At 44.9% G+C, this 1,153,433-nt stretch overlaps 2 protein-coding genes and 1 long non-coding RNA gene across 6 annotated transcripts; all 3 read left to right on the forward strand.

Annotated features, from left to right (window-relative positions):
• Nucleotides 1-10,544: 10,544 nt before the first annotated feature.
• On the forward strand, nt 10,545-109,452 carry CPS1 (carbamoyl-phosphate synthase 1). The gene is made up of 38 exons (XM_073646611.1): nt 10,545-10,781; nt 15,403-15,512; nt 21,170-21,314; nt 21,592-21,681; nt 25,088-25,144; nt 26,600-26,692; nt 31,419-31,508; nt 33,995-34,123; nt 34,221-34,327; nt 35,431-35,572; nt 35,651-35,728; nt 35,834-35,932; nt 36,186-36,281; nt 38,279-38,468; nt 43,067-43,224; nt 44,719-44,847; nt 45,401-45,545; nt 46,666-46,876; nt 46,967-47,165; nt 47,397-47,573; nt 47,690-47,808; nt 55,920-56,061; nt 63,489-63,554; nt 63,993-64,056; nt 72,518-72,699; nt 74,505-74,699; nt 74,822-74,889; nt 74,977-75,052; nt 83,144-83,221; nt 84,886-84,993; nt 88,980-89,069; nt 95,846-96,016; nt 96,090-96,164; nt 98,970-99,068; nt 100,841-100,900; nt 102,643-102,752; nt 103,352-103,481; nt 107,810-109,452. The coding sequence occupies exons 1-38, from the start codon at nt 10,671-10,673 to the stop codon at nt 107,906-107,908; spliced, it is 4,488 nt and encodes a 1,495-aa protein (XP_073502712.1). The 5' UTR covers nt 10,545-10,670; the 3' UTR covers nt 107,909-109,452.
• Nucleotides 109,453-274,744: 165,292 nt separating this feature from the next.
• Nucleotides 274,745-949,228, forward strand: LOC141161593 (uncharacterized). Of its 4 annotated transcripts, XM_073646616.1 has the most exons (14): nt 274,745-274,895; nt 318,305-318,326; nt 321,598-321,666; nt 323,999-324,129; nt 326,630-326,732; nt 625,152-625,267; nt 632,906-632,984; nt 833,840-833,983; nt 852,509-852,551; nt 860,241-860,305; nt 867,150-867,260; nt 869,187-869,274; nt 872,000-872,081; nt 948,787-949,228. In XM_073646616.1, the coding sequence occupies exons 1-14, from the start codon at nt 274,831-274,833 to the stop codon at nt 948,905-948,907; spliced, it is 1,239 nt and encodes a 412-aa protein (XP_073502717.1). In that variant the 5' UTR covers nt 274,745-274,830; the 3' UTR covers nt 948,908-949,228. The 4 variants fall into 4 exon arrangements, with proteins under 4 accessions (XP_073502717.1, XP_073502716.1, XP_073502713.1 ...); XM_073646612.1 differs by lacking the exons at nt 274,745-274,895; nt 318,305-318,326; nt 321,598-321,666; nt 323,999-324,129; nt 326,630-326,732 and adding exons at nt 347,423-348,264; nt 348,725-349,688 and having other exon boundaries at nt 948,787-949,217; XM_073646613.1 differs by lacking the exons at nt 274,745-274,895; nt 318,305-318,326; nt 321,598-321,666; ... (1 more) ...; nt 326,630-326,732; nt 948,787-949,228 and adding exons at nt 347,423-349,688; nt 932,755-932,899.
• Nucleotides 349,695-353,091, forward strand: LOC141161594 (uncharacterized). The gene is made up of 2 exons (XR_012250655.1): nt 349,695-352,533; nt 352,994-353,091. It is a non-coding gene; the product is annotated as an uncharacterized lncRNA (long non-coding RNA).
• Nucleotides 949,229-1,153,433: the final 204,205 nt, after the last annotated feature.

Here is a 1,153,433-nt window from a genome sequence, read left to right on the forward strand (position 1 = left end):
GAAACCAGATCAATCTACACAAGCATCGCCCACGTCTGGGACGGCGCCAGCGCGAGATTTTAAACAGAATGAAGATACGAACATTAGAGGCACTTGAGGGGCCGTGGCAGAGATGAAGACCCTACCCACATTCCCACCCCGATGCACGAGCAGCTTATTGCACCCAAACTTCTAATAATGATTAAAGAATAACTAGGCTGAGGATTTCTACAGTGAAGTATCTATTAAATCAGTAGAACAGTGCCTTTATGCCCATACTTTTAGTTTATCATGCCTGATCCTGATGACTGTATCTCTTTAAATAGAGATAAAGGCCACTAGGGTATTCTGGCTCAATACAACATCTGAATTGGCTAGAGCCAAAGTACAGCCGTAACAGACTAATACAGGTCCTATTATATCTCTCTAATGGCTCTGATTTCATATGGAGACTTTTTTTTATACTCTCACACTCCAGTAGACTACATATCATGAAGCTTGTCTAGTTTCCCATTTAGGACATTGATTCTAGAGAAAAATAACTCGTAATACAATAATACAGTTCCAGATAAAGGACTATACACAGGCACAGTTCCTACGAGTTCTTAGCTCTGCCAAGTGTATGAGGCTTTGTAATTGAGTTTTTAGTTTACCTGTGATGGATCCTCTTGAAGAAGTTTTCTCCCTTGAGCTGCCTTGTAAACAAGTGACGCAATAGTGCAGAGGATGAGGACACCGTGGTAACTTAACCAACAAATATTTATTTGATTAACACAAGAATAAGTGGTGACTACGGCACAATATAAAGAGCAAAGCAGACAGTGGAAGGACCGTGAGTTATTGTACAATAGCATACAGCTATTCTTCTATACAGAATATCAACACAATTCTAATCACACACTATTGTTCTCTTGTAGAAATAAACAAAATATTGTCATCAGTCATGTCTTGGTCCTAATACCTTAAGCTGAGGTATGTCTCCGTCACAATCAGGCCCATTACCACCACCTCTGTTTCACTCTCTAGGCAATACAAGCCATAATACAGGCCCTAATGGATGCCTATGATACCATGCCGTTAGGCTGCAAGTGCGTTATCGATAAACCACTTTGCACACTCTTTATGCTTGCCGCATTTGTCATATGGAGCCTAGCTCTGGTCACCTGTGTACTGTATGTCTACACTGGAAGTCAGCGCTAATGCGAACGTCCCTCTTCAACAGTCTCATCGTCTCTCTCTGCTCTGGCTCTGATCCCTCTGCTCTGGCCTTTCATCTTCGGTTCTGGCTACCCAGCTCTGGTCACTCGCCCCAATTCTGGTTACTCAATTCTTCACTTGTATCTGAACCCTCGACTCCTCACTTGGATCTGGTCACTTGATTTGGCGGCCATAAGCGAAAATCGCGGCACCATGTCTCCACCCTGCTACAGGTTCAGGCCCCAACTCCTCCCCTTCTCTGCCCTCCTGGGCATTTTATAATTATTGACTGCGCTACAGCTGTCACCTGACCTGGTGTCTCCTCCAATTTCTTTCCCTCAGGAATCAGGCGCTTTGTTATGCAGTTCCTGCTGATGCAATCCTTTCCACTTTTTCTTGTTCTACAATCCTTGGCCATACATTAACTGTGGAAATCTTCCCTTTGTCCATTTTCTTACAGCCTGCTGGTTATAAATGTTCAGAATGAATGTTTGTGACTAGCTCACCATTTTAATCTGTAAAAACTAGGAGTTTTCAAATAGATTTTTTGATGTATTAAAAAGTAAAATTAAAGGGTTCCATTGGAAGGGTCACTGTATTTCCATGCAGGTAATGACGTACCTCCTAAGAACATACAACAGAGGCAACCAATTGATTACTGAGGGATTGCAGGTAATGTAACTAAACAGATATTTTCCATCTAATTTTTGAGCAAAATAAATTCCCATTGGCACCCTATGTCTTTGCATTTCTTGTACAATTAAGTAACAAATATATATAATATTAGAGTTAATATATTGAAGGGGGTGAATTTTCAAATATGTATTTTTTAATTCTGTATTAGTTCTGTTACGTGCTTTGTCCTTCTAGTTGAAATGTACTCGTAGCTCTGTCATGTGAGGTGATGAGCCTCATGATCAGCAACCTTACCCAGGATTGCAAAATTCTTTAACTTTTTTTAATCCCTTTCATGAAGCTTTACTATGGACTGCATCCAAATCGACACCCATTATCCCCCCCACACTCCCTCTGCAATCTACACACCCTCCATATAAACCAGTAGCAAACCAGAGTTTGAGATTACAACATGTGTTTGTCACGGCTCTGTATACACATTTCTAGAGAATTTACAAACTATAGCAATTCATGCAAAAGCCCAGACTGCTGTTTAAATAACTTCTTCTTTTTCTTTTCACTTCACATTAATGCAGGCAGTTTAAACAATATGTTCCCAAATACTCTCATGTGATATATGTTTGTCCTCAGTTCACTTGTAATATAGGAAAGGAAATATTAACTGCAAAGGCCAATGCCCTCAGCGCGAAATGTGTGTAACATATCGTAAAAGAAGCAAAGCCAGGTTGACAGAACAGCTTATCATATATGCATTTTTTTAATTTTATATATTTTTTTTAGCTAAATCTGGAAGTAGATCCTACCTGGGAAACCTATCACATTTTACCCAAAGGGCCATCGCTGATAGCGGCGTGTGTATTTGTTAGTGCTGTAATCACAAGTAGCAATACTGTACTTGATTCTTTCCTTATGGATTAATCACCTATTCATGAAATAATTGCATTATTCCATTACAAACCGCAGCTGACAACTTCACTTCATGCTGAAAAATAGGAGTAGCACCACCCCCCCTTTAACCTTCTACATTTATCTTGTACTCTGCACCTTTGGTCATGTGTTTTCTTATGAAAGTTTTCCAAAATGTGCCTCTGCTTACCCCATCATGTTCACTTTCACCAATATGTGACGATTAAATTGAATATCAAACTGTCTAGTGTTTTAGACTCTTAAATATTCTGGTTTAATGTCTTAATCTCTTATGTCCACTAGTTTGGTGTCACATTTATTTCTGAATATAAACTACCTACAATGGACAATATATACACGTGGAACAGTTTAGTGCATCTCCAACATTGCATGCGATGAAAGAAGACCAATGTTAAAAAGCTTTTTTGTATTAAATTGTCCTCAAATAACTGAAACCAGAAATTCATATTGTAATTTATAAGTTCTTAAAGGGGTTTTACAGAGATTGCAATTTATCCCCTATCCAATGAATAAGGAATCATTTACTGATTGCTGGGTATTCCACCTATGGAACTCCCCTCACCCAGAGATAGGGTCTCTGTAGAGCCTCATATGATTAAAGCAGAGCATGTGCGCCGCAGCCATTTCCAGCAGTCCCATAGACAATGAGTGGAATGGAGTATAGTGCTCGGCTATTTCCAGCTGTCCCATAGACAATGCATAGCATGGAGGTGTGCATTACTGTCCTCTGCTCCATTCAGACAGAGCTCTGCAAAGCCTCATTCTCCTCCCAGTAGTTGGAACTCCACTGATCAATAAGTTATCTAATATCCTATGGATGGGGATAACATTTTAATTTTCAATCTTGCTAAATCCCTCTTATTTTATTCTAGCTGCTACTCTGAATATATATTTTTTTTCTATTTTTAAAATCCGCCATATGGTTCCAGAGATTTAAGGCCTTTTAATTTTACTACTAATTTCTTTGGTTTTACTAGAGGGCCTGGCAAACAGGATTTTTTGGGGGTGTGTCATAGACTGCTGGACATTATCATATGCATTAGGTAAAAAGGCCCATATCTCTGGAACCGTTTAGCGGATTTTGAAAAGGCAAAAAATTAAATATTCAGGGGAGCAGTGGGAATGAAATGAAAACTAAAACTGTCCACTTTAGACCTAGTGAGTAGTGACAGGTCCTCTTTTAAATCTCATCAAATCTATTGTATACATAGTTCTGTTGCAAGCATTGCATGTGTGGCGCCCCTGAGGGTTCAGTCGCCACAGGGGTACTGCACCTCAGAACGAGGTGTGGTATCTCCTCTCCCAGGTAAGGATGGAGTACTACACAGGACCCCAACCACACACTCAACACTACACCACTCCAGTTCTGAAGGGGGCCTAAAGCGCCATAGTGCTGCCCCGGGCCTGAATGGAGGAGTTGGGGGGAACCAAAGTTAGGGGGAACCACGTAGTGAGTGAGGGCGGAGGAAGCATTTACCTAAGCACTTTACTAGGATTCTATATAACTGGAGGCCATTTTTAATAACAGGGTCTTTGGTCGTGGGTCTTTGGGACGGCAAGTCAGCACAAGGCTGCAGCCGGCTGAGGGTCCACGGTCCCCGGTCTCAGGCCTCAAGACGGGGAGCGGGGCAGAGTTATAACCGGCTCTGTCCCTGGTCAGGGTCCAAGCAAGAAGGCCCAGGAGGGGAGCAGAGGAGATAGGCTCCACAGGCGAAAGGATCTCAGGGGGTGCGGACGGAGCGGAGTCGCCTCCTGCATACCTTATTCTGGCCCAGCCAGAGAGACCCTGCCGCAAGAGGGGGTACCGGTCCCTGATTATCTGACTTTGCACTTTACGTCTCTGTCGGAAAAGTCCGGAGGCTTATGTGGATCCCAGGGGGATACTGACGGAGCGGAGTCGCCACCTGTATGCCCTAATCTGAGTTTATCCAGAGGGACCCGGCCTTACACCACGTTCTCACCACAAGTCCCCAACAAGGGCATCCAGTCGGTCCGGGAACTACACGTTACCCACAAGGGACATCGCAGTACCTGTACGGGACTCAGTGGGGGACACAAGGCGGGAGAAGTTGAACAAGAGAGGAACACACTAGAGCGGGGTCCTGACAAGTGCTCCTGAACTAGCTGGAGAGTGCTGAACCCCACCCTGGCAGCCGCAGCTCGCCGTGTAACAGCAGAGAGAAGCTCTGAGCTGATTAAACACCAAAGTGAGAAAAGACTTGGATGACTTCAACTACCGCCTCTGTCTGTTCTTTCCTCCGCGGCTCTGCACCCGCCAATGCTCTACTCTACACCCTCTCTACTCTGCCCTGAGGTCCCGCTCCACCTGTGGGGAGTCGTACCAACTAAGCTGCCTAAACACCGGCCTCAGAGGACTGTTGCAGCGCTGGTGATCCTCACCAGACACCACGGGTGGAGTCACGAACATTCCCCTATCCCATATAACTTCCCCCCTTTCTTTTAAGAGTGACCCCAGGGTACGGGCCCGGGAGCCGGCCACCGCGACATCCCCCAAGATCAGGCAACAACAAGGCCTGGGCGCCGAGTCGTCCCCATCCCCCTGGGCGCGTCACGTGTTTTACACCATACTGTACTTTACTGATATGTGGGATTCAGCTTACATCTACTACTGTTTCAACTGTTACAACCCACTGCTATGACTTATCTTATGATTAGGTAATATTTTCTCAATTTTTGTCTGTAAGTCATCAGATCATGTGCAAGTGCTTCTCACTAAATTAGAATATCATCAAAAAGTTAATTTATTTCAGTTCTTCATTACAAAAAGTGAAACTCATATATTATATAAAGCCATTATAAACAGAATGATCTATTTCAAGTGTTTATTTCTGATAATGTTGATGATTATGGCTTATGGCCAATGAAAATACAAAAGTTATTATATCAGTAAATTAGAATACTTTATAACAACAGCTTGAAAAATGTTTTTAAAATCCGAAATGGTGGCCTACTGAAATGTATGTTCAGTAAATGCACTTGGTCGGGGCTCCTTTTGCATCAATTACTGCATCAATGTGGAAATGTGGCATGGAGGTGATCAGCCTGTGGCACTGCTGAGGTGTTATGGAAGCCCAGGTTGCTTTGATAGCTGCCTTCAGCTCGTCTGCATTGTTGGGTCTGGTGTCTCTCATCTTCCTCTTGACAATACCCCATAGATTCTCTATAATAGGTTCTCTATGGGGTTAAGATCAGGTGAGTTTGCTGCCTATCAAGCACAGTGATACTGTTGTTTGTAAACCAGGTATTGGTACTTTTGGCAGTGTGGACAAGTGCCAAGTCCTGCTGGAGAATGAAATTTCCATCTCCAGAAAGCTGGTCAGCTGAGGGAAGCATGAAGTGCTCTAAAATTTCCTGGTAGACGGTTGCGCTGACTTTGGTCTTGATAAAACACAGTGGACCTATGCCAGCAGATGACATGGCTCCCCAAACCATCACTGATTGTGGAAACTTCACACTAGACCTCAAGCAGCTTGGATTGTGGCCTCTCCACTCTTCCTCAAGACTCTGGGACCTTGATTTCCAAATGAAAATTGGAACTCTGGGACCTTGTGGAGTGTCAATTACTGCCTTCTGGACATCTGTCAAGTCAGCAGTCTTCCCCATGATTGTGGAGCCTATTGAAACTGACTAAGGGACCTTTTTAAACGCTTAGGAAGCCTTTGCAGGTGTTTTTTATTAATTATTTAAATTTACTGAGACAATGACGTTTGTGTTTTCATTGGCTGTAAGCCATAATCATCAACATTAACAGAAATAAACATTTGAAATAGATCACTCTGTTTGTAATGACTCTATGTAATATATGAGTTTCACTTTTTGTATTGAAGAACTGAAATAAATTAAATTTTTGATGATATTCTAATTTTGTGAGATGCACCTGTATATCCTTCAAGCGAATAAGCGTAAGGGTGGGTAGATAAAATATAATTACTTCTGCAGTATAGAAAACTAGGAAAATTTCAAAGATCCACTACTTACAGAGAAAAATAAGTTGGGTAAGACATGATTGGATGTGATGGTGCTTTTATCTTTCAAGGGTTTTCCCATGAAAGACATTTCTGATTTGACAGTACATAGCTCATACACACTATATGGACAAAAGTATTGAGACATATCTCTAAATTCATGTTTTTCTTTCAGTCCCATTGCCATTGGTGTATAACGTCCAGCTCCTTGCCATGCCATCTGCCTTTACTAAGATTTGTGAAAGAATGGCTCATTCTAAAGAGCTCAGTGAATATGATTGTGGTTCTGTAATAGGAGTAACTGGTGTAAAAAGTCAGTTCATGAAATTTCTTCCCTCTAAATATGATACCATCAACTGTGAAAAGTGGAAGCTTTTAGCAACTAAACTACAGCAACTCAGGCTCAAAGTAGCAGATCAACTAAAGTTACCGAGTGCTGAGAGGAGCAGAGGGCCTAAAAGTCGCCAGTGCTCTACTGATTCCATAACTGGGGAGTCCAAACCTCCTCTTGCATTAACATCAGCACAGAAAAACTAACAGTGGCAGCTTCATGGCATAAGTTTCCATTAAAGAGCAACTCCATGCAAGTCTTACATCACCAAGCACAATGACAACTGTCAGATGGAATGGTGTAAAGCACATTTCGTTTTGACAACCTTTAATCTACTGTTTCATTATACTAGAATTATTTAATTTAGGCTAATATCTAATGTAAAAAATATGTATTTACACTTTCTTAATGTATTCAACAAGAAGTTAACACATTTTTGAAAACCTTTACTACAGAGTAAAGGTAATAGGTAATACCAAGTAATAATAGGGCCCCACACTAACGCTAATTCAACACTACACTAAATACATGAATTTTCCACTATTGTTAAACATGTAAAATGTGAAGTTTTTGGCTCATATTTTGATCAAAGTGTGGGACCCCATCTGTCAGCAACAAGGCAATTTATTTTAAATGCAATCATTTATTAAAATGCACCTCTCTTTCTGCCTAGCCTCAGATGAACTGGGGAATGGTTTTGGAGCAAATGGTTGAAACTCATACAAAAATTTATATTAGGATCAACTTCACCATGACCACTTTCAGCAACAAGCTCAGAACATAAAAAGTTTATAAATATTTTGGTCTCCATACTGGTAGAGGGAGAGTGTATTATACACATTGATGTCTCAGTACATGAATAAGGCACAGTGATGTAACAATATAATAATCTTGGGATAATGCTCACATTATTGTTAGAAAAATAACACAAAATAAATGATCACCATGTAAATGCCGCTTCTCTCACAACTTCTACAGCCTGTCCAGTATAGTTCAGAACTGTGCTACCAGACCACACTGTAGACCTTCAGGACAACTTTTGTTATCTACTGACTCACAAGGATCCTTCCAACCCCTGTACAAGACCCAACTACAGTATTCCCTAGGTATGAGAACGCCACCCTAACCCTATTACTTGTTCTCTCACCGGATTTAATATGTCTGAGCACCAGCAGACTTTACAGAGCTAACTGCTCATACAATGCACCTCTGCTGACCCTGCTTCTGCAGGAGCCCATACTATTCACCTGAAGAACAATCCCTTCCAAGGCTAAACTCTATCAGCCTCGAGTCAATGATAAGCCAATTTATTAGCTCACCACCTTCCACTCAGTGAGACACACTCCAGGAGCCGCTTGGCTCTTTTGCTTACCACTCCAACATACGCTGACTTGCAGCAGACCCCCTCTCCTCAGCTACAAACCCTATTTAATGCTGCATATAATGTGTGCTGGTTTCTCAAAACTGGGCATGAAAGAATATTTCTCAAAGATGAGGCACATATGTCCAAGCAATAAATTTTAACTTTTTTGGTAGAACATTTTAATAAGAATGTAAGCCAACATCTGAGCTGTGTACACAGATTTGGAATGGAGACGTGTTGTGTCCAAATGGGTTTAAAGAGAACCTTTCAACTATCTGGGACTGCCATTGTTATTTAAAAAGAGTGGGTATCCACAGACTGGTGATTTTACTATATATAAGTTAGTGTCAAAAGAAAATGGGTGTCCTTAATGCCCCCCAACTTTCTACCAAAGTTGTGTCTAAACTTCCAGGTTGTGGGATCCAGGTATGCAGGGTTGATCTCACACCCCTCTTCGGCCACTCTTACATTGAAAGAGCAAGATCATGCCCTAGTGCTGTTGCATATTTTACATCATTAGCACAATCACCGTTTGGTAACAACTTAAAGGGCACCTGATAGCTAATACATTCTGCCCTATCCACAAGCAGCATTTATCAGATCCTGGCTGTATGATTTCTGACATGTATGAAACACTGCTGCATTTCAGAGAAGAGCATACTTTAGAAGCCAGCAGGAACCAAACTAAACAGGAACTAGTCTGTCAGGTGCCCTTTAAAGGGGTTATCTGGCCTCAGGCTACAAGTCTGCAGCCACTCTATGTGACTGTAGACTTGTGAGTCCTAACATGGCGCGCACCACACTGCGAGGATTCTCTGGTGCCGGGAGCAAGCTGTCATGTGACTGCAAGTATGCAATTTGCATACTTTGGGCCACATTCTGACTAGACAAGGACTAGCAAGGCCGCTCAATGCTAGTGCATTGAGTGAGACCAGACACGTCTAGTAGCCACATGATGGCAAGTATCCAAATCACCAGAGAATCCTCCCAGCGTGCAGTATTCGCAATGTGAGGATTCAGAAGTCTGCAGTCATATAGAGTAACTGCAGACTTGAAGCCTAAGGCCGGACAACCCCTGTAAGTATGATGTGATGATCTTGCTCTTTCAATGCGAGAGGGGCAACAGAGGGTAATGGGATCCCACTCTGCATGCTTGGATCCCACAACCCGAAAGTTCAGTCACGAATTTGGAAGAAAGTTGGTCCCTTTAGGGTGATATTAGGAGCACTTTTAAGTGCTTTTGACACTAGTAAATTCACCAGTCTGAAGCTGCCAACTCTTTTATTACTAAAAAGAGCAGCCTCAGACTGGTGATAGGTAGTCTTTAAGCACTCATGCTATACAGACCCCATATTAGAGCTCTGTATAAATGTTCAGAATTCAGAGTTCTATTAATCCATAAGTGATGAACAGGTTGGGGGAGAAAGCGGTGGTCATCCCGCAGCGTTTTCAGCACTTATTTGAATGGGTTAGAATGAAGAAGATGGTTTTTCCAGTTGGTGAGTGCCGCTTTATCCTTATACTTGTTGGATTAATATTAAGTGCTGAAGCATCTGTCTATAGCAAAGCACCATCGTTACTGAATAATACAGTGTTACATGTAAGCAAGCAAGTGGCTATATCAGAAGCTTGGATAGGGCCAAGCGACCACACTGTGGAAATTTTCAGACCTGTCATACTCAATATTGCTTGATGATTATTATGATAATTTCCTACCACCATTTTCAACCATCTAATACCTGATAATCACACTTTTACCCAGACCGGTCAACCAAGTCTTGTGACCTAAACATTTTACATTCCGGACACGAGGCCACCTTTAACATCATGCACTGTTAGCTTAAGTTTATTTGACTTTCATGTTACAAGGGCTCTTTTAGGACAGTGCAATAGCTGTTTTTGTGTTTTCTATTGATTCCTAGCACCAGCAGAGTATAGCACTGCTGATAAAAGGAAAGCGGACTTCTCATAACGTAACCTGTGTTTGAACATCACTCCAAGAGACAATGTTTAATCAGTGTTGCAACGTCGTCACACAGACATCTAAAAATCAAGGTATATCCCCAGTGTAAAAGGGGGAGGTGGACACCAAGAGGTGGAGCTTGGCTCCAATTTATTAAATGCCAACATCGGAGCAAATATCAGCAAATGTGACCCTGGCTGAAGCCTCTTTCCTACAAGCCACTCTGCTGCCTAAACATCTACCCCTACTTGCTCTGGGAAGGCCGATCCGCTCTACGAGGCCCTAAAGATGACTCGGATTTTGTCTGTTTTTAAGGCTGCTCGGGCAGGATTTCTCAATGCAACTGCCCAGAGTCACTGCGGCTTTGCAAAGCCTGGTCTCCGATTCATGAGTGTTAAGGTATTGATATATTATGGTACTAGAATGAGTTTCTAGATATATTGTGTTTAATATCATTCAGATATTATAGCGAAGTAGAAGCTTTAAACTTCATACTGTGAGATGTCATTTTGTATAACGGACACTGTATTGTTAAAATTCACTGATAATCACGAATTACTGATATTGGGTAAACTAGTAGCCTAACCACTGTAGATATGTCAAATTTACAAGTTTGAGCAGGTGTCTTAGGCTGTAATGTTCAATATCTCCTGATCCATCATTCATTGATGCCCCAGTTTTTCCAGTATGAGAAGCAAGATCTTTAGCCTTCCTCAAGTCTATATTTACTAACCTCTTAGCTCAATTCTTAGGCATTTCATTCTGAAAGTTCTGTAGCCTTAATATGTTAATATCAGAGTGTGTCAGTCAAAAATGGCTAGAACTTTTTGGTGATTTTGTAAATGTGATGGGAAAGAAAATGTCCTAACTTTATTATTTCTTGGGCTATCAAAAATGTTTGTGGTGGGTTTCTTTTTTCATAATATGTGTTTTATATATTTTTTTTTTTTCAATTACATTTTTTTTATTAGTAATACATAGTTCAGCAAAGTGTACGTATGCAAAATACACAAAAATAAAATACTGGAATGAATTCCATTTTTAATATCTTTATATATAATATGCACTCAAATTACAGGAAAAATATGGTGACAAATTGTTTTTGTGTGAACGGTATTTTTTGTGTAGTTTTCTTATTACTTTTAATTTTGTATATCTTTTTGTAACCTAATTTCATTTCCATGAAGTCATAAAACATCTCCTTGGGTAACTTTACAGTATCTAACAAGTAGGCATCTGACTTGCTGTTACTGGATGGTAGGAGAATACATTTTTAGGCTAAGTTCCCATAAGGACTATCCAGTGTGTATTTGATGCTGCATATTTTTACTGAGCAAAAAAACAGCACATTGGATGGGATTTATAGATATCTCATGCCCACTGTGCTATTTTTTGGCGCTTCACAAACTGACCTGTGGTGTGATTTTGAAATGTGCAACGTCAATTTTTCTTGCAGTAAATATGCATTTTCTTTGCAGATTTTCCCCAAAGCCTTGAATGAGATGAGGAAAATCTGAAGATAAAAACTGCATATATACATTTTTATTGCATTAGTGCACAGAAATGCAAATAAAATGCATGTCATCCATGCATAACTTTATATATAACGTTTTATCAAAGTTAAATAACAAGTATCAAAAACCAAGCAGTTTTATTTAAAATATGACTTACTAAAAAACTACAGCTGAAAAAAAACACATGTAAAAAATGCATTAAAAGCGCAATGAAAAAACACCACTACCTGTTGAGCTAAGAGGTGCAGAAATGCTGCAGAAAATCTGTAGCATCAAAAACACGCTAAATTAAAACTAAATAAATAAAAAACTAAATAAAAACTGTGGAACTTTGCCTGAAGCCGCGCCATCCATTTACAATAGCATTACATTAAATTCTATAGCCAAGTGCTATACATTTAAAAGCAGAATATTCATCCTCAACTATAAGTGTAAAGCCCCTTTAATGCTTATTACATTTATAACTTGCTAGTAGAATTTTGTTGAAGCATTTTTTTGAGAAATATGTTCTTAAAGTTTTATGCTCAAGTGCATCGGGGCGGGCACTTAACTCCTCAGCTCTGATGTACTTCGCCGCCCACTCGTCATTGATTGACAGGTCACTCTTCCCTCAAAGACCTGTCTTCCCTGTGCAGATGCCATAATTTCCAGGGTTAATTTCATCAGAAGGGATGGCAGTGATGCAGTAAGCTCCTCAAGACATTGTGAGATCAGTGTACTGGCTCCCATGATGCCATTAGGAGCTCACTGGACTGGTGCCGCCCTTTCTGATGAAACAAACCCGGGCAATGGTGGCACAAGGAAGACAGGTCACCGAGGGCAGTGAAGTACAACAGAGCTGAGGAGTGAAGTCCCCGCCCCGATGCACTTGAGCTTAAAACTTCAAGAACAGATTTCTCGAAAGTGCCTCAACAAAATTCTGCTAGAAAATTACTAATGTAATTAGCATTAAAGGGGCTTTATGCTCATACCTGTAGTTAGGGGTCGAATATAATACTGATAGGTCCTCTTTAATGTTGTACACATAAGCTAGAAGAAGTACAGTATTAAACATTATTTTATGTAAGGACAAAGAGTAAAAATGTGATACAGAGAAATATACAATAATACAGTAGTTATAGTTTAGGTTGGTTCAACTTGTTAAATCTGTGCAGTTTTCTAATATATGGCATGCTATAATCTTGTGAACGGTGGCTGATTTCGGAGATAAATTTGGTTACAACAGCAAAATTTATTGCAAAATCCACCTGTAGTACATATCTGATTTTTGTCCCGCCACGTTTGTGTTTAAGTCTGTGGTACCATATATAGTCTATAGTAAACTGTACATTTCCAAATACATGGGCTGCCATCAGGACAGATTAGATGGTCCTGCCCTCAAAGCCCTGGCCGAATAAGGCACCTTCTGAGAATCCCACCACCATCTCATACGTCTGAAAATTCCCCGAATAGAAGATCTTTCATCACCAAGTCCCTTCTGTTGAGGTCAAAGTGAGATCAGATGCATTTTCATAAATTTGCTTGACACAGCATTCCTGCAGAAAAGAGGGCCAAGGTCAAAGCAGGACAGGGCGTACTGATCAAAGTAGGGAAAAGGTGAACTTATACAGGTCAAAATTTTCCATTGTGCTGACGATACATCATGAAATATATTCATAGATAAATTTATTTTGTGAATAGACTAATGTTATACAATTTATTTATTTTTGCTGCTCACGGCACATGACATTTCGTTCATATTCTGAATATGCTTCTTTTTTTTTTACTATTTATACATACTAAACAATTGAGAATTCTTTACATAACTATCACTGAGTCTCTCTAATTAGAAAACTGGTCAAGCAAATCTAAGCCAATAATATTTATTTATTTTATTTTACTCACTTATCTAGTGCCATTAATTCCACAGCGCTTTACAGACATTACGGGCACTGTCCCCATTGGGGCTCACAATCTACATTCCCTATCAGTAAGTCTTTGGAATATGAGACATACTCAATATTTCAAGAGAAGTTATATTAGTATTATTGGTTCTAATTTTTTTTTATTAAAGGAGAAACATTTGTAAAAGGATTTTCTTTCAGCACAAGTCATCCTGCACAAATGTGTCCATATTGTCAGAGGCATAGCCAGAAAAGCCAGGGATCCCATAGTAATCTTTTGAATGCCCCAACCCTATTCCCCACTTATCACTGACGGGCACTCTCGTTATGCTGCTCTCTGACACGCAGCATGTCACCACTGGATCCTCCTTCTGTGCTTCCTGCTCTGACAACCTCCCTCTGCTCATCACTACGAGCCATCCTGCACTGCTACCTGGCCTGCGGTGCTGGGCTTGTAGCACTATGCTCTCAAATTGGTATCCAATCATGAGCAACATATGTATAGAATTCACATATTCTGTGTTTTCTTTAAGGGAATCTGTCTGCAGATTTTTGCTATGTAATCTGAGAGTATCATGATATAGGGCCAGAGACCCTGATTCCAGTGATATGCCACTTGCTGGTCTGTATGCTGTCATTTTGATACAATCCCTGTTTTCTCTGATGCACATCTAGCTGTGCTCAGAATGCTGAGCCCAGTATAACCCCGCCCACACCATTTATTGGCAGCATTCTGTGCACACTATAAATTGACAGTAATTTGCCAATTAGTGGCGGGAGTGGGATTACACAGAGCAGAAGGACTAGGAGGCATGAGACACCCAATGCTCTAGTGATAATTTCTTGCTGATAAAACACTGGTTTATTGAAACAGCAACACAGCTTAGTAAGTGATATTTTGCTGGAATCAGGCTCTCAGCCCCTACATCACTCTGCTCTCATATTACATAGGAAAAATCTGCGGCCAGATTCCCTGTAAGGCACAAAGGTTTTCTCTCACACTCAAAAGACATACTGGTAGGATGATGGCCCTAATGTGTGTTTACCTGTGGTATGCAAATTACACTTTGGGTCTCATTGGGAACACATGACAATCATCCATAATATATTAGTATTGTGGCATATTCAATCAGATGCCATGTTATGCTAAGCGCACATTGGTCTCTGCAGTTAGGCTACAGTATAGTGGTAGCTTTCCCGACAATTACTGTAACAATCCCATAGGCACCATTCTCCAAACTGAAGCCAAAAGTGTTTTCTTTCAGCCTCCAGCTGGCAGATAGGCATCTGCATACCGCTTGCTTTACTGTATCGGTTTCTGTAAAAAAAATTGTATACCATGCGGTATATGGTTTTTTTTTTGCAAAGGATCCCTTTGGTGGATGGATGCCTAGACATCCATCCTGACTATGGCCACTGGGCACAAATGCTATGTATGTGGAACCTAAGGTGCCAAAGGGAATACATGTGCCACTATGCAGGGTTCAAGCACATAACCCTAAGGATCATTGTACCTCTATATGATATATGTAATTATATTGAAAGCGTCAGTGCATACAAATATAAAGCAAATACAATAGCAATACCTACATATAATACAGAGATATAATTCTTTTAATTTAGGCACACACTGCTAATTTAGTGCTGGAAGATGGGACAAAAATCAAAGGATACTCATTTGGACACCCTGCATCAGTAGCCGGAGAAGTCATCTTTAACACTGGACTGGGCGGGTAAGTTGGATTTTTAAATGAAACTCGTTTGTATTTCTTAATCAATCACATTATAATGTAGATTTTGCTAAAGTATGATTAAAGAGGTTGTCTGGTGATAACAAGTTATGACCTATCCACAGGATGGGTGGGGGCCCGACTGCGGTAACCTGCGCCATTCATCAGAATGGAGAACTTTTATCCCCAATGGAACGGAGTGACCTGTTCGACTGCCATGCCATTCATTCCCTATGAAGCTGTTGAGCGCAGTCCACGGCTTTTTCCGGCAACCCCATAGAGTATGAATGGAGTGGCCGCCAGGTATCCATTTCATAATGGGGATAATATTGTCCTATTGGGGGTAAAAATTATCCGTTCTGAGTGGGTCTCAGCAGTCAGACCTCCACATATCAATAAGTTATCACCAGTCCTTTGAATAGGTGATAATTTGTTTTCACTGGACAACGCCTTTAAAGGGAATCTGTCACCCCCTGGGACTTATCTGACCTCTAATATGCAGTACCTGGATTTGGCTGCTGCAACTGCACATCACAGGGCACTGTGACATGCAGGGGAGGGAGGAAACATTATAATTACCACAGGAGGTGGGGATTTTTTCCAGTCCCCAGGACAGAACACATCAGAAACTTGATTGAATAAAAACTAATTTCACAGCAATAAGACCTCTAATATGAGGCATACAGGTAGGTATAGATTTACATTGCTATCACCTGTATGCCCATGTTAGAGGTCTGATAACTCCAAAGAGGTGAAAAATTCCCTTTAAGCATAGCATTTTAGAATGATTTTAAGGGGTTTATAACATTTTTTATAATACCCACTTTTAGATGCATATGATTAAAAAATCATATACTCACTTTGTGGACTTACCATGGCTATTATACCGCTAGCTATGTGGTCTTCGATTAGTCTTTGTTTACATGACTACAGCTATGATTTGGCATGTTTTTCATGTGGACAGCACAACCAATCTCTGGTCACAACATGTCAGGCATGACACTCTCCGCAAGGAGAAACGTTACCCTGTAGACCCCAGTCAGAGGTCTCTCATACAGCCAAATCAAGTCTCATGCTTTGCACTGAAGAGGGGCAACACTACAAATTTAATTTCTGGATTGGCTTTTATCCCAAATCATGTGGCAAGGCTTGTTAAAGGGTCAGTATTGACTTTTAAGATTGCTACTTCCAATAGGTGGCGCTAAGGTTAAAGTCCTATTCCTCTCTGAAGAGGCAATTTGCATGGTCAGAACATTGACATGCCATCCACGCTGATATAGCTTCTATGCTCGATAACATGTACAGTGCTGGCCAAAAGTATTGGCACCCCTGCAATTCTGTCAGATAATACTCAGTTTCTTCTTGAAAATTAGTGCAATCACAAATTCTTTGGTATTATTCTCTTCATTTAATTTGTCTTCTATGAAAAAAACACAAAAAGAATTGTCCTAAAGCCAAATTGGATATAATTCCACACCAATCCTAAAAAAGGGGGTGGACAAAAGTATTGGCACCCTTTGAAAAATCATGTGATGCTTCTCTAATTCGTGTAATTAACAGCACCTGTAACTTGCCTGTGGCACCTAACAGGTGCTGGCAATAACTAAATCACACTTGCAGCCAGTTAACATGGATTAAAGTTGACTCAACCTCTGTCCTGTGTCCTTGTGTGTACAACATTGAGCATGGAGAAAAGAAAGAAGACCAAAGAACTGTCTGAGGACTTGAGAAAGCAAATTGTGAGGAAGCATGAGCAATCTCAAGGCTACAAGTCCATCTCCAAAGATCTGAATGTTCCTGTGCCTTCGGTGCGCAGTGTCATCAAGAAGTTTAAAGCCCATGGGACTGTGGCTAACCTCCCTAGATGTGGACGGAAAAGAAAAATTGACGAGAGATTTCAACGCAAGATTGTGCGGATGGTGGATAAAGAACCTCGACTAACATCCAAACAAGTTCAAGCTGCCCTGCAGTCCGAGGGTACAACAGTGTCAACCCGTACTATCCGTCGACGTCTGAATGAAAAGGGACTGTATGGTAGGATACCCAGGAAGACCCCACTTCTTACCCCGAGACATAAAAAAGCCAGGCTGGAGTTTGCCAAAACTTACCTGAGAAAGCCTAAAACGCTTTGGAAGAATGTTCTCTGGTCAGATGAGACAAAAGTAGAGTTTTTTGAGAAAAAGCATCAACATAGAGTGTACAGGAAAAAAAAAGAGGCATTCAAAGTAAAGAACACGGTCCCTACAGTCAAACATGGCGGAGGTTCCCTGATGTTTTGGGGTTGCTTTGCTGCCTCTGGCACTGGACTGCTTGACCGTGTGCATGGCATTATGAAGTCTGAAGACTACCAACAAATTTTGCAGCATAATGTAGGGCCCAGTGTGAGAAAGCTGTGTCTCCCTCAGAGGTCATGGGTCTTCCAGCAGGACAATGACCCAAAACACACTTCCAAAAGCACTATAAAATGGTTTTAGAGAAAGCACTGGAGACTTTTAAGGTGGCCAGCAATGAGTCCAGACCTGAATCCCATAGAACACCTGTGGAGAGATCTCAAAATGGCAGTTTGGAGAAGGCACCCTTCAAATATCAGGGACCTGGAGCAGTTTGCCAAAGAAGAATGGTCTACAATTCCAGCAGAGCATTGTAAGAAATTCATTGATGGTTACCGGAAGCGGTTGTTCACAGTTATTTTGGCTAAAGGTTGTGCAACCAAGTATTAGGCTGAGGGTGCCAATACTTTTGTCTGGCCAATTTTTGGAGTTTTGTGTGAAATGATGAATGATTTGATTTTTGCTTCATTCTCTTTTGTGTTTTTTCCTTGCAAGCAAATTAAATGAAGATAATAATACCAAAGAATTTGTGATTGCAATCATTTTCAGGAAGAAACTGAGTATTATCTGACAGAATTGCAGGGGTGCCAATACTTTTGGCCAGCACTGTAGAATAAGATACATCATAGCTGTGGCTGGTGGAGGACCAAGGAACTATGTTGCATATAAAATACTGGTAATTTTTCCCATTCCTTTTCCCCCTCTAATTATTTTCTCTTTTCTACTTTAAATATTTAATTACACACAGATTGTCAGACATTGCACATACAGTTTCAACCGAGTCAATGTTACTCTGCCAAACAGGAAATTTCACCAGTGACATTGACAGATTGTAACCATAATCACAAAATGATTAGCTCCATCAGACGCAAAAATGATCTGACCTGTTAGAAATGTTTCAGCTATGATTAGATCAGATATCTCCAATGTGAGAGAGAGTACACCTTTATATAACCATGATAAGAACAATTGCTATCTATAAAAATGTTCCTATTCTAGTGAAATATCCCTGTGCGTCAATAGGCAGCTCAGGCTATATTAATAGGAAAGCCTGTTTTGCTAGAGTTTAAAAAGAATATTAAATACAGTAGGTTCTCCCGGAATATATATAAAAAAAACAATAAAATAAATGCATATATAATTGTATTCCTAAATACCTTTCATTAACAAATATGCTTGTTTTGTCTAGGGAGCTAATTACTATAACATTTAAATAGATGGAATATTGTTCCATTGCCAGAAACCTGTCCTAGAATGTTAACAGGACAGGTGCCTGTGAGCATGTGCAGTAGGAAGCACCGCCACTCTCTTCTTGTATAGGAGGATGTGCTCCCCGTGAATATTCTGATCTAATACTGAGATATGAGGTGTGCTGAGGTAATAAGAGGCTGCTCACACTGCTATCCACCATCTCATAATGATATAATAATGGAGATAGCAGAAGTGCTAGGGTAAGAAGAGGCTGCTCACACTGCAGTCCACCATGTCTATCTAATACTGGAGATACCAGGAGTGCTGAGGTAAGAAGAGGATACTCACACTGCTATCCACCATGTCATTCTGATTTAATAATGGAGATGCCAGAAGTGCTAGTGCACAAATCCACAGACACCTTCCTATTAACATCCTAGGACAGGTTTCTGTCAGTGTTACAAGACAGTGCGTATTGTAATGCTATACTGAGCACCGCCCTAGACAATATGAGTGTCATTTGCTAATTAAAGGTATGTAGGTATTTATTTATGATAATATTTCCTTTAGTTATTTTTTCTATCCCTTTAAAGGGAATATGTCACCACTTTGGAGATATCAGACCTCTACTATGGCCATACAGGGTATAGAAAAGTAAATCTATTAGTGTTGAGAGAGTATGTTCTGTTCCGAGTATCCTCGGGCCGAGCTCCGAGTATTTATAGCTGCTCGGTGATGAGGTTAAATCGCTCCCGTGTGCATGATTTGTGACTGTTTGACAGCTTTATTACATGTGAGGAATGTGTAAGAAATAGACATTCCTTCCATGTAATAAAACTGTCAAACAGTTGCAAATCATGCACACGGGAGCGATTCAAGTATATCACCGAGCAGCTATAAATACTCGGAGCTCGGCCCGAGCATACTCGGCGAAAGGGTTAACAGAACATACTTGTTCAACACTAAAATCTATACATACCTGTATGGCCCATAGTAGAGGTTTGATTGCAGAGAAAGGCGCTTTAATCAATTCTATTTTGTACAGGCTTGGCGTCCGGGGGACGCCAAGCAATCCCCACCTATATGCTTAATTATCATATTCCCCCCCTCCCCTGTGATGTGCACTGTGCTCCTTGACTTCCCGGGCATGCGCAAAGCAGCGCTCACCTAGAGCGTGCTTTGCTTCATCCCGGCCCCGTCTGCCTGTGCTCTGCACCGCAGGGTTCTATTGCCCAGGCGCCGGGAAGTGACAGTGACTCCCCAGCGCCTGCGCAATAGAAACCTGCAGCGCAGTGCACGGAGAGACAGGGCCGGGATGAAGCAAAGCGCGCTCTAGGTGAGCGGCCCTCTGCGCATGCCCGGGAAGTCAAGGTGCACAGTGCACGTCACAGGGTCTGTCACAGGGTCCTGTGACGTGCAGGGGAGGGGGGAATATGATAATTAAGCATGCAGGCGGAGATTTGGGGGAATAATAAGCACATAGGCGGGGATTGCTTAACGTTCCCTGGATGCCAAGCCTGTAGAAAATAGAATTGATTAAAGTGCTTTTCTCTACAATCAAACCTCTACTATGGGCCATACAGGTATGTATAGATTTACTTTTCTATACCCTGTATGGCCATAGTAGAGGTCTGATATCTCCCAGTGGGTGACACATTCCCTTTAACAATATCAATCTTGTTTAATTAAGGAGCAACTTTTACACTATCATAATATTTACCAACAGTATAAATGTATCACAGCTCACATTCATTTCTATCACATAAGTTTATGTAGGTTGTTTTTTTTTTACCACTAACTGAACTTTTATATTTATAACACCCCCTCATGTTGTAGTTTTGGTAGCCGCAAGCAATATGATACTACAGAGTTGTATGGGATTCAATAAATATTTTTTTTCAGAAACAGCACCTCCTTTAACTGTAGGCTGTATCTGGTATTGTAGCTCAGTCCAACTCACTTTTCATACAAGTTCCAAACCAATAAAATACTTACATAATAAAATGATATTATGGACTAATGTATGCATGTACTGTATGTATGCCTGAATGTGACATTTAAAATACTTTATTTCAGTTTACATAAATGGGGAGGTTGAAATAAGGGTACTCACAATATTATCTTGTCTTGTACCTGTAGATATGTAGAAGCTTTGACAGACCCAAGCTACCGCGGACAAATTCTCACCCTAACTAATCCGATCATAGGAAATGGCGGAGCACCGGACACTAAAGCAGTGGATTCCTATGGGCTTATGAAATACATTGAGTCAGAGAACATTCAGGTGAGTGCAGTTATCACAGTTATCTCTGCTTTACCTTTCTCCCTAATTGACTTTACTTACTTGAACTTACTCTATGTCTTTGCATTGGCACTGTGCCTAGACTAACACTATTATGTCACTCGCTCTGTTGCTGTCTCGTTCTGTCTGAAGATCACTCATCGGCTGCATGTCTCCTGCTCACGTGACATATAATGTAGCATTTACAGATATTGCATTCAGTCCTATTGAGATCATAGTTACTTTATGGACAATAAATGATTATGTCTTTGTCTTGTAGGTGTCTGGATTACTGGTCTTGGACTACAGTAATGAATACAGCCACTGGGGGGCAGTCAAGTCACTCTCAGAGTGGCTACAGGAAGAGAAGGTTTGTAGCCAATACATTCTTTTTTATATCAGGATTAGCTATAGGACTAAACAAAATGTGCTGTGAAAAGAAGCTGATGGCTGTCTACAGAGCAAATCTACTGTGGATTCTACCATAGCAGACAGGAAACACCAGGACTTGTCATGGATCAACAATAATGATTGCGATCAGCATAGGGTTCACTTAATCACAGGATGTCTAGATATTGTGACTGTAAGGCTATGTTCACACATGTTGAGTTTTTTTCAGAGCTTTTTGCTGCAGATTTTGACACAAATTTCAGCTGCGTTTTGCAGTACCAGCAAAGTCTATGAGAAACCAGAATTCTCTGTTCACACATCTTGTTTTTTTTGTTCACTATTTTGTGCCTTGGTTGGGTTTTTGGAGAATAGAGCATGTCACTTCTTTCAGCGGTTTTTAACCCATAGGAAGTAATGGATGGTGAAAAAATTGCTGAAAAAACGCACCAAAATTTGCATCAGTGTTTTTGATGGCAAAATAGTATGGGGTTCTTTTTTTTCACAGAACTTTATGTACATGCATAAATAGACACAGAAGGACCGTGAAAAAAAACGCACAAAAAACGCAGCAAAACCTGCGTTTTTGATGCCGCTGATTTCCTGCCAGAGATTGGGTTTTGCTGCAGATTTGTGACTCTGAAAAACCCAGCATGTGTGAACATAGCCTAATACAGATACAAAAACACAGTTAAAGAAGATGTCCACTACTTTGACAACTACTTGTCATACCCCACACTTGGCCCTAATAAAATAAAAAAGCTTATACTCACCTTCCGTGCCGGCGCCGTTCCCGCAGCACTCGCTTTCCCCGGGGCTCCTGGCAATTGTTGTGACACGTGACTCCGGCACCCAATCAGTGCTGGCATCAATGTCTCCGCCTCCTGTCAAATTGGAGAGGAAGTCATAGAGCAGCGGAGTTCCTCGATTTGTCCGGAGGCGGAGGCAGTGACACCAGCACTGATTGGGCGCCAGCGTCACATGTCACAACAGCACAAGAGCCCCGGGACTGCGAGTGCTGATACTGCTGGAATGGCGCATGGGAGGCAAGCATAAGCCTCGGGGCCAAACATTTAGTTCAAGAAGGGGTTGTGTAAGTAGTGGACAACCCCTTTAAGGCTCATTCAGTCGTCAATGACTTTTCACGTATGCAAAAAAAAATTTCAACAGTATTGTGAATCTGAGTTTCATCAGTGTTTGGTCACTGTGTCAGGTTTTACCATCTGTGTTTCATCAGTGATTTTTTTGCATTAAAAAAAAAAAAAAGCTACAAAGCTTCTCCTACCAGCACATGGATGACAATGTGTGCTATTAGTGATTTTTCACAAACCCATAGACTTGTACAGATAATTTTGATCCATGACTCAGATTAAAAACACACGTCTCCATGATTTTATTTGCAGACACACGGTCTGTATAAAGACAAAAAACACAGACATGTGAACAGCACCACGGATTATAATGTTTATGTCTCCTATCTGTGAAAAACACTGTAAAAAAAAGAAAAAAAAGAGAGTTCAGTGTGCCCCCATGGGTAGAATTGTATGGGATATAAGGATTAGGCTAGGGTCCCACGACCGTGTTTTCTCTCATTTGCAAAAATCGGTCTATTATGAAAATCATACTCTGATCAGACTCTGAGTGTGATCATACTGTGATTCGATATTCTCGGATGAGAAAATGGAAAAAAAAATGTCTCAATCTTCTCCATTCTATCAATCCATGAAAACTGGACTGCACTCAGATGTCATCCAAGCGCAGTCTGATTTTTTCCACGGACTCATTGACATGCATGGCTGAGTGCGATCCAAATATAATATGGAAATCGTGCATCCAAATATCATATGGAAATCCTCTGACAGACTCCATCCAAGGAAAAAAATCAGACATGTGCATGGCCCCATAAAATATCATTGGTCCGAGTGCGATTCGATGTTTTCTCAGATCACACTTGGATTGAAAATACATCTTCTGCACGAGCCCTTAGTCAAATAAATAAAAACTGCTCACCTCGTGAGCTATGCAAACAAGCAGATCAATGTGAGACTTCTGCTACTCCTTACAGAACACCAGATGGGTCCATATCGATATGTCAATCAGAAAAAAATGTAGTCCATGGCGCTATCCGTATAGGTAGAGGTAAAAGCTCTAGATTTATTTAATGCAATTAAAACCAAAATTAGATTGGTAGTAAAATTATAAAATGAATGAATGCGTTTTCAATCTAGTACTTGGATCTTCTTCTGGTTCAACCAAGTACTGGATCAAAAATACTTTCATTTTTGTATTTTACTACCACTTTTATTTTGGTTTTAACTTTTTTTAAATAAATCAAGTAGTTTTACATCTTTTCCATGGACAGCGCCAAAACAGATGTATGAATGAGACCTTAGATTTATCAGACACATATACATTATATATATATATATATATATATATATGTATGTATATATATATATATATATATATATATATATATATATATATATATATATATATATATATATACATACACAGTGGGTACGGAAAGTATTCAGACCCTTTTAAAATTTTCGCTCTTTGTTTCATTGCAGCCATTTGGTAAATTCTAAAAAGTTCATTTTTTTTTCTCATTAAAGTACACTCTGCACCCCATCTTGACTGAAAAAAAACAGAAATGTGGAAATTTTTGCAAATGTATTAAAAAAGAAAACTATATATATAATGTGCTTTATATGCCAAAGCCAGTGAGCAAATGAGAGGTAGTCAGTGAAGTCAACTGTACAATATCGCCATCTAGTGGACATCCTTTACTAAGCAGCATAATTTGTAATAATATATACAATAGTCATACAGTATATACTATACTTGTATAGACCAGATGTTTATTTGAAATTGTATGACATTAAAGCCATATTTACAGAATAAATACGTTTTTAATTACCGTATAACATTAGAAAGAATAATGTGTCTAATTAAGCAATAAAAAAAAAATATTAATAAGATTCCCCTATGAATTGTAAAATGTTAAAGTGCTGCAGAATATGTTGCCAATATATAATAAAGATTATTAATGTTATTAATAATCATTATTAATGTTATTATTATTAACAATTATTAAAATAATTGTAATAATAATATTATTGTTATTATTATTATCGCTGAAAACAGCCCTGGGTTGCTCTTTGCTGTTTCTGTAATACATAGCCCTTTTGGGAAAACAGCTCAATTAATATATGCACATTTTAGGTGTTCAGAGGAGGAAAGGTGGATAGAAAGACCTGATTTTATAAATAGGAAGCTGCTTTGTGATTACTATGGATCTATGGATCTGACATACTAGGAACATGGGGATGACCATATGCTCTAGAATATGATATGACGTATCGTATCTTCTCTACCCTACTTAGGTTCCTGCACTGTGTGGAATTGATACCAGAATGTTAGCAAAAAAGATTCGGGATAAGGTAAGGATAAAAGAATGTCTGCTTGGAATAGATCAGTTGATCACACGTCACGCTGTTAAAGTCCCCAGTGATCAATTATTATGTGATTGGGGAATGGATATTGAATATTTTGCTAAAGGTGAGGGGGGTGCTATATAGCATTATATGGTACTAATTAATTTCAATGGATCGATCATGTATTGCATAGATCTGGTCTGTCCTCCAAAGCAAGACGCTTTTTGTATCCACTCTTAACTAAAGGGGGATCCGGAGGTTATTAATAAGGAACTTGAAAATCGTTCAAAGTAGAAAACCTAATTACTGTTACTTACTGTCTTAGCCACTTTCATAGTACTTTTCATGCACGCTGATAGAAATCGTACTGCTCTCTATATAACTATCAGTATTTTCCATCAGTATTTGTAAGCCAAAGCCAGGAGTGGGTGATAAATACAGAAGTGGTGACGTGTTCCTATTATACTTTTCCTCTGATTGTTCCACTCCTGGTTTTGGCTTATAAATATTGATATAAAATACTGACCAAATTCTGAACATGTGTGAACGTGGCCTAAGTGTTATTGGAGCACAGGTGTATATCAGTCATGGGATGCAGGGGTGACACAAGGCAGCTTGATTTACCATCCCATCTGTGCGGCATAAAAGCCAATAAAACGGACCTATGAACCATTTAGATCAGAGCCTTCACTGAGATAACATTTATGGGACTGATCCGTCTCATCCTGTAAGCAGCTTTATTATGCTGAGGTCAGAGGATGTCTTTAAGAAAAAAGTTTTTGCAGACTTTTCTACAGAAAAAAAAACAACTTTTTAACCAATTCTCTAAATCATGAAAATGATCAAAAATCATTAAAAAATCTTAATTATTATAAGGAAATAACTTTATCTATTACAATTACATCAATTTATTCCTGGGTTAAAGCATGTGGACACCTGCGCATGGATTAATTTTTGCAATGGGCTTCATTAAAATTTTTTTGCACCTTTTGGCTTTTAGGGCTGTTTGCTAGCCTGTATATTGCTGGCTGCAGAATGAGATGAACTAAGGATCTGTCAGTGAGCTCATTCTTATGCAGAGTTTATAACTCTTTTATCTGTGTTTTACTGAGCTCCTCTCAGCTGAAAATATCAAAAGAAAGCTGAAATGTGATCATCAATAAGCTGAGAGAAGCTCAGGAAAAAGTAGATAAAAGAGTTGCCAACTCTGTGAGAACAAGCTCACTGATGGACTCTTAGTTAACTCATTCTTCAGCCAGCAATTAACAGTACAACATAGAAGTTATAGAAGGCAAATGGTGCAAAATTTTTAATGACACTCAAAATGATTTGTAGCCCAAAATACATGCATTTACGTAAATAAAAAATGTATCTGAAGTTGTCCATATCCCTTAATCTGAGCTATTCATTGAGGCACCATAGGATACCTGAATAATGACCATTTTTTTTTTTTCAATCCAGGGCACTGTATTAGGTAGAATCGAATTTGAGGGAAAACCAGTGGAGTTTGCTGACCCCAACAAAAGAAACCTTATTGCAGAAGTATCAACTAAGGTGAGAAAATATAACATCTGTTCTTTCAGAATCTTCTGGGGCCACTAATAAAATCGGACAGATGCAATATCACCAACAAAAAGTTTATATGGTTGTGCTGAATATTCATGTATCTTACTTTAGAGCAACTAGTATACATTCACAATGAGATATGCCAAATGTCAAACTCTTCTTTCTACACTTGGGCTACTTTCACATTGTGTTCTGTCTCCCGTTCAGTGGTCCCGTCAGGGCTTACTTCTGAACTTCCCGCAAAATAGGATTCGGACATGAGCGCGGACGGGGCCATAGACTATAATGGTGCTGGCAGAGCGAATGTGCGCTCTGTCGTGTTTCATTTTTGGGCATATATGCCTACTATGTCTAAGTGTCTGCCTCCAATAGGCAAACAAGCTCGAATATGATGACCCAGTTGATGCATACGTCTGAATCGGCAGGAGACTATCTGCCTGGATTCTCACAGATCATCAGATCTGTGCTTTTTCAGTAGTGCTCCAGAAAAGTGGCAGTTTGCATGCCTTTTTCCTGTAGTCAGGCAGTTTTACAATGAGTGGGAGAGGTGCTACAATTTTTTTGCTTAGAATAACTCTTTAAATAAAACCAATGTTAAAGATGTTGTCCGGTCCAAACCGATAAGTCTGCAGTCACTCTGTGTGACCGCAGACTTATGAAACCCCAGCATGCGGGGATACGCCGATTTCAGAACCACGAACAGAGGGTATGTATGCCTTATACATACTCCTGGGCAGTGGGCGTGGCCAACTACAGGGCCCGACCTCACTCCATACAAGTGCTAGCTGTATTATTCTTGCACAAACTGAACAGAACTCAGTGTGAACACAGTCTAAAGTTTATGGCCAGCTTTAGGCCAAGGCTACACGGCGATATTTGTAATGCAACAGCAATTCTCAAAATGTCACACGACAAGAACATCTGTGCAACTTGTCTATGACTTGCTGTCTTGTGACTATTTTAGAGCTGTAATTTTACTGTAAAGTGAAACAAACGAGTTACAATAAGTTGCATGTCGCTTGCGATTAATTGCATGTCACTTGCGATTAATTGCATGTCACTTGTGACTTGCATTGAAGCCTATGGCAAGTGAGCAGCTTGTGACTTGCATTGAAGCCTATGGCAAGTGAGCAGCTTGTGACTTGCATTGAAGCCTATGGCAAGTGAGCAGCTTGTGACTTGCATTGAAGCCTATGGCAAGTGAGCAGCTTGTGACTTGCATTGAAGCCAATGGCAAGTGAGCCGCTTACGACTGGTGACAGAAAGTCCAACTCATTTGAAAACATTTGCGACCCTGTGTTGCAGTCGTAGGTTGCAATTCAACATTATTATCTAAAATTATTAGATGTAATGTCGCAGTGCTGCACTGCGATTTAAGCATTGCATGTCAAATGTCGCCATTTAGACTTAAAGAAACTCTGTTTCCTTGACCCCCCCCCAAACTAAATTAGTAAATAGATTAAAAGACACTGATCTTGAATCTGTCTTGTTCCTGTTTCTATCCACTTACGTTCCCCCTCTGTGCCCTGTAAACAGGTCGTACATTACATGTAGTGCATAGAGAGGACTCCTGTGCATGCACATATTAGAGAGGAGTCCTAGGTTTGATCATTATCCTTCAGTGGGGAATAGAAATAAGAGCTCATTCAGACTCTTTTTTTCGGAAGAGACTCGCCCATAGGTGCATTAAACAAACAGATGCCATACTGAAAACATACACATGACATCCATTTTTAAGGATGCATTATTTGCAAAAAATAAATAGGAAAGTGAATAGGGTCTTTTATTATATTTTAATCGGTGATGTAAAAAATGGATGTCATATGGATGTCATAAATTCACATACAAGTGACATACAGAGATGAAAAATGGACCTACAGAAGGGATGAAAAATCATAAAAAAAAAAGAAAAACAAAATGTATAATTTCTCGTATGCTCACCTTAATCCAGTCTAAGTAGTCATATGACAGATTTGGAATTACCATTTTTTAGCCTATTAAAAAATTTCATTATGAGATTGTATTCAAATTTATCAAGTGATAAAACTTCTCAAGGATACAGGAATTTCTAAATGTCTGAATCTTTAAGATTGCCTTTTCTTTAAAGCTGCATTCACACGATGCAGAGATGGTTTGTTACTCTTGCTGTGACTGAGACAAAAAAAGAATCATTATGTCATGATTTTTGAAAATCGTGGAAAAGTGTTGTGGTTTAATCACGATTGCTGCAAAAAAAAAAAAAGCATAGTGGCCGCAACAGCAACAGCCTAAGGGATCGTGCAGGCAAGTCCATTTTCAGTCTGAGTGCGATCTGACAAAACATCAGATCACACTCGGACGGACCAATGTTAGTCTATGGGGCTGTGAACAAGTCCAACTTTTTCCTCGGACTGAGCCGATATTTGATCCGATATCAGGTCACACTCGGCAAGGGAAGTCAATGAGTGGATGTTGGACGACATCTGCGTGTAGTGAGATTTCCACTGACTGACAGGATGAAGAAGATGGAGAAATATTTTTCTCCATCTTATCCTTATCCGAGAGAATCAGATCAGACTATGATCACACTGTGATCAATCTCTGATCAGAGTGTGATTAGCATATTTGACCCAATTCTATGAGAGAGCATACGCTGGTGTGACCCTGACCTTAGAGTATACTATTCATAGAGTTTCAAGTCAAGAAATGAATAGTTAATGGTTAACTCGTTGTTCATATAAGTCATCATAAAAAGACACCAAAAATCCAATTAAATGTATGATCCTATAATATATTCCCCAATAATGCTGCTAATGCTTGTATTTACTTGTGTTGGGTTTTCTTGAAGGCTGTCCATCCAATTATCTCTATGTTACGATCCCCCTAATAAAAGTGCCAGGTCATGTAATTTAATGGTCTATTAGGGAGTTTAGCTGTCAGAATAAGTTAAGAATCTGACATCTTTCCAGATGATCTGGACACAACAGGAGGAATATTTCATAACTCCAATTTGAAGACTTTAAAAGCCATCTCGTAAAATAAAGTTGACAATAATGAAATTTACCTTTGGCAATAATTAGTGAACACAGTAATCTGTCTGCTTCAGTGATAAACAGCCGCTTAATATGAACCAGCATGAGGTACATTTCTTTTCAGCTAGAGCCAAAAATTGATTTCTTAACATCTGCTTCTGCCTCCTTCATTAACACTGTTCACACCAATAAAATAGTCTGAGAATGTCTTCGGAGATGAGCGCTGATGTAGGAGCTTATTAGATTTTACCTGTGGATGTTCTATGTAGAAGAGGTCCCCAACCTGTTTTAGCTGGAGAGCCATATTCAAATGGATTAAGTGATGTTGAGATATTAGATATTGAAGACAAAACATTCTTAAAAGATCTTGTTAAACACTTAACTGAAATGGAATACACATTTCTATCAGTAGCCAATCATTATTAAGAGCAAATGAGAAAATCAAACAGAAAATCTCTGCTGCGCTGAAGTCCAATTCTACACTGTTGGCTATAATGCTATAATGCTCTGTGCATATTATACAGGGTTCTTTTTTAGTTATACAGCACCATTAATTCCACAGTGCCTTTCAGGCAGCATTATCATTGGGGCTCATAATCTAAATTCTGTATCTGTATGTCTTCAGAATGTGGGAGGAAACCAGAGAACCTGGAGAAATCTCACTAAGCCGCAGTGCTCCCCTGCAAAGTATAGTTTCTGTTTTGGAGAATTGCATACTAATTTAAAAGAGTTCTCCAAGAATGTAATAAAATGACCCCATCACATAATTCAAACGGCAGCCCATCCTTGTCACATGTCAGGAAAAACAGATCTCCCAAGACCAGTGTCTCTACTGACAGAAGCTGTATCGTAAGCACACATACTGGTGAGGAGATGGAGAAGTGCTTGACAGGAGAAGAAATATATGTTCTCATGACTGAATGAGCAGAAAGGATTTTTTTTCATGCTCAGTCAGTCACGAAGAGTTAGTTGAGACACAGGTCTCAGAAGATGTGTTTCTTAAGACTGCAGCCTGTCCTGATACATGACTAGGACAGATTTTCGTTTGAATAATGTGATAGGGGTAATTTTATTACATTCTTTGAGAACCTATTTCAGAAGTAGCCTCTTAGAGTATGTGTTCCACCCCTAATAACTGACAACTAAAGGTTTTAGCAAGGTTTGATCAAGTGATGATCAGAAGGTCTGCAAAATTTTGGGGTTTTACATTACATTTTATTACCAGTTAGGAACACTAGTAATAGAGGACAATTGAATTATTTTCCATCAGAGAAGATGTCAAGAACCCGTTCTGTGAAAAGACCATGGCATTGCGAATCGACCAACTTGTGCACCGAATTCATCCTACCGACGTACAGTAAAGTTTTGGAAAAGTAGACTTACATGTGTCAATAAAGTATTTTTTTTAACTATGTAATTGAGACATTTTAATTAAGAAAACTAGTCACTCATCCCTCCTAGTTAAAGAGAATACTTTATATTCATGATAGAAACTCACACCTGGTCTGTGCAGATTAACCTTTAAGACAATTTAAAGACTACAGTGGAAGAGACTGATGTACTCCCAGTATTTATGTGAAGTAGATGCACCTGTCAGCTTTGTGATAGATTATAAGTGTGTACAGCAATCTGGAGAAAAAAAACTAAACAACATATGAGAAGGGGATCTCTGTACAAAATAATTTTCTTGCAATTCATTTCAGGAGGTGAAAGTATATGGCAAAGGAAATCCTGTTAAAATTGTAGCAGTGGATTGTGGAGTAAAACATAACATCATCCGTCAGCTGGTAAAGGTAAGACACAAGAAAATTGACATCGAACACTATAAAAAGTAGCAAGATCTTTGCGGAACATTTGCCTTTTTCACACCAGTTTAAAGCAGCTTCACCAAAATGGGTGGAGCTGCATAGGAGAAGGGACATTGCGTGGCTACGTCCGCTTGGCAAATTCAGCAAAAGTGCCAGTGTTTCTTATGCCAGAAATGTTACTCCAGTCCCTGTCTGGAGTAGTCTTTCTGGTGGAGCACATGTAAGTGCATGCCTATGAGAATATGCACCAGATACATTAAATTTGCCTCTTAATGAATTTGGCGCATCGTACTCCAGTAAGCCCGTCATTAAGACTGTCATGCTCAACGCAGGTCTTAATGAATTAGTCCCCAAGTTCGTACCGTGCTGAGTGGAACAGTTTCAATGACGACCTGTACATATTATAAAAGTATACTAATTTGTGGTTACTTTCCGCTATTAGGGCGCAGTCAGACAGCCGTATAAATTGGATTGAGATCGAAACGCAATGCCAGGACTTTCCAGCGGCTCTCTCGACCCAAGCGTGACAACTTCATGTATTTATATACAGCTGTCACGCTCGGGTTGGGAGAGCCGCTGACCAGACCATGCATTGTGTGACACCCCAGGGGTCTGGTTGCCACAGTGATAGAGATATTACGTCTGAGAGCAGGTGGGAGGTCCTTTGGTCAGGGATCCTGTGCATGCCACACCTCCTGCCCAGTCTTGGGAGGGGAAGGACTTCCCCTATATAAACCTGGGGCTGAGGCAGGGTAGGGAGTTCTGAGAGGAGAAGACAGGGAGCAGAGCTGCTCTATGGGCTCTGCTCCACAGGCAGGCCCTGTCCAGGGGCCTGAGCCTGGAGTCAAGGAGACTAGAGACAAGAAACAGCAGAAGCAATACTACTACGAGTCAGGGGCTGACAGCTGCAGAGCTCGCCCTGACTGAGAAGCTTTCTTACCGGACCCGGCGTCCGAGGCTGTGGGGACTAACTCTTACCCAGCAGCAGAAGCCGACCGGCAGGGGATTTCAGGTCCTCAGGCCCAGAAACCCGAAGGCACGGTCACACGCGTGGGACCAGCACCGCCATCGTGGAGCGGAAGCCATTAGAAGGCCCCGAGTCACCGGCCATACGGGTGAGCACCACACGGTACACTCAGGGACGTGGGCTACTTATATCCGCTTCTAGCAAGGTAGCCAGAAGAGTACAGTCAGTTTGGGAGGCCTACAACTCCGCCTGGCCAGGGGAGATCCCATCTGCTCAAGGACTGACCAGGCCCCGTTCACTAGCAAGTACTCCGGGAGGGTCTATCGTTGTTACCAGTAAAGACCCTGAATTACACCGCACCGTCTCTGAGTGGTTCCTGCTACCCCCATCATCCACATCTGCTGCCCTGAGGCCATACCCCTCCCGTTGGGGGTTATACCATCTACGCTGCACCATCCATCCACCGGCCTCAGCGGACTGTCCTGCAGCGGCAGCTCCATAGCTGCATTCAACGGGTGGCGTAGTCGTCCTACATCTACCGCTGTTACATCGCCGCTCAGTTTGACTCCCTGGGCACGGACCGGGTCACCGCCACGAGACTACAACCCTCAAGAGATCCGGCTCCGGGTAAGCTCCCGCGTGCGCAACGCAGCGCGACACAGGCCCAGGGGCGCGTCACATTGCATTTAGATTTTGGTCCGATTTATATGACTGACTGCATCCTTCGGTTTAATTGTGTAGTAAAATAACAATAATATATGTAAAGGGAACCTGTTATCTACAAAATGCTATTTACCTGCTGATATAGTGCTAATCTGCCGGTAAATAGCGGTTAAATCATGCTTGCCATGCTTACTGGAAGCACAGCTACAGGGAGAAAATGAAGTAATATTCTCCCTGTAGCCGCTTGCTTCAATTGCAAGGGGCTGTAACAGTCACTGCTTAATATACAGTGAATGTGTTGTAATCATTCCCCCTTCTCCTTGACTGACAGCTCGCTCAGCATATATATACTACAGAGCAGGATGACAGTGAAGGTTTTAAGAAGAGATCACAGTGCACTCACTGTGTAGTGAGCGGTGATTGTTATTTCTCTCTGCACCGCCCCAATGACTGAAAGTAAGTGGCTGCAGGGAGAATATTACTTCATTTTCTCTCTATAGCCACACTTTCAGTAAGGCAGCTTTACATAATTTAAACGCTATTTACCTATAGATAACCACTATATGTGAAGATAAATAGCATTTTCGTATCTGACAGGTTCTCTTTAAAGATATAATTGTTTTCTTGTCATACAAGAAAACCTAATAGTGGAAATTAACCACAGGAGTTTCCATAGAGGACAGCAGACCTTACAGCAAAATACCCAATTTTTGTAGCTGACAAGTCTATATTTAGAAAAATGCTTTGTGGCTCCAAAAAATATTGTTGTAGTCCACATCATAGAAATAAAAAATCTGAACCTAAAAGCAATGTAAATTTTAATTTTATTATCTGACCTCAGAGAGGAGCTGAGGTAAACCTGGTACCTTGGAATCATGACTTCACAAAAATGGAATATGACGGTCTCTTACTTACAAGTGGACCTGGAAACCCAGAATTGGCCCAGCCTCTGATACAAAATCTGAGGAAGGTTAGTGAATATTTTGCAAAGTTCAAAAACCCTCAATAAACTAATTTACCATATAACATATGTTTAATAGATAGTCAATTGTCTTCTGTTTGTCTAGGTCTTCAATAGTGACCGCACTGAACCAGTGTTTGGTATCTGTATGGGAAATGAGATTGCCGCATTGGCCGCTGGTGCCAAGACTTACAGGTTGCCAATGGCTAACAGGTAGGAAGTTTGTTAAAAATGGGATGAAAATTTACAGATTGAGGGATAAATAGTAATATTCACCAAAACAAAAATGGTTCCTCCGTGTTACAAAGAAGTTATACCAAACATATGAATAATAATAAAGAATGCATACAATATACGAGAATCTGCCCTTTTCTTATTGTAGAAATAGCGAAACTCTTATTGTAGCTGTGAATCATTAACATCTCTATTACTGTAACTCACTATCACTTCTCTTTCTACTAATTATCTATGAATAGCATCCTCCATAAGCTGAACCTCTCTTCTGGCTCGTAGACTATTCTTGAGCTGCACCAGTTCTCTGAAATGCGCTACCCCAGACAGGTCACTTGCCAACATCCACACTTTTAACATGCCCTAAAAACATATCTCTGCTTTATCACATTCAGTTATTAATTTTTCAAAATTTACATTCCCCAATACAACCCCCCTTCAACATTATTCCTTAAAGTCTGATTCTTCACCCGACAGTAACCTAGATACTCCATGTGCTGAAATGCTCTTTATATCTGTGCCTATACACAGATACTAACTTACGACTGGCTTAATGGACAGTACCACTTTGTATGTTTAAGATAACTGAAGCATCGTACAAAATAAGCACATCTTGGCCCCTATTTATTAAGACCTGCGTTTTGTACATCAGTCTTAATGAAGGCAATGCTGGAACAAGATCTGCTCAATTTATTAAGAGGTGTGCACCTCTTAAAGAGTTTGGCAAATCTCACAACAGCCAGGCGGTTTCGGCCACATGGCATCTTACCCCAACTCCAGCCACTTATCTAAAATTTGGCGTACTCGAGTGGTGTAAAAATGCCAAAAGCCTTAAAATGTCAAGGAGCTTTAAGCCAAAATTCTGGCAAAAACTCTTTGATGGATTGGGCCCTTTAACTTCTTTTTCACCCTCACCTCTTCATAGATTGTAAGCTTTTCTGAGTATCAATACTGTTTGAATTATTTCATCACATGTATTCACTAAAATGTAATGCCCTGTGGAGTATGTCGGCACTATACATAAATAAAAAATAATATTTTTTATTATATACTAACTTTATATGGACTCTATCTGTACTTTTCAGAGGACAGAACCAGCCAGTTGTGAACACAATGAATGGACAGGCATTCATCACTGCTCAGAATCATGCTTATGGGGTAGACAGCAAATCTCTACCTGCCGGCTGGAAACCACTCTTTGTGAACATAAATGACCAGAGCAATGAAGTGAGCAATGTTTAAAAGCCTATAATGTTTATTAGTAGGAATTTGGTAAGGATTTTAGACTCATCTCTCATGTTACAGGGCATCATGCATGAGACCAAGCCGATCTTTACTGCCCAATTCCACCCTGAAGCCAATCCTGGACCTGTTGACACAGAGGTATAGTTATTGAAAAATGAAGAATGACCTGAACTTGGATGTTAGTTATTACATGTAATGTACAATAGACATGTATGCTCATCACTTTCTCTCTCATGTTTCCAGTTCCTGTTCGATGTCTTCCTGTCAATGATAAAGAAGGGTAAAGGCACCACCCTGGCATCTGTAATGCCCAAACCTGCTCTACAGTCTAAAAGAATTGAGGTAGAAAAAAAAGGCATCTCTTTAAAATATCACTGCCAGAAATAATACGTTTTAGTAAAATCATTACATGCCTGAGTTATCTTCAATTTTCATTTCTTGCTATTTAAACTTTTATGAATTGGGCATCATTACAAGAAATCATATTTCAATCTATTCTGAATTAAAGGCTTCTTAATTAACTGCAGTGTCTCGGTGTGAGCATTAAAGCACTTTTTAACGTCATGCTGTTTATTTTTCATTTTCTGACTTGTAGGTATCTAAAGTCCTCATCTTGGGTTCTGGAGGTCTGTCTATTGGACAAGCAGGAGAATTTGATTATTCTGGATCTCAGGCTGTCAAAGCAATGAAAGTAAGTGAAGTACTTTAGTTTCCATCATGTACAGCAAAGTAACAAAGCTTGTGTTCAGATGGGTAACTATAGTGGGTGTAGGGGCTGCAGTTGCACCCAAGACTTAGAGATTATGGGGCAAAAGGACCTTTTGACCCATATGAGAAAACCAATACTATTTACACTACATAAAATTTTTTGATATTTTCCACTGGGGCCCACAAACTTCAAGTTAGGCCACTTCTTGTGTTTAATTTCTATGTAAGTTTTTCTACTTATTTCACTTTAAAATGGATCTTTCACCACATTTTACAATAAAAAGGCATATATTATTAGACCTCTTAGACCTGGTGTACTTACTATGTAAATGCATGACAGAATGGCTGTTTAATCCTTTTTAAAATGATAAAGTTAATCTCTGCTCACCTAGCCTGATTGACAGCTCCTCAATGCTTCTCCTCCTTGCTGCTGCTCAGATCTCACACTGCTCAGTACAAGCTGCAGCTGTCAGTCCGGCTGCATGGACAGGGATTAAATACACTTGGATTTTTGAGCTCTCTTACACTTTAGATACATTCATTAAATGTTCATTTCAATTTGAGGATTATAAAACCATTCTCAAGTGTAGTTCTGCTTTGAACGGAATCTGTCAGCAGGATTTCACCCCTCAAACTATTTATATGTAAATGTAGTCCTTTCAAAGACAATTCCAGTAATATCTTTACATGGCTAGTTCATTTCTCCGCTACTGAGAAATCAGCATTGTATATCTGAGGCCTCTGTCACTCCAGCTCTATTCTGCGTCCAGCACCACCTCCTCCTGTTTGACTGATGGCTCCTTTGCCTGAAGTCACACAGGATAGAAGCTATCAGTCAAACAGTAGGGGGTGATGCTGGGCATGGAATAGAGCTGGAGTGACAGAGGCCTCAGATCCACCATAGACCTTCAGCCTAATCTGTATATCAATTTAAACACTGATTTCTCTTTAATAAAGGAACGGACTGGCCATGTAAAGGTTTTGCTGAAATTGTCTTTGAAAGAGCTATTGTGTATATAAATAGTTTGGTATGTGAAATGTTGATGACTTATCTCTTTAAGACCGAAATGTTCCACTATATTCTTAAAATGGTACTGATTTGCATGGTATCATTTCCATCACGAATTCCAAAAATAAAATGATGGCACCATGCTAGTCATTTCTACCTCCTTTGTCAACAGTTTTAATGACTCTGCTGTATAGAACAGAAATATCCATTAAAGCACCACTCCACTGTTTTCTTTTCACCCCTTGAGTGGTGCTTTAAGTGTAAGCCCCCTGCCCCCGGTCATATACTCACCCTTGGGCGTCTTCCCCGGTTTTCAGCACCGCTCCAGTCCCACGGCACCATCTTGTGAGTGCAGCTTCTGACTGCCAGAAGTCAGAAGCTTCTCTCACAAGCTTTCAATACAAGTCTGTGAGAGCCAGAATGAGGCCAGAACGAGACTCTCATAGACTTGTACTGAAAAGTGACCTCCACGCAGCACCATGAAACACTGGAGCTGCCGGCAGGTCACTTTTCACAGGAGATGGATGGAAGCGGCGGCGTAAGGTGAGTATATGACAGGAGGCAGAGGACTTATATTAAAGCACCACTCCAGGGGTGCAATAAAAAAAACGCTGGAGTGGTGCTTTAAGTATAGAGCTATTTATTCCAACTTGCATAAAGCTGGTTCAAACCTCATTAATGCATGATCTGGAAACCATGGATAATGATGTCAACAGGCCTAGGTCAGCTTTATACACTTGCAGTAAATAGATTTGTACAGATTTCATGTCACATATTATTAGAATCCAGGTACCATGTTGTTAACTATTTTCCTCCACACTTTTGAAAATAATTTATCTTGTTGACCCATGCTGTTCATAGAGAAATCTAGCCCCCTTAATGTGAAATCTAGGCCATACCTGCTGTTTTAGGTTATGATTGTTCTATGAAGTTAAATTACTTCTAATATTGACATCCTATATGATCTATAGGAAGAAAGTGTGAAAACAGTCCTCATGAACCCCAACATCGCCTCTGTCCAGACTAATGAGGTGGGCATCAAGCAGGCTGACACCGTCTATTTCTTACCCATCACACCACAATTTGTCACAGAAGTTATTAAAGCAGAGCGACCAGATGGCATCATTCTAGGCATGGGTGGACAAACTGCACTGAACTGCGGTGAGTAGACTTTGTTAAGATTTATTAGGCTTGTTTGTGAGAAATATATACAGTACTGTGCAAAAGTTTTTGGCAGATGTGTATAAAATGTTGCAAAAGTATTAAAAGTTTATTTTTATTAACAAAATGCAAAGTAAACAAAAGAGAAATCTAAAGTGAATCCATATTTGGTGTGTCCACCTTTTGTCCTTAAAACAGCATCAATTCATCTAGTAGTTAGTGCTTAATTAGTACGAAGTTTTAAAAGAACTTTGCAGGGAAGTTGTTCCAAACATCATGGAAAACTAATGTGGATGTAGAATTATGCAAATCTTGTCTCTTCATGTAATCCCAGACAGACTTGATGATGTTGAGATCAAGACATTATGGGGGAGCCTGCCAGCATTAAAAGGAAACCTGGCCAGCTATGCCGAGGTTATGCTATCCTTCTCTGATGGAATCTTCTGCAATGTGACTGCCATTGTAGGCAATTCATGTGAAATAAATTGCTAAATGTTTAGATTTGCTAGGTTCAGCAAATTCCTAAAAATTCAACATGAATTTGATTCACATTAAATTGAATCGCTCATCTCTAATAAACACATATATATACAGTGAAGGAAATAATTATTTGATCCCTTGCTGTTTTTGTAAGTTTGCCCACTGACAAAGACATGAACAGTCTATAATTTTACTGGTAGGTTCATTTTAACATTGAGAGATAGAACATCCAAAATAGAATCAAGAATATCACATTGTATAAATTAGATAAATGTATTAGCATTTTGCTGTGAGAAATAAGTATTTGATCCCTCTGGCAAACAACACTTAATACTTGGTGGCAAAATCCTTGTTGGTAAGCACAGCAGTCAGATGTTTTTGTAGTTGATGATGAGGTTTGTGCACATGTCAGGAGGAATTATGGTCCACTCCTCTTTGCAGATCATCTCTAAATCATTCAGATTTTGAGGCTGTCGCTTGGAATCTTGAAGCTTCAACTCCCTCCATAAGTTTTCTATGGGATTAAGGTCTGGAGACTGGCTAGGCCACTCCATGACCTTAATGTGCTTCTTTTTCAGCCACTCCTTTGTTGCCTTGGCCATATATTTTGGGTCATTGTCTTGCTGGAAGACCTAGGCAAGACCCATTTTTAATGTCCTGGCGGAGGGAAGGAGGTTGTCACTCAGGATTTTACGGTACATGGCTCCTTCCATTCTCCCATTGATGCGGTGAAGTAGTCCTGTGCCCTTAGCAGAGAACCACTCCCAAAACATAATGTTTCCACCTCCATGCTTGACAGTGGGGACAGTGTTCTTTGGGTCATAGGCAGCATTTCTCTTCCTCCAAACACTGTGAGTTGAATTAATGCCAAAGAGGTATATTTTTGTCTCATCTGACCACAGCACCTTCTCCCAATAACTCACTGAATTATCCAGGTGTTCATTGGCAAACTTCAGACGGGCCGGCACATGTGCCTTCTTGAGCAGGGGGACCTTGCGGGCACTGCAGGATTTTAAACCTTTATGGCGTAATGTGTTACCAATGGTTTTCTTGGTGACTGTGGTCCCAGCTGTCTGGAGGTCATTAACAAGTTCCCCCCATGTAGTTTAAGGCTGATCACTCACCTTCCTCATGATCAAGGATACCCCACGAGGTGAGATTTTGCATGGTGCCCCAGATCGATTGACAGTCATTTTGTATTTCTTCCATTTTCTTACTATTGCACCAACAGTTGTCTCCTTCTCACCCAGAGTCTTACTTATGGTTTTGTAGCCCATTCCAGCTTTGTGCAGGTGTATGATCTTGTCCCTGACATCCACAGAAAGCTCTTTGGTCTTGCCCATGTTGTAGAGGTGAGAGTCTGACTGATTAATTGAGTCTGTGGACTGGGGTCTTTTATACAGTCATGGCCAAAAGTATTGAGAATGAGACAAATAGTAATTTTTCCAAAGTTTACTGCTTCATTTTTTGTAATGGCAATTTGCATATACTCCTGAATGTCAATGAGTGATCAGCTTAACAGCAATTACTGTACTTGCAAAGTCAATATTTGCCCAGAAAATGAACTTTAACCCCCAAAACACATTTCAACATCATTGCAGTCCTGCCTTAAAAGGAGCAGCTAACATCGTTTTAGTGATTGATCCATTAACACAGGTGTGGGTGTTGATGAGGACAGGGCTGGCGATCAATCAGTCATGATTAAGAATGACATCACTGGACACTTTAAAAGGAGGCTTGTTCTTGGTATCATTGTTTCTCTTCAGTTAACCATGGTTATCTCTAAAGAAACACGTGCAGCCATCATTGCACTGCACAAAAATGGCCTAACAGGGAAGAGTATCACAGCTACAAAGATTGCACCTCAGTCAACAATCTATCGCATCATCAAGAACTTCAAGGAGAGAGCTTCCATTGTTGTCAAAAAGGCTCCAGGGCGCCCAAGCGCCAGGACCGTATCTTAAAACTGTTTCAGCTGCGGGATCGGACTACCAGCAGTGCCAAGCTTGCTCAGGAATGGCAGCAGGCTGGTGTGAGTGCTTCTGCACGCACTGTGAGGCGGAGACTCTTTGAGCAAGGGCTGGTTTCAAGGAGGGCAGCAAAGAAGCCACTTCTCTCCAGAAAAAGCATCAGGGACCGACTGATATTCTGCAAAAGGTACAGGGAGTGGACTGCTGAGGACTGGGGCAAAGTCATTTTCTCTGATGAATCCCCTTTTCGATTGTTTAGGACATCTGGAAAACAGCTTATTCGGAGAAGAAGAGGTGAGCGCTACCACAAGTCTTGTCTCATGCCAACTGTAAAGCATCCTGAAACCATTCATGTGTGGGGTTGCTTCTCAGCCAAGGGAATCGGCTCACTCACAGTCTTGCTTAAAATCACAGCCATGAATAAAGAATGGTACCAGAATTTCCTCCAAGAGCAACTTCTCCCTACCGTCCCAGAGCAGTTTGGCGCCCAAAAATGCCTTTTCCAGCATGACGGAGCACCTTGCCATAAAGCAAAGGTGATAACAAAATGGCTCAAGGAACAAAGCATAGAGATTTTGGGTCCATGGCCTGGAAACTCCCCAGATCTTAATCCCATTGAGAACTTGTGGTCAATCATCAAGAGATGGGTGGACAGACAAAAACCAACAAATTCTGGCAAAATGCAAGCATTGATTATGCAAGAATGGACTGCTATCAGTCAGGATTTGGTCCAAAAGTTGATTGAGAGCATGCCAGGGAGAATTACAGAGGTCTTGAAGAAGAAGGGGCAACACTGCAAATATTGACTTGCTGCATTAACTCATTCTAACTGTCAATATAACCTATTGGTACTCATAATATGATTGCAATTATATTTCTGTATGTGATATAAACATCAGACAAACACTAATAAAAACCAGAGGCCAGCAGATCATGTGAAAATATAATTTTGGTGTCATTCTCAAAACTTTTGGCCATGACTGTACAGTTGACTATGTAAGACAGCTGTCTTTAATGCAGGTAACAAGTTGATTAGGAGCGTCTAACTGGTCTGTAGGAGCCAGAACTCATAATGGTTTGTAGGGGATCAAATACTTATTTCTCAATGCAAAATGCAAATAAATTTATCTAATTTATACAATGTGATTTTCTTGATATTTTTTTGGATATTCTATCTCTCAATGTTAAAATTAACCTAGCCTTAAAATTATAGACTGTTCATGTCTTTGTCAGTCGGCAAACTTACAAAAACAGCAAGGGATCAAATAATTATTTCCTTCACTGTATATGGATATATATATGTATGTACAGTATGTATTTATATATACAGTATATATATATATATATATATATCCATATCTACATCTATCGATCGATCTATAGATTTACTATGGATCATTCATGCCGCTTCTGCTTTAAATTTCTGAGGCATGTTACTTGGTTACCTAAGCAAAAAAAAAAATTCTACTAACTCCGCTGCAATTGTCAATTTTTTATTTTTCGTAATTAGTTACGCATGTCTTAACTTTTTTTTCAGAATTTTACAGTTATTTGTCCCGCATTTACTAGAAGTTTTTTGCTCTTTAAAAAAAAAAAATCTTATTCACATCATGCCCATCAAGGCAACACGAGTGCAAAAAAAACCCCTATGATTAAGAGCCGTAACACTCGAAATACGCTCTTAAGTTAACGCGTACCTATTTTAATTTGTTCTAATAAAAGGAATTAATTTTAATGAAGTGCTGGATCTTTAAAGATTTCACTTGGTTTATCTTCGAATCAGCAGGAATTCTGGAGCTCCCATTACTCAAGGACATGGATTTACCATTTTAGATGCGGAACACAGTAGCTTGTTTTCCACATTTAAAAAAAAAAAAAAAAACTGCCAAACTGTGATTTCTTATATCGCAATGAGTCATGAGTCATGATAGTGCAACACATACAACACATGATGGCCATGGAATGGTTTTCCCTGGTGCATAGCCAGGGACCACTTTACAAATATAGAAGGCAATTGTACTTGATTTATAAGTTAGTATTTAATAACTCAGGTATATTTTTACTGTACTTACATTATTTTCACACACAACTACAACCCAGAAGAACATAACTGAACACAAATCTTATACTATTTTGCTTTTATACCAGGCGTGGAACTCTTCAAACGTGGCGTGCTTAAGGAGTATGGCGTTAAAGTATTGGGGACTTCGGTGGAATCCATCATGTTTACAGAAGACAGGCAGCTTTTCTCTGACAAACTCAATGAGATTAAAGAACCCATCGCCCCAAGTTTTGCCGTTGAATCGGTAAGATTATTTTAGTTTTTTAGGGAGTATAACCAAGTTGAACAAAAGTAAAAGAAAATATCTAAATAGTTTCCAAATTCTGTTCTGCAGACTTATCGATTGAGACTGGACAACCCCTTTAACAAACCACTGCCTCCAGAGGTTGTTTCACCAACTAGCACCAGACTTTTTAGCTTGATTGATAGTTCATTGTCTAATTTATTTGCCTGAGGTCACACAAACAGTGAGCTATCAATCAAGTTAAAGAGGCTGGTGCTAGAGGAGGAAACAACCTGGGGCCACAGAAGATTGTTAAGTGCTCTGTCACACCTAGAGCACTTAATACCTAAGTTGTATATAAATAAAAATGCTAATTACTCAAGATTGCAGCAACAGATAAAAAATATAAAGTTGTCCATATATTTACATTTCAAAGACCTGGATGCTCATAAGTGCAGTTTGGAGGGGGTGATCTTGCTGACAAATTCCCTTTACTACTAGCTATATAAAGCGTTCTACATTAAACTCCCTCTAGAACTTCCTTTTATCACTTATCTCTATGGCTGTTTGAAGGAATGTATGACATTTGGAGCAGTGTATTTAATTAGCACATCGATAAAATCTGCAATATCTTCATTATCTCTCATTTAAAAAAAAAATACAGATTGAATATTATTTCTTATTTGTACTCACCTAAAGCTCAGTTTTATTTTTAGACATATTGTTTTGGTGGTTAACTTAAAATTAAATTATGCTTTAGAATCAGGGTTACCCAACTAATTTTTTCCTTTTTTTTCTGGACAATTTTTTCCAAAAATCATCATTGTTGAAAGTCAACATTGGTTACTGACAAATTGGAAAAACATGATTAATCATGTAGATTGTGATATAAATGATGAATGTCTTTTTGTAAGGATACTCACATCAACACGTTTTACCACTAAAATGATCATTATGGTTTAATATTTTGTATAAATTCTTCCAAATGTCAAAAATAAATATTATTTTTATTTTACAGACGCTAAAAATAAAAATGTACTTCTTTTGATTGAATTTACAGATGGTTGACAAATCTGATTAGGCTACACACTCTCGTATTTATGCATCACCAGCCATATTTATAGGTTATATTTTGGGACAGAGCCAATCAATCAGCCAAGAAAATCTGCTTTCCAAGATATCATTGACCCCCATGGAAAACAGATGTCTGTCTGCCTTCAGTAATGTAGAGAAACAGGCTGCCTTATTGAGCTGGCAGTCTAGATGCATGGTGTCTTACCGGAGAGCCGTATTTCCTGGCCAATCAATTCCCGATTACTCCCTGAAAATACAAAGAGGAATAGACTGTAACAGCAGCTACCGAACAGTAAAAATAGGAGAAATATTCATATGGAGACATATGGTGATTATATAGGATTTACATAGCCATATTGCATCATTCTTTTTATTCTATGCATTTGCTAAATGTTAGCAATGTAAAAGAAAAAATAACAAAAAATACATTTGTGCTTTTAGTTGAAAGATGCCCTGGAAGCAGCTGATAAAATTGGCTATCCTGTCATGATTCGATCTGCCTATGCTTTGGGTGGTCTAGGGTCAGGTCTTTGTCCTGATAAGGAAACACTCACAGACTTGGGAACAAAGGTAAGAGAGTGGGCTCTTCACGGTAGATGAAATTAACTGGAAAGTGTTCCATTAAATTCTCTGAAAGCTACAGAATATCCTGAGTACTGTGTGTACTGACTTAATGGACCAATGCATTGGTGCAGAGTGCAGATACTCAATGACGAAGCATAGCGGAAAGAAAAGAACGGAATAGAATAGGATAAAGCATTTTTTTGGATGACACAATAAAACATTCTGAAAAAAAAGTTGAAAAGAATTCTAAAGAGAAGTTTAGCAACACAAAAAATAGAATTTATTGTGATTATCAGTCAGATGATGTTCCTTCCATTCAGATGAGTTAGCTGAACATCATAGCAAATATGATTGATGCTAAGAGCGCAGGGCATTTTAAGTCAAGAACAAATAGATTGATTTATTTTGGGACATTGATAATCATTTTTGCAGATTTTTTTTTTTAGCTATAAAGGTCTGTTAGATGGGCAAAAAGATAATTGTACATATTTGATTAAGTTTTTTTTAGCATTATAATTTATTGTATCCTTACATATTACTATTTATTTTTCCTTTCAAGGCTTTGGCGATGACCAATCAAATTTTGGTAGAACGTTCAGTTGTGGGTTGGAAAGAGATTGAGTATGAGGTGGTGAGAGACGCAGGAGATAATTGCGTCACCGTCTGCAACATGGAAAATGTGGATGCTATGGGAGTCCACACAGGTAACGGCTTTGTTTTATGATATTGGAAAAGTGGCTTATTGATATACAAATATATTTTTGATATGACTTGAAGGGATAATCTCATTACAGAAAGTGGTGGTGAGTGCACATTGCTGGGATATATCATCACTTTCTGATCAGCGGGATCCAATGGAAGCGCAGCCCTAATCACTTGAATATAGCTGAGTGGCAGGTTCCTACTCAGCGGCTCCTTCCTCTTCCCACCTCTTCTCTTTTTCATAGACTTCAATAGGCAACTGTAATCTAATCTCTGACTGATCTGGCAGTCCATTTTGTTTTGAGCAAGAGAGAATTTAGCTGCACTTCTGAGTAAATAATCAGTGTAGGAGGCATTACGTACTGAATTGCCTATATTACAGCATATTGCCAAGCCTCCTTATTCATGACAACCAAAAATTTCCAGCTCACTTGGATTAAAATTTGTTCACTATATTTATTTTGACAGTTTTAGAATTCCAGGTACATTAAAACATGACAAAAAAGCATAAATCGATGCATTTCGGGCACAATGTTGTCCTTAGTCATGGTGTATGGACAGACTAAAGACAGCGTCACTTCCGAAATGCATTGGTTTATGTCTTGATGCCATGTTTTAATGTACCTGGTATTTCAAGATAGTCAAAATAAATATAGTCAACAAGTTTTAATCCTTATCAGCATGAGATCTTCATTTGGAATGATTGCACTTTAAGCCAAGCAGGGGCCCTTTATCTGTGCGGTGATTAACAATAGCTATCTAGCAGTGGTGGACACAGATAGAAGAGGGCCCCTGTGCAAGAACCGTACATAGGCCCTTTACAGTCCAATAGCTTATCATAATGCACAATTCCTCCTGCTTTGGAGGTGGATTTGGGTCTTGTTGCCCATCCGCCCCTGTGCAGCTGCACAAATTTCACCAGTGATATGTCCGTCCCTGCTATGTAGGGTGAGCTGATGGACTCCGTGTACATGGTGTCCTCGTTGCTTCTGAAGTTTAGTTCCATTCTCTCATCGATATTCAAATCGTGCAACATGAATAATGTTCCTGCAAGTTTCAGGAAGTGTCAGACTTTGATAAATCATATATCACTCACATACTTTTATTTTTTTTGTCAAACAGGGGACTCAATTGTTGTTGCTCCTTGTCAGACTCTTTCCAATGAAGAGTGTCAGATGTTGAGGGCCGTTTCTATCAAAGTTGTGCGCCACTTGGGCATTGTTGGTGAATGCAATATCCAGTTTGCTTTACATCCAACTTCACTGGAGTATGTCATCATTGAAGTCAATGCCCGACTTTCCCGTAGTTCTGCTTTAGCTTCTAAAGCCACCGGGTAAGATTTTTTCTAAAATCAATAAATATAAACATAAGTAGGACAATTATCTCTCAAATTATGAGGATGCTGAAAGCCTTATCTGTATAGGTACCCACTGGCCTTCATTGCTGCCAAAATTGCATTGGGTATACCCCTGCCAGAAATTAGGAATGTTGTCTCTGGAAAAACCACAGCTTGCTTTGAGCCCAGTCTGGATTACATGGTGACTAAGATTCCCCGCTTTGATTTGGATCGGTTTCATGGTGCCTCAGGATTGATTGGCAGCTCTATGAAGAGTGTAGGAGAGGTTAGTCAACTATATGTAATATGATTACTATTATATATCCATATATTCTCAAATACATGATCTATACTTCTATCTGTCAAATTCTAAAAGGGATAAAATTATTAGTAAACCAACATCATTCATGGTTAAATTATCCAAGACCAAATATGTTGTGTCCGTTTAAGTAATAAAAACATCCATTGACTTTCTCTCTCGTATATCATCTTCACATCTCATGTTGTCTCTTTTTAGGTCATGGCTATTGGTCGCACATTTGAAGAAAGTTTCCAAAAGGCACTACGAATGTGTCATCCATCGGTAGATGGCTTCACCTCAAATCTTCCAATGAACAAAGCATGGCCAGCAGATGTCAACCTAAGAAAAGAGATGGCAGAGCCCACCAGCACCCGTATGTACAGCATGGCCAAGGTAATTAGAGAGGGACATAACTGAGGGAGCTATGTGCTAATAACAAGAGATAGTAGGATGGTAGGACATTTATATGAACATGGGTTATTGAAACACTGACATATGATTTCTACTAGGCACTGGAATCAGGAATTCCTATAGATGAAATCTACAAACTTACGGCCATTGACAAGTGGTTCTTGTACAAGATGCAAGGTATTCTGAACATGGAGAAGACCTTGAAAAGCAGCAAGAGGTAAAAACAATGCAGTTTGTAACAGCATAGTTATCACAAAAGGGGAAATATTATAAGTTATGTATAAGAGAATGTCCCTATTTGTGTTTTCTCAACATTTACCATATGGTTTTCAGAAAGAATAAGGTTGAAAAATATAACATTAACATGGCTCATGCATATTAATGGAAGTAAAATACTATTTTCTGTCTATCCTCCCAGTCTATATAAAAAAGTGATGTTTATTAAGCTCAAATGGGTGCAAGTGCTAAGCAATAATTCATGGTTTCAATCATGGTTGCTAATGTTTACTACCAAGTATTACATGAATGATCAGTATCCCACAAAGTGCTTTCGATAATACCACAGGACAGAAGAATAGCTGGGCATACTTTCACTTTGGAAAAAATTCAATGCTGACCGTGATTTGTGAGTGGTCAATGAAAGATCTTTAACAGTGCCCCAACTATCATGCCCTTAATAATTTTGGGTTTATCTTACATGTTGAAGGGACCTTTTGAGATACAGCTCCAAGGCCCAGATGCAGCTGCAACTCCTGCGCCCTCAATAAATATGCCACTGCTAACAGTTCTTCCAGTTTCTCATTGAACCAGTAAGCAGCAAGGCCACATGCCCACCCTGTTCCTCTTTAGCTGTCCATAATGGGTTTATAGTGCACCATGGGAAAAATATAAAATGATGGCAGAAAAGAGAATCTGCCAGGAGCTCATTTCCTACAGAGATTCTTGCCACTCCATAGTGTTAAAGGGGTTGTCTGTTTAAAGAAAGTTATCGCCTCTCCATGGGATAAGAGATAACTTGCTGATTGGTTGGGTGTCCAACTGCTGTGACATGCACCAATCAGCAGATTTTTTATCCCCGATGAGGAACTTTTATCTCCATTAAAAGACAGCTTGGCTCTTGATCACCACTCCATTCATTCTCTACTGAGCTGTCAGAAAAAGCCGAGCACGGTAGCCACTTTGGGAATAAATGGATTGACAAGTTGAGCATGAGCACTGATGTTCTATTGTAATGTGGATAAAAGTTACTTCTTCTACCAGTTGGTTTGGATCCTAGTGGTCGGACCCCCACCGAACAACAAGTTAATACCTATCCTACTTGTTTTAATTGGACAATCCCTTTAAAGGGAACCTGTCACATGTAAAAATGCTATTAACCTAGACATATGGGGTTAATCTTCAGGTTAATAGTGTTCTGAACCTGCCCAGCGCTGGCACTTAGACCCCCGCTGCCTGGAGGAAATTAACTTTATTCCTCCTGCTAACGTTCGGGTTTCAGTCATAGGGGCAGCAGCGGTTCAGTCATTGCTCTGAGTATAGAGAGCAGCAGCTGTAACCGCTCCCACAGCACTGATAGACAGCAGCTCAGTATAAGGGCCGACTGTCAGTCAGTGCCGGTGGCGCGGTTACAGCCGCCACTCTCTGTACATTGAGCGGTGATTGAAACTGTGCCAGCGCCGTCCCCATGACTGAAACCCGAGAGGAATAAAGTTCATTTCCTCCTGTCAGCGGGGGTCTAGGTGCTGGCGCCAGGAAGGTCCAGAATGCTATTAACCAGCAGATTAATCCCATAGCGCTTGTTCACGTGACAGGTTCCCTTTAATCTTGCCTCAAAGTCAAGAATAAATAAAGGAACAAGTTAATTTTCAGGTATTTGGTTCATTACAATCAAAGTGTTATAATTTAGTGACAGACAACCATAAATAAAGCCAAATGTGTAGAGACAATTCTATATAAGTTAGTGATAATTAATTAGCTTAATGTGAAGCCAAGTAAGATATTGCATAAAAATGCATATGTTCATATACATCATGCTGGAAACAGATGATAGAGGACTAGACTATGTCACTAAAGGCAAGGCTAGAATATAATAGATGGACGGCAGCCCTCCAACATCCTAATGCTGTTAAAATCCGTTTTTCATGTGCTGGGTACAGTAAGCAGATGCAGGAACAGGTGGCAGGGTCTTTAGAACTGGTGGTAGTAGACAAAACCGCCTCCACTGATTTACTGCAAAAGCACAAATAATTCACTTAACCTCATCAGTGCTTGGCAGTCTGGAAGATTAATACTGGCCAGTAAGATAAAACCAGATAAGTAGGCAGCACAGCCACCGAGCGGCGGAAGTTGTTGAACGCCCAGCATTGTGAGTACCAATTTATTACATTTCAATGCATGAACATAAAAAGCTTTGAAAGTTATTGTGCTATAGACAAATCTAGCGTCTACTTTCCAAAAATCAGATCTAAACAACACGTTAAATAACACATACTCAAGTCCAATAAAGTCATGTTTTTACAGCGAGTGATTACAATTTTTCTACAGGCAATTTCTAGTTATTGTTAACATCTATGTAACATATAAAGCATTCTGCTCATATAGCTGTACGTTACCATGTGCCAATGACTAGGGCAACCGAAATGGGAATACAAACCAATCAAAGTGAGACATCATCTCATGAATTCCTATTTTACTTTGATGCAGTGTCGTGTTGATTTCGCAGAATATGCACGAAAGGTCCGAAGTACAGCATTTTTTATATTTTTTAAATGATTTATTATGGAACACAAAGTTTTGGCACGTCAATCTTTCTCAAGCTGTAGAGAATATACTGCTTGAGATTGGCCTGCGTGCCAAACTGTTGTTGTTATGTGCATTATTTATTCACAATAAAGCCATGAAAATTTCCTGGTGTGCCTTGGACTTCTGTGGTGCATCAAGGTGGTACCCAACCCCAAGATAGTACACTCCTACCTTACCTACTGAACAAGATTCCTATTTGGACCACTGTGAAGCACCCGCCAAAGACCTGGGGAGATAAACAGGATGAACGGTCGTAGTCCGTTTTGGGGCATGTTACTGAACCTGTGCCCATTTTGTAACTGTTCTTGCACCATGTGTGAAACAATGGCACCCTCCATGCAAAGTGCTTGTTATTGAGATAACAGATTGTTAATCCAGACAACAAGGTGCAATGGGGTTTTTGCCTTCTTCTGGATCAACAGATTTAGGCATAGGGATTTTAATAATAACTTTATTAGAATCACAAGAGTAATACAAAATATAAAACTAATTAAAAAATTATAAACGTGTTCATTTTTAATTGTAAAAGAGCAGCAATAATAAAAATGGTAATAGTAATACATTGGTGAGGCTAATCCCAGTTAGTTAATAAGTTAGTGTAGTGTTAGTGTAGGGAGTACAATTGGGGGAGGAATGATAAAATAGATGGACCTAGGTCTTTATTCAACCTATGTTACTATGTTACTATAATGTCCCAATACACATATAGTTTTTCAACAATTAAAGGGTATATATTTGGTTAAGTCTCAGCAGTCTTGGTTAAGTCTTGGTTAAGTACTGCTCTACAGTAAATGAGAAGTCTTTTGTGTTCCAAAATATTTTTTAGTGTCCCAACGTGTTTCGGCACTGGACCGGCACCTTTCTTAGGGAAAAAAAACAAGTAGTAGCTAATAGTTGACATACATATTAAATATTGTAGCTGTCAACAGAAAGCTTTTGTGGCTGACAGCCGTCTCTTTCCGTTCCTTCCTACACGTGCACACTCGGCTCAGCTGAGCATGCATGCGCTTGTATGGGGAAAAGAGATTAAGCCAATGGTGAGAGCAGGATTAGACGTCTCAATTCAAAGTTCTTGATCTGTCTCGCCCCTGGCCTCATCTTTTGGGAGACAGTTGGGAGGCCTCCATATATATCAGATGGTCTGCCTGTCGTTGCGAATCATATGGGGATCCTAACACAATAATTTAACTATTTCTTTAGTTAGGATTACAACCACAATGTAGATTGAAGCAACTTGGTACCAATTTGAATACAAAGTCTAGTTCTGTGAAAAACAAAAAGAAAAGATACCAAACTGCAGCCCTGTAATACAGAATAGTTTCCCAGTAAATTAAGAAATTGCAAATTATACAGTTTTTTTGATAGTCCCCAAGTTACGGATCTTGATACATTGTGGTTGGGCACTATACTCAAACTTCACTGCAGTGTAAGATTGGAGTGACGAGAACATTGCAATTTCGGATACAGGATGATACCCATAACCACTTTCTGTGTAGTGCATTGTCTTTTATTATATAAAGTCAGAAATCCAATACAGCAGCTTGTACATTGTTCTCTCTTTATGTCCTTCTAGCTCTGCATTTTTCTCTTCTTCCTCCATTTAAGGTGATGATAATTTGTTCATAAATCTGAGGGTGTCTTTTAGTGTCCATATAAAAGCAGAGGAATAGATAGCAGTAAATCTGGACGCCTGGCTGTATAATATTCTTAGCGGTTTGCCGACTCACTTTGACCTTTCTCAGTTTACGAGGTCTTGTTGAGCTTCTCTTGTTGCTTTTGCAATGATCATGAGTTCTATCTTGACTGGTCGCTTCAGTTTTCCTTAGACCACAAGGGGGCAGTACAGACTCAGATAACTAAACAAATGAAAAATATGTATTTGAAGAGTGAAATAAAGAGTCGGACTTTATTGTGTATATGGTAATCAATTACATGGTTGACTACAATTATTTAAGAATTTCTCTCCCATATATTCTTCTGTACAGTAGAATTGTCAACAGATTATTTACAGTAAAAAGAATATTTAAAACATAATATCAGTGTCCTTTCTCACTTAGCTGTTTTATTATACTATTCATAAAGGCCATCAATAAACCTTGGAGTTTAAAATCAGAGTATGCTTGAAGGCCTCAGAAGTTGCTAAGCCTAAAAATGTGTAGATAAGTAAGAAATTTCAGTTGTTGAGGCAATACAAGACCAAGAAAGAAACATGATCAAGAAATGAGTTCTGGTGTCACATATAATGATATTTAATAGCTTAAAATCTCTATAGTTTGCAAGAAATAATTCACAAAACAGCGAGTCTGAGAGTAAAATTGCTTTGTTAGTGTGAGTAGTCCTCTTGACAGTCTTATGTAAGTAGGTGCTCCCCATGAGGATTGATAGGAAAGAGAAATTCAACATGCTTGATTATCTGTGCCTGCAAACAATTGTTTGGACGAAATGTATTTTATGTATATGATCAGTTTTGGAATTTGAAAAAAATAACCTTTAATATGTCTCTTGATTTCTACTAATTGGGATCAAAATCTTTATTCAACAGTAGACAGTAAGAGTCTAGAACTTAGATTTAATAAAGTCAATGTTCAGTTACATACAATACTTGGGAAGATGCTGGCGCTGCACTTTTCTTGAGGGTTAATGGAGAGAATAGAAAAAGAAAATGCAGATACAGCTGACCGACATATACTTCTGTATGGATATAACGCTCCCTTTAGATGAGTAGGTTGATCTTTAGCTTTATAAACTGATTGTTTTAAAGAGTAACTAAACTTTTTTTGTTCTTTATTTATCCTTTAGGCAATGCAAATTTATGAATATTTATAATTTACTTCATTACCTTATTTTGCTTCCTTCTCTCCTAAACTCCATGTTTTTTCACATGCCCCGTTCATGCTTCTTCAAAAGCAGCTTTTATCTGCTGCTCAGCCAAGATCTGTACTCTGAATTCTTGTTTTTTGATTACTCAGACAGGGGGTTTCCCCTATTTCACTCTCCAACTTAGTGTTTGTAAACACAATAAGGATCTTTGCTGAGAAGCAGTTGAAAGCAGCTTCTAAAGGCTCTGTGTAACAATACTGAATTAATATAGACAGCTTTGAGTTAATACCTGGGTATCCCTTGTTCAGGCTCCTCATCTATTTACCAGTGCATAGAGTGACTTCAAAGAATTTATTTTTCTTGCCATGGAGGATTCTGGACGCTCATGCCTTAAGTTACATTGACAAACCTTTGATTTTAATGTCAAATATTTAAAGCTTAAAGGGGTTTCTGGCCTTAGGGTACAAGTCTGCATTTACTCTATGTGACTGCAGACTTGTGAATCCTCACATCGTGCTCGCTGTGTGCTGTGAGGATTCTGGAGTGTTGGCTCCGGGAGCGGGCGGTCTTGTGACTGCAAGTATGCGATTGTATCAATCAACACAGTTCTGAATCTCAATACATAGTTCAGAAACAAAGAAGAGGAATGAAAGTAAGCATAAAAAATCGAATATTTAATAATAGAATTGAAAACATATGATAATTAATAAAACGCAGGGAACCATTTAACCCATCCACATATAGACTTCACAAAAAGCACAATTTAAAGAGCTATGGCTCCAGTTGTCAACAGACCTTGAACACCCACTTATCACATACATATTCTCAGTACAGCTTTAACCTTCTGTCAAAATTGAAAGTATTTAAAGTCTAAAAGAAAAGACTTCGATAAAAACACATAGTAAAGGGTCTAAGCCAACCTATGTACCCCGGGGAGGGCAGAAATAAAGTGCATAGTGCAAGAAATGGCCAAGAAAAGCCCACAGGTGCAGGTCAGCTCCCTAACCATAGTAATTCTTTCCTATCAAAGCAGTGGAGTAGTAAAAACGCTGATCTAAATAAAGTGCATAGTGCACATGGACAGAGTTCAAAGGTATTAAGGAAACAGCACAGTGGCAAAGACTGGTGGTTCTTCCTATATGCTGGCAAGTCTATATGCGTGCGGACCCCCCTGCATGCATACAGACTTGCCAGCATATAGTAAGTACAAGTATATAGTAAGTAGTCAGAATGTGACCGCATATATGCAAATCACATATGTGTGATGTGAGGATTCACAAGTCTGCAGTCACATAGAGTGACTTCAGACTTGTACACTGAGGCAGGACAATTCCTTTAATTCTACTCTGCAGTGGTGTTGCAGGGAAGTTAAAGGTTGCTGGCTTTTTCCCTATCAGATTACAGCTGATTGCCAGGTGTACTATAAGAAGGACCCCCCGTGGTTAGGCTACAATTGAAGCTACCTTCTAACCATCAAGGACTGTCCAAACCTTTTTAAATGAAAAACATACTTAGAATATTATTTCCAAAATATTCATCGATTTTCAAGAAAAAAACATGAGCCTCAAAATATGAATCCTTTGTCGATTTTGAGAGATATTTCCATCTCAGACATTTATGGCATTTATGGCATGTCCTTTAGGATATGCTACAAGTGTCATATAGATGCCGGTCAGTCACTCCTCTGGAACCCACCTGAAAATGGGGTTCCACCTTATTTCGTGGGAATTTTTAAGTGAACAAATGTGTGTCTTTCATCATACATTTCTATTGGAGCTTCAAAAATATAAAACTCCAGGATATTATGTTGAAGAATTAAACTTTGAGTTTTTGTCGATCTATCCCAGCCATTTTTCACACCTACTTATATAGACGTATTCTTCACAAAGACTTTCTTCTTTGAAAAATGAACAATTAATAATATTGATCAAATCAGGACCTTTGTTATATGAGGATGATCTCTGATCTAAAGTTTCCCATTGATAAGACAGCCGTTTACATGAGCCATAATTGTGTACTGTAAACCCAGTCTACACACGTTCTGCAATATCAAAGATTGTTTCTCGTACCATGCAGAGAAGTATCTGCATAAGATGTATAATTGATACGTTTCTTAGCATTTAAGGCTGGGCATAAAATGTCTTCAGTGTTTGTTTAAAGCTGAAAAAAAGTCACAGTTGGATGTCGCCAGGCGTACATTGTGCCATGGCCTGTGTACCCTTTTTGGATGATTAGCCATGTCACAAATCCCGGCAATGAAAAGGACAAGGAGGCGTGAGGGACACTGAATTGTGTCTGGGTGATTGGGATGCGTCAAGCATTCGTCCAGTGCCTCCTTCCGTTCCCTCTGCTCCTTCTGACAGGTGAAAACGTACTCATTAAGAGGAATTTTATTCATCCGCCTTTTATCATGTATTATTGAACACGGCATGTGAGGAGTGCAGGAACTTTCAAAGAAGAGCAGGATGAAATCTTAAGCAAACATCAAGCATGCTTGAAATATATGAATAAAAGCTGTCTCGCTTTATAAAACAGTAAAAATACCCCTTATATATAAGATATCAAATTCAATGTAATAATATCAAATATACTTCAGTATCTATAAATAATCCTTCATAATCTAGAGAGTGTTAAGGACATTGTGGGGTGAATTGTGGTTGATCTCATGTAATTTAGTCTAAAGATTTGATTTATCTTTTACTTTAGTGAATCTTTACCAGAAGAGACTTTACGTCGTGCCAAGCAAATTGGGTTCTCTGACCGCTACATTGGGAAGTGTCTAGGGCTGAATGAAGCGCAAACTAGAGAGTTTAGGATAAACAAGAACGTCAAGCCTTGGGTCAAGCAGGTACGTAGACTTTCCGCAACAAACTGTAGTTGTGAAATGGTCAGGGATTGGTCGCTTTAAGTAAATGAGGCAGTTAAAGGGATATTCCAATCTTTTCAATTGGTCATGTCATGTCATGGCAGTCATTGAGACATTTCTGCAATTATCTTCTTGTTTAAATTCTCTTCCATTTTCCCAATGTCTCCCCTTTTCTATTTTATTGTGTACAGCTCGTTGACAAGGGGACCGACCACTTCTCCAAGGCAGCAGGAAAACCCCTCAATAACAAGCTGTAAAAAAAATAAAATAAAAAATGTAAGATATTGGAAAACTACGAGGAATTTGAACAAGAAATACATTTCAGTTCATTTTTAGTGAGGTTGGTCGAGATTTCCGAATAATGACTTCCTCTCTCTAGCTCCATCAACTTCCAAATAATGGCGATTGGGCATACGGAACAGCCCAGGAGCAGTTCTACAGTGCTACCCACTTACCCCTTTATTCCCATAAGCTACTATGGATCAGGGATTTTACAGATCAGGTCAGCAGCACAACAATGCTATAGGCCAGAGCAGTCGCTAAAGGAGGAGTACCTTCCAACAACGCAACCAGGAAGGCAGCTGCCAGGAGAGCGGCAGAAGATCAGAAGAACATTTCTATGCAGTTAATTTCTCTCTTTTCCATTAGGTCTATGACATCACATGATTAAAAACTGACTAGCTGAATCCTTCTAAGCTCTATGAAGAAACAGGAGGTCTCTTTTCCATGAATGAGTCATCACTGCAAAAGTCTCTGGCAGGAGGGAAGAGGAGCAGTTGGGTCAGAAGATGAAGAGGGGAATAATTTCTGCAGGGAAAAGAGACTTTCTGTTTCTACATAAAGCAGAGCAAAAGAGAAGAATTTTATTGGGTAGAAAGGCAAAATGAGCAATTGTAAGTACTCAGTGCTATATAATATGATGATTGCAATATATTAAGAGGATACGAACTTTGGTGGGAGGAGTGCTTCTTTAAAAAAAATGTCTGGCCACCTGGGGACATATTCTCAGGCCTTTCCTCATCTTTTATACTTTACAGTAGGATATGTTGGTTGGGGCAAAGCCATAGTGGGTGCAGGGATTACAGTCACATTCGTGCTCTGGAGACTAGGTTGCCTAAAAATTCCTTTTGTACCATTTGAGAAGAGGAACTTTATTAAAGATCCGATAGTTGGAGGGCTTGTTGAAGATTTTTCATTGTGGCCCACAAGCTTAATTTTACTCCATTGCATAGGTACTAGTGATGAGCGAGCATGTTCGTTACTCGAGATTTACGAGCATGCTCGGCTGTTTTCCGAGTATCTTCAGCGTGCTCGGGTGTTGTATTTTAGTCACTCAGTGCTCATGATTTGCGACTGTTTGACAGCTTTAATACATGTGAGGAATGCCTGTTTCTTAGGCATTCCTCACATGTATTAAAGCTGTCAAATAGTCGCAAATCATGAGCATGGAGTGACTAAAACATAACACCCGAGCACGCTGACGATACTCGGCAAGCACCCGAGCTTGCTCGCCGAAAGGGTTAACAGAATATGCTCGCTCATCACTAATAGGTACATGATAGAGTAAGGTCATGGCATGGCTAAGAGGCCCATGGAGAGGAGGGTATATGCAGATCAACCAGAAGTAACAGTACCAGTAGAGGGGACCAAAAATTGTCAGCTAGTCTAGAAGGAGTTACCTTTTTCCATTTTTGCCCCTTTATATTTGCATTGCGAGAAGATTTGACACTAGTAGTAATGACACTTTGGAAATGTTTAAAATTTACAACAATTGCAACAAAATTGAAGAGATAGTACAGAAAACAGAAGCAAACTATTATTCACCAAAGTGTACTGCATTAATCAATTACACAAACGTATTATGGTTGCATCGAGCATCAAGGGTCCAAAGGCAAGGCCAAGGGTGATGTGCCCTGAAGGACATTGAAGGCGTCACTAAAAACAATAACAAATAGCTTACATTTACAACCCTGTGAAGACAGATTACATTAACACAATATTTACACACTGGAATTGAATAGGAAAAATTGGACGTGGACAAGAATTTCAATGATCTCCATGCCCATATTAAAATGCAAGGGAGGAAGATTTCAGCATGAAACAAGAACCATGGCACCGCAGTCATACTTTGAAGCTACTGGTTGTCACATCAAGAAAAAAAACAGAGATTTCTTATACATTATTTTTTAATCATTCTGAACCTGTCAATACAGCATCTTGACAGTAGTAAAACAGGAGGCTTCAGAAACTCCACAATTACTCTGTAAGAACAGCCCTGTCCTTTATTTTCCTTTATTCTACAAATATTAACATTCCTCCAATATCTACAGGATATGAAATTCAAGGGATCTTTTTTTTTTTTGTAACAATTTATCGATCAAAATCCACCAAAGCCAAAAAAAGAGCAGTTTAAAAATGAGAAAATTCAATCTCTACATTTTTTGAATAGATTTTAGGACATATTACAATGGGGTTTATACACTGGGCTTCCATTGTATCTCAGCTTGTATTTTATGTATCCTCCAGTGGTTTTCCAGACAGTTTGGACTTATTATGTGAATGTTTTGTGAAGAAATGTAATTCAAGGATCATTTATCAGTTGCTGTTGTACAAATGCAATATTTAAAAACTTCATGTACCATCTAAATACAATGACAACACTTCGCTTTAACCCCTTCATGACATATGATGTACATGGTACATCAAATGCCGACTCTCTGCCTTTATTTTGGACTTGCAAGCCAAGCCCACATCTTTGGCGGCAGATGATGGCTGTAATAATCAGCCATCATCTGCCTGTAACAGCTGCAGGTGGATCAGAGCTCCGTTTGTGGCTGTTACCCTGTCAAATGCTGTTGGCATTTACAGCACGCCGGCAGGGGGGAGTGCTGTTCTATGTGCCATGGGTCTGCTGACGACCCCTGCACTTGTTATGAGGATACTCCTGTGAAAGCCAGCCCGTCGCTGGCGTTCATAGGAGACCATGATTTTTGCTAAGCATAGCAATACTATGGTATTGCTTTGTATAACAGAAGCAATCAGATGAACACAGGTTCAAGTGCCCTACTGGGACTAACAAATACAGTAAAAAGATTAAAAAAAAGTTTTAAAAAATGAAAAAAAAATATAAAACTTCAAATAAACCTCCTTTTCCCCCATTAAAATTAAGAAATATTTTTAAAAAAAATAAAGAAATACACAAATTTGGAATCGCTGCATTTGTAAAAGTCTGTTCTATCAAAATCCAAACTAAATTAATTCGAATGGTAAACGGCGCAACGAGAAAAAAAAATCAAAATCCAGAATTGCAGGTTTTTTTGGCCACAAAAAATGTAATAAGAGGAAATCAAAACATAGTATCAACCCCAAAATTATATCATTAAAAACATTGGCTCTGTGCACCAAAACACGCCCTCACATAGTTCCATCCATTGCTGGAAATTTGAAAATGTTACGGCTCCCAGAAAAATGGCGTCACAAGGAAATTTGTTTTTTACAAATTTCAGAATTTTTTTTCACCACATTTCTTTAAAATATATTTTTGAACGTGTTTTGTGATCTATATAGAGGTCATTGTTCAGGAAGGGGGAGGAGGTGTGCTGAGCTGAACAGTGTGATCTTGTTTTATCTAAATTTAGGTGTTATCTGTCATTGTCATCCTACCTGTGATGATAATATGACTACTGGAAAGTGATCTTAACAGCACACAAAATGTCAAACCATTATGCGGCTCAGTGATCAGAGCGAAAACTACAATGTTTTTGGATATTTTTAAACATATAAGATGACGTGGGAAATTAAAATATGAAAATCACCAAACATTCTTAAAAAAATATATTTAGGGCTCTGATCAAATGCCTATGCGGACATTCCATTTTAGGAACAGACAAATGGATTAATTGATCTGTTGCATCAGTTATCATTTAATTATAATTTAATTTATTAAGTTGTTAATTTTATTATCAATTTAGTGGCCATTTTTTAGAATGGAAAAAAGTTCTGCATGCAGAACTTTCTCTTCCATTCTTAAAGGGAACCTGTCACCAGTTTTTTCATGTACCAATACGACTACCTTCTTCGGTGCCTTTGCTACATTCCAGAAAGTTGTATATTATGTCCTGACTCCTCTGTATATCGCCCAACAAAAACTTTTGAAGTGCTTCAGCGAGGTATGCAAATCTGGACAGTCAAGTCCAATGGGCGTCATTTGCAGCGCACAAGTTCCTCCTCCCCCCTGCTAAATGCTGTCCTCCTGCTGTGATTGACATGGATAATGTGTCTTGCATCAACCACATAGCCGAACAAAATCTCGAGTCTGTGCAGGGACATTGGCGGCTCGTGCAGGCGCACTTTGCTCAGCTCTGCTGCCTTCAGAGCCCAAAACCTAACTGCACATGCGCCGGCACACATCGTTCCGGCTCCTGCTTACCGGAGCCATCTCGCCCATATTGTTTTGTTCCCTGCAGCTGGAATTGAGTTTAATTCCGGTGACAGGGAACAAAACAATATGGGCGAAATGGTTCAGGTACGCAGATCTACACTGCTTCATAATAACATTGGTCCGAGTGCAATCCCTTTTTTTTCTCTCATTGCACTAAAGGTAAGAATATGCAGAGTTTTTTTTCCTCCTTGAACGTGATGCTTTTTTGAACTTTGTAAATCTATAAAAGTCTTCCTGCTAGAATCCTCTTCCTGTCTGAGCCAACTGGATCTTTTTAAACCAAAGCACGAATGGAAAATTCTGATTGGTTTAGATGATATTGCTATTAAAATCTTGATATTTTTATATCATCTGACAGATTAACCTGCTTTTTGTCAGGCAATTTCATTTTCCATTTTCATCATTTCTTATTTCACCCACAAAGCAATTTCGACGCTGCTCTTCGAGAGCTCCTATTGAAACTGTGGCGTTCCGCTGAAGTGGCAATTAAACAGTATATAAAAACCTGTAATCACGAAACATCAGGAGCTGACCTGGTTTAAACGTGCAGCATCTGGCTCTAAAAAACTAGCCTCGCAGCCATCTCCCGAGGTGCTAACATTGTTTTATGGGCTAATACTTTATTTTAAGTGCCCCATCATTACCAAAGTAATTCTGCATTCATGGCATGCTCCTCTGTTTTAATGAAGTTACTTGGTATGCGCCGTTGTAGCACGGATGCATTTGTACGCTTGATCCTGTCATTTGCCATGAGGTAATAGAATCCTGGTTTGAGCTAATTAATGCGGCACTCTTTCATTGCTGGATGGTTAGCCACAGACAAGGTTGTGTAGTCTATGATCAATCACAGAGCCTACAGTATATTATATCACTGGAATAGCTGAGCCATGCATATTAATAAACTATAAGATTTATTTTAATGAGACACTATTATCGTCATTATTGTTAATAACTCGTTATTTATATAGCACTAACATATTCTGGCCTTTTTAATCCAGCATTAAAAAAAGTGACTATTCTATAATTGGACTGGATGAACATATAAATTACAGCCTCATATTGTTATATAAACTGCAAAGTGTTTCTATAAAAATCATTGCGAATGTTCTGTGATATTATTGTGTCCTCGACACCATATATCCATGTTGTAAAGGCATTTTATGCCGGCAACATCTCTGCTATTTCTTATTAAATATGCACAATAAAATAGAATTTGTGTTCAATGCTTTTTGTAGATTGTAGACGTGGCACCAAGAGAAGTTTTACAGAAATGTCTCATATAGTTTTGTAGCCATATGGCATTCAGTTGCATTTTTACACAGGCTGATATTCGGGAACACCCATTCACGGATTCTCAGGCCGTCTATAAACTATAGCTCCAATATTCAATTGTCACTTTTCCTCACTGATTCTCTGCCCGTCTATAAACTATAGCCCCGATTCATCAATTGTAACTTTTCCTTTTTTTGTCTTGTGGTATGAAATGACATTTTTTTTTTGCACCAAATTCTTCAAAATGACGAATGAGGTGTATCAGTTTTGCGCAAAGTCAAAAAATGGTCTTTATTTCTTTGTCATTAATTTTTTATGGGAAAAAATTTGCACAAAACTATCTGGCATACATAAAATCACTGCAGGGGCGGAGTGGGGTGGGAGTGGAGTGGAGTGGGGTGATGCATGAGTATATTTGGACCAAATTTTGTGACTTTGTAAAATCTAGCAAATGATGAATTAGGGAATGTGCACACGGTGAGGAGCCGCTGCGGGTTTGACACTGCGTGTTTATGCAGCATCAAATCCGCAGTGGCCAGGTGTTACAGCATAGTAGATGGATTTCTAGAAATCCCATGTTCACTATGTGTCTCTGTGCACCCGCGGAAAATGACATGCGGCGTGTCTTTCCAGACCGCAGCATGTCAATTTCTCTTGCGGGTCCACATGTGGACTTTCCCCATGAATTAACATCTATGAGAAAAGTCTGCAGGAAAAAAAATAAAAAATAAAATGGCGCCGCTCAATTGCATAATAAGCCGAAGCTGTGCTGCTATTCCGCAGTGTTGTGGCCGCTGGCGGCTCCTGACCGTCTGCACATACCCTTAGGATACCGGTATAATTATAGCTGATATCATAAAGACTCTAACATGGGAAGCATGACTAAGACCATAAGGGAATAATTTTATTGAAAAATAGATAAAAACATATAAAAAATAAAGAAAACATATACAAAATGCAGTATAAGGAATCCATACAAGGTTAAGAACCAGACTAAAGGAAAAATTGGCAGGACAGGCCCAAGGAATGGCACAATGCAGATGGGCATGCATGAAAGAATGATGAGTATGTATAAATAAAAAGAAAGTGCAATAGTCAAATGTGGCACCACTGTATATAAAATTGTACATTATTATTTTTACTGGTATCATTCACCTTTGACTATTGCACCTTCTTTTAATTTATACTTCATTCATTTACTCACCATTTCTTCATGCATGCCCATCTGCATTGTGCCATTGGGGCCTCTAATATCCTGCACATTTTTCCCTTTGTCTGGTTCTTGACCTTATATGAATTCCTTGTACTGTATTTTTAGATGTTTTTATCAATAGTTGTTCACTTTTGCATTTATGTACAGTCTTAGCCTCTCATATTAGGGTCTAAATGATGAACTAGGCAAAAATATCTGGAAATCCTAAACTACACCCACAATGATGAGCTAAAAAAACAGATTTCAAAAAAGGTGCAAATGGAAAGATGAATATGGTGCAAACAAAAGTGGCGCATGACACTAAACACTCATCAAATGTAATCAATCGAGCCCAATATTTGTCTTTTTTTTTTTTTAATACTATCATTCTTTGGATGTGGTAGTTGCTTCCATTTTTAACATCATTGTCCCTGTGTAAACCGGAGAATATTAAAGTCTAATCTTTCAGGATTAATTGAAGTTGTATCTTTTTTTATTCTACAGATCGATACATTGGCTGCTGAATACCCTGCAATAACTAACTACCTCTACCTTACCTACAATGGACAGGTACTATGGTGTTCTTATTGTACACCAAGTGAAATAGGCTTAGCTCTTATGATCTGTTCTACAAAAATACTAGTGATGCATATTAGTTCAAAGTTAGTACAAAGATAAACTTTTTTACACTCTCAATTGTAGCCAAATAGGCTAAAGCAAAAATTGCCCCAACCAGTTAGAACAATATTGGCCAATGTTATATATAGTAACCTTCTTCTAGAACTTCTTGATGGAAATATTGATGGAAAATTGTGTAAAAAAAAAAAAATTCTTCACAGAAAACTAATGGTCACATACTTTTACACAATCTTATCTATTAGAAATATGACACAATGATAAGGTTTGATGAGACATTTCCTAAGAGCTGTAGCTAGTACCCTTTAATATGACTTTTTATGATCTATATATCTTTGCTATGGTTAATGCCTTTACTGATTTCTTCCCCAGGAGCATGACATAAAGTTTGATGACCATGGAATGATGGTTCTCGGCTGTGGCCCGTATCATATAGGTACTGTCTGAGTCCCGTCATCCCCTCATGTCTATAATAAAAAGTTAATAAAAAACATAAGTAGATAAATGGGACTGAAAAAGGGACAACAGCAGACACATGTAAGATAACGCTATTATTTACTTAGATCAGGGCTGGGGATCCTTTTATTTGCCAGGGGCCATTTGGATATTTATACCTTCATTTAGGGCCGTAGAAAATTATTGTCTTGATATTTATCCTGCTATATAAACATATAATTAACTCACCCCTAATGGAGCTGCTTCTCTTTCGTGTGGCTGTGCTGTCAGGTGATATTGACGGTGCTGATTGCAACTGATTTTCCAGAATTGCGTTGGTCGGGAGCGTAGTAGACTCTTTGCGATTAATTTTGAAAAGAAGATGCTGGGGGCATATACATTACAGGATGGACTAGGGGAATATACATCATAGGAGGAGCTGGGTGCATATACATTACAGGAGGGGCTGGGTGGCATATACATCACAGGAGGGGCTGGGGGAATATACATCATAGGAGGAGCTGGGTGCATATACATTACAGGAGGGGCTGGGGGAATATACATCATAGGAGGAGCTGGGTGCATATACATTACAGGAGGGGCTGGGGGAATATACATCATAGGAGGAGCTGGGTGCATATACATTACAGGAGGGGCTGGGTGGCATATACATCACAGGAGGGGCTGGGGGAATATACATCATAGGAGGAGCTGGGTGCATATACATTACAGGAGGGGCTGGGTGGCATATACATCACAGGAGGGGCTGGGGCATATATATAACAGGGGTGGCTGGGGCATATATATAACAGGAGGGGCTGGGGCATATATATAACAGGAGGGGCTGGGGGCATACACATAACATGAAGGGCTGGCGGCATACACATCACAGGAAATGCTGGGGCATACACATCACAGGAGGGGCTGGGGGCATAAACATAACAGAAGGGGCTGGGGGTATACAGATGACAGGAAGGGCTGGCGACTTACACATCACAGGAAGGGCTGGCGGCTTACACATCACACGAAGGGCTGGGGGCATACACATCACAGGAGGGGCTGGGTGCATAAACATCACAGGAAGGGCTGGCGGCATACACATCACAGGAAGGGCTGGCGGCTTACACATCACAGGAAGGGCTGGCGGCTTACACATCACAGGAGGGGCTGGGTGCATAAACATCACAGGAAGGGCTGGCGGCATACACATCACAGGAAGGGCTGGCGGCATACACATGACAGGAAGGGCTAGGGCATACACATGACAGGAAGGGCTGGGGGCATACACATGACAGGAAGGGCTGGGGGAATACACATGACAGGAAGGGCTGGAGGCATACGCATCACAGGAGAGGCTGGGCACATATACATCACAGAAGGTGCTGGGGGCATACCCATCACAGGAGGGGCTGTGCGCATACACATGACAGGAGGGGCTGGGGGCATACAAATCACAGGAGGGGTTGGGGCTGGTCCTGGGCCATATACATTACATGAGACGTGTAAATAGAAGGAATTTTAGCACATCCATCTGTTGATAAAAAATATTTCTACTTTATTAGTGGTCCATTAAAATCCAAAGACAGGAAATAGAGCAAGAAACATTTAAAAACGTACGTGTTTCTGGCGGAAAACTGCCCTTACATACTATGACTAAGAGCAGTTTTCCACCAGAAACTAGTAGGTTTTTAAATGTTTCTTGCTCTATTTCCTGTCTTTGGATTTTAATGGACCACTAATAAAGTAGAAATATTTACGGATGGATGTGCTAAAATTCCTTCTACTTACATGTTTGTGCTGTTTCTGCCAGCTGAATATGGCGCCCTCCGTTTGATGAACATACCATGGATTGTATCATTCAATAGCGCTAGTTAGCTTATCTTCCTTTTTTTTTCCAATACATGAGATGCTGGGGCTGTCGATGTGGTCTTCATTGGTGGGACGGGAGTGCAGAACGTGCTGACTACAACCACAACGTACATCCTCATGCTGGCACTGGGCAGCAGGAGGACGTAATCCTTTATTGAATGTGCGGCAACGTTGAGTAGTGAATGCTGCGTGCTCGTGCTGCAAGGAGTAATTAAAGGGCCCGAAGCCCGAGCACTCTTGTCCCCAGGAATCTGCTCAGGGGAATGGACTGGAGGTTCCTTGCCCCTGATTTAGACTTTATTAATTGTATATTCATTACAAAAGCACAAAACTACAAAACTAAAACATTTTAAAAACATAAAAAATAATCACTTTGCATGAACATATCTATGAACACATCTAAAAAAGCAACCATTGTAATATTAGCCCCATTTACTCTGCTCAAACAAGGTCACTGTTATTATGTTTAGCTAAAAGATAATCCCATAAAGAGGTGGATCATAAGGAAAACTTGTGTTGTAAACCAATAAGGTGCCTCAATAGGATGATAAAACTCTAACCAAGTGGTAAAAATAATCACATTAATTGAAGCAAAAAATGCAAAATCTACTTGGAAATGCTTTATATTCCCCATAATAGATGCTTCTAATTAAGGATCTGCTCATGTGCAGTCAAATTCCCCAATGCCTAAGAAAGTCGTGTTGTGCTGCGGTTTTCTGCTCTGGCCAATCGGGATTCTGAGGAGGAGATTTCTGTCTATGACATCGTATGCCCTAATTTGGTATATATGGAAGAGGTTGTCCTCATAGGAAAATTCCTTTCATCTTTTGATGCCTTTGCTTTTTAAAATATGCCACTATAATACCTTAGAACAATTGAATTGAAGGATCGTCTTTAAATGTTTTTTCCTAAAAACATCATTAATCTCCTATCTGCAGTATGGGTAATAATAAATGTATGATCACTGGTGGTCCGACCACAGGCACTGTCAACAACACAAGAACGTAGGTCCCAGACTCCACAGTGTGAATGGCGGCATCTATGGGACTCATGTGATAGACAAGTAATGTGCTATACTGTCTCCATCAGTTCTGTATATGTTAAATGTAGAAGTGAGTCACACATGTGCTTTACTGCTCCATTTACACAAAGGTTTTGGGGCCCTCTCCCATCAAAGAAGCACCAAGATATATTTTTACTAGGAGAACAGCAATACGGCAGCGTATGATTCAATACTGCTAGGAAAGGTGTATATTAAAGGGATTGTCCAGGCTTGGAGTTTAAACCTGCAACTATTCTATGTGACTGCAAACTTGTGAATCCTCACAGAGCTCAGTGTGAGCGCCGTCAGAATTCTCCGGTGTTGGTGCCTGATCCGGGAGCAGGCTGGCGCATGACCACAAGTATGCAATTTGCATATATGTGGTAATATGTCGACTAGATGCCCAATACAAGTGAATTGAGTGAGGCCCAACATGTCTAGTTGGAATGTGACCAGAAGTATGCAAATCGTATATATTTTTGGTCACCTGACTGTCTACTCCCGATGCCTGCACCTGAGAATCATGGCAGCGTGGATTGTGCATTGTGAGGATTCACAAGTCTGCAGTCACATAGTGTGGGTGCAGACTTGAACACCAAGGATGGACAATCCCTTTAAATGTGATATCTATTGATATAGGTATCAAGTTCAGGGCTAGGCGGGTTCAATTCCCATCTCCATTTTGATGAAGTTGGGGTTTCCTGCACAGTTCTGTAATTTATATTGTTTCCTTTTTTCTGTGTTTTTTTTTGTAGCATGTATCAGACGTTGGCTGTATGATTTCAACCAGGTATGTTTTACTTTGAAACACTGTGGCATTTCACAGAAAAACATACTTTAATAGCCACTGGGGATCGAGTCGCATGAAAGAATAATCAGGTTGGTGGGTCTCCGGTGGCATCTCCCTACTTGCTCCCCTTGTGTAACAAGTCTCTGTCTATACAGGTATGTAGGGAGAAACCTGTAACACCAGGGGAGGAGAAGTCGGGGACCCTTCTGTATGACTATTCTCCCATACTGTTCGGTCCCCAGCAGCTTTTAAAGCATATTTCTCTCTGAAACGCTGCAGCGATTTAGAGTTGAACATACCTGGCTGAAAGCATACAGCCTGTGTCTGATACATAATGCCTGATCCACAAGCAACCTGTATCTGTAATGCCGGTGTCTGGATGCAACGCACCGATAACACAAGGCAACGACAGTCAATGATCTATATAATTCTTATTTATATGCAGTAGTAATTTTACAGTGATTTAAAGTAACTCTGAACAATTAGTGATAATAACAAGACAAATCAACAATGAAATGAATAACAATAAGCTTGGAATATCAAATAAAGTCTTTCACTATATAACGTTAATGTTCCCTTAACAAAAATGGTGCGCCGCCCACTCGTAAGTTTTTTCTGCAGCTCTGGCCCTAGTAAGGGGTCACTGGGTTTTCTCGCTAGGCCACAAGTCTCTCTCTTACGTAGTCTATTAAAGCGCGTTGAGCATCCCACGCACCAACCGACCCACTCCCAACCTGTTGTCCTAGTCCCAGCCGACCCTGGTACTTTAGGTTATAATTGGTGCTGTTCTTCCGCAATCACAGTTAAGCCTCTACTGTCGCAGTCTCCTCACTGGTCTTTTCAGCTTGACTGTCAGTGGAAGTCTCTGGGGCTTGAGGCGGAGAGGACTAGGTCTTGGCTCTTGATAGGTGATGTCGGGTCTTGGAGGCTTGATTGGCATAGGGCGCAAATCCTGGTCCTGACCAGCGCAGGTGGAACTTGGAGTCCTCAGAGTTGACTCAGGGCCTTGCCAGGCAGTGACCGGCACCTTGGTGGCGTAGATTTTCCGCTGGTATCGGTGGCATCCCTGGAGCGCATCTGCTCCGCTCTCTTCGGTTTGGCGCTCAGGGCTTTTATATCAAGGAAGTCTCTCATGCGGGACACCTGATCAGGTCCAGCACACAAAGTCGCTCCCCCTCAAATCTTCCAGTACAAATTGGTTCCACTTCATTTCACCTGACCAGCAGATGGCAGTCTATCCTCACTAATGTCACATCGTGCAAGTGCTCTTCAGGGGTATCACTGCTGCTTCTTTCATATCAGCTTTTCATATCAGCTGTCAGGTTCCTTTTAATATGTAGAGATCTCCTTTTATCCTGACTTTACTTGTTGCATAATGTTAGAATATTAAAAAAAAAATACAAAAAAAGCAAAATGGAAAGTAGAATATTACACCACCGGTTCTGTATTACTGCTTCTTGTAAATGTGATCATTAATCATGTTGTTGTTGTGTCTTAATGCAGTAAAATAAAACAGGCTGCGATAGCTCTAGGAAAATGTAAATTACTTTTCTAATTCAAACCTGTAAGTAGAGTAGTTCTGAACCTCTTCCATTTTTAAAATATGGTCCTGGTGTAATGACAGATGGGAGTCCAAGACTGGGTGAGCGCCACATACTAACTACAATTTGGTTTTGCGGCAGATTGGCATAGCTTTCACATTGATTGTTAATGGCTAAATGGTTTTGTGAGTATTTACATGTCAGTTTTCCACATACGACTTACAGTATATCCATGTCGGATGTAACTTGTAGCCATTATAGTCTATGATGCTGGTCACCAAAAAAACTCAACAAAAAATGCAACAAAAACGCACCAAAAAAGCAGCAAAACCTGCTTTTTGTAAGCATCTTCTTTGCTACTAAGAGAGCAGGTTTTACCTAGAGAAAAAGAACTTGGCAAAGAAACAGCGTGTGAACATAGTCTTAACAGAACAAGCTTGACATAAGATGTCGATGCTGAGGGTACTCGCTAAGCTAATCTAAAGTTACTCCCTTTTTTAAAATATAGAAATAGAAATAATGGGCCTGATTTCTGAAAACTAGGAACAATAAAGGGGTTGAAAAACAGAGATCCGTCATTCCAGAGTAAAGTGAATGAGGATAAATTTTATTTAATACATGTCCTCCATCTTTGGTGTGTTAACATGACTTTTCGGTCAGTACGACCTTTATCAAACAAACGTTGTGAATGATAACAATGTTCCATAAGTCAACACTGAGATATGTACATATATATATACATCAAAATACGATATAATTTGAAATGAAGTATACACTCATAGATTGAATCATATCATAAGCAAGAAAACATTCCAAAAAGGTGTACAATGAAATAAACCGTGATCATTGGGCAGGCAATATGTCCATGCCAGAGCTCTCTATTTTTCATTACTATGGAATTGGACTCTATCTGAGCACCTGAAAAGGAAACCTAGGAGTGCCTACTATTCATATAAAGGGGCTGAGTTATTAAGACTTTGGTACGTCAGTTTTGATGCTGAGTGCAATGAAGTAAGATGCACCAACATCATTAGGACGTGTGTCCCTCTTAATGAATTTGTCACATCTCTCAGCTGTAACATGACCGCATCAGCAATGTCTGCCAGTTCACTTTTGTGGCATAAATTATGATGTATTTGTTGTAACAGGGTTGGCCATACCACTTTTCAAAAAGTTGGTGGAACTGGCGTAAAGATTTTTTAGAAACATTTCATATATTTTATTTCTGGCACAAACTGTTTGATGAATCATCCCCATACTTGGAGGAATTTTAAGGACCACTGTGAGCAATCACTTACCCTTCCGTAAATCTGTTACTGCTTTGAGCTGAAAAAATATGGGAAATTATTTCTTTGGAAAGCGGTGGTATAATTAAGCCCTGGGGTCTACAACAACATAGTCATTGATACCTATCAAATTAATAAACTGTATTTTAATTAATGCGATTTTGCATAATAATATATCTAATGCCCTCAATATAGGTTCAAAAGAAATACATTATAATACAAAACATTCTAAGGATTCCAGGAAAAAATAAATGTCATTAACTTTTAATAAGAGAGAGAGCTCTCACACTAGACTAATCTGCGCTAGCGGATAAAAGAGTTTTAACCTTACTGATTCATGAACGGCTTCCCTCCTTGGGTTCTATTTCCCATTTATATAGATAATTGTCTAGGGCTCCTCAACCTTTAATGAGACACATTTCCAGCTCTGGTGAGATACAGTTATGAACAGACATCTGGCTTAAATATACCAACTCTGCATGACCAGGCGGTGGTTGCATTTGGGCAGATTAACCCTTTCAGTTAAGACAAATTGAATTCTTTGTAGTGGAAAATGTACGTATTTTAATACTAACAGTCTATCTAATTAGTATAGCACTAAGTTCTTGGGGCCCTGAATAGAGGCGTAGCTGAGGGGGGGGAGGGTCAGAGAGGGAGTGAAACACTTCTTAGTAGGCCCCCAACCCGGGTAACACATGTTGTAACTACGTTGACACAGTCTAATCATAGTAGGTATAAGGGGCATCTCAGCAGCGGGCAAAGCTGTTACGGAATAAATAGACTATACTCTACAGTGACCGTATAGTGGTAGACACCAGCTCTGCAGACCCTATGCATGATTACAGTTCAGATATATAGTGACTTTACGTTGATGTCCTTTCTGATGAGTACAATGTTTCTGTCTTTTCCATCTTGCCCAGACAGCCTTGACGACTTCTACCCACAAAGTGGTGTTTGCAGAGTTTGCACCACAAGATACATTTCACTTCTCGCATTTCCCCATCCTTATGATACCCCACCTTCTGAGCCTGTTGTTGCTCTGCCACCTGGAAAAGTAATAATGCCCACTTAATAATTTGTAATAATGTCCAATAATACCCAGAGTGCCCCCTTACCAGATAATAACCTACTCCTTTAATGAGTGAAAACGCCCACAGTGCCCCCTTAATGAATAGTAATAATCACCACTTTAATCAATATTAATAATGTCAAGGGTTCCCCCTTATTCCATAATAAGACTGCGCAGAGTACCCTCCTAATTATTTCTCTATTACAAGTAGTAATGCGCCAAAGGAGAATAATAAAATATATATTCTCTTAAAATATATACTGAGCTAACTTTGAGTCTTCGTCCCCGTAGCCGTCTTCTTCTGCATAATCAGCGTCCGGGTGCAGGTGGCATATGTGGTTATGTCTTAGCATCACCTTTGACAAGACACTGACTTTTTGTATAAGTACTCTGTCTTGAGGACCTCAGGCCTAAAGTGGCCTGCAGCTTACAGGACACAGAGTTGGTATCTCAGGATTTAATCATACTGGTGTCCTGTGGACGCCAATAAAGCTGAAAGTGGCCTCATCATAAAAGTGGGCCCAGCGTGATGGCCTCTTTGCCCCCTGGTAGCTACTCCGGAGCACTTTCTATGATTGGGCCCATTATGTAAATGGAAACCAATTCTGATGAAGATCGTAATCTATATCCATTGTAAGAACAAAGTGTGAACATGAATAATGGACGTTGCCTCTTGACCTCTGGTTTGATATCTCCATTCTGTTACTATTATCACCTTACCAACCACTTAAAGTATAGCATCATTACAGGAGTCACTTTGCAGTCTGATAGTAAAATATATAGAATTTTTGAAAATGCTTAAACCTATATATTTTTTTTTATTTGCTGGATTTCTGCATTGACACTCACATCTTCTATTATTTAGGCAGCAGTGTTGAGTTTGATTGGTGTGCAGTTTCCAGTATCCGTACCCTACGCGAGGTTGGAAAGAAGACAGTCGTAGTGAACTGTAACCCTGAGACTGTCAGTACAGATTTTGATGAATGTGACAAACTTTACTTTGAGGAGCTGTCACAGGAAAGAATTTTGGATGTTTTCCAACAAGAAGTGAGTGATCCAACTTCTGTTGTGTTGAAAATGTATGATGTACCCTTAGATTTCCGGTAACTGTAATGTCATTACGAGGTTAGGGTAAAATTATATCTGTAGTTTCTGTTTAGAGCTCAAAGTTTAAAAAAAAATTATATAACACCTTTAATCAGAATAAGGCCACTTTGACATGGCAATAAAGAAAAATGTATCCACTTATACATAACCATATTATTTCATGCATTATCCAAACTTGTCTGACCTACCAGCCTAGAAGTTAAAAACTCATTTGCCACACTATGGATATAAAAACATATGCATACCATCATACTGGACTTGCCATGTTAATTTAATCTATTACCTATTATTACACATATATGAACATATTCATAAGCATGTGTAGCCCATCCATTTATCCTGTGCAACTCGACAAGTGAATAAAAGTTATGCACGGCACACAAAACACCAAAGTTAATCCCTAAGGTTTTTTTCACATACCCAAAATTTAAACATTGTGTTATGGACACCTCTGGGGGCTTTTTCTTTGAATTAAATGTATTTTTGGCTTAAAATAATTTTTCAATATGGATTCATTAAAAAATAGCTTGTTTTGATTTTTGCTACTTCTATGTATCACAGTACATAGCCAGCTGCAGAATATCATTCATAATGAAATATGTCAGATAACTTGTCTGATGGCTCTTTTATGTGGCCATTATCTGTCCTCTGCTGAAAAATCATCTAAATTGATCCAGTATCCAACTCATACCAAACAAAAAGCACTAGAATCAAGCTCAAAATGTTAATACATCTCTGGAATCAAGTTTTTGACATAAATACAACATATGAACCAAGCTCATATACCATAAAAGGTGCACGAGAACCTAGTTCATAACATGAATACAGAACTTAAGCTCAGTACATAAATATAGCGCTAGAACCAAGCTCAGTGCATAAATATAATACCAGGAGCACGCTTATAACATAAAAGGAGTATTAGAACTAAGCATATAGCATGAATACAGTGCTAGAACCAAGCATACAAATAAATGTAGTACCAGAATCAAGCACATAACATTAGAGTGCTTGAACCAAAAACACATCACATAAATATAGTACCAAAACCAATAATAGTACAAATATAGTTAAAGAACCAAGCTCTTAGCATAAATATAGTACAAGAACCAAGCTCATAATATAAATATATTATCAGAACAAAGCTCAGTACATAAATTCAGTATCAGAACAAAGATCATAAAATAAATACAAAACTAGAACCAAGCTCAATACATCTGTACATTCTTAAAAGGGTTGTTCAGTAGTGGACAACCTCTTTAACAATGTAAATAGACTGTGACATACACTTTTATTACAGGTGGCTGACGGCTGTATGGAGTGGTCACAGAAGCGGAGCTCGCTTCATACTCAACATATGTCAACTATGAGTCATAGCTGGCATCTGTGTCTAACATGGAGATCCAATTGCTGCTATTAACCATTTAGATGCCACCAGCTGTCCATCACTAACAGCAGCATTTTAATGTAGAAATAGCAATGGGTTGACCAGCAATCGCAGTATCAAATGATGAGCGGGTGCACAATACCTGGTGAACTCAATCCCAGGTACACATACATATGGATCCAAAAACAAAATTGGAAGTAATGCTCTAAAAGAACGTTTCAAACACTGTACGTCAAATCCAAAATGCAACATTTTGGCTAGACTTTAGCCTTCATCAAGCATTTATATGGTGTGATAGTCGTGCGTATATGTGAAAAACGTTTGAGGTTAGATGACAAATGGTTATCTTCTTTATCTTTAGCAATGTGATGGCTGCATCATCTCAGTAGGAGGGCAGATCCCCAATAATTTGGCAGTGCCTCTATACAAGAATGGAGTGAAGATCATGGGCACCAGCCCACTGCAGATTGATCGGGCTGAAGATCGCTCCATATTCTCTGCTATCCTGGACGAGCTTCAGATTGCCCAAGCACCATGGAAAGCCGTTAATTCTCTGGTAACCACCATACTTGTAATACATTGTACAGATTGGCTACTTATTAAGTTTCATAAGAGCTAAAACTTTTGTGAAATTAATCCCATATTATTCATAATTCAATAATTATTTTACCATAATAGGATGACGCTATGCAGTTTACAAAGACTGTTGGTTATCCATGCTTACTGCGTCCTTCCTATGTGCTCAGGTAACCTTGAAATTCTGAAATATTATTTTACTTTTCTACTATAGTAAAACACTTTCTGTAATATATATATTTCCCTTGCCCTTCTAGTGGTTCAGCAATGAATGTAGTATATGGAGATGAAGAATTGAAGAACTTCCTAGCTGAAGCCACTCGTGTGTCACAGGTAAAATTCCTCTGTCAGTCCTTTACATTTGTCTGCCTGACAGTGATTTCATATGGAGGTTCCCGTCTTTCTGTCTGGGACATCACAGATATTTTCCCCAAGAAGCATTGCTGGAAGATGCTGTGCAAGGGGTGACACATAGACTGCTTATGGCTCTGCCAGGCCTGCATTTATTGAAGAGGAACAAAATAATAAAATTAATGTCTATAATCTTTTCTGAGCCTGTTAATTGGCTATTTTACTTGTTAAATCAGTTGTCGTATCTGGGACATTCGAGTCATATCGACATTATATGTCATAAACGTCCAGTAGAATGATAGAAGCTCAACCTCTCGGAACCACATCTATCTCGAGAACAGATGTGAGTCTCTCCATCCATTTGTATAGGAGCTTTATAAAATGCCAAACATACTTGTTAAGTTAGAAGTAAGATGAATGTTTAATGAAAGTAAATCATATATAATGTTATCTCATATATAGATATATGTATTTACATACAGACATATATACATATAATAAAATCTATATATACATATATAAAAAAATATGTGTGTGTATGTATGTATAAATACACTGCTCAAAAAAATAAAGGGAACACTCAAATAACACATCCTAGATCTGAATGAATGAAATATTCTCATTGAATACTTTGTTCTGTACAAAGTTGAATGTGCTGACAACAAAATCACACAAAAATCATCAATGGAAATCAAATTTATTAACCAATGAAGACCTGGATTTGGAGTCACCTCCAAAATTAAAGTGGAAAAACACACTACATGCTGATCCAATTTTGATGTAATGACCTTAAAACAAGTCAAAATGAGGCTCAGTATTGTGTGTGGCCTCCACATGCCTGTATCACCTCCCTACAATGCCTGGGCCCAGGGCCAACCGCACCAGCATATGGTCTCACAAGGGGTCTGAGGATCTCATCTCAGTACCTAATGGCAGTCAGGCTACCTGTGGCGAGCACATGGAGGGCTGTGCGGCCCTCCAAAGAAATGCCACCCCACACCTTTGCTGACCCACTGCCAAACCGGTCATGCTGAAGGATGTTGCAGGCAGCAGATCGCTCTCCACGGCGTCTCCAGACTCTGTCACGTCTGTCACATGTGCTCAGTGTGAACCTGCTTTCATCTGTGAAGAGCACAGGGCGCCAGTGGCGACTTTGCCAATCCTGGTGTTCTGTGGCAAATGCCAAGCGTCCTGCACGGTGTTGGGCTGTGAGCACAGCCCCCATCTGTGGACGTCGGGCCCTCATATCACCCTCATGGAGTCGGTTTCTAACCATTTGTGCAGACACATGCACATTTGTGGCCTGCTGGAGGTCATTTTGCAGGGCTCTGGCAGTGCTCCTCCTGTTCCTCCTTGCACAAAGGCGGAGGTAATGGTCCTGCTGCTGGGTCGTTGCCCTCCTATGGCCCCCCCACGTCTCCTGGTGTACTGGCCTGTCTCCTGGTAGCGCCTCCAGCCTCTCGACACTATGCTGACAGACACGGCAAACCTTCTTGCCACAGCTCGCATCGATGTGCCATCCTGGATGAGCTGCACTAACTGAACACCTTCTGTGGGTTGTAGAGTTCGTCTCATGCTACCACGAGTGTGAAAGCACAACCAACATTCAAAAGTGACCAAAACATCAGCCAGAAAGCATTGGTACTGAGATGTGGTCTGTGGTCCCCACCTGCTGAAACACTCCTTTATTGAGTGTGTCTTGATAATTGCCAATAATTTCCATCTATTGTCTATTCCATTTTCACAACAGCATGTGAAATTGATTGCTAATCAGTGTTGCTTCCTAAGTGGACAGTTTGATTTCACAGAAGTTTGATTCACTTGGAGTTATATTCTGCTGTTTAAGTGTTCCCTTTATTTTTTTGAGCAGTGTATGTATGTATATATATGTATATGTATATATATATATATATATATATATATATATATATATATATATATATATACAGGGTGGTCCAAAAGTAGGTGGACAGAAAGTGTAATAAGGTTATGAAGGGGGAGATTTATCAAACACTAAATTGCAGCCGCCTGTCTGGATCATCCTCCAATAAACCATGAATTAGACGTGGACGATAAAATTTCCACCCAATAGATTTCAGGATTGGCATGATAGAAGCTCGTGAAATTCCCAATTCCAAAGAGGCTCTTCTGGTGGACTTTTTTGGACTCTGAACAAATGTTTCAGCAACAAGTTGTTTATTATCTTCTGTACAGACTGTTTTGGGTCGACCAGTTTTTGGAACATTAAGGATTGAGCCAGTGGCATTGAATTTGTCACGAATGCTGTAAATGGTTTGTCTCTTTGGGGCTTGAGTACCAAATGTTTCAACCCAATTTGCTCTAACGGTTTCAGCATTTTGAGAATGCTCTGTTAAAATCCATTTTCTTTGATCTGTATTTAAATTATTTGCCATTATGTGTTATCTGAATTATCTGAAAAGAAAACAGATTTGGGGGAGATCTATCTGTGAAAACTAGATCTGTGAAACTGGCTCGGTTGCCCTTAGCAACCAATCAGATTCCACCTTTCATTTTCCAAAGAGTCTGTGAGGAATGAAAACTGGAATCTGATTGGTTGCTAAGGGCAACTGAGCCAGTTTCACTTTACACCATGTTTGAAACTGCTTCCACATATTTTTAAAAAAAATTAAACTCATGAAATAGGCCTGGACAGAAATGATGGTACCCCTGAAAATAATGTGACAAAAGGGACATGTTTAATCAAGTTGTGTCCACTAATTAGCATCACCGGTGTCTACAATCTTGTAATCAGTCAGTAGGCCTGTATATAGGGCTGCAGATACTCACTGTGCTGTTTGGTGACATGGTGTGCACCACACTCAACATGGACCAGAGGAAGCAAAGGAAAGAGTTGCCTCAGGAGATTAGAAAGAAAATTATAGACAAGCATGTTAAAGGTAAAGGTTACAAGACCATCTGCAAGCACCTTGATGTTCCTGTGACTACAGTTGCACATACATATTATTCAGAAATTTAAGATTCATGGGACTGGAGCCAACCTCCCTGGACATGGCCACAGGGGGAAAATTGATGACAAATCAAAGAGAACGATAATATAAATGGTAACAAAAGAGCCCAGGATAACTTCTAAAGAGATTAAAGGTGAACTTCAAGCTGAAGGAACATCATTGTCAGATCGCACCATCCGTCGTTGTTTGATCCAAAGTGGACTTCATGGGAGACGATCAAGGAGAACACCATTGTTGAAAAAAAATCATAAAAAAGCCAGACTGGAATTTGCCAAACCACATGTTGACAAGCCACAAAGTTTCTGGGAGAATGTCCTATGGACAGATGAGACAAAATGGAAGTTTTTGGCAAGGCACATCAGCTCTATGTTCACAGTTGGAAAAATGAAGCATATCAAGAAAAGTACACTGTCCCTACTGTGAAACATGGATAGGCTCTATTATTTTCTGGGGCTGCTTTGCTACTTCTGGCACAGGTTGTCTTCAATCTATTCATGGTACAATGAAATCTCAAGACTATCAAGGGATTCTAGAGAGAAATGTGTTGCCCAGTGTCAGAAAGCTTGGTCTCAGTCGCAACAGGATAATGACCCAAAAAAACAGCTAAAAACACCCAAGAATGGCTAAGAGGAAAACATTGGACTATTCTGAAGTGGCCTTCTATGAGCCCTGACCTAAATCCTATTGAGCATCTTTGGAAAGAGCTGAAACATGCCGTCTGGAAAAGGCAACCTTCAAACACGAGACAACTGGAGCAGTTTGCTCATGAGGAGTGGGCTAAAATACCTGTCAAGAAGTGCAGAAGTCTCATTGACAGTTACAGGAATCGTTTGATTGCAGTGATTGCCTCAAAAGGTTGTTCAACAAAATATTAAGTTAAGAGTACCATCATTTCTGTCCAGGCCTATTTCATGAGTTTAATTTTTTTTTTAAATTCTGTGGAAGCAGGGTTGAAAAGCAATGACTGACTTTCATTTGTTTATTTTCATAGATTTTTAATTTATTATTACTTTTGTCAGATTCAAGTTATTTCTGTGACCATTGTGGGTTTTTCTTTCATTAAAGAGGGGTACCAACAATTTTGACCATGTATGTAAATGTATGTATGTATATATATATATATATATATATATATATATATATATATATATATATATACATACACATACTGTATATATACAGTGGGTACGGAAAGTATTCAGACCCCTTTAAATTTTTCACTCTTTGTTTCATTGCAGCCATTTGGTAGATTCTAAAAAGTATTTTTTTTTCTCATTAAAGTACACTCTGCACCCCATTTTGACTGAAAAAAACAGAAATGTAGAAATGTTTGCAAATTTTTTAAAAAAGAAAAACTGAAATATCACAGTATTCAGACCCTTTGCTCAGACACTCATATTTAAGTCACATGCTGTCCATTTCCTTGTGATCCTCCTTGAGATGGTTCTACTCCTTCATTGGAGTCCCGCTGTGTTTAATTAAACTGATAGGACTTGATTTGGAAAGGCACACACCTGTCTATATAAGACCTCACAGCTCACAGTGCATGTCAGACCAAATGAGAATCATGAGCTCAAAGGAACTGACTAAGGAGCTCAGAGACAGAATTGTGGCAATGCACAGATCTGGCCAAGTTACTAAAGAATTTCTGCAGTACTCAAGGTTCCTAAGAGCACAGGTGCCTCCATAATCCTTAAATGGAGGAAGTTTGAGACAACCAGAAGTCTTCCTACACCTGGCCGTCGTGGGAGAAGAGCCTTGGAGAGAGAGGTAAAGAAGAACTCCAATATCACTGTGACTGAGCTCCAGAGATGCAGTAGGGAGATGGAATAAAGTTCCACAAAGTCAACTATCACTGCAGCCCTCCACCAGTCGGGCCTTTATGGCAGAGTGACCCGACGGAAGCCTCTCCTCAGTGCAAGAGATATGAAAGCCCGCATAGAGTTTGCTCAAAAACACATGAAGGACTCCAAGACTATGAGAAATAAGATTCTCTGGTCTGATGAGATGAAGATAGAACTTTTTGGTGATAATTCTAAGTGGTATGTGTGGAGAAAACCAGGCACTGCTCATCACCTGCCCAATACAATCCCAACAGTGAAACATGGTGGTGGCAGTATCATGCTATGGGGGTGTTTTTCAGCTGCAGGGACAGGACGACTTGTTGCAATTGAAGGAAACATGAAGGCGGCCAAGTACAGAGATATCATGGATGAAAACCTCTTCCAGAGTTCTCTGGACCTCAGACTTGGCCGAAGGTTCACCTTCCAACAAGACAATGACCTTAAGCATGCAGCTAAAAAAACTAATTAGTGGCTTCAGAACAACTCTGTGACCATTCTTGACTGGCCCAGCCAGAGCCCTGACCTAAACCTAATTGAGCATCTCTGGAGAGACCTGAAAATGGCTGTCCATCAACATTCACCATCGAACCTGACGGAACTAGAGAGGATCTGCAAGGAAGAATGGCAGAGGATCCCCAAATCCAGGTGTGAAAAACTTTTTGCATCATTCCCAAGAAGACTCATGGCTGTACTAGCTCAAAAGGGTGCTTCTACTCAATACTGAGCAAAGGGTCTGAATACTTATGACCATGTGATATTTCAGTTTTTCTTTTTTTAATAAATTTGCAAAAATTTCTACATTTCTGTTTTTTACAGTCAAGATGGGGTGCAGAGTGTACTTTAATGAGAAAAAAATGAACTTTGTAGAATTTACCAAATGGCTGCAATGAAACAAAGAGTGAAAAATTTAAAGGGGTCTGAATACTTTACATACCTACTGTATATATATGTATGTGTATACAGTGCCTACAAGTAGTATTCAACCCCGTGCAGATTTAGCTGGTTTGATAAGATGCAAATAAGTTAGAGCCTTCAAACTGCAAACGAGAGTAGGTTTTATGAACAGAAGCATAAATCTTACAAACCAAAAAGTTATGTTGCTCAGTTGAATTTTATTAAATTTTAAACATAAAAGTGTGGGTCAATTATTATACAACCCCTATGTTTAATATTTTGTGGAATAACCCTTGTTTGCAATTACAGCTAATAATCGTCTTTTATAAGACCTGATCAGGCCGGCACAGGTCTGTGGAGTTATCTTGGCCCACTCCTCCATGCAGATCTTCTCCAAGTTATCTAGGTTCTTTGGGTGTCTCATGTGGACTTTATTCTTGAGCTCCTTCCACAAGTTTTCAATTGGGTTAAAGTCAGGAGACTGACTAGGCCACTCCAACACCTTGACTTTTTCCCTCTTGAACCAGGCCTTGGTTTTCTTGGCTGTGTGCTTTGGGTCGTTGTCTTGTTGGAAGATGAAATTACGACCCATCTTAAGATCCTTGATGGAGGAGTGGAGGTTCTTGGCCAAAATCTCCAGGTAGGCCGTGCTATCCATCTTCCCATGGATGCGGACCAGATGGCCAGGCCCCTTGGCAGAGAAACAGCCCCACAGCATGATGCTGCCACCACCATGCTTGACTGTAGGGATGGTATTCTTGGGGTTGTATGCAGTGCCATCCAGTCTCCAAACGTCACGTGTGTGGTTGGCACCAAAGATCTCGATCTTGGTCTCATCAGACCATAGAACCTTGAACCAGTCTGTCTCAGAGTCCTCCAAGTGATCATGAGCAAACTGTAGACGAGCCTTGACATGACGCTTTGAAAGTAAAGGTACCTTACGGGCTCGTCTGGAACGGAGACCATTGCGGTGGAGTACGTTACTTATGGTATTGACTGAAACCAATGTCCCCACTGCCATGAGATCTTACCGGAGCTCCTTCCTTGTTGTCCTTGGGTTAGCCTTGACTCTTCGGACAAGCCTGGCCTCGGCACGGGAGGACACTTTCAAAGGCTGTCCTGGCCGTGGAAGGCTAACAGTAGTTCCATAAGCCTTCCACTTACGGATGATGCTCCCAACAGTGGAGACAGGTAGGCCCAACTCCTTGGAAAGGGTTTTGTACCCCTTGCCAGCCTTGTGACCCTCCACGATCTTGTCTCTGATGGCCTTGGAATGCTCCTTTGTCTTTCCCATGTTGACCATGTCTGAGTGCTGTTCACAAGTTTGGGGAGGGTCTTAAATAGTCAGAAAAGGCTGGCAAAAGAGATCTTTAATCCACACATGTGAAGCTCATTATTCTTGGTGCCTGAACTACTTCTTAATACTTTTGGGGGACCAAACAGAATTCTTGTGGTTTGAGGGGTTGAATTATAAATGACACTCTGAATTAACTTTTAACGTTTTAAAAAAAAAAAAAAAAAAAAAAAAAATTTGCTGCAGCGCATTTCCCACTTCCAGGCTGATCTACAGTACAAATGTCACAATGCCAAGTTAATTCCGCATGTGTCAACCAGCTAAATCTGCAGGGGGTTGAATACTACTTGTAGGCACTGTGTATATATATATAGATATATGAATCTCCAAAGCTGCTTGCTGCCTGCCACTGTATATATGTATGTATATATGTTTGTATATATTTATATATAATATCACATACACACATACTTATTTTTTGTAGAAACGTTTCAATAAAATTACACATAGAAATATTACTAGAAAGTACCTCTTGAAGTACCCACATGCGAACGGTTTGTACTGGTATATCGATGCCTTAAACTCTTATATATAATTCATAGTTAACTGGCAACAAAATGTTCACATCTTGCCAGCTCTTAAGTAATGTACCTTATCTTCATATTACACTTTTTTGGTACGAGTAAGGGGTTTTATGCATTTAAAGAACATCCTGTGAAGTTCTAACTCAGAAGATGAAAGTGTCTTTAAACACTCTCAGGGTGGTTTAGTAGGAAGAAAAGTATTTATGTGGAAGCAGGTTTGATCTGAGAAAGTCTTATAGTGAGTGATGCAAGTTCTCCGCTACTGGAGATTGACAAGATCAACTATCAGAAGATCTGAGAAAGGAGATGGCAGCTTTCCCAAGTAACATCTGGGTACTTTATTTCTCAGCCATATGGGTCTTTAAATAAATTTTTTACACAAGAGTGTTATATTTTCTTATATCACAGATCCAAGCTGCATATATTTTGTGCAAAGACTAAACTTTGTTGGAATATTATCTTTGCAGGCGCACCCAGTGGTGATCACCAAGTTCATTGAAGGAGCACGAGAAGTGGAAATGGATGCTGTTGCAAAAGAAGGCCGTGTAAGTAGTTATGCTAATCTGATAGTTATGTAAAAGCTATTTTTCTGCAAGTCATTAATGGGACAAATAGGAGTTAGATATGCAAGTATCTTCTTCACATAGGAAGATAGTACCTATTGGAAGTAACTATCATAGTCAAGTCAATATCAACCTTCTAAAGAGCCTTGACACATGACTTTGAATCCTTACTTCCTGCTCTTTTCCTCTATCAAGAGGCCATTTGCATATTTAATTTTCCAGAGGAGCATTGCATGGCCTAGAAGTCTTCGTACACCAACTTGGCACTCTCTGCATGGAGAAACTATACCAAATAGGGATTACGACTACTATTAATACATTGGCACAGTTGTCATAAGGGCTTACAATAGTTGCACCTTCCAGTCTCCAGTTATAGTAGGCAGAGCAGCTCAGGGGTCAAACTACCAATTTACTGCAGAGCTTTGTTTGATGGAAAAACTATCAGTTATGACATGTAATAACCATCAGAAAGTGAACTATGTAAAACAGATATCAGATAATTCCTTCCTACTCAGGGCCAGATAATGGCAGATACCCTAGGGCCTTCAGCACATTAAGAACCAAAAAGTCTAAATTGCCAATCATGATGGCCATTTAGTAATCCTCTCCTGCTGGTACATGGTAGAGAGGTGGAGGGACAGCTTTTGAAGTCTAAAGGAATCACTGACATATGAGTCTGCTAACCTCCGATGTTCTTCAGTGGAGATGGCCATGTTCATGTTCAGCCAATGCTTCCACATGGCACGCATCTGCCGTAACGCTTGAAGCAAGGTATGGATCAAAGAAGTAGGATGAGGGCTCTACTAACCTTAATCCAACAGATTATGTCAATGTTAATTGACATCAAACCAGTTCTGACTCTTTATAGACTCCCATATAGAGGATCTGTCAGTTTTCATGACATGTCTATTTTAATAAATAATAATTCTGCAGTTTCTTATCTTAGAATTTTGCTCTATGTTATTCCTCTTAGAAATTTATGAACAAATTGACAACTGGGTGTTACCCATTGGGTAACAATCTGACAATAACAAATCAGTGCTAATAGTGTCAGGCTGTGCAGATACACCTCAATCAAATAGGGGAATGGTAACATCCAGTTGTCAATTTTTAAAAAAATATTCAGTAGTAATTATTAAAGCAGGCATGTCAGGATAGGTTTCATATGTCTTTTTTTATCCCCTCCAATAACTTAAATAATTCAGATATTACCCTAATAATGGTATTTATGTTTGACACCTACAGAATCAACTCGAGAATAATGGAATAGAAAGATGTAGTTCTAATTACTTATGTAATATTTTAAAGGTCTTATGTCCAACCTATATATATAGTTCCTACCATGACTTTTATTAAAAGTTGGAACCAGGAGCATGTTGGAACATCTCCGCTGACTCATGTTAATGTTATTCATGTCGTCCGGAGGAGCTCTGTCATTACAGATCACTAACTGCTGGCCGCGCATTGCTTTCTGTTATCCAAATGGAACTGTTACATTTCTGTTTTGTAATTACAAGGTTTCTTACAGTTGTGAAAGCTTCATTAGGGAATGTAGCTTGAGAGGCTTCCGGATTGCCAGTTGGACAACCGTGCACATGATGAACCAGAAAAGTCAGTTGTAATCTGAATTATTTTCATTTGTGTAGGTCATTTGTAATGCTATTTCAGAGCATGTGGAGGATGCTGGAGTCCACTCAGGAGATGCTACTCTTATGATTCCCACACAGACTATCAGCCAGGGGGCACTTGAAAAGGTAAAGTGGCATTTATTTCCTTGTGATTGAAAGAGAAAATTAAAATCTAATAATTATAAAGCAATCTAAGTCCAACTCCAAATATACTCATTTGTGCATCTGGCAGTGGCCCCATTCCTCATTTATGTAGTTTGGCTTTGCTTATTTCACTATTATTAGGACTCTGACACATTTTTTGAGCCCAAAGTAGAGACTTCAGAATGTGCCCCATTAGACTACAGGTCATATACAATGGCATTGCCACAATGAGTGCTGGTTGCTGATATAGCAAGTGGGTAGCTGCTCGTTTAGTAACGCTTCCATGATTCAAGAGGGTTTTATATGAACAATCATTCGTATATTCATTCATACAAAATTTTTTACATTATTGTTTGCAGCACATCCCTTGTGTACTTGATAGAATGTGCTGCTGACAAACAAAGACCTCTAGGTCAACATAAAAGATGTAATAAATTAATAGAAAATATCGCTGAGCACTTGATTGCTGGACCTGTTTACAATGGGCAATGATGGGGAACGAAGGTTAGCATAGACCATCCTTCCATCAAAATGCCATTTACTCCTTGAATTTCATTGTGAGAGTTTTTGGATGAACAACCATTCATTAAATTCTGTCCTCGCCTTTCACATTTATCCATAGCTTTATTATTTCCAATTTCTCCTTTCTTACAACTGCCCAACCTTCTCAACCCTGCCTGACATATTAGAAGTAAGGCTTAGGGTGTGCTTACATTGAGTCTTTTTGTTGAGTTTTTGGAGCAGAAACTGAGAAGAAACTTTCCACAATCCTCCAAATCTCAAAACTACTCAAAAACGTTGAGTTCCCACTCAGTTTCCGCTCCAACAAATCTGTAAAAAACGCAATGTGAACATACTCTTATAACTCGGATGAGTGCTATCTGGTAAAATAATGTTATACTATGGGGTCGTGCTGATCTGCCAGTGGATCCACAAATCAGAAGACACTTACCTATTAAAGTCTATGTCATCCACATGCAGACTCAAACAATGGAGAAGATGGAGAAATTAAGTTCTCCATCATCTCCACACTTGTGCTCCGATTTTCTCATGTGAGAGAATCAGATCACACTAAGCTGACATTCTGCTCAAGCTCGGATTGGAGTTTGACCAGAGTGTCATTAACATAATCGATCCGATTCTCTTGCAGAGAGAATAGACTCCCTTTAAGGCACACAATCATATATCAGCACAGAATGACTCCTCATACCAAGCACCGGTGCTCGGTCCACATTTAGGGTAGGGTCACATGACCATTTTCTCCACATCCAAGAAAAACGGTCTGATTATTCTGATCACTCTTTGATCAGTATTTGATCAGAGTGGCATCGGATTTTCTCGGTTCTCCACCTTCTCCAGTCAGTCATTCTATGAAAACTCGGATGTCACCGATAGACACTCAGATCAAAATCAGACGTGTCTCCAATTTTTTCTGTGGACCACTTGGTCTGAAGAAAAAAATCGGACATGTGCACAGCCCAATAAAATATCATAGGTATGAGTGCTATCCATGAAAACCACGAATAGTACTCATCCGAGAAAATTCTTGTGCACAAGCCCTAAGTGTGGCCAAACAGTTCAGTGCACCTCCGCACCCACTTGATTTCCATCTATCTCTGCCCACATTTAGCTCCTGGAAAGCCAGGACTGTCAACTAAGGAAGAGATAAGATGAAAAACAAGTAGGTGTGAATGTGCACTGAGCTGTTCAGCCATGACAAGGGTGCACCAAGCCCCCGTGCTTGGTTTGAACAGTCATTTTCTGTTGGCATGCTCTCTTTTAAGAAGAATCTGTCATTATAGCGGTACAGTAATCCGTTCACAAATGTGACTCTGAGGAGGCGAGCTCAGATTTCCCCTTTCTCATAAGTGAATAATGTATAGTACACTGTTATAAAACCAGAAGCATGACCACAATAGCAAACAATAGAGGAAGGGGGCAAAAAATCTACAGGGTTACTGACATAAACCTACACTTTTTAATACTGTAATACCAAATCAAGTAATTTAAAGAAGCAGGTTTAGTAATTTGATCCCGATTACTGAACCTGCATCTTAAAAATAAATGTTAATAACTAAAGTTCATTCAATAGAATATACAGTACATTTATATTTCAATAATATAAAATACACAGCTGAGCAGATTTCCCCTAATGTTAATTTCCAAAGTATTATGGATTCAGTGAGCAATCTCAACACTACAGCTCAATTACTTTCCCTCTTTGATTGATGCTGTTTTGTGCCTACATTTTTACCCCTGTGTTATGGTCAGTAGAAAACTGCAAAATATTACTCTGCTTGTCATGTAACAATCACAGTTTATTTACCTCCCCTAGACACATAGTGATGGCAGAAATAATGACATTTAAATTATATACTGAGGGAGCCAACAGATGTATAGTGACTTTAACAGATGTTCTGGACTTTACCCATGGCAGAGCTACTTGGCACTTGTAAACCAACCTCTTAAAAATGTAAGATGCATAAAATCGTGCCAATATAAATTATAGTTATCATCAGGAAAATGATAACATCTAAACTGTAGTCTGTTTTTTGGAGATTAGGTTCCAAAATACATCAACTATCTTTATACAGTATTTATATTTAGAGTAAGAATTAATAATGTTCACCAACAGCAACATCACATTGTAAGAGTTTTCTAAAGCGCATCCACATTCATAAGTATACAGACTGCTGAGCTTCAATCCCCAGTCCTGCATGTTCAGTGTCTGTACAGAGCGGCTTCTAGTCTTTTTTTGCATCTTAATGGGTTATTGCTAAAAAAGTAAACCATGACCCCAGTGATCCTAAGAATGGGGCTCTGCATCCCCATTCTGAATGAAGTATAGGTGCAAATGCTCAACCTCTGCTTTATACGTTGTCTATGTGACTACTGGAGAAAGCGATCTCACTGTGCCCCTATAGATTGAGGATAATAATTACCCCTTAAACCTTGATACCTGTACAATAATTTTAGAGAGAACCATTTGCAGGAGACTGTACACTTTCCCATGCAAACTGTGCTAACACTGTAAGGCTATGTGCATGCAATATCTTTTTGCATAGTTTTTTGGAGCACAAACTGAGCAAAATCTCCAAGTTTTTGTGGCAGAAAGCTATATGCACACTTAGTTTTTTGAGGAAGGTTTGGAGCAGAAACTAAGCGGAAACTTTCTAAATCCTCCTTAAAAACATTGAATTTATACGGAGTTTCTGCTCCAAAAAGTGAGCAAAATGACTTCATGTGCACATACCCTTAGGTTAAGTTCCCACAATGAGTTTGCAGCATCTTACAGTAGCAGCAAAGTGGATGAGATTTATAGAAATGTAATGGCCACAGTCCCTTTTCTTGTGCTGCATAAACTGAGCTGTGTGTGTTTGAAATCTGCAGCATGTCAATTTCTCTTGCTGGTACGCTGAGTTTTATATGCAGATTTTTCCCATAGAATTGTATTAGATGCAGAAAATCCGCAGATAAAAAACACACATGCAGTTTTAGTATGTTTTCACACCACGTGAAATACACACACGAAAAGATGCATAAAAAATGTGATTAAAACTCTTGCAAAAAAACTGCAATAAAAAAAAAATCTGCAAGTAACCTAGTGCAGAAATACAGAAAATCTGCAGCATCAAAAACTCACCAAACACTCCTCTTGGGAATGGAGCCAATACAGGGACATTAGGGGAGACAGGGTGATGCTAGATCAAACTAGGAGGTCTCTACTTTCTCCCCTTTCCCTAGAGTTTGGGCTCCCTTTCCTCCTTCCCTTTGTGTTGCACTAAGTCTTTCCCATTTACTTTTGGTAATTTATGCAAATATTTTAGCCTATGAAAACCCTTTTTAAATCAAACATCTAGGGCATAGATAGAGCTATCTGGTTGTATCACATCAAATTTGTCTCTCTACATACAGTACTAGAATGTAGAACTTCAGCACATATTGTATAACTTTGCTGTAATTTGCAGGTGAAAATTGCAACCAAGAAAATTGCAAATGCCTTTGCCATTTCTGGACCATTCAATGTGCAGTTCCTTGTGAGAGGAAATGATGTTCTGGTGAGTAAATAAAGTCATGATGACACATTGCATTCTACTGTAGCTGAACTTTTCAGTGATGTGATATACAAGGAGTCAATAAGGGCTGAATATTAAAGTAATAAATAACAAAATACTGGCACTAAATGTACTGAAACATTGTGAACCAAGCCACTTTGATTAATTTGAAAATATTATTATCTCTTTAAAATTAACCACTGGTCCAAATGTAATTAATAATTCAATTCAACTGACTGGATATAGGCAGGATTGTTTGCAGTTAGCCAGGCTTAATCTAATCCTCATATTTAAATGTAACAATTAAACAAATCAAAACAAGAAACCCCACTACAGTGTTTATTGGAGAACGCTATGTGATAATCAAAGGATACAGTCTAGAGAGAAAAAGAAAGATTCAAAGTTGTGAAAAAGGACCTAAGACAATCGTTAAGTCACCCAAGTTTGGGTGCCATCTCCAAATTGCACAAAATCTTGGGAGTGTCCTTTGATGGACCCAAAATTTCAATGTTTTGTTCACCAAGCCACTTAGTTATCGCTTTTGTTTTTTGACGTGGTGCTCCATGGAAAAAGTATTATTTATCATTAACTATCTTCTGAATCTTTGGGATAAGTTGCTCTTGGAGGGTCTTTAGATACCATTCTTTATTCTTGGCACTGTTATTAGCCAAAACTGTGAGTGAACCTTTAGATGAAAAAGCAACCTCACACATGAATGGTCTCAAGATGCATTAATATTGGCATGACACAAGACAGTCTGTCCTTGATATTTTTATGGAGAGCAGTGGTTTCTTTGCTGCCCTTTGTGACACCAGTCCAGCCTTCAGAAATCATTGCCTAACTGTACGTGCAGATTCACTGACACATGTCTGCTGCCATTTCTTAGCAAACTCTGCTCTGGTGTTCAACCGATCCAGTACCTAAATCCTCTTTAGGAGATGGTTCTTACAGTTGGTGGACTATCTTGTGCATCCTGATGTTTTCTTCACAGCAACGGAACTTCTCTCTTTGAAGTTCTTGATGATCTGGTAAACTGTTGATTAAAGGGCAATTTTACAAGCAGTAATGTCCTTGCCTGTAAAGCCCTGTTGAATAAAAGCGATAATGATGGCATGTGTTTAGTTGGAAGTAACCATGGTTAACAGAAGACAATTATTTCAAGCACTATCTCTAGTGTTGAGCGAGTATGTTCTATTAACCCTTTCGCCGAGTATGCTCAGGCCGAGCTCCGAGTATTTATAGCTGCTCGGTGATAAGGTTAAATCGCTCCCGTGTGCATGATTTGCAACTGTTTGACAGCTTTATTACATGTGAGGAATGTCTATTTCTTACACATTCCTCACATGTAATAAAGCTGTCAAACAGTTGCAAATCATGCACACGGGAGCGATTTAACCTTATCACAGAGCAGCTATAAATACTCGGAGTTCGGCCCGAGCATACTCGGACAGAACATACTCACTCAACCCTAACTATCTCCCTTTAAAGGGAATATGTCAGTAGGTTTTTCCTATGTAATCTGAAGACAGCATGAGATAGAGGCTGAAACACAGAATTCAGGATGTGTCACTTGTCAACATGTGTGTGCTGTTTACTAACTGTGAGGGATTTATCACTAAGAGATTAACATAAGCACCTCACTGTCTATGGACTTTGCACACAGAAAATTTTGGTGTGGGTGGGGTTAGCATTCTCAGCTCTGCTTCATTCTAAATCTAAAAACTGATTGTGTCAGAATGGTTGCACCCAGTAAACTAAGTGATACAGCATTGGATTCAGCTTCTATTTGCCTACATCATGCTGATCTCAGATAAGGTAGCAAAAATCTGCTGACTGATTGCCTTTAAAGTAACCAATCTGCTCTTATGATTCAATCAGCATAGCGGAGTGATATCGGATGCTTTATTCTTATTCAAAATTACTCCTAAGCGAGATCACGGAAGTAATTTAAGCAGGTTATTTTGTGGCAGGGATACAATATGTGGATATATCTTTTTTTTTTATTAAGTTTATTTTTATTCCAAGAAATGACTTTGCAATTTTTTTGCAATTCATCTGATCACTGTTCATAACAATCTAGACTTAAATGGGTTGCCCACTACTAGGACAACCCCTTCTTAAACTAAATGTAGGCCCCAATGAAATTATAAAGCCTATACTCACCTCTCTTGCTGACTCTGTTCCAGTGGTGTCGGCTCTTGTGCGGTCCCGGGTCTGTGATGTTGTGGAATGACACGTTATGCCCGGCACCCAATCAGCGATGTCATCACTGTCCCCGCGTTCGAACAAACTGAGCATGAAGAGGAAGTCCGGGATCAGCTGCAGCCCTGGCTTCTTCTTCATGTTCGGTTAGTGCGAAGGCGGGGATAGTGATGCCAGTGCTGATTGGGCGCCGAGCATCACGTGTCATTCTACCGCATCAAAGTCCCAAGGCCGAGAGTGCCGACACCACTAGAAGAGAACCGGCACGGGAGGTGAGTATACGCTTTATTATTTTATCAGGGCCCAACATTTAGTTTAAAAAGGGGCTGTCCTAGTAGTGGACAACCCCTTTAATGCAAATTGCCACTATAAAAACTGAAGCAACAAACTCTGTGCAAACCAAAGTTTGTGTCAGTCTCAAAAATGTTGGTCACAACTATATACACAGGATAGATGATTACTTGCTGATCGATGGAGGTCCAACAACTAGGACCCCCTTTTCCCAAGAATGGGATGAAGCTGTAATTAAAAAGCATACTCCTGCTCTATTTATTGTCTATGACCTTACTGTATGTGGCTCACGACTCTCTGAGTCAAATGTGTCTCTCAAGGTTAAAAAAAGGTTGGAAACCACTAATCTATAAGAAGACACACTTTTCTGCAGTTTTATGGATTAATAGAGAATTATTATTTAGCAGCTGAGAGAGGAAAATAGCTTTCAATCAAATTGTTGTGTCTGTGAAAAAAATCGCATCCTCTTTTCAGGATGGTTCAGTTAATGCAGAGATTGACTAGTCTTCACTTGTATTCAGACACAAATTATTAAGAATAATTACAATGCTCATTTTTCAATTGCCATACTTATTTAATAAGGCTGGGTAGCCAAGTAATATTCAAACTCTGAACCATTCAGTAGTGAGTTCTGCAAGTCTTTTGGGATAATCTCAATTTATAAAGCAATCTAGTTCCATGTTGCTTCCTTCTCCTGTGTCTGCAGACAGATGTATGTGGGCTGCCTGCATAATACCAGCTTCTCTGCGCTTCGTCACTACACTATTGATCTGTCAATCACCATTCTGTGAGGAACTTGACAAGGCATTGATAAGTAAAGAGCCCCTATCAGACTGTATAATACAGTAATACCAGGGTGCTGTCACAAAGAGAACGTGTCACCTGTCACTATGTGCGTTGGTGTTAGATACAGATCAGAATCCTATAGGTGCTTGTTTGTTTTCTGCAAAATGTTCTGCTTAAAGTGGCAGTGTATTAAAAACATATGTGTACATACTTACACTCACACACTTACATGATAGGCTTATCATTGGTGGCCTCGCTGCTGACAACTCCTTACATCATCTGTTACTGGAGAAATTTTTCTTAGTGACTTATTTTCCCCTGGGTGACGTTGTGGGTAAAATAAATTCCCATCAGCACACCTCCAGTGGTCCATCTAAATCATAATTGTAAATTAGACACCAGAACTTAAACACAGCGTACTCTAAGAAACTTATATGTTCTACTTAGCGGCTTAATTTATTTGTAAGGACTTAGAAAAGTGTAGTGGAACTCCCTTTACTGGGAGAGCTAATTTGGGGTGAGAGATTCAAAAGATACCCACATCTGCCAGTGTTGGTCCAATTTGGAGTGATGCATCGGGAACAAGAACACACACAACCAGTACTTGTCAGTGTACAAGGCTTGTCCGCTCTCAGATACCAAGACACAAGTTTTTATTACACCCACAGGAAAAAGGGGAATAGCTAAGTACATTACCTAAAAAGGATATGTAATCTTCAAAAACAAAGGCGGTAAATCATGGATTCTGCTAGCTTCTCCCAAGAACTAGCTAAAAAACCCAACTCTCAATGTTACAACAATTTTAAACAAAGCTAACACCATGTCTTTTTGCCTTTATGAACAAGACATATAAAGCTACTATCCAATACAAAGTTATTAAAGCTAGATATGTAGCAATAAATAGTTTAAAAATAATCATAGCAAGCTATAAGTCTTAAAGGGTTATTCTCATTTTGCTAAATAGGCAAAAGTGCAAAGTGCTTGTAAAAATAAGCAACTTTGCAATTTACGTCTAATTAAAATCCTCTCCATTCTCAAGAACAGAGGGATTTTTAATTCTATAGTTTGCTGTTCATTGTCCAGGTTATCAGTGATTTCTGCTGTCTATCAGGAGGTGTTCAGTTTTTGGACGCACTATTCATTAGCTTACAGTATATCCTATTCTTAATAAGAATTTCTTAAAGGAGATTTCTCCTGCAGATTGAAGCTACACGCCAGCGTTTTTTTTCAGCGCTATAGTGGTGCTTCTAAACTTAGCTCCCTGCCCCTGTCTTATACTTAACTGTCATCATCTTTTTTTGGCGCCACTTCGGTACAGTGGCGCCATCTGGTGACCGTAGCTTCTGACTGGCCAGAAGTCAGAAGTTATGTGACAAACTCTGAATGCAAGTCTATGAGAGCCATAACAAGGCTCTCATAGACTTGTATTGAGTTGTGACCTCCGGCTCGCTCCAGAAAACACTGGACCGATCCGGGAAGTCACAAATTGCCAGAGACCAATGGAAGCTGTAGCGGTGTCGATAGAAGGTGAAAACGATGGCAGGTAAGTATGAGACTAAGTGCAGGTATTTTAGATTCAAAGCACCACTCCAACTCTGCATTAAAAAAACGCTGGAGTGGAGCTTTAACAGTTTAGGCTAGCAGCATGGCTGCAACCCTGGCCCGAACTGTATGCTCACAGATGCGGAAACAGGGCTTGGTTACTGAAAACCTCTGCAGATGATCATAGATAACCATTTTCATAGGCAAGGCGCGTGTGGTTTCAAGCTCTTTGCTTTAAAACCTGCAAGCACTGCTCTAAAGCTGACTAGATTGCTGGTCCTTGCCAGATCCTCGGATGCTGCATAGGCAAAGCTGGCTCTATTTGCAGCATCTGACAGTGCACAGTTTGAGCAAGCATTACAACCATGCCGCTGGCCCTGTTTCTCTGCAGGAGACAGACCATTACACAATTCATATATACTGTAGGATGTGCTGTAAGCTAAGGAATAATACTTTTAGCAGGGACTTAAAGGGAGCCTGTCATATCAAAAAACACTATTAACCTTCAGATATGCGGTTAATCTACAGGTTAATAGCATTCTAAAGATGTGCGGCTGCCGCACTGAAAACACGGTTGCTGGGAGGAAGTGAACTTTATTTCTCCCAGCTTTCAGTCCTAGAGGGGGGGTTAGCACTGCTCAGTAATTAATGAGCAGTGGCTGCAACCACAGACTGGCACTGACTGAGAGCTGGCTGTGTACTGATGCACTCCTGAGCTGGCTGTCGGTCAGTGCAGGGGCATGGTTACAGCCACCGCTCACACTGTACTGAGCTGTGACTGAACCCGCACTGGCCATGCTTCTATGACTGAAAGCTGGAGGCTGCCAGGAGGAATAATGTGAATTTCCTCCCGGTAACCGGGCTGTCAGTGCGGCAGCTGCATAGCTTTAAAATGCTATTCACCTACAGATTAACCCCATATCTGCAGGTTAATAGCATTTTGGGGCATCACTGGTTCCCTTTAAGAAGTACATATAAGTGAGAAAAGCAATTCACATTACTGTTATATTAACATAGAGATCAGTGATGATATCAAGATCCCTAATGTGACTAGTGTAGAGACAGTTGAATCCTTATTAGCAGAATTTCACATGGAGCCAGGATGTGTGCATCAACTACAGTACAAAGAACTTCATATTTTGTAAGTATCAATTGACTGACACAACTATATGTATCGGAGGTGTAACAAAAGAAGCCCATTTTCTCTAGGTTATTCTATATATTATTATTTTGTAGTTAGTAGTAGCAGTAGTAATTATTACTAAATCCTATTTCTACAGCTATTTCCAATATGGTGCTTCATCTCTTTTTACCCATGCACCAAAGATACAGATGACCATTTAGTTCTCGACGGTATGTTACTAACATGATGATTCCCTTGACTGCTGTAATGAGGAATGTAAAACATAACAGTCTGTAAATTTAATTGCAATAGAGGCTTTTGTTTCATAAAAGTCACTGCAACATTTTACAGATCGTTCAATTTCAGTTAGTAGCATCCATTAGTGGTCGAGAATAGATAGAAAATTGCAGACTTTAATTCCTACTCCAGCACTAGATGAGGGATAATTTTTATTTTAGGGAATACATTTACTATACAGTGAAATGGAAGCGAAGGGGCACTGAAATTACAGACTCAAAAGGTTGTAGTAGTTTCTGCGAATCAAAAGTATCATTCTGTATGAAATTGGATTGGATAGTCAAAATGACAGCCAGAAGGGTTCTTGTGTATAGACCCCAAGTGATCATATTTTTTCTGTAGAACCAATCATAGACTCATTATCCTCAGGACATATTGACCCACTTGCAGGATACTACAATTTTGCAGGTTAGACGGTTTTCTAAGAACACATTACTTGTAGAAACCTTTAAACCTTTACCAGTACCATAATAAATGTCTACACACTGAGAAACATATTTATTTGATTAGTTAATTTGCATCGTCTCTTTCTGACTAGGTGATTGAATGCAACCTGCGAGCCTCCCGTTCATTCCCATTTGTGTCCAAAACTTTGGGGGTTGACTTTATCGATGTCGCCACTAAAGTCATGATTGGAGAAAATATTGATGAGAGTCCTCTCCCAACATTAGAGAGCCCCATCGTCCCTGCAGATTATGTTGGCATCAAGGTGAGCATCATAGAGGAACATAATAAGGCAATACAATGCCATGTTCATGCTATTAATAACTATCTTTATACAGGCACCAATGTTCTCCTGGCCACGCTTGAGAGGAGCTGATCCAATTCTGCGCTGTGAGATGGCATCTACTGGTGAGGTAAATTTCACATCATAAATAATTTCCATACTGGAAGTTCTGATGACCGCTAATGAACTATTTAGGTATTTGGATCAAAAAATGTATTGATTTGTTATCTCTTCGTGTGATGCTGAGTCACTATTCACTGGCAAGCTGTAAGACAGGGTAGTCAGGAGGTCCGAGGTCAGATATCAGGAGGGCTCGTAGTACAGAGGAGTAAGTCAAAGGCGTGGTCGGGAAACAGTCCGGGGTCAAATGCCAGGAGGGTACGTCAAAACCAGGGGGTACAACTAAGGGATAGTCAGAGGTCAAATCCAGGGTCAGATGCCAGGAGGGTATGTCAAAACCAGAAGTGGGCATCCATAAGAATAGTTATGACAAATCCTACGGTTGGCAACAGGGTCAGAGGAAAGAGACACAGCTAAGCAAACACATCCAGCTAAGCAAAGCTACAACTGACACAGACTACTAGCAGCTAGTCAGCTAAATACCTTGCAAATGATTAAAGATGGGAGACACCTGGGGCAATGCCCACAGACTAAACCAGATAGGACAGCAGGGCGGTCAATCCAAATGCTGACAGCCTGGCACACTCTAGATTCCATAAAGCAGCTGAGCTGTCACTCACATCGTCCCTAGTAGTGTTGAGCAAATTTGTTCGGCATTTCAAATTCGGGTTCGTGTTCGGAATTCCGGCTTGTTCGCGCCAAAAAATCGACTGATTTGCAACGCTGTCATGCAGATAACATCTGAACTCCGAACACGAATTTGAAATGCCGAACAAATTCGCTCAACACTAGGCCACAGTCAGTTATGAAACCGTGACAGTTGGCCTAAAAAATAAAAAAGTAAAAACACCTGTTTTAATCAGGCCATATACATAAGATAGCTGTCAACAGAACATTCAATCGGCAGATACTTACTTCTTCCAATTCCCGCATACATATGAGCTCTAGGATCAGGCGCACATGGATGCGTTTTCAATTTCACTCCTGAAATCAGATTGGTTTTTAAAAATTTCTGATAGGTCCCCTTTAACATAATTAAACCATACCAAATTTGAGGTGAGATCCTATTTGAGTTTTCCTAATTTTACTGCATTTGAAAAAAGACAAACACATAAAAAAGGTTGAAGTACAAAATGAATTTGAGCAAATATAATAATCATTCAGAATAAACGCAAATAACAGTAAAGCACCACAGTTCCATCACATGTAATTCTAGTAAATAACTAGATAAATTCAGATAAGGGGAGCAGTAGATATGGACGAAGTTGGCAAATAAGGGATAAATGATCCCTAAATGGGATGTATAAGAATAAAAGGTATGAAAGTGAAGTTTGATTTGGTTGATAATAGAAGGCAGAGCTAGATGTAGAATAAAAAAGGAACAGCTAAAATTAGTAGATAATTGGCTCTTACATGATAGAAAAACATTTAATATTGTTTCTAGTTAGTCATTAAAGAGAATCTGTCACCAGGTTTTTGCTACCTCATCTGAGAGCAGTATAATGTAGAGACTGAGACCCTGATTCCAGTATTGTATCATTTAGTTTACTGGGTTCAGCAGTTGTGATACAATCAGAATTTTCAGAGCTGAGAAAGCTAACCCCGCCCACACCACAGCTTTCTGTGTACATTGTATAGTGACAGTGAGCTGCTTATCCATACTGGGGGAGTGGATGGACCAGAATGCACATGAGCTGTAGTCGTCTAGTGTTAATCTCCTGATGATAAAACACTCATGATATTGAAACAACAGCACAGAACCTCATAAGGTGCGCATCACTGAAATCAGTGTCTCAGCCCCTACACCATGCTGCTCTCAGATTACATAGCATAAAAGTATTTACACCAATTTTTCAAGTTAACACAGTACTGCAATATTATTTTTTATAATGTGTTATTGAAGATTGTAATAATGTATTAGAATTCATTTAAAGCTCCACTGCAGCATTTTTTTTATATATCACCACAAGAGTAATATCAAGAGTGTATGTTCTCTGTGTGTAGTAGAATACTTAGCAGTTTCCATCTTCTGCTGTTCTTGGCACCACTCCCGTCATCTTCTGCTAGTTGTGTCTAGCTGGATTGCTTCAGCTTTTGCAGGACTTCACTTCTCAATATAATTCTATAATTCCAAAACAATGTTCTCCTAGACTTATATTGAGAGCTTGTGACGGTGCTTTAAGGCTACAAGACTCTATATCCCCTGCTCTTGCACCCCCTTCATAATGCTTCCTGTTCGTGATTCTTTATTGCTATAATGGAATAGCATTGATTAAAATCATCATCCAAATTAATTTTTGTATAGTGTATCTAAACAAATGTTGTGATAAGACTAAACTGGAGCACAGAAAAGGAAGCATTGTTATTGGAATAAATAAGGAGGGGAGTGATTTGAAAACACTTTATTGTGGAAAACACAATCTTGGGATGCGTTACTGTGCATCTTTACAGATAACACATTGTGGTAGACCCATTGTCTACTCAGGTGGTTTACACTAAATCAGCTACTTGTTTGCTGATCTTTAGTCATTTAATAACCTCTTTACACAGGCAGATTGCACTTCAGTTGAGCAATGAATGATCTTTAATACCAGGTTCAGTGCACATAGGCTGCCATTGTTCTCGGCGGCCCAGGTCCTGTTTACACTGGATAATGTGCTGCCGAGAACCATGATCTTTTGTCCAGACCAAAAGATCATTTCACCTGATGAGCAAGCATTTTTCTTGTTCATCGGGTGATTGGCAGTCTGATGATACAATGTTGCCAGCAATCATTCAGGCTTTGTTTAATCTTCATCCCGTGTGCTCTTTTCAGGTGGCTTGCTATGGACAAAACATCTACTCTGCCTTCCTGAAGGCCATGATCTCTACTGGTTTTAAACTGCCCCAAAAGGGAATTCTGATTGGAATCCAGGTCAGTCCCACATAACTTGATATATTTGCTCTGTAGACTGTAACATAACTATATTGTAAGTAAAAACATGTACCAGTTTAGGCACACGGGCTGGAACATTTAAGGATTTGTACTAATGGGTAAAATTTTAAACTGTATAGCTGGCCAGCGATGTGGCCAAAATTATGAAAAATAGTAGAAAGAAATGAACTTCAGCAACTTCATATTAGATTATATATGAAATTTTAACAGTATTTTTTTTATTTTCCTTTAATCCCTTCACAATACAAATAGCACAAAAGATATTCTTGAAAGGGGAATCTGTAGGATATACTCTTTCCATATGCTCTGATAAGGCATCAGAGAGTGGGAGCCCTACTCATCAGTGAGAGACACAGCAAAGAAAGTCTCTTTAGTTGACACAATCTGGGCATGCAGTTAATTTATGGAGTCATCCATTCATTTAAATGGTCTGCCTGTAATAATACAGTTACTCCTTGGTGGTCACTGAAGGGAAAATGTACGGTCATATTTGTTTTTCGTCAGAAATAACAGCTAAACAAGGAAAGATAGACTGCTTTGTAGTGTTTCTGGTAATTTTCGCCTGCCATATGTGATGACAAAGCTCTTGGTGCATGTATAATACATATTCATAGACCTATATTCACCCAGGGCTGTGGATTCGATAAGCCAAACCCCCAACTCCGTACCCCTCAATCTCCCTGACTCCGACTCCCGACTCCAACTCCCTCATAAATGGCTCCTGTTTAAGTGATAAATTTACTGTAGCAAAATGGTAACTTCAGGCTTTTCATCACCGTTATGATACAATAATCAAGCTATTTAGATAGAACATAAAATAAAAAATTTCCTGTTCACTCTAGCAGTCCTGAGATGAGTGCAGGCATTCCTTCCCAGCTTCTTTTTCCGCTAGCCTGTACAGGAGGAGCTTCACTACTGAGCATGTACATAAAGTGCAGCACAGATTCATCTCAACTAAAAGCCGAGATCCTTAGATCAGGAACAGAACAGACATTTATAGGACTTTTCATAACTTTACCAAATTCTTATGAAAACATTTACAGCACATCCTGCATTGTACTACTGTCCCCAATTTATTATATATTTTAGGAGTCGGAGTCAGTCCATTTTATACCGACTACACCAACATGGACATTGACTAAGACTCCAACTCCACAGCACTGTATTCACCTGATGGAGACCAAACGGATGCCCTTTGTGGGCTGGTATATGTCCAAATACTTTTCTTGCTATAGTATCGCAGACGTACCTTGACATTCAGTATAAAAAGGATATTGTACTCTATACATTTTTTGTAGTGTGGGAGACTATGAGTAACAGATGCTGCTGCATTCCTATACTGTGACACTGGAGGAGAAACTGCATAAGGGAATCTTCCCGATGTAAACATATTGCAAAACCTAGTGTGAAAGTTTTCTTCCATAAGTCAGACCTGCAATGATCAGTTGATATATATATGTACTAGGAGCTGTATCTATGAAGTTATTCCTTTAAGAAAAAAAATAGAAACTATATATATATATTATGATTAAGATAAAAGGTAATTTCACTGCAAAATAATGTACCTGTTTTCCAGTAATGAAGCTTGATGATTGCTGTATAATTGTGCTTATAATATAATAATTGGATTGTAATGTTGTAGTATACAAAATTTTTCCATGTCATTTGTGTGCTATATAATCTGTGTATAAAAAGTAGAATAAAACTTATTTTTAGTTTAATTTTTCTTTTCTTTCATTGATGTATTGTAGCATTCATTCCGTCCTCACTTCCTTGGCACTGCCCAGCAACTCAAAGATGAGGGATTCAAGGTAGAAAAACATTTTCCTTTACTTATTATTATCCAAGAAATAATACACCATTATCTATTGAGCAGTGTTCAAAGTGCAGAAAATACTTGTATTTATGTATTTTTTCAGTAAAGCCTATTTTTTTATATTCAAATAAATATTCAAACAAGACAGAGAGAATCATATAGAGATATGTAAAAAAAATCACATGAAACAAAGAATTGTCATTTCAAAGTTTTTTCTATCTTTAATGTCACCCACAATCTATACAATCCAATTAAAAAATAAACTGAAATCTTTTCAGGTGGGAAAAAAAGGAAAAAGTAGCATTGTTGCATAAATATGCACACCCTTAAACTAATACGTTACTGAAGTACCCTTTCAATTTATGACAACATTCAGTCTTTTTAGTAGGAGTCTATCAGCATAGCACAACTAGAATTGGCAACCTTTGCCCACTCTTCCTTGCAGTAGCTTCAAATCTGTCAGATTGCGAGGGCATCACCTGAATACAGCCATTTTTAAGTCACCCACAGATTTTCAATTGGATTCAGATCTGGGCTCTGTCTGAACCATTCTAAAACTTTGATCTTCTTCCGGTGAAGCCATTGTTTTGCTGATTTGGAGATATGCTTAGGGTCATTGTTTGTGCTGAAAGGTGAAATTCCTCTTCATCTTCAGCATTTTATCAAAGGCCTGAAGGCTTTGTTGCAAAATTGACTGATATTTGGAACTGTTTATAATTCCCTCCAACTTGACTAAAGCCCCAGTTACAGATGCTGATAAACAGCCCCAAAGCACAATGCTGCCTCCACCATGCTTCGCGGTGGGTATGGTGCTTTTTTGGTGATGTGCAGTGTTGGATTTGCACCAAACATACCTTTTGGAATTATAGCCAAAAAGTTAAATCTTGGTCTCATCAATCTATAACATGTTTTCCCAAATGGTTTTGGCAGACTTGATGCAGGTCTTGGCAAAATATAGCCAAACTTGGAAGTTTTTCTTTGGAAGAAAAGGTTTCTGTCTTGCCACCCTTCTCTTAGCAGCCTCCCAGAAAAAAAAATATTTTTGTCTTTTCATAAATTATTGAGGGACATCCAGTTCTAGGTAATGTTACTGTTGTGCCAAATTTATGTTACTTCTTGATAACTGCCTTCTCATTGTTCCATGATATATCTATTGCCTTGAAAAAAATTTTACACCTTTCTCCTGACTGACAACTTTCAACAATGAGATCCCTTTGCTGTGCTGTAAGGTGTTTACAGACCATGATTTTGTATATAAAATGCAACTAAGAAAATGTCAGGAAAATCCTGCTAGAACATTTAAACTTTGTATAGGGTTAATCAGAATCACTAAATGATGGCAGCTGTGTACTGACTACTGTGTAACATGTGTTTAAATGTGATTGGCTAATTCTGAACATGACCACATCCATTTGTTATTTTTCTTCCCCCCTCAAAATAATTTCAATTTGTTTATCAATGGATTTGTACAGATTATAGATGACATTAAAAATGGAAAAAGTTCTGAAATGATTCTTCTTGGTATGTTTTTTACATGACAAAAACCTGACATTTTAACAGCGGTTTGTAGACTTTTTAGATCCACTGCAGATAGACAGACATGTATATTATACATGTACAAATAATTATCTCTTCTTTATTGACCTTCTTAACATATTTGCATGCAATACTTGATGTCCTAGATACCAGGCATAGTCTAAACTTTATATTTATTCATTTTCCTCTCCTTTTATACAGCTGTATGCTACTGAGGCCACTGCAGATTGGCTCAATGCAAATGATGTTCCCGCTACAGCTGTTGCTTGGCCTTCCCAAGAGGAACAGTCCAGCTCTCCCTCAATCTCCAAGTATGTTCTATAATCCCAATAATTATAATTTCTATATGAGAATGCATGTTTTGTCACAGTAATTGGCTAATGGGACTGGAACACTATGTACAGTAAAAGTAATATATAATTACTATATTAACACTTCATTGTGGCTGGAATAATATGGTCAATTCTAATGCAATGAAACAGGGAAAAATGAAAACAAGGTAATGTGTTGAGGATGAGACCTGGATAATAAATATTGGCGTTTGAGTCGGCTGTCATGATTGCCTGAACAACAGCAACCTATTATAGTGGGTCCAATCATGTAGTTAATCCACCATCTCTACTATGGAGCGTTACAGTTGTGTTTAAACAAAAGTCTTAAAAACATAACTAAACAAAATAGATTGATAAAATATGTAGCTGCCATGCAGATTTCTTTTATGTCTAATCTATCTTACCTAGATTATTTAGCACTAAATTTACTTATACAATGTATTGGAGTGTTTTAAAATATATTTTAAGGAAAACTTAATTTTGGCTATAAATATAAATAAATAAATGCTGAGTTAGCAATTAGAATTGGGAGACAACATAATTTTCTGCCATAGCTCATAGCACTGATCTTTTTGCAGATTGATCAAGGAAGGCAACATTGACATGGTAATTAACTTGCCAAACAGCAACACAAAGTACGTGCGCGACAACTTCATAATAAGGAGGACTGCAGTGGACAGTGGACTTGCCTTACTCACCAACTTCCAGGTCAGTAACAGTTATCTATTTACACATGTATAAAAGTAGAACTGACCACACACTTAAGCCCCACGTACACACTAGATGGCTGTCAGCTAAATGATGGTTCATCTGATCACTCATTCGACAGCCATCTTGGCCATTCTTCCTTTATACAGAGGAGCCGAGTTCAGCCGAGTGCCCTGTGTTCTTTATGACAGAGCCATTGCTAGAAATGTCTGGCAGCAGCTTATCTCAAGGAAACAATACAATCAACAGTCCAAAATCCTAAATACCAGATTGCTACTTCACCCAATAACACAATGTCTAGCGCTTCCATATACATGAGACTGTCAGCCGAACTCGTCGATATCAGCGGGTTCAGCCAACATTAGTCTTTTGTATATGGGGGACTGCAGAGTAGCTGCTGGCTGAACAAAACTGCATCACTTGCAGTAGATAAAGCAGATTTCAATGTAAACCCAACCCTTTACTCTGACTTGGGCTTTCGCAGTAGAAAGTTTGGAAAAATAATGTGCATGACCATCTTGAAAAAAACAATAGTTGCGAAATAAATTCAGGGATACAGCACTAACATCAGAATTAGAGTGTTAATCCACCTCCACATTTAAAATAAAAAAAACTATCCAGTATGTTCTAAAATAATGAAATAAAATATACTCACCTTTACGATTCACTGCCACTCATCCTACAATGGTACCATGGTCTTCTGTCAGTCTCCGTACTTCCTGATACAGCTGGATGAACAAGTAACTGCTGCAACCAATCACTGGCCTCAGGGGTAGACTTTGTTATGATAATAATGGCAGCTTGTAGGAAGGATTTTCTTGCTGCCTAGAGACACCTTTTACAAGAGTTACAGATGAAGCAGCCATGCTACATGTTATGTTTCATCTGGTGAGGCAGAGTCATGAAGCCCTCAGCTTGGGTGAGCGGTTTTTGTGCAGCAAGAAGAATTGAGGTTGATGCAGTGAAGTGAACAGGTGGAAGCAAGGGAGGCTGTAATGGCTGGACAGCAACTGGAGATGTGGAGAAGTAAACCAGAAGAAAGGAAGCTCAACAAAGAGACCGGTTAAGTGGAGATGAGTAGAGATGAGCGAACCAGGGTGTAAAAGTTCGGTGTTTGTACCGGACAGTTAGTGTATGATGCTAAACGCTGAACATGGACTTCTCTCGGACGTCCGTTGCTATGTTCGGAGTTCTAGGGGAATTCCGAGAGAGAGAGACAGAATTATCTGGCTCAAAAAGTCTGGGTCCTCATTGTTTTCAATAGGTTTCGGGTTCTGTTTCAAGTTTGGGTACAGTTCTGGTACCCGAACTGAACTTTGGAATAAAGTTCAGATCAGGTAACAAAACACAAACTTCCGGGGGTCCACTCATCCCTTGAGATGAGTCAATAGCACAGCCGAGTAGATTTGATGATATGGCAAGGCAAAGTATGTCACAGTGTCCTGAGTGGCACTGATCAATGATGTAGCAGAGATTTGTGATGTAGCATGCATTGAAAAAATTTGCAGAGCCCAGGGACCTGACAGAGTTGAGCAGGTCAGTAGTTTCTATGTGGCAATGTAGAAGAACCCAGTGATCTAACAGAGTTGAATAGTTCAGGTGAATCACAGTAGTGGGTTTGTGAGGAAGCGCACTGTAGGAATAATCAGCAGAGTAAAACAGAAATAAAAGAAACCTGAGTAGTGGTTAGAACGCCTAGGACCTGATTACTTCTGCAACATAAGTCAGCATATAAGATTGGAGAACGTGACTTCAGAGGTGTGTGATGGGTTATTATGGTAACCTGACTTGCAAAGATACAAAGGGAGCTGGCTGGACCAAGAGAAGAGTAGAGACCTGGCACTGGAGCCGGGACAAGTTCTCAACACTACATTACCACTGTAGCTCATGTGGTAGCTCCTATTGTATGCTCTATTTGCATAGGATGACTTTTCCCATTTATTGTGAAAAAGAGGTGCACTGCGGTCGCAGGCGAAAGTCGCTGCTACTACATCAGTCTGTGATGCAGTAGAAATATACAGTATGCATTCTGTATGTATACATTTCCTCATGCTTTTGATTTGCTGTGTAAAGATTAATTCTGATTACAGACTATAGGACATGCCATAAATATCTAGTTGTTGGATCTCACATCTCTTTTCAGTATACTCTATAGGAGTTATGGAAATAGATAAGCCCACTTTCTATAGACTGTAGAGTAGAAATTTTTGGACATGTGTGGTCATAGTCATATTCCATTATTGGTTTGAATACTCCCACTTTTCAGGGAGCCCCAAGTATAAAACTACCTAGGTCATAAAACCTCTCATAACAATTCCACTTTAACACTGTGCTCCAGTTAACATCATAGGTATAACCAGGTTTAATATAGTCCCACAATCTTGCGTGGAATTTCTGTTTTGGTGCATAAAATACTTAAAGGGAATCTATCATGTTGAAAATGGTATCTGATCTGGAGACTGAATAAGATAAAGCAGGAGGAGCTGATCAGATTAATTTACATTTTTGTGGGGAAAGTTTCAGTATAACTTTTATTAATTGAAATCCCTGTTTGTAGGCTTATGAGTCCAGTGGGTGGTCCTGTTCAGTGATTTACAGTCTTCTGTTTATGATTGTGTATGCAGCAATAGCTGTCAATCAATAGTAGGACCGCCCACTGGACTCAAATGTATACAGACACCATGGATTTCAAGGAATAAACTACAATTTATATTGTTTTTTTCCCACAAACCTATATACCATTCTGTTCAGCTTCTCCTTCTCTATACAATGCAGTTCACAGATTGGACTACATGAGTAATGGACGTGGCAGCAACCTAGGGCAAAGTGTGTAATTTCTGCATCCCACCACGCTACAAGAAAATGGGGTCCTGGCTGCTTGTGTGTGCTGTTACCTTGGCGATATACCTCTGCAGACCACAAGCTACCGTTTGAAATAGCAGGCCAGGACCAGATCGATTAGAGATCAATGAGGGAGACTAGAGTCCAAAAATAAACGTTTCTTTACTGAACAACTTAATGAGAAGTATGTACATCAGATAGCAGGCACAACACTTTAAGAATATTTCTTCTGCACAGTCCAGAGGAAGGAACTTTATGGTTACATATGGTGGTACAATGCTTCCATTACATGTTACATCAGTCCAGCAAACCATTATTGGAACCTCCATATTCCCCTGTGAGGACTGCATGGGTCGAAGTGTGTCACTAAGGCCCCTCACAGCTAGTATCAACTCCCAGTTGATTCGTGAGGACATTACTGACTGAGGCATGTTGGTTTGATTCCTCACTACTAGTCTGAGTCCATTTGATGAAGGCCACACGCTCCTTGTGCCATTGCACCTTCACTTTCCCTTAGAGGAACTTGTGACCCAGCCTGGCCATCTTTTCCTCTATGACCCTCAGGCCTGGCTACACTATAGCCTCTTATATAGTATAGATAATCATTTGCTTTAGACCCACTTGCCTGAGATGAGGAATCCTTTCTTCAGCTTAGTCCTTGCTAGGACACCATGTCTGAGTTTGGGAATCTGCTAGCCACTTAGGCCTTGTTTTCTTCAGCACATGCTATCCGATATGTCCTCCCTTTCTTGGCATACAAACACCTGTTTCAATGCAGGTCTGCGAGCAACAAAACTATAGGTCTTTTCACTTCTCAATAGTTTTCCCTATCTCCCTAACAACAGGAAGCTGCATTTCCTTGTGCCCACATAACTCCTCCTATCCTGGGCTGGCCCCAATAGTTATCTCTATCATCAGCTAACCCACAGTTGGCAATGCATAACATAACTATAAGATCTCAATAGGGATGTGGGCAGCTTCTCCACCCATTTACACATGAACAACATGACAAATTCCTTTTAAGGTAGACAAAAGCTTTATGTAGGACCAAATCATTTTTGAACAGCTACTTCTAATTTAAATTAATATACCTTTGCTTCTAGTGTATATGCATGTATATGACTTGTCCATAGCTTGTCTGTTATGTAACAGCATTATAATATGGACAGATATAAAAAGGTAAACCAGTACTTCACATGTCACCCACTCCTCGCTTACATTCAATTTGAACACCTACTTCCTTCATTGCATCAACCATTCATTTCTCACATAATAGAGACTGCGCAAAATGTTCTCTCTCATTCTCGAGTAAATTAACATTTAATCAATATAAGTTACTGTGCCGCTAACAATTCAGAAGCAGCAAATAAATGGGGCCAGGTCATCGGACTAGCACATTCACAATTCTGTCAAGATTACATAACTATGAATTATATTTTTTTCTGTCCTGGTAATTTGTTGAAATAAACTTTAAACATATTTTCTAGGTGGTCAAAATGTTTGCTGAAGCCATGAAATATTCTGGAGACCTGGATGCTAAGAGTCTTTTCCACTACAGACAATTTGGAGGGGCCAAGTCCACATAAGAAGCCTTAACTATTCTGAAACTGCTTTTCTGACCCATAGGACCATCTTACTGAATGAAGTCTTTTTTAGATCACTTGTTTACTTTCAATTGTATTTTACTTTATTACAATAAGGCGAATGTCAATTTGATTTTGTCTTTGTGGTTTTCAACATGTGAAATTTGTAACTCTTAGTATACAGCAGGAATTACAATCACCTCTAAATTTCCTATGCCACCATGAAATATAAAAACATATCTGACACCATCACATGTTACATGCAGTTATAACCTAATTAATCCAACAAAAAACAACCCAAGGAGCAATCAAAATGAAGGATCTACATGATCAGAAGAAACAGAGTCACATGCTGAAAAAATACTATGATCACAAAAAATACCAATACATTAATAATTAAAATTATATCTCTTGATAACCAGAAAGAAATAAACCAGATAACAGATTCCTAATTCAGAGGAAAAAAAACATAAAAATATGAGAGGGGTAATAAATTACATAGATACCAAAGTCAAAACTAAATATTATACACGATTACAATGGGTGCCAGCACCCATCCTGCAACTTTTTTCTATTCTAAAAGAGTGCCTGGAACCAGGGCTATTCCGCTGTCGGATCAACTCACACAGAGCCTCCAGCTGTTAACGATCGGGTGAGCTGATTTTTTTCTCCCCTTCTCCCTTTCCTTGTTTGTCAAGGCAACTTTTAATTAACCACATACAATCCAGTATATTGCTAATTTGTATTTATTAACTTACACCATTTTTATTATCGATTTATTGGTATTTTTTGTGATTAGATTAGTTCAGGATTTTATCACCTAAGTCTGTTTTTTAAGTGACAAAAATTTAATTATTTAACATCTCCGATGTAAAAAAAAATAAATAGGAAAAAAATAGATACAAAACTTCCCCACAAATAAAGACCACATACACATCACCAATACAGTACATGTCAGCTAGTTTGGAACACCATTAATGAGACTGCACGGTATCACGACCACTTTACATACAGTGTTCTCAGTATAAAGCTTCTCATCCTTTGCCTAAAATGAACCAAATCCAATTGTGTATGAGTTTTGGCATTTTGTCCAAAAATCTCAAGTATGAAAGGTGCAAATCTAAATGACATTTATCATTGGTTAAGTCTTGCTGGCCCAAACCTGCCCAATGTAGGACACCATAAGTAAATAATTCTATTAGGCAAGCCCTAGAAATAAAAATAAAGAACTCGACTTATAAAGAATATCTAATTCAGAAGGAGAGAACAAGAAAAGTAAATTCTAAGTAAATCCAAAAATGTGACTAACGCTGTTTGGCTAGAACCAGGGAGTGACACCTAGTCTGGAGTCTGTAATATATAGATCACATACAGTAACAATATAAACCAATGCTTACTCTGACCTGAAAGTATTTGCATTTTGATGTGACCCATTGGATATGTTGTAAACCAACTTTATAAACCTGACTGCTATAAAGAAACAAATGGAAAATGATGGAGGATCCTAATAATGTGATGAAGAAATAAAGCCGAGTCTTTTTCAACAAGTCTCATGTAATTTTTTTTTAAGTGAAGCCTATCTATCTATCTATCTATCTATCTATCTATCTATCTATCTATCTATCTATCTATCTATCTATCTTCCTCAGAATTGTTCAAGAATCTTGATGCTGGATTACTGCAAAAGTTCAGATGTCCAATATCTTTCCAGTAGGGCCCACCATCAGTAATCTACATACTGTAGAAGAGCTGTTAATGAGTAATACATATTGTCCCCTTTAAAGAGAATCTGCCAGAAGGTTTTTGCTATACCATCAGACAGCAGCATGATGTAGGGGCAGAGATCCAGATTCCAATGATGTATCACTTACTGGGCTGCTCACTGAAGTTTTGATAAAATCCCTGTTTTCTCTGCTGCAGATCTAGCAGTTCTCTGATTGTTGAGCCCTGAATAACACTGCCCACAACACTGATTGACAGCTTTCTGTGGACACTGTGCATAGCCAGGAGACTGCCAAACAGTGGTGGGGATGGAGTTATAAAGAGTTTATGAACATGGAGAACTATGTGGCAGCAGGTTTACTAGTCCCCTAGTGATAATCTTCTATTGATAAAACTGATATAGTTTGATAATAAATCTTACATGTTCATTATTTAATACCTCCAAGGCCATGTTCTCATGTTGCCTTTTTGCAGCGGTTTTTTTTCAGCGTTTTTGTAATGCAAATTTTCAGCTGCATTTTACAGTTCCAGTAAAGTCTATGGAATTTCAGAAATCTCATGCACACACCTTGTTTTTTTTTTCCTAACTGTTTTGTCAAAGAGCTGCGTTTTTGCAAAATGCAGCATGTCACTTCTTTCAGCATTTTTGCAGCATTTTTGCAGCTTATTTGACCTATTGAAAGCAATGGGTAGTGCAAAAATGCAGCAAAAAATGCAGCAAAAAATGCAAGTATCAGGTTTTGCTACGTTTTTGGTGCCAAAATCTGAGGAAGTTGAATCAGGCTATTTTTTATGCACTAAACTTTATTAGCATGTGACGCACCCCCTGGGCCATGTTCAAGGGATACCCGGAGCCGGATCTGGATAGGGGTAGTAGTCCTTGTGGCGGTGACCCGGTCCGTGCCCAGGGTGTCAAACTAAGTGTGTGGCAGTCTTTGTAGATGTTGTTTCTGTGTCGACTACGCCACCCGTTGATTTGCGGTCACAAGGCCGCCGCTGCAGAACAGTCCGCTGAGGCCGGTAGTATGGGTGCAGCGATGATGGTATAACCCCCAACGGGAGGGGTATGGCCTCAAGGCAGTTGGTGCGGATGATGGGGGTAGTGATTGTGTAGAAAGGAGAGTCAGAGACGTGAGATGCAGTTTCAGGGTTTTTACTCACTGATGTTGCTTTAGTCACTCTGGCCTTGAGTGACCACCCGAGCCGTGCTGCGTCCACCAGGTGTGGGACTCGGCTAACCCCCAGGCAGTTCCGGAGCGTGGTCCTGAGCTTTCCTCTCACTCTCTTTCTCCTGGCCGTCCCCACCAGGGATCCACCTTTGTCCGGTTCCCTTGGGCCTTCTGATGGCAAAACCTTCTCTGGCTTTCCTGACCCTACTCTCGGTGTACCTTCCTGGTGGATGTGGTGAGGGTCGTGGCAAAACTTGCCCACGACCTCCGGTTCCTGGTTAAGGGTTACTTTTGCCTCCGCCAGCTTGGGATCCGGTGCCCTCTTCTGCCAACCCTTCACCCTTTTTGGTCTGCTTCTGGGATCTTAGGGTTCCCTCTTTTCTGCGTCTCTGGGCCTTTCTTCCTCCTCTCTCTCCACTGCAGGCTTGTCCCTGGAGCTGGGCCCAGCCGGAGCCACAGCTCCCTGTCAGCCCTCTCTGGCTGAACTCTCCCTCAGCTTCTCCTCAGGCTCTCTGACCCTGTTCCTAAGATGGTGCCCACCATATATACTCCCTCTATGTGTGAGCCCAGGTGACCAGCACCCAATGAGCTCCTAGCTTTACCCAGAGTACTCCCCCTATCTGCCCCTACACTACTGGGATGTTCCACCCCCCTCCCACTCCAGCCAGGGACAGACACTGTCGTACTTGCACATTTACTTGGTGGGAGTACCGTAGTTCTGTCCCCCGGAAATGGGATGTATGTAGTGCATGCAGCCTACTGAGCTCAGTCCCACACTCCATCCTTACCCGGGAGTGGAATACCACACCTCTGGGTCGAGGTGCAATACCCCTGTAGCAGCCGAGTCCTCAGGGTGCTACACATGCACAAGAGACAAATGTACAGTAACAAAAATGCCACAAAAACGCAGCAAAAACGTGGTAAAAACTCAGCAACACATGCTTCTTTGATGTTGTTCTTTACTGCCAAGAGAGCAGGTTTTGCATGCGGAAAAAACGCATCAAAAACGCACCATGTGAACATAGCCTTAGAGTTAATTATAAGTAATAGGTATTGCGCTCTCCGCTCACCTTTAAACAAGACGTTTCACAAGTTTGACTTGTTATGACTAACAGCCTGGTTCAGTTGCTCGAAGCACATAAATATTGAGGGTGCTTTTTGTACTATGAATTTTAACTTGACAAATACTTTTTTTTGTCTTTAATCCTGGAAAAATGCCTAAACACCTTGTTGAACCGATCTAAAATGAGTCCGTAACACTGTCCGCTCCAAGCACCATTAACCTATTTTGAGTGAGCTGAAACCCTTTTCTGTCCAATTTTTTTTTATAGAAGAACTTTTGCATGGGGCACCATTAGACATTAAGCACTGGACCTCTAATATTTTAAGATATACCCTGTCTTGTCTTGATGCCCTGGGGACTAATGTTACTCTACACTTCCTAGGACCAACTTGGGTATGGTTATCCATGTTTTGGGACTGTTGTAACTTGGAGAGTTTACATTATATTCAGTTCTCATTTCTGGAAACTTTCAGAAATACAGTATCTTGGGAAGCAGATGACCATGTATCTCCTTGAGGCATAGCTCAGGCTCTTGGACCAATGTACAATTTGTAATTGAATCCTATCTACCTTGTACAATTTATAATACTTGTGTCTTCTTATATGAGCTAGGAACCTTTGGGTTCCTTTAGGCACCAGAGTTTAGCAGCGACTGCTACCTTTTCATCCTTTATTGCTAATCTCCTGGTTCTGTCTCATACTACAATTTCTTTAGTTTGATCTTTCTACTTGTATTCCTACAGCAAAGCTACTTAAAAGCAGATACCAACAGAAATGGTGTCCGATTCATTAACATCCAATGCACAATTGAGTTGTTTTGTTGCATTAGCCTCTTAAGACCTCTGAATGATGATTCTTTTGGGGACACTCACATGTCGGAATTTTTTAAACACCTGGTGAATTCATGATTTCTGTTTACTTCAAAAAAATTTGTTCTACAAGTTTTTCCTTTTTACTCTCATCCAAGTCTGAACCTCAGAAACTTACTGTATTCTGTACATCGTAAAGCTTACTTATTGTATACATTCAGACATTTCTGTAGTGGGTAATCATAGAAGTTTCAGCAAGGCTCCATACGAGAGGCAGAAAATAGTGTTGCTGAAATAATGAGCCGCCCAAAACATGTTATGAGACCCTTTCTGAACACCAAATGAGAGAGGATGAGATCCCTGTTTCGAGCTCCAAGCAGCTGCTGTCGGCCCTTGAACTGCGCAGTAGTCCTCTCTGATAATGGAAGCTGATATTATACCAAGGACAATCCAAGCTCTGAATAAAGCTAATGTTCTCTAATTACACCCCAAAGTGTTATCGCTCGGCAGACTGTGCCAGATACCCACAGCTGCAGGTGCCAGGCTCTAACACAATCAGCCAGATAAAGCTTCCTAATTACACTCGACATTACGTTGCTGCTAATGGGATGCCATTGACTCAGATCACTTGTTCTGTGTTTCCCTGCTTTGTTTCTTGGGTTTATGCTGCTTGCATGTGAGCGTCTCCAGCTCGTATCCTTCTCTCACACAAAGAGATTTAGTTCCGCAAACCTAGTAGGGCATGAAACGCAACTGCAGATAGGCTTAGGCCACCTGGAACCAGTTCACTCCTAAAAAGAAAAGCCTTGTTTCTTAACCTGTACTGAAAAAAAGTGCTTCAAATGTCTAATCAGTTAAATCTAAAATTTACTGTAAGATAAATTGCAATAGTTTATTTTATTCTCATAATCACAGTGGGGTACTAATAGAGTTTATGAAAGTAGAAATCGTAGCCAGGCACCCATGATCCACCACCTAGCAGAATAATAGTGCTCTATGGTCAATTTGCATATGTTAGATGTTAAAAAAATACTTGTTTCAGACCTAGCTATATACTAAGTTAATGATAGGTCATTTAAATCCTATTCAGTGTCATATCAACAAATGCCATCACTATAAATAAAATGGTGGACCCACAGAACGGAGGCACTACATCACTTTTGCTTTAAAATCTACTGGTTACTGTAATATAGTCAATGACATTATAGTAACCCTCGAGCTCAGTTAAAAAAATGGCTTTAGATAACTAATACATAGCAACCATATCTGGTGCTCTGTTTTTGATCCCCATTGCTGCCATTTCCCATTACTGGAGCTGCTTCCTTTGGGATCAAAATGGCCCAATAAAACTAATGTAAGGGAGATGCCTGTAGACTAGAATATTTTGTATGTAAAATCAGCTTTCCTGCTTTTATTCCAGCAACTGATTAGATCTCTAGATAAAATGGTAAAGAGCCCCCCTTTAAATAATCATGATGCAGCGACCTCTACTGTCTATAGTGGTGGTCTCTCTTTCTACATCACATGCCACCTGCAACTGGCCTCTGAATCTGACTAGCATCTTCTAAAAGAATAGTCCATGTCAAAAGCGTTAATACCTAACAAATATGCAAACATGAAATATGAAATTTGAATTGCATTACTGATCTAGAAAATAGAAATAACTGAGAAATCTTGGAGCATAAACTGGCCAATTCATGTGTACCCGGTAGCCACGGTAAGGCGTTTCTTGTTACCAGGAACCTATCTAATGTGAATTCTCTCTGAGAGAAAAAATTCTGCATGTGTATGGGAAGGTAAGATCCTGCTGTAATCAAAACCGCTTGAGGCCTAGGGGTGCAGTGCTCAGCCAGAAAGCCTATGTATACAAATATCAAAAAACTAATCATCACTTCCAAAACAGAAAATAGGTGTGTACAGGTGCCTACTAAGAGTAGACATCTCCATATATAACTAACAAATAAAGTAGCACTCTGCAACTCTAAGTATATGAACATGAAATATAAAATTTGATTTGCATTACTGCTCTAGAAAATAGAAATAACTGAGAAATGTTAGCGCATAAATTGGCCAATTCATGCTTACCCGGTAGCCACGGTAAAGCTTTTTTTGTTACCACGAACCTACCTTATGTGAATCCTCTCTTAAAGACTAAAGTCTGCATGTGTATGGGATGGTAAGATCCTGCTGTAATTAAAACCGCCTGAGGCCTAGGGGCGGAGTGCTCAGCCCGAAAGCCCATGTATACAAATATCAAAAAACTGACCTTCACTTTGATAATTGTGGCCAAAGAGTTCTATTTTAACCGCATCGGTCCACAGGACTTGTCTCCAAAATGCATCAGGCTTGTTTAGATGTTATTTTGCATACTTCTGAATCTGAATTTTATGGTGAGGAAGCAAGAGAGGTTTTCTTCTGATGACTCGTCCATGAAGGCAACATTTATACGGGTGTCTCTGAACAGTAGAACAATGTACCACAACTCCAGAGTCTGCTAAATCTTTCTGAAACTCTTTTGCAGTCACGCAGGGATCCTTATTTGCCTCTCTAGCAATCCTATGAACAGCTCTCACTGAAATTTTGCTTGGTCTTCCAGACCTTATCTTGACCATCACTGTTCCTGTTAACTGCCATTTCTTAATTACATTTCGAACTGAGGAAAGGGCAACTTAAAAACGCTTTGCTATCTTCTTATAGGCTTCTCTTGCTTTGTGGGCCTCCACCATTTTCATTTTCACAGTGCTAGGCAGCTGCTTAGAAGAGCCCTTGGCTGCTGTTTTTTGCCACACGGTTAGAGAAGGCTGGGTTTTTATAAAGCTGGGAAATGTGCATCACTTGACCTTTCCTAACAATGATAGTGAACAAGCCATAACCCTAACAGGCTAATTAAGGTCAGAAGCCTTGGTCAAAGTATCGGAGCACACAAATCTCCAAAGGTCCCAAAACTTTTGCATTGGCCCATTTTTCTTTTTGTAATTTTTAAAATGTAAAAAATGGCAATATATATATACACTGCTCAAAAAAAATAAAGGGAACACTCAAATAACACATCCTAGATCTGAATGAATGAAATATTCTCATTGAATATTTTGTTCTGTACAAAGTTGAATGTGCTGACCACAAAATTACACAAAAATCATCAATGGAAATCAAATTTATTAACCAATGGAGGCCTGGATTTAGAGTCACATCCAAAATTAAAGTGGAAAAACACACTACAGGCTGATCCAACTTTGATGTAATGTCCTTAAAACAAGTCACAATGAGGCTCAGTATTGTGTGTGGCCTCCACGTGCCTGTATGACCTCCCTACAATGCCTGGGCATGCTCCTGATAAGGTTGCGGATGGTCTTCTGTGGGATCTCCTCCCAGACCTGTACTAAAGCATCCGCCAACTCCTGGACAGTCTGTGGTGCAACGTGACGCTGGTGGATGGAGCGAGACATGATGTCCCAGATGTGCTCAATCGGATTCAGGTCTGGAGAACGGGCTGGCCAGTCCATAGCTTCAATGCCTTCATCTTGCAGGAACTGCTGACACACTCCAGCCACATGAGGTCTGGTATTGTCCTGCATTAGGAGGAATCCAGGGCCAACCGCACCAGCACATGGTCTCACAAGGGGTCTGAGGATCTCATCTCGGTACCTAATGGCAGTCAGGCTACCTCTGGTGAGCACATGGAGAGCTGTGCGGCCCTCCAAAGAAATGCCACCCCACACCATTACTGACCCACTGCCAAACCGGTCATGCTGAAGGATGTTGCATGCAGCAGATCGCTCTCCACAGTGTCTCCAGACTCTGTCACATCTGTCACATGTGCTCAGTATAAACCTGCTTTCATCTATGAAGAGCACAGGGCGCCAGTGGCGCCTTTGCCAATCCTGGTGTTCTGTGGGAAATTCCAAACGTCCTTCACGGTGTTGGGCTGTGAGCACAACCCCCATCTGTGGACGTCGGGCCCTCATACCACCCTCGTAGAGTCGGTTTCTAACCGTTTGTGCAGACACATGCACATTTGTGGCCTGCTGGAGGTAATTTTTCTGGGCTCTGGCAGTGCTCCTATTGTTCTTCCTTGCACAAAGGCGGAGGTAGCGGTCCTGCTGCTGGGTTGTTGCCCTCCTACAGCCCCCTCCACGTCTCCTGGTGTACTGGCCTGTCTCCTGGTAGCACCTCCAGCCTCTGGACACTATGCTGACAGACACAGCAAACCTTCTTGCCACAGCTCGCATTGATGTGCCATCCTGGATGAGCTGCCCTAACTGAGCAACTTCTGTGGGTTGTAGAGTCCGTCTCATGCTACCACGAGTGTGAAAGCACAACCAACATTCAAAAGTGACCAAAACATCAGCCAGAAAGCATTGGTACTGAGATGTGGTCTGTGGTCCCCTCCTTTATTGAGGGTATCTTGATAATTGCCAATAATTTCCATCTATTGTCTATTCCATTTGCACAACAGCATGTGAAATTGATTGTCAATCAGTGTTTCTTCCTAAGTGGACAGTTTGATTTCACAGAAGTTTGATATACTTGGAGTTATATTCTGTTGTTTAAGTGTTCCCTTTATTTTTTTGAGCAGTGTATATTTTTGCCTAAAATACAAAGGAAATGTGTAATTGTTATGTTCTGCTACCAAAGCTAAGGAAAGAGAGGAGATCTGTCCCTACTATAGGACTCAGCTGAATCCCTACGATGTAACAGGGAACCTGATCCTGCAATCAGACCTGCTAAAGTCCTAATCTAGTCTGTACGGAGACCTATAGATGTGGGGAGGGAATCCCTACAAGTACTAAGGACTGGGAGGAATATGGGACACCTCCTAACAGAAATAGTAGCAGACAGACGAACAAACAAAATAGATAGAACATAGAGGTCCGTAGACCAAGCAAACTAACAGAGCTGGATACAGAGCACAGGCTAGCTAGAAAGTAGATTTACAATGAAGTCCAGCAAAGCCAGAAGGGCGGAGCAGGATTAAATAGGCCAACAAGGTCATGTGACCAGCAAAGGAAAAAAAAACTAACAGCAAGGTTCTAACAGTAATCTTAAACTTTAGGCCTTTTAGAGATAATTTCATATTCATCTTGCTTAACTGTTGACAATAACAGTAATTTTGACAAGGGGTGCATAAACTTTTACAAGCCATCGCGTGCTGATTACGGGCCCTGATACACAAAGATGGTGGAGCCTATAGAGGAGTCACTCAAGCTGGACTCTCCACTACCCCTCCGGATCCTCTCTACCAGTTCTTGGGGCTCGGTGGCTTGGATGTGGTGCCCCTCGATTGGGGCACTGTCGCTGCCTTCTGAAGAACAGAGCTTGATGGTGGTAGCTCTCGCCTGGGGAGCGGCCACTGTTTGCGGTCGCACGGCCTTCTAAACTTCTGCCACCCTTCGGTCCTCTTCAGGAGAGACTAGGGTGACCGCTACCGCATACCACCCCCTAGGACCATCCTGTTTAACGAACGTCACCAGGTCCCATTGTTGTGGACAACATTGAAAACGTATGGAGCCGGCTTTCACATAGATTGTGTCCCTGGTTTCGACCTTGTGGATGAAGCCATATCCCCAGCTAGGATTGAAAAACTGAATTAGGTTGTGGGTCATCCGGCAGGCAACTGCTCTTCCCCCGCCACATCCCAGTTCATCCGACATCCATTTCTCCCACCACTTCTTCTGGTCAATTACTACTATTCATCTCGCCTCTTCGGGGGTGGGAGTTGGGACCTCCTCCTCAAACATTATTGACAGGGGCTTGGAGGCAGGGAGGGGGCTTTGGTGGACTCATTGGCTGAACCGCGACGCTCGCCTTCAGCTGCTCTTCACTGCTGCTATGCCACAACCACTGAGGCACTTTCGCCTTCACCTGATCCTTGGGTTCCACTTCAGGAAGTTTCAGGGAGATCTTTGCCTTGAGGACCTCCTTAGACCTCCCAGCCGAATCTTCTCCTCCACCTCCACCAACTTACATTTCCCGTCTGGGCCCACCGCTGAGGGTTATGCTGTAATGCTGGCCGTCACACTCTACTGGAATCAGATACTGCTCCATCCTGACATCCTTCTCTTCATTCACTCGCTCCCACAATGTCGCTGACCCGCTCTCCTCCTATAATATGTCTTAAATTGTCCCTACCCCTGAGCTGAGTGTATCAGGTTACCTTAGGCATTACCAATACAGTACCCAAACACCAGCATCAGTACTTATAACACATAATTTTACATTCTACATTATATCATGAAAACACAATACAACTGCATATTAGTATCACACTACAATTGTTGTCTTCGGGGGAAGGGATATGACAGTCCTTGTCACACCCTTAGAGTAGGATACAACACTAATGAAAGACAATCTTCACCTGATGGGGGAGTGTTCAGCCAACTATGGAGGCAGTCACTACCTCCAATTGCATGCTACAAATAAACAAATCTGACCAGTGTTTCCTAATTGATTGAAGCAAATGTGAACAAGTACAAACTGCTCTGGCTACAATATCCTCATACCAAAGAATACACTAGCACACTGGGTATTCAAAGATATGTGCAAATTTTGAATATATGAATTTAAAACTGCATTACTGTTATATAGACTGTATTTATAAAATTGAAGTATGCAGGACAAAATTTGGCCAATAATTGTGTGCCCATCAGCCATGACAAGGCACACTTTTCTATCATGAGACTCTAGCCTTTTTATATCAGACATTTCCCTTCCAGGCCAAAGCCAGCAAATTCAAAGGGAACACGTCTAGTGAGAAAACGTGACTAACTTGCAGATATAGGGTTAATCTGTGGGTTGGTAGTGTTCTAAACGTGCCGGTCTCCTGCACTTTGAGCACTGCTGCCAGGAGGAAATGGGTCACCCCAACCACATATTGCTTGACCCAAAAGCCAAAGTTCAGCTCAACACTTGCTTTTGGGAAATTCCTCCATTGGCCTCCAGCTAATTCAATGGTAATCTCTGGTCCTTGCTGTAACATAGTAACATAACATGGTTTGTAAAGCCGAATAAAGACTTGCGTCCATCAAGTTCGACCTGTTAGTTCTGTAATTGCTAAAGTTGATACAGAGGAGGGCAAAAACCCCAAATGATTTGGCCAATCTTCACCTGAGGAAAAATTCCCTCCCGACTCTGAAACCAGCAGTCAGAATAAATCCCTGTATCAACCTACTATTTTATTTTATTTTTAAGTATATGCTGAAATCTGCCTGGTATCTAGAAATGCATCCAGTCCCCGCTTGAACTGGTGTAGTGAATCCGACATTACCGTCTCCTCACTCAGTGAATTCCATATTCTCACTGCTCTTACCGTAAAGAACCCCTTCCTATGCTGGTGCTGAAACCTTTTCTCTTCCAGTCTTAGTGAATGCCCTCTTGTTACCGTAATATTCCTCCTTTTGAACAAATCCCTGGCAAGGTCTCTATACTGTCCCCTAACATATTTGTACACATTTATTATGTCCCCCCTCAACCTTCTCTTTTCCAGGCTGAATAGTCCTAGTTTTGCCAACCTCTCTGGGTATTGCAGTCCCTCCATTCCCTTTATTAATTTTGTTGCCCTCCTTTGTACCTTTTCAAGCTCATTTATATCCTTTCTATATATTGGGGCCCATAACTGAGCACAGTATTCCAAGTGTGGTCTGACCAGTGCTTTGTACAGTGGAAGAACAATGTTCTCATCCTTTGCAGCTATACCTCTTCTGATACATCCCATTACCCTGTTTGCCCTTACAGCAGCGGCCTGACTTTGGGCACTCCAATTTAGTTTGCTATCAATCAAGATGCCCAAGTCCTTCTCCATCTCTGAATTCCCCAATGATTTCCCATTCAGTGAGTACTGGTGACTTCCATTTTTCCTTCCCATATGTATGACCTTACATTTCTCCTCATTAAACCTCATTTGCCATTTAATGCTCCACATACCCAGCTTATCCAAATCCCTCTGTAGGTCTGCACTGTCCTCTTTTGTATTAATTGTTTTACATAACTTTGTGTCATCTGCAAATATTGATATTTTACTATTTATCCCGTTGACTATGTCGTTAATAAAGATATTAAATAACATTGGGCCTAGTACAGACCCCTGTGGTACCCCACTAGTGACGCTTACCCAATCTGAGTATATTCCATTTATAACCACCCTCTGCCTTCTATCCTTTAGCCAGTTAGCTACCCACTTGCAGACATTTTCCCCCAGCCCCATCATTCTCATTTTGTATACCAACCTATTATGTGGCACGCTATCGAACGCTTTTGGGAAGTCGAGATACACGACATCCACTGGTTCCCCCTGATCTACTCGAGAGCTAACCTCCTCGTAGAAGTCAATCAGGTTTGTTTGGCAGGAGCGATTCCTCATGAATCCATGTTGGTTCGGGATTAAAAGATTGTTAGCATCAAGATGCTCCGTAATTGCCTCTTTAATGAAGCTTTCAAAAATTTTGCCCACAACGGACGTCAGACTCACCGGCCGATAGTTTCCGGCGTCACTTTTCGCTCCCTTTTTGAATATTGGCACTACATTCGCCTGTCGCCAATCAAGTGGCACAGACCCAGTCTCAACAGAGTCCTTAAATATAAGATATAACGGTCTGTCTATCACATTACTTTATTCCCTTAGTACCCGTGGGTGTATGCCATCAGGTCCTGGTGATTTGTTTATTTTAATGTTACTGAGGCGTTTCTGTACCCCAGCTTGGGTTAGATTTGTCATACTTAGTGGAGGATTAAGCTTGTCACTTCTCATTTCTCCTGTTAGTTCAATTTCCTTTGTGAAAGTTGTCGAAAAAAAATTATTTAATAGATTAGCTTTATCCTCATCTTTCTCTATGATTTTGCCTTCCTCACTTTTTATCGGTCCAATATTATCCGATTTAATCCTTTTACTATTTATGTACGTAAAGAACAGTTTGGGATTTGATCTACTTTCCCTAGCAATACGTCTCTCTGTTTCTGCCTTCGCTATTTTTATTTGTTTTTTACAGGTTCTCGTTTTTTCCTTGTAACACATTAGTGCCTCCTTACTGTTTTCCTGTTTTAATCTCTTGAATGCCTCTTTTTTGCTATTTAACGCCCCTTTTACGTTCTTGTTCAAACATATTGGTTTCCTCTTATTTCTGGCCCTTTTATTCCTATACGGTATATACCTCTCGCACTGAGTATTCAGAATTCTTTTGAAGGTTTCCCATTTACTATTCGTATTCCTTTGATTAAGAACTTTGTCCCAGTCAATAATTTGAAGGCTTTCTTTCAGCTGATCAAACTTCGCCCTCCTAAAGTTTAATGTTTTTGTTGTTCCCTTATTGATAACCCTACTGAAGGGCATTTTGAAGTCGATAATATTATGGTCGCTATTACCTAGGTGCCCCCCTATCTGTACCTCAGTTATTCTATCAGGCCTATTAGTCAATATTAAGTCCAACACGGCCTTCCCTCTCGTTGGTTCCTGCACTAGTTGGGAGAGATAATTATCCTTAATATTTGTCAAGAACCTTTTTCCTTTCTGAGATCTACAGGTTTCTGTTTCCCAGTCAATATCCTGGTAGTTGAAATCCCCCATTACAATCACTTCATTATGTTTTGCTACTTTGTCTATTTGTCCTAATAGCAGATTCTCATTCTCCTCTGTTATATTGGGTGGCTTATAGCAGACCCCTAGTAATATTTTATTATTATTTTTTGCCCCCTCTATCTCTACCCACATGGACTCGACCCCCTCTTCTCCCTCTCCTATATCTTCCCTTAGTCTGGGTTTTAGACATGACTTTACATATAAGCAGACTCCTCCGCCTTTCCTCTGTTTCCGGTCCCTTCTAAATAAACTATAATCTACTAAATTTACTGCCCAGTCGTAGCTATCGTCTAGCCAAGTCTCTGTTATACCTACGATGTCATACCTCTCCTCCGATATAAGCGCCCGCAGCTCATCCGCCTTATTGGTCAGGCTTCTTGCGTTGGTCAGCATGCAAGATAAAACTTTGGGGTTATTTAGCATCCTATTCTTCTCTAACGATCTAACTGTACTTTCCCCACCCCCCTCTCCACCCTCATTATATTCACTTCTCCCCTTCCCCCTTGCTTGCCTCACATCCCACCTATTTCCTTGGTTCCCCCCCCCCGTCTCTAGTTTAAAAACTCCTCCAACCTATTAGCCATCTTCTTCCCCAGCACCGCTGCACCCTCCCCATTGAGGTGCAGCCCGTCCCTACGGTAGAGCCTGTAGCCGACCGCGAAGTCGGCCCAGTTCTCCATGAACCCAAACCCTTCTGCCTTGCACCAACTCTTTAGCCACTTATTCACCTCCCTAACCTCCTGTTGGCGCTCCTGTGTGGCTCGCGGGATTGATAGTATTTCTGAGAAAACTACCTTGGAGGTCCTTGCCCTAAGCTTCCTACCTAGGTCCCTGAAATCATTTTTAAGGACCCTCCATCTACCACTCACTTTGTCATTGGTGCCGATGTGGACCATGACCGCTGGGTCTTCGCCAGCCCCACCCAGTAACCTGTCAACCTGATCCGCGATGTGCCGGACTCGAGCGCCAGGGAGGCAGCACACCGTTTGGCGATCCCGGTCTTTGTGACAGATTGCCCTGTCTGTCCCCCTAATAATAGAGTCACCCACTACCAGAACCTGTCTTGCGTGCCCTACACTTCCCCCCTCCCCCTCATTACTGGAGCATACACTCCCCCGGCGGTCAGAGGATCTGTCGTGCTCCAATAATGCCGGTTCTGAACCAGCCTTCCTATACTTCTTCCCTCTATCCCTCCTAACTGTTATCCAGCTCCCTGCCTGTTCACCCTGCACTTCCCCTCTATGCTCCACCCCCAGTATTGACCCATTGAGTGTCGTCTGTCGTCTGTCGTCTGTATCGCCTCTGGCTGAATCACTAGTGGTTGAACATGGCTGTCTGAGTCATTAGGCAAGGGGTGACACCTCTTCCTCCATTTTATTTGACTGTAAATAATTAATAGGCCAATTTGGTGCATGGTCATTCCTCAATTGACCAGTGGGCAGGTGACTTGCAGATTCCCAGGCTGCCCACATCGATAATAGGAATAATAGGAATACTTAGCTAACATAAATGAATTCAAGTCTCCAGGTCCAGATGAATTACATCCTAGGGTACTGAAGGAGATAGCAGAGGAAATTATTCAACAACTCTTCATAATCTTTGAAAATTCTTGGAGAACAGAAGTCCCAGAAGACTGGAGAAGAGCAAATGTTTTTGTTGTCCCCATCTTCAAAAAGGGAAGGAAGGTGGACCCAGGGATCTATAGGCCTGTGAGCCTTACTTCTACACCAGGAAAGATCTTGGGACAAATTATTAAACAACATGTATGCAAGTACCTTTATGAGAGTGAAGTGATTAACCAGAGCCAGCATGAGTTTGTAACTAATAAGTCATGTCAGACTAACTTAATTTCCTTCTATGACAGAATCACTGACTGGGTCAATCAGTGAAATGTAGATATAGTATATCTTGACTTCAACAAAGCATTTGACAAAGTATCTCATGCCACCCTTATTGAAAAAATGACCAACTGTGGAATGGACAAGGCAATTGTTAGGAGGATTCATAAGTGGCTTAGTGATCAGACCCAAAGAGTGGTCATAAATGGTTGCATATCCATTTGAAAGAAAGTCTCAAGTGGGGTACTACAAGGCTCTGTCGTGGGCCCTGTGTTGTTCAACATTTTTATCAATAATTTAGATGAAGGAATTGAGGGAAAACTGATTAAATTTGCTAATGCTAGAGAAGAGAGAGTGAGTATTCAAAAAGACCTAAACAAACTGGCACTGTGGGCAGCAACTACCAGAATGGTTTTTAAAAGGGAGAAATGCAAAGTCCTACACCTGCGCAAGAAAAATGAATAAAGCATATACAGAATGAGAGAAATAGGGCTAAGCAACAGCACATGTGAAAAAGACTCGGGTATACTAATAGATCACAGAATGAACATAAGTCAACAGTGTGATGCAGCAGCAAAAAAGGCAAACACAATTCTGGGTTGCATTATGAGAAGCATACAGTTTAGGTCACGTAAAATAATTATCCCCCTATACTCCTCTTTGGTCAGACCTCATCTGGAATACTGTATCCAGTTCTGGGCACCACATTTTAAAAAAGACATGAAGAAACTGGAGGAAGTTCAGAGAAGAGCACCCAGAATTGTGACTGGTCTGATAACAATGTGTTACACACACGCCACCTAATTTCAGATAGTGGCGAGACAGGTTACATGAATTCTTTGGAATCCTGGGAGAACCGTTACTCAGGGCGACCATAGACCATGTGCTGCAGCTTCTCTCAGGCACACAGGGGTATTGACCCTCAGGCACAGACACGTAGGTTGTTTCACTTGCTGACCAGACACACTTGACAAGAGTCCTCATAAACGGTAGAACAGTAGCATTTAATAAAAAGCCAAACAGCCAGTGCAAGTTAAGTCTTATGAGCAACAGGCTCCAGTGACAAACAGTACAGTTTCCTTAGCAGTACAGCCATTCACAGTCTTCCCAGTAGTACAGAACAGCACAGTTCTAATGCATAAGCACATTAATGAACACAGCATTCTTTACAGCACAGTGAGAAGGAGGAGGGGGAGAGGTTTTTCTGAGGGAGATGATCCCTGTGACACCATTTCTTCCAGTCCTTTCTTTTCTGCCTGACAATACTCTGCACTACTAGTTCAGGAACTCTACCTGACTTGTGCTTAGCTTCACTCCTGACTTCTTTTCACCTGATGGGGGCGCTTCTGTGAGATACAGAACACACACCCCACCTTTGCTCTGCCTCCAGCCAGACAGTAAACAACTTCCCCACAATCCCCCTGGGACTCTGCTAAAAACACTCCCCTTCTCCGGTGACTGTGTTAACCCCTCTAGTTGCCAGATGCTTCTGGAGCGCAACACTTCCTGTCTCATGTGCTTGTGTTACTTCTAAAAGTTGTTGAATGCTTTTAAAGCAACAGCACTACTTCTGCATGTCACACTCTGTAACAGCACTACTTCTGCATGTCACAAATGTCCTATGAGGAATGGTTAGAGGATTTGGAAATGTTTAGCTTGCCAAAGAGAAGACTGAGAGAAGACTTAATAGCTGTCTGCAAATATCTTAAGGGTTTCCACTTTGTAGAGGGATCAGCTTTATTTTCATCTGAACAAAATGTACAATACAAAGTTATATTGTGTTACCGAGTTAGCCAGAAAATTCGATGTAAATACTTTTATGCCCAAAAATGACAAAAGGTATCACTCCGAGAATACTTTTGTCATTTTTGGGCATAAAAGTATTTACATCATTTGAACAAAGAAAGACTAGAACCAATGGGATGAAACTGAATGGGAGAAGATACAGATTAGATATTAGAAAAATATTTTTGTCAGTGAGGGGATTAACGAGTGGAACAGGCTTCCACCAGAGGTGGTGAGTTCTCCTTCAATGGAAGTCTTCAGAGGCTGGACAGACATCTGTCTGAGATGATTTGGTAAATCCTGCATTGAGCAGGGGGTTGGACCAGATGACCCTGTAAGTCTCTTCCAACTCTACCTTTCCTTGATTCTATGATCCTATCTGTGTTGTCTGTTATGCATTGCATTCCCTCCCATTTGCATTCTGGGGCAGGAGGTAAGGAAGCCTGTAGGCTGGGTTTGAGAATGACTCCTCCACTGGATAGCTGGGCATGTTACCTGCAGATGCCCAGGATACCCACAACCATAAAACCTGTGCTCTGCTACTTTCCCTCCTCGTCGCATTCCAGAAAATGTGATAGAAGCAACTGGAGGTACATTTGCACGGATATCAACATGAGGTGGTGGTCTAGAGGGACAGTGAACATTGGGGACCGAAGGACAAGGGACCACCGGTGGTGGTGGTGTAACACGGGTACTTTAGATGCAGTGACACAGAAACACAGAGCAGCCAATACAGGGTTAATAAACAGGGGAAGTTTATAATAACAGGGTCAATCTCCACGCAGGGAGTAACAGGGGAAAATATGGGGGAAAACAAGGGAAGCAGCAGGTAAAAGTCTTTAACTGACAGTTCACAGTTTAACTAGATATAGCAGAGTCGAACTGGTTGTAATCGACAGTTTTTACACTTAGCTGACTCTTTTCCTCCACAAGGCAATTGCCAGCTGAGGCCGGTGTTGATTTCTTCAGGCTTCCCCGCCCAAATAATGCTCCGTCTTCTGGCGGCAGCGGGCGGTCTCCGGTTTTACCCACTGAGCCCCTAGTCCATAACACGGCACCTCACGTGCTCGGCTCAACAGACCCTGCGTCTCTTCTCTAGTCGGCTTGACTCCTCCGGTCCACTGCACTCGGCTCTTACTCCCAGTACTGGAGCCAGGAGCCTGGACCCTCTCACACTGCTCTCCTGAGCGGGACTCTGCTCACGCTTTCCCGCGCAAAAGTCCTCGTCTCTCCCTCTCTCTAGCCACGTCACCAGTTTTCCGGTCACCTGACTCCTGTGTTGGAAGTCTGTCTTCCCCCTGCAACCAGAGGTACGGCCCCAGCAGTTCCAGATCCCTTGTTCTGACAGTACTTACACCCCGGTCTTCCCTCTTACACCCCCGCTCTCCTTTAACTCACCATTCCACGGGCGAGAGTTCCTTCACCAAACGTTCACATTCTTGGACTTCCTGGACGATGTGGTACCATATGAATTGATCTTGTTTGTAACGGTGAGGAGGCACTCCTGCTGTTGTTCGTTCTGACCGGTGTAACTCAGTTTGACCGATTGGGGGTGCAGGGTCACTCGAATTCCCAATCTCCCCCTGCCCGGTGGCTTCAACCGAGGTTGTGCCCTCGCCGCCTGCACTGGGGACTGCAGGTAATCGAGTGCTGGGGCTCGGAGGTAGAACCATCAATTCTTCTTCGTTCACATCGTGGCTTGGGGCAACCGTGACAGGACCCTCTCTAGAAGCAGGTGATTCTTCTCCACCCTCATCATCTTTAGACTGACAGGGCCGTAGCATACTACGATGAACCACTATGGTAGGGGCTCCTTCAGCCCCCTCGGGTTGAACTTCATACACAGGTCCTTCAGCGCCAGTCCTGCGCTTCACTTGGTGCGGGGTCCATTCCCACCGCCTACTCAATTTGCCCCGGGGCCGCATGTCCCGAACCAACACCCGCTCCCCGGGCCTCAGAGCTGTCCCTCGAAGAGGCAATGTCTCATGATGTTTGAGCTCCTGAAACTTTTGTTGTACCAACCATCGGAGGGTCTGCAGTCGATGCCGATGTTCCCGGACCCAGGAAGACATCCCGGGCCGTTGGTAGTCCTCCTCGGGGTCCAGCTCTAACTCGGTAATCTCTCGCCCCTTTCGCCCGAACAGCAAGGTATAAGGAGTGAACCCCGTCGTACTATTCACTCGGTTGTTGTAGACACACACCAGCTCGGCCACAAACTCAGGCCATCGTACCTTCCGATCTTCCTCCAACGTGCAGAGCATTTGGATCAGTGTCCGATTAAAGTGTTCACAGGCCCCATTTCCTTGAGGGTGGTAAGGAGTAGTCCGTGACTAGAGATGACCGTTGTTCTACTCGAACTGTTCGCCAATCTCAAATTCGAGCTGTTTTGGGCGGTGTTCGAGCCGTTCGGCGAACACGAACAATTTGAGAAAAATTCGGCTGTTCGAGGTTATGTTCGATAACTGTTCGTGCACCAAAATCATAACTGGATTTTTTCTCAGTAATGATGAAAATGAATGTTAATACGCAGTTTGAGTGTACAGCGGGGTGGGGGGAGGGGCAGGGGATGGATCTCTGCAGGAACAATGAAGATCTCCATTTTTTTTTCTCTTTCCCGCATTTACAGTGGGGAGGTGCAATCTGTCAGTCTATCAGCAGCGCACACACGGAGCGAAGTGCTTTTTTTCACACAAGCAAGGGCATGTGTCATTGGCAGTGTATGTCACATGTCCTTGCCCTATAAGACCAAGCCATTTTCCCCGTCGCCACCATTTTCTCACTGCTGCAGCTGCGTGTTAGACGGCACCGCTGTTGCTGTGTGCGCTATACCTTGTTAATTTCAAGCCAATTTTCCCACAAATATACAGATAGCTTGGGAGTAGGGAATAGTTGTGATTGCAGTCCTTTTAAGGACTAGGTTACAGCATTTCCTACGACTTTTATCAGGCAGGTCTGTGCTCTTAAATAGATAGGTTGTGGGAGTAAAGACTAATTGTAATTGGAGTCCTTTTCAGGACTAGGTTACATCAGTTCCTATCAGTTTTTGCCAGGCAGGTCTGTGCCAGTGCTGTGCAAGTTTTATTCACAGCATTTGGCTGAATCTAGCAAAGCTAATCCTTTTTGGCCTATTGCAGAGTGTGTTAGTCAGTGGAGTAGCCTATCTGTGTTGCAAGATATACCACCTGTGTATAGAATACCAATTTTTTTACTGCACCTAGTGAAGTAAAATCTTTTGGGCATAGCATCATTCTATTAGTCCATCTATACTGACCTCCATCAGGTTGCAAATTGAATATAATTTTTTTCTGCATCTAGCTCTGAAAAAATATTAGGCTTCTAGCTGTGTGTGGGACTTGTTCTATTAATCCATCTATACAGACCTCCATCAGGTTGCAAACTGAATATATTTTTTTCTGCATCTACCTCTGAAAAAATATTGGGCTTCTAGCTGTGTGTGGGACTTGTTCTATTAATCTATCTATACTGACCTCCATCAGGTTGCAAACTGAATCTAATTTTTTTCTGCATCTAGCTCTGAAAAAATATTTGGCCTTCTAGCAGTGTGTGGGACTTGTTCTATTAGTCCACCTATACTGACCTCCATCAGGTTGCAAACTGAATATATTTTTTTCTGCATCTACCTCTGAAATAATATTGGTCTTCTAGCTGTGTGTGGGACTTGTTGTATTAGTCCATCTATACTGACCTCCATCAGGTTGCAAACTGAATATATTTTTTTCTGCATCTACCTCTGAAAAAATATTGGGCTTCTAGCTGTGTGTGGGTCTTGTTCTATTAATCCATCTATACAGCCCTCCATCAGGTTGCAAACTGAATATAATTTTTTTCTGCATCTAGCTCTGAAAAAATATTTGGCCTTCTAGTAGTGTGTGGGACTTTCTCTGTTAGTCCATCTATACTGACCTCCATCAGGTTGCAAACTGAATATATTTTTTTCTGCATCTACCTCTGAAAAAATATTGGGCTTCTAGCTGTGTGTGGGTCTTGTTCTATTAATCCATCTATACTGACCTCCATCAGGTTGCAAACTGAATATAATTTTTTTCTGCATCTAGCTCTGAAAAAATATTTGGCCTTCTAGTAGTGTGTCGGACTTTCTCTATTAGTCCATCTATACTGACCTCCATCAGGTTGCAAATTAAAAATAATTTTTATCTGCATCTACAGTACCTCTGAAAAAATATTTGGGCTTCTAGCTGTGTGTGGGACTTGTTGTATTAGTCCATCTATACTGACCTCCATCAGGTTGCAAACTGAATATATTTTTTTCTGCATCTACCTCTGAAAAAATATTGGGCTTCTAGCTGTGTGTGGGACTTGTTCTATTAATCCATCTATACAGACCTCCATCAGGTTGCAAACTGAATATATTTTTTTCTGCATCTACCTCTGAAAAAATATTGGGCTTCTAGCTGTGTGTGGGTCTTGTTCTATTAATCCATCTATACTGACCTCCATCAGGTTGCAAACTGAATATAATTTTTTTCTGCATCTAGCTCTGAAAAAATATTTGGCCTTCTAGTAGTGTGTCGGACTTTCTCTATTAGTCCATCTATACTGACCTCCATCAGGTTGCAAATTAAAAATAATTTTTATCTGCATCTACAGTACCTCTGAAAAAATATTGGGCTTCTAGCTGTGTGTGGGACTTGTTGTATTAGTCCATCTATACTGACCTCAATCAGGTTGCAAACTGAATATATTTTTTTCTGCATCTACCTCTGCAAAAATATTGGGCTTCTAGCTGTGTGTGGGACTTGTTGTATTAGTCCATCTATACTGACCTCCATCAGGTTGCAAACTGAATATATTTTTTTCTGCATCTACCTCTGAAAAAATATTTGGCCTTCTAGCAGTGTGTGGGACTTGTTCTATTAGTCCACCTATACTGACCTCCATCAGGTTGCAAATTCAAAATAATTTTTTGTATGCATCTAGCTCTGAAAAAATATTTGGCCTTCTAGCAGTGTGTGGGACTTTCTCTGTTAGTCCATCTATACTGACCTCCATCAGGTTGCAAACTGAATCTAATTTTTTCTGCATCTAGCTCTGAAAAAATATTTGGCCCTCTAGCAGTGTGTCGGACTTTCTCTATTAGTCCATCTATACTGACCTCCATCAGGTTGCAAATTAAAAATAATTTTTATCTGCATCTACAGTACCTCTGAAAAAATATTTTTGCTTCTAGCTGTGTGTGGGACTTGTTGTATTAGTCCATCTATACTGACCTCCATCAGGTTGCAAACTGAATATATTTTTTTCTGCATCTACCTCTGAAAAAATATTGGGCTTCTAGCTGTGTGTGGGACTTGTTGTATTAGTCCATCTATACTGACCTCCATCAGGTTGCAAACTGAATATATTTTTTTCTGCATCTACCTCTGAAAAAATATTGGGCTTCTAGCAGTGTGTGGGACTTGGTCTATTAGTCCATCTATACTGACCTCCATCAGGTTGCAAATTCAAAATAATTTTTTTCTGCATCTAACCCAGCCAATAGTTTTGGCCTAATACCACAGTTTGGCCACTCAGCTCTGCTCGGTTACCATCCATTGTTTTTTTGTGCAAACAACTCCAGAGTTGTGAATTAGTTAACCACCAAAATGAGTGGAAAAAGGCCTGCTGCTGGTGGAAAGGGGAATAGGCGTGTTGGGAAGGGGAAAAAAGGTTGTGTCCGTGGGGTAGGTGTTAAAGCAACAGTAACATCTGCAGAAGAAAGACCATCTTCCAGCCAAACTAAAATGTCTACTTCTTTTAGCGGACAATGTGATAAGATCCCTTTCTTACGGCCACGCCAATCGCTACAAATTCCAGATGAGGCACAAAAACAGCAGGTGCTTCAACGGATATCAAGTGCTCCTTTAAGTGGGCTCTCCTCCACATCAACTTCAACATCACAAATACTCCAGTCCTCAAAGGTGTCACCCAAATCGCACTTGCTTCCTCACAGCTCCCAAATCTCCAGCTGCCCGTCTGAGTATGAGGTAGAACAGATGGTTGAGTCTGCAGAGCTGTTTACTCATACTATAGCCTGGGAATCAGAGGTCGACTCCAGCGCTTCTGTGAATCCAGACGAGGAAATGATCTGCACTGATGCCCAGAATCTTTATGAGTCGGATCCAGGACCAGACGCAGAAGGTTCTGACCATAATGTAGACCCTCATTCCCAAACTGTAACTCCTGTTGGTGGAGACAATGAGGAAGACGATGATAAGACTCAAATACCTGATTGGAGCGACAACTTTAGTTTTTTGTCAGGGCAGGAACAGGTTGGCTCTGAGGACGACGGGTGTGATAACACACAGGGTGATGATGATGAGGTTGGAGATCCCACTTACTGTCAACCCACAGTCAGCCAAGAGATGAGGTCAGCAGAGGAGGTGGAGGAAGATGCTAGTAACGACGAGGTCAGGTTGCGCCTTCCTGGACAGAGACGTAGTACTGGAAGCACGTCAACAACTGCATCCTCAAACACAACTCTGCCTCTCACCACAAGTTGTAGTGGCTCTTCAGGTCGCATGGGTGCTAAGCCTTGCATAGCCTGGGCATTTTTTCAGATCGATAAAGATGACCCAACTCGTGTTATCTGTAACATTTGTCAGCAAAAGCTAAGTAGAGGCCAAAATATACATAGTTTGAGTACTTCATGCATGAACCGGCACATGGACATGAAGCATAAGTTGCAGTGGGAAGCTCAGTGTGCTACAATGCGGCCTAGCCGGCCGGGCCAACCACCGTCTGCCATATCTTGTGCATCCGCGGCCTCTTCATCCTCTGTGACTGGGGGGACAGCAGTCACACCTGTTTTGGGGCGCAGACCTGCCACCTCTTTACCCGCAACAGCCAGCGTGATTGGCAGGTCATCATTTTCTTTGGAGGTGGTAACACCAGCTGGTGTTGAGCGCTGTCCGACATCGATAGCACCACCTTTGGATCAAGGCAACCTAACATGTCCGCCTGCATCTTCCTCACAGACCGGCAGTTTGCCGGGGACACCCTTATCAACTCCGTCTAAGCACAATAGCCAGCCCTCGGTCCCTCAGATGTGGACAAGTAAAAGACCATTTCCTCCTAGCCATGAGAAAGCTAAGAGGTTGAATTTCACCATCTGCAAGCTCTTGGCTACAGAAATGCTGCCTTTCCGCCTGGTGGACACAGAGGATTTTCGAGACCTTATGTCCGTCGCAGTGCCCCAGTACCAGATGCCCAGTCGGCACTACTTCTCAAAGAAAGGTGTGCCTGCGCTCCACCAGCATGTCGCACACAACATCACCGCTTCTTTGAGAAACTCTGTGTGTGACAGGGTGCATTTCACCACAGACACTTGGACGAGTAGGCATGGACAGGGGCGTTACATGTCGCTGACTGGGCACTGGGTAACTATGGTGACAGCAGGACAAGGGGCTGCTGTCCAAGTCTTGCCGTCCCCACGAGTTGTGCGTCAATCCTCTTTATGTCAAAGTTCCTCCACTGCTTCTGCCTCCTCAACCTCCTCTCGGTCTTCCACCTGCACCCAAAGCCTGTCTGGTCATGCCACAAGCTTTCTAACTGCGCAGAAGGGATCCTGCACACCTCCTTACTATGCTGGCAGTAGGGCTCAACGTCATCAGGCGGTTTTTACTTTGAAATGTCTGGGAAATGTGAGTCACACAGCTGAGGAGTTGTGGTCAGCTCTGGAGAACCAATTTCATGAATGGCTGTCTCCACTGGACCTGAAACCAGGGAAGGCCGTGTGCGACAATGCTGCAAACCTGGGTGCGGCCCTTAGCCGGAGCAATGTCACACACGTGCCTTGTATGGCTCACGTGTTGAACCTGGTTGTCCAGCAATTTTTAGCCCACTATCCCAGACTAGATGGCCTTCTGCAGAGGGCACGGTCGCTGTGTGCTCACTTCCGCCGTTCGCATCCCGCAGCTCAGCACTTACATCTCTACAGAAGTCGTTGTGCCTGCCACTTCACCGGCTAAAATGCGATGTGCCTACCCGGTGGAATTCAACTCTGCACATATTGCAGCGACTGTGGCAGCACCGACAAGCCCTGGTGCAATACGTTCTGACGTATAGCCTGGGCCAACGAGATCCAGAGGTGGGGCAAATCACGCTGAAGGAGTGGTCTCAGATCAGGGACCTATGCACCCTTCTGCACAGTTTTGAAATGGCGACGAAGATGTTTAGTGCTGATGATGCCATTATCAGCATGACTATTCCGCTGATTTACATGCTGGAGCACATGTTAAACAGAATTCGGAGTCAGGTGGTGGCACAAGAGGAGGTGGAGGAAGTAGAGGAGGAGGAGTTGTATGCGGAAGGGCTAACATCTGCAAGGTCCAGACGGTCGGCAGCACCAAGGCGGCAGGCATGTGAGGGTGGGGGAGATGGTTTTACCAGGGCGCATGGTAGCAGCCAAACTAGTGAGGAAGGTGCCAGAGCCCAGGAAGAAGTGGAGGACGAACTGATGGAAGACTCATCAGATGAGGGAGACCTTGATCACATTTCTGTTGTGCGAGGTTGGGGGGAGAGGACAGAGGAAGGAAGCATGATTGTTACCTCGCAACCAACACAACAGGGACTTGGTGCTCCTGGATGCGCAACACACATGAGTGCCTTCTTGCTGCACTACCTGCAACATGACCCTCGAATTGTGAGAATTAGAAATAATCCTGACTACTGGGTTGCCACACTGTTAGATCCCCGGTACAAAAGTAAATTTGCCGAAATTATTCCTGCCATAGAAAGGGATGCACGCATGCAGGAGTATCAGCAGAGACTGTTGCAGAATCTTACATGTGCTTTTCCACAAAACACCAGTGGTGCACGTAGTGAATCTCACAGTTCCAACTTGCCAACCGTGGGACCGTCAAGTGTTCAGCACTCAAACCGTAACAGAACCACAGTATCTGCTGGTAACATCAATTTTGCGGAATCATTTCACCACTTTTTTAGCCCATCCTTTGCAAGGCCACAGGAGACAAGAAGTCTGACACATAGTCAACGCCTAGAGACGATGGTACAGGAGTATCTCCAAGTAAACATTGAAGCCACGACTGTGTCACTGGACCCTTGCTCTTTTTGGGCTTCCAATCTGGATAAATGGCCGGACCTAGCCACTTACGCCTTGGAGATCTTGTCATGCCCCGCAGCCAGCGTTCTGTCTGAACGTGTGTTCAGCGCTGCTGGTGGTGTGCTGACAGATAAGCGCACGCGGCTCTCCACTGATAATGTAGACAGACTCACGTTCATAAAGATGAACAAATCATGGATCCGAAACGACTTTTCTACCCCTGTGTCATCCTGGGGAGAGTAAAAGCTTGATGATTGGTTAAAATCACCCTACCAACCGTTTTAAGCTTTCAAATTACTAATCATGTTTATCTGTATCTTGACTGGAAAATAATTTGGGCTTTGTAGCAGTGTGCAGCACTGATCCTATTAGGCCATCTATAATAAGCTCCACCAGATTTAAAATTAAAAATAATTTTTAGCTGCATCTAGCCCGGAAAATAATTTTGGGGCTCCGAGATGCGCAAGACACATAAGTGCCTTCTTGCTGCACTACCTGCAGCATGACCCTCATATTGTCAGAATTCGAAGTAATCATGACTACTGGGTTGCCACACTCTTAGATCCCCCAAACTTTTCGATCAACCTTTTCATTTTAATAAAGACCAAAAAAATGGTCATTTTTGAAATTATAAGCATTAGCAGGTTGTTAGAAACTGAAATCAAACAGTTTTCAACTCAAAACTTTATTCTAGGTGATGTTACATTTTCACATAGGACCCCTTGTTCGAAAGGAGCTTCTGAACTCTCTCGTCCATTGAATTTGTCAGGTTTTGGATGGTTTCTGCTTCAATTGTTTTGCATGAGGACAGAATACCCTCCCAGAGCTGTTGCTTAGATGTGAACTGCCTCCCGCCATCATAGACACTCCTTTTAATGATGCTCCAAAGGTTCTGAATGGGGTAGAGGTCAGGGGAGCATGGGGGTAACACCATAAGTTTGTCCCCTTTTATGCCCATATCAGCCAGAGATGCAGATGTTTTATGTGCAGCATGAGATGGTGCATTATCATGCAGAAAAATGATCTTGCTGTGAAATACACGGTTCTTCTTCTTGAACCATGGCAGGAAGTGCTGTTTGAGAAAATCCACATACATTATGGAGTTCATCTTTAGCGCCTTCAGGGATCCTAAAGGGGCCGACAATCTCTCTCCCCATGATTCCAGCCCAAAACATTACTCCACCTCCTCCTTGTTGGCGCTGTAGCCGTGTTTGCGTGGGGTGTCCATCAACCAGCCATCCTCCACTCCATCCATCTGGACCATCGAGCGCTGCACGGCACTCATCCGTGAACAAAACAGTTTTGAAATCAGTCTTCATGTAATGTTTGGCCCACTGGAGCCGTTTCTGCTTGTGTGAAGTGGATAGAGGAGGTCGACAGGATGGCGTATGCACAGCTGCAAACCTCTGAAGGACCCTGCATCTTGTTGTTCGGGGGACGTTGGAGGCACAAGCAGCTTCAAAAACTTGTCTGCTGCTATGACAAGGCTTTTTTGCCGCTGCTCTTTCAACCTGACGTAATTGCCTGTAGGAAAGAGTCCTCAATTTGCCCTTATCAGCACGCACACGTGTGTACTGTGAATCAGCTACATACTTCTTGATTGCCAAGACACTTCATCCTGATCATCGCACAATGTTGATTGTAGTCATGCCTTGACCTAAACACTCCACAATTTGTTGCTTCTCAGCAGCCGACACATCCTTTTTCTTTCCCATTTTGGCAGAAAATGTAGGCTGCTTAATAATGTGAGAGAGCCTTCTTAAGTAGTCTTGCCTTTCATTGGACACACCTGCCAAACTAATTAGCACAGGTGTCTGCAATTGCTTACAGTGATATAAAGAGCCCTGACACACATCACCATCAATGAGTTTAACTGACAAACAAACAAATTCTTCCCTTATCACTCCTAAACACTTTTTGCATAATAATTTGGAACGCAGTGTACATGTGCTTTTCCACAAAACACCAGTGGTTCACGTAGTGAATCTTACAGTTCTAACTTGCCAACCGTGGTCTGTATGGAATTGTTCAATAAAGGGCCCAAAATTAAGATAACATAGATGGGAGAGGTCTCTATGAATAGGAATTCCTAAGTATTTGATACCCTGTGAGGGCCAGGCAAAGGGAAAGTTGGACTGGATGGAATCCTATATGGATTTGGGGAGGGAGACATCGAGGGCCTCAGACTTCGCTGCATTGATTTTAAAATTTTACCATGTAACAAAGTGATCTATTTCAGCCATAACAGCAGGGATGGATATATGTGATTGAGTGATATATACTAGGACATCATCAGCAAATAGAGAGCACTTGTACTCGGTGCCTCCCACCTCAATCCACCTAATATTGGGGTTATGGCGAATTGATGAGAGCAGGTGCTCCGTCACTAGGATGTATAAGAGAGGGGACAGAGGACATCCCTGCCTTGTCCCATTGGTGATTGTGAAAGGTGATGAAAATGTTCTGACGCACCCCCTGGGCCTTGGGACACCCGGAGCCGGACCCTTTTTGGTGGATGCTGGTGGTTGTAGTCTTCGTGGCGGCGACCCGGTTCCGTGGCTCAGGGCGGTCAAACCAGTGGCGGAACTATTTATGTGGTTTTGATGTTTAAATGTCCGACTACGCCACCCGTGGATTGCGGTCAGAGTGAACCGCCGCTACAGGGCAGACCGCTGTGGCTGGTGTTGTGGGTGCAGCAGAGCGTAGCATAACTCCCCACGGGAGGAGTATAGCCTCAGGGCAGTGTATGCGGAGGATGGGGGTGATGGTGCAGGGCAGCAGCAGTAACGACACGGAGTCAGTGATGCAGTCCAGGGCCTTTACTCACAGTTCTTATTATCCAGACCACGTCTGCAGGTAACGGCTGCCCACGTCGTACTGTGCTCACCAGGTGAGGGGCTCAGACAACTCCCAGATAACTTTGGAGCACTTCACAGGACCCCCTTTGTGTGTCCTTTGTCTGGCCTTTCTTACCAACACTTCTGCCCGGCTGCCTCGGGCCTCCTCTTGGTAAACTTGGCGCCAGTTTCCCTGACCCTATGTGGTGCCTTCCTAGCAGGTGTAGCGAGGGGCTGCGCCACATAAAATGTCAGAGCCTCCGGTTTCTAGCTGAGGGTCGTTTCCTGCCTCCACTAGTTCGGGGACCGGTCTCCCCCTTTGGCCTGACCCCTCCACGCAGGTGGATTCGGGCGTGCGGTGGCGACTCGCCCGTCCGCACCCCTGGGATCCCTTCATTCCTCGTTCTTGGAGCCTTCTCCGCTCCTCTTCATTCCTTCTCCCTCTTCCAGGCCTGGGCCTCTGTTACTAGGCCCGCCTCCGGAGCAGAGCTCATGCAGAGCCCCTGCTCCCTGCCACTTCTGCTCAGACTTCTCTGCACTGAAATAAGATGGTGCCCACCTTTTATACTCCCTTCTCAATGCACCCAGGAACTGCTTCCTCCCTGCTCCTGCACTACAGGGTTCCCCTTCCTCAGTGTTCCCTCCCCCCACTCCAGCCAGGGACAGGGACTGTCGTGCCCATCTCAGGGGCATATAGGTCGCCCTGCCCCACGGCAATGTGGTGTAATGCATGCAGGTGTCGGGTCCTGATCCACACTCCATCCTTACCTAAGAGTGAGATATCACACCTCTGGGTGAGGTGCAATACGTCTGTAGCAACCGAGACCTCAGGGTGCTACAGTTCCATTTATCTTCAGCCTAGGTGACGTATTGCGATACAGGGCCGTGATTTTGGCTATAAAAGGGTCCCCTAGACCCCTACCCCAAGCTTTTTAAGAGAATCATATATGGCGTGCCAGGAGACTCTATGGAATGCTTTCTCAGCATCCAACGAGAGTATCTAATTACAAATTTTTAACTGCATCTAGCCCAGGAAATACTTTGTGCCTAGTAGCAGGGTCTGCTAGTCAGAGGATTATCCCGGCTGTTAAGCAAGCTACACCACCTGTAGTTTAGACACTTAATTTTTTCAAAGGAAATGCTTCGGGACCATGGGATACTTAGTGAAGAGCATCAGGAGGCACCCCAAGGCATAGGGGCTGGGACTGGCAGTAGGATGCCTTGCGGTGGACAGCCGAGCTCGATCCTTATAAAAGCTTTTTAACTGCAGCAGCTTTAGTGGACGCTACTGGAGCTGGAATTACCGCGGCTGCTGGCATGAGACTTGCCCTCCAATAGATCCTTGTAAATGGATTTAAAGTGTATTCATTCAAATTAGAGAGACAATTTAAATTAAAAAGCTTAGAGCTGCCTCCACCACAGGGGGGCTCGCTCGACCCACCAGCGGACAGGCACCAGTATTGGGAGAGGGGGGCTGGCCATCAGGGTTCACCGCGGCTCTGGCACAAACCCGGCGACACGGAGGTGGCACGGGCAGGAGCGGACTGGCCGTGTCGGCTTCTCACTTTTTGGATTTTAGAAGGGCATGACATGCCTATATCTGTGTCTCCCCCTCCTTTTACTCCTCCACCTCTTTTATTTTCGCATGACTATATGTACTTGTCACTTTTCCATGTGTTAGTTATGTCTTCTGAGCAGTTTGTCAGCTTTTGGACACCTTTGAAGGTGTTTTCTATGTGTTTCTATGTGTTTTTGTTTGCCTGCCATTGGTTTTAACGGTGTTCGAAGGTGTTCGACGAACAGTTCGACGAACACTGAACCGAACTCGAACACTACGGGGGTGGCTCAACACTATCCGTGACTTCTCAATCTTGTTCAACTGGTGCAGCTCTTCCATCACCCGGCCTTGGAAGCAGGCGCCTTGATCGGAATGGACGCTCTTTGGTCCGCCGTACACCCGAATGAAGTCTCGGCAGATGGCCTGCGCAGCTGACTCGGTGGTCTGTTCTCTGGTTGGGGTCACTACCACAAACTTTGTGAAGTGGTCTGTCATTACCAGGCAATGTTCATACCCGAGATACGTCGGTCCAACAGTTAAATAGTCTATCATCAGCACCTCCAAGGGGGCAGAAGTCACAATGGTTTGTATGGGGACCTGTTGCTCCGGGGGCTTAACCAACTCACAGCTCCGACATCTTCGACAAGTGTCTTCTATTGTTGCTAACAGTCGGGGATGATACACCAGCCTCTGCAGCCACTGAAATGTCTTCTCTGATCCGAAGTGAGCCCCTCGTTCATGAGCCTCCTTAGCCACTACTCCGACCAACTTCTCTGGGATCACCATTTGCCAGGTGGTCCCGAACTCTCGCAGTAGCTGCACCCGTCAGTGCAGCAGCCCATCTCGCAAACTCAGTCTCTCCCATTGTCCCAGCATTTTCAGTGCTCCCGGGGACAGGGTACTCCTCTCTTCTCGACTGGGGACTTGCCGCAAAGCCACCCATTGACGTAATTGAGCAACTTCTCTGTCAGTCTGTTGAAGTCGGATCCAGTCATCTCTTGGCCGCCCTAGCACTTGTTCTTCCGATGTCTCTCCGATCTTTCCCTGCACCCACGAAACTTCGGAAGCTAGGGGTCTCATCCGCCTTCAAATGTTCATGATCAGGCCGTTCATAAATCACTCTGGAGAGGGCATCGCCGTGAGTATTCTCTGCCTGAGGCCGGTAGGCGATCTTATACCGGTACCTGGCCATGCGGGCCACTCACCACTGCTCCAGGGCCCCCAATTTCACATTCTCCAGGTGGGCCAGCGGGTTGTTATCTGTTCTCACCAGTGCTTTGGACCCGGACAAATACTCTGCAAACTTCTCGGTCATTGCCCAAACCAGAGCCAGCAACTCTAATTTAAAAGAGCTGTAATTATCTGGGTTCCTCTCGGAGTCATGAAGGGAGCGGCTGGCATACGCAATCACGCTCTCTTTCCCCTCCTGTACTTAGGATAACACAGCTCCCAGACCATGTAGGCTTCCATCAGTGTGGAGTATGAATGGTTGAGAGAAATCCGCATAGGCTAGTATTGGGGCCTTGGTCAGGGCCATTTTTAGGGTGCGGAAGGCCTCTTCCTTGCTGCTTCCCCACTGAATCGCCTGATTCTTGGAGCCCGCAGGCACTCCCTTAAGTAGCTCCAGCAATGGGTTGGCTATGCGCGTGAAGTTCTTTACAAATCTTCGGTAGTACCCGGCAAGTCCCAGGAAGGCCCGAACGTCCTTCCCTGTCTTTGGAGTAGGCCACTCCTGTATGGCGGCCACCTTTTCCTGGGTGGGCCTGACTCCTTCACCGGACACAGCATGACTGAGATATTCGATCTGTTTGCGGAACAGGTAGCACTTCTGGGGCTTCACCTTTAGGCCATGACTCTGTAGGTGACTCAGTACTTGCTCCCGTCGCTGGAGGTGCTCCTCGAAGGTGATGGCATAGACAATTATGGTAAATCAGTGTCGCCCCGAAGTTCAAATTGCCCAGGCACCTATCCATCAGATGCTGGAACGTCCCGGGGGCGTTAGTCAGGCCGAAGGGTATCCGATTGAATTCGAACAGTCCCATGGGTAATATGAACGCCGTCTTCGCACGGTCATGTTCAGCCACGGGCACCTGCCAGTACCCACTGGCCAGATCCAAGGAGGAGAAGTATCTTGCCTTCCCCAAGGCCGACAGGGACTCTTCGATTCGGGGTAGTGGGTAAGAGTCCTGTAATGTACAGGCATTCAGCTGTCTATAGTCTACACAGAACCGCAGGGTCCCATCTTTCTTCCGAACCAGGACAATCGGGGCTGGTCACGGACTCTGACTCTCCCGTATGACACCATTCTGTAACATATGGGCTAGCATCTCCTTAACCTCTTTATACATCTGGGGAGGTATGTGCCGTTATATCTCTGCTGCACTGGGGCAGCGCTCCCCGTGGGAATCTCGTGGGTAATGGCTTCAGTGCAACCAAAATCATCCTCATGGCGAGCAAAGACTTCCTGGTACCGCTCCAGTACCTCCTCAACCTGCTGCACCTGTCGAGGTGTAAGTCCCGTCAATTCAGCCCGCATTTGTTCTAGGATTCTTTGTTCCCCCTTCGAACTAGCCCGGTGGGATTCCGGCGGCATGGTGACCGCCAGAGTCCAGGGGTCTCCTCGTACAGTTGGCAGCTGTACCACATCAGGTCACACCAACTTCTCTGGCATTCCCAGAATCTGGGCTATTTCCGCCCTGGGAGGGAGTGTGAGATCATCTTCGCCCAGATTAACACACCGCACTATAACATTGCCACCCTGAACGGTGGCCAGTGTCTGAGCCACCAAGAGTCCGGGGGGTAATTTGTCCATCGATGTTGGTTCTATCTGAACTTCGACCCCTTCAAGAGGTGTGCAGGCCCGTGCAGATAACGTGAGTACAGTTTGTCCGGGCGGTAAGGTGAGTGCCGTAGCTGCTGACACTATTATTTTCCCCAGGATCTTCCCTTCACTCGACGTCTCCTGAGCCTGGGCAGCTCGGATTAGTTGTTGAAAGACCCTCATTTGGGGGGTTCGCGGGTCCCACTGGTCTAGAGGAATCTCCTTTGGCTCACTAATCAGGATTTGCCTGATCTCTTTCAGCACATTCATTCCGAGGGTCACCGGGGTTCCACTTCCGGTTCCCCCTGCGACCAGGACGACTCTTTTTTCCCACATCTTTTCCACACACTCGGATCATCATTCACACCACCCCTGCGACCGGGATGGGTAATTGATTAGCTGCCATGAGTCTAATTACTGGTCCCCATTCAGGCAGCGCTATCTCTGGAAATTGCTGTTGGAAGTAGGCTTCTGTCATCGTAGTCACCTGGGATCCCGTGTCAATCAGGCAGTGAACAGCCCGACCGCTTATTTCGGCCCAGACAGTCGGGCTGGTGGAAACCAGGTCCTTGGGACTTCCTCTTTTTCTTTCCCCTTCTTCAGGCTCCAGGCTGTGTCCCCCAAACACGGAGCCCGCTAGTTTAACGGCTGCCGCGACAGGGGCCGCCCTCGGCTAGCACAGCCTCTGGCGTAATGTCCTGCGCCTCCACACTTCCAGCAGGTCGTGTCTCTGTCTGTGTAGGGCTGCCTCACTCCCCTATAGAACTCTCCTGCAGGGGGGTCCTGAATTCAATTCTTTCCATAACTGGAGCAATCGATCTGGGTATCTCTGGTGTCGGGGCAGGGGTCTTCTTGAGACTAGACCATTCATCCCGCATCTCCTGTATATCCTTTCGCATCTCTCGAGCCCATTCCGGTTCAGCTGCAGGCGGGGTGGGTATCTCATTACTCCGGACCATCCCTGCCAGGGCGGTCACCCCCATCTCCTGCTCTCTCACACGTGCCTCCGCCCCCACTTCTAGAAAAGTCATACATGGGTTGGTGCGCAGGCGCTCCCGCAAGGCCTGCTTCAGCTGCACATCCCTGGGGCCTGCCACAAACTGGTACCTTAAGATTACGTCAGGGGGGCCCATTCTCAAATTCCCCATGTCGTCTTTTCTAGTGATATAGGCATGCAACCTCTGTAAGGCATCAACATACTGCGTCACAGTCTCCCCCTCCTGCTGCACTTGGTTAAACAGCCGTATCCTCAGCTCTCCTACATTGGTGGGATCCCCATGCATCTCCTTCAGTATCTGCACCACTTTTTCTACAGTATCCCGGTCATGGGGAGGGCGGTACATCACGGATTGTCGGGCCTCACCGTCCAGGGCTATTAAGGCTATTTCGGCTTGCATAGCTGGAGTTATTGGATGCATACGTAACATACTCCTAACTCTCTCAATCCAGTCCCACAGCATCATATTGTCCCCGGTGAACTTTGGGAGATTGCTGAGCATGGCCCCCAGCGACAAGCTAGATTTAGGCGCTCCCAGGATGGACTGCTCTGCAGTGTCTGTGTCTAACGACTGCATCCTGCTGACTACGCCAAATGTAACACGGGTACTTTAGATGCAGCGACACAGAAACACAAAGCAGCCAATACAGGGTTAATAAACAGTGGAAGTGTATAATAACTGGGTCAATCTCCACGTAGGGAGTAACTGGGGAAAATATGGGGGAAAATAAGGGAAGCAGCAGGTAAAAGTCTTTAACTGACAGTTCACAGTTTAACTAGATACAGCAGAGTCGAACTGGTTGTAATCGACAGTTTTTACACTTAGCTGACTCTTTTCCTCCACAAGGCAGTTGCCAGCTGATGCCAGTGTTGATTTATTCAGGCTTCCCCGCCCAAATAATGCTCCATCTTCTGGTGGCAGCGGGCGGTATCCGGTTTTACCCACTGAGCCCCTAGTCCATAACATGGCACCTCACGTGCTCGGCTCCACAGACCCTGCGTCTCTTCTCTAGTCAGCTTGACTCCTCCGGTCCACTGCACTCGGCTCTTGCTCCCAGTACTGGAGCCAGGAGCCTGGACCCTCTCACACTGCTCTCCTGAGGGGGACTCTGCTCTCGCTTTCCCGCACAAAAGTCCTCGTCTCTCCCTCTCTCTAGACACGCCACCAGTTTTCTGGTCACCTGACTCCTGTGCTGGAAGTCTGTCTTCCCCCTGCAACCAGAGGTACGGCCCCGGCAGTTCCGGATCCCTTGTTCTGACAGTACTTACACCCCGGTCTTCCCTCTTACACCGGGAAGCTTGTAGTTCTTTCACCATCAACCAGCAGCTTCTTACACTGAGGATGGATGGTGAAAACCTCATCAGCTAAAGCTGCAGCTTGTTCCACTGGCATCCTCTCATGCACCCATACCCTGATCTCAGCAGGGCATGTGGTAGAGAGCTGCTCTTTTAGGATTACTTGTAGGATCTTCTCCAGAGTTAAGGCCCCCTCTCCCTCCAGCCAGCGATGACATGCTTGTTTGATTCTATGGTCATACATTTTAAAAGAACCTTCTCCATTACAGGGTAATGGAAGTAGTGGAACTGAATCCTGTAAGTGCATGGTGTAACCACATAATGTTCCAGGACGGTTTGCTTAATGTCCTCATACTTGTGGTTCTACCAAGGGTCCATGGCTCCATACGCTTTTGCAGCTCCACCTTCTAAGAGTCTAACCAGATGTCTGACTCGCTTCATTTCACTTCCATTAACTGATATTGGTGTTCAAAGTCTTGGAAGAATCCCTCAATGTCCCCTGAAGCCTAATTAAACAGCTTAAAGTCCTTGTGGGACACTCTTGGGGATTCCGTCATGGTGTAAGTTGTGGTGAATGTCTGCCTGGGGCTTCTAGCTGCTTCCACAGTGAACTGCCTTTCATGAGCTCCCCAAATGGCCTACCATTTATCTTCTAGTGGCTTCATCCTCAAGCAATGCCACCTTGTCCTCATCCACACAACCCACTGACTTTTCCGGGTATTTACCTCCAGGTCCCATCTGTCCTCCAATTGCTCTGGGAATCCTTGTCCAGTGCCATCTTGAAGGCTAGTTCATTCCAAAACCTCAATTAGTTGATCCTTGGACAGTCCGCTGTAACTGATCCCTAATTCATGGGCCTTTGCTTGTCCAATTCCTGTATCCTGAGGTTCTGATTCCATTCGTTGCCTGGCTGCTGTTCTTCATTCCCTCTGCTATGAACCCTCTGCTGACAACCAGATTGTGACGGGGTGTGTGGCAGGGACATCAGGCCAGTGAACAATCCAAAAGACCTTTATTGGGACTGGGAGAATATACTGTATTTTTCGGACTATAAGACGCACCTTTTTCCTCCAAAATTTTGGAGGAAAGTGGGGGGTGCATCTTATAGTCCGAATACTATCTCCCTGTATATACTGTGGCTCTGCATGGTAGGAGGTCTGGGGGAGCAGCAGCGGGGGATCAGCGGGGCACAGGAGGCAGCAGCCGACTGCTGCAGCCTGCGCTGTGCCCGCTACTAAAGAAAATGAATATTCCCTGCTCCGGGGAGAGGGCGTGGGGAGCAGGGAATATTCATTTTCCTTAATAGCCGGCACACTGTACCGCAGCGCGGCTCCTGCTGCCGCTCTGCGGTCTGTGTGCCCGCTATTAAGGCTCATGAATATTCCCTACAACCCACTCCCATGTAGTGAATATCCATGGTCTTTAATAGCAGGCACACTGACCGCAGAGCAGCAGCAGGAGCCGTGCTGTGGTACAGTGTGCACGCTCTCACACTGTGTGAGGGTGCATGGCTAGGGACGCCATGCGCGCCCTGCCATGCGCGGCTCACACAGTGAGGGTGTCAGCAGCAGAGCGGGACAGTGCTGGAGGAGAGAGGAGGTGAGTATAATTGTTTATTTTTTTTGTTGGCAGCAGGATGGGGGCTCAAGGGGTGCCAGGCATACCAGGATGTGGGCACAGGGGGTGCCAAGCATACCAGGATGGGTGCTCAAGGGGTGCCATGCATACCAGGATGAGGGCTCAAGGGGTGCCATGCATACCAGGATGGGGGTTCAAGGGGTGCCATGCATAACAGGATGGGGGCTCAAGGGGTGCCATACATACCAGGATGGGGGCTCAAGGGGTGCCATGCATACCAGGATGGGTGCTCAAGGGGTGCCATGCATACCAGGATGGGAGCTCAAGGGGTGCCATACATACTAGGATTGGTGATGAAGGGGTGCCATACATACCAGGATGGGATCAGTGGGGTGCCATGCATACCATGATGGGGTATCAAGGGGTGCCATGCATACCAAGATGGGGGAATCAAGGGGTGCCATGCATACCAGGATGGGGATGAGGGGGGCCATATATACCAGGATGTGTGATCAATGGGTGCCATACATACCAGAATGGGTGATCAAGGGGTGGCATGCATACCAGGATGGGGGATCAAAGGGTGGCATGTGACGCGCCCCCTGTGCCGTGTGTGGGGGAATACCCGGAGTCGGGTCTGTGTGTAATGTCAAGGGTTGTAGTCTCCGTGGCGGTGACCGGGTCCCGTGGCTCAGGGTGGTCAAACCAGTGGCGGATCTGTTTACTTGGTTTTTGATGTTGAAATGTCCGACTATGCCACCCGTGGATTGCGGTCACTGAGAACCGCCGCTGCGGGGCAGACCGCTGAGGCTGATGTTGTGTGCGCAGCAGAGGGTAGTATAACTCCCCACGGGAGGAGTATAGCCTGAGGGCAGCGTGTGTAGATGGTGAGGGTTGTGGTGCATGGGCGCAGCAGAAATGACTCAGAGTCCATGCAGTGCAGTTCAGGGTCTTTACTGTTGGTAATGAAGAGGGCCCTGCCGAGAGTACTGGCTAACATTAGAGGCCTGGTCAGTCTGTGAGCGAACAAGAGTCCCCATGGCCAGGTGAAGGTGTAGGCCTTCCCGTCTGACTGCACTCTTCCTGCTATCCTGCTGTAGTTGTGTAGTAGCCCACGTCCCTGAGTGTACCATGTGGTGCTCACCTGTATGGCTAGTGACTTGGGGCCTTTGGTACCTTCCGCTCCTCGATGGCGGTGCCGGTCCCATGCGTGTGACTGAGCCTCCGGGCTTTCTATGGCCAGATGACCTGAAATCCCCTGCCAGGTGGTTTCTGCTGCTGGATGTGAATATCCTCACAGCCTCGGACTCAGGTGTCCGGTTCTCTGCGTCTTCTGCCAGGATGAGCTCTATCAGCTCCAATCCCTGGCTTTCAGCTCCTGGCTCCTACAGAGCTCCTTGCTGCTCCTCTGTCCCTTCCTCTGGAACTAGACTAGCTAACCCCGCCCCAGATCCAGTTTATAAAGGACAGGTTCCTCCCCTCCCTGGACTGGGGCAGGAGGCATTGCATGCAAATGTGCTCCTGACCAGGAAAACCCATGCTCACTCTCAGACATGGTATTTCTACCACTGTGGCAACCGGACCCCCTAGTAAATTTTAGTACTCCGGGACTAAACACATTTTATAAAAACATACATAACAGGGTATAAGCAATAACACAACAACATATGTACAAGGTGTTCAGTTTTTTTATAGGTCACGGCGCTTCCGTAACCAGGTGTCCATGTCACCCAAGATGTATTTTGAGGGACCCATCCCAAACCCTCCACGTAGGCCCTGGGGTGGCTACAGGGCATCGATGATCCGGCGATGGACCACGTCTTCAGCCACCTCCACAGGTTTTTCTTCTGTGGCCTGGCACAAAAGGGGCACTTAACAAGTGCAACTATTTACAAGGTACAGTCCCGGTTATTCATTGTCCATAACCTGTCAGTCCATAAACCCTGTCAGGTAACTTGAGAAGCATAATTATTATTCATGCAACAAACATAAAACATTTCAACATTTGCAATATATACAGTACAGACCTAAAGTTTGGACACACCTTCTCATTTAAAGATTTTTCTGTATTTTCATGACTTTGAAAATTGTACATTCACACTGAAGGCATCAAAACTATGAATTAACACATGTGGAATTATATACTTAACAAAAAAGTGTTAAACAACAGAAAATATGTCTTACATTGTAGGTTCTTCAAAGTAGCCACCTTTTGCTTTGATGACTGCTTTGCACACTCTTGGCATTCTCTTGATAAGCTTCAAGAGGTAGTCACCGGAAATGGTCTTCCAACAATCTTGAAGGAGTTCCCAGAGATGCTTAGCACTTGTTGGCCATTTTGCCTTCACTCTGCAGTCCATCTCACCCCAAACCATCTCGATTGGGTTCAGGTCTGGTGACTGTGGAGGCCAGGTCATCTGGCGTAGCACCCCATCACTCTCCTTCTGGGTCAAAAAGCCCTTACACAGCCTGGAGGTGTGTTTGGGGTCATTGTCCTGTTGAAAAATAAATGATGGTCCAACTAAACGCAAACCGGATGCAATAGCATGCCGCTGCGAGATGCTGTGGTAGCCATGCTGGTTCACTACGCCTTCAATTTTGAATAAATCCCCAACAGTGTCACCAGCAAAGCACCCCCACACCATCACACCTCCTCCTCCATGCTTCACGGTGGGAACCAGGCATGTAGAGTCCATCCGTTCACCAAAGACACGGTGGTTGGAAACAAAGATCTCAAATTTGGACTCATCAGACCAAAGCACAGATTTCCACTGGTCTGATGCCTATTCCTTGCATTCTTTAGCCCAAACAAGTCTCTTCTACTTGTTGCCTGTCCTTAGCAGTGGTTTCCTAGCAGCTATTTTACCATGAAGGCCTGCTGCACAAAGTCTCCCCTTAACAGTTATTGTAGAGATGTGTCTGCTGCTAGAACTCTGTGTGCCATTGACCTCGTCTCTAATCTGAGCTGCTGTTAACCTGAGGCTGGTGACTCGGATAAACTTATCCTCAGAAGCAGAGGTGACTCTTGGTCTTCCTTTCCTGGGGCAGTCCTCATGTGAGCCAGTTTCTTTGTAGCGCTTTATAGTTTTTGCAACTGCACTTGGGGACACATTCAAAGTTTGCCCAATTTTTCGGACTGACTGACCTTCATTTCTTAAAGTAATGATGGCCACTCGTTTTTCTTTACATAGCTGCTTTTTTCTTGCCATAATACAAATTCTAACAGTCTATTCAGTAGGACAATCAGCTGTGTATCCCCTAGACCTCTGCACAACACAACTGATGGTCCCAACCCCGTTTATAAGGCAAGAAATCCCACTTATTAAACCTGACAGGGTACACCTGTGAAGTGAAAACCATTTCCGGTGACTACCTCTTAAAGCTCATAAAGAGAATGCCAAGAGTGTGCAAAGCAGTCATCAAAGCAAAAGGTGGCTACTTTGAAGAACCTAGAATATAAGACATATTTTCAGTTGTTTCACACTTTTTTGTTAAGTATATAACTCCACATGTGTTAATTCATAGTTTTGATGTCTTCAGTGTGAATGTACAATTTTCAAAGTCATGAAAATACAGAAAAATCTTTAAATGAGAAGGTGTGTCCAAACTTTTGGTCTGTGCTGTAGGTATATATAATTTTTTTCTAGATTTTCCAGCGAGCAGGCTTCTGACCTCTAGTGCTCCTGGTGGCCCTACGTAACACACTATTTGGTGGTGTTCTTTCTGGGTCCCCTGTTTCCACCCCTTGTGTAGTGGGCTCGCTAGTGTCTGCACTACAGGTGTTTGGAGATGTTATGGGTAGGTTGGGCAGCTTTCTGCGTACTCTTTGGCTTACCATGGGCACAGCAGGCTCACTACTAGCAGAGGGTTGATTCTCCTGGGCTGCTGGTATGGAATCTTCTGCCTCCGGGGTCGGTTGCTCTCCCAACACTACTTGCTCTTCTGTAGACCCTTGAGGGGCTGGCTGGAGAAAGGTAAGGACGGGTACCCAATAGCGTTGTTAATTTGTGTCCAGGACCGGGGAAATTTTCCGAGTACTGTACTGACCATTTCTTCCCTTTCATCTGCGAGTTGAGGGCTATCTTGGTCTTCATCAGTACTTTGCAGCTGCTCGGGACACTTCTTCAGGTGGTCTCTGGAGACAGTGGCTGTGGTCTCTCCTCCATCCTTACTGATAACGCATACTTTTGGATTTTCATGGCATGAGGGCAGTACTGTGTACGGTTCTTTCTCCCACTGGTCATCCAACTTATGGAGCTGCTTATTCCTCTTCAAGACCTGCTCTCCAGGTGCCAGGGGAACAGCGGGAGCATGCTGGTTGTAAGTACTCTCTTGCCTTTCTCTTGCTTGAGACAGACTTCTCTCAACACTCTCCTGCACTTTCCGGTACTGCTGCTGCCATTCTGTATCCCAGTCTGCCTCTGGCGAGGTGTCCTCGGGTGTCAGGACTCCCATATCCAGGTCAATAGGCAGCTTACCAGGTCTTCCTCTCATTAGGTAAGCCGGGGTGCAGTTGGTGGAATTTACTGGGATGTGGATATACAAGTCCACCAGATCAGGCAGTTTTTCAGGCCACAGACTGCGTTCTTCCAGGGACAACGTTTTCAGCAAGTCTATCACCACCTGGTTCATCTTCTCGCACAATCCGTTGGTTTGGGGGTGATAGGGCGTTGTCCTTATCTTCTTGCAGCCATACAGGTTGCAGAACTCCTGGAAGACCTCCGCTTCGAAGGCTGGACCTTGGTCAGTCAACACTTGCTCCGGATACCCGTGTGGACGACAGAAGTGCTGCTGGAAGGCTCTAGCTGCTGTCTGAGCTGTTAAGTCCTTGACAGGGACCACCACCAGGAACCGGGAGTAGTGGTCTACGATGGTGAGGGCGTAGACGTACCCAGACTTACTTGGAGCCAGCTTCACATGGTCCAGGGCTACCAGTTCTAGTGGCTGCTTAGTAATGATGGGATGCAGGGGAGTCTTCTGGCTGGCACGGTCTTTTCTTCTCAGGTTGCATGGGCCGCAGTCTCTGCACCATCTCTCAATGGCCCCCCTCATGCCTACCAAGAAGAACCGTTCACGCAACAGGAACTCCAACTTCTTCTATCCAAAGTGCCCTGCTCCATTGTGGTATGCCTCCAGGACCATAGCCGCGTCTCGCCTCGGTACCATTACCTGCCAGGTCAGCTCATGTGTCCGGGAGTTGACAATTCTCCGACACAGCTTCCCCTTGTAGAGAAACAGTTTACTCTTCTCCCTCCACAGCTGTTTGGTCTCTTCCGGAGTGTCTGGGTCAAGGCGGGCATCAGCCTGTGTCAGCATCTCTTTTACCAGGCGGACGGCTGGGTCACTGTCTTGCGTCTCCGCCCAGCTGTAGTGGGGTAAGGGATTGAACGTGGCAGAGTACTTGTCCCTTACACAGTGGGAACACTGGGTAATCCCATGACGGTGGAACGCAGAGAGTTCAATCTCTTCCAGTTCTTCAGGATCTTCCCCTCCGTCCGGCAAGTTTGGCATCCTGGACAGGGCGTCTGCGTTGGCATTTGTGCATCCCGCCCGGTATTTGATGGTAAACTCATAGTTGGACTGCCGGGCCATCCATCTTTGCTCCAGGGCACCAAGTGTTGCAGTGTCCAGGTGTGTCAACGGGTTGTTGTCTGTGTACACAGTGAACTTGGCAGAGGCAAAGTAATGTTTGAAACATTCCGTCACTGCCCACACCACTGCCAGGAACTATAGCTTGAAGGAGCTATAATTCTCAGGGTTTCTCTCTGTGGGCCGTAGTTTTCGGCTGGCGTAAGCAATTACCCGCTCTCTGCCCTGCTGGATCTGGGATAGTACGGCTCCCAGCCCCACATTACTGGCGTCTGTGTGGAGGATGAGAGGCTGGCCGTAATCAGGGTAAGCCAGGACCTCATCTCCCGTGAGGGCCATCTTCAGCTGGCGAAAAGACTCCTCTTCCAGCTTGTCCCACCTGAAGGGCGGCTTCTGATTCTTGGTCTTTGACTGACCCAACAGGAGATCTTGCATAGGGGCTGCCATTTTGGTGAACCTGGAGATGAATCTTCGGTAGTAGCCTACCAACCCGAGGAACTGCCGCACGTCCTTTATGCTGGAGGGTCTTGGCCAGTCCTTAATCACTGTGATCTTATCAGGGTCTGGAGCTATTCCGTCAGCACTCACCACGTGTCCCAGGTACTGTACCTTAAGTTTCAGTAGATGACACTTGGAGGGTTTCACCTTTAGGCCGTAGCCTGCCAGGGCGTCAAACACCTCTGCCAGGTGTTTCAGATGGTCCTCATTAGAGATGAGCGGTGTTCGACTAGAACTGTTCGCCAATCTCAAATTCGAGCTGTTTTGGGCGGTGTTCGAGTTGTTCGACGAACCCGAACGATTTGCAAAAAATTTGGCTGTTCGAGGTTATGTTCGATAACTGTTCGTGCACCAAAAGCGTGTCCTACATGTCTGGCGCTATTTAGAGCACCAATCATGCAGGGATTGTCTGCCACTCACTGTAATGCCACAGCCATGGTGGTTGTGGCATTACAGTGATTGCCCAAATCGATGGGAACAGTGCCAACAGTGAAACATGAAAAGCCGCAATTCAGCAGCGGCATACACCGGTACCCGACAATTTAGAACCGAAAGAATAGAGCTTCACACATAGATTAGATAGATATAAACATGTCAGCCACATATATACGAAGTACAGTGAAAGTGCTGCTTACTGTACTTGTCATTTAGCGTAAAGGATTTATCAAAAAAAATAATAGTGTTTTCATGCACTGTCTCTTTAAAAAAGCCGGCCGGCAATTCAGCAGGGTACCCGACAATTTATAACAGACAGAATAGAGCTTCACACATAGATTAGATAGATAGAAACATGTCAGTCACATATATATGAAGTACAGTGACAGTGTTGATTACTGTACTTGTCATATAGTGTAAAGGATTTATTAAAAAAAATAATAGTGTTTTCATGCACCGTCTCTTTAAAAAAGCCGGCCGGCAATTCAGCATCTGTATCCAACAATTTAGAATAGAAGGAATAGAGAATCACACATAGATTAGATAGATAGAAACATGTCAGTCACATATATATAAAGTACAGTGACAGTGTTGCTTACTGTACTTGTCATTTAGTGTAAAGGATTTATTAAAAAAAATAATAGTGTTTTCATGCACCGTCTCTTTAAGAAAGCCGGCCGGCAATTCAGCATCTGTACCCGACAATTTATAACAGACAGAATAGAGCTTCACACATAGATTAGATAGATAGAAACATGTCAGTCACATATATATGAAGTACAGTGATAGTGTTGGTTACTGTACTTGTCATTTAGTATTAAAATAAAGGATTTATTATTAAAAAAATTGGCGTGGGGTTCCCCTTAATTTTAGGCTCTAGCGGAGGTTAAGCAGACGGCTGGAGCAGATGTTTGAAGCCTGGGAAGGGGGTAATACCCACGGAGCTTCCCAGGCTACTAATATCAGCCCCCAGCTGAATACATAGCCTTTACTAGCTATTAAAATGGGGGACCCCCCCAAAAAAATGACGTGGGGTCCCCCCTAATTTAATAGCTAGCAAAGGCTAGGCAGACAGCTGGGGGCTGATATTAATAGCCCAGGAAGGGAGCCATGAATATTGGCCCCCTCCCAGGCTAGAAACACCAGCCGTCAGCCGCCCCAGAAATGGCGCATTCATAGGATGCGCCAATTCTGGCACTTAGCCTCGCTCTTCCACGCTGCCCTGGTGCGGTGGCAGGGGGTAATAGGGTTGGGGTTGATGTCAGCTTATAATGCCAGCTGACATCAAGCCCAGGTTAGTAATGGAGAGGCGTCTATAAGACACCCCCATTACTAACCCCATAGTCAAAGTTAAAAAAAACACAAACACCCAGAATAAAGTCCTTTAATTGAACTAAAGACACAATCCTTTATTGTTCTAAATTAAACCATACTTACCGTCACGCCCATTCCAGCTGAAGCCAACGATCTCCTGCAATAAAAGAAAAATAATAAAGCAACCTCATCCTTACCTTTCCATGGTTCCCACGACAGCTTCAGCTCTGCTACATCGAGATGACAGGCTGGACCGCAGCAGAACGCTGCCATCCAGCCTGTCATCCCGCAGACACTGAGAAGCGCAGGCATGCTTGCGCTCTGCAGTGTCTGGCTGTGACGGCATCCAGATGAGCCGAGTTCATGTCCAATGAACTCGGCGCACCTCATGCACGTCACTGACAGCGTGGGAGAATTCTCCTGCACTCAGCGCTTCAGCGTGAGAATTCTCCCACGCTGAAGCGCTGAGTGCAGGAGAATTTTCCCACGCTGTCAGTGACATGCATAAGGTGAGCTCATGTCCAATGAACTCAGCTCACCTCCTGCACGTCACTGACAGCGTGGGAGAATTCTCCTGCACTCAGCGCTTCAGTGTGAGAATTCTCCTACGCTGAAGCGCTGAGTGCAGGAGAATTTTCCCACGCTGTCAGTGACGTGCATGAGGTGAGCCGAGTTCATTGGACATTAACTCGGCTCATCTGGATGCCCTCACAGAGAGACACTGTGGAGCGCAAGCAAGCCTGCGCTTCTCAGTGTCTGCGGGATGACAGGCTGGATGGCAGCGTTCTGCTGCGGTCCAGCCTTTCATCTCGATGTAGCAGAGCTGAAGCTGTCATGGGAACCATGGAAAGGTAAGGATGATGTTGCTTTATTATTTTTCTTTTATTTCAGGAGATCGTTGGCTTCAGCTGGAATGGGCGTGATGGTAAGTATGGTTTAATTTAGAACAATAAAGAATTGTGTGTTTATTTCAATTAAAGGACTTTTTTCTGGGTGTTGTGTTTTTTTTAAATACTTTACTAGAAATTCATGGTGGTCATGTCTAATATTGGCGTGACCCCATGAATTTTGGGCTTAGGGCCAGCTGATAATGCCAAGCTGGCCCTAACCCCTTTATTACCCAGTGAGCCACCGCATCAGGGCCCTGGATGAGTTGGGTACAGCGCCAGAAGATGGCGCTTCTATGAACGCGCCATTTTCCGGGGTGGCTGCGGACTGCAATTTGCAGCGGGGGTGGCCCAGAAAGCTTGGGCCTCCCTGCGCTGCGGATTCCAGCCCCCAGCTGCCTAGTTGTACCTGGCTGGACACAAAAACAGGGCGAAGCCCCACGTCAATTTTCTTTAAATTATTTCATGAAATAATTAAGAAAAAAAGGGCTTCCCTATATTGTTGTGTCCGGCCAGGTACAAATAGGCAGCTGGTGGTTGGGGGCAGCCCGTTCCTGCCTGCTGCACCTGACTGGACACAAATATAGTGCGAAGCCCCACGTCAATTTTTTTTTTATTATTTCATGAATTTCATGAAATAATTAAAAAAAATTGAAGTGGGGCTTCGCACTATATTTGTGTCCAGCCAGGTACAGCAGGCAGGAACGGGCTGCCCCCAACCACCAGCTGACTATTTGTACCTGGCCGGACACAACAATATAGGGAAGGCCTTTTTTTCTTAATTATTTCATGAATTTCATGAAATAATTGAAAAAAAAAATACGTGGGGCTTCGCCCTATTTTTGTGTCCAGCCAGGTACAACTAGGCAGCTGGGGGCTGGAATCTGCAGCGCAGGGAGGCCCAAGCTTTCTGGGCCCCCCCCGCTGCAAATTGCAGTCCGCAGCCACCCCGGAAAATGGCGCGTTCATAGAAGCGCCATCTTCTGGCGCTGTACCCAACTCATCCAGGGCCCTGGTGCGGTGGCTCACTGGGTAATAAAGGGGTTAGGGCCAGCTTGGTATTATCAGCTGGCCCCAAGCCCAAAATTCATGGGGTCACACCAGTATTAGACATGACCGCCATGAATTTCTAGTAAAGTATTTAAAAAAAACACAACACCCAGAATAAAGTCCTTTAATTGAAATAAACACACAATTAGTGTTGAGCCACCCCCGTAGTGTTCGAGTTCGGTTCGGTTCGTCGAACACCCGTGTGTTCGCCGAACTGTTCGTCGAACTGTTCGTCGAACACCTTCGAACACCGTTAAAACCAATGGCAGGCAAACAAAAACACATAGAAACACATAGAAAACACCTTCAAAGGTGTCCAAAAGCTGACAAACTGCTCAGAAGACACAACTAACACATGGAAAAGTGACAAGTACATATAGTCATGCGAAAAGAAAAGAGGTGGAGGAGTAAAAGGAGGGGGAGACACAGATATAGGCATGTCATGCCCTTCTAAAATCCAAAAAGTGAGAAGCCGAGACGGCCAGTCCGCTCCTGCCCGTGCCACCTCCGTGTCGCCGGGTTTGTGCCAGAGCCGTGGTGAACCCTGACGGCCAGCCCCCCTCTCCCAATACTGGTGCCTGTCCGCTGGTGGGTCGAGAGAGCCCCCCTGTGGTGGAGGCAGCTCTAAGCTTTTTAATTTAAATTATCCCTCTAATTTGAATGAATACACTTTAAATCCATTTACAAGGATCTATTGGAGGGCAAGTCTCATGCCAGCAGCCGCGTAATTCCAGCTCCAGTAGCGTCCACTAAAGCTGCTGCAGTTAAAAAGCTTTTATAAGGATCGAGCTCGGCTGTCCACCGCAAGGCATCCTAGTGCCAGTCCCAGCCCCTATGCCTTGGGGTGCCTCCTGATGCTCTTCACTAAGTATCCCGTGGTCCCGAAGCATTTCCTTTGAAAAAATTAAGTGTCCAAACTACAGGTGGTGTAGCTTGCTTAACAGCCGGGATAATCCGCTGACTAGCAGACACTGCTACTAGGCACAAAGTATTTCCTGGGCTAGATGCAGTTAAAAATTTGTAAGTAGATACTCTCGTTGGATGCTGAGAAAGCATTCCATAGAGTCTCCTGGCACGCCATATATGATTCTCTTAAAAAGCTTGGGGTAGGGGTCTAGGGGACCCTTTTATAGCCAAAATCACGGCCCTGTATTACAATACGTCACCTAGGCTGAAGATAAATGGAACTGTAGCACCGAGGGCTCGGTTGCTACAGACGTATTGCACCTCACCCAGAGGTGTGATATCTCACTCTCAGATAAGGATGGAGTGTGGATCAGGACCCGACACCTGCATGCATTACACCACATTGCCGTGGGGCAGGGCGACCAATATGCCCCTGAGATGGGCACGACAGTCCCTGTCCCTGGCTGGAGTGGGGGGAGGGAACACTGAGGAAGGGGAACCCTGCAGTGCAGGAGCAGGGAGGAAGCAGTTCCTGGGTGCATTGAGAAGGGAGTATAAAAGGTGGGCACCATCTTAGTTCAGTGCAGAGAAGTCTGAGCAGAAGTGGCAGGGAGCAGGGGCTCTGCATGAGCTCTGCTCCGGAGGCGGGCCTAGTAACAGAGGCCCAGGCCTGCAAGAGGGAGAAGGAGGGAAGAGGAGCGGAGAAGGCTCCAGGAACGAGGAATGAAGGGATCCCAGGGGTGCGGACGGGCGAGTCGCCACCGCACGCCCGAATCCACCTGCGTGGAGGGGTCAGGCCAAAGGGGGAGACCGGTCCCCGAACTAGTGGAGGCAGGAAACGACCCTCAGCTAGAAACCGGAGGCTCTGACATTTTATGTGGCGCAGCCCCTTGCTCCACCCGCTAGGAAGGCACCACATAGGTTCAGGGAAACTGGCGCCAAGTTTACCAAGAGGAGGCCCGAGGCAGCCGGACAGAAGTGTTGGTAAGAAAGGCCAGACAAAGGACACACAAAGGGGGTCCTGTGAAGCGCTCCAAAGTTATCTGGGAGTTGTCTGAGCCCCTCACCTGGTGAGCACAGTACGACGTGGGCAGCCATTACCTGCAGACGTGGTCTGGATAATAAGAACTGTGAGTAAAGGCCCTGAACTGCATCACTGACTCCGTGTCGTTACTGCTGCTGCCCTGCACCATCACCCCCATCCTCCGCATACACTGCCCTGAGGCTATACTCCTCCCGTGGGGAGTTATGCTACGCTCTGCTGCACCCACAACACCAGCCTTAGCGGTCTGCCCTGTAGCGGCGGTTCACTCTGACCGCAATCCACGGGTGGCGTAGTCGGACATTTAAACATCAAAACCACATAAATAGTTCCGCCACTGGTTTGACCGCCCTGAGCCACGGAACCGGATCGCCGCCACGAAGACTACAACCACCAGCATCCACCAAAAAGGGTCCGGCTCCGGGTGTCCCAAGGCCCAGGGGGTGCGTCAGAACATTTTCATCACCTTTCACAATCACCAATGGGACAAGGCAGGGATGTCCTCTGTCCCCTCTCTTATACATCCTAGTGACGGAGCACCTGCTCTCATCAATTCGCCATAACCCCAATATTAGGTGGATTGAGGTGGGAGGCACCGAGTACAAGTGCTCTCTATTTGCTGATGATGTCCTAGTATATATCACTCAATCACATATATCCATCCCTGCTGTTATGGCTGAAATAGATCACTTTGTTACATGGTAAAATTTTAAAATCAATGCAGCGAAGTCTGAGGCCCTCGATGTCTCCCTCCCTAAATCCATATAGGATTCCATCCAGTCCAACTTTCCCTTTGCCTGGCCCTCACAGGGTATCAAATACTTAGGAATTCCTATTCATAGAGACCTCTCCCATCTATGTTATCTTAATTTTGGGCCCTTTATTGAACAATTCCATACAGACCACGGTTGGCAAGTTAGAACTGTAAGATTCACTACGTGAACCACTGGTGTTTTGTGGAAAAGCACATGTACACCGCGTTCCAAATTATTATGCAAAAAGTGTTTAGGAGTGATAAGGGAAGAATTTGTTTGTTTGTCAGTTAAACTCATTGATGGTGATGTGTGTCAGGGCTCTTTATATCACTGTAAGCAATTGCAGACACCTGTGCTAATTAGTTTGGCAGGTGTGTCCAATGAAAGGCAAGACTACTTAAGAAGGCTCTCTCACATTATTAAGCAGCCTACATTTTCTGCCAAAATGGGAAAGAAAAAGGATGTGTCGGCTGCTGAGAAGCAACAAATTGTGGAGTGTTTAGGTCAAGGCATGACTACAATCAACATTGTGCGATGATCAGGATGAAGTGTCTTGGCAATCAAGAAGTATGTAGCTGATTCACAGTACACACGTGTGCGTGCTGATAAGGGCAAATTGAGGACTCTTTCCTACAGGCAATTACGTCAGGTTGAAACAGCAGCGGCAAAAAAGCCTTGTCATAGCAGCAGACAAGTTTTTGAAGCTGCTTGTGCCTCCAACGTCCCCCGAACAACAAGATGCAGGGTCCTTCAGAGGTTTGCAGCTGTGCATATGCCATCCTGTCGACCTCCTCTATCCACTTCACACAAGCAGAAACGGCTCCAGTGGGCCAAACATTACATGAAGACTGATTTCAAAACTGTTTTGTTCACGGATGAGTGCCGTGCAGCGCTCGATGGTCCAGATGAATGGAGTGGAGGATGGCTGGTTGATGGACACCCCACGCAAACACGGCTACAGCGCCAACAAGGAGGAGGTGGAGTAATGTTTTGGGCTGGAATCATGGGGAGAGAGATTGTCGGCCCCTTTAGGATCCCTGAAGGCGCTAAAGATGAACTCCATAATGTATGTGGATTTTCTCAAACAGCACTTCCTGCCATGGTTCAAGAAGAAGAACCGTGTATTTCACAGCAAGATCATTTTTCTGCATGATAATGCACCATCTCATGCTGCACATAAAACATCTGCATCTCTGGCTGATATGGGCATAAAAGGGGACAAACTTATGGTGTGACCCCCATGCTCCCCTGACCTCTACCCCATTCAGAACCTTTGGAGCATCATTAAAAGGAGTGTCTATGATGGCGGGAGGCAGTTCACATCTAAGCAACAGCTCTGGGAGGGTATTCTGTCCTCATGCAAAACAATTGAAGCAGAAACCATCCAAAACCTGACAAATTCAATGGACGAGAGAGTTCAGAAGCTCCTTTCGAACAAGGGGTCCTATGTGAAAATGTAACATCACCTAGAATAAAGTTTTGAGTTGAAAACTGTTTGATTTCAGTTTCTATCAACCTGCTAATGCTTATAATTTCAAAAATGACCATTTTTTTGGTCTTTATTAAAATGAAAAGGTTGATCGAAAAGTTTGGGGGATCTAAGAGTGTGGCAACCCAGTAGTCATGATTACTTCAAATTCTGACAATATGAGGGTCATGCTGCAGGTAGTGCAGCAAGAAGGCACTTATGTGTCTTGCGCATCTCGGAGCCCCAAAATTATTTTCCGGGCTAGATGCAGCTAAAAATTATTTTTAATTTTAAATCTGGTGAAGCTTATTATAGATGGCCTAATAGGATCAGTGCTGCACACTGCTACAAAGCCCAAATTATTTTCCAGTCAAGATACAGATAAACATGATTAGTAATTTGAAAGCTTAAAACGGTTGGTAGGGTGATTTTAACCAATCATCAAGCTTTTACTCTCCCCAGGATGACACAGGGGTAGAAAAGTCGTTTCGGATCCATGATTTGTTCATCTTTATGAACGTGAGTCTGTCTACATTATCAGTGGAGAGCCGCGTGCGCTTATCTGTCAGCACACCACCAGCAGCGCTGAACACACGTTCAGACAGAACGCTGGCTGCGGGGCATGACAAGATCTCCAAGGCGTAAGTGGCTAGGTCCGGCCATTTATCCAGATTGGAAGCCCAAAAAGAGCAAGGGTCCAGTGACACAGTCGTGGCTTCAATGTTTACTTGGAGATACTCCTGTACCATCGTCTCTAGGCGTTGACTATGTGTCAGACTTCTTGTCTCCTGTGGCCTTGCAAAGGATGGGCTAAAAAAGTGGTGAAATGATTCCGCAAAATTGATGTTACCAGCAGATACTGTGGTTCTGTTACGGTTTGAGTGCTGAACACTTGACGGTCCCACGGTTGGCAAGTTGGAACTGTGAGATTCACTACGTGCACCACTGGTATTTTGTGGAAAAGCACATGTAAGATTCTGCAACAGTCTCTGCTGATACTCCTGCATGTGTGCATCGCTTTCTATGGCAGGAATAATTTCTGCAAATTTACTTTTGTACCGGGGATCTAACAGTGTGGCAACCCAGTAGTCAGGATTATTTCTAATTCTCACAATTCGAGGGTCATGTTGCAGGTAGTGCAGCAAGAAGGCACTCATGTGTGTTGCGCATCCAGGAGCACCAAGTCCCTGTTGTGTTGGTGGTGAGGTAACAATCATGCTTCCTTCCTCTGTCCTCTCCCCCCAACCTCGCACAACAGAAATGTGATCAAGGTCTCCCTCATCTGATGAGTCTTCCATCAGTTCGTCCTCCACTTCTTCCTGGGCTCCTGCACCTTCCTCACTAGTTTGGCTGCTACCATGCGCCCTGGTAAAACCATCTCCCCCACCCTCACATGCCTGCCGCCTTGGTGCTGCCGACCGTCTGGACCTTGCAGATGTTAGCCCTTCCGCATACAACTCCTCCTCCTCTACTTCCTCCACCTCCTCTTGTGCCACCACCTGACTCCGAATTCTGTTTAACATGTGCTCCAGCATGTAAATCACCGGAATAGTCATGCTGATAATGGCATCGTCAGCACTAAACATCTTCGTCGCCATTTCAAAACTGTGCAGAAGGGTGCATAGGTTCCTGATCTGAGACCACTCCTCCAGCGTGATTTGCCCCACCTCTGAATCTCGTTGGCCCAGGCTATACGTCAGAACGTATTGCACCAGGGCTTGTCGGTGCTGCCACAGTCGCTGCAACATGTGCAGAGTTGAATTCCACCGGGTAGGCACATCGCATTTTAGCCGGTGAAGTGGCAGGCCCAACGACTTCTGTAGAGATGTAAGTCGCTGAGCTGCGGGATGCGAACGGCGGAAGTGAGCACACAGCGACCGTGCCCTCTGCAGAAGGCCATCTAGTCTGGGATGGTGGGCTAAAAATTGCTGGACAACCAGGTTCAACACGTGAGCCATACAAGGCACGTGTGTGACATTGCCCCGGCGAAGGGCCGCACCCAGGTTTGCAGCATTGTCGCACACGGCCTTCCCTGGTTTCAGGTCCAGTGGAGACAACCATTCATGAAATTGGTTCTCCAGAGCTGACCACAACTCCTCAGCTGTGTGACTCACATTTCCCAGACATTTCAATGTAAAAACCGCCTGATGACGTTGAGCCCTACTGCCAGCATAGTAAGGAGGTGTGCAGGATCCCTTCTGCGCAGTTAGAAAGCTTGTGGCATGACCAGACAGGCTTTGGGTGCAGGTGGAAGACCGAGAGGAGGTTGAGGAGGCAGAAGCAGTGGAGGAACTTTGACATAAAGAGGATTGACGCACAACTCGTGGGGACGGCAAGACTTGGACAGCAGCCCCTTGTCCTGCTGTCACCATAGTTACCCAGTGCCCAGTCAGCGACATGTAACGCCCCTGTCCATGCCTACTCGTCCAAGTGTCTGTGGTGAAATGCACCCTGTCACACACAGAGTTTCTCAAAGAAGCGGTGATGTTGTGTGCGACATGCTGGTGGAGCGCAGGCACACCTTTCTTTGAGAAGTAGTGCCGACTGGGCATCTGGTACTGGGGCACTGCGACGGACATAAGGTCTCGAAAATCCTCTGTGTCCACCAGGCGGAAAGGCAGCATTTCTGTAGCCAAGAGCTTGCAGATGGTGAAATTCAACCTCTTAGCTTTCTCATGGCTAGGAGGAAATGGTCTTTTACTTGTCCACATCTGAGGGACCGAGGGCTGGCTATTGTGCTTAGACGGGGTTGATAAGGGTGTCCCCGGCAAACTGCCGGTCTGTGAGGAAGATGCAGGCGGACATGTTAGGTTGCCTTGATCCAAAGGTGGTGCTATCGATGTCGGACAGCGCTCAACACCAGCTGGTGTTACCACCTCCAAAGAAAATGATGACCTGCCAATCACGCTGGCTGTTGCGGGTAAAGAGGTGGCAGGTCTGCGCCCCAAAACAGGTGTGACTGCTGTCCCCCCAGTCACAGAGGATGAAGAGGCCGCGGATGCACAAGATATGGCAGATGGTGATTGGCCCGGCCGGCTAGGCCGCATTGTAGCACACTGAGCTTCCCACTGCAACTTATGCTTCATGTCCATGTGCCGGTTCATGCATGAAGTACTCAAACTATGTATTTTTTGGCCTCTACTTAGCTTTTGCTGACAAATGTTACAGATAACACGAGTTGGGTCATCTTTATCGATCTGAAAAAATGCACAGGCTATGCAAGGCTTAGCACCCATGCGACCTGAAGAGCCACCACGACTTGTGGTGAGAGGCAGAGTTGTGTTTGAGGATGGAGTTGTTGACGTGCTTCCAGTACTACGTCTCTGTCCAGGAAGGCGCAACCTGACCTCGTCGTCACTAGCATCTTCCTCCACCTCCTCTGCTGACCTCATCTCTTGGCTGACTGTGGGTTGACAGTAAGTGGGATCTCCGACCTCATCATCATCACCCTGTGCGTTATCACACCCGTCGTCCTCAGAGCCAACCTGTTCCTGCCCTGACAAAAAACTAAAGTTGTCGCTCCAATCAGGTATTTGAGTCTTATCATCGTCTTCCTCATTGTCTCCACCAACAGGAGTTACAGTTTGGGAATGAGGGTCTACATTATGGTCAGAACCTTCTGCGTCTGGTCCTGGATCCGACTCATAAAGATTCTGGGCATCAGTGCAGATCATTTCCTCGTCTGGATTCACAGAAGCGCTGGAGTCGACCTCTGATTCCCAGGCTATAGTATGAGTAAACAGCTCTGCAGACTCAACCATCTGTTCTACCTCATACTCAGACGGGCAGCTGGAGATTTGGGAGCTGTGAGGAAGCAAGTGCGATTTGGGTGACACCTTTGAGGACTGGAGTATTTGTGATGTTGAAGTTGATGTGGAGGAGAGCCCACTTAAAGGAGCACTTGATATCCGTTGAAGCACCTGCTGTTTTTGTGTCTCATCTGGAATTTGTAGCGATTGGCGTGGCCGTAAGAAAGGGATCTTATCACATTGTCCGCTAAAAGAAGTAGACATTTTAGTTTGGCTGGAAGATGGTCTTTCTTCTGCACCTACCCCACGGACACAACCTTTTTTCCCCTTCCCAACACGCCTATTCCCCTTTCCACCAGCAGCAGGCCTTTTTCCACTCATTTTGGTGGTTAACTAATTCACAACTCTGGAGTTGTTTGCACAAAAAAACAATGGATGGTAACCGAGCAGAGCTGAGTGGCCAAACTGTGGTATTAGGCCAAAACTATTGGCTGGGCTAGATGCAGAAAAAAATTATTTTTAATTTGCAACCTGATGGAGGTCAGTATAGATGGACTAATAGAACAAGTCCCACACGCTGCTAGAAGCCCAAATATTTTTTCAGAGATAAATGAAGATAAAAATTATTTTTAATTTGCAACCTGATGGAGGTCAGTATAGATGGACTAATAGACCAAGTCCCACACACCGCTAGAAGCCCAAATATTTTTTCAGAGATAAATGAAGAAAAAAATTATTTTTAATTTGCAACCTGATGGAGGTCAGTATAGATGGACTAATAGACCAAGTCCCACACACTGCTAGAAGCCCAAATATTTTTTCAGAGCTAGATGCAGAAAAAAATTATTTTTAATTTGCAACCTGATGGAGGTCAGTATAGATGGACTAATAGACCAAGTCCCACACACTGCTAGAAGCCCAAATATTTTTTCAGAGCTAGATGCAGAAAAAAATTATTTTTAATTTGCAACCTGATGGAGGTCAGTATAGATGGACTAATAGAACAAGTCCCACACGCTGCTAGAAGCCCAAATATTTTTTCAGAGATAAATGAAGAAAAAAATTATTTTTAATTTGCAACCTGATGGAGGTCAGTATAGATGGACTAATAGACCAAGTCCCACACACTGCTAGAAGCCCAAATATTTTTTCAGAGCTAGATGCAGAAAAAAATTATTTTTAATTTGCAACCTGATGAAGGTCAGTATAGATGGACTAATAGACCAAGTCCCACACACTGCTAGAAGCCCAAATATTTTTCAGAGCTACATGCAGAAAAAAATTATTTTTAATTTGCAACCTGATGGAGGTCAGTATAGATGGACTAATAGAACAAGTCCCACACGCTGCTAGAAGCCCAAATATTTTTTCAGAGATAAATGAAGAAAAAAATTATTTTTAATTTGCAACCTGATGGAGGTCAGTATAGATGGACTAATAGACCAAGTCCCATACACTGCTAGAAGCCCAAATATTTTTTCAGAGCTAGATGCAGAAAAAAATTATTTTTAATTTGCAACCTGATGGAGGTCAGTATAGATGGACTAATAGACCAAGTCCCACACGCTGCTAGAAGCCCAAATATTTTTTCAGAGATAAATGAAGAAAAAAATTATTTTTAATTTGCAACCTGATGGAGGTCAGTATAGATGGACTAATAGACCAAGTCCCACACACTGCTAGAAGCCCAAATATTTTTTCAGAGCTAGATGCAGAAAAAAATTATTTTTAATTTGCAACCTGATGGAGGTCAGTATAGATGGACTAATAGAACAAGTCCCACACGCTGCTAGAAGCCCAAATATTTTTTCAGAGATAAATGAAGAAAAAAATTATTTTTAATTTGCAACCTGATGGAGGTCAGTATAGATGGACTAATAGACCAAGTCCCACACACTGCTAGAAGCCCAAATATTTTTTCAGAGCTAGATGCAGAAAAAAATTATTTTTAATTTGCAACCTGATGGAGGTCAGTATAGATGGACTAATAGACCAAGTCCCACAAACTGCTAGAAGCCCAAATATTTTTTCAGAGCTAGATGCAGAAAAAAATTATTTTTAATTTGCAACCTGATGGAGGTCAGTATAGATGGACTAATAGAACAAGTCCCACACGCTGCTAGAAGCCCAAATATTTTTTCAGAGATAAATGAAGAAAAAAATTATTTTTAATTTGCAACCTGATGGAGGTCAGTATAGATGGACTAATAGACCAAGTCCCACACACTGCTAGAAGCCCAAATATTTTTTCAGAGCTAGATGCAGAAAAAAATTATTTTTAATTTGCAACCTGATGGAGGTCAGTATAGATGGACTAATAGAACAAGTCCCACACGCTGCTAGAAGCCCAAATATTTTTTCAGAGATAAATGAAGAAAAAAATTATTTTTAATTTGCAACCTGATGGAGGTCAGTATAGATGGACTAATAGACCAAGTCCCACACACTGCTAGAAGCCCAAATATTTTTTCAGAGCTAGATGCAGAAAAAAATTATTTTTAATTTGCAACCTGATGGAGGTCAGTATAGATGGACTAATAGACCAAGTCCCACACACTGCTAGAAGCCCAAATATTTTTCAGAGCTACATGCAGAAAAAAATTATTTTTAATTTGCAACCTGATGGAGGTCAGTATAGATGGACTAATAGAACAAGTCCCACACGCTGCTAGAAGCCCAAATATTTTTTCAGAGATAAATGAAGAAAAAAATTATTTTTAATTTGCAACCTGATGGAGGTCAGTATAGATGGACTAATAGACCAAGTCCCATACACTGCTAGAAGCCCAAATATTTTTTCAGAGCTAGATGCAGAAAAAAATTATTTTTAATTTGCAACCTGATGGAGGTCAGTATAGATGGACTAATAGACCAAGTCCCACACGCTGCTAGAAGCCCAAATATTTTTTCAGAGATAAATGAAGAAAAAAATTATTTTTAATTTGCAACCTGATGGAGGTCAGTATAGATGGACTAATAGACCAAGTCCCACACACTGCTAGAAGCCCAAATATTTTTTCAGAGCTAGATGCAGAAAAAAATTATTTTTAATTTGCAACCTGATGGAGGTCAGTATAGATGGACTAATAGACCAAGTCCCACACACTACTAGAAGCCCAAATATTTTTTCAGAGCTACATGCAGAAAAAAATTATTTTTAATTTGCAACCTGATGGAGGTCAGTATAGATGGACTAATAGAACAAGTCCCACACGCTGCTAGAAGCCCAAATATTTTTTCAGAGCTAGATGCAGAAATTTTTTTTATTCAGTTTGCAACCTGATGGAGGTCAGTATAGATGGACTAATAGACCAAGTCCCACACACTGCTAGAAGCCCAAATATTTTTTCAGAGCTAGATGCAGAAAAAAATTATTTTTAATTTGCAACCTGATGGAGGTCAGTATAGATGGACTAATAGACCAAGTCCCACACACTGCTAGAAGCCCAAATATTTTTTCAGAGCTACATGCAGAAAAAAATTATTTTTAATTTGCAACCTGATGGAGGTCAGTATAGATGGACTAATAGAACAAGTCCCACACGCTGCTAGAAGCCCAAATATTTTTTCAGAGATAAATTAAGAAAAAAATTATTTTTAATTTGCAACCTGATGGAGGTCAGTATAGATGGACTAATAGACCAAGTCCCACACACTGCTAGAAGCCCAAATATTTTTTCAGAGCTAGATGCAGAAAAAAATTATTTTTAATTTGCAACCTGATGGAGGTCAGTATAGATGGACTAATAGACCAAGTCCCACACACCGCTAGAAGCCCAAATATTTTTTCAGAGCTAGATGCAGAAAAAAATTATATTCAGTTTGCAACCTGATGGAGGTCAGTATAGATGGACTAATAGAATGATGCTATGCCCAAAAGATTTTACTTCACTAGGTGCAGTAAAAAAATTGGTATTCTATACACAGGTGGTATATCTTGCAACACAGATAGGCTACTCCACTGACTAACACACTCTGCAATAGGCCAAAAAGGATTAGCTTTGCTAGATTCAGCCAAATGCTGTGAAAAAAACTTGCACAGCACTGGCACAGACCTGCCTGGCAAAAACTGATAGGAACTGATGTAACCTAGTCCTGAAAAGGACTCCAATTACAATTAGTCTTTACTCCCACAATCTATCTATTTAAGAGCACAGACCTGCCTGATAAAAGTCGTAGGAAATGCTGTAACCTAGTCCTTAAAAGGACTGCAATCACAACTATTCCCTACTCCCAAGCTATCTGTATATTTGTGCGAAAATTGGCTTGAAATTAACAAGGTATAGCGCACACAGCAACAGCGGTGCCGTCTAACACGCAGCTGCAGCAGTGAGAAAATGGTGGCGACGGGGAAAATGGCTTGGTCTTATAGGGCAAGGACATGTGACATACACTGCCAATCACACATGCCCTTGCTTGTGTGAAAAAAAGCACTTCGCTCCGTGTGTGCGCTGCTGATAGGCTGACAGATTGCACCTCCCCACTGCAAATGCGGGAAAGAGAAAAAAAAATGGAGATCTTCATTGTTCCTGCAGAGATCCATCCCCTGCCCCTCCCCCCGCCCCGCTGTACACTCAAACTGCGTATTAACATTAATTTTCATCATTACTGAGAAAAAATCCAGTTATGATTTTGGTGCACGAACAGTTATCGAACATAACCTCGAACAGCCGAATTTTTCTCAAATTGTTCGTGTTCGCCGACCGGCTCGAACACCGCCCAAAACAGCTCGAATTTGAGATTGGCGAACAGTTCGAGTAGAACAACGCTCATCTCTACACACAATTCTTTATTGTTCTAAATTAAACTATACTTACCATCACGCCCATTCCAGCTGAAGCCAACGATCTCCTGCAATAAAAGAAAAATAATAAACCAACCTCATCCTTACCTTTCCATGGTTCCCACGACAGCTTCAGCTCTGCTACATCGAGATGACAGGCTGGACCGCAGCAGAACGCTGCCATCCAGCCTGTCATGCCGCAGACACTGAGAAGAGCAGGCATGCTTGCGCTCCTCAGTGTCTCGCTGTGACGGCATCCAGATGAGCCGAGGTCATGTCCAATGAACTCGGCTCACCTCATGCACGTCACTGACAGCGTGGGAAAATTCTCACGCTGAAGTGCTGAGTGCAGGAGAATTCTCCCACGCTGTCAGTGACGTGCATGAGGTGAGCTCATGTCCAATGAACTCAGCTCACCTCATGCACCTCACTGACAGCATGGGAAAATTCTCCTGCACTCAGCGCTTCAGCGTGAGAATTCTCCTGCACTCAGTGTTTCTAGCCTGGGAGGGGGCCAATATTCATGGCTCCCTTCCTGGGCTATTAATATCAGCCCCCAGCTGTCTGCCTAGCCTTTGCTAGCTATTAAATTAGGGGGGACCCCACGTCATTTTTTTGGGGGGGGTCCCCCATTTTAATAGCTAGTAAAGGCTAGGTATTCAGCTGGGGGCTGATATTAGTAGCCTGGGAAGCTCAGTGGGTATTACCCCCTTCCCAGGCTTCAAACATCTGCCCCAGCTGTCTGCTTAACCTCCGCTAGAGCCTAAAATTAAGGGGAACCCCACGCCAATTTTTTTAATAATAAATCCTTTTATTTAATACTAAATGACAAGTACAGTAACCAACACTATCACTGTACTTCATATATATGTGACTGACATGTTTCTATCTATCTAATCTATGTGTGAAGCTCTATTCTGTCTGTTATAAATTGTCGGGTACAGATGCTGAATTGCCGGCCGGCTTTCTTAAAGAGACGGTGCATGAAAACACTATTATTTTTTTTAATAAATCCTTTACACTAAATGACAAGTACAGTAAGCAACACTGTCACTGTACTTCATATATATGTGACTGACATGTTTCTATCTATCTAATCTATGTGTGATTCTCTATTCCTTCTATTCTAAATTGTCGGGTACCACTGCTGAATTGCCGGCCGGCTTTTTTAAAGAGACGGTGCATGAAAACACTATTATTTTTTTTGATAAATCCTTTACGCTAAATGACAAGTACAGTAAGCAGCACTTTCACTGTACTTCGTATATATGTGGCTAACATGTTTATATCTATCTAATCTATGTGTGAAGCTCTATTCTTTCGGTTCTAAATTGTCGGGTACCGGTGTATGCCGCTGCTGAATTGCCGGCTTTTCATGTTTCACTGTTGGCACTGTTCCCATCGATTTGGGCAATCACTGTAATGCCACAACCACCATGGCTGTGGCATTACAGTGAGTGGCAGACAATCCCTGCATGATTGGTGCTCTAAATAGCACCAGACATGCAGGACACGCTTTTGGTGCACGAACAGTTATCGAACATAACCTCGAACAGCCGAATTTTTTGCAAATCGTTCGGGTTCGTCGAACAACTCGAACACCGCCCAAAACAGCTCGAATTTGAGATTGGCGAACAGTTCTAGTCGAACACCGCTCATCTCTAGTGACACTCTGTTATATGAGAACTCTATTAACCTGCATAATACCCCCATATCTGCAGTTTAATAGCATTTTTTCATGTGACAGGCTCCTTTTAAAGGCAGGTAGGATCCAGCAGTAATTAAACAAATACCTCAGATTAATGAGAGGAGTGCTCAACCAAATAAAAAGGCACTCTCTATCTTCAATTGTATGCTAGAAATTATCAAATCTGACCAGCCTAACAGAATGAAGCATGTGTACAGAGGCGTATCTATAGGGGACTGCATTTTTACGCCCCGTGGACTGGGAGTCGGCCGTTCTTTGAGCCAGCTGTCACCTCAGAGATGCTGCAGTGCGTCGGCTCCCAGTGAACAATTGTACTTGTGTCTTTCAGATGCTAGTACAATTAAAGCTCTGACCCCTGGGTCAGAGCGATGTCAGCAGCATGATCAGGTCATGTGATCATGCTACTGACATCACTCAGCAGAGTGCAAAGAACTTCAGTGGTAAGTGCTCCAGTGGAGCTGAAGACACCACAGATTAAGGGTAATGTGGGGAGATTTAGTGTGGGGAGATTTAGTATGAGGGAGATTTATTCTATGGGAAATTTACTCTGTGAGGGGGGAGATTTAGTGTGGAAGAGATTTACTCTACGGGAGATTTATTCTGTGGGAGATTTACTCCACGGGAGATTTATTCTGTGGGAGATTTACTCCGTGAGAGAGAGATGTTCCTCTGTGGGGGGTAGTTTTACTGTATGGGAGATTTACTCTGTGGGGGGAGATTTTCTCTGTGGGGGGAATATTTAGTGGGTGTACGGGGGGATATTTAGTGGAACGGGGGTTGGGAAGATTTAGTGTAAATGGCGAAGATTTGAGGGCACAAGTTTGGAAGGGACAAATGCAGAGCAGGGAAAATGGTTAGATACAGAATGAGGAGCAAGGGGGGGATGGGAGCATGTATGAGGAAACAGTATCGGGGGGTGGGTGCTGAGCTGACACAATATGGTGAGTTGGGGTATGGGTGCAGACAAAGTATGGTGAGTGGGGGGATGGGTGCGGACACAGTATGAGTAGAGAGGGGAAAAATGTATGCGGACACAGTATGGGAAGTGAGGGCAATGGGATGTGTGCATACAAAGTATGGGCTGAACTTTCAAACTGTCTGCTCTCTTTGTACCTTATTAAGGGAGTCGTGAATCTTGTTTCAATGACCTTACAATATGACTTCAGGCCTTCTAAACTAATAAAGACACAAAACCCAAAAGTTAATTTTGATATATGACTAGACCTGTAAGTAAATTCAGACCACAAACTGGGCCTCCAAATAAATACATATCTCAGAGTAGCCCTCTAAATTAAGATTCTGAAAAAAATTCCAGACACTACATCTTTCGCTGGGCTGTGTCAGCACCCCACCTTCAAGGATTGGCACAGATGGCTTCTTCATTGTTTAAACAGACTCTGTTGCTCTACTGTACAGACAGCCTTTGCCTTGTAATACAGATGTGTCCCCATGACACTGTGTCAGTGCAAAAAATTTATTCTTTATTAGTCCCTTACTGATCAAACATTGATAGCCTTTCCTTAAAATAAGCTATTAATGTTTAGGTCTAAGAAATACATATTTAAATGAAGTAAATATATCTTAAGGAACTCTGCACTTTTGCAAAAGTGTAAAACCCCTGCTTGGAAAGTCAAAGTTTATAGGAGTCATCAAGCTCCATTCACTTCTACCTTGAGAATTGAGCGGGGCTGGTGACTTCACATTTGCATATATCGACCATGTCGAGTGCACAAGTGAAAGATATTGTGCACTTGTCTTATGCATTAGAGTAGGACAGATGCATGTCCGGTGTTGAAGTGAGTGGAACTGGATTTAACCTTTGATTCTCTGGACCAAACAGAAGAAATGGAAAGAGTTACAGACTTTTCAGTGACAAAATGTTATTGTAAAATTTTAATATACAGAAGGATTATTGGAGGTTGAGGTGGCATGGTCAGTGGCATAAGAGGGGTTAAAACAAATCTTTATTTAAAGTATGCAGAACTCTATCACATTGGAACAACTCTACCTTCCTTGGCCTTTTGCCTGTTAGATGTTCTTTGAAGAGGTTTGAGATCCTCTAAATTAAAGCAAGTGCCTATCGATTTGTTTTCCAGGTTTATTTTTACAGCAAACAGCAAAATGCACACTTCTGTTTTTTTCTGCAATCAGGAACTACATTTCAAAAGTTGTAAAAGAGTACTTTTCTATTCTTATTAAAGTCTCCAAGCTAAAACAATATAAAATCTCATTGTCAGCTTTATCCCTTGAAAATCCTTTTCCCCCAGCAACTGATTAACCCTTTTCCAGTGAAGCCTGTTCTCACCTTCCTGACCAGGCCAAATTTTTCAAATGACGTGTTACTTTATGTGGTAATAACACTGGAATGTTTTTACATATCTCAGTGATTTTGAGATTGTTTTTTTCATGACACATTGTACTTTATGTTCATGGTACATTTAAGTCAATATCATGTGCGTTATTTTTCTGAAAATATTGGAAATTTTATGAAAATTTTGGAAAAATCTTAAATTTTAGAAATTTGAAGCTTAATAACCTTAATAGTTGATAAATAACATTTACCATATATCTATTTTATGTTTGCATCGTTTTTAACTGTTTTTAAAAGTTTAGCAGCAATTTTTAATTTTTTCAATGAAATTTACAAAACCTATTTTTTAGGGACCAATTCACTTTTGAAGTGACTTTTAGGGACCTATATTTCAGAAAAACTCCAAACAAGACCCATTTTAAAAAATTGCACCCCTCAATGTATTAAAAACTATATTCCTATAGTTTGTTATGCCTTCAGGTGTTTCATAGGAATCAACACAATGTGGAATAAAATAAAAAATAAAAAATTTTTTTCCCCAAAAAATTACATTTTTCCCTAAATTTTTCATTTTGACATGATAACAGGAGAAAATGGAATACACAATTTGTTGGGCAATTTCACCAGATTATACAGATAACCTATATGTGGTTAGAAGTTATTATTTGGGCACAGCGCAGGGCTCGGAAGGGGTGGAGCACTATTTGATAAAATAGCAAAACCTCCCATATATGACATGACCCCACTTTAGAAAATAAATCTCTCAAGAATTATTATAGGGATGTTGTAAGCATGTTGGACCCAGTGGTGCTTTACAAAAGTTTATAACATTGGGATTCCAAAATAAACATTTTCAGTTTTTTCTATGAAAAGTTGGCTTTAGCCCCCAAATTCTCAATTCTATAAGGGTAACAGGAGAAAATGGATCTAAAAATTTGTTATACAATTTCCTCTGAGTACACTGATACTCCATAAAAGGTTGGCAACTACTGTTTGGGTACACAATAGTGCTCAGAAGGGAAGAAGTGCTATTTGACTTTTGGCTTGCAATTTTGGCTGGCTAAGGACTCCATCTCTCATTTGAAGAGTCCCTGAGGTGCCAATGTGGCACCCCTGAGGGTTCGGTCGCCACAAGGGGGGATAATGCAGCCTGTCAGCAGGTGTAGTGTCTCCTCACCCAGGTAAGGAAGGTGCACTGGTCAGGACCCTAATCTACATTCAACACTACACACTCCTGACCTATGGGAGGCAAGTATGCACCATAGTGCTGCCTCAGCAGGATCACAAGTGAGGGGAACCAAAAGTTAGGGGAACCATGTAGTGGGTGAAGGGTAGAACACAGTTTTAGTTTGCACACATAGTTTCATATATAATAGCCAGCCATCTTGAGCTGAAGGTTCTTGAGTCTTTGTTCTTGGAGTGTAATCTTGACAGCTGGCAGTGGCCATGTGTTGGAGCCTGCAGCATGTTGAAGATGCATGGTCCTCGTGCTCTGACCTTGACACGAGGAGCGGGTATGAGTTAACAGTGTCTCTACCCCGGTCAAGTTCCCTTGCTTAAGAAGGTCGGGAGCTATAGAAACAGCTCCACAAGCAAAAGGATCCCAGGGAGCACGGACGGAGCGGCGTACGCCACCTGTACTCCCCATTCTGGCCCTGCCAGAGGGACTCCTGCTGCAAGAGGGGTACCGGCCCCCGACATCTGACTTTGCCATTTCACGTCTCTGTCAGAGAAGCCCGGTAGGCTACAGTGGATCCTGTCGGGTGACAGGCGGAACGGAATTGCCGCCTTACCCTATATCTGTGCATAGTCCAGAGGGAGACCCAGTCTTTGCACGTACACGGACAGGAGAGGTCAAAATGGACAGTTTAGGAACACTCAGAGGGTCCTGATTGAAGTGCCTGAATATCCTGGGTGCGCTGAGCCCTCGTCTCTGGTGGCCACAGAGCGCCGTGAGGAGCAGGGAGAAGCCTTGCCGCTGCTTACCAAACCGTGAGTAAAGATGTGGAAGACTATCCCTAAGGCCTCCGGACTCTTATTATTACACCGCACCGCACGGCACCAAAACTTCCTCACTACTACTCCCTCCATCCGTACCTCTGCCTTGAGGCCCAGCTCCGCCTGTGGGGAGTTATACCATCGCCTGCTGCGACAACATCCAGCCTCAGAGGACTGCTAGCAGCGCTGTTGGTGCATCACCAGACCCCACAGGTGGCGTAGTCGATAAATACCACTCAACCCTGAAAGCCCTTACATCCTTTTTAATGTGACGGCCCTGGGCACGGGACGGGTCCAGGCCACAGCTGCATCCCCTCAACATCTGACCCGGCTCCGAGTACCCCCATCTTCCCAGGGCAGGGCTGCGAGCGTCACACCAATGCAAAACAGAAAACCAAAACAAGTGACATCATTTTAAAAATTAACCCCTTAAATAATTCATATAGGTTGTGGTGAGCATCTCAAACTCACAAATGCCTCACAGAATACTAATATTTTGGTTTAGCCCTAAATTTTTAATTTTTTCAAGGGAAATAGGAAAAAATTGGACTGCTGAGTGTATATATATAAATAAATAAATAAATATATATATAAATATTGCAATTTCTCCTGAGCACACTGATACCCCACATATCGTTGGAACCTACTTTTATGGCACACAGTAGGGCTCGGAGGAGAAGCGGTGCTATTTGACTTTTGGCTGGAATATATTGCGGATGCCAATAGGTGTCAAAACAGCAAAATACCTTTACAAATTAATCTCAAGGAACTCATCTAAGGGTGCAATGACCATTTTGGAGGCTACAGGTGCTTCACAAAAGTTCATAAGATTGAAACATGAAAAATGAAAATTTCATTTTCTCCACAAATTGTGGATTTACTTCCAAATGTCTTATTTTCATGAGGTGTTCAAACTAAACAGGAAAAAGAGTGGTAATTTCCAGGCGCTGCCACAAGCTGAAGACTAGGGTGTATGTTTTCTGGATCTTTATTCATTCATATATTGCGTTTTGAAATTGGGTCTACTCCATCAGGTATAGTATGTTATACAGAGCTACTTCCCTTATATAGGGGAGGAAAGAAAAAATCTGCACAGCTTAAAACAATAAATAATTAAAACCAACAATTTATACAAGTCACATATGTAAAATTTGCAGCAAATAACCATTTGTTGTATATAAAAGTGAATCATCTCGTGTATATGTATGATGTCTAAAAATTGTATTTAAAAGATAATAAAAAAAAACTATACAAAAAAAATTCCTGGCACTGACCCTGGCTGTTGCAGCAGAAGCTTAGCTCCTGACCATGAGATAAATGTATATCATAATGTGAGAACCTTTTTCCGATCATACTTCCATAGTTAAAGCTGTTTAAAAAGACACATGTTCATCAAGTCAAATCAGGGGATAGGAAATGATAATGTATGATCTACTATGCCAGTCCCCTTGAGGAAGGCATTAGCGCCAAAACGCGCGTCGGGGAATCACACACAGTGCAGGCTCCACGTCTCCCACCCAGGTAATGATGATGAAATGTGATCATGTGTGATACTTTTGGGATATGGCTACTCATAGTACATAGTTGGGCTTCTTTATGTTCTCCCTATGTATTTTGATATAATCTCTTCATCACATGACATTAGGGAAGAAGGTGATTTGTGAGACGAGACACCTGCACCTTGCGTGCCACCTGCTTGCTTTTAAGTATGTCTTAAAGCTTTGTATGTAATTTTGGCACCTGTTTTGTCTCTCCGGACACTCTGTAATAATTTTATAAAGATTTTTTGAATAAAGTTTTTTCATATTTCCTACAATATTGGCCATATTGTTATATCTAACTACATTGTGCAACCCAATACTCTGTTCTAATTCACACCTTTGTATGCCCTAAAAGAGATAATTTTTCCCTCATGATCCTAATTGTTGATCTATTGGATCAAACTTTCAGAAAACAACTTTTTGCAATTACATGAACTGACCTCCATGTTCATGATAAGGTTGTACTAATGCTTTGTAAAGAGGTAGTATTACATCCCTTTTATACCTCTTTCAATGCATGACAATACCCTGCTTACCTAAGAAACTACTGACTGACATAGCATGCTGTTATTTAGTTTGATCTACAAGTACACCCAGATTCTTCTCTACAAGTGACTCTCCTTGTTTTTCTCCCCATAGGACATATGATAAGTCAAATGTTGGGAAGGTGTTAATATCACTTTAAAAACACAAATTCATTCAAAAACTTAACTCCATTATAAGAAGCATTGTATTGGCTGTTTGGACCTAATTCATTAACAAAAGGTATTCGGCTAGTGGGCAACCTATAGTTGGACCAGTTATCAAAATACCAGACACTATTTGTACTAAATAGGAAAATAAAGGGAATAAATGTACATTATCTGTGTAGATTCTAAATTACATATTGATGCAAAAAGCAGGACTATGCAGTGGTTTATTCAGCAAAATGTGTTAACAAATTTGGTTTTGCTACTTGTAGTATATTTATATATATATTGTGTTCAAGCTCTTTAGTTGTCTTTGGTCTGTACCACTGAAATTCCTTTGTATACTTTCTGTCGTTTTCTATTATTTGTATGCAATAGGGATGTAAGGTCCTGACATCAAAGTGCATACTTAGGGGGTTACTCTGCAAAGCAGTATATGAGGTTCTTAGTGGCAGACACACTGTTATGGTTCATCTGCATTTGACATACTGTTATAAAGGCTCTAGAATTTAGTGCTGATACAACAAGGCTTGGAAGCCGTATGGCTCATTAGCATTGTGCTGTACACTCTCTGTGCACTGCCAAACAAGCTTCATTGGGCAAAACCTCTGTACAGCATCCAGTGAAGCATGCCACAAATTCTTTTCTGTCAAATTTCTATGGAATCCCTCAAAAAATCCTTCTGCATAGCTCCCTGAGAAATCAGAGGCATACAAAGGTACAGTGGAGGCTTCATGTAGCTTTACAGCAGCTCTATTACAATCCATCTCCATGTAAAAGTGAAAGTCCTCTAGTAATTTTAAATAAATATGTCCAACTGGTGTCACAGGTGAGTCAGGGTTGATGAACAGTCATACGTTGTCTGGCTGTAGAAGGTCGCTGTGTTTGGCCTTACAAACATCTCCCTGATCCTTTTATATTTCCTCTCTCTTTAGGACCCAACGGTGATCCTCACCTTGCTTAGGGATTATATCTTTCCCTTTAGGACCCTGAGGTATCCTCACCTTTCTGCTGTTAATTAGCACTTCCTTGCTGTGTCCTTAAATACACTCAGATTCTCAGGGAGTTGCTGGTGTTAGTGTGTTATACCTATTCAGGCCTGGGATTCTAGTAGTCGGCTAGAATTACCTTGGAGTTCCTTTGAGGATTGTTGCTGTGCTTTCTCCGTTGTCATCTTGTAGCTTAGTGTATGCCTCTGGTTGTTTCCCCTGTATGTATTTTAGTTTGTAATGGGGCTGATTTAGTGCTCACCCCTCCCGCTCCCTACCTAGTGCCTAGCCTTATGGTCAGCTAGGGCCAGGTTTCCTGCTCTGCGATAGGTGCAGAACCTATTTAGGGTCCAAAGGGGAGTCAGGGGTTGCCCTTAAATCTGTTTAGGGGGTCTCCACTCTACCTTTCCCTAGTTGTAGGGCTCCCTCCCCTTTTCCCGTCGTTATACGCTGGGTTCTCCCCATACCTAGTGTGACAACTGGTCACACATATTAGATGACCATTACATGACAATGCTTTTTTTGCCATCACACAAAAATAATAGTACTCCGACACAATAATATCCTCCACTTGTGCCCCCACAATAATAGTTAAAAATACTCCAGATCCCTCTTTTTCCCATTTATTACTGTAAAATAAAAAATTATAAACCAACAAATTTCTCACCTGTCAGACAAGAAGATAATCCATATCTGTCCCACGAACAACTCCAGCTCTGGAATATCTAGGTGGTTTGTTGAGCAGTGGCATGATGGGATCGCTCAGCACGCCAGCCAAAACACACTGAGACAGGAGCATGAGAATGCTCCTGCAGTGTGTAGCGCTTACATGAGAAAGGTCTCCAGAGTTCATAGCTGATGAACTTCGGTCACCTCACTGATGTCACAACTCGCTGCATGAGAAAGTTCTCCTTTCTTTCAATTAAAGGACTTTATTCTGTCTGTGTACTTTTTACAATAAGACTATGGAGTTACTAATGGGGGCATCTTATAGACACCTCTCCATTACTAACCCATAGACTTGATGTCAGCGGCCATAAAACAGCTGACATCAACCCAAGAAATATTAGACCACTTGCCTCGGCATCAGGACAAGTGGGAAGAGGCGGGCAAAGCGCAAGAATTGACACATCTAATAGATGTACCTTTTCTGGGGCGGCTGTGGGCTGCTATTTTTAGGCTGGGGAAGGCCAATATTCATGGCCCTTTCCCAGTCTGAGAATACCAGCACCCAGCTGTCTGCTTTAGCTTGACTGTTTGACAAAAATGGGGGGAACCCAACGCTGTTTTTTTTTTATTATTTATTTAAATAATTTAAAAAAAAACAGCATGGGACCCCTCTATTTTTGATATCCAGCCAATATAAAGCTGACAGCTGGGGGCTACAGCCCACAGCTGTTAGCTTCACTTGCGCTAGTTAGCAAAAATAGAGGGGATAGCATGTTATTTTTAAAATGTATTAATTTATAGCACAGGCGCCATCTGATGAATCAGCCTCACCTGCTCTCGCTGCAATCAGTGAGATCAAGCATAGAAAGATGAGAGTAATGCTCTCATCAGCCGATACCTGTGACTGGTAGGGAACCGCAGCTCTCTGACCAGCGGTAACGAACTTACCGTCGATCAGAGATGGTGTTTCTCGTGCTGTCACTCAGGTAACAATGTGGGAAACACCCGACGTTCAGGACCCCCATTCATTTGAATGAGGTCTGGGTTCGAGTTCGAGTTTGGGTACTGTTCTGGTACCGGAACCAAACTTTTTTTTTTAGATGTTTGTCCGAAGCTGTTAGATATTTCTATACAAAGGCCCAGGTCTCAGGGGCCAGCAATTCTTTTCTTTGGATCTTAATCCTCATTATTTGCTTAAAAAGAAATCCAGAGAACAATGTTTTTCTGTGCCATTTGCTTGTTTTGGGAGAGGTGCTGCTGCGTCAGGGACAGATTTGCTTGTACTGTATATTAGGTAGTGTAGGGAGAAAAACTGTACATTACACATATCCATCTTAACAAACAGTCCTTCTGAGGACTAATCTATCTGCAGAGATATCAGGCAGGCAGGGTATATAGGCAGGCAGGCAGTGTATATAGGCAGGCAGTGTATATAGCAGACTGCAGTGCATATAGCACAAGAGGCTCCATTCCAATTCTGCCTTCTGGTGCTGTTAGATATTTCAATACAAAGGCCCAGGTCTCAGGGGCCAGGAATACTTTTCTTTGGATCTTAATCCTCATTATTTGCTTAAAAAGCAATCCAGAGAACACCATTTTTTCTTTGCTTGTTGGCGCTGCAGAATACAGCCAGGTCCTTTCCATATTAGAGCGCTAGAAATCCAGCTATTTAAAACTGTGTTTTCTCCGTCACACGGATCACATATACGTTGTCAGAAAATACTGCCATTTCTGGCCTCCATTAAAAATTTCCTTCAGTGTGTCAGTGAAGCAATTCACAGCAGTTTGCTATTCAAACTAGTTACCTACAGGCCAGGTATTTAAAACTGTGTTTTCAACGTCAAATGGATCACATATACGTTGTCAGAAAATACTGCCATTTCTGGCCTCCATTAAAAATTTCATTTAATGTGTCATTGAAGCAATTCACACCAGTTTGCTGTTCAAACTAGTTACCTACAGGCCAGGTATTTAAAACTCTGTTTTCTCTGTCACACGGATCACATATACGTTGTCAGAAAATAATGCCATTTCTGGCCCCCATTAAAAATTTCCTTCAGTGTGTCAGTGAAGCAATTCACACCAGTTTGCTCATTAAACTACTTACCTACAGGCCAGGTATTTAAAACTCTGTTTTCTCTATCACACGGATCACATATAAGTTCGCTCCAAACTCAGTCATTTGTAGTGAGCGTGGAAGATACTGTCCTCCATTTAAAATGGGCAAGGCACGTGGCAAGGGACGGGGAATTGGACGTGATGGTAATGGTGCATGCAGAGGCCGAGGACAAGGCCGTGGGCAAGCCGAAATTGTGCCACAACAAACACAAACATCTTCTCGCCTGACCTTCCTGTCCCAATTTCTAGGGGACTGCAGCACACCACTATTGAACTCAGAGCAGTGTCTAAAGGTAGTTGCTTGGATAGCGGATAATGCTTCCAGTCACTTAGCCACCACAACCACCACCCTGTCTTCCACACGGTCAAGTCTCAGTAGCCGTGAGTCTGGACCGCATATTCCTCACCCTGATTCTCCTTCCTCCCACCATGTCAAGTACCCAGAGACAACTGATGCCACACTTGGACACTCTGAATAGCTGTTCACTTTTCCATTTATAGATTCGGGCCTCCCGCCCAGTCCACTTGAAGCGGGGCAAGAGGAGATAGCGTGTAGCGATGCCCAAATATTTGAGCAGCCACAGTCACACGAAGGCGACAGTGGGAAAGTGTCACAAGAGGTGGACGATGATGAGACACAATTGCCAGAAAGTCAGGAGGAGGACCAGGGTGCGGAAGTGGAAGACGAGGTGGTGGATGATATAGTAACTGACCCAACCTGGCAGGAGGACATGCAGAGTGAGGACAGCAGCACACAGGGGGAGAGAGGCAAAGCACCCCAACAGGCAGGAAGAAGCAGTGTAGTGGCCGTAGACAGAAGGCAGGCAACCGTTCCCCATAACACCAACATGAAGGAAGTTGCCAGCACAACTGGTAGGTCTTCCCGAGTCTGGTTGTTTTTTAAAGACTGCCGATAACCTCAAATAGGCCATTTGCACCACCTGCCAGGCCAGCATGAGCAGGGGTGGCAAAACGACCAGCCTAACCACCAGCAGCATGATCAGGCACATGGCAGCAAAGCACCCGACTTTGTGAGCTGGACCCCAGAGTCCAGGACAATTGTCTGCGGAAGGCACCATTGCTTCTTCCGCTGTTGTGCATGCAAGCCAATCCCCTGTCCATGGTGCATGCGAAGACGTCTCCTGCCCTGCACCTGTTGTTGCACACTCTCAAGTAGCAGCATCAGGAAGCACGTCTATGGCCTTGTCCCAGCGCAGCGTTCAGTTGTCCATACCCCAGTCCTTGGAGCGCAAGCGCAAATATTCAGCCAACGCCCCACAGGCCACACTACTAAATTCTCACATTTCACAACTGCTTGCGCTCGAAATGTTGCCTTTTAGGCTCGTGGAGACGGAAGCATTCCGCAACCTGATGGCGGCGGCCGTCCCTCGGTACTCGGTCCACAGCCGCCACTATTTCTCCCGGTGTGCTGCATTACACAAGCACGTGTCCCAAAGCATTAGCCGTGCTCTCAACAACGCAGTTACCGGTAAAGTCCACCTAACCACAGACACGTGGACAAGTGCTTGTAGGCAGGGGCGGTACATCTCGCTGACAGCGCACTGGGTTAACATAGTGGAAGCCGGGACCCAGTAGGACCTTGGGACGGAATACGTCCTCCCGACGCCAAGGATTGCGGGCCCTAGGTCAATCAGGGTTGCCCCGTGGTTTACAGCTCCTGCACCTCATCCTCCTCAGCCTCCTCCTCCTCTTCAGCCTCCATCTCCGAAATGACCACATCAGTCACAAGCTGGAATCACTGCAGCACAGCCTCGGCCAAGCGGCAACAGGCTGTGCTGAAGCTAATATGCCTAGATGAAAAACCGCACAATGCTGAAGAGTTGTGGACAGATCTGAAAGAGCAGGCAGATCTGTGGCTCACACCGCTGAACCTACAGCCAGGCATGGTCGTGTGTGACAATAGCCGGAACCTGGTGGTGGCTCTGAGGCAAGGCGAGCTCACACACGTATCATGCCTGGCCCATGTGCTTAACCTTGTGGTTCAGCGGTTTCTCAAATCCTACCCGGAGCTGCCGGATCTGCTTGTTAAAGTACGCCGCCTCTGTGCCCATTTTAGAAAGTCAGCTACAGCTTCTGCCGCCCTTGCAGTGTTTCAGCAGCGTTTGCAGCTTCCGACTCACAGACTGGTGTGTGATGTCCCCACACTTTGAAACTCTACACTGCAGATGTTGGGAAGGATTTGTGAGCAGAAGAGGGCAGTTGTTCAGTACCAGCATCAAGAAGGCCATCGGTATTCAGTTCAGACTCCACACATAAGACCTCAGGAGTGGATATGGATGTCAGACATCTGTACCATCCTCCAAAACTTTGAGGACTCCACCAAGATGGTGAGCGGCGATGACGCCATAAATAGCATCACCATTCTGCTTCTCTGTCTTCTGAAACGCTCTCTGCTCACAATCAAAGAGTATGCATTGCAGGCTGAGCACGATGAGATGGAGCAAGGAACCATACAGGGTGATTACACACAGCCAAGCCTCATCTCATCCCAACGTGGATTGGGTGACAATGAGGAAGAGGAGGAGGAGGAGGAAGGACAGGAGCTAGTTTCATGCAGTATAGACAGTACTATCTGCACAGCTGTCAAACCATCTGTTCAGCGTGGATGGCCAGAGGACAGAGAGGAGGAAGAGGAGGAGGAGGAGAGCATGGTCAGTCATCTTCTTGGTGAGGACAAGGAAGTCTTGCCTGTTAGTAGTCTGGCACGCATGGCTGAGTTTATGTTACCCTGCCTTTCCCATGACCCTCGCGTTCTCGAAATTTTGGGTGACAGTCATTACTGGTTGGTGACACTTCTAGACCCACGCTACAAGGAGAACTTTATATCTCTTATTCCTGAGGCGGACAGGTCTACAAAAATGGGGCAGTACCAGAAGGCCCTTGTTGCGGAACTATTAAAAAAATTCCCATCTGAAAACGCTGGCGGCACTGGGCACGCTTCGTTGGACAACCAAGGAGTACAGGCGAGAGAGACACAACTTTAATCCAGCAGAGGCAGGGGAACACTGTCAAAGTTCTGGGAGAGTTTTCTCAGACCCTCCCATCGCACAGGCCCTGAGGCGCGGGGTACTCTCACAAGGAGTGAAAAGTTTGGGAAGATGCTGAGGGAGCACCTTGCCGACCGTACCAACGTCCTCCGTGATTCCTCTGTGTCTTATAATTATTGGGTATCCAAGCTGGATACGTGGAATGAACTTGCTCTCTATGCCTTGGAGGTCCTGGCCTGCCCTACCACCAGCATTTTATCAGAGAGGGTTTTTAGTGTCGCTGGTGGAATTATAACTGATAAGCGCATCCGCCTGTCAACTGAAAATGCTGACAGGCTGACTCTTATAAAAATGAACAAGGGCTAGATAGGGCCAGACCTCTCAACACCACCGAATGATAGCAGCGTAACATAAACTCAAATACAGTGTCTTTTCTTGGGAGGTGTATTCCCATGCACCTTTTCACACCCACACATGGGTATACGCTTCCTGATTTTGTCTATTTACTCTTGTCCTCCTCCTTCTCCTCATCCTCCACCACCATATCACCAGGGTGACCGTGGTCCGTGATGCAACACCCACATAATTTTTTAAAGGGTGTTTATGATGCCCGTGAAAATTTTTTTTTATACAGTATGTTCATGTATACCCCCCAGGGGTAAATGTTTGTCAGCCCATACACTTAGTGCATGGGCATTACAAGTATAGGAGGCCCGCTCCTTTCTAATGGGAACATTTTTTTATAAGACCCTCCTCGACGTCTCTTCCAATGGGCATTGAAGTGCCTCCAAATTTTTGGCAGCCCTTGCATTCACTGCATAGGCCAACACTATGGGAGACTCTCTCCTTTCTAATGGGAATTTGTCGTTACTGTGGCCCTGCTCTGTGTCTTTAAATTCTTAGTGGGGTTTTTCCTAAAATTGGTCAGCCGTTGGACTTACTGCATACCCTATAACTGTATAGCAGACACTCTCCTTTCTAATGGGAACATGTCGTACTTGTTACTGAGGCCCTGCTCCGTGTGTCTTTAAATTCTTAGTGGGGTTTTTCCTAAAATGGGTCAGCCGTTGGATTCACTGCATACCCTATAACTGTATAGCAGACTCTCTCCTTTCTAATGGGAACATGTCGCACCTTGTTACTGTGGCCCTGCTCCGTGTGTCTTTAAATTCTTATTGGGATTTTTCCTAAAATTGGTCAGGCATTGGACTCACTGCATACCCTATAACTGTATAGCAGACCCTCTCCTTTCTAATGGGAGCATGTCGTAGCTTGTTACTGTGGCCCTGCTCTATGTGTCTTTAAATTCTTAGTGGGGTTTTTCCTAAATTTTGGCAGTCCTTGCAGTCACAGCATGGGCATTACCACTAGTGTTGAGCGAGCATACTCGACACTGCTCGGTACTCGCCCGAGCATCTCACTACTCGGGATGTTCGGCGAGCACCGAACATTTTCGGGTTACTCGGACGGGAGGTCGGGTCTCCGCCCTGCATGTTTGGCGCTCTTTACAGAGCCAATGAACATGCAGGGATTGCCAGCCAGTCACTGTAATGCCGCAGCCATGTGGGTTGTGGGCATTACAGTGATTGGCTGGCCCCACAGCGTCACCTCGAGTATTTAAAACCGGGCGCCGCCATCTTGGACACAGTCGCTCCGGATCAGACTGTGTAGGGAGAGTGCTGCTGAGCTAGGGAGAGATTTATATTGCGAAATAGTTAGTGTAGGGTCTCTAAAGCCTGCAAAATCAAACAAACAGTCCTTCTGAGGACTAATATCCATCCCAGATATCAGGCAGGCAGGCTGTATAGGAGACGCAGTGGTTGTACCAACAAACGCTGCATTACAGTCCTGTGTGCTGCTGCTGCTCAAATTGCTAGTCTTAGCCCCAGGTCTCAGGGGCCAGGAAAAATCCTTTTTTTTTCATCAAAATCCTCTTTTACCTTATACACAAGCCTTTACCCTAGAAAGGATGTTCCTCAGCATATTTCACAGGAAAACAGTTTCAGTTTCGTTTTTGAACATTTTATTGTGAGCCCGTAAAAGTGGCTTAATACCTCTGACCACGTTGTTGACAGCAGTGACCTGGGTTCAGAAATGCTTCCTGGGGTGATCCCCATGCTGTCCCCATGTCATTTGAGCACTGTCAGTATCGTTTTGGCCACTTTTTAGGCTTTCTATAGACTGCCACTTGTTAATAATGGGAACAACAAAGCATAGCCGGCTGATGGCTCTCTAACAATAGCTAGGGCCGACTGCTGACCTTTTAAGAATAGGAAGGGCCGTCTGATGTCCCTGTAAAAGTAGGCTTTATGATTTTCAGAGTCCCTCCATCATAAATAAAAAAGGATGTGTCTGATGATGTGTCACACACCACATTGCCAGATAAAGTTGTAAAATGTTAAAATGACATTTCCCGGTGAATGCATTTGTCTTAAAAAATAACATAAAAAAACCAAAACAATAGGATCTTTCTTTAGTATAAAAAACAGTGTCACCAATTTAACCTCAATGCAATCACATTGTTCAGCTCATGCACCTCCTCCTCCATCTCCGAAATGTTCACCTCAGTCACAAGCTGACATCACTGCAGCACTGCCTTGGCCAAGCGGCAACAGGCTGTGCTGAAGATAACATGCTTAATACTTAATTGACAAACCGCCCAGCGCTGCAGAGTTGTTGAAAGTTGTCAGAGGAGGAAGGTGACAGGAGCAGAGGCTCTGCATGAGCTCTGCTCCAGAGGCGGGCCTAGCCTGTGAGGCCCAGGACTGAAGGAGAGAAGAGAGGAGTGGGAGCAGGAAGTCTCCAGGAACCGAAGGGACCCTAGGGGTACGGGCCGTGCAGAAGGCCACCCGTATGCCCGCTGCTACAAGGAGGTAGAGGGGTCAGGCCAGATAAGGGGAACCGGTCCCTCAACTAGCAGAGAAACAGCAAGGCTCAACTAGAAACCGGAGGCTGCAGCATTTCATGTACTGCAGGCCAAAGTCCACACCAGTCTCACTAAGAAGGTAGCCACATAGGACCCAGGGGACGGAACACACGTCGCCCGCCAAGGCCCGAGGATACCAGATAGAAGTGTCACTGGGTGTGAGGTGCAGGGAGAAGGCCAGAGAAAGGACACACAGAAGGGGGTCCTGCTAAGTACTCCGGAGCTATCTGGGGGCGGACTGAGCCCCTCACTGAGTACGCACAGCACGATGGGGGAGATTGCTCTGGTACCTGTAATCTGGACTGCAACAACTGTGAGTAAAGATCTTGAGACTGCATCACATGGACTCTGTGTTCTTTACTGACTCCCTGCACTACAACCACCATCATCCACCTACACTGCCCTGAAGCTACACTCTTCCTGTGGGGAGTTATACCACCCTCGCTGCCAAACCACCAGCTTCAGAGAACTGTTCCACAGCAGCGGCCTCATTAGCCGCACTCCACAGGTGGCGTAGTCGGACATTATATAACCTATATACATCTACTACCCTTGGATTGACCGCCCTGGGTCACGAACTGGGTCACCGCCACGGTGACTACAACCCTCAGCATCTACAGGCCTGGCTCCGGGTACCCCACGGCCTAGGGGGCGCGTCAACTTTGGCGTAGTCGACAGGATATGCAACCAGCCCGTTATCACCGGGTATTGTGCGGTAAAGACTGTTTGACTGTACTGAATGTGGCGCCCGCCCCAGAGGAACGGGCGCCATTATGTGCGAGTCAAAAGACAACATTACCAAACCTCCCATCGTGGGCTGGGTCCCAGAATGGCTCCAAAAGCGGGGCCCGCCCCAAGCATCAGTGATTATGTATGTGGATGTGTCCATCGACATGGGGGGGCTGACCTTGGAAGTGACCGACAGCAGACTGCCCTGGAGAAGCCCCCGAAAGGGGAGGGGAGGCAGGAAAACTGGGAGACAGGGTGTGGTCTGGACCAGTCCAGGCAGGCCGCACCCGGGAAAGGACATGGACCGCAGCAACACCAGAGACCCTGCCAGCGGCATACTGCAGGCAGAAGTGCCTTATACCCTGGAGGAGCTGGTGGCCAAGCTCCCCCGGGAGGATACCGAATTCCTCCGCGCCGGTATGGAAGATCTGGGCCGGAGGATGGAAAGGGCCCAGTGGGACGCCATTGAAGAATGGAAGAGAGAGATGGAGCAGAGGATGGCGGCCCGACAGCCAGCAGCGCTGCCAAGCACCGGCAGCACCCCGACCTCCGAGGACCGAGACCAGCGTCAGGAGGCAGCGTGTGACGTGGGAGAGACCGCAGAAGCAGGTAGAAGGAGTCTCACTGTCCAGGCGCTGCAAGCGCCGACCTGCTCCTGGGCCCCCTGGTGGAACCGCTAACCCCGGGCGCCGCTGGAGCCGCTCCGCTCCTAATGCCTGAACCAGACCCTCCAAACCCAGGCGAAACCGCTGCCGGCCCACCCTACTCACACCAGAGCAGCCCCGTACCTGCGAGCGCATCCCTGGCCCCGGAACCATCACCTCCGGGCACCCGCGACGCCGGCCCGCTCCTAGGCCCTCTCCAAGAGCCGCCCCCTCCGAAACCCGCATGGGTGTACGGGCGTCACCAATGGGACTGGTCCGCGGAAAGAGAGGACCAGCAGCCCTCGCTCTTACCTGCTCCGCAGCCCGCCGCCATCTCCCAGTTGCCGGAAGATGAGGCCCAGTTTGAGTGGGATCACTCTGGGGAGGACCTGATGGGGTTCTCCCAAGAAACAAAGGTAGCTGCAGCCCGCCGCAAAGAGTTCTGCCACCAGCAGCTTGCCCAGTTCGAAAAGGAGCACAGCTTACGGCGCGTGCGGTGGGAGAAGTTAGAGGCCAGGAATATGGAGGAGAAGGCCCGGGCCCGCAAAGACAAGCAAGCAGCTCGTGGTCCCAGAGTCACCGGGACCGTAGTCTAATTTAATCTGAATGCAGGATGGGCGTTCATCCGGGACCCACTGTCCGACACAGATCTCTTTGTAAACAGGAGAGATGTGGAATCCCATTTACAGGAAGGGCACCCAGATCGGGACCTATATCCAGGGGACACCGTGTCCTACACCAGGCACCGAGGCGCCAGGGGCTGGTACGCCCTGAACGTCCACCGGGTGGAGACAACATCCTACGGTGCTGAAGACCCGGCTGGGTCAGCCTGCGGTGGACCAGAGCTTCCACGGAGGGAGCACCCTTACTGAAGTATAGTAAGTGGAACAAAAATTAAAAATTGTGTATAAGTTACCCGTCAGGGTATGCAGGAACACTGCAAGTTTGCCCGGTTTTATGTGTTTATCCAGTTACCCATAAGATTGTAAAAAGACATTAGGGAAAAGGACGATAATCTCCCGAAAAACTTTCCCTTGTAAATAGTTGCGCCTCTTAAGGTGCCCCCTATTGGTTTTATGAGAACTACAACGAGTGACCTCAGAACAAAAACCCGTTGGAGGTGGCCGAAGACGTGGTCCAACACGTGGATTGTCTATGCCCTGCAGCCACCCCAGGGCCTTCGTTGAGGGTTTGGTACGGGTCCCTCATGTTCGTGTTTACAAGTTTGCACTTTATAGAAAGATGGACACCTGGTTGCAAAGTGCACTGTGACCAGTTAACAAAAGATTTACATGAAGAATGTTTACAAGAAAAATGTTTTATATGTGACAGATGTGGTTATAAAAGTGAAAAGAGTTTTATAATGTTTTATGTATGTGAAGAAAGTCTTATAATATTGCTGAAAGAGAAAATGTGCCAGTGATGTTTAAAAAGAAAAAAAATGCCTCCCATAAAGGGAAAAAAATATGTTGAGTTTATAAATTTTCTATGCGAATGCATTCAAAAATTTTGCATGTCCTCTAAAATATTTTGTCTTTTACTCTGTTCCAGCCCGCGGACATGCTGTGTTTTACCAGGGGTGTGTGTGGCGCCCCTGAGGGTTCAGTCGCCACAGAGGTACTGCATCTCACCCAGAGGTGTGGTATTTCACCCTCAGGTAAGGAAGGAGTACAGCTCAGGACCCTAACACCTGCATTCACTGCACTACCTTTCCGGGGGACAGGGCGAGATTGCTCCTACGGGAGAGCACAGTCCCTGGTCCCTGGCTGGAGTGGGTGAAACCACCTAGAGAGGGGGAACAATGCAGTGGGTGTGGATGGAGAACGTAGATCAGGGGAGCACTTCAGTAGCTGTATAAATAGGAAGCCATTTTAGTTCAGTTAAGCCAGTCAGAGGAGGAAGGTAACAGGAGCAGAGGCTCTGCATGAGCTCTGCTCCGGAGGCGGGCCTAGCCTGTGAGGCCCAGGACTGAAGGAGAGAAGAGAGGAGTGGGAGCAGGAAGGCTCCAGGAACCGAAGGGACCCTAGGGGTACGGGCCATGCAGAAGGCCACCCGTATGCCCGCTGCTACCAGGAGGTAGAGGGGTCAGGCCAGATAAGGGGAAACGGTCCCTCAACTAGCAGAGAAACAGCAAGGCTCAACTAGAAACCGGAGGCTGCAGCATTTCATGTACTGCAGGCCAAAGTCCACACCAGTCTCACTAAGAAGGTAGCCACACAGGACCCAGGGGACGAAACACATGTCGCCCGCCAAGGCCCGAGGATACCAGATAGAAGTGTCACTGGGTGTGAGGTGCAGGGAGAAGGCCAGAGAAAGGACACACAGAAGGGGGTCCTGCTAAGTACTCCGGAGCTATCTGGGGGTGGACTGAGCCCCTCACTGAGTACGCACAGCATGATGGGGGAGATTGCTCTGGTACCTGTAATCTGGACTGCAACAACTGTGAGTAAAGATCTTGAGACTGCATCACATGGACTCTGTGTTCTTTACTGACTCCCTGCACTACAACCACCATCATCCACCTACATTGCCCTGAAGCTACACTCTTCCTGTGGGGAGTTATACCACCCTCGCTGCCAAACCACCAGCTTCAGAGGACTGTTCCGCAGCAGCGGCCTCATTAGCCGCACTCCACAGGTGGCGTAGTCGGACATTATATAACCTATATACATCTACTACCCTTGGATTGACTGCCTCAGCATCTACAGGCCCGGCTCCGGGTACCCCACGGCCCAGGGGGCGCTTCACTTATGCATGTTATTTCTCAAAACGCATTACAGATCAGGCCATTGTCCATTCTGTATTCAAGAAATTAAATGCGCAAAGAAAGATGTCTGTGTGTGTCAAAGCATCACCGACAAGTGCGAGTTGATGTTGGATGGGCTGGCATTGCTTCTGCAACAAGCTCAATTACAGGGCTTCCTGGGAGAAATGACACGCAGGGTACATACGGTTTCCGTCTATGCCAGTCCTTTCACCGAGCTAAATACAACTCTCAGCAAAAGAAGTTGTGAACTGGCTCCGTACCGTCCCTGGCCACATCCACCTGTCCACGTGTTTGTGGTTAGGTGGTCCTTTACAGTAAGTGCACTGGGGAGGGCACGGGTAATGTTGTGGAACCCGTGCTTGTGGAAGGCGGAGGCGATACCGGGAAATATAGTGACGGCTGGGGACCGAGTATGGACACCCGGCCGCCGCCGGCATGATGTTGTGAAAAGCTTCCGCCTCCATGAGCCTAAAAGGCCACATTTCAAGTGCAAGTAGCTGTCAAAAATTTGGCAGTATAGTATTGCATCTTGTGGGTGGGTGGGTGGCTGCCTGCATACTTGCGCTTACATTGCAAGGAATGGGGTAGGGACAACTGAACGCTGCAGTGGGACAATGACGTGGACGGTGATTGTTGCAAGTCTGCAATGACAGGTGAATGGCGGGAGGCATCTTCACATGCGCCAAGGATCACTTATGATGGGCACACTTTTAGGCAGTGACCTGGGAGTCAGAGATGCTTCCAGAGGTCTTCCCCATGCTGCTCCCATGTCTTTTCAGCACTGTATGCATGTGTCTGATGATGTGTCACACACCAAATGGCCAGATAAGATTGTAAAATGTTAAAATGACATTTCCTGGTGAATGCATTAGTCTTGGTTGAAAGCAATTCAAAAGTGCAAAAACGCATCAAAAACGCTACGTGTGAACATAGTCCAAGTTGTGGAGGAATATTTTGGTTTTTGGTTATTTATTTTGCCTTATACACAAGTCATTACCCTGGAAAGGATGTTCCTTAACATATTTCCGAGGAAAATCCATTTTGGTTTAGTTTTTGTATGTTTTATTGTGAGTCCGTAAAAGTGGCGTAATACTCTGACCACGTTGCTGACAGCAGTGATCTGAGAGTCAGAGATGCTTCCAGGGGTCTTCCCAATGCTGTTCCCATGTAATTTGAGCACAGTTCCCATCTATTTGGGCAATTTTTAGGCCCTCTGCAGAACGCCGGGGGGAGCCGCCTGAAAAATGCTAGAGTTTCCCAGAGACTTACATTGGGCTCGTTGCTCGGGTCGAACACCCGAGTATTCCAATGTGCTCGACCCGAGCAACGAGTACCCGTGCATTTTAGTGCTCGCTCATCACTAGTGCAGAGGTAAGAAGAGGCCGTTCACTGCTGTCCACCCTGTCTTTACAAATGACAGTATATAGTACCACCTAGGTAAGTGCAGTGGGGCTTACTACTGCACAAGCACTTGTCCTAACATTCTAGGTCATGATTCTGTCAGAGTAATAAGATGATGGCCATTTTAATTTCAAAGTGATTACCTCCCAATACAAAATGATTGTCATTTGCTAATAAAATGTATTTACTATCGCCCTGATGACATTATTGTGGTTTGTTGCTGTTTACATCCTGAATTTCTTGCCTGCTATCCCTCTGTGCCTCTAGACTATAATTCTCAAGAAGCAAGCTTCTTTCTCTGCACACACAGTTTTGCATTCCTAATATTTCTTTTACTTTATCTATGTTGTAGTATGTTCAACACTGACTTTCTCCTGTAGCCAGTAACGTTGACAGTGTTTCACTCAGTGTACTGTAGGATAGCAATGAGTCATATACAGTGGGGAAAAAAAGTATTTATTTAGTCAGCCACCAATTTTGCAAGTTCTCCCACTTAAAAAGATGAGAGAGGTCTGTAATTGACATCATAGGTAGACCTCAACTATGACAGACAAAATGAGAAAACAGATCCTGAAAATCACATTGTCTGATTTGGAAATAATTTTTTTTCAAATTTTGGTGGAAAATAAGTATTTGGTCAATTACAAACAAGCAAGATTTCTGGCTCTCACAGACCTGTAACTTCTTCTTTAAGAGGCTCCTCAGTCCTCCACTCATTACCTGTAGTACTGGCACCTGTTTGAACTTTTTATCAGTATAAAAGACACCAGTCCGCAACCTCAAACAGTCACACTCCAAACTCCCCTATGGTGAAGACCAAAGAGCTGTCGAAGGACACCAGAAACAAAATAGTAGCCCTGCACGAGGCTAGGAAGACTGAATCTGCAATAGGCAAGAAGCTTGGTGTGAAGAAATCAACTGTGGGAGCAATAATTAGAAAATGGAAGACATACAATTCCACTGATAATCTCTCTCGATCTGGGGCTCCACACAAGATCTCACCCCATGGGGTCAAAATGATCTCAAGAACGGTGAGCAAAAATCCCAGAAGCACATGGGGGGACCTAGTGAATGACCTGCAGAGAGCTGGGACCAACGTTACACAGGCTACCATCAGTAACACACTACGCCGCCAGGGACTCAGATCCTACAGTGCCAGACGTGTCCCCCTGCTTAAGCCATTACATGTCCGGGCTCATCGGAAGTTTGCTAGAGAACATTTGGATGATCCAGAAGAGTATTGGGAGAATGTCATATGGTCAGATGAAACCAAAGTAAAACTGTTTGGTAGAAACACAACTCGTCATGTTTGGAGGAGAAAGAATGCTGAGTTGCATCCAAAGAACACCATTCCTACTGTGAAGCATGGGGGTGGCAACATCATGCTTTGGGGCTGTTTCTCTGGCAAGGGACCAGGACGACTGATCCGTGTACATGAAAGAATGAATGGGGCCATGTATCGTGAGATTTTGAGTGCAAACCTCCTTCCATCAGCAAGGGCATTGAGGATGAAACGTGGCTGGGTCTTTCAGCATGACAATGATCCAAAGCACATTGCCAGGCGAATGAAGAAGTGGCTTTGTAAGAAGCATTTAAAGGTCCTGGAGTGGCCTAGCCAGTCTCCAGATCTAAACCCTATAGAAAACCTTTGGAGGGAGTTGAAAGTCCATGTTGCCCAGCAACAGCCCCAAAACATCAACGGCTCCAGAGGAGATCTGATGGAGGAATGGGTCAAAATACCAACAACAGTGTGTGCCTTGTAAAGAATTAAGCGTTTGACCTCTGTCATTGTCAACAAAGGATACATAGCAAAGTACTGAGATGAAGTTTCGTAGGTGACCAAATACTTTTTTTGCACCAAAATTTGAAAAAAAATGTCTTTCTAAATCAGACAATGTGATTTTCAGGATTTGTTTTCTCATTTTGTCTCTCATAGTTGAGGTCTACCTATGATGTCAATTACAGGCCTCTCTAATGTTTTTAAGTGGGATAACTTGCACAATTGGTGGCTGACTAAATACTTTTTTTCCCCACTGTAATGTCTTCATGTATTATAAGGTAATTTGTCATTCTGGAGCACCCAGCACCATACCCTCTGGTAAAAGTCACAAGTTGGTTAGATTTCTTGTACTGTTTGGATTTTCTAATGTCTGTTTCCTCTTCCTACTCTTCTTCCCAGTGTATGTCTCCAATCACTTAACGCTTGCCGAGGGTCACAGGTCAGGCCATTACATCACCATTCAGAGTTAATTGCAAAGATGCTGGCTGATTCGTTCAAAGCACAGACAGGAAATCTTTGTAATCTGTGCTTCAAACTATAGCAAGTAATAAAAAGCTGAAAGTGACATAACCAGGAACAGAGCAGAATTTAAAAAGCTAGTCAATTATGACATTTCTTAATTTCTAATAGGCTTTACCAAGCTTTAGTAATCTTTGTGCCCAGGAAACTCTATTAACTTAAACCTAGACCCCTAAATTCAGACCCAATATAGATAAAGAAAAACTATTTAGACCCTAGACAGCTCTTACTTCTTGTAACCACCCCCCACACAGGAAACCTGTAAATGTACCCAAAGACATGCAAAATAAAAAACATCCGATATCTCAAAATGTTTATGAGGTGATTGTTGCAAAACAATTTTTTATCTGTACAATATTGGTACAATATAAATCATGCAGTCGCAGAGACTCGAACTTAATATACGAGCACGCCGAAGATACTCGTAAAGCACCTGAGCGTGCTCGGCGAAAGGGTTAAAAGACTACGCGCGCTCATCACTACCTGTAACCTTTCATTCTATATTTTCTAAGAAAGACATCCAGGTCTCCAGGTTCTTAATCTGTTCCAGAGCATCTGCCATCACAATTTTGCTTGGGAGAATGCTCCATAATCTCACTTAAAGGGGTTGTCTACTACAACCCCAATTCCAAAAAAGTTGTGACTTTGTAAAATGTAAATGTGGAACCCCAGGGGTCTGGTTACCACAGTAATAGCAATATTACGTCTGAGAGCAGGTGGGAGGTCTCCTGGTCAGGAACCCTAAGCATGCCACACCTCCTGCCCAGTCCTGGGAGGGGAAGAACTTCCCCTATAAAAACTGGGGGCTGAGGCAGGGTTAGAGAAGAAGAGGAGTCCCAGACAGAGACACAGTCTGGTCTGGAGTGGAGCAGATACAGGGAGAGCAAGATCAGGAGCTATGTGGGAGCAGTGATAAAAGGGGTCAGAGACTGGAAGCTGTAGAGCTCGTCCTGACTGAAGAGATCTCACCGGACACGGAGTCCGAGGCTGTGGGGACTGATCCATACCCAGCAGCAGAAACCGACCGGCAGGGGATTTCAGGTCCTCTGGCCAAGAAACCCGAAGGCACGGTCACACGCAAGGGACCAGCACCGCCGTTGTGGAGCGGAGGCTACCAGAAGGCCCCGAGTCACCGGCCATACGGGTGAGCACCACACGGTACACTCAGGGACGTGGGCTATTTCTACCCGCTTCTAGCAAGGTAGCCAGGAAGAGTACAATAGTTGGGGAGGCCTACAACTCCGCCTGGCCAGGGGAGATCCTATCTGCTCACAGACTGACCAGGCCCCGATCGCTAGTCAGTACTCCCGGGAGGGTCTACCTTTGCCACCAGTAAAGACCCTGAACTACACCGCACCGTCTCTGAGTGGTTCCTAGTGCCTGCGTGCAATTCTGCTATCCCCATCATCCACGTCCGCTGCCCTGAGGCCATACCCCTCCCGTTGGGGGTTATACTATCCACGCTGCACAACCGTACCACCGGCCTCAACGGTCTGCCCTGCAGCGGCGGCTTCATAGCCGCAATCAACGGGTGGCGTAGTCAACAATATAACATCTTATTCTAAATTCTGCCACTTGGTTTGACACCCTGGGCACGGACCAGGTCACCGCCACGAGGACTACTACCCCTATCAGATCCGGCTCCGGGTATTCCCCCTGCACAGCAGCAGCAGCACAAGCCCAGGGGGTGCGTCAACTTTGGCGTAGTCGGCAGGATCTCGTGCCCGCAACCACCGGGTACTGCGTGCCTGAAAAAGAGACTTTTTAAACTTACCTGTGGTGAGGATTCCCGCCATCCGACGCCATCTTCTGCCTTCTTCCCGCCATCCGTGGAGTTTTCCCGCCATCCGACGCCATCTTCTGCCTTCTTCCCGCCATCCGTGGAGTTTTCCCGCCATTGGACGCCATCTTGAGGACGCCGCGCGGGAAGAAGAGGGGCGTGGACTCCGAAAGCGCGCGAGAACTGAAGCTCCGCCTCACGTCCGGACGTTGCGTAAGGTCCTGGAAGGAGCCCAGCAGACGCCGACGTCACAGGAGCGCGACGGAAGGTCCTCAACCCTGACGATCCACTGCGGAGCCGCGGCCTACGGAAGAGGATCATCGCAAGGTAGGCCACGGTCCACTAGGGGGGAGGAGGATGTCGGATACAGAGGAGAGCTTCACTGCCACAGCCACCGCCAGCGCCACCGCTGCTGCGGTCATGCCTTTCACTATGCCCTATATCCCGGGGGCAGCCTGGCTACCCCAGTACTCAGGGGAGTCACATACCCTAAATGACTTCAGAGAAAGGCTGGATAGCCTCTTCCAGGTGTACCCCCTCACAGAGGAGCAAAAAGTGAGCATCCTGGTGGCTCAATTAACAGGGGCAGCCCAAAGGGAGGTAAAGTCCTGGCCACTCGGGAGGAGGAGGACTGTCGCAGAGATACTAGCCCGGCTGAAGGACACCTTTGATACCCGTACCTCAGCCGAGATCAAGCTTAGATTCTACGGGTGCAAGCAGCGAGCACATGAGAATATAAGGGACTATGCACTAAACCTACAAGAGGCCCTGAGAGCCATTAAGCAGGCCGACCCTGACGGCGTGGGAAGCGAAGACAAGCTGTTGACTGAACAATTTATAGAGGGTCTACATTGCAATGCCCACCGAACCCAGTTGCGGGCAATGGCCTTACAGGACCCTCATCTGGACTTTGCACAGTTCAAGGACAGAGCCATCCGGGTGCTCCGAGAACCGGCACCAGGTGGCGCTGTGACCCACAGACGCCCTACTACCACTTACCACCAGGGGACGGCGCCCTTGTCGGCAGGGCCTGTGGGAGCTGATGCGCAGGCTTTAAACAATGACCCGGCTACAGACCTGCACCATCAGGTCCAAGAGCTAACTAAAAGCGTTGCTGCGCTAACCCGAACTGTGCAGTCTTTACAGGTTTCTACTCCAGGGAAGATCCAGCTGGCATCCGGACCGGAGGACATCCCGTGGCGCCGACCAAGGAGGACCCCACCGGCCAGAGGAAGACCCAGCGACCGATACAACGAGGACGGACAACCCATCTGCCGCCGCTGCAATCAACCCGGACATATGGCAAGGTACTGTCCTTTAAACTGGTACAACCTGGGGTAGAGGGCCAACCCCTAGGAATAAGATCACCAGGCCCATCGAACTGGCGTGACAAATATGTGGGAGGACGTCCAGTCTTGCCTGTGGTACTGGATGGCATTCCTATGAGTGCCCTACTGGACACCGGGTCACAGGTCACCACCATCCCGTACGTGCTCTTCAAGCAGTACTGGAATGACTCGGATATAACCCGCTACCCTGACGACGACTTGAGTATCATCGCCAGCAATGGTCAGCCCGTGCCACAGATCGGATTTAAAGAGGTGACCATTAAAATCAGTAAAGTCGAACTGGCAGCACAGGGACTGATCATTGTGGACATTGACAAGCGCGAGAGTCACCCAAAGATAACTCTAGGAACTAATGTGATTGAAAATTGTCTTGCAGAGGTGATTCTCATTTTACAGCAGGTTGCCAAGAACGCCAGTTCCGGCCAGCAGCGAGTGCTCCAAAAAGAGATCCGGGCACTGATGCGACGGCAACAGGTGGAACTCTCCGGTGGTGAGATTGGTAGCGTGAGAATGTGTAACCCTTTCCCTATTGCCATGCCCCCGAAAAGTGAAATGATGATTTGGTGCCGGGCAGCTATTGGTCTGAGAGGTAGAGATTACCAGGCAATGGTGGAACCAGTCTACTCAGACAGTAGGCCCACCATTTTGACAGCACGGGGGGTGGTCGATGTACGCCATGGGAGGGTGACCGTTCGCATCATAAATATCGGGGAGAGAGAAGTACACCTGCCCCGGTATGCCACGCTAGCCAAATTGTTCACCATAAACCAGAATTCTGTACAGGCCGTGGAACCCTTGCCTCCATCTCAACCAGAGGAAGGTAACGGCTCTAAGCAACAAATGGAGGACTGGTGTCAGCAACTACATTTGGGTACTGACTCCACTCCCTCACACCAGAAACAGGGAGTCTATCGGGTGGTTCAAGAGTACGAGAGAGTGTTTAGTAAACACCCGTTAGACTTCGGGCGAGTAAAGGGGGTAGAACACCACATCCCCACGGGAGACCATCCTCCCATAAAGGAGAGATATCGACCCGTACCCCCTGCACACTACCAACACGCCAAGGGGATGCTTAGAGACATGAAGGAGGCTGGGGTAATCAGGGATAGCTGTAGCCCCTGGGCAGCTCCACTAGTCTTGGTTAAAAAAAAAGACAACACCATGAGAATGTGTGTAGACTACCGGAAAATCAACCGTATCACACACAAAGATGCGTACCCCTTACCAAGGATAGAGGAGTCTTTGGCTGCTTTAAAATCTGCTAACTTCTTCTCCACTTTGGATCTCACTAGCGGGTACTGGCAGGTTCCTGTAGCAGAGGCGGACCGGGAGAAGACCGTATTCACCACCCCGATGGGACTTAGCGAGTTTACCTGCATGCCGTTCGGACTCTGCAACGCACCAGGAACCTTCCAACGATTGATGGAATGCTGTCTGGGACACCGGAACTTTGAGACGGTCCTGCTGTACCTGGACGATGTTATAGTTTATTCCAAAACCTACGAGGACCACCTGAAACACCTGGCGGAAGTGTTTGAAGCCCTGGCAAAATACGGTCTGAAGGTGAAACCGTCGAAGTGTCACCTGCTAAAACCAAAAGTGCAGTACCTGGGACACGTGGTGAGTGCTGACGGAGTGGCTCTCGACCCTGATAAGATCACCGCGATTAAGCAATGGCCAAGACCCTCTAGCGTAAGGGAAGTACGGCAGTTCCTCGGGTTGGTAGGCTACTACCGAAGATTCATTCCCGGTTTCACCAAAAAGGCAGCTCCTATGCAGGACCTCCTGATAGGCCAGTCCAGGAAGGCCAAGAACCAGAAGCCGCCCTTCAGATGGGAGAAGCTGGAAGAAGAGTCCTTCCGCCAGCTGAAGATGGCCCTCACGGGGGATGAAATCCTGGCATACCCTGATTACAGCCAGCCCTTTATCCTCTACACCGACGCAAGTAACATCGGGCTAGGAGCCGTACTGTCCCAGATCCAGCAGGGGAGAGAACGGGTAATTGCTTCCGCCAGCCGAAAACTGCGACCCACCGAAAGAAACTCTGAGAATTACAGCTCATTCAAGCTAGAGTTCCTGGCAGTGGTGTGGGCAGTCACCGAACGCTTTAAGCACTACCTCGCCTCTTCCCAGTTCACCGTGTACACGGATAACAACCCGTTGACACACCTGGACACTGCAAGACTCGGTGCCCTGGAGCAGAGATGGATGGCCCGCCTGTCCAACTATGAATTCACGATCAAATACCGGGCAGGACGCTCCAATACCAACGCGGATGCCTTGTCCAGAATGCCAAACCTACCGGACGTAGGGGAAGATCCAGAGGAGCTGGAAGAAGTTGAACTCCCCGCGTTCCACCGTCATGGGACTACCCAGTATTCCCACCGTGTAAGGGGTAAGCAATCCGCTACGTTCAACCCCTTACCTCATTACAACTGGGCGGAAATGCAAGACAGTGACCCCGCCGTCCGACTGGTGAAGGAGATGCTGACTCAGCCAGATGCTCGCCTTGACCCAGACGCTCCGGAGGAAACCAAGCCACTGTGGGCTGAGAAGAGTCGACTGTTCCTTTACAAGGGGAAGTTGTGCCGTAGAATGGTTAACTCCCGGACGCATGAACTGATCTGGCAAGTAGTGGTGCCAAGAAGAGACGCGGCTATGGTACTGGAGGCATACCACGACGGAGCTGGGCACTTCGGATGGAAGAAGCTGGAGTTCCTGCTGAGCGGGCGGTTCCACTGGGTAGGCATGAGAGGAACCATCGAGAGGTGGTGCAGAGACTGTGGCCCATGCAACCTAAGAAGGAAGGACCGTGCCAGTCAGAAGACTCCCCTGCAGTCCATCGTCACCAGGCAGCCGTTGGAACTGGTAGCCTTGGATCATGTAAAACTGACCCCCAGCAGAAGTGGCTACGTCTATGCGTTAACCATCGTGGATCACTACTCCCGGTTCTTGGTTGTAGTCCCCGTCAAGGACTTAACGGCTCAAACAGCAGCTAGAGCCTTTCAGCAGCACTTCTGCCGTCCACACGGATACCCAGAGCAGGTGCTGACGGACCAGGGACCTGCCTTTGAAGCGGAAGTCTTCCAGGAGTTCTGAACTCTGTATGGCTGCCGGAAGATAAGAACAACACCCTATCATCCGCAAACCAATGGACTCTGCGAGAAGATGAACCAGGTGGTGATAGACCTTCTGAAAACGTTGCCCCTGGAAGAACGCAGTCTGTGGCCTGAGAAACTGCCTGATCTGGTGGACCTATACAACCACATCCCTGTAGGTTCTACCAACTGTACCCCGGCTTACCTAATGAGAGCAAGACCTGGTAAGCTGCCTGTTGATCTGGATATGGGAGTCCTGACACCCGAGGACACTTCACCAGAAGCAGACTGGGACACAGAGAGGCAGCAGCAGTACCGGAAAGTACAGGAGAGCGTTGAGCGAAGTCTCTGTCAAGCAAGAGAAAGACAGGAGAAGACTTACAACCAGTATGCTCCCGCTGTTCCCCTGGTACCTGGAGAGCAGGTCTTGAAAAGGAAGAGACGGCTCCACAAGTTGGACGACCAGTGGGAGAAGGACCCGTACACCGTACTGCCATCAAGCCATGAAAACCCAAAAATCTGCACAATCAGTAAGGATGGAGGAGAAACCACAGCCATTGTCTCCCGAGATCACCTGAAGAAGTGTCCCGAGCAGCTACGAAACCCTGAAGAAGATCAAGAAAACCCTCGACCCGCAGAGGAAAGGGAAGAAATGGTCAGTACTGTACTCGGAGACTTCCTTCGGTCTTGGACACAAGTAAATGGCGCTGTTGTGGTACCCGTCCTCACCTTCCTCCAGCCAGCATCCCAAGTGCCTACGGAAAAACAGGTAGAGCTGGAAGAGCAGCCGGTCCAGGAGGCAGAAGACCCCACACAAGCAGACCAGGAGAATCGACCCTCTGCTTATAGTGAACCTGCCATGCCCCTAGTGAGCCAAAGAACCCGTAGACAGCTGCCCAGCTTACCTTTGACAGCTCCTACACCCTGTAGCTTAGGACCGGTCAGTAAGCTCCGTAGGTCTACTAGGGCCACTAGAGGCCAGTTGCCAGTACGTTGGAGGATCTAAAGTGTTCAGACTGTTTTATTGGTATTTACCTGTTTACTGTTGCTTGTAAATAATTATGTTTTTCCAGTTATTTTATAGGTGTCTTTTGTGGATTAACCGGAATTCTTTGTATTTATGTTTGGAGCGTAACCCAGGAATGGACTAAGACTGCTAAAGACTCAGGGTAGGACAGACCCCCACCTGGTTACGGCTCCCTGTTCTTTGGTGAAATGGACACCCTTATTGCTTCAAAAACTGCACCCGGTTGCGGACACGCCGTGACCACCCTAACGTGTTTTTCCTTATTGTATTGTTCCTGTTTATACCCTGTTATGTTTTCAAAAATATGTTTAGTCCCGGAGTACTAAATATTACTAGGGGGGAATGTGGAACCCCAGGGGTCTGGTTACCACAGTAATAGCAATATTACGTCTGAGAGCAGGTGGGAGGTCTCCTGGTCAGGAACCCTAAGCATGCCACACCTCCTGCCCAGTCCTGGGAGGGGAAGAACTTCCCCTATAAAAACTGGGGGCTGAGGCAGGGTTAGAGAAGAAGAGGAGTCCCAGACAGAGACACAGTCTGGTCTGGAGTGGAGCAGATACAGGGAGAGCAAGATCAGGAGCTATGTGGGAGCAGTGATAAAAGGGGTCAGAGACTGGAAGCTGTAGAGCTCGTCCTGACTGAAGAGATCTCACCGGACACGGAGTCCGAGGCTGTGGGGACTGATCCATACCCAGCAGCAGAAACCGACCGGCAGGGGATTTCAGGTCCTCTGGCCAAGAAACCCGAAGGCACGGTCACACGCAAGGGACCAGCACCGCCGTTGTGGAGCGGAGGCTACCAGAAGGCCCCGAGTCACCGGCCATACGGGTGAGCACCACACGGTACACTCAGGGACGTGGGCTATTTCTACCCGCTTCTAGCAAGGTAGCCAGGAAGAGTACAATAGTTGGGGAGGCCTACAACTCCGCCTGGCCAGGGGAGATCCTATCTGCTCACAGACTGACCAGGCCCCGATCGCTAGTCAGTACTCCCGGGAGGGTCTACCTTTGCCACCAGTAAAGACCCTGAACTACACCGCACCGTCTCTGAGTGGTTCCTAGTGCCTGCGTGCAATTCTGCTATCCCCATCATCCACGTCCGCTGCCCTGAGGCCATACCCCTCCCGTTGGGGGTTATACTATCCACGCTGCACAACCGTACCACCGGCCTCAGCGGTCTGCCCTGCAGCGGCGGCTTCATAGCCGCAATCAACGGGTGGCGTAGTCAACAATATAACATCTTATTCTAAATTCTGCCACTTGGTTTGACACCCTGGGCACGGACCGGGTCACCGCCACGAGGACTACTACCCCTATCAGATCCGGCTCCGGGTATTCCCCCTGCACAGCAGCAGCAGCACAAGCCCAGGGGGCGCGTCATAAAGATAACAAGAATGCTATGATTTGGAAGTCTCTTATTGTCATATTTATTCTCAACAGAACATCTAACACATCTGAAGTGGAAAGTTAGATATTTTGATATATCAATTGGAAAAAAATTAACTCATTTAGAAATTGAAGGCAGCAACACATATCAAAATGGGTGGGACAGGGCTATGTCTATCATTGTGTAAAATCCCCTCTTCTTTTGACATCTAGGAATTGAGGGGACATATACAGTCATGTTACTTGAAAATTTACCATCCAGCTGATGTCTCCTAGTCCTGACCCATGAAAGACACTCTCATTGACATACTGTATATGAAGCAGTCACACACGTGCCGGGAGAGCCGCGGCCATTTAGACTTCAATCCACAATGTCTCCATGAGCCCTTACTCCTCTTCAAAAGTTGAGGGATAAGCTGATAAATTAGCTAAAAACTATTCATTCGTGACTCCTAAGAACCTTTCAGAAAATAAGCTCCCCGTGATGGGTTAGTAGTGATACTTTAATTGTATGGTATTTTTACAGTAGAAAAAAAAATCAAAATTTCCATAGATTCTAATATTAAACAAATCAAGACATTTTCAATCTCACCATTTTTAATGCCACATTAGTAAATCCGATCGTGCTTCATCTGCTAAGTCTAAACCAGAGGTAATTACTCAGGAAAAACAACTTATTGAAAAGAAAGACAGTAGGAAGGAGGCAGCGAGATAGAGGAGAGGCGGTGCTGCCTGTGTTTCTTATCTGCACAAGAAGACTGGAAGTGTGCTATGCTATCTACGATCATGAGAGAGAAAAATCCTATTAACATTAATTGGAGGATTTTAACTCCTCAAAGAAACCGTAATTGAATTGCATTGTCTTCTAAGTGATTAGGATTAATTGCTTCCGCCGTATCACTTTTCTGTTCATTATCTTCTGTAAGTGGGACAATTTTCTTGTTTCACACAGTTCATCCATCTAATACAAACCCTCCTGCTGGCCGTGAGCCGTCTGGCAAGGCAACAGTAATCGTGTCTGTCCTAGGCCTGCGGGAGACTCACTAGTGGTTCTGCCATTTACTTACTAGGGAATAGGGTCTGCCGTTAGAGGGGCAGGTTTGTTTTTGGAGACATTGTTATTCTAGAATTGTGTGTTTTTTCCTTAACAGCATCACCTTTAAATATGGGGTTACCTAAGAAGATTGAAAAACTGATTATTACATAACTACATTGTGTATACAATAGAGATGAGCAAATCTGCTGAAATTTGAATTTGGCAGATTTGCTTGAATTCGGCAGCAAAATTCATTGACAATCAAAGTGTCCTGGTTGCCAGTAAAAGATCCTTATTATGCTCTGAGGTTCTTTCAGACCCCAGAATATAACAAATGGAGGGGTTAAAAAATTAAATAAATATTATACTCAGCTCATCCTCTCCAATCCCTTCGTCACAGCTCCCCGCACTGTCCTCCTTTGGCCCCCTCTGGACAGGTGAGGAGCGAGGTGACAATAATATATATATATATATATATATATATATATATACAGTATATTTTTTTAACTCCTTTCTGGCTCTAAAAAAAATCCATAAATATGGCGACCTCCTGAATTTGAACAAATTAATATTTTAGGTAAATTCATAACAAATTCGGTGCTTAGAATAGATTAACTCATCTCTAGTAAGCAGGCAAACCTGCGATGCATTACGACTGGAGTTGTGCTCGGTGCACATCAATATAATAAGATTCCCTATAAAATAGAGACCTCGTTGAATGAAGATTCAATACTCTATACTTTGATATCATTGAATGTGTACGTGGCGCAGGACAATATGGACGTTAGTTAAATTGGAAACTTTTCAAGGGCAAAAAAATGGATAACCAACTAGTGATATTGGTCCTTTAGAAATGTTGTAGAGAATTATTTTTTTATTTTTCAGCATTGTTTCTATTTTGAGCTATATAAATAGTAGTCATAGCTTCATATGTCCTCTACAGGTGATGTATATTAGTGATGAGCGAGTGTGCTAGTTTAAACCTTTTAAACGAGCACGCTCGGGTACTCGCCGAGTAGTTTCGGCATGCTCGGCATTTCAGTTTCAGCCGCCGCGGCTGCATGTGACTCGCCCCCGGGGCCGTGGGGCACCCGGAACCGGGCTTCTATGCGATGCTGGGGGTGGTAGTGGCAACCCGATCCCGTGGCTCAGGGTGGTCAGACCAAATTGTGGCAGTCTATTTATCAGTGTTTTGAATGTCCGACTACGCCACCCGTGGATTGCGGTCAGGGATGACCGCCGCTGCAAGGCAGACCGCTGAGGCTGATGTTGGTGTGCAGCATAGGGATAGGATAACTCCCCACGGGAAGAGTGTAGCCTCGGGGCAGTGTAGGTGAATGTTGGGGGTGATAGTGCAGGCCGCAATAGTAAGAGTTCGGAGTCCGCTTCAAACAGTCCAGGCTCTTTATTGCAGATGTTATTACTGACCCAACAGGAGTACCGGTTAGGAGTAGGCCTGGGTATCTGAGAGCATTCGGGCGAGCCCCACTGGTCAGGGTGAGTGTGTAGGCCTACTGTTCTCTGTATGCTCTTTCTGACTATCCCCCTTTTAGTGGTGTAATAGCCCACGTCCCTGAGCTGGCCGTGTACTTTGCCTGTATGGCTTGCGACTCGGGCCTTAGGTACCTTTTGCTTTCTCCTGCTGTACTGGTCCCTCTGTGTGGCGGAGCCTCCAGGCTTCTTAGGCAAAGGGACCTGAAATCCCTCGCGGGTTGGTTCTCTGCTGCTGGGCTTGCAACCCTGACAGCCTCGGACCCCAATGTCCGGTGGTGATTCTCTCAGACAGGACCGGCTCTCGTTGCCTCTGTCCCTGGCTCGCAGTCTCTCCTCTGCCTCACAAACTCCTCAGCTGCTGCTAACCTGTCCCTTCCTCTGAGAACCCTTCTGGACACTTCAGAAGTGGGTTCCGGTCTCTCTAACCCTGCCCCAGTTCCAGCTTTTATAGGGGCAGCCTGCTCCCCCTACTGGCCTGGGACAGGAGGTGCTGCATGCTAATGGTCCATGACCAGGGAACCTCCCTCCTGCTCTCAGACACAGCCTTTAATATTTGTGGCATCCATGCCTGGGGTGACACATTCCCCCCTAGTAAAATTTAGTACTCCGGGACTAAGCCTTTTTGGCCAACATCAAACGGTATAAACAATAACATAACATATATACAAGTACATTTTGTCCTTAAGGTCACGGCGCTTCCGTGACCGGGTGTCCATGTCACCCAACTAGGTGAAGTTTTCCACAATGTGGGGACCTGTCCCTATAAACCCCAAGTTCCTGGCCTTGGGCGTGGCGGCAAGGCAGATCTACCTACTTTGGACCACAAGGAGGCCACGCCGGACAGGTTTTTCTTCTGTGGCCATCTTCACAAGAGGGCACCAAGCGCAGCTATTTACAAGACAGTTCCGTCCATTCAGTGTCCATGACCTGTTAGTCCATTGAACTAGGAAAACTGGAGAAACAGTATTAGTAATCAGCTAATAAACATAAAACATTAACTATATACTTTACATTTAGATTTTCCTGCGAGCTGGTACTTGACCCCTAGTGCACTGGGTTGACCTGCGTAACCCACTGTCTGGTGGTGGTCTAACCTGGCTTTCCCCACTAGCATTTAGGGTACAGCTACTAGCTGGGTTTACAGGCAGGTCAGGCAGCTGTCTGCGGGTCCTTTGGCTTACCGCAGGCATGGCAGGCTCACTGTCAGCAGAGGGTTGACTCTCCTGGGCTGCTGGCAGGGGTTCTTCTGCCTCCGGGGCTGCTTGTTCCTCTTGTTCTTCCTGCCCTCCTGTAGGCTCCTGCTAGGTAGGTTGAAGGAAGTGTAGGACGGGTACCATTATGGCATCGTTTATCCGAGTCCAGGACCGAGGGAACTCTCCGAGAATGGTGCTGACCATCTCCTCCTTGTCCACTGCGGGCTCAAGGTCATCCTGATCTTCATTTGGTCTCTGCAGTTGCTCGGGGCACCGTTTTAGGTGGTCTCGGGAGACAGTGCTAGTGGTTTCTCCTCCATCCTTGGTAATTACACATACCTTCCGGTTGTTGTGGTCGGACTGCAGTACTGTGTACGGGTCTCTCTCCCCCTGGTCATCTAGCTTGTGAAGCTTTCTCTTCTGCTTCAGGACCTGCTCGCCAGGTTCCAGGGGACCAGCAGGGGCGTGTTGGTTGAAAAGCCTCTCTTGCTTTTCTCTCGCTTGAGCCAGACTCTTCTCCACACTCTCCTGTACCTTCTTGTACTGTAGCCGCCGTTCTGTATCCCAGTCCGCATCTGGGGAGGTGTCCTCGGGTGTCAGGACTCCCATCTCCAGGTCCATAGGCAGCTTACCTGGTCTTGCTCGCATCAGGTAAGCCGGGGTGCAGTTGGTAGCATTCACCGGGATATGGTTGTACAAGTCTATCAGGTCTGGCAGCTTCTCCGGCCACAGGCTGCGTTCTTCCAGGGACAACGTCTTGAGGAGATCAATGACGATACTATTCATTTTCTCACACAGCCCGTTGGTTTGCGGGTGGTAAGGCGTTGTCCGAATCTTCCTACAGCCGTAGAGGTTGCAGAACTCCTGGAAGACTTCCGCCTCAAACGCTGGACCTTGATCTGTCAAGACTTGTTCCGGATACCCGTGCGGACGGCAGAAGTGTTGTTGGAAGGCTCTGGCCGCCGTTTGGGCCGTCAAGTCTTTAACCGGGACCACCACCAAGAACCGGGAGTAATGGTCCACAATCGTGAGGGCATAGATGTAGCGGGACCGGCTTGGAGCCAACTTCACATGGTCCAGAGCTACCAGCTCAAGAGGCTGCCTGGTGACGATGGGCCTCAAGGGTGTCTTCTGGCTGGTATGTTCGTTCCTTCTGAGGTGACATGGGCCGCAGTCCCTGCACCACTTCTTGATGGCCCCTCTCATACCGATCCAGTAGAACCGCTCTCTCAGTAGGAACTCCAGTTTCTTCCACCCGAAGTGTCCCGCTCTGTCATGGTAGGCCTCCAGGACCATTGCTGCATCCCGTCTCGGGACCACTACCTGCCAGGTCAGCTCGTGCGTCCAGTGGTTGGCAAGCCTTCTGCACAGCTTACCTTCGTAGAGGAATAGCCTGCTTTTCTCCTTCCATAACTGCTTGGCTTCCTCTGGAGCATCCGGGCCAGGGCTAGCATCTGCCTGGGTTAACATGTCTTTCACCAGGCGAGTTGCAGGGTCACTATCTTGCGTTTCAGCCCAGCTGTGGTGGGGTAAGGGGTTGAATATGACGGTGGTTAGGTCTTTGTCTCTTACCCGGTGAGAATACTGGTTGGCCCCATACCGGTGGAACGCAGGGAGCTCTACTTCCTCCAGCTCTTCCGAATCTTCTTCTCCTTCGGGTAGGTGGGGCATTTTTGATAGGGCGTTTGCATTGGCGTTGGTTCTGCCTGCCCGGTATTTGATTGTGAAGTCATAATTTGATAGCCGAGCCATCCACCGCTGTTCTAGGGCACCTAGTCTTGCATTGTCCAGGTGTGTCAACGGGTTGTTGTCCGTGTACACGGTGAACATTGCGGAGGCCAGGTAATGTTTAAACCGTTCTGTGACGGCCCACACCACTGCCAAGAATTCTAGCTTGAAGGAGCTGTAATTCTCCGGGTTTCTTTCAGTGGGCCTCAGCTTCCGGCTGGCGTACGCGATCACCCTTTCTCTGCCCTGTTGGTTTTGGGACAGTACGGCTCCTAACCCCACACTACTGGCGTCTCTGTGGAGGATAAAAGGCTGGCCATAATCGGGATAGGCCAGGATCTCATCCCCCGTGAGGGCCATCTTCAGCTGGCGGAAGGACTCCTCTTCCGACTTGTCCCACTTGAAGGGTGGCTTTTGACTTCTGGATTTAGACTGACCTATCAGGAGGTCCTGCATTGGAGCTGCCATCTTTGTGAACCCGGGGATGAACCTTCGGTAGTAGCCTACCAACCCGAGGAATTGCCTCACTTCTTTGATGTTAGAGGGGCTTGGCCAGCTCTTGATGGCTGTAACTTTGTCGGGGTCGGGGGCTGCTCCCTCAGCACTCACCACGTGCCCTAGGTACTGTACCTTCGGATTTAACAGGTGACACTTTGAGGGCTTCACTTTCAGGCCATAGCCTGCCAGGGCTTCGAACACCTCGGCCAGGTGCTTTAGATGGTCCTCGTAAGTCTTCGAATAGACAATCACGTCGTCCAGGTAAAGTAGGACCATCTTGAAGTTTCGGTGCCCTAGACAGCATTCCATCAGCCTCTGGAAGGTCCTGGGTGCATTGCAGAGCCCGAATGGCATACAGTTGAATTCACTCAATCCCATCGGGGTGGTGAAGGCGGTCTTCTCCTTGTCAGCCTCTGCCACAGGAACCTGCCAGTACCGGCTAGTAAGATCCAAAGTAGAGAAGAAGTTAGCTCATTTTAGTGCGGCTAAAGATTCCTCTATCCTAGGTAGCGGGTACGCGTCTTTATGGGTGATACGACTGATTTGTCTATAGTCCACGTACATTCTTATGGTACCGTCTTTCTTTTTTACCAGAACCAAGGGGGATGCCCAGGGGCTACAGCTGTCTCTAATGACCCCGGCTTCTTTCATTTCTCTCAGCATGCCCTTTGCGTTCTGATAATGTGCAGGGGGTACAGGTCTGTGTCTCTCTTTTATTGGTGGGTGGCTCCCCGTGGGGATGTGGTGTTCTACCCCTTTCACCCTGCCGAAGTCTAGCGGGTGCTTACTAAAGATTCTCTCGTACTCCTGAACCACCCGGTAGACTCCTTGTTTTTGGTGCGAGGGAGTGGAGTCAGCACCCACTTGGAGTTTCTGGCACCAGTCCTCCTTGTGTTTCTGGGAGCCATTATCCTCCACCGGTGGAGATGGAGGCAAGGGTTCCACGACCCTGAGAGCATTGTGTTCGACAGCAAACAATTTGGCTAATGTAGCGTACCGGGGCAAGTGTACTTCCCTTTCCCCAATGTTTAAGATCCGGACGGGCACCCTTCCATGGCGGACATCAACCACCCCCCGGGCTGTCAAAATGGTGGGCCTGCTGTCTGAGTACACGGGTTCTACCATGGCTTGGTAGTCTCTCCCTCTTAACCCGATTGCAGTCCGACACTAGATCATCATTTCACTTTTGGGAGGCATGGCAATGGGGAACGGGTCGCTCATCCTCACGCTACCGATCTCACCACCAGACAGTTCTACCTGTTGCCGTCTCATCAGGGCTCTTATCTCCTTCTGGAGGACCCTCTGTTGGCTGGAGCTCGCATTCATCGCCACCTGCTGCAAAATTACAATCACTTCTGAAAGACAATTTTCAATCACGTTAGTACCCAAGGTTATTTTAGGGTGACTTTCTCGACGGTTAATGTCCACATTGATCACTCCCTGTGCCGGCAGTTCAACTTCACCAATCTTAATGGTCATCTCTCTGAACCCCACCTGCGGCATGGGCTGGCCATTGCTGGCGATGATGCTCAAGTCACTGTCTGGATAGCGGGTTATGTCAGTGTCACTCCAGTACTGCTTGAAAAGTACATAGGGGATGGTAGTCACTTGGGACCCGGTGTCCAGCAGTGCACTCATGGGGATACCGTCCAGCACTACAGGTAAAACCGGGCGCCCCCCTACGTACTTATCACGCCAATTAGACGGGCCTGGTGACCTTATGCCTGGGGGTTTGCCCTCTGCCCCAGGTCGGACCCATTTAAAGTACAGTACCTGGCTACATGTCTCGGCTGGCTGCATCGGCGGCAAATCGGCTGTCCATCCTCAGTGTAACGATCGGCGGGCCTCCCTCTGAACGACGGGGTCCTCCTCCGTCGACGCCACGGGACATCCTCCGGACTGGAAGCCAGCTTGATTGGTCCTGACGGGTCCATCTGTAACGACTGTACGGTCCTGGTCAATGCAGCAACACTATTTGTTAGTTCTTGGACCTGATGGTGCAGGTTTGCAGGCGGGGATGGGTTTAGGGCCTGCGCATCATCCCCCACAAGGTCTGCAGGGTAGGGCACTGCCTCCTGGTGGTAAGTGATGGCAGGGCACCGGGAAACTACAGCGTCACCTGGTGCGGGTTCTCGGAGCACCCGGATGGCCCTATCTTTGAACTGTGCAAAAGTCAAATCGGGGTTCTGTAGGGCCATGAGGCGCAGCTGGGTTCTGTGGGCGCTGGACAGCAGACCTTCTATGAACTGATCAGTCAACAGTTTATCGGTATCCTGCACGCAGCCAGGGTCAGCTTGCTTAATTGCCCCCAAGGCTTCCTGTAAATTTAGGGCATAGTCTCTAATGCTTTCTTGAGCTCGCTCCTTACATCCATAGAACCGCATTTTGATTTCTGCTGAGGTACGGGTATCAAAGGTACTCCGCAGCCGGGTCAGAATGTCCTTTACAGTCCCTTTCTCCTCATCTGACCATGATTTCACTTCCCGCTGGGCTGCACCGGTTAGCTGCCCCGTCAGAATGCTCACTTTCTGTTCTTCTGTCAGGGTATAAACTTTAAATAAACTGTGCAGTCTTTCCTTAAAGTCAGTTAATGTATGGGATTCCCCTGAGTATTGGGGCAGCCAGGTCGCTCCGGGGATGTAGGGCATGGAGAACGGCATCACCGCTGCTGCAGCCCCGCTGGTGGTAGAGGGGGCCTCCGCTTCCGACGTCTTCCTCCCCCGTAGTTAACCTTGGCCTACCTTTCGTTGATCCTCTTCCGTAGGCTGCGGCTCCGCTGGTGCTGCTCCGGGCGAGGACCTTGCGTCGCGTCCTGGTGACGTCAGCGTCGCTCTCTCTCCTTCCAGGACCTTGCGCAGCGTTGGTGCGTAGGGCGGGGCTTCAGGTCTCACGCGGTTTGGACGTCCACTCCCCTCTTTTTCCCGCGCAGCGTCCCGAAGATAGCGCCCGATGGCGGGAAAACAGCTGAGGATGGCGGGAAACGGCTGAAGATTGCGGGAAACCTCTTTTTAAGGTACGTATACAGTCTTTTTCAGGCACACAATACCTGTTTGTGGCGGGTTGGTCACAATCCTGCCGACTACGCCAAAGCTGACTCGCCCCCTGGGCCGTGGGGCACCCTGAACCGGGCTTCTATGCGATGCTGTGGGTAGTAGTGGCAACCTGATCCCGTGGCTCAGGGTGGTCAGACCAAATTGTGGCAGTCTATTTATCAGTGTTTTGAATGTCCGACTACGCCATCCGTGGATTGCGGTCAGGGATGACCGCCGCTGCAAGGCAGACCGCTGAGGCTGGTGTTGGTGTGCAGCACAGAGGTAGGACAACTCCCCACGGGAAGAGTGTAGCCTCAGGGCAGTGTAGGTGAATGCTGGGGGTGATAGTGCAGGCAGCAATAGTAAGAGTTCGGAGTCCGCTTCAAACAGTCCAGGGTCTTTATTGCAGATGTTATTACTGACCCAACAGGAGTACCGGTTAGGAGTGGGCCTGGGTATCTGAGAGCATTCGGGCGAGCCCCACTGGTCAGGGTGAGTGTGTAGGCGTACCGTTCTCTCTATGCTCTTTCTGACTATCCCCCTTTTCGTGGTGTAATAGCCCACGTCCCTGAGCTGGCCGTGTACTTTGCCTGTATGGCTTGCGACTCGGGCCTTAGGTACCTTTTGCTTTCTCCTGCTGTACTGGTCCCTCTGTGTGGCGGAGCCTCCAGGCTTCTTAGGCCAAGGGATCTGAAATCCCTCGCGGGTTGGTTCTCTGCTGCTGGGCTTGCAACCCTGACAGCCTCGGACCCCAATGTCCGGTGGTGATTCACTCAGCCAGGACCGGCTCTCGTCGCCTCTGTCCCTGACTCGCAGTCTCTCCTCTGCCTCACAAACTCCTCAGCTGCTGCTGACCTGTCCCTTCCTCTGAGAACCCTTCTGGACACTTCAGAAGTGGGTTCCGGTCTCTCTAACCCTGCCCCAGTTCCAGCTTTTATAGGGGCAGCCTGCACCCCCTACTGGCCTGGGACAGGAGGCGCTGCATGCTAATGATCCCTGACCAGGGAACCTCCCTCCTGCTCTCAGACACAGCCTTTAATATTTGTGGCATCCAGGCCTGGGGTGACACACATGTGTCGCGGCTGTTACACAGCTGTGACACATGTAGGGATTGCCTGACAAACAAGGTTAAAAGGTTAAACGAGCATGCTCGCTCATCACTAGTGTATATCTTAAGAAGGATTCACATACAAATGTAGGGTACGCAACAATAAATATTTATAATGGGAAATATTAAATTAAAAAATACAGCTTATACTTTTTAGTGGCATCCAAGTATTGTTGGATTTTGTGAAGAAAAAAATGTCAATCATATATTACAATGCTAAAGGGAGTCCGTCACCCCCAAACTGTAATGGGGCTATGCAGTGTTGTAGGGGACTTAGCCCCTATAGCAACCATACTAGCACTGTACCTGTTACTAGTAGTGTTGAGCCACCCCCGTAGTGTTCGAGTTCGGTTCGGTTCGTCGAACACCCGTGTGTTCGCCGAACAGTTCGTCGAACTGTTCGTTGAACACCTTCGAACACCGTTAAAACCAATGGCAGGCAAACAAAAACACATAGAAACACATAGAAAACACCTTCAAAGGTGTCCAAAAGCTGACAAACTGCTCAGAAGACACAACTAACACATGGAAAAGTGACAAGTACATATAGTCATGCGAAAAGAAAAGAGGTGGAGGAGTAAAAGGAGGGGGAGACACAGATATAGGCATGTCATGCCCTTCTAAAATCCAAAAAGTGAGAAGCCGAGACGGCCAGTCCGCTCCTGCCCGTGCCACCTCCGTGTCGCCGGGTTTGTGCCAGAGCCGCGGTGAACCCTGACGGCCAGCCCCCCTCTCCCAATACTGGTGCCTGTCCGCTGGTGGGTCGAGAGAGCCCCCCTGTGGTGGAGGCAGCTCTAAGCTTTTTAATTTAAATTGTCCCTCTAATTTGAATGAATACACTTTAAATCCATTTACAAGGATCTATTGGAGGGCAAGTCTCATGCCAGCAGCCGCGTAATTCCAGCTCCAGTAGCGTCCACTAAAGCTGCTGCAGTTAAAAAGCTTTTATAAGGATCGAGCTCGGCTGTCCACCGCAAGGCATCCTAGTGCCAGTCCCAGCCCCTATGCCTTGGGGTGCCTCCTGATGCTCTTCACTAAGTATCCCGTGGTCCCGAAGCATTTCCTTTGAAAAAATTAAGTGTCCAAACTACAGGTGGTGTAGCTTGCTTAACAGCTGGGATAATCCGCTGACTAGCAGACACTGCTACTAGGCACAAAGTATTTCCTGGGCTAGATGCAGTTAAAAATTTGTAAGTAGATACTCTCGTTGGATGCTGAGAAAGCATTCCATAGAGTCTCCTGGCACGCCATATATGATTCTCTTAAAAAGCTTGGGGTAGGGGTCTAGGGGACCCTTTTATAGCCAAAATCACGGCCCTGTATCACAATACGTCACCTAGGCTGAAGATAAATGGAACTGTAGCACCGAGGGCTCGGTTGCTACAGACGTATTGCACCTCACCCAGAGGTGTGATATCTCACTCTCAGATAAGGATGGAGTGTGGATCAGGACCCGACACCTGCATGCATTACACCACATTGCTGTGGGGCAGGGCGACCAATATGCCCCTGAGATGGGCACGACAGTCCCTGTCCCTGGCTGGAGTGGGGGGAGGGAACACTGAGGAAGGGGAACCCTGCAGTGCAGGAGCAGGGAGGAAGCAGTTCCTGGGTGCATTGAGAAGGGAGTATGAAAGGTGGGCACCATCTTAGTTCAGTGCAGAGAAGTCTGAGCAGAAGTGGCAGGGAGCAGGGGCTCTGCATGAGCTCTGCTCCGGAGGCGGGCCTAGTAACAGAGGCCCAGGCCTGCAAGAGGGAGAAGGAAGGAAGAGGAGCGGAGAAGGCTCCAGGAACGAGGAATGAAGGGATCCCAGGGGTGCGGACGGGCGAGTCGCCACCGCACGCCCGAATCCACCTGCGTGGAGGGGTCAGGCCAAAGGGGGAGACCAGTCCCCGAACTAGTGGAGGCAGGAAACGACCCTCAGCTAGAAACCGGAGGCTCTGACATTTTATGTGGCGCAGCCCCTTGCTCCACCCGCTAGGAAGGCACCACATAGGGTCAGGGAAACTGGCGCCAAGTTTACCAAGAGGAGGCCCGAGGCAGCCGGACAGAAGTGTTGGTAAGAAAGGCCAGACAAAGGACACACAAAGGGGGTCCTGTGAAGCGCTCCAAAGTTATCTGGGAGTTGTCTGAGCCCCTCACCTGGTGAGCACAGTACGACGTGGGCAGCCGTTACCTGCAGATGTGGTCTGGATAATAAGAACTGTGAGTAAAGGCCCTGAACTGCATCACTGACTCCGTGTCGTTACTGCTGCTGCCCTGCACCATCACCCCCATCCTCCGCATACACTGCCCTGAGGCTATACTCCTGGGGAGTTATGCTACGCTCTGCTGCACCCACAACACCAGCCTTAGCGGTCTGCCCTGTAGCGGCGGTTCACTCTGACCGCAATCCACGGGTGGCGTAGTCGGACATTTAAACATCAAAACCACATAAATAGTTCCGCCACTGGTTTGACCGCCCTGAGCCACGGAACCGGATCGCCGCCACGAAGACTACAACCACCAGCATCCACCAAAAAGGGTCCGGCTCCGGGTGTCCCAAGGCCCAGGGGGTGCGTCAGAACATTTTCATCACCTTTCACAATCACCAATGGGACAAGGCAGGGATGTCCTCTGTCCCCTCTCTTATACATCCTAGTGACGGAGCACCTGCTCTCATCAATTCGCCATAACCCCAATATTAGGTGGATTGAGGTGGGAGGCACCGAGTACAAGTGCTCTCTATTTGCTGATGATGTCCTAGTATATATCACTCAATCACATATATCCATCCCTGCTGTTATGGCTGAAATAGATCACTTTGTTACATGGTAAAATTTTAAAATCAATGCAGCGAAGTCTGAGGCCCTCGATGTCTCCCTCCCTAAATCCATATAGGATTCCATCCAGTCCAACTTTCCCTTTGCCTGGCCCTCACAGGGTATCAAATACTTAGGAATTCCTATTCATAGAGACCTCTCCCATCTATGTTATCTTAATTTTGGGCCCTTTATTGAACAATTCCATACAGACCACGGTTGGCAAGTTAGAACTGTAAGATTCACTACGTGAACCACTGGTGTTTTGTGGAAAAGCACATGTACACCGCGTTCCAAATTATTATGCAAAAAGTGTTTAGGAGTGATAAGGGAAGAATTTGTTTGTTTGTCAGTTAAACTCATTGATGGTGATGTGTGTCAGGTCTCTTTATATCACTGTAAGCAATTGCAGACACCTGTGCTAATTAGTTTGGCAGGTGTGTCCAATAAAGGCAAGACTACTTAAGAAGGCTCTCTCACATTATTAAGCAGCCTACATTTTCTGCCAAAATGGGAAAGAAAAAGGATGTGTCGGCTGCTGAGAAGCAACAAATTGTGGAGTGTTTAGGTCAAGGCATGACTACAATCAACATTGTGCGATGATCAGGATGAAGTGTCTTGGCAATCAAGAAGTATGTAGCTGATTCACAGTACACACGTGTGCGTGCTGATAAGGGCAAATTGAGGACTCTTTCCTACAGGCAATTACGTCAGGTTGAAAGAGCAGCGGCAAAAAAGCCTTGTCATAGCAGCAGACAAGTTTTTGAAGCTGCTTGTGCCTCCAACGTCCCCCGAACAACAAGATGCAGGGTCCTTCAGAGGTTTGCAGCTGTGCATACGCCATCCTGTCGACCTCCTCTATCCACTTCACACAAGCAGAAACGGCTCCAGTGGGCCAAACATTACATGAAGACTGATTTCAAAACTGTTTTGTTCACGGATGAGTGCCGTGCAGCGCTCGATGGTCCAGATGAATGGAGTGGAGGATGGCTGGTTGATGGACACCCCACGCAAACACGGCTACAGCGCCAACAAGGAGGAGGTGGAGTAATGTTTTGGGCTGGAATTATGGGGAGAGAGATTGTCGGCCCCTTTAGGATCCCTGAAGGCGCTAAAGATGAACTCCATAATGTATGTGGATTTTCTCAAACAGCACTTCCTGCCATGGTTCAAGAAGAAGAACCGTGTATTTCACAGCAAGATCATTTTTCTGCATGATAATGCACCATCTCATGCTGCACATAAAACATCTGCATCTCTGGCTGATATGGGCATAAAAGGGGACAAACTTATGGTGTGACCCCCATGCTCCCCTGACCTCTACCCCATTCAGAACCTTTGGAGCATCATTAAAAGGAGTGTCTATGATGGCGGGAGGCAGTTCACATCTAAGCAACAGCTCTGGGAGGGTATTCTGTCCTCATGCAAAACAATTGAAGCAGAAACCATCCAAAACCTGACAAATTCAATGGACGAGAGAGTTCAGAAGCTCCTTTCGAACAAGGGGTCCTATGTGAAAATGTAACATCACCTAGAATAAAGTTTTGAGTTGAAAACTGTTTGATTTCAGTTTCTAACAACCTGCTAATGCTTATAATTTCAAAAATGACCATTTTTTTGGTCTTTATTAAAATGAAAAGGTTGATCGAAAAGTTTGGGGGATCTAAGAGTGTGGCAACCCAGTAGTCATGATTACTTCGAATTCTGATAATATGAGGGTCATGCTGCAGGTAGTGCAGCAAGAAGGCACTTATGTGTCTTGCGCATCTCGGAGCCCCAAAATTATTTTCCGGGCTAGATGCAGCTAAAAATTATTTTTAATTTTAAATCTGGTGAAGCTTATTATAGATGGCCTAATAGGATCAGTGCTGCACACTGCTACAAAGCCCAAATTATTTTCCAGTCAAGATACAGATAAACATGATTAGTAATTTGAAAGCTTAAAACGGTTGGTAGGGTGATTTTAACCAATCATCAAGCTTTTACTCTCCCCAGGATGACACAGGGGTAGAAAAGTCGTTTCGGATCCATGATTTGTTCATCTTTATGAACGTGAGTCTGTCTACATTATCAGTGGAGAGCCGCGTGCGCTTATCTGTCAGCACACCACCAGCAGCGCTGAACACACGTTCAGACAGAACGCTGGCTGCGGGGCATGACAAGATCTCCAAGGCGTAAGTGGCTAGCTCCGGCCATTTATCCAGATTGGAAGCCCAAAAAGAGCAAGGGTCCAGTGACACAGTCGTGGCTTCAATGTTTACTTGGAGATACTCCTGTACCATCGTCTCTAGGCGTTGACTATGTGTCAGACTTCTTGTCTCCTGTGGCCTTGCAAAGGATGGGCTAAAAAAGTGGTGAAATGATTCCGCAAAATTGATGTTACCAGCAGATACTGTGGTTCTGTTACGGTTTGAGTGCTGAACACTTGACGGTCCCACGGTTGGCAAGTTGGAACTGTGAGATTCACTACGTGCACCACTGGTATTTTGTGGAAAAGCACATGTAAGATTCTGCAACAGTCTCTGCTGATACTCCTGCATGCGTGCATCCCTTTCTATGGCAGGAATAATTTCTGCAAATTTACTTTTGTACCGGGGATCTAACAGTGTGGCAACCCAGTAGTCAGGATTATTTCTAATTCTCACAATTCGAGGGTCATGTTGCAGGTAGTGCAGCAAGAAGGCACTCATGTGTGTTGCGCATCCAGGAGCACCAAGTCCCTGTTGTGTTGGTGGCGAGGTAACAATCATGCTTCCTTCCTCTGTCCTCTCCCCCCAACCTCGCACAACAGAAATGTGATCAAGGTCTCCCTCATCTGATGAGTCTTCCATCAGTTCGTCCTCCACTTCTTCCTGGGCTCCTGCACCTTCCTCACTAGTTTGGCTGCTACCATGCGCCCTGGTTAAACCATCTCCCCCACCCTCACATGCCTGCCGCCTTGGTGCTGCCGACCGTCTGGACCTTGCAGATGTTAGCCCTTCCGCATACAACTCCTCCTCCTCTACTTCCTCCACCTCCTCTTGTGCCACCACCTGACTCCGAATTCTGTTTAACATGTGCTCCAGCATGTAAATCACCGGAATAGTCATGCTGATAATGGCATCGTCAGCACTAAACATCTTCGTCGCCATTTCAAAACTGTGCAGAAGGGTGCATAGGTCCCTGATCTGAGACCACTCCTCCAGCGTGATTTGCCCCACCTCTGAATCTCGTTGGCCCAGGCTATACGTCAGAACGTATTGCACCAGGGCTTGTCGGTGCTGCCACAGTCGCTGCAACATGTGCAGAGTTGAATTCCACCGGGTAGGCACATCGCATTTTAGCCGGTGAAGTGGCAGGCCCAACGACTTCTGTAGAGATGTAAGTCGCTGAGCTGCGGGATGCGAACGGCGGAAGTGAGCACACAGCGACCGTGCCCTCTGCAGAAGGCCATCTAGTCTGGGATAGTGGGCTAAAAATTGCTGGACAACCAGGTTCAACACGTGAGCCATACAAGGCACGTGTGTGACATTGCCCCGGCGAAGGGCCGCACCCAGGTTTGCAGCATTGTCGCACACGGCCTTCCCTGGTTTCAGGTCCAGTGGAGACAACCATTCATGAAATTGGTTCTCCAGAGCTGACCACAACTCCTCAGCTGTGTGACTCACATTTCCCAGACATTTCAATGTAAAAACCGCCTGATGACGTTGAGCCCTACTGCCAGCATAGTAAGGAGGTGTGCAGGATCCCTTCTGCGCAGATAGAAAGCTTGTGGCATGACCAGACAGGCTTTGGGTGCAGGTGGAAGACCGAGAGGAGGTTGAGGAGGCAGAAGCAGTGGAGGAAAAATGACATAAAGAGGATTGACGCACAACTCGTGGGGACGGCAAGACTTGGACAGCAGCCCCTTGTCCTGCTGTCACCATAGTTACCCAGTGCCCAGTCAGCGACATGTAACGCCCCTGTCCATGCCTACTCGTCCAAGTGTCTGTGGTGAAATGCACCCTGTCACACACAGAGTTTCTCAAAGAAGCGGTGATGTTGTGTGCGACATGCTGGTGGAGCGCAGGCACACCTTTCTTTGAGAAGTAGTGCCGACTGGGCATCTGGTACTGGGGCACTGCGACGGACATAAGGTCTCGAAAATCCTCTGTGTCCACCAGGCAGAAAGGCAGCATTTCTGTAGCCAAGAGCTTGCAGATGGTGAAATTCAACCTCTTAGCTTTCTCATGGCTAGGAGGAAATGGTCTTTTACTTGTCCACATCTGAGGGACCGAGGGCTGGCTATTGTGCTTAGACGGGGTTGATAAGGGTGTCCCCGGCAAACTGCCGGTCTGTGAGGAAGATGCAGGCGGACATGTTAGGTTGCCTTGATCCAAAGGTGGTGCTATCGATGTCGGACAGCGCTCAAGACCAGCTGGTGTTACCACCTCCAAAGAAAATGATGACCTGCCAATCACGCTGGCTGTTGCGGGTAAAGAGGTGGCAGGTCTGCGCCCCAAAACAGGTGTGACTGCTGTCCCCCCAGTCACAGAGGATGAAGAGGCCGCGGATGCACAAGATATGGCAGACGGTGGTTGGCCCGGCCGGCTAGACCGCATTGTAGCACACTGAGCTTCCCACTGCAACTTATGCTTCATGTCCATGTGCCGGTTCATGCATGAAGTACTCAAACTATGTATTTTTTGGCCTCTACTTAGCTTTTGCTGACAAATGTTACAGATAACACGAGTTGGGTCATCTTTATCGATCTGAAAAAATGCCCAGGCTATGCAAGGCTTAGCACCCATGCGACCTGAAGAGCCACCACGACTTGTGGTGAGAGGCAGAGTTGTGTTTGAGGATGCAGTTGTTGACGTGCTTCCAGTACTACGTCTCTGTCCAGGAAGGCGCAACCTGACCTCGTCGTCACTAGCATCTTCCTCCACCTCCTCTGCTGACCTCATCTCTTGGCTGACTGTGGGTTGACAGTAAGTGGGATCTCCGACCTCATCATCATCACCCTGTGCGTTATCACACCCGTCGTCCTCAGAGCCAACCTGTTCCTGCCCTGACAAAAAACTAAAGTTGTCGCTCCAATCAGGTATTTGAGTCTTATCATCGTCTTCCTCATTGTCTCCACCAACAGGAGTTACAGTTTGGGAATGAGGGTCTACATTATGGTCAGAACCTTCTGCGTCTGGTCCTGGATCCGACTCATAAAGATTCTGGGCATCAGTGCAGATCATTTCCTCGTCTGGATTCACAGAAGCGCTGGAGTCGACCTCTGATTCCCAGGCTATAGTATGAGTAAACAGCTCTGCAGACTCAACCATCTGTTCTACCTCATACTCAGACGGGCAGCTGGAGATTTGGGAGCTGTGAGGAAGCAAGTGCGATTTGGGTGACACCTTTGAGGACTGGAGTATTTGTGATGTTGAAGTTGATGTGGAGGAGAGCCCACTGAAAGGAGCACTTGATATCCGTTGAAGCACCTGCTGTTTTTGTGCCTCATCTGGAATTTGTAGCGATTGGCGTGGCTGTAAGAAAGGGATCTTATCACATTGTCCGCTAAAAGAAGTAGACATTTTAGTTTGGCTGGAAGATGGTCTTTCTTCTGCATCTACCCCACGGACACAACCTTTTTTCCCCTTCCCAACACGCCTATTCCCCTTTCCACCAGCAGCAGGCCTTTTTCCACTGATTTTGGTGGTTAACTAATTCACAACTCTGGAGTTGTTTGCACAAAAAAACAATGGATGGTAACCGAGCAGAGCTGAGTGGCCAAACTGTGGTATTAGGCCAAAACTATTGGCTGGGTTAGATGCAGAAAAAAATTATTTTGAATTTGCAACCTGATGGAGGTCAGTATAGATGCACTAATAGACCAAGTCCCACACACCGCTAGAAGCCCAAATATTTTTTCAGAGCTAGATGCAGAAAATTTTTTTATTCAATTTGCAACCTGATGGAGGTCAGTATAGATGGACTAATAGACCAAGTCCCACACACCGCTAGAAGCCCAAATATTTTTTCAGAGCTAGATGCAGAAATTTTTTTTATTCAATTTGCAACCTGATGGAGGTCAGTATAGATGGACTAATAGACCAAGTCCCACACACTGCTAGAAGCCCAAATATTTTTTCAGAGCTAGATGCAGAAAAAAATTATTTTTAATTTGCAACCTGATGGAGGTCAGTATAGATGGACTAATAGACCAAGTCCCACACACCGCTAGAAGCCCAAATATTTTTTCAGAGCTAGATGCAGAAATTTTTTTTATTCAATTTGCAACCTGATGGAGGTCAGTATAGATGGACTAATAGACCAAGTCCCACACACTGCTAGAAGCCCAAATATTTTTTCAGAGCTAGATGCAGAAAAAAATTATTTTTAATTTGCAACCTGATGGAGGTCAGTATAGATGGACTAATAGACCAAGTCCCACACACCGCTAGAAGCCCAAATATTTTTTCAGAGCTAGATGCAGAAAAAAATTATATTCAATTTGCAACCTGCTGCACGTCAGTATAGAAGGACTAATAGAACAAGTCCCACACACTGCTAGAAGCCCAAATATTTTTTCAGAGCTAAATGAAGAAAAAAATTATTTTTAATTTGCAACCTGATGGAGGTCAGTATAGATGGACTAATAGACCAAGTCCCACACACTGCTAGATGCCCAAATATTTTTTCAGAGCTAGATGCAGAAAAAAATTATTTTTAATTTGCAACCTGATGGAGGTCAGTATAGATGGACTAATAGAACAAGTCCCACACGCTGCTAGAAGCCCAAATATTTTTTCAGAGATAAATGAAGAAAAAAATTATTTTTAATTTGCAACCTGATGGAGGTCAGTATAGATGGACTAATAGACCAAGTCCCACACACTGCTAGAAGCCCAAATATTTTTTCAGAGCTAGATGCAGAAAAAAATTATTTTTAATTTGCAACCTGATGGAGGTCAGTATAGATGGACTAATAGAACAAGTCCCACACGCTGCTAGAAGCCCAAATATTTTTTCAGAGATAAATGAAGAAAAAAATTATTTTTAATTTGCAACCTGATGGAGGTCAGTATAGATGGACTAATAGACCAAGTCCCACACACTGCTAGAAGCCCAAATATTTTTTCAGAGCTAGATGCAGAAAAAAATTATTTTTAATTTGCAACCTGATGGAGGTCAGTATAGATGGACTAATAGACCAAGTCCCACACACTGCTAGAAGCCCAAATATTTTTTCAGAGCTAGATGCAGAAAAAAATTATTTTTAATTTGCAACCTGATGGAGGTCAGTATAGATGGACTAATAGAACAAGTCCCACACGCTGCTAGAAGCCCAAATATTTTTTCAGAGATAAATGAAGAAAAAAATTATTTTTAATTTGCAACCTGATGGAGGTCAGTATAGATGGACTAATAGACCAAGTCCCACACACTGCTAGAAGCCCAAATATTTTTTCAGAGCTAGATGCAGAAAAAAATTATTTTTAATTTGCAACCTGATGGAGGTCAGTATAGATGGACTAATAGACCAAGTCCCACACACCGCTAGAAGCCCAAATATTTTTTCAGAGCTAGATGCAGAAAAAAATTATATTCAGTTTGCAACCTGATGGAGGTCAGTATAGATGGACTAATAGAATGATGCTATGCCCAAAAGATTTTACTTCACTAGGTGCAGTAAAAAAATTGGTATTCTATACACAGGTGGTATATCTTGCAACACAGATAGGCTACTCCACTGACTAACACACTCTGCAATAGGCCAAAAAGGAGTAGCTTTGCTAGATTCAGCCAAATGCTGTGAAAAAAACTTGCACAGCACTGGCACAGACCTGCCTGGCAAAAACTGATAGGAACTGATGTAACCTAGTCCTGAAAAGGACTCCAATTACAATTAGTCTTTACTCCCACAATCTATCTATTTAAGAGCACAGACCTGCCTGATAAAAGTCGTAGGAAATGCTGTAACCTAGTCCTTAAAAGGACTGCAATCACAACTATTCCCTACTCCCAAGCTATCTGTATATTTGTGCGAAAATTGGCTTGAAATTAACAAGGTATAGCGCACACAGCAACAGCGGTGCCGTCTAACACGCAGCTGCAGCAGTGAGAAAATGGTGGCGACGGGGAAAATGGCTTGGTCTTATAGGGCAAGGACATGTGACATACACTGCCAATCACACATGCCCTTGCTTGTGTGAAAAAAAGCACTTCGCTCCGTGTGTGCGCTGCTGATAGGCTGACAGATTGCACCTCCCCACTGCAAATGCGGGAAAGAGAAAAAAAAATGGAGATCTTCATTATTCCTGCAGAGATCCATCCCCTGCCCCTCCCCCCGCCCCGCTGTACACTCAAACTGCGTATTAACATTAATTTTCATCATTACTGAGAAAAAATCCAGTTATGATTTTGGTGCACGAACAGTTATCGAACATAACCTCGAACAGCCGAATTTTTCTCAAATTGTTCGTGTTCGCCGACCGGCTCGAACACCGCCCAAAACAGCTCGAATTTGAGATTGGCGAACAGTTCGAGTAGAACAACGCTCATCTCTAGTTACTAGTACAGTTTTCGAGAAAGTAACTTTAATTTGTATAACAATGAGGGGGCTATGGTACACCCGTGGCATGGCCAAGAATTTGGTGCACCATTAAGCCTCCTCATTTGCATTTTGGGGGCCTTCACCCCGCTTCTGATTTACAGTTATTGCACTGTCTGAATGCTGCTTTCATGTATGTGCATGTGTACTGACATGGCCTGTCTATGACCACACGCACACACAGTGATCAGGAACGTTCTCATCCCTGTCTTCTTTCCACTGATACCGCTCGCTACAATAATAGACCCTAAAGTGTAGCGAGCGGCATCATCAGAAAGGCAACGGGGAGGAGAACGTGCCGGGGCACATGTAGTGCACAGGCGTATGCATACCAGCAGATTCCAGACTGCACTCGCTTTGGGAAGGGAACACTGTCAATCAGAGTGAGTGATTGCCCCCAAAATACAAATGATATAGCAAAATGGTGCATCAAACTCTTGGCCACACCACTGGTGCACCATAACCCCCTAATTTTCATACAACTTAAAAGTTATTTTCTCAAGCATCGTACCAGTAACAGCTACAGCTCTAGTATGGTTTCAATAGGGGCTAACTCCCCTACAACACTATATTGCCCATTTAAAATGCATTATGAGGGTGACGGACCCCCTTTATTCAAAGTGAGTGTTTAGTAATATTTAATTATTGTAATTACTCACAATTGGTGTGATGGGCAATACTTTTTATAAACTAACATTGATTGTATGCAGAATATGTTGAAAAAAAGTTGCAGACATTACTTACTGGTATATTTTAGCACCTGAAAGCAAAGCAACAGAATCTGCCATCAACAATCTCCTGTATTAGCGTTGAGCAGAAATTGGATTGATCAATCTTTTCATAATATTACTCTATTGTGTATTGGCTATTTGCTCATTAAGGAAGCACTCCAGGCAAAAGTGATAAACTGCTTTATGCCTAGTGCAGTGCCTGAGGTGACAATGCGTGACTTTAGGATTCAAAGAAGATCAGAGAATCCCCGTGCCGTGCTCCACCTCTCAGGACCTGTACTAGGTATAACAAAGTTTTGCCTGCAGTGTTCCTTCACCTCTAGTTTATGATTAGAAACGACCATTTTCTGTAAAAATATGCACAATCTGTAGCACATTTAAAACACTGATATATTGATCAGATATTATATTGATTTTTGTCTCTTTAAATACAATGTTTATTTGCAGTTTTGTTTTGCACCTGATAAACTATCACCAATTTTCCCTCCACCTCCTTCTGGGTGTTGTATATGTTAGACCAGATGTTAGATAATCGAAGCTAATTATCCTTACATCTGGTTTTCATGGAGATTGATTTCTTAGCATTTCCACCTCAACCAAATGCCTTTGTTCTTTTTTTTTTTTTCTTTTTGCTGTAGATCTTTTCTTTCCTTGTATTTTGTTCATTTCGCTATCATTCTATGTGAGAAATGTAAATAATCAGTAAATTAAGCCAAGGTTTAAATAAATTGCATATTTTTGGTTCACTAACTGTGCCCTTGGTGTTAAAGGGACTTTGTCAGTTCATCCTATCCAAACCAATTACATGTGTGTGTAGGTTATAGGAACACATGTGAATTTATTCTTTTATTAACAAATAACGTTGCTTTGTTAAAGAGACATCCACTTCAGAAGTAGTATGCAAATTAGACTGGAAATGTTCTGGGAGGGGCAAAGCACTTCCACTTCTTCGGCACCTAGCTCCATTCTCAGTCCTAGGGCAGGTGTACACGACTGTAGATTATGAAAATGACACTCTTATTAAACTCTTATAGAGTTTGATCAGAGTGTCAGCATAGTGCGATCTAATTCTCTAATTACTCCATCTTCTCCATTCTGTGAGGACGCAGAAATTGGACTGCACTCAAATGTCATCCGATTACAGTCTGATGCTTCCCACACACTCTCCGACTTGCATGGCCGAGTGCAATCCAAATATCTGATCAAACTCAGGCATGCAGCGATTCTTTCCTCAGACAATCTCTGAGGAAAAAATCGGACATATGCACGGCCCTATAGACTAACATTGGTCTGGGTGCGATCCGATCTTTTGTTGGATTGCACTCGGACCGAAAATACGCTCGTCTGCACCTGCCCTAATTCTAGCACTTAGCTCCACTCTTACTCTAAGGGCAGGTCAAGATGACGGTGTATTCTTTCATCCCAGAGAATCAGGTCGGTTATGCAAATGACACATTGGTCAAATTGTGATCACAGTTTAATCAGAATGTCAACATGTGCAATCCGATTCTTTCGAATAAGGAGAATATGAAGAAAAAATTTCTCCGTCTTCTCTATTCTATGAGACCACGGAAATTGGAAAGCACTCAGATGTCATCCGAGTGCAGTCTGATGTTTCACATGCACTCATTGACTTGCATGGCCGAGTGCAACACGAATATCGGATCAAAATCGGGCATGCAGCGACTTTACCCTCGGGCAGGTAGAAAATGAAAAATTTCCCAGAAATTAAGTCTATACTGCATGGTCACTCACTGCTTTAGGAACTTCTGCAAATATAAAAATGCTCAATAGCAACAGGATGAGTATTATTATTATGGTGGAAATATATGTCATGCTTTTGATATGCTGTGCAGGTGGTGCCTTTGATCTAGTGGCTTTGATTGCTTGACTTCATCATAACAGTATGTCATGGTCTTTTGGGTAAAAAACTCTTTGCAGTGGTCTATGCTGGCCATGTATGCGACCCAGCGACGTCAAGCTGTGTCCAAGTTTGCTGTCCAAACTAAAATGTAACTAAAATGTCAGTGTGGGAAGAACATTTTTCTTTATCCTACACATGACTTCAGCCACCTCTGTCAAGTAAGTTCAACTAGGTTTTCCACTACTACTTCAACCACAGCACCCACACTAAGTTATTGACATTGCCACCTTTACCACCAGCTCCCACACGTTCATAGGGGTACTGCATTATAAATAGAGGCTTTTTATAAGGGCATTGCAGTCCATAGGGCTACTGTGTACTGTCAAACTTCTCCAAGTTCTAAATTACAGTGTTCCAGAAAATGAAAGAAAATATAAAAAAATACATGGGAGGAAGAGGAAAATCTTACTTGGTCAAATTGGACATAGGATCATTGTTCATATTGCCAGGGTGTTTTGTTAGTCTCTATCTTCCTGTGAATTATAAGGTGACATTACAACATGGCAGATCTCCTTTGGCATTTCTTAGAGCCCTACTCACAAAGCCCCAACCTCCTTGCTCCTCTATGTGCCCCTTTGCTGCTTAATGTATCATTTAGTCTTTATTTAAGAGAACAGTTATTTAGTAGGTAAGTCCATATGTGACATGCAGAAGTGTTGCTGTTGCTTCAAAAGCATCCAGCAACTATTAGCAATAATACAAGCTCGCGAGACAGGAAGTGTTGTGCTCCCGAAGCATCCAGCAACTAGAGGTCTTAACACAGTCACAGGAGACAGGGAGTGTTTTAGCACAGCCCCAGGGGGATTGTGGGGAACTTGCTATTGTAGTCTAGCTGAAGCCAAAGAGAAAAGTAGTGTGTTATCTGGATCTGACAGAAAGCAACTGAACTGGATTCAGATTGGGAGAGAAACTAAACACAGGTCAGATAAACTCCCTGAACTAACAGTGCAGAGTATTATTGGGCAGAAAGATAAGGACTGGAAGGACTTGTGTTACAGGGATCATCTCCCTCATCAAACCCCCCGCCTCCATGAGGGATAAAGAATGCTGTATACTATTAAGTCCTTGTGAATGAAAAGCCTGTGGTTGTGTATGCATAGAAGTGTGCTGCTAAGAGATCTAATCTATGCTGAATTATGCTACTGAAGAGACTGTAATACTGTGCCTTGTGAAGAAACAACTCTATTGTTACTGAAGCCGGTTGCTCAAGAAACTCAGACTGTACTGCAATGAAGATTGTTGCTGTAATATCCCTGAATTACACTGTCCGTGCTTCAGATTAAATTCCACTGTTAAACTGTTAAAAAAGACTCCTGTCAGATGTGTCTGGTCAGCAATTGAATCTATTGTGTGCCTGAGAGAAGCTGCAGCCTATGGTCGCCCTGAGTAACGGTTCCCCCAGGACTCCAAAGAATTCATGAAACCCGTCTCACCCTTTCTGAACCTAGCAGCGTGCGTGTAACATTGGTGGCCCATACAGGGAATCCTGAGTGGGAATTTGCGTGTAGAGGAAAAGTATCTGGAAAAACACAGCAGCACAGCACCTCAATTCAACTCTGCTACACCAGTTAAAGTGGACCAGCCCTAAAGAAAACTCACTAGCAGCAATGGATGTGGAAATACAAATGGACAGTTAGTGAGCTGCTTCTTCAGTTAACCTGTGAAGAATTGAGAACAGTAGCAGTACATATAAAGATGTCAGAAGAACAGATTTCTAAAGCACACAACCGCAGGCAACTGTTAGCTGCCATTAATGCAAAAATGGATGAGCTGGGGGAGAAAGAAGCTGAGGACGTCATGGGGATGTTCCTCCAGGAGCTAGCACGGTTTCTAACCAGGTTGAAGTTGGAGGATGGAGGGGAGGCACTAATTATCAAAAGCGGGAATCTCCGTCCGCAGACAGAACTACAGGAATTGAAAGAAGAACTCAAAGCTCTAACAATAGCCTTACAGGAATCGACCAAAACCTCTGAACGGGTGACAGACTCAGACAGAACTTTTACCCTGCTCGGGTTAGATAAATCGAGAAGACAGTCCTCTCTAACACCACAAATCACCATAAGGAACACATTCAAGATCCTGGGACAGATTGGAGAGTGTGAACAGAAAGGGAAACTGTCTTAAATGAACTTGTTGCACCAGATCGATGCAGGCTTACAGAAAGGCTACCAACCAGATAAGATTGTTGAGGGGGTTGTGAAAGTGATCAGCCCGGGACTGAACCTCCGTAGTATGCTAGAAATGAAGAGTCAATTGACCTTGCAACAGCTGAAGATGATTTTAATAGGGCACTATAAAGAAGAGAGTACTTCAGAATTGTTCCACCGATTCATTAACCTCTCACAGAAAAATAATGAATCACCCCAAAGTTTCTTGTTCAGAGCAATTGATCTGAAGGATAGACCGTTGTTTGCATCCAGAGATGTAGAAGCAGAGGAGAAGTTTGATGCTGGACTAGTCCAGAATAAGTTCTTGAGATCATTGGGAACGGGGTTAATCAGCAAAGAGTTTGAGGTATACACTGACAACAACCTTTTGACCTATGTCCTCACTACAGCCAAACTGAATGCAACGGGTCAGAGATGGGTTGCTGAACTAGCTGACTTCAATTTCAGCATCAAGTACAGGCCAGGAAAATGCAATGCGGATGCTGACAGATTGTCGAGAATGTCACTAGAGCCTGAGGAGTTCATGCAAGAATGCTCAGAGGAAGTCAGTCTGGAAGCAATTGAGAGCACTACCCAAGCAGTGCAAGCTTATCAAGAGGAAGACACACCATTGTGGTGTCCGTTGACGGTGGAAACCACCATAAAAGTGAGAGAACAAGATCAACCCCATGTCCATTCAACAACTACCAAAAAGAAAAATCCATAGAGCACAACGGGAAGATCAGATAATTGGTAGAATACTACTTTATGTGGTCCAAAATCAGTTTCCAAGTAAATAGGAGAGAGATAATGAGTCACAAGCAGTATCTGTTTTAGTTAAAGATTGGACGAAGCTTTACCTCCGTGAAGACGGTATCCTCTATCATAAAGGAGGACAAAACCGGCAGTTGGTACTAACCAGAGTATTCCGTAGGTTGGTCTTCAAAGAACTCCATGAAAACATAGAACACCTGGGAATGGAAAAGACAACACACTTGATTCGTAAACCTTTCTTCTTGCCGAACGTGGAGAGAGATATTGAGAGGTACGTGACCAGGGAGTGTGGGTGTCTAAAAGATAAACATCCCAACACATCAACCCGGGCACCTATGGGCAACATCCAAACTACGTATCCGTTTGAGATGGTTTCAATAGACTTTCTACATCTCGAGACATGCAAGGGTGGTTACAAATACATATTGGTAGTGATGGACCATTTTACTCGATTTGCCCAAGCATATGCTACCACCAATAAAGCTGGTCCAACAGCGGCAGAGAAGATCTTCAATGATTTTGCTTTGAGGTTTGGGTTCCCTACGAGGTTACACCACGACCAAGAAAGATAATTTGAGAACCAGCTCTTTGCCAAGCTAGGAAAGTATTGTAGAATTCAGAGATCCCACACAATGCCCTATCACCCAGAGGGTAATGGACAAGTGAAACGTTTTAACCAGACATTATTGTCGATGTTGCACACTTTAACAGCAGATGAGAAGAAAGACTGGAAGAGTTCTCTGTCAAAAGTAGTACATGCCTATAACTGTACAAAGAGCGATGCAACCTGTTAGTCACCCTTCTTTCTATTGTATGGACGATCGCCAAGACTGCTAATCGACATCATGTTCGATACTCCAGTGTCAGAGACTTACAGAACGTATCCGGAGTACGTTCGGAAATGGAAGGAACAGATGGCAGAGGCATACAACATAGCGTCCAAAGTGGTTATGCAAGGACAGAGCAAGAGTAAGGAGTGCTATGATCGAAAATGCAATGGAGCAGAATTGGCACCGGGAAGCCGGGTGCTAGTCAAGAGCGTGCGTGAGAAAGGCGGTCCAGGAAAACTTTGTTCGTACTGGGAAGACAAGGTGTATGTGGTCGCAAGGAAGAAAGCTGATGACAGCCCAGTGTATGAAATCCGATTGGAAACGGGAGACAAGAAAACCAGAATAGTCCATCGGAATTTACTACTACCCTGTGATTATCTCCCACCATAACAAGACTTCCCAGAAGTAGACCGACGTCATCTGAGATCGACTAAGGGATCACCACAGGCTGAAGCTTTGGAGAAGGATAGTGACCTTGAAAGTTCCGATGAAGAAGAACACACCGTTGTATTTCTCGGACCAGCAAGGAGAGTGATGTACCATCCTCAGGAGAGTGAACTAAGTCCCGAGGCTCCAGAGTTTGTACCAAGGAGTACAGATGAAGTCCAATTCAGATCTGACAATCGAACACCGGTCCCTGAAGAGACCGATCGACACTCAGGAGGAGCGGAATTACCAGACCGTGCGGAAACAGGCGATTCAGGAGAAGTACAGGAACTTATAGAGGCAGCTCCAAGAGCATCTGAGGAAGCACGGGAAGTGCGTCGGGAGAAATTCCTTTGACCGAAGAACCCGTGGTATCAGAGGAACAACCCACCAAGAGTGAGAGAGAGCTGGTGGAAGACGCACAAAAAGCTCCAGCTGAAGAGATGCTGATTGTTTTAATTGTGTTAAGTGTTTATTTCTTATAGGCGTCCTACAAGAAAAAGGTCACAAGAATAGGTTGTTATCAATGTTTATGAACGTTATACCAATTTGACAATTCCAATCTGTATATAAAGTTATTCAACTTTTACCACTGTCTCAGAATTGGTGAGATTGACAAATAAAGAAGAATGTCGAGGACGACATTCAAAAAGGAGGGAAGAATGTGACATGCAGAAGTAGTGCTGTTGCTTCAAAAGCATCCAGCAACTATTAGAAGTAACACAAGCACAGGAAACAGGAAGTATTGTGCTCCACAAACATCCAGAAACTAGAGGGGTTAACACAGTCACAGGAGACAGGGAGTGTTTTAGCAAAGCCCCAGGGGGATTGTGGGGAACTTGTTATTGTAGCTGAAGAGAAAGGTAGTGTGTTATCTGGATCTTACAGAAGGCAACTGAACAGGATTCAGATCAAGAAAGAAACTAAACACAGGTCAGACAAACTCCCTGAACTAACAGTGCAGAGTATTATTGGGCAGGAAGATAAGGACTGGAAGGAATTGTGTCACAGGGATCATCTCCCTCATCAAACCCTCCCCCCCTCCATCTCCATGCAGTATAAAGAATGCTGTGTACTATTAAGTCCTTGTGAAGGAAAAGCCTTGTGGTTGTGTATTCATAGAAGTGTGCTGCTAAGAGATCTAATTTATGCTGAATTATGCTACTGAAGAGACTGTAATACTGTGCCTTGTGAAGAAACTACTGTATTGTTACTGGAGCCGGTTGCTCAAGAAACTCAGACTGTACTGTAATGAAGATTGTTGCTGTAATATCCCTGAATTACACTGTCCGTGCTTCAGATTAAATTCCACTGTTAAACTGTTGAAAAAGACTCTTGTCAGATGTGTCTGATCAGCAATTGAATCTATCGTGTGCTTGAGAGAAGCTGCAGCCTATGGTCGACCTGAGTAACGGTTCCCCCAGGATTCCAACAAATTCATGAAACCCGTCTTGCCTTATCTGAACCTAGCAGCGTGCGTGTAACACATACAATGATTCTCTGCAGTTAGAAAACTACTAATATACCAGGAAACTAATAGGCTTCTTGTCTATAAGTGCTGTCAACAGAATCCTCAGTGTATCCAATGAGATGCAAATACACACACAAATGAGAGCTGACAGGCAGAAACCACAAGCTGGAGTCAGTAAAGATAGTCTAAGGCTATGTGCCCACGTTGCATTTATGAAGCAGAAAATTTCTGCTGCATAAATGCAAGTCCTCTCCCGGAAAAACGCATGCGGAATTCCGCACGCGTTTATCGTGCATTTTTCGCGCGTTTATCACGCGTTTTCCACATGCGGAATTGCCTTGCGTTTTTTATGCATTGGACTAAGGCAATTCCGCTTGCGGAAACGCAAAATTAAATGACATGCTGCGGATTTTTGAACGCGGCATAAACGCTGCGGAAAAATCCGCAGCATGTGCATAGAACTTGCGGAATCCCATTGGGGACCATGGGGTGCGGATATACATGCGTTTTTCAAGCGTTTACGCTGCGGAAATTCCGCAGCATATACGCTTGAAAAATGCTACGTGGACACACAGCCTAAAGCAGCAACTGTTACTCTACAATTTAAGAGGACAGCGCTTCTATATCACTGATGTATCATTGGCTGCCAGAGATGAGCAAGAGCAATGTGATGAGACTCTTACATATCAAAGGGGAAGACTGAATGAAGATGGCAAACAACTAAAATGACACATCTAAGAAAACAGATTACTTTACATAAGGCATACACATAAGCTTCTGCATTATACTTTGCGGAAAAAAATTGCTCCCAAAGGTGTACAAATCCTATAATTAACCTATTAAAATTTATTAAAGAAATTACAGAACTTTCTAGTCTTCTTCTTAGGTTACTTTACACAAGGCATACACACAAGCCTCTACTTTATACAATACTTTAATAGCTAATTCATGTACAGGACAGACCAAAAGTTTGGACACACCTTCTTATTTAAAGATTTTTCTGTATTTTCATGACTTTGAAAATTGTACATTCACATTGAAAGCATCAAAACTATGAATTAACACATGTGGAATTATATATTTAACAAAAAAGTGTGAAACAACTGAAAATATGTCTTATATTCTAGGTTCTTCAAAGTAGCCACCTTTTGCTTTGATGACTGCTTTGCACACTCTTGGCATTCTCTTGATGAGCTTCAAGAGGTAGTCACCGGAAATGGTTTTCACTTCACATGTGTGTCCTGTCAAGTTTAATAAGTGGGATTTCTTGCCTTATAAATGGGGTTGGGACCATCAGTTGTGTTGTGCAGAAGTCAGGGGGATACACAGCTGATAGTCCTACTGAATAGACTGTTAGAATTTGTATTATGGCAAGAAAAAAGCAGCTAAGTAAAGAAAAACGAGTGGCCATCATTACTTTAAGAAATGAAGGTCAGTCAGTCCAAAAAATTGGGCAAACTTTGAAAGTGTCCCCAAGTGCAGTTGCAAAAACCATCAAGCGCTACAAAGAAACTGGCTCACATGAGGACCGCCCGAGGAAAGGAAGACCAAGAGTCACCTTTGCTTCTGAGGATAAGTTTATCTGAGTCACCAGCCTCAGAAATTGCAGGTTAACAGCAGTTCAGATTAGAGACCAGGTCAATGCCACACAGAGTTCTAGCAGCAGACACATCTCTACAACAACTGTTAAGAGGAGACTTTGTGCAGCAGGCCTTCATGGTAAAATAGCTGCTAGGAAACCACTGCTATGGACAGGCAACAAGCAGAAGAAACTTGTTTGGGCTAAAGAACACAAGGAATGGACATTAGACTATTGGAAATCTGTGCTTTGGTCTGATGAGTCCAAATTTGAGATCTTTGGTTCCCACCACTGTGTCTTTGTGTGACGCAGAAAAGATGAACGGATGGACTCTACATGCCTGGTTCCCACCGTGAAGCATGGAGGAGGAGGTGTGATGGTGTGGGGGTGCTTTGCTGGTGACACTGTTGGGGATTTATTCAAAATTGAAGGCATACTGGACCAGCATGGCTACCACAGCATCTTGCAGCGGCATGCTATTCCATCCGGTTTGCGTTTAGTTGGACGATCATTTATTTTTCAACAGGACAATGACCACAAACACACCTCCTGGCTGTGTAAGGGCTATTTGACCAAGAGGGAGAGTGATGGGGTGCTACGCCAGATGACCTGGCCTCCACAGTCACCAGACTTGAAACCAATCGAGATGGTTTGGGGTGAGCTGGACTGCAGAGTGAAGGCAAAAGGGCCAACAAGTGCTAAGCATCTTTGGGAACTCCTTCAAGATTGTTGGAAGACCATTTCCTGTGACTACCTCTTGAAGCTCATCAAGAGAATGCCAAGAGTGTGCAAAGCAGTCATCAAAGCAAAAGGTGGCTACTTTGAAGAACCTAGAATATAAGACATATCTTCAGTTGTTTCACACTTTTTTGTTAAGTATATAATTCCACATGTGTTAATTCATAGTTTTGATGCCTTCAGTGTGAATGTACAATTTTCATAGTCATGAAAATACAGAAAAATCTTTAAATGAGAAGGTGTGTCCAAACTTTTGGTCTATACTGTACTTAAGTAAAAAAAATAAAAATAAAAATTCCCCCTAAAAGTGTCCATATCCTTTAATTTACCTAGTAAGATCATTGCAGAAATTACAGATTTTTCCATTTTTGACTTTGCGCCAAATTCATAATTAGCATAGGCCAATTTATTGAATTTTGCACCAAAAAACAACAACTAATACCAGAGGAAAAAACAAGGAAAAGTGACTTAAAAAACCCCGCAAATGATAAATCGAGGTCAAAATGTGCTGTAAGGCCCATTTGGATGTTTGGAGCTAGACATGTTTGGGGCAGAAATAACAGAATTGTATGTAGTGTAAGCATTTTTTTTTCTTCTTCTCAATGGTATTAAAATTTCATTCATTAAATGCTCCGATTAACTGAGAGATTTTCTGCAAAATTGCAGTCGACAGCAAATAATAATCATAATGCTGCACCAATTGAATGATTACAATACTAACAAATACAAAGCGAATGGCAAAAACTAAATGACTATTAACCTAAAATTAATCTATCCTAAGCTTGTGTGGAAATAAATAAGAATCATAACTCCTGGTTCAAGCTGCTACTATATTCTGTACTATTCACAACCACAGTGACTGATAAAAAGCTTTATGAGAGTTATAGACATTGACAGCTTTAATTGCCGCCTAGTAGCATGGCATTTGTCTAGAGCAATATTTATCAATGTTTTCAAACGAAGTAGCCCTTACCTAAATAAATTCCAACATTTACTACAAGCCAGTGAAAAAAAACATTTTGATACACTTATTAAAGAAATAGGAAGAGGATAATGCCAGAATACTTTAGGGAAATTGCCGAATGGACAAAAACCAAGGAGCTGGAGAACGTGTGCTGCCGAGTGTCAGACTTGCATCTGTCTCCTATTGTTCCTCAATACCTTTGACTTGCTTTAGCTATTTTGTCAGCTGGTGTAAACCCAAGCATCTTAATCATTTATGATTAGTACCCTCTTTAAGTTAGTCGGCATGCAATCTACAAAAAATTCTGTATCTTCCTAAAAACCATCGGCTGCTGTCGATACACCTTATACTAACTTTTCATTCTAATTAGGGATTCTTTTATTAACTTTATTGCAATTGTGGCGCCCCTGGGGGTTCAGTCGCCGCAGAGGTGCTGCAGCTCACCTGAGGTGTGGTGTCTCCCTTCTCTCAGGTAAGGAGGGAGAGCTGCACGGAACCCCAACACCTACATCCAACACTACACTGCTCCAGGCCGGCTGGAAGAGCAACATGCAGAGCGCAGCTGCTGAGCACTGACACTGGCTGGAGTAGGGGGGAACCCAAAGTTAGGGGGAACCAATAGTGGGTGTGGGTGGAGAAAGCAATGATGAAGTAAATATAAAAGGAAGACATCTTAGTTCAGATCAGTTGAGTAAGGAGTGGAGTTTAGCGAGGGCTGTTCAGAGGAACAGTCCGGGAGCAGAGGCTCAGCAGGAGCTCTGCTCCACAAGTTAGGGCCCAGGATAGAGGCCCCAGAGGGGAGCAGGGAGTAGGCTCTGTTCTAAGGGAAGGATCCCAGGGGGTACGGCGCGTGCTGGATGGCACCCGTACGCCCCGCTCCTGCCAGGTGTCAGGAGGGATCGGTTGCTTCATTCTAATCCCCAAGGGGTCAGGTTGGTCCCGGATCCGACGTACAGGAAGGACTTCAGCATACCCGAGCGGGATTGAGAGTGGGCAGCGTAGGGCAGCGGTGAGAAGGACCAAGTGTGAAGACGGTCAAAGTAGGAACACGTGAAAGTGGGGTTCCGCCAGGCATTCCTAAGCTGCTTGAGGAAGGACAGAACCCCTGCCCGGTGAATGCAGCACGACGAGGGAGGCCTTCACCTGTAAAGTGCACTTGTGAATTGCCTAAGAACTGTAAGTAAAACCTTGGACGACTGCATTGAACAGCCTCTGTCTGTTTCTTCACCGGCGCCATTATTCCTCACCACACCACAACGCCCAGCGCCGCCTTCCATCTATTTACACTGCCCTGAGGCCCGCTCCGCCTGTGGGGAGCCGTACCATCACAAGCTGCCATACCATCTTCCTCGGAGGACTGTTGCAGCTCTGGTGATCCTCACCAGACACCACGGGTGGCATCACGAACTCTCTGAACTTTTACCAATAATTGATACCCCTTTGTGCACTGACCGCCCTGGGCCAGCCACCGTGATTCCCCCCCAAAGAGTACCCCGAGGACCCGGGGGCGAGTCACAATGTTTTAACAAATAGGGTTGCAGGATGTATTGACAAAAATCTTTAGCAGAAAGACACCTGGTGTCATTGATGCTTCATTCACACATCTGTATGAAATGTCCATATGCTGCCTGATTTTTTATCTGACGGCACACGGACACATAATGTAGAGTTTCATGGATAAATACATCTGTGAAAGTCACGGATCCAAGTGTGAGATCCCTGAGCATGTCCTATTTTGATCTGATTTTGAAGATCAAAATAAGCCATACTCAATAGGTCTATGGTGCTGTCCCATAAAAAAACGGACAGTATACCAACACTTATCACAGTCATGCTGCATTCACACAGTTGTGCAATGTCTCAGTGTTAAAAAAAAATAAAGTAAAATATAAATCCCTGTAGGTTGTGTGCATACGTTGCAGATTTGGTGCGTTTTTGCCATTCAGATTTACTAGCAAAAGCTGAAGCAAAACCTGATGCCAGCAAAGTGAATGAGAAACCTGAAATGTCATGCGCACGTTGAGCATTTTTGTCTTGCAGATTTGGTGCAGAAAATAATCTGCAGCATGTCAATTCTCCATGCGTTTTTGCCCGCGTTTTTCACACATTGAATGTACTTAAAAACGCAGTAAAAACACAATGTTTTTAAGGCTGCATTTTCCTGCAAAGAGATGCAGAAATTGTGCAGAAATTTCTGCACACAAAATACTCAACGTGTGCACATAACATTAATTTCCAGTTTGGTGTTTAGTTATATTCTCCTATGAAATGCCTGGGAAGGAAGCATTTGTGGGTCTTATCAGCAGTAGTACACCTTTCTAGTGTTTATATCAAGTGCAAGCAGTAGTCAGCGCACTCCAATACGTTACTTACCAAGCCCAGCTCTAGGGCCTGGCCTTGCTTCCTTCTCTTATGTCTGCCTCCCTCTGTACTAATCCATGCCAGTTTTCTTTGGTAACCTGCCAAGCATCTCTGAGATCATCATCCTCGGCATTTTAGGACCAGATCAGGCACCCATGTGTGCCTGAGTACTTAGAAAGCTTTCATTTGTTTGTCAGGAGTTTTCTTCTCTTTCCACGCTAGAGAGCCATTGTAAAGAAATGTATACTGCATATATACAGCAGTCTGCTGCGCTGTCATATACAGTTAAACAAATGGTATGCAGCTGTATACCAGCCAGCCGGCGACAGAAAAATCCCACTTTCAGCCTTAGTCTGATGAAGGGAGCTTTAGGCAATGCTACAATATACATCAGGAGTAGATCCATACTGTAGGCTAAGTGCACATTCGCAGCATGTAATTAGCTAAACTTATTCCCTGTAGCATCGGCGTCTCTGCCCCGTTCTAGGCAGAGATGCCGTCCCTCTCACCTCCCCGCTCCTGGCGCGGCGTCCTCCAGCGCTGCTCTCCCCGCTGCTTCCGGCACGCGCTCCTTCCCCGGCAGTGTGCTTAGGGCGCGCGCGCGCTCCCCCTCTCTCAAAGGGACCGCGCGCGCGCCGTCCTAAGGAGTCCCCGGCCACTTGCCGGAGGACCTCCCATATAAAAGGCACCTCCTCCAAAATGGAGGTGCCCGAGCAATGTTGTAGCACTGTTCACTACTCTGCTTCAGCCCTCAGGTCCCGTTGCCAGTTACCTGCCAGATACCTGCCAGATTCCTGCCAGTCTGCTGTCTAATTCCTGCCTGATATCCTGCTACCTGCCTGCTAGCCTGAGGTCCGACGGTCTGCCTTCCAACTTCTGTCAGTCTGTCTAAGGACCAGCTTGCCCGCTCACCTGGGAGCGCACATCTTCTACCTGCCTGCTTGCCTACCAGGAGGCTCTGCCATCACGTGCTGTGACCACCCGCCTGTCCAGAGATTCCTGCCCGCTCACCTGGGAGCGCTCATCTGCTACCTGTCTGTTGGTCTTCCTGGAGGCTCCGCCGTCACATGCTGTGACCACCCGATTATCCAGAGACTCTCGCCTGCTCACCTGGGAGCTCACGTCTATCATCTGCCGCCACAGGTCGTACCAATCCTTTACCCAGAGACTGCCCCGGTCACTTGCCGTGACCTCCTGCCCGTTCATCCAGAGACTGCCCCGGTCACTTGCCGTGACCTCCTGCCCATTTACCCAGAGACTGTCCCGGTCACTTGCCGTGACCTCCTGCCCGTTTACCCAGAGGCTGCCCCGGTCACTTGCCGTGACCTCCTGCCCGTTCATCCAGAGACTGCTCCGGTCACTTGCCGTGACCTCCTGCCCGTTCATCCAGAGACTGCCCGGTCACTTGCCGTGACCTCCTGTCCGTTCATTCAGAGATTGTCCCAGTCACCTGCTGTGACTGCCTGCCCGTCCACCCTGGTCGCCACCCGCTCCCTTACAAGGACCGCCCCCTTGTATAGTAGCTCAGAGGTTCCGCCTCCCTGACCCGTTACAGTTTGCTCGGGCCATGGAACCCGGTGGCACCCAAGCTCCCTCGCTCTCGGACCTGTGTCATGAACTGTCCCGTCAGAGGTCCCAACAGGAGTCCATCCTGGGTCACCTGCGGAATGTCAATTCTCGCCTGGACACTCTGACTGCTCTGCCTGCAACCACTGCCAGTGCCATGACTCGCAATCCGGCAGCTCCACTGCCCACTAATAACATGGTATCCTACCCCGGACCCCGGCTTTCTGCACCTCCTCGTTTCGGAGGCGACTCCGCCCAGGCTCGGGGCTTCATAAATCAGTGCACCCTGCACTTTGAACTCCTGTCTCACCAGTTTAACTCCGACCTGGCCAAAATTGCCTTCATCATGTCCCATCTCACCGGAGAGGCCCTGGCCTGGCTAAATCCTCTATGGGAGAGAGGAGACCCCCTGGTGTCCGACTTGCCTGCCTTTCTCACGGCTTTCCGGAAAGTCTTCGACGAACCCGGACGGAAGACCTCATCCGCATCATCTCTGCTACGCCTCCGTCAGGGAAGTCTCACGGTGGGCGAACATGCCATACGGTTCCGTACCCTTGCCTCAGAGCTGGCCTGGGATAATGACGCTCTGGTTTCCGTCTTCTGGGAGGGTCTGTCCGGCCGTATTAAAGATGAACTTGCCGGTCGGGACATTCCTACCACTCTCGATGACCTAATAACTCTTGCCACCCGGATTGACCTGCGGTTCCAGGAGCGTGCCAAAGAGGTCACCCGTGAGAGGAGGTTTCCACGTCTAGCTCCTACTTTTCAGAAACCCGTCACTCCCTCCGTCTCTCCTGAGCCTATGCAGGTCGACCAGACCAAGATGGTCGGTTCTCGCCAAGAATCTCGCCGAGCCGAGGGAAGCTGTTTCTATTGTGGCAGTATGAAGCACTTCATCCGTTCCTGCCCGGAAAAGCCGGGAAACGCCATTGTCTAGGACCACTCAGAGAGGTCGTCCTAGACAAAAGTAAGCCCTCTCCGTCTCTGACCTTACCGGTCTCTATTGCTTGGGGAGAAAACCGTCTCTTTGAACTCGCCCATTTGGATTCTGGAGCTGCTGGAAACCTCATCTCCCAGTCTCTGGTAGAGAGATACCATATTCCCACCAAGTCCCTGGCTGAACCATTGTCAGTCGCCTCCGTGGATGGAAGACTTCTCTCGGAGACCATCCTGCTAGTCACTGAACCCATAACCCTGCAGGTGGGAATGCTGCACTCTGAGGAGATCTCATTCCATGTGCTGTCCGGACTTTCTCACTCCCTGTTGCTAGGTCTACCTTGGCTCCAGACACATGAACCCGTATTGAACTGGCGGTCCGGTGAAGTACTCCGATGGGGTCCTGACTGCCATAGGACCTGCCTGGTCCCGGTCCGTCCACTTCGCCCTCAGCCTACTCCAGCTAACTTACCTGGTCTCCCGGCTCCCTACTGGCCCTATGCGGACGTCTTCGGTAAGAAGGAAGCTGAGACGTTGCCACCCCATTGGCCATACGATTGCCCGATCGACCTGGTACCTGGCACCACTCCTCCCCGTGGGCGTATCTACCCGTTGTCTGCAGCCGAGACCCGAGCCATGTCTGAGTACATTGAAGAGAATCTGGCTAGGGGATTTATCCGAAAATCTACCTCCCCGGCTGGAGCCGGATTCTTCTTTGTCAAAAAGAAAGACGGCTCGCTACGTCCCTGTATTGACTACAGAGGACTCAATCTCATCACGGTAAAAAACAAATATCTCCTGCCACTCATCTCCGAATTGTTTGACCGTCTCAAGGGCGCCAGGATCTTCTCCAAGCTGGATCTACGAGGAGCGTATAATCTGGTCCGTATCCGTCAAGGAGACGAGTGGAAGACGGCATTTAATACCCGGGACGGTCACTACGAGTACCTTGTGATGCCCTTCGGTCTCTGTAATGCTCCCGCGGTCTTTCAGGAACTAGTCAACGACATCTTCCGTGACCTCCTGTACTCCTGCGTAGTGGTATACCTGGACGATATCTTGGTCTTCTCTCCGGATCTCCCCACACACCGGAGGGATGTTCGTCAGGTCCTACTTAGGCTTTGGCAGAACCACCTTTACGCCAAATACGAGAAGTGCCTCTTCGATCAGACCTCCCTTCCGTTCTTGGGCTATGTCATCTCCCAAACAGGTCTGCAAATGGATCCCGAGAAGCTCTCTTCCGTTCTAAAATGGCCTCGTCCTGAAGGTTTGAAGGCGATACAGCGATTCCTGGGCTTCGCTAATTATTATCGTCTTTTCATCCCACATTTCTCGTCTCGGACTGCTCCCATATCTGCACTTACCCGTAAGGGGGCTAACCCCAGGACATGGTCGCCTGAAGCCGAGGAGGCCTTCCTTTCCCTAAAGAAAGCCTTCGCCTCTGCTCCCGTCCTGCACCGTCCGGACTGTAATAAACAATTCTACCTGGAGGTGGATGCCTCCTCCTCCGGAGCCGGAGCGGTGCTCACCCAGAAGTCTTCTACCGGGAGAATGGTAACGTGCGGCTTCTTCTCCAAAATCTTCTCCTCGTCGGAGCGCAACTACTCCATTGGAGACCAGGAATTGCTAGCCATCAAATTGGCACTGGGAGAGTGGCGCTATCTGCTTGAAGGGGCTCTCTACCCGGTAATTATCTACACGGATCACAAAAACCTGGCATATCTCCAAAATGCCCAGAGACTCAATCCTCGCCAGGCCCGGTGGTCGTTGTTTTTTGCCCGCTTCGACTTCATTCTTCATTTCCGTCCGGCGGACAAGAATGTCAAAGTTGATGCCTTGTCCCGGTCCTTCCTGTCCTCCGATCAAGAGGAGGAACCTACGCACATCATCGACTCCTCCAAGGTGATGAATGTGGCCCCCTTGGATCTGACTCGTCTTCCACCGGTAAGACGTTCATAACTGTGCCAGATCGGGAGAGGGTTCTTCGCTGGGGACATTCTTCTAAACTAGCTGGCCATGCTGGCCAAAAGAAGACCTTCCAACTTATTACCCGGCATTACTGGTGGATTACCCTGCGTAAGGACGTGGTAGACTTCGTCGCGGCCTGTTCATCCTGTGCCCGTAACAAAGTTCCCCGACATCTACCTGCCGGCCATCTCCTGCCCCTTCCCGTACCTGCTGCTCCTTGGCAACACATCGCTATGGACTTTATCACCGACCTTCCAGTTTCTGCCGGTTGTACTGTCATTTGGGTTGTCGCTGACCGTTTTTCTAAGATGGCCCACTTCATTCCCCTGCCTGGTCTTCCGTCTGCACCCGAGCTGGCTAAAGACTTTATCCGCCACATCTTCCGTCTCCATGGTCTGCCCCTCCACATCGTGTCGGATCGTGGGGTTCAGTTCACCTCTCGCTTCTGGAGAGCCACATGTAAGCTGCTGGACATTACCCTGGATTTCTCCTCCGCTTACCACCCTCAGTCCAATGGTCAAGTGGAGCGGATCAATCAGATCTTGTCCAGCTACCTCCGGCACTTCGTTGATGCTCACCACTCGGACTGGGTGGATCTCCTACCATGGGCCGAGTTCTCTTATAACAACCATGAGAGCGAGTCCTCTTCCAAATCCCCGTTCTTTATAGTCGGTGGCCAACATCCCCGGATTCCACTTCCTGTCTCCGTTTCTGTGGACAACCCTGCTGCGGAGTCTCTTGTCAGTGAATTTTCTACTATTTGGGAGAGCACCAGGTCCGCTCTTCTTCTCTCCTCTGAGCGGATGAAGAGATATGCTGATAAGAGACGTCTGGATCCGCCCCAATTCCGTCCGGGAGACAAGGTTTGGCTCTCATCCAAACATGTGCGGCTCAAAGTACCCTCCTACAAGTTGGGTCCTCGATTCATCGGCCCCTTCGAAGTCCTCAGGCAAATTAACCCTGTGGCCTACAAATTAAAACTCCCGGCCACCCTACGGATCCCCAACTCCTTCCACGTATCTCTCCTCAAACCCGTTGTCTTTAACTTTTTTTCCAAAAATCCAGGTGCCCCTCCTGCTCCGGTTTCCGCTGATGACATCTTTGAGGTAGAGAGTATTCTGGCCTCCAAGAGGGTAAGAGGAAAAACCTTTTTTCTGGTAGATTGGAAGGGGTTTGGTCCTGAGGAGAGAACTTGGGAACCCAGGGAGAACATCAACGCCCCGCTTCTCCTTGAGAAATTTCTTTCTGGCCAAAAAAAGAGGGGGCCTAAAGGAGGGGGTACTGTAGCATCGGCGTCTCTGCCCCGTTCTAGGCAGAGACGCCGTCCCTCTCACCTCCCCGCTCCTGGCGCGGCGTCCTCCAGCGCTGCTCTCCCCGCTGCTTCCGGCACGCGCTCCTTCCCCGGCAGTGTGCTCCCCCTCTCTCAAAGGGACCGCGCGCGCGCCGTCCTAAGGAGTCCCCGGCCACTTGCCGGAGGACCTCCCATATAAAAGGCACCTCCTCCAAAATGGAGGTGCCTGAGCAATGTTGTAGCACTGTTCACTACTCTGCTTCAGCCCTCAGGTCCCGTTGCCAGTTACCTGCCAGATACCTGCCAGATTCCTGCCAGTCTGCTGTCTAATTCCTGCCTGATATCCTGCTACCTGCCTGCTAGCCTGAGGTCCGACGATCTGCCTTCCAACTTCTGTCAGTCTGTCTAAGGACCAGCTTGCCCGCTCACCTGGGAGCGCACATCTTCTACCTGCCTGCTTGCCTACCAGGAGGCTCTGCCGTCACGTGCTGTGACCACCCGCCTGTCCAGAGATTCCTGCCCGCTCACCTGGGAGCGCTCATCTGCTACCTGTCTGTTGGTCTTCCTGGAGGCTCCGCCGTCACATGCTGTGACCACCCGATTATCCAGAGACTCTCGCCTGCTCAACTGGGAGCTCACGTCTATCATCTGCCGCCACAGGTCGTACCAATCCTTTACCCAGAGACTGCCCCGGTCACTTGCCAGGACCTCCTGCCCGTTCATCCAGAGACTGCCCCGGTCACTTGCCGTGACCTCCTGCCCGTTTACCCAGAGACTGTCCCGGTCACTTGCCGTGACCTCCTGCCCGTTTACCCAGAGACTGCCCCGGTCACTTGCCGTGACCTCCTGCCCGTTCATCCAGAGACTGCTCCGGTCACTTGCCGTGACCTCCTGCCCGTTCATCCAGAGACTGCCCCGGTCACTTGCCGTGACCTCCTGTCCGTTCATTCAGAGACTGTCCCAGTCACCTGCTGTGACTGCCTGCCCGTCCACCCTGGTCGCCACCCGCTCCCTTACAAGGACCGCCCCCTTGTATAGTAGCTCAGAGGTTCCGCCTCCCTGACCCGTTACATTCCCTATATATATGATGATTCTAAAGTTGTGGCCAAATAATTCTAAAGCTAAACAGGCCCACAGACATATGGTTGGGACTTGTGGTGGTTGTGTTGTATTAACAGTGGTATAAACTGTGTGCAGAATTAATAGGCAAGTGAGTATTTTGACCATATCATAATTTTTATGCAGATTTTCCAAAGCCATGCTGTATAAACTTGAATGATTATTGGATGATGCAAATCAGGTGATTTGTTTTTTTATTTAATGAGGGAGGGTGAGGCCTAAGGATATAACACCCTTTATTGATGTGTGCTGAATTAATAGGCAGCTTCTTTTCCTCAGGAAAATTGGACCAAAAAAGAGATTTAACTAATTCTGAAAAGTCAGAGATTGTTACAAACTTCACAGAGGGATGCAGCACTCTTGAAATTGCTGATATATTGGGGCTTGATCACAGAAGAAGCAAAAGTTTTGTTGCAAATATTTAACAAGGTCACAAAAAATGTGTTGAGGAAAAAAGATGCACATTAATTGCCAAAGATATGAGAAGAATCAAACTTGAAGCGACCAGGAAGCCATTATCCTCCAGTGCTGTCATATTCCAGACCTGCAACTTCCCTGGAGCACCCAGAAGTACAGGGTGTTCAGTGTTCAGAGACTTGGCTGAGGTGAGGGAGGCTGAAACCCGACCACCACTGAGCAAGGCACAGAAATCTGGCCTTAGTTGTAAATTGATAATTCAAGAAAACATTTTTGTTTACTGCCACTAACATCACAGAAATTATGGTTTTATGGTAAATTATTGTAGAACTGTAACCAGAGCTTTAAAAACAAAATTTAAAGCGTAACTGCCATTATAATTTGTATTTCATAAATCAATGATATACTGTATGTGAAAATAAGAAACTTTGTAATATTATATCTCATCAGAGAAATTGGCTTCTTTCTCCGCCAGGACTGATCAGTCATTCTCAAAATTCTCAATTCCTGGGTAAAATCTGTATTCATTGAAGACAGATTGTTACATTACTGAGATAGAAGATGATGGTTGCTACTGATAAGATTCTATCTTAATTACACTTCCAGAGACAATAGGTCCCTGTACATGAAGGCATTAGCTCTGGAAAATAAAAATATATGAATTTTATTTAATGTTCATCACATAAAATCAATTCAATTAAAAGAACAAGCAAATGGGTATCTCAATTTGTAGCAAATAGGTTTTGCAGGTACAGGGTACTATGTAAATGACTCATATTTTTATCATATAGGTCATATTCCCATGGTACATATATATTAGACTTGTGGTTTCATAAAAAGAGCATAGTGCTGAAGTTAATATTCTACTCTTTATGTGCAGCTTTACCATGTTTGTAAGACTTAAGGTTTTCTCAGATAGACACAGATTGTTTTAAGAAGCCAAAGGCCAAACGACGTTGTCGGGGGTGGTAGCCGAGGTGGTTGCCGGTGTTCACAAACAGAACTGTAAGTTATATATTAAATCTGTTAGATAGTTTTTGTGTCTCTTATGTGCATTTCATGAGTAGCTGTATAAGGAGGATATGTGACCTCTACAGGGAGCTCTTTAAAAGACTGATATGCACTTGCACTTTATTTATCTTGATTAAAACTCCCTTAATCCGTGTCTATCAGAGAAAACATTAAAGGGGTATTCCCATCTCCAAGATCCTATCCTAATATGTAGTAGGTGTAATAATAATAATATTAGCAAATACCTCCAATTAGAAATGTAGTATAGTATTTTTGATTCGCTATGTCTCGTTCCTCATGGACAGGCATTACAGGAACTTAGGTATCCATGGTTACGTCCACTGATAAAGTGAAAGTTAGTTAGCAATCTGTTAGTGGTCGTAACCGTGGATGCCTAAGGTCCAGGAATGCTTACACATGAGGTACGTGGCTTAGCTAATCAAAATTACTATACTACATTTCTAATTGGAGATATTTGCTAATATTATTATTATTACACCTACTACATATTGGGATAGGATCTTGGAGATGGGAATACCCCTTTAAGTCTAACAAACCTGGTAAAGCTGCACATAAAGAGTGGAATATTAACTTCATCACTAAGCACTTTTTAAGAAAGTCTAATATATATGTACCATGGGAATATGAACTATATAATAAAAATGTGAGTCATGTACCTAGTACCCTGTACCTGCAAAACCTGTTTGCTACAAATTGAGATACCCATTTGCTTGTTCTTTTAATTTATTTGATTTTATGCGATCAACATTAATAAAAATTATATATTTTAATTTTCCTAGTGTTAATGCCTTCATGTACAGGGAACTCTTGTCTCTGGAAGTGTGATTAAGATTTATCTGGAGGTGCATTTTCTCTATATCCATGACATAGTGAATTAATTGATAAGATTCTATGTAGACGGAGGGGAAGGAGGATGGAGAAGCTCCGCCTCTAGCTCCTCCCTTCTTCTTCCCCTTCCTTCTACATAGAATCTTATTAGTAGCAACCATCATCTCCTATCTCTAAAATGGGAAAGTCTGTATTCACTGATGACAGATTTTACCAGGAAACTGAGAATTGTGAAAACGAATCATCAGTCCAGGAAGAGAATGAATCAGATTTCTTTGACAGGACATATTACAAAGTTTCTTATTTTCATGTATACTATTGGTTTATGAAACAAAAATTTAAATAAGGGTTTCTCTTTAAAGAAATACTCTATATAAACATATCCTAGGAATGGCTTCCTACAATCTTGTGAAGGATTCCCCAAAGGACAACAACACCAACATTACAACCTCCTACACAAGGGGTGTAATGTAAAATAACTGCAAGATCACTCTGCAGAGGTTTTTTTTGCAGTTTGGAACCATTGATACACACAGGTCTGCATAGGAGCTGTAGACAGTAAATGTCAGGATGTTTTTCTTTTAGAAGCCATAAAAATAAATGGTTGCACAAGCATATATCCAATAAATTCATACCGTGTAAAAGCATAGAAAAATATCTAACTTGATAGGGTTACCCTACTGTTTGAATGAGCGCTAAATTTTCTATAAGACTAATGTCTTTCTTCTTGTTTTAAATCCTATAGATGTGGTTAAAAGTCCCTGCCTATCCCACCTTAACAAGATCTCCATTTGTTCAGCTCTTCCTGTAAATTGAAAAGGTGATATTATAACTTGGTACATATGGGGAAAAATGCTCCTTCAGTATATTAATGTGGACTAAAGGTAATTGCCTAATCACTTCTGTCAGAATCTATTCATATGAGTCGTTATTAATCTATTAGGAGCCAACAGGGCTCTACAGACCTTCACAAAGGAGACTAATTACTTTGACTTCACAAGGAACAGATTCTTGGTGGCACTTAGTATTTACATCTACTTTGCAGTGCCATTCTACACACTGTACTTGTATGTGTGTAGTGTCTTTATTTGTATGTGATATATGTGTACAATATGTAAATTGCCATAGGTACAAATTGGACTCCAGTGCTCAAGTACCAGACAAGATATTTAGAGAACACACATCCCAATAAAAAAAAGCTGCTGCACCTACATATATCTGATCGGATAGAATAGTTGATGAGTCTTTGCACCGTGTATAGGAAACAATATCAAATATCACTCATCATTCACTTACTTGAGAGTTCACATGGCAGCAGTGATTTACACACAGTGCCATCATTGATCGAGAGAAAATGTCTTGAATTGCAGAGAGCTTTATAGAAACCAAATGATGTGAATGAGTCATAAAAATAAATGATTTTTCTCTTAGGATGTGAGAATTACCAAGTCCTTATTTCTCTTCTGTCATTGTCTCTTATCGTTCATGTCTTGCCACCATGTGTCCCACCATACTTCCTGTGCTATCACAAACTTTTCCAACTATTGTTTGAATGTGACACATGGAGAAATCCCTACTTAAGACATTCAAATTATCAAAACAGGAAAAAAACATGTTTAAAAATTGGCTGCGCAGCTGGAAAGAAGTCTCTTGCTGTGGTATTCTTTGAACGTTCTTTATTATCCACTTCCCGTTTCAATGCCGTACTATCATCTTTTTAAAGTGTAAAAAAAACTGTTGTTTTTTTACACTTGATAAAGATGGCAATATGGTATTGAAACGGGAAGTGGATAATAAGGAGTGTTCAAAGAATACCAAAGGACCTGTTAACTAGAGATGAGGGAACCTTTCAATGTTCTGTTCTTTTCAGTTCGGCAAACTTCCCGATGTTCGCCGAATAGTTCGCCGAATGGTTCTACGAACATGCCAAACCCCATTGGATTCAATGGGATGCAAAACCAAACGCATATGCAACACCTTCAAATGGGCCCAAAAGCTGCCAAAACAGCTCAAATTTGGGGTAGACACCAGGAAAAGTGGCATCAATTGACCCACAGAATTTTTTTTATAATGGCACAGCAGCAGTTAGCCATGGGCCATGCATGAGGTATCAGGGTCTAGGCCAGCATTTACATCTTTGAATTTAACTTCAAATTAAGATGAGGTGGGTGAGGGACCTGTGTAGGCCTGCTGTGCTGGGAACCCTGATACCACATACAACAGCTCAAGCTGCTCTTCTGCTCAGCCAAACTAAGATGGCAGAAAAATCAGTTTCACAGAGTACTATTGTTACAAAAATTTAAGGATAGTAACACAGGTACTTAACTAAAAGTAAGTGGAAGCCTGCCCCTCTCGGAGCCCTACTGCTACAGGCAACACACATGAATGAGATCCAACCACAAGTCTTTATATTTCCAAAAATTAGGGGCAGACAACACTAATGTGGCATCAATTTCACCAGAGTAAAAACAGTATAATGGGACTGACAACTCTTCCACTACAGCCAACCTAGCAGGTGGAGACACAATCAGGAGTCTTCAAATTTAAAAAAATTAGGGGCAGACACCACCAAAGTGCCATCAATTTCACCAGAGTAGAAATAGTATAATGGGGACCAACACCTCTTCCACTAAAGCCAACGGAGCAGATGGAGACCCAACCAGGAGTCTCCACATTTAAAAAAATTAGTGCTAACATCTGCAGCAGCAGCAGCAATAGCAGGCACAGAAGTCACGCTAAAGATATCACAGACTGCAATTACACAAGATCAATTCAGCATACAACAAACTACACCATCGCCTAGTGTTATGCACACGCCCAGACTGACTGGCGTGTGTGTGTTTAGTGATCCCACTGGACCATGAACCGGAGAGTGCCTGGAGGGGCGTAACTAAGTATCTACCCGATCCGACCAAGGTCGCACGATGGCATACGACGCCTGTGCACCAGGGAGGAACCGAGCAGAGGGACCAGGTGCGACTCCAGGTCAGACCCCGGACACGGCTGTTGACCCACACCGGGGAATACAGGAACAGGCAGGTTAGAGCACAGGCTGGGTAGGGTCCAGTACAGACTAGGAGACGGGTTCAGAGCCGCAGATGCGGTAATCAAGCAGAGTAAAGCGAAACCGCAGATGCGGTGAACAAGGCAGAGCAGAGCGAAACCGCAAGTGCGGTGGACAGGGCTGAGCAGAGCGAAACCGCAAGTGCGGTGGACAGGGCTAAGCAGAGCGAAACCGCAGATGCGGTGGACAGGGCTGAGCAGAGCGAAACCGCAGATGCGGTGGACAAGGCTGAGCAGAACGAAACCGCAAGTGTGGTGGACAAGGCTGAGCATAGCGGGCAGAAACCGCCAGAGCGGTAAGTAAGGCAGAGCAGAGGGGACAGGGCTCTGTTCACATGGAACAGACTGGAAAGGAAAGGCAGAACCAGATGCACACAAGGTACTTGCAAAGAAGTAGCGAGTGGACTCCAAACTCACAAACAGAAGTACTTCCACAACGAGTAGGAGTTAGGTGCAGGTTCAGACTCTGCAGAAAAAGAGAGGAAACAGACACAGAGGCAAAACAAGTAAGAGGCCAGGAAACAGTTCAGACAAGAACTGTACTGCAACGAAATACAGGAACGAGCCTAGGTAAAGCCAAGTGCTGGTTCAGACACTGCAGCAAAAGAGAGGAAACGGACATATAGACAAAACAAGTAACAGGTTAGGAGACAGTTCTGACAGGAACTGCTACTGCAACAAAATACAGGAACGAGCTTAGGTAAAGCCAAGTGCAGGTTCAGACACTGCAGCAAAAGGGAAGAAACGGACATAGAGACAAAACAAGAAACAGGTTAGGAGACAGTTCAGACAAGGAACTGTTACTGCAACAGAATACAGGAACGAGCCTAGGTATAGCCAAGCGCTGGTTCAGACACTGCAGAAAAAGGGAGGAAATGGACATAGAGACAAAACAAGTAAAAGGTTAGGAGACAGTTCAGACAGGAACTGTTACTGCAGCGAAATACAGGAACGAGCCTGGGTATACGGCCCCCAGAGGCAGAAACGAACAGGCTAGGAGCATGTTCAGACAGGCCTGGAAATACAGCCTCCAGGAAGGCAGACAAGCAGGGAAAAACAGAACAGGACCTGGCACATTCAGAGTCTAGAAGCACACTGAATGTTAAAGTTGCTCAGGCACCAGTTTGTATGTGGAGCTGGTTTAAATATCCAATGACTGACAGAAATAGGCTGAGGACGCATTAGGGGTGTGCCCACAGCAGCTACAAGAAACAGGAAGTGACCGGGCCACCGCCCTAAGCAGCCAGAACAGAGACAGACAGCATGGAAAGAAGCCAGGCTAGCAGACTGGACTGATGATCAAGTTTGCGGTCTTGCATAGTGAGAGATGGTGCACCATGCAAGCCCGCCACCAGGTATGTTACAGTACCCCCCCTTACGCCCCCTCTTCTTTAAGCCTGCAAGAGTGTTCCACAGAGAATTGGGAGACCAATCCTTCTCTTCAAGAGGATTACCTCTTCAGTCCACTAGAGGAAACAAAACTGGTCTCATCATCTTGGTAACTAGGATGCTTCCTCCCATCAAGCCATCCTCAGCAACAGATGAAGTGGGTGAAGTACCAGGAACAGCACACAGGAAAATCTCTGTCCATTTATTATCAGATAACACCCCGGTGGATTCTGGAGACAACTGGAGGTCCTCCGCCTTGTTAGAGGGGTGCGGAGACTTGGGGGTCATTACTGCTTCGAAGTACATTTTGCCAAGCTTACTAGATGAAGTAGGCGCAGTACCAGGTACAGGGTGTAAGAAAGTCTCACTGCAATTGTTACCAGGTAGCACCCCGGGGAATACAGGAAACAACTGGAGGTCCTCCGCCTGGCTGGAGGGGTGCAGGGACTCGGGGGTAACCACTGCTTCGGAGTACACTTGGTCAAACTCACTGGAAGAAGTGGGCGAGGTATCCGATACAGGGTGTAGAAAAGTCTCTCTCCATTCGTTAACAGGCAGCAACCCGGAAGATTCAGGAGGCAACTGGAGGTCCTTCGCCTGGTTGGAGGGGTGCAGAGACTCGGGGGTAACCACTGTTTCAGACTACACTTGGTCAAGCTCACTGGATGAAGTGGGCTAATTATCCGGTACAGGGTGTAGGGAAGTCTCTCTCCATTCCTTAACAGGCAGCACCCTGGAGGATTCAGGAGGCAACTGGAGGTCCTCCGCCTGGTTGGAGGGGTGCAGAGACTCGGGGGTAACCACTGTTTCAGAGTACACTTGGTCAAGCTCACTGGATGAAGTGGGCGAGGTATCCGGTACAGAGTGCAAGAAAGACTCTCTCCATTCATTAACAGGCAGTACCCCGGAGGATTCAGGAGGCAACTGGAGGTCCTCTGCCTGGTTGGAGGGGTACAGAGACTCGGGGGTATCCACTGTTTCAGAGAACACTTGGTCAAGCTCACTGGATGAAGTGGGCGAGGTATCCGGTACAGGGTGTAGGAAAGTCTCTCTCCATTCGTTAACAGGTAGCACCCCGGAGGATTCAGGAGGCAACTGGAGGTCCTCTGCCAGGTTAAAGGGGTGCAGAGACTTGGGAGTATCCTCCGCCTCGATGGACATATCGCCAGATTCATTAAAGATGGAGAGTTCCTGCTTAGGGACCATCTTCAGTCTGGATTCTGGGAGGGCAGCAGTCTCTTCGGGCAGGAGAACTGGTGCGCTACCCACACACATCACCCATCGGGGCTGCTCCGGGACACTGGGAAGGGCAGCTTCAGCAGAGTCCCCAGGATTAGGGTCGTCAAAGACCATAAGAAAGGCCACCAGGAAGGCCTGCAGGTCAAGGACGATAGGATCCCATGCTTCCCATAGGGGGGTGACCCATTTCAAGGCATCACCCGCTATGTAGGATAACATAAATGCCACTTTAGACCAATCGATAGGAAAATAGAGAGGGTAGAACTTGAAATGCAGCATGCATTGCTCCACAAATGCTCGGCTTTGTTTAGGATCCCCATAGTACCGTGGCGGATCCGCAGGAACGAGTGCAGAAAGCTCCATTTGAACTTGTGCGTACATCGCTTGGGCCATAGGTAGAGAAATTTTTTTTTTTTTTCAATTTATTTATTTTTAATGCACGGATTAGCTGGAAACAGATTCAAAATGTCTCAGAGAGCGAAGGGCCGTGGGGTTCAACGGGAACCATGGCCTGAGCAAACTGTTATGCACACACCCGGACTGACTGACGTGTGCGTGTTTAGTGATCCCACTGGACCATGAACCGGAGAGTGCCTGGAGGGGCGTAACTAAGTATCTACTCGATCCGACCAAGGTCACACGACGGCATACGACGCCTGTGCACCAGGGAGGAACCGAGCAGAGGGACCAGGTGCGACTCCAGGTCAGACCCCGGACACGGCTGTTGACCTACACTGGGGAATACAGGAACAGGCAGGTTAGAGCACATGCTGGGTAGGGTCCAGTACAGACTAGGAGACGGGTTCAGAGCCGCAGATGCGGTAATCAAGCAGAGTAAAGCGAAACCGCAGATGCGGTGAACAAGGCAGAGCAGAGCGAAACCGCAGATGCGGTGGACAAGGCTGAGCAGAGCGAAACCGCAGATGCGGTGGACAGGGCAGAGCAGAGCGAAACCGCAGATGCGGTGCACAAGGCAGAGCAGAGCGAAACCGCAGATGCGGTGGACAAGGCAGAGCAGAGCGAAACCGCAGATGCGGTGGACAAGGCAGAGCAGAGCGAAACCACAAGTGCGGTGGACAGGGCTAAGCAGAGCGAAACAGCAGGTCCGGTGGACAAGGCAGAGCAGAGCGAAACCGCAAGTGCGGTGGACAGGGCTGAGCAGAGCGAAACCGCAGATGCGGTGGACAAGGCTGAGCAGAACGAAACCGCAAGTGCGGTGGACAAGGCTGAGCAGAGCGGGCAGAAAACCGCCAGAGCGGTAAGTAAGGCAGAGCAGAGATAAACCGCCAAAGCGGTGAGCAAAGACAGAGCAGAGGGGACAGGGCTCTGTTTAGACGGAACAGACTGGAAAGGAAAGGCAGAACCAGATGCACACAAGGTACTTGCAAAGAAGTAGCGAGTGGACTCCAAACTCACAAACAGAAGTACAGCGACAACGAGTAGGAGTTAGGTGCAGGTTCAGACTCTGCAGAAAAAGAGAGGAAACGGACACAGAGACAAAACAAGTAAGAGGCCAGGAAACAGTTCAGACAAGAACTGTACTGCAACGAAATACAGGAACGAGCCTAGGTAAATCCAAGTGCTGGTTCAGACACTGCAGCAAAAGGGAGGAAACAGACATAGAGACAAAACAAGTAACAGGTTAGGAGACAGTTCAGACAGGAACTGTTACTGCAGCGAAATACAGGAACGAGCCTGGGTATACGGCCCCCAGAGGCAGAAACGAACAGGCTAGGAGCGTGTTCAGACAGGCCTGGAAATACAGCCTCCAGGAAGGCAGACAAGCAGGGAAAAACAGAACAGGACCTGGCACATTCAGAGTCTAGAAGCACACTGAATGTTAAAGTTGCTCAGGCACCAGTTTGTATGTGGAGCTGGTTTAAATATCCAATGACTGACAGCAATAGGCTGAGGACGCATTAGTGGTGTGCCCACAGCAGCTACAAGAAACAGGAAGTGACCGGGCCGCCGCCCTAAGCAGCCAGAACAGAGACAGACAGCATGGAAAGAAGCCAGGCTAGCAGACTGGACTGATCATCAAGTTTGCGGTCTTGCATAGTGAGAGATGGTGCAACATGCAAGCCCGCCACCAGGTATGTTACACCTAGTCTGTACAGTCTGCGATTGGGGTGCAAAAGTCCTTGGAGATCCATGACTTGTTCATCTTGATGAAAGTTAGGCGGTCTACACTTTCAGGGGACAGCCGGCTGCGCTTTTCTGTCAGGACACCACCAGCAGCGCTGAAGACATGTCCTGAGAGAACACTGGCTGTCGAGCATGATAAAACCGAAGGCGTGACAGGCGAGCTCAGGCCTCTCTTCCATTTTTGAAGACTAGTGATGAGCGAGCGTGCTCGTTTAACCCTTTCAATGAGCATGCTCGGATGCTTAACGAGTATCTTCGGCGTGCTTGTTTATTATGTTCCAGTCCCTGCATCTCCATGATTTACAGCTGTAAGACAGCCTAAACACATGTGAGGATGTGCAGGGGAGTGGTGGAATATGGTAATTTAGCACAGAGGTGGCGATTTAGGGGAATAGTAAGCAGATAGGAGGGGTTTGCTTGGCGTCCCCCGGACGCCAAGCCTCTGGAAAACAGACTTTATAAAACCAGATTTCTCTGCAATCAGACCTCTGCTATGGGCCATACAGGTAAGTATAGATTTACTTTTCTATCACCTGTATGGCCATAGTAGAGGTCTGATATCTCCCAGGGGGGTGACAGATTCCCTTTAAATACAGAGGTTTGTTCGGAAAGCCTTGGGGATTCCAAGACTTGTGGAGCAGCCCCATCCCTGCCTGCCCCCACAACCACCAGAGTCATCCAGTGCCCAGTCAGCGAGATGTAACGCCCCTGGCCATGCTTACTCGTCCAGGTGTCTGTGGTGAAATGCACCCTGGCATGCATAGATTTAGTAAGGGAACAGGTGATGTTGGCTGCAACATGCTGCTGTGGCACAGGCACAGCTTTCTTAAAGAAGTTATGATAACTGGGCAACTGGTACTGGGGGACTGTGATGGCCATCAGCTTTCGGAAACCGTCTGTATCCACCAGCATCTCCGTGGCCAATAGATTGGAGATGGTGGAGTTCAACCTCTTAGCCTTGTCATGTGTAGGAGGAAAAAATCTTTTACGTGACCACAACTGTGGGACCAAGGGCTGGCTGCAGTGCTGAGAGAGGGCAGAGTAGGGTGAACACTACAAACTGCTGGACCGTGAGTGAGGTGCAGGCGGAGATGTTACGGTGGATTGATAAAGATGTGGCGTGCTCTGTGAAGCAAAAACAGCAGGCATTTCCACTTCTGTTACAGCTGACGGGCTCTCACTCAGCCTGACTCTAGCGGGTAAACAAGTGGAGGTTCTGCGGTCGGAGACCTGTGGGAACACTTGGCACGGTGATGGAGGAGGAAGAAGCAGCAGATGCGGTTGATGGGGCGGCTGATGATTGGTGAGGCCTGCTGGTCCGCATTTTATCACAGTGAGATTGCCAGAGTAAAGCATGTTAATCGCGCATGTGACTGTTCATGCATGTAGTAGTCAAATTATTGCATTTTTCCCTCGGTTGAGTCTTATTTTGCAAAATTGGCAGATAAGGTGAGTCGACTCATCCTTTGCAGTATCAAAAAAGGCCCAGGCTAGGCAACCCTTGCCGCCCCTATGAGCTGCAGACCCGCAACCACTGCTAAGGATTCAGTGCTCGTCGTGGATGCATCACTCTGTGTCTATGCCGTAGGCCACAATGTAACCTCTTTGTCTTCCTCCTCCTCCACCTCCTCAGATGAGCTACTCAGCTGCATACCTCTGGGTTCACACCAAGTAGTATCTACAACCTCATCATTATCCCCTCTGTTCTCCCATTCCTCACGCAGAAAATCACTCTCCTCTTCTTCCTGCCCTGACAGCACAGTACAGTCTGAGTGCGTCTCAGGTATGATTCTCATCAGGATCAACTCCCCCCACGGTGGTTAACGTCTGGAAACAAGGGTCAGGATTCTGCTTGGACTCTATTTAGTCCTGTCCCGAATCCAACCTAACAAACTTTTGGGCATTGGTGCAGAGGCTTTCTTCCTCTTAAGTCTGTGAATCTTTGGAGCAGGCCTCTGATGCCCATGGCAAACAAAGTGTGAACAACTCTGCAGACTCACTCATCTGTGGTTCCCTACAGTCAGTTTGGCGGTTGGAGAGTTGTGACATGGGGGAAACAAATGTAATTGGGGTGCCAACTCTGAGGACTGTACTGTGTGTGATGTTGAGGTAGAGGAAGAGGAGGAGAGGCCACTTGATACAACGTTTGCCATCCACTTGAGCACATGCTCTTTCTGGCCCTCATATACAATGCGTATCACTGTGCAGTTGCCAAAGTAATTTTTTTTTTTTACTGCGGATGAGGCCTGTATAAAATAGAATATATGCTCCAAACAATTTCAAACTGAGATGTGGCCTGCTGTATCACGTTAGTAAGAGAAGAAATTAGATTTCTTACTGTGGATAAGGCCTGTATAAAATAGAATATATGCTCCAAAAATTTTCAAGCTGAGATCTGCCCTGCTGTATCACTTTAGTAACAGAAGAAATTATTATTATTTTTACTGTGAATGAGGCCTGTATTAAATAGAATATATGCTCCAAGAAATTTCAATCTGAGATGTGACCTGCTGTATCATGTTAGTAACAGACAAAATTTGATTTATTTACTGTGAATGAGCTCTGCATACAGTAGAATATATGCGCCAAAAAATGTTAAGCTGAGATGTGACCTGCTATATGTGTCATGGTAGTAACAGCAAAAATTAGAGTTTCAAAGTTGTACTCATGCATGGAGCACAATAGAAGAAGTGCACAACAGAGTTCTATACTGAAATGTACCCTGCTGTCTCTGTCTGGACTTTATTAATAGCACAAAAAAAAAGATCTGCTGGAAGGTCGATTACACAGCCACACAGGACCTTATCTTTCTAAACTATCTGATTTAGATGCAACCAGGGTCGGACTGGCCTGGCGGGGTGCCAGGGGAATGCCCGGTGGGCCCTTCCTCAGGCAGGGGAGAGAGAGAGGGGAGAAAAAAAAATACCGGTATACAAGTAAACAGTGGCCGCAGGCCCTTTAAATGTTCAGAGGCATGCGCACTTGTCTCAAACGCCGCAATACGCAGACAGTGGAGGGCGGACGGGCTGAGCAGGGGGGCAGGGGATGCACTATCGCACGCACTGCAACGTCACAGCTAGCAGACACGGCCGCAGCCGAGTCTGCTAAAAGTGTTGTCATCAGTGTGCCCTGCACTGCTGCTTCCCGCTCTAGCAGCGCATCAAAAGCATATGGGCCGGACCGGAGACAAAGCAAGGTAAGGTAAAAACACCCCTAATATGTGTGTATGTTTATATGCATTTTTGTGTATATGCCTGCATGTGTATGTTCATCTGTGTATGTGTTTGTGTATATTTTTGTGCATTTGTGTGCATGCATGGGTTTACATGTGCATTTCTGTGTGTACGTGTGTGTCTGTATGTGTACATGTCTGGCTGGGTTTTTGTGTGTGACTGCATGTCTGTCTGTTTGTGTGTACATGTGCATTTCTGTGTATATGTGTCTGCATGCATGTGTGTTTGCTGGTCTGAGTGTGCGTATTTGTGTGGGAGCATTTCCGTGTGCCTGAGTGTGCATTTCAGTGTGTGCACGCATCTGAGCATGCCTATCTGCATGTGTATATATGCGTATCTGCATGTGTGTGCATTTCTGTGGGTTTATCTGAGTGCGTGTACTTGTCTGCGTGTGCATTTCTGTGTGCTTATCTGCATGTGACTGTGCATGACTGTGTGCCACAGAACCCAGTAGGGTGCATGGATGGACTTCTCCACAAGAGGCCCTCATTACATTCACACACCTCCACCCTACCACCTCAGACCAGCAGAGGGAGCCTGCTAGGGATAGATATAGGGAGGGTGGAGCAAGGCAGCTCAGGGAGTTCAGTGAGTTGTGAGAAATGACTTGGAGAGCGTGCTGACGCTGAGAGCAGCAAAGACGCAGCTCGTCTGCTGCTGCCGTAGTGGGGGCCCTGAGTGTGGCCGACGGCAAAGAGGAAAGGAGAGAGGAGTTGAAGGGGGCAGAGGAGCGTACCAGACTCACCCTGACTTATACACCTGAGACCGGGTCCGCGCCTACAGGGTCCTTTACACCTAGTAGGGACCACCGGACACCTGGAGGACTACAAGTCCCAGGTCGATCAACGCTGACTACAGTACCAGGGCTAGGAGTCATGGAGGCCCCAGCGTCCAGGGAGAGTGATCTCCAAGAGAAGGCCCTACCACCAGGTCAGCAGGTGCAAGAGAGAGAGACAGTAATCAAGCCAGGCCTAGCTCCAGGCTTGTCAGAAGCTTAGCAAGTGGAAGCAATGGATCAGGAGGACTCTCCCCGCTCACTGGAGAGAGTCCAGAAGTGCACCCTTCTTACCGAGTACCCTGGACTATACCTGCAACTACACCAGTAAAGGTACCGAAGCGAACCCCCGTGTGAGTGTCTGTCATTTCTCCCTTAACCATCTTGGCCGTCTCTCACCTGTACCACCATCTATTTCTCCCACGCTGCCCTGAGGCCCGCTCCACCTGTGGGGAGCCGTTCCATCACAAGCTGCCCTGCCATCTGCCTCAGAGGACTGCCCCGCAGCGGCAGCTCCCTTTAGCCGCATTCCACAGGTGGCGTCACGAACACTTTACAAATCCCCTATACATAATCCCCTTTTTGGTGACCGCCCTGGGTCACGGACCGGGCCAGCCACCGTGATATCCCCCACCGGCATCCAGAGGCCCGGCTGCCGAGTACCCCACGGCTCTGGGGGCGAGTCTCATGCATGTGTGCTTGTCTGAGTATGCATTTCTGTGTGTGTATTTGTGTGCGTGCTTGTCTAAGTGTGCATTTCTGTGTGTATCTGCGTGCGTATATGTGCGTGTCTGAATGTGTGTGCTTGTCTGCGTGTGTGTATCTGCTTGTGTCTGTACATGACTGTGCGCACACGTGTCTGCACACATGCATGCCTGAGTATGCATTTCTATGTGAATGTCTGTGCATGACTGTGTGCGCACACGTGTTTGCACGCATGCATGTGTGCGTGTCTGAGTGTGCGTGTTTGCATGTGTGTGCATCTGTGTGCGCGTGCCTGCGTGTGTATATGAGCGTGTCTGTGTGTGTGTATATGAGTGTCTGCATGTCTGTGTGTCTACATATGTGTGTGTGTCTTTGTGCTCTTCCGAAGATTTTTTATAATTGGGGAGAGATGGGGAGAAATTTGAGGAGACAGTATGGGAGAATGTGTGAAAAAACAGTGAATGGGTGCAGGAACAGAATGGGGATGGGCGATGTATGAGGGGATAGTATAGAGAGTGGGGGGATGTATGAAGGGACAGTATGGAGAGTGGGGGGATGTATGAGGAGACAGTATGGAGAGTGGGGGGATGTGTGAGGAGACAGTATGGAAATTGAGGGGGATGTGTGAGGAGACAGTATGGAGAGTGAGGGGATGTGTGAGGAGACAGTATGGAGGGAGAAAAGTGTGAGGGGAAACAGAATACTGACTGGGTAGTGTGGGGGTGTATAGAGAGGGGGCAGTGTGTGGGGGACAGTGTGAGGCCACGGAAAGGAGGGAACAGTATGTTGAGGAGGGGAATGTGATGAGAGGGCACAGTATAGAGACTGCGCCCTATAGGGGGAAACAGTGTAAGAGGACAGTACGATGAATCAGTGCAGTATTGAAAAAAAAGGACAGTCTGGAGGCTATGTACCATAAGAGGGGTAGAGTGTGGGGGGTCATATTTTGTGCAGGGAACACTGTGAGGGTTAATAGTTTATTCAGGGGCTCAGCGTAAGGCAGATATTCAGGAGCATTATAATGACTCTGCTATCTCTAAGGGCATTGTGTGGGGATGTGCTGCAGAAGACCGGAGAAGATAGAAGTCTGCAGAGACGGAGCTGTGGGTGTGAAAAGGCATCATGGCGTCTGGACAAGATGGAGACGAAAATAAAGAAAACGACTCTAATTAGTAAGACATCTCGGGTAAGATACTTGAATGTAAATGTTTATTTGTGAGGCTGCCTGCGTCTCATCAGTACTCTGGTTCCTGTATGGTCCACAGTCTGATGATGACAGGAAACTACAACTCTCAGTATCTCCATTGTTAAGGACATAATGGGAGTTGTAGGTTCATGTGATACAAAGGTATATGGGGTTGACCTGACACTACAATTGATGTACTATGTAGTGATGAGTGCAAGTGCTCGTTACTCGAGTTTGTCTAGGGTGCTCGGGTATGCACTGAGTATCGCGGGTGCTCGAGTGACATGTTGGTCAGGCAATCCCCGAAATCTCCGGGCAGATGTAGGCTGTGATATATAGCCGGAGTCATCCTGTAACTGCAGTGATCAGAGCTCGCTGTGATTGTTGCTGTTTTAAGTATTTAAATGCCCTTGTCAATCACTGACAGCGGCATTATATAGGACGATGTCCGGTGCATGCACTCACCTGCTTCCATCAGCCCCCTGTGAAGCAGTTGCGGGTTGCTGATGGGTTACCAGGTGTTGCTGCCATGTTAGTCGTTCAATGACGCCCAGCCTGAGGTTGGGCTCCTTGGACGATGTTACAATCAAGGTGCCGGGACGTTATTGCAGCACGCTTACTTTGTAGTGACTAATGTCTCCCTCCTTGCACAGATCCTATGACCGGAAGTGAGTGGCTGCAGGGAAAATTAAACTTAATTTTCTCCCAGTAACCAACGCTTTTCCATTAAGCCATCTAACTGACCTTTAAAACCTATTTACCTGCGGATTAACCCTATATCTGCAGATAAATAGCGTTTCTCAAGGTAACAAGTTACCCTTAAATGGACTCTGTCAGCAGAGAATGACTGTTCAAACTAAATCCTGCCACTCGGGGCTTTACAGCGCGGCCAATCATTTATATACACCTTCCCACCTGCTTGTTTTCCATCATTTTTCACCCACCCTCCTGACTTGATTGACAGCTCGGGCACAAATCAAGAAGGGCGCAGATGGATGGAAAACAAGCAGGTGGGAAGGTGCATAGAAATGACTGGCTGCCATGAATCACTGAGTGCATGTTCTTAGGTTGAACAGTCATTCTGTGTTGACAGAGGCCCTTTAAAGAGGAGTCCAATACACTTGAAGGATTGAACTCTGACTCATTACATTGTATATAATGGACTCGGCATTACATATTAGTATAATGCCATCACCATCCTCCTCCACTGTGGGACACAAGCTGAGGGCATCACACAGTAGTCTCGCTCTGCTGAAACTACCCTAAGGCCATGGCCCCACTATCAGTATTTGGTCAGTATTTTTTCTCAGGAGTGGGAGCCAAAACCAGGCGTGGGTGATAAATGCAAAATTGGTGACTTGTTTCTATTATACCTTTTCTATGATTGTTCCTCACCTGGTTTCGTCTCCCGCCCCTGAGAAAAAATACTGACCAAATACTGATAGTGGGGCCGTGTTATCCAGGGTATTATCCAGAGATTTTGTTAAAGGGAATCTGTCATCGATTTTATGGTGTTCTAACTAAGGGTAACAATCTAGTGACCGATCCCCCTAGCAAAATGCTGGGTCACTCAGTTGTACCAAAATCCTTTATCGGACGGCTCCAGCACATAATGATGAGTCCTGGATAGTCGTGTGTTCCCGACTTTCTCCATTCCCCACTGCGAATACAGTTAAAAAAACCTGTAAATCAGGGGCTGGGTGTAGAGAAAGCTGGGAGCTCAGGACATCAGGACTCGTCATTTGCTGCTGACAGAAACTTATTTTCCTAATAAAGTATATTGCATATATGTTTAACATCCCTGTCCTTACATTATATTGGGGCTATAGTGTGGGCCCCTAGAGTCAGTTTCCCAGGTGGGCCCTGAGCACCCCAGTCCCACTCTGGAAGCAACCGCCTAGTCAACTATCTAAAAAAAAAAAAAAAAAAAAATTAGATTACCAGCACACCGCTCCTCTGACCTCTCCCCACCCCCTCTCCTCATCAAACACATCCCCCCGTTCATCATACAGTACCACTATCCTAGCCAAAGTGCTAAAAATGCTATAGTGGAAACGCAATTGTGACGCTCGCAGCACACCCTGCGAGATAGGGGTACTCGGAGCCGGGTCAGATGTTGGGGGTTGCAGTCGTGGCCTGGACCCGTTCCGTGCCCAGGGCCGTCACAATAAAAGATGTAATGGGCTTTCAAGGTTTGGTGTTAATCGAGTGGATGTAATGACTACGCCACCTGTGGTGCCTGGTGATTCTCCACCAGCGCTGCGTTCGGTCCTCTGAGGCGGGATGTAGTGGCAGCAGAAAATGGTACTACTCCCCACAGGCAGAGCAAGGCCTCAGGGCAGAGAGAACAGGAGGATGGGAGTTGTAGTGGGAGATGTGGTGTGGTGTAGTGCGGTGCCACGTTGCATTAAGGAACCGGATGCCATAGGGGTAGTCTTCCAAGCTTTACTCACGGTAGAATGCACAGCTGCAAGGCTTCTCCCTGCTCCTCACGGCGCGCTGCGGCCCCCAGGACCGGGGGTCCGACAACCTCCGGGTAGTTCAGGTGCTTTGGTCAGGACCACGCACCAGAGTGTTCCTAGACTCCTTACTAAGTCCTCTCCTGTCCGTATGTGGTACGTGTGGTAAAGTCGAGTCTCCATCTGGTCTATGCACAGAACAAGGGTACGGGTGGCGACTCTGCTCTGTCCGTTACCCGATGGGATCCATTGAGCCTCCGGGCTTCTCCGACTAAGACTTAAAGTGACAGAGTAAGATATCGGGGGCCGGTACCCCTTTTGCAGCAGGAATCCCTCTGACTAAGCCAGAATAGTGAGGACAGGTGGCGTATACCGCTCCGTCTGCATCCCCCTGTGATCCTTTTGCCTGCGGAGCTTGTCTCCTATACTCCCCTCCAGGCCTTCTTGGGTAGGGACCTGACCTGGTAGAGACAGCCGTTAACTCTAGCCCGCTCCTCGCCTCAAGGCCAGAGGATGAGGACCGTGTATCCTCTATCAGCTGCAGGTTCACACAGAAAGCCACGTTCAGTGATGAAGATCACAATCAAAGACCTTAAGGCCAAGATGGCCGTTTATTAAATATGAATTTAGTACGTGTAACCTAAATGTGCATCCTCCACCCTCACCCACTACTAGGTTCCCCCTAACTTTTGGTTCCCTCATCTCCTCTTATCCCGGGAGGGGCAACACCCTGGTGCATATAAGCTCCCCCAAGGTGGGAGAGGTGTAGTGCTGGATGCAGAGGTGGGGTCCTGTAGGCTGCACCATCCTTACCTCGAAGGAGAGATACCACACCTCATTAAAGAGATGTAGTACCCCTGTGGCGACCGAACCCTCAGGGGCGCCACACAATCATTTGCTGGACTTTTACCTAATTTTGCCGCTTTTAAGTAAAAACACTCAGGTGACCGATCACAAATCCGAATGTGCAACGTTCATGCTGAATTTGAAATTGGACAACGTTTTTCGAACATGTTCTCACATCTCTACTTTTAACTTGTAATCCAATAAATATTTTTTATTTTATCTTTTGGATGGATGTGCTGATGAATTAATTTCTTCCTTTTCTCCTATGGCTGTAATCATTGGCAGGTACGGCACCTCCCAGATGGACTCCTAACAGAACTGAAGTGTCTCCAACGTGGTGAGCTCCAAAACGCCCCCTCCCTTTTCCTCATTGTGATCTATCAATTCTTTCAGCGTTTTTGCAGCATTTTTAATCAATCCAAATGAATGAGAAAAAACACATCAAAAATGCACGTAAATGCTGCAAAAATGTGCATATTTTACAGAGTGTTTTCCTTCCAACACTCTAGTATTTGCAGCAGATTTTTCTGTTGCAAATACTGAACATGTGCACATACCCTTATATGTGTTGCCCTGACTGTTTTACCCAAAAATCTTATTATAGTTTGATCCTGCAATGAAGGAACTTTCATCAGTTTTATCATGTTAAACTTTCCACATCATGGAGTGGTGGCTGCTTTTTATTTTTTCATTTCTCATCTCTGCTGCAGATATACAGGGTGGTCCAAAAGTAGGTGGCCAGAAAATAATATCATTTATTTTGATTTATATATAAAATTATATTTTCTAACACAAGCATAACATTGACAATTAAATTTTATTCTGAACAATAATACAAAAGCCCTTAAATTTTATCAACGCAGGTGCTCAAACTGTTTTCCATTACAATTTGCACAGCTTTGAACTCTGCCTCTTTTTTGCACAAGTCTCTTTGGGTATTAATTTCTTGAAATGCATCTCTTATGTAATTTTTCATATCACTGACACTTTTTGGTTTTCGACTATAAACTTTGTCCTTGAGTACTCCCCAAAAGAAAAAATCCATTGGGGTCAAGTCTGGTGAACGTGCCGGCCAATCAAGTGGGCCTCTTCGGCCAATCCATTTATTAGGAAATGTTTCATAAAGAAACTCGCGGACTACTCTTGAATAATGCGGAGGAGCCCCATCTTGTTGGAAATAAAGGTCAATTGAATTAGGCTGTTGCTGTAACTGGGGAACAACTTGATTCATTAGAATTTCCCAGCCAGTTTCATTTTACACCATGTTTGATAAATCTCCCCCTTCATAACCTTATTACACTTTTTGTCCACCTACTTTTGGACCACCTTTTATATTAGCTTGTACAGGTTAGGTAATAATTTATAATTTGTGATAAGCACAACTGGGTGTTACCAGAGATGCTTCTCTGGGGGCATGTATTTCTGTATGAGGTTGACTAATCAGAGGAAGGAGGCATCATGGAGAAAAAATGAACACACCCTGCTCTCAGCCATAGTATCTGCAGCGATCAGGGCTAAGAGCAAACATTGTTCTTCTTTCACCTGCTTGATATTCTCTGCTTAAGATTGGGTAACATCTTGTAGAGAACAAAGTACACTCCCCCAGAGAAGACTCTCTGGTAACACCTAGTTGTGCTTATCATAAAATATAACTTAAACTGAACAAGCAAATATTTCTGCAACAGAGAGAAGAAATTAAAAAGTAAAAGCTACGTTTTACTCAGCTCAGCAGCCACTATTCCATATTGAGGCCAGTTTAACATGATCAAACTGGTGAAAGGTCCTCTTTAAGTGTTATGAATGTATTACCTTTACCTTCTATCTGCTACTATCATGCAAATTGCCAAGAACAGGGTGTAGATGGAAGAAATAAGAAAACACGACTAGAATAAGACAATATAGAATTTGCTTGGTCTTTATTTATGAATAGATCTGCATAGATGCAATATATATAAAAAGTAAGCTATTTTTTAAAGGGATCTGTCACCAGGTTTTTTGATATGTAATCTGAGATCAACATGATGTAGTGGAAGAGAGCCTGTTTCCAGCGATGTGTCACTTAGTGGGCTGTGACACGGGATTATCATTAGGGGATTATCACTACAGGACCAGCTGCCTCATGCCTCGTAGTCCAACTCTGTCCCCAGCACTGATTAGCAGCTTTCTGTCAATATACAGTGTACACAGAAAGCTGCCAATCAATGATGTGGCCGGGGTTATACAGGGCACAGCATTTGAGCTCTGCAAGATTTGGAGCAGAGAAAATGGTGATTCCATTACAATTGCTGCACCCATTAAAGTAAGTGATGCATCATTGGAGTCAGTGTCTCTTTCTCTACTTCAGGTTACATAGCAAAAACTTGCTGATAAATTGCCTTTAATCAAGACAATTTGCAAATCTGTTTCTCAAATTGCTATAAATGGATTATTATAATAATAGTAAATTAATTTGTACTGATGTATTTTCACCTTGATTATAGTCTTTTCCTGTTGACCAGTATCAAAAAGCCTAAGGCTAAGTGCCCACAATGCAGAAATGCTGCAGATTTTTTCCGCATCTCCCTGGCAAGAAAAACGAATGTGGATTTTACATGCGTTTTTCCCGCCAGGTAGAAGCGTTTGTCAAGCGTTTTTGCATGCATTTCTGCATGCGAGTTATCAAGCGCTTTTTCAGCATGGATTTATATAGTGTGACCAAGTTAATAGTTAAAAAAAAGAATAAAAATGGTAAAAAATCAAAAATAAACATTATACTTACCTTCCGATGGCCCCCGGTCTCCTGTACGATGCGTCCGGTCTCTTGTACGGCTCGCGATGGTCTAAAAGGACCTTTCATTATGTCATTTAGTCATGTGACAGGTCACGTGACCGCCGACGTCATGGGGGCCATCGGAAGGTAAGTATAATGTTTATTTTTTATTTTACTTTTTTTTTTTTTTTTACCCGGGTCCAGAGGAGAGTCTCCTCTTTTCCAGACCCGGGTAACATCCGCACATTGAATTGCTTAATATCCGCATGTGCACATGTAGTCATGCAGATATTAAGCGATTCAATGCAAGTCAATGGCGGCAATTATGCTGCGTGTCCGCAAAAATAATGGACATGCTGCGTATTTTTTTGCAATGATAATCCGCATGTGCACAGCACATGCGGATTATCATTGGGGACCATGGGGCACGTATTACCAAGCGTTTTTTAAGCGTTTTTGCTGCGGAAATTCCGCAGCAAAAATGCTTGAAAAATGCATAGTGGGCACACAGCCTAACCCTTTTGCTATGTACGATATAGCAATTGATTTCACTATGCAAACCCTAATGTGCATAAATAAATGCCAATCTCTTATTACTCGGTGAAAGATTTTTTTTTTCTTCATGTACCTCAAACTTTAGTACATGTCCATGTCCTTTCAACTCACAGCTGGAAAGGAAATACTGAGCTTATTCGAAAAGCAACAAAACTAACAAAAGTCAAATAAAAGTTTGACATAAACCCTTTTCTAACCTTTCGTATTCTATTAGGTTCTGCACAGCTAAAGAATTCATTGCGGCCTTGGATGTATTACTCGGTGAAAGATTTTTTTTTTCTTCATGTACCTCAAACTTTAGTACATGTCCATGTCCTTTCAACTCACAGCTGGAAAGGAAATACTGAGCTTATTCGAAAAGCAACAAAACTAACAAAAGTCAAATAAAAGTTTGACATAAACCCTTTTCTAACCTTTCGTATTCTATTAGGTTCTGCACAGCTAAAGAATTCATTGCGGCCTTGGATGTATTAATACACGGAGTGCTGAATGGATTTTTCAAGATCAGATGTTCTCTTACTGCCCACACAGGTGACTTAATAACTAAGACGGTTTGAGCAAATATAACCTCTACCCGGTAAAGTATGCAGTGCAACAATTTTTCCTTTTTAGATAATATGGAGCCGTACTTGTACAGTAAGTAACGAGTAATTAATGCTCTTATACACTTTTTACTTCTGGTTCACATGTTGTCATTTTCACAATATTTGAAAACATCACATAGGATTCTCTGTAATTCTTTTTCTTTCAATAATTCAAGAGGAAATTTTAAAAGACAGACTTTTTGCTGTGTAGGGAAGAAAAGCTACCGAGCAAATTGTGCTTATACTGTAAATTGCACTTACAATCAATTACTAACCACAAATGATCCACAGGGGCACTTACTTGTGTTTTATTTATTGTATACTAGAAATAAACTGCCATTAAAGTTCTTTAGCCTAGTATGATTACAAAGAAAAACAATCTTGTATAGTTTATTTTATTATAGTGGTTAAAAAAATTCAGAATTTTGTAAAAAATAAATAATTTATTATTTTCTAAGACCCATAAGTTTTGTTTTTTTTTGGCAATGGAGCTGTGTGAGGGCTTATTTTTTTATGTAGTAAGCTGGCGTTACTGTTATTACCATTTTGAGATACATATAACATTTTAATCACTTTTATTGCATTTTTGAAGAGAGGTACTGCAACCAAAAAATGGCAATTTTTCTTTACACTGTTCATTGTATGGGTTAATAACTTTTATATATTGAGAGATCAGACTGTTATGGACATGACAATTCCATACATGTTTGTTTATTTATTTTAAAACTGAGAAAAGGAGGCTGATCTGATTTTATATATTTAAAAATATCTATTTTTTTTTCTTCATTTTTTTCTTTATTTTTCAGTTCCCTTAGGGCACTTGAACCTGTGGTACTTTGATTGCTTGTTCTATATACTGCAATACCACTGTATTGCAATATATAGAATAAATGATAGTCTCCTGTGAAGCCCAGATCATAGCCGGTCTTCCCAAGAGTACAGATATCACAGCCATGGAGGCCTCATCAGACCCCTGGCTGCCATGTTAACCAATAGACACTGGTGATCTCTCCATTTAAATGTCACTGTCAGTGATTGACAGCGATATGAAAATGATTAAACAGCAGCGATGAGAGCAAGCTGTGGTCGCTGCTGTTACAGGCAGAGCTGGCCTCTTCTCTGTGTGTAAAGCGGACTCAGCTCCTGTTCTCCCCCCACACATGCGTACCCTAATGTGAACGTACAGATGCATCCATTTTGGCTAAGGGGTTTATAGTTTATTAATAGCAATCTTGCATTTTTTAAGGTTTCTTTGCGTCCTAGTCCTGATATTTTGACATAATATAGTGATGTATTTGAGCACGTATTCACAATTGTTAAATCTTTTTGCAAAGGTGCCTGTCATTGGTAGTGATTGAGTGCAGTTTACAGATCTAGTACTTTTTAGCGCACTGACGGACACAGACAAAAAAAGGCCCCTGTGCAAAAACAATATATGGCCTCATTGCGGTACAATAGCTCATCATAATGCACAATTTCACCTGATTTGCAGGTATAAATGGGCCCCTTTACACCTTGAGCCCCCATACACAGCGGCTGCATAGGTTGCACCAATGGTATGTCCGCCCCTTTGTTAGCATGGTATTATGCATTTTCTGGCTACAGTTTGCAGTCATGCTCAGTATAGCTATTTAGTCTGCAAATGTCTTCTTTTCCGAAGGATAAACCTGGCCAATGTTACAATTATGCAAAATTATGAGAAACAAGATATTTTTTTACAAAAATGATGCTACAATTATTAGCACTTTTCATTTTGTCTTTCCATATGTTACTCCATATAAGACAGCCTTTTAGAGCTCATTTTCACGTATATCTCTTTGGTAGTTTTGTAAATCAGAACAGTTAGTGCTCCTATATAGTATAGTTAATATAATTTCACTACTTTGACATCCACATATGGATTTTATAGGGAGCAAAGATGGAACTTACAAGCTCATGATGTCACTGGTTGATGGAAAAAACAAACAGACCCATGTAGTTAGGAAGATGACCAGAAGAGGGAGGCATTGTACTCATAAGAAGAATAAATCTTTATTGTCCTTCGCTGGTGTTCTGCCGACAGATTCTATTATGTAGTTGTATTTCCTTATGTACTTTCATGAGTGCATCTGATAAATGCATATTAAACTAAGCTACAATTGAATTGAACATGTTACCTGTACACATAGTGCCAAAGGCAGGATCAAATAGGTATGCATACATATGGTACACGCTGTATGTATATAATCTTATCAAACTCTGAGCTTATAATAAGATATATCCAGTTCTATAGATCGCAGCTGGATTTTAACAATATAAATCCATTGTTTCCTTGCAACGTCCTTGTTTCCAGAATACCCAATTGTCTAAATTCCCATCAAATAAATCTGCATTCTTTTCACCGTGCTACTGATTTTCTACTATTTCCTCCTGTACTTTTGGCTTTCTCCAGGCAGTACAGCTTATGCTCTTATAAAAACACACTGAGGGCTCATTCATGTACTTTTCAAGATGTATATTTGGGCTGTTTCTGGAAAATCGATTTGGCAGTGAAGGAGTTAGTGAATGCATGGCATTTTCCTCTCCATTTACATACTCATCAATGTATGGTGATTGAGAGTAGGTGGTGTATCTTAGAGTAGTATATTATAATAAGCCAACAAAAATCTGCACTGAAATTCCATTTGTTTTCTTTCATTTCTTTCTTCAGTGTCTAAATTGTCATCGTAATCGGACTCGCAGTGAGCATTTGTGACTAACGACGTGCAGAAAATGAAAGGGAACGTCTTGTGGGAACATCTGGTGCAGATAATATTCCTTTATGAGCACCTTTCTAATCAATAACTTCAAAAGCCATGGTTCTGTCTTCACTACACAACCAAATGCAAAATACTAGGTACAAATCAGGAGGTGCGTACAATACATCAGGTGTTATACACGGGCTCAAAATATAAGTGCCTACCAACCTGAAAAGAACTGGTAGGCTTTGCATTGATGAATGTGTGTGCCCGGCAGGTTAATGGTGCGGATTGTGCTTGTGATGAGACGGATTAGGTAGAACGTAGCAGTCAGTGCTGGAGTTCATGCAGTGCGTCAGAGTGTATAAAGGCCTCTGTTCCTGCCATTCTGGGTCAGTTGCAGAGGGCATGTGAACAATTTGGAACTTTTGCTGCCTGAATAGTGCGCACCAAAATAAAGTGAAGGACAGGCACACTTGTTAGTTTACTTGGGGGAGGGGGGGGCGTGATTACCTTGTGATTACCTGTCCTGGCATGGAAGACTAAGCAGCCCATTGAGAGATGTTTTTAAGCAAAAGAATCATGACCTCATTGCCTATGTAGTAAATTTGTTGAGTCCATCTTATACAGAGAAGCAAAGAGTGCCATATTCGTGGTCTAGTGGAGGCCCTGAGGCAAGAAGGTGTGAGGATGAGGAATGATAAAAAATTAGTGTATAGGCAACTGACAGAAGCCAGGTCGAGGGACAGGCAGTAATGTAGGAGAGGTAACGGTCCACGAGCGGGAAAGAACAAATGAGTGAGGTCATCATTGACAGAGCTGCTGGGGAATTACAGAGAAGACCCCCTGTACAGTCTGGACCCTGTGCACCGAAATCTAATTAGCGGAAAACTTCAAATGGTGATTAACAAAGAACCACAAAGCAGATTTCTTCACAAAAGGCATCAATGTGATCTGTGCTACAGTGTTATTATTTTGTTTATGTATCTCTTCCATATCTATCTATCATCTATGTATCTATCCATATATCTATCTATCTCTTCCATATCTATCGTAAGAAAAATTGTCAGCACTCCAATTAAAGGTGTAAAAAGGAGGACTACTTTATTACCCCATATGACAATGAAACTTTGCCATGAAACATATGCTAATAAAGAAATCCTCCTTTTTGTACATTTAATTGGAGTGCTGCTTATACTTCGTACTAAATTTAACTGGACCAACAGGGTGTGATCCAAAAGGCCGTGCATCCACTATATATGATTTTGGAGCTGCTTCACTATATTTTTTCTATCTATCTATCTATCTATCTATCTATCTATCTATCTATCTATCTACAGTGGGGAAAAAAAAGTATTTAGTCAGCCACCAATTGTGCAAGTTCTCCCACTTAAAAAGATGAGAGAGGCCTGTAATTGACATCATTGGTAGACCTCAACTATGAGAGATAAAATGAGAAAACAAATCCTGAAAATCACATTGTCTGATTTGGAAAGAATTTTTTTTCAAATTTTGGTGGAAAATAAGTATTTGGTCACCTACAAACAAGCAAGATTTCTGACTCTCACAGACCTGTAACTTCTTCTTTTGGAGGCTCCTCTGTCCTCCACTTATTACCTGTAGTACTGGCACCTGTTTGAACTTGTTATCAGTATAAAAGACACCTGTCCACAACCTCAAACAGTCACACTCCAAACTCCACTATGGTGAAGACCAAAGAGCTGTCGAAGGACACCAGAAACAAAATTGTAGCCCTGCACCAGGCTGGGAAAACTGAATCTGCAATAGGCAGTTGACGTGAAGAAATCAACTGTGGGAGCAATAATTAGAAAATGGAAGACATACAAGACCACTGATAATCTCCCTCGACCTTGGGCTCCACACAAGATCTCACCCCATGGGGTCAAAATGATCTCAAGAACGGTGAGCAAAAATCCCATAATCACATGGGGGGACCTAGTGAATAACTTGCAGAGAGCTGGGACCAACGTTACACAGGCTACCATCAGTAACACACTACGCCGCCAGGGACTCAGATCCTGCAGTGCCAGACGTGTCCCCCTGCTTAAGCCATTACATGTACGGGCCAATCTGAAGTTTTCTAGAGAGCATTTGGATGATCCAGAAGAGTATTGGGAGAATGTCATATGGTCAGATGAAACCAAAGTAGAACTGTTTGGTAGAAACACAACTCATCGTGTTTGGAGGAGATAGAATGCTGAGTTGCATCCAAAGAACACCATACCTACTGTGAAGCATGGGGGTGGCAACATCATGCTTTGGGGCTGTTTCTCTGCCAAGGGACCAGGACGACTGATCCGTGTGCATGAAAGAATAAATGGGGCCATGTATCGTGAGAATTTGTGTGCAAACCTCCTTCTATCAGCAAGGGTATTGAAGATGAAATGTGGCTGGGTCTTTCAGCATGACAATGATCCCAAGCACACCACCAGGGCAACGAAGGAGTGGCTTCGTAAGAAGCATTTCAACGTCCTGGAGTGACCTAGCCAGTCTCCAGATCTAAACCCTATAGAAAACCTTTGGAGGGAGTGGAAAGTCCATGTTGCCCAGCGACAGCACCAAAACATCACTGCTCTAGAGGAGATCTGCATGGAGGAATGGGCCAACATACCAGCAACATTGCGTGCCAACCTTGTGAAGAATTACAGAAAACGTTTCACCTCTGTCATTGCCAACAAAGAATATATAACAAAGTATTGAGATGAACTTTTGTATGTGACCAAATACTTATTTTCCACCAAAATTTGAAAAAATGTTTTTTCCAAATCAGACAATGTGATTTTCAGGATTTGTTTTCTCATTTTGTCTCTCATAGTTGAGGTCTATGATGTCAATTACAGGCCTCTCTCATCTCTTTAAGTGGGAGAACTTGCACAATTGGTGGCTGACTAAATACTTTTTTTCCCCACTCTATCTATCTATCTATCTATCTATCTATCTATCTATCTATCTATCTATCTATCTATCTATCTATCTATCTATCTATCGAAACTGCAGGCACATTCTACCTTTGCCATGTAATTTGATTATAAGTAACATCATAATTTAAATTGCATACAAAATTATGAGAACCCCATATTAAATTGTTATTATTATAAATAAAGTGAAATAAAGTGCAATAAATTAAATATGATAGCAAAATGCACAGGTATAAATTTCAGTTTGTTAAAACATACATCAATGTCTTCATTATGTGGATATAAAATTCCCTAATACAGGCATAATGTTCCATAAAATATTATAAGAACTCAATTATACAGGACAGGTGTAATTAATATTATACAGGTGTAATTATATTATAAAATAATTATTACAATATGGCCTGAGGATGCATTACTGTGCTAAATTCATGCATAATATAGTAGACAGTAGCATTGCGCTGTATGCAGCATTTGTTAGTACATTTACAAGTGCAAGAATCTTTCTTGGAAAATGTAGAAACCTCACATACAAATGTTAATGTTAATGATTAGTACAATGAGTTTTCCCTGGTTGAAGCAGGATTAGAGAGTAAAGCATACAATTAAATCGTGTTCTGCAGCCCTACCCACAGCTCCTAGGAGACATTAGGCAAACACTCGGCTTCTGTAGCTGCTCTATGCAGCAACAGTAGTGAAGTCAGCTCAGTGGGTTTCCTCATTTAGATTTGTCAGTTCTGCAAAACTATGGGCTGCAATGTTCAAGATGAATTTGCACAGCAATCTGGACATTACAGTGTGACTGATCTCAGGTGAGAGATGGTATATCCCCTGCAATTATACAAAATGTAGTGACTCTGGATATCTGTTCTCCTAACCATGTCTCCAGAGAGACAACCCATTAGTAAATATTTTTAAGCATTAACTTTTATTTTCACTATACCCGCTTGATAGATATGCCAAATATGCATATTAAAACGTATTTGACCACCGCTTGCTTTCTTCAAAGTCTAGGCACAGAATCAATGAGTTCTGTCATCTTGACCTGTGGAATGTTGGCTCGCAAAAATTCTACAATCTCTGCACAGAAAGCCGGTTTTCATGAATATGAACTTTATTGCACATTCAAACAAAGCCAAGACATGTTTTATGGGATTTATGTCAATGGACTTACTGGCCCATAGAAGCTTCCAGATGCTTTTTTTTGCCAGTATGCTTTGTTCAGTAGCTTACACTGAGGATTTCAGGTCATCTTCCACTATTCTTAAGTGGCCTTCTAAAGAAAACATCCACTAGATTCCTGTAAAATGGAGCTAGTTGCCACACTGCTAAAAAGTCTTAAAATTGGCAGGCAAAGAAGACATCTGGAAGGTTTCATGGACCAGTTAGTCACCTGACATGAATCCCATAGAACATGCTTGAACATTCACAAAAACCTACTGTACATAGAGAGGTTTTTGAGTTTATGTGCCAAGTGAGTCAATATTCCACAGGTCAAGGTAGCAGAACTGATTTATTCTATGACCAACTTTGTTAAGACTTTAGAGAAAGTAAATGGTGGGACAACTAAGCATTAATATGCATATTTGGCATTTGCATCAAGTGGATTATAAAAGAGAAAATACAAAAATCATTACATCTGTTTATTATGTGTTTTCTCTAGATAATCTATGGTACCTTTGGATTACATTTAGGATAACTGTCCTCCTCTAGTGCCATGTAGTGACTTATGTGTAACGCTAAAGTATGCAGATTAGTAGACACAGACTGTCATAATATAGATGTGCCTTCTGACAATATGACAGGAAAAATGTGTGGGATGTGAATTAGGAAGTGTTTACAAAACATTTATTGTGGGTACGTTTGAGGCGCATGGCAAGAAAATCTCAGCCCAGGTAAATGTGTAGCGGCTGTAAGGGTCTAGGGTACTCGGTAGCCAGGCCGGCAGTCTTCCAGGGAGGTCACGGTGGCAGTGGCCCAGCTCCGTGGCCCTGGCCGAGCAGATGAAGGGAGTATTCGTAGTCTTTATGTGACGCCACCTGTGGTGCCTGGTTAGGGATGACCAGCTCTGCTGTGTGGACCCTGGGGGATACATGGTATAGCAGCTGGGATGAAACACTTCCCACAGGTGAAGTGGGCCCCCAGGTATTGAGAAAGCTTATATGAAGGATGCCGGTGAGGGAAACAGAGTGCAGAGAGCAGGGCGGCAGCAGTGATGATAGTCGTGGTCTTAGCACAGCTGCAGGGAGGCGCAGAAGAAAAAGACAAACACGAGGAATTCAGTCCGGTTACCTTTACTGCAGAGAAAGCTGTGGAGTCCGGGGCAGTGGTCACTAGGTCCAGGAGGGTCCGGTCAACCTGGAAGCAGTCGGAGTCCACCCCATCAGGTGGGTTTGGAGGCCTGCCTGCTGCTCTTCTCCATTGCAGGCCCCGCTGCCTGTGAGCTATCATGCGGTCCCTTTTCTTCACTCCTGCCCTAAGCTCCTTACTAGCAGGCGGTGCAAACCTATAACGGGTACTGCCGTCTTGGGTGCAGCTCCGGGCTCTAGTTATACCGCTGTGCTGCCGGGCCTCTGCTTGTGGCCAAAAAACTTGCAGTCTCCTGTCCCCTAGATTCGGTTGCCGGGATGTGCAATGCCCATACAACCCAGGGCTCTGGCGTCCTCTACACCGCTGCCTGGGGTGAGCTCTTCACTTGCTCTGCTCCCCAGAACTTTCTCCTTCTACCTCTGCTGCTTTCTCCCCCTCTCCCTTCCCTTTCACACTCACTGACTAACTCATCCCCCCAGCTGGAAAAGGCAGCTCCCCAAAATAGGGTGTAGAGCTCCCCCTTCAGGTCAGGGATCAGAACCTGTGTGTGCATGTGGGGTTTACCTGACGTGGGGAGCTCCTCCTGCTTCCAAGCGTAATATCACCTCCGGTGAAGGAGGCAACACTGCTGTGGCAACCGGCCCATGGGGCGCCACATGTGCAACTGTATACCACACAGCTGTATACATAACTGAACAGAAGATAAATCTAAAATAAAATCAATGATTGGTGTGACCACTCTTTGCCTTCAAAACAACATCAATTATTCTAGGTTCACCTGCACACAGTTTTTGAAGGAACTCAGCAGGTAGGTTGGTCCAAACTTCTTGGAGAGCCAACCACAGATCTTCTGTGGATATAGGCTTGCACAAATCCTTCTGTCTCTTCATGTAATTACAGACAGACTTGATGATGTTGAACTCAGGGCTCAATATCATGCTTTACTGTTGATTGCAGTCACTCAATTATTGTACTGCCCTTCAGTCCTCCAGTGAACAAGCTGTTACAGCCAAATAGTTCACGTTTTGACTTATCAGTTCAGAGCACCAGATGCCACTTTTCTGCAGCCTAGCTTCTAGGTTTTCATGAAAAATTGAGTCTATTGGCCTTGTTTCCATATTGAAGCTATGGCTTTTTGGCTAGACTTCTCTGATCAGAAGATGGATGCCACTGGTTGCTGCCAGTTCTGATTACACTGCTGGATATCCTGTGATTTAGAAGGCAAGAAAGCATGATGTGCCTTTTATTTGCTGCACTACATTTTCTTGGCCAATCAGTGCTTCTACGTTCCTCAACTTTGCTCATGTCTTGGTGCTCTAAATGTCGAGAAAGATACTTATCCATAATGCAGTGCCATCAAGGAGGCCTTTGACTTGCTTTAAATTTATTCTGCAGTGTGACAATGACCGTAAACATACAGCAATGTCATTAGGAACTATTTTCAGCTTAAAGGAGAACAAGGAGCTCTGGAAGTGATGATATGGCCCCCACAGAGCCCTGAATTCAACATCATCAAGTCTATCTGTAATTACATGAAGAGACAGAAGGATTTGTGCAAGCCTAAATTCACAGGAAGTCTGTGGTTGGCTCTCCAAGATGTTTGGAACAAACTCCCTGTGTACCTCGAAAAATCTGTACGGCTTTGCTGTTTTGAAGGCAAAGGGTGGTTATACCAAATATTGATTTGATTTAGACTTATCTTTTGTTGATTAACTTTCCATTTTACTAATTAACAAAAAAAAAATATCAATACTTTTACTTTTGAAAGCGTTTGCATAGTTTTTTTCTACATCTGCCTAAAATTTTTACACAGTACTATATATATTGACACATTTCTGCCAATTGTACACTATACCAAAAAAATACTGTTTTGGCCCAAATCAATTCAATCAAATCAAGTCAATATTCTCTGGATTTGTTTGCCATGTAACTCGGGCGTCTATCTTGGCATACATACTTGGTTACATATTACACGTGGTGAACCTAGCCTTAAAAGAACTCCTTTGCTTCTGTTTGTTTAGGTAACTTTAGATAGATTATGTGGTCTTAATGTGAGTGGAAGAGTAGGTATTTCATCTTCTGGCTTGCAGAGACAAACATATTATAATAAAAAAGTTAACTCACAAACTTCTATACTTTTAAACAAACGCTGTTGTAAAATGGCCCACACGTAATATCTATCATTTGAATAAGACAATTTGCATGCATTGAATATGATATTTATTTTTTGGACTGGATTTATAAAATGTGACAAAGGTAGGGAAGGGCAAGGTAAACAAATACAACTTTTAGCCCCTTTAAGAGTTTTTTTCAACACATACTGGAACTTTGATACTGTCCACTGAATTAGATACTGAAGGCGTAAGCTAAATACAAAACTACCGAGTCTCAATGACATCCTAAGCCTAATGATCAAGTGAAATTTCAGTTTTCTTTTTTGCTCCTTTTAGATGGTGGCGCTTGTCCACTGCAGTAAACAAACATGCACAAATGTGACATATGTAACCATCACATATCTATTAATATATATCAAAAACTGCCCCTGTGTTTTAGCATTTACATAATTAATGTAGAACATATCTGATGGTACAGAGAGAGGTATTATACTGGCAGAATAGAAGAACTGAAATTGGTGAAATAGGTGATCAAGATTATTAAAGATTTTGATGTGAAATTTCTTTAGAAGGCCTTTACTATCCGTGCTGAGACCTTTAATCATTAGTCACTTGAGAGATTGAGAAGGGAAGGAAAATAGGGGGAAAAAAAAGTTAAAATAAAGTTTAAAGACTAATTAGTTTTTTTATGTGCTGTATTTCTGAAAAAAAAAATAAATTGCATGCTTTGCAGCACTTAAACGCAATAAAAAAGTACAAAAATATCTGATTTAATGATCCAAAGTCATGGCTAATTTGTATCCGAACAATCATGAAAAGTCTTTTCTAACTATAAGTTCTGTTCTAGAAAACCTGCTCAAAAGCTTTCAAAATATGTGTCTCCCCTAATGCGATATGGTAATATATACATTAAGTATATGTGAAATGTAATAAATGATATGTATGTGGTATATTACTATACATTGCCTGGGGCAGGTGATAAAAATGGATGAACATGACAAATTATTCTCATATTTTCCACATCTGTCATCTAAGTAGAATACTGGTTTGGATGACAACACTTTTTGATGCTATGTATTCTTAAAAAGTGAGTGGGTGTTCATTTTGTCTCCTGTGTTCTCTATAAGATAAAGGCAGCACAGTGGTTAAAGCTATTAAAAAAGTCAATCCTGTAAATTGAAATAATTTCTTTGGCTTACATAGGCTTTTTGACAGGGAAGGTATAATCTGAAGTTCTACAATTATTTTGGGGTCTTCAGCCTACTTCTGCTAGCAAGCATTCATATCAGTGTTCAATCATAACCTAATGTTAATAAAGAGAGTCATGGAGAAGAGTGGCACAAACACTGCATTTGGAGACCAAGTTTACAGAATGGACAGTACTTCAACTAATATTGGTCATTATTCAATGTGAGAATATTGTGGCATTGCACAGTAAGAATATTGTGGCATTGAAGGGCAGCAGAGTCTAGTGATGTGGCTGTCCAGTGGGCGCAGCCTTGCTCAATACAAGTCTATGGAATGAGGCCGCACGCACTAGTCGGGCTCTGCCGGGAGTACGCATAACGCATAAGTACCCGCCAGTCCCGGCTCAGAAATTGGCGAGACCTCACCTAGCACAGTGAGTGCACTTGAAGGATTCATAAGTCTGCAGTCACACAGAGTGACTGCAGACTTATCAATTTAGACTGGACAACCCCTTTGAAGATTAACTAAACCTATGGTAAGTTTTTTTTTAATATTTTACCTATGGTAATTTTTTATAATATTTTGATGTTCTTTTAACTGCAAGAATTTCTGTGGGCGCCCAGATCCAGAGACCCCCAATAATATTTAAAGGGAACCTATCACAATAAAAATGTAGTCCAATCTTCAGGCAGCATGTTATAGAGCAGAGGGAGCGGAGTAGATTGATATATAGTTTTGTGAGAAAAGATTAAGTATAACCTGTGTTTTAATTATTTACTTGTCTCCTTTTTCTGGGATCTTTGGTCCAGTGGGTGGTCCGATCAGTGACTGACAGCTTTCTTTATATAAGTGTACATACAGAGATAGCTGTCAGTCACTGATAGGACCCAAAACCCCCAAAAGCACAGTTTTAACTGATTAAAACACAGGTTATACTGAATCTATTCCCACATAACTATATATCAATCTGCTCAGCTTCCCCTGCTCTATAACATAGTGCCTGCAGTTTGGATAGCACTGTCATGGCGACATGTTCCCTTAAAAAAACATTGAGAAGGGTATCCTGAGACATGAACCCACAGCTCCTGCCTGGCAGCGAACAAAGAGTGGAGTACAGATGCAATAGAAAACATAGGCTCGAATAAGACATCAAAAAATAAAAAAGTACCACGAAATATAAAAAATGTACCAAAGGTTTCATTACATTTTGACCCCTTACTAGTGTTGAGCCACCCCCGTAGTGTTCGGGTTCGGTTCGGTTCGTCGAACACCGGGATGTTCGAGGAACTGTTCGTCGAACTGTTCGTCGAACACCTTAGAACACCGTCGAACACCGTTAAAAGCAATGGCAGGCAAACAAAAACACATAGGAACACATAGAAAACACCTTCAAAGGTGTCCAAAAGCTGACAAACTGCTCAGAAGACGCTTTCTTTAAAAAAGCCGGCCGGCAATTCAGCAGCGGCAAACACCGGTACCCGACAATTTAGACATGAAGGAATAGAGCATCACACATAGATTAGATAGATAGAAACATGTCAGTCACATATATATGAAGTACAGTGACAGTGCTGCTTACTGTACTTGTCATTTAGTGTAAAGGATTTATTAAAAAATATAATAGTGTTTTCGTGCACCGTCTCTTTAAAAAAGCCGGCCGGCAATTCAGCAGCGGTACCCGACAATTTATAACAGACAGAATAGAGCTTCACACATAGATTAGATAGATAGAAACATGTCAGTCACATATATATGAAGTACTGTGACAGTGTTGCTTACTGTACTTGTCATTTACTGCAAAGAATTTATTAAAAAAAATAATAGTGTTTTCATGCACCGTCTCTTTAAAAAAGCCGGCTGGCAATTCAGCATCTGTACCCGACAATTTAGAATAGAAGGAATAGAGAATCACACATAGATTAGATAGATAGAAACATGTCAGCCACATATATACGAAGTACAGTGACAGTGTTGCTTACTGTACTTGTCATTTAGTGTAAAGGATTTATTAAAAAATATAATAGTGTTTTCGTGCACCGTCTCTTTAAAAAAGCCGCCGGCAATTCAGCAGCGGTACCCGACAATTTATAACAGACAGAATAGAGCTTCACACATAGATTAGATAGATAGAAACATGTCAGTCACATATATATGAAGTACTGTGACAGTGTTGATTACTGTACTTGTCATTTACTGCAAAGGATTTATTAAAAAAAATAATAGAGTTTTCATGCACCGTCTCTTTAAAAAAGCCGGCCGGCAATTCAGCATCTGTACCCGACAATTTATAACAGACAGAATAGAGCTTCACACATAGATTAGATAGATAGAAACATGTCAGTCACATATATAATAAGTACAGTGACAGTGTTGGTTACTGTACTTGTCATTTAGTATTAAAATAAAGGATTTATTATTAAAAAAATTTGGCGTGGGGTTCCCCGTAATTTTAGTCTCTAGCGGAGGTTAAGCAGACAGCTGGGGCAGATGTTTGAAGCCTGGGAAGGGGGTAATACCCACGGAGCTTCCCAGGCTACTAATATCAGCCCCGAGCTGAATACCTAGCCTTTACTAGCTATTAAAATGGAGGACCCCCCCAAAAAAAATGACGTGGGGTCCCCCCTAATTTAATAGCTAGCAAAGGCTAGGCAGACAGCTGGGGGCTGATATTAATAGCCCAGGAAGGGAGCCATGAATATTGGCCCCCTCCCAGGCTAGAAACACCAGCCCTCAGGCGCCCCAGAAATGGCGCATCCATAGGATGCGCCAATTCTGGCACTTAGCCTCGCTCTTCCACGCTGCCCTGGTGCGGTGGCAGGGGGTAATAGGGATGGGGTTGATGTCAGCTTATAATGCCAGCTGACATCAAGCCCAGGTTAGTAATGGAGAGGCGTCTATAAGACACCCCCATTACTAACCCCATAGTCAAAGTTAAAAAAAAAACACAAACACCCAGAAAAAAGTCCTTTAATTGAAATAAACACACAATTCTTTATTGTTCTAAATTAAACCATACTTACCATCACGCCCATTCCAGCTGAAGCCAACGATCTCCTGCAATAAAAGAAAAATAATAAAGCAACCTCATCCTTACCTTTCCATGGTTCCCAGGACAGCTCCAGCTCTGCTACATCGAGATGACAGGCTGGACCGCAGCAGAACGCTGCCATGCCGCACACACTGAGAAGCGCAGGCATGCTTGCGCTCCTCAGTGTCTGACTGTGACGGCATCCAGATGAGCCGACAATGAACTCGGCTCACCTCATGTACGTCACTGACAGCGTGGGAAAATTCTCCCGCACTCAGCGCTTCAGCGTGAGAATTTTCCCACGCTGTCAGTGACGTGCATGAGGTCAGCTGAGTTCATTGGACATGACCTCGGCTCATCTGGATGCCGTCACAGCCAGACACTGAGTAGCGCAAGCATGCCTGCGCTTCTCAGTGTCTGCGGGATGACAGGCTGGATGGCAGCGTTCTGCTGCGGTCCAGCCTGTCATCTCGATGTAGCAGAGCTGAAGCTGTCGTGGGAGCCATGGAAAGGTAAGGATGATGTTGCTTTATTATTTTACTTTTATTGCAGGAGATCGTTGGCTTCAGCTGGAATGGGCGTGATGGTAAGTATGGTTTAATTTAGAACAATAAAGAATTGTGTGTTTATTTCAATTAAAGGACTTTTTTCTGGGTGTTTGTGTTTTTTTTAAATACTTTACTAGAAATTCATGGTGGTCATGTCTAATATTGGCGTGACCCCATGAATTTCGGGCTTAGGGCCAGCTGATAATGCCAAGCTGGCCTTAACCCCTTTATTACCCAGTGAGCCACCGCACCAGGGCCCTGGATGAGTTGGGTACAGCGCCAGAAGATGGTGCTTCTATGAACGCGCCATTTTCCGGGGCGGCTGCGGACTGCAATTTGCAGCGGGTGGGGCCCAGAAAGCTTGGGCCTCCCTGCGCTGCAGATTCCAGCCCCCAGCTGCCTAGTTGTACCTGGCTGGACACAAAAATAGGGCGAAGCTCCACATATTTTTTTTTTAAATTCATGAAATTCATGGAATAATTAAGAAAAAAAGGGCTTCCCTATATTGTTGTGTCCGGCTAGGTACAAATAGGCAGCTGGTGGTTGGGAGCAGCCCGTTCCTGCCTGCTGTACCTGACTGGACACAAATATAGGGCGAAGCCCCACATCAATTTTTTTTTCATTATTTCATGAATTTCCTGAAATAATTTAAAAAAAATTGACGTGGGGCTTCGCCCTATATTTGTGTCCAGTCAGGTACAGCAGGCAGGAACGGGCTGCCCCCAACCACCAGCTGCCTATTTGTACCTGGCCAGACACAACAATATAGGGAAGCCCTTTTTTAAAAAAATTATTTCATGAAATAATTTAAAAAAAATTGACGTGGGGCTTCGCACTATATTTGTGTCCAGCCAGGTACAGCAGGCAGGGACGGGCTGCCCCCAACCACCAGCTGCCTATTTGTACCTGGTTGGACACAACAATATAGGGAAGCCCTTTTTTTCTTAATTATTCCATGAATTTCATGAAATAATTTAAAAAAAAAATGCGTGGGGCTTCGCCCTATTTTTGTGCCCAGCCAGGTACAACTAGGCAGCTGGGAGCTGGAATCCGCAGCGCAGGGAGGCCCAAGCTTTCTGGGAACCACCCGCTGCATATTGCAGTCCGCAGCCGCCCCAGAAAATGGCGCGTTCATAGAAGCGCCATCTTCTGGCGCTGTACCCAACTCATCCAGGGCCCTGGTGCGGTGGCTCACTGGGTAATAAAGGGGTTAAGGCCAGCTTGGCATTATCAGCTGGCCCTAAGCCCGAAATTCATGGGGTCACGCCAATATTAGACATGACCACCATGAATTTCTAGTAAAGTATTTAAAAAAACACAACACCCAGAATAAAGTCCTTTAATTGAAATAAACACACAATTCTTTATTGTTCTAAATTAAACCATACTTACCGTCACGCCCATTCCAGCTGAAGCAAATGTCTTCTGCAATAAAAGTAAAATAATAAAGCAACCTCATCCTTACCTTTCCATGGTTCCCACGACAGCTTCAGCTCTGCTACATCGAGATGACAGGCTGGACCGCAGCAGAACGCTGCCATCCAGCCTGTCATCCCGCGGACACTCAGAAGCGCAGGCATGCTTGCGCTCCTCAGTGTCTCGCTGTGACGGCATAAAGATGAGACAAGCTCATGTCCAATGAACTCGGCGCACCTCATGCACGTCACTGACAGCGTGGGAGAATTCTCCTGCACTCAGCACTTCAGCGTGAAAATTCTCCCACGCTGTCAGTGACGTACATGAGGTCAGCTGAGTTCATTGGACATGAATGAGCTCACCTCATGCACGTCACTGAGAGCGTGGGAAAATTCTCACGCTGAAGCGCTGAGTGCAGGAGAATTTTCCCACGCTGTCAGTGACGTGCATGAGGTGAGCTCATTCATGTCCAATGATCTCAGCTCACCTCATGCACGTCACTGACAGCGTGGGAAAATTCTCCTGCACTCAGCGCTACAGCGTGAGAATTCTCCCACGCTGTCAGTGACGTGCATGAGGTGAGCTCATTCATGTCCAATGAACTCAGCTGACCTCATGCACGTCACTGACAGCGTGGGAGAATTCTCACGCTGAAGTGCTGAGTGCAGGAGAATTCTCCCACGCTGTCAGTGACGTGCATGAGGTGCGCCGAGTTCATTGGACATGAACTCGTCTCATCTTTATGCCGTCACAGCCAGACACTGCAGAGTGCAAGCATGCCTGCGCTTCTCAGTGTCTGCGGGATGACAGGCTGGATGGCAGCGTTCTGCTGCGGTCCAGCCTGTTATCTCGATGTAGCAGAGCTGAAGCTGTCGTGGGAACCATGGAAAGGTAAGGATGAGGTTGCTTTATTATTTTTCTTTTATTGCAGGAGATCGTTGGCTTCAGCTGGTATGGGCGTGACGGTAAGTATGGTTTAATTTAGAACAATAAAGGAATGTGTCTTTATTTCAATTAAAGGACTTTATTCTGGGTGTTTGTGTTTTCTTTTAACTTTGACTATGGGGTTAGTAATGGGGGTGTCTTATAGACGCCTCTCCATTACTAACCTGGGCTTGATGTCAGCTGGCATTATAAGCTGACATCAACCCCAACCCTATTACCCCCTGCCACCGCACCAGGGCAGCGTGGAAGAGCGAGGCTAGGTGCCAGAATTGGCGCATCCTATGGATGCGCCATTTCTGGGGCGGCTGACGGCTGGTGTTTCTAGCCTGGGAGGGGGCCAATATTCATGGTTCCCTTCCTGGGCTATTAATATCAGCCCCCAGCTGTCTGCCTAGCCTTTGCTAGCTATTAAATTAGGGGGGACCCCACGTCATTTTTTTTGGGGGGGTCCTCCATTTTAATAGCTAGTAAAGGCTAGGTATTCAGCTCGGGGCTGATATTAGTAGCCTGGGAAGCTCCGTGGGTATTACCCCCTTCCCAGGCTTCAAACATCTGCCCCAGCTGTCTGCTTAACCTCCGCTAGAGACTAAAATTAAGGGGAACCCCACGCCAATTTTTTTTAATAATAAATCCTTTATTTTAATACTAAATGACAAGTACAGTAACCAACACTGTCACTGTACTTCATATATATGTGACTGACATGTTTCTATCTATCTAATCTATGTGTGAAGCTCTATTCTGTCTGTTATAAATTGTCGGGTACAGATGCTGAATTGCCGGCCGGCTTTTTTAAAGAGACGGTGCATGAAAACACTATTATATTTTTTAATAAATCCTTTACACTAAATGACAAGTACAGTAAGCAACACTGTCACTGTACTTCGTATATATGTGGCTGACATGTTTCTATCTATCTAATCTATGTGTGATTCTCTATTCCTTCTATTCTAAATTGTCGGGTACAGATTCTGAATTGCCGGCCGGCTTTTTTAAAGAGACGGTGCATGAGAACACTATTATTTTTTTTAATAAATCCTTTGCAGTAAATGACAAGTACAGTAACCAACACTGTCACTGTACTTCATATATATGTGACTGACATGTTTCTATCTATCTAATTTATGTGTGAAGCTCTATTCTTTATGTTGTAAATTGTCGGGTACAGATGCTGAATTGCCGGCCGGCTTTTTTAAAGAGACGGTGCATGAAAACACTATTATTTTTTTTAATAAATCCTTTACACTAAATGACAAGTACAGTAAGCAACACTGTCACAGTACTTCATATATATGTGACTGACATGTTTCTATCTATCTAATCTATGTGTGAAGCTCTATTCTTTCTGTTGTAAATTGTCGGGTACAGATGCTGAATTGCCGGCCGGCTTTTTTAAAGAGACGGTGCATGAAAACACTATTATTTTTTTTAATAAATCCTTTACACTAAATGACAAGTACAGTAAGCAACACTGTCACAGTACTTCATATATATGTGACTGACATGTTTCTATCTATCTAATCTATGTGTGAAGCTCTATTCTTTCTGTTGTAAGTTGACGGGTACAGATGCTGAATTGCCGGCCGGCTTTTTTAAAGAGACGGTGCATGAAAACACTATTATTTTTTTTAATAAATCCTTTACACTAATTGACAAGTACAGTAAGCAACACTGTCACTGTACTTCATATATATGTGACTGACATGTTTCTATCTATCTAATCTATGTGTGAAGCTCTATTCTTTCTGTTCTAAATTGTCGGGTACCGGTGTATGCCGCTGCTGAATTGCCGGCTTTTCATGTTTCACTGTGAGCACTGTTCCCATCGATTTGGGCAATCACTGTAATGCCACAACCACCATGGCTGTGGCATTACAGTGAGTGGCAGACAATCCCTGCATGATTGGTGCTCTAAATAGCACCAGACATGCAGGACACGCTTTTGGTGCACGAACAGTTATCGAACATAACCTCGAACAGCCGAATTTTTTGCAAATCGTTCGGGTTCGTCGAACAACTCGAACACCGCCCAAAACAGCTCGAATTTGAGATTGGCGAACAGTTCTAGTCGAACACCGCTCATCTCTACCCCTTACCAACATCTGCCATACAAGTCGGGAGCAGGTGTATGGAACAGGCTGATAGGCTGAGCCCGATCCAAACCCGGCATATAATAGCTGTATGTCATAGCCAGGACCTGCGCCTAACAGCTGGTGGAGTACAGTCCGTGACTGTTGACCTGTTAAATGCCGCTCTCGATCTCTGACATCAACAGTTACATTGCGTGGGGGCATGTCATTCTATGCGCTCATCGGTGCCTCTCTTATGCAATTGCAGGGTGCTGATAGGTTACTATTGCAGCTGGGAGACTGCTGAAAGCCTCTGTGCCTACCATCACAAAGCTCCATTAAAATCCAGCCTGTGGCTGGGCTTCAAAGGAGACTGTGATTTTCACCATATGCAGCAATACTGTGGTATTGCTGAATATAGTACATGCGATCGAATAATTAGAGGCTCTATTCCCTTAAGCGGACTAATAAATAAAGTAAAAAAAAGTTTAAAAGAAAAAAGTTTGAATCACCCACCATTTCCACCCATTAAAAGATATAAAAGATTGTGGTATCACCGCATCCAAAATAGTTCAATCTATCAAAATATAAAAATATAAAAATAATTAACCCAATCTGTAAACAGCGTAATCAGAAAAACATTAAAAATGCCAAAATTGCGGGTTTTTGGTCAACAACGCCACAAAAAAATACAGTAAAAAGTAATCAAAGTGTGATATCTTTCCCTAAATATCAATAAGAAAGTCATTTAGCCCGTTAAAAAACAAGCCATCACACAGCCCTTTTGACTGAAAAATAAAAACTTTATGGGTGTAAAATGGCAACATAATAAAAAAAATTGCTTATTTTTTTTTTACTAATTTCTTATTTTTTTCACCAACAAAATAATACAAGAGTTTGACAAGTGTAGTATCGCCGTAATCATACTGATCTGGACATTCATGTTACCAGGCCATATTTACAACACAATGTGTGCCATAAAAAGAATTCCCCAAAAATAATGTCAGAATTACGTGTTTTTCACAACTTCACCGCACTTGGAATATTTTCCAATACACTATGTGGTAAAATGAATGGTCTTATTCGAAAGTACAACTTATTTTGCAAAAAACAAACTCTCGTACGTCTATGTGAACCAAAAAGTAAGAAAGTTATGGCCCTTAGGAAAATGGGGGGGACAAAAACACAACAATTGAAATTGCCATGTCGGGAATGAGTGAAGCATTCTCTACAAGGCTGCCATTGATATTTTCACAGTCACTATATAATATTAGATCTTTCATATAGATCTTCACAGACCATACCGGTGTAACAGGCCAGATTAGCCACCCCACCCAGAGTATACCCAAGGTTAAAGTGGCCTAGGCCAGATTATACCCCGGGTATATTCTGGCCTAGCCAAACTATACCCTGGGGTATAAATTGGCCTAGGCCAGATTATACTCCTCCTGGTCAGAATATACCCCAGCTGCTATAAATCAGATTTTTCAGGCTTTTGAGTACCATTGAGTGATATACTCAATAACAGGGCCCCAGGGAGCGCACGGGACCCCTGGCAGAACACGGGGGGGGCAGAGACAGTGCATGGGGCCCCAGACAGCGCACAGGGGGAAGAGACAGCGTACAGGGGGGGAAGAGACAGCGCGCAGGGCCCCTGTGCACTGTCTCTGCCCCCCTGTACGCTGTCTGGGACCCCCTGTGCGCTGTTTTGAACCCCCTGTGCGCTGTTTTGAACCCCCTGTGCAATGTCTGGGACCCCGTTCTTGAATATATTACTCAATCTTGTGCAATGTCTGGGGCCCCTGTGCGATGTATGATGTCTGGCCCCCCTGTGCGTTGTCTAGGGCCCCTGTGCATTGTCTGGGGCCCCTGTGTGATGTCTGGGGCCCCTATGCACTTTTTGGGATCCCCTCTGCGATGTCTGGGGCCCCGTTCTTGAGTATATCACTCAATCCTGTGTGATGTCTGGGGCCCCTGTGCGATGTCTGGGGCTCCTGTGCGATGTGTGATGTCTGGGGCCCCTGTGTGATGTTTGGGGCCCCTGTGTGATGTCTGGGGCCACTGTGCACTGTTTGGAACCCCGTGTGCGATGTCTGGAGCCCCGTTCTTGAGTATAACACTCAATCCTGTGCGATGTCTAGGGCCCGTGTGTGATATGTGATGTCTGGGGCCCCTGTGTGATGTCTGGGGCCCCTGTGTGATGTCTGGGGCTCCGTTCTTGAGTATATTAAAGATTAAAGTATATTAAAGTATATTAAATATCAGATTTTTCACGTTTATGAGCACCATTGAGTGATATACTCAACAATTACATAATTTTTCAACAATTTATTGTTTAAAACTCTAAACACACAGACTTTTTTTTACTTCAACCAGAAAACCTTGACAATTCATAAAAAACTTGACTCTTCAGGATTTAATAAAAGTCATAACATTCTGAAACTTCAGCTTATAAAGGTACCTTTACATGGGGCAATTATTGGTTCCAGAGAGGCTTTCGGCCGATAATCGTCACATGGCTGGTGACAGGACACTACAATATAAACGTTCAAAGGTAAGCACTGATAACAACATTAAAACGATCATGCTTGTTTTCAAGATAAAGTGCCTGTTCTGTTGTTGACTGCAGATTGAAGCTTGCGGGATTGATCAACCAATCCATAGTGTTACCGACTTTTGTGTGGATGACGATGTCACAACTCAATAGATTTGCTGTGGCTATGATTTCTGCATCAGTTGCCCAGACTCCATCACGAGAGATGCCAGAGGTGTTCACATATTCATTCACATCTTGATTAAAGTAGCCCTGTAGTTTTTTTGACAAGTCAGTTTTCATGTGGTGATGACTTTAGCTCTGAGAAGGGAGTAGTTGTACTCTGTTCCTGTCAGGATATAGCTGATGGCCTGAAAGTAGCAGTTCCCATCACCTTTGGTTTTATATGTGCGCCGTGGTTGTCCAAGATCTCTTGTGCATCCAAAGTACACAACCCTACTAAACGTAAGGTCAAGAGTGGTGGTAAGATACTTCCTTCCTGAACTTGGTAGTGAGTTGAAAGTCTTGCTTTGCTTGTGTTTCTGTGTGGCAGAGTCACTGAGACAGTCATCAGGGGACTGGGGTGGTAGAGAAGTCTCTTCATCCTGGTAAGTCTTAAGGTTGCTGGCATGATAGGTGTTGCTTAGTATCTTGCCACTCTTATTGTTCTTAAGTTTTACTCGTCCCTTGGTTAAGGATTTCACAACTAAGTAGGGTCCAACCCAGCGTGGTTCCATCTTTGAACCCATGCGATGAATATGACATTTATTCTTGATATAAACAATGGTGCCAGCAGTGATTTCTTTGCTGCTGTTGTGTCGGAGATCAAAGGCACACTTTTGGTGTTCCTGAGCAGAATGGATGTTAGTACTAGAGATGAGCGGTGTTCGACTTGAACTGTTCGCCAATCTCAAATTTGAGCTGTTTTGGGCGGTGTTCGAGCTGTTCGGCGAACACGAACGATTTGAAAAAAATTCGGCTGTTCGAGGTTATGTTCGATAACTGTTCGTGCACCAAAATCATAACTGGATTTTTTCTCAGTAATGATGCAAATTAATGTTAATACGCAGTTTGAGTGTATAGCGGGGCGGGGGGAGGGGCAGGGGATGGATCTCTGCAGGAATAATGAAGATCTCCATTTTTTTTTCTCTTTCCCGCATTTACAGTGGGGAGGTGCAATCTGTCAGCCTATCAGCAGCGCACACACGGAGCGAAGTGCTTTTTTGCACACAAGCAAGGGCATGTGTCATTGGCAGTGTACGTCACATGTCTTTGCCCTATAAGACCCAGCCATTTTCCCCGTCGCCACCATTTTCTCACTGCTGCAGCTGCGTGTTAGACGGCACCGCTGTTGCTGTGTGCGCTATACCTTGTTAATTTCAAGCCAATTTTCTCACAAATCTACAGATAGCTTGGGATTAGGGAATAGTTGTGATTGCAGTCCTTTTAAGGACTAGGTTGCAGCATTTCCTATGACTTTTATCAGGCAGGTCTGTGCTCTTAAATAGATAGGTTGGGAGTAAAGACTAATTGTAATTGCAGTCCTTTTCAGGACTAAGTTAGATCAGTTCCTATCAGTTTTTGCCTGGCAGGTCTGTGCCAGTGCTGTGCAAGTTTTTTTCACAGCATTTGGCTAAATCTAGCAAAGCTAATCCTTTTTGGCCTATTGCAGAGTGTGTTCGTCAGTGGAGTAGCCTATCTGTGTTGCAAGCTACACCACCTGTGTATAGAATACCAATTTTTTTACTGCACCTAGTGAAGTAAAACCTTTTGGGCATAGCATCATTCTATTAGTCCATCTATACTGACCTCCATAAGGTTGCAAATTGAATATAACTTTTTCTGCATCGATCTCTGAAAAAATATTTGGGCTTCTAGCTGTGTGTGGGACTTGTTCTATTGTCCATCTATACTGACCTCCATCAGGTTGCAAATTGAATATAATATTTTTCTGCATCTAGCTCTGAAAAAATATTTGGCCTTCTAGCAGTGTGTGAGACTTGTTCTATTAGTCCATCTATACTGACCACCATCAGGTTGCAAATTGAATATAATTTTTTTCTGCATCTACCTCTGAAAAAATATTTGGGCTTCTAACAGTGTGTGGGACTTGTTCTATTAGTCCATCTATACTGACCTCCATCAGGTTGCAAATTGAATATAATATTTTTCTGCATCTAGCTCTGAAAAAATATTTGGCCTTCTAGCAGTGTGTGGGACTTGTTCTATTAGTCCATCTATACTGACCTCCATCAGGTTGCAAATTGAATATAATATTTTTCTGAATCTAGCTCTGAAAAAATATTTGGGCTTCTAGCAGTGTGTGGGACTTGGTCTATTAGTCCATCTATACTGACCTCTATCAGGTTGCAAATTGAATATAATTTTTTTCTGCATCTAGCTCTGAAAAAATATTTGGCCTTCTAGCAGTGTGTGGGACTTGTTTTATTAGTTCATCTATACAGACCTCCATCAGGTTGCAAATTGAATATAATTTTTTTCTGCATCTAGCTCTGAAAAAATATTTGGCCTTCTAGCAGTGTGTGGGACTTGTTCTATTAGTCCATCTATACTGACCTCCATCAGGTTGCAAACTGAATATAATTTTTTTCTGCATCTACCTCTGAAAAAATATTTGGGCTTCTAGCTGTGTGTGGGACTTGTTCTATTAGTCCTTCTATACTGACCTCCATCAGGTTGCAAATTGAATATAATATTTTTCTGCATCTAGCTCTGAAAAAATATTTGGCCTTCTAGCAGTGTGTGGGACTTGTTCTATTAGTCCATCTATACTGACCTCCATCACGTTGCAAATTGAATATAATTTTTTTCTGCATCTAGCTCTGAAAAAATATTTGGGCTTCTAGCTGTGTGTGGGACTTGTTCTATTAGTCCATCTATACTGACCTCCATCAGGTTGCAAATTGAATATAATATTTTTCTGCATCTATCTCTGAAAAAATATTTGGCCTTCTAGCAGTGTGTGGGACTTGTTCTATTAGTCCATCTATACTGACCTCCATCAGGTTGCAAATTGAATATAATATTTTTCGGCATCTAGCTCTGAAAAAATATTTGGCCTTCTAGCAGTGTGTGGGACTTGTTCTATTAGTCCATCTATACCGACCTCCATCAGGTTGCAAATTGAATATAATTTTTTTCTGCATCTAGCTCTGAAAAAATATTTGGCCTTCTAGCTGTGTGTGGGACTTGTTCTATTAGTCCATCTATACTGACCTCCATCAGGTTGCAAACTGAATATAATTTTTTTCTGCATCTACCTCTGAAAAAATATTTGGGCTTCTAGTTGTGTGTGGGACTTGTTCTATTAGTCCATCTATACTGACCTCCATCACGTTGCAAATTGAATATAATTTTTTTCTGCATCTAGCTCTGAAAAATATTTGGGCTTCTAGCTGTGTGTGGGACTTGTTCTATTAGTCCATCTATACTGACCTCCATCAGGTTGCAAATTGAATATAATATTTTTCTGCCTCTAGCTCTGAAAAAATATTTGGCCTTCTAGCAGTGTGTGGGACTTGTTCTATTAGTCCATCTATACTGACCTCCATCAGGTTACAATTTGAATATAATATTTTTCGGCATCTAGCTCTGAAAAAATATTTGGCCTTCTAGCAGTGTGTGGGACTTGTTCTATTAGTCCAACTATACCGACCTCCATCAGGTTGCAAATTGAATATAATTTTTTTCTGCATCTAGCTCTGAAAAAATATTTGGCCTTCTAGCTGTGTGTGGGACTTGTTCTATTAGTCCATCTATACTGACCTCCATCAGGTTGCAAACTGAATATAATTTTTTTCTGCATCTACCTCTGAAAAAATATTTGGGCTTCTAGCTGTGAGTGGGACTTATTCTATTAGTCCATCTATACTGACCTCCATCAGGTTGCAAATTCAAAATAATTTTTTGTCTGCATCTAGCTCTGAAAAAATATTTGGCCTTCTAGCAATGTGTGGGACTTGTTCTATTAGTCCATCTATACTGACCTCCATCAGGTTGCAAATTAAAAATAATTTTTATCTGCATCTAGCTCTGAAAAAATACTTGGCCTTCTAGCAGTGTGTGGGACTTGTTCTATTAGTCCATCTTTACTGACCTCCATCAGGTTGCAAATTAAAAACAATTTTTAACTGCATCTAGCTCTGAAAAAATATTTGGCCTTCTAGCAGTGTGTGGGACTTGTTCTATTAGTCCATCTATACTGACCTCCATCAGGTTGCAAATTAAAAATATTTTTTATCTGCATCTAGCTCTGAAAAAATATTTGGCCTTCTAGCAGTGTGTGGAACTTGTTCTATTAGTCCATCTATACTGACATCCATCAGGTTGCAAATTAAAAATAATTTTTATCTGCATCTAACTCTGAAAAAATATTTGGCATTCTAGCAGTGTGTGGGACTTGTTCTATTAGTCCATCTACACTGACCTCCATCAAGTTACAAATTAAAAATAATTTTTATCTGCATCTAGCTCTGAAAAAATATTTGGCCTTCTAGCAGTGTGTGGGACTTGGTCTATTAGTCCATGTATACTGACCTCCATCAGGTTGCAAATTCAAAATAATTTTTTGTCTGCATCTAGCTCTGAAAAAATATTTGGCCTTCTAGCAGTGTGTGGGACTTGTTCTATTAGTCCATCTATACTGACCTCCATCAGGTTGCAAATTGAATATAATATTTTTCTGCATCTAGCTCTGAATTAATATTTGGCCTTCTAGCAGTGTGTGGGACTTGTTCTATTAGCCCATCTATACTGACCTCCATCAGGTTGCAAATTGAATATAATATTTTTCTGCATCCAGCTCTGAAAAAATATTTGGCCTTCTAGCTGTGTGTGGACTTGGTCTATTGGTCAATGTATACTGACCTCCATCAGGTTGCAAATTCAAAATAATTTTTTGTCTGCATCTAGCTCTGAAAAAATATTTGGCCTTCTAGCAGTGTGTGGGACTTGTTCTATTAGTCCTTCTATACTGACCTCCATCAGGTTGCAAATTGAATATAATATTTTTCTGCATCTAGCTCTGAAAAAATATTTGGCCTTCTAGCAGTGTGTGGAACTTGTTCTATTAGTCCATCTATACTGACCTCCATCAGGTTGCAAATTGAATATAATATTTTTCTGCATCTTGCTCTGAAAAAATATTTGGCCTTCTAGCAGTGTGTGGGACTTGTTCTATTAGTCCATCTATACTGACCTCCATCAGGTTGCAAACTGAATATAATTTTTTTCTGCATCTTCCTCTGGAAAAATATTTGGGCTTCTAGCTGTGTATGGGACTAGTTCTATTAGTCCATCTATACTGACCTCCATCAGGTTGCAAATTCAAAATAATTTTTATCTGCATCTAGCTCTGCAAAAATATTTGGCCTTCTAGCAGTGTGTGGGACTAGTTCTATTAGTCCATCTATACTGACGTCGATCAAGTTACAAATTAAAAATAATTTTTTTCTGCATCTAACTCTGAAAAAATATTTGGCCTTCTAGCTGTGTGTGGACTTGGTCTATTGGTCCATGTATACTGACCTCCATCAGGTTGCAAATTCAAAATAATTTTTTGTCTGCATCTAGCTCTGAAAAAATATTTGGCCTTCTAGCAGTGTGTGGGACTTGTTCTATTAGTCCATCTATACTGACCTCCATCAGGTTGCAAATTGAATATAATATTTTTCTGCATCTAGCTCTGAAAAAATATTTGGCCTTCTAGCAGTGTGTGGGACTTGTTCTATTAGTCCATCTATACTGACCTCCATCAGGTTGCAAATTGAATATAATATTTTTCTGCATCTTGCTCTGAAAAAATATTTGGCCTTCTAGCAGTGTGTGGGACTTGTTCTATTAGTCCATCTATACTGACCTCCATCAGGTTGCAAACTGAATATAATTTTTTTCTGCATCTTCCTCTGGAAAAATATTTGGGCTTCTAGCTGTGTATGGGACTTGTTCTATTAGTCCATCTATACTGACCTCCATCAGGTTGCAAATTAAAAATAATTTTTATCTACATCTAGCTCTGAAAAAATATTTGGCCTTCTAGCAGTGTGTGGGACTTGTTCTATTAGACCATCTTTACTGACCTCCATCAGGTTGCAAATTAAAAATAATTTTTAACTGCATCTAGCTCTGAAAAAATATTTGGCCTTCTAGCAGTGTGTGGGACTTGTTCTATTAGTCCATCTATACTGACCTCCATCAGGTTGCAAATTGAATATAATATTTTTCTGCATCTAGCTCTGAATTAATATTTGGCCTTCTAGCAGTGTGTGGGACTTGTTCTATTAGCCCATTTATACTGACCTCCATCAGGTTGCAAATTGAATATAATATTTTTCTGCATCTAGCTCTGAAAAAATATTTGGCCTTCTAGCAGTGTGTGGGACTTGTTCTATTAGTCCATCTATACTGACCTCCATCAGGTTGCAAACTGAATATAATTTTTTTCTGCATCTTCCTCTGAAAAAATATTTGGGCTTCTAGCTGTGTGTGGGACTTGTTCTATTAGTCCATCTATACTGACCTCCAACAGGTTGCAAATTCAAAATAATTTTTTGTCTGCATCTAGCTCTGAAAAAATATTTGGCCTTCTAGCAGTGTGTTGGACTTGTTCTATTAGTCCATCTATACTGACCTCCATAAGATTTCAAATTCAAAATAATTTTTTGTCTGCATCTAGCTCTGAAAAAATATTTGGCCTTCTAGCAGTGTGTGGGACTAGTTCTATTAGTCCATCTATACTGACCTCCATCAGGTTGCAAATTAAAAATAATTTTTATCTGCATCTAGCTCTGAAAAAATATTTGTCCTTCTAGCAGTGTGTGGGACTTGTTCTATTAGTCCATCTTTACTGACCTCCATCAGGTTGCAAATTAAAAATAATTTTTAACTGCATCTAGCTCTGAAAAAATATTTGGCCTTCTAGCAGTGTGTGGGACTTGTTCTATTAGTCCATCTATACTGACCTCCAACAGGTTGCAAATTAAAAATATTTTTTATCTGCATCTAGCTCTGAAAAAATATTTGGCCTTCTAGCAGTGTGTGGAACTTGTTCTATTAGTCCATCTATACTGACCTCCATCAGGTTGCAAATTCAAAATAATTTTTATCTGCATCTAGCTCTGAAAAAATATTTGGCCTTCTAGCAGTGTGTGGGACTTGTTCTATTAGTCCATCTATACTGACGTCCATCAAGTTACAAATTAAAAATAATTTTTATCTGCATCTAGCTCTGAAAAAATATTTGGCTTTCTAGCTGTGTGTGGGACTTGGTCTATTTGTCCATGTATACTGACCTCCATCAGGTTGCAAATTCAAAATAATTTTTTGTCTGCATCTAGCTCTGAAAAAATATTTGGCCTTCTAGCAGTGTGTGGGACTTGTTCTATTAGTCCATCTATACTGACCTCCATCAGGTTGCAAATTGAATATAATATTTTTCTGCATCTAGCTCTGAAAAAATATTTGGCCTTCTAGCAGTGTGTGGGACTTGTTCTATTAGTCCATCTATACTGACCTCTATCAGGTTGCAAATTGAATATAATATTTTTCTGCATCTTGCTCTGAAAAAATATTTGGCCTTCTAGCAGTGTGTGGGACTTGTTCTATTAGTCCATCTATACCGACCTCCATCAGGTTGCAAACTGAATATAATTTTTTTCTGCATCTTCCTCTGAAAAAATATTTGGGCTTCTAGCTGTGTGTGGGACTTGTTCTATTAGTCCATCTATACTGACCTCCATCAGGTTGCAAATTCAAAATAATTTTTTGTCTGCATCTAGCTCTGAAAAAATATTTGGCCTTCTGGCAGTGTGTGGGACTTGTTCTATTAGTCCATCTATACTGACCTCCATCAGGTTGCAAATTCAAAATAATTTTTTGTCTGCATCTAGCTCTGAAAAAATATTTGGCCTTCTAGTAGTGTGTGGGACTTGTTCTATTAGTCCATCTATACTGACCTCCATCAGGTTGCAAATTAAAAATAATTTTTATCTACATCTAGCTCTGAAAAAATATTTGGCCTTCTAGCAGTGTGTGGGACTTGTTCTATTAGTCCATCTTTACTGACCTCCATCAGGTTGCAAATTAAAAATAATTTTTTAACTGCATCTAGCTCTGAAAAAATATTTGGCCTTGTAGCAGTGTGTGGGACTTTTTCTATTAGTCCATCTATACTGACCTCCATCAGGTTGCAAATTAAAAATATTTTTTATCTGCATCTAGCTCTGAAAAAATATTTGGCCTTCTAGCAGTGTGTGGAACTTGTTCTATTAGTCCATCTATACTGACCTCCATCAGGTTGCAAATTAAAAATAATTTTTATCTGCATCTAGCTCTGAAAAAATATTTGGCCTTCTAGCAGTGTGTGGGACTTGTTCTATTAGTCCATCTATACTGACCTCCATCAAGTTACAAATTAAAAATAATTTTTATCTGCATCTAGCAATGAAAAAATATTTGGCCTTCTAGCAGTGTGTGGGACTTGGTCTATGAGTCCATGTATACTGACCTCCATCAGGTTGCAAATTCAAAATAATTTTTTGTCTGCATCTAGCTCTGAAAAAATATTTGGCCTTCTAGCAGTGTGTGGGACTTGTTCTATTAGTCCATCTATACTGACCTCCATCAGGTTGCAAATTCAAAATAATTTTTTGTCTGCATCTAGCTCTGAAAAAATATTTGGCCTTCTAGCAGTGTGTGGGACTTGTTCTATTAGTCCATCTATACTGACCTCCATCAGGTTGCAAATTAAAAATAATTTTTATCTGCATCTAGCTCTGAAAAAATATTTGGCCTTTTAGCAGTGTGTGGGACTTGTTCTATTAGTCCATCTATACTGACCTCCATCAGGTTGCAAATTCAAAATAATTTTTTGTCCGCATCTAGCTCTGAAAAAATATTTGGCCTTCTAGCAGTGTGTGGGACTTGTTCTATTAGTCCATCTATACTGACCTCCATCAGGTTGCAAATTAAAACAATTTTTTTATCTGCATCTAGCTCTGAAAAAATATTTGGCCTTCTAGCAGTGTGTGGGACTTGTTCTATTAGTCCATCTATACTGACCTCCATCAGGTTGAAAATTGAATATAATATTTTTCTGCATCTAGCTCTGAAAAAATATTTGGCCTTCTAGCAGTGTGTGGGACTTGTTCTATTAGCCCATCTATACTGACCTCCATCAGGTTGCAAATTGAATATAATATTTTTCTGCATCTAGCTCTGAAAAAATATTTGGCCTTCTAGCAGTGTGTGGGACTTGTTCTATTAGTCCATCTATACTGACCTCCATCAGGTTGCAAACTGAATATAATTTTTTTCTGAATCTTCCTCTGAAAAAATATTTGGGCTTCTAGCAGTGTGTGGGACTTGTTCTATTAGTCCATCTATACTGACCTCCAACAGGTTGCAAATTCAAAATAATTTTTTGTCTGCATCTAGCTCTGAAAAAATATTTGGCCTTCTAGCAGTGTGTTGGACTTGTTCTATTAGTCCATCTATACTGACCTCCATAAGATTTCAAATTCAAAATAATTTTTTGTCTGCATCTAGCTCTGAAAAAATATTTGGCCTTCTAGCAGTGTGTGGGACTTGTTCTATTAGTCCATCTATACTGACCTCCATCAGGTTGCAAATTAAAAATAATTTTTATCTGCATCTAGCTCTGAAAAAATATTTGGCCTTCTAGCAGTGTGTGGGACTTGTTCTATTAGTCCATCTTTACTGACCTCCATCAGGTTGCAAATTAAAAATAATTTTTAACTGCATCTAGCTCTGAAAAAATATTTGGCCTTCTAGCAGTGTGTGGGACTTGTTCTATTAGTCCATCTATACTGACCTCCATCAGGTTGCAAATTAAAAATATTTTTTATCTGCATCTAGCTCTGAAAAAATATTTGGCCTTCTAGCAGTGTGTGGAACTTGTTCTATTAGTCCATCTATACTGACCTCCATCAGGTTGCAAATTCAAAATAATTTTTATCTGCATCTAGCTCTGAAAAAATATTTGGCCTTCTAGCAGTGTGTGGGACTTGTTCTATTAGTCCATCTATACTGACGTCCATCAAGTTACAAATTAAAAATAATTTTTATCTGCATCTAGCTCTGAAAAAATATTTGGCCTTCTAGCTGTGTGTGGGACTTGGTCTATTGGTCCATGTATACTGACCTCCATCAGTTTGCAAATTCAAAATAATTTTTTGTCTGCATCTAGCTCTGAAAAAATATTTGGCCTTCTAGCAGTGTGTGGGACTTGTTCTATTAGTCCATCTATACTGACCTCCATCAGGTTGCAAATTGAATATAATATTTTTCTGCATCTAGCTCTGAAAAAATATTTGGCCTTCTAGCAGTGTGTGGGACTTGTTCTATTAGTCCATCTATACTGACCTCCATCAGGTTGCAAATTGAATATAATATTTTTCCGCATCTTGCTCTGAAAAAATATTTGGCCTTCTAGCAGTGTGTGGGACTTGTTCTATTAGTCCATCTATACCGACCTCCATCAGGTTGCAAACTGAATATAATTTTTTTCTGCATCTTCCTCTGAAAAAATATTTGGGCTTCTAGCTGTGTGTGGGACTTGTTCTATTAGTCCATCTATACTGACCTCCATCAGGTTGCAAATTCAAAATAATTTTTTGTCTGCATCTAGCTTTGAAAAAATATTTGGCCTTCTGGCAGTGTGTGGGACTTGTTCTATTAGTCCATCTATACTGACCTCCATCAGGTTGCAAATTCAAAATAATTTTTTGTCTGCATCTAGCTCTGAAAAAATATTTGGCCTTCTAGTAGTGTGTGGGACTTGTTCTATTAGTCCATCTATACTGACCTCCATCAGGTTGCAAATTAAAAATAATTTTTATCTACATCTAGCTCTGAAAAAATATTTGGCCTTCTAGCAGTGTGTGGGACTTGTTCTATTAGTCCATCTTTACTGACCTCCATCAGGTTGCAAATTAAAAATAATTTTTTAACTGCATCTAGCTCTGAAAAAATATTTGGCCATGTAGCAGTGTGTGGGACTTTTTCTATTAGTCCATCTATACTGACCTCCATCAGGTTGCAAATTAAAAATATTTTTTATCTGCATCTAGCTCTGAAAAAATATTTGGCCTTCTAGCAGTGTGTGGAACTTGTTCTATTAGTCCATCTATACTGACCTCCATCAGGTTGCAAATTAAAAATAATTTTTATCTGCATCTAGCTCTGAAAAAATATTTATCCTTCTAGCAGTGTGTGGGACTTGTTCTATTAGTCCATCTATACTGACCTCCATCAAGTTACAAATTAAAAATAATTTTTATCTGCATCTAGCTCTGAAAAAATATTTGGCCTTCTAGCAGTGTGTGGGACTTGGTCTATGAGTCCATGTATACTGACCTCCATCAGGTTGCAAATTCAAAATAATTTTTTGTCTGCATCTAGCTCTGAAAAAATATTTGGCCTTCTAGCAGTGTGTGGGACTTGTTCTATTAGTCCATCTATACTGACCTCCATCAGGTTGCAAATTCAAAATAATTTTTTGTCTGCATCTAGCTCTGAAAAAATATTTGGCCTTCTAGCAGTGTGTGGGACTTGTTCTATTAGTCCATCTATACTGACCTCCATCAGGTTGCAAATTAAAAATAATTTTTATCTGCATCTAGCTCTGAAAAAATATTTGGCCTTCTAGCAGTGTGTGGGACTTGTTCTATTAGTCCATCTATACTGACCTCCATCAGGTTGCAAATTCAAAATAATTTTTATCTGCATCTAGCTCTGAAAAAATATTTATCCTTCTAGCAGTGTGTGGGACTTGTTCTATTAGTCCATCTATACTGACCTCCATCAAGTTACAAATTAAAAATAATTTTTATCTGCATCTAGCTCTGAAAAAATATTTGGCCTTCTAGCAGTGTGTGGGACTTGGTCTATGAGTCCATGTATACTGACCTCCATCAGGTTGCAAATTCAAAATAATTTTTTGTCTGCATCTAGCTCTGAAAAAATATTTGGCCTTCTAGCAGTGTGTGGGACTTGTTCTATTAGTCCATCTATACTGACCTCCATCAGGTTGCAAATTCAAAATAATTTTTTGTCTGCATCTAGCTCTGAAAAAATATTTGGCCTTCTAGCAGTGTGTGGGACTTGTTCTATTAGTCCATCTATACTGACCTCCATCAGGTTGCAAATTAAAAATAATTTTTATCTGCATCTAGCTCTGAAAAAATATTTGGCCTTCTAGCAGTGTGTGGGACTTGTTCTATTAGTCCATCTATACTGACCTCCATCAGGTTGCAAATTCAAAATAATTTTTTGTCCGCATCTAGCTCTGAAAAAATATTTGGCCTTCTAGCAGTGTGTGGGACTTGTTCTATTAGTCCATCTATACTGACCTCCATCAGGTTGCAAATTAAAACAATTTTTTTATCTGCATCTAGCTCTGAAAAAATATTTGGCCTTCTAGCAGTGTGTGGGACTTGTTCTATTAGTCCATCTATACTGACCTCCATCAGGTTGAAAATTGAATATAATATTTTTCTGCATCTAGCTCTGAAAAAATATTTGGCCTTCTAGCAGTGTGTGGGACTTGTTCTATTAGTCCATCTATACTGACCTCCATCAGGTTGCAAATTGAATATAATATTTTTCTGCATCTAGCTCTGAAAAAATATTTGGCCTTCTAGCAGTGTGTGGGACTTGTTCTATTAGTCCATCTATACCGAACTCCATCAGGTTGCAAATTGAATATAATTTTTTTCTGCATCTAGCTCTGAAAAAATATTTGGGCTTCTAGCTGTGTGTGGGACTTGTTCTATTAGTCCATCTATACTGACCTCCATAAGGTTGCAAACTGAATATAATTTTTTTCTGCATCTTCCTCTGAAAAAATATTTGGGCTTCTAGCTGTGTGTGGGACTTGTTCTATTAGTCCATCTATACTGACCTCCATCAGGTTGCAAATTCAAAATAATTTTTTGTCTGCATCTAGCTCTGAAAAAATATTTGGCCTAATAGCAGTGTGTGGGACTTGTTCTATTAGTCCATCTATACTGACCTCCATCAGGTTGCAAATTCAAAATAATTTTTATCTGCATCTAGCTCTGAAAAAATATTTGGCCTTCTAGCAGTTTGTGGGACTTGTTCTATTAGTCCATCTATACTGACCTCCATCAGGTTGCAAATTCAAAATAATTTTTATCTGCATCTAGCTCTGAAAAAATATTTGGCCTTCTAGCAGTGTGTGGGACTTGTTCTATTAGTCCATCTATACTGACCTCCATCAGGTTGCAAATTAAAAATAATTTTTATCTGCATCTAGCTCTGAAAAAATATTTTACCTTCTAGCAGTGTGTGGGACTTGTTCTATTAGTCCATCTATACTGACCTCCATCAAGTTGCAAATTAAAAATAATTTTTATCTGCATCTATCTCTGAAGAAATATTTGGCCTTCAAGCAGTGTGTGGGACTTGGTCTATTAGTCCATCTATACTGACCTCCATCAGGTTGCAAATTCAAAATAATTTTTTGTCTGCATCTAGCTCTGAAAAAATATTTGGCCTTCTAGCAGTGTGTGGAACTTGTGCTATTAGTCCATCTATACTGACCTCCATCAGGTTGCAAATTCAAAATAATTTTTTGTCTGCATCTAGCTCTGAAAAAATATTTGGCCTTCTAGCAGTGTGTGGGACTTGTTCTATTAGTCCATCTATACTGACCTCCATCAGGTTGCAAATTAAATATAATTTTTGTCTGCATCTAGCTCTGAAAAAATATTTGGCCTTCTAGCAGTGTGTGGGACTTGTTCTATTAGTCCTTCTATACTGACCTCCATCAGGTTGCAAATTCAAAATCATTTTTTGTCTGCATCTAGCTCTGAAAAAATATTTGGCCTTCTAGCAGTGTGTGGGACTTGTTCTATTAGTCCATCTATACTGACCTCCATCAGGTTGCACATTAAAAATAATTTTTATCTGCATCTAGCTCTGAAAAAATATTTGGCCTTCTAGCAGTGTGTGGGACTTGTTCTATTAGTCCATCTTTACTGACCTCCATCAGGTTGCAAATTAAAAATAATTTTTATCTGCATCTAGCTCTGAAAAAATATTTGGCCTTCTAGCAGTGTGTGGGACTTGTTCTATTAGTCCATCTATACTGACCTCCATCAGGTTGCAAATTAAAAATAATTTTTATCTGCATCTAGCTCTGAAAAAATATTTGGCCTTTTAGCAGTGTGTTGGACTTGTTCTATTAGTCCATCTATACTGACCTCCATCCATTGAGTTCTTCAATAGATTCAGCAATAAAGGTGCGGTAGCAGCAGTTAAGGGGGAGAAGGCCGGGGAACAACTAGCTAAATTAACAGGGGGTGAAATAGATCATTTCTCGGTCTCCAAAAATGACGTGAGGGACCAGTTTAGTAAGCTGGCCATTGGCAAAGCAGCAGGGCCTGACGGTCTCAGTCCACGTGTCCTCAGAGTGTGTGCAAATGAGTTGTGTACTGTCTTTCAGCATCTCTTTAACCAGAGCTTACAATCAAAGAGAGTACCAGTGCTATGGAAGACTTCCTGCCTGGTGCCGGTTCCCAAGAATACCTTCCCGGCTTCCCCGGGGGACTATAGACCGGTGGCCTTAACATCGCATGCGATGAAGTCCTTGGAGAGAATAGTACTTGCTCACTTGTGTCCGAGGGTGATGGCGCATACTGATGCTCTTCAGTTTGTGTACCGGCAGGGACTGGGGGTGGACGATGCTGTAGCGTCTCTGCTACAAACAGTACATTCCTTTTTGGACAATGATGGAACCACAGTGCGTGCTTTGTTCTTTGATTTCTCTAGTGCGTTCAACACATTACAGCCACTCTTACTGCGTGGAAAGTTGATTAAAATGGCAGTGGATGAGGGACTTGTGAATTGGATAATTGACTACCTGTCGGATAGGCCACAGTTTGTTAGGTGGGGGACGGCTACATCAGATAGTGTACTGAGCAGTGTCGGAGCCCCGCAGGGAACAGTGCTGTCGCCATTCCTCTTTACATTGTACACAGCTGACTTTCAGTATAAATCAGACCGTTGTCACCTCCAGAAGTACTCGGATGACTCTGTGATAGTTGGCGGTATTGGGAAGGACCAGGATGAAGAGGAATATAGAAGGGTGGTTGCGGACTTTGTAGTATGGTGCCAGGCTAACCATCTAGAACTAAATGTTAAGAAAACCAGGGAGTTGGTGATGAGCTATGGAAGGTGCAAGAAGGTATGCCTACCTGTTACCATTGACGGTCAGGATGTGGAGATGGTGGACAGTTTCAAATATTTGGGGGTTTACCTGGATAGCAAGCTAGACTGGAGAAGGTCTACAAGAAGGGGATGAGTAGATTGTACTTCCTAAGGAAGTTAAGGTCGTTTAATGTGTGTGGCAAAATGCTTGAGGTGTTCTACCAATTCATTGTGGCTAGTGCCACCTTTGCGGCAATAATTTGCTAGGGTAACAGTGTGCGTGTTGCTGACGCCAACAAGCTCAACAAACTTATCAAGAAGGCTAGCGCGACGGTGGGCCTACAGCTTGGGACTTTTGAAGAGGTGGTAGAGGATAGGATTAAGAAGAAGTGCAGAGCTATAATGGGCAACAACACACACCCGCTTTATGAACTGTTTGCGAAACAGAAGAGCACATTCAGCAATCGCCTAATACAACTAAGGTGTAAAAAGGAAAAATACAGGAAATCGTTTGTTCCAACAGCTATGGGGGTGTTTAACAAATGTCTGAAAAGCAATGTCTAAAGCATTCCAAATGTTATGTTATCATATGTGTCATGTTCGAGATCTGTGTTCTGCTGCTGTGATACCGCAATTTCCTCCGGGATAAATAAAGTATATCTTATCTTATCTTATCTTATCAGGTTGCAAATTCAAAATAATTTTTATCTGCATCTAGCTCTGAAAAAATATTTGGCCTTCTAGCAGTGTGTGGGACTCATTGTATTAGGCCATCTATACCAAGCTCCACCAGCTTTTAAATTAATAATAATTTTTAGCTGCATCTAGCCCTGAAAATATTTTTTCTTCCCAATAGTGGTAGCAATATAAATATGGGGCGCGCTCCTGGCTTACAAAAATATACGCTTCATAGCAAAAAACACCAGCCTAGCGCACTGCATTAATAAGATGGCATCATCGTCTCTCCCAGTGCTAGGCCTACTACCCAGGCTAGCATTCCTGTGCCTAAAACACAATGTATGGATCCGCGCTAGCCACTATGCTGAGGGGTCTAAAGCTGCTGCTAACGCTTTATAACAATTCAATTGACAGATTTTCACAGAGCTCTTCCACAATGCCCACCCATCGGGCAACAGTTGCCCACCTTCCCTATGGGATCTAGTGGCGAATAGTTGATGCCATTAATCAGAGCGTCAGTTGCCCCGTCAACGTGGCAAGCATACGGTAAGGCATGGGAAGAGTGGACACGACTAGTAGCAGGCAGACGGGTTGACCAATGTGAACAAGCCAGATCACAAGTCACCATAGAATTTCTCCACCAGCTAATGATGAGGGGCATATCAGGGGCGTCAGCGCAGCAGTGTCTGACTGGAGTAGCATTTCACTTCCAACTACTGAATTGGGGCGATGTGACAAAGATTCATCATCAGACAATCCACAAAAGGGTGGAAAAGGGGTCAGCCAAGTCAGGAGTGTAGACGTCCCGTCCCGTGTCACTAAAACTGATTTCTCACATCATATCCCTAACACCATTAACATGACACTCACAATTTGAAGCAACACTACTGTCTACTGCATTTGTGATCACCTTCTTCGGGGCGCTATCCATAAGCGAATTAGTCCCTCAATCCAAAATTACCACCAGTGAGGCTTATTACACCAGGACGTAGTCATAGCCAATAATGCAATACGTCTACGCATACACAAATCGAAAACGGTTCCAGCGGGCAGGGGCACTTGGGTACTTCTACAACCCACAAACGGTACACTGAGTCAGGTATCAATAGTAAAAACATATCTAACCATCAGATCACAAAGTAATTTCTTCCCATCACACATTGATGGAACGCCATTATCAAGATACCAGTTCCAAGCTATATTTAATAAATGCATAACATCGGCAGGGAACCACCCCAAAGATTATAGGACACACTCATTCCGCATAGGCGCGGCCACGGAAGCAGCAAGAGCAGGACTGTCAGAAACGGAAGTTCAGAGGATAGGGAGATGGCGATCCACGTGTTTGGCAAGATACATAAGACCGGACTTGTTATCCTAACGTGGTTTGTTTCTTTTACAGGTGACGCTAAGCCAACAGTGTGGGTGATAGGCCACTCGTATATATATTGGGCAGAAAAAAGGGCGAAAGTCCGCCCAGGCGGGAGGAAATTAGAGTTTCATAACACATATTTCAACTGGAGAGGTATTAGAGGCCTGCTATGGCCACAGGTACTAATGGAGGTAATCATGGTAGGGAGAGAGGCAAGATGTCCAGTCATCTTAGTTATACAGGCCGGGGGAAACAACCTAGGTCATCACAAGAGCGCATAACTAATGGCAATAATGAAACTAGACACTGAGCGCTTCAGAGAATTTTTCACAAAACTAGCTATAGTATGGTCAGAGATTGTGCCGATAGTGGTATGGCAAGGTGCGCGAGACATCACGGCCATCGAACGGACAAGGCGGGTAATAAATATTCGGATGGCAAAATTTAGAAGAGACAGAGGCGGTGTAGTGGTACGACACCAACAACTAGAAGGAGATAAAGCAGGCCTCATACGGCCCGACGGTGTTCACTTAATGGATATTGGACTGGACATATTCCTGTCAGGACTCCAGGACGGAGTGGAACAAGCGTTAAGAGTGATGGGTGGGGGTCAGAGTCCTGCATACGAGTACGCAGGATCCTCCGTGACCTGGAAATAGAAAGGACATGTTGGAGAGTTACACTTGTTGGCCAAGTAGCCGGAGTGGAGACCCAGGGCATGCTGCAACAAGCTGAATTATTTTAGAAATAAAATGCCTTTCTAATGGAATGGGTATAAAGAGTTAATAAACCTGTGACCGATCCTTACCCATCCAGTTGTAAGAGTTACATTATTGTATTGTCAAGGAAAGGGGGGCAGTAGGGGGGCTGAGCGTCTGGGTTTGGATGGGGGTCCCCACAGTCTGCCTAGGCTAGATGCATTTAAAAATTCTTATTAGATACACAGGCGGTGCAGCTTGCTTTGCAGCTGGGCTACTACGCCCAAAGTATTGCCTAGGCTAGATGCAGTTAAAAATTCTACGCTGACTAGCAGACACTGAAGATTTGGAGCAGACCTCTGAGTAAACAGCTCTTCAGACTCAACCATCTGTGTTACCCCAAGCCATAGTGTATGTAGTTTCTTACAGTTAAAAGGGGGGGGGGGGGACCCAACCCACCTGGAATTGACGATGCCAACGTCACGTAAGACACAGCAAGGGGACTCCTAAAAGAGTCTCCATTTTTTCCCAAAATTGTGGCACAGACACCAGTTAAACCTAGAACGCATACCTGGGGCCTCGCAGTCCCGCCCTGTTAATTGTTTTCTATTTTCTGCAAGATTACTTTAGTTAGAATTTTGAAACTCTTGGTATTCTTCATGTAAATAGTTGTTTGTCATTTGAGTTTGAGTTATTCCATGTTATTTGCACACGGGCCTAAAAGGCCCCAGGTATATGAAAGTGTAGATTTTTATGGTCATGCGCTCTAGGGTTTAGTGGCATCAATTGCCCCACAGTTGCTTAAAACGGTTGGTGAGGTGATATTACCAAATCCTCAAGCTTTTAGTCTCCCAAGGATAACACAGGGGTAGAAAAGTCCTTGCGAATCCATGATTTGTTCATCTTTATGAACGTGAGTCTGTCTACATTCTCAGTGGACAGCCGCGTGCGCTTATCTGTCAGCAAACCATCAGCAGCGCTGAACACACGTTCAGAGAGAACACTGGCTGCAGGGCATGACAAGATCTCCAAGGCGTGAGTGGTGAGCTCCGGCCATTTTTCCAGATTGGAATACCAAAATGAGCAAGGGTCCAGTGACACAGTCATGGCTTCGATGTTCACTTGGAGATACTCCTGCACCATCCTCTCTAGGCATTGACTATGTGTCAGACTTCTTGTCTCCTGTGGCCTTGCAAAAAATGGTCTAAAAAAAGTGGTGAAACGATTCCACAAAATTGCTGTTACCAGCAGACCATGTGTTACTGTTACGGTTTGAGTGATGAAGACTCGACAGTCCCATGGTTGGCAAGTTAGAACTGTGAGATTCACTTCGTGCACCACTGGTGTTTTGTGGAAAAGCACATGTAAGATTCTGCAACAGCCTCTGCAGATACTCCTGCATGCGTCAATCCCTTTTTATGGCAGGAATTATTTCGCCAAATTTTTCTTTTGTACCGGGGATCTAAGAGTGTGGCAACCCAGTAGTCGGGATTACTTCGAATTCTGCAATCTGAGGGTCATGTTGCAGGTAGTGCAGCAAGAAGGCACTCATGTGTCTTGCGCATCCAGGAGGACCAAGTCCTTGTTGTGTTGGTAGCGAGGTAAGAATCATGCTTCCTTCCTCTGCCCTCTCCCCACAACCTCGCACAACAGAAATGTGATCAAGGTCTCCCTCATCTGATGAGTCTTCCATGCCCATCGCCAGTTCATCCTCCACTTCTTCCTCGGCTCCTGCACCTTCCTCAACAGTTTGGCTGCTACCATGCGCCCTGGTTAATCCCTCTCCCCCACCCTCCCATGCCTGCCGCCTTGGTGCTGCCAACCGTCTGGACCTTGGAGATGTTATCCCTTCCGCATACGACTCCTCCTCTACTTCCTCCACCTCCTCTTGTCCCACCACCTGACTCTGAATTCTGTTTAGTGTGTGCTCCAGCATGTAAATCACCGGAATAGTCATGCTGATAATGGCATCGTCGACAGCACTAAACATCTTCGTCGCCATTTCAAAACTGTGCAGAAGGGTGTGTGGCGCCCCTGAGGGTTCAGTCGCCACAGAGTTACTGCATCTCACCCAGAGGTGTGGTATCTCACCCTCAGGTAAGGAAGGCGTATGGCTCGGGACCCTAACACCTGCATCCAACACATACTCGGAGTGGGTGTAGGGCGAGATTGCTCCTAAGGGAGAGCACAGTCCCAGGTCCCTAGCTGGTGGGAGGGTCCTATGTAGTGGGTGCTTAGGGGAGCAGCTTAGGGGAGCACATGACAGGGAGAGTATAAATAGGAAGCCATCTTAGAAAGAGCAAGCCAGTCAGAGGAGGAAAAGTGACAGGAGCAGAGGCTCAGCATGAGCTCTGCTTCGGAGGCGGGCCTAGCCTGGGAGGCCCAGGACTGAAGGAGAGAAGAGAGGCGTGGGAGCAGGAAGGCTCCAGGAACCGAAGGGACCCTAGGGCTACGGGCCGTGCAGAAGGCCACCCGTACTCCCGCTGCTACCAGGAGGTAGAGGGGTCAGGCCAGATAAGGGGAACCGGTCCCTCAACTAGAGGAGAAACAGCAAGGCTCAGCTAGAAACCGGAGGCTGCAGCATTTCATGTACTGCAGGCAAAAGTTCACACCAGTCTCACTAAGAAGGTAGCCACATAGGACCCAGGGGACGGAACACAAGTCGCCCGACAAGGCCCGAGGATACCGGATATAAGTGTCACTGGGTGTGAGGTGCAGGGAGAAGGCCAGAGAAAGGACACACAGAAGGGGGTCCTGCTAAGTACTCCGGAGCTATCTGGGGGTGGACTGAGCCCCTCACTGAGTACGCACAGCACGACGGGTGAGATTGCTCTGGTACCTGTAATCTGGACTGCAACAACTGTGAGTAAAGATCTTGGGACTGCATCACACGGACTCTGTGTTCATTACTGACTCCCTGCACTACAACCACCTTCATCCACCCACACTGCCCTGAAGCTACACTCTTCCTGTGGTGAGTAATAATACCATTGCTGCAAAACCACCAGCTTCAGAGGATTGTTCCGCAGCGGTGGCCCCTTTGGCCGCACTCCAGAGGTGGCGTCGTCGGACATTATAAAATCCATATATACAAATTACCGTTGGATTGACCGCCCTGGGTCACGGACCGGGTCACCGCCACAGTGACTACAACCCCCAGCGTCTACCGGCCCGGCTCAGGGTACCCCACGGCCCAGGGGGCACATCAACTTCATAGGTCCCTGATCTGAGACCACTCCTGCAGTGTGATTTGCCCCACCTCTGGATCTCGTTGACCCAGGCTATACGTCAGAACGTATTGCACCAGGGCTTGTCGGTGCTGCCACAGTCGCTGCAACATGTGCAGAGTTGAAATCCACCGTGTCGGCACATCGCATTTCAGCCGGTGAACTGGCAGGCCCAACGACTTCTGTAGAGATGTAAGTCGTTGAGCTGCCGGATGCGAACGGCGGAAGTGAGCACGCAGCGACCGTGCCCTCTGCAGAAGGCCATCTAGTCCGGGATAGTGGGCTAAAAATTTATGGACAACCAGGTTCAACACGTGAGCCATACAAGGCACGTGTGTGACATTGCCCCGGCGAAGGGCCGCACCCAGGTTTGCAGCATTGTCGCACACGGCCTTCCCTGGTTGCAGGTCCAGTGGAGACAACCATTCATGAAACTGGGTCTCCAGAGCTGACCACAAGTTCTCAGCTGTGTGACTCACATTTCCCAGACATTTCAAAGTAAACACTGATGCCGTTGAGCCCTGCTGCCAGCATAGTAAGGAGGTGTGCAGGATTCCTTCTGCGCAGTTAGAAAGAAGGTGGCATTACCAGACAGGCTTTGGGTGCAGGTGGAGGACCGAGAGGAGGTTGAGGAGGCAGAAGCAGTGGAGGAACTTCGAGATAAAGAGGATTGACGCAAAACTCGTGGGGACGGTAAGACTTGGACAGCAGCCCCTTGTCCTGCTGTCACCATAGTTACCCATTGCCCAGTCAGCGACATGTAACGCCCCTGTCCATACCTACTCTTCAAGTGTCTGTGGTGAAATGCACCCTGTCACACACAGAGTTTCTCAAAGAAGCGGTGATGTTGTGTGCGACATGCTGGTGGAGCGCAGGCACACCTTTCTTTGAGAAGTAGTGCCGACTGGGCATTTGGTACTGGGGCACTGCGACGGACATAAGGTCTCGAAAATCCACTGTGTCCTCCAGGCGGAAAGGCAGCATTTCTGTAGCCAACAGCTTGCAGATGGTGAAATTCAACCTCTTAGCTTTCTCATGGCTAGGAGGAAATGGTCTTTTACTTTTCCACATCTGAGGGACCGAGGGCTGGCTGTTGTGTTTTGACGGGGTTGAGTTGGGTGTCCCCAGCAAACTGCCGGTCTGTGAGGAAGATGCAGGCGGACATGTTAGGTTGCCTTGATCCAAAGGTGGTGCTCTCGATGTCAGAGAGCGCTCAACACCAGCAGGTGTTTCCACTTCCCAATGAACTGACGACCTGCCAATCACACTGGCTGTTGCAGGTAAAGAGGTGGCAGGTCTGCGTCCAAAAACATGTGTGACTGCTGTCCCCCCAGTCACAGAGGATGAAGAGGCCGCGGATGCACAAGATGGGGCAGACGGTGGTTGGCCCAGCCTGCTAGGCCGCATTGTAGCACAGTGAGCTTCCCACTGCAACTTATGCTTCATATCCATGTGACGGTACATGCATGAAGTACTCAAAGTATGGATTTTTTGGCCTCTACTTAGCTTTTGGTGACAAATATTACAGATAACACGAGTTGGGTCATCCTTATCGATCTGAATAAATGCCCAGGCTATGCAAGGCTTAGAGCCCATGCGACCTGAAGAGCTACTACGACTTGTGGTCAGAGGCAGAGTTGTGGTTGAGGATGCAGTTGTTGACGTGCTTCCAGTACTCCGTCTCTGTCCAGGAAGGCGCAACCTAACCTCGTCGTCAATAGCATCTGTGACGCCCTGCTGCGCTTGGTATCACAGATCCTACAAGAGTGTATTGATTGAATCCTCCACAAGAGGCCCCCATAAACATTCACACGTCTCCACCTTCCACCTCAGACAAGCAGAGGGAGCCCGTTAGGGATATAAATAGGGAAGGTGGAGCTAGGCAGTTCAGTTCCTCTGAAGAGTTCCTGCAGTAGAGAAGCCTAAGAGAGGTCAGTCTGCAGTGAAGCTCAGTCTAGTCTAGAGAACTCAGTTAATAGTTCAGCAGTGGAGCACGAGGCTCCTGCTAGCTAGATTCAGGGAGCCCAGATAGAGCTTAAGGTGTGCAAGAGCCATAAGATCGGTGAAGCGTGGCAAGCTGCCGTTAGTGTGTATAGCCTAGTGAGGGCACAAGTAGGCCGAAGGCGAGTGGCGAGTTAGTACATAAGGGGCAGAGGAGCTTAACCAGCTCACCCCGAAGCATTTACCTGACACCGGAGCCCAGCTTACCGTGATCTCTATGACCCAGTAAGGCCTAACCGGAATCCCTGGAGAACTACAAGTCCCAGGATCGCTAAGGTGCTGATACGTAACAATGCCAGGAGACGCTTAGGCCCCGCATACTGGGAGCGTGAACTCCAAGAGAAGGCCCTACCACAATGTCAGCCAGCGCAGGACAGAGACAAAGTTAGGCCTAGCTCCAGGCAGGTCAGAAACTTACTACGCAGAGGCAAGAAACAGGAGGCTCTACACCCGCTCATTGGGGAGGATCCTGATATGCACCCTTCACCCTACAGTGCTCCGGGATGTGCCTGAATTTCCTCCAGTAAAAGGTACTGAAGTGACTACCGTGTCCATTCCCGTTCTTGCTCTGACCCAGCTGGGTCTCGCCTGTCCTGCATTCCCCCTGCATACGCTGCCCTGAGACCTAGCTCCACCTGTGGGGAGCTATACCATCGAGCTGCCTTATCACGGGCCTCAGTGGACTGCTGCAGCGCTGGTGCTTCTCACCAGATACCACAGGTGGCATCACGAACTCTTATAAAATTAACAATTATCCACCCTTTTAAAGAGTGACCCCAGGGTACGGGCCAGGGAGCCGACCACCGCGACATCCCCAAGGCCAGGCAAAGGCCCGTGTGACCTCATCGACTGGCTGACTGTGGGTTGACAGTAAGTGGGATCTCCAATCTTGTCATCATCACCCTGTGTGTTATCACACCCGTCGTCCTCAAAGCCAACCTCTTCCTGCCCTGATCGAAAAGTCAAGTTGTCGCTCCAATCAGGTATTTGAGTCTCATCATCATCTTCATCATTGTCTCCACCAACAGGAGTTACAGTTTGGGAACGAGGGTCTACATTATGCTTAGAACCTTCTTCATCTGGTCTTGGATCCGACTTATAAAGATTCTGGGCATCAGTGCAGATCATTTCCTCATCTGGATTAACAGAAGCTCTCGAGCAGACCTCCGTTTCCCAGGCTATAGTATGAGTAAACAGCTCTGCAGACTCAACCATCTGTGTTACCCCATACTCAGACGGGCAGCTTGGAGACTTGGGAGCTGTGAGGAAGCAAGTGCGATTGGGGTGACACCTCTGAGGACTGGAGTATTTGTGATGTTGAAGTTGAGGTGGAGGAGAGCCCACTTGAAGGAGCACTTGATATCCGCTGAAGCACCTGCTGTTTTTGTGCCTCATCTGGAATTTGTAGCGATGGGCGTGTCCGTAACAAAGGGATCGTATCACATTGTCCACGAAAAGAAGTCGACATGTTAGTTTGGCTGGAAGATGGTCTTTCTTCTGCAGATGTTACCCCCCCCCACCGCGGGGGGGCTCGGCCCACCAGCGGACAGGCACCAGTATTGGGAGAGGGGGGCTGGCCGTCAGGGTCCACCGTGGCTCTGGCACAAACCCGGCGACACGGAGGTGGCAAGGGCAGGAACGGACTGGCCGTCGGCTTCTCACTTTTTGGATTTTAGAAGGGCATGACATGCCTATATCTGTGTCTCCCCCTCCTTTTACTCCTCCACCTCTTTTCTTTTCGCATGACTATATGTACTTGTCTCTTTTCCATGAGTTAGTTATGTCTTCTGAGCAGTTTGTCAGCTTTTGGACACCTTTGAAGGTGTTTTCTATGTGTTTCTATGTGTTTTTGTTTGCCTGCCATTGGTTTTAACGGTGTTCGAAGGTGTTCAACGAACAGTGCGACGAACAGTTCGGCGAACAGAAGGGTGTTCGACGAACCGAACCGAACTCGAACACTACGGGGGTGGCTCAACACTAGTTAGTACTTACAGTTGAGTGGATCCTGTTATGAATGGTTGTGAGTGTATTTAGCACATCAGGGTTTGCATCATCTGAAAGAGACATGACATCCACAGTGTCATTTGCTGATGCATTGAGGTCAATAGGAAGCTTAGCCTTTCGTCCATACATGACCTTAAATGGAGTGCACTTGGTTGAGGCATGCATAGATGTGTGATAGGCAAACAAAACACCAGGGATGAACTGGTCCCAGTAGGTTCCTTGGTCATTGACAAGCTTGCTAAGAGATTCTTTGAATGTTCGATTGTCACGTTCCCGCTGGCCATTTGTTTGTGGGTGGTAGGCAGATGAAATGCGATGATCAAGTTCACAAACTCTCTTCCCTAGTCGCTAATCAAAGTGTCCATACAGCCTAAGCGGCAAATAATGGTGTACAAAAATTTTGCTACTGACATGGCACTCTTGTCTGGAACAGCTGTTGCTTCAATCCACTTGGAGAAATGATCAGTGACTGCAACTATATATTTTTGCCGTTTGATGTTTCCTGAAGAGGACCGATCATATCAATCCCAACTAAGCTCCATACTTTTCCAGGCACTGGTATACTGTTGAGTGGTGGAGCTTCTTTGCTGATTTTGGGACTTGTGACAAAACATTTTTGACAGGCTTTGACATGTTGGTGAACATCGTTCTTCATTCCCTTCCAGTAATAATGGTCAGAAATTTTGGCAAATGTTTTATCTCTGCCAAAATGGCCACCAGAAGTTGGGTTGTCGTGACAGGTCTTCAGGATATTTGGCAGTCAGCTTTTAGTGAGAACCTCCTTTTTTTCCATAGTAAATAATCCCTTTCTCTGCTCAATATGGCTAAGATGTTTGTCAAAACTGGGACTTGGCATTTGAACGTTTCTCTGGAGGTATATCGTAGATCCACTGGGGGTACTTTTGTTCTGTTGCAGTGTAGAATCTCAAAAGCTGATCATACAGTTGGTCTTCCATTGTTGTCAAAATTGGAAAACTTATTTTTTTGTTGGAGGCGTTCCAAGTTCACTTTATATACCTTATCAAGATAGAATAGGAACTCACACTGGAGAACTTAAGGTGCATATCATAGAGAGCAGGGAGAAACATACATAACAAGTTACAACACATAACATTAACTATGCACTGATGGAACTGCACCATCTAATGTCAGCTCAATGTAATGCCTCCAACACATGCTGTAAGTCTAGTCCACCCATTCCCATGCACTAGATTTGCTGCTGATTTTCCACAGGGAAAAAATCAGCAGCCAATCTGCATCAAAATCCGCATCCCAATGATGTGGATTTTTTGTGCAGAATCACAGCAGATTTCTCCATGTCACATGGAAGAGGGAAATCTGCTGCAGACCGCATCAAAATCTGTCAAAAGCCGCATGAAATGGTATATGGTTTATGTATGTGCATCTATATATACTGTAGCACTACAGCTGCAAAAACATGCTAATATTCTGCCCTAGAGGAGTATAGACCATGGGTATATTATAGCCTAGGCCAAACTATACCCCAGGGTATAAATTGACCTAGGACAGATTATACTCCTCCGGGCCAGAATATAACCCTGCTGCTGTAAATCAGATTTTTCACTCTTATGAGAACCATTGAGTGATATACTCAAGAAAGGGGCCCCAGACATTGCACAGGGGCCCCAGACATCGCACAGGATTGAGTGATATACTCAAGAACAGGCCCCAGACATCGCACAGGGGGTCCCAGACAGCGCACATGGGGTCCCAGATAGCGCACAGGGGGGCAAAGACAGCGCACAGGGGGGCAGAGAAAGCTCACAGGGGCCCTGCGCGCTGTCTCTCCCCCCCCCCCTTGTGCGCTGTCTCTTCCCCCCCTTGCACGCTGTCTCTGCCCCCCTGTGCGTTGCCTGGGGCCCCTGTGTGCTGCATGGGGCCCCGTTATTAAGTATATCACTCAATGGTTCTCAAAAGTGTGAAAAATCTGATCTACAGCAGCAGGGGTATATTCTGACCCGGAGTGGTACAATCTGGCCAAGGCCAATTTATACCCCGGAGTGTAGTTTGGCCTAAACCAGAATATACCCGGGGTATAATCTGGCCTAGGCCACTTTAACCCCGGGTATATTCAGGGCGGGGGGGGTAATCTGGCCTGTTACACCGGATTACACTTGATTTGTGTCATATGTTATAGGTACTATTTAAACAAAGCGTTATTACAAAGTTTCACATTGTTGCATCATTTTTATCCTTTAAGTTGCTAATTTCAATTGAGGTTTTATTAAGGGCATATCTCAGGGAGTGAAAGGTTGAAATATTCTACTCAGCCATGAGTCTTCTGGGGACCCAAATACACCTATATGACATGGGAAATCACTAGTGTAATAAATGACACATAGTACTTAGGGGTCCTGTTAACAATTTTGTATTGGGGCCAGTAGCTTCAAGCAACCCTTTGGGGTTTATTGGTTAGAATCAGCAAGCACACATGTAACGTGTAGTCTACTAAATGCGAATTACAGATGACACTGGCCATTTCAGATTACTATTTGCACATTTCTGATCACTTGTAACAAAAATTATCCAGTGTAAATGTAGAAAAAGAAAAACGATACATGATATTTTTTTAACCATTTTATCTGTGTTCTTCATGTATCAATGATACTACTGGAACAAACTTTAAATGTTACGATTAATGGCACTTGTAACAAGGTTTACCTTACTGTCACTCACTATAGTGGCACTCACTTGACTTTTCTAAAGAAGTATCAATTTGGATTTGAAAAGTTTTTATGTACAATGGAACATAAATGAAGTACTTCACAGGTTCTAGTGAGCACATTTAAACTTAATGCTGTGGGTCTTCATGAAAATGTAAAGGATTAATAACATTTTTATTCTTTTTCTCTATTTTAGGAGGCTAGCATCTGCACTTGGAGTAAGTATAATAATAATAAGTATGTTAATACGAGTCCATAGCAGTAGCCCACCTTCACCATGCTGGCATCTGAGTTAAAGCGGAAGTCTGTGCCCGTTACTGATCCAGCCACAGGACCAACTTTCTGGACCATCAAGAGTCACCTTCATCTCATCACTCAATAAATCCTTTGAAAATATGACTTCAGATATTTTTTGGCCCAGTCTTGATGTTTTCACTTCTGTATCTTGTTCAGTGGTGGTCTGGTTTCAGCCCTCCTTACCTCGGCCATGTGTCTGAGCACTGAACACCTTGTACTTCTGGACACTCCAGGGAGGTTGCAGTTCTGAAATATGACAGCACTGTAGGATAATGGCTTAATGGTGGCTTCACATTTGATTTTTCTCACATCTTTGGCAGTTAATCTGCAAAAAAATTTTCTCAAAACATTTTTTGTGACTATTTACTACAAAACTTTTGAGGATTCAGTGATCACGTTCCAATAACTTAGCAATTTCAAGAGTGCTGAATCCCTCTGTAAGCCTTTTATCAATTTTTGACTTTTCAGAGTCCGCTAAATCTCTTTTTTGACCCAATTTGCCAAATTTCAAATACACATTACCTGATATGCTTCATCCAATAAGCATTCCAGTTTATATAGCTCAGAGTTAGAAAATCTGCAGAGAAATTATATTTTCAAAATACTCACTTGCCTAATCATTGTGCAATGTTAGTCACACTCAATCATGATTTCTACCACATTACCGGCACTTGATCTGATTCATTTAAGCCATATAAAAGATTCTAATCAACCTAGAGGCATAATTTGGAGACAATATTTGCATTATCCCTTTGTGGATTGTCATTTGGTAAATACCTATCTACCTATCTACTATACCTTTCACTTAGGGTATCTTAAGTGTTGCACTTTCAACAAAGTGGACCCTAAACACTTGCCGTGATGTAAAATAAGAAAGCCAGATAGAACTCATCATAGCCTGATTAAGCTGACTCTCCCCCTGGGCCGTGGGGCACTCGGGACCGGGCTTCAGGGCAATGCTGGGAGTAGTAGTGGCGACCCGGTCCCGTGGCTCAGGGTGGTCAGACCAATGACAGTCTACTATGTGCTTTGCAATGTCCGACTACGCCACCCGTGGATTGCGGCTATTATGAACCGCCACTGCAAGGCAGTCCCCTGAGGCTGATGGAGTGTGCAGCTGAGATCGTATAACTCCCCAGGGGAAGAGTGTAGCCCCAGGGCAGTGTAGTAGATGGTGGGGGTGATGGTGCAGGGAGTCCCAGTACCGTTAGTGCTGGCGAAGTAAGAAGCACAAAGACAACGTGTTGCAGTCCAGGGTCTTTTACTCACAGTTAGTATACTCCAAGCCACTTCGGTACCGGTAGTGACTGCCCAAGCTGTGCCGTGTCCACAAGGCGAGGGGCTCGGTCAACCCCCAGGCAATTCAGGGGTATGGCACAGAACTCCCTTCTATCCTTCCTCTGGCTCGTGCCCCACCAGTGACCAAGCTTTTGTCCAGCTGCCGCGGATCTATGCAGATAAACGTGGGTCCCGTTTCCCGCTATCCTATATGGTGCCTTCCTAGCAAGGTTTAGCAGGGGGTCGCACCAAGTGATGATTACGACCTCCAGTTCTTGGCTGAGGATTATTTGCCTCCACCAACTTGGGATCCGGTACCCTTTTCTTGCCTGACCCGTCACCCGTAATTTCCTGGGTCCTTAGGGTCCCTTCTGCCTTCTTGTTTCTGAGCCCTTCTGTTTCTCTGTCACTTCTTTTCCTTTCCTGTTCCTTCTTCTCCTCCTTCCCTCAGCCTCCTCTCCAGGCCCACTTCTCCTTCTCCTCCCAGGCTCCGGCCTTCACCCTAGGCCTGCCTTTGAGCAGAGCTCTTACAGAGCCTCCACGCCCTGTCTTCTCCTCTCACTGACTAGACTCCTGTCCTAAGATGGTGCCCACCTTTTATACCTCCCCTCTGAATGTGAGCTCAGGTGACCAGCACCCAATGAGCTCCTACCTATGCTCAGAAACCGTCCCCTTCTGCTCCTACATCACTGAGTTTTCCTCCCCCCTCCCCACTCCAGCCAGGGACATGGTCTGTCGTGCCTGCATTACTGTTTAAATGGGAGCACCGTTGAGCTGTCCCCCCGGAAATGGGGTGTGTGTGATGCATGCAGCTAACTGAGCCCTGGTCCATACTCCATCTTTACCCGGGAGTGGAATACCACACCTCTGGCAGAGGTGCAATACCCCTGTAGCGGCCGAACCCTCGGGGCGCTACATAGACAATACAAGCCCCATGGCTCAATGATTGGCTGCAGCATTGATGTCACTGCGACAGCCAAAATACAGAGACCAGAGTAGCGGTGGGGAGCTGGTGCTGGACCCAGGGAGGATGAGAACTCTCTGGTTTTATTTTACATAACTGCATGCAATTGGGGTCCAATTTGCTGAAAGTCGAAACCCCCTTAAATGTGCTCCTACATCTCAGATAACTGTTGACTAAAAGCCATCTCTCCTGACTTCCCCACACACTTGAATGTTTGGCTGAGTGTTCATGTGTTCCTCATAGGGATAGCACCCTAAGAATATGCTGAAATTGCTGGGTTTGGTGAACTTTAACCCAATGTGTATTGGAGCATTTACCGTAGAAAGCCTAAGTTAAAGAAATTTGTGCAGGAAACAGAGTCCTTATAATTCAGCCTTAAAAAGGCTGATGTAGCTTTATTTTAATAAATGAAGATAAAAGATGTTACAGAGCTCGTTCTTTGTAATAAAAACAGTTATTGATTTACTTGAGTCCAAATTATAGTAATCCAGACACCTGTATGCTGCTGCGATTGTTTCACGCATTCTCAATGCAAAGTTGCATTACTTAGTTATGACAAACCAGTAATCTCCTTAATGATCATATAAGATTAAACGAGAAACATATTTTTTTTTAATTCTGCATATGCAACAGTTCTGAAGAACCTAAAAATCTTAAAACATTTCCTTATATCTCATTATAAGATTATCTCCTATTAATGTAGCACAATAATTATGTTCTGTAATATATACTCTTCCGAAGGAGCTGCTAAGTAAATTAACTGTTTCTTCTGGGATATGTGAAATTACTTATTGCTTTCCTAAATCCCTTTTTAATTTAGTTGCAATTTTCTGTTTGTGTTATTACTAAGTAGAAAAATGTGTTAGTTACATCACAAAAAGCCATGCTTTTCTATAAAACTCTACTTGTATCAGGGCAATTAATATAACTATTTTTGTTTGTAACCTTAGTTTCCAAGTAATTCCCTGGAGAGTTGTCTACCTCCTGGATCCCTGCATAAAGGGACTATTAACTCCAAGGTAATATTTATTACTTCAGATTATATACTAGGCACAAAAAATGTGAGAACTGTAAATGAAAAAACACAACAATTTGCTAAAGATGAATGCGATGTGTTTTACTATCCCCTTTACTACAAATACTAGTTTTACTCCATATGCCCACAATTATTCTTCCAGTAGTGATACTATCTTTCCAAAATGGTACAACTGTCTGGTAATGTAGTGATTCGACACACTAGTTCTTTGGAAGTGTGTAAAAGATGTGTGACAACCCTCTAGAACTGTAATGTAGTTATACTAGTTGTCACCTAGCTAAAAATGGACTGATGAAATTAACTTTTATTTCTTGACAGACAAGGATGTAAAACATAAGGAATATACATATTTATCCAGCAATAGAGATGAGAAAACTCGAACTTAAAAGTTTGGGGTTCGTTACCGGACTGTTAGTGTCCAATGCTAAACGCTGAACACGGAGCTCTCCCGGAAGACGGATGTAATGCTCGGAGTTCCGGAGGAAGTCCGGGAGGAGAGAGAGAGAATATTTTCCAGGTCAAAAGTCAGGGTCCCCATTGTTTTCAATGGGGTTCAGGTTCTGGTTCAAGTTAGGATACAGTTCTGGTAACCAAACCAAATTTTGGAATAAAGTTCTGGTCGGGTACCAGAACTCGAACTTCCACTGGTCCGCTTATCATTATCCAGCACATATCCACAGAACTTGGAAACTCCTGTTCTGGGATAGTAAACAGAGACTTGATATCTTTCTCTTTAACCCTAATGGCAACCTGTGCACTCTGAGCTGCACATTTACAATTTGTCACAAACTTATCCGACTCTTTTTCAGAGCCAGCCAGCACTAGTATAGAATTTCTCTGTGCAGCAAGTGCCCCACAGCCAGAATGATTGAAAATGCTAAGGGCTAATTAGGTGGACTGGCTGACCGTCTTATCACAGAAGCTTGGTCAACAGATCAATGAAGGGTTGTATTTGAATGCCTATAGAAACCTCTTACTAATCTCCTGAGCGTACCCTGGATGTCCTCATTGGTTTGACCTTTGGACTACCTGACTCCTATCTGCTTATTTTTTCTGGTGGACCTCCTGGATTCTGACCTAGTTATCCTCAACTATGCATTCGGATTTCAGCAATTTTGTCCCTGTCCCTGACTCTTTAGATTCTAACCAAGCTTGTTAGTTTTATTCTTTCAAGTTACACCACTGATCAGCAGCTAGTCCACCGACAAGACCTAGGGACCCCTGCTGTGAAATCCAGATACCTGTAAAAGAATTAAAGGGTGAAAATCAGTGAGTCCTTTGACGCTGCTAAGTGAGTGTGTAGCATCAAGCCTGACCATAAAAGCCTCCTTGAAGATGATTGTTTTACATACTATTTTTACCATAACCAATTTCACCAATTCCTGGTGCGTGGGGCTTTTTAGTCTTCTTCATCAGTGCAAGATATGGAAACCATAGCTTTATGGAGGTAGGGATTAGGAGGTCCTACTCCTAGATATGTTACAAGATTAAGGGAAACAAAGCTGATTTGTAAGTCTTTACCTACAATTACAGAATAGGAAGTTATTTCCTTTTTGCGAGGATACGTGCTTGACGAAGGCATGTAAAAACTCGGAAATGTTTTATAAGGCACTTGGTGTATTCATGAAACTTATTAAAAAGGGGGGTTATTTTTTAGATAACACTGATAAGCTAGACCCTACATTGTTGAATAATAAAATCCTAGTCACACTTGTTTCCATCATATGCTGTATATCTGCCTGTTTCACGTATACAGTAGTCTTAAAGGGAGTGTCCACTACTTGACAAAGTGCTCCATATAAAATAAAAACAACATATTCCGACCTCCCAGCCTGTTGCCATTCCAGCAATATCGGTGCTTTGGCTCCCTGTGCTCATTTAACATTGTTATCTTATGTGTGGACAGCTGCCAATAAATAACTGCTAATTGTCTGCTTTGCTCACATTTCCCTGAAACAAAATTCGGTAGTCCAAGAGAGGTGTGAGCACTGCAGCCCATTGGCAGACATTGACAGTTTTCAGGAATATTGGCGCTATATCTCCTTGTGCTCATGTGGCATGGTTTTGTCACATGAGTGCTGCAGCATAATAGCAGTCACTGATGGACTGCAGCTTTCACCATTTCGAGTATGAAGGCTGCAGCCAATCAACAGCCTCTGATTGGTTGCCCCTTTAAACAGCATGGTTTTAATAAGTCATAAACATTGCCTATAAAGTAACTTTAAGAGAACTTATTGAACTAAGTTTAGTTTTCAATCAGAACTGAATGAGAAATATTCTGGTTTTTATCTAAATTTAACCTGTACTTCCAACAGGAACTACACAGGCTATTCGATCTTGGTTATTTTACTTCTGCTTTGCATTTCACCTTCAACATGAAAAGCGGCTTGTACAATGTCAAGTCGATCTTAAAATGCCTTGATCTGCTGGATAGAAACGCTCTCAGGTATGTTATACTTGAGACTGAAGACCTTCTCTAACTCCTTGGGTCTTGTCATGCAACAAATCAATTATGCATTTCCCATATTAACATCTATACTTCTCATGTTGGTGCCTGTCAGAAGCACTGTTTTTCAGGAAAAGGTCAGATCTGGTAATTATTATATCCTTCAGATTGTAATGTAATGTTTCCAGGATGTCTATTACACTGTCATCAGAGGAGTCAAATAGCTTTGAAGGCAATATTCAAAACTGTGATTCACAACTGTACTGAGGTGATATATAGATGTAGAAAAGACCTCCTTACATATTAGATTAAAGGGAATCTGTCAGTCGGTTTTTGCTATGCAATCTGAGGACAGCATGATGTAGGATTTAGCAAACTGAATTCACCGATGTGTCACTTATCAGGCTGTGTGATGTTGTTTACTTACAATGAAGGTTTCACCATTAGGACATTATCATTGCTTTGACTAGCTGCCTTGTGTCAAGTCACCTGACCACGCCCCCTCCTGTGATAAGCAGCTCACTGTCAATAGACAATGTACACAGAAAGTTAGAAGGTTCACAGGAACACTGATAATTAGATAATAATTAAGCAAGATCATCATGCTAGTATCATAATCTTAAGCATGTGCTACTATCATGGATATAATTTGTTGAAGAAGCTCCCACTACATGCTGATCAAAAGGAAATTACATAAAGGTAAAGTGATTGTGCAAAAATGTTCATTATGCTTCACTCCTGTTAGACAATGGTGGCAGACTAGCAAAATAGCATAGTGCCCATAAAGTGCATAATAATCATCACTTACCCATAGGTGTAGACGCAAGTGGGGTGTTCCCAGGTGACAACCCTGATGCGCTTTTCGCGTTAGCTTTTTGTAATTATTTACACCAATCATGTATACTGTAAGAATTAGGGGTTTCATTTCCTTAGTGGCTCCCTTGAACTATACTCCTATTTTGGAAATATTCCATATTAGGGGATGCGCATTAATATCATTAAAACCCCATACTTACCTGCTTTGTTCCTCGGGTGACTTTTTATCCTTTTTATATCTACCTGTGTTTTATGTTTATTGTAATTATGTATTAATGTATGAATTTTCATTAATTAATAAAGTCTTATTAAGTGTTAAATATATGAAATGTAGACAGAAAGTTGTGGTGTGGGCAGAATTAGCTTTCTCAGCTCTGCTTCATGATACATCTAAGAACTCTGATTGTGTCACAACTGCTGCACCCAGTAAACTAAGTGATATATCATTGGAATCAGGGTCACATTTCTTACATTATGCTGCTCTCATATGGGGTATCAAAAACCTGGTGACAGATTCCTTTTAAAGTCAGCTGATCATCTCTTCTGTAAGGGTACCTCTAGACTCTACACAATTTCTGATGTCAGGAAAGAGAAGAATTCAGCAGTTTATTTTTAAACATCAAATGCTTTTGCTCTCGGAGTAGATTAGCCAGTGCCAGAGGTGTCACTGGAAGAAAAAAAATAATACCTCACCCCTCACCTGTCCCGCCGTCCCTGCAGCTCGCCATACGTTCACCCGTACCTCTTTTTGCCCTTTCCCTCATTGTATGAATTCTCCTTCATCCTCTTTACTCCATGCCCTGCCTTCTGGCGTAACCATGCCTTTGACGTCACTGGGTGCTGTGCCATCACTCAGGCGACGCTCGAGGTAGCAACATGACTTGCATTGCAACGCCATGCAGTGATATCTGAGGCCTAGTCGAGCCGGAAGCTACGGTCTGGAGCAAAGAAGCAGGAGAGGATGTGTGCGACAAGAAGAAAAGAAGAACAGAGGACTGAACAGCAGGCTGTGGGGCCAGTGTAATGGGTGAGTATCATTATAATATTATATCATTATAATATTACTTTTTTTAACAATTTGTTGGACCACTACAGTTCAGCAAAATGGTGGCAGCAGCTAGCACATTTTTGCTGAATTTTGAAAGGAGCGAATTAAAAAAATCCATATGAAGTTTTGAAAAATTCAAGGTGAATTCAATTCACTAGTATAAACTTGTTCATCTCCAATAAGGAACATTCAGGAACAAGTCTACAGGTGTGCATACAGGGCAAGTAGAAACCAACATCAGAACGTCCTACACCAAGCTGTGACATGAATTTTCAAGGCCTTCTCTTTGGCGTTTTTAAATGTCATAAAAAAGTAGTTGCTTTCAATGGTTATTTAGCGAGTGCAGAATAGTTAAAGTACAATCGGCTAAAGGTCTGAGAGAACTTCAGTGTCACATCACTCCGACCTGAAAAAATGTTTTAGTAGTTCACGGTGCCTGATGCAAAGGGAGAACAGGCTCACATGCTGGCGCTTTGCTAAAGGGCAAATACATCTTCCTTAACAATAAGACAGAGATATTTAGCTGTTTGATATTTTGGACAAATGTAGAGATTTTGTACAAAACAATGGATTGCTACGAACAACTTAAATGTATTCAACAATTGCATTACCTCTAATGTTAATTTTCTCAAATAGTTTTGCTGCTATTCAAGAAGCAAACCTGGCTTTTACTGCATATGAGCATCTTGACCAGAAAGGGGTGAAAGCAGAGACCAATATGCTGCTTAGAGCTATCAAGGTAGGATGAATGTGATAACACAAAAAATATTTTAAAAAAAGAGTACAAATCAACTTTTGAAGTTTCTCTTTCACAGCATGAGGAACTTTTTTATTTAGATGTCAGTGTTTTGGCAGTGTGTGTGTATATGTTTTTTATATTTCAGAATTAAAGTGTTTTTCTTGTAGCATATTACTAGGAAATGCCAAAACTTTATGATAGGTAAGGGGTTTGACTTATGGCACCTCCACTGATCCTTAAAATGAAGACTTGCAGCACTGGTGTAGTTCTGCATCCCCTTCTAAGTTCTGCCCGATGGCTCTGTGCAAAGTAGCCAAAATACAGACAGGCTACAGTTTGGACAGAGATGGTCGGGAAGATGCGTCAATGCCTGGAGGTCACGAACAAGAACAGAATTGTCAGGCAGAAAAGGAGTCTACATACGAGCTGAGATCAAGGAACAGGAATCAGATAAACAGAGCAGAGGTAATAACTCAATCCAGGTGCGGAAATACCATTGGTGCAACCGGTGCAGCCATACAGGGGCCCAGGAGTTAAGGGGGCTCACTTCTACCTCAAAAGAAGGGAGAATTGGACATTATGATGAGCTATTGGACTGTAAAGTGCCCCTATACTGTTCTTACACTCTTCTGTCTGTGTCTGCCCCTGACACAGTCAATCATGAAGCAAAGCTTAGAACTGACAACTAATGTGAAAACCCAGATGATTAAATAGTGTGAGCCTTGTCCCTGTTAATAAGAGGGAGGAACTACCAACAAGTTATGAATTAACCCCAAAGTTCCCAGTCTGGCAGACAACACTAGTCCTTGAATAAACTGAACTACTGTACCTGCAGCTAAGTTATGTTACTGTGATAGAAACAGGAACAGGGGGAATGAACATGAAAGTGGATGCAACAGTAACCCTTCCCTCTTAGGACATCATTATCAGAAAAGGATAGATGAAATTTCCTGATCAGATTGTTGGCATTGATGTTACCAACTGACATCTAAGATTTTTTCTTTGGTCCATAACTCTTCCAATGTATGAGATACTGTAGGAACCCTCTCACAACATGGAAGTCAAGTAATTTTTGCACCTCATGCTCAAGATTGCCTCTAACCAGTATAGGACAGATGGATTGCTAAAGGGATTAATTGGTGAACTGTATTTTTTAAACTAGGATTTATGAAGCACATTAGGTATCCTGAAATTAAGGAGAAGCTTAAAACAAAAGGTTATGGGATTAATATCATCAGTAATTTCATATGGACCAATGAATTTAGCAGAAGGGATCTTGAGCTTTATATTTTTATTTGATAAAAAATGAACCATACCTTGTCCCCAATGTATATTGTTAGCAGAAGAGGTCTGTCTAATTTGTGTTCTTCTAGGATTTCTCAAACTTCAGACCAGATACTTTTCAAGTTGTCTTCAGATTTGCTGTCTTTTGTGGTATCTAATTAAGAAGTCAAAAAAGAACCAAAGCGAGGTTGATACCGAAGGTTACAGAATAATGTAGAGGTTTTAATAGACTCTCAATACTGATTATTTATAGAAAACTTGGCTTCAAGCAGATATGTCTCTGACCATTAGTTTGACTGGGTAGAATAACACTGAAGAAACTGCTTGAGTGTCTGCTAAAAAGTTCAGTCTGATGCTGGTGTCTGGTAGGTATGCAGTTGAAAAGGACAGTTCTATATTGATCCTATTAGAGAATGCCCTCCAGAATCTGGAGATGAAATGAGTTCCTTGGTCAGAAAATATATTTTCTGAAATCCCAAGCAAACGCACAATGTGTTTAATGACCAATTTATTTAAGGTTTGGGAGTCTGGCAACCTAGTCAGAAGAACAAAATGACACTGTTTATTAAAACTGTTCTTTAGAACAGATCAGAGGATGGCATGTCAGCAATGAATTTCATGAGGGATGAGTCCAAGTACAAGTGCTTCTCACTAAATTAGAATATCATCAAAAAGTTAATTTATTTCAGTTCTTCAATACAAAAAGTGAAACTCATATATTATATAGAGTCATTACAAACAGTGATCTATTTAAAGTGTTTAATTATGTTAATGTTGATGATTATGGCTTACAGCCAATGAAAATACAAAAGTCATTATCTCAGTAAATTAGAATAATTAACAAAAAACACCTGCAAAGGCTGCCGATGCATTTAAAAGGGTTCCTTAGTCTGTTTCAGTAGGCTCCACAATCATGGGGAAGACTGCTGATTTGACAGATGTCCAGAAGGCAGTCATTGGCACACTCCACAAGGAGGGTAAGCCACAAAAGGTCATTGCTAAAAAGTGCTGTATTCAAGCATATTAATGGAAAGTTGAGTGGAAGGAAAAAGTATGCTTGAAAATGGTGCACAAGCAACCGGGATAACTGCAGACTTGAAAGGATTAAGAAAAGGCCATTCAAAAATTTGGGGAAGATTCACAAGGAGTGGACTGCTGCTGGAGTCATTGCTTAAAGAGCCACCACACACAGACATATCCAGGACATGGGCTACAAGTGTCGCATTCCTTTTGTCAAGTCATTCATAACCAATAGACAACGCCAGAAGAGTCTTACCTGGGCCAAGGAGAAAAAGACCTGGACTGTTGCTCAGTGGTTCAAGGTGTTGTTTTCAGATGAAAGTAAATTTGCATTTCATTTGGAAATCAAAGTCCCAGAGTCTGGAGGAAGAGTGGAGAGGCCACAATCCAAGCTGCTTGAGGTCTAGTGTGAAGTTTCTACAATCAGTGATGGTTTGGGGAGCCATGTCATCTGCTGGTGTAGGTCCACTGTGTTTTATCAAGATCAAAGTCAGTGCAGCCGTCTACCTGAAAATTGTAGAGCACTTCATGCTTCCCTCTGCCGACAAGCTTTTCAAAGATGGAAATTTCATTCTCCAGCAGGATTTGGCACCTGTCCACACTGCCAAAAGTACCAATACCTGGTTTAAAAACAACAGTATCAGTGTGCTTGATTGGCCAGCAAACTCGCCTGACCTTAACCCCATAGAGAATCTATGGAGTATTGTCAAGAGGAATATGAGAGACACCAGACCCAACAATGCAGACGAGCTGAAGGCTGCTATCAAAGCAGCCTGGGCTTCCATAACACCTCAGCAGTGCCACAGGCTGATCGCCTCCATGCCACGCCGCATTGATGCAGTAATTGATGCAAAAGGAGCCCCGACCAAGTATTGAATGCATTTACTGAACATACATTTCAGTAGGCCAACATTTCGGATTGTAAAAGCATTTTTCAAGCTGTTGTTATAAAGTATTCTAATTTACTGAGATAATGACTTTTGTATTTTCATTGGCTGTAAGCCATAATCATCAACATTACCAGAAATAAACACTTGAAATAGATCAATCTGTTTGTAATGACTGTACATAATATATGAGTTTCACTTTTTGTATTGAAGAACTGAAATAAATTAACTTTTTGATGATATTCTAATTTAGTGAGAAGCATTTGTATATAAGGGTAGGTAAGTACTAAAAAATTCTAGCAGGACAGGTTTGTGGCAATTTAGCTTAGGCACAGACTTCACTTGCAATAACTTACTCCATACAATCTCGAACAATGATAGGTCACTAAAAATTCTTGATTACCAGTCAGATAGTATTATTATTCCACAAGTGACCACTGACTCATAAGATTCTTGGAGGAATTGAAGAAAAACTGGGGCGGGGGGCAAATAATTGTTTCATAGGATTACGATCAGGTGCTAGATCATGGGGTCCACAGGTCTTCTGGATCAAGTCTAGGGACAAAGAAGACATAAGAATACCCTCTGTTAGAATAGGAACTAGTTTGAAATCTTTGGTTTGAGATGTACAAATCTAGGAGATAGAGCATCGTATTTAACGTTCTTAGTGCTGGGTCTAAATGTTACCATACAATCAAACATAGCGAAAATTAAAACCCATCTAACTTGCCCAGAGTTTAGTGTTTTGACTGATTCGCGATACATACATTGGATTTTATGGTCTATTACATCGACTTTATGTTTGCCACTTTTGAGAAAGTGGCACAATTTCTAAAAGGATCACTTAATTGCCAACAATTCATAATTACTGATCATAATTATTTTAGGAAAAAACTTTCATAGAAAGAAGGCACACAGACTGAGTAGAGTGAAAGACAGTGTACCCTATGACCGACACCCTTCCAACTCCAATCTCCGAAGGTATCTAGCTCTACTACAAAAGAATATTCTAGGTCAAGCTGTCCAATACAGAATCAGATGAGATACATTCTTTTAACTCAAAGAAGAAACTGTTTGCCTCAGGTTTCAACACATCAGCCTCTTTTTTTGTTAAATTGGTCAACGGTTTAGCTTTTTTCCAAAAATGTTTGAAAATTTTTAATAATAGCAAACTCAAGAAAGTGCTGTAAATCTTTCAAAGACTTGGATTGAACTCAATCCTTAATAGCTTGAACCATAAAAGGATCAATTCGGAAACCTTTGGCTGACAAAATACATTCCCGGAAGTTTACCTCTTCCTTTGAAATACAGTGCATACATATCAGATATGAGACTTATAATCAGGTGAATAAACCAAGGTGTCATCTAGATAGACAACCACATATTGATCACTTTTATCTCTTATCTTTGAATATGTCAAAATTTTGAAAAATGTCTGGCTTATTACTTAGCCCAAACGCTAAAAACGATAATTGCGCTGAAAATATTGCCATTTCTGGCCTCCATTGAAATTTTGTTGCAGTGTGTCAGCAAACTTATTGACACGAGGTCGGCACTGTTAAAAATATTTACATACAGGCAAGCTATTTAAAACTGTGGTTTGTCCGTCACACGGATCACATGTAATTTTGATGAAAATTCTGCCATTTCTGGCCTCCATTAAAATTTTGTTTCAGTGTGTCAGTGAAGTTATTGACACCAGTTTGCTGTAAAAATAGTTGCCTACAGACCAGCTATTTTAAACTGTGGTTTGTCCGTCACACGGATCACATATAATTGCGCTGAAAATATTGCCATTTCTAGTCTCCATTGAAATTTTGTGGCAGTGTGTCAGTGAACTTATTGACATGAGGTCGGCGCTGTTAAAACTAGTTACCTACAGGCCAGCTATTTAAAACTGTGTTCTTTCCTCACATGGATCACATATAATTGCGCTGAAAATTCTGCCATTTCTGGCCTCCATTAAAATTTTGTTTCAGTATATCAGCGAAATAATTGTTTCATAGGATTATGATCAAGTGCTAGATCATGGGGTCCACAGGTCTTCTGGATCAAGTCTAGGGACAAAGAAGACATAAGAATACCCTCTGTTAGAATAGGAACTAGTTTGAAATCTTTGGTTTGAGATGTACAAATCTATGAGATAGAGCATCGTATTTAACGTTCTTAGTGCTGGGTCTAAATGTTACCATACAATCAAACATAGCAAAAATTAAAACCCATCTAACTTGCCCAGGGTTTAGTGTTTTGGCTGATTCGCGATACATACATTGAAAGTGCTGTAAATCTTTCAAAGACATGGATTGAACTCAATCCTTAATAGCTTGAACCATAAAAGGATCAATTCGGAAACCTTTGGCTGACAAAATACATGCCTGGAAGTTTACCTCTTCCTTTGAAATACAGTGCATACATATCAGATATGAGACTTATAATTAGGTGAATAAACCAAGGTGTCATCTAGATAGACAACCACATATTGATCACTTTTATCTCTTATCTTTGAATATGTCAAAATTTTGAAAAATGTCTGGCTTATTACTTAGCCCAAACGCTAAAAACGATAATTGCGCTGAAAATATTGCCATTTCTGGCCTCCATTGAAATTTGTTGCAGTGTGTCAGCAAACTTATTGACACGAGGTCGGCACTGTTAAAAATATTTACATACAGGCAAGCTATTTAAAACTGTGGTTTGTCCGTCACACAGATAACATATAATTTTGATGAAAATTCTGCCATTTCTGGCCTCCATTAAAATTTTGTTTCAGTGTGTCAGTGAAGTTATTGACACCAGTTTGCTGTAAAAATAGTTACCTACATGCCCGCTATTTTAAACTGTGGTTTGTCCATCACACGGATCACATATAATTGCGCTGAAAATATTGCCATTTCTAGTCTCCATTGAAATTTTGTGGCAGTGTGTCAGTGAACTTATTGACATGAGGTCGGCGCTGTTAAAAATAGTTACCTACAGGCCAGCTATTTAAAACTGTGTTTTTTCCTCACATGGATCACATATAATTGCACTGAAAATTCTGCCATTTCTGGCCTCCATTAAAATTTTGTTTCAGTATATCAGCGAAGTTATTGACACCAGTTTGCTGTTAAAAGTAGTTACCTACAGGCAAGCTATTTAATACTGTGGTTTGTCCGTCACACGGATCACATATAAGTTCGCTCCAAATTCAGCCATTTATAGTGAGCGCGGAAGATATTATCCTCTATTTAAAATGGGCAAGACATCTGGCAAGGGACGGGGAACTGGACGTGATGGTGATGGTGCTTGCATAGGCCGAGGCAGTCGGCAGGCTGAAATTGTGCCACAACAAACACCCACATCTTCTCGCTCGACCTTCCTGTCCCAATTAATAGGGGACCACAGAACACCACTATTGAACACAGAGCAGTGTGAAAAGGTTATTGGTTAGATAGCAGATAATGCTTCCAGTCACTTAGCCACCACCACCACCCTGTCTTCCACATGGTCAAGTCTCAGTAGCCGTGAGTTTGGACCGCATATTCCTCACCCTGATCCTCCTTCCTCCCAACATGACGAGTGCCCGGAGACAACTCATCCCACACTTGGACACTCCAAAGAGCTGTTCATTTTTCCATTTATAGATTCGGGCCTCTCGCCTGGTCCACTTGATGTGGGGCAAGAGGAGATCGCATGTACCGATGCCCAAACATTTGAGCAGTCACGGTCATATGAAGGCGATGGTGGGAAAGAGTCACAAGAGGTGGACGATGATGAGAAACAATTGCCCGAAAGTCAGGAGGAGAAACAGGGTGTGGAAGTGGAAGACGAGGTGGTGGATGATATAGTAACTGACCCAATCTGGCAGGAGGACATGCAGAGCCAGGACAGCAGCACACAGGGGGAGGGAGGCAGAGCACACAAGCAGGCAGGAAGAGGCAGTGTGGTGGTCGCAGACAGAAGGCAGGCAACCGTTCACCGTAACACCAACATGATGGAAGTTGCCAGTACAACTGTTAGGTCTTCCCGAGTCTGGTTGTTTTTTAAAGACTCTGCCGATAACCTTAAAAAGGCCATTTGCACCACCTGCCAGGCCAGCATCAGCAGGGGTAGCAAAACTACCTGCCTGACCACCACCATCAGGATCAGGCACATGGCAGCAAAACACCTGACTTTGTGGGCCGAACCCGAGGGTCCAGGAACAGTGTCTGCGGATGACACCACTGCTTCTTCCCCTGTTGTGCATGCAAGCCAATCCCCTGTCCATAGTGCATGCGAAGATGCCTCCTGACCTGTCGTTGCCTACTCTCAACTAGCACCATCAGCAAGCACGTACTTGTCCCAGTGCAGCGTTCAGTTGTCCATACCCGAGTCCTTGGAAAGCAAGCGCAAATACGCAGCCAACACCCCACAGGCCACACTACTAAATTCCTATATTTCGCGACTGCTTGCGCTCGAAATGTTGCCTTTTAGGCTCGTGGAGACAGAAGCTTTCTGCAACCTGATGGCGGCGGCCGTTCCTTGGTACTCGGTCCCCAACCGCCACTATTTCTCCCGGTGTGCCATCCCCACCTAATCACGGACACGTGGACAAATGCTTGTGGGCAGGGATGGTACATCTCGCTGATGGCACACTGGGTTAACATAGTGGAAGCCGGGACCCAGTTGGACGTTGAGACGGAACACATCCTCCTGACGTCGAGAATTGCGGGCCCTTGGTCAATCAGGGTTTCCTCCGCAGTCTACAGCTCCTGCACCTCATCCTCCTCAGCCTCCCCCTCCTCTTCAGCCTCCACATCATTCACAAGCTGGAAGCACTGCAGCACTGCCTCAGCCAAGCAGCAACAGGCTGTGCTGAAGCTAATATGCTTAGGTGACAAACCGCACAATTCTGAAGAGTTGTGGACAGCTCTGAAAGAGCAGTCAGATCTGTGGCTCACACCGCTGAACCTACAGCCAGGCATGGTCGTGTGTGACAATGGCCGGAACCTGGTGGCGGCTCTGAGGCGAGGCGAGCTCACGCATGTGCCATGCCTGGCCCATGTGCTTAACCTCATGGTTCAACGGTTTCTCAAAACCTACCCGGCGCTGCCAAATCTGATTGTCAAAGTACATTGCCTGTGTGTCCATTTTAGAAAGGCAGCTACAGTTTCCGCCACCCTTGCTGTGCTTCAGCAACATATGCAGTTTCCGGCTCACCGACTTCTGTGTGATCTCCCCATGCATTAGAACTCTACACTGCAGATGTTGGGAAAGATTTGTGAGCAGAAGAGGGCAGTTGTTGACTACCAGCATCAACAAGGCCGTCGGTATTCAGTGTAGACTCCACACATAAGACCTCATGAGTGGACATTGATGTCAGACATCTGTACCATCCTCCAAAACTTTGAGGACTCCACCAAGATGGTGAGCGGTGATGACGCCATAATTAGCGTCACCATCCCGCTTCTCTGTCTTCTGAAACGCACTCTGCTTACAATCAAAGAGGATGCATTGCAGGCGGAGCATGAGCAGATGGAGCAAGGAACCATGCAGGGTGATTACATACAGCGCAGCCTCATCTCATCCCAATGTGGATTGGGTGACAATGAGGAAGAGGAGGAGGAGGAGGAAGAACAGAAGCTAGTTTCATGCGCTATAGATGGTACTACCTGCACAACTGTAATACAGTCCAGTGCTGGCGAACCTATGGCACGCGTGCCAGAGGGGGCACGCAGAGCCCTCCCGGTGGGCACGCTCGCCATCGCCACAGCACTAGCGCTACTTGATCGGGCTTAGCGGGTGAGAACTCTGAGCTCACCAAGTGGCGACGCAAGCCCGCTACTTCAACTAGATGTGCGTTCTCGGACACACATCTAGCTGAAGAGTATTGCAGTGCACGTACTTGCCAGGCCCGTGCGCCACAATACACGCTGCTGGCCAATCAGTCAGCATACAAGTGTCAGTGACGTCATGCTCCCCCGTCGCTAGGACGCTGGAGTCAGCAGCCGGCTACAGGAGAGGACGCTGCGCGGGAGAAGAAAGAAGGTGAGTAGGAGTGTTTAGTATGTTTTTTTTTTTTAATATGCGATGCACAGCGGGGCTAGCAAGCTAGGGGGAGCATATATATATGGACTAGGGGGGAGCATATATACATGGACTGTGGGGAGCGAGCATATATGCATGGACTGGGGGGAGGGAGCATATATACATGGACTGGGGGAGGGAGAATATATACATGGACTGGGGGAGGGAGCATATATACATGGACTGGCGGAGGGAGAATATATATATGGACTTGGGGAGGGAGCATATATACATGGACTCGAGGGAAGGAAATATATACATGGACTGGGGGGAGGGAGCATATATACATGGACTAGGGGGGAGGGAGCATATATATGTAGCGCCCCAAGGGTTCTGCCGCTACAGAGGTATTGCATCTCAACCAGATGTGCGATATCTCACTTCCAGGTAAGGATGGAGTGTGGATCAGGACCCTGACACCTGCATGCATTACACCACATTTCAGGGGGGCAAGGAGACCCATATGCTCCAAGTAGAGCACGACAGTCCCTGTCCCTGGCTGGAGTGGGGGGAGGGAACACCGAGGAAGGGGGGACCCTGTAGTGCATAGGAGGGAGAGGGCAGTTCCTGGGTGCACTTAGAGGGAGGTATAAAATGTGGGAGCCATCTTAGAGAGAGCAGTTGAGTTGAGAGGGGAGTTCAGTCAGAGGAGAAGACAGGGAGCAGAGGCTCAGGCCGAGCCCTGCTCCGCAGGCAGGCCGAAGAGAGCGGCCGGAGCCTGGAGGAAGGAGGAGGAAGGAAGAGGAGCAGAGGAGGCTCCAGGAACAAGGAACGAAGGGACCCCAGGGGTGTGGACTGGCGAGTCGCCACCGCACGCCCGAATCTACCTGTGTAGGGGGGTCAGGTCAAAGGGGGAGACCGGTCCCCGAAACTAGTGGAGGCGGGGAACTACCCTCAGCTAGAAACCGGAGGCTGTGACATTTTATGTGGCGCAGCCCCTCACTACACCCGCTAGGAAGGCACCACATAGGATCAGGGAAACGGCACCAATGTTGACCAGAGAAGGCCTGAGGCAGCCGGACAGAAGCGAGGTCACTGGCGGGGTACGACAGGCCAGAGAAAGGACACACAAAGGGGGTCCTGTGAAATGCTCCAAAGTTATCTGGGAGTAGGCCGAGCCCCTCACCTGGTGAACACAGTGCGACGTGGGACGTTATGACCAGCTGTAGTAATGTGGATAAAGAACTGTGAGTAAATACCCTGGACTGCATTACAGGACTCTGTGTCGTTACTGCTGCTCCCGCGCGCCATCACCCCCAATATCCACACTTGCTGCCCTGAGGCTATACTCCTCCCGTGGAGAGTTATACTATCCTCTGCTGCACTCCCAACACCAGCCTCAGCGGTCTGCCCTGCAGCGGCGGTTCACTTTGATCGCAATCCACGGGTGGCGTAGTCGGACATTTAATCACAAAACCCTATAAATAAGAATGCCATTTGGGTTGACCACCCTGAGCCACGGGACCGGGTCCCCGCCACGCAAGGACTACAACCCCCAACATCCATATCGGGTCTGGTTCCGGGTATCCCCACACACACGCGGCCCAGGGGGCGCGTCATATACATGGACGGGGGGAGCATATATACATGGACTGGGGGGAGTGAGCATATATACATGGACTGGGGGGAGGGAGCATACAGTATATATGACGCGCCCCCTGGGCCTGTGTTGTGTAGCGTTGCGCACGCGGGGAATACCCGGAGCCGGATCTGTCGGGGTTAGTAGTCCTCGTGGCGGTGACCCGGTCCGTGCCCAGGGTGTCAAACTAAGTGGCGGAATTTAGCAGAAGATGTTATAGTGTTCGACTACGCCACCCGTTGAATGCGGTTATGAAGCCGCCGCTGCAGGGCAGACCGCTGAGGCCGGTGGTACAGTTGTGCAGCGTGGGTAGTATAACCCCCAACGGGAGGGGTATGGCCTCAGGGCAGCAGACGTGGATGATGGGGATAGCAGAATTGCACGCAGGCACCAGGAACCACTCAGAGACGGTGCGGTGTAGTTCAGGGTCTTTACTGGTGGCAAAGGTAGACCCTCCCGGGAGTACTGGCTAGCGATCGGGGCCTGGTCAGTCCGTGAGCAGATAGGATCTCCCCTGGCCAGGCGGAGTTGTAGGCCTCCCCAACTAATTGTACTCTTCCTGGCTACCTTGCTAGAAGCGGGTAAAAGTAGCCCATGTCCCTGAGTGTACCGTGTGGTGCTCACCCGTATGGCCGGTGACTCGGGGCCTTCTGGTAGCCTCCGCTCCACGACGGCGGTGCTGGTCCCTTGCGTGTGACCGTGCCTTCGGGTTTCTTGGCCAGAGGACCTGAAATCCCCTGCCGGACGGTTTCTGCTGCTGGGTATGGAACAGTCCCCACAGCCTCGGACTCCGTGTCCGGTGAGATCTCTTCAGTCAGGACGAGCTCTACAGCTTCCAGTCCTGGACCCCTTTTATCACTGCTCCCACAGAGCTCCTGATCTTGCTCTCCCTGCATCTGCTCCACTCCAGACCAGACTGTGTCTCTGTCTGGGACTCCTCTTCTTCTCTTCTTTTAACCCCACCTCAGCCCCAGTTTATATAGGGGAAGTTCTTCCCCTCCCAGGACTGGGCAGGAGGTGTGGCAAGCTTAGGGTTCCTGACCAGGAGACCTCCCACCTGCTCACAGACGTAATATTGCTATTACTGTGGTAACCAGAACCCTGGGGTGCCACATTCCCCCCTAGTAAAATTTAGTACTCCGGGACTAAACATATTTTTGAAAACATAACAGGGTATAAACAGGAACAATACAATAAGGAAAAACACGTTAGGGTGGTCACGGAGTGTCCGCAACCGGGTGCAATTTTTGAAGCAAAAAGGGTGTCCATTTCACCAAAGAACGGGGAGCCGTAACCAGGTAGGGGTCTGTCCTGCCCCGAGTCTTTAACAGCCTATAGTCCGTTCCTGGGTTGCGCTCCAAACATATATACAACAGAGTTCCGGTTAATCCACAAAAGACACCTATAAAATAACTGGAAAAACATAATTATTTACAAGCAACAGTAAACAGGTAAATACCAATAAGACAGTCTGAACACTTTAGATCCTCCAACGTACGGGCAACTGGCCTCTATTGGCCCTAGTAGACCTACGGAGCTTACTGACCGGTCCTGAGCTACAGGGTGTAGGAGCTTTCAAAGGTAAGCTGGGCAGTAGTGTTGAGCCACCCCCGTAGTGTTCGAGTTCGGTTCGGTTCGTCGAACACCCGTGTGTTCGCCGAACTGTTCGTCGAACTGTTCGTCGAACACCTTCGAACACCGTTAAAACCAATGGCAGGCAAACAAAAACACATAGAAACACATAGAAAACACCTTCAAAGGTGTCCAAAAGCTGACAAACTGCTCAGAAGACACAACTAACACATGGAAAAGTGACAAGTACATATAGTCATGCAAAAAGAAAAGAGGTGGAGGAGTAAAAGGAGGGGGAGACACAGATATAGGCATGTCATGCCCTTCTAAAATCCAAAAAGTGAGAAGCCGAGACGGCCAGTCCGCTCCTGCCCGTGCCACCTCCGTGTCGCCGGGTTTGTGCCAGAGCCGCGGTGAACCCTGACGGCCAGCCCCCCTCTCCCAATACTGGTGCCTGTCCGCTGGTGGGTCGAGAGAGCCCCCCTGTGGTGGAGGCAGCTCTAAGCTTTTTAATTTAAATTGTCCCTCTAATTTGAATGAATACACTTTAAATCCATTTACAAGGATCTATTGGAGGGCAAGTCTCATGCCAGCAGCCGCGTAATTCCAGCTCCAGTAGCGTCCACTAAAGCTGCTGCAGTTAAAAAGCTTTTATAAGGATCGAGCTCGGCTGTCCACCGCAAGGCATCCTAGTGCCAGTCCCAGCCCCTATGCCTTGGGGTGCCTCCTGATGCTCTTCACTGAGTATCCCGTGGTCCCGAAGCATTTCCTTTGAAAAAATTAAGTGTCCAAACTACAGGTGGTGTAGCTTGCTTAACAGCCGGGATAATCCGCTGACTAGCAGACACTGCTACTAGGCACAAAGTATTTCCTGGGCTAGATGCAGTTAAAAATTTGTAAGTAGATACTCTCGTTGGATGCTGAGAAAGCATTCCATAGAGTCTCCTGGCACGCCATATATGATTCTCTTAAAAAGCTTGGGGTAGGGGTCTAGGGGACCCTTTTATAGCCAAAATCACGGCCCTGTATCACAATACGTCACCTAGGCTGAAGATAAATGGAACTGTAGCACCGAGGGCTCGGTTGCTACAGACGTATTGCACCTCACCCAGAGGTGTGATATCTCACTCTCAGATAAGGATGGAGTGTGGATCAGGACCCGACACCTGCATGCATTACACCACATTGCCGTGGGGCAGGGCGACCAATATGCCCCTGAGATGGGCACGACAGTCCCTGTCCCTGGCTGGAGTGGGGGGAGGGAACACTGAGGAAGGGGAACCCTGCAGTGCAGGAGCAGGGAGGAAGCAGTTCCTGGGTGCATTGAGAAGGGAGTATAAAAGGTGGGCACCATCTTAGTTCAGTGCAGAGAAGTCTGAGCAGAAGTGGCAGGGAGCAGGGGCTCTGCATGAGCTCTGCTCCGGAGGCGGGCCTAGTAACAGAGGCCCAGGCCTGCAAGAGGGAGAAGGAAGGAAGAGGAGCGGAGAAGGCTCCAAGAACGAGGAATGAAGGGATCCCAGGGGTGCGGACGGGCGAGTCGCCACCGCACGCCCGAATCCACCTGCGTGGAGGGGTCAGGCCAAAGTGGGAGACCGGTCCCCGAACTAGTGGAGGCAGGAAACGACCCTCAGCTAGAAACCGGAGGCTCTGACATTTTATGTGGCGCAGCCCCTTGCTCCACCCGCTAGGAAGGCACCACATAGGGTCAGGGAAACTGGCGCCAAGTTTACCAAGAGGAGGCCCGAGGCAGCCGGACAGAAGTGTTGGTAAGAAAGGCCAGACAAAGGACACACAAAGGGGGTCCTGTGAAGCGCTCCAAAGTTATCTGGGAGTTGTCTGAGCCCCTCACCTGGTGAGCACAGTACGACGTGGGCAGCCGTTACCTGCAGACGTGGTCTGGATAATAAGAACTGTGAGTAAAGGCCCTGAACTGCATCACTGACTCCGTGTCGTTACTGCTGCTGCCCTGCACCATCACCCCCATCCTCCGCATACACTGCCCTGAGGCTATACTCCTCCCGTGGGGAGTTATGCTACGCTCTGCTGCACCCACAACACCAGCCTTAGCGGTCTGCCCTGTAGCGGCGGTTCACTCTGACCGCAATCCACGGGTGGCGTAGTCGGACATTTAAACATCAAAACCACATAAATAGTTCCGCCACTGGTTTGACCGCCCTGAGCCACGGAACCGGATCGCCGCCACGAAGACTACAACCACCAGCATCCACCAAAAAGGGTCCGGCTCCGGGTGTCCCAAGGCCCAGGGGGTGCGTCAGAACATTTTCATCACCTTTCACAATCACCAATGGGACAAGGCAGGGATGTCCTCTGTCCCCTCTCTTATACATCCTAGTGACGGAGCACCTGCTCTCATCAATTCGCCATAACCCCAATATTAGGTGGATTGAGGTGGGAGGCACCGAGTACAAGTGCTCTCTATTTGCTGATGATGTCCTAGTATATATCACTCAATCACATATATCCATCCCTGCTGTTATGGCTGAAATAGATCACTTTGTTACATGGTAAAATTTTAAAATCAATGCAGCGAAGTCTGAGGCCCTCGATGTCTCCCTCCCTAAATCCATATAGGATTCCATCCAGTCCAACTTTCCCTTTGCCTGGCCCTCACAGGGTATCAAATACTTAGGAATTCCTATTCATAGAGACCTCTCCCATCTATGTTATCTTAATTTTGGGCCCTTTATTGAACAATTCCATACAGACCACGGTTGGCAAGTTAGAACTGTAAGATTCACTACGTGAACCACTGGTGTTTTGTGGAAAAGCACATGTACACCGCGTTCCAAATTATTATGCAAAAAGTGTTTAGGAGTGATAAGGGAAGAATTTGTTTGTTTGTCAGTTAAACTCATTGATGGTGATGTGTGTCAGGGCTCTTTATATCACTGTAAGCAATTGCAGACACCTGTGCTAATTAGTTTGGCAGGTGTGTCCAATGAAAGGCAAGACTACTTAAGAAGGCTCTCTCACATTATTAAGCAGCCTACATTTTCTGCCAAAATGGGAAAGAAAAAGGATGTGTTGGCTGCTGAGAAGCAACAAATTGTGGAGTGTTTAGGTCAAGGCATGACTACAATCAACATTGTGCAATGATCAGGATGAAGTGTCTTGGCAATCAAGAAGTATGTAGCTGATTCACAGTACACACGTGTGCGTGCTGATAAGGGCAAATTGAGGACTCTTTCCTACAGGCAATTACGTCAGGTTGAAAGAGCAGCGGCAAAAAAGCCTTGTCATAGCAGCAGACAAGTTTTTGAAGCTGCTTGTGCCTCCAACGTCCCCCGAATAACAAGATGCAGGGTCCTTCAGAGGTTTGCAGCTGTGCATACGCCATCCTGTCGACCTCCTCTATCCACTTCACACAAGCAGAAACGGCTCCAGTGGGCCAAACATTACATGAAGACTGATTTCAAAACTGTTTTGTTCACGGATGAGTGCCGTGCAGCGCTCGATGGTCCAGATGAATGGAGTGGAGGATGGCTGGTTGATGGACACCCCACGCAAACACGGCTACAGCGCCAACAAGGAGGAGGTGGAGTAATGTTTTGGGCTGGAATCATGGGGAGAGAGATTGTCGGCCCCTTTAGGATCCCTGAAGGCGCTAAAGATGAACTCCATAATGTATGTGGATTTTCTCAAACAGCACTTCCTGCCATGGTTCAAGAAGAAGAACCGTGTATTTCACAGCAAGATCATTTTTCTGCATGATAATGCACCATCTCATGCTGCACATAAAACATCTGCATCTCTGGCTGATATGGGCATAAAAGGGGACAAACTTATGGTGTGACCCCCATGCTCCCCTGACCTCTACCCCATTCAGAACCTTTGGAGCATCATTAAAAGGAGTGTCTATGATGGCGGGAGGCAGTTCACATCTAAGCAACAGCTCTGGGAGGGTATTCTGTCCTCATGCAAAACAATTGAAGCAGAAACCATCCAAAACCTGACAAATTCAATGGACGAGAGAGTTCAGAAGCTCCTTTCGAACAAGGGGTCCTATGTGAAAATGTAACATCACCTAGAATAAAGTTTTGAGTTGAAAACTGTTTGATTTCAGTTTCTAACAACCTGCTAATGCTTATAATTTCAAAAATGACCATTTTTTTGGTCTTTATTAAAATGAAAAGGTTGATCGAAAAGTTTGGGGGATCTAAGAGTGTGGCAACCCAGTAGTCATGATTACTTCAAATTCTGACAATATGAGGGTCATGCTGCAGGTAGTGCAGCAAGAAGGCACTTATGTGTCTTGCGCATCTCGGAGCCCCAAAATTATTTTCCGGGCTAGATGCAGCTAAAAATTATTTTTAATTTTAAATCTGGTGAAGCTTTAGTATAGATGGCCTAATAGGATCAGTGCTGCACACTGCTACAAAGCCCAAATTATTTTCCAGTCAAGATACAGATAAACATGATTAGTAATTTGAAAGCTTAAAACGGTTGGTAGGGTGATTTTAACCAATCATCAAGCTTTTACTCTCCCCAGGATGACACAGGGGTAGAAAAGTCGTTTCGGATCCATGATTTGTTCATCTTTATGAACGTGAGTCTGTCTACATTATCAGTGGAGAGCCGCGTGCGCTTATCTGTCAGCACACCACCAGCAGCGCTGAACACACGTTCAGACAGAACGCTGGCTGCGGGGCATGACAAGATCTCCAAGGCGTAAGTGGCTAGCTCCGGCCATTTATCCAGATTGGAAGCCCAAAAAGAGCAAGGGTCCAGTGACACAGTCGTGGCTTCAATGTTTACTTGGAGATACTCCTGTACCATCGTCTCTAGGCGTTGACTATGTGTCAAACTTCTTGTCTCCTGTGGCCTTGCAAAGGATGGGCTAAAAAAGTGGTGAAATGATTCCGCAAAATTGATGTTACCAGCAGATACTGTGGTTCTGTTACGGTTTGAGTGCTGAACACTTGACGGTCCCACGGTTGGCAAGTTGGAACTGTGAGATTCACTACGTGCACCACTGGTATTTTGTGGAAAAGCACATGTAAGATTCTGCAACAGTCTCTGCTGATACTCCTGCATGCGTGCATCCCTTTCTATGGCAGGAATAATTTCTGCAAATTTACTTTTGTACCAGGGATCTAACAGTGTGGCAACCCAGTAGTCAGGATTATTTCTAATTCTCACAATTCGAGGGTCATGTTGCAGGTAGTGCAGCAAGAAGGCACTCATGTGTGTTGCGCATCCAGGAGCACCAAGTCCCTGTTGTGTTGGTGGCGAGGTAACAATCATGCTTCCTTCCTCTGTCCTCTCCCCCCAACCTCGCACAACAGAAATGTGATCAAGGTCTCCCTCATCTGATGAGTCTTCCATCAGTTCGTCCTCCACTTCTTCCTGGGCTCCTGCACCTTCCTCACTAGTTTGGCTGCTACCATGCGCCCTGGTAAAACCATCTCCCCCACCCTCACGTGCCTGCCGCCTTGGTGCTGCCGACCGTCTGGACCTTGCAGATGTTAGCCCTTCCGCATACAACTCCTCCTCCTCTACTTCCTCCACCTCCTCTTGTGCCACCACCTGACTCCGAATTCTGTTTAACATGTGCTCCAGCATGTAAATCACCGGAATAGTCATGCTGATAATGGCATCGTCAGCACTAAACATCTTCGTCGCCATTTCAAAACTGTGCAGAAGGGTGCATAGGTCCCTGATCTGAGACCACTCCTCCAGCGTGATTTGCCCCACCTCTGAATCTCGTTGGCCCAGGCTATACGTCAGAACGTATTGCACCAGGGCTTGTCGGTGCTGCCACAGTCGCTGCAACATGTGCAGAGTTGAATTCCACCGGGTAGGCACATCGCATTTTAGCCGGTGAAGTGGCAGGCCCAACGACTTCTGTAGAGATGTAAGTCGCTGAGCTGCGGGATGCGAACGGCGGAAGTGAGCACACAGCGACTGTGCCCTCTGCAGAAGGCCATCTAGTCTGGGATAGTGGGCTAAAAATTGCTGGACAACCAGGTTCAACACGTGAGCCATACAAGGCACGTGTGTGACATTGCCCCGGCAAAGGGCCGCACCCAGGTTTGCAGCATTGTCGCACACGGCCTTCCCTGGTTTCAGGTCCAGTGGAGACAACCATTCATAAAATTGGTTCTCCAGAGCTGACCACAACTCCTCAGCTGTGTGACTCACATTTCCCAGACATTTCAATGTAAAAACCGCCTGATGACGTTGAGCCCTACTGCCAGCATAGTAAGGAGGTGTGCAGGATCCCTTCTGCGCAGTTAGGAAGCTTGTGGCATGACCAGACAGGCTTTGGGTGCAGGTGGAAGACCGAGAGGAGGTTGAGGAGGCAGAAGCAGTGGAGGAACTTTGACATAAAGAGGATTGACGCACAACTCGTGGGGACGGCAAGACTTGGACAGCAGCCCCTTGTCCTGCTGTCACCATAGTTACCCAGTGCCCAGTCAGCGACATGTAACGCCCCTGTCCATGCCTACTCGTCCAAGTGTCTGTGGTGAAATGCACCCTGTCACACACAGAGTTTCTCAAAGAAGCGGTGATGTTGTGTGCGACATGCTGGTGGAGCGCAGGCACACCTTTCTTTGAGAAGTAGTGCCGACTGGGCATCTGGTACTGGGGCACTGCGACGGACATAAGGTCTCGAAAATCCTCTGTGTCCACCAGGCGGAAAGGCAGCATTTCTGTAGCCAAGAGCTTGCAGATGGTGAAATTCAACCTCTTAGCTTTCTCATGGCTAGGAGGAAATGGTCTTTTACTTGTCCACATCTGAGGGACCGAGGGCTGGCTATTGTGCTTAGACGGGGTTGATAAGGGTGTCCCCGGCAAACTGCCGGTCTGTGAGGAAGATGCAGGCGGACATGTTAGGTTGCCTTGATCCAAAGGTGGTGCTATCGATGTCGGACAGCGCTCAAGACCAGCTGGTGTTACCACCTCCAAAGAAAATGATGACCTGCCAATCACGCTGGCTGTTGCGGGTAAAGAGGTGGCAGGTCTGCGCCCCAAAACAGGTGTGACTGCTGTCCCCCCAGTCACAGAGGATGAAGAGGCCGCGGATGCACAAGATATGGCAGACGGTGGTTGGCCCGGCCGGCTAGGCCGCATTGTAGCACACTGAGCTTCCCACTGCAACTTATGCTTCATGTCCATGTGCCGGTTCATGCATGAAGTACTCAAACTATGTATTTTTTGGCCTCTACTTAGCTTTTGCTGACAAATGTTACAGATAACACGAGTTGGGTCATCTTTATCGATCTGAAAAAATGCCCAGGCTATGCAAGGCTTAGCACCCATGCGACCTGAAGAGCCACCACGACTTGTGGTGAGAGGCAGAGTTGTGTTTGAGGATGCAGTTGTTGACGTGCTTCCAGTACTACGTCTCTGTCCAGAAAGGCGCAACCTGACCTCGTCGTCACTAGCATCTTCCTCCACCTCCTCTGCTGACCTCATCTCTTGGCTGACTGTTGGTTGACAGTAAGTGGGATCTCCGACCTCATCATCATCACCCTGTGCGTTATCACACCCGTCGTCCTCAGAGCCAACCTGTTCCTGCCCTGACAAAAAATTAAAGTTGTCGCTCCAATCAGGTATTTGAGTCTTATCATCGTCTTCCTCATTGTCTCCACCAACAGGAGTTACAGTTTGGGAATGAGGGTCTACATTATGGTCAGAACCTTCTGCGTCTGGTCCTGGATCCGACTCATAAAGATTCTGGGCATCAGTGCAGATCATTTCCTCGTCTGGATTCACAGAAGCGCTGGAGTCGACCTCTGATTCCCAGGCTATAGTATGAGTAAACAGCTCTGCAGACTCAACCATCTGTTCTACCTCATACTCAGACGGGCAGCTGGAGATTTGGGAGCTGTGAGGAAGCAAGTGCGATTTGGGTGACACCTTTGAGGACTGGAGTATTTGTGATGTTGAAGTTGATGTGGAGGAGAGCCCACTTAAAGGAGCACTTGATATCCGTTGAAGCACCTGCTGTTTTTGTGCCTCATCTGGAATTTGTAGCGATTGGCGTGGCCGTAAGAAAGGGATCTTATCACATTGTCCGCTAAAAGAAGTAGACATTTTAGTTTGGCTGGAAGATGGTCTTTCTTCTGCACCTACCCCACGGACACAACCTTTTTTCCCCTTCCCAACACGCCTATTCCCCTTTCCACCAGCAGCAGGCCTTTTTCCACTCATTTTGGTGGTTAACTAATTCACAACTCTGGAGTTGTTTGCACAAAAAAACAATGGATGGTAACCGAGCAGAGCTGAGTGGCCAAACTGTGGTATTAGGCCAAAACTATTGGCTGGGTGAAACTACGCAACATATCCGAGACCGCATTTCACAACACAAGTCTACGATCCGATGCCGACGTACGATGCTTCCTATACCGGCACACTTTTTAGCCATGTCACATGGCATTTCACAGCTAAGGTATCAGGTCATTGACCATATTCCACCACATAGACGGGGAGGCAATCGGATTAAAAAACTCAAGAAACGAGAGCTATACTGGATCCATACCTTACAGACTCTCACCCCTAAGGGATTAAATAGGGAATATGAAGTACAATATGATTAATTGAATTGATCCTTTGCAGTGTCCAATTTTCCTATGGTGATTGTATTTGATTGTTCTATGTGTAATTTGATGCCATTGACTGTTTCCTTCTTTTTTAGGTCCTAAGCTAAAGCACTCTGTCACCTCAGAATCGTATTACATGTACATTTATTGAGGACTCCCTCTTCTGCATATTAGAAATTAAATGAAAAATTATTTTCTCTATTGTGATACAGTATAAGTGCCTTATGACCAGATCATTCCCTTTCAGATAGGTATATTCTGTGGTGAACACTTTTAATACATCATTCCTATTCCTCCCATGTAATTCATTAAGTGTCCACTGTGTGTCCTCAGCGCGACTGTTGCACTGCGCATGACAGGAACTTCCCTGCGTCTCACTACTCTTTCTTCTGCGTTCCAGCACTCACACCGGAAGAGGGCACCACGCACGCCACGCATGAACGGACACACATTACCGACACTACCATACACATGGCATTAATTGCCTCACCGGCTATAAGAAGGATGGGGCTTCATCTCTCTCATACTGCACGGCATGTCACCGCTTCACCTGTCTCATACATTCCCCCATCTACCAGGTATGTCATACACAGAATGTGTTTATGTCGCCCTTCCTGTTATTTAGAATGTACCTATTTCGCTCTATTTGACTAGTATGCCTTCTACCTATAGGCACTATAGAATGCCTGCCTCTCCAGATTCCCTTTCTTTCCTTTTTCCCCCATGGAACATCCTTTGTCTATTAATTGATTTTGATGATACTGGGCTTCTGTGACTACACATTATTCCATGTATACCATGAAGCACAGCCCTTTATTAGAGTATGTCTCTTGTTTTATGCCATTTCTTCATTGTTATTGAAGATAGCCCCCTATATATTATGCATGGTGATCGTATTTCTTATCTGCAATTTTTCTTTATTATGTAAATTTAATTAGACCTTGTGTCATATTACATGCAATATATCCCGACCTGTGTACAGACAATGTTGGTTTAATTCCTGATTTATTAAAACATGCATTTTTCATTTATGCTTAGAAAAGGCCCTGATAAAGACCTTTTAGGTCGAAACGTTGGCCGATCTACTTTCTGTGGGGTTCTACCGATACAATAAAATATAATTTTTTGTGCATCTACATTGGAGTGCCGAAGTTTCTTTGATTTTTGCTAGTAATATATTACTTCAGAGCACCCATTTATTTGACAGTGAAGCGATCCCTTACTTCATTGATCATATTATTTTTTTGGGATTACGCTCCTGTGGCTTTAAATGTCTTCTACGACGTTCGCATTTAACCAAGAGGAAGCAAGCGGGATTCTTGCACGTGTCACGACGCCCGGCACTTTTCTTCATACTCCTATTGAAGAGGTTCGCACGCGGGATTTGGAAAAGGAACTAAGGAGATATACTGCTCTAGATCTGCATAGCATCACTCTTGCAGAATACCATAAATCACAACGGATTCCACGTGGATTAAGGGTAAATCTACGTCCCACTCTGTTTAGTGAGAATTCTGATTATTGTACAAAGTTTGAGGGGATCCTCAATAAATGTTCCATGGACATTATTCTACTGACTATTGATTTTATACAAAAGGAAATAACGGATCTACAGACCAGAATTGCCTCTACAGAGGAACAGTTAAGCCATACAATATCAGCTGAAGAATTCACAACGTTGAAGAATAAAGTAGACAAAACTGTCTCCGAATATCGTAACGAACTTCAACTGAGAAAAAAATCTAAGTTTCTTCGTGACGCTGAGGATTACCTTAATAATCAAGTGTACAGATGGCGTTTTTCCGTACAGGGCAGAAACAGCAGACCATACAGACGAGGATACAACTCTTCACCAGGCCGAAACTCTTCTACCGACAGCGAGAAAGGTACCTATACACCCAATTATTTTTTGGACCAGCGAAGGAATCGTCCACCCAGAATCAGACGAGGCGGGGGAGGCGATCGACAAGGAGACAGCACTCGGATGACAACTCGTTCACAGGTAGGACCAACATCGTGTTTAACATTTCCTCACAGTCCTTAGCACCAGCTGAACTAGATTTATTACAAAAGGGACTCTCTTTTTGCCCTACACCACCTTTTGACACATTTTTATTAGAACAGGAACTTCAACGCTTTTACAGAACTTTGAGATTGAAGGTTCATTTCTCAACAAAGGGAGAACACTTGGACGTTCCTATAGACAGTCATAATGTGGAAATGTTTTCTCTCCGGGGTCTTCAACTACGTATCCCGAGTCATTTTCAACCACCCCGTACTTATCATCATGTCGAGACATATATCGATCTGGTCCAAAAGGACATTAATCGGTGTTTGCAAATGATCAAGAGAGGTGACCTGCATAACAAAAATAATTTGAATCCAGAAGAAAGTATGGCCCTCTCCACATTAAAAAAGAGACAAAACCTCATTATAAAGCCAGCTGACAAAGGGGGCGCCATTGTCATTATGGACCGGACATACTATATATCAGAGATACATACTCAATTAAATGATAGGGAGACATACTTACCAATATCCCAGAACCCTACCTCAGAGGTAGCTAACCTCATTAAAAATTTGGTCACATGTCATTCTCAGATGGGTACTATTGATACCAAATTGTCACAATTCTTGGTTAATAATGATCCTATCATGCCAGTTTTTTACACGTTACCAAAAATACATAAGAATCTACATAAGCCACCAGGAAGACCCATCGTTGCCTCCACTAACTCAATTTTATCCCCCTTGGCAATCACGTTAGAAAAGATCTTGACACCACATATTCATAAGATTGCTTCCTATATCAAGGACACTGCTCATTTCTTGACTAGTATTAAAGATCTGGGAATTATTCCCAATAATAGTATCCTAACAACGATGGACGTCAATAACTTATATACTAGTATTGACCATGAGGAAGGCATTGAGGCCACAAAAAAATTTTTGAGAACCCACACTACATATTCGGTGCAACAGATTGATTTTTGTAAGGATTTATTAACTTTAGTCCTCACTAAAAATTTCTTCATGTTTGAAGACAGATTCTATTTCCAAAAGAGAGGTACAGCGATGGGTTCGAACATGGCGCCCCCTTACGCGAATATATTTATGGATAAATTTGAGAATGATTATGTATACACTCATCCCCTTTTTGATCAATATGTATTATTTTGGAAACGGTTTATTGATGATATATTTTTTATTTGGACAGGCACAGAGAATGACCTAAAAAACTTTTTTTCGGATCTCAATACAAGAGTGACCTCCCTAAAATTTACTATCCTGCAAGACTCACACTCAATACATTTTTTGGATACATGGATTACGCTCACTGACACTGGACATTTAATTAGTGATTTATATATAAAACCGACGGATAAAAACAGTTTACTGCTATACTCCAGTTGTCACCCACGACACGTTAAGAGGGCACTGCCCAAGTCGCAACATAATCGTGTAGATCGTATAGTATCAGATGTTGACACCAAAAAAATTAGACACGAAGAAATGAATGTCAGATTTCGACAGAGAGGGTATCCACCCTATATTCTTAACCAATCCACGCAACCCAACACAAAACGGAAGGAGGAATCACGATTGGTTTTCGTGAGCACTTATCATCCCTTTGGTGGATCAATAATTAAATGTATTAAAAAACATTGGCCCTTGTTAGGTCAATCCTATCCTGAGGTATTGGAGTTTAGTGATTCCCCATTACTGTGTCACAGAAGACCTCGGAATATTCGTGACCATTTGATTAAGGCTGATGTAGGGTCCACACATATAGGACCCATTCAACGAACCTTGGCCACACCACGTAGGGGCACTTTCCCTTGCCTGGGATGCTTACAATGTTCAAATGTCACCAAGGGTGATACTTTCACACACCCTCTCTCTGGCAAACGGTTTCCCATAAAAGAATACTTTTCGTGTGACTCCACCTATGTAGTCTACTTGATTAAATGCCCATGCGGTCTCGGATATGTTGGTGAAACTACGCAACATATCCGAGACCGCATTTCACAACACAAGTCTACGATCCGATGCCGACGTACGATGCTTCCTATACCGGCACACTTTTTAGCCATGTCACATGGCATTTCACAGCTAAGGTATCAGGTCATTGACCATATTCCACCACATAGACGGGGAGGCAATCGGATTAAAAAACTCAAGAAACGAGAGCTATACTGGATCCATACCTTACAGACTCTCACCCCTAAGGGATTAAATAGGGAATATGAAGTACAATATGATTAATTGAATTGATCCTTTGCAGTGTCCAATTTTCCTATGGTGATTGTATTTGATTGTTCTATGTGTAATTTGATGCCATTGACTGTTTCCTTCTTTTTTAGGTCCTAAGCTAAAGCACTCTGTCACCTCAGAATCGTATTACATGTACATTTATTGAGGACTCCCTCTTCTGCATATTAGAAATTAAATGAAAAATTATTTTCTCTATTGTGATACAGTATAAGTGCCTTATGACCAGATCATTCCCTTTCAGATAGGTATATTCTGTGGTGAACACTTTTAATACATCATTCCTATTCCTCCCATGTAATTCATTAAGTGTCCACTGTGTGTCCTCAGCGCGACTGTTGCACTGCGCATGACAGGAACTTCCCTGCGTCTCACTACTCTTTCTTCTGCGTTCCAGCACTCACACCGGAAGAGGGCACCACGCACGCCACGCATGAACGGACACACATTACCGACACTACCATACACATGGCATTAATTGCCTCACCGGCTATAAGAAGGATGGGGCTTCATCTCTCTCATACTGCACGGCATGTCACCGCTTCACCTGTCTCATACATTCCCCCATCTACCAGGTATGTCATACACAGAATGTGTTTATGTCGCCCTTCCTGTTATTTAGAATGTACCTATTTCGCTCTATTTGACTAGTATGCCTTCTACCTATAGGCACTATAGAATGCCTGCCTCTCCAGATTCCCTTTCTTTCCTTTTTCCCCCATGGAACATCCTTTGTCTATTAATTGATTTTGATGATACTGGGCTTCTGTGACTACACATTATTCCATGTATACCATGAAGCACAGCCCTTTATTAGAGTATGTCTCTTGTTTTATGCCATTTCTTCATTGTTATTGAAGATAGCCCCCTATATATTATGCATGGTGATCGTATTTCTTATCTGCAATTTTTCTTTATTATGTAAATTTAATTAGACCTTGTGTCATATTACATGCAATATATCCCGACCTGTGTACAGACAATGTTGGTTTAATTCCTGATTTATTAAAACATGCATTTTTCATTTATGCTTAGAAAAGGCCCTGATAAAGACCTTTTAGGTCGAAACGTTGGCCGATCTACTTTCTGTGGGGTTCTACCGATACAATAAAATATAATTTTTTGTGCATCTACATTGGAGTGCCGAAGTTTCTTTGATTTTTAATAGACCAAGTCCCACACACCGCTAGAAGCCCAAATATTTTTTCAGAGCTAGATGCAGAAATTTTTTTTATTCAATTTGCAACCTGATGGAGGTCAGTATAGATGGACTAATAGACCAAGTCCCACACACTGCTAGAAGCCCAAATATTTTTTCAGAGCTAGATGCAGAAAAAAATTATTTTTAATTTGCAACCTGATGGAGGTCAGTATAGATGGACTAATAGACCAAGTCCCACACACCGCTAGAAGCCCAAATATTTTTTCAGAGCTAGATGCAGAAAAAAATTATATTCAATTTGCAACCTGCTGGAGGTCAGTATAGAAGGACTAATAGAACAAGTCCCACACACTGCTAGAAGCCCAAATATTTTTTCAGAGCTAAATGAAGAAAAAAATTATTTTTAATTTGCAACCTGATGGAGGTCAGTATAGATGGACTAATAGACCAAGTCCCACACACTGCTAGAAGCCCAAATATTTTTTCAGAGCTAGATGCAGAAAAAAATTATTTTTAATTTGCAACCTGATGGAGGTCAGTATAGATGGACTAATAGAACAAGTCCCACACGCTGCTAGAAGCCCAAATATTTTTTCAGAGATAAATGAAGAAAAAAATTATTTTTAATTTGCAACCTGATGGAGGTCAGTATAGATGGACTAATAGACCAAGTCCCACACACTGCTAGAAGCCCAAATATTTTTTCAGAGCTAGATGCAGAAAAAAATTATTTTTAATTTGCAACCTGATGGAGGTCAGTATAGATGGACTAATAGACCAAGTCCCACACACCGCTAGAAGCCCAAATATTTTTTCAGAGCTAGATGCAGAAAATTTTTTTATTCAATTTGCAACCTGATGGAGGTCAGTATAGATGGACTAATAGACCAAGTCCCACACACTGCTAGAAGCCCAAATATTTTTTCAGAGCTAGATGCAGAAAAAAATTATTTTTAATTTGCAACCTGATGGAGGTCAGTATAGATGGACTAATAGACCAAGTCCCACACACTGCTAGAAGCCCAAATATTTTTTCAGAGCTAGATGCAGAAAAAAAATATTTTTAATTTGCAACCTGCTGGACGTCAGTATAGAAGGACTAATAGAACAAGTCCCACACACTGCTAGAAGCCCAAATATTTTTTCAGAGCTAAATGAAGAAAAAAATTATTTTAAATTTGCAACCTGATGGAGGTCAGTATAGATGGACTAATAGACCAAGTCCCACACACTGCTAGAAGCCCAAATATTTTTTCAGAGCTAGATGCAGAAAAAAATTATTTTTAATTTGCAACCTGATGGAGGTCAGTATAGATGGACTAATAGACCAAGTCCCACACACCGCTAGAAGCCCAAATATTTTTTCAGAGCTAGATGCAGAAATTTTTTTTATTCAATTTGCAACCTGATGGAGGTCAGTATAGATGGACTAATAGATCAAGTCCCACACACTGCTAGAAGCCCAAATATTTTTTCAGAGCTAGATGCAGAAAAAAATTATTTTTAATTTGCAACCTGATGGAGGTCAGTATAGATGGACTAATAGAATGATGCTATGCCCAAAAGATTTTACTTCACTAGGTGCAGTAAAAAAATTGGTATTCTATACACAGGTGGTATATCTTGCAACACAGATAGGCTACTCCACTGACTAACACACTCTGCAATAGGCCAAAAAGGATTAGCTTTGCTAGATTCAGCCAAATGCTGTGAAAAAAACTTGCACAGCACTGGCACAGACCTGCCTGGCAAAAACTGATAGGAACTGATGTAACCTAGTCCTGAAAAGGACTCCAATTACAATTAGTCTCTACTCCCACAATCTATTTAAGAGCACAGACCTGCTTGATAAAAGTCGTAGGAAATGCTGTAACCTAGTCCTTAAAAGGACTGCAATCACAACTATTCCCTACTCCCAAGCTATCTGTATATTTGTGCGAAAATTGGCTTGAAATTAACAAGGTATAGCGCACACAGCAACAGCGGTGCCGTCTAACACACAGCTGCAGCAGTGAGAAAATGGTGGCGACGGGGAAAATGGCTTGGTCTTATAGGGCAAGGACATGTGACATACACTGCCAATCACACATGCCCTTGCTTGTGTGAAAAAAAGCACTTCGCTCCGTGTGTGCGCTGCTGATAGGCTGACAGATTGCACCTCCCCACTGCAAATGCGGGAAAGAGAAAAAAAAATGGAGATCTTCATTGTTCCTGCAGAGATCCATCCCCTGCCCCTCCCCCCGCCCCGCTGTACACTCAAACTGCGTATTAACATTAATTTTCATCATTACTGAGAAAAAATCCAGTTATGATTTTGGTGCACGAACAGTTATCGAACATAACCTCGAACAGCCGAATTTTTCTCAAATTGTTCGTGTTCACCGACCGGCTCGAACACCGCCCAAAACAGCTCGAATTTGAGATTGGCGAACAGTTCGAGTAGAACAACGCTCATCTCTACTGGGCAGCTGTCTACGGACTCTTTGGCTCACTAGGGGCACGGCAGGCTCACTATAAGCAGAGGGTCGATTCTCCTGGTCTGCTTGTGTGGGGTCTTCTGCCTCCTGGACCGGCTGCTCTTCCAGCTCTACCTGTTTTTCCGTAGGCACTTGGGATGCTGGCTGGAGGAAGGTGAGGACGGGTACCACAACAGCGCCATTTACCTGTGTCCAAGACCGAGGGAAGTCTCCGAGTACAGTACTGACCATTAGAGATGAGCGTTGTTCTACTCGAACTGTTCGCCAATCTCAAATTCGAGCTGTTTTGGGCGGTGTTCGAGCCGGTCGGCGAACACGAACAATTTGAGAAAAATTCGGCTGTTCGAGGTTATGTTCGATAACTGTTCGTGCACCAAAATCATAACTGGATTTTTTCTCAGTAATGATGAAAATTAATGTTAATACGCAGTTTGAGTGTACAGCGGGGCGGGGGGAGGGGCAGGGGATGGATCTCTGCAGGAACAATGAAGATCTCCATTTTTTTTTCTCTTTCCCGCATTTGCAGTGGGGAGGTGCAATCTGTCAGCCTATCAGCAGCGCACACACGGAGCGAAGTGCTTTTTTTCACACAAGCAAGGGCATGTGTGATTGGCAGTGTATGTCACATGTCCTTGCCCTATAAGACCAAGCCATTTTCCCCGTCGCCACCATTTTCTCACTGCTGCAGCTGCGTGTTAGACGGCACCGCTGTTGCTGTGTGCGCTATACCTTGTTAATTTCAAGCCAATTTTCGCACAAATATACAGATAGCTTGGGAGTAGGGAATAGTTGTGATTGCAGTCCTTTTAAGGACTAGGTTACAGCATTTCCTACGACTTTTATCAGGCAGGTCTGTGCTCTTAAATAGATAGATTGTGGGAGTAAAGACTAATTGTAATTGGAGTCCTTTTCAGGACTAGGTTACATCAGTTCCTATCAGTTTTTGCCAGGCAGGTCTGTGCCAGTGCTGTGCAAGTTTTTTTCACAGCATTTGGCTGAATCTAGCAAAGCTAATCCTTTTTGGCCTATTGCAGAGTGTGTTAGTCAGTGGAGTAGCCTATCTGTGTTGCAAGATATACCACCTGTGTATAGAATACCAATTTTTTTACTGCACCTAGTGAAGTAAAATCTTTTGGGCATAGCATCATTCTATTAGTCCATCTATACTGACCTCCATCAGGTTGCAAACTGAATATAATTTTTTTCTGCATCTAGCTCTGAAAAAATATTTGGGCTTCTAGCAGTGTGTGGGACTTGGTCTATTAGTCCATCTATACTGACCTCCATCAGGTTGCAAATTAAAAATAATTTTTTTCTTCATTTAGCTCTGAAAAAATATTTGGGCTTCTAGCAGTGTGTGGGACTTGTTCTATTAGTCCTTCTATACTGACCTCCAGCAGGTTGCAAATTGAATATAATTTTTTTCTGCATCTAGCTCTGAAAAAATATTTGGGCTTCTAGCGGTGTGTGGGACTTGGTCTATTAGTCCATCTATACTGACCTCCATCAGGTTGCAAATTAAAAATAATTTTTTTCTGCATCTAGCTCTGAAAAAATATTTGGGCTTCTAGCAGTGTGTGGGACTTGGTCTATTAGTCCATCTATACTGACCTCCATCAGGTTGCAAATTAAAAATAATTTTTTTCTTCATTTATCTCTGAAAAAATATTTGGACTTCTAGCAGCGTGTGGGACTTGTTCTATTAGTCCATCTATACTGACCTCCATCAGGTTGCAAATTAAAAATAATTTTTTTCTGCATCTAGCTCTGAAAAAATATTTGGGCTTCTAGCAGTGTGTGGGACTTGGTCTATTAGTCCATCTATACTGACCTCCATCAGGTTGCAAATTAAAAATAATTTTTTTCTGCATCTAGCTCTGAAGAAATATTTGGGCTTCTAGCAGTGTGTGGGACTTGGTCTATTAGTCCATCTATACTGACCTCCATCAGGTTGCAAATTGAATAAAAAAATTTTCTGCATCTAGCTCTGAAAAAATATTTGGGCTTCTAGCGGTGTGTGGGACTTGGTCTATTAGTCCATCTATACTGACCTCCATCAGGTTGCAAATTAAAAATAATTTTTTTCTGCATCTAGCTCTGAAAAAATATTTGGGCTTCTAGCAGTGTGTGGGACTTGGTCTATTAGTCCATCTATACTGACCTCCATCAGGTTGCAAATTTAAAATAATTTTTTTCTTCATTTAGCTCTGAAAAAATATTTGGGCTTCTAGCAGTGTGTGGGACTTGTTCTATTAGTCCTTCTATACTGACGTCCAGCAGGTTGCAAATTGAATATAATTTTTTTCTGCATCTAGCTCTGAAAAAATATTTGGGCTTCTAGCGGTGTGTGGGACTTGGTCTATTAGTCCATCTATACTGACCTCCATCAGGTTGCAAATTAAAAATAATTTTTTTCTGCATCTAGCTCTGAAAAAATATTTGGGCTTCTAGCAGTGTGTGGGACTTGGTCTATTAGTCCATCTATACTGACCTCCATCAGGTTGCAAATTAAAAATAATTTTTTTCTGCATCTAGCTCTGAAAAAATATTTGGGCTTCTAGCAGTGTGTGGGACTTGGTCTATTAGTCTATCTATACTGACCTCCATCAGGTTGCAAATTAAAAATAATTTTTTTCTTCATTTAGCACTGAAAAAATATTTGGGCTTCTAGCAGTGTGTGGGACTTGTTCTATTAGTCCTTCTATACTGACCTCCAGCAGGTTGCAAATTGAATATAATTTTTTTCTGCATCTAGCTCTGAAAAAATATTTGGGCTTCTAGCGGTGTGTGGGACTTGGTCTATTAGTCCATCTATACTGACCTCCATCAGGTTGCAAATTAAAAATAATTTTTTTCTGCATCTAGCTCTGAAAAAATATTTGGGCTTCTAGCTGTGTGTGGGACTTGGTCTATTAGTCCATCTAATCTGACCTCCATCAGGTTGCAAATTAAAAATAATTTTTTTCTGCATCTAGCTCTGAAAAAATATTTGGGCTTCTAGCAGTGTGTGGGACTTGGTCTATTAGTCCATCTATACTGACCTCCATCAGGTTGCAAATTGAATAAAAAAATTTTCTGCATCTAGCTCTGAAAAAATATTTGGGCTTCTAGCGGTGTGTGGGACTTGGTCTATTAGTCCATCTATACTGACCTCCATCAGGTTGCAAATTAAAAATAATTTTTTTCTGCATCTAACCCAGCCAATAGTTTTGGCCTAATACCACAGTTTGGCCACTCAGCTCTGCTCGGTTACCATCCATTGTTTTTTTGTGCAAACAACTCCAGAGTTGTGAATTAGTTAACCACCAAAATGAGTGGAAAAAGGCCTGCTGCTGGTGGAAAGGGGAATAGGCGTGTTGGGAAGGGGAAAAAAGGTTGTGTCCGTGGGGTAGGTGCAGAAGAAAGACCATCTTCCAGCCAAACTAAAATGTCTACTTCTTTTAGCGGACAATGTGATAAGATCCCTTTCTTACGGCCACGCCAATCGCTACAAATTCCAGATGAGGCACAAAAACAGCAGGTGCTTCAACGGATATCAAGTGCTCCTTTAAGTGGGCTCTCCTCCACATCAACTTCAACATCACAAATACTCCAGTCCTCAAAGTTGTCACCCAAATCGCACTTGCTTCCTCACAGCTCCCAAATCTCCAGCTGCCCGTCTGAGTATGAGGTAGAACAGATGGTTGAGTCTGCAGAGCTGTTTACTCATACTATAGCCTGGGAATCAGAGGTCGACTCCAGCGCTTCTGTGAATCCAGACGAGGAAATGATCTGCACTGATGCCAAGAATCTTTATGAGTCGGATCCAGGACCAGACGCAGAAGGTTCTGACCATAATGTAGACCCTCATTCCCAAACTGTAACTCCTGTTGGTGGAGACAATGAGGAAGACGATGATAAGACTCAAATACCTGATTGGAGTGACAACTTTAGTTTTTTGTCAGGGCAGGAACAGGTTGGCACTGAGGACGACGGGTGTGATAACGCACAGGGTGATGATGATGAGGTCGGAGATCCCACTTACTGTCAACCCACAGTCAGCCAAGAGATGAGGTCAGCAGAGGAGGTGGAGGAAGATGCTAGTGACGACGAGGTCAGGTTGCGCCTTCCTGGACAGAGACGTAGTACTGGAAGCACGTCAACAACTGCATCCTCAAACACAACTCTGCCTCTCACCACAAGTCGTGGTGGCTCTTCAGGTCGCATGGGTGCTAAGCCTTGCATAGCCTGGGCATTTTTTCAGATCGATAAAGATGACCCAACTCGTGTTATCTGTAACATTTGTCAGCAAAAGCTAAGTAGAGGCCAAAAAATACATAGTTTGAGTACTTCATGCATGAACCGGCACATGGACATGAAGCATAAGTTGCAGTGGGAAGCTCAGTGTGCTACAATGCGGTCTAATCGGCCGGGCCAACCACCGTCTGCCATATCTTGTGCATCCGCGGCCTCTTCATCCTCTGTGACTGGGGGGACAGCAGTCACACCTGTTTTGGGGCGCAGACCTGCCACCTCTTTACCCACAACAGCCAGCGTGATTGGCAGGTCATCATTTTCTTTGGAGGTGGTAACACCAGCTGGTCTTGAGCGCTGTCCGACATCGATAGCACCACCTTTGGATCAAGGCAACCTAACATGTCCGCCTGCATCTTCCTCACAGACCGGCAGTTTGCCGGGGACACCCTTATCAACCCCGTCTAAGCACAATAGCCAGCCCTCGGTCCCTCAGATGTGGACAAGTAAAAGACCATTTCCTCCTAGCCATGAGAAAGCTAAGAGGTTGAATTTCACCATCTGCAAGCTCTTGGCTACAGAAATGCTGCCTTTCCACCTGGTGGACACAGAGGATTTTCGAGACCTTATGTCCGTCGCAGTGCCCCAGTACCAGATGCCCAGTCGGCACTACTTCTCAAAGAAAGGTGTGCCTGCGCTCCACCAGCATGTCGCACACAACATCACCGCTTCTTTGAGAAACTCTGTGTGTGACAGGGTGCATTTCACCACAGACACTTGGACGAGTAGGCATGGACAGGGGCGTTACATGTCGCTGACTGGGCACTGGGTAACTATGGTGACAGCAGGACAAGGGGCTGCTGTCCAAGTCTTGCCGTCCCCACGAGTTGTGCGTCAATCCTCTTTATGTCATTTTTCCTCCACTGCTTCTGCCTCCTCAACCTCCTCTCGGTCTTCCACCTGCACCCAAAGCCTGTCTGGTCATGCCACAAGCTTTCTAACTGCGCAGAAGGGATCCTGCACACCTCCTTACTATGCTGGCAGTAGGGCTCAACGTCATCAGGCGGTTTTTACATTGAAATGTCTGGGAAATGTGAGTCACACAGCTGAGGAGTTGTGGTCAGCTCTGGAGAACCAATTTCATGAATGGTTGTCTCCACTGGACCTGAAACCAGGGAAGGCCGTGTGCGACAATGCTGCAAACCTGGGTGCGGCCCTTCGCCGGGGCAATGTCACACATGTGCCTTGTATGGCTCACGTGTTGAACCTGGTTGTCCAGCAATTTTTAGCCCACTATCCCAGACTAGATGGCCTTCTGCAGAGGGCACGGTCGCTGTGTGCTCACTTCCGCCGTTTGCATCCCGCAGCTCAGCGACTTACATCTCTACAGAAGTCGTTGGGCCTGCCACTTCACCGGCTAAAATGCGATGTGCCTACCCGGTGGAATTCAACTCTGCACATGTTGCAGCGACTGTGGCAGCACCGACAAGCCCTGGTGCAATACGTTCTGACGTATAGCCTGGGCCAACGAGATTCAGAGGTGGGGCAAATCACGCTGGAGGAGTGGTCTCAGATCAGGGACCTATGCACCCTTCTGCACAGTTTTGAAATGGCGACGAAGATGTTTAGTGCTGACGATGCCATTATCAGCATGACTATTCCGGTGATTTACATGCTGGAGCACATGTTAAACAGAATTCGGAGTCAGGTGGTGGCACAAGAGGAGGTGGAGGAAGTAGAGGAGGAGGAGTTGTATGCGGAAGGGCTAACATCTGCAAGGTCCAGACGGTCGGCAGCACCAGGGCGGCAGGCATGTGAGGGTGGGGGAGATTATTTTACCAGGGCGCATGGTAGCAGCCAAACTAGTGAGGAAGGTGCAGGAGCCCAGGAAGAAGTGGAGGACGAACTGATGGAAGACTCATCAGATGAGGGAGACCTTGATCACATTTCTGTTGTGCGAGGTTGGGGGGAGAGGACAGAGGAAGGAAGCATGATTGTTACCTCGCCACCAACACAACAGGGACTTGGTGCTCCTGGATGCGCAACACACATGAGTGCCTTCTTGCTGCACTACCTGCAACATGACCCTCGAATTGTGAGAATTAGAAATAATCCTGACTACTGGGTTGCCACACTGTTAGATCCCCGGTACAAAAGTAAATTTGCAGAAATTATTCCTGCCATAGAAAGGGATGCACGCATGCAGGAGTATCAGCAGAGACTGTTGCAGAATCTTACATGTGCTTTTCCACAAAATACCAGTGGTGCACGTAGTGAATCTCACAGTTCCAACTTGCCAACCGTGGGACCGTCAAGTGTTCAGCACTCAAACCGTAACAGAACCACAGTATCTGCTGGTAACATCAATTTTGCGGAATCATTTCACCACTTTTTTAGCCCATCCTTTGCAAGGCCACAGGAGACAAGAAGTCTGACACATAGTCAACGCCTAGAGACGATGGTACAGGAGTATCTCCAAGTAAACATTGAAGCCACGACTGTGTCACTGGACCCTTGCTCTTTTTGGGCTTCCAATCTGGATAAATGGCCGGAGCTAGCCACTTACGCCTTGGAGATCTTGTCATGCCCCGCAGCCAGCGTTCTGTCTGAACGTGTGTTCAGCGCTGCTGGTGGTGTGCTGACAGATAAGCGCACGCGGCTCTCCACTGATAATGTAGACAGACTCACGTTCATAAAGATGAACAAATCATGGATCCGAAACGACTTTTCTACCCCTGTGTCATCCTGGGGAGAGTAAAAGCTTGATGATTGGTTAAAATCACCCTACCAACCGTTTTAAGCTTTCAAATTACTAATCATGTTTATCTGTATCTTGACTGGAAAATAATTTGGGCTTTGTAGCAGTGTGCAGCACTGATCCTATTAGGCCATCTATAATAAGCTTCACCAGATTTAAAATTAAAAATAATTTTTAGCTGCATCTAGCCCGGAAAATAATTTTGGGGCTCCGAGATGCGCAAGACACATAAGTGCCTTCTTGCTGCACTACCTGCAGCATGACCCTCATATTGTCAGAATTCGAAGTAATCATGACTACTGGGTTGCCACACTCTTAGATCCCCCAAACTTTTCGATCAACCTTTTCATTTTAATAAAGACCAAAAAAATGGTCATTTTTGAAATTATAAGCATTAGCAGGTTGTTAGAAACTGAAATCAAACAGTTTTCAACTCAAAACTTTATTCTAGGTGATGTTACATTTTCACATAGGACCCCTTGTTCGAAAGGAGCTTCTGAACTCTCTCGTCCATTGAATTTGTCAGGTTTTGGATGGTTTCTGCTTCAATTGTTTTGCATGAGGACAGAATACCCTCCCAGAGCTGTTGCTTAGATGTGAACTGCCTCCCGCCATCATAGACACTCCTTTTAATGATGCTCCAAAGGTTCTGAATGGGGTAGAGGTCAGGGGAGCATGGGGGTCACACCATAAGTTTGTCCCCTTTTATGCCCATATCAGCCAGAGATGCAGATGTTTTATGTGCAGCATGAGATGGTGCATTATCATGCAGAAAAATGATCTTGCTGTGAAATACACGGTTCTTCTTCTTGAACCATGGCAGGAAGTGCTGTTTGAGAAAATCCACATACATTATGGAGTTCATCTTTAGCGCCTTCAGGGATCCTAAAGGGGCCGACAATCTCTCTCCCCATGATTCCAGCCCAAAACATTACTCCACCTCCTCCTTGTTGGCGCTGTAGCCGTGTTTGCGTGGGGTGTCCATCAACCAGCCATCCTCCACTCCATTCATCTGGACCATCGAGCGCTGCACGGCACTCATCCGTGAACAAAACAGTTTTGAAATCAGTCTTCATGTAATGTTTGGCCCACTGGAGCCGTTTCTGCTTGTGTGAAGTGGATAGAGGAGGTCGACAGGATGGCGTATGCACAGCTGCAAACCTCTGAAGGACCCTGCATCTTGTTGTTCGGGGGACGTTGGAGGCACAAGCAGCTTCAAAAACTTGTCTGCTGCTATGACAAGGCTTTTTTGCCGCTGCTCTTTCAACCTGACGTAATTGCCTGTAGGAAAGAGTCCTCAATTTGCCCTTATCAGCACGCACACGTGTGTACTGTGAATCAGCTACATACTTCTTGATTGCCAAGACACTTCATCCTGATCATCGCACAATGTTGATTGTAGTCATGCCTTGACCTAAACACTCCACAATTTGTTGCTTCTCAGCAGCCGACACATCCTTTTTCATTCCCATTTTGGCAGAAAATGTAGGCTGCTTAATAATGTGAGAGAGCCTTCTTAAGTAGTCTTGCCTTTCATTGGACACACCTGCCAAACTAATTAGCACAGGTGTCTGCAATTGCTTACAGTGATATAAAGAGCCCTGACACACATCACCATCAATGAGTTTAACTGACAAACAAACAAATTCTTCCCTTATCACTCCTAAACACTTTTTGCATAATAATTTGGAACGCGGTGTACATGTGCTTTTCCACAAAACACCAGTGGTTCACGTAGTGAATCTTACAGTTCTAACTTGCCAACCGTGGTCTGTATGGAATTGTTCAATAAAGGGCCCAAAATTAAGATAACATAGATGGGAGAGGTCTCTATGAATAGGAATTCCTAAGTATTTGATACCCTGTGAGGGCCAGGCAAAGGGAAAGTTGGACTGGATGGAATCCTATATGGATTTAGGGAGGGAGACATCGAGGGCCTCAGACTTCGCTGCATTGATTTTAAAATTTTACCATGTAACAAAGTGATCTATTTCAGCCATAACAGCAGGGATGGATATATATGATTGAGTGATATATACTAGGACATCATCAGCAAATAGAGAGCACTTGTACTCGGTGCCTCCCACCTCAATCCACCTAATATTGGGGTTATGGCGAATTGATGAGAGCAGGTGCTCCGTCACTAGGATGTATAAGAGAGGGGACAGAGGACATCCCTGCCTTGTCCCATTGGTGATTGTGAAAGGTGATGAAAATGTTCTGACGCACCCCCTGGGCCTTGGGACACCCGGAGCCGGACCCTTTTTGGTGGATGCTGGTGGTTGTAGTCTTCGTGGCGGCGATCCGGTTCCGTGGCTCAGGGCGGTCAAACCAGTGGCGGAACTATTTATGTGGTTTTGATGTTTAAATGTCCGACTACGCCACCCGTGGATTGCGGTCAGAGTGAACCGCCGCTACAGGGCAGACCGCTAAGGCTGGTGTTGTGGGTGCAGCAGAGCGTAGCATAACTCCCCACGGGAGGAGTATAGCCTCAGGGCAGTGTATGCGGAGGATGGGGGTGATGGTGCAGGGCAGCAGCAGTAACGACACGGAGTCAGTGATGCAGTTCAGGGCCTTTACTCACAGTTCTTATTATCCAGACCACGTCTGCAGGTAACGGCTGCCCACGTCGTACTGTGCTCACCAGGTGAGGGGCTCAGACAACTCCCAGATAACTTTGGAGCGCTTCACAGGACCCCCTTTGTGTGTCCTTTGTCTGGCCTTTCTTACCAACACTTCTGTCCGGCTGCCTCGGGCCTCCTCTTGGTAAACTTGGCGCCAGTTTCCCTGACCCTATGTGGTGCCTTCCTAGCGGGTGGAGCAAGGGGCTGCGCCACATAAAATGTCAGAGCCTCCGGTTTCTAGCTGAGGGTCGTTTCCTGCCTCCACTAGTTCGGGGACCGGTCTCCCCCTTTGGCCTGACCCCTCCACGCAGGTGGATTCGGGCGTGCGGTGGCGACTCGCCCGTCCGCACCCCTGGGATCCCTTCATTCCTCGTTCCTGGAGCCTTCTCCGCTCCTCTTCCTTCCTTCTCCCTCTTGCAGGCCTGGGCCTCTGTTACTAGGCCCGCCTCCGGAGCAGAGCTCATGCAGAGCCCCTGCTCCCTGCCACTTCTGCTCAGACTTCTCTGCACTGAACTAAGATGGTGCCCACCTTTTATACTCCCTTCTCAATGCACCCAGGAACTGCTTCCTCCCTGCTCCTGCACTGCAGGGTTCCCCTTCCTCAGTGTTCCCTCCCCCCACTCCAGCCAGGGACAGGGACTGTCGTGCCCATCTCAGGGGCATATTGGTCGCCCTGCCCCACGGCAATGTGGTGTAATGCATGCAGGTGTCGGGTCCTGATCCACACTCCATCCTTATCTGAGAGTGAGATATCACACCTCTGGGTGAGGTGCAATACGTCTGTAGCAACCGAGCCCTCGGTGCTACAGTTCCATTTATCTTCAGCCTAGGTGACGTATTGTGATACAGGGCCGTGATTTTGGCTATAAAAGGGTCCCCTAGACCCCTACCCCAAGCTTTTTAAGAGAATCATATATGGCGTGCCAGGAGACTCTATGGAATGCTTTCTCAGCATCCAACGAGAGTATCTACTTACAAATTTTTAACTGCATCTAGCCCAGGAAATACTTTGTGCCTAGTAGCAGTGTCTGCTAGTCAGCGGATTATCCCGGCTGTTAAGCAAGCTACACCACCTGTAGTTTGGACACTTAATTTTTTCAAAGGAAATGCTTCGGGACCACGGGATACTTAGTGAAGAGCATCAGGAGGCACCCCAAGGCATAGGGGCTGGGACTGGCACTAGGATGCCTTGCGGTGGACAGCCGAGCTCGATCCTTATAAAAGCTTTTTAACTGCAGCAGCTTTAGTGGACGCTACTGGAGCTGGAATTACGCGGCTGCTGGCATGAGACTTGCCCTCCAATAGATCCTTGTAAATGGATTTAAAGTGTATTCATTCAAATTAGAGGGACAATTTAAATTAAAAAGCTTAGAGCTGCCTCCACCACAGGGGGGCTCTCTCGACCCACCAGCGGACAGGCACCAGTATTGGGAGAGGGGGGCTGGCCGTCAGGGTTCACCGCGGCTCTGGCACAAACCCGGCGACACGGAGGTGGCACGGGCAGGAGCGGACTGGCCGTCTCGGCTTCTCACTTTTTGGATTTTAGAAGGGCATGACATGCCTATATCTGTGTCTCCCCCTCCTTTTACTCCTCCACCTCTTTTCTTTTCGCATGACTATATGTACTTGTCACTTTTCCATGTGTTAGTTGTGTCTTCTGAGCAGTTTGTCAGCTTTTGGACACCTTTGAAGGTGTTTTCTATGTGTTTCTATGTGTTTTTGTTTGCCTGCCATTGGTTTTAACGGTGTTCGAAGGTGTTCGACGAACAGTTCGACGAACAGTTCGGCGAACACACGGGTGTTCGACGAACCGAACCGAACTCGAACACTACGGGGGTGGCTCAACACTACTGACCATCTCTTCCCTTTCCTCTGCGGGTCGAGGGTTTTCTTGATCTTCTTCAGGGTTTCGTAGCTGCTCGGGACACTTCTTCAGGTGATCTCGGGAGACAATGGCTGTGGTTTCTCCTCCATCCTTACTGATTGTGCAGATTTTGGGGTTTTCATGGCTTGATGGCAGTACGGTGTACGGGTCCTTCTCCCACTGGTCGTCCAACTTGTGGAGCCGTCTTTTCCTCTTCAAGACCTGCTCTCCAGGTACCAGGGGAACAGCGGGAGCACACTGGTTGTAAGTCTTCTCCTGTCTTTCTCTTGCTTGACGGAGACTTCGCTCAACGCTCTCCTGTACTTTCCGGTACTGCTGCTGCCTCTCTGTGTCCCAGTCTGCTTCTGGTGAAGTGTCCTCGGGTGTCAGGACTCCCATATCCAGATCAACAGGCAGCTTACCAGGTCTTGCTCTCATTAGGTAAGCCGGGGTACAGTTGGTAGAACCTACAGGGATGTGGTTGTATAGGTCCACCAGATCAGGCAGTTTCTCAGGCCACAGACTGCGTTCTTCCAGGGGCAATGTTTTCAGAAAGTCTATCACCACCTGGTTCATCTTCTCGCAAAGTCCATTGGTTTGCGGATGATAGGGTGTTGTTCTTATCTTCCGGCAGCCATACAGAGTGCAGAACTCCTGGATGACTTCCGCTTCAAAGGCAGGTCCTTGGTCCGTCAGCACCTGCTCTGGGTATCCGTGTGGACGACAGAAGTGCTGCTGGAAGGCTCTAGCTGCTGTTTGAGCCGATAAGTCCTTGACGGGGACTACAACCAAGAACCGGGAGTAGTGATCCACGATGGTTAACGCATAGACGTAGCCACTTCTGCTGGGGGTCAGTTTTACATGGTCCAAGGCTACCAGTTCCAACGGCTGCCTGGTGACGATGGACTGCAGGGGAGTCTTCTGGCTGGCACGGTCCTTCCTTCTTAGGTTGCATGGGCCACAGTCTCTGCACCACCTCTCGATGGTCCCTCTCATGCCTACCCAGTGGAACCGCCCGCGCAGCAGGAACTCCAGCTTCTTCCATCCGAAGTGCCCAGCTCCATCGTGGTATGCCTCCAGTACCATAGCCGCGTCTCTTCTTGGCACCACTACTTGCCAGATCAGTTCATGCGTCCGGGAGTTAACCATTCTGCGGCACAACTTCCCCTTGTAAAGAAACAGTCGACTCTTCTCAGCCCACAGTTGCTTGGTCTCCTCCGGAGCGTCTGGGTCAAGGCGGGCATCTGGCCGAGTCAGCATCTCCTTCACTAGTCGGACGGCGGGGTCACTGTCTTGTGTTTCCGCCCAGTTGTAATGAGGTAAGGGGTTGAACGTAGCGGATTGCTTACCCCTTACACGGTGGGAATACTGGGTAGTCCCATGACGGTGAAAAGCGGGGAGTTCAACTTCTTCCAGTTCCTCTGGATCTTCCCCTACGTCCGGTAGGTTTGGCGTTCTGGACAAGGCATCCGCGTTGGTATTGGAGCGTCCTGCCCGGTATTTGATCGTGAACTCATAGTTGGACAGGCGGGCCATCCATCTCTGCTCCAGGGCACCGAGTCTTGCAGTGTCCAGGTGTGTCAACGGGTTGTTATCCGTGTACACGGTGAACCGCGAAGAGGCGAGGTAGTGCTTAAAGTGTTCGGTGACTGCCCACACCACTGCCAGGAACTCTAGCTTGAATGAGCTGTAATTCTCAGGGTTTCTTTCGGTGGGTCGCAGTTTTCGGCTGGCGTAAGCAATTACCCGTTCTCTCCCCTGCTGGATCTGGGACAGTACGGCTCCTAGCCCGATGTTACTTGTAATCAGGGTACGCCAGGATTTCATCCCCCGTGAGGGCCATCTTCAGCTGGCGGAAGGACTCTTCTTCCAGCTTCTTCCATCTGAAGGGCGGCTTCTGGTTCTTGGCCTTCCTGGACTGGCCTATCAGGAGGTCCTGCATAGGAGCTGCCTTTTTGGTGAAACCGGGAATGAATCTTCGGTAGTAGCCTACCAACCCGAGGAACTGCCGCACTTCCTTTACGCTGGAGGGTCTTGGCCATTCCTTAATCGCGGTGATCTTATCAGGGTCGGGAGCCACTCCGTCAGCACTCACCACGTGTCCCAGGTACTGCACTTTTGGTTTTAGCAGGTGACACTTCGACGGTTTCACCTTCAGACCGTAGTTTGCCAGGCTTCGAACACTTCCGCCAGGTGTTTCAGGTGGTCCTCGTAGGTTTTGGAATAAACTATAACATCGTCCAGGTACAGCAGGACCGTCTCAAAGTTCCGGTGTCCCAGACAGCATTCCATCAATCGTTGGAAGGTTCCTGGTGCGTTGCAGAGTCCGAACGGCATGCAGGTAAACTCGCTAAGTCCCATCGGGGTGGTGAATGCGGTCTTCTCCCGGTCCGCCTCTGCGACAGGAACCTGCCAGTACCCGCTAGTGAGATCCAAAGTGGAGAAGAAGTTAGCAGATTTTAAAGCAGCCAAAGACTCCTCTATCCTTGGTAAGGGGTACGCATCTTTGTGTGTGATACGGTTGATTTTCCGGTAATCTACACACATTCTCATGGTGTTGTCTTTCTTTTTAACCAAGACTAGTGGAGCTGCCCAGGGGCTACAGCTATCCCTGATTACCCCAGCCTCCTTCATGTCTCTAAGCATCCCCTTGGCGTGTTGGTAATGTGCAGGGGGTACGGGACGATACCTTTCCTTTATGGGAGGATGATCTCCCGTGGGGATGTGATGTTCCACTCCCTTTACTCGCCCGAAGTCCAGCGGGTGTTTACTGAACACTCTCTCGTATTCCTGGATCACCCGGTAGACTCCCTGCTTTTGGTGAGCAGGTGTGGAGTCAGTACCCAAATGCAGTTGCTGACACCAGTCCTCCATTTGTTGCTTAGAGCCGTTACCTTCCTCTGGATGAGATGGAGGCAAGGGTTCCACGGACTGTACAGAATTTTGGTTGATGGTTTACAATTTGGCTAGCGTAGCATACCGGGGCAGGTACACTTCCCTCTTCCCGATATTTATTATGCGAACGGGCACCCTCCCATGGCGTACATCAACCACCCCCGTGCCGTCAAAATGGTGGGCCTACTATCTGAGTAGACTGGTTCTACCATTGCCTGGTAATCTCTACCTCTCAGACCAATAGCTGCCCGGCACCAAATCATCATTTCACTTTTCGGGGGCATGGCAATAGGGAAAGGGTCACACATTCTCACGCTACCAATCTCACCACCGGAGAGTTCCACCTGTTGCCGTCGCATCAGTGCCCGGATCTCTTTTTGGAGCACTCGCTGCTGGCCGGAGCTGGCATTCTTGGCAACCTGCTGTAAAATGAGAATCACCTCTGCAAGACAATTTTCAATCACATTAGTTCCTAGAGTTATCTTTGGATGACTCTCGCGCTTGTCAATGTCTACAATGATCAGTCCCTGTGCTGCCAGTTCGACTTTACCGATTTTAATGGTCATCTCTTTAAATCCGATCTGTGGCACGGGCTGACCATTGCTGGCGATGATACTCAAGTCGTCGTCTGGGTAGCGGGTTATATCCGAGTCATTCCAGTACTGCTTGAAGAGCGCGTACGGGATGGTGGTGACCTGTGACCCGGTGTCAAGTAGGGCACTCATAGGAATGCCATCCAGTACCACAGGCAAGACTGGACGTCCTCCCACGTATTTATCACGCCAGGTCGATGGGCCTGGTGATCTTATTCCTAGGGGTTGGCCCTCTACCCCAGGTTGTGCCAGTTTAAAGGACAGTACCTTGCCATATGTCCGGGTTGATTGCAGCGGCGGCAGATGGGTTGTCCGTCCTCGTTGAATCGGTCGCTGGGTCTTCCTCTGGCCGGTGGGGTCCTCCTTGGTCGGCGCCACGGGATATCCTCCGGTCCGGATGCCAGCTGGATCTTCCCTGGAGTAGAAACCTGTAAAGACTGCACAGTTCGGGTCAGCGCGGCAACGCTTTTAGTTAGCTCTTGGACCTGACGGTGCAGGTCTGTAGCCGGGTCATTGTTTAAAGCCTGCGCATCAGCTCCCACAGGCCCTGCCGACAAGGGCGCCGTCTCCTGGTGGTAAATGGTAGCACGGCGTTTGTGGGTCACAGCGCCACCTGGTGCCGGTTCTCGGAGCACCCGGATGGCTCTGTCCTTGAACTGTGCAAAGTCCAGATGAGGGTCCTGTAAGGCCATTGCTCGCAACTGGGTTCGGTGGGCATTGCAATGTAGACCCTCTATAAATTGTTCGGTCAACAGCTTGTCTTCGTTCCCTACGCCGTCAGGGTCGGCCTGCTTAATGGCTCTCAGGGCCTCTTGTAGGTTTAGTGCATAGTCCCTTATATTCTCATGTGCTCGCTGCTTGCACCCGTAGAATCTAAGTTTGATCTCGGCTGAGGTACGGGTATCAAAGGTGTCCTTCAGCCGGGCTAGTATCTCTGCGACAGTCCTCCTCCTCCCAAGTGGCCAGGACTTTACCTCCCTTTGGGCTGCCCCTATTAATTGAGCCACCAGGATGCTCACTTTTTGCTCTTCTGTGAGGGGGTACACCTGGAAGAGGCTATCCAGCCTTTCTCTGAAGTCATTTAGGGTATGGGACTCCCCTGAGTACTGGGGTAGCCAGGCTGCCCCCGGGATGTAGGGCATGGTGAAAGGCATGACCGCAGCAGCGGTGGTGCTGGCGGTGGCTGTAGCAGTGAAGCTCTCCTCCGTATCCGACATCCTCCTCCCCCCTAGTGGACCGTGGCCTACCTTGCGATGATCCTCTTCCGTAGGCCGCGGCTCCACAGTGGATCGTCAGGGTTGAGGACCTTCCGTCGCGCTCCTGTGACGTCGGCGTCTGCTGGGCTCCTTCCAGGACCTTACGCAACGTCCGGACGTGAGGCGGGGCTTCAGTTCTCGGGCGCTTTCGGAGTCCACGCCCCTCTTCTTCTCGCGCGGCGTCCTCGAGATGGCGTCCAATGGCGGGAAAACTCCACGGATGGCGGGAAGAAGGCAAAAGATGGCGTCGGATGGCGGGAAAACTCCACGGATGGCGGGAAGAAGGCAAAAGATGGCGTCGGATGGCGGGAATCTTCACCACAGGTAAGTTTAACAGTCTTTTTCAGGCACGCAGTACCCGGTGGTTGCGGGCACGAGATCCTGCCGACTACGCCAAAGTTGGCGCGCCCCCTGGGCCTGTGTTGTGTAGCGTTGCGCACGCGGGGAATACCCGGAGCCGGATCTGTCGGGGTTAGTAGTCCTCGTGGCGGTGACCCGGTCCGTGCCCAGTGTGTCAAACTAAGTGGCGGAATTTAGCAGAAGATGTTATAGTGTTCGACTACGCCACCCGTTGAATGCGGTTATGAAGCCGCCGCTGCAGGGCAGACCGCTGAGGCCGGTGGTACAGTTGTGCAGCGTGGGTAGTATAACCCCCAACGGGAGGGGTATGGCCTCAGGGCAGCAGACGTGGATGATGGGGATAGCAGAATTGCACGCAGGCACCAGGAACCACTCACAGACGGTGCGGTGTAGTTCAGGGTCTTTACTGGTGGCAAAGGTAGACCCTCCCGGGAGTACTGGCCGGCGATCGGGGCCTGGTCAGTCCGTGAGCAGATAGGATCTCCCCCGGCCAGGCGGAGTTGTAGGCCTCCCCAACTAATTGTACTCTTCCTGGCTACCTTGCTAGAAGCGGGTAAAAGTAGCCCACGTCCCTGAGTGTACCGTGTGGTGCTCACCCGTATGGCCGGTGACTCGGGGCCTTCTGGTAGCCTCCGCTCCACGACGGCGGTGCTGGTCCCTTGCGTGTGACCGTGCCTTCGGGTTTCTTGGCCAGAGGACCTGAAATCCCCTGCCGGACGGTTTCTGCTGCTGGGTATGGAACAGTCCCCACAGCCTCGGACTCCGTGTCCGGTGAGATCTCTTCAGTCAGGGCAAGCTCTACAGCTTCCAGTCCTGGACCCCTTTTATCACTGCTCCCACAGAGCTCCTGATCTTGCTCTCCCTGCATCTGCTCCACTCCAGACCAGACTGTGTCTCTGTCTGGGACTCCTCTTCTTCTCTTCTTTTAACCCCACCTCAGCCCCAGTTTATATAGGGGAAGTTCTTCCCCTCCCAGGACTGGGCAGGAGGTGTGGCATGCTTAGGGTTCCTGACCAGGAGACCTCCCACCTGCTCACAGACGTAATATTGCTATTACTGTGGTAACCAGAACCCTGGGGTGCCACATATACATGGACTGGGGGAGGGAGCATATATACATGGACTGGAGGGAGGGAGAATATATACATGGACTGGGGGGAGGGAGCATATATACATGGGCTGGGGGGAGGGAGCATATATACATGGACTGGGGGGAGCATATATACATGGACTGGGGGGAGCAAGCATATATACATGGACTGGGGGGAGGGAGCATACAGTATATACATGGACTGGGGGAGGGAGCATATATACATGGACCGGGGGAGGGGGCATATATACATGGACTGGAGGGAGGGAGAATATATACATGGACTGGGGGAAAGAGAATATATACATGGACTGGGGAAGGGAGCATATATACATGGACTGGGGGGAGGGAGCATATATGAATGAACTGGGGAGGAGGGAGCATATATACGTGGACTGAGGGAGGGAGCATATATACATGGACTGGGGGAGGGAGAATATATACATGGACTGGGGGAGGGAGAATATATACATGGATTGGGGAGCGAATATACTGTATGCATGGACTGGGGAAGGGAGCATATATACATGGACTGGGGGGCATAAATACTTGAACTTGGGGGCATATATACTTCGACTGGGGGGCATATATACTTGGACTGGGGGAGGGGAGCATATATACATGGACTGGGGAGGGAGCATATATACATGGACTGGGGGAAGAAGTATATATACATGGATTGAGAGAGGGCAGCATATATACATGGATTGGGGGGGCATATATACAAGGATTGGGGGAGGGCAGCCTATATACAAGGATGGGGGGAGGGCAGCATATATAAAAGGATGGGAGGGCAGCATATATACAAGGATGGGGGGAGGCCAGTATATATACAAGGATGGGGGGAGGCCAGCATATATACAAGGATGGGGGAGGCCAGCATATATACTAGGATGGGGGAGGGCAGCATATATACAAGGATGGAGGCATATACCAAGATGGGGGTGAGCATACAGTGGGTACGGAAAGTATTCAAACAAATGTTTCACTCTTTGTTTCATTTCCGTCATTTGATAAATTCTAAAAAGTTTATTTTTTTTCTCATGAAGAAAAACTCTGCACCCCATCTTGACTGAATATAAAACAGAAATGTAGAAATTTTTGCAAATTTATTAAAAAAGAAAAACTGAAATATCACATAGTCATAAGTATTCAGACCCTTTGCTCAGTATTGAGTAGAAGCACCATTTTGAGCTAGTACAGCCATGAGTCTTCTTGGGAATGATGCAACAAGTTTTTCACACCTGGATTTGGGGATACTCTGCCATTCTTCCTTGCAGATCGTCTCCAGTTCCATCAGGTTGGATGGTGAACGTTGGTGGACAGCCATTTTCCGGGTCTCTCCAGAGATGCTTAATTGGATTTAGGTCAGGGCTCTGGCTGGGTGAGTCAAGAATAGTAACAGAGTTGTTCTGAAGCCACTCCTTTGTTATTTTAGCTGTGTGCTTAGGGTCATTGTCTTGTTGGAAGGTGAACCTTCGGCCAAGTCTAAGGTCCAGAGCACTCTGGAAGAGGTTTTCATCCAGGATATATCTGTACTTGGCCGCATTCATGTTTCCTTCAATTGCAACCAGTCATCATGTCCCTGCAGCTGAAAAACACCCCCATAGCATGATGCTGCCACCACCATGTTTCACTCTTGGGATTGTATTGGGCAGGTGATGAGCAGTGCCTGGTTTTCTCCACACATACCGCTTAGAATTATCACCAAAAAGTTCTATCTTTGTCTCATCAGACCAGAGAATCTTATTTCTCATAGTCTGGGAGTCCTTCATGTGTTTTTGAGCAAACTCTATGCGGGCTTTCATATGTCTTACACTGAGGAGAGGCTTCCATCTCTGCCATAATGGCCCGACTGGTGGAGGACTGCAGTGATAGTTGACTTTGTGGAACTTTCTCCCATCTCCCTACTGCATCTCTGGAGCTTAGCCACAGTGATCTTGGGGTTCTTCTTTACCTCTCTCACCAAGGCTCTTTTCCCACATTTGCTCAGTTTGGCTGGATGGCCACATCTAGGAAGACTTCTGATGGTACCAAACTTCTTCCATTTAAGGATTATGGTTTGCACTGTGCTCTTAGGAACCTTGAGTAATGAAGAAATTCTTTTGTAACCTTGGCCAGATTTGTGCCTTGCCACAATTTTGTCTCTGAGCTCCTTGGGCAGTTACTTTGAGCTCATGATTGTCATTTGGTCTGACATGCACGGTGAGCTGTGAGGTCTTATATAGACAGGTGTGTGCCTTTCCAAATCAAGTCCTATCAATTTAATTAAACACAGCTGGTCTCCAATGAAGGAGTAGAACCATCTCAAGAAGGATCACAAGGAAATGGAAAGCATGTGGCTTAAATATGAGTGTCTGAGCAAAGGGTCTGAGTACTTATGACCATGTGATATTTCAGTTTTTCTTTTTTAATAAATTTGCAAAAATTTCTACATTTCTGTTTTTTGTCAGTCAAGATGGGGTGCAGAGTGTACTTTAACGAGAAAAAAAAATGAACTTTTCAGAATTTACCAAATGGCTGCAATGAAACAAAGAGTGAAAAATTTAAAGGGGTCTGAATACTTTCCGTACCCACTGTATTCTTTATTTCTGCAGTCTCATACCCCTGCTCCTTTTTGTGGCTGCTCTATACTGCACTCGCCTGCTCATTGTATCAGTTGTTTTTCTAAACTAAAACCTCAATTGCCGTGTTGGCACTTGGCGATAAATAAGTGGGTTTTGGATTGCAGTTTGGGCACTCGGTCTCTAAAAGGTTCCCCATCACTGAGCGTGGTTGGCCTGAGGACAGGGAGGAGAAGTAGGTGGAGGAGGAGGAGAGCATGGTCAGTCGTCCTCTTGGTGAGGACACGGAAGTCTTGCTTGTTAGCAGTCTGGCACGCATGGCTGAGTTTATGTTACGCTGCCTTTCCTGTGACCCTCGCGTTCTGAAAATTTTGGGTGACAGTCATTACTGGTTGGTGACACTTCTAGACCCACGCTTCAAGGAGAACTCTATATCTCTTATTCCTGAGGCGGACAGGTCTACTAAAATGGGGCAGTACCAGAAGGCCCTTGTTGCGGAACAATTAAAAAAATTCCCATCTGAAAACGCTGGCGGCAGAGGTCACAGTTCGTTGGACAACCAAGGAGTACAGGCGAGAGAGACACAACTTCAATCCAGCAGAGGCAGGGGAACACTGTCAAAGTTCTGGGAGAGTTTTTTCAGCCCCTCCCATTGCACAGGCCCTGAGGCGCGGGTTACTCTCACAAGGAGTGCAAAGTTTGGGAAGATGCTGAGGGAGTACCTTGCTGACTGTACCAACGTCCTCCGTGTTTCCTCTGAGCCTTATAATTATTGGGTATCCAAGCTGGACACGTGGAATGAACTGGCTCTCTACGCCTTGGAGGTCCTGGCCTGCGCTGCTGGTTATCAGAGCGGGTTTTTAGTGCCACTGGAGGAATTATAATGGACAAACGCATCCGCCTGTCAACTGAAAATGCTGACAGGCTGACTCTTATAAAATGAACAAGGGCTGGATTCGGCCAGACTTCTCAACACCACCGAATTACAGCAGCGTAACATAAACTCCAATCCAGTGTCTTTTTTTGGGAGGTGTATTCCCATGCACCTTTTCACATCCAAACATGGGTATACGCTTCCTGATATTAGCTATTTTCTCTTGTCCTCCTCCTTCTCCTCATCCTCATCTTCCACCACAATATCACCAGGGTGACCGTGGTTCGTGATGCAACACCCACATACTTTTTGTAAAAGGTGTTTATGATGGCCATAAAAAAATGTTTTATACAGTATGTTCATGTATACCCCCCCAGTGGTAAATGTTTGTCAGCCCATGCACTTAACGCATGGGCAATACAAGTATAGGAGACCCGCTCCTTTCTAATGGGAATATTTTTTTATGAGGCCAATTTTTGGCAGCCGTTGCATTCACTACATAGGCCAACACAATGGGAGATCAACTTCCTAATAATGGGAACATTGTTTTCAGGAGGCCCTCTGACCTCCACATGTCTTCCAAGGGGCATTGGAGTGTCTCCAAATTTTTGGCAACCATTGCATTCACTGCATAGGCAAACACAATGGGAATTTTTTCAGGAGGCCCTCCTCTGCGTCTCTTCCAAGGGGCATTGGAGTAGGTCCAATTTTTTGGCAACCCTTGCATTCACTGCATAGGCCAACACTATGGGAGACCCACTTCCTAATAATGGGAACATTGTTTTCAGGAGGCCGTCCTCTAAGTCTCTTCAAAGGGGTATTGGGGTGCGTCTAAATTTTCAAAGGAGTATTGGGTTGCATCCAAATTTTCGGCAGACCTGCCACTCACTGCATACACAATAAAAGTATAGGAGACCCACTCTTTAGTAATGGGAACAACAAAGCATAGACGGCTGATGGTTCTCTAAGAATAGCGAGGGCCGACTGCTGGCTTTTTAAGAATTGTGAAAGCCGCCTGATGGCCTTATAAAAATAGGCTTTGTGACCTTCAGAGACCCTCCTTCATAAATGAAATAGGATGTATCTGATTATGTCTCACACACCACATGGCCAGATAAGGTTGTAAAATGTTAAAATTACATTTCCCAGTGAATGCATTTGTCACGGTTGAAAGCAATGCAAAAGTGCAAAAACGCATCAAAAACACTATGTGTGAACATAGCCCAAGGTGTGGAGGAGTATCTTTGTTTTTGGTTATTTATTTTGCCTTATATACAAGTCATTACCCTGGAAAGGATGTTCCTTAACATATTTCCCGGGAAAATCCATTTTGGTTTTGTTTTTATATGTTTTATTGTGAGTCCGTAAAAGTGGCATAATACCTCTGACAACGTTGTTGACAGCAGTGACCTGGGAGTCAGAAATGCTACCAGGGGCTTGCTCATGCTATTCCCATGTCATTTGAGCACTTTTCCCATCAATTTTGGCAATTTTTAGGCCCTTTGCACAACGCCGGGGGAAGCCGCCTGAAAAATGCTTGAGTTTCCCCTAGACTTACAATAGGCTCGTTGCTCGGGTCGATCACCCGAGCATTCCAATTTGCTCAACCCAAGCATCGAGCACCCGAGCATTTTAGTGCTCGCCGATCACTAGTGGTAATAAATGGTTGCACATCCAATTGGAAGAGTTTTTCAAGTGGGGTACCACAAGGCTATAACCCCTGGCAAAAATTATGGAATCACCGGACTCGGAGGATGTTCATTCAGTTGTTTAATGTTGTTGAAAAAAAGCAGATCTCAGACATGGCACAAAACTAAAGTCATTTCAAATGGCAACATTATGGCTTTAAGAAACACTAAAAGAAATCAAGATAAAAAATGTGGTACTCAGTAAGGGCAATATTTTTCACACCAAGCAGAGGGAAAAGATTATGGAATCACTCAATTCTGAGGAAAAAATTCTGGAATCATGAAAAACAAACACACAAAAGAACACTCCAATACATCACCAGGATTTTGTTGCACCACCTCTGGCTTTAATAACAGCTTGCAGTCTCTGAGGCATGGACTTAATGAGTGACAAACAGTACTCTTCATCAATCTGGCTCCAACTTTCTCTGATTGCTGTTGCCAGATAAACTTTGCAGGTTGGAGCCTTGCCATGGACCATTTTCTTCAACTTACACCAAAGATTTTCAATTGGATTGAGATCCGGACTATTTGCAGGCCATGACATTAACCTTATGTGTCTTCTTTCCAGGAATGTTTTCACAGTTTTTGCTCTATGGCAGGATGCATTATCATCTTGAAAAATTATGTCATCATCCCCAAACATCCTTTCAATTGATGGGATAAGAAAACTGTCCAAAATATCAATGTAAACTTGGGCATTTATTGAAGATGTAATGACAGCCATCTCCCCAGTGCCTTTACCTGACATGCAGCCCCATATCATCAATGACTGTGGAAATTTGCATGTTCTCTTCATGCAGTCATCTTTATAAATCTCATTGGAACGGCACCAAATAAAAGTTCCAGCATCATCACCTCACCCAATGCAGATTCGCGATTCATCACAGAATATGACTTTAATCCAGTCATCCACAGTCCATGATTGCTTTTCCTTAGCCCATTGTAACCTTGTTTTTTTCTGTTTAGGTGTTAATGATGGCTTTTGTTTAGCTTTTCTGTAGGTAAATCCCATTTCCTTTAGGCAGTTTCTTACAGTTCGGTCACAGACATTGACTCCAGTTTCCTCCCATTCATTCCTCATTTGTTTTGTTGTGCATTTCCTGTTTTGGAGACATATTGCTTTAAGTTTCCAGCCTTGACGCTTTGATGTCTTCCTTGGTCTACCAGTATGTTTGCCTTTAACAACCTTCCCCTGTTGTTTGTCCAGATTTTAGACACAGCTGACTATGAACAACCAACATCTTTTGCAACATTGCGTGATGATTTACCTTCTTTTAAGAGTTTGATAATCCTATCCTTTGTTTCAATTGACATCTCTCATGTTGGAGCCATGATTCATGTCAGTTGACTTGGTGCAACAGCGCTCCAAGGTGTGATCTCTCCTTTTTAGATGCAGACTAACGAGCAGATCTAATTTGATGCAGGTGTTAGTTTTGGAAATGAAAATTTACAGGGTGATTCCAAAATTTTTTCCTCAGAATTGAGTGATTCCATAATTTTTTCCCTCTGCTTGGTCTGAAAAAATTACCCTTACTGAGTACCACATTTTTTATCTTGATTTCTTTTAGTGCTTCTTAAAGCCATAAAGTTGCCATTTGAAATGACTTTAGTTTTGTGCCATGCCTGTGATCTGCTTTTTTTCAACAACATTAAACAACTGAATGAACATCCTCCGAGCCCGATGATTCCATAATTTTTGCCAAGGGTTGTATGTCCTGTCTCCAATGTTGTTCAACATTTTTATAAATGATCTTGATAAGGGAACTGAAGGTAAACTAATCAAATTTGCAGATAATGCAATGCTAGGAAGGATGGCTAACACTAGAGAATATGGAGAAATAATTCAGAAGGATCTAGATAAGCTTGAACAATGGGCAGTGACTATTAGAATGGTATTTAACAGGGAGAAATGCAAGATTCTACATCTGAGCAAGAAAAACAAAAATGACATCTACAGAATGAGAGGAACAGAACTAAGCAACAGCTCGCAAGAAAAAGACTTGAGTACACTAATAGGTCATATCCTTCACATGAGTCAACAGTGTGATGCAGCAGCAAAAAAGGCAAACATAATTCTGGGATGTATTAAGAGAATCATAGAGTGTTGATCACGTGAAGTAGTTATCCCCCTCTACTTCTCCTTGGTCAGACCTGATCTGGAATACTGTGTCCAGTTCTGGGCACCACATTTCAAAAAAGACATTGAAAAACTGGTGCAAGTTCAGAAAAGAGCTACCAGGATGGTGAGCGGACTACAAATTATGTCCTATAAGGAATGGTTAAAGCATCTGGGCATGTTCATGATGCGCCCCTTGGGCCGTGGGGTACTCGGCAGCCGGGCCTATGGATGCTTTTATAGGGGATATCACGGTGGCTGGCCCGGTCCGTGACCAGGGCGGTCAGTAAAAGGGAGATATTTGTATGGGTTTTGGAAAGTTCGTGACGCCACCTGTGGAATGTGGCTAAGGGGTGCCGCCACTGCGGAGCAGTCCTCTGGAGCTGGTGCTACGGCAGCAGGGATGGTGTGGCTCTCCACTGGTAGAGCTAGCTCCAGGGCAGCGTGGGGTGTAATGGATGGTGGTGCAGGGGAGAGATGGCAGGACGGTCCCGGAGGAAAGAGGGACACTCACACGGTGGTAAGCTTCAGTACCTTTACTGGTGATGTTGCAGGCATGGTCCAGGGTACTCCAGATGAAGGGCGCACTTTTGGACTCTCCTGAGTGAGCGGGTATAGGGCCTCCTGATCCGTGGCTTTACTCTCTATGCTTCTGGCCTGCCTGTAACTAGGCCTAGCTTGGTTATTGTCTCTCCTTGCACCTGCTGACCTGGTGGTAGGGCCTTCCCTTTGGAGATCACTCTCCCTGGATGCTGGGGCCTCCGTGACTCCTAGCCCTGGTACTGCAATCAGCATTTGGTGAACCTGGGACCTGCAGTCCTCCAGGGGTTCCTGTGGTTCCTACTGGGTATTAAGGGTCCCTGTAGGCGCGGACCCGGTGTCCGGTATATATATCGGGGTGAGTCTGGTATGCTCCTCTGCCCCCTCGCTACTTCTTCCTTCTCCTCTCGCCTTCGGCCACACTCAGGGCCCTCACTAGGCCTTCACATGTGCTGTAGGCCTTGGCTCGCCTAAGCACAGCAGCCAGCTTGCTGCCTCTTTGCTGCTCTCTGAGCATCAGCACGCTCTCAGACTCTCTCTGTCTGACAACTCACTGAGCACTCTAAGCTCTGACTGAGCTGCCTGGCTCCACCCTCCCTATATATATCCCTAACAGGCTCCCTCTGCTGGTCTGAGGTGGTAGGGTCGAGGTGTGTGAATGTGTGAGGGCCTCTTGTGGAGAAGTCCATCCATGCACCCTTCTGGGTTCTGTGGCACAAGTGCACAGCAGGGCGCCACATCCCCCCCTATTAAAACTCAGTACTCCTGGACTGAAGCATTTTTCTCAAAACAGGTTAAACAATAACATTTCTTCCCTTTATGGGAGGCACTTTTCTTAAACGTTACAGGTAACATTATAATACAATAATTCAGTTACAGCAAGTCCCGTAACCTGGTGTCCATTTCACCGATGAATGAACATGTGTAATATGAGGGACCCGCCTGAAAACCCTCAACGTAGGCCCTGGGCGTGGCTACAGGGCATAGGTGATCCGGGATCGGACCACGTCTTCGGCCACGCCAAACGGGTTTTTGTTCTGTGGTCACTTAAGGGGCACTCCATGGAGTGCAACTATGCACATGACAGTTTTTGGACTGCTCACAGTCCTCAGCCACCGAGTCCTTTATATATATACCCTTACGGGTAGCTAAATAAACACATATATTTCAGTTTATACAATAAACATGATGTAATACCCTACTGGGTAACTATTTATACTGCAGGTATTTTTAACTTACTCTTTATACCTGACAGGGGTCTGGCCTTTTGTGCTACGCAATGACGTACGTAGTACTGGGATGCGTTTAGTGTGGATGTTTGCGCTATTTTCCGCTCTATGTGTTGGTGGACTGCAAGACTGCCTTAACCTCTCTACGGGACTGGCAAGAACACTGGTTACTGGGCCTTCTGGCTCTGCTTCTATCGGCGATCCTTCTTCCGGGGATTCTTCCTGAGCAGGCTCTTCTGGGGCACTTACAGGTCTTACTTGCAGTGGAGGGTCTTCTGGATGTTGGTAGAAGTGTAGCACAGGTATTATTACCGCTCCATCCAGTTGAGGCCAATCTGCCGGGAAATCTCCTAAGTCATTATGGAGTACTTCCTCTTTAGTCTCCTCTGGTACGGTGAGAGGCACTTCCTCCTGGGGCTTCAGCGGACTTGGGCACAACTTCAGATGGTCTCTTGATACCGTTGCAGTTGTTCTTCCTCTGTCTTTGCTAATTAAACAGGTTTTCCTATTGTAGAATCTAGAATTCAACACAGTGTAAGGTTCCCTTTCCCACTGGTCGTCAAGTTAATAGCTTCTTCTTTTTCGCTTCAGCACAACTTCTCCAGGTGTCAAGGGTTCGGCTAGTGCACTTTTGTTGTACTGTGCTTCCTGCTTATTTCTCACCTTACTAAGACTGTCTTCGACACAGGCCTGTACTCTCTTGTACTGCTCCTGTTGAGTCGTATCCCAGTCTTCAGTGGACATATCTGCTTCTGGCTCTACCACTCCAAGCTCCAGGTCCATGGGCAACTTTCTGGGTCTTGATCTCATGAGGTATGCTAGAGTACAATTAGTGGAACTCACAGGTATGTGGTTGTACAGATCTACCAGGTCAGGTAGTTTATCTGGGCACTGGTTTCTTTCTTCGAGAGGTAAGGTCTTCAACAGGTCGATGACTATGTTATTCATCTTTTCACATAACCCATTGGTTTGGGGGTGGTACGGTGTAGTACAGATCTTCTTACACCCATACAGATGGCAAAACTCTTTGAAAAGCTCGGCTTCAAAGGCAGGACCTTGATCCGTCAGCACCTTATCCGGGAATCCATGGGGCCTGCAGAAGTAGGCTTGAAACGTCCTTGCTGCAGTTTCTGCCGTCAGATCCTTGATGGGGGCTACCACCAGGAACCGGGAGTAGTGATCCACCATGGTCAGGGCATACGAGTAGCCTGACCTGCTAGGTGACAGCTTGACGTGGTCCAGAGCGAGGATCTCCAGGGACTGGGTTGTCTTGATGGACTGCAGGGGTGCCTTCTGGCTGCTGTAGTCCTTTCTTCGGAGGCTACAGGGTCCACAATCCCGGCACTACCTCTTTAGGGAACTCCGCATTCCAACCCAATAAAACCGATTCTTCAGGAGGGTTTCCAGCTTCTTCCAGCCAAAGTGCCTGCTTGATGGTAGTAGGCCTCCAATACCATCTGGATGTCTATCCTGGGCACTACGATCTGCCATACCATCTCATGGGTCCTAGGGTTGACTTACCTTCGGCACAGCTTCTCTCTATAGATGAACAGCCGGCTAATAATGGGAACATTGTTTTCATGAGGCCCTTTGACCTCTACATGTCTTCCAAGTGGCGTTGGAGTGCCTCCAAATTTTTAACAACCCTTGCATTCACTGCATAAACAAACACAATGGGAGCCCCACTTCCTAATAATGGGAATTTTTTTTCAGGAGGCCCTCCTCTACGTCTCTTCCAAGGGGCATTGGAGTAGGTCCAATTTTTTGGCAACCCTTGCATTCACTGCATAGGCCAACACTATGGGAGACCCACTTCCTAATAATGGGAACATTGTTTTCAGGAGGCCGTCCTCTAAGTCTCTTCAAAGGGGTATTGGGGTGCGTCTAAATTTTCAAAGGAGTATTGGGTTGCATCCAAATTTTCAGCAGACCTGCCACTCACTGCATACACAATAAAAGGATAGGAGACCCACTCTTTAGTAATGGGAACAACAAAGCATAGCCGGCTGATGGTTCTCTAAGAATAGCGAGGGCCGACTGCTGGCTCTTTAAGAATTGTAAAGGCAGCATGATGGCCTTATAAAAATAGGCTTTGTGACCTTCAGAGTCCCTCCTTTATAAATGAAACAGGATGTATCTGATTATGTCTCACACACCACATGGCCAGATAAGGTTGTAAAATGTTAAAATTACATTTCCCAGTGAATGCATTTGTCACGGTTGAAAGCAATGCAAAAGTGCAAAAACGCATCAAAAACACTATGTGTGAACATAGCCCAAGGTGTGGAGGAGTATCTTTGTTTTTGGTTATTTATTTTGCCTTATATACAAGTCATTACCCTGGAAAGGATGTTCCTTAACATATTTCCCAGGAAAATCAATTTTTGTTTTGTTTTTATATGTTTTATTGTGAGTCCGTAAAAGTGGCATAATACCTCTGATAACGTTGTTGACGACAGTGACCTGGGAGTCAGAAATGCTACCAGGGGTCTTGCCCATGCTGTTCCCATGTCATTTGAGCACTTTTTCCATCAATTTTTAGGCCCTTTGCACAACGCCGGGGGAAGCCGCCTGAAAAATGCTCGAGTTTCCCCTAGACTTACAATAGGCTCGTTGCTCGGGTCGATCACCCGAGCATTCCAATTTGCTCAACCCAAGCATCGAGCACCCGAGCATTTTAGTGCTCGCCGATCACTAGTGGTAATAAATGGTTGCACATCCAATTGGAAAAGTGTTTCAAGTGGGGTACCACATGGCTATAACCCCTGGCAAAAATTATGGAATCACCGGACTCGGAGGATGTTCATTCCGTTGTTTAATGTTGTTGATAAAAAGTAGATCACAGACATGGCACAAAACTAAAGTCATTTCAAATGGCAACTTTACGGCTTTAAGAAACACTAAAAGAAATCAAGATAAAAAATGTGGTACTCAGTAAGGGCAATTTTTTTCTCACCAAGCAGAGGGATAAGATTATGGAATCACTCAATTCTGAGGAAAAAATTCTGGAATCATGAAAAACAAACACACAAAAGAACACTCCAATACATCACTAGTATTTTGTTGCACCACTTCTGGCTTTAATAACCGCATGCAGTCTCTGAGGCATGGACTTAATGAGTGACAAACAGTACTCTTCATCAATCTGGCTCCAACTTTCTCTGATTGCTGTTGCCAGATAAGCTTTGCAGGTTGGAGCCTTGCCATGGACCATTTTCTTCAACTTCCACCAAAGATTTTCAATTGGATTGAGATCCGGACTATTTGCAGGCCATGACATTGACCTTATGTGTCTTCTTTCAAGGAATGTTTTCACAGTTTTTGCTCTACGGCAGGATGCATTATCATCTTGAAAAATGATGTCATCATCCCCAAACATTCTTTCAATTGATGGGATAAGAAAACTGTCCAAAGTATCAATGTAAACTTGGGCATTTATTGAAGATGTAATGACTGCCATCTCCACAGTGCCTTTACCTGACATGCAGCCCCATATCATCAATGACTGTGGAAATTTGCATGTTCTCTTCATGCAGTCATCTTTATAAATCTCATTGGAACGGCACCAAATAAAAGTTCCAGCATCATCACCTCGCCCAATGCAGATTCGCGATTCATCACTGAATATGGCTTTCATCCAGTCATCCACAGTCCATGATTGCTTTTCCTTAGCCCATTGTAACCTTGTTTTTTTCTGTTTAGGTGTTAATGATGGCTTTTGTTTAGCTTTTCTGTAGGTAAATTCCATTTCCTTTAGGCAGTTTCTTACAGTTCGGTCACAGACATTAACTCCAGTTTCCTCCCATTCGTTCCTCATTTGTTTTGTTGTGCATTTCCTGTTTTGGAGACATATTGCTTTAAGTTTCCAGCCTTGACGCTTTGATGTCTTCCTTGGTCTACCAGTATGTTTGCCTTTAACAACCTTCCCATGTTGTTTGTCCAGATTTTAGACACAGCTGACTATGAACAACCAACATCTTTTGCAACATTGCGTGATGATTTACCTTCTTTTAAGAGTTTGACAATCCTATCCTTTGTTTCAATTGACATCTCTCATGTTGGAGCCATGATTCATGTCAGTCCACTTGGTGCAACAGCTCTCCAAGGTGTTATCTCTCCTTTTTAGATGCAGACTAACGAGCAGATCTAACTTGATGCAGGTGTTAGTTTTGGAAATGAACATTTACAGGGTGATTCCATAATTTTTTCCTCAGAATTGAGTGATTCCATAATTTTTTCCCTTTGCTTGGTCTGAAAAAATTACCCTTACTGAGTACCACATTTTTTATCTTGATTTCTTTTAGTGTTTCTTAAAGCCATAAAGTTGCCATTTGAAATGACTTTAGTTTTGTGCCATGTCTGTGATCTGCTTTTTTTCAACAGCATTAAACAACTGAATGAACATCCTCTGAGCCCGTTGATTCCATAATTTTTGCCAAGGGTTGTATGTCCTGGCTCCAATGTTGTTCAACATTTTTATAAATGATCTAGATAAGGGAACTGAAGGTAAACTAATCAAATTTGCAGATAATGCAAAGCTAGGAGGGATGGCTAACACTAGAGAATATGGAGAAATAATTCAGAAGGATCTAGATAAGCTTGAACAATGGGCAGTGACTATTAGAATGGTATTTAACAGGGAGAAATGCAAGATTCTACTTCTGAGCATGAAAAACAAAAATGACATCTACAGAATGAGAGGAATAGAACTAAGCAACAGCTCACAAGAAAAAGACTTGAGTACACTAATAGGTCATATCCTGCACATGAGTCAACAGTGTGATGCAGCAGCAAAAAAGGCAAACATAATTCTGGGATGTATTAAGAGAATCATAGAGTGTTGATCACGTGAAGTAGTTATCCCCCTCTACTTCTCCTTGGTCAGACCTGATCTGGAATACTGTGTCCAGTTCTGGACACCACATTTAATAAAAAACATCTAAAAACTGGTGCAAGTTCAGAAAAGAGCTACCAGGATGGTGAGCGGACTACAAATTATGTCCTATAAGGAATGGTTAAAGCAACTGGGCATGTTCATGACGCGCCCCCTGAGCCGTGGGGTACTCGGCAGCTGGGCCTATGGATGCCGGTATAGGGGATATCACGGTGGCTGGCCCGGTCCGTGACCCAGGGCGGTCAGTAAAAAGGGAGATATTTATAGGGGATTTGGAAAGTTCGTGACGCCACCTGTGGAATGCTGCTAAGGGGTGCCGCCACTGCGGAGCAGTCCTCTGGAGCTGGTGCTACGGCAGCAGGGATGGTGTGGCTCTCCACAGGTAGAGCTAGCTCCAGGGCAGCGTGGGGTGTAATGGATGGTGGTGCAGGGGAGAGATGGCAGGACGGTCCCGGAGGAAAGATGGACACTCACACGGAGGTAAGCTTCAGTACCTTTACTGGTGATGATGCAGGCTCGGTCCAGGGTACTCCGGATGAAGGGCGCACTTTTGGACTCTCCCCATTGAGCGGGTATAGGGCCTCCTGATCCGTGGCTTTACTCTCTAAGCTTCTGGCCTGCCTGTAACTAGGCCTAGCTTGGTTACTGTCTCTCCTTGCACCTGCTGACCTGGTGGTAGGGCCTTCTCTTTGGAGATCACTCTCCCTGTATGCTGGGGCCTCCGTGACTCCTAGCCCTTGTCCTGCAATCAGCATTTGGTGAACCTGGGGTTCCAGTGGTTCCTACTGGGTATTAAGGGTCCCTGTAGGCGCGGTCCCGGTGTCCGGTATATATATCGGGGTGAGCCTGGTATGCTTCTCTGCCCCCTCGCTACTTCTTCCTTCTCCTCTTGCCTTCGGCCACACTCAGGGCCCTCACTAGGCCTTCACATGTGCTGTAGGCCTTGGCTCGCCTAAGCACAGCAGCCAGCTTGCTGCCTCGTCGCTGCTCTCTGAGCGTCAGCACGCTCTCAGACTCTCTCTGTCTGACTACTCACTGAGCACTCTAAACTCTGACTGAGCTGCCTGGCTCCACCCTCCCTATATATATCCCTAACGGGCTCCCTCTGCTGGTCTGAGGTGGTAGGTTGGAGGTGTGTGAATGTGTGAAGGCCTCTTGTGGAGAAGTCCATCCATGCACCCTTCTGGGTTCTGTGGCACCAGTGCACAGCAGGGCTCCACATTCAGCTCGCAAAAAGAAGGCTAAGAGGAGACTTAATAGTTGTCTACAAATATCTGAAGGGATGTCACATTGTAGAGGGATCATCGTTATTCTCATTTGCACATGGAAGAAGATACAGATTAGGTATTAGAAAAAACTTTTTGACAGTGAGGGTGATCAATGAGTAGAACAGGCTGCCACAAGAGGTGGTGAGCAAAGATGAGCGAATGTTTTGATATTCTGGTTAGGCGAATAAGCTCGAACATCAAAAAAATATTTGTGTTCGGGCACCTTATCACGAACCCAAACCTGAACAGGGCCCTGCACATACCTGGTTTCTCGCTCTGTCATCTGCGTGACCGCGCAGGAATCAGAGGCTCTGACTGGCTGTAAGATCATGCTGTCAGGTGTCAGCATGATCCCGCAGCTGTGACAGCGACCCGAGGTAAAAAGCTTACCGTGCATCATAGGCACCAGCTGATGGGACTACTATCCCCATCATCTGTCACCTACTGTCACAGTACACAAGCTGTGCAACCACCACTCATGGGAGAAGTATTCTCTCATCAGCCGGCGCTTGCGCAGTGAAAGTAAAAAAAAAGTTAAAATAAATAAATAATTATTTAAAATAAATAATAAACACATTATACTCACCTACCACTTACCTACATCTTGACCCGATGTTCTCGTTCCCTGTAAATAATAAAAAATAAAACACCATATACTCACCTTACAGCTAATCCCTGAAGCCAATGTCCCCTGTAATAAAGATACAATAATAAACCACCATATTCCTCACCTGTCTGCCGCAGTCCATATACCAAGTGTCCCACATTGATGTCACTGGTAGCAGAGCCACATCCTGAGATGTGACCCTCCTATCAGGCAGCCAGCGATACACTAACAGGAGCGCGCTTACTCCCACAGTGTATCGCGAGAATCTGTCGGCACTGAGGTCACCAGAGTTCAAACAGCTGATGATCAGCTAAGCGCTCCGGGACCTGACATACAGCACCGGTGCTGTGAGAGAATTTTCCCACACAACATTGATGCCGTAAGTGAGGTACTGGAGCTCTCAGCTGATCATCAGCTGATTGAACTCCAGTGACCTCAGCCCCAGCAGCACAGCACTATACACTGACAGGAGTGATTATACTCTTGTCATTGTTAAGAGTGCTGTCTTCTACAGCAGTCACATCAGTGATTGATGTGGCTGCTGTAGAAGTGACCCGGATCGCCTTGGGACACTGGGATTACATCAGGTGAGGGATATTGTTGTTTTTTATTTTTCGTTTCTTACAGGAGACGAGGGATTCGGGGACAGGGCGTTAGGTGAGTATACAGTGTTTTTTATTTTTAAATAAATTATAAAGCCATGTGGCATTTTATTTAAATAAAAGACTTTATTCTGGCTGTGTCTTTACTGAAAAAACATCAAAAACCTTACTATGGGGTTAGTAATGGGGGCGTCTTATAGACACTTCACCATTACTATTAGGATCAATAAACCCAAAAACATAATTGCTGGGGACACGTCAATACCTAAGGGTAATAAAAGTATGCACGTGCCATGCCAGCAACATAACTCCAAAATACATATAGAAACAAGAGACAAGGGGAGCTTTTTGATGAAAGTAGAAAAATATTTTATTAAATATTATAATACACCATAAAAATTCATAGAGGGTCCATAAAAGGATTAACAAACGATGTGTTAGGAAAAGAGCAGACACCCCAAAAGAGAGTAGTCAGCCCTGGGTAAGTGATGCAAAATTAAACAATTGTTTTAATAATAAGGCACGACCAACAGTATGCACCTTTAACACCTGCCCAAATAGAGGCTTTTAGAACAAAAGGGGGGAAGCAGACAATGCTGCTATAATGCCTCCACACTAAGTCAAAGCCAAAGAGATGGAAGGTCACAGGTGAAAAAATGTGGGAATGCAGTGTGCTGAGAAGTGCAATATAAGAAACCATAAATAATACAGCACTTACCCAAGGGCTGAGAACCCCCCCAGTGGGGATGAAAGGGTGCAAGGACACCTACCCAATGCGTGTTTCGCGTGGACAATGCGTTGCTTTCCCTGGAGTTCAAACAGATGATCAGCTGAGAGCTCCAGGACTTCACTTATGGTATCAGTGTTGCATGGGAAAATTCTCACACAGCGCCAGTGCCGTAAGTGAGGTCCTGGAGCGCTCAGCTGATCATCAGCAGTTTGAACTCCGGTGACCTCAGTGCTGGCGCTTCTCGCGATACACTGCGGGAGCGAGCGTACTCCTGTCAGTATATCGCTGGCTGCCTGATAGCACAGCCACTTCCGGAGATGTGACCATCCTAACAGTGACATCGATGTGGGACACTCGGTATGTGGACTGCGGTGGACAGGTGAGGAATATGGTGGCTTATTATTTTATCTTTATTGCAGTGGACATTGGCTTCAGGGATTAGCTGTAAGGTGAGTATATGTTTTTTTTTATTTTTTACAGGGGACGAGAACATCGGGGTCAAGGTGTAGGTAAGTGGTAGGTGAGTATAATGTGTTTATTATTTTTATTAAAATAATTATTTATTTTTTTATTTTCTTGCTTTCACTGCGCAAGCGCCGGCTGAAGAGAGATAACTTCTCGCATCAGCGGCGTTTGCGCAGCTTGTGTACTTTGACAGCAGGCACTGGATGATGGGGATAGTAGTCCCATCAGCCGGTGCCTAAGACCCGCGGTAAGCATTTTACCGTGGGTCACTGTCATAGCTGCGGGATCATGCTGACACCTGACAGCGTGATCCTGCAGCACTGTGACTGGCAGTAGAGATCTTACCACCGGTCACAGCCCCTGTTGAAGCCAGGGATGTTCGTGTTCGGGGCCGACTTTTGCCAATTTTTGCGCAAAAAGCTCGGTAACCCGAACACGAATCTGAATGTGCCATATTTTTTGCCAAATTTGTAATTGGCAATAATTTCCCGAACATATTCGCTCATCTCTAATGGTGAGTTCTCCTTCAATGGAAGTCTTCCAAATCTAATATTCTATGATAATAACAATATCAATGAGGAAGCAAAGCTTATAATGGGCAACCAGTGGTGAAACCCTGGGGCTACATTGTTTATGCAACGCCCATGCTGGCAGAAAAGAGCAATTGAAAAGAATCAGGAATAGAAGGAAAGAATATGAAAGAGGAAACAACAATACCCTCCTTCTTTTGATAGGTGAAATTTCCTGATCAGTTTATCACCATAGCTGACACCCAAGATCTTTCTTCCATCGCTTAGCAGCGTGTGTGTAGTAGTCACAAGACGACATCCGAAGCAAGAACACAGAGAACGAACATGTGAGTGGATGCAACACAACTCCTCTTCTTATGAGAGACCTCTGGAACCCTAGAATTTATACAGGTTTATCTGGCACAGCAATAGAAGCAGAGGGAATGAACATGAAACTGGATACAACACCACAGAAGAGGCTGAAAAATTAATTGTAGAATTACTATTAGTTAATATATGTGTTTTTTATTAAATTGCTTAGACGAGAATTTATTTTATAAAGCAAGAAGTTACGTGAAAAATGCTTAGTTATCATGTGATGTCTGAATTTATTGAGCTACACGGCTTTAAGTAATGGCATGAGTCAAGCATGGATAAGTTTAATGGCTAATGTAGACCTAGTCTGAGGTGTACAGCTGAAGTATTGACGTTAGTAGCTGTTACGCTCACGCCCGGAGTGACTGGTGTGAGCGTGGTTAGTGGTCCCACTGGGCCACGAACCGAGGAATTCCTGGAGGGGGGTGACTAGGGGCCTCGCTAGATCCGACCATGAACACACGGTGGCTTAATCGACTCCGTGGTCTGAGGAGGGACGTGGGAGGTGGCCCACCTGCCACTCCAGGTAAGACCCCAGTCACAGCTGTTGACCCACACCGGGGAATGCAGGAACAGGCTGGCACGGCTGGTATGCAGACAGGTGGGTACTGGCAGGCATGGCTAGTATGCAGACAGGCGGGTACTGGCAGGCACAGCTGGTATGCAGACAGGCGGGTACTGGCAGGCACGGCTGGTATGCAGACAGGCATATACTGGCAGGTAGGAGCGCAGGTGGGATAGGGACCAGTACAGACTGGGATACAGGAACAGAGCCACAGGTGTGGTGGACATTCAGAGCAGAATGGCAGCCGTGGAGGACAAGCAGAGAAGAGCAAAACCACAGGTGCGGTGGACAAGCAGAGCAGAGCAAGACTGCAGGTGCGGTGGACAAGCAGAGAAGAGCAAAACCGCAGGTGCGGTGGACAAGCAGAGCAGAGTGAAACCGCAGGTGCGGTGGACAAGCAGAGCAGAGCGAAACCTCAGGTGCGGTGGACAAGCAGAGCAGAGCGAAACCGCAGGTGCGGTGGACAAGCAGAGCAGAGCGAAACCACAGGTGCAGAGGACAAGCAGAGCAGAGCGAAACCACAGGTGCGGTGGACAAGCAGAGCAGAGCGAAACTGCCGGTGCGGAGGACAAGCAAGGCAAAACAGAGCAGAGCGAAACTGCAGAGCAGAAGGTGCAAGGCAGACAGGACAGGGCTCTGTTCACATGGAACAGACTGGGAAACACAGGAAGATAGTTAGAACACAGGAGGTAGATACGGAGGCTGGGAAACAGGACAAGCAGAACCAGATACACACAAGGTACAATGAAGTAGCGAGTGGACACAAAACTCACAAACAGAAGTACAGAGACAACGAGTTGGAGTTAGGTGCAGGTTCAGACACTGTAGGAAAAGGGAAGGTATGGACATAGAGACAAACAGGTAATGGGCTAGGACACAGTTCAGACAGGAACTGAACCGGGAACAAGATACAGGAATGAGCTTGGGAACTCAGCCCCCCGGGTGGCGGAAACAGACTAGAAGTCACATATATAGGTAACGGGCCTGGGTATACAGCCCCCAGGGTGGCGGAACAGACTAGAAGTCACAGATACAGGTAATAGTCCTGGGTACACAGCCCCGAGGGTGACGGAAACAGACAAGATACAGGACAGGACCTGGCAACTCAGTTGCACAGAACACGCTGAAAGAAAGTGTTGCTCAGGCACCTCCTACTGGGTGGAGGGGGTTTAAGTATCCAGTGACTCACAGCAATAGGCTGGGGACCCATTAGGAGTAGGCACACCGTAACTTTAAGAATCAGGCAGTAACCGCGCCGCCGCCCTAAGCAATCAGACAAGAGACATGCACACAGCAAGTACTGGAGCAAAGTGTGCAGCCTGGACTAATAGGTAAGTTGGCGGTCTTGCATGGTGAGAGATGGTAAGCCATGCCAGCACGCCGCCAGGGATGTTACAGTAGCCTTCTTAGGTCAGTGATAAGGTCAGCAAAAACGCTTTCCATAATTATTAGTGAAAAAAATGCATGCATCTGAATATAGACCATGTTTCTAAATGAAAAACATCTACTGAAGTGTTTCTTTGTGAAAAGTAAATCAATCTCAGTTTATCACACCAGAGTGCTTAAATGGAATGCTTTTCTAGCCAAAGACATGTAGCGTTCATACACACTTAATCACTGCCATGGCAACAGGTTTAAAGGGTAGATGAATACTTTTCCTTGGCCACACAAGAGTGGTTAAACTCAGAAAAATTGAAAAAACAAAGTTTTCTGAGCTACATCCATTTTGTCTGCCAGTGCAAAGACTCTAAAATCACAGTGTAAAAGCAATTTCATTGACGTCAACCATAGCTTTTCTAATGATTCTGCGTCTATGTAATCTTAGATGACTGTCTTTAAATTGCCTTGTCTTCTTAATGTCCAAATAAAAGTTTTGTTTTTGTTTTTTAAGAAACAATTCTGAGCTTGTTATTTGCCTGTGTCTTTTCTTTTTGCCTATGTTCTTTTCACTTGAATGGGAAATTTCTGTAATACCAGACACAGCCCATAGCAGAGGCATTTCAGATAAGAAAAACACGTTTGTAATCCTAAGAAAACATTTTAACCCCTTTTTGATGAGACATACATGTAGTCAATGAAATAAAATAATTTAAAAACATTTAAATACAACTGGAATAGTTACATCATTCTTAACCCATGGGACAAAGTAGTACATCCTATGTTGGGTTAACATGTATAAAGCTGGTTCACAGGCTGAACCTGCACATAAATCAGTAGATAACGGCTGTGTTACACAGCCGAAATTTGCCTGTCATAGCAATGACAGGAGTTAGCAGCGATTGATGCCAATAAATGTTGTGATTGCTGATGCACGTTTGATTAGTTCCCATGTGGATGGGTGTAGCTGAGTCCCACTGATTGCTGCCTGTTCTGAGTTTATGGCACTCCTGACATCTAATTTCAAAGGAAAGTAAGTATGATGTGTCTTTCATCTGCTGCACTAAGTTTCCTTGGCAGACCACTGAGTCTATGGTCTTCAATGTTGCCAATGTCAACAATTTTGGAGTGTCTTCCAAAGAGTTTGAATATCACTTCTTGAATCTCCAAACCACTTTGAAAACTTTGCCTGGTAGAGACCTTGATGATGCAGTATAACTGACTTGTGTGTTATTGCTGTACTTAGTCTTTTCATGGTATATGCATGTGACATGAAACGATCTTCCACATCCTCACCTTAGTAGCAGAATTTGTCTTTTCCTCACCCAGTTTAAAGTCTCCCACACAGCTGTTTTAGTTTTAGTTAATGACTGTGTTTTAAACTATGTATAAAAATAATGATCATATCACCTGTTTGGCAAAATTGGTTACTCATACTTCTTTGAAAGCAAATATTGATTTGATATAGATTTTTCATTCATTCATTCATTCACTTTATTCATTTTGTATTTTGTGAATTGATACAAATAATATATTAACACTTTCTGAAAGCATTCTTACTTTGCAGCCTTTTTTCCACCCTTGCCGAAAACTTTTGCACAGTACTGTATAATACACTGTGTTCCAAATTATTATGCAAATAATATTTTCTCAGATTTTCCCAAATTACCTATATGAATTGCAGTCATTGTAATTTTCCAGTCAAATAACTATTAGAGTACAATTGAAAGGTTTTTGTACAAACTGCCTATGATAACAGTATATTTTTTAAAAAATAAAAAACTCAAACTGCACTCAAAATGCATGTTCCAAATTATTATGCACAGCAGAGTTTTCAACCTTTTCATTTTAATAAAGAACAAAAAAATGGTCATTTTTGCAATTATAAGCATTAGCCGGTTATTACAAACTGAAATCAAACAGTTTTCAACTCAAAACTTTATTCCAGGTGATGTTACATTTGCACATAAGACCGCTTGTTCGAAAGGAGCTTCTGAACTCTCTCGTCCAATGAATTTGTCAGGTTTTGGATGGTTTCTGCTTCAGTTGTTTTGCATGAGGACAGAATACCCTCCCAGAGCTGTTGCTTAGATGTGAACTGCCTCCCGCCATCATAGACACTCCTTTTGATGATGCTCCAGAGGTTCTCAATGGGGTTGAGGTCAGGGGAGCATGGGGGCCACACCATAAGTTTGTCCCCTTTTATGCCCATAGCAACCAGAGATGCAGATGTGTTATGTGCAGCATGAGACGGGGCATCAAACCGCTAGAAGTTTCAAATAGACTTCTGATTTTTTAAATCTAATCTGGCCATTAGTACAACAAAAAGGCTGTTTTCGTCATAGTTTAAACTGAGAGTATCTCAAAAGTTTAGGGAATTTTTCTATGACAAACCAAATATGTCCATTTGTACCAATAAAATTTCGAAATCGGTTCTGTCCATTCAAAACAGTTCACAATTTAATGATATCAAACACATTATTATTAATAAGTACTTACCTGTTTTGTTTGAAGGCCTTTGTCTCTTGCACTTTATTTTTTATATGGACTTTTAATTCAATAAAGATGGACTGATTTCCATTATTTTACCTGAAGCTGGAACCTCCTATTTTTTCCATGAGTATTACCGCGATTGGTCAGAACGTTGTTCCTTGAATACTGGAATTATTCCTTCAGTGGTCAGCTGGCGTTTTCTTCATTTTTTCTGAACAGTATTTATTACCTATATTCAGGATAGGTATTAAATGTAATTGGTGGGGCTTCTACTTGTGGGATCCAAATTGATCCTGAAAACAGGGCTTTCGTGTCTCTCATGTGAATGGAGTGGTAATGTGCACTCTTCACCAATTCTTCATTCACTTCTAAGGGTCTATGAGATTGGTATTGCGGCTGCGTCATCATCGCACCATTTCAACGTGATTTACTTTTTCATCTTCTGACTGGTCAACATTGTCGTTTTGAGTCGAGATATTAACTGAAGCTCTTGGGCCCCTATGCAATATTTGTAATGACTTAAAACTATGTTGTGCCATTTGTCATGCCAAGATATTCTTATGTAGCCAATAGGCTATAGTCTTCTCAAGCAAAAGGACCATCATTTGACTGCAAGCTCTGTACCCCCTACAGCTTGGCCCGTGATTTTCAGTGTTTTACTTTTGGCAAAGCAGTAAATCAAACAACCTTTGAAAAGCAAGAACATGTCACAGCAGCCAGAGTAGGGATAAAACTCATTGGTTTCCCAGGCTCGCTTCCTTCTCTAGCTGTCTGGTTGTATTCTTAATACTGCCTGAAATGCCTGTCACTAAGTTTAACAGCAATCCATGGTCTCTTTCTAACATGTCAAACAAACCACAGAACAATTACAGAGTTTCTACATTTGTTGTCTTTCTCTGGCAGAAGGCAGCACTCCGATCACAGCAGGCCTGCAGCTTTTTTTACAGCTTTCTTTGGAAAAATAAAATATTAATTCGTGAGACATCAAGGGCACCCCCAGAGCAGGGAGCCTTGAAGTTTCCCATGTAAATTTTGCTTGCTGCTTCTTTGAAGAGTAATAGGCTTTTGCTTGTCCACATTCTTTAAAGCAGCATTTTTCTGTTTCTAAGACTCACAAAGATCACCTTTCCTTAAAAATTGATTTTCGCTGTGAAAAATCTAAAAATTGAATAGGGGCTTTGCACAGATTCATCCTGTGTGTATTATGTACACGTGTTATATTTAAAGATTAGAAAGTATAACTAATTTCCATTTAAAATGCATTTAGTTGGGACAAGTCAACATTAATTTATAGTTGGGGAATTAGGGGAAATTATAAAACCTAATTAGCGCCCTAGGGGAAAATAAAAAAGGCCTGATGGACGCTTGTGTGTAATTATTGTACATTTCATTAATTTGTATTGATCATTATATATTCTGTATATGAGAAAGCATAACTGCATTTCAAGTTCTGCTGGTCATAATTGGAAAAAATCCGCAGGCTCACTGTGACATTGCAAACAAAGCCAAACTGTAGTAATGCAATGGCAGAGTTAGTTTTCCTATACCAGATTACTTTATAGTGGCTAGTCTAAAGACTGCACTTATGAGATTGCAAGTCTTAGACATGTAATGCTGGGAAATTTCAGCTCTGAAGCTCGCAAATTACCAATACTGCTCTGAATAATAACCCAGATTCAGAATTAGAACCTGATAAGCAATGCAATTTGATTTCATTTACTAATGGCTTATTGCACAGATAGTGGTGTCCTATTGTTAGGATATGGCATTACTTTCTTGTTGATGGGGATTTTAAGGTACGTTCTCAAATTCTTAAATTGCTTTAACTAGTTAGACAGAATGAAAATAAGCAAGTTTGCAATTTATTTGCTTTTTCTATCTGCTGTCATTTTACTGTAATGAAAGCTTTTGTCTTATAGTGTAGAGTTTGTTTCCATGGAGTCGGGCTTTTAAGCTATGTGCCCATGATGCAGAAATGCTCCAGATTTTTCCTGAGCGTTTCTGCAACTCCCTGGCAGAAAAAACACATGCGGATTTTACATTCGTTTTTTCTGCCAGGGACAAGCGGAAGTGAAGCGTTTTTAGCATTCGATTTTAGCATCACTTGAAAAAGTGCTTTAAAGTTGGTTACACAATATAAATCCATGCAACCGGAATGGATTTATATTGTTTGACCAACATAATGTAAAAAAAAAAGAATTACCACGTAAAATCCATGACCGCTGACATCATGGAAGGTCCTTTTACATTACCGGTAACCGCCACGGAGCCAGCAGCAATGCCGGGAGCAGAGCGGGGGCCATCAGAAGGTGAGTATAAGGTTATTTTTTATTTTAATTATTTTTTACTTACAGGGACTATGGTACCTGGGTCTGAAGGAGAGTCTCCTCTTCTCCAGACCCAGGTACCATCCGCGCATTAATCGCATAAGATTCGCATGACTACATGTATTTATACACTCAGGCCAGAGAGCTAATTAGCCAGAGGGAGGTAGCCGCTGGATCCTAGAGACAGCCAGCCTCTAAGAATATGTCTGTAATGCCAAATGTAGAGATCTCCTGCAACCTATTGCAGTGCGACTATCTGTCACCTGAATGTGTTACAGCAGAAGTTTTGCTGAGCTTTATAACTCTGCTAATACTACAGTTTTACTCTTCACCATATTTTTCACTGAAGGAGTAAGGAAACTTCACTGCTCTTAGCTGCTCAAGATAACTTGAGAATACCCCTTTAACTGGCAAGATGTCCACTCATCCCAATATTGATGGGGCCATAACTCTCCATTAGCACTGCATCTTTTTCAAAGTTATTACTTTTATCATTGTTGCCAGGGTTTACTGTCTGTACAGTGAGCAGCACAACCCTATACTCTTGAATTGAGTTCTGCTGTAGTTTCCTGCTCAGTGGCTGGCCAAGATCAGCTCTATGCATGAAAAACTTTGATAGCAATGCAACACTAAGGCATCACCACAGCTCTTTAATCCAATGATCAGAGGTTGTCCAAATGATCAGTGACTGCATATTTTCAAGATGTGTCGATACAGTCTGTAATTACAATTGTATGATGAAGCTGGAATGGTGCCCAAAAATGGACATTTACTTCTTGCTGGCTACCTGAGATATAATAGTGTTAACTGTGGCCTCATTCATTTGACATCATTGTGATACAACAATTGATACTAGTACTTAATTTTTTAAGCCTTCATCTGTCAGAAGATTGTTTAACATGAGTAGAGATGAGCGTTGTTCTACTCGAACTGTTCGCCAATCTCAAATTCGAGCTGTTTTGGGCGGTGTTCGAGCCGGTCGGCGAACACGAACAATTTGAGAAAAATTCGGCTGTTCGAGGTTATGTTCGATAACTGTTCGTGCACCAAAATCATAACTGGATTTTTTCTCAGTAATGATGAAAATTAATGTTAATACGCAGTTTGAGTGTACAGCGGGGCGGGGGGAGGGGCAGGGGATGGATCTCTGCAGGAACAATGAAGATCTCCATTTTTTTTTCTCTTTCCCGCATTTGCAGTGGGGAGGTGCAATCTGTCAGCCTATCAGCAGCGCACACACGGAGCGAAGTGCTTTTTTTCACACAAGCAAGGGCATGTGTGATTGGCAGTGTATGTCACATGTCCTTGCCCTATAAGACCAAGCCATTTTCCCCGTCGCCACCATTTTCTCACTGCTGCAGCTGCGTGTTAGACGGCACCGCTGTTGCTGTGTGCGCTATACCTTGTTAATTTCAAGCCAATTTTCGCACAAATATACAGATAGCTTGGGAGTAGGGAATAGTTGTGATTGCAGTCCTTTTAAGGACTAGGTTACAGCATTTCCTACGACTTTTATCAGGCAGGTCTGTGCTCTTAAATAGATAGATTGTGGGAGTAAAGACTAATTGTAATTGGAGTCCTTTTCAGGACTAGGTTACAACAGTTCCTATCAGTTTTTGCCAGGCAGGTCTGTGCCAGTGCTGTGCAAGTTTTTTTCACAGCATTTGGCTGAATCTAGCAAAGCTAATCCTTTTTGGCCTATTGCAGAGTGTGTTAGTCAGTGGAGTAGCCTATCTGTGTTGCAAGATATACCACCTGTGTATAGAATACCAATTTTTTTACTGCACCTAGTGAAGTAAAATCTTTTGGGCATAGCATCATTCTATTAGTCCATCTATACTGACCTCCATCAGGTTGCAAACTGAATATAATTTTTTTCTGCATCTAGCTCTGAAAAAATATTTGGGCTTCTAGCAGTGTGTGGGACTTGGTCTATTAGTCCATCTATACTGACCTCCATCAGGTTGCAAATTAAAAATAATTTTTTTCTTCATTTAGCTCTGAAAAAATATTTGGGCTTCTAGCAGTGTGTGGGACTTGTTCTATTAGTCCTTCTATACTGACCTCCAGCAGGTTGCAAATTGAATATAATTTTTTTCTGCATCTAGCTCTGAAAAAATATTTGGGCTTCTAGCGGTGTGTGGGACTTGGTCTATTAGTCCATCTATACTGACCTCCATCAGGTTGCAAATTAAAAATAATTTTTTTCTGCATCTAGCTCTGAAAAAATATTTGGGCTTCTAGCAGTGTGTGGGACTTGGTCTATTAGTCCATCTATACTGACCTCCATCAGGTTGCAAATTAAAAATAATTTTTTTCTTCATTTATCTCTGAAAAAAAATTTGGGCTTCTAGCAGCGTGTGGGACTTGTTCTATTAGTCCATCTATACTGACCTCAATCAGGTTGCAAATTAAAAATAATTTTTTTCTGCATCTAGCTCTGAAAAAATATTTGGGCTTCTAGCAGTGTGTGGGACTTGGTCTATTAGTCCATCTATACTGACCTCCATCAGGTTGCAAATTAAAAATAATTTTTTTCTGCATCTAGCTCTGAAAAAATATTTGGGCTTCTAGCAGTGTGTGGGACTTGGTCTATTAGTCCATCTATACTGACCTCCATCAGGTTGCAAATTAAATAAAAAAAATTTCTGCATCTAGCTCTGAAAAAATATTTGGGCTTCTAGCGGTGTGTGGGACTTGGTCTATTAGTCCATCTATACTGACCTCCATCAGGTTGCAAATTAAAAATAATTTTTTTCTGCATCTAGCTCTGAAAAAATATTTGGGCTTCTAGCAGTGTGTGGGACTTGGTCTATTAGTCCATCTATACTGACCTCCATCAGGTTGCAAATTAAAAATAATTTTTTTCTTCATTTAGCTCTGAAAAAATATTTGGGCTTCTAGCAGTGTGTGGGACTTGTTCTATTAGTCCTTCTATACTGACGTCCAGCAGGTTGCAAATTGAATATAATTTTTTTCTGCATCTAGCTCTGAAAAAATATTTGGGCTTCTAGCGGTGTGTGGGACTTGGTCTATTAGTCCATCTATACTGACCTCCATCAGGTTGCAAATTAAAAATAATTTTTTTCTGCATCTAGCTCTGAAAAAATATTTGGGCTTCTAGCAGTGTGTGGGACTTGGTCTATTAGTCCATCTATACTGACCTCCATCAGGTTGCAAATTGAATAAAAAAATTTTCTGCATCTAGCTCTGAAAAAATATTTGGGCTTCTAGCGGTGTGTGGGACTTGTTCTATTAATCCATCTATACAGACCTCCATCAGGTTGCAAATTAAAAATAATTTTTTTCTGCATCTAACCCAGCCAATAGTTTTGGCCTAATACCACAGTTTGGCCACTCAGCTCTGCTCGGTTACCATCCATTGTTTTTTTGTGCAAACAACTCCAGAGTTGTGAATTAGTTAACCACCAAAATGAGTGGAAAAAGGCCTGCTGCTGGTGGAAAGGGGAATAGGCGTGTTGGGAAGGGGAAAAAAGGTTGTGTCCGTGGGGTAGGTGCAGAAGAAAGACCATCTTCCAGCCAAACTAAAATGTCTACTTCTTTTAGCGGACAATGTGATAAGATCCCTTTCTTACGGCCACGCCAATCGCTACAAATTCCAGATGAGGCACAAAAACAGCAGGTGCTTCAACGGATATCAAGTGCTCCTTTAAGTGGGCTCTCCTCCACATCAACTTCAACATCACAAATACTCCAGTCCTCAAAGGTGTCACCCAAATCGCACTTGCTTCCTCACAGCTCCCAAATCTCCAGCTGCCCGTCTGAGTATGAGGTAGAACAGATGGTTGAGTCTGCAGAGCTGTTTACTCATACTATAGCCTGGGAATCAGAGGTCGACTCCAGCGCTTCTGTGAATCCAGACGAGGAAATGATCTGCACTGATGCCCAGAATCTTTATGAGTCGGATCCAGGACCAGACGCAGAAGGTTCTGACCATAATGTAGACCCTCATTCCCAAACTGTAACTCCTGTTGGTGGAGACAATGAGGAAGACGATGATAAGACTCAAATACCTGATTGGAGCGACAACTTTAGTTTTTTGTCAGGGCAGGAACAGGTTGGCTCTGAGGACGACGGGTGTGATAACGCACAGGGTGATGATGATGAGGTCGGAGATCCCACTTACTGTCAACCCACAGTCAGCCAAGAGATGAGGTCAGCAGAGGAGGTGGAGGAAGATGCTAGTGACGACGAGGTCAGGTTGCGCCTTCCTGGACAGAGACGTAGTACTGGAAGCACGTCAACAACTGCATCCTCAAACACAACTCTGCCTCTCACCACAAGTCGTGGTGGCTCTTCAGGTCGCATGGGTGCTAAGCCTTGCATAGCCTGGGCATTTTTTCAGATCGATAAAGATGACCCAACTCGTGTTATCTGTAACATTTGTCAGCAAAAGCTAAGTAGAGGCCAAAAAATACATAGTTTGAGTACTTCATGCATGAACCGGCACATGGACATGAAGCATAAGTTGCAGTGGGAAGCTCAGTGTGCTACAATGCGGTCTAGCCGGCCGGGCCAACCACCGTCTGCCATATCTTGTGCATCCGCGGCCTCTTCATCCTCTGTGACTGGGGGGACAGCAGTCACACCTGTTTTGGGGCGCAGACCTGCCACCTCTTTACCCGCAACAGCCAGCGTGATTGGCAGGTCATCATTTTCTTTGGAGGTGGTAACACCAGCTGGTCTTGAGCGCTGTCCGACATCGATAGCACCACCTTTGGATCAAGGCAACCTAACATGTCCGCCTGCATCTTCCTCACAGACCGGCAGTTTGCCGGGGACACCCTTATCAACCCCGTCTAAGCACAATAGCCAGCCCTCGGTCCCTCAGATGTGGACAAGTAAAAGACCATTTCCTCCTAGCCATGAGAAAGCTAAGAGGTTGAATTTCACCATCTGCAAGCTCTTGGCTACAGAAATGCTGCCTTTCTGCCTGGTGGACACAGAGGATTTTCGAGACCTTATGTCCGTCGCAGTGCCCCAGTACCAGATGCCCAGTCGGCACTACTTCTCAAAGAAAGGTGTGCCTGCGCTCCACCAGCATGTCGCACACAACATCACCGCTTCTTTGAGAAACTCTGTGTGTGACAGGGTGCATTTCACCACAGACACTTGGACGAGTAGGCATGGACAGGGGCGTTACATGTCGCTGACTGGGCACTGGGTAACTATGGTGACAGCAGGACAAGGGGCTGCTGTCCAAGTCTTGCCGTCCCCACGAGTTGTGCGTCAATCCTCTTTATGTCATTTTTCCTCCACTGCTTCTGCCTCCTCAACCTCCTCTCGGTCTTCCACCTGCACCCAAAGCCTGTCTGGTCATGCCACAAGCTTTCTAACTGCGCAGAAGGGATCCTGCACACCTCCTTACTATGCTGGCAGTAGGGCTCAACGTCATCAGGCGGTTTTTACATTGAAATGTCTGGGAAATGTGAGTCACACAGCTGAGGAGTTGTGGTCAGCTCTGGAGAACCAATTTCATGAATGGTTGTCTCCACTGGACCTGAAACCAGGGAAGGCCGTGTGCGACAATGCTGCAAACCTGGGTGCGGCCCTTCGCCGGGGCAATGTCACACACGTGCCTTGTATGGCTCACGTGTTGAACCTGGTTGTCCAGCAATTTTTAGCCCACTATCCCAGACTAGATGGCCTTCTGCAAAGGGCACGGTCGCTGTGTGCTCACTTCCGCCGTTCGCATCCCGCAGCTCAGCGACTTACATCTCTACAGAAGTCGTTGGGCCTGCCACTTCACCGGCTAAAATGCGATGTGCCTACCCGGTGGAATTCAACTCTGCACATGTTGCAGCGACTGTGGCAGCACCGACAAGCCCTGGTGCAATACGTTCTGACGTATAGCCTGGGCCAACGAGATTCAGAGGTGGGGCAAATCACGCTGGAGGAGTGGTCTCAGATCAGGGACCTATGCACCCTTCTGCACAGTTTTGAAATGGCGACGAAGATGTTTAGTGCTGACGATGCCATTATCAGCATGACTATTCCGGTGATTTACATGCTGGAGCACATGTTAAACAGAATTCGGAGTCAGGTGGTGGCACAAGAGGAGGTGGAGGAAGTAGAGGAGGAGGAGTTGTATGCGGAAGGGCTAACATCTGCAAGGTCCAGACGGTCGGCAGCACCAAGGCGGCAGGCATGTGAGGGTGGGGGAGATGATTTTACCAGGGCGCATGGTAGCAGCCAAACTAGTGAGGAAGGTGCAGGAGCCCAGGAGGAAGTGGAGGACGAACTGATGGAAGACTCATCAGATGAGGGAGACCTTGATCACATTTCTGTTGTGCGAGGTTGGGGGGAGAGGACAGAGGAAGGAAGCATGATTGTTACCTCGCCACCAACACAACAGGGACTTGGTGCTCCTGGATGCGCAACACACATGAGTGCCTTCTTGCTGCACTACCTGCAACATGACCCTCGAATTGTGAGAATTAGAAATAATCCTGACTACTGGGTTGCCACACTGTTAGATCCCCGGTACAAAAGTAAATTTGCAGAAATTATTCCTGCCATAGAAAGGGATGCACGCATGCAGGAGTATCAGCAGAGACTGTTGCAGAATCTTACATGTGCTTTTCCACAAAATACCAGTGGTGCACGTAGTGAATCTCACAGTTCCAACTTGCCAACCGTGGGACCGTCAAGTGTTCAGCACTCAAACCGTAACAGAACCACAGTATCTGCTGGTAACATCAATTTTGCGGAATCATTTCACCACTTTTTTAGCCCATCCTTTGCAAGGCCACAGGAGACAAGAAGTCTGACACATAGTCAACGCCTAGAGACGATGGTACAGGAGTATCTCCAAGTAAACATTGAAGCCACGACTGTGTCACTGGACCCTTGCTCTTTTTGGGCTTCCAATCTGGATAAATGGCCGGAGCTAGCCACTTACGCCTTGGAGATCTTGTCATGCCCCGCAGCCAGCGTTCTGTCTGAACGTGTGTTCAGCGCTGCTGGTGGTGTGCTGACAGATAAGCGCACGCGGCTCTCCACTGATAATGTAGACAGACTCACGTTCATAAAGATGAACAAATCATGGATCCGAAACGACTTTTCTACCCCTGTGTCATCCTGGGGAGAGTAAAAGCTTGATGATTGGTTAAAATCACCCTACCAACCGTTTTAAGCTTTCAAATTACTAATCATGTTTATCTGTATCTTGACTGGAAAATAATTTGGGCTTTGTAGCAGTGTGCAGCACTGATCCTATTAGGCCATCTATAATAAGCTTCACCAGATTTAAAATTAAAAATAATTTTTAGCTGCATCTAGCCCGGAAAATAATTTTGGGGCTCCGAGATGCGCAAGACACATAAGTGCCTTCTTGCTGCACTACCTGCAGCATGACCCTCATATTGTCAGAATTCGAAGTAATCATGACTACTGGGTTGCCACACTCTTAGATCCCCCAAACTTTTCGATCAACCTTTTCATTTTAATAAAGACCAAAAAAATGGTCATTTTTGAAATTATAAGCATTAGCAGGTTGTTAGAAACTGAAATCAAACAGTTTTCAACTCAAAACTTTATTCTAGGTGATGTTACATTTTCACATAGGACCCCTTGTTCGAAAGGAGCTTCTGAACTCTCTCGTCCATTGAATTTGTCAGGTTTTGGATGGTTTCTGCTTCAATTGTTTTGCATGAGGACAGAATACCCTCCCAGAGCTGTTGCTTAGATGTGAACTGCCTCCCGCCATCATAGACACTCCTTTTAATGATGCTCCAAAGGTTCTGAATGGGGTAGAGGTCAGGGGAGCAAGGGGGTCACACCATAAGTTTGTCCCCTTTTATGCCCATATCAGCCAGAGATGCAGATGTTTTATGTGCAGCATGAGATGGTGCATTATCATGCAGAAAAATGATCTTGCTGTGAAATACACGGTTCTTCTTCTTGAACCATGGCAGGAAGTGCTGTTTGAGAAAATCCACATACATTATGGAGTTCATCTTTAGCGCCTTCAGGGATCCTAAAGGGGCCGACAATCTCTCTCCCCATGATTCCAGCCCAAAACATTACTCCACCTCCTCCTTGTTGGCGCTGTAGCCGTGTTTGCGTGGGGTGTCCATCAACCAGCCATCCTCCACTCCATTCATCTGGACCATCGAGCGCTGCACGGCACTCATCCGTGAACAAAACAGTTTTGAAATCAGTCTTCATGTAATGTTTGGCCCACTGGAGCCGTTTCTGCTTGTGTGAAGTGGATAGAGGAGGTCGACAGGATGGCGTATGCACAGCTGCAAACCTCTGAAGGACCCTGCATCTTGTTGTTCGGGGGACGTTGGAGGCACAAGCAGCTTCAAAAACTTGTCTGCTGCTATGACAAGGCTTTTTTGCCGCTGCTCTTTCAACCTGACGTAATTGCCTGTAGGAAAGAGTCCTCAATTTGCCCTTATCAGCACGCACACGTGTGTACTGTGAATCAGCTACATACTTCTTGATTGCCAAGACACTTCATCCTGATCATCGCACAATGTTGATTGTAGTCATGCCTTGACCTAAACACTCCACAATTTGTTGCTTCTCAGCAGCCGACACATCCTTTTTCTTTCCCATTTTGGCAGAAAATGTAGGCTGCTTAATAATGTGAGAGAGCCTTCTTAAGTAGTCTTGCCTTTCATTGGACACACCTGCCAAACTAATTAGCACAGGTGTCTGCAATTGCTTACAGTGATATAAAGAGCCCTGACACACATCACCATCAATGAGTTTAACTGACAAACAAACAAATTCTTCCCTTATCACTCCTAAACACTTTTTGCATAATAATTTGGAACGCGGTGTACATGTGCTTTTCCACAAAACACCAGTGGTTCACGTAGTGAATCTTACAGTTCTAACTTGCCAACCGTGGTCTGTATGGAATTGTTCAATAAAGGGCCAAAAATTAAGATAACATAGATGGGAGAGGTCTCTATGAATAGGAATTCCTAAGTATTTGATACCCTGTGAGGGCCAGGCAAAGGGAAAGTTGGACTGGATGGAATCCTATATGGATTTAGGGAGGGAGACATCGAGGGCCTCAGACTTCGCTGCATTGATTTTAAAATTTTACCATGTAACAAAGTGATCTATTTCAGCCATAACAGCAGGGATGGATATATGTGATTGAGTGATATATACTAGGACATCATCAGCAAATAGAGAGCACTTGTACTCGGTGCCTCCCACCTCAATCCACCTAATATTGGGGTTATGGCGAATTGATGAGAGCAGGTGCTCCGTCACTAGGATGTATAAGAGAGGGGACAGAGGACATCCCTGCCTTGTCCCATTGGTGATTGTGAAAGGTGATGAAAATGTTCTGACGCACCCCCTGGGCCTTGGGACACCCGGAGCCGGACCCTTTTTGGTGGATGCTGGTGGTTGTAGTCTTCGTGGCGGCGATCCGGTTCCGTGGCTCAGGGCGGTCAAACCAGTGGCGGAACTATTTATGTGGTTTTGATGTTTAAATGTCCGACTACGCCACCCGTGGATTGCGGTCAGAGTGAACCGCCGCTACAGGGCAGACCGCTAAGGCTGGTGTTGTGGGTGCAGCAGAGCGTAGCATAACTCCCCACGGGAGGAGTATAGCCTCAGGGCAGTGTATGCGGAGGATGGGGGTGATGGTGCAGGGCAGCAGCAGTAACGACACGGAGTCAGTGATGCAGTTCAGGGCCTTTACTCACAGTTCTTATTATCCAGACCACGTCTGCAGGTAACGGCTGCCCACGTCGTACTGTGCTCACCAGGTGAGGGGCTCAGACAACTCCCAGATAACTTTGGAGCGCTTCACAGGACCCCCTTTGTGTGTCCTTTGTCTGGCCTTTCTTACCAACACTTCTGTCCGGCTGCCTCGGGCCTCCTCTTGGTAAACTTGGCGCCAGTTTCCCTGACCCTATGTGGTGCCTTCCTAGCGGGTGGAGCAAGGGGCTGCGCCACATAAAATGTCAGAGCCTCCGGTTTCTAGCTGAGGGTCGTTTCCTGCCTCCACTAGTTCGGGGACCGGTCTCCCCCTTTGGCCTGACCCCTCCACGCAGGTGGATTCGGGCGTGCGGTGGCGACTCGCCCGTCCGCACCCCTGGGATCCCTTCATTCCTCGTTCCTGGAGCCTTCTCCGCTCCTCTTCCTTCCTTCTCCCTCTTGCAGGCCTGGGCCTCTGTTACTAGGCCCGCCTCCGGAGCAGAGCTCATGCAGAGCCCCTGCTCCCTGCCACTTCTGCTCAGACTTCTCTGCACTGAACTAAGATGGTGCCCACCTTTTATACTCCCTTCTCAATGCACCCAGGAACTGCTTCCTCCCTGCTCCTGCACTGCAGGGTTCCCCTTCCTCAGTGTTCCCTCCCCCCACTCCAGCCAGGGACAGGGACTGTCGTGCCCATCTCAGGGGCATATTGGTCGGCCTGCCCCACGGCAATGTGGTGTAATGCATGCAGGTGTCGGGTCCTGATCCACACTCCATCCTTATCTGAGAGTGAGATATCACACCTCTGGGTGAGGTGCAATACGTCTGTAACAACCGAGCCCTCGGTGCTACAGTTCCATTTATCTTCAGCCTAGGTGACGTATTGTGATACAGGGCCGTGATTTTGGCTATTAAAGGGTCCCCTAGACCCCTACCCCAAGCTTTTTAAGAGAATCATATATGGCGTGCCAGGAGACTCTATGGAATGCTTTCTCAGCATCCAACGAGAGTATCTACTTACAAATTTTTAACTGCATCTAGCCCAGGAAATACTTTGTGCCTAGTAGCAGTGTCTGCTAGTCAGCGGATTATCCCGGCTGTTAAGCAAGCTACACCACCTGTAGTTTGGACACTTAATTTTTTCAAAGGAAATGCTTCGGGACCACGGGATACTTAGTGAAGAGCATCAGGAGGCACCCCAAGGCATAGGGGCTGGGACTGGCACTAGGATGCCTTGCGGTGGACAGCCGAGCTCGATCCTTATAAAAGCTTTTTAACTGCAGCAGCTTTAGTGGACGCTACTGGAGCTGGAATTACGCGGCTGCTGGCATGAGACTTGCCCTCCAATAGATCCTTGTAAATGGATTTAAAGTGTATTCATTCAAATTAGAGGGACAATTTAAATTAAAAAGCTTAGAGCTGCCTCCACCACAGGGGGGCTCTCTCGACCCACCAGCGGACAGGCACCAGTATTGGGAGAGGGGGGCTGGCCGTCAGGGTTCACCGCGGCTCTGGCACAAACCCGGCGACACGGAGGTGGCACGGGCAGGAGCGGACTGGCCGTCTCGGCTTCTCACTTTTTGGATTTTAGAAGGGCATGACATGCCTATATCTGTGTCTCCCCCTCCTTTTACTCCTCCACCTCTTTTCTTTTCGCATGACTATATGTACTTGTCACTTTTCCATGTGTTAGTTGTGTCTTCTGAGCAGTTTGTCAGCTTTTGGACACCTTTGAAGGTGTTTTCTATGTGTTTCTATGTGTTTTTGTTTGCCTGCCATTGGTTTTAACGGTGTTCGAAGGTGTTCGACGAACAGTTCGACGAACAGTTCGGCGAACACACGGGTGTTCGACGAACCGAACCGAACTCGAACACTACGGGGGTGGCTCAACACTAAACATGAGTCATTTTTGAAATGTGCTGGGCTTTTTATGAAGATAACCATAATGAATGTTCCTGTATGGATGTCTGTGGAAGAAATATTCAGCTCCCATTGTTCTTCTGTGTTCTTAATCTACATGTATTATTGTTTTTTTTCCAAGTATAGCAATTAATATGCTTAGAATTTGCAGGAGAACTTATGATTGCAAAGCTTAACTGTTCGGCAGAATATTTCAGTTGGTAACTAAGCATGTGTCTTCAAGCCTTAGCAGAGGAAATATATGAGCACACTGTTCGCTCATTTCAAAATGAAACTTCAAAGACATTGGTAGTTCTCGGGGGACAGTCTCCAATTTTCAGCGTAAACACGCAATCTAGCCTGGATTTCACTTGTCTTATTTGCAAATCTATAGACAGTTAATGAAGATATGAATCTATTAAAGGTTTCATTATTTTTATGAGATGAAAGTCAAAGCAATGGTTTATATCAGAACTGTCCTGCTCCAAATGGTGGGTAATGTTCTGATCTAAACCTAGTGTAAAAAATGACGAAACTTTCCTAGTGTATCTCTCACCAATAAATATCCTCAGTTTTCTGTTTCAGTTACATTTTACTAAAGAATTCTCAGTTTTAACATGGATAACTGCTGTAAAATATCTATAAGGCTGTGTGCCCGCTATGCGTTTTTCAAGCATTTTTGCCAAGGAATTTCCGCAGCGAAAACGCTTAAAAAACGCTTGGTAATACGTGCCCCATGGTCCTCAATGATAATCCGCATGTGGAATTTCCGCTGCCTATAATCATTGTGGAAAAATCCGCAGCATGTCCATTATTTTTGCGGAAACGCGGCGTAATTGCCGCCATTGACTTACATTGAATCGCATAATATCGGCATGACTACATGTGCACATGCGGATATTAAGCGATTCAATGTGCGGATGGTACCCGGGTCTGGAGAAGAAGGGGCTCTCATCCAGACCTGGGTACCATAGTACCTGTAAAAAAAAAGAATTTAAAATAAAAAAAACATTATACTCACCTTTTGATGGCCCTCTGTCTTCTCTCCGGTGCGTCCTGGCTCCCCGATGGCTCGCGATGGTGTAAAAGGACCTTCCATGACGTCATTTAGTCATGTGACAGGTGACGCGACCGCTGACGTCGGCAGTCGCGTGAAATGTCATATGACTGATGTCATGGAAGGCCCTTTTACACCACCGCGAGTGGCCCAAGACACCGGATGCACCGGAGAAGGAGACCGGGGGCCATCGGGAGGTGAGTATAATGGTTTTTCTTTTCTTTTTTACCATTTTTATTCTTTTTTTAACTATTAACTTGGTCACACTATATAAATCCATGCCGGTTGCATGGATTTATATATTGTGACCAAGTTGTCAAGCTCTTTTCCAAGTGATGCTAAAATGGCTTGGAAAAGCGCTTGATAACCCGCATGCGAAAATGCATGCAAAAACGTTTGACAAACACTTCTACCTGGCAGGAAAAACACCAGGGAGATGCAGAAAAAATCAGCAGCAATTCTGCATTGTGGGCACATAGCCTAAAACCTCAGATTATTGAGCAATAAAAGTCCTAATGTTTAGTAGTAAACAATAATGTCCATTGTACAGAAAATTCTCAGATAATTCACCATTATATGCATCTATCAATTTCTAATTTATTTGAAAAAAGTTATATACTAAAGAATACATGCTTTCTAGTGATACCCTCGCTATTCTTAGAGAGCCATCAGCCGGCTATGCTTTGTTATCCCCATTACTAAAGAGTGGGTCTCCTATACTGTTATTGCATAAGCAGTGAGTGGCAGGTCTGCCCAATATTTGGATGCACCCCAATACCCCTTTGAAAAAATGGACGCACCCCAATACCACTTTGAAGAGACTTAGAGGAGGGCCTCCTGAAAACAATGTTCCCATTATTAGGAATTGGGTCTCCCATTGTGCTTGCCTATGCAGTGAATGCAAGGGTTGCCAAAAATTTGGAGGCACTCCAATGCCCCTTGGAAGAGACGTGGAGGTCAGAGGGCCTCCTGAAAACAATATTCCCATTATTAGGAAGTGGTCTCCCATAGTGTTAGCCTATGCAGTGAATGCAAGGGTTGCCAAAAATATGGAGGCACTTCAATGCCCCTTTGAAGAGACGTAGAGGGCCTCATGACAAAATGTTCCAATTATTAGGAAGTGGGTCTCCCATAGTATTGGCCTATGCAGTGAATGCTGGGGCTGCTGACGCGCCCCCAGGGCCGTGGGGTACTCGACAGCCGAGCCTCCGCTTGCCGGGGGATATCACGGTGGCTGGCCCGGTCCGTGGCCCAGGGCGGTTACTCAAAAGGGGGAACATGAACACATGGGGGACTTGGGAAAGCTCGTGACGCCACCTGTGGTGTCTGGTGAGGATCACCAGCACTGCAACAGTCCTCTGAGTCAGATGCTAGGGCAGCCCATGATGGGACGGCTCCCCACAGGTGGAGCAGGCCTCAGGGCAGTGCAGCAGAAGAGAGTGGGTCGCGCTGGGCGCTGTAGTGCAGGGGGAACGACTTTACTTTACTCACAGTTGTCTAGACACTTCACAGGTGCACTTTACAGGTAAAGGCCTCCCTCGTCGCGCTGCATTCACCGGGCAGGGGTTCAGTCCTTCCTCAGGCAATTTGGGAATACCTGGCAGAACCCCACTTTCTCGTGTTCCTACTTTAACCGTCTTTACTCTGGTCCTTCTCCCTCCTGCTCTGCGCTGCCCACTCTCAATCCCGCTCGGGTGCTCTGAAGTCCTTCCAGTACGTCGGAATCGGGACCTACTTGACCCTCCTGGGGGATTAGAATGCCACAGCGATCCCTCTGTCTTCTGACAGATGCGGGGCGTACGGGTGCCGTCCTGCACGCGCCGTACCCCCTGGGATCCCCTCCGTAGAATGAAGCCTACTCCCTGCTCCCCTCCGGGGCCTTCTGACCTGGCCCTAACTGTGGAGCAGATCTCCTAATGAGACTCTGCTCCTGGACTGTTCCTCCGAACAGTCCCGAGCTGTTCTTCTGAACAGCTCCCTAGAGCTGACCACTTAGCTAACCTGCCACCCTAAGATGGCTTCCCTATTTATACTCTTACTAAAGTGCTCCCTCTAACTACTTCCTCCACCCACACCCACTACTGGTTCCCCCCTACCTTTGGGTTCCCCCCACTCCAGCCAGGGTCAGGGCTCAGCAAAAACATACATTGCGTCTTGCCCCTCCAGCCGGCCTGGAGTAGTGTAGTGTTGGATGCAGGTGTGTTGGGGTTCCTTGCAGCACTCCCATCTTACCTGAGAGAAGGGAGACACCACACCTCTAGGTGAGGTGCAGTACCTCTGTGGCGACTGAACCCTCAGGGGCGCCACACTGCCAAAAATTGGGAGGCACACCAATGCACCTTGGAAAAGACGTGGAGGAGGGCCTCAAAAAAAATATTCCCATTAGAAAGGAGCAGGTCTCCTATACTTGTAATGCCCATGTACTAAGTGTATGGGCTGACAAACATTTACCCCTGAGGGGGTATACATGAACATACAGTATAAAAAAAAAAAATTAAGGGCATCATAAACACCCTTTAAAAAAATTATGTGGGTGTTGCATCACAGACCACGGTCACCCTGGTGATATGACGGTGGAGGATGAGGATGAGGAGAAGAAGGAGCACAAGAGCAAATAGCCAAAATCAGGAAGAGTATACCCATGTGTGGGTGTGAAAAGGTGCATAGCAATATACCTCTCAAAAAAAGACAATGGATTTGAGTTTATGTTACGCTGCTATCATTCGGTGGTGTTGAGAAGTCTGGCCCAATCCAGCCCTTGTTCATTTTTATAAGAGTGGCGGATGCACTTATCAGTTATAATTCCACCAGCGGCACTAAAAACCCGCTCTGATAAAACGCTAGTGGCAGGGCAGGCAGAACCTCCAAGGCGTAGAGAGCCAGTTCATTCCATGTGTCCAGCTTGGATACCCAATAATTATAAGGCAAAGAGGAATCATGGAGGACATTGGTACGGTCAGCAAGGTACTCCCCCAGAATCTTACCAAACTTTGCACTCCTTGTGAGAGTACCCCACGATGAGGGGGGCTGAGAAAACTCTCCCAGAACTTTGACAGAGTTCCAATGCCTCTGCTGGATTGGAGTTGTGTCTCTCTCGCCTGTACTCCTTGGATGTCCAACTAACTGTGACCTCTGCTGCCAGCATTTTCAGATGGGAAATTTTTTAATAGTTCCGCAACATGGGCCTTCTAGTACTGCCCCATTTTTGTAGACCTGTCCGCCTCAGGAATAAGAGATATAAAGTTCTCCTTGTAGCGTGGGTCTAGAAGTGTCACCAACCAGTAATGACTGTCACCCAAAATTTTGAGAATGCAAGGGTCACTGGAAAGGCAGCGTAACATAAATTCAGCCATGTGTGCCAGACTGCTAACAGGAAAGACTTCCGTGTCCACACCAAGAGGACGACTGACCATGCTCTCCTCCTCCTCCCTGTCTTCAGGCCATCCACACTGAACAGACGGTATGACAGTTGTGCAGGTAGTACCGTCAATAGCGCATGAAACTAGCTCCTGTTCTTCCTCCTCCTCCTCTTCCGCATTGTCACTCAATCCACGTTGGGATGAGATGAGGCTGGGCTGTGTGTAATCACCCTGTATGGTTCCTTGCTCAATCTCATCGTACTCTGCCTGCAATGCATCCTCTCTGATTGTGAGCAGAGAGCATTTCAGAAGACAGAGAAGCAGGATGGTGACGCTAATTATGGCGTCATCATCGCTCACCATCTTGGTGGAGTCCTCAAAGTTTTGGAGGATGTCTGACATTCATGTCCACTCCTGAGGTCTTATGTGTGAAGTCTGAACTGAATACCGAAGGCTTTGTTGATGCTGATACTCAACAACTGCCCTCTTCTGCTCACAAATCCTTCCCAACATCTGCAATGTAGAGTTCCTGTGGGTGGGGACATCACACACCAATCGGTGAACCAGAAGTTGCAAAGGCTGCTGAAGCACGGCAAGGGCGGCAGAAGCTGTAGCTGACTTTCTAAATGGGCACACAGGCGATGTACTTTGACAAGCAGATCCGGAAGCTCCGGGTAGCTTTTGAAAAAATGCTGAATCACGAGGTTAAGCACATGGGCCAGGCATAGTACATATGTGAGCTCTCCTCGCCTCAGAGCCGCCACCAGGTTCCGGCCATTGTCACACACGACCATGCCTGGCTGTAGGTTCAGCGGTGTCAGCCACAGATCTGCCGGCTCTTTCAGAGCTGTCCACAACTCTTCAGCATTGTGCGGTTTGTCACCTAAGCATATTAGCTTCAGCACAGCCTGTTGCTGCTTGGCCAAGGCAGTGCTACAGTGCTTCCAGCTTGTGACTGATGTGGTCATTTTGGAGATGGAAAACAAAAACAGTAGGAGCGCCAATGGAGAAGAGCCTGAGGTTTGGGGGGGGGGGGAATGAAGGGGGAGATGTTGTGACCACTCACCTGGTCCTGTTGTGCAAAGGAGCCCCGCACAACAAGGGAAAACGCTTCCAGGTGGGAGTCTGTAAGATGATCACAACTTAGCAGGAACTGTTGTAGGGAGCTTCTGTCTGCTTCAGCGGTCACATGACCAGGACCGTGTGACCGAAGTGGGCATTCCACAATGACATCACGGCAGGTCCTGTAGTAGGCTAGTTGTAAACAGAGCAGCTTCCACCGCTCTCCACAAGGGAGATGAGCAATCAAGAAAGAAGGAATTCTGCGGTGTTAGTGAAGCGCTAGAACAACTAGACAGTGGATTAGGTTATAACACACAAACCTTTTATTGTTTAGTACGCTCTCTAACGCCACAACGCGTTTCGATATCTACCTGAGGAAGATAGCGTCTGCTATCGAAACGCATTGTGGCGTTAGAGAGCGTACTAAACAATAAAAGGTTTGTGTGTTATAACCTAATCCACTGTCTAGTTGTTCTAGCGCTTCACTAACACCGCAGAATTCCTTCTTTCTTGATTTTGGAGATGGAGGCGGAGGAGGAGGCTGAGGAGGATGAGTTGCAGGAGCTGTAGACTGTGGGGGCAACCCTGATTGATCTAGGGCCTGCAATCCTTCGCGTTGGGAGGTTGTGTTCCGTCCCATGTTCCGACTGGGTCCTGGCTTCCACTATGTTAACCCAGTGTACCGTCAGCGAGATGTACCGTCCCTGCCCACAAGCACTTGTCCACGTGTACGTGGTTAGGTGGACTTTACCTGTAACTGCATTGTTGAGGGCACGGCTAATGTTGTGGGACACTTGCTTTTGTAATGCGGGGATGGCACATCAGGAGAAATAGTGGTGGCTGGGGACCGAGTATCGAAAGCTTCCGTCTCCACGAGCCTAAAAGGCAACATTTCAAGTGCAAGCAGTCGCGAAATGTGGGAATTTAGTAGTTTGGCCTGTGGGGCATGGGCTGCGTATTTGTGCTTGCATCCCAAGGACTGAGGTATGGACCATTGAACGCTGCGCTGATACAAGGACGTGCTTGCTGATGGTGCTAGTTTAGAGTGTGCAGGGACAGGTGCAGGGCAGGGGGCATCTTCGCATGCACTATGGACAGGGGATTGGCTTGCATGCAAAACAGCGGACGAAGCAGTGGTGTCACCCGCAGACACTGTTCCTGGACCCTGTGGTTCGGCCCACAGTCGGGTGCTTAGCTGCCATATGCCTGATCATGCTGGTAGAGGTCAGGCTGGTAGTTTTGCTACCCCTGCTAATGCTGGCCTGGCAGGTGGTGCAAATGGCCTTTTTGGGGTTTTCGGCAGAGTCTTTAAAAAACAACCAGACTCGGAAAGACCTAACAATTGTACTGCCAACTTCCGTCGCGTTGGTGTTACGGGGAACGGTTACCCGCCTTCTGTCTGCGGCCATCACACTACTTATTCCTGCCTGTTTTGGTGCTCTGCCTCCCTCTACCTGTGTGCTGCTGTCCTCGCTCTGCATGTCCTCCTGCCAGGCTGGGTCAGTTACTATATTATCCACCTCATCTTCCACTTCCGCACCCTGATCCTCCTCCTGACTTTCTGGCAAACGTGTCTCATCATCGTCTACCTCTTGTGACACTTTCCCATCGTCACCTTCGTATGACCGTGGCTGCTCAAATATTTGGGCATCGCTACATGCGATCTCCTCTTGCCCCGCTTCAAGTGGACCAGACAAGAGGCCCAAATCTATAAATGGAAAAGTGAACAGCCTTTCGGAGTGTCCAAGTGTGGGATCAGTTGTCTCTGGGCACTCGGCATGGTGGGAGTAAGGAGTATCAGGGCAAGGAATATGCAGTCCAGACTCACGGCTACTGAGACTTGACCGTGTGGAAGACAGGGTGGTGGTGGTGGTGGCTAAGTGACTGGAAGTATTATCTGCTATCCAACCAATAACCTTTTCACACTGCTCTGTGTTCAATAGTGGTGTTCTGCGGTCCCCTATTAATTGGGACAGGAAGGTCGAACGAGAAGATGTGGGTGTTTGTTGTGACACAATTTCAGCTTACCTCTGCATGCACCATCACCATCACCCTCACGTCCAGTTCCCCGTCCCTTGCCTCGTGCCTTTCCCATTTTAAATGGAGGACAATATCATCCACGCTCACTACAAATGGCTGAATTTGGAGTGAACTTATATGTGATCCATGTGATGGACAAAACACAGTTTTAAATAGTTGGCCTGTAGGTAACTATTTTTAACAGCAAACTGGTGTCAATAACTTCACTGACACACTGAAACAAAATTTTACTGGAGGCCATAAATGGCAATATTTTCAGCGCAATTATATGTGATCCGTGTGATGGACAAACCACAGTTTTAAATAGCTGGCCTGTAGGTAACTATTTTTAACAGCAAACTAGTGTCAATCGCTTCATTGTCACACTGCAACAAAATTTCAATAGAGGCCAGAGATGCCAATATTTTCAGCGCAATTATATGTGATCAGTGTGACGGACAAACCACAGTTTTAAATAGCTGTATTTTTAGTGCTGTAATATGGAAAGGACCTGGCTGTATTCTGCAGTACCAACAAGCAAATGGCACAGATAAACGGTGTTCTCTGGTTTGCCTTTTAAGCAAATAATCAGGATTAAGATAAAAAAAAAATATTCCTGGCCCCTGATACCTGGGCCTATTTTTACAAATATCTGTAAAAGCACTAGCAGCAGACAGGCTACATACCCTGCCTGCCTTCCTAGCTCTGAAATCTCTGATATCTCTGCAGCTGGATTAGTCCTCAGAAGACTGTTAGTTGAGATGGATATGTGTCTCTAATATAGTCTGTATACCTACAGTAACTAGAAACAAGCAAATCTCTCCCTAGCTCAGGAGCACCTCTCCCTACACTGTCTGATCTGGAGTGACTGTGACGAGCATGGCGGCGCCAGGTCTGATATAGAACTGATAACGTTGTGCGGCCAACCAATCACTGTAATGCCACAACCAACATGGCTATGGCATTACAGTGAGTGGCAGACAATCCCTGCATGTTGACTGGTGCTCTAAAGAGTGACAAACATGCAGGGAGGGGACCCGAGCTCTCGGCGAGCGCTGAGCACCTCCAGCAGTGAAATGCTCGGGCAAGCACCGAGCAGCAGCGAGCATGCTCGCTCATCACTAATGCTTTGTTCTTGGTTTTGTACTTTCCCCGCTGATCCCTAATGGGATCATTACACATGCATGTCACTACAACTGAAGCTATTAGCAGCATATATTGACCCTAATATATTGACCCTAATATGTGCAGTGGATCTGTAGTGTCTGATGTATGCATACAAAAATATAGCAGGATAGTACAAAACAGAGCACATAATAGTTTATCTGATTCAAATGCATGTACTTAACCAAGTTATTTAACACCTGTGCTGGAATTACAGGCTCTTATCGGTAGTAAATGCATTACCGTGATCAGAGCTCTGTGACATCATGCTGACAGGTGACAGCATGATGCCATAGCTGTGCCGGCTGATGGTACTACTACCACAACAGCCGGCGCCTCCTGCCATAGGAAACAGCGAGCACAGGCACTGCTGGACAGGAGCAGTAGTCTCCCTTCTGCCGGCGCCTGTGTTGTGCTGAATGTAAATAAAAAAAATTGTTAAAATTAATAAAAAAATATTAAAATAAAAATAAAACACATTATACTCACCTAAACCTTGTCCCCGAAGTTCGCCGCCCCTGCAAAAAATAAAAAATAAAGAAACACCATATACTCACCTTACACCTAATACCCGAAGCCCACGATCACCTGTAATAAAGTTAAAATAATAAACGAACCTCATCCTTACCTTTCCGATGCAGTCTAAATAACGAAGGTCCCACGAAGATCCCATGAACAGAGCAGCCACATTGTATACACTGACTCAGTTTATTCCCGGCAAATGAGGTCTGCGCATGCAAGAGTGGGAAAATACTCACTGCGCAGCCGCTGACTTCAAGCAACTGGCAATACACTGACCTTTGTTATTTGGACTGCGTCGGAAAGGTAAGGTTGAGGTTGGTTTATTATTTTAAATTTATTACAGGTGATCGTGGGCTTCGGGTATTAGGTGTAAGGTGAGTATATGATGTTTTTATTTTTTTATTTTTTGCAGTGGCAGCGAACATCGTGGACAAGGTGTAGGTGAGTATAATGTGTTTTATTTTTATTTTAATATTTTTTTAATAATTTTAACATTTTATTTTTTACATTCAGCACAGCACAGGCGCCGGCTGATGGGAGACTACTGCTCCCATCCAGCTGCGCCTGTGCTCGCTATTTCCTATAGCAGGACGCACCGCCCGATGGAGGCAGTAGTACTATCAGCCGGTGCCTATGACCCGTGGTTAGCTTTTTACCACCGAGTCACTGTCACAGCTGTGGCATTATGTTGACACCTGTCCTCATGATGCCAGAGCGCTCTGATCTCGGTAATGCAATTACCGCCAATCAGAGCCTATGTTTCCTGCCCTGTCATGCAAATGACAGCGCGGGAAACCAGGTAAATTCGGGTCCCCCATTCAAATGAATGGAGGTCCGTGTTTGGGTTCGGGGTTTGGATACTGTTCTGGTATCCAAACCCGAATTTTTAAAAACCTGTTTGGTGTTCGGCTATCACTAGTGGCGAGTTCTATGTGCAGTTATTTTGGGTACAGCAATTATTTTCCATGTTGCCAGCCGTCAGATTTTTGATAGTACCCAGGCTTAAGAGCAGGAAAATAATACGTGGACGTTTTGGCTTAAATACACTGGAAACAACGGCTCTCCGTGAGCAGCCTAATCTGCTCTTGTGGGAAAGGCAACATGCTGGTCAGCAATATTATTAAGGCTCAAGTTGTCTTCCCATCCCTTTTCGTCGTACTCATTGTCAGGCAAAAGGTATTTTTGCCCGAGTTTTTAAAAATGAGAGATGTTTTAAAAAAGGAAAAAAAAACCCCACCCCCTATCTGTTTGTAAGTGAAGACATAGAACTCACTTTTGCTTTTCCCCAAACCAGGAATTTTTATGACCCGCCATAAAACCTCAGTCCAGGGCAAGCGCTAGTACAAACCGGAAAATCCCTCCAAAAAATCCCATTGTTTAATTGTACAAACGTTTTATGCCAATTTTAATCACGCACAGGTCTGACAGAAACATCGGAACCACGTTTTTTGAATGCTTACCTTTTTCCCATTACAATAGTATAACTTGCATAACTGAGGAATAACCGGGAACTGAGATAATGGATTCTGAGCTTCTGAGCATCATAGAGGTTTCATATTTAATATCTACCTTCATGAATATTGGTGACGGTCAAGATGATGTCTCCCTCTTGGATGTGGGACCCCCCCACACCAAGATATGGAATCTGAAGGATCTTTTAGCTCTTCTGCAGCTGGGTGGGCTCGCAAAGCCGAGCCCCCCTTGTAAGGTAAATAAGGGGTGTTCCCCAGAGTTTTGGCTGCTTACTAAAAAGCAAATCGGCCATTTTCAGGTCATTCTTCTCAGGGACGTCGAACGCACGCACATCACGCGGCGTAAGAAGAATCACCTCTAATTTCCGGGGAGCCGTCCCTCCCACAGAATCTGAGACCATCACCTTGTGAAGCAGGTTTTGCTATTACTTATCCCTTTTATTTTAATAACTGTTTATGCATACATGTAAATTGTCTCCTTTATAATATCTTGTATATATTTTGTAAACACTGCCCACCTTTTGGGAGTAAATCATTAATTATTTACCAGTTTCGTTCTTCTTGTCCTATGTCGAGCAAACACGTTCCTCACCCGCTAATTCACGTTACCTACCAGGTACCCGATCCACCTGTTAAGCGATCGGTGGTGGCAGTATACCAGTATTTATGTGATATTGTGGTTTGAGGGTGGCTGGTCGGAGGTATATATACGTTCCTGGAAGGAACTGGTGGTATATATACGTCCTGTCACATCACGTGCCGCAATAGTCGACATAAATTAGAGCAGCTGCACCCGTGCTTATCCTCTGTCAATACCGTGTTTGACCAGCAGGATAAGGGGGCGCCAGAGAGCTGCAAGGTCTGACCCAAGAGTGGGTGTTGTTTTCATGACACTCATATTTCTGGTAGCCAGGCTGCATTCTCAAGTAATACCTGATTTGTACATTCAACTTCATCTATTGCTTGTTGTTCTCAACTACTTCTACTTCTCTGTTTCATCATCCCTTACCCAGTATACCTAATTGTGTGGCCAGGAAATAACCATCCACCTGATCAAGTTGCTGGATGATTATCCAGTTGTGCCTATATTCTTTAGTGGATTCCACTGCCTTTTGAGAAATGGTGGTGCGCATTCAGTCTCACTGCCCCTGATTTCTCGCAAAGAGGGGTGCCTGCTCTATTCTTTCACATACAGGAGAACTTGAACTGCTCTAGACCTCTCATTGAGCCCAAAAGTGCACTCGAAATATGGAATAGCAATTATGGACACCACTATCTGCAACCAGGACATGTGGTGAAGCTTGGGTGTTAGGTCTGGTTCCAATGTCAGGTGGTAATTACTCACAGAGGAAAAGAAGGGAGAGAGAGCTCACCATGCTGTCCATTAACCAGATACATACAGGGGCGATGATGGATGAGTGCCAGTCCTGCTGGTGTAGCACAGCCAGTAAAGTAGTGGGAGTGGAGGAATATGGCACATCCATCCAAATTGTAAAAGAAAAAAATTTATTGAAAAATCATTAAAAACAGAGGGATCCGTTATACCTGGTTAAAACCTGATGCATGTTTTACATAGAAACCACCTTTAATAATAGGTACTTACTCACATTGTCCTTCACCTGCTCAGCATCTTCCTGAATGGACAGGACACCATCCCTAACTGCAGCATCACAAAATTTTTGCATCCACATCCCTACCGCAGTCTTTTTGTTCTTATAAGCTTAAGTGCTGTCAGGTTGGATAACAGCTTGTGAACATGGGCAACAAGAGTCATGTGGTGGGTGAATTTTTCCTCTCCATCAAGCAGCAAATCTCATTCTGGATGGCTCTCCATAATGACTCAGTGGTCCCTGATGGACTGCAGCACTAATTCTCCTCTTGAACGAAACTGTTTCAGATGAGGAAAGAGTGAGAGCTGTAGCCTAATAGTGTCCACTGATGGGCTGCAGCGTTCACATGGCATAAAAATTGCTGGAACATTGTTGGAAAGGCATCGGTCGGGAGGTGAGTATAGAATGCATTTATTTTAAATAGGGCACTGTTGCATTTAAGAAGGGGTTATTCAAGTAGTGGACATACTCTTTACGGTCATTGCACCATGTTAGGTTCGATCAAAACTTTAAGATGAGTATCTAAAAATTTTATTTTTTTCCTAGATGAAGCCTTTTCATAGCATAGTATATTCTGATTAATTAACTAGTAGCAAAGTGTCATCTCTGTGTCAAAACATTAAACTTTTCTTTCGCTCTTCATAGAACAATAGTATTGTAAAGTTGTGGAAACTTCACTGGCTTTTCCATGTGGATAATGTCACCACCATTCATTATTATTGACCAGCGGTGACTTGAACCACCAGTGCATGAATGAATGATTTGGTTTTGATGGCATTTGGTTGGTTTCCTTTTGTTTGAAAACTGTATATGAGCTTCCTAGCAGAGTTAAATTATTATGATAGTTTAACTTCTTAGTTTCTCCTTCACGAAGTGTCATATACTCATGATTGAATGCCCTGGAATTCTCCATAAAGTTAATAGAACGGTTGTCAGTAGAAGAGAATTGCTAAAATACTCAGTTTGTCAGGACATTCATAGTTTTTTCTTGTTTAGAAGGACCTTTTTCTGATCATTCATCTTACTTTGCACTGATCAGTCTTTCAAATTATTACTTGAATTAGTAAGTTACATCAGAAAGACAGTTTGTCTTTGTATTAAAGGGAATCAGTCATCGGGTTTTTGTTATGTAATCTGAGGACAACATGAGGTAGGGGTTAAAACAGAGAATTCAATGATGTGTAACTTATCAAGCTGTGTGCTTTTACAGTGAAGGTTTTATCACTAGGACACAGGGGCGTACATGGGAATCATGGGGCCCCATACCAGAAGTTCTAATTGGGCCCCCCACCCCCTCCCCTCAAAAAAATGTAAATAATTGTCGGGGTCACAGAAAAGCAGAACTCACAACCTTCCAGCCTTTACATAGTAATTTTCCTCCTGCAGACGTCCTAGGTCCCTCTTTCATTGCCCTATAAAGTGTGATGCCAACAAAAGTGTCCCCCAAACACAGTATGATACCCCCATGGTGAATCCCTCCACATGCATAGTATAATGATCCTACTGTACACCACCTCAACTCCCAGGTCAAAGTATGCTGACCCCAACACAGTATCATCCCCCAACTGTGAGCCCTAGAGCTAGAGAGGATGATAGGTAATAAGGGAGGGTGTTATACATAATAAAAGATGAAACTATATAACTAAGGATGGCGCTATACATAATAAGTGAGTACATTATATACTAAGGGAGTATGCTATACATAATAAGTGAGAACACTATGCACTAGGGGACTGTGCTATACATAATAAGACTACATTCCTGCATCTGTGTGCAGTGTCGGTATGCTGCTCTGTTTCACAGATGCATTGAGCATGTCCTATTCTAATCCTCAAAGTGGTATCAGAACAGAACATTCTCTGACCCTCACAAATCTCATTCTCAGATCCGTGATTTTCATAGATGTACGAATGGATCTATAAAACTCTACGAGTAAGTGGACCATCCGATTAAAAAATCTGGCAGCACACGGACATTTCACACAAAATGTGAGAACGCAGCCTAAGGGATTTTACAGATAACATTATCACTCCAAGTCACACAGTGCAGATACAGAATAATATTTACATCCAGTCACTTACCGCTGATGTCTCATCTGATCAGAGTCGGTTTGTGCTGTTTCTTCTCCATCTGGTCAGACCTTCTTGTCCACATCTCCCAGCCACGACTCGTCTTGTCACGATGATCTCCAGCCTAGAAAATAACAAGGTCACATATATTGTATATATACATGTGTCTCCCCCACACTGCGTCCCTGAATACAGATATGTACCCCTCATTAATATACTATTAGCCACTTAGTAATCAAAATAAAGTGATAAGCAGCACTGTGCCCCCCATTAACTATAATCTCCACCGGCCAATAATATAAATTATTCAGTCTCTGTGACTCTCCCCAATTAACTTTAAGGCTATGTGCACACTGAAAATATACAAGCACCCCCATCATTGCTTTCTCCCAGCACCCCAGTCATTGCTCTCTTCCAGCACCCCCGTCATTGCTCTCTCCCTGCACCCCCATCATTGCTCTCTCCCTGCACCCCATCATTGCTCTCTCCCAGCAACCCCGTTATGGCTCTCCCAGCACCCCCATAATTGCTCTCTCCCAGCACCTCCATCATTTTTCTCTCCCAGCACCCCATCATTGCTCTCTCCCAGCACCTCCATCATTTCTTTCTCCCAGCAACCCATCGTTGTTCTCCCCATCCCCACCATCCCTGTCATTGCTCTCCCCAGCCCCATCAGCCCCATCACTGCTCTCCTCAGCCCCATATTTCCTCTCCCCAACCCCGTCAGCCCCACCATTGCTCTCCACAGCCCCATTATTGTTCTCCCCAGCCCCATTATTGCTCTCCCTAGCCCCATCATTGCTCTCCCCAGCCCCATTAACCCCATAAGTGCTCTCCCCAGCCCCATCAGCCCCATTATTGCTTTCCCCCACCTCCCCACCCCAGCGTTTCAGTAAAAATAAAAAAAAACACTTACCTCTCTACCCCTTCCCCCGCAGGCCGCAGCATCCTTGTTGTCTGCAACTTCCTCCCTCACACAGGCCCATGCTGCATGAATACATCATCAAGCAGCGTGTGCCTGTGTGAGGGAGGAAGCGGCGGGCAGGAAGCAGAGGATGAATCTCTGCAGCTCCGCTGCCATTCTCTCCTGTCAGCAGCGGAGCTGCAGTGATTGCTCCCTGCCCGCCGCAAGCAGGGAAAAGCTGAAACGGTGGCGGTATGTCCGCCCCTTGACTGCTACAGGCCCCCCCGGATCACGGGCCCCATAGCAGTCGCGTGGCCTGCTGCCATTGGCGGTACGCCCTTGCTAGGACATTAACACTGCCAGGATTGATGTGCATGTGACTGCTAGGCTGACTCCGCCCCTTACTGTGATAATCAGCTCACTGTCAATAGACTATTTACATAAAGAGCCTGGTGTGGGCAGGGTTAGCTTTCTGAGCTCTGCTGCATTGCTAATTCTAAAAAGTCTGATTGTGTCAGAACCACTGTACCCAGTAAACTAAGTGATACATCGTTGGATTCAGGGTCTCTTTCCCTACATCATGCTTCTCTGAGCAAAAACCTGCTGAGAGGTTCCCCTTAAAGAAGGCTTATTCACTGAAGTGCTGTCCCTGTCTTCTGGAATTTTATATGTTAGACAACTGGTCCAGGTATTGTTGAGGCTTGAACAAGTATTCACAGTTTTGTCTTCCAGTGCTTCTACCTCTACTAGTTTGTTAGTTGTGAAGATCCTTTCCCAACTCTATAGATGTTTTTATAGGATGATGATCCAAGGTTACAACCCCCTACCCAGAAGATAAACTTTACAAATAAACCATTCCTAGAAAAACATGTCACTTCATTTATCAAAACTAAATTCCCTATTGTGCCTTAATTCAAACACCTGAAACAGGTCCACATTATAAGTCAACCCTTTAACACTGACTGAAAGTCCAATATCCTTCCCAACTATTACATCTGTGTTTCGATTTGGCTAATGTCTGTATCTGATTCACAACAGCTATTGACTTCCTCCAGCCCTAAATAAGCAATATTTGGATTTAAGAATCCCAGTGCAAGAAATGGAAAGAAGCAAAGGGTGGAAAAGCAATAGAACAGCAGACACCTCATTAGCGATATTAGAAGACTTTCATGAGGTTTGTTGTAAGACAATCCCTTTAGAATTTACAGATCTGAGGTTCCTGGTGAAAACAAGGCTGGATCAGTAACAAGACTAATATTTTATAGGAGCTGTGTACAAACTTAATCAGCCACGGTGAACTGCTTAGTGCCAGCAGAGTGTATTGACACAGAATACAATCAAGGAGAAATAGAATTGAATATAGCAACACTCCCTGGCTGTTAACAGCTCTCTGCTCTGGTTATATTGCATGATTAGTATTGATCCGTGGGGAATAAGAAAAACAGCCTCTCTTGTTCCCAGATCAAAAGCAAGATGTACACTTTTATCCACTGCCTTCACTCTTTATTAAGACGCCAGTGTTGGTGGTGGATTTAACTGCACAGACTGTGTTTATTTATCGCTCTTGTTTATACTCCCAGTGGGAACACAAAGCAAATCCGCAATCTATATAATGACTGATCCTGGCCACGTCATAAACAGTATTGAATGGGTGTGTTCACTATTTATCTGGCCTGAGAGTTTGTCTATGAGTAGATGTGCTGATCAATGCTCAAATGCAGGTATTGTTCTTCTTCTTTGTGAAAGGTGATTCAAAAAATTTAGACATCACACATGAAAGGTGATAAAGGATAATTTCTATGCTGTCATTAACTAGTCACATAATATCTGTATTTATCATGTTTCGATATTTAAACAGCTGTTTACTTATTTGAACATTTACCTGCTGTCCTATGTAAACCAATAATAATTCAACTGGTACCAGTTTCATCAGTGTTTTGGAACAGCGTGTCATCAGTGTGTCCGTCTTTACCATCAGCGTGTTGTCAGTGGATAAAGAAATAAATAAATTACAAATCTTCTCCTTTACAGTGGGGAAAAATAGTATTTAGTCAGCCACCAATTGTGCAAGTTCTCCCACTTAAAAAGATGAATTCAATATATTTGACCCCAAGGCTGTAGGTCTAGTGGGGGGAGAAACAAAAAACAGGCGCAGATCTAAGTGTAGATGTGTATATATATATATGGGAACAGCAGATCTTGTACCAAGGCTTATCGACCAATTCTGGTCTAATGTGAATAGCTGGTCCCACCGGTATGCATCTTCTATCCGGATTAAACGGATCTCCCAGCTGGAGTCCGTAAGAGTAAAGTTCGGAGAGTGTGTATCCGGCTGATTGAATTCTCCCAGGGTCACAAGGAATGATTATCCAAAAAAGAATTTCCTTCTTCAAAAGATTTATTCAAGTTCATAAATAGATAAAGCTGATATATAAAACAACGCGTTTCGGCTATTAAAATAAAAAATGTATAGCCTTCCTCAGGTCTAATGTAATAGAGTCAATAGTGGTGGTTATATAGTCACTGCAATACCTACCTAATGAAATAATTATCTTAATCATATGTAAATTGGTTTTAGTTGGAACACCCAAATCCCATTCTATACAGACTCAGCTTTCTCAGAGTTAGGATTTTCCAACATTTCCCTCTGATTGTAAAATAAACACATTGTGTAAAATATGTTAATTGTAAAACAGCTAAACTTGTCATAATAAAATTTTAGTAGAGAAGGTATTATACTTTCTCCTTCCCTTTCTTTCCTTTCCCTTTCCCTTTCTTTCCCTTTAAAAGGAGATAATGAATGCATTGGTAGAAAAATCTATTCATAGACCCAAATATAAGAAGAGTTTCATTCGAGAGATATATTAATAAAAGGATCTATTCATAAATCCAGATATAAGGGGAGTTTCATTCACATTAATATGTATGCTAGAGGTAGTAGAATGAAAGGTGAGAAAAAAAAAAAAAAAAACGCAGCAAAAAAAAAGAAAAACGCATCAAAAAATGCATAAAAAAACACATCAAAAAACGCATAAAAAAACAAAAAAAAGATGAGAGGCCTGTAATTGACATCATAGGTAGACCTCAACTATGAGATACAAAATGAGAAATCAAATCCTGAAAATCACATTATCTGATTTGGAAAGAATTTTTTTTCACATTTTGGTGGAAAATAAGTATTTGGTCAATTACAAAAGTTCATCTCAATACTTTGTTTTATATCCTTTGTTGGCAATGACAGAGGTCAAGCGTTTTCTGTAAGTCTTCACAAGGTTGGCACACACTGTTGCTGGTATGTTGGCCCATTCCTCCATGCAGATCTCCTCTAGAGCAGTGATGTTTTGGGGCTGTCGCTGGGCAACACGGACTTTCAACTCCCTTCAAAGGTTTCTATAGAGTTTAGATCTGGAGACTGGCTAGGCCACTCCAGGACCTTGAAATGCTTCTTATGAAGCCACTCCTTTGTTGCCCTGGTGGTGTGCTTGGGATCATTGTCATGCTGAAAGACCCAGCCATGTTTCATCTTGAATGCCCTTACTGATGGAAGGAGGTCTGCACTCAAAATCTCACGATACATGGCCCCATTCATTCTTTCATGTACACGGATCAATCATCCTGGTCCCTTGGCAGAGAAATAGCCCTAAAGCATGATGTTGCCACCACCATGCTTCACAGTAGGTATGGTGCTCTTTGGATGCAACTCAGCATTCTTTCTTCTCCAAACACGACGAGTTGTGTTTCTACCAAATAGTTCTACTTTGGTTTCATCTGACCATATGACATTCTCCCAATACTCTTCTGGATCATCCAAATGTTCTCTAGCAAACTTCAGATGAGCCCGGACATGTAATGGCTTAAGCAGGGGGACAAGTCTGGCACTGCAGGATCTGAGTCCCTGGCGGCGTAGTGTGTTACTGATGGTAGCCTGTGTAACGTTGGTCCCAGCTCTCTGCAGGTCATTCACTAGGTCCCCCTGTGTGGTTCTGGGATTTTTGCTCACCGTTCTTGAGATCATTTTGATCCCACGGGGTGAGATCTTGTGTGGAGCCCCAGATCGAGGGAGATTATCAGTGGGATTGTATGTCTTCCATTTTCTAATTATTGCTCCCACAGTTGATTTCTTCACACCAAGCTTCTTGCCTATTGCAGATTCAGTCTTCCCAGCCTGGTGCAGGGCTACAATTTTGTTTCTGGTGTCCTTTGACAGCTCTTTGGTCTTCACCATAGTTTAGTTTGGAGTGTCACTGTTTGAGGTTGCGGACATGTGTCTTTTATACTGATAACAAGTTCAAACAGGTGCCAGTACTACAGGTAATGAGTGGAGGACAGTGGAGCCTCTTAAAGAAGAAGTTGCAGGTCTGTGAGAGCCAGAAATCTTGCTTTTTTGTAATTGACCAAATACTTATTTTCCACCAAAATTTGAAAAAAAAATCTTTCCAAATCAGACAATGTGATTTTCAGGATTTGTTTTCTCATTTTGTCTCTCATAGTTGGGGTCTACCTATGATGTCAATTACAGGCCTCTCTCATCTTTTTAAGTGGAAGAACTTGCACAATTGGTGGCTGACTAAATACTTTTTTTCCCCACTGTACTTTGAAATGTTAAACACAGACACCACACAGGTGACACATGGATGCTATCAGTGTGCTGTATGTGTTTTTCATGGATTCATAAACTTGTATTGTTCTTTGTCATCCACCATACCAGAAAAAAACAGACATTTTGTTCCCTGTGTTTTGCATGTACACATAGTCCATGTAAAACGGACATGTGAATAGCACCATAGGTTATAATTGGTACGTGTTGTATCTGTGAAAGAAGCATATAGATCGCATGAGTGTCACATGGACATCTAAATAAGGCCTCACATCATGTTGATTTGTTTCAGGTTACAGCCAGCTCTGCTGGTAATTCTATGAAAACTAAAATAATAAATATTAGTGATTAGCGAGCACTAAAACGGGTCAAGCAAATTGGAATGCTCGAGTGCTCGGTCCGAGTAATGAGCCCAATGTAAACATGAGCATTTTTCCGGCGGCTCCCCCCGGTGGTCTGCAGAGGGTCTAAAAATTGCCCAAATCGATGGGAACAGTGCTCAAATGACATGGGAACAGCATGGGAAAGACCTCTGGAAGCATTTCTGACTCCCAGGTCACTGCTGTCAACATTGTTGTCAGCGATATTATGCCACTTTTATGGACTCACAATAAAACATACAAAAACAAAAACAAAATGGAATTTCCTGGGAAATATGTTAAGGAACATCCTTTCCAGGGTAATGACTTGTATATAAGACAAAATAAATAACCAAAAACAAAAACGTTCCTCCACACCTTGGGCTATGTTCACACATAGCATTTTTGATGCGTTTTTGCACTTTTCCATTGCTTTCAACTGTGAAAAATACATTCCCCAGTAAATGTAATTTTAACATTTTACAACCTTATCTGGCCATGTCGTGTGTGAAACATCATCAGACACATCCTGTTTCAGTTATGAAGGAGGGATTGTGAAAGTCACAACACTATTTTTACAGCCTTACTATTCTTAAAGGGCCAGCAGTCGGCTATGCTTTGTTGTTCCCATTATTAAAGAGTGGGTCTCCTATACTGTTATTGTGTATGCAGTGACTGCAAGGGCTGGCAAAAATTTGGAAGCAACCCAATACCCCTTTGAAGAGACATAGAGGAGGGTCTCAGTAAAAAAATGTTCCCATTGTAAAGGAGTAGGTCTGCTATAGTGGTAATGCCAATGCTGTGACTGTAAGGGCTGCCAAAATTTGGGAAAAACCCCACTAACAATTTAAGACACATAAAGCTGGGGCACAGTATCGACATGTTCCCATTAGAAACGAGAGGGTCTGCTATCCAGTTATAGGGTATGCAGCGAGTCCAACGGCTGCCAACATTTAGGAAAAACCCTACTAACAATTTAATGACACATGGAGGTGGGCTACAGTAACGAGTACAACATGTTCACATTAAAAAGGAGTGGGTCTCCCATACTGTTTGCCTATGGAGTGAATGAAACGGCTGCCAATAATATGGAGGAACTCCAGTGTCCCTTGCAAGAGATGTAGAGGTCACAGGGCCTCTTTAAAACAATGTTCCCATTATTAGGAAGTGGTTCTCCCATACTGTTTGCCTATGGAGTGAATGTAACGGCTAACAAAAATTTGGAGGAACTCCAATGCCCCTTGCAAGAGACGTAAATATGGTGATATGGTAGATATGGTGGTGACATGGAGGAGGATATGGTGGATGAGAATGTGGAGGAGAAGGAGGAGGACAAGAGCAAATAGACAAAATCAGGAAGCATATACCTATGTCTGGGTGTGAAGACAGAGGGGCATGGGAATAGAGTTAGACCTCCCCAAAAAACACTGTTTTTGAGTTAATGTTATGCTGCTATCATTCGATGGTGTTGAGAAGTCTGGCCGAATCTAGCCCTTGTTCATTTTTATAAGAGTCAGCTTGTCAGCATTTTCAGTTGACAGGCGGATGCACAAATCGGTTATTATTCCACTGGCGGCACTAAAAACCAGCTCTGACAAAACGCTAGCGGCAAGGCAGGCCAAGACTTCTAAGGCATTGAGAGCCAGTTCATGCCATTTGTCCAGTTTGGATACCCAATAATTATAAGGCACAAAGGAATTGCAGAGGACGTTGGTACGGTCGACAAGGTACTCCCTCACCATCTTCCGAAACTTTTCCCTCCTTGGGAGAGTACCCCGATCCTCAGGACCTGTGCGATGGGAGGGTCTGAGAAAACTATCCCAGAACTTTGACAGTGTTCCAATGCATCTGCTGGATTGTATTTGTGCCTCTCTCGTCTGAACTCCTTGGGTGTCCTACGAACTGTGACCTCTGGCGCCAGCGTTTTCAGATGGGAATTTTTTAAATAATTCCACAACAAGGGCCTTCTGCACCATTTTATTAGGCCTGTCCTGCGTGGGAATAAGAGACAGAAAGTTATCCTTGTAGCGTGGGTCTAGAAGTGTCACCAACCAGTAATGACTGTCACCCAAAATTTGGACATTGCGAGGGTCACGGGAAAGGCAGCCTAACATAAACTCAGCCATGTGTGCCAGACTGCTAACAGGCAAGACTTCCGTATCCTCACCAAGAGGACGACTGATCATGCTCTCCTCCTCCTCCTCCTCCATCTCCCTGTCCTCAGGTCATCCACGCTGAACAGACGGTATGACAGTTGTGCAGGCAGTACCATCTATAGCGCAGGAAACTAGCTCCTGTTCTTCCTCCTCCTTCTCCTCTTCCTCCTTGTTACCCAATCCACGTTGGTATAAGATGAGGCTGGGTTGTGTGTATTCACCCTGTATGGTTCTTTGCTCCATCTCATCATGCTCCTCCTGCAATGCATCCTCTTTAATTGTGAGCAGAGCGCCTTTCAAAAGACAGAGAAGAGCGACAGTGACACTAATTATGGCATCATCGCTGCTCACCATCTTGGTGGAGTCCTCAAAATTTTGTCCACTCCTGAGGTCTTATGTGTGGAGTCTGACCTGAATACCAATGGCCTTGTTGATGCTGGTAGTCAACAACTGCCCTCTTCTGCTCACAAATCCTTCGCAACATCTGCAATGTAGAGTTCCAATGAGTGGGGACATCGCAGATCAGTCGGTGAGCTGGAAGCTGCAAATGCTGCTGAAGCATGGCAAGGGAGGTGGAAGCTGTAACTGACTTTCTAAAATGGGCACAAAGGCGGCGTACTTTGACAAGCAGGTCCATCAGAGGTCCGTAGGTTTTGAGAAACTGCTGAACCACGAGATTAAGCACTATCTTGCGCTATATGCACTGCAGTCTGCCACATACAGTGCCTGCCTGCCTAACTCCTGCTATCACCTTCACCATTGAAAATATGCACCTGGATTAGTCCTCAAAAGAACTGTTAGTTCAGATATATATTTATATATATATATACATATATATATATATATATATATACAGTACTGACCAAAAGTTTGGACACACCTTCTCATTTAAAGATTTTTCTGTATTTTCATGACTATGAAAATTGTACATTCACACTGAAGGCATCAAAACTATTAATTAACACATGTAGAATTATATACTTAACAAAAAAGTGTGAAACAACTGAAAATATGTCTTATATTCTAGGTTCTTTAAAGTAGCCACCTTTTGCTTTGATGACTGCTTTGCACACTCTTGGCATTCTCTTGATGAGCTTCAAGAGGTAGTCACCAGAAATGGTCTTCCAACAATCTTGAAGGAGTTCCCAGATATGCTTAGCACTTGTTGGTCCTTTTGCCTTCACTCTGCGGTCAAGCTCATCCCAAACCATCTCGATTGGGTTCAGGTCTGGTGACTGTGGAGGCCAAGTCATCTGGCGTAGCACCCCATCACTCTCCTTCTTGGTCAAATAGCCCTTACACAGCCTGGAGATGTGTTTGGGGTCATTGTCCTACTGAAAAATAAATGATGGTCCAACTAAACGCAAACCGGATGGAATAGCATGCCGCTGCAAGATGCTGTGGTAGCCATGCTGGTTCAATATGCCTTCAATTTTGAATAAATCCCCAACAGTGTCACCAGCAAAGCACCCCCACACCATCACACCTCCTCCTCCATGCTTCACAGTGGGAAACAGGCATATAGAGTTCATTCGTTCACCTTTTCTGTGTCGCACAAAGACACGGTGGTTGGAATCAAAGATCTCAAATTTGGACTCATCAGACCAAAGCACAGATTTCCACTGGTCTAATGTCCATTCCTTGTGTTCTTTAGCCCAAACAAGTCTCTTCTGCTTGTTGCCTGTCATTAGCAGTGGTTTCCTAGCAGCTATTTTACCATGAAGGCCTGCTGCACTAAGTCTCCTCTTAACAGTTGTTGAAGAGATGTGTCTGCTGCTAGAACTCTGTGTGGCATTGACCTGGTCTCTAATCTGAGCTGCTGTTAACCTGTGATTTCTGAGGCTGGTGACTCGGATAAACTTATCCTCAGAAGCAGAGGTGACTCTTTGTCTTCCTTTCCTGGGGCGGTCCTCATGTGAGCCAGTTTCTTTGTAGCGCTTGATGGTTTTTGCAACTGCACTTGGGGACACTTTCAAAGTTTTCCCAATTTTTCGCACTGACTGACCTTCATTTCTTAAAGTAATGATGGATACTCCTTTTTCTTTACTTAACTGCTTTTTTCTTGCCATAATACAAATTCTAACAGTCTATTCAGTAGGACTATCAGCTGTGTATCCACCAGACTTCTGCACAACACAACTGTTGGTCCCAACCCCATTTATAATGCTAGAAATCACACTTATTAAACCTGACAGGGCACACCTGTGAAGTGAAAACCATTTCCAGTGACTACCTCTTGAAGCTCATCAAGAGAATGCCAAGAGTGTGCAAAGCAGTCATCAAAGAAAAAGGTGGCTACTTTGAAGAACCTAGAATATAAGACATATTTTCAGTTGTTTCACACTTTTTTGTTAAGTATATAATTCCACAAGTGTTAATTCATAGTTTTGATGCCTTCAGTGTGAATGTACAATTTTCATAGTCATGAAAATACAGAAAAATCTATAAATGAGAAGGTGTGTCCAAACTTTTGATCTGTACTGTATATATATATATATATATGTGTTGTGGAATACCTATACTAACTATAAACATGCAAATCTCTCCCTGACTCAGCAGCACCTCTCCCTACTCTGCCTGATTCCGGGGTAAACTGTGACGAGCATAGCGGCGCCAGGTCTTATATAGACCTGATGACGCTGTGCGGCCAGCCAATCACTGTAATGCCACAACCAACATGGCTACGGCATTACAGTGCGTGGCAGGCAATCCCTGCATGTTCATTGGCTCTCTAAAGAGCGCCACACATGGAGGGAGGGGACCCGAGTTCCCGGTCGAGCAACCCGGAAATACTCACTGAGCGCCGAGTTTGTAGAGCACCATGATGCTTGGGCAAGTACCGAGCATTGGCGAGCACATTTGCTCATCATTAATAAATATATATATTACTTATGGGCTGTATAAATGTGTTGTATGTGAAGATCTTAATAAATCTCACAGGACAATTAATTTTACACTAGGGCATTTATTTTGCCAAGCCTCATGCACCGTGTGAAATTTGCCGTTTTGACATCAATTCTGAAAATAATCTGTACCCTTTTGATGTAAGAGGTGTTTCCAAAAACCTGTTCACATGCAACAGAAAATCTATAGATGACATTTTGGCGTTACAGCTGAAAAAAAATCCTCATGCTACTTATATTGTGCATAAACGAGAACATTTAACCTGTTAAATGACAACAGTGCTAATCCGAGCAAGTCTGCTGAATATTTTTAAAAATGGTAATACAGTGCATATTGTATAGTACCTTTATACAGCCATATATACTTGCATGGGATATGTTTGGTCTTTACTCTAATAGGAGGATACTTTAGCTACTTCAGGACCACCTATTGACTTTAAACATCCCCATTGTTTGCATATTTCGTTGCAATGACATTCAAAAACGTCATTGCATTGTAAGTAGTTCCACAGAGATAGTACAGCTGCAGGAGAAGGAAGCCGGCAGACAGATAGAGCTTGAATTTCCATAGAGAAGACAGAGATGGTTTATTACCATTTCTGCTTTCCTGTTCGCTGTATACATAGTTCTGAAGTAGCACTGTGTATACAGATTAGAAAGCTGCTAGCATTTCCTTTTCTGGTCCCAGTGAACATGTGATTGCAAGATGTCGAAAGGGAGCAGCTCTTACAGACCAATATCAGCTCTAGATTGCAACCAAGGCATTGAATTTGCCCTGTAAATGGAGCTAATCTGCCATTGTTAAGGAAAGGAGAACACAATTTAAAATGTATAAAACCCCCCACAATATGCTTGGTCTTGAACATGGGAAAATGGTCTGGTTTTGAACTGTTTAAAATAAAGTTACTCCAACACCTGCACAGTATGTTCTCAGAAGATTATATAGATCTGTTCTCTGTTATAGCAGTGGGGTGAGAATAAATTGCCACTTGGAACTGCAGTAAATGGCTACTGAATATAAAAATAGCAGGAAAGACCCATTACAAAGCCAGAAACAAACTGTGACAAATATATAGTAGGGGAGTACAAATAAAATTCCAGTGATGTTGTATCATTGACAGAAGTCACTCTGACTTAAGATAAATTAGCACAAGATCCAACTCATGTTGGTGTAAAAATCCAGATTTATTCTGAATATTTTCACTAAGGCAACAGTGCGCTACATACCTTCCCAAGTTGTATACTTTCTACAGTTTACTTTCCCAATGATCTACTTAAAACACAGTTGTATGTCAAGCTCATATCACTGTAAGGTCAAAGGTTATTTCGCATTGTTTTGCAGATATAAATACTGTATGTACGTTGGCTGTAACAAATTGAAAGTGGTATCTCACTTTTTGGGAGATCTTCACTTTACACCTCCCATGTTTTACAAAACTACAACATTTTGTGGATTAGCCATGCAGGTAGAAATCGTAGCTTTATTCCATAGATTGCTATAATTTTACTTACTAGCAAGGCAAGAAAAGCCAAATCCAGCTTGGAGCTTGCAAAACTAGGCAGCAGAGTCTAAGGTTAACTTCTTACCAATGTAATGGTATGTCATATGTCGGCTCTATGATTTTGATACGGGCTCTGGAGCTGCATCTTTGCCAGTGGATGATGGCTAAGTATCGGCACTGTCCCCATTGGGACTCACAATTTAAATTCTCTCTCAGTATGTCTTTGGAGTGTGTGGGAAAACCGGAGAACCCAGAGAAAACCCACGCAAACACGGGGAGAACATACAAACTCCTTGCTGATGATGTCCTTGGTTGGATTTGGACCCAGGACCCCAGTGCTGCAAGGCTACAGTGCTAACCACTGAGCCTCCATCTCCATCATTACTGTCACTGGCCCTGTCAGCACATATGCCTGAAACTGTAACGAAGCCACTGAACATAGGGTAAAATGCTATTTGAACATAATCTAAGATCATAAAACAATCTGTATATAAGACTGAGTTGTCCTCTGCTGGTCCATTTTCTCTCACTGAACGTTGTCTTAAATTCAGCACCAAGGAGAGCAGCAATGGGAAATGTGATATTGTGATTAGTCCTTTAGCTTTATTTTAGAAATTGCTGTGAATTCACTTTTGTTTTCTAGTTGCATAGTTACATAGGTTGAAAAAAAAGACTTACAGTGGTGGCCAAAAGTATTGGCACCCCTGAAATTCTGTCAGATAATACTCAGTTTCTTCCTGAAAATGATTGCAATCACAAATTCTTTGGTATTATTATCTTCATTTAATTTGCTTGCAAGGAAAAGACACAAAAGAGAATGAAGCAAAAATCAAATCATTAATCATTTCACACAAAACTGAAAAAATGGGCCAGACAAAAGTATTGGCACCCTCAGCCTAATACTTGGTTGCACAACCTTTAGCCAAAATAACTGCGAACAACCGCTTCCGGTAACCAACAATGAGTTTCTTACAATGCTCTGCTGGAATTGTAGACCATTCTTCGTTGGCAAACTGATCCAGGTCCCTGATATTTGAAGGGTGCCTTCTCCAAACTGCCATTTTGAGATCTCTCCACAGGTGTTCTATGGGATTCAGGTCTGGACTCATTGCTGGCCACCTTAGAAGTCTCCAGTGCTTTCTCTCAAACCATTTTATAGTGCTTTTGGAAGTGTGTTTTGGGTCATTGTCCTGCTGGAAGACCCATGACCTCTGAGGGAGACCCAGCTTTCTCACACTAGGCCCTACATTATGCTGCAAAATTTGTTGGTAGTCTTCAGACTTCATAATGCCATGCACACGGTCAAGCAGTCCAGTGCCAGAGGCAGCAAAGCAACCCCAAAACATCAGGGATCCTCCACCATGTTTGACTGTAGGGACCATGTTCTTTTCTTTGAATGCCTCTTTTTTTTCCTGTACACTCTATGTTGATGCTTTTTCCCAAAAAGCTCTACTTTTGTCTCATCTGACCAGAGAACATTCTTCCAAAATGTTTTAGGCTTTCTCAGGAAAGTTTTGGCAAACTCCAGTCTGGCTTTTTTATGTCTCGGGGTAAGAAGTGGGGTCTTCCTGGGTATCCTACCATAGAGTCCCTTTTCATTCAGACGCCGACAGATAGTACGGGTTGACACTGTTGTACCCTCGGACTGCAGGGCAGCTTGAACTTGTTTGGATGTTAGTCAAGGTTCTTTATCCACCATCCGCACAATCTTGCGTTGAAATCTCTCGTCAATTTTTCTTTCCGTCCACATCTAGGGAGGTTAGCCACAGTGCCATGGGCTTTAAACTTCTTGATGACACTGCGCACGGAAGACACAGGAACATTTAGGTCTTTGGAGATGGACTTGTAGCCTTGAGATTGCTGATGCTTCCTCACAATTTGGTTTCTCAAGTCCTCAGACAGTTCTTTGGTCTTCTTTCTTTTCTCCATGCTCAATGTGGTACACACAAGGACACAGGACAGAGGTTGAGTCAACTTTAATCCATGTTAACTGGTTGCAAGTGTGATTTAGTTATTGCCAACACCTGTTAGGTGCCACAGGTAAGTTACAGGTGCTGTTAATTACACGAAATAGAGAAGCATCACATGATTTTTCAAACAGTGCCAATACTTTTGTCCACCCCCTTTTTTAGGTTTGGTGTGGAATTTTATCCAATTTGGCTTTAGGACAATTCTTTTTGTGTTTTTTCATTGAAGACAAATTAAATGAATATAATAATACCAAAGAATTTGTGATTGCAATCATTTTCAGGAAGAAACTGAGTATTATCTGACAGAATTGCAGGGGTGCCAATACTTTTGGCCACCACTGTAGGTCCATCAAGTTCAACCTTTCTCCACGAATTATACATTCCTTGTCACTAAATTGTCTATATCGCACAATGCCATTTCTGCTGAGGAAATCATCCAGCCCTTTTTATGAAAGCTGTTATAGTGCCTGCTATTACATCTTGTGGTCGGCATTTCACAGTCCGACTACTTTAACCGTAAAGAACCCTTTCCTCTTTAGCTGCCGGAATCACCTTTCTTTCACCTGTAATGAGTGCCCCCTGGTCCTTAGTATGGTCTTTGGGAGGAATAAGTCATGTGCTAGTCCTTAGTACTGACCACACATATATTTATACATGTAAATGAGATCTCCTATGAGACATCTTTTTTCTAAGCTAAACAGACTCAACTTTTTCAAGCTCTCATCATATGGGAGGTCTTCCATCTCTTGTAATTATCTAGTTGCTTGCCTTTGAACTGACTCAACTTCCGAATATCCTTTTTAAAATGTGGAGCCCAAAACTGGATCCCATATTCTACATGTGGCCTCACAAGTGATTTATAGGGGGTAACAATTTGTGCAAGTGTACCTAGAAGAATTGATGCTGTTTTCAGTGATCACACCAAATATAGATTTGATTTCAATTTCTATTTTTTTTTTCCATTTACTTTGAATTTCTGAAAACATTTGTACTTTGTGGAATTTTTCACCCCCACTTAAAACTTTTGCACATGTGCAGCAGATACAGTTTTTACTTGAATGTGCAGTCAATATCACTTCATGGATGATGAGGTCAATAATGTGAAACTTTGTTTACTAGGTATTCTAGGAGATCATAGTAAAATAAACACAAGGGTAATTTATCAAAGTCTGTGCTCCAGTTTTATGATGAACAAAAAAGTCACAAATTGTGATACATATTATTTCTGCTTTAAAATATGTATTTTTTTTTGTTTTATGTTGCTCTCGTCATCTTTGAAAACTTGGTAGTCAAGGTTTACCGGCATATTGGTGCATGGCAAAATTTTGAATTGAAACCTTTTAAAAATTTGAAATAGAAAGTCAAAGTTTTTATTCCTCTAGGGGAAACATTTCGTTAAACAGATGTATTGTATTCAAAAGTTCTGTAAATATGACAAACATCATAAAATACTTTTATAATTTTTGTGCAAATACTGGCAACTCATCCATCAAAAATTCTGCTCAGGAATGATAAATTCCCCCCCATGGTATAGGAAAACAAATTCATATGGAGAGAAAGTAGAGCTTTTATCATTTTTTTCATACTTTTTTCTTTTTTTCTTTAAAGAACAGCAAAATAGCTATGCAGCACCAAGGTCTCAACAGGTGGATGAATCAATAAAAGATGAAAAGTGAATGCACCTTACTGTGTAAAACAGACATCTAACAAACAAGAAAGAACATGTGACTAGTGTTGAGCCACCCCCGTAGTGTTCGAGTTCGGTTCGGTTCGTCGAACACCCGTGTGTTCGCCGAACTGTTCGTCGAACTGTTCGTCGAACACCTTCGAACACCGTTAAAACCAATGGCAGGCAAACAAAAACACATAGAAACACATAGAAAACACCTTCAAAGGTGTCCAAAAGCTGACAAACTGCTCAGAAGACACAACTAACACATGGAAAAGTGACAAGTACATATAGTCATGCGAAAAGAAAAGAGGTGGAGGAGTAAAAGGAGGGGGAGACACAGATATAGGCATGTCATGCCCTTCTAAAATCCAAAAAGTGAGAAGCCGAGACGGCCAGTCCGCTCCTGCCCGTGCCACCTCCGTGTCGCCGGGTTTGTGCCAGAGCCGCGGTGAACCCTGACGGCCAGCCCCCCTCTCCCAATACTGGTGCCTGTCCGCTGGTGGGTCGAGAGAGCCCCCCTGTGGTGGAGGCAGCTCTAAGCTTTTTAATTTAAATTGTCCCTCTAATTTGAATGAATACACTTTAAATCCATTTACAAGGATCTATTGGAGGGCAAGTCTCATGCCAGCAGCCGCGTAATTCCAGCTCCAGTAGCGTCCACTAAAGCTGCTGCAGTTAAAAAGCTTTTATAAGGATCGAGCTCGGCTGTCCACCGCAAGGCATCCTAGTGCCAGTCCCAGCCCCTATGCCTTGGAGTGCCTCCGGATGCTCTTCACTAAGTATCCCGTGGTCCCGAAGAATTTCCTTTGAAAAAATTAAGTGTCCAAACTACAGGTGGTGTAGCTTGCTTAACAGCCGGGATAATCCGCTGACTAGCAGACACTGCTACTAGGCACAAAGTATTTCCTGGGCTAGATGCAGTTAAAAATTTGTAAGTAGATACTCTCGTTGGATGCTGAGAAAGCATTCCATAGAGTCTCCTGGCACGCCATATATGATTCTCTTAAAAAGCTTGGGGTAGGGGTCTAGGGGACCCTTTTATAGCCAAAATCACGGCCCTGTATCACAATACGTCACCTAAGCTGAAGATAAATGGAACTGTAGCACCGAGGGCTCGGTTGCTACAGACGTATTGCACCTCACCCAGAGGTGTGATATCTCACTCTCAGATAAGGATGGAGTGTGGATCAGGACCCGACACCTGCATGCATTACACCACATTGCCGTGGGGCAGGGCGACCAATATGCCCCTGAGATGGGCACGACAGTCCCTGTCCCTGGCTGGAGTGGGGGGAGGGAACACTGAGGAAGGGGAACCCTGCAGTGCAGGAGCAGCGAGGAAGCAGTTCCTGGGTGCATTGAGAAGGGAGTATAAAAGGTGGGCACCATCTTAGTTCAGTTCAGAGAAGTCTGAGCAGAAGTGGCAGGGAGCAGGGGCTCTGCATGAGCTCTGCTCCGGAGGCGGGCCTAGTAACAGAGGCCCAGGCCTGCAAGAGGGAGAAGGAAGGAAGAGGAGCGGAGAAGGCTCCAGGAACGAGGAATGAAGGGATCCCAGGGGTGCGGACGGGCGAGTCGCCACCGCACGCCCGAATCCACCTGCGTGGAGGGGTCAGGCCAAAGGGGGAGACCGGTCCCCGAAACTAGTGGAGGCAGGAAACGACCCTCAGCTAGAAACCGGAGGCTCTGACATTTTATGTGGCGCAGCCCCTTGCTCCACCCGCTAGGAAGGCACCACATAGGGTCAGGGAAACTGGCGCCAAGTTTACCAAGAGGAGGCCCGAGGTAGCCGGACAGAAGTGTTGGTAAGAAAGGCCAGAAAAAGGACACACAAAGGGGGTCCTGTGAAGCGCTCCAAAGTTATCTGGGAGTTGTCTGAGCCCCTCACCTGGTGAGCACAGTACGACGTGGGCAGCCGTTACCTGCAGACGAGGTCTGGATAATAAGAACTGTGAGTAAAGGCCCTGAACTGCATCACTGACTCCGTGTCGTTACTGCTGCTGCCCTGCACCATCACCCCCATCCTCCGCATACACTGCCCTGAGGCTATACTCCTCCCGTGGGGAGTTATGCTACGCTCTGCTGCACCCACAACACCAGCCTTAGCGGTCTGCCCTGTAGCGGCGGTTCACTCTGACCGCAATCCACGGGTGGCGTAGTCGGACATTTAAACATCAAAACCACATAAATAGTTCCGCCACTGGTTTGACCGCCCTGAGCCACGGAACCGGATCGCCGCCACGAAGACTACAACCACCAGCATCCACCAAAAAGGGTCCGGCTCCGGGTGTCCCAAGGCCCAGGGGGTGCGTCAGAACATTTTCATCACCTTTCACAATCACCAATGGGACAAGGCAGGGATGTCCTCTGTCCCCTCTCTTATACATCCTAGTGACGGAGCACCTGCTCTCATCAATTCGCCATAACCCCAATATTAGGTGGATTGAGGTGGGAGGCACCGAGTACAAGTGCTCTCTATTTGCTGATGATGTCCTAGTATATATCACTCAATCACATATATCCATCCCTGCTGTTATGGCTGAAATAGATCACTTTGTTACATGGTAAAATTTTAAAATCAATGCAGCGAAGTCTGAGGCCCTCGATGTCTCCCTCCCTAAATCCATATAGGATTCCATCCAGTCCAACTTTCCCTTTGCCTGGCCCTCACAGGGTATCAAATACTTAGGAATTCCTATTCATAGAGACCTCTCCCATCTATGTTATCTTAATTTTGGGCCCTTTATTGAACAATTCCATACAGACCACGGTTGGCAAGTTAGAACTGTAAGATTCACTACGTGAACCACTGGTGTTTTGTGGAAAAGCACATGTACACCGCGTTCCAAATTATTATGCAAAAGTGTTTAGGAGTGATAAGGGAAGAATTTGTTTGTTTGTCAGTGAAACTCATTGATGGTGATGTGTGTCAGGGCTCTTTATATCACTGTAAGCAATTGCAGACACCTGTGCTAATTAGTTTGGCAGGTGTGTCCAATGAAAGGCAAGACTACTTAAGAAGGCTCTCTCACATTATTAAGCAGCCTACATTTTCTGCCAAAATGGGAAAGAAAAAGGATGTGTCGGCTGCTGAGAAGCAACAAATTGTGGAGTGTTTAGGTCAAGGCATGACTACAATCAACATTGTGCGATGATCAGGATGAAGTGTCTTGGCAATCAAGAAGTATGTAGCTGATTCACAGTACACACGTGTGCGTGCTGATAAGGGCAAATTGAGGACTCTTTCCTACAGGCAATTACGTCAGGTTGAAACAGCAGCGGCAAAAAAGCCTTGTCATAGCAGCAGACAAGTTTTTGAAGCTGCTTGTGCCTCCAACGTCCCCCGAACAACAAGATGCAGGGTCCTTCAGAGGTTTGCAGCTGTGCATATGCCATCCTGTCGACCTCCTCTATCCACTTCACACAAGCAGAAACGGCTCCAGTGGGCCAAACATTACATGAAGACTGATTTCAAAACTGTTTTGTTCACGGATGAGTGCCGTGCAGCGCTCGATGGTCCAGATGAATGGAGTGGAGGATGGCTGGTTGATGGACACCCCACGCAAACACGGCTACAGCGCCAACAAGGAGGAGGTGGAGTAATGTTTTGGGCTGGAATCATGGGGAGAGAGATTGTCGGCCCCTTTAGGATCCCTGAAGGCGCTAAAGATGAACTCCATAATGTATGTGGATTTTCTCAAACAGCACTTCCTGCCATGGTTCAAGAAGAAGAACCGTGTATTTCACAGCAAGATCATTTTTCTGCATGATAATGCACCATCTCATGCTGCACATAAAACATCTGCATCTCTGGCTGATATGGGCATAAAAGGGGACAAACTTATGGTGTGACCCCCATGCTCCCCTGACCTCTACCCCATTCAGAACCTTTGGAGCATCATTAAAAGGAGTGTCTATGATGGCGGGAGGCAGTTCACATCTAAGCAACAGCTCTGGGAGGGTATTCTGTCCTCATGCAAAACAATTGAAGCAGAAACCATCCAAAACCTGACAAATTCAATGGACGAGAGAGTTCAGAAGCTCCTTTCGAACAAGGGGTCCTATGTGAAAATGTAACATCACCTAGAATAAAGTTTTGAGTTGAAAACTGTTTGATTTCAGTTTCTAACAACCTGCTAATGCTTATAATTTCAAAAATGACCATTTTTTTGGTCTTTATTAAAATGAAAAGGTTGATCGAAAAGTTTGGGGGATCTAAGAGTGTGGCAACCCAGTAGTCATGATTACTTCGAATTCTGACAATATGAGGGTCATGCTGCAGGTAGTGCAGCAAGAAGGCACTTATGTGTCTTGCGCATCTCGGAGCCCCAAAATTATTTTCCGGGCTAGATGCAGCTAAAAATTATTTTTAATTTTAAATCTGGTGAAGCTTATTATAGATGGCCTAATAGGATCAGTGCTGCACACTGCTACAAAGCCCAAATTATTTTCCAGTCAAGATACAGATAAACATGATTAGTAATTTGAAAGCTTAAAACGGTTGGTAGGGTGATTTTAACCAATCATCAAGCTTTTACTCTCCCCAGGATGACACAGGGGTAGAAAAGTCGTTTCGGATCCATGATTTGTTCATCTTTATGAACGTGAGTCTGTCTACCTTATCAGTGGAGAGCCGCGTGCGCTTATCTGTCAGCACACCACCAGCAGCGCTGAACACACGTTCAGACAGAACGCTGGCTGCGGGGCATGACAAGATCTCCAAGGCGTAAGTGGCTAGCTCCGGCCATTTATCCAGATTGGAAGCCCAAAAAGAGTAAGGGTCCAGTGACACAGTCGTGGCTTCAATGTTTACTTGGAGATACTCCTGTACCATCGTCTCTAGGCGTTGACTATGTGTCAGACTTCTTGTCTCCTGTGGCCTTGCAAAGGATGGGCTAAAAAAGTGGTGAAATGATTCCGCAAAATTGATGTTACCAGCAGATACTGTGGTTCTGTTACGGTTTGAGTGCTGAACACTTGACGGTCCCACGGTTGGCAAGTTGGAACTGTGAGATTCACTACGTGCACCACTGGTATTTTGTGGAAAAGCACATGTAAGATTCTGCAACAGTCTCTGCTGATACTCCTGCATGCGTGCATCCCTTTCTATGGCAGGAATAATTTCTGCAAATTTACTTTTGTACCGGGGATCTAACAGTGTGGCAACCCAGTAGTCAGGATTATTTCTAATTCTCACAATTCGAGGGTCATGTTGCAGGTAGTGCAGCAAGAAGGCACTCATGTGTGTTGCGCATCCAGGAGCACCAAGTCCCTGTTGTGTTGGTGGCGAGGTAGCAATCATGCTTCCTTCCTCTGTCCTCTCCCCCCAACCTCGCACAACAGAAATGTGATCAAGGTCTCCCTCATCTGATGAGTCTTCCATCAGTTCGTCCTCCACTTCTTCCTGGGCTCCTGCACCTTCCTCACTAGTTTGGCTGCTACCATGCGCCCTGGTAAAATCATCTCCCCCACCCTCACATGCCTGCCGCCTTGGTACTGCCGACCGTCTGGACCTTGCAGATGTTAGCCCTTCCACATACAACTCCTCCTCCTCTACTTCCTCCACCTCCTCTTGTGCCACCACCTGACTCCGAATTCTGTTTAACATGTGCTCCAGCATGTAAATCACCGGAATAGTCATGCTGATAATGGCATCGTCAGCACTAAACATCTTCGTCGCCATTTCAAAACTGTGCAGAAGGGTGCATAGGTCCCTGATCTGAGACCACTCCTCCAGCGTGATTTGCCCCACCTCTGAATCTCGTTGGCCCAGGCTATACGTCAGAACGTATTGCACCAGTGCTTGTCGGTGCTGCCACAGTCGCTGCAACATGTGCAGAGTTGAATTCCACCGGGTAGGCACATCGCATTTTAGCCGGTGAAGTGGCAGGCCCAACGACTTCTGTAGAGATGTAAGTCGCTGAGCTGCGGGATGCGAACGGCGGAAGTGAGCACACAGCGACCGTGCCCTCTGCAGAAGGCCATCTAGTCTGGGATAGTGGGCTAAAAATTGCTGGACAACCAGGTTCAACACGTGAGCCATACAAGGCACGTGTGTGACATTGCCCCGGCGAAGGGCCGCACCCAGGTTTGCAGCATTGTCGCACACGGCCTTCCCTGGTTTCAGGTCCAGTGGAGACAACCATTCATGAAATTGGTTCTCCAGAGCTGACCACAACTCCTCAGCTGTGTGACTCACATTTCCCAGACATTTCAATGTAAAAACCGCCTGATGACGTTGAGCCCTACTGCCAGCATAGTAAGGAGGTGTGCAGGATCCCTTCTGCGCAGTTAGAAAGCTTGTGGCATGACCAGACAGGCTTTGGGTGCAGGTGGAAGACCGAGAGGAGGTTGAGGAGGCAGAAGCAGTGGAGGAAAAATGACATAAAGAGGATTGACGCACAACTCGTGGGGACGGCAAGACTTGGACAGCAGCCCCTTGTCCTGCTGTCACCATAGTTACCCAGTGCCCAGTCAGCGACATGTAACGCCCCTGTCCATGCCTACTCGTCCAAGTGTCTGTGGTGAAATGCACCCTGTCACACACAGAGTTTCTCAAAGAAGCGGTGATGTTGTGTGCGACATGCTGGTGGAGCGCAGGCACACCTTTCTTTGAGAAGTAGTGCCGACTGGGCATCTGGTACTGGGGCACTGCGACGGACATAAGGTCTCGAAAATCCTCTGTGTCCACCAGGCGGAAAGGCAGCATTTCTGTAGCCAAGAGCTTGCAGATGGTGAAATTCAACCTCTTAGCTTTCTCATGGCTAGGAGGAAATGGTCTTTTACTTGTCCACATCTGAGGGACCGAGGGCTGGCTATTGTGCTTAGACGGGGTTGATAAGGGTGTCCCCGGCAAACTGCCGGTCTGTGAGGAAGATGCAGGCGGACATGTTAGGTTGCCTTGATCCAAAGGTGGTGCTATCGATGTCGGACAGCGCTCAAGACCAGCTGGTGTTACCACCTCCAAAGAAAATGATGACCTGCCAATCACGCTGGCTGTTGCGGGTAAAGAGGTGGCAGGTCTGCGCCCCAAAACAGGTGTGACTGCTGTCCCCCCAGTCACAGAGGATGAAGAGGCCGCGGATGCACAAGATATGGCAGACGGTGGTTGGCCCGGCCGGCTAGACCGCATTGTAGCACACTGAGCTTCCCACTGCAACTTATGCTTCATGTCCATGTGCCGGTTCATGCATGAAGTACTCAAACTATGCATTTTTTGGCCTCTACTTAGCTTTTGCTGACAAATGTTACAGATAACACGAGTTGGGTCATCTTTATCGATCTGAAAAAATGCCCAGGCTATGCAAGGCTTAGCACCCATGCGACCTGAAGAGCCACCACGACTTGTGGTGAGAGGCAGAGTTGTGTTTGAGGATGCAGTTGTTGACGTGCTTCCAGTACTACGTCTCTGTCCAGGAAGGCGCAACCTGACCTCGTCGTCACTAGCATCTTCCTCCACCTCCTCTGCTGACCTCATCTCTTGGCTGACTGTGGGTTGACAGTAAGTGGGATCTCCGACCTCATCATCATCACCCTGTGCGTTATCACACCCGTCGTCCTCAGAGCCAACCTGTTCCTGCCCTGACAAAAAACTAAAGTTGTCGCTCCAATCAGGTATTTGAGTCTTATCATCGTCTTCCTCATTGTCTCCACCAACAGGAGTTACAGTTTGGGAATGAGGGTCTACATTATGGTCAGAACCTTCTGCGTCTGGTCCTGGATCCGACTCATAAAGATTCTGGGCATCAGTGCAGATCATTTCCTCGTCTGGATTCACAGAAGCGCTGGAGTCGACCTCTGATTCCCAGGCTATAGTATGAGTAAACAGCTCTGCAGACTCAACCATCTGTTCTACCTCATACTCAGACGGGCAGCTGGAGATTTGGGAGCTGTGAGGAAGCAAGTGCGATTTGGGTGACACCTTTGAGGACTGGAGTATTTGTGATGTTGAAGTTGATGTGGAGGAGAGCCCACTTAAAGGAGCACTTGATATCCGTTGAAGCACCTGCTGTTTTTGTGCCTCATCTGGAATTTGTAGCGATTGGCGTGGCCGTAAGAAAGGGATCTTATCACATTGTCCGCTAAAAGAAGTAGACATTTTAGTTTGGCTGGAAGATGGTCTTTCTTCTGCACCTACCCCACGGACACAACCTTTTTTCCCCTTCCCAACACGCCTATTCCCCTTTCCACCAGCAGCAGGCCTTTTTCCACTCATTTTGGTGGTTAACTAATTCACAACTCTGGAGTTGTTTGCACAAAAAAACAATGGATGGTAACCGAGCAGAGCTGAGTGGCCAAACTGTGGTATTAGGCCAAAACTATTGGCTGGGTTAGATGCAGAAAAAAATTATTTTTAATTTGCAACCTGATGGAGGTCAGTATAGATGGACTAATAGACCAAGTCCCACACACCGCTAGAAGCCCAAATATTTTTTCAGAGCTAGATGCAGAAAATTTTTTTATTCAATTTGCAACCTGATGGAGGTCAGTATAGATGGACTAATAGACCAAGTCCCACACACTGCTAGAAGCCCAAATATTTTTTCAGAGCTAGATGCAGAAAAAAATTATTTTTAATTTGCAACCTGATGGAGGTCAGTATAGATGGACTAATAGACCAAGTCCCACACACTGCTAGAAGCCCAAATATTTTTTCAGAGCTAGATGCAGAAAAAAATTATTTTTAATTTGCAACCTGATGGAGGTCAGTATAGATGGACTAATAGACCAAGTCCCACACACCGCTAGAAGCCCAAATATTTTTTCAGAGCTAGATGCAGAAAAAAATTATATTCAGTTTGCAACCTGATGGAGGTCAGTATAGATGGACTAATAGAATGATGCTATGCCCAAAAGATTTTACTTCACTAGGTGCAGTAAAAAAATTGGTATTCTATACACAGGTGGTATATCTTGCAACACAGATAGGCTACTCCACTGACTAACACACTCTGCAATAGGCCAAAAAGGATTAGCTTTGCTAGATTCAGCCAAATGCTGTGAAAAAAACTTGCACAGCACTGGCACAGACCTGCCTGGCAAAAACTGATAGGAACTGATGTAACCTAGTCCTGAAAAGGACTCCAATTACAATTAGTCTTTACTCCCACAATCTATCTATTTAAGAGCACAGACCTGCCTGATAAAAGTCGTAGGAAATGCTGTAACCTAGTCCTTAAAAGGACTGCAATCACAACTATTCCCTACTCCCAAGCTATCTGTATATTTGTGCGAAAATTGGCTTGAAATTAACAAGGTATAGCGCACACAGCAACAGCGGTGCCGTCTAACACGCAGCTGCAGCAGTGAGAAAATGGTGGCGACGGGGAAAATGGCTTGGTCTTATAGGGCAAGGACATGTGACATACACTGCCAATCACACATGCCCTTGCTTGTGTGAAAAAAAGCACTTCGCTCCGTGTGTGCGCTGCTGATAGGCTGACAGATTGCACCTCCCCACTGCAAATGCGGGAAAGAGAAAAAAAAATGGAGATCTTCATTGTTCCTGCAGAGATCCATCCCCTGCCCCTCCCCCCGCCCCGCTGTACACTCAAACTGCGTATTAACATTAATTTTCATCATTACTGAGAAAAAATCCAGTTATGATTTTGGTGCACGAACAGTTATCGAACATAACCTCGAACAGCCGAATTTTTCTCAAATTGTTCGTGTTCGCCGACCGGCTCGAACACCGCCCAAAACAGCTCGAATTTGAGATTGGCGAACAGTTCGAGTAGAACAACGCTCATCTCTACATGTGACCCCCTAAATATATCTTGAAAAATTATTAAAGTGGAACTCCAGTATGGAAGCAAGAAAATAATACATTATGCAAATATACATTGTAATTAATTCAGTCAATTAGAGCCTGGACACTTCTCTACTTTAACTCCATCAAACCTAATTGAATAGGCAGTTGGAGAAATTGATGACATGTTGTCATTAAATAACAGTACCATACAGTTCATAAATAACTTATTAAATTATATCATATAAATTTGAGCACTTTGAACAAGTTGTTCTATAGGAGAGGTTAATGAATTCAAGGATTGTGACTTAGGCTAGGACAAACTGTTGAAGGGACACCATCATCTGAAAGTAATCTGCTGTTTAAAACAGGTTTTTGAGTTCCTGTTATTTTTTCATAATACAATGTTTAGTAAATAAAACTAGTAATCTTGCAGTGTTCTCCATGATCACTGGGAATTTTTTTAGACTCTTATCCTTTCAGTAAGATTTTACAGTAAGACCCATTGTCAGCAGAGGCAGGCTTACAATGACAGGTGACACCTCTATACACAGCTGATAACAGATGATCCACCAATCACAATAGACAATGTAACAGCTCACCCTGCTCCCTCTTCTGTCACAATGTTATTTGCTTATATTCATCAGATGTCTCATTATAAAAGATAAAACCTTCGACTCTGTTCATTTTGGCAATGCACATTTGTTGTTTCCTGACACAACAGGAAGTCAGAACAGGAAGTAAGAGTCTATAATAGCCCCAGTGGTCAATGTGAAGATTGCAAAATTTCTTTCCATTTATATTTAATACAGATTATGATATATATGTATATATATATATATATATATATATATATATATATATATCATAATATAATATATAAATTGCCAACAATTTCAAAAAGATACCTTTAACATCAAAACCTGATTTAAACAAAATGTTATTTTCTGATGATACCTTTCCTGTTAGAAAGGGTCTAACGACATAACAGCTATTCATGTACGAGTGCTGTTCCAGTGCAGACCAGATGGTAACCCATTCAAATCAATGGACCAATTTACATGCTCTATTTTTCACATGGGCTTTCAATTTCTGCAGAGAAAATCTCGGCATGCACTAATTTGGTCCGATTCTTAGACAAGTCTTACTCATTCAAAATCTATGAGTGAAATATAGAAAGCATTCTGGCACAAAACTGATATGGAAAAATCATGTGCTCTTACTGGTGAAACAGACACTTTTTGCATTGCCAATCTAAATACAGGCTAAATCTGCAGTGGTATACTTAGCAATATTTGCATCATTCTTAGACCCCATACTACTGTATAAATATCCTATAATAATAATTAAGCAAAACTTTCAACATTTCCTATAGATCATTGATTGGAGGTACAGGCTGGGTTGACACCACATTTGACTTTATTGTTGGCCAGATCATTTGAAACATTTTGCCAAATGTATATTCCAGAACATATCATCTCAGAAGGAATACAAGAAACAGATCACAGAAGAAATATAACTTCTTACTCTATTGCACTGCAGTGTTTTGGTCACAAATGGGTTATGTGTACCTTTATATCAAACATTTTTTACCAATTTAAATCCAGATCAATTTCAAGAAACAGTAGATTTCCTAACAAATGCAATTTCAAAAGGTCAGGACCGGTGAAGGCAGCTTCCGCCTGAGCCCCAGAGAATGTACAATATCCAGGACAAATTACAAGTGCTACTCTGCTAGGTTAATTCAGCCAGCCCCATCCTCTAAACATTTACAGAGGATTCACAAGTGAATTGGATTGTCTATAAGGGGGCAACTTAATTTTCTCTTTGCCTGTACATAACTCAGTCACTGGAAAAATAAGACTTAAGATCAACTGTATTAGGTGTCTTATCCCTCTCTGTATGCAATGGTATTTCTGCTTAAGATCTGCAGATACAGAGAACTTAGTGCTAAGGACTTAATAATTCATCCATGTCAAAGGGAATTTTATTAGATTCTTACTCTTTACAATTAGAACTAAGCCAGTTATATTTGAAATTTTGTGTACATCTGCATCAGAGGGTTGATCCATACTGCATACAGTGCGGTTTTACTCGTCAAAACGATGGACAACATTACAGAACTTGATGGACCTACAATAACTTAATAGAGTCTGTTTGGCGCTAGTAGCATCTATTTTGCACTATATTCAACACTATAGTATCAGTTGTAAAATATGTAAATGAAATCTATGTGATCAAAGCCGGCTTGTTCTACAGACTCCGGCACGTGTCTATCACCTGTAGTTGCAGTTGTGACTTCTTCAAAGGACCCCTGGAAGCTGCACGCGTATATCTTCATTTGGACTACCATTTTCTCTTAGACAGGTAGGAGTCACTCTCTTGGTATTTTATGAGTGGTTTGCAGCGCATCTCTTTTCTTTTTATCATCTGTGTGGCATTGACCTGGTCTCTAATTTGAGCTGCTGTTAACCTGCAATTTCTGAGGCTGGTGACTCGGATAAACTTATCCTCAGAAGCAGAGGTGACACTTGGTCTTCCTTTCCTGGGGGGGTCCTCATGTGAGCCATTTTCTTTGTAGCGCTTGATGGTTTTTGCAACTGCACTTGGGGACACTTTTAAAGTTTTCCCAATTTTTCACACTGACTGACCTTCATTTCTTAAAGTAATGATGGCCACTCGTTTTTCTTTACTTAGCTGCTTTTTTCATGCCATAATACAAATTCTAACAGTCTATTCAGTAAGACTATCAGCTGTGTATCCACCAGACTTCTGCACAACACAACTGATGGTCCCAACCCCATTTATAAGGCAAGAAATCCCACTTATTAAACCTGACAGTTCACGGTGTGAAGTGAAAACCATTTCCGGTGACTACCTCTTGAAGCTCATCAAGAGAATGCCAAGAGTGTGCAAAGCAGTCATCAAAGCAAAAGGTGGCTACTTTGAAGAGCCTAGAATATAAGACATACTTTCAGTTGCTTCACACTTTTTTGTTAAGTATATAATTCCACATGTGTTAATTCATAGTTTTGATGACTTCAGTGTGAATGTACAATTTTCATAGTCATGAAAATACAGAAAAATCTTTAAATGAGAAGGTGTGTCCAAACTTTTGGTCTGTACTGTATTTTAAGTAGACACTCCATAGTTATGTCTACTTCTAGGATTGTTGTATAGGTTATGAAGAGCATCATGGTGCCTTGCAGTGCTGAGGTCCTGGGTTCAAATCTCACCAAGGACAATAATTACAAGGGATTTTTATCTTCTCTCAATGTTTGCTTGGGTTTCCTCCTAGTACTCCAATTTCCACCCTCACTCAAAGACATACTGGTAGGCAAATCACAATCACAAAAAATGTGTAAATAGATGGATAAGTAGAGCAGGACATGTGGGCAGACTCTTTTTAGCAGAAATGGTTGTGCAGACATTATATTTATGCAACAGAGCAGTGTATATAGTTAAGCACCTTGGTAAAACAGAGCCAAAAGTGTAGACAGCACCCTGGAACAGCAGAGACATGTAGGCAGACAGTTAACTTAATGCAGATCAGTCAATTCTGCTGACAGCATATCGGTATAGCCGAATCATGCAGACAAACAGGTACCTTGTAGTAACAGATTCGAATGTGTGGTCAACACCTTGAAACAGCAGATTTGAATTGGCAAACAGGTAATTTGGTATAGTAGTACCGAGTGTATGGTCAGAATCTTGGAACAGCAAGTAGAGCTAAGAAAAAACAGAGCTGAAGTTGTGGTAAGGCTAGGCTGAGAGCAGGAACGTGGTAGCAACATGTGCTTACTACCTGAATACTCAGGTGGGGAACAGCTGCTTGTGCCGGCCTTGAAGGACTTTGATTTTAACATGAGAAGTGCGTTAAAGGTTACCATAGTAGCTTGATTCACCCTACAGGAGAGAAAAATGGCCAGTCGAGAAGGAAAATGTGTGAACCTTTGCTGGAGTCAGGAGAGGTGAGAAAAATAAGGTTATTGATATGCAATTCTGAATATGTTTGAATATGTTTATATTATAATGACCATGTTAAAGTGAACAACATTGAGAATTTACTCTAACCATAATAAAAAATAAAATTAGATTCAACATTTAAACAGCTAACAACAGTTAACCTAGTACTTAAATGCTATAGTACTACAATACATTGTAAAAATTTACGATAAAAATATAAAATTTTCCAGCTATGTTTTCTGGAATTCTTGAAATGGTACTATTTCTAGTAGACACAAATTACCATTACATTAGATGATTTCTATTAATGTACGCAAAAATAATGCTACAGTTTCTATTTCTGCATCAAATATAGATGCAATTAGTGCATATATGCCATTTGTTATTATATTCTGTCTTTTATGCTATTAATGGGCTCTATACATTTATCCACTGTCACAATGTTCTTTGTATTCTGCACCGGTGTCCAGAATGTTTATTGTGATGCACAAAGATGCTTTTTATAGCATGTAATTGATATCTTACTCATTAGAATAAACTGTTTTTTTTTTAAATTCTCTGCATCAGGTAGATAGGACTGCGCTGCAATTGACATATTATATTTAAAAAATTGAGCTGTCATTATTATTTTTTATTTTTTATATAAAACCGAGTATCAGTGAGATGTTTTTGATCATGAGCTGTAATCTGCCTCATTCTATCCCTCAGGTAATTGATCTGATCTGCAAATGAATAAATATAAAGCTTAGTGCTAAAAAATATTTACGAGGAATACATTCAAATGACAGGTGAAATAAAGGCAATGGCAATTACTTGTGTAATAATGAGTAAACCTGAAAATATTCTGAGAATTTAGTTATATGAAACTAGAATTTCAGAGAAAAGTTAAAGTGATCTGATATTTCAACTTTTTCCCCATTTGAACACTATTTTGGTCTACTTATAAATACAGATGATCAACTCAATTTGATGTGTCGAATTTTATGAAATACCAAGATCCTGGCAAATTCAAACAATTTGTGATTAGATTTTTGCGAATCACCAAAAAAATGCCTGCAGATGTTTTATATATTGCAGAAGATTGCATGAACTGCAGGCTGACATGACCTTATGTGTGACCACATGGGTTTCCTCCTATATTTCTGCAGTTATCACATCATAATAGAGTCAAGAAGGATGCTCGTAGCCTGTATAAAAACAGTGTCATAGCTCACAGCTCAGCAAAAGAGATAGGGGGATATGGCATTGGACAAATACTCAATATTACTCATATTACTGTCCGGAGTAACTGCAGCAGTGATGAAATGAGTGCAGTAGTCTGCGAATAAGGGCAGGTGCTGACAACCATATTTTCAGTCCAAGTGCGATCCGACAAAACATCAGATTGCAATCGAATGAATGTTAGTCTATGGGGCCATGCTCATGTACTTTGAAAAATCGCTACATGTCCCAGTTTGATCCAATATTCAGAATTGCATTCGGCCTTGCAAGCCAATGAGTGTGTGGAAACCATCGGACTGCACTCGGACGACATCTGAGTGAAGTCGGATTTCCACGGACTGACTCAATGGAGAAGATGGAGACATTTTTGTTCTCCATCTTCTCCTCATATGAGAGACACGGATCACACTACGCTCACACTCTGATCACAGTTTGATCAGAGTGTCATTTTATTTGCATAATCGACCCGATTCTCACGGATAAGATACTTTACAGTCTTCTGCACCGCCCTAATACAGAGATTCAGTTGATGTTGGGTGATTAGATAGATTGATGGTAATTAGATAGAGATGGGGGAGGTGACAGCAGACATGCTATGCTCAGTGTGTATAGCTGGCATCTGTCCTGTTGCATTTGAATTACAATTGCATATTTAATTTCTCCATTCTTAATTAATTAAAAAGCTGAAGCAAGATAGGGCAATAATTCTTACAAAAATACATTTTTGTGAGTGGTGGAATAAGAGTTAGTTTTTTTGTTTGATTTTTAAATACAAAAAATATCTCCAAAACTCAGTCAATTTCTGCGACTGTCTACCTCACAATGTGTGCGTGTCTCAAACTCATTTTTTTATGTGCATCTGTTTCACTAGTCAAATTTAAAATTCGTACATACCATATTAATAGTGACTAGTGTTGAGCGAGCATGCTCGACACTGCTCGGTACTCGCCAGAGCATCTCACTACTCGGGATGTTCGGCGAGCACCGAGCATTTCCGGGTTACTCGGGCGGGAGCTCGGGTCTCCGCCCTGCATGTTTGGCGCTCTTTACAGAGCCAATGAACATGCAGGGATTGCCAGCCAGTCACTGCAATGCTGCAGCCATGTTGTTTGTGGGCATTACAGTGATTGGCTGTCTGCACAGCGTCACCTCGAGTATTTAAAACCGGGCGCCGCCATCTTGGACACATCGCTCCGGATCAGACAGTGTAGAGACAGCGCTGCTGATTTAGGGAGAGATATATCCTGAGAAATAGTTAGTGTAGGGTCTGCAAAGGCTGCCAGATCAAACAAACAGTCCTTCTCAGGACTAATATCCATCCCAGATATCAGGCAGGCAGGCTGTATAGGAGATGCAGTGGTTATACCAGCAAACGCTGCATTACAGTCCTGTGTGCTCCTGTTGCTGAAATTGCTGGACTTAGCTCCAGGTCTCAGGGGCCAGGAAAAATCCTTTTTTTTCATCTAAATCCTCTATTTTTTTTCCTCCTTCACACTGTACAAATAGCCGTCTTATTAACCTTTTGGTGTCGCCCCCCCCCAAAAAAAAAAAAGTGTGTCTCTGATTTTTCAGACACAAATATATCTGTTGAAAATAGTGTGATGTAGGTCAGAGAAATAGAAGTGTGGTTTTGCAGTTCCATGGGCCATTTGTATCTAAAAAAAACTGAGTGTGACGCTCACTGTTCAGCCGCAAATATATATATTTTAAAAAGTCTGGTACACACCAGTAAATTATAACTGTGGTTTTGCTGTTCCACGGTAAAAAATCTCTATTATCCTGTTTTTGGCATTTTTTTCCGTAAAAAAAAAATTATATTGTCTCCCTGATTTTTCAGACACAAATATATCTGTTGAAAATAGTCTGGTGTAGGCCAGAGAGACAGAAGGGTGCTTTTTCTGTTCCACGGTTCAAACCTCTGTATTATCCACTTTTGGGCCATTTGTATCTAAAAAAAACATTTTGAGTGTGTCGCTCACTGTTCAGCCGCAAATATATATATTTTAAAAAGTCTGGTATACACTAGTAAATTATAACTGTGGTTTTGCTGTTCCACGGTAAAAAATCTCTATTATCCTGTTTTTGGCATTTTTTGACGTAAAATAAAAATAATAGTGTCTCCCTGATTTTTCAGACACAAATATATCTGTTGAAAATAGTCTGGTGTAGGCCTGAGAAATACAAGTGTGGTTTAGCAGTTCCACGGGTCAAATCTCTGTATTATCCTGCTTTTGGCATTTTTTGCCATAAAAAATAAATAATAGTTTCTCCTGATTGTTCAGACACAAATATATCTGTTGAAAATAGTCTGGTGTAGGCTCGAGAAATACAAGTGTGGTTTTACAGTTCCATGGTTCAAACCTCTGTATTATCCACTTTTGGGCCATTTGTATCTAAAAAAACAGTTTGAGTGTGTTGCTCACTGTTCAGCCGCAAATATATATATTTATAAAAATCTGGTATACACCAGTAAATTATAACTGTGGTTTTGCTGTTCCATGGTAAAAAATCTCTATTATCCTGCTTTTGGCATTTTTTGCCGTAAAAAATAAATAATAGTGTCTCCTGATTGTTCAGACACAAATATATCTGTTGAAAATAGTCTAGTGTAGGCCCGAGAAATGCAAGTGTGGTTTTGCAGTTCCACGGGTCAAATCTCTGTATTATCCTGCTTTTGGCATTTTTTGCCGTAAAAAATAAATAATATTGTCTCCTGATTGTTCAGACACAAATATATCTGTTGAAAATAGTCTGGTGTAGGACCGAGAAATACAAGTGTGGTATTGCAGTTCCATGGTTCAAACCTCTGTATTATCCACTTTTGGGCCATTTGTATCTAAAAAAACAGTTTGAGTGTGTCGCTTACTGTTCTGCCGCAAATATATATATTTAAAAAAGTCTGGTATACACTAGTAAAATATAACTGTGGTTTTGCTGTTCCACGGTAAAAAATCTCTATTATCCTGCTTTTAGCATTTTTTCCCGTAAAAAATAAATAATAGTGTCTCCTGATTGTTCAGACACAAATATATCTGTTGAAAATAGTCTGGTGTAGGCCCGAGAAATACAAGTGTGGTTTTGCAGTTCCACGGGTCAAATCTCTGTATTATCCTGCTTTTCGCAATTTTTGACGTAAAAAATAAATAATAGTGTCTCCTGATTGTTCAGACACAAATATATCTGTTGAAAATAGTCTGGTGTAGGCCCGAGAAATACAAGTGTGGTTTTGCAGTTCCATGGTTCAAACCTCAGTATTATCCACTTTTGGGCCATTTGTATCTAAAAAAAACAGTTTGAGTGTGTCGCTCACTGTTCAGCCGCAAATAAATATATTTAAAAAAGTCTGGTATACACCAGTAAATTATAACTGTGGTTTTGCTGTTCCACGGTAAGAAATCTCTATTATTCACCTTTTGGTATTTTTTCCGTAAAGAAAAACAGTAATAGTTTCTCCCTGATTGTTCAGATTGTTTAAAAGAGTCGGGTGTAGGCTACAGAAATAGAACTGTGGTTTAACTCTTCTACGGTTCTAATCTACTTTTTCTTACCCTTTTTCCATTGATAGTGCGAGTGTAAGCTATTTTACTTCCTTTACAATGGGCAAGGCGCGTGGCAAGGGACGTGGAAGTGGACGTTCTGGTGATGGTGCGTGCAGAGGACGGGGCCGTGGCCAAGGTGAAAATGTGCCACAACCAACAGCCACATCTTTTCGCTCCCACTTCTCGACCAAATTACTAGGGAAGCACAGAACAACAGCAGTATTGCGAACTGATTAGTGTGAACAGGTTATTAATTGGATAGCAGAAAATACTTCCAGTTACCTGGGCACCACCAACTCCGGCCTGTCTTCCACACGGTCGACTCTTAGTAGCCGTGAGTCTCAACCGCATACTCCTCCTCACCCTGATGCTCCTTCCTCCCACCATGCCGAGTGTCGTCAGACAGCAACTGATCCCACAGTTGGACACTCTGAAGAGCTGTTCACTGGTCCATTTCCAGATTTGTGCCCCTCGCCTGCTCCGCTTTAAGTGGTGGAAGAGGAGATCCCATGTAGCGATGCCCAAATATTTGAATAGCCACGGCCACAGGAAGTCGACGCTGGCAATTTGTCACAAGAGGTGGACGATGACGAGACACAATTGCCAGGAAGTGAGGAGGAGGATCATGGTGCGCAAGTGGAAGAGGAGGAGGTGGTGGATGATCTAGTAACTGACCCAACGTGGAAGGAGGACATGCAGAGAGAGGCCAGCAGCACACAGGGGGAGGGAGGCAGAGTACCCCAATAGGCAGGAAGAAGCAGTGTGGTGGCCGCAGACAGAAGACGGGCAACCGTTCCCCGTAACACCAACACGAGGGACGTTGCCAGTACAACCGGTAGGTCTTCCAGAGTCTGGAATTTTTTTAAAGACCCTGCTGATAGCCCGAAAAAGGCCATTTGTACCACCTGCCATGCCAGCATCAGCAGGGGTGACAAAACTACCAGCCTGACCACCACCAGCATGATCAGGCACATGGCAGCAAAGCACCCGACTTTGTGGGGCGAACCCCAGGGTTCACGACCAGTGTCAGCGGGTGTCACCACTGCTTCTTCCGCTGTTGTGCGTGCAATAGAACCCCCTATTGTGTGTGCAAGGCAATCCCCTGTCCATACTGCATGCAAAGATGCCCCCTCCTCTCAGACTTCACTTGTTATTGCAGTTTCTCAAGAAACAGCATCAACGTCCACGTCCACGTCCCACCGCAGCGTTCAATTGTCCATATCCCAGACCTTTGAACGAAAGCGGAAATTCGCAGCTAACGCCCCACAGGCCACAGTCCTAAATTCACACATTTCACGACTGCTTGCGTTGGAAATGCTGACTTTTAGGCTGATGGAGACGGAATTCTTCCGCAACCTTATGGCGGTGGCCGTCCCTCGGTACTCGGTCCCCAGCCGACACTATTTTGCCCGGTGTGCCATCCCCGCACTACACAAGCACGTGTCCCGAAACATCTGTCATGCCCTCAACAACGCAATTACTGGGAGAGTCCACCTGACAACGGACACGTGGACAATTGCTTGTGGCCAGGGACGGTACATCTCCCTGACGGCACACTGGGTAAACATAGTGGAAGCCGGGACCCAGTCGGACCTTGGGACGGAACACATCCTCCCCACACCGAGGATTGCGGGCCCTATGTCAGTCAGAGTTGCCCCCACAGTGTACAGCTCCTGCGCATCATCCTCCTCCTCCTCCTCATGTTCAGCCTCCATCTCAGATATCACCACATCAGTTACAAGCTGGAAGCACTGCAGTACTGCCTCCGCCAAGCGGCAACAGGCTGTGCTGAAACTCATAAGCTTAGGTGAGAAACCTCACACTGCTTGTGAGTTGTGGACAGCTGTGAAAGAGCAGGAAGATCTGTGGCTGAAACCGCTGAACCTACATCCAGGCATGGTCGTTTGTGACAATGGGCGTAACCTGGTGGCGGCTCTGAGGCGAGGCGAGATCACACACGTACCATGCCTGGCTCATGTGCTTAACCTCGTGGTTCAGCTGTTTCTTAAATCGTACCCCGAGAAGCCAGATCTGCTCGTCAAAGCACGCCGCCTGTCAGCTCATTTTCGCAAGTCGGCTACAGCTTCCGCCGCCCTTGCTGTGTTGCAGCAGCGTTTGCAGCTTCCGTCACACCGACTGGTGTGTGATGTCCCCACGCGCTGGAACTCTACCCTATACATGTTGCAAAGGATTTGTGAGCAGAAGAGAGCAGTTGTGGAGTACCAGCTGCAACAAGGCCGTCGATATTCAGGTCAGACTCCACACATAAGACCTCAGGAGTGGACCTGGATGTCTGACATCTGTACCATCTTGACAAACTTTGAGGAGTCCACCCAGATGGTGAGTGGCGATGACGCCATCATTAGCGTCAGCATTCCACTTGTCTGTCTTTTGCAACGCTCTCTGCAGTGAATTAAAGAGGAGGCATTGCAGCAAGAGTATGATGAGATGGATCAAGAAGCCGTAGTGGTCAATCACACACAGCCCAGCCTCATCTCATCCCAACATGCATTGGGGGACAATGAGGGAGAGGAGGAGGAGGAGGAAGAACAGTAGCTTGTATCATGCGCTGTAGATGGTAGTACCTGTACAACTGTCATACCGTTGGTTCAGCGTGGGTGGCCTGAGGACAGGGGGGAGGAGTAGGAGGAGGAGGAGAGCATGGTCAGTCATCATCTTTGTGAGGACACGGAAGTCTTGCCCGTTACCAGTCTGGCACGCATGGCTGACTTTATGTTACGCTGCCTTAACCGTGACCCTCGCGTTGTCAAAATGTTGAGTGACAGTCATTACTGGTTGGTGACACTTTTAGACCCCCGCTACAAGGAGAACTTTCACTCTCTTATTCCTGAGGTGGAGAGGTCTACAAAAATGGGGCAGTACCAGAAGGCCCTTGCTGCAGAACTGTTAAAAAAGTTCCCATCTGAACATGCTAGTGGCAGAGGTCACAGTTCGTTGACCAACCAAGGCGTACAAGCGAGAGAGAGGCAACTCGAATCCAGCAGCGGTAGGGGAACACTGTCAACGTTCTGGGACAGTTTTCTGAGACCCGCCCAGCTTACAGGCCCTGAGGCGCGGGGTACTCTCACAAGTGGTGGAAAGTTTCAAAAGATGGTGAGGGAGTACCTTGCCGACCGTACCAGCGTCCTCTGTGATTCCTCTGTGCCTTTTAATTATTGGGTATCCAAGCTGGACACTTGGAATGAACTCGCTCTGTACGCCTTGGATGTCCAGGCCTGCCCTGCCGCTAGCTGTTATCGGAGCGTGTTTTTAGTGCCGCTGGGGGAATTATAACTGATAAGCGCACTCGTCTGTCAACTGACAATGCTGACAAGCTGACCCTTATCAAAATGAACAAGGGCTGGATTGGGCCAGAATTCTCATCACCACCAAATGACAGCAGGGTAACATATAGTTAAATCCAGTGTGTTTTTTCGGGAGGTGTATTCACATGCACAGCTTCACACCCACACATGGGTATACGCTTCCTCATTTCGGTTGTTTTATGTTCTTCTGACGTGCCCCCTGGGCCGTGTGTGGGGGAATACCCGGAGCCAGGTCTCTGTGTAATGCCAGGGGTTGTAGTCTCCGTGGCGGCGACCCGGTCCCGTGGCTCAGGGTGGTCAACCCAGTGGCGGATCTGTTTACTTGGTTTTTATGGTTGAAATGTCCGACTACGCCACCCGTGGATTGCGGTCACTGAGAACCGCCGCTTCGGGGCAGACCGCTGAGGCTGATGTTGTGTGCGCAGCAGAGGGTAGTATAACTCCCCACGGGAGGAGTATAGCCTCAGGGCAGCGTATGTAGATGGTGAGGGTTGTGGTGCATGTGCACAGCAGAAATGACTCAGAGTCTGCGCAGTGCAGTTCAGAGTCTTTACTGTTGGTAATGAAGAAGGACCTGCCTGGAGTACTGGCTAATATTAGAGGCCTGGTCAGTCTGTGAGCGAACAAGAGTCCCCCTGGCCAGGTGGAGGTGTAGGCCTTCCCGTCTGACTGCACTCTTCCTGGCTACTCTGCTGTAGTCGTGTAGTAGCCCACATCCCTGAGTGTACCGTGTGGTGCTCACTCGTATGACTGGTGACTTGGGGCCTTTGGTACCTTCCGCTCCACGATGGCGGTGCCGGTCCCTTGCGTGTGACTGAGCCTCCGGGCTTTCTATGGCCAGAGGACCTGAAATCCCCTGCCAGGTGGTTTCTGCTGCTGGATGTGGATATCCTCACAGCCTCGGACTCGGGTGTCCGGTTCTCTGCGTCTTCGGCCAGGACGAGCTCTGCTAGCTCCAGTCCCTGGCCTTCAGCTCCTGTCTCCTACAGAGCTCCTTGCTGCTCCTCTGTCCCTTCCTCTCGACTCTACTCGACTCTACTCTGCTAACCCCGCCCCAGATCCAGTTTATAAAGGGCAGGTTACTCCCCTCCCTGGACTGGGGCAGGAGGCGTTGCATGCAATAGTGCTCCTGACCAGGAAAACCCATGCTCGCTCTCAGACATGGTATTTCTACCACTGTGGCAACCAGACCCCCTGGGGTGCCACATTCCCCCCTGGTAAATTTTAGTACTCCGAGACACATTTTATGAAAACATACATAACAGGGTATAAGCAATAACACATCAACATATGTACAAGGAGTTCAGTCTTTATAGGTAACGGCGCTTCCGTAGCCAGGTGTCCATGTCACCCAAGATGTATTTTGAGGGACCCGTCCCAAATCCTCCACGTAGGCCCTGGGGAAGCTACAGGGCATCAATGATCCGGCGTTAGACCACGTCTTCAGCCACCTCCAGGGGTTTTTGTTCTGTGGTCTGGCACAAAAGGGGCACTTAACAGGTGCAACTATTTACAAGGTACAGTTCCGGTTATTCATTGTCCATAACCTGTCAGTCCATAAACCCTGTCGGGTAACTTGAGAAACATAATTATTATTCATGCAACTAACATAAAACATTTCAACATTTGCAATATACAGGTATATATCATTTTTTTTTCTAGATTCTCCAGCGAGCAGGCTTCTGACCTCTAGTGCTCCTGGTGGACCTACGTAACACACTATCTGGTGGTGTTCTTTCTGGGTCCCCTGTTTCCGCCCCTTGTGTAGTGGGCTCGCTAGTGTCTGCACTACAGGTGTTTGGAGATGTTACGGGTAGGTTAGGCAGCTTTCTGCGTACTCTTTGGCTTACAATGGGCACGGCAGGCTCACTACTAGCAGAGGGTTGATTCTCCTGGGCTGCTGGTATGGAATCTTCTGCCTCCGGGGCAGGTTGCTCTCCCAACACTACTTGCTCTTCTGTAGGCCCTTGAGGGGCTGGCTGGAGAAAGGTAAGGACGAGTACCACAATAGTGTTGTTAATTTGTGTCTAGGACCGGGGAAATTCTCCGAGTACTGTACTGACCATTTCTTCCCTTTCCTCTGCGGGTTGAGGGCTATCTTGGTCTTCATCAGTGCTTTGCAGCTGCTCGGGACACTTCTTCAGGTGGTCTCTGGAGACAGTGGCTGTGGTCTCTCCTCCATCCTTACTGATAATGCATACTTTCGGATTTTCATGGCTTGAGGGCAGTACTGTGTACGGGTCTTTCTCTCACTGGTCATCCAACTTATGGAGCCGCCTCTTCCTCTTCAAGACCTGCTCTCCAGGTGCCAGGGGAACAGCGGGAGCATGCTGGTTGTAAGTCCTCTCTTGCCTTCCTCTTGCTTGAGACAGACTTCTCTTAACACTCTCCTGCACTTTCCAGTACTGCTGCTGCCGTTCTGTATCCCAGTCTGCCTCTGGTGAGGTGTCCTCGGGTGTCAGGACTCCCATATCCAGGTCAATAGGCAGCTTACCAGGTCTTGCTCTCATTAGGTAAGCCAGGGTGCAGTTGGTGGAATTTACTGGGATGTGGTTATACAAGTCCACCAGATCAGGCAGTTTTTCAGGCCACAGACTGCGTTCTTCCAGGGGCAACGTTTTCAGCAAGTCTATCACCACCTGGTTCATCTTCTCGCACAATCCGTTGGTTTGGGGGTGATAGGGCACTGTCCTTTTCTTCTTGCAGCCATACAGGTTGCAGAACTCCTGGAAGACCTCCGTTTTGAAGGCTGGACCTTGGTCAGTCAACACTTGCTCCGGATACCCGTGTGGACGGCAGAAGTGCTGCTGGAAGGCTCTAGCTGCTGTCTGAGCTGTTAAGTACTTGACAGGGACCACCACCAGGAACCGGGAGTAGTGGTCTACGATGGTGATGGCGTAGACGTACCCGGACCTGCTTGGAGCCAGCTTCACATGGTCCAGGGCTACCAGTTCTAGTGGCTGCTTAGTGATGATGGGCTGCAGGGGAGTCTTCTGGCTGGCACGGTCCTTTGTTCTCAGGTTGCACGGGCCGCAGTCTCTGCACCATCTCTCAATGGCCCCTCTCATGCCTATCCAGAAGAACCGTTCACGCAACAGGAACTCCAACTCCTTCCATCCAAAGTGCCCTTCTCCGTTGTGGTATGCCTCCAGGACCATAGCCGCGTCTCGTCTCGGGACCACTACCTACCAGGTCAGCTCATGTGTCCGGTAGTTGACATTTCTCCGGCACAGCTTCCCTTTGTAGAGAAACAGTTTACTCTTCTCCTTTCACAGCTGTTTGGTCTCTTCCGGAGCGTCTGGGTCAAAGCGGGCATCAGCCTGTGTCAGCATCTCTTTTACCAGGCGGACGGCTGGGTCACTGTCTTGCGTCTCCGCCCAGCTGTAGTGGGGTAAGGGATTGAACGTGGCAGAGTGCTTGTCCCTTACACAGTGGGAACACTGGGTAATCCCATGACGGTGGAACGCAGGGAGTTCAATCTCTTCCAGTTCTTCTGGATCTTCCCCTCCATCCGGCAAGTTTGGCATCCTGGACAGGGCGTCTGCATTGGCATTTGTGCGTCCCGCACAGTATTTGATGGTAAACTCATAGTTGGACAGCCTGGCCATCCATCTTTTCTCCAGGGCACCAAGTCTTGCAGTGTCCAGGTGTGTCAACGGGTTGTTGTCCATGTACACAGTGAACTTGGCAGAGGCAAGGTAATGTTTGAAACGTTACGTCACTGCCACATCACTGCCAGGAACTCTAGCTTGAAGGAGCTATAATTCTCAGGGTTTCTCTCTGTGGGCCATAGTTTTCGGCTGGCGTAAGCAATTACCCGCTCTCCGCCCTGCTGGATCTGGAATAGTACGGCTCCCAGCCCCACGTTACTGGCGTCTGTGTGGAGGATGAAAGGCTGGCCGTAATCAGAGTAAGCCAGGATCTCGTCCCCCATGAGGGCCATCTTCAGCTGGCGGAAAGACTCCTCTTCCAGCTTGTCCCACCTGAAGGGCGGCTTCTGATTCTTGTTCTTTGACTGACCTAACAGGAGGTCTTGCATAGGGGCTGCCATTTTGGTGAAACCGGGGATGAATCTTCGGTAGTAGCCTACCAACCCGAGGAACTGCCGCACTTCCTTTATGCTGGAGGGTCTTGGCCAGTCCTTAATCACTGTGATCTTATCAGGGTCTGGAGCTACTCCGTCAGCACTCACCACGTGTCCCAGGTACTGTACCTTTGGTTTCAGTAGATGACACTTGGAGGGTTTCACCTTTAGGCCGTAGCCTGCCAGGGCATCAAACACCTCTGCCTGGTGTTTCAGATGGTCCTCATATGTTTTGGAATACACGATGACATCGTCCAGGTATAGCAGGACCGTCTCGAAATTCCTGTGTCCCAGGCAGCACTCCATCAACCGCTGGAAGGTTCCTGGTGCGTTGCAGAGCCCGAACTGCATACAGTTGAATTCGCTGAGACCCATCGGGGTGGTGAACGCGGTCTTCTCTTTGTCTGCCTCTGCTACAGGAACCTGCCAGTACCCGCTAGTAAGATCCAAAGTGGAGAAGAAGTGAGCAGACTTTAATGCAGCTAAAGATTCCTCTATCCTAGGTAACGGGTAGGCATCTTTGTGTGTGATACGGTTGACCTTTCTGTAATCTACACACATTCTCATGGTGCCATCTTCCTTTTTCACAAGAACTAGTGGAGCTGCCCAGGGGCTACAGCTGTCCCTGATTACCCCAGCCTCTTTCATTTCTCGCAACATTTACTTGGCATTCTGATAGTGTACAGGGGGTACAGGTCGGTATCTTTCCTTTATGGGTGGATGGTCTCCTGTGGGGATGTGGTGTTCTACCCCCTTTATGTGCCCAAAGTCTAGCGGGTGTTTGCTAAAGACTCTTTCGTACTCCTGCACCACCCGGTAGACTCCCTGTTTTTGGTGTGAGGGAGTGGAGTCGGTGCCCACATGCAGCTTCTGACACCAGTCCTCCATTTTGTTCTTGGAGCCGTTACCCTCCTCTGGTTGAGATGGAGGCAAGGGTTCCACGGCCTTTACAGAGTTTTGGTTAACGGTGAACAATTTGGCTAGAGTGGCATACCGGGGCAAGTATACTTCTCTTTCCCCAATGTTTAGAATGCGGACGGGTACCCTCCCATGGCGTACATCGACCACCCCCCGTGCTGTCAAAATGGTTGGCCTACTGTCCGAGTAGACGGGTTCTACCATGGCTTGGTAGTCCCTTCCTCTTAACCCGATTGCAGTCCGGCACCAAATCATCATCTCACTTTTTGGGGGCATGGCGATAGGGAACGGGACACTCATCCTAACACTACCAATCTCACCACCAGACAGTTCTACCTGTTGCCTTTTCATCAGGGCTCTGATCTCTTTTTGTAGGACACGCTGCTGGCTGGAGATGGCGTTCAACGCAACCTGCTGCGATATGACAATTATCTCTGCAAGACAATTTTCAATAACATTAGTACCCAAGGTTATCTTAGAGTGGCTTTCACGACGGTCAATGTCCACAATAATCAGTCCTTGCGCTGGCAGTTCAACTTTACCAATTTTGATGGTCACCTCCTTGAATCCCACCTGCAGTACGGGCTGACCATTGCTGGCGATGATGCTCAAATCGTTATCTGGGTAGCGGGCAATATCTGAGTCATTCCAGTACTGCTTAAAAAGCACATAGGGGATGGTGGTTACCTGTTACCCGGTGTCCAGTAGTGCACTCATAGGAATGCCATCCAGCACCACCGGCAAGACCGGTTGTCCCCCTACGTACTTATCACGCCAGCTCGATGGGCCTGATGGTCTTATGCCAGGGGGTCGGCCCTCTGCCCCAGGTTGGGCCCGTTTAAATGACAGTACCTTGCCATATGTCCTGGTTGGTTGCAGCGGCGGCAGATGGGTTGTCCGTCCTGGTCGTAGCGGTCACTGGGCCTTCCTCTTGGCGATGGGATCCTCCTCTGTCGGCGCCAAGGGACGTCCTCCGGACTGGAAGCCAGCTGGATCTTTCCTGGGGGGGACACCTGTAAAGACTGCACAATTCTGGTTAGCGCGGCAACGATTTTGGTCAGCTCTTGGACCTGATGGTGCAGGTCTGCAGCCGGGGCTTTGTCCAAAGCCTGTGCATCAGCTCTCACAGGCTCTGCAGACAAGGGCGCCGCCTTCTGGTGATAGGTGATAGCAGGGCGCCTGTGGGTTACAGCGCCACCTGGTGCCGGTTCTCGGAGCACCCGGATGGCCCTGTCTTTAAACTGCGCAAAGTCCAAGTCAGGGTTCTGCAAGGCCATTACACGCAACTGGGTTCGGTGGGCGCTGGACTGTAGACCCTCAATGAACTGTTCAGTCAACAGCTTATCCTTATTCCGCACGCTGTCAGGGTCTGCCTGCTTAATGGCTCTCAGGGCCTCCTGCAAATTCAAAGCATAGTCCCGTATACTGTCTTGTGCCCGCTGTTTGCATCCATAAAATTTTAGCTTGATCTCTGCTGAGGTGCGGGTATCAAAAGTGTCCTTTAGACGGGCCAGTATTTCCTTTACAGTCCCCTTTTCCCTGGCTGACCAGGACTTCACTTCTCTTTTGGCTGCTCCGATTAACTAACCTATCAGGATGCTCACTTTTTGTTCCTCAGACAGGGGGTATACTTTGAATAGGCTATTCAGTCTTTCTTTAACCCCTTTACAACCCAAGGTGGTTTGCACGTTAATGACCAGGCCAATTATTACAATTCTGACCACTGTCACTTTATGAGGTAATTACTCTGGAACACTTCAACAGATCCCCCTGATTCTGAGACTGTTTTTTCGTGACAAATTGTACTTCATTATTGTGGTAAAATTTCTTCGATATCACTTGTGTTTATTTGTGAAAAAAATGGAAATTTGGCGAAAATTTTGAAAATTTTGCAATTTTCAAAATTTGAATTTTTATGCCCTTAAATCAGAGAGATATGTCACACAAAATAGTTAATAAATAACATTTCCCACATGTTTACTTAACATCAGCACAATTTTGGAACCAAATTTTTTTTTTGTTATGGAGCTATAAGGGTTAAAAGTTGACCAGCAATTTCTCATTTTTCCAACAAAATTTACAAAACCATTTTTCTAGGGACCACATTACATTTGAAGTCACTTTGAGAGGTCTTTATGACAGAAAATACCCAAAAGTGACACCATTCTAAAAACTGCACCCCTCAAGGTGCTCAAAACCACATTCAAGAACTTTATTAACCCTTCAGGTGCTTCACAGGAATTTTTGGAATGTGGAAGAAAAAAATGAACATTTAACTTTTTCCACAAAAATGGTATTTTAGACCCAGTTTTTTTTTTCGCAGGGGTAACAGGAGAAAATGGACCCCAAAATTTGTTGTGCAATTTCCCCTGGGCACGCAGATACCCTATATGTTGGGAAAACCCACTGTTTGGGTGCACGGCAGGGCCCGGAAGGGAAGGAGCGCCACTTGACTTTTCGATTGTAAAATTTGCTTGAATAATTAGCGGACGCCATGTTGCGTTTGGAGAGCCCCTGATGTGCCTAAACAGTGGAAACCTCCCACAAGTGACCCCATTTTGGAAACTAGACCCCCTTGGGAACTTATCTAGATGGGTGGTGAGCATTTTGAACCCCCAGGTGCTTCACAAATTAATCCGTAAAAATGAAAAAGTATTTTTTTTCCACTTTTACATTTTTACGAATCAATTTGTGAAGCGCCTGGGGGTTCCAAGTGCTCACTATGCATCTAGATAGGTGCCTTGGGGGGTCTAGTTTCCAAAATGGGGTCACTTGTGGGGGAGCTCCAATGTTTGGGCACACAGGGGCTCTCCAAACGCGACATGGTGTCCGCTAACAAATTGAATGGAAAATCGGCTCAAATTGTTAGCGGACACCATGTTGCGTTTGGAGAGCCCCTGTGTGCCAAACATTGGAGCTCCCCCACAAGTGACCCCATTTTGAAAACTAGACTCCCCAAGGCACCTATCTAGATGCATAGTGAGCACTTGGAACCCCCAAGTGCTTCACAAATTGATTTGTAAAAATGAAAAAGTGGAAAAAAAACAACACTTTTTTCTTTTTACAGATTAATTTGTGAAGCACCTGGGGGTTCCAAGTGCTCACTATGCATCTAGATAGGTGCCTTGGGGGGTCTAGTTTCCAAAATGTGGTCACTTGTGGGGGAGCTCCAATGTTTAGGCACACAGGGGCTCTCCAAGCGCGACATGGTGTCCGCTAACAAATTGGAACCATGTTGCGTTTTGAGAGCCCCTGTGTGTCTAAACATTGGAGCTCCCCCACAAGTGACCCCATTTTGGAAACTAGACCCCCCAAGGCACCTATCTCGATGCATAGTGAGCGCTTGGAACCCCCAGGCGCTTCACAAATTGATTCGTAAAAATGAAAAAGTTTTTTTTTTCCACTTTTTCATTTTTACAAATCAATTTGTGAAGCACCTGGGGGTTCCAAGTGCTCACTATGCATCTAGATAGGTGCCTTGGGGGTCTAGTTTCCAAAATGGGGTCACTTGTGGGGGAGCTCCAATATTTAGGCACACAGGGGCTCTCCAAACGCAACATAGTGTCCGCTAACAATTTGAGCCGATTTTCCATTCAATTTGTTAGCGGACACCATGTTGCGTTTGGAGAGCCCCTGTGTGCCTAAACAGTGGAAACCCCCCACAAGTGACCCCATTTTGGAAACTAGACCCCTCAAGGATTTTATCAAGGGGTATAGTGAACATTTTGAACCCAGAGGTACGACACAGAATTTGATAACATTAAGTCATCATATTGAATAAGTTGTCATTAGTCTTGAGCGCAAGTGCTCGCTACTTGAGTTTGCATCCGGTACTAAGGTATGCACCATGTACTGCATGTGCTCGAGTGACATGCTCGAGTCCCTGCCCCGCATGTTTCACGGTTATTAGACACCCCAAAAAAAACATGCGGGGATCGCTCGTGCATGGCAGGCAATCCCCGCAAAGTTTTTTTTGGCCGCGAAGCATATGGGGCGGAGACTCGAGCATGTCACTCAAATACCCACAATACTCAATGCATACCAGAGCACCCGATGCAAACTCAAGTAGCGAGCACTTGCGCTCAACACTAGTCGCCATATCGTCATCTTTTTTTCTTACTTTTAAAAAAATCCCAACCTCATCACAACCCTAACCCCAACCCTAACCCCAACCCCAGCCCTAACCCTAGCCCAACCCTAACCCTAGCACAACCCTGTCACACACTAAAGACGCATTTTTTGTAAAATCTAGTTTTTGCATCGCCATATTTTGAGAGCTATAATTTTTCCATATTTTGGTAGACAGAGTCATGTGATGGCTTGATTTTGCGGGATGAGTTGACGTTTTTATTGGTGCCATTTTCAGGCACGTGACATTTTTTGATCGCTTTCTATTCCGATTTTTGGGAGGCAGAATAAACAAAAACCACCAATTCAGGAATTGTTTTTTTTTTTTTTTTTATTCTGTTCCGCGTGTGGTAAAATTGATAAGGCAGCTTTATTCTTTGGGTCAGTACGTTTACAGCGGTACCACATTTATATAGTTTTTCTATGTTTTGGCGCTTTTAAACAATAAAAGATATTTTATAGAAAAAAATATTTTTTTGCATTGCTTTATTCTGAGAGCTATAACTTTTTGATTTTTCGGATGATGGAGCTGTATGGTGGCTTGTTTTTTGCGGGACAAGATGTTGTTTTCAGCGGTACCATTTTTATTTATATTCGTCTTTTTTATTGCGTGTTATTCCATTTTTTGTTTGGCAGTATGATGATAAAGCATTGTTTATTGCTTCGTTTTTTTGTTTTTTTTTTACCGTGTTCACTGAAGGGGTTAAGTAGTGGGACAGTTTTATAGGTCAGGTCGCTCTGGACGCGGCGATACCAAATATATGTACTTTTATTGTTTGTTTGCTTTTTTTTCATAATAATATTTATTGATGGGTACATTATATTTTTATTTTTGGTGGATTATTTTTTTTATTTTTTTTAATATTTTTACCATTTTTTTTTTTTTTCACTTTCTGACAGTTTTTACACTTTTTTACTTTGTCCCACTGTGGGACTTTCACTTTTTTTATTCTGATCGCCTGCATAGCATAGGGATGGAGCACTATCCGTGTGCCATGCAGGCAGTCAGCGCTGCACAGTGAGAAGATTGTTTGGTCGTGCACTGCGCATGACCAAACAATGTTCCTGCTGCCTGATGACCCGGATTTTGTCATGACGACATCGGGTCATCATGAAAACACCTGGGAAGCCGCGGCAGACAGCGCTGGAGGCCGGAAGAGGAGGTGAGTATTGCGATCACCTCCCCTTGCCACCGCAATGCTGCGATCGACTTCGATCGCAGCATTGCGGGGGTTAATGTGCCGGGAGCGGTGCGGGACTGCTCCCTGCACATAGTACCGGGTGTCAGCTGTGACAATCAGCTGACACCCGGCGGCGATCGCGCCCGCTCAGCCTGTGTGCGCGCGCGATCGCCATGACGTACTAATACGGGTCCAGCTCTTAAAGCCCAGGGCACAGACGCGTATTAGTATGTCATGGGCTGTAAAGGGGTTAAAGTCGCTCAGGGTATGCGACTCCCCTGAGTACCTTGGGTAACCATGCCGCTCCGGGGATATACGGAATCGTGAACGGCATCACTGTGGCAGCAGCCACCCTGGCGGTGGGAGCTCCCTCCATTCCTGGTGTCTTCCTCCCCCCTAGTTACCCGTGGCCTACCTTCCGTTGCTTAGTCTCTGTAGGCCGTGGCTCCGCAGGCGATCATCGGGGTCGAGGACCTTGCGTCGCGCGCTGGTGACGTCGGCGTCCGCTGGGCTCCTTCCAGGACCTTGCGCAGTACGTAAGGCGGGGCTTCAGCTCTCGCGCGCTTTTGGCTTCCACGCCCCTCTTCTTCCCGCGCGGCGTCCCAAAAATGGCGCCCAATGGCGGGAAAATGGCTGCGGATGGCGGGAAAACGGCTGCGGATGGCGGGAAAACAGCTGCGGACGGCGGGAAACTTCACCACGGTAAGTATCACAGTCTTTCTTCAGGCACGCAGTACCCGGTGGTTGTGGGCACGAAATCCTGCCGACTACGCCAAAGTTGACGCGCCCCCTGGGCCGTGTGTGGGGGAATACCCGGAGCCGGGTCTCTGTGTAATGTCAGGGGTTGTAGTCTCCATTGCGGCGAACTGGTCCCGTGGCTCAGGGTGGTCAACCCAGTGGCGGATCTGTTTTCTTGGTTTTTAATCTTGAAATGTCCGACTACGCCACCCGTGCATTGCGGTCACTGAGAACTGCCACTGCGGGGCAGACCGCTGAGGCTGATGTTGTGTGAGCAGCAGAGGGTAGTATAAGTCCCCACGGGAGGAGTATAGCCTCAGGGCAGTGTGTGTAGATGGTGAGGGTTGTGGTGCATGGGCGCAGCAGAAATGAATCAGAGTCCGTGCAGTGCAGTTCAGGGTCTTTACTGTTGGTAATGAAGAAGGCCCTGCCGGGAGTACTGGCTGATATTGGAGGCCTGGTCAGTCTGTGAGCGAACAAGAGTCCCCCTGGCCAGGTGGAGGTGTAGGCCTTCCCGTCTGACTGCACTCTTCCTGGCTACCCTGCTGTAGTCGCGTAGTAGCCCACGTCCCTGAGTGTACCGTGTAGTGCTCACCCGTATGGCTGGTGACTTGGGGCCTTTGGTGCCTTCCGCTCCTCGATGGCAGTGCCGGTCCCTTGCGTGTGACTGAGCCTCCGGGCTTTCTATGGCCAGAGGACCTGAAATCCCCTGCCAGGTGGTTTCAGCTGCTGGATGTGGATATCATCACAGCCTCGGACTCCGGTGTCCGGTTCTCTGCGTCTTCGGCCAGGACGAGCTCTGCTAGCTCCAGTCCCTGGCCTTCAGATCCTGTCTCCTACAGAGCTCCTTGCTGCTCCTCTGTCCCTTCCTCTCGACTCTACTCGACTCTATTCTGCTAACCCCACCCCAGATCCAGTTTATAAAGGGCAGGTTCCTCCCCTCCCTGGACTGGGGCAGGAGGCGTTGCATGCAATAGTGCTCCTGACCAGGAAAACCCATGCTCGCTCTCAGACATGGTATTTCTACCACTGTGGCAACCAGACCCCCTGGGGTGCCACACTGCTCCTTATCCTCAGCCTCCACCACCACTATACCACCAGGGTGACCGTGGTCCGTATTGCCATTATTGAAAGTTCCTCAGTCCTTATTTTTGTGAGCTTTTGCTTGGAAGGCATAAGCAAAGACTGTGGGAGACCCACTCCCCAATAATGGGAATAATATTTTTAAGATGCTGTACTGTATGGCTCTTGTAAGGGGCATTGCAAGTTCCTCCATCCTAATTTTTGGCAGCTTTTGCTTGGAAGGCATAAGCAAATACTATGGGAGACCCACTCCCCAATCATGGGAATAATGTTTGTAATATGCTGTACTGCATGGCTCTTGTAAGGGCCATTGCAAGTTCCTCCATCCTAATTGTTGGCAGCTTTTGCTTGGAAGGCATAAGCAAATACTACGGGAGACCCAATCCCCAATCATGGGAATAATGTATGTAATATGCTGTACTGCATGGCTCTTGTACCTGGCATTGAAAGTTCCTCCGTCCTAATTTTTGGCAGCTTTTGCTTGGAAGGCATTAGCAAATACGATCGGAGACCCACTCCCCAATCATGGGAATAATGTTTGTAATATGCTGTACTGCATGGCTCTTGTAAGGGGCATTGCAAGTTCCTCCATCCTAATTTTTGTCAGCTTTGGCTTGGAAGGCATAAGCAAATACTATGGGAGACCCATTCCCCAATTATGGGAATAATGTTTGTAATATGCTGTACTGCATGGCTCTTGTGAGGGGCATTGCAAGTTCCTCCATCCTAATTTTTATCAGCTTTTTCTTGGAAGGCATAAGCAAATACTATGGGAGACCCACTCCCCAATCATGAAAATGTTTGTAATATGCTGTACTGCATGGCTCTTGTAAGGGGCATTGCAGGTTCCTCCGTCCTAATTTTTGGCAGCTTTTTCTTGGAAGGCATAAGTAAATACTATGGGAGGCCCACTCCCCAATCATGGGAATAATGTTTGTAATATGCTGTGCTGCATGGCTCTTGTAAGGAGCATTGGAAGTTCCTCCATCCTAATTTTTGACAGCTTTTGCTTGGAAGGCATAAGCAAAGACTATGGGAGACACAATCCCCATTAATGGGAATAATGTTTGTAATATGCTGTACTGCATGGCTCTTGTAAGGGGCATTGCAAGTTCCTCTGTCCTAATTTTTGGCAGCTTTTGCTTGGAAGGCATAAGTAAATACTATGGGAGACCCACTCCCCAATCATGGGAATAATGTTTGTAATATGCTGTACTGCATGGCTCTTGTAAGGGGCATTGCAAGATCCTCTGTCCTAATTTTTGGCAGCTTTTGCTTGGAAGGCATAAGCAAAGACTATGTTAGACACACTCCCCAATAATGGGAATAATGTTTGTAATATGCTGTACTGCATGGCTCTTGAAAGGGGCATTGCAAGTTCCTCCGTCCTAATTTTTGGCAGCTTTTGGTTGGAAGGCATAAGCAAATACTATGGGAGACCCACTCCCCAATCATGGGAATAATGTTTGTAATATGCTGTACTGCATGGCTCTTGTAAGGGGCATTGCAAGTTCCTCCATCCTAATTTTTGGCAGCTTTTGGTTGGAAGGCATAAGCAAATACTATGGGAGACCCACTCCCCAATCATGGGAATAATGTTTGTAATATGCTGTACTGCATGGCTCTTTTAAGGGGCATTGCAAGTTCCTCCGTCCTAATTTTTTTGGCAGCTTTTGCTTGGAAGGCATAAGCAAAGACTATGGGAGACACACTCCCCAATAATGGGAATAATGTTTTTAAGATGCTGTACTGTATGGCTCTTGTAAGGGGCATTAAAAGTGTCTTGTTAAGCTACTGGGACCTTCACCACTTTTGCGAGGGGCATTAAAAGCGTCTTGTTAAGCTACTGGGACCTCCACATCTCTTCTAAGGGGCATTAAAAGCATCTTGTTAAGCTACTGGGACCTCCACCACTTTTCTGAGGGGCATTTAAAGCATCTTGTTAAGCTACTGGGACCTCCACGTCTCTTCTGAGGGGCAATAAAAGCGTCTTGTTAAGCTACTGGGACCTCCGCCACTTTTCCGAGGGGCATTAAAAGTGTCTTGTTTAGCTACTGGGACCTCCACGTCTCTTCTGAGGGGCATTAAAAGCGTCTTGTTTTTCTTGGAAGGCATAAGCAAAGACTATGGGAGACACACTCCCCAATAATGGGAATAATGTTTTTAATATGCTGTACTGTATGGCTCTTGTAAGGGGCATTCAAACCGTCTTGATAAGCTACTGTGACCTCCATGTCTCTTCCAAGGGGCATTCAAACCGTCTTGTTAAGCTACTGGGACCTCCACTTCTTTTCCGAGGGGCATTAAAACCGTCTTGTTAAGCTACTGTGACCTCCATTTCTCTTCAAAGGGGCATTCAAAGCGTCTTCTTAAGCCACTCTGATTTCTATAGCTCTTCCAAGGGGCATTGAAATGTTGTTTTTAATTACCTCTAACCTCCACGACTTTAGTCAGCTTTTTCTTTTCAATGAAAAGGCGAAAACTAAGGGAGACCCACTCCCCAATAATGGGTTGAAGGTTTTTAGTACGCTGTAATCCACGTCTGTTTCAAGGGGCAATGCAGTTCCTCATAATTTTTGGAAAGCCTTCCATTCACTGCTTAGGCCAGCAGTGTACAGGAGACCCAGTTGCTATAAATGGAAAAAACGGTTTAGTTAAGGCCCTCTGACCTCCATGTCATTTCCAAGGGGCATTGGAGTGCCTCAAAATTTTTGGCAGGCATTGCACTCACTGTATGCCCTATAACTGTGAAGCCGAACTGCTCATTTTGTTACAGAAACATATCCTACAAGACATATGTGGTTGACTGGCCTGATATTGATGTGAATGGTCCCTGTTCCTCCTGCTCTTTCTCCTTTGCCACTACCTCATCCATCATTTATCACCTGAAGCTTTGTTTTAACTGGAGTCATAGAACTGGGATAGTAGCAGGAAAACATCCAGCAATCCTCGGAGGAGGTAGGATATGCGCCAAAACGCTGACCACCTCAGGCCTAGCCGCTACTACATACATGCGCTTGCATTCCAAGAAAACAAAGCAGATGCTAACTTCTATCATCATCATCATCATGGTCTTCACCTGAGGGCTGGGGACCATGTGATGTATTGCTAATAAAAATATGGATATCTTATAGTCTACATATTGTAACATATTGTTTATATGCTTTGATAAAGTGTGGTCATTAGACCAAGTGTGAAATGTATTGCAAATATGGTTGTCTGAATCCAAGCACTATAATATTGCAATATATTGCAGTATAATATTGATATACTCTGATACTGAGAAACAAGTTCTTTCTCATGAACTGTCCTTGATGCATGCTATCCACAAAGTGTTTTCTAGGTGTCAATACAGTAAGACAATGTTAATTGTTCTATGGTCTATGAAGTTGTGTGTTTCAAAGATTCATTATCCTGATTTGTACACAAGTGACCACTGTGATATTTACTTTGACAAATAGTGTTATTGTAACCAAAATACTGATTCAAATAATGTGTGTACACTTACCATTATGTTCCACGAGAAATACACAGATCTATTGTCTAAAACAATGTTTATAAGTAAACTTCTCGAGATTACAGAACCTGGCCAATTATCGACGAATCATACTTATAAACATTAACCAGCTTTATGCTTCCATTGTCTAAACCTTATAAAAGTCACTGGAATCATGATACAGACAGAAGCTTTCTTGTGTAGACTTCTCAGGGGTTCTCTGTCAATTAGACAGATGATGCTCATAAACTCCTAGATGAAGAGGCCATAAGTTGTACCTGCACTGATGTGTAGTGTTGTATGTACCTGTCCATGCAGTGTTGTGAAAACTTCCAGGGGTTTCTCTATCTTGGTGAAATTGCTTCTCTGATCTTCCAGACGGATGATGTTTAAAAGCTCCTGGGTGATGAAGTGAGTATATATATATATATATATATATATATATATATATATATATATATATATATGTACTTAACCTTTGTATTATAACATTTACAAAAGTGTATGCAATATCATCATATCATACTATTCCTTTAATTATGAATTTTACCTTTTAAATCAACTATTATAAATAAAATTGCGTTATATCGCAAAGGGTTGCCTTCTTTAAAGCAGTATCCGAACCATAGTGTCAAAAACTATTGGCAAAACATTACACCCGCCGCGGGGCGGCTGGGGACCGAGTGTGGACACCCGGCTGCTGGGCGGCTGGGGACTGAGTATGGATACCAGGCCGCCAACGCAGCCATGACGTGGTGGCCAGATTCCGCCTCCACATGCCTAAAAGGCCCAATTTCAAGTGCAAGCAAGCAGTATGTTATTGCAGCCTGGGGGTGGGTGTCAGGCTGCATACTTGTGCTTGCATTGCAAAGAATGGGAGAGGTACAATTGAACACTGCCCTGGGACAAGGACTTGAACGGGGATAGTTGCAAGTCTGCAACGACAGGTGCAGGGTGGGAGGCATCTTCACATGTACCATGAACAGGGGTTTGGCATGCACACACTACAGCGGAATAGGCTGTCCTTCCCACTAAATGCACTGGGGAGGGCACAGGTAATGTTTTGGTATGTGCGCTTAATCTTATGTATAAGGCACACCGGGACAAATAGGGGCGGCTGGGGACTGAGTATGGATACCTCGCTGCCGAAGCAGCCATGAGGTAGTGGCCAGCTTCAGCCTCCTCCAAACTAAAAAGCCCCATTTCAAGTGCAAGCTAGCAGTATGGCATTGCAGCCTATTGGTGGGTGGGTGGCAGGCTGCACACTTACACTTGCATTCCAAGAAAACAAAGCACATGCTAACTTCTATCATCATCATCATGGTCCTCACCTTGGCACTCTCAACTCCCCTGATGGAGAAGCCAGGCCCACCGGAGGAGTCTGGTTCTCTGGTGGGCTCATTCAATGCTGCCCTAAAGCAGGCCGGGCTAAGAAAAGTGTGTGGGGGGATGTTCCAAGGAGAAATAGGGGCGGCTGGGGACCGTTTATGGACACCCGGCTGCCCCCAGGTGGCTGGGGACCGTGTGTGAACACCCAGCCGTGGGGCGGCTGGGGACCGATTATGGCCACCCGGCCACGCCCTGGCGGCTGGGGACCGATTATGGACACCCGGCCACCCCCTGGCGGCTGGGGACCGAGTGCGGACAACCAGCCGCCAGGCGGCTGGGGACTGAGTATGGATACCAGGCCGCCAACGCAGCCATGACGTGGTGGCCAGATTCCGCCTCCACATGCCTAAAAGGCCCAATTTCAAGTGCAAGCAAGTAAGCAGTATGATATTGCAGCCTGGGGGTGGGTGGGTGGCAGGCTGCACACTTACGCTTGCATTCCAAGAAAACAAAGCAGATGCTAACTTCTATCATCATCATCATGCTCCTCACCTTGGCACTCTCATCTCCCCTGATGAAGAAGCCAGGCCCACCGGAGGAGTCTTGTTCTCTGGTGGGCTCGTTCAGTGCTGCCCTAAAGCAGGCCGGGCTAAGAAAAGTGTGTGGGGGGATGTTCCAAGGAGAAATAAGGGCGGCTGGGGACCGTTTATGGACACCCGGCTGCCCCCAGGTGGCTGCGGACCGTGTGTGGACACCCAGCCGTGGGGCGGCTGGGGACAGAGTATGGACACCCGGCCGCTGGGCGGCTGGGGACAGGGTATGGACACCCGGCCGCTGGGCGGCTGGGGACTGAGTATGCATACCAGGCCGCCAACGCAGCCATGACGTGGTGGCCAGATTCCGCCTCCACATACCTAAAAGGCCCAATTTCAAGTGCAAGCAAGCAAGCAGTATGGTATTGCAGCCTGAGGTTGGTGGGTGGGTGGCAGGCTGCATACTTGTGCTTGCATTTTAAGGAATGGGAGAGGTACAATTGAACACTGCCCTGGGACAAACACTGAATGGGGATAGTTGCAAGTCTGCAACGACAGGTGCAGGGTGGGAGGCATCTTCGCATGTACCATGAACAGGGGTTTGGCATGCACACACTACAGCGGAATAGGCAGTCCTTCCCACTAAATGCACTGGGGAGGGCACAGGTAATGTTTTGGTATGCGCGCTTAATCTTATGTATAAGCCACACCGGGACAAATAGGGGTGGCTGAGGACTGAGTATGGATACCTCGCTGCCGAAGCAGCCACGAGGTAGTGGCTAGCTTCGGCCTCCTCCAAACTAAAAGGCCCCATTTCAAGTGCAAGCTAGCAGTATAGCATTGCAGCCTATTGGTGGGTGGGTGGCAGGCTGCACACTTACGCTTGCATTCCAAGAAAACAAAGCAGATGCAAACTTCTATCATCATCATCATGGTCCTCACCTTGGCACTCTCAACTCCCCTGATGGAGAAGCCAGGCCCACCGGAGGAGTTTGGTTCTCTGGTGGGTTCGTCCAATGCTGCCCTAAAGCAGGCCGGGCTAAGAAAAGTGTGTGGGGGGATGTTCCAAGGAGAAATAGGGGCGGCTTGGGACCGTTTATGGACACCCGGCTGCCCCCAGGCGGCTGGGGACCGTGTGTGGACACCCGGCCGCGGGGCAGCTGGGGACCGAGCGTGGACACCCGGCCGCCCCCTGGCGGCTGGGGACTGAGTATGGATACCAGGCCGCCAACGCAGCCATGACGTGGTGGCCAGATTCCACCTCCACATGCCTAAAAGGCCCAATTTCAAGTGCAAGCAAGCAAGCAGTATGGTATTGCAGCCTAGGGGTGGGTGGGTGGCAGGCTGCATACTTGCACTTGAATTGCAAGGAATGGGGAGGTACAATTGAACACTGCCCTGGGACAAGAACTTGCACGGGGATAGTTGCAAGTCTGCATCTTCTGATGCGGCAAGGATGACTTCTGATGGGCACACTTTTAGGCAGTGACCTGGGTGTCAGAGATGCTTCAAGGGGTCTTCCCCATGCTGTTCCCATGTCTTTTCAACACTGTATGCATGTGTCACACAGCACATGGCCAGATAAGGTTGTAAAATGTTAAAATGACATTTCCCGGTGAATGCATTTGTCATGGTTGAAAGCAATACAAAAGTGCAAAAACGCATAAAAAATGCTACTTGTGAACATAGCCCAAGGTGTGGAGGAGTATTTTTTGGGGGGTTATTTATTTTACCTTATACACAAGTCTTTACCCTGGAAAGGAACTTCCTTAACATATTTCACAGGAAAGCAGTTTCAGTTTCGTTTTTGAACATTTTATTGTGAGCCCTTAAAAGTGGCTTAATACCTCTGACCATGTTGTTGACAGCAGTGACCTGGGGGTCAGAAATGCTTCCTGGGGCGATCCCAATGCTGTCCCCATGTCAATTGAGCACTCTCACTATCGTTTTGGACACTTGTTAGGCTTTTAAAAGACTGCCGGGGGTGCCGCCGCAAAATTGCTCGGGTCTCCCATAGACTAACATAGGGCTCGTTGCTCGGGTCGAGCACCCGAGTATCACGGTGAGCTCGTCCCGAGCTTCGAGCACCCGATCATTTTAGTGCTCGCTCAACACTAATAGTGACCTTTTGCAGGTGCTTGCTTTTTGGACTTTTTCTTATCCAACATGTCTTATTTTGTTAGTTTGGGAAAGGACTTGAATTTTGTTGAAAAAATAGAATAAAAAAGTAAGAAATTTGGACATTTAACTATACATATGTTATTTCACAACTGTTTTACTAGTACAATTTGACAACCATACATGTCACATCTATACCTACCTAGCATTTCTTATTAAATTCTTTATGGTAAGGGTTGAATAATTGGGTTGAAAAGATTGTCAATAGTTACAGTGTTGTACAAAATGTGTGGTAAAAGAAAAAATAACAATGGCAATTGATGAGGTGTGTAAAAGATAAAAAAGCATACCCCGGCTAAGAATGTGGGAGCTGCTTGGAGCAGCAGAAGCCTTCGGCAAGAATATTCGTGGGGAAGAAGAAGAGGGCATTATGGAATATATGGCACATCACTAGTGATGAGCAAGCATGCTCGCAACTGCTCGTTACTCGCCCGAGCATTTCACTGCTCGAGATGCTCGGCGAGTACTTCCGGGAATGTTCGGGCGTGAGCTGTATTGTGGAAGCAGAGAAACTTGTCCATCATCAGACGTGATCCGATATTACTGCGGTAATAATCGTGACATTTTTTGGAGCTTGCCAAATATTACACTCCAGTTAAAGTCTGCCAGTTGTGTGTTGTTCAACCTATTCACACTTATTCACTGACCAATACCACATCTATAAGGCCACTGCCTAAAACTGTGGTCATCAGACATGATCTCATAATATTGGGGTAATAATACAGACATTTTGTGGAGCGTGCCAAATATACTCCATTTCAAGTCTGCCAGCTGTGTGTTGTGGAACCTATTCAAACTTGGTCACTGACCAATACCACACTACAAGGCCACTGCCTAAAATCATGGTCATCACACATGATCCCATATTACTGCGGTAATAAAACAGATATTTTGTGGTGCGTGCCAAATATACTCCATTTCAAGTCTGCCAGCTGTGTGTTGTTGAACCTATTCACACTTGGTCGCTGACCAATACCACATTACAAGCCACTGCCTAACACATGATCCCATATTACTGTGGCAATAAAACAGGCATTTTTTGGAGCATGCCAAATGTTATGCTCCATTTAAAATGGGCAAGGCTCTTGGCAAGGGACGGGGAAGTGGATGTGATTGTGATGGTGCATGCAGAGGCCAAGGCCATGAGCAAGATGAAACTGTGCCTGCTGAGGGAGCACAATAAACACCCATATCATGTCAAACTACCTTCCAATTCCAATTAGTGATGAGCGAGAGTACTCGTTTCGGTGTGCTTGGCAGCTAGGTTTGATCCGCTACGGCTGCATGTGTCACGGCTGTTAGACAGCTGTAATACATGCAGGGATTGCCTGTTTGTCAGGGGAACACTGTCCTAGACCTTGGACAGTGTTCCCCTGCTTCTGCTGCATCGTATTTGAGTCTCCCTCGCCTGTACTAATTGGCTGTCCAATGAACTGTGATTCTGCCGCCTGCATTTTCAGATGGGAATTTTTTTAATAATTCGACAACAAGGGCCTTCTGGTACTGCAACATTTTATTAGACCTCTCACAAGGAGGGATAATTTTACGAAGATGCTGAAGGAGTACCTTGCCGACTGTACCAATGTCCTCTATTATTCCTCTGTGCCTTACAATTATTGGGTATCCAAGCTGGACACGTGGCACGAACTGGCTCTCTACGCCTTGGAGTTCCTGGCCTGCCCTGCTGCTAGCGTTTTGTCAGACCAGGTTTTTAGTGCCGCCGGGGGAATTATAACTGATAGGCTCATCCGCCTATCAACTGATAATGCTGACAGGCTGACTCTTATCAAAATAAACAAGGGCTCGATTGGACCAGACTTCTCAACACCACCGAATGATAGCAGCGTAACATAAACTCAAATAATGTATCTTTTTTTGGGAGGTCTATTCCCATGCACCTCTTCGCACCCCGACATGGCTATACGCTTCTTGATTTTGTCCATTTTCTGTTGTCCTCCTCCTTCTCCTCATCCTCATCCTCCGCCACCATGTCACCACCATATCTACCATATCACCATATCTACCATATCACCATATCTACATCTCTTGCAAGGGGCATTGGAGTGCCTCCAAATTTTTGGCAGCCCTTGCATTCACTGCATAGGCAATAACAGTATGGGAGACCCAGTTTCTAATAATGGGAACATTTTTTTCATGAGGCCCTCCTCTACGTCTCTTGCAAGGGGCATTGGAGTGCCTCCAAATTTTTGGCAGCCCTTGCATTCACTGCATAGGCAATAACAGTTTGGGAGACCCACTTCCTAATAATTGGAAAATGTTTTTAATAAAGCCTTCCTCTACGTCTCTTCCAAGTGGCATTGGAACACGTTCAAATTTTTGGCAGCCGTTGCAGTCACTGCATACGCAAGAACAGTATGGGAGACACGCTCCTTTATAATGGGAACATTTTGTTAATGAGGCACACCTCTATGTGTCTTCAAATTGGTATTGGGGTATTTCTCAAATTTAGGCTGTCGATGTACTCACTGCCTACACAATAGCTATATAGTAGAACAGCTCCTTTCTAATGGGAACAAGTTATTACGGAAGCCCACGTCTATGTGTCTTTAAATTGGTATTGGTGTTTTTTCCCAAATTTAGGCAGCTGTTGTACTCAATGCATATGCAATAACTGTATAGCAGAACCGCTCCTTTCTAATGGGAACATGTTGTTACGGATGCCCTCCTCTATGTGTCTTTAAATTGGTATTGTGGTTTTTCCCAAATTTAGGCAGCCCTTGCAGTTACTGCATGGGCATTACCACTATAGGAGACCCACTCCTTTATAATGGGAGCATTTTTTTTACTGAGGCTCTCCTCTACATCTCTTCAAAGGGGTATTGGGGTGTGTCCAAATTTTTGGCAGCCCTTGCAGTCACAGCAAGCGCAATAACAGATTAGGAGACCCACTCCTTTATAATGGGAACAACAAAGCATTAGCAGATGTACATTTTATCTGGAGGACTTCATTGGAGATTGGTGACCTAATTAAGCCACCTTACTCCACATATAGGAAGGAAAGGGGAACATATCTTACATCATGAGATTTAGTCTAATAGTCCAGGTCAAAGCAGTTTTTGCTTGGTGGTGTTTTTCATAACTTTTGAAGATATCAACTTCCTGGCTGCAGGTCAGCTGGCTACTAAAGTCACTGGCACAACTAGGGAGTGCTGAAGCCCTTGATAGTGTTTTCCAGGCACAATGTGTGAATACCTGCGCTGCTGATGAAGATTCCAGGATGTCGATGTGTTCTTAAATAAATTTTATTTGAACGGGTTAACTTAAAAGTCAATGCGTTTCAAAGTCACACAGGATTTCTTCCTCAGGACAAAACCATGATAAACTTTTTATTGAGCCTTCCTACCAAGCAGCTCACCTCTCAGGATTAAACCCCTTAATCAAATCACAGATAGGACAAAATAACAGGCATTTAGTTTTTAGAGCTGTTAAGGATCTGGACCTAGTATGAGCTTCATCCTAGATTGTTGAGTCAGTACTTCGTGTGTCAGGCCTTGAGGGCCATATGTGGCAAAGATGAATGTGAGCCCACTAGGCTCTGGGTTCTGGCTGAAGCTGCTAATGTTGCCATTCCTAGAGTTATGTCACTGCATAAAGTTGTGTAATGGACATGACATATTGAAAGGAATTATCTTGGACAGTTACATTTTTTTTATTATGGGCCTAAGAACTTGCAAGCAGTTAGATGATAACTCACAGCTACTTGTGTCCAGCACTGATATCTGCTGTCTCAGACCTGTCATAAACCACTCCTGCTGATGATTCTGCAGCTTCTGCTGACGTCATATTGACAGAGCAGCTGCTTCTCATCTGCTCTTCTCTGATGATGGGGCTTGACTGCCGATGTAATAATGATTGACAGCCGTCTCCCCCTGCCAGACTGTGGGAAGCCAGCTGTCAATCAGCATGATGTCAGAAGTCACACATCTTTGACAGAGCAGCCTGGAAGGGGAAGAGCTGCTCTGTTGACATGAAGCAGCAAAATCACCATCAGAAGAGGTCCTTGACTGCATCTTGCAGAATAGGCAGCTAATTAGCATAGTAAAAAAATAAACTAGTCCTGATGACCCCTTTAAATAGTATATACAATTAGTCTATAGTTGTCAAGTCCAGTTTTTAAAGAGTTTAGGTTGGTGATATTTCAACAATATAACATTATAATATTTCAGTTCTTTCAAATGTTTAACAATTTATAACCAATCATGGATTGTGGCAAGAATCTCTGTAGCACCTATATAGCTGTGCAGGTTTCAGATCATGTTTCATACATGGTCATAAAATCTACTGTATGTTGGTGAATATTTGATAGGCAACTTTGTGAACTGTGGTCTATCTGTTTACTTCAATTCTCTTAGTTAAGGCTTCAGAAGGGAATTTTCCCTGTAAGACTAATTTTGCTTCAGATAGGAAGCAGCAATCCTAAAAGTAAATATCGACTCATTAACAAGCCTTGCAATATGACTTAGGATAAAAGCCAAACCAGAATTTCAATTTGCAGACACTGTTTGGGGATGTTTCCCCTCATCATTGTAAAGTATGAGATCTAATTTGGCTATGTGAGAGTCTCTGGACTGGCGTTTAAGGGGTAACGTTTCTATTTGTGGACAATGACAAGCCAAACCTGGCATGTCAGAGTAAGGAGACTTATAAGCCATGCATGCTCCTCTGGAAAATGAAATATGCAAATTGTCTCTTCAGAGAGGAAGAGGACTAGCACTCTAGTGCCACCTATTGGAAGCAGAAATCCTAAAAGTCAAGTCCTCTTAGAATCGCTGCTTTCAAAAGGTAGTGATAGAGTTCTAGTCCTCTTCATTTCTGAATAGCAAATTTGCATATTTGATTTCCCATAGGAGCATGCATAGCTTATTAGTCTCCTCGCTCTGACATGCCAGGCTTGGCTTGTCACTCTCCACAAGGAGAAACCTTACCCCTTAGATCCCAGTTCAGAGCCTCTCATCTAGCCAAATCAGATCTCATACTTTGCATTGATGAGAAGAAACAACATGAAACACCATGTCTGCAAATTGAGGATCTGGTTTGGCTTTTATCCTAAGTCATATTGCAAGGCTCATTAAAGAGCTTGAGATTTTTAAATGCATTGAAAAAAACTTATTTGTACAATATGTAGTCTGGAAATACTAAAAGAAGAAACTATTCTTCTGCAATACAAATGTGATTCCAATCATTGTCCTAGTCTTCCTTCATTTAAATCTTATAATCTTACTTGGATTTCCTACACAATTATTCGAATGCCACAAAGTGTCTCCTTCCACCTAATTAAAACAAGTTATTTTTGCTATCCATTCATTCAGGTCTATGTCTGTTGGGGAAAATTAATAGGTTAAATCTGGATCTGCCTTACTCACATATTGTATTATTTCAGCTCCAGCTCTGCCTTTACATTTTCTCTACACAAATTAATATCTTAAATCTTAAATACCCAGATAAATGTAGCCGCCACCATATCAAGACCTCAAAGATCTTTGCAGGTGGAATGTGCTTTTTGTATAAAGCTTAATGTATAAAGGCCATTTTGTACAATGTCGCACACTGTCATTTAGTATTTGTACAAAATTACCACTTCGTAAAAAGGCTTTGTCAGCATAATTGCAATGGAAAAAATATTCACCCCAATAGAAGGCATAATTATTTTCTTTGTAATTAAAATATTCTTTTATTGTAAATGATATGAATGTTCTTCTCATTGCCGTGGGCTTTTTTATGCAAAGCTTATCTATGATTGTCAAGAGGAGACAATGATTTCCATTTTTACACTGCAGTTTGGGTTTCTTTTGTTCTGAGTTTTCTCTTTTACTTCTACTTTTCTCCGGCATCCGGAGAAGGAGGAACCTATTTGGATCATATCTGACAGAGGTGGCTTTATTGTAAAAGACAGCTAAACTAGAGGGAATTTTATTATCATCCAAATGACACTTAAAGACTGGAAAGGTTTTACCCTTCAAAGTCTAGACTGCATTTTCTGCAATAGTTTCTTATTGATGAATTGCTCATCTGATTAAATTTAAGCAAGTAAAACTTTGTGAAGACACCACCCATCTTTATGAGGTTCTATTGTGACATGGCAGATATTTGGTTGGTCTTGACTAAGAAAATCTTCTAGTGATTAAATATTGCAGTTAATTTATTTTCTCCTTGTTAAACAGGCATGCAATGAGTATAGGCCAAATACGCTTCTAAGGTACAAGTCGAACTGCCTCTTTACCAAATAAATATAGTGGGGAAAAAAAGTATTTAGTCAGCCACCAATTGTGCAAGTTCTCCCACTTAAAAAGATGAGAGAGGCATCTAATTGACATCATAGGTAGACCTCAACTATGAGAGACAAAATGAGAAAACAAATCCTGAAAATCACATTGTCTGATTTGGAAAGAAATTGTTTTAAAATTTTGGTGGAAAATAAGTATTTGGTCAATTACAAACAAGCAAGATTTCTGGCTCTCACAGACCTGTAACTTCTTCTTTAAGAGGCTCCTCTGTCCTCCACTCATTACCTGTAGTACTGGCACCTATTTGAACTAGTTATCAGTATAAAAGTCACCTGTCCGCAACCTCAAACAGTCACACTCCAAACTCCACTATGGTGAAGACCAAAGAGATGTTGAAGGACACCAGAAACAATATTGTAGCCCTGCACCAGTCTGGGAAGACTGAATCTGCAATAGGCAAGCAGCTTGGTGTGAAGAAATCAACTGTGGGAGCAATAATTAGAAAATGGAAGGCATACACGACCACTGATAATCTCCCTCGATCTGGGGCTCCACACAAGATCTCACCTCGTGGGGCAAAATTATCTCAAGAACGGTGAGCAAAAATTCCAGAACCACACGGGGAGATTTTGAGTGCAAACCTCCTTCAATCAGCAAGGGCATTGAAGATGAAACGTGGCTGGGTCTTTCAGCATGACAATGATCCCAAGCACACTGCCAGGGCAATAAAGGAGTGGCTTCGTAAGAAGTATTTCAAGGTCCTGGAGTGGCCTAGCCAGTCTCCAGATCTAAACCTTATAGAAAACCTTTGGAGGGAGTTGAAAGTCCATGTTGCCCAGCGACAGCCCCTAAACATCACTGCTCTAGAGGAGATCTGCATGGAGGAATGGGCCAACATACCAGCAACAGTGTGTGCCAAGTGTGTGAAGACTTATAGAAAACGTTTGACCTCTGTCATTGCCAACAATGGATATATAACAAAGTATTGAGATGAACTTTTGCAATTGACCAAATACTTATTTTCCACCAAAATTTGAAAAAAAATTCTTATCAAATCAGACAATGTGATTTTCAGGATTTGTTTTCTCATTTTGTATCTCATAGTTGAGGTCTACCTATGATGTCAATTACAGGCCTCTCTCATCTTTTTAAGTGGGAGAACTTGCACAATTGGTGGCTGACTAAATACTGTTTTCCCCTCTGTAGCAGGCAGTTTAAAATCATGGAACCTCCATTTTGGATTCAGGAGATTATCATTAGTGATGAGCGAACATGCTCGACATTGCTCGGGACTCACCCGAGCATCTCACTGCTTGAGATGCTTGGCGCTCTGCGAGTATTTTCTGGTTGCTCGGGCGGGAGCTCGGGTCCCCTCCCTGCATGTTTGGAGCTCTTTAGAGAACCAATGAACATGCAGAGATTGCCTGCCACACACTGTAATGCTATAGCCATGTTGGTTGTGGCATTACAGTGAGTGGCTGCCCGCACAGCATCATCAGGTGTGTATAAGACCGGGCACCGCCATGCTCATCACAGTCTACCCCGGAATCAAGCAGAGTAGGCAGAGGTGCTGCTGCGTCAGGGAGAGATTTGCTTGTTTACAGTTAGTATAGGTATTCCACAACATATATATATACATCTGAACTAACAGTCCTTCTGAGGACTAATCCAGATGCATATATTCAGTGGTGATAGCAGGAATTAAGCAGGCAGGCAGTGTATGTGGCAGACTGCAATGCATATAGCAAGAGGGCCCATTGAACGTCCTGTTAGTGTAGGTATTCCACAACATATACATATATATATATATACACTGCTCAAAAAAATAAAGGGAACACTCAAATAACACATCCTAGATCTGAATGAATGAAATATTCTCATTGAATACTTTATTCTGTACAAAATTGAATGTGCTGACAACAAAATCACACAAAAATCATCAATGGAAATCAAATTTATTAGCCAATGGAGACCTGGATTTGGAGTCACCCCCAAAATTAAAGTGGAAAAACACACAACAGGCTGATCCAACTTTGATGTAATGTCCTTAAAACCAGTCAAAATGAGACTCAGTATTGTGTGTGGCCTCCACGTGCCTGTATGACCTCCCTACAATGCCTGGGCAAGCTCCTGATGAGGTTGCGGGTGGTCTCCTGTGGGATCTCCTCCCAGACCTGGACTAAAGCATCTGCCTTCTCCTGGACAGTCTGTGGTGCAACGTGACGTTGGTGGATGGAGCAAGACACGATGTCCCAGATGTGCTCAATCGGATTCAGGTCTGGGGAACGGGCGGGCCAGTCCATAGCTTCAATGCCTTCATCTTGCAGGAACTGCTGACACACTCCAGCCATATGAGGTCTGACATTATCCTGCATTAGGAGGAACCCAAGGCCAACCGCACCAGCATATGGTCTCACCAGGGATCTGAGGATCTCATCTCGGTACCTAATGGCAGTCAGGCTACCTCTAGCGAGCACATGGAGGGCTGTGCGGTCCTCCAAAGAAATGCCACCCCACACCATTACTGACCCACTGCCAAACCGATCATGCCGAAGGATGTTGCAGGCAGCAGATCGCTCTCCACGGCGTCTCCAGACTCTGTCACATCTGTCACATGTGCTCAGTGTGATCCTGCTTTCATCTGTGAAGAGCACAGGGCGCCAGTGGCGACGTTGCCAATCTTGGAGTTCTGTGGCAAATGCACATCCCCCATCTGTGGATGTCGGGCCCTCATACCACCCTCATGGAGTCTGTTTCTAACCATTTGTGCAGACACGTGAACATTTGTGGCCTTCTGGAGGTCATTTTGCAGGGCTCTGGCAGTGCTCCTCCTGTTCTTCCTTGCACAAAGGCGGAGGTAGTGGTCCTGCTGCTGGGTTGTTGCCCTCCTACGGCTCCCTTCACATTTCCTGGTTTACTGGCCTGTCTCCTGGTAGCGCCTCCAGCCTCTGGACACTACGCTGAGAGACACAGCAAACCTTTTTGCCACAGCTCGCATCGATGTGCCATCCTGGATGAACTGCACTACCTGAGCAACTTCTGTGGGTTGTAGAGTCCATCTCATGCTACCATGAGTGTGAAAGCACAACCAACATTCAAAAGTGACCAAAACATCAGCCAGAAAGCATTGGTACTGAGATGTGGTCTGTGGTCCCCACCTGCAGAACTACTCCTTTATTGAGTGTGTCTTGATAATTGCCAATAGTTTCCATCTATTGTCTATTCCATTTGCACAACAGCATGTGAAATTGATTGTCAATCAGTGTTGCTTCTTAAGTGGACTGTTTGATTTCACAGAAGTTTGATTCACTTGGAGCTATATTCTGTTGTTTAAGTGTTCCCTTTAATTTTTTGAGCAGTGTATACATATATACACACATCAGAGCTGCGCAGGCAGGCAGTGTATGTGACAGACTGCAGTGTATAATACATCACAAGAGGCTCCATTCCAGTTCTGTCTGCTGCTTCTCTTACAGATAATTCAACAAATAGCCCCAGGCATCAGGGGCCAGGGATAATTATTTTTTTGATCTTATTTCTGATTATTTGGTTAAAAAGCAATCCAGAGAACACCGTTTTTCTCCTCCATTTGCTTGTTTCCACAGAAGAATACAGCCAGATTCTTTCCATATTACAGCGATAAAAATTCAGAAATTTGTAGTGAACGTGGAAAATATTGGCCTCCAATAAAAATTTTGTTGCAGTGTGTCAGTGTGTCAGTGAAGTGAGACAATGTCGCTGTGAAAAATAGTAAACTACAGGCCAGCTATTTAAAACTGTGGTTTTACGTCACAAGTATCACATATAAGTGTGCTCCAACTTCAGGCATTTCATGCCTCCATTTAAATTGTGTTGCAGTGTGTCAGTGAAGTTATTGACACCAGGTCACTGTGAAAAATAGTAACCTACAGGCCAGCTATTTTAAACTGTGGTTTTCCTTCAAACATATCACATATCACTGCGGTTCAAATCCAGCTATTTGTAGTGAACTTGGAAAATATTGTCCTCATTTAAAATGGGCAAGGCGCGTGGCAAGAGACGGGGAAGTGGACGTGATGGTGATGATGGTGCATGCAAAGGACGAGGCCGAGGCCATGGGCAAGGTGAAATTATGCCACAACAAACACCCACATCTTCTCACTCGATATTCCTGTCCCAATTAATAGGGGACCGCAGAAGACCACTATTAAACACAGAGCAGTGTGAAAAGGTTATTAGTTGGATAGTAGATAATGCTTCCAGTCACTTAACCAACACCACCATCACCACCATTCTGTCTTCCACACGGTCAAGTTTCAGTAGCCATGAGTCTGGACTGCATATTCCTCACTTTGATCCTCCTTACTCCCACCATGCCGAGTGCCCAGAGACAACTGATCCCACACGTGGACACTACGAAGAGATGTTTACTTTTCCATTTATGGATTCGGGCCTCTTGCCCTGTCGACTTGAAGCAGGGCAAGAGGAGATTTCATGTAGCGATGCCCAAATATTTGAGCAGTCATGGTCACATGAAGGCGACGGTGGGAAATTGTCACAAGAGGTGGATGACGATGAGACACAATTGCCAGAAAGTCAGGAGGAGGACCAGGGTGCGGAAGTGGAAAATGAGGTGGTGGATGATGAAGTCACTGACCCAACCTGGCAAGGTAACATGCAGAGCGAGGACAGCAGCACACAGGGGGAGGGAGGCGTAGCACCACAACAGGCAAGAACAAGCAGTGTGGTGGCCACAGACAGAAGGCGGGCAACCGTTCCCAGTAACATCAACACGACGGAAGTTGCCAGTACAACTGTTAGGTTTCCCGAGTCTGGTTGTTTATTAATGACTCTGCCGATAACCCCAAAAAGGCCATTTGCACCACCTGCCAGGCCAGCATCAGCAGGGGTAGCAAAACTAGCAGCCTGACCACCACCAGCATGATCGGGCACATGGCAGCAAAGCCCCTGACTAAGTAGGTCGAACCCCAGGGTCCAGGAACAGTATCTGCGGGTGACACCAGTGCTTGTTTCGCTGTTGTTTGTGCACGCCAGTCCCCTGTCCATGGCACATGTCAAGATGCCTCCTGCCCTGCACCTGTCATTGAGCACTCTCAACTAGCACCATCAGCAAGCACGTCCACGTCCTTGTCCCAGCGCATCGTTCAGTTGTCGCTATTGTTAGAACCTTGCTGTTAGGTTTTTTTTCCTTTGCTGGTCACATGACCTTGTTGGCCTATTTAATCCTGCTCCGCCCTTCTGGCTTTGCTGGACTTCATTGTATATCTACTTTCTAGCTAGCCTGTGCTCTGTATCTAGCTCTGTTAGTTTGCTTGGTCTACGGACCTCTATGTTCTATCTATTTTGTTTGTTCGTCTGTCTGCTACTATTTCTGTTAGGAGGTGTCCCATATTCCTCCCAGTCCTTAGTACTTGTAGGGATTCCCTCCCCACATCTATAGGTCTCCGTACAGACTAGATTAGGACTTTAGCAGGTCTGATCGCAGGATCAGGTTCCCTGTTACATCGTAGGGATTCAGCTGAGTCCTATAGTAGGGACAGATCTCCTCTCTTTCCTTAGCTTTGGTAGCAGAACATAACAGTAAGTCCAGCCTGCAAATTCTCTAAGGAAAGATTTTTTTTTTTTTTTTTGTTCCATCATGGTGTCGGTTCAGGATTTGGCTAAACACCTGCAGGGACTCTCTCTGGAAGTGGCCGAGCTCCGTCAGCACGTGAGTAACTGTCCTGGAGCATATTTCTTGGAGCCTAAGGTATGTTTGCCGGATTTATTTTTTGGTGAACATCGAGAATTTTTTTCATTTAAAAATGCTTGCTTATTGTATTTTCGTTTGAGACCCAAGTCCTCTGGGGATGAATCCCAGCGCGTAGGGTTCATAATGTCACTTTTGCGCAAAGAGCCTCAGGAGTGGGCCTTTTCTTTGCAACCTAGTGATACATGCTTCAGATCAGTGGATAGTTTTTTTTCTGCTTTAGGACTATTATATGATGATCCTGACCGTGTGGCATCAGCTGAGACTGAGTTGAGACGTTTAAAACAAGGATCAGGTAATATCGAAAAATATTGTACTCATTTTCGTCGTTGGTCCACTCAAACAGGGTGGAACGATTCTGCTCTGAAAAGTCTATTTCTTGCTGGGCTCAGTGAAAGGGTTAAAGACCTGCTAATTGCTTATCCTACACCTGAGGATTTGCAACAGGCTATGCAATTAGCTATACGGGTGGATAGAAGACTGCGTGCTAGGGTTAATGAGAGCAAATCCTCTGCTATGTCAGTTTCTGGTTATGATAATGTGTGTACTAACAGTGGTGAACCGATGGAGATTGGATCGGTGGCACCTCGCTCTCAAGAAAAAGACCGTCGTTTTTCGGAAGGCTTGTGTTTCTATTGCGGAAAATCTGGTCATTTGATTAAAGGCTGTGAGCTTCGTATGAAGAAAGAAAAAAAAATGGTCAGTCATGCCCGTATTGCCTGTTTAAATTCCAAGGGTATATTTTTAGCTGCTTCCACGATTGCTCAGGAAAAATTAATGGAATTTCGGGTGTTTGTTGATTGCGGGTCTACACTGAATGTAATTGATGGGGGATTCGTGGAAAACTCAATTTAAAACCTGAACCTTTATCATCCCCCATTGCTGTGGTTTCTGTGGATGGCTCCCCTTTGAAGAATATTACTCTCAAGGTCAGTGAATTTCCTCTCACTATTAATGGTGTTCACCATGAGAAATTGGATTTGGTAGTGTTGAATAACTTGCCTTCTCCAGTAATATTGGGTTTGCCCTGGTTAAAATTTCACAATCCTGTACTGGATTGGTCTACCAGTGAAATTAAAGCCTGGAGCCATAAATGTTATGACAAGTGTTGTAACGGGCGTATTGCAGCTTTCTATAGGGGAGAATTGCCAGTTCCTATTCAGGATTTTTGGAGAGTTCTTTCTGAGAAAGAATCGCAGGTTTTGCCTCCCCATAGAGACTATGAGTGTTCTATTGAATTTGTCCCTGGAGCGACTCTTCCTAAAAGTCGTTTATTTAACCTTACTATTCCTGAGAGGAAGGCTTTGGAGGAATACATACAGACAAGTTTGGCCGCCGGTAACATTAGGCCCTCTAAGTCTCCTGTGGCGGTTGGATTTTTTTTTGTAAAAAAAAAGGACGGCGGTTTACGTCCTTGTCTGGATTTTCGTGAGATTAACAAAATTACGGTACGCAATCCTTACCCACTGCCATTGATTCCTGATCTGTTTAACCAGTTATTGGGGGCCAAGTGGTTCTCTAAAATTGACCTTAAGGGGGCATACAATCTGTTGCGCATGAAGGAGGGTGATGAATGGAAGACTGCTTTTAACACTCCTGTGGGTCATTTTGAGAATCTGGTTATGCCTTTTGGTCTTACTAATGCTCCTGCATTTTTTCAGAATCTGATTAATGACATCCTTAGACCTTTGATCGGTAAAAATGTGGTTGTGTATTTGGATGACATTTTGATTTATTCGCCAGATCTGGAGTCTCATTGGCGGAGCGTGCGTGAGGTATTACAGTTATTAATGGACAATTCGCTTTTTGCTAAGCTGGAGAAATGTGAGTTCGCTGTACAGAGAATTAGTTTTTTGGGCTACATTATCTCCAGCAAAGGTTTTGAGATGGATCCGGTTAAGGTTCAGGCTGTGCAGGAATGGCCTAGGCCTATTGGTTTGAAATCGATACAGAGGTTTTTGGGTTTCGCCAATTACTATAGAAAATTCATAAAAAATTTTTCTAGTATTGTCAAACCTCTGACTGATCTCACCAGGAAAGGTGCTGATGCGGTTCAGTGGTCTTCTGAGGCCATTGAAGCTTTTGTGTATCTCAAGGAGAGGTTCACCTCTGCTCCCATCCTTATGCAGCCTGATGTTACTAGGCCGTTTTTGGTTGAGGTTGATGCTTCCTCTGTGGGGGTTGGCGCAGTATTGTCTCAGGATAACGGGGATGGATTACATCCCTGTGCCTTTTTTTCAAAAAAATTTTCGGAGACTGAATTGAATTACGATATTGGTAATCGGGAATTATTGGCTATTAAACTCGCATTTGAACACTGGCGCCACTTCTTGGAAGGTGCGGAATTTCCCGTTCAGGTTCTTACGGATCATAAAAATCTGATATATCTTGATGCTGCCAAGCGCCTGAATGCCCGTCAGGCTAGGTGGGCACTGTTTTTCTCGCGGTTTAATTTCTCCGTTACTTACATCCCTGGTACTAAGAATGTTAAGGCGGATGCCTTGTCTCGCAGTTTTTCTCCCATAGTCGGTGCTGAGAAAGAGGAAAACATTTTACAAGAAGGTGTTGTGATAGCTGCTTTAGACTCCGTTTTGGAAGATGAGATTCTTAAAGCTCAGGAGAATGCCCCATCTAACACTCCTCATGGGAGGTTGTTTGTGCCTGGGACCTTTAGGAGAGATTTGTTTGTTAAGTGTCACGAATCTCGGTTGGCAGGTCATCCCGGAATCTCTGAGACCAAGAGACTGGTGGGTCGCAGTTTTTGGTGGCCTGGATGGCAAAAGGAAGTCATTAAGTGGGTGCGCCAATGTACTATATGTGCTAGATCTAAGTCCTCACATACTCCTGCTGCGGGGTTACTTTGTCCTTTGGAGGTCCCCAGTGCTCCTTGGACACATTTGGCTATGGACTTTATAACTGACCTTCCCCCCTCTGAGGGTTTTACTGTCATCTGGGTGGTCGTGGACCGTTTTAGCAAGATGTGTCACTTGGTTCCCTTCGTCAAACTGCCCTGCGCTAAAACTCTCGCTAAGGCCTTTGTCAAGGAAATTGTCAGACTTCATGGCGTTCCTACTGACATTGTTTCTGATAGGGGTCCTCAGTTCGTGGCTCGTTTTTGGCGTGCCTTTTGTGACAGGTTGGGAATTCATTTGTCGTTTTCGTCCGGATATCATCCTGAATCTAATGGCCAGACAGAAAGGAAAAACCAGGATGTTGAGCAGTTCTTGCGTTGTTTTGTGGCAGACAATCAAGAGGGGTGGTCTGAGTTTCTGCCACTTGCCGAATTTGCTCTGAACAATCATACATCTTCTTCTGCTGGTTGTTCGCCCTTTTTTTGTTGTTCTGGGAGACATCCGTCGTTTGGGTCGTTCTCCAAGTTGGGATCTGCCGTGCCTGAGGAGGAGAATTTTTCCGGTGATTTGGAGAGAGTTTGGACGGATGTGCGTGGTAATCTTCAGGAGGCCAACAGAAAATCTAAAGACTACTTTGATAGGAAACGACAGGAGGTTTTGTTCGCTGTTGGTGACATGGTTTGGTTGTCCTCTAGGAATCTGCGGTTGAGGATTCCTTCTAAGAAATTGGGTCCCAAGTTTGTAGGGCCCTTTAAGGTGCTTCAGGTTGTCAACCAATCTGCTGTTAGGTTGGAGGTTCCTACCTCCTGGAGAATTAATCCGGTCTTTCATGTCTCTCTGTTAAAAAAAGCTGTTGTGTCGGATGGTGACGCCTCTGCCTCTGTTCCTCCGGTGGTGGAGGACGGGGAATATGAAATTTCTCGCATCCTTGACTCTAGACGGTATAGAGGTAGTTTGCAGTATCTTGTGGCCTGGAAAGGTTTCGGACCCGAGGATAACTCTTGGGTGAGGTCAGATGATGTTTCCGCGTCCAGACTTATCAGAGCGTTTCACAGGAGATTTCCTGATAAGCCTGGTCCTAGGGGATCCGGAGGATCCTCTTAGAAGGGGGGGTACTGTTAGAACCTTGCTGTTAGGTTTTTTTTCCTTTGCTGGTCACATGACCTTGTTGGCCTATTTAATCCTGCTCCGCCCTTCTGGCTTTGCTGGACTTCATTGTATATCTACTTTCTAGCTAGCCTGTGCTCTGTATCTAGCTCTGTTAGTTTGCTTGGTCTACGGACCTCTATGTTCTATCTATTTTGTTTGTTCGTCTGTCTGCTACTATTTCTGTTAGGAGGTGTCCCATATTCCTCCCAGTCCTTAGTACTTGTAGGGATTCCCTCCCCACATCTATAGGTCTCCGTACAGACTAGATTAGGACTTTAGCAGGTCTGATCGCAGGATCAGGTTCCCTGTTACATCGTAGGGATTCAGCTGAGTCCTATAGTAGGGACAGATCTCCTCTCTTTCCTTAGCTTTGGTAGCAGAACATAACAGTAAGTCCAGCCTGCAAATTCTCTAAGGAAAGATTTTTTTTTTTTTTTTGTTCCATCATGGTGTCGGTTCAGGATTTGGCTAAACACCTGCAGGGACTCTCTCTGGAAGTGGCCGAGCTCCGTCAGCACGTGAGTAACTGTCCTGGAGCATATTTCTTGAAGCCTAAGGTATGTTTGCCGGATTTATTTTTTGGTGAACATCGAGAATTTTTTTCATTTAAAAATGCTTGCTTATTGTATTTTCGTTTGAGACCCAAGTCCTCTGGGGATGAATCCCAGCGCGTAGGGTTTATAATGTCACTTTTGCGCAAAGAGCCTCAGGAGTGGGCCTTTTCTTTGCAACCTAGTGATACATGCTTCAGATCAGTGGATAGTTTTTTTTCTGCTTTAGGACTATTATATGATGATCCTGACCGTGTGGCATCAGCTGAAACTGAGTTGAGACGTTTAAAACAAGGATCAGGTAATGTCGAAAAATATTGTACTCATTTTCGTCGTTGGTCCACTCAAACAGGGTGGAACGATTCTGCTCTGAAAAGTCTATTTCTTGCTGGGCTCAGTGAAAGGGTTAAAGACCTGCTAATTGCTTATCCTACACCTGAGGATTTGCAACAGGCTATGCAATTAGCTATACGGGTGGATAGAAGACTGCGTGCTAGGGTTAATGAGAGCAAATCCTCTGCTATGTCAGTTTCTGGTTATGATAATGTGTGTACTAACAGTGGTGAACCGATGGAGATTGGATCGGTGGCACCTCGCTCTCAAGAAAAAGACCGTCGTTTTTCGGAAGGCTTGTGTTTCTATTGCGGAAAATCTGGTCATTTGATTAAAGGCTGTGAGCTTCGTATGAAGAAAGAAAAAAAAATGGTCAGTCATGCCCGTATTGCCTGTTTAAATTCCAAGGGTATATTTTTAGCTGCTTCCACGATTGCTCAGGAAAAATTAATGGAATTTCGGGTGTTTGTTGATTGCGGGTCTACACTGAATGTAATTGATGGGGGATTCGTGGAAAAACTCAATTTAAAACCTGAACCTTTATCATCCCCCATTGCTGTGGTTTCTGTGGATGGCTCCCCTTTGAAGAATATTACTCTCAAGGTCAGTGAATTTCCTCTCACTATTAATGGTGTTCACCATGAGAAATTGGATTTGGTAGTGTTGAATAACTTGCCTTCTCCAGTAATATTGGGTTTGCCCTGGTTAAAATTTCACAATCCTGTACTGGATTGGTCTACCAGTGAAATTAAAGCCTGGAGCCATAAATGTTATGACAAGTGTTGTAACGGGCGTATTGCAGCTTTGGATAGGGGAGAATTGCCAGTTCCTATTCAGGATTTTTGGAGAGTTTTTTCTGAGAAAGAATCGCAGGTTTTGCCTCCCCATAGAGACTATGATTGTTCTATTGAATTTGTCCCTGGAGCGACTCTTCCTAAAAGTCGTTTATTTAACCTTACTATTCCTGAGAGGAAGGCTTTGGAGGAATACATACAGACAAGTTTGGCCGCCGGTCACATTAGGCCCTCTAAGTCTCCTGTGGCGGTTGGATTTTTTTTTGTAAAAAAAAAGGACGGCGGTTTACGTCCTTGTCTGGATTTTCGTGAGATTAACAAAATTACGGTACGCAATCCTTACCCACTGCCATTGATTCCTGATATGTTTAACCAGTTATTGGGGGCCAAGTGGTTCTCTAAAATTGACCTTAAGGGGGCATACAATCTGTTGCGCATGAAGGAGGGTGATGAATGGAAGACTGCTTTTAACACTCCTGTGGGTCATTTTGAGAATCTGGTTATGCCTTTTGGTCTTACTAATGCTCCTGCATTTTTTCAGAATCTGATTAATGACATCCTTAGACCTTTGATCGGTAAAAATGTGGTTGTGTATTTGGATGACATTTTGATTTATTCGCCAGATCTGGAGTCTCATTGGCGGAGCGTGCGTGAGGTATTACAGTTATTAATGGACAATTCGCTTTTTGCTAAGCTGGAGAAATGTGAGTTTGCTGTACAGAGAATTAGTTTTTTGGGCTACATTATCTCCAGCAAAGGTTTTGAGATGGATCCGGTTAAGGTTCAGGCTGTGCAGGAATGGCCTAGGCCTATTGGTTTGAAATCGATACAGAGGTTTTTGGGTTTCGCCAATTACTATAGAAAATTCATAAAAAATTTTTCTAGTATTGTCAAACCTCTGACTGATCTCACCAGGAAAGGTGCTGATGCGGTTCAGTGGTCTTCTGAGGCCATTGAAGCTTTTGTGTATCTCAAGGAGAGGTTCACCTCTGCTCCCATCCTTATGCAGCCTGATGTTACTAGGCCGTTTTTGGTTGAGGTTGATGCTTCCTCTGTGGGGGTTGGCGCAGTATTGTCTCAGGATAACGGGGATGGATTACATCCCTGTGCCTTTTTTTCAAAAAAATTTTCGGAGACTGAATTGAATTACGATATTGGTAATCGGGAATTATTGGCTATTAAACTCGCATTTGAACACTGGCGCCACTTCTTGGAAGGTGCGGAATTTCCCGTTCAGGTTCTTACGGATCATAAAAATCTGATATATCTTGATGCTGCCAAGCGCCTGAATGCCCGTCAGGCTAGGTGGGCACTGTTTTTCTCGCGGTTTAATTTCTCCGTTACTTACATCCCTGGTACTAAGAATGTTAAGGCGGATGCCTTGTCTCGCAGTTTTTCTCCCATAGTCGGTGCTGAGAAAGAGGAAAACATTTTACAAGAAGGTGTTGTGATAGCTGCTTTAGACTCCGTTTTGGAAGATGAGATTCTTAAAGCTCAGGAGAATGCCCCATCTAACACTCCTCATGGGAGGTTGTTTGTGCCTGGGACCTTTAGGAGAGATTTGTTTGTTAAGTGTCACGAATCTCGGTTGGCAGGTCATCCCGGAATCTCTGAGACCAAGAGACTGGTGGGTCGCAGTTTTTGGTGGCCTGGATGGCAAAAGGAAGTCATTAAGTGGGTGCGCCAATGTACTATATGTGCTAGATCTAAGTCCTCACATACTCCTGCTGCGGGGTTACTTTGTCCTTTGGAGGTCCCCAGTGCTCCTTGGACACATTTGGCTATGGACTTTATAACTGACCTTCCCCCCTCTGAGGGTTTTACTGTCATCTGGGTGGTCGTGGACCGTTTTAGCAAGATGTGTCACTTGGTTCCCTTCGTCAAACTGCCCTGCGCTAAAACTCTCGCTAAGGCCTTTGTCAAGGAAATTGTCAGACTTCATGGCGTTCCTACTGACATTGTTTCTGATAGGGGTCCTCAGTTCGTGGCTCGTTTTTGGCGTGCCTTTTGTGACAGGTTGGGAATTCATTTGTCGTTTTCGTCCGGATATCATCCTGAATCTAATGGCCAGACAGAAAGGAAAAACCAGGATGTTGAGCAGTTCTTGCGTTGTTTTGTGGCAGACAATCAAGAGGGGTGGTCTGAGTTTCTGCCACTTGCCGAATTTGCTCTGAACAATCATACATCTTCTTCTGCTGGTTGTTCGCCTTTTTTTTGTTGTTCTGGGAGACATCCGTCGTTTGGGTCGTTCTCCAAGTTGGGATCTGCCGTGCCTGAGGAGGAGAATTTTTCCGGTGATTTGGAGAGAGTTTGGACGGATGTGCGTGGTAATCTTCAGGAGGCCAACAGAAAATCTAAAGACTACTTTGATAGGAAACGACAGGAGGTTTTGTTCGCTGTTGGTGACATGGTTTGGTTGTCCTCTAGGAATCTGCGGTTGAGGATTCCTTCTAAGAAATTGGGTCCCAAGTTTGTAGGGCCCTTTAAGGTGCTTCAGGTTGTCAACCAATCTGCTGTTAGGTTGGAGGTTCCTACCTCCTGGAGAATTAATCCGGTCTTTCATGTCTCTCTGTTAAAAAAAGCTGTTGTGTCGGATGGTGACGCCTCTGCCTCTGTTCCTCCGGTGGTGGAGGACGGGGAATATGAAATTTCTCGCATCCTTGACTCTAGACGGTATAGAGGTAGTTTGCAGTATCTTGTGGCCTGGAAAGGTTTCGGACCCGAGGATAACTCTTGGGTGAGGTCAGATGATGTTTCCGCGTCCAGACTTATCAGAGCGTTTCACAGGAGATTTCCTGATAAGCCTGGTCCTAGGGGATCCGGAGGATCCTCTTAGAAGGGGGGGTACTGTTAGAACCTTGCTGTTAGGTTTTTTTTCCTTTGCTGGTCACATGACCTTGTTGGCCTATTTAATCCTGCTCCGCCCTTCTGGCTTTGCTGGACTTCATTGTATATCTACTTTCTAGCTAGCCTGTGCTCTGTATCTAGCTCTGTTAGTTTGCTTGGTCTACGGACCTCTATGTTCTATCTATTTTGTTTGTTCGTCTGTCTGCTACTATTTCTGTTAGGAGGTGTCCCATATTCCTCCCAGTCCTTAGTACTTGTAGGGATTCCCTCCCCACATCTATAGGTCTCCGTACAGACTAGATTAGGACTTTAGCAGGTCTGATCGCAGGATCAGGTTCCCTGTTACATCGTAGGGATTCAGCTGAGTCCTATAGTAGGGACAGATCTCCTCTCTTTCCTTAGCTTTGGTAGCAGAACATAACAGTAAGTCCAGCCTGCAAATTCTCTAAGGAAAGATTTTTTTTTTTGTTCCATCATGGTGTCGGTTCAGGATTTGCCTAAACACCTGCAGGGACTCTCTCTGGAAGTGGCCGAGCTCCGTCAGCACGTGAGTAACTGTCCTGGAGCATATTTCTTGAAGCCTAAGGTATGTTTGCCGGATTTATTTTTTGGTGAACATCGAGAATTTTTTTCATTTAAAAATGCTTGCTTATTGTATTTTCGTTTGAGACCCAAGTCCTCTGGGGATGAATCCCAGCGCGTAGGGTTCATAATGTCACTTTTGCGCAAAGAGCCTCAGGAGTGGGCCTTTTCTTTGCAACCTAGTGATACATGCTTCAGATCAGTGGATAGTTTTTTTTCTGCTTTAGGACTATTATATGATGATCCTGACCGTGTGGCATCAGCTGAGACTGAGTTGAGACGTTTAAAACAAGGATCAGGTAATGTCGAAAAATATTGTACTCATTTTCGTCGTTGGTCCACTCAAACAGGGTGGAACGATTCTGCTCTGAAAAGTCTATTTCTTGCTGGGCTCAGTGAAAGGGTTAAAGACCTGCTAATTGCTTATCCTACACCTGAGGATTTGCAACAGGCTATGCAATTAGCTATACGGGTGGATAGAAGACTGCGTGCTAGGGTTAATGAGAGCAAATCCTCTGCTATGTCAGTTTCTGGTTATGATAATGTGTGTACTAACAGTGGTGAACCGATGGAGATTGGATCGGTGGCACCTCGCTCTCAAGAAAAAGACCGTCGTTTTTCGGAAGGCTTGTGTTTCTATTGCGGAAAATCTGGTCATTTGATTAAAGGCTGTGAGCTTCGTATGAAGAAAGAAAAAAAAATGGTCAGTCATGCCCGTATTGCCTGTTTAAATTCCAAGGGTATATTTTTAGCTGCTTCCACGATTGCTCAGGAAAAATTAATGGAATTTCGGGTGTTTGTTGATTGCGGGTCTACACTGAATGTAATTGATGGGGGATTCGTGGAAAAACTCAATTTAAAACCTGAACCTTTATCATCCCCCATTGCTGTGGTTTCTGTGGATGGCTCCCCTTTGAAGAATATTACTCTCAAGGTCAGTGAATTTCCTCTCACTATTAATGGTGTTCACCATGAGAAATTGGATTTGGTAGTGTTGAATAACTTGCCTTCTCCAGTAATATTGGGTTTGCCCTGGTTAAAATTTCACAATCCTGTACTGGATTGGTCTACCAGTGAAATTAAAGCCTGGAGCCATAAATGTTATGACAAGTGTTGTAACGGGCGTATTGCAGCTTTGGATAGGGGAGAATTGCCAGTTCCTATTCAGGATTTTTGGAGAGTTTTTTCTGAGAAAGAATCGCAGGTTTTGCCTCCCCATAGAGACTATGATTGTTCTATTGAATTTGTCCCTGGAGCGACTCTTCCTAAAAGTCGTTTATTTAACCTTACTATTCCTGAGAGGAAGGCTTTGGAGGAATACATACAGACAAGTTTGGCCGCCGGTCACATTAGGCCCTCTAAGTCTCCTGTGGCGGTTGGATTTTTTTTTGTAAAAAAAAAGGACGGCGGTTTACGTCCTTGTCTGGATTTTCGTGAGATTAACAAAATTACGGTACGCAATCCTTACCCACTGCCATTGATTCCTGATCTGTTTAACCAGTTATTGGGGGCCAAGTGGTTCTCTAAAATTGACCTTAAGGGGGCATACAATCTGTTGCGCATGAAGGAGGGTGATGAATGGAAGACTGCTTTTAACACTCCTGTGGGTCATTTTGAGAATCTGGTTATGCCTTTTGGTCTTACTAATGCTCCTGCATTTTTTCAGAATCTGATTAATGACATCCTTAGACCTTTGATCGGTAAAAATGTGGTTGTGTATTTGGATGACATTTTGATTTATTCGCCAGATCTGGAGTCTCATTGGCGGAGCGTGCGTGAGGTATTACAGTTATTAATGGACAATTCGCTTTTTGCTAAGCTGGAGAAATGTGAGTTTGCTGTACAGAGAATTAGTTTTTTGGGCTACATTATCTCCAGCAAAGGTTTTGAGATGGATCCGGTTAAGGTTCAGGCTGTGCAGGAATGGCCTAGGCCTATTGGTTTGAAATCGATACAGAGGTTTTTGGGTTTCGCCAATTACTATAGAAAATTCATAAAAAAATTTTCTAGTATTGTCAAACCTCTGACTGATCTCACCAGGAAAGGTGCTGATGCGGTTCAGTGGTCTTCTGAGGCCATTGAAGCTTTTGTGTATCTCAAGGAGAGGTTCACCTCTGCTCCCATCCTTATGCAGCCTGATGTTACTAGGCCGTTTTTGGTTGAGGTTGATGCTTCCTCTGTGGGGGTTGGCGCAGTATTGTCTCAGGATAACGGGGATGGATTACATCCCTGTGCCTTTTTTTCAAAAAAATTTTCGGAGACTGAATTGAATTACGATATTGGTAATCGGGAATTATTGGCTATTAAACTCGCATTTGAACACTGGCGCCACTTCTTGGAAGGTGCGGAATTTCCCGTTCAGGTTCTTACGGATCATAAAAATCTGATATATCTTGATGCTGCCAAGCGCCTGAATGCCCGTCAGGCTAGGTGGGCACTGTTTTTCTCGCGGTTTAATTTCTCCGTTACTTACATCCCTGGTACTAAGAATGTTAAGGCGGATGCCTTGTCTCGCAGTTTTTCTCCCATAGTCGGTGCTGAGAAAGAGGAAAACATTTTACAAGAAGGTGTTGTGATAGCTGCTTTAGACTCCGTTTTGGAAGATGAGATTCTTAAAGCTCAGGAGAATGCCCCATCTAACACTCCTCATGGGAGGTTGTTTGTGCCTGGGACCTTTAGGAGAGATTTGTTTGTTAAGTGTCACGAATCTCGGTTGGCAGGTCATCCCGGAATCTCTGAGACCAAGAGACTGGTGGGTCGCAGTTTTTGGTGGCCTGGATGGCAAAAGGAAGTCATTAAGTGGGTGCGCCAATGTACTATATGTGCTAGATCTAAGTCCTCACATACTCCTGCTGCGGGGTTACTTTGTCCTTTGGAGGTCCCCAGTGCTCCTTGGACACATTTGGCTATGGACTTTATAACTGACCTTCCCCCCTCTGAGGGTTTTACTGTCATCTGGGTGGTCGTGGACCGTTTTAGCAAGATGTGTCACTTGGTTCCCTTCGTCAAACTGCCCTGCGCTAAAACTCTCGCTAAGGCCTTTGTCAAGGAAATTGTCAGACTTCATGGCGTTCCTACTGACATTGTTTCTGATAGGGGTCCTCAGTTCGTGGCTCGTTTTTGGCGTGCCTTTTGTGACAGGTTGGGAATTCATTTGTCGTTTTCGTCCGGATATCATCCTGAATCTAATGGCCAGACAGAAAGGAAAAACCAGGATGTTGAGCAGTTCTTGCGTTGTTTTGTGGCAGACAATCAAGAGGGGTGGTCTGAGTTTCTGCCACTTGCCGAATTTGCTCTGAACAATCATACATCTTCTTCTGCTGGTTGTTCGCCTTTTTTTTGTTGTTCTGGGAGACATCCGTCGTTTGGGTCGTTCTCCAAGTTGGGATCTGCCGTGCCTGAGGAGGAGAATTTTTCCGGTGATTTGGAGAGAGTTTGGACGGATGTGCGTGGTAATCTTCAGGAGGCCAACAGAAAATCTAAAGACTACTTTGATAGGAAACGACAGGAGGTTTTGTTCGCTGTTGGTGACATGGTTTGGTTGTCCTCTAGGAATCTGCGGTTGAGGATTCCTTCTAAGAAATTGGGTCCCAAGTTTGTAGGGCCCTTTAAGGTGCTTCAGGTTGTCAACCAATCTGCTGTTAGGTTGGAGGTTCCTACCTCCTGGAGAATTAATCCGGTCTTTCATGTCTCTCTGTTAAAAAAAGCTGTTGTGTCGGATGGTGACGCCTCTGCCTCTGTTCCTCCGGTGGTGGAGGACGGGGAATATGAAATTTCTCGCATCCTTGACTCTAGACGGTATAGAGGTAGTTTGCAGTATCTTGTGGCCTGGAAAGGTTTCGGACCCGAGGATAACTCTTGGGTGAGGTCAGATGATGTTTCCGCGTCCAGACTTATCAGAGCGTTTCACAGGAGATTTCCTGATAAGCCTGGTCCTAGGGGATCCGGAGGATCCTCTTAGAAGGGGGGGTACTGTTAGAACCTTGCTGTTAGGTTTTTTTTCCTTTGCTGGTCACATGACCTTGTTGGCCTATTTAATCCTGCTCCGCCCTTCTGGCTTTGCTGGACTTCATTGTATATCTACTTTCTAGCTAGCCTGTGCTCTGTATCTAGCTCTGTTAGTTTGCTTGGTCTACGGACCTCTATGTTCTATCTATTTTGTTTGTTCGTCTGTCTGCTACTATTTCTGTTAGGAGGTGTCCCATATTCCTCCCAGTCCTTAGTACTTGTAGGGATTCCCTCCCCACATCTATAGGTCTCCGTACAGACTAGATTAGGACTTTAGCAGGTCTGATCGCAGGATCAGGTTCCCTGTTACATCGTAGGGATTCAGCTGAGTCCTATATTAGGGACAGATCTCCTCTCTTTCCTTAGCTTTGGTAGCAGAACATAACAGCTATCCCAGTCCTTGGAACGCAAGCGCAAATATGCAGCTAACGCCCAACAGGCCACACTACTAAATTCACACATTTCGCGAATGCTTGCGCTCGAAATGTTGCCTTTTAGGCTTGTGGAGCTTTCCGCAACCTCATGGCGGCGGCCGTCCCTCAGTACTCGGTCCCCAGCCGCCACTATTTCTTCCGGTCTGCCGTCCCCGCATTACACAAGCACGTGTCCCACAACATTAGCCGTGCCCTCAACAACGCAGTTACTGGGAAAGTCCACCTAACCATGGACACGTGGACAAGTGCTGGTGGGCAGGGACAGTACATCTCGCTGACGGCACACTGGGTTAACATAGTGGAAGCCGGGACCCAGTTGGACCTTCAACGAAACACATCCTCCCGACACCGAGGATTGCGAGCCCTGAGTCAATCAGGGCTGCCCCCACATTCTACAGCTCCTGAACCTCCTCCTTCTTTTCAGTATCCATCTCCGAAATGCCCAAATCAGTCGCAAGCTGGAAGCACTGCAGCACTCCCTCGACCAAGCGGAAAAAGGCTGTGCTGAAGCTAATATGCTTAGGTGACAAACCGCACAACGCTGAAGAGTTGTGGACAGCTCTGAAAGAGCAGGCAGATTTGTGGCTGACGCCGCTGAACCTACAGCCAGGCATGGTCTTGTGTGACAATGGCCGGAACCTAGTGGCGGCTCTGAGGCGAGGCGAGCTCACACACGTACTATGCCTGGCCCATGTGCTTAATCTCATGGTTCAGCGGTTTCTCAAAACCTACCCAGATCTGTCGGATCTGCTTGTCAAAGTACGCTGCCTGTGTGCCCATTTTAGAAAGTAATCTACAGCTTCCGCCGCTCTTGCCGTCCTTCAGCAACATTTGCAGCTTCCGGCTCACCGACTGGTGAGTGATGTCCCCACGCGTTGGAACTCTACATTGCAGAAGTTTGGAAGGATTTGTGAGCAGAAGAGGGCAGTGGTTGACTACCTGCAACAACAAGGCAGTTGGTATTCAGGTCAGACTCCACACATAAAACCTAAGAAGTGGACATGGAGGTCAGACATCTGTACAATCCTCCAAAACTTTGAGGCCTCCACCAAGATGGTGAGCGGCAATTATGCCATAATTAGCGTCACTATCCCGCTTCGCTGTCTTCTGAAATTCTCTCTGCTCTCAATTAAAGAGGATGCTTTGCAGACAGAGCACGATGAGATGGAGCAAGGAACCATACAGGGTGATTCCACACAGCCCAGCCTAATCTCATCCCAATGTGGATTGGGTGACAATGAGGAAGAGGAGAACATGAGCTAGTTTCCTGCACTATAGACGGTACTACAAGCACAACTGCCATACCGTCTATTAAGCGTGGATGGCCTGAGGACAGGGAGGAGGAGGAAGAGTAGGAGGAGGAGAGCATGGTCAGTCATCCTCTTGGAGAGGACATGGAAGTCTTGCCTCTTTGCAGTCTGGCACACATGGTTGAGTTTATGTTACGCTGCCTTTCCCATGACCCTCGCGTTGTCCAAATTTTGGGTGACAGCCATTACTGGTTGGTGACACTTGTTGACCCACTCTACAGGGAGAACTTTCTGTCTCTTATTCCGTTGCAGCACAAGCCTAAAAAATGGTGCAATATGAGAAGGCCCTTGTTGCGGAATTATTAAAAAAATTCCCATCTGAAAACACTGGCGGCAGAGGTCACAGTTCGTTGGACAACCAAGGAGTACAGGCGAGAGAGCCACAAATGCAATCCAGCAGAGGCAGGGGAACACTGTCAAAGTTCTGGGACAGTTTTCTCAGACTCTCACATCACACAGGGCCTGAGGCGGGGGTACTCTCACATTGAGTGCAAAGTTTCAGAAGATGCTAAGGGAGTACCTTGCCGACCGTACCAATGTCCTCCGTGATTCCTCTGTGCCTTATAATTATTAGGTATCCAAGCTGGACACGTGGCATGAACTGGCTCTCTACGCCTTGGAGGTCCTGGCCTTCCCTGACTTGCCGCTAGCGTTTTGTCAGAGCAGGTTTTTAGTGCCGCTGGTGGAATTATAACCGATAGGTGCATTCTTCTGTCAACTGAAAATTCTGACATGCTGACTCTTATAAAAATGAACAAGGGCTGGATTGGGCCAGATTTCTCAACACCACCGAATGATAGCAGCGCAACGTACTGTAAACTCAAATCCAGTGTCTTTTTTTGGGAGGTGTATTCCCGTGCACCTTTTCACACCAACATATGGGTATACGCTTCCTGATTTTGGCTATTTGCTCTTGTCCTCCTCCTTCTCCTCATCCTCATCCCCCACCACCATATCACCAGGGTGACCATGGTCCGTGATGCAACACCCACATAATTTTTTTAAAAGGTGTTTATGATGCCTGTAAAAATTTTTTTTATACAGTATGTTCATGTATACCCCCAGGGGTAAATGTTTTTCAGCCCATACACTTAGTGCATGGGCATTACAAGTATAGGAGACCCGCTCCTTTCTAATAGGAACATTTTTTTTATGAGGCCCTACTCCACGTCTTTTCCAAGGTGCATTGGAGTGCCTCCCAATTTTTGGCAGCCCTTGCATTCACTGCATGGTCCAACACTATGGGAAACCCACTTCCTAATAATGAGAACATTTTATTCATGAGGCCCTCTACATCTCTTCCAAGGGGTATTGGAGTGCCTCCCAATTTTTGGCAGCTTCTGCATTCACTGCATAGGCCAACACTATGGGAGACCCACTTCCTAATAATGGGAACATTGTTTTCCGAAGGCCATCTGACCTCCACATCTCTTCCAAGGGGCATTGGAGTGCCTACAAATTTTTGGCAACCCTTGCATTCACTACATAGGCCAACACTATGGGAGACCCACTTCCTAATAATGGGAACATTATTTTCAGGAGGCCCTCTGACCTCCACGTCTCTTCCAAGGGGCATTGGAGTGCCTCCCAATTTTTAGCAACCCTTGCATTCATTGCATAGGCAAATGCAATGGGAGACCCACTTACTAATAATGGGAACATTTTTTTTTTCAGGAGGCCCTCCTCTATGTCTCTTCTAAGGGGCATTGGAGTAGGTCCAGATTTTTGGCAGCCCTTGCATTCACTGCATAGGCAAATAGTATGGGAGACCCACTTCCTAATAATGGGAACATTGTTTTCAGGAGGCCCTCCTCTAAGTCTCTTCAAAGGGGTATTGGGGTGCGTCCAAATTTTCAAAGGGGTATTGGGTTGTCTCCAAATTTTGGCCATCCCTGCCACTCACTGCATACTCAATAACAGTATAGGAGACCCACTCTTTAGTAATGGGAACAATAAAGCATAGCCGGCTGATGGCTTTCTAACAATAGTGAGGGCTGACTGCTGGCCCTTTAAGAATAATAAAGGCCGCCTGATGGCCCTATAAAAATAGGCTTTGTGGCTTTCAGAGTCCCTCCTTCATAAATGAAACAGGATGTGTCTGATCATGTCTCACACACCACATGGCCAGATAAGGTTGTAAAATGTTAAAATGCCATTTCCCAGTGAATGCATTTGTCATGGTTGAAAGCAATGCAAAAGTGCAAAAACGCATCAAAAACGCTACGCGTGAACATAGCCCAAGGTGTGGAGGAGCATTTTTGTTTTTGGTTATTTATTTTGCCTTATATACAAGTCATTACTCTGGAAAGGATGTTCTTTAACATATTTTCCAGGAAAATTCATTTTGTTTTTGCTTTTGCAATACCTCAGACAACGTTGTTGACAGCAGTGACCTGGGAGTCAGAAATGCTTCCAGGGGTCTTCCCCTTGCTGTTCCCATGTCATTTGAGCACTGTTTCCGTCTATTTGGGCAATTTTTAGGCCCTCTGCAGACCGCCATGGGGAGCCGCCGGAAAAATGCTCGAGTTTTCCATAGACTTACATTGGGCTCGTTACTCGGACTGAGTACTCGAGCATTCCAATTTGCTTGACCTGTGCAACGAGTATCCGAGCATTTTAGTACTTGCTCATCACTAATAATCATGGAACACCTTACAATTTTGTACACTAGGAATGCATACCCGGAGATACCGGGCACAATATATCTTGGAAACACACTTATAGGAAAGCCTCCTGTTGCAGGCCATAGTCCAAATAAATTTTCAGGGATAAAAAGGTCTACAGTTCAGGCCAAAGCATCCTCACTGTCTCTCACTAGGGTGGAACTTGTCATTACAGATCACAGCATCACTCATTGTCTTTGCCACAGTCTTTCTGTTACGAATATGACTCAGATGTGCTGGGCTCTGCTTCCATTCGCTTTGGTCACCACCCTTTCCTGTGCTGCACATCAGGTTTTACAAGTTGCCTGGCAAGTCCTAGTGACACATTTACAAAGGACTTCTAAGGACCAGTTAAACACACTGCTGTGTATGAGTGTAAGGGTATGTGCACATGGCCAGGAACTGCTGCGGGTTTGATGCTGCGTGTCTATGCAGCATCAAACCAGCCGCGGCCAGATGTTACAGCATAGTGAATCGGATTTCTAGAAATCCCATGTCCACTATAAGTCTCTGTACACCTTTCAGACCTGCAGCATGTCTATTTCTTTTGTGTGTCTGCTACTGGACTTTCCCCATAGATTAACATCTATAAGGAAAGTCTGCATCTGAAAAAAATAAATAATTGCGCAGCTTATATGCATAATGAGGGCGGAAACTGCGCAGCTATTTAGCAGCATCGGGGCCACATGCAACTCCTGACCGTGGGCACATACCCTTAAGACAATACTTTGTTTAGCTGCCATGTGTTGGACTCCTGTTAATACTATCTCTTCAGACTTCCATGATTTCTGCTAACCCATTGTTTGCCATAAGCCTCCCAAACTGTTATTAAAATTTGTTCACATTACTTGCATCTGCTTCTAGTTGTGTGCTGCTAGCATCCCAAACTGTTATGAGAAACTGTTCTATGTTACATTCTTGATGTGGATTCCATTTCTTGCAGCTTCTGCTGGTTAACCCTTTGTGTGCTGATAGCATCATGAACTGTTATTAGACTCACTTCACATTACATTGCCTCCTGCAGTGGTATTGCTACCTACATCTGTTGTCCAATACAGACCTGCCATTTTATCCTGCATCTGCCCTCTTGGTTTGATAACTTCCGGTGTGTCCTGCTTTGCTTTTTTGTCTGCCATCCTGTATAGCCTCTTGTCCAAGTCCTCGCTATTTCACGTGCCTTCCATCTTGCTGTAACAATGCTCTAAGTCTTGTGTGTCCACCCTGACCTGCGACTTCATGAATCCATCTCAGCAAGTGAGCTTAACACTCTCTCGCTCTCTCAGGCCATGCTAGCTCACTGCAGACACAGAGCACTATAAAACAGCAACTTTTTGTAAGGGGATGTGTCAGTAACTCTGATAAATACCCTTTCACACTACTGTGACACTCAGATGCTTATATTTTTAGCTAATAAGAGACCTTTTATGCAAACAGAAATATGGGATTAAAACAATGCCCATAATTTCTAACTTCCATTTTGGTTTGCAAGGTATTTAGAGAATAGCAAAGTGGTTCTGTAATCTCTAGGTACATCTGTTGCCATTATTAGGATAAATTAGAGCAATACAGTAATGTATTTAGCACCCCCATACATTTGCAGGGACAAGGTATACAATATACTGTAGATAACACAAAGTATACAATATAGATAACAGCCCATAGCAGTAGGATATCACGATTAAAAAAAACATTCTATTAGAGAATACTGGATCAATATACCTTTCTTAGAAAAAAATATTCTTATTTTGGTGAATCAAAGTAGACATAAAGTTGGTTTTCACAAATTTCTTCATACCTTCACTATTCTGGATATATGATAGATAAAAAATAAGAAATAATAAATGTAATAAATATTTACCTTTGTTTTTTAAGTTTTTAGAAAGTAATAATGTATTGCTTAAAACACTTAATCCATTAGTATGAGACTAATCTTATGCATTTTTCATCTTTTGACCATAATGAATACAGAAATTTACTTATAAAGTTCTGTATTTTTATCTGTAATCTAAATAATAAATGACATGTAACCACCCCCTTAGCATATCAGCCCATACAATAAAGGTAATCTGTTACCCCAAATTATTTAAATTTGCATTTAGCTCTTTCAAAGACAAGTCCAACAATACCTTTATTTGACCAGCCATTCCTCTGCTACTGATAAACCAATGTTTTAATTGATATGCAATTGAGGCTGAAGGACTATGGTAGATCTGAAGCCTCTGTCACTCCAGCTCTATTTCCCGGCCAGCTCTTCAACATCCTGGCTTAGTGCAGGGTGGGGGAGGTGGATGAAATCCTGTTATCATATTCCCTTTAAAAGAGAAAGAGATTAAGATAAAATGTAACGTAAGTTTAGACAGGGGTTGTAATGCCCATTTCTCCCCCATACAATGCATTATTATGAAGATACAGTCATACTTATGCACCTGTCAAATTTTGTTTGAATGCAGATTGCACATCTTCTGTTAGTACAATAAACCTCATTTCAAGGCAGAAACATTACTGTGTCCAACAGTTATTACATATATTAAACTGAAATAGCTGTTGCAAAAACACCAATTTTTATAAAACATTAAGCTTAAGATTAATAGGGGTGCCCAAACTTTTTCATATAACTGTATGTCAGTGCTTAGTGATCTGTTCTGTCGATCAGTCTTTAAGCTGCTGTTTCATTCTAGGCTCTCTGTAATCCTGCTATGATTGATTGGATGATTGCAAAAGAAATTATGTTACCCTAGGATGTAGAAGGAAGTAATGAACTGGTGGATAATTTTACACTGACACTCCTTGGACCTGTTACAACCTTACCATAAAGAACTACATGGTTACCATCACATCAATATTGAGACATATGACATTAGTCGATCTGGGACATACATTTATGCATATATTCTATATCCTCGTTTAGAAACACAGTTTGGTGATTATTCAAGAAGAAGAACTGATATTAAAACATCTGCCGTATGTTTATAACATATTCATGTCTTACAAAACATATTCCAGACCATACAATACTAAGAACAGACATTGTAGCTAATACAAATATTTTTTTAAAAAAGAATAGACATTGTAAAACAATAGTAATGTTATTAAGAGTTGGGCAAAATACATCACAAAAATGTTTATAATTAACACATAAGTGAACTATGCATGTTTATTAGTCTGTCACAAGAAGTTACAACTCTAGCTAGTGTATTTAAATTACAAGAATAAGCAAATCACAGTGGGAATCAGGTGAAGTGTCAGGCCATTGGGATATATGAATACTGTGATATCCCCAAGGCTACCAATGACCTTATTGATGACCCTCGCTACCTCTGAATATCGTTACCATTACAACATCCTCCAAGCCGTCCATCAAACCTCAGTCTGTTCACCACCATGAAGTTTTACATTCTCTATTAATTAAAATTAGTAACTAGAGATAAGCGGATCTGTCGAATGCACCACCTTTGGCGAATTTTACCCTAAATTTTGGTTTGCGGTGAATAAATGTGTTCAAATATCAATGCTGGAAAGCTTATAATTGGTCAGAAAATATATGTTACATGTTGTATATGTGTGTTATACAGTTGTAGAACATTGATTTAAAGGGAACCTGCCACATGAAAAAATGCTATTAACCTGCAGATATAGCGTTAATCTGCAGGTTAATAGCATTCTGAACCTGCCCAGCGACGGTACATAAACCCCAGCTGCAAGGAGGAAATTAACTTTATTCTCCCAGGCAGCGTTTGGGTTTCAGTCACAGGGGTGGCACCGGTGTGGGTTTTGTCACGTCTCTGTATATAGTGAATGGTAGCTATAACCGCACCCCCAGCACTGACAGCTGACCCTAATGATGAGCTGCTGTCAGTCAGTGAAGGGGCGACGGTTATAGCTGCTGTTCTCTATACACAGAGCGGTGACTGAACTCTCACAAAGACCCTCCCTGTGACTGAAACAAGAACACTACTTGGAGGAATAATGTTCAATTCCTCCTGGCATCAGGGGTCTAAGTGTTGGCTCCGGGCAGATTCAGAACTCTATTAGCCTGCAAATTAACCTCATATCTGCAGGTTAAGACTAGTGTTGAGCCACCCCCGTAGTGTTCGAGTTCGGTTCGGTTCGTCGAACACCCGTGTGTTCGCCGAACTGTTCGTCGAACTGTTCGTCGAACACCTTCGAACACCATTAAAACCAATGGCAGGCAAACAAAAACACATAGAAACACATAGAAAACACCTTCAAAGGTGTCCAAAAGCTGACAAACTGCTCAGAAGACATAACTAACACATGGAAAAGTGACAAGTACATATAGTCATGCGAAAAGAAAAGAGGTGGAGGAGTAAAAGGAGGGGGAGACACAGATATAGGCATGTCATGCCCTTCTAAAATCCAAAAAGTGAGAAGCCGACACGGCCAGTCCGCTCCTGCCCGTGCCACCTCCGTGTCGCCGGGTTTGTGCCAGAGCCGCGGTGAACCCTGATGGCCAGCCCCCCTCTCCTAATACTGGTGCCTGTCCGCTGGTGGGTCGAGCGAGCCCCCCTGTGGTGGAGGCAGCTCTAAGCTTTTTAATTTAAATTGTCTCTCTAATTTGAATGAATACACTTTAAATCCATTTACAAGGATCTATTGGAGGGCAAGTCTCATGCCAGCAGCCGCGTAATTCCAGCTCCAGTAGCGTCCACTAAAGCTGCTGCAGTTAAAAAGCTTTTATAAGGATCGAGCTCGGCTGTCCACCGCAAGGCATCCTACTGCCAGTCCCAGCCCCTATGCCTTGGGGTGCCTCCTGATGCTCTTCACTGAGTATCCCGTGGTCCCGAAGCATTTCCTTTGAAAAAATTAAGTGTCCAAACTACAGGTGGTGTAGCTTGCTTAACAGCCGGGATAATCCGCTGACTAGCAGACCCTGCTACTAGGCACAAAGTATTTCCTGGGCTAGATGCAGTTAAAAATTTGTAATTAGATACTCTCGTTGGATGCTGAGAAAGCATTCCATAGAGTCTCCTGGCACGCCATATATGATTCTCTTAAAAAGCTTGGGGTAGGGGTCTAGGGGACCCTTTTATAGCCAAAATCACGGCCCTGTATCGCAATACGTCACCTAGGCTGAAGATAAATGGAACTGTAGCACCCTGAGGGCTCGGTTGCTACAGAGGTATTGCACCTCACCCAGAGGTGTGATATCTCACTCTCAGGTAAGGATGTAGTGTGGATCAGGACCCGACACCTGCATGCATTACACCACATTGCCGTGGGGCAGGGCGACCAATATGCCCCTGAGATGGGCACGACAGTCCCTGTCCCTGGCTGGAGTGGGGGGAGGGAACACTGAGGAAGGGGAACCCTGTAGTGCAGGAGCAGGGAGGAAGCAGTTCCTGGGTGCATTGAGAAGGGAGTATAAAAGGTGGGCACCATCTTAGTTCAGTGCAGAGAAGTCTGAGCAGAAGTGGCAGGGAGCAGGGGCTCTGCATGAGCTCTGCTCCGGAGGCGGGCCTAGTAACAGAGGCCCAGGCCTGGAAGAGGGAGAAGGAAGGAAGAGGAGCGGAGAAGGCTCCAGGAACGAGGAACGAAGGGATCTCAGGGGTGCGGACGGGCGAGTCGCCACCGCACGCCAGAATCCACCTGCGTGGAGGGGTCAGGCCAAAGGGGGAGACCGGTCCCCGAAACTAGTGGAGGCAGGAAACGACCCTCAGCTAGAAACAGGAGGCTGTGACATTTTATGTGGTGCAGCCCCTCGCTACACCCGCTAGGAAGGCACCACATAGGGTCAGGGAAACTGGCGCCAAGTTTACCAAGAGGAGGCCCGAGGCAGCCGGACAGAAGGGTTGGTAAGAAAGGCCAGACAAAGGACACACAAAGGGGGTCCTGTGAAGCGCTCCAAAGTTATCTGGGAGTTGTCTGAGCCCCTCACCTGGTGAGCACAGTGCGACGTGGGCAGCCGTTACCTGCAGACGTGGTCTGGATAATAAGAACTGTGAGTAAAGGCCCTGGACTGCATCACTGACTCCGTGTCATTACTGCTGCTGCCCTGCACCATCACCCCCATCCTCCGCATACACTGCCCTGAGGCTATACTCCTCCCGTGGGGAGTTATGCTACGCTCTGCTGCAACCACAACACCAGCCTCAGCGGTCTGCCCTGTAGCGGCGGTTCACTCTGACCGCAATCCATGGGTGGCGTAGTCGGACATTTAAACATCAAAACCACATAAATAGTTCCGCCACTGGTTTGACCGCCCTGAGCCACGGAACCGGGTTGCCGCCACGGAGACTACAACCACCAGCATCCACCAAAAAGGGTCCGGCTCCGGGTGTCCCAAGGCCCAGGGGGCGCGTCAGAACATTTTCATCACCTTTCACAATCACCAATGGGACAAGGCAGGGATGTTCTCTGTCCCCTCTCTTATACATCCTAGTGACGGAGCACCTGCTCTCATCAATTCGCCATAACCCCAATATTAGGTGGATTGAGGTGGGAGGCACCGAGTACAAGTGCTCTCTATTTGCTGATGATGTCCTAGTATATATCACTCAATCACATATATCCATCCATGCTGTTATGGCTGAAATAGATCACTTTGTTACATGGTCAAATTTTAAAATCAATGCAGCGAAGTCTGAGGCCCTCGATGTCTCCCTCCCCAAATCCATATAGGATTCCATCCAGTCCAACTTTCCCTTTGCCTGGCCCTCACAGGGTATCAAATACTTAGGAATTCCTATTCATAGAGACCTCTCCCATCTATGTTATCTTAATTTTGGGCCCTTTATTGAACAACTCCATACAGACCACGGTTGGCAAGTTAGAACTGTAAGATTCACTACGTGAACCACTGGTGTTTTGTGGAAAAGCACATGTACACTGTGTTCCAAATTATTATGCAAAAAGTGTTTAGGAGTGATAAGGGAAGAATTTGTTTGTTTGTCAGTTAAACTCATTGATGGTGATGTGTGTCAGGGCTCTTTATATCACTGTAAGCAATTGCAGACACCAGTGCTAATTAGTTTGGCAGGTGTGTCCAATGAAAGGCAAGACTACTTAAGAAGGCTCTCTCACATTATTCAGCAGCCTACATTTTCTGCCAAAATGGGAAAGAAAAAGGATGTGTCGGCTGCTGAGAAGCAACAAATTGTGGAGTGTTTAGGTCAAGGCATGACTACAATCAACATTGTGCGATGATCAGGATGAAGTGTCTTGGCAATCAAGAAGTATGTAGCTGATTCACAGTACACATGTGTGCGTGCTGATAAGGGCAAATTGAGGACTCTTTCCTACAGGCAATTACGTCAGGTTGAAAGAGCAGCGGCAAAAAAGCCTTGTCATAGCAGCAGACAAGTTTTTGAAGCTGCTTGTGCCTCCAACGTCCCCCGAACAACAAGATGCAGGGTCCTTCAGAGGTTTGCAGCTGTGCATACGCCATCCTGTCGACCTCCTCTATCCACTTCACACAAGCAGAAACGGCTCCAGTGGGCCAAACATTACATGAAGACTGATTTCAAAACTGTTTTGTTCACGGATGAGTGCCGTGCAGCGCTCGATGGTCCAGATGGATGGAGTGGAGGATGGCTGGTTGATGGACACCCCACGCAAACACGGCTACAGCGCCAACAAGGAGGAGGTGGAGTAATGTTTTGGGCTGGAATCATGGGGAGAGAGATTGTCGGCCCCTTTAGGATCCCTGAAGGCGCTAAAGATGAACTCCATAATGTATGTGGATTTTCTCAAACAGCACTTCCTGCCATGGTTCAAGAAGAAGAACCGTGTATTTCACAGCAAGATCATTTTTCTGCATGATAATGCACCATCTCATGCTGCACATAAAACATCTGCATCTCTGGCTGATATGGGCATAAAAGGGGACAAACTTATGGTGTGACCCCCATGCTCCCCTGACCTGTACCCGATTCAGAACCTTTGGAGCATCATTAAAAGGAGTGTCTATGATGGCGGGAGGCAGTTCACATCTAAGCAACAGCTCTGGGAGGGTATTCTGTCCTCATGCAAAACAATTGAAGCAGAAACCATCCAAAACCTGACAAATTCAATGGACGAGAGAGTTCAGAAGCTCCTTTCGAACAAGGGGTCCTATGTGAAAATGTAACATCACCTAGAATAAAGTTTTGAGTTGAAAACTGTTTGATTTCAGTTTCTAACAACCTGCTAATGCTTATAATTTCAAAAATGACCATTTTTTTGGTCTTTATTAAAATGAAAAGGTTGATCGAAAAGTTTGGGGGATCTAAGAGTGTGGCAACCCAGTAGTCATGATTACTTCGAATTCTGACAATATGAGGGTCATGCTGCAGGTAGTGCAGCAAGAAGGCACTTATGTGTCTTGCGCATCTCGGAGCCCCAAAATTATTTTCCGGGCTAGATGCAGCTAAAAATTATTTTTAATTTTAAATCTGGTGGAGCTTATTATAGATGGCCTAATAGGATCAGTGCTGCACACTGCTACAAAGCCCAAATTATTTTCCAGTCAAGATACAGATAAACATGATTAGTAATTTGAAAGCTTAAAACGGTTGGTAGGGTGATTTTAAACAATCATCAAGCTTTTACTCTCCCCAGGATGACACAGGGGTAGAAAAGTCGTTTCGGATCCATGATTTGTTCATCTTTATGAACGTGAGTCTGTCTACATTATCAGTGGAGAGCCACGTGCGCTTATCTGTCAGCACACCACCAGCAGCGCAGAACACACGTTCAGACAGAACGCTGGCTGCGGGGCATGACAAGATCTCCAAGGCGTAAGTGGCTAGCTCCGGCCATTTATCCAGATTGGAAGCCCAAAAAGAGCAAGGGTCCAGTGACACAGTCGTGGCTTCAATGTTTACTTGGAGATACTCCTGTACCATCGTCTCTAGGCGTTGACTATGTGTCAGACTTCTTGTCTCCTGTGGCCTTGCAAAGGATGGGCTAAAAAAGTGGTGAAATGATTCCGCAAAATTGATGTTACCACCAGATACTGTGGTTCTGTTACGGTTTGAGTGCTGAACACTTGACGGTCCCACGGTTGGCAAGTTGGAACAGTGAGATTCACTACGTGCACCACTGGTATTTTGTGGAAAAGCACATGTAAGATTCTGCAACAGTCTCTGCTGATACTCCTGCATGCGTGCATCCCTTTCTATGGCAGGAATAATTTCTGCAAATTTACTTTTGTACCGGGGATCTAACAGTGTGGCAACCCAGTAGTCAGGATTATTTCTAATTCTCACAATTCGAGGGTCATGTTGCAGGTAGTGCAGCAAGAAGGCGCTCATGTGTGTTGCGCATCCAGGAGCACCAAGTCCCTGTTGTGTTGGTGGCGAGGTAACAATCATGCTTCCTTCCTCTGTCCTCTCCCCCCAACCTCGCACAACAGAAATGTGATCAAGGTCTCCCTCATCTGATGAGTCTTCCATCAGTTCGTCCTCCACTTCTTCCTGGGCTCCTGCACCTTCCTCACTAGTTTGGCTGCTACCATGCGCCCTGGTAAAACCATCTCCCCCACCCTCACATGCCTGCCGCCTTGGTGCTGCCGACCGTCTGGACCTTGCAGATGTTAGCCCTTCCGCATACAACTCCTCCTCCTCTACTTCCTCCACCTCCTCTTGTGCCACCACCTGACTCCGAATTCTGTTTAACATGTGCTCCAGCATGTAAATCACCGGAATAGTCATGCTGATAATGGCATCGTCAGCACTAAACATCTTCGTCGCCATTTCAAAACTGTGCAGAAGGGTGCATAGGTCCCTGATCTGAGACCACTCCTCCAGCGTGATTTGGCCCACCTCTGAATCTCGTTGGCCCAGGCTATACGTCAGAACGTATTGCACCAGGGCTTGTCGGTGCTGCCACAGTCGCTGCAACATGTGCAGAGTTGAATTCCACCGGGTAGGCACATCGCATTTTAGCCGGTGAAGTGGCAGGCCCAACGACTTCTGTAGAGATGTAAGTCGCTGAGCTGCGGGATGCGAACGGCGGAAGTGAGCACACAGCGACCGTGCCCTCTGCAGAAGGCCATCTAGTCTGGGATAGTGGGTTAAAAATTGCTGGACAACCAGGTTCAACACGTGAGCCATACAAGGCACGTGTGTGACATTGCCCCGGCGAAGGGCCGCACCCAGGTTTGCAGCATTGTCGCACACGGCCTTCCCTGGTTTCAGGTCCAGTGGAGACAACCATTCATGAAATTGGTTCTCCAGAGCTGACCACAACTCCTCAGCTGTGTGACTCACATTTCCCAGACATTTCAATGTAAAAACCGCCTGATGACGTTGAGCCCTACTGCCAGCATAGTAAGGAGGTGTGCAGGATCCCTTCTGCGCAGTTAGAAAGCTTGTGGCATGACCAGACAGGCTTTGGGTGCAGGTGGAAGACCGAGAGGAGGTTGAGGAGGCAGAAGCAGTGGAGGAACTTTGACATAAAGAGGATTGACGCACAACTCGTGGGGACGGCAAGACTTGGACAGCAGCCCCTTGTCCTGCTGTCACCATAGTTACCCAGTGCCCAGTCAGCGACATGTAACGCCCCTGTCCATGCATACTCGTCCAAGTGTCTGTGGTGAAATGCACCCTGTCACACACAGAGTTTCTCAAAGAAGCGGTGATGTTGTGTGCGACATGCTGGTGGAGCGCAGGCACACCTTTCTTTGAGAAGTAGTGCCGACTGGGCATCTGGTACTGGGGCACTGCGACGGACATAAGGTCTCGAAAATCCTCTGTGTCCACCAGGCGGAAAGGCAGCATTTCTGTAGCCAAGAGCTTGCAGATGGTGAAATTCAATCTCTTAGCTTTCTCATGGCTAGGATGAAATGGTCTTTTACTTGTCCACATCTGAGGGACCGAGGGCTGGCTATTGTGCTTAGACAGGGTTGATAAGGGTGTCCCCGGCAAACTGCCGGTCTGTGAGGAAGATGCAGGCGGACATGCTAGGTTGCCTTGATCCAAAGGTGGTGCTATCGATGTCGGACAGCGCTCAACACCAGCTGCTGTTACCACCTCCAAAGAAAATGATGACCTGCCAATCACGCTGGCTGTTGCGGGTAAAGAGGTGGCAGGTCTGCGCCCCAAAACAGGTGTGACTGCTGTCCCCCCAGTCACAGAGGATGAAGAGGCCGCGGATGCACAAGATATGGCAGACGGTGGTTGGCCCGGCCGGCTAGGCCGCATTGTAGCACACTGAGCTTCCCACTGCAACTTATGCTTCATGTCCATGTGCCGGTTCATGCATGAAGTACTCAAACTATGTATTTTTTGGCCTCTACTTAGCTTTTGCTGACAAATGTTACAGATAACACGAGCTGGGTCATCTTTATCGATCTGAAAAAATGCCCAGGCTATGCAAGGCTTAGCACCCATGCGACCTGAAGAGCCACCACGACTTGTGGTGAGAGGCAGAGTTGTGTTTGAGGATGCAGTTGTTGACGTGCTTCCAGTACTACGTCTCTGTCCAGGAAGGCGCAACCTGACCTCGTCGTCACTAGCATCTTCCTCCACCTCCTCTGCTGACCTCATCTCTTGGCTGACTGTGGGTTGACAGTAAGTGGGATCTCCAACCTCATCATCATCACCCTGTGTGTTATCACACCCGTCGTCCTCAGAGCCAACCTGTTCCTGCCCTGACAAAAAACTAAAGTTGTCGCTCCAATCAGGTATTTGAGTCTTATCATCGTCTTCCTCATTGTCTCCACCAACAGGAGTTACAGTTTGGGAATGAGGGTCTACATTATGGTCAGAACCTTCTGCGTCTGGTCCTGGATCCGACTCATAAAGATTCTGGGCATCAGTGCAGATCATTTCCTCGTGTGGATTCACAGAAGCACTGGAGTCGACCTCTGATTCCCAGGCTATAGTATGAGTAAACAGCTCTGCAGACTCAACCATCTGTTCTACCTCATACTCAGACGGGCAGCTGGAGATTTGGGAGCTGTGAGGAAGCAAGTGCGATTTGGGTGACACCTTTGAGGACTGGAGTATTTGTGATGTTGAAGTTGATGTGGAGGAGAGCCCACTTAAAGGAGCACTTGATATCCGTTGAAGCACCTGCTGTTTTTGTGCCTCATCTGGAATTTGTAGCGATTGGCGTGGCCGTAAGAAAGGGATCTTATCACATTGTCCGCTAAAAGAAGTAGACATTTTAGTTTGGCTGGAAGATGGTCTTTCTTCTGCAGATGTTACTGTTGCTTTAACACCTACCCCACGGACACAACCTTTTTTCCCCTTCCCAACACTCCTATTCCCCTTTCCACCAGCAGCAGGCCTTTTTCCACTCATTTTGGTGGTTAACTAATTCACAACTCTGGAGTTGTTTGCACAAAAAAACAATGGATGGTAACCGAGCAGAGCTGAGTGGCCAAACTGTGGTATTAGGCCAAAACTATTGGCTGGGTTAGAAGCAGAAAAAAATATATTCAGTTTGCAACCTGATGGAGGTCAGTATAGATGGACTAATAGAGAAAGTCCGACACACTGCTACAAGGCCAAATATTTTTTCAGAGGTAGATGCAGAAAAAAATTATATTCAGTTTGCAACCTGATGGAGGTCTGTATAGATGGATTAATAGAACAAGACCCACACACAGCTAGAAGCCCAATATTTTTTCAGAGGTAGATGCAGAAAAAAATATATTCAGTTTGCAACCTGATGGAGGTCAGTATAGATGGACTAATACAACAAGTCCCACACACAGCTAGAAGCCCAATATTTTTTTCAGAGGTAGATGCAGAAAAAAATATATTCAGTTTGCAACCTGATGGAGGTCAGTATAGATGGACTAATACAACAAGTCCCACACACAGCTAGAAGCCCAAATATTTTTTCAGAGGTACTGTAGATGCAGATAAAAATTATTTTTAATTTGCAACCTGATGGAGGTCAGTATAGATGGACTAATACAACAAGTCCCACACACAGCTAGAAGCCCAAATATTTTTTCAGAGGTACTGTAGATGCAGATAAAAATTATTTTTAATTTGCAACCTGATGGAGGTCAGTATAGATGGACTAATAGAGAAAGTCCGACACACTGCTAGAAGGCCAAATATTTTTTCAGAGCTAGATGCAGAAAAAAATTATATTCAGTTTGCAACCTGATGGAGGTCAGTATAGATGGATTAATAGAACAAGACCCACACACAGCTAGAAGCCCAATATTTTTTCAGAGGTAGATGCAGAAAAAAATATATTCAGTTTGCAACCTGATGGAGGTCAGTATAGATGGACTAATACAACAAGTCCCGCACACAGCTAGAAGCCCAAATATTTTTTCAGAGGTACTGTAGATGCAGATGCAAATTATTTTTAATTTGCAACCTGATGGAGGTCAGTATAGATGGACTAATACAACAAGTCCCACACACAGCTAGAAGCCCAAATATTTTTTCAGAGGTAGATGCAGAAAAAAATATATTCAGTTTGCAACCTGATGGAGGTCAGTATAGATGGACTAATACAACAAGTCCCACACACAGCTAGAAGCCCAAATATTTTTTCAGAGGTACTGTAGATGCAGATAAAAATTATTTTTAATTTGCAACCTGATGGAGGTCAGTATAGATGGACTAATACAACAAGTCCCACACACAGCTAGAAGCCCAAATATTTTTTCAGAGGTACTGTAGAGGCAGATACAAATTATTTTTAATTTGCAACCTGATGGAGGTCAGTATAGATGGACTAATAGAGAAAGTCCGACACACTGCTAGAAGGCCAAATATTTTTTCAGAGCTAGATGCAGAAAAAAATTATATTCAGTTTGCAACCTGATGGAGGTCAGTATAGATGGATTAATAGAACAAGACCCACACACAGCTAGAAGCCCAAATATTTTTTCAGAGGTAGATGCAGAAAAAAATATATTCAGTTTGCAACCTGATGGAGGTCAGTATAGATGGACTAATACAACAAGTCCCACACACAGCTAGAAGCCCAAATATTTTTTCAGAGGTACTGTAGATGCAGATAAAAATTAGTTTTAATTTGCAACCTGATGGAGGTCAGTATAGATGGACTAATAGAATGATGCTATGCCCAAAAGATTTTACTTCACTAGGTGCAGTAAAAAAATTGGTATTCTATACACAGGTGGTATATCTTGCAGCACAGATAGGCTACTCCACTGACTAACACACTCTGCAATAGGCCAAAAAGGATTAGCTTTGCTAGATTCAGCCAAATGCTGTGAAAAAAACTTGCACAGCACTGGCACAGACCTGCCTGGCAAAAACTGATAGGAACTGATGTAACCTAGTCCTGAAAAGGACTCCAATTACAATTAGTCTTTACTCCCACAACCTATCTATTTAAGAGCACAGACCTCCCTGATAAAAGTCGTAGGAAATGCTGTAACCTAGTCCTTAAAAGGACTGCAATCACAACTATTCCCTACTCCCAAGCTATCTGTATATTTGTGCGAAAATTGGCTTGAAATTAACAAGGTATAGCGCACACAGCAACAGCGGTGCCGTCTAACACGCAGCTGCAGCAGTGAGAAAATGGTGGCGACGGGGAAAATGGCTTGGTCTTATAGGGCAAGGACATGTGACATACACTGCCAATGACACATGCCCTTGCTTGTGTGAAAAAAAGCACTTCGCTCCGTGTGTGCGCTGCTGATAGGCTGACAGATTGCACCTCCCCACTGCAAATGCAGGAAAGAGAAAAAAAAATGGAGATCTTCATTGTTCCTGCAGAGATCCATCCCCTGCCCCTCCCCCCACCCCGCTGTACACTCAAACTGCGTATTAACATTAATTTTCATCATTACTGAGAAAAAATCCAGTTATGATTTTGGTGCACGAACAGTTATCGAACATAACCTCGAACAGCCGAATTTTTATCAAATTGTTCGTGTTCGCCGAACGGCTCGAACACCGCCCAAAACAGCTCGAATTTGAGATTGGCGAACAGTTTGAGTAGAACAACGCTCATCTCTAGTTAAGACTAGATTCCCATGATGAGTTTTTGTTGAGTTTTTGATGTTGCAGAATTTCTGCTTCTATTATTTAAATTGAGTTACATGCGTTTTTTATCCCATTTCGACACTGCGTTTTTGTCTCTTGTTGGTGTGCCATGCTTTAATAAAGCTGCTTTGTTTTTGATACTTCTTGGTATTTGGATTTGACAAAACTTTATTGATATACTTTATGAAGCAACATTTTTGTGTGTAAAATGTGATTTTTCATTTTCACAGCTCAACTTAATAAAATTCTGTGAAGCACCTGTGGGTTCAAGGTACTCACTAGTGATGAGTAGTGTTGAGCGATACCTTCCGATATCGGGAAATATCGGATCGGATTGGATCGGACCGATACCGAAACCAATGCAAGTCAATGGGACAGAAATATCGGAATGAAAATAAACCCTTTCTTTCCTTGTAGGTTAATTCTACATGAAGGAAAACAACTAAGAATAATGTAGAATGTATTGGGGGAGGTGGGGGAGACAATAAAGGCATAGAGGTTTAGCCCAATCAAATGGAATAGCAGGAATTAATATATTTTTTTAAGACGTTCTGAGTTACGGAAATATTGACTATGTTAAGTATTTTTATATTTTGTCAGATATTTATGTTTCACTACTTCCATGCTCTTCACCTTCTTTTTTACTTCTCCCACACTTTCTCCTTCATCATCCTCAGAATCTTTTTCATCCACTTCTTCACCTTCTTCATCTTCTTCTTCTTCACCTTCTTCGTATTATTCTTTTTTTTTACATTTTTCATATTCTACTTCTTCATCATCTTCTTCATCTTCTTCTTCTTCATCATATTCTTATTTGTGGCAGGCATTCCTGTAGTTGTTATCTATAAAAGGTTGGACATTACACCTTTCGTTCTGTCCGTCACAAAAGATTTACAACAGGATTTGTCCGCGTTCAGTTTGGCCTGCAGCAGCAGGTCTTTTCCAGGGGCACCACGAGGAGGAACGGACTCACCCCCATACACTGCTTAGTCATCTTCTGCTTATAATTTAGATATTATCTTTTGCTCTGATTTTTAGTCTTATGCTTAATGTTCTTCCGCTTTTTGTTCTGCAGCTTCTTGTATTTCTGCTTCTTGGTTTTCTGTCTCTTGTTCTTCTGTATCATGGTGCTTGTCTTCTCTTCTTTGTCCTCTTGGTCAACTTCTTCAGGGTCATCTTCTTGGTCTTCTTCGGGGTGGTCTTCAGGGTCGTCGTCTTTGGGGGTCCTCGTCTTCGGGGTCCTCGTTTTCTTCGGGTTGGTCTTCTGGGTCCTCGTCTTCGGGGTCCTCGTCTTCTTCGGGGTGGTCTTCGGGGTCCTCGTCTTCTTCGGGGTGGTCTTCAGGGTCCTCGTCTTCAGGGTCGTCGTCTTCGGGGTCCTCGTCTTCTTAGGGTTGGTCTTCAGGGTCCTCGTCTTCAGGGTCCTCGTCAGGGAGATCTAGAGTGATTACCAAGAACCATTTCAAAAAGCTTGAACTTGGAAATGTAGCAGAAGATACAAGAAAGCTGAGGAACTACCGAGGACCAGCTGACGGTACTGGAACCCGGATGGGTAGCAGAAGGTACAAGAGCCAATGGAACTGCCGAAGACCAGCTGACGGTACTGGAACTCGGTTACTAAGCAGGAGGTACCTGTGCCAGAAAGCACTACCAAGGACCAGCAGACGTTGGTGGAACTTGGATACCGAGAAGGAGGCACCTAATCCAAAGGCACTGCCGAGAACCAGCTGACGGTACTGGAACCCGGATGGGTAGCAGAAGGTACCCATGTAAAAAAAAGTTCAAGGCCGCGAGCCGGCCGCAGTTACCAAAACCCACAGTCCTACAGGGGGTGCTTGTCCTATTGGCACTATGGAACCAGCCTTCATTGCCAGATCCCGCAGCCCACATAGGAGTCACCTAAACTGCAGGCACCATAGAGTCGGCTAACCCGACCGCAACACGACAGGACAACGCATTGGAGGCAAAGTGACGTTGACACTAGCCGGAAACAGCTGGCGTGCTGGAACCAGGCTGGGCAGGAGGGAGTACCCATGCCAAAGTCACTGCCGAGAACCAGCTGACGGTACTGGAACCCGGATGGGTAGTAGAAGGTACAAGAGCAAATGGAACTACTGAGGACCAGCTGACGGTACTGGAAACCGGATGGGTAGCAGAAGGTACAAGAGCCAATGGAACTGCCGAAGACCAGCTGACGGTACTGGAACTCGGTTACTAAGCAGGAGGTACCTGTGCCAGAAAGCACTACCAAGGACCAGCAGACGTTGGTGGAACCTGGATACCGAGAAGGAGGCACCTAATCCAAAGGCACTGCCGAGAACCAGCTGACAGTACTGGAACCCGGATGGGTAGCAGAAGGTACCCATGTAAAAAAAAGTTCAAGGCCGCGAGCCGGCCGCAGTTACCAAAACCCACAGTCCTACAGGGGGTGCTTGTCCTATTGGCACTATGGAACCAGCCTTCATTGCCAGATCCCGCAGCCCACATAGGAGTCACCTAAACTGCAGGCACCATAGAGTCGGCTAACCCGACCGCAACACGACAGGACAACGCATTGGAGGCAAAGTGACGTTGACACTACCCGGAAACAGCTGGCGTGCTGGAACCAGGCTGGGCAGGAGGGAGTACCCGTGCCAAAGTCACTGCCGAGAACCAGCTGACGGTACTGGAACCCGGATGGGTAGTAGAAGGTACAAGAGCAATGGAACTACCGAGGACCAGCTGATGGTACTGGAACCTGGATGGGTAGCAGAAGGTGCAAGAGCCAATGGAACTGCCGAAGACCAGCTGACGGTACTGGAACTCGGTTACTAAGCAGGAGGTACCTGTGCCAGAAAGCACTACCAAGGACCAGCAGACGTTGGTGGAACTTGGATACCGAGAAGGAGGCACCTAATCCAAAGGCACTGCCGAGAACCAGCTGACGGTACTGGAACCCGGATGGGTAGCAGAAGGTACCCATGTAAAAAAAAGTTCAAGGCCGCGAGCCGGCCGCAGTTACCAAAACCCACAGTCCTACAGGGGGTGCTTGTCCTATTGGCACTATGGAACCAGCCTTCATTGCCAGATCCCGCAGCCCACATAGGAGTCACCTAAACTGCAGGCACCATAGAGTTGGCTAACCCGACCGCAACACGACAGGACAACGCATTGGAGGCAAAGTGACGTTGACACTACCCGGAAACAGCTGGCGTGCTGGAACCAGGCTGGGCAGGAGGGAGTACCCGTGCCAAAGTCACTGCCGAGAACCAGCTGACGGTACTGGAACCTGGATGGGTAGTAGAAGGTACAAGAGCAAATGGAACTACCGAGAACCAGCTGGCGGTGCTGGAACCCAGGGTGAATACTAAAAACAGAGTGGAGCCAGAGGTGTAATTGGAGCAAGTTTTAAATCCATAGTACAGTGGATGTGGACAAAGCAGGAGAATTTGCCGGACACACAGCTGGGGATCAGCTGACGTTACTGAACCCCAATAACACTGGAGCAAGCGTTGACTGTGCAGACGGCACTTCTGAGCAGCAACTAGCGGTATTGGAGCCCAGGGTAAATACTAAAAAGAGAGGAGCCAGAGGTGTATTTGGAGGAGGTTTTAAATCCGTAGTACAGTGGATGTGGACAAAGCAGGAGAATTTGCCGGACACACAGCTGGGGATCAGCTGACGCTACTGAACCCCAATAACACTGGAGCAAGCGTTGACTGTGCAGACGGCACTTCTGAGCAGCAACTAGCGGTATTGGAGCCCAGGGTAAATACTAAAAACAGAGGAGCCAGAGGTATATTTGGAGGAGGTTTTAAATCCGTAGTACAGTGGATGTGGACAAAGCAGGAGAATTTGCCGGACACACAGCTGGGGATCAGCTGACGTTACTGAACCCCAATAACACTGGAGCAAGCGTTGACTGTGCAGACGGCACTTCTGAGCAGCAACTAGCGGTATTGGAGCCCAGGGTAAATACTAAAAACAGAGGAGCCAGAGGTGTATTTGGAGGAGGTTTTAAATCCGTAGTACAGCGGATGTGGACAAAGCAGGAGAATTTGCCGGACACACAGCTGGGGATCAGCTGACGTTACTGAACCCCAATAACACGGCAGCAAGTGTTGACTGTGCAGACGGCACTTCCGAGCGCCAACTGGGGGTGTTGGAGCTCAGGGATAATACTGAAAACAGAGGAGCAAGAGGTGTAATTGGAGCAACTTTAAAATCTGTAGTAGTGAGAATGTGGACAGAGCAGGAGAAATTGCCGTCCGCACAGCAGGGGAACAGCTGACGTTACTGAACCCCAATAACACGGCAGCAAGTGTTGACTGTGCAGACGGCACTTCCGAGCGCCAACTGGGGGTGTTGGAGCTCAGGGATAATACTGAAAACAGAGGAGCAAGAGGTGTAATTGGAGCAACTTTAAAATCTGTAGTAGTGAGAATGTGGACAGAGCAGGAGAAATTGCCGTCCGCACAGCAGGGGAACAGCTGACGTTACTGAACCCCAATAACACGGCAGCAAGTGTTGACTGTGCAGAAGGCACTTCCGAGCATCAACTGGCGGTGTTGGAGCTCAGGGATAATACTGAAAACGGAGGAGCCAGAGGTGTAATTGGAGCAACTTTAAAATCTGTAGTAATGAGAATGTGAACAGAGCAGGAGAAATTGCCGTCCGCACAGCAGGGGAACAGCTGACGTTACTGAACCCCAATAACACGGCAGCAAGTGTTGACTGTGCAGACGGCACTTCTGAGCGCCAACTGGCGGTGTTGGAGCTCAGGGATAATACTGAAAACAGAGGAGCCAGAGGTGTAATTGGAGCAACTTTAAAATCTGTAGTAGTGAGAATGTGGACAGAGCAGGAGAAATTGCCGTCCGCACAGCAGGGGAACAGCTGACGTTACTGAACCCCAATAACACGGCAGCAAGTGTTGACTGTGCAGACGGCACTTCCAAGCGCCAACTGGCGGTGTTGGTGCTCAGGGATTACAGTTCAGGTGGTAGAAACATGAACACAACAGGAGACCTGGATACTGTTGCCAACCAATTATTTATTCTGGAAGAGGACTGGCAAATTCATGAGAGATCCAGGCCTTGTTTATTTTGAGAAAAGTAAGCCGGTCAACGTTATCGGAGGATAGTCGCATGCGACTGTCTGTTAGTACACCACCTGCGGCACTAAAGACGCGTTCCGATAATACACTAGCAGCAGGGCAAGCTAGCACCTCCAATGCATACTGACTAAGCTCTGGCCATGTATCCAGCTTACAGACCCAAAACTTGAAGGGAGAAGAGCCGTCTGGGAGTACACTAAGAGGGCAAGACATGTAGTCTGTCACCATCTGACGGAAACGTTGCCTCCTGCTGACTGGAGCCGTCTGTGATGGTGTAGACATTTGTGGCGGCGGGGACACAAAACTTTGCCATATTTCGGCCATACTGGTCTTGCCTTGTGCTGAGGCGCTGCTTCTGCTCCCTCTTTGTGTAGAGCTTCCTCCACTGCCTCGACGCACTGAGCTGCTTTGTAAAGCACTAGCAGCACTGCTCTCGGTTGGAATGGAGAGCATGATGGAATGCACCAGTGCGTCTTGGTACTCCCGCATTTTACACTCCCGGTTCAACGGTGTTATGAGGCTTTGTAAGTTGTCCCGGTAGCGAGGATCTAGGAGGGTGGACACCCAATAATCAGCCGTGTTGAGAATGTGGGCGATGCGGCGGTCGTTTCTCAGGCACTGCAGCATGAAATCAACCATGTGCTGCAGACTGCCAACTGGCCAAGAAACGCTGTCCCCTGCTTGAGGCGTGATCTCTGCCTGCTCTGCATCACCCCACCCTCGCTCTAGATACTGACTACTAGAGCATTGTGTACCTCCCTCCTCTGGACAGATGTCTTCCTCATCCATTGACTCCTCCTCATCCTCCTCACAAAGTGTCCCCTGCCTAGGCCTTTGTGAGGAACCACGTTGCGCAGACTGTAGAGAAGCAGATGGCATTTGTGACTCCTCATCCTCCACCTCTTCCAAAACCTCGTCCCTTAGTGCTTGCAGTGTTTTTTCAAGCAGGCAGATAAGGGGGATAGTCATGCTGACTAGTGCATCATCTGCACTCGCCATCCGCGTTGAATAATCGAAGGCACGCAAAACGTGGCAAATGTCCTTCATAGAGGCCCACTCAGTGGTGGTGAAGTGTGAACGGCGCGCACTGCGACTTGTTTGCGCCTGCTGCAGCTGGTACTCCATTACTGCTGCCTGCTGCTCACACAACCTCTCCAACATATGTAACGTTGAATTCCACCTGGTGGGTAGGTCACATATGATGCGATGTTCCGGAAGACGTAATCGGCGCTGCAGAGCTGCAATGCGTGATCTTGCATTGCTGGAACGCCGCAAGTGAGCGCACTCTATGCGGACCTTGTGAAGCAGTGCATCAAGATCCGGATAGTCCCTCAAAAAACTCTGCACGACCAAGTTGAGCACATGTGCCAGACATGGGATGTGAGTGAGGTTGCCTAGGCCCAGAGCTGCCACCAGATTTCGGCCATTGTCACACACTACCATGCCTGGCTGGAGATTCGCTGGCACAAACCACACGTCGCTCTGCTGCTTGATGGCATTCCAGAGCTCCTGCGCTGTGTGGCTTCGATTCCCCAAAGAAATTAATTTTAATACGGCCTGTTGACGTTTGGCCACGGCTGTGCTCATATTGGTCACCATAACAGGTAACCGTTCACGGGTCGATGTGGAGGTAGACCGTGACGGCTCCTGCAGCGCTGATTCAGAGGAACTGGAGTATGAGGAGGAGTCAATGTGTACAGACTGGATTCCTGCAATCCTTGGAGTTGGCAGAACACGTACAGCGCCACTCTCAAGATCTGTACCCGGCTCCACAACATTTACCCAATGGGCAGTGAGGGAAAGGTATCGTCCCTGTCCATGCTTACTGGTCCACGCATCGGTGGTCAGGTGGACCTTGCTACTGACGGCGTTTTGTAGCGCATGTTTAATTTTTCCCTCCACATGATGTTGCAGGGCAGGGACGGCTTGCCTGCTGAAATAAAATCGTCTGGGCACGTTGTATTGTGGGACTGCCAATGCCATAAAGTTACGGAATGTGTCAGTCTCCACCAGCCTGAATGATAGCATTTCAAGGGCCAGTAGTTTAGCAATGCCAGCATTCAGAGCCTGTGCTCGGGGGTGGTTTGCCGAGTATGTGCGCCTTTTCTCCCATGCCTGTGCTAACGATGGCTGTAGACTGGCCTGGGAGTGTGAGGATGACTGGGAAAGTGGTGCTGTGGGTGGAATTACACTGTGTCTCTGTACAACAGTGCCAGAGATTCTTCCATGGCGATCCTGTGAGGAAGCCGAACCAGCTGTGTGTGAGCTGGAGGAAGAGGCTACAACACGAGCTGAAGAGGTGGTAGGTGGCGCTGTAGGTTGGCCTAGGTCTTCAGTGTGTTTTTGTAACTCCACCACGTGCTTGGTCCGCACATGTTTCCACATATTTGTGGTATTGAGGTTGCTGACACTTTTCCCTCTTTTCACCTTCTGATTACACAGCTTGCATTTGACAAAGCAAATGTCATCTGCAACTGTGTCAAAAAAGGACCAGGCACTGCAAGTCTTGGGAGCGCCCGCTTTGGATTTTGGAAGAGCCATGCTCCTAATGGGTGCCAAAGTGGAGGCTACAAGCAACCAAGTCTGCCCCCTCCCTCTCCCTCCTTTTTGGGCTGTTCGGGGAATCTCTTCCTCAGAGCTGCTCCCACCACCTTCCTGTCCCTCACGCCATGATGGGTCAAGGACCTCATCATCTACACCACCCTCTTCAAACAACTGCTTCTCCTGGGTAGTCTCGACAGCACAGTACGCACCAGAAAGTGGCACCTGAGTCTCATCATCAGATGCGTACTGAGGTGTGCTGCTGACCATAGGCACTGGCCCACCCGCCTCTTCAGATTCAGAGAGACAAAACGGTTGCGCATCACTGCATACTACCTCTTCTTCAAATTCTCGAATTCTGCTTGGCTGGCCCCCTCTTTCCAAGCCAAGAGATTCAGAGAACAGAAGTAGAGATGGCTCCTGTCCAGGGCTCTCTGACTGCCTGGGCAATTTGGCAGGTGGTGAAGAGACAGATGGGTGCTCTTCAGTGCTCAGGACCTGAGAGGATCTGGAACTAATTGAAGTCGATGCGTTAGCTGCCATCCATCCGACAACGGCTTCAATTTGGTCCTCGCGCAGCAGTGGGGTACGGCTAGCTCCTACAAAGCTGCGCATAAAGGACTGTTCCCTGGTAAAACTGGGGGATGCTGAGTCACTGGTGCCCGCAGCAGGCACAGAATCCCCACGTCCTCTCCCTGCAGGCACGAATCCTCACGACCTCTCCCTGCAGAAACTCCACGCCCACGCCCACGACCACATGCCTTACTCCCTGCCTTCTTCATCTTGGTAGACTGATAAAGATAGGCAGAAAAGTACTAAGGGCTTAGTGTGCATTTTCCTGAACAGCTGCTAACAGGTATAATTGTGGCACCCCAGGGGTCTGGTTTCCACAGTAACAGCAATGTTATGTCTGAGAGCAGGTGGGAGGTCTCTTGGTCAGGAATCCTATGCATGCCACACCTCCTGCCGAGTCCTGGGAGGGGAAGAACTTCCCCTATATAAACCTGGGGCTGAGGCAGGGTTAGGGAGTTGAGAGGGAGAGTTCAGCCAGGAGGGCTGACAGGGAGCTGTGGCTCCGGCTGGGCCCAGCTCCTGGGCCATGCCAGAAATAGAGAAGAGAAGCAGCATAGGAAGAAACAACAGGAGCTCTGTGGGAGCAGTGTTACAAAGAGTCAGGGGCTGGCAGCTGCAGAGCTCGCCCTGAGTGAGAAGATTTCTTACCGGACCCGGAGTCCGAGGCTGTGGGGACTAACTCCTACCCAGCAGCAGAATCCGTCAGGCAGGGGATTTCAGGTCCTCTGGCCAAGAAACCCGAAGGCACGGTCACACGCATGGGACCAGCACCGCCGTCGTGGAGCGGAAGCTACTAGAAGGCCCCGAGTCACCGGCCATACGGGTGAGCACCACACGGTACACTCAGGGACGTGGGCTACTTATACTCGCTTCTAGCAAGGTAGCCAGAAGAGTATCGTTAGTTTGGGAGGCCTACAACTCCGCCTGGCCAGGGGAGATCCCATCTGCTCAAGGACTGACCAGGCCCCAACCGCTAGCCAGTACTCCGGGAGGGTCTATCTTTGTCACCAGTAAAGACCCTGAACTACACCGCATCGTCTCTGAGTGATTCCTGCTACCCCATCATCCACGTCGGCTGCCCTGAGGCCATACCCCTCCCGTTGGGGGTTATACTATCACGCTGCACAATCCTACCACCGGCCTCAGCGGTCTGCCCTGCAGCAGCAGCTCCTTAGCTGTACTCAACGGGTGGCGTAGTCGTCCAACATCTACCGCTAATACAGCGCCACTTAGTCTGACTCCCTGGGCACGGACCGGATCACCGCCACGAGACTACAACCCTCAAGAGATCCGGCTCCGGGTAAGCTCCCGCGTGCGCAACGCAGCGCGACACAGGCCCAGGGGCGCGTCATAAGAAACACTAATTTTATAAAGTGTGGACTAGACTTTAATATGAGCTAATGTGGCCTACACAACTGTAAAGTGGAGTGTTTGGTGAACTTTATTTAGGTTTTTTTTGTCACAAAAAGACACTGGATGTGCCTAAAGATGTAATAACGATAGTATCACAAACTTTTTGTAGCTATTACAATGTAGGAAGGTAACCTACAATGCAATAGATGAGGCTGCAAAAAATAGGCTAATACTAATCTGGCTGGGGCTGCAGGGCCCAATGCTGCAGAAAGGCTCCTCTAACTACTCCTATATAGTGTGTTTGGAACCAATTTAGCTGAATACGGATGGAACCACCACACTAAAAGGAGAAATCAGGAAAAATTATGAATTGGCAAAAAAGGACAATGTATGAGGCAGTGACACACACTGAGTGCACTACAACCAGACGTGGTTGAAACACACACTACAGGGTGAGCTGCACTCACACACCAGACCTTGCAGACAGCGGTGAACAGTACAGATGCAGAGCACTGTGCACTAGCACTGCAAGACCAAAAAAAATTCTCTATCTACTCCTATGTAGTGTGTTTGGAACCAATTTAGCTGAATACGGATGGAACCACCACACTAATAGGAGATATCAGGAAAAATTATGAATTGGCAAAAAAGGACAATGTATGAGGCAGTGACACACACTGAGTGCACTACAACCAGACGTGGTTGAAGCACACACTACAGAGTGAGCTGCACTCACACACCAGACCTTGCAGACAGCGGTGAACAGTACAGATGTAGAGCACTGTGCACTAGCGCTGCAAGACCAAAAAAATTTCTCTATCTACTCCTATATAGTGTGTTTGGAACCAATTTAGCGGTGAACAGCACAGAGAACTGTGCACTAGCGCTGCAAGGCACAGCGATTTATAAAGTAGCTTGGGTAAAGCAGAATAGACCAAATAGGTAGCTAAAACTGTCCCTCAGAACAACAGCGTCCTATCCCTAACTGAATTCACTGCAGAGTGAGCTCAAAATGGCGGCGGCGGCTTTTATAGTGCATCATGACATCATTTCAGCAGCCAATCACAGCCATGCCATTAGTTAAGATGCCTACATGCCTAACAGGATGTGCCCACACTTCTTAGGATCCTCATTGGCTGAATAAAATGAAAATGGCTCATTGCATTATGGGAACTTCCGATTCCGGTATACGATATTGCAAAAGTATCGGAATTAAGTATCGGAATTTCGATACCGCGAATATCGGCCGATACCCGATATTTCACTATCGGAATGCTCAACACTAGTGATGAGCGAACATGCTCTCCACTGCTCGGTACTCGCCCAAGCATCACGGTGCTCGACAAGCTGGGCGAGTATTTCCGGGTTGCTCGGCGGGAATTCGGGTCCTGCATGTTTGGCGCTCTTTAGAACGCCAATGAATATGCAGGGATTGCTTGCAACGCACTGTAATGCCGTAGCCATGTTCGTTGTGGGCATTACAGTGATTGGCTGGCCGCACAGCGTCATCAGGTCTATGTAAGACTTGGCGCCGCTATGCTCGTCACAGTCTACCCCGGAAACAGGCAGAGTAGAGAGAGCTTCTGCTGAGTCAGGGAGAGATTTGCTTGTTTATAGTTAGTATAGGTATTCCACAACATATATACACTGCTCAAAAAAATAAAGGGAACACTCAAATAACACATCCTAGATCTGAATGAATGAAATATTCTCATTGAATACTTTGTTCTGTACAAAGTTGAATGTGCTGACAGTAAAATCACACAAAAATCATCAATGGAAATCAAATTTATTAACCAATGGATGCCTGGATTTGGAGTCACCCCCAAAATTAAAGTAGAAAAACACGCTACAGGCTGATCCAAATTTGATGTAATGTCCTTAAAACAAGGCAAAATGAGGCTCAGTATTGTATGTGGCCTCCATGTGCCTGTATGACCTCCCTACAATGCCTGGGCATGCTCCTGATGAAGTTGCAGATGGTCTCCTGTGGGATCTCCTCCCAGACCTGGACTAAACCATCCACCAACTCCTGGATAGTCTGTGGTGCACGTTTGTGGATGGAGCGAGACATGATGTCCCAGATGTGCTCAATCGGATTCAGGTCTGGGGAACGGGCGGGTCAGTCCATAGCTTCAATGCCTTCATCTTGCGGGAACTGCTGACACACTCCAGCCATATGAGGTCTGGCATTGTCCTGCATTAGGAGGAACTCAGGGCCAACCGCACCAGCATAAGGTCTCATAAGGGGTCTGAGGATCTCATCTCAGTACCTAATGGCAGTTAGGCTACCTCTGGCGAGCACATGGAGGGCTGTGCGGCCCTCCAAAGAAATGCCACCCCACACCATTACTGACCCACTGCCAAACTGGTCATTCTGAAGGATGTTGCAGGCAGCATATCGTACTCCACGGCATCTCCAGACTCTGTCACGTCTCTCACATGTGCTCAGTGTGAACCTGCTCTCATCTGTGAAGAGCACAGGGCGCCAGTGTTGACTTTGCCAATCCTGGTGTTCTGTGGCAAATGCCAAGCGTCCTGCACGGTGTTGGGCTGTGAGCACAACCCCCATCTGTGGACATCGGGCCCTCATACCACCCTCATGGAGTCGGTTTATAACCGTTTGTGCAGACACGTGAACATTTGTGGCCTTCTGGAGGTCATTTTGCAGGGCTCTGGCAGTGCTCCTCCTGTTCCTCCTTGCACAAAGGCGGAGGTAGTGGTCCTGCTGCTGGGTTGTTGCCCTCCTACGGCTCCCTTCACATTTCCTGGTTTACTGGCCTGTCTCCTGGTAGCGCCTCCAGCCTCTGGACACTACGCTGACAGACACAGCAAACCTTCTTGCCACAGCTCGCATTGATGTGCCATCCTAGATGAGCTGTACTACCTGAGCAACTTCTGTGGGTTGTAGAGTCCGTCTCATGCTACCACGAGTGTGAAATCACAACCAACATTCAAAAGTAACCAAAACATCAGCCAAAAAGCATTGGTACTGAGATGTGGTCTGTGGTCCCCACCTGCTGAACCACTCCTTTATAGAGTGTGTCTTGATAATTACCAATAATTTCCATCTATTGTCTATTCCATTTGCACAACACCATGTGAAATTGATTGTCAATTAGTGTTGCTTCCTAAGTGGACAGTTTGATTTCACAGAAGTTTGATTTACTTGGAGTTATATTCTGTTGTTTAAGTGTTCCCTTTATTTTTTTGAGCAGTGTATACATATATAGACACATCAGAGCTGGACAGGCGGGCAGTGTATGTGGCAGACTGCGGTGAATGCTTGCACTAGAAATGTTGCCTTTTAGGCTCGAGGAAGCATTCTGCAACCTGATGGCGGCGGGCGTCCCTCGGTACTCGTCCCCAGTCACCACTATTTCTCCTGGTGTGCTGTCCCCGCATTACATGAGCACGTGTCCCACAACATTAGCCGTGTCCTCAACAATGCAGTTACTGGGAAAGTCCATCTAATCACGGACACATGGACAAGTGCTTGTAGGCAGGGATGATACATCTCGCTGACGGAGCACTGGTTAATATAGTGGAAGCCAGGACCCAGTCGGACCTTGAGATGGAATACGTCCTCCCGACGCTGAAGATTGCGTCAGGGTTGCCCCCACATTCTACAGCTCCTACACCTCCACCTCCTCCTCTGCAGCCTCCATCTCTGAAATCACCATATCACTCAGAAGGTGGAAGCACTGCTGCACTGCCTGGGCCAAGTGGCATCAAGCTGTGCTGAAGCTCTGAAAGAGCAGGCAGATCTGTGGCTGACACCGCTGACCCAACAGCCAGGCATGGTCATGTGTGACAATGGCCGGAACCTGATGGAGGTTCTGAAGTGAGGTGAGCTTACACATGTACCATGCCTGGCACATGTACTTAACTTCATGGTTCAGCGGTTTCTCAAAACCTACCCGGATCTGCCGGATCTGCTTGTCAAAATACGCCATGTGTGTGCCCATTTTAGAAGGTCAGCTACAGCTTCTACCACCCTTGCCGTGCTTTAGCAGCATTTGCAGCTTCCAGCTCACCAACTGGTGTGCGATGTCTCCACTAGAGATGAGCGTTGTTCTACTCGAACTGTTCGCCAATCTCAAATTCGAGCTGTTTTGGGCGGTGTTCGAGCCGTTCGGCGAACACGAACAATTTGAGAAAAATTCGGCTGTTCGAGGTTATGTTCGATAACTGTTCGTGCACCAAAATCATAACTGGATTTTTTCTCAGTAATGATGAAAATTAATGTTAATACGCAGTTTGAGTGTACAGCGGGGTGGGGGGAGGGGCAGGGGATGGATCTCTGCAGGAACAATGAAGATCTCCATTTTTTTTTCTCTTTCCCGCATTTGCAGTGGGGAGGTGCAATCTGTCAGCCTATCAGCAGCGCACACACGGAGCGAAGTGCTTTTTTTCACACAAGCAAGGGCATGTGTCATTGGCAGTGTATGTCACATGTCCTTGCCCTATAAGACCAAGCCATTTTCCCCGTCGCCACCATTTTCTCACTGCTGCAGCTGCGTGTTAGACGGCACCGCTGTTGCTGTGTGCGCTATACCTTGTTAATTTCAAGCCAATTTTCGCACAAATCTACAGATAGCTTGGGAGTAGGGAATAGTTGTGATTGCAGTCCTTTTAAGGACTAGGTTACAGCATTTCCTACGACTTTTATCAGGCAGGTCTGTGCTCTTAAATAGATAGATTGTGGGAGTAAAGACTAATTGTAATTGGAGTCCTTTTCAGGACTAGGTTACATCAGTTCCTATCAGTTTTTGCCAGGCAGGTCTGTGCCAGTGCTGTGCAAGTTTTTTTCACAGCATTTGGCTGAATCTAGCAAAGCTAATCCTTTTTGGCCTATTGCAGAGTGTGTTAGTCAGTGGAGTAGCCTATCTGTGTTGCAAGATATACCACCTGTGTATAGAATACCAATTTTTTTACTGCACCTGGTGAAGTAAAATCTTTTGGGCATAGCATCATTCTATTAGTCCATCTATACTGACCTCCATCAGGTTGCAAATTGAATATAATTTTTTTCTGCATCTAGCTCTGAAAAAATATTGGGCTTCTAGCTGTGTGTGGGACTTGTTCTATTAATCCATCTATACAGACCTCCATCAGGTTGCAAACTGAATATATTTTTTTCTGCATCTACTTCTGAAAAAATATTGGGCTTCTAGCTGTGTGTGGGACTTGTTCTATTAATCCATCTATACAGACCTCATCAGGTTGCAAACTGAATATATTTTTTTCTGCATCTACCTCTGAAAAAATATTGGGCTTCTAGCTGTGTGTGGGACTTGTTGTATTAGTCCATCTATACTGACCTCCATCAGGTTGCAAACTGAATATATTTTTTTCTGCATCTACCTCTGAAAAAATATTGGGCTTCTAGCTGTGTGTGGGACTTGTTCTCTTAATCCATCTATACAGACCTCCATCAGGTTGCAAACTGAATATATTTTTTTCTGCATCTACCTCTGAAAAAATATTGGGCTTCTAGCTGTGTGTGGGACTTGTTCTATTAATCCATCTATACAGACCTCCATCAGGTTGCAAACTGAATATATTTTTTTCTGCATCTACCTCTGAAAAAATATTGGGCTTCTAGCTGTGTGTGGGACTTGTTCTATTAATCCATCTATACAGACCTCCATCAGGTTGCAAACTGAATATATGTTTTTCTGCATCTACCTCTGAAAAAATATTGGGCTTCTAGCTGTGTGTGGGACTTGTTCTATTAATCCATCTATACAGACCTCCATCAGGTTGCAAACTGAATATATTTTTTTCTGCATCTACCTCTGAAAAAATATTGGGCTTCTAGCTGTGTGTGGGACTTGTTCTATTAATCCATCTATACAGACCTCCATCAGGTTGCAAACTGAATATATTTTTTTCTGCATCTACCTCTGAAAAAAATATTGGGCTTCTAGCTGTGTGTGGGACTTGTTCTATTAATCCATCTATACAGACCTCCATCAGGTTGCAAACTGAATATATTTTTTTCTGCATCTACCTCTGAAAAAATATTGGGCTTCTAGCTGTGTGTGGGACTTGTTCTATTAATCCATCTATACAGACCTCCATCAGGTTGCAAACTGAATATATTTTTTTCTGCATCTACCTCTGAAAAAATATTGGGCTTCTAGCTGTGTGTGGGACTTGTTCTATTAATCCATCTATACAGACCTCCATCAGGTTGCAAACTGAATATATTTTTTTCTGCATCTACCTCTGAAAAAATATTGGGCTTCTAGCTGTGTGTGGGACTTGTTCTATTAATCCATCTATACAGACCTCCATCAGGTTGCAAACTGAATATATTTTTTCTGCATCTACCTCTGAAAAAATATTGGGCTTCTAGCTGTGTGTGGGACTTGTTCTATTAATCCATCTATACAGACCTCCATCAGGTTGCAAACTGAATATATTTTTTTCTGCATCTACCTCTGAAAAAATATTGGGCTTCTAGCTGTGTGTGGGACTTGTTCTATTAATCCATCTATACAGACGTCCATCAGGTTGCAAACTGAATATATTTTTTTCTGCATCTACCTCTGAAAAAATATTGGGCTTCTAGCTGTGTGTGGGACTTGTTCTATTAATCCATCTATACAGACCTCCATCAGGTTGCAAACTGAATATATTTTTTTCTGCATCTAGCTCTGAAAAAATATTGGGCTTCTAGCTGTGTGTGGGACTTGTTCTATTAAACCATCTATACAGACCTCCATCAGGTTGCAAACTGAATATATTTTTTTCTGCATCTAGCTCTGAAAAAATATTGGGCTTCTAGCTGTGTGTGGGACTTGTTCTATTAATCCATCTATACAGACCTCCATCAGGTTGCAAACTGAATATATTTTTTTTCTGCATCTACCTCTGAAAAAATATTGGGCTTCTAGCTGTGTGTGGGACTTGTTGTATTAGTCCATCTATACTGACCTCCATCATGTTGCAAAATGAATTTATTTTTTTCTGCATCTACCTCTGAAAAAATATTGGGCTTCTAGCTGTGTGTGGGACTTGTTCTATTAGTCCATCTATACAGACCTCCATCAGGTTGCAAATTGAATATAATTTTTTTCTGCATCTAACCCAGCCAATAGTTTTGGCCTAATACCACAGTTTGGCCACTCAGCTCTGCTCGGTTCCCATCCATTGTTTTTTTGTGCAAACAACTCCAGAGTTGTGAATCAGTTAACTACCAAAATGAGTGGAAAAAGGCCTGCTGCTGGTGGAAAGGGGAATAGGCGTGTTGGGAAGGGGAAAAAAGGTTGTGTCCGTGGGGTAGGTGTTAAAGCAACAGTAACATCTGCAGAAGAAAGACCATCTTCCAGCCAAACTAAAATGTCTACTTCTTTTAGCGGACAATGTGATAAGATCCCTTTCTTACGGCCACGCCAATCGCTACAAATTCCAGATGAGGCACAAAAACAGCAGGTGCTTCAACGGATATCAAGTGCTCCTTTAAGTGGGCTCTCCTCCACATCAACTTCAACATCACAAATACTCCAGTCCTCAAAGGTGTCACCCCAATCGCACTTGCTTCCTCACAGCTCCCAAATCTCCAGCTGCCCGTCTGAGTATGAGGTAGAACAGATGGTTGAGTCTGCAGAGCTGTTTACTCATACTATAGCCTGGGAATCAGAGGTCGACTCCAGCGCTTCTGTGAATCCAGACGAGGAAATGATCTGCACTGATGCCCAGATTCTTTATGAGTCGGATCCAGGACCAGACGCAGAAGGTTCTGACCATAATGTAGACCCTCATTCCCAAACTGTAACTCCTGTTGGTGGAGACAATGAGGAAGACGATGATAAGACTCAAATACCTGATTGGAGCAACAACTTTAGTTTTTTGTCAGGGCAGGAACAGGTTGGCTCTGAGGACGACGGGTGTGATAACGCACAGGGTGATGATGATGAGGTTGGAGATCCCACTTACTGTCAACCCACAGTCAGCCAAGAGATGAGGTCAGCAGAGGAGGTGGAGGAAGATGCTAGTGACGACGAGGTCAGGTTGCGCCTTCCTGGACAGAGACGTAATACTGGAAGCACGTCAACAACTGCATCCTCAAACACAACTCTGCCTCTCACCACAAGTCATGGTGGCTCTTCAGGTCGCATGGGTGCTAAGCCTTGCATAGCCTGGGCATTTTTTCAGATCGATAAAGATGACCCAACTCGTGTTATCTGTAACATTTGTCAGCAAAAGCTAAGTAGAGGCCAAAAAATACATAGTTTGAGTACTTCATGCATGAACCGGCACATGGACATGAAGCATAAGTTGCAGTGGGAAGCTCAGTGTGCTACAATGCGGCCTAGCCGGCCGGGCCAACCACCGTCTGCCATATCTTGTGCATCCGCGGCCTCTTCATCCTCTGTGACTGGGGGGACAGCAGTCACACCTGTTTTGGGGCGCAGACCTGCCACCTCTTTACCCGCAACAGCCAGCGTGATTGGCAGGTCATCATTTTCTTTGGAGGTGGTAACACCAGCTGGTGTTGAGCGCTGTCCGACATCGATAGCACCACCTTTGGATCAAGGCAACCTAACATGTCCGCCTGCATCTTCCTCACAGACCGGCAGTTTGCTGGGGACACCCTTATCAACCCCGTCTAAGCACAATAGCCAGCCCTCGGTCCCTCAGATGTGGACAAGTAAAAGACCATTTCCTCCTAGCCATGAGAAAGCTAAGAGGTTGAATTTCACCATCTGCAAGCTCTTGGCTACAGAAATGCTGCCTTTCCGCCTGGTGGACACAGAGGATTTTCGAGACCTTATGTCCGTCGCAGTGCCCCAGTACCAGATGCCCAGTCGGCACTACTTCTCAAAGAAAGGTGTGCCTGCGCTCCACCAGCATGTCGCACACAACATCACCGCTTCTTTGAGAAACTCTGTGTGTGACAGGGTGCATTTCACCACAGACACTTGGACGAGTAGGCATGGACAGGGGCGTTACATGTCGCTGACTGGGCACTGGGTAACTATGGTGACAGCAGGACAAGGGGCTGCTGTCCAAGTCTTGCCGTCCCCACGAGTTGTGCGTCAATCCTCTTTATGTCAAAGTTCCTCCACTGCTTCTGCCTCCTCAACCTCCTCTCGGTCTTCCACCTGCACCCAAAGCCTGTCTGGTCATGCCACAAGCTTTCTAACTGCGCAGAAGGGATCCTGCACACCTCCTTACTATGCTGGCAGTAGGGCTCAACGTCATCAGGCGGTTTTTACATTGAAATGTCTGGGAAATGTGAGTCACACAGCTGAGGAGTTGTGGTCAGCTCTGGAGAACCAATTTCATGAATGGTTGTCTCCACTGGACCTGAAACCAGGGAAGGCCGTGTGTGACAATGCTGCAAACCTGGGTGCGGCCCTTCGCCGGGGCAATGTCACACACGTGCCTTGTATGGCTCACGTGTTGAACCTGGTTGTCCAGCAATTTTTAGCCCACTATCCCAGACTAGATGGCCTTCTGCAGAGGGCACGGTCGCTGTGTGCTCACTTTCGCCGTTCGCATCCCGCAGCTCAGCGACTTACATCTCTACAGAAGTCGTTGGGCCTGCCACTTCACCGGCTAAAATGCGATGTGCCTACCCGGTGGAATTCAACTCTGCACATGTTGCAGCGACTCTGGCAGCACCGACAAGCCCTGGTGCAATACGTTCTGACGTATAGCCTGGGCCAACGAGATCCAGAGGTGGGGCAAATCACGCTGGAGGAGTGGTCTCAGATCAGGGACCTATGCACCCTTCTGCACAGTTTTGAAATGGCGACGAAGATGTTTAGTGCTGACGATGCCATTATCAGCATGACTATTCCGGTGATTTACATGCTGGAGCACATGTTAAACAGAATTCGGAGTCAGGTGGTGGCACAAGAGGAGGTGGAGGAAGTAGAGGAGGAGGAGTTGTATGCGGAAGGGCTAACATCTGCAAGGTCCAGACGGTCGGCAGCACCAAGGCGGCAGGCATGTGAGGGTGGGGGAGATGGTTTTACCAGGGCGCATGGTAGCAGCCAAACTAGTGAGGAAGGTGCAGGAGCCCAGGAAGAAGTGGAGGACGAACTGATGGAAGACTCATCAGATGAGGGAGACCTTGATCACATTTCTGTTGTGCGAGGTTGGGGGGAGAGGACAGAGGAAGGAAGCATGATTGTTACCTCGCCACCAACACAACAGGGACTTGGTGCTCCTGGATGCGCAACACACATGAGTGCCTTCTTGCTGCACTACCTGCAACATGATCCTCGAATTGTGAGAATTAGAAATAATCCTGACTACTGGGTTGCCACACTGTTAGATCCCCGGTACAAAAGTAAATTTGCAGAAATTATTCCTGCCATAGAAAGGGATGCACGCATGCAGGAGTATCAGCAGAGACTGTTGCAGAATCTTGCATGTGCTTTTCCACAAAATACCAGTGGTGCACGTAGTGAATCTCACAGTTCCAACTTGCCAACCATGGGACCGTCAAGTGTTCAGCACTCAAACCGTAACAGAACCACAGTATCTGCTGGTAACATCAATTTTGCGGAATCATTTCACCACTTTTTTAGCCCATCCTTTGCAAGGCCACAGGAGACAAGAAGTCTGACACATAGTCAACGCCTAGAGACGATGGTACAGGAGTATCTCCAAGTAAACATTGAAGCCACGACTGTGTCACTGGACCCTTGCTCTTTTTGGGCTTCCAATCTGGATAAATGGCCGGAGCTAGCCACTTACGCCTTGGAGATCTTGTCATGCCCCGCAGCTAGCGCTCTGTCTGAACGTGTGTTCAGCGCTGCTGGTGGTGTGCTGACAGATAAGCGCACGCGGCTCTCCACTGATAATGTAGACAGACTCACGTTCATAAAGATGAACAAATCATGGATCCGAAATGACTTTTCTACCCCTGTGTCATCCTGGGGAGAGTAAAAGCTTGATGATTGGTTAAAATCATCCTACCAACCGTTTTAAGCTTTCAAATTACTAATCATGTTTATCTGTATCTTGGCTGGAAAATAATTTGGGCTTTGTAGCAGTGTGCAGCACTGATTCTATTAGGCCATCTATAATAAGCTCCACCAGATTTAAAATTACTAATCATGTTTATCTGTATCTTGACTGGAAAATAATTTGGGCTTTGTAGCAGTGTGCAGCACTGATCCTATTAGGCCATCTATACTAAAGCTTCACCAGATTTAAAATTAATAATAATTTTTAGCTGCATCTAGCCCGGAAAATAATTTTGGGGCTCCGAGATGCGCAAGACACATAAGTGCCTTCTTGCTGCACTACCTGCAGCATGACCCTCATATTGTCAGAATTCGAAGTAATCATGACTACTGGGTTGCCACACTCTTAGATCCCCCAAACTTTTCGATCAACCTTTTCATTTTAATAAAGACCAAAAAAATGGTCATTTTTGAAATTATAAGCATTAGCAGGTTGTTAGAAACTGAAATCAAACAGTTTTCAACTCAAAACTTTATTCTAGGTGATGTTACATTTTCACAAAGGACCCCTTGTTCGAAAGGAGCTTCTGAACTCTCTCGTCCATTGAATTTGTCAGGTTTTGGATGGTTTCTGCTTCAATTGTTTTGCATGAGGACAGAATACCCTCCCAGAGCTGTTGCTTAGATGTGAACTGCCTCCCGCCATCATAGACACTCCTTTTAATGATGTTCCAAAGGTTCTGAATGGGGTACAGGTCAGGGGAGCATGGGGGTCACACCATAAGTTTGTCCCCTTTTATGCCCATATCAGCCAGAGATGCAGATGTTTTATGTGCAGCATGAGATGGTGCATTATCATGCAGAAAAATGATCTTGCTGTGAAATACACGGTTCTTCTTCTTGAACCATGGCAGGAAGTGCTGTTTGAGAAAATCCACATACATTATGGAGTACATCTTTAGCGCCTTCAGGGATCCTAAAGGGGCCGTCTATCTCTCTCCCCATGATTCCAGCCCAAAACATTACTCCACCTCCTCCTTGTTGGCGCTGTAGCCGTGTTTGCGTGGGGTGTCCATCAACCAGCCATCCTCCACTCCATCCATCTGGACCATCGAGCGCTGCACGGCACTCATCCGTGAACAAAACAGTTTTGAAATCAGTCTTCATGTAATGTTTGGCCCACTGGAGCCGTTTCTGCTTGTGTGAAGTGGATAGAGGAGGTCGACAGGATGGCGTATGCACAGCTGCAAACCTCTGAAGGACCCTGCATCTTGTTGTTCGGGGGACGTTGGAGGCAGAAGCAGCTTCAAAAACTTGTCTGCTGCTATGACAAGGCTTTTTTGCCGCTGCTCTTTCAACCTGACGTAATTGCCTGTAGGAAAGAGTCCTCAATTTGCCCTTATCAGCACGCACACGTGTGTACTGTGAATCAGCTACATACTTCTTGATTGCCAAGACACTTCATCCTGATCATCGCACAATGTTGATTGTAGTCATGCCTTGACCTAAACACTCCACAATTTGTTGCTTCTCAGCAGCCGACACATCCTTTTTCTTTCCCATTTTGGCAGAAAATGTAGGCTGCTTAATAATGTGAGACAACCTTCTTAAGTAGTCTTGCCTTTCATTGGACACACCTGCCAAACTAATTAGCACAGGTGTCTGCAATTGCTTACAGTGATATAAAGAGCCCTGACACACATCACCATCAATGAGTTTAACTGACAAACAAACAAATTCTTCCCTTATCACTCCTAAACACTTTTTGCATAATAATTTGGAACGCAGTGTACATGTGCTTTTCCACAAAACACCAGTGGTTCACGTAGTGAATCTTACAGTTCTAACTTGCCAACCGTGGTCTGTATGGAGTTGTTCAATAAAGGGCCCAAAATTAAGATAACATAGATGGGAGAGGTCTCTATGAATAGGAATTCCTAAGTATTTGATACCCTGTGAGGGCCAGGCAAAGGGAAAGTTGGACTGGATGGAATCCTATATGGATTTGGGGAGGGAGACATCAAGGGCCTCAGACTTCGCTGCATTGATTTTAAAATTTGACCATGTAACAAAGTGATCTATTTCAGCCATAACAGCATGGATGGATATATGTGATTGAGTGATATATACTAGGACATCATCAGCAAATAGAGAGCACTTGTACTCGGTGCCTCCCACCTCAATCCACCTAATATTGGGGTTATGGCGAATTGATGAGAGCAGGTGCTCCGTCACTACGATGTATAAGAGAGGGGACAGAGGACATCCCTGCCTTGTCCCATTGGTGATTGTGAAAGGTGATGAAAATGTTCTGATGCACCCCCTGGGCCTTGGGACACCCGGAGCCGGACCCTTTTTGGTGGATGCTGGTGGTTGTAGTCTTCGTGGCGGTGACCCGGTTCCGTGGCTCAGGGTGGTCAAACCAGTGGCGGAACTATTTATGTGGTTTTGATGTTTAGATGTCCGACTACGCCACCCGTGGATTGCGGTCAGAGTGAACCGCCGCTGCAGGGCAGACCGCTGAGGATGGTGTTGTGGGTGCAGCAGAGCGTAGCATAACTCCCCACGGGAGGAGTATAGCCTCAGGGCAGTGTATGCGGAGGATGGGGGTGATGGTGCAGGGCAGCAGCAGTAACGACACGGAGTCAGTGATGCAGTCCAGGGCCTTTACTCACAGTTCTTATTATCCAGACCACGTCTGCAGGTAACGGCTGCCCACGTCGTACTGTGCTCACCAGGTGAGGGGCTCAGACAACTCCCAGATAACTTTGGAGCGCTTCACAGGACCCCCTTTGTGTGTCCTTTGTCTGGCCTTTCTTACCAACCCTTCTGTCCGGCTGCCTCGGGCCTCCTCTTCGTAAACTTGGCGCCAGTTTCCCTGACCCTATGTGGTGCCTTCCTAACGGGTGTAGCGAGGGGCTGCGCCACATAAAATGTCACAGCCTCCGGTTTCTAGCTGAGGGTCGTTTCCTGCCTCCACTAGTTTCGGGGACCGGTCTCCCCCTTTGGCCTGACCCCTCCACGCAGGTGGATTCGGGCGTGCGGTGGCGACTCGCCCGTCCGCACCCCTGGGATCCTTTCATTCCTCGTTCCTGGAGCCTTCTCCGCTCCTCTTTCTTCCTTCTCCCTCTTCCAGGCCTGGGCCTCTGTTACTAGGCCCGCCTCCGGAGCAGAGCTCATGCAGAGCCCCTGCTCCCTGCCACTTCTGCTCAGACTTCTCTGCACTGAACTAAGATGGTGCCCACCTTTTATACTCCCTTCTCAATGCACCCAGGAACTGCTTCCTCCCTGCTCCTGCACTACAGGGTTCCCCTTCCTCAGTGTTCCCTCCCCCCACTCCAGCCAGGGACAGGGACTGTCGTGCCCATCTCAGAGGCATATTGGTCGCCCTGCCCCACGGCAATGTGGTGTAATGCATACAGGTGTCGGGTCCTGATCCACACTCCATCCTTACCTGAGAGTGAGATATCACACCTCTGGGTGAGGTGCAATACCTCTGTAGCAACCGAGCCCTCAGGGTGCTACAGTTCCATTTATCTTCAGCCTAGGTGACGTATTGTGATACAGGGCCGTGATTTTGGCTATAAAAGGGTCCCCTAGACCCCTACCCCAAGCTTTTTAAGAGAATCATATATGGCGTGCCAGGAGACTCTATGGAATGCTTTCTCAGCATCCAACGAGAGTATCTAATTACAAATTTTTAACTGCATCTAGCCCAGGAAATACTTTGTGCCTAGTAGCAGTGTCTGCTAGTCAGCGGATTATCCCGGCTGTTAAGCAAGCTACACCACCTGTAGTTTAGACACTTAATTTTTTCAAAGGAAATGCTTCGGGACCATGGGATACTCAGTGAAGAGCATCAGGAGGCACCCCAAGGCATAGGGGCTGGGACTGGCAGTAGGATGCCTTCCGGTGGACAGCCGAGCTCGATCCTTATAAAAGCTTTTTAACTGCAGCAGCTTTAGTGGACGCTACTGGAGCTGGAATTACGCGGCTGCTGGCATGAGACTTGCCCTCCAATAGATCCTTGTAAATGGATTTAAAGTGTATTCATTCAAATTAGAGAGACAATTTAAATTAAAAAGCTTAGAGCTGCCTCCACCACAGGGGGGCTCGCTCGACCCACCAGCGGACAGGCACCAGTATGGGGAGAGGGGGGCTGGCCATCAGGGTTCACCGCGGCTCTGGCACAAACCCGGCGACACGGAGGTGGCACGGGCAGGAGCGGACTGGCCGTGTCGGCTTCTCACTTTTTGGATTTTAGAAGGGCATGACATGCCTATATCTGTGTCTCCCCCTCCTTTTACTCCTCCACCTCTTTTATTTTCGCATGACTATATGTACTTGTCACTTTTCCATGTGTTAGTTATGTCTTCTGAGCAGTTTGTCAGCTTTTGGACACCTTTGAAGGTGTTTTCTATGTGTTTCTATGTGTTTTTGTTTGCCTGCCATTGGTTTTAACGGTGTTCGAAGGTGTTCGACGAACAGTTCGACGAACAGTTCGGCGAACACACGGGTGTTCGACGAACCGAACCGAACGCGAACACTACGGGGGTGGCTCAACACTAGTCTCCACGTGTTGGAACTCTACATTGCAGATGTTGGGAAGGATTTGTAAGCAGAAGAGGGCAGTTGTTGACTACCAGCATCAACAAGGCCGTCGGTATTCAGGTCAGACTCCACACATAAGACCTCAGTAGTGGACATGGATGTCAGACATCTGTACCATCCTCCAAAACTTTGAGGACTCCACCAAGATGGTTAGCGGCGAAGATGCCATAATTAGCATCACCATCCCGCTTCTCTGTCTTCTGAAATGCTCTCTGCTCACAATTAAAGAGGATGCATTGCAAGCGGAGCACAATGAGATGGAGCAAGGAACCATACAGGGTGATTCCACACAGCCAAGCCTCATCTTATCTCATTGTGGATTGGGTGACAATGAGGAAGAGGAGGAGGAAGAAGAACAGGAGCTAGCTTCCTGCACTATAGACGGTACTACCTGCACAACTGTCACACCCTCTGTTCAGTGTGGATGTGCTGAGGAGAGGGAGGAGGAGGATGAGGGGTAGACCATGGTCAGTCGTCCTCTTGGTACAGACATGGAAGTATTGCCTATTAGCAGTCTGGCACACATGGCTAAGTTTATGTTACGCTGCCTTTCCCATGACCCTCGCGTTGTCCAAATTTTGGGTGACAGTCATTACACGTTGGTAACACTTCTAGACCCACGCTACAAGGAGAACTTTCTGTCTCTTATTCCAGTGCAGGACAGGCCTAATAAAATGGTGCAGTACGAGAAGCCCTTGTTGTGGAATTATTTAAAAAATTCCCATCTGAAAACGCTGGTGGCAGAGGTAGCAGTTCAATGGACAATCAAGGAGTACAGACAAGAGAGACACAAATGCAATCCAGCAGAGGCAGGGGAACACTATCAAAGTTCTGGGACAGTTTTCTCAGACCCTCCCATCACACAGGCCCTGAGGTGCGAGGTACTCTCACAAAGAGGGAAAGGTTTTGTAAGATGGTGGGGAAGTACCTTGCCGACCGTACCAATGTCCACCATGATTCCCCTATACCTTATAATTATTGGGTATCCAAGCTGGACACGTGGCATGAACTGGCTCTCCATGCCTTGGATGTCCTGGGATTTTAGTGCCACTGGTGGAATTATAACCGACAAGGGCATCCGCCTGTCAACTGAAATGCTGAAAGGCTGACTCTTATAAAAATGAACAAGGGTGGGATTGGGCCAGACTTCTCAACACCACCAAATGATAACAGCATAATATAAACTCAAATTCAGTCTTTTTTTGGGGAGGTCTAACTCTATACCCATGCACCTCTGTCTTCACACCCAGACATGGGTATACAATTCTTGATTTTGTCTATTTGCTCTTGTTCTCCTCCTTCTCCTCATCCTCATCGTCCACCACCATATCTATCATATCACCATATCTATGTCTCTTGCAAGGGGCATTGGAGTGCCTCCAAATTTTTGCAAGCCGTTGCATTCACTGCATAGGCAAACAGTATGGGACACCCACTTCCTAATAATGGGAACATTGTTTTCAGGAGGCCCTCTGACCTCTACTTCTCTTGCAAGGGACACTGGAGTTCCTCCAAATATTTGGCAGCCGTTTCAGTCACTGCATATGCAAGAAGAGTATGGAGACCCTCTCCTTTTTAATGGGAACATGTCGTTATTGTGGCCCAGCTCTATGTGTCTTTAAATTGTTAGTTGGATTTTTCCTAAATTTTGGCAGCCGATGGACTCACTGCATACCCTATAACTGGATAGCAGACCCTCTCCTTTTTTAATGGGAACATGTCGTTACTATAGCCCAGCTCTATGTTTCTTTTAATTGTTAGTAGGGTTTTTCCTAAATTTTGGCAGCCGATGGACTCACTGCATACCCTATAACTGGATAGCAGACCCTCTCCTTTTTTAATGGGAACATGTCGTTACTATAGCCCAGCTCTATGTTTCTTTTAATTGTTAGTAGGGTTTTTCCTAAATTTTGGCAGCCGTTGGACTCACTGCATACCCTATAACTGTATAGCAGACCCTCTTCTTTCTAATGGGAACATGTTGTTATTGTGGTCCAACTCTATGTGTCTTTAAATTGTTAGTAGAGATGAGCGGTGTTCGACTCGAACTGTTCGCCAATCTCAAATTCGAGCTGTTTTGGGCGGTGTTCGAGCCGTTCGGCGAACGCTAACAATTTGAAAAAAATTTGGCTGTTCGAGGTTATGTTGGATAACTGTTCGTGCACCAAAATCATAACTGGATTTTTTCTCAGTAATGTTGAAAATTAATGTTAATACGCAGTTTGAGTGTACAGCGGGGCGGGGGGAGGGGCAGGGGATGGATCTTTGCATAAATAATGAAGATCTCCATTTTTTTTTCTCTTTCCCGCATTTACAGTGGGGAGGTGCAATCTGTCAGCCTATCAGCAGCGCACACACGGAGCGAACTGCTTTTTTTCACACAAGCAAGGGCATGTGTCATTGGCAGTGTATGTCACATGTCCTTGTCCTATAAGACCTAGCCATTTTCCATGTAGCCACCATTTTCTCACTGCTGCAGCTGCGTGTTAGACGGCACCGCTGTTGCTGTGTGCGCTATACTTTGAGTGTTAATTTCAAGCCAATTTTCGCACAAATCTACAGATAGTTTGGGAGTAGGGAATAGTTGTGATTGCAGTCCTTTTGAGGACTAGGTTACATCATTTCCTACGACTTTTATCAGGCAGGTCTGTGCTCTTAAATAGATAGGTTGGGAGTAAAGACTAATTGTAATTGCAGTCCTTTTGAGGGCTAGGTTACATCAGATCCTATCACTTTTTGCCAGGCAGGTCTGTGCCAGTGATGTGCAAGTTTTTTTCACAGCATTTGGCTAAATCTAGCTAAGCAAATCCTTTTGGCCTCTTGCAGTGTGTGTTAGTCAGTGGAGTAGCCTATCTGTGTTGCAAGCTACACCACCTGTGTATAGAATACAAATTTTTTTACTGCACCTAGTAAAGTAAAACCTTTTGGGCATAGCATCATTCTATTAGTCCATCTATACTAACCTCCACCAGGTTTCAAATTCAAAATCATTTTTATCTGCATCTAGCTCTGAAAAAATATTTGGGCTTGTAGCAGTGTGTGGGACTTGTTCTATTAGTCCATTTATACTAACCTCCACCAGGTTGCAAATTCAAAATAATTTTTATCTGCATCTAGCTCTGAAAAAATATTTGGGCTTGTAGCAGCGTGTGGGACTTGTTCTATTAGTCCATCTATACTAACCTCCACCAGGTTGCAAATTCAAAATAATTTTTATCTGCATCTAGCTCTGAAAAAATATTTGGGCTTGTAGCAGTGTGTGGGACTTGTTCTATTAGTCCATCTATACTAACCTCCACCACCTGTGTATGTAATAAAATTGTTTCACTGCATCTAACCCAGCCAATACTTTTGGGCTAATACCACAGTTTGGCCACTCAGCTCTGCTCGGTTCCCATCCATTGTTTTTTGTGCAAACAACTCCAGAGTTGTCAATTAGTTAACCACCAAAATGAGTGAAAAAAGGCCTGCTGCTGGTGGAAAGGGAAATAGGCGTGTTGGGAAGGGAAAAAAAGGTTGTGTCCGTGGGGTAGGTGTTAAAGCAACAGTAACATCTGCAGAAGAAAGACCATCTTCCAGCCAAACTAAGATGTCTACTTCTTTTAGCGGACAATGTGATAAGATCCCTTTCTTACGGCCACGCCAATCGCTACAAATTCCAGATGAGGCACAAAAACAGCAGGTGCTTCAACGGATATCAAGTGCTCCTTTAAGTGGACTCTCCTCCACCTCAACTTCAACATCACAAATACTCCAGTCCTCAGAGGTGTCACCCCAATCGCACTTGCTTCCTCACAGCTCCCAAGTCTCCAGCTGTCCGTCTGAGTATGGGGTAGAACAGATGGTTGAGTCTACAGAGCTGTTTACTCATACTATAGCCTGGGAATCAGAGGTCGACTCCAGAGCTTCTGTGAATCCAGACGAGGAAATGATCTGCACTGATGCCAAGAATCTTTATGAGTCGGATCCAGGAACAGACGCAGAAGGTTCTGACCATAATGTAGACCCTTGTTCCCAAACTGTAACTCCTGTTGGTGGAGACAATGAGGAAGATGATGATGAGACTCAAATACCTGATTGGAGCGACAACTTGAGTTTTTTGTCAGGGCAGGAAGAGGTTTGCTCTGAGGACGACGGGTGTGATAACACACAGGGTGATGATGACGAGGTTGGAGATCCAACTTACTGTCAACCCACAGTCAGCCAGTCGATGAGGTCAGCAGAGGAGGTGGAGGAGGATGCTAGTGACGACGAGGTCAGGTTGCGCCTTCCTGGACAGAGACGTAGTACTGGAAGCACGTCAACAACTGCATCCTCAAACACAACTCTGCCTCTGACCACAAGTCATGGTGGCTCATCAGGTCGCATGGGTGCTAAGTAGTGTTGAGCGAACATGCTCGACACTGCTCGGTACTCGCCCGAGAATCACGCTACTCGGGATGTTCGGCGAGCACCGAGCATTTCCGGGTTACTCGGGCGGGAGCTCGGGTCTTCGTCCTGCATGTTTGGCGCTCTTTACAGAGCTAATGAACATGCAGGGATTGCCAGCCAGTCACTGTAATGCCGCAGCCATGTTGTTTGTGGGCATTACAGTGATTGGCTGGCCGCACAGCGTCACCTCGAGTATTTAAAACCGGGCGCCGCCATCTTGGCACAGTTGCTCCGGATCAGACAGTGTAGGGACAGCGCTGCTGATTTAGGGAGAGATATATCCTGCAAAATAGTTAGTGTAGGGTCTGTAAAGGCTGCCAGATCAAACAAACAGTCCTTCTCAGGACTAATATCCATCCCAGGTATATCAGGCAGGCAGGCTGTATAGGAGACGCAGTGGTTATACCAGCAAACGCTGCATTACAGTCCTGTGTGCTGCTCCTGTTGCTGAAATTGCTGGACTTAATCTAAATCCTCTTTTTTTTTTCCTCCTTCACAATGTACAAATACCCATCTTATTAACCTTTTGGTGCCCCCCCCCCCAAAAAAAAAAGTGTGCCTCTGATTTTTCAGACACAAATGTACCTGTTGAAAATAGTCTGGTGTAGGCCAGAGAGACAGAGTGTGCTTTTGCTGTTCCACGGTAAAAAATCTCTATTATCCTGCTTTTTGCATTTTTTGCTGTAAAAAAAAAAAAAATAGTGTCTCCCTGATTTTTCAGACACAAATATATCTGTTGAAAATAGTCTGGTGTAGGCCAGAGAGACAGAAGTGTGCTTTTGCTGTTCCACGGTAAAAAATCTCTATTATCCTGCTTTTTGCATTTTTTGCTGTAAAAAAAAAAAAAAAAATAGTGTCTCCCTGATTTTTCAGACACAAATATATCTGTTGAAAATAGTCTGGTGTAGGCCCGAGAAATACAAGTGTGGTTTTGCAGTTCCACGGTACAAACCTCTGTATTATCCACTTTTGGGCCATTTGTATCTAAAAAAAACAGTTTGAGTGTGTCGCTCACTGTTCGGCCGCAAATATATATATATTTTAAAAAGCCTGGTATACACCAGTAAATTATAACTGTGGTTTTGCTGTTCCACGGTAAAAAATCTCTATTATTCAGGTTTTGGTAGTTTTTTTCCGTAAAGAATAACAGTAGTGTCTCCTGACTGTTGTGACACAAAAATATATCTGTTGAAAATAGTCTTGTGTAGGCCCGACATCCCAGTGTGGTTTCGCAGTTCCACGGGTCAAATCGCTGTACTATCCAGTTTTGGGCCTTTGGTATCTAAAAAAAAAGCAGTTTGAGTGTGTCGCTCACTGTTCAGCCACAAATATCTCTATTTAAAAAAGTGTGGTATACCCCAGTAAACAATAACTGTGGTTTTCCTCTTCCACGGTTCTAATCTACTCTTTATTACCCTTTTTCCATTGATAGTACAAGTGTAAGCTATTTTACTTCATTTACAATGGGCAAGGCGCGTGGAAAGGGACGTGGAAGTGGACGTTCTGGTGATGGTTCGTGCAGAGGATGGGGCCGTGGCCAAGGTGAAAATCTGCCACAACCAACAGCCACATCTTCTCGCTCCCACTTCTTGACCAAATTACTAGGGAAGCACAGAACAACACCAGTATTGAGAACTGATCAGTGTGAACAGGTTATTAATTGGATAGCAGACAATACTTCCAGTTACCTGGGCACCACCACCTCCGGTCTGTCTTCCACACGGTCAACTCTTTGTAGCCGTGAGTCTCGACCGCATACTCCTCCTCACCCTGATGCTCCTTCCTCCCACCATGCCGAGTGTCGTCAGACAGCAAGTGATCCCACACTTGGACACTCTGAAGAGCTGTTCACTGGTCCATTTCCATATTTGGGACCCTCGCCTGATACGCTTGAAGTGGTGGAAGAGGAGATCCCATGTTGCGATGCCCAAATATTTGAACAGCCACGGCCACAGGAAGGCGACGCTGGCAATTTGTCACAAGAGGTGGACGATGACGAGACACAATTGCCACGAAGTGAGGAGGAAGACCGTGGTGCGGAAGTGGAAGACGAGGAGGTGGTGGATGATCTAGTAACTGACCCAACGTGGAAGGAGGACATGCAGAGTGAGGCCAGCAGCACACAGGGGGAGGGAGGCAGAGTACCCCAACAGGCAGGAAGAAGCAGTGTGGTGGCCGCAGACAGAAGGCAGGCAACCGTTCCCCGTAACACCAACACGAGGGACGTTGCCAGTACAAGCGGTAGGTCTTTCAGAGTCTGGAATTTTTTTAAAGACTCTGCTGATAACCCCAAAAAGGCCATATGTTCCACCAAAATATGCCAGCATCAGCAGGGGTGACAAAACTACCAGCCTGACCACCACCAGCATGATCAGGCACATGGCAGCAAAGCACCCGACTTTGTGGGGCGAAACCCAGGGTCCACGACCAGTGTCAGCGGGTGTCACCACTGCTTCTTCCACTGTTGGGCGTGCAATAGAACCCCCTGTTGTGTGTGCAAGGCAATCCCCTGCCCACACTGCATGTAAAGATGCCCCCTCCTCTCAGTCTTCACTTGTTATGGCAGTTTCTCAAGACACAGCATCAACGTCCACGTCCACGTCCCACCCCAGCGTTCAATTGTCCATATCCCAGACCTTTGAACGAAAGCGGAAATTCGCAGCTAACGCCCTACAGGCCACAGTCCTAAATTCACACATTTCACGACTGCTTGCATTGGAAATGCTGCCTTTTAGGCTTGTGGAGACGGAATCCTTCCGCAATCTTATGGCGGTGGCCGTCCCTCGGTACTCGGTCCCCAGCCGACACTATTTTGCCCGGTGTGCCATCCCCGCACTACACAAGCACGTGTCCCAAAGCATCTGCCGTGCCCTCAACAACGCAGTTACTGGGAGAGTCCACCTGACAACGGACACGTGGACAAGTGCTTGTGGCCAGGGACGGTACATCTCTCTGACGGCACACTGGGTAAACATAGTGGAAGCCGGGACCCAGTCGGACCTTGGGACGGAACACATCCTCCCCACACCGAGGATTGCGGGCCCTATGTCAGTCAGAGTTGCCCCCACAGTGTACAGCTCCTGCGCATCCTCCTCCTCCTCCTCCTCATGTTCAGCCTCCATCTCAGATATCACCACATCAGTTACAAGCTGGAAGCATTGCAGTACTGCCTCCGCCAAGCGGCAACAGGCTGTGCTGAAACTCATAAGCTTAGGTGATAAACCTCACACTGCTTGTGAGTTGTGGACAGCTGTGAAAGAGCAGGCAGATCTGTGGCTGAGACCGCTGAACCTACATCCCGGCATGGTCGTGTGAGACAATGGCCGTAACCTGGTGGCGGCTCTGAGGCGAGGTGAGATCACACACGTACCATGCCTGGCTCATGTGCTTAACCTCGTGGTTCAGCGGTTTCTTAAATTGTACCCCGAGTTGCCAGATCTGCTCGTCAAAGTACGCCTCCTGTCAGCTCATTTTCGCAAGTCGGCTACAGCTTCCGCCGCCCTTGCTGTGTTGCAGCAGCGTTTGCAGCTTCCGGCACACCGACTGGTGTGTGATGTCCCCACATGTTGGAACTCTACCCTCCACATGTTGCAAAGGATTTGTGAGCAGAAGAGAGCAGTTGTGGAGTACCAGCTGCAACAAGGCAGTCAATATTCAGCTCAGACTCCACACATAAGACTTCAGGAGTGGACCTGGATGTCTGACATATGTACCATCCTGACAAACTTTGAGGAGGCCACCAAGATGGTGAGTGGCGATGAAGCCATCATTAGTGTCAGCATCCCACTTGTCTGTCTTTTGCAACGCTCTTTGCAGAGAATTAAAGAGGAGGCATTGCAGCCAGAGTATGATGAGATAGATCAAGAAGCCGTAGCGGGCGATTACACACAGCCCAGCCTCATCTCATCCCAACGTGCATTGGGGGACAATGAGGGAGAGGAGGAGGAGGAGGAGGAGGAGGAAGAACAGGAGCTGCTATCATGCGTTGTAGACGGTAGTACCTGTACAAGTGTCATACCGTCGGTTCAGCGTGGGTGGCCTGAGGACAGGGGGGAGGAGGAAGAGGAGGAGGAGGAGGAGGAGAGCATGGTCAGTCGTCATCTTGGTGAGGACACGGAAATCTTGCCCATTACCAGTCTGGCACGCATGGCTGACTTTATGTTACGCTGCCTTAACCATGACCCTCGCGTTGTCAAAATGTTGGGTGACAGTCATTACTGGTTGGTGACACTTGTAGACCCCCGATACAAGGAGAACTTTCACTCTCTTATTCCTGAGGTGGAGAGGTCTACAAAAATGGGGCAATACCAGAAGGCCCTTGCTGCAGAACTCTTAAAAAAATTCCCATCTGAACACGCTAGCGGCAGAGGTCACAGTTCGTTGCCCAACCAAGGCATATAGGCGAGAGAGATGCAACTCCAATTCAGCAGAGGCAGGGGAACACTGTCAACGTTCTGGGACAGTTTTCTGACACCCGCCCAGCTTACAGGCCCTGAGGCGCGGGGTACTCTCACAAGGAGTGGAAAGTTTCAAAAGATGGTGAGGGAGTACCTTGCCGATCGTACCAGCGTCCTCCGTGATTCCTCTGTGCCTTTTAATTATTGGGTATCCAAGCTGGACACTTGGAATGAACTTGCTCTGTACGCCTTGGAGGTCCTGGCCTGCCCTGCCGCTAGCGTGCTATCGGAGAGTGTTTTTAGTGCCCCTGGGCGAATTATAACTGATAAGCGCACTCGCCTGTCAACTGACAATGCTGACAAGCTGACCCTTATCAAAATGAACAAGGGCTGGATTGGGCCAGACTTCTCATCACCACCAAATGACAGCAGAGTAACATAAAGTCAAATCCACTGTGTTATTTCGGGAGGTGTATTCACATGCACCGCTTCACACCCACACATGGGTATACGCTTCCTCGTTTTGGCTGTTTAATCTTCTTCTCCTTATCCTCAGCCTCCACCACCACTATACCACCAGGGTGCCAGAATTGCAAGTTCCTCCATCATAATTTTTGACAGCTTTTGCTGGGAAAGCATAAGCAAATACCATGGGACACCCACTCCCCAATAATGGGACTTATGTTTGTAATATGCTGTACTGCATGGCTCTTGTAAGGGGCATTGCAAGTTGCTCCGTCCTAATTTTTGGCAGCTTTTGCTGGGAAAGCATAAGCAAATGCTATGGGAGACCCACTCCCCAGTAATGGGACTTATGTTTGTAATATGCTGTACTGCATGGCTCTTGTAAGGGGCATTGCAAGTTGCTCCGTCCTAATTTTTGGCAGCTTTTGCTTGCAAGGCATAAGCAAATACTATGGGACACCCACTCCCCAATAATTGTACTTATGCTTGTAATATGCTGTACTGCATGGCTCTTGTAAGGGGCATTGCAAGTTGCTCCGTCCTAATTTTTGGCAGCTTTTGCTGGGAAAGCATAAGCAAATACTATGGGAGACCCACTCCCCAATAATGGGACTTATGTTTGTAATATGCTGTACTGCATGGCTCTTGTAAGGGGCATTGCAAGTTGCTCCATCCTAATTTTTGGCAGCTTTTTCTGGGAAAGCATAAGCAAATACTATGGGAGACCCACTCCCAATAATGGGACTTATGTTTGTAATATGCTGTACTGCATGGCTCTTGTAAGGGGCATTGCAAGTTGCTCCATCCTAATTTTTTGGCAGCTTTTGCTGGGAAAGCATAAGCAAAAACTATGGGAGACTCACTCCCCAATAATGGGACTTATGTTTGTAATATGCTGTACTGCATGGCTCTTGTAAGGGGCATTGCAAGTTGCTCCGTCTTAATTTTTGGCAGCTTTTGCTTGCAAGGCATAAGCAAATACTATGGGACACCCACTCCCCAATAATGGGACTTATGTTTGTAATATGCTGTACTGCATGGCTCTTGTAAGGGTCATTGCAAGTTGCTCCGTCCTAATTTTTGGAAGCTTTTGCTGGGAAAGCATAAGCAAATACTATGGGAGACCCACTCCCCAATAATGGGACTTATGTTTATAATATGCTGTACTGCATGGCTCTTGTAAGGGGCATTGCAAGTTGCTCCGTCCTAATTTTTAGCAGCTTTTGCTTGCAAGGCATAAGCAAATACTATGGGACACCCACTCCCCAATAATGGGACTTATGTTTGCAATATGCTGTACTGCATGTGACGCGGCCCCTGGGCCGTGTGTACACGTGTGTGGGATACCCGGTGCCGGGTCTCTGGGGTCTGTAGTCTCCGTGGCGGTGACCCGGTCCCGTGGCTCAGGCTGGTCAAACCAGTGTCAGTCTTTCTTAGGTTTTGAGGTTAATTGTCCGACTGCGCCACCCGTGGATTGCGGTCAGGGAGTACCACCGCTGCGAGGCAGACCGCTGAGGCTGGTGTTGTGTGTGCAGCATAGAATGGGATAACTCCCCTCGGGAGGAGTATAGCCTCAGGGCAGTGAGTGTGGATGATGGGGCTGATGGTGCACGAGCGCAGCAGGAACGACTCAGAGTCTTTGCAGTGCAGTTCAGGGTCTTTACTGATGATTATAAGGTAGACCCTCCCGGGAGTACTGGCTAGCATAAGAGGCCTGGTCAGTCTGTGAGCAAGCAGGAGTTCCCCTGGCCAGGTGGCGTTGTAGGCCTCCCCGTCTGTCGACACTCTTCCTGGCTACCTTGCTGTAAGCGGGTAGAAGTAGCCCACGTCCCTGAGTGTACCGTGTAGTGCTCACCCGTATGGCTGGTGACTTGGGGCCTTCTGTTAGCCTCCGCTCCACGACGGCGGTGTTGGTCCCTTGCTTGTGACTGAGCCTCCGGGCTTCTATGGCCTGAGGACCTGAAATCCCCTGCCGGCTGGTTTCTGCTGCTGGATATATAAGTCCTCACAGCTTCGGACTCCTGTGTCCGGTTCCTATTGTCTTCTGCCAGGGCGAGCTCTGCTCAGCTTCCAGCCCCTGGTATTTAGCTCCTAGCTCTTACAGAGCTCCTTGCTGTTACTTTCCCTTGCTCTCACTCTGACTCTGACTGTTCTCTGACTCACTCAACCCCGCCCCAGATCCAGTTGATAAGGACAGAATTCTCCCCTCCCAGGACTGGGGCAGGAGGATGTTGCATGTTTAAGGGATCCTGACCAGGAAACCTCCCACTTGCTCTCCGACGTAATATCTCTATTACTGTGGTGACCAGACCCCTGGGGTGCCACACATGGCTCTTGTAAGGGGCATTGCAGTTCCTCATAATTTTTGGAAAGCCTTCCATTCACTGCTTAGGCCAACAGTGCACGGGAGACCCAGTTGCTATAAATCGAAAAAAAGGTTTAGTTAACGCCCTCTGACCTCCATGTCATTTCCAAGGGGCATTGGAGTGGCTCGAAATTTTTGGTAGGCATTGCACTCACTGTATGCCCTATAACTGTGTAGCCGAACCACTCCTTTTGTTACAGAAACATATCCTACAAGACATATCTGGTTGACTGGCCTGATATTGATGTGAATGGTCCCTGTTCCTCCTGCTCTTTCTCCTTTGCCACCACCTCATCCATCATTTATCACCTGAAGCTTTGTTTTAACGGGAGTCATAGAACTGGGATAGTAGCAGGAAAACATCCAGCAATCCTCGGAGGAGGTAGGATATGCGCCAAAACGCGGACCACCTCAGGCCTAGCCGCTACTACATACATGCGCTTGCATTCCAAGAAAACAAAGCAGATGCTAACTTCTATCATCATCATCATGCTCCTCACCTAGGCACTCTCAACTCCCCTGATGGAGAAGCCAGGGCCCACTGGAGGAGTCTGGTTCTCTGGTGAGCTCGTCCAATGCTGCCCTAAAGCAGGCCAGGCTAAGAAAAGTGTGGGGAAAGGTGACAGGAGAAATCAGGGCAGCTGGGGACCGAGTATGGACACCTGGCCGCCACCTGGCGGCTGGGGACCGAGCGTGGACACCCGGCCGCCGGGCGGCTGGGGACAGAGTATGGATACCTCGCTGCCAAAGCGGCCATGAGGTAGTGGCCAGCTTCGGCCTCCTCCAAACTAAAAGGCCCCATTTCAAGCGAAAGCTAGCAGTATGGTATTGCAGCCTGTGGGTGGGTGGGTGGTTGGCTGCATATTTTCGCTTGCATTGCAAGGAATGGGGGAGGTACAATTGAACACTGCCCTGGGACAAGGACTTGCACGGGGATAGTTGCAAGTCTGCATCTTCTGATGCGGCAAGGATCACTTCTGATGGGCAGACTTTTAGACAGTGACCTGGGGGTCAGAGATGCTTCCAGGGGTCTTCCCCATGCTGATCCCTTGTTTTTTCAGCACTGTATCCATGTGTCACACAGCACATGGCCAGATAAGGTTGTAAAATGTTAAAATGACATTTCCCGGTGAACGCATTTGTCACGGTTGAAAGCAATACAAAAGTGCAAAAACGCATGAAAAATGCTACTTGTGAACATAGCTCAAGGTGTGGAGGAGTATTTTTGTTTTTGGTTATTTATTTTACCTTATACACAAGTTTTTACCCTGGAAAGGAAATTCCTTAACATATTTCACAGGAAAACCGTTTCAGTTTAGTTTTTGAACGTTTTATTGTGAGCCCGCAAAAGTGGCTTAATACCTCTGACCACGTTGTTGACAGCAGTGACCTGGGGGTCAAAAATGCTTCCAGGGGCGATCCCCATGCTGCCCCCATGTCTTTTGAGCACTGTCACTATCGTTTTGGGCACTTTTTAGGCTTTCTACAGACTGCCGGGGGTGCTGCCGCAAAAATGCTCGGGTCTCTCATAGACTAACATTGGGCTCGTTGCTCGGGTCGAGCACCCGAGTATCACGGTAAGCTCGGCCCGAGCTTCGAGCACCCGAGCATTTTAGTGATCGCTCAACACTATCTGTCGTCATCTTGGTGAGGACACGGAAGTCTTGCCCGTTACCAGTCTGGCACCCATGGCTGACTTTATGTTACGCTGCCTTAACCGTGACCCTCGCGTTGTCAAAATGTTGGGTGACAGTCATTACTGGTTGGTGACACTTGTAGACCCCCGATACAAGGAGAACTTTCACTCTCTTATTCCTGAGGTGGAGAGGTCTACAAAAATGGGGCAATACCAGAAGGCCCTTGCTGCAGAACTCTTAAAAAAATTCCCATCTGAACACGCTAGCGGCAGAGGTCACAGTTCGTTGCCCAACCAAGGCGTATAGGCGAGAGAGATGCAACTCCAATCCAGCAGAGGCAGGGGAACACTGTCAACGTTCTGGAACAGTTTTCTGACACCCGCCCAGTTAACAGGCCCTGAGGCGTGGGGTACTCTCACAAGGAGTGGAAAGTTTCAAAAGATGGTGAGGGAGTACCTTGCCGATCGTACCAGCGTCCTCCGTGATTCCTCTGTGCCTTTTAATTATTGGGTATCCAATAACTGATAAGCGCACTCGCCTGTCAACTGACAATGCTGACAAGCTGACCCTTATCAAAATGAACAAGGGCTGGATTGGGCCAGACTTCTCATCACCACCAAATGACAGCAGAGTAACATAAAGTCAAATCCACTGTGTTATTTCGGGAGGTGTATTCCCATGCATCGCTTCACACCCACACATGGGTATACGCTTCCTCATTTCGGCTGTTTTTTGCTCTTCTCCTTATCCTCAGCCACCACGACCACTATACCACCAGGGTGACCATGGTCCATGTTGCCAGCATTGCAAGTTCCTCTGTCCTAATTTTTGGCAGCTTTTGCTTGGAAGGCATAGGCAAATACTATGGGAGACCCACTCCCCAATAATGGGAATAATGTTTTTAATATGCTGTACTGCATGGCTCTTGTAAGGGGCATTAAAATCGTCTTGTTAAGCTACTGTGACCTCCACGTCTCTTCCACGGGGCATTGATATTGTCTTTTTATTCCACTGTAACCTCCACCACTCTTCCAAGGGGCATTAAAACTGTCTTGTTAAACCACTCTGAACTCCACGTCACTTCCAAGGGGCATCAAAACCATCTTGTTAAGCTACTGTGACCTCCACATCTCTTCCAAGGGGCATTAAAACTGTCTTGTTAAACCACTCTGAACTCCACGTCTCTTCTAAGGGGCATTAAAACCGTCTTGTTAAACCACTCTGAACTCCACAGCTCTTCCAAGGGGCATTGACATGTCGTTTTTAATTACCTCTAACCTCCACGACTCTTGCAGCGGGCATTGCATTTCCTCCTAATTTTTGTCAGCTTTTGCTTTTCAATGCATAGGCGAACACTAAGGGAGACCCACTCCCCAATAATGGGTAGAAGGTTTTTAATACGCTGTAATCCACGTCTGTTTCAAGGGGCATTGCAGTGCCTAATAATTTTTGGAAAGCCTTCCATTCCCTGCTAAGGCCAACAGTGTACAGGAGACCCAGTTGCTATAAATGGAAAAAACGGTTTAGTTAAGGCCCTCTGACCTCCATGTCACTTCCAAGGGGCATTGGAGTGCCTCGAAATTTTTGGTAGGCATTGCATTCACTGTATGCCTTATAACTGTGTAGCTGAACCGCTCCTTTTGGTACAGAAACATATCCTACAAGACATGTGTGGTTGGCTGGCCTGATATTGATGTGAATGGTCCCTGTTCCTCCTGCTCTTTCTCCTTTGCCACCACCTCATCCATCATTCATCACCTGAAGCTTTGTTTTAACGGGAGTCATAGAACTGGGATAGTAGCAGGAAAACATCCAGCAATCCTCGAAGGAGGTAGAATATGCGCCAAAACGCTGACCACCTCAGGCCTAGCTGCTACTACATACATGCGCTTGCATTCCAAGGAACAGAAAGCTAAGGAGGTAGATGGCCTCATAACCATGAATAATTTACTCGTTGTGTAGGAGGCCGACCACTGCTGCTGTCTACCTTCTGAACTTTGTGTTGAAGCCTGATTGACCCAGGACCCGAAATCCTCTATGTCTGGAGGACGTGTTGCATCCCAGTGTCCAACTGTGTCCCGGGTTACACAATATTAACCCAGTGTGAAGGCGTCAGTGAGATGGACCATTCCTGGCCACATTAACTTGTCCACGTGTTTGTGGTTAGGCTGTCCTTCCCACTAAATGCACTGGGGAGGGCACAGGTAATGTTTTGGTATGCGCGCTTGTGTATAAGGTGCACCGGGACAAATAGGGGCGGCTGGGGACCGTTTATGGACACCCGGCCACCCCCACGCGGCTGGGGACTGTGTGTGGGTACCCGGCCGCGGGGCAGCTGGGGACTGAGTATGGACACCCGGCCGCCCCCTGGCGTCTGGGGACCAAGCGTGGACACCCGGCCGCTGGGCGGCTGGGGACTGAGTATGAATACCAGGCTACCGACGCAGCCATGACGTGGTGGCCAGATTCCACCTCCACATTTCAAGTGCAAGCAAGCAAGCAGTATGGTATTGCAGCCTGGGGGTGGGTGGGTGTTAGGCTTCATACTTGCGCTTGTATTGCAAGTTATGGGGGAGGTACAATTGAACACTGCCCTGGGACAAGGACTTGCACGGGGATAGTTGCAAGTCTGCATCTTCTGATGCGGCAAGGATCACTTCTGATGGGCACACTTTTAGGCAGTGACCTGGGTGTCAGAGATGCTTCCAGGGGTCTTCCCCATGCTGATCCCATGTCTTTTTAGCACTGTATGCATGTGTCACACAGCACATGGCCAGATAAGGTTGTAAAATGTTAAAATGACATTTCCCGGTGAATGCATTTGTCACGGTTGAAAGCAATACAAACGTGAAAAACGCATAAAAAATGCTACTTGTGAACATAGCCCAAGGTGTGGAGGAGTATTTTTGTTTTTGGTTATTTATTTTACCTTATACTCAAGTATTTACCCTGGAAAGGATGTTCCTTAACCCCTTTCCGACCTAGTCATTAATAGTACGCACCAGGTCGGGAAGGCCGGTTCAGCGGGGGCTCCGGCGGTGAGCCCGCACTGAAGCGAGCACATGTCAGCTGATTATTGGAATTGCAATCCACCCGCGGCTGTTAACATGTTAAATCTCTGACAGTGGCATTTAACTCGCGCTTCCGGGAGTCCTAAACCCCGCCCATCAGTGACCCCGTCACGTGATCGCGGGTCACCAATGGGTGGGCATGACAACTCAGGGTCTGCAGCAGACGCCTGTGGTTGTCATGTCTCAATTGCTATGAGCGCCACCTAGTGGTCAGCGCTCATAGCATGTGAGCATTTCTCCTGCATACAAGCGATCTGCTCATCGCTTGTATGCAGTAGAAGCAATCAGACAACTGCTGCTTCTAGTCTCCTCTGGAGACTATAGAAGCAAGCAGAAAGTGTAAAAAAAAAGTTTTTAAAAAAATAAAAAAAATAAAAAAAATAAAAAATATATAAAAGTTTAAGTCACCCCCCTTTCGCCCCATTCAAAATAAAAAATATATATACAGTGCTGGCCAAAAGTATTGGCACCCCTGCAATTCTGTCAGATAATACTCAGTTTCTTCTTGAAAATTAGTGCAATCACAAATTCTTTGGTATTATTCTCTTCATTTAATTTGTCTTCTATGAAAAAAACACAAAAAGAATTGTCCTAAAGCCAAATTGGATATAATTCCACACCAATCCTAAAAAAGGGGGTGGACAAAAGTATTGGCACCCTTTGAAAAATCATGTGATGCTTCTCTAATTCGTGTAATTAACAGCACCTGTAACTTGCCTGTGGCACCTAACAGGTGCTGGCAATAACTAAATCACACTTGCAGCCAGTTAACATGGATTAAAGTTGACTCAACCTCTGTCCTGTGTCCTTGTGTGTACAACATTGAGCATGGAGAAAAGAAAGAAGACCAAAGAACTGTCTGAGGACTTGAGAAAGCAAATTGTGAGGAAGCATGAGCAATCTCAAGGCTACAAGTCCATCTCCAAAGATCTGAATGTTCCTGTGCCTTCGGTGCGCAGTGTCATCAAGAAGTTTAAAGCCCATGGCACTGTGGCTAACTTCCCTAGATGTGGACGGAAAAGAAAAATTGACGAGAGATTTCAACGCAAGATTGTGCGGATGGTGGATAAAGAACCTCGACTAACATCCAAACAAGTTCAAGCTGCCCTGCAGTCCGAGGGTACAACAGTGTCAACCCGTACTATCCGTCGACATCTGAATGAAAAGGGACTGTATGGTAGGATACCCAGGAAGACCCCACTTCTTACCCCGAGACATAAAAAAGCCAGGCTGGAGTTTGCCAAAACTTACCTGAGAAAGCCTAAAACGCTTTGGAAGAATGTTCTCTGGTCAGATGAGACAAAAGTAGAGTTTTTTGAGAAAAAGCATCAACATAGAGTGTACAGGAAAAAAAAAGAGGCATTCAAAGTAAAGAACACGGTCCCTACAGTCAAATATGGCGGAGGTTCCCTGATGTTTTGGGGTTGCTTTGCTGCCTCTGGCACTGGACTGCTTGACCGTGTGCATGGCATTATGAAGTCTGAAGACTACCAACAAATTTTGCAGCATAATGTAGGGCCCAGTGTGAGAAAGCTGGGTCTCCCTCAGAGGTCATGGGTCTTCCAGCAGGACAATGACCCAAAACACACTTCCAAAAGCACTATAAAATGGTTTTAGAGAAAGCACTGGAGACTTCTAAGGTGGCCAGCAATGAGTCCAGACCTAAATCCTATAGAACACCTGTGGAGAGATCTCAAAATGGCAGTTTGGAGAAGGCACCCTTCAAATATCAGGGACCTGGAGCAGTTTGCCAAAGAAGAATGGTCTACAATTCCAGCAGAGCATTGTAAGAAATTCATTGATGGTTACCGGAAGCTGTTGTTCACAGTTATTTTGGCTAAAGGTTGTGCAACCAAGTATTAGGCTGAGGGTGCCAATACTTTTGTCTGGCCAATTTTTGGAGTTTTGTGTGAAATGATGAATGATTTGATTTTTGCTTCATTCTCTTTTGTGTTTTTTCCTTGCAAGCAAATTAAATGAAGATAATAATACCAAAGAATTTGTGATTGCAGTCATTTTCAAGAAGAAACTGAGTATTATCTGACAGAATTGCAGGGGTGCCAATACTTTTGGCCAGCACTGTATATATAAAAAAAACACATACACATATTTGGTATCGCCGCGTTCATAATCGCCCGATCTATCAATATAAAAGAAGAATTAATACAATCAGTAAACGGCGTAACGAGAAAAAAATTTTAAACGCCAGAATTAAGTTTTTTTTGGTCGCTACAACTTTGCAATAAAAGGCAATAACGGGCGATCAAAACATCGGATCTACCCCAAAATGGTATCAATAAAAACGTCAGCCCGGCACGCAAAAAATAAGCCCTCACCTGGCCCCAGATCCCGAAAAATGGAGAAGCTAAGGGTCTCTGAAAATGGCGTCATTTTTTATTGTTTTTTTTAGCAAGTTTGGATTTTTTTTTCACCACTTAAATAAAAAAGAACCTATACATGTTTGGTGTCTATGAACTCGTAACAACCTGGAAAATAATGATGGCAGGTCAGTTTTAGCAATCTGTGAACGTGGTTAAAAAAGGACCCAAAAAACAACTGTGAAATTGCATTTTTTTTGCAGTTTCACTGCACTTGGAATTTTTTTCCCATTTTCCAGCACAAGATATGGTAAAACCAGTGATGGTGTTTAAAAGTACAACTCGTCCCACAAAAAATAAGCCCTCACATGGCCATATTGAACGAAAACTAAAAAAGTTCTGGCTCTGGGAAGAAGGGGAGCAAAAAAGGAAAAAACAAAAACAGAAAGACCCAAGGTCGTTAAGGGGTTAACATATTTCACAGGAAAGCACTTTCACTTTCGTTTTTGAACGTTTTATTGTGAGCCTGTAAAAGTGGCTTAATACCTCTGACCACGTTGTTGACAGCAGTGACCTGGGGGTCAGAAATGCTTCCAGGGGCGATCCCCATGCTGTCCCCATGTCATTTGAGCACTGTCACTATCGTTTTGGGCACTTTTTAGGCTTTCTACAGACTGCCGGGGGAGCCGCAGCAAAAATGTTCGGGTCTCCCATAGACTAACATTGGGCTCGTTGCTCGGGTCGAGCACCCGAGTATCACAGTGAGCTCGGCCCGAGCTTCGAGCACCCGAGCATTTTAGTGCTCGCTCAACACTAGTGCTAAGCCTTGCATAGCCTGGGCATTTTTTCAGATCGATAAGGATGACTCAACTCGTGTTATCTGTAACATTTGTCAGCAAAAGCTAAGTAGAGGCCAAAAAATACATAGTTTGAGTACTTCATGCATGAACCAGCACATGGATATGAAGCATAAGTTGCAGTGGGAAGCTCACTGTGCTACAATGCGGCCTAGCCGGCCGGGCCAACCACCGTCTGTCACATCTTGTGCATCCGCGGCCTCTTCATCCTCTGTGACTGGGGGGACAGCAGTCACTCCTGTTTTGGGACGCAGACCTGCCAACTCTTTACCCGCAACAGCCAGCGTGATTGGCAGGTCATCATTTTCTTTGGAGGTGGAAACACAAGCTGGTGTTGAGCGCTGTCGGACATCGATAGCACCACCTTTGGATCAAGGCAACCTAACATGTCCGCCTGCATCTTCCTCACAGACCGGCAGTTTGCCAGGGACACCCTTCTCAACCCCGTCTAAGCACAACAGCCAGCCCTCGGTCCCTCAGATGTGGACAAGTAAAAGACCATTTCCTCCTAGCCATGAGAAAGCTAATAGGTTGAATTTCACCATCTGCAAGCTCTTGACTACAGAAGTGCTGCCTTTCCGCCTGGTGGACACAGAGGATTTTCGAGACCTTATGTCCGTCGCAGTGCCCCAGTACCAGATGCCCAGTCGGCACTACTTCTCAAAGAAAGGTGTGCCTGCGCTCCACCAGCATGTCGCACACAACATCACCGCTTCTTTGAGAAACTCTGTGTGTGACAGGGTGCATTTCACCACAGACACTTGGACGAGTAGGCATGGACAGGGGCGTTACATGTCTGACTGGGCACTGGGTAACTATGGTGACAGCAGGACAAGGGGCTGCTGTCCAAGTCTTGCCGTCCCCACGAGTTGTGCGTCAATCCTCTTTATCTCCAAGTTCCTCCACTGCTTCTGCCTCCTCAACCTCCTCTCGGTCCTCCACCTGCACCCAAAGCCTGTCTGGTCATGCCACAAGCTTTCTAACTGTGCAGAAGGGATCCTGCACACCTCCTTACTATGATGGCAGCAGGGCTCAACGTCATCAGGTGGTTTTTACTTTGAAATGTCTGGGAAATGTGAGTCACACAGCTGAGGAGTTGTGGTCAGCTCTGGAGAACCAGTTTCACGAATGGTTGTCTCCACTGGACCTGAAACCTGGGAAGGCCGTGTGCGATAATGCTGCAAACCTGGGTGCGGCCCTTCGCCGGGGCAATGTCACACACGTGCCTTGTATGGCTCACGTGTTGAACCTGGTTGTCCATAAATTGTTAGCCCACTATCCCGGACTAGATGGCCTTCTGCAGAGGGCATGGTCGCTGTGTGCTCACTTCTGCCGTTTGTATCCCCAGCTCATCGACTTACATCTCTACAGAAGTCGTTGGGCCTGCCACTTCACCATCTAAAATGCGATGTGCCTACGGGGTGGAATTCAACTCTGCACATGTTGCAGCGACTGTGGCAGCACCGACAAGCCCTGGTGCAATATGTTCTGACGTATAGCCTGGGCCAACGAGATCCAGAGGTGGGGCAAATCACGCTGGAGGAGTGGTCTCAGATGAGGGACCTATGCACCCTTCTGTACAGTTTTGAAATGGCGACGAAGATGTTTAGTGCTGACGATGCCATTATCAGCATGACTATTCCGGTGATTTACATGCTGGAGCACATGTTAAACAGAATTCGGAGTCAGGTGGTGGCACAAGAGGAGGTGGAGGAAGTAGAGGAGGAGGAGTTGTATGCGGAAGGGCTAACATCTGCAAGGTCCAAACGGTCGGCATCACCAAGGCGGCAGGCATGTGAGGGTGGGGGAGATGGTTTTACCAGGGCGCATGGTAGCAACCAAACTAGTGAGGAAGGTGCAGGAACCCAGGAAGAAGTGGAGGACGAACTGATGGAAGACTCATCAGATGAGGGAGACCTTGATCACATTTCTGTTGTGCGAGGTTGGGGGGAGAGGGCAGAGGAAGGAAGCATGATTGTTACCTCGCCACCAACACAACAGGGACTTGGTGCTCCTGGATGCGCAAGACACATGAGTGCCTTCTTGCTGCACTACCTGCAACATGACCCTCGAATTGTGAGAATTAGAAATAATCCTGACTATTGGGTTGCCACACTGTTAGATCCCCGGTACAAAAGTAAATTTGCCGAAATTATTCCTGCCATAGAAAGGGATGCACGAATGCAGGAGTATCAGCAGAGACTGTTGCAGAATTTTGCATGTGCTTTTCCACAAAACACAAGTGGTGCACGTAGTGAATCTCACAGTTCCAACTTGCCAACCGTGGGACAGTCGAGTGTTCAGCACTCAAATCGTAACAGAAACACAGTATCTGCTGGTAACATCAATTTTACGGAATCATTTCACCACTTTTTTAGCCCATCCTTTGCAAGGCCACAGGAGACAAGAAGTCTGACACATAGTCAACGCCTAGAGACGATGGTACAGGAGTATCTACAAGTAAACATTGAAGCCATGACTGTGTCACTGGACCCTTGCTCTTTTTGGGCTTCCAATCTGGATAAATGGCCGGAGCTAGCCACTTACGCCTTGGAGATCTAGTCATGCCCCGCAGCCAGCGTTCTGTCTGCACGTGTGTTCAGCGCTGCAGGTGGTGTGCTGACAGATAAGCGCACGCGGCTCTCCACTGATAATGTAGACAGACTCACGTTCATAAAGATGAACAAATCATGGATCCGAAAGGACTTTTCTACCCCTGTGTCATCCTGGGGAGAGTAAAAGCTTGATGATTTGTTAAAATCACCTCACAAACCGTTTTAAGCTTTCAAATTACTAATCATGTTTATCTGTATCTTGGCTGGAAAATAATTTGGGCCTTGTAGCAGTGTGCAGTACTGATTCTATTAGGCCATCTATACTAAACTCCACCAGGTTTAAAATTACTAATCATGTTTATCTGTATCTTGGCTGGAAAATAATTTGGGCCATGTAGCAGTGTGCAGTACTGATTCTATTAGCCATCTATACTAAACTCCATCAGATTTAAAATTACTAATCATGTTTATCTGTACCTTGGCTGGAAAATAATTTGGGCCTTGTAGTAGTGTGCAGTACTGATTCTATTAGGCCATCTATACTAAACTCCACCAGATTTAAAATGACTAATCATGTTTATCTGTATCTTGGCTGGAAAATAATTTGGGCCTTGTAGCAGTTTGCAGTACTGATTCTATTAGGCCATCTATACTAAGCTCCACCAGCTTTCAAATTAATAATAATTTTTAGCTGCATCTAGCCTGGAAAATAATTTTGGGGCTCCTAGATGCGCAAGACACATGAGTGCCTTCTTGCTGCACTACCTGCAACATGACCCTCAGATTGTTAGAATTCGAAATAATCCTGACTACTGGGTTGCCACACTCTTAGATCCCCCACACTCTTCGATCAACCTTTTCATTTGAATAAAGAACAAAAAAATGGTCATTTTTGAAATTATAAGCATTAGCAGTTTATTAGAAACTGAAATCAAACAGTTTTCAACTCAAAACTTTATTCTAGGTGATGTTACATTTGCACATAGGACCCCTTGTTCGAAAGGAGCTTCTGAACTCTCTCGTCCATTGAATTTGTCAGGTTTTGGATGGTTTCTTCTTCAATTGTTTTGCATGAGGACAGAATACCCAACCCGTTGCTTAGATGTGAACTGCCTCCCGCCATCATAGACACTCCTTTTGATGATGCTCCAGTGGTTCTCAATGGGGTTGAGGTCAGGGGAGCATGGGGGTCACACCATAAGTTTGTCCCCTTTTATGCCCATATCAGCCAGAAATGCAGATGTGTTATGTGCAGCATGAGACGGTAAAAAAAACAGACAATGTGAACTGAGGTCTAAGATGGCAGACATACAAGAAACAGAGGCATGTTCACACTAGCAAAAAAGAAGCAAGACAAAAATATATCTCATACCCTAACATAATTATATATAAATGTAAAGCAAAATTGCATAATAAATATAGGGTACTTAGTGAACTAGTTTTGATCAAAAAAAGTATACAAGCCGTCCCACCAGCGGCAAGGTGACCCTAAATTGGGACGGTACCTATACTGCCTATATTAAAAACCTTACTGTATATCAAAGTTGAAGTAATGCATATAAAAGGGTAGACAAATAGGACCGGGTCCCAACTCCAGACCACCTAGGCCCGTGGTAAGCTACATATATACCAATCAGCTCAACAAAGGGCATGCCACACCCTTAAATTGCACAGAATGCAAACAAGTCAAAAAACCAGACAATGTGAACTGAGGTCTAAGATGGCAGACATACAAGAAACAGAGGCATGTTCACACTAGCAAAAAAGAAGCAAGACAAAAATATATCTCATACCCTACCATAATTATATATAAATGTAAAGCAAAATTGCATAATAAATATAGGGTACTTAGTGAACTATTTTTGATCAAAAAAAGTATACAAGCCGTCCCACCAGCGGCAAGGTGACCCTAAATTGGGACGGTACCTATACTGCCTATATTAAAAACCTTACTGTATATCAAAGTTGAAGTAATGCATATAAAAGGGTAGACAAATAGGACCGGGTCCCAACTCCAGACCACCTAGGCCCGTGGTAAGCTACATATATACCAATCAGCTCAACAAAGGGCATGCCACACCCTTAAATTGCACAGAATGCAAACAAGTCAAAAAACCAGACAATGTGAACTGAGGTCTAAGATGGGAGACATACAAGAAACAGAGGCATGTTCACACTAGCAAAAAAGAAGCAAGACAAAAATATATCTCATACCCTACCATAATTATATATAAATGTAAAGCAAAATTGCATAATAAATATAGGGTACTTAGTGGACTATTTTTGATCAAAAAAAGTATACAAGCCGTCCCACCAGCGGCAAGGTGACCCTAAATTGGGACGGTACCTATACTGCCTATATTAAAAACCTTACTGTATATCAAAGTTGAAGTAATGCATATAAAAGGGTAGACAAATAGGACCGGGTCCCAACTCCAGACCACCTAGGCCCGTGGTAAGCTACATATATACCAATCAGCTCAACAAAGGGCATGCCACACCCTTAAATTGCACAGAATGCAAACAAGTCAAAAAACCAGACAATGTGAACTGAGGTCTAAGATGGCAGACATACAAGAAACAGAGGCATGTTCACACTAGCAAAAAAGAAGCAAGACAAAAATATATCTCATACCCTACCATAATTATGTATAAATGTAAAGCAAAATTGCATAATAAATATAGGGTACTTAGTGAACTATTTTTGATCAAAAAAAGTATACAAGCCGTCCCACCAGCGGCAAGGTGACCCTAAATTGGGACGGTACCTATACTGCCTATATTAAAAACCTTACTGTATATCAAAGTTGAAGTAATGCATATAAAAGGGTAGACAAATAGGACCGGGTCCCAACTCCAGACCACCTAGGCCCGTGGTAAGCTACATATATACCAATCAGCTCAACAAAGGGCATGCCACACCCTTAAATTGCACAGAATGCAAACAAGTCAAAAAACCAGACAATGTGAACTGAGGTCTAAGATGGCAGACATACAAGAAACAGAGGCATGTTCACACTAGCAAAAAAGAAGCAAGACAAAAATATATCTCATACCCTACCATAATTATATATAAATGTAAAGCAAAATTGCATAATAAATATAGGGTACTTAGTGAACTATTTTTGATCAAAAAAAGTATACAAGCCGTCCCACCAGCGGCAAGGTGACCCTAAATTGGGACGGTACCTATACTGCCTATATTAAAAACCTTACTGTATATCAAAGTTGAAGTAATGCATATAAAAGGGTAGACAAATAGGACCGGGTCCCAACTCCAGACCACCTAGGCCCGTGGTAAGCTACATATATACCAATCAGCTCAACAAAGGGCATGCCACACCCTTAAATTGCACAGAATGCAAACAAGTCAAAAAACCAGACAATGTGAACTGAGGTCTAAGATGGCAGACATACAAGAAACAGAGGCATGTTCACACTAGCAAAAAAGAAGCAAGACAAAAATATATCTCATACCCTACCATAATTATATATAAATGTAAAGCAAAATTGCATAATAAATATAGGGTACTTAGTGAACTATTTTTGATCAAAAAAAGTATACAAGCCGTCCCACCAGCGGCAAGGTGACCCTAAATTGGGACGGTACCTATACTGCCTATATTAAAAACCTTACTGTATATCAAAGTTGAAGTAATGCATATAAAAGGGTAGACAAATAGGACCGGGTCCCAACTCCAGACCACCTAGGCCCGTGGTAAGCTACATATATACCAATCAGCTCAACAAAGGGCATGCCACACCCTTAAATTGCACAGAATGCAAACAAGTCAAAAAACCAGACAATGTGAACTGAGGTCTAAGATGGCAGACATACAAGAAACAGAGGCATGTTCACACTAGCAAAAAAGAAGCAAGACAAAAATATATCTCATACCCTACCATAATTATATATAAATGTAAAGCAAAATTGCATAATAAATATAGGGTACTTAGTGAACTATTTTTGATCAAAAAAAGTATACAAGCCGTCCCACCAGCGTCAAGGTGACCCTAAATTGGGACGGTACCTATACTGCCTATATTAAAAACCTTACTGTATATCAAAGTTGAAGTAATGCATATAAAAGGGTAGACAAATAGGACCGGGTCCCAACTCCAGACCACCTAGGCCCGTGGTAAGCTACATATATACCAATCAGCTCAACAAAGGGCATGCCACACCCTTAAATTGCACAGAATGCAAACAAGTCAAAAAACCAGACAATGTGAACTGAGGTCTAAGATGGCAGACATACAAGAAACAGAGGCATGTTCACACTAGCAAAAAAGAAGCAAGACAAAAATATATCTCATACCCTACCATAATTATATATAAATGTAAAGCAAAATTGCATAATAAATGTAGGGTACTTAGTGAACTATTTTTGATCAAAAAAAGTATACAAGCCGTCCCACCAGCGTCAAGGTGACCCTAAATTGGGACGGTACTTATACTGCCTATATTAAAAACCTTACTGTATATCAAAGTTGAAGTAATGCATATAAAAGGGTAGACAAATAGGACCGGGTCCCAACTCCAGACCACCTAGGCCCGTGGTAAGCTACATATATACCAATCAGCTCAACAAAGGGCATGCCACACCCTTAAATTGCACAGAATGCAAACAAGTCAAAAAACCAGACAATGTGAACTGAGGTCTATGATGGCAGACATACAAGAAACAGAGGCATGTTCACACTAGCAAAAAAGAAGCAAGACAAAAATATATCTCATACCCTACCATAATTATATATAAATGTAAAGCAAAATTGCATAATAAATATAGGGTACTTAGTGAACTATTTTTGATCAAAAAAAGTATACAAGCCGTCCCACCAGCGGCAAGGTGACCCTAAATTGGGACGGTACCTATACTGCCTATATTAAAAACCTTACTGTATATCAAAGTTGAAGTAATGCATATAAAAGGGTAGACAAATAGGACCGGGTCCCAACTCCAGACCACCTAGGCCCGTGGTAAGCTACATATATACCAATCAGCTCAACAAAGGGCATGCCACACCCTTAAATTGCACAGAATGCAAACAAGTCAAAAAACCAGACAATGTGAACTGAGGTCTAAGATGGCAGACATACAAGAAACAGAGGCATGTTCACACTAGCAAAAAAGAAGCAAGACAAAAATATATCTCATACCCTACCATAATTATATATAAATGTAAAGCAAAATTGCATAATAAATATAGGGTACTTAGTGAACTATTTTTGATCAAAAAAAGTATACAAGCCGTCCCACCAGCGGCAAGGTGACCCTAAATTGGGACGGTACCTATACTGCCTATATTAAAAACCTTACTGTATATCAAAGTTGAAGTAATGCATATAAAAGGGTAGACAAATAGGACCGGGTCCCAACTCCAGACCACCTAGGCCCGTGGTAAGCTACATATATACCAATCAGCTCAACAAAGGGCATGCCACACCCTTAAATTGCACAGAATGCAAACAAGTCAAAAAACCAGACAATGTGAACTGAGGTCTAAGATGGCAGACATACAAGAAACAGAGGCATGTTCACACTAGCAAAAAAGAAGCAAGACAAAAATATATCTCATACCCTACCATAATTATATATAAATGTAAAGCAAAATTGCATAATAAATATAGGGTACTTAGTGAACTATTTTTGATCAAAAAAAGTATACAAGCCGTCCCACCAGCGGCAAGGTGACCCTAAATTGGGACGGTACCTATACTGCCTATATTAAAAACCTTACTGTATATCAAAGTTGAAGTAATGCATATAAAAGGGTAGACAAATAGGACCGGGTCCCAACTCCAGACCACCTAGGCCCGTGGTAAGCTACATATATACCAATCAGCTCAACAAAGGGCATGCCACACCCTTAAATTGCACAGAATGCAAACAAGTCAAAAAACCAGACAATGTGAACTGAGGTCTAAGATGGCAGACATACAAGAAACAGAGGCATGTTCACACTAGCAAAAAAGAAGCAAGACAAAAATATATCTCATACCCTACCATAATTATATATAAATGTAAAGCAAAATTGCATAATAAATATAGGGTACTTAGTGAACTATTTTTGATCAAAAAAAGTATACAAGCCGTCCCACCAGCGGCAAGGTGACCCTAAATTGGGACGGTACCTATACTGCCTGTATTAAAAACCTATATATTTTTGTCTTGCTTCTTTTTTGCTAGTGTGAACATGCCTCTGTTTCTTGTATGTCTGCCATCTTAGACCTCAGTTCACATTGTCTGGTTTTTTGACTTGTTTGCATTCTGTGCAATTTAAGGGTGTGGCATGCCCTTTGTTGAGCTGATTGGTATATATGTAGCTTACCACGGGCCTAGGTGGTCTGGAGTTGGGACTCGGTCCTATTTGTCTACCCTTTTATATGCATTACTTCAACTTTGATATACAGTAAGGTTTTTAATATAGGCAGTATAGGTACCGTCCCAATTTAGGGTCACCTTGCCGCTGGTGGGACGGCTTGTATACTTTTTTTGATCAAAAATAGTTCACTAAGTACCCTATATTTATTATGCAATTTTGCTTTACATTTATATATAATTATGGTAGGGTATGAGATATATTTTTGTCTTGCTTCTTTTTTGCTAGTGTGAACATGCCTCTGTTTCTTGTATGTCTGCCATCTTAGACCTCAGTTCACATTGTCTGGTTTTTTGACTTGTTTGCATTCTGTGCAATTTAAGGGTGTGGCATGCCCTTTGTTGAGCTGATTGGTATATATGTAGCTTACCACGGGCCTAGGTGGTCTGGAGTTGGGACCCGGTCCTATTTGTCTACCCTTTTATATGCATTACTTCAACTTTGATATACAGTAAGGTTTTTAATATAGGCAGTATAGGTACCGTCCCAATTTAGGGTCACCTTGCCGCTGGTGGGACGGCTTGTATACTTTTTTTGATCAAAAATAGTTCACTAAGTACCCTACATTTATTATGCAATTTTGCTTTACATTTATATATAATTATGGTAGGGTATGAGATATATTTTTGTCTTGCTTCTTTTTTGCTAGCATGAGATGGTGCATTATCATGCATGAAAATGATCTTGCTGCAGAATACACGGTTCTTCTTCTTGAACCATGGCAGGAAGTGCTGTTTGAGAAACTCCACATACATTATGGAGTTCATCTTTACCCCTTCAGGGATCCTAAAGGGGCCGACAATCTCTCTCCCCATGATTCCAGCCCAAAACATTACTCCACCTCCTCCTTGTTGGCGCCGTAGCCGTGTTTGCATGGGTTGTCCATCAACCAGCCATCCTCCTCTCCATTCATCTGGACCATCGAGCGTTGCACGGCACTCATCGGTGAACAAAACAGTTTTGAAGTCAGTCTTCATGTATTGTTTGGTCCACTGGAGCCGTTTCTGCTTGTGTACAGTGGATAGAGGAGGTCGACAGAATGGCTTACGCACAGCTGCAAACCTCTTAAGGACCCTGCATCTTGTTGTTCAGGGGACGTTGGAGGCACCAGCAGCTTCAAAAACTTGTCTGCTGCTATGACAAGGCTTTTTTGCCACTGCTCTTTTAACCTGACGTAATTGCCTGTAGGAAAGAGTCCTCAATTTTCCCTTATCAGCACGCACACGTGTGTACTGTGAATCAGCTACATACTTCTTGATTGTGCGATGATCAGGATGAAGTGTCTTGGCAATGTTGATTGTAGTCATGCCTTGACCTAAGCACTCCACAGTTTGCTGCTTCTCAGCAGCCGACACATCCTTTTTCTTTCCCATTTTGTCAGAAAATGTAGGCTGCTTAATAATGTGGGACAGCCTTCTTAAGTAGTCTTGCCTTTCATTGGACACACCTGCCAAACTAATTAGCACCGGTGTCTGCAATTGCTTACAGTGATATAAAGAGCCCTGACACACATCACCATCAATGAGTTTAACTGATAAACAAAAAAATTCTTACCTTATCACTCCTAAACACTTCTTGCATAATAATTTGGAACACAGTGTACATGTGCTTTTCCACAAAACACCAGTGGTTCTCGTAGTGAATCTTACAGTTCTAACTTGCCAACTGTGGTCTGTATGGAGTTGTTCAATAAAGGGCCCAAAATTAAGATAACATAGACGGGAGAGGTCTCTATGAATACGAATTCCTAAGTATTTGATACCCTGTGAGGGCCAGGCAAAGGGAAAGTTGGACTGGATGGAATCCTGTATGGATTTGGGGGTGGAGACATCGACGGCCTCAGACTTCGCTGCATTGATTTTAAAATTTGACCATGTAACAAAGTGATCTATTTCAGCCATAACAGCAGGGATGGATATATGTGATTGAGTGATATATACTAGGACATCATCAGCAAATGCAGAGCACTTGTACTTGGTGCCTCCCACCTCAATCCACCTAATATTGGGGTTATAGCGAATTGATGAGAGCAGGTGCTCCGTCACTAGGATGTATAAGAGAGGGGACAGAGGACATCCCTGCCTTGTCCCATTGGTGATTATGAAAGGTGATGAAAATGTTCCATTTATCTTCAGCCTAGGTGACGTATTGTGATACAGGGCCGTGATTTTGGCTATAAAAGGGTCCCCTAGACCCCTACCACAAGCTTTTTAAGAGAATAATATATGGCGTGCCAGGAGACTCTATGGAATGCTTTCTCAGCATCCAGCGAGAGTATCTAATTACAAATTTTTAACTGCATCTAGCCCAGGAAATACTTTGTGCCTAGTAGCAGTGTCTGCTAGTCAGCGGATTATCCCAGCTGTTAAGCAAGCTACACCACCTGTAGTTTGGACACTTAATTTTTTCAAAGGAAATGGTTCAGGCCCCCGGGACACTCAGTGAAGAGCATCGGTGAGGCACCCCAAGGCACAGGTGCTGGGACTGGCGGTAGGACGCCTTGCTGTGGACCGCCAAGCTCGATCCTTATAAAAGCTTTTTAACTGCAGCAGCTTTAGTGGATGCTACTGGAGCTGGAATTACGGTGGCTGCTGGCGTGAGACTTGCCCTTCAATAGATCCTTGTAAAAGGATTTAAAGTGTACTCATTGAAATTAGAGAGACAATTTAAATTAAAAAGATTAGACCTGCCTCCACCGCAGGGGGGCTCGCTCGACCCACCAGCGGACAGGCACCAGTATTGGGAGAGGGGGGCTGGCTGTCAGGGTCCACCGCGGCTCTGGCACAAACCCGGCGACACGGAGGTCGCACGGGCAGGAACGGACTGGCCGTGTCGGCTTCGCACTTTTTTGGTTTTAGAAGGGCATGACATGCCTATATCTGTGTCTCACCCTCCTTTTACTCCTCCACCTCTTTTCTTTTCGCATGACTATATGTACTTGTCACTTTTCCATGTGTTAGTTGTGTCTTCTGAGCAGTTTGTCAGCTTTTGGACACATTTGAAGTGTTTTCTATGTGTTTTCTATGTGTTTCAATGTGTTTTTGTTTGCCTGCCATTGGTTTTAACAGTGTTCGACGAACAGTTCGACGAATAGTTCGGCGAACATACGGGTGTTCGGCGAACCGAACCGAACTCGAACACTACGGGGGTGGCTCAACCCTAATTGTTAGTAAGGTTTTTCCTAAATTTTGGCAGCCGTTGGGACTCACTGCATACCCTATAACTGTATAGAATACCCTCTCCTTTCTAATGGGAACATGTCATTACTGTGGCCCAGCTCTATGTGTCTTTAAATTGTTAGTAGGGTTTTTCCTAAATTTTGGCAGCCATTGGACACAATGCATACTCTATAACTGAATAGCAGACCCTCTCCTTTCTAATGGGAATATGTCGTTACTGTGGCCCATCTCTATGTGTCTTTTAATTATTAGTATGTTTTTTTCTAAATTTTGGCAGCCGTTGGACTCAGTACATACCCTATAAATGTATAGCAGACCCTCTCCTTTCTAACGGGAACATGTCATACTCGTTACTGTGGCCCAGCTCTATGTGTCTTTAAATTGTTATTGGTGTTTTTCCCAAATTTTGGCAGCCATTGGACTCACTGCATACCCTATAACTGAATAGCAGACTGTCTCCTTTCTAATGGGAACATGTCATAATCGTTACTGTGGCTCAGCTCTATGTGTCTTTAAATTGTTATTGGGGCTTTTCCCAAATTTTGGCAGCTCTTGCAGTCACTGCATGGGCATTACCACTATAGGAGACCCGCTCCTTTATAATGGGAACATTTTTTGTTACTGAGACCCTCGTCTATGTCTCTTCAAAGGGGTATTGGGGTGCGTCCAAATTTTTGGCAGCTCTTGCAGATGCTGCATACGCAATAACAGTATAGGAGACCCACTCTTTAATAATGGGAACAACAAAGAATAGCCGACTGCTGGCCCTTTAAGAATAGTAAGTGCCGCCTGATGGTCCTATAAAAATAGAGTTTGTGACTTTCAGAGTCCCTCCTTCATAAATGAAACATTATGTGTCTGATGATGTGTCACACACCACATGGCCAGATACGGTAGTAAAATGTTAAAATGACATTTCCCAGTGAATGCATTTTTCTCAATTGAAAGCAATGCAAAAGTGCAAAAACGCATCAAAAACTCAACATATGAACATAGCCCAAGGTGTGGAGGAGCATTTTTGTTTTTGTATATTTATTTTGACTTATATACAAGTCATAACCCTGGAAAGGATGTTCCTTAACATATTTCCCAGGAAAATCCATTTTGGTTTCGTTTTTTTATGTTTTATTGTGAGTTTGTATAAGTGGCGTACTACGTCTGACAACATTGTTGACAGCAGTGACCTGGAAGTCAGATTTGCTTCCAGGGGTCTTCCCCATGCTGTCCCCATGTCATTTGAGCACTGTTCCCATTGATTTGGGCAATTTTTAGGCCCTCTGCAGACTGCCAGGAGGAGCCTCCTGCAAATGCTCGAGTTTCCCATAGACTTACATTGGGCTTGTTACTCAGACCGAGCACTCGAGCATTCCAATTTGCTCGACCCAAGCAATGAGTGCCCTAGCATTTTAGTGCTCGCTCATCACTAGTACTCACCAGACCACTAGATAAATTCCTTAGGGGGTGTAGTTTCCAAAATGGGGTCACTTGTGGATGGTTTAGACTGTTTAGGCACATCAGGGGCTCTGCAAACGAGACATGGTATCCGCTATATATTCCAGCCAAATTTGCGCTTCAAAAGTCAAATGGTTCTCCTTCCTTCTGAACCCTACCATGTGCCAAAACTGTATTTTTCCACCACATATGGGATATCAATGTACTCAGGAGAAATTGCACAACAAATTTTGAGGTTAGTTTTTTTCTGTTACCTCTGTGAAAATGAAAAATTTGGGGCTAAAGCAACATTTTTGTGGGAAAAGGCTAAATTTTCAGTTTTGCTTTCCACATTGCTTTAATTCATATGAAACACCTGAAGGGTTAATTAACTTTGTGAATGTGGTTTTGAGAACTTTTAACGGTGCAGTTTTAAAACTGGTGTAACTTTTGGGTATTTTCTGTCATATAGGGCACTGAAAGTTAATTCAAATGTGATGTGGTCTCTATAAAAATGGTTTTGTAAATTTTGTTGGAAAAATATGAAATTGCTGATAAACTTTTTTTTTTTTCAAATTCTTTATTTTTTATTTTAGAATCAAAGAAGAAATACTATGTAACACAGAGACACATATCGGTTCCATTAGTAAAGAAAAACATAACAACTGCGTTATAGTCTTAATACAGTAAATACAGTATTTAACAATTTTCTCTTAACAAACAGAGAAATAATACAAATCGAAACAGGTCAAAACATTCCCAATTACAGGAGAGTATCAGTAATGCGTTAGCGTGTCCCTAAAATGTAAGCAATTGCTGAGGTATACCGATGTTGAGTATACATAAGAGAAATATGAAATACCCGTCCCCGGTCAAGCTAGCGCCCACAGGGCAGCATGCCCCCGAATCCCCCTACAAAAATTTGGCAATATATATGGGGAGTTAACATTGAAACACGCAACACCCAACGGTGATTGGCTACTCAGTCGACCACTGTGGCGCCCCCCAGACACCAGGGACTAAGAGGCGATGCACCCCATATATTGTGTCCATGGTGCCCAGATCCTCCTAAACTTCTCATGGATTAGAGAGTCCCAACTCGTCAGTTCCTCCAACCTGAATAGGTCGCTCATTTTACATTTCCATTCATCCAGTGTCGGTGGGGTTCGCTGCTTTCATTTAAGGGCTATCAGTTGTTTTGCCGCCCCTAACATCAGTGGGGCCAACTCATGCTTTTTGGGGTGGAAGATATTTGTGGGAAGGGACAAGAGCACCTCTACTGCCGTCAAATCTGTCTTAAGTAGTTTAAGAGAGCGCATAACCCCCATAACCTCAGACCAAAATTGTCGAAGGGCCAGGTAATACCAGAAGACATGGGACAAAGTGCCTCGCGATCCCTCACACCTCCAGCATTGAGGGGAGCTAATTAGCCCCAAATGATAAAGTTTATCCGGCGTGCAGTACCATCGCGAGAGCAATTTGTACGCCATTTCCTGGGACACCATGCATCGTGAAAAACCATGTGAATTGAGGCATATCATTTGTTTATCTTGTGGAGAAAGATGGGTATTCAGTTCAGTCTCCCAGGAGTGTAAGAATAACGGTACTGCATTGTCTGCCATATTCGTGAGATTAGAGTAAAGTTTAGATACAATTTTCGGAACAAGATGATTGACTTTTGTTAGAATCTCCAACCAAAGCCATTTGGTATGGGGTTGAGATAATTTTTTGGTCAAGTTCATATAGTGGGCAACATGTAAATGTTGTAGATAATTGAGAGGGCGTTTCCCTGCCACCAACGGCCAACCGTTAACACAAGGAATTTTCCCCTGTAGCAAATGTGAAATGGGTTTATGTGGTAGGGAGGATCACAGTTCATAGGGATTGCTGATAAACTTTTAACCCCTTTTACTTCCTAACAAAAAAATATATATATTTTAAATGATGGTGATGTAAATTGGACATGTGGTAAGTGGTATCTATTAACTATTTTGTGTGATATAACTATCTTGTTTATGGGCATAAAAATTAACAGTTTAAAAATTGCCTATTTTTAAAATTTTCACCAATATTTCCGATATTTTCACATATAAATACAAAGAATATCAACTTAAATTTGCCACTGACATAAAGAACAATGTGTTACGAAAACACAGTCTCCGTATCACTGTGATTCGTCATAGCATTCCAGAGTTATTACCTGATAAATTGACACTGGTCAGAATTGTAAAATCTGGTCGGGTCTGAAAGATGAAAACAGGCTGCAGGAGTGAAGGGATCAATGCCATAATGTAATAAATGGGGCTTCATTTTAGAAACGTACGCTATTTTAGATTAGGGTGGTCCTTTTTCTCCACAAGTAAACAGTGCAGTTGCAATGAACATACAATGAGTGCAGCTATCCATAGTTTATGAGACTTATTGAACAAATAGGAGTGAGAGATGGTGGGGACGGGCTGTTTCAGATGCAGAATTTTACTTTTTATAAACAATGTAGAAGTGAGAAAACAACCTAAGGATAACTTTTTCCAATAGTCTAGCTTTGGATTATATTCAACTACTTTTACAAATTGCACTAAAGCAAAAAATATTGTCCCTACTTGTCAAGACTATGACAAAACCTAACTTTTACATCACTCTCTTATTATAAGATTTCTTTATATACAAGAGTGACTTAATATATAGAAATATGATTTGACATATAGGGTCAGTATTTTTTGCTTTAGTGCAATTTGTGAAAGTAGATGTAGAAATGGACACTACGAAAAGGCTGAGCTTTATTATTGAACATTGAATTAATATCCTACTTGGTCAATGCCAAGGTGCCAAAAGGTGGACAGAGTGAATAGATCATAGAGTCTCTAATGTCTCTCTGTAACTTTATTATCAGGAGAGGGCGGACAGGAGGGGGTCCAGACTCAATGAGCTATGTGTCCTTTTAGCCTTTTTGTTATATTGACGACTTTCTGCTATTGCTCGAAGATGTGGCCTCAGCATACAGATGACCACCAAGAGTCATTAAAGCTCTCAGGAGCATAGCAAAATACAGAAATATAGTAGAGTATTGTCCAGCTCATAATAAATATAGAGAACTGCCAGGAATAAAAAATAGTTTTATTTTATCGATAGGTCTTTCTATGTATGCTATCAATTTTTTTTGTGTATGTTGGACCTGTTTATATAGAAAAAAAATCATAAAAAATAAATGCAATATTACCAATAAAGACAAAAAGAATCATAGGAAAAAAGACCAGGGAACATTTTAAGTTTTACATTGCTGGGGTTAAATGTGTTAAAGGGGTTGCTCACGAAATACATACAGTCATGGCCGAAAGTGTTGGCACCCTTGAAATTGTTCCAGAAAATGAAGTATTTCTCTCAGAAAATTATTGCAATTACACATTTTTTGTTATACACATGTTTATTTCCTTTGTGTGTATTTGAACAACACAAAAAAACTGAGAAAACAAAGACAAGTTCACACAAAAACCCAAAAATGATTCAGACAAAATTGTTAGCACACGCAACTTAATATTTGGTTGCACACCCTTTGGAATTAATAACTGCAATCAATCGCTTCCTATAACAATCAACAAGCTTCTTACACAGCTGGAATTTTGGGCCACTCTTCTTTTGCAAACTGTTACAAGTCTCTCACCTTTAATGGTTGTCTTCTCCCAACAGCGTTTTTAACATCTCCCCACAGGTGTTCAATGGGATTTAGATCCAGACTCATTGCTGGTCACTTCAGAACTCTCTAGCGCTTTGTTTCCATTCATTTCTGGGTACTTCTTGAAGTATCTTTGGGGTCATTGTCCTGCTGGAAGACCCATGACCTAGGACCAAACCCAGCTTTCTGACACTGGGCACTACATTACAACCCAAAACCCTTTGGTAATCTTAAGATTTCATGATGTTTTGTACACAGTCAAGGCACCCAGTGTCAGAGTCAGCAAAACAACCCCAAAACATCTTTGAACCTCCACCATCTTTGACTGTGTAACCAAAAATCTTTATCTTGGTCTCATCTGTCCACAAGACGTTTTCCCAAAAAGATTTTGGCTTACTCACGTACATTTTGGCAAACTGCAGTCTAGCTTTTTTATGCCTCTGTGTCAGCAGTGGGGTCCTCCTGGGTCTCCTGCCATAGTGTTTCATTTTGTTCAAATGTCAATGAATATTTTGTGCTGACACTGATGCACCCTCAGTCTGCAGGACAGCTTGAATCTCTTTGGAACTTGATTATGGGTGCTTATCCACCATCTGGACTATCCTGCGCTTCAACCTTTCATCATTTTTTCTCCGCCATCCACGTCCAGGGAGATTAGCTACAGTGCCATTTGTTGTAAACTTCTTGACTATGTTGCGCACTATGAACAAACAAACATCAAGATCTCTGGAGATAGATTTGTAACCTTGATATTGCTGATATTGTTCAACAGTTTTGATTCTCAAGTCCCCAGACAGTTCTCTTCTCTACTTTCTGTTCTCCGTGCTTAGTGTAGCACACACAGACACACAATGCAAAGACTGAGTCAACTCCCCTTTTTATCTGGTTTCAGGTTACTTGCCACCAGTGAGTTCCCTGTTTTTTTTGCATTGGTCCAATACACACAAAGGAAATAAACATGCATATAACAAAACATGTGTAATTGCAAGAATTTTCTGGGAGAAATACTTCATTTTCTGGCACAATTTCAAGGGTGTGAACACTTTTGGTCATGACTGTATATTACTTATTTTGCAAGATAAGTAATAAATGCATCATTACTGAGAGGTTTGACTACTGAGACGCCATTAATCCCTAGAATGGGGGATTTAAAGTCCCCTGTGTCAAAGGAATGGTGATGTGCATGCTCAACTATCGCTCCATTCACTTCTATGGGACTGATGGAAACAGCTGTTTCATTTGCTTTGGTGTCATTCTTCTCTGTAAAATAGTCCAATGATTAAGAACTACCACAAGAGATCACATTTTTTTAATTTATAGATTTCTTATTGTTCCAACATGTTGATATAGTGATTGGCCCTAATACTTGTGCAGCGTCTTATGATGATTGATTACCTATAAATAGAAATAAAAATAAAAATGGTAGACAGGAATAGGGTTGTGAACATTGCTTAATATCTCTACAGAAGTTCATCAAGCAAAGGAATATTTATTTTGCCATTTCCCAGCCATGTTGAGTGACATCAGTATTTATTATTTTTGCAATGTTTTCTTTAAGATGAAACCATAGCTTCCTCTTTAGAGGTAAAAAAAATTAGGACACCATTGTACCGCAGTGACATGACAGCCTATTTGCATTGTAACTGCATCTCTATGATCAATTAACTGTCTGTTTAAATTAGCAAAGCAAGAAATCACCAAGTGTCCTGGTCTCAAGGTGTCCTTGGAATGTGCTGCCACCTACAAGAAAGAGCTGCACATAATCCTTGCCACATTACCTGTAATTCCGGAGACCAATGCCATCCAACATAAGGATGAAACACTTTGTGGGCAGTGATTCTGTGTTGGCAGAAGGAAACTCGGTTGGTTCTTTATTATGGAGTGTCTGTTGACTAACTACCTTGACATGATGATGAACATGATGGATTGATATTGTGTATTAGTAGAATTTCTTGTCTTTGATGTCTATTAGTAGCAGGTTACTTCTTGTAGAATACCAAATTCTGGTAACCCTGAAAAGTACAGTGGCAATGAATTTTGTTCATGTCTTACTAATATTGTGAAAATTCTATTGAATATGATATCTAATATCTCACATTGTTACCATCTGCAGAATCTGCATTGTTAAAGGGATTATCTTGAGTTCATTGAAAAACAAGTAACTTTAAAGAGGACCTATCACCTCCACACATATTCTGGTATATTACAGTAAGGAGACTGTAGATATAAATAAACATGAAATAAATTACCTTTGAAAGAATTACTTGAGTTATGAAATAAGAGAATCACAGTTTATGGGAGCGGCCATCTTGGGATTGGCAGCTCAGCATGCTGTAATCTGAGACATGCCCCCAGAGGCTGGTTGCTAGGCAGCGCCTCTGGTCAGCAGCAGAGTAGTGACCATAAGAGCTCATTTATCAAATGGTCGTAATAGAAAGGGGGACAATCTATATAAAGGGGTCTCCTGTCTATATATACTATGTGTAGAGCAAGAGAAAAGACTACAGAGTAACCACAGCATGTATCACCCATATCTGCTAATAAAAATCCACATTTACATCTCCTGGCTAAAAATGGAGCAAGTTGAATAATAGAGATTAAGCAGCGCTGCAGTGGAAATAATTGAAAAGGCCGACTATCCATCCAGTTCAGATGGGGGAATAAAGTCTGTATCACTTATTTTCATTGAAGTGCTGTTTCCATTCTATTTTTTCCTAATTTGAAGGGTTTTGGCTGGTTGCTGATATTTTTCCATATATCTCTCTATATCTATAGCAAAAAAACGGTAGACTGCACTCCAAAAGGTCTTTGAAAAAATATGGACTTTATTAGCCTGATGTGGTGACGTTTCGGTTGTGGACAACCTTCTTCACTGCTTGATCACTGCACCGCAACAGAAACGTCGCCACGCCGGACTAATAAAGTCCATATTTTTTCAAAGAACTTTTGGAGTGCTGCCTGATGTTTTTTTGCTATACTGTCTATACTTATGGATATCTGTTTAGGGGCCTTACACCCGGTATTTTGAAGATATGTTGCTGTTCTAAATTTGACTCTCTCTATATCTATAGATTTATATATAGCGCAACTTTATGTAACTGCACATTATGGTTGAGCCCCTCTGTCTATATAACACATGTATGCTTAAATAAAATATAAATATATATACAGTACAGACCAAAAGTTTGGACACACCTTCTCATTTAAAGATTTTTCTGTATTTTCATGACTATGAAAATTGTACATTCACACTGAAGGCATCAAAACTATGAATTAACACATGTGGATTTATATACTTAACAAAAAAGTGTGAAACAACTGAAAATATGTCTTATATTCTAGGTTCTTCAAAGTAGCCACCTTTTGCTTTGATGACTGCTTTGCACACTCTTGGAATTCTCTTGATGAGCTTCAAGAGGTAGTCACCGGAAATGGTTTTCACTGCACAGGTGTTCCCTGTCAGGTTTAATAAGTGGGATTTCTTGCCTTATAAATGGGGTTGGGACCATCAGTTGTGTTGTGCAGAAGTCTGGTGGATACACAGCTGATAGTCCTACTAAATAGATTGTTAGAATTTGTATTATGGCAAGAAAAAAGCAACTAAGTAAAAAAAAATGAGTGGCCATCATTACTTTAAGAAATGAAGGTCAGTCAGTGCGAAAAATTGGGAAAACTTTGAAAGTGTCCACAAGTGCAGTTGCAAAAACCATCAAGCGCTACAAAGAAACTGGCTCACATGAGGACCGCAAGAATCTTCTTTGTTCTTAAAGGCATTGGCCACTTTTTCTGAAGCTTTTCTCACGAACTGATAAGCACTATTGTTCACAAAATGGCTTCTCATGGAGGAGCATATGACCAGACCTCTCCATCAGTCAGTTGTAAAACATCTCACATGGGAAAGCTGTTTTTCTTTTGGAGGAGGCTGATGAACTGGTCTGGTCACATGGTCCTCCACGAGCAGCCATTTTATGAACAGAAGTGCTGGTCAGTGTGTGAGGAAAGGTGCACCAAAAAGAGAAAGTAGTTAACTCCTTTAAAGGGAATCTGTCACCACTTTGGAGTTATCAGACCTCTACTATGGGCATACTGGGTATATAAAAGTAAATCTATACATATCTGCATGGCCCATAGTAGAGGTTTGATTGCAGAGAAAAGCGCATCTCCTCTCTATTGGACTATTGTTTCTGCATTTTAAAGCTGACACCGCAAGTTTATACAATGTGTATTTGCCGTTAAGATTCAGGTGCGGTCATTATGCATTTAAAAGGTGGTGCAGGCTCATTCTCTATTTAATAACATAACTTACAACTGGTATTTCTTATAGCTTAAGATCTTAGCATCTTGTCTGACAACTTGCAAAGTAAAAGTGAAAAAATGTGTTTCAGTTACACACACTGAGTAAACAGGAACTTTTTTTTTTCCTTAACAATGTATTATTGCCAATATAACACTATTGCTGGGGACAGAAGCGCATGCACTATTAAACAGTAGTAAATTGGAGTTGATGCAATGTATACAATATTGAGCATTATTCCAATACCCCCACTCAACAACTACTTATCCTGTTAATCCCATAGTGGTTCTGAATTCTTCAAACTTGGCTCCTTGAAGTGGCTTTGTAATAACATTGGCTATAATCTGGTCAGTCTCTCAATAAACAAACTCAATTATGCCATGTTCTATCAAATCACACAGGTGATGATGTTTAATGTCAATGTATTTGGTTCTCTCATTGATCTTCCCACTGCATGCAAGTTTAATGCATTCTTGGTTATCTTCATAAATCACAGTTGGTTGAGTTGATGACTTACCAAGATTGCCTAACAAGTGGTTTAACCAAATGACCTCTTGACTTGCATGGGCTGCAGACACGTACTTTGTTTCTGTAGATGACAAGGCTGCAGACACCTGTTTTCTGCTAAACAAAGAAATTGAACTTTCTCCTAGCTTGAACGTATATCCACTTATCAATTTATGATCACTTAAGTCATCAGCCCAGTCTGCATCTAAATTGACTGTTAATTTTAGATCTCCTGTTGCAGATATCCTTAAATTTATGTCTTTAGTCTCTTTTAAATATCAAAGAACTCTCTTAACAGCATATCAATATTTTTGGTGCGTTTTTTCCACATACCTGTTTGTATTTCTCATTGTTAGGTAACAGATCATCTTCTCCTAACTTTAAGTAGGATGGTTCCATTGGGGTTGATATATCTTTGGCTTCTGACATTCCAAACTGATTCAGAATTGAGTTAATTTTTGCACTTTGGTTTAGAAGAAAACTTTTTTAGAAGAAATCTTCTTCTTTTTGGACCTGGATTCCAAGATATGTCACATTTCCATGGTCTTTAGTTTCAAAATGCTGATTCAGAATTTTAGTCATCTTTCCAATTTCTGTTTCCTCTTGATGAACCATAATCACATTGTCCATCCACATATAAGAGAGTGTACATCTACTTTCCGTCTGTACATTTTGCGTATAAACTCGGATCTGCTTGACCTCTTTTAAATCCTTCCTCCAATAAGACTTTGTTCATTTTGGTGTTCCATGCTCTTGTCGTTTGCTTAAGACCATTGAGAGATTTTTGTAGTTTCCAAACGAGATTCTCTTCACCCTTGTGATGTAACCCTCAGGTTGAGTCATGTACAAGTCCTCTTCAATGTCGCCATTTAAAAAGGCAGTTTTGATGTGCAAATGTCTGACAGACATTTTTTTTACAGCAGCCATAGCCATTAGAGTCCAGAATGTGGTCTGCTTATCACCTTGAGAAAATGTGGTAACATAATCTTCACCATATTTATGAGAATATTCTTTTGCGACTAATCTTGATTTAAATCTGTGAACTTTGCCTTTAGAGTCATACTTGGTCTTAAAAATCCTTTTACATTTGATTGCTTAATTGCCTTTTAGTAGTTTGGTGAGTTTCCAAGTTTGAAGTTAATGAAGGGACTTCTTTTCCTCATTAGCAGCATTAATGAGAGAGAGAGAGAATGTTTTAAGGCATTTTTATTACTTACTGCAAAGTCAAAAGTTTACATACACTGAGATTATTATGCCTTTAAACAATTCTGAACTGCCCATATGTTGATGTCATGTGTTTGGAAGCTTTTGATTTTTTTTTTCGCAACATCTCAGTTAATTAGAGACTGTGAAGAATATTGGAGATATAATTCCATGTCAATCATTGTATCCTATTTAGCAGGGGATTAAAAAGGTCTACCATGTCCAGTTGTAATTGGACACTTCTGCAGCCAAGGAGGAGGGAGGGGGCAAGAGACAAAAAGTGACAAAAATCTCACCTAGCAGCTCCAAGCCAAGGAGTTACACCCCCACTAGCTAGCTGTTGGGCTACAGCAGGAAGACCCCCTGTGGATCCAAGCCAAGAGGCCTTTCCTTTGTGTCAGACAATTATAATTCAATACCGAGTTATGGAAATACTATATGTCCAAGTTATTCAAAAATAGATTTTCCAGATCCCAAGAAAATAGGGAATGTCAGCCTGGCATCCAGCTCAGTCTAGCACAAAGGGATGGGGAGATACCTGTCACAGCCTTTCAGAAACCCCTAGGGCCACTGTGTTTGGTCTCCATGCATAGCAGGGGCCCGGCTGGATCCGTTGACACCAGAACCGGCTCCCTAGGAGCATCCATTAAGGAATTATAACCCCTTTTAGTTTCTAGAGTTTATAGCTGATGGAGGCCAGGGGTGTAGACTTAGGTCCAGCCCAGGGAGAAGGAGTGGGTGACCAAGAGGGCTTAAATGCACCTGCAGCTCTGGCTTACTGCTTTTTCTCTGGAAGGTAGTGATGACACATCATGTGAGGGACGTGATCCCACAAAGGGACCCACAAGGCTCTCATGTGGCAGCACTCCACCACAAGCCAGGCCTTCCATCTGGCTGGTAACTGACTCTTAATATCTGGGGTGCTACCCCAGATGACTTGGCCTCCACAGTCACCAGACCTGAACCCAATCGAGATGGTTTGGGGTGAGCTGGATCGCAGAGTGAAGGCAAAAGGGCCAACAAATGCTAAGCATCTCTGGGAACTCCTTCAAGATTGTTGGAAGACCATTTCCGGTGACTACCTCTTGAAGCTCATCAAAAGAATGCCAAGAGTGTGCAAAGCAGTCATCAAAGCAAAAGGTGGCTACTTTGAAGCCCTAGAATATAAGACATATTTTCAGTTGTTTCACACTTTTTTGTTAAGTATATAATTCCACATGTGTTATTTCATAGTTTTGATGCCTTCAGTGTGAATGTACAATTTTCAAAGTCATGAAAATACAGAAAAATCTTTAAATGAGAAGGTGTGTCCAAACTTTTGGTCTGTACTGTATGTATAACCCTTATGTATATAGTGTATTGTCTAGTGTGCCCTCAAGGCGATTAAATATATAATTTAACCTTGGGCTGCTCTTTTTTCTCGAGCCATGAATCCCCACGTCCATTGTTAGGCTTAATCCTCAAGCTACCAGGACTGGTTCCTGACCCGATATAATCCCCCGATCCGCTAGTGGGAATTATATTTACTAGGAACTGGTGTCAGCTCTACCAGACTGACAGGGCTCTGTTTCACTGGGGTCAGTGAGAGGGGCTTCTCAGCCTGTCAAGGGTGTGAGCGAGTGTGGTGCCACATCAGTGACTGAGTGGGCCACCACTTCTCACTCCCGGTACATTCCTGTACCCGTGTGGACAGGGTGTGTCTGTGTAGAACTGTACCAATCTGACCTTATGTGTCCCCAAGGGGGTGCGGAATGTCACGTTGGTGCAAAGTGCGGATCTGTATCACGTGATCTGTCTGACATAATAGTGACGTCAGGTGGGTGGCGAGGTGTGGATCCTTCACAGAGATACACACCTGTGGATGTATTTTAATGCACACCTGAAACACACTGCTTCTTTGTGTAGCAAGATGGGAAAATCTAAAGAAATCAGCCAAGATATCAGGAAGAGAATTGTGGACTTGAACAAGTCTAGCTCATCTTTGGGCACAATTTCAAGATACCTGAAGGTGCACGTTCATCTGCACAACCAATTATATGCAAGTACAAACAAAATAGGAGTGTCCAGTGATCATACCGTTCAGGAAGGAGACGGGTTCTGTGTCCCCGAGATTAACGTGCTTTAGTCCGACATGTGCATATCAACCCAAGGACAAAAGCAAAAGACCTTGTGAAGATGATAGCGGAAGCTGGTAAGATTGTGTCAATAACCACAGTGAAACGAGTAATGTATCAACATGGGCTGAAAGGCCACTCTGCCAGGAAGAAGCCATTAGTCCAAAAGAAACTTAACAAAAACAAATTAATGTTTGCAAATGCACACAAGAACACAGACCGTAATTTTTGGAGACATGTCCTGTGGTCTGATAAAATTAAAATTGAACTTTTTGGGCACAATAACCATCTTTACATTTGGAGGAAAAAGGGAGAAGCTTGGAAGCCTAAAAACACCATCCCAACTGTGAAACACAGGGATGGCAGGATCATGTTGTGGGGTTGTTTTGCTGCAGGAGGGACTGGTACACTTCACAAAATAAATGGCATAATGAGAAAAGAAGATTATGTGGCAATACTGAAGCAACATCTCAAGACATCAGCCAGGAAGTTAAAGCTTGGGCCGAAATAGGTCTTCCAAATGGACAATGACCCGATGCATACTGCCAAAATGGTAATAAAGTTGCTTAAGGATAGTAAAGTCAATGTTTTGTAGTGACCATCACAAGGACGTGATCTCAATCCTATTGAAAATTTATAGACAAAGCTGAAAAGGCAGGTGCAAGCAAGGCGACATACAAACCTGGATCAGTTACACCAGCTTGTGGAAGGATATCCCAAACGTTTGACTCAAGTCATTCAGTTTAAGGGCAATGGTATCAAATACTAATGAAATGTATGTAAACTTTTGACTTTTCAGTAAGTAATAAAAATGCCTTAAAACATTCTCTCTCTCATTATTCTGGCATTTGGCAAATATAAAAAATTGTGGCTATCCTAATTGACCTAAAACGGGAAAGGTTTATTTTGATTTCATGTCAGATATTGAAAAAAACATGCATATGTGTCTTTTTTATATAGTGTATGTAAACCTCTAGTTTCAACTGTACTTCAGCGACATATATTTCAAGTTTCTCTGGAACTTCATCTTTGCTATGAAGCAGATAGACAACTGTATATCTTGAATAATCATTGATAAATGTGAGAAAATACCTCTTCTTTCCATGAGTTTGAGTACTCGTTACACCACAAATTTTTGTATATATTAAATCCAGAAGCTGTTCTAATCTTGTAGTACTATTCTTACAAATAGATTTTCTTGACATTTTCCCTTTAACACAGCTAGTATATTTCATTGTCTGATTATACAGATCGATTGTAATACCATCAGCAAGTTGTTTTTGAACTAACTTTTTTTATTGCTTCTGGATCTCTATGTGCAAGATGCCTGTGTCTACACAGATACAGTTCTTGTTCTGTTAATGTTTAGCAGTGTATACACTTTCCTTGCATTTTAGCTGGTAAAACTCATCTTTGATTTTTCCTTCTGCTAGTGTTGGGGAGACTTGACAATTAATGTAACCATCTCCTATTCCCTATGAATTCATATACTGACCATTAGCCAAGATCACTTTCTCTGACTAGTTGCCCCAGAATCCATGCACCATGCATGATTTAATGTACTTGCATTAACAGGAAATGCAGCTTCAGTACTTGAAGAGTCATATTCTTCAGTAATGGCACTTCTAACTCTTTGATGATTATTTTGTTTTTTTTCAGCTGATTCATTCTAGCTTTCCAGACTCTGCAGTGAGTCTTTAAGTGCCCTGATTTCTTGCAGACAAAATACTCACGTATTTCTGTCAAATGACATTTTTTTTTTAGTAGATCTTGAGTTTTTTAAGCGGATTCTGCTTTGGATACCCCACTGCCGCTTATACCTTCTGTCTTTCACTTATACTCATCTACACGTTTTCCTCTGACATATTCCAAAGTTAACTCATAATTTGGGTGTGCAGTTAGTGCAGTTACAAGTGTGTCATAGCTTTCTGATAGACCGCTTAGTAGTAGTGCAGCAACATGGAAATCCTTTAGATCTCCCCCAATGCCGTTGCACAATTTCTAGAGTATTTCTTATGTAATCCTGCATATTATTTAGCTTAGACTGATACAGCTTTCTCCTTAAATAGAGCTTATTTCTGAGATTGATCCCTTCATGTATTTTCTGCAGCTGTTCCCACATTTCTTTTGCAGCTTCACATTTCCATATATGCATAATCTGATCATAAGCTATACTGAGGGAGATAGTGCTTTATGCTTTTTGATCCTTCTCTACCCAGTCTTCTGGCAGTGGGTCATTCTAGACTCCTGTGTGTATTTCCACCTACCTTCTCTTATCATCAGCATCTATATCTGGAATTTTCAGGATTGGTAGTTCTGGTTAGTTAGGTTTGGCACTGTGAACTTCTCAGGGTTGCTGCTGGTGGCCATCTTTGTTTCCTCTTTTTAGTACACTGTGGTTCTCTCTCTTCTGGGCTGTTCTCTGAGTCTTTAGGTTTCATAACCTGTTGGCAGTGGATTAATTTCTGTACTGTCCACCTGATCAACAGTGAATAAATATTTTTCCGGAACAAAGATAACACAGCTTACAATTGGTAGTTCTTATAGCTTAGGATCTTAGCATCTTGTCTGTCCGCTTGCAAAGTGAAAGTGAAAGAATGTTCTCCAGTTATACACACTGAGTGAACAGGAACTTATGTTTGTTATCTGCGTACTCATACTGAGTTAGATAATTATATTGCCAGGTCAGTTTTACCATATGATGAACATGGTAAATAAAAACCCCAAAAAACAATTGTGGAATTGTACTTTTATTTGCAATTTCAACACACTTGGAATTTTTTTTCCCGCTTTTCAATGCAACACATGATAAAGTGAATGATGTCATTCAAAAGTAAGACTCGTCCCGCAAAAAGGAAGCCCTCATATGGCTGTGTGGATGGAAAAATAAAAAAATGATGGCTCTTGGAAGAAGGTGAGGAAAAAAGGAAAATATAAATAACGGAAAATCGCCCTGGTGTGAAGGGGATAAAATGTACCCTATTGTAGTGTTATTCTATATTTCCCTTAATAACTATAGGAAGTATTAGAAAAGAGTCAGCTTTTTTTTTCTGTTGATAGTGCTATACTTATTCAATGACACAACCCTGGAGCAAAAGTGATGCTATTTTAGGAAAAAAAAAATGAACCCTTTTTCTAATTTTTGATTACCCCTTGGTTAGTTGCGTAGTTAGTAACGTTTTCTATATATTTTATACCTTTATTTTTTAGTGGTGTCTTGTAAATTATCTCCTTTTCAAAGTCATCCTGCACTTGTCAGGTAATACATTTCAGGGATGCTCTTCCCATTCCTATTAGTGGGACAGTTTTGTTAACGCAATGATGTTGAGCTAACTCAACCTTCAATCCATAGCTGGCAGTCACAGGAAGTAAGAAGATAAATTAACATTTCTTCCCATAGCTCTTCGGCCTGTCTGTAATCGGGATATTGAGATTGATGTGTGTATTCTACATATGCACTGCACAGGGTAAAGCCTGTCTATCCAGCCTTTAATATAAGGAATTGATATTCCCTGGCTCTAAAAGTGTTAATCCAGCACCAAATACATTTTCCATTCCCCAAATAGTCAAAGACCAGCGCTTTGGGCAGTACAAGTTAGACTGAAAAAAGGCAATGTTATTTAGCAATCAAGTAAAATTGTCACCATCTAATTGACCTAACCAACTTCATCAATTCCAATTATATGGCAACCAGAGGCATTTAATGTTAGGTAGGGCAAGCTAATTAAATTGCAATAAATATTAGTTTGCATTCTAGTAACAGCTAGCGTCTAATGAATTAACTGCTAATAGCTCATTTATTATATGCCAATTACATGCTGCTAGCAGACAATTTGAAACTAATAGGAAAACTTTGTCCTTTTGTGTTATAAGAAATGTCCTCCAACTTTGTCCCAATGTTTATTACATTTCATTAACCTGTCCAGGATGTGAAGTATGTTGTGCAGGCTAGCATTTGATGCTGTTTTATTGTCGTAGCAAATATTCTTACAAAACAGTAAAAGCTTAAGACTGGCCATAAGACTTTATGTTCCTCTCTTTCTCTTTGGGGATATTTTTCAAATGATATCGTTGACAATTATCTGCTCATGAATTTTTCAAGGGGTATGCATATAAAAAAGCAAGCCTTCTGGCAAATACTACAATGGTATTTCCATATGGTAATGGTTGATATGTATCACTTATCCATAGAATAGATTACACATGTATGATCATGGACACCCCCACTGGATACTAGAAAGGAGGTTAATCCTATGTAATGTAGAGGAACTGCTCCGGAAAGGGCTACTGTGCTCTCTAATCTAATTACCCTACTGCATCCTACATTGTCCTAATCTTATGATATCACAGCAAAATGTGTAATGGCAGCCCACAAGATGGACAGGGTAGCAAATAAATACAATTAAAAGAAACCAATATATATATATATATATATATATATATATATATATATATATATATATATATATATATACACTGCTCAAAAAAATAAAGGGAACACTTTAACAACAGAATATAACTCCAAGTAAATCAAACTTCTGTGAAATCAAACTGTCCACTTAGGAAGCAACACTGATTGACAATCAATTTCACATGCTGTTGTGCAAATGGAATAGACAATAGATGGAAATTATTGGCAATTATCGAGACACACTCAATAAAGGAGTGGTTCTGCAGGTGGGGACCACAGACCACATCTCAGTACCAATGCTTTCTGGCTGATTTTTTGGTCACTTTTGAATGTTGGTTGTGCTTTCACACTCGTGGTAGCATGAGACGAACTCTACAACCCACAGAAGTTGCTCAGGTAGTGCAGCTCATACAGGATGGCACATCAATGCGAGCTGTGGCAAGAAGGTTTGCTTTGTCTGTCAGCGTAGTGTCCAGAGGCTGGAGACGCTACCAGGAGACAGGCCAGTACACCATTAGAGGTGGAGGGGGCCGTAGGAGGGCTACAACCCAGGAGTAGGACTGCTACCTCCACCTTTGTGCAAGGAGGAACAGGAGGAGCACTGCCGGAGCCCTGCAAAATGACCTCCATTAGGCCACATGTGTCTGCACAAACAGTTAGAAACTGACTCCATGAGGGTGGTATGAGGGCCTGACATCCACAGATGGGGGTTGTGCTCACAGCCCAACACCGTACAGGACGTTTGGCATTTGAAACAGAACACTAGGATTGGCAAAGTTGCTACTGGCGCCCTGTGCTCTTCACAGATGAAAGCAGGTTCTCACTGAGCACATGTGACAGACGTGACAGAGTCTGGAGACGCCGTGGAGAACGATCTGCTGCCTGCAATATCCTTCAGCATGACCGGATTGGCAGTGGGTCAATAATTGTTTGGGGTGGCATTTCTTTGGAGGGACGCACAGCCCTCCATGTGCTTGCCAGAGGTAGCCTGACTGTCATTAGGTACCGAGATGAGATCCTCAGACCCCTTGTGAGACCATATGCTGGTGCGGTTGGCCCTGGGTTCCTCCTAATGCGCGACAATGCCAGACCTCATGTGGCTGGAGTGTGTCAGCAGTTCCTGAAAAATTAAGGCATTGAAGCTATGGACTGGCCCGCCCGTTCCCCAGACCTGAATCCGATTGAGCTCATCTGGGACTTCATGTCTCGCTCCATCCACCAACGTCACGTTGCACCAGTCACTGTCCAGGAGTTGGCAGATGCTTTAGTCCGGGTCTGGGAGGAGATCCCACAGGAGACCATCCGCAACCTCATCAGGGGCATGCCCAGGCATGGTAGGGAGGTCATACAGGCACATGGAGGCCACACACAATACTGAGCCTCATTTTGACTTGTTTTAAGGACATTACATCAAAGTTGGATCAGCCTGTAGTGTGTTTTTCCTCCTTAATTTTGGGGGTAACTCCAAATCCAAGCCTCCATTGGTTAATAAATTTGATTTCCATTGATGATTTTTGTGTGATTTTGTTGTCAGCACATTCAACTTTGAACAGAACAAAGTATTCAATGAGAATATTTCATTCATTCAGATCTAGGATGTGTTATTTGAGTGTTCCCTTTATTTTTTTGAGCAGTTTATATATATATATATATATATATATATATATATATATATAAAGTACAGACCAAAAGTTTGGACACACCTAATTTAAAGATGTTTCTGTATTTTCATTACTATGAAAATTGTACATTCACACTGAAGGCATCAAAGCTATGAAAAAACACATGTGGAATTATATACTTAACAAAAAAGTGTGAAACAACTGAAAATACGTCTTATATTCTAGGTTCTTCAAGGTAGCCACCTTTTGCTTTGATGACTGCTTTGCACACTCTTGGCATTCTCTTGATGAGCTTCAAGAGGTAGTCACCGGATATGGTTTTCACTTCACAGGTGTGCCCTGTCAGGTTTAATGAGTGGGATTTCTTGCCTTATAAGTGGGGTTGGGACCATCAGTTGCGTTGTGCAGTAGTCAGGTGGATACACAGCTGATAGTCCTACTGAATAGACGCCAATATTAGACATGACCGCCATGAATTTCTAGTAAAGTATTTAAAAAAAACACAACACCCAGAATAAAGTCCTTTAATTGAAATAAACACACAATTCTTTATTGTTCTAAATTAAACCATACTTACCGTCACGCCCATTCCAGCTGAAGCCAATGTCTTCTGCAATAAAAGTAAAATAATAAAGCAACCTCATCCTTACCTTTCCATGGTTCCCACGACAGCTTCAGCTCTGCTACATCGAGATGACAGGCTGGACCGCAGCAGAACGCTGCCATCCAGCCTGTCATCCCGCAGACACTGAGAAGGGCAGGCATGCTTGCGCTCCTCAGTGTCTCGCTGTGACGGCATAAAGATGAGCCGAGGTCATGTCCAATGATCTCAGCTCACCTCATCACGTCACTGACAGCGTGGGAGAATTCTCCCACGCTGTCAGTGACGTGTATGAGGTGAGCCGAGCTCATTGGAAATGACCTCGGCTCATCTTTATGCCGTCACAGCCAGACACTGAGGAGCGCAAGCATGCCTGCGCTTCTCAGTGTCTGCAGGATGACAGGCTGGATGGCAGCGTTCTGCTGCGGTCCAGCCTGTCATCTCGATGTAGCAGAGCTGAAGCTGTCGTGGGAACCATGGAAAGGTAAGGATGATGTTGGTTTATTATTTTACTTTTATTGCAGGAGATCGTTGGCTTCAGCTGGAATGGGCGTGATGGTAAGTATGGTTTAATTTAGGATATTAAAGAATTGTGTGTTTATTTCAATTAAAGGACTTTATTCTGGGTGTTTGTGTTTTCTTTTAACTTTGACTATGGGGTTAGTAATGGGGGTGTCTTATAGATGCCTCGCCATTACTAACCTGGGCTTGATGTCAGCTGGCATTATAAGCTGACATCAACCCCAGCCCTATTACCCCAGTGCCACCGCTACAGGGCAGTGGGAAGAGCGAGGCTAAGTGCCAGAATTAGCGCATCCTATGGATGCGCCATTTCTGGGGCGGTTGATGGCTGGTGTTTCTAGCCTGGGAGGGGGCCAATATTCATGGCACCCTTCCTGGGCTATTAATATCAGACCCCAGCTGTCTGCTTAGCCTTTGCTAGCTATTTAAATAGGGGGGACCCCATGTCATTTTTTGGGGGGGTCCCCCATTTTAATAGCTAGTAAAGGCTAGGTATTCAGCTGGGGGCTGATATTAGTAGCCTGGGAAGCTCCGTGGGTATTACCCCCTTCCCAGGCTTCAAACATCTGCCCCAGCCGTCTGCTTAACCTCCGCTAGAGACTAAAATTACGGGCAACCCCATGCCAATTTTTTTTTTAACAAATCCTTTATTTTAACACTAAATGACAAGTACAGTGATCAACACTATCACTGTACTTCTTATATATGTGACTGACATGTTTCTATCTATCTAATCTATGTGTGATGCTCTATTGTTTCTGTTCTAAATTGTCGGGTACCGAGGCTGAATTGCCGGCCGGCTTTTTTAAAGAGACGGTGAATGAAAACACTATTATTTTTTTAAATAAATCCTTTACACTAAATGACAAGTACAGTAACCAACACTGTCACTGTACTTATTATATATGTGATTGGCATGTTTATATCTATCTTTGTGTGATGCTCTATTCTTTCTGTTATAAATTGTAGGGTACCGCTGCTGAATTGCCGGCCGGCTTTTTTAAAGAGATGGTGCACGAAAACACTATTATTTTTTTTAATAAATCCTTTACACTAAATGACAAGTACAGTAAGCAACACTGTCACTGTGCTTCTTATATGTGTGACTGACATGTTTCTATCTATCTAATCTATGTGTGATGCTCTATTCCTTCTTGTCTAAATTGTCGGGTACCGGTGTATGCCGCTGCTGAATTGCCGGCCGGCTTTTTTAAAGAGAGCGTCTTCTGAGCAGTTTGTCAGCTTTTGGACACCTTTGAAGGTGTTTTCTATGTGTTTCTATGTGTTTTTGTTTGCCTGCCATTGGTTTTAACGGTGTTCGACGGTGTTCTAAGGTGTTCGACGAACAGTTCGACGAACAGTTCCTCGAACATCCCGGTGTTCGACGAACCGAACCGAACCCGAACACTACGGGGGTGGCTCAACACTACTGAGCAGTAGATGAAGTCAAGTTGGCTGTGCCTCTATGACTGAAAGCCATAGTTCATTTTCTCTCAGGAATCGGGATTCCAGTGCTGCAGCTGCACGACTTTAGAAAGCAATCAACCTATAGATTTACCCTATATCTGCAGGTAAATAAAATTTTTTGACATGACAGATTCCCTTTAATATTAAAACACATTTTAAAAAAGGGAGAAACTCTTACTAACGTTCATGAATCATTAATAAGCAGTTAGTATGACTTTAAACTTAAGACCATGTTGTAATTCGACTTGTTCCATGTTTCATATGCTCAGTGATAATACTTTGAATCTCATGAGTAATGTCACCAAAATAATGTAGGAAAGAATTTGACACAAACTATTATCTTTCTAGCTAGATTAAATTAATTACAATCATCAAGTAAATAGAACATGAAAGAAAAGTTACTGAGAGCTCATGAGGCAGTCTCATCTCAGAAGGACTGGTCACATTTCACACGTGAGAACCTATAAACACAGAAAAACGAATGACCATCCCTATTTTTGCTGAAAGCAGACATGTATCCGGTCCGCCATCATTCATACATTTGCATCAAATGTTACTCCTGTCTGACTCAACAACTGATTTGTCAGGTAGGTAGGAACACGATATGGGCAAATTTATGAAAGTGGAATTTAATTCTACTCAAATTTTACCATAATCCATATTCTTCTTGAATTCAGATCTTTAGTAATTCGCTCCGTACTAGCCTCCATTGTGCTGAACCGAAAAGTTCAGGCAAAATATTAATAAAAAACAAAGAAAAACCAATACTCACCTTACCTCTCTGGCTATCTCCGCTGCTCGTTCTCCTTTATACAGTCCTCGGCACCTCTTTTTATTGGCGCAGCATGCTGAAACCCTGGGCCTCTTCACACAAGGCCAGGACTTACAAAATGCACTCTAAGCCTGGAACATCCCCGTGCGTGCACGTCGCAAGGTGTTGATGTTGTGTTTTTACTACTTGCACCATAAACATACAGTGTTCATGTGCACGGATGTCACAGGCCTGGTCAAGTCCGAAAGTCCTGGCCTAACATTCAGCGTGCAGTGGCAGTAAGAAGAGGTACCAAGGACCGTATGGATGACAGCATGCAGTGGAGGTGACCGGTAGTAAACACAGACAGAACCCTGGACAATTAATGGGCCCTTTGTAGTCCAATAGCTCATCATAATGCACAATTCCACCTGTTTTGGGAGATGGAGTGGGCCCCCTTGCCTTTTGGACCTCTATGCGGCTGCACAGGTTGCACCAGTGGTATATCCCTTTGTAAATAGTGATTCATTTAAATGACTGCCATAAAGTTTTATATGTTTCCTGCTATGGCTACTGCACAGAAAATAAGTGGGCAGGCAAGTCCTCCACATTCAAGTGGTATTAGCAAGTAATGGTTGCTCATTCTTTTTATATACCACAATTTTTTTGTAGCGGCTTCTGGAAGGGACAAGTATGGTCAGCAGCAAATTTACCCCAGGACAACATTCAATCCTTATTGGGTATTAGCAAGTATTATTATGTATAGTGAAATTGTGTTTGGTATGTATTGTATTAGACTCACAATTTACCCTAAATAAGTAATAAAACTAAAATAATACAAAGCATTAAAGTGATCTACACAACTGCAAACAATATGAGCTCACAGGAATAAACTGTCCATGGAGTGGATAATTAATCAAGCTAAGTAACTCCCAGATATGCTTAGAAAGCATTTTTCCACTTCCCTAATTAAAGCTGGTCACTAAAATCTGTTGGAAATTACCCCGCAAACATGTACAGCGTTTGCAAAATTCACTTTCTGAGGCAAGCTGAGATACATTTATTGCATAAGTGACAACAAAGGAAATGAAAGGCGACACTTCCAGTCTTGCTGCTTATATCCTGGCCTCAGTGTAGTGGTTTATCAATAACTGGTGTCTGAGAATACGGGCAAATTAATGGAAGTTTTACAATTCATTACAGCTCCAGCAAGTTTGAACGTTAACCCCTTCCTGGCATTGTTAAACTATTATTCCAAAATAAATTATCTGTTATCCCATTGGATAGGGAATAACTTACTGATTGCTAGGGATCTGACTATTAGAAGAATGGGGTTCTGCAATCTGGGAACCCAACACCTCAGAACCCCGAGTTGAGTGGAGCAGAAGTGGCAATGCTTGGCTGCTGCTACATTCATTATCAATGTAAATGCTTGAAAAAGCAGAGTGAACTATAGTATAAACTTCACCTAACAAAGTACCGCAAAATCATGTTTTTTCCAGGCTCATCATATTGATGAGCTTTCTTTAAGATAGATCATCGATATTAGATACTTAGAGGTCTGACCCCAGAACCCCAACCAGTTAGTCGTTTTCAGCTCCAAATGTGACCTAATGTAAACAGTGAACAGAAGACTGTGTAATGGCTGTTTCCTTTCCAGGTACTATGGCTCAGATCCTATTGTAGTGATGTAGGTCATGAAGATGATTATTCTGGAAAACATTCTTAATGGGATTGTCCATTTTATTTTTATTTTAACAAATGTGGTGTGGACATGAGTTTGTGGCATGTACTAATATTACAGTTTCTTCTACTGTACTTGTTAATACAGTTATCCTTACAGATGCTGCACTGTGGGGTATCATACTGTGTCTAAGGGAATGTGGGAGCATCATACTGTGTATGGGGGGCAATTGTGGGTTTTATGCTTTGTTTGGGGTCATCTGCTATATGGGAGACTGTGAGAGCATCATACTGTGTGTGGGGAAGTGTACTATGTGTGAGCACCATACTATGTGAGGGTGACTGTGGGGACATCAGACCGTGTGTGAGGGGAATGTGATGTGGGGGCACAATACTATGTGGGGACATTATATTATATTATATGTGGGGAACAGTGGGGGCATCATAATGAGTGTGAGGAAGTGTACTATGTGGTAGCACCATACTATGTGAGGGTGACTGTGGGGACATCAGACCGTGTGTGAGGGGAATGTGCTGTAGGAGCATAATACTATGTGGGGGCATTATATTAAATGTGGGGAACAGTGGGGGCAACATACTGTGGGTGGAGGCTATGGGGACATCACAATATGTATGGGATGTTTCAGATACATTATACTATGTGTGTATTGCTGTGGGGACATCATGCTTTGTTGAGGAATGTGCGGGCATCATACTTTGTGTGTAGAAATGTAATGTAGTGTGTGTGGGCATCATACTGTGTGAGGTGGCTGTGTGGATATCATACTGTGTGTGGGGTACTGGGAGGCATCATACTCTGTGTGGGGTACTGAGAGGCATCATACTGTGTGGGGGGTACTGAGAAGCATCATACTGTGTGTGGGGTACTGAGAGGCATCATACTGTGTGTGGTGGCTCTGGGGATATCATACTGTGTGTCGGATGCTGGGAGACATCATACTGTGTGTGGGGTACTGAGAGGCATCATACTGTGTGCGGTGGCTGTGTGGATATCCTACTGTGTGTGGGATACTGGGAGGCATCATACTTTGTGTGGGGTACTGGGAGGCATCATACTGTGTGTAGGGTACTGGGAGGCATCATACTGTGTGTGGTGGCTGTGTGGATATCATACTGTGTGTGGTGGCAGTGTGGATATCATACTGTGTGTGAGGTACTGGAAGGCATCATACTGTGTGTGGGATACTGGGAGGCATCATACTGTGTGTGGGGTACTGGGAGGCATCATACTGTGTGTAGGGTACTGGGAGGCATCATACTGTGTTTGGGGAACTGGGAGGCATCATACTGTGTGTGGGGTACTGGGAGGCATCATACTGTGTGTGGTATACTGAGAGGCATCATACTGTGTGTGGTGGCTGTGTGGATATCATACTTTGTGTGGGGTACTGGGGGGCATGATATTGTGTGTGGTGACTGTATGGATATCAAACTGTGTGTGGGTTGCTGAGGGGCATCATTATGAGTGTGGAGGAAAGTACTGTGGGCGGAATTATAATGTCTGTGTGGGAATTTACTGTGGAGGTATAATACTGTGTGAGAGAAACTGTGAGAGGCACCATACTGTGTGTGGAGGGTCTGTGGGGGCTTCATACTGTTTGTGGGGGGCATTGTGAGGGGACCATGAAAGGACAACTTTACTATGTGAAAACAGTAATCAACTTCACTAGTGTGGGCAAACATAAAAGACTGGGCGATATTAGGGAAGTGGCTTAGCATAAAACAGAAATTGCCATGACGTGCTAGGCAGTGTGTCCCTCTATCCAGTCTTTTAAAATTAGGAGGCATGTATACACCTAAACTGACCCACAAGTTCTTTGGGAAAGATAGCTTGTTGCTACAATAAAGTTATTACAGTGATGAGATGTATAGTAGAAGAATAGTCTCAATATTAGCTCAGTATATATGTAAGTTTGATCCATCCGCATTTGTTTCCGCTGGATTTAAATGGTTCTTTAAACAATCTCACTTAGTCAATGTCACTTAGACTTCATAATCACTAACTAAATGGAAATTCATTTTCTTCTTTAGGATTGGATGTTATACATATGCTTATTTTGTGTTAGGACTAGATATGTTTTCAAAGGATAATGCAATATTTTGGTTGATACATCTTAGTCCCTATGATTAATATTCACATTTTCAGAAAGGTTTTTTTTACAATTTATTTGAGATTTAGCTCTCAGAACAGGTTTAACTTCAATCTCATGTCACAGCCATGGATCTCCTTATTGACTTCTGTACACCGCAGGCTTCTACCAATTACATTGTACAAACATTGTCTTCCCTGTACAATTATGCAGAGGGTTATAACACAAAGCAGGCGACAGCGCTTAATGCTTAATTCATGCCTGCATAGTATGGCTTTTGTCATTTCACATTGGAAAGATAGAAACACATTTTTAAAGTGGAATAAAACATATAATGAGAATTATCCAGTGTTTGAAATCATTATGGAGCTTTATTTCAAAGCATTACTTTGTTACGAAAAAAAAAATGATTTATTTGGAAGTCAGACTAAGGAACATTTATATCAATAAAAGTGAATTACAATGTAACAGTGACAACCCTATTTATGTGCCTTATTAGAATTTATACTATAAGCACAAAAGTATTGGGACACAATTCTTAATCATTGATTTCATTTTTGTCATTCAGTTCCATTGCCAAAGATGTACAAAATCCAGTACTTAGTCATGACTCATGACGTCTGTCTTTACAAACATTTTTAGAAGAATGGCTCACTGAATTCTAGTGTGGTCCTGTAATAGGATGTTAACGCTGCAACAAGGCACTTCATTAAATTTCTTCCCTCCTAAATATTCCTTGATCAGCTGTGATATTATTGAAAAGTGAAAAAGTTTAGGAAACACAGTGACTAAGTCACAAAGACGACATAATTAGAAGACCACAAAGTTACAGAGCGGGGGTCAGATAGTACATTAAAATTAACAACGATCTGCTGATTCAATAACTGCAGAGTTTAAACCTCACGTGGCATTAACATCAGAACAAAATCGGTGTGCTTGGAGATTCATCGGATGGGTTTCCATGGTTGAGCAGTGGCATGCAGCCTTAGATCACCAAGCACAATGTTAACTGCCAGATAGAGTGGTTTAGAGTGCACCACCACTGGACTATGGAGCAGTGGAAACGTTTTCTGTGGAGTGATAGATTATGCTTCTCTATCTGGCAGACTGATGGACGAGTCTGGGTTTGATGAATGCAGGAGAACCTCACCTAGTTGACTGCATTGTACCAGGCGTAAAGTTTAGTGGAGAAGGGATAATGCCATAGCGATGTTTTTCAGGGGTTGGTGTCTAGGCCCTTTAGTTCCAGAGAAGGGAAATCTTAATGCTTCAGCAAACTAATATATTTTAAAGAATTGTATGCTTCCATCGGTGGGCAGCGGAGATGTCACAACAGGCGAGCGGTGAGGTGAGTTTTCATTTTTTATATATCCTACATTTATTATGCGCTGGGGTCTTCAGAGACCCCAGAACGTAATAAGGATCATTCAATTCACAGAGAATAACTTTCCTGTGAGTCAAATTTCCCTGTTAAATCTAAGTAAGATAATATAACAAGTTGTCTCATGTTTATCACTGTTACATATTCTTAGGTCAAAGAGGAAAGCCACCAACGCAATAGCCATAATACACAAACAGTTTTTCCTCCTTGACCTAAGAATACTGTATGTAACGCTGATAAACATGAGACAACTTCTTACTTTAATGTTACTATGTTTTTTTAGGTTCCCTTTATTGTATGTGAAAGTGACTTGAAATGACAATGTTCAGATTTAATGTACATAACATGGCAACACATAACTGTTCTCATTGTCAGATATATGATTGGTATGCAAGATTTCACTATATCCTTATCTCTGAAATATTATGTTCCTGCTTTTTTTGTTATATCATATTTCTACAGAATAAAATTGCATTTGAAATAAAAAAGTACAGTGACTTGATAAAAGGAATGAAGCTGAACTCTAAACGTTACAGCAAAAAGGCAATTATTCTACAAACGTACAATGCAATAGCGGTGTGGACAAATCCATATCTTTAGAAAAATAATTGTAGTTAATAGTTATCTTTTGACAAATATATTCATAAATGTTTATGTGTAACAAGTAAAGATGAGCAGATCAGGCAAAATTGTAATGTTTTCTTGAACTTTCCCTAGAAATTCGATACACAGAGAAGTTAGTCCTTGCTAATTTATTGTCCCTTATGTTCTGGGGTTTCATAATACTCCAGAGCATAATAAACATAAGATAAAAAACGAATAGGAACACTTATACTCACCTCAATGCTCATCTCTCCGTCCCTCTCCGCTCCTCCTCATCAACCGTTCGGTCCTCGCTGCATCTTCAGATCACGCAACTCACACTGAAATTCTTGGGCTTCTCACACTGGGCGAGGATTTCAGGCTTTGAGGAGGCCCTGGAGGCTCTGCGAATGCATGTGCAAGGTCATGACGCCGTGATATTTTGTGAGCGGCAGCATTTTAAGATGCGACGAGGACCTGACATGTGATGCGGAGGGGCCGGAGAGGTGAGCATAAGGAATTTTTTCCATTAGAAAGAATTTGGATTTTGTAAAATTCAATTCCACTTTAATTTATTTGCTCATCTCTAGTAACGGATTATGTACGTATGTGTTCATCACATGGGAATCTGACTGGAGATTATGGAATCAGAAACCTGTCTTGTTATTGAGGTCATGTGTGCCTTACTCTAAAAAACCTATGGCGTTTCTGTGAAAATATACTTTGTAAAGATCGTCTGGGACCAAGCATCTCGGATGACTTGTCAAGGAGGCATGTCTGCGGCTGCTCCTCTCCAACTCACTCACCCAGATTGACAGGTCTCTCCCTATCTACAGTGCCTTGAGAAAGTATTTGGCCCCCTTGAACTTTTCTACCTTTTGCCACATTTCTGGCTTCAAACATAAAGATATAAAATTCTAATTTTTGGGGGAAGAATCTACAACAAGTGGGACACAATCGTGAAGTAGAACGAAATTTATTGGATATTTTAAACTTTTTAAAAAAATTAAAAACTGAAAAGTGGGATGTGCAATATTATTCGGCTCCCTTAAGTTAATACTTTGTAGCGCCACCTTTTGCTGCGATTACAGCTGCAAGTCGCTTGGGGTATGTCTCTATCAGTTTTGCACATCGAGAGGCTGAAATTCTTGCCCATTCTTCCTTACAAAACAGCTCGAGCTCAGTGAGGTTGGATGGAAAGCGTTTGTGAACAGCAGTTTTCAGCTCTTTCCACAGATTCTCGATTGGATTCAGGTCTGGACTTTGACTTGGCCATTCTAACACCTGGATATGTTTATTTTTGAACCATTCCATTGTAGATTTTGCTTTATGTTTGGGATCATTGTCTTGTTGGAAGATAAATCTCCATCCCAGTCTCAGGTCTTTTGCAGACTCCAACAGGTTTTCTTCCAGAATGGTCCTGTATTTGGCTCCGTCCATCTTCCCATCAATTTTAACCATCTTCCCTGTCCCTACTGAAGAAAAGCAGGCCCAAACCATGATGCTGCCACCACCATGTTTGACAGTGGGGATGGTGCTTTGAGGGTGATGAGCTGTGTTGCTTTTACGCCAAACATATTATTTTGCATTGTGGCCAAAAAGGTTTCATCTGACCAGAGTACCTTATTCCACATGTTTGGTGTGTCTCCCAGGTGGCTTGTGGCAAACTTCAAACGAGACTTTTTATGGATATCTTTGAGAAATGGCTTTCTTCTTGCCACTATTCCAAAAAGGCCAGATTTGTGCAGTGTACGACTGATTGTTGTCCTATGGACAGACTCTCCCACCTCAGCTGTAGATCTCTGCAGTTCAACCAGAGTGATCATGGGCCCCTTAGCTGCATCTCTGATTAGTCTTCTCCTTGTTCGAGATGAAAATTTAGAGGGACGGCCGGGTCTTGGTAGATTTGCAGTGGTCTGATACTCCTTCCATTTCAATATGATCGCTTGCACAGTGCTCCTTGAGATGTTTAAAACTTGGGAAATCTTTTTGTATCCAAATCCGGCTTTAAATTTCGCCACAACAGTATCTCAGACCGTTTTGTTTTTGTCCAGATTTTATCCGTATTTGGTATTCTTTTGGCCATTGTTTTTTGAATTACTGCACCCTTTTGAAAAATCATTTTGTCTGGGATACCTGCAAAAAGTTTTGGAAGAATTCCGATATACCGACATCTATGAACATTATTTTTTGTTGTAATTCTTCCCATACATGTATAATTTCACCTGTGGATGTTATCTATACTTATATCTGCAGTACCAGACAGGCCTGTGGGACTTACATATATATGTATCATTGCTGGCACTGTGGTGCGCACGCTCCCCTGGACCTGCACTCACCTGCGCTGTGGTGACTCTCTCTAAAGCGGCGCGCGCTTCCCATGGGCTGACTGCCGGGAGCGTGATGGGTGGGCGTGGCTTCCCGAGGGGGCGTGCACCGACTCTAGCAATACCATTGGCCAGCTCCCAATCACATGGTTTCCCATGTGATCAGTTGCCATGATACATTAAGGTCCTGCAAGGACAACACCACGACTTCCCTTGAGAAAGCAACGCAAAGGCAACGCGAAGCGCGCATTGGGAAGACGCTAATCCACCCTAGTCACCGGTCTGAGGGTCCTTGGGATACTACAATTTAGGTTAAGCGGTCATAGGCTTTTTGGTCCAGTATTCTGATACTTATACATTTGCTGGTGGTGGCCCTGGGAGTTCGCACTTTAGTGGCACACTGTGTGCCTATACTCTTATTACTTGCCCTATATAGATTACCTGGGTCAACCTGTTACCACTAGCCTAAAAACACTCCATACCTTGCATAGAGTTACATAATATCTCTGACTGGCTTTCCCCTAAGGGGATGTGGGGGGTTTCTGACACTGGCCCTTATGCACACTGTTTTTATCTATATTGTCTTTTTACTAATATGTATACATGTGTATTTAATAAAGATTTTGTCATATTTTTGCATAAGAAACTCCTAGTTCCTCTGGCTTTTTTCATACTTTTGGAGTTGCATGGGCACACTCTTACTTATGCATGTTGATGTGCCTTAGTTTAATATGATTTTGGGAAACTTTTATATAACTGTTGCTTCTGTGTTCCTCACAGTTTTTCCCAACTCTACCATGGATTTCCGAGCCCGTGATGATACATGGATATCCTTACTTGATGATGTGTGCAAGGACAGTGTTGCGGGCAGCACTGAAGGAACTAGTATAAGTATTAAAGCGTTGACTATTCAATTAAAAGATCTAATTAAAACACGTACATGTACATGGTGGACTCACGCATTTTTAGAAAAATACCTCCAAAGGGGGCTTATCCCCAGAGGGCTGTGTTTCCAGATCTTCCCCTCATTTGCCATTGAGGATGAGAACTTCAAATGTCAGTGGGAAAGTCTGGCTAATACCTGTTCGCGTGGCTTTGTAGAGCTTTTGAAGGAAAGAAATCACACCTTATTGATTAGTATGGAGACAGAAACTGAGGAACTTCTCTCCACTATTAAGAAAGAGGCTCCAGCTAGTACTCTTAAAAAGCTCAATGATGAAATCAAGCAGGAAACACAGAAATAGGTTGAGGATCTACAAAAAAACAAAATGGGGAAGCTTCAAAGGGATATTAACCCCTTAAGCCCCGCGGGTGGTTTGCACGTTAATGACCGGGCCAATTTTTACAATTCTGACCACTGTCACTTTATGAGGTAATTACTCTGGAACGCTTCAACGGATCCCCCTGATTCTGAGATTGTTTTTTCGAGACATATTGTACTTCATGATTGTGGAAAAATTTATTCGATATCACTTGCGTTTATTTGTGAAAAAAACGGAAATTTGGCGAAAATTTTGAAAATTTTGCAATTTTCAAAATTTGAATTTTTAAGCCCTGAAATCAGAGCGATATGTCACACAAAAGAGTTAATAAATAACATTTCCCACATGTCTACTTTACATCAGCACAATTTTGGAACCAAAATTTTTTTTTGTTAGGGAGCTATAAGGGTTAAAAGTTGACCAGCGATTTCTCATTTTTCCAACAAAATTTACAAAACCATTTTTTTAGGGACCACATCACATTTGAAGTCACTTTGAGAGGTCTTTATGACAGAAAATACCCAAAAGTGACACCATTCTAAAAACTGCACCCCTCAAGGTGCTCAAAACCACATTCAAGAACTTTATTAACCCTTCAGGTGCTTCACAGGAATTTTTTGAATGTGGAAGAAAAAAATGAACATTTAACTTTTTTCACAAAAATGTTACTTTAGACCCAATTTTTTTTATTTTCACAGGGGTAACAAGAAAAAATGGACCCAAAAATTTGTTGTGCAATTTCCCCTGGGCACGCAGATACCCAATATTTGGGGAAAAAATACTGTTTGGGCGCACGGCAGGGCTCGGAAGGGAAGGAGCGCCATTTGACTTTTTGATTGTAAAATTTGCTTGAATAATTAGCGGACGCCATGTTGTGTTTGGAGAGCCCATGTGTGCCCAAACTTTGGAGCTCCCCCACAAGTGACCCCATTTTGGAAACTAGACCCCCCAAGGCACCTTTCTAGATGCATAGTGAGCACTTGGAACCCCCAGGTGCTTCACAAATTGATTCGTAACAATGAAAAAGTGAAAAAAAACAACACTTTTTCATTTTTATGAATCAATTTGTGAAGCACCTGAGGGTTCCAAGTGCTCACAATGCATCTAGATAGGTGCCTTGGGGGGTCTAGTTTCCAAAATGGGGTCACTTGTGGGGGAGCTCCAATGTTTGGGCACACAGCGGCTCTCCAAACGCAACATGGTGTCGCTAACAATTTGAGCCGATTTTCCGTTAAATTTGTTAGAGGACACCATGTTGCATTTAGAGAGTCCCTGTGTGCCCAAACATTGGAGCTCCCCCACAAGTGACCCCATTTTGGAAACTAGACCCCCCAAGGCACCTATCTAGATGCATAGTGAGCACTTGGAACCCCCAGGTGCTTCACAAACTGATTCGTAACAATGAAAAAGTGAAAAAAAAAACACTTTTTCATTTGTATGAATCAATTTGTGAAGCACCTGAGGGTTCCAAGTGCTCACTATGCATCTAGATAGGTGCCTTGGGTGGTCTAGTTTCCAAAATGGGGTCACTTGTGGGGGAGCTCCAATATTTGGGCACACAGCGGCTCTCTAAATGCAACATGGTGTCCGCTAACAAATTTAACGCAAAATTGGCTCAAATTGTTAGCGACACCATGTTGCGTTTGGAGAGCTGCTGTGTGCCCAAACATTGGAGCTCCCCCACAAGTGACCCCATTTTGGAAACTAGACCCCCCAAGGCACCTATCTAGATGCATAGTGAGCACTTGGAACCCCCAGGTGCTTCACAAATTGATTCGTAACAATGAAAAAGTGAAAAAAAAAACACTTTTTCATTTTTATGAATCAATTTGTGAAGCACCTGGGGGTTCCAACTGCTCACTATGCATCTAGATAGGTGCCTTGGGGGGTCTAGTTTCCAAAATGGGGTCACTTGTGGGAGAGCTCCAATGTTTGGGCACACAGGGACTCTCTAAATGCAACATGGTATCCGCTAACAAATTGAATGGAAAATCGGCTCAAATTGTTAGCGGACACCACATTGCGTTTGGAGAGCCCCTCTGTGCCCAAACTTTGGAGCTCCCCCACAAGTGACCCCATTTTGGAAACTAGACCCCCCAAGGCACCTTTCTAGATGCATAGTGAGCACTTGGAACCCCCAGGTGCTTCACAAATTGATTCGTAATAATGAAAAAGTGAAAAAAAAAACACTTTTTCATTTTTACGAATCAATTTGTGAAGCACCTAGGGGTTCCAAGTGCTCACTATGAATCTAGATAGGTGCCTTGGGGGGTCTAGTTTCCAAAATGGGGTCACTTGTGGGGGAGCTCCAATGTTTGGGCACACAGGGACTCTCTAAATGCAACATGGTATCCGCTAACAAATTGAATGGAAAATCGGCTCAAATTGTTAGCGGACGCCACATTGCGTTTGGAGAGCCCCTCTGTGCCCAAACTTTGGAGCTCCCCAACAAGTGACCCCATTTTGGAAACTAGACCCCCCAAGGCACCTTTCTAGATGCATAGTGAGCACTTGGAACCCCCAGGTGCTTCACAAATTGATTCGTAATAATGAAAAAGTGAAAAAAAAAACACTTTTTCATTTTTACGAATTAATTTGTGAAGCACCTAGGGGTTCCAAGTGCTCACTATGCATCTAGATAGGTGCCTTGGGGGGTCTAGTTTCCAAAATGGGGTCACTTGTGGAGGAGCTCCAATGTTTGGGCACACAGGGACTCTCCAAATGCAACATGATATCCGCTAACAATTTGAGCCGACAATTTGTTAGCGGATATCATGTTGCATTTGGAGAGTCCCTGTGTGCCCAAACATTGGAGCTCCCCCACAAGTGACCCCATTTTGGAAACTAGACCCCCCAAGGCACCTATCTAGATTCATAGTGAGCACTTGGAACCCCAGGTGCTTCACAAATTGATTCATAAAAATGAAAAAGTGTTTTTTTTTTCACTTTTTCATTTTTACGAATCAATTTGTGAAGCACCTGGGGGTTCCAAGTGCTCACTATGCATCTAGAAAGGTGCCTTGGGGGGTCTAGTTTCCAAAATGGGGTCACTTGTGGGGGAGCTCCAAAGTTTGGGCACAGAGGGGCTCTCCAAACGCAATGTGGTGTCCGCTAACAATTTGTGCCGATTTTCCATTCAATTTGTTAGCGGATACCATGTTGCATTTAGAGAGTCCCTGTGTGCCCAAACATTGGAGCTCCCCCACAAGTGACCCCATTTTGGAAACTAGACCCCCAAGGCACCTATCTAGATTCATAGTGAGCACTTGGAACCCCAGGTGCTTCACAAATTGATTCATAAAAATGAAAAAGTGTTTTATTTTCACTTTTTCATTTTTACGAATCAATTTGTGAAGCACCTGGGGGTTCTAAGTGCTCACTATGCATCTAGATAGGTGCCTTGGGGGGTCTAGTTTCCAAAATGGGGTCACTTGTGGGGGAGCTCCAATGTTTGGGCACACAGGGGCTCTCCAAACGCAACATGGCATCCGCTAACAATTTGAGCCGATTTTCCATTCAATTTGTTAGCGGACACCATGTCGCGTTTGGAGAGCCCGTGATGTGCCTAAACAGTGGAGCTCCCCCACAAGTGTCCCCATTTTGGAATCTATACCCCTCAAAGATTTTATTAAGGTGTATAGTGAACATTTTGAACCCAGAGGTACGGCACATTATTTGTTTACATTAGGTCATCATATTGAATAAGTTGTCATTATTCTTGAGCGCAAGTGCTCGCTACTTGAGTTTGCATCGGGCACTCAGGTATGCACCATGTACAGCGTGTGCTCGAGTGACATGCTCGAGTCCCTGCTCCGCATGTTTCACGGTTATTATACACCCAAAAAAAAACATGCGGGGATCGCTCGTGCATGGCAGGCAATCCCCGTAAAGTTTTTTGGCCGCGAAGCATATGGGGCAGAGACTCGAGCATGTCACTCAAATACCCACGATACTAAATGCATACCAGAGCACCCGATGCAAACTCAAGTAGCGAGCACTTGCTCTCAACACTAGTCGCCATATCGTCATCTTTTTTTCTTACTTTTGAAAAAAATCCCAACCCCAGCCCTAACCCTAGCACAACCCTAGCCCCAGCACAACCCTAGCCCCAGCACAACCCTAGCCCCAGCACAACCCTAGCCCCAGCACAACCCTAGCCCCAAACCCAGCCCTAACCCTAGCCCAATCCTAACTCAAGAGTTTATTTTTGACGCCGTTCCTTGTGCGGTATAAGTGATTAGACGACTTTATTCTTCGGGTCGGTGTGATTACAGCAATGCCAGAATCATATGGGGTTTTTATGACTGACAGCTGTCACACACTAAAAGACGCATTTTTTGTAAAATCTAGTTTTTGCATCGCCATATTTTGAGAGCTATAATTTTTCCAGATTTTGGCAGGCAGTCATGTGACGGCTCGTTTTTTGCGGGATGACTTGACGTTGTTATTGGTGCCATTTTCAGGCACGTGACATTTTTTGATCGCTTTCTATTCCGATTTTTGGGAGGCAGAATAAACAAAAACCAACAATTCAGGAATTGTTTTTTTTTTTTTTTTTATTCTGTTCCGCGTGTGGTAAAATTGATGAGGCAGCTTTACTCTTTGGGTCAGTACGTTTACAGCGGTACCACATTTGTATCATTTTTCTATGTTTTGGCGCTTATACACAATAAAAGCTATTTTATAGAAAAAAATATTTTTTAGTATCGCTTTATTCTGAGAGCTATAACTTTTTTATTTTTCGGCTGATGGAGCTATATGGTGGCTTGTTTTTTGCGGGACGAGATGACGTTTTCAGCGGTATCATTTTTATTTATATGCGTCTTTTTGATCGCGTGTTATTCCACTTTTTGTTTGGCGGTATGGTGATAAAGCAATGTTTTTTTTTTGTTTTGTTTTTTTTACCGTGTTCACTGAAGGGGTTAACTAGTGGGACAGTTTTATAGGTCAGGTTGTTCCGGACGCGGCGATACCAAATATGTGTACTTTTATTGTTTTTTTTTATTTTTTTTATAATAATATTTATTGATGGGTACATTATATTTTTATTTTTGGTGTATTATTTTTTTTATTTTTTTATAATATTTTTGCACATTTTTTTTTTTTTCCACTTTCACACAGTTTATACACTTTATTACTTTGTCCCACTCTGGGACTTTCACTTTTTTTTTTCTGATCGCCTGCATGGCACAGGAATGGAGCACCATCCCTATGCCATGAAGGCTGTCAGAAGTGCACAGTGTGAAGATTGCTTGGAGATGCACTGCGCATGTCCAAGCAATCTTCCTGCTCTCTGGTGACCCGGATGTTGTCATGACGACATCGGGTCGTCATGGCAACACCCGGGAAGCCTTTGCAGACTGCGCTGGAAGCCGGAAGAGGAGGTGAGTATCGCCGATCACCTCCCCTTGCCCCCGCAATGCCGCGATCGACTTCGATCGACTTCGATCGCAGCATCGCGGGGGTTAATGTGCTGGGAGCGGTGCGTGACCGCTCCCTGCACATAGTACCGGGTGTCAGCTGTGACAATCAGCTGACACCCGGCGGCGATCGCGCCCGCACAGCCTGTGTGCGCGCGCGATCGCGATGACGTACTAATACGGGTCTGGCTCTTAAGTCCCAGGGCACAGACGCGTATTAGTACGTCAGATGTTATTAAGGGGTTAATGACTTTAAAACCAACCGAGTCTATAAATGGCGGAATCCCCAAGACAGATCCCGCCCACTTTTTAGAGAGGATTTTTCCTCTAGATTAAGATCCTCTTCCCTCAGATCTACATCCTCTCAGGATAACATACAACCCGGTACTAAAGGCTCAAACCCTTTGACGCATGCAACCTCTCATTCTACGTACCGTGTGAAAACGCGACAAAATACCAAACGCCAGGTACCTGTTAGTGGTCAGACAGCGACGGATAATGCTGGGAACCTTCAGGTGATTAATTTGTCCACCCGTGTCCTCTCCAAACATGAGCTTGATGTACTAAGTAAGGGTTTGTCTTTTTCGCCTTCTAAAGGTTTTCATTATTTCACAACCCTGAAAGATCTTCAGATGTTCTCTCGAAAGCTAATTTTAAAAAAATGACATCATAAGAACCACAATACTCCAGCCCTGGTGAGTCCGGCCGAGAGGGAGACAATACAGGTACTAGAGGAGTTATTGAAAGAACAAACATCAAACCAACAAGGTAGGTTCCCTCAGCACATTGCACCCAAGTCGACACGCTTCCCCCCTTTGTCCCTAAGTCCTGCAATAGAAATCTTTACCAAATTGGTGTCCGAGGATTTTAGAACTCTATCCACAACACGTAAGCATGATAACTTAACTCATGAACAGCGGAATTCCATTAAAGATTTACAATATTATCGAGATGTGGTATTTAAACAGGCGGACAAGGGGGGAACATCGTGGTATGGCCCTGCTCTCTCTACGAATGCGAGGCCTTCCGACAACTGAAGGACAAAAATACCTTCTGTAAATTGTCTCACTCCCCACTTGACTTCTTCTCAGCAGAACTTCAGTCCGTACTTATTGGCGCTTTCGAATCAGGAATTATACCTAAGAAGGTGCTTGATGGGCTAACTGTCCGGTTTCCGAAGGTCCCTACCTTTTATTTATTGCGTAAAATCCACAAAGATGCTGTCAGCCCACCGGGGCGCCCGATCGTGTCAGGGTTTGAGGGTCTCTGCGAACCAATTTGCAAATTCATTGATTACTATCTCAAGCCCTTGGTCGAGACCCTCCCGTCCTATATCAAGGACACGACGGACGTCTTAACCAGGGCTGACGGCATCTTTATGGACGATGATGTTCTCCTTGTCACAGCAGATGTTGAAATGCTCTACACTTGCATTGGCCATGACAATAGACTGGAGGTGGTCCGCTTTTTCCTGGGTGCCTCTGACCTGGACGGCCCTTTATGCAGGTTTATTCTGGAGCTGCTGCGCTTTGTCCTTACTCACAATTTTTTTACTTTTAAAGATCTTTTTATCTACAGGTTCTCGGCACGGGGTGGGAATGTTAAAAGAATCCTCGCACAGCGTGAGACACACTGGATCCGCTGGATCGTGACTCTTGATACAATGGCTCCTAAGGGACTCAAAGAGTCCCTGAGTTTCTCTTCCTTTCTTTAGAATGGTATTTTGTCTGATAACTTTTTGTTTTTCTATGTACTGTAGTATGTGTTTATATTTGGTGCTGCCCTTCTTTCCTTCCTCCCCCCATCACTCCGTTCTTTTCCTTATTTTTTGATCCGTACTTGCCTTCCTTGTTTTATCTTTTTCGTATATTTTTTTAAAAATGTATTTTTCAGCAATCCTCTCTTTATTGCAATGGGTGTTTTGGTAATTTGTTATGTGTCGTCCTTACTAATTCTTTTATTATATTTGGTTCTTATTGTTTGCATCTATTTTCATTGTTTTTGTCCAGGTTTTATCCGTATTTGGTATTCTTTTGGCCATTGTTTTTTAAATTACTGCATCCTTTTGAAGAATCCTTTTGTCTGGGATACCTGCAAAAAGTTTTGGAAGAATTCCGATATACCGACATCTACGAACATTATATTTTGTTGTAATTCTTCCCATTCATGTATAATTTCCCCTGTGGATGTTATCTATACTTATATCTGCAGTGCCAGATAGGCCTGTGGGACTTACATATATATGTATCATTACTGGCGCTATGGTGCGCGCGCTCCCCTGGACCTGCACTCACCTGCCTCGGTCCGGCGTCTACATTGCCCACGCAGGGGCTGTGGTGACTCTCTCTAAAGCGGTGGTGGATTACCTGGGTCAACCTGTTACCACTAGCCTAAAAACGCTCCGTTTTTCCCGGCCTATACCTTGCATAGAGTTACATACTATCTCTGAGTGGCTTTCCCCTAAGGGGGGGTTCTGACACTGGCCCTTATGCACACTGTTTTTATCAATATTGTCTTTTTACTAATATGTATACATGTGTATTTAATAAAGATTTTGTCATATTTTTGCATAAGAAACTCCTAGTTCCTCTGGTTTTTTTCATACTTTTGGAGTTGCATGGGCACACTCTTACTTATGCATGTTGATGTACCCTAGTTTAATATGATTTTGGGAAACTTTTATATAACAGTATCTCGGACCTGCCTGGTGTGTTCCTTGGTCTTCATGATGCTCTCTGCACTTGAAACAGAACCCTGAGACTATCACAGAGCAGGTGCATTTATATGTAGACTTGATTACACACAGGTGAATGCTATTTATCATTACCAGTCATTTAGGACAACATTGGATCATTCAGAGATCCTCACTGAACTTCTGGAGTGAGTTTGCTGCACTGAAAGTAAAGGGGCTGAATAATATTGCACGCCCCACTTTTCCGTTTTAATTTTTTTAAAAAGTTTAAAATATCCAATAAATTTCGTTCCACTTCACTATTGTGTCCCACTTGTTGTTGATTCTCCCCCCAAAAATTAGAATTTTCTATCTTTATGTTTAAAGCCAGAAATGTGGCAAAAGGTAGAAAAGTTCAAGGGGGCCAAATACTTTCACAAGGCACTGTATGTGAGATACTTTTCCCCAGTTGGCTCTTCAAAGTATGGCTTCCATGAAACACCGCAGCATTTCATAGTGAAAAATACATGGCTGCAATAACACGGTCAGTGTCTGATTCATGCTTCCTCTGGTTTGGGCAGCATGAATCTCATGTCAGATTCTCTTTCAGTAGTTGAAATAAACAATGAAAGTTTAAGTTGAATGACTGAAAGCAGAAATCTTGGCAAATATGCTAGAAAACTGCATGCTATAAAGCAGTACAATGTTTTAATATACAAAATATAGCATTTGTATTGAAATGTTATACCTATTTCAAATAAAATTAAAAGATTTACTGTGAAAAAGAAATAGTAAGATATTTTTCAGATAACAGTAGTTGGTCAATATTTTGCATCAGTATTTCAAAGTCAAAATCAGGGGGGAAATGAAAAATTCATTACTGTTCTGTGTTTCAAAAACATGGAATAGTATTTTATGGAAATTTGAACTTTAATGGTTCATTGAAGACAAACATAATATTAATCCACCACTTTCCTCTCAACTCCTCCAATTCCTCCACTTCTCTTCTCTGCAAAGCTCTTCATTGGCTGCAATTGCCTAACGAATCCTTATCAAATTATTAACACTGATCTACAAGGCTGCCCATAATCTGTCTCCTCCATATATCTCCAAACTAATCTCTCAATATCTATCCACACATAATTTTTTGTCCTCACAAGACCTCCTTCTCTCCTCAATACTCATACCTTCCTCACCCAATCGCCTCCAAGAATTGTCACAAGTATGCCCCATCCTCTGGAATTCTGTGCCCCAACACGTCCGATTATTCACCACATTCAGAGTTTTGAGATGGAACTTGAAAACCAATTTCTTCAAGAAAACTTACAGCCTGCAATGACCCCGCTGTCATGTCAACACCACCGGAGCTACTGCAACCCTCCTCATCTACTCTCTCCTTCCCCATCATCCTGTAGACTGTAAACCCGCAAGGGCAAGACCCTCTACCCGCTGTTACAGTCTGTCATTGTTATTTGTTCAAAAAATAATAAAAATAGATAATAATATGTTTAGAAAGAAACAGGAGTGTTTTAAGTCAATTTTGCTTGTGGCTGTGTTGCTTCCACACTATGGGAATAAAAGTATTATATGATGTTTGATACATTCAGTGCATCTTTAAAAATAATACTTCTGTCTACAGCTGTTTCCACACTACAGTGAAAATTGAAATTTCAAAACAGTCAAGAATAACATAAAACTACAAATTGTTACAAATTTGGAACAAAACTGTCATATAATAAAATTTGCGACTTTTTGGTGCCAGAAAACTGGCATGTGTTTTGATAAATCCTGCCTTTAGTTCTTTTCTTATTAAGCAGAAAAATATTTAATTTAACATAACATGTTTTATAATTTTAGGCAATGCACAAAGTGAGAATGCAAATATTATAATAGTTAATGACACAGCAGAATGTAAATTGTTAGTGCGGAAACTTTAATGGTTGATCTATTTCTTACAGATGTGTGGTTGTGCCGTTTCCCCTCAGAAATTATCTTTCTATATGAGGCAGGAAAGATCAAGCTTTGTGGAACCTGGGAGAGTTCAGCTTTACGAATTCCTGGATTTGCTTGAAATGTACGTCCCCATTTTCATCTGCTTAATGCTCAGATGTAGTAGAGCAATGTTTGTCAATTCTGCTGAGCTGAGTTTGTCAGTGTCACAACATGGCATGAAATTAAAGAAGCACTCCTCTCATCAAAGTTTTTATCCTCTTAATTTACTGCAATATTCTTATTATATAATGAGTACAATTGCTAAATTTGCCCTTCTACCCAGCTAAGTCTTCTTTCTTTCCACTAGGTCTATGACATCACATGATTAACCCCTTCACGACTTTTGACGTATATTTACGTCAAAGGTTGTTTCCCTGCCTCTGATGTGGGTTTGCATGCTGGACATGTATCTTTCCCTGCACATGATGACTGAAGTAATCAGACATCATGTGCCTTTAATAGCCGAAGGTGGAGCAGTGCCGTGCCCATGCCTGTTAACCAGTTAAATCCCGCTGTCTTTAATACGCACCGGCAGGAAGCGTGCCATTACTCCCACTCATTGGTGCCCCTGTTATGTGATCGTGGGGTGCCGATGGTTTGTCATGACGCGCTGGGGGTCTACTGAAGACCTCCGTGCCTGTCTTTACGATACTCCTCCTGAATTATGGGCTCATGGCCGGCGTTCACAGGAGATTGTGATTTCTGCTAAACATAGCAATGTTGAAGCACTCCAAAATAGTAGGTGACTATTAAATAAAGTAAAATGTAAAAACATTTTTATACAAATATTAAAAAAATTCAAAAAACACAAAAGTTCAAGTAACACTCCCCTTTTGCACAATTAAAAATAAAAATTAAAAAAAATACACATATTTGGTATCGCTGCATTCGCAAAAGTCCGATATGTCAAAAATCCCAAAAAATAATTGTGGAATTGCACTTTTTTGCAATTTCAACGTACTTGGAATTTTTCCTGCTTTCCAGTGCATCACATGAGAAAATGGATGGAGTCATTCAAAAGTACGACTTGTCCGGCAAAAACAAGCCCTCATACTGCTAAGGGGATGGAAAAATAAAAAAGTTATGGCTTTTGGAATAAGGGGAGGAAAAAATGAAAGCGCAAAAATGCAAAATCGCACAGTCATGAAGGGGTTAAAAACTGACTAGCTGAATCCTTTAAAGTTCTATGTAGGAACAGGAAGTCTATATTCCTTGCATGAGTCATAAATCACTGCAAAAGTCCCTGGCAGGGGAGAGGACGGAGCAGCTGGGTCAGGAGTTGAAGAGGGGGGTGATAAATGCATGGAAAGAGAATTCCTGCTTCTACATAGAGCAAAGAGAAGAATTAGCTAGGTAGAAAGGCAAAATGAGCAATTGTAAGTACAAAGTGCTATATAATATGATGAGTGCAATATATCAAGAGGATAAAAAATTTGATCGGAGGAGTGCTTCTTTAAGATGTCAATTGTGGATTTACATAAGTAAACATTAATTTTATTTTAAAGGATTTTTTGGGATTTTATTAATCATGATCAATCCTTAGGAAATGTTCATCAATATAGGATTGGTGTGGGTCTTATGTTTTGGTACTTCAATGAAGTGGCAATGAAGCTACAGTACAGACCAAAAGTTTGGACACACCTTCTCATTTAAAGATTTTTCTGTATTTTCATGACTATGAAAATTGTACATTCACACTGAAGGCATCAAAACTATGAATTAACACATGTGGAATTATATACTTAACAAAAAAGTGTGAAACAACTGAAAATATGTCTTATATTCTAGGTTCTTCAAAGTAGCCACCTTTTGCTTTGATGACTGCTTTGCACACTCTTGGCATTCTCTTGATGAGCTTCAAGTGGTAGTCACCAGAAATGGTTTTCACTTCACAGGTGTGCCCTGTCAGGTTTAATAAGTGGGATTTCTTGCCTTATAAATGGGGTTGGGACCATCAGTTGTGTTGTGCAGAAGTCTGGTACACAGCTGATAGTCCTACTGAATAGACTGTTAGAATTTGTATTATGGCAAGAGAAAAGCAGCTAAGTTAAGAAAAACGAGTGGCCATCATTACTTTAAGAAATGAAGGTCAGTCAGTCCGAAAAATTGGGAAAACTTTCAAAGTGTCCCCAAGTGCAGTTGCAAAAACCATCAAGCGCTACAAAGAAACTGGCTCACATGAGGACCGCCCCAGGAAAGGAAGACCAAGAGTCACCTCTGCTTCTGAGGATAAGTTTATCCAAGTCACCAGCCACAGAAATCACAGGTTAACAGCAGCTCAGATTAGAGACCAGGTCAATGCCACATAGAGTTCTAGCAGCAGACACATCTTTTCAACAACTGTTAAGAGGAGACTTTGTGCAGCAGGCCTTCATGGTAAAATAGCTGCTAGGAAACCACTGCTAAGGACAGGCAACAAGCAGAAGAGACATGTTTGGGCTAAAGAACACAAGGAATGGACATTAGACCAGTGAAAATCTGTGCTTTGGTCTGATGAGTCCAAATTTGAGATCTTTGGTTCCAACCACCGTGTCTTTGTGCGACGCAGAAAAGGTGAACGGATGGACTCTACATGCCTGGTTCCCACCGTGAAGCATGGAGGAGGAGGTGTGATGGTGTGGGGGTGCTTTGCTGGTGACACTGTTGGGGATTTATTCAAAATTGAAGGCATACTGAGCCAGCATGGCTACCACAGCATCTTGCAGCGGCATGCTATTCCATCCGGTTTGCGTTTAGTTGGACCATCATTTATTTTTCAACAGGACAATGACCCCAAACACACCTCCAGGCTGTGTAAGGGCTATTTTACCAAGAGGAAGAGTGATGGGGTGCTACGCCAGATGACCTGGCCTCCACAGTCACCAGACCTGAACCCAATCGAGATGGTTTGGGGTGAGCTGGACCGCAGAGTGACGGCAAAAGGGCCAACAAGTGCTAATCATCTCTGGGAACTCCTTCAAGATTGTTGGAAGACCATTTCTGGTGAGTACCACTTGAAGCTCATCAAGAGAATGCCAAGAGTGTGCAAAGCAGTTATTAAAGCAAAAGGTGGCTACTTTGAAAAACCTAGAATATAAGACATATTTTCAGTTGTTTCACACTTTTTTGTTAAGTGTATAATTCCACATGTGTTAATTCATAGTTTTGATGCTTTCAGTGTGAATGTACAATTTTCATAGTCATGAAAATACAGAAAAATCTTTAAATGAGAAGGTGTGTCCAAACTTTTGGTCTGTACTGTATTTGAAGGAATCATGGTGCAACAGCTGTGTCCCAGCTCTGTTCATTGTGTGTGGCCCTAAATAGTGCTCCAACGTCTACTCCAAGTAATTGTTCATAGCTCTTCAAGTAAAATGTATAGATTGTCAAATGTTATACAGTGGGGAAAAAAGTATTTAGTCAGCCACCAATTGTGTAAGTTCTCCCACTTAAAAAGATGAGAGAGGCCTGTAATTGACATCATAGGTAGACCTCAACTATGAGAAACAAAATGAGAAAATAAATCCTGAAAATCACATTGTCTGATTTGGAAATAATTTTTTTCAAATTTTGGCGGAAAATAAGTATTTGATCACCTACAAAAGTTCATCTCAATACTTTGTTATATATCTTTTGTTGGCAATGACAGAGGTCAAACGTTTTCTGTAATTCTCCACAAGGTTGGCACACACTGTTGCTGGTATGTTAGCCCATTCCTCCATGCAGATCTCCTCTAGAGCAGTGATGTTTTGGGGCTGTCGCTGGGTAACACGGACTTTCAACTCCCTCCAAAGGTTTTCTATAAGGTTTAAATCTGGAGACTGGCTAGGCCACTCAGTATCTTGAAATGTTTCTTACGAAGACACTACTTTGTTGCCATGGCGGTGTGCTTTGGATCATTGTCATGATGAAAGACCCAGCCACGTTTCATCTTCAATGCCCTGGCTGATAGAAGGAGGTTTGCACTCAAAATCTCACGATACATGGCCCCATTCATTCTTTCATGTACACGGATCAGTCGTCCTGGTCTCTTGGCAGAGAAACAGCCCCAAAGCATGATGTTGCCACCCCCATGCTTGACAGTAGGTATGGTGTTCTTTGGATGCAACTCAGCTTTTTTTCTCCTCCAAAACACGACGAGTTGTGTTTCTACCAAACAGTTTTACTTTGGTTTCATCTGATCATATGAAATTCTCCCAATACTCTTCTGGATCATCCAAATGCTCTCTAGCAAACTTCAGATGGGCCCGGACATGTAATGGTTTAAGCAGGGGGACACGTCTGGCACTGCAGGATCTGAGTCCCTGGCGGCGTAGTGTGTTACTGATGGTAGCCTGTGTAACGTTGGTCCCAGCTCTCTGCAGGTCATTCACTAGGTCCCCCCATGTGGTTCTGGGATTTTTGCTCACCGATCTTGAGATCATTTTGACCCCATGGGGTGAGATCTTGTGTGGAGCCCCAGATCGAGGGAGATTATCAGTGGTCTTGTATGTCTTCCATTTTCTAATTATTGCTCCCACAGTTGATTTCTTCACACCAAACTGCCTGCCTATTGCAGATTCAGTCTTCCCATCCTGGTGCAGGGCTACAATTTTGTTTCTGGTGTCCTTCAACAGCTCTTTGGTCTTAACCATAGTGGAATTTGGAGTGTGACTGTTTGAGGTTGCGGACAGGTGTCTTTTATACTGATAACAAGTTCAAACAGGTGCCAGTACTACAGGTAATGAGTGGAGGACAGAGGAGCCTCTTAAAGAAGAAGTTACAGGTGTGTGAGAACCAGAAATATTGCTTGTTTTTAAGTGACCAAATACTTATTTTCCACCAAAATTTGAAAAAACATTTTTTTACAAATCAGACAAAGTGATTTTCAGGATTCGTTTTCTCATTTTTCATGATGTCAATTACAGACCTCTCTCGTCTTTTTAAGTGGCAGAGCTTGCACAATTGATGGCTTACTAAATACTTTTTTTCCCCATTGTATTCAACAGTAAATTTGCCCATTGTTGCAGCTACATTGATTAAAGTTAGCATTCGTATTTTATGCACTTGGTGTAAATCTGCATTGAGACTTATCACAGTCAATAAGTGCAATAAATAAAAAAGGCCACCTGAAGGAGCATGTAATGGATACCCTAATTTATTCTAGATTCATTTACAGTACCCAAAGGAGAATGAAATGTGAAAACAGGTCTGAAATTAGTTATTTTAGCTATTTCATCTTGTTACACATTTCGATGCCTGTCTGGAGTATCCTTTGGTTGATCACAAGGATTCATCACAATGCTTCAACCCCTACTTTGATCTGTATTCTATCTGCACCATGCCCTCTCTCACAATAAACGGTTGAGGTGATGCTTGGGTTGCAGAGTTGGGTCCAGCTAATGAAGTGATTAGCAATACGATAGGTTGAGGAAGAGTTATAATGAGATTATATGAATGAACTAAAAGCTGAAAATCACTGAACTTCACTGATCAGTAAACAGTTTAACTTGCAACTTGTTCTGCAGAGCTAGAAGAAATGTATTAATTGATTCTGGATAGAATTTAATGGAAAAATTAACCCAGAATGTGTCATATAGATTGGAATCGATACAATGAAAAACGGACCTCCATCCATGTTTCAACACAGTCACACATACCAATCCCATAATTTTTTTGTAATATATATATGACATCAGAAAATGAGGTTTGCTTCTGGTAAATCATATATTTATCACACTTTTTTTGGGACATTAGAATTTCATTAAAGCACCACTCCAGTGTTTTTTTTTACTGCAGTGCTGAAATGGTGCTACTAAACTAAGTTCCCTGCCCCCAGCCTTATATTTACCAGCCGTCATCTTCATCTGTTCTTAGTGCTGCTCTGGCCGGTCTTCTGCAGCTTGTCACCTGACAGATTTCTCCAGTGTTTGTTGGGTGATCCGGAAGTCACAACTCAATGTAAGTCTTTGAGAGCATGAACGAGGCCAGAATGAGGCTCCCTTAGACTTACATTAGGATCTTGTGACCGTTACCGCTGACTTCCGGTTAGTCAGAAGTTGCGGTCACAAGATGGACCTGAGTGGTAAGGAGAACAGTTGAAGACAATTGCTGATAAGTATAAGACTAGGGTCAGGGAATTTAGATTAGTAGCACCACTCCAGCACTGGAATAAAAAAAAACTGCTGGAATGGTGCTTTAACATGCTTTTCTCTTGTAAACTATTATACCCTGACCAAACAAAAATTCTCTTCCTCGAATATACAGATGGATCTTGACTAATAGAACAGTAGGATAGTCCTTTCAAAAACTAATGTTATGTAGGGCAGAAGGGAGAGTGAACTTCTAACATGTTAGAAGATACAACTTGGTAGACTTACACCCATCTGATCCCTACTCAAACAAGCTTCTGGAGGTGGTATTGGCAGATCACTAGGACTTGGTAACTTTCTTTCATCCATACCCAATATATCAAACTTCTGACTTTTATCAAATCATCTGTATTGTTGAGGGAACTGTTATCACAAAGAAGCTAATGAGGAAGTTTTTATTTTTCCCCAACCTTTAAAATCATAATCCTTTTTAAGAGCATATATAGTTTTCACTGACCATAGATACTGAATAACTCAAAAATTTAAACCTGTATCAGGTTTCCTCTTTTCTAACAGCTTCCTTACTCCGCCTCTAAAAAGAAAGGGGTAATTAGTAGTTTTGATGATATCTTGAGACAAACTACCTAAATTAGAGATATAATCTTTAAGGAATCAGACATAGTCCGCAAGTATGTAATACATGAGAGATAGAGGAACATATTTCTAGTTAATCTACAAAACATTTTTTGGGACATTTTTTATTGCATTTGTGCCAGATTCGAGTTTAAAAAACCCTAGCAATTTATGGCACTGCCATATATACACCATGATTTGCATCTTTTTAAACTTTCACCTCTTCTCACATCACTTTTCTAAATGGGCGGGTATCTGTGGAAGGGACATTTTCTATAATATACACCAGAAAGTAGTGTATTATAGTGCAAATCTATGCCAGCTCTAGCTTTATTTTTGGTGCACACACAGCAAGTGATGTGCCTCTTTCTAAATCTGATACAAATAACACCATCAAGCTTTTTATTAAAACACAAATCAGCACTTCTCTGGTTGTCTTCTGCAGTTTGCCGGATAGCTCCAGTGTTGCTGGGTGATCCGGCTGTTACTACTCGATGTAAGTCTATGAGAGCCAAAATGAAGCCACAACGAGCCTCTCATAGACTTACATTGGGAGGTTGTGGCCGTTACATCTGATTTCCGGTCAATCAGAAGCTGCAGTCACAACATGATGGAGCGGGACAGGAGGGCGAAAGTAGAAGCAGAAGATGACAGCTGGTAAGTATATTAATAGGGGAAGGGAACATGGATTAATGATATCACTCCAACAGTGAAATAAAAAGAAGCACTTGAGTGGTACTTTAAGACCAGCCAAAAAGTACACTGGTCTTAAAAAAATGTCCCCTTTATGTTTTGAACTGTCTCTCTGCACTGCTTCAAAATTTCTAGACCTATGTGTCTCGTTGCATAAAAATCATTGAAATGTCTAATTTCCCCTGGAGTTTCAGGTTCTTTTGTATTATCATGCGAGCTGGGCTCGAAAGTACAGATCTAATGAGGTCGAAATTTCCCCTAAATTGTATTTGTGGTAATGGGCAACATGATGCAAAGTGAAAATTCATAACTTGTTGAGATAACATATGGCTTTTATATTTCAGTTGTGAATCAAGAAAGAAGTTTTCAATTCTCGAAGAAAGAGTGCCAAGTACTGACAAAGCAGGTCGAGGTTTATACCAGGTGTGACGACTTAAATTCAGTTTTGTACTACATTTCTGTCTATTTCTCTGCATATCATGTCAGCAAAGGATTTAGGTTATGATTAGTGTTGAGCGAACATGCTCGACACTGCTCGGTACTCGCCCAAGCATCACGCTACTCGGGATGTTCGGCAAGCACCGAGCATTTCCGGGTTACTCGGGCTGGAGCTCGGGTCTCCGCCCTGCATGTTTGGCGCTCTTTACAGAGCCAATGAACATGCAGGGATTGCCAGCCAGTCACTGTAATGCTGCAGCCATGTTGGTTGTGGGCATTACAGTGATTGGCTGGCCGCACAGCGTCACCTCGAGTATTTAAAACGGGGCGCCGCCATCTTGGACACAGTCGCTCCGGATTAGACAGTGTAGGGACAGCGCTGCTGATTTAGGGGGAGATATAAACTGCGAAATAGTTAGTGTAGGGTCTGTAAAGTCTGCCAGAACAAACAAACAGTCCTTTTCAGGACTAATATCCATCCCAGATACCAGGCAGGCAGGCTGTATAGGAGACACAGTGCTTATACCAGCAAACGCTGCATTACAGTCCTGTGTGCTCCTGTTGCTGAAATTGCTGGACTTAGCACCAGGTGTCGGGGGCCAGGAAAAATCCTTTTTTTTTCATCTAAATCCTCCTTTTTTTTCCCTCCTTCACACTGTACAAATACCCGTCTTATTAACCTTTTGGTATGTCCCCCCCCCTCCCAAAAAAAAAGCGTGTCTCTGATTTTTCAGACACAAATATAACTGTTGAAAATAGTCTGGTGTAGGCTAGAGAAACAGAAGTGTTGTTTTGCACTTCCACGGTTCAAACCTCTGTATTATCCATTTTGGGCCATTTGTATCTAAAAAAAAATACAGTTTGAGTGTGTCGCTCACTGTTCAGCTGCAAATATCTCTATTTAAAAATGTGTGGTATACCCCAGTAAACAATAACTGTGGTTTTGCCATCCCACGGTAAAAAATCTCTATTATTCAGGTTTTGGTAGTTTTTTCCGTAAAGAAAAACAGTAGTGTCTCCTGACTGTTGTGACACAAAAATATATCTGTTGAAAATAGGCTTGTGTAGGCCCGACATTCCAGTGTGGTTTCGCAGTTCCACGGGTCAAATCGCTGTACTATCCAGTTTTGGGCCTTTGGTATCTAAAAAAAAAAGCAGTTTGAGTGTGTCGCTCACTGTTCAGCCGCAAATATCTCTATTTAAAAAAGTGTGGTATACCCCAGTAAACAATAACTGTGGTTTTGCCATCCCACGGTAAAAAATCTCTATTATTCAGGTTTTGGTAGTTTTTTCCGTAAAGAAAAACAGTAGTGTCTCCTGACTGTTGTGACACCAAAATATATCTGTTGAAAATATTCTTGTGTAGGCCCGACATCCCAGTGTGGTTTCGCAGTTCCACTGGTCAAATCGCTGTACTATCCAGTTTGGGCCTTTGGTATCTAAAAAAAAAGCAGTTTGAGTGTGTCGCTCACTGTTCAGCCGCAAATATCTGTATTTAAAAAAGTGTGGTATACCCCAGTAAACAATAACTGTGGTTTTCCATCCCACTGCAAAAAATCTCTATTATTCAGCTTTTGGTAGTTTTTTTCCGTAAAGAAAAACAGTAGTGTCTCCTGACTGTTGTGACACAAAAATATATCTGTTGAAAATAGTCTTGTGTAGGCCCGACATCCCAGTGTGGTTTCGCAGTTCCACGGGTCAAATCGCTGTACTATCCAGTTTTGGGCCTTTGGTATCTAAAAAAAAGGCAGTTTGAGTGTGTCGCTCACTGTTCAGGCGCAAATATCTCTATTTAAAAAAGTGTGGTATACCCCAGTAAACAATAACTGTGGTTTTGCCATCCCACGGTAAAAAATCTCTATTATTCAGGTTTTGGTCGTTTTTTCCGTAAAGAAAAACAGTAGTGTCTCCTGACTGTTGTGACACCAAAATATATCTGTTGAAAATAGTCTTGTGTAGGCCCGACATCCCAGTGTGGTTTCGCAGTTCCACGGGTCAAATCGCTGTACTATCCAGTTTGGGCCTTTGGTATCTAAAAAAAAAGCAGTTTGAGTGTGTCGCTCACTGTTCAGCCGCAAATATCTCTATTTAAAAAAGTGTGGTATACCCCAGTAAACAATAACTGTGGTTTTCCATCCCACTGCAAAAAATCTCTATTATTCAGCTTTTGGTAGTTTTTTTCCGTAAAGAAAAACAGTAGTGTCTCCTGACTGTTGTGACACAAAAATATATCTGTTGAAAATAGTCTTGTGTAGGCCCGACATCCCAGTGTGGTTTCGCAGTTCCACGGGTCAAATCGCTGTACTATCCAGTTTTGGGCCTTTGGTATCTAAAAAAAAAGCAGTTTGAGTGTGTCGCTCACTGTTCAGGCGCAAATATCTCTATTTAAAAAAGTGTGGTATACCCCAGTAAACAATAACTGTGGTTTTGCCATCCCACGGTAAAAAATCTCTATTATTCAGCTTTTGGTAGTTTTTTCCGTAAAGAAAAACAGTAGTGTCTCCTGACTGTTGTGACACAAAAATATATCTGTTGAAAATAGTCTTGTGTAGGCCCGACATCCCAGTGTGGTTTCGCAGTTCCACGGGTCAAATCGCTGTACTATCCAGTTTTGGGCCTTTGGTATCTAAAAAAAAGCAGTTTGAGTGTGTCACTCACTGTTCAGCCGCAAATATCTCTATTTAAAAAAGTGTGGTATACCCCAGTAAACAATAACTGTGATTTTGCCATCCCACGGTAAAAAATCTCTATTATTCAGGTTTTGGTAGTTTTTTCCGTAAAGAAAAACAGTAGTGTCTCCTGACTGTTGTGACACAAAAATATATCTGTTGAAAATAGTCTTGTGTAGGCCCGACATCCCAGTGTGGTTTCGCAGTTCCACGGGTCAAATCGCTGTACTATCCAGTTTTGGGCCTTTGGTATCTAAAAAAAAAGCAGTTTGAGTGTGTCGCTCACTGTTCAGCCGCAAATATCTCTATTTAAAAAAGTGTGGTATACCCCAGTAAACAATAACTGTGGTTTTCCATCCCACTGCAAAAAATCTCTATTATTCAGCTTTTGGTAGTTTTTTTCCGTAAAGAAAAACAGTAGTGTCTCCTGACTGTTGTGACACAAAAATATATCTGTTGAAAATAGTCTTGTGTAGGCCCGACATCCCAGTGTGGTTTCGCAGTTCCACGGGTCAAATCGCTGTACTATCCAGTTTTGGGCCTTTGGTATCTAAAAAAAAAGCAGTTTGAGTGTGTCGCTCACTGTTCAGGCGCAAATATCTCTATTTAAAAAAGTGTGGTATACCCCAGTAAACAATAACTGTGGTTTTGCCATCCCATGGTAAAAAATCTCTATTATTCAGCTTTTGGTAGTTTTTTTCGTACAGAAAAACAGTAGTGTCTACTGACTGTTGTGACACAAAAATATATCTGTTGAAAATAGTCGTGTGTAGGCCCGACATCCCAGTGTGGTTTCGCAGTTCCACGGGTCAAATTGCTGTACTATCCAGTTTTGGGCCTTTGGTATCTAAAAAAAAATCAGTTTGAGTGTGTCGCTCACTGTTCAGCCGCAAATATCTCTATTTAAAAAAGTGTGGTATACCCCAGTAAACAATAACTGTGGTTTTGCCATCCCAAGGTAAAAAATCTCTATTATTCAGGTTTTGGAAATTTTTTCCGTAAAGAATAACAGTAGTGTATCCTGACTGTTATGACACAAAAATATATCTGTTGAAAATAGTCTTGTGTAGGCCCGACATCCCAGTGTGGTTTCGCAGTTCCACGGGTCAAATTGCTGTACTATCCAGTTTTGGGCCTTTGGTATCTAAAAAAAAAGCAGTTTGAGTGTGTCGCTCATTGTTCAGCCGCAAATATCTCTATTTAAAAAAGTGTGGTATACCCCAGTAAACAATAACTGTGGTTTTGCCATCCCACGGTAAAAAATCTCTATTATTCAGATTTTGGTTGTTTTTTCCGTAAAGAAAAACAGTAGTGTCTCCTGACTGTTGTGACACCAAAATATATCTGTTGAAAATAGTCTTGTGTAGGCCCGACATCACAGTGTGGTTTCGCAGTTCCACGGGTCAAATCGCTGTACTATCCAGTTTTGGGCCTTTGGTATGTAAAAAAAAAGCAGCTTGAGTGTGTCGCTCACTGTTCAGGCGCAAATATCTCTATTTAAAAAAGTGTGGTATAACCCAGTAAACAATAACTGTGGTTTTGCCATCCCACGGTAAAAAATCTCTATTATTCAGCTTTTGTTAGTTTTTTCCGTAAAGAAAAACAGTAGTGTCTCCTGGCTGTTGTGACACAAAAATATATCTGTTGAAAATAGTCTTGTGTAGGCCCGACATCCCAGTGTGGTTTCGCAGTTCCACTGGTCAAATCGCTGTACTATCCAGTTTTGGGCCTTTGGTATCTAAAAAAAAGCAGTTTGAGTGTGTCGCTCACTGTTCAGCCGCAAATATCTCTATTTAAAAAAGTGTGGTATACCCCATTAACAATAACTGTGGTTTTGCCATCCCACGGTAAAAAATCTCTATTATTCAGGTTTTGGTAGTTTTTTCCGTAAAGAAAAACAGTAGTGTCTCCTGACTGTTGTGACACCAAAATATATCTGTTGAAAATAGTCTTGTGTAGGCCCGACATCCCAGTGTGGTTTCGCAGTTCCACGGGTCAAATCACTGTACTATCCAGTTTTGGGCCTTTGGTATCTAAAAAAAAGGCAGTTTGAGTGTGTCGCTCACTGTTCAGGCGCAAATATCTCTATTTAAAAAAGTGTGGTATACCTCAGTAAACAATAACTGTGGTTTTGCCATCCCACGGTAAAAAATCTCTATTATTCAGGTTTTGGTCGTTTTTTCCGTAAAGAAAAACAGTAGTGTCTCCTGACTGTTGTGACACCAAAATAAATCTGTTGAAAATAGTCTTGTGTAGGCCCGACATCCCAGTGTGGTTTCGCAGTTCCACGGGTCAAATCGCTGTACTATCCAGTTTTGGGCCTTTGGTATCTAAAAAAAAAGCAGTTTGAGTGTGTCGCTCACTGTTCAGCCGCAAATATCTCTATTTAAAAAAGTGTGGTATACCCCAGTAAACAATAACTGTGGTTTTCCATCCCACTGCAAAAAATCTCTATTATTCAGCTTTTGGTAGTTTTTTTCCGTAAAGAAAAACAGTAGTGTCTCCTGACTGTTGTGACACAAAAATATATCTGTTGAAAATAGTCTTGTGTAGGCCCGACATCCCAGTGTGGTTTCGCAGTTCCACGGGTTAAATCGCTGTACTATCCAGTTTTGGGCCTTTGGTATCTAAAAAAAAAGCAGTTTGAGTGTGTCGCTCACTGTTCAGGCGCAAATATCTCTATTTAAAAAAGTGTGGTATACCCCAGTAAACAATAACTGTGGTTTTGCCATCCCACGGTAAAAAATCTCTATTATTCAGCTTTTGGTAGTTTTTTCCGTAAAGAAAAACAGTAGTGTCTCCTGACTGTTGTGACACAAAAATATATCTGTTGAAAATAGTCTTGTGTAGGCCCGACATCCCAGTGTGGTTTCGCAGTTCCACGGGTCAAATCGCTGTACTATCCAGTTTTGGGCCTTTGGTATCTAAAAAAAAGCAGTTTGAGTGTGTCACTCACTGTTCAGCCGCAAATATCTCTATTTAAAAAAGTGTGGTATACCCCAGTAAACAATAACTGTGATTTTGCCATCCCACGGTAAAAAATCTCTATTATTCAGGTTTTGGTAGTTTTTTCCGTAAAGAAAAACAGTAGTGTCTCCTGACTGTTGTGACACAAAAATATATCTGTTGAAAATAGTCTTGTGTAGGCCCGACATCCCAGTGTGGTTTCGCAGTTCCACGGGTCAAATCGCTGTACTATCCAGTTTTGGGCCTTTGGTATCTAAAAAAAAAGCAGTTTGAGTGTGTCGCTCACTGTTCAGCCGCAAATATCTCTATTTAAAAAAGTGTGGTATACCCCAGTAAACAATAACTGTGGTTTTGCCATCCCAAGGTAAAAAATCTCTATTATTCAAGTTTTGGAAATTTTTTCCGTAAAGAATAACAGTAGTGTATCCTGACTGTTATGACACAAAAATATATCTGTTGAAAATAGTCTTGTGTAGGCCCGACATCCCAGTGTGGTTTCGCAGTTCCACGGGTCAAATCGCTGTACTATCCAGTTTTGGGCCTTTGGTATCTAAAAAAAAAGCAGTTTGAGTGTGTCGCTCATTGTTCAGCCGCAAATATCTCTATTTAAAAAAGTGTGGTATACCCCAGTAAACAATAACTGTGGTTTTGCCATCCCACGGTAAAAAATCTCTATTATTCAGCTTTTGGTTGTTTTTTCCGTAAAGAAAAACAGTAGTGTCTCCTGACTGTTGTGACACCAAAATATATCTGTTGAAAATAGTCTTGTGTAGGCCTGACATCACAGTGTGGTTTCGCAGTTCCACGGGTCAAATCGCTGTACTATCCAGTTTTGGGCCTTTGGTATGTAAAAAAAAAGCAGCTTGAGTGTGTCGCTCACTGTTCAGCCGCAAATATCTCTATTTAAAAAAGTGTGGTATACCCCAGTAAACAATAACTGTGGTTTTGCCATCCCACGGTAAAAAATCTCTATTATTCAGCTTTTGGTAGTTTTTTCCGTAAAGAAAAACAGTAGTGTCTCCTGGCTGTTGTGACACAAAAATATATCTGTTGAAAATAGTCTTGTGTAGGCCCGACATCCCAGTGTGGTTTCGCAGTTCCACTGGTCAAATCGCTGTACTATCCAGTTTTGGGCCTTTGGTATCTAAAAAAAAGCAGTTTGAGTGTGTCGCTCACTGTTCAGCCGCAAATATCTCTATTTAAAAAAGTGTGGTATACCCCAGTAAACAATAACTGTGGTTTTGCCATCCCACGGTAAAAAATCTCTATTATTCAGGTTTTGGTAGTTTTTTCCGTAAAGAAAAACAGTAGTGTCTCCTGACTGTTGTGACACCAAAATATATCTGTTGAAAATAGTCTTGTGTAGGCCCGACATCCCAGTGTGGTTTCGCAGTTCCACGGGTCAAATCGCTGTACTATCCAGTTTGGGCCTTTGGTATCTAAAAAAAAAGCAGTTTGAGTGTGTCGCTCACTGTTCAGCCGCAAATATCTCTATTTAAAAAAGTGTGGTATACCCCAGTAAACAATAACTGTGGTTTTCCATCCCACTGCAAAAAATCTCTATTATTCAGCTTTTGGTAGTTTTTTTCCGTAAAGAAAAACAGTAGTGTCTCCTGACTGTTGTGACACAAAAATATATCTGTTGAAAATAGTCTTGTGTAGGCCCGACATCCCAGTGTGGTTTCGCAGTTCCACGGGTCAAATCACTGTACTATCCAGTTTTGGGCCTTTGGTATCTAAAAAAAAGGCAGTTTGAGTGTGTCGCTCACTGTTCAGGCGCAAATATCTCTATTTAAAAAAGTGTGGTATATCCCAGTAAACAATAACTGTGGTTTTGCCATCCCACGGTAAAAAATCTCTATTATTCAGGTTTTGGTCGTTTTTTCCGTAAAGAAAAACAGTAGTGTCTCCTGACTGTTGTGACACCAAAATATATCTGTTGAAAATAGTCTTGTGTAGGCCCGACATCCCAGTGTGGTTTCGCAGTTCCACGGGTCAAATCGCTGTACTATCCAGTTTTGGGCCTTTGGTATCTAAAAAAAAAGCAGTTTGAGTGTGTCGCTCACTGTTCAGGCGCAAATATCTCTATTTAAAAAAGTGTGGTATACCCCAGTAAACAATAACTGTGGTTTTGCCATCCCACGGTAAAAAATCTCTATTATTCAGGTTTTGGTAGTTTTTTCCGTAAAGAATAACAGTAGTGTATCCTGACTGTTATGACACAAAAATATATCTGTTGAAAATAGTCTTGTGTAGGCCCGACATCCCAGTGTGGTTTCGCAGTTCCACGGGTCAAATCGCTGTACTATCCAGTTTTGGGCCTTTGGTATCTAAAAAAAAAGCAGTTTGAGTGTGTCGCTCATTGTTCAGCCGCAAATATCTCTATTTAAAAAAGTGTGGTATACCCAGTAAACAATAACTGTGGTTTTGCCATCCCACGGTAAAAAATCTCTATTATTCAGCTTTTGGTTGTTTTTTCCGTAAAGAAAAACAGTAGTGTCTCCTGACTGTTGTGACACCAAAATATATCTGTTGAAAATAGTCTTGTGTAGGCCCGACATCACAGTGTGGTTTCGCAGTTCCACGGGTCAAATCGCTGTACTATCCAGTTTTGGGCCTTTGGTATGTAAAAAAAAAGCAGCTTGAGTGTGTCGCTCACTGTTCAGCCGCAAATATCTCTATTTAAAAAAGTGTGGTATACCCCAGTAAACAATAACTGTGGTTTTGCCATCCCACGGTAAAAAATCTCTATTATTCAGCTTTTGGTTGTTTTTTCCGTAAAGAAAAACAGTAGTGTCTCCTGACTGTTGTGACACCAAAATATATCTGTTGAAAATAGTCTTGTGTAGGCCCGACATCACAGTGTGGTTTCGCAGTTCCACGGGTCAAATCGCTGTACTATCCAGTTTTGGGCCTTTGGTATGTAAAAAAAAAGCAGCTTGAGTGTGTCGCTCACTGTTCAGCCGCAAATATCTCTATTTAAAAAAGTGTGGTATACCCCAGTAAGCAATAACTGTGGTTTTGCCATCCCACGGTAAAAAATCTCTATTATTCAGCTTTTGGTAGTTTTTTCCGTAAAGAAAAACAGTAGTGTCTCCTGGCTGTTGTGACACAAAAATATATCTGTTGAAAATAGTCTTGTGTAGGCCCGACATCCCAGTGTGGTTTCGCAGTTCCACTGGTCAAATCGCTGTACTATCCAGTTTTGGGCCTTTGGTATCTAAAAAAAAGCAGTTTGAGTGTGTCGCTCACTGTTCAGCCGCAAATATCTCTATTTAAAAAAGTGTGGTATACCCCAGTAAACAATAACTGTGGTTTTGCCATCCCACGGTAAAAAATCTCTATTATTCAGGTTTTGGTAGTTTTTTCCGTAAAGAAAAACAGTAGTGTCTCCTGACTGTTGTGACACCAAAATATATCTGTTGAAAATAGTCTTGTGTAGGCCCGACATCCCAGTGTGGTTTCGCAGTTCCACGGGTCAAATCGCTGTACTATCCAGTTTGGGCCTTTGGTATCTAAAAAAAAAGCAGTTTGAGTGTGTCGCTCACTGTTCAGCCGCAAATATCTCTATTTAAAAAAGTGTGGTATACCCCAGTAAACAATAACTGTGGTTTTCCATCCCACTGCAAAAAATCTCTATTATTCAGCTTTTGGTAGTTTTTTTCCGTAAAGAAAAACAGTAGTGTCTCCTGACTGTTGTGACACAAAAATATATCTGTTGAAAATAGTCTTGTGTAGGCCCGACATCCCAGTGTGGTTTCGCAATTCCACGGGTCAAATCACTGTACTATCCAGTTTTGGGCCTTTGGTATCTAAAAAAAAGGCAGCTTGAGTGTGTCGCTCACTGTTCAGGCGCAAATATCTCTATTTAAAAAAGTGTGGTATACCCCAGTAAACAATAACTGTGGTTTTGCCATCCCACGGTAAAAAATCTCTATTATTCAGGTTTTGGTCGTTTTTTCCGTACAGAAAAACAGTAGTGTCTCCTGACTGTTGTGACACCAAAATATATCTGTTGAAAATAGTCTTGTGTAGGCCCGACATCCCAGTGTGGTTTCGCAGTTCCACGGGTCAAATCGCTGTACTATCCAGTTTTGGGCCTTTGGTATCTAAAAAAAAAGCAGTTTGAGTGTGTCGCTCACTGTTCAGCCGCAAATATCTCTATTTAAAAAAGTGTGGTATACCCCAGTAAACAATAACTGTGGTTTTCCATCCCACTGCAAAAAATCTCTATTATTCAGCTTTTGGTAGTTTTTTTCCGTAAAGAAAAACAGTAGTGTCTCCTGACTGTTGTGACACAAAAATATATCTGTTGAAAATAGTCTTGTGTAGGCCCGACATCCCAGTGTGGTTTCGCAGTTCCACGGGTCAAATCGCTGTACTATCCAGTTTTGGGCCTTTGGTATCTAAAAAAAAAGCAGTTTGAGTGTGTCGCTCACTGTTCAGGCGCAAATATCTCTATTTAAAAAAGTGTGGTATACCCCAGTAAACAATAACTGTGGTTTTGCCATCCCACGGTAAAAAATCTCTATTATTCAGGCTTTGGTAGTTTTTTCCGTAAAGAATAACAGTAGTGTATCCTGACTGTTATGACACAAAAATATATCTGTTGAAAATAGTCTTGTGTACGCCCGACATCACAGTGTGGTTTCGCAGTTCCACGGGTCAAATCGCTGTACTATCCAGTTTTGGGCCTTTGGTATGTAAAAAAAAAGCAGCTTGAGTGTGTCGCTCACTGTTCAGCCGCAAATATCTCTATTTAAAAAAGTGTGGTATACCCCAGTAAACAATAACTGTGGTTTTGCCATCCCACGGTAAAAAATCTCTATTATTCAGCTTTTGGTAGTTTTTTCCGTAAAGAAAAACAGTAGTGTCTCCTGGCTGTTGTGACACAAAAATATATCTGTTGAAAATAGTCTTGTGTAGGCCCGACATCCCAGTGTGGTTTCGCAGTTCCACTGGTCAAATCGCTATACTATCCAGTTTTGGACCTTTGGTATCTAAAAAAAAGCAGTTTGAGTGTGTCGCTCACTGTTCAGCCGCAAATATCTCTATTTAAAAAAGTGTGGTATACCCGAATAAACAATAACTGTGGTTTTGCCATCCCACGGTAAAAAATCTCTATTATTCAGGTTTTGTTAGTTTTTTCCGTAAAGAAAAACAGTAGTGTCTCCTGACTGTTGTGACACCAAAATATATCTGTTGAAAATAGTCTTGTGTAGCCCCGACATCCCAGTGTGGTTTCGCAGTTCCACGGGTCAAATCGCTGTACTATCCAGTTTGGGCCTTTGGTATCTAAAAAAAAAGCAGTTTGAGTGTGTCGCTCACTGTTCAGCCGCAAATATCTCTATTTAAAAAAGTGTGGTATACCCCAGTAAACAATAACTGTGGTTTTCCATCCCACTGCAAAAAATCTCTATTATTCAGCTTTTGGTAGTTTTTTTCCGTAAAGAAAAACAGTAGTGTCTCCTGACTGTTGTGACACAAAAATATATCTGTTGAAAATAGTCTTGTGTAGGCCCGACATCCCAGTGTGGTTTCGCAGTTCCACGGGTCAAATCACTGTACTATCCAGTTTTGGGCCTTTGGTATCTAAAAAAAAAGGCAGTTTGAGTGTGTCGCTCACTGTTCAGGCGCAAATATCTCTATTTAAAAAAGTGTGAAATACCCCAGTAAACAATAACTGTGGTTTTGCCATCCCACGGTAAAAAATCTCTATTATTCAGGTTTTGGTCGTTTTTTCCGTAAAGAAAAACAGTAGTGTCTCCTGACTGTTGTGACACCAAAATATATCTGTTGAAAATAGTCTTGTGTAGGCCCGACATCCCAGTGTGGTTTCGCAGTTCCACGGGTCAAATCGCTGTACTATCCAGTTTTGGGCCTTTGGTATCTAAAAAAAAAGCAGTTTGAGTGTGTCGCTCACTGTTCAGCCGCAAATATCTCTATTTAAAAAAGTGTGGTATACCCGAATAAACAATAACTGTGGTTTTGCCATCCCACGGTAAAAAATCTCTATTATTCAGGTTTTGTTAGTTTTTTCCGTAAAGAAAAACAGTAGTGTCTCCTGACTGTTGTGACACCAAAATATATCTGTTGAAAATAGTCTTGTGTAGCCCCGACATCCCAGTGTGGTTTCGCAGTTCCACGGGTCAAATCGCTGTACTATCCAGTTTGGGCCTTTGGTATCTAAAAAAAAAGCAGTTTGAGTGTGTCGCTCACTGTTCAGCCGCAAATATCTCTATTTAAAAAAGTGTGGTATACCCCAGTAAACAATAACTGTGGTTTTCCATCCCACTGCAAAAAATCTCTATTATTCAGCTTTTGGTAGTTTTTTTCCGTAAAGAAAAACAGTAGTGTCTCCTGACTGTTGTGACACAAAAATATATCTGTTGAAAATAGTCTTGTGTAGGCCCGACATCCCAGTGTGGTTTCGCAGTTCCACGGGTCAAATCACTGTACTATCCAGTTTTGGGCCTTTGGTATCTAAAAAAAAAGGCAGTTTGAGTGTGTCGCTCACTGTTCAGGCGCAAATATCTCTATTTAAAAAAGTGTGAAATACCCAGTAAACAATAACTGTGGTTTTGCCATCCCACGGTAAAAAATCTCTATTATTCAGGTTTTGGTCGTTTTTTCCGTAAAGAAAAACAGTAGTGTCTCCTGACTGTTGTGACACCAAAATATATCTGTTGAAAATAGTCTTGTGTAGGCCCGACATCCCAGTGTGGTTTCGCAGTTCCACGGGTCAAATCGCTGTACTATCCAGTTTTGGGCCTTTGGTATCTAAAAAAAAGCAGTTTGAGTGTGTCGCTCACTGTTCAGCCGCAAATATCTCTATTTAAAAAAGTGTGGTATACCCCAGTAAACAATAACTGTGGTTTTCCATCCCACTGCAAAAAATCTCTATTATTCAGCTTTTGGTAGTTTTTTTCCGTAAAGAAAAACAGTAGTGTCTCCTGACTGTTGTGACACAAAAATATATCTGTTGAAAATAGTCTTGTGTAGGCCCGACATCCCAGTGTGGTTTCGCAGTTCCACGGGTCAAATCGCTGTACTATCCAGTTTTGGGCCTTTGGTATCTAAAAAAAAAGCAGTTTGAGTGTGTCGCTCACTGTTCAGGCGCAAATATCTCTATTTAAAAAAGTGTGGTATACCCCAGTAAACAATAACTGTGGTTTTGCCATCCCACGGTAAAAAATCTCTATTATTCAGCTTTTGGTAGTTTTTTCCGTAAAGAAAAACAGTAGTGTCTCCTGACTGTTGTGACACAAAAATATATCTGTTGAAAATAGTCTTGTGTAGGCCCGACATCCCAGTGTGGTTTCGCAGTTCCACGGGTCAAATCGCTGTACTATCCAGTTTTGGGCCTTCGGTATCTAAAAAAAAAGCAGTTTGAGTGTGTCACTCACTGTTCAGCCGCAAATATCTCTATTTAAAAAAGTGTGGTATACCCCAGTAAACAATAACTGTGATTTTGCCATCCCACGGTAAAAAATCTCTATTATTCAGGTTTTGGTAGTTTTTTCCGTAAAGAAAAACAGTAGTGTCTCCTGACTGTTGTGACACAAAAATATATCTGTTGAAAATAGTCTTGTGTAGGCCCGACATCCCAGTGTGGTTTCGCAGTTCCACGGGTCAAATCGCTGTACTATCCAGTTTTGGGCCTTTGGTATCAAAAATAAAAGCAGTTTGAGTGTGTCGCTCACTGTTCAGCCGCAAATATCTCTATTTAAAAAAGTGTGGTATACCCCAGTAAACAATAACTGTGGTTTTCCATCCCACTGCAAAAAATCTCTATTATTTAGCTTTTGGTAGTTTTTTTCCGTAAAGAAAAACAGTAGTGTCTCCTGACTGTTGTGACACAAAAATATATCTGTTGAAAATAGTCTTGTGTAGGCCCGACATCCCAGTGTGGTTTCGCAGTTCCACGGGTCAAATCGCTGTACTATCCAGTTTTGGGCCTTTGGTATCTAAAAAAAAGGCAGTTTGAGTGTGTCGCTCACTGTTCAGGCGCAAATATCTCTATTTCAAAAAGTGTGGTATACCCCAGTAAACAATAACTGTGATTTTGCCATCCCACGGTAAAAAATCTCTATTATTCAGGTTTTGGTCGTTTTTTCCGTAAAGAAAAACAGTAGTGTCTCCTGACTGTTGTGACACCAAAATATATCTGTTGAAAATAGTCTTGTGTAGGCCCGACATCCCAGTGTGGTTTCGCAGTTCCACGGGTCAAATCGCTGTACTATCCAGTTTGGGCCTTTGGTATCTAAAAAAAAAGCAGTTTGAGTGTGTCGCTCACTGTTCAGCCGCAAATATCTCTATTTAAAAAAGTGTGGTATACCCCAGTAAACAATAACTGTGGTTTTCCATCCCACTGCAAAAAATCTCTATTATTCAGCTTTTGGTAGTTTTTTTCCGTAAAGAAAAACAGTAGTGTCTCCTGACTGTTGTGACACAAAAATATATCTGTTGAAAATAGTCTTGTGTAGGCCCGACATCCCAGTGTGGTTTCGCAGTTCCACGGGTCAAATTGCTGTACTATCCAGTTTTGGGCCGTTGGTATTTAAAAAAAAAGCAGTTTGAGTGTGTCGCTCACTGTTCAGGCGCAAATATCTCTATTTAAAAAAGTGTGGTATACCCCAGTAAACAATAACTGTGGTTTTGCCATCCCACGGTAAAAAATCTCTATTATTCAGCTTTTGGTTGTTTTTTCCGTAAAGAAAAACAGTAGTGTCTCCTGACTGTTGTGACACCAAAATATATCTGTTGAAAATAGTCTTGTGTAGGCCCGACATCACAGTGTGGTTTCGCAGTTTCACGGGTCAAATCGCTGTACTATCCAGTTTTGGGCCTTTGGTATCTAAAGAAAAAGCAGTTTGAGTGTGTCGCTCATTGTTCAGCCGCAAATATCTCTATTTAAAAAAGTGTGGTATACCCCAGTAAACAATAACTGTGGTTTTGCCATCCCACGGTAAAAAATCTCTATTATTCAGCTTTTGGTTGTTTTTTCCGTAAAGAAAAACAGTAGTGTCTCCTGACTGTTGTGACACCAAAATATATCTGTTGAAAATAGTCTTGTGTAGGCCCGACATCCCAGTGTGGTTTCGCAGTTCCACGGGTCAAATCGCTGTACTATCCAGTTTTGGGCCTTTGGTATCTAAAGAAAAAGCAGTTTGAGTGTGTCGCTCACTGTTCAGGCGCAAATATCTCTATTTAAAAAAGTGTGGTATACCCCAGTAAACAATAACTGTGGTTTTGCCATCCCACGGTAAAAAATCTCTATTATTCAGCTTTTGGTAGTTTTTTCCGTAAAGAAAAACAGTAGTGTCTCCTGACTGTTGTGACACAAAAATATATCTGTTGAAAATAGTCTTGTGTAGGCCCGACATCCCAGTGTGGTTTCGCAGTTCCACGGGTCAAATCGCTGTACTATCCAGTTTTGGGCCTTTGGTATCTAAAAAAAAAGCAGTTTGAGTGTGTCACTCACTGTTCAGCCGCAAATATCTCTATTTAAAAAAGTGTGGTATACCCCAGTAAACAATAACTGTGATTTTGCCATCCCACGGTAAAAAATCTCTATTATTCAGGTTTTGGTAGTTTTTTCCGTAAAGAAAAACAGTAGTGTCTCCTGACTGTTGTGACACAAAAATATATCTGTTGAAAATAGTCTTGTGTAGGCCCGACATCCCAGTGTGGTTTCGCAGTTCCACGGGTCAAATCGCTGTACTATCCAGTTTTGGGCCTTTGGTATCAAAAATAAAAGCAGTTTGAGTGTGTCGCTCACTGTTCAGCCGCAAATATCTCTATTTAAAAAAGTGTGGTATACCCCAGTAAACAATAACTGTGGTTTTCCATCCCACTGCAAAAAATCTCTATTATTCAGCTTTTGGTAGTTTTTTTCCGTAAAGAAAAACAGTAGTGTCTCCTGACTGTTGTGACACAAAAATATATCTGTTGAAAATAGTCTTGTGTAGGCCCGACATCCCAGTGTGGTTTCGCAGTTCCACGGGTCAAATCGCTGTACTATCCAGTTTTGGGCCTTTGGTATCTAAAAAAAAAGCAGTTTGAGTGTGTCACTCACTGTTCAGCCGCAAATATCTCTATTTAAAAAAGTGTGGTATACCCCAGTAAACAATAACTGTGATTTTGCCATCCCACGGTAAAAAATCTCTATTATTCAGGTTTTGGTAGTTTTTTCCGTAAAGAAAAACAGTAGTGTCTCCTGACTGTTGTGACACAAAAATATATCTGTTGAAAATAGTCTTGTGTAGGCCCGACATCCCAGTGTGGTTTCGCAGTTCCACGGGTCAAATCGCTGTACTATCCAGTTTTGGGCCTTTGGTATCTAAAAAAAAAGCAGTTTGAGTGTGTCACTCACTGTTCAGCCGCAAATATCTCTATTTAAAAAAGTGTGGTATACCCCAGTAAACAATAACTGTGATTTTGCCATCCCACGGTAAAAAATCTCTATTATTCAGGTTTTGGTAGTTTTTTCCGTAAAGAAAAACAGTAGTGTCTCCTGACTGTTGTGACACAAAAATATATCTGTTGAAAATAGTCTTGTGTAGGCCCGACATCCCAGTGTGGTTTCGCAGTTCCACGGGTCAAATCGCTGTACTATCCAGTTTTGGGCCTTTGGTATCTAAAAAAAAAGCAGTTTGAGTGTGTCACTCACTGTTCAGCCGCAAATATCTCTATTTAAAAAAGTGTGGTATACCCCAGTAAACAATAACTGTGATTTTGCCATCCCACGGTAAAAAATCTCTATTATTCAGGTTTTGGTAGTTTTTTCCGTAAAGAAAAACAGTAGTGTCTCCTGACTGTTGTGACACAAAAATATATCTGTTGAAAATAGTCTTGTGTAGGCCCGACATCCCAGTGTGGTTTCGCAGTTCCAAGGGTCAAATCGCTGTACTATCCAGTTTTGGGCCTTTGGTATCTAAAAAAAGGCAGTTTGAGTGTGTCGCTCACTGTTCAGGCGCAAATATCTCTATTTAAAAAAGTGTGGTATACCCCAGTAAACAATAACTGTGGTTTTGCCATCCCACGGTAAAAAATCTCTATTATTCAGGTTTTGGTCGTTTTTTCCGTAAAGAAAAACAGTAGTGTCTCCTGACTGTTGTGACACCAAAATATATCTGTTGAAAATAGTCTTGTGTAGGCCCGACATCCCAGTGTGGTTTCGCAGTTCCACGGGTCAAATCGCTGTACTATCCAGTTTGGGCCTTTGGTATCTAAAAAAAAAGCAGTTTGAGTGTGTCGCTCACTGTTCAGCCGCAAATATCTCTATTTAAAAAAGTGTGGTATACCCCAGTAAACAATAACTGTGGTTTTCCATCCCACTGCAAAAAATCTCTATTATTCAGCTTTTGGTAGTTTTTTTCCGTAAAGAAAAACAGTAGTGTCTCCTGACTGTTGTGACACAAAAATATATCTGTTGAAAATAGTCTTGTGTAGGCCCGACATCCCAGTGTGGTTTCGCAGTTCCACGGGTCAAATCGCTGTACTATCCAGTTTTGGGCCTTTGGTATCTAAAAAAAAAGCAGTTTGAGTGTGTCACTCACTGTTCAGCCGCAAATATCTCTATTTAAAAAAGTGTGGTATACCCCAGTAAACAATAACTGTGATTTTGCCATCCCACGGTAAAAAATCTCTATTATTCAGGTTTTGGTAGTTTTTTCCGTAAAGAAAAACAGTAGTGTCTCCTGACTGTTGTGACACAAAAATATATCTGTTGAAAATAGTCTTGTGTAGGCCCGACATCCCAGTGTGGTTTCGCAGTTCCACGGGTCAAATCGCTGTACTATCCAGTTTTGGGCCTTTGGTATCTAAAAAAAAAGCAGTTTGAGTGTGTCACTCACTGTTCAGCCGCAAATATCTCTATTTAAAAAAGTGTGGTATACCCCAGTAAACAATAACTGTGATTTTGCCATCCCACGGTAAAAAATCTCTATTATTCAGGTTTTGGTAGTTTTTTCCGTAAAGAAAAACAGTAGTGTCTCCTGACTGTTGTGACACAAAAATATATCTGTTGAAAATAGTCTTGTGTAGGCCCGACATCCCAGTGTGGTTTCGCAGTTCCACGGGTCAAATCGCTGTACTATCCAGTTTTGGGCCTTTGGTATCTAAAAAAAAAGCAGTTTGAGTGTGTCACTCACTGTTCAGCCGCAAATATCTCTATTTAAAAAAGTGTGGTATACCCCAGTAAACAATAACTGTGATTTTGCCATCCCACGGTAAAAAATCTCTATTATTCAGGTTTTGGTAGTTTTTTCCGTAAAGAAAAACAGTAGTGTCTCCTGACTGTTGTGACACAAAAATATATCTGTTGAAAATAGTCTTGTGTAGGCCCGACATCCCAGTGTGGTTTCGCAGTTCCAAGGGTCAAATCGCTGTACTATCCAGTTTTGGGCCTTTGGTATCTAAAAAAAGGCAGTTTGAGTGTGTCGCTCACTGTTCAGGCGCAAATATCTCTATTTAAAAAAGTGTGGTATACCCCAGTAAACAATAACTGTGGTTTTGCCATCCCACGGTAAAAAATCTCTATTATTCAGGTTTTGGTCGTTTTTTCCGTAAAGAAAAACAGTAGTGTCTCCTGACTGTTGTGACACCAAAATATATCTGTTGAAAATAGTCTTGTGTAGGCCCGACATCCCAGTGTGGTTTCGCAGTTCCACGGGTCAAATCGCTGTACTATCCAGTTTGGGCCTTTGGTATCTAAAAAAAAAGCAGTTTGAGTGTGTCGCTCACTGTTCAGCCGCAAATATCTCTATTTAAAAAAGTGTGGTATACCCCAGTAAACAATAACTGTGGTTTTCCATCCCACTGCAAAAAATCTCTATTATTCAGCTTTTGGTAGTTTTTTTCCGTAAAGAAAAACAGTAGTGTCTCCTGACTGTTGTGACACAAAAATATATCTGTTGAAAATAGTCTTGTGTAGGCCCGACATCCCAGTGTGGTTTCGCAGTTCCACGGGTCAAATCGCTGTACTATCCAGTTTTGGGCCTTTGGTATTTAAAAAAAAAGCAGTTTGAGTGTGTCGCTCACTGTTCAGGCGCAAATATCTCTATTTAAAAAAGTGTGGTATACCCCAGTAAACAATAACTGTGGTTTTGCCATCCCACGGTAAAAAATCTCTATTATTCAGCTTTTGGTTGTTTTTTCCGTAAAGAAAAACAGTAGTGTCTCCTGACTGTTGTGACACCAAAATATATCTGTTGAAAATAGTCTTGTGTAGGCCCGACATCACAGTGTGGTTTCGCAGTTCCACGGGTCAAATCGCTGTACTATCCAGTTTTGGGCCTTTGGTATCTAAAAAAAAAGCAGTTTGAGTGTGTCGCTCATTGTTCAGCCGCAAATATCTCTATTTAAAAAAGTGTGGTATACCCCAGTAAACAATAACTGTGGTTTTGCCATCCCACGGTAAAAAATCTCTATTATTCAGCTTTTGGTTGTTTTTTCCGTAAAGAAAAACAGTAGTGTCTCCTGACTGTTGTGACACCAAAATATATCTGTTGAAAATAGTCTTGTGTAGGCCCGACATCACAGTGTGGTTTCGCAGTTCCACGGGTCAAATCGCTGTACTATCCAGTTTTGGGCCTTTGGTATGTAAAAAAAAAGCAGCTTGAGTGTGTCGCTCACTGTTCAGCCGCAAATATCTCTATTTAAAAAAGTGTGGTATACCCCAGTAAACAATAACTATGGTTTTGCCATCCCACGGTAAAAAATCTCTATTATTCAGCTTTTGGTAGTTTTTTCCGTAAAGAAAAACAGTAGTGTCTCCTGGCTGTTGTGACACAAAAATATATCTGTTGAAAATAGTCTTGTGTAGGCCCGACATCCCAGTGTGGTTTCGCAGTTCCACTGGTCAAATCGCTGTACTATCCAGTTTTGGGCCTTTGGTATCTAAAAAAAAGCAGTTTGAGTGTGTCGCTCACTGTTCAGCCGCAAATATCTCTATTTAAAAAAGTGTGGTATACCCCAGTAAACAATAACTGTGGTTTTGCCATCCCACGGTAAAAAATCTCTATTATTCAGGTTTTGGTAGTTTTTTCCGTAAAGAAAAACAGTAGTGTCTCCTGACTGTTGTGACACCAAAATATATCTGTTGAAAATAGTCTTGTGTAGGCCCGACATCCCAGTGTGGTTTCGCAGTTCCACGGGTCAAATCGCTGTACTATCCAGTTTTGGGCCTTTGGTATCTAAAAAAAAAGCAGTTTGAGTGTGTCACTCACTGTTCAGCCGCAAATATCTCTATTTAAAAAAGTGTGGTATACCCCAGTAAACAATAACTGTGATTTTGCCATCCCACGGTAAAAAATCTCTATTATTCAGGTTTTGGTAGTTTTTTCCGTAAAGAAAAACAGTAGTGTCTCCTGACTGTTGTGACACAAAAATATATCTGTTGAAAATAGTCTTGTGTAGGCCCGACATCCCAGTGTGGTTTCGCAGTTCCACGGGTCAAATCGCTGTACTATCCAGTTTTGGGCCTTTGGTATCAAAAATAAAAGCAGTTTGAGTGTGTCGCTCACTGTTCAGCCGCAAATATCTCTATTTAAAAAAGTGTGGTATACCCCAGTAAACAATAACTGTGGTTTTCCATCCCACTGCAAAAAATCTCTATTATTTAGCTTTTGGTAGTTTTTTTCCGTAAAGAAAAACAGTAGTGTCTCCTGACTGTTGTGACACAAAAATATATCTGTTGAAAATAGTCTTGTGTAGGCCCGACATCCCAGTGTGGTTTCGCAGTTCCACGGGTCAAATCGCTGTACTATCCAGTTTGGGCCTTTGGTATCTAAAAAAAAAGCAGTTTGAGTGTGTCGCTCACTGTTCAGCCACAAATATCTCTATTTAAAAAAGTGTGGTATACCCCAGTAAACAATAACTGTGGTTTTCCATCCCACTGCAAAAAATCTCTATTATTCAGCTTTTGGTAGTTTTTTTCCGTAAAGAAAAACAGTAGTGTCTCCTGACTGTTGTGACACAAAAATATATCTGTTGAAAATAGTCTTGTGTAGGCCCGACATCCCAGTGTGGTTTCGCAGTTCCACGGGTCAAATCGCTGTACTATCCAGTTTTGGGCCTTTGGTATTTAAAAAAAAAGCAGTTTGAGTGTGTCGCTCACTGTTCAGGCGCAAATATCTCTATTTAAAAAAGTGTGGTATACCCCAGTAAACAATAACTGTGGTTTTGCCATCCCACGGTAAAAAATCTCTATTATTCAGCTTTTGGTTGTTTTTTCCATAAAGAAAAACAGTAGTGTCTCCTGACTGTTGTGACACCAAAATATATCTGTTGAAAATAGTCTTGTGTAGGCCCGACATCCCAGTGTGGTTTCGCAGTTCCACGGGTCAAATCGCTGTACTATCCAGTTTTGGGCCTTTGGTATCTAAAAAAAAAGAAGTTTGAGTGTGTCACTCACTGTTCAGCCGCAAATATCTCTATTTAAAAAAGTGTGGTATACCCCAGTAAACAATAACTGTGATTTTGCCATCCCACGGTAAAAAATCTCTATTATTCAGGTTTTGGTAGTTTTTTCCGTAAAGAAAAACAGTAGTGTCTCCTGACTGTTGTGACACAAAAATATATCTGTTGAAAATAGTCTTGTGTAGGCCCGACATCCCAGTGTGGTTTCGCAGTTCCACGGGTCAAATCGCTGTACTATCCAGTTTTGGGCCTTTGGTATCTAAAAAAAAAGCAGTTTGAGTGTGTCACTCACTGTTCAGCCGCAAATATCTCTATTTAAAAAAGTGTGGTATACCCCAGTAAACAATAACTGTGATTTTGCCATCCCACGGTAAAAAATCTCTATTATTCAGGTTTTGGTAGTTTTTTCCGTAAAGAAAAACAGTAGTGTCTCCTGACTGTTGTGACACAAAAATATATCTGTTGAAAATAGTCTTGTGTAGGCCCGACATCCCAGTGTGGTTTCGCAGTTCCAAGGGTCAAATCGCTGTACTATCCAGTTTTGGGCCTTTGGTATCTAAAAAAAGGCAGTTTGAGTGTGTCGCTCACTGTTCAGGCGCAAATATCTCTATTTAAAAAAGTGTGGTATACCCCAGTAAACAATAACTGTGGTTTTGCCATCCCACGGTAAAAAATCTCTATTATTCAGGTTTTGGTCGTTTTTTCCGTAAAGAAAAACAGTAGTGTCTCCTGACTGTTGTGACACCAAAATATATCTGTTGAAAATAGTCTTGTGTAGGCCCGACATCCCAGTGTGGTTTCGCAGTTCCACGGGTCAAATCGCTGTACTATCCAGTTTGGGCCTTTGGTATCTAAAAAAAAAGCAGTTTGAGTGTGTCGCTCACTGTTCAGCCGCAAATATCTCTATTTAAAAAAGTGTGGTATACCCCAGTAAACAATAACTGTGGTTTTTCATCCCACTGCAAAAAATCTCTATTATTCAGCTTTTGGTAGTTTTTTTCCGTAAAGAAAAACAGTAGTGTCTCCTGACTGTTGTGACACAAAAATATATCTGTTGAAAATAGTCTTGTGTAGGCCCGACATCCCAGTGTGGTTTCGCAGTTCCACGGGTCAAATCGCTGTACTATCCAGTTTTGGGCCTTTGGTATTTAAAAAAAAAGCAGTTTGAGTGTGTCGCTCACTGTTCAGGCGCAAATATCTCTATTTAAAAAAGTGTGGTATACCCCAGTAAACAATAACTGTGGTTTTGCCATCCCACGGTAAAAAATCTCTATTATTCAGCTTTTGGTTGTTTTTTCCGTAAAGAAAAACAGTAGTGTCTCCTGACTGTTGTGACACCAAAATATATCTGTTGAAAATAGTCTTGTGTAGGCCCGACATCACAGTGTGGTTTCGCAGTTCCACGGGTCAAATCGCTGTACTATCCAGTTTTGGGCCTTTGGTATCTAAAAAAAAAGCAGTTTGAGTGTGTCGCTCATTGTTCAGCCGCAAATATCTCTATTTAAAAAAGTGTGGTATACCCCAGTAAACAATAACTGTGGTTTTGCCATCCCACGGTAAAAAATCTCTATTATTCAGCTTTTGGTTGTTTTTTCCGTAAAGAAAAACAGTAGTGTCTCCTGACTGTTGTGACACCAAAATATATCTGTTGAAAATAGTCTTGTGTAGGCCCGACATCACAGTGTGGTTTCGCAGTTCCACGGGTCAAATCGCTGTACTATCCAGTTTTGGGCCTTTGGTATGTAAAAAAAAAGCAGCTTGAGTGTGTCGCTCACTGTTCAGCCGCAAATATCTCTATTTAAAAAAGTGTGGTATACCCCAGTAAACAATAACTGTGGTTTTGCCATCCCACGGTAAAAAATCTCTATTATTCAGCTTTTGGTAGTTTTTTCCGTAAAGAAAAACAGTAGTGTCTCCTGGCTGTTGTGACACAAAAATATATCTGTTGAAAATAGTCTTGTGTAGGCCCGACATCCCAGTGTGGTTTCGCAGTTCCACTGGTCAAATCGCTGTACTATCCAGTTTTGGGCCTTTGGTATCTAAAAAAAAGCAGTTTGAGTGTGTCGCTCACTGTTCAGCCGCAAATATCTCTATTTAAAAAAGTGTGGTATACCCCAGTAAACAATAACTGTGGTTTTGCCATCCCACGGTAAAAAATCTCTATTATTCAGGTTTTGGTAGTTTTTTCCGTAAAGAAACACAGTAGTGTCTCCTGACTGTTGTGACACCAAAATATATCTGTTGAAAATAGTCTTGTGTAGGCCCGACATCCCAGTGTGGTTTCGCAGTTCCACGGGTCAAATCGCTGTACTATCCAGTTTGGGCCTTTGGTATCTAAAAAAAAAGCAGTTTGAGTGTGTCGCTCACTGTTCAGCCGCAAATATCTCTATTTAAAAAAGTGTGGTATACCCCAGTAAACAATAACTGTGGTTTTGCCATCCCACGGTAAAAAATCTCTATTATTCAGCTTTTGGTAGTTTTTTCCGTAAAGAAAAACAGTAGTGTCTCCTGACTGTTGTGACACAAAAATATATCTGTTGAAAATAGTCTTGTGTAGGCCCGACATCCCAGTGTGGTTTCGCAGTTCCACGGGTCAAATCGCTGTACTATCCAGTTTTGGGCCTTTGGTATCTAAAAAAAAAGCAGTTTGAGTGTGTCACTCACTGTTCAGCCGCAAATATCTCTATTTAAAAAAGTGTGGTATACCCCAGTAAACAATAACTGTGATTTTGCCATCCCACGGTAAAAAATCTCTATTATTCAGGTTTTGGTAGTTTTTTCCGTAAAGAAAAACAGTAGTGTCTCCTGACTGTTGTGACACAAAAATATATCTGTTGAAAATAGTCTTGTGTAGGCCCGACATCCCAGTGTGGTTTCGCAGTTCCACGGGTCAAATCGCTGTACTATCCAGTTTTGGGCCTTTGGTATCAAAAATAAAAGCAGTTTGAGTGTGTCGCTCACTGTTCAGCCGCAAATATCTCTATTTAAAAAAGTGTGGTATACCCCAGTAAACAATAACTGTGGTTTTCCATCCCACTGCAAAAAATCTCTATTATTCAGCTTTTGGTAGTTTTTTTCCGTAAAGAAAAACAGTAGTGTCTCCTGACTGTTGTGACACAAAAATATATCTGTTGAAAATAGTCTTGTGTAGGCCCGACATCCCAGTGTGGTTTCGCAGTTCCACGGGTCAAATCGCTGTACTATCCAGTTTTGGGCCTTTGGTATCTAAAAAAAAGGCAGTTTGAGTGTGTCGCTCACTGTTCAGGCGCAAATATCTCTATTTAAAAAAGTGTGGTATACCCCAGTAAACAATAACTGTGGTTTTGCCATCCCACGGTAAAAAATCTCTATTATTCAGGTTTTGGTCGTTTTTTCCGTAAAGAAAAACAGTAGTGTCTCCTGACTGTTGTGACACCAAAATATATCTGTTGAAAATAGTCTTGTGTAGGCCCGACATCCCAGTGTGGTTTCGCAGTTCCACGGGTCAAATCGCTGTACTATCCAGTTTGGGCCTTTGGTATCTAAAAAAAAAGCAGTTTGAGTGTGTCGCTCACTGTTCAGTCGCAAATATCTCTATTTAAAAAAGTGTGGTATACCCCAGTAAACAATAACTGTGGTTTTCCATCCCACTGCAAAAAATCTCCATTATTCAGCTTTTGGTAGTTTTTTTCCGTAAAGAAAAACAGTAGTGTCTCCTGACTGTTGTGACACAAAAATATATCTGTTGAAAATAGTCTTGTGTAGGCCCGACATCCCAGTGAGGTTTCGCAGTTCCACGGGTCAAATCGCTGTACTATCCAGTTTTGGGCCTTTGGTATCTAAAAAAAAAGCAGTTTGAGTGTGTCGCTCACTGTTCAGGCGCAAATATCTCTATTTAAAAAAGTGTGGTATACCCCAGTAAACAATAACTGTGGTTTTGCCATCCCACGGTAAAAAATCTCTATTATTCAGCTTTTGGTAGTTTTTTCCGTAAAGAAAAACAGTAGTGTCTCCTGACTGTTGTGACACAAAAATATATCTGTTGAAAATAGTCTTGTGTAGGCCCGACATCCCAGTGTGGTTTCGCAGTTCCACGGGTCAAATCGCTGTACTATCCAGTTTGGGCCTTTGGTATCTAAAAAAAAAGCAGTTTGAGTGTGTCGCTCACTGTTCAGCCGCAAATATCTCTATTTAAAAAAGTGTGGTATACCCCAGTAAACAATAACTGTGGTTTTCCATCCCACTGCAAAAAATCTCTATTATTCAGCTTTTGGTAGTTTTTTTCCGTAAAGAAAAACAGTAGTGTCTCCTGACTGTTGTGACACAAAAATATATCTGTTGAAAATAGTCTTGTGTAGGCCCGACATCCCAGTGTGGTTTCGCAGTTCCACGGGTCAAATCGCTGTACTATCCAGTTTTGGGCCTTTGGTATCTAAAAAAAAAGCAGTTTGAGTGTGTCACTCACTGTTCAGCCGCAAATATCTCTATTTAAAAAAGTGTGGTATACCCCAGTAAACAATAACTGTGATTTTGCCATCCCACGGTAAAAAATCTCTATTATTCAGGTTTTGGTAGTTTTTTCCGTAAAGAAAAACAGTAGTGTCTCCTGACTGTTGTGACACAAAAATATATCTGTTGAAAATAGTCTTGTGTAGGCCCGACATCCCAGTGTGGTTTCGCAGTTCCACGGGTCAAATCGCTGTACTATCCAGTTTTGGGCCTTTGGTATTTAAAAAAAAAGCAGTTTGAGTGTGTCGCTCACTGTTCAGCCGCAAATATCTCTATTTAAAAAAGTGTGGTATACCCCAGTAAACAATAACTGTGGTTTTCCATCCCACTGCAAAAAATCTCTATTATTCAGCTTTTGGTAGTTTTTTTCCGTAAAGAAAAACAGTAGTGTCTCCTGACTGTTGTGACACAAAAATATATCTGTTGAAAATAGTCTTGTGTAGGCCCGACATCCCAGTGTGGTTTCGCAGTTCCACGGGTCAAATCGCTGTACTATCCAGTTTTGGGCCTTTGGTATCTAAAAAAAAAGCAGTTTGAGTGTGTCGCTCACTGCTCAGGCGCAAATATCTCTATTTAAAAAAGTGTGGTATACCCCAGTAAACAATAACTGTGGTTTTGCCATCCCATGGTAAAAAATCTCTATTATTCAGCTTTTGGTAGTTTTTTCCGTACAGAAAAACAGTAGTGTCTACTGACTGTTGTGACACAAAAATATATCTGTTGAAAATAGTCATGTGTAGGCCCGACATCCCAGTGTGGTTTCGCAGTTCCACGGGTCAAATTGCTGTACTATCCAGTTTTGGGCCTTTGGTATCTAAAAAAAAATCAGTTTGAGTGTGTCGCTCACTGTTCAGCCGCAAATATCTCTATTTAAAAAAGTGTGGTATACCCCAGTAAACAATAACTGTGTTTTTCCATCCCACTGCAAAAAATCTCTATTATTCAGCTTTTGGTAGTTTTTTCCGTAAAGAAAAACAGTAGTGTCTCCTGACTGTTGTGACACAAAAATATATCTGTTGAAAATAGTCTTGTGTAGGCCCGACATCCCAGTGTGGTTTCGCAGTTCCACGGGTCAAATCGCTGTACTATCCAGTTTTGGGCCTTTGGTATCTAAAAAAAAGCAGTTTGAGTGTGTCGCTCACTGTTCAGCCGCAAATATCTCTATTTAAAAAACTGTGGTATACCCCAGTAAACAATAACTGTGGTTTTGCCATCCCACGGTAAAAAATCTCTATTATTCAGCTTTTGGTTGTTTTTTCCGTAAAGAAAAACAGTAGTGTCTCCTGACTGTTGTGACACCAAAATATATCTGTTGAAAATAGTCTTGTGTAGGCCCGACATCACAGTGTGGTTTCGCAGTTCCATGGGTCAAATCGCTGTACTATCCAGTTTTGGGCCTTTGGTATGTAAAAAAAAAGCAGCTTGAGTGTGTCGCTCACTGTTCAGCCGCAAATATCTCTATTTAAAAAAGTGTGGCATACCCCAGTAAACAATAACTGTGGTTTTGCCATCCCACGGTAAAAAATCTCTATTATTCAGCTTTTGGTAGTTTTTTCCGTAAAGAAAAACAGTAGTGTCTCCTGGCTGTTGTGACACAAAAATATATCTGTTGAAAATAGTCTTGTGTAGGCCCGACATCCCAGTGTGGTTTCGCAGTTCCACTGGTCAAATCGCTGTACTATCCAGTTTTGGGCCTTTGGTATCTAAAAAAACGCAGTTTGAGTGTGTCGCACACTGTTCAGCCGCAAATATCTCTATTTAAAAAAGTGTGGTATACCCCAGTAAACAATAACTGTGGTTTTGCCATCCCACGGTAAAAAATCTCTATTATTCAGCTTTTGGTAGTTTTTTCCATAAAGAAAAACAGTAGTGTCTCCTGACTGTTGTGACACAAAAATATATCTGTTGAAAATAGTCTTGTGTAGGCCCGACATCCCAGTGTGGTTTCGCAGTTCCACGGGTCAAATCGCTGTACTATCCAGTTTTGGGCCTTTGGTATCAAAAATAAAAGCAGTTTGAGTGTGTCGCTCACTGTTCAGCCGCAAATATCTCTATTTAAAAAAGTGTGGTATACCCCAGTAAACAATAACTGTGGTTTTCCATCCCACTGCAAAAAATCTCTATTATTCAGCTTTTGGTAGTTTTTTTCCGTAAAGAAAAACAGTAGTGTCTCCTGACTGTTGTGACACAAAAATATATCTGTTGAAAATAGTCTTGTGTAGGCCCGACATCCCAGTGTGGTTTCGCAGTTCCACGGGTCAAATCGCTGTACTATCCAGTTTTGGGCCTTTGGTATCTAAAAAAAAGGCAGTTTGAGTGTGTCGCTCACTGTTCAGGCGCAAATATCTCTATTTAAAAAAGTGTGGTATACCCCAGTAAACAATAACTGTGGTTTTGCCATCCCACGGTAAAAAATCTCTATTATTCAGGTTTTGGTCGTTTTTTCCGTAAAGAAAAACAGTAGTGTCTCCTGACTGTTGTGACACCAAAACATATCTGTTGAAAATAGTCTTGTGTAGGCCCGACATCCCAGTGTGGTTTTGCAGTTCTACGGGTCAAATCGCTGTACTATCCAGTTTGGGCCTTTGGTATCTAAAAAAAAAGCAGTTTGAGTGTGTCGCTCACTGTTCAGCCGCAAATATCTCTATTTAAAAAAGTGTGGTATACCCCAGTAAACAATAACTGTGGTTTTCCATCCCACTGCAAAAAAATCTCCATTATTCAGCTTTTGGTAGTTTTTTTCCGTAAAGAAAAACAGTAGTGTCTCCTGACTGTTGTGACACAAAAATATATCTGTTGAAAATAGTCTTGTGTAGGCCCGACATCCCAGTGTGGTTTCGCAGTTCCACGGGTCAAATCGCTGTACTATCCAGTTTTGGGCCTTTGGTATCTAAAAAAAAAGCAGTTTGAGTGTGTCGCTCACTGTTCAGGCGCAAATATCTCTATTTAAAAAAGTGTGGTATACCCCAGTAAACAATAACTGTGGTTTTGCCATCCCACGGTAAAAAATCTCTATTATTCAGCTTTTGGTAGTTTTTTCCGTAAAGAAAAACAGTAGTGTCTCCTGACTGTTGTGACACAAAAATATATCTGTTGAAAATAGTCTTGTGTAGGCCCGACATCCCAGTGTGGTTTCGCAGTTCCACGGGTCAAATCGCTGTACTATCCAGTTTTGGGCCTTTGGTATCTAAAAAAAAAGCAGTTTGAGTGTGTCACTCACTGTTCAGCCGCAAATATCTCTATTTAAAAAAGTGTGGTATACCCCAGTAAACAATAACTGTGATTTTGCCATCCCACGGTAAAAAATCTCTATTATTCAGGTTTTGGTAGTTTTTTCCGTAAAGAAAAACAGTAGTGTCTCCTGACTGTTGTGACACAAAAATATATCTGTTGAAAATAGTCTTGTGTAGGCCCGACATCCCAGTGTGGTTTCGCAGTTCCACGGGTCAAATCGCTGTACTATCCAGTTTTGGGCCTTTGGTATCTAAAAAAAAAGCAGTTTGAGTGTGTCGCTCACTGTTCAGCCGCAAATATCTCTATTTAAAAAAGTGTGGTATACCCCAGTAAACAATAACTGTGGTTTTCCATCCCACCGCAAAAAATCTCTATTATTCAGCTTTTGGTAGTTTTTTTCCGTAAAGAAAAACAGTAGTGTCTCCTGACTGTTGTGACACAAAAATATATCTGTTGAAAATAGTCTTGTGTAGGCCCGACATCCCAGTGTGGTTTCGCAGTTCCACGGGTCAAATCGCTGTACTATCCAGTTTTGGGCCTTTGGTATCTAAAAAAAAGGCAGTTTGAGTGTGTCGCTCACTGTTCAGGCGCAAATATCTCTATTTAAAAAAGTGTGGTATACCCCAGTAAACAATAACTGTGGTTTTGCCATCCCATGGTAAAAAATCTCTATTATTCAGCTTTTGGTAGTTTTTTCCGTACAGAAAAACAGTAGTGTCTACTGACTGTTGTGACACAAAAATATATCTGTTGAAAATAGTCGTGTGTAGGCCCGACATCACAGTGTGGTTTCGCAGTTCCACGGGTCAAATTGCTGTACTATCCAGTTTTGGGCCTTTGGTATCTAAAAAAAAATCAGTTTGAGTGTGTCGCTCACTGTTCAGCCGCAAATATCTCTATTTAAAAAAGTGTGGTATACCCCAGTAAACAATAACTGTGGTTTTCCATCCCACTGCAAAAAATCTCTATTATTCAGCTTTTGGTAGTTTTTTTCCGTAAAGAAAAACAGTAGTGTCTCCTGACTGTTGTGACACAAAAATATATCTGTTGAAAATAGTCTTGTGTAGGCCCGACATCCCAGTGTGGTTTCGCAGTTCCACGGGTCAAATCGCTGTACTATCCAGTTTTGGGCCTTTGGTATCTAAAAAAAAGCAGTTTGAGTGTGTCGCTCACTGTTCAGCCGCAAATATCTCTATTTAAAAAAGTGTGGTATACCCCAGTAAACAATAACTGTGGTTTTGCCATCCCACGGTAAAAAATCTCTATTATTCAGCTTTTGGTTGTTTTTTCCGTAAAGAAAAACAGTAGTGTCTCCTGACTGTTGTGACACCAAAATATATCTGTTGAAAATAGTCTTGTGTAGGCCCGACATCACAGTGTGGTTTCGCAGTTCCATGGGTCAAATCGCTGTACTATCCAGTTTTGGGCCTTTGGTATGTAAAAAAAAAGCAGCTTGAGTGTGTCGCTCACTGTTCAGCCGCAAATATCTCTATTTAAAAAAGTGTGGCATACCCCAGTAAACAATAACTGTGGTTTTGCCATCCCACGGTAAAAAATCTCTATTATTCAGCTTTTGGTAGTTTTTTCCGTAAAGAAAAACAGTAGTGTCTCCTGGCTGTTGTGACACAAAAATATATCTGTTGAAAATAGTCTTGTGTAGGCCCGACATCCCAGTGTGGTTTCGCAGTTCCACTGGTCAAATCGCTGTACTATCCAGTTTTGGGCCTTTGGTATCTAAAAAAAAGCAGTTTGAGTGTGTCGCTCACTGTTCAGCCGCAAATATCTCTATTTAAAAAAGTGTGGTATACCCCAGTAAACAATAACTGTGGTTTTGCCATCCCATGGTAAAAAATCTCTATTATTCAGGTTTTGGTAGTTTTTTCCGTAAAGAAAAACAGTAGTGTCTCCTGACTGTTGTGACACAAAAATATATCTGTTGAAAATAGTCTTGTGTAGGCCCGACATCCCAGTGTGGTTTCGCAGTTCCACGGGTCAAATCGCTGTACTATCCAGTTTTGGGCCTATGGTATCAAAAATAAAAGCAGTTTGAGTGTGTCGCTCACTGTTCAGCCGCAAATATCTCTATTTAAAAAAGTGTGGTATACCCCAGTAAACAATAACTGTGGTTTTCCATCCCACTGCAAAAAATCTCTATTATTCAGCTTTTGGTAGTTTTTTTCCGTAAAGAAAAACAGTAGTGTCTCCTGACTGTTGTGACACAAAAATATATCTGTTGAAAATAGTCTTGTGTAGGCCCGACATCCCAGTGTGGTTTCGCAGTTCCACGGGTCAAATCGCTGTACTATCCAGTTTTGGGCCTTTGGTATCTAAAAAAAAGGCAGTTTGAGTGTGTCGCTCACTGTTCAGGCGCAAATATCTCTATTTAAAAAAGTGTGGTATACCCCAGTAAACAATAACTGTGGTTTTGCCATCCCACGGTAAAAAATCTCTATTATTCAGGTTTTGGTCGTTTTTTCCGTAAAGAAAAACAGTAGTGTCTCCTGACTGTTGTGACACCAAAATATATCTGTTGAAAATAGTCTTGTGTAGGCCCGACATCCCAGTGTGGTTTCGCAGTTCCACGGGTCAAATCGCTGTACTATCCAGTTTGGGCCTTTGGTATCTAAAAAAAAAGCAGTTTGAGTGTGTCGCTCACTGTTCAGCCGCAAATATCTCTATTTAAAAAAGTGTGGTATACCCCAGTAAACAATAACTGTGGTTTTCCATCCCACTGCAAAAAATCTCTATTATTCAGCTTTTGGTAGTTTTTTTCCGTAAAGAAAAACAGTAGTGTCTCCTGACTGTTGTGACACAAAAATATATCTGTTGAAAATAGTCTTGTGTAGGCCCGACATCCCAGTGTGGTTTCGCAGTTCCACGGGTCAAATCGCTGTACTATCCAGTTTTGGGCCTTTGGTATTTAAAAAAAAAGCAGTTTGAGTGTGTCGCTCACTGTTCAGCCGCAAATATCTCTATTTAAAAAAGTGTGGCATACCCCAGTAAACAATAACTGTGGTTTTGCCATCCCACGGTAAAAAATCTCTATTATTCAGCTTTTGGTAGTTTTTTCCGTAAAGAAAAACAGTAGTGTCTCCTGGCTGTTGTGACACAAAAATATATCTGTTGAAAATAGTCTTGTGTAGGCCCGACATCCCAGTGTGGTTTCGCAGTTCCACTGGTCAAATCGCTGTACTATCCAGTTTTGGGCCTTTGGTATCTAAAAAAAAGCAGTTTGAGTGTGTCGCTCACTGTTCAGCCGCAAATATCTCTATTTAAAAAAGTGTGGTATACCCCAGTAAACAATAACTGTGGTTTTGCCATCCCATGGTAAAAAATCTCTATTATTCAGGTTTTGGTAGTTTTTTCCGTAAAGAAAAACAGTAGTGTCTCCTGACTGTTGTGACACAAAAATATATCTGTTGAAAATAGTCTTGTGTAGGCCCGACATCCCAGTGTGGTTTCGCAGTTCCACGGGTCAAATCGCTGTACTATCCAGTTTTGGGCCTATGGTATCAAAAATAAAAGCAGTTTGAGTGTGTCGCTCACTGTTCAGCCGCAAATATCTCTATTTAAAAAAGTGTGGTATACCCCAGTAAACAATAACTGTGGTTTTCCATCCCACTGCAAAAAATCTCTATTATTCAGCTTTTGGTTGTTTTTTTCCGTAAAGAAAAACAGTAGTGTCTCCTGACTGTTGTGACACAAAAATATATCTGTTGAAAATAGTCTTGTGTAGGCCCGACATCCCAGTGTGGTTTCGCAGTTCCACGGGTCAAATCGCTGTACTATCCAGTTTTGGGCCTTTGGTATCTAAAAAAAAGGCAGTTTGAGTGTGTCGCTCACTGTTCAGGCGCAAATATCTCTATTTAAAAAAGTGTGGTATACCCCAGTAAACAATAACTGTGGTTTTGCCATCCCACGCTAAAAAATCTCTATTATTCAGGTTTTGGTCGTTTTTTCCGTAAAGAAAAACAGTAGTGTCTCCTGACTGTTGTGACACCAAAATATATCTGTTGAAAATAGTCTTGTGTAGGCCCGACATCCCAGTGTGGTTTCGCAGTTCCACGGGTCAAATCGCTGTACTATCCAGTTTTGGGCCTTTGGTATTTAAAAAAAAAGCAGTTTGAGTGTGTCGCTCACTGTTCAGGCGCAAATATCTCTATTTAAAAAAGTGTGGTATACCCCAGTAAACAATAACTGTGGTTTTGCCATCCCACGGTAAAAAATCTCTATTATTCAGCTTTTGGTTGTTTTTTTCCGTAAAGAAAAACAGTAGTGTCTCCTGACTGTTGTGACACCAAAATATATCTGTTGAAAATAGTCTTGTGTAGGCCCGACATCACAGTGTGGTTTCGCAGTTCCACGGGTCAAATCGCTGTACTATCCAGTTTTGGGCCTTTGGTATCTAAAAAAAAAGCAGTTTGAGTGTGTCGCTCATTGTTCAGCCGCAAATATCTCTATTTAAAAAAGTGTGGTATACCCCAGTAAACAATAACTGTGGTTTTGCCATCCCACGGTAAAAAATCTCTATTATTCAGCTTTTGGTTGTTTTTTCCGTAAAGAAAAACAGTAGTGTCTCCTGACTGTTGTGACACCAAAATATATCTGTTGAAAATAGTCTTGTGTAGGCCCGACATCACAGTGTGGTTTCGCAGTTCCACGGGTCAAATCGCTGTACTATCCAGTTTTGGGCCTTTGGTATGTAAAAAAAAAGCAGCTTGAGTGTGTCGCTCACTGTTCAGCCGCAAATATCTCTATTTAAAAAAGTGTGGTATACCCCAGTAAACAATAACTGTGGTTTTGCCATCCCACGGTAAAAAATCTCTATTATTCAGCTTTTGGTAGTTTTTTCCGTAAAGAAAAACAGTAGTGTCTCCTGGCTGTTGTGACACAAAAATATATCTGTTGAAAATAGTCTTGTGTAGGCCCGACATCCCAGTGTGGTTTCGCAGTTCCACTGGTCAAATCGCTGTACTATCCAGTTTTGGGCCTTTGGTATCTAAAAAAAGGCAGTTTGAGTGTGTCGCTCACTGTTCAGCCGCAAATATCTCTATTTAAAAAAGTGTGGTATACCCCAGTAAACAATAACTGTGGTTTTGCCATCCCACGGTAAAAAATCTCTATTATTCAGGTTTTGGTAGTTTTTTCCGTAAAGAAAAACAGTAGTGTCTCCTGACTGTTGTGACACCAAAATATATCTGTTGAAAATAGTCTTGTGTAGGCCCGACATCCCAGTGTGGTTTCGCAGTTCCACGGGTCAAATCGCTGTACTATCCAGTTTGGGCCTTTGGTATCTAAAAAAAAAGCAGTTTGAGTGTGTCGCTCACTGTTCAGCCGCAAATATCTCTATTTAAAAAAGTGTGGTATACCCCAGTAAACAATAACTGTGGTTTTCCATCCCACTGCAAAAAATCTCTATTATTCAGCTTTTGGTAGTTTTTTTCCGTAAAGAAAAACAGTAGTGTCTCCTGACTGTTGTGACACAAAAATATATCTGTTGAAAATAGTTTTGTGTAGGCCCGACATCCCAGTGTGGTTTCGCAGTTCCACGGGTCAAATCACTGTACTATCCAGTTTTGGGCCTTTGGTATCTAAAAAAAAGGCAGTTTGAGTGTGTCGCTCACTGTTCAGGCGCAAATATCTCTATTTAAAAAAGTGTGGTATACCCCAGTAAACAATAACTGTGGTTTTGCCATCCCATGGTAAAAAATCTCTATTATTCAGCTTTTGGTAGTTTTTTCCGTACAGAAAAACAGTAGTGTCTACTGACTGTTGTGACACAAAAATATATCTGTTGAAAATAGTCGTGTGTAGGCCCGACATCCCAGTGTGGTTTCGCAGTTCCACGGGTCAAATTGCTGTACTATCCAGTTTTGGGCCTTTGGTATCTAAAAAAAAATCAGTTTGAGTGTGTCGCTCACTGTTCAGCCGCAAATATCTCTATTTAAAAAAGTGTGGTATACCCCAGTAAACAATAACTGTGGTTTTCCATCCCACTGCAAAAAATCTCTATTATTCAGCTTTTGGTAGTTTTTTTCCGTAAAGAAAAACAGTAGTGTCTCCTGACTGTTGTGACACAAAAATATATCTGTTGAAAATAGTCTTGTGTAGGCCCGACATCCCAGTGTGGTTTCGCAGTTCCACGGGTCAAATCGCTGTACTATCCAGTTTTGGGCCTTTGGTATCTAAAAAAAAGCAGTTTGAGTGTGTCGCTCACTGTTCAGCCGCAAATATCTCTATTTAAAAAAGTGTGGTATACCCCAGTAAACAATAACTGTGGTTTTGCCATCCCACGGTAAAAAATCTCTATTATTCAGCTTTTGGTTGTTTTTTCCGTAAAGAAAAACAGTAGTGTCTCCTGACTGTTGTGACACCAAAATATATCTGTCGAAAATAGTCTTGTGTAGGCCCGACATCACAGTGTGGTTTCGCAGTTCCATGGGTCAAATCGCTGTACTATCCAGTTTTGGGCCTTTGGTATGTAAAAAAAAAGCAGCTTGAGTGTGTCGCTCACTGTTCAGCCGCAAATATCTCTATTTAAAAAAGTGTGGCATACCCCAGTAAACAATAACTGTGGTTTTGCCATCCCACGGTAAAAAATCTCTATTATTCAGCTTTTGGTAGTTTTTTCCGTAAAGAAAAACAGTAGTGTCTCCTGGCTGTTGTGACACAAAAATATATCTGTTGAAAATAGTCTTGTGTAGGCCCGACATCCCAGTGTGGTTTCGCAGTTCCACTGGTCAAATCGCTGTACTATCCAGTTTTGGGCCTTTGGTATCTAAAAAAAAGCAGTTTGAGTGTGTCGCTCACTGTTCAGCCGCAAATATCTCTATTTAAAAAAGTGTGGTATACCCCAGTAAACAATAACTGTGGTTTTGCCATCCCACGGTAAAAAATCTCTATTATTCAGGTTTTGGTAGTTTTTTCCGTAAAGAAAAACAGTAGTGTCTCCTGACTGTTGTGACACAAAAATATATCTGTTGAAAATAGTCTTGTGTAGGCCCGACATCCCAGTGTGGTTTCGCAGTTCCACGGGTCAAATCGCTGTACTATCCAGTTTTGGGCCTTTGGTATCAAAAATAAAAGCAGTTTGAGTGTGTCGCTCACTGTTCAGCCGCAAATATCTCTATTTAAAAAAGTGTGGTATACCCCAGTAAACAATAACTGTGGTTTTCCATCCCACTGCAAAAAATCTCTATTATTCAGCTTTTGGTAGTTTTTTTCCGTAAAGAAAAACAGTAGTGTCTCCTGACTGTTGTGACACCAAAATATATCTGTTGAAAATAGTCTTGTGTAGGCCCGACATCACAGTGTGGTTTCGCAGTTCCACGGGTCAAATCGCTGTACTATCCAGTTTTGGGCCTTTGGTATGTAAAAAAAAAGCAGCTTGAGTGTGTCGCTCACTGTTCAGCCGCAAATATCTCTATTTAAAAAAGTGTGGTATACCCCAGTAAAAAATAACTGTGGTTTTGCCATCCCACGGTAAAAAATCTCTATTATTCAGCTTTTGGTAGTTTTTTCCGTAAAGAAAAACAGTAGTGTCTCCTGGCTGTTGTGACACAAAAATATATCTGTTGAAAATAGTCTTGTGTAGGCCCGACATCCCAGTGTGGTTTCGCAGTTCCACTGGTCAAATCGCTGTACTATCCAGTTTTGGGCCTTTGGTATCTAAAAAAAGGCAGTTTGAGTGTGTCGCTCACTGTTCAGCCGCAAATATCTCTATTTAAAAAAGTGTGGTATACCCCAGTAAACAATAACTGTGGTTTTGCCATCCCACGGTAAAAAATCTCTATTATTCAGGTTTTGGTAGTTTTTTCCGTAAAGAAAAACAGTAGTGTCTCCTGACTGTTGTGACACCAAAATATATCTGTTGAAAATAGTCTTGTGTAGGCCCGACATCCCAGTGTGGTTTCGCAGTTCCACGGGTCAAATCGCTGTACTATCCAGTTTGGGCCTTTGGTATCTAAAAAAAAAGCAGTTTGAGTGTGTCGCTCACTGTTCAGCCGCAAATATCTCTATTTAAAAAAGTGTGGTATACCCCAGTAAACAATAACTGTGGTTTTCCATCCCACTGCAAAAAATCTCTATTATTCAGCTTTTGGTAGTTTTTTTCCGTAAAGAAAAACAGTAGTGTCTCCTGACTGTTGTGACACAAAAATATATCTGTTGAAAATAGTCTTGTGTAGGCCCGACATCCCAGTGTGGTTTCGCAGTTCCACGGGTCAAATCACTGTACTATCCAGTTTTGGGCCTTTGGTATCTAAAAAAAAGGCAGTTTGAGTGTGTCGCTCACTGTTCAGGCGCAAATATCTCTATTTAAAAAAGTGTGGTATACCCCAGTAAACAATAACTGTGGTTTTGCCATCCCACGGTAAAAAATCTCTATTATTCAGGTTTTGGTCGTTTTTTCCGTAAAGAAAAACAGTAGTGTCTCCTGACTGTTGTGACACCAAAATATATCTGTTGAAAATAGTCTTGTGTAGGCCCGACATCCCAGTGTGGTTTCGCAGTTCCACGGGTCAAATCGCTGTACTATCCAGTTTTGGGCCTTTGGTATCTAAAAAAAAAGCAGTTTGAGTGTGTCGCTCACTGTTCAGGCGCAAATATCTCTATTTAAAAAAGTGTGGTATACCCCAGTAAACAATAACTGTGGTTTTGCCATCCCATGGTAAAAAATCTCTATTATTCAGCTTTTGGTAGTTTTTTCCGTACAGAAAAACAGTAGTGTCTACTGACTGTTGTGACACAAAAATATATCTGTTGAAAATAGTCGTGTGTAGGCCCGACATCCCAGTGTGGTTTCGCAGTTCCACGGGTCAAATTGCTGTACTATCCAGTTTTGGGCCTTTGGTATCTAAAAAAAAATCAGTTTGAGTGTGTCGCTCACTGTTCAGCCGCAAATATCTCTATTTAAAAAAGTGTGGTATACCCCAGTAAACAATAACTGTGGTTTTCCATCCCACTGCAAAAAATCTCTATTATTCAGCTTTTGGTAGTTTTTTTCCGTAAAGAAAAACAGTAGTGTCTCCTGACTGTTGTGACACAAAAATATATCTGTTGAAAATAGTCTTGTGTAGGCCCGACATCCCAGTGTGGTTTCGCAGTTCCACGGGTCAAATCGCTGTACTATCCAGTTTTGGGCCTTTGGTATCTAAAAAAAAGCAGTTTGAGTGTGTCGCTCACTGTTCAGCCGCAAATATCTCTATTTAAAAAAGTGTGGTATACCCCAGTAAACAATAACTGTGGTTTTGCCATCCCACGGTAAAAAATCTCTATTATTCAGCTTTTGGTTGTTTTTTCCGTAAAGAAAAACAGTAGTGTCTCCTGACTGTTGTGACACCAAAATATATCTGTTGAAAATAGTCTTGTGTAGGCCCGACATCACAGTGTGGTTTCGCAGTTCCATGGGTCAAATCGCTGTACTATCCAGTTTTGGGCCTTTGGTATGTAAAAAAAAAGCAGCTTGAGTGTGTCGCTCACTGTTCAGCCGCAAATATCTCTATTTAAAAAAGTGTGGCATACCCCAGTAAACAATAACTGTGGTTTTGCCATCCCACGGTAAAAAATCTCTATTATTCAGCTTTTGGTAGTTTTTTCCGTAAAGAAAAACAGTAGTGTCTCCTGGCTGTTGTGACACAAAAATATATCTGTTGAAAATAGTCTTGTGTAGGCCCGACATCCCAGTGTGGTTTCGCAGTTCCACTGGTCAAATCGCTGTACTATCCAGTTTTGGGCCTTTGGTATCTAAAAAAAAGCAGTTTGAGTGTGTCGCTCACTGTTCAGCCGCAAATATCTCTATTTAAAAAAGTGTGGTATACCCCAGTAAACAATAACTGTGGTTTTGCCATCCCACGGTAAAAAATCTCTATTATTCAGGTTTTGGTAGTTTTTTCCGTAAAGAAAAACAGTAGTGTCTCCTGACTGTTGTGACACAAAAATATATCTGTTGAAAATAGTCTTGTGTAGGCCCGACATCCCAGTGTGGTTTCGCAGTTCCACGGGTCAAATCGCTGTACTATCCAGTTTTGGGCCTTTGGTATCAAAAATAAAAGCAGTTTGAGTGTGTCGCTCACTGTTCAGCCGCAAATATCTCTATTTAAAAAAGTGTGGTATACCCCAGTAAACAATAACTGTGGTTTTCCATCCCACTGCAAAAAATCTCTATTATTCAGCTTTTGGTAGTTTTTTTCCGTAAAGAAAAACAGTAGTGTCTCCTGACTGTTGTGACACAAAAATATATCTGTTGAAAATAGTCTTGTGTAGGCCCGACATCCCAGTGTGGTTTCGCAGTTCCACGGGTCAAATCGCTGTACTATCCAGTTTTGGGCCTTTGGTATCTAAAAAAAAGGCAGTTTGAGTGTGTCGCTCACTGTTCAGGCGCAAATATCTCTATTTAAAAAAGTGTGGTATACCCCAGTAAACAATAACTGTGGTTTTGCCATCCCACGGTAAAAAATCTCTATTATTCAGGTTTTGGTCGTTTTTTCCGTAAAGAAAAACAGTAGTGTCTCCTGACTGTTGTGACACCAAAATATATCTGTTGAAAATAGTCTTGTGTAGGCCCGACATCCCAGTGTGGTTTCGCAGTTCCACGGGTCAAATCGCTGTACTATCCAGTTTGGGCCTTTGGTATCTAAAAAAAAAGCAGTTTGAGTGTGTCGCTCACTGTTCAGCCGCAAATATCTCTATTTAAAAAAGTGTGGTATACCCCAGTAAACAATAACTGTGGTTTTCCATCCCACTGCAAAAAATCTCTATTATTCAGCTTTTGGTAGTTTTTTTCCGTAAAGAAAAACAGTAGTGTCTCCTGACTGTTGTGACACAAAAATATATCTGTTGAAAATAGTCTTGTGTAGGCCCGACATCCCAGTGTGGTTTCGCAGTTCCACGGGTCAAATCGCTGTACTATCCAGTTTTGGGCCTTTGGTATTTAAAAAAAAAGCAGTTTGAGTGTGTCGCTCACTGTTCAGGCGCAAATATCTCTATTTAAAAAAGTGTGGTATACCCCAGTAAACAATAACTGTGGTTTTGCCATCCCACGGTAAAAAATCTCTATTATTCAGCTTTTGGTTGTTTTTTTCCGTAAAGAAAAACAGTAGTGTCTCCTGACTGTTGTGACACCAAAATATATCTGTTGAAAATAGTCTTGTGTAGGCCCGACATCACAGTGTGGTTTCGCAGTTCCACGGGTCAAATCGCTGTACTATCCAGTTTTGGGCCTTTGGTATCTAAAAAAAAAGCAGTTTGAGTGTGTCGCTCATTGTTCAGCCGCAAATATCTCTATTTAAAAAAGTGTGGTATACCCCAGTAAACAATAACTGTGGTTTTGCCATCCCACGGTAAAAAATCTCTATTATTCAGCTTTTGGTTGTTTTTTCCGTAAAGAAAAACAGTAGTGTCTCCTGACTGTTGTGACACCAAAATATATCTGTTGAAAATAGTCTTGTGTAGGCCCGACATCACAGTGTGGTTTCGCAGTTCCACGGGTCAAATCGCTGTACTATCCAGTTTTGGGCCTTTGGTATGTAAAAAAAAAGCAGCTTGAGTGTGTCGCTCACTGTTCAGCCGCAAATATCTCTATTTAAAAAAGTGTGGTATACCCCAGTAAACAATAACTGTGGTTTTGCCATCCCACGGTAAAAAATCTCTATTACTCAGCTTTTGGTAGTTTTTTCCGTAAAGAAAAACAGTAGTGTCTCCTGGCTGTTGTGACACAAAAATATATCTGTTGAAAATAGTCTTGTGTAGGCCCGACATTCCAGTGTGGTTTCGCAGTTCCACTGGTCAAATCGCTGTACTATCCAGTTTTGGGCCTTTGGTATCTAAAAAAAAGCAGTTTGAGTGTGTCGCTCACTGTTCAGCCGCAAATATCTCTATTTAAAAAAGTGTGGTATACCCCAGTAAACAATAACTGTGGTTTTGCCATCCCACGGTAAAAAATCTCTATTATTCAGGTTTTGGTAGTTTTTTCCGTAAAGAAAAACAGTAGTGTCTCCTGACTGTTGTGACACAAAAATATATCTGTTGAAAATAGTCTTGTGTAGGCCCGACATCCCAGTGTGGTTTCGCAGTTCCACGGGTCAAATCGCTGTACTATCCAGTTTTGGGCCTTTGGTATCAAAAATAAAAGCAGTTTGAGTGTGTCGCTCACTGTTCAGCCGCAAATATCTCTATTTAAAAAAGTGTGGTATACCCCAGTAAACAATAACTGTGGTTTTCCATCCCACTGCAAAAAATCTCTATTATTCAGCTTTTGGTAGTTTTTTTCCGTAAAGAAAAACAGTAGTGTCTCCTGACTGTTGTGACACAAAAATATATCTGTTGAAAATAGTCTTGTGTAGGCCCGACATCCCAGTGTGGTTTCGCAGTTCCACGGGTCAAATCACTGTACTATCCAGTTTTGGGCCTTTGGTATCTAAAAAAAAGGCAGTTTGAGTGTGTCGCTCACTGTTCAGGCGCAAATATCTCTATTTAAAAAAGTGTGGTATACCCCAGTAAACAATAACTGTGGTTTTGCCATCCCACGGTAAAAAATCTCTATTATTCAGGTTTTGGTCGTTTTTTCCGTAAAGAAAAACAGTAGTGTCTCCTGACTGTTGTGACACCAAAATATATCTGTTGAAAATAGTCTTGTGTAGGCCCGACATCCCAGTGTGGTTTCGCAGTTCCACGGGTCAAATCGCTGTACTATCCAGTTTTGGGCCTTTGGTATCTAAAAAAAAAGCAGTTTGAGTGTGTCGCTCACTGTTCAGGCGCAAATATCTCTATTTAAAAAAGTGTGGTATACCCCAGTAAACAATAACTGTGGTTTTGCCATCCCATGGTAAAAAATCTCTATTATTCAGCTTTTGGTCGTTTTTTCCGTACAGAAAAACAGTAGTGTCTACTGACTGTTGTGACACAAAAATATATCTGTTGAAAATAGTCGTGTGTAGGCCCGACATCCCAGTGTGGTTTCGCAGTTCCACGGGTCAAATTGCTGTACTATCCAGTTTTGGGCCTTTGGTATCTAAAAAAAAATCAGTTTGAGTGTGTCGCTCACTGTTCAGCCGCAAATATCTCTATTTAAAAAAGTGTGGTATACCCCAGTAAACAATAACTGTGGTTTTCCATCCCACTGCAAAAAATCTCTATTATTCAGCTTTTGGTAGTTTTTTTCCGTAAAGAAAAACAGTAGTGTCTCCTGACTGTTGTGACACAAAAATATATCTGTTGAAAATAGTCTTGTGTAGGCCCGACATCCCAGTGTGGTTTCGCAGTTCCACGGGTCAAATCGCTGTACTATCCAGTTTTGGGCCTTTGGTATCTAAAAAAAAGCAGTTTGAGTGTGTCGCTCACTGTTCAGCCGCAAATATCTCTATTTAAAAAAGTGTGGTATACCCCAGTAAACAATAACTGTGGTTTTGCCATCCCACGGTAAAAAATCTCTATTATTCAGCTTTTGGTTGTTTTTTCCGTAAAGAAAAACAGTAGTGTCTCCTGACTGTTGTGACACCAAAATATATCTGTTGAAAATAGTCTTGTGTAGGCCCGACATCACAGTGTGGTTTCGCAGTTCCATGGGTCAAATCGCTGTACTATCCAGTTTTGGGCCTTTGGTATGTAAAAAAAAAGCAGCTTGAGTGTGTCGCTCACTGTTCAGCCGCAAATATCTCTATTTAAAAAAGTGTGGCATACCCCAGTAAACAATAACTGTGGTTTTGCCATCCCACGGTAAAAAATCTCTATTATTCAGCTTTTGGTAGTTTTTTCCGTAAAGAAAAACAGTAGTGTCTCCTGGCTGTTGTGACACAAAAATATATCTGTTGAAAATAGTCTTGTGTAGGCCCGACATCCCAGTGTGGTTTCGCAGTTCCACTGGTCAAATCGCTGTACTATCCAGTTTTGGGCCTTTGGTATCTAAAAAAAAGCAGTTTGAGTGTGTCGCTCACTGTTCAGCCGCAAATATCTCTATTTAAAAAAGTGTGGTATACCCCAGTAAACAATAACTGTGGTTTTGCCATCCCACGGTAAAAAATCTCTATTATTCAGGTTTTGGTAGTTTTTTCCGTAAAGAAAAACAGTAGTGTCTCCTGACTGTTGTGACACAAAAATATATCTGTTGAAAATAGTCTTGTGTAGGCCCGACATCCCAGTGTGGTTTCGCAGTTCCACGGGTCAAATCGCTGTACTATCCAGTTTTGGGCCTTTGGTATCAAAAATAAAAGCAGTTTGAGTGTGTCGCTCACTGTTCAGGCGCAAATATCTCTATTTAAAAAAGTGTGGTATACCCCAGTAAACAATAACTGTGGTTTTGCCATCCCACGGTAAAAAATCTCTATTATTCAGGTTTTGGTCGTTTTTTCCGTAAAGAAAAACAGTAGTGTCTCCTGACTGTTGTGACACCAAAATATATCTGTTGAAAATAGTCTTGTGTAGGCCCGACATCCCAGTGTGGTTTCGCAGTTCCACGGGTCAAATCGCTGTACTATCCAGTTTGGGCCTTTGGTATCTAAAAAAAAAGCAGTTTGAGTGTGTCGCTCACTGTTCAGCCGCAAATATCTCTATTTAAAAAAGTGTGGTATACCCCAGTAAACAATAACTGTGGTTTTCCATCCCACTGCAAAAAATCTCTATTATTCAGCTTTTGGTAGTTTTTTTCCGTAAAGAAAAACAGTAGTGTCTCCTGACTGTTGTGACACAAAAATATATCTGTTGAAAATAGTCTTGTGTAGGCCCGACATCCCAGTGTGGTTTCGCAGTTCCACGGGTCAAATCGCTGTACTATCCAGTTTTGGGCCTTTGGTATTTAAAAAAAAAGCAGTTTGAGTGTGTCGCTCACTGTTCAGGCGCAAATATCTCTATTTAAAAAAGTGTGGTATACCCCAGTAAACAATAACTGTGGTTTTGCCATCCCACGGTAAAAAATCTCTATTATTCAGCTTTTGGTTGTTTTTTTCCGTAAAGAAAAACAGTAGTGTCTCCTGACTGTTGTGACACCAAAATATATCTGTTGAAAATAGTCTTGTGTAGGCCCGACATCACAGTGTGGTTTCGCAGTTCCACGGGTCAAATCGCTGTACTATCCAGTTTTGGGCCTTTGGTATCTAAAAAAAAAGCAGTTTGAGTGTGTCGCTCATTGTTCAGCCGCAAATATCTCTATTTAAAAAAGTGTGGTATACCCCAGTAAACAATAACTGTGGTTTTGCCATCCCACGGTAAAAAATCTCTATTATTCAGCTTTTGGTTGTTTTTTCCGTAAAGAAAAACAGTAGTGTCTCCTGACTGTTGTGACACCAAAATATATCTGTTGAAAATAGTCTTGTGTAGGCCCGACATCACAGTGTGGTTTCGCAGTTCCACGGGTCAAATCGCTGTACTATCCAGTTTTGGGCCTTTGGTATGTAAAAAAAAAGCAGCTTGAGTGTGTCGCTCACTGTTCAGCCGCAAATATCTCTATTTAAAAAAGTGTGGTATACCCCAGTAAACAATAACTGTGGTTTTGCCATCCCACGGTAAAAAATCTCTATTACTCAGCTTTTGGTAGTTTTTTCCGTAAAGAAAAACAGTAGTGTCTCCTGGCTGTTGTGACACAAAAATATATCTGTTGAAAATAGTCTTGTGTAGGCCCGACATTCCAGTGTGGTTTCGCAGTTCCACTGGTCAAATCGCTGTACTATCCAGTTTTGGGCCTTTGGTATCTAAAAAAAAGCAGTTTGAGTGTGTCGCTCACTGTTCAGCCGCAAATATCTCTATTTAAAAAAGTGTGGTATACCCCAGTAAACAATAACTGTGGTTTTGCCATCCCACGGTAAAAAATCTCTATTATTCAGGTTTTGGTAGTTTTTTCCGTAAAGAAAAACAGTAGTGTCTCCTGACTGTTGTGACACCAAAATATATCTGTTGAAAATAGTCTTGTGTAGGCCCGACATCACAGTGTGGTTTCGCAGTTCCATGGGTCAAATCGCTGTACTATCCAGTTTTGGGCCTTTGGTATGTAAAAAAAAAGCAGCTTGAGTGTGTCGCTCACTGTTCAGCCGCAAATATCTCTATTTAAAAAAGTGTGGCATACCCCAGTAAACAATAACTGTGGTTTTGCCATCCCACGGTAAAAAATCTCTATTATTCAGCTTTTGGTAGTTTTTTCCGTAAAGAAAAACAGTAGTGTCTCCTGGCTGTTGTGACACAAAAATATATCTGTTGAAAATAGTCTTGTGTAGGCCCGACATCCCAGTGTGGTTTCGCAGTTCCACTGGTCAAATCGCTGTACTATCCAGTTTTGGGCCTTTGGTATCTAAAAAAAAGCAGTTTGAGTGTGTCGCTCACTGTTCAGCCGCAAATATCTCTATTTAAAAAAGTGTGGTATACCCCAGTAAACAATAACTGTGGTTTTGCCATCCCACGGTAAAAAATCTCTATTATTCAGGTTTTGGTAGTTTTTTCCGTAAAGAAAAACAGTAGTGTCTCCTGACTGTTGTGACACAAAAATATATCTGTTGAAAATAGTCTTGTGTAGGCCCGACATCCCAGTGTGGTTTCGCAGTTCCACGGGTCAAATCGCTGTACTATCCAGTTTTGGGCCTTTGGTATCAAAAATAAAAGCAGTTTGAGTGTGTCGCTCACTGTTCAGCCGCAAATATCTCTATTTAAAAAAGTGTGGTATACCCCAGTAAACAATAACTGTGGTTTTCCATCCCACTGCAAAAAATCTCTATTATTCAGCTTTTGGTAGTTTTTTTCCGTAAAGAAAAACAGTAGTGTCTCCTGACTGTTGTGACACAAAAATATATCTGTTGAAAATAGTCTTGTGTAGGCCCGACATCCCAGTGTGGTTTCGCAGTTCCACGGGTCAAATCACTGTACTATCCAGTTTTGGGCCTTTGGTATCTAAAAAAAAGGCAGTTTGAGTGTGTCGCTCACTGTTCAGGCGCAAATATCTCTATTTAAAAAAGTGTGGTATACCCCAGTAAACAATAACTGTGGTTTTGCCATCCCACGGTAAAAAATCTCTATTATTCAGGTTTTGGTCGTTTTTTCCGTAAAGAAAAACAGTAGTGTCTCCTGACTGTTGTGACACCAAAATATATCTGTTGAAAATAGTCTTGTGTAGGCCCGACATCCCAGTGTGGTTTCGCAGTTCCACGGGTCAAATCGCTGTACTATCCAGTTTTGGGCCTTTGGTATCTAAAAAAAAAGCAGTTTGAGTGTGTCGCTCACTGTTCAGGCGCAAATATCTCTATTTAAAAAAGTGTGGTATACCCCAGTAAACAATAACTGTGGTTTTGCCATCCCATGGTAAAAAATCTCTATTATTCAGCTTTTGGTAGTTTTTTCCGTACAGAAAAACAGTAGTGTCTACTGACTGTTGTGACACAAAAATATATCTGTTGAAAATAGTCGTGTGTAGGCCCGACATCCCAGTGTGGTTTCGCAGTTCCACGGGTCAAATTGCTGTACTATCCAGTTTTGGGCCTTTGGTATCTAAAAAAAAATCAGTTTGAGTGTGTCGCTCACTGTTCAGCCGCAAATATCTCTATTTAAAAAAGTGTGGTATACCCCAGTAAACAATAACTGTGGTTTTCCATCCCACTGCAAAAAATCTCTATTATTCAGCTTTTGGTAGTTTTTTTCCGTAAAGAAAAACAGTAGTGTCTCCTGACTGTTGTGACACAAAAATATATCTGTTGAAAATAGTCTTGTGTAGGCCCGACATCCCAGTGTGGTTTCGCAGTTCCACGGGTCAAATCGCTGTACTATCCAGTTTTGGGCCTTTGGTATCTAAAAAAAAGCAGTTTGAGTGTGTCGCTCACTGTTCAGCCGCAAATATCTCTATTTAAAAAAGTGTGGTATACCCCAGTAAACAATAACTGTGGTTTTGCCATCCCATGGTAAAAAATCTCTATTATTCAGCTTTTGGTAGTTTTTTCCGTACAGAAAAACAGTAGTGTCTACTGACTGTTGTGACACAAAAATATATCTGTTGAAAATAGTCGTGTGTAGGCCCGACATCCCAGTGTGGTTTCGCAGTTCCACGGGTCAAATCGCTGTACTATCCAGTTTTGGGCCTTTGGTATCTAAAAAAAAGCAGTTTGAGTGTGTCGCTCACTGTTCAGCCGCAAATATCTCTATTTAAAAAAGTGTGGTATACCCCAGTAAACAATAACTGTGGTTTTGCCATCCCACGGTAAAAAATCTCTATTATTCAGCTTTTGGTTGTTTTTTCCGTAAAGAAAAACAGTAGTGTCTCCTGACTGTTGTGACACCAAAATATATCTGTTGAAAATAGTCTTGTGTAGGCCCGACATCACAGTGTGGTTTCGCAGTTCCATGGGTCAAATCGCTGTACTATCCAGTTTTGGGCCTTTGGTATGTAAAAAAAAAGCAGCTTGAGTGTGTCGCTCACTGTTCAGCCGCAAATATCTCTATTTAAAAAAGTGTGGCATACCCCAGTAAACAATAACTGTGGTTTTGCCATCCCACGGTAAAAAATCTCTATTATTCAGCTTTTGGTAGTTTTTTCCGTAAAGAAAAACAGTAGTGTCTCCTGGCTGTTGTGACACAAAAATATATCTGTTGAAAATAGTCTTGTGTAGGCCCGACATCCCAGTGTGGTTTCGCAGTTCCACTGGTCAAATCGCTGTACTATCCAGTTTTGGGCCTTTGGTATCTAAAAAAAAGCAGTTTGAGTGTGTCGCTCACTGTTCAGCCGCAAATATCTCTATTTAAAAAAGTGTGGTATACCCCAGTAAACAATAACTGTGGTTTTGCCATCCCACGGTAAAAAATCTCTATTATTCAGGTTTTGGTAGTTTTTTCCGTAAAGAAAAACAGTAGTGTCTCCTGACTGTTGTGACACAAAAATATATCTGTTGAAAATAGTCTTGTGTAGGCCCGACATCCCAGTGTGGTTTCGCAGTTCCACGGGTCAAATCGCTGTACTATCCAGTTTTGGGCCTTTGGTATCAAAAATAAAAGCAGTTTGAGTGTGTCGCTCACTGTTCAGGCGCAAATATCTCTATTTAAAAAAGTGTGGTATACCCCAGTAAACAATAACTGTGGTTTTGCCATCCCACGGTAAAAAATCTCTATTATTCAGGTTTTGGTCGTTTTTTCCGTAAAGAAAAACAGTAGTGTCTCCTGACTGTTGTGACACCAAAATATATCTGTTGAAAATAGTCTTGTGTAGGCCCGACATCCCAGTGTGGTTTCGCAGTTCCACGGGTCAAATCGCTGTACTATCCAGTTTGGGCCTTTGGTATCTAAAAAAAAAGCAGTTTGAGTGTGTCGCTCACTGTTCAGCCGCAAATATCTCTATTTAAAAAAGTGTGGTATACCCCAGTAAACAATAACTGTGGTTTTCCATCCCACTGCAAAAAATCTCTATTATTCAGCTTTTGGTAGTTTTTTTCCGTAAAGAAAAACAGTAGTGTCTCCTGACTGTTGTGACACAAAAATATATCTGTTGAAAATAGTCTTGTGTAGGCCCGACATCCCAGTGTGGTTTCGCAGTTCCACGGGTCAAATCGCTGTACTATCCAGTTTTGGGCCTTTGGTATTTAAAAAAAAAGCAGTTTGAGTGTGTCGCTCACTGTTCAGGCGCAAATATCTCTATTTAAAAAAGTGTGGTATACCCCAGTAAACAATAACTGTGGTTTTGCCATCCCACGGTAAAAAATCTCTATTATTCAGCTTTTGGTTGTTTTTTTCCGTAAAGAAAAACAGTAGTGTCTCCTGACTGTTGTGACACCAAAATATATCTGTTGAAAATAGTATTGTGTAGGCCCGACATCACAGTGTGGTTTCGCAGTTCCACGGGTCAAATCGCTGTACTATCCAGTTTTGGGCCTTTGGTATCTAAAAAAAAAGCAGTTTGAGTGTGTCGCTCATTGTTCAGCCGCAAATATCTCTATTTAAAAAAGTGTGGTATACCCCAGTAAACAATAACTGTGGTTTTGCCATCCCACGGTAAAAAATCTCTATTATTCAGCTTTTGGTTGTTTTTTCCGTAAAGAAAAACAGTAGTGTCTCCTGACTGTTGTGACACCAAAATATATCTGTTGAAAATAGTCTTGTGTAGGCCCGACATCACAGTGTGGTTTCGCAGTTCCACGGGTCAAATCGCTGTACTATCCAGTTTTGGGCCTTTGGTATGTAAAAAAAAAGCAGCTTGAGTGTGTCGCTCACTGTTCAGCCGCAAATATCTCTATTTAAAAAAGTGTGGTATACCCCAGTAAACAATAACTGTGGTTTTGCCATCCCACGGTAAAAAATCTCTATTACTCAGCTTTTGGTAGTTTTTTCCGTAAAGAAAAACAGTAGTGTCTCCTGGCTGTTGTGACACAAAAATATATCTGTTGAAAATAGTCTTGTGTAGGCCCGACATTCCAGTGTGGTTTCGCAGTTCCACTGGTCAAATCGCTGTACTATCCAGTTTTGGGCCTTTGGTATCTAAAAAAAAGCAGTTTGAGTGTGTCGCTCACTGTTCAGCCGCAAATATCTCTATTTAAAAAAGTGTGGTATACCCCAGTAAACAATAACTGTGGTTTTGCCATCCCACGGTAAAAAATCTCTATTATTCAGGTTTTGGTAGTTTTTTCCGTAAAGAAAAACAGTAGTGTCTCCTGACTGTTGTGACACCAAAATATATCTGTTGAAAATAGTCTTGTGTAGGCCCGACATCACAGTGTGGTTTCGCAGTTCCATGGGTCAAATCGCTGTACTATCCAGTTTTGGGCCTTTGGTATGTAAAAAAAAAGCAGCTTGAGTGTGTCGCTCACTGTTCAGCCGCAAATATCTCTATTTAAAAAAGTGTGGCATACCCCAGTAAACAATAACTGTGGTTTTGCCATCCCACGGTAAAAAATCTCTATTATTCAGCTTTTGGTAGTTTTTTCCGTAAAGAAAAACAGTAGTGTCTCCTGGCTGTTGTGACACAAAAATATATCTGTTGAAAATAGTCTTGTGTAGGCCCGACATCCCAGTGTGGTTTCGCAGTTCCACTGGTCAAATCGCTGTACTATCCAGTTTTGGGCCTTTGGTATCTAAAAAAAAGCAGTTTGAGTGTGTCGCTCACTGTTCAGCCGCAAATATCTCTATTTAAAAAAGTGTGGTATACCCCAGTAAACAATAACTGTGGTTTTGCCATCCCACGGTAAAAAATCTCTATTATTCAGGTTTTGGTAGTTTTTTCCGTAAAGAAAAACAGTAGTGTCTCCTGACTGTTGTGACACAAAAATATATCTGTTGAAAATAGTCTTGTGTAGGCCCGACATCCCAGTGTGGTTTCGCAGTTCCACGGGTCAAATCGCTGTACTATCCAGTTTTGGGCCTTTGGTATCAAAAATAAAAGCAGTTTGAGTGTGTCGCTCACTGTTCAGCCGCAAATATCTCTATTTAAAAAAGTGTGGTATACCCCAGTAAACAATAACTGTGGTTTTCCATCCCACGGTAAAAAATCTCTATTATTCAGCTTTTGGTTGTTTTTTCCGTAAAGAAAAACAGTAGTGTCTCCTGACTGTTGTGACACCAAAATATATCTGTTGAAAATAGTCTTGTGTAGGCCCGACATCACAGTGTGGTTTCGCAGTTCCACGGGTCAAATCGCTGTACTATCCAGTTTTGGGCCTTTGGTATGTAAAAAAAAAGCAGCTTGAGTGTGTCGCTCACTGTTCAGCCGCAAATATCTCTATTTAAAAAAGTGTGGTATACCCCAGTAAACAATAACTGTGGTTTTGCCATCCCACGGTAAAAAATCTCTATTACTCAGCTTTTGGTAGTTTTTTCCGTAAAGAAAAACAGTAGTGTCTCCTGGCTGTTGTGACACAAAAATATATCTGTTGAAAATAGTCTTGTGTAGGCCCGACATTCCAGTGTGGTTTCGCAGTTCCACTGGTCAAATCGCTGTACTATCCAGTTTTGGGCCTTTGGTATCTAAAAAAAAGCAGTTTGAGTGTGTCGCTCACTGTTCAGCCGCAAATATCTCTATTTAAAAAAGTGTGGTATACCCCAGTAAACAATAACTGTGGTTTTGCCATCCCACGGTAAAAAATCTCTATTATTCAGGTTTTGGTAGTTTTTTCCGTAAAGAAAAACAGTAGTGTCTCCTGACTGTTGTGACACCAAAATATATCTGTTGAAAATAGTCTTGTGTAGGCCCGACATCACAGTGTGGTTTCGCAGTTCCATGGGTCAAATCGCTGTACTATCCAGTTTTGGGCCTTTGGTATGTAAAAAAAAAGCAGCTTGAGTGTGTCGCTCACTGTTCAGCCGCAAATATCTCTATTTAAAAAAGTGTGGCATACCCCAGTAAACAATAACTGTGGTTTTGCCATCCCACGGTAAAAAATCTCTATTATTCAGCTTTTGGTAGTTTTTTCCGTAAAGAAAAACAGTAGTGTCTCCTGGCTGTTGTGACACAAAAATATATCTGTTGAAAATAGTCTTGTGTAGGCCCGACATCCCAGTGTGGTTTCGCAGTTCCACTGGTCAAATCGCTGTACTATCCAGTTTTGGGCCTTTGGTATCTAAAAAAAAGCAGTTTGAGTGTGTCGCTCACTGTTCAGCCGCAAATATCTCTATTTAAAAAAGTGTGGTATACCCCAGTAAACAATAACTGTGGTTTTGCCATCCCACGGTAAAAAATCTCTATTATTCAGGTTTTGGTAGTTTTTTCCGTAAAGAAAAACAGTAGTGTCTCCTGACTGTTGTGACACAAAAATATATCTGTTGAAAATAGTCTTGTGTAGGCCCGACATCCCAGTGTGGTTTCGCAGTTCCACGGGTCAAATCGCTGTACTATCCAGTTTTGGGCCTTTGGTATCAAAAATAAAAGCAGTTTGAGTGTGTCGCTCACTGTTCAGCCGCAAATATCTCTATTTAAAAAAGTGTGGTATACCCCAGTAAACAATAACTGTGGTTTTCCATCCCACTGCAAAAAATCTCTATTATTCAGCTTTTGGTAGTTTTTTTCCGTAAAGAAAAACAGTAGTGTCTCCTGACTGTTGTGACACAAAAATATATCTGTTGAAAATAGTCTTGTGTAGGCCCGACATCCCAGTGTGGTTTCGCAGTTCCACGGGTCAAATCGCTGTACTATCCAGTTTTGGGCCTTTGGTATCTAAAAAAAAGGCAGTTTGAGTGTGTCGCTCACTGTTCAGGCGCAAATATCTCTATTTAAAAAAGTGTGGTATACCCCAGTAAACAATAACTGTGGTTTTGCCATCCCACGGTAAAAAATCTCTATTATTCAGGTTTTGGTCGTTTTTTCCGTAAAGAAAAACAGTAGTGTCTCCTGACTGTTGTGACACCAAAATATATCTGTTGAAAATAGTCTTGTGTAGGCCCGACATCCCAGTGTGGTTTCGCAGTTCCACGGGTCAAATCGCTGTACTATCCAGTTTGGGCCTTTGGTATCTAAAAAAAAAGCAGTTTGAGTGTGTCGCTCACTGTTCAGCCGCAAATATCTCTATTTAAAAAAGTGTGGTATACCCCAGTAAACAATAACTGTGGTTTTCCATCCCACTGCAAAAAATCTCTATTATTCAGCTTTTGGTAGTTTTTTTCCGTAAAGAAAAACAGTAGTGTCTCCTGACTGTTGTGACACAAAAATATATCTGTTGAAAATAGTCTTGTGTAGGCCCGACATCCCAGTGTGGTTTCGCAGTTCCACGGGTCAAATCGCTGTACTATCCAGTTTTGGGCCTTTGGTATTTAAAAAAAAAGCAGTTTGAGTGTGTCGCTCACTGTTCAGGCGCAAATATCTCTATTTAAAAAAGTGTGGTATACCCCAGTAAACAATAACTGTGGTTTTGCCATCCCACGGTAAAAAATCTCTATTATTCAGGTTTTGGTAGTTTTTTCCGTAAAGAAAAACAGTAGTGTCTCCTGACTGTTGTGACACCAAAATATATCTGTTGAAAATAGTCTTGTGTAGGCCCGACATCCCAGTGTGGTTTCGCAGTTCCACGGGTCAAATCGCTGTACTATCCAGTTTGGGCCTTTGGTATCTAAAAAAAAGCAGTTTGAGTGTGTCGCTCACTGTTCAGCCGCAAATATCTCTATTTAAAAAAGTGTGGTATACCCCAGTAAACAATAACTGTGGTTTTGCCATCCCACGGTAAAAAATCTCTATTATTCAGCTTTTGGTTGTTTTTTCCGTAAAGAAAAACAGTAGTGTCTCCTGACTGTTGTGACACCAAAATATATCTGTTGAAAATAGTCTTGTGTAGGCCCGACATCACAGTGTGGTTTCGCAGTTCCATGGGTCAAATCGCTGTACTATCCAGTTTTGGGCCTTTGGTATGTAAAAAAAAAGCAGCTTGAGTGTGTCGCTCACTGTTCAGCCGCAAATATCTCTATTTAAAAAAGTGTGGCATACCCCAGTAAACAATAACTGTGGTTTTGCCATCCCACGGTAAAAAATCTCTATTATTCAGCTTTTGGTAGTTTTTTCCGTAAAGAAAAACAGTAGTGTCTCCTGGCTGTTGTGACACAAAAATATATCTGTTGAAAATAGTCTTGTGTAGGCCCGACATCCCAGTGTGGTTTCGCAGTTCCACTGGTCAAATCGCTGTACTATCCAGTTTTGGGCCTTTGGTATCTAAAAAAAAGCAGTTTGAGTGTGTCGCTCACTGTTCAGCCGCAAATATCTCTATTTAAAAAAGTGTGGTATACCCCAGTAAACAATAACTGTGGTTTTGCCATCCCACGGTAAAAAATCTCTATTATTCAGGTTTTGGTAGTTTTTTCCGTAAAGAAAAACAGTAGTGTCTCCTGACTGTTGTGACACAAAAATATATCTGTTGAAAATAGTCTTGTGTAGGCCCGACATCCCAGTGTGGTTTCGCAGTTCCACGGGTCAAATCGCTGTACTATCCAGTTTTGGGCCTTTGGTATCAAAAATAAAAGCAGTTTGAGTGTGTCGCTCACTGTTCAGCCGCAAATATCTCTATTTAAAAAAGTGTGGTATACCCCAGTAAACAATAACTGTGGTTTTCCATCCCACTGCAAAAAATCTCTATTATTCAGCTTTTGGTAGTTTTTTTCCGTAAAGAAAAACAGTAGTGTCTCCTGACTGTTGTGACACAAAAATATATCTGTTGAAAATAGTCTTGTGTAGGCCCGACATCCCAGTGTGGTTTCGCAGTTCCACGGGTCAAATCGCTGTACTATCCAGTTTTGGGCCTTTGGTATCTAAAAAAAAGGCAGTTTGAGTGTGTCGCTCACTGTTCAGGCGCAAATATCTCTATTTAAAAAAGTGTGGTATACCCCAGTAAACAATAACTGTGGTTTTGCCATCCCACGGTAAAAAATCTCTATTATTCAGGTTTTGGTCGTTTTTTCCGTAAAGAAAAACAGTAGTGTCTCCTGACTGTTGTGACACCAAAATATATCTGTTGAAAATAGTCTTGTGTAGGCCCGACATCCCAGTGTGGTTTCGCAGTTCCACGGGTCAAATCGCTGTACTATCCAGTTTGGGCCTTTGATATCTAAAAAAAAAGCAGTTGGAGTGTGTCGCTCACTGTTCAGCCGCAAATATCTCTATTTAAAAAAGTGTGGTATACCCCAGTAAACAATAACTGTGGTTTTCCATCCCACTGCAAAAATCTCTATTATTCAGCTTTTGGTAGTTTTTTTCCGTAAAGAAAAACAGTAGTGTCTCCTGACTGTTGTGACACAAAAATATATCTGTTGAAAATAGTCTTGTGTAGGCCCGACATCCCAGTGTGGTTTCGCAGTTCCACGGGTCAAATCGCTGTACTATCCAGTTTTGGGCCTTTGGTATTTAAAAAAAAAGCAGTTTGAGTGTGTCGCTCACTGTTCAGGCGCAAATATCTCTATTTAAAAAAGTGTGGTATACCCCAGTAAACAATAACTGTGGTTTTGCCATCCCACGGTAAAAAATCTCTATTATTCAGCTTTTGGTTGTTTTTTTCCGTAAAGAAAAACAGTAGTGTCTCCTGACTGTTGTGACACCAAAATATATCTGTTGAAAATAGTCTTGTGTAGGCCCGACATCACAGTGTGGTTTCGCAGTTCCACGGGTCAAATCGCTGTACTATCCAGTTTTGGGCCTTTGGTATCTAAAAAAAAAGCAGTTTGAGTGTGTCGCTCATTGTTCAGCCGCAAATATCTCTATTTAAAAAAGTGTGGTATACCCCAGTAAACAATAACTGTGGTTTTGCCATCCCACGGTAAAAAATCTCTATTATTCAGCTTTTGGTTGTTTTTTCCGTAAAGAAAAACAGTAGTGTCTCCAGACTGTTGTGACACCAAAATATATCTGTTGAAAATAGTCTTGTGTAGGCCCGACATCACAGTGTGGTTTCGCAGTTCCACGGGTCAAATCGCTGTACTATCCAGTTTTGGGCCTTTGGTATGTAAAAAAAAAGCAGCTTGAGTGTGTCGCTCACTGTTCAGCCGCAAATATCTCTATTTAAAAAAGTGTGGTATACCCCAGTAAACAATAACTGTGGTTTTGCCATCCCACGGTAAAAAATCTCTATTATTCAGCTTTTGGTAGTTTTTTCCGTAAAGAAAAACAGTAGTGTCTCCTGGCTGTTGTGACACAAAAATATATCTGTTGAAAATAGTCTTGTGTAGGCCCGACATCCCAGTGTGGTTTCGCAGTTCCACTGGTCAAATCGCTGTACTATCCAGTTTTGGGCCTTTGGTATCTAAAAAAAAGCAGTTTGAGTGTGTCGCTCACTGTTCAGCCGCAAATATCTCTATTTAAAAAAGTGTGGTATACCCCAGTAAACAATAACTGTGGTTTTGCCATCCCACGGTAAAAAATCTCTATTATTCAGGTTTTGGTAGTTTTTTCCGTAAAGAAAAACAGTAGTGTCTCCTGACTGTTGTGACACCAAAATATATCTGTTGAAAATAGTCTTGTGTAGGCCCGACATCCCAGTGTGGTTTCGCAGTTCCACGGGTCAAATCGCTGTACTATCCAGTTTGGGCCTTTGGTATCTAAAAAAAAAGCAGTTTGAGTGTGTCGCTCACTGTTCAGGCGCAAATATCTCTATTTAAAAAAGTGTGGTATACCCCAGTAAACAATAACTGTGGTTTTCCATCCCACTGCAAAAAATCTCTATTATTCAGCTTTTGGTAGTTTTTTTCCGTAAAGAAAAACAGTAGTGTCTCCTGACTGTTGTGACACAAAAATATATCTGTTGAAAATAGTCTTGTTTAGGCCCGACATCCCAGTGTGGTTTCGCAGTTCCACGGGTCAAATCACTGTACTATCCAGTTTTGGGCCTTTAGTATCTAAAAAAAAGGCAGTTTGAGTGTGTCGCTCACTGTTCAGGCGCAAATATCTCTATTTAAAAAAGTGTGGTATACCCCAGTAAACAATAACTGTGGTTTTGCCATCCCACGGTAAAAAATCTCTATTATTCAGGTTTTGGTCGTTTTTTCCGTAAAGAAAAACAGTAGTGTCTCCTGACTGTTGTGACACCAAAATATATCTGTTGAAAATAGTCTTGTGTAGGCCCGACATCCCAGTGTGGTTTCGCAGTTCCACGGGTCAAATCGCTGTACTATCCAGTTTTGGGCCTTTGGTATCTAAAAAAAAAGCAGTTTGAGTGTGTCGCTCACTGTTCAGACGCAAATATCTCTATTTAAAAAAGTGTGGTATACCCCAGTAAACAATAACTGTGGTTTTGCCATCCCACGGTAAAAAATCTCTATTATTCAGCTTTTGGTAGTTTTATCCGTAAAGAAAAACAGTAGTGTCTCCTGACTGTTGTGACACAAAAATATATCTGTTGAAAATAGTCTTGTGTAGGCCCGACATCCCAGTGTGGTTTCGCAGTTCCACGGGTCAAATCGCTGTACTATCCAGTTTTGGCCCTTTGGTATCTAAAAAAAAAGCAGTTTGAGTGTGTCACTCACTGTTCAGCCGCAAATATCTCTATTTAAAAAAGTGTGGTATACCCCAGTAAACAATAACTGTGATTTTGCCATCCCACGGTAAAAAATCTCTATTATTCAGGTTTTGGTAGTTTTTTCCGTAAAGAAAAACAGTAGTGTCTCCTGACTGTTGTGACACAAAAATATATCTGTTGAAAATAGTCTTGTGTAGGCCCGACATCCCAGTGTGGTTTCGCAGTTCCACGGGTCAAATCGCTGTACTATCCAGTTTTGGGCCTTTGGTATCAAAAATAAAAGCAGTTTGAGTGTGTCGCTCACTGTTCAGCCGCAAATATCTCTATTTAAAAAAGTGTGGTATACCCCAGTAAACAATAACTGTGGTTTTCCATCCCACTGCAAAAAATCTCTATTATTCAGCTTTTGGTAGTTTTTTTCCGTAAAGAAAAACAGTAGTGTCTCCTGACTGTTGTGACACAAAAATATATCTGTTGAAAATAGTCTTGTGTAGGCCCGACATCCCAGTGTGGTTTCGCAGTTCCACGGGTCAAATCGCTGTACTATCCAGTTTTGGGCCTTTGGTATCTAAAAAAAAGGCAGTTTGAGTGTGTCGCTCACTGTTCAGGCGCAAATATCTCTATTTAAAAAAGTGTGGTATACCCCAGTAAACAATAACTGTGGTTTTGCCATCCCACGGTAAAAAATCTCTATTATTCAGGTTTTGGTCGTTTTTTCCGTAAAGAAAAACAGTAGTGTCTCCTGACTGTTGTGACACCAAAATATATCTGTTGAAAATAGTCTTGTGTAGGCCCGACATCCCAGTGTGGTTTCGCAGTTCCACGGGTCAAATCGCTGTACTATCCAGTTTGGGCCTTTGGTATCTAAAAAAAAAGCAGTTTGAGTGTGTTGCTCACTGTTCAGTCGCAAATATCTCTATTTAAAAAAGTGTGGTATACCCCAGTAAACAATAACTGTGGTTTTCCATCCCACTGCAAAAAATCTCCATTATTCAGCTTTTGGTAGTTTTTTTCCGTAAAGAAAAACAGTAGTGTCTCCTGACTGTTGTGACACAAAAATATATCTGTTGAAAATAGTCTTGTGTAGGCCCGACATCCCAGTGTGGTTTCGCAGTTCCACGGGTCAAATCGCTGTACTATCCAGTTTTGGGCCTTTGGTATCTAAAAAAAAAGCAGTTTGAGTGTGTCGCTCACTGTTCAGGCGCAAATATCTCTATTTAAAAAAGTGTGGTATACCCCAGTAAACAATAACTGTGGTTTTGCCATCCCACGGTAAAAAATCTCTATTATTCAGCTTTTGGTAGTTTTTTCCGTAAAGAAAAACAGTAGTGTCTCCTGACTGTTGTGACACAAAAATATATCTGTTGAAAATAGTCTTGTGTAGGCCCGACATCCCAGTGTGGTTTCGCAGTTCCACGGGTCAAATCGCTGTACTATCCAGTTTTGGGCCTTTGGTATCTAAAAAAAAAGCAGTTTGAGTGTGTCACTCACTGTTCAGCCGCAAATATCTCTATTTAAAAAAGTGTGGTATACCCCAGTAAACAATAACTGTGATTTTGCCATCCCACGGTAAAAAATCTCTATTATTCAGGTTTTGGTAGTTTTTTCCGTAAAGAAAAACAGTAGTGTCTCCTGACTGTTGTGACACAAAAATATATCTGTTGAAAATAGTCTTGTGTAGGCCCGACATCCCAGTGTGGTTTCGCAGTTCCACGGGTCAAATCGCTGTACTATCCAGTTTTGGGCCTTTGGTATCAAAAATAAAAGCAGTTTGAGTGTGTCGCTCACTGTTCAGCCGCAAATATCTCTATTTAAAAAAGTGTGGTATACCCCAGTAAACAATAACTGTGGTTTTCCATCCCACTGCAAAAAATCTCTATTATTCAGCTTTTGGTAGTTTTTTTCCGTAAAGAAAAACAGTAGTGTCTCCTGACTGTTGTGACACAAAAATATATCTGTTGAAAATAGTCTTGTGTAGGCCCGACATCCCAGTGTGGTTTCGCAGTTCCACGGGTCAAATCGTTGTACTATCCAGTTTTGGGCCTTTGGTATCTAAAAAAAAGGCAGTTTGAGTGTGTCGCTCACTGTTCAGGCGCAAATATCTCTATTTAAAAAAGTGTGGTATACCCCAGTAAACAATAACTGTGGTTTTGCCATCCCACGGTAAAAAATCTCTATTATTCAGGTTTTGGTCGTTTTTTCCGTAAAGAAAAACAGTAGTGTCTCCTGACTGTTGTGACACCAAAATATATCTGTTGAAAATAGTCTTGTGTAGGCCCGACATCCCAGTGTGGTTTCGCAGTTCCACGGGTCAAATCGCTGTACTATCCAGTTTGGGCCTTTGGTATCTAAAAAAAAAGCAGTTTGAGTGTGTCGCTCACTGTTCAGTCGCAAATATCTCTATTTAAAAAAGTGTGGTATACCCCAGTAAACAATAACTGTGGTTTTCCATCCCACTGCAAAAAATCTCCATTATTCAGCTTTTGGTAGTTTTTTTCCGTAAAGAAAAACAGTAGTGTCTCCTGACTGTTGTGACACAAAAATATATCTGTTGAAAATAGTCTTGTGTAGGCCCGACATCCCAGTGTGGTTTCGCAGTTCCACGGGTCAAATCGCTGTACTATCCAGTTTTGGGCCTTTGGTATCTAAAAAAAAAGGCAGTTTGAGTGTGTCGCTCACTGTTCAGGCGCAAATATCTCTATTTAAAAAAGTGTGGTATACCCCAGTAAACAATAACTGTGGTTTTGCCATCCCACGGTAAAAAATCTCTATTATTCAGCTTTTGGTAGTTTTTTCCGTAAAGAAAAACAGTAGTGTCTCCTGACTGTTGTGACACAAAAATATATCTGTTGAAAATAGTCTTGTGTAGGCCCGACATCCCAGTGTGGTTTCGCAGTTCCACGGGTCAAATCGCTGTACTATCCAGTTTTGGGCCTTTGGTATCTAAAAAAAAAGCAGTTTGAGTGTGTCACTCACTGTTCAGCCGCAAATATCTCTATTTAAAAAAGTGTGGTATACCCCAGTAAACAATAACTGTGATTTTGCCATCCCACGGTAAAAAATCTCTATTATTCAGGTTTTGGTAGTTTTTTCCGTAAAGAAAAACAGTAGTGTCTCCTGACTGTTGTGACACAAAAATATATCTGTTGAAAATAGTCTTGTGTAGGCCCGACATCCCAGTGTGGTTTCGCAGTTCCACGGGTCAAATCGCTGTACTATCCAGTTTTGGGCCTTTGGTATCTAAAAAAAAAGCAGTTTGAGTGTGTCGCTCACTGTTCAGCCGCAAATATCTCTATTTAAAAAAGTGTGGTATACCCCAGTAAACAATAACTGTGGTTTTCCATCCCACTGCAAAAAATCTCTATTATTCAGCTTTTGGTAGTTTTTTTCCGTAAAGAAAAACAGTAGTGTCTCCTGACTGTTGTGACACAAAAATATATCTGTTGAAAATAGTCTTGTGTAGGCCCGACATCCCAGTGTGGTTTCGCAGTTCCACGGGTCAAATCGCTGTACTATCCAGTTTTGGGCCTTTGGTATCTAAAAAAAAGGCAGTTTGAGTGTGTCGCTCACTGTTCAGGCGCAAATATCTCTATTTAAAAAAGTGTGGTATACCCCAGTAAACAATAACTGTGGTTTTGCCATCCCACGGTAAAAAATCTCTATTATTCAGGTTTTGGTCGTTTTTTCCGTAAAGAAAAACAGTAGTGTCTCCTGACTGTTGTGACACCAAAATATATCTGTTGAAAATAGTCTTGTGTAGGCCCGACATCCCAGTGTGGTTTCGCAGTTCCACGGGTCAAATCGCTGTACTATCCAGTTTGGGCCTTTGGTATCTAAAAAAAAAGTAGTTTGAGTGTGTCGCTCACTGTTCAGCCGCAAATATCTCTATTTAAAAAAGTGTGGTATACCCCAGTAAACAATAACTGTGGTTTTCCATCCCACTGCAAAAAATCTGTATTATTCAGCTTTTGGTAGTTTTTTTCCGTAAAGAAAAACAGTAGTGTCTCCTGACTGTTGTGACACAAAAATATATCTGTTGAAAATAGTCTTGTGTAGGCCCGACATCCCAGTGTGGTTTCGCAGTTCCACGGGTCAAATCGCTGTACTATCCAGTTTTGGGCCTTTGGTATCTAAAAAAAAGGCAGTTTGAGTGTGTCGCTCACTGTTCAGGCGCAAATATCTCTATTTAAAAAAGTGTGGTATACCCCAGTAAACAATAACTGTGGTTTTCCCATCCCACGGTAAAAAATCTCTATTATTCAGGTTTTGGTCGTTTTTTCCGTAAAGAAAAACAGTAGTGTCTCCTGACTGTTTTGACACCAAAATATATCTGTTGAAAATAGTCTTGTGTAGGCCCGACATCCCAGTGTGGTTTCGCAGTTCCACGGGTCAAATCGCTGTACTCTCCAGTTTGGGCCTTTGGTATCTAAAAAAAAAGCAGTTTGAGTGTGTCGCTCACTGTTCAGCCGCAAATATCTCTATTTAAAAAAGTGTGGTATACCCCAGTAAACAATAACTGTGGTTTTCCATCCCACTGCAAAAAATCTCTATTATTCAGCTTTTGGTAGTTTTTTTCCGTAAAGAAAAGCAGTAGTGTCTCCTGACTGTTGTGACACAAAAATATATCTGTTGAAAATAGTCTTGTGTAGGCCCGACATCCCAGTGTGGTTTCGCAGTTCCACGGGTCAAATCGCTGTACTATCCAGTTTTGGGCCTTTGGTATCTAAAAAAAAAGCAGTTTGAGTGTGTCGCTCACTGTTCAGGCGCAAATATCTCTATTTAAAAAAGTGTGGTATACCCCAGTAAACAATAACTGTGGTTTTGCCATCCCACGGTAAAAAATCTCTATTATTCAGCTTTTGGTAGTTTTTTCCGTAAAGAAAAACAGTAGTGTCTCCTGACTGTTGTGACACAAAAATATATCTGTTGAAAATAGTCTTGTGTAGGCCCGACATCCCAGTGTGGTTTCGCAGTTCCACGGGTCAAATCGCTGTACTATCCAGTTTTAGGCCTTTGGTATCTAAAAAAAAAGCAGTTTGAGTGTGTCACTCACTGTTCAGCCGCAAATATCTCTATTTAAAAAAGTGTGGTATACCCCAGTAAACAATAACTGTGATTTTGCCATCCCACGGTAAAAAATCTCTATTATTCAGGTTTTGGTAGTTTTTTCCGTAAAGAAAAACAGTAGTGTCTCCTGACTGTTGTGACACAAAAATATATCTGTTGAAAATAGTCTTGTGTAGGCCCGACATCCCAGTGTGGTTTCGCAGTTCCACGGGTCAAATCGCTGTACTATCCAGTTTTGGGCCTTTGGTATCTAAAAAAAAAGCAGTTTGAGTGTGTCGCTCACTGTTCAGCCGCAAATATCTCTATTTAAAAAAGTGTGGTATACCCCAGTAAACAATAACTGTGGTTTTCCATCCCACTGCAAAAAATCTCTATTATTCAGCTTTTGGTAGTTTTTTTCCGTAAAGAAAAACAGTAGTGTCTCCTGACTGTTGTGACACAAAAATATATCTGTTGAAAATAGTCTTGTGTAGGCCCGACATCCCAGTGTGGTTTCGCAGTTCCACGGGTCAAATCGCTGTACTATCCAGTTTTGGGCCTTTGGTATCTAAAAAAAAAGCAGTTTGAGTGTGTCGCTCACTGTTCAGGTGCAAATATCTCTATTTAAAAAAGTGTGGTATACCCCAGTAAACAATAACTGTGGTTTTGCCATCCCATGGTAAAAAATCTCTATTATTCAGCTTTTGGTAGTTTTTTCCGTACAGAAAAACAGTAGTGTCTACTGACTGTTGTGACACAAAAATATATCTGTTGAAAATAGTCGTGTGTAGGCCCGACATCCCAGTGTGGTTTCGCAGTTCCACGGGTCAAATTGCTGTACTATCCAGTTTTGGGCCTTTGGTATCTAAAAAAAAATCAGTTTGAGTGTGTCGCTCACTGTTCTGCCGCAAATATCTCTATTTAAAAAGTGTGGTATACCCCAGTAAACAATAACTGTGGTTTTCCATCCCACTGCAAAAAATCTCTATTATTCAGCTTTTGGTAGTTTTTTTCCGTAAAGAAAAACAGTAGTGTCTCCTGACTGTTGTGACACAAAAATATATCTGTTGAAAATAGTCTTGTGTAGGCCCGACATCCCAGTGTGGTTTCGCAGTTCCACGGGTCAAATCGCTGTACTATCCAGTTTTGGGCCTTTGGTATCTAAAAAAAAGCAGTTTGAGTGTGTCGCTCACTGTTCAGCCGCAAATATCTCTATTTAAAAAAGTGTGGTATACCCCAGTAAACAATAACTGTGGTTTTGCCATCCCACGGTAAAAAATCTCTATTATTCAGCTTTTGGTTGTTTTTTCCGTAAAGAAAAACAGTAGTGTCTCCTGACTGTTGTGACACCAAAATATATCTGTTGAAAATAGTCTTGTGTAGGCCCGACATCACAGTGTGGTTTCGCAGTTCCATGGGTCAAATCGCTGTACTATCCAGTTTTGGGCCTTTGGTATGTAAAAAAAAAGCAGCTTGAGTGTGTCACTCACTGTTCAGCCGCAAATATCTCTATTTAAAAAAGTGTAGCATACCCCAGTAAACAATAACTGTGGTTTTGCCATCCCACGGTAAAAAATCTCTATTATTCAGCTTTTGGTAGTTTTTTCCGTAAAGAAAAACAGTAGTGTCTCCTGGCTGTTGTGACACAAAAATATATCTGTTGAAAATAGTCTTGTGTAGGCCCGACATCCCAGTGTGGTTTCGCAGTTCCACTGGTCAAATCGCTGTACTATCCAGTTTTGGGCCTTTGGTATCTAAAAAAAAGCAGTTTGAGTGTGTCGCTCACTGTTCAGCCGCAAATATCTCTATTTAAAAAAGTGTGGTATACCCCAGTAAACAATAACTGTGGTTTTGCCATCCCACGGTAAAAAATCTCTATTATTCAGGTTTTGGTAGTTTTTTCCGTAAAGAAAAACAGTAGTGTCTCCTGACTGTTGTGACACAAAAATATATCTGTTGAAAATAGTCTTGTGTAGGCCCGACATCCCAGTGTGGTTTCGCAGTTCCACGGGTCAAATCGCTGTACTATCCAGTTTTGGGCCTTTGGTATCAAAAATAAAAGCAGTTTGAGTGTGTCGCTCACTGTTCAGCCGCAAATATCTCTATTTAAAAAAGTGTGGTATACCCCAGTAAACAATAACTGTGGTTTTCCATCCCACTGCAAAAAATCTCTATTATTCAGCTTTTGGTAGTTTTTTTCCGTAAAGAAAAACAGTAGTGTCTCCTGACTGTTGTGACACAAAAATATATCTGTTGAAAATAGTCTTGTGTAGGCCCGACATCCCAGTGTGGTTTCGCAGTTCCACGGGTCAAATCGCTGTACTATCCAGTTTTGGGCCTTTGGTATCTAAAAAAAAGGCAGTTTGAGTGTGTCGCTCACTGTTCAGGCGCAAATATCTCTATTTAAAAAAGTGTGGTATACCCCAGTAAACAATAACTGTGGTTTTGCCATCCCACGGTAAAAAATCTCTATTATTCAGGTTTTGGTCGTTTTTTCCGTAAAGAAAAACAGTAGTGTCTCCTGACTGTTGTGACACCAAAATATATCTGTTGAAAATAGTCTTGTGTAGGCCCGACCTCCCAGTGTGGTTTCGCAGTTCCACGGGTCAAATCGCTGTACTATCCAGTTTGGGCCTTTGGTATCTAAAAAAAAAGCAGTTTGAGTGTGTCGCTCACTGTTCAGCCGCAACTATCTCTATTTAAAAAAGTGTGGTATACCCCAGTAAACAATAACTGTGGTTTTCCATCCCACTGCAAAAAATCTCCATTATTCAGCTTTTGGTAGTTTTTTTCCGTAAAGAAAAACAGTAGTGTCTCCTGACTGTTGTGACACAAAAATATATCTGTTGAAAATAGTCTTGTGTAGGCCCGACATCCCAGTGTGGTTTCGCAGTTCCACGGGTCAAATCGCTGTACTATCCAGTTTTGGGCCTTTGGTATCTAAAAAAAAAGCAGTTTGAGTGTGTCGCTCACTGTTCAGGCGCAAATATCTCTATTTAAAAAAGTGTGGTATACCCCAGTAAACAATAACTGTGGTTTTCCATCCCACTGCAAAAAATCTCTATTATTCAGCTTTTGGTAGTTTTTTTCCGTAAAGAAAAACAGTAGTGTCTCCTGACTGTTGTGACACAAAAATATATCTGTTGAAAATAGTCTTGTGTAGGCCCGACATCCCAGTGTGGTTTCGCAGTTCCACGGGTCAAATCGCTGTACTATCCAGTTTTCGGCCTTTGGTATCTAAAAAAAAAGCAGTTTGAGTGTGTCGCTCACTGTTCAGCCGCAAATATCTCTATTTAAAAAAGTGTGGTATACCCCAGTAAACAATAACTGTGGTTTTCCATCCCACTGCAAAAAATCTCTATTATTCAGCTTTTGGTAGTTTTTTTCCGTAAAGAAAAACAGTAGTGTCTCCTGACTGTTGTGACACAAAAATATATCTGTTGAAAATAGTCTTGTGTAGGCCCGACATCCCAGTGTGGTTTCGCAGTTCCACGGGTCAAATCGCTGTACTATCCAGTTTTGGGCCTTTGGTATCTAAAAAAAAGGCAGTTTGAGTGTGTCGCTCACTGTTCAGGCGCAAATATCTCTATTTAAAAAAGTGTGGTATACCCCAGTAAACAATAACTGTGGTTTTGCCATCCCATGGTAAAAAATCTCTATTATTCAGCTTTTGGTAGTTTTTTCCGTACAGAAAAACAGTAGTGTCTACTGACTGTTGTGACACAAAAATATATGTGTTGAAAATAGTCGTGTGTAGGCCCGACATCCCAGTGTGGTTTCGCAGTTCCACGGGTCAAATTGCTGTACTATCCAGTTTTGGGCCTTTGGTATCTAAAAAAAAATTAGTTTGAGTGTGTCGCTCACTGTTCAGCCGCAAATATCTCTATTTAAAAAAGTGTGGTATACCCCAGTAAACAATAACTGTGGTTTTCCATCCCACTGCAAAAAATCTCTATTATTCAGCTTTTGGTAGTTTTTTTCCGTAAAGAAAAACAGTAGTGTCTCCTGACTGTTGTGACACAAAAATATATCTGTTGAAAATAGTCTTGTGTAGGCCCGACATCCCAGTGTGGTTTCGCAGTTCCACTGGTCAAATCGCTGTACTATCCAGTTTTGGGCCTTTGGTATCTAAAAAAAAGCAGTTTGAGTGTGTCGCTCACTGTTCAGCCGCAAATATCTCTATTTAAAAAAGTGTGGTATACCCCAGTAAACAATAACTGTGGTTTTGCCATCCCACGGTAAAAAATCTCTATTATTCAGCTTTTGGTTGTTTTTTCCGTAAAGAAAAACAGTAGTGTCTCCTGACTGTTGTGACACCAAAATATATCTGTTGAAAATAGTCTTGTGTAGGCCCGACATCACAGTGTGGTTTCGCAGTTCCATGGGTCAAATCGCTGTACTATCCAGTTTTGGGCCTTTGGTATGTAAAAAAAAAGCAGCTTGAGTGTGTCGCTCACTGTTCAGCCGCAAATATCTCTATTTAAAAAAGTGTGGCATACCCCAGTAAACAATAACTGTGGTTTTGCCATCCCACGGTAAAAAATCTCTATTATTCAGCTTTTGGTAGTTTTTTCCGTAAAGAAAAACAGTAGTGTCTCCTGGCTGTTGTGACACAAACATATATCTGTTGAAAATAGTCTTGTGTAGGCCCGACATCCCAGTGTGGTTTCGCAGTTCCACTGGTCAAATCGCTGTACTATCCAGTTTTGGGCCTTTGGTATCTAAAAAAAAGCAGTTTGAGTGTGTCGCTCACTGTTCAGCCGCAAATATCTCTATTTAAAAAAGTGTGGTATACCCCAGTAAACAATAACTGTGGTTCTGCCATCCCACGGTAAAAAATCTCTATTATTCAGGTTTTGGTAGTTTTTTCCGTAAAGAAAAACAGTAGTGTCTCCTGACTGTTGTGACACAAAAATATATCTGTTGAAAATAGTCTTGTGTAGGCCCGACATCCCAGTGTGGTTTCGCAGTTCCACGGGTCAAATCGCTGTACTATCCAGTTTTGGGCCTTTGGTATCAAAAATAAAAGCAGTTTGAGTGTGTCGCTCACTGTTCAGCCGCAAATATCTCTATTTAAAAAAGTGTGGTATACCCCAGTAAACAATAACTGTGGTTTTCCATCCCACTGCAAAAAATCTCTATTATTCAGCTTTTGGTAGTTTTTTTCCGTAAAGAAAAACAGTAGTGTCTCCTGACTGTTGTGACACAAAAATATATCTGTTGAAAATAGTCTTGTGTAGGCCCGACATCCCAGTGTGGTTTCGCAGTTCCACGGGTCAAATCGCTGTACTATCCAGTTTTGGGCCTTTGGTATCTAAAAAAAAGGCAGTTTGAGTGTGTCGCTCACTGTTCAGGCGCAAATATCTCTATTTAAAAAAGTGTGGTATACCCCAGTAAACAATAACTGTGGTTTTGCCATCCCACGGTAAAAAATCTCTATTATTCAGGTTTTGGTCGTTTTTTCCGTAAAGAAAAACAGTAGTGTCTCCTGACTGTTGTGACACCAAAATATATCTGTTGAAAATAGTCTTGTGTAGGCCCGACATCCCAGTGTGGTTTCGCAGATCCACGGGTCAAATCGCTGTACTATCCAGTTTGGGCCTTTGGTATCTAAAAAAAAAGCAGTTTGAGTGTGTCGCTCACTGTTCAGCCGCAAATATCTCTATTTAAAAAAGTGTGGTATACCCCAGTAAACAATAACTGTGGTTTTCCATCCCACTGCAAAAAATCTCCATTATTCAGCTTTTGGTTGTTTTTTTCCGTAAAGAAAAACAGTAGTGTCTCCTGACTGTTGTGACACAAAAATATATCTGTTGAAAATAGTCTTGTGTAGGCCCGACATCCCAGTGTGGTTTCGCAGTTCCACGGGTCAAATCGCTGTACTATCCAGTTTTGGGCCTTTGGTATCTAAAAAAAAAGCAGTTTGAGTGTGTCGCTCACTGTTCAGGCGCAAATATCTCTATTTAAAAAAGTGTGGTATACCCCAGTAAACAATAACTGTGGTTTTGCCATCCCACGGTAAAAAATCTCTATTATTCAGCTTTTGGTAGTTTTTTCCGTAAAGAAAAACAGTAGTGTCTCCTGACTGTTGTGACACAAAAATATATCTGTTGAAAATAGTCTTGTGTAGGCCCGACATCCCAGTGTGGTTTCGCAGTTCCACGGGTCAAATCGCTGTACTATCCAGTTTTGGGCCTTTGGTATCTAAAAAAAAAGCAGTTTGAGTGTGTCACTCACTGTTCAGCCGCAAATATCTCTATTTAAAAAAGTGTGGTATACCCCAGTAAACAATAACTGTGATTTTGCCATCCCACGGTAAAAAATCTCTATTATTCAGGTTTTGGTAGTTTTTTCCGTAAAGAAAAACAGTAGTGTCTCCTGACTGTTGTGACACAAAAATATATCTGTTGAAAATAGTCGTGTGTAGGCCCGACATCCCAGTGTGGTTTCGCAGTTCCACGGGTCAAATCGCTGTACTATCCAGTTTTGGGCCTTTGGTATCTAAAAAAAAAGCAGTTTGAGTGTGTCGCTCACTGTTCAGCCGCAAATATCTCTATTTAAAAAAGTGTGGTATACCCCAGTAAACAATAACTGTGGTTTTCCATCCCACTGCAAAAAATCTCTATTATTCAGCTTTTGGTAGTTTTTTTCCGTAAAGAAAAACAGTAGTGTCTCCTGACTGTTGTGACACAAAAATATATCTGTTGAAAATAGTCTTGTGTAGGCCCGACATCCCAGTGTGGTTTCGCAGTTCCACGGGTCAAATCGCTGTACTATCCAGTTTTGGGCCTTTGGTATCTAAAAAAAAGGCAGTTTGAGTGTGTCGCTCACTGTTCAGGCGCAAATATCTCTATTTAAAAAAGTGTGGTATACCCCAGTAAACAATAACTGTGGTTTTGCCATCCCACGGTAAAAAATCTCTATTATTCAGGTTTTGGTCGTTTTTTCCGTAAAGAAAAACAGTAGTGTCTCCTGACTGTTGTGACACCAAAATATATCTGTTGAAAATAGTCTTGTGTAGGCCCGACATCCCAGTGTGGTTTCGCAGTTCCACGGGTCAAATCGCTGTACTATCCAGTTTGGGCCTTTGGTATCTAAAAAAAAAGCAGTTTGAGTGTGTCGCTCACTGTTCAGCCGCAAATATCTCTATTTAAAAAAGTGTGGTATACCCCAGTAAACAATAACTGTGGTTTTCCATCCCACTGCAAAAAATCTCTATTATTCAGCTTTTGGTAGTTTTTTTCCGTAAAGAAAAACAGTAGTGTCTCCTGACTGTTGTGACACAAAAATATATCTGTTGAAAATAGTCTTGTGTAGGCCCGACATCCCAGTGTGGTTTCGCAGTTCCACGGGTCAAATCGCTGTACTATCCAGTTTTGGGCCTTTGGTATCTAAAAAAAAGGCAGTTTGAGTGTGTCGCTCACTGTTCAGGCGCAAATATCTCTATTTAAAAAAGTGTGGTATACCCCAGTAAACAATAACTGTGGTTTTTCATCCCACTGCAAAAAATCTCTATTATTCAGCTTTTGGTAGTTTTTTCCGTAAAGAAAAACAGTAGTGTCTCCTGACTGTTGTGACACAAAAATATATCTGTTGAAAATAGTCTTGTGTAGGCCCGACATCCCAGTGTGGTTTCGCAGTTCCACGGGTCAAATCGCTGTACTATCCAGTTTTGGGCCTTTGGTATCTAAAAAAAAAGCAGTTTGAGTGTGTCGCTCACTGTTCAGGCGCAAATATCTCTATTTAAAAAAGTGTGGTATACCCCAGTAAACAATAACTGTGGTTTTGCCATCCCACGGTAAAAAATCTCTATTATTCAGCTTTTGGTAGTTTTTTCCGTAAAGAAAAACAATAGTGTCTCCTGACTGTTGTGACACAAAAATATATCTGTTGAAAATAGTCTTGTGTAGGCCCGACATCCCAGTGTGGTTTCGCAGTACCACGGGTCAAATCGCTGTACTATCCAGTTTTGGGCCTTTGGTATCTAAAAAAAAGGCAGTTTGAGTGTGTCGCTCACTGTTCAGGCGCAAATATCTCTATTTAAAAAAGTGTGGTATACCCCAGTAAACAATAACTGTGGTTTTGCCATCCCACGGTAAAAAATCTCTATTATTCAGGTTTTGGTCGTTTTTTCCGTAAAGAAAAACAGTAGTGTCTCCTGACTGTTGTGACACCAAAATATATCTGTTGAAAATAGTCTTGTGTAGGCCCGCCATCACAGTGTGGTTTCGCAGTTTCATGGGTCAAATCGCTGTACTATCCAGTTTTGGGCCTTTTGTATGTAAAAAAAAAGCAGCTTGAGTGTGTCGCTCACTGTTCAGCCGCAAATATCTCTATTTAAAAAAGAGTGGTATAACCCAGCAAACAATAACTGTGGTTTTGCCATCCCACGGTAAAAAATCTCTATTATTCAGCTTTTGGTAGTTTTTTCCGTAAAGAAAAACAGTAGTGTCTCCTGACTGTTGTGACACAAAAATATATCTGCTGAAAATAGTCTTGTGTAGGCCCGACATCCCAGTGTGGTTTCGCAGTTCCACAGGTCAAATCGCTGTACTATCCAGTTTTGGGCCTTTGGTATCTAAAAAAAAAGCAGTTTGAGTGTGTCACTCACTGTTCAGCCGCAAATATCTCTATTTAAAAAAGTGTGGTATACCCCAGTAAACAATAACTGTGATTTTGCCATCCCACGGTAAAAAATCTCTATTATTCAGGTTTTGGTAGTTTTTTCCGTAAAGAAAAACAGTAGTGTCTCCTGACTGTTGTGACACAAAAATATATCTGTTGAAAATAGTCTTGTGTAGGCCCGACATCCCAGTGTGGTTTCGCAGTTCCACGGGTCAAATCGCTGTACTATACAGTTTTGGGCCTTTGGTATCTAAAAAAAAAGCAGTTTGAGTGTGTCGCTCACTGTTCAGCCGCAAATATCTCTATTTAAAAAAGTGTGGTATACCCCAGTAAACAATAACTGTGGTTTTGCCATCCCACGGTAAAAAATCTCTATTATTCAGCTTTTGGTTGTTTTTTCCGTAAAGAAAAACAGTAGTGTCTCCTGACTGTTGTGACACCAAAATATATCTGTTGAAAATAGTCTTGTGTAGGCCCGACATCACAGTGTGGTTTCGCAGTTCCATGGGTCAAATCGCTGTACTATCCAGTTTTGGGCCTTTGGTATGTAAAAAAAAAGCAGCTTGAGTGTGTCGCTCACTGTTCAGCCGCAAATATCTCTATTTAAAAAAGTGTGGCATACCCCAGTAAACAATAACTGTGGTTTTGCCATCCCACGGTAAAAAATCTCTATTATTCAGCTTTTGGTAGTTTTTTCCGTAAAGAAAAACAGTAGTGTCTCCTGGCTGTTGTGACACAAAAATATATCTGTTGAAAATAGTCTTGTGTAGGCCCGACATCCCAGTGTGGTTTCGCAGTTCCACGGGTCAAATCGCTGTACTATCCAGTTTGGGCCTTTGGTATCTAAAAAAAAAGCAGTTTGAGTGTGTCGCTCACTGTTCAGCCGCAAATATCTCTATTTAAAAAAGTGTGGTATACCCCAGTAAACAATAACTGTGGTTTTCCATCCCACTGCAAAAAATCTCCATTATTCAGCTTTTGGTTGTTTTTTTCCGTAAAGAAAAACAGTAGTGTCTCCTGACTGTTGTGACACAAAAATATATCTGTTGAAAATAGTCTTGTGTAGGCCCGACATCCCAGTGTGGTTTCGCAGTTCCACGGGTCAAATCGCTGTACTATCCAGTTTTGGGCCTTTGGTATCTAAAAAAAAAGCAGTTTGAGTGTGTCGCTCACTGTTCAGGCGCAAATATCTCTATTTAAAAAAGTGTGGTATACCCCAGTAAACAATAACTGTGGTTTTGCCATCCCACGGTAAAAAATCTCTATTATTCAGCTTTTGGTAGTTTTTTCCGTAAAGAAAAACAGTAGTGTCTCCTGACTGTTGTGACACAAAAATATATCTGTTGAAAATAGTCTTGTGTAGGCCCGACATCCCAGTGTGGTTTCGCAGTTCCACGGGTCAAATCGCTGTACTATCCAGTTTTGGGCCTTTGGTATCTAAAAAAAAAGCAGTTTGAGTGTGTCACTCACTGTTCAGCCGCAAATATCTCTATTTAAAAAAGTGTGGTATACCCCAGTAAACAATAACTGTGATTTTGCCATCCCACGGTAAAAAATCTCTATTATTCAGGTTTTGGTAGTTTTTTCCGTAAAGAAAAACAGTAGTGTCTCCTGACTGTTGTGACACAAAAATATATCTGTTGAAAATAGTCGTGTGTAGGCCCGACATCCCAGTGTGGTTTCGCAGTTCCACGGGTCAAATCGCTGTACTATCCAGTTTTGGGCCTTTGGTATCTAAAAAAAAAGCAGTTTGAGTGTGTCGCTCACTGTTCAGCCGCAAATATCTCTATTTAAAAAAGTGTGGTATACCCCAGTAAACAATAACTGTGGTTTTCCATCCCACTGCAAAAAATCTCTATTATTCAGCTTTTGGTAGTTTTTTTCCGTAAAGAAAAACAGTAGTGTCTCCTGACTGTTGTGACACAAAAATATATCTGTTGAAAATAGTCTTGTGTAGGCCCGACATCCCAGTGTGGTTTCGCAGTTCCACGGGTCAAATCGCTGTACTATCCAGTTTTGGGCCTTTGGTATCTAAAAAAAAGGCAGTTTGAGTGTGTCGCTCACTGTTCAGGCGCAAATATCTCTATTTAAAAAAGTGTGGTATACCCCAGTAAACAATAACTGTGGTTTTGCCATCCCACGGTAAAAAATCTCTATTATTCAGGTTTTGGTAGTTTTTTCCGTAAAGAAAAACAGTAGTGTCTCCTGACTGTTGTGACACCAAAATATATCTGTTGAAAATAGTCTTGTGTAGGCCCGACATCCCAGTGTGGTTTCGCAGTTCCACGGGTCAAATCGCTGTACTATCCAGTTTGGGCCTTTGGTATCTAAAAAAAAAGCAGTTTGAGTGTGTCGCTCACTGTTCAGCCGCAAATATCTCTATTTAAAAAAGTGTGGTATACCCCAGTAAACAATAACTGTGGTTTTCCATCCCACTGCAAAAAATCTCTATTATTCAGCTTTTGGTAGTTTTTTTCCGTAAAGAAAAACAGTAGTGTCTCCTGACTGTTGTGACACAAAAATATATCTGTTGAAAATAGTCTTGTGTAGGCCCGACATCCCAGTGTGGTTTCGCAGTTCCACGGGTCAAATCGCTGTACTATCCAGTTTTGGGCCTTTGGTATCTAAAAAAAAGGCAGTTTGAGTGTGTCGCTCACTGTTCAGGCGCAAATATCTCTATTTAAAAAAGTGTGGTATACCCCAGTAAACAATAACTGTGGTTTTGCCATCCCACGGTAAAAAATCTCTATTATTCAGGTTTTGGTCGTTTTTTCCGTAAAGAAAAACAGTAGTGTCTCCTGACTGTTGTGACACCAAAATATATCTGTTGAAAATAGTCTTGTGTAGGCCCGCCATCACAGTGTGGTTTCGCAGTTTCATGGGTCAAATCGCTGTACTATCCAGTTTTGGGCCTTTGGTATGTAAAAAAAAAGCAGCTTGAGTGTGTCGCTCACTGTTCAGCCGCAAATATCTCTATTTAAAAAAGAGTGGTATAACCCAGCAAACAATAACTGTGGTTTTGCCATCCCACGGTAAAAAATCTCTATTATTCAGCTTTTGGTAGTTTTTTCCGTAAAGAAAAACAGTAGTGTCTCCTGTCTGTTGTGACACAAAAATATATCTGCTGAAAATAGTCTTGTGTAGGCCCGACATCCCAGTGTGGTTTCGCAGTTCCACAGGTCAAATCGCTGTACTATCCAGTTTTGGGCCTTTGGTATCTAAAAAAAAAGCAGTTTGAGTGTGTCACTCACTGTTCAGCCGCAAATATCTCTATTTAAAAAAGTGTGGTATACCCCAGTAAACAATAACTGTGATTTTGCCATCCCACGGTAAAAAATCTCTATTATTCAGGTTTTGGTAGTTTTTTCCGTAAAGAAAAACAGTAGTGTCTCCTGACTGTTGTGACACAAAAATATATCTGTTGAAAATAGTCTTGTGTAGGCCCGACATCCCAGTGTGGTTTCGCAGTTCCACGGGTCAAATCGCTGTACTATACAGTTTTGGGCCTTTGGTATCTAAAAAAAAAGCAGTTTGAGTGTGTCGCTCACTGTTCAGCCGCAAATATCTCTATTTAAAAAAGTGTGGTATACCCCAGTAAACAATAACTGTGGTTTTGCCATCCCACGGTAAAAAATCTCTATTATTCAGCTTTTGGTTGTTTTTTCCGTAAAGAAAAACAGTAGTGTCTCCTGACTGTTGTGACACCAAAATATATCTGTTGAAAATAGTCTTGTGTAGGCCCGACATCACAGTGTGGTTTCGCAGTTCCATGGGTCAAATCGCTGTACTATCCAGTTTTGGGCCTTTGGTATGTAAAAAAAAAGCAGCTTGAGTGTGTCGCTCACTGTTCAGCCGCAAATATCTCTATTTAAAAAAGTGTGGCATACCCCAGTAAACAATAACTGTGGTTTTGCCATCCCACGGTAAAAAATCTCTATTATTCAGCTTTTGGTAGTTTTTTCCGTAAAGAAAAACAGTAGTGTCTCCTGGCTGTTGTGACACAAAAATATATCTGTTGAAAATAGTCTTGTGTAGGCCCGACATCCCAGTGTGGTTTCGCAGTTCCACTGGTCAAATCGCTGTACTATCCAGTTTGGGCCTTTGGTATCTAAAAAAAAGCAGTTTGAGTGTGTCACTCACTGTTCAGCCGCAAATATCTCTATTTAAAAAAGTGTGGTATACCCCAGTAAACAATAACTGTGGTTTTGCCATCCCACGGTAAAAAATCTCTATTATTCAGGTTTTGGTAGTTTTTTCCGTAAAGAAAAACAGTAGTGTCTCCTGACTGTTGTGACACAAAAATATATCTGTTGAAAATAGTCTTGTGTAGGCCCGACATCCCAGTGTGGTTTCGCAGTTCCACGGGTCAAATCGCTGTACTATCCAGTTTTGGGCCTTTGGTATCTAAAAAAAAAGCAGTTTGAGTGTGTCGCTCACTGTTCAGCCGCAAATATCTCTATTTAAAAAAGTGTGGTATACCCCAGTAAACAATAACTGTGGTTTTGCCATCCCACGGTAAAAAATCTCTATTATTCAGCTTTTGGTTGTATTTTCCGTAAAGAAAAACAGTAGTGTCTCCTGACTGTTGTGACACCAAAATATATCTGTTGAAAATAGTCTTGTGTAGGCCCGACATCACAGTGTGGTTTCGCAGTTCCATGGGTCAAATCGCTGTACTATCCAGTTTTGGGCCTTTGGTATGTAAAAAAAAAGCAGCTTGAGTGTGTCGCTCACTGTTCAGCCGCAAATATCTCTATTTAAAAAAGTGTGGCATACCCCAGTAAACAATAACTGTGGTTTTGCCATCCCACGGTAAAAAATCTCTATTATTCAGCTTTTGGTAGTTTTTTCCGTAAAGAAAAACAGTAGTGTCTCCTGGCTGTTGTGACACAAAAATATATCTGTTGAAAATAGTCTTGTGTAGGCCCGACATCCCAGTGTGGTTTCGCAGTTCCACGGGTCAAATCGCTGTACTATCCAGTTTGGGCCTTTGGTATCTAAAAAAAAAGCAGTTTGAGTGTGTCGCGCACTGTTCAGCCGCAAATATCTCTATTTAAAAAAGTGTGGTATAACCCAGTAAACAATAACTGTGGTTTTGCCATCCCAAGGTAAAAAATCTCTATTATTCAGGTTTTGGTAGTTTTTTCTGTAAAGAAAAACAGTAGTGTCTCCTGACTGTTGTGACACAAAAATATATCTGTTGAAAATAGTCTTGTGTAGGCCCGACATCCCAGTGTGGTTTCGCAGTTCCACAGGTCAAATCGCTGTACTATCCAGTTTTGGGCCTTTGGTATCTAAAAAAAAAGCAGTTTGAGTGTGTCACTCACTGTTCAGCCGCAAATATCTCTATTTAAAAAAGTGTGGTGTACCCCAGTAAACAATAACTGTGATTTTGCCATCCCACGGTAAAAAATCTCTATTATTCAGGTTTTGGTAGTTTTTTCCGTAAAGAAAAACAGTAGTGTCTCCTGACTGTTGTGACACAAAAATATATCTGTTGAAAATAGTCTTGTGTAGGCCCGACATCCCAGTGTGGTTTCGCAGTTCCACGGGTCAAATCGCTGTACTATCCAGTTTTGGGCCTTTGGTATCTAAAAAAAAAGCAGTTTGAGTGTGTCGCTCACTGTTCAGGCGCAAATATCTCTATTTAAAAAAGTGTGGTATACCCCAGTAAACAATAACTGTGGTTTTGCCATCCCATGGTAAAAAATCTCTATTATTCAGCTTTTGGTAGTTTTTTCCGTAAAGATAAACAGTAGTGTCTACTGACTGTTGTGACACAAAAATATATCTGTTGAAAATAGTCGTGTGTAGGCCCGACATCCCAGTGTGGTTTCGCAGTTCCACGGGTCAAATTGCTGTACTATCCAGTTTTGGGCCTTTGGTATCTAAAAAAAAATCAGTTTGAGTGTGTTACTCACTGTTCAGCCGCAAATATCTCTATTTAAAAAAGTGTGGTATACCCCAGTAAACAATAACTGTGGTTTTGCCATCCCACGGTAAAAAATCTCTATTATTCAGGTTTTGGTAGTTTTTTCCGTAAAGAAAAACAGTAGTGTCTCCTGACTGTTGTGACACAAAAATATATCTGTTGAAAATAGTCTTGTGTAGGCCCGACATCCCAGTGTGGTTTCGCAGTTCCACGGGTCAAATCGCTGTACTATCCAGTTTTGGGCCTTTGGTATCTAAAAAAAAAGCAGTTTGAGTGTGTCGCTCACTGTTCAGCCGCAAATATCTCTATTTAAAAAAGTGTGGTATACCCCAGTAAACAATAACTGTGGTTTTGCCATCCCACGGTAAAAAATCTCTATTATTCAGCTTTTGGTTGTATTTTCCGTAAAGAAAAACAGTAGTGTCTCCTGACTGTTGTGACACCAAAATATATCTGTTGAAAATAGTCTTGTGTAGGCCCGACATCACAGTGTGGTTTCGCAGTTCCATGGGTCAAATCGCTGTACTATCCAGTTTGGGCCTTTGGTATCTAAAAAAAAAGCAGTTTGAGTGTGTCGCGCACTGTTCAGCCGCAAATATCTCTATTTAAAAAAGTGTGGTATAACCCAGTAAACAATAACTGTGGTTTTGCCATCCCATGGTAAAAAATCTCTATTATTCAGCTTTTGGTAGTTTTTTCCGTAAAGAAAAACAGTAGTGTCTCCTGACTGTTGTGACACAAAAATATATCTGTTGAAAATAGTCTTGTGTAGGCCCGACATCCCAGTGTGGTTTCGCAGTTCCACAGGTCAAATCGCTGTACTATCCAGTTTTGGGCCTTTGGTATCTAAAAAAAAAGCAGTTTGAGTGTGTCACTCACTGTTCAGCCGCAAATATCTCTATTTAAAAAAGCGTGGTGTACCCCAGTAAACAATAACTGTGATTTTGCCATCCCACGGTAAAAAATCTCTATTATTCAGGTTTTGGTAGTTTTTTCCGTAAAGAAAAACAGTAGTGTCTCCTGACTGTTGTGACACAAAAATATATCTGTTGAAAATAGTCTTGTGTAGGCCCGACATCCCAGTGTGGTTTCGCAGTTCCACGGGTCAAATCGCTGTACTATCCAGTTTTGGGCCTTTGGTATCTAAAAAAAAAGCAGTTTGAGTGTGTCGCTCACTGTTCAGGCGCAAATATCTCTATTTAAAAAAGTGTGGTATACCCCAGTAAACAATAACTGTGGTTTTGCCATCCCATGGTAAAAAATCTCTATTATTCAGCTTTTGGTAGTTTTTTCCGCAAAGATAAACAGTAGTGTCTACTGACTGTTGTGACACAAAAATATATCTGTTGAAAATAGTCGTGTGTAGGCCCGACATCCCAGTGTGGTTTCGCAGTTCCACGGGTCAAATTGCTGTACTATCCAGTTTTGGGCCTTTGGTATCTAAAAAAAAATCAGTTTGAGTGTGTCGCTCACTGTTCAGCTGCAAATATCTCTATTTAAAAAAGTGTGGTATACCCCAGTAAACAATAACTGTGGTTTTCCAGCCCACTGCAAAAAATCTCTATTATTCAGCTTTTGGTAGTTTTTTTCCGTAAAGATAAACAGTAGTGTCTCCTGACTGTTGTGACACAAAAATATATCTGTTGAAAATAGTCTTGTGTAGGCCCGACATCCCAGTGTGGTTTCGCAGTTCCACGGGTCAAATCGCTGTACTATCCAGTTTTGGGCCTTTGGTATCTAAAAAAAAAGCAGTTTGAGTGTGTCACTCCCTGTTCAGCCGCAAATATCTCTATTTAAAAAAGTGTGGTATACCCCAGTAAACAATAACTGTGATTTTGCCATCCCACGGTAAAAAATCTCTATTATTCAGGTTTTGGTAGTTTTTTCCGTAAAGAAAAACAGTAGTGTCTCCTGACTGTTGTGACACAAAAATATATCTGTTGAAAATAGTCTTGTGTAGGCCCGACATCCCAGTGTGGTTTCGCAGTTCCACGGGTCAAATCGCTGTACTATCCAGTTTTGGGCCTTTGGTATCTAAAAAAAAAGCAGTTTGAGTGTGTCGCTCACTGTTCAGCCGCAAATATCTCTATTTAAAAAAGTGTGGTATACCCCAGTAAACAATAACTGTGGTTTTCCATCCCACTGCAAAAAATCTCTATTATTCAGCTTTTGGTAGTTTTTTTCCGTGAAGAAAAACAGTAGTGTCTCCTGACTGTTGTGACACAAAAATATATCTGTTGAAAATAGTCTTGTGTAGGCCCGACATCCCAGTGTGGTTTCGCAGTTCCACGGGTCAAATCGCTGTACTATCCGGTTTTGGGCCTTTGGTATCTAAAAAAAAAGCAGTTTGAGTGTGTCGCTCACTGTTCAGCCGCAAATATCTCTATTTAAAAAAGTGTGGTATAACCCAGTAAACAATAACTGTGGTTTTGCCATACCATGGTAAAAAATCTCTATTATTCAGCTTTTGGTAGTTTTTTCCGTAAAGAAAAACAGTAGTGTCTACTGACTGTTGTGACACAAAAATATATCAGTTGAAAATAGTCGTGTGTAGGCCCGACATCCCAGTGTGGTTTCGCAGTTCCACGGGTCAAATTGCTGTACTATCCAGTTTTGGGCCTTTGGTATCTAAAAAAAAATCAGTTTGAGTGTGTCGCTCACTGTTCAGCCGCAAATATCTCTATTTAAAAAAGTGTGGTATACCCCAGTAAACAATAACTGTGGTTTTGCCATCCCACGGTAAAAAATCTCTATTATTCAGGTTTTGGTAGTTTTTTCCGCAAAGAATAACAGTAGTGTATCCTGACTGTTATGACACAAAAATATATCTGTTGAAAATAGTCTTGTGTAGGCCCGACATCCCAGTGTGGTTTCGCAGTTCCACGGGTCAAATCGCTGTACTATCCAGTTTTGGGCCTTTGGTATCTAAAAAAAAAGCAGTTTGAGTGTGTCGCTCACTGTTCAGCCGCAAATATCTCTATTTAAAAAAGTGTGGTATACCCCAGTAAACAATAACTGTGGTTTTGTCATCCCACGGTAAAAAATCTCTATTATTCAGCTTTTGGTTGTTTTTTCCGTAAAGAAAAACAGTAGTGTCTCCTGATTGTTGTGACACCAAAATATATCTGTTGAAAATAGTCTTGTGTAGGCCCGACATCACAGTGTGGTTTCGCAGTTCCATGGGTCAAATCGCTGTATTATCCAGTTTTGGGCCTTTGGTATGTTAAAAAAAAGCAGCTTGAGTGTGTCGCTCACTGTTCAGCCGCAAATATCTCTATTTAAAAAAGTGTGGCATACCCCAGTAAACAATAACTGTGGTTTTGCCATCCCACGGTAAAAACTCTCTATTATTCAGCTTTTGGTAGTTTTTTCCGTAAAGAAAAACAGTAGTGTCTCCTGGCTGTTGTGACACAAAAATATATCTGTTGAAAATAGTCTTGTGTAGGCCCGACATCACAGTGTGGTTTCGCAGTTCCATGGGTCAAATCGCTGTACTATCCAGTTTTGGGCCTTTGGTATGTTAAAAAAAAGTAGTTTGAGTGTGTCGCTCACTGTTCAGCCGCAAATATCTCTATTTAAAAAAGTGTGGTATACCCCAGTAAACAATAACTGTGGTTTTGCCATCCCACGGTAAAAAATCTCTATTATTCAGGTTTTGGTAGTTTTTTCCGTAAAGAAAAACAGTAGTGTCTCCTGACTGTTGTGACACCAAAATATATCTGTTGAAAATAGTCTTGTGTAGGCCCGACATCCCAGTGTGGTTTCTCAGTTCCACGGGTCAAATCGCTGTACTATCCAGTTTGGGCCTTTGGTATCTAAAAAAAAAGCAGTTTGAGTGTGTCGCGCACTGTTCAGCCGCAAATATCTCTATTTAAAAAAGTGTGGTATACCCCAGTAAACAATAACTGTGGTTTTCCATCCCACTGCAAAAAATCTCTATTATTCAGCTTTTGGTAGTTTTTTTCCGTAAAGAAAAACAGTAGTGTCTCCTGACTGTTGTGACACAAAAATATATCTGTTGAAAATAGTCTTGTGTAGGCCCGACATCCCAGTGTGGTTTCGCAGTTCCACGGGTCAAATCGCTGTACTATCCAGTTTTGGGCCTTTGGTATCTAAAAAAAAGGCAGTTTGAGTGTGTCGCTCACTGTTCAGGCGCAAATATCTCTATTTAAAAAAGTGTGGTATACCCCAGTAAACAATAACTGTGGTTTTGCCATCCCACGGTAAAAAATCTCTATTATTCAGCTTTTGGTCGTTTTTTCCGTAAAGAAAAACAGTAGTGTCTCCTGACTGTTGTGACACCAAAATATATCTGTTGAAAATAGTCTTGTGTAGGCCCGACATCCCAGTGTGGTTTCGCAGTTCCACGGGTCAAATCGCTGTACTGTCCAGTTTTGGGCCTTTGGTATCTAAAAAAAAAGCAGTCTGAGTGTGTCGCTCACTGTTCAGCCGCAAATATCTCTATTTAAAAAAGTGTGGTATACCCCAGTAAACAATAACTGTGGTTTTCCATCCCACTGCAAAAAATCTCTATTATTCAGCTTTTGGTAGTTTTTTTCCGTAAAGAAAAACAGTAGTGTCTCCTGACTGTTGTGACACCAAAATATATCTGTTGAAAATAGTCTTGTGTAGGCCCGACATCCCAGTGTGGTTTCGCAGTTCCACGGGTCAAATCGCTGTACTATCCAGTTTTGGGCCTTTGGTATCTAAAAAAAAAGCAGTTTGAGTGTGTCGCTCACTGTTCAGGCGCAAATATCTCTATTTAAAAAAGTGTGGTATACCCCAGTAAACAATAACTGTGGTTTTGCCATCCCACGGTAAAAAATCTCTATTATTCAGCTTTTGGTAGTTTTTTCCGTAAAGAAAAACAGTAGTGTCTCCTGACTGTTGTGACACAAAAATATATCTGTTGAAAATAGTCTTGTGTAGGCCCGACATCCCAGTGTGGTTTCGCAGTTCCACGGGTCAAATCGCTGTACTATCCAGTTTTGGGCCTTTGGTATCTAAAAAAAAAGCAGTTTGAGTGTGTCACTCACTGTTCAGCCGCAAATATCTCTATTTAAAAAAGTGTGGTATACCCCAGTAAACAATAACTGTGATTTTGCCATCCCACGGTAAAAAATTTCTATTATTCAGGTTTTGGTATTTTTTTCCGTAAAGAAAAACAGTAGTGTCTCCTGACTGTTGTGACACAAAAATATGTCTGTTGAAAATAGTCTTGTGTAGGCCCGACATCCCAGTGTGGTTTCGCAGTTCCACTGGTCAAATCGCTGTACTATCCAGTTTTGGGCCTTTGGTATCTAAAAAAAAAGCAGTTTGAGTGTGTCGCTCACTGTTCAGCCGCAAATATCTCTATTTAAAAAAGTGTGGTATACCCCAGTAAACAATAACTGTGGTTTTCCATCCCACTGCAAAAAATCTCTATTATTCAGCTTTTGGTAGTTTTTTTCCGTAAAGAAAAACAGTAGTGTCTACTGACTGTTGTGACACAAAAATATATCTGTTGAAAATAGTATTGTGTAGGCCCGACATCCCAGTGTGGTTTCGCAGTTCCACGGGTCAAATCGCTGTACTATCCAGTTTTGGGCCTTTGGTATCTAAAAAAAAAGCAGTTTGAGTGTGTCGCTCACTGTTCAGGCGCAAATATCTCTATTTAAAAAAGTGTGGTATACCCCAGTAAACAATAACTGTGGTTTTGCCATCCCATGGTAAAAAATCTCTATTATTCAGATTTTGGTAGTTTTTTCCGTAAAGAAAAACAGTAGTGTCTACTGACTGTTGTGACACAAAAATATATCTGTTGAAAATAGTCGTGTGTAGGCCCGACATACCAGTGTGGTTTCGCAGTTCCACGGGTCAAATTGCTGTACTATCCAGTTTTGGGCCTTTGGTATCTAAAAAAAAATCAGTTTGAGTGTGTCGCTCACTGTTCAGCCGCAAATATCTCTATTTAAAAAAGTGTGGTATACCCCAGTAAACAATAACTGTGGTTTTGCCATCCCACGGTAAAAAATCTCTATTATTCAGGTTTTGGTAGTTTTTTCCGTAAAGAATAACAGTAGTGTATCCTGACTGTTATGACACAAAAATATATCTGTTGAAAATAGTCTTGTGTAGGCCCGACATCCCAGTGTGGTTTCGCAGTTCCACGGGTCAAATCGCTGTACTATCCAGTTTTGGGCCTTTGGTATCTAAAAAAAAGCAGTTTGAGTGTGTCGCGCACTGTTCAGCCGCAAATATCTCTATTTAAAAAAGTGTGGTATACCCCAGTAAACAATAACTGTGGTTTTGCCATCCCACGGTAAAAAATCTCTATTATTCAGCTTTTGGTTGTTTTTTCCGTAAAGAAAAACAGTAGTGTCTCCTGACTGTTGTGACACCAAAATATATCTGTTGAAAATAGTCTTGTGTAGGCCCGACATCACAGTGTGGTTTCGCAGTTCCACGGGTCAAATCGCTGTACTATCCAGTTTTGGGCCTTTGGTATGTAAAAAAAAAGCAGCTTGAGTGTGTCGCTCACTGTTCAGCCGCAAATATCTCTATTTAAAAAAGTGTGGTATACCCAGTAAACAATAACTGTGCTTTTGCCATCCCACGGTAAAAAATCTCTATTATTCAGCTTTTGGTAGTTTTTTCCGTAAGGAAAAACAGTAGTGTCTACTGGCTGTTGTGACACAAAAATATATCTGTTGAAAATAGTCTTGTGTAGGCCCGACATCCCAGTGTGGTTTCGCAGTTCCACTGGTCAAATCGCTGTACTATCCAGTTTTGGGCCTTTGGTATCTAAAAAAAAGCAGTTTGAGTGTGTCGCTCACTGTTCAGCCGCAAATATCTCTATTTAAAAAAGTGTGGTATACCCCAGTAAACAATAACTGTGGTTTTGCCATCCCACGGTAAAAAATCTCTATTATTCAGCTTTTGGTTGTTTTTTCCGTAAAGAAAAACAGTAGTGTCTCCTGACTGTTGTGACTCAAAAATATATCTGTTGAAAATAGTCTTGTGTAGGCCCAACATCCCAGTGTGGTTTCGCAGTTCCACAGGTCAAATCGCTGTACTATCCAGTTTTGGGCCTTTGGTATCTAAAAAAAAAGCAGTTTGAGTGTGTCGCTCACTGTTCAGCTGCAAATATCTCTATTTAAAAAAGTGTGGTATACCCCAGTAAACAATAACTGTGGTTTTGCCATCCCACAGTAAAAAATCTCTATTATTCAGCTTTTGGTTGCTTTTTCCATAAAGAAAAACAGTAGTGTCTCCTGACTGTTGTGACACAAAAATATATCTGTTGAAAATAGTCTTGTGTAGGCCCGACATCCCAGTGTGGTTTCGCAGTTCCACGGGTCAAATCGCTGTACTATCCAGTTTTGGGCCTTTGGTATGTAAAAAAAAGCTGTTTGAGTGTGTCTCTCACTGTTCAGCCGCAAATATCTCTATTTAAAAAAGTGTGGTATACCCCAGTAAACAATAACTGTGGTTTTGCCATCCCACGGTAAAAAATCTCTATTATTCAGCTTTTGGTAGTTTTTTCCGTAAAGAAAAACAGTAGTGTCTCCTGGCTGTTGTGACACAAAAATATATCTGTTGAAAATAGTCTTGTGTAGGCCCGACATCCCAGTGTGGTTTCGCAGTTCCACGGGTCAAATCGCTGTAGTATCCAGTTTTGGGCCTTTGGTATGTAAAAAAAAAGCAGTTTGAGTGTGTCGCTCACTGTTCAGCCGCAAATATCTCTATTTAAAAAAGTGTGGTATACCCCAGTAAACAATAACTGTGGTTTTGCCATCCCACGGTAAAAAATCTCTATTATTCAGGTTTTGGTAGTTTTTTCCGTAAAGAAAAACAGTAGTGTCTCCTGACTGTTGTGACACCAAAATATATCTGTTGAAAATAGTCTTGTGTAGGCCCGACATCCCAGTGTGGTTTCTCAGTTCCACGGGTCAAATCGCTGTACTATCCAGTTTGGGCCTTTGGTATCTAAAAAAAAAGCAGTTTGAGTGTGTCGCGCACTGTTCAGCCGCAAATATCTCTATTTAAAAAAGTGTGGTATACCCCAGTAAACAATAACTGTGGTTTTCCATCCCACTGCAAAAAATCTCTATTACTCAGCTTTTGGTAGTTTTTTTCCGTAAAGAAAAACAGTAGTGTCTCCTGACTGTTGTGACACAAAAATATATCTGTTGAAAATAGTCTTGTGTAGGCCCGACATCCCAGTGTGGTTTCGCAGTTCCACGGGTCAAATCGCTGTACTATCCAGTTTTGGGCCTTTGGTATCTAAAAAAAAGGCAGTTTGAGTGTGTCGCTCACTGTTCAGGCGCAAATATCTCTATTTAAAAAAGTGTGGTATACCCCAGTAAACAATAACTGTGGTTTTGCCATCCCACGGTAAAAAATCTCTATTATTCAGCTTTTGGTAGTTTTTTCCGTAAAGAAAAACAGTAGTGTCTCCTGACTGTTGTGACACCAAAATATATCTGTTGAAAATAGTCTTGTGTAGGCCCGACATCCCAGTGTGGTTTCGCAGTTCCACGGGTCAAATCGCTGTACTATCCAGTTTGGGCCTTTGGTATCTAAAAAAAAAGCAGTTTGAGTGTGTCGCTCACTGTTCAGCCGCAAATATCTCTATTTAAAAAAGTGTGGTATACCCCAGTAAACAATAACTGTGGTTTTCCATCCCACTGCAAAAAATCTCTATTATTCAGCTTTTGGTAGTTTTTTTCCGTAAAGAAAAACAGTAGTGTCTCCTGACTGTTGTGACACCAAAATATATCTGTTGAAAATAGTCTTGTGTAGGCCCGACATCCCAGTGTGGTTTCGCAGTTCCACGGGTCAAATCGCTGTATTATCCAGTTTTGGGCCTTTGGTATCTAAAAAAAAAGCAGTTTGAGTGTGTCGCTCACTGTTCAGGCGCAAATATCTCTATTTAAAAAAGTGTGGTATACCCCAGTAAACAATAACTGTGGTTTTGCCATCCCACGGTAAAAAATCTCTATTATTCAGCTTTTGGTAGTTTTTTCCGTAAAGAAAAACAGTAGTGTCTCCTGACTGTTGTGACACAAAAATATATCTGTTGAAAATAGTCTTGTGTAGGCCCGACATCCCAGTGTGGTTTCGCAGTTCCACGGGTCAAATCGCTGTACTATCCAGTTTTGGGCCTTTGGTATCTAAAAAAAAAGCAGTTTGAGTGTGTCACTCACTGTTCAGGCGCAAATATCTCTATTTAAAAAAGTGTGGTATACCCCAGTAAACAATAACTGTGATTTTGCCATCCCACGGTAAAAAATCTCTATTATTCAGGTTTTGGTATTTTTTTCCGTAAAGAAAAACAGTAGTGTCTCCTGACTGTTGTGACACAAAAATATGTCTGTTGAAAATAGTCTTGTGTAGGCCCGACATCCCAGTGTGGTTTCGCAGTTCCACTGGTCAAATCGCTGTACTATCCAGTTTTGGGCCTTTGGTATCTAAAAAAAAAGCAGTTTGAGTGTGTCGCTCACTGTTCAGCCGCAAATATCTCTATTTAAAAAAGTGTGGTATACCCCAGTAAACAATAACTGTGGTTTTCCATCCCACTGCAAAAAATCTCTATTATTCAGCTTTTGGTAGTTTTTTTCCGTAAAGAAAAACAGTAGTGTCTACTGACTGTTGTGACACAAAAATATATCTGTTGAAAATAGTATTGTGTAGGCCCGACATCCCAGTGTGGTTTCGCAGTTCCACGGGTCAAATCGCTGTACTATCCAGTTTTGGGCCTTTGGTATCTAAAAAAAAAGCAGTTTGAGTGTGTCGCTCACTGTTCAGGCGCAAATATCTCTATTTAAAAAAGTGTGGTATACCCCAGTAAACAATAACTGTGGTTTTGCCATCCCATGGTAAAAAATCTCTATTATTCAGATTTTGGTAGTTTTTTCCGTAAAGAAAAACAGTAGTGTCTACTGACTGTTGTGACACAAAAATATATCTGTTGAAAATAGTCGTGTGTAGGCCCGACATACCAGTGTGGTTTCGCAGTTCCACGGGTCAAATTGCTGTACTATCCAGTTTTGGGCCTTTGGTATCTAAAAAAAAATCAGTTTGAGTGTGTCGCTCACTGTTCAGCCGCAAATATCTCTATTTAAAAAAGTGTGGTATAACCCAGTAAACAATAACTGTGGTTTTGCCATCCCACGGTAAAAAATCTCTATTATTCAGGTTTTGGTAGTTTTTTCCGTAAAGAATAACAGTAGTGTATCCTGACTGTTATGACACAAAAATATATCTGTTGAAAATAGTCTTGTGTAGGCCCGACATCCCAGTGTGGTTTCGCAGTTCCACGGGTCAAATCGCTGTACTATCCAGTTTTGGGCCTTTGGTATCTAAAAAAAAACAGTTTGAGTGTGTCGCGCACTGTTCAGCCGCAAATATCTCTATTTAAAAAAGTGTGGTATACCCCAGTAAACAATAACTGTGGTTTTGCCATCCCACGGTAAAAAATCTCTATTATTCAGCTTTTGGTTGTTTTTTCCGTAAAGAAAAACAGTAGTGTCTCCTGACTGTTGTGACACCAAAATATATCTGTTGAAAATAGTCTTGTGTAGGCCCGACATCACAGTGTGGTTTCGCAGTTCCACGGGTCAAATCGCTGTACTATCCAGTTTTGGGCCTTTGGTATGTAAAAAAAAAGCAGCTTGAGTGTGTCGCTCACTGTTCAGCCGCAAATATCTCTATTTAAAAAAGTGTGGTATACCCAGTAAACAATAACTGTGGTTTTGCCATCCCACGGTAAAAAATCTCTATTATTCAGCTTTTGGTAGTTTTTTCCGTAAAGAAAAACAGTAGTGTCTCCTGGCTGTTGTGACACAAAAATATATCTGTTGAAAATAGTCTTGTGTAGGCCCGACATCCCAGTGTGGTTTCGCAGTTCCACTGGTCAAATCGCTGTACTATCCAGTTTTGGGCCTTTGGTATCTAAAAAAAAGCAGTTTGAGTGTGTCGCTCACTGTTCAGCCGCAAATATCTCTATTTAAAAAAGTGTGGTATACCCCAGTAAACAATAACTGTGGTTTTGCCATCCCACGGTAAAAAATCTCTATTATTCAGCTTTTGGTTGTTTTTTCCGTAAAGAAAAACAGTAGTGTCTCCTGACTGTTGTGACTCAAAAATATATCTGTTGAAAATAGTCTTGTGTAGGCCCAACATCCCAGTGTGGTTTCGCAGTTCCACAGGTCAAATCGCTGTACTATCCAGTTTTGGGCCTTTGGTATCTAAAAAAAAAGCAGTTTGAGTGTGTCGCTCACTGTTCAGCTGCAAATATCTCTATTTAAAAAAGTGTGGTATACCCCAGTAAACAATAACTGTGGTTTTGCCATCCCACAGTAAAAAATCTCTATTATTCAGCTTTTGGTTGCTTTTTCCATAAAGAAAAACAGTAGTGTCTCCTGACTGTTGTGACACAAAAATATATCTGTTGAAAATAGTCTTGTGTAGGCCCGACATCCCAGTGTGGTTTCGCAGTTCCACGGGTCAAATCGCTGTACTATCCAGTTTTGGGCCTTTGGTATGTAAAAAAAAGCTGTTTGAGTGTGTCTCTCACTGTTCAGCCGCAAATATCTCTATTTAAAAAAGTGTGGTATACCCCAGTAAACAATAACTGTGGTTTTGCCATCCCGCGGTAAAAAATCTCTATTATTCAGCTTTTGGTAGTTTTTTCCGTAAAGAAAAACAGTAGTGTCTCCTGGCTGTTGTGACACAAAAATATATCTGTTGAAAATAGTCTTGTGTAGGCCCGACATCCCAGTGTGGTTTCGCAGTTCCACGGGTCAAATCGCTGTACTATCCAGTTTTGGGCCTTAGGTATGTAAAAAAAAAGCAGTTTGAGTGTGTCGCTCACTGTTCAGCCGCAAATATCTCTATTTAAAAAAGTGTGGTATACCCGAGTAAACAATAACTGTGGTTTTGCCATCCCACGGTAAAAAATCTCTATTATTCAGGTTTTGGGAGTTTTTTCCTTAAAGAAAAACAGTAGTGTCTCCTGACTGTTGTGACACAAAAATATATCTGTTGAAAATAGTCTTGTGTAGGCCCGACATCCCAGTGTGGTTTTGCAGTTCCACGGGTCAAATCGCTGTACTATCCAGTTTTGGGCCTTTGGTATCTAAAAAAAAAGCAGTTTGAGTGTGTCGCTCACTGTTCAGCCGCAAATATCTCTATTTAAAAAAGTGTGGTATACCCTAGTAAACAATAACTGTGGTTTTGCCATCCCACGGTATAAAATCTCTATTATTCAGGTTTTGGTAGTTTTTTCCGTAAAGAAAAACAGTAGTGTCTCCTGACTGTTGTGACACAAAAATATATCTGTTGAAAATAGTCTTGTGTAGGCCCGACATCCCAGTGTGGTTTCGCAGTTCCACGGGTCAAATCGCTGTACTATCCAGTTTTGGGCCTTTGGTATCTAAAAAAAAGCAGTTTGAGTGCGTCGCACACTGTTCAGCCGCAAATATCTCTATTTAAAAAAGTGTGGTATACCCCAGTAAACAATAACTGAAGTTTTCCTCTTCCACGGTTCTAATCTACTCTTTATTACCCTTTTTCCATTGATAGTGCAAGTGTAAACTATTTTAATTCATTTACAAAGGGCAAGGCGCGTGGCAAGGGACGTGGAAGTGGACGTTCTGGTGATGGTTCGTGCAGAGGACGGGGCCGTGGCCAAGGTGAAAATGTGCCACAACCAACAGTCACATCTTTTCGCTCCCACTTCTTGACCGAATTACTAGGGAAGCACAGAACAACACCAGTATTGAGAACTGATCAATGTGAACAGGTTATTAATTGGATAGCAGATAATACTTCCAGTTACCTGGGCACCACCACCTCCTGTCTGTCTTCCACACGGTCAGCTCTTAGTAGCCTTGAGTCTCGACCGCATACTCCTCCTCACCCTGATGCTCCTTCCTCCCACCATGCCGAGTGTCGTCAGACAGCAAGTGATCCCACACTTGGACACTCTGAAGAGCTGTTCACTGGTCCATTTCCATATTTGGGCCCCTCGCCTGATACGCTTGATGTGGTGGAAGAGGAGATCCCATGTTGCGATGCCCAAATATTTGAACAGCCACGGCCACAGGAAGTCGACGTTGGCAATCTGTCACAAGAGGTGGACGATGACGAGACACAATTGCCAGGAAGTGAGGAGGAGGATCGTGGTGCGCAAGTGGAAGAGGAGGAGGTGGTGGATGATCTAGTAACTGACCCAACGTGGAAGGAGGACATGCAGAGTGAGGCCAGCAGCACACAGGGGGAGGGAGGCAGAGTACCCCAACAGGCAGGAAGAAGCAGTGTGGTGGCCGCAGACAGAAGGCAGGCAACCGTTCCCCGTAACACCAACACGAGGGACGTTGCCAGTACAAGCGGTAGGTCTTCCAGAGTCTGGAATTTTTTTAAAGACTCTGCTGATAACCCCAAAAAGGCCATATGTTCCACCTGCCATGCCAGCATCAGCAGGGGTGACAAAAGTACCAGCCTGACCACCACCAGCATGATCAGGCACATGGCAGCAAAGCACCCGACTTTGTGGGGCGAAACCCAGGGTCCACGACCAGTGTCAGCGGGTGTCACCACTGCTTCTTCCACTGTTGTGCGTGCAATAGAACCCCCTGTTGTGTGTGCAAGGCAATCCTCTGTCCATACTGCATGTAAAGATTAGAGATGAGCGGTGTTCGACTAGAACTGTTCGCCAATCTCATATTCGAGCTGTTTTGGGCGGTGTTCGAGTTGTTCGACGAACCCGAACGATTTGCAAAAAATTCGGCTGTTCGAGGTTATGTTCGATAACTGTTCGTGCACCAAAAGCGTGTCCTGCATGTCTGGTGCTATTTAGAGCACCAATCATGCAGGGATTGTCTGCCACTCACTGTAATGCCACAGCCATGGTGGTTGTGGCATTACAGTGATTGCCCAAATCGATGGGAACAGTGCCAACAGTGAAACATGAAAAGCCGGCAATTCAGCAGCGGCATACACCGGTACCCGACAATTTAGAACCGAAAGAATAGAGCTTCACACATAGATTAGATAGATATAAACATGTCAGCCACATATATATGAAGTACAGTGAAAGTGCTGCTTACTGTACTTGTCATTTAGCGTAAGGGATTTATCAAAAAAAATAATAGTGTTTTCATGCACCGTCTCTTTAAAAAAGCCGGCCGGCAATTCAGCAGCGGTACCCGACAATTTAGAATAGAAGGAATAGAGAATCACACATAGATTAGATAGAAACATGTCAGTCACATATATATGAAGTACAGTGACAGTGTTGATTACTGTACTTGTCATTTAGTGTAAAGGATTTATTAAAAAATATAATCGTGTTTTCATGCACTGTCTCTTTAAAAAAGCCGGCCGGCAATTCAGCAGCGGTACCCGACAATTTATAACAGACAGAATAGAGCTTCACACATAGATTAGATAGATAGAAACATGTCAGTCACATATATATGAAGTGCAGTGACAGTGTTGCTTACTGTACTTGTCATTTAGTGTAAAGGATTTATTAAAAAAAATAATAGTGTTTTCATGCACCGTCTCTTTAAGAAAGCCGGCCGGCAATTCAGCATCTGTACCCGACAATTTATAACAGACAGAATAGAGCTTCACACATAGATTAGATAGATAGAAACATGTCAGTCACATATATATGAAGTACAGTGACAGTGTTGGTTACTGTACTTGTCATTTAGTATTAAAATAAAGGATTTATTATTAAAAAAATTGGCGTGGGGTTCCCCTTAATTTTAGGCTCTAGCGGAGGTTAAGCAGACAGCTGGGGCAGATGTTTGAAGCCTGGGAAGGGGGTAATACCCACGGAGCTTCCCAGGCTACTAATATCAGCCCCCAGCTGAATACATAGCCTTTACTAGCTATTAAAATGGGGGACCCCCCCAAAAAAATGACGTGGGGTCCCCCCTAATTTAATAGCTAGCAAAGGCTAGGCAGACAGCTGGGGGCTGATATTAATAGCCCAGGAAGGGAGCCATGAATATTGGCCCCCTCCCAGGCTAGAAACACCAGCCGTCAGCCGCCCCAGAAATGGCGCATTCATAGGATGCGCCAATTCTGGCACTTAGCCTCACTCTTCCACGCTGCCCTGGTGCGATGGCAGGGGGTAATAGGGCTGGGGTTGATGTCAGCTTATAATGCCAGCTGACATCAAGCCCAGGTTAGTAATGGAGAGGCGTCTATAAGACACCCCCATTACTAACCCCATAGTCAAAGTTAAAAAAAACACAAACACCCAGAATAAAGTCCTTTAATTGAAATAAAGACACAATTCTTTATTGTTCTAAATTAAACCATACTTACCATCACGCCCATTCCAGCTGAAGCCAACGATCTCCTGTAATAAAAATAAAATAATAAAGCAACCTCATCCTTACCTTTCCATGGTTCCCACGACAGCTTCAGCTCTGCTACATCGAGATGACAGGCTGGACCGCAGCAGAACGCCGCCATCCAGCCTGTCATCCCGCAGACACTGAGAAGCGCAGGCTTGCTTGCGCTCTGCAGTGTCTGGCTGTGACGGCATAAAGATGAGACGAGTTCATGTCCAATGAACTCGGCGCACCTCATGCACGTCACTTACAGCGTGGGAGAATTCTCACGCTGAAGCGCTGAGTGCAGGAGAATTTTCCCACGCCGTCAGTGAGGTGCATGAGGTGAGCTGAGTTCATTGGACATGAGCTCACCTCATGCACGTCACTGACAGCGTGGGACAATTCTCCTGCACTCAGCACTTCAGCGTGAGAATTCTCCCACGCTGAAGCGCTGAGTGCAGGAGAATTTTCCCACGCTGTCAGTGACGTGCATAAGGTGAGCTCTTGTCCAATGAACTCAGCTCACCTCCTGCTGATGGTGGAGACGGAATCCTTCCGCAATCTTATGGCGGTGGCCGTCCCTCGGTACTCGGTCCCCAGCCGACACTATTTTGCCCGGTGTGCCATCCCCGTACTACACAAGCACGTGTTCCAAAGCATCTGCCGTGCCCTCAACAACGCAGTTACTGGGAGAGTCCACCTGACAACGGACACGTGGACAAGTGCTTGTGGCCAGGCATCTCTCTGACGGCACACTGGGTAAACATAGTGGAAGCCGGGACCCAGTCGGACCTTGGGACGGAACACATCCTCCCCACAGTGAGGATTGCGGGCCCTATGTCTGTCAGAGTTGCCCCCACAGTGTACAGCTCCTGCGCATCCTCCTCCTCCTCCACATGTTCAGCCTCCATCTCAGATATCACCACATCAGTTACAAGCTGGAAGCATTGCAGTACTGCCTCCGCCAAGCGGCAACAGTCTGTGCTGAAACTCATAAGCTTAGGTGATAAACCTCACACTGCTTGTGAGTTGTGGACAGCTGTGAAAGAGCAGGCAGATCTGTGGCTGAGACCGCTGAACCTACATCCCGGCATGGGCGTGTGTGACAATGGCCGTAACCTGGTGGCGGCTCTGAGGTGAGGTGAGATCACACACGCACCATGCCTGGCTCATGTGCTTAACCTCGTGGTTCAGCGGTTTCTTAAATCGTACCCCGAGTTGCCAGATCTGCTCGTGAAAGTACGCCGCCTGTCAGCTCATTTTCGCAAGTCAGCTACAGCTTCCGCCGCCCTTGCTGTGTTACAGCAGCGTTTGCAGCTTCCGGCACATCGACTGGTGTGTGATGTCCCCACACGTTGGAACTCTACCCTCCACATGTTGCAAAGGATTTGTGAGCAGAAGAGAGCAGTTGTGGAGTACCAGCTGCAACAAGGCCGTCGATATTCAGGTCAGACTCCACACATAAGACCTCAGGAGTGGACCTGGATGTCTGACATATGTACCATCCTGACAAACTTTGAGGAGGCCACCAAGATGGTGAGTGGCGATGACGCCATCATTAGTGTCAGCATCCCACTTGTCTATCTTTTGCAACGCTCTCTGCAGAGAATTAAAGAGGAGGCATTGCAGCCAGAGTATGATGAGATGGATCAAGAAGCCGTAGCGGGCGATTACACACAGCCCAGCCTCATCTCATCCCAACGTGTATTGGGGGACAGTGAGGGAGAGGAGGAGGAGGAGGAGGAGGAAGAACAGGAGCTGCTATCATGCGTTGTAGACGGTAGTACCTGTACAAGTGTCATACCGTCGGTTCAGCGTGGGTGGCCTGAGGACAGGGGGGAGGAGGAAGAGGAGGAGGAGGAGAGCATGGTCAGTCGTCATCTTGGTGAGGACACGGAAATCTTGCCCGTTACCAGTCTGGCACGCATGGCTGACTTTATGTTACGCTGCCTTAACCGTGACCCTCGCATTGTCAAAATGTTGGGTGACAGTCATTACTGGTTGGTGACACTTGTAGACCCCCGCTACAAGGAGAACTTTCACTCTCTTATTCCTGAGTTGGAGAGGTCTACAAAAATGGGGCAATACCAGAAGGCCCTTGCTGCAGAACTCTTAAAAAAATTCCCATCTGAACACGCTAGCGGCAGAGGTCACAGTTCGTTGCCCAACCAAGGCGTACAGGCGAGAGAGATGCAACTCCAATCCAGCAGAGGCAGGGGAACACTGTCAACGTTCTGGGACAGTTTTCTGACACCCGCCCAGCTTACAGGCCCTGAGGCGCGGGGTACTCTCACAAGGAGTGGAAAGTTTCAAAAGATGGTGAGGGAGTACCTTGCCGATCGTAACGAGGAGGTGCATTGAGCTCCAGACAGGAAGAGGAAGAGGAGGAGCCTGTTGGTGCTGGGAGTTTGTGCTGCTGTAGGAGCTGGGAAGGAGGGAAAAACATCTCTAGGACTTTTTCATCTGACCCCTTCCCAGCTACAGAGAGAGCACGTGACCGGAAGTGACAGCGCGCGCGGGGTGTGAGCACGTGGGCTGTGGTGTGGCTGTGGTGAGCGGCGTGCGGCGAGGTCCGACTCGGCTCGCGGCCCTCCGGTGAGGGAGCCAGGCGGAGGTGACCGAGTGGACCGGGTGGACCGGTAGGAGGCGACCAGAGGGACGAGCGCAAGAGAGCGCTGTGATAGCGTGCAGCGCCGGCCGTATATATATATATATATATATATATATATACTGACTGTATCCCCATATTTAGAATGACGTCCATGTTGGACGAAGCCGTGCAGTGTACGTCTTGCGCAATGTATGCATTCCGTGAGCAACCGCTCGAGGATCCATACTGCTGCGAGAGATGTGAGCATATCGTGCACTTGGAAGCCCAAATTCTGGATCTAAGTGCTCAGATCGCGATACTGAGGAGCATCGACAACATGGAACGGAGTTTGCTGCTCACCGAGCAGACACTCAATGGGTCAATACTGGGGGTGGAGCATAGAGGGGAAGTGCAGGCTGAACAGGCAGGGAGCTGGATAACAGTTAGGAGGGATAGAGGGAAGAAGTATAGGAAGGCTGGTTCACAACCGGCATTATTGGAGCACGACAGATCCTCTGACCGCCGGGGGAGTGTATGCTCCAGTAATGAGGGGGAGGGGGGAAGTGTAAGGCAGGCAAGACAGGTTCTGGTAGTGGGTGACTCTATTATTAGGGGGACAGACAGGGCAATCTGTCACAAAGACCGGGATCGCCGAACGGTGTGCTGCCTCCCTGGCGCTCGAGTCCGGCACATCGCGGATCGGGTTGACAGGTTATTGGGTGGGGCTGGCGAAGACCCAGCGGTCATGGTCCACATCGGCACCAATGACAAAGTGAGTGGTAGATGGAGGGTCCTTAAAAATGATTTCAGGGACCTAGGTAGGAAGCTTAGGGCAAGGACCTCCAAGGTAGTTTTCTCAGAAATACTACCAATCCCACGAGCCACACAGGAGCGCCAACGGGAAGTTAGGGAGGTGAATAAGTGGCTAAAGAGTTGGTGCAAGGCAGAAGGGTTTGGGTTCATGGAGAACTGGGCCGACTTCGCGGTCGACTACAGGCTCTACCGTAGGGACGGGCTGCACCTCAATGGGGAGGGTGCAGCGGTGCTGGGGAAGAAGATGGCTAATAGGTTGGAGGAGTTTTTAAACTAGAGACGGGGGGGTAAACCAAGGAAATAGGTGGGATGTGAGGCAAGCAAGGGGGAAGGGGAGAAGTGAATATAATGAGGGTGGAGAGGGGGGTGGGGATAGTACAGTTAGATCGTTAGAGAAGAATAGGATGCTAAATAACCCCAAAGTTTTATCTTGCATGCTGACCAACGCAAGAAGCCTGACCAATAAGGCGGATGAGTTGCGGGCGCTTATATCGGAGGAGAGGTATGACATCGTAGGTATAACAGAGACTTGGCTAGACGATAGCTACGACTGGGCAGTAAATTTATTAGATTATAGTTTATTTAGAAGGGACCGGAAACAGGGGAAAGGCGGAGGAGTCTGCTTATATGTAAAGTCATGTCTAAAACCCAGACTAAGGGAAGATTTGGGAGAGGGAGAAGAGGGGGTCGAGTCCATGTGGGTAGAGATAGAGGGGGCAAAAAATAATAATAAAATATTACTGGGGGTCTGCTATAAGCCACCAAATATAACAGAGGAGAATGAGAATCTGCTATTAGGACAAATAGACAAAGTAGCAAAACATAATGAAGTGATTGTAATGGGGGATTTCAACTACCCGGATATTGACTGGGAAACAGAAACCTGAAGATCTCAGAAAGGAAAAAGGTTCTTGACAAATATTAAGGATAATTATCTCTCCCAACTAGTGCAGGAACCAACGAAAGGGAAGGCCGTGTTGGACTTAATATTGACTAATAGGCCTGATAGAATAACTGATGTACAGATAGGGGGGCACCTAGGTAATTGCGATCATAATATTATCGACTTCAAAATGCCCTTCAGTAGGGTTATCAATAAGGGAACAACAAAAACATTAAACTTTAGGAGGGCGAAGTTTGATCAGCTGATAGAAAACCTTCAACTTATTGACTGGGACAAAGTACTTAATCAATGGAATACGAATAGTAAATGGGAAACCTTCAAAAGAATTCTGAATACTCAGTGCGAGAGGTATATACCGTATGGGAATAAAAGGGCCAGAAATAAGAGGAAACCAATATGGTTGAACAAGAACGTAAAAGGGGCGTTAAATAGCAAAAAAGAGGCATTCAGGAGATTAAAACAGGAAAACAGTAAGGAGGCACTAATGTGTTACAAGGAAAAAACGAGAACCTGTAAAAAACAAATAAAAATAGCGAAGGAGGAAACAGAGAAACGTATTGCTAGGGAAAGTAGATCAAATCCCAAACTGTTCTTTACGTATATAAATAGTAAAAGGATTAAATTGGATAATATTGGACCGATAAAAAGTGAGGAAGGCAAAATCATAGAGAAAGATGAGGATAAAGCTAATCTATTAAATAATTTTTTTCGACAACTTTCACAAAGGAAATAGAACTAACAGGAGAAATGAGAAGTGACAAGCTTAATCCTCCACTAAGTATGACTAATCTAACCCAAGTTGAGGTACAGAAACGCCTCAGTAACATTAAAATAAACAAATCACCAGGACCTGATGGCATACACCAACGGGTACTAAGGGAACTAAGTAATGTGATAGACAGACCGTTATATCTTATATTTAAGGACTCTGTTGACACTGGGTCTGTACCACTTGATTGGCGACAGGCGAATGTAGTGCCAATATTCAAAAAGGGAGCGAAAAGTGACGCCGGAAACTATCGGCCGGTGAGTCTGACGTCCGTTGTGGGCAAAATTTTTGAAAGCTTCATTAAAGAGGCAATTATGGAGCATCTTGATGCTAATAATCTTTTAATCCCGAACCAACATGGATTCATGAGGAATCGCTCCTGCCAAACAAACCTGATTGACTTCTACGAGGAGGTTAGCTCTCGAGTAGATCAGGGGGAACCACTGGATGTCGTGTATCTCGACTTCTCAAAAGCGTTCGATAGCGTGCCACATAATAGGTTGGTATACAAAATGAGAATGATGGGGCTGGGGGAAAATGTCTGCAAGTGGGTAGCTAACTGGCTAAAGGATAGAAGGCAGAGGGTGGTTATAAATGGAATATACTCAGATTGGGTAAGCGTCACTAGTGGGGTACCACAGGGGTCTGTACTAGGCCCAATGTTATTTAATATCTTTATTAACGACATAGTCAATGGGATAAATAGTAAAATATCAATATTTGCAGATGACACAAAGTTATGTAAAACAATTAATACAAAAGAGGACAGTGCAGACCTACAGAGGGATTTGGATAAGCTGGGTAGGTGGAGCATTAAATGGCAAATGAGGTTTAACGAGGAGAAATGTAAGGTCATACATATGGGAAGGAAAAATGGAAGTCACCAGTACTCACTGAATGGGAAATCATTGGGGAATTCAGAGATGGAGAAGGACTTGGGCATCTTGATTGATAGCAAACTAAATTGGAGTGCCCAAAGTCAGGCCGCTGCTATAAGGGCAAACAGGGTAATGGGATGTATCAGAAGAGGTATAGCTGCAAAGGATGAGAACATTGTTCTTCCACTGTACAAAGCACTGGTCAGACCACACTTGGAATACTGTGCTCAGTTATGGGCCCCAATATATAGAAAGGATATAAATGAGCTTGAAAAGGTACAAAGGAGGGCAACAAAATTAATAAAGGGAATGGAGGGACTGCAATACCCAGAGAGGTTGGCAAAACTAGGACTATTGAGCCTGGAAAAGAGAAGGTTGAGGGGGGACATAATAAATGTGTACAAATATGTTAGGGGACAGTATAGAGATCTTGCCCGGGATTTGTTCAAAAGGAAGGATATTATGGTAAGAAGAGGGCATTCACTAAGACTGGAAGAGAAAAGGTTTCAACACCAGCATAGGAAGGGGTTCTTCACGGTAAGAGCAGTGAGAATATGGAATTCACTGAGTGAGGAGACGGTAATGTCGGATTCAATACACCAGTTCAAGCAGGGACTGGATGCATTTCTAGATACCAGGCAGATTTCAGCGTATACTTAAAAATAAAATAAAATAATAGGTTGATACAGGGATTTATTCTGACTGCTGGTTTCAGAGTCGGGAGGGAATTTTTCCTCAGGTGAAGACTGGCTAAATCATTTGGGGTTTTTGCCTTCCTCTGGATCAACTTTAGCAATTACAGAACTAACAGGTCGAACTTGATGGACGCAAGTCTTTATTCGGCTTTACAAACTATGTTACTATGTTACTATGTTACCACCGTCCTCCGTGATTCCTCTGTGCCTTTTAATTATTGGGTATCCAAGCTGGACACTTGGAATGAACTCGCTCTGTACGCCTTGGAGGTCCTTGCCTGCCCTGCCGCTAGCGTGTTATCGGAGCGTGTTTTTAGTGCCGCTGGGGGAATTATAACTGATAAGCGCACTCGCCTGTCAACTGACAATGCTGACAAGCTGACCCTTATCAAAATGAACAAGGGCTGGATTGGGCCAGACTTCTCATCACCACCAAATGACAGCAGAGTAATATAAAGTCAAATCCACTGTGTTATTTCGGGAGGTGTATTCACATGCACCGCTTCACACCCACACATGGGTATACGCTTCCTCGTTTCGGCTGTTTAATCTTCTTCTCCTTATCCTCAGCCGCCACCACCACTATACCACCAGGGTGCCAGCATTGCAAGTTCATCCGTCCTTATTTTTGGCAGCTTTTGCTTGCAAGGCATAAGCAAATACTATGGGACACCCAATACCCAATAATGGGACTTATGTTTGTAATATGCTGTACTGCATGGCTCTTGTAAGGGGCATTGCAAGTTGCTCCATCCTAATTTTTGGCAGCTTTTGCTTGGAAAGCATAAGCAAATACTATGGGACACCCACTCCCCAATAATGGGACTTATGTTTGTAATATGCTGTACTGCATGGCTCTTGTAAGGGGCATTGCAAGTTGCTCCGTCCTAATTTATGGCAGCTTTTGCTGGGAAAGCATAAGCAAATACTATGGGACACCCACTCCCCAATAATGGGACTTATGTTTGTAATATGCTGTACTGCATGGCTCTTGTAAGGGGCATTGCAAGTTGCTCCGTCCTAATTTTTGGCAGCTTTTGCTGGGAAAGCATAAGCAAATACTATGGGACACCCACTCCCCAATAATGGGACTTATGTTTGTAATATGCTGCACTGCATGGCTCTTGTAAGGGGCATTGCAAGTTGCTCCGTCCTAATTTTTGGCAGCTTTTGCTGTGAAAGCATAACCAAATACTATGGGACACCCACTCCCCAATAATGGGACTTATGTTTGTAATATGCTGTACTGCATGGCTCTTGTAAGGGGCATAGCAAGTTGCTCCGTCCTAATTTTTGACAGCTTTTGCTTGGAAAGGATAAGCAAATACTATGGGACACCCACTACCCAATAATGGGACTTATGTTTGTAATATGCTGTACTGCATGGCTCTTGTAAGGGGCATTGCAAGTTGCTCCGTCCTAATTTTTGGCAGCTTTTGCTGGGAAAGCATAAGCAAATACTATGGGACACCCACTCCCCAATAATGGGACTTATGTTTGTAATATGCTGTACTGCATGGCTCTTGTAAGGGGCATTGCAAGTTGCTCCGTCCTAATTTTTGGCAGCTTTTGCTGGGAAAGCATAAGCAAATACTATGGGACACCCACTCCCCAATAATGGGACTTATGTTTGTAATATGCTGTACTGCATGGCTCTTGTAAGGGGCATTGCAAGTTGCTCCGTCCTAATTTTTGGCAGCTTTTGCTGGGAAAGCATAAGCAAATACTATGGGACACCCACTCCCCAATAATGGGACTTATGTTTGTAATATGCTGTACTGCATGGCTCTTGTAAGGGGCATTGCAAGTTGCTCTGTCCTAATTTTTGGCAGCTTTTGCTGGGAAAGCATAAGCAAATACTATGGGACACCCACTTCCCAATAATGGGACTTATGTTTGTAATATGCTGTACTGCATGGCTCTTGTAAGGGGCATTGCAAGTTGCTCCGTCCTAATTTTTGGCAGCTTTTGCTTGGAAAGCATAAGCAAATACTATGGGACACCCACTCCCCAATAATGGGACTTATGTTTGTAATATTCTGTACTGCATGGGTCTTGTAAGGGGCATTGCAAGTTGCTCCTTTCTAATTTTTGGCAGCTTTTGCTTGGAAAGCATAAGCAAATACCACGGGACAACCACTCCCCAATAATGGGACTTATGTTTGTAATATGCTGTACTGCATGGCTCTTGTAAGGGGCATTGCAAGTTGCTCCGTCCTAATTTTTGGCAGCTTTTGCTTGGAAAGGATAAGCAAATACTATGGGACACCCACTCCCCAATAATGGGACTTATGTTTGTAATATGCTGTACTGCATGGCTCTTGTAAGGGGCATTGCAAGTTGCTCCGTCCTAATTTTTGGCAGCTTTTGCTGGGAAAGCATAAGCAAATACTATGGGACACCCACTCCCCAATAATGGGACTTATGTTTGTAATATGCTGTACTGCATGGCTCTTGTAAGGGGCATTGCAAGTTGCTCCGTCCTAATTTTTGGCAGCTTTTGCTGGGAAAGCATAAGTAAATACTATGGGACACCCACTCCCCAATAATGGTACTTATGTTTGTAATATGCTGTACTGCATGGCACTTGTAAGGGGCATTAAAGTTGCTCCGTCCTAATTTTTGGCAGCTTTTGCTGGGAAATCATAAGCAAATACTATGGGACACCCACTCCCCAATAATGGGACTTATGTTTGTAATATGCTGTACTGCATGGCTCTTGTAAGGGGCATTGCAAGTTGCTCCGTCCTAATTTTTGGCAGCTTTTGCTTGGAAAGGATAAGCAAATACTATGGGACACCCACTCCCCAATAATGGGACTTATGTTTGTAATATGCTGTACTGCATGGCTCTTGTAAGGGGCATTGCAAGTTGCTCCGTCCTAATTTTTGGCAGCTTTTGCTGGGAAAGCATAAGCAAATACTATGGGACACCCACTCCCCAATAATGGGACTTATGTTTGTAATATGCTGTACTGCATGGCTCTTGTAAGGGGCATTGCAAGTTGCTCCGTCCTAATTTTTGGCAGCTTTTGCTGGGAAAGCATAAGCAAATACTATGGGACACCCACTCCCCAATAATGGGACTTATGTTTGTAATATGCTGTACTGCATGGCTCTTGTAAGGGGCATTGCCAGTTGCTCCATCCTAATTTTTGGCAGCTTTTGCTGGGAAAGCATAAGTAAATACTATGGGACACCCACTCCCCAATAATGGGACTTATGTTTGTAATATGCTGTACTACATGGCTCTTGTAAGGGGCATTAAAGTTGCTCCGTCCTAATTTTTGGCAGCTTTTGCTGGGAAAGCATAAGCAAATACGATGGGACACCCACTCCCCAATAATGGGACTTATGTTTGTAATATGCTGTACTGCATGGCTCTTGTAAGGGGCATTGCAAGTTGCTCCGTCCTAATTTTTGGCAGCTTTTGCTGGGAAAGCATAAGCAAATACTATGGGACAACCACTCCCCAATAATGGGACTTATGTTTGTAATATGCTGTACTGCATGGCTCTTGTAAGGGGCATTGCAAGTTGCTCCGTCCTAATTTTTGGCAGCTTTTGCTGGGAAAGCATAAGCAAATACTATGGGACACCCACTCCCCAATAATGGGACTTATGTTTGTAATATGCTGTACTGCATGGCTTTTGTAATCGGCATTGCAAGTTGCTCCATCCTAATTTTTGGCAGCTTTTGCTGGGAAAGCTTAAGCAAATACTATGGGACACCCACTCCCCAATAATGGGACTTATGTTTGTAATATGCTGTACTGCATGGCTCCTGTAAGGGGCATTGCAAGTTGCTCCGTCCTAATTTTTGGCAGCTTTTGCTGGGAAAGCATAAGCAAATACTATGGGACACCCACTCCCCAATAATGGGACTTATGTTTGTAATATGCTGTACTGCATGGCTCTTGTAAGGGGCATTGCAAGTTGCTCCATCCTAATTTTTGGCAGCTTTTGCTTGGAAAGGATAAGCAAATACTATGGGACACCCACTCCCCAATAATGGGACTTATGTTTGTAATATGCTGTACTGCATGGCTCTTGTAAGGGGCATTGCAAGTTGCTCCGTCCTAATTTTTGGCAGCTTTTGCTGGGAAAGCATAAGCAAATACTATGGGACACCCACTCCCCAATAATGGGACTTATGTTTGTAATATGCTGTACTGCATGGCTCTTGTAAGGGGCATTGCATGTTGCTCCGTCCTAATTTTTGGCAGCTTTTGCTTGGAAAGCATAAGCAAATACTATGGGACACCCACTCCCCAATAATGGGACTTATGTTTGTAATATTCTGTACTGCATGGCTCTTGTACGGGGCAATGCAAGTTGCTCCGTTCTAATTTTTGGCAGCTTTTGCTTGGAAAGTATAAGCAAATACCACGGGACAACCACTCCCCAATAATGGGACTTATGTTTGTAATATGCTGTACTGCATGGCTCTTGTAAGGGGCATTGCAAGTTGCTCCGTCCTAATTTTTGGCAGCTTTTGCTTGGAAAGGATAAGCAAATACTATGGGACACCCACTCCCCAATAATGGGACTTATGTTTGTAATATGCTGTACTGCATGGCTCTTGTAAGGGGCATTGCAAGTTGCTCCGTCCTAATTTTTGGCAGCTTTTGCTGGGAAAGCATAAGCAAATACTATGGGACACCCACTCCCCAATAATGGGACTTATGTTTGTAATATGCTGTACTGCATGGCTCTTGTAAGGGGCATTGCAAGTTGCTCCGTCCTAATTTTTGGCAGCTTTTGCTGGGAAAGCATAAGTAAATACTATGGGACACCCACTCCCCAATAATGGTACTTATGTTTGTAATATGCTGTACTGCATGGCACTTGTAAGGGGCATTAAAGTTGCTCCGTCCTAATTTTTGGCAGCTTTTGCTGGGAAATCATAAGCAAATACTATGGGACACCCACTCCCCAATAATGGGACTTATGTTTGTAATATGCTGTACTGCATGGCTCTTGTAAGGGGCATTGCAAGTTGCTCCGTCCTAATTTTTGGCAGCTTTTGCTTGGAAAGGATAAGCAAATACTATGGGACACCCACTCCCCAATAATGGGACTTATGTTTGTAATATGCTGTACTGCATGGCTCTTGTAAGGGGCATTGCAAGTTGCTCCGTCCTAATTTTTGGCAGCTTTTGCTGGGAAAGCATAAGCAAATACTATGGGACACCCACTCCCCAATAATGGGACTTATGTTTGTAATATGCTGTACTGCATGGCTCTTGTAAGGGGCATTGCAAGTTGCTCCGTCCTAATTTTTGGCAGCTTTTGCTGGGAAAGCATAAGCAAATACTATGGGACACCCACTCCCCAATAATGGGACTTATGTTTGTAATATGCTGTACTGCATGGCTCTTGTAAGGGGCATTGCCAGTTGCTCCATCCTAATTTTTGGCAGCTTTTGCTGGGAAAGCATAAGTAAATACTATGGGACACCCACTCCCCAATAATGGGACTTATGTTTGTAATATGCTGTACTGCATGGCTCTTGTAAGGGGCATTAAAGTTGCTCCGTCCTAATTTTTGGCAGCTTTTGCTGGGAAAGCATAAGCAAATACGATGGGACACCCACTCCCCAATAATGGGACTTATGTTTGTGATATGCTGTACTGCATGGCTCTTGTAAGGGGCATTGCAAGTTGCTCCGTCCTAATTTTTGGCAGCTTTTGCTGGGAAAGCATAAGCAAATACTATGGGACAACCACTCCCCAATAATGGGACTTATGTTTGTAATATGCTGTACTGCATGGCTCTTGTAAGGGGCATTGCAAGTTGCTCCGTCCTAATTTTTGGCAGCTTTTGCTGGGAAAGCATAAGCAAATACTATGGGACACCCACTCCCCAATAATGGGACTTATGTTTGTAATATGCTGTACTGCATGGCTTTTGTAATCGGCATTGCAAGTTGCTCCGTCCTAATTTTTGGCAGCTTTTGCTGGGAAAGCATAAGCAAATACTATGGGACACCCACTCCCCAATAATGGGACTTATGTTTGTAATATGCTGTACTGCATGGCTCCTGTAAGGGGCATTGCAAGTTGCTCCGTCCTAATTTTTGGCAGCTTTTGCTGGGAAAGCATAAGCAAATACTATGGGACACCCACTCCCCAATAATGGGACTTATGTTTGTAATATGCTGTACTGCATGGCTCTTGTAAGGGGCATTGCAAGTTGCTCCATCCTAATTTTTGGCAGCTTTTGCTTGGAAAGGATAAGCAAATACTATGGGACACCCACTCCCCAATAATGGGACTTATGTTTGTAATATGCTGTACTGCATGGCTCTTGTAAGGGGCATTGCAAGTTGCTCCGTCCTAATTTTTGGCAGCTTTTGCTGGGAAAGCATAAGCAAATACTATGGGACACCCACTCCCCAATAATGGGACTTATGTTTGTAATATGCTGTACTGCATGGCTCTTGTAAGGGGCATTGCATGTTGCTCCGTCCTAATTTTTGGCAGCTTTTGCTTGGAAAGCATAAGCAAATACTATGGGACACCCACTCCCCAATAATGGGACTTATGTTTGTAATATTCTGTACTGCATGGCTCTTGTACGGGGCAATGCAAGTTGCTCCGTTCTAATTTTTGGCAGCTTTTGCTTGGAAAGTATAAGCAAATACCACGGGACAACCACTCCCCAATAATGGGACTTATGTTTGTAATATGCTGTACTGCATGGCTCTTGTAAGGGGCATTGCAAGTTGCTCCGTCCTAATTTTTGGCAGCTTTTGCTTGGAAAGGATAAGCAAATACTATGGGACACCCACTCCCCAATAATGGGACTTATGTTTGTAATATGCTGTACTGCATGGCTCTTGTAAGGGGCATTGCAAGTTGCTCTGTCCTAATTTTTGGCAGCCTTTGCTGGGAAAGCATAAGCAAATACTATGGGACACCCACTCCCCAATAATGGGACTTATGTTTGTAATATGCTGTAGTGCATGGCTCTTGTAAGGGGCATTGCAAGTTGCTCCGTCCTAATTTTTGGCAGCTTTTGCTGGGAAAGCATAAGTAAATACTAGGGGACACCCACTCCCCAATAATGGTACTTATGTTTGTAATATGCTGTACTGCATGGCTCTTGTAAGGGGCATTAAAGTTGCTCCGTCCTAATTTTTGGCAGCATTTGCTGGGAAAGCATAAGCAAATACTATGGGACACCCACTCCCCAATAAAGGGACTTATGTTTGTAATATGCTGTACTGCATGGCTCTTGTAAGGGGCATTGCAAGTTGCTCCGTCCTAATTTTTGGCAGCTTTTGCTTGGAAAGGATAATCAAATACTATGGGACACCCACTCCCCAATAATGGGACTTATGTTTGTAATATGCTGTACTGCATGGCTCTTGTAAGGGGCATTACAAGTTGCTCCGTCCTAATTTTTGGCAGCTTTTGCTGGGAAAGCATAAGCAAATACTATGGGACACCCACACCCCAATAATGGGACTTATGTTTGTAATATGCTGTACTGCATGGCTCTTGTAAGGGGCATTGCAAGTTGCTCCGTCCTAATTTTTGGCAGCTTTTGCTGGGAAAGCATAAGCAAATACTATGGGACCCCCACTCCCCAATAATGGGACTTATGTTTGTAATATGCTGTACTGCATGGCTTTTGTAATCGGCATTGCAAGTTGCTCCGTCCTAATTTTTGGCAGCTTTTGCTGGGAAAGCATAAGCAAATACTATGGGACACCCACTCCCCAATAATGGGACTTATGTTTGTAATATGCTGTACTGCATGGCTCTTGTAAGGGGCATTGCAAGTTGCTCCGTCCTAATTTTTGGCAGCTTTTGCTGGGAAAGCATGAGCAAATACTATGGGACACCCACTCCCCAATAATGGGACTTATGTTTGTAATATGCTGTACTGCATGGCTCTTGTAAGGGGCATTGCAAGTTGCTCCGTCCTAATTTTTGGCAGCTTTTGCTGGGAAAGCATAAGCAAATACTATGGGACACCCACTCCCCAATAATGGGACTTATGTTTGTAATATGCTGTACTGCATGGCTCTTGTAAGGGGCATTGCAAGTTGCTCCGTCCTAATTTTTGGCAGCTTTTGCTGGGAAAGCATAAGTAAATACTATGGGACACCCACTCCCCAATAATGGGACTTATGTTTGTAATATGCTGTACTACATGGCTCTTGTAAGGGGCATTAAAGTTGCTCCGTCCTAATTTTTGGCAGCTTTTGCTGGGAAAGCATAAGCAAATACTATGGGACACCCACTCCCCAATAATGGGACTTATGTTTGTAATATGCTGTACTGCATGGCTCTTGTAAGGGGCATTGCAAGTTGCTCCGTCCTAATTTTTGGCAGCTTTTGCTGGGAAAGGATAAGCAAATACTATGGGACAACCACTCCCCAATAATGGGACTTATGTTTGTAATATGCTGTACTGCATGGCTCTTGTAAGGGGCATTGCAAGTTGCTCCGTCCTAATTTTTGGCAGCTTTTGCTGGGAAAGCATAAGCAAATACTATGGGACACCCACTCCCCAATAATGGGACTTATGTTTGTAATATGCTGTACTGCATGGCTTTTGTAATCGGCATTGCAAGTTGCTCCATCCTAATTTTTGGCAGCTTTTGCTGGGAAAGCATAAGCAAATACTATGGGACACCCACTCCCCAATAATGGGACTTATGTTTGTAATATGCTGTACTGCATGGCTCCTGTAAGGGGCATTGCAAGTTGCTCCGTCCTAATTTTTGGCAGCTTTTGCTGGGAAAGCATAAGCAAATACTATGGGACACCCACTCCCCAATAATGGGACTTATGTTTGTAATATGCTGTACTGCATGGCTCTTGTAAGGGGCATTGCAAGTTGCTCCGTCCTAATTTTTGGCAGCTTTTGCTTGGAAAGGATAAGCAAATACTATGGGACACCCACTCCCCAATAATGGGACTTATGTTTGTAATATGCTGTACTGCATGGCTCTTGTAAGGGGCATTGCAAGTTGCTCCGTCCTAATTTTTGGCAGCTTTTGCTGGGAAAGCATAAGCAAATACTATGGGACACCCACTCCCCAATAATGGGACTTATGTTTGTAATATGCTGTACTGCATGGCTCTTGTAAGGGGCATTGCAAGTTGCTCCGTCCTAATTTTTGGCAGCTTTTGCTGGGAAAGCATAAGCAAATACTATGGGACTCCCACTCCCCAATAATAGGACTTATGTTTGTAATATGCTGTACTGCATGGCTTTTGTAATCGGCATTGCAAGTTGCTCCGTCCTAATTTTTGGCAGCTTTTGCTGGGAAAGCATAAGCAAATACTATGGGACACCCACTCCCCAATAATGGGACTTATGTTTATAATATGCTGTACTGCATGGCTCTTGTAAGGGGCATTGCAAGTTGCTCCGTCCTAATTTTTGGCAGCTTTTGCTGGGAAAGCATAAGCAAATACTATGGGACACCCACTCCCCAATAATGGGACTTATGTTTGTAATATGCTGTACTGCATGGCTCTTGTAAGGGGCATTGCAAGTTGCTCCGTCCTAATTTTTGGCAGCTTTTGCTGGGAAAGCATAAGCAAATACTATGGGATACCCACGCCCCAATAATGGGACTTATGTTTGTAATATGCTGTACTGCATGGCTTTTGTAATCGGCATTGCAAGTTGCTCCGTCCTAATTTTTGGCAGCTTTTGCTCTGAAAGCATAAGCAAATACTATGGAACACATACTCCCCAATAATGGGACTTATGTTTGTAATATGCTGTACTGCATGGCTCTTGTAAGGGGCATTGCAAGTTTCTCTGTCCTAATTTTTGGCAGCTTTTGCTGGGAAAGCATAAGCAAATACTATGGGACCCCCACTCCCCAATAATGGGACTTATGTTTGTAATATGCTGTACTGCATGGCTCTTGTAAGGGGCATTGCAAGTTGCTCCGTCCTAATTTTTGGCAGCTTTTGCTTGGAAAGCATAAGCAAATACTATGGGACACCCACTCCCCAATAATGGGACTTATGTTTGTAATATACTGTACTGCATGGCTCTTGTAAGGGGCATTGCAAGTTGCTCCGTTCTAATTTTTGGCAGCTTTTGCTTGGAAAGCATAAGCAAATACCACGGGACAACCACTCCCCAATAATGGGACTTATGTTTGTAATATGCTGTACTGCATGGCTCTTGTAAGGGGCATTGCAAGTTGCTCCGTCCTAATTTATGGCAGCTTTTGCTTGGAAAGGATAAGCAAATACTATGGGACACCCACTCCCCAATAATGGGACTTATGTTTGTAATATGCTGTACTGCATGGCTCTTGTAAGGGGCATTGCAAGTTGCTCTGTCCTAATTTTTGGCAGCTTTTGCTGGGAAAGCATAAGCAAATACTATGGGACACCCACTCCCCAATAATGGGACTTATGTTTGTAATATGCTGTACTGCATGGCTCTTGTAAGGGGCATTGCAAGTTGCTCCGTCCTAATTTTTGGCAGCTTTTGCTGGGAAAGCATAAGTAAATACTATGGGACACCCACTCCCCAATAATGGTACTTATGTTTGTAATATGCTGTACTGCATGGCTCTTGTAAGGGGCATTAAAGTTGCTCCGTCCTAATTTTTGGCAGCTTTTGCTGGGAAAGCATAAGCAAATACTATGGGACACCCACTCCCCAATAATGGGACTTATGTTTGTAATATGCTGTACTGCATGGCTCTTGTAAGGGGCATTGCAAGTTGCTCCGTCCTAATTTTTGGCAGCTTTTGCTTGGAAAGGATAATCAAATACTATGGGACACCCACTCCCCAATAATGGGACTTATGTTTGTAATATGCTGTACTGCATGGCTCTTGTAAGGGGCATTGCAAGTTGCTCCGTCCTAATTTTTGGCAGCTTTTGCTGGGAAAGCATAAGCAAATACTATGGGACACCCACTCCCCAATAATGGGACTTATGTTTGTAATATGCTGTACTGCATGGCTCTTGTAAGGGGCATTGCAAGTTGCTCCGTCCTAATTTTTGGCAGCTTTTGCTGGGAAAGCATAAGCAAATACTATGGGACACCCACTCCCCAATAATGGGACTTATGTTTGTAATATGCTGTACTGCATGGCTCTTGTAAGGGGCATTGCAAGTTGCTCCGTCCTAATTTTTGGCAGCTTTTGCTTGGAAAGGATAAGCAAATACTATGGGACACCCACTCCCCAATAATGGGACTTATGTTTGTAATATGCTGTACTCCATGGCTCTTGTAAGGGGCATTGCAAGTTGCTCCGTCCTAATTTTTGGCAGCTTTTGCTGGGAAAGCATAAGCAAATACTATGGGACACCCACTCCCCAATAATGGGACTTATGTTTGTAATATGCTGTACTGCATGGCTTTTGTAATCGGCATTGCAAGTTACTCCGTCCTAATTTTTGGCAGCTTTTGCTGGGAAAGCATAAGCAAATACTATGGGACACCCACTCCCCAATAATGGGACTTATGTTTGTAATATGCTGTACTGCATGGCTCTTGTAAGGGGCATTGCAAGTTGCTCCGTCCTAATTTTTGGCAGCTTTTGCTGGGAAAGCATAAGCAAATACTATGGGACACCCACTCCCCAATAATGGGACTTATATTTGTAATATGCTGTACTGCATGGCTCTTGTAAGGGGCATTGCAAGTTGCTCCGTCCTAATTTTTGGCAGCTTTTGCTTGGAAAGCATAAGCAAATACTATGGGACACCCACTCCCCAATAATGGGACTTATGTTTGTAATATGCTTTACTGCATGGCTCTTGTAAGGGGCATTGCAAGTTGCTCCGTCCTAATTTTTGGCAGCTTTTGCTGGGAAAGCATAAGCAAATACTATGGGATACCCACTCCCCAATAATGGGACTTATGTTTGTAATATGCTGTACTGCATGGCTTTTGTAATCGGCATTGCAAGTTGCTCCGTCCTAATTTTTGGCAGCTTTTGCTGGGAAAGCATAAGCAAATACTATGGGACACCCACTCCCCAATAATGGGACTTATGTTTGTAATATGCTGTACTGCATGGCTCTTGTAAGGGGCATTGCAAGTTGCTCTGTCCTAATTTTTGGCAGCTTTTGCTGGGAAAGCATAAGCAAATACTATAGGACACCCACTCCCCAATAATGGGACTTATGTTTGTAATATGCTGTACTGCATGGCTCTTGTAAGGGGCATTGCAAGTTGCTCCATCCTAATTTTTGGCAGCTTTTGCTTGGAAAGCATAAGCAAATACTATGGGACACCCACTCCCCAATAATGGGACTTATGTTTGTAATATGCTGTACTGCATGGCTCTTGTAAGGGGCATTGCAAGTTGCTCCGTTATAATTTTTGGCAGCTTTTGCTTGGAAAGCATAAGCAAATACCACGGGACAACCACTCCCCAATAATGGGACTTATGTTTGTAATATGCTGTACTGCATGGCTCTTGTAAGGGGCATTGCAAGTTGCTCCGTCCTAATTTATTGCAGCTTTTGCTTGGAAAGGATAAGCAAATACTATGGGACACCCACTCCCCAATAATGGGACTTATGTTTGTAATATGCTGTACTGCATGGCTCTTGTAAGGGGCATTGCAAGTTGCTCTGTCCTAATTTTTGGCAGCTTTTGCTGGGAAAGCATAAGCAAATACTATGGGACACCCACTCCCCAATAATGGGACTTATGTTTGTAATATGCTGTACTGCATGGCTCTTGTAAGGGGCATTGCAAGTTGCTCCGTCCTAATTTTTGGCAGCTTTTGCTGGGAAAGCATAAGTAAATACTATGGGACACCCACTCCCCAATAATGGTACTTATGTTTGTAATATGCTGTACTGCATGGCTCTTGTAAGGGGCATTAAAGTTGCTCCGTCCTAATTTTTGGCAGCTTTTGCTGGGAAAGCATAAGCAAATACTATGGGACACCCACTCCCCAATAATGGGACTTATGTTTGTAATATGCTGTACTGCATGGCTCTTGTAAGGGGCATTGCAAGTTGCTCCGTCCTAATTTTTGGCAGCTTTTGCTTGGAAAGGATAATCAAATACTATGGGACACCCACTCCCCAATAATGGGACTTATGTTTGTAATATGCTGTACTGCATGGCTCTTGTAAGGGGCATTGCAAGTTGCTCCGTCCTAATTTTTGGCAGCTTTTGCTGGGAAAGCATAAGCAAATACTATGGGACACCCACTCCCCAATAATGGGACTTATGTTTGTAATATGCTGTACTGCATGGCTCTTGTAAGGGGCATTGCAAGTTGCTCCGTCCTAATTTTTGGCAGCTTTTGCTGGGAAAGCATAAGCAAATACTATGGGACACCCACTCCCCAATAATGGGACTTATGTTTGTAATATGCTGTACTGCATGGCTCTTGTAAGGGGCATTGCAAGTTGCTCCGTCCTAATTTTTGGCAGCTTTTGCTTGGAAAGGATAAGCAAATACTATGGGACACCCACTCCCCAATAATGGGACTTATGTTTGTAATATGCTGTACTCCATGGCTCTTGTAAGGGGCATTGCAAGTTGCTCCGTCCTAATTTTTGGCAGCTTTTGCTGGGAAAGCATAAGCAAATACTATGGGACACCCACTCCCCAATAATGGGACTTATGTTTGTAATATGCTGTACTGCATGGCTTTTGTAATCGGCATTGCAAGTTGCTCCGTCCTAATTTTTGGCAGCTTTTGCTGGGAAAGCATAAGCAAATACTATGGGACACCCACTCCCCAATAATGGGACTTATGTTTGTAATATGCTGTACTGCATGGCTCTTGTAAGGGGCATTGCAAGTTGCTCCGTCCTAATTTTTGGCAGCTTTTGCTGGGAAAGCATAAGCAAATACTATGGGACACCCACTCCCCAATAATGGGACTTATATTTGTAATATGCTGTACTGCATGGCTCTTGTAAGGGGCATTGCAAGTTGCTCCGTCCTAATTTTTGGCAGCTTTTGCTTGGAAAGCATAAGCAAATACTATGGGACACCCACTCCCCAATAATGGGACTTATGTTTGTAATATGCTTTACTGCATGGCTCTTGTAAGGGGCATTGCAAGTTGCTCCGTCCTAATTTTTGGCAGCTTTTGCTGGGAAAGCATAAGCAAATACTATGGGACACCCACTCCCCAATAATGGGACTTATGTTTGTAATATGCTGTACTGCATGGCTCTTGTAAGGGGCATTGCAAGTTGCTCCGTTCTAATTTTTGGCAGCTTTTCCTTGGAAAGCATAAGCAAATACCACGGGACACCCACTCCCCAATAATGGGACTTATGTTTGTAATATGCTGTACTGCATGTGACGCGCCCCCTGGGCCGTGTGTACACGTGTGTGGGATACCCGGTGCCGGGTCTCTGGGGTCTGTAGTCTCCGTGGCGGTGACCCGGTCCCATGGCTCAGGTTGGTCAAACCAGTGGCAGTCTTTCTTAGGTTTTGAGGTTAATTGTCCGACTGCGCCACCCGTGGATTGCGGTCAGGGAGTACCACCGCTGCGAGGCAGACCGCTGAGGCTGGTGTTGTGTGCGCAGCATAGAATGGTATAACTCCCATCGGGAGGAGTATAGCCTCAGGGCAGTGAGTGTGGATGATGGGGGTGATGGTGCACGAGCGCAGCAGGAATGACTCAGAGTCTTTGCAGTGCAGTTCAGGGTCTTTACTGATGATTATAAGGTAGACCCTCCCGGGAGTACTGGCTAGCATAAGAGGCCTGGTCAGTCTGTGAGCAAGCAGGAGTTCCCCTGGCCAGGTGGAGTTGTAGGCCTCCCCGTCTGTCTGCACTCTTCCTGGCTACCTTGCTGTAAGCGGGTAGAAGTAGCCCACGCTCCTAAGTGTACCGTGTAGTGCTCACCCGTATGGCTGGTGACTTGGGGCCTTCTGTTAGCCTCCGCTCCACGACGGCGGTGCTGGTCACTTGCTTGTGACTGAGCCTCCGGGCTTCTATGGCCAGAGGACCTGAAATCCCCTGCCGGCTGGTTTCTGCTGCTGGATATATAAGTCCTCACAGCTTCGGACTCCTGTGTCCGGTTCCTATTGTCTTCTGCCAGGGCGAGCTCTGCTCAGCTTCCAGCTCCTGGTCTTTAGCTTCTAGCTCCTACAGAGCTCCTTGCTGTTACTTTCCCTTGCTCTCACCCTGACTCTGACTGTTCTCTGACTCACTCAACCCCGCCCCAGATCCAGCTAATAAGGGCAGAATTCTCCCCTCCCAGGATTGGGGCAGGAGGATGTTGCATGTTTAAGGGATCCTGACCAGGAATCCTCCCACTTGCTCTCCGACGTAATATCTCTATTACTGTGTGACCAGACCCCTGGGGTGCCACACATGGCTCTTGTAAGGGGCATTGCAGTTCCTCATAATTTTTGGAAAGCCTTCCATTCACTGCTTAGGCCAACAGTGCACGGGAGACCCAGTTGCTATAAATGGAAAAAAAGGTTTAGTTAACGCCCTCTGACCTCCATGTCATTTCCAAGGGGCATTGGAGTGGCTCGAAATTTTTGGTAGGCATTGCACTCACTGTATGCCCTATAACTGTTGTAGCTGAACCGCTCCTTTTGTTACAGAAACATATCCTACAAGACATATCTGGTTGACTGGCCTGATATTGATGTGAATGGTCCCTGTTCCTCCTGCTCTTTCTCCTTTGCCACTACCTCATCCATCATTTATCACCTGAAGCTTTGTTTTAACAGGAGTCATAGAACTTGGATATTAGCAGGAAAACAACCAGCAATCCTCGGAGGAGGTAGGATATGCGCCAAAACGCTGACCACCTCAGGCCTAGCCACTACTACATACATGCGCTTGCATTACAACAAAACAAAGCAGATGCTAACTTGTGTGGGAAAGTGTGGGAAAGGTTACCGGGACAAATAGGGGTGGCTGGGGACCGAGTATGGACACCCGGCCACCCCCTGGAGGCTGGGGAGCAAGCGGGGACACCCGGCCACCAGGCGGCTGGGGACTGAGTATGGATACCAGGCCGCCGCCACAGCCATTGGGGTGGTGGCCAGATTCCGCCTCCACATGCCTAAAAGGCCCAATTTAAAGTGCAAGCAAGCAAGCAGAATGGTATTGCAGCCTGGGGGTGGGTGGGTGGCAGGCTGCATACTTGCGCTTGCATTGCAAGGAATGGGAGAGGTACAATTTAACACTGCCCTGGGACAAGGACTTGAATGGGGATAGTTGCAAGTCTGCAACGACAGGTGCAAGGTGGGAGGCATCTTCGCATGTACCATGAACAGGGGTTTGGCATGCACACACTACAGCGGAATAGGCTCTCCTTCCCACTAAATGCACTGGGGAGGGCACAGGTAATGTTTTGGTATACGCGCTTAATCTTATGTATGAGGCACACCAGGACAAATATGGGTGGCTGGGGACTGAGTATGGATACCTCGCTGCCGAAGCAGCCATGAGGTAGTGGCCAGCTTCGGCCTCCTCCAAACTAAAAGGCCCCATTTCAAGTGCAAGCTAGCAGTATGGAATTGCAGTCTGGGGGTGGGTCGGTGGCAGGCTGCACACTTACACTTGCATTAAAAGAAAACATAGCAGATGCTAACTTCTGTCATCATCATCATGCTCCTCACCTTGGCACTCTCAACTCCACCGATGGAGAAGTCAGGACCCACCGGAGGAGTCTGGTTCTCTGGTGGGCTCGTCCAATGCTGCCTAAAGCAGGCCGGGCTAAGAAAAGTGTGTGGGGGGATGTTCCAAGGAGAAATAGGGGCGGCTGGGGACCGTTTATGGACACCCGGCTGCCCCCAGGCGGCTGGGGACCGTGTGTGGACACCCGGCCGCGGGGCGGCTGGGGACCGAGTATGGACACCTGGCCGCCGGGCGGCTGGGGACTGAGTATGGATTCCAGGCCGCCAACACAGCCATGACGTGGTGGCCAGATTCCGCCTCCACATGCCTAAAAGGCCCAATTTCAAGTTCAAGCAAGCAAGCAGTATGGTATTGCAGCCTGGGGGTGGGTGGGTGGCAGGCTGCATACTTGAGCTTGTATTGCAAGGAATGGGGGATGTACAATTGAACACTGCCCTGGGACTAGAACTTGCATGGGGATAGTTGCAAGTCTGCATCTTCTGATGCGGTAAGGATCACTTATGATGGGCACACTTTTAGACAGTGACCTGGGTGTCAGAGATGCTTCCAGGGGTCTTCCCCATGCTGTTCCCTTGTCTTTTCAGCACTTTATGCATGTGTCACACAGCACATGGCCAGATAAGGTTGTAAAATGTTAAAATGACATTTCACGGTGAATGCATTTGTCATAGTTGAAAGCAATACAAAAGTGCAAAAACGCATAAAAAATGTTACTTGTGAACATAGTCGAAGGTGTGGAGGAGTATTTTTGTTTTTGGTCATTTATTTTAACTTATACACAAGTCTTTACCCTGGAAAGGATGTTCCTTAACATATTTCACAGGAAAAAAGTTTCACTTTCGTTTTTGAACGTTTTATTGTGAGCCTGTAAAAGTGGCTTAATACCTCTGACCACGTTGTTGACAGCAGTGACCTGGGGGTCAGAAATGCTTCCTGGGGCGAACCCCATGCTGTCCCCATGTCATTTGAGCGCTGTCACTATCGTTTTGGGCACTTGTTAGGCTTTTAAAAGACTGCCGGGGGTGCCACCGCAAAAATGCTCGAGTCTCCCATAGACTAACATTGGGCTCATTGCTCGGGTCGAGCACCCGAGTATCATGGCGAGCTGGGCCCGAGCTTCGAGCACCCGAGCATTTTAGTGCTCGCTCAACACTAGTTATGATCCATCAAATTTCACCAGAATGCTGACATAAAACGAAAAAGTTGCTATTTTTTTAAACAATTCGTATTTGCTCAAAATATTGTGATGTTTGTTGTTTTTTACTCCATTCCAGGCCAACTGTGACAACTTTTTGAAAAATGGGTGAACTTTAGCCAGGAAAGGGTATAACATAGCTGGCCAGGACTGAAGAAAAAAATTTAAAATTCTCAAAATGTTTTTGCATCTTTGAGTTTTTTGATATTTTGCAACATTTCAGTTTTACATCACAATTCTAGTAAAAACTGTTTAATGAATTGGGACCTAAATATTTTTTTTTGCCCCAAGCAATGTTCCAGGGAGTAATTACAAAGAGATTATGGTATAGTGAATGGTGACTGTAACAGCCAACCACACTGTAAAGAAACCAGGCAAGATTTAAATGCTATTTACTGGCAGATTGCCTGCATTTCCAAAGGTAATAAGTTCCCTTCAAGAGTGAGAAAGCTGATGAGTGTATTCAAATTTGCCCCTTCTCTCCTCCTCAATTCTGAATGACAGCTACAACTTATACTAAGCATTGTGAGAATTCAACAGCAAAGAGGAGGGACTCTGTAGAACTAGAAAACAGGCTGGTATATTTTATGCAAATTTCCTTTTCAAAATGGCTGTAAATACTTTCTAAAAGTTTAACAATCACTACTCAATCTATAAGAGAATTTACAATATCAAACTTAAGTTTCCCGTCCTCAGCCAAGGCCTACAAATGTAAATGGAAGGTAAGATCAATAAGTAGGATAGTTAAGAGAAGTGTTCAGTAGAAATAAGCGGATCTGACAAAATTCGAGTTCATCAAATTGTGTGGATTTTCCTGGAAAATCAGAGCGAAAAGCAAATGAACAGGCAAGAGCTATAATAACAGAAAGAATATTCCCTGTGACCAGAAAGCGGACAGCTCTGCCCATCGTTTGGTCCTCTTCTTTCTGCTGTTGCATCTTCGACCTGTTCACTCTAGGCTGTGACTTCCAGCTGCAACCAGACCAAGCTTCAGAGGTCACTGCGTGACATCATGCTGTAAGACACACAGCAATGAGTGAACAGGTCAGGAGATGCAACTCACGACAGCGAAAAGAAGAGGTGGCTCTGATGACCAGATGGCCAGGCAGTGAGCAGCAGAGAAGCCAGACAGGTGAGCATTTGGGTGAGAATACGTTTTTTTAAACTATTGCTGGCTATGGTGGCTGTGAAAAGTGAATTGAACTTTATTTCTCCCAGTAACTGTTACGCTCATGCCCGGACTGACTGGCGTGAGCATAATTAGTGATCCCACTGTACCATGAACCGAGGAGTGCCTGGACGGGCATAACTAAGTATCAACCCGATCCGACCAAGGTCGCACGGCGGCTTAGTCGACTCCGTGGACCAAGGAGAAACCGAGCAGAGGGACGAGGTGTGACTCCAGGTCAGACCTCGGTCACAGTTGTTGACCCACATCGGGGAATGCAGGAACAGGTAGGTTAGACTGGCATACAGGCAAGTGGGTATTGGCAAGTACGGCGGGTATGTAAACAGGTGGGTACTGGCAAGTACGGCTGGTATACAGACAGGTGGGCACTGGCAAGCACGGCTGGAGTGCAGACAGGGAGCTACTAGCAGATTGGAGCGCAGGCTGGATAGGGTCCAGTACAGACTGGGAGACAGGTACAGAGCCGCAGATGCGGTAGATAAGCAGAGTAAAGCGAAACCGCCGGAGCGGAGGACAAGGCAGAGCAGAGAGGAACTGCTGGTGCGGTGAGCAATCAGAGAGGAGCGAAAACCGCAGGTGCGGTGGGCAAGGCAGAACGGAACCGCCGGAGCAGTGGACAAGGCAGAGCAGAGAGGAACCGCCGGAGCGGTGGACAAGGTAGAGCAAAGCGAAACCACAGGTGCGGTGGACAAGGCATAGCAGAGCGAAACTGCAGGTGTGGTGGACAAGGCAGAGCAGAGCGGAACCGCCGGAGCGGTGGGAAAGTCAGAGCAGAGAGAAACCGCTGGTGCAGTGAGCAAGGCAGAGCAGAGAGAAGCCTCCGGAGCCATGGGTAAGTCAGAGCAGAGAGAAGCCGCTGGAGTGGTGGGTAAGGCAGAGCAGAGGGAAGCCGCCGGAGCGGTGGGCAAGTAGAGCCGAACAGGGCTGAAGGTGCAGGCAGAGAGGACAGGGCTCTGTTCACATGGAACAGACTGGAAAATACAGGAAGATGGCTAGAACACGGGAGGAAGATACAGAGGAAGGGAAAAGGGACAAGCAGAACCAGATACACACAAGGTACTTACTATGAAGTAGCGAGTGGACACAAAACTCACAAACAAAAGTACAGAGACGAGTTGGAGTTAGGTGCAGGTTCAAATACTGCAGGAAAAGGGAAGGTACGGACATAGAGACAAACAGATAACAGGCTAGGATACAGTTCACACAGGAACTGCTACTGCAATGAGAAACAAGAACGAGCCTGGGTATACAGCCCCCAGAGTGGCGGAAACAGATTAGAAGTCACAGGTAACAGGCCTGGGTATACAGCCCCCAGAGTGGCGGAAACAGACTAGAAGTCAGAGATAACAGGTCTGGGTTAGAGATGAGCGTTGTTCGATTCGAACTGTTCGCCAATCTCAAATTCGAGCTGTTTTGGGCGGTGTTCGAGCCGTTCGACGAGCACGAACGATTTGAGAAAAATTCGGCTGTTCGAGGTTATGTTCGATAACTGTTCGTGCACCAAAATCATAACTGGATTTTTTCTCAGTAATGATGAAAATTAATGTTAATACGCAGTTTGGGGCATAGCATCATTCTATTAGTCCATTTATACTGACCTCCATCAGGTTGCAAATTGAATATAATTTTTTTCTGCATCTAGCTCTGAAAAAATATTTGGGCTTCTAGCAGTGTGTGGGACTTGTTCTATTAGTCCATCTATACTGACCTCCATCAGGTTGCAAACTGAATATAATTTTTTTTCTGCATCTAGCTCTGAAAAAATATTTGGCCTTCTAGCAGTGTGTGGGACTTTCTCTATTAGTCCATCTATACTGACCTCCATCAGGTTGCAAATTAAAAATAATTTTTTGTCTGCATCTAGCTCTGAAAAAAATATTTGGCCTTCTAGCAGTGTGTGGGACTTTCTCTATTAGTCCATCAATACTGACCTCCATCAGGTTGCAAATTAAAAATAATTTTTATCTGCATCTACCTCTGAAAAAATATTTGGCCTTCTAGCTGTGTGTGGGACTTGTTCTATTAGTCCATCTATACTGACCTCCATCAGGTTGCAAACTGAATATAATTTTTTTCTGCATCTAGCTCTGAAAAAATATTTGGCCTTCTAGCAGTGTGTGGGACTTTCTCTATTAGTCCATCTATACTGACCTCCATCAGGTTGCAAATTAAAAATAATTTTTATCTGCATCTACCTCTGAAAAAATATTTAGGCTTCTAGCTGTGTGTGGGACTTGTTCTATTAGTCCATCTATACAGACCTCCATCAAATTGAATATAATTTTTTTCTGCATCTAACCCAGCCAATAGTTTTGGCCTAATACCACAGTTTGGCCACTCAGCTCTGCTCGGTTCCCATCCATTGTTTTTTTTGTGCAAACAACTCCAGAGTTGTGAATTAGTTAACCACCAAAATGAGTGGAAAAAGGCCTGCTGCTGGTGGAAAGGGGAATAGGCATGTTGGGAAGGGGAAAAAAGGTTGTGTCCGTGGGGTAGGTGTTAAAGCAACAGTAACATCTGCAGAAGAAAGACCATCTTCCAGCCAAACTAAAATGTCTACTTCTTTTAGCGGACAATGTGATAAGATCCCTTTCTTACGGCCACGCCAATCGCTACAAATTCCAGATGAGGCACAAAAACAGCAGGTGCTTCAACGGATATCAAGTGCTCCTTTAAGTGGGCTCTCCTCCACATCAACTTCAACATCACAAATACTCCAGTCCTCAAAGGTGTCACCCCAATCGCACTTGCTTCCTCACAGCTCCCAAATCTCCAGCTGCCCGTCTGAGCATGAGGTAGAACAGATGGTTGAGTCTGCAGAGCTGTTTACTCATACTATAGCCTGGGAATCAGAGGTCGACTCCAGCGCTTCTGTGAATCCAGACGAGGAAATGATCTGCACTGATGCCCAGAATCTTTATGAGTCGGATCCAGGACCAGACGCAGAAGGTTCTGACCATAATGTAGACCCTCATTAGCAAACTGTAACTCCTGTTGGTGGAGACAATGAGGAAGACGATGATGAGACTCAAATACCTGATTGGAGCGACAACTTTAGTTTTTTGTCTGGGCAGGAACAGGTTGGCTCTGAGGACGACGGGTGTGATAACGCACAGGGTGATGATGATGAGGTTGGAGATCCCACTTACTGTCAACCCACAGTCAGCCAAGAGATGAGGTCAGCAGAGGAGGTGGAGGAAGATGCTAGTAACGACGAGGTCAGGTTGCGCCTTCCTGGACAGAGACGTAGTACTGGAAGCACGTCAACAACTGCATCCTCAAACACAACTCTGCCTCTCACCACAAGTCGTGGTGGCTCTTCAGGTCGCATGGGTGCTAAGCCTTGCATAGCATGGGCATTTTTTCAGATCGATAAAGATGACCCAACTCGTATTATCTGTAACATTTGTCAGCAAAAGCTAAGTAGAGGCCAAAAAATACATAGTTTGAGTACTTCATGCATGAACCGGCACATGGACATGAAGCATAAGTTGCAGTGGGAAGCTCAGTGTGCTACAATGCGGCCTAGCCGGCCGGGCCAACCACCGTCTGCCATATCTTGCGCATCTGCGGCCTCTTCATCCTCTGTGACTGGGGGGACAGCAGTCACACCTGTTTTGGGGCGCAGACCTGCCACCTCTTTACCCGCAACAGCCAGCGTGATTGGCAGGTCATCATTTTCTTTGGAGGTGGTAACACCAGCTGGTGTTGAGCGCTGTCCGACATCGATAGCACCACCTTTGGATCAAGGCAACCTAACATGTCCGCCTGCATCTTCCTCACAGACCGGCAGTTTGCCGAGGACACCCTTATCAACCCCGTCTAAGCACAATAGCCAGCCCTCGGTCCCTCAGATGTGGACAAGTAAAAGACCATTTCCTCCTAGCCATGAGAAAGCTAAGAGGTTGAATTTCACCATCTGCAAGTTCTTGGCTACAGAAATGCTGCCTTTCCGCCTGGTGGACACAGAGGATTTTCAAGACCTTATGTCTGTCGCAGTGCCCCAGTACCAGATGCCCAGTCGGCACTGCTTCTCAAAGAAAGGTGTGCCTGCTCTCCACCAGCATGTCGCACACAACATCACCGCTTCTTTGAGAAACTCTGTGTGTGACAGGGTGCATTTCACCACAGACACTTAGACGAGTAGGCATGGACAGGGGCGTTACATGTCGCTGACTGGGCACTGGGTAACTATGGTGACAGCAGGACAAGGGGCTGCTGTCCAAATCTTGCCGTCCCCACGAGTTGTGCGTCAATCCTCTTTATGTCAAAGTTCCTCCACTGCTTCTGCCTCCTCAACCTCCTCTCGGTCTTCCACCTGCACCCAAAGCCTGTCTGGTCATGCCACAAGCTTTCTAACTGCGCAGAAGGGATCCTGCACACCTCCTTACTATGCTGGCAGTAGGGCTCAACGTCATCAGGCGGTTTTTACTTTGAAATGTCTGGGAAATGTGAGTCACACAGCTAAGGAGTTGTGGTCAGCTCTGGAGAACCAATTTCATGAATGGTTGTCTCCACTGGACCTGAAACCAGGGAAGGCCGTGTGCGACAATGCTGCAAACCTGGGTGCGGCCCTTCGCCGGGGCAATGTCACACACGTGCCTTGTATGGCTCACGTGTTGAACCTGGTTGTCCAGCAATTTTTAGCCCACTATCCCAGACTAGATGGCCTTCTGCAGAGGGCACGGTCGCTGTGTGCTCACTTCCGCCGTTCGCATCCCGCAGCTCAGTTACTTACATCTCTACAGAAGTCGTTGGGCCTGCCACTTCACCGGCTAAAATGCGATGTGCCTACCTGGTGGAATTCAACTCTGCACATGTTGCAGCGACTGTGGCAGCACCGACAAGCCCTGGTGCAATACGTTCTGACGTATAGCCTGGGCCAACGAGATCCAGAGGTGGGGCAAATCACGCTGGAGGAGTGGTCTCAGATCAGGGACCTATGCACCCTTCTGCACAGTTTTGAAATGGCGACGAAGATGTTTAGTGCTGACGATGCCATTATCAGCATGACTATTCCGGTGATTTACATGCTGGAGCACATGTTAAACAGAATTCGGAGTCAGGTGGTGGCACAAGAGGAGATGGAGGAAGTAGAGGAGGAGGAGTTGTATGCGGAAGGGCTAACATCTGCAAGGTCCAGACGGTCGGCAGCACCAAGGCGGCAGGCATGTGATGGTGGGGGAGATGGTTTTACCAGGGCGCATGGTAGCAGCCAAACTAGTGAGGAAGGTGCAGGAGCCCAGGAAGAAGTGGAGGACGAACTGATGGAAGACTCATCAGATGAGGGAGACCTTGATCACATTTCTGTTGTGCGAGGTTGGGGGGAGAGGTTACCTCGCCACCAACACAACAGGGACTTGGTGCTCCTGGATGCGCAACACACATGAGCGCCTTCTTGCTGCACTACCTGCAACATGACCCTCGAATTGTGAGAATTAGAAATAATCCTGACTACTGGGTTGCCACACTGTTAGATCCCCGGTACAAAAGTAAATTTGCAGAAATTATTCCTGCCATAGAAAGGGATGCACGCATGCAGGAGTATCAGCAGAGACTGTTGCAGAATCTTACATGTGCTTTTCCACAAAACACCAGTGGTGCACGTAGTGAATCTCACAGTTCCAACTTGCCAACCATGGGACCGTCAAGTGTTCAGCACTCAAACCGTAACAGAACCACAGTATCTGCTGGTAACATCAATTTTGCGGAATCATTTCACCACTTTTTTAGCCCATCCTTTGCAAGGCCACAGGAGACAAGAAGTCTGACACATAGTCAACGCCTAGAGACGATGGTACAGGAGTATCTCCAAGTAAACATTGAAGCCATGACTGTGTCACTGGACCCTTGCTCTTTTTGGGCTTCCAATCTGGATAAATGGCCGGAGCTAGCCACTTACGCCTTGGAGATCTTGTCATGCCCCGCAGCCAGCGTTCTGTCTGAACGTGTGTTCAGCGCTGCTGGTGGTGTGCTGACAGATAAGCGCACGCGGCTCTCCACTGATAATGTAGACAGACTCACGTTCATAAAGATAAACAAATCATGGATCCGAAACGACTTTTCTACCCCTGTGTCATCCTGGGGAGAGTAAAAGCTTGATGATTGGTTAAAATCACCCTACCAACCGTTTTAAGCTTTCAAATTACTAATCATGTTTATCTGTATCTTGGCTGGAAAATAATTTGGGCTTTGTAGCAGTGTGCAGCACTGATTCTATTAGGCCATCTATAATAAGCTCCACCAGATTTAAAATTACTAATCATGTTTATCTGTATCTTGACTGGAAAATAATTTAGGCTTTGTAGCAGTGTGCAGCACTGATCCTATTAGGCCATCTATACTAAGCTCCACCAGATTTAAAATTAATAATAATTTTTAGCTGCATCTAGCCCGGAAAATAATTTTGGGGCTCCGAGATGCGCAAGACACATAAGTGCCTTCTTGCTGCACTACCTGCAACATGACCCTCATATTGTCAGAATTCGAAGTAATCATGACTACTGGTTTGCCACACTCTTAGATCCCCCAAACTTTTCGATCAACCTTTTCATTTTAATAAAGACCAAAAAAATGGTCATTTTTGAAATTATATGCATTAGCAGGTTATTAGAAACTGAAATCAAACAGTTTTCAACTCAAAACTTTATTCTAGGTGATGTTACATTTTCACATAGGACCCCTTGTTCGAAAGGAGCTTCTGAACTCTCTCGTCCATTGAATTTGTCAGGTTTTGGATGGTTTCTGCTTCAATTGTTTTGCATGAGGACAGAATACCCTCCCAGAGCTGTTGCTTAGATGTGAACTGCCTCCCGCCATCATAGACACTCCTTTTGATGATGCTCCAGAGGTTCTGAATGGGGTAGAGGTCAGGGGAGCATGGGGGTCACACCATAAGTTTGTCCCCTTTTATGCCCATATCAGCCAGAGATGCAGATGTTTTATGTGCAGCATGAGATGGTGCATTATCATGCAAAAAAATGATCTTGCTGTGAAATACACGGTTCTTCTTCTTGAACCATGGCAGGAAGTGCTGTTTGAGAAAATCCACATACATTATGGAGTTCATCTTTAGCGCCTTCAGGGATCCTAAAGGGGCCGACAATCTCTCTCCCTATAATTCCAGCCCAAAACATTACTCCACCTCCTCCTTGTTGGCGCTGTAGCCGTGTTTGCGTGGGTTGTCCATCAACCAGTCATCCTCCACTCCATCCATCTGGACCATCGAGCGCTGCACGGCACTCATCCGTGAACAAAACAGTTTTGAAATCAGTCTTCATGTAATGTTTGGCCCACTGGAGCCGTTTCTGCTTGTGTGAAGTGGATAGAGGAGGTCGACAGGATGGCGTATGCACAGCTGCAAACCTCTGAAGGACCCTGCATCTTGTTGTTCGGGGGACATTGGAGGCACCAGCAGCTTCAAAAACTTGTCTGCTGCTATGACAAGGCTTTTTTGCCGCTGCTCTTTTAACCTGACGTAATTGCCTGTAGGAAAGAGTCCTCAATTTGCCCTTATCAGCACGCACACGTGTGTACTGTGAATCAGCTACATACTTCTTGATTGCCAAGACACTTCATCCTGATCATAGCACAATGTTGATTGTAGTCATGCCTTGACCTAAACACTCCACAATTTGTTGCTTCTCAGCAGCCGACACATCCTTTTTCTTTCCCATTTTGGCAGAAAATGTAGGCTGCTTAATAATGTGAGACAGCCTTCTTAAGTAGTCTTGCCTTTCATTGGACACACCTGCCAAACTAATTAGCACAGGTGTCTGCAATTGCTTACAGTGATATAAAGAGCCCTGACACACATCACCATCAATGAGTTTAACTGACAAACAAACAAATTCTTCCCTTATCACTCCTAAACACTTTTTGCATAATAATTTGGAACACAGTGTACATGTGCTTTTCCACAAAACACCTGTGGTTCACGTAGTGAATCTTACAGTTCTAACTTGCCAACCGTGGTCTGTATGGAGTTGTTCAATAAAGGGCCCAAAATTAAGATAACATAGATGGGAGAGGTCTCTATGAATAGGAATTCCTAAGTATTTGATGCCCTGTGAGGCCCAGGCAAAGGGAAAGTTGGACTGGATGGAATCCTATATGGATTTGGGGAGGGAGACATCGAGGGCCTCAGACTTCGCTGCATTGATTTTAAAATTTGACCATGTAACAAAGTGATCTATTTCAGCCATAACAGCATGGATGGATATATGTGATTGAGTGATATATACTAGGACATCATCAGCAAATAGAGAGCACTTGTACTCGGTGCCTCCCACCTCAATCCACCTAATATTGGGGTTATGGCGAATTGATGAGAGCAGGTGCTCCGTCACTAGGATGTATAAGAGAGGGGACAGAGGACATCCCTGCCTTGTCCCATTGGTGATTGTGAAAGGTGATGAAAATGTTCTGATGCACCCCCTGGGCCTTGGGACACCCGGAGCCGGACCCTTTTTATAGGATGCTGGTGGTTGTAGTCTTCGTGGCGGCGACCCGGTTCCGTGACTCAGGGTGGTCAAACCAGTGGCGGAACTATTTATGTGGTTTTGATGTTTAAATGTCCGACTACGCCACCAGTGGATTGCGGTCAGAGTGAACCGCCGCTGCAGGGCAGACCGCTGAGGCTGGTGTTGTGGGTGCAGCAGAGTGTAGGATAACTCCCCACGGGAGGAGTATAGCCTCAGGGCAGTGTATGCGGAGGATGGGGGTGATGGTGCAGGGCAGCAGCAGTAACGACACGGAATCAGTGATGCAGTCCAGGGCCTTTACTCACAGTTCTTATTATCCAGACCACGTCTGCAGGTAACGGCTGCCCACGTCGTACTGTGCTCACCAGGTGAGGGGCTCAGACAACTCCCAGATAACTTTGGAGCGCTTCACAGGACCCCCTTTGTGTGTTCTTTGTCTGGCCTTTCTTACCAACCCTTCTGTCCGGCTGCCTCGGGCCTCCTCTTGGTAAACTTGGCGCCAGTTTCCCTGACCCTATGTGGTGCCTTCCTAGCGGGTGTAGCGAGGGGCTGCGCCACATAAAATGTCACAGCCTCCGGTTTCTAGCTGAGGGTCATTTCCTGCCTCCACTAGTTTCGGGGACCGGTCTCCCCCTTTGGCCTGACCCCTCCACGCAGGTGGATTCGGGCGTGCGGTGGCGACTCGCCCGTCCCCACCCCTGGGATCCCTTCATTCCTCGTTCCTGGAGCCTTCTCCGCTCCTCTTCCTTCCTTCTCCCTCTTCCAGGCCTGGGCCTCTGTTACTAGGCCCGCCTCCGGAGCAGAGCTCATGCAGAGCCCCTGCTCCCTGCCACTTCTGCTCAGACTTCTCTGCACTGAACTAAGATGGTGCCCACCTTTTATACTCCCTTCTCAATGCACCCAGGAACTGCTTCCTCCCTGCTCCTGCACTACAGGGTTCCCCTTCCTCAGTTTTCCCTCCCCCCACTCCAGCCAGGGACAGGGACTGTCGTGCCCATCTCAGAGGCATATTGGTCGCCCTGCCCCACGGCAATGTGGTGTAATGCATGCAGGTGTCGGGTCCTGATCCACACTCCATCCTTACATGAGAGTGAGATATCACACCTCTGGGTGAGGTGCAATACCTCTGTAGCAACCGAGCCCTCAGGGTGCTACAGTTCCATTTATCTTCAGCCTAGGTGACGTATTGTGATACAGGGCCGTGATTTTGGCTATAAAAGGGTCCTCTAGACCCCTACCCCAAGCTTTTTAAGAGAATCATATATGGTGTGCCAGGAGACTCTATGGAATGCTTTCTCAGCATCCAACGAGAGTATCTAATTACAAATTTTTAACTGCATCTAGCCCAGGAAATACTTTGTGCCTAGTAGCAGTGTCTGCTAGTCAGCGGATTATCCCGGCTGTTAAGCAAGCTACACCACCTGTAGTTTGGACACTTAATTTTTTCAAAGAAATGCTTCGGGACCACGGGATACTCAGTGAAGAGCATCAGGAGGCACCCCAAGGCATAGGGGCTGGGACTGGCAGTAGGATGCCTTGCGGTGGACAGCCGAGCTCGATCATTATAAAAGCTTTTTAACTGCAGCAGCTTTAGTGGACGCTACTGGAGCTGGAATTACGCGGCTGCTGGCATGAGACTTGCCCTCCAATAGATCCTTGTAAATGGATTTAAAGTGTATTCATTCAAATTAGAGAGACAATTTAAATTAAAAAGCTTAGAGCTGCCTCCACCACAGGGTGTTATGTTCTGCTACCAGAGCTAAGGAAAGAGAGGAGATCTGTCCCTACGATAGAACTCAGCTTAATCCCTACGATGTAACAGGGAACCTGATCCTGCGATCAGACCTGCTAAAGTCCTAAGCTAGTCTGTACGGAGACCTATAGATGTGGGGAAGGAATCCCTACAAGTACTAAGGACTGGGAGGAATATGGGACACCTCCTAAAAGAAATAGTAGCAGACAGACGAACAAACAAAATATATAGAACATAGAGGTCAGTAGACCAAGCAAACTAACAGAGCAAGACACAGAGCACAGGCTAGCTAGAAAGTAGATATACAATGAAGTCCAGCAAAGCCAGAAGGGCGGAGCAGGATTAAATAGGCCAACAAGGTCATGTGACCAGCAAAGGAAAAAAAAACTAAGAGCAAGGTTCTAACAGTACCCCCCCTTCTAAGAGGATCCTCCGGATCCCCTAGGACCAGGCTTATCAGGAAATCTCCTGTGAAACGCTCTGATAAGTCTGGACGCGGAAACATCATCCGACCTCACCCAAGAGTTATCCTCGGGACCGAAACCTTTCCAGGCCACAAGATACTGCAAACTACCTCTATACCGTCTAGAGTTAAGGATGCGAGAAATTTCATATTCCCCGTCCTCCACCACCGGAGGAACAGAGGCAGAGGCGTCACAATCCGATACAACAGCTTTTTTCAACAGAGAGACATGAAATACCGGATTAATTCTCCAGGAGGTAGGAACCTCCAACCTAACAGCAGATTGGTTGACAACCTGAAGCACCTTAAAGGGCCCTACAAACTTGGGACCCAATTTCTTTGAAGGAATCCTCAACCGCAGATTCCTAGAGGACAACCAAACCATGTCACCAACAGCGAACAAAACCTCCTGTCGTTTCCTATCAAAGTAGTCTTTAGATTTTCTGTTGGCCTCCTGAAGATTACCACGCACATCCGTCCAAACTCTCTCCAAATCACCGGAAAAATTCTCCTCCTCAGGCACGGCAGATCCCAACTTGGAGAACGACCCAAACGACGGATGTCTCCCAGAACAACAAAAAAAAGGCGAACAACCAGCAGAAGAAGATGTATGATTGTTCAGAGCAAATTCAGAAAGTGGCAGAAACTCAGACCACCCCTCTTGATTGTCTGCCACAAAACAATGCAAGAACTGCTCAACATCCTGGTTTTTCCTTTCTGTCTGGCCATTAGATTCAGGATGATATCCGGACGAGAACGACAAATGAACTCCCAACCTATCACAAAAGGCACGCCAAAAACGAGCCACGAACTGAGGACCCCTATCAGAAACAATGTCAGTAGGAACGCCATGAAGTCTGACAATTTCCTTGACAAAGGCCTTAGCGAGGGTTTTTGCGCAGGGCAGTTTGACGAAAGGAACCAAGTGACACATCTTGCTAAAACGGTCCACGACCACCCAGATGACAGTAAAACCCTCAGAGGGGGGAAGGTCAGTTATAAAGTCCATAGCCAAATGTGTCCAAGGAGCACTGGGAACCTCCAAAGGACAAAGCAACCCCGCAGCAGGAGTATGTGAGGACTTAGATCTAGCACATATAGTACATTGACGCACCCACTTAATGACTTCCTTCTGCCATCCAGGCCATCAAAAACTGCGACCCACCAGTCTCTTGGTCTCAGAGATTCCGGGATGACCTGCCAACCGAGATTCGTGACACTCAACAAACAAATCTCTCCTAAAGGTCCCAGGCACAAACAACCTCCCATGAGGAGTGTTAGAAGGGGCATTCTCCTGTGCTTTAAGAATCTCATTTTCCAAAACGGAGTCCAAAGCAGCTATCACAACACCTTCTTGTAAAATGTTCTCCTCTTTCTCAGCACCGACTATGGGAGAAAAACTGCGAGACAAGGCATCCGCCTTAACATTCTTAGTACCAGGGATGTAAGTAACGGAGAAATTAAACCGCGAGAAAAACAGTGCCCACCTAGCCTGACGGGCATTCAGGCGCTTGGCAGCATCAAGATATATCAGATTTTTATGATCCGTAAGAACCTGAACGGGAAATTCCGCACCTTCCAAGAAGTGGCGCCAGTGTTCAAATGCGAGTTTAATAGCCAATAATTCCCGATTACCAATATCGTAATTCAGTTCAGTCTCCGAAAAATTTTTTGAAAAAAAGGCACAGGGATGTAATCTATCCCCGTTATCCTGAGACAATACTGCGCCAACCCCCACAGAGGAAGCATCAACCTCAACCAAAAACGGCCTAGTAACATCAGGCTGCATAAGGATGGGAGCAGAGGTGAACCTCTCCTTGAGATACACAAAAGCTTCAATGGCCTCAGAAGACCACTGAACCGCATCAGCACCTTTCCTGGTGAGATCAGTCAGAGGTTTGACAATACTAGAAAAAATTTTTATGAATTTTCTATAGTAATTGGCGAAACCCAAAAACCTCTGTATCGATTTCAAACCAATAGGCCTAGGCCATTCCTGCACAGCCTGAACCTTAACCGGATCCATCTCAAAACCTTTGCTGGAGATAATGTAGCCCAAAAAACTAATTCTCTGTACAGCGAACTCACATTTCTCCAGCTTAGCAAAAAGCGAATTGTCCATTAATAACTGTAATACCTCACGCACGCTCCGCCAATGAGACTCCAGATCCGGCGAATAAATCAAAATGTCATCCAAATACACAACCACATTTTTACCGATCAAAGGTCTAAGGATGTCATTAATCAGATTCTGAAAAAATGCAGGAGCATTAGTAAGACCAAAAGGCATAACCAGATTCTCAAAATGACCCACAGGAGTGTTAAAAGCAGTCTTCCATTCGTCACCCTCCTTCATGCGCAACAGATTGTATGCCCCCTTAAGGTCAATTTTAGAGAACCACTTGGCCCCCATTAACTGGTTAAACAGATCAGGAATCAATGGCAGTGGGTAAGGATTGCGTACAGTAATTTTGTTAATCTCACGAAAATCCAGACAAGGACGTAAACCGCCGTCCTTTTTTTTTACAAAAAAAAATCCAACCGCCACAGGAGACTTAGAGGGCCTAATGTGACCGGCGGCCAAACTTGTCTGTATGTATTCCTCCAAAGCCTTCCTCTCAGGAATAGTAAGGTTAAATAAACGACTTTTAGGAAGAGTCGCTCCAGGGACAAATTCAATAGAACAATCATAGTCTCTATGGGGAGGCAAAACCTGCGATTCCTTCTCAGAAAAAACTCTCCAAAAATCCTGAATAGGAACAGGCAATTCTCCCCTATCCAAAGCTGCAATACGCCCATTACAACACTTGTCATAACATTTATGGCTCCAGGATTTAATTTCACTGGTAGACCAATCCAGTACAGGATTGTGAAATTTTAACCAGGGCAATCCCAATATTACTGGAGAAGGCAAGTTATTCAACACTACCAAATCCAATTTCTCATGGTGAACACCATTAATAGTGAGAGGAAATTCACAGACCTTGAGAGTAATATTCTTCAAAGGGGAACCATCCACAGAAACCACAGCAATGGGGGATGATAAAGGTTCAGGTTTTAAATTGAGTTTTTCCACGAATCCCCCATCAATAACATTCAGAGTAGACCCACAATCGACAAACACCCGAAATTCCATTAATTTTTCCTGAGCAATCGTGGAAGCAGCTAAAAATACACCCTTGTAATTTAAACAGGCAATACGGGCATGACTGACCATTTTTTTTTCTTTCTTCATACGAAGCTCACAGCCTTTAATCAAATGACCAGATTTTCCGCAATAGAAACACAAGCCTTCAAAAAATCGACGGTCTTTTTCTTGAGAGCAAGGTGCCACCGATCCAATCTCCATCGGTTCACCACTGTTAGTACACACATTCTTATAACCAGAAACTGACATAGCAGAGGATTTGCTCTCATTAACCCTTGCACGCAGTCTTCTATCCACCCGTATAGCTAATTGCATAGCCTGTTGCAAATCTTCAGGTGTAGGATAAGCAATTAGCAGGTCTTTAACCCTTTCACTGAGCCCAGCAAGAAATAGACTTTTCAGAGCAGAATCGTTCCACCCTGTTTGAGTAGACCAACGACGGAAATGAGTACAATATTTTTCCACATTACCTGATCCTTGTTTTAAACGTCTCAACTCAGTCTCAGCTGATGCGACACAGTCAGGATCATCATATAATAGTCCCAAAGCAGAAAAAAAACTATCCACTGATCTGAAGCATGTATCACTAGGTTGCAAAGAAAAGGCCCACTCCTGAGGCTCTTTGCGCAAAAGTGACATTATGAACCCTACGCGCTGGGATTCATCCCCAGAGGACTTAGGTCTCAAACGAAAATACAATAAGCAAGCATTTTTGAATGAAAAAAATTCTCGGTGTTCACCAAAAAATAAATCCGGCAAACATACCTTAGGCTCCAAGAAATGTGCTCCAGGACAGTTACTCACGTGCTGACGGAGCTCGGCCACCTCCAGAGAAAGTCCCTGCAGGCGATGAGCCAAATCCTGAACCGACACCATGATGGAACAGAAAAATCTTTCCTTAGAGAATTTGCTGGCTGGACTTACTGTTATGTTCTGCTACCAGAGCTAAGGAAAGAGAGGAGATCTGTCCCTACGATAGAACTCAGCTTAATCCCTACGATGTAACAGGGATCCTGATCCTGCGATCAGACCTGCTAAAGTCCTAAGCTAGTCTGTACGGAGACCTATAGATGTGGGGAAGGAATCCCTACAAGTACTAAGGACTGGGAGGAATATGGGCCACCTCCTAACAGGAATAGTAGCAGACAGACGAACAAACAAAATATATAGAACATAGAGGTCAGTAGACCAAGCAAACTAACAGAGCAAGACACAGAGCACAGGCTAGCTAGAAAGTAGATATACAATGAAGTCCAGCAAAGCCAGAAGGGCGGAGCAGGATTAAATAGGCCAACAAGGTCATGTGACCAGCAAAGGAAAAAAAAACTAAGAGCAAGGTTCTAACACAGGGGGGCTCGCTCGACCCACCAGCGGACAGGCGCCAGTATTGGGAGAGGGGGGCTGGCCGTCAGGGTTCACCGCGGCTCTGGCACATACCCGGCGACATGGGGGTGGCACGGGCAGGAGCGGACTGAACGTGTCGGCTTCTCACTTTTTGGATTTTAGAAGGGCATGACATGCCTATATCTGTGTCTCCCCCTCCTTTTACTCCTCCACCTCTTTTCTTTTCGCATGACTATATGTACTTGTCACTTTTCCATGTGTTAGTTGTGTCTTCTGAGCAGTTTGTCAGCTTTTGGACACCTTTGAAGGTGTTTTCTATGTGTTTCTATGTGTTTTTGTTTGCCTGCCATTGGTTTTAACGGTGTTCGAAGGTGTTCGACGAACAGTTCGACGAACAGTTCGGCGAACACACGGGTGTTCGATGAACCGAACCGAACTCGAACACTACGGGGGTGGCTCAACACTAGTCTGGGTATGCAGCCCCCAGAGTGGCGGAAACAGACTAGAAACAGGACAGGACCGGGCAATTCAGTAGCAAAGACTATCTGAGTGAAGGTGTTGCTCAGGCACCTCCTTCTGGGTGGAGGGGGTTTAAATATCCAGTGACTCACAGCAATAGGCTGGAGACGCATTAGGGGTGCGCCCACAGCAGCTATAAGAATCAGGAAGTAACCGGGCCGCCTCCCTAAGCAGTCAGTCAAGAGACATGCACACAGCATGAACTGGAGCAAGGTTTGTAGGCTGGACTGACAGGTAAGATTGCGGTCTTGCATAGTGAGAGGTGGTGCACTATGCAAGCACGCCGCTAGGGATGTTACAGTAACCTTCGGGTTTTAGTCACGTGGTGGTGCCGCTGCTGTTTCAGTCACCGCTCAGTGAGTAGAGTGCGGTGGCTGTAACCGTGCCCCCAGGCACTGACTGACAGCAGCTCAGAATTATGGCTGTCAGTCAGTGCTGGGGGTATGGTTACAACCGCCACTCTCTATACACTGAGTGGTGACTGAACCCATGCTGGCTCCATCCCCGTGACTGAAACCCTAATGTTACCGGGAGGAATAATGTTAATGTGTGGGCGCCGGGCAGGTTCAGAACTCAATTAACCTGCAGATTAACCTCATATCTGCAGGTTAAAAGCATTTTTTCACTTGACAGGTTCCCTTTAAGGCAATAATTTAGAACAGTTTACTATCGATAAAGACTGTTGTGATGGGCTGTTCATCATGTGCAATGACTAGGCATGAGTGTATTGATTTGAGATGAATGGAATTTGTGTCAATTTTTTTAAAATATGCTGAACCCAGCAAATTCATACAATTTGTGATTTGATTTTCATGAATTGCAAAAATGATTGCTGGCATTTTACACAATGCAGAAGATTGCATCAGTCAGAGAAGGCTTACATAACCTCAAGTGTGGCCAAGAGGGCTTCCCCATAATGCCTTGCCACTATTACATCACATGTAGAGATGAGCGTTGTTCGACTCGAACTGTTCGCCAATCTCAAATTCGAGCTGTTTTGGGCGGTGTTCGAGCCGTTCGGCGAACACGAACGATTTGAGAAAAATTCGGCTGTTCGAGGTTATGTTCGATAACTGTTCGTGCACCAAAATCATAACTGGATTTTTTCTCAGTAATGATGAAAATTAATGTTAATACGCAGTTTGAGTGTACAGCGGGGTGGGGGGAGGGGCAGGGGATGGATCTCTGCAGGAATAATGAAGATCTCCATTTTTTTTTCTCTTTCCCGCATTTACAGTGGGGAGGTGCAATCTGTCAGCCTATCAGCAGCGCACACACGGAGCGAAGTGCTTTTTTTCACACAAGCAAGGGCATGTGTCATTGGCAGTGTATGTCACATGTCCTTGCCCAATAAGACCAAGCCATTTTCCCCATCGCCACCATTTTCTCACTGCTGCAGCTGCGTGTTAGACGGCACCGCTGTTGCTGTGTGCGCTATACCTTGTTAATTTCAAGCCAATTTTCGCAAAAATCTACAGATAGCTTGGGAGTAGGGAATAGTTGTGATTGCAGTCCCTTTAAGGACTAGGTTACAGCATTTCCTACGACTTTTATCAGGCAAGTCTGTGCTCTTAAATAGATAGATTGTGGGAGTAAAGACTAATTGTAATTGCAGTCCTTTTCAGGACTAGGTTACATCAGTTCCTATCAGTTTTTGCCAGGCAGGTCTGTGCCAGTGCTGTGCAAGTTTTTTTCACAGCATTTGGCTGAATCTAGCAAAGCTAATCCTTTTTGGCCTATTGCAGAGTGTGATAGTCAGTGGAGTAGCCTATCTGTGTTGCAAGATATACCACCTGTGTATAGAATACCAATTTTTTTACTGCACCTAGTGAAGTAAAATCTTTTGGGCATAGCATCATTCTATTAGTCCATCTATACTGACCTCCATCAGGTTGCAAATTGAATATAATTTTTTTCTGCATCTAGCTCTGAAAAAATATTTGGGCTTCTAGCAGTGTGTGGGACTTGTTCTATTAGTCCATCTATACTGACCTCCATCAGGTTGCAAACTGAATATAATTTTTTTCTGCATCTAGCTCTGAAAAAATATTTGGCCTTCTAGCAGTGTGTGGGACTTGTTCTATTAGTCCATCTATACTGACCTCCATCACGCTGCAAATTCAAAATAATTTTTTGTCTGCATCTAGCTCTGAAAAAATATTTGGCCTTCTAGCAGTGTGTGGGACTTTCTCTATTAGTCCAGCTATACTGACCTCCATCAGGTTGCAAATTAAAAATAATTTTTATCTGCATCTACCTATGAAAAAATATTTGGGCTTCTAGCTGTGTGTGGGACTTGTTCTATTAGTTCATCTATACTGACCTCCATCAGGTTGCAAACTGAATATAATTTTTTTCTGCATCTAGCTCTGAAAAAATATTTGGCCTTCTAGCAGTGTGTGGGACTTTCTCTATTAGTCCATCTATACTGACCTCCATCAGGTTGCAAATTAAAAATAATTTTTTGTCTGCATCTAGCTCTGAAAAAATATTTGGCCTTCTAGCAGTGTGTGGGACTTTCTCTATTAGTCCATCTATACTGACCTCCATCAGGTTGCAAACTGAATATATTTTTTTTCTGCATCTACCTCTGAAAAAATATTTGGGCTTCTAGCTGTGTGTGGGACTTGTTCTATTAATCCATCTATACAGACCTCCATCAGGTTGCAAACTGAATATAATTTTTTTCTGCATCTACCTCTGAAAAAATATTTGGCCTTCTAGCTGTGTGTGGGACTTGTTCTATTAATCCATCTATACAGACCTCCATCAGGTTGCAAACTGAATATAATTTTTTTCTGCATCTACCTCTGAAAAAATATTTGGCCTTCTAGCTGTGTGTGGGACTTGTTCTATTAGTCCATCTATACTGACCTCCATCAGGTTGCAAACTGAATATAATTTTTTTCTGCATCAAGCTCTGAAAAAATATTTGGCCTTCTAGCAGTGTGTGGGACTTGTTCTATTAGTCCATCTATACTGACCTCCATCAGGTTGCAAATTAAAAATAATTTTTATCTGCATCTAGCTCTGAAAAAATATTTGGCCTTCTAGCAGTGTGTGGTACTTTCTCTATTAGTCCATCTATACTGACCTCCATCAGGTTGCAAACTGAATATATTTTTTTTCTGCATCTACCTCTGAAAAAATATTGGGCTTCTAGCAGTGTGTGGGACTTTCTCTATTAGTCCATCTATACTGACCTCCATCACGCTGCAAATTCAAAATAATTTTTTGTCTGCATCTAGCTCTGAAAAAATATTTGGCCTTCTAGCAGTGTGTGGGACTTTCTCTATTAGTCCATCTATACTGACCTCCATAAGGTTGCAAATTAAAAATAATTTTTAACTGCATCTACCTCTGAAAAAATATTTGGGCTTCTAGCTGTTTGGGACTTGTTCTATTAGTCCATCTATACTGACCTCCATCAGGTTGCAAACTGAATATAATTTTTTTCTGCATCTAGCTCTGAAAAAATGTTTGGCCTTCTAGCAGTGTGTGGGACTTTCTCTATTAGTCCATCTATACTGACCTCCATCAGGTTGCAAATTAAAAATAATTTTTATCTGCATCTAGCTCTGAAAAAATATTTGGCCTTCTAGCAGTGTGTGGGACTTTCTCTATTAGTCCATCTATACTGACCTCCATCAGGTTGCAAATTAAAAATATTTTTTTGTCTGCATCTAGCTCTGAAAAAATATTTGGCCTTCTAGCAGTGTGTGGAACTTTCTCTATTAGTCCATCTATACTGACCTCCATCAGGTTGCAAACTGAATATATTTTTTTTCTGCATCTACCTCTGAAAAAATATTGGGCTTCTAGCTGTGTGTGGGACTTGTTCTATTAATCCATCTATACAGACCTCCATCAGGTTGCAAACTGAATATAATTTTTTTCTGCATCTAGCTCTGAAAAAATATTTGGCCTTCTAGCAGTGTGTGGGACTTTCTCTATTAGTCCATCTATACTGACCTCCATCAGGTTGCAAATTTAAAATAATTTATATCTGCATCTAGCTCTGAAAAAATATTTGGCCTTCTAGCAGTGTGTGGAACTTTCTCTATTAGTCCATCTATACTGACCTCCATCAGGTTGCAAATTAAAAATAATTTTTTGTCTGCATCTAGCTCTGAAAAAATATTTGGCCTTCTAGCAGTGTGTGGGACTTTCTCTATTAGTCCATCTATACTGACCTCCATCAGGTTGCAAACTGAATATATTTTTTTTCTGCATCTACCTCTGAAAAAATATTGGGCTTCTAGCTGTGTGTGGGACTTGTTCTATTAATCCATCTATACTGACCTCCATCAGGTTGCAAACTGAATATATTTTTTTTCTGCATCTACCTCTGAAAAAATATTTGGGCTTCTAGCTGTGTGTGGGACTTGTTCTATTAATCCATCTATACAGACCTCCATCAGGTTGCAAACTGAATATAATTTTTTTCTGCATCTACCTCTGAAAAAATATTTGGGCTTCTAGCTGTGTGTGGGACTTGTTCTATTAGTCCATCTATACTGACCTCCATCAGGTTGCAAACTGAATATAATTTTTTTCTGCATCTAGCTCTGAAAAAATATTTGGCCTTCTAGCAGTGTGTGGGAATTTCTCTATTAGTCCATCTATACTGACCTCCATCAGGTTGCAAATTAAAAATAATTTTTATCTGCATCTAGCTCTGAAAAAATATTTGGCCTTCTAGCAGTGTGTGGGACTTTCTCTATTAGTCCATCTATACTGACCTCCATCAGGTTGCAAATTAAAAATAATTTTTTGTCTGCATCTAGCTCTGAAAAAATATTTGGCCTTCTAGCAGTGTGTGGGACTTTCTCTATTAGTCCATCTATACTGACCTCCATCAGGCTGCAAATTAAAAATATTTTTTATCTGCATCTACCTCTGAAAAAATATTTGGCCTTCTAGCTGTGTGTGGGACTTGTTCTATTAGTCCATCTATACTGACCTCCATCAGGTTGCAAACTGAATATAATTTTTTTCTGCATCTAGCTCTGAAAAAATATTTGGCCTTCTAGCAGTGTGTGGGACTTTCTCTATTAGTCCATCTATACTGACCTCCATCAAGTTGCAAATTAAAAATAATTTTTTGTCTGCATCTAGCTCTGAAAAAATATTTGGCCTCCTAGCAGTATGTGGGACTTTATCTATTAGTCCATCTATACTGACCTCCATCAGGTTGCAAACTGAATATATTTTTTTTCTGCATCTACCTCTGAAAAAATATTTGGGCTTCTAGCTGTGTGTAGGACTTGTTCTATTAGTCCATCTATACTGACCTCCATCAGGTTGCAAACTGAATACAATTTTTTTCTGCATCTACCTCTGAAAAAATATTTGGGCTTCTAGCTGTGTGTGGGACTTGTTCTATTAGTCCATCTATACTGACCTCCATCAGGTTGCAAATTGAATATAATTTTTTTCTGCATCTAACCCAGCCAATAGTTTTGGCCTAATACCACAGTTTGGCCACTCAGCTCTGCTCGGTTCCCATCCATTGTTTTTTTGTGCAAACAACTCCAGAGTTGTGAATTAGTTAACCACCAAAATGAGTGGAAAAAGGCCTGCTGCTGGTGGAAAGGGGAATAGGCGTGTTGGGAAGGGGAAAAAAGGTTGTGTCCGTGGGGTAGGTGTTAAAGCAACATTAACATCTGCAGAAGAAAGACCATCTTCCAGCCAAACTAAAATGTCCACTTCTTTTAGCGGACAATGTGATAAGATCCCTTTCTTACGGCCACGCCAATCGCTACAAATTCCAGATGAGGCACAAAAACAGAAGGTGCTTCAACGGATATCAAGTGCTCCTTTAAGTGGGCTCTCCTCCACATCAACTTCAACATCACAAATACTCCAGTCCTCAAAGGTGTCACCCCAATCGCACTTGCTTCCTCACAGCTCCCAAATCTCCAGCTGCCCGTCTGAGTATGAGGTAGAACAGATGGTTGAGTCTGCAGAGCTGTTTACTCATACTATAACCTGGGAATCAGAGGTCGACTCCAGCGCTTCTGTGAATCCAGACGAGGAAATGATCTGCACTGATGCCCAGAATCTTTTTGAGTCGGATCCAGGACCAGACGCAAAAGGTTCTGACCATAATGTAGACCCTCATTCTCAAACTGTAACTCCTGTTGGTGGAGACAATGAGGAAGATGATGATGAGACTCAAATACCTGATTGGAGCGACAACTTTAGTTTTTTGTCAGGGCAGGAACAGGTTGGCTCTGAGGACGACGGGTGTGATAACGCACAGGGTGATGATGATGAGGTTGGAGATCCCACTTACTATCAACCCACAGTCAGCCAAGAGATGAGGTCAGCAGAGGAGATGGAGGAAAGAAAGAAAGGTGTGCCTGCGCTCCACCAGCATGTCGCACACAAATCACCGCTTCTTTGAGAAACTCTGTGTGTGACAGGGTGCATTTCACCACAGACACTTGGACGAGTAGGCATGGACAGGGGCGTTACATGTCGCTGACTGGGCACTGGGTAACTATGGTGACAGCAGGACAAGGGGCTGCTGTCCAAGTCTTGCTGTCCCCACGAGTTGTGCGTCAATCCTCTATATGTCAAAGTTCCTCCACTGCTTCTGCCTCCTCAACCTCCTCTCGGTCTTCCACCTGCACCCAAAGCCTGTCTGGTCATGCCACAAGCTTTCTAACTGCGCAGAAGGGATCCTGCACACCTCCTTACTATGCTGGCAGTAGGGCTCAACGTCATCAGGCGGTTTTTACTTTGAAATGTCTGGGAAATGTGAGTCACACAGCTGAGGAGTTGTGGTCAGCTCTGGAGAACCAATTTCATGAATGGTTGTCTCCACTGGACCTGAAACCAGGGAAGGCCGTGTGCGACAATGCTGCAAACCTGGGTGCGGCCCTTCGCCGGGGCAATGTCACACACGTGCCTTGTATGGCTCACGTGTTGAACCTGGTTGTCCAGCAATTTTTAGCCCACTATCTCAGACTAGATGGCCTTCTGCAGAGGGCACGGTCGCTGTGTGATCACTTCCGCCGTTCGCATCCCGCAGCTCAGCGACTTACATCTCTACAGAAGTCGTTGGGCCTGCCACTTCACCGGCTAAAATGCGATGTGCCTACCCGGTGGAATTCAACTCTGCACATGTTGCAGCGACTGTGGCAGCACCGACAAGCCCTGGTGCAATACGTTCTGACGTATAGCCTGGGCCAATGAGATCCAGAGGTGGGGCAAATCACGCTGGAGGAGTGGTCTCAGATCAGGGACCTATGCACCCTTCTGCACAGATTTGAAATGGCGACGAAGATGTTTAGTGCTGACGATGCCATTATCAGCATGACTATTCCGGTGATTTACATGCTGGAGCACATGTTAAACAGAATTCGGAGTCAGGTGGTGGCACAAGAGGAGGTGGAGGAAGTAGAGGAGGAGTAGTTGTATGCGGAAGGGCTAACATCTGCAAGGTCCAGACGGTCGGCAGCACCAAGGCGGCAGGCATGTGATGGTGGGGGAGATGGTTTTACCAGGGCGCATGGTAGCAGCCAAACTAGTGAGGAAGGTGCAGGAGCCCAGGAAGAAGTGGAGGACGAACTGATGGAAGACTCATCAGATGAGGGAGACCTTGATCACATTTCTGTTGTGCGAGGTTGGGGGGAGAGGTTACCTCGCCACCAACACAACAGGGACTTGGTGCTCCTGGATGCGCAACACACATGAGCGCCTTCTTGCTGCACTACCTGCAACATGACCCTCGAATTGTGAGAATTAGAAATAATCCTGACTACTGGGTTGCCACACTGTTAGATCCCCGGTACAAAAGTAAATTTGCAGAAATTATTCCTGCCATAGAAAGGGATGCACGCATGCAGGAGTATCAGCAGAGACTGTTGCAGAATCTTACATGTGCTTTTCCACAAAACACCAGTGGTGCACGTAGTGAATCTCACAGTTCCAACTTGCCAACCATGGGACCGTCAAGTGTTCAGCACTCAAACCGTAACAGAACCACAGTATCTGCTGGTAACATCAATTTTGCGGAATCATTTCACCACTTTTTTAGCCCATCCTTTGCAAGGCCACAGGAGACAAGAAGTCTGACACATAGTCAACGCCTAGAGACGATGGTACAGGAGTATCTCCAAGTAAACATTGAAGCCATGACTGTGTCACTGGACCCTTGCTCTTTTTGGGCTTCCAATCTGGATAAATGGCCGGAGCTAGCCACTTACGCCTTGGAGATCTTGTCATGCCCCGCAGCCAGCGTTCTGTCTGAACGTGTGTTCAGCGCTGCTGGTGGTGTGCTGACAGATAAGCGCACGCGGCTCTCCACTGATAATGTAGACAGACTCACGTTCATAAAGATAAACAAATCATGGATCCGAAACGACTTTTCTACCCCTGTGTCATCCTGGGGAGAGTAAAAGCTTGATGATTGGTTAAAATCACCCTACCAACCGTTTTAAGCTTTCAAATTACTAATCATGTTTATCTGTATCTTGGCTGGAAAATAATTTGGGCTTTGTAGCAGTGTGCAGCACTGATTCTATTAGGCCATCTATAATAAGCTCCACCAGATTTAAAATTACTAATCATGTTTATCTGTATCTTGACTGGAAAATAATTTAGGCTTTGTAGCAGTGTGCAGCACTGATCCTATTAGGCCATCTATACTAAGCTCCACCAGATTTAAAATTAATAATAATTTTTAGCTGCATCTAGCCCGGAAAATAATTTTGGGGCTCCGAGATGCGCAAGACACATAAGTGCCTTCTTGCTGCACTACCTGCAACATGACCCTCATATTGTCAGAATTCGAAGTAATCATGACTACTGGTTTGCCACACTCTTAGATCCCCCAAACTTTTCGATCAACCTTTTCATTTTAATAAAGACCAAAAAAATGGTCATTTTTGAAATTATATGCATTAGCAGGTTATTAGAAACTGAAATCAAACAGTTTTCAACTCAAAACTTTATTCTAGGTGATGTTACATTTTCACATAGGACCCCTTGTTCGAAAGGAGCTTCTGAACTCTCTCGTCCATTGAATTTGTCAGGTTTTGGATGGTTTCTGCTTCAATTGTTTTGCATGAGGACAGAATACCCTCCCAGAGCTGTTGCTTAGATGTGAACTGCCTCCCGCCATCATAGACACTCCTTTTGATGATGCTCCAGAGGTTCTGAATGGGGTAGAGGTCAGGGGAGCATGGGGGTCACACCATAAGTTTGTCCCCTTTTATGCCCATATCAGCCAGAGATGCAGATGTTTTATGTGCAGCATGAGATGGTGCATTATCATGCAAAAAAATGATCTTGCTGTGAAATACACGGTTCTTCTTCTTGAACCATGGCAGGAAGTGCTGTTTGAGAAAATCCACATACATTATGGAGTTCATCTTTAGCGCCTTCAGGGATCCTAAAGGGGCCGACAATCTCTCTCCCTATGATTCCAGCCCAAAACATTACTCCACCTCCTCCTTGTTGGCGCTGTAGCCGTGTTTGCGTGGGTTGTCCATCAACCAGTCATCCTCCACTCCATCCATCTGGACCATCGAGCGCTGCACGGCACTCATCCGTGAACAAAACAGTTTTGAAATCAGTCTTCATGTAATGTTTGGCCCACTGGAGCCGTTTCTGCTTGTGTGAAGTGGATAGAGGAGGTCGACAGGATGGCGTATGCACAGCTGCAAACCTCTGAAGGACCCTGCATCTTGTTGTTCGGGGGACATTGGAGGCACCAGCAGCTTCAAAAACTTGTCTGCTGCTATGACAAGGCTTTTTTGCCGCTGCTCATTTAACCTGACGTAATTGCCTGTAGGAAAGAGTCCTCAATTTGCCCTTATCAGCACGCACACGTGTGTACTGTGAATCAGCTACATACTTCTTGATTGCCAAGACACTTCATCCTGATCATAGCACAATGTTGATTGTAGTCATGCCTTGACCTAAACACTCCACAATTTGTTGCTTCTCAGCAGCCGACACATCCTTTTTCTTTCCCATTTTGGCAGAAAATGTAGGCTGCTTAATAATGTGAGACAGCCTTCTTAAGTAGTCTTGCCTTTCATTGGACACACCTGCCAAACTAATTAGCACAGGTGTCTGCAATTGCTTACAGTGATATAAAGAGCCCTGACACACATCACCATCAATGAGTTTAACTGACAAACAAACAAATTCTTCCCTTATCACTCCTAAACACTTTTTGCATAATAATTTGGAACACAGTGTACATGTGCTTTTCCACAAAACACCAGTGGTTCACGTAGTGAATCTTACAGTTCTAACTTGCCAACCGTGGTCTGTATGGAGTTGTTCAATAAAGGGCCCAAAATTAAGATAACATAGATGGGAGAGGTCTCTATGAATAGGAATTCCTAAGTATTTGATGCCCTGTGAGGCCCAGGCAAAGGGAAAGTTGGACTGGATGGAATCCTATATGGATTTGGGGAGGGAGACATCGAGGGCCTCAGACTTCGCTGCATTGATTTTAAAATTTGACCATGTAACAAAGTGATCTATTTCAGCCATAACAGCATGGATGGATATATGTGATTGAGTGATATATACTAGGACATCATCAGCAAATAGAGAGCACTTGTACTCGGTGCCTCCCACCTCAATCCACCTAATATTGGGGTTATGGCGAATTGATGAGAGCAGGTGCTCCGTCACTAGGATGTATAAGAGAGGGGACAGAGGACATCCCTGCCTTGTCCCATTGGTGATTGTGAAAGGTGATGAAAATGTTCTGATGCACCCCCTGGGCCTTGGGACACCCGGAGCCGGACCCTTTTTATAGGATGCTGGTGGTTGTAGTCTTCGTGGCGGCGACCCGGTTCCGTGACTCAGGGTGGTCAAACCAGTGGCGGAACTATTTATGTGGTTTTGATGTTTAAATGTCCGACTACGCCACCAGTGGATTGCGGTCAGAGTGAACCGCCGCTGCAGGGCAGACCGCTGAGGCTGGTGTTGTGGGTGCAGCAGAGTGTAGGATAACTCCCCACGGGAGGAGTATAGCCTCAGGGCAGTGTATGCGGAGGATGGGGGTGATGGTGCAGGGCAGCAGCAGTAACGACACGGAATCAGTGATGCAGTCCAGGGCCTTTACTCACAGTTCTTATTATCCAGACCACGTCTGCAGGTAACGGCTGCCCACGTCGTACTGTGCTCACCAGGTGAGGGGCTCAGACAACTCCCAGATAACTTTGGAGCGCTTCACAGGACCCCCTTTGTGTGTTCTTTGTCTGGCCTTTCTTACCAACCCTTCTGTCCGGCTGCCTCGGGCCTCCTCTTGGTAAACTTGGCGCCAGTTTCCCTGACCCTATGTGGTGCCTTCCTAGCGGGTGTAGCGAGGGGCTGCGCCACATAAAATGTCACAGCCTCCGGTTTCTAGCTGAGGGTCATTTCCTGCCTCCACTAGTTTCGGGGACCGGTCTCCCCCTTTGGCCTGACCCCTCCACGCAGGTGGATTCGGGCGTGCGGTGGCGACTCGCCCGTCCCCACCCCTGGGATCCCTTCATTCCTCGTTCCTGGAGCCTTCTCCGCTCCTCTTCCTTCCTTCTCCCTCTTCCAGGCCTGGGCCTCTGTTACTAGGCCCGCCTCCGGAGCAGAGCTCATGCAGAGCCCCTGCTCCCTGCCACTTCTGCTCAGACTTCTCTGCACTGAACTAAGATGGTGCCCACCTTTTATACTCCCTTCTCAATGCACCCAGGAACTGCTTCCTCCCTGCTCCTGCACTACAGGGTTCCCCTTCCTCAGTTTTCCCTCCCCCCACTCCAGCCAGGGACAGGGACTGTCGTGCCCATCTCAGAGGCATATTGGTCGCCCTGCCCCACGGCAATGTGGTGTAATGCATGCAGGTGTCGGGTCCTGATCCACACTCCATCCTTACATGAGAGTGAGATATCACACCTCTGGGTGAGGTGCAATACCTCTGTAGCAACCGAGCCCTCAGGGTGCTACAGTTCCATTTATCTTCAGCCTAGGTGACGTATTGTGATACAGGGCCGTGATTTTGGCTATAAAAGGGTCCTCTAGACCCCTACCCCAAGCTTTTTAAGAGAATCATATATGGTGTGCCAGGAGACTCTATGGAATGCTTTCTCAGCATCCAACGAGAGTATCTAATTACAAATTTTTAACTGCATCTAGCCCAGGAAATACTTTGTGCCTAGTAGCAGTGTCTGCTAGTCAGCGGATTATCCCGGCTGTTAAGCAAGCTACACCACCTGTAGTTTGGACACTTAATTTTTTCAAAGAAATGCTTCGGGACCACGGGATACTCAGTGAAGAGCATCAGGAGGCACCCCAAGGCATAGGGGCTGGGACTGGCAGTAGGATGCCTTGCGGTGGACAGCCGAGCTCGATCATTATAAAAGCTTTTTAACTGCAGCAGCTTTAGTGGACGCTACTGGAGCTGGAATTACGCGGCTGCTGGCATGAGACTTGCCCTCCAATAGATCCTTGTAAATGGATTTAAAGTGTATTCATTCAAATTAGAGAGACAATTTAAATTAAAAAGCTTAGAGCTGCCTCCACCACAGGGTGTTATGTTCTGCTACCAGAGCTAAGGAAAGAGAGGAGATCTGTCCCTACGATAGAACTCAGCTTAATCCCTACGATGTAACAGGGAACCTGATCCTGCGATCAGACCTGCTAAAGTCCTAAGCTAGTCTGTACGGAGACCTATAGATGTGGGGAAGGAATCCCTACAAGTACTAAGGACTGGGAGGAATATGGGACACCTCCTAAAAGAAATAGTAGCAGACAGACGAACAAACAAAATATATAGAACATAGAGGTCAGTAGACCAAGCAAACTAACAGAGCAAGACACAGAGCACAGGCTAGCTAGAAAGTAGATATACAATGAAGTCCAGCAAAGCCAGAAGGGCGGAGCAGGATTAAATAGGCCAACAAGGTCATGTGACCAGCAAAGGAAAAAAAAACTAAGAGCAAGGTTCTAACAGTACCCCCCCTTCTAAGAGGATCCTCCGGATCCCCTAGGACCAGGCTTATCAGGAAATCTCCTGTGAAACGCTCTGATAAGTCTGGACGCGGAAACATCATCCGACCTCACCCAAGAGTTATCCTCGGGACCGAAACCTTTCCAGGCCACAAGATACTGCAAACTACCTCTATACCGTCTAGAGTTAAGGATGCGAGAAATTTCATATTCCCCGTCCTCCACCACCGGAGGAACAGAGGCAGAGGCGTCACAATCCGATACAACAGCTTTTTTCAACAGAGAGACATGAAATACCGGATTAATTCTCCAGGAGGTAGGAACCTCCAACCTAACAGCAGATTGGTTGACAACCTGAAGCACCTTAAAGGGCCCTACAAACTTGGGACCCAATTTCTTTGAAGGAATCCTCAACCGCAGATTCCTAGAGGACAACCAAACCATGTCACCAACAGCGAACAAAACCTCCTGTCGTTTCCTATCAAAGTAGTCTTTAGATTTTCTGTTGGCCTCCTGAAGATTACCACGCACATCCGTCCAAACTCTCTCCAAATCACCGGAAAAATTCTCCTCCTCAGGCACGGCAGATCCCAACTTGGAGAACGACCCAAACGACGGATGTCTCCCAGAACAACAAAAAAAAGGCGAACAACCAGCAGAAGAAGATGTATGATTGTTCAGAGCAAATTCAGAAAGTGGCAGAAACTCAGACCACCCCTCTTGATTGTCTGCCACAAAACAATGCAAGAACTGCTCAACATCCTGGTTTTTCCTTTCTGTCTGGCCATTAGATTCAGGATGATATCCGGACGAGAACGACAAATGAACTCCCAACCTATCACAAAAGGCACGCCAAAAACGAGCCACGAACTGAGGACCCCTATCAGAAACAATGTCAGTAGGAACGCCATGAAGTCTGACAATTTCCTTGACAAAGGCCTTAGCGAGGGTTTTTGCGCAGGGCAGTTTGACGAAAGGAACCAAGTGACACATCTTGCTAAAACGGTCCACGACCACCCAGATGACAGTAAAACCCTCAGAGGGGGGAAGGTCAGTTATAAAGTCCATAGCCAAATGTGTCCAAGGAGCACTGGGAACCTCCAAAGGACAAAGCAACCCCGCAGCAGGAGTATGTGAGGACTTAGATCTAGCACATATAGTACATTGACGCACCCACTTAATGACTTCCTTCTGCCATCCAGGCCACCAAAAACTGCGACCCACCAGTCTCTTGGTCTCAGAGATTCCGGGATGACCTGCCAACCGAGATTCGTGACACTCAACAAACAAATCTCTCCTAAAGGTCCCAGGCACAAACAACCTCCCATGAGGAGTGTTAGAAGGGGCATTCTCCTGTGCTTTAAGAATCTCATTTTCCAAAACGGAGTCCAAAGCAGCTATCACAACACCTTCTTGTAAAATGTTCTCCTCTTTCTCAGCACCGACTATGGGAGAAAAACTGCGAGACAAGGCATCCGCCTTAACATTCTTAGTACCAGGGATGTAAGTAACGGAGAAATTAAACCGCGAGAAAAACAGTGCCCACCTAGCCTGACGGGCATTCAGGCGCTTGGCAGCATCAAGATATATCAGATTTTTATGATCCGTAAGAACCTGAACGGGAAATTCCGCACCTTCCAAGAAGTGGCGCCAGTGTTCAAATGCGAGTTTAATAGCCAATAATTCCCGATTACCAATATCGTAATTCAGTTCAGTCTCCGAAAAATTTTTTGAAAAAAAGGCACAGGGATGTAATCCATCCCCGTTATCCTGAGACAATACTGCGCCAACCCCCACAGAGGAAGCATCAACCTCAACCAAAAACGGCCTAGTAACATCAGGCTGCATAAGGATGGGAGCAGAGGTGAACCTCTCCTTGAGATACACAAAAGCTTCAATGGCCTCAGAAGACCACTGAACCGCATCAGCACCTTTCCTGGTGAGATCAGTCAGAGGTTTGACAATACTAGAAAAAATTTTTATGAATTTTCTATAGTAATTGGCGAAACCCAAAAACCTCTGTATCGATTTCAAACCAATAGGCCTAGGCCATTCCTGCACAGCCTGAACCTTAACCGGATCCATCTCAAAACCTTTGCTGGAGATAATGTAGCCCAAAAAACTAATTCTCTGTACAGCGAACTCACATTTCTCCAGCTTAGCAAAAAGCGAATTGTCCATTAATAACTGTAATACCTCACGCACGCTCCGCCAATGAGACTCCAGATCCGGCGAATAAATCAAAATGTCATCCAAATACACAACCACATTTTTACCGATCAAAGGTCTAAGGATGTCATTAATCAGATTCTGAAAAAATGCAGGAGCATTAGTAAGACCAAAAGGCATAACCAGATTCTCAAAATGACCCACAGGAGTGTTAAAAGCAGTCTTCCATTCGTCACCCTCCTTCATGCGCAACAGATTGTATGCCCCCTTAAGGTCAATTTTAGAGAACCACTTGGCCCCCATTAACTGGTTAAACAGATCAGGAATCAATGGCAGTGGGTAAGGATTGCGTACAGTAATTTTGTTAATCTCACGAAAATCCAGACAAGGACGTAAACCGCCGTCCTTTTTTTTTACAAAAAAAAATCCAACCGCCACAGGAGACTTAGAGGGCCTAATGTGACCGGCGGCCAAACTTGTCTGTATGTATTCCTCCAAAGCCTTCCTCTCAGGAATAGTAAGGTTAAATAAACGACTTTTAGGAAGAGTCGCTCCAGGGACAAATTCAATAGAACAATCATAGTCTCTATGGGGAGGCAAAACCTGCGATTCCTTCTCAGAAAAAACTCTCCAAAAATCCTGAATAGGAACAGGCAATTCTCCCCTATCCAAAGCTGCAATACGCCCATTACAACACTTGTCATAACATTTATGGCTCCAGGATTTAATTTCACTGGTAGACCAATCCAGTACAGGATTGTGAAATTTTAACCAGGGCAATCCCAATATTACTGGAGAAGGCAAGTTATTCAACACTACCAAATCCAATTTCTCATGGTGAACACCATTAATAGTGAGAGGAAATTCACAGACCTTGAGAGTAATATTCTTCAAAGGGGAACCATCCACAGAAACCACAGCAATGGGGGATGATAAAGGTTCAGGTTTTAAATTGAGTTTTTCCACGAATCCCCCATCAATAACATTCAGAGTAGACCCACAATCGACAAACACCCGAAATTCCATTAATTTTTCCTGAGCAATCGTGGAAGCAGCTAAAAATACACCCTTGTAATTTAAACAGGCAATACGGGCATGACTGACCATTTTTTTTTCTTTCTTCATACGAAGCTCACAGCCTTTAATCAAATGACCAGATTTTCCGCAATAGAAACACAAGCCTTCAAAAAATCGACGGTCTTTTTCTTGAGAGCGAGGTGCCACCGATCCAATCTCCATCGGTTCACCACTGTTAGTACACACATTCTTATAACCAGAAACTGACATAGCAGAGGATTTGCTCTCATTAACCCTTGCACGCAGTCTTCTATCCACCCGTATAGCTAATTGCATAGCCTGTTGCAAATCTTCAGGTGTAGGATAAGCAATTAGCAGGTCTTTAACCCTTTCACTGAGCCCAGCAAGAAATAGACTTTTCAGAGCAGAATCGTTCCACCCTGTTTGAGTAGACCAACGACGGAAATGAGTACAATATTTTTCCACATTACCTGATCCTTGTTTTAAACGTCTCAACTCAGTCTCAGCTGATGCGACACAGTCAGGATCATCATATAATAGTCCCAAAGCAGAAAAAAAACTATCCACTGATCTGAAGCATGTATCACTAGGTTGCAAAGAAAAGGCCCACTCCTGAGGCTCTTTGCGCAAAAGTGACATTATGAACCCTACGCGCTGGGATTCATCCCCAGAGGACTTAGGTCTCAAACGAAAATACAATAAGCAAGCATTTTTGAATGAAAAAAATTCTCGGTGTTCACCAAAAAATAAATCCGGCAAACATACCTTAGGCTCCAAGAAATGTGCTCCAGGACAGTTACTCACGTGCTGACGGAGCTCGGCCACCTCCAGAGAAAGTCCCTGCAGGCGATGAGCCAAATCCTGAACCGACACCATGATGGAACAGAAAAATCTTTCCTTAGAGAATTTGCTGGCTGGACTTACTGTTATGTTCTGCTACCAGAGCTAAGGAAAGAGAGGAGATCTGTCCCTACGATAGAACTCAGCTTAATCCCTACGATGTAACAGGGATCCTGATCCTGCGATCAGACCTGCTAAAGTCCTAAGCTAGTCTGTACGGAGACCTATAGATGTGGGGAAGGAATCCCTACAAGTACTAAGGACTGGGAGGAATATGGGCCACCTCCTAACAGGAATAGTAGCAGACAGACGAACAAACAAAATATATAGAACATAGAGGTCAGTAGACCAAGCAAACTAACAGAGCAAGACACAGAGCACAGGCTAGCTAGAAAGTAGATATACAATGAAGTCCAGCAAAGCCAGAAGGGCGGAGCAGGATTAAATAGGCCAACAAGGTCATGTGACCAGCAAAGGAAAAAAAAACTAAGAGCAAGGTTCTAACACAGGGGGGCTCGCTCGACCCACCAGCGGACAGGCGCCAGTATTGGGAGAGGGGGGCTGGCCGTCAGGGTTCACCGTGGCTCTGGCACATACCCGGCGACATGGGGGTGGCACGGGCAGGAGCGGACTGAACGTGTCGGCTTCTCACTTTTTGGATTTTAGAAGGGCATGACATGCCTATATCTGTGTCTCCCCCTCCTTTTACTCCTCCACCTCTTTTCTTTTCGCATGACTATATGTACTTGTCACTTTTCCATGTGTTAGTTGTGTCTTCTGAGCAGTTTGTCAGCTTTTGGACACCTTTGAAGGTGTTTTCTATGTGTTTCTATGTGTTTTTGTTTGCCTGCCATTGGTTTTAACGGTGTTCGAAGGTGTTCGACGAACAGTTCGACGAACAGTTCGGCGAACACACGGGTGTTCGATGAACCGAACCGAACTCGAACACTACGGGGGTGGCTCAACACTAGTCTGGGTATGCAGCCCCCAGAGTGGCGGAAACAGACTAGAAACAGGACAGGACCGGGCAATTCAGTAGCAAAGACTATCTGAGTGAAGGTGTTGCTCAGGCACCTCCTTCTGGGTGGAGGGGGTTTAAATATCCAGTGACTCACAGCAATAGGCTGGAGACGCATTAGGGGTGCGCCCACAGCAGCTATAAGAATCAGGAAGTAACCGGGCCGCCTCCCTAAGCAGTCAGTCAAGAGACATGCACACAGCATGAACTGGAGCAAGGTTTGTAGGCTGGACTGACAGGTAAGATTGCGGTCTTGCATAGTGAGAGGTGGTGCACTATGCAAGCACGCCGCTAGGGATGTTACAGTAACCTTCGGGTTTTAGTCACGTGGTGGTGCCGCTGCTGTTTCAGTCACCGCTCAGTGAGTAGAGTGCGGTGGCTGTAACCGTGCCCCCAGGCACTGACTGACAGCAGCTCAGAATTATGGCTGTCAGTCAGTGCTGGGGGTATGGTTACAACCGCCACTCTCTATACACTGAGTGGTGACTGAACCCATGCTGGCTCCATCCCCGTGACTGAAACCCTAATGTTACCGGGAGGAATAATGTTAATGTGTGGGCGCCGGGCAGGTTCAGAACTCAATTAACCTGCAGATTAACCTCATATCTGCAGGTTAAAAGCATTTTTTCACTTGACAGGTTCCCTTTAAGGCAATAATTTAGAACAGTTTACTATCGATAAAGACTGTTGTGATGGGCTGTTCATCATGTGCAATGACTAGGCATGAGTGTATTGATTTGAGATGAATGGAATTTGTGTCAATTTTTTTAAAATATGCTGAACCCAGCAAATTCATACAATTTGTGATTTGATTTTCATGAATTGCAAAAATGATTGCTGGCATTTTACACAATGCAGAAGATTGCATCAGTCAGAGAAGGCTTACATAACCTCAAGTGTGGCCAAGAGGGCTTCCCCATAATGCCTTGCCACTATTACATCACATGTAGAGATGAGCGTTGTTCGACTCGAACTGTTCGCCAATCTCAAATTCGAGCTGTTTTGGGCGGTGTTCGAGCCGTTCGGCGAACACGAACGATTTGAGAAAAATTCGGCTGTTCGAGGTTATGTTCGATAACTGTTCGTGCACCAAAATCATAACTGGATTTTTTCTCAGTAATGATGAAAATTAATGTTAATACGCAGTTTGAGTGTACAGCGGGGTGGGGGGAGGGGCAGGGGATGGATCTCTGCAGGAATAATGAAGATCTCCATTTTTTTTTCTCTTTCCCGCATTTACAGTGGGGAGGTGCAATCTGTCAGCCTATCAGCAGCGCACACACGGAGCGAAGTGCTTTTTTTCACACAAGCAAGGGCATGTGTCATTGGCAGTGTATGTCACATGTCCTTGCCCAATAAGACCAAGCCATTTTCCCCATCGCCACCATTTTCTCACTGCTGCAGCTGCGTGTTAGACGGCACCGCTGTTGCTGTGTGCGCTATACCTTGTTAATTTCAAGCCAATTTTCGCAAAAATCTACAGATAGCTTGGGAGTAGGGAATAGTTGTGATTGCAGTCCCTTTAAGGACTAGGTTACAGCATTTCCTACGACTTTTATCAGGCAAGTCTGTGCTCTTAAATAGATAGATTGTGGGAGTAAAGACTAATTGTAATTGCAGTCCTTTTCAGGACTAGGTTACATCAGTTCCTATCAGTTTTTGCCAGGCAGGTCTGTGCCAGTGCTGTGCAAGTTTTTTTCACAGCATTTGGCTGAATCTAGCAAAGCTAATCCTTTTTGGCCTATTGCAGAGTGTGATAGTCAGTGGAGTAGCCTATCTGTGTTGCAAGATATACCACCTGTGTATAGAATACCAATTTTTTTACTGCACCTAGTGAAGTAAAATCTTTTGGGCATAGCATCATTCTATTAGTCCATCTATACTGACCTCCATCAGGTTGCAAATTGAATATAATTTTTTTCTGCATCTAGCTCTGAAAAAATATTTGGGCTTCTAGCAGTGTGTGGGACTTGTTCTATTAGTCCATCTATACTGACCTCCATCAGGTTGCAAACTGAATATAATTTTTTTCTGCATCTAGCTCTGAAAAAATATTTGGCCTTCTAGCAGTGTGTGGGACTTGTTCTATTAGTCCATCTATACTGACCTCCATCACGCTGCAAATTCAAAATAATTTTTTGTCTGCATCTAGCTCTGAAAAAATATTTGGCCTTCTAGCAGTGTGTGGGACTTTCTCTATTAGTCCAGCTATACTGACCTCCATCAGGTTGCAAATTAAAAATAATTTTTATCTGCATCTACCTATGAAAAAATATTTGGGCTTCTAGCTGTGTGTGGGACTTGTTCTATTAGTCGATCTATACTGACCTCCATCAGGTTGCAAACTGAATATAATTTTTTTCTGCATCTAGCTCTGAAAAAATATTTGGCCTTCTAGCAGTGTGTGGGACTTTCTCTATTAGTCCATCTATACTGACCTCCATCAGGTTGCAAATTAAAAATAATTTTTTGTCTGCATCTAGCTCTGAAAAAATATTTGGCCTTCTAGCAGTGTGTGGGACTTTCTCTATTAGTCCATCTATACTGACCTCCATCAGGTTGCAAACTGAATATATTTTTTTTCTGCATCTACCTCTGAAAAAATATTGGGCTTCTAGCTGTGTGTGGGACTTGTTCTATTAATCCATCTATACAGACCTCCATCAGGTTGCAAACTGAATATAATTTTTTTCTGCATCTACCTCTGAAAAAATATTTGGGCTTCTAGCTGTGTGTGGGACTTGTTCTATTAATCCATCTATACAGACCTCCATCAGGTTGCAAACTGAATATAATTTTTTTCTGCATCTACCTCTGAAAAAATATTTGGCCTTCTAGCTGTGTGTGGGACTTGTTCTATTAGTCCATCTATACTGACCTCCATCAGGTTGCAAACTGAATATAATTTTTTTCTGCATCAAGCTCTGAAAAAATATTTGGCCTTCTAGCAGTGTGTGGGACTTGTTCTATTAGTCCATCTATACTGACCTCCATCAGGTTGCAAATTAAAAATAATTTTTATCTGCATCTAGCTCTGAAAAAATATTTGGCCTTCTAGCAGTGTGTGGTACTTTCTCTATTAGTCCATCTATACTGACCTCCATCAGGTTGCAAACTGAATATATTTTTTTTCTGCATCTACCTCTGAAAAAATATTGGGCTTCTAGCAGTGTGTGGGACTTTCTCTATTAGTCCATCTATACTGACCTCCATCACGCTGCAAATTCAAAATAATTTTTTGTCTGCATCTAGCTCTGAAAAAATATTTGGCCTTCTAGCAGTGTGTGGGACTTTCTCTATTAGTCCATCTATACTGACCTCCATAAGGTTGCAAATTAAAAATAATTTTTAACTGCATCTACCTCTGAAAAAATATTTGGGCTTCTAGCTGTTTGGGACTTGTTCTATTAGTCCATCTATACTGATCTCCATCAGGTTGCAAACTGAATATAATTTTTTTCTGCATCTAGCTCTGAAAAAATGTTTGGCCTTCTAGCAGTGTGTGGGACTTTCTCTATTAGTCCATCTATACTGACCTCCATCAGGTTGCAAATTAAAAATAATTTTTATCTGCATCTAGCTCTGAAAAAATATTTGGCCTTCTAGCAGTGTGTGGGACTTTCTCTATTAGTCCATCTATACTGACCTCCATCAGGTTGCAAATTAAAAATATTTTTTTGTCTGCATCTAGCTCTGAAAAAATATTTGGCCTTCTAGCAGTGTGTGGGACTTTCTCTATTAGTCCATCTATACTGACCTCCATCAGGTTGCAAACTGAATATATTTTTTTTCTGCATCTACCTCTGAAAAAATATTGGGCCTTCTAGCAGTGTGTGGGACTTTCTCTATTAGTCCATCTATACTGACCTCTATCAGGTTGCAAATTTAAAATAATTTATATCTGCATCTAGCTCTGAAAAAATATTTGGCCTTCTAGCAGTGTGTGGAACTTTCTCTATTAGTCCATCTATACTGACCTCCATCAGGTTGCAAATTAAAAATAATTTTTTGTCTGCATCTAGCTCTGAAAAAATATTTGGCCTTCTAGCAGTGTGTGGGACTTTCTCTATTAGTCCATCTATACTGACCTCCATCAGGTTGCAAACTGAATATATTTTTTTTCTGCATCTACCTCTGAAAAAATATTGGGCTTCTAGCTGTGTGTGGGACTTGTTCTATTAATCCATCTATACTGACCTCCATCAGGTTGCAAACTGAATATATTTTTTTTCTGCATCTACCTCTGAAAAAATATTTGGGCTTCTAGCTGTGTGTGGGACTTGTTCTATTAATCCATCTATACAGACCTCCATCAGGTTGCAAACTGAATATAATTTTTTTCTGCATCTACCTCTGAAAAAATATTTGGGCTTCTAGCTGTGTGTGGGACTTGTTCTATTAGTCCATCTATACTGACCTCCATCAGGTTGCAAACTGAATATAATTTTTTTCTGCATCTAGCTCTGAAAAAATATTTGGCCTTCTAGCAGTGTGTGGGAATTTCTCTATTAGTCCATCTATACTGACCTCCATCAGGTTGCAAATTAAAAATAATTTTTATCTGCATCTAGCTCTGAAAAAATATTTGGCCTTCTAGCAGTGTGTGGGACTTTCTCTATTAGTCCATCTATACTGACCTCCATCAGGTTGCAAATTAAAAATAATTTTTTGTCTGCATCTAGCTCTGAAAAAATATTTGGCCTTCTAGCAGTGTGTGGGACTTTCTCTATTAGTCCATCTATACTGACCTCCATCAGGCTGCAAATTAAAAATATTTTTTATCTGCATCTACCTCTGAAAAAATATTTGGCCTTCTAGCTGTGTGTGGGACTTGTTCTATTAGTCCATCTATACTGACCTCCATCAGGTTGCAAACTGAATATAATTTTTTTCTGCATCTAGCTCTGAAAAAATATTTGGCCTTCTAGCAGTGTGTGGGACTTTCTCTATTAGTCCATCTATACTGACCTCCATCAAGTTGCAAATTAAAAATAATTTTTTGTCTGCATCTAGCTCTGAAAAAATATTTGGCCTCCTAGCAGTATGTGGGACTTTATCTATTAGTCCATCTATACTGACCTCCATCAGGTTGCAAACTGAATATATTTTTTTTCTGCATCTACCTCTGAAAAAATATTTGGGCTTCTAGCTGTGTGTAGGACTTGTTCTATTAGTCCATCTATACTGACCTCCATCAGGTTGCAAACTGAATACAATTTTTTTCTGCATTTACCTCTGAAAAAATATTTGGGCTTCTAGCTGTGTGTGGGACTTGTTCTATTAGTCCATCTATACTGACCTCCATCAGGTTGCAAATTGAATATAATTTTTTTCTGCATCTAACCCAGCCAATAGTTTTGGCCTAATACCACAGTTTGGCCACTCAGCTCTGCTCGGTTCCCATCCATTGTTTTTTTGTGCAAACAACTCCAGAGTTGTGAATTAGTTAACCACCAAAATGAGTGGAAAAAGGCCTGCTGCTGGTGGAAAGGGGAATAGGCGTGTTGGGAAGGGGAAAAAAGGTTGTGTCCGTGGGGTAGGTGTTAAAGCAACATTAACATCTGCAGAAGAAAGACCATCTTCCAGCCAAACTAAAATGTCCACTTCTTTTAGCGGACAATGTGATAAGATCCCTTTCTTACGGCCACGCCAATCGCTACAAATTCCAGATGAGGCACAAAAACAGAAGGTGCTTCAACGGATATCAAGTGCTCCTTTAAGTGGGCTCTCCTCCACATCAACTTCAACATCACAAATACTCCAGTCCTCAAAGGTGTCACCCCAATCGCACTTGCTTCCTCACAGCTCCCAAATCTCCAGCTGCCCGTCTGAGTATGAGGTAGAACAGATGGTTGAGTCTGCAGAGCTGTTTACTCATACTATAACCTGGGAATCAGAGGTCGACTCCAGCGCTTCTGTGAATCCAGACGAGGAAATGATCTGCACTGATGCCCAGAATCTTTTTGAGTCGGATCCAGGACCAGACGCAAAAGGTTCTGACCATAATGTAGACCCTCATTCTCAAACTGTAACTCCTGTTGGTGGAGACAATGAGGAAGATGATGATGAGACTCAAATACCTGATTGGAGCGACAACTTTAGTTTTTTGTCAGGGCAGGAACAGGTTGGCTCTGAGGACGACGGGTGTGATAACGCACAGGGTGATGATGATGAGGTTGGAGATCCCACTTACTATCAACCCACAGTCAGCCAAGAGATGAGGTCAGCAGAGGAGATGGAGGAAAGAAAGAAAGGTGTGCCTGCGCTCCACCAGCATGTCGCACACAAATCACCGCTTCTTTGAGAAACTCTGTGTGTGACAGGGTGCATTTCACCACAGACACTTGGACGAGTAGGCATGGACAGGGGCGTTACATGTCGCTGACTGGGCACTGGGTAACTATGGTGACAGCAGGACAAGGGGCTGCTGTCCAAGTCTTGCTGTCCCCACGAGTTGTGCGTCAATCCTCTATATGTCAAAGTTCCTCCACTGCTTCTGCCTCCTCAACCTCCTCTCGGTCTTCCACCTGCACCCAAAGCCTGTCTGGTCATGCCACAAGCTTTCTAACTGCGCAGAAGGGATCCTGCACACCTCCTTACTATGCTGGCAGTAGGGCTCAACGTCATCAGGCGGTTTTTACTTTGAAATGTCTGGGAAATGTGAGTCACACAGCTGAGGAGTTGTGGTCAGCTCTGGAGAACCAATTTCATGAATGGTTGTCTCCACTGGACCTGAAACCAGGGAAGGCCGTGTGCGACAATGCTGCAAACCTGGGTGCGGCCCTTCGCCGGGGCAATGTCACACACGTGCCTTGTATGGCTCACGTGTTGAACCTGGTTGTCCAGCAATTTTTAGCCCACTATCTCAGACTAGATGGCCTTCTGCAGAGGGCACGGTCGCTGTGTGATCACTTCCGCCGTTCGCATCCCGCAGCTCAGCGACTTACATCTCTACAGAAGTCATTGGGCCTGCCACTTCACCGGCTAAAATGCGATGTGCCTACCCGGTGGAATTCAACTCTGCACATGTTGCAGCGACTGTGGCAGCACCGACAAGCCCTGGTGCAATACGTTCTGACGTATAGCCTGGGCCAATGAGATCCAGAGGTGGGGCAAATCACGCTGGAGGAGTGGTCTCAGATCAGGGACCTATGCACCCTTCTGCACAGATTTGAAATGGCGACGAAGATGTTTAGTGCTGACGATGCCATTATCAGCATGACTATTCCGGTGATTTACATGCTGGAGCACATGTTAAACAGAATTCGGAGTCAGGTGGTGGCACAAGAGGAGGTGGAGGAAGTAGAGGAGGAGTAGTTGTATGCAGAAGGGCTAACATCTGCAAGGTCCAGACGGTCGGCAGCACCAAGGCGGCAGGCATGTGAGGGTGGGGGAGATGGTTTTACCAGGGCGCATGGTAGCAGCCAAACTAGTGAGGAAGGTGCAGGAGCCCAGGAAGAAGTGGAGGACGAACTGATGGAAGACTCATCAGATGAGGGAGACCTTGATCACATTTCTGTTGTGCGAGGTTGGGGGGAGAGGACAGAGGAAGGAAGCATGATTGTTACCTCGCCACCAACACAACAGGGACTTGGTGCTCCTGGATGCGCAACACACATGAGTGCCTTCTTGCTGCACTACCTGCAACATGACCCTCGAATTGTGAGAATTAGAAATAATCCTGACTACTGGGTTGCCACACTGTTAGATCCCCGGTACAAAAGTAAATTTGCAGAAATTATTCCTGCCATAGAAAGGGATGCACGCATGCAGGAGTATCAGCAGAGACTGTTGCAGAATCTTACATGTGCTTTTCCACAAAACACCAGTGGTGCACGTAGTGAATCTCACAGTTCCAACTTGCCAACCGTGGGACCGTCAAGTGTTCAGCACTCAAACCGTAACAGAACCACAGTATCTGCTGGTAACATCAATTTTGCGGAATCATTTCACCACTTTTTTAGCCCATCCTTTGCAAGGCCACAGGAGACAAGAAGTCTGACACACAGTCAACGCCTAGAGACGATGGTACAGGAGTATCTCCAAGTAAACATTGAAGCCATGACTGTGTCACTGGACCCTTGCTCTTTTTGGGCTTCCAATCTGGATAAATGGCCGGAGCTAGCCACTTACGCCTTGGAGATCTTGTCATGCCCCGCAGCCAGCGTTCTGTCTGAACGTGTGTTCAGCGCTGCTGGTGGTGTGCTGACAGATAAGCGCACGCGGCTCTCCACTGATAATGTAGACAGACTCACGTTCATAAAGATGAACAAATCATGGATCCGAAACGACTTTTCTACCCCTGTGTCATCCTGGGGAGAGTAAAAGCTTGATGATTGGTTAAAATCACCCTACCAACCGTTTTAAGCTTTCAAATTACTAATCATGTTTATCTGTATCTTGGCTGGAAAATAATTTGGGCTTTATAACAGTGTGCAGCACTGATTCTATTAGGCCATCTATAATAAGCTCCACCAGATTTAAAATTACTAATCATGTTTATCTGTATCTTGACTGGAAAATAATTCGGGCTTTGTAGCAGTGTGCAGCACTGATCCTATTAGGCCATCTATACTAAGCTCCACCAGATTTAAAATTAATAATAATTTTTAGCTGCATCTAATTTTGGGGCACCGAGATGCGCAAGACACATAAGTGCCTTCTTGCTGCACTACCTGCAACATGACCCTCATATTGTCAGAATTCGAATTAATCATGACTACTGGGTTGCCACACTCTTAGATCCCCCAAACTTTTCGATCAACCTTTTCATTTTAATAAAGACTAGTGTTGAGCCACCCCCGTAGTGTTCGAGTTCGGTTCGGTTCGTCGAACACCCGTGTGTTCGCCGAACTGTTCGTCGAACTGCTCGTCGAACACCTTCGAACACCGTTAAAACCAATGGCAGGCAAACAAAAACACATAGAAACACATAGAAAACACCTTCAAAGGTGTCCAAAAGCTGACAAACTGCTCAGAAGACATAACTAACACATGGAAAAGTGACAAGTACATATAGTCATGCGAAAATAAAAGAGGTGGAGGAGTAAAAGGAGGGGGAGACACAGATATAGGCATGTCATGCCCTTCTAAAATCCAAAAAGTGAGAAGCCGACACGGCCAGTCCGCTCCTGCCCGTGCCACCTCCGTGTCGCCGGGTTTGTGCCAGAGCCGCGGTGAACCCTGATGGCCAGCCCCCCTCTCCCAATACTGGTGCCTGTCCGCTGGTGGGTCGAGCGAGCCCCACTGTGGTGAAGGCAGCTCTAAGCTTTTTAATTTAAATTGTCTCTCTAATTTGAATGAATACACTTTAAATCCATTTACAAGGATCTATTGGAGGGCAAGTCTCATGCCAGCAGCCGCGTAATTCCAGCTCCAGTAGCGTCCACTAAAGCTGCTGCAGTTAAAAAGCTTTTATAAGGATCGAGCTCGGCTGTCCACCGCAAGGCATCCTACTGCCAGTCCCAGCCCCTATGCCTTGGGGTGCCTCTTGATGCTCTTCACTGAGTATCCCATGGTCCCGAAGCATTTCCTTTGAAAAAATTAAGTGTCTAAACTACAGGTGGTGTAGCTTGCTTAACAGCCGGGATAATCCGCTGACTAGCAGACACTGCTACTAGGCACAAAGTATTTCCTGGGCTAGATGCAGTTAAAAATTTGCAATTAGATACTCTCGTTGGATGCTGAGAAAGCATTCCATAGAGTCTCCTGGCACGCCATATATGATTCTCTTACAAAGCTTAGGGTAGGGGTCTAGGGGAACCTTTTATAGCCAAAATCACGGCCCTGTATCACAATACGTCACCTAGGCTGAAGATAAATGGAACTGTAGCACCCTGAGGGCTCGGTTGCTACAGAGGTATTGCACCTCACCCAGAGGTGTGATATCTCACTCTCAGGTAAGGATGGAGTGTGGATCAGGACCCGACACCTGCATGCATTACACCACATTGCCGTGGGGCAGGGCGACCAATATGCCTCTGAGATGGGCACGACAGTCCCTGTCCCTGGCTGGAGTGGGGGGAGGGAACACTGAGGAAGGGGAACCCTGTAGTGCAGGAGCAGGGAGGAAGCAGTTCCTGGGTGCATTGAGAAGGGAGTATAAAAGGTGGGCACCATCTTAGTTCAGTGCAGAGAAGTCTGAGCAGAAGTGGCAGGGAGCAGGGGCTCTGCATGAGCTCTGCTCCGGAGGCGGGCCTAGTAACAGAGGCCCAGGCCTGGAAGAGGGAGAAGGAAGGAAGAGGAGCGGAGAAGGCTCCAGGAACGAGGAATGAAGGGATCCCAGGGGTGCGGACGGGCGAGTCGCCACCGCACGCCCGAATCCACCTGCGTGGAGGGGTCAGGCCAAAGGGGGAGACCGGTCCCCGAAACTAGTGGAGGCAGGAAACGACCCTCAGCTAGAAACCGGAGGCTGTGACATTTTATGTGGCGCAGCCCCTCGCTACACCCGCTAGGAAGGCACCACATAGGGTCAGGGAAACTGGCGCCAAGTTTACCAAGAGGAGGCCCGAGGCAGCCGGACAGAAGGGTTGGTAACAAAGGCCAGACAAAGGACACACAAAGGGGGTCCTGTGAAGCGCTCCAAAGTTATCTGGGAGTTGTCTGAGCCCCTCACCTGGTGAGCACAGTACGACGTGGGCAGCCGTTACCTGCAGACGTGGTCTGGATAATAAGAACTGTGAGTAAAGGCCCTGGACTGCATCACTGACTCCGTGTCGTTACTGCTGCTGCCCTGCACCATCACCCCCATCCTCCGCATACACTGCCCTGAGGCTATACTCCTCCCGTGGGGAGTTATGCTACGCTCTGCTGCACCCACAACACCAGCCTCAGCGGTCTGCCCTGCAGCGGCGGTTCACTCTGACCGCAATCCACGGGTGGCGTAGTCAGACATTTTAACATCAAAACCACATAAATAGTTCCGCCACTGGTTTGACCACCCTGAGCCATGGAACCGGGTCGCCGCCACGAAGACTACAACCACCAGCATCCACCAAAAAGGGTCCGGCTCCGGGTGTCCCAAGGCCCAGGGGGTGCATCAGAACATTTTCATCACCTTTCACAATCACCAATGGGACAAGGCAGGGATGTCCTCTGTCCCCTCTCTTATACATCCTAGTGACGGAGCACCTGCTCTCATCAATTCACCATAACCACAATATTAGGTGGATTGAGGTGGGAGGCACCGAGTACAAGTGCTCTCTATTTGCTGATGATGTCCTAGTATATATCACTCAATCACATATATCCATCCATGCTGTTATGGCTGAAATAGATCACTTTGTTACATGGTCAAATTTTAAAATCAATGCAGCTAAGTCTGAGGCCCTCGATGTCTCCCTCCCCAAATCCATATAGGATTCCATCCAGTCCAACTTTCCCTTTGCCTGGCCCTCACAGGGTATCAAATACTTAGGAATTCCTATTCATAGAGACCTCTCCCATCTATGTTATCTTAATTTTGGGCCCTTTATTGAACAACTCCATACAGACCACGGTTGGCAAGTTAGAACTGTAAGATTCACTACGTGAACCACTGGTGTTTTGTGGAAAAGCACATGTACACTGCGTTCCAAATTATTATGCAAAAAGTGTTTAGGAGTGATAATGGAAGAATTTGTTTGTTTGTCAGGTAAACTCATTGATGGTGATGTGTGTCAGGACTCTTTATATCACTGTAAGCAATTGCAGACACCTGTGCTAATTAGTTTGGCAGGTGTGTCCAATGAAAGGCAAGACTACTTAAGAAGGCTGTCTCACATTATTAAGCAGCCTACATTTTCTGCCAAAATGGGAAAGAAAAAGGATGTGTCGGCTGCTGAGAAGCAACAAATTGTGGAGTGTTTAGGTCAAGGCATGACTACAATCAACATTGTGCGATGATCAGGATGAAGTGTCTTCGCAATCAAGAAGTATGTAGCTGATTCACAGTACACACGTGTGCGTGCTGATAAGGGCAAATTGAGGACTCTTTCCTACAGGCAATTACGTCAGGTTGAAAGAGCAGCGGGAAAAAAGCCTTGTCATAGCAGCAGACAAGTTTTTGAAGCTGCTTGTGCCTCCAACGTCCCCCGAACAACAAGATGCAGGGTCCTTCAGAGGTTTGCAGCTGTGCATACGCCATCCTGTCGACCTCCTCTATCCACTTCACACAAGCAGAAACGGCTCCAGTGGGCCAAACATTACATGAAGACTGATTTCAAAACTGTTTTGTTCACGGATGAGTGCCGTGCAGCGCTCGATGGTCCAGATGGATGGAGTGGAGGATGGCTGGTTGATGGACACCCCACGCAAACACGGCTACAGCGCCAACAAGGAGGAGGTGGTGTAATGTTTTGGGCTGGAATCATGGGGAGAGAGATTGTCGGCCCCTTTAGGATCCCTGAAGGCGCTAAAGATGAACTCCATAATGTATGTGGATTTTCTCAAACAGCACTTCCTGCCATGGTTCAAGAAGAAGAACCGTGTATTTCACAGCAAGATCATTTTTCTGCATGATAATGCACCATCTCATGCTGCACATAAAACATCTGCATCTCTGGCTGATATGGGCATAAAAGGGGACAAACTTATGGTGTGACCCCCATGCTCCCCTGACCTGTACCCCATTCAGAACCTTTGGAGCATCATTAAAAGGAGTGTCTATGATGGCGGGAGGCAGTTCACATCTAAGCAACAGCTCTGGGAGGGTATTCTGTCCTCATGCAAAACAATTGAAGCAGAAACCATCCAAAACCTGACAAATTCAATGGACGAGAGAGTTCAGAAGCTCCTTTCGAACAAGGGGTCCTATGTGAAAATGTAACATCACCTAGAATAAAGTTTTGAGTTGAAAACTGTTTGATTTCAGTTTCTAGCAACCTGCTAATGCTTATAATTTCAAAAATGACCATTTTTTTGGTCTTTATTAAAATGAAAAGGTTGATCGAAAAGTTTGGGGGATCTAAGAGTGTGGCAACCCAGTAGTCATGATTACTTCGAATTCTGACAATATGAGGGTCATGCTGCAGGTAGTGCAGCAAGAAGGCACTTATGTGTCTTGCGCATCTCGGAGCCCCAAAATTATTTTCCGGGCTAGATGCAGCTAAAAATTATTATTAATTTTAAATCTGGTGAAGCTTTAGTATAGATGGCCTAATAGGATCAGTGCTGCACACTGCTACAAAGCCCAAATTATTTTCCAGTCAAGATACAGATAAACATGATTAGTAATTTTAAATCTGGTGGAGCTTATTATAGATGGCCTATTAGAATCAGTGCTGCACACTGCTACAAAGCCCAAATTATTTTCCAGCCAAGATACAGATAAACATGATTAGTAATTTGAAAGCTTAAAACGGTTGGTAGGGTGATTTTAACCAATCATCAAGCTTTTACTCTCCCCAGGATGACACAGGGGTAGAAAAGTCATTTTGGATCCATGATTTGTTCGTCTTTATGAACGTGAGTCTGTCTACATTATCAGTGGAGAGCCGCGTGCGCTTATCTGTCAGCACACCACCAGCAGCGCTGAACACACGTTCAGACAGAACGCTGGCTGCGGGGCATGACAAGATCTCCAAGGCGTAAGTGGCTAGCTCCGGCCATTTATCCAGATTGGAAGCCCAAAAAGAGCAAGGGTCCAGTGACACAGTCGTGGCTTCAATGTTTACTTGGAGATACTCCTGTACCATCGTCTCTAGCCGTTGACTATGTGTCAGACTTCTTGTCTCCTGTGGCCTTGCAAAGGATGGGCTAAAAAAGTGGTGAAATGATTCCGCAAAATTGATGTTACCAGCAGATACTGTGGTTCTGTTACGGTTTGAGTGCTGAACACTTGACGGTCCCACGGTTGGCAAGTTGGAACTGTGAGATTCACTACGTGCACCACTGGTATTTTGTGGAAAAGCACATGTAAGATTCTGCAACAGTCTCTGCTGATACTCCTGCATGCGTGCATCCCTTTCTATGGCAGGAATAATTTCTGCAAATTTACTTTTGTACCGGGGATCTAACAGTGTGGCAACCCAGTAGTCAGGATTATTTCTAATTCTCACAATTCGAGGGTCATGTTGCAGGTAGTGCAGCAAGAAGGCACTCATGTGTGTTGCGCATCCAGGAGCACCAAGTCCCTGTTGTGTTGGTGGCGAGGTAACAATCATGCTTCCTTCCTCTGTCCTCTCCCCCCAACCTCGCACAACAGAAACGTGATCAAGGTCTCCCTCATCTGATGAGTCTTCCATCAGTTCGTCCTCCACTTCTTCCTGGGCTCCTGCACCTTCCTCACTTGTTTGGCTGCTACCATGCGCCCTGGTAAAACCATCTCCCCCACCCTCACATGCCTGCCGCCTTGGTGCTGCCGACCGTCTGGACCTTACAGATGTTAGCCCTTCCGCATACAACTCCTCCTCCTCTACTTCCTCCACCTCCTCTTGTGCCACCACCTGACTCCGAATTCTGTTTAACATGTGCTCCAGCATGTAAATCACCGGAATAGTCATGCTGAAAATGGCATCGTCAGCACTAAACATCTTCATCGCCATTTCAAATCTGTGCAGAAGGGTGCATAGGTCCCTGATCTGAGACCACTCCTCCAGCGTGATTTGCCCCACCTCTGAATCTCGTTGGCCCAGGCTATATGTCAGAACGTATTGCACCAGGGCTTGTCGGTGCTGCCACAGTCGCTGCAACATGTGCAGAGTTGAATTCCACCGGGTAGGCACATCGCATTTTAGCCGGTGAAGTGGCAGGCCCAACGACTTCTGTAGAGATGTAAGTCGCTGAGCTGCGGGATGCGAACGGCGGAAGTGAGCACACAGTGACCGTGCCCTCTGCAGAAGGCCATCTAGTCTGGGATAGTGGGCTAAAAATTGCTGGACAACCAGGTTCAACACGTGAGCCATACAAGGCACGTGTGTGACATTGCCCCGGCGAAGGGCCGCACCCAGGTTTGCAGCATTGTCGCACACGGCCTTCCCTGGTTTCAGGTCCAGTGGAGACAACCATTCATGAAATTGGTTCTCCAGAGCTGACCACAACTCCTCAGCTGTGTGACTCACATTTCCCAGACATATCAATGTAAAAACCGCCTGATGACGTTGAGCCCTACTGCCAGCATAGTAAGGAGGTGTGCAGGATCCCTTCTGCGCAGTTAGAAAGCTTGTGGCATGACCAGACAGGCTTTGGGTGCAGGTGGAAGACCGAGAGGAGGTTGAGGAGGCAGAAGCAGTGGAGGAACTTTGACATAAAGAGGATTGACGCACAACTCGTGGGGACGGCAAGACTTGGACAGCAGCCCCTTGTCCTGCTGTCACCATAGTTACTCAGTGCCCAGTCAGCGACATGTAACGCCCCTGTCCATGCCTACTCGTCCAAGTGTCTGTGGTGAAATGCACCCTGTCACACACAGAGTTTCTCAAAGAAGCGGTGATGTTGTGTGCGACATGCTGGTGGAGCGCAGGCACACCTTTCTTTGAGAAGTAGTGCCGACTGGGCATCTGGTACTGGGGCACTGCGACGGACATAAGGTCTCGAAAATCCTCTGTGTCCACCAGGCGGAAAGGCAGCATTTCTGTAGCCAAGAGCTTGCAGATGGTGAAATTCAACCTCTTAGCTTTCTCATGGCTAGGAGGAAATGGTCTTTTACTTGTCCACATCTGAGGGACCGAGGGCTGGCTATTGTGCTTAGACGGGGTTGATAAGGGTGTCCCCGGCAAACTGCCGGTCTGTGAGGAAGATGCAGGCGGACATGTTAGGTTGCCTTGATCCAAAGGTGGTGCTATCGATGTCGGACAGCGCTCAACACCAGCTGGTGTTCCCACCTCCAAAGAAAATGATGACCTGCCAATCACGCTGGCTGTTGCGGGTAAAGAGGTGGCAGGTCTGCGCCCCAAAACAGGTGTGACTGCTGTCCCCCCAGTCACAGAGGATGAAGAGGCCGCGGATGCACAAGATATGGCAGACGGCGGTTGGCCCGGCCGGCTAGGCCGCATTGTAGCACACTGAGCTTCCCACTGCAACTTATGCTTCATGTCCATGTGCCGGTTCATGCATGAAGTACTAAAACTATGTATTTTTTGGCCTCTACTTAGCTTTTGCTGACAAATGTTACAGATAACACGAGTTGGGTCATCTTTATCGATCTGAAAAAATGCCCAGGCTATGCAAGGCTTAGCACCCATGCGACCTGAAGAGCCACCACGACTTGTGGTGAGAGGCAGAGTTGTGTTTGAGGATGCAGTTGTTGACGTGCTTCCAGTACTACGTCTCTGTCCAGGAAGGAGCAACCTGACCTCGTCGTCACTAGCATCTTCCTCCACCTCCTCTGCTGACCTCATCTCTTGGCTGACTGTGGGTTGACAGTAAGTGGGATCTCCAACCTCATCATCATCACCCTGTGCGTTATCACACCCGTCGTCCTCAGAGCCAACCTGTTCCTGCCCTGACAAAAAACTAAAGTTGTCGCTCCAATCAGGTATTTGAGTCTTATCATCGTCTTCCTCATTGTCTCCACCAACAGGAGTTACAGTTTGGGAATGAGGGTCTACATTATGGTCAGAACCTTCTGCGTCTGGTCCTGGATCCGACTCATAAAGATTCTGGGCATCAGTGCAGATCATTTCCTCGTCTGGATTCACAGAAACGCTGGAGTCGACCTCTGATTCCCAGGCTATAGTATGAGTAAACAGCTCTGCAGACTCAACCATCTGTTCTACCTCATACTCAGATGGGCAGCTGGAGATTTGGGAGCTGTGAGGAAGCAAGTGCGATTGGGGTGACACCTTTGAGGACTGGAGTATTTGTGATGTTGAAGTTGATGTGGAGGAGAGCCCACTTAAAGGAGCACTTGATATCCGTTGAAGCACCTGCTGTTTTTGTGCCTCATCTGGAATTTGTAGCGATTGGCGTGGCCGTAAGAAAGGGATCTTATCACATTGTCCGCTAAAAGAAGTAGACATTTTAGTTTGGCTGGAAGATGGTCTTTCTTCTGCAGATGTTACTGTTGCTTTAACACCTACCCCACGGACACAACCTTTTTTCCCCTTCCCAACACGCCTATTCCCCTTTACACCAGCAGCAGGCCTTTTTCCACTCATTTTGGTGGTTAACTAATTCACAACTCTGGAGTTGTTTGCACAAAAAAACAATGGATGGGAACCGAGCAGAGCTGAGTGGCCAAACTGTGGTATTAGGCCAAAACTATTGGCTGGGTTAGATGCAGAAAAAAATTATATTCAATTTGCAACCTGATGGAGGTCTGTATAGATGGATTAATAGAACAAGTCCCACACACAGCTAGAAGCCCAATATTTTTTCAGAGGTAGATGCAGAAAAAAATATATTCAGTTTGCAACCTGATGGAGATCTGTATAGATGGATTAATAGAACAAGTCCCACACACAGCTAGAAGCCCAATATTTTTTCAGAGGTAGATGCAGAAAAAAATATATTCAGTTTGCAACCTGATGGAGGTCAGTATAGATGGACTAATACAACAAGTCCCACACACAGCTAGAAGCCCAATATTTTTTCAGAGGTAGATGCAGAAAAAAAATATATTCAGTTTGCAACCTCATGGAGGTCAGTATAGATGGACTAATACAACAAGTCCCACACACAGCTAGAAGCCCAATATTTTTTCAGAGGTAGATGCAGAAAAAAATATATTCAGTTTGCAACCTGATGGAGGTCTGTATAGATGGATTAATAGAACAAGTCCCACACACAGCTAGAAGCCAAATATTTTTTCAGAGGTAGATGCAGAAAAAAATATATTCAGTTTGCAACCTGATGGAGGTCTGTATAGATGGATTAATAGAACAAGTCCCACACACAGCTAGAAGCCCAATATTTTTTCAGAGCTAGATGCAGAAAAAAATTATATTCAATTTGCAACCTGATGGAGGTCAGTATAGATGGACTAATAGAATGATGCTATGCCCAAAAGATTTTACTTCACTAGGTGCAGTAAAAAAATTGGTATTCTATACACAGGTGGTATATCTTGCAACACAGATAGGCTACTCCACTGACTAACACACTCTGCAATAGGCCAAAAAGGATTAGCTTTACTAGATTCAGCCAAATGCTGTGAAAAAAACTTGCACAGCACTGGCACAGACCTGCCTGGCAAAAACTGATGGGAACTGATGTAACCTAGTCCTGAAAAGGACTCCAATTACAATTAGTCTTTACTCCCACAATCTATCTATTTAAGAGCACAGACCTGCCTGATAAAAGTCGTAGGAAATGCTGTAACCTAGTCCTTAAAAGGACTGCAATCACAACTATTCCCTACTCCCAAGCTATCTGTAGATTTGTGCGAAAATTGGCTTGAAATTAACAAGGTATAGCGCACACAGCAACAGCGGTGCCGTCTAACACGCAGCTGAAGCAGTGAGAAAATGGTGGCGACGGGGAAAATGGCTTGGTCTTATAGGGCAAGGACATGTGACATACACTGCCAATGACACATGCCCTTGCTTGTGTGAAAAAAAGCACTTCGCTCCGTGTGTGCGCTGCTGATAGGCTGACAGATTGCACCTCCCCACTGCAAATGCGGGAAAGAGAAAAAAAAATGGAGATCTTCATTGTTCCTGCAGAGATCCATCCCCTGCCCCTCTCCCCACCCCGCTGTACACTCAAACTGCGTATTAACATTAATTTTCATCATTACTGAGAAAAAATCCAGTTATGATTTTGGTGCACGAACAGTTATCGAACATAACCTCGAACAGCCGAATTTTTCTCAAATTGTTCGTGTTCGCCGAACGGCTCGAACACCGCCCAAAACAGCTCGAATTTGAGATTGGCGAATAGTTCGAGTAGAACAACGCTCATCTCTAATAAAGACCAAAAAAATGGTCATTTTTGAAATTATAAGCATTAGCAGGTTATTAGAAACTGAAATCAAACAGTTTTCAACTCAAAACTTTATTCTAGGTGATGTTACATTTTCACATAGGACCCCTTGTTCGAAAGGAGCTTCTGAACTCTCTCGTCCATTGAATTTGTCAGGTTTTGGATGGTTTCTGCTTCAATTGTTTTGCATGAGGACAGAATACCCTCCCAGAGCTGTTGCTTAGATGTGAACTGCCTCCCGCCATCATAGACACTCCTTTTGATGATGCTCCAGAGGTTCTGAATGGGGTAGAGGTCAGGGGAGAAAGGGGGTCACACCATAAGTTTGTCCCCTTTTATGCCCATATCAGCCAGAGATGCAGATGTTTTATGTGCAGCATGAGATGGTGCATTATCATGCAAAAAAATGATCTTGCTGTGAAATACACGGTTCTTCTTCTTGAACCATGGCAGGAAGTGCTGTTTGAGAAAATCCACATACATTATGGAGTTCATCTTTAGCGCCTTCAGGGATCCTAAAGGGGCCGACAATCTCTCTCCCCATGATTCCAGCCCAAAACATTACTCCACCTCCTCCTTGTTGGCGCTGTAGCCGTGTTTGCGTGGGGTGTCCATCAACCAGCCATCCTCCACTCCATCCATCTGGACCATCGAGCGCTGCACGGCACTCATCCGTGAACAAAACAGTTTTGAAATCAGTCTTCATGTAATGTTTGGCCAACTGGAGCCGTTTCTGCTTGTGTGAAGTGGATAGAGGAGGTCGACAGGATGGCGTATGCACAGCTGCAAACCTCTGAAGGACCCTGCGTCTTGTTGTTCGGGGGACGTTGGAGGCACCAGCAGCTTCAAAAACTTGTCTGCTGCTATGACAAGGCTTTTTTGCCGCTGCTCTTTTAACCTGACGTAATTGCCTGTAGGAAAGAGTCCTCAATTTGCCCTTATCAGCACGCACACGTGTGTACTGTGAATCAGCTACATACTTCTTGATTGCCAAGACACTTCATCCTGATCATCGCACAATGTTGATTGTAGTCATGCCTTGACCTAAACACTCCACAATTTGTTGCTTCTCAGCAGCCGACACATCCTTTTTCTTTCCCATTTTGGTAGAAAATGTAGGCTGCTTAATAATGTGAGACAGCCTTCTTAAGTAGTCTTGCCTTTCATTGGACACACCTGCCAAACTAATTAGCACAGGTGTCTGCAATTGCTTACAGTGATATAAAGAGCCCTGACACACATCACCATCAATGAGTTTAACTGACAAACAAACAAATTCTTCCCTTATCACTCCTAAACACTTTTTGCATAATAATTTGGAACACAGTGTACATGTGCTTTCCCACAAAACACCAGTGGTTCACGTAGTGAATCTTACAGTTCTAACTTGCCAACCGTGGTCTGTATGGAGTTGTTCAATAAAGGGCCCAAAATTAAGATAACATAGATGGGAGAGGTCTCTATGAATAGGAATTCCTAAGTATTTGATACCCTGTGAGGGCCAGGCAAAGGGAAAGTTGGACTGGATGGAATCCTATATGGATTTGGGGAGGGAGACATCGAGGGCCTCAGACTTCGCTGCATTGATTTTAAAATTTGACCATGTAACAAAGTGATCTATTTCAGCCATAACAGCATGGATGGATATATGTGATAGAGTGATATATACTAGGACATCATCAGCAAATAGAGAGCACTTGTACTCGGTGCCTCCCACCTCAATCCACCTAATATTGGGGTTATGGCGAATTGATGAGAGCAGGTGCTCCGTCACTAGGATGTATAAGAGAGGGGACAGAGGACATCCCTGCCTTGTCCCATTGGTGATTGTGAAAGGTGATGAAAATGTTCTGATGCACCCCCTGGGCCTTGGGACACCCGGAGCCGGACCCTTTTTGGTGGATGCTGGTGGTTGTAGTCTTCGTGGCGGCGACCCGGTTCCGTGGCTCAGGGTGGTCAAACCAGTGGCGGAACTATTTATGTGGTTTTGATGTTTAAATGTCCGACTACGCCACCCATGGATTGCGGTCAGAGTGAACCGCCGCTGCAGGGCAGACCGCTGAGGCTGGTGTTGTGGGTGCAGCAGAGCGTAGCATAACTCCCCACGGGAGGAGTATAGCCTCAGGGCAGTGTATGCGGAGGATGGGGGTGATGGTGCAGGGCAGCAGCAGTAACGACACGGAGTCAGTGATGCAGTCCAGGGCCTTTACTCACAGTTCTTATTATCCAGACCACGTCTGCAGGTAACGGCTGCCCACGTCGTACTGTGCTCACCAGGTGAGGGGCTCAGAAAACTCCCAGATAACTTTGGAGCGCTTCACAGGACCCCCTTTGTGTGTCCTTTGTCTGGCCTTTCTTACCAACCCTTCTGTCCGGCTGCCTCGGGCCTCCTCTTGGTAAACTTGGCGCCAGTTTCCCTGACCCTATGTGGTGCCTTCCTAGTGGTTGTAGCGAGGGGCTGCGCCACATAAAATGTCACAGCCTCCGGTTTCTAGCTGAGGGTCGTTTCCTGCCTCCACTAGTTTCGGGGACCGGTCTCCCCCTTTGGCCTGACCCCTCCACGCAGGTGGATTCGGGCGTGCGGTGGCGACTCGCCCGTCCCCACCCCTGGGATCCCTTCATTCCTCGTTCCTGGAGCCTTCTCCGCTCCTCTTCCTTCCTTCTCCCTCTTCCAGGCCTGGGCCTCTGTTACTAGGCCCGCCTCCGGAGCAGAGCTCATGCAGAGCCCCTGCTCCCTGCCACTTCTGCTCAGACTTCTCTGCACTGAACTAAGATGGTGCCCACCTTTTATACTCCCTTCTCAATGCACCCAGGAACTGCTTCCTCCCTGCTCCTGCACTACAGGGTTCCCCTTCCTCAGTGTTCCCTCCCCCCACTCCAGCCAGGGACAGGGACTGTAGTGCCCATCTCAGAGGCATATTGGTCGCCCTGCCCCACGGCAATGTGGTGTAATGCATGCAGGTGTCGGGTCCTGATCCACACTCCATCCTTACCTGAGAGTGAGATATCACACCTCTGGGTGAGGTGCAATACCTCTGTAGCAACCGAGCCCTCAGGGTGCTACAGTTCCATTTATCTTCAGCCTAGGTGACGTATTGTGATACAGGGCCGTGATTTTGGCTATAAAAGGGTCCCCTAGACCCCTACCTCAATCTTTTTAAGAGAATCATATATGGCGTGCCAGGAGACTCTATGGAATGCTTTCTCAGCATCCAACGAGAGTATCTAATTACAAATTTTTAACTGCATCTAGCCCAGGAAATACTTTGTGCCTAGTAGCAGTGTCTGCTAGTCAGCGGATTATCCCGGCTGTTAAGCAAGCTACACCACCTGTAGTTTGGACACTTAATTTTTTCTAAGGAAATGCTTTGGGACCACGGGATACTCAGTGAAGAGCATCAGGAGGCACCCCAAGGCATAGGGGCTGGGACTGGCAGTAGGATGCCTTGCGGTGGACAGCCGAGCTCGATCCTTATAAAAGCTTTTTAACTGCAGCAGCTTTAGTGGATGCTACTGGAGCTGGAATTACGTGGCTGCTGGCATGAGACTTGCCCTCCAATAGATCCTTGTAAATGGATTTAAAGTGTATTCATTCAAATTAGAGAGACAATTTAAATTAAAAAGCTTAGAGCTGCCTCCACCACAGGGGGGCTCGCTCGACCCACCAGCGGACAGGCACCAGTATTGGGAGAGGGGGGCTGGCCGTCAGGGTTCACCGCGGCTCTGGCACAAACCCGGCGACACGGAGGTGGCACGGGCAGGAGCGGACTGAACGTGTCGGCTTCTCACTTTTTGGATTATAGAAGGGCATGACATGCCTATATCTGTGTCTCCCCCTCCTTTTACTCCTCCACCTCTTTTCTTTTCGCATGACTATATGTACTTGTCACTTTTCCATGTGTTAGTTGTGTCTTCTGAGCAGTTTGTCAGCTTTTGGACACCTTTGAAGGTGTTTTCTATGTGTTTCTATGTGTTTTTGTTTGCCTGCCATTGGTTTTAACGGTGTTCGAAGGTGTTCGACGAACAGTTCGGCGAACCGAACCAAACTCGAACACTACGGGGGTGGCTCAACACTAATCACATGATGTAGCACATCCAATCAGAAGGGACTATCATAGCCTATATAAAAGGCAGGGAATGAATTTTAGGGTGAATCTGGATAGCGATGTAAGCCCCAATGAACGTGATGTGAAAATTACCTTATTTGTACTTAATAACTCATATAGTAGGAGAGGGTACTTAACCCCTTAAGGACACAGCCAATTATCATTTTTGCGTTTTTATTGTTTCCTCTCCTTTTTCCAATAACCATCACTTTTTATTTTTTCATCAAAATAGACCTATGAGGGTTTGTTTTTTGCAGGATATCATTCACTTTACCAGATAGAGTATGGGAAAAAGGCAAAAGAATACCAAATGCAGTGAAATGGAGAAAAAAGTGCCGTTGTTTTTGGGTTATATTTTAATAGATGGTGGCCCGATTCTAATGCATCGGGTATTCTAGAATAGGTATGCGGCCGACGGGGCGCAATTAGCAGAGCGGTGTTTAAATTTTGCGCCAAAATCGCTGATTGGTCGCGTTCGGCAACCGCGACCTATCAGCAAAGCGGTGTTTAAATTTGGCGGCAATATTGGTGATTGGTCGCGGGCGGCGGCCGCGACCAATCAGCGAATCGTGTTAGTGAGGACTGGAGAGCGTGTTTAAATTTGGCCCCAAAGTCGCTGATTAGTCGCGGCTGACGGCCGCGACCAATCAGCAGAGCGGTGTTTAAATTTGGCGCCAATACTGCTGATTGGTCGAGGCCGCCGGCCGCGACCAATCAGCGATTTTTGCGCAAAATTTAAACAGCGCTCTGCTGATTGGTCGCAGCCGTCAGCCGCGACTAATCAGCGACTTTGGGGCCAAATTTAAACCCCGCTCTGCATCGCTCTGCTGATTGGTCGCGGTCGCCGGCCTCGACCAATCAGCAGAGCGTTGTTTAAATTTGGCGCCAATCAGCAGAGCGGTGTTTAAATTTGGCGCCAAAATCGCTGATTGGTCACGGGCGGCGGCCGCGACCAATCAGCGAATCGTGTTAGTGAGGAATGGAGAGCGTGTTTAAATTTGGCACCAAAATCGCTGATTAGTCGCGGCCGGAGACCAATCAGCAGAGCGTTGTTTAAATTTGGCGCCAATCTCACTGATTGTTCGCGGCTGACGGCCGCGACCAATCAGCAGAGTGAGGTTTAAATTTGCCGCCAATACTGCTGATTGGTCGCGGCCGGCGACCGCGACCAGTCAGCAGAGTGGGGTTTAAATTTTGCGCCCATACTGCTGATTGATCTCGGCCAGCGACCGCGATCAATCAGCAGAGCGTTGTTTAAATTTGGCGCCAATTTCGCTGATTGGACGCGTCTGGCGTCCGCGACCAATGAGCAGAGCTTGTTTAAATTTGGCGCCAAGCTCGCTGATTGGTCGCGGCTGGCGTCCGCGACCAATTAGCACAGCAGTGTTTAAATGTCGCGGCAAGATCGGTGATTGGTTGCGGCCGCTATTTAAATGTGGCGCCCAAATCGGTGATTGGTCGCGGGCAGCGGCCGCGACCAATCAGCAGAGCGGTGTTTAACTTTAGCACCAAGATCACTGATTGGTCTCGTGCGGAGAGCGCGACTAATCAGCGAATCGTATTGGTGAGGAGCGGGGAGCGGAATCGTATTAGTGAGGAACGGGGAGCGCTGCTGCCTGTGCGGATACTTCCACTCTGAGAAGCCGGGAGATGAGCGACTGCTCACAGCAGAAGTATCCCGACCCGCAGCGCCGCTCCCCGGTCCTCCCTTCACACCCTAGCCGCTGATGTCCCCACAGTATCCGCATAGTGTTACAAAGGTCCGGACATTTGTGTGAAAAATCGCTGATTGGTCGCTGGCGCTGCCCGCGACCAATCACCGATTTGGGCGCCAAATTTAAATATCGGCCGCGACCAATCACCGATCTTGGCTCCACATTTAAACACCGCTGTGCTGATCGGTCGCGGCCGATATTTGAATTTGGCGCCCAAATCGGTGATCGGTCGCGGGCAGCGCCAGCGACCAATCAGCGATTTTTAACACAAATGTCCGGACCTTTGTAACACCATGTGGATACTGTGGGGACATCAGTGGCTAGGGTGTGAAGGGAGGACCGGGGAGCGGCGCTGCGAGTCCGGATACTTCTGCTGCGAGCAGTCGCTCATCTCCCGTCTTCCCGGAGTGGAAGTAGCCGCACGGGCAGCGGCGCTCCCCGGTCCTCACTAATACGATTCCGCTCCCCGCTCACCAATACGATTCGCTGATTGGTCGCGCTCTCCGCACGCGACCAATCAGTGATCTTGGCGCTAAAGTTAAACACCGCTGTGCTGATTGGTCGCCGACGCTGTGCGCGACCAATCACCGATTTGGGCGGCACATTTAAATAGCGTCCGCGACCAATCAGTACAGCGGTGTTTAAATGTGGAGCCAAGATCGGTGATTGGTCGCGGCCGATATTTAAATTTGGCGCCGAAATCTGTGATTGGTCGCGGGCCGCGCCAGCGACCAATCAGCGTTTTTTAACACAAATGTCCGGACCTTTGTAACACCATGCAGATACTGTGGGGACATCAGCGGCTAGGGTGTGAAGGGAGGACCGGGGAGCGGTGCTGCGGGTTCGGATACTTCTGCTCCGAGCGCCCGCTCATGTCCCGGGTTCTCGGAGCGGAAGTATCCGCACAGGCAGCGCCGCTGACATCCATGTGGCTAGGGCGTGAAGGGAGAATCGGGGAGCGGCGCTGCGGGTCCAATTGGTCGCGGCCGCTATTTAAATGTGCCGCACAAATCGTTGATTGGTCGCGGACTTGGCCCGCGACCAATCACTGATCTTGCGGCCAAAGTTAAACACTACTGTGCTGATTGGTCGCGGACGCTGCCCGCGACTAATCACCGATTTGGGCGCCAAATTTAAATATCGGCCGCGACCAATCACCGATCTTGGCTCCACATTTAAACACCGCTGTGCTGATTGGTCGCGGCCAATATTTAAATTTGGCGCCCAAATAGGTGATTGGTCGCGGGCAGCGCCAGCGACCAATCAGCGATTTTTAACACAAATTTCCGGACCTTTGTAACACCATGCGGATACTGTGGGGACATCAGCGGCTAGGGTGTGAAGGGAGGACCGGGGAGCGGCGCTGCGGATCGGGATACTTCTGCTGCGAGCGCCCGCTCATGTCCCTGGTTCTTGCAGCGGAAGTATCTGGACAGGCAGCGGTGCTGACATCCAATTGGTCGCGCACGCTATTTAAAATTGCCGCACAAATCGGTGATTGGTCGCTGTCTTGGCCCGCGACCAATGACTGATCTTGGCGCCAAAGTTAAACACTATTGTGCTGATTGGTCGCGGACGCTGACCGCGACCAATCACCGATTTGGGCGCCAAATTTAAATATCGGCCGCGACCAATCACCGATTTGGGCGCCAAATTTAAATATCGGCCGCGCCCAATCACGATCTTGGCTCCACATTTAAACACTGCTGTGGTGATTGGTCGCGGACGATATTTAAATTTGGCGCCCAAATCGGTGATTGGTCCAAAGACCGCGACCAATCATCGAATCGTCTTGGTGAGGACCGGGGAGCGCCGCTGCCTGTGCGGATACTTCCGCTGCGAGAACCCGGGACCTAGCGGGCGCTCGCAGCAGAAGTATCCCGACCCGCAGCGTCGCTCCCCGGTCCTCCCTTCCGCATGGAGGTCAGCGGCGCCGGCGGTCCTTCCGCTGCTACCGGCCGGGAGATGAGCGCCTGGCGCCGCTCATCTCCCGGCTGCATCTCCGTCCCTCAGATGGGTCCGGCGGTCGGGTTCCTTCTGCTGTTGCCGGCCGGGAGATGAGCGCCTCGCACCGGTCTTCTCCCGGCTGCATCGCCGCTCAGCTCCGTCCCACAGATGAGCCGCTAACGGCCGCCATCTTTTTTTAGAAATCCCCCGGCGCTGATTGGCCGCTGCCGGACCAATGAGCGATGCGGGATTTCCTGGACAGACAGACACACAGACACACAGACACACAGACAGACAGACAGACAGACGGGATAAGACGATTATATATATAGATAGAGTTAATTGAGCAGTAAAGATGACTTGATAGCATGATTCTCTAGGTCAGTGTAATTACAGTTATACTAAAAGTATAGTTTTTCACTATTTAGGAAGCTTAAAAAGTTTTAGAACTTAAAAAAAAAAATGTTTTTGTGGCCTTTTTCTGTGACACTTAACTGTTTTTTATGTGTCCATCAATAGAGCAATGGGAGGGCTAGTTTTTTTTGCATGGTGAGCTGGTGTTTTTAGTTATACTATTTGGGGACTACATGCAATTTATTAATCAGTTTTTATTTATTTTACTGATTTGGTAAGGGTGCACTGGAAACTAGTTTTCTAGTTCAGTTACTGGGGTTGAATTAGATGAATGTCCCATCAATAGAGTCCCAAGTTGAGAATCCAGAATCCTTAGGAGACCTTTAAACTCCTTTTGAACTAGTAAGAGTTCAAGAGTTCACTAAAAATCTTCATGCATATGGTCATGCTCCTGCCCACCGGTAGCACTGCTCAATGAGCTTAGAATGTGGACAAGGGAGTCCCTGCGTTTGACGTCACACTGAACAAGAAGACAATGACCTCTGTAGGTCAGAATGCTCAACTTTCCTATGCGTTTTGTAAAACTTCAGTTTCCTTCATCAGGGAGTGAGGAGACTCGTCTTCCCTTGTTTATGACCATTCCTGTGCTTGCATTAATATCTCTACTGTTAACCCTATGTTTAATCCTTCTGGTATTCTTTTGCATGGAAACAACACCATCGACCTGATTCTCAGCCCCATAACACACTGAGTAATATTCAAGAATATAATATTAAATATAAAATATAATACTTAAAATGCTATTATCTTTATGCCTATTTATTAAAACCACTTAACTCATCAAAACAATTATAACTCCTTGATACATTCATAGATGGAAAATGCATAAATAGATCAATTAGTTAATCAATCAATAAAATTAAACTGGTCAAAATGAATTAATTAATTACTCACCATGGTATATGTATAAGGATTGTCCCTACATATACATACTCCCTAATTCCCTATGGTGCCATATTCTTTCCTAAACTAGCAATATCATTTCAATACAGGGAAAAAATATATAAAAAGTATATAGAATAGGGTGATTTTAATCTTTTTACATTTTTTTTATTGTTTAAAAACCCTTATTTACTTTTCACTCTTTTTTTTAAGTCCCAAAAGGGAACTTGAACCTGCACACTACAGTGTTACTGTTTATAGTAAAAAAATCACGATCTCTTATGATGCCCAGGCTGTAGCTGGACTTTACATGACAAGCAGTCATAGTAATGGCTGTCATAGCAGTTCATCAACACACCTTGATCATGTGGATGACCAAACACCTGGGCTGTATTCAGGCACTTAAATGGTTAACAGCAGAGATTGACGGTAGTGCTGATTGCTACTTTTAAAAGGAAATGCCAGCTATGTAACATAGCCAACATCTGCCCTGTGTGAAGCAGGCTCAGCTCCTGAGCCCAATCAAATCACCAATGGGTTAAGCAAATAACCTGAGTCTGTTTCCCATGGTCTAAACACCATAGTGGTCAAAGAAAGTGACATACTGTACACAGTTGATAGAATGGACAGTGACACAAGAATGGATGGTCATCCTCAAGTCCTTGGTAGTGTTGAGCGAGCACTAAAATGCTCGGGTGCTAGAAGCTTGGGCCGAGCTCACCGTGATACTCGGGTGCTCGACCCGAGCAACGAGCCCAATGTTAGTCTATGGGAGACCCGAGCATTTTTGCGGCGGCACCCCCGACAGTCTGTAGAAAGCCTAAAAAGTGCCCAAAATGATAGTGACGGTGCTCAAATGACTTGGGGACAGCATGGGGATCGCCCCAGGAAGCATTTCTGACCCCCAGGTCACTGCTGTCAACAACGTGGTCAGAGGTATTAAGCCACTTTTACGGGCTCACAATAAAACGTTCAAAAATGAAACTGAAACTACTTTCCTGTGAAATATGTTAAGGAACATCCTTTCCAGGGTAAAGACTTGTGTATAAGGTAAAATAAATAACCAAAAACAAAAATACTCCTCCACACCTTGGGCTATGTTCACAAGTAGCATTTTTTATGCGTTTTTACACTTTTGTATTGCTTTCAACCGTGACAAATACATTCACCGGGAAATGTAATTTTAACATTTTACAACCTTATCTGGCCATGTGCTGTGTGACACATGCATAGAGTGCTGAAAAGACATGAGACAAGCATGGGGAAGACCCCTGGAAGCATCTCTGACACCCAGGTCACTGCCTAAAAGTGTACCCATCAGAAGTGATCCTTGCCGCATCAGAAGATGCAGGCTTGCAACTATCCCCGTGCAAGTCCTTGTCATCAGGGCAGTGTTCAATTGCACCTCCCCCATTCCTTGCAATGCAAGTGCAAGTATGCAGCCTGCCACCCACCCACCCCCAGGCTGCAATACCATACTGCTTGCTTGCACTTGAAATTGGGCCTTTTAGGCATGTGGAGGCGGAATCTGGCCACCACGTCATGGCTGCGTCGGCGGCCTGGTATCCATACTCAGTCCCCATCCGCCCGGCGGCCGGGTGTCCACACTCGGTCCCCAGCCGCCAGGGGGCGGCCGAGTGTCCATACTAGGTCCCCAGCCGCCCCTATTTGTCCCGGTAATCTTCCCCACACTTTTCTTAGCCTGCCTGCTTTAGGGCAGCATTGGCCGAGCCCACCAGACAACCAGACTCCTCCGATGGGCCCTGGCTTCTCCATCAGGGGAGTTGAGAGTGCCAAGGTGAGGAGCATGATGATGATGATAGAAGTTAGCATCTGCTTTGTTTTCTTGGAATGCAAGCGTAAGTGTGCAGCCTGCCACCCACCCACCACCAGGCTGCAATACCATACTGCTAGCTTGCTTGCACTTGAAATTAGGCCTTTTAGGCTTGTGGAGGCAGACGCCGGCCACCATGTCATGGCTGCATTGGCGGCCTGGTATCCATACTCAGTCCCCAGCCACCAGGCAGCCGGGTGTCCACACTCGGTCCCCAGCCGCCAGGGGGCGGCCGGGTGTCCATACTCTGTCCCCAGCCGCCCCTATTTGTCCCAGTAACCTTCCCCACACTTTTCTTAGCCTGGCCTGCTTTAGGGCAGCATTGTCCGAGCCCACCAGACAACCAGACTCCTCCAGTGGGCCCTGGCTTCTCCATCAGGGGAGTTGAGAGTGCCTAGGTGAGGAGCATGATGATGATGATAGAAGTTATCATCTGCTTTGTTTTCTTGGAATGCAAGCTTAAGTGTGCAGCCTATAACACACACACCCACCAGGCTGCAATACCATACTGCTAGCTTGCTTGCACTTGAAATGAGGCCTTTTAGGCTTGTGGAGGTAGACGCCGGCCACCATGTCATGGCTGCATCGGCAGCCTGGTATCCATACTCAGTTCCCAGCCGTCTGGCGCCGGGTGTCCACACTCGGTCCCCAGCCGCCAGGGGGCGGCCGGGTGACCATACTCGGTCCCCAGCCGCCCCTATTTGTCCCGATAACCTTCCCCACACTTTTATTAGCCTGGCCTGCTTTAGGGCAGCATTGGCCGAGCCCACCAGACAACCAGACTCCTCCAGAGGGCATTGACTTCTCCATCAGGGGAGTTGAGAGTGCCAAGGTGAGGAGCATGATGATGATGATAGAAGTTATCATCTGCTTTGTTTTTTTGGAATGCAGGTGTAAGTGTGCAGCCTACCACCCACCCACCCCCAGGCTGCAAAACCATACTGCTAGCTTGCTTGCACTTGAAATGAGGCCTTTTAGGCTTGTGGAGGCAGACGCCGGCCACCATGTCATGGCTGCGTCGGTGGCCTGGTATCCATACTCAGTCCCCAGCCGCCCGGCGGCCGGGTGTCCAAACTCGGTCCCCAGCCGCCAGGGGGCGGCCGTTTGTCCATACTCGGTCCCCAGCCACCCCGCTGCCGGGTGCTCACACACGGTCCCCAGCCTCCCCTATTTGTCCCCGTGCGCCTTATACACAAGCGCGCATAACAAAACATTACCTGTGCCCTCCCCAGTGCATTTAGTGGGAAGGACAGCCTAACCACAAACACGTGGACAAGTGAATGTGGCCAGGGATGGTCCATCTCACTGACGCCTTCACACTGGGTTGATATTGTGGAAGGCGGGAAACAGTTGGACAATGGGATGTAACATGTCCTCCAGATATAGAGGATTGCGGGTCCTGGGTCAATCATGCTTCATCACAAAGTTCAGAAGGTAGACAGCAGCAGTGGTCAGCCTCATACACAATGAGTAGATTATTCATGATCATGAGGCCATCCAGCTCCATAGCTTTCTGTTCCTTGGAATGCAAGCACATGTATGTAGTAGCGTCTAGGCCTCAGGTGGTCAGTGTTTTGGCGCATATCCTACCTCCTCCGAGGATTGCTGGATGTTTTCCTGATACTATCCCAGTTCTATGACTCCCATTAGCTTCAGGTGATGAATGATGGATGAGGTGATGGCAAAGAAGAAAGAGCACGAGGAACAGAGACCATTCACATCAATATCAGGCCAGTCAACCACACATGTCTTGTAGGATATGTTTCTGTACCAAAAGGAGCGGTTCGGCTACACAGTTATAGGGCATACAGTGAGTGCAATGCCTACCAAAAATTTCGAAGCACTCCAATGCCCCTTGGAAGTGACATGGAGGTCAGAGGGCCTTAACTAAACTGTTTTTTTCCATTTATAGCAACTGGGTCTCCTGTACACTGTTGGCCTAAGCAGTGAATGGAAGGCTTTCCAAAAATTATGAGGAACTGCAATGCCCCTTGAAACAGACGTGGATTACAGCGTACTAAAAACCTTCTACCCATTATTCGGGAGTGGGTCTCCCTTAGTGTTCGCCTATGCATTGAAAAGAAAAAGCTGACTAAAATTAGGAGGAAATGCAATGCCCATTGGAAGAGTCGTGGAGGTTAGAGGTAATTAAAAACATCATTTCAATGCCCCTTGGAAGAGCCTTGGAGTTCAGACTGGTTTAACAAGACGGTTTTAATGCCCCTTGGAAGAGACGTAGAGTTCACAGTAGCTTAACAAGACCGTTTTAATGCCCCTTGGAAGAGTGGTGGAGGTCGCAGTGGAATAAAAAGACAATATCAATGCCCCGTGAAAGAGACGTGGAGATCACAGTAGCATAACAAGGCGATTTTAATGCCCCTTGGAAGAATGGTGGAGGTCGCAGTGGAATAAAAAGACAATATCAATGCCCCTTGGAAGAGTGGTGGAGGTCGCAGTGGAATAAAAAGACAATATCAATGCCCCGTGGAAGAGACATGGAGGTCTCAGTAGCTTAAGAAGATGATTTTAATGCCCCTTACAAGAGCCATGCAGTACAGCATAATAAAAGCATTATTCCCATTATGGGGGAGTGGGTCTCACATAGTCTTTGCCTATGCCTTCCAAGCAAGAGCTGCCAAAAATTAGGACGGAGGAACTTGCAATGCTGGCAACACAGACCATGGTCGCCCTGGTGGTATAGTGGTGGTGGAGGCTGAGGATAAGGAGAAGAGCAAAAAACAGCCGAAATGAGGAAGTGTATACCCATGTGTGGGTGTGAAGCGGTGCATGGGAAAACAACTCCCGAAACAACACAGTGGATTTGACTTTATGTTAATCTGCTGTCATTTGGTGGTGATGAGAAGTCTGGCCCAATCCAGCCCTTGTTCATTTTGATAAGGGTCAGCTTGTCAGCATTGTCAGTTGACAGGCGAGTATGCTTATCAGTTATAATTCCCCCAGCGGCACTAAAAACACGCTCCGATAACACGCTAGAGCCAGGGCAGGCCAGGACCTCCAAGGCGTACAGAGCGAGTTCATTCCAAGTGTCCAGCTTGGATACCAAATAATTAAAAGGCACAGAGGAATCATGGAGGACGCTGGTACGGTCGGCAAGGTACTCCCTCACCATCTTTTGAAACTTTCCACTCCTTGTGAGAGTACCCCACGCCTCAGGGCCTGTTAACTGGGCGGGTGTCAGAAAACTGTCCCAGAACGTTGACAGTGTTCCCCTGCCTCTGCTGGATTGGAGTTGCGTCTCTCTCGCCTGTACGCCTTGGTTGGTCAATGAACTGTGACCTCTGCCGCTAGCGTGTTCAGATGGCAATTTTTTTAACAGTTCTGCAGCAGGGGCCTTCTGGTACTGCCCCATTTTCGTAGACCTCTCCACCTCAGGAATAAGAGAGTGAAAGTTCTCCTTGTAGCGGGGGTCTAAAACCAGTAATGACTGACACCCAACATTTTGACAATGCGAGGGTCACGGTTAAGGCAGCGTAACATAAAGTCACCCATGCGTGCCAGACTGGTAACGGGCAAGACTTCCGTGTCCTCCCCAAGATGACGACTGACCATGCTCTCCTCCTCCTCCTCCTGCCTGACCTCAGGCCACCCATGCTGAACCGACGGTATGACAGTTGTACAGGTACTACCGTCTACAGTGCATGATACCAGCTCCTGTTCTTCCTCCTCCTCTCCCTCATTGTCCCCCAATGCACGTTGTGATGAGATGAGGCTGGGCTGTGTGTAATTGCCAGCTACGGCTTCTTGATCCATCGCATCATACTCTGGCTGAAATGCCTCCTCTTTAATTCTCTGCAGAGAGCATTGCAAAAGACAGACAAGTGGGATGCTGACACTAATGATGGCGTCATCGCCACTCACCATCTTGGTGGCCTCCTCAAAGTTTGTCAGGATGGTACATATGTCAGACATCCAGGTCCACTCCTGAGGTCTTATGTGTGGAGTCTGACCTGAATATCGACGGCTATGTTGCAGCTGGTACTCCACAACTGCTCTCTTCTGCTCACAAATCCTTTGCAACATGTGGAGGGTAGAGTTCCAATGTGTGGGGACATCACACACCAGTCGGTATGCCGGAAGCTGCAAACGCTGCTGCAACACATCAAGGGCGGCGGAAGCTGTAGCCGACTTTCGAAAATGAGCTGACAGGCGGCGTACTTTGATGAACAGATCTGGCAACTCGGGGACGATTTAAGAAACCGCTGAACCACAAGGTTAAGCACATGAGCCAGGCATGGTACGTGTGTGATCTCGCCTCGCCTCAGAGCCGCCACCAGGTTATGGCCATTGTCACACACGACCATGCCTGGATGTAGGTTCAGCAGTCTCAGCCACAGATCTGCCTGCTCTTTAACAGCTGTCCACAACGACAAGCAGTGTGAGGTTTATCACCTAAGCTTGTGAGTTTCAGCACAGTCTGTTGCCGCTTGGCTGAGGCAGTACTGCAATGCTTCCAGCTTGTAACTGATGTAGTGATATCTGAGATGGAGGCTGAACATGAGGAGGAGGAGGATGATGTGCAGGAGCTGTACACTGTGGGGGAAACTCTGACTGACATAGGGCCCGCAATCCTCGGTGTGGGGAGGATGTGTTCCGTCCCGGCTGACTGGGTCCCGGCTTCCACTATGTTTTCCCAGTGTGCCGTCAGGGAGATGTACCGTCCCTGGCCACAAGCACTTGTCCATGTGTCCGTTGTCAGGTGGACTCTCCCAGCAAACTGCGTTGTTGAGGGCACGGCAGATGTTTTGGGACACGTGCTTGTGTACTGAGAGGATGGCACACTGAGCAAAATAGTGTCGGCTGGGGACCAAGTACCGAGGGACGGCCACCGCCATAAGGTTGCGGAAGGATTCCATCTCCACCAGCCTAAATGGCAGCATTTCCAACGCAAGCAGTCGTGAAATGCGCGAATTTAGGACTGTGGCCTGTGGGGCGTTGGCTGCGAATTTGTGCTTTCGCTCAAAGGTCTGGGATATGGACAATTGAACGCTGCGGTGGGACGTGGACGTGGACGTTGATGCTGTTTCTTGAGAAACTGCCAAAACAAGTGAAGACTGAGAGGAGGGGGCATCTTTGCATGCAGTATGGACAGGGGATTGCCTTGCACGCACAACAGGGGTTCTCTTACACGCACAACAGCAGAAGAAGCAGTGGTGACACCCGCTGACACTGGTCGTAGACGCTGGGGTTCGCCCCACAAAGTCGGGTGCTTTGCTCACATGTGCCTGATCATGCTGGTGGTGGTCTGGCTGGTAGTTTTGTCACCCCTGCTGATGCTGGCCTAGCAGGTGGTACAAATGGCCTTTTTGGGGTTATCAGCAGAGTCTTTAAAAAAATTCCAGACTCTGGAAGACCTACCAGTTGTACTGGCAACGTCCCTCGTGTTGGTGTTACGGGGAACGGTTGCCCACCTTCTGTCTGCGGCCACCACACTGCTTCTTCCTGCCTGTTGGGGTACTCTGCCTCCCTCCCCCTGTGTGCTGCTGGCCTCGCTCTGCGTGTCCTCCTGCCACGTTGGGTCAGTTACTAGATCAATCACCACCTCCTCGTCTTCCACTTCCGCACCACGGTCTTCCTCCTCACTTCGTGGCAATTGTGTCTCGTCATCGTCCACCTCTTGTGACAAATTGCCAGCGTCGCCTTCCTGTGGCTGTGGCTGTTCAAATATTTGGCCATCGCTACATGGGATCTCCTCTTCCATCACTTCAAGCGGAGCAGGCGACGGGCCCAAATATGGAAATGGACCAGTGAACAGCTCTTCAGAGTGTCCAACTGTGGGATCAGTTGCTGTCTGCCGACACTCGGCATGGTGGGAGGAAGGAGCATCAGGTTGAGGAGGAGTATGCAGTCGAGACTCACGGCTACTAACACTTGACTGTGTGGAAGACAGACCGGAGGTGGTGGTGCCCAGGTGACTGGAAGTATTATCTGCTATCCAATTAATAACCTGTTCACACTGATCAGTTCGCAATAGTGGTGCTGTTGTGTGCTTCCCTAGTAATTCGGTCAAGAACTGGGAGCGAGAAGATGTGGCTGTTGGTTGTGGCACATTTTCTCCTTGGCCACGGCCCAGTCCTCTGCACGCACCATCACCAGAAAGTCCAGTTCCACATCCCCTGCCACGCAACTTGCCCATTGTAAATGAAGTAAAATAGCTTACACTCGCACTATCAATGGCAAAAGGGTAAAAAAAAGGAGATTAGAACCGTGGAAGAGGAAAACCACAGTTCTATTTCTCTGACCTACACCAGAATCTTTTAAACAGATATATTGGTGTCTGAACAGTCAGCGAGACACTGAAAATGTTTTTCTTATGGAAAAAAGACAAAAAAGTGGATAATACAGAGATTTGTACCGTGGAACTGCAAAACCACAGTTATAATTTCCTGGTGTATACCAGACTTGTTAAAATAGATATATTTGTGTCTGAACAGTCAGCGACACACTCAAACTGTTTTTTTTTTAATGGAAAAAAGGCAAGCAGGTTGATAACACCCAGATTTGAACCGTGGAAGAGGAAAACCACAGTTCTAGTTATCTGGCCTACACCAGACTCTTTTAAACAGATATATTGGTGTCTGAACAGTCAGCGAGACACTGAAAATGTTTTTTTATGCAAAAAAGACAAAAAAGTGGATAATACAGAGATTTGATCTGTGGAACTGCAAAACCACAGTTATAATTTCCTGGTGTATACCAGACTTGTTAAAATAGATATATTTGGGTCTGAACAGTCAGCGACACACTCAAACTGTTTTTTTTTATGGAAAAAAGGCAAGCAGGTTGATAACACCCAGATTTGAACCGTGGAAGAGGAAAACCACAGTTCTAGTTATCTGGCCTACACCAGACTCTTTTAAACAGATATATTGGTGTCTGAACAGTCAGCGAGACACTGAAAATGTTTTTTTATGCAAAAAAGACAAAAAAGTGGATAATACAGAGATTTGATCTGTGGAACTGCAAAACCACAGTTATAATTTCCTGGTGTATACCAGACTTGTTAAAATAGATATATTTGGGTCTGAACAGTCAGCGACACACTCAAACTGTTTTTTTTTATGGAAAAAAGGCAAGCAGGTTGATAACACCCAGATTTGAACCGTGGAAGAGGAAAAACACAGTTCTAGTTATCTGGCCTACACCAGACTCTTTTAAACAGATATATTTGTGTCTGAACTAGCGTTGAGCATTCCGATACTGAAATATCGGGTATCGGCCGATATTCGCGGTATCGGAATTCCGATACTTAATTCCGATACTTTTGCAATATCGTATACCGGAATCGGAAGTTCCCATAATGCAATGAGCCATTTTCATTTTATTCAGCCAATGAGGATCCTAAGAAGTGTGGGCACATCCTGTTAGGCATGTAGGCATCTTAACTAATGGCATGGCTGTGATTGGCTGCTGAAATGATGTCATGATGCACTATAAAAGCCGCCGCCACCATTTTGAGCTCACTCTGCTGTGAATTCAGTTAGGGATAGGATGCTGTTGTTCTGAGGGACAGTTTTAGCCACCTATTTGGTCTATTCTGCTTTACCCAAGCTACTTTATAAATCGCTGTGCCTTGCAGTGCTAGTGCACAGTTCTCTGTGCTGTTCACCGCTTTCTGCAAGGTCTCTGTGTGTGAGTGCAGCTCACCCTGTAGTGTGTGCTTCAGCCACGTCTGGTTATAGTGCACTCAGTGTGTGTCACTGCCTCATACATTGTCCTTTTTTGCCAATTTATAATTTTTCCTGATATCTCCTATTAGTGTGGTGGTTCCATCCGTATTCAGCTAAATTGGTTCCAAACACACTATATAGGAGTAGATAGAGAAATTTTTTTGGTCTTGCAGCACTAGTGCACAGTGCTCTGCATCTGTACTGTTCACCGCTGTCTGCAAGGTCTGGTGTGTGAGTGCAGCTCACCCTGTAGTGTGTGCTTCAACCACGTCTGGTTGTAGTGCACTCAGTGTGTGTCACTGCCTCATACATTGTCCTTTTTTGCCAATTCATAATTTTTCCTGATATCTCCTATTAGTGTGGTGGTTCCATCCGTATTCAGCTAAATTGGTTGCAAACACACTATATAGGAGTAGTTAGAGGAGCCTTTCTGCAGCATTGGGCCCTGCAGCCCCAGCCAGATTAGTATTAGCATAGCCTATTTTTTGTAGCCTCATCTATTGCATTGTAGGTTACCTTCCTACATTGTAATAGCTACAAAAAGTTTGTGATACTATCGTTATTACATCTTTAGGCACATCCAGTGTCTTTTTGTGACAAAAAAAACCTAAATAAAGTTCACCAAACACTCCACTTTACAGTTGTGTAGGCCACATTAGCTCATATTAAAGTCTAGTCCACACTTTATAAAATTAGTGTTTCTTATACCTGTTGGCAGCTGTTCAGGAATAAGCACACTAAGCCCTTAGTACTTTTCTGCCTATCTTTATCAGTCTACCAAGATGAAGAAGGCAGGGAGTAAGGCATGTGGTCGTGGGCGTGGGCGTGGGCGTGGAGTTTCTGCAGGGAGAGGACGTGAGGATTCTGTGCCTGCAGGGAGAGGACGTGGGGATTCTGTGCCTGCTGCGGGCACCAGTGACTCAGCATCCCCCAGTTATACCAGGGAACAGTCCTTTATGCGCAGCTTTGTAGGAGCTAGCCGTACCCCACTGCTGCGGGAGGACCAAATTGAAGCCATTGTCGGATGGATGGCAGCTAACGCATCGACTTCAATTAGTTCCAGATCCTCTCAGGTCCTGAGCACTGAAGAGCACCCATCTGTCTCTTCACCACCTGCCAAATTGCCCAGGCAGTCAGAGAGCCCTGGACAGGAGCCATCTCTACTTCTGTTCTCTGAATCTCTTGGCTTGGAAAGAGGGTGCCAGCCAAGCAGAATTTGAGAATTTGAAGAAGAGGTAGTATGCAGTGATGCGCAACCGTTTTGTCTCTCTGAATCTGAAGAGGCGGGTGGGCCAGTGCCTATGGTCAGCAGCACACCTCAGTACGCATCTGATGATGAGACTCAGGTGCCACTTTCTGGTGCGTACTGTGCTGTCGAGACTACCCAGGAGAAGCAGTTGTTTGAAGAGGGTGGTGTAGATAATGAGGTCCTTGAACCATCATGGCGTGAGGGACAGGAAGGTGGTGGGAGCAGCTCTGAGGAAGAGATTCCCCGAACAGCCCAAAAAGGAGGGAGAGGGAGGGGGCAGACTTGGTTGCCTGTAGCCTCCACTTCGGCACCCATTAGGAGCATGGCTCTTCCAAAATCCAAAGCGGGCGCTCCCAAGATTTGCAGTGCCTGGTCCTTTTTTGACACAGTTGCAGATGACATTTGCTTTGTCAAATGCAAGCTGTGTAATCAGAAGGTGAAAAGAGGGAAAAGTGTCAGCAACCTCAATACCACAAATATGTGGAAACATGTGCGGACCAAGCACGTGGTGGAGTTACAAAAACACACTGAAGACCTAGGCCAACCTACAGCGCCACCTACCACCTCTTCAGCTCATGTTGTAGCCTCTTCCTCCAGCTCACACACAGCTGGTTCGGCTTCCTCACAGGATCGCCATGGAAGAATCTCTGGCACTGTTGTACAGAGACACAGTGTAAATCCACCCACAGCACCACTTTCCCAGTCATCCTCACACTCCCAGGCCAGTCTACAGCCATAGTTAGCACAGGCATGGGAGAAAAGGCGCCCATACTCGGCAAACCACCCCCGAGCACAAGCTCTGAATGCTGGCATTGCTAAACTACTGGCCCTTGAAATGCTATCATTCAGGCTGGTGGAGACTGACACATTCCGTAACTTTATGGCATTGGCAGTCCCACAATACAACATGCCCAGCCGCTTTTATTTCAGCAGGCAAGCCGTTCCTGCCCTGCAACATCATGTGGAGGGAAAAATTAAACATGCGCTACAAAACGCCGTCAGTAGCAAGGTCCACCTGACCACCGATGCGTGGACCAGTAAGCATGGACAGGGACGATACCTTTCCCTCACTGCCCATTGGGTAAATGTTGTGGAGCCGGGTACAGATCTTGAGAGTGGCGCTGTACGTGTTCTGCCAACTCCAAGGATTGCAGGAATCCAGTCTGTACACATTGACTCCTCCTCATACTCCAGTTCCTCTGAATCAGCGCTGCAGGAGCCGTCACGGTCTACCTCCACATTGACCCGTGAACGGTTACCTGTTATGGTGACCAATATGAGCACAGCCGTGGCCAAATGTCAACAGGCCGTATTAAAATTAATTTCTTTGGGGAATCGAAGCCACACAGCGCAGGAGCTCTGGAATGCCATCAAGCAGCAGAGCGACGTGTGGTTTGTGCCAGCGAATCTCCAGCCAGGCATGGTAGTGTGTGACAATGGCCGAAATCTGGTGGCAGCTCTGGGCCTAGGCAACCTCACTCACATCCCATGTCTGGCACATGTGCTCAACTTGGTCGTGCAGAGTTTTTTGAGGGACTATTCAGATCTTGATGCACTGCTTCACAAGGTCCGCATAGAGTGCGCTCACTTGCGGCGTTCCAGCAATGCAAGATCACGCATTGCAGCTCTGCAGCGCCGATTACGTCTTCCGGAACATCGCATCATATGTGACCTACCCACCAGGTGGAATTCAACGTTACATATGTTGGAGAGGTTGTGTGAGCAGCCGGCAGCAGTAATGGAGTACCAGCTGCAGCAGGCGCAAACAAGTCGCAGTGCGCGCCGTTCACACTTCACCACCACTGAGTGGGCCTCTATGAAGGACATTTGCCACATTTTGCGTGCCTTCGATTATTCCACGCGGATGGCGAGTGCAGATGATGCACTAGGCAGCATGACTATCCCCCTTATCTGCCTGCTTGAAAAAACACTGCAAGCACTAAGGGATGAGGTTTTGGAAGAGGTGGAGGATGAGGAGTCACAAATGCCATCTGCTTCTCTACAGTCTGCGCAATGTGGTTCCTCACAAAGGCCTAGGCAGGGGACACTTTGTGAGGAGGATGAGGAGGAGTCAATGGATGAGGAAGACATCTGTCCAGAGGAGGGAGGTCCACAATGCTCTAGTAGTCAGTATCTAGAGCGAGGGTGGGGTGATGCAGAGCAGGCAGAGATCACGCCTCAAGCAGGGGACAGCGTTTCTTGGCCAGTTGGCAGTCTGCAGCACATGGTTGATTTCATGCTGCAGTGCCTGAGACACGACCGCCGCATCGCCCACATTCTCAACACGGCTGATTGTTGGGTGTCCACCCTCCTAGATCCTCGCTACCGGGACAACTTACAAAGCCTTATAACACCGTTGAACCGGGAGCGTAAAATGAGGGAGTACCAAGACGCACTGGTGCATTCCATCATGTTCTCCATTCCAACCGAGAGCAGTGCTGCTAGTGCTTTACAAAGCAGCTCAGTGCGTCGAGGCAGTGGAGGAAGCTCTGCACAAAGAGGGAGCAGAAGCAGCGCCTCAGCACAAGGCAAGACCAGTAAGGCCGAAATGTGGCAAAGTTTTGTGTCCCCGCCGCCACAAATGTCTACACCATCACAGATGGCTCCAGTCAGCAGGAGGCAACGTTTCCGTCAGATGGAGACAGACTACATGTCTTGCCCTCTTAGTGTACTCCCAGACGGCTCTTCTCCCTTCAAGTTTTGGGTCTGTAAGCTGGATACATGGCCAGAGCTTAGTCAGTATGCATTGGAGGTGCTAGCTTGCCCTGCTGCTAGTGCATTATCGGAACGCGTCTTTAGTGCCACAGGTGGTGTACTAACAGACCGTCGCATGCGACTATCCTCCGATAACGTTGACCGGCTTACTTTTCTCAAAATGAACAAGGCATGGATCTCTCATGAATTTGCCAGTCCTCTTCCAGAATAAATAATTGGTTGGCAACAGTATCCAGGTCTCCTGTTCTGTTAATGTTTCTACCACCTGAACTGTAATCCCTGAGCTCCAACACCGCCAGTTGGCGCTCGGAAGTGCCGTCTGCACAGTCAACACTTGCTGCCGTGTCATTGGGGTTCAGTAACGTCAGCTGTTCCCCGGCTGTGCGGACGGCAATTTCTCCTGCTCTGTCCACATTCTCACTACTACAGATTTTAAAGTTGCTCCAATTACACCTCTTGCTCCTCTGTTTTCAGTATTATCCCTGAGCTCCAACACCGCCAGTTGGCGCTCGGAAGTGCCGTTTGCACAGTCAACAGTTGCTGCCGTGTCATTGGGGTTCAGTAACGTCAGCTGTTCCCCTGCTGTGCGGACGGCAATTTCTCCTGCTCTGTCCACATTCTCACTATTACAAATTTTAAAGTTGCTCCAATTACACCTCTCGCTCCTCTGCTTTCAGTATTATCCCTGAGCTCCAACACCGCCAGTTGGCGCTCGGAAGTGATGTCTGCACAGTCAACACTTGCTGCCTTGTTATTGGGGTTCAGTAACGTCAGCTGTTCCCCTGCTGTGCGGACGGCAATTTCTCCTGCTCTGTCCACATCCACTGTACTACTGATTTAAAACTTCCTCCAAATACACCTCTGGCTCCTCTGTTTTCAGTATTATCCCTGAGCTCCAACACCGCCAGTTGGCGCTCAGAAGTGCCGTCTGCACAGTCAACACTTGCTGCCATGTTATTGGGGTTCAGTAACGTCAGCTGTTCCCCTACTGTGCGGACGGCAATTTCTCCTGCTCTGTCCACATTCTCACTGCTACAGATTTTAAAGTTGCTCCAATTACACCTCTGGCTCCTCTGTTTTCAGTATTATCCCTGAGCTCCAACACCGCCAGTTGGCGCTCGGAAGTGCCGTCTGCACAGTCAACACTTGCTGCCATGATATTGGGGTTCAGTAACGTCAGCTGTTCCCCTGCTGTGCGGACGGCAATTTCTCCTGCTCTGTCCACATTCTCACTACTACAGATTTTAAAGTTGCTCCAATTACACCTCTGGTTCCTCTGTTTTCAGTATTATCCCTGAGCTCCAACACCGCCAGTTGGCGCTCGGAAGTGCCGTCTGCACAGTCAACACTTGCTGCCGTGTCATTGGGGTTCAGTAACGTCAGCTGTTCCCCTGCTGTGCGGACGGCAATTTCTCCTGCTCTGTCCACATTCTCACTACTACAGATTTTAAAGTTGCTCCAATTACACCTCTGGCTCCTCTGTTTTCACTATTATCCCTGAGCTCCAACACTGCCAGTTGGCGCTCGGAAGTGCCGTCTGCACAGTCAACACTTGCTGCCGTGTTATTGGGGTTCAGTAACGTCAGCTGTTCCCCTGCTGTGCGGAGGGCAATTTCTCCTGCTCTGTCCACATCCACTGTACTACTGATTTAAAACCTCCTCCAAATACACCTCTGGCTCCTCTGTTTTCAGTATTATCCCTGAGCTCCAACACCGCCAGTTGGCGCTCGGAAGTGCCGTCTGCACAGTCAACACTTGCTGCCATGTTATTGGGGTTCAGTAACGTCAGCTGTTCCCCTGCTGTGCAGATGGCAATTTCTCCTGCTCTGTCCACATTCACATTACTACAGATTTTAAAGTTGCTCCAATTACACCTCTGGCTCCTCTGTTTTCAGTATTATCCCTGAGCTCCAACACCGCCAGTTGGCTCTCGGAAGTGCCATCTGCAGTCAACACTTGCTGCCGTGTCATTGGGGTTCAGTAACGTCAGCTGTTCCCCTGCTGTGCGGACGGCAATTTCTCCTGCTCTGTCCACATTCTCACTACTACAGATTTTAAAGTTGCTCCAATTACACCTCTGGCTCCTCTGTTTTCAGTATTATCCCTGAGCTCCAACACCGCCAGTTGGCGCTTGGAAGTGCCGTCTGCACAGTCAACACTTGCTGCCGTGTTATTGGGGTTCAGTAACGTCAGCTGTTCCCCTGCTGTGCGGACGGCAATTTCTCCTGCTCTGTCCACATCCACTGTACTACTGATTTAAAACCTCCTTCAAATACACCTCTGGCTCCTCTGTTTTCAGTACTATCCCTGAGCTCCAACACCGCCAGTTGGCGCTCGGAAGTGCCGTCTGCACAGTCAACACTTGCTGCCGTGTTATTGGGGTTCGGTAACGTCAGCTGTTCCCCTGCTGTGCGGACGGCAATTTCTCCTGCTTTGTCCACATCCACTGTACTACTGATTTAAAACCTCCTCCAAATACACCTCTGGCTCCTCTGTTTTTAGTATTTACCCTGGGCTCCAATACCGCTAGTTGCTGCTCAGAAGTGCCGTCTGCACAGTCAACGCTTGCTCCAGTGTTATTGGGGTTCAGTAACGTCAGCTGTTCCCCTGCTGTGTGTCCGGCAAATTCTCCTGCTTTGTCCACATCCACTGTACTACTGATTTAAAACTTTCTCCAATTACACCTCTGGCTCCACTCTGTTTTTAGTATTTACCCTGGGTTCCAGCACCGCCAGCTGGTTCTCGGTAGTTCCATTTGCTCTTGTACCTTCTACTACCCATCCGGGTTCCAGTACCGTCAGCTGGTTCTCGGCAGTGCCTTTGGATTAGGTGCCTCCTTCTCGGTATCCAAGTTCCACCAACGTCTGCTGGTTCTTGGTAGTGCTTTCTGGCACAGGTACCTCCTGCTTAGTAACCGAGTTCCAGTACCGTCAGCTGGTCTTCGGCAGTTCCATTGGCTCTTGTACCTTCTGCTACCCATCCGGGTTCCAGTACCGTCAGCTGGTTCTCGGCAGTGCCTTCGGATTAGGTGCCTCCTTCTCGGTATCCAAGTTCCACCAATGTCTGTTGGTCCTTGGTAGTGCTTTCTGGCACAGGTACCTCCTGCTTAGTAACCGAGTTCCAGTACCGTCAGCTGGTCTTCGGCAGTTCCATTGGCTCTTGTACCTTCTACTACCCATCCGGGTTCCAGTACCGTCAGCTGGTTCTCGGCAGTGTCTTTGGCACAGGTACTCCCTCCTGCCCAGCCTGGTTCCAGCACGCCAGCTGTTTCCGGGTAGTGTCAACGTCACTTTGCCTCCAATGCGTTGTCCTGTTATGTTGCGGTCGGGTTAGCCGACTCTATGGTGCCTGCAGTTTAGGTGACTCCTATGTGGGCTGCGGGATCTGGCAATGAAGGCTGGTTCCATAGTGCCAATAGGACAAGCACCCCCTGTAGGACTGTGGGTTTTGGTAACTGCGGCCGGCTCGCGGCCTTGAACTTTTTTTTACATGGGTACCTTCTGCTACCCATCCGGGTTCCAGTACCGTCAGCTGGTTCTCCTCAGTGCCTTTGGATTAGGTGCCTCCTTCTCGGTATCCAAGTTCCACCAACGTCTGCTGGTCCTTGGTAGTGCTTTCTGGCACAGGTACCTCCTGCTTAGTAACCGAGTTCCAGTACCGTCAGCTGGTCTTTGGCAGTTCCATTGGCTCTTGTACCTTCTGCTACCCATCCGGGTTCCAGTACCGTCAGCTGGTCCTCGGTAGTTCCATTTGCTCTTGTTCCTTCTACTACCCATCCGGGTTCCAGTACCGTCAGCTGGTTCTCGGCAGTGACTTTGGCACGGGTACTCCCTCCTGCCCAGCCTAGTTCCAGCACGCCAGCTGTTTCCGGGTAGTGTCAACGTCACTTTGCCTCCAATGCGTTGTCCTGTCGTGTTACGGTCGGGTTAGCCGACTCTATGGTGCCTGCAGTTTAGGTGACTCCTATGTGGGCTGCGGGATCTGGCAATGAAGGCTGGTTCCATAGTGCCAATAGGACAAGCACCCCCTGTAGGACTGTGGGTTTTGGTAACTGCGGCCAGCTCGCGGCCTTGAACTTTTTTTTACATGGGTACCTTCTGCTACCCATCCGGGTTCCAGTACCGTCAGCTGGTTCTCGGCAGTGCCTTCGGATTAGGTGCCTCCTTCTCGGTATCCAAGTTCCACCAATGTCTGCTGGTCCTTGGTAGTGCTTTCTGGCACAGGTACCTCCTGCTTAGTAACCGAGTTCCAGTACCGTCAGCTGGTCTTCGGCAGTTCCATTGCCTCTGGTACCTTCTACTACCCATCCGGGTTCCAGTACCGTCAGCTGGTTCTCGGCAGTGTCTTTGGCACGGGTACTCCCTCCTGCCCAGCCTGGTTCCAGCACGCCAGCTGTTTCCGGGTAGTGTCAACGTCACTTTGCCTCCAATGCGTTGTCCTGTCATGTTGCGGTCGGGTTAGCCGACTCTATGGTGCCTGCAGTTTAGGTGACTCCTATGTGGGCTGCGGGATCTGGCAATGAAGGCTGGTTCCATAGTGCCAATAGGACAAGCACCCACTGTAGGACTGTGGGTTTTGGTAACTGCGGCCGGCTCGCGGCCTTGAACTTTTTTTTACATGGGTACCTTCTGCTACCCATCCGGGTTCCAGTACCGTCAGCTGGTTCTCGGCAGTGCCTTTGGATTAGGTGCCTCCTTCTCGGTATCCAAGTTCCACCAACGTCTGCTGGTCCTTGGTAGTGCTTTCTGGCACAGGTACCTCCTGCTTAGTAACCGAGTTCCAGTACCGTCAGCTGGTCTTCGGCAGTTCCATTGGCTCTTGTACCTTCTGCTACCCATCCGGGTTCCAGTACCGTCAGCTGGTCCTTGGTAGTTCCATTTGCTCTTGTTCCTTCTACTACCCATCCGGGTTCCAGTACCGTCAGCTGGTTCTCGGCAGTGACTTTGGCAGGGGTACTCCCTCCTGCCCAGCCTGGTTCCAGCACGCCAGCTGTTTCCGGGTAGTGTCAGCGTCACTTTGCCTCCAATGTGTTGTCCTGTCGTGTTGCGGTCGGGTTAGCCGACTCTATAGTGCCTGCAGTTAAGGTGACTCCTATGTGGGCTGCGGGATCTGGCAATGAAGGCTGGTTCCATAGTGCCAATAGGACAAGCACCCCCTGTAGGACTGTGGGTTTTGGTAACTGCGGCCGGCTCGCGGCCTTGAACTTTTTTTTACATGGGTAACTTCTGCTACCCATCCGGGTTCCAGTACCGTCAGCTGGTTCTCGGCAGTGCCTTTGGATTAGGTGCCTCCTTCTCGGTATCCAAGTTCCAACAACGTCTGCTGGTCCTTGGTAGTGCTTTCTGGCACAGGTACCTCCTGCTTAGTAACCGAGTTCCAGTACCGTCAGCTGGTCTTCGGCAGTTCCATTGGCTCTTGTACCTTCTGCTACCCTTCCGGGTTCCAGTACCGTCAGCTGGTCCTCGGTAGTTCCTCAGCTTTCTTGTACCTTCTGCTACATTTCCAAGTTCAAGCTTTTTGAAATGGTTCTTGGTAATCACTCTGGATCTCCCTGACGAGGACCCTGAAGACGAGGACCCTGAAGACCAACCCTAAGAAGACGAGGACCCCGAAGACGACGACCCTGAAGACGAGGACCCTGAAGACCACCCTGAAGAAGACGAGGACCCTGAAGACCACACCGAAGAAGACGAGGACCCTGAAGACCACCCCGAAGAAGACGAGGACCCTGAAGACCACCCCGAAGAAGACGAGGACCCCGAAGACGAGGACCCAGAAGACCAACCCGAAGAAGACAGGGACCCCGAAGACGACGACCCCCGAAGACGACGACCCTGAAGACCACCCCGAAGAAGACCAGGAAGATGACCCTGAAGAAGTTGACCAAGAGGACAAAGAAGAGAAGACAAGCACCAAGATACAGAAGAACAAGAGACAGAAAACCAAGAAGCAGAAATACAAGAAGCTGCAGAACAAAAAGCGGAAGAACATTAAGCATAAGACTAAAAATCAGAGCAAAAGATAATATCTAAATTATAAGCAGAAGATGACTAAGCAGTGTATGGGGGTGAGTCCGTTCCTCCTCGTGGTGCCCGTGGAAAAGACCTGCTGCTGCAGGCCAAACTGAACGCGGACAAATCCTGTTGTAAATCTTTTGTGACGGGCAGAACGAAAGGTGTAATGTCCAACCTTTTATAGATAACAACTACAGGAATGCCTGTCACAAATAAGAATATGATGAAGAAGAAGAATATGAAGAAGATGAAGAAATAGAATATGAAGAATGTAAAAAAAAGAATAATACGAAGAAGGTGAAGAATCAGAAGATGAAGAAGGTGAAGAAGAAGTGGATGAAAAAGATGCTGAGGATGATGAAGGAGAAAGTGTGGGAGAAGTAAAAAAGAAGGTGAAGAGCATGGAAGTAGTGAAACATAAATATCTGACAAAATATAAAAATACTTAACATATTCAATATTTCCGTAACTCCGAACGTCTTAAAAAATATATTAATTCCTGCTATTCCATTTGATTGGGTTAAACCTCTATGCCTTTATTGTCTCCCCCACCTCCCCCAATACATTCTACATTATTCTTAGTTGTTTTCCTTCATGTAGAATTAACTTACAAGGAAAGAAAGGGTTTATCTTCATTCCGATATTTCTGTCCCATTGACTTGCATTGGTTTCCGGTATCGGAATCGGCGATATCCGATACTTTTTCGGTATCGGTCCGATCCAATCCGATCCGATATTTCCCGATATCGGAAGGTAATGCTCAACACTAGTCTGAACACTCGCAGACACACTCAATTTTTTTTTTTTTTGGGGGGGGGGGATACCAAAAGGTTAATAAGACGCGTATTTGTACAGTCTGACTGAGGAAAAAAAAAAAAACAGGATTCAGATGAAAAAAAAAAGGATTTTTCCTGGCCCCTGAGACAACAGGAGCACACAGGACTGTAATGCAGTGTTTGTTGGTATAACCACTGCGTCTTCTATACAGCCTGCCTGCCTGCCTGCTTGATATTTGGGATGGATATTAGTCCTGAGAAGGACTGTTTGTTTGATTTGGCAGGCTTTAGTGACTCTACACTAACTATTTTGCAGTATAAATCTCTCCCTAGCTCAGCTGCACTCTCCCTACACTGTCTGATCCGGAGCGTCTGTGTCCAAGATGGCGGCGCCCGGTTTTAAATACTCGAGGTGACGCTGTGCGGCCAGCCAATCACTGTAATGCCCACAAACAACATGGCTGCAGCATTACAGTGACTGGCTGGCAATCCCTGCATGTTCATTGGCTCTGTAAAGAGCGCCAAACATGCAGGGCGGAGACCCGAGCTTCCACTCGAGCAACCCGGAAATGCTCGGTGCTCGCCGAACATCCCGAGTAGTGAGATGCTCTGGCGAGTACCGAGCAGTGTCGAGCATGCTCGCTCAACACTAGTCCTAGGCCCTGCATGCATTATTTAATGCAGAGTCTAAACAGGTTTGGCATGGACAGGTGAATTCTTAGTAAGGCCCCGAGAAGGAAATTTCAGTCATTCTCATGGACTTACAGGCAGAGACAAAACGGTCTGATTGATCACAAAAGACTAAGAGGGATAATTTATTGATCATTGTATTAATTTTAAAAATCATGAAACATCTGTCAAGGCAGTGTGTTATTAACGAGCTGCTAGTTAGTATCAGTTACCATCTGTTAATATGGTGAGGTCACTCTGACATAAAGCTATGTTGTCATTAAAAAGCTTGAAAAAGAGTTGAATACAGTCATATTAGACCTCAGAGTGTTTTTTTTTCAAGGCAATTGAAGGCTTTCCCCCATTTGTAATTTGCAGTGAATTAATTCATTGTGAATTAAATTTTGAGGAAAAATTTGGCAAAACTGGTGAATTTTAATTTCAAACGATTCATTCATGTCTAAGGCTGACTATTGTAAGAACATGCAGTTTGCAGTAATGACAATACCTGCACTGCAGGACAGCAATGGATTTTACTACTCCATTTGGTCGATGTTTATTTAGAGCACCTGTTAATAAAGTTCCGTAAAATAATATTTAAGTTAACTGCAACTGTAGTTTCACTTCAAAACTATAAGAGAGATACAGGTAAAGTTAAATTCCATCATCTCTTTTATATTCCAGCATAAATTATATCAGTGTGAATAGTTGGATGTGAATTTCATGTTAAAAATGACCATCCTCCATGTATCAGTATTAGCATCAGATTTATGCTTGATGGTCCCTCCTGGAAATAATGCAAAGCGCAACATGTCATTGTCAATTGATTTGGAGACAACATTTTACAGCATTGTCACTTTGTCCTTTCATTTAATACCTTAGTGTAACATTAGCTTCGAAAGACCCACTAGTTACTAGTTTATTGCATTCAGACCAATTCCACAGTTGCTTTGACCAGTGAATTTTTCACTTAATTTAATCTTAAAATTCCGGCATTATCAACTTCACAATACCAGTAGCCATCCCTTTAATCAATTTTGTTTCTCGTGTGGCCCTAGATGGATGACATGAGAACTTTGATGTTGACCCCAGATGAGAAACTGGCCCGTCATCTAAACCGGAGGTTCCAGCATGTAGACAGCTGGATGTTGCCCCAAGACACCAAGGCAACATCATCACCCCTTTCCAGAATATGCCAGCAGGTAAGCCTTTTTTATTATCTCTGTCACATAGTATATTATGACACAGATGAAACTAAAGTAGTGTATAGTCAGAGATTTATATTTTAATTAAACTGTAACACAATCTGAGGAAAAAATGCAAAATGATTATAAAAACAAGCAACTTTGTACTGTACTGCTCATTATAAATTCTCTCCGTTCTCATGAACAAAATAATTTTTAATTCAATAGTGTCTTGCTTATTGCCTAGGTTACAGCCACCTCTGTAATTTATGAGAGTTGGCTGGTTTCTTGTTTGCAAGCTCTTTTCTACAGAGCTTGTCAGTGCTGCTCAGAATCTGCCAGGGTAACTAGATCAAGCCATCTTCAGTGTCCCTGTGTCCCTTCTTTAGTGTCCCTGTGCTTGGCTGTGGAGGCCAAGCTGCCTCTGTTAGGAGAATTGGAGAGGGCACAGTTTGGACCAGTCAGTCAGCAGTACTCACTCCATTGTATCAGCAAGTACTAGGTATTGGGCCAGATTCACAAAGCACAGTTTTTGTTGCCAAAACTATAAACTAATACAAAAAATTATATGGAGTTCCCCTTATACATTGGATCATGGTCAATAAATCTTGCCAGCAATCTGAAATATATCTGGGTCTGATTCTTTGTTTTAATGTGAGATAAGTAACTGTTAAATGTCTTTGGTCTTCATCGTCAGTATAAAAAATGTGCACATGGCTGAGCAATGTATATGCATGTTTTTGGGGATACTGGGATGATAGTGTCAAGGGGTTACCACAACGGAGTGGAGCCAGAAGTTGGCAGCATCAGAGGGCTCCTACTCTGGCTCCGAGAAGAAGCACTTCTCCTTCATTTTAAGACATGTTTTATACCTTCTGGCAGAACAGGGGTTAAACGGCCATGTTGGAAATCTTGATGCTCACTGCTGAGGTCGATTAGCCACTCTTTTACCCTTTATAATCTGGATTCTGATTTCAGTCCTTGTCAGAGCTATCTTTTCTTGCATGGCTAATGGAGGGAGAGGAGTTATTATGAGGAGAGTTGGAGGGATTATCAGAGACAGTTGTTTGGTTTGTACACATGGTAATTCCTTATCCTTCTCCATTTTGGTTTATTCCCCTACTTTCATACCCTGGAGTTTCCCTCTGTTATATGTGAGTAAAGATTTTGTGAGCCTGGAATTTTCTGTTTACCCCTGTCTGTGTAGCCTTGCTTGTTGGGTGGGTGTTGTACAGTGCACAGTAGTGCCCCCTTCTCTGGGTGGGGGAGGAGGACAGACAGAGGGCTAACTCAGGGGTTAGGGTGAGGGCAGATGCCCAGCATCCTCACCTTCAGAGGTATCCCGGGGAATAGGGCAAGCTAGCAGGGTAGGAGCTCCTATTCCCTGGTCACCAACCTACTGTGGAGTGACAGGTAGCTTTTAGTTAAATTCTTTCAGCCTGTTGATGGCTTAAGTTTTTTCCTTAACCCTTTTTCCTTTTAAGAGCAGGAACCATCCTGCCTTTGGCTAGGAGAAAAAATAGTTAAGAAATGTAACCAAACTACTTTTTATCTCCTTGACTTTAAATTCGAAATAAGTAAGGCTGTTACCCCTGTTTTAGTAACTTTTTGCTACCTTGATCATAAGACCTCAGCACATGAGCAGAAGAGTGCATTGGATTATTCTTGAGATATTCCATATTTATTTGATCTGGCAACAAAAAGCACAGATATCAACCAACATTTTGACCTATACAATCTCTTTCAAGGACATCTGTTGAGGTTAAGAACTGGACTAGATGGTGGCAGATATGTCTCGGTACCAAGATCCAGTGCGATCTCTGGCACCAGCTAGTCCCGCTCTTATCTTCCAGAGTTGTGCTTGAAAAAGACCTTTATATAGGTCGAAACATTGGACGATATCTGTTCTTTTTGCCATATCAAATAAAGGCTGAATATCTTAAGCATAACCTAGTGTACTCTTGTTCTTAGGTAATCATAATGACTTCCTTGCCTAGAGGTGCTTTTCAACTAAGAGTGATGAAGAAAAACACATACATAAAAAAATTATTATTATTTTTTATGCGCAAACTCCATCCATTAATAGCTGACAAAAATGAAAAAAAAGGCAGTGGAGTTGATGACCACTGAAAGCAGTGTTGTAAGCAGTTTTATTGATAGTTATTGGGAATGATTAATGTGAAAAGTTATGTTGGATGGAGTTTTTGTATCTGTGTAGACTATATATATAACACTTTAGTGTTTGTGCTCAGATAACTTCCCGTGTTCAGCTTTTGGTTCATATACTGGGACATTTTGCTTTGATTTCCCAGCTGTGCATTTCGCAGACATCTGACTACATGTGATTAATCACTCTCCGCGCATTCTCCTGCCTTTGGGCCATTCTCTGTCTTAGGAGGCTAAGCATTGAAATCTTCCTCACCAGTTTTATAATGATCATGAAATATTGGGACTTATTGTACAAAAAAAGTGTTTTGCTGCCAGACGTATGTTTATTAAAGAAGCATAGTTTTTATCAATCATGTGAATACCTACAAGTTTCCCTTTTAGGAAGAGGAGTCTCTACTTTTGTCCCTTGTTTTAACCTAATGAATAGAAACACAATGATGAAATTTCTGTATTGCTCCTGAAAATATCTGTGCTTTGTACCCATACCTTACACCTTGAATTGAAATATTTTATAATTTGATACCATTTAGAGCTTAAAAATGTCTATATTTAGGTGTTTTTGTTGTAAGGTGTAAATTAAATTGTCACTTTCTCAAAATAATTAAGTTAATTACTTTGTAAAGATTCCTAAGCTCCCCTGATTCTGCCTCTCTTTTTTGTTCTGAGTTGCATCACTCCATTACCAAAATATTCATATTTGCTGCTTTGAGAGTGCAGTATGTGAAATCCTTGCTTTGCTACCCAACTGGGATGTTTCTTCAGAGTCTTCTTTGAGAGTGTTCACTCTCACTCCCCCCAGATGCTGCCAATCACAATTTGGCAGTCTAGCATTCTCAGAGTCTTCTCTGGAGGCATGTGCTTTCACACCTCCCTCCAAGACAGTGTCAGTCACCGATTGGCAGCTGATCTAGCAGCCTCAGATGACACTGATCTATAATTGGCAGCATCTGGCAAGGGTGAAAGGTCACCCCCCCAGAAAAGACTCTGAAAAAAGCCCAGTTTCTGTGGGAAACTAAGGAGCCAATTCATCAAAGTGATACACTTTAAAAAGTCACAAAAAGTTTTGCGCATTGCTTAGCTGCACAAAAATTGTGTGACTTTTGGCACTTACATGCCAGCTTTGGGCAGCTCTGCTAAAATGGGCAGGGCTGGGGAGCAGTCGGGCAGGAATAGGGTGTTTCTTGTGCTAAAAATGTTACTCCAGTCCCTGCCACTAACAAACTGCACTGAATTTGTTAAGTAGCGTGCATCTGTTAATGAATTTGGTGCATCTTATTCTAGCATGCCCCTCATTAAGAACAGCGTACAAATTGCCTGTCTTAATGAATCTGGTTCCTAAATTTATGAGAAACAAAAATCGCTGACAACACTTAATGCCATTTGTGTGAATCATCTTTAAAGTGAGAATTGGGAAGCCCCCGTATTCATTACATCTTTTATATTGGTGGGTTCAGCAGTTTTTCATTTGTTTACTGACATCTTTACTTCACCCCGGGAAGTATCTGCAAGTTTGGGAATAGGTTGTGTTTTACTTTTTGCTTTTATAATCCAGCCTAAAGGAAATACCTTTTAAATTAAATCAAAGAAACACAATTTCTTATTATTCTTCAACCCCCATAAAAGTCATAGAGCATTTTGAACAATTCATATATGATCCGTGTAGTGAAATATCTCCATGAAAAAGCTGTGTCTTAAATGTCATGTTTGTACCATATTTGTGGAGGTATAAATAAATGTTCTTGTGGGAATTGATGGGAATTCCTTATATGTTCCTTTTGCTTGTTGCTTTACTTTTTTTTTAAAGGAAAGCAGCTGTTGCCTCCCACATGTATGAGTGCTAGTGTCCTATAATATCTGTCTGCATGTTTTGATAAATTGTAATAGAAAAGTATATATTATAAATAGTTTCTATAATATAATATTAGGTCAAATTAATTATTAACGTCAATTCTACTACTTTTACTTTATTGTGCTACAACCTGGAAAGAAGGAGTTAAGTTTGAAAGCCGACATTTCCAATTAAGCCTTTACTCCCTACCCCTCCCTCACTTGGTTTCCATGTTTTAAATACCAGGGCACGGACCCCACATGGGTGATAATTTCCACATTCTTGTTTTTTATTAAACAGAAAGGTCAGATGCATGAAGTAACGGACCTCTGGAGACGAATTATTTAATAAATCTCAAACACTGAGATGTGATTTGATTATTTAATAAACTTCATTAGGCTCTACAAAGTCATGGGGTAAAATCCCAGCTAAAAAGTGAATGGAAACTTTACTTTGCCAATGCGTAAAATTATATTATGGTAGACTTCAATAATATCTGATTCTATAACTAAGCAGTGCCCCCTACTGGCCAAAGCAGATTTGTATAGTTCGTTAGCAGTGGCTTGAAAATAAATCACCAAATATTGTTTGAAAACCAGTAAATCAATAGCAAATTATCAATATATGGAGATATACTTAGGTAGAAAGGTGGAACAAGCACGGTATTACATACATAGAGATAGTAGGACAGAGAACACTTGACACCATAGGAACACTCAACTGTGCTCGTACTAAGGCGGTATATGGGCACAGAGGATTTATGTTTTTAAAGAGGACCTGGTATTAATGCAGCTGTTCTCCTGAATCTGGTGTTTTTTTATTTTTTGTTCCTGCACCTCTCTGTTCCTGAAATATGGCCCCCTTTTTCCTCAATGTAGTCTTTTTAGAAAATTAGGCGTGGTCCTCAAGAAGATTCTCATATGCCCCCTTCACATGTCCGTGTTTGTAGTATGTGTGGCATTCGTTTTTTGCTGATGCATTGCAATGCATTATACCAGTGATCAAAGTAATACAATTTAAAGTCTGAGAGAGAATCTAAGTAAAAAAGTAAAAAATAAATTGTAAAAATATAAAAAAAAATCACAAAGTAAATAAGAAAAATTAGAAAAATATTAAACCAATAAATACATGTATTTATGTAAAAAATGAGGACATTTGGTTTTGGCACATCTGAAATGACTCGATCTATAAGCCTCTCACACTATTTAACCACTTCAGTGAACCTTTTAAAAAAATATGCAAAAAAAGTGACAAAAAAATTATACTTTTTTATCATACGGCAAATAAATGTGGAATAAAACTAATTCAAAGCAACAAATGTAAATAAAAATGGTATTACTGAAAATGTCATCTTGTCCTGCAAAAATAAGCCACGGTGGGGGGGACTAGCTGAGATGAGCACTGAGTAGGATGTGTTTATCTTGGTTCTGTATTCCTGAGACCTGGTATACTCATTCAAGCATACTTAGAAGACTTTTACCACCTGGAAAGCTACACAAGACCTTCCTGACATATCCTGGTGTCTTTTGGGACATCACTGAAGTTTTTTTTTTGTTTTAAAATGTCTAATCCTGAAGGAAAAGGGAAAAGCACTAACTCGCATCCGCAACGGACGAGGCTCAAACCATCTCAACCTGCAAGGACTTACAGTGTCCGAACAATCTCCCCTCCAGGCCCTTCATCAGACCCCAAAGACCTTGTGGAAGACACTTCTTCATCCTCAAGTTGTCCCACTGAATCTGTCGCCAAGAGGAAATAAGAAGCCCTGCAACAGCTGCAATCATCATGGACCCATGAACCTAGCGCAAGCCCGCTACTCCCTGCAGACCCTGAGATGTCATCCTCCTCTACCCAGGACCACAAGGAGAAGACTCCTCTTACTGCACCTGGACCAGAGCAGAGCGACAGTAGAAAGGATCCACTCCAGAAGACCAGAACCGGGACATCGATCACCAGAGCCCTGGCTCCAGCAGTAACCATGATAACACAGCCGCAGCGTGCGGCCCTGCGCACCCGCTTGCTTTCAGAAAGGGTTATCAGTCAAAAAAGACTCCTCAACTGAAAACTCCCTTAAAGAAAAATCTAATGTTAAAGACCTGAATAAATCTTTTTTTAATGATAACAGAAGTTCTGGGGAAAAAAAGAAAAGACTGGACAGACAATATAAATAATAGATATATTCCCCTGTCTATGTCTGATTATGAAGATGAGTCAGAGGATTCCTCTCCTAATGCAATTCCATTAAAACAAAATCCTAGACTAGATACTCATACTCCACCCCAATCAGCTTTTGCAGACTTTCCTGTCCATAGTGCTATGGAGGTTCAATCTTCTCAATCAGATGACCATCCTATTAACCTCTCACCATCTGAACTTTACTTATGCAATTGTTTTAAGTCAACAATATCCATGATGGATGCTAACCTTAATAAGAGGTTTGACATACTTCAAAGTTCTATATTAGAAATTAAACAAAAGGCAGAAGCAACAGACAAAAGAGTTAACGTCATCTCATCTAGACAAGATAATATAGAAGATTCAAATTCCTCCTTAAAAGACCAAATTAAAGTAGTTAAAACAAAAATCATAGAACAAGAAGATAGAAATAGGAGAAAAAAATCTCAAATTCAGGGGAATACCTGAACAAGTTCCTCCTATAGAACTTGCCTCCTATATAAAAAACATTCTCCAAAAAAATTTCCTATCCATTTCAAGTCTCGAACTGGTTCTAGATAGAACAAAGTCCATCTCTAAAGATTTACCCAGAGACACTATCACAAAATTTTACTCTTATGAAACTAAAGAAAATCTCCTTAAATATCTAACAGATGATAAATCCCTCCCTCCACCATATAATTCAATCAGGAACTTTCCTGATTTTTCCAGGGAAACTCTGAGTTTAGGAAAATGGACGAGTGTAATCCGAGAAAAAATTGGATTGCACTTGGACCAATGTTAATCTATGAGGTACATCTCATCTGCGATTTTTTTCTCTGCTGAAATCGGACTAAGAAAAAAAAAAGCATGCTGCGATTTTCTGAGTATCTCAGCTCGCCAATCCAAAGTCAATGGGTGCGTGAAAAAAAATCGCACAGCACTCGTACCATTTATTATACTGGAAAAACCGTTACCGGGATATCTGTATCCGTGTGTCCGAGTGTGCCACACATGTGGCAACTGTATGCTGCCCATGTGCCACATCAGGAGCTCACGGACCAGCGCCTGGGAATCAGACTGTAGCGCTATACCCAAGCGCGAAGTGGCGAACACTGCCCTCATCATGGTTTCCTGGCGGCACTGCAATCAGCACCAGCAGGGACTATCATGAGGGTAGTAGTGTCTGCTCCTGCAGTGTCCCCACCTGTAAAAATAAGAATAAAATAATAAAATCCATATACTCACCTCACTTAGGTGTCCCCCGCTGTAATCCATGCGACCGCTGACGCCGAGGAGCTGGGGAGAATGAGCCGCTCTGGAGCTGCGCTCAGTGAGTGACAGGACACCGCTCCTGAGCTGCGGTGTCAGTGCCTCTGGTACGTGTGGAAACTGTCACTACTCGTACTGGATATACGGTACTGACACGTGAATGAACTCTTAAAATCACTGGGACAAGATGAAGCTTTCCAGAGTTATTACCACATAAAGTGACACTGGACAGAATTGTAAAATTGGCCTGGTAAGGAATGTGAAAACAAGCTCGGATGAAGGGGTTAACAATCATATGCCATAGGAGACCTCAATCTCTTGCACACTTTTTCTGGACAATTAAAGGCTTAGCAGTACTTGTGATTCGCAGCACACCGATTTGCTTTAAATGAACTTTTTTGGATAATTTTGACTAATTTATTTTTTTGTGCATATAAGAAAATCGCTAATGAAATACTGATGGTAAAAATGGATACATTGACTAAACACTGATGAAAGTCTGGTCGAAAACACTGATGAAAAATTATCTATTTTTCTTATGTAATGTAAATGTAAAAGAAAAATATGTCTTAATAAGACCTTATCCACTTAATGGTCCATGATGTACTAAAGCAGAGATCAACATTTCTGCCAATTGCTGCTAATAACCTTTTAATTGACGCTGTCAATCCCTGACAGCGACATTTAAGCACCAATATCCAGTCCCATTGTGAAGTACCGATGGATTGGTCTGACAGCCAGTGGCCTGCTGAAGGCTCCCTTGCCTGTCATGTAATTTCTCTTGTGACGACCAGCCACAGGCTGGCCATCATATGAGACACTGATTTTTTTCTAGAGACACAGATTTTTTTCTATATGCAGCAATGCAAAACTGTGGTTTTGTAGTATATAGTGTAGCATAGATTGTAGGATATGTATGTACTTAGTTTTGGACAAATTTGCTCAGTTGTGGAGTCGAAATACACAGCTCCATCAACTGTACAGTGGCTCTCCATAGTATTTTATTTTCTATGTGCCAATTAATTTCACATAGAGAGAATTTTTCTCATGGATTACCAATGCATCAGACCACAGCGTAGGGCTAGATGAAGCCGTAAAAGTTTTAGGAAATTGTTTATGGAACCTGGCAATTCCGTGGACCGAGCTTCCACCAACAGTTTTGGTACTAGCCACTCCAATTAACAGATCCCAGGGAACATGTCAGTGTTAATCTCTGTACAGGGATTTGTCCAGACATGATGTCAACCCTGCCATCTCCACTGTTAACAGAGGTACTGTATATAGTGCAAGGCAAGGAGATTATGCAACATTGAGCTTTAGTTGTAATGTGTATAAACTAAGTTAAACAGCTTTTTGTTGCAAAATTCCCTCCAGCTTTTAATGAAGATCAGCAAATGTACTAAGTACCATTATTGGAACCAGTCTTTTACGAGAAATAATACCCAAGTCCATATTTTCACTTTGCAAAACACAACAGCATAAAAAACTAAAATATTATTAAGCAAAAACCTTTGTGAAGGCAAATGCACTTATTAAATATTGTGCAAGCATGAGTTGTTCAGGATTAAATGCTACAACTTCCATCACTTGGGTCAGAAGAACTATCAGCAGTTCAGAAAATTACCATTTTTATAAACAAAACTAAAGATTGTTTCAGCGCAGAATCGGGCTGAAATATCATGTGGAAATTCTAGAACAAAAAAAATGAATAGAGGTAAAAAATTTAGCAAGTTTGCTATTTAAAAATTGCAACGAGGCTAAGTTATCAAGACCACCAAATTTATTGGATAAATCATATCTGCAAATTTCTGTGTGTCCAACTCTGTGTGGCCATCCAATATCAGACGAGTGCAAGATCTGCCTGTTGTCTGGTTCAAAAATTGGACCAGACTGGAGCAGGTTGTTATATAGTTCATGTTAAAAGTAGCTAACATGGGGTCCATGCGTGGTCCATTCTCTACAGTACACGGACCGAAAAAATATCTTGGTGTGAACATACCCTTGGAGTTATAAGTATATGGCACTCCTGTGGAGGTGGTGATCAAGAAAGGCTGTACTCTGTCAATAATGTTATAAAGAACTTTGCATTCAGAAAGGAATATATACAGATCATGGTTTAATTATAGGCAATCCAATAATTACATATTTTTTTTTTGTCCTGTTATTGGACCTTCTTCACATACAGATTGTCAAATAGTGTATGTTAGAGCTGCGAATCGGGTCGCATTTTCCTTGGACTTATCTTTGAAGCTCTAACATATACTGAGTGGCAAGTACTTTATAACATACCCTTGGAGTAACGCATTTTGTGCTATAAATGTACTTTTTTTCTTCACTTTGGAAAGTCCCTTGCCTTTACAAGTACCTGCCTGTCATGTCTATCACTGATAATACAGAATATCTTATAATTCTACATATATCAGATCCCACTGATATTAAATCAAGGCTGTGTTTACACGTTGCAGTCTCACTGCGGATTTTTTTGCCACAATGTCCCAAAATTGTGGCAAAAACATTATAGTACAATCATGATCACTGCGGGGGCATGGCCTGGGCTCAACTGATGTAAGAAGCAGGAGAGCAGAGCTCCGTGCAGGCAACCAATTCAAAGCTACCACAACGCGATTTAAAAGAAGAAATCCCAAATGCTCCTACTGAATTAGTTTGGGGAACATCTCAGGAGCATTTTGAGACCTCTCCAGAAAAAATCACACTAAAATTGGAGAAGTTATATACTTTAAAAGCGGGCAGCTGCATTTTCCCGCCACAGGAAGTACCGCTCAAGTCCCCAAGGGAGAAGGAGGAAGGTGACATCTTCACAGGCGCCATTACTAAGCAGCATCTCATCAGAGCCCCGCATCTCACCTGAGACCCCTGGATCCCAAAGCAGATGGTCGTGGCTCCACACAGTGAAGTACAGAGGTGAAGCTCCAGCACCACTGAGGAGAGGACAGCGAGGATCGCGCGGAAGGAGCGACGCGGACGACGGACCAGCGGAGACAACCACAGGCTAGTACCAACTTCCCCGACCGGTCCCGCCATACCCGGCGTACGAAGGAACCACCCAACCGAAGTGAATAGTGCGGGGGAGATTACCACTCGGCAATACCGGCCGGCGACGCAGATTTGATCCAAGACCTCCGCTCTGCCCCCACTCCAGCGTCGCAGCTACGTCACTTATGCGAACAGTCCCATACAAGCCTGTGCCACCTCTATCACCTTCCCGTTGCAGACAGGTCCCTCCGGGGGTGAAAAAGCAAACCTGAAGTATATGCATTGACCCAGACCAGCCCTAAGATTAAGACTTAACTGTGAGCTGTAACAGGCTCCAATCACGGGACTCAGATGCTTCTGTTCTTATTTCCGCAACGCAAATTGGATTTCTGACAGCCGGGTCTGTAGAACACAACTGCGTGCTGTATCACAGAGACATGATTTACGAGTCGCAGTTGCATCTTCCCAAACACTCACAGTGTTACATCTGATTGCTGACTGCTTTGAACGCAAAACTCTACTGGGTCCTGTGACATATCGCATCTGTGTGTCGCAACTGCGTCCTCCCAAACAATTACAGTATTACATCTGATCGTTAATGGCCCTAAGTGCAGAGCCTAACTGCATCCTGCAGCACAGTCTGGAACCGCGAAACGCAACAGCGTCCCTCCTTGTATATGTTTCACTATATCTGACTGCTGTCAACTCTGAGCACAGAGCACAACTGCGTGCAGAATCTCTGATATAAACTGTACGACACAGTTGCGACCTCCTCAACTTTGGCATCGCAAATCAATACTACTGAAGTCTCAAAGGACTTAATCCCTCGTCATTCACTTGGAAACCCTACAGAGCTCTCCTCTGCTTAGACATTAGGATTCAACCGGTCACGTGGTAAGGACGGAGGACCACATAAAGCGACAATCTTACCAAACTACAGAGTCCCCCTGACTAATCTCTAATTGTCTATCTTGTCTTTTTTTCACTTAGCCACATGGATATTTGATCAAAAGAGAGGACTTATTGAACACTGAAAATTGCTAATTATATCATTGGCAGAATATTTCAGCTTGACTGATATCATTTTATATTTAACAATACTTTTCTTTACAGGAGTGTACTAATTCTTGGTGTACCGTGAAACTCACTTTAAAAGCAAACCCTGACTGAAAAATTATCAAACCACGCTCTAGCTGACATTGTCAACCATGAGCTCCACTAAGAAAAGTGCATCCGCAGGAAGCAAACCTCCTAACTCAACAAACAAATCCAAAAATTCAAATGAGAAAATCCCTCAATACCACACATACTGTAGTCCCCTGGAGGATTCTACATACCTGGTAAGCCCTCTCAAGTCCAGATCTCCCCTCAAAAGAGATGAAAAATTAACCTCCAAAAAAAACTACCAAAAAGAAGCCTCCCAAACTTCTTTCCAAAACCCCCTTCCCTCCAGCTTGTCCACATCAATAGATCCAAATAAGGATTACCCTCCTTCAACCACAGCTAATAAATTGAATATCGAGGGAATGGATACTTCCATCTCTCATAAAAGACCGAAACCAGAAAGCTGGGGTCACAAGGGCACAGTTTATCAGGAACATGTTGAATCTGACTCAGACTCTAGCTACACAGATTCATCCCCAAATCTGAGCCCTGAAAAAAACAAACAGAAAAAAGATCACGGGCTCAAGACTCCTGATAAAACTTCTCACAATTCATGTATCTTCAAAGAGTTTCCACCACCCTCAAATAACACTGAAACCTACATGTTGGAGTTGGCCAAAGTGATCAACGAAAACATGAAAATTACTTTAGACAAACAAACAGAAGCCATAAACTCCACTTTCCAAGTCTTTAACAAAAGGCTGGAGGATTACGAAAAAAGACTTACTTTAGTAGAAGTCAAATCTGAAAAAATAACGAATGACCAATATAACACCCAAGCAGAAATCAACAAGCTCAGAGCAAAACTGGCAGACTTGGAGGATCGTAACCGCAGGAACAACCTCAAAATACGCGGTATCCCAGAGACGGTCCCACCACATGGCCTCTCTGACAACGCTAAATCAGTGTTCAAAAAAGCTCTGCCCTCATTATCCAACCAAGAACTCACCATAGACAGGATTCACAGACTACCACGTCCCAATTCAGTTTCATCTGACACCCTAAGAGATACAATACTACGAATCCACTTTTATCAAACAAAAGAAAAAATACAAAACTTCATCAAGGTAGAAAAAAACCTTTCCTGAACCATATAATGACTTAAGAATTTACACAGACCTATCTAAGAAAACAATAGAAGCTAGGAAATCTTTCAGGGATACCACGAACTACCTGAGAGAATTGGGAGTGCCCTACAGATGGGGCTTCCCACTAAAACTACTAGTTTTTCACAAAGGGAAAACCATTGTTCTTTTCTCCCCAGAGGAAGGACGTAAATTTGTAGCCTCTCTGAAGGAGGATTTCTCATTTAAAGTTCCTCCTCTCCCCCAGAGGGACAATCGCTGAACTCCCGGCTTACCTTTACCTTTTCTAAAATTTGCTTAATCCATTAAAGCTGCATTTTCCTTCCTTGTTCTTGTAGGACCTAACGTCATGTTATAACTATATAACTTTTTCACCATATAGTCAATATGTATTTTGTTATGTTCTATATACTATTTGTATGCAATCCAAACTGGACTTCATATTGGGATTTTCTCTTTTAGCAACTTGGTTGCTCTACATCGGACAATTTCACGAACTCCCCCCCCCCAAAAAAACAAAAAAAACTACGGACTAGTAGGTCTTCCCTGGAGGTTTGTCTAGGAGTCATGACTTTATTAAGTACAAATATTCATTTTGACTCTCACGAACGTTTTAAAAGTTGTATTATTGTTCTTATTTGATTTGTCTTTGCATAGTGATTTGTTCACACATTTCATGACACAAATATAAAAGTTCACCTGTGTAGTCATCTAAATAGCTTTTACATACTACCTGATTACAACTCTCAAATTTTATCCACCTTTACCAACCTGGTACAAGCGTACTCCAGTATGAGTATTAAAATATCACCATACAACGTTAAGGGGCTAAATAGCCCAAATAAAAGATTCACCCTCTGGAAAGAAATTAACTCCCAAAGAGCCGACATTATCTGTCTGCAAGAGACAACGTTCTCTGAATCTAATCATCCCAAATTCATCCATAAAAACTTCACAAATATTTTTGAATCTACAAACAAGAATAAAAAGAAGGCAGGGGTTGCCACTATAATAAAAAACACTGTCCCCTTTAAACTTGAAGAAGAGGTTATTGATCCAAATGGTAGATATCATATTCTTGTTTGTAGAGTCAATAACCAAATTTGTACAATTGTTAATGTCTATGCCCCCAACAGAGGACAAATTAGTTTTCTCAACAAGGTAATGAAAAAGACTTCTAAAATTAGAAAGGGGGAACTAATTATACTAGGTGATTTCAACATGGTTCCTGACAGTCGTCTGGACTCCTCATATTCCAAAAGAGGTCTGTCTGCTTCCCTGAACCCGTGGCTAGCAAAGAACAAGCTGTTTGATACCTTTTGGTGTATCAACACCACTTCAAAGGAGTACACGTTCTTTTCAGACGCCCACCAGACAGCGTCCAGAATTGATCTTATACTAACTGATGTCTTTTCCATCTCAAAAATTTAAAAAATTTCAATTCTTCCAAAAACTATTTCTGACCATTCCCCTTTGTTGGGAGAAATTAGGCTAGGCCCATCCCCACAAATAACTTTCTCTGGAAATGCAACCCTACCCTCCTCTGTTCACCAGAATGCAGAGCTAAAATTGAGGAAAATATAAAACAATATTAATAGAAAATGAAGACGAAACCATCAGCCCATTTACATACTGGAATGCTCATAAAGCAGTCCTCAGAGGGATATTGATGAAACTGTCATCCTTCATCAAAAAGAAGAATAGGGCAAAAATTACAGAACTCCAATCCCAAATTAGATCTAAAGAAGAGATTCAAGCCAACCCTAACCCACCCTCTCAAAAAATTGGCCAAGAAATCAATAACTTAAGAGTAGAACTCAAAAAAAGAAATATTCGCCCCTTTCGATTCTTTAGTCAAAAACTCAAAATTTAAAATATATGCCTCCTTGAATAAACCAACTAACTTTATGATGAACCGCATCAAGAAAAAGAGATTACACAATAGAATCGATAAGGTTCTAACGGAGGACGGCACATTTAAACATCACCCCAAAGAGATAGTCTTCACTTTTGCGAAATATTATCATAAATTATATAACATTAATACAGATGATTCCGTACCAAAGCCTAATAAAGACTTAATCAACAAATTTCTTTCCTCAATTAAATTACCCCAAGCCAGCAACCAAGATTTAGAATTCTTATCATCCCCTTTTACAGAAAAAGAGGTAACCAAGGTAATAACACAATTAAAGCCACATAAATCCCCAGGCCCCGATGGATTCACCAGTGAATATTTTAAAACTTTCGAACCTATTCTAACCCCACACCTTACCCAAATATTCAATAAGGCAGCATCCCAGGGTTCATTCCCAGCCGAAATGCTGGAAGCCACAATCATATTTATTCCCAAACCCAAAGGAAATTTGGAGGACGTCAAAAACTTTAGGCCTATTTCCCTCATAAACACTGATGTTAAATTATACTCCAAAGTCCTAGCAAACAGATTAAAATCTATACTACCTACCTTAATAAATAGCGATCAAATTGGCTTTGTCGAAAAAAGACAGGCTACAGATGGAACGAGACGCCTCATTAATATTATCAAATTATTGAACTCATCAAAAATCCCTTCAATACTCCTGGCACTAGATGCCGAAAAAGCATTCGACCGTCTCAACTGGCTTTATTTAAAACTCGCCCTAATGAAATTTGGTTTCGATGAAAAAATTTTGTCTTCAATTCTAGCTCTGTACTCTAACCCCTCGGCCAAAATATACGCCAATAACCATCTCTCTAGTCCAATAAAAATAACTAATGGAACCAGGCAGGGTTGCCCCCTATCACCTCTGTTATTTGTTTCGGCAATTGAACCCCTCGCACAGAAAATTAGGGAAAACCAAAATATTAAAGGCATACAAGCAGGTTCCCGACAATTTAAAATTAATCTGTTTGCAGATGATATCCTACTAACATTAGTTGATCCTCTAAGTTCCATCAAAGAGGTAACAAATACCCTGGAAAAATTCTCGGAAATATCGTACTTTAAGATAAATAACAAAAAATCAAAAATAATCCAACTCAACCTAAACAACAATATAATAAATAAAATAAAAAAAGACTTTAATTACGGTTGGGAAGAGGAGGAATTCACATACCTAGGAATCATCATCACAAAAAATATAAACTCAATTATCACCAAAAATATGGACTCAATTGTAGAGACAATAAATAAAGACACACAATACTATAGCGACAAAGACCTATCGTGGTTAGGCAAGCCACTAATCCTCAAAACATTTGTTCTACCTAAAATTTTATATGTGCTGAGAAACCTTCCCCTAATTATTCCCACCTCATATATAACCAAAATGCAAAACCTTATCAATTCATTCATTTGGAGTGGTAAAAAAGCGAGGACTCCGACAGCATTGCTATATAAAAGCAAAGCTAACGGCGGTATTGGACTCATCAACGTGAACGCATACTATTTGGCAAATATAATAAAACAAAGTCAATACTGGCTATACCAAAAACACCCTCCAGCATGGATAGAATTGGAGACATTGCTCAATGGTAACCTTCCCCCCCAAAATTCACTCCTTAGCAAATTCTTCAAGAAATCCCACTATACTTCATCCCACCCTATCTTCCAAGCTGCTTTAGTCGCATGGGAAAAGTTCACTACTCTCAAAAGAAACCAAAACAATTCTATTAACTCACTGAATTTTCCTCTTTCGTATATTGCAGCAATCTATAATCACCCGTTTCCTTCTCACTGGCCAACCATAGGCATAACCAAAATTAAGGACATTTTTAATGGTAGCAATTTTATTTCCTTCGCAGAACTAAAATCCAAATTTAAATTGGCATCTGATGAATTCTTCTACTACTCAATGACTAAAGACTTGATTATGTTATTTCTTTCCAACAGGAAAACATTGTCTGAAGCCTCTATAAACCTACTCTGTAATACAAATCATAGTATCTTCTGGAGCCTGAAGTATATCTATACTTACTTTAACAAAGATGTACTTTCAAATAAAACCACATTTATGAAAAAATGGGAAGCAGACCTAAATACATCTTTTACTCTAGAAATGTGGGAAAACGCCCTCTGCTCATCATACTCCTCAAACATCTGCATGGCGCTACATGAGGGATACTATAAAACTCTATCACTCTGGTACTATACCCCCTCAAGGCTCTCGCGTATTGACCCCAACAATTCTCCTCTTTGTTGGAGGAACTGTGGGCAATACGGAGATCTGATACATATTTTCTGGGAATGCCCCAAAATTAAAAAAATCTGGGCACACACGTCCAAACTAATTAATAATCTAACTAGTCAAGAAATTGCACTTACACCCCAAAAAGCTCTTTTATCTTTAGAGTTGGAATCATTAACCTCACATACTAGATACCTCATTATTCACATATGTTTGGTAATAAAAAATTCAATTGCATACAATTGGAAGAAACCAGAACCTCCCCGTTTCTTTGAACTTTTAGGCAGAATCTCACTCCATAAGTCATACGAGATCAGGTATGCGTCAAACATAAACGGCTCAACAAGAAACTCAAAAAAATGGTCATTATGGTCCAAAAAATTCCCCGATTAAGGGAAATTCATAGAAACCAGACAATTTTTATTCCCAATACTCTTTCACACAGGTTTAACATGCTTTTTCCAATGTGTCATTGTTAAATGTATTTGTTCTTTTACTTGTTTTGTTCTGTTTTGATACGATTTATCTTGTATAAACTGTGCTAATACACTTGACTACCCTCCTTCCCCAATCACACTTCCTTTCCCTCTCCTTTCCCCTTTCCCATACGAACCATGTTCGAGTTCGTGTTCAAATTTTGATAAAATTCAATAAAAATATTGTAAAACAATCATGATCACTGCAAAAGCCCACAACATGGGAAAACAGGTGTTGTCTTAAAGAATAGAGAACATTTAAATATAATGGTTGATAATACAGTGGTTTGAAAAAGTGTTTGCCGCCTTCATGATTTAATTCAATTTAATTCAATTTAATTTAAAACATAAATGAGTTAATTTACGCTTTAAGGGGGGCAATCACTTTTTCACACAGGGCCCTGCAGATTTGGATTTCTTTTTCCCTTAATAATAAAGACCTTCATTTAAAAACTGAATTTTGTGGTTACTCGTGTTATCTTTGTCTAATATTTAAATTTGTTTTGTGATCTGAAACATTTTAGTGTGTTAAACATGCAAAATAATAAGAAATCAGGAAGGGGGCAAACATTTATTCAAACCACTGTATGTGACTTCCCTTCCTCCATAAAGTGCCCAAAAAGTTGGGTGCTGTTACATATAAGCATTCCTGCAGCACGTAAAGCTATACATGGCACTGCCCACTCACAGTCTGTGCCAAGTCTTGGATATCCATACATTTTATGGAGAGTTTTTTCAATGTGGCCAAGAGTTTCCCCACTTTTGCTACTGTGTCACATACAATATGTTCCCTGTCACTCGATTTTAATGCCATCACAAGGATAGAGTACACTCCACACACTTATGACTGCATCTGGCATGACTCATGGCCACAATACTCTGGTCTCTGTGCCATAACAATAAATTGGCACACACCACCAACCTGTGGCTGTTTAATTATTTTAGTAAGGAATAAGTTTGATGTGCAGATATAAGTGACATTGTGCCATGTCATGAGCGCGGTCTCAATATGATTACAATGACATTTGTAAAATTGTCCCCATTCCCAAGCAGAAATGTTCACGTATTGGCCGTCTTATGTCAGGATGACTGTAAATAGTTAGCACATTGTTCTCTAACAGCCTGACAAATGTGCCCAAGGAGATAACGCAGTGTGTTGCTTCACTCAAATAGCTACTTAATGCAATAAATTACCTGTAACCACGCTGGTTGAACTATTTTTTCTTTTTCAGACTGAAAGCCATAATGGAACTAGACCGCCACCTCCACAAAGACGTGAGTTAAATTATTTATCTCCAGCCATTTTCCTCCACTTTCGTCTCACATATATTCACTAGTTGGAAATGTTCCTCTCTCCATGCTGTGGAACGTTATGCAGTTATGACGACATTGAAGAGCTGAAATGCCTAACAAAGGGCGAATGCTTTCATTCTTAGTCAAAAAAAATGCTTGTTTTATGGAAAATATTTCAATTCTGTTTTGTGTTAGGATCTGCAATAATTATTTTCAATTGCAGCGTTGGAAAGCCAAGGTGTGAAGCCTGTGTACTTTCTGAAGGCAAACAAGAGATCAAACTTTTTGTATTTTGTGAACTGAGAGCTCTGTTTGTCCATTGATAAGAGACGATGCATTATTAATAGACATGAAAGCTTTGGGCTAATTTCACTATATATGAACTACTATAAAAGTATAATACATATAGGACCAATGATTTCTGCAGCTACATGTTGTGTGTTATCATAAAGTCTATTAGTCTGCTTATTAAAAAATCTACTATTCTAATTTTGATAATTGGCCAGACTCCTAAGGGTATGTGCACACAGAGTTTTGTTAAAGGGAACCTGTCACATTCTAACTACCCTCTAGACTGTCCCCGTAGCTTTGTTAGTAGTGATGAGCGAGCATGCTCGCTACTGCTCGGTGCTCGCCCGAGCATCTCACTGCTCGAGATGCTCGGCGCTCGCCGAGTATTTCCAAGATTGCTCAGCGGGATCTCGGGTCCCCTCCCTGCATGCTTGATGCTCTTTACAGAGCCAATGAACATGCAGCGATTGCCTGCCACTCACTGTAATGCCGCAGCTATGTTGGTTGTGGCATTACAGTGATTGGCTGGCCGCACAGCGTGATCAGGTCTATATCAGACCCGGCGCCTCCGTGCTCGTCACAGTCACTCCAGAATTAGACAGTGTAGGGAGAGGTGCTGCTGAGCTAGGGAGAGATTTGCTTGTTTATTAGGTAGTGTAGGTAGAACAGAAGTACACATATCCATCTCAACAAACAGTCCTTCTGACGACTAATCCATCTGCAGAGATATCAGGCAGGCAGTGTATATAGGCAGGCAGGCAGTGTATATAGGCAGGCAGGCAGGGTATATAGCAGACTGCAGTGCACATAGCACAAGAGGCTCCATTCCAGTTTTGTCTGTTGCTGCTGTTAGATATTTCTAGATATAGGCCCACATCTCAGGGGCCAGGAATAATTTTTTTTGGATCATAATCCTCATTATTTGCTTAAAAAGCAATCCAGAGAACACCGTTTTTCTGCTCCATTTGCTTGCTGGCACTGCAGAATACAGGCAGGTAATTTCCATATTACAGCGCTAAAAATCCAGCTATTTAAAACTGTGGTTTGTCCGTCACATGGATCACATATAATTGCGCTGAAAATATTGCCATTTCTGGCCTCCACTGAAATTTTGTTTCAGTGTGTCAGTGAAGCTATTGACACCAGTTTGGTGTTCAAAATAGTTACCTACAAGCCAGTTATTTAAAACTGTGGTTTGTCCGTCACACGGATCACATATAAGTTCGCTCCAAATTCAGCCATTTGTAGTGAGCATGGAAGATACTGTCCTCCATTTAAAATGGGCAAGGCACATGGCAAGGAACGGGGAACTGGACGTGATGGTTATGGTGCAGGCAGAGGTCGAGGCCGTGGGCAAGCTGAGCTTGTGCCATAACAAATACCACATCTTCTTGCTCGACCTTCCTGTCCCAATTAATAGGGGACCACAGAACACCACTATTGAACACAGAGCAGTGTCAAAAGGTTATTGGTTGGATAGCAGATAATGCTTCCAGTCACTTAGCCACCACCACCACCCTGTCTTCCACTGGTCAAGTCTCAGTAGCCGTGACTCTGGACCTCATATTCCTCACCCTGAACCTCCTTCCTCCCACCATGCCGAGTGCCCAGAGACAACTGATCCCACACTTGAACACTCCGAAGAGCTGTTCACTTTTCAATTTATAGATTCGGGCCTCTCGCCCGGTCCACTTGAAGCGGGGCAAGAGGAGATTGCATGTAGCAATGCCCAATTACTTGAGCAGCCACGGTCACATGAAGGCGACGGTGGGAAAGTGTAATAAGAGGTGAACGATGATGAGACACAATTGCCAGAAAGTCAGGAGGAGGACCAGGGTGCGTAAGTGGAAGACGAGGTGGTGGATGATATAGTAACTGACGCAACCTGGCAGGAGGACATGCAGTGCGAGGACAGCAGCACACAGGGGGAGGGCACCCAAACAGGCAGGAAGAAGCAGTATGGTGGCTGCAGACAGAAGGCAGGCAACCGTTCCCCGTAACACCAACACAAAGGAAGTTGCCAGTACAACTGTTAGGTCTTCCCGAGTCTGGTTGTTTTTTAAAGACTCTGCCGATAACCCTAAAAAGGCCATTTGCACCACCTGCCAGGCCAGCATCATCAGGGGTGGCAAAACGACCAGCCTGACCACCACCAGCATGATCAGGCACATGGCAGCAAAGCACTCGACTTTGTGGGCTGAACCCCAGGGTCCAGGAACAATGTCTGTGGGTGGCACCACTGCTTCTTCTGCTGTTGTGCATGCAAGCCAATCCCCTGTTCATGGTGCATGTGAAAATGCCTCCTACTTTGCACCTGTCATTGCACACTCTCAAGTAGTAGAATTAGGAAGCACGTCCATGTCCTTGTTCCAGCGCAGCGTTCAGTTGTCCATACCCCAGTCCTTGGAATGCAAGCACAAATACGCAGCCAACGCCCCACAAGCCACACTACTAAATTCACACATTTTGTGACTGCTTGCGCTCGAAATGTTGCCTTTTAGGCTCGTGGAGACGGAAGCATTCCGCAACCTGATGGCGGCGGCCATCCCTTGGTACTCGGTCCCCAGCCACCACTATTTTTCCTGGTGGCTGTCCCCTCATTACACAAGCACGTGTCCCACAACATTACCCGTGCCCTCAACAATGCAGTTACTGGGAAAGTCCACCTAACCACGGACATGTGGACAAGTGCTTGTGGGCAGGGACGGTACATCTCGCTGATGGCACACTGGGTTAACATAGTGGAAGCCGGGACCCAGTCGGACCTTGGGACGGAACGCGTCCTCCCGATGCCAAGGATTGCGGGCCCTAGGTCAATCAGGGTTGCCCCCACAGTCTACAGCTCCTGCACCTCATCCTCCTCAGCCTCCTCCTCTTCAGCCTCCATCTCCGAAATGACCACATCAGTCACAAGCTGGAAGCACTGCAGCACTGCCTCGGCCAAGCGGCAATAGGCTGTGCTGAAGCTAATATGCTTAGGTGACAAACCGCACAATGCTGAAGAGTTGTGGACAGCTCTGAAAGAGCAGGCAGATCTGTGGCTGACACCGCTGAACCTACAGCTAGGCATGGTCGTGTGTGACAATGGCCGGAACCTGGTGGTGGCTCTGACGCAAGGCAAGCTCACACACGTACCATGCCTGGCCCATGTATTTAACCTCGTGCTTTAGCGGTTTCTCAAATCCTACCCTGAGCTACTGGATCTGCTTGTTAAAGTACAACAACTGTGTGCCCATTTTAGAAAGTCACCTTAAGCTTCCGCCGCCCTTGCCGTGTTTCAGCAGCGTTTGCAGCTTCCGGCTCACAGACTGGTGTGTGATGCCCTCATGCTTGGAACTCCAAACTGCAGATTTTGGGAAGGATTTGTGAGCAGAAGAGGGCAGTTGTTGAGTACCAGCATCAACTAGGCCATCGGTATTCAGTTCAGACTCCACACATAAGACCTCAGGAGTGGACATGGATGTCAGACATATGTACCATCCTCCAAAACTTTGAGGACTCCACCAAGATGGTGAGCGGCGATGATGCCATAATTAGCGTCACCATCCCACTTCTCTGTCTTCTGAAATGCTCTCTGCTCACAATCAAAGAGGATGCATTGCAGGCAGAGTACAATGAGATGGAGCAAGGAACCATGCAGGGTGATTACACACAGCCCAGCCTCCTCTCATCCCAACGTGGATTGGGTGACAATGAGGAAGAGGAGGAGGAGGAAGAACAGGAGCTAGTTTCATGCGCTATAGACGGTACTACCTGCACAACTGCCACATCGTCTGTTCAGCGTGGTTGGCCTGAGGACAGAGAGGAGGAGGAGAGCATGGTCACTCGTCCTCTTGATGAGGACACGGAAGTCTTGCCTGATAGCAGTCTGGCACGCATGGCTGTGTTTATGTTACGCTGCCTTTCCCATGACCCTCGCATTCTCAAAATTTTGGGTGACAGTCATTACTGATTGGTGACACTTCTAGACCCATGCTACAAGGAGAACTTTATATCTCTTATTCCTGAGACGGACAGGTCTTCAATAATGGGTCAGTACCAGAAGGCCCTTGTTGCGGAACGATTAAAAAACTTCCCGGCAGTGGACACAGTTCATTGTACAACCAAGGACTACAGGCGAGAGAGACACAACTCCAATCCAGCAGAGGCAGGGGAACACTGTCAAAGTTCTGGGAGAATTTTCTCAGTCCCTCTCATTGCACAGGCCCTGAGACGCAGGGTACTCTCACAAGGAGTGCACAGTTTGGAAAGATGCTGAGGGAGTACCTTGTCAACCGTACCAACGTCCTCCGTGATTCCTCTGTGCCTTATAATTATTGGCTATCCAAGCTGGATACGTGGAATGAACTGGCTCTCTATGCCTTGAAGGTCCTGGCTTGCCCTGCCGCTGGCATTTTATCAGAGCGGGTTTTTAGTGCCGCTGGTGGAATTATAACTGATAAGCGCATCCACCTGTCAACTGAAAATGCTGACAGGCTGACTCTTATAAAAATGAACAAGGGCTGGATTAGGCCAGACTTCTCAACACCACCGAATGATAGCAGCATAACAAACTAAAATCCAGTGTCTTTTTTGGGAGGTGTATTCCCATGCACCTTTTCACACCCACACATGGGTATATGCTTCCTCATTTTGGCTATTTGCTCTTGTCCTCCTCCTTCTCCTCATCCTCATCCTCCACCACCATATCACCAGGGTGACCGTGGTCTGTGATGCAACATCCACATAATTTTTTTAAGGGTGTTTATGATGCCTGTTAAAAAAAAATTTATACAGTAAGTTCATGTATACCCCCCAGGGGTAAATGTTTGTCAGCCCATACACTTAGTGCTTTACAAATATAGGAAATCCGCTCCTTTCTAATGGGAACATTTTTTTTACGAGGCCCTCCTCCATGTCTCTTCCAAGGGGCATTGGAGTGCCTCCCAATTTTTGACAGCCCTTGCATTCACTGCATAGGCAAACATTATGGGAAACCCACTTCCTAATAATGGGAACATTGTTTTCAGGAGGCCATCTGACCTCCACATCTCTTCCAAAGGGCATTAGAGTGCCTACAAATTTTTGGCAACCCTTGCATTCACTGCATAGGCCAACATTATGGGAGACCCACTTCCTAATAATAGGAACATTTTTTCATGAGGCTTTCTACGTCTCTTCCAAGGGGCATTGGAGTGCCTCCCAATTTTTGGCAGCCCTTGCATTCACTGCATATGCCAACACTATGGGAGACCCACTTCCTAATAATGGGAACATTGTTTTCAGGAGGCCCTCTGACCTCCACGTCTCTTCCAAGGGGCTTTGGAGTGGCTCCCAATTTTTGGCAACCCTTGCATTCACTGCATAGGCAAACACAATGGAGACTCACTTCTTAATAATGGGAACATTGTTTTCAGGAGGCCCTCTGACCTTCACGTCTCTTCCAAGGGACATTGGAGTGCCTCCAAATTTTTGTCAACCCTTGCATTCACTGCATAGGCAAGCACAATTGAGACCCACTTCCTAATAATGGGAACATTGTTTTCAGGAGGGCCTCTAACCTCCACGTCTGTTCCAAGGGACATTGGAGTGCCTCCAAATTTTTGGCAACCCTTGCATTCACTGCATAGGCAAACACAATGGGAGACCTACTTCCTAATAATGTGAACATTTTTTTTCAGGACGCCCTCCTCTGTGTCTCTTCCAAGGGGCACTGGAGTAGGTCCAAATTTTTGGCAGCCCTTGAATTCACTGATAGGCAAATAGTATGAGAGACCCACTTCCTAATAATGGGAACATTGTTTTCAGGAGGCCCTCCTCTAAGTCTCTTCAAAGGGGTATTGCGGTGCATCCAAATTTTCAAAGGGGTATTTGAGTGCATCCAAATTTTGGGCAGAACTGCCACTCACTGCATACACAATAACAGTATAGGAGACCCAATCTTTAGTAATGGAACCAACAAAGCATAGCCGGCTGATAGCTCTCTAAGAATTGCGAAGGCCGACTGCTGGCCCTTTAAGAATTATAAAGGCTGCCTGGTGGCCCTATAAAAATAGGCTTTGTGACTTTCAGAGTCCCTCCTTCATTACTGAAACAGGATGTGTCTGATCATGTCTCACACACCACATGGCCAGATAAGGTTGTAAAATGTTAAAATTACATTTTTTGAAAACTGGGGTTCTATTGTTTTGTCCTGGTGACTGCTACCTGATCCACTATGGGTAAGGGTTCAATATTAGCAATATGGCCATTTAACCAGACAGTGTATAGAATAAATGTGTGGTTTTTACGTCCATAGAGACATTCATAGTTTATATGATCACGCACTTTACTATGTCTTGTTATTTCTTGATATTTTCCATCTGTGCCCTCCTTTGTTAGGGCCCATACTTTTCATTTGTACTTATACAACACTCTATTGTGTTGTCACCTTTGAATTTGGTTTCTGGTTGCTGTCCTTTTTCATTTTTATGTGTTTTTATGTTTTCTACTGTTTAATAAAGCTTATCTATATTTTTGCAATATAATTCCTCTTTGTCTAATTGCTTTATCCATTCTGAAAACTGCCCGAAAAAAAATCAACTAAAAAAAATGCTTAAAAGGCTCTTCTTATGCATTTCTATTTTAGAATGATTTGCTGGTCACATGTTCAGTCTTTTTTGTACATTTTTCTTCCACTTCAGATTTGGAAAGATGCCAAGTGTTTAACAGAAAGACCCATCAATTCCTCTGGTGCTTTCCACGATGAAGTAGTGTAGCTCCATACTTTACATAGAAGTCAACGGGAAGGCTGCAAAAATGCCACCAAATTTTTTGGAGCATTTTGTAAGCAGTTTGGGGCATTTTTTAAATGCTTGCTTTTTAATCATTGTTTAATGGATTTCCAAAAACCTTCTAAAATCGTCCACAAAAAAAAATTAAATATGGAAAAAAAGTTAACAAAACATTTATGGAAAACAATTTAAGAATAATATTAATAAGAGAAGGAGGAGTAAGGAGCCCTCAGTACAGTGAGATACAGACAGGTTGATTGAGCTACAGCTTCAAGCAACTGTTTTCTCTCACTTCAGTGCAGGATTCACAGCCACATGGCTCAGTACTGCTGTGTAATGTCCTCTATGCTTCTGCTACTTCTGACTTTGTGATACTATGAAAGAAGAGCTGGAATCCCTGATGCCTGTGTGTACTATGTATGGGAGATATCATAACAGCTAGTCACCACCCTCTAGGTCAGAGGGAGCTGAAATTTAGAGAGAGAAACCTCAAAGTCAAAACAGGTGAAAAATGCGGGATACAAGTCTTATAATGGCTAAAAATACAGAAAAAATAGTATTATTCTTCATTTTTACTTTTTTCCACCTTTTTATGCATTACTTGTTCATTTGATTTATTTCATACCAGGAATTGAGTCCTGTAATGAAGGCGTAACAGATGAAGCCTGGACCCTCATAACTCCTGTACCTCAGGTTAGAAGTATGATGGGGATTTTTTAAATAAAAAACACTCATTATAAATCAAATTGAAAACCTTTCATGATAAGATTCAATAAAGAGTAAAGTAAATGTAGCTAAGCAAGCACTCCATTCAGTGAACTGTTTTGTGTATCTTTACTTTTAGGTTTCAGCATTTGCAGATATCTTAAATTATTACTTACCTTTGGGCTATAATTTTTTACTAAATGTTAGAATCCTGCTCTATAATAGCTTACTAATATACAGTAATGACCAAATGTTTGGACACACCTTCTCGTTTAAAGATTTTTCTGTATTTTCATGACTATAAAAATTGTACATTCACACTGAAAGCATCAAAACTATGAATTAACACATGTGGAATTATATACTTAACAAAAAAGTGTGAAACAACTGAAAATATGTCTTATATTCTAGGTTCTTCAAAGTAGCACATTCGGCCATCCACTGTGTAGAGTACTGTAACACAAAATGAAAATAACTCTTTAGTTAATTGTATTAAATACCCACAGGTCTCTTGAGAATGCAAGTGCGCACATGAAAATACAGTTCATCCCTGTACATGAGCAGTAGCAAAACAATTTTCTTTGTATAGAGAAGTAAAATATCTGCATAGATCTACTATGGAACATATATCTTTTGAGAATTAACTACATCCAATAGCCCAGCCAGTTATTGTAAATGATAAAGAAAAACATTTTTTCAGGTTTAAAGGATCATCCTGCTCTGGTAAATAATGTAAAACATCACTTGGAAATACCCACGTTTATTGATTATTAGAAAATGAACATGCAAATAACATTGTTCGGCCCTTGCATTCTCCTATTCTCCTGATGTAGCTTGACAAATTGGAGCTCCCACAGTGACTGCCAAGTAATCAGACTGTGACAAATGCCTTACTACCAGCAATTTGTTTTCATTTTACAGAAAATTTCCTGTGCACAACCACCGTCTCAACAATACATGCTTATTATTTAGTTTATTTTTTTCTTATGAGCAGTCTGGTTGAATTACAGCATGTCTGGGTATTCTTGAAATTTATTCCTGGTCCATAATTTAACCGTACAACTCCAATAAATAACAATCAAGAATGTAGGAATGCTAAAAGGGAATCTCCAAACGAAGCAAATTATGGACAAGCAACAAGATATTCAGCGTAATATTGTCAATTGTAGATGTAAACGAATTATAAATGCTCTCCTCTATTCCTCTCTTGCAATAAATATTAAAGGGGTTTTCCAGGCATATTATATTGATGCCCTATCCTGTAGATAGATCTCATCAATGTCAGATTATTGTTGGTTCAACACCTGGCACCTGCACTGATCAGCTGCTCAGCATAGCTACATTCAATGTGTAGTACTCGCTGATGGGTACTGCAGATCAACTACTATACTTTCAAATAGGAGCCAATGTGCATTACTTGGCAGTGGTCACTTCCCATTGAGAAAAGCTGGGCATTGCAGGTACTTTTGCTAGTAGCTGATTGGTGCAAAACACCCACCCATCTCATATTGATGACCTATCATAAAGATAGGTCATTGAAATTGGTGTAACTGACAGCTCATGGGCCTCAATATTAAGTCTCCAACAGGGACCCAAACTGTCACAGATCTTCAATAGTATTAGTTTGCATTTATTGGGACTCCTAGGCTATAGAACATTGGTGTGATTGCAATTACTTACACTAGTTACTCTTCTGGTCCCCAATAGTATATGCCTGCTGAATTCCTTTCATTTTTAGCAAAATCTTTCTGTGTGTTTTTTTTGGCATTTTTGAACTTGGAACTATGAATAGTGGCAACTGTATGCAAACTGAATGATATGGGCTCATTTAGATGACAGTTATTCACTGTAACAGAGTCACTGGTGTAATATACGAGGGGAGGTATGTGTCACTCAGGTTGCTCTCCTGTGTGAACTGAGAACTACTGAATTTCTGCCAGCATGTTGTATGCTGGGGTTAACACTTTTAAAGGGTGTGGTTTTATGTGAATGACATAGAGATGGGAGGGATGTTATTCACCATACCTCCATACCACCCCTCAGGGTGTGGCTGAGCATGGTTTAAATGTTGAGTCCTGTTTTTTTTCTCTGTATTGTGGTCTGGAGAGGCAAGGTCTACAGACTGGGAAAGATTCAGCTCAGGGCAGAGTTGAAAGCTGGGACTACACAGTTATGATCTGCAACATGTACTAAGGAAATATAGGGGAAAACTGTCCCTACAGTAAGACTAAGCTGAATCCCTACGATGTAGCAGGCTGCCTGTTCCTAGCGAACAGACCCGCCTTAGTCCTCGGCTAGTCTGAACGAAGACCTATAGCACAAGGGGAGGGGTCACTAAAAGAACTAAGGACTGGAACAAAAATGGGACACTTCCTAAACAGAGAAGTTGTTGCAGAACACAAAAAGACAAACTGACAAAAAGGTACTAGAGGTCCCTGAAGGACCAAGCGAACTGACAGAGATAGGCACCGAAGCACCAGGCTAGAAAAACAGTCAAACAACACTGAAGTCCAGACCAGCCATAAGGGCGGAGCTGGAATATAAAGGCAGATGGTCACGTGACCGCAAAACACAAGATGGAAAAAACAAACAGGAGGGTTCTAACAGTACCCCCTCTTTTATGAGGATCCTCCGGATCCTCCAGACCCAGGCCTATCCGGAAACCTCTTGTGGAAAGCTCTAACAAGCCTAGGAGCAGAGAAATTATCCGTCCTTACCCAGGAGTTATCTTCGGGACTGAAACCCTTCCTGGAGACAAGATACTGTAATCTCCCTCTATGCCATCTAGAATTCAAGATACGAGAAATTTCATATTCGCCATCTTCCACCACAGAAGGAACTGTGACAGTGGCATCCCTATCAGATACATCAGCTTTTTTCAACAAGGAAACATGAAACACAGGATTAATCTTCCAGGAAGTAGGAACATCCAACCTAACCGCAGACAGGTTAATAACCTGAAGCACTTTAAATGGACCCTCAAACTTAGTACCCAGTTTTTTAGAGGGAATCCTCAACCGCAAGTTCCTTGAGGACAACCAAACCTTGTTACCCACAGTAAACAAAACCTCCTCACGTTTCCTGTCAAAATACTTCTTGGACTTCTTGTTAGCCTCTTGAAGGTTGCAACGTTCATTAGTCTAAACTCTCTCCAAATCACCGGAAAAATTCTCCTCCTCCGGTACCGCCGACCCCAATTTGGAGAACGAACCAAAAGACGGATGTCTCCCAGTACAACAAAAAAAAGGAGAACACCCAGCTGAGGAGGATGTATGATTGTTAAGAGCAAATTCTGCGAGAGGCAGAATCTCAGACCACACCTCTTTATTGTCCGCCACAAAACAACGCAAGAACTGTTTTACTGTACATCCTGGTTCTTTCTTTCAGTCTATCCATTAGACTCAGGATGATAACCAGACGAAAATGACAAATGGACTCCCAACCTGTCACAAAAAGCACGCCAAAAGCGAGCCACAAACTGCGGTCCTCTATCAGAAACAATATCCGTGGGAATGCCATGAAGCTTGACAATCTCCTTAACAAACGCCTTAGCGAGAGTCTTGGTGCAGGGCAACTTAATGAATGGAACCAAATGACACATCTTACTAAAACGGTCCACGACCACCCAGATGACAGTAAAACCCTCGGACACAGGCAGATCAATAATAAAATCCATTGTGAGATGCGTCCAAGGCGCACTAGGAACCTCCAGAGGGCAAAGCAACCCCGCAGCACGAGTATGTGAAGCCTTTGACCTAGTACACACAGTACATTGACGCACCCACTTGATGACTTCTTTCTGCCATCCAGGCCACCAAAAACTGCGACTGATAAGTCTTATAGTCTCAGAAATTCCTGGATGACCTGCAAACCGAGACTCACGACACTCCATAAACAAATCTCTCCTAAAGGTTCTAGGCACGAACAACCTCCCATGGGGAGTGTTAGATAGAGCATCATCTTGAGCTTTCAGAATCCCATTCTCCAAAATGGAGTCCAATGCCGCCACCACAACTCCTTTCTGTAAAATATTCTCCTCCTCCTTGGCACCGACCGTAGGAGAGAAGCTGCGAGATAAAGCATCGGCTTTAACATTCTTAGTACCAGGGATATAGGTAACAGAATAATGAAACCGAGAAAGAAAAAGTGCCCACCTAGCTTGACGGGCATTCAAGCGCTTGGCAGCATCCAGATAGATCAAATTCTTAGGATCTGTGAAAACCTGAATAGGAAATCTAGCGCCTTCCAAAAAATGACGCCAATGTTCAAACGCGAGTTTAATAGCCAGCAACTCCTGATTTCCAACATCATAATTCAGTTCTGTTTCCGAAATTTTTTTCGAAAAGAAGGCACAAGATGTACTCCATCCCTGTTCTCCTGAGACAAAACTGCTCAGACCCCCACCGATGAAGCATCAACCTGGACCAAAAAAGGCTTGGTACTATCAGGCTGCATAAGGATAGGGGCAGAACTGACCCTTTCTTTGAGATACTTAAACGCTTCAATGGCCTCAGTAATCCACTGGACTGTATTCGCACCTTTCCTGGGGAGATCGGTTAAAGGCTTAACAATTACAGAAAAATTCTTAATGAATTTCCTGTAATAATTGGCAAAACCCAAAAATCTCTGTATAGATTTCAAACCAATAGGCCTAGGCCATTCCTGCAGAGCCTGAACCTTCACCGGGTCCATCTCAAAGCCGTCGCTGGAGACAATGTAGCCCAAAAAAGTAATTTTCTGCACAGCCAACTCACATTTCTCCAGCTTAGCAAAGAGTGAATTATCACTCAATAACTGCAAAACTTCACGTACACTTTGCCAATGGGACTCCAGATCTGGCGAATAAATCAAAATGTCATCTAAATACACAACCACATTCTTACCAATCAAAGGTCTCAGGATGTCATTAATAAGGTTCTGAAAAAATGCAGGTGCATTGGTAAGACCAAAAGGCATCACCAGATTCTCAAAATGACCTACCGGAGTGTTAAAAGCAGTTTTCCATTCATCACCCTCCTTCACTCGTAACAAATTGTATGCCCCTCGGAGATCAATCTTAGAGAACCACTTGGCCCCCTCTAACTGGTTAAACAAGTCAGCAATTAACGGCAATGGGTAGGATTTGCGTACGGTAATCTTATTAATTTCACGAAAATCCAGACATGGACGTAAACCCCCGTCCTTTTTTTTAACAAAGAAAAATCCAACTGCCACAGGCGACTTAGAAGGTCTAATGTGACCAGCAGCCAGGCTAGTCTGTATGTACTCCCCAAAGGCCTTTCTTTCAGGGATAGTCAGATTAAACAAGCGACTCTTGAGAAGAGTAGCTCCCGGAACAAACTCAATGGCGCAATCATAATCCCTATGAGGAGGTAAAACTTGCGACTCCTCCTCCAAAAAGAACCTCCAAAAATCTTGAATAGGTACAGGTAATTCCCCTTTTTTCACAGCAGCAATGTGACCATTACATTTATCATAGCACTTCAGACTCCAAGACTTTATCATATCAGTAGACCAGTCCAGCAAAGGATTGTGCAGTTTTAACCAAGGCAATCCTAGAACAACCAGAGAGGGCAAATTATCCAAAACAACCAAGTCCAAAATTTCTTGGTGAAGTCTATTGATAGTGAGGGGAAATGCAGCAACCTTGTGAGTAATACATTTCAAGGGAGTGTTATCAATTGCAATCACAGAAATAGGTGATGACAAAGGTTTGGATTTCAATTTAAGTTTTTCCAAAAACCCTTTATCAATCACATTAAGTGTTGAACCACAATCCACAAATACCTGAAATTCAACCAAATTTTCCTGCAAAGTAGTACTCCTTGAAAGAAATACTCCTGCAGAGCGTATACAAGTTATATGGGCGTACCTGACCTTTTTTTTTTTTTACTTAAACGAAGCTCACAATACTTAATCAAATGGTCAGCTTTACCACAATAAAGACACAATCCCTCAGCGAACCTCCAGTCTCTTTCCTGAGAGGGGAGCGACTTCGACCCAACCTCCATAGGTTCTCCGCCATCTGAGCAGATTTTCTGGGGACTAGGACCTGACATTACAGGAGTCTTTACCTCATTCTGCATTTCGATCCTTTTCGGGTCTTTGTTGTAGAGTGGCTGAGTCCAATAGATAAGTGTATGAGTAGGGTATGGCAAGCAATACCAGCAATAGTCAGAATATTGCGCTATTGAATCTACAACAAAGACAGGAGTTGAAACGTCCTTTTTGTTTGTCACTTTTTTGTCTTCACACTCCATTCTACTTCACACCCCATTCTACTTCACACCCCATGTGTTTTCTTGCACAATACAAAAATAAAAATTTTGCAACTTTTACCATTGCGAGTGCAGGGGATTCCTTTCTCTTGAATAAGGCTGAAGATGTACTTGTTACTCATTCATGGATTTATAAGGTTAGGACTGAGATCTATCACCACCTGTACAACTTTCATAAAGTCGTGCAAACACAAACTTTGACCACTAAAACTGCAATTGTGGATGTTCTTTGCCACTATGGGATTACTTTAAGAACCCCACCCAGGGAAAAAGTTGAAAAGACAGAAAAAGTGTCAGTTCCTTCTCAAAGGAAAACATTTGCTTATAGTATTTTATGTTCATGATACAGAATAAATCTCACTGGATGTAGTTATAGCAACCAGAGAAAACATTTTCATTCATACATTCAGAGAACGAAAAGACTGTATTCAATAGAAACAAATTGTGCAAGTTAAAAAGAATACTTTTTATTTAATTATTAAACACATTAAGTTATTAAAATCATGATAAACATAGATATTTAGAACTTATTTAAATGTTTTTATTCTCTGTAGCTGCGATGTATCTGTTACACACCGAGGAGAGAAAAGCCTATACTCACCGAGCAAGACATTCAGACAACGAAGAACAATATAGAAGAACTCTTGTATAAAATGGAAACTTTGGTAAGTTCTTTTTTTGCTGCTTCCACAGTCAGTAAATGTTGAATTTTCAAGATATATTTAAGGTACAGATGGCAAGTGATTAAATACAGGGAGTGAAGGAAAGATCTGAATCAAACAAAATTCAAATACAGTAAGTGCACCTCACTGGAGTATTGGTAGTACTATAAACTGGTATAGAAACATAAGGTTTAGGTAGGTTGGTATAGAAAAAAAAATTCATTATATGAAAGATTCAGTTTTAGACAGAGAGAGGAAATAATGTTGGAGATGAGAGAAGGAAAAAGAAGAGAGCTCCATGTGTGAATTGATATTCGAATGAAAACCTCAGGATATGGATATTGCTCACAGGCACAACACTCCAGAAGACTGTGTTTGATCCACAAAGGGCTGCTGCACGACCACCCTTTCAAAATGCCTCAGCATGGAACAAAAAATATGTACAACAAATTAAGTAGAATAACACCAATATAGTAGTAAAAGAATATTTTTTTACTAATTCATTGTTAAAAGCTGCCAATAGGCAGACCAGTAAAATAGTTATGAAGGGGGGAAACAACACACAGAGAACAAATCACAGGAAAATGTAGGTTTCATGGGTACAATAAATCGGTAAGGATTACATGATTGTAAAACATGATGGATACAGAATATTGCATAAGCCCGGTAAAAAAATATCCACGATGGCACAATATATAATGATGTCCCTAGTAAATATAATAATACAAAACCCAAGACCAATGTGGGCACAAAATAATGTATGAACTGTGGAATAATACATATATCTATAGTGCATCCATACTGGGGATTAGGTAATGGACCCTGCTACAAAGTAACAGCCACCAAATAGAGATAGATAAATAGAAGTAATAATACCGGATATAACTGTCCCAGCGCTCAGCTCCAACATACGTTTCGCCTAGTGGCTTTCTCAAGGAGTAGATGGAGCAATAAAAGTACTTGAGCCAGAAAGAAGGAGGTTGTGGTATTGTCCAGGAGCTGCTGTGAAGAAGGACAAGCAAAGTCGAGGTAAAATCACCGTTTTATTACACTACACGTTTTGATGGACTGTCCCCAAAACGCTTAGCTTAACAAAACATCGATTTTACCTTAACTTTGCTTGTCTTTCCTCACGACAGCGCCTGAACGATACCGCAATCTCCTTCTTTCTGTCTCATAATGTTAGAGATGGCTGACAGCCAATCACTTCTGTTTTGTAGTAGTGTAGGACTCATATCACAGGAAAAAATATGTAATTGAGTATTTGAGTAGAAAGCTAAATATGTAATTGATTAGAAAGCTAAATATGCTAATAGTTTGCCCAGGATGAGTTGTGTACAGAGAAAAGAGGAGGAGACCTAGGACTGATCCTTGAGGAACCCCCAACAGCAAGGGGAAGAGGTTAAGCAGAAGAGTCAACATAAAATATATCAATTGAGTTGTCAGAGAAGTCTGAGGAACCAAAGGAGAATGATGGAAGTTGGTGGTATACAATCGCAAATGCAGTAGAGAGATCCAGAGAAATCTGTGGAGAGTAGTTGCTAACAAGCCATCATTTTTAGCTTTCAGAAGATCATTTGACACTTTAGTAATGGCAATTACTATAAGCCAAAAATATAGCATATAATATCAAATATAATGGTAGAAAAAAATAATATAGTAATTTAAAAATAATGTATCTTAGTACTGGTTAACACCACTTTTGAGTCTTCTGTTAGAGGTTTATGCCATGAGGATTTCCTGATGTACACCCCAGGACAGAAATATTGTATATAAGTCTCGGTATGGTTTTTTTTGCCCTTTTTCAGGCCTCTATGTAGAATATCTTGCTTAACTATTTTTTTCTAAACAGTTGCACACAATCTTATCTTTGCAGTATAATCCCATCATTATACATGTTTGTGATATTGTTTGTATTTGAATGTCCAGGGAGAGAGAACTCGGTGGGATCTCAACTGGAAACTGGATTACTATTTACCAGGGTACAGAGAACGTTCTGCATCTAGACATATAAGAGGTAGGTGATTTTCATGAGAATATTTTGTAATGTTTTATCCTCAAATCTTGACGGATGATAGATGTTGAGGCAAAAGAAGGATCAGGCATTTTGAATTTTAACATGCCAGATCCTTCAATATCATGGGAGATAATAATCTATGACAGGTAATAAATAGATTTTCTTCCTAATTCAATATAAATCATCGATATAGCTGGCAGCATGTATGAAATGAAAACCAATCCACTGTTTTCTTAAGTCTCACATACACATTAGACAAATGTCAGCCAAAGCGCCAATATTGTCAGGATCGTCCCACAGCCTAATGTGTGTGGGGGCCTCCCTACTCCCCCATGACAGATGATGCTGAGAAAAGAATGATCTGGCATGTTGGATTTCCGATCCTTTTGTTCTCCAGGAGATAACCACTGTCCAAGCAGTTTCTGTGTGTGTGAGACTTGGGAGAGATAGCAATCGGCCAAATGTTCGTTCAGCTGGCAACTATCTATTGTGTATGTAAGACTTTTGGACACATAAACAGAGTTCAATTATACCAGTATAGCTGCTTGTAGGCACCACTGGGTGTAGCGCATTGCATATGGATTCCTGCATCTCTTCCTGACCTGAATTCACAATGTAAGATGTAAGAAGCTCTCCCTAATGATGATTGTAGGCTAAATGTCACGCAAGGTGTGGGAAAGACTAAGTGCAACACAAAGGGAAGAGGGGGAAGAAGCCCAAACACTAGGGAAAGGGGGAGTGGAGACCCCTAGGCAGATCTAATAACACCCTGCCTACTCTACCGTCCCTATATAGGTTCCACACATATCGCTGATCAGGAGGACCCTAAACTCTGTATCTCCCTAGAGCTTATCCCTAGATAGGGAGGGGGAGGGGTGAGCACTGGTCAGGCCCCACTACAAACTAAAGACAACAAGGTAGACAAACAAAGGGGATAAACTTAGCTTGAGCAGACACCAGAAGAGTAACGCCAACTGTCCTCCAAGGGCACCAGAGAAGATGCCAGCCAACAGCTAGTGCTCCAAGCATGTGCAAAGATACATAGAAGTATCACCGGCGATTGCCTAGAGCAAACTGGGTGTTCTTAAACTCTCATGCAAGGATGTGTCAATCAGCAGCAGGAGGGAGGTCACTGCTGGATCTTAAAGGAAGAAGGATAAGGAAGGTGTCTGCAATGCCAAGCGCAGTGACCTTCTACAGCCAGATCCAGAGTGACTGACTGTATATTACACTTGACACACCCTTGACACTAAATGAGCAATTGCCAAAATTTTACTTTTATGTTTGTTTTACTTACATATTTACATTTAGTTCCATGCACATTTTTACAAAAGTAATACTGTTTCACACACATATAGTGCTCTCCACTAAGAGCATGGATGGAGCAATTCTCATCGATGAAGCTGAGGCAGTCACTTTGGGCACTGCCTGTTCTCCATCCTGCCAGCATTCATCTTTTTTAGACATGCACAACCAAGTTGTCTACCATCTTTTTGTGCATGTTTGAAAAAGATGTACTCTGCCAGGATGCAGGCAAGATAGTGTCCAAAGTAACTCCGTCGGCTTCATTGATGTGAATAGCTCTTTCGGAATACTCATTTGAATCCTGTTTTTGAGGATTCCAATAGAAATTCCATTGTAATGCTTAGCGGAGAGCACTGTATCTGCGTGAACCTAGCCTAACAATAAGGGGTGCAGTCAGGATGTTTCTTAATTGGAATTTTAACAGTTTAATAAATCATTAACATAGTGACCGTGCACCATCAGTAGCTGAGAGGCACTTCAGAAGTGGCTGCACTTCCTGTTTCCATATTTACAAAAATGACTGCCACCACTAAATACAAAAGTATTCTTTTAAGTTAAAGGGGTTTTCCTACAAACATAGTTAATTTCAAAGTTGATTTTAGTAAATACATATTGGAATAATAATAATTTCCACAATTGGATGTGTGTAAATAAAATGTTCCTGTGCTGAGATAATCTTACAAATGTGCCCCTGCTATGTAATGTGTAATGGCTGTGTCTGACCATGTAGGAACATTGTCTGATCATACCACATCTCCTGGGCAGGGGAGGATGTAAAATATTATACAGACATTATAGCAAGGAATCACAGCTAATCATTTTTGTGAGATATAGCATTCCCCTGCCTGTTTTTTAAAAAATGTTTTACCTCAAATATCTCAAAGAAAGAATTATTTGTGATCCCCTGCTGTAATGACTGTATACTTTTTTCTCTTCCCCTCCCCAGGAGATGTGATATGATCAGACCATGCTCCAGCAGAGTCAGACACAGCCATTACACAGTACACAGCAGGGGCACATTTATAAGATTATCTCAGGACATGAACATTTTATTTAAACACATCCAATTGTGGAAATTATTATTATTCCAAAATCTATTGATTAAAATTAACTTTGTTCATGGGAAAATCCCTTTAAATAAACAAATAATGTTAAACATTGGCTATAAAACGAACTTTTGACTTACTAATAAATGGATTGTTTTACATTTAGGTTATAAATCTGTAACCCTCCAAGTAGACACCTGAATTGCTTGCACTAAGATCAGCATCATGGAAACTTTTATGGCTGTAGTTACACTTATGCATGACATTTTAAATAAACACTTGTGAAAGTTATATATATAGTACTTATATCTTGAAACACACACTTTCAACTTTTTCTTAATGAAAACATGCTTTTTTTTACGTTTTCATTTTAGTTGATCCACAGCCTCCAAAATTAATAAAAAAGAAATACTGTAAAGATGATGTTTTTAAAAGGTTGTCAGCACCAAGAAAGAGGTAAGAGGCAGCACATGGTTACATTATACTATTAAGAATCTATGTGCATCGTGTTCTTGGCTGCTAGAGTAACTCTATAGTAGTTTTATTTGCAATTTAATGAAACATTGCAGGAGTCTGCCTAATCAAATGAAGCTCAACTTTTTCAGCATCTATACTATGTAATATGTTTGTGCTAAATATCGAAGATGTACCTTTACAGTCTCTGTCACTTGACAAGTAAAAAGTCAGTATGTAACAAATCAGACTTGCCATGCTCTGGCTTGCCAATGTGATCCCAAGGCATTACCAGATTGAACCAAAGTCTGTTCCTGGGTACAGAGTCTTTACCTTGTATTCCAAGACATCCAACAGGCCCTAACAGAGGGGAACAAAAGAGTTGCAAAACTAGTTGTTTCTTTTCTTGAAGGGTAACTTCAGAGGTACTGGGTCTTACATAGGTTTTTGAATAAGGTTAGAGGCAACCATTAGTGTTGAGCGAACATGCTCGACACTGCTCAGTACTCGCCCGAGCATCACGCTACTCGGGATGTTCGGCGAGCACCGAGCATTTCCGGGTTACTCGGGCGGGAGCTCGGGTCTCCGCCCTGCATGTTTGGCGCTCTTTACAGAGCCAATGAACATGCAGGGATTGCCAGCCAGTCACTGTAATGCCGCAGCCATGTTGTTTGTGGGCATTACAGTGATTGGCTGGCCGCACAGCGTCACCTCGAGTATTTAAAACCGGGCGCCGCCATCTTGGACACAGTCGCTCCGGATCAGACAGTGTAGGGACAGCGCTGCTGATTTAGGGAGAGATATATCCTGCAAAATAGTTAGTGTAGGGTCTGTAAAGGCTGCCAGATCAAACAAACAGTCCTTCTCAGGACTAATATCCATCCCAGGTATATCAGGCAGGCAGGCAGGCAGGCTGTATAGGAGACGCAGTGGTTATACCAGCAAACGCTGCATTACAGTCCTGTGTGCTGCTCCTGTTGCTGAAATGCTGGACTTAGCTCCAGGTCCCGGGGGCCAGGAAAAATCCATTTTTTTTATCTAAATCCTCTTTTTTTTTTCCTCCTTCACAATGTACAAATACCAATCTTATTAACCTTTTGGTGCCCCCCCCCCAAAAAAAAAAAAAAGTGTGCCGCTGATATTTCAGACACAAATATGACGCGCCCCCTGGGCCAGTGTTGTTTGGGGGATACCCGGAGCCGGATCAGATGGGGGTTGTAGTCTCCGAGTGGCGGTGACCCGGTCCGTGCCCAGGGTGTCAAGCTCAGTGTGTGGCAGTCCTTACAGATGTTATTAGTGTTCTTTGTGTCGACTACGCCACCCGTTGATTTGCGGTCAATACGGCCGCCGCTGCAGCAGGGTCCGCTGAGGCTGGTGGTGCTTGTGCAGCTCTGGTAGTATAACCCCCAACGGGAGGGGTATAGCCTCAGGGGGTCAGGTGTAGAGGATGGTGGTAGTGGTGGTGCAGTGTGGATGTTAAGAAGACTCCGAGCCGGGCTGTGCAGTTCAGGGTTTTTACTTACTGCTGTTCTTGTGGTCACTCTGGCCTTAAGTGACCGCCCGAGCCGTGCTGCGTCCACCAGGTCTTGGACTCGGCCAACCCCCAGGTGATTCTGGAGCGTGGTCCTGAGCTCCCTTTCTGACTTGTCCTTCTCTCTGGCCTTCCCCACCAGGGATCCACCTAAGTCCGGCTCCCTCGGGCCTCTTGTTGGTAAACCCTTGTCTCTGGGTTCCCTGACCCTATTCTTGGTTTGCCTTCCGGGTGGATTTAGTGGGTGGTCGTGGCAGATCCTGCCCACGACCTCCGGTCTCTGGCTAAGGTGTGCTGTAGCCTCCACCAGCTTGGGATCCGGTACCCTGTTGCCAACTCTTCACCCTCTGATCTAATTTTGGGTTCTTGGAGTTCCCTCTTCTCCCCCTTCTGGGTCCTTCTTTCTCCTCTCTCTCTGCTTCTCAGGCTCTCTCAGACTGACCAAACCTCTACAAAAGACTGACGTCTCACAGACTGACTCTGATCTAAGATGGTTCCCACCTTATATACTCCCTCTATGTGTGAGCTCAGGTGACCAGCACCCAATGAGCTCCTAGCTTTACCCAGGCTGCTCCCCCTATCTGCCCCTACACTACTGGGATGTTCCACCCCCCTCCCACTCCAGCCAGGAACAGACACTGTCGTACCTGCACATTTCTCTAGTGGGAGTACCATCGGTCTGTCCCTCGGAAATGGGATGTGTGTAGTGCATGCAGCTAACTGAGCTCAGTTCCACACTCCATCCTTACCCGGGAGTGAAATATCACACCTCTGGGTTGAGGTGCAACACCCCTGTAGCAGCCGAATCCTCAGGGTGCTACATTCCCCCCTGGTAAACCACAGCACGTCCTCGGGCTGTAAGATAACAAAACATCAAAACATACAATTTTTTTTTTTTTCATAAACATCAACATATAAAACATCATATATATTATCAGCTATCAAACTTTTCATATAAAACTTTTCATAAATAACATTCTTGTTCCTCCGGCCACGGTGCAACTTGTGACCGGGTAAGGTGCGACAGTCTCTCTTGGAAGAAAACAGTTTCCTATAAAACCGGTAGGGGGCGCTTTAGGAAGCGCAACTATATACAAGGGAAATATGGCCGCTCTCAGTCCTCGGCCAGGTATTAGGGAGGAATGACCGCTCTCAGTCCTCGGTCAGTGGGAATAGGGACACACGGGTTTCAGTTCAATTGGCTGGTCCCAACGGGGACTATATTTTAACTAGAACAGTTCTTATACCCTGGCGGGTAACTATGTACAGTCTCTCTCTACCGTACTTCAACGACGGCGTCCTCCTGCTCCTTCTTTAGATTCTTCAGACCCGTCCGGGTCCTCTTGCTCCTCCTCACACCGCAGCTCCTCCTCCGTCAGGCGATGCACATGGAGGGCGTAGGGTCCTTTGGCACACTTGTGCCGGGTGAAGGTGACCTCGTCCCCTACGTACAGGTCACGACCTCTGTGTCCCTCCGGCAGATGGCTTTCTACGTCTCTGCGGGTTACAAAGACGTCGCCGGGGGTCTGATGGTCTCTAATAAAGCCCCATCCGTGCTGCATATTGAATTTTATCACAGTCCCGGTGGCACGGGGACCATGAGCTGCACGGGGTTTCCTCCTGGTCCGGCTCTTCTGCTCCGCGCTCCTTATCTGCATTTGCTGTTCCCGGACCCGCCTCTCTCTCCGCTCCCTCTCGAAGACCTCGAGCTGCTGCCGGCAGCACTCTGCACGCTCCGCTGCGGCCGCCCGAGTCTCCTGAGTGAACCCCATGAGGTCTTCTCCGGTGGGGTCCCACTCGAACTGGATCTCCTCCAGTGATGGCGAGGTCCTCCTTACGGGCTTCGGAGCCGGAATCAGGGGCTCGCACATGGGCCTTGCTCTCTGGAGTTCCAGCTGAATATACTCCTGGGGCCATACAAAGGGCTGCCCATCCGGGCACGTATGCTGGGCGAACAGGTCTTCACCCAGGTGCGGCACTCTAGATGTTGAGGGCGCGTTGATGGTAGCGGCGCCCGGGTCGACCAGGCCTTGCGACCAGGCTTGGGGCACCCTAAAGGCAAAGGGCACCGTAAGAACGGCGGCGCCCTGGGTTACTCGGCCCTGCGACCAGGCCGGTGGCTCCGCGGAGGTAGGGGGCGCTTTTGGTATTGCGGCGCCCGGAGGTACTAGGCCTTGCGACCAGGCCGATGGTATTTCCTGCTTTGCCGCGCTCAGGGTCGAAACGCGTGACGTCACAGGGGTCGCGGCCACGGTTACTGCTTGAGGCCTAGCCTGCGGCGGTGACGATGCAGCGACGGGCACGGCAGGGGGAACTTCGGGCTCTGCGACGGGGAGCTGGGGCAGGTACACGGTTTCTCGGCTCGGGGTAGAGACGTCCCCTTTACCTGCCTCCGTCCGTTCAGCTCCCTTCTCGGCGCCGTCTCCTGCCTTCATTCCTCCTGCGCCATCCTCAGAGGCGGTCTGTCTCCTCGTCTCGGGCGGCGTGCTCCGCTGACGGGTTCCGGTCTGCTGGGCCATCTCTCGGCTCCACTCCGCCAACGTCTCCCGCTGCACCCGGGCCATCCTCCGTGCGAGGCCCTCCAGCGCGGTCTGTGCACACTCCCGGTCTCGGGGGAGCTGTGCCAGGATCTCCACTAAGCCTAGTGGGGTTGTTGCTTGCAGCAGGCTCCTGACCACTGGGTCGGTGCTGCCTGTCTCTCCCTCCATCTCCGGGTACGCTCTCTCTGGACTCTCCTCCAGACGTCTTGTCTCCGGGTGCGCTCTCTCCAGACTCCTCCAGGCTGCACCCATCTTCGTTCTTTTGTTCTGTCTCCGCCCACATTGAGGGTGGTCCCGGGGCAACTTAGTGATTGTCAGTTCCAGGGGCAGTTCTCTCACGCTGATGGACACTTCCAGCATCACAGTCTCTGTTGGTGGGCGCGGTTTCCGCTTTTGGCGCCATTCTTCGACCTGGCCCACGATGGGAGGTGGCCTTTTGCCACCCTCTGGCACGCCCATAATGGCGTCCGCTCTTCCAAGGCGGGAAATCTTCGGAAATGGCGGGAATCGTCTCCCAGTGGCGGGAAACTGCATGGATGGCGGGAAAAAGCTGCAAATGGCGGACAACCGGCGGGAAACGACCTGTGATGGGGTTTGTTGGCGGGGACCCTCCGGAACCGGCGGGAGACTTCTTTTTGAGGTAACGGTGAACTTTTCTTCAGGCACGCAGTACCCGGTTGTTGCGGGCACGTTATCCTGCCGACTACGCCAAAGTTGACGCGCCCCCTGGGCCAGTGTTGTTTGGGGGTTACCCGGAGCCGGATCAGATGGGGGTTGTAGTCTCCGAGTGGCGGTGACCCGGTCCGTGCCCAGGGTGTCAAGCTCAGTGTGTGGCAGTCCTTACAGATGTTATTAGTGTTCTTTGTGTCGACTACGCCACCCGTTGATTTGCGGTCAATACGGCCGCCGCTGCAGCAGGGTCCGCTGAGGCTGGTGGTGCTTGTGCAGCTCTGGTAGTATAACCCCCAACGGGAGGGGTATAGCCTCAGGGGGTCAGGTGTAGAGGATGGTGGTAGTGGTGGTGCAGTGTGGATGTTAAGAAGACTCCGAGCCGGGCTGTGCAGTTCAGGGTTTTTACTTACTGCTGTTCTTGTGGTCACTCTGGCCTTAAGTGACCGCCCGAGCCGTGCTGCGTCCACCAGGTCTTGGACTCGGCCAACCCCCAGGTGATTCTGGAGCGTGGTCCTGAGCTCCCTTTCTGACTTGTCCTTCTCTCTGGCCTTCCCCACCAGGGATCCACCTAAGTCCGGCTCCCTCGGGCCTCTTGTTGGTAAACCCTTGTCTCTGGGTTCCCTGACCCTATTCTTTGCCTTCCGGGTGGATTTAGTGGGTGGTCGTGGCAGATCCTGCCCACGACCTCCGGTCTCTGGCTAAGGTGTGCTGTAGCCTCCACCAGCTTGGGATCTGGTACCCTGTTGCCAACTCTTCACCCTCTGATCTAATTTTGGGTTCTTGGAGTTCCCTCTTCTCCCCCTTCTGGGTCCTTCTTTCTCCTCTCTCTCTGCTTCTCAGGCTCTCTCAGACTGACCAAACCTCTACAAAAGACTGACGTCTCACAGACTGACTCTGATCTAAGATGGTTCCCACCTTATATACTCCCTCTATGTGTGAGCTCAGGTGACCAGCACCCAATGAGCTCCTAGCTTTACCCAGGCTGCTCCCCCTATCTGCCCCTACACTACTGGGATGTTCCACCCCCCTCCCACTCCAGCCAGGAACAGACACTGTCGTACCTGCACATTTCTCTAGTGGGAGTACCATCGGTCTGTCCCTCGGAAATGGGATGTGTGTAGTGCATGCAGCTAACTGAGCTCAGTTCCACACTCCATCCTTACCCGGGAGTGGAATATCACACCTCTGGGTTGAGGTGCAACACACCTGTAGCAGCCGAATCCTCAGGGTGCTACAAATATATCTGTTGAAAATAGTCTGGTGTAGGCCAGAGAAATAGAAGTGTGGTTTTGCAGTTCTATGGGCCATTTGTATCTAAAAAAAACAGTTTGAGTGTGTCGCTCACTCTTCAGCCGCAAATATATATATATTTTAAAAAGCCTGGTATACACCAGTAAATTATTACTGTGGTTTTGATGTTCCACAGTAAAACATCTCTATTATCCTGTTTTTGGCATTTTTTGCTGTATAAAAATAATAAGTGTCTCCCTGATTTTTCAGACACAAATATATCTGTTGAAAATAGTCTGGTGTAGGCCAGAGAGACAGAAGTGTGCTTTTGCTGTTCCACGGTAAAAAATCTCTATTATCCTGCTTTTTGCATTTTTTGCTGTAAAAAAAAAAATAGTGTCTCCCTAATTTTTCAGACACAAATATATCTGTTGAAAATAGTCTGGTGTAGGCCCGAGAAATACAAGTGTGGTTTTGCAGTTCCACGGTACAAACCTCTGTATTATCCACTTTTGGGCCATTTGTATCTAAAAAAACAGTTTGAGTGTGTCGCTCACTGTTCAGCCGCAAATATATATATATTTTAAAAAGCCTGGTATACACCAGTAAATTATTACTGTGGTTTTGATGTTCCACGGTAAAACATCTCTATTATCCTGTTTTTGGCATTTCTTGCTGTATAAAAATAATAATAGTGTCTCCCTGATTTTTCAGACACAAATATATCTGTTGAAAATAGTCTGGTGTAGGCCAGAGAGACAGAAGTGTGCTTTTGCTGTTCCATGGTAAAAAATCTCTATTATCCTGCTTTTTGCATTTTTTGCTGTAAAAAAAAAAAAATAGTGTCTCCCTGATTTTTCAGACACAAATATATCTGTTGAAAATAGTCTGGTGTAGGCCCGAGAAATACAAGTGTGGTTTTGCAGTCCCACTGTACAAACCTCTGTATTATCCACTTTTGAGCCATTTGTATCGAAAAAAAACTGTTTGAGTGTGTCGCTCACTGTTCAGCCGCAAATATATATATATTTTAAAAAGCCTGGTATACACCAGTAAATTATAACTGTGGTTTTGCTGTTCCATGGTAAAAAATCTCTATTATTCAGGTTTTGGTAGTTTTTTCCGTAAAGAAAAACAGTAGTGTCTCCTGACTGTTGTGACACAAAAATATACCTGTTGAAAATAGTCTTGTGTAGGCCCGACATCCCAGTGTGGTTTCGCAGTTCCACGGGTCAAATCGCTGTACTATCCAGTTTTGGGCCTTTGGTATCTAAAAAAAAAGCAGTTTGAGTGTGTCGCTCACTGTTCAGCCGCAAATATCTCTATTTAAAAAAGTGTGGTATACCCCAGTAAACAATAACTGTGGTTTTCCTCTTCCACGGTTCTAATCTACTCTTTATTATCCTTTTTCCATTGATAGTGCAAGTGTAAGCTATTTTACTTCATTTACAATGGGCAAGGCGCGTGGCAAGGGACGTGGAAGTGGACGTTCTGGTGATGGTTCGTGCAAAGGACGGGGCCGTGGCCAAGGTGAAAATGTGCCACAACCAACAGCCACATCTTCTCGCTCCCACTTCTTGACCGAATTACTAGGGAAGCACAGAACAACACCACTATTGAGAACTGATCAGTGTGAACAGGTTATTAATTGGATAGCAGACAATACTTCCAGTTACCTGGGCACCACCACCTCCGGTCTGTCTTCCACACGGTCAACTCTTAGTAGCCGTGAGTCTCGACCGCATACTCCTCCTCACCCTGATGCTCCTTCCTCCCACCATGCCGAGTGTCGTCAGACAGCAAGTGATCCCACACTTGGACACTCTGAAGAGCTGTTCTCTGGTCCATTTCCATATTTGGGCCCCTCGCCTGATACGCTTGAAGTGGTGGAAGAGGAGATCCCATGTTGCGATGCCCAAATATTTGAACAGCCACGGCCACAGGAAGTCGACGTTGGAAATCTGTCACAAGAGGTGGACGGTGACGAGACACAATTGCCAGGAAGTGAGGAGGAGGATCGTGGTGCGCAAGTGGAAGAGGAGCAGGTGGTGGATGATTTAGTAACTGACCCAACGTGGAAGGAGGACATGCAGAGTGAGGCCAGCGGCACACAGGGGGAGGGAGGCAGAGTACCCCAACAGGCAGGAAGAAGCAGTGTGGTGGCCGCAGACAGAAGGCAGGCAACCGTTCCCCGTAACACCAACACGAGGGACGTTGCCTGTACAAGCGGTAGGTCTTCCAGAGTCTGGAATTTTTTTAAAGACTCTGCTGATAACCCCAAAAAGGCCATATGTTCCACCTGCCATGCCAGCATCAGCAGGGGTGACAAAACTACCAGCCTGACCACCACCAGCATGATCAGGCACATGGCAGCAAAGCACCCGACTTTGTGGGGCGAAACCCAGGGTCCACGACCAGTGTCAGCGGGTGTCACCACTGCTTCTTCCACTGTTGTGCGTGCAATAGAACCCCCTGTTGTGTGTGCAAGGCAATCCCCTGTCCATACTGCATGTCAAGATGCCCCCTCCTCTCAGTCTTCAATTGTTATGGCAGTTTCTCAAGAAACAGCATCAACGTCCACGTCCACGTCCCACTGCAGCGTTCAATTGTCCATATCCCAGACCTTTGAACGAAAGTGGAAATTCGCAGCTAACGCCCCACAGGCCACAGTCCTAAATTCGCACATTTCATGACTACTTGCATTGGAAATGCTGCCTTTTAGGCTGGTGGAGACGGAATCCTTCCGCAATCTTATGGCGGTGGCCGTCCCTCGGTACTCGGTCCCCAGCCGACACTGTTTTGCCCGGTGTGCCATCCCCACACTACACAAGCACGTGTCCCAAAGCATCTGCCGTGCCCTCAACAACGCAGTTACTGGGAGAGTCCACCTGACAACGGACACGTGGACAAGTGCTTGTGGCCAGGGACGGTACATCTCTCTGACGGCACACGGGGTAAACATAGTGGAAGCCGGGACCCAGTCGGACCTTGGGACGGAACACATCCTCCCCACACCGAGGATTGCGGGCCCTATGTCAGTCAGAGTTGCCCCCACAGTGTACAGCTCCTGCGCGTCCTCCTCCTGCTCCTTCTCCTCATGTTCAACCTCCATCTCAGATATCACGACATCAGTTACAAGCTGGAAGCATTGCAGTACTGCCTCCACCAAGCGGCAACAGGCTGTGCTGAAACTCATAAGCTTAGGTGATAAACCTCACACTGCTTGTGAGTTGTGGACAGCTGTGAAAGAGCAGGCAGATCGTGTGTGACAATGGCTGTAACCTGGTGGCGGCTCTGAGGCGAGGTGAGATCACACACGTACCATGCCTGGCTCATGTGCTTAACCTCGTGGTTCAGTGGTTTCTTAAATCGTACCCCGAGTTGCCAGATCTGCTCGTGAAAGTACGCCGCCTGTCAGCTCATTTTCGCAAGTCGGCTACAGCTTCCGCCGCCCTTGCTGTGTTGCTGCAGCGTTTGCAGCTTCCGGCACACCGACTGGTGTGTGATGTCCCCACACGTTGGAACTCTACCCTCCACATGTTGCAAAGGATTTGTGAGCAGAAGAGAGCAGTTGTGGAGTACCAGCTGCAACAAGGCCGTCGATATTCAGGTCAGACTCCACACATAAAACCTCAGGAGTGGACCTGGATGTCTGACATATGTACCATCCTGACAAACTTTGAGGAGGCCACCAAGATGGTGAGTGGCGATGACGCCATCATTAGTGTCAGCATCCCACTTGTCTGTCTTTTGCAACGCTCTCTGCAGAGAATTAAAGAGGAGGCATTGCAGCCAGAGTATGATGAGATGGATCAAGAAGCCGTAGCGGGCGATTACACACAGCCCAGCCTAATCTCATCCCAAAGTGCATTGAGGGACAATGAGGGAGATGAGGAGGAGGAGGAAGAACAGGAGCTGCTATCATGCATTGTAGACCGTAGTACCTGTACAATTGTCATACCGTCGGTTCATCGTGGGTGGCCTGAGGACAGGGGGGAGGAGGAAGAGGAGGAGGAGGAGGAGAGCATGGTCAGTCGTCATCTTGGTGAGGACACGGAAATCTTGCCCGTTACCAGTCTGGCACGCATGGCTGACTTTATGTTACGCTGCCTTAACTGTGACCCTCGCGTTGTCAAAATGTTGGGTGACAGTCATTACTGGTTGGTGACACTTGTAGACCCCCGCTACAAGGAGAACTTTCACTCTCTTATTCCTGAGGTGGAGAGGTCTACAAAAATGGGGCAATACCAGAAGGCCCTTGCTGCAGAACTCTTAAAAAAATTCCCATCTGAACACGCTAGCGGCAGAGGTCACAGTTCGTTGCCCAACCAAGGCGTACAGGCGAGAGAGATGCAACTCCAATCCAGCAGAGGAAGGGGAACACTGTCAACGTTCTGGGACAGTTTTCTGACACCCGCCCAGCTTACAGGCCCTGAGGCGCGGGGTACTCTCACAAGGAGTGGAAAGTTTCAAAAGATGGTGAGGGAGTACCTTGCCGCTCGTACCAGCGTCCTCCGTGATTCCTCTGTGCCTTTTAATTATTGGGTATCCAAGCTGGACACTTGGAATGAACTCGCTCTGTATGCCTTGGAGGTCCGGGCCTGCCCTGCCGCTAGCGTGTTATCGGAGCGTGTTTTTAGTGCCGCTGGGGGAATTATAACTGATAAGCGCACTCGCCTGTCAACTGACAATGCTGACAAGCTGACCCTTATCAAAATGAACAAGGGCTGGATTGGGCCAGACTTCTCATCACCACCAAATGACAGCAGAGTAACATAAAGTCAAATCCACTGTGTTATTTCGGGAGGTGTATTCACATGCACCGCTTCACACCCACACATGGGTATACGCTTCCTTGTTTCGGCTGTTTAATCTTCTCCTTATCCTCAGCCTCCACCACCACTATACCACCAGGGTGCCAGCATTGCAAGTTCCTCCATCCTTATTTTTGGCAGCTTTTGCTTGCAAGGCATAAGCAAATACTATGGGACACCCACTCCCCAATAATGGGACTTATGTTTGTAATATGCTGTACTGCATGGCTCTTGTAAGGGGCATTGCAAGTTGCTCCGTCCTAATTTTTGGCAGCTTTTGCTTGGAAAGCATAAGCAAATACCATGGGACACCCACTCCCCAATAATGGGACTTATGTTTGTAATATGCTGTACTGCATGGCTCTTGTAAGGGGCATTGCAAGTTGCTCCGTCCTAATTTTCGGCAGCTCACCCGTATGGCTGGTGACTTGGGGCCTTCTGTTAGCCTCCGCTCCACGACGGCGGTGCTGGTCCCTTGCTTGTGACTGAGCCTCCGGGCTTCTATGGCCAGAGGACCTGAAATGCCCTGCCGGCTGGTTTCTGCTGCTGGATATATAAGTCCTCACAGCTTCGGACTCCTGTGTCCGGTTCCTATTGTCTTCTGCCAGGGCGAGCTCTGCTCAGCTTCCAGCCCCTGGTCTTTGGCTCCTAGCTCCTACAGAGCTCCTTGCTGTTACTTTCCCTTGCTCTCACTCTGACTCTGACTGTTCTCTGACTCACTCAACCCCGCCCCAGATCCAGTTTATAAGGGCAGAATTCTCCCCTCCCAGGATTGGGGCAGGAGGATGTTGCATGTTTAAGGGATCCTGACCAGGAAACCTCCCACTTGCTCTCCGACGTAATATCTCTATTACTGTGGTGACCAGACCCCTGGGGTGCCACACATGGCTCTTGTAAGGGGCATTGCAGTTCCTCATAATTTTTGGAAAGCCTTCCATTCACTGCTTAGGCCAACAGTGCACGGGAGACCCAGTTGCTATAAATGGAAAAAAAGGTTTAGTTAACGCCCTCTGACCTCCATGTCATTTCCAAGGGGCATTGGAGTGGCTCGAAATTTTTGGTAGGCATTGCACTCACTGTATGCCCTCTAACTGTGTAGCCGAACCGCTCCTTTTGTTACAGAAACATATCCTACAAGACATATCTGGTTGACTGGCCTGATATTGATGTGAATGGTCCCTGTTCCTCCTCCTCTTTCTCCTTTGCCACTACCTCATCCATCATTTATCACCTGAAGCTTTGTTTTAACGGGAGTCATAGAACTTGGATAGTAGCAGGAATACATCCAGCAATCCTCGGAGGAGGTAGGATATGCGCCAAAACGCTGACCACCTCAGGCCTAGCCTCTACTACATACATGCGCTTGCATTACAATAAAACAAAGCAGATGCTAACTTCTATCATCCTCATCATGCTCCTCACCTTGGCACTCTCAACTCCCCTGATGGAGAAGCCAGGGCCCACCGGAGGAGTCTGATAGTCCGGTGGGCTCGGCCAATGCTGCCCTAAAGCAGGCCAGGCTAAGAAAAGTGTGGGAAAGGTTACTGGGACAAATAGGGGTGGCTGGGGACCGAGTATGGACACCCGGCCACCCCCTGGAGGCTGGGGAGCAAGCGGAGACACCCGGCCACCAGGCGGCTGGGGACTGAGTATGGATACCAGGCCGCCGACACAGCCATGGCGTGGTGGCCAGATTCCGCCTCCACATGCCAAAAAGGCCCAATTTAAAGTGCAAGCAAGCAAGCAGTATGGTATTGCAGCCTGGGGGTGGGTGGGTGGCAGGCAGCATACTTGAGCTTGTATTGCAAGGAATGGGGGAGGTACAATTGAACACTGCCCTGGGACTAGAACTTGCATGGGGATAGTTGGAAGTCTGCATCTTCTGATGCGGTAAGGATCACTTATGATGGGCACACTTTTAGACAGTGACCTGGGAGTCAGAGATGCTTCCCGGGGTCTTCCCCATGCTGTTCTCTTGTCTTTTCAGCACTTTATGCATGTGTCACACAGCACATGGCCAGATAAGGTTGTAAAATGTTAAAATGACATTTCACGGTGAATGCATTTGTCATAGTTGAAAGCAATACAAAAGTGCAAAAATGCATAAAAAATGCTACTTGTGAACATAGCCGAAGGTGTGGAGGAGTATTTTTGTTTTTGGTCATTTATTTTAACTTATACACAAGTCTTTTCCCTGGAAAGGATGTTCCTTAACTAGTGTTGAGCATTCCGATACTGAAATATCGGGTATCGGTATCGGAATTCCGATACTTAATTCCAATACTTTTACAATATCGAATACCGGAATCGGAAGTTCCCATAATGCCTGCGCTCTGCAGTGTCTCTGAAGTATGACAAGCTGGATGGCAGCGCTCAGCTGAGATCCAGCCTGTCATCAGAATGCCATCCCAGCGTGGGAGAATTCTCCAGATCGTTTAACCCCTTAAGCCCCGCGGGTGGTTTGCACGTTAATGACCGGGCCAATTTTTACAATTCTGACCACTGTCAATTTATGAGGTAATTACTCTGGAACGCTTCAACGGATCCCCCTGATTCTGAGATTGTTTTTTCGTGACATATTGTACTTCATGATTGTGGAAAAATTTCTTCGATATCACTTGCGTTTATTTGTGAAAAAAACGGAAATTTGGCGAAAATTTTGAAAATTTTGCAATTTTCAGAATTTGAATTTTTAAGCCCTGAAATCAGAGCGATAAATCACACAAAAGAGTTAATAAATAACATTTCCCACATGTCTACTTTACATCAGCACAATTTTGGAACCAACATTTTTTTTTGTTAGGGAGCTATAAGGGTTAAATTTGACCAGCGATTTCTCATTTTTCCAACAAAATTTACAAAACCATTTTTTTAGGGACCACATCACATTTGAAGTCACTGTGAGAGGTCTGTATGACAGAAAATACCCAAAAGTGACACCATTCTAAAAACTGCACCCCTCAAGGTGCTCAAAACCACATTCAAGAACTTTATTAACCCTTCAGGTGCTTCACAGGAATTTTTTGAATGTGGAAGAAAAAAATGAACATTTAACTTTTTTCACAAAAATGTTACTTTAGACCCAATTTTTTTTATTTTCACAGGGGTAACAAGAAAAAATGGACCCCAAAATTTGTTGTGCAATTTCCCCTTGGCACGCAGATACCCAATATTTGGGGAAAAAACACTGTTTAGGCGCACGGCAGGGCTCGGAAGGGAAGGAGCGCCATTTGACTTTTTGATTGTAAAATTTGCTTGAATACTTAGCGGACGCCATGTTGTGTTTGGAGAGCCCATGTGTGCCCAAACTTTGGAGCTCCCCCACAAGTGACCCCATTTTGGAAACTAGACCCCCCAAGGCACCTTTCTAGATGCATAGTGAGCACTTGGAACCCCCAGGTGCTTCACAAATTGATTCGTAACAATGAAAAAGTGAAAAAAAACAACACTTTTTCATTTTTATGAATCAATTTGTGAAGCACCTGAGGGTTCCAAGTGCTCACAATGCATCTAGATAGGTGCCTTGGGGGGTCTAGTTTACAAAATGGGGTCACTTGTGGGGGAGCTCCAATGTTTGGGCACACAGCGGCTCTCCAAACGCAACATGGTGTCACTAACAATTTGAGCCGATTTTCCGTTAAATTTGTTAGAGGACACCATGTTGCATTTAGAGAGTCCCTGTGTGCCCAAACATTGGAGCTCCCCCACAAGTGACCCCATTTTGGAAACTAGACCCCCCAAGGCACCTATCTAGATGCATAGTGAGCACTTGGAACCCCCAGGTGCTTCACAAATTGATTCGTAACAATGAAAAAGTGAAAAAAAAAACACTTTTTCATTTTTATGAATCAATTTGTGAAGCACCTGAGGGTTCCAAGTGCTCACTATGCATCTAGATAGGTGCCTTGGGTGGTCTAGTTTCCAAAATGGGGTCACTTGTGGGGGCGCTCCAATATTTGGGCACACAGCGGCTCTCTAAATGCAACATGGTGTCCGCTAACAAATTTAACGCAAAATTGGCTCAAATTGTTAGCGACACCATGTTGCGTTTGGAGAGCCGCTGTGTGCCCAAACATTGGAGCTCCCCCACAAGTGACCCCATTTTGGAAACTAGACCCCCCAAGGCACCTATCTAGATGCATCGTGAGCACTTGGAACCCCCAGGTGCTTCACAAATTGATTCGTAACAATGAAAAAGTGAAAAAAAAAACACTTTTTCATTTTTATGAATCAATTTGTGAAGCACCTGGGGGTTCCAACTGCTCACTATGCATCTAGATAGGTGCCTTGGGGGGTCTAGTTTCCAAAATGGGGTCACTTGTGGGGGAGCTCCAATGTTTGGGCACACAGGGACTCTCTAAATGCAACATGGTATCCGCTAACAAATTGAATGGAAAATCGGCTCAAATTGTTAGCGGACACCACATTGCGTTTGGAGAGCCCCTCTGTGCCCAAACTTTGGAGCTCCCCCACAAGTGACCCCATTTTGGAAACTAGACCCCCCAAGGCACCTTTCTAGATGCATAGTGAGCACTTGGAACCCCCAGGTGCTTCACAAATTGATTCGTAATAATGAAAAAGTGAAAAAAAAAACACTTTTTCATTTTTACGAATCAATTTGTGAAGCACCTAGGGGTTCCAAGTGCTCACTATGCATCTAGATAGGTGCCTTGGGGGGTCTAGTTTCCAAAATGGGGTCACTTGTGGGGGAGCTCCAATGTTTGGGCACACAGGGACTCTCTAAATGCAACATGGTATCCGCTAACAAATTGAATGGAAAATCGGCTCAAATTGTTAGCGGACGCCACATTGCGTTTGGAGAGCCCCTCTGTGCCCAAACTTTGGAGCTCCCCCACAAGTGACCCCATTTTGGAAACTAGACCCCCCAAGGCACCTTTCTAGATGCATAGTGAGCACTTGGAACCCCCAGGTGCTTCACAAATTGATTCGTAATAATGAAAAAGTGAAAAAAAAAACACTTTTTCATTTTTACAAATCAATTTGTGAAGCACCTAGGGGTTCCAAGTGCTCACTATGCATCTAGATAGGTGCCTTGGGGGGTCTAGTTTCCAAAATGGGGTCACTTGTGGGGGAGCTCCAATGTTTGGGCACACAGGGACTCTCTAAATGCAACATGGTATCCGCTAACAAATTGAATGGAAAATCGGCTCAAATTGTTAGCGGACGCCACATTGCGTTTGGAGAGCCCCTCTGTGCCCAAACTTTGGAGCTCCCCCACAAGTGACCCCATTTTGGAAACTAGACCCCCCAAGGCACCTTTCTAGATGCATAGTGAGCACTTGGAACCCCCAGGTGCTTCACAAATTGATTCGTAATAATGAAAAAGTGAAAAAAAAAACACTTTTTCATTTTTACGAATCAATTTGTGAAGCACCTAGGGGTTCCAAGTGCTCACTATGCATCTAGATAGGTGCCTTGGGGGGTCTAGTTTCCAAAATGGGGTCACTTGTGGGGGAGCTCCAAAGTTTGGGCACAGAGGGGCTCTCCAAACGCAATGTGGCGTCCGCTAACAATTTGAGCCGATTTTCCATTCAATTTGTTAGCGGATACCATGTTGCATTTAGAGAGTCCCTGTGTGCCCAAACATTGGAGCTCCCCCACAAGTGACCCCATTTTGGAAACTATACCCCCCAAGGCACCTATCTAGATTCATAGTGAGCACTTGGAACCCCAGGTGCTTCACAAATTGATTCATAAAAATGAAAAAGTGTTTTTTTTTTCACTTTTTCATTTTTACGAATCAATTTGTGAAGCACCTGGGGGTTCCAAGTGCTCACTATGCATCTAGATAGGTGCCTTGGGGGGTCTAGTTTCCAAAATGGGGTCACTTGTGGGGGAGCTCCAATGTTTGGGCACATAGGGGCTCTCCAAACGCAACATGGCGTCCGCTAACAATTTGAGCCGATTTTCCATTCAATTTGTTAGCGGACACCATGTCGCGTTTGGAGAGCCCGTGATGTGCCTAAACAGTGGAGCTCCCCCACAAGTGTCCCCATTTTGGAAACTATACCCCTCAAGGATTTTATTAAGGTGTATAGTGAACATTTTGAACCCAGAGGTACGGCACATTATTTGTTTACATTAGGTCATCATATTGAATAAGTTGTCATTATTCTTGAGCGCAAGTGCTCGCTACTTGAGTTTGCATCGGGTACTCAGGTATGCACCATGTACAGCGTGTGCTCGAGTGACATGCTTGAGTCCCTGCTCCGCATGTTTCACGGTTATTAGACACCCAAAAAAAAACATGCGGGGATCGCTCGTGCATGGCAGGCAATCCCCGTAAAGTTTTTTGGCCGCGAAGCATATGGGGCAGAGACTCGAGCATGTCACTCAAATACCCATGATACTCAATGCATACCAGAGCACCCAATGCAAACTCAAGTAGCGAGCACTTGCTCTCAACACTAGTCACCATATCGTCATCTTTTTTTCTTACTTTTGAAAAAAATCCCAACCCCAGCCCTAGCCCCAGCACAACCCTAGCCCCAGCACAACTCTAGCCCCAGCACAACCCTAGCCCCAGCACAACCCTAGCCCCAAACCCAGCCCTAACCCTAGCCCAATCCTAACCCAAGAGTTTATTTTTGACGCCGTTCCTTGTGCGGTATAAGTGATTAGACGACTTTATTCTTCGGGTCGGTGTGATTACAGCAATGCCAGAATCATATGGGGTTTTTATGACTGACAGCTGTCACACACTAAAAGACACATTTTTTGTAAAATCTAATTTTTGCATCGCCATATTTTGAGAGCTATAATTTTTCAAGATTTTGGCAGACAGCCATGTGACGGCTCGTTTTTTGCGGGATGACTTGACGTTGTTATTGGTGCCATTTTCAGGCACGTGACATTTTTTGATCGCTTTCTATTCCGATTTTTGGGAGGCAGAATAAACAAAAACCAACAATTCAGGAATTGTTTTTTTTTTTTTTTTTTTATTCTGTTCCGCGTGTGGTAAAATTGATGAGGTAGCTTTATTCTTTGGGTCAGTACGTTTACAGCGGTACCACATTTGTATCATTTTTCTATGTTTTGGCGCTTATACACAATAAAAGCTATTTTATAGAAAAAAATATTTTTTAGTATTGCTTTATTCTGAGAGCTATAACTTTTTTATTTTTCGGCTGATGGAGCTGTATGGTGGCTTGTTTTTTGCGGGACGAGATGACGTTTTCAGCGGTATCATTTTTATTTATATGCGTCATTTTGATCGCGTGTTATTCCACTTTTTGTTTGCCGGTATGGTGATAAAGCATTGTTTTTTGCTTCGTTTTTTTTTTTTTTTTTTTACCGTGTTCACTGAAGGGGTTAACTAGTCAGACAGTTTTATAGGTCAGGTTGTTCCGGACGCGGCGATACCAAATATGTGTACTTTTATTGTTTTTTTTTAATTTTTTTTATAATAATATTTATTGATGGGTACATTATATTTTTATTTTTGGTGTATTATTTTTTTTATTTTTTTATAATATTTTTGCACATTTTTTTTTTTTTTTCCCCACTTTCACACAGTTTATACACTTTATTACTTTGTCCCACTCTGGGACTTTCACTTTTTTTTTTCTGATCGCCTGCATGGCACAGGAATGGAGCACCATCCCTATGCCATGAAGGCTGTCAGAAGTGCACAGTGTGAAGATTGCTTGGAGATGCACTGCGCATGTCCAAGCAATCTTCCTGCTCTCTGGTGACCCGGATGTTGTCATGACAACATCGGGTCGTCATGGCAACACCCGGGAAGCCTTTGCAGACTGCGCTGGAAGCCGGAAGAGGAGGTGAGTATCGCCGATCACCTCCCCTTGCCCCCGCAATGCCGCGATCGACTTCGATTGCAGCATCGCGGGGGTTAATGTGCTGGGAGCGGTGCAGGACCGCTCCCTGCACATAGTACCGGGTGTCAGCTGTGACAATCAGCTGACACCCGGCGGCGATCGCGCCCGCACAGCCTGTGTGCGCGCGCGATCGCCATGACGTACTAATACGGGTCTGGGTATTAAGTCCCAGGGCACAGACGCGTATTAGTACATCAGATGTCAGTAAGGGGTTAAAAGCCGGCGGGCGGTAAAAAGCCGCCGGCTTTTAAACAATCACACAGCCCCATACTGCTTCCCCGCAGCCTCCCACCCCGATCCTCCACTCCCCTCGCCACCTCCCATCCCGATCGTAAGTTAGGACCGGGCGGGGAGCGCAGCACCTAGGAGCGGGGAGCGAAGGACCCGGGCGGAGAAGCCGGCAGTGAAAAGACTTCACCGCCGGCTTTCCCGTTCTGTGCTGCGCTTTCCCGCCGGTTATTTTAAATGAACAGCTGAGGTATCAGGTGATGCTGATCAGCTGTTCATTTGAAGTAGCCGCGGTGCCCTCAGAAGGTTCACGTGAGTTCATGCTTGACTGCATTGCATGAACTCACATGAACTTTCCCACGGCCGCACAGGTCAGCCTCACCTCCCAGACGATCAGCCCGTCATGATTGGTGTGTGTGGGTGTCTGTGCGTGTGTCTGCGAGTGTGTGCGGGGTGTCTGTGCGTGTGTCTGCGAGTGTGTGCGGGGTGTCTGTGCGATGTCTGCGGATGTGTGCGATGTCTGCGGGTGTGTGCGGTGTCTGTGCGATGTGTGCGGGTGTGTGCGGGTGTGCGCGGTGTCTGTGCGATGTCTGCGGTGTCTGTGCGATGTCTGCGAGTGTGTGCGGTGTCTGTGCGATGTCTGCGAGTGTGTGCGGTGTCTGTGCGATGTCTGCGGGTGTGTGCGGTGTCTGTGCGATGTCTGCGAGTGTGTGCGGTGTCTGTGCGATGTCTGCGGGTGTGTGCGTGCAGGCAGACATAGGCCGATGTGACACTACTACTCCCATCGGCCTATGTCTGTCCCCTGTCCACTCGTGCCAGCAGGATCAGCTCGATGGGAGCAGTAGTTCCCATCAGCCTGATCCTGCTATTTAAATTGCCCTACTGTGTCCCCAATAAATTTTAAATACATGTCATTGGTGGCCAGTGGTTGCCTACAATAAATTAGTTCATATATTACCTGTCCCCGCCGATCGCCACCTAAAATAAAGTAAAAAATAAAAAACTACACCTATACTCACCTAGACACCTAATTCCCCGAAGCCATCGATCTCCTGTAATAAAATATAAAATAATAAATCACAACCTTATCCTTACCCCTCCGTAGTAGTCCACGAGTGTCCCACGATGATCTCCAGTTTAGAGCAGCCACATAGAATGTGACTGCTCTGAACCGCTGCCGCCGCTAGAATGATGGGGCCGTAAAGCAGCCCCGTCATTGCATAAGCGGGTTCACCGGAGTTCAGGCAGCGCTGCTACGGTTAGCTGCTTTACGGCCCCGCTGTACCGTGAGAAATTCCCACGGTACAGCAGTGCCGTAAAGGAGGTCTCCGGCGCTGCGCTGCCTGAATGCACTCCGGTGACCTAAGTCAGTGACTCCCGCTGCCGGGAGCGGACGTGTTCCCGGCAGTGTGAGCTTACAGCAGCCATGCACAGCTGTCACCATCTCCAGATGTGACAGCTGTGCATGGGAGATCAGCGCAGGAACGTGGACAGGTAACTATTTTTTTTTAGTAAACTAAGAATTAAATAAAATTGTGTGTTTTATTTCAAATAAATTATTTTTTTCTGGGTGTAGTGTGTTTTTTCTTTTTAACACTTTGTAGGTTAGTAATGGGGGTGTCTTATAGACGCCCATCATTACTAACGTGGGCTTCATGGCAGCTGGCGCTGACATGAACCCCAACCCTATTACCCCCTGCCACCGCACCAGGGCAGCGTGGAAGAGCGAGGCTAAGTGCCAGAGTTGGCGCATCCTATGGATGCGCCATTTCTGGGGCGGCTGACGGCTGGTGTTTCTAGCCTGGGAGGGGGCCAATATTCATGGCACCCTTCCTGGGCTATTAATATCAGCCCCCAGCTGTCTGCCTAGCCTTTGCTAGCTATTAAATAGGGGGTACCCCACATCATTTTTTTGGGGGGGTCCCCCATTTTAATAGCTAGTAAAGGCTAGGTATTCAGCTGGGGGCTGATATTAGTAGTCTGGGAAGCTCCGTGGGTATTACCCCCTTCCCAGGATTCAAACATCTGCCCCAGCCGTCTGCTTAACCTCCGCTAGAGCCTAAAATTATGGGGGATCCCACGCCAATTTTTTTTAAAATAAATCCTTTATTTTAACACTAAATGACATTTGAGGAGTTAATAAAGATGCAGTCCCTAAATTATTATTTATTTTTTAATTAATTTTTCCCAAAAATTTTGACGTGGGCTTTGCCATATTTTTGTATGCCAGCCAGGTACAGCATCCAGCTTCTATGAACGCGCCATTTTCCGGGGTGGCTGCGGACTGCAATTTGCACCGGGGGGTGGGGGGCAGAAAGCTTGGGCCTCCCTGCGCTGCAGATTCCATCCCCCAGCTGCCTAGTTGTACCTGGCTGGACACACAAATAGGGAGAAGCCCCACGTATTTTTTTTTTTAATTATTTCATGAAATTCATGAAATAATAAAGAAAAAAAGGGCTTCCCTATATTGTTGTGTCCGGCCAGGTACAAATAGGCAGCTGGTGGTTGGGCGCAGCCCGTTCCTGCCTGCTGTACCTGGCTGGACACAAATATAGTGCGAAGCCCCACGTCAATATTTTTTAAATTATTTCAGGAAATTCATGAAATAATTTAAAAAAAATTGATGTGGGGCTTCGCCCTATATTTGTGTCCAGCCAGGTACAGCAGGCAGGAACGGGCTGCGCCCAACCACCAGCTGCCTATTTGTACCTGGCCGGACACAACAATATAGGGAAGCCCTTTTTTTTAAAAATTATTTCAGAAAATAATTTAAAAAAAATTGACGTGGGGCTTCGCACTATATTTGTGTCCAGCCAGGTACAGCAGGCAGGAACGGGCTGCCCCCAACCACCAGCTGCCTATTTGTACCTGGTTGGACACAACAATATAGGGAAGCCCTTTTTTTCTTAATTATTTCATGAATTTCATGAAATAATTAAAAAAAAAAATACGTGGGGCTTCGCCCTATTTTTGTGTCCAGCCAGGTACAACTAGGCAGCTGGGGGCTGGAATCCGCAGCGCAGGGAGGCCCAAGCTTTCTGGGCCCCACCCGCTGCAAATTGCAGTCCACAGCCACCCCGGAAAATGGCGCGTTCATAGAAGCGCCATCTTCTGGCGCTTTACCCAACTCATCCAGGGCCCTGGTGCGGTGGCTCACTGGGTAATAAAGGGGTTAAGGCCAGCTTGGCATTATCAACTGGCCCTAAGCCCGAAATTCATGGGGTCACGCCAATATTAGACATGACCACCATGAATTTCTAGTAAAGTATTTAAAAAAAACACAACACCCAGAAAAAAGTCCTTTAATTGAAATAAACACACAATTCTTTAGAATTTTCCCACGCTGTCAGTGACGTGAATGAGGTGAGGTCATGTCCAATGAACTCAGCTCACCTCATGCACGTCACTGACAGCGTGGGAAAATTATCACGCTGAAGCGCTGAGTGCAGGAGAATTCTCCCACGCTGTCAGTGACGTGCATGAGGTGAGCTGAGTTCATTGGACATGAACTCGGCTCATCTGGATGCCGTCACAGAGAGACACTGAGGAGCGCAAGCATGCCTGCGCTTCTCAGTGTCTGCGGGATGACAGGCTGGACTGCAGCGTTCTGCTGCGGTCCAGCCTGTCATCTCGATGTAGCAGAGCTGAAGCTGTCCTGGGAACCATGGAAAGGTAAGGATGAGGTTGCTTTATTATTATTTTTCTTTTATTGCAGGAGATCGTTGGCTTCAGCTGGAATGGTCGTGATGGTAAGTAGAGTTTAATTTAGAACAATAAAGAATTGTGTGTTTATTTCAATTAAAGGACTTTATTCTGGGTGTTTGTGTTTTTTTTTTTAACTTTGACTATTGGGTTAGTAATGGGGGTGTCTTATAGACGCCTCTCCATTACTAACCTGGGCTTGATGTCTGCTGGCATTATAAGCTGACATCAACCCCAGCCCTATTACCCCACTGCCACCGCTACTGGGCAGTGGGAAGAGCGAGGCTAAGTGCCAGAATTGGCGCATTCTATGGATGCGCCATTTCTGGGGCGGCTGACGGCTGGTGTTTCTAGCCTGGGAGGGGGCCAATATTCATGGCACCCTTCCTGGGCTACTAATATCAGCCCCCAGCTGTCTGCCTAGCCTTTGCTAGCTATTAAATTAGGGGGACCCCACATCATTTTTTTGAGGGGGTCCCTCATTTTAATAGATAGTAAAGGCTAGGTATTCAGCTGGGGGCTCATATTAGTAGCCTGGGAAGCTCCGTGGGTATTACCCCCTTCCCAGGCTTCAAACATCTGCCCCAGCCGTCTGCTTACCCTCCGCTAGAGACTAAAATTAAGGGGAACCCCACGCCAATTTTTTTTTAAATAAATCCTTTATTTTAACACTAAATGACAAGTACAGTAATCAACACTGTCACTGTACTTCATATATATGTGACTGACATGTTTCTATCTATCTAATCTATGTATGACTCTCTATTCCTTCTATTCTAAATTGTCGGGTACAGATGCTGAATTGCCGGCCGGCTTTTTTAAAGAGACAGTGCATGAAAACACTATTATATTTTTAAATAAATCCTTTACACTAAATGACAAATACAGTAAGCAACACTGTCACTGTACTTCATATATATGTGACAGACATGTTTCTATCTATCTAATCTATGTGTGAAGCTCTATTCTGTCTGTTATAAATTGTCGGGTACCGCTGCTGAATTGCCAGCCGGCTTTTTTAAAGAGACAGTGCATGAAAACACAATTATTTTTTTAAATAAATCCTTTACACTAAATGACAAGTACAGTAAGCAACACTGTCACTGTACTTCATATATATGTGACTGACATGTTTCTATCTATCTAATCTATGTGTGAAGCTCTATTCTTTCTGTTGCAAATTGTCGGGTACCGGTGTATGCCGCTGATGAATATCCGGCTTTTCGCGTAATACATTCTACATTATTCTTAGTTGTTTTACTTCATGTAGAATTAACCTACAAGGAAAGAAAGGGTTTATTTTCATTCCGATATTTGTGTCCCATTGACTTGCATTGGTTTCCGGTATCGGAATAGGCGATATCCGATACTTTTTGGGTATCGGTCCGATCCAATCCGATACGATATTCCCTGATATCGGAAGGTATCGCTCAACACTATCCTTAACATATTTCACAGGAAAAAAGTTTCACTTTCGTTTTTGAACGTTTTATTTTGAGTCCGTAAAAGTGGCTTAATACCTCTGACCACGTTGTTGACAGCAGTGACCTGGGGGTCAGAAATGCTTCCTGGGGCGATCCCCATGCTGTCCCCATGTCATTTGAGCACTGTCACTATCGTTTTGGGCACTTGTTGGGCTTTTAAAAGACTGCCGGGGGTGCCACCGCAAAAATGCTCGAGTCTCCCATAGACTAACATTGGGCTCGTTGCTCGGGTCGAGCACCCGAGTATCACGGCGAGCTCGGCCCGAGCTTCGAGCACCCGAGCATTTTAATGCTCGCTCAACACTAGCAACCATCCTAGCCATGTCCTTCTATTTGTTGGTTAACCTCACAAAAGCCACATTTCTCCATATACAAGTGCTTCTCACTAAATTAGAATATCATCACAAAGTTAATTTATTTCAGTTCTTCAATACAAAAAGTGAAACTTATATATTATATAGAGTCATTACAAACAGAGTGATCTATTTCAAGTGTTTAATTATGTTAATGTTGATGATTATGGTTTACAGCCAATGAAAACACAGAAGTCATTACCTCAGTAAGTTAGAATACATCATAATAACAGCTTAAAAAATGTATATTCAGTAAATGCACTCAATACTTGGTCGGGGCTCCTTTTGCATCAATTACTGCATCAATGCGGTGTGGCATGGGAGCGATCAGCCTGTGGCACTGCTGAGGTGTTATGGAAGCCCAGGTTGCTTTGATAGCAGCCTTCAGCTCGTCGGCATTGTTGGGTCTGGTGTCTCTCCTTCCTCTTGACAATACCCTATAGATTTTCTATGGGGTTAAGGTCATGTGAGTTTGCTGTCCAATCAAGCACAGTGATACTGTGTTTTTAAACCAGGTATTGGTATTTTTGGCTGTGTGGACAGGTGCCAAGTCCTGCTGGAAAATTACATTTCCATCTCCAAAAAGCTTGTCAGCTGAGGGAAGCATGAAGTGCTCTAAAATTTCCTGGTAGACGGCTGCGCTGACTTTGGTCTTGATAAAACACAGTGAACCTACACCAGCAGATGACCTGGCTCCAAACCATCACTGATTGTGGAAACTTCACACTAGACCTCAAGCAGCTTGGATTGTGGCCTCTCCACTCTTCCTCCAGACTCTGGGACCTTGATTTCCAAATGAAATGCAAAATTTACTTTCATCTGAAAACAACACCTTGGACCACTGAGCAACAGTCCAGATCTTTTTCTCCTTGGCCGAGGTAAGACGCTTCTGGCGTTGTTTATTGGTTACGAGTGGCTTGACACAAGGAATGCGACGCTTGTAACCCATGTCCTTGATACGTCTGTGTGTGGTGGCTCTTGAAGCAATGACTCCAGCAGCAATCCACTCCTTGTGACTTTCCCCCAAATTTTTGAATGGCCTTTTCTTAACAATTCTTTCAAGGCTGCGGTTATCCCAGATGCTTGTGCATCTTTTCCTACCACACTTTTTCCTTCCACTCAACTTTCAATTAATATGCTTGGATACAGCACTTTGTGAACAGCCAGCTTTTTTAGCAATGACCTTTTGTGGCTTACCCTCCTTGTGGAGTTTGTCAATGACTGCCTTCTGGACATCTGTCAAGTCAGCAGTCTTCCCCATGATTGTGGAGCATACTGAAACAGACTATGGGACCTTTTTTAATGCTTAGGAAGCCTTTCCAGGTGTTTTTTCCTAATTATTCTAATTTACTGAGATTTTTGTGTTTTCATTGGCTGTAAGCCAACATTAACAGAAATAAACACTTGAAACAGATCACTCTGTTTGTTTGTAATGACTCTATATGATATGAGTTTCACTTTTTGCATTGAAGAACTGAAATAAATTAACTTTTTAATGATATTCTAATTTAGAAAGAAGCACTTGTAGTTGCTACAGCAGCAGAAGATTACCTTTGTACAGACTCCATCAAGTCCCTAGCCCTAATGAGCTTGTGAATTGTCTTGGGTTTCTACAAACTCATTTCTCACCAGTTGATGCTCCCTCACAATGCTGACAAAGTCATAAAACCAGATGCACCAACTGTGATGATAAGCACTTATCCACTTGCCCAAGATAATCCCCCACTAGAAAAGCCAAAGGAAGGAGCAAGACTTGGACCTGCCCACAGAGCATTCTTCTGCAAACAGCCTCATGCAAAAGAGTCCTTCAGCTAGGTGGGGATATCTGGAATTTCTTTCCCACCATTAAAGGCTCCTTGTACATAACACTACACTTTAAACTCTTGATTATCAGTCCCTGATGAAGCAAAACAGAATCCTGGTGATGGTCAGAAGGGCATGGATATGTGTAGTGATGAGCAAGCACTAAAATGCTAGGGTACTCGTTGATCGGGTCAAGCAAATTGGAATGTTCGAGTGCTCGGTCCGAGTAACGAGCCCAATGTAAGTCTAAGGGAAACTCGAGCATTTTTCTGGCGGCTCCCCCCGGCGGACTGCAAAGGGCCTAAAAATTGCCCAAATCGATGGGAACAGTGCTCAAATGACATGGGAACAGCATGGGGAAGAAACATCCTTTCCAGGATAATGACTTGTATATAAGGCAAAATAAGTAACCAAAAACAAAAATGCTCCTCCACACCTTGGGCTATGTTCACACGTAGAGTTTTTGATGCGTTTTTGCATTGCTTTCAACCAAGACAAATGCATTCACCAGGAAATGTCATTTTAACATTTTACAACCTTATCTGGCCATGTGGTGTGTGAAACATCATCAGACACATCCTGTTTCATTTATGAAGGAGGGATTGTGAAAGTCACAAACACTATTTTTAGAGCCGTAGTATTCTTAAAGGGCCAGCAGTCGGCTATGCTTTGTTGTTCACATTATTAAAGAGTTGGTCTCCTATACTGTTATTGCGTATGCAGTAACTGAAAGGGCTGCCAAAATTTGGGGAAAACCCCAATAACAATTTAAAAACACATAGAGGTGGGCCTCAGAAACGACATGTTCCCATTCAGAGGTGGATTAAGAGTAGCAAGGGCCCTGGGCAGTTCAGAAGGCGCGGGCCCCCCATACCTGATGTATCACATGTCACATGATCCCCTGTGATAGATCATGTGATAGTTCATGTGAAATTAATTTGGCACAATATTAATTATAATAATTTTTTTAGGCTGTGTGCCCCCTATGCGTTTTTAAGCGTTTCCGCAGCGGCAATTCCGCTGCAGAAACGCTTAAAAAACGCTTGGTAGAAGGCCTGCCATGTTCCCCAATAATAATCCGCATGTGCTGTGCACATGGTGCGGAAATTTCCGCTGCGCATTATCATTGCGGAAAAATCCGCAGCATTACCAATTATTTTGCGGAAGCGTGACGTTTTCGCCGCCATTGACTTGCATTGGAATGCATGGATTACGCATCACTGCAGCTGTACATGCGGATTCCATGCGTTTCAATGTGCGGATGGTACGCGTGTTTGGAGAAGATGAGGCTCTCCTCCGGACCCAGGTACCATAGAACCTGTAAAAAAAGAATAAAATAAAAAATCTCTATATATAATCGTCTTATCCCGTCTGTCTGTCTGTCTTTCTGTCTGTCTGTCTGTCCTGGAAATCCCGCGTCGCTCATTGGTCCGGCCGCAGCCAATCAGCGACGCGGGATTTCAGAAAAAGATGGCGGCCGTTAGCGGCTCATCTGCTGGACGGAGGTCAGCGGCGATGCAGCAGGGAGGCGCTCATCTCCCTGCTGCTAGCAGCACAAGTACCCCGACAGGCGGCGCCGCTCACCTCCATGCGGTTAACGTCGGGAGATCAGTGGCTTGGCCCGCTGATCTCCGGAGGGCAAGCGTGAACGGAGGAACGGGGAGCGACGCCGCCGGTCGGGATGCTTCTGCTGCGAGTAGCCGCTCATCTCCCGGCTTCTCGCAGCGGAAGTAGCCGCACAGGCAGCGACGCTCCCCGGTCCTCACTAATACGAGGCTGATTGGTCGTGGTGGCCGGCCGCGACCAATCAGCGATATGGGTAGCAAATTTAAACGCCACTCTGCTGATTGGTCGCGGTCGCTGGCCACGACCAATCAGCATTATTGGCGCCAAATTTAAACCACGCTCTGTTGATTGGTCGCGGTGGCCGGCCGCGACCAATCAGCGATTTTGGTGCCAAATTTAAACACCGCTCTGCTGATTGGTCGCGGCCGCCAGCCGCGACCAATCAGAGATTTTGGCGCCAAATTTAAACAACGCTCTGCTGATTGGTCGCGGCCGCCAGCCGACCGCGACCAATCAGCGAGATTGGCGCAAAATTTAAACAACGCTCTGCTGATTGGTCGCGGCCGCCAGCCGCGACCAATCAGAGATTTTGGCGCCAAATTTAAACAACGCTCTGCTGATTGGTCACGGCCGCCAGCCGACTGCGACCACTCAGCGAGATTGGCACCAAATTTAAACAACACTCTGCTGATTGGTCGCGGCCGCCAGCCGACCGCGACCAATCAGCGAGATTGGCGCAAAATTTAAACAACGCTCTGCTGATTGGTCGCGACCGCCAGCTGCGACCAATCAGCGACATTGGCGCCAAATTTAAACACCGCTTTGCTGATTGGTCGCAGTCGCCGGCCGCGACCAATCAGCATTATTGGCACCAAACTTAAACACTGCTTTGCTGATTGGTCACGGTCGCCGGCCGCAACCAATCAGCATTATTGGCGCCAAATTTAAACAACGCTCTGCTGATTGGTCGCGGTCGCTGGCCGCGACCAATCAGCATTATTGGCGCCAAACTTAAACACCCCTCTGCTGATTGGTTGCGGTTGCCGGCCGCGACCAATCAGCGATATTGGCGCCAAATTTAAACACTCCTCTGCTGATTGGTCGCAACCGCCGGCCGCGACCAATCTGCATTATTGGCGCCAAATTTAAACAACGCTCTGCTGATTGGTCGCGACCGCCAGCTGCGACCAATAAGTGATATTGGCACCAAATTAAACACCGCTCAGCTGATTGGTCGCAGCTGGCGTCGCGACCAATCAGCGACATTGGCGCCAAATTTAAACACCGCTCTGCTGATTGGTTGCGGTCGCCGGCCGCAACCAATCAGCATTATTGGCGACAAATTTAAACCCCGCTCTGCTGATTGGTCGCGACCGCCGGCCACGACCAATCAGCGATATTGGCGCCAAATTTAAACACCGTTTTGCTGCTTGGTCGTGGTTGCCGGCCGCGACCAATCAGCAATTTTGGCGGCAAATTTAAACAACGCTCTGCTGATTGGTCGCGGCCGCCAGCCGACCGCGACCAATCAGCGAGATTGGCGCAAAATTTAAACAACGCTCTGCTGATTGGTCGCGGCCGCCAGCCGCGACCAATCAGAGATTTTGGCGCCAAATTTAAACAACGCTCTGCTGATTGGTCGCGGCCGCCAGCCGACTGCGACCACTCAGCGAGATTGGCACCAAATTTAAACAACACTCTGCTGATTGGTTGCGGTTGCCGGCCGCGACCAATCAGCGATATTGGCGCCAAATTTAAACACTCCTCTGCTGATTGGTCGCAACCGCCGGCCGCGACCAATCTGCATTATTGGCGCCAAATTTAAACAACGCTCTGCTGATTGGTCGCGACCGCCAGCTGCGACCAATAAGTGATATTGGCACCAAATTAAACACCGCTCAGCTGATTGGTCGCAGCTGGCGTCGCGACCAATCAGCGACATTGGCGCCAAATTTAAACACCGCTCTGCTGATTGGTCGCGGTCGCCGGCCGCAACCAATCAGCATTATTGGCGCCAAATTTAAACCCCGCTCTGCTGATTGGTCGCGACCGCCGGCCACGACCAATCAGCGATATTGGCGCCAAATTTAAACACCGTTTTGCTGCTTGGTCGTGGTTGCCGGCCGCGACCAATCAGCGATTTTGGCGGCAAATTTAAACAACGCTCTGCTGATTGGTCGCGGCCGCCAGCCGACCGCGACCAATCAGCGAGATTGGCGCAAAATTTAAACAACGCTCTGCTGATTGGTCGCGGCCGCCAGCCGCGACCAATCAGAGATTTTGGCGCCAAATTTAAACAACGCTCTGCTGATTGGTCGCGGCCGCCAGCCGACTGCGACCACTCAGCGAGATTGGCACCAAATTTAAACAACACTCTGCTGATTGGTCGCGGCCGCCAGCCGACCGCGACCAATCAGCGAGATTGGCGCAAAATTTAAACAACGCTCTGCTGATTGGTCGCGACCGCCAGCTGCGACCAATCAGCGACATTGGCGCCAAATTTAAACACCGCTTTGCTGATTGGTCGCAGTCGCCGGCCGCGACCAATCAGCATTATTGGCACCAAACTTAAACACTGCTTTGCTGATTGGTCACGGTCGCCGGCCGCAACCAATCAGCATTATTGGCGCCAAATTTAAACAACGCTCTGCTGATTGGTCGCGGTCGCTGGCCGCGACCAATCAGCATTATTGGCGCCAAACTTAAACACCCCTCTGCTGATTGGTTGCGGTTGCCGGCCGCGACCAATCAGCGATATTGGCGCCAAATTTAAACACTCCTCTGCTGATTGGTCGCAACCGCCGGCCGCGACCAATCTGCATTATTGGCGCCAAATTTAAACAACGCTCTGCTGATTGGTCGCGACCGCCAGCTGCGACCAATAAGTGATATTGGCACCAAATTAAACACCGCTCAGCTGATTGGTCGCAGCTGGCGTCGCGACCAATCAGCGACATTGGCGCCAAATTTAAACACCGCTCTGCTGATTGGTCGCGGTCGCCGGCCGCAACCAATCAGCATTATTGGCGACAAATTTAAACCCCGCTCTGCTGATTGGTCGCGACCGCCGGCCACGACCAATCAGCGATATTGGCGCCAAATTTAAACACCGTTTTGCTGCTTGGTCGTGGTTGCCGGCCGCGACCAATCAGCGATTTTGGCGGCAAATTTAAACAACGCTCTGCTGATTGGTCGCGGCCGCCAGCCGACCGCGACCAATCAGCGAGATTGGCGCAAAATTTAAACAACGCTCTGCTGATTGGTCGCGGCCGCCAGCCGCGACCAATCAGAGATTTTGGCGCCAAATTTAAACAACGCTCTGCTGATTGGTCGCGGCCGCCAGCCGACTGCGACCACTCAGCGAGATTGGCACCAAATTTAAACAACACTCTGCTGATTGGTCGCGGCCGCCAGCCGACCGCGACCAATCAGCGAGATTGGCGCAAAATTTAAACAACGCTCTGCTGATTGGTCGCGACCGCCAGCTGCGACCAATCAGCGATATTGGCGCCAAATTTAAACACCGCTTTGCTGATTGGTCGCAGTCGCCGGCCGCGACCAATCAGCATTATTGGCACCAAACTTAAACACTGCTTTGCTGATTGGTCACGGTCGCCGGCCGCAACCAATCAGCATTATTGGCGCCAAATTTAAACAACGCTCTGCTGATTGGTCGCGGTCGCTGGCCGCGACCAATCAGCATTATTGGCGCCAAACTTAAACACCCCTCTGCTGATTGGTTGCGGTTGCCGGCCGCGACCAATCAGCGATATTGGCGCCAAATTTAAACACTCCTCTGCTGATTGGTCGCAACCGCCGGCCGCGACCAATCTGCATTATTGGCGCCAAATTTAAACAACGCTCTGCTGATTGGTCGCGACCGCCAGCTGCGACCAATAAGTGATATTGGCACCAAATTAAACACCGCTCAGCTGATTGGTCGCAGCTGGCGTCGCGACCAATCAGCGACATTGGCGCCAAATTTAAACACCGCTCTGCTGATTGGTCGCGGTCGCCGGCCGCAACCAATCAGCATTATTGGCGACAAATTTAAACCCCGCTCTGCTGATTGGTCGCGACCGCCGGCCACGACCAATCAGCGATATTGGCGCCAAATTTAAACACCGTTTTGCTGCTTGGTCGTGGTTGCCGGCCGCGACCAATCAGCGATTTTGGCGGCAAATTTAAACAACGCTCTGCTGATTGGTCGCGGCCGCCAGCCGACCGCGACCAATCAGCGAGATTGGCGCAAAATTTAAACAACGCTCTGCTGATTGGTCGCGGCCGCCAGCCGCGACCAATCAGAGATTTTGGCGCCAAATTTAAACAACGCTCTGCTGATTGGTCGCGGCCGCCAGCCGACTGCGACCACTCAGCGAGATTGGCACCAAATTTAAACAACACTCTGCTGATTGGTCGCGGCCGCCAGCCGACCGCGACCAATCAGCGAGATTGGCGCAAAATTTAAACAACGCTCTGCTGATTGGTCGCGACCGCCAGCTGCGACCAATCAGCGACATTGGCGCCAAATTTAAACACCGCTTTGCTGATTGGTCGCAGTCGCCGGCCGCGACCAATCAGCATTATTGGCACCAAACTTAAACACTGCTTTGCTGATTGGTCACGGTCGCCGGCCGCAACCAATCAGCATTATTGGCGCCAAATTTAAACAACGCTCTGCTGATTGGTCGCAGTCGCTGGCCGCGACCAATCAGCATTATTGGCGCCAAACTTAAACACCCCTCTGCTGATTGGTTGCGGTTGCCGGCCGCGACCAATCAGCGATATTGGCGCCAAATTTAAACACTCCTCTGCTGATTGGTCGCAACCGCCGGCCGCGACCAATCTGCATTATTGGCGCCAAATTTAAACAACGCTCTGCTGATTGGTCGCGACCGCCAGCTGCGACCAATAAGTGATATTGGCACCAAATTAAACACCGCTCAGCTGATTGGTCGCAGCTGGCGTCGCGACCAATCAGCGACATTGGCGCCAAATTTAAACACCGCTCTGCTGATTGGTCGCGGTCGCCGGCCGCAACCAATCAGCATTATTGGCGACAAATTTAAACCCCGCTCTGCTGATTGGTCGCGACCGCCGGCCACGACCAATCAGCGATATTGGCGCCAAATTTAAACACCGTTTTGCTGCTTGGTCGTGGTTGCCGGCCGCGACCAATCAGCGATTTTGGCGGCAAATTTAAACACAATTCTGCTGATTGCACCCGGTCGGCCGCATACATATTCTAGAATACCCGATGCGTTAGAATCGGGCCAACATCTAGTAAATATTATACTTACCTTCTGATGGCCCCCGGTGACTTTATCCGATGCGTCCTGGCTTGCTGGCAGCTCGCGATGGTCTGAAAAGGACCTGCCGTGATGTCATTTAGTCATGTGACGGGTCACGCGACCGCTGACGTCGGCAGGTCATCAGAAGGTAATTATATATTTATTTTTTATTTTTTACCATTCTTTTACGGTCACACTATATAAATCCATGCTGGTTGCATGAATTTATATAGTGTGACCAAGTTGTCAAGCACTTTCCAAGTGATGCTAAAATCGCTTGTCAACCCGCATGCGAAAATGCATGTGAAGAACGCTTCACATCCGCATGTCCCTGGCAGGAAAAAAAACGCATGAAAAATCTGCATGTACAATCCGCATGTATAATCCACATGCGTTTTTTCTGCCAGGGAGATGCAGAAACGTTAAAAAAAAATGCGGAGCATTTCTGCCTCGTGGGCACATAGCCTTACATTAATTGTATGACTCAATATTGAGCACACGTAGCCATCTATACACGGCGGGAGGCCGCACGGCACCATCTATACACAGCGGGAGGCCGCACGGTGCCATCAATACACAGCAGGAGGCTGCACGTAGCCATCTATAGACAGCAGGAGGCCGCACGTAGCCATCTATACACAGTGGGAGGCCACACATAGCCATTTATACACAGCAGGAGGCCGCACGGCGCCATCTATACACAGCAGGAGGCCGCACAGCGCCATCTATACACAGCGGGAGGCCACATGTAGCCATCTATACACAGCAGGAGGCCACACATAGCCATCTATACACAGCGGGAGGCCGCACAGCACCATCTATACACAGCAGGAGGCCACACGTAGCCATCTATACACAGCGGGAGGCCACACGGCGCCATCTACACACAGCAGGAGGTCACACGTAGCCATCTATACACAGCAGGAAGCCACACGTAGCCATCTATACACAGCGGGAGGCCGCACGGTGCCATCTACACACAGCAGGAGGCCACATGTAGCCATCTATACACAGCAGGATGCTGCACGGCGCCATCTATACACAGCAGGAGGCCGCACGTAGCCATCTATACACAGCAGGAGGCCGCACGTAGCCATCTATACACAGCAGGAGGCCGCACGTAGCCATCTATACACAGCAGGAGGCCGCACGTAGCCATCTATACACAGCGGGAGGCAGCATGTGGCCATTTATACACAGCAGGAGGACTCACGTAGTCATCTATCATCTATACACAGCAGGAGGCTGCACGGCGCTATCTATACACAGCGGGAGGCCGCACGTAGCCATGTATATACAGCGGGATTCCGCACATAGCCATCTATACACAGCGGGAGGCCGCACATAGCTATCTCTACACAGCAGGAGGCCGCACGGCGCCATCTCTACACAGCAGGAGGCCGCACGGCACCATCTATGCACAGTAGGAGGCCGCACGGCGCCATCTATACACAGCGGGAGGCCGCACGTAGCCATCTATACACAGATTGAGGCCGCACGTAGCCATCTATACACAGCAGGAGGCCACATGGCACCCCCCCAGAGACAGCGGGAGGCCGCACGCAGTCACGCACACACAAACATATACAGACATATACATACACGCATAAAACACGCATACATACATCACATTTGAAACTCAAAAATACATATAAATAGACATCACACAATGATATCTGCCTGCACACTCACACACTCACACACTCTCACACACTCTCACACACTCTCACACACTCTCACACACTCACCATCCCTCGGCTCCAGTCCTCCTGCTCTTCTCCGGTGCAGCATTGCAGGCCGGGCGCGCACTGTGTGACTTCACAGCTAGGAGACACGACCGCACACAGGGCCGTATCTCCTAGCAGTGACGCGGCCGGGCCAGCACAGGGAAGTTAACAGCTGCAGTGCTGGCCCGGCCAAAGAAGAAGTAGCGGCAGTGCGCCGCTGCTGGGGGAGCGGTCCAGGGGCCCCCACGCCACTGTCTGCCGGTATGTGCCGCGGTGCCGCGGCGCCACACATATAATAAGGGCAATCTGGCCATAGACACCCCGGAGCCCCGGGCCCCCTGGAGGCCTGGGGCCCTGGGCGGCTGCCCAGATTGACCTCATTATAATCTGCCTATAGTCACATTAGAGAAGAGCGGGTCTGCTATCCCGTTATAGGGTATGCAGTGAGTCCAACAGCTGCCAAAATTTAGGAAAAAAAACACTAACAATTTAAAGACTCATAGAGCTGGGCCACGGTAACAACATATTCCCATTAGAAAGGAGAGGTTTTCCTATCCAGTTATAGGGTATGCAGTGAGTCCAACGGCTGCCAAAATTTAGGAAAACCTCTACTAACAATTTAAAGACACATGGAGCTGGGCTACACTAACCATCACAACATGTTCCCATTAAAAAGGAGTGGGTCTCCCATAATGTTTGCCTATGCAGTGAATGCAATGGGTGCCAAAAATTTGGAGGCACTCCAATGCCTCTTGCAAGAGACGTAGAGGTTGGAGGACCTCCTGAAAACAATGTTCCCATTATTAGGTAGTGGGTCTCCCATACTGTTTGCCTATGCAGTGAATGCAACGGCTGCCAAAAATTTGGAGGAACTCCAATGTCCCTCGTAAGAGACGTAGATATGGTGATATGGTAGATATGGTGGTGATATGGAGCAGGATGTGGAGGATGAGGAGAAGGAAGAGGACAAGAGCAAATAGACAAAATCAGGAAACATATACCCATGTCTGGGTGTGAAGACAGAGGTGCATGGGAATAGAGTTAGACCTCCCCAAAAAAAAATACTCTTTTTGAGTTTGTTACACTGCTATCATTCAGTGGTGTTGAGAAGTTTGGCCCAATCCAGCCCTTGTTCATTTTTATAAGAGTCAGCCTGTCAGCATTTTCAGTTGACAGGCTGATGCGCCTATCGATTATAATTCCACCGGCGGCACTAAAATCCCGCTCTGACAAATCACAAGCGGCAGGGCAGGCCAGGACCTCCAAGGCGTAGAGAGCCAGTTCATGCCACATTTCCAGCTTGGATACCCAATAATTATAAGGCACAGAGGAATCACGGAAGACGTTGGTATGGTCGGCAAGGTACTCCCTCACCATCATCTGAAACTTTTCCCTCCTTGAGAGAGTAACCCACGCCTCAGGGCCTGCACGATGGGAGTATCTGAGAAAACTGTCTCAAAATTTTGACAGTGTTCCCCTGCCTCTGCTAGATTGCATTTGTGTCTCTCTCGCCTGTACTCCTTGGTTGTCCAACGAACTGTGACCTCTGTCGCCAGTGTTTTCAGATGGGAATTTTTTAAATAATTCCGCGACAAAGGCCTTCTTGTACAGGACCATTTTATTAGGCCTAGGAATAAGAGACAGAAAGTTCTCCTTGTAGCTTGGGTCTAGAAGTGTCACCAACCAGTAATGACTGTCACCCAAAATTTGGACAACTCGAGGGTCACGGGAAAGGCAGCGTAACATAAACTCAGCCATGTGTGCCAGACTGCTAACAGGCAAGACTTCCATGTCCTCACCAAGAGGACGACTGACCATGCTCTCCTCCTCATCCTCCTCCTCCTCTCTGTCTTCAAGCCATCCACGCTGAACAGACGGTATAACAGTTGTGCAGGTAGTACCATCTATAGTCCAGGAAACTAGCTCCTGTTCTTCCTCCTCCTCCTCCTCTTCCTCATTGTCACCCAAACCACATTGGGATGAGATAAGGCTGGGCTGTGTGGAATCACCCTGTATGGTTCCTTGCTCCATCTCATCGTGCTCCGCCTGCAATGCATCCACTTTAATTGTGAGCTGAGAGCGTTTCAGAAGACAGAGAAGCGGAATGGTGATGCTATTTATGGCATAATCACCGCTCACCATCTTTGTGGAGTCCTCAAAGTTTTGGAGGATGGTACATATGTCTGACATCCATGTCCACTCCTGAGTAGTGTTGAGCCACCCCCGTAGTGTTCGAGTTCGGTTCGGTTCGTCGAACACCCGTGTGTTCGCCGAACTGTTCGTCGAACTGTTCGTCGAACACCTTCGAACACCGTTAAAAACAATGGCAGGCAAACAAAAACACATAGAAACACATAGAAAACACCTTCAAAGGTGTCCAAAAGCTGACAAACTGCTCAGAAGACATAACTAACACATGGAAAAGTGACAAGTACATATAGTCATGCGAAAATAAAAGAGGTGGAGGAGTAAAAGGAGGGGGAGACACAGATATAGGCATGTCATGCCCTTCTAAAATCCAAAAAGTGAGAAGCCGACACGGCCAGTCCGCTCCTGCCCGTGCCACCTCCGTGTCGCCGGGTTTGTGACAGAGCCGCGGTGGACCCTGACGGCCAGCCCCCCTCTCCCAATACTGGTGCCTGTCCGCTGGTGGGTCGAGCGAGCCCCCCTGTGGTGGAGGCAGCTCTAAGCTTTTCAATTTAAATTGTCTCTCTAATTTGAATGAATACACTTTAAATCCATTTACAAGGATCTATTGGAGGGCAAGTCTCATGCCAGCAGCCGCGTAATTCCAGCTCCAGTAGCGTCCACTAAAGCTGCTGCAGTTAAAAAGCTTTTATAAGGATCGAGCTCGGCTGTCCACCGCAAGGCATCCTACTGCCAGTCCCAGCCCCTATGCCTTGGGGTGCCTCCTGATGCTCTTCACTAAGTATCCCATGGTCCCGAATCATTTCCTTTGAAAAAATTAAGTGTCTAAACTACAGGTGGTGTAGCTTGCTTAACAGCCGGGATAATCCGCTGACTAGCAGACACTGCTACTAGGCACAAAGTATTTCCTGGGCTAGATGCAGTTAAAAATTTGTAATTAGATACTCTCGTTGGATGCTGAGAAAGCATTCCATAGAGTCTCCTGGCACGCCATATATGATTCTCTTAAAAAGCTTGGGGTAGGGGTCTAGGGGACCCTTTTATAGCCAAAATCACGGCCCTGTATCGCAATACGTCACCTAGGCTGAAGATAAATGGAACTGTAGCACCCTGAGGGCTCGGTTGCTACAGACGTATTGCACCTCACCAAGAGGTGTGATATCTCACTCTCAGGTAAGGATGGAGTGTGGATCAGGACCCGACACCTGCATGAATTACACCACATTGCCGTGGGGCAGGGCGACCAATATGCCCCTGAGATGGGCACGACAGTCCCTGTCCCTGGCTGGAGTGGGGGGAGGGAACACTGAGGAAGGGGAACCCTGTAGTGCAGGAGCAGGGAGGAAGCAGTTCCTGGGTGCATTGAGAAGGGAGTATAAAAGGTGGGCACCATCTTAGTTCAGTGCAGAGAAGTCTGAGCAGAAGTGGCAGGGAGCAGGGGCTCTGCATGAGCTCTGCTCCGGAGGCGGGCCTAGTAACAGAGGCCCAGGCCTGGAAGAGGGAGAAGGAAGGAAGAGGAGCGGAGAAGGCTCCAGGAACGAGGAATGAAGGGATCCCAGGGGTGCGGACGGGCGAGTCGCCACCGCACGCCCGAATCCACCTGCGTGGAGGGGTCAGGCCAAAGGGGGAGACCGGTCCCCGAACTAGTGAAGGCAGGAAACGACCCTCAGCTAGAAACCGGAGGCTCTGACATTTTATGTGGCGCAGCCCCTCGCTACACCCGCTAGGAAGGCACCACATAGGGTCAGGGAAACTGGCGCCAAGTTTACCAAGAGGAGGCTCGAGGCAGCCGGACAGAAGTGTTGGTAAGAAAGGCCAGACAAAGGACACACAAAGGGGGTCCTGTGAAGTGCTCCTAAGTTATCTGGGAGTTGTCTGAGCCCCTCACCTGGTGAGCACAGTACGACGTGGGCAGGCGTTACCTGCAGACGTGGTCTGGATAATAAGAACTGTGAGTAAAGGCCCTGGACTGCATCACTGACTCCGTGTCGTTACTGCTGCTGCCCTGCACCATCACCCCCATCCTCCGCATACACTGCCCTGAGGCTATACTCCTCCCGTGGGGAGTTATGCTACGCTCTGCTGCACCCACAACACCAGCCTCAGCGGTCTGCCCTGGAGCGGCGGTTCACTCTGACCGCAATCCACGGGTGGCGTAGTCGGACATTTAAACATCAAAACCACATAAATAGTTCCGCCACTGGTTTGACCGCCCTGAGCCACGGAACCGGGTTGCCGCCACGGAGACTACAACCACCAGCATCCACCAAAAAGGGTCCGGCTCCGGGTGTCCCAAGGCCCAGGGGGCGCGTCAGAACATTTTCATCACCTTTCACAATCACCAATGGGACAAGGCAGGGATGTTCTCTGTCCCCTCTCTTATACATCCTAGTGACGGAGCACCTGCTCTCATCAATTCGCCATAACCCCAATATTAGGTGGATTGAGGTGGGAGGCACCGAGTACAAGTGCTCTCTATTTGCTGATGATGTCCTAGTATATATCACTCAATCACATATATCCATCCCTGCTGTTATGGCTGAAATAGATCACTTTGTTACATGGTCAAATTTTAAAATCAATGCAGCGAAGTCTGAGGCCCTCGATGTCTCCCTCCCCAAATCCATATAGGATTCCATCCAGTCCAACTTTCCCTTTGCCTGTCCCTCACAGGGTATCAAATACTTAGGAATTCCTATTCATAGAGACCTCTCCCATCTATGTTATCTTAATTTTGGGCCCTTTATTGAACAACTCCATACAGACCACGGTTGGCAAGTTAGAACTGTAAGATTCACTACGTGAACCGCTGGTGTTTTGTGGAAAAGCACATGTACACTGCGTTACAAATTATTATGCAAAAAGTGTTTAGGAGTGATAAGGGAAGAATTTGTTTGTTTGTCAGTTAAACTCATTGAAGGTGATGTGTGTCAGGGCTCTTTATATCACTGTAAGCAATTGCAGACACCTGTGCTAATTAGTTTGGCAGGTGTGTCCAATGAAAGGCAAGACTACTTAAGAAGGCTCTCTCACATTATTAAGCAGCCTACATTTTCTGCCAAAATGGGAAAGAAAAAGGATGTGTCGGCTGCTGAGAAGCAACAAATTGTGGAGTGTTTAGGTCAAGGCATGACTACAATCAACATTGTGCGATGATCAGGATGAAGTGTCTTGGCAATCAAGAAGTATGTAGCTGATTCACAGTACACACGTGTGCGTGCTGATAAGGGCAAATTGAGGACTCTTTCCTACAGGCAATTACGTCAGGTTGAAAGAGCAGCGGCCAAAAAGCCTTGTCATAGCAGCAGACAAGTTTTTGAAGCTGCTTGTGCCTCCAACGTCCCCCGAACAACAAGATGCAGGGTCCTTCAGAGGTTTGCAGCTGTGCATACGCCATCCTGTCGACCTCCTCTATCCACTTCACACAAGCAGAAACGGCTCCAGTGGGCCAAACATTACATGAAGACTGATTTCAAAACAGTTTTGTTCACGGATGAGTGCCGTGCAGCGCTCGATGGTCCAGATGGATGGAGTGGAGGATGGCTGGTTGATGGACACCCCACGCAAACACGGCTACAGCGCCAACAAGGAGGAGGTGGAGTAATGTTTTGGGCTGGAATCATGGGGAGAGAGATTGTCGGCCCCTTTAGGATCCCTGAAGGCGCTAAAGATGAACTCCATAATGTATGTGGATTTTCTCAAACAGCACTTCCTGCCATAGTTCAAGAAGAAGAACCGTGTATTTCACAGCAAGATCATTTTTCTGCATGATAATGCACCATCTCATGCTGCACATAAAACATCTGCATCTCTGGCTGATATGGGCATAAAATGGGACAAACTTATGGTGTGACCCCCATGCTCCCCTTACCTCTACCCCATTCAGAACCTTTGGAGCATCATTAAAAGGAGTGTCTATGATGGCGGGAGGCAGTTCACATCTAAGCAACAGCTCTGGGAGGGTATTCTGTCCTCATGCAAAACAATTGAAGCAGAAACCATCCAAAACCTGACAAATTCAATGGACGAGAGAGTTCAGAAGCTCCTTTCGAACAAGGGGTCCTATGTGAAAATGTAACATCACCTAGAATAAAGTTTTGAGTTGAAAACTGTTTGATTTCAGTTTCTAACAACCTGCTAATGCTTATAATTTCAAAAATGACCATTTTTTTGGTCTTTATTAAAATGAAAAGGTTGATCGAAAAGTTTGGGGGATCTAAGAGTGTGGCAACCCAGTAGTCATGATTACTTCGAATTCTGACAATATGAGGGTCATGCTGCAGGTAGTGCAGCAAGAAGGCACTTATGTGTCTTGCGCATCTCGGAGCCCCAAAATTATTTTCCGGGCTAGATGCAGCTAAAAATTATTTTTAATTTTAAATCTGGTGAAGCTTTAGTATAGATGGCCTAATAGGATCAGTGCTGCACACTGCTACAAAGCCCAAATTATTTTCCAGTCAAGATACAGATAAACATGATTAGTAATTTGAAAGCTTAAAACGGTTGGTAGGGTGATTTTAACCAATCATCAAGCTTTTACTCTCCCCAGGATGACACAGGGGTAGAAAAGTCGTTTCGGATCCATGATTTGTTCATCTTTATGAACGTGAGTCTGTCTACATTATCAGTGGAGAGCCGCGTGCGCTTATCTGTCAGCACACCACCAGCAGCGCTGAACACACGTTCAGACAGAACGCTGGCTGCGGGGCATGACAAGATCTCCAAGGCGTAAGTGGCTAGCTCCGGCCATTTATCCAGATTGGAAGCCCAAAAAGAGCAAGGGTCCAGTGACACAGTCGTGGCTTCAATGTTTACTTCGAGATACTCCTGTACCATCGTCTCTAGGCGTTGACTATGTGTCAGACTTCTTGTCTCCTGTGGCCTTGCAAAGGATGGGCTAAAAAAGTGGTGAAATGATTCCGCAAAATTGATGTTACCAGCAGATACTGTGGTTCTGTTACGGTTTGAGTGCTGAACACTTGACGGTCCCACGGTTGGCAAGTTGGAACTGTGAGATTCACTACGTGCACCACTGGTATTTTGTGGAAAAGCACATGTAAGATTCTGCAACAGTCTCTGCTGATACTCCTGCATGCGTGCATCCCTTTCTATGGCAGGAATAATTTCTGCAAATTTACTTTTGTACCGGGGATCTAACAGTGTGGCAACCCAGTAGTCGGGATTATTTCTAATTCTCACAATTCGAGGGTCATGTTGCAGGTAGTGCAGCAAGAAGGCACTCATGTGTGTTGCGCATCCAGGAGCACCAAGTCCCTGTTGTGTTGGTGGCGAGGTAACAATCATGCTTCCTTCCTCTGTCCTCTCCCCCCAACCTCGCACAACAGAAATGTGATCAAGGTCTCCCTCATCTGATGAGTCTTCCATCAGTTCGTCCTCCACTTCTTCCTGGGCTCCTGCACCTTTCTCACTAGTTTGGCTGCTACCATGCGCCCTGGTAAAACCATCTCCCCCACCCTCACATGCCTGCCGCCTTGGTGCTGCCGACCGTCTGGACCTTGCAGATGTTAGCCCTTCCGCATACAACTCCTCCTCCTCTACTTCCTCCACCTCCTCTTGTGCCACCACCTGACTCCGAATTCTGTTTAACATGTGCTCCAGCATGTAAATCACCGGAATAGTCATGCTGATAATGGCATCGTCAGCACTAAACATCTTCGTCGCCATTTCAAAACTGTGCAGAAGGGTGCATAGGTCCCTGATCTGAGACCACTCCTCCAGCGTGATTTGCCCCACCTCTGAATCTCGTTGGCCCAGGCTATACGTCAGAACGTATTGCACCAGGGCTTGTCGGTGCTGCCACAGTCGCTGCAACATGTGCAGAGTTGAATTCCACCGGGTAGGCACATCGCATTTTAGCCGGTGAAGTGGCAGGCCCAACGACTTCTGTAGAGATGTAAGTCGCTGAGCTGCGGGATGCGAACGGCGGAAGTGAGCACACAGCGACCGTGCCCTCTGCAGAAGGCCATCTAGTCTGGGATAGTGGGCTAAAAATTGCTGGACAACCAGGTTCAACACGTGAGCCATACAAGGCACGTGTGTGACATTGCCCCGGCGAAGGGCCGCACCCAGGTTTGCAGCATTGTCGCACACGGCCTTCCCTGGTTTCAGGTCCAGTGGAGACAACCATTCATGAAATTGGTTCTCCAGAGCTGACCACAACTCCTCAGCTGTGTGACTCACATTTCCCAGACATTTCAATGTAAAAACCGCCTGATGACGTTGAGCCCTACTGCCAGCATAGTAAGGAGGTGTGCAGGATCCCTTCTGCGCAGTTAGAAAGCTTGTGGCATGACCAGACAGGCTTTGGGTGCAGGTGGAAGACCGAGAGGAGGTTGAGGAGGCAGAAGCAGTGGAGGAACTTTGACATAAAGAGGATTGACGCACAACTCGTGGGGACGGCAAGACTTGGACAGCAGCCCCTTGTCCTGCTGTCACCATAGTTACCCAGTGCCCAGTCAGCGACATGTAACGCCCCTGTCCATGCCTACTCGTCCAAGTGTCTGTGGTGAAATGCACCCTGTCACACACAGAGTTTCTCAAAGAAGCGGTGATGTTGTGTGCGACATGCTGGTGGAGCGCAGGCACACCTTTCTTTGAGAAGTAGTGCCGACTGGGCATCTGGTACTGGGGCACTGCGACGGACATAAGGTCTCGAAAATCCTCTGTGTCCACCAGGCGGAAAGGCAGCATTTCTGTAGCCAAGAACTTGCAGATGGTGAAATTCAACCTCTTAGCTTTCTCATGGCTAGGAGGAAATGGTCTTTTACTTGTCCACATCTGAGGGACCGATGGCTGGCTATTGTGCTTAGACGGGGTTGATAAGGGTGTCCCCGGCAAACTGCCGGTCTGTGAGGAAGATGCAGGCGGACATGTTAGGTTGCCTTGATCCAAAGGTGGTGCTATCGATGTCGGACAGCGCTCAACACCAGCTGGTGTTCCCACCTCCAAAGAAAATGATGACCTGCCAATCACGCTGGCTGTTGCGGGTAAAGAGGTGGCAGGTCTGCGCCCCAAAACAGGTGTGACTGCTGTCCCCCCAGTCACAGAGGATGAAGAGGCCGCGGATGCACAAGATATGGCAGACGGTGGTTGGCCCGGCCGGCTAGGCCGCATTGTAGCACACTGAGCTTCCCACTGCAACTTATGCTTCATGTCCATGTGCCGGTTCATGCATGAAGTACTCAAACTATGTATTTTTTGGCCTCTACTTAGCTTTTGCTGACAAATGTTACAGATAACACGAGTTGGGTCATCTTTATCGATCTGAAAAAATGCCCATGCTATGCAAGGCTTAGCACCCATGCGACCTGAAGAGCCACCACGACTTGTGGTGAGAGGCAGAGTTGTGTTTGAGGATACAGTTGTTGACGTGCTTCCAGTACTACGTCTCTGTCCAGGAAGGCGCAACCTGACCTCGTCGTCACTAGCATCTTCCTCCACCTCCTCTGCTGACCTCATCTCTTGGCTGACTGTGGGTTGACAGTAAGTGGGATCTCCAACCTCATCATCATCACCCTGTGTGTTATCACACCCGTCGTCCTCAGAGCCAACCTGTTCCTGCCCTGACAAAAAACTAAAGTTGTCGCTCCAATTAGGTATTTGAGTCTTATCATCGTCTTCCTCATTGTCTCCACCAACAGGAGTTACAGTTTGGGAATGAGGGTCTACATTATGGTCAGAACCTTCTGCATCTGGTCCTGGATCCGACTCATAAAGATTCTGGGCATCAGTGCAGATCATTTCCTCGTCTGGATTCACAGAAGCGCTGGAGTCGACCTCTGATTCCCAGGCTATAGTATGAGTAAACAGCTCTGCAGACTCAACCATCTGTTCTACCTCATACTCAGACGGGCAGCTGGAGATTTGGGAGCTGTGAGGAAGCAAGTGCGATTTGGGTGACACCTTTGAGGACTGGAGTATTTGTGATGTTGAAGTTGATGTGGAGGAGAGCCCACTTAAAGGAGCACTTGATATCCGTTGAAGCACCTGCTGTTTTTGTGCCTCATCTGGAATTTGTAGCGATTGGCGTGGCCGTAAGAAAGGGATCTTATCACATTGTCCGCTAAAAGAAGTAGACATTTTAGTTTGGCTGGAAGATGGTCTTTCTTCTGCAGATGTTACTGTTGCTTTAACACCTACCCCACGGACACAACCTTTTTTCCCCTTCCCAACACGCCTATTCCCCTTTCCACCAGCAGCAGGCCTTTTTCCACTCATTTTGGTGGTTAACTAATTCACAACTCTGGAGTTGTTTGCACAAAAAAACAATGGATGGTAACCGAGCAGAGCTGAGTGGCCAAACTGTGGTATTAGGCCAAAACTATTGGCTGGGTTAGATGCAGAAAAAAATTATATTCAATTTGGAACCTGATGGAGGTCAGTATAGATGGACTAATACAACAAGTCCCACACACAGCTAGAAGCCCAATATTTTTTCAGAGGTAGATGCAGAAAAAAATATTGTAGTGCCGGCGTCCCTGCCCTCTGCTAGGCAGGGACGCTGTTCCCCTCACCGCTCTGCTCCGTGCCCAGCGTCCCTCTCCCACTCTGCTGGCAGCGCGCGCTCCTTCCCGGCCACTGTGCTTAGGGTGCGTGCGCGCGCCCCCCCTCCCTCTTAAAGGGGCCGCGCGCGCCGTCCTAAGGAGTCCCCGGCCAATGGCCGGAGGACTTTACCGTATATAAGGCACCTCCTCCAAAATGGAGGTGCCCGAGCAATGTTGTTTGCACCTGTGTCTCACCTGTGCTTCAGCCCTCAGGTCCCGTTGCCAGTTACCTGCCAGTTACCTGCCAGATTCCTGCCTGATTACTTGCTACCTTCCTGCTAGTCTGAGGTCCGACGGTCTGCCTTACTAATCCTCTCAGTCTGTCTAAGGACCAGCCTGCCCGCTCACCTGGGAGCGCACATCAACTACCTGCCTGCCTGCCTGAGGTCCGACGGTCTGCCTTCCAACTCCTGTCAGTCTGTCTATGGACCAGCTTGCCCGCTCACCTGGGAGTGCACATCTGCTATCTGCCTGCTAGCCTACCTGGAGGCTCCGCCGTCACGTGCTGTGACCACCTGCCTGTCCAGTGACTCCTGCCCGCTCACCTGGGAGCGCTCTTCTGCTACCTGTCTGTTTGCCTACCCGGAGGCTCTGCCGTCACGTGCTGTGACCACCCGCCTGTCCAGAGACTTCTGCCCGCTCACCTGGGAGCGCTCATCTGTCGCCTGTCCGCTGGTCTTCCTGGAGGCTCCACCGTCACATGCTGTGACCACCCGTTCATCCAGAGACTCTCGCCTGCTCACCTGGGAGCTCACGTCTATCTTCAGCCGCCACAGGTCGTACCAACCCTATACCTAGAGACTGCCCCGGTCACTTGCCGTGACCTCCAGCCCGTTCACTCAGAGACTGTCCCGTTCACTCAGAGACTGTCCCGTTCACTCAGAGACTGTCCCGTTCACCTGCTGAGACTTCCAGCCCGTCTTCCCTGGTCGCCACCCGCTCCCTTACAAGGACCGCCTCCTTGTATAGTAGCTCTGAGGTTCCGCCTCCCAGACCCGTTACAAATATATTCAGTTTGCAACCTGATGGAGGTCAGTATAGATGGATTAATAGAACAAGACCCACACACAGCTAGAAGCCCAATATTTTTTCAGAGCTAGATGCAGAAAACATTATATTCAGTTTGCAACCTGATGGAGGTCAGTATAGATGGATTAATAGAACAAGACCCACACACAGCAAGAAGCCCAATATTTTTTCAGAGCTAGATGCAGAAAAAAAATATATTCAGTTTGCAACCTGATGGAGGTCAGTATAGATGGACTAATACAACAAGTCCCACACACAGCTAGAAGCCCAATATTTTTTCAGAGGTAGATGCAGAAAAAAATATATTCAGTTTGCAACCTGATGGAGGTCAGTATAGGTGGACTAATAGAACAAGTCCCACACACTGCTAGAAGGCCAAATATTTTTTCAGAGCTAGATGCAGAAAAAAATTATATTCAGTTTGCAACCTGATGGAGGTCAGTATAGATGGATTAATAGAACAAGACCCACACACAGCTAGAAGCCCAATATTTTTTCAGAGCTAGATGCAGAAAAAAATTATATTCAGTTTGCAACCTGATGGAGGTCAGTATAGATGGATTAATAGAACAAGACCCACACACAGCTAGAAGCCCAATATTTTTTCAGAGCTAGATGCAGAAAAAAATTATATTCAGTTTGCAACCTGATGGAGGTCAGTATAGATGGATTAATAGAACAAGACCCACACACAGCTAGAAGCCCAATATTTTTTCAGAGCTAGATGCAGAAAAAAATTATATTCAGTTTGCAACCTGATGGAGGTCAGTATAGATGGATTAATAGAACAAGACCCACACACAGCTAGAAGCCCAATATTTTTTCAGAGCTAGATGCAGAAAAAAATTATATTCAGTTTGCAACCTGATGGAGGTCAGTATAGATGGATTAATAGAACAAGACCCACACACAGCTAGAAGCCCAATATTTTTTCAGAGCTAGATGCAGAAAAAAATTATATTCAGTTTGCAACCTGATGGAGGTCAGTATAGATGGATTAATAGAACAAGACCCACACACAGCTAGAAGCCCAATATTTTTTCAGAGCTAGATGCAGAAAAAAATTATATTCAGTTTGCAACCTGATGGAGGTCAGTATAGATGGATTAATAGAACAAGACCCACACACAGCTAGAAGCCAATATTTTTTCAGAGGTAGATGCAGAAAAAAATATATTCAGTTTGCAACCTGATGGAGGTCAGTATAGATGGACTAATACAACAAGTCCCACACACAGCTAGAAGCCCAATATTTTTTCAGAGGTAGATGCAGAAAAAAATATATTCAGTTTGCAACCTGATGGAGGTCAGTATAGGTGGACTAATAGAACAAGTCCCACACACTGCTAGAAGGCCAAATATTTTTTCAGAGCTAGATGCAGAAAAAAATTATATTCAGTTTGCAACCTGATGGAGGTCAGTATAGATGGATTAATAGAACAAGACCCACACACAGCTAGAAGCCCAATATTTTTTCAGAGCTAGATGCAGAAAAAAATTATATTCAGTTTGCAACCTGATGGAGGTCAGTATAGATGGATTAATAGAACAAGACCCACACACAGCTAGAAGCCCAATATTTTTTCAGAGCTAGATGCAGAAAAAAATTAGATTCAGTTTGCAACCTGATGGAGGTCAGTATAGATGGACTAATAGAATGATGCTATGCCCAAAAGATTTTACTTCACTAGGTGCAGTAAAAAAATTGGTATTCTATACACAGGTGGTATATCTTGCAACACAGATAGGCTACTCCACTGACTAACACACTCTGCAATAGGCCAAAAAGGATTAGCTTTGCTAGATTCAGCCAAATGCTGTGAAAAAAACTTGCACAGCACTGGCACAGACCTGCCTGGCAAAAACTGATAGGAACTGATGTAACCTAGTCCTGAAAAGGACTCCAATTACAATTAGTCTTTACTCCCACAACCTATCTATTTAAGAGCACAGACCTGCCTGATAAAAGTCGTAGGAAATGCTGTAACCTAGTCCTTAAAAGGACTGCAATCACAACTATTCCCTACTCCCAAGCTATCTGTATATTTGTGCGAAAATTGGCTTGAAATTAACAAGGTATAGCGCACACAGCAACAGCGGTGCCGTCTAACACGCAGCTGCAGCAGTGAGAAAATGGTGGCGACGGGGAAAATGGCTTGGTCTTATAGGGCAAGGACATGTGACATACACTGCCAATGACACATGCCCTTGCTTGTGTGAAAAAAAGCACTTCGCTCCGTGTGTGCGCTGCTGATAGGCTGACAGATTGCACCTCCCCACTGTAAATGAGGGAAAGAGAAAAAAAAATGGAGATCTTCATTGTTCCTGCAGAGATCCATCCCCTGCCCCTCCCCCCACCCCGCTGTACACTCAAACTGCGTATTAACATTAATTTTCATCATTACTGAGAAAAAATCCAGTTATGATTTTGGTGCATGAACAGTTATCGAACATAACCTCGAACAGCCGAATTTTTCTCAAATTGTTCGTGTTCGCCGAACGGCTCGAACACCGCCCAAAACAGCTCGAATTTGAGATTGGCGAACAGTTCGAGTAGAACAACGCTCATCTCTACTCCTGAGGTCTTATGTGCGGAGTCTGAACTGAATACAAACGGCCTTGTTGATGCTTGTAATCAACAACTGCCCTCTACTGCTCACAAATCCTTCCCAACGTCTGCAATGTAGAGTTCCAATGCATGGGGACATCGCAGATCAGTCGGTAAGCTGGAAGCTGCAAATGCTGCTGAAGCACGGCAAGGGCGGCGGAAGCGGTAGCTGACTTTCTAAAATGGGCACACAGGCGGTGTACTTTAACAAGCAGATCCAGCAGATCCGGGTAGGTTTGAGAAACCTCTGAACCACGAGGTTAAGCACATGAGCCAGACATGATATGTGTTTGATCTCACCTCAGCTCAGAGCTGCCACCAGGTTCTGGCCATTGTCACACATGACCATGCCTGGCTATAGGGTCAGCGGTGTCAGCCACAGATCTGCCTGCTCTTTCAGCGCTGTCCACAACTCTTCAGCCTTGTGCGATTTGTCACCTAAGCATGTTAGCTTCAGCACAGCCTTTTGCTGCTTGGCCGAGGCAGTGCTGCAGTGTTTCCAGCTTGCAACTGATGTGATCATTTCAGAGATGGCGGCTGAAGAGGAGGAGGAGGTGCAGGTGCTGTAGAATGTGGGGGCCACCCTTATTGACCCACGGCCCGCAATCCTCTGCGTCGGGAAGACGTGTTCCGTCCCAAAGTTAGACTGGGTCCCGGCTACCACTATATTAACCCAGTGTGACATCAGTGAGATGTACCATCCCTGCCCACAAGCACTTGTCCACGTGTCCGTGGTTAGGTGGACTTTCCCAGTAACTGCATTGTTGAGGGCACGGCTAATGTTGTGGGACATGTGCTCGTGTAATGCGGGTACGGGGACTGAGTACCGAGGGACGACCGCCGCCATTAGGTTTCGGAAAGCTTCCGTCTCCACAAGCCTAAAAGGCAACATTTCGAGTGCAAGCATTCGAGAAATGTGTGAATTTAGTAGTGTGGCCTGTGGGGCGTTGGCTGCGTATTTGCACTTGCGTTCCAAGGACTGGGGTAGGAACAACTGAACGCTGCGCTGGGACAAAGACGAAGACATGCTTGCTGATGGTGCTAGCTGAGAGTGTGCAACGACACGTGCAGGGCGGGAGGCATCTTGGCATGCGCCATGAACAGGGGATTGGTGTGCACACACAACAGTGGAAGAAGCAGTGGTGTCACCCGCAGACACTGTTGCTGGACCTTGGGGTTCGGCCCACTTAGTCGGGTGCTTTGCTGCCATGTGCCAGATCATGCTGGTGGTGGTCTTGCTGATAGTTTTGCTACCCCTGCTGATGCTGGCCTGACAGGTGGTGCAAATGACCTTTTTGGGGTTATCTGCACAGTCTTTAAAAAACAACCAGACTCAGGAAGACCTAACAGTTGTATTGGCAACTTCTGTCGTGTTGGCGTTATGAGGAACGCTTTCCCCCCTTGTGTCTGCAGCCACAACACTGCTTCTTCCTTCCTGTTGAAGTGCTATGCCTCCCTCCCCCTGTGTGCTGCTGTCCTTGCTCTGTATGTCCCCCTGCCAGGTTGGGTCAGTTACTTTATCATTCACCACCTCGTCTTCCACTTCCGCACCCTTGTCCTCCTCCTGACTTTCTGGTAATAGTGTCTCATCATCATCGTCATTCACCTCTTGCGACAGTAATTCCACTTTCCCACCATTGTCTTCGTGTATCTGTGGCTGCTAAAATATTTGGGCATCACTACACGCGTTTTCCTCTTGACTTGCTTGAAGCTGGTCCGGCGAGAGGCCCGAATCTACAAATGGAAAAGTGAACAGCTCTTCTGAGTGTCCAAGTGTGGGATCAGTTGTCTCTGGGCACTCGGCATGGTGGGAGAAAGGAGGATCAGGGTAAGGAATATACGGTCCAGACTACTGAGACTTGACCGTGTGAAAGACAGGGTGGTGGTGGCAAAGTGACTGGAAGCATTATCCGCTATCCAACCAACAACCTTTTGACACTGCTCTGAGTTCAATAGTGGTGTGCTGCGGTCCACTAGTAATTGGGACAGGAAGGTCGGGCGAGAAGATATGTGTGTTTGTTATGGCACAATTTCAGCTTGCCCACGGCTTTGGTCTCTGCATGCACCATCACCATAATCATCACGTCCAGTTCCCTGTCCCTTGCCACGCGCCTTGCCCATTTTAAATGGAGGACAATATCTTCCACGCTCACTACATATGACTGAATTTGGAGCGAACTTATATGTGATCCGTGTGACGAAACAAACCACAGTTTTAAATACCTGGCTTGTAGGTAACTAGTAATTGGGACAGGAAGGTCGAGCGACAAGATGTGGGTGTGTGTTGTGGCACAATTTCAGTTTTCTCACGGCCACGTCCTCGGCCTCTGCATGCACCATCACCATCAAGTCCACTTCCCCGTCCCTTGCCATGCACCTTGCCCTTTTTAAATGGAGGACAATATTTTCCACGTTCACGAGAAATGGCTGATTTTGGAAAGCAGTTATATGTGATACGTCTGACAGAGAACCATAATTTTAAATAGCAAGTCTATAATTTACTAATTTTATTCTGCACAGAGACCTAGTGTGAATAGCTTGACCAACACAATGCAACGAAATAAAAATGGAAGAAATGGCTGATTTTGCAATAGTCTTATAGGTGATATGTCTGACAGAGAACAACGGTTTTAAATAGCACGCCTGTAATTTAGTAATATTATTCTTTACAGACACCTAGTGTGAATAGCTTGACTGACACACTGCAACAAAATGAAAATGTAAGAAATGTCTGATTTTGAAACAGTCTTATAGGTGATATGTCTGACAGAGAACCACGGTTTTAAATTGCAGGCCTGTAATTTATTAATACTATTCTTCACAGACACCTAGTGTGAATAGCTTGACCGACACACTGCAACGGAATGAAAATGGATGAAATTGCTGATTTTGAAATACTGTTATAGATTATATGTCTGACAGAGAACCACGGGTTTTAAATAGCAGGCCTGTAATTTACTAATATTATTCTACACAGAGACCTAGTGTGAATAGCTTGACCGACATTGCAACGAAATGAGAATGGAAGAAATGGCTGATTTTGGAACACTCTTATAGGTGATGTTAAGCACACGCCCGGGCAGACTAGCGTGAGCGTGATTAGTGATCCCACTGTACCATGAACCGAGGAGTGCCTGGAGGGGCATAACTAAGTATCAACTCGGTCTGACCAAGGTCGCACGGCGGCTCAGTCGACTCCGTTAATCAGGGAGGAACCGAGAAGAGAGACCAGGTGCTACTCCAGGTCAGACCCCGGTCACAGCTGTTGACCCACACCGGGAAATGCAGGAACAGGCAGGTTAGACTGGCATGTAGACAGGTGGGTACTGGCAAGCACGGCTGGTATGCAGACAGGTGGATATTGACAGGCACAGCTGGTATGCAGACAGGTGGGCACTGGCAGGCTTGGCTGGTGTGCAGACAGGTGGGCACAGGCTGGCACGGCTGACATGCAGACAAGCGGGAACTGGCAAGTAGGAACATAGGCAGGATAGGGACCAGTACAGACTGGGATACAGGAACAGAGCCGCAGGTGCGGTAGACAAGCAGAGCGGAGCAAAACCCACAGATGCGGTAAACAAGCAAAGCAGAGCAAAACCTACAAGCAAAGCAGAGCAAAACCGCAGATGCGGTGAACAAGCAAAGCAGAGCAAAACCCGCAGATGTGGTGAACAAGCAAAGCAGAGCAAAACCCGCAGATGCGGTGAACAAGCAAAGCAGAGCAAAACCACAGATGCGGTGAACAAGCAAAGCAGAGCAAAACCCGCAGATGCGTGAACAAGCAAAGCAGAGCAAAACCCACAGATGCAGTGAACAAGCAAAGCAGAGCAAAACCCGCAGATGCGATGAACAAGCAAAGCAGAGCAAAACCCGCAGATGCGATGAACAAGCAAAGCAGAGCAAAACTGCAGATGCGGTGAACAAGCAAAGCAGAGCAAAACCCGCAGATGCGGTGAACAAGCAAAGCAGAGCAAAACCCGCAGATGCGGTAAACAAGCAAAGCAAAGCCCGCAGATGCGGTGAACAAGCAAATAAGAAAAAAACTCGCAGATGCGGTAAACAAGCAAAGCAGAGCAAAACCCGCAGATGCGGTGAACAAGCAAAGCAGAGCAAAACCGCAGGTGCGGTGAGCAAGCAGAGCAAAGCAAAACTCGCAGATGCGGTAAACTGAACAGGACTCTGTTCACATGGAACAGACTGGAGAACACAAGAAGATAGCTGGAACACAGGAGTTAGATACAGAGGCAGGGAAACAGAATGAGCAGAACCAGATACACACAAGGTACTTGCAATGAAATAGCGAGTGGACACAAAACTCACAAACAGAAGTACAGAGATAACGAGTTGGCGTTAGGTGCAGGTTCAGACACTGCAGGAAAAAGGAAAGATACAGACATAGAGACAAACAAGTAACGGACTAGGACACTATTCAGACAGGGCCTGAACCAGGAACAAGGTACAAGAACGAGCCTGGGAACTCCAGAGTGGCAGAAACTGACTAGAAGTCACAGGTACAGACAGCGGCCCTGGGTACTCAGCCCCCAGGGTGGCAGGAACAGACTAGAGTCAGGACAGGACCTGGCAGCTCAGTTGCAGAAGACAAACTGAGTGAAAGTGTTGCTCAGGCCCCTCCTACTGGGTGGAGGGGGTTTAAGTATCCAGTGACTCACAGCAATAGGCTGGGGACGCATTAGGACTGTGCACACAGTAACTATAAGAAACAGGCAGAAGCCGCGCCGACGCCCTAATCAGTCAGACAAGAGACATGGACACAGCAGATACTGAAACAAAATGTGCAGCCTGCACTGACAGGTAAGATTGCGGTCTTGCATGGTGGGAGGTGGTGCACCATGCAAGCACGCCGCCAGGAATGTTACAGTACACCCCCTTTATGCCCCCTCTTCCTCCAGCCAGCAAGGATTTTCTGCAAAAAATTTTGAAGCCTATCCTTCTCCTCAAGAAGATTTCCTCTTCTGTCCACAAGAGGGAGCGAAGCTGGTCTCATCATCTTGGTAACTAGGATGCTTCCTCTCATCGGGCCATCCTCAGCAACAGATGAAGTGGGTGAGGTACCAGGAACAGGACACAGGAAAGTCTCTCTCCATTTGTTAATATCGGGTAGTACCCCAAAGGATTCTCGGGACAACTGGAGGTTCTCCACCGGGTTGGAGGGGTGCAGAGACTCGGGGTTAACCACCGCTTTGACGTACACTTTGCCAAGTTTACTGGAAGAAGTGGGTGAAGTACCAGGTGCAGGGTGTAGAAAAGTCTCTTTCCATTTGTTATCATTGGGAAGTACCCCAAAGGATTCACGGGACAACTGGAGGTTCTCCACCGGGTTGGAGGGGTGCAGAGACTCGGGGTTAACCACCGTTTTGACGTACACTTTGCCAAGCTTACTGGATGAAGTGGGCAAAGTACCAGGTACAGGGTGCAAAAAAGTCTCTCTCCATTTATTTTCAAATAGCACCCCAGAGGATTCAGGAGACAACTGGAGGTCCTCCGCCTGGTTGGAGGGGTGCAGAGACTTGGAGGTAGCCACCGCCTTGATGGACTTATTGCCAGATTTATTAGAGATCAAGGATCCTTGCTTAGGGACCAACCTCAGTCTGGTTTCTGAGATGACACGTCTGCGAGGCGGGGCGATGCCTAAAGCCAGATAATTGGTACAATCGTCGAGACTGTGTGGGGACAATTCCTTTGCTTCCCTTCCTTCGGAGACTTCAGCGCACAGTGAGTCAGCGACTAGCAGATCTGGTGAAGAAGAAGAAGAAACTGCTGAATGTCCTGCAGATATGGGGACTGGACACCCCTTGCACCTCAGCAGTCCCCCAGGAAAGACTATGCAGGATCTCCAGACCTGAGCGGGCACTAGATCTCTCGGCCCTGGACGACCTGTGGGTAAACCAGACAGCACCTGGAATGTGAACTTCTTCATGTGTAATGCTCCAATCTGGAGCTTAATTTATACAGACATATTCAGACTGTTTCTGAGTAGGGCACGTCCTTCCACTGACAATGTCCAAACCGGATTCTGATGTTGTCGGACAGGAATCAGACACCGACTCTTCAAGGCTTTAAGCCCGAAACTTCCAGTTAATCCGAGGCCTTCACTTGCCACGGAGACAGTCATGGTCATCTGCGGAGAGGAACCACTAACGCCAAGGGCAGCCTCTCCTACAGGCCTAATGTCTTGGGATTCTCCAACCTTCACTGGACAAAGACCGTCAGGGTGTCCTAAACAACCGCAGCGGGACAGCAATCCGATTTTGTGACTGAGTTCTGGCCTCTGCTTTGCCCGACGAACATAGTCATCCTTCATGGATTCTGTGCGGAGAGCTGCCTCTACAGACTGGGGAATAGGAGATCTTTGGGAGGACAGAACCTGGCGTGACAGTTTACCTCTACGCCTTGCACGTCTGGACTGCCTCTTGAGATTGGGAAGAGAAGTATTCTGTGGAGCATTGTCATCCTGTGTGAATTCTGTGTGGGCAGCAGTCTCTTCAGGCTGGAGAAATGGTAGGCTACATACACACATTACCCATCGGGGCTGCTCCAGGATACTGGGAAGGGAAGCTTTAGCAGAAGCCTCTGGGTTAGGGTCATCGAAGACCATTAGAAAGGCCACTAGGAAGGCCTGCAGGTCAAAGACGATAGGATCTCATGCTTCCCATAGTGGGGTGATCCATTTCAAGGCATCACCCGCTAAATAGGACATCATGAATGCTACTTTCACCCGATCAGTGGGAAAATAGTGAGCATAGAATTTGAAATGCAGTATACATTGCTCCACAAACGCACGGCTTTGTTTTGGATCCCCATAGTACCGTGGTGGTTCCGCAGGAACGAGTGCTGATAGCTCCATTTGGGCTGGTGCGTAAATCGCCTGGACCTCAGCTTGATAAAAAAAATTTTTTTGGTGCACGTATTCGCCAGACAAGGATTCAAATGTCTCTGAGAGCGAAGGGCCGTGGGGCTCAACGGGAACCATGGCCTGAGCAAACTGTTACGCACACGCCCGGGCAGACTAGCGTGAGCGTGATTAGTGATCCCACTGTACCATGAACCGAGGAGTGCCTGGAGGGGCGTAACTAAGTATCGACCTGGCCCGACCAAGGTCGCACGGCGGCTCAGTCGACTCCGTGCACCAGGGAGGAACCGAGAAGAGGGACCAGGTGCTACTCCAGGTCAGACCCCGGTCACAGCTGTTGACCCACACCGGGAAATACAGGAACAGGGAGGTTAGACTGGCATGTAGACAGGTGGGTACTGACAAGCACGGCTGGTATGCAGACAGGTGAATATTGACAGGCACAGCTGGTATGCAGACAGGTGGGCACTGGCAGGCACGGCTGGTGTGCAGACAGGTGGGCACAGATTGGCATGGCTGACATGCAGACAGGCGGGTACTGGCAAGTAGGAACATAGGCAGAATAGGGACCAGTACAGACTGGGATACAGGAACAGAGCCGCAGGTGCGGTAGACAAGCAGAGCAGAGCAAAATCCGCAGATGCGGTAAACAAGCAAAGCAGAGCAAAACCAGCAGATGCGGTGAACAAGCAGAGCAAAACCGCAGATGCGGTGAACAAGCAAAGCAGAGAAAAACCCGCAGATGCGGTGAACAAGCAAAGCAGAGAAAAACCAGCAGATGCGGTAAACAAGCAAAGCAGAGCAAAGCCCGCAGATGCGGTGAACTAGCAAAGCAGAGCAAAACCCGCAGATGCGGTGAACAAGCAAAGCAGAGCAAAACCGCAGGTGCGATGAGCAAACAGAGCAAAGCAAAACTCGCAGATGCGGTAAACAGAACAGGACTCTGTTCACATGGAACAGACTGGAGAACACAAGAAGATAGCTGGAACACAGGCGTTAGATACAGAGGCAGGGAAACAGAACGAGCAGAACAAGATACACACAACATACTTGCAATGAAGTAGCGAGTGGACACAAAACTCACAAACAGAAGTACAGAGATAACGAGTTGGCGTTAGGTGCAGGTTCAGACACTGCAGGAAAAAGGGAAGATACAGACATAGAGACAAACAAGTAATGGACTAAGACACTATTCAGAAAGGGCCTGAACCAGGAACAAGGTATAAGAACGAGCCTGGGAACACAGCCCCCAGGGTGGCAGAAACTGACTAGAAATCACAGGTACAGACAGTGGCCCTGGGTACTCAGCCCCCAGGGTGGCAGGAACAGACTAGAGTCAGGACAGGACCTGGCAACTCAGTTGCAGAAGACAAACTGAGTGAAAGTGTTGCTCAGGCCCCTCCTACTGGGTGGAGGGGGTTTAAGTATCCAGTGACTCACAGCAATAGGCTGGGGACGCATTAGGACTGTGCACACAGTAACTATAAGAAACAGGCAGAAGCCGCGCCGACGCCCTAATCAGTCAGACAAGAGACATGGACACAGCAGATACTGAAACAAAATGTGCAGCCTGCACTGACAGGTAAGATTGCGGTCTTGCATGGTGGGAGGTGGTGCACCATGCAAGCACGCCGCCAGGAATGTTACAGTTGATATGTCTGACACAGAACCACGGTTTTAAATAGAAGGTCTGTAATTTGCTAATATTATTCTACACAGAGACCTAGTGTGAATAGCTTGACCGACACACTGCAACAAAATGAAAATGGAAGAAATGGCTGATTTTGGAACACTCTTATAGGTGTTATGTGTGACAGAGAACCATGGTTTTAAATAGCAGGCCTGTAATTTACTAATACTATTCTTCACAGACACCTAGTGTGAACAGCTTGACCAACACACTGCAACAGAATAGAAAAGGAGGCCAATATTTTGAATGTTCAGTTCAAATTTCTGGATTTTTATTGCTGAAATATGGAACAGATCTGGCTGTATTCTGCAGTGCTAACAAGCAAATGGAGCAAAAAAAATGGTGTACTCTGGATTGCTTTTTAAGTAAATAACCAGGATTAAGATAAAAAAAAAATTTCCTTGGCCCCTGATATCTGGGGCTATGTCTAGAAATATCTATAATTATTACAGCAGCAGCAGCAGACAGGACGTTCAATGGACCCTCTTGCGCTATATGCACTGCAGTCTGCCACATACACTGCCTGCCTAACTCCTGCCTAGCACTGATTATATGCAGCTGGATTAGTCCTCAGAAGGACTGTTAGTTCAGATGGATATATATATTTATATATACAGGTGCATCTCACTAAATTAGAATATCATCAAAAAGTTAATTTATTTCAGTTCTTCAATACAAAAAGTGAAACTCATATATTATATAGAGTCATTACAAACAGAGTGATCTACTTCAAGTGTTTATTTCTGTTAATGTTGATGATTATGGCTTACAGCCAATGAAAACACAAAAGTCATTAACTCATTAAATTAGAATAATTAACAAAAAACACCTGCAAAGGCTTCCTACACGTATAAAAAGATCCCTTAGTCTGTTTCAGTAGGCTCCACAATCATGGGGAAGACTGCTGACTTGACAGATGTCCAGAAGGCAGCCATTGACACTAAGTAAATGCAAAGTAAATTTTGAATTTCATTTGGAAATCAAGGTCCCAGAGTCTGGAGGAAGAGTGGAGAGGCACACAATCCTAGCTGCTTGAGGTCTAGTGTGAAGTTTCCACAATCAGTGATGGTTTGGGGAGCCATGCCATCTGCTGGTGTAGGTCCACTGTGTTTTATCAAGACCAAAGTCAGCGCCGCCGTCTACCAGGAAATTTTAGAGCACTTCATGCTTCCCTGTGCTGACAAGCTTTTTGGAGATGGAAATTTCATTCTCCAGCAGGACTTGGCACCTGTCCACACTGCCAAAAGTACCAATGCCTGATTTACACACAACAGTATCACTTTGCTTGATTGGCCAGAAAGCTCGCCTGACCTTAACCACATAGGGAATCTATGGGGTATTGTCAAGAGGAAGATGAGAGACACCAGACCAAACAATGCAGACGAGCTAAAGGCTGCTATCAATGCAACCCGGGCTTCCATAACACCTCAGCAGTGCCACAGGCTGATCACCTCCATGCCACGCCACATTGCTGCAGTAATTGATGCAAAAGGAGCCCCGACCAAGTATTGAGTGCATTTACTGAACATACATTTCAGTAGGCCAACATTTCGGATTTTAAAAACATTTTTCAGGCTGATCTTCTAAAGTATTCTAATTTACTGAGATAATGATTTTTGTGTTTTCATTGGCTGTAATCCATAATCGTCAACATTAATAGAAATAAACAGTTGAAAAAGATCACTCTGTTTGTAATGACTATATATAATATGAGTTTCACTTTTTGTATTGAAGAACTGAAATAAGTTAACTTTTTGATGATATTCGAATTTTGTGAGAAGCACCTGTGTATATATATATATATATATATATATATATATATATATATATATATATATATATATATATATATATATATATGTATATGTTGTGGAATACCTATACTTACAGGACATTCAATAGACCCTCTTGCACTATGTGCACTGTAGTCTTCCACATACCCTTCCTGCCTGCCTAACTCCTGCTATCACCACTGAATATATGCAGCTGGATTAGTCCTCAGAAGGACTGTTAGTTCAGTTGGATATATATACAGTATGTTGTGGAATACCTATACTAACTATAAACAAGAAAATCTCTCCCTTACTCAGCAGCACTTCTCCCTACTCTGTCTGATTCCGGGGTAGACTGTGACGAGCATAGCGGCGCCAGGTCTTATATAGACCTGATGACGCTGTGCAGCCAGCCAATCACTGTAATGCCCACAGCCAACATGGCTACAGCATTACAGTGTGTGGCAGGCAATCCCTGCATGTTCATTGGCTCTCTAAAGAGCGCCAAACATGCAGGGAGGGGACCAGAGTTCCTGCCTGAGCAACCAGGAAATACTCGTCTAGCGCTGAGCTTGTCAAGCACAGTGATGCTCGGGCGAGTACTGAGCAGTGGCGAGCACGTTCGCTCATCACTAGATATGTGGTGTAAGGCAGCACACACAGAACTTTATTAAGCAAGAGTAGAGGATTGTGAGACTTATTTCTGCACAATGAAGCCACAGTGAGTGTCCATATGACACTTTTGTCAAATGTTCTTTTCATAACTTTTGGGCTTAACCTACTATTCCAAAACAGACAGCCACATTTTGATGAAGTTAATGGTGAATGCACAGGGATGGAGGAAGACAAATGTCTAAATGTCTTTATTCTGACTTGACTCATTTGACCTTTACCCTTGAAGGCTTGGTAATCTTCTCGCAAGTCAAACCAAATGCAACCACTAAACTTTGGTCAATATCATCCATGGACCTCATGGTAATCTGGTCCATGTTATTCTGATTTCCCTATTGTGCCCGACAGTAAAAAAAAAATGTATAAAATAAAACAGGGTCTACACACCTTTTAGTATTAAATTAATGTACAGGTGCATTATTGTTTCTCTAGCGCCATCTATTGGAGAACTAAAAATGTATATACTGAAACTAGAGTGATATGTATTTACAGACAATTACACTGACTTGATAATTCCTTTTATAGGTTGAAAGTATTCTTCCACCCCTTAAAATACCCAGGGACTCTGTTTCACAAAAGGCTCATTCTAGCAGACCCAATAGTAACAGCAATCTAGAGCAGGTCTGTGGCCTAAGCAGTGAACTGAAGCCACCCCATCACCTCTCATGGTGATTACTCCTATCAACAGGCCCAAACAATGGGTTCACTAATTCGCTCATTGTGTTACCAACTTTTGCAGAAGAGAAAGAAGGACAAGCTATGGTCACTTCCCTAATCACATCCCGTGGTGGCAGTACATCGGGGCAAAGTCCCAAATTCGGGACTGTACCACTGTATTCGGGCTGATTGGGACCTATGGATTATTTTTTGTTCAATCGTAGTTGTAGTAGCAATAACATTTTCATTTTTACATATGCTTAACTATGTGATGTCTTGCTCTTTTGTGAGACGAGCTGTAGTTTTTTTAAGTGCCATTTTGCCAAACAGTTCTGCAAGGCTTTGTTTATGTGTAGCGTAAATGCTGCAATTTTTCTGCAGGTCTCCCACCAAACTACACAATAACAATCTTCCCTGGTTATTGCTGCATTTCTTTATGCATTCTTTTATGCTTTTTCTCCTTTATTTGATGCATTTTTGGTGCAGATTTGAAGCAGATTGTTTATAGCACAGAAAAGTTTTGGACAATTATAAACAGGAGATTTTCTTTTCAAAAACACGCAGAGGAAAAATGCAGCATTTACGTAGCCCAACTGTCCGTCCAAGGTGGATGTGATTTAATAAAAACTCATGTTGAACATGCTATTGAACTGTGCGATTTTTTTGCATATTTTTTTCTCTATAGGCTTGTATGGTAAGCCTGAAAAAAGTGTATGCAAAACAAATGTGTGGCGCCCTGCTGTGCACAGGTACCACAGGACCCAAAAGGGTACATGGATGGACTTCTCAACAAGAGGCCCTCATTTTATACAAACACCTCCACCCTTCCACCTCATACCACCAGAGGGAGCCCGTTAGTGATATATATACTGGAGGGTGGAGTTAGGTAGTCAGAGTGTGCTGACGCTAGGAGATCAGTGAAGACGCAGCACACTGGCTGCTGTGCTTAGGCGGGCCAAGGCCTACAGCATGAGTAGAAGCCTAAGGGGCCCCGAGTGTGGCTGGAGGCAAGAAGCAGAGGAGAGAAGTGATAAGGGGGCAGAGGAGCATCATAGGCTCATCCCAGAATGTAAACCGGACACCGGGTCCGCGCCTACAGGGTCCCTTTATACCCAGTAGGAATCACCGGCATACCAGGAGGACTACAAGTCCGTGGCCGACCTGTAGCTAAACCTATTACAGGACCAGGAACCACGAAGGCCCCGGTGCCCAGGGATAGTGGTTGCCAAAGGAAGGTCCTACTACCAAGCGACAGGTGAAGGAACAGCATGACACAACAGCTAGGCCCAGTTGCAGGCTGGCCAGGAGCTTAGAGAGAGGGAGATACGGACCAGGAGGCCTTATACCCACTCACTGGGGAGAAGTCCTGAAGTGCACCCTTCCTACCGAGTACCCTGGACCGTACCTGACATCCGCACCAGTAAAGGTATTGAAGCAAACCCCCTGTCTCTGTCAGTTACCCCTGCTGCGCCATCCCGACTGCACTACAAGCCCCAGCATCTCCACCCACCGTCAAACTCTATATTGCCCTGAGGCCCGCTCCACCTGTGGGGAGCTGTTCTATCCTTGCTGCCTATCAACTGCCTCAGGGGTCTGCAGCAGTGCTGGTACAAATGACCAGAAACCACAGGTGGCGTCACGATCAAACTACAAATCCCATATAAACTATCCCCTTTTTCGTGACCGCCCTGGGCCACGGACCGGGCCAGCTACTGTGACATATTCCCCCCAGCATCCATAGGCCCAGACACCGAGTACCCCACTGCCCTGGGGGCGCGTCAAATGCAGTTACATTTTTAAGTGCAGAATCAAAGCTTTTCTGAACTGTAAAAAATCATTAACAAGCAGCTTAAAAAATGTTCAAGAAAAATATGAAAAATGGTGTATAAAATACACGAGGTATTGGTCGATATTTTGACCAAAATACGTAGACTGCCTTTTTTCAGTGATTTTTTTTTGAGTTTATGTCATTTATCAGTGGAATGTATCAGATCTTTGGTTCTGGCACACACTTATACATAGGCTGGACCTGCCCTATAGTCCATAGTCATAGGCATTACAGCATTCCAAATAAGCTTTCTCCCTCTATATTGCTACTCGGTAATAAACCTCATAAAATTAAAAATGTTGCCTTTAAATTACTACAACATCCTGACATATTGCTATGGCGGCTCATCTTCATGTGGCAAAGTGAAGGAGACTTCAATGTGCCTTGTGTTGGATATGGTGAGTGATAGCTCGTATGAATAAAATTGTGATCTGTGAAAATTTAATGGAAATACGTTTGCATAAGGTTGCTCAGTTTGAAAAAATGTGAACCTTATGGATATTGCATAGTAATGTTCAACATTCAACTATTATGTACAATTATAGCTATCTTGTGTTCAAGTGTGTGGGAAACCAAAAAAACATTAAAAGTACAATTTAAGCTTGTTAACTCGCAGCATTTTTGGCACATAGTCTCTGCTCATTTTTGCTACAGAAAAAACATAGCGTTTTACAGTACCAGCAAAATTAATAAGCTTTCTGAAATGTCATGCACACGCTGCTTATTTTTTTCCTTACAGATTTGAACCATTTTTTTTAATGAAATCTGCAGCATATCCATTTTTTCAACATTCAATTGAATGGAAATAAAAAATGCAAGTAAAAATGCATCAAAAGGCACACTAAGGCTACGTTCCCACAATGAGCTTTTGGTGAATTTTTGCCTCTGTGTATTTTTGCTGTGTTAAAAACGCAGCATCTTAGAGTTCTAGCAAAGTAGATGGGATTTATAGACATCTCATTTGCACTGTGCATCTTTTTTCCTCAACGTAACTATCTTATGGTGCGAGTTTCAGATCTGCACCATGTCAATTTCTCTTGAAATTTCTGTGCGGATTTTCTCCATAGACTTGTATTTGTTTCCGCGGCTGAAACGCATCAAAAACACATGTAATCCACACCTAAGTATGTCAATAAAGTTTTGTCAAAGCCAAATACCAGTAAGTATAAAACACGAAGCAGCTTTATTTAAAGCATAACACATCAATAAGAGACAAAAGCACAATAAAAAATCATGTTAAAAAAATGCACACAAAAACGCAAGTAAACTAAGTGCAGGAATTCTGCAGATTCAAAAGCTCACCAAAAACTTATTGTGAGAATGTGACGCCCTCCCTGAGCGGTGGGGTACCTGGAGCCGGGCCTCTTGCTGATGTTGAGGGGATGCAGTCGTGGCCTAGACCCGTTCCGTGCCCAGGGCAGTGTGCTGCCCTGAGGCCTAGCTCCACCTGTGGGGAGCGACACCATAAAAATAATGGGCTTCTTTTAGGATGAGTGGTATTTCGACTACGCCACCTGTGGTGTCTGGTGAGGGTCACCAGCGCTGCAACAGTCCACTGAGGCTGGTGTTATGGGCAGCTAAGATAGGACGGCTCCCCACAGGCGGAGCAGGCCTCAGGGCAGTGTGGGAAGGAATGGTGGGTGCAGTGCCACGCAGAAAATAACAGGCTGGGGCGGTGTGTGAAGTTATCCAGGGTTTTTACTCACTTTCAGATGATCTTAAGCCGCAAAGCTTCCCTCTGCTACACACGGCGCACTGCGGCCACCAGGAAGGGGGTTCAGCACTTCCCAGGTAGATAAGGAGCACCTGTCGAGACCCCTCTGGTGTGTGTTCCTCTCCTTGGTAAGTTCTCCCACTAAGCCTTCTCCTGACAGTGTGTGGTATGAACGTGGTGTAAGCCCGGGTCCCACCGAATAAACGCAGTGTAAGAGATACGGGTGGCGTAGGCCGCTCTGTCCGTATCCCCCTGGGATCCACTAAGCCTCCGGGCTTTTCTGACTGAGACGTGAAGTTGCAAAGTCAGATATCAGGGGCCGGTCACCCCTCTTGCAGCAGGAAACCCTCTGACTAGGCCAGAGTGAGGTATACAGGTGGTGACTCCGCTCCGTCCGTATCCCCTGGGATCCTTTTGCCTGTGGAGCCTAACTCCTCTGCTCCTCTCCAGGCCTTCTTAGGTCAGGACCTTGACCGGGTAGAGACAGTGGTTAACTCTGATCCGCTCCTGGTCTCAAGGCCAGAGAACGAGGACCGTGTATCTTCAGTCAGCTGCGGGCGTTTGCTGGACTCTGGCAGAAGACCACAATCACAGACGGAGGCCACAATGACAGACGAAGATCACAATCAAAGACCTTGAACTAAAGATGGCCGAAGGTTAAATATGAATCAATAAGTGCTTCCTAAAAGTGTGTCCTCCACCCTCACCCACTACATGGTTCCCCCTATCTTTGGTTCCCCCCATCTCCTCTATCCCGGCCCGGGGCAGCACCCTGGTGCATTTAGACCCCCTACAGGACAGGAGTGGTGTAGTGTTGAGTGGTAAAGTAGGGTCCTGAGTGATGCTCCATCCTTACATGGAAGAGGAGATACCACACCTCAAACTGAGGTGCAGTACCCCTGTGGCGACTAAACCCTCATGGGCGCCACAAGAACGTAGTCTAAAACACAGAAAAAATGTGTCAAAAACACGCATATTTTTCAAGGTGTTTTTGTGACGCCCAGCTGCGCTTGGTATCACAGATCCTAGAAGAGTGCATTGATGGAATCCTCCACAAGAGGCCCCCATAACCATTCACACATCTCCACCTTCCACCTCAGACCAGCAGAGGGAGCCCGTTAGTGAGATACATAGGGAAGGTGGAGCCAGGCAGTTCAGTTCCTGCAGTAGAGAAGCCTGAGAGAGGACAGTCTGCAGTGGAGCTCAGTGATTCAGCAGTTCCTCTGGAGAGTTCAGCAAGAAAGGTCTGAATTCAGAGTTGAGCTCAGTTGAGTTGTAGCTCAGAATAGTGAGCTTTAGGTGTGCCGGCGCCATAAGATCGGTGAAGCTCGGCAAGCTGCCGTTAGTGTGTAAGAGTAACTGATAGTACAGACATTGATACCTCACAGACCACCGCACTACGCAGATCAACACGTAGCACGCGAGGTAAAACCCCTGTCAGGTACAAGCAGTAAAATAGTCAAATTTCTGAGAATGTAGATAGTTACCCATGGGGTATTATATAGTATTGTGTATTATTGTACTGTATTATTGTGTATTTTCATGCAAATGTATATTATTTTGTGCTTTGCTTTATTATTGAACAGTTCAAGTGACATGGACACTTTACTTTATTAATTCCTTTATTGTTTGCATAAAGAACTTCGTGGCTGAGGACTGTGTGCAGCCCAAAAACTGCTTTTTGTATATAATTGCACTCCCTGGAGTGCCCCTTTTAGGTGACCTCAGAAGGAAAACCTGTCTGGAGTGGCTCTATTGGAGGTCTAACTCGGGATCTTCATGCCCTGCAGCCACCCCAGGGCCTACATTGAGGGTTTGGGACAGGTCCCTCAAAACTACCAAGTACTCTACCCTGTGAGATGAACATCCTGTCTGGGAACCTCACCACAAGAGACTTGAATTCTGAGGACGCTTGATATCTGTTTATGTTTTGTTATGTAACGTTTAAGAAATGTGCCTCCCATAAAGGGAATATTGTTAATGTTTCTTATTGTTGTTTTAAAATGTACTTCAGCCCGGGAGTGCTGAGCTTTGCTAGGGGGAAATGTGACGCCCAGCTGCGCTTGGTATCACAGATCCTAGAAGAGTGCAATTATGGAATCCTCCACAAGAGGCCCCCATAACCATTCACACATCTCCACCTTCCACCTCAGACCAGCAGATGGAGCCCGTTAGGGAGATAAATAGGGAAGGTGGAGCCAGGCAGTTCAGTTCCTGCAGTAGAGAAGCCTGAGAGAGGACAGTCTGCAGTGGAGCTCAGTGATTCAGCAGTTCCTCTGGAAAGTTCAGCAAGTAAGGTCAGAATTCAGAGTTGAGCTCAGTTGAGTTGTAGCTCAGAATAGTGAGCTTCAGGTGTGCCGGCGCCATAAGATCGGTGAAGCGCGGCAAGCTGTCGTTAGTGTGTATAGCCTAGTGAGGGCCCGAGTAGGCCGAAGGCGAGTGGAGAGTTAGTACATAGGGGGCAGAGGAGCTTAACTAGCTCACCCCGAAGCATTACCGGACACCGGGTCCGAGCTTACCGGGATCTCTAAGACCCAGTAAGGCATAACCGGAATCCCTGGAGAACTACAGGCCCCAGGATCGCTAAAGTGCTGATACGTAACAGAGCCGGGAAACACATAGGCCCCGCAAGCCGAGGAGTGTGTATTCCAAGAGAACGCCCTTCCACAATGTCAGCCAGCGCAGGACAGAGACAAAGTTAGGCCTAGTTCCAGGCAGGTCAGAAACTTACTAAGCAGAGGCAAGAAACAGGAGGCCCTACAACCGCTCATTGGGGAGGATCTTGATATGCACCCTTCACCCTACAGTGCTCCGGGATGTGCCTGAAATTCCATCAGTAAAAGGTACTGAAGTGACTATCGTGTCTGTCCCTGTTCTTGCTCTGACCCGGTTGGGTCTCACCTGTCCTGCATCCCCCTTTCCGTAAGCTGCCCTGAGGCCTAGCTCCACCTGTGGGGAGCGACACCATCTAAGCTGCCTTATCACCGGCCTCAGTGGACTGCCGCAGCGCTGGTGAATCTCACCAGAAACCACAGGTGGCGTCACGAACTTCAATAAAGCTAATAAACAAACCAATCCCTTTTTAAAAGATGACCCCAGAGTACGGGCCCGGGAGCCGACCACCGCGACATCCCCAAGGTCAGGCAAAAAGGCCCGGGTACCGAGTCGTCCCCATCACCCTGGGCAAGTCATTCTTTCTTGGCGTCACGAGCAGGATTGCGTGCCCGCTGCAACGACGGAGTGTTATGCCCGTTGCCACCGGGTACTGTGCGCCTTTATTGAAGTGAACTGTATATTTGACTGTGGTGAAGATTGCCTCCATTGTTGGGCCGCCGAGCGGGAAGAAGGGCGTAACCGCGGGAAACTGAGGGGCGTACCTGTAAAAGAGTGCAAAGCCCCGGACACGCCCCACGCCTAGACGTCAAACCAAAAAGCGCCAGGTCCTGGAAGGAGCGTCGCTGAACGCCCTGACGTAGGACGCAAGCGACTCAAGGTCCTGAAGGCGACCGTCACCTGCGGAGCTGCGGCCTACCAGAAGAAAAGAAGGTAGGCCACGGTTAGCTAGGGGGGCGCCAGAATGTGTGAGGAACAGCAGAACGCCGGAGCGCAGGTAGACGGCCCCGATGTACAACCCGCGCCTGCCGCCGAGCAGGCCAAAGCGGCCGCTCCACCAGCAGCGCCTGTAACTCCTGTCATCCCCATAACTCTACCGTACATTCCTGGAGCAAAGTGGCTTCCCCAGTACAACTGTAAACCAGATACCCTGTCTGAATTTAAACGAAAGATATGTTGTATCTTAGACATGTACTCTATGACAGGCAAGCAAAGGGCCGCTGTTGTATTAGGACAACTGACCGGTGCTGCGGAGCGGGAAGTGGAAACATGGTCGGCCGCAGACCAGGAGTCAGTGTCCGCAATGTTTAATAAACTACAGACTGTTTTTGAGGATCATACTGAGTCGGACCTCAGGATGAGGTTCTACAACTGTTCTCAACAGCCAGAGGACAATGTTCGGGACTATGCCTGGCGTCTACAAGGGGCCCTGCGAGCTCTGAGACAGGTTAGTCCGACCAGCATCGACAATGAAAACAAAATGCTGAAGGAACAGTTTGTCCGGGGACTGAAGTCTCCTGAGGAGAGCAGGACTGTGCGTTGGTGGTCCCTGGATCACCCAGATGCCACCTTTGACAATCTTAGGGGCATGGCTATAAAAGGAATGCAGCCCCTGGAAACAAATTGCATCCAATGTTATCAGGGTGGAGCCACCCCAGTGCCTACAACACCCACCTTTTCCCCGGTGGCTGCTGAAGCCAAGGTTCCAGCAACATCCCCTAGAGAGCTGGACAGTCTGCGCTCTGAAGTGCGTCAGTTGAGCAAAACCCTGACCACTGTGCTGAGTGCTCTGCAGCTGCGGATGGAGCCCGAGGAAGGAGGGAAGATCCTGTTAGCCGATAGCCCTGAGGATGTCCCCTGGATGCGAAGGAGGAGGAGGACAACACCACCCTCTACGAGGACCAGTGACCAGCGCCGTCCACAGAAGGACCCTACCTGCTACTGCTGTCGTAAGATCGGACACACCGCCCAGAATTGTCCTTTAAACGAGAAAACCTTGGGGCCGAGGGCCGACACTCAGGAGTAAATTCCCCAGGCCCATCAGACTGGTACAACAGGTTCGTCGGAGGAAGACCCTTCCTGTCTGCTGGACACAGGATCTCAGGTAACCATCATGCCTGACGTCCTCTACAAGAGGTTCTGGTCCATGGACGACCTACGTCCGCCAGCTCCAAATCTTTCTGTTCATGCCTCAAACGGACTCCCCTTTAACCTAATCGGGGTTAAGAATGTGACTGTAAAGGTGGGGAGAGTGGAGCTGAAGGACCAGGGGCTAATTGTAGTAGAGACTAATCCTGATGACACCAATCCGTATATGGTACATGGCACTAACATTGTTGGTAACTGTTTGGGAGAAGTTGTGTTCTTGCTCCAACAGATAGCTGACACTGTCAGACCAGGACAGAGGAGGGCGCTGCAGAAGGAGATCCGAGTCCTGATGTACCAACAGCAAGTAAGGTTAACGGAAGGTGAAATTGGTAATGTGCGTGTAACGGACCCCATACCCATTGTCATCCCCCCAATGAGTGAAATGCTCATCTGTTGTAGAGCTGCTATAGGTCTTAGAGGACAGAGCTACCAGGCGGTAGTAGAACCCCTTTGCTCCAAGCACAGACCCACGCTCTTAACCACCAGAGGAGTGGTAGATGTACGCAATGGGAGGGTGCCCGTCCGTCTTCTCAACTGTGGGGAAGATGAGGCCAGATTGCCACATTATGCCACTGTTGCCAAATTACATGCTGTAAATAACAACTGCATTCACAAGGCGGAGTCCTTAACCTCCCCAGATGAAGTGGAGGATAATGACCCTGCGACCCAGGTGGAGGATTGGTGTCAACAGCTCCATGTTGGGACAGACACCACTCCTGCCCATCAAAAACAGGGTGTACACTGGGTGGTTCTAGAATACGCGCAGGTGTTCAGTAAACATCCACTTGACTTCGGGAGGATTAAGGGGGTTCAACACCTTATCCCCACAGGCGACCATCCCCCAATCAAAGAACGTTACAGGCCTATACCACCAGCTCACTACCAGAAGGCTAAGGAGATGCTGCACGACATGAGAAAGGCGGGGGTAATAAGGGATAGTTGTAGTAGTACCTGGGCAGCTCCCCTAGTGCTAGTTAGGAAAAAGTACGGGAGCATGAGAATGTGTGTAGATTACCGTCAAGTAAATCGCATTACACATAAAGATGCATACCCTTTACCACGCATAGAGGAGTCCCTAGCTGCCTTAAAGTCTGCAAATTACTTTTCCACCCTTGACCTCACTACTGGGTACTGGCAAGTAGCTGTGGCTGAGGAGGATCGGGAGAAGACGGCCTTTACAACCCCAATGGGACTCTGCGAGTTCAACAGTATGCCATTTGGACTCTGCAATGACCCTGGGACGCTCCAGAGATTGATGGAGTGCTGCCTGGGACACCGCAACTTCGAGACTGTGTTACTTTACCTGGACGATGTAATAGTGTACTCCAGAACGTAAGAGGACCACTTGAAATACCTGGCAGAGGTATTTGAGTCACTGTCCCGGTACGGGATGAAGCTGAAGCCCTCAAAGTGCCACCTGCTCAAGAGAAAGGTACATGAGGAATCGCTCCTGCCAAACAAACCTGATTGACTTCTACGAGGAAGTTAGCTCTCGAGTAGATCAGGGGGAACCAGTGGATGTCGTGTATCTCGACTTCTCAAAAGCTTTCAATAGCGTGCCACATAATAGGTTGGTATACAAAATGAGAATGATGGGGCTGGGGGAAAATGTCTGCAAGTGGGTAGCAAACTGGCTAAGGGATAGAAGGCAGAGGGTGGTTATAAATGGAACATACTCAGATTGGGTAAGCGTTACTAGTGGGGTACCACAGGGGTCTGTACTAGGCCCAATGTTATTTAATATCTTTATTAACGACATAGTCAACGGGATAAATAGTAAAATATCAATATTTGCAGATGACACAAAGTTATGTAAAACAATTAATACAAAAGAGGACAGTGCAGACCTACAGAGGGATTTGGATAAGCTGGGTAGGTGGAGCATTAAATGGCAAATGAGGTTTAATGAGGAGAAATGTAAGGTCATACATATGGGAAGGAAAAATGGAAGTCACCAGTACTCACTGAATGGGAAATCATTGGGGAATTCAGAGATGGAGAAGGACTTGGGCATCTTGATTGATAGCAAACTAAATTGGAGTGCACAAAGTCAGGCCGCTGCTGTAAGGGCAAACAGGGTAATGGGATGTATCAGAAGAGGTATAGCTGCAAAGGATGAGAACATTGTTCTTCCACTGTACAAAGCACTGGTCAGACCACACTTGGAATACTGTGCTCAGTTATGGGCCCCAATATATAGAAAGGATATAAACGAGCTTGAAAAGGTACAAAGGAGGGCAACAAAATTAATAAAGGGAATGGAGGGACTGCAATACCCAGAGAGGTTGGCAAAACTAGGACTATTCAGCCTGGAAAAGAGAAGGTTGAGGGGGGACATAATAAATGTGTACCAATATGTTAGGGGACAGTATAGAGACCTTGCCAGGGATTTGTTCAAAAGGAGGGATATTACGGTAACAAGAGGGCATTCACTAAGACTGGAAGAGAAAAGGTTTCAGCACCAGCATAGGAAGGGGTTCTTTACGGTAAGAGCAGTGAGAATATGGAATTCACTGAGTGAGGAGACGGTAATGTCGGATTCACTACACCAGTTCAAGCGGGGACTGGATGCATTTCTAGATACCAGGCAGATTTCAGCATATACTTAAAAATAAAATAAAATAGTAGGTTGATACAGGGATTTATTCTGACTGCTGGTTTCAGAGTCGGGAGGGAATTTTTCCTCAGGTGAAGATTGGCCAAATCATTTGGGGTTTTTGCCCTCCTCTGGATCAACTTTAGCAATTACAGAACTAACAGGTCGAACTTGGTGGACGCAAGTCTTTATTCGGCTTTACAAACTATGTTACTATGTTACCTGGGGCACATCGTCAGTCGGGAAGGGGTAGCACCAGACCCGGGGAAGGTTACTGCCATCCAGAAGTGGCCGGAGCCGAAGAACCTCAAGGAGGTGCGTCAGTTCTTGGGACTAGTAGGATACTATCGGAGGTTGGTAAAAGACTACACCAAGAAAGCAGCCCCTCTGCAAGACCTCCTGGTAGGGCAGTCCCCCAAAGGCAAAAAAAACCCATTCCAATGGGGTAAGGAGCAAGCCGAGTCATTTCAGGAGATGAAGGAGATCCTGACGGGCGATGAGATCCTAGCCTACCCTGACTACAGCCAACCGTTCCTGCTGTATACTGATGCCAGAAACGAAGGGCTGGGCGCTGTCCTAAGTCAGAAGCAGAATGGCCAGGAGAAGGTAATCGCATACGCAAGCAGGAAGCTCCGCCCGACCGAGATGAACCCAGAGAACTATAGCAGCTTCAAGTTGGAGTTCCTGGCCTTGGTCTGGGCCATCACTGAGAGATTTAAGCACTACTTGGCCTCCAGCAAGTTCACTGCCTACACTGACAATAACCCCTTGACCCATCTCGAAACAGCCAAGCTAGGGGCACTGGAACAACGATGGATTGCTCGGCTGGCAAATTATCAATTTACAATTAAATATCGGGCGGGCCGCAAGAACGCCGATGCCCTGTCTTGGATGCCTCACCAGTCAGACACAGAAGAAGAAGTGGATGACCTGGAAGAGATTGAGCTCCCTGCCTTTCACCGGAATGGGATGATCCACGAGCAGCGAACCTCCAGGAAGCAGCGTGGAAAGACGTTAAATCCCCTGCCTCACCACAGCTGGAAAGAGACCCAGGACAGTGACCCGGTTGTCAGCCGCATTAAGGAGCTGATAACCAAAGAAGGTTCCTCTCTGGAAAAAGACTCGTCTCTGCAAGCAAAGCAGCTGTGGAACGAGAGAAGCCGGCTGTTTATCTACCGTGAGAAGCTGTGCCGGAGGTACGTCAATCCAAAAACCCATGAGATGGTATGGCAGATAGTGGTCCCCAAGACAGACATCCAAATGGTGTTGAAGGCCTACCACGATCAGGCGGGGCACTTTGGCTGGAAAAAGCTAGAGACCCTGCTGAAGTGTCGATTCTACTGGGTAGGAATGCGCAGCTCCATTGAGTGGTGGTGCCCGGACTGTGGACCCTGTGGCCTTAGAAGAAAAGACTACAGCAGCCAGAAGGCACCCCTGCAACCCATCAAGACGACTCGACCTCTGGAGATCGTGGCCCTGGACCATGTCAAGTTGTCCCCCAGCAGGTCAGGGTATTCGTATGCTCTGACCATGGCGGATCACTACTCACGTTTCCTGGTGGTCGCCCCCGTCAAAGACCTGACGGCAAAGACAGCAGCGAAGACGTTCCAAGCGTACTTCTGCAGACCCCATGGATACCCTGAGCAGGTACTGACTGACCAAGGCCCGGCCTTTGAGGCTGAATTGTTTAAGGAGTTCTGCCATCTATACGGGTGTAAAAAGATAAGAACTACACCGTACCACCCACAAATAAATAGTCTCTGCGAAAAGATGAACAACATCATCATCGACCTGCTATAGACCATACCACTTGAGGAGAGAAATCAGTGGCCACACCTACTACCTAACCTAGTGGATCTGTACAATCATATACCAGTAAGTTCCACCAATTGCACTCCGGCATACCTCATGCGGGCAAGGCCAGGAAAGCTGCCCATGGATCTGGAGCTTGGTGTTGTTGAGCCTGAAGCTGATATGACCACTGAGGACTGGGGCACCACCAGACAAGAGCAGTACAGAAGAGTACAAGCCTGTGTCGAGGACAGTCTCACTCGGCTGAGAGAAAAGCAGGAGGCACACTACAAGAAAAACGCGCCCGCAGAACCCTTCACACCTGGTGAAACAGTATGGAAAAGGAAAAGACGAAATCACAAACTTGATGACCAGTGGGAAAAAGAACCCTACACTGTGTTGAATTCAAGATTCGATAATAAGAAGACCTGCTTAATCAGTCGAGAAGGAGGAAGAACGTCTGCTACAATGTCCAGGGACCACCTAAAGATATGTCCAAATCTACTGAAACCTCAAGAAGAAGTGCCTCTCGTTATCCCGGAGGAGCCTAAATAAGCAGTGATACACACTGACTTAGGAGATTTCCCGGCAGTTTGGCCCCAACTAGGAGGAGCAGTAATCATTCCAACACTCCAATTCTACGAACAGCCAGAAAACCCTTCACCGCAAGTTGAACCTGTAAGTGCTGCAGAAGAGCCTAGTGCCGCAGAAGAGCCAGCTCAAGAAGAATCCCCAGATGAAGGATCCCCGGCAGGAGAAGAGCAGGAAGGCCCAGCCAATGGTAGACTTGCTTGTACCAGAGAGAGGTTAAGGCAGTTTTACAACTTAGTCACACGTAGAGCAGACAGAGTAACTGATAGTACAGACATTGATACCTCACAGACCACCGCACTACGCAGATCAACACGTAGCACGCGAGGTAAAACCCCTGTCAGGTACAAGCAGTAAAATAGTCAAATTTCTGAGAATGTAGATAGTTACCCATGGGGTATTATATAGTATTGTGCATTATTGTACTGTATTATTGTGTATTTTGTGCTTTGCTTTATTATTGAACAGTTCAAGTGACATGGACACTTTACTTTATTAATTCCTTTATTGTTTGCATAAAGAACTTCGTGGCTGAGGACTGTGTGCAGCCCAAAAACTGCTTTTTGTATATAATTGCACTCCCTGGAGTGCCCCTTTTAGGTGACCTCAGAAGGAAAACCTGTCTGGAGTGGCTCTATTGGAGGTCTAACTCGGGATCTTCATGCCCTGCAGCCACCCCAGGGCCTACATTGAGGGTTTGGGACAGGTCCCTCAAAACTACCAAGTACTCTACCCTGTGAGATGAACATCCTGTCTGGGAACCTCACCACAAGAGACTTGAATTCTGAGGACGCTTGATATCTGTTTATGTTTTGTTATGTAACGTTTAAGAAATGTGCCTCCCATAAAGGGAATATTGTTAATGTTTCTTATTGTTGTTTTAAAATGTACTTCAGCCCGGGAGTGCTGAGCTTTGCTAGGGGGAAATGTGACGCCCAGCTGCGCTTGGTATCACAGATCCTAGAAGAGTGCAATTATGGAATCCTCCACAAGAGGCCCCCATAACCATTCACACATCTCCACCTTCCACCTCAGACCAGCAGATGGAGCCCGTTAGGGAGATAAATAGGGAAGGTGGAGCCAGGCAGTTCAGTTCCTGCAGTAGAGAAGCCTGAGAGAGGACAGTCTGCAGTGGAGCTCAGTGATTCAGCAGTTCCTCTGGAAAGTTCAGCAAGTAAGGTCAGAATTCAGAGTTGAGCTCAGTTGAGTTGTAGCTCAGAATAGTGAGCTTCAGGTGTGCCGGCGCCATAAGATCGGTGAAGCGCGGCAAGCTGCCGTTAGTGTGTATAGCCTAGTGAGGGCCCGAGTAGGCCGAAGGCGAGTGGAGAGTTAGTACATAGGGGGCAGAGGAGCTTAACTAGCTCACCCCGAAGCATTACCGGACACCGGGTCCGAGCTTACCGGGATCTCTAAGACCCAGTAAGGCATAACCGGAATCCCTGGAGAACTACAGGCCCCAGGATTGCTAAAGTGCTGATACGTAACAGAGCCGGGAAACACATAGGCCCCGCAAGCCGAGGAGTGTGTATTCCAAGAGAACGCCCTTCCACAATGTCAGCCAGTGCAGGACAGAGACAAAGTTAGGCCTAGCTCCAGGCAGGTCAGAAACTTACTACGCAGAGGCAAGAAACAGGAGGCCCTACACCCGCTCATTGGGGAGGATCTTGATATGCACCCTTCACCCTACAGTGCTCCGAGATGTGCCTGAAATTCCATCAGTAAAAGGTACTGAAGTGACTATCGTGTCTGTCCCTGTTCTTGCTCTGACCCGGTTGGGTCTCACCTGTCCTGCATCCCCCTTTCCGTACGCTGCCCTGAGGCCTAGCTCCACCTGTGGGGAGCGACACCATCTAAGCTGCCTTATCACCGGCCTCAGTGGACTGCCGCAGCACTGGTGAATCTCACCAGAAACCACAGGTGGCGTCACGAACTTCAATAAAGCTAATAAACAAACCAATCCCTTTTTAAAAGCTGGCCCCAGAGTACGGGCCCGGGAGCCGACCACTGCGACATCCCCAAGGTCAGGCAAAAAGGCCCGGGTACCGAGCCGTCCCCATCACCCTGGGCGAGTCATTTTTCCTGCCATCACTGATGCAGAAAAATTTCTAATCTGCAAATGCTCAACTAGTATACATACCCTCAGGCCACGTTCACACGTTCAGTATTTGGTCAGTATTTTACCTCAGTATTTGTAAGCCAAAACCAGGAGTGGAGCAATCAGAGGAAAAGTATAATAGAAACAGGTCACCACTTCTGTATTTATCACCCGCTCCTGGTTTTAGCTTACAAATACTGAGTTAAAATACTGACCAAATACTGAACGTGTGAACGTAACCTAAGACATTACTATTTTGCTGTTTTAAGTTTGAATAAGGTCAGCCTTTCGCCTATGTATATTCGTATGTTATTTGTCAATTTGTTTAATTCACCCTGCACGGGGTAATGGCAGATTTTTGCCATACTGTGCTTATTATAATTCAATAAATACAGTTTGAGACATAAACTTAGTAACTTCATCGGCAATCAAGGCTTCATGTTGTAGGAATGGGTTGGTCCAGTGATCTTACAGACCCCATCAAAGCACCATCTTACAATTATGTATGTTTTTGCTTGTTTTAGGATACCATCTCCTTCTCATGCCACATCGTGTGATGCTTTCAAGCTGGGAATCGCTGACAAGATCCAGAGAGAAAGACTAAAATGTTACACTGCTACACTTCACGGAAGTCAAAAAAAGTGATAAAATGCCCCCCTTAAAATCCTTTTTTTCCCCCTATATGAAATGTTTTCTTATACAAAGAAATACAAAGTGGAAAAAAGGAGACCTAATTGGTAGCTCTGTGTTTGTAATTATCTGAACAATTTGATTCTTATAATAAACTAAGCAGGAGAATTACTGTTTTGTTTTGTTTGTTTTGTTCATCTCATCTGACAAAGACTGAAGTAAAAGGTGATCACAATGTAATATACAGCCCAAAATGATATCAACAAAAATATCATCTCATCCTGCAAAAAGCAAACCCCAAACAGCTCCATGCACGGAAAAATGTAAAAAATTATGACTGTTAGAAAATGAAGACATAAAAAACACATGCTTTTTTTTTAAAAGATGTTTTTATTGTGCAAAAACCAAAATACTGTAAAATATCTAAAAATAAATATAAAATTATAAATTTGGCATTGTCCTAATTATGCTGCCCTTCAGAATACATGTCATTTATTTCAGTTATAAAAGTCATTTGTAACGTGTGGTGAACGCCGTAAAGCTAAATTCTTAAAAAACAAAAAATTGCAGAATTACTGTTATTTTTTTGCATTTCCTATAAAAAAAATCATTTATAAATTCTAATCAATAAAAAAATATAATTTTGATAGGTCCTCATATGGCTACATTGACTGAAAATTAAAAATTTTATAGCTTTTGGAATACAACAATGAATATGTGAAACAAAATTGTTAGGTCTGTGGGTCCCTAAAGGGGTTGTCTGGTCAAAACCCATAAGTCTGCAGTCACTCTGTGTGACTGCTGACTTGTGAATGCCCCTAGTGTGCGCACTGTGAGCTGCGGGGATTTGCCGGTTTCAGATCTGGGACAGGAGGGTATGTATGAGTTATACATACTCCCGGCCAGTGGGCACGGCCTCGCTCCATACACTCGTATAGAGCCCCGTCTAGTGACGCGGACGGCCAATGGGCATGTCCAAATAGAGGGTGCAGCCTCACTCAATACAAGTGTATGGAGAGCGAGGTCGCACCCACTGGCCGGGAGTATGTATAACTCATACATACCCTCTGTTACCAGGTCTGAAACTGGCGAATCCCCGCAGCGCACAGTGCATGCGCTGGGCGTATTCATAAGTCTGCAGTCACACAGAGTGACTGCAGACTTATTGGTTTTGACCGGACAACCGCCTTAAATGGGTTAACGCCTTCCTGACATCTGTGGTGCAGCAGGCAATGAGGTCTAGCAAACCTCTGTACATGTACAGAGCTAAACTGTAACTGGCTCATAAGCAGAGCCAGCTTTATTAGCAGCGAGTATCAGCTGTATATTACAGCTAACACCCTGTTGCAATAGCTGTGATCCATGCTAGCACTGATCACAGTCATTTAACCCCTTAGATACTGCTGTAAAGGCCATGGCCCCACTATCAGTATTCGGTCAGTATTTTTACTCAGGAGTGGGAGACAAAACCAGATGAGGAACAATCAGAGAAAAGGTATAATAGAAACAAGTCACCAATTCTGCATTTATCACCCACTAGCAAAAAAGAAGCAAGACAAAAATATATCTCATACCCTACCATAATTATATATAAATGTAAAGCAAAATTGCATAATAAATATAGGGTACTTAGTGAACTATTTTTGATCAAAAAAAGTATACAAGCCGTCCCACCAGCGGCAAGGTGACCCTAAATTGGGACGGTACCTATACTGCCTATATTAAAAACCTTACTGTATATCAAAGTTGAAGTAATGCATATAAAAGGGTAGACAAATAGGACCGGGTCCCAACTCCAGACCACCTAGGCCCGTGGTAAGCTACATATATACCAATCAGCTCAACAAAGGGCATGCCACACCCTTAAATTGCACAGAATGCAAACAAGTCAAAAAACCAGACAATGTGAACTGAGGTGTAAGATGGCAGACATACAAGAAACAGAGGCATGTTCACACTAGCAAAAAAGAAGCAAGACAAATATATATCTCATACCTTACCATAATTATATATAAATGTAAAGCAAAATTGCATAATAAATATAGGGTACTTAGTGAACTATTTTTGATCAAAAAAAGTATACAAGCCGTCCCACCAGCGGCAAGGTGACCCTAAATTGGGACGGTACCTATACTGCCTATATTAAAAACCTTACTGTATATCAAAGTTGAAGTAATGCATATAAAAGGGTAGACAAATAGGACCGGGTCCCAACTCCAGACCACCTAGGCCCGTGGTTTATCACCCACTCCTGGTTTTGGCTCCCACTCCTGAGAAAAATTACTGACTGAATAGTGACAGTGGCATCTATATGGTTATTTGAGGGAGGAGGCTCCCTCTTTCTTTAACCTCAATAGCACCCCACGATCGTGATTGTGTAGTGTTGGTGGCTACCATGGTAACACCAGTCTAAGTAATTGCCGGGGTCTGCCGGCTACAGTGGCTTGTAAGGCCTTACCAATCTCCTGTCAGTGTCAGGGTAGGTTCACATAACCCTATAAAAAAATCATTCAGTTTCCAGAAAACTAGGACAATTTTTTTCTCACTTGTCATCCCTGTGCTGTCTGTGTACAATCCGTTTTTTTACAGCAGTAGCTATTAATCAATTACAGGACCATTTACAGTTTCCTATGTTACAGAATTGTAATGTATCCGTAAAAATCAGATGCTATACTGTGGCTCCGTGTGGCATCGAATTTTTTAAATTATTATTATTATTTTTTTTTTTTTTGTCCAGCGATAGACTTGAATGGGCAAGTCTCATTCGATATATGGAAGAAACTAGTACATGCTGCGGTTTTCTTCACACAGATTCGGTCAATAGAAAAAAACACACTGCCCCCTTGAATAACATTGGTCCGAGTGCTGTCTGTTTTATCCACTGACAGCACTCATACGGAAAATATGGCTGTGTGACCAAGCCCTCGAACTAACAAGTCTAATACCCTGCAAAACATAAGCAGGGTATAGTGAATAGAGATGAGCGTTGTTCGACTCGAACTGTTCGCCAATCTCAAATTCAAGCTGTTTTGGGCGGTGTTCGAGCCGTTCGGCGAACACGAACGATTTGAGAAAAATTCGGCTGTTCGAGGTTATGTTCGATAACTGTTCGTGCACCAAAATCATAACTGGATTTTTTCTCAGTAATGATGAAAATTAATGTTAATACGCAGTTTGAGTGTACAGCGGGGTGGGGGGAGGGGCAGGGGATGGATCTCTGCAGGAACAGTGAAGATCTCCATTTTTTTTTCTCTTTCCCGCATTTACAGTGGGGAGGTGCAATCTGTCAGCCTATCAGCAGCGCACACACGGAGCGAAGTTCTTTTTTTCACACAAGCAAGGGCATGTTTCATTGGCAGTGTATGTCACATGTCCTTGCCCTATAAGACCCAGCCATTTTCCCCGTCGCCACCATTTTCTCACTGCTGCAACTGCGTGTTAGACGGCAACGCTGTTGCTGTGTGCGCTATACCTTGTTAATTTCAAGCCAATTTTCGCACAAATCTACAGATAGCTTGGGAGTAGGGAATAGTTGTGATTGCAGTCCTTTTAAGGACTAGGTTACAGCATTTCCTACGACTTTTATCAGGCAGGTCTGTGCTCTTAAATAGATAGGTTGGGAGTAGTGTTGAGCGATACCTTCCGATATCAGGAAATATTGTATCGGATTGGATCGGACGATACTCAAAAAGTATCGGATATCGCCGATTCCGATACCGGAAACCAATGCAAGTCAATGGGACAGAAATATCGGAATGAAAATAAACCCTTTCTTTCCTTGTAGGTTAATTCTACATGAAGTAAAACAACTAAGAATAATGTAGAATGTATTATGCGAAAAGCCGGCAATTCATCAGCGCATACACCGCTACCCGACAATTTACAACAGAAAGAATAGAGCTTCACACATAGATTAGATAGATAGAAACATGTCAGTCACATATATATGAAGTACAGTGACAGTGTTGCTTACTGTACTTGTCATTTAGTGTAAAGGATTTATTTAAAAAAATAATAGTGTTTTAATGCACCGTCTCTTTAAGAAAGCCGGCCGGCAATTCAACATCTGTACCCGACAATTTAGAATAGAAGGAATATAGAATCATACATAGATTAGATAGATAGAAACATGTCAGTCACATATATATGAAGTACAGTGACAGTGTTGCTTACTGTACTTGTCATTTAGTGTTAAAATAAAGGATTTATTAAAAAAAAAATTGGCGTGGGGTTCCCCTTAATTTTAGTCTCTAGCGGAGGTTAAGCAGACGGCTGGGGCAGATGTTTGAAGCCTGGGAAGGGGGTAATACCCACGGAGCTTCCCAGACTACTAATATCAGCCACCTGCTGAATACTTAGCCTTTACTAGCTATTAAAATGGGGGACCCCCCCCAAAAAATGACGAGGGGGCCCCCTAATTTAATAGCTAGCAAAGGCTAGGCAGACAGCTGGGGGCTGATATTAATAGCCCAGGAAGGGAGCCATGAATATTGGCCCCCTCCCAGGCTAGAAACACCAGCCGTCAGCCGCCCCAGAAATGGCGCATCCATAGGATGTGCCAATTCTGGCACTTAGCCTCGCTCTTCCCACTGCCCTGTAGCGGTGGCAGTGGGGTAATAGGGTTGGGGTTGATGTCAGCTTATAATACCAGCTGACATCAAGCCCAGGTTAGTAATGGAGAGGCGTCTATAAGGAGACGTCTATAAGACACCCCCATTACTAACCCCATAGTCAAAGTTAAAAAAAAAAACACAAACACCCAGAATAAAGTCCTTTAATTGAAATAAACACACAATTCTTTATTGTTCTAAATTAAACCATACTTACCGTCACACCCATTCCAGCTGAAGCCAACGATCTATAAGACACCCCCATTACTAACCCCATAGTCAAAGTTAAAAAAAACACAAACACCCAGAATAAAGTCCTTTAATTGAAATAAAGACACAATCCTTTATTGTTCTAAATTAAACCATACTTACCATCACGCCCATTCCAGCTGAAGCCAACGATCTCCTGCAATAAAAGAAAAATAATAAAGCAACCTCATCCTTACCTTTCCATGGTTCCCAGGACAGCTTCAGCTCTGCTACATCGAGATGACAGGCTGGACCGCAGCAGAACGCTGCCATCCAGCCTGTCATCCCGCAGACACTGAGAAGAGCAGGCATGCTTGCGCTCCTCAGTGTCTCTCTGTGACGGCATCCAGATGAGCCGACAATGAACTCAGCTCACGTCATGCACGTCACTGACAGCGTGGGAGAATTCTCCTGCACTCAGCGCTTCAGCGTGAGAATTTTCCCACGCTGTCAGTGACGTGCATGAGGTGAGGTCATGTCCAATGAACTCAGCCGTCAGCCGCCCCAGAAATGGCGCATCCATAGGATGTGCCAACTCTGGCACTTAGCCTCGCTCTTCCACGCTGCCCTGGTGCGGTGGCAGGGGGTAATGGGGCTGGGGTTCATGTCAGCGCCAGCTGCCATGAAGCCCAGGTTAGTAATGATGGGCGTCTATAAGACACCCCCATTACTAATCTACAAAGTGTTAAAAAGAAAAAACACACACTACACCCAGAAAAAAATAATTTATTTGAAATAAAACACACCATTTTATTTAATTCTTAGTTTACTAAAAAAAAATAGTTACCTGTCCACGTTCCTGCGCTGATCTCCCATGCACAGCTGTCACATCTGGAGATGGTGACAGCTGTGCATGGCTGCTGTAAGCTCACACTGCTGGGAACACGTCCGCTCCCGGCAGCGATAGCCACTGACTGAGGTCACCGGAGTGCATTCAGGCAGCGCAGCTCCGGAGACCTCCTTTACGGCACTGCTGTACCGTGGGAATTTCTCACGATACAGCAGGGCCGTAAAGGAGCTGACCGGAGCAGCGCTGCCTGAACTCCGGCGAACCCGCTTATGCAGTGACGGGGCTGCTTTACGGCCCCGTCATTCTAGCGGCTGCAGCGGTTCAGAGCGGTCACATTCTATGTGGCTGCTCTAAACCTGAGATCATCGTGGGACACTCGTGGACTACTACGGAGGGGTAAGGATAAGGTTGTGGTTTATTATTTTATATTTTATTACAGGAGATCGATGGCTTCGGGGAATTAGGTGTCTAGGTGAGTATAGGTGTAGTTATTTATTTTTTACTTTATTTTAGGTGGCGATCGGCGGGGACAGGTAATGTATGAACTAATTTATTGTAGGTAACCACTGGCCACCAATGACATGTATTTAAAATTTATTAGGGACACAGTAGGGCAATTTAAATAGCAGGATCAGGCTGATGGGAACTACTGCTCCCATCGAGCTGATCCTGCTGGCACGAGTGGACGGGGGACAGACATAGGCCGATGGGAGTAGTATTGTCACATCGGCCTATGTCTGCCTGCACGCACACACCCGCAGACATCGCACAGACACCGCACACACTCGCAGACACACGCACACACTCGCAGACACACGCACAGACACCCCGCACACACTCGCAGACACACGCACAGACACCCCGCACACACTCGCAGACACACGCACAGACACCCCGCACACACTCGCAGACATCGCACAGACACTGCACACACCCGCAGACATCGCGCAGACATCGCACAGACACCGCACACACCCGCAGACACCGCACAGACACCGCACACACCCGCAGACACCCGCAGACACCGCACAGACACCCCACGCACCGCGCACACCCGCACAGACACCCACACACACCAATCATGACCGGTCTGGGAGGTGAGGCTGACCTGTGCGACCGTGGGAAAGTTCATGTGAGTTCATGCAATGCAGTGAAGCATGAACTCACATGAACCCTCCGAGGGCACCGCGGCGACTTCAAATGAACAGCTGATCGGCATCACCTGATACCTCAGCTGTTCATTTGAAATAACCAGCGGGAAAGCGCAGCACAGAACGGGAAAGCCGGCGGTGAAGTCTTTTCACTGCCGGCTTCCCCGCCCGGGTCCTTCGCTCCCCGCTCCTTGGTGCTGCGCTCCCCGCCCGGTCCTAACTTACGATCGGGATGGGAGGTGGCAAGGGGAGCGGAGGATCGGGGTGGGAGGCTGCGGGGAAGCAGTATGGGGCTGTGTGATTGTTTAAAAGCCGGCGGCTTTTTACCGCCCGCCGGCTTTTAAACAATCAGGAGAATTCTCCCACGCTGGGATGGCATTCTGATGACAGGCTGGATCGCAGCTGAGCGCTGCCATCCAGCTTGTCATCCTACAGAGACACTGCAGAGCGCAGGCATTATGGGAACTTCCGATTCCGGTATTCGATATTGTAAAAGTATCGGAATTAAGTATCGGAATTCCGATACCGCGAATATCGGCCGATACCCGATATTTCAGTATTGGAATGCTCAACACTAGTTGGGAGTAAAGACTAATTGTAATTGAAGTCCTTTTCAGGGCTAGGTTACATCAGTTCCTATCACTTTTTGCCAGGCAGGTCTCTGCCAGTGCTGTGCAAGTTTTTTTCACAGCATTTGGCTGAATCTAGCAAAGCTAATCCTTTTTGGCCTATTGCAGAGTGTGTTAGTCAGTGGAGTAGCCTATCTGTGTTGCAAGATACACCACCTGTGTATAGAATACCAATTTTTTTACTGCACCTAGTGAAGTAAAACCTTTTGGGCATAGCATCATTCTATTAGTCCATCTATACTGACCTCCATAGGTTGCAAATTGAATATAATTTTTTTCTGCATCTAGCTCTGAAAAAATATTTGGCCTTCTAGCTGTGTGTGGGACTTGTTCTATTAGTCCATCTATAGTGACCTCCATCAGGTTGCAAACTGAATATAATTTTTTTCTGCATCTACCTCTGAAAAAATATTTGGGCTTCTAGCTGTGTGTGGGACTTGTTCTATTAGTCCATCTATACTGACCTCCATCACGTTGCAAATTGAATATAATTTTTTTCTGCATCTAGCTCTGAAAAAATATTTGGCCTTCTAGCAGTGTATGGGACTTGTTCTATTAGTCCATCTATAGTGACCTCCATCAGGTTGCAAACTGAATATAATTTTTTTCTGCATCTACCTCTGAAAAAATATTTGGGCTTCTAGCTGTGTGTGGGACTTGTTCTATTAGTCCATCTATACTGACCTCCATCACGTTGCAAATTTAATATAATTTTTTTCTGCATCTAGCTCTGAAAAAATATTTGGCCTTCTAGCAGTGTGTGGGACTTGTTCTATTAGTCCATCTATACTGACCTCCATCAGGTTGCAAATGAAAAATAATTTTTATCTGCATCTAGCTCTGAAAAATATTTGGCCTTCTAGCAGTGTGTGCGACTTGTTCTATTAGTCCATCTATACTGACCTCCATCAGGTTGCAAATTGAATATCATTTTTTTCTGCATCTAGCTCTGAAAAAATATTTGGCCTTCTAGCAGTGTGTGGGACTTTCTCTATTAGTCCATCTATACTGACCTCCATCAGGTTGCAAATGAAAAATAATTTTTATCTGCATCTAGCTCTGAAAAAATATTTGGCCTTCTAGCAGTGTGTGGGACTTTCTCTATTAGTCCATCTATACTGACCTCCATCAGGTTGCAAATTAAAAATATTTTTTATCTGCATCTATCTCTGAAAAAATATTTGGCCTTCTAGCAGTGTGTGGGACTCATTGTATTAGGCCATCTATACCAAGCTCCACCAGCTTTTAAATTAATAATAATTTTTAGCTGCATCTAGCCCTGAAAATAATTTTTCTTCCCAATAGTGGTAGCAATAGAAATATGGGGCGCGCGCCTGGCTTACAAAAATATTCGCTTCATAACAAAAAACACCAGCCTAGCGCACTGCATTAATAAGATGGCATCATCGTCTCTCCCAGTGCTAGGCCTACTACCCAGGCTAGCATTCCTGTGCCTAAAACACAATGTATGGGTCCGCGCTAGCCACTATGCTGAGGGGTCTAAAGCTGCTGCTAACGCTTTATAACAATTCAATTGGCAGATTTTCACAGAGCTCTTCCACAACGCCCACCCATCGGGCAACAGTTGCCCACCTTCCCTATGGGATCTAGTGGCGAATAATTGATGCCATTAATCAGAGGTCAGTTGCCCCGTCGACGTGGCAAGCATACGGTAAGGCATGGGAAGAGTGGACACGACTAGTAGCAGGCAGACGGGTTGACCAATGTGAACAAGCCAGATCACAAGTCACCATAGAATTTCTCCACCAGCTAATTATGAGGGGCATATCAGGGGCTTCAGCGCAGCGGTGGCTGACCGGAGTAGCATTTCACTTCCAACTACTGAATTGGGGAGATGTGACAAAGGTTCATCATCAGACAATCCATAAAAGGGTGGAAAAGGGGTCAGCCAAGTCAGGAGTGTAGACGTCCCATCCCGTGTCATTAAAACTGATTTCTCACATCATATCCCTAACACCATTAACATGACACTCACAATTTGAAGCAACACTACTGTCTACTGCATTTGTGATCGCCTTCTTCGGGGCCCTATGCATAAGCGAATTAGTCCCTCAATCCAAAATTACCACCAGTGGAGGCTTATTACACCAGGACGTAGTCATAGCCAATAATGCAATACGTCTACGCATACACAAATCGAAAACGGTTCCAGCGGGCAGGGGCACTTGGGTACTTCTACAACCCACAAACGGTGCACTGAGTCGGGTAACAATAGTAAAAACATATCTAACCATCAGATCACAAAGTAATTTCTTCCTATCACACATTGATGGAATGCCATTATCAAGATACCAGTTCCAAGCTATATTTAATAAATGCATAACATCGGCAGGGAACCACCCCAAAGATTACGGGACACACTCATTCCGCAGAAGCAGCAAGAGCAGGACTGTCAGAAACGGAAGTTCAGAGGATAAGGAGATGGCGATCCACGTGTTTGGCAAGATACATAAGACCGGACTTGTTATCCTAACGTGGTTTGTTTCTTTTACAGGTGATGCTAAGCCAACAGTGTGGGTGATAGGCCACTCGTATATGTATTGGGCAGAAAAAAGGGCGAAAGTCTGCCCAGGCGGGAGGAAATTAGAGTTTCATAACACATATTTCAACTAGAGAGGTATTAGAGGCCTGCTATGGCCACAGGTACTAATGGAGGTAATCAAGGTAGGGAGAGAGGCAAGATGTCCGGTCATCTTAGTTATACAGACCGGGGGAAACATCCTAGTTCATCACAACAGCGCATAACTAATGGCAATAATGAAACTAGACACTGAGCGCTTCAGAGAATTTTTCACAAAACTAGCTATAGTATGGTCAGAGATTGTGCCGATAGCGGTATGGCAAGGTGCGCGAGACATCACGGCCATCGAACGGACAAGGCGGGTAATAAATGTTCGGATGGCAAAATTTAGAAGAGACAGAGGCGGTGTAGTGGTACGACACCGACAACTGGAAGAAGATAAAGCAGGCCTCATACGGCCCGACGTTGTTCACTTAATGAATATTGTACTGGACATATTCCTGTCAGGACTCCAGGACGGAGTGGAACAAGTGTTAAGAGTGATGGGTGGGGGTCAGAGTCCTGCATACGAGTACGCAGGATCCTCCGTGGCCTGGAAATAGAAAGGACATGTTGGAGAGTTACACTTGTTGGCCAACTTGCCGGAGTGGAGACCCAGTGCATGCTGCAACAAGCTGAATTATTTTAGAAATAAAATGCCTTTCTAATGGAATGAGTATAAAGAGTTAATAAAGCTGTGACCGATCCTCACCCATCCAGTTGTAAGAGTTACATTATTGTATTGTCAAGGAAAGGGGGGCGGTAGGGGGGCTGAGCGTCTGGGTTTGGTTGGGGGTCCCCACAGTCTGCCTAGGCTAGATGCATTTAAAAATTCTTATTAGATACACAGGCGGTGCAGCTTGCTTCGCAGCTGGGCTACTACGCCCAAAGTATTGCCTAGGCTAGATGCAATTAAAAATTCTACGCTGACTAGCAGACACTGAAGATTAGGAGCAGACCTCTGAGTAAACAGCTCTTCAGACTCAACCATCTGTGTTACCCCAAGCCATAGTGTATGTAGTTTCTTACAGTTAAAAGGGGGGGGGAGCGACCCAACCCACCTGGAATTGATGATGCCAACGTCACGTAAGACACAGCAAGGGGACTCCAAAAAGAGTCTCCATTTTTTCCCAAAATTGTGGCACAGACACCACTTAACCCTAGAACGCATACCTGGGGCCTCGCAGTCCCGCCCTGTTAATTGTTTTCTATTTTCTGCAAGATTACTTTAGTTAGAATTTTGAAACTCTAGGTATTCTTCATGTATATAGTTGTTTGTCATTTGAGTTTGAGTTATTCCATGTTATTTGCACACGGGCCTAAAAGGCCCCAGGTATATGAAAGTGTAGATTTTTATGGTCATGCGTTCTAGGATTAAGTGGCATCAATTGCCCCACAGTTGCTTAAATCGGTTGGTGAGGTGATTTTACCAAATCCTCAAGGTTTTAGTCTCCCAAGGATAACACAGGGGTAGAAAAGTCCTTGCGAATCCATGATTTGTTCATCTTTATGAACGTGAGTCTGTCTACATTCTCAGTGGACAGACGCGTGCGCTTATCTGTCAGCACACCACTAGTGTTGAGCCACCCCCGTAGTGTTCGAGTTCGGTTCGGTTCGTCGAACACCCGTGTGTTCGCCGAACTGTTCGTCGAACTGTTCGTCGAACACCTTCGAACACCGTTAAAACCAATGGCAGGCAAACAAAAACACATAGAAACACATAGAAAACACCTTCAATGGTGTCCAAAAGCTGACAAACTGCTCAGAAGACATAACTAACACATGGAAAAGTGACAAGTACATATAGTCATGCGAAAATAAAAGAGGTGGAGGAGTAAAAGGAGGGGGAGACACAGATATAGGCATGTCATGCCCTTCTAAAATCCAAAAAGTGAGAAGCCGACACGGCCAGTCCGCTCCTGCCCGTGCCACCTCCGTGTCGCCGGGTTTGTGCCAGAGCCGCGGTGAACCCTGACGGCCAGCCCCCCGCTCCCAATACTGGTGCCTGTCCGCTGGTGGGTCGAGCGAGCCCCCCTGTGGTGGAGGCAGCTCTAAGCTTTTTAATTTAAATTGTCTCTCTAATTTGAATGAATACACTTTAAATCCATTTACAAGGATCTATTGGAGGGCAAGTCTCATGCCAGCAGCCGCGGTAATTCCAGCTCCAGTAGCGTCCACTAAAGCTGCTGCAGTTAAAAAGCTTTTATAAGGATCGAGCTCGGCTGTCCACCGCAAGGCATCCTACTGCCAGTCCCAGCCCCTATGCCTTGGGGTGCCTCCTGATGCTCTTCACTAAGTATCCCATGGTCCCGAAGCATTTCCTTTGAAAAAATTAAGTGTCTAAACTACAGGTGGTGTAGCTTGCTTGACAGCCGGGATAATCCGCTGACTAGCAGACACTGCTACTAGGCACAAAGTATTTCCTGGGCTAGATGCAGTTAAAAATTTGTAATTAGATACTCTCGTTGGATGCTGAGAAAGCATTCCATAGAGTCTCCTGGCACGCCATATATGATTCTCTTAAAAAGCTTGGGGTAGGGGTCTAGGGGACCCCTTTATAGCCAAAATCACGGCCCTGTATCGCAATACGTCACCTAGGCTGAAGATAAATGGAACTGTAGCACCCTGAGGGCTCGGTTGCTACAGACGTATTGCACCTCACCCAGAGGTGTGATATCTCACTCTCAGGTAAGGATGGAGTGTGGATCAGGACCCGACACCTGCATGCATTACACCACATTGCCGTGGGGCAGGGCGACCAATATGCCCCTGAGATGGGCACGACAGTCCCTGTCCCTGGCTGGAGTGGGGGGAGGGAACACTGAGGAAGGGGAACCCTGTAGTGCAGGAGCAGGGAGGAAGCAGTTCCTGGGTGCATTGAGAAGGGAGTATAAAAGGTGGGCACCATCTTAGTTCAGTGCAGAGAAGTCTGAGCAGAAGTGGCAGGGAGCAGGGGCTCTGCATGAGCTCTGCTCCGGAGGCGGGCCTAGTAACAGAGGCCCAGGCCTGGAAGAGGGAGAAGGAAGGAAGAGGAGCGGAGAAGGCTCCAGGAACGAGGAATGAAGGGATCCCAGGGGTGCGGACGGGCGAGTCGCCACCGCACGCCCGAATCCACCTGCGTGGAGGGGTCAGGCCAAAGGGGGAGACCGGTCCCCGAACTAGTGGAGGCAGGAAACGACCCTCAGCTAGAAACCGGAGGCTCTGACATTTTATGTGGCGCAGCCCCTCGCTACACCCGCTAGGAAGGCACCACATAGGGTCAGGGAAACTGGCGCCAAGTTTACCAAGAGGAGGCCCGAGGCAGCCGGACAGAAGTGTTGGTAAGAAAGGCCAGACAAAGGACACACAAAGGGGGTCCTGTGAAGTGCTCCAAAGTTATCTGGGAGTTGTCTGAGCCCCTCACCTGGTGAGCACAGTACGACGTGGGCAGCCGTTACCTGCAGACGTGGTCTGGATAATAAGAACTGTGAGTAAAGGCCCTGGACTGCATCACTGACTCCGTGTCGTTACTGCTGCTGCCCTGCACCATCACCCCCATCCTCCGCATACACTGCCCTGAGGCTATACTCCTCCCGTGGGGAGTTATGCTACGCTCTGCTGCACCCACAACACCAGCCTCAGCGGTCTGCCCTGTAGCGGCGGTTCACTCTGACCGCAATCCACGGGTGGCGTAGTCGGACATTTAAACATCAAAACCACATAAATAGTTCCGCCACTGGTTTGACCGCCCTGAGCCACGGAACCGGGTCGCCGCCACGAAGACTACAACCACCAGCATCCACCAAAAAGGGTTCGGCTCCGGGTGTCCCAAGGCCCAGGGGGTGCGTCAGAACATTTTCATCACCTTTCACAATCACCAATGGGACAAGGCAGGGATGTCCTCTGTCCCCTCTCTTATACATCCTAGTGACGGAGCACCTGCTCTCATCAATTCGCCATAACCCCAATATTAGGTGGATTGAGGTGGGAGGCACCGAGTACAAGTGCTCTCTATTTGCTGATGATGTCCTAGTATATATCACTCAATCACATATATCCATCCCTGCTGTTATGGCTGAAATAGATCACTTTGTTACATGGTAAAATTTTAAAATCAATGCAGCGAAGTCTGAGGCCCTTGATGTCTCCCTCCCCAAATCCATATAGGATTCCATCCAGTCCAACTTTCCCTTTGCCTGGCCCTCACAGGGTATCAAATACTTAGGAATTCCTATTCATAGAGACCTCTCCCATCTATGTTATCTTAATTTTGGGCCCTTTATTGAACAATTCCATACAGACCACGGTTGGCAAGTTAGAACTGTAAGATTCACTACGTGAACCACTGGTGTTTTGTGGAAAAGCACATGTACACTGCGTTCCAAATTATTATGCAAAAAGTGTTTAGGAGTGATAAGGGAAGAATTTGTTTGTTTGTCAGTTAAACTCATTGATGGTGATGTGTGTCAGGGCTCTTTATATCACTGTAAGCAATTGCAGACACCTGTGCTAATTAGTTTGGCAGGTGTGTCCAATGAAAGGCAAGACTACTTAAGAAGGCTCTCTCACATTATTCAGCAGCCTACATTTTCTGCCAAAATGGGAAAGAAAAAGGATGTGTCGGCTGCTGAGAAGCAACAAATTGTGGAGTGTTTAGGTCAAGGCATGACTACAATCAACATTGTGCGATGATCAGGATGAAGTGTCTTGGCAATCAAGAAGTATGTAGCTGATTCACAGTACACACGTGTGCGTGCTGATAAGGGCAAATTGAGGACTCTTTCCTACAGGCAATTACGTCAGGTTGAAAGAGCAGCGGCAAAAAAGCCTTGTCATAGCAGCAGACAAGTTTTTGAAGCTGCTTGTGCCTCCAACGTCCCCCGAACAACAAGATGCAGGGTCCTTCAGAGGTTTGCAGCTGTGCATACGCCATCCTGTCGACCTCCTCTATCCACTTCACACAAGCAGAAACGGCTCCAGTGGGCCAAACATTACATGAAGACTGATTTCAAAACTGTTTTGTTCACGGATGAGTGCCGTGCAGCGCTCGATGGTCCAGATGGATGGAGTGGAGGATGGCTGGTTGATGGACACCCCACGCAAACACGGCTACAGCGCCAACAAGGAGGAGGTGGAGTAATGTTTTGGGCTGGAATCATGGGGAGAGAGATTGTCGGCCCCTTTAGGATCCCTGAAGGCGCTAAAGATGAACTCCATAATGTATGTGGATTTTCTCAAACAGCACTTCCTGCCATGGTTCAAGAAGAAGAACCGTGTATTTCACAGCAAGATCATTTTTCTGCATGATAATGCATCATCTCATGCTGCACATAAAACATCTGCATCTCTGGCTGATATGGGCATAAAAGGGGACAAACTTATGGTGTGACCCCCATGCTCCCCTGACCTCTACCCCATTCAGAACCTTTGGAGCATCAGTAAAAGGAGTGTCTATGATGGCGGGAGGCAGTTCACATCTAAGCAACAGCTCTGGGAGGGTATTCTGTCCTCATGCAAAACAATTGAAGCAGAAACCATCCAAAACCTGACAAATTCAATGGACGAGAGAGTTCAGAAGCTCCTTTCGAACAAGGGGTCCTATGTGAAAATGTAACATCACCTAGAATAAAGTTTTGAGTTGAAAACTGTTTGATTTCAGTTTCTAACAACCTGCTAATGCTTATAATTTCAAAAATGACCATTTTTTTGGTCTTTATTAAAATGAAAAGGTTGATCGAAAAGTTTGGGGGATCTAAGAGTGTGGCAACCCAGTAGTCATGATTACTTCGAATTCTGACAATATGAGGGTCATGCTGCAGGTAGTGCAGCAAGAAGGCACTTATGTGTCTTGCGCATCTCGGAGCCCCAAAATTATTTTCCGGGCTAGATGCAGCTAAAAATTATTTTTAATTTTAAATCTGGTGGAGCTTATTATAGATGGCCTAATAGGATCAGTGCTGCACACTGCTACAAAGCCCAAATTATTTTCCAGTCAAGATACAGATAAACATGATTAGTAATTTGAAAGCTTAAAACGGTTGGTAGGGTGATTTTAACCAATCATCAAGCTTTTACTCTCCCCAGGATGACACAGGGGTAGAAAAGTCGTTTCGGATCCATGATTTGTTCATCTTTATGAACGTGAGTCTGTCTACATTATCAGTGGAGAGCCGCGTGCGCTTATCTGTCAGCACACCACCAGCAGCGCTGAACACACGTTCAGACAGAACGCTGGCTGCGGGGCATGACAAGGTCTCCAAGGCGTAAGTGGCTAGCTCCGGCCATTTATCCAGATTGGAAGCCCAAAAAGAGCAAGGGTCCAGTGACACAGTTGTGGCTTCAATGTTTACTTGGAGATACTCCTGTACCATCGTCTCTAGGCGTTGACTATGTGTCAGACTTCTTGTCTCCTGTGGCCTTGCAAAGGATGGGCTAAAAAAGTGGTGAAATGATTCCGCAAAATTGATGTTACCAGCAGATACTGTGGTTCTGTTACGGTTTGAGTGCTGAACACTTGACGGTCCCACGGTTGGCAAGTTGGAACTGTGAGATTCACTACGTGCACCACTGGTGTTTTGTGGAAAAGCACATGTAAGATTCTGCAACAGTCTCTGCTGATACTCCTGCATGCGTGCATCCCTTTCTATGGCAGGAATAATTTCGGCAAATTTACTTTTGTACCGGGGATCTAACAGTGTGGCAACCCAGTAGTCAGGATTATTTCTAATTCTCACAATTCGAGGGTCATGTTGCAGGTAGTGCAGCAAGAAGGCACTCATGTGTGTTGCGCATCCAGGAGCACCAAGTCCCTGTTGTGTTGGTGGCGAGGTAACAATCATGCTTCCTTCCTCTGTCCTCTCCCCCCAACCTCGCACAACAGAAATGTGATCAAGGTCTCCCTCATCTGATGAGTCTTCCATCAGTTCGTCCTCCACTTCTTCCTGGGCTCCTGCACCTTCCTCACTAGTTTGGCTGCTACCATGCGCCCTGGTAAAACCGTCTCCCCCACCCTCACATGCCTGCCGCCTTGGTGCTGCCGACCGTCTGGACCTTGCAGATGTTAGCCCTTCCGCATACAACTCCTCCTCCTCTACTTCCTCCACCTCCTCTTGTGCCACCACCTGACTCCGAATTCTGTTTAACATGTGCTCCAGCATGTAAATCACCGGAATAGTCATGCTGATAATGGCATCATCAGCACTAAACATCTTCGTCGCCATTTCCAAACTGTGCAGAAGGGTGCATAGGTCCCTGATCTGAGACCACTCCTCCAGCGTGATTTGCCCCACCTCTGGATCTCGTTGGCCCAGGCTATACGTCAGAACGTATTGCACCAGGGCTTGTCGGTGCTGCCATAGTCGCTGCAACATGTGCAGAGTTGAATTCCACCGGGTAGGCACATCGCATTTTAGCCGGTGAAGTGGCAGGCCCAACGACTTCTGTAGAGATGTAAGTCGCTGAGCTGCGGGATGCGAACGGCGGAAGTGAGCACACAGCGACCGTGCCCTCTGCAGAAGGCCATCTAGTCTGGGATAGTGGGCTAAAAATTGCTGGACAACCAGGTTCAACACGTGAGCCATACAAGGCACGTGTGTGACATTGCCCCGGCGAAGGGCCGCACCCAGGTTTGCAGCATTGTCGCACACGGCCTTCCCTGGTTTCAGGTCCAGTGGAGACAGCCATTCATGAAATTGGTTCTTCAGAGCTGACCACAACTCCTCAGCTGTGTGACTCACATTTCCCAGACATTTCAAAGTAAAAACCGCCTGATGACGTTGAGCCCTACTGCCAGCATAGTAAGGAGGTGTGCAGGATCCCTTCTGCGCAGTTAGAAAGCTTGTGGCATGACCAGACAGGCTTTGGGTGCAGGTGGAAGACCGAGAGGAGGTTGAGGAGGCAGAAGCAGTGGAGGAACTTTGACATAAAGAGGATTGACGCACAACTCGTGGGGACGGCAAGACTTGGACAGCAGCCCCTTGTCCTGCTGTCACTATAGTTACCCAGTGCCCAGTCAGCGACATGTAACGCCCCTGTCCATGCCTACTCGTCCAAGTGTCTGTGGTGAAATGCACCCTGTCACACACAGAGTTTCTCAAAGAAGCGGTGATGTTGTGTGCGACATGCTGGTGGAGCGCAGGCACACATTTCTTTGAGAAGTAGTGCCGACTGGGCATCTGGTACTGGGGCACTGCGACGGACATAAGGTCTCGAAAATCCTCTGTGTCCACCAGGCGGAAAGGCAGCATTTCTGTAGCCAAGAGCTTGCAGATGGTGAAATTCAACCTCTTAGCTTTCTCATGGCTAGGAGGAAATGGTCTTTTACTTGTCCACATCTGAGGGACCGAGGGCTGGCTATTGTGCTTAGACGGGGTTGATAAGGGTGTCCCCGGCAAACTGCCGGTCTGTGAGGAAGATGCAGGCGGACATGTTAGGTTGCCTTGATCCAAAGGTGGTGCTATCGATGTCGGACAGCGCTCAACACCAGCTGGTGTTACCACCTCCAAAGAAAATGATGACCTGCCAATCACGCTGGCTGTTGCGGGTAAAGAGGTGGCAGGTCTGCGCCCCAAAACAGGTGTGACTGCTGTCCCCCCAGTCACAGAGGATGAAGAGGCCGCGGATGCACAAGATATGGCAGACGGTGGTTGGCCCGGCCGGCTAGGCCGCATTGTAGCACACTGAGCTTCCCACTGCAACTTATGCTTCATGTCCATGTGCCGGTTCATGCATGAAGTACTCAAACTATGTATTTTTTGGCCTCTACTTAGCTTTTGCTGACAAATGTTACAGATAACACGAGTTGGGTCATCTTTATCGATCTGAAAAAATGCCCAGGCTATGCAAGGCTTAGCACCCATGCGACCTGAAGAGCCACCACGACTTGTGGTGAGAGGCAGAGTTGTGTTTGAGGATGCAGTTGTTGACGTGCTTCCAGTACTACGTCTCTGTCCAGGAAGGCGCAACCTGACCTCGTCGTCACTAGCATCTTCCTCCACCTCCTCTGCTGACCTCATCTCTTGGCTGACTGTGGGTTGACAGTAAGTGGGATCTCCAACCTCATCATCATCACCCTGTGTGTTATCACACCCGTCGTCCTCAGAGCCAACCTGTTCCTGCCCTGACAAAAAACTAAAGTTGTCGCTCCAATCAGGTATTTGAGTCTTATCATCGTCTTCCTCATTGTCTCCACCAACAGGAGTTACAGTTTGGGAATGAGGGTCTACATTATGGTCAGAACCTTCTGCGTCTGGTCCTGGATCCGACTCATAAAGATTCTGGGCATCAGTGCAGATCATTTCCTCGTCTGGATTCACAGAAGCGCTGGAGTCGACCTCTGATTCCCAGGCTATAGTATGAGTAAACAGCTCTGCAGACTCAACCATCTGTTCTACCTCATACTCAGACGGGCAGCTGGAGATTTGGGAGCTGTGAGGAAGCAAGTGCGATTTGGGTGACACCTTTGAGGACTGGAGTATTTGTGATGTTGAAGTTGATGTGGAGGAGAGCCCACTTAAAGGAGCACTTGATATCCGTTGAAGCACCTGCTGTTTTTGTGCCTCATCTGGAATTTGTAGCGATTGGCATGGCCGTAAGAAAGGGATCTTATCACATTGTCCGCTAAAAGAAGTAGACATTTTAGTTTGGCTGGAAGATGGTCTTTCTTCTGCAGATGTTACTGTTGCTTTAACACCTACCCCACGGACACAACCTTTTTCCCCTTCCCAACACGCCTATTCCCCTTTCCACCAGCAGCAGGCCTTTTTCCACTCATTTTGGTGGTTAACTAATTCACAACTCTGGAGTTGTTTGCACAAAAAAACAATGGATGGTAACCGAGCAGAGCTGAGTGGCCAAACTGTGGTATTAGGCCAAAACTATTGGCTGGGTTAGATGCAGAAAAAAATTATATTCAATTTGCAACCTGATGGAGGTCAGTATAGATGGACTAATACAACAAGTCCCACACACAGCTAGAAGCCCAATATTTTTTCAGAGGTAGATGCAGAAAAAAATATATTCAGTTTGCAACCTGATGGAGGTCAGTATAGATGGACTAATACAACAAGTCCCACACACAGCTAGAAGCCCAATATTTTTTCAGAGGTAGATGCAGAAAAAAATTATATTCAGTTTGCAACCTGATGGAGGTCTGTATAGATGGATTAATAGAACAAGACCCACACACAGCTAGAAGCCCAATATTTTTTCAGAGGTAGATGCAGAAAAAAATATATTCAGTTTGCAACCTGATGGAGGTCAGTATAGATGGACTAATACAACAAGTCCCACACACAGCTAGAAGCCCAAATATTTTTTCAGAGGTACTGTAGATGCAGATAAAAATTATTTTTAATTTGCAACCTGATAGAGGTCAGTATAGATGGACTAATAGAGAAAGTCCGACACACTGCTAGAAGGCCAAATATTTTTTCAGAGCTAGATGCAGAAAAAAATTATATTCAGTTTGCAACCTGATGGAGGTCAGTATAGATGGATTAATAGAACAAGACCCACACACAGCTAGAAGCCCAATATTTTTTCAGAGGTAGATGCAGAAAAAAATATATTCAGTTTGCAACCTGATGGAGGTCAGTATAGGTGGACTAATAGAACAAGTCCCACACACTGCTAGAAGGCCAAATATTTTTTCAGAGCTAGATGCAGAAAAAAATTAGATTCAGTTTGCAACCTGATGGAGGTCAGTATAGATGGACTAATAGAATGATGCTATGCCCAAAAGATTTTACTTCACTAGGTGCAGTAAAAAAATTGGTATTCTATACACAGGTGGTATATCTTGCAACACAGATAGGCTACTCCACTGACTAACACACTCTGCAATAGGCCAAAAAGGATTAGCTTTGCTAGATTCAGCCAAATGCTGTGAAAAAAACTTGCACAGCACTGGCACAGACCTGCCTGGCAAAAACTGATAGGAACTGATGTAACCTAGTCCTGAAAAGGACTCCAATTACAATTAGTCTTTACTCCCACAACCTATCTATTTAAGAGCACAGACCTGCCTAATAAAAGTCGTAGGAAATGCTGTAACCTAGTCCTTAAAAGGACTGCAATCACAACTATTCCCTACTCCCAAGCTATCTGTATATTTGTGCGAAAATTGGCTTGAAATTAACAAGGTATAGCGCACACAGCAACAGCGGTGCCGTCTAACACGCAGCTGCAGCAGTGAGAAAATGGTGGCGACGGGGAAAATGGCTTGGTCTTATAGGGCAAGGACATGTGACATACACTGCCAATGACACATGCCCTTGCTTGTGTGAAAAAAAGCACTTCGCTCCGTGTGTGCGCTGCTGATAGGCTGACAGATTGCACCTCCCCACTGTAAATGCGGGAAAGAGAAAAAAAAATGGAGATCTTCATTGTTCCTGCAGAGATCCATCCCCTGCCCCTCCCCCCACCCCGCTGTACACTCAAACTGCGTATTAACATTAATTTTCATCATTACTGAGAAAAAATCCAGTTATGATTTTGGTGCACGAACAGTTATCGAACATAACCTCGAACAGCCGAATTTTTCTCAAATTGTTCGTGTTCGCCGAACGGCTCGAACACCGCCCAAAACAGCTCGAATTTGAGATTGGCGAACAGTTCGAGTAGAACAACGCTCATCTCTACACACCTCCAGCAGCGCTGAACACACTTTCAGAGAGAACACTGGCTGCAGGGCATGACAAGATCTCCAAGGCGTGAGTGGCGAGCTCCGGCCATTTTTCCAGATTGGAATACCAAAATGAGCAAGGGTCCAGTGACACAGTCATGGCTTCGATGTTCACTTGGAGATACTCCTGCACCATCCTCTCTAGGCATTGACTATGTGTCAGACTTCTTGTCTCCTGTGGCCTTGCAAAGGATGGTCTAAAAAAGTGGTGAAACGATTCCACAAAATTCCTGTTACCAGCAGATACTGTGTTACTGTTACGGTTTGAGTGATGAAGACTCGACAGTCCCACGGTTGGCAAGTTAGAACTGTGAGATTCACTACATGCACCACTGGTGTTTTGTGGAAAAGCACATGTAAGATTCTGCAACAGCGTCTGCAGATACTCCTGCATGCGTCAATCCCTTTTTATGGCAGGAATTATTTTGGCAAATTTACTTTTGTACCAGGGATCTAAGACTGTGGCAACCCAGTAGTCGGGATTACTTCGAATTCTGACAATCTGAGGGTCATGTTGCAGGTAGTGCAGCAAGAAGGCACTCATGTGTCTTGCGCATCCAGGAGGACCAAGTCCTTGTTGTGTTGGTAGCTAGGTAAGAATCATGCTTCCTTCCTCTGCCCTCTCCCCCCAACCTCACACAACAGAAATGTGATAAAGGTCTCCCTCCCCCATCTGATGAGTCTTCCATGCCCATCGCCAGTTCGTCCTCCACTTCTTCCTCGGCTCCTGCACCTTCCTCAACAGTTTGGCTGCTACCATGCGCCCTGGTTAATCCCTCTCCCCCACCCTCCCATGCCTGCCGCCTTGGTGCTGCCAACCGTCTGGACCTTGGAGATGTTATCCCTTCCGCATACGACTCCTCCTCTACTTCCTCCACCTCCTCTTGTCCCACCACCTGACTCTGAATTCTGTTTAATGTGTGCTCCAGCATGTAAATCACCGGAATAGTCATGCTGATAATGGCATCGTCGTCAGCACTAAACATCTTCGTCGCCATTTCAAAACTGTGCAGAAGGGTGTGTGGCGCCCCTGAGGGTTCAGTCGCCACAGAGTTACTGCATCTCACCCAGAGGTGTGGTATCTCACCCTCAGGTAAGGAAGGCATATGGCTCCGGACCCTAACACCTGCATCCAACACATACCCGCAGTGGGGGTAGGGCGAGATTGCTCCTAAGGGAGAGCACAGTCCCAGGTCCCTAGCTGGTGGGAGGGTCCTATGTAGTGGGTGCTTAGGGGAGCAGCTTAGCGGAGCACATGACAGGGAGAGTATAAATAGGAAGCCATCTTAGAAAGAGCAAGCCAGTCAGAGGAGGAAAAGTGACAGGAGCAGAGGCTCGGCATGAGCTCTGCTACAGAGGCGGGCCAAGCCTGGGAGGCCCAGGACTGAAGGAGAGAAGAGAGGAGTGGGAGCAGGAAGGCTCCAGGAACCAAAGGGACCCTAGGGCTACGGGCCGTGCAGAAGGCCACCCGTACTCCTGCTGCTACCAGCAGGTAGAGGGGTCAGGCCAGATAAGGGGAACCGGTCCCTCAACTAGCGGAGAAACAGCAAGGCTCAACTAGAAACCGGAGGCTGCAGCATTTCATGTACTGCAGGTAAAAGTCCACACCAGTCTCACTAAGAAGGTAGCCACATAGGACCCAGGGGACAGAACACAAGTCGCCCGCCAAGGCCCGAGGATACCGGATAGAAGTGTCACTGGGTGTGAGGTGCAGGGAGAAGGCCAGAGAAAGGACACACAGAAGGGGGTCCTGCTAAGTACTCCGGAGCTATCTGGGGGTGGACTGAGCCCCTCACTGAGTACGCACAGCACGACGGGTGAGATTGCTCTGGTACCTGTAATCTGGACTGCAACAACTGTGAGTAAAGATCTTGGGACTGCATCACACGGACTCTGTGTTCATTACTGACTCCCTGCACTACAACCACCATCATCCACCCACACAGCCCTGAAGCTACACTCTTCCTGTGGTGAGTAATAATACCATTGCTGCAAAACCACCAGCTTCAGAGGACTGTTCCGCAGCGGCAGCCCCTTTTGCCCCATTCCAGAGGTGGCGTAGTCGGACATTATAAAACCCATATATACAAATTACCCTTGGATTGACCGCCCTGGATCACGGACCGGGTCACCGCCACAGTGACTACAACCCCCAGCGTCTACCGGCCCGGCTCAGGGTACCCCACGGCTCAGGGGGCGGTTCAACTTCTTAGGTCCCTGATCTGAGACCACTCCTGCAGCGTGATTTGCCCCACCTCTGGATCTCGTTGGCCCAGGCTATACGTCAGAACGTATTGCACCAGGGCTTGTCGGTGCTGCCACAGTCGCTGCAACATGGTCAGAGCTGAATTCCACCATGTCGGTACATGGCATTTCAGCCGGTGAACTGGCAGGCCCAACGACTTCTGTAGAGATGTAAGTCGTTGAGCTGCGGGATGCGAACGGCGGAAGTGAGCACACAGCGACCGTGCTTTCTGCAGAAGGCCATCTAGTCCGGGATAGTGGGCTAACAATTTATGGACAACCAGGTTCAACACGTGAGCCATACAAGGCACGTGTGTGACATTGCCCCGGCGAAGGGCCGCACCCAGGTTTGCAGCATTGTCGCACACGGCCTTACCTGGTTGCAGGTCCAGTGGAGACAACCATTCATGAAACTGGGTCTCCAGAGCTGACCACAACTCCTCAGCTGTGTGACTCACATTTCCCAGACATTTCAAAGTAAACACTGATGCCTTGAGCCCTGCTGCCAGCATAGTAAGGAGGTGTGCAGGATTCCTTCTGCGCAGTTAGAAAGCAGGTGGCATTACCAGACAGGCTTTGGGTGCAGGTGGAGGACCGAGAGGAGGTTGAGGAGGCAGAAGCAGTGGAGGAACTTCGAGATAAAGAGGATTGACGCACAACTCGTGGGGACGGTAAGACTTGGACAGCAGCCCCTTGTCCTGCTGTCACCATAGTTACCCAGTGCCCAGTCAGCGACATGTAACGCCCCTGTCCATGCCTACTCGTCCAAGTGTCTGTGGTGAAATGCACCCTGTCACACACAGAGTTTCTCAAAGAAGCGGTGATGTTGTGTGCGACATGCTGGTGGAGCGCAGGCACACCTTTCTTTGAGAAGTAGTGCCGACTGAGCATCTGGTACTGGGGCACTGCGACGGACATAAGGTCTCGAAAATCCACTGTGTCCTCCAGGCGGAAAGGCAGCATTTCTGTAGCCAAGAGCTTGCAGATGGTGAAATTCAACCTCTTAGCTTTCTCATGGCTAGGAGGAAATGGTCTTTTACTTTTCCACATCTGAGGGACCGAGGGCTGGCTGTTGTGCTTAGACGGGGTTGAGTAGGGTGTCCCCAGCAAACTGCCGGTCTGTGAGGAAGATGCAAGAGGACTTGTTAGGTTGCCTTGATCCAAAGGTGGTGCTCTCGATGTCAGAGAGCGCTCAACACCAGCAGGTGTTTCCACTTCCCAATGAACTGACGACCTGCCAATCACACTGGCTGTTGCAGGTAAAGAAGTGGCAGGTCTGCGTCCAAAAACATGTGTGACTGCTGTCCCCCCAGTCACAGAGGATGAAGAGGCCGCGGATGCACAAGATGGGGCAGAAGGTGGTTGGCCCAGCCTGCTAGGCCGTATTGTAGCACAGTGAGCTTCCCACTGCAGCTTATGCTTCATATCCATGTGACGGTACATGCATGAAGTACTCAAACTATGGATTTTTTGGCCTCTACTTAGCTTTTGGTGACAAATATTACAGATAACACGAGTTGGGTCATCCTTATCATTCTGAATAAATGCCCAGGCTATGCAAGGCTTAGAGCCCATGCGACCTGAAGAGCCACTACGACTTGTGGTCAGAGGCAGAGTTGTGGTTGAGGATGCAGTTGTTGACGTGCTTCCAGTACTCCGTCTCTGTCCAGGAAGGCGCAACCTAACCTCGTCGTCAATAGCATCTGTGATGCCCCGCTGTGCTTGGTATCACAGATCCTAGAAGAGTGTATTGATGGAATCCTCCACAAGAGGCCCCCATAAACATTCACACATCTCCACCTTCCACCTCAGACCAGCAGAGGGAGCCCGTTAGGGATATAAATAGGGAAGGTGGAGCTAGGCAGTTCAGTTCCTTTGAAGAGTTCCTGCAGTAGAGAAGCCTAAGAGAGGTCAGTCTGCAGTGGAGCTCAGTGTGAGGTTCTGAGACTTTCTATCATGGTTTTTTCATGTTGTGCTTAGATCTTGTTTTTTCCCTGCAGACATCTTGCTTTCTGTTTTGTGCATCCATTTTGCCCTCAGTTGTAATGGAGTCTTCAGCCTCTATGTCTCCACCCTGTTTTTCTGCCATTTGCACTTAAGCAGCGTCAGCTGTTAGTTCAGTGCTTCTGAATCCTGTCTGCAGCCAGTCTGTAACATTGCTTTCTGAAGCCTCTGGACTAAGCTCTTCAAGTCAGCTTCACTCTCTGAGGAATCCTCATAGTTTACCTGCCTGTCTGAAGTTCCCATTTATGGATCTGAGTCTTCTTACCTGCTGGATCACTGGACTACTGCTTTACTCAAAGGACTTCTCAGCACCCGTAAGAGAGACTTTGCTTATTGCTTAAAGACTGTCTTTTGTTGTTGTGCCTTTTGCAACTCCTGGGAATCCGGGGTTAATCCAGTTACACCAGGAGGTGTTCCCTTTTGCTCAGAGACTTGTATATTACTGTGCATCTGCTTGTATGACGTAATACAAGAATATTACTTTATCAAGACCTGTGTTTCTTGTACTTCCTTGCACTCATGCCAAGACTCCATATACACTGAATTCTACACTTTACAAGATTCAGAAGCCACAAGATGGAGTCAGCTGGGTCTGGGAGTATTGATGCCCGCATTAAGAAATTGTATGAGGTGACTAACTCAATCCTCACTGATTTGCAGACTTTAAAGGCGAACTTTGCAGGTCTGCAGGATCGTAGCGATCACAGCCTACAGGTGCTTGGTCAAAATTTTCGAGATTTCTGCACCCGGACTGAAGCTTTGGAGGAGTTAGTTCGTGCACCAGTTCCTACCCCGGTATTGGGCCTCCCCAAGTTACCACCTTTTCGCTTTGGCGGAGAACGAGAAAAATTCAGGGGATTCCTCAATCAATGCAAACTGTTTTTTGCCACCCAGGCATCACAATACCCTACTGACAGATCTAAGGTACTAACAATAATCATGCTTCTCACTGACAAGGCCCTAGCATGGGCGAACCCTTTGATTGAGACTAATGATGCATGTCTGGACGATCTAAATACTTTCATATTGGCCCTGGGGCAAATGTTTGATGATCCCAATCGCAGTGCTACAGCAGAAGCTGCCATGCTAACCTTGCATCAAGGTAAACGCTCAGTAGCAGAATATGCGCTGGATTTTAGGAGATGGGCCCTCGACACTATTTGGAATAGCTCCGCCAAGAAATCCATTTTCCGGAAGGGGTTGTCTTCTGAAGTTAAAGATGAGCTCGCCCGTGCTGACCCTCCCACTGCTTTGGGAAATTTCATCAATTTCTGCATCCGGATCGATGCCCGGCTTACAGAACGTAGACAGGAGAGATGGTCAGCAATTAATCGTGTTAACAGATACCTTCCTCCCTCTCCAACTAGAGACTTTGTTCCTCGGACTCCTCGAGAAGCTGAACCTGAACCCATGCAAGTGGACTCTCTACAGAAACGGGTCAGTGACGCACGTAAGGAGCATCGGTTGAAGGAGAATCTATATTTCTACTGCGGTAAGTCTGGGCACTTCATTATAAACTGTCCCAGCCATTCCCGTAAGGCCACTGCTGCAGTTATACACTGTGAATGCTGTGAAAAGGGGTCTGTGATGGCGGCTCGGGAACTCTTGTCTGACCCGGCTGCACCTATAGATATTGACTATTCAGACTTAAACTCTGTCACATCTGAGCCTGATTCACATATCAATGCTGCAATTTTTCCGGTTTCCTCTGCTGTGTCTCGTCCGAACTGCAACAAGAACAGTTCTCATTGTCTTCTTTCTATTAAACTCTGGATTAATGCTGTTTGGGTGTCCACTTCAGCTATGATTGATTCTGGAGCTAGCGGCAATTTTATGGACATTTCCTTTGCCCAAAGACACGGAATACGTTATGTGAAGAGGACAACCCCTGTACAGATGGAGACAGTGGATGGCTCTCTGTTAAGTTCAGGACCCGTGGATCAGGAGACGGTACCCGTCAAGGTTTTCATGGGGAAAGGTCATCTAGAGAGACTGTCGTTTATGCTCATCACTTCTCCACATTTCCCCATTATTTTAGGATTACCTTGGTTGCAGATTCAGAACCCTACAATAAATTGGGAAACCAAGGAGCTGCATTTCCCGGAGAAGAAGACAATTCCCGGGGTTATGATTTGCTCCACTCCGGTAATTTCCACACCATCAGTCTTCAAATTGCCGCCCATGTATAGTGAGTATGCTGACATCTGTGATAAGAAGAATGCTGACCAGCTTCCTCCCCACCGTCCCTATGACTGCCCAATTGAACTATTACCAGGTGCAGCAATACCCTTTGGTAATATTTACCCTCTGGCAGGCCCAGAACTAAAGGCGTTGAAAGACTATATCGATGAAAATCTAGCTAAAGGCTTTATACGTCCCTCTTCTTCCCCTGCAGGTGCACCCATCTTTTTTGTAAAGAAAAAGGACGGATCTCTTAGACCCTGTATAGATTATCGGGAGCTTAATAAGGTCACCATCAGGAATCGCTACCCACTACCCTTGATCCCCGAATTGTTGGAGAGGGTACTACAGGCTAAGATTTTTACTAAATTAGATCTTCGTGGGGCCTACAATCTGGTCCGCATTAGGCCAGGTGATGAGTGGAAGACAGCTTTCAGGTCACGTTACGGACATTTTGAATATCAAGTCATGCCGTTTGGCTTATGCAATGCGCCAGCAACATTTCAACATTTAGCCAATGACATCTTCAGGGATCTTTTGGATACATTTGTGGTGATTTATTTGGACGATATTTTAATTTTCTCTAATTCCATAGATGAACATCATGAACATGTGAGGACGGTCTTGGGACGTCTAAGAATGCACCGCCTCTATATCAAGCCTGAGAAATGCGAGTTTCATGTAACTAAGATCCAGTTTTTGGGGTACGTAATTTCTTCACAGGGAATAACCATGGACATGAGGAAGACTCAGGCTATTCAGGACTGGCCAGTGCCCAGGAATGTGAAAGAGGTTCAGCGCTTCATCGGGTTTGCAAATTTTTACAGGCGTTTTATCAGGAACTTTTCTGAAATAGTGTCACCCATCACACAGCTGACCCGTAAGAAGTCTACCTTTGCCTGGACCTCTCAAGCCCAAGAAGCGTTCTCCCGTCTTAAGACCAGATTCACGACAGCACCCATCTTGGTGCATCCAGATCCTGAACTCGCTTTCATAATAGAGGTGGATGCTTCGGACTGTGCCATTGGAGCTATACTCTCCCAAAGGATAGGTGAGAACAGTATTTTACATCCTTGTGCTTTCTTTTCTCAGCAATTGTCGTCAGCAGAAAAGAACTATGACGTAGGGAACAGAGAACTGCTGGCCATTATTGCCGCCTTCAAGGAATGGAGACATCATCTTCAAGGAGCATCTCAGCAGATAGTTGTACTGACGGACCACCGCAATCTGGAATTCATTAGGTCGGCCAAGTGCCTGACCCCTCGTCAGGCCCGCTGGAGTCTTTTTCTAAATCAATTTAATTTCGTAATTTCCTATAGGCCTGGTTCCCGCAATGGAAAGGCCGATGCATTATCTAGGATCCACTCAATTGAGACCACTCCAATCATGACACCTAAGACGATTCTTCCTGATTCCAAGGTCCTGGGGGTGATCCATAATCAAGATTTATTAAACGACATTAAGGAAGCTTATCAACTGGATTCCTTGTTAGAACAACCTTCTAACGAGGTAAGTCTGACTTATAAGAATGGTGTGTGGATGCAGGGACAACGCTTGTATATACCTGAAACTGTCAGATTGAGAGTACTGCATTTAGTTCATGACTCTAAGATGGCGGGTCACAGAGGAAGTCTAAAGACTCAGGAGTTTCTATCCCGTTTCTTTTGGTGGCCCACCTACAGGAAGGATGTCCTAAATTATGTTGCTTCTTGTGAAGTCTGCGCCAGATTCAAGACACCACGTTCCTCACCTACAGGTCTTTTGCAGCCCTTGCCCATCCCATCCCGCCCTTGGGGCTCAATTTCTATGGATTTCATTGTGGAGTTGCCAAACTCTCAGGGGAAAAACTCCATTTTGGTGGTGGTGGATCGTTTGACAAAGGCAGCTCACTTTATTGCTTGTACCGGTTTACCTTCTGCCAAACAGACATCAGACTTAATCGTTCAAAATGTGTTTCGCCTACATGGAGTACCAGATGAAGTCATTTCTGATCGGGGGGTGCAATTCACTTCAAAATTTTGGCAGAGTTTCTGCGCTGCTTTAGACATTAAAGTTAATCTCTCTTCTGCATTTCACCCCCAGACAAATGGACAAACTGAACGCACCAATCAGACCCTGGAGCAATATCTCCGCTGCTTTATTTGCCATCTGCAGGATGATTGGGTGGATCTTCTCCCATTGGCTGAGTTTTCATATAATAACTCACAGAGCGCTTCCACAAAGCAATCTCCATTTTTTGCCAATTTAGGCTATCATCCTAACATTCTTCCTCGGTTTCCCAAAGATACGCCTCTACCAGCTGTGGCCGACAGAATTTATTCCCTGCAACAAAATCTGGAGGTGTTAAAGGAGAATCTGGAATCAGCTCGGGAAAGGTATAAAAAAGCAGCCGATAAATTTCGAAAGCCAGCACCAGAATTCAAGGTAGGAGATTTAGTCTGGTTGTCAACCAAGAATTTGAACTTAAGAATTCCATCATCTAAACTTGGACAAAGTACGTGGGTCCTTATAAGATTAACAAGATTATAAGTGCAGTGGCTTATCGTCTTCAACTTCCTAAATCTATGAGAATTCACCCAGTGTTTCACGTGTCTTTACTTAAGGCAGAAGTTCCTAATATGTTTCTTGGACGGTCTCCTTCCCCTCCTGATCCAGTGTTGATCGATGGACAGGAAGAATTTGTGGTGGAAAAGATTCTGGACTCTAGGCTGCACAGAAATCGTCTCCAATACTTGATCAAATGGCAGGGCTACTCAGTGGAAGATAACTCTTGGGAACCAGTTGACAACATCAATGCCCCCCGTTTACTCCGCCAGTTCCATCAGAGGTACCCAGACAAACCTGGTTCGGAGCCGTCCGGAGGCCGTCCTCAAGGGGGGAGTAATGTGAGGTTCTGAGACTTTCTTTCATGGTTTTTTCATGTTGTGCTTAGATCTTGTTTTTTCCCTGCAGCCATCTTGCTTTCTGTTTTGTGCATCCATTTTGCCCTCAGTTGTAATGGAGTCTTCAGCCTCTATGTCTCCACCCTGTTTTTCTGCCATTTGCACTTAAGCAGCCTCAGCTGTTAGTTCAGTGCTTCTGAATCCTGTCTGCAGCCAGTCTGTAACATTGCTTCCTGAAGCCTGTGGACTAAGCTCTTCAAGTCAGCTTCAATCTCTGAGGAATCCTCATAGTTTACCTGCCTGTCTGAAGTTCCCATTTATGGATCTGAGTCTTCTTACCTGCTGGATCACTGGACTACTGCTTTACTCAAAGGACTTCTCAGCACCCGTAAGAGAGACTTTGCTTATTGCTTAAAGACTGTCTTTTGTTGTTGTGCCTTTTGCAACTCCGGGGAATCCGGGGTTAATCCAGTTACACCAGGAGGTGTTCCCTTTTGCTCAGAGACTTGTATATTACTGTGCATCTGCTTGTATGACGTAATACAAGAATATTACTTTATCAAGACCTGTGTTTCTTGTACTTCCTTGCACTCATGCCAAGACTCCATATACACTGAATTCTACACTTTACACTCAGTCTAGTCTAGAGAACTCAGTTAATAGTTCAGCAGTGGAGCACAAGGCTCCTGCTAGCTAGATTCAGTAAGGCATAACCGGAATCCCTGGAGAACTACAAGTCCCAGGATCGCTAAGGTGCTGATACGTAACAGAGCCAGGAGACGCTTAGGCCCCGCATAGTGGGAGCGTGAACTCCAAGAGAAGGCCCTACCACAAGGTCAGCCAGCGCAGGACAGAGACAAAGTTAGGCCTAGCTCCAGGCAGGTCAGAAACTTACTACGCAGAGGCAAGAAACAGGAGGCCCTACACCCGCTCATTGGGGAGGATCCTGATATTCACCCTTCACCCTACAGTGCTCCGGGATGTGCCTGAATTTCCTCCAGTAAAAGGTACTGAAGTGACTACCGTGTCCGTTCCCGTTCTTGCTCTGACCCAGCTGGGTCTCGCCTGTCCTGCATTCCCCCTGCATACGCTGCCCTGAGACCTAGCTCCACCTGTGGGGAGCTATACCATCGAGCTGCCTTATCACGGGTCTCAGTGGAATGCTGCAGCGCCGGTGCTTCTCACCAGATACCACAGGTGGCGTCACGAACTCTTATAAAATTAACAATTATCCACTCTTTTAAAGAGTGACCCCAGGGTACAGGCCAGGGAGCCGACCACCGCGACATCCCCAAGGCCAGGCAAAGGCCCGGGTACCGAGTCATCCCCATCCCCTGGGATAGTCACATCCTCCTCCACCTCCTCCGTTGACCTCATCGACTGGCTGACTGTGGGTTGACAGTAAGTGGGATCTCCAACCTCGTCATCATCACCCTGTGTGTTATCACACCCGTCGTCCTCAAAGCCAACCTCTTCCTGCCCTGACCGAAAAGTCAAGTTGTCGCTCCAATCAGGTATTTGAGTCTCATCATCGTCTTCATCATTGTCTCCACCAACAGGAGTGACAGTTTGGGAATGAGGGTCTACATTATGCTCAGAACCTTCTTCATCTGGTCGTGGATCCGACTTATAAAGATTCTGGGCATCAGTGCAGATCATTTCCTCGTCTGGATTAACAGAAGCTCTGGAGCAGACCTCCGTTTCCCAGGCTATAGTATGAGTAAACAGCTCTGCAGACTCAACCATCTGTGTTACCCCATACTCTGACAGGCAGCTGGAAACTTGGGAGCTGTGAGGAAGCAAGTGCGATTGGGGTGACACCTCTGAGGACTGGAGTATTTGTGATGTTGAAATTGCGGTGGAGGAGAGCCCACTTAAAGGAGCACTTGATATCCGCTGAAGCACCTGCTGTTTTTGTGCCTCATCTGGAATTTGTAGCGATGGGTGTGTCCGTAAGAAAGGGATCGTATCACATTGTCCACGAAAAGAAGTCGACATCTTGGTTTGGCTGGAAGATGGTCTTTCTTCTGCAGATTTTTCCCCCTCCCCCCACCGCGGGGGGGCTCGACCCACCAGCGGACAGGCACCAGTATTGAGAGAGGGGGGCTGGCCGTCAGGGTCCACCGCGGCTCTGGCACAAACCCGGCGACACGGAGGTGGCACGGGCAGGAACGAACTGGCCGTGTCAGCTTCTCACTTTTTGGATTTTAGAAGGGCATGACATGCCTATATCTGTGTCTCCCCCTCCTTTTACTCCTCCACCTCTTTTCTTTTCGCATGACTATATGTACTTGTCACTTTTCCATGTGTTAGTTATGTCTTCTGAGCAGTTTGTCAGCTTTTGGACACCTTTGAAGGTGTTTTCTATGTGTTTCTATGTGTTTTTATTTGCCTGCCATTGGTTTTAACGGTGTTCGAAGGTGTTCGACGAACAGTTCGACGAACAGTTCGGAAAACACACGGGTGTTCGACGAACCGAACCGAACTCGAACACTACGGGGGTGGCTCAACACTAATAGTGAACACTCTAGTCACTTAGTCCCATAAAGGGACTAAGTAAAAATGCACAATGAAAGTTGAATACAATTTCTAAAAATAAAAAATATATACAAAAAAATGTTACCTGTGTACATTTTATCACCATATGCCCGCCACTACATCAGTGCACCAGGCACTGGGCACAGCCACCACCGATGACTCCAGGGATCCAATGTACTGGGCTCTTTACGTTCTGCACTATGAGGGGACCCCTGCAGTGCAAATGTGTTAGTACGACACATGTGAACTTTGTCTCATTACAGTGTTAGCTCTACGGTACTGTGTTGACTCTGATGTAATGTGCTACCTCTGACCTCACTGTAGAGCGGTGTGTGATTATGAGAGCAAAGTGTCAGTCATTACTTGTCTCACACTGGTATCTCCATCTTTCATTTAAAATAATCTCTGCCGTCTCTCCCCAGCATCCTCCTTTACACCCCACGCTGCCCTGGAGCTAGCTCTACCTGTGGAGAGCCACACCATCCCTGCTGCCGTAACACCCGCTCCAGAGGACTGCTCCTCAGCGGCGGCACCCCTTTTGCCGCATTGCACAGGTGGCGTCATGAACTTTCCAAATCCCCTATAAATTCCCCTTTTTACTACCCGCCCAGGGTCACGGACCGGGCCAGCCATCGTGATATCCCCCACCGGCATACGCAGAGGCCCGGCTGCCGAGTACTCCCACGGCCCAGGGGGCGCGTCATGTCTTGGCGTCACGAACAGGATTCCGTGCCTGTTGCCACCGGGTACTGTGCGCCTTAAAAAACTGTGATACTCACTGTGGTGAAGGTTCCCGCCATTCCCGAGATTTCCCGCCATTGTCCGCTATTTTCCTGCTGCCGCGCGGGAAGAAGAAGGGCGTAACCACGGGAATCGGAGAGGCGTAACTGCTGGAAGCGCGCGAAGCCCAGGACACGCCCCGCCCCTGAAGTCGAACCAGGAAGCGTCAGGTCCTGGATGGAGCCCAGATTACGCTCTGACGTCTGGCGCGAGCGACGCAAGGACCTGAAATAAGACCGTTGCCCGCGGAGCTGCGGCCTACCAGATGAGAAGTGAAGAAGGTAGGCTCCGATTCACTAGGGGGGCGCAACCATGGCTGACGACCAGCAAGCCGCCGGAGCACCGGTTAATGCTCCCGATGCCCAATTTGCGCCCGGCGCTGCACAGGCCAGAGCAGCCGCTTCACCAGCAGGGGTTGTGACCCCGTTGATACCCATGGCCCTGCCGTATATCCCTGGAGTGAAATGGCTCCCCCAGTATAACGGCAAACCAGACACCCTGTACGGATTCAAGAGAAAAATATGTGGTGTGCTGGATATGTACTCTATGACTGGCAAACAGAGAGCCGCTGTTGTACTAGGACAATTGACTGGTGCCGCAGAGAGGGAAGTTGAAACCTGGCCAGCCGCAGACCAGGAATTAGTATCCATCATCGTTAAGAGACTGCAAACTGTGTTTGAAAACCGCACTGAGACAGATCTCCGGATGAGGTTCTACCACTGTGTCCAGAAACCTGAGGACAGTGTCCGGGACTACGCCTGGCGCTTACAGGAAGCCCTGCGGGCCCGGAAACGGGTTAGTCCAGCCAGCATACAAAATGAAAATAAAATGCTGATGGAACAGTTCATCCGGGGGTTGATGTCCCAAGAGGAGAGCAGGAGTGTACGGTGGTGGGCCTTAGACCTTCCAGATGCCACCTTTGACACCCTTAAGGACATGGCTATAAAGGGTCTGCAACCTTTGGAAACAACAGATACTGCTATCCAGCGTTACCAGGGTGGGGTCACCCCAGTGCCCGCAGCACCCACTGCTCCTTCAGTAACGGCTGAAACAAAGATGCAAACAGTGCCTCCTAGCGAGCTGGACAGCCTACGCTCTGAAGTGCGCCAGTTAAGTAAAATCCTGGCCACTGTCCTGAGCACCCTGCCGCTACAGACGGAGCCTGAGCCGGAAGGAAGGAACCTACTGGCCGACAGCCCTGAGGACGTCCCCTGGATGAGGAAGAAAAGGAGGACAACGCCACCCCGGAGGAGGACAACGCCACCCCGTGGGAGGACCAACGACCAAAGTCGCCCTCCAGGAGAATTCATCTGCTACCGCTGCCAGAAGGCAGGCCACACAGCGCGGAACTGTCATTTAAACGAGCAAATCCTGGGGCCGAGGGCCGACACCCAGGAGTAGATCAAGCAGGCTCATCAGGCTGGTACCACCGGTTCATGGGAGGAAGACCTTTCCTGTCCATTGTGCTGGACGGCATCGCGACACCCGCCCTGCTGGACACTGGATCTCAGGTAACCATCATGCCTGATGTCCTCTACAAAAGGTTCTGGGCCATAAACGAACTTCACCCGCCAGATCCAAACCTTTCCGTGTATGCCTCCAATGGCCTTCCCCTTAACCTAGTAGGGGTTAAGAACGTGACAGTGAAGGTGGGGCGAGCGGAACTAAAGGACCAAGGACTGATTGTAGTGGAGTCTAATCCTGTTGATACAGACTTGTATATGATACTTGGTACAAATATTGTTGGTAACTGGGAGAAGTGTTGTTTTTGCTCCAACAGATTGCTTACACCGCCAAACCAGGGCAGAGGAGGGTGCTCCAGAAAGAGATCTGAGCCCTTATGTACCAGCAACAGGTAAAGCTAACAGGTGGTGAAAGTGGTAATATACGAGTGACAGACCCGATACCCATTGTGATTCCCCCGATGAGTGAAATGCTGATTTGGTGTAGAGCAGCAATAGGTCTCAGAGGACAGAGCTGCCAGGCGGTAGTAGAGCCCCTTAGCTAGGAACATAGACCTACACTCTTAACTGCCAGAGGGGTAGTGGATGTACGCAATGGGAGGGTGCCCGTACGCCTCCTAAACTATGGAGAGGATGAAGTCAAATTACCACGATATGCCACTGTTGCCAGATTGTACATTGTAAATAACAACGCTATCCACACCGTGGAGTCCTCAACCTCACCAGACAGAGTGGAGGATAACGACTCGGAAACCCAGGTGGGGGATTGGTGTCAACAGCTCCATGTTGGGACTGACGCCACTCCTGTCCATCAGAAACAAGGTGTACACAGGGTGGTCTAGGAATAATAGGGAGTATTCAGCAAACACCCACTTGATTTCGGGAGGATTAAAGGGGTACCACACCATATACCCACAGGTGACCATCCACCCATCAAAGAACGTTACAGGCCCATACCATCAGCACACTACCAGAAAGCGAAGGAAATGTTGCATGACATGAGGAAGGCAGGGGTAATAAGAGATAGCTGTAGCCCCTGAGCAGCTCCCCTGGTCCTAGTCAGGAAAAAGGATGGAAGCATGAGGATGTGTGTAGATTACAGACAGGTAAATCGTATAACACACAAAGATGAATACCCTTTGCCCCATATAGAGGAATCCCTGGCTGTACTAAAGTCTGCAAATTACTTCTCTACCCTTGACCTCACTAGTGGGTACTGGCAAGTAGCAGTTGCTGAGGAGGACCGAGAGAAGACGGCCTTCACTACCCCGATGGGACTCTGCGAGTTCAACAGTATGCCGTTCGGACTTTACAACGCCCCGGGAACGTTCCAGAGATTGATGGAGTGCTGTTTGGGACACCGTAACTTCGAGACCATGCTGCTATACTTGGATGACGTGATAGGGTACTCCAAGATGTATGAGGACCATTTGAAGCACCTGGCGGAGGTATTTGAGTCGTTGTCCCGGTATGGGATGAAATTGAAGCCTTCCAAGTGCCTCCTGCTCAAAAAGAAGGTTCAGTACCTGGGGCAGATCATCAGTCCAGAAGGAGTAGCACCAGACCCGGAGAAGGTCACCACCTTCCAGAAATGGCCAGAACCAAAGAATCTCAAGGAGGTACGTCAGTTCCTGGGACTGGTCGGGTATTACCGGAGGTTTGTTAAGGACTACACCAAGAAGGCAGCACCTTTGCAAGATCTCCTGGTAGGACAGTCCCACAGAGGCAAGAACCCCCCCTTCCAGTGGAATAGAGAGCAGGTTGAGTCCTTTGCAGTGATGAAAGAGATCCTGACCGGCGAAGAAATCCTGGCCTACCCTGACTACAGCCAACCGTTCCTGCTGTACACTGATGCCAGTAACGAGGGACTAGGAGCTGTGTTGAGTCAGAAGCAGTATGGCAAGGAGAAGGTGATCGCCTATGCTAGCAGGAAGCTTCGTCCGACCGAGAGAAATCCGGAAAACTATAGCTCCTTTAAGTTGGAGTTCCTGGCCTTGGTCTGGGCCATCACTGAACGATTCAAGCACTTCTTGGCCTCCAGTAAATTCACGGCTTACACTAACAACAACCCCTTGACTCATTTAGAGACAGCTAAGTTGGGAGCCATGGAACAGCATTGGATGGCCCGGCTGTCAAACTATCAGTTCACCATCAAGTACTGGGCAGGCCACAAGAACGCCAATGCCGATGCCCTATCCAGAATGCCGCACCAGTCGGATACTGAAGAAGAAGTGGATGACCTGGAGGAGATTGAGCTACCTGCCTTCCACAGAAATGGGATGGCCCACGAGCAGCGCACCTCCAGGAGGTATCGTGGTAAGACACTAAACCCTTTGCCTCACCACAGTTGGAAGGAGACCCAGGACAGTGACCCAGTTGTCAGCCATATCAAAGAACTGATAACCCAGGAAGGTTCCTCCCTGGAGATGAACGCGTCTCCACAAGCCAAGCAACTGTGGAATGAGAGAAGCCGGCTGTTCATCTATAGAGAGAAGCTGTGCCGAAGGTATGTCAACCCTAGGACCCATGAGATGGTATGGCAGATCGTAGTGCCCAGGACAGACATCCAGATGGTGCTGGAGGCCTACCACAATCAAGCAGGGCAATTTGGCTGGAAGAAGCTGGAAACCCTCCTGAAGAGTCGGTTTTATTGGGTTGGAATGCGGAGTTCCATAGAGAGGTGGTGCCGGGATTGTGGACCCTGTAGCCTCAGAAGAAAAGACAACAGCAGCCAGAAGGCACCCCTGCAGTCCATCAAGACAACCCAGCCTCTGGAGATCGTCGCTCTGGATCACGTCAAACTGTCACCCAGCAGTTCAGGCTACTTGTATGCCCTGACCATGGTGGATCACTACTCCCGGTTCCTGGTGTTAGCCCCCGTCAAGGATCTGACAGCAGAAACTTCAGCAAGGACGTTTCAAGCATACTTCTGCAGGCCCCATGGATACCCGGAGCAGGTGCTGACGGATCAAGGCCCTGCCTTTGAAGCCGAGCTGTTCAAAGAGTTTTGCCATCTGTACGGGTGCAAGAATATCCGGACTACACCGTACCACCCCCAAATCAATGAGTTACGTGAAAAGATGAATAACATAGTCATCGACCTGTTGAAGACCTTACCGCTAGAGGAGAGAGATCAGTGGCCAGACAAACTACCTGACCTGGTAGATCTGTACAATCACATAACTGTGAGTTCCACCAATTGTACTCCAGCATACCTCATGAGAGCAAGACCCGGAAAGTTGCCCATGGATCTGGAGCTTGGAGTGGTAGAACCAGAAGCAGATACAGTATGTCCACTGAAGACTGGGACACGACGCGACAGGAGCAATACAGGAAAGTACAGGCCTGTGTCGAAGACAGTCTGAATAGGGTAAGAGATAAGCCGGAAGCACAGTACAACAAGAGTGCACCAGCAGAACCCTTAACACCTGGAGAAGTTGTGCTAAAACGAAAAAGGAGAAACCACAAACTTGACGACCAGTGGGAAAGAGAACCTTACACAGTGTTGAATTCCAGATTCGACAATAGGAAAACCTGTATAATTAGCAAAGACAGAGGAAGAACAACTGCAACGGTATCGAGAGACCAGCTGAAGTTGTGCCCAAGTCTGTTGAAGCCCCAGGAGGAAGTGCCTCTCACCGTACCGGAGGAGCCTAAAGAAGAATTACTCCATACTGACTTAGGATATTTCCCGGCAGATTGGCCTCAACTAAGCGGAGCTGTAATAATACCAGTGATGCACTTCTACCAACAGCCAGAAGACTCTCCACTGCAAGTAAGACCTGTAAGTGCCCCAGAAGAGCGGGTTAAGGCAGTCTTGCAGTCCACCAACACATAGAGCGGAAAGTAGCGCAAGCATCCACACTACACGCATCCCCGTACTACGTAGGTCATCGCGTAGCACCAAAAGCCAGACCCCTGTCAGGTATAAGGAGTAAGTTAAAAATACCTGCAGTATAAATAGTTACCCAGTAGGGTATTGCATAATGTTTATTGTATAAACTGAAATATATGTGTTTATTTAGCAACCCGCAAGGGTATATATAAAGGACTCGGTGGCTGAGGACTGTGAGCAGCCCAAAAGCTGTCATGTACATAGTTGCACTCCCTGGAGTGCCCCTTAAGTGACCACGGAACAAAAACCCGTTTGGCGTGGCCGAAGACGTGGTCCAGCACCTGGATCAACTATGCCCTGTCGCCACGCCCAGGGCCTACATTGAGGGTTTTCAGTCGGGTCCCTCATGTTCCTTCGTCGGTGAAATGGACACCAGGTTACGGGACTTGCTGTAACTTTAATGTTATTTATAATTGCTATTATTGTATTATAATGTTATCTGTAACGATCAAGAAAAGTGCCTCCCATAAAGGGAAGATATGTTATTGTTAAACCTGTTTTTGAAAAATGCTTCAGTCCAGGAGTACTGAGTTTTACTAGGGGGGAATGTGGCGCCCTGCTGCGCATTGGTGCCACAGAACCCAGAAGGGTGCATGGATGGACTTCTCCACAAGAGGCCCTCACACATTCACACACCTTCACCCTACCACCTCAGACCAGCAGAGGGAGCCCTGATAGGGAGATATATAGGGAGGGTGGAGTTAGGCAGTTGAGTTTAGTTCAGTGTTAAGTTCCTGCTCAGACACAGAGAGGGACAGAGCTCAGAGTGAGCTGAGAGCGTGCTGATGCTCAGAGAGCAGCGAAGAGCAGCACGCTGCTGCGGTGCTTAAGCGATCCAAGGCCTTCAGCACGAGGTGAAGCCTAGTGAGGGCCTTGAGTGGGCCAAAGGCGAGAGGAGAAGGAAGAAGTAGCAAGGGGGGCAGAGGAGCATTCCAGGCTCACCCCGAGATATATATCTGACACCGGGTCCGCGCCTAGAGGGACTCTTTACACCCAGTAGGGACCACCGGAACCCCTGGAGGACTACACATCCCAGATTTGCCAAACGCTGACTACAGTACCAGGGCTAGGAGTCACAAAGGCCCCAGCGTCCAGGGAGAGTGATCTCCAAAGAGAAGGCCCTACCACCAGGTCAGCAGGTGCAAGGGAGAGAGAGACAGTAACCAAGCTAGGCCTAGTTCCAGGTAGGCCAGAAGCTTAGTGAGAAAAGCCACGGATCAGGAGGCCCTATATCCGCTCACTGGGGAGAGTCCAAAAGTGCACCCTTCGCCCAGAGTACCCTGGACCGTGCCTGCACCATCACCAGTAAAGGTACTGAAGCTTACCCCCGTGTGAGTGTCCGTCTTTCCTTCGGGACCATCCTGCCGTCTCTCCCCAGCATCCTCCATTACACCACACGCTGCCCTGGAGCTAGCTCTACCTGTGGAGAGCCACACCATCCCTGCTGCCGTAACACCCGCTCCAGAGGACTGCTCCGCAGCGGCTGCACCCCTTTTGCCGCATTCCACAGGTGGCGTCATGAACTTTCCAAATCCCCTATAAATTCCCCTTTTTAATGACCGCCCTGGGTCACGGACCGGGCCAGCCACCGTGATATCCCCCACCAGCATACGCAGAGGCCCGGCTGCCGAGTACTCCCACGGCCCAGGGGGCGCGTCAGTAAAGCCCGGAACTTTGTGATATATGGGCAGAATACAGCAGCCCTGTACATTGCTTAGTGGCCGCTGCCCACTACTTTATCTCCCATAGAAGTAAATGTACTGCAGCACTCAACGGTCGCCACTAAGCAATGCATGATGCTGTTATGTTCAACTCATACATCGCTTAGTTCTAGACACTGATAGAGCAGTTTTCAGCTGATCGTTGGGGTGTTGGACCTCCACCGATTTCATGTTGAGATAGGTCATCAATTAAGTCCTGGACAACCCATTTACCAATTTTTGGGGTGTGTGTCTCTAGAAGCACAAGCTAGACATTATGTATTGGGTATTAAAATTATATATTTGCAAATTTTGGAAAATGCCAGTAGGGTCAAAATAGTCACTACACATTCAGATGAATTCGCTGAGTGTAATTTGAGGTCACTTTTTCGGGATTTATGCTTGTTTTCACACCAGAGCCTCTGCAAATGATACCCATCTTTGACTCCAGGAACATCTGCACCCCAAAAGCTGAATATTTTTTATCTGAGTCCTGCTACGTGCCCAGTCAGTAGTATCTGACCTTATTTAGGATATTGTCATATTTGGGAGGAAACAGTAATACTTTACAAATGTAATTTATCGTTTTCACACAGCCCTATGGTAAAGATATAGGAAAACATCTGTTAAGTAAATGTACAGTCATGGCCAAAAGTTTTGAGAATGACAGCAAAATTATATTTTCACATGATCTGCTGGCCTCTGGTTTTTATTAGTGTTTGTCTGATGTTTATATCACATACAGAAATATAATTGCAATCATATTATGAGTACCAATAGGTTATATTGACAGTTAGAATGAGTTAATGCAGAAAGTAAATATTTGCAGTGTTGCCCCTTCTTCTTCAAGACCTCTGTAATTCTCCCTGGCATGCTCTCAATCAACTTTTGGACCAAATCCTGACTGATAGCAGTCCATTCTTGCATAATCAATGCTTGCATTTTGCCAGAATTTGTTGGTTTTTGTTTGTCCACCCGTCTCTTGATGATTGACCACAAGTTCTCAATGGGATTAAGATCTGGGGAGTTTCCAGGCCATGGACCCAAAATCTCTATGTTTTGTTCCATGAGCCATTTAGTTATCACCTTTGCTTTATGGCAAGGTGCTCCATCATGCCGGAAAAGGCATTGTTGGGCGCCAAACTGCTCTTGGACGGTTGGGAGAAGTTGCTCTTGGAGGACATTCTGGTACCATTCTTTATTCATGGCTGTGTTTTTAGGCAAGACTGTGAGTGAGCCGATTCCCTTGGCTGAGAAGCAACCCCACACATGAATGGTTTCAGGATGCTTTACAGTTGGCATGAGACAAGACTGGTGGTAGCGCTCACCTCTTCTTCTCCGAATAAGCTGTTTTCCAGATGTCCCAAACAATCGAAAAGGGGATTCATCAGAGAAAATGACTTTGCCCCAGTCCTCAGCAGTCCACTCCCTGTACCTTTTGCAGAATATCAGTCGGTCCCTGATGTTTTTTCTGGAGAGAAGTGGCTTCTTTGCTGCCCTCCTTGAAACCAGCCCTTGCTCAAAGAGTCTCCGCCTCACAGTGCGTGCAGAAGCACTCACACCAGCCTGCTGCCATTCCTGAGCAAGCTCGGCATTGCTGGTAGTCTGATCTCACAGCTGAAACAGTTTTAAGATACGGTCCTGGCGCTTGCTGGTCTTTCTTGGGCGCCCTGGAGCCTTTTTGACAACAATAGAAGCTCTCTCCTTGAAGTTCTTGATGATGCGATAGATTGTTGACTGAGGTGCAATCTTTGTAGCTGCGATACTCTTCCCTGTTAGGCCATTTTTGTGCAGTGCAATGATGGCTGCACGTGTTTCTTTAGAGATAACCATGGTTAACTGAAGAGAAACAATGATACCAAGAACCAGCCTCCTTTTAAAGTGTCCAGTGATGTCATTCTTACTTAATCATGACTGATTGATCGCCAGCCCTGTTCTCATCAACACCCACACCTGTGTTAATGGATCAATCACTAAAACTATGTTAGCTGCTCCTTTTAAGGCAGGACTGTAATGATGTTGAAATGTGTTTTGGGGGTTAAAGTTCATTTTCTGGGCAAATATTAACTTTGCAAGTACAGTAATTGCTGTTAAGCTGATCACTCTTTGACATTCAGGAGTATATGCAAATTGCCATTACAAAAAATGAAGCAGTAAACTTTGGAAAAATTACTATTTGTCTCATTCTCAATACTTTTGGCCATGACTGTAGAACGAGCAAAAAAAGCTTGTAAAAGAACTTCAACATGACGTTTCAAGGATGGAGCGAGACTGCCATCTACTGGCCAGAGACAGTAAAGCGGAACCAAAATATACAAAGGAAGTTGCAGGGAGGGCAGATTCAGAGGCTGGACCCAATCAGGTGACTTCCAGGAAGGAGTTCAGAGAGATAAGAGGGCAGCGCGCCAAACCTGAGGGGTCTTTGGCGCCAAGCAGCAGAGAGGAGCAGACGTGCTCCCTGCGTCCTGAGAAATGCCGCGTGACAGGCCAAATCCAGAGGCTTGAGAGGTGCTCCAGCCGGGCACCGGTAAAAGAGCTCCGGATCCCTCACAGTTGTGACTCGAGTGCTGTGCCTGCTGAGGATACTAGGAACCTGATCGTGGTGCTGAGTGAGTTCGCGGAACCCGACGTCGGCCGCCGACAGACGAGGCCTGGACCCCCCTATCCAAGGCTCGAGAGACTGCCCCCAACAGCCAAGCAGAGAGGAGCTGCATACGTGAGCAGGGCCGTCACTTCCACTGCTCACCCACGGTACCGGGGACAATTGGGTTTAAGTACTCAGGTTGGGAGGGGGACGGTTGGGGCTAAAGTAGCACAACGTGATTTAATTGAATTCATCCGGAAAGAGACTCACGGCCTAGCGGGAATAACCGGTGACCCCCGCTAGGGCCAAATTCACGGTTAAAGAACTTGTGTGGTGTCTCTCATGCCTGAGGGCATCACCTTACTTTAAGAGACTGCGCCTTATTTTAAGAGACTGCGCCTTACTTTGAGAAATTTCGTATTTTTCTGATATTTCAAACCACTGTTCATTACCCTTGTTGCTAATCCCTTGTTTCAGTATACCTGTTGTATAAAACTGTTTACAAACATCTCTGACTGTTCTCGCCTTGTGTCTCTGTGCGTTGCATTCCGGCACCTGCATTACATTTGGCATAGTCAGCAGGATGCAACATTCAGACGCAGAGATGGCGGATCAGTCTGTGGCTGGGTCCGGCCGGAGCGATATACCCCTGGGGGCTATGCTCAGCCATCTTCCCAAGTTTACAGGGGATGGCATGTCACTTTGGGACTGGGCAGAAAGACTGAGAAGTATGCTACGTATGTATCCCCTTGACCCTCTAGCCCAGGCGGAGCTGGCCCTCCTAACCCTTGATGGAGAGGCCCGACAGACTGTGATGTACCGCCCACCTGGGGACCGTGACACCGTGGATAAAGTGATAAAAATTCTAGAGGACATGCACGGTGACACTACAGATTTGAGACACTTGCGCTTACGGTTGTTTCAGCGGGTCCAAGGGGAAAATGAGACAGTAAATCAGTATGTTAATGCATTACAGGAAGTGACGGCCCATATCACTAAGAAAACTCAAGATGGGAACCGAGGACTGGGACCATTGGATGAGGTGTTGCGTGACCAACTGATTGCTGGCTTGAAAGACCCTTCCCTGAGGCAGATCCTGAAGGAGCGGCTGCGATTGAGCCCTGATATGGGCTTCCTGGAGGTAGGGGCTGAAGCTAGATTCCTGGAGAGAGAAGTTCCTGTTCTCAAAGCCACAGTTAGAAGTCATGAAGCAATTGCTCCTGGATTCACCAACCAAGAGTCTGATTGGGTACGGGAAATACGTCAGGAAATTCGAGACATTCGGGGTGAGCTGAATTCTATTAGGAAGACTCCTACTGCCCCCTTGCCGACGGACCGTACTGCTCAACGCGGACGGAGACCAGAACGAGAAAGACGTTCCTATCCGGCCCCAGCACGACATGTATCCGACCTATCGGCAGAACGAGGACCGGAGTGCTGGACCTGCGGAGGTAGGGGGCATATCTCCAAAGACTGTCCCAGCCGAGAAAGGAGGAGGAGGGGACAGCCGTTAAACTAAAATGCCCCACGGTTGTGGAGCATACCGTGGGGTCTCGAGCTTCAGAGAGAAGAAGAGGGAGCTCTGAAGACATTGTCTCCGAGAGGCCCATTATCTGGGCTGAATTCAATGGGCAGCGGATCCGCTGTTTGATGGACACCGGGTCTCAAGTGACCACTATGCCTGAGACGTACTTCCAAAGTCACTTTCCTGAAGTCGCTCGTTCTTGCCGGGAACCCACTGTCAAACTGGTGGCGGCTAATCAACTACCTATCCCAGTAGCGTGAGTAGTATGGATGTCCGTGCGGGCATGTGGAAAGGACCTCGGTCGAAAAGGGATTGTACTGACCACCGGGCCCGGAGGCGATGGGCCCATTGTAACCTTGGGCATGAATGTGCTGAAAGAAGTCGGACAGTTCCTGGCTGAGGGCTGTAGCAAAAACAACTGGACCCGCGCCACTCGAGACCCAGCTAACAAGAGAGTGTTCCAGCACCTCGTGCGGGTCAGTCAGATTCAAAAGTTGCCCACTACCTCCCAGTACCTTGGTAAGGTATCGATACCGCCCGAAGCCACAATGACACTGCCGGTGGGACAGACTGTACTCACTTTGCCGGTGCTGGCACATGTGTCCTTAGAGGGCGTGGACATTCAAATTGAACCAATGGAGGGAGAAGAAGCGCCCTCTGGACTCCTGATTGCTCGAACTCTGGCCACCGTGCGGCACGGTCGAGTACCCGTGCGCTGCATCAATTTAAGTGGCACCAGTTTACAGTTGTTGCCCCGACAAGAGGTGGCGCGATTGTGCGTAATGCCGGAGGCCCTTACTAGAGCTGACGCTATAGGGCTGGCACCTGTGGGAGGAAAACCATGGACCCTAGAGGTGTCCCTCAATAGCCAGGAACATGGAAGAGAACCGTTGGCTGGACGCCACCTCCTGGAAGAAATGGAAGCTAACCTGACTGAGTTTTCTGCTGGACAAGTAAGGCAGATCGAACAACTTCTACAGCGATATCAGGGAGTGTTTGCACAGCATGAAGATGATTTCGGGTGCACTCGGGACATTCAGCACAAAATACCCACCGGAAATACTGCTCCCATCCGAGAGAGATATTGGCAGATCCCGCCTCAAATGTACCAGGAGGTGAAAGAGCTGTTGGCCCACATGTTGCGGAACGGTGTGATCCGTGAAAGCCAGAGCCCCTGGGCGGCTCCGATCGTGCTGGTCCGAAAGAAGGACGGTACCCTGAGATTCTGCGTAGACTATCGGAAGCTGAATGCCTGTACAGTGCGGGACTCCTATCCACTCCCCCGAATCGAAGAGTCTCTGTCTGCACTAGGGAGCGCCAAATTCTTCTCCTCCCTCGACCTGGCCAGTGGCTATTGGCAGGTCCCAGTAGCTGAGAAGGATCGTCCGAAGACAGCTTTTGTTCTCCCTATAGGCCTGTTTGAATTCAATCGAATGCCGTTCGGACTAACAAATGCGCCATGAACCTTCCAACGGCTGATGGAGAGATGCTTGGGGGACCTCAACTTTGAAGCCACTTTAATATATCTGGACGATATAATTATCTATTCCGCAACGTTTGAGGATCATCTCCGCCAATTGGAACAAGTGTTAGAACGGCTACAAAGGCATGGCCTGAAAATTAAGCCTCGTAAGTGTCGTCTCTTCAAACGAGAAATTGAATATCTGGGGCACACTGTGTCCAGTGCAGGGGTGCACCCCACTGCGGAGAAAGTAGCTGCCATGCAGAAGTGGCCCACGCCCGCCAATCTAAGGGAACTAAGGGCATTCCTGGGGCTCGCTGGATACTACCGCAGATTCATTAAAGACTTCGCTAAGATTGCGAACCCGCTCAATGAATTGCTGAGAGGAACAGCCGGGGGAGCCAAGCGGCAGCCCATTCAGTGGGGCCCACGACAAGAAGAGGCATTCCGAACATTGAAAATGGCGCTAACAGATGCCCCGATTCTGGCCTATGCTGACTTTTCGCAGCCGTTCATGTTGTACACTGATGGAAGCTTGCATGGGCTGGGAGCAGTGCTGGCTCAAGTACAAGGAGGGAAAGAGTGAGTGATCGCGTATGCCAGCAGGTCACTCCGAGATACGGAGAAGAATCCGGACAACTACAGTTCGTTTAAGCTGGAGCTACTGGCACTGGTGTGGGCCATGACCGAGAAGTTTGCTGAGTACATGTCAGGGTCAGAAGTGCAAGTGCGGACAGATAACAACCCTTTGGCCCACTTGGAGAACGCCAAACTGGGCGCGTTAGAACAGCGGTGGGTCGCAAGGATGTCCAAATTCCAGTATAAAATCGCCTATCGGTCCAAGGCCCTGAACACACATGCAGATGCCCTGTCCCGGGTTACTCAGGCGGGGCCGAAGAAGGACAGAGATGAGGAGCTCGAAGGCGACGAGATCCCGGATTTCAGCCAGTTCGCCGCTGCTGTGGTCGACGCCCAAGAGACCAGAGGGGAGCCGAGGCCCACTCAGATTCTGGGCCGTTCAAGAGACGAATGGACACATCTGCAGCAATCCGACCCAGAGCTAGCAAAGTTGAGAGAATGGGTCGCCCTTAATCAGAGACCCGACCAGGAAACCAGAGCCGCTTCACTTCCAACTACCCTACAAATCCTAGGCCAGTGGGAGAGGCTCCTCCTGAAGGACGGCTTGCTATGCCGAAGAATCCAGCTGCCTCGAGAGTTTGATGTTACCTGGCAAGTGGTAGTTCCAGGAGCGCTAGTAACACAGCTAGCCCAAGAAGCTCATAGAAGAGGTGCTCACTTCGGAGTAGAAAAGACCTTCCGGTGGTTGCAACGGCTGGTGTATTGGCCTCAACTGCGACAAGAAGTCGAGGGGGTCTGCCGAACATGTCGCCAGTGTGAGTTGAACAAGCCCCAGGAGCAAAGAGCTCCCATTCAGACCATCCGAACTTCTGCCCCCTTGGAAGTCTTGATGATTGACTACTTGATGGTAGGAGCTTCATACAACGGTTATGGACACTGTTTAGTCATGACTGATCACTTCACCAAGTTTGCAGTAGTGACGCCCACTAAAGATCAGACGGCAGAAGCCGCAGCCAAGGCCATCTGTCAAGATTTCATCCGGATTTATGGGTGCCCGAAGCGAATACATTCTGACCAGGGGGCCTGCTTCCAAGGACGAGTGATGGATGAGCTATACCGCATCTATGGGATCGACCGTTCCCGGACAACGCCCTACCACCCACAAGGGAACGGTGCATGCGAGCGCTTTAACCGAACCCTGTTGCAAATGTTGTGAACACTGGAAGCGGACAAAAAGATGAAGTGGCCCGAATTCGTGTCCGAGCTGGTGTGGGTGTATAATAATCGAGTTCATGCAACCACCGGCTACACCCCCTACTTGTTGCTGTTTGGAAGAAGTACCCGAGAAATCACCGAACTAGAGCTAGACTCAGAAGACCCTGGTCCGGGCAGTAGCCCAAGTACCTGGATTCGAGAACACCAGCGTCGACTCCATACCGTGAGAAGACTGGTTGCTCAGAAGTTTCAGGAAGTAGAGCATGCAGTTCGGCCCCCGACCACAGGTGGATCGCTTCAGCCAGGAGACCGAGTGCTGGTGAGGGCTAAACGATTTGGGAGTAAGCTGGACCATCGTTGGGAGGCAATACCATATCGGGTGGTGAAGAAGGTTCACCCAGACAACCCCGTCTACGAGGTTAGGCCCGAAGGGGATGACGCCACGACATCCAGGGTGTTGCACCGTAATATGTTGCGACATTGCTCCTCTGAAGCAGAAGTCTGTAACAGGGCTGGACCCTCAGACGTGTTGGCTGAAGTGCCACATACAGGAACCTTGGGGGATGAAGAAGGATAGGCCACAATGCAGTTGGGCCCGACAGAACCATTGGTGCCACTCCCGAGTGGAAGTCAGAATGAGTCAGGAAATGATTTGCAATCCCCAGTAGTTGATTCCTCGGATCTCCCGGAGTCTCCTCCGCAAGAAGAGCCCCGCAGAACTGAGCGGGCTAATGCCGGAATTCCTCCTAGCCGGTATGCTCAGGAAGAGTTTATCTGGTCTCGAATCCAACAGAAAACGCAGGAGTGTGCCCAACTCCTGTCTGAGCTTGCACTGCCTGGAAGGAGACATCAATTCTGCGACGAGTCCACTCGCCCGAGGACTGGCGAGCAATAAGGAGGGAGGAATGTAGAACGAGCAAAAAAGCTTGTAAAAGAACTTCAACATGACGTTTCAAGGATGGAGCGAGACTGCCATCTACTGGCCAGAGACAGTAAAGCGGAACCAAAATATACAAAGGAAGTTGCAGGGAGGGCAGATTCAGAGGCTGGACCCGATCAGGTGACTTCCAGGAAGGAGTTCAGAGAGATAAGAGGCCAGCGCGCCAAACCTGAGGGGTCTTTGGCGCCAAGCAGCAGAGAGGAGCAGACGTGCTCCCTGCGTCCTGAGAAACGCCGCGTGACAGGCCAAATCCAGAGGCTTGAGAGGTGCTCCAGCCGGGCACCGGTAAAAGAGCTCCGGATCCCTCACAGTTGTGACTCGAGTGCTGTGCCTGCTGAGGATACTAGGAACCTGATCGCGGTGCTGAGTGAATTCGCGGAACCCGACGTCGGCCGCCGACAGACGAGGCCTGGACCCCCCTATCCAAGGCTCGAGAGACTGCCCCCAACAGCCAAGCAGAGAGGAGCTGCATACGTGAGCAGGGCCGTCACTTCCACTGCTCACCCACGGTACCGGGGACAATTGGGTTTAAGTACTCAGGTTGGGAGGGGGACGGTTGGGGCTAAAGTAGCACAACGTGATTTAATTGAATTCATCCGGAAAGAGACTCACGGCCTAGCGGGAATAACCGGTGACCCCCGCTAGGGCCAAATTCACGGTTAAAGAACTTGTGTGGTGTCTCTCATGCCTGAGGGCATCACCTTACTTTAAGAGACTGCGCCTTATTTTAAGAGACTGCGCCTTACTTTGAGAAATTTCGTATTTTTCTGATATTTCAAACCACTGTTCATTACCCTTGTTGCTAGTCCCTTGTTTCAGTATACCTGTTGTATAAAACTGTTTACAAACATCTCTGACTGTTCTCGACCTTGTGTCTCTGTGCATTGCATTCCGGCACCTGCATTACATAAAAATACTCATTACACTCTGTGAGGCACTGCACAGCAACTAGGCCCATTGTGTGAGTGTTGAAAGTAGATCCGGAGGAGCCGTCACCACAGGGAATCTCACATGCAGACCCAGGTGATGGGTTCGACCTGAGAAAAATATCTCCACTAATGCACATTTAGCATTGGGAGGGAGGGTGAGAACAGTTCTGCCCATTCAGGGGGCTGATCCCAGTGAAGGAAAGAAGAAGCCACATGTTTAGTGAGGAGTTGGTGGAATGATGTTGGAGGGGTAGGATCTAATCTGATGACCTGAACCATGGATGGATCGATGACATATGGTGTCTTGAAGATCAGTACCGACTGGGCTGGTTGAACGTGCTACAGTTGTGGGATATGTCATTGGGATTTAAACTTTCTTAAAGGACTGTTGCTACTTGATAACTGTGCTTCCATCATTTTATCTGTCGTCTGCAGGATCGTGAACTGTGGCTACAGACTATACTGGCTGGAGATACAAAATCTGTGGGCCAACCAAAAGTTGGGAGACAGTAAGTATCGCCTGATACAAAGTCAGTGGAACTACTGATCCCAGGTTGGGAACTTGAGGACTGAGAGAACTGTATTTTGGCCATTTACCTGGAGTTGTTGTATTACTGTGAATGTGAGGAATAAAATATTGCTGCACCGTTTACCTGCCTAGGTGATTATTTACAATCTATAACTTCAGATCTTTATACACCCTTATATGAATTTCCAAATAGATGTAATTTATAAAATGGAGTCATTTGGGGTGTTTTCTGACGTTCTGGTGCCTTGGCCACTTTCCAAAAGGCACCAACAAAGTATTCCTGCCAAATTTGCTTGCCAAATAGCATTACTTTGCTTTGGAGTCCAGTCATGTGCCCAAACAGTAGATTCCAACCACAGATTGTGTATTGCCTCATTCAGGAGGAATTGTGTTACAAATTATGGGGTCCATTTTCTCGTATTACCCCCTATGAAGATGAAAACATTTAGGACTAAAGCATTATTTTAGTGGAAAAACATAATAGAAAACAGGCTGTGATCGGCGGTAACATCGCTACCGACGGTCACAGCGCTGTGGGATTATGCTGCCAGGTGTCAGTGTGATCCCGCAGCTGTGACAGTGACCCGCGGTAAACTTTTTACTGCGGGTCATAGGTCCCGGCCGATGGGACTACTACCCCCATCATCCAGCGCATGCTGTCACAGTAAACAAGTAGCACAAGTGCCGCTGATGGGAGGAGTAATCTCTCATCAGCCGACGCTTGTGCAGTGAAAGTAAAAAAAAGTTACAATTAATAAATAATTATTTAAATAAAAATAATAAACACATTATACTCACCTACACCTAATCGCCGATGTTCTTGTCCCCTGTAAAAAATAAAAAATAAAAAAACACCATATACTCACCTTAACACCTAATCCCCAATGCCCATGTCTGTTGAAATAAATAAAAAATAATAAACCACCATAATCCTCACCTATACATCCTAGTCCAGGTAATAGTGAGTGTCCCACGCAGATTTCACTGATAGCACAGCCACAGCAATTGTTCCTGAGTACGGACATACCCCATATGTAGGGGAAAACTATTGCTTGGGTGCACGGCAGGGATTGGAAAGAGTGACATTTGGAACACAGACTTCGAAAAAATGGTCTGCAGGTGTCATGTTGCGTTTGGAGAGCCCCTGATGTGCCTAAACAGTAGAAAACCCCAAGTTACCCCCATTTTGGAAACTACACTCCTCAAGGATTTTATCTAGGGGTATAATGAGCATTTTGAACCCACAGGTAATACATTTTGAATATTTTCATTTTTTCACGAAAATGTAGTTTTAGCCACAAATTTGTAATTTTTACAATGGAAAATAGGAGAAAATGGACCCCATAATTTGTTATGCTATTTCTCCCAAATGCGATGATTCCCGATATGTCATCAGAAATTACTGTTAGGCCACTCGTCAGGGCTGAGAAGGAAGGATCACTATTTGGCTTTTGGGGCATAGATTTTGGTAGAATAGTTTGTGGGTGACATTTCCGGAGCACCAAAGGTACCAGAAAAGCAGAAAAACCCCAAAAGTGACCCCATTGTTGAAATTATCAGCTGTGTGGTTCACTGATCACAATCTGAACTGCGCAAGCACAGTATTTAAAATAGAAGGCAGGTGACTGAATGTTCAGTGACCTGTCATTTAAGTGACGCACCCCCAGGGCCGTGGGGTACTCTGCAGTCGGGCCTCTGGATGTCGGTTAGGGGATATCACGGTGGCTGGCCCGGTCCGTGACCCAGGGCGGTCAGTGCAAAAAGGGGATATTTTTATATGGGGTTTTTGGGATTGTTCGTGACGCCACCTGTGGAATGCGGCAAAAGGGGTGCCGCCGCTGCGGAGCAGTCCTCTGGAGCTGGTGTTATGGCAGCAGGGGTGGTGTGGCTCTCCACAGGTAGAGCTTAGCTCCAGGGCAGTATAAGGTATAATGGATGGTGGTTGTGCTGGGTGCTGTGGTGCAGAGAGGGAATGTTGGCGCAGACTAAATAATTGGACAGAGGCGGTGCGGTGCAGTCATCCGTGTCTTTACTCACAGTTCTTTAGTTCCACAGCGTGCACTGTCAGCTTACAGCCTCCCGCGTCACGTTACGTTCACCAGGCAAGGGTTCAGTTCTTCCTCAGGTGATTTGGGAATGCCTGGCAGAACCCCACTTTCCTGTGTTCCTCACTAGACCGACTTCACACTGGGTCTTTCTCCCTCCTGCTCTGCGCTGCCCACTCTCAATCCCGCTCGGGTGCTCTGAAGTCCCTCCTGTGCGTCGGATCCCGGACCTGCTTGACCCTCCTGGGGATTAAAATGCGGCTTACGATCCCTCTGTCTTCTGACAGATTTGGGGCGTACGGGTGACGTCCTGCACTCGCCGTACCCCCTAGGATCACTTCTTAGAACGGAGCCTACTCCCTGCTCCCCTCCTGGGCCTCCAGTCCTGGCCCTACTTGTGGAGCAGAGCTCCTAGTGAGACTCTGCTCCCGGACTGTTCTTCTGAACTGTCCCGAGCTGTTCTTCTGAACTGCTCTCCTCTCACTACTCGACTCCTTCACTGACTAACCATTCTGTTCTGTCACTCTAAGATGGCTTCCCATTATATACCTACTACCATGGTGCTCCTCTTAACTACTTCCTCCACCCACACCCACTACTGGTTCCCCCTACCTTTGGGTTCCCCCCACTCCAGCCAGGGTCAGGGCTCAGCAGGAAACACATTACATCTTGCCCTTCCAGCCGGCCTGGAGCAGTGTAGTGTTGGATGCAGGTGTTTGGGTTCCGGGCAGCACTCCCTCCTTACCTGAGAGGAGAGAGACACCACACCTCTGGGTGAGGTGCAGTACCTCTGTGGCGACTGAACCTTCAGGGGCGCCACATAAGCCCATAAGCATGAATATAAGAACAGAGCAAAAAACAAAGACCAGCCCACAGGCCCGTTCCGAAGCACAAGAATCTAAGTAACTGAAAACTACAGATACAGATTAACCCCTTAATGACCTTGGACGTATGAGTACATCCAAGATCGCATCCCCCTCTTTGGTGCAGGCTCCGGTGATGAGCCCGCACCTTTCTGGGACATGACAGCTGATCTGATCAGCTGTCATTTCCCCCTAACAGTCACGGGTGGAATCGCGATTCACCCGTGGCTGTTAATATGTTAAATGCCACTGTCAATCTCTGATAGCGGCATTTAACACGGTCGTGGCAGAAGGACGTCACTAGTCCTGCCCATCGGCGCTCAAGTCACATGACCGCTGGTCACCGATGGGTTGGCATGACAACCCAGGGCCGGCAGGAGACCTCTGCGGTTGTCATTGCCGGGATGCCTGTCGCTGCGCAGCGGTAGGTGCTCATAGCAAGAGAGCACTTTAGTTAAACACAGCAGGGCTGAAACCCAGCTGTATGTAGCATAGGCGATGGAGACTATTGAAGCATGTGAAAAGTTAAAAAGTAGTTTTTAAAAATATAAAAAAAAATAAAAATATATAAACGTTCAAATCACCCCCTTTTGTTCCTTAAAACAATAAAAAAAATAACAAAAACAAATATACACATATTTGGTATCACCGATTTCAGAATCACCCGCTCTATCAATATATAAAAAGAATTAATCCGATCGGTAAACAGCGTAACGAGAAAAAAAATCAAATTGCTAGAATTACATTATTTTGGTCGCTGCAACATTGCAATAAAATGCAATAACAGGCAATCAAAAAATTGTATGTACCCCAAAATGGTATCAATAAAAACCTCAGCTCGGCGTGCAAAAAATGCGCCCTCACCCGGCCCAAAATCTCGGAAAATGGAGACGCTACGAGGCTCGGAAAATGGCGACTTTTTTTTGTTGCAAACTTTGGATTTTTTTTCACCACTTAAGTAAAAAAGAATCTATACATGTTTAGTATTTATGAACTCGTAATGACCTGGGGAATCATAATGGCAGGTCAGTTTTAGCATTTACTAAACATGGTACAAAAAAAAAAACAATTGTGAAATTTCACTTTTTTTGCAATTTCATCACACTTTGAATTTTATTCCCATTTTCCAGTAGACGATATGGTAAAACCAATGATGTCGTTCAAATGTGCAACTTATCCCGCAATAAAACAGAGCCTCACATGGCCATATTGAAGGAAAAATAAAAAAGTTATAGCTCTGGGAAGAAGAGAAGCTAAAAACGAAAACGCAAAAACGGAAAAACCCAAGGAGGTGAAAAGGTTAAACAACAACCACAAGACGGATTTCATTAACCCAGGTATCTTTTTAATCAGCGCCAACCTGACACTGCTTGTAGTTTACTTAGAAAAATCCTGATGACAGGTTCGCTTTCATTTTAGACGCTGACGGGATTGTCCCATAAAATAGTACATCTAAACTGAAAGAGATGAAGCTACAGAGCAACTCACATGTCCAAGTGAGTTGGTGTGGGGTGTGGTCCTAGGTGCACCATATGTGTTTCATCAGATGGCAAAATGTCGTCATCTGGAGACATAGATACAAAGCTTTGTCGCAGGTGCCATAGTACCGTATTTTTCGGACCATAAGACGCACTTTTTTTCCCCAAAATTTGGAAGGAAAATGGGGGGTGCGTCTTATGGTCCGAACGGTACTTTACCAGTGGTGGTTGAGCGGGGATCGCAGGGTCCTCCGGCGGCGGCAGAGGTGAGATGCGGCTGGAGCTGGGGCCTGTACCTGTGCTGGTGTCGGGTGGTGAAGCAGAGGAGCCGGGGCCTGTGCCGGGCTGTGAGTGGCGTCCGGCGGTGAGGCAGAGGAGCCAGGGCCTCTGCCGGGCTGTGAGTGGTGTCTGGCGGTGCAGCAGAGCAGTGTGTGTGGCTTCTGGTGGCCACGGCCATCTTCCCGAGGCCGTAATCCACAGGAAAATGGCCGCCGTAGCCCCGGGTCGGCACATGCGCCTGCTCCGGCGGCCATTTTCCTGTAGATCACAGCCTCAGGCCGCTGGAAACCGCACACGCTCCTCTGCCTCACTGCCGCTCACAGCCCGGCACAGGCCCCGGCTCCTCTGCTTCACCGCTGGACACCGCTCACAGGTCCAGGCCCCAGTCCACAGGCCTCAGGCCAGGCTAGGCCAGTCCACAAGCCCCAGTCCAGGCTAGGTCAGTCCACAGGTCCCAACCAGACACCGGCATCTCACCTCTTCTGCTGCCGCCAGGTTCCTGAGACAGGGAATGGAGGGACCTGCGATCCTGCTCCACCACCCCCAGGTAAGATACTTAATCAGACTATAAGACGGACCCCATCTTATAAAAATTATTTTTTTTCCTATTTTCCACCTGAAAATTTGTGGTGTGTCTTATGGTCCGGTGCGTCTTATAGTCCGAAAAATACAGTAGTTTTAAAATCTATAAAATATTAAAATCAGGCAAGTTGCGAAGCATTTATGTCTCATGTCTTTTATCCACTCCTCAATGGAAGTCTACTAGCTGTCAATAGTACCGTCAAAAATATTAGCACTGTAGCTCTTTCTAATTCAATAAATAGAAGAGAACTATGGTGCCATTTAGGACCACAAGACAATATACAGCGTTATTCCAGTGTGCCACAACCCCTTCAATCAGCTGATTGATGGGGGTGCTGGGAGTCAGACCCCCTCCGATCTGATATTGATGCCCATTCTAGGGATAAGTCAACGTTATAAGGCTCCCATTGAACCACTGTAACTAAAAGTGGTACTCAACTTCCATTATTAATGGAAAATGCATGAAATAGAAAAAGTAATACACCTCCATCATTGTGATGCTGTCATATTGTCAGAAATATAATTATGATTTGGTCTGTCATTAGGTCATTAGTGAAATCATTTTAATTCATTTTGTCATAATATCAGTCAGATAATTAAGATTTAGTCTGCTGTCTTATTAATCATTTAGATTAGGGTACGCAACCTTGAAAATATTGCTGAAAATACTTAATATAAATAAAGAAACCATTTTGTCCTAATAATGTAGTATACTTAACATGTGTTTATGTGTGGTGTTAATAACTTTTGTGTTTTTTATTATGTTTTCCTTTTTTGTTAAAATGTTTCTTTTTTTGTTTATAACCAAAAATAATGTGGTTTTTTTGTAGGAATTTGAATATGCAAATAGCATATTCTGAGAGGAAGAGGACAGTAACTCTAGTGTCACCTGTTGGAGGTAGCAATCCTAAAAGTCAATGTTAACTCTTTAATGATCCTAGCCACATGACAGGATTAGAAGACAAACCAGAAACTCTATTTGCAGACTTGTTTTTCAGGGTTTTGTCCTCATCAGTGCAAAGTAGGTGAACTGGTTGGCTGGGTTAGAGACCTTTGACAGGGTATCTAAGGGGTATGAAATCTCCTTGAGAAAATTCTCAAGTTGTCATAGAGAGACTCATAGGCCATGCAATCACAAGTGTGGCATGTAATTAAAAACCAATGTAATTAAAACAGTTTACAGAACACTAATGTGAATACAGCTTTAAGAAAAGCTTTTGGTTTCAACACTCATTTGAGGCACAGATTATTTTTTGTTCCAGTATATGCAAAGTGGCAATGTTACTTAAAGTGGTATTCCCATCTCCAAGATCCTATCTCAAAATGTAGTTGGTGTAATAATAATAATAATAATAATAATAATAATAATAATATTATTAGCAAATTCCTCCATTTAGAATCTAGTATAGTTCTTCTGATTCGCTATGTCGCTTACCCCATGTGCAGGGCATTGCAGTTACTTAGGTATCCATAGTTACTGTATGAGTGGTCTTAACCATGGATACCTAGGCTACTGCAATGCCCTGCACTTTTCTAATTGGAGGTATTTGCTATTATTATTATTAGTATTATTTTTACAACTAGTACATATTGGGATAGGATCTTGGAGATGGGAATACTCCTTTAATGGTTCGGAATTGTTTAAACAAGCAATGAACAGATGAGCATCCTTCTAGCTCAGTTCCTTCTTATCTCACACACATCCAGCGAATATCAAGTAGTTATACCTCACATCACCTAGGCCCAATCTTTTAGCGTCCTCATTTTCAAGCCGTACTCTCCATGGCCACTTTTCTCTTGCCACTTGATTCTGGAGTCAATGTTTCCATATTATTTCTCCGTAGATCTCAAGGGTTAAAGCTCTACCATACCCAGAAGTTATTTTCAAGAGTGTTCAGCTTATTACACCACTCAACTCCCATGCCACATCTCAGGGCTCCTGATAACTTATCTTCCACTACAGCTAAATTTTTGCCCCTAAAAGCATTGGCTTATTTCACAGTCATGCCTAGATTAAGCCAGGGTATTCCCGTGGATTGAGCTCAACTCCGCTTACTTTTTCCTGATTCCCCTTCATTCTCACCTACCTCTACAGGCACAGGAGTCCACTCCAGAGCTAAACTCACTCAGTCTAACAGTACACTAAGGTCCTGGAGTCCTAAGACTAACATTTCGCACTTGAGTCTTAATGATAGGCGTGCGGCAATAAAACATGCTGAATTAATTGAGGGTCACTCGCCACTTAATTAATTTGCCACATCTTCTCAGTGGCGTGCCCCTCCCTGTGGCTTGCCAGTCATTGAATGAAGGAACATTTCTGGCACATGAAACACTGCCAGTTTTCAAGAGTTTGATGGGCGATCACACCTCATCCTGCAACATCTCCTCCTCAGCTTTGCCCATTTTGGTTTTGGTGAAGCTGGCTGAAACCGGCGTGAAAATGCAAAAATATTGCTAATTTTTTATGCAGCTTACCATTGACTTTTCTAAGTCTTCTGGCATAAACACTTTCATTGATCGGGGCTTTCATCAACAACATACATTGAGCACTTGCAAGTTACCCTCCTCTTTTGGCTACCCTCCCTAATACCCATAGTCTACAACAAATTTCAATATTTAGGTCACTGTCTGCTCCATAGCAACAAGTCCACCACTGAAATTTAAGCAGGCTCTTGCTTTTGGGTGTATCAGACATCAAGCCTAACTTGCTCACAGACCAACTGTAGTTCCAATAGGCACTGAACAACTGACAGCCAGCTCAGCACTGAAACAGTCAATGCCGGGCCATGGTTGCAGCCAGCACTCTCTGTGCACTGAGTGGTGACTGAAGCCGCGCCACCCGAAGCTCTATGACTGAAAGCCTGAGGCTACTGGGAGAAAATAATGCTTATTTCCTCCAGGCAGCCAGGCTTTAAGTGTGGTGGCCGCACGGCTTAAAAGCGCTATTACCTGTAGATTAAACCCATATGTGCAGGTTAATAGTGTTTTGTGTGACATGACAAGTTCCTTTAAATAACATTTGAACCAAACTTCTGCTCCTCACCTGTAGTGTCAGTGTGTCTTTTACCCATTAGAATCGTTTGTTCCTCTTCTCTTCCTTCTGAATTACACCCTGGGTGTCAGACCACTGACTTTACATACTAGAGGTTTCTTGTTTATTAGGGGATTGCAGTAAAGAAATATCATGCTATTATTTTCTGTAAAAAATAGGGCATTAAAACCAATAAAGGGGCACAAATGTGGGAATTTTTATTATATAGGTGAACAAAAATTATAATTAATATTTTGGGACAGAAAGGGGCTAAAGGGGTTGTCCACTACTTTATATGACCCCTCAATGCATTCCCCCAGGGCCCATAAGTGTTTCTCTAAATACCTTGTGGTACCTTTTCTGCCTGTGATAGCGCCGCTCAGAGGCAGAAAAGGCACCGCAAGGTATTTACAAAAACACTTCTGGGGTCACATGAAACACTGTGGTGCAGAAATATTTTTTTAAAACTGCATGTCTGCTGTTGTTACATCCTGCCTTTGATACACCACCTGAGTGGTCCATATCTCAGTTTAATGATGTAATAAGTTTTTTATTACATATTACAAAATAATTCAATATTTTACCAGTTTCTTGATGTTTATGTCGCCTATAAGCATACAGTATATCCCTTTTGAATCTCATTTACAATGGTAATATTTCATCTATCCCTCCAGTAAGTATGCACAGTCCTGTACAGCTCTCCCTCTTCACCATCATTTTCTCCTAAAGATTCTTAGCTACTCAGAAAAACAAAGTAATTAGCCTAGCATTCCACATTAAAAAAGCATAAAATGAAATCTTCCAAATTGCAACAGAAAGAAACCTAACAATTATTCAAACATTCATTAATGAAATTACAGCAATTAAATGCAAATGCCTCCATTCTTCTTCATTATTGTGACCGTGCTGCAGTTCCTCTCAGAAGTGACATCATAACGCTGGGCAAACAAGTCATGTTCGGCTACGCCTCATCGGCACAGGGAACAGTCTTAACTACCATCACGTTAAGAAACACATGAGGAATTACACTTTTAAGACTTCATAATGGGGATTCTATTGTAAGCTACATGCTGAAATCCTTCCTAAAATCTTCAGCTCTGACTCTGAATGGCTGCTTGTCTTATCTTGCAAATGCAAAACGTAGTAATAACAGATCTATTGTGTTATGGTCAGATGTAACAAGAAGAATGCAGTCACTCGCGCAAATAATATTTTAGATACACTGATATGGTACAGACATTCATGTCTAGAAAATGCTGTTGGTAAAGTAAAAGAGGGCTATCGGATGTGAGTGAATGATAATTGGAATTTTCTATATGACAAGGCAATTTTTTTTACATTTTCTTATTATTTTCCGTTCTTTTGTTTAGATAATGATAATAATGTTTAGGCGATTGATGATTTATAAAAAGAAAACACAGGTAAGATTGAGGCTCGGCCAAGCTAAATTATAAAATCATAGGAAGATCAATAAGAAGGACGATTTCTCATTCAGGGCATTGACGCAGTGAAAAAATGACTGATGTCTGGGAGATATTCTTTAAAAATGTCTCATAATTCATCATAAATGTCTCTCAAACAATTACATTATAAGGAACATGCTCTGGGCCATGTCTGACCTGTCGTACATGCCATCCAGATTTATAAGACAAAATTCTGTCTCTTGTGCCCAGATTTAAACCAATCTAGGAGTGTTACACCTTGGATATCCTTTGGTAACATTTTACAGACCGATATTAACAACGATACCACTAAACCAGGCCAAAACAATACCGCTACACTATGACATCTTGGATGCTACCTAAAAGGGTTGTCTTCTTTCATAAAACTTGCTGCCATAAGCTGTGGTTATTCTAAAAAACAAACCAACTTAGTAATACTCACCCTCACTAGGTCGAGCACCAGCTTACAGTAAAATGTGAACATTTGTGACCCCTCGAAAATAATGCGCCATTTGAGTCCCCTAGAAAGCAATATTAAAGAAGTTGTCCACTACTTTATATGAACCCCCTAAGGATTGTACATTAAAATACAAGTAGGAAATTAAATTACACAGTTTAACATATGGTCCAGGTGACTGAACTAGGATGTGTATTGCATATAGACAAAGAGTACAGATTGAATAGATAGGAAAAAACTTGTTAAGGATAAAAGGGAATATCTCACACTCTTTAGAAATAGCTATTGTCCTTCACAGATGCACATTCCTTTCATCCACACATATTTGCTGGACACTAAGGCACCGAAAGAAAACATAGAATATTGGAGTTTCTATAAACCCGATAAGGATGGGATATACATTTTCATCGCCTGGGTAAGGTGGGTAAGAATATGCATATTTTTTCATATCTATGGCACCTGCCTATGAGCCATAAATCCACAGTACCAGATAACTGACAACAACTATACCATGCTTGGTTTCTAAGTAAAGATAAAATCCCGGTAAAAAAACATCAATCTCCAAATTCTGCGATCATCCAGAGGGGAATTATCACATAAGTTGGTAATTTTGTAAAATTATGAGGGGCTGAGACCAGCCCACAACCTGGCCTAGGTGAGGTCATCACGGGGGAGTTTGTGAGTGGGACTCAGTGGCTGATAAAAGATCAAGCTGAATTATGATCTGCATTCGTGTAGAGAGATATTCATTGTTCGTGTAGGCAGGAACCCCGTTCGCTGAAATGGTGCATCGAAGTGCTCTCCTTCGGCTAAACTGAATCATCTCAGTAAGTTCTTCTTCAAATGCCTTTCATTTTCTGTAACTGTATATGGTGCGTTGCTTTGTTGCCTTTGTAAAATCTTTTGTATATTTTTCATAAACACTTCCTTCCTTTGGATTAAATATAAAATGTAATAGTTTTGTTCCTTTTGTTCTATAATCGCACCTTACCTCAAAGTCATACGCTTCCAGGCGTCTAGTAAGCCTGTATTTTAAAAACCGACTGGTGGTGGCAGCGAGTAGTGTGGGGTTATCGTGGAGTTAGCAGTGATCGTACGACGGTATATACAGTGGCTTGCGAAAGTATTCACCCCCTTGGCTTTTTACCTATTTATTTACATTATTACATGTGTTTAAATATTTTTGTAATCTGTTTTTTGTGTGATGCATCAGCAATAAATAGTCTTATTTGGTGATGCAAAGTGAGAAAAATATAGGCATAAATTAAATTTATGGGATCAAATAGCTAAAAATTGTCATGTGCATATGTATTCACACCTTTTGTGATGAAGCCCCTAAAAATATTTGGTACAACCAATTACCTTCATAAGTCACATGCTTAGTGAAAGGAAGTTTACCTGTGTGCAATCTAAGTCACATATTCTATCAGTATATGCACACCTTTTCTCTAAGGTCACAGAGGCTGCAAAACCATTAGGGTATGTACACACATTCAGGATTTGAAGCAGAAATTTATTGAGCATTTTTGCCTCTCCCTGGCAGAAAAAAGCGCATGCATTTTTACATGCGTTTTTTGAAGTGTTTTTTAAGCGTTTTTGTACATCAGTGAATTCTTTTTGGAGCAAAATAAAGTTTTTTGGTGGGACATTGCTTAAGCCCTTGGATTACCATAAGAACTTGGGTGAGTATATTGGTTCATTTAAATGATTAAAGAATGGGTCTGTTGTATTTCAAATAAAGTGTTTACACTGTGTCTGTGTGTTTCTTTATTTTAATTAAAGTTTGATCATGAAAGGTCTGATTGACACCTTGACATCACCAAACAAAAGAGCTGGGTGTCAGCTAGTCCCATTCACCCAGTCTTCATTAGCATTTCTATTCATGTAATTTATGCGGCTGCTGTGAGCAGCTATTATTACCCTGGGAAGGTGCCATTAGGAAAACATTTTCCCTGGCCATTAAATAACATCTCACAGCTGGTTCATTAGCCACTACGTCCCCCCAATCAGCATTCAGCAGTGCTTTGGACAAAACATATTTATGCTGCGTCCAAAACGCGGTGTACTAATGCCGCACTTTTGTTATCGGTACATGTGAATCCACCTCATATAATGACATTTCAATCAGTAAAAATCTGCAGCGGAGACTGGCATGTCCGCTACAAAAATTGATATGCTGCGAGAGAGTTTGGGTACGTGGGCCCGATCAGGAGCCGCTGCAGGTTTGACGCTGCATGTTTATACAGCGTCAAACCCACAGCGTCCAGATGTTACGTTATAGTGGATGGGATCTCTAGAAATCCCACGTCCACTATGCGTGCATCAGAGGCTGCGAATCACCCGTGGACACTGACATGCAGTGCGTCTTTCAGGACCACAGCATTTGAAATTCTCTTGTGGAGTCGCTAGTCTCCACAACAGAAATTTGACCACTAGAATGTATTGAATGCGGTAAATCCACATGGTTCAGTGAACACATATGGATTTACCTGTGTTCAGTAGAATGTAAAAATTTGCGTCCAAAGCGCTGCTACGTCTGAATTATAGGCACCAGAGCCTAACATTTTTTTAAAAATGGCGTGGTCTCTGCGTCATTTTTATAACCACCAGAGGGAAAGCCGACCTCTGGGGGCTGATATTAGTAGCTGCAGAAGGGGCCATTAGCATAAAATGTTCCCTGGCTATTAATATCAACCTACAGCTGTTTGTTTAGCCTTCACTGGCTAGATTACAGGGGGACCCAGGAAAAAAATTTAATTGGCGTCCCCCTAAAAAATCTAACCAGCAAAGGCTAAACTAGACAGCTGCAGGTTGATATTAATAGCCAGGGAAGGGGCCATGGATACTAGCCCCCTCTGCGGCTATTAACCCCTTAAGCCCCGCGGGTGGTTTGCACGTTAATGACCGGGCCAATTTTTACAATTCTGACCACTGTCACTTTATGAGGTAATTACTCTGGAACGCTTCAACGGATCCCCCTGATTCTGAGATTGTTTTTTCGTGACATATTGTACTTCATGATTGTGGAAAAATTTCTTCGATATCACTTGCATTTATTTGTGAAAAAAATGGAAATTTGGCAAAAATTTTGAAAATTTTGCAATTTTCAAAATTTGAATTTTTAAGCCCTGAAATCAGAGCAATATGTCACACAAAAGAGTTAATAAATAACATTTCCCACATGTCTCCTTTACATCAGCACAATTTTGGAATCAAAATTTTTTTTTATTAGGGAGCTATAAGGGTTAAAAGTTGACCAGCGATTTCTCATTTTTCCAACAAAATTTACAAAACCATTTTTTTAGGGACCAGATCACATTTGAAGTCACTTTGAGAGGTCTTTATGACAGAAAATACCCAAAAGTGACACCATTCTAAAAACTGCACCCCTCAAGGTGCTCAAAACCACATTCAAGAACTTTATTAACCCTTCAGGTGCTTCACAGGAATTTCTTGAATGTGGAAGAAAAAAATGAACATTTAACTTTTTTCACAAAAATGTTACTTTAGACCCAATTTTTTTTATTTTCACAGGGGTAACAAGAAAAAATGGACCGCAAAATTTGTTGTGCAATTTCCCCTGGGCACGCAGATACCCAATATTTGGGGAAAAAACACTGTTTGGGCATACTGTAGGGCTCGGAAGGGAAGGAGCGCCATTTGACTTTTTCATTGTAAAATTTGCTTGAATAATTAGCGGACACCATGTTGCGTTTATAGAACCCCTGTGTGCCCAAACATTGGAGCTCCCCCACAAGTGACCCCATTTTGGAAACTAGACCCCCCAAGGCACCTATCTAGATGCATAGTGAGCAGTTGCAACCCCCAGGTGCTTCACAAATTGATTCGTAAAAATGAAAAAGTGAAAAAAAAACACTTTTTCATTTTTATGAATCAATTTGTGAAGCACCTTGGGGTTGCAACTGCTCACTATGCATCTAGATAGGTGCCTTGGGGGGTCTAGTTTCCAAAATGGGGTCACTTGTGGGGGAGATCCAATGTTTGGGCACACAGGGACACTCCAAATGCAACATGGTGTCTGCTAACAAATTGAATGGAAAATCGGCTCAAATTGTTAGCGGACACCATGTTGCATTTAGAGAGCCCCTTTGTGCCCAAACATTGGAGCTCCCCCACAAGTGACCCCATTTTGGAAACTAGACCCCCCAAGGCACCTATCTAGATGCATAGTGAGCAGTTGGAACCCCAGGTGCTTCACAAATTGATTCGTAACAATGAAAAAGTGTTTTTTTTTTCACTTTTTCATTTTTACGAATCAATTTGTGAAGCACCTGGGGGTTGCAACTGCTCACTATGCATCTAGATAGGTGCCTTGGGGGGTCTAGTTTCCAAAATGGGGTCACTTGTGGGGGAGCTCCAATGTTTGGGCACACAGGGACACTCCAAATGCAACATGGTGTCTGCTAACAAATTGAATGGAAAATCGGCTCAAATTGTTAGCGGACACCATGTTGCATTTAGAGAGCCCCTTTGTGCCCAAACATTGGAGCTCCCCCACAAGTGACCCCATTTTGGAAACTAGACCCCCCAAGGCACCTATCTAGATGCATAGTGAGCAGTTGGAACCCCCAGGTGCTTCACAAATTGATTCGTAACAATGAAAAAGTGTTTTTTTTTTCACTTTTTCATTTTTACGAATCAATTTGTGAAGCACCTGGGGGTTGCAACTGCTCACTATGCATCTAGATAGGTGCCTTGGGGGGTCTAGTTTCCAAAATGGGGTCACTTGTGGGGGAGCTCCAATGTTTGGGCACACAGGGACACTCCAAATGCAACATGGTGTCTGCTAACAAATTGAATGGAAAATCGGCTCAAATTGTTAGCGGACACCATGTTGCATTTAGAGAGCCCCTTTGTGCCCAAACATTGGAGCTCCCCCACAAGTGACCCCATTTTGGAAACTAGACCCCCCAAGGCACCTATCTAGATGCATAGTGAGCAGTTGGAACCCCCAGGTGCTTCACAAATTGATTCGTAACAATGAAAAAGTGTTTTTTTTTTCACTTTTTTATTTTTACGAATCAATTTGTGAAGCACCTGGGGGTTGCAACTGCTCACTATGCATCTAGATAGGTGCCTTGGGGGGTCTAGTTTCCAAAATGGGGTCACTTGTGGGGGAGATCCAATGTTTGGGCACACAGGGACACTCCAAATGCAACATGGTGTCTGCTAACAAATTGAATGGAAAATCGTCTCAAATTGTTAGCGGACACCATGTTGCATTTAGAGAGCCCCTTTGTGCCCAAAAATTGGAGCTCCCCCACAAGTGACCCCATTTTGGAAACTAGACCCCCCAAGGCACCTATCTAGATGCATAGTGAGCAGTTGGAACCCCCAGGTGCTTCACAAATTGATTCGTAACAATGAAAAAGTGTTTTTCTTTTCACTTTTTCATTTTTACGAATCAATTTGTGAAGTGCCTGGGGGTTGCAACTGCTCACTATGCATCTAGATAGGTGCCTTGGGGGGTCTAGTTTCCAAAATGGGGTCACTTGTGGGGGAGCTCCAATGTTTGGGCACACAGGGACACTCCAAATGCAACATGGTGTCTGCTAACAAATTGAATGGAAAATCGGCTCAAATTGTTAGCGGACACCATGTTGCATTTAGAGAGCCCCTTTGTGCCCAAACATTGGAGCTCCCCCACAAGTGACCCCATTTTGGAAACTAGACCCCCCAAGGCACCTATCTAGATGCATAGTGAGGAGTTGGAACCCCCAGGTGCTTCACAAATTGATTCATAAAAATGAAAAAGTGTTTTTTTTTCACTTTTTCATTTTTACGAATCAATTTGTGAAGCACCTGGGGGTTGCAACTGCTCACTATGCATCTAGATAGGTGCCTTGGGGGGTCTAGTTTCCAAAATGGGGTCATTTGTGGGGGAGCTCCAATGTTTGGGCACACAGGGACTCTTCAAATGCAACATGGTATCCGCTAACAAATTGTCGGCTCAAATTGTTAGCGGACACCATGTTGGGTTTAGAGAGCCCCTGTGTGCCCAAACATTGGAGCTCCCCCACAAGTGACCCCATTTTGGAAACTAGACCCCCCAAGGCACCTATCTAGATGCAAAGTAAGCAGTTGGAACCCCCAGGTGCTTCACAAATTGATTCGTAAAAATGAAAAAGTGAAAAAAAAACACTTTTTCATTTTTATGAATCAATTTGTGAAGCACCTTGGGGTTCCAACTGCTCACTATGCATCTAGATAGGTTCCTTGGGGGGTCTAGTTTCCAAAATGGGGTCACTTGTGGGGGAGCTCCAATGTTTGGACACACAGGGACTCTTCAAATGCAACATGGTATCCGCTAACAAATTGTCGGCTCAAATTGTTAGCGGACACCATGTTAGGTTTAGAGAGCCCCTGTGTGTCCAAACATTGGAGCTCCCCCACAAGTGACCCCATTTTGGAAACTAGACCCCCCAGGGCACCTATCTAGATGCATAGTGAGCACTTGGAACCCCCAGGTGCTTCACAAATTGATTCGTAAAAATGAAAAAGTGGAAAAAAAAATACTTTTCCATTTTTACGAATCAATTTGTGAAGAACCTAGGGGTTCCAAGTGCTCACTATACATCTAGATAGGTGCCTTGGGGGGTCTAGTTTCCAAAATGGGGTCACTTGTGGGGGAGCTCCAATGTTTGGGCACAGAGGGGCTCTCCAAACATAACATGGTGTCCGCTAACAATTTGAGCCGACAATTTTTTAGTGGATACCATGTTGCATTTGAAGAGTCCCTGTGTGCCCAAACATTGGAGCTCCCCTCCAAGTGACCCCATTTTGGAAACTAGATCCCCCAGGGAACTTATATAGATGTGTGGTGAACCCATTGAACCCCCAGGTGCCTCATAGAAAATCATAATGTTGACTTGTGAAAATAAAAAAAAAAACATTTTTTCCACAAAAATGCAAAAAAAAATATTTTCACAAGGGTACCAGGAGAAATTGCACCCCATAAGTTGTTGTGCAATTTCTCCTGAGTACTCATATACCCCATGTGTTGGAAAAAACTACTGTTTGGGCGCATGTAAGGGCTCGGAAGGGAAGGAGTGACGCTTTTGAATGCAGACTTTGATGGAATGGTCTGCTGGCGTCATGTCATGTTCTCAGAGCCCTTGATGTGCCTAAACAGTGAAATGCCCAACAAGTGCCCCCTTTTTGGTAGTGTTAGTTTATTTTTGAATTTTGTAATGTAGTGTTATACATCAGTTGTGTAGGACAATCTGACGAACACTACACAACTGACGTATGACAACCTGATGAACACTACGTCAGCTATGCAGTGTTCGTCAGGTTGTCATACGTCAGAAATTAATTCAATAGTCCATCGAAGTCTGGTACCTTTTGAAGCAGTGTTTCATACACAGGCCAGGTTTGTCGGGGCAGGTGTCACATTGGTAAATGGTGTCCTTGCGTATTCCCCTTCGGTAACACACTCGGCACCTCTTTTGCGACTTTCCTTTTTTCCGCTGTGAGGGATCTGCCCTGGGAAATGCTGGCCTGGTACAATTCTTCGTCCTTCAATTCCAGAAGTACTTGGGCCCGCTCTGTCACCGCTGCCAAATATCAGGGCCTTGATAACTGTTTCCTGAAACTGAAGATACGACGCAGAAGTCTGGCCAGCACATCGTGACAGAAGGAAAGCGTTGTGCATTGCCATCTGTACAATGTGCACGGCCAGCTTCTTGTACCACACTCTGGCCTTTCTCAAAGCACTGTATGGCTGGAGGACTTGATCAGAGAGATCAACTCCCCCCATGTACTTGTTGTACCCCACTACACAGTCTGGTTTGACGACCTGTGTAGTGGAACCTCGTACAGTGCTGAGTGTGCTGCCATCACCATGTATGGTGGTCAAGAAAAGGACATCCCTTTTGTCCTTGTACTTGACCATCAACAGGTGGTCGCTACATTGGGCTCTGCTCTCACCCCTTTTGAGCAGCTGCCCAATTAGTGTCTTTGGGAGGCCTTTCTGAATTTTGCGGACAGTACCGCAGGCTGCGGTATGTCGCGCAGAGAGGGACTGGAAGAGTGGGATACTTGTATAAAAGTTATCCACGTAGAGGTGATAACCTTTATCAAGCAGTGGGTGCACCAAGTCCCACACAATTTTCCCACTCACTCCCAGAACAGGGGGGCATTCAGGGGGTTCAATCCGGGAGTCCTTCCCTTCATAAACTCTAAACTTGTGAGTGTATCCTGAGGTACTCTCACAAAGTTTATACAGCTTGATCCCATACCTTGCCCTCTTACTGGGCAGGTACTGCCGGAATCCAAGCCGCCCCTTAAAAGAAATTAAGGACTCATCCACACAGATGTCCCTTTGGGGCACGTACACTTCACCAAACTTGTTGTTGAAGTGTTTGATGACCGGCCGAACTTTGAAAAGACGATCAAAGTTCGGGTCATCGCGTGCAGGACACCTTGCATTATCTTGGTAATGCAAGAACTTGTAGATGGCCTGAAAACGTGTCCGGGGCATGACCATTCGGAACACTGGAGTGTTATACAAAACGTCAACACTCCAGTATTTCCGAAGCTCGGGCTTCTTCAAGATCCCCATAAGAAGGACCAAGCCCCAAAGCTTCATCATTTCTACTGCGTCTACAGGAGACCAGTTAGAAAATGATGAAGAGGGGTTTTGTTCTAAAAATTGATGAGCGTATAAATTAGTTTGGCCCACCATGAGGTTTATAAAATCCTAAGAGAAAAAGACTTTGAAAAAGTCTATTTCTGTGAGGCCGGTGGTGTCAAACTTGATTCCTGATTCCGCTACGAAATCAGGAATCAGCGGCTCATAATTTTCGGGGGGCGAAGTCCATATAGGCTCAGTAGTGGGGGGCGCTGGAACATCTCTCCTGCGACGACGGCGGGACGGGCCAGCAGAACCTGAGGAAGAGGAGGAAGAAGAGAAGGAGGAAGAAGAGAAGGAGGAAGACGACGAGGAGTCGGAAAAATAAAGAAATGTGGGATCCTCACCCTCACTGTCAGTGTCGGAGGCAAGAATAGCGTATGCCTCCTCCGCTGAATACTGAGTTTGGGATGAGCCGGACATTGTTTGTTATGTATGTGGTGCGTGTGTGTCAATACTTTGAGAGTGTGTGTGTCAGTACTTTATTTAGAGTGTGTGGAAAAAGGAAATACTGTATGTGGTGCAAACAGCGAGCACGAGTGTGGATTGGTGAACTATGCCACCGATCAATACTCGGCGGCTGCTGGATGTGCGCACAAATGTGTGGGGAGTGGGAAGAGGGGAATTGGGTTGGATGAGGGGAGATCAGATTACTTACCAAAGTCCCCTCTGTTCTTCTTTCAGGACCGGGAGCCCGGAGCAGGAGCCCGGCGCTGGTGACCGGGAGCCCGGCGCTGGTGACCGGGAGTGGAGCTGGAGACTCGGACCAGAGCTGGAGACCGCTGCAGGATGCAGAAAAAAAGGTTACGGGGGTAAAAAGAGGGGGGAGGGGGGATTGGGGTGGATGAGGGGAGAACAGACTTACCAAAGTCTTCTCTGCAGGATCAGCAGCAGGCTCTGGAGCAGGAACCACAGCAGGTCAGGAGCAGAAGATCCAGGAGCTGGAGCACAAGATCCAGGACGCTGGAACAGAAGATCCAGGAGCAGCAGCAGCAGCAGCGACTGGAACAGTGAGAAGATGGTCTTGTGGTGTCACAGAATATTCTGTGGCACTACAAGGCCCAGCACAGACACATCAGATGTGATCGCTCTGTAGAAATCCTCACCAAATGTGAGGGTCTGCAGGGCGGTCACAGGGTGATGATGGGGTGGTGACAGGTGGAGGTAATCTGATTGGAGCAATCATTGATGACATTGATCGCTCCAATCAGAGTACCTGAATACAGGTGACCAGGCGATCACAGGGAGGTGTCACCCCTCTGTGACCCCCTGTGGTGCATGTTGTGCCCCAGCCATCTGATTGGTGACACTGATTGCACCAATCAGATATGGCTGGAGCAGAGCACGCACCACAGGGGGTCACAGAGAGGTGACACTTCCTTGTGACCGCCGGTCACCTGTATTCAGGTACTCTGATTGGAGCGATCGATGTCATCATCGATCGCTCCAATCAGAGCAGTCTGGGGGCTTGAATCACATTACAGGGGGTCATGGGGCGGTGACAGGCAGGTCACAAGCCGGTCACCGCCCCATGACCGCCCTGTCACCGCGCGGTCGCACTACGATCGGTGCGATCAATGTGATCGGCGATCGCACCGATCAAAGCAGTCCGGAGCCAGGGCTGGGGTGTCCTATCAACATCCTAGGATCGGTGCTCATAGGAGCACCGATCCTAGGCTGCAGATCACTGTTTCCGGCAATCACATTGCCGGAAACAGTGAGAAATGCTGTGATTGGCTGTTCAGATTTGAACAGCCAATCACAGAGATCGCTGGTGTGGGGGGATGACGCCATCTAACAGGAGGTAGGATGGCACCGTAACTTTAATGCTGTCACCGCGACTTAAGTCACGGTGCCGCATTAAAGATATGACATACTAATACGGGTCTGGCTCTTAAGTCCCAGGGCACAGACGCGTATTAGTACGGCAAATGTTGTTAAGGGGTTAATATCACCCCTCAGCAGTCCCAGAAATGGCACATCCAAAAGATTTTAATAAAATAAAAAACACACGTTTTTTAAATTTTTTGTAATTGCATGCCTCCGCGAAGCCCTTGATCTCCTGAAAAAGACATAAAATAACAAACAACCGTATCCCTCACCTGTCCGCCGTCAACGACGCAGTCCACGATCACCGCCGAGTGTTCTACGACGATCTAGGTCACTTCTACAGCTGTGACATCAGCCATCACTGAGAATACAGCACTGTATACTGATAGGGGTGTAAAATCACCCCCTGTCAATATACAGGCTGCAGGAGGTCACTGGGGTTCATCAGCTGAAGATCAGCTGATGAGCCCTGGTGAGCTAAACACCGTGGGAACATTTTTGTGAATGTTCCCAGGGTGAGCATCAGCTGATCGATCTTGTGACCAATCAGCTGATTACTGGCGTCAGCAATCAGCTGATAGTCACGTGACAATCAGCTGATTGCCAGCATCAGCTGATTGCTGCTGGCACTGATCAGCTGATGGTCATGTGACCATCAGCTGACTGCTGATGTCACCGATCACCTGATGGTTGCGTGACCATCAGGTGATTGCTGACATCACCGATCAGCTGATTGTTGCGTGACCATCAGGTGATGGGTGATGTCAGCGCAGGTCCTGGCAGCGTAGTACACTGCTGGGAGCGAGCCCGCTCCCAGCATGGTCCGCTGGCCACCAGGAGCATCGGATTGTCACCGGGGACAAGGAGGACACCGGGGGCCGCCGGACAGGTGAGTTTACAAGTTTTTTTTACTTTTTCTTTTTTTACTACCGCTGGCACGCGGGCTGGGAAGAGCAGACTGCTGCTCCTCCCATCCATGCTGCACTCGCTGTTATCAGTGAGAGCAGTGGTTGGATGAGAGGAGAAGCGTCCTCCTCTCCCGACCAGGGTACCACCCGCAGCGCGATTCCGGCGCCTATTGATTTTCATTGAAGCGCAGCAAATCTTCATGTATAGATATTATGCATGCGGGTTTGCTGCGATTCAATGCAAGTCAATGGGCGCAAATTCACGCAATAAATGGTCCTGCTGCGGTTTTTGCCACAATGCGAATCCGGAGTGGAAATTTCCGCGTCATGTGCACAGCACATCCGGATTAGCATTGCTATACATAGCAGACCTATTAACAGACGGTTTTAATGCGTTTCCGCGGTGGAAAAAACAGAGCGGAAACGCATTAAAACTGCATCGTGTGCACATAGCCTTAAGCAAGAGACATCACCAACCAAAGAACACCATGAAGACCAAGGAGATCTCCAAACAAGTCAGAGACAAAGTTGTTGGGAAGTGCAAGTCAGTGTTCGGTTATAAAAAATGATTCCAATCTCTGATGATTTCCCTGAGCACCATCAAATCTATTATCATCATATGGAAAGAATATGGTACAACAACAAACCTGCCAAGAAAGGTCCGCCCACCAAAACTCTCAGCCCGGCAAAGAGGGCATTAAACAGAGAGGCAGCACAGAGGCCAAAAGTAACCCTGAAGGAGCTGCAAAATTTCCAAGCAGAGACAAGAGTATCTGTCCATACAACCACAATAAGCCATACACTCCATAGAGGTAGCCGTTATAGAAGAGTGGGCAGAAAAAAGCCTTTACTTACACACAAAAATTCTAAGGCTCATTATGAGTTTGCCAAAAGACATGTGGAAGACTCCTCAAATGAATGAAGGATGGTGCTGTGGTCAGGTGAGACCAAAATTGAACTTTTTGGCCACTAAGGTAAACGCTATGTATGGGGCCAAACCAACACAGCTCATCACCCCAATAGCACCATCCCCACAGTCAAACATGGTGGTGGCAGCATCACGCTGTGGGCATGTTTTTCGGCAGCAGGGAAAAGTAAAATGGTCCAAGTCAAGGGGAAGATGGATGGTGCAAAATACAGGGATATTCTTGAGCAAAACCTGTTTCAGTCTATCATTCATTTGAAACTGGAATGGAGGTTCACTTTCCAACAAGACAATGACCCAAAGCACACTGCTAAATCAACAATTGAGTGGTTTAAGGGGAAATGTGTAAATATTTTTGAGTGGCCTAGTCAAAGCCCAAACCTTAATCCAATTGAGAATTGTGGTCAGACTTAAAGATTACTGTTCACCAGATGAAACCATATAACTTTAAGAATCTGGAGCAGTTTTGCCTTGAGGAATGGGCAAAAATCCCAGTGGCAAGATGTGGAAAGCTCATAGAGACTTATGCAAAGTGACTTGCAGCTGTAATTGCCACAAATAGAGGGTCTACAAAGAACCGACTTTCGGGGGTGAATAGTCATACACACTGAAGTTTTCCGTTATTTTGTCTTATTTGTTGTTTGCTTTACAAAAAAAAGAAAACCAAATGTTCACAGTTGTAGGCATGTTCTTTACATGAACTGATGGCAAGGGAGTGAATATTTTCGCAAGCCACTGTACACATATTCCATGCTTTGAAATCCGAGGGTGTATATACCACATGCTCACTGTTAGTTTTCCAATAACTAATTAGTGGGATCAGCCTGCAGCCTTCTCCGTTGATCGTCGGCCAATCGTGTAATTGTCGAGACGATAGGGGGCAGCAGAGAACTGTTCAATCCAAAGATCACAGCAGGTGGTTCTGCGTGACTCCCTGTCTGTGATCTCTGTGATAATTGGATCTAATCTCTGACAAGCATGTTGATGTGAGTTCATACAGACATATATAGTTCCTTTTAACCCCAGCTTGTTTGGGCAATTGGACTAGGCCAGATTTCTCAATACTGACATTACTTTTTATGCCGAAAAACTTTGGAATACTTTTACATATCTCAGTGATTCTAAGACTGTTTTTTCATGACTTATTGTACTTTATGTTAGTTGTAAATTCAGGTAATATAATTTTTGCATCCATTTAGGAAAATATCTAAAGCGTGACAAAAAATTTTGAAAAATAAGCAATTTTCTAATTTTTAGTTTTTATGCCCCTAACCTCTTAAGGGCCAGGGCATTTTTTTTTTGTTTTTGCACTTTAGTTTTTTCCTCACCATATTACAAAAGTCTTTGGGATTCTTTAGGTCATTACAATTAAGTCAATACCAAACTTGTCCATTATATTTATTATTGTAGTGCTAAAAAAAATCAAAAATTTGTAAATAAAAAATAATTGTTTCTATCTTATTCTGAGACCTGTAACTTTTTTATTTCCCAATTGGTGAAACTATACTGTATGAGGACTTGTTATTTTGTGCCCTGAACAAATATTTTTATTGATACCATTTTGGTCACTTTTTAGGGCTTTTTTTTTGGGAAGGAAATGCTGAAGTCAAAGAGAGGCAATTCTGTTCTGTCCCCACTTAAGGCGATTGAAGGTGAGTAGTAAAGTTATGATGTGAGAAGTGTTACCTTCTATCCTTGAAGCGAGGCAGACAGGACCGAGTGCGGCTCCAGGTGGATGGGGTCAAACGTGGACGCAGAGAGATGAATCAGCGGTGGTTTATTTGAACCATACCCGAAGACAGTGAGGTAATACAGTGCAGGTGATACAAGTAGCCAGTACTGTAATAGTCTTGTGGGTGTTCACCTCTGGAGCCGCTACTGAGCTGCGGAAGCTGCTGGTCAAAAGACTTTGCTTTCTGCATCCCAAAGGGGAATGTGTACCTCTCACGCTGGTGGCTGGAGTAAAAATGGATGCCAGGAAGTGAGGTAGTACACAGAGCTGCAGGACACTCCCACATTCTAGAAAAAATGTAAAGAGAGGAGCGAGTGAGTGACACAAAGCTGCTGGTCAGCAGGTGGCAGCAGATAAGCATGAACAGGTAACAATGGAACAGTAGATTGAACTATATGAAAAGATATTAAGGGAACAGCACACTCCCCGTCTGAAATTCACTTTGGGGATTTCATTACTAGAGTCTATAACTAAAACAACCTGTAAAGAAAAGGCATGTTAAAATGCAACGTTAAACATAAGTCAAGTCCGTATCGAAGAAGAAGACTCAAAGGTTCGAGACTTTTACTGTCCATTCAATAGGGATGCTCTAAACAGGCAACAACAGAACAAGTTCGTGGATGGGCCTTGTAAAAGTCTTTGCCTCGCCTTTCCTGACGACCTTCAATTCCACCTTCCGAAATAGTCCGCCAAGTATTGAACGCGTTTCCAATGCTTCTGATGAATGCTTGCATGAGTAAAATCTCTGTTAGGCAATATTGCGTTGTCGGTCTTTTGAGTGATAAGAATTGCGGGATATCTTGTCCATAAAGGTGACGATGTGCTCTCTCATTTTGGGCTTGTTGCTCATGGTACGGTGAAGGGAGATAAATCTAGGCAGAACTTGTTCCGGATTGTTTGGGAGTCTTACCCTGGTAGCTCGGAAGGGTAATGGAGAAATGCAGTGGTCTGTTTCATCTTTAGAGAACTCACAGTCCATTATTTTGATAAATTCTTTGTCCTCTACTGACAGGGCTACCTTGCCGTCATCCTTAGTTGTGTGGAAGACTGATCTTCCCAAGTTACTGATACATAGAGAAGCAATGCCAGTTGTCTGTGTGGGGCCTGGAGACTTCTCTTTCACCCTATAATGATGAGGACATGGCTTGCTAAAGGTAGTGCGTCCATCTCCACGCACGTGAGTCTTGAAGGAATTAATCTCTGAACGATTTGCATATACATTTCCTATGACTACCCATCCTAAGTCCAGTCTCTGGGCGTATGGTGCATAGTCAGGTCCATTACACTGTTGACGCACCTTGTGTACCCTTAGATTGTCTCTACTAGAGATGAGCGTTGTTCGACTCGAACTGTTCGCCAATCTCAAATTCGAGCTGTTTTGGGCGGTGTTCGAGCCGTTCGGCGAACACGAACGATTTGAGAAAAATTCGGCTGTTCGAGGTTATGTTCGATAACTGTTCGTGCACCAAAATCATAACTGGATTTTTTCTCAGTAATGATGAAAATTAATGTTAATACGCAGTTTGAGTGTACAGCGGGGTGGGGGGAGGGGCAGGGGATGGATCTCTGCAGGAATAATGAAGATCTCCATTTTTTTTTCTCTTTCCCGCATTTACAGTGGGGAGGTGCAATCTGTCAGCCTATCAGCAGCGCACACACGGAGCGAAGTGCTTTTTATCACACAAGCAAGGGCATGTGTCATTGGCAGTGTATGTCACATGTCCTTGCCCTATAAGACCAAGCCATTTTCCCCGTCGCCACCATTTTCTCACTGCTGCAGCTGCGTGTTAGACGGCACCGCTGTTGCTGTGTGCGCTATACCTTGTTAATTTCAAGCCAATTTTCGCACAAATCTACAGATAGCTTGGGAGTAGGGAATAGTTGTGATTGCAGTCCTTTTAAGGACTAGGTTACAGCATTTCCTACGACTTTTATCAGGCAGGTCTGTGCTCTTAAATAGATAGATTGTGGGAGTAAAGACTAATTGTAATTGCAGTCCTTTTCAGGACTAGGTTACATCAGTTCCTATCAGTTTTTGCCAGGCAGGTCTGTGCCAGTGCTGTGCAAGTTTTTTTCACAGAATTTGGCTGAATCTAGCAAAGCTAATCCTTTTTGGCCTATTGCAGAGTGTGTTAGTCAGTGGAGTAGCCTATCTGTGTTGCAAGATATACCACCTGTGTATAGAATACCAATTTTTTACTGCACCTAGTGATGTAAAATCTTTTGGGCATAGCATCATTCTATTAGTCCATCTATACTGACCTCCATCAGGTTGCAAATTGAATATAATTTTTTTCTGCATCTAGCTCTGAAAAAATATTTGGGCTTCAAGCAGTGTGTGGGACTTGTTCTATTAGTCCATCTATACTGACCTCCATCAGGTTGCAAACTGAATATAATTTTTTTCTGCATCTAGCTCTGAAAAAATATTTGGCCTTCTAGCAGTGTGTGGGACTTTCTCTATTAGTCCATCTATACTGACCTCCATCAGGTTGCAAATTAAAAATAATTTTTATATGCATCTAGCTCTGAAAAAATATTTGGCCTTCTAGCAGTGTGTGGGACTTTCTCTATTAGTCCATCTATACTGACCTTCATCAGGTTGCAAATTAAAAATAATTTATATCTGCATCTAGCTCTGAAAAAATATTTGGCCTTCTAGCAGTGTGTGGGACTTTCTCTATTAGTCCATCCATACTGACCTCCATCAGGTTGCAAATTAAAAATAATTTTTTGTCTGCATCTAGCTCTGAAAAAATATTTGGCCTTCTAGCAGTGTGTGGGACTTTCTCTATTAGTCCATCTATACTGACCTCCATCAGGTTGCAAACTGAATATATTTTTTTTCTGCATCTACCTGTGAAAAAATATTAGGCTTCTAGCTGTGCGTGGGACTTGTTCTATTAATCCATCTATACAGACCTCCATCAGGTTGCAAACTGAACATAATTTTTTTCTGCATCTACCTCTGAAAAAATATTTGGCCTTCTAGCAGTGTGTGGGACTTGTTCTATTAGTCCATCTATACTGACCTCCATCACGCTGCAAATTCAAAATAATTTTTTGTCTGCATCTAGCTCTGAAAAAATATTTGGCCTTCTAGCAGTGTGTGGGACTTTCTCTATTAGTCCATCTATACTGACCTCCATCAGGTTGCAAATTAAAAATAATTTTTTTCTGCATCTACCTCTGAAAAAATATTTGGGCTTCTAGCTGTGTGTGGGACTTGTTCTATTAGTCCATCTATACTGACCTCCATCAGGTTGCAAACTGAATATAATTTTTTTCTGCATCTAGCTCTGAAAAAATATTTGGCCTTCTAGCAGTGTGTGGGACTTTCTCTATTAGTCCATCTATACTGACCTCCATCAGGATGCAAATTAAAAATAATTTTTATCTGCATCTAGCTCTGACAAAATATTTGGCCTTCTAGCAGTGTGTGGGACTTTCTCTATTAGTCCATCTATACTGACCTCCATGAGGTTGCAAATTAAAAATGATTTCTATCTGCATCTAGCTCTGAAAAAAATATTTGGCCTTCTAGCAGTGTGTGGGACTTTCTCTATTAGTCCATCTATACTGACCTCCATCAGGTTGCAAATTAAAAATAATTTTTTGTCTGCATCTAGCTCTGAAAAAATATTTGGCCTTCTAGCAGTGTGTGGGACTTTCTCTATTAGTCCATCTATACTGACCTCCATCAGGTTGCAAACTGAATATATTTTTTTTCTGCATCTACCTCTGAAAAAATATTGGGCTTCTAGCTGTGTGTGGGACTTGTTCTATTAATCCATCTATACAGACCTCCATCAGGTTGCAAACTGAATATAATTTTTTTCTGCATCTACCTCTGAAAAATATTTGGGCTTCTAGCTGTGTGTGGGACTTGTTCTATTATTCCATCTATACTGACCTCCATCAGGTTGCAAATTAAAAATAATTTATATCTGCATCTAGCTCTGAAAAAATATTTGGCCTTCTAGCAGTGTGTGGGACTTTCTCTATTAGTCCATCTATACTGACCTCCATCAGGTTTCAAATTAAAAATAATTTTTTGTCTGCATCTAGCTCTGAAAAAATATTTGGCCTTCTAGCAGTGTGTGGGACTTTCTCTATTAGTCCATCTATACTGACCTCCATCAGGTTGCAAATTAAAAATAATTTTTTGTCTGCATCTAGCTCTGAAAAAATATTTGGCCTTCTAGCAGTGTGTGGGACTTTCTCTATTAGTCCATCTATACTGACCTCCATCAGGTTGCAAACTGAATATATTTTTTTTCTGCATCTACCTCTGAAAAAATATTGGGCTTCTAGCTGTGTGTGGGACTTGTTCTATTAGTCCACCTATACTGACCTCCATCAGGTTGCAAACTGAATATAATTTTTTTCTGCATCTAGCTCTGAAAAAATATTTGGCCTTCTAGCAGTGTGTGGGACTTTCTCTATTAGTCCATCTATACTGACCTCCATCAGGTTGCAAATTAAAAATAATTTTTATCTGCATCTAGCTCTGAAAAAATATTTGGCCTTCTAGCAGTGTGTGGGACTTTCTCTATTAGTCCATCTATACTGACCTCCATCAGGTTGCAAACTGAATATATTTTTTTTCTGCATCTACCTCTGAAAAAATATTGGGCTTCTAGCTGTGTGTGGGACTTGTTCTATTAATCCATCTATACAGACCTCCATCAGGTTGCAAACTGAATATAATTTTTTTCTGCATCTACCTCTGAAAAAATATTTGGGCTTCTAGATGTGTGTGGGACTTGTTCTATTAGTCCATCTATACTGACCTCCATCAGGTTGCAAATTAAAAATAATTTTTATCTGCATCTAGCTCTGAAAAAATATTTGGCCTTCTAGCAGTGTGTGGGACTTTCTCTATTAGTCCATCTATACTGACCTCCATCAGGTTGCAAATTAAAAATAATTTTTATCTGCATCTAGCTCTGAAAAAATATTTGGCCTTCTAGCAGTGTGTGGGACTTTCTCTATTAGTCCATTTATACTGACCTTCATCAGGTTGCAAATTAAAAATAATTTTTTGTCTGCATCTAGCTCTGAAAAAATATTTGGCCTTCTAGCAGTGTGTGGGACTTTCTCTATTAGTCCATCTATACTGACCTCCATCAGGTTGCAAACTGAATATATTTTTTTTCTGCATCTACCTCTGAAAAAATATTGGGCTTCTAGCTGTGTGTGGGACTTGTTCTATTAATCCATCTATACAGACCTCCATCAGGTTGCAAACTGAATATAATTTTTTTCTGCATCTACCTCTGAAAAAATATTTGGGCTTCTAGCTGTGTGTGGGACTTGTTCTATTAATCCATCTATACAGACCTCCATCAGGTTGCAAACTGAATATAATTTTTTTCTGCATCTACCTCTGAAAAAATATTTGGGCTTCTAGATGTGTGTGGGACTTGTTCTATTAGTCCATCTATACTGACCTCCATCAGGTTGCAAACTGAATATAATTTTTTTCTGCATCTAGCTCTGAAAAAATATTTGGCCTTCTAGCAGTGTGTGGGACTTTCTCTATTAGTCCATCTATACTGACCTCCATCAGGTTGCAAATTAAAAATAATTTTTATCTGCATCTAGCTCTGAAAAAATATTTGGCCTTCTAGCAGTGTGTGGGACTTTCTCTATTAGTCCATCTATACTGACCTCCATCAGGTTGCAAATTCAAAATAATTTTTTGTCTGCATCTAGCTCTGAAAAAATATTTGGCCTTCTAGCAGTGTGTGGGACTTTCTCTATTAGTCCATCTATACTGACCTCCATCAGGTTGCAAATTAAAAATAATTTTTATCTGCATCTACCTCTGAAAAAATATTTGGCCTTCTAGCTGTGTGTGGGACTTGTTCTATTAGTCCATCTATACTGACCTCCATCAGGTTGCAAACTGAATATAATTTTTTTCTGCATCTAGCTCTGAAAAAATATTTGGCCTTCTAGCAGTGTGTGGGACTTTCTCTATTAGTCCATCTGTGCTGACCTCCATCAGGTTGCAAATTAAAAATAATTTATATCTGCATCTAGCTCTGAAAAAATATTTGGCCTTCTAGCAGTGTGTGGGACTTTCTCTATTAGTCCATCTATACTGACCTCCATCAGGTTGCAAATTAAAAATAATTCTTTGTCTGCATCTAGCTCTGAAAAAATATTTGGCCTTCTAGCAGTGTGTGGGACTTTCTCTATTAGTCCATCTATACTGACCTCCATCAGGTTGCAAACTGAAATATATTTTTTTTCTGCATCTACCTCTGAAAAAATATATGGGCTTCTAGCTGTGTGTAGGACTTGTTCTATTAGTCCATCTATACTGACCTCCATCAGGTTGCAAACTGAATACAATTTTTTTCTGCATCTACCTCTGAAAAAATATTTGGGCTTCTAGCTGTGTGTGGGACTTGTTCTATTAGTCCATCTATACTGACCTCCATCAGGTTGCAAATTGAATATAATTTTTTTCTGCATCTAACCCAGCCAATAGTTTTGGCCTAATACCACAGTTTGGCCACTCAGCTCTGCTCGGTTCCCATCCATTGTTTTTTTGTGCAAACAACTCCAGAGTTGTGAATTAGTTAACCACCAAAATGAGTGGAAAAAGGCCTGCTGCTGGTGGAAAGGGGAATAGGCGTGTTGGGAAGGGGAAAAAAGGTTGTGTCCGTGGGGTAGGAGTTAAAGCAACAGTAACATCTGCAGAAGAAAGACCATCTTCCAGCCAAACTAAAATGTCTACTTCTTTTAGCGGACAATGTGATAAGATCCCTTTCTTACGGCCACGCCAATCGCTACAAATTCCAGATGAGGCACAAAAACAGCAGGTGCTTCAACGGATATCAAGTGCTCCTTTAAGTGGGCTCTCCTCCACATCAACTTCAACATCACAAATACTCCAGTCCTCAAAGGTGTCACCCCAATCGCACTTGCTTCCTCACAGCTCCCAAATCTCCAGCTGCCCGTCTGAGTATGAGGTAGAACAGATGGTTGAGTCTGCAGAGCTGTTTACTCATACTATAGCCTGGGAATCAGAGGTCGACTCCAGCGCTTCTGTGAATCCAGACGAGGAAATGATCTGCACTGATGCCCAGAATCTTTATGAGTCGGATCCAGGACCAGACGCAGAAGGTTCTGACCATAATGTAGACCCTCATTCCCAAACTGTAACTCCTGTTGGTGGAGACAATGAGGAAGACGATGATGAGACTCAAATACCTGATTGGAGCTACAACTTTAGTTTTTTGTCAGTTTTTTGTCAGGGCAGGAACAGGTTGGCTCTGAGGACGACGGGTGTGATAATGCACAGGGTGATGATGATGAGGTTGGAGATCCCACTTACTGTCAACCCACAGTCAGCCAAGAGATGAGGTCAGCAGAGGAGGTGGAGGAAGATGCTAGTGACGACGAGGTCAGGTTGCGCCTTCCTGGACAGAGACGTAGTACTGGAAGCACGTCAACAACTGCATCCTCAAACACAACTCTGCCTCTCACCACAAGTCGTGGTGGCTCTTCAGGTCGCATGGGTGCTAAGCCTTGCATAGCATGGGCATTTTTTCAGATCGATAAAGATGACCCAACTCATGTTATCTGTAACATTTGTCAGCAAAAGCTAAGCAGAGGCCAAAAAATACATAGTTTGAGTACTTCATGCATGAATCGGCACATGGACATGAAGCATAAGTTGCAGTGGGAAGCTCAGTGTGCTACAATGCGGCCTAGCCGGCCGGGCCAACCACCGTCTGCCATATCTTGTGCATCCGCGGCCTCTTCATCCTCTGTGACTGGGGGGACAGCAGTCACACCTGTTTTGGGGCGCAGACCTGCCACCTCTTTACCCGCAACAGCCAGCGTGATTGGCAGGTCATCATTTTCTTTGGAGGTGGTAACACCAGCTGGTCTTGAGCGCTGTCCGACATCGATAGCACCACCTTTGGATCAAGGCAACCTAACATGTCCGCCTGCATCTTCCTCACAGACCGGCAGTTTGCCGGGGACACCCTTATCAACCCCGTCTAAGCACAATAGCCAGCCCTCGGTCCCTCAGATGTGGACAAGTAAAAGACCATTTCCTCCTAGCCATGAGAAAGCTAAGAGGTTGAATTTCACCATCTGCAAGCTCTTGGCTACAGAAATGCTGCCTTTCCGCCTGGTGGACACAGAGGATTTTCGAGACCTTATGTCCGTCGCAGTGCCCCAGTACCAGATGCCCAGTCGGCACTACTTCTCAAAGAAAGGTGTGCCTGTGCTCCACCAGCATGTCGCACACAACATCACCGCTTCTTTGAGAAACTCTGTGTGTGACAGGGTGCATTTCACCACAGACACTTGGACGAGTAGGCATGGACAGGGGCGTTACATGTCGCTGACTGGGCACTGGGTAACTATGGTGACAGCAGGACAAGGGGCTGCTGTCCAAGTCTTGCCGTCCCCACGAGTTGTGCGTCAATCCTCTTTATGTCAAAGTTCCTCCACTGCTTCTGCCTCCTCAACCTCCTCTCGGTCTTCCACCTGCACCCAAAGCCTGTCTGGTCATGCCACAAGCTTTCTAACTGCGCAGAAGGGATCCTGCACACCTCCTTACTATGCTGGCAGTAGGGCTCAACGTCATCAGGCGGTTTTTACTTTGAAATGTCTTTGAAATGTGAGTCACACAGCTGAGGAGTTGTGGTCAGCTCTGGAGAACCAATTTCATGAATGGTTGTCTCCACTGGACCTGAAACCAGGGAAGGCTGTGTGCGACAATGCTGCAAACCTGGGTGCGGCCCTTCGCCGGGGCAATGTCACACACGTGCCTTGTATGGCTCACGTGCTGAACCTGGTTGTCCAGCAATTTTTAGCCCACTATCCCAGACTAGATGGCCTTCTGCAGAGGGCACGGTCGCTGTGTGCTCACTTCCGCAGTTCGCATCCCGCAGCTCAGCGACTTACATCTCTACAGAAGTCGTTGGGCCTGCCACTTCACCGGCTAAAATGCGATGTGCCTACCCGGTGGAATTCAACTCTGCACATGTTGCAGCGACTGTGGCAGCACCGACAAGCCCTGGTGCAATACGTTCTGACGTATAGCCTGGGCCAACGAGATCCAGAGGTGGGGCAAATCACGCTGGAGGAGTGATCTCAGATCAGGGACCTATGCACCCTTCTGCACAGTTTTGAAATGGCTACGAAGATGTTTAGTGCTGATGATGCCAATATCAGCATGACTATTCCGGTGATTTACATGCTGGAGCACATGTTAAACAGAATTCGGAGTCAGGTGGTGCCACAAGAGGAGGTGGAGGAAGTAGAGGAGGAGGAGTTGTATGCGGAAGGGCTAACATCTGCAAGGTCCAGACGGTCGGCATGTGAGGGTGGGGGAGATGGTTTTACCAGGGCGCATGGTAGCAGCCAAACTAGTGAGGAAGGTGCAGGAGCCCAGGAAGAAGTGGAGGACGAACTGATGGAAGACTCATCAGATGAGGGAGACCTTGATCACATTTCTGTTGTGCGAGGTTGGGGGGAGAGGACAGAGGAAGGAAGCATGATTGTTACCTCGCCACCAACACAACAGGGACTTGGTGCTCCTGGATGCGCAACACACATGAGTGCCTTCTTGCTGCACTACCTGCAACATGACCCTCGAATTATGAGAATTAGAAATAATCCTGACTACTGGGTTGCCACACTGTTAGATCCCTGGTACAAAAGTAAATTTGCAGAAATTATTCCTGCCATAGAAAGGGATGCACGCATGCAGGAGTATCAGCAGAGACTGTTGCAGAATCTTACATGTGCTTTTCCACAAAACACCAGTGGTGCACGTAGTGAATCTCACAGTTCCAACTTGCCAACCGTGGGACCGTCAAGTGTTCAGCACTCAAACCGTAACAGAACCACAGTATCTGCTGGTAACATCAATTTTGCAGAATCATTTCACCACTTTTTTAGCCCATCCTTTACAAGGCCACAGGAGACAAGAAGTCTGACACATAGTCAACGCCTAGAGACGATGGTACAGGAGTATCTCCAAGTAAACATTGAAGCCATGACTGTGTCACTGGACCCTTGCTCTTTTTGGGCTTCCAATCTGGATAAATGGCCGGAGCTAGCCACTTACGCCTTGGAGATCTTGTCATGCCCCGCAGCCAGCGTTCTGTCTGAACGTGTGTTCAGCGCTGCTGGTGGTGTGCTGACAGATAAGCGCACGCGGCTCTCCACTGATAATGTAGACAGACTCACGTTCATAAAGATGAACAAATCATGGATCCGAAACGACTTTTCTACCCCTGTGTCATCCTGGGGAGAGTAAAAGCTTGATGATTGGTTAAAATCACCCTACCAACCGTTATAAGCTTTCAAATTACTAATCATGTTTATCTGTATCCTGACTGGAAAATAATTTGGGCTTTGTAGCAGTGTGCAGCACTGATCCTATTAGGCCATCTATACTAAGCTCCACCAGATTTAAAATTAATAATAATTTTTAGCTGCATCTAGCCCGGAAAATAATTTTGGGGCTCCGAGATGCGCAAGACACATAAGTGCCTTCTTGCTGCACTACCTGCAACATGACCCTCATATTGTCAGAATTCGAAGTAATCATGACTACTTGGTTGCCACACTCTTAGATCCCCCAAACTTTTCGATCAACCTTTTCATTTTAATAAAGACCAAAAAAATGATCATTTTTGAAATTATAAGCATTAGCAGGTTATTAGAAACTGAAATCAAACAGTTTTCAACTCAAAACTTTATTCTAGGTGATGTTACATTTTCACATAGGACCCCTTGTTCGAAAGGAGCTTCTGAACTCTCTCGTCCATTGAATTTGTCAGGTTTTGGATGGTTTCTGCTTCAATTGTTTTGCATGAGGACAGAATACCCTCCCAGAGCTGTTGCTTAGATGTGAACTGCCTCCCGCCATCATAGACACTCCTTTTGATGATGCTCCAGAGGTTCTGAATGGGGTAGAGGTCAAGGGAGCATGGTGGTCACACCATAAGTTTGTCCCCTTTTATGCCCATATCAGCCAGAGATGCAGATGTTTTATGTGCAGCATGAGATGGTGCATTATCATGCAAAAAAATGATCTTGCTGTGAAATACACGGTTCTTCTTGAACCATGGCAGGAAGTGCTGTTTGAGAAAATCCACATACATTATGGAGTTCATCTTTAGCGCCTTCAGGGATCCTAAAGGGGCCGACAATCTCTCTCCCCATGATTCCAGCCCAAAACATTACTCCACCTCCTCCTTGTTGGCGCTGTAGCCGTGTTTGCGTGGGGTGTCCATCAACCAGCCATCCTCCACTCCATCCATCTGGACCATCGAGCGCTGCACGGCACTCATCCGTGAACAAAACAGTTTTGAAATCAGTCTTCATGTAATGTTTGGCCCACTGGAGCCATTTCTGCTTGTGTGAAGTGGATAGAGGAGGTCGACAGGATGGCGTATGCACAGCTGCAAACCTCTGAAGGACCCTGCATCTTGTTGTTCGGGGGACGTTGGAGGCACCAGCAGATTCAAAAACTTGTCTGCTGCTATGACAAGGCTTTTTTGCCGCTGCTCTTTTAACCTGACGTAATTGCCTGTAGGAAAGAGTCCTCAATTTGCCCTTATCAGCATGCACACGTGTGTACTGTGAATCAGCTACATACTTCTTGATTGCCAAGACACTTCATCCTGATCATCGCACAATGTTGATTGTAGTCATGCCTTGACCTAAACACTCCACAATTTGTTGCTTCTCAGCAGCCGACACATCCTTTTTCTTTCCCATTTTGGCAGAAAATGTAGGCTGCTTAATAATGTGAGACAGCCTTCTTAAGTAGTCTTGCCTTTCATTGGACACACCTGCCAAACTAATTAGCACAGGTGTCTGCAATTGGTTACAGTGATATAAAGAGCCCTGACACACATCACCATCAATGAGTTTAACTGACAAACAAACAAATTCTTCCCTTATCACTCCTAAACACTTTTTGCATAATAATTTGGAACACAGTGTACATGTGCTTTTCCACAAAACACCAGTGGTTCACGTAGTGAATCTTACAGTTCTAACTTGCCAACCGTGGTCTGTATGGAGTTGTTCAATAAAGGGCCCAAAATTAAGATAACATAGATGGGAGAGGTCTCTATGAATAGGAATTCCTAAGTATTTGATACCCTGTGAGGGCCAGGCAAAGGGAAAGTTGGACTGGATGGAATCCTATATGGATTTGGGGAGGGAGACATCGAGGGCCTCAGACTTCGCTGCATTGATTTTAAAATTTGACCATGTAACAAAGTGATCTATTTCAGCCATAACAACATGGATGGATATATGTGATTGAGTGATATATACTAGGACACCATCAGCAAATAGAGAGCACTTGTACTCGGTGCCTCCCACCTCAATCCACCTAATATTGGGGTTATGGTGAATTGATGAGAGCAGGTGCTCCGTCACTAGGATGTACAAGAGAATGGACAGAGGACATCCCTGCCTTGTCCCATTGGTGATTGTGAAAGGTGATGAAAATGTTCTGATGCACCCCCTGGGCCTTGGGACACCCGGAGCCGGACCCTTTTTGGTGGATGCTGGTGGTTGTAGTCTTCGTGGCGGCGACCCGGTTCCGTGGCTCAGGGTGGTCAAACCAGTGGCGGAACTATTTATGTGGTTTTGATGTTTAAATGTCCGACTACGCCACCCGTGGATTGCGGTCAGAGTGAACTGCCGCTGCAGGGCAGACCGCTGAGGCTGGTGTTGTGGGTGCAGCAGAGCGTAGCATAACTCCCCACGGGAGGAGTATAGCCTCAGGGCAGTGTATGCGGAGGATGGGGGTGATGGTGCAGGGCAGCAGCAGTAACGACACGGAGTCAGTTATGCAGTCCAGGACCTTTACTCACAGTTCTTATTATCCAGACCACGTCTGCAGGTAACGGCTGCCCACGTCGTACTGTGCTCACCAGGTGAGGGGCTCAGACAACTCCCAGATAACTTTGGAGAGCTTCACAGGACCCCCTTTGGGTGTCCTTTGTCTGGCCTTTCTTACCAACCCTTCTGTCCGGCTGCCTCGGGCCTCCTCTTGGTAAACTTGGCGCCAGTTTCCCTGACCCTATGTGGTGCCTTCCTAGCGGGTGTAGCGAGGGGCTGCGCCACATAAAATGTCACAGCCTCCGGTTTCTAGCTGAGGGTCGTTTCCTGCCTCCACTAGTTCGGGGACCGGTCTCCCCCTTTGGCCTGACCCCTCCACGCAGGTGGATTCGGGTGTGCGGTGGCGACTCGCCCATCCGCACCCCTGGGATCCATTCATTCCTCGTTCCTGGAGCCTTCTCCGCTCCTCTTCCTTCCTTCTCCCTCTTCCAGGCCTGGGCCTCTGTTACTAGGCCCGCCTCCGGAGCAGAGCTCATGCAGAGCCCCTGCTCCCTGCCACTTCTGCTCAAACTTCTCTGCACTGAACTAAGATGGTGCCCACTTTTTATACTCCCTTCTCAATGCACCCAGGAACTGCTTCCTCCCTGCTCCTGCACTACAGGGTTCCCCTTCCTCAGTGTTCCCTCCCCCCACTCCAGCCAGGGACAGGGACTGTCATGCCCATCTCAGAGGCATATTGGTCGCCCTGCCCCACGGCAATGTGGTGTAATGCATGCAGGTGTCGGGTCCTGATCCACACTCCATCCTTACCTGAGAGTGAGATATCACACCTCTGGGTGAGGTGCAATACCTCTGTAGCAACCGAGCCCTCAGGGTGCTACAGTTCCATTTATCTTCAGCCTAGGTGACGTATTGTGATACAGGGCCGTGATTTTGGCTATAAAAGGGTCCCCTAGACCCCTACCCCAAGCTTTTTAAGAGAATCATATATGGCGTGCCAGGAGACTCTATGGAATGATTTCTCAGCATCCAACGAGAGTATCTAATTACAAATTTTTAACTGCATCTAGCCCAGGAAATACTTTGTGCCTAGTAGCAGTGTCTGCTAGTCAGCGGATTATCCCGGCTGTTAAGCAAGCTACACCACCTGTAGTTTGGACACTTAATTTTTTTAAAGGAAATGCTTCGGGACCACGGGATACTCAGTGAAGAGCATCAGGAGGCACCCCAAGGCATAGGGGCTGGGACTGGCACTAGGATGCCTTGCGGTGGACAGCCGAGCTCGATCCTTATAAAAGCTTTTTAACTGCGGCAGCTTTAGTGGACGCTACTGGAGCTGGAATTACGCGGCTGCTGGCATGAGACTTGCCCTCCAATAGATCCTTGTAAATGGATTTAAAGTGTATTCATTCAAATTAGAGAGACAATTTAAATTAAAAAGCTTAGAGCTGCCTCCACCACAGGGGGGCTCGCTCGACCCACCAGCGGACAGGCACCAGTATTGGGAGAGGGGGGCTGGCCGTCAGGGTTCACCGCGGCTCTGGCTCAAACCCGGCGACACGGAGGTGGCACGGGCAGGAGCGGACTGAACGTGTCGGCTTCTCACTTTTTGGATTTTAGAAGGGCATGACATGCCTATATCTGTGTCTCCCCCTCCTTTTACTCCTCCACCTCTTTTCTTTTCGCATGTCTATATGTACTTGTCACTTTTCCATGTGTTAGTTGTGTCTTCTGAGCAGTTTGTCAGCTTTTGGACACCTTTGAAGGTGTTTTCTATGTGTTTCTATGTGTTTTTGTTTGCCTGCCATTGGTTTTAACGGTGTTCGAAGGTGTTCAACGAACAGTTCGACGAACAGTTCGGCGAACAGTTCGGCGAACACACGGGTGTTCGACGAACCGAACCGAACTCGAACACTACGGGGGTGGCTCAACACTAGTCATCTTGACTACTGGCTCACACACATCCAGAGGATGCAGAGAGCGGTCACAGTGAGTGGTGACGGCGGATGGACGGCGGGCAGGGTTGGGCACGGTGCGGTATGGTGGATGATCGAGTTAAGGTCAAATTTCCTGGATTTCAAACACAGGTCGCCAAAAAAAAAGCAACTTGCCCAGCACCATTTCTCACACTGAGGAAGCATCAGAGAACACAGGCTAACTTAATTTTGCATTGCTGTGTGGGCCTCACCATAATGCCCTGCAGCTATGACATCTTTATCATACCTTGTTCAGTGGTGGTCAGTACCTGGGCCATCACAGATCAGCAGAGAACACTTTGTATGGCAGAGTCATTTTACATCTCCAGAGTCACTGGGTAAGCTTCTCTCACCTGTAGATTGTAATCTTTTATGGTCAGTGGGGTCCTCTCTCTCATGTAGAGTGTGATCTCTTATGGTCAGCAGGGCTCTCTTTCTCTTCTTTTCCCCATATGAATTTTTTGAGCAGTTACAAGCTTTCCAATATTGAGATTCATGTGAATGTATTCACCCCAATTCGAATTTTTCATACAAATTATTAGGCAAATTCAAATTTCAAAACATCCACTTATCTCTTCTTACTGGCATTCTTGCTGTAATTTTTACAGTACAATGTCTTTTTTCTGCTTTAGCTCTGCTAGTCCTCTCAATAAAGTAGGCTCCTGTTATGTAGTACTGCATATTGAAGAATTTTCTCTATCCACACACCCCGCTTTCTTCCTATACACAGTGTAAGCAGAAAACTATCTAACTATGACAGAGATAATCAATAAGAGGACTAAATGAGCTACTGCAGATAGAATAGAGATATTATCAAAACTACAGCAAGAGGCCCAGTAAATGACACAGTTCTGGAATCAGGGACTGTTACCACGATTCATCAACAAGGCCAGTGTTGATGAGGGGCACATTGAAATCAGATGCTCCTGATTCATTAAGAGGTATGCAGGACTGTAGTAAGATTTTTGTTGTAAGGATCACCACAGCTTAATGTGAATAAGATGAACTGTGATGTTAAACCCCCTCCATGCCCCCCATAGACTTCAGATCTGCCTATTTTGGCAGAGATAGGAGAAACTGGGGTTAAAATGCCAAAACTAGCTAAAGTTTTGCACACTTTTTGTGACTTATCAAAGTGTTTTCGGGAGAAATTTAGCAAAAACACTTTGATAAATCAGTGTCCCTATTTTAAGTTGCCCACAAATTTGGAATCATAAATCTGGGGCCTATGGATGCTGGTGGGGGATATCACGGTGGCTGGCCCGGTCCGTGGCCCAAGGCGGTCAACCAAAAAGGTAATTATTTATAGGGGATTTGTAAAGTGTTTGTGACGCCACCTGTGGAATGCGGCTAAAGGGAGCCGCCGCTGCGGAACAGTCCTCTGAGGCAGATGGTAGGGCAGCTTGTGATGGAACGACTCCCCACAGGTGGAGCGGGTCTCAGGGCAGCGTGGGGTAATGGATGGTGGTACAAGGGAGAGACGGCCAGGGTGGTTCAGGAAGAAATGACGGACACTCACACAGGGGTTCGCTTCGGTACCTTTACTGGTGTAGATGCAGGTATGGTCCAGGGGACTCGGTAGGCAGGGTGCACTTCTGGACTCTCCCCAGTGAGCGGGTATAGGGCCTCCTGATCCGTTGCTTCCACTTGCTAAGCTTCTGACCTGCCTGGAGCTAGGCCTGGCTTAATTACTGTCTCTCTCTCTTGCACCTGCTGACCTGGTGGTAGGGCCTTCTCTTGGAGATCAAACTCCCTGGACGCTGGGGCCCCCGTGACTCCTAGCCCTGGTACAGTAGTCAGCGTTGGTCGGCCTGGGACTTGTAGTCCTCCAGGTATCCGGTGGTCCCTACTTGGTGTAAAGGACCCTGTAGGCGTGGACCCAGTGCCCGGTGTATATTTCGGGGTGAGCCTGGTACGCTCCTCTGCCCCCTCAACTCCTCTCTCCTTTCCTTCTTGCCGTCGGCCACACTCAGGGCCCTCACTACGGCAGCAGCAGACGAGCAGAGTCTTCGCTGCTCTCAGCGTCAGCATGCTCTCTCACAACTAACTCTCTGTCTGAGCTGCCTGGCTCCACCCTCCATATATATATCCCTAACGGGCTCCCTCTGCTGGTCTGAGGTGGTAGGGTGGAGTTGTGTGAATGTAATGAGGGCCTCTTGTGGAGAAGTCCATCCATGCACCCTACTGGGTTCTGTGGCACCTGTGCGTAGCAGGGCGCCACATTCCCCCCTAGTACAATTCAGTACTCCTGGACTGAAGCATTTTGTAACAGGTTATAACAATAACAACAATAATAACAATTATAATAATTATAACAATAATAACATTAATAAAGTTAGAGTAAGTCCCATAACCTGGTGTCCATTTCACCGATGAAGGAACATGAGGGACCCGCCGGAAAACCCTCAACGTAGGCCCTGGGCGTGGCTACAGGGCATAAGTGATCCAGGTGCTGGACCACGTCTTTGGCTATGCCAAACGGGTTTTTGTTCTGTGGTCACTTACGGGGCACTCCAGGGAGTGCAATTATGTATATGGACAGTTTTTGGGCTGCTCACAGTCCTCAGCCTACAAGTCTCTGTACTCTGATGGGTAACTAAAGGCACATACTATTGACAGTTTATACAATAAACAATAACAGTAGCAATATCCACTGGGTAACTTTTTACATGGTAGGCACTTCATTCTTATTCCCTATACCTGGCAGGGACCTGGCCTTTTGTGCTGCGTGTTGACCTACGTAGTACTGGGATGTCGTTGATGTTTGTGTTTGCACTGTCTGCTACCCTGTCAGATCTGCGTGTGGGCAAATTATAGAACTGTCTTAACCTCTCGAAGGGACTGGCAAGTACACTGGTTACTGGGCCTACTGGCTCTGCTTCTACCAGTGATCCTTCTTCCAGGGATTCTTCCCGAGCAGGCTCTTCTGGGGCACTTAGAGGTCTTACTTGCAGTGGAGGGTCTTCTGGCTGTTGGTAGAAGTGCATCACAGGTATTATTACAGCTCCATCCAGTTGAGGCCAATCTGCCGGGAAATCTCCTAAGACTGTATGGAGTACATCTTCTTTGGGTTTTTCAGTCACTGCAAGAGGTACTTCTTCCCGTGGCTTAAATAGACCTGGGCACAACTTCAAGTGGTCTCTTGAGACTGTTACAGCTGTCTTACCTCCATCTTTACTGATTAGACAGGTTTTTCTATTGTGGAACCTGGAATCCAACACAGTGTAAGGCTCTCTTTCCCACTGGTCGTCAAGCTTGTGGTTTCTTCTCTTTCGCTTCAGCACAACTTCTCCAGGTGTTAAGGGTTTTGCGGGTGCACTCTTGTTTTACTGTGCTTCCTGCTTATCTCTCACCCTATTTAGACTGTCTTCGACACAGGCCTGTACTCTCTTGTACTGCTCCTGTCGAGTCGTATCCCAGTCTTCAGTGAACATATCTGCTTCTGGCTCTACCACTCCAAGCTCCAGGTCCATGGGCAACTTTCCGGGTCTTGCTCTCATGAGGTACGCTGGAGTACAATTGGTGGAACTCACAGGTATGTGGTTGTAAAGATCTACCAGGTCAGGTAGTTTGTCTAGCCACTGATTCCTTTCTTCTAGAGGTAAGGTCTTCAGCAGGTCTATGACGATATTGTTCATCTTTTCACTTAGACCATTATTTTGAGGGTGGTACGGCGTAGTCCGAATCTTCTTGCACCTGTACAGATGGCAAAACTCTTTGAACAGCTCGGCTTCAAAGGCAGGGCCTTGATCCGTCAGCACCTTATCCGGGTATCCATAGGGCCTGCAGAAGTGTGCTTGAAACGTCCTTGCTGCAGTTTCTGCCATCAGATCCTTGACGGGGGCTACCACCAGGAACCGGGAGTAGTGATCCACCATGGTCAGGGCATAGGAGTAGCCTGACCTGCTGGGCGACAGCTTGACGTGATCCAGAGCGACGATCTCCAGGGGCTGGGTTGTCTTGATGGACTGCAAGGGTGCTTTCTGGCTGCTGTAGTCTTTTCTTCTGAGGCTACAGGGTCCACAATCCCGGCACCACCTCTCTATCGAACTCCGCATTCCAACCCAATAAAACCGACTCTTCAGGAGGGTTTCCAGCTTCTTCCAGCCAAAGTGCCCTGCTTGATCGTGGTAGGCCTCCAACACCATCTGGATGTCTGTCCTGGGCACTAAGATCTGCCATACCATCTCATGGGTCCTAGGGTTGACATACCTTCGGCACAGCTTTTCTCTATAGATGAACAGCCGGCTTCTCTCATTCCACAGTTGCTTGGCTTGTGGAGGAGTGTCCTTCTCCAGGGAGCAACCTTCCTGGGTTACCAGTTCTTTGATACGGCTGACAACCGGGTCACTGTCCTGGGTCTCCTTCCAACTGTGATGAGTTAAAGTGTTTAGTGTCTTACCACGATACCTCCTGGAGGTGCGCTACTCGTGGACCATCCTATTTCTGTGGAAGGCAGGTAGCTCAACCTCCTCCAGGTCATCCACTTCTTCTTCAGTGTTCGACTGGTGAGGCATTCTGGATAGGGCATCGGCATTGGCTTTCTTGTGGCCTGCCCGGTACTTGATGGTGAACTGATAGTTTGACAGTCGGGCTGTTCCATGGCTCCCAACTTGGCTGTCTCTAGATGTGTCAAGGGGTTGTTGTCAGTATAGGTTGTAAACTTAGTGGAGGCTAGGTAGTGCTTGAATCGTTCAGTGATGGCCCAGACCAAGGCCAGGAACTCCAACTTGAAGGAGCTATAGTTTTCTGGATTCCTCTCGGTAGGACGAAGCTTCCTGCTGGCATAGGCAATCACCTTCTCTTTGCCATACTGCTTCTGACTTAACACAGCTCCTAGTCCCTCGTTGCTGGCATCAGTGTACAGCAGGAAAGGTTGGCTGTAGTCAGGGTAGGCCAGGATTTCTTCGCCAGTCAGGATCTCTTTCATCACTGCAAAGGACTCAGCCTGCTCTTTACCCCACTGGAAGGGGGGGGGGTTTGCCTCTGCTGGACTGTCCAACCAGGAGATCTTGCAAAGGCGCTGCCTTCTTGGTGTAGTCCTTTACAAATCTCTGGTAATACCCGACCAGTCCCAGGAACTGACGTACCTCCTTGAGATTCTTTGGTTCCGGCCATTTCTGGATGGCACTGACCTTCTCCGGGTCTACTCCCTCCGAGCTGACTACGTGCCCCAGGTACTGAACCTTCTGCTTGAGCAAGTGGCATTTAGAAGGCTTCAGTTTCATCCCATACCGGGACAATGCTTCAAATACCTCCGCCAGGTGCTTCAGATGGTCCTCATATGTCCTCCAGTACACTATCACGTCATCCAGGTATAGCAGCATGGTCTCGAAGTTACGGTGTCCCAAACAGCACTCCATCAATCTCTGGAACGTTCCAGGGGCGTTGCAGAGTCCAAACGGCATACTGTTGAACTCTTAGAGCCCCATTGGGGTAGTGAAGGCCGTCTTCTCCCGGTCCTCCTCAGCAACTGCTACTTGCCAGTACCCACTAGTGAGGTCAAGGGTAGAGAAGTAATTTGCAGACTTTAATGCTGCCAGGGATTCCTCTATACGGGGCAAAGGGTATGCATCTTTATGTGTTATGCGGTTTACCTGTCTGTAATCTACACACATCCTCATGCTTCCATCCTTTTTCCTGACTAGGACCAGGGGAGCTGCCCAGGGGCTACAGCTATCTCTAATTACCCCTGCTTTCTTCATGTCATGCAACATTTCCTTCGCTTTCTGGTAGTGTGCTGGTGGTATGGGCCTGTAACGTTCTTTGATGGGTGGATGGTCACCTGTGGGTATATGGTGTTGTACCCCTTTAATCCTCCCAAAATCAAGTGGGTTTTTGCTGAATACCTGCTTGTATTCCTGGACCACCCTGTGTACACCATGTTTTTGATGGACAGGAGTGGTGTCAGTCCCAACATGGAGCTGTTGATACCAATCCCCCACCTCGGATTCTGAGTCATTACCCTCCACTGTGTCCGATGAGGTTAAAGACTCTACTGTGTGTATGGCGTCATCATTCACAGTATACAATCTGGCAACAGCGGCGTATCTTGGTAATTTAACTTCCTCCTCCCCACAATTTAGGAGATGTATGGGTACCCTCCCATTGCGTACATCAACTACCCCTCTAGCAGTTAAGAGTGTAGGTCTGTGCTCTGAGCTAATGGGCTCCACTACCACCTGGTAGTTCTGTCCCTTGAGACCTATTGCTGCCCTACTCCAAATCAGCATCTCACTCATTAGGGGGATCACAATGGATATCGGGTCTGTCCCCCGTACATTACCAATCTCACCACCTGTTTGCTTTACCTGTTGCTGGTACAGGAGGGCTCGAATCTCTCTCTGGAGCACTTTACTCTGCCCTGGTTTGGCAGTGTCAGCAATTTGTTGGAGCAAAAACAACACTTCTCCCAAACAGTTACCAACAATATTTGTACCAAGTATCATATACAAGTCTGTATCACCACGGTTAGATTCCACTACAATCAGTCCTTGGTCCTTTAGTTCCACTCTCCCCACCTTCACTGTCACATCCTTATCCCCTACTAGGTTAAGAGGAAGGCCGTTAGAGGCATACACAGAGAGGTTCGGGGCTGTCGGCTGTTCATCTATGGACCAGTCTCTTTTGTAAAGGACATCTGGTATGATGATTACCTGTGAGCCGGTGTCCAGTAATGCAGGTGTGGCTATGCCATCCAGCACGATGGACAGGAAAGGCCTTCCTCCCACGAACCGATGGTACCATCTTGATGGGCCTGGTTGATTTACACCTGGGTGTCGGCCCTCGGCCCCATGGTTTGCCCGTTTAAAGGACAGTTCCGCTCAGTGTGGCCTGCCTTGTGGCAGCAGTAGCAGATGAATACTCTTCGAGGGCGACGTTAGTCGGTGGTCCTCCCACAGGGTGGCATTGTCCTCCTAGGGGGTGGCGTTGTCCTCCTTCTTCTCCTCATCCAGGGGACATCCTTAGGGCTATCGGTGAGTAGGATCTTTCCTTCTGACTCGGGCTCCGTCTGTAGCTGCAGGGTGCTCAGGAAAGTGGCCAGGGTTTTACTTAGCTGGCGCACTTCAGAGCGCAGGCTGTCCAGCTCGCTAGGGGGCACTGTTTGCGTCTTTGTTTCAGCTGTTAGTGAAGGAGCAGTGGGTGCTACGGCCACTGGGGTGGCCCCACTCTGGTAACACTGAATAGCAGTCCCTGATGTTTCCAGGGGCTGTAGACCCTTAATAGCCATGTCCTTGTGGGTGTCAAAGGTGGCGTCTGGATGATCTAAAGCCCACCATCGTACAGTTCTGCTCTCCTCCTGGGACCTCAACCCCCGGATGAATTGTTCCATCAGCATTTTATTCTCATCTTGTATGCTGGCTCGACTAACCTGTTTCAGGGCCCGCAAGGGCTTCCTGTAAGCACCAGGCGTAGTCCCAGATACGGTCCTCAGGTTTCTGGACACTGGTAGAACCTCATCCGGAGATCTGTCTCAGTGCGGTTTTCAAACACAGTTTGCAGTCTTTTAAAGATAGTGGATACTGATTCCTGGTCTGCGGCTGGCCAGGATTCAACTTCCCGCTCTGCGGCACCAGTCAATTGTCTCAGCACAACAGCGGCTCTCTGCTTACCAGTCATAGAATACATGTCCAGTACACCGCATATTTTTCTTTTGAATCCAGACAGGGTGTCTGGTTTGCCATCATAATGGGGAAGCCATTTCGCTCCAGGGATATATGGCAGAGCCATGGGTATCAACGGAGTCACGACCCCTGCTGGTGGGGTAGCCGCTTCGGCCTGTGCAGCGCCGGGCGCAAGTTGGGCATCAGGAGCGTTAACCGGTGCTCCAGCAGCTTGCTGGTCATCGGCCATGGTTGCGCCCTCATAGTAAACCGTAGCCTACCTTTTCCACTTCTTATCAGGTAGGCCGCAGCTCCGCGGGCGATAATCTTCTTCCAGGACCTTGCGTCGCTCGCGTCTGACGTCAGAGCGTCCTCTGGACTCCTTCCTGGACCTGACGCTTCCTGGTTCGACGTCAGGGGCGGGGCGTTTCCTGGGCTTCGCGCGCTTCCAGCGGTTACGATTCTCCGATTCCCGCAGTTACGCCCCTCTTCTCCCCGCGCGGCGACAGGAAAATGGCGGACAATGGTGGGAAACAGCGGCAATTGGCGGGAAAACTTCACCAAAGTGAGTATTACAGTCTTTTAAGGTGCACAGTACTCGGTGGCAATGGGCACGGAATCCTGCTCGCGATGCCAAAGATGACGTGCCCCCTAGGGCAATGGGGTACTCGGCAACCGGGCCTATGGATGCTGGTGGGGGATATCACGGTGGCTTGCCCGGTCCATGGCCCAGGGTGGTCAACCAAAAAGGGAATATTTATAGGGGATTTGTAAAGTGTTTGTGACGCCACCTGTGGAATGCGGCTAAAGGGAGCCACCACTGTGGAGCAGTCCTCTGAGGCAGATGGTAGGGCAGCTTGTGATGGAACGGCTCCCCACAGGTGGAGCGGGCCTCAAGGCAGCGTGGGGTAATGGATGGTGGTACAGGGGTGAGACGGCCAGGGCGGTTCAGGAAGAAATAACGGACACTCACACAGGGGTTCACTTCGGTACCTTTACTGGTGTAGATGCAGGTATGGTCCAGGGTACTCGGTAGGCAGGGTGCACTTCTGGACTCTCCCCAGTGAGCAGGTATAGGGCCTCCTGATCCGTTGCTTCCACTTGCTAAGCTTCTGACCTGCCTGGAGCTAGGCCTGGCTTAATTACTGTCTCTCTCTCTTGCACCTGCTGACCTGGTGGTAGGGCCTTCTCTTGGAGATCACTCTCCCTGGACTCTGGGGCCTCCGTGACTCCTAGCCCTGGTTCAGTAGTCAGCGTAGGTCGGCCTGGGACTTGTAGTCCTCCAGGTATCCAGTGGTCCCTACTTGGTGTAAAGGACCCTGTAGGCGTGGACCCGGTGTATATTTCAGGGTGAGCCTGGTACGCTCCTCTGCCCCCTCAACTCCTCTCTCCTTTCCTCCTTGCCGTCGGCCACACTCAGGGCTCTCACTACGGCAGCAGCAGACGAGCTGCGTCTTCGCTGCTCTCAGCGTCAGCACGCTCTCTCACAACTAACTCTCTGTCTTAGCTGCCTGGCTCCACCCTCCATATATATATCCCTAACGGGCTCCCTCTGCTGGTCTGAGGTAGTAGGGTGGAGGTGTGTGAATGTAATGAGGGCCTCTTGTGGAGAAGTCCATCCATGCACCCTACTGGGTTCTGTGGCACCTGTGTGTAGCAGGGCGCCACATATCCCATCATCCATAATTACCATTTTTAAACCAAATAATCTGGTCAGGAATAATACAAGGATAAATATCCCTAGCTTTTAACTTCCAGCCCTCACCAGTTCTTCCTTCCTATGATTTAGCGATACCTACAGTCCATTATTATCCCAGAAGTCAGTCATTGGCACCTCCAGGGATAATCACACCTTACAGCCTTTTGAAAGAATTTGCCTTAGTGTCTTTAGTTTATTGCAGTGTTATTTAGACTCATGCTGTAATTTATATTTATGTAAGAATTTGTCCCTCTTTTGAAATATATAAAGCCATTTTTGTGGATTCTTCTTTTGCATGCAGAAATCCCTTTGTGCTATGTGTCTCTAAGTTCTCTCGTAAATTGTAACACATAAAAGGGATTTAGCTTTATATGCGCTCTGTAGCACGGTCCTCGCTCATTAACGGCATTCAATAGAGGATTTACGGGCACCATAAAAGTTCATTGATACACAGTACACAACAATAACAGGTCTAATTACAAGCATTGTATTAATTACATTTGATCCTTTCCATAATGATTATCACAGTGAAAGTCCATGTTCACTTCTCACTAAACCCTTATTGTTAAGAGAAAATCTTTTCATGCCGAAAAATACTGTATAATGCAGAAAGATGATAATATCTACAAAATTAATATTTTAATATTTATTAATATGTACAAAATTTGTTGAACGTTTTAGTTGTAATTAATTGTTAAATGGGTATACCTACTAGGACTTATTAAATAAATATAGACATCACAGAGGTCATGGAGTACACAGTGACAGAGGACTCAGCACAAGGATCTTATATAGTCACACATTTATTTTAAAGGGCACCATAGAATAGCATGTTTCTCTGCCGGAAAATGTGCAGCTTACTGTAGCTTTCACTTTTCTGTCATTGCCAAGGACAAGGCACTCAGTAGACCACTAGCATCTTTGCTGTTAGAAAAGAGGTTCTTTTTTAGTAAGTAAGAGGGACTGTAGGTGTGCTCCAGCTTACCTATAGGTGGCCTAAGGGGTAATGTTTCTCTTTGCTCAACTCAAGAAGAGGTCTCTCACTCAGCCAAATCAGCACTCCAGCTTTGCCCTGATGAGGTGTAAATACCATGAAACATGTATCTGAAAATGGAGTGTGTGGCTTAGCTCCCTATACTAAGTCATATGGCAAGGCTAACTAAAGGGTCAACATGTCCAGTGCTCTTCCTCTCTGAAAAGGCTATTTTACAACTTTACCATACTCATTGTAGAGAGTAATTTCCCAATGCCTACTGGAAACTGTTTATATATGACAGTCTTTGAATATTGGAGGTAAACAGGTATACTCTTCTATGAAGAACATCCACAGTCTCCTTGCTCTTTAGCAGCTTATCAAATAACTAGATAAGATTCTAGAGTCTAGAACAGTGTACCCCAACTCCGTTCCTCAAGAGCCACCAACAGATCATATTTTCCATATTTCCTTAGGATTGCCCAGGCAATGGAACTATTGCCTGTTCAGGTGATGCAATTATCACCTGGGCAATATACGAAAATCCTGAAAACATGACCTGATGGAGGCTCTTGAGGACTGGAGTTTGGGAACACTGGTCTAGAATATCCCTCCCAGATAAGTCAGTCTCTGGCTAAATTCAATTGGTAACTTGGAAACTCATTAGCTTAGTCCCTCAAATTCAATATAATCTATTCAACAAATCGGTTACTTCCCATAACAAATGCTGACCAACGATATAACAAGTTGATCCACTCTTGTTTAAAGGTCTTTTTATAAGAGACAATACTAATTGAAAGGGATGAACGAATATAATACTTCAGTCCCGATGCAGTTTGAATATTGTCGGTGGCATTATGTGAGATGTGTTGCCAACAACGATTTTGTAGGCCACATAAATTTTTTTATAAACTAACATAGAAGCATTTCCTCATTCTTCAGATGACCGTGCCATGTTAACACAGGCCAGTTATTGGGAACAGACACTCCTACGAATTTCCTTAGCTGGCAATCGAGCCTGGGGGAAATGGTAACCCAGAGCTCACACAGTTTTTTAGGGTCACTTTGAACAATATTACTTGCTAAATGAAAACTTAAGGGGCATTATTACATTATAATGGTAAACTTGGAGGGCATATTGCTTTCTGAGACACTCAGGAGTCAGTACTACTTGTTATCTCACTTAAGGAGAGTTATAACATTTTAAAGGGACACTTTGGGGAATTATTATTACATTATTTAGGGCACTCTGGGCAATATTACTTTATAGGGGTCTGCTGGGGAATTATTACTTTATAAGAGACATTATTACTTCATCCCTTTCTCTGCCAAGGATGTATCTCATACATTCTTGTAGAGCGGCAACTCAGTAGCCAAGGACATATTAGATATATCCTGGCTATTGATGGCCATATCTCAGTTTGGATCACAGCTACAGCAGTGATCAAAAGCTCGTTTTACAACTAAGATTCTCATGATCCAGTCCAAGATATCAGGGAATAAAATGAGAGCTGCATGTGTTTCTGCAACTCTCACCAACAACTCCCACTTTAACCTGTCATATCTAAGACTGAAAAGTTCTGCTATTGCTGTGATCCAGACTGAAATACAGCCTGTCAAAATCACCCTGTCCCCCTTTTGATTTCTGAGTGTAAAGAATGAGACAGGAGGCACTGGGCGAGCTGGCAGACTGCAGATCTATGCTGTGTTATCCTACTACTGTCTTTGCATAGGACTAGGTTTTCTGTGTATTATACCAACAAAGTAAAATAAAGATGTTTAGAAAAATAGAAATTAAAAAGCACATAAAATGCATAAATAGACGCTTTTCTTTTAAATCTTTTAAATTGTCATGTTGGGGTTGCTGCACTGATTAATATGATACCTGAGGTGAAGAAATCCATCTTGTGGTTCTTGTGAAATCTTTATTTGCAGTTTGGAGATGATTATATTCTCGTGCTCCGGGGAGGGACTGTAGCCAGGGTCTTTCCTTGGTGCTCTAGGCCAGATCAGGAAGAAAAGACAGGGCGCCCGAAGCACAGGTATGTTCCTCATAATAGAGACAAATGTAGCGCCCCGAGGGCTCGGTCGCTACAGAGGTATTGCACCTCTGCCAGAGGTGTGATATTCCACTCCCAGGTAAGGATGGAGTATGGACCAGGGCTCAGGTAGCTGTATACAGCACACTCACCACATTTCCGGGGGACAGCTCAACGGTGCTCCCATTAGACAGAAATGCAGGCACGACAGACCATGTCCCTGGCTGGAGTGGGGAGGGGGGAGGAAAACCTGGTGATGTAGGAGCAGAAGGGGACGGCTCCTGAGCGTAGGTAGGAGCTCATTGGTTGCTGGTCACCTGGGCTCATGTTCTAGAGGGAAGTATAAAAGGTGGGCACCATCTTAGAAGAAGGAGAAGAAGGAACAGGAGAAGAAGGAACAGGAGAAGAAGGAACAGGAAAGGAGGAGGAGAGATAGAGAAACAGAAGGGCTCAGGAACAAGAAGGTGGAAGGGACCCTAAGAACCCATGAGAATACCGGGTGAAGGGTCAGGCAGATTAAGGGTACCGGATCCCAAGTTGGTGGAGGAGAAACTACCCTCAGCCAAAGACCGGAGGTCGCGATCATTTATTGGTGCGACACCTCATCAAACCTGCTAGGAAGGCACCATATAGGACAGCGGGGAAAGGGGCCCACGTTGACCCGCGCAGATCCGCGGCAGCTGGACAAAAGTGGGTCACTGGTGAGGCAGGCCAGAGAAAGGATAGAAGGGGGTCCTGTGCCATACTTCTGAGCTGCCTGGGGGTTGACCGAGCCCCACACCTGGTGGACGCAGCACGGCTCGGGCGGTCACTACCTGTACAGAAGTGACCCGGAGCATATGAACCATGAGTGAAAGACATTGGATTGCAGTACGTTGTCTGTGTACTTTTTCGCTCCTCCAGCACTAACGGTACTGGGACTCTCTTCACCATCACCCCCACCATTCACTGCACTGCCCTGGGGTTACACTCTTCCCGTGGGGAGTTACACTACCTCAGCTGCATATACCATCATCCCCAGCGGTCTGCCTTGCAGCGGCGGTTCATAACAGCCGCAATCCATGGGTGGCGTAGTCGGACATCACTCAGAACTGATAGAGGACTACCACTGGTCTGACCACTCTGAGACACGGACCGGGTTGCCACTACTACCCCCATCATCTCCCTATTGCCCGGCTCCGAGTGCCCCATGGCCCAGGGGGCGAGTCAGCTTTGGCGTAGTCGGCAGGATCGTTACCAACCCGCCACAAGCGGGTATTGCGTGCCTGAAAAGAGACTGTTTCACCGTGTTAAAAAATGGCGCCCGCCTCAGAAGAACGAGCGCCATAATGTGAGCGCCAAAAGACCACAGGAAGCCACCTCCCATCGTGGGCCAGGTCCCAGAATGGCGCCGGAGAAGGAGCCCACCCCCAACAGCCATGAGCGCGGCTGTGGAGATGTCCATCAATGTTGGGGGGCTGCCCCTGAAAGTGATTGTTACCAAGTTTCCCCAGGACCACCCCCAATGGGGGTGGGAAGAGAAGAAAACTGTGGGGCAGGGCGCGGTCTGGATCAGTCTAGACAGACCGCACCCGGGAATGGAAGAAGCATTTAGCACCACCAGTACCTTGGCCCGGAGCCTGCTGCAGGCTGAACCGCCATGCAGCCTGGCAGAGATCCTAGCGCAGCTTCCTAGAGATCCGGAGCGTGCGCAAGCTGCGCTGGAGGACCTGGATCGGAGGATGGTCCGGGCGCAGCGGGGTGCACTCATCGAGTGGAAAGAAGAACTGGCCCGGCAGGCTGGAACCCGCCAGCGGCAGGCATCACCCGCACCCCGGAGTACGCCTGCCTCTGAGGACGATGCAGGAGGAGTGAAGGCCGGAGACAGCGTCGCGGAGGGAGCCACGAGGACCGAGGCAAGTACAGGGGACGTTACCACCCTAGGCCCAGCAGCTGCAAGCCTGCCCCAGCCTCCCGTCGCAGAACCCGAGGCCCCACTCACCGCACCTGTTGCCGCGCCGTCACTGCTCCCAGCTAGGCCTCAAGCGGCGAAAGCCGCGGCCACGGCCCGTCCTGCGCCACGCCCCTTGACCCCGGGCGCCGCAAAGAGGGAGGCGTCACCGGCCCGGTCGCAGGGCCTAGTGAACCCAGGCACCGTCACCCCACCAGCGCCCCCCTCCCAGACTGAGCCGCCACCGGGCACAACCAGAAGACTCCCGGCCTGGTCGCAAGGCCGAGTACCCCCGGGCGCTGCTCCCAAATCGAGGCCCTCCGCTATACCACTGCTGGGCGCAGACCTGTTTGCCCAGCACACCGGTCCGGATGGACTGCCATTGGAGTGGCCGGCCGAACTGACCAGCGGTCAGCCATGGAAGACCCAGCCCCCGCGCGAGCCCCTGATACCTGCTCCGGAGCCCGTAAAAGTCACCCTGCCCCCACTGGAGGATGCCCAATTTGAGTGGGACCCCGCTGGTGAGAACTTAATGGGGTTCACTCAGGAGACCCGGGCGGACGTAGTCCGTCATCTGGAGGCCTGCCAACAGCAGCTGGTGACCTTTGAGCGGGAACGGCGAGAGAGGCGCGTTAAAGAGGAGCGGCTCCAGGCCCAGAGTGCCGAGCAGAAGCGCAAGGCCCGTAAAGATCCCCGGGCCGCCCGCGGTCCCCGAGCCACCGGGACCGTGATAAAGTTCCACATGGAGAATGGCTGGGGCTTCATAAGAGATCCGGAAACCGCCGGCGACGTCTTTGTGACCCGCAGGGACGTTGAAAGCCATCTACCCGAGGGACACCGTGGATGTGACCTATACCCTGGTGATGTGGTCACCTTTACCCGACACGAGGGCGCCAAAGGACCGTACGCCCTCCATGTCCATTGGCTTACCGAGGAGGAACTGCAGCACTACGGCTACGAGGAAAGCCAAGAGGACCCGGACGGGTCTGAAGACTATCCTGAGGAAGGTGCGCAAGGAGGACACCGCCACTAAAAAAAAATGGCAGCGCACAAATGTATATAGTTACCCGTCAGGGTAAAAGGAACTGTTTTGGGACTGTTTCCAGATTGAAGTGTGGTCCCTGTTGGGACTGTTATGAGACTGTTACCTGTTTGAAAGTTGCCCCTCCCCCTACCTGGCTGAGGACTGAGAGCAGCCATCCCTTTCCTTTACCTGGTTGAGGACTGAGAGCAGCCAATCGCCTTCCCAAACTGGCCGAGGACTGAGAGCGTCCGTCCCTGTTAATAGTTGCGCTTCCTAAAGCGCCCCCTACTGGTTTTATAAAAAGACTACAACGTCTACCTCGGGACAGAGAGTCCCTCACGTTTAAAAGTTTGCTGAAGTTTTTGCACTTAAAAGAAGAATGAACGCCTGGTCGCAAGTTGCACCGCGGCCATGATCCAAGAATATGCTTTACTTAAAAATGTTTTATATGGAAAAGTTTTATATGCTGCTAGGTGATAATGCAAATGTTTTACATGCTGTTTTATACGAAAGAGTTCCGATAGTATGAAAGTTTTCTATAATATTTTGACAAGAGAAAAGTGAAGTGTGTTAAGAGTGAGAAAAATGTTTTTCCCATAAAGGGAGTAGTACCTGTCAGCAGTGATCTGAGTTTAAAAAAAAAAAAAAAATGTTTTGCATATCCTGTACTTAATTGTTTTTGCTCTGTTCCAGCCCGAGGACGTGCTGTGCTTCACCGGGGGGGAATGTAGCGCCCTGAGGGCTCGGTCGCTACAGAGGTATTGCACCTCTGCCAGAGGTGTGATATTCCACTCCCAGGTAGCTGCATACAGCACACTCACCCCATTTCTGGGGGACAGCTCAACGGTGCTCCCATTAGACAGAAATGCAGGCACGACAGACCATGTCCCTGGCTGGAGTGGGGAGAGGGGGAGGAAAACCCGGTGATGTACGAGCAGAAGGGGACGGTTCCTGAGCGTAGGTAGGAGCTCATTGGTTGCTCATCACCTGGGCTCATGTTCTAGAGGGAAGTATAAAACGTGGGCACCATCTTAGAACAGTGTTCAGTGAGAGGAGAAGACAGGGAGTGGAGGCTCTGTTGGAGCTCCGCTCAGAAGTGGGCCTAGAGAAGAGGCCGAGGAAGGAGGAGAAGAAGGAACAGGAGAAGAAGGAACAGGAGAAGAAGGAACAGGAAAGGAGGAGGAGAGATAGAGAAACAGAAGGGCTCAGGAACAAGAAGGTGGAAGGAACCCTAAGAACCTATGAGAATACCGGGTGACGGGTCAGGCAGATTAAGGGTACCGGATCCCAAGTTGGTGGAGGAGAAACTACCCTCAGCCAAAGACCGGAGGTCGCGATTATTTATTGGTGCGACACCTCATCAAACCTGCTAGGAAGGCACCATATAGGACAGCGGGGAACGGGGCCCACATTTACCCGAGCAGATCCGCGGCAGCTGGACAAAAGTGGGTCACTGGTGAGGCAGGCCAGAGAAAGGATAGAAGGGGGTCCTGTGCCATACTTCTGAGCTGCCTGGGGGTTGACCGAGCCCCACACCTGGTGGACGCAGCACGGCTCGGGCGGTCACTACCTGTACAGAAGTGACCCGGAGCATATGAACTGTGAGTAAAAGACATTGGATTGCAGTACGTTGTCTATGTACTTTTTCGCTCCTCCTGCACTAACGGTACTGGGACTCTCTTCACCATCACCCCCACCATTCACTGCACTGCCCTGGGGTTACACTCTTCCCGTGGGGAGTTACACTACCTCAGCTGCATATACCATCAGCCCTAGCGGTCTGCCTTGCAGCGGCGGTTCATAACAGCCGCAATCCACGGGTGGCATAGTCGGACATCACTCAGAACTGATAAAGGACTACCACTGGTCTGACCACCCTGAGCCACGGACCGGGTTGCCACTACTACCCCCATCGTCTCCCTATTGCCCTGCTCCGAGTGCCCCACGGCCCAGGGGGCGAGTCACAGACACAGAGAGACAGATAGGGGCGGCCTGTGGGCAGGTCTTATCTTGCTGATCTGAACTAGAGCACCAAGGAAAGACCCTGCCTACAGTCCTGCCACGAAGCATGGGCATATCATTAACTCAAAACTGCAAACACTGATTACACAAGAACAACATGATGGATTTCTTCACCTCAGGTATCATATTAATCAGTGCAGCAGCCCCATCATGATACTGCCTGTAGTTTACTTAGCAAAATCCTGCTGACAGGTATGCTTTAAGTTATTTATTCTAAAAAAAAATACACATATTTAAGACCACCACACCTGTAATTACCCAAATTATAAAAGTAACTTGTCAATGATTGTGAAAGTTGTAAAATAATGCCAGAATTGCTATTTTTTGGTCACTTCACCTTGAAAAAAAAATATTAACCCTAGAACGCATACCTGGGGCTTCGCAGGCCCGCCCTGTTAATTGTTTTCTATTTTCTGCAAGATTACTTTAGTTAGCATTTTGAAACTCTAGGTATTCCTCAGGTATATAGTTGTTTGTCATTTTTGTTTGAGTTATTCCATGTTATTTGCACACGGGCCTAAAAGGCCCCAGGTATGTGAAAGTGTAGATTTTTATGGTCATGCGTTCTAGGGTTACAAATCAATCAAAAGTTTACAAGTAAAAAAAATGTATCAACTAAAATTACAATTTGTATTACACCCCCATTACCAAAAAAAAAGCTATGGCTCTTAGAATATGGCAACTCAGGGGTTTAATTTTTCCTTAATTGGATTTTATTGTGAGAAAGTAATAAAGTATTAGTAAACTATACATCTGTGGTATCGCCGTGTCAATGTGCAATTTATACTACCTAATAAACAAATAAAAAGAAAAAATAGATTTATGATCATTTCACTTTACGAACCCCAATATAGTTCCAGCAAATATTACAGTTTGTTATGCTAGAAATAAGCCCTCACATTGCCCTGTCAATAAAACAAACCCAAATACAAAGGTCAAAATCAATAAAGGTCACTCCCAAACATCAAAAAAACTACGAAAATGGAAGTATAAAGGAATAATAAGAAGAACAAGCTTTTTTTTAAATAAAAAAACACTATTTAAAAACTTAAGATACAAAGACCATGTAAGTAAGGTCAAGTGGTCAGTAATGATGAGCGAACATGCTCTAATAAAGGGTTAATTGAGCACACTCGGGTGTTATCCGAGTATTTTCGGTGTGCTCTTATATTATATTTCGGGTCCCTGCATCTGCATGTTTTGCGGCTGTTAGACAGCCTCAGCACATGCAGAGATTGCCTGTTTGTTAGGGAATCCTCACATTTAGGGGGTTGGACCAGATGACCCAGGAGGTCCCTTCCAACTCTACCATTCTATGATTCTATGTGTTGAGGCTGTCTCACAGCCGCAAATCATGCAGACACATAATAATACGAGTATGCAGAAGATACTCGGTTAACCCGTTATCCAAGCACGTTTGCTCATTAGTGACCAGCAGTGTTGAGCGAGCACTAAAATGCTCGGGTGCTCGAAGCTCGGGCCGAGCTCGCCGTGATACTCGGGTGCTCGACCCGAGCAACGAGCCCAATGTTAGTCTATGGGAGACCCAAGCATTTTTGCGGCTGAGTCTGTAGAAAGCCTAAAAAGTGCCCAAAACGATAGTGACAGTGCTCAAAAGACATGGGGACAGCATGTGACGCGCCCCTGGGCCTGTGTCGCACTGCGTTGCGCACGCGGGAGCTTACCCGGAGCCGGATCTGTTGAGGGTTGTAGTCTCGTGGCGGTGATCCGGTCCGTGCCCAGGGAGTCAGACTAAGTGGCGCTGTTTTAGCGGTAGATGTTGGACGACTACGCCACCCGTTGAGTGCAGCCAGGGAGCTGCTGCTGCAGGGCAGACCGCTGAGGCCGGTGGTAGGATTGTGCAGCGTGATAGTATAACCCCCAACGGGAGGGGTATGGCCTCAGGGCAGCCGACGTGGATGATGGGGGTAGCAGGAACCACTCGGAGACGGTACTGTGTAGTTCAGGGTCTTTACTGGTGACAAAGATAGACCCTCCCGGAGTACTGGCTAGCGATTGGGGCCTGGTCAGTCCTTGAGCAGATGGGATCTCCCCTGGCCAGGCGGAGTTGTAGGCCTCCCAAACTAACGATACTCTTCTGGCTACCTTGCTAGAGGCGGGTATAAGTAGCCCACGTCCCTGAGTGTACCGTGTGGTGCTCACCCGTATGGCCGGTGACTCGGGGCCTTCGGGTTTCTGGGCCAGAGGACCTGCAATCCCCTGCCGGTCGGTTTCTGCTGCTGGATAGGAGTTAGTCCCCACAGCCTCGGACTCCGGGTCCGGTGATAACTTCTCAGTCAGGGCGAGCTCTGCAGCTGCCAGCCCCTGACTCCTTGTAACACTGCTCCCACAGAGCTCCTGTTGTTTCTTCCTATATTTGCTTCTTTTCTCTGCTTCTTCTCTACTCACTCACCCTGCCTCAGCCCTAGGTTTATATAGGGGAAGTTCTTCCCCTCCCAGGACTGGGCAGGAGGTGTGGCATGCATAGGATCCCTGGCCAAGAGACCTCCCACCTGCTCTCAGACATAACATTGCTGTTACTGTGGAAAACCAGACCCCTGGGGTGCCACATTCCCCCCTAGTGAAATTTAGTACTCCGGGACTAAACATATTTTAGAAAAACATAACAAGATATAACAATAACAATAAAGAAACACATAAAGGTGGTCACGGCATGTCCGTAACCGGGTGCAGTCTTTGAAGAAAGCAAGGTGTCCATTTCACCAAAACAGGGAGACGTAACCAGGTAGGGGTCTGTCCTGCCCCGAGTCCTTAACAGTCTTTAGTCCGTCCTGGGTTACGCTCCAACTATGTACAAAGGATTCCCGGTAAATCCACCAAGGACTCCTAAAAATAACTAGAAACACATAATGATACACAAGCAACAATAAACAGGTAACCACAAATAAAACAATTTATACACTTCAAATCCTCCAACGTGCGGGTAACTGGCCCCTAGTGGCCCTAGTGGACCTACGGAGCTGACTGTCTGGCCCTGAACTACAGGGTGTAGGAGCTGTTAAGGGTAAACTGGGCAGCGGTCTACGGGCCCTTTGGCTCACTAGGGATATGGCAGGCTCACTGCAAGCAGAGGGTTGATCCTCCTGGTCTGCTGGTGTGGGGTCTTCTGCCTCCTGGACCGGCTGTTCTTCCAGCTCTACCTGTTGCTCCGTGGGTGCTCGGGATGCTGGTTGGAGGAAGGTGAGTACGGGTACCACAACTGCACCATTGACTTGAGTCCAAGACCGAGGGAAGTCTCCGAGCACAGTATTAACCATGTCTTCCCTTTCCTCTACGGGTCGAGGGTCTTCTTGTTCCTCTTCAGGGTTCCGTAGCTGTTCGGGACACTTCTTCAGGTGATCCCGGGATACAATGGTTGTGGTTTCCCCTCCGTCTTTACTGATGGTACAGACCTTTGGGTTGTCGTGGCTTGAGGGCAGTACGGTGTACGGGTCCTTCTCCCACTGGTCGTCCAACTTGTGGAGCCATCTTTTTCTCTTCAAGACCTGCTCTCCGGGTACCAGGGGAACAGCGGGAGCATACTGGTTGTAAGTTTTCTCTTGTCTTTCCCTAGCCTGACAGAGACTTCGCTCCACGCTCTCCTGTACTCTCCGGTACTGCTGCTGCCTCTCTGTGTCCCAGTCTGCTTCTGGTGAAGTGTCCTCAGGTGTCAGGACTCCCATTTCCAGGTCAACAGGTAACTTACCAGGTCTCGCCCTCATTAGGTAAGCCGGGGTACAGTTGGTGGAACCTACCGGGATGTGGTTGTATAGGTCCACCAGATCGGGCAGCTTCTCAGGCCACAGACTGCGTTCTTCCAGGGGCAACGTTTTCAGAAGATCCATTACCACCTGGTTCATTTTCTCACAAAGTCCATTAGTTTGCGGATGATAGGGTGTCGTCCTTATCTTCCGGCAGCCATACAGAGTGCAGAATTCTTGGAAGACCTCCGCTTCAAAGGCAGGTCCCTGGTCTGTCAACACTTGGTCCGGGTACCCGTGTGGACGGCAGAAATGCTGCTGGAAGGCTCTCGCTGCTGTTCGAGCTGTTAAGTCCTTGACGGGGACGACAACCAAGAACCGGGAGTAGTGATCCACGATGGTTAGTGCGTAGACGTAGCCACTTCTGCTTGGGGTCAGTTTTACATGATCCAAGGCTACCAGTTCCAACGGCTGCCGGGTGACGATGGACTGCAGGGGAGTCTTCAGGCTGGCACGGTCCTTCCTTCTTAGGTTGCACGGGCCACAGTCTCTGCACCACCTCTCGATGGTTCCCCTCATGCCTACCCAGTGGAACCGCTCGCGCAGCAGGAACTCCAGCTTCTTCCATCCAAAGTGTCCAGCCCCGTCGTGGTATGCCTCCATCACCATGGCTGCGTCTCTTCGTGGCACCACTACTTGCCAGATTAGTTCATGCGTCCGGGAGTTAACCATTCTGCGGCACAACTTCCCCTTATAAAGGAACAGTCGACTCTTCTCAGCCCACAGTTGCTTGGCTTCCTCCGGAGCGTCTGGGTCAAGGCGAGCCTCTGGCCGAGTCAGCATCTCCTTCACCAGTCGGACGGCAGGGTCACTGTCTTGCGTTTCCTCCCAGTTGTAGTGAGGCAAGGGGTTAAACGTAGCGGCTTGCTTACTCCTTACCCGGTGGGAATACTGGATAGTCCCATGCCGGTGGAACGCAGGGAGTTCGACTTCTTCCAGTCCCTCTGGATCTTCTCCTACGTCCGGTAGGTTTGGCATCCTGGACAGGGCGTCCGCGTTGGTATTGGAGCGTCCTGCCCGGTATTTGATTGTGAACTCGTAGTTGGACAGACGGGCCATCCATCTCTGCTCTAGGGCACCGAGTCTTGCTGTGTCCAGGTGTGTCAACGGGTTGTTATCCGTGTACACGACGAACCGGGAAGAAGCAAGGTAGTGCTTAAAGCGTTCGGTGACTGCCCACACCACTGCCAGGAACTCTAGCTTAAATGAGCTGTAATTCTCAGGGTTTCTCTCGGTGGGTCGCAGTTTTCGGCTGGCGTAAGCGATTACTCGTTCTTTCCCCTGCTGGATCTGGGACAGCACGGCTCCTAGCCCGATGTTACTTGCGTCGGTGTAGAGGATAAAGGGCTGGCTGTAATCCGGGTATGCCAGGATTTCATCCCCCGTGAGGGCCATCTTCAGCTGGCGGAAGGACTCCTCTTCCAACTTCTCCCATCTGAAGGGCGGCTTCTGGTTCTTGGCCTTCCGGGACTGGCCTATCAGGAGGTCCTGCATAGGAGCTGCCTTTTTGGTGAAACCGGGGATGAACCTGCGGTAGTAGCCTACCAACCCGAGGAACTGCCGCACTTCCTTTACACTGGAGGGACTTGGCCATTCCTTAATTGCGGTGATCTTATCAGGGTCGGGAGCCACTCCGTCAGCGCTCACCACGTGTCCCAGGTACTGCACCTTTGGTTTCAGGAGGTGACACTTGGAGGGTTTCACCTTTAGGCCGTAGCTTGCCAGAGCTTCGATCACTTCCGCCAGGTGTTTCAGGTGGTCCTCATAAGTCTTAGAATATACGATGACATCGTCCAGGTACAACAGGCCCGTCTCGAAGTTTCTATGGCCCAGACAGCACTCCATTAATCGTTGGAAGGTTCCTGGTGCGTTGCAGAGTCCGAACGGCATGCAGGTAAACTCGCTAAGTCCCATCGGGGTGGTGAATGCGGTCTTCTCCCGGTCCGCCTCTGCTACAGGAACCTGCCAGTACCCACTAGTGAGATCCAAGGTAGAGAAGAAGTTAGCAGATCTTAAAGCAGCCAAAGACTCCTCTATCCTTGGTAAGGGGTACGCATCCTTGTGTGTGATACGGTTGATTTTCCGGTAATCTACACACATCCTCATGGTGTTGTCTTTCTTTTTGACTAAGACTAGTGGAGCTGCCCAGGGGCTACAGCTATCCCTGATCACCCCAGCCTCCTTCATGTCTCTAAGCATCCCCTTGGCGTGTTGGTAGTGTGCAGGGGGTACGGGTCGATACCTCTCTTTTATGGGAGGATGGTCTCCCGTGGGGATGTGGTGTTCTACCCCCTTGACTCGCCCGAAGTCTAACGGGTGTTTACTAAACACTCTCTCGTACTCTTGAACCACCCGATAGACTCCCTGTTTCTGATGTGAGGGAGTGGAGTCAGTACCCAAATGTAGTTGCTGACACCAGTCCTCCATTGTTTTCTTAGAGCCGTTACCTTCCTCCGGGTGAGATGGAGGCAAGGGTTCCACAGATTGTATAGCATTTTGGTTAATGGTATATAATTTGGCTAGCGTGGCATACCGGGGCAGGTACACTTCCCTCTTCCCGATATTGATTATGCGAACGGGCACCCTCCCATGGCGTACATTAACCACCCCCCGTGCTGTCAAGATGGTGGGCCTACTGTCTGAGTAAACTGGTTCTACCATTGCCTGGTAATCTCTACCTCTCAGACCAATAGCTGCCCGGCACCAAATCATCATTTCACTTTTTGGGGGCATGGCAATAGGGAAAGGGTCACACATTCTCACGCTACCAATCTCACCGCCGGAGAGTTCCACCTGTTGCCGTCGCATCAGTGTCCGGATCTCTTTTTGGAGCACTCGCTGCTCGCCGGAGCTGGCGTTCTTGGCAACCTGCTGTAAAAGGAAAATCACCTCTGCAAGACAATTTTCAATTACATTAGTTCCTAGAGTTATCTTTGGGTGACTCTCGTGTTTGTCAATGTCTACAATGATCAGTCCCTGTGATGCCAGTTCAACTCTACCAATTTTAATGGTCACCTCTTTAAATCCGATCTGTGGCACGGGCTGACCATTGCTGGCGATGATACTCAAGTCGTCGTGAGGGTAGCGGGTAATATCCGAGTCATTCCAGTACTGCTTGAAGAGCACGTACGGGATGGTGGTGACCTGTGACCCGGTGTCCAGTAGGGCACTCATAGGAATGCCATTCAGTACCACAGGCAAGACTGGACGTCCTCCCACATATTTGTCATGCCAGTTTGATGGGCCTGATGATCTTTTTCCTAGGGGTTGGCCCTCTACCCTAGGTTGTGCCAGTTTAAAGGACAGTACCTTGCCATATATCCGGGTTGATTACAGCGGCGGCAGATGGGTCGTCCGTCCTCGTTGTATCGGTCGCTGGGTCTTCCTCTGGCCGGTGGGGTCCTCCTTGGTCGACGCCACGGGATGTCCTCTGGTCCGGATGCCAGCTAGATCTTCCCTGGAGTGGAAACCTGTAAAGACTGCACAGTTCGGGTTAGCGCAGCAACGCTTTTAGCTAGCTCTTGGACCTGATGGTGCAGGTCTGGAGCCGAGTCATTGTTCAAAGCCTGCGCATCAGCTCCCACAGGCCCTGCCGACAAGGGCGCCGCCTCCTGGTGGTAGGTGGTAGTGGGGCGTCTGTGGGTCACAACGCCACCTGGTGCCGGTTCTCGGAGCACCCGGATGGCTCTGTCCTTGAACTGTGCAAATCCCAGATGAGGGTCCTGTAAGGCCATTGCCCGCAACTGGGTTCGGTGGGCATTGCAATATAAACCCTCTATAAATTGTTCAGTTAACAGCCTGTCCTCGTCTCCCACGCCGTCAGGGTCGGTCTGCTTAATGGCTCTCAGGGCCTCTTGTAGGTTCAGGGCATAGTCCCTTATACTCTCATGTGCCCGCTGTTTGCACCCGTAGAATCTAAGCTTGATCTCGGCTGAGGTGCGGGTATCAAAGGTGTCCCTCAGCCGGGTTAGTTTCCCTGCGACAGTCCTCCCCCCAGGTGGCCAGGACTTTACCTCCCTTTGGGCTGCCCCGGTTAATTGGGCCACCAGGATGCTTACTTTTTGCTCTTCTGTGAGGGGGTACACCTGGAAGAGGCTATCCAGTTTTTCTCTAAAGTCCTGCAGGGTATGTGACTCCCCTGAGTACTGGGGTAGCCAGGCTGCCCCCGGGATATAGGGCATGGTGAAAGGCATGACCGCAACAGCGGTGGCGCTGGCGGGGGTTGGAGCGGTGAAGCTCTCCTCCGTATCCGACATCCTTCTCCCCCCTAGTGGACCGTGGCCTACCTTGCGATGATCCTCTTCCGTAGGCCACGGCTCCGCAGTGGATCGTCAGGGTTGAGGACCTTCCGTCGCGCTCCTGTGACGTCGGCGTCTGCTGGGCTCCTTCCAGGACCTTACGCAACGTCCGGACGTGAGGCGGGGCTTCAGTTCTCGCGCGTTTTCGGAGTCCACGCCCCTCTTCTTCCCGCGCGGCGTCCTCAAGATGGCGTCCAATGGTGGGAAAACTCCACCGATGGCGGGAAGAAAGCGGAAGATGGCGCCGGATGGCGGGAATCTTCACCACGGGTAAGTTTTCACAGTCTTTTTCAGGCACGCAGTACCCGGTGGTTGCGGGCACGAGATCCTGCCGACTACGCCAAAAGTTGACGCGCCCCTGGGCCTGTGTCGCGCTGCGTTGCGCACGCGGGAGCTTACCCGGAGCCGGATCTGTTGAGGGTTGTAGTCTCGTGGCGGTGATCCGGTCCGTGCCCAGGGAGTCAGACTAAGTGGCGCTGTTTTAGCGGTAGATGTTGGACGACTACGCCACCCGTTGAGTGCAGCCAGGGAGCTGCTGCTGCAGGGCAGACCGCTGAGGCCGGTGGTAGGATTGTGCAGCGTGATAGTATAACCCCCAACGGGAGGGGTATGGCCTCAGGGCAGCCGACGTGGATGATGGGGGTAGCAGGAACCACTCGGAGACGGTACTGTGTAGTTCAGGGTCTTTACTGGTGACAAAGATAGACCCTCCCGGAGTACTGGCTAGCGATTGGGGCCTGGTCAGTCCTTGAGCAGATGGGATCTCCCCTGGCCAGGCGGAGTTGTAGGCCTCCCAAACTAACGATACTCTTCTGGCTACCTTGCTAGAGGCGGGTATAAGTAGCCCACGTCCCTGAGTGTACCGTGTGGTGCTCACCCGTATGGCCGGTGACTCGGGGCCTTCGGGTTTCTGGGCCAGAGGACCTGCAATCCCCTGCCGGTCGGTTTCTGCTGCTGGATAGGAGTTAGTCCCCACAGCCTCGGACTCCGGGTCCGGTGATAACTTCTCAGTCAGGGCGAGCTCTGCAGCTGCCAGCCCCTGACTCCTTGTAACACTGCTCCCACAGAGCTCCTGTTGTTTCTTCCTATATTTGCTTCTTTTCTCTGCTTCTTCTCTACTCACGCACCCTGCCTCAGCCCTAGGTTTATATAGGGGAAGTTCTTCCCCTCCCAGGACTGGGCAGGAGGTGTGGCATGCATAGGATCCCTGACCAAGAGACCTCCCACCTGCTCTCAGACATAACATTGCTGTTACTGTGGAAAACCAGACCCCTGGGGTGCCACACATGTGCTTCGCCTCAGGAAGCATTTCTGACCCCCAGGTCACTGCTGTTAACAATGTGGTCAGAGGTATTAAGCCACTTTTGCGGGGTCACAAGAAAACGTTTAAAAACGAAACTGAAAGTGCTTTCCTGTGAAATATGTTAAGGAATTTCCTTTCCAGGGTAAAGACTTGTGTATAAGGTAAAATAAATAACTAAAAACAAAAATACTCCTCCACACCTTGGGCTATGTTCACAAGTAGCATTTTTTATTAGTTTTTGCACTTCTGTATTGCTTTCAACCGTGACAAATGCATTCACCGGGAAATGTCATTTTAACATTTTACAACCTTATCTGGCCATGTGCTGTGTGACACATACATACAGTGCTGAAAATACATGGGAAAAGCATGGGGAAGACCCCTGGAAGCATCTCTGACACCCAGGTCACTGCCTAAAAGTGTGCCCATCAGAAGTGATCCTTGCCGCATCATAAGATGCAGACTTGCAACTATCCCCGTGCAAGTCCTTCTCCCAGAGCAGTGTTCAATTGTACCTCCCCCATTCTTTGCAATGCAAGCGCAAGTATGCAGAGTGCCACCCACCCACCCCCAGGCTGCAATACCATACTGCTAGCTTGCTTAGGCATGTGGAGGCAGACGCCGGCCAGCATGTCATGGCTGCGTCGGCGGCCTGGTATCCATACTCAGTCCCCAACCACCCGGCGGCCGGGTGTCCACACACGGTCCCCAGCCACCTGGGGGCGGCCGGGTGTCCATAAACGGTCCCCAGCCGCCCCTATTTCTCCGCTGAACTTCCCCCACACTTTTCTTAGCCTGGTCTGCTTTAGGGCAGCATTGGACTCCTCCGGTGGGCCCTGGCTTCTCCATCAGGGGAGTTGAGAGAGCCAAGGTGATGAGCATGATGATGATAGAAGTTAGAATCTGCTTTGTTTTCTTGAAATGCAAGCGTAAGTGTTCAGCCTGCACCCACCCACCCCCAGGCTGCAATACCATACTGCTAGCTTGCTTGCACTTCAAATTGGGCCTTTTAGGCATGTGGAGGCGGAATCTGGCCACCACGTCATGGCTGCATCGGCGGCCTGGTATCCATACTCAGTACCCAGCCGCCCGGCGGCCGGGTGTCCACGCTCGGTCCCCAGTCGCCTGGGGGCGGCCAAGTGTCCATAAACGGTCCCCAGCCGCCCCTATTTGAAGGACAGCCTAACCACAAACACGTGGACAAGTGAATGTGGCCTGGGATGGTCCATCTCACGCCTTCACACTGGGTTAATATTGTGGAAGCCGGGACACAGTTGGACACTGGGATGCAACATTTCCTCCAGACATAGAGGATTGCGGGTCCTGGGTCAATCAGGCTTCAACACAAAGTTCAAAAGGTAGACAGCAGCAGTGGTCAGCCTCCTACACAACGAGTAAATTATTCATGATCATGAGGCCATCCATCTCCTTAGCTTTCTGTTCCTTGGAATGCAAGCACATGTATGTAGTAGCAGCTAGGCCTGAGGTGGTCAGCGTTTTGGCGCATATGCTACCTCCTCCGAGGATTGCTGGATGTTTTCCTGCTACTATCCCAGTTCTATGACTCCCGTTAAAACAAAGCTTCAGGTGATGAATGATGGATGAGGTGGTGGCAAAGGAGAAAGAGGAGGAGTCAGCCACACATGTCTTGTAGGATATGTTTCTGTACTAAAAGGAGCGGTTCGGCTACACAATTATAGGGCATACAGTGAGTGCAATGCCTACCAAAATTTTCGTGGCACTCCAATGCCCCTTGGAAGTGACATGGAGGTCAGAGGGCCTTAACTAAACCGTTTTTTCCATTTATAGCAACTGGGTCTCCTGTGCACTGTTGGCCTAAGCAGTGAATGGAAGGCTTTCCAAAAATTATGAGGAACTGCAATGGTCCTTGAAACAGACGGGGATTACAGCATACTAAAAACCTTCTACCCATTATTGGGGAGTGAGTCTCCCTTAGTGTTCGCCTATGCATTGAAAAGCAAAAGCTGACTAAAATTAGGAGGAAATGCAATGTCCGTTGGAAGAGTCATGGAGGTTAGAGTTAATTAAAAACAACATTTCAAAGCCCCTTGGAAGAGCTGTGGAGTTCAGAATGGTTTAACAAGACGGTTTTAATGCCCCTTGGAAGAGACGTGGAGGTCACAGTAGCTTAACAAGACTGTTTTAATGCCCGTTGGAAGAGCTGTGGAGTTCAGAGTGGTTTAACAAGATGGTTTTAATGCTCCTTGGAAGAGTCGTGGAGGTCGCAGTGGAATAAAAAGACAATATCAATGCCCCTTGAAAGAGACGTGGAGGTCACAGTAGCTTAACAAGACGGTTTTAATGCCCATTGGAAGAGCTGTGGAGTTCAGAGTGGTTTAACAAGACGATTTTAATGCCCCTTGGAAGAGTGGTGGAGGTCGCAGTGGAATAAAAAGACAATATCAATGCCCCTTGAAAGAGATGTGGAGGTCACAGTAGCTTAACAAGACGGTTTTAATGCCCCTTGGAAGAGACGTGGAGGTCACAGTAGCTTAACAAGACGGTTTTAATGCCCCTTGGAAGAGTGGTGGAGAGCGCAGTGGAATAAAAAGACAATATCAATGCCCCTTGGAAGAGACGTGGAGTTCACAGTAGCTTAACAAGATGGTTTTAATGCCCCTTGGAAGAGACGTGGAGGTCACAGTAGCTTAACAAGACGGTTTTAATGCCCTTTGTTAGAGTGGTGGAGGTTGCAGTGTAATAAAAAGACAATATCAATGCCCCTTGAAAGAGACGTGGAGGTCACAGTAGCTTAACAAGATGGTTTTAATGCCCCTTGGAAGAGACGTGGAGGTCACAGTAGCTTAACAAGACGGTTTTAATGCCCCTTGGAAGAGTGGTGGAGGTCGCAGTGGAATAAAAAGACATTATCAATGCCCCTTGGAAGAGACGTGGAGTTCACAGTAGCTTAAAAAGATGGTCTTAATGCCCCTTGGAAGAGACGTGGAGGTCACAGTAGCTTAACAAGATGGTCTTAATGCCCATTGGAAGAGTGGTGGAGGTCGCAGTGGAATAAAAAGACAATATCAATGCCCCTTGAAAGAGACGTGGAGGTTACAGTAGCTTAACAAGATGGTTTTAATGCCCCTTGAAAGAGACGTGGAGGTCACAGTAGCTTAACAAGACAGTTTTAATGCCCCTTGGAAGAGTGGTGGAGGTCCCAGTGTAATAAAAAGACAATATCAATGCCCCTTGAAAGAGACGTGGAGGTCACAGAAGCTTAATAAGATGGTTTTAATGCCCCTTGGAAGAGACGTGGAGGTCACAGTAGCTTAACAAGATGGTCTTAATGCCCCTTGGAAGAGTGGTGGAGGTCGCAGTGGAATAAAAAGACAATATCAATGCCCCTTGAAAGAGATGTGGAGGTCACAGTAGCTTAATAAGATGGTTTTAATGCCCCTTGGAAGAGACGTGGAGGTCACAGTAGCTTAACAAGACGGTTTTAATGCCCCTTGGAAGAGACGTGGAGGTCACAGTAGCTTAACAACACGGTTTTAATGCCCCTTGGAAGAGTGGTGGAGGTTGCAGTGGAATAAAAAGACAATATCAATGCCCCTTGAAAGAGACGTGGAGGTCACAGTAGCTTAATAAGACGGTTTTAATGCCCCTTGGAAGAGACGTGGAGGTCACAGTAGCTTAACAAGATGGTTTTAATGCCCCTTGGAAGAGTGGTGGGGGGCGCAGTGGAATAAAAAGACAATATCAATGCCCCTTGGAAGAGACATGGAGGTCACAGTAGCTTAACAAGACAGTTTTAATGCCGCTTGGAAGAGTGCTGGAGGTCGCAGTGGAATAAGAAGACAATATCAATGCCCCTTGAAAGAGACGTGGAGGTCACAGTAGCTTAACAAGACGGTTTTAATGCCCCTTGGAAGAGACGTGGAGGTCACAGTAGCTTAACAAGACGGTTTTAATGCCCCTTGGAAGAGCTGTGGAGTTCAGAGTGGTTTAACAAGACGGTTTTAATGCCCCTTGGAAGGGTGGTAGAGGTCACAGTGGAATAAAAATACAATATAAATGCCCCTTGGAAGAGTGGTGGAGGTCCCAGTGGAATAAAAAGACAATATAATTGCCCCTTGGAAGAGTGGTGGAGGTCACAGTGGAATAAAAAGACAATATCAATGCCCCTTGAAAGAGACGTGGAGGTCACAGTAGCTTAACAAGATGGTTTTAATGCCCCTTACAAGAGCCATACAGTACAGCATCTTAAAAACATTATTCCCATTATTGGGGAGTGGGTCTCCCATAGTCTTTGCTTATGCCTTCCAAGCAAAAGCTGCCAAAAATTAGGACGGAGAAACTTGCAATGCCCCTTACAAGAGCCATGCAGTGCAGCATATTAAAAATATTATTCCCATTATTGGGGAGTGGGTCTCCCATAGTCTTTGCCTATGCCTTCCAAGCAAAAGCTGCCAAAAATTAGGACGGAGGAACTTGCAAGCCCCTTACAAGAGCCATGCAGTACAGCATATTACAAACATTATTCCCATTATTGGGGAGTGGGTATCCCATATTCTTAGCCTATGCCTTCCAAGCAAAAGCTGCCAAAAATTAGGAGGAAATGCAATGCCCGTTCGAAGAGTCGTGGAGGTTAGAGTTAATTAAAAACAACATTTCAATGCCCATTAGAAGAGCTGTGGAGTTCAGAGTGGTTTAACAAGACGCTTTTAATGCCCCTCGGAAGAGACGTGGAGGTCGCAGTAGCTTAACAAGACGGTTTTAATGCCCCTTGGAAAAGTGGTGGAGGTTACAGTAGCTTAACAAGATGGTTTTAATGCCCCTTGAAAGAGACGTGGAGGTCACAGTAGCTTAACAAGACGGTTTTAATGCCCCTTGGAAGAGTGGTGGAGGTCGCAGTGTAATAAAAAGACAATATCAATGCCCCTTGAAAGAGACGTGGAGGTCACAGAAGCTTAATAAGACGGTTTTAATGCCCCTTGGAAGAGACGTGGAGGTCACAGTAGCTTAACAAGATGGTCTTAATGCCCCTTGGAAGAGTGGTGGAGGTCGCAGTGGAATAAAAAGACAATATCAATGCCCCTTGAAAGAGATGTGGAGGTCTCAGTAGCTTAATAAGATGGTTTTAATGCCCCTTGGAAGAGACGTGGAGGTCACAGTAGCTTAACAAGACGGTTTTAATGCCCCTTGGAAGAGACGTGGAGGTCACAGTAGCTTAACAACACGGTTTTAATGCCCCTTGGAAGAGTGGTGGAGGTTGCAGTGGAATAAAAAGACAATATCAATGCCCCTTGAAAGAGACATGGAGGTCACAGTAGCTTAACAAGATGGTTTTAATGCCCCTTACAAGAGCCATACAGTACAGCATCTTAAAAACATTATTCCCGTTATTGGGGAGTGGGTCTCCCATAGTCTTTGCTTATGCCTTCCAAGCAAAAGCTGCCAAAAATTAGGACGGAGAAACTTGCAATGCCCCTTACAAGAGCCATGCAGTGCAGCATATTAAAAATATTATTCCCATTATTGGGGAGTGGGTCTCCCATAGTCTTTGCCTATGCCTTCCAAGCAAAAGCTGCCAAAAATTAGGACGGAGGAACTTGCAAGCCCCTTACAAGAGCCATGCAGTACAGCATATTACAAACATTATTCCCATTATTGGGGAGTGGGTATCCCATATTCTTAGCCTATGCCTTCCAAGCAAAAGCTGCCAAAAATTAGGAGGAAATGCAATGCCCGTTCGAAGAGTCGTGGAGGTTAGAGTTAATTAAAAACAACATTTCAATGCCCATTAGAAGAGCTGTGGAGTTCAGAGTGGTTTAACAAGACGCTTTTAATGCCCCTCGGAAGAGACGTGGAGGTCGCAGTAGCTTAACAAGATGGTTTTAATGCCCCTTGGAAAAGTGGTGGAGGTTACAGTAGCTTAACAAGATGGTTTTAATGCCCCTTGAAAGAGACGTGGAGGTCACAGTAGCTTAACAAGACGGTTTTAATGCCCCTTGGAAGAGTGGTGGAGGTCGCAGTGTAATAAAAAGACAATATCAATGCCCCTTGAAAGAGACGTGGAGGTCACAGAAGCTTAATAAGACGGTTTTAATGCCCCTTGGAAGAGATGTGGAGGTCACAGTAGCTTAACAAGATGGTCTTAATGCCCCTTGGAAGAGTGGTGGAGGTCGCAGTGGAATAAAAAGACAATATCAATGCCCCTTGAAAGAGATGTGGAGGTCACAGTAGCTTAATAAGATGGTTTTAATGCCCCTTGGAAGAGACGTGGAGGTCACAGTAGCTTAACAAGACGGTTTTAATGCCCCTTGGAAGAGACGTGGAGGTCACAGTAGCTTAACAACACGGTTTTAATGCCCCTTGGAAGAGTGGTGGAGGTTGCAGTGGAATAAAAAGACAATATCAATGCCCCTTGAAAGAGACGTGGAGGTCACAGTAGCTTAACAAGATGGTTTTAATGCCCCTTACAAGAGCCATACAGTACAGCATCTTAAAAACATTATTCCCGTTATTGGGGAGTGGGTCTCCCATAGTCTTTGCTTATGCCTTCCAAGCAAAAGCTGCCAAAAATTAGGACGGAGAAACTTGCAATGCCCCTTACAAGAGCCATGCAGTGCAGCATATTAAAAATATTATTCCCATTATTGGGGAGTGGGTCTCCCATAGTCTTTGCCTATGCCTTCCAAGCAAAAGCTGCCAAAAATTAGGACGGAGGAACTTGCAAGCCCCTTACAAGAGCCATGCAGTACAGCATATTACAAACATTATTCCCATTATTGGGGAGTGGGTATCCCATATTCTTAGCCTATGCCTTCCAAGCAAAAGCTGCCAAAAATTAGGAGGAAATGCAATGCCCGTTCGAAGAGTCGTGGAGGTTAGAGTTAATTAAAAACAACATTTCAATGCCCATTAGAAGAGCTGTGGAGTTCAGAGTGGTTTAACAAGACGCTTTTAATGCCCCTCGGAAGAGACGTGGAGGTCGCAGTAGCTTAACAAGACGGTTTTAATGCCCCTTGGAAAAGTGGTGGAGGTTACAGTAGCTTAACAAGATGGTTTTAATGCCCCTTGAAAGAGACGTGGAGGTCACAGTAGCTTAACAAGACGGTTTTAATGCCCCTTGGAAGAGTGGTGGAGGTTGCAGTGGAATAAAAAGACAATATCAATGCCCCTTGAAAGAGACGTGGAGGTCACAGTAGCTTAATAAGACGGTTTTAATGCCCCTTGGAAGAGACGTGGAGGTCACAGTAGCTTAACAAGATGGTTTTAATGCCCCTTGGAAGAGTGGTGGGGGGCGCAGTGGAATAAAAAGACAATATCAATGCCCCTTGGAAGAGACATGGAGGTCACAGTAGCTTAACAAGACAGTTTTAATGCCGCTTGGAAGAGTGCTGGAGGTCGCAGTGGAATAAGAAGACAATATCAATGCCCCTTGAAAGAGACGTGGAGGTCACAGTAGCTTAACAAGACGGTTTTAATGCCCCTTGGAAGAGACGTGGAGGTCACAGTAGCTTAACAAGACGGTTTTAATGCCCCTTGGAAGAGCTGTGGAGTTCAGAGTGGTTTAACAAGACGGTTTTAATGCCCCTTGGAAGGGTGGTAGAGGTCACAGTGGAATAAAAATACAATATAAATGCCCCTTGGAAGAGTGGTGGAGGTCCCAGTGGAATAAAAAGACAATATAATTGCCCCTTGGAAGAGTGGTGGAGGTCACAGTGGAATAAAAAGACAATATCAATGCCCCTTGAAAGAGACGTGGAGGTCACAGTAGCTTAACAAGATGGTTTTAATGCCCCTTACAAGAGCCATACAGTACAGCATCTTAAAAACATTATTCCCATTATTGGGGAGTGGGTCTCCCATAGTCTTTGCTTATGCCTTCCAAGCAAAAGCTGCCAAAAATTAGGACGGAGAAACTTGCAATGCCCCTTACAAGAGCCATGCAGTGCAGCATATTAAAAATATTATTCCCATTATTGGGGAGTGGGTCTCCCATAGTCTTTGCCTATGCCTTCCAAGCAAAAGCTGCCAAAAATTAGGACGGAGGAACTTGCAAGCCCCTTACAAGAGCCATGCAGTACAGCATATTACAAACATTATTCCCATTATTGGGGAGTGGGTATCCCATATTCTTAGCCTATGCCTTCCAAGCAAAAGCTGCCAAAAATTAGGAGGAAATGCAATGCCCGTTCGAAGAGTCGTGGAGGTTAGAGTTAATTAAAAACAACATTTCAATGCCCATTAGAAGAGCTGTGGAGTTCAGAGTGGTTTAACAAGACGCTTTTAATGCCCCTCGGAAGAGACGTGGAGGTCGCAGTAGCTTAACAAGACGGTTTTAATGCCCCTTGGAAAAGTGGTGGAGGTTACAGTAGCTTAACAAGATGGTTTTAATGCCCCTTGGAAAAGTAGTGGTTTTGGTCGCAGTAGCTTAACAAGACGGTTTCAATGCCCCTTGGAAAAGTGGTGGAGGTCGCAGTAGCTTAACAAGATGGTTTTAATGCCCCTTACAAGAGCCATACAGTACAGCATCTTAAAAATATTATTCCCATTATTGGGGAGTGGGTCTCTCACAGTCTTTGCTTATGCCTTCCAAGCAAAAGCTGACAAAAATAAGGACGGAGGAACTTTCAATAATGGCAACACGGACCACGGTCACCCTGGTGGTATAGTGGTGGTGGAGGCTGAGGATAAGGAGAAGAACATAAAACAGCCGAAATGAGGAAGCGTATACCCATGTGGGGGTGTGAAGCGGTGCATGTGAATACACCTCCCGAAATAACACAGTGGATTTGACTTTATGTTACTCTGCTGTCATTTGGTGGTGATGAGAAGTCTGGCCCAATCCAGCCCTTGTTCATTTTGATAAGGGTCAGCTTGTCAGCATTTTCAGTTGACAGGCGAGTGTGCTTATCAGTTATAATTCCCCCAGCGGCACTAAAAACACGCTCCGATAACACGCTAGCGGCAGGGCAGGCCAGGACCTCCAAGGTCTACAGAGCGAGTTCATTCCAAGTGTCCAGCTTGGATACCCAATAATTAAAAGGCACAGAGGAAGTGAGGGTCTGAGAAAACTGTCCCAGAACGTTGACAGTGTTCCTCTGCCTCTGCTGGATTGGAGTTGCCTCTCTCTCGCATGTACGCCTTGGTTGGGCAACGAACTGTGACCTCTGCCGCTAGCGTGTTCAGATGGGATTTTTTTTAACAGTTCTGCAGCAAGGGCCTTCTGGTACTGCCCATTTTTGTAGACCTCTCCACCTCAGGAATAAGAGAGTGAAAATTCTCCTTGTAGCGGGGGTCTAAAAGTGTCACCAACCAGTAATGACTGTCACCCAACATTTTGACAACGCGAGGGTCATGGTTAAGGCAGCGTAACATAAAGTCAGCCATGCGTGCCAGACTGGTAACGGGCAAGACTTCCGTATCCTCACCAAGATGACGACTGACCATGCTCTCCTCCTCCTCCTCCCCCCTGTCCTCAGGCCACCCACGCTGAACCGATGGTATGACAGTTGTACAGGTACTACCGTCTACAGCGCATGATACAAGCTCCTGTTCTTCCTCCTCCTCCTCCTCCTCCTCCTCTCCCTCATTGTCCCCCAATGCACATTGGGATGAGATGAGGCTGGGCTGTGTGTAATGCCTCCTCTTTAGTGTTGAGCATTCCGATACTGAAATATCGGGTATCGACTAGTGTTGAGCATTCCAATACTGAAATATCGGGTATCAACCAATATTCGCGGTATCGGATTTCCGATACTGAGTTCCGATACTTTTAGAATATCGAATACCGGAATCAGAAGTTCCCATAATGCCTGCGCTCTGCAGTGTCTCTGAAGGATGACAAGCTGGATGGCAGCGCTCAGCTTACTGTACTTGTCATTTAGTGTTAAAGGATTTCTTTAAAAAAATAATAGTGTTTTCATGCACTGTCTCTTTTAAAAAAGCCGGCCGGCTATTCAGCAGCGGCATACACCGATACCCGACAATTTAGAACAGAAAGAATAGAGCATCACACATAGATTAGATAGATAGAAACATGTCAGTCACATATATAAGAAGTACAGTGATAGTGTTGATTACTGTACTTGTCATTTAGTGTTAAAATAAAGGATTTATTTAAAAAAAAATTGGCGTGGGGTTCCTCGTAATTTTAGTCTCTAGCGGAGGTTAATCAGACGGCTGGGGCAGATGTTTGAAGCCTGGGAAGGGGGTAATACCCACAGAGCTTCCCAGGCTACTAATATCAGCCCCCAGCTGAATACCTAGCCTTTACTAGCTATTAAAATGGGGGACCCCCAAAAAAATGACGTGGGGTCCCCCCTATTTTAATAGCTAGCAAAGGCTAGGCAGACAGCTGGGGGCTGATATTAATAGCCCAGGAAGGGTGCCATGAATATTGGTCCCCTCCCAGGCTAGAAACACCAGGCTTCAGCCGCCCAAGAAATGGCGCATCCATAGGATGCGCCAATTCTGGCACTTAGCTTCGCTCTTCCCACTGCCCTGTAGCAGTGGCAGTGGGGTGTAACGGGTCTGGGAGGCGGAACCTTTGAGCAACTATACAAGGGGGCGGTCCTTGTAAGTAAGCGGGTGGCTCCCAGGGAAGACGGGCAGGTAGTCACGGCAAGTGACAGGGACAGTCTCTGGGTAGAAGGGCAGGTAGTCACGGCAAGTGACAGGGACAGTCTCTGGGTAGAAGGGCAGGTAGTCACGGCAAGTGACAGGGACAGTCTCTGAGTAGAAGGACTGGTACTCACGGCAAGTGACAGGGACAGTCTCTGGGTAGAAGGACAGCAGGCAGGTGGCTGGTGAGCGCTCCCAGGTGAGCGGGCGAGAGTCTTTGGACAGGCTGGTGGTCACGGCAAGTGACGGCAGAGCCTCCAGGTAGGCTAGCAGGCAGGTAGCAGGTGAGCGCTCCCAGGTGAGCGGGCAAGAGTCTCTGGACGGGCAGGTGGTCACGGCAAGTGACGGCAGAGCCTCCAGGTAGGCTAGCAGACAGGTAGTAGGTGAGCGCTCCCAGGTGAGCAGGCAAGAGTCTCTGGACAGGCAGGTGGTCACGGCAAGTGACGGCAGAGCCTCCAGGTAGGCTAGCAGACAGGTAGCAGGTGAGCACTCCCAGGTGAGCAGGCAAGAGTCTCTGGACAGGCAGGTGGTCACGGCAAGTGACGGTGGAGCCTCCAGGTAGGCTAGCAGGCAGGTAGCAGATGAGCGCTCCCAGGTGAGCGGGCAGGCTGGTCCATAGACAGACTGACAGGTGTCGGAAGGCAGACCGTCGGACCGCAGGCTTGCAAGCAGGTAAACGGATATCAGGCAGGTATCAAGCAGGAATCTGGCAGGAGACTGGCAGGAAACAGGCAGGAATCTGGCAGGTGACTGGCAGGTAACAAGCAGGAATCTGGCAGGTGACTGGCAGGTAACAGGCAACGGGACCTGAGGGCTGAAGCAGAGTGAAGGCTTTGCAACAACATTGCTCGGGCACCTCCATTTTGGAGGAGGAGCCTTATATATGGTGAAGTCCTCCGGCCATTGGCCGGGGACTCCTTAGGACGGCGCGCGCGGCCCCTTTAAGAGAGTGGGAGCAGGCGCGCGCGCCCTAAGCTCCGTGGCCGGGAAGCAGAGCGCGCTGCCAGCAGGGCGGGAGGAAGACGCCGGGCACAGAGCGGAGAGGTGAGGGGAACAGCGTCCCTGCCTAGCAGGAGGCAGGGACGCCGACGCTACAGTACCCCCCCCTTTAGGCCCCCCCTTTTTTAGGCCAGAGAGAAATTTATCAAGGATGAGAGGGGCATGGATGTTCTCCCGAGGCTCCCACGTTCTCTCCTCAGGACCAAACCCCTTCCAATCTACCAGAAAAAAGGTTTTTCCTCTTACCCTTTTGGTGGCCAGAATGTTCTCTACCTCAAACTCGTTCTCAGCGGAAACCGGAGCAGGAGGCGTACCTGTAGACTTGGAAAAAGAGTTAAGTACCACGGGTTTGAGGAGAGATACATGGAAGGAGTTAGGGATCCGTAGGTTGGCCGGTAGTTTCAATTTATAGGCCACCGGATTGATCTGTTTGATAACTTCCAGTGGGCCGATGAACCGAGGCCCTAACTTGTAGGAAGGAACCTTGAGCCGGACATACTTGGACGAGAGCCAGACTTTATCTCCAGGACGGAATTGTGGAGGATCCAGGCGTTTTTTGTCAGCGTGTTTTTTCATCCGCTCGGACGACTGAAGGAGTGCGGATCGGGTACTCTCCCAAATGGAGGAGAATTCGCTAACGAGAGATTCCGCAGCCAGATTGTCCACCGAGGTGGAGACGGGAAACGGGATCCGAGGATGCTGACCGAAGACTACAAAAAACGGGGATTTGGAGGAAGATTCGCTCTCGTGATTATTGTAAGAGAACTCCGCCCATGGTAGGAGATCCACCCAGTCCGAATGGTGGGCATTAACGAAGTGCCGGAGGTAACTGGTCAGGTTCTGATTGATCCGCTCCACTTGACCATTGGACTGTGGATGGTAAGCGGAGGAGAAGTCCAGAGTGACGTCAAGCAACTTACATGTGGCTCTCCAGAAGCGTGAGGTGAACTGAACCCCACGATCTGACACGATGTGGTGGGGCAGGCCATGGAGATGGAAGATGTGGCGGATAAAGTCTTTAGCCAGCTCGGGTGCAGACGGGAGGCCCGGCAGGGGAATGAAGTGCGCCATCTTGGAAAAGCGATCAGCGACCACCCAAATGACCATACAACCGGCAGAGACAGGGAGATCCGTTATAAAGTCCATAGCTGTATGCTGCCACGGGGCAGCAGGTACTGGAAGAGGAAGGAGGCGACCGGCTGGCAGGTGTCTCGGAATTTTGATGCAGGCGCAAGACACACAGGCAGAAACAAAGTCTATTACATCCTTGTGCAGGGTAGGCCACCAGTAATGCCGGGTAATGCGCTGGAGGGTCTTTTTCTGACCTGCGTCGCCAGCTAGCTTAGACGAGTGACCCCAGTGTAGGACCCTCCTCCGATCAGGTACAGTTACGAACGTCTTACCGAGAGGGAGACGATTTAGATTCACGGGGGCCACTTGCATTACTCTGGCGGGATCAATGATGTGCTTAGGTTCCTCCTCTAGATCAGATACCAGGAAGGATCGGGACAAGGCGTCAGCTTTGATGTTTTTGTCTGCCGGGCGAAAATGAAGAACAAAATCAAAGCGGGCAAAAAACAAGGACCACCGGGCTTGGCACGGGTTAAGTCTCTGGGCGCTCTGAAGGTAAGCCAAGTTCTTGTGGTCTGTGTAAATTATTACCGGGTGAAGAGCCCCCTCGAGCAGGTAACGCCACTCCTCCAGTGCCAGCTTAATGGCTAACAATTCTCGGTCTCCAATAGAATAATTGCGCTCAGAAGAGGAGAAGAGTTTGGAGAAAAAAACGCAGGTTACCATTCTTCCGGAAGATGACTTTTGGGTAAGTACCGCCCCGGCTCCGGAGGAGGAAGCGTCAACTTCTAGGAAGAATTGTTTGTTGCTGTCCGGACGATGCAGCACCGGGGCGGAGGAGAAAGCCTGTTTTAAGGAAAGAAAGGCCTCCTCAGCTTCGGGCGGCCATCTTCTGGGATTAGTGCCCTTACGGGTGAGCGCAGAGATAGGGGCAGTCCGGGAAGAGAAGTGCGGTATGAAGAGGCGGTAATAGTTGGCGAAGCCCAGGAATCGCTGAATAGCCTTCAACCCCTCTGGTCGGGGCCACTTCTGGATGGCAGACAGTTTCTCAGGATCCATTTGTAGGCCGGTCTGAGAGATTATGTAGCCCAGAAATGGAAGAGAGGTCTGTTCAAAGATGCACTTCTCATATTTAGCGTAGAGGTGATTCTGCCTGAGACTGAGCAGGACCTGACGAACATCCCTCCGATGAGTAGGAAGGTCCGGAGAGAAGACCAAGATGTCGTCCAGGTACACCACCACGCAGGAGTAGAGAAGGTCACGGAAGATGTCATTGACCAACTCTTGAAAGAAAGCAGGAGCGTTACAGAGACCGAAGGGCATTACAAGGTACTCATAGTGGCCGTCCCGGGTGTTGAATGCCGTCTTCCACTCATCCCCCTGACGGATACGGACCAGGTTATACGCCCCACGGAGATCCAGTTTGGTGAAGATTCTAGCCCCCCTCAGACGGTCAAATAATTCAGGAATGAGCGGGAGGGGGTATTTATTCTTCCCTGTAATCTGGTTAAGGCCTCTATAATCTATACATGGACGGAGTGAGCCGTCCTTCTTTCTGACGAAGAAGAAGCCTGCTCCCGCCAGGGAGGTAGACTTCCGGATAAATCCCCGGGCCAGATTCTCCTCAATATATTCTGACATGGACCGGGTCTCTGCAGCGGACAAAGGGTAGATACGCCCACAGGGAGGAGTAGAGCCGGGTATCAGGGCGATTGGGCAGTCGTATGGTCTATGAGGGGGTAATGTCTCTGCTTCTTTTTTATTGAAGACATCCGCATAAGACCAATAGGGAACCGGTAGACCGGGTAGATTGACTGGGGTAGGAAAAGGACGAGCAGCATGAACGGGAACTAGACAAGTCTTATGGCAGTCCTGTCCCCAGCGAAGGACTTCTCCGGTCTGCCAGTCAAGCATGGGTGCATGTTTCTGGAGCCAAGGTAGGCCTAGCAAGAGTGCGTGAGAGAGTCCAGGCAGAACATGAAAGGAGATGCTCTCAGAATGCAGCATTCCCACCTGTAGAGTTAGAGATTCGGTGATGAGTTGGATGGGATGTGGTAAGAGGCCCCCATCCACAGCGGCGACAGATAAAGGTACGGCCAGAGGTTTGGTGGGAATACGGTATTTCTCTACCAGGGATTGAGAGATGAGATTTCCAGCAGCTCCAGAGTCAAGTTGAGCCAGTTCAAAATAGCGGTTCTCTCCGCAGATGATAGAGACTGACAGCATCAGGGATGGAGAGGGTTTACTTTTGTCTAGGGCGACCTCTCTGAGCGATCCTAGACACAGGCGTTTCCCGACCTCTCTGGGCAGGAACGGATCCGGTGCTCCTTACTGCCACAGTAGAAGCAGCTCCCCTCGGCATGGCGTAAGTCTTGACGGGTTTTGACCATCTTGGTCTGGTCGACCTGCATAGGCTCAGGTGAGTGTGCCTGGGGAGTAACGAAGGGAGTGACGGGTTTCTGGAAGGTAGGAGCTAGACGTGGAAACCTCCTCTCACGGGTGACCTCTTTGGCGCGCTCCTGTAATCGGATGTCAATCCGGGTGGCAAGTGTTATTAAGTCGTCGAGAGTGGTAGGAATATCCCGACCGGCGAGTTCATCTTTAATACGGCCGGACAGACCCTCCCAGAAGACAGACACCAGGGCGTCGTTATCCCATGCCAGCTCCGAAGCAAGGGTACGGAACCGTATGGCATATTGGCCTACGGTGAGATTTCCTTGATGGAGGCGTAGCAGAGACGATGCGGATGAGGTCTTCCGTCCGGGTTCGTCGAAGACTTTCCGGAAAGCCATGAGAAAGGCTGGCAGGTCGGACACCAGGGGGTCTCCTCTCTCCCATAGAGGATTTAGCCAAGCCAGAGCCTCCCGCGTGAGGTGGGACATGATAAAGGCTACTTTGGACCGGTCAGAGATAAACTGGTGGGACAAAAGTTCAAAGTGCAGGGTGCACTGGTTTATGAAGCCCCGAGCTTGAGCGGAGTCACCTCCGAAGCGAGGAGGTGCAGAAAACCGGGGTCCGGGGCAGGATACCATGGTATTGGTGGGCAGCGGCGCTGCCGGGTTGCGAGTCATGACACTAGCGGTGGTAGCCGGTGGAGCAGTCAGAGTGTCCAGGCGAGAGTTGACATTCCGCAGGTGACTCAGGATGGACTCCTGTTGGGACCTCTGACGGGACAGTTCATGACATAGATCCGAGAGCGAGGGAGCTTGGGTGCCACCGGGTTCCATGGCCCGAGCAAACGGCAAGTGACGGTGGAGCCTCCAGGTAGGCTAGCAGGCAGGTAGCAGATGAGCACTCCCAGGTGAGCGGGCAGGCTGGTCCATAGACAGACTGACAGGTGTCGGAAGGCAGACCGTCGGACCGCAGGCTTGCAAGCAGGTAAACGGATATCAGGCAGGTATCAAGCAGGAATCTGGCAGAAGACTGGCAGGAAAAAGGCAGGAATCTGGCAGGTGACTGGCAGGTAACAAGCAGGAATCTGGCAGGTGACTGGCTGGTAACAGGCAACGGGACCTGAGGGCTGAAGCAGAGTGAAGGCTTTGCAACAACATTGCTCGGGCACCTCCATTTTGGAGGAGGTGCCTTATATATGGTGAAGTCCTCCGGCCATTGGCCGGGGACTCCTTAGGACGGCGCACGCGGCCCCTTTAAGAAAGGGGGAGCGTGCGCGCCCTAAGCACCGTGGCCGGGAAGCAGCGCGCGCTGCCAGCAGGGCGGGAGGAAGACGCCGGGCACGGAGCGGAGAGGTGAGGGGAACAGCGTCCCTGCCTAGCAGGAGGCAGGGACGTCGACGCTACATGGGGTAATAGGGCTGGGGTTGATGTCAGCTTATAATGCCAGCTGACATCAAGCCCAGGTTAGTAATGGAGAGGCGTCTATAAGACACCCCCATTATTAACTCCATAGCCAATGAGGTCATGTCCAATGAACTCGGCTCACCTCATGCATGTCACTGACAGCGTGGGAAAATTCTCCTGCACTTGCAGTAAGCGTGGGAGAATTCTCCTGCACTCAGCGCTTGAGCAGGAGAATTCTCCCACGCTGGGATGGCATTGAGATGACAGGCTGGATCAAAGCTGAGCGCTGCCATCAAGCCTGTCATCCTTCAGAGACTCTCCAGAGCGCAAGCATGCCTGCGCTCTGCAGTGTCTATGAAGGATGGGATGCTAAATGGCAGCGCTCAGCTGCGATCCAGCCTGTCATCTCAATGCCATCCCAGCGTGGGAGAATTCTCCTGCTGAAGCGCTGAGCGCAGGAGAATTTTCCCACGCTGTCAGTGACATGCATGAGGTGAGCTGAATTCATTGGACATGACCTCGGCTCATCTTTATGCCGTCACAGCCAGACACTGAGGAGCGCAAGCATGCCTGCTCTTCTCAGTGTCTGCGGCATGGCAAGCTGGATGGCAGCTTTCGGCTGCGATCCAGCTTGTCATGTCAATGTAGCAGAGCTGAAGCTGTCGTGGGAACCATGGAAAGGTAAGGATGAGGTTGCTTTATTATTTTACTTTTATTGCAGAAGACATTGGCTTCAGCTGGAATGGGCGTGATGGTAAGTATGGTTTAATTTAGAACATTAAAAAATTGTGTGTTTATTTCAATTAAAGGACTTTATTCTGGGTGTTGTGTTTTTTTAAATACTTTACTAGAAATTCATGGCGGTCATGTCTAATATTGGCGTGACCCCATGAATTTCGGGCTTAGGTCCAGCTGATAATGCCAAGCTGGCCCTAACCCCTTTATTACCCAGTGAGCCACCGCATCAGGGCCCTGGATGAGTTGGGTACAGCGCCAGAAGATGGCGCTTCTATGAACGCGCGATTTTCTGGGGTGGCTGCAGACTGCAATTTGCAGCGGGGAGGGGGGGGGGCAGAAAGCTTGGGCCTCCCTGCGCTGCGGATTCCAGCCCCCAGCTGACTAAATGTACCTGGCTGGACACAAAAATAGGGCGAAGCCCCACATATTTTTTTTTTTAATTATTTCATGAAATTCATGAAATAATTTAAAAAAAAAGGGCTTCCCTATATTGTTGTGTCGGGCCAGGTGCAAATAGGCAGCTGGTGGTTGGGGCAGCCCGTTCCTGCCTGCTGTACCTGGCTGGACACAAAAATAGGGCGAAGCCCACCCGTATTTTTTTTTAATTATTTCATGAAATTCATGAAATAATAATAAAAAAAATGGGTTACCTATATTGTTGTGTCGGGCCAGGTACAAATAGGCATCTGGGGGTTGGGGGCAGCCCGTTCCTGGATGCTGTACCTGGCTGGCATACAAAAATATGGCGAAGCCCACGTCAACATTTTTGGGAAAAATTAATTAAAAAATAATAAAAAAAAATAATAATTTAGGCACTGCATCTTTATTAACCCCTCACGTGGAGATGCAGTCCCTAAATGTGTTTTTTTTTTTAATTTTATTGAATTTTTCACCAAAAATTTGACGTGGCCTTCGCCATATTTTTGTGTTCCGCCAGGTGCAGCAGGCAGGAACGGGCTGCCCCCAACCCCCAGATGCCTATTTGTACCTGGCTGGAAACAAAAATACAGGGAAGCCCTTTTTTTAATTATTACATGAATTTCATGAAATAATTAAAAAAAAATTGCCGTGGGGCTTCGCCCTATTTTTGTTTCCAGCCAGGTACATCTAGGCAGCTGGGGGCTGGAATCCGCAGCGCAGGGAGGCCCAATCTTTCTGGGCCCCCTCCGCTGCAAATTGCAGTCCGCAGCCACCCCAGAAAATGGCGCATTCATAAAAGCGCCATCTTCTGGCGCTGTACCCAACTCATCCAGGGCCCTGGTGCGGTGGCTCACTGGGTATTAAATGGGTTAGGGCCAGCTTGGCATTATCAGCTGGTCCTAAGCCCGAAATTCATGGGGTCACGCCAATATTAGACATGACCGCCATGAATTTCTAGTAAAGAATTTAAAAAAACACAACACCCAGAATAAAGTCCTTTAATTGAAATAAACACACAATTTTTTACTGTTCTAAATTAAACCATACTTACCATCACGCCCATTCCAGCTGAAGCCAACGATCTCCTGCAATAAAAGTAAAATAATAAAGCAACCTCATCCTTACCTTTCCATGGTTCCCAGGACGGCTCCAGCTCTGCTACATTGACATGACAGGCTGGATCGCAGCCGAAAGCTGCCATCCAGCTTGCCATGCCGCAGACACTGAGAAGCGCAGGCATGCTTGCGCTCCTCAGTGTCTCGCTGTGACGGCATCTAGATGAGCCGAGGTCATGGCCAATGAACTCAGCTCACCTCATGCACGTCACTGACAGCGTGCGAAAATTCTCCTGCGCTCAGCGCTTCAGCAGGAGAATTCTCCCACCCTGGGATGGCATTGAGATGACAGGCCATCCAGCATGCCATCCTTCATAGACACTGCAGAGCGCAGGCATGCTTGCGCTCTGCAGTGTCTCTGAAGGATGACAAGCTGGATGGCAGCGTTGAGCTGCGATCCAACCTGTCATCTCAATGCCATCCCAGTGTGGGAGAATTCTCCTGCTCAAGCGCTGAGCGCAGGAGAATTTTCCCATGCTGTCAGTGACCTGCATGAGGTGAGCTGAGTTCATTGGACATGACCATGGCTCATCTTTATGCCGTCACAGCCAGACACTGAGGAGCGCAAGCATGCCTGCGCTTCTCAGTGTCTGCGGCATGGCAAGCTGGATTGCAGCTTTCGGCTGCGATCCAGCCTGTCATGTGAATGTAGCAGAGCTGGAGCCGTCGTGGGAACAATGGAAAGGTAAGGATGATGTTGGTTTATTATTTTACTTTTATTGCAGAAGACATTGGCTTCAGCTGGAATGGGCGTGATGGTAAGTATGGTTTAATTTAGAACAATAAAGAATTGTGTGTTTATTTCAATTAAAGGACTTTATTCTGGGTGTTTGTGCTTTTGTTTTAACTTTGACTATGGAGTTAGTAATGGGGGTGTCTTATAGACGCCTCTCCATTACTAACCTGGGCTTGATGTCTGCTGGCATTATAAGCTGACATCAACCCCAGCCCTATTACCCCACTGCCACCGGTACAGGGCAGTGGGAAGAGCGAGGCTAAGTGCCAGAATTGACGAATCCTATGGATGCGCCATTTCTGGGGCGGCTGACGGTTGGTGTTTCTAGCCTGGGAGGGGGCCAATATTCATGGCACCCTTCCTGGGCTATTAATATCAGCCCCCAGCTGTCTGCCTAGCCTTTGCTAGCTATTAAAATAGGGGGGACCCCACGTCATTTTTTTTGGGGTCCCCACTTTTAATAGATAGTAAAGGCTAGGTATTCAGCTGGGGGCTGATATTAGTAGCCTGGGAAGCTGCGTGGGTATTACCCCCTTCCCAGGCTTCAAACATCTGCCCAGCCATCTGCTTAACCTCCGCTAGAGACTAAAATTACGGGAAACCGCACGCCAATTTTTTTTTAATAAATCCTTTATTTTAACACTAAATGACAAGTACAGTAATCAACACTAGCACTGTACTTCTTATATATGTGACTGCCATGATTCTATCTATCTAATCTATGTGTGATGATCTATTCTTTCTGTTCTAAATAGTCTGGAACCGGTGTATGCCGCTGCTGAATTGCCGGCTTTTCATGTAATACATTCTACATTATTCTTAGTTATTTTCCTTCATGTAGAACTAACCTACAAGGAAAGAAAGGGTTTATTTTCATTCCGATATTTGTGTCCTATTGACTTGCATTGGTATCCGGTATCGGAATCGGCGATATCCGATATTTTTTGGGTATTGGTCCGATCCAATCCGATCCGATATTTCCCGATATTGGAAGGTATCACTCAACACTACTCCTCTTTAATTCTCTGCAGAGAGCATTGCAAAAGACAGACAAGTGGAATGCTGATGCTAATGATGGCATCATCGCCACTCACCATCTTGGTGGACCCCTCAAAGTTTGTCAAAATGGTACATATGTCAGACATCCAGGTCCACTCCTGAGGTCTTATGTGTGGAGTCTGACCTGAATATCGACTGCCTTGTTGAAGCTGGTACTCCACAACTGCTCTCTTCTGCTCACAAATCCTTTGCAACATGTGGAGGGTAGAGTTCCAACGTGTGGGGACATCACACACCAGTCGGTGTGACGGAAGCTGCAAACGCTGCTGCAACACAGCCAGGGCGGCGGAAGCTGTAGCCGACTTGCGAAAATGAGCTGACAGGCGGCGTACTTTGACGAGCAGATCTGACAACTCGGGGTACTATTTAAGAAACCGCTGAACCACGAGGTTAAGCACATGAGCCAGGCATGGTACGTGTGTGATCTCGCCTCGCCTTAGAGCCGCCACCAGGTTACGGCCATTGTCACACAAGACCATGCCTGGATGTAGGTTCAGTGGTCTCAGCCACAGATCTGCCTGCTCTTTCACAGCTGTCCACAACTCACAAGCAGTGTGAGGTTTCTCACCTAAGCTTATGAGTTTCAGCACAGCCTGTTGCCGCTTGGCGGAGGCAGTACTGCAGTGCTTCCAGCTTGTAACTAGTGTTGAGCCACCCCCGTAGTGTTCGATTTCAGTTCGGTTCGTCGAACACCCGTGTGTTCGCCGATCTGTTCGTCGAACTGTTCGTCAAACACCTTCGAACACCGTTAAAACCAATGGCAGGCAAACAAAAACACATAGAAAACACCTTCAAAGGTGTCCAAAAGCTGACAAACTGCTCAGAAGACATAACTAACACATGGAAAAGTGACAAGTACATATAGTCATGCGAAAAGAAAAGAGGTGGAGGAGTAAAAGGAGGGGGAGACACAGATATAGGCATGTCATGCCCTTCTAAAATCCAAAAGTGAGAAGCAGACACGGCCTGTCCGTTCCTGCCCGTGCCACCTCCGTGTCGCCGGGTTTGTGCCAGAGCCGCGGTGGACCCTGACGGCCAGCCCCCCTCTCCCAATACTGGTGCCTGTCCGCTGGTGGGTCGAGCGAGCCCCCCTGTGGTGGAGGCAGCTCTAAGCTTTTTAATTTAAATTGTCTCTCTAATTTGAATGAATACACTTTAAATCCTTTTACAAGGATCTATTGGAGGGCAAGTCTCATGCCAGCAGCTGCGTAATTCCAGCTCCAGTAGCGTCCACTAAAGCTGCTGCAGTTAAAAAGCTTTTATAAGGATCGAGCTCGGCTGTCCACCGCAAGGCGTCCTACCGCCAGTCCCAGCCCCTATGCCTTGGGGTGCCTCCTGATGCTCTTCATTGAGTATCCCGTGGTACTGAAGCATTTCCTTTGAAAAAATTAAGTATCCAAACTACAGGTGGTGTAGCTTGCTTAACAGCCGGGATAATCGGCTGACTAGCAGACACTGCTACTAGGCACAAAGTATTTCCTGGGCTAGATGCAGTTAAAAATTTGTAATTAGATACTCTCGTTGGATGCTGAGAAAGCATTCCATAGAGTCTCGCCATATATTATTCTCTTAAAAAGCTTGGGGTAGGGGTCTAGGGGACCCTTTTATAGCTAAAATCACGGCCCTGTATCGCAATACGTCACCTTGGCTGAAGATAAATGGAACTGTAGCACCCTGAGGGCTCAGTTGCTACAGAGGTATTGCACCTCACCCAGAGGTGTGATATCTCACTCTCAGGTAAGGATGGAGTGTGGATCAGGACCCGACACCTGCGTGCATTACACCACATTGCCGTGGGGCAGGGCGACCAATATGCCCCTGAGATGGACATGACAGTCCTTTTCCCTGGCTGGAGTGGGGGGAGGGAACACTGAGGAAGGGGAACCCTGTAGTGCAGGAGCAGGGAGGAAGCAGTTCCTGGGTGCATTGAGAAGGGAGTATAAAAGGTGGGCACCATCTTAGTTCAGTGCAGAGAAGTCTGAGCAGAAGTGACAGGGAGCAGGGGCTCTGCATGAGCTCTGCTCTGGAGGCGGGCCTAGTAACAGAGGCCCAGGCCTGGAAGAGGGAGAAGGAAGGAAGAGGAGCGGAGAAGGCTCCAGGAACGAGGAACGAAGGGATCCCAGGGGTGCGGATGGGCGAGTCGCCACTGCACGCCCGAATCCACCTGCGTGGAGGGTTCAGGCCAAAGGGGGAGACCGGTCCCCAAAAACTCGTGGAGGCGGGAAACGACCCTCAGCTAGAAACCGGAGGCTGTGACATTTTATATGGCGCAGTCCCTCGCTACACCTGCTAGGATGGCACCACATAGGGTCAGGGAAACTGGCGTCAAGTTTACCAAGAGGAGGCCCGAGGCAGCCGGACAGAAGGGTTGGTAAGAAAGGCCAGACAAAGGACACACAAAGGGGGTCCTGTGAAGCGCTCCAAAGTTATCTGGGAGTTGTCTGAGCCCCTCACCTGGTGAGCACAGTACGATGTGGGCAGCCGTTACCTGCAGAAGTGGTCTGGATAATAAGAACTGTAAGTAAAGGCCCTGGACTGCATCACTGACTCAGTGTCGTTATTTCTGCTGCCCTGCACCATCACCCCCATCCTCCGCATACACTGCCCTGAGGCTATACTCCTCCCGTGGTAAGTTATGCTACGCTCTGCTGCACCCCCAACACCAGCCTCAGCGGTCTGCCCTGCAGCGGCGGTTCACTCTGACCGCAATCCACGGGTGGTATAGTCGGACATTTAAACATCAAAACCACATAAATAGTTCCGCCACTGGTTTGACCGCCCTGAGCCACGGAACCGGGTCGCCGCCACGGAGACTACATCCACCAGCATCCACCAAAAAGGGTCCGGCTCCGGATGTCCCAAGGCCCAGGGGGCGCATCAGAACATTTTCATCACCTTTCATAATCACCAATGGGACAAGGCAGGGATGTCCTCTGTCCCCTCTCTTATACATCCTAGTGACGGAGCACCTGCTCTCATCAATTCGCCATAACCCCAATATTAGGTGGATTGAGGTGGGAGGCACTGAGTACAAGTGCTCTCTATTTGCTGATGATGTCCTAGTATATATCACTCAATTACATATATCCATCCCTGCTGTTATGGCTGAAATAGATCACTTTGTTACATGGTCAAATTTTAAAATCAATGCAGCGAAGTCTGAGGCCCTCGATGTCTCCCTCCCCAAATCCATACAGGATTCCATCCAGTCCAACTTTCCCTTTGCCTGGCCCTCACAGGGTATCAAATAGTTAGGAATTCCTATTCATAGAGACCTCTCCCGTCTATGTTATCTTAATTTTGGGCCCTTTATTGAACAGCTCCATACAGACCACGGTTGGCAAGTTAGAACTGTAAGATTCACTACGTGAACCACTGGTGTTTTGTGGAAAAGCACATGTACACTGTGTTCCAAATTATTATGCAAAAAGTGTTTAGGAGTGATAAGGGAAGAATTTGTTTGTTTGTCAGTTAAACTCATTGATGGTGATGTGTGTCAGGGCTCTTTATATCACTGTAAGCAATTGCAGACACCTGTGCTAATTAGTTTGGCAGGTGTGTCCAATGAAAGGCAAGACTACTTAAGAAGGCTGTCCCACATTATTAAGCAGCCTACATTTTCTGCCAAAATGGGAAAGAAAAAGAATGTGTCGGCTGCTGAGAAGCAACAAATTGTGGAGTGTTTAGGTCAAGGCATGACTACAATCAACATTGTGCGATGATCAGGATGAAGTGTCTTGGCAATCAAGAAGTATGTAGCTGATTCACAGTACACACGTGTGCGTGCTGATAAGGGCAAATTGAGGACTCTTTCCTACAGGCAATTACGTCAGGCTAAAAGAGCAGTGGCAGAAAAGCCTTGTCATAGCAGCAGACAAGTTTTTGAAGCTGCTGGTGCCTCCAACGTCCCCCGAACAACAAGATGCAGGGTCCTTCAGAGGTTTGCAGCTGTGCGTACGCCATCCTGTCGACCTCCTCTATCCACTTCACACAAGCAGAAAGGGCTCCAGTGGGCCAAACAATACATGAAGACTGACTTCAAAACTGTTTTGTTCACGGATGAGTGCCGTGCAACGCTCGATGGTCCAGATGGATGGAGTGGAGGATCGCTGGTTGAAGGACACCCCACGCAAACACAGCTACAGCGCCAACAAGGAGGAGGTGGAGTAATGTTTTGGGCTGGAATCAGGGGAGAGAGATTGTTGGCCCCTTTCGGATCCCTGAAGGGGTAAAGAAGAACTCCATAATGTATGTGGAGTTTCTCAAACAGCACTTCCTGCCATGGTTCAAGAAGAAGAACCGTGTATTCCACAGCAACATCATTTTCATGCATGATAATGCACCGTCTCATGCTGCACATAACACATCTGCATCTCTGGCTGATATGGGCATAAAAGGGGACAAACTTATGGTGTGGCCCCCATGCTCCCCTGACTTCTACCCCATTCAGAACCTCTGGAGCATCATCAAAAGGAGTGTCTATGATGGCGGGAGACAGTTCACATCTAAGCAACAGCTCTGGGAGGGTATTCTGTCCTCATGCAAAACAATTGAAGCAGAAACCATCCAAAACCTGACAAATTCAATGGACGAGAGAGTTCAGAAGCTCCTTTCGAACAAGGGGTCCTATGTGCAAATGTAACATAACCTAGAATAAAGTTTTGAGTTGAAAACTGTTTGATTTCAGTTTCTAATAACCTGCTAATGCTTATAATTTCAAAAATGACCATTTTTTTGGTCTTTATTAAAATGAAAAGGTTGATCGAAGAGTGTGGGGGATCTAAGAGTGAGGCAACCCAGTAGTCAGGATTACTTCGAATTCTGACAATCTGAGGGTCATGTTGCAGGTAGTGCAGCAAGAAGGCACTTATGTGTCTTGCGCATCTCGGAGCCCCAAAATTATTTTCCGGGCTAGATGCAGCTAAAAATTATTATTAATTTTAAATCAGGTGGAGCTTAGTATAGATGGCCTAATAGAATCAGTACTTCACACTGCTACAAAGCCCAAATTATTTTCCAGCCAAGATACAGATAAACATGATTAGTAATTTTAAATCTGGTGGAGCTTAGTATAAATGGCCTAATAGAATCAGTACTGCTCACTGCTACAAAGCCAAAATTATTTTCCAGCCAAGATACAGATAAACATGATTAGTAATTTGAAAGCTTAAAACGGTTGGTGAGGTGATTTTAACCAATCATCAAGCTTTTACTCTCCCCAGGATGACACAGGGGTAGAAAAGTCGTTTCGGATCCATGATTTGTTCATCTTTATGAACGTGAGTCTGTCTACATTATCAGTGGAGAGCCGCGTGCGCTTATCTGTCAGCACACCACCAGCAGCGCTGAGCACACGTTCAGACAGAACGCTGGCTGCGGGGCATGACAAGATCTCCAAGGAGTAAGTGGCGAGCTCCGGCCATTTATCCAGATTGGAAGCCCAAAAAGAGCAAGGGTCCTGTGACACAGTCATGGCTTCAATGTTTACTTAGAGATACTCCTGTACCATCGTCTCTAGGCGTTGACTATGTGTCAGACTTCTTGTCTCCTGTGGCCTTGCAAAGGATGGGCTAAAAAAGTGGTGAAATGATTTCCGCAAAATTGATGTTACCAGCAGATACTGTGTTTCTGTTACAGTTTGAGTGCTGAACACTCGACGGTCCCACTACGTGCACCACTGGTGTTTTGTGGAAAAGCACATGTAAGATTCTGCAACAGTCTCTGCTGATACTCCTGCATGCGTGCATCCCTTTCTATGGCAGGAATAATTTCTGCAAATTTACTTTTGTACCGGGGATCTAACAGTGTGGCAACCCAGTAGTCAGGATTATTTCTAATTCTCACAATTCGAGGGTCATGTTGCAGGTAGTGCAGCAAGAAGGCACTCATGTGTTTTGCGCATCCAGGAGCACCAAGTCCCTGTTGTGTTGGTGGCGAGGTAACAATCATGCTTCCTTCCTCTGTCCTCTCCCCCCAACCTCGCACAACAGAAATGTGATCAAGGTCTCCCTCATCTGATGAGTCTTCCATCAGTTCGTCCTCCACTTCTTCCTGGGCTCCTGCACCTTCCTCACTAGTTTGGCTGCTACCATACGCCCTGGTAAAACCATCTCCCCCACCCTCACATGCCTGCCGCCTTGGTGCTGCCGACCGTCTGGACTTTGCAGATGTTAGCCCTTCCGCATACAACTCCTCCTCCTCTACTTCCTCCACTTCCTCTTGTGCCACCACCTGACTCCGTATTCTGTTTAACATGTGCTCCAGCATGTAAATCACCGGAATAGTCATGCTGATAATGGCATCGTCAGCACTAAACATCTTCGTCACCATTTCAAAACTGTGCAGAAGGGTGCATAGGTCCCTGATCTGAGACCACTCCTCCAGCGTGATTTGCCCACCTCTGGATCTCTTTGGCCCAGGCTATACATCAGAACGTATTGCACCAGGGCTTGTCGGTGCTGCCACAGTCGCTGCAACATGTGCAGAGTTGAATTCCACCGGGTAGACACATCGCATTTTAGCCGGTGAAGTGGCAGGCCCAACGACTTCTGTAGAGATATAAGTCGCTGAGCTGCGGGATGCGAACAGCGGAAGTGAGCACACAGCGACCGTGCCCTCTGCAGAAGGCCATCTAGTCCGGGATAGTGGGCTAAAAATTGCTGGACAACCAGGTTCAACACGTGAGCCATACAAGGCACGTGTGTGACATTACCCCAGCGAAGGGCCGCACCCAGGTTTGCAGCATTGTCGCACACGGCCTTCCCTGGTTTCAGGTCCAGTGGAGACAACCATTCATGAAATTGGTTCTCCAGAGCTCACCACAACTCCTCAGCTGTGTGACTCACATTTCCCAGACATTTCAAAGTAAAAACCGCCTGATGACGTTGAGCCCTACTGCCAGCATAGTAAGGAGGTGTGCAGGATCCCTTCTGCGCAGTTAGAAAGCTTGTGGCATGACCAGACAGGCTTTGGGTGCAGGTGGAGGACCGAGAGGAGGTTGAGGAGGCAGAAGCAGTGGAGGAACTTTGAGATAAAGAGAATTGATGCACAACTCGTGGGGACGGCAAGACTTGGACAGCAGCCCCTTGTCCTGCTGTCACCATAGTTACCCAGTGCCCAGTCAGCAACATGTAACGCCCCTGTCCATGCCTACTCGTCCAAGTGTCTGTGGTGAAATGCACCCTGTCACACACAAAGTTTCTCAAAGAAGCGGTGATGTTGTGTGCGACATGCTGGTGGAGCGCAGGCACACCTTTCTTTGAGAAGTAGTGCCGACTGGGCATCTGGTACTGGGGCACTGCGACGGACATAAGGTCTCGAAAATCCTCTGTGTCCACCAGGCGGAAAGGCAGCATTTCTGTAGCCAAGAGCTTGCAGATGGTGAAATTTAACCTCTTAGCTTTCTCATAGGAGGAAATGGTGTTTTACTTGTCCACATCTGAGGGACCGAGGGCTGGCTGTTGTGCTTAGACGGGGTTGATAAGGGTGTCCCTGGCAAATTGCCGGTCTGTGAGGAAGATGCAGGCGGACATGTTAGGTTGCCTTGATCCAAAGGTGGTGCTATCGATGTCGGACAGCACTCAACACCAGCTGGTGTTACCACCTCCAAAGAAAATGATGACCTGCCAATCACGCTGGCTGTTGCGGGTAAAGAGGTGGTAGGTCTGCGTCCCAAAACAGGTGTGACTGCTGTCCCCCCAGTCACAGAGGATGAAGAGGCCGCAGATGCACAAGATGGGGCAGATGGTGGTTGGTCCGGCCGGCTAGGCCGCATTGTAGCACAGTGAGCTTCCCACTGCAACTTATGCTTCATGTCCATGTGCCGGTTCATGCATGAAGTACTCAAACTATGTATTTTTTGGCCTCTACTTAGCTTTTGTTGACAAATGTTACAGATAACACGAGTTGGGTCATCTTTATCGAACTGAAAAAATGCCCAGGCTATGCAAGTGACTCGCCCCCTGGGCCGTGGGGCACTCGGATCCGGGCAATAGGGAACGATGGGAGTAGTACTGGCAACCCGGTTCCGTGGCTCAGGGTGGTCAGGCCAGTGGTAGTCCATTATGTGCTATTGATTATGTCCGACTATGCCACCCGTGGATTGCGGTTATTAGGAACCGCCGCTGCATGCAGACCGCTGGGGTTGATGAGGTGTGCAGCTAGGGTAGTGTGACTCCCCACCGGAAGAGTGCGGCCCCAGGGCAGTATAATGGATGTTGGGAGTGATGGTAGTGAGAGTCCCAGTGCTGATAGTGCTGGAGGAGCAAGGAGCACGCAGACAACAGGTTGCAGTCCAGGGTCTTTACTAGAACAGGTAAATTGACCCACAAACAGTCCCAGCTAGGAGGGGACCTGGATGTCTGAGAGCAACAGGGAAATTGGCCCTGGTCAGGGTGAGGATGTAGGCCTACCGTGCTTTCTGCGCTCCTTCTGGCTATCTCCTCATTATAGGGTAACAGCCCACGTTTCCGAGCTTTCCGTGTACTCTCGCCTGTATGGTCTGCGACGTGGGTTCCTTTCTGCTCCCAGCCTTGTACGGCTTTACTGGTCCCTTCTGTTTTGGCAGGGCCTCCAGGCTTCTTAGTCCAAGGAATATACAGTCCCTTGCGAACTGGTTATCTGCTGGAGAATGTGGAATCCTCCCAGCCTCAGACACCAAAGTCTGGTAGATTAAGTCCTCTATCTGCCAAGACAGGCTCTCTTCGCCTCTTGTCTCTGGCTTGTGGCTCTCCTCCTGCCACACTTCCTCTTAGGTGCAATACAAAACTGTCTGTCCCTGCTCTGCTCTGGGACACGTCTCAGTGCTGAGACAGGCCTTCAAGTTCTCCCTAACCCTGCCCCCAGCACCAGCTTTTATAGGGGCAGCCTGCTCCCCCTACTGGCCTGAGACAGGAGGCATTGCATGCTAATGTTCCCCTGACTAGAGAACCTCCCCCTTGCTCTCAGACACAGCTTTTATACATTTTGTGGCATCCAGGCCAGGGTGACACACAAGGCTTAGCACCCATGCGACCTGAAGAGCCACCACGACTTGTGGTCAGAGGCAGAGTTGTGTTTGAGGATGCAGTTGTTGACGTGCTTCCAGTACTACGTCTCTGTCCAGGAAATCGCAACCTGACCTCGTCGTCACTAGCATCCTCCTCCACCTCCTCTGCTGACCTCATCTCTTGGCTGACTGTGGGTTGACAGTAAGTGGGATCTCCAACTTCATCATCATCACCCTTTGTGTTATCACACCCGTCGTCCTCAGAGCCAACCTGTTCCTGCCCTGACAAAAAACTAAAGTTGTCGCTCCAATCAGGTATTTGAGTCTCATCATCATCTTCCTCATTGTCTCCACCAACAGGAGTTACAGTTTGGGAATGAGGGTCTACATTATGTTCAGAACCTGCTGCGTCTGGTCCTGGATCCGACTCATAAAGATTCTGGGCATCAGTGCAGATCATTTCCTCGTCTGGATTCACAAAAGCGCTGGAGCCGACCTCTGATTCCCAGGCTATAGTATGAGAAAACAGCTCTGCAGACTCAACCATCTGTTCTACCTCATACTCAGACGGGCAGCTGGAGATTTGGGAGCTGTGAGGAAGCAAGTGCGATTGGGGTGACACCTCTGAGGACTGGAGTATTTGTGATGTTGAAGTTGATGTGGAGGAGAGCCCACTTAAAGGAGTACTTGATATCCGTTGAAGCACCTGCTGTTTTTGTGCCTCATCTGGAATTTGTAGCGATTGGCGAGGCCGTAAGAAAGGGATCTTATCACATTGTCCGCTAAAAGAAGTAGACATTTTAGTTTGGCTGGAAGATGGTCTTTCTTCTGCAGATGTTACTGTTGCTTTAACACCTACCCCACGGACACAACCTTTTTTCCCCTTCCCAACACGCCTATTCCCCTTTCCACCAGCAGCAGGCCTTTTTCCACTCATTTTGGTGGTTAACTAATTCACATCTCTGAAGTTGTTTGCACAAAAAAACAATGGATGGGAACCGAGCAGAGCTGAGTGGCCAAACTGTGGTATTAGACCAAAACTATTGGCTGGGTTAGATGCAGAAAAAAATTATATTCAATTTGCAACCTGATGGAGGTCAGTATAGATGGACTAATAGAACAAGTCCCACACACTGCTAGAAGGCCAAATATTTTTTCAGAGCTAGATGCAGATAAAAAATATTTTTAATTTGCAACCTGATGGAGGTCAGTATAGATGGACTAATAGACCAAGTCCCACACACTGCTAGAAGCCCAAATATTTTTTCAGAGCTAGATGCAGATAAAAATTATTTTTAATTTGCAACCTGATGAAGGTCAGTATAGATGGACTAATAGAACAAGTCCCACACACTGCTAGAAGCCCAAATATTTTTTCAGAGCTAGATGCAGAAAAAAATTATATTCAATTTGCAACCTGATGGAGGTCAGTATAGATGGACTAATAGAACAAGTCCCACACACTGCTAAAAGCCCAAATATTTTTTCAGAGCTAGATGCAGATAAAAATTATTTTTAATTTGCAACCTGATGGAGGTCAGTATAGATGGACTAATAGAACAAGTCCCACACACTGCTAGAAGCCCAAATATTTTTCCAGAGCTAGATGCAGAAAAAAATTATATTCAATTTGCAACCTGATGGAGGTCAGTATAGATGGACTAATAGAACAAGTCCCACACACTGCTAGAAGCCCAAATATTTTTTCAGAGCTAGATGCAGATAAAAATTATTTTTAATTTGCAACCTGATGGAGGTCAGTATAGATGGACTAATAGAACAAGTCCCACACACTGCTAGAAGCCCAAATATTTTTTCAGAGCTAGATGCAGAAAACAATTATATTCAATTTGCAACCTTATGGAGGTCAGTATAGATGGACTAATAGAATGATGCTATGCCCAAAAGGTTTTACTTCACTAGGTGCAGTAAAAAAATAGGTATTCTATACACAGGTGGTGTAGCTTGCAACACAGATAGGCTAGTCCACTGACTAACACACACTGCAATAGGCCAAAAAGGATTAGCTTTTCTAGATTTAGCCAAATGCTGTGAAAAAAACTTGCACAGCACTGGCACAGACCTGCCTGGCAAAAACTGATAGGAACTGATGTAACTTAGTCCTGAAAAGGACTGCAATTACAATTAGTCTTAACTCCCATCCTATCTATTTAAGAGCACAGACCTGCCTGATAAAAGTCGTAGGAAATGCTCTAACCTAGTCCTTAAAAGGACTGCAATCACAACTATTCCCTACTCCCAAGCTATCTGTAGATTTGTGCGAAAATTGGCATTAAATTAACAAGCTTCTCAGTGTCTGCGGCATGGCAAGCTGTATGGCAGATTTCGGCTGCGATCCAGCCTGTCATGTGAATGTAGCAGAGCTGAAGCTGTCGTGGGAACCATGGAAAGGTAAGGATGAGGTTGCTTTATTATTTTACTTTTATTGCAGAAGACATTGGCTTCAGCTGGAATGGGCGTGATGGTATTTATGGTTTAATTTAGAACATTAAAAAATTGTGTGTTTATTTCAATTAACCGATTCCTGACCGCCCACTGTACATAAACGTCGGCGCTGCCTGGGCTCTGTGCAGCGCCGACGTTTAAAAACGGTGGGTGGTCCCGCAGCGCTCAGGACCCCTAGGGTCCTGCAAGCACTGCGATTCCGGTGCAGAGCATTAACTCTGACAGGGGACATCATCGGGACCTGATTGGATCAGGTCCCAATGATGTTAACCCTTTGCTATGTTCTATATGCCGCAATCTATAGTGATCGCGGCATATAGAAGATAGACAGAGGAGAGGGGGTCATCTTACTTACCTCTCCGACGACCCCTGATACCTTCCAGGACCTGGCGTTGCTATGGCAGCTGGAGGTCACATGACCGCCTCCAGATCTGCCATATATGGTGTCCTGCCAGGCTCAGCCTGCAGCTGAAGCCTGGCAGGACACACTGACTGTGAAACAGTCAGCAAAGATCTCATGTAATGTAATACATGTCTATTACATTACATGAGATCAGTGATCAGAAAAATAAAAATTAATGTCCCATACAGGGACTAAGTAAAAATGCAAAAAAAAAAAAAATCACAAAATAAATAAAAATAAATAAATAAAATATTAAACCAATAAATAAGTATATTTATGCAAAACCAAAAAAAGTACACATATTTGGTATCGCCGCGTCCGAAACAACCCGATCTATAAAACTGTCACACTAATTAACTCCTTCTGTGCACACCGTAATAAAAATAAATAAAAACGGAGCAAAAAATATGCTTTTTCATCATATTGCCAAACAAAAAGTGGAAAAAAATGCGATCAAAATGCAAATTGGAAATAAAAATGGTACCGCTGTAAACGTCATCTTGTTCCGCAAAAAAAAAGCCGCCATACAGCTCCAGCAGCCGAAAAATAAAAAAGTTATAGCGCTCAGAATAAAGCAATGCAAAAAAAATATTTTTTCTATAAAATTGTTTTATTGTGAAAAAGCGCCAAAACATAAAAAAAATATACAGTAAGTGTAGTATCGCTGTAAACGTACTGACCCGAAGAATAACGCTGCCTGATCACTTTTACCACACGCAGAACGGCATAAAAAAAAACCTCAAATAACAATTCCTGAATTGTTGGTTTTTGTCAATTTTACCTCCCAAATAATGGAATAGAAAGCGATCAAAAAATGTCACATACCCAAAAATGGTACCAATAAAAATGTCAACTCGTCCAGCAAAAAACAAGCCATCACATGACTCTGTCGGCCGAAATATGGAAAAATTATAGCTCTCAAAATATGGTGATGCAAAAACTAGATTTTGCAAAAAAAAGCGTCTCTTAGTGTGTGACAGCTGTCAATCATAAAAACCGGATATAAATCTGGTATCTCTGTAATCGCACCGACCCGAAGAATAAAGTTATCTAATCAGTTATATCACACGAGGAACGGCGTAAAAAATAAATAAAACTAATTCTTCACCTGCTACTGATTTGTTTATTATGTCTCCCAAAGATAGCAGTAAGGCTCTGCCCACATTTATCCTGCGCTCTGTGCTGAGCACTTACACCAGAGTTTCCGTGTAAATCTCTGAAATATGTGATTCACACGGAACCCATGATGGAATATTCCCTATAATGAGGCAGATATAGGCCACTGTGGATGCCGTCTGGCCTGTGATCCCACGGTGTCATTTGTTTTAGGCGTTGGCCACAGTTTTGTGCACTTCAGAAAAAAAGGACACCGCTAAACAGAGGCCAGATGGAGTCCAGAGTAACTCTGCAGCCTCATTACAGTGAATGGATCCCGCAGGGGTTTCATCTGAATTACATCACTTGGAAATTTAGATGGAAACCCCGATGTAAGTGCTCAGCCTAGAGCGCTGGATAAATGTTACGTAATGTTCCCAAAAAAAGCTTCAACTCAGTTCTCAAAAAAAGCTAGTCCCCACTCAGGTCTGTCATCTGTTAAAAATATAAGGGACTTCCAAGTTACTGGTAGCAGAAAAGCTCTGGAAAAGCAAAATGGCCCTTGCCCCCCAAAAGAAATTCAGAAAATGTTGTGCTCCCAAATCCAAATGCCTATTCTACAATAATTTGTTCTCCAATTGTCAAATAGCGCTCCGTCCCCCCCAGATCTCGCCATATGGCTGAGCAGTACGATACAGCCACATATGGGGTATTGCCACTTTTAGAAGAAATTGTGTGACACATTTCGGCACCATTTTTACCCATTGCCCTGTGTGAAAATGTAAAATCTGAGGGTAAAACATTTTTTTGTGGTAAAAATATAATTATGCTTTTTTCACTGCCCAATGGTATAAATTTAAAAATTAAAAAATACTCACTACTTCCCTAGATGAATTCCTTGAGAGGTGTAGTTTACAAAATGGGGTCACTTGTGGGGGCTTCTGCTGTTTCGGCATGTCAGCGACTCTTCAAATGTGACATGGTGTCTGCAACCTATCCCAGCCAACATAGCTCTCCTTTCTCTTCCGAACCCTGCCGTACACCAAAGCAGTGGTTTTCCCCCACATATGGGGAATCGGCGTACTCAGGAGAAATTGCACAACTAATTTCATGGTGCAATTTATCCTATTACCCTTATGATAATGCAAAATTAAGGGATGAAAAACGTTTTTGTGGGAAAAATGTGAAAATTTTATTTTTACAGCTCAATATTATAAACTTCTGTGAAGCACCTTGGGGTTCAAGGTGCTCACCACACATCTAGATAAGTTCCCTAAGGGGTCTAGTTTCCAAAATGGTGTCACTTGTGGGGGGTTTCCACTGCTTAGGCACATCAGGGGCTCCCCAAATGCAACATGGCGTCCGCTAATTATTCAAACAAATTTTACATTCAAAAAGTCAAATGGCGTTCCTTTCCTTTCAAACCCTGCCGTGCGCCCAAACAGTGGTTTGCCTCCACATATGGGGTATCAGCGTGTTCAGGAGAAATTGCACAACAAATTTCATGGTGCAATTTATCCTATTACCCTTATGATAAAGCAAAATTAAGGGATGAAAAACGTTTTTGTGGGAAAAATGTGAAAATGTTATTTTTACAGCTCAATATTATAAACTTCTGTGAAGCATCTTGGGGTTCAAGGTGCTCACCACACATCTAGATAAGTTCCCTAAGTGGTCTAGTTTCCAAAATGGTGTCACTTGTGGGGGGTTTCCACTGTTTAGGCACATCAGGGGCTCTCCAAACGCAACATGGCATCTGCTAATTATTCAAACAAATTTTACATTCAAAAAGTCTAATGGCGCTCCTTCCCTTCCGAACCCTGCAGTGCGCCGAAACAGTGGTTTTCCTTTAATATGGGATATCAGTGCGCTCAAGAGAAATTGCACAAAAAATTTTGGGGTCCATTTTTTCCTGTTACCCCTGTGAAAATAAAAAAATTGGGTCTAAAGTAACATTATTGTGAAAAAAGTTAAACGTTAATTTTTTTGTTCCACATTCCAAAAATTCCTATGAAGCACCTGAAGGGTTAATAAAGTTCTTGAATGTGGTTTTGAGCACCTTGAGGGGTGCAGTTTTTAGAGTGGTGTCACTTTTGGGTATTTTCTGTCATAAAGACCCCTCAAAGTGACTTCAAATATGATGTGGTCCCTAAAAAAATGTTTTTGTAAATTTTGTTGAAAAAATGAGAAATCACTGGTCAACTTTTAACCCTTATAGCTCCCTAACAAAAAAAATTTGGTTCCAAAATTGTGCTTATGTAAAGTAGACATGTGGGAAATGTTATTTATTAACTATTTTGTGTGACATATCTCTCTGATTTAAGGGCATGAAAATTCAAAGTTTGAAAATTGCAAAATTTTCAAAATTTTCGCCAAATTTCTGATTTTTTCACAAATAAATGCAAGTGATATCGAAGAAATTTTACCACAATCATGAAGTGCAATATGTCACGAAAAAACATTCTCAGAATCAGGGGGTTCCGTTGAAGCGTTCCAGAGTAATTGCTTCATAAATTGACAGTGGTCAGAATTGAAAAAATTGGCCGGGTCACGAAGGCAAAAACAGACTCTGGTGTGCAGTGGTTAAAGGACTTTATTCTGGGTGTTGTGTTTTTTTAAATACTTTACTAGAAATTCATGGCGGTCATGTCTAATATTGGCGTGACCCCATGAATTTCGGGCTTAGGGCCAGCTGATAATGCCAAGCTGGCCCTAACCCCTTTATTACCCAGTGAGCCACCGCATCAGGGCCCTGGATGAGTTGGGTACAGCGCCAGAAGATGGCGCTTCTATGAACGCGCCATTTTCTGGGGTGGCTGCAAACTGCAATTTGCAGCGGGGGGGGGGCAGAAAGCTTGGGCCTCCCTGCGCTGCGGATTCAAGCCCCCAGCTGTCAAGATGTACCTGGCTGGACACAAAAATAGGGCGAAGCCCCACGTATTTTTTTTTAAATTATTTCATGAAATAATAATAAAAAAAGGGTTACCTATATTGTTGTGTCGGGCCAGGTACAAATAGGCATCTTGTGGTTGGGGGCAGCCCGTTCCTGGATGCTGTACCTGGCTCGCACACAAAAATATGGCGAAGCCCACGTCAACATTTTTGGGGAAAATTAATTAAAAAATAATTAAAAAAAATAATAATTTAGGGACTGCATCTTTATTAACCCCTCACGTGGTGGGGTTAATAAAGATGCAGTCCCTAAATGTGTTTTTTTTTTAAATTGTATTGAATTTTTCACCAAAAATTTGACGTTGCCTTCGCCATATTTTTGTGTCCAGCCAGGTACAGCAGGCAGGAAAGGGCTGCCCCCAACCCCAGATGCCTATTTGTACCTGGCTGGAAACAAAAATACAGGGAAGCCCTTTTTTTAATTATTACATGAGTTTCATGAAATAATTTAAAAAAAATTGCCGTGGGGCTTCGCCCTATTTTTGTGTCCAGCCAGGTACAGCAGGCAGGAATGGGCTGCCCCCAACCAGCAGCTGCCTATTTGTAACTGGCCAGACACAACAATATAGGGAAGCCATTTTTTTAAAATTATTTCATGAGTTTCATGAAATAATTAAAAAAATAAAAATACGTGGGGCTTCGCCCTATTTTAGTGTCCAGACAGGTACATCTAGGCAGCTGGGGGCTGGAATCCGCAGCGCAGGGAGGCCCAAGCTTTCTGGGCCCACTCCGCTGCAAATTGCAGTCCGCAGCCACCCCAGAAAATGGCGCATTCATAGAAGCGCTATCTTCTGGCACTGTACCCAACTCATCCAGGGCCCTGGTGCGGTGGCTCACTGGGTAATAAAGGGGTTAGGGCCAGCTTGGCATTATCAGCTGGCCCTAAGCCCGAAATTCATGGGGTCACGCCAATATTAGACATGACCGCCATGAATTTCTAGTAAAGAACTTAAAAAAACACAACACCCAGAATAAAGTCCTTTAATTGAAATAAACACACAATTTTTTAATGTTCTAAATTAAACCATACTTACCATCACGCCCATTCCAGCTGAAGCCAATGTCTTCTGCAATAAAAGTAAAATAATAAAGCTACCTCATCCTTACCTTTCCATGGTTCCCAGGACGGCTTCAGCTCTGCTACTTTGACATGACAGGCTGGGTCGCAGCCGAAAGCTGCCATCCAGCTTGCCATGCCGCAGACACTGAGAAGCGCAGGCATGCTTGCGCTCCTCAGTGTCTCGCTGTGACGGCATCTAGATGAGCCGAGGTCATGTCCAATGAACTCAGCTCACCTCATGCACGTCACTGACAGCGTGGGAAAATTCTCCTGCGCTCAGTGCTTGAGCAGGAGAATTCTCCAACGCTGGGATGGCATTGAGATGACAGGCTGGATCGCAGCTGAGCGCTGCCATCCAGCATGCCATCCTTCATAGACACTGCAGAGGGCAGGCATGCTTGCACTCTGCAGTGTCTCTGAAGGATGACAAGCTGGATGGCAGCGTTGAGCTGCGATCCAACCTGTCATCTCAATGCCATCCCAGTGTGGGAGAATTCTCCTGCTCAAGCGCTGAGCGCAGGAGAATTTTCCCATGCTGTCAGTGACGTGCATGAGGTGAGCTGAGTTCATTGGACATGACCATGGCTCATCTTTATGCCGTCACAGTCAGACACTGAGGAGCGCAAGCATGCCTGCGCTTCTCAGTGTCTGCGGCATGGCAAGCTGGATGGCAGCTTTCGGCTGCGATCCAGCCTGTCATGTGAATGTAGCAGAGCTGGAGCCGTCGTGGGAACAATGGAAAGGTAAGGATGATGTTGGTTTATTATTTTACTTTTATTGCAGAAGACATTGGCATCAGCTGGAATGGGCGTGATGGTAAGTATGGTTTAATTTAGAACAATAAAGAATTGTGTGTTTATTTCAATTAAAGGACTTTATTCTGGGTGTTTGTGCTTTTTTTAACTTTGACTATGGGGTTAGTAATGGGGGTGTCTTATAGACGCCTCTCCATTACTAACCTGGGCTTGATGTCAGCTGGTATTATAAGCTGACATCAACCCCAGCCCTATTACCCCACTGCCACCGCTACAGGACAGTGGGAAGAGCGAGGCTAAGCACCAGAATTGGCGAATCCTATGGATGCGCCATTTCTGGGGCGGCTGACGGCTGGTGTTTCTAGCCTGGGAGGGGGCCAAAATTCATGGCACCCTTCCTGGGCTATTAATATCAGCCCCCAGCTGTCTGCCTAGCCTTTGCTAGCTATTAAAATAGGGGGACCCCACGTCATTTTTTTTGGGGTCCCCCATTTTAATAGCTAGTAAAGGCTAGGTATTGAGCTGGGGGCTGATATTAGTAGCCTAGGAAGCTCCGTGGTTATTACCCCCTTCCCAGGCTTCAAACATCTGCCCAGCCGTCTGCTTAACCTCCGCTAGGGACTAAAATTATGGGGAACCGCACGCCAATTTTTTTTTAAATAAATCCTTTATTTTAACACTAAATGACAAGTACAGTAATCAACACTATCACTGTACTTCTTATATATGTGACTGACATGTTTCTATCTATCTAATCTATGTGTGATGCTCTATTCTTTCTGTTCTAAATTGTCTGGAACCGGTGTATGCTGCTACTGAATTGCCGGCTTTTCATGTAATACATTCTACATTATTCTTAGTTGTTTTCCTTCATGCAGAACTAACCTACAAGGAAAGAAAAGGTTTATTTTCATTCCGATATTTGTGTCCCATTGACTTGCATTGGTTTCCGGTATCGGAATTGGCGATATCCGATATTTTTGGGGTATTGGTCCGATCCAATCCGATCCGATATTTCCCGATATTGGAAGGTATCGCTCAACACTACTCCTCTTTAATTCTCTGCAGAGAGCATTGCAAAAGACAGACAAGTGGAATGCTGATGCTAATGATGGCGTCATCGCCACTCACCATCTTGGTGGACTCCTCAAAGTTTGTCAAGATGGGACATATGTCAGACATCCAGGTCCACTCCTGAGGTCTTATGTGTGGAGTCTGACCTGAATATCGACGGCCTTGTTGCAGCTGGTACTCCACAACTGCTCTCTTCTGCTCACAAATCCTTTGCAACATGTGGAGGGTAGAGTTCCAACGTGTGGGGAGATCACACACCAGTCGGTGTGACGGAAGCTGCAAAAGCTGCTGCAACACAGCAAGAGCGGCGGAAGCTGTAGCCGACTTGCGAAAATGAGCTAACAGGCGGCGTACTTTGACGAGCAGATCTGCCAACTCGGGGTACGATTTAAGAAACCGCTGAACCACGAGGTTAAGCACATGAGCCAGGCATGGTACGTGTGTGATCTCGCCTCGCCTTAGAGCCGCCACCAGGTTACGGCCATTGTCACACAAGACCATGCCTGGATGTAGGTTCAGCGGTCTCAGCCACAGATCTGCCTGCTCTTTCACAGCTGTCCACAACTCACAAGCAGTGTGAGGTTTCTCACCTAAGCTTATGAGTTTCAGCACAGCCTGTTGCCGCTTGGCGGAGGCAGTACTGCAGTGTTTCCAGCTTGTAACTGATGTGGTGATATCTGAGATGGAGGCTAAACATGAGGAGGAGGAGGATGCGCAGGAGCAGTACACTGTAGGGGCAACTGTGACTGACATAGGGACCACAATCCTCGGTGTGGGGAGGATGTGTTCCGTCCCAAGGTCCGACTGGTCCCGGCTTCCACTATGTTTACCCAGTGTGCCGTCATGGAGATGTACCGTCCCTGGCCACAAGCACTTGTCCACGTGTCCGTTGTCAGGTGGACTCTCCCAGTAACTGCGTTGTTGAGGGCACGGCAGATGCTTTGGGACACGTGCTTGTGTAGTGCGCGGATGGCACACCGGGCAAAATAGTGTCGGCTGGGGACCAAGTACCGAGGGACGGCCACCGCCATAAGGTTGCGGAACAATTCCGTCTCCTCCAGCCTAAAAGGCAGCATTTCCAACGCAAGCAGTCGTGAAATGTGCGAATTTAGGACTGTGGCCTGTGGGGCGTTAGCTACGAATTTCCTCTTTCGTTCAAAGGTCTGGGATATGGACAATTGAACGTTGCCGTTGGACGTGGACGTTGATGCTGTTTCTTGAGAAGCTTCCATAACAAGTGAAGACTGAGAGGAGGGGGCATCTTTGCATGCAGTATGGACAGGGGATTGTCTTGCACACACAACAGGGGGTACTATTGCATGCACAACAGCGGAAGAAGCAGTGGTGACACCCGCTGACACTGATCGTGGACCCTGGGCTTCGCCCCACAAAGTCGGGTGCATTGCTGCCATGTGCCTGATCATGCTGGTGGTGGTCAGGCTGGTAGTTTTGTCACCCCTGCTGATGCTGGCATGGCAGGTGGTACAAATGGCCTTTTTGGGGTTATCAGCAGAGTCTTTAAAAAAATTCCAGACTCTGGAAGACCTACAGGATGTACTGGCAACGTCCCTTGTGTTGGTGTTACGGGAAACTGTTGCCTGCCTTCTGTGTGCGGACACCACACTGCTTCTTCCTGCCTGTTGGGGTACTCTGCCTCCCTCACCCTGTGTGCTGCTGGCCTCGCTCTGCGTGTCCTCCTGTCATGTTGGGTCAGTTACTAGATCATCCACCACCTCCTCCTCTTCCACTTGCGCACCACGATCCTCCTCCTCACTTCCTGGCAATTGTGTCTCGTCATCGTCCACCTCTTGTGACAAATTGCCAGCGTCGACTTCCTGTGGCCGTGGCTGTTCAAATATTTGGGCATTGCTACATAGGATCTCCTTTTCCACCACTTCAAGCGGAGCAGGCGAGGGGCACAAATCTGGAAATGGACCAGTGAACAGCTCTTCAGAGTGTCCAAGTTTGGGATCAGTTGCTGTCTGACGACACTCGGCATGGTGGGAGGAAGGAGCATCAGGCTGAGGAGGAGTATGCGGTCGAGACTCACGGCTACTAAGAGTTGACCGTGTGGAATACAGACCGGAGGTGGTGGTGCCCAGGTAACTGGAAGTATTATCTGCTATCCAATTAATAACCTGTTCACACTGATCAGTTCGCAATACTGGTGTTGTTCTGTTCTTCCCTAGTAATTCGGTCAAGAAGTGGGAGCGAGAAGATGTGGATGTTGGTTGTGGCACATTTTCACCTTGGCCACGGCCCCGTCCTCTGCACGCACCATCACCAGAACGTCCAGATCCACGTCCCTTGCCACGCGCCTTGCCCATTGTAAAGGAAGTAAAATAGCTTACACTCTCACTATCAATGGAAAGAGGGTAATAAAAAGTAGATTAGAACCGTGGAAGAGGAAAACCACAGTTCTATTTCTCTGGCCTACACCCGACTCTTTTAAACAATCTGAACAATCAGTGAGAAACTATTACTGTTTTTCTTAACGAGAAAAATAACAAAAGCTGGATAATAGAGATTTTTTACTGTGGAACAGCAAAACCACAGTTATAATTTACTGGTGTATAACAGACTTTTTTAAATATATATATTTGCGGCTGAACAGTGAGCGACACACTCAAACTGGTTTATTTTAGATACAAATGTCCCAAAAGTGGATAATACAGAGGTTTGAAACGTGGAACTGCAAAACCACATTTCTGTTTCTCTGGCCTACACCAGACTATTTTCAACAGATATATTTGTGTCTGAAAAATCAGGGAGACACTATTAGTTTTTTTTTTACGGCAAAAAAAGCCAAAAGCAGGATAATAGAGATTTTTTACCGTGGAACAGGAAAACCACAGTTATAATTTACTGGTGTATACCAGACTTTTTTAACTCCTTTAAAGCCCATGACGTACTACTACGCGTCTGTGCCCTGGGACTTAAGAGCCTGACCCGTATTAGTATGTCATCGCCATCGCGCGCGCACACAGGCTGTGCGGGCGCGATCGCCGCCGGGGGTCAGCTGATTGTCACAGCTAACACCCAGTACTATGTGCAGGGAGCGGTCCCGCACTGCTCCCGGCACATTAACCCCCGCAATGCTGCGATTGAAGTCGATCACAGCATTGTGGTGGCTAAGGGGAGGTGATCGCAATACTCACCTCCTCTTCCGGCCTCCAGCGCTGTCTGCCGCGGCTTCCCGGGTGTTGCCATGACGATCCAATGTCGTCATGACAACATCCGGGTCACCAGACAGCAGGAAGATTGTTTGGTCATGCGCAGTGCATGACCAAACAATCTTCTCACTGTGCAGCGCTGACTGCCTGCATGGCACAGGGATGGTGCTCCATCCCTATGCTATGCAGGCGATCAGAATAAAAAAAGTGAAAGTCCCAGAGTGGGAAAAAGTAAAAAAGTAAAACAACTTTCAGAAAGTGAGAAAAATAAAATAAAAAAAAATTGTAAAAATATAAAAAAAAAATAAAAAAAATAATCCACCAAAAATAAAAATATAATTTACCCATCAATACATATTATTATGAAAAAAAACAAAAAAAACAATAAAAGTACACATATTTGGTATTGCCGCATCCATAACAACCTGACCTATAAAACTGTCCCACTAGTTAACCCTTTCAGTGAACACGGTAAAAAAAAAAAAACGAAGCAAAAATAATGCTTTATCATCACACCGCCAAGCAAAAAATGGAATAACACGCAATCAAAAAGACGAATATAAATGAAAATGGTACCGCTGAAAACGTTATCTTGTCCCACAATAAACAAGCTGCCATACAGCTCCATCATCCGAAAAATCAAAAAGTTATAGCTCTCAGAATAAAGCGATGCAAAAAAGTATTTTTTTCTATAAATTAGCTTTTATTGTGTAAAAGCGCCAAAACATAGAAAAACTATATAAATGTGGTACCGCTGTAAACGTACTGTCCCGAAGAATAAAGCTACCTTATCAATTTTACCACACGCGTAGTAGAAAAAAAAAATTAAAAAAACAGTTCCTGAATTGTTGGTTTTTGTTTATTCTGCCTCCCAAAAGCTGGAATAGAAAGCGATCAAAAAATGTCACGTGCCTGAAAATGGCACCAATAAAAATGTCAACTCATCCCTCAAAAAACAAGCCGTCACATGACTCTGTCGGCCAAAATATGGAAAAATTATAGCTCTCAAAATATGGTGATGCAAAAACTAGATTTTACAAAATATGTGTCTTTTAGTGTGTGACAGCTGTCAATCATAAAAACCCGATATCATTCTGGTTTCTCTGTAGTCGCACCAACCTGAAGAATAAAGCCGTCTAATCACTTATACTGCACTAGGAACGGCGCAAAAAAATAAACGCTAGGGCTGGGTTTGGGGTTAGGGTTGTGCTAATGTTAGGGTTGGGGTTAGGGTTGTTTTTTTTTTCAAAAGTTAAAAAAAAAAAGAAAAAAAAAAAAGATGACGATATGGCAACTAGTGTTGAACGCAAGTGCTCGCTACTTGAGTTTACATCGGGTGCTCTGGTATGTATTGAGTATCGCGGGTGCTCGAGTCTCCGCCCCATATGCTTCGCGGCCAAAAAAACCTTGCGGGGATTGCCTGCCATGCACGAGCGATCCCCGCATATTTTTTTGGGGGTGTCTAATAACCATGAAACATGCGGGCGGGGACTCGAGCATTTCACTTCAGCACCCGTGATACATGGTGCATACCTGAGTACCCAATGCAAACTCAAGTAGCGAGCACTTGTGCTCAAGACTAATGACAACTTATTCAATATGATGACCTAATGTCATCAAATTCTGTGTCGTACCTCTGGGTTCAAAATGTTCACTATACCCCTTGATAAAATCCTTGAGGGATGTAGTTTCCAAAATGGGGTCACTTGTGGGGGGTTTCAACTATTTAGGCACATCAGGGGCTCTCCAAACACGACATGGCATCTGCTCTCGATTACAGCCGATTTTGCGTTCAAAAAGTCACACAGTGCTCCTTCCCTTCTGAACTCTGCCGTGCGCCCAAACACTGTATTTTCCCCACATATGGGGTATTGGCGTACTCAAGAGAAATTGCACAAACGTTTTTGGGGTCCATTTTCTCCTCTTACCCTTGTGAAAATAAAAAAATTGGGGCTAAAACATCATTTTTGTGGAAAAAGTTAGATTTTTTTATTTTCACGGCTCCATGTTATATTCTGTAAAGGACTTGGGGGTTCAAGGTGCTCACCACACATCTAGATAAGTTCCCTGAGGGGTCTAGTTTCCAAAATGGTGTCACTTGTGGGGGGTTTCCACTGTTTAGGCACATCAGGGGCACATCCGCTAATTATTCAAGCAAATTTTACATTCAAAGAGTCAAATGGCGCTCCTTCCCTTCCAAACCCTGCCATGCGCCCAAACAGTGGTTTTCCCTTACATATGGGGCATTTGCTTACTCAGGAGAAACTGCACAACAAATTTTGGGGTCCGTTTTTTCCTGTTACCCCTACAAAAATAAAAAAAATTGGCTCTAAAGTAACATTTTTGTGAAAAAAGTTAAATGTTAATTTTTTTCTTCCACATTCCAAAAGTTCCTGTGAAGCACCTGAAGGGTTAATAAAGTTCTTGAATGTGGTTTTGAGCACCTTGAGGGGTGCAGTTTTTAGAATGGTGTCGCTTTTGGGTTTTTTCTGTCATAAAGACCCCTCAAAGTGACTTTAAATATGATGTGGTCCCTAAAAAAATGGTTTTGTAAATTTTGTTGGAAAAATGAGAAATCGCTAGTCAACCTTTAACCCTTACAGCTCCCCAATAAAAAAAAATTTGGGTTCCAAAATTGTGCTGATGTAAGGTAGACATGTGGGAAATGTTATTTATTAACTATTTTGTGTGACATATCTCTCTGATTTAAGGGCATAAAAATTAAAATTTTGAAAATTGCAAAATTTTCAAAATTTTTGCCAAATTTCTGTTTTTTTCACAAATAAACGCAAGTTATATCGAAGAAGTTTTACCACTATTATGAATTACAATATGTCAAGAAAAAACAATCTCAGAATCAGGGGGATCTGTTGAAGCGTTCCAGAGTAATTACCTCATAAAGTGACAGTGGTCAGAATTGTAAAAATTGGCCTGGTCATTAACGTGCAAACCACCTTGGGTTGTAAAGGGGTTAAACATATATATTTGTGGCTGAACAGTGAGCAACTCACTCAAACTGGTTTTTTTTTAGATACAAATGGCCCAAAAGTGGATAATACAGAGGTTTGAACCGTGGAACTGCAAACAAACACTTCTGTTTCTCTGGCCTACACCAGACTATTTTCAACAGATATATTTGTGTCTGAAAAATCAGGGAGACACTATTAGTTTTTTTTTATGGCAAAAAATGCCAAAAGCAGGATAATAGAGATTTTTTACCGTGGAACAGCAAAACCACAGTTATAATTTACTGGTGTATACCAAACTTTTTTAAATATATATATTTGTGGCTGAACAGTGAGCGACACACTCATACTGTTTTTTTTTAGATACAAATGGCCCAAAAGTGGATAATACAGAGGTTTGAACTGTGGAACTGCAAAACCACACTTCTGCTTCTCTGGCCTACACCAGACTATTTTCAACAGATATATTTGTGTCTGAAAAATCAGGGAGACACTATTAGTTTTTTTTTAGGGCAAGAAATGCCAAAAGCAGGATAATAGAGATTTTTTAACGTGGAACAGCAAAACCACAGTTATAATTTACTGGTGTACCAGACTTTTTTAAATATATATATTTGCGGCGAACAGTGAGCGAAACACTCAAACTGTTTTTTTTTAGATACAAATGGCCCAAAAGTGGATAATACAGAGGTTTGAACCATGGAACTGCAAAACCACACTTCTGTTTCTCTGGCCTACACCAGACTATTTTCAACAGATATATTTGTGTCTGAAAAATCAGGGAGACACTATTAGTTTTTTTTACGGCAAAAAATGCCAAAAGCAGGATAATAGAGATTTTTTACCGTGGAACAGCAAAACCACAGTTACAATTTACTGGTGTATACTAGACTTTTTAAAATATATATTTGCGGCTGAACAGTGAGTAGTGTTGAGCCACCCCCGTAGTGTTCGAGTTCGGTTCGGTTCGTCGAACACCCGTGTGTTCGCCGAACTGTTCGTCGAACTGTTCGTCGAACACCTTCGAACACCGTTAAAACCAATGGCAGGCAAACAAAAACACATAGAAACACATAGAAAACACCTTCAAAGGTGTCCAAAAGCTGACAAACTGCTCAGAAGACATAACTAACACATGGAAAAGTGACAAGTACATATAGTCATGCGAAAATAAAAGAGGTGGAGGAGTAAAAGGAGGGGGAGACACAGATATAGGCATGTCATGCCCTTCTAAAATCCAAAAAGTGAGAAGCCGACACGGCCAGTCCGCTCCTGCCCGTGCCACCTCCGTGTCGCCGGGTTTGTGCCAGAGCCGCGGTGAACCCTGACGGCCAGCCCCCCTCTCCCAATACTGGTGCCTGTCCGCTGGTGGGTCGAGCGAGCCCCCCTGTGGTGGAGGCAGCTCTAAGCTTTTTAATTTAAATTGTCTCTCTAATTTGAATGAATACACTTTAAATCCATTTACAAGGATCTATTGGAGGGCAAGTCTCATGCCAGCAGCCGCGGTAATTCCAGCTCCAGTAGCGTCCACTAAAGCTGCTGCAGTTAAAAAGCTTTTATAAGGATCGAGCTCGGCTGTCCACCGCAAGGCATCCTACTGCCAGTCCCAGCCCCTATGCCTTGGGGTGCCTCCTGATGCTCTTCACTAAGTATCCCATGGTCCCGAAGCATTTCCTTTGAAAAAATTAAGTGTCTAAACTACAGGTGGTGCAGCTTGCTTAACAGCCGGGATAATCCGCTGACTAGCAGACACTGCTACTAGGCACAAAGTATTTCCTGGGCTAGATGCAGTTAAAAATTTGTAATTAGATACTCTCGTTGGATGCTGAGAAAGCATTCCATAGAGTCTCCTGGCACGCCATATATGATTCTCTTAAAAAGCTTGGGGTAGGGGTCTAGGGGACCCTTTTATAGCCAAAATCACGGCCCTGTATCGCAATACGTCACCTAGGCTGAAGATAAATGGAACTGTAGCACCCTGAGGGCTCGGTTGCTAAAGACGTATTGCACCTCACCCAGAGGTGTGATATCTCACTCTCAGGTAAGGATGGAGTGTGGATCAGGACCCGACACCTGCATGCATTACACCACATTGCCGTGGGGCAGGGCGACCAATATGCCCCTGAGATGGGCACGACAGTCCCTGTCCCTGTCTGGAGTGGGGGGAGGGAACACTGAGGAAGGGGAACCCTGTAGTGCAGGAGCAGGGAGGAAGCAGTTCCTGGGTGCATTGAGAAGGGAGTATAAAAGGTGGGCACCATCTTAGTTCAGTGCAGAGAAGTCTGAGCAGAAGTGGCAGGGAGCAGGGGCTCTGCATGAGCTCTGCTCCGGAGGCGGGCCTAGTAACAGAGGCCCAGGCCTGGAAGAGAGAGAAGGAAGGAAGAGGAGCGGAGAAGGCTCCAGGAACGAGGAATGAAGGGATCCCAGGGGTGCGGACGGGCGAGTCGCCACCGCACGCCCGAATCCACCTGCGTGGAGGGGTCAGGCCAAAGGGGGAGACCGGTCCCCGAACTAGTGGAGGCAGGAAACGACCCTCAGCTAGAAACCGGAGGCTCTGACATTTTATGTGGCGCAGCCCCTCGCTACACCCGCTAGGAAGGCACCACATAGGGTCAGGGAAACTGGCGCCAAGTTTACCAAGAGGAGGCCCGAGGCAGCCGGACAGAAGTGTTGGTAAGAAAGGCCAGACAAAGGACACACAAAGGGGGTCCTGTGAAGTGCTCCAAAGTTATCTGGGAGTTGTCTGAGCCCCTCACCTGGTGAGCACAGTACGACGTGGGCAGCCGTTACCTGCAGACGTGGTCTGGATAATAAGAACTGTGAGTAAAGGCCCTGAACTGCATCACTGACTCCGTGTCGTTACTGCTGCTGCCCTGCACCATCACCCCCATCCTCCGCATACACTGCCCTGAGGCTATACTCCTCCCGTGGGGAGTTATGCTACGCTCTGCTGCACCCACAACACCAGCCTCAGTGGTCTGCCCTGTAGCGGCGGTTCACTCTGACCGCAATCCACGGGTGGCGTAGTCGGACATTTAAACATGAAAACCACATAAATAGTTCCGCCACTGGTTTGACCGCCCTGAGCCACGGAACTGGGTCGCCGCCACGAAGACTACAACCACCAGCATCCACCAAAAAGGGTCCGGCTCCGGGTGTCCCAAGGCCCAGGGGGTGCGTCAGAACATTTTCATCACCTTTCACAATCACCAATGGGACAAGGCAGTGATGTCCTCTGTCCCCTCTCTTATACATCCTAGTGACGGAGCACCTGCTCTCATCAATTCGCCATAACCCCAATATTAGGTGGATTGAGGTGGGAGGCACCGAGTACAAGTGCTCTCTATTTGCTGATGATGTCCTAGTATATATCACTCAATCACATATATCCATCCATGCTGTTATGGCTGAAATAGATCACTTTGTTACATGGTAAAATTTTAAAATCAATGCAGCGAAGTCTGAGGCCCTCGATGTCTCCCTCCCCAAATCCATATAGGATTCCATCCAGTCCAACTTTCCCTTTGCCTGGTCCTCACAGGGTATCAAATACTTAGGAATTCCTATTCATAGAGACCTCTCCCATCTATGTTATCTTAATTTTGGGCCCTTTATTGAACAACTCCATACAGACCACGGTTGGCAAGTTAGAACTGTAAGATTCACTACGTGAACCACTGGTGTTTTGTGGAAAAGCACATGTACACTGCGTTCCAAATTATTATACAAAAAGTGTTTAGGAGTGATAAGGGAAGAATTTGTTTGTTTGTCAGTTAAACTCATTGATGGTGATGTGTGTCAGGGCTCTTTATATCACTGTAAGCAATTGCAGACACCTGTGCTAATTAGTTTGGCAGGTGTGTCCAATGAAAGGCAAGACTACTTAAGAAGGCTCTCTCACATTATTAAGCAGCCTACATTTTCTGCCAAAATGGGAAAGAAAAAGGATGTGTTGGCTGCTGAGAAGCAACAAATTGTGGAGTGTTTAGGTCAAGGCATGACTACAATCAACATTGTGCGATGATCAGGATGAAGTGTCTTGGCAATCAAGAAGTATGTAGCTGATTCACAGTACACACGTGTGCGTGCTGATAAGGGCAAATTGAGGACTCTTTCCTACAGGCAATTACGTCAGGTTGAAAGAGCAGCGGCAAAAAAGCCTTGTCATAGCAGCAGACAAGTTTTTGAAGCTGCTTGTGCCTCCAACGTCCCCCGAACAACAAGATGCAGGGTCCTTCAGAGGTTTGCAGCTGTGCATGCGCCATCCTGTCGACCTCCTCTATCCACTTCACACAAGCAGAAACGGCTCCAGTGGGCCAAACATTACATGAAGACTGATTTCAAAACTGTTTTGTTCACGGATGAGTGCCGTGCAGCGCTCGATGGTCCAGATGGATGGAGTGGAGGATGGCTGGTTGATGGACACCCCACGCAAACACGGCTACAGCGCCAACAAGGAGGAGGTGGAGTAATGTTTTGGGCTGGAATCATGGGGAGAGAGATTGTCGGCCCCTTTAGGATCCCTGAAGGCGCTAAAGATGAACTCCATAATGTATGTGGATTTTCTCAAACAGCACTTCCTGCCATGGTTCAAGAAGAAGAACCGTGTATTTCACAGCAAGATCATTTTTCTGCATGATAATGCACCATCTCATGCTGCACATAAAACATCTGCATCTCTGGCTGATATGGGCATAAAAGGGGACAAACTTATGGTGTGACCCCCATGCTCCCCTGACCTCTACCCCATTCAGAACCTTTGGAGCATCATTAAAAGGAGTGTCTATGATGGCGGGAGGCAGTTCACATCTAAGCAACAGCTCTGGGAGGGTATTCTGTCCTCATGCAAAACAATTGAAGCAGAAACCATCCAAAACCTGACAAATTCAATGGACGAGAGTTCAGAAGCTCCTTTCGAACAAGGGGTCCTATGTGAAAATGTAACATCACCTAGAATAAAGTTTTGAGTTGAAAACTGTTTGATTTCAGTTTCTAACAACCTGCTAATGCTTATAATTTCAAAAATGACCATTTTTTTGGTCTTTATTAAAATGAAAAGGTTGATCGAAAAGTTTGGGGGATCTAAGAGTGTGGCAACCCAGTAGTCATGATTACTTCGAATTCTGACAATATGAGGGTCATGCTGCAGGTAGTGCAGCAAGAAGGCACTTATGTGCCTTGCGCATCTCGGAGCCCCAAAATTATTTTCCGGGCTAAATGCAGCTAAAAATTATTTTTAATTTTAAATCTGGTGAAGCTTTAGTATAGATGGCCTAATAGGATCAGTGCTGCACACTGCTACAAAGCCCAAATTATTTTCCAGTCAAGATACAGATAAACATGATTAGTAATTTGAAAGCTTAAAACGGTTGGTAGGGTGATTTTAACCAATCATCAAGCTTTTACTCTCCCCAGGATGACACAGGGGTAGAAAAGTCGTTTCGGATCCATGATTTGTTCATCTTTATGAACGTGAGTCTGTCTACATTATCAGTGGAGAGCCGCGTGCGCTTATCTGTCAGCACACCACCAGCAGCGCTGAACACACGTTCAGACAGAACGCTGGCTGCGGGGCATGACAAGATCTCCAAGGCGTAAGTGGCTAGCTCCGGCCATTTATCCAGATTGGAAGCCCAAAAAGAGCAAGGGTCCAGTGACACAGTCGTGGCTTCAATGTTTACTTGGAGATACTCCTGTACTATCGTCTCTAGGCGTTGACTATGTGTCAGACTTCTTGTCTCCTGTGGCCTTGCAAAGGATGGGCTAAAAAAGTGGTGAAATGATTCCGCAAAATTGATGTTACCAGCAGATACTGTGGTTCTGTCACGGTTTGAGTGCTGAACACTTGACGGTCCCACGGTTGGCAAGTTGGAACTGTGAGATTCACTACGTGCACCACTGGTATTTTGTGGAAAAGCACATGTAAGATTCTGCAACAGTCTCTGCTGATACTCCTGCATGCGTGCATCCCTTTCTATGGCAGGAATAATTTCTGCAAATTTACTTTTGTACCGGGGATCTAACAGTGTGGCAACCCAGTAGTCAGGATTATTTCTAATTCTCACAATTCGAGGGTCATGTTGCAGGTAGTGCAGCAAGAAGGCACTCATGTGTGTTGCGCATCCAGGAGCACCAAGTCCCTGTTGTGTTGGTGGCGAGGTAACAATCATGCTTCCTTCCTCTGTCCTCTCCCCCCAACCTCGCACAACAGAAATGTGATCAAGGTCTCCCTCATCTGATGAGTCTTCCATCAGTTCGTCCTCCACTTCTTCCTGGGCTCCTGCACCTTCCTCACTAGTTTGGCTGCTACCATGCGCCCTGGTAAAACCATCTCCCCCACCCTCACATGCCTGCCGCCTTGGTGCTGCCGACCGTCTGGACCTTGCAGATGTTAGCCCTTCCGCATACAACTCCTCCTCCTCTACTTCCTCCACCTCCTCTTGTGCCACCACCTGACTCAGAATTCTGTTTAACATGTGCTCCAGCATGTAAATCACCGGAATAGTCATGCTGATAATGGCATCGTCAGCACTAAACATCTTCGTCGCCATTTCAAAACTGTGCAGAAGGGTGCATAGGTCCCTGATCTGAGACCACTCCTCCAGCGTGATTTGCCCCACCTCTGAATCTCGTTGGCCCAGGCTATACGTCAGAACGTATTGCACCAGGGCTTGTCGGTGCTGCCACAGTCGCTGCAACATGTGCAGAGTTGAATTCCACCGGGTAGGCACATCGCATTTTAGCCGGTGAAGTGGCAGGCCCAACGACTTCTGTAGAGATGTAAGTCGCTGAGCTGCGGGATGCGAACGGCGGAAGTGAGCACACAGCGACCGTGCCCTCTGCAGAAGGCCATCTAGTCTGGGATAGTGGGCTAAAAATTGCTGGACAACCAGGTTCAACACGTGAGCCATACAAGGCACGTGTGTGACATTGCCCCGGCGAAGGGCCGCACCCAGGTTTGCAGCATTGTCGCACACGGCCTTCCCTGGTTTCAGGTCCAGTGGAGACAACCATTTATGAAATTGGTTCTCCAGAGCTGACCACAACTCCTCAGCTGTGTGACTCACATTTCCCAGACATTTCAATGTAAAAACCGCCTGATGACGTTGAGCCCTACTGCCAGCATAGTAAGGAGGTGTGCAGGATCCCTTCTGCGCAGTTAGAAAGCTTGTGGCATGACCAGACAGGCTTTGGGTGCAGGTGGAAGACCGAGAGGAGGTTGAGGAGGCAGAAGCAGTGGTGGAACTTTGACATAAAGAGGATTGACGCACAACTCGTGGGGACGGCAAGACTTGGACAGCAGCCCCTTGTCCTGCTGTCACCATAGTTACCCAGTGCCCAGTCAGCGACATGTAACGCCCCTGTCCATGCCTACTCGTCCAAGTGTCTGTGGTGAAATGCACCCTGTCACACACAGAGTTTCTCAAAGAAGCGGTGATGTTGTGTGCGACATGCTGGTGGAGCGCAGGCACACCTTTCTTTGAGAAGTAGTGCCGACTGGGCATCTGGTACTGGGGCACTGCGACGGACATAAGGTCTCGAAAATCCTCTGTGTCCACCAGGCGGAAAGGCAGCATTTCTGTAGCCAAGAGCTTGCAGATGGTGAAATTCAACCTCTTAGCTTTCTCATGGCTAGGAGGAAATGGTCTTTTACTTGTCCACATCTGAGGGACCGAGGGCTGGCTATTGTGCTTAGACGGGGTTGATAAGGGTGTCCCCGGCAAACTGACGGTCTGTGAGGAAGATGCAGGCGGACATGTTAGGTTGCCTTGATCCAAAGGTGGTGCTATCGATGTCGGACAGCGCTCAAGACCAGCTGGTGTTACCACCTCCAAAGAAAATGATGACCTGCCAATCACGCTGGCTGTTGCGGGTAAAGAGGTGGCAGGTCTGCGCCCCAAAACAGGTGTGACTGCTGTCCCCCCAGTCACAGAGGATGAAGAGGCCGCGGATGCACAAGATATGGCAGACGGTGGTTGGCCCGGCCGGCTAGACCGCATTGTAGCACACTGAGCTTCCCACTGCAACTTATGCTTCATGTCCATGTGCCGGTTCATGCATGAAGTACTCAAACTATGTATTTTTTGGCCTCTACTTAGCTTTTGCTGACAAATGTTACAGATAACACGAGTTGGGTCATCTTTATCGATCTGAAAAAATGCCCAGGCTATGCAAGGCTTAGCACCCATGCGACCTGAAGAGCCACCACGACTTGTGGTGAGAGGCAGAGTTGTGTTTGAGGATGCAGTTGTTGACGTGCTTCCAGTACTACGTCTCTGTCCAGGAAGGCGCAACCTGACCTCGTCGTCACTAGCATCTTCCTCCACCTCCTCTGCTGACCTCATCTCTTGGCTGACTGTGGGTTGACAGTAAGTGGGATCTCCGACCTCATCATCATCACCCTGTGCGTTATCACACCCGTCGTCCTCAGAGCCAACCTGTTCCTGCCCTGACAAAAATCTAAAGTTGTCGCTCCAATCAGGTATTTGAGTCTTATCATCGTCTTCCTCATTGTCTCCACCAACAGGAGTTACAGTTTGGGAATGAGGGTCTACATTATGGTCAGAACCTTCTGCGTCTGGTCCTGGATCCGACTCATAAAGATTCTGGGCATCAGTGCAGATCATTTCCTCGTCTGGATTCACAGAAGCGCTGGAGTCGACCTCTGATTCCCAGGCTATAGTATGAGTAAACAGCTCTGCAGACTCAACCATCTGTTCTACCTCATACTCAGACGGGCAGCTGGAGATTTGGGAGCTGTGAGGAAGCAAGTGCGATTTGGGTGACACCTTTGAGGACTGGAGTATTTGTGATGTTGAAGTTGATGTGGAGGAGAGCCCACTTAAAGGAGCACTTGATATCCGTTGAAGCACCTGCTGTTTTTGTGCCTCATCTGGAATTTGTAGCGATTGGCGTGGCCGTAAGAAAGGGATCTTATCACATTGTCCGCTAAAAGAAGTAGACATTTTAGTTTGGCTGGAAGATGGTCTTTCTTCTGCACCTACCCCACGGACACAACCTTTTTTCCCCTTCCCAACACGCCTATTCCCCTTTCCACCAGCAGCAGGCCTTTTTCCACTCATTTTGGTGGTTAACTAATTCACAACTCTGGAGTTGTTTGCACAAAAAAACAATGGATGGTAACCGAGCAGAGCTGAGTGGCCAAACTGTGGTATTAGGCCAAAACTATTGGCTGGGTTAGATGCAGAAAAAAATTATTTTTAATTTGCAACCTGATGGAGGTCAGTATAGATGGACTAATAGACCAAGTCCCACACACTGCTAGAAGCCCAAATATTTTTTCAGAGCTAGATGCAGAAAATTTTTTTATTCAATTTGCAACCTGATGGAGGTCAGTATAGATGGACTAATAGACCAAGTCCCACACACTGCTAGAAGCCCAAATATTTTTTCAGAGCTAGATGCAGAAAAAAAATATTTTTAATTTGCAACCTGATGGAGGTCAGTATAGATGGACTAATAGACCAAGTCCCACACACTGCTAGAAGCCCAAATATTTTTTCAGAGCTAGATGCAGAAAAAAATTATTTTTAATTTGCAACCTGATGGAGGTCAGTATAGATGGACTAATAGAACAAGTCCCACACGCTGCTAGAAGCCCAAATATTTTTTCAGAGATAAATGAAGAAAAAAATTATTTTTAATTTGCAACCTGATGGAGGTCAGTATAGATGGACTAATAGACCAAGTCCCACACACTGCTAGAAGCCCAAATATTTTTTCAGAGCTAGATGCAGAAAAAAATTATTTTTAATTTGCAACCTGATGGAGGTCAGTATAGATGGACTAATAGACCAAGTCCCACACACCGCTAGAAGCCCAAATATTTTTTCAGAGCTAGATGCAGAAAAAAATTATATTCAATTTGCAACCTGCTGGAGGTCAGTATAGAAGGACTAATAGAACAAGTCCCACACACTGCTAGAAGCCCAAATATTTTTTCAGAGCTAAATGAAGAAAAAAATTATTTTTAATTTGCAACCTGATGGAGGTCAGTATAGATGGACTAATAGACCAAGCCCCACACACTGCTAGAAGCCCAAATATTTTTTCAGAGCTAGATGCAGAAAAAAATTATATTCAGTTTGCAACCTGATGGAGGTCAGTATAGATGGACTAATAGAATGATGCTATGCCCAAAAGATTTTACTTCACTAGGTGCAGTAAAAAAATTGGTATTCTATACACAGGTGGTATATCTTGCAACACAGATAGGCTACTCCACTGACTAACACACTCTGCAATAGGCCAAAAAGGATTAGCTTTGCTAGATTCAGCCAAATGCTGTGAAAAAAACTTGCACAGCACTGGCACAGACCTGCCTGGCAAAAACTGATAGGAACTCATGTAACCTAGTCCTGAAAAGGACTCCAATTACAATTAGTCTTTACTCCCACAATCTATCTATTTAAGAGCACAGACCTGCCTGATAAAAGTCGTAGGAAATGCTGTAACCTAGTCCTTAAAGGACTGCAATCACAACTATTCCCTACTCCCAAGCTATCTGTATATTTGTGCGAAAATTGGCTTGAAATTAACAAGGTATAGCGCACACAGCAACAGCGGTGCCGTCTAACACGCAGCTGCAGCAGTGAGAAAATGGTGGCGACGGGGAAAATGGCTTGGTCTTATAGGGCAAGGACATGTGACATACACTGCCAATCACACATGCCCTTGCTTGTGTGAAAAAAAGCACTTCGCTCCGTGTGTGCGCTGCTGATAGGCTGACAGATTGCACCTCCCCACTGCAAATGCGGGAAAGAGAAAAAAAAATGGAGATCTTCATTGTTCCTGCAGAGATCCATCCCCTGCCCCTCCCCCCGCCCCGCTGTACACTCAAACTGCGTATTAACATTAATTTTCATCATTACTGAGAAAAAATCCAGTTATGATTTTGGTGCACGAACAGTTATCGAACATAACCTCGAACAGCCGAATTTTTCTCAAATTGTTCGTGTTCGCCGACCGGCTCGAACACCGCCCAAAACAGCTCGAATTTGAGATTGGCGAACAGTTCGAGTAGAACAACGCTCATCTCTACACATGACAGCTGACCAAATCAGCTGTCATGTGCCGTAAAAGGTGCAGGCTCAGCGCCGGAGCCCACACCAAAGAGGGGGAGGTGACCTATGACGTACTTATACATCATAGGTCGTAAAGGAGTTAAGCAGGTTTGGTTTATCTAATTTTCTATTTTGGTTACACTTACCACCAATATCATTTTTTATGCATTTTTTACAAAAAATGTCACTAGTGTGTAAAGTACTTAGTGACATTTTTACAATGTGTCAGGCATCTACTTTCAGAAAATGTTTAGGTATCTTAATTTCATATATTTTTTTTTATTTAATAATTTAACTTTACACAAATTAACGGTGCAAAAATTGTCCTGGCTTCTGGAGGTCTCAAACCCACTGGCAGCAAATTTTGAAAGGGGGCACTCAATGTATTATTACAGTATAAAAATGTATTAGAGGGAGCTCTAATTTTCAAAGTGACTCAAAGGAGGCATTATTTCTTTCTAGGGTGCAAATAGGGTGGCACTATTATTTTCTAAGGCACACACAAGGGGCAGAATTATTTTCTAGGAGACAATTTTATTTTCTAGAGGGAGCATAAGAGGCATTATTACATTGTAAGTCATGTCATAATGCATTAATGAGCTCACTAGCACACTGGCTCAATGGTTAGCATTGAAGCCTTGCAGTCCTGGGGTTTTGTGTTTCCAAGTGTTGTCCCCTGTGAATCGGTAAAAATGCTTTCTGCTATTTTACACAATGCAGAAGATCAGCCAGAGAAAGCTTACATTAGCTCAGGTGCGACCAGGCGGACTTTCCAATAATACATTGCAGCTATCACATAGTATACACAGCCATCACATAGTATAGTACAGCCTATCATAGCCTGTATAAAAGCCAAGGCACGAAATGCAGTGATGCAACCATTTTGTGGTGCAACTGTTTGGTGAAAACATGTCAAATCTTAGCAATAGAAATAGTGTGCATGTGTGTCTGTGTGTGTGACAAAACAGCAGTGAAGAACGTTTACCATCTGTTAACCCATAGCCATATATGTTGTGGTTAGTTTGACGTTATTACTAAGGCTGTCTTGTCATTAAAGAGCTTGAAGGGGGTTGGATACTGTCCAGGAGTTCTCAGAGTATTATGCATTTTCAGGGCAACTGGATTGCCTGCGATTCACAGCAAATTCATTCACCAATTTATTCACCAAGAATCTAAGAATATTTTAGGAAAAATTTGCGAAGCCTGGCAAGATCGAACTTCAAAAGATTTAATTATGTCTAGCAACGATGGATCACCAACTATTGAAACATACATTTAGAATTAGTGTTTCATGCTGATTAGAGATGAGCAAACTCAAATTTAAAAGATTGAGGTTTGTACAGGACAGTTAGTGTCCGCTGCTAAACGCCGAACATAGACTTCTCCTGGAAGTCTGTTGCAATATTCGGAGTTCCGGGGGAAGAGAGAGAGAGAAAAAACTTTTTCCAGCTTAAAAGTTCGAGCTCCCATTGTTTTCGATAGGATTAGGGTTCTAGTTCAAGTTCAGGTACAGCTCAAGCACCCAAACCGAACTTAGGAATACAGTTCGGGTTGGCTACCAGAACCCAAATTTCCACGTGTCCGCTCATCCCTAATGCTGATAATTTCCTCAGAAGTACACACTAGTACCATATATTTATTACCAACATTTTTAAAATTATTTTAATGTGCTTCCTATATTTTTAATTGGTGGTATATATACACGTATATACATATTATCCAGGATATCTTGTATATGTTCGGGTAATAAATTGAGCTGGTGTCGACTGTAGAATTTATGGAGATAGACAATACTGGGTGTCAGTAAAAGGGTTACTACAAATCCCCAACACTCTCTTAGAGCACACATATTGGTGTTGTTACCATTGATTTTACTTTTGATTTACCATTTGATTTTTCTTGAGTTTTCTTCTAGCCAAGAAGCTTAAGAGGTGATACATTTTTGAAAATAAAAGGTTCTTCAAAGGTTTATCTAGTTCAGGAAAATTTTCAGGGTATGTACCTTGTATGAACATACTCCAATATTTTGATTTAGTAATAAAACTCCACCCATACAGTACTTTTGAGGGTTAGAAAAAGTGTCCTCTTCTTTATTCTACAAAGAATGGAACTGGCACATTAAAGCTATTATAGGATGGTGATGCATCCCTTTTGGGTTATATGGTTTTGGCCTTGATGCATAACTTGGATCTATAAAATCCTTGTGAAGCTGAAACGCTTGGTTGAAAGTGCCTAGTGTGTGTCACTGTCACGGCACAGCACTGCAAACACTGCCAGCACCAGACAGTCATGAGAAATAATTCACACGTTATTATGTCTCTAAATTGCGAGCTCTGTAAAATGACTTCTATTCTCTCACTTGTTTATTGGGTTATTCCTCTACTCTTCAGTGAATTTTCAGTGTTGAGAGAAAAATACGCCGTCTGCTCACCCCTCCCCTTGAATGCTCTCGGATAAATAGAAGGTCAATATATTTTTACGATACAATCCTTCTGCTCACACCAGCTATGTATTAGCCCATAAAAAATGTATATTATCGGCCTGCAAATTTATTTTCCACACCTTACTGGAGCGATGACACGTCTGGAAATGAAAGTTTTAAAGCTCTGAGAAGGTGGCTGCTTTCTTCTATTCCTTTCACTGTCTTTCTCTTTTTCTCTTTCCTCTGCCAATGTCTAGGTGTCCTTTCTTCCTCTCTATTTCTCGTTTTCTTTCTGTTTTTTCTTTCCTTCTTTTTCTTTCATTCATTTCATTCTTTGGGTCATATTTTTCTTTCTTTTAAAGCTCAGAGAAGGTGACTGTTTTCTTCGATTCCTTTCACTTTCTATTTTTTCTTTACTCTACCAATGTCTTGATGCTCTTTCTTTCTTTCTTTCTTTTTTCCTTTCTTTCCTTTCTTTCTTTTCATACTTTCATTAATATCTGTCTTTCTTTTTCATTCTCTGCTCTCCTACTAATTTCTTTCCTCTCACTCTCTAACGGATCATTCAGATATTTGTGGAAATTGGTTCGATTTCGGACTGCAATGCACAGACTGGGCGCGGGTCTCCCGAATGGAGCATGATTGCTTCATATATTTCTATGATGTTGTCATGCTGGTGTCAAGAGACATGTATTGGGTCCAAGATCAGACAGATTTGCATGGATTCCTGCATGAGCACAAATACTGTCTCTTGATCTCTACCTTTGTCTTGCCCTCTTTTTCCAAAGTATTTTTACATAGATATCTTACCTCTGTACCTTTTTTTTTGCACGTTTTCATTGTCTTTTTCTTTTATAAATCTTATCACTGTTCATAAAGGGAATGTATAACCTAGATTTTTTTTTACTAATTAAAATTCGATTGTAACTAGACACGATAGATCCTTTGAAAATTCTAATTTGCCACATTCAACAAATATTTCCCAAAAATGTGAATAATAGTGAATAAATTTGCCATGAATTGCAATACTGAAAAGCTTCCAATTGCTCTAGAAATATATGAGTAACACTTTGAGGTCTCCTAAGACCCCTTTCAAGCTCTTTAAGACAAACACAGCCTCAAAGTGGTCTCACCATAGAAATGTATGGTAACCCGGTAGGAACCAACAGCCTAGATAATGAAAAAATGCACTGACAGACATTTATATTTTTTAAAATAAAAAAGTCCAAAAATTATCCTTCTTACTCATTCTTTATCAGGCAGGCTGCTCTGATCAGAACACCATCAGTGTCACTGTCAGAGGTAAGATCATCCTGCTGTGACAGAGAGGAGTGATGTGCCATATATTGCATAATGCCCTCTGCTTACGCCCGATTAATGTGCTTGGCAATACATTTTTACAATATTATCAACCTCAATTATTTAACCCTTGCCAAAAAGAATGTGGCAAAAAATGGTAGGTAATAAGATACCTGCACAGAAAACAGTGAAACAGGTGTGCAAAAACAGATGTACAGTACGGCGCTCGACAAGTATTTCTGGGTTGCTCGGGCGGGAACTCGTGTCCCCGCCCTGCATGTTTTGCGCTCTTTAGAGAGCCAATGAACATGCAGGGATTACCTGTCATGTACTGTAATACCGTAGCAATGTTGGTTGTGGCATTACAGTGATTGGCTGGACACACAGCGCCATCAGGTCTATATTAGACCTGGCACCGCTATGCTCTTCACAGTCTACCCCGGAAACAGGCAGAGTAGGGAGAGGTGCTGCTGAGTAAGGGAGAGATTTACTTGTTTATAGTTGGTAAAAGTATTCCACAACATATACAGTACAGACCAAAAGTTTGGACACACCTTTTCATTTAAAGATTTTTCTGTATTTTCATGACTACACTATGTTCCAAATTATTATGCAAATAATATTTTCTTAGATTTTCCCAAATTACCTATATGAATTGAAGTCATTGTAATTTTCCAGTCAAATAACTATTAGAGTACAATTGAAAGGTTTTTGTACAAACTGCCTATGATAACAGTATATTTTTAAAAAAATAAAACAAACTGCACTCAAAATGCATGTTCCAAATAATTATGCATAGCAGAGTTTTCAACCTTTTCATTTTAATAAAGAGCAAAAAATGGTCATTTTTCAAATTATAAGCATTAGCAGGTTATTGCAAACTGAAATCAAACAGTTTTCAACTCAAAACTTTATTCTAGGTGATGTTACATTTGCACATAGGACCGCTTGTTCGAAAGGAGCTTCTGAGCTGTCTCGTCCATTGAATTTGTCAGGTTTTGGATGGTTTCTGCTTCAATTGTTTTGCATGAGGACAGAATACCCTCCCAGAGCTGTTGCTTAGATGTGAACTGCCTCCCGCCATCATAGACACTCCTTTTGATGATGCTCCAGAGGTTCTCAATGGGGATGAGGTCAGGGGAGCATGGGGGCCACACCATAAGTTTGTCCCCTTTTATGCCCATAGCAGCCAGAGATGCAGATGTGCTATGTGCAGCATGAGACTGGGCATTATAATGCATGAAAATGATCTTGCTGCGGAATGCACGGTTCTTCTTCTTGAACCATGGAAGGAAGTGCTGTTTGAGAAACTCAACATACATTATGGAGTTCATCTTTACCCCTTCAGGGATCCTAAAAGGGCCGACAATCTCTCTCCCCATGATTCCAGCCCAAAACATTAATCTACTTCCTCCTTGTTAGTGCCGTAGCCGTGATTGCATGGGGTGTCCATCAACAGCCATCCTCCACTCCATCCATCTGGACCATCAAGATCATTTCATGCATAATAATGCCCCGTCTCATGCTGCACATAACACATCTGCATCTCTGGCTGCTATGGGAATAAAAGGGGACAAACTTATGGTGTGACACCCATGCTCCCCTGACCTCAACCCCATTGAGAACCTCTGGAGCATCATCAAAAGGAGTGTCTATGATGGCGGGAGGCAGTTCACATCTAAGCAACAGCTCTGGGAGGGTATTCTGTTCTCATGCAAAACAATTGGAAGCAGAAACCATCCAAAACCTGACAAATTCAATGGACGAGAGAGTTCAGAAGCTCCTTTCGAACAAGGGGTCCTATGTGCAAATGTAACATCACCTAGAATAAAGTTTTGAGTAGAAAACTGTTTGATTTCAGTTTGTAATAACCAGCTAATGCTTATAATTTCAAAAATGACCATTTTTTTGTTCTTTATTAAAATGAAAAGGTTGAAAACTCTGCTGTGCATAATAATTTGGAACATGCATTTTGAGTGCAGTTTGAGTTTTTTATTTTTTTAAAAATATACTGTTATCATAGGCAGCTTGTACAAAAACCTTTCAATTGTAACCTAATAGTTATTTGACTGGAAAATTACAATGACTTCAATTCATATAGGTAATTTGGGAAAATCTGAGAAAATATTATTTGCATAATAATTTGGAACACAGTGTATGAAAATTGTACATTCACACTGAAGGCGTCAAAACTATGAATTAACACATGTGGAATTATACACTTAACAAAAAAGTGTGAAACAACTGAAATTATGTCTTATATTCTAGGTTCTTCAAAGTAGCCACCTTTTGCTTTGATGACTGCTTTGCACACTCTTGGCATTCTCTTGATGAGCTTCAAGAGGTAGTCACCGGAAATAGACTTCCAACAATCTTGAAGGAGTTCCCAGAGATGCTTAGCACTTGTTGGCCCCTTTGCCTTCACTCTGCGGTCCAGCTCACCCCAAACCATCTCGATTGGGTTCAGGTCTGGTGACTGTGGAGGCCAGGTCATCTGGCGCAGCACCCCATCACTCTCCTACTTGGTCAAATAGCCCTTACACAGCCTGGAGGTGTGTTTGGGGTCATTGTCCTGATGAAAAATAAATGATGGTCCAACTAAACGCAAACCGGATGAAATAGCATGCCGCTGCAAGATGCTGTGGTAGCCATGCTGGTTCAGTATGCCTTCAATTTTAAATAAATCCCCAACACTGTCACCAGCAAAACACCCCCACAGCATCACACCTCCTCCTCCATGCTTCACGGTGGGAAGCAGGCATGTAGAGTCCATCCGTTCACCTTTTCTGCATTGCACGAAGACACGGTGGTTGGAACCAAAGATCTCAAATTTGGACTCATCAGACCAAAGCACAGATTTCCACTGGTCTAATGTCCATTCCTTGTGTTCTTTAGCCCAAACAAGCCTCTTCTGCTTGTTGCCTGTCCTTAGCAGTGGTTTACTAGCAGCTATTTTACCATGAAGACCTGCTGCACAAAGTCTCCTCTTAACAGTTGTTGAAGAGATGTGTCTGCTGCTAGAACTCTGTGTGGCATTGACCTGGTCTCTAATCTGAGCTGCTGTTAACCTGCGATTTCTGAGGCTGGTGACTCAGATAAACTTATCCTCAGAAGCAGAGGTGACTCTTGGTCTTCCTTTCCTGGGGCGGTCCTCATGTGAGCCAGTTTCTTTGTAGTGCTTGATGGTTTTTGCAACTGCACTTGGGGACACTTTCAAAGTTTGCCCAATTTTTCGGACTGGCTGACCTTCATTTCTTAAAGTAATGATGGTCACTCGTTTTCCTTTACTTAGCTGCTTTTTTCTTGCCATAATACAAATTCTAACAGTCTATTCAGTAGGACTATCAGCTGTGTATCCACCTGACTTCTGCACAAGACAACTGATGGTCCAAACCCCATTTATAAGGCAAGAAATCAAGCTTATTAAACCTGCCAGGGCACACCTGTGAAGTGAAAACAATTTCCGGTGACTACCTCTTGAAGCTCATCAAGAGAATGCCAAGAGTGTGCAAAGCAGTTGACGCGCCCCCTGGGCCAGTGTTGTTTGGGGGATACCCGGAGCCGGATCAGATGGGGGTTGTAGTCTCCGAGTGGCGGTGACCCGGTCCGTGCCCAGGGTGTCAAGCTCAGTGTGTGGCAGTCCTACAGATGTTGCTGGATGTTCTTTAGTGTCGACTACGCCACCCGTTGATTTGCGGTCAATACGGCCGCCGCTGCAGCAGGGTCCGCTGAGGCTGGTGGTGTGTGTGCAGCTTCTGGTAGTATAACCCCCAACGGGAGGGGTATAGCCTCAGGGGGTCAGTTGTAGAGGGTGGTGGTTGTGGTGGTGCAGTGAGGATAGCAATAAGACTCAGAGTCGGGCTGTGCAGTTCAGGGTTTTTACTTACTGCTGTTGTTCTGGTCACTCCGGCCTTGAGTGACCGCCCGAGCCGTGCTGCGTCCACCAGGTCCTGGACTCGGCCAACCCCCAGGTAATTCTGGAGCGTGATCCTGAGCTCCCTTTCTGACGTTCCTTTTCTCTGGCCTTCCCCACCAGGGATCCACCTATGTCCGGCTCCCTCGGGTCTCTTGGTGGGTACACCTCTTCTGGGTTCCCTGACCCTATACTTGGTCTGCCTTCCTGGTGGATTTAGTGGGGGGTCGTGGCAGATCCTGCCCACAACCTCCGGTCTCTGGCTGAGGATTAGTGCCCTCCACCAGCTTGGGATCCGGTACCCTTGTGCCAACCCTTCACCCTGTTGCTTGTATTTGGGCTCTTGGGGTTCCCTCTTCTTCCCCTCTGGGTCCTTCTGACTCCTCTCTCTCTTCTTTATCTTCAGACCCGTCCGGGTCCTCTTGCTCCTCCTCACACCGCAGCTCCTCCTCCGTCAGGCGATGCACATGGAGGGCGTAGGGTCCTTTGGCACATTTGTGCCGGGTGAACGTGACCTCGTCCCCTACGTACAGGTCACGACTTCTGTGTACCTCCGGCAGATGGCTTTCTACGTCTCTGCGGGTTACAAAGACGTCGCCGGGGGTATGATGGTCTCTTATGAAGCCCCACCCATGCTGCAGGTTGAATTTAATCACAGTCCCGGTGGTACGGGGACCATGAGCTGCACGGGGGTTCCTCCTGGTCCGGCTCTTCTGCCCTGCGCTCTGTTCCTGCAGCCGCTGCTCACGGATCCGCCTCTCTTTCCGCTCTTGCTCAAAGGCTGCCAACTGCTGGCGGCAGCACTCCACTCGCTCTGCTGCGGCTGCCCGCGTTTCTTGAGTGAACCCCATGAGGTCTCCTCCGGTGGGGTCCCACTCGAATTGTGCTTCTTCTAGCGGGAGCGGGGTTCTCCTGACGGGCTTCGGAGCCGGAATCAGGGGCTCGCACAGGGGCCTTGCTCTTTGGAGTTCCAATTGGTAGTACTCCTGGGGCCATACAAAGGGCTGCCCATCCGGGCACGTGTGCTGGGCAAATAGATCTTCGCCCAGGTGCGGCACTCGAGATGTTGAGGGCGCGTTGATGGTAGCGGCGCCCGGGTTGACCAGGCCTTGCGACCAGGCTTGGGGCACCCTAAAGGTAAAGGGCACCGTAAGGACGGCGGCGCCCGGGGGAACTCGGCCCTGCGACCAGGCCGGTGGCTCCGCGGAGGAAGGGGGCGCTGTTGGAATTGCGGCGCCCGGAGGTACTAGACCTTGCGACCAGGCCGATGGTATTTCCTGTTTGGTCGCGCTTAGGGTCGAGGCGTGTGACGTCACAGGGGTCGCGGCCGCGGCTTCTGCTTGAGGCCTAGTCCGGCACGGTGACGATGCAGCGATGGGCACGGCAGGGGGAATTTCGGGCTCTGCGACGGGGAGCTGGGACAGGTACACGGTTTCTCGGCTCGGGGTAGAGACGTCCCCTTTACCTGCCTCCAGTTGTCCAGCTCCCTTCTCGGCGCCGTCTCCGGCCTTCACTCCTCCTGCACCATCCTCAGAGGTGGTCTGTCCCCTCGTCTCGGGTGGCGTGCTCTGCTGACGGGTTCCGGTCTGCTGGGCCATCTCACGGCTCCACTCCGTCAGCGTGTCTTGCTGCACCTGGGCCATCCTCCGTGCGAGGCCCTCCAGCGCGGTCTGTGCACACTCCCGGTCTCGGGGGAGCTGTGCTAGGATCTCCACTAAGCCTAGTGGGGTTGTTGCTTGCAACAGGCTCCTGACCACTGGGTCAGTGCTGCCTGCCTCTCCCTCCATCTCCGGGTACGACTTCTCCGGAGTCCTCTCCAGACTTCTTGTCTCCGGGTGCGCTCTCTCCAGACTCCTCCAGGCTGCACCCATCTTCGTTCTTTTGTTCCGTCTCCGCCCACATTGAGGGTGGTCCCGGGGGAACTTTGTGATTGTCAGTTTCAGGGGCAGTTCTCTTACGCTGATGGACACTTCCAGCATCACAGTCTCTGTTGGTGGGCGCGGTTTCCGCTTTTGGCGCCATTCTTCGACCTGGCCCACGATGGGAGGTGGCCTCTTGCCACCCTCTGACACGCCCATAATGGCGTCCGCTCTTCCAAGGCGGGAAATCTTTGGAAATGGCGGGAATCGTCTCCCAGTGGCGGGAAACTCCATGGATGGCGGGAAAAAGCTGCAAATGGCGGACAACCGGCGGGAAACGACCTGTGATGGGGTCCGTTTGCGGGGACCCTCCGGAACTGGCGGGAGACTTCTTTTTAAGGTAACAGTGAACTTTTCTTCAGGCACGCAGTACCCGGTTGTTGCGGGCACGTAATCCTGCCGACTACGCCAAAGTTGACGCGCCCCCTGGGCCAGTGTTGTTTGGGGAATACCCGGAGCTGGATCAGATGGGGGTTGTAGTCTCCGAGTGGTGGTGACCCGGTCCGTGCCCAGGGTGTCAAGCTCAGTGTGTGGCAGTCCTACAGATGTTGCTGGATGTTCTTTAGTGTCGACTACGCCACCCGTTGATTTGCGGTCAATACGGCCGCCGCTGCAGCAGGGTCCGCTGAGGCTGATGGTGTGTGTGCAGCTTCTGATAGTATAACCCCCAACGGGAGGGGTATAGCCTCAGGGGGTCAGTTGTAGAGGGTGGTGGTTGTGGTGGTGCAGTGAGGATGGTATTAAGACTCAGAGTCGGGCTGTGCAGTTCAGGGTTTTTACTTACTGCTGTTGTTCTGGTCACTCCGGCCTTGAGTGACCGCCCGAGCCGTGCTGCGTCCACCAGGTCCTGGACTCGGCCAACCCCCAGGTAATTCTGGAGCGTGATCCTGAGCTCCCTTTCTGACGTTCCTTTTCTCTGGCCTTCCCCACCAGGGATCCACCTATGTCCGGCTCCCTCGGGTCTCTTGGTGGGTACACCTCTTCTGGGTTCCCTGACCCTATACTTGGTCTGCCTTCCTGGTGGATTTAGTGGGGGGTCGTGGCAGATCCTGCCCACAACCTCCGGTCTCTGGCTGAGGATTAGTGCCCTCCACCAGCTTGGGATCCGGTACCCTTGTGCCAACCCTTCACCCTGCTGCTTGTATTTGGGCTCTTGGGGTTCCCTCTTCTTCCCCTCTGGGTCCTTCTGACTCCTCTCTCTCTTCTTTCAGGACTGCTTGACCCTCTACAACAGACTGACTAGTAGCTGTCTGCCTGTCTGACCCTGATCTAAGATGGTTCCCACCTTATATACTCCCTCTATGTGTGAGCTCAGGTGACCAGCACCCAATGAGCTCCTAGCATTACCCAGACTGCTCCCCCTATCTGCCCATACACTACTGGGATGTTCCACCCCCCTCCCACTCCAGCCAGGGACAGACACTATCGTACCTGCACATAAACTGGTGGGAGTACCGTCGGTCTGTCCCCCGGAAATGGGATGTATGTAGTGTATGCAGCCTACTGAGCTCAGTTCCACACTCCATCCTTACCCGGGAGTGGAATACCACACCTCTGGATTGAGGTGTAATACCCCTGTAGCAGCCGAATCCTCAGGGTGCTACACAGTCATCAAAGCAAAAGGTGGCTACTTTGAAGAACCTACAATATAAGACATATTTTCAGTTGTTTCACACTTTTTTGTTAAGTATATAATTCCACATGTGTTAATTCATAGTTTTGATGCCTTCAGTGTGAATGTACAATTTTCATAGTCATGAAAAGACAGAAAAATCTTTAAATGAGAAGGTGTGTCCAAACTTTTGGTCTGTACTGTATATATATATATATATATATATATATATATATATATCCATCTGAACTAACAGTCCTTCTGAGGACTAATCCAGCTGCATATATTCAGTGGTGATAGTAGGAGTTAGGCAGGCAGGCAGGGTATGTGGCAGGCTGCAGTGCATATAGTGCAAGAGGATCCATTGAACGTCCTGTTAGTATAGGTATTCCACAACATATAAATCCATCTGAACTAACAGTCCCTCTGAGGACTAATCCAGCTGCATATAATCAGTGTTAAGCAGGCAGGCAGTGTATGTGGCAGACTGCAGTGCATATAGCGCAAGAGAGTCCATTGAACGTCCTATCTACTGCTGCTGTAATAATTACAGATATTTGTAGACATAGCCCCAGATATCAGGGACCAGGGCAATTTTTTTTTTATCTTAATCCTAGTTATTTGCTTTAAAAGCAATCCAGAGTACACCATTTTGCTGCTCCATTTGCTTGTTAGCACTGCAGAATACAGCCAGATCTGTTCCATATTTCAGCGATAAAAATCCAGAAATTTGAACTGAACGTGGAAAATATTGGCCTCCTTTTCTATTCTGTTGCAGTGTGTCGGTCAAGCTGTTCACACTAGGTCTCTGTGAAGAATAGTATTAGTAAATTGTAGGCCTGCTATTTAAAACCGTGATTCTCTGGCAGACATAACACATATAACAGTGTTCCAAAATCAGCCATTTCTTCCTTCCATTTCGTTGCAGTGTGTCAGTCAAACTATTCACACTAGGTCTCTGTGTAGAATAATATTAGTAAATTACAGGCCTGCTATTTAAAACTGTGGTTCTCTGTCAGACGTATTACATATCACTGCGTTCCAAAATCAGCCATTTCTCGTGACCGTGGAAAATATTATCCTCCATTTAAAATGGGCAAGGTGCGTGGCAAGGGACGGGGAAGTGGATGTGATGGTGATGGTGCATGCAGAGGCCGAGGACGTGGTCATAGGCAAACTGAAATTGTGCCACAACAAACACCCACATCTTGTCGCTCGATCTTCCTGTCCCATACTAGGGGACCACAGTACACCATTATTGAACCCACAGCATTGTCAAAAGGTTGTTGTTTGGATAGCAGATAATGCTTCCAGTCACTTTGCCACCACCACCACCCTGTCTTCCACATGGTCAAGTCTCAGTAGCCGTGAGTCTGGACCGCATATTCCTCACACTGATCCTCCTTCCTCCCACCATGCCGAGTGCCTGGAGGCAACTGATCCCACACTTGAACACTCAGAAGAGCTGTTCACTTTACCATTTGTAGATTCAGGCCTCTTGCGCTGCCAGCTTCAAGCGAGTCAAGAGGAGAACGCATGTAGCGATGCCCAAATATTGGAGCAGCTACGGTCACACGAAGGCAACGGTGGGAAAGTGCAATTACTGTTGCAAGAGGTGGATGATGATGATGAGACATAATTGCCAGAAAGTCAGGCGGAGGACCAGGGTGCGGAAGTGGAAGACGAGGTGGTGGATGATATAGTAACTGACCCAACCTGGCAGGGGGACATATAGAGCGAGGACAGCAGCACACAGGGGGAGGGAGGTGTAGCCCCACAACAGGCAAGAAGAAGTAGTGTGGTGGCCGCAGACACAAGGCAGGAAAGCGTTCTTCGTAACGCCAACACGATTGAAGTTGCCAGTACAACTGTTAGGTCTTCCCGAGTCTGGTTGTTTTTTAAAGATTTTGCACATAACCCCAAAAGGCCTTTTGTACCACCTGCCAGGTCAGCATCAGCAGGGGTAGCAAAACTAGTAGACTGACCACCACCAGCATGATCAGGCACATGGCAGCAAAGCACCCGACTAAGTGGGCCGAAGCCCAGGGTCCACAAACATTGACTACGGGTGACACCACTGATTATTCCGTTGTTGTGTGTGCATGCCAATCCCCTGTCCATGGCACATGCCAAGATGCCTCCCGCCCTGCATGTGTCTCAACTAGCAAAATCAGCAAGCACGTCCTTGTTCCAGCGCAGCATTCATTTGTCCCTACCCCAGTCCTTGGAACGCAAGCACAAATACGCAGCCAACGCCCCACAGGCCACACTACTAAATTCACACATTTCGCGAATGCTTGCGCTCAAAATGTTGCCTTTTAGGCTCGTGGAGACCGCGGCTTTCCTCAGCCTGATGGCGACCGTTCCTCGGGACTCGGTCGCCAGCCACCATTATTTCTCTTGGTGTGCCGTCCCCGCATTACACGAGCACGTGTCCCACAACATTAGCCGTGCCCTCAACAATGCAGTTACAAGGAAAGTCCACCTAACCACGCACACTTGGACAAGTGCTTGTGGGCAGGGATGGTACATCTCGCTGATGGCACACTGGGTTAACATAGTGGAAGCCGGGACCCAGTCGGACCTTGGGACGAAACACATTCTCCTGACACTGAGGATTGCGGACCCTGGGTCAATCAGGGTTGCCCTCACATTCTACAGCTCCTGCACCTCCTCCTCCTTTTCAGCCTACATCTCCGAAATGATCATATCAGTCGCAAGCTGGAAGCACTGTAGCACTGCCTCGGCCAATCGGCAACAGGCTGTGCTGAAGCTAATATGCTTATGTGACAAACCGCATAACGCTGAAGAGTTGTGGACAGCTCTGAAAGAGCAGGCAGATCTGTGGCCGACACCACTGACCCTATAGCCAGGCATGGTCGTGTGTGACAATGGCTGGAACCTGGTGGCGGCTCTGAGGCGAGGCGAGCTCACACATGTACCATGCCTGGCCCATGTGCTTAACCTCGTGGTTCAGTGGTTTCTCAAAACCTACCCGGATCTGCCGGATCTGCTTGTCAAAGTACACCGCCTGTGTGCCCATTTTAGAAAGTCAGCTACAGCTTCTGCCAACCTTGCCGAGCTTCAGCAGCGTTTGCAGCTTCCAGCTCACCAACTTATCTGCGATGTTCCCACGCGTTGGAACTCTACATTGCAGACGTTGGGAAGGATTTGTGAGCAGAAGAGGGCAGTTATTGACTATCAGCATCAACAAGGCCGTCGGTATTCAGTTCAGACTCCAGACATAAAACCTCAGGAGTGGACATGGATGTCAGACATCTGTGCCATCCTCCAAAACTTTGAGGACTACACCAAGATGGTGAGTGGCGATTACGCCATAATTAGCATCACCATCCCGCTTTGAAACACTCTCTGCTCACAATTAAAGAGGAGGCATTGCAGGCAGAGCACGATGAGATGGAGCAAGGAACCATACAAGGTGATTCCATACAGCCCAGCCTCATCTCATCCCAACGTGGACTGGGTGACAATGGGGAAGAGGAGGAGGAAGAACAGGAGCTAGTTTCCTGCGCTATAGACGGTACTACCTGCACAAATGTCATACCGTCTGTTCAGCGTGGATGGCCTGAGGACAGGGAGGAGGAAGAGGAGGAGGATGAGGAGGAGAGCATGGTCAGTCGTCCTCTTGGTGAGGACACAGAAGTCTTGCCTGTTATCAGTCTGGCACACATGGCTGAATTTATGTTACGCTGCCTTTCCCGTGACCCTTGCCTTGTCAAAATTTTGGGTGACAGTCATTACTGGTTGGTAACACTTCTAGACCCACGCTACAAGGAGAACTTTCTGTCTCTTATTCCCGTGTAGGACAGGTCTAATAAAATGGTGCAGTACGAGAAGCCATTGTGGAATTATTTAAAAAATTCCCAACTGAAAACGCTGGCTGCAGAGGTAACAGCTCATTGGACAACCAAGGAGTACATGCGAGAGAGACACAAATGCAATCCAGCAGAGGCAGGGGGACACTATCAAAGTTCTAGGACATTTTTCTCACACCCTCCAATTGCACAGGAAGTGAGGAGCGGGGTACTCTCACAAGGAGGGAAAAGTTTTGGAAGATGGTGAGGGAGTACTTTGCCGACCGTACCAATGTCCTCCAAGATTCCTCTGTGCCTTATAGCTATTGGTTATCCAAGCTTGACACGTGGCATAAACTGGCTCTCTACGCCTTGGAGGTCCTGGCCTGCCCTGTCACTAGCGTTTTGTCAGAGCAGTGCCGCCGGTGGAATTATAATCGATAGGCGCATCCACCTGTAAACTGAAAATGCTGACAGGCTGACTCTTATGAAAATGAACAAGGGCTGGAATGGGCCAGGCTTTTCAACACCACCGAATGATAGCAGCGTAACATAAACTCAAATACAGTGTCTTTTTATTGGGAGGTCCAACTCTATTCCCATGCACCTCTGTCTTCACACCCAGACATGGGTATAGGCTTCCTGATTTTGTCTATTTGCTTTTGTCCTTCTCCTCATCCTCCACATCCTCCTCCATATCACCACCATATCTACGTCTCTTACACACGGCATTGGAGTTCCTCCAAATTTTTGGCAACCGTTGCTTCACTGCATAGGCAAACAGTATGGAAGACCCACTTCCTAATAATGCGAACATTGTTTTCAGGAGTCCCTCCGACCTCTACATCTCTTGCAAGGGGCATTGGAGTTCCTCAAAATTTTTGGCAGCTGTTGCTTCACTGCATAGGTAAACAGTATGGGAGACCCACTTCCTAATAATGGGATCATTGTTTTCAGGAGGCCCTCAGACCTCTACGTCTCTTGCAAGGGACATTAGAGTTCCTCTAAATTTTTGGCCGTCAGTGCATTCACTCCATAGACAAACAGTATGGGAGACCCACTCCTTTGTAATGGGAACATATCGTACTCATTACTGTAGCCCAGCTTTATGTGTCTTTAAATTGTTAGTAGGTTATTCCTAAATTTTGGCAGCTGTTGGGCTCACTGCATACCCTATAACTGTATAGCAGACCCTCTCCTTTTTAATGGGAACATGTCATTACTGTGGCCAAGCTCTATGTATTTTTAAATTGTTAGTGGGGTTTTTCCCAAATTTTTTTTCTGAGACCCTCCTCTATGTCTCTTCAAAGGGGTATTGGGGTGCGTCCAAGTTTTTGGCAGCCCTTGCAGTCACTGCATACACAATAACAGTATAGGAGACCCAATCTTTAATAATGGGAACAACAAAGCATAGCCGACTGCTGGCCCTTTAAGAATAGTAAGGCTGTAAAAATAGTGTTTGTGACTTTCACAATCCCTCCTTCATACATGAAACAGGATGTGTCTGATTATGTTTCTCACACCACATGGCCAGATAAGGTTGTAAAATGTTAAAATGACATTTCCCAGTGAATGCATTTGTCTTGGTTCAAAAGCAATACAAAAGTGCCAAAACATATCAAAAACGCTACGTGTGAACATAGCCCAAGGTGTCGAGGAGCATTTTTGTTTTTGTATATTTATTTTGCCTTATTTACAAGTCATTACCCTGGAAAGGATGTCCAGGAAAATCCATTTTGGTTTAGTTTTTGTATGTTTTATTGTGAGTCCAAAAAAGTGGCGTGATACCTTTGACAACATTGTTTACAGAAGTGGCCTGGGAGTCAGAAATGCTTCCAGGGGTCTTCCCCATGCTGTTCCTATGTCATTTGAGCACTGTTCCCATCGATTTGGACAAGTTTTAGGCCAAGGGGGAGCCACCGGAAAAATGCTCGAGTTTCCCATAGACTTACATTGGGCTCTTTACTCGGACCGAGCACTCGAGCATTCCAATTTGCTCGACCCGAGCAACGAGTACCCAAGTATTTTAGTGCTCTCTCATCACTAATGTACAGTTAAATGTCTATGTTTTTAAAACATTTTTTCTCTCTTTTTTGCATAATTCAACCCCTTTCCCAAAAACAATTAAATAAGAAATTCTAGATAAGTGCACATCCAAAAAGCCAGCACCTGCAACATGACATTATATTGTTGTGGTATGTACAGATGTAAAATATAATTAGCAAAACAAATGAGTAAAAAATAGTTTGGCACATGCACACGTTGGGAGGTATTCCGTTGCAATTAAATGCCTGGATTTTGGTGAATTTTCTTTTTGTAATTTAAGAACAATTTCCCAAAAATTATAGCATTAGAAATGCAAAATTCTAGTACAGTCACTCGTGACTAGGAAGCACACCTTGTCTCGCTGACACTAATTTCAGATTTTTTTTTATATAAAAATATTGTGCCGACTAGCTGTTTTCTACTGCATTAAGAATGAAGACAAAAAAGCTTTAATTCTATTTGAAATGACCACTGACCAATCACACTGACCCTGCTGCTGGCAGTAATTGAATCTCTGTATTATTAGCAGACTATTGCACTCATCTTCACTGCCGAGCATACTCGGCGAAAGGGTTAATAGAACATACTCGCTCAACACTAATGCCTATATTTTTCTCACTTCACTTCACCAACTTACACCATTTAGTGGTGATGTATCACTCACAAATCGGATTACAAAAATATTTAAGCACAGGTTGCAATGTAACATATTAAGTAAAAAGCTAAGGGGGTGAATATGTGACGCCTCTACTCGAAAGCCCCTTTTTACCCTGGGAGATGGGGACTCGGAGTCGGGTCCTAAGTTGGAGAGACCCGCTCCGTGCCCAGGGCCGTCACAATTAAAAGGATGGTACGGGCTTATCCGGGTTGAGTGGCTGATTTAGACTACGCCACCTGTGGCACCTGGTGAAGGCCACCAGCGCCGCTGCAGTCCACTGAGGCATGGTGGTATGGCGGCCGTCGTTGTTACTACTCCCCACAGGCGGAGCAAGGCCTCAGGGCAGAGAGGCAGGATGGAGGGGGTAGTAGTAAAGGAGACCTGGTGCTGCGTAGTGCGGAGTAGCGCAGAATAAAGAGTCCGGAGGCCATATGGGTGAACTTCCAAGGCTTTACTCACATAAGAGATGGCAGAAGGAAGGAGACTCCCTGCTCCTCACGGAGTTCTGCGGTCACCAGGAACGGGGGTCCGACAACCTCCGAGTAAGTCCAGCGTTCAATCAGGACCCCGCACCAGAGTGTTCCTAAACTACAGACCGAGTCCTTTCCTGTCTGTGTGTGTGTAAATAGGCCGGCGCTCCCTCTGAACTCCTCTCAGAAAAAGGGCACGGGTGGCAGCTCCGCTCCTTCCGTTACCCAGTGGGATCCTCAGGGCCTAGCGGGCTTCCCCGACCAGGACATGGAGTAGCAAGGTCAGGTGTCGGGGGCCGGTACCTCTCTTGCAGCCGGACTCCCTCTGAATATATCAGGTTGGCGAGGACAGGTGGCGTACACTGCTCCGTCTGCATCCTCCCCGGGATCCATTTGCTGTGGAGCTACGCTCTTAAGCTCCGGGCCTTCTTGGTCGTGGTCCTTGACCGGGTTGAGACATTCATTGCCTACAACCTGCCCCTCAACCCAAGGCCAGGGTACGAGGGCTGTGCCTCCATCGGCTGCAGGTCCACACAGGATCCACGCTCAGGGAGGGAGATCACAATACAAAGACCCAGAACCAAAATGGCTTTATATTAAATATGAAATTTAAAGTGTAACTAAATTGTGAGTCCTCCACCCTCACCACTAATTTGGTTCCCCCTAACTCTTGGTTCCCCAATCTCCCTGTAACCAGGTTGGCAGCACTTAGTGCATTCTAGCCCCCTCTGGTGGAGAAGTGTGGTGTTGGATGTGGAGGTTGGGTCCTGACTAGTATTGAGCATTCCGAAACTGAAATATCGGGTATCGGCCGATATTCGCATTATCGGAATTCCGATACTTAATTCCGATACTTTTAGAATATCGTATACCGGAATATCAAGTTCCCATAATGCAATGAGCCAGTTTCATTTTATTCAGCCAATGAGGATCCTAAGAAGTGTGGGCACATCCTGTTAGGCATGTAGGCATGTTGACTAATGGCATGGCTGTGACTGGCTGCTGAAATTATGTCATGATGCACTATAAAAGCCGCCGCCGCAATTTTAAGCTCACTCTGCTGTGAATTCAGTTAGGGATAGGACGCTGTTGTTCTGAGGGACAGTTTTAGCTACTTATTTGCTCTATTCTGCTTTACCCAAGCTACTTTATAAATCGCTGTGCCTTGCAGCGCTAGTGCACAGTTCTCTGTGCTGTTCACCGCTGTCTGCAAGGTCTCTGTGTGTGAGTGCACCTCACGCTGTAGTGTGTGCTTCAGCCACGTCTGGTTGTAGTGCGCTCAGTCTGCGTCACTGCCTCATACATTGTCCTTTTTTGCCAATTCATAATTTTTCCTGATATCTCCTATTAGTGTGGTGGTTCCATCCGTATTCAGCTAAATTGGTTCCAAACACACTATATAGGAGTAGATAGAGAATTTTTTTTTGTCTTGCAGCGCTAGTGCACAGTGCTCTGTATCTGCACTGTTCACCGCTGTCTGCAAGGTCTATGTGTGTGAGTGCAGCTCACGCTGTAGGGTGTGCTTCAGCCACGTCTGGTTGTAGTGTGCTCAGCATGTGTCACTGCCTCATACATTGTCCTTTTTTGCTAATTGATCATTTTTCCTGATTTCTCCTATTAGTGTGGTGGTTCCATCCGTATTCAGCTACATTGGTTCCAAACACACTATATAGGAGTAGATAGAGAATTTTTTTTTTGTCTTGCAGCGCTAGTGCACAATGCTCTGCGTCTGCACTGTTCACGCCTGTCTGCAAGGTCTCTGTGTGTGAGTGCAGCTCACGCGGTAGTGTGTGCTTCAGCCACGTCTGGTTGTAGTGCGTTCAGCGTGCGTCACTGCCTCATACATTGTCCTCTTTTGCTAATTGATCATTTTTCCTGATTTCTCCTATTAGTGTGGTGGTTCCATCCGTATTCAGCTACATTGGTTCCAAACACACTATATAGGAGTAGATAGAGGAGCCTTTCTGCAGCATTGTGCATTGCAGCCCCAGCCAGATTAGTATTAGCCTATTTTTTGTAGCCTCATCTATTGCATTGTAGGTTACCTTCCTACATTGTAATAGCTACAAAAAGTTTGTGATACTATCGGTATTACATCTTTGGGCACATCCAGTGTCTTTTTGTGACAAAAAGAACCTAAATGAAGTTCACCAAGCACTCCACTTTACAGTTGTGTAGGCCACATTAGCTCATATTAAAGTCTAGTCCACACTTTATAAAATTAGTGCTTCTTATACCTGTTAGCAGCTGTTCAGGAATAAGCACACTAAGCCCTTAGTACTTTTCTGCCTATCTTTATCAGTCTACCAAGATGAAGAAGGCAGGGAGTAAGGCATGTGGTCGTGGGCATGGGCGTCGAGTTTCTGCAGGGAGGGGACGTGAGGATTCTGTGCCTGCAGGGAGAGGATGTGGGGATTCTGTGCCTGCTGCGGGCACCAGTGACTCAGCATCCCACAGTTTTACCAGGGAACAGTCCTTTATGCGCAGCTTTGTAGGAGCTAGCCGTACCCCACTGCTGCGGGAGGACCAAATTGAAGCCGTTGTCGGATGGATGCCAGCTAACGCATCGACTTCAATTAGTTCCAGATCCTCTCAGGTCCTGAGCACTGAAGAGCACCCATCTGTCTCTTCACCACCTGCCAAATTGCCAAGGCAGTCAGAGAGCCCTGGACAGGAGCCATCTCTACTTCTGTTCTCTGAATCTCTTGGCTTGGAAAGAGGGGGCCAGCCAAGCAGAATTCGAGAATTTGAAGAAGAGGTAGTATACAGTGATGTGCAACCATTTTGTCTCTCTGAATCTGAAGAGGCGGATGGGCCAGTGCCTATGGTCAGCAGCACACCTCAGTACGCATCTGATGATGAGACTCAGGTGCCACTTTCTGGTGTGTACTGTGCTGTCGAGACTACCCAGGAGAAGCAGTTGTTTGAAGAGGGTGGTGTAGATGATGAGGTCCTTGACCCATCATGGCGTGAGGGACAGGAAGGTGGTGGGAGCAGCTCTGAGGAAGAGATTCCCCGAACGGCCCAAAAAGGAGGGAGAGGGAGGGGGCAGACTTGGTTGCCTGTAGCCTCCACTCCGGCACCCATTAGGAGCATGGCTCTTCCAAAATCCAAAGCGGGCTCTCCTAAGACTTGCAGTGCCTGGTCCTTTTTTGACACAGTTGCAGATGACATTTGCTTTGTCAAATGCAAGCTGTGTAATCAGAAGGTGAAAAGAGGGAAAAGTGTCAGCAACCTCAATACCACAAATATGTGGAAACATGTGCGGACCAAGCACGTGGTGGAGTTACAAAAACACACTGAAGACCTAGGCCAACCTACAGCGCCACCTACCACCTCTTCAGCTCATGTTGTAGCCTCTTCCTCCAGCTCACACACAGCTGGTTCGGCTTCCTCACAGGATCGCCATGGAAGAATCTCTGGCACTGTTGTACAGAGACCCAGTGTAATTCCACCCACAGCACCACTTTCCCAGTCATCCTCATACTCCCAGGCCAGTCTACAGCCATCATTAGCACAGGCATGGGAGAAAAGGCGCCCATACTCGGCAAACCACCCCCGAGCACAGGCTCTGAATGCTGGCATTGCTAAACTACTGGCCCTTGAAAAGCTATCATTCAGGCTGGTGGAGACTGACACCTTCCTTAACTTTATGGCATTGGCAGTCCCACAATACAACATGACCAACCGCTTTTATTTTAGCAGGCAAGCCGTCCCTGCCCTGCAACAGCATGTGGAGGGAAAAATTAAACATGCGCTACAAAACGCCATCAGTAGCAAGGTCCACCTGACCACCGATGCGTGGACCAGTAAGCATGGACAGGGACGATAACTTTCCCTCACTGCCCATTGGGTAAATGTTGTGGAGCCGGGTACAGATATTGAGAGTGGAGCTGTACGTGTTCTGCCAACTCCAAGGATTGCAGGAATCCAGTCTGTACACATTGACTCCTCCTCATACTCCAGTTCCTCTGAATCAGCGCTGCAGGAGCCGTCACGGTCTACCTCCACATCGACCCGTGAACGGTTACCTGTTATGATGATCGATATGAGCACAGCCGTGGCCAAACGTCAACAGGCCGTATTAAGATTAATTTCTTTGGGGAATCGAAGCCACACAGCGCAGGAGCTCTGGAATGCCATCAAGCAGCAGAGCGACGTGTGGTTTGTGCCAGCGAATCTCCAGCCAGGCATGGTAGTGTGTGACAATGGCCGAAATCTGGTGGCAGCTCTGGGCCTAGGCAACCTCACTCACATCCCATGTCTGGCACATGTGCTCAACTGGGTTGTGCAGAGTTTTTTGAGGGACTATCCGGATCTTGATGCACTGCTTCACAAGGTCCGCATAAAGTGCGCTCACTTGCGGCGTTCCAGCAACACAAGATCACGCATTGCAGCTCTGCAGCGCCGATTACGTCTACCCACCAGGTGGAATTCAACGTTACATATGTTGGAGAGGTTGTGTGAGCAGCAGGCAGCAGTAATGGAGTACCAGCTGCAGCAGGCGCAAACAAGTCGCAGTGCGCGTCGTTCGCACTTCACCACCACTGAGTGGGCCTCTATGAAGGATATTTGCCATGTTTTGCGTGCCTTCGATTATTCCATGCGAATGGCGAGTGCAGATGATGCACTAGTCTGCATGACTATCCCCCTTATCTGCCTGCTTGAAAAAACATTGCAAGCACTAAGGGAGGAGGTTTTGGAAGAGGTGGAGGATGAGGAGTCACAAATGCCATCTGCTTCTCTACAGTCTGCGCAACATGGTTCCTCACAAAGGCCTTGGCAGGGGACACTTTGTGAGGAGGATGAGAAGGAGTCAATGGAGGAGGAAGACATCTGTCCAGAGGAGGGAGGTACACAATGCTCTAGTAGTCAGTATCTAGTGCGAGGGTGGGGTGATGCAGAGCAGGCAGAGATCACGCCTCAAGCAGGGGACAGCGTTTCTTGGCCAGTTGGCAGTCTGCAGCACATGGTTGATTTCATGCTGCAGTACCTGAGAAACGACCGCCACATAGCCCACATTCTCAACCCGGCTAATTATTGGGTGTCCACCCTCCTAGATCCTCGCTACCGGGACAACTTACAAAGCCTCATAACACCGTTGAACCGGGAGCGTAAAATGCGGGAGTACCAAGACGTACTGGTGCATTCCATCATGTTCTCCATTCCATCCGAGAGCAGTGCTGCTAGTGCTTTACAAAGCAGCTCAGTGCATCGAGGCAGTGGAGGAAGCTCTGCACAAAGAGGGAGCAGAAGCAGCGCCTCAGCACAAGGCAAGACCAGTATGGCCCAAATGTGGCAAAGTTTTGTGTCCCCGCCGCCACAAATGTCTACACCATCACAGACGGCTCCAGTCAGCAGGATGCAACGTTTCCGTCAGATGGTGACAGACTACATGTCTTGCCCTCTCAGTGTACTCCCAGACAGCTCTTCTCCCTTCAAGTTTTGGGTCTGTAAGCTGGATACATAGCCAGAGCTTAGCCAGTATGCATTGGAGGTGCTAGCTTGCCCTGCTGCTAGTGTATTATCGGAAAGCGTCTTTAGTGCCGCAGGTGGTGTACTAACAGACCGTCGCATGCGACTATCCTCCGATAACGTTGACCGGCTTACTTTTCTCAAAATGAACAAGGCCTGGATCTCACATGAATTTGCCAGTCCCCTTCAAGAATAAATAATTGGTTGGCAACAGTATCCAGGTCTCCTGTTGTGTTCATGTTTCTACCACCTGAACTGTAATCCCTGAGCTCCAACACCGCCAGTTGCTGCTCAGAAGTGCCGTCTGCACAGTCAATGCTTGCTCCAGTGTTATTGGGGTTCAGTAACGTCAGCTGATCCCCAGCTGTGTGTCCAGCAAATTCTCCTGCTCTGTCCACATCCACTGTACTACTGATTTAAAACTTGCTCCAATTACACCTCTGGCTCCTCTGTTTTTAGTATTTACCCTGGGCTCCAATACCGCTAGATGCTGCTCAGAAGTGCCGTCTGCACAGTCAACGCTTACTCCAGTGTTATTGGGGTTCAGTAACGTCAGCTGTTCCCCTGCTGTGCGTATGGCAATTTCTCCTGCTCTGTCCACATTCACACTACTACAGATTTTAAAGTTGCTCCAATTACACCACTGGCTCCTCTGTTTTCAGTATTATCCCTGAGCTCCAACACCGCCAGTTGGCGCTCAGAAGTGCTGTTTGCACAGTCAACACTTGCTGCCGTGTTATTGGGGTTCAGTAACGTCAGCTGTTCCCCTGCAGTGCGTACGGTAATTTCTCCTGCTCTGTCCACATTCACACTACTACAGATTTTAAAGTTGCTCCAATTATGCCTCTGGCTCCACTCTGTTTTTAGTATTTACCCTGGGTTCCAGCACGGCCAGCTGTTTCCCAGCAGTGTCTTTGGCACGGGTACTCCCTCCTGCCCAGCCTGGTTCCAGCACGCCAGCTGTTTCCGAGTAGTGTCAACGTCACTTTGCCGTGTTGAGGCTGGGTTAGCCGACTCTATGGTGCCTGCAGTTTAGGTGACTCCTATGTGGGCTGCGGGATCTGGCAATGAAGGCTGGTTCCATAGTGCCAATAAGACAAGCACCCCCAGTAGGACTGTGGGTTTCGGTAACTGCGGCCGGCTCGCGGCCTTGCAACTTTTTTTTATATGGGTACCTTCTGCTACCCATCTGGGTTCCAGTACCGTCAGCTGATTCTCGGCAGTGCCTTTGGCTTAGGTGCCTCCTTCTCGGTATTCAAGTTCCACCAACGTCTGTTTGTCCTTGGTAGTGCTTTCTGGCACAGGTACCTCCTGCTTAGTAACCGAGTTCCAGTACCATCAGCTGGTCCTCGGTAGTTCCATTGGCTCTTGTACCTTCTGCTACCCATCTGGGTTCCAGTACCGTCAGCTGGTTCACGGCAGTGCCTTTGGCTTAGGTGCTTCCTTCTCGGTATCCAAGTTCCACCAACGTCTGCTGGTCCTTGGTAGTGCTTTCTGGCACAGGTACCTCCTGCTTAGTAACCGAGTTCCAGTACCGTCAGCTGGTCCTCGGTAGTTCCATTGGCTCTTGTACCTTCTGCTACCCATCCGGGTTCCAGTACCGTCAGCTGGTCCTCGGTAGTTCCATTTGCTCTTGTACCTTCTGCTACCCATCCGGGTTCCAGTACCGTCAGATGGTTCTCGGCAGTGTCTTTGGCACGGGTACTCCCTCCTGCCCAGCCTGGTTCCAGCACGCCAGCTGTTTCCGGGTAGTGTCAATGTCACTTTGCCTCCAATGCGTTGTCCTGTCGTGTTGCAGTCGGGTTAGCCGACTCTATGGTGCCTGCAGTTTAGGTGACTCCTATGTGGGCTGCGGGATCGGGCAATGAAGGCTGGTTCCATAGTGCCAATAAGACAAGCACCCCCTGTAGTACTGTGGGTTTCGGTAACTGCGGCCGGCTGCGGCCTTGCAACTTTTTTTTACATGGGTACCTTCTGCTACCCATCCGGGTTCCAGTACCGTCGGCTGGTTCTCGGCAGTGCCTTTGGCTTAGGTGCCTCCTTCTCGGTATCCAAGTTCCACCAACGTCTGCTGGTCCTTGGTAGTGCTTTCTGGCACAGGTACCTCCTGCTTAGTAACCGAGTTCCAGTACCATCAGCTGGTCCTCGGTAGTTCCATTGGCTCGGGTTCCAGTACCATCAGCTGGTTCTCGGCAGTTCCTCAGCCTTCTTGTACCTTCTGCTACATTTCCAAGTTCAAGCTTTTTGAAATGGTTCTTGGTAATCACTCTGGATCTCCCTGACGAGAACCCTGAAGACGAGGACCCTGAAGACCACCCCGAAGAAGACGAGGACCCCGAAGACGAGGACCCTGAAGACCAACCCGAAGAAGACGAGGACCCCGAAGACGATGACCCTGAAGACGAGGACCCTGAAGACCACCCCGAAGAAGACGAGGACCCCGAAGACGAGGACCCTGAAGACCACCCCGATGAAGACAAGGACCCCAAAGACGAGGACCCTGAAGACCACCCCGAAGACGACGACCCTGAAGACAATGACCCTGAAGACCACCCCGAAGAAAATGAGGACCCCGAAGACGACGACCCTGAAGACGACGACCCTGAAGACCACCCCGAAGAAGACGAGGACCCCGATGATGACGACCCTGAACACGAGGACCCTGAAGACCACCCCGAAGAAGACGAGGACCCCGAAGATGATGACCCTGAAGACGACGACCCTGAAGACCACCCCGAATAAGACCAAGAAGATGACTCTGAAGAAGTTGACCAAGAGGACAAAGAACAAGAAGACAACCACCAAGATACAGAAGAACAAGAGACAGAAAACCAAGAAGCAGAAGTACAAGAAGCTGCAGAACAAAAAGCAAAATAACATTAAGCATAAGACTAAAAATCAGAGCTAAAGATATTATCTAAATTATAAGCAGAAGATGACTAAGCAGTGTATGGGGGTGAGTCCGTTCCTCCTCATGGTGCCCCTGGAAAAGACCTGCTGCTGCAGGCCAAACTGAACGCGGATAAATCCTGTTGTAAATCTTTTGTGACGGGCAGAACGAAAGGTGTAATGTTCAAACTTTTATAGATAACAACTACAGGAATGCCTGTCACAAATAAGAATATGATATAAGAAGAAGAATATGAAGAAGATGAAGAAGTAGAATATGAAGAAGAATAATAGTTGAATAAGAAGAATATGAAGAATGTAAAAAAAAAGAATAATACGAAGAAGGTGAAGAAGAAGAAGATGAAGAAGGTGAAGAAGAAGTTGATGAAAAAGATGCTGATGCTGAGGATGATGAAGGAGAAAGTGTGGGAGAAGTAAAAAAGAAGGTGAAGAGCATGGAAGTAGTGAAACATAAATATCTGACAAAATATAAAAAAAACTTAACATAGTCAATATTTCCGTAACTCAGAACGTCTTAAAAAAAATATTAATTCCTGCTATTCCATTTGATTGGGCTAAACCTCTATGCCTTTATTGTCTCCCCCACCTCCCCCAATACATTCTACATTATTCTTAGTTGTTTTCCTTCATGTAGAATTAACCTACAAGGAAATTCTACATTCTACAAGGTTTATTTTTATTCCGATATTTCTGTCCCATTGACTTGCATTGGGTTCCGGTATCGTAATCGGCGATATCCGATACTTTTTGGGTATCGGTCCGATCCAATCCGATCCGATATTTCCCGATATCGGAAGGTATCGCTCAACACTAGTTCTGACCATCACACTGTTCTTACCTCAGAGGAGGAACACTACACTCCATTACAGAAGTGCAGCATCCCTGTGGGGTCGAACCCTCAGGGGTGCCACAAATACGTTTGCAAGCCACTGTAGGCTGCTCTTGTTAGATTTGTTCATTGCAAGCAGCACACATTTTAAATTTTGAGTGGTATTGAATTCTTCTTGAATTATACAAAAGAAAGTTTAAAAAGAAAATAACCTACTCAATTCACTGCTCACCTTTCCAGCTACCTCCACTGCTCCCTTCCCGATGTCCGGTCCATCTCGCTTCCATCTTCGGCCCGGTGTTCATTCTAGGCTGGGAATTCAGGGTGCGAGCAGGCTCTGGAGTTCACTGTACATGCTCCTAGGCCTTCTTGAAGATGGAAGCCCAGGCCTAAAGTGGACATCAGGCTCCAATTTTCAGGTCCCTTTGCACATGTAGTTAACTTTGGGGCCTGCTTATGGCTGGAAACTTTGGCCTAGAGTGAAAACTGGGCCAGAGATAAAACGAGATGTAAATGCCCATGATGAGACAGTGGTCAAGCTGCATCTGTTGGGGTAGAGTCGGAGGCCCACATAGCCCACATAAGGTCAGACAACCCGCTGATATTGGTGGATTCAGCCAACGTAAGTCTAATGTGTATGGCAGTTCAATATGGCGATTCAGAACAATCAACACTCTACTGATGGGGGAGGTGCACATAGAAGAGGAAATAGTAATAGATCAAGAAGGTCCCGGCTCTCACAAAAAAAATTCTTTTTATTCAGTCAATGAATAAACAAATAAACTCGGTGCAACCCATCACAAGTTTTCGTTTCAAAATCTTTGGATGGACTGAAATGCATTCCTTTGTTCATTTATTTAGTGAATTTTAAAAAATGTTTGTGCGTGTCGGGAATTTCTAAATCTCTTATTGTGTGTATGGAGGTCTTTAGAAAAGACAGCAGCTTGCTGGATGCTTTTAATACTGGGAGGGACATACCCAAAAAACAACAGTCTGAAACAGGAATGGGTCATGAAATAGCTTCAGGTGATCTGAAAATTAATGACAGAATGGCAATTGCAGACAAAAACTGCAGGAAGCTTCTAACTTTAGAGTAAGTTTATACGTTGCGTATTTGCTGCAGATTTTGTTGCAGCGTTATGAAACTGTCCCCTTAAGCAATTAAATCTGCAGCCTAGTAATTCACTCTTAGGTAACCACTAGGCTTTTTAAAAATCATATTTTCCATATCAAAGATGTCCATACCTTTTCAAGATCACACTCATATTTATATATTCTTAATACTACTGTACAACTGGCATAAATTGACTCAACTGAATGAGAGCGGGGCATTGATATGCATCATGTATATGTAATATTCTTGTTGGAAATGTAATAAGGTATTCCCCCTGAAGAAGCTGCAGTTTGTAATAATATGCCGGAAGACTATCCCATCTGGCCGATTAGCCCTTGATATATACGTTTGTATTTATCTCTTCTTAGTGTGTTGTTCCTGTTGTATTGCCTTGCTTTTGGTAAGATCTACTGTAGATTTGTACTTCTACAGGTTCCTTTTGACAATTATTTATGTTCATTCATATGTATATATTTTCTTAATAAATCTCCTACATGGAATATCTTTATGCCCGCCATCGATCTCAGCCAGCTCAGAGTGGTCACAGACTGCAACTGCCTACAATTCTGTGGCTTCAGCTGCTTCTCTTCTGCTCTACTGTTGATGGGGTGTAACTGCCGATGTCATGCTACTTGCTAGCTATCTGCTGCATAACTGCGGGGAGCCGGCTGTCAATCATGACCCATCGACAGAGCAGACTGGGAGAGGAAGAGCTGCTCTCTTGGCGTTAAGCAGTAGAATCGCCAGCAGGAACAATGTGTGACAGCTAGGAGCCAGCACCGAGTAGATGGCAACTAGTTCTTAGGTCCTGAGTAAAAAAATAAAATAGTCCCAAAAACTCATTAATTTAATTCAGCCATGATTATTAACTATTTGCATGTTAAGTGCTAAATTTATTTGCCACGGGTTATACAGTACTGACCAAAAGTTTGGATAAACCTTCTCATTTAAAGATTTTTCTGCATTTTCATGACTATAAAAATTGTACATTCACACTGAAGGCATCAAAACTATGAATTAACACATGTGGAATTATATACTTAACAAAAAAGTGTGAAACAACTGAAAATATGTCTTATATTCTAGGTTCTTCAAAGTAGCCACCTTTTGCTTTGATGACTGCTTTGCACACTCTTGTCATTCTCTTGATGAGCTTCAAGAGGTAGTCATCGGAAATGGTCTTCCAGCAATCTTGAAGGAGTTCCCAGAGATGCTTAGCACTTGTTGGCCCTTTTGCCTTCACTCTGCGGTCCAGCTCACCCCAAACCATCTCGATTGGGTTCAGGTCTGGTGACTGTGGAGGCCAGGTCATCTTGGGTAGCACCCCATCACTCTCCCTCTTGGTCAAATAGCCCTTACACAGCCTGGAGGTGTGTTTGAAGTCATTGTACTGTTGAAAAATAAATGATGGTCCAACTAAACGCAAACCGGATGGAATAGCGTGCCGCTGCAAGATGCTGTGGCAGCCATGCTGGTTCAGTATGCCTTCAATTTTGAATAAATCCCCAACAGTGTCACCAGCAAAGCACCCCTCACACCATCACACCTCCTCCTCCATGCTTCACGGTGGGAACCAGGCATGTAGAGTCCATCCGTTCACCTTTTCTGCGTCGCACAAAGACACGGTGGTTGGAACCAAAGATCTCAAATTTGGACTCATCAGACCAAAGCACAGATTTCCACTTGTCTAATGTCCATTCCTTGTGTTCTTTAGCCCAAACAAGTCTCTTCTGCTTGTTGCCTGTCCTTAGCAGTGGTTTCCTAGCAGCTATTTTACCATGAAGGCCTGCTGCACAAAGTCTCCTCTTAACAGTTGTTGTAGAGATGTATCTGCTTCTAGAACTCTGTGTTGCATTGACCTGGCCTCTAATCTGAGCTGCTGTTAACCTGCGATTTCTGAGGCTGGTGACTCGGATAAACTTATCCTCAAAAGCAGAGGTGACTCTTGGTCTTCCTTTCCTGGGGCTGTCCTCATGTGAGCCAGTTTCTTTGTAGCGCTTGATGGCTTTTGCAATTGCATTTGGGGACACTTTCAAAGTTTGCCCAATTTTTCGGACTGACTGACCTTCATTTCTTAAAGTAATGATGGCCACTGGTTTTTCTTTACTTAGCTCCTTTTCTCTTGCCATAATGCAAATTCTAACAGTCTATTCAGTAGGACTATCAGCTGTGTATCCACCTGACTTCTGCACAACACAACTGATGGTCCCAACCCCATTTCTAAGGCAGGAAATCCCACTTATTAAACCTGACAGGGCACACCTGTGAAGTGAAAACCATTTCTGGTGACTACCTCTTGAAGCTCATCAAGAGAATGCCAAGAGTGTGCAAAGCAGTTGACGCGCCCCTGGGCCTGTGCTGAGTAGCGTTGCGCACGCGGGGGCCTATCCGGAGCCGGATCAGATGGGGGTAGTAGTCTCGTGGCGGTGACCCGGTCCGTGCCCAGGGAGTCAAACTGAGCGGCAGAGTTTAGCAGAAGATGTTAGAATGTTCGACTCAGGGTCTTTACTGGTGGCAAAGGTAGACCCTCCCGGAGTACTGGCTAGCGATCGGGGCCTGGTCAGTCCGTGAGCAGATGGAATCTCCCCTGGCCAGGCGGAGTTGTAGGCCTCCCCAACTAATCGTACTCTTCTGGCTACCTTGCTAGAGGCTGGTAAAAGTAGCCCACGTCCCTGAGTGTACCGTGTGG

The sequence above is a fragment of the Phyllobates terribilis genome, unplaced genomic scaffold (assembly GCF_046119375.1).
Source record: "Phyllobates terribilis strain yellow unplaced genomic scaffold, ASM4611937v1 Scaffold_9__5_contigs__length_417890890, whole genome shotgun sequence".
Lineage (NCBI taxonomy): Eukaryota > Metazoa > Chordata > Amphibia > Anura > Dendrobatidae > Phyllobates > Phyllobates terribilis.

Excerpts from the sequence above, each read along its gene's own strand:
- LOC141161593 (XM_073646612.1), top strand. The coding sequence starts at position 348,957 with ATGTCTTCTACGACGTTCGCATTTAACCAAGAGGAAGCAAGCGGGATT. Across the intron at positions 852,552-860,240 it reads ACCGCCACCTCCACAAAGAC|GAATTGAGTCCTGTAATGAA; the intron begins GTGAGTTAAATT and ends ATTTCATACCAG. Across the intron at positions 867,261-869,186 it reads TGTATAAAATGGAAACTTTG|GGAGAGAGAACTCGGTGGGA; the intron begins GTAAGTTCTTTT and ends TTGAATGTCCAG.
- CPS1 (XM_073646611.1), top strand. The coding sequence starts at position 10,671 with ATGACTCGGATTTTGTCTGTTTTTAAGGCTGCTCGGGCAGGATTTCTC. Across the intron at positions 64,057-72,517 it reads CTGTGGCCCGTATCATATAG|GCAGCAGTGTTGAGTTTGAT; the intron begins GTACTGTCTGAG and ends TCTATTATTTAG. Across the intron at positions 96,017-96,089 it reads CAGATTATGTTGGCATCAAG|GCACCAATGTTCTCCTGGCC; the intron begins GTGAGCATCATA and ends ATCTTTATACAG.